Consider the following 1,153,433-nt stretch of genomic DNA (forward strand, 5'->3'; position numbering starts at 1 on the left):
TAAAAACAAAAACGCCTTACTATACATGGTTGTTTTTAAAATAAAAACAAAAACGCCTTACTATTCATGGTCGTTTAAAAAAAAAAACGCCTTACTATACATGGTTGTTTTTTAAAATAAAAACAAAAACGCCTTACTATACATGGTCGTTTAAAAAATAAAATAAAATGCCTTACTATACATCGTCGTTTAAAAAAAACGCCTGACTATACATGGTTGTTTTTAAAATAAAAACAAAAACGCCTTACTATACATGGTCGTTTAAAAAAAAAAAAAAGCCTTACTATACATGGTCGTTAAAAAAAACAAAAAAAAACAAAAACGCCTTACTATACATGGTCGTTTAAAAAAAAAAAAATGCCTTACTATACATGGTTATTTTAAAAAAGAAATGCCTTACTATACATGGTCGTTAAAAAATAAAAAAATAAAAAATGCCTTACTATTCATGGTTGTTTTTAAAATAAAAACAAAAACGCCTTACTATTCATGGTCGTTTAAAAAAAACACCTTACTATACATGGTTGTTTTTAAAATAAAAACAAAAACGCTTTACTATTCATTGTCATTTAAAAAAAACCAAAACGCCTTACTATACATGGTCGTTTAAAAAAAATGCCTTACCATGGTCGTTTAAAAAAAACGCCTTACTATACATGGTCGTTTAAAAAAAATGCCTTACTATACGTGGTTGTTTTTAAAATAAAAACAAAAACGCCTTACTATACATGCTCATTTAAAAAAAAAAAAATGCCTTACTATACATGGTCGTTTAAAAAAAAACGCCTTACTATACATGGTTATTTAAAAAAAAATGCCTTACTATACATGGTCGTTAAAAAAAAACAAAAAAAAAACGCCTTACTATTCATGGTCGTTAAAAAATAAAAAAATAAAAAATGTCTTACTATTCATGGTTGTTTTAAAAAAAATGCCTTACTATACATGGTCATTAAAAAAAAACAAAAAAAAAACGCCTTACTATTCATGGTCGTTAAAAAATAAAAAAATAAAAAATGTCTTACTATTCATGGTCGTTTAAAAAAAATGCCTTACTATACATGGTTGTTTTTAAAATAAAAACAAAAACGCCTTACTATACATGCTCATTTAAAAAAAAAAAAAATGCCTTACTATACATGGTCGTTTAAAAAAAAACGCCTTACTATACATGGTTATTTTAAAAAAAATGCCTTACTATACATTGTCGTTAAAAAAAAACAAAAAAAAAACGCCTTACTATTCATGGTCGTTAAAAAATAAAAAAATAAAAAATGTCTTACTATTCATGGTTGTTTTAAAAAAAATGCCTTACTATACATGGTCGTTAAAAAAAAACAAAAAAAAAACGCCTTACTATTCATGGTCGTTAAAAAATAAAAAAATAAAAAATGTCTTACTATTCATGGTCGTTTTAAAAAAATGCCTTACTATACATGGTTGTTTTTAAAATAAAAACAAAAACGCCTTACTATTCATTGTCGTTTAAAAAAAAAAAAAAAACGCCTTACTATACATGCTCGTTTAAAAAAAAAAATGCCTTACTATACATGGTTATTTAAAAAAAAAATGCCTTACTATACATGGTCGTTAAAAAAAAACAAAAAAAAACGCCTTACTATTCATGGTCGTTAAAAAATAAAAAAATAAAAAATGCCTTACAATACATGGTCGTTTAAAAAAAACGCCTTACATGGTTGTTTTTAAAATAAAAACAAAAACGCCTTACTATTCATTGTCGTTGAAAAAAAAAAAAAAAAAACACATATATATATATATATATATATTTTTTTTTTTATATATATATTTTTTAAGATGCCTTACGATATATATAACATGGTCGTTTAAAAACATGGTCATTTTGAAAAAATAAAATAAAATACAAACTGAAAAATTCAGTGTAAAAGTTTTTATTTTTTTTTACTTTTAATAAATTTAGAATGTACTGTACTTTTAAATAGCCAATATTTAATGAGACAGCTATTTTGTAATTACATTTTGGGATTTGTACAAAAAAAGAAAGAAAAAAAAATTAAAGGAAAAAAATATAGTACAATAACTGATACCTTGAATAAAAATAAATAAATTTTAAAAAATTGAGTACTTTTTGCTTACAAATTACTTATATGCTTACAAATATAATCTTTCTAAAAGTGAAAAATAATAGCACTATTTTGTAATTTTATGGATGAGTTAAAAAAAACAAAACAATGGAGAATTGCACATTTTATTTGAGTTTTTTTTAGATGAAAAAGGTGAAGAATACAACATTTGAACATGTGTTTATGTTAAAAAAAAATATATTAAAAATCCAAAGCTAAAGTCAGCAATGATAATGAATGCTGGCTGTGGTGAATTCTCAAAAGGTTTCTCTTTTTGTCCGAGTGACTTTCTGAGAATGTCAAAACGAGGCGTACGCATCATCATCTTGCATCTTTCTCATGAAGTCACCCACTCGCGTCTTTGGAGAACATAATTAGTTATGATTTAGCTCTGCGAAGAGGAATGTCGATGGTGAGAAAGTCTTCAGCCAGAATGACTTCCACGTTGTCGTCACGGAGAACTTCTTCGGCCTGACGTCGGAGCTCCGAGACGTCGTCGTCGTCCCCGTCTGCGTGCAGTTTTTCAGGTTTGTACCTCTGGCTGAAGTGATACAAGACCAGCCTCCGAGCGCCGCAGGCCCGCGCCAACGCCGCCGCCATCCCGGGCGTGCTGTGCCCGTGCTCCACCGCCTTGTCCCTGTGCGCCTCCTCCAGGGTGGCCTCGTGCACCAGGAGGTCGGCCCCCCTGCAGACGGCCAGACCGCCGCCCGGCATCGAGCTGCAGTCCCCCAGAATGCACACTTTCCTCCCGGGGGCGCTCTCTTCCAGAACCTCGCCGGGCAAAATCACTTGCCCGTTTTCCAGCTGAACCTGGTGACCCGCTTTGAGACGCCCGTACAGAGGGCCGGGTTTCAAGCCTGAGGGGGACAACCAACAAAATGTTTTCAATTTATTGAGCAATATTATCTTCGTAAAGATGACATTATTACTATGAAAAAATATGATGCAATAATAATTGTCAGTGGCAAACCGAGTTGTTTGAGTTGCTCCGTCTTGAGTCTTCCGGGTCGGTCGCGTTCGTGCACGCAGAAGCCGAAAGAGGGAACGCGGTGGAACAACCGGAAGGCTTTCACCACAAACTTGTTGTCTTCAAACAGGAAGTAAGCGTCGGAGGAGACGTCCAATGAGATGCTTCTGCCGGGCCGCTCCTGAGGGAGCCGAGGACCGCGATCTTCTGTCATCTATGCACAAAAGGACACATTTACTGCACAGTTCACTGGACAGTACTAAAAAAACATACACAAAAAAAATAAGATCCCCCAAGTTTTATTATTTTGTTAAATGTGTTTTATAAATAGTAATTCCCCCACCCCCCAAAAGAAAAAGATAATATAAAAACATCGTATTCCGAAAATGAATAAAAACAAAAAATAAAAATGCTGTTCTGTTTGCAATTGGGTTCATTAATTTAAAAATATATACATTAGAAATAAATAAACAAAAAGGACAAAATAATGAATTTGTCTGTTGTATTAAAAACAAAAAAAATTAGAACAAGAAAAAAAAATCAGTTAGTGAAGTTTATCTTTATATTTATGTGCAAAATTTTACGAAAAAAAAAGAGAAAATCATTTTTGTGCCTTTAAATTTTATTTTAATAACATATTGATTAGTTAATTAAAAATGACTTATTTTTAAAAAATTATTTAAAAGCAATTTATTTGTATTTATCGCATTTTAATTGAATGTACATCGAATGTTTATTAAATTATTTTGTTTTTATTTTTTTTAATTTTTTTTTAGCCATATTTGATTTTTTTTTTTTTTTTTTTAAGCCATATAACATGAACTATTACCTCTCAGCTAGAAAAATAAAAGAAGCATCATTACTTAGTACTTACATCAATTTACAATTGTACTAAAATCAAGAGGGAGCACAAACCTCAAGGCTGAGCTGACCCTCCTCTGGACATTGGTCTTGTGTGGGCTCCAGTTCATGAACTGCACATAGGGAGCAATATCCAGCATAAAATTTTTATTAAAAATGTAAAATGAGTGGATTTTACTGCACTGACCTGCGTAAGGGAAGAGTAGCTGCGAGCCCGTCAAACCCAACGTCACGCGCAGGAAATGACGGAGGCCGCGGGGCCCGAACACGTCCACGCATTTGACACTGGGCTGGGGGTCAGAGGTCAAGTTGAGGCTTATGGTGCAGAGGAGGCCCGGGAGACCAAACAGGTGGTCGCCGTGAAGGTGAGAGATGAACACCTTGCTGATACGACCTAAGAAACACATCTTACTTTAGTACCTGTGTATTAGACCACATGTGAGAATAGTGCACAGTAAACCACAGATTTGTTTTTCTTCTGTATTACGTTGACACTATGTTATAGCATCTTTGTATTATTTTTGTTGTTAGGTTTCATTCACTGACTTTTTTTTTTCCCATCAGAATTTTGGAGTTCCTGTTTTATTGGTGGTCCTTGAATACATCTCATGCGAGGTTAGTCCAACTCGAAGTCAAACTTCATTTTTGTTTCTCTATTAAAGTAAATATTCAAATGTGCGGGGTAATTATTTTTGCTTTTAGCTAATCGTAAGTTAAATCATTTTAATTTTACACTTACTACTTAAAGCGACTCTGACTGACCGGCTCGTAGGTGGCTCTTCATCAGCTGAGTCTGCGTCCCTTCCCCACAGTCAAACAACCAACAGTCGCCCTCATTCCGCAGCACCAGAGCCGAAGCGCCCCGGTGCGGGGACGGGTAGGCCGAGCCCGTCCCCAGGAAAGTGACGTCCATGGTCATGACCGCAAAAGATGCAATACGGGTTGTTTTCAAAAGTAGCCTAAAAAGCGGCGTAGCATGAGCAGTGATGTCGACAACATTCGTCGCGTAAAGATGACGACAGATGTGCGACGACATGGTGCGTTCATAACAGTAGGATACCACGTCAAGTACAGCGTATCGATAGAAAATAGACACGTGTGCATTTCAAGTCGTTTTAATCACTTCTAGAAACATATGAGTATTGTTAAGCAGCAGCAACATTGGGTTCTCTGCAAAGAGGGTAAGGCCATTTTACTGTTTAGTTTATACAAATAAATATTTTTATGATACCACAAAAATACGTATCACTCAGTACAGTGACAGACCAACAGTTAATGTAAATGTTCTTGAAATAAATACATTTTAAACAGACCACATGCAGTATTACAACAAAAGCTACATTCTGAGTCCATCATTTAAACACAAGACAAACTTACAACTTAACTTAGAAGACGTCCTGACATTTAACACCGTCCTAAACACCAAGTTATCAAAGTAATATGTTTGTTTCCTTTTAGGTCGTGAGGTTTGTATGCATCCAGTGTGACTAATTTATGCAGCAATATGTAGCAAAAACGAAACATTTTGTGTACAAAATATCTGAACACATACTACAGGAAATTAGAAAAAATAGACCCACTAAACAGGTCATATTTCACTCTTTTTTTTTTTTTTTTCCCACACGTTGATTTAGCAAAAATGACTGGTATGTGCTGTAAAAATCTGCAAAGTACAGAAAATATATTAGGCTATCACATTGGGATTTCAAATACTCAAACAGGTTAGAAACTACATGTACTTCATTCTGCATGACACAATTCGAGAAAGTATTTTCAACATTGTGAGAGGAAACTGCGTACTTAATGCTCCTTGACACACAAGCAACACCAACAAGGACCATATAGAGAAGGCAATACTGATCTAAGATTTGAAGCCATAAGTTTTTCAAGTGTGAGATAACATCATTAATCAGAGTCCCCATGGTCCTTATATCAATAACACCAAGAAGTTCTCTTTGTAGGCCTTGACTTTTAAAAGCAGTGGTTCATTTATACTATGCTGTTTTCGCATCTCAGGGTAGGAGAGTAACGATGGTAAGTCATTAAAAGGAGTGCCCTAAACAATACACAACAGCAAATAGAATTACACAACAAAAACATAGGATGGACAAACAGCTGCATGATACAGCCATGATTTTTTTCTACTTGGAGTGTTTTTTTTTTGGGAAAAAAAACCCTTTAAAGATGTACCTTGGTCAAACATAATAAGTGCAAAACAAGACATTGAATTTTATCTATTGAGCAATGTCATAAATAATGTTTGCTATAAAGTTCACAATAAGTACACATACCCAAATCTGTATACTCGAAAAATGATCAGTGCTGATATTGTAAGTTTTCACCCCTTAAAATTATATTTTTGTGCTGCCCTTTTGTGCCACTAGAGCGTGCAAGTGTTGAATGTATTTGTGAGGCAAGAAAGAACAGCGACAATGTCAAACTAAAATGCTGTCACGTGGCAGCTGCCATGTAACATAATACATGTTCTGCAGAGGGATGTGCACAAGGGTACTAGGAGTGAGTGAGTATACATTTAGTTTCTCGACTCGGGGCTGAAGCTGACCCCGGGCCAGTCGTAGGTGTCGGGCAGGAAGGAGTCATAATTAGTGTTCCACACGGTGGCGTGCACAAAGGCATTCTTGTCCACCGGCTCCGGGTAGCGAAACGCCATGCCTTTGGCGTACACGTACTCCACCACCTGCAAATACACATACGCAGTCAAGAGCGCTTCGTAACAATGATGTCATTGTAGGAACGGGCTGGCTGAAATGTATTTGTCTTGCCTTGACAGCCATCTGGAGAGAAACTTCTCTGATGTTAGACAGAGGTGGATACAGTCGGCCTTCTTCCAGCTCTTTGTCGGTCAGCTGCTCTGCCAGCGTCTGCAACAATAACAGCAAGTGAGGCACTACTAGTGGACCAACATAAGTCACAAATTTACAAGAAAAAAAAGTAGGACTGTTAAGAGGATACATGCATATTATTAAGAGGGAAAAAACAACAACAAAAAACCTTATGTATGGTAATAACGGACCTTGGCGGCCTCCAAGAACACCGTGTCGCTGATGTGGCGCACGCCGCTCAGGATAACGGCCAGAGCCACACCTGTCACACAAAAATAACATGATGCTCAACTGCTCCTCAACAGTAAAGCGCATTTCCTTTGTGTTGCTCACCGGGAAAGATGTAAGCGTTGTTGCCTTGTCCGGGAGTGAAGACTCGTCCGTCACGCAGAGTTACGGGATCAAATGGACTACCGCTGGCAAAAAGACATCTACCCTGTGTGTGAATGTTGTGCTGTTAGAACAACAATAAATCCTGACAGAGTGAACCCCCTTATGAGAGCCCTGCTGCGAATAGCAAAAATTTGTGTGGAATTTATGCCCACACAAAAGGTTTATAATTGCCCGTAAATGCCACGAATAAAACAATTCCAGAATGCGCAACTGTGAATATGCGGGAGTTCACTATACTGTGTATATGATTTGCAAAACCATAAATGGTGTACGTCTGTAAGCGTGTAAGCGTCTTCGGCGGTGCACTCTGCTTTGGCAGTGGGGTTGCTCAGGGCGAAGATGATGGGCCGCTCGTTCATGGCGCCCATGGCCTTGATGACGTCGTGGCTGAACAGTCGACCGGCTCCCGCCACGCCTGCCAGTGGGCCAGATAAATATTTCAAGTTAGACATGAGTGCAGTGTGAGATTAGCAGCTAGCACCTTACCCCGCCCCCCTAATATACATTCAAAATTTTTTATTTTTTTAATATTTACAAAGCCAAACGTATCATACTAAATACAAGACATTTTGAGCCCTCTATTTCATGAGTATAATATTTTTTTTCCCCATTAAAACTCTGACACATGCATTGCATGGATAATCCTTTAGAGGGCAGTATCACCCAGCGACCGTGCAAGATCGCCCCTATTGAGAAAGGAGAGACATCTATACTTATTATTAATAGTGGGGAATTTTCTTTCTGATTTTTGGAAACACTAATATGTTTGATGTCTGTTAATTATTATATTTTTGACAAATGTACACATAGCATTGTGACCCTACAACTCAAGTCATGTGGAAGTTGATTTAAAAAAAATGTTTGTCCAATAAATACATACAAAGATTCTGAATGTTCTCTCATATATTTCATGGTTCAGACTAATGACTGAATAGCTGAACACAAAAGCCTGATAAACACGCACTTACCAATGATAGCTGTAGGTCTGATGGTGTTGACGGCATCCAAAAAGCTGTGAACGTCACCAGGACTGTCATGAACAAATGCTTCCTGGTTGCCGTCCGTTGCCTGCAACCTTCCCTGAAGACACAACCAGAGCAGCCAATCAATAACAACAACAACACATTATTGAAGTTAGCAACTTCACTGAGCCAGACAGGAAGCAACACAGACGACTTCCGTGCGTCCTCAATGCCTCTGCTGACCTTTACGAGTAAGCCGTCTTTGTCGAACATCCAGATCTTTTCCCTGGCGTCCGCCTGCGACATGCCAGACTCCATCATGGCCATGACAATTAGGTTTGCGATGCCGAGAGCAGCCTGCGGACGAGACAGGAAGTGCAACATTTCAATGTAAAAAAAACAAAATAAGATTGACTGGGGAAACCACAAGTTTACCTCTCCGGCTCCGAGGAAAAGCACTTTGTGTTCTGTGATGGGCTTCCCAGTGGCCCTCTGAGCTGCAAGCAGACCAGCAAGGGCCACAGCTGCAGTGCCTTCAATAAGAAACATGCACACAATTATACGTATAAATATGAATGTATTTGTGTTAGTAATTCCTGGATTCAAGGATTTTTAATAACCAAAGTGCGCATCTCGAATTCAAGGTGCATTATGGGTAGCAGCGTGGTGCATTGTGGGTAGGCGAAACTACCAAACGGTCATTGAAAATGAACTGGATCCAATGGAATCGGCTCTGAAAGAAACGTTTCAACCGCTGGAAGTTGCTGTTTTTATTAACATGCATAGCATGTGGTTTACTGACATCGGGGAAGTTGACTTGCAAGCTCTAAAGTGTACAGTTACGCAAAGATTGTCACCACTCTAATCTCCGCCATTCAAATTGATAGGGTAGTCGGTAGCCTCGTTTTTTCACTCGCGCATGCGCAAACTTAATGCGCACTTCGCTTATTCTCAATGCTGTTTTTGTCCAGGACGGACTGAAGAATGCCGCTTTTCTCTCCATATTGTACAGGTGAGGTGTTTAAATATTCAAGTGGACGACACACCAAGCACCCGCTTACGATATTTGAGGAACTACAGTATCCAATTTTGAGCATAATTACTGAACCTTGGATATCGTCGTTGAAGGTGCAGTACTTCTCCCTGTACTTCCTAAGGAATCGAAAAGCGTTGTGGTTCCCAAAATCCTCAAACTGGATCAGCGTGTCCTGCCCATATTTGTCCACCACGGCCTCCATGAACTCGTCAATGAGGTCGTCATAAGCTTGAGAGCGGTCTCTCCTCTGGTACAGGCCCATGTAGAGCGGATCCTTGAGGAGAGTCTGATTGGTGGGCGAGAACAGGCATGAAGAGAATGATTAGATTTTACGGCTTGGGATTTAACAGAGCGCCTAAGTTGTCACCTCGTTGTCTGTGCCGACGTCAATCACGACAGGCAGGCACTTCTCGGGTCTGATGCCGGCGCATGCTGTGTACAGGCAGAGTTTGCCAACAGGGATGCCCATTCCATAAACACCCAGGTCCCCCAGGCCTAAAATACGCTCGCCATCAGTCACCACGACTGCCTACAAGAGAACAAGTGTTAGTTAACAACATGTATTTGTACTACAACTTGCATTCATCTGAGAATTTGGGAGAGGATCCTCACGGCCACATTGGTCTCTGGCCAGTTGTCCAAGATGGAGCGGATGTGTCCTTTATCCAGAATGGAGATGAACAAGCCCCTAGGACAGAAACAAATAGATTTCCTATACCTTTGTTGTTCGTTTTCACATGCAATTTTGTGCTTAAGGGTCACATTTTATTTAAAAAATGGACATATAAACCAGGTTCCTGGATGGGTTTCAAAAAAAAAAAAAAAAGAAAAAGTTAAACAAACAAATAAATAAATAAAATATGTATGTAAATGTGTAAAATAGTTTTTTGATCATTTAAAACAATAATAAACTCATTTTTCAATGTCTATGTAAAATATGTAGTTTACAAATATTTTTAATTCATTATTCAAAGTACTTAACCAATAATTTGGTGAGATTAATAAATAATTTAAACTTTAATACCACATTTATTGCAATACTTTTTTTTTATTTTGTAAATCATTATTTCCATATATTTTATTTATTTTGTTAAATATTTTTGAATCAAATATTGATATAAAAATGAAAAATTAAACAAGCCAGGAGGCATCAATCCGGTCAAAAGGAAATATTTTACTTATATGCAAACCATTTCTTCATACATGACGTGTCACACAATAAACCTTTATTTATTTATTCGACAACAGATCAATTAACCATTTATTTAATTAAATGCCTACATTAAAAAACAAACAAACATACATATTAGTTAAATATTTAGTAGTTAACAGCTAAATTAAAGGGATACTTTACTTATTTAGCCATTTTTGGCAGTCAAACATTAATATTTTGCCAATAATAAATTTGATTTTTTCAATTAGTACCTTTAAAAACACATTTTGCAACTTGCTGTCGACTGAAAATGACATCACAAGGGCTCAGGTAACCAATCACAGCTCAGCTTGTGAATGTCACATGACCAAACCTAGAAAACAGGCAAGTTGCAAAATGTGTTTTTAAAGGTACTATTTGTATGTGAACAATAATGAACGTATCAAATTAATTATAGACAAAATATTAACTTTTTATTGCTATAATGGGCTAAATAAGTGAAGTATCTCTTTAACAATGAGGGGTTTTAAAGAACCGAGTACCAGAGCATTTTGCCCACTGGCCATACGTTGCCTACCCCCGTTAATCAGTGTGAAAATGTCAAGTGAGTCGTTGAAGGATTCCTTACTTGGGTCGCCTAAAGATGTGCCCATACTGTGTGCAGGCCAGGCCAACGGTGGGGGTGTACACGATGGGCATCAGCTCCTCAATGTCTCCCATCAGCACCCTGTAGAAGAGCCTCTCGTTTCTCTCCTGGATGCCCATCAAATAAACGTACCTGCACGGTTAAACAGAAGAAATTACAATGCAAAACAGATATATATATATTTTTTTAACCAATGCTTGCCGCAACATGTCTTTACTTTTCAAGGGGATCTGTCATTTTCTTGAGATTGTTCTGGAAGCGCATGGCCTGGAGGTCTTGAGTTTCTACTTTAGGAGGCAGCAGGCCGTGTAAGCCCAAGATCTGTCGCTCCTGTAAAGAAAAGGCCATTCCCTGGGGAAACGCATAAAGTGACAACAGTGAGAAGCAGCGAACAAACATGTTGCGTGGCGTTCACATTTACAGGAGGCTGTTAAAATGTTTATTGTAAAGATAATTGTATGGTTATCCACTTTATACAGTATATTGTTTTTCCTCCAATATTTGATTCCTCTTGAAATAACAAATAAATGCCTGTCTCAATAAGATGTCTAAGTTCCACTAATTCGACGAATTCACCGTCAAGTGAACGTCTCACTTAAATGTGCCTCCGTTTTCCCCTGAGAATTCCACTTGTAAAAATAAATGCCTCGCCCCAAATTAGACACCTCATTTACCTCAAGGACTCCACTTAAATAAATAAACACCTCGCCACATGTTTTTCCTCAAAAGGATTCATTCATTCATTCATTCATTCATTTTCTTGACCGCTTATTCCTCACAGGGGTCGCGGGGGCTGCTGGCGCCTATCTCAGCTGGCTCTGGGCAGTAGGCGGGGGACACCCTGGACTGGTTGCCAACCAATCGCAGTCAAAGGATTCATTGCAATAAATAAATGCTTTGCCTTAATTAGAAGGCTCCTTTTCCAGAGGATTCCACTTAAATCAATAAATATGCCTCACCTCAATTAGACGTCTATTCCCCGGACTATTTCACTTGAACAAATGGCTCACCTCAAATCGAAGCCTGCATTTTCCCCTGAGGAATCCACTTAAAACACATCTCTCTTTTTCATTGAACAAAATTCTTCACATCAGTTAAACTCCTTTTTAACCTCCTTTTTAAATGCATTAGTAAGAATACATTTCTCCAGTCTAACACCTGCTACTCAACAGTTAATTCACGCACATTTGAGGTACGGTATATTCTGCTAGTCAGGCCACGTATACGTATTTTCCACGAGGTGGCAGAGTGCCATTAGAACATGCTGACTTTTTCACTCCTGACAGGAGAAGCCTGACAGCTGAGAGAAAAGAGCACACGAAAGCATTTTGGAAAGGGAGAAGGGCATTCTCTATACGGGAAGCCAATAAAAGGACAGAAACATGGCGGTGGCATATATTCATATAACACTAATCTCTCGCATCTAAGGCTCCTTATGATGGACAGGGTGAGGGGATCCTCTGCAATATGCAAAGTCATGCTGATGGAACACTTTTCTCTCATTAGTTTAGTCACGATAGTGATTGCAACATGCTGAAAATGTATTCGGGTTGGTGTGAACACTACACTTAAACACGATACAACAACATTGCAGATGATTGCTAAGAGTTGAACACAGTTGGTTAGTGAGGGACCTGTTTACGTGTAAGGCTGGAATGTCTATTTTTAGCACGACAAAACTTTTGGTCAGGTCAAAGTGGGACATAACCAGTACAGCCTCATTCATGATGTTCCAGCTATATCACAAAGCCCATTCACAAAAACACAGCAGTGAGCCATTAAAATTCACAGCATGAATAAACACCAACAAAACTGTGTAAGGTTTGAAATTGTGACCAAAATAAGGCTTAAGAATTGTTGTTCTGCTGCAAGAAATCATTATGGATGTTGTGTGGCTTCGACGAGACTGTCTGACTGATGTCTCAGACTCGCCAGATTTGATTTGCTGCATCTCAAGAACGTCTCCACTTTCACAAATGAGAAAGCTAGTGAGGAGCGACGAGTCAGAGTGGATTTATTCAACACAACACAACACAACACAACACAACACAACGCAACACCACACCACAGAGTTGAAATTGCCTTGAAATTTCCCATATTTTCCGTTGGAGATTGAAAATGAAAAAAAAAAAAAAAAAAACACAATAGAAATATGAAAAAAATATTCAATTTATTACAATACATGATATTTCATACTATTTTACAAACATTTATTTAGAAAGTAACTTCTGTTATAAAGAGACATAATATTATTGAAAATTATCATTCTGATTAATTCATACACAATAATAAATATAATGCCTAGATACTAGTGTTGCTCCGATACTGGCATCGGCAGAGGCGCCGATACTGCATTAAAACAGTGGTAGCGGTAGCGGTGAGTACTCACAAGTAACATGCCGATACCATTAATTCCAACGCTAATATAGGATTTTGGATGCAGCATCTTGTGTCTTGCTCGTGCACGACATTCACCGGTATGTGACATGTTCACTGCATGCCGATCTAAGATATCCTATTGGCCCTTGAACGCTCTGAACCAATAGCAGGACAGCTTTTTCATGTTGAGGGAAAAAAAAAAAACCTAAGTATCGGTATGGTATCGGCCGATACTGCAAAGCTGGGTATTGGTATCGGGGGCCAAAAAACGGTATCGGAACAACACTACTAGAGACGAGTATAAAGTGGTTTGGAGAACGAATGAACAAATGAAAAATGCCTTCTTTAAAAAAAAAAAAAAAAAAAAAAAAAAAAAAAAAAAAAAAAAAAAAAAAAAAAAAAAAAGATTATTAGACCAACCCTTCTCAAATAGTGGCGCATGCCTGGGGTGATACCAGCCATCATCATGTGTGACCCTAGGGAACATGTTTGTTTTGTTTTTTTCCCCCACGACAATTGTCATTGCGCATCCACTACACTAGGTGGCAGGAGCGCTTATCATTGCCAGTGTGTGTGCAAGGAGTATACACAATGTAAATGAAGTTATTCTGCAGATGTATTTTTTTTTTCAATTTTCTTTCAGTACATGTTACATGTAACATATACACTACTCTACTACATGTTCAGTAATTGTTTTTCACTTTGGCGCACAATAATAACTATACACTCATTATGTGATAACTCATTATGATAACATATTGTACGCGTTCATCAAAGCACACTTACTTTGTTGGTGCGGGGGTTGAGCATTAACGGCTTGCCCTTCTCTTTGGTGTGCGCCCATCTGCAGGCAGACACAAAGGCAGGCCTCAAGGAAAAGCTGCGCCTCAGCCGGGACAACATGATGGACCGTCGACAGTCTGGGAGCCGAAAAGCTGAGAGGAAATAGTGAGAGAGGAAGGCTGAAGACAGACGGTGCCTTGAATGATGAAGCAACAGCCAAAAGGGGCTGCAGAATCAATCAGGAAATAAAAATGTCATGTTCTGTAGCCATTTTAATGAAATTGTTTGAAGCAACCAGCTTTGGGCGCATGGACGGAATTCAGGCTCAACTAGTCGACTACCTAAAATGGCCTCAGAAGAAATTAGGAAGTAGTCAGTGCAGTAGAAAATACTTTTTTTTCCCCCTTGGAAATAGTGTACAGAAGATGGCGTAATTGTGAATATGTTTTAAAAATGACAATTAGTGACATATTACTCATTTTGACATTATATATGTACATTATTTGTATAAAGTCAATATGGGGGGGGTTCCATTAAAACACATAAAAAGAGACAATTCACACAGTGAAGGATTAGAAACACTGAAGTCTTTAATCTTCATGTCGACATCAGTGCGTGAAAATAAAGCTTTGAGGGACGGACATAATCCTTATCTCATTGCTGCTCCACACGAAGAAAGAAGGAAATGATTACATATGCAGATACAGGAAGGTGGGGCTGCTTTTGAATATTTTGGTGACCTGGTTTAGCAACGTGAGAGAAAGGGGGCCTGCATTTGAAGTAGAATTGTGATTTTAAGTGTCTCCTGTGCATTTGACTTGAACTTTAGTTGTCAGCCAACCCAAAGAAAATATGTAAGCAATTTTCAAGTCTGGGCCAATGTGACCAATCTCTATTTCACTTCCTCTCAGTTTGAGAACAACTGATCATCCACATTATTCAGCACGACTCCGCCAAAAGCGTTGGAGCGAAAAGCTTGAGGATAAATTCCACAGGTAGAAAAAAGTGAACAGGTAAATTTAAGGCAGCAGTTCATTTAAATTCTATTCTATGGAAAGAAAAAAAAAGTGGTTCTCTAAACTCAAATCACAACATTTCAGGCTCCTCTGTTGGTTAATCCTGAGCTAACATAATAAGCTCGTTTCCTCTTTCGCAGACAATAACCATTATCTCGAGGTGTAGTGTACACTAAAAACACACCTACTGACATGCTTTCATGTATGAAGTTTTATAATGTCGGGGGAGAGATCAGTGTCACCTGATTTAAGGGACCATTCATTCCAATACCGTAATCATAATGCGTCTAAAGGACAGTGGTGGCGACTTTGAGTATGTTGCCTCTATGTTTAATGTGTAACTCGTGAAGCAAGGTAGCGTCTCGTTAAAGTACAGTTCAGTACAGTACAGTAGGACCGCTTGAAGCTCAGTACGACGCCATTCGGAATGAATGGAGCTGCACTAGCAAGCTATGCGGATAGCTTAGCCGCCTGTCACGCGCTGCTAATAACAGCAATAACACATTAGGCCTGACGTTACAGACGGTGGACCTGTTTCGGAAGCTATTTTAAAAATGTATAACACATACCGTTGCGTGTTGAACTGACGCAAGCGCACGTCACAGATATTTATTCGCTCAGTCAGCCACCCTCTCAAAACTCTTGGCAAGTTCCTCAGTGGCGCACGTTTTTAAATGACGACTTACCTTGGTTTTATGTCACCGTGGTTCTTTTAAAGTGAATCTTTCAGGGGCATTATTCCAGTAACTGCCGGCGACTTCGTTGACTGTTCCAGTGGCAGCAGAAGCCACAGACCGAGAGAAGAAGATTGGCACTCGTAGTCAAGAGGAACTTGCGCGCTCAGCCAATCAGAAGACGGGATTCCAGTTTGACGTTTACCGTAAGTAACAACATGCGCGCCATCGCTTAAAAAAACAAAACAAAACAAATGCGCCGTCACTTTACTGTAAAAAAAACAAAGTACAGTAGTGGTGGGCCAACTATTATATGTATGAGCATACATATGGCCAAAATTAGATAAAATAATTGGTTAAATTGCTTGGTCAATAATAAAATACAGTTGTATGCATCTAACACGACATGCATTTTTATTAAATAATTGGTATTATTAATGATAATCTTACTTAAAATATTTCGCAAAATAAAATTAGTATAAATAATAAAATCAAAACAACAGATAGGATTTATTATTAAACTAAACCACTCCTTTGGAAATAAAAAGAAGTGTGGCTCCCTTTTTTTGGGTAAAAAGCCCAAACCCAGCTGCGATAGGCTCCAGCACCCCCGTGACACGTGGGGAACAAGTGGTTAAGAAAATGGATGTATGGAAATGTAACCCCCACTCTCCACAACAAAGCACAAATATTAAACTTTATTCACAGCTAGGACTTTTAAATAATCAAATAAAAATGACGCAGAGCAACCATTTTTGTATTTGTTTAATTATGTTTTCACCACAAAAGGTGCAAAAACAAACAAACAGTCATTTACTTAGCATTCGAATCTTTCGCCTTTACCAAAATGAAAAAGTACAAAGAGCTTGCAGGAAAGACACGTGAATTTGAACATTATTTGCATTACTCTCAAAGCATGCAGATTGCGATTTGGAGGTTGTGTTTACATTCAGCAAGCCGGGAAGCATTGAGGTGTACAGAGGCACGTACGTGTGCTGCGTTTCTTCATTCAATAGAATATGAACTCAGTGTGTTCACTTTGTGTGAGATAATTTATTGCTGGTGGTGTGGAAAGTGTATTGAAAAAAAGAAAAGAAAAGAAAAGAAAAGAAAAGAAATGTGCTCACTAGACCGGAATCATCATTGAAATTAGTTGTTTTGGCAGCACCTTACTGTATATTAAATATCACTGCTACACTAAAGAAAACCAACATTCTTAAATGTGCTTGTGAGTTTATTATATGTGCTGTATGTCTACTGTGAATAGAGCTTGTTCATCTAATTTTACAGTGAATGTATGTTTTGTGGACCAAGGTTTTACTGAACTAAAGAATAATAATTATTGCGTCCTTGTAGAAAGCTGAAGCGACATCAAATTCAACTCATTCTCAGCAATTTTAGAAGTGTATGAGTTGATGACTCGTTATTGCCTGAGAAAAGCTTTGTACAAAGCAACATGATTGTTTAAGAGAAGCTTTAACCAGTTGTAGCCTTGTTATATAGTGAAGTATCACAGAGGATATGTACCAAAACCACCTGCAATAAGTTAAAATCTGCACTATGGAGAGACATATTTAAAAAAAAATCATTTTATACAGTTTCATCCCTACCACGTTTTAAACACTTCATAAAAAGATTGAAACAGACATAACAACTGCAAGCATAAAATCAATAGAAAATAGTGATTGTATTGAAGCGGCCTTGTGGTGTGGACTGCTGTGTATTGTCAGTCAATTTGTATTTCATGGTATAAAAACATGAAAAGAAAGAATATAAGAGAATTTAACGAAATAAACTGGTTTTATAAAGTGTCATTACTATACATACTGTAGGATTCGTGGGTTGGATGTGAGGAGCTCGAGCCAGGTAGTCAAACTCCTTGTGAGTGTTCTAATTTTGTCATTGTATGCTTGTCCCGTCCAATGAATGACTGAAAGTGCATTGGTGAGTGTGGACAGCAACATATCTAAAGCTTGCTTTTGACACAGGGCACAAAAAAACAACAACTTCTCACTAAAAAATCCTGAAAATTGAGGTACTCGTAAGTCAAGGTTCCACTAAAGTTATATTTTACAGTACAGTGGACTCCCGCTATTGGTGGAGGGAGGAATATATATATATATGCATATAAATATGCATATAAATACATATTATTCTTATTTTTTTAACCCCAAAATAAATAATTAACAACAATAATAATAATAATAATAATAATAATGAGCAAATGGGTCTGTACCACCAATAAACGTTTTCTATGAATAAATGGGGGTTGCCCTCTCACAAAATAATTAAATAATAAAAAAAAATTAAAATTAATTTGTTTGTGGGGTCCACTGTATTGCTATTTTTCTTGGGGAAAAAAACAAAAAACTAATGGTGCTTTTTGAGGGCTCAAATGGGAAAACGGCATTTCATTTCATTTCAATGAAGAAAATGTATTTGAAATTCAGTATGATTGACTTGAATGACAAGCTTGATCACGGAACAAAGTCAACTGTTAAGTCAAGGTACCATTTTAAAACCCATGATGAGCTCATAAAAACCCAATTTAGCAGCGACAAACGATGAACCGTGGCATTAGGAAAGAGATTTAAAAGAAGATAAAAAAACCTTTTGCGGTGTAAAATCCTGCAGTGGTCTTAAGTCTGCGGGGGTGGCGGTGTCCTGTGCTCAGGAGGTCTGGGTAACCTGCAGTTGATGCTCACTTGTTTACTCTCCTCCCGCCGCCCTTTCCCGTCACCTTTCTCCTTATTCTGTCGACACAGCTTCAACGCTCGAGAGATGAACGTGTCCAAGTCGAAGAGGCGTTCCTTCTGCTTGACAAGAAGCGACTCGTCGGGTTGGACGTCGGAGGGTTTTGAGGTGGTGGTAGTGGGGAGAGCTGGGGGAGGAAGAAGAGGCGAGGTGGGAGTGGACGGAAGGAGGGAGCAGAGAGATGGAGGGGTGACGGGAGGAAAGGGGCTGAGTCTGTCCTCGTCGGTGAGGTGATGAGGCTCCACGTCATTGTAGCGGAAGACATGAGTCGGGTGGTCCGTAGGGGACAGCGGGAGAGGTGGGGAGGAGGTGTAGCAGTGCCGCTCCAGAGATGGACTCGGACTGGGCGAGTCCAGACGGGACTGTGTGCTCTCCACCCAGCGGGAGATCTCCTGGAATAAATCCCCGGTACCAGTTCCTGTTCCTGCAACCTCATCCACGTTCATCTCCCTTACATCCTCCACGCTTCCACCAAGCGGCTGGATGGGCACCGGAGGGATGCTTGTGTTGCGCTTCCAGTGAGACAGATCCAGAATGAGGCGGGGTTCCGAGTAGTGCTGAGGTTTGCCATCCCGCCACGCGATCCGGTCCAGATAGGACGGCGAGCCCACCTTGTAGTCGCACGAGCGGCCGCAATCCAGCTCGCCCAACCCGAAACCGCTGGCCCGGTCCAGAGATGAGTGGGAGTGCTCCAGGTAGCGTTCGGCGGAGCTGCTGTGGGAGTATTTACGCGGGTCCACCTTGATGGAATGAGATAAGATGGGAACTGAGAGTCCTTTTTTGTTAGACTAGCATTTGTTTGTGTCACTTTGATAACCCGTTTTGGTTACCAAATATGGTACCTTCTCTCAAAAAAAAAAAAAAGGCTGATAGAACCACATAGTTGAGATTTATTCGGGCTCTCCAAATGCTGATAAAAAAAAAAAATCCTTTATGATGACAGACTGCCAGGGTTCGACAGTCCAGTTTTTACATGAACATAATTCATAACAGTAATCAAAATGATTGTTTGCCTTAAAAATCACTTCCTGTTTTGATAATATTGTAGTGGTATCACTGTACCAGCCATTTTCAATGAAGCAACCTCCTTTGTTCCGCTTTTACTGGATTTTGACTGATTTTGCAAGGCCTACAGAATATTGTGTTCTATTGCTATAAAAACATTGAAAACACCAAAAGAAAGATTAGCATCTCTTCTTTCACCAGGAAAAACGTATATTTCCATCTGTTTCCATTTTGCAGCAATTAGCATAAAAATATAGCTAAGTTCATCATTATTCGCAAACCTGAAATGAACGTTTTTGCAACATGGCGCTGGTTAATAGCTTATACTCTGCTGCCACCTGCTGGCCGTTTTTTTTTCTAATAACCACCATTGCTTTAAGTGACCTCTTCAGGTCAGAGGCTGCATCAAGGCCTTCTGTATGCTCTAGCACATACGGCCCGCGGGCCGGATCAGGCCCGCAAATGAGTTTAATCCGGCCCGCGAGTTGATTTTGTAAAGTAAAAAAAATAAAAAATTGTGATGTCGGAATAATTAATCAGCTGGCCACAATCAAAACAAATAAATTTGTCATTTCACAAGCAGTCCTCAAATGAGCAATGCAACTTTGTACGGGGAATCGTCGTCCTGGATGTCATTATTTTACACACAACTTAAACGACGGGTTGTTTAATTATTATTATTATTATTATTATTTTACTCATACCCCGACATAAACGTGTTAAATACGTCACAAATTCAATTACTGGTAACACAAATAGATATAACAAGGATTAACGTTCTTATGACATCATTAACTGCACCACGCAATGCATTCTGGGAACAGTATACTGTATATGCAAAACAGGTCGATTTAACACGTCCGGAAAGTGCCACATACCATTTGCATTCGTGTTATTTTTCGGAACAATATGATTACAGTTGAGCTCCGTAATTTCGGGCTGGTCCACGAAAATCTGCGTATAAATGACGGCAGTCGTTTTTAAGTTATATACCGTTATTTTCCCGATGCGGCCCACTTGATAATATATTTTCCTCCATGCGGCCCCTGAGCTAACATGAGTTCGACACCCCTGCTCTAGCATAAGAAAACCCCCCCATAAAAAACGTATAAATACGTTTTTGGGATCATGGCAATATTTAAAATAGAACGTTTTTATACATTATTGGGAGGAAATTAGTTAAGGATCAACTATATCTGCTCAGCTGCATCTAAAATCTGATATCCATTACACAAAAAAAGTGTATTGAAAAAAACAGTGAATTGTTGAGGCGTATCCTACCTGGGCCTCCTCTAAAAATGAGGCACAGCTGGCTCGGGGGTCCCTCTGCACCTCCTCTTCTTCTGTCGTATCTTCCATATCTGAGGTCATGTTACTAGACGGCATGCATCCACAGCTCCCGCCCAACTGCCGCCAGCACACATCTGTTGACAAACTGTAAAGAATGGGTGAAACAAAGTTTATCTTTGCTGTTGTTGTTGAAGTTGTGGAGTTAATATTGGGTAGGCGGGTTTCACCTGTCCCAGTGGATGCTGGAGGTCCGGCTCAGACTGTTGCTGAGACTGTGACCCGCGACGAGGCTATCCTCCAGTTCGTCCTCAATGCGGAAGGGGTGCGGCGAGGTGGGCTCATCCTCGGGACACGAGTACTGGCGCAGGAACGAGTGCGACAGCGCCGCCTCGGCCGTCAGACGATCCATGGGGTTGAACGTCAGGATTTGCTCCAGGAAGTCTACAGCTGAAATGAAAACAGAGCAGAAGCAGCTTGAGAAAAATATGTGACACCAGCTACGCTAACTTCCGCTATGTTTAACGAAACAGGTCACTCAAATGCGTCTTCTCACCTTCTGCATTCACTTCAGGCAACAGCACAGAAAACGGCTTCTTGACTTTCCAGCCATGATTAATATATGAAGGCATCACCTGGGTGGGCACAAATATTTACGTGATTATTATTATTATTTTATATAATCAAGAATGGGAGCCAACCACCTGTAGCAGGTCCTGTCTGTCCTCATCTCTGATTACCGGCACGGTGTCGAGAATCAGCTGCATCTGCTCCAGCTCGTGAGCTCCTGCAAATGCAGGGGTCAATCACAGCACAATGAAGGACAGACCAGTTAGGACAACTTCTCCGATTGAATAACACATTGAAAGGCAGCCATTTAGTGTCATCAGAAAGACAATTGTATGACAATTACAACATTTATTTGACAAGAAGGACAAATTGTTGTCATAAGCTTTGTAATGTCACATCAGTATTAGCATTACCTCATCGCGAAATGCACCACTTTCTTCTTGTAATATGCAATTTTTTGTCAGTTCACTCATTAGACCACCACGTTTTATTTTTGGGAAAAAAAAAAAAATACAGGTTTGTTGTGATAGTACAGCTGTACTATCACAACAAAACTATTTTTTTTTTAGTAATACAATAATACTAGTAATACAATATCCTGTATTTTTCCTCCCACCTCTACTTGTTAATATTGAAAAACTTTTTTTTTCTTGTTTTGTAACTTTAATTCTTAAAACATGATATGATTCTTACAATATCTTCTCTTTGTTCATATTATTTATGAGACTTTTCTTGTAACAGCAATTTTCTTAGAATATATATATATATATATATATATATATATATATATATATATATATATATACACACACACACAGTAATTGCATTAAATATTCAGAAACTTTTTCCTCTAATCAGATTTTTTTTTTCACCTGCGAGATAAAGTATCTGCTTAATGTATTTTGCAACAAAAAGAAGAAATGGAGTTCCCCAGCAAGACTTTTGTAGTGACGTCAACACACCAGTAGAGTGCACTACACCAAAACATAAGCCACCTGCCGTGATCCTGTTTACGTAATAATAAATGCTACAGTTACTTATGAGCATTTGTGGGTTGAGTGTTTACCTCTTTTGTAGGTAAACACCGTCAGTGTAGGAAGAAAGTGCACTGGCTTCCCTGTGGTAAATATTAATACAGATATAGCAATAAAAAAATGATTGCTCAGCTACTTTGAGTATTGCGGTTTTAGGTGAAAATAAAAGCAGAATGTGTGCCGATGGAAGTTGAGCGCCTCCTGCCTGTATGCGCTCCCCCATGGTGTCTCGCAGGCCAGTGGAGGTCAAATAAGCTGCTGGAGGAGGAACAACATGCAGACTACTCTGAAATCATTGCTATTCTGCTCACACAATATACCGGCGACTGCACAGAGAATATCGAGTCTTTTCAGTTGAGGACAGACAATCACTCAGCAGACGCCACCTTGTGTCACGTCATGTTGAATTATGGAAGTGGGATTCATCATATAAGGGAAACGGCTTTTTAAAATTACACTCACAATCTTCCCAATTGGAAAAGAGCATTACGGGCAGACTGAGAAGAAACAAAAATAGCCTACTTATGTTCAATTAACCACCTAATTGATTCACCTTTTAGTCAAATTCCACGTTTATTCTTGTAACATTACAATTATTTTATGAAGAACGTGACAGAAAATGAATAATATTCAAAATACTTATTAACACTTATTATTTGTTTTATTTTTTATTGTTACCTGCAAAGAGCATACGTCCAGTAAGCATCTCAGCCAGGATGCAGCCTGCGGCCCACATGTCGATGGCCTTTGTGTAGTTGTTAGGGGACAGCAGCAGACGAGGAGAACAATACCACTTGGTGACCAGACCCTCAGACAGATAGCCCTGTGGGAAAACAACGAGTGAGGCCTTACTGTAGCTACTCTTATGAAGCATAGTCTGCTCTTCAACACTTTTTGTGCATTTTAATCCGATGCAGTAGTTATTTATTTATTTATTTTTTAACAACAAAGAAGCCTCAATGGGTGAATCTTCTGACAATTTTATTTTTAACTTTTCAAAAACTACACTGTCCGGCGCTTAGAGATGAACCAAATTCCCAAACAAGCACATCATAGAGTCAGCATAAAAATCAGGATATGCCAGTTTTTATGCTGGAGCATGCTTTTTATGAATTCCCAGTCCTTTCCAACATGATTGAGCCATGCTAACAACTTTAGCAACCTTAGCTAACGTTTGCTTGTACACATTGTTTGTACAGCTGATGTCATGTGCCCATTCATGACGGCAGTGTGGGGCTATATTCAAATCTTGCTAGCAGCTTTAATATTGCAGACTTCATCTTTAACTGTATTTTCCGAAAAACATCACAACGCCAAACATGACAAATAAAAGGACAATAATAGAAAAATGTGGCTTTAAAACCATTATTAATTTTGAACTGAAAGGGCACGTGTGTGGTTTTAAAAGTGCACTCCTCTTCTTGCTATGTCATTATCCTTTTTTTTTTCCTTCTCACTAATTATTATTTTATCTTGTACTTGTCGCGGAGTAATTGCTCAGTTTTGTCGGCCGTGTGAGGCAGCGAGGGATTTAAAACTGAGCTCAGGTGAGATGTCTAAATCCCGGCGTGAGAAATTGCTTTTCACACCGTGTAAACTACTCTACATCAGTCACGTCCATGGCAACGTCTTTCAAAGTGCAACATCGACCATATTGGTGCTTCGCATTCTCTCACCCTCCACTTCAGTTGCTGCCTATTTCTCACCCCTTCCCCCTGATTTGTCCTCTGCACCGATCCCCCCACCTCACCCCCTGCAACCACACTTGTGTGGCACCCAGCTGATCCGCTGCCCCGTGATCTGGACTGAAAGAGATCGCCTTTCATCTCACACGCACGCCGACTAATGTTACAGCATTACTGTTGACACTGAGGCAGATAATACAGATCATAGGGAAGGATTAGTACTAAAGCTGACACTGGACAGGTTGACACAGTTATACACTATCGTGTATGTATTGTATATGAGTCACAGGACATTTCATTAAGCACCCCTATGCTGTTTTTCACCTATTACTGCAGGAACATATCCCTGTGAAAACGGGCATTTATTATCCCTGACGAAAACCCACACATGCCAAATATTATGCAAACTGCACACAGGAAGGCCAGAGTGGAGTTTCAAACCCTAACCTGGAATTTGTGAGGCAAGATATGCTAACCACTAGCCTAGCATGCTGACTGAGAGCAAATCCATTAGTCAGTAAAGGACGTTAAAGCCCACAAATGATCCTTTTGTGCCGGTTGTTTCATTTGAAATACTATCCCTTATCGCGCAGCAATTCCTGCGCCGGAACAATGCTTCTCGTCCCGAGGAGCCCTTATCTCCTTCCTCATAGCGCACCGACAGTACCTCGGCATAAGGGAACAGAATAATATCTTCACAATTGTATTACAATACGCTCATTCACCCATCTTCAGCGTGACCGGCTCACACATCACATGGACAATGAGGAGAGAAACATCCTAGTCATACAAGTGGTAGAAATTCAACATCAATGTGGCTAATAATAAAGATTTATTACAACGTGCTGTAATCGAGTACAGTTTAATGGCCTCCAAAGCGAATAAAAAGTGTTAAATTCACAACAGAAACTCCAATGAAGCTGTAATGTTTAAACGAGTGCAGCTGATGTTGATTCATCTGATTCTATTTGCAAAAGATTAACGAGGAAAAATGTGTCCTTGAAATAACAGCTAAAAAATTATGTAGATAGCACAGTAGCTTGTTTAAAGCAGAAGGCCATTATTACTGCCATGGCAACCTCAAAGGGCTTCAATATTGATGGACTAGCCAGGGACACGTCTCAAGTTGTTAGCACTAGCAGCAGCGCCCACGTTTTTGTTTTTTTTTGCAAGCAGTATCTTACTAATAACAATTAAAAATTTTCCATGACATGTTATAGCACAGATGAGCGCTAGCATCGACCTGTACATTAATTAGCTTCTTAGAATTAAGAGTAGTCATACTTGACAAATCACTGTGGTTTAAAAGTTTAATAAACTACAGGGGGGCTGTAAAACAAAAACAAACAAAAAATGTTCCGGACTGCAACAATAGTCAATACGTGTGATCTTCAAACAGCAGCTTTTGATGCTACACTTGCTACTAGGAGAATTAGAACAGTAACACAATATCACCTACTGAAGAGGTTTACAATATAAGCTGACCAGCCAGGCAACCTCCCGAGTTCTGTTAGCACAAACATCAGTACCAAAGTCAACATTTCGTCATCAAGTAAGAATAACAAAATATGCTTGTCCCCTTCTCTCGCAAACCAACACGAGGGTTCTGAGTGACAAGCAATGCTGGCGGTCGTTCGGGACTCATAGAACTGTAGTAATTTGTAACTTTCGTTCTTTTTCGTCCCTCCCGACCGCCAGGTGGCGGTGCTGTAACCAGCACGGAACGCCGAATACCAGCGATGTCACTTTCTTTTTCATGATATAGCTAAGTTTGTTCTTGAGTATTTAGCTTAGCAATTAACACAGCTAGCATGTATTCTTGACCAAAACTTCAAACAGTTTTGATTCGCAACCCTGTTATTGCTATATTTACCACTCTGACAGTTTGAAGCCTACCTTATGAGAATAGTGGGGGTCGACTATCCGGGCTAGGCCGAAGTCTCCAATCTTGAGGAGCAGTTGATCAGTGTTGATCAAGATGTTGGCAGGCTTCAGGTCTCTGTGCAGCACATTGGTTGAGTGGATGAACTTGAGGCCCCGTAGTAGTTGGTAGAACAGCAGTGTGGTGTGACCTGTGGAGATTTCGACTTCAGCTATTTTTACATCAACAGTAGAGTGTTTATTTTGTTTTGTTTGTCAATATTTTGTTGACGTGAATGAAACATCGAATGTCACCTGTCGACAGCGGCCCTTGCTCCAGCAGCTGAGCCAAATCCGTCTCCATGCACTCCTGGATGACGTACAGGGCGCCAAGTTGGGCCGGGTCCTTGGCTGGCGGTCGTCCGTGGGGCGCCAGGATCTCGTGTACCCGGACCACATTCTCGTGATGCAGCCGGCGGGTGATCTTCACCTCCCTTAGCGCGTGCTTCACCGTGACGGCGTCGCGCATGGCCAACTTCTTGATGGCCACGCGACGTCCGGTACGCTGGTCCACGGCCGACAGGACCAGCCCGGTACCGCCGGCGCCGAGGGGCCTGATGTCGACAAAGTGGCCGCTGAGGTCGAAGCCGTGGAGGAGGTGCGGGGTGTCTTGCCTGGCCATGATTGATGACTTGCCCTGATTGGAAAGTTGCTGTGTTTTATGCAATAATATACTTTTTTTTTTTTTTTTTTACACTGAGTGCAAAATGAAAAATGAGCGAATATCTGTTGTCTGACTTGAGTTATGCCTTGCCTAACACAAGATATTACTTCACTTAAAATTTAAGTAGGGATTTGAATTGACTTGCTTGATTTTTGCCACGGTAACTTGGGATTTGATTGAAACTATAGAAGGTTAAGACTTGTTACTTACTTGTGACTTATGCCAACCTCTCTGGGACACTCGTCAACTCTGCTCAGGTATTCATGGAAACAGCTGCATCATAGACAGCTACATGACTTAGATAGTCTTCCTCTTCTTCCATGATGCTGTCAGTGGTTCATTCACTCAAGTAAGATCATCAATGGTGGTCTTCCTGTGTGATTTCAGCCCCCCCACTATGAGCATCAGTTAGCCAGGGCATCTGTTACCGCAACTGCAGGAGGGAAAGGAAGATAAGTGAAAAAAAGTCATACAGCAACTTCAGTCTTCAGTTACAGAAGAGTTGTTGTATAAAAGACAAGAAAAAAAGACAAAAAATGACTGTCATTGAGGTGTTCATTCCACAATGGGCTTATGATTGTGGTTGCATAGTTGTGTATGAAATGATCGTTTAATTAGACTTTTTAAGCTAAGTAACGGAGCCAAAAACCTGTTGTATTGAAATTCATGTTTTTTTAAATACCTTCATAAAAATGGCAAAAAGAAAAAAAAACACAATAAGTTGAGTATTTAAAAAAATACAAGGACAATAATGACAAAAGTGAATAAATAAAAAATAAATCTAAGAAAAAAAAATTGCGGCTTCATAGCAGTCACTGCTCTGACCTTAATTAAGAAAAACTTTAAAAGTAATATTTGGACATTTAAAAAAATATTTTGCATTTTAAAGTCAACCTGAATTGATCAAATTAAAATAGTAAAACTACAACAAAAAAAACCTCAACATTCTACATAAATATTCAAAGTTTTGAACTTTATATATATTTAACATAATAGGTAAAATGACCAATTAAGAACTAAAAATAAATAAGAAAAAGTATAACTATTTTATTACAAATAAACCATTTAAAAATATTTAAAATATATATCAACATTTAAAAATATTAAAATGTTATATTTTACCATTTTAAAAGTAAACAAATTTAAAATCTGTAGAAAAACAACACAAAAGAAATGATGAAATATTAAAATCATGAAAATAAAACTTGTATAATACTTTCAGATAAAACTACAGGTATTTTAAAACAAAGGAAATATAAATAAATAAATAAAAATAAATAAATTAAAGAAAATATAAATAAAATAAATAGTTGTAAAAAATCAAATTAAAATTCAAAACATTTTTCCTAAAGAAAACACAATGGTCTATAGTAGTTTATGCTGTTATGATATGATAAAGTATATCATTCGTGATCATGGAAAAATGGATTTTAAACACACATACATTCTAGCCAGTTTACACTCCCGTATACCTACAATGTCCCCCTATACAAAATTATCCTGGTTCTAGTTTGCAGTGTAGAACTGCACTGCATCATACTGACAGTTTTGTTATTTTGCCCTGTACTAACAAACTAAATAATGTAACAAAATATTAGAAACCATTTTCTCATTACTGCAAACTGTACAACGACCAGCATTAAGACTGGATCGTTTTTACAATCCTTGTATTGGATCACATTCGATTGTGCAGGTCCACGCTGTTATAAAGCACTTACTTTACAACAGACCTTGATCCCTGCAAGGAGCCAAACAATCCATCAACACAAATGACCCACACTATTTTTCCCCCCTCTCCGGTCTTTGTATACAGGGATAACTGGAGAAACAAACAGGGCACCCAGAAATAACGCCTTCATCACACTTCACGTTTGCGTTCACCTCAGTGCAAGACAGACAGAGCGAGAGAGATAGCGAGAGAGAGAGAGCGAGAGACTGCATAATAGTGGTGCTGGGTGGGAGGTGCAGCTTCAGACTAACTTTATAAATAATGCATCACCACTGGAAATGACGCTTTGTGGTGTGTGCGTTTGACTCCTGCAGCTTATGCAACAACGATCTTCTTCATACAAAGAAAATATCAAAACCTGGTGTTGTTCGTTTGTTGGTTAAATTTTCACTGGAACCTTGGAATGCCCCATGGCAAAAATAAATAAATAAATAGATAAATAAATAAATAAATAAATAAATAAATAAAATGTATATATGGACAAGTTCAATGGCAAGATAAATCAAATTAATAAACCTTAATTAGTCTGGCTGATAAATTCAGTTTCTCTTTTTTTTTTTTTTTTTTTTTTTTTCCCATGTAGTGTAAATGGGTCGTCTGGGACACAAGGAGCTAGCTGTAGCACACAGACAAGAGGGTATGCCAGCAGGTCACCTTATAAGCTGCGAGCCCTCTGCCACAAATGGCCATTGTTATAGCATATAGCTACCTTTAAAAAAAATGCACTTAAAAATAATAATAATAATAATAATAATAATTGTTACCTTTTTGGGACATAAGTAACCTGTACTTCAGAAAATATAGTCCTGCCCCATCATTTCAATTGCTTTTTTTTTTTTTTATTATATTTTTTTAAATTCTCACATCAAAAATCTACGCAGCAACAATAGGCTATGCTAGCATGTGACTTTCTCTTACAGGTGGGGATGTGCCATAGTTAGCATTATTTTTTCCATCCATCCATTTTCTACAGGTCACAACCCATCCCATGGTCGCAAGTGGGTTGGAGCCTATCACAGCTGACTTGGGGCAAGAGGCCAGGTACACTCTGTAATGGTCACCAGCCAATCACAGGCCACATTTACACAACCAAGCACACTCACATTCTTATAAGATAATTTCATTTTACCAAGCAGGCAAGTTTTTGAAAGAAAAAAAATAGTGAGGAAACCAAAGGTTACTTGTCAAGGAAGAATCATTTGAAATATTGTATTTCACTTTTCATACGTTGGGGAGTTCAGTCAAGTTGCTCATGTCATGAAATGCTGATCAAGACTTCAAGACTGTGTTGGTCTATTTTAGTTTTATACATTTTCAAAGAGCAAGTAACTTCTTTTAACATATCAATATGAAATATCACTATTTAAACATGACCAAAACAGTTAATAGATGTTTCATGTTGAAAAAAAAAAATGTTATTATGGGAAACGTGTGGTCCATTACACTGTATTTGCAGGTGTCAGCAGTAAAGCTTCACTGCATCTTTTTCTTGTGTGTGCAGCTGGCTTCATGCAGCAGCTGTGTGTGTGTGGGGGGGGGTGCAGCGCCCCTTTGGCATTTCAGCCTCTCAAACACCGCTTGAATAAGAGGTGAAGTGCACCAATACCACTAAAACCAATTACTGAAGCCTTTGCTCAAACTATAAGTCCTCACCTAGCTTGACTGTCTCCACAATATAATCACAAAGGGAAGAGAGGGGGGGGAAAAGAGGAAAAACAACAGCATCACACTCACCAGAGCATCGTGCAGCCCGCCCGCCGTCTGCAGACAAAAGATCCGGAGAACAGGATAAGAAAGACAAATGCGAGACCTCGTTAGGAAAAAAAGTGAATGAAGTAAACGCATCTCTTTATCTCGACGACTCTGTGTTACAAGGGGGTGATACCGTGGGAGAACGGAGGGTAGGCAGCTGGCAGCATGTCAGCGGCACTCGAGTGGGGGTCCGCGGATGTTGAGATAAAGACAGCGGGCTGCTCCGGAGCCGAGAGCCCCGCTGTGTGGCCGCCCAAAGGACCGCGGTGAATGGAGAGAGGAGAATGAGGGAGAGCCAGAGAGAGAGAGAGAGAGCGAGAGGAGGGATCTATATCAAGACACACACAAAAGCACGCGCACCCTACGCACACACACACACAGACTGCAGTTGATGAAGTGCCCGTCTCTCATTTCATCTTTTCCCACAATTCCATCTGCTCAGTCTGGGAGTCCCAGCAGCAGCAACATCATGTAGGCAGGATGACCTCACTTAAACCTCCTTTTTGCCTTCACTGCGCAGCCTGCAAAAACTACTAAGGTTCATCGAGTACACACTCAACACAATTATGTAAATGTATCAAATATAAAAATGTAATTAAAAAAAAAAAAGCGATTTAGTGACTTACCATTCCAGCAGATGGAGCCGTGGTGAAAAAGTGCAGAAATAGCATGCAAATAAACGTGCGTAATACGCGCTGCCTTTTGTTGCAATATCTATTTTATAATTAATACAGTAGTCTATAGTTCAAGTAATTGCAAGTGTTTAAAAATAATAATAATCTGCCTTTGAAGAGTGAACATCTGATTTTGCTGCAGGACGCAGCGTAAGTGTTTGAAAATCAAAGACATTTTTTGAAACAATATGTGAATTCTGCCTGGCAACAAGTTGCATAGTATATGAAAGTTGAGCTCAATATTTGGCTTGCTGCATTCGCAGAAGGTGGGAAGTCAGATTTGGATTTTCCCAGTTCCAACCTCAGCGCAGTCTAGCCTTGGCAAATGTAAACAACAAAAATGGCTGATTCCGATAAATTGTTTGTTGTTCTGGCTAATGCAGTCATTCCAAATTACGTTGGGTTACGTGAACCTACTTCAAGTAACTAAATTAAAGTAACAATACATAAATGTAATGTTTGAAATCTTGTAAATTATATTTTGTCATTCATAGTCTACTCTCTATGGGGCTCGATCGTCATTGTCGAGTGACGTCAGATTGTAGTCATTCACGAAGTCGTGGTCCTTTGTTTCCGACTTCACAACGACTTGTAACATTTTGTGGTGCTTAATTTGTTTGTATTGTATTTGATGTTGATTATGTCGAATAAAAAAAAAAAAAAAAAAAAAAAAAACGAAAAAAAACAACAACGAAAAAAACAACGAAAAAAACAAACAAATCTCAGATGTACGAGTTCAAAGGGGCGTTCCCGTGCTCACTTCCTGGTATGAAGTCGGAAAACCACTTCCTCGAATGCAGTTTTAGGTTTTCAATTAAAGGGACAGAGATTGAACCTTGATTTCCCCGCCCTTCCTTTTTGTTTTTCTTCTTTTTTTGTTGTTTTTGTTGTTGTTGTTTTTTTTTTTGTCAAGCCGCTGAAAGGCGACCCCGCCAGGCTTCCTGTTCTGTCTCCCTGTTGTTTTCATGTTTCTTGGATGGGTTGTGATTTTTTTTAGGGATCAATAAATAATCTGAATCTGAATGTGGTAGCCACCCACAAATATCATACAAATAATTCTCAGGCATGTTGGAAGTCTTAGCATGTTATAAGGAACATCTATGTTGCCAAGATATCAACATTGTCCAGATGGAATGTGATCCAGAGGAAATTGTGAAACATTTTTGTGGATTTCTTGTGATCACAGTGATTTTTGTTCCACCACAAAACATCAAACTACAAAAAGATCAAATAAGTTACTTTGTTTTTTCAACATTTATCCCACACATCAGGCTGAATGATTTGCATGCTTTCCGATGCTCTATATATATACACACACACACACACACACAGATGCCATTTTATTATTGCATGATTATTATATAATGTTCGGATTAAAATAATACGTTAAAATTATATAGAACATATAAGGTGGGTATAATTAGAAAAACTGTTTTGATAGATTATTCAGTCAATTTAATTTATTTCCAATACTCAATTTTACGTGTTAGACACTGATATTTGAGAAGCTCAATTGAGGAGTGCTTCAAAAATGTGGTCATGTTGCGTCATCACTAGCAAGTAAACAAAGTTTCAAATTTTGTAATGTCACGTGATCCACAAGGTCAATTTTACGGTCAAACTATAGGTAAAAAAGCCAAGTTTCTAAAATATACACCTCTTCTAAATGATAGCAGATTTCAAATCCTTGTTGAGTTCCGTTTCCAAAATTGTAAAGATTAGCCACGCCCCTTCTTGCCTAAATGTCCAAATTCAGCAGGCCGTAGCTCCCAAAACCTTGCTCTGATTGAGCTAAAATTTGAAATTTAGTGTTGCGTCATCACTATCAACAAGTACACTAAGCTTCATTCAAATCAAAATCTGCTTGGTGATTTGGCGTGGGTGATTTGGCATGGAATGACCGAACATCCAGCAAAGATGATTGACATGCAGAAGGTAATGGAAACTAATATGGATTGGGATCGGACTAGAATAGCTCCACTGATCTTTCACTCTTTGTTGTGTCTGAGTCGTATTTGTGCCTAATGAACACTAATGGCCTCTGACAAATGGAACATCACAGTATCTATTTACAGACACACACACATGCATGTTGTCATTAGCACCTCGAGGTGGTGCTGCCAAGTGTTTGGAGTTGCTTCCGTCTGACCTCTCTCTTTACCATAAAGGTGGATTTCTTCCAGAGATGGTCCTAAGATGGACTAAGCCGCCGCCTCCCTCCCCAATTTTGTCTTTCTAGTGATATAATTGTGTCGATTTCCTGCAATCTTTGCTTATGATGCAAGTGTGTGTCCTGTTTTGTTTATACTGGCATCAATGCCAGTCCTCAATCGAGCCATGTAACATTTTCAGAGTCTATTTCAGCTACTTTTGGGGTTCAATTAAAGTTCACTCAAATATACTGGAACCTACACTCATCATGACTGTTTATTTTTTAAATCCTATAGTTACCAGCCAAAGCTATAAAGGCAAAACTAATAAAAGAATAATAAAGAAAATAGACACACCATCTCTATCTAGATCTGTGCCTCAAGTTATTCCAGTCAGGGAGGTCTACAGCAAATCCTTTGACATCCTGTTTGGTTGGACATGCACTGACAACTGTGGGAACGGCAAGTGTACCTGATTTACCACAGGTGGACGCTAATAAAGCTGCAGAAACATCAGTGGAAACTGAGTGCACATAATTTCAATTTTAGACTTTCATCATGTGAGTTTTTTTTTTCTTCACAACAATTTAAAAAGAAAAAGAGTCATTATTGAGGGTCTACTGTGTTTATGATTTTGAGGACACCCATTTAGGAATAAGACCGTAAGAAAAATTGTGCAGGGAAATATAGTGAACCACTAAATATTTTCCAGATGCACCGTTTGTTACATACTGGATAGTGATGGAGATGAAAGAAGAGCACACAGAAGAGAGCAGATGGGTAGACTACATGAGCGAGACGCGCATAAAAAACACCTCAGGTGAAAAAAAAAACAGACATAGGTGAATAAAAAAACAAGCTGCCTGACAATGCACAAAAATAGACGAGAGGTGGAGGATGGGGAAGTCAGATGTGAACACAGCCTGGAGGCAATGAAGTCAAGCAGAAATGTAAATGGGATTTAAATCATGACAAACCCAGTGAAAAAAAAAAAGGTACCTAAGACAATGGTGAAATAGTTTGTTATTGATACGGCACATAACCCCGGCTGTAAGTTTGCTCTATATTATTTATTTGGTTGTTACTAACATACTATTAGATTCATTTTTCAAAAATAATTTCCATTTTAATATATTTTGTAGAAACATTATTTGGGCGTATACGCCGCCATTACGTCGCAACGGATTCCGTGCGTAGTGACGTAAAATGGCGGTGGTTCTCTGCCGAGCAAAGTGAAACGTCTATCAAGAAAGCAAGGTAAACTTCGTGGAATTCCAAAAGAAACAACGTGCGAGCTGGACAGTCAGCTCCCCTGCGCGGTGCCTTCGTCATTCAACAGACGCATTCAAGAGTTTGGCTTGTCCCTTTAGGAACGCAACGGAGGCTTACCTTACTTCTTTAGAGACGTTTCACAGGGTATCACCGCCGCCATTACACGTCACTACGCACTGAATGCGTTGCGACGTAAATAACAATGGCGGCATACGTGTAAATAAAGTTTCTACAAAATGTATTAAACTGGAAAGGATTTTTTTTTTAAATGAATCTCATAGCTATGTTAGTAACAACCAAATAAATAATATAGAGCAAACTTGTCATGACAGATGCTCTCCCCGTCCACGACCATTTCAACTAGGGGTGTGAATTGCCTAGTACCTGACGATTCGATTCGTATCACGATTCGATTCGATACCGATTAATCCCGATACGAATTGAGTCGATTGTTGCGATTTTTTTTCATTCAAATTTAGAAAATACTAATCAGTAAGCTTGTAGAGTGTAAGATTTATATGAAAATGTATTATTTATCTGAAATTTCAGTCTTATAGAGGTTGTAATCTGTTTCATGTTTGAACAGCATTAAAATAAAATATTAAGGCTTAATGTTCCGTTCATGTAACATTCTTCCATGCTCAAGGTGTGAATCCTAACCCGAAGTCAGACGTTTTGTTGAATATTTTTCCATTAAAAATGGAAGTTTAAAAATCGATTCACACACACAAAAAAAGGCAATGATAAGACGTTTAATCGGTAAGACTACCGAATGAACAATTCTGAGCTCTTTAAAAAAAAAAAAAAAAAAAAAAAAAAAAAATCGATTTTTTTTTTATTGAATCGATTCGAGAATCGCGCGATGTAGTATCGCGATATATCGCCGAATCGATTTTTTTTTTTTTTTTTAACACCCCTAATTTCAACCATTAAGGTTTGCCTTCCACAGAGACTCAAGAGCCTTACCAGGACTTAACTTAGTCCAGGAGACTGTTAACACAACTAAACTTAAACACCAAAAACACAATTTAGTTCTATGGACATCAGCAGTTTCTCGGCCGTTATCGTGTGGTGGCTGCCGTTTCTTAAAAGCATCATTCATAGTTGATATTTTGAAATATTTTTTTCCCATTTAATCACTGACACAATTGCACCACTTGCAGGCATCTTCTGGTCACTACATTATTTATTTTACAAATTAAGCACTATTACAAATAAGCAGTGACTTAAATTATATCATAACGACGTTAATGTTTGACAAACTCAGTATTTGTGCATTTAATCAACATAATGCAATAAGTGGAAAAACTATTGTACTGTTGCGTTTGATTCAGCGCGCCACACAATTCTCAAAAATAATTCAATACTGTGAACTGTTAGCACCAATATAAGCATGCTCCCACAACACACCACAACATATTAAGCGAGTGATACAATCAAACTTGTGAAATACTCACTTTATTTTAGAAAGACAATATGTAGAGCGGTAACTATATTTAACACAGATAACTCACCTAAAAAAAAAAAAGACATCTCATTAAAACAAAGCTATTGTAGATTAGTTGAATCAAGTCAGCTATACAGTAAACATCCCAACCAGACATAAGGCATTAAATGCAGTGTGGTGCATTCCAGTGAATTTAAGTCAATTACAAATCCTCAGTAACAGGAGGAAAAACAACTTAAATCCATATATAGCTTTAAAAAAAAAAATGAGTGCGTTCAAAAGGTGGTACAAATGAAATAGGTTGAAATACTTGTGGGAATGTTGGGAAGTTCAGCCAAATGCAGTAAAATGACATTCATGCTGGAAACGCTCGCTTTTGATCCATATGACATTAGTTAACGATGGACATGCAAAAAAAAAAAAAAAAAAAAAAAAAAAGTAGTATTGGTGGAAAGTTTTTTTTTGGTCAGGCATAAAGAGGTTGGTAGCCACTCCTCCGGCCGTTGCTTTTACAGGCAATCACGCAAACACTCAGCATCCCGAAGAACTGCAGACATGAACAAAATTCCATTGAAAAAATAATTAAGAGTTCAGGTTAAATGTGATGACCTACATTGACAAGTCTAATATATTTGCACTAAATTGAGAATGACCAAATTCCTATTTTTTTTTTTACGCTGAAGTGTTACAATTGTCGTCTGCGTCATGGCGGCATGATTGTATTGAAAAACCGAATTGGTTATCCGACTAAAATCGGGCATCTTCCAAAGGTGGATAACAGATGTATGAAATTTCTGACAATATGAGTAAACCAGCGGATTGGACATGCGCCATTAATGAGAGTTTGACTTGAGGTCATTGAATAAATTGGTTATAGAAACTTTTTTTTTTTTTTTTAAAACGTTCCTCTCTTTTCTGATAACTTAAAAATTTGGACTGACATGAACATTTATTTATTCAATTTTTATTTAATCAATTAAATAATATTTTATCTAAAAAATAAACACAAAAAATATTAATTTACACTAATTTTATTATTCTTATTTTTTAGATCCACAGGGAGCCAATGGAGAAGGACTAAAGTGTCTGGCTCCAAAGTTGCAGGTTGCGGACCCCTGGTCAATATCAGCGTTGCATTTTTGTTACCTTGATGACGGCGAAGCCCAGAATGACCAGCATGGCGTACTTGAGTAAATCCTGCAGCAGGTGCTCCAGCTTTGCTTCACAACCCTGTTGGCACAAAAGCCCCGTATGGTTTGTCGTGCTGCAGTCAATGATGTCCAGCAATCGTATTTAGCTCACCTCTAAGTTGAGCAGGTCTAACTGGTCCAACCTGCCAGTGCACTGTGTGCTGACATTTTTACAGCAGGACAAGGGCACGGTACTGTTGTGGCTCTGGTACCAGGTCGTGTTGAACCAGCTGGTGTAGTTCCTCACGCCACAGCATTGCAACTACACAAATAATATCAAAAGTGATTTTCCTCACACATTGCAATAAAAAAATAAAATAAATATATATATATATATATATATATATATATATATATATATATATATATATATATATATATATATATATATATATATATATATATATATATATATATATATGTTGATTCATGTATAACAGACTAAAACACATGACTTGTTCGACACAAGTCAAATGAAAGCTGAAAAACTAAAGGAGGTTGTGCAAAAATGGAGGTGCAAGACCGAGCATCCAATACCAACCTCAGTCTGCAGGTAGTCCACAGTATTGGTCTCGGGGTCATTGCCGTCATACTTTGCAAATACGTTGTTCATGGAGTGATCTATATCTCCGTTCATCTGCACACAAGTGTGAAAGATAAGTCAGCATTGAAATGAATAAATGGCAATGTGGGTCAGTAACCAGCAGATGTCGCTGTGGTGTTAGAAGTGAAGAGTTGTAAGTCAATGTTGATAATGCCGAGTTTCATTGATTATGCTTTAACATTGTGGTTTTAGAAAATTTCAAGGGAAGCTTTGTTTTTCCTACCAATCTTATTTTTCCTGGAACTAAGTTACTGTGCTATCACATGATCAGGTTTTTAAGGCTGTTCAGCATATAGCGTCAGGGTGGGGGAAAAAAATCCTACTACTACGACATACTCACAGTTACGCATCCATGGATGGATTCACCTATTTGTGGACTTTTCTCAGTATTTTTTCTTGGGGGGGTTAGGGGTTTTTTCCAGGGGGAAGATGCATGGACATTTACCAGTGTTTTTTGAATATTTTTGTTTTCCCCCCAATTTTACCAATGCATTTAAATGGCCATCAATTATATGCAGATTTTCACTATTCTAGGGCAGGCAAGTATTTTGCCCATATTTAAAATGGCATTTCTTTATCATTATTCTGGTTAGGAAGCATGTGGTCTTATGTGGCACCCCAGTAGCGCTCATGAAAAATGGTAGCCCCCTCCATCATTTAAGTTGCCCGTGCCTGCTTTAGATTGTATTTCACTGATAAACTTAAAGATGATTCATTTATATATTGCAATTGTTGGTATGCAAGATTAAGAATTTAATAAACTGATCATTGCTGATTGATTAATATGATTTTGTCAAAACAATTTCTTCCTCTTCCCTTCACTTTTTCAAGCTTTCGCTAATTAGGTTGCAGTTTGATAAATGTTAGCATAACACCAGTAGGGCACAGGGCATGATATAAAATCCTTACCCATTTGCTTTCACCTTTTTCTCTAACCAATCTGCTTTCTTGCTATAGGTTAGCATACAAACTGTATCTGATCAAATATTGCTACATGTTCACATATTAGCATTGTATGTAAGCACATTTTCTACTCATGCTGCTATGTTGAAGGATGGATAATGCAAGGATACTTCTTGTGAGGCAAATTCAGTACTATCGGCAGGGTAAGTGTACAACGACGACTCACTTTGCCTTGGTAGATGAAGCTCAGCACCAAAACGGCAATCTCGGCTGCAAACATCACCATGATGATCAGAAAGAACTACATGAACAAGACAGATGACAATTAACATCGGAATAGGAGTCTCAAGTGGTGTCGATGCATTTTTGGGGTGGGACACTCACAAAGCTCAGGCCCACTTTGGACTCTCGCATGGTGGCGCAGCATCCCAGCAGGCCGAAGATGAACATGGCCACACTGATGCCGATGATGACCACGGCCGGGATGAGCATGTACATGTTGTGGATGAAGCTCTCAAAGGTGCCATAGCTGCTCAACAGCTGGGCGCCAACGTAGGCCAAGCCTGCACCTGCAGCCTGGAATCAACACAGCAAAACATTTAACTCATTTGCTCGCAAAAACGTATACATGCGTTCTATTTTAAATGTATTAAGTGTCCCAAAGACGTATTTATGCGTCGTTTGTTTTTTTTTTTAAATGCTAGAACATACAGACTTTGATGCAGCCTCTTAACTGCAGAGAAGGGGTGAAAAATTTGTAGTAATTACAAAAAACGTCCAACAGATCAAGTAGGGTCATGTTGAAAACAAGCCGTTTCCCCACAATTCTAAGCAGATTTGTGAATAATGATGAAACTTAGCTATATTCTAATTTTAATTGCTGCAAAACGGAAACAGATATAAATATATATTTTTTCCCTGACGAAAGAAAAGACTAATCTTTCTTTTGGTAGGTTTCATGTTTTTAAAGCAATAGACAGTTGCTCAGGGCTCAGGCAACGATCAATCACAGCTGTTGTCTAAAACTGAGATGTATTTGGTTGTTACACGAGACCTGAGCAACTGTGATGTCATTGTCACTCGACAGCAAGTGGCAAAATGGCCGCCTTCTTATATTCCACTATGGCAATATCATCCAAAATAATGTATTCCTCTTTAAAAAAAAACAAAAACATGTACATTGCAATGGGCAACGGAAGTATCTGGGATCTGTTCTAAAAATAGCTTACGAGTGATGGGACACTGTGAGTTGCTAAAAAGAATTTAAACAGAAAAAATAGATTAATAATCTCTATTTTATTTAAAAATGAAATAGATTGTGTTCAATTGGGAAAAAATGCAGTTTGTATTTACCCAAGTATTTTTTATTTTTTTAAAAAAAGGACATTTAAGAGCTGTTATTTTAATAAATATGAGATAAGCTAAATTCTTCGCTGTTCTTCTATTAGAAGAAGTTGGTACCCATCCTCTGCTAATAGTGAAGGTTCGGTTCACTGACATTTGTAAACAAGCAACTAGGGCTGGGCGATATGGCCAAAAAACAAAATCTCGATTTTTGCAGTCATTCAGGACGATTACGAATTTAATCGATTTTAACCTAATAAAGCCAACAAACATTTATTTAAAGGTTTCATTTATTCAAAAATAATTCCTGTGCAAAATTTTCAGAGACCTGTAACATATACTGATTTTAGAAGCAGTTTTAACATACACTTAACATTCATAGTTTGTGCTTAAATGCCACAATTAAGTAGTTGGTAGTTATTGTAAACATGTCTTGTAAACCTCCCATCCAGCATTCTGCCCCTTTTGCAAAACTACAACACATAAAAGCATTTGGATGTAACACAATATAAGAACAACAGCTTTTAATCATCCAGAAGACAAAACTCGATTTCACGATTGAGCAAATTTTTAACGATTGATTTTTTTTAAAATGACGATGTATCGAATTAATTCGATTTATTGCCCAGCCCTCCAAGCAACTAAAAAGTCCATTTGACCTAACTTTAACTACAAGCATGTCAAGTGTGGCCATCAACTTGTCTCCAACACAATGGCGATAAATCAGCTGGTGCGAGCAGCACAAAGAAGTTTGTTCTTGATATTATCTCCTGTGTCCTCATGTGAGTTCATCCAGAAATGAGTCCTTGAAGCGCATATTATCATCGTGACCGGCTTTCTTGTTTTTTTGCTTTGCAAACATGTGACTGACTTCTCTACATGGCAGCGTCACATTGTGACTATGATCAGACTATCTGTTAATCCATGAGAAAGTCGAACCACTGCGACCTACTAAGTCAATATCAGCACACCTCAATTCGCCTTTCACCTTTGACCAGCCTTTATCAATAAAGAAAAAAAAAAAAAAAGATACTATAAAAGGTCACTTTCCTGTGTTCCAAGCATGTTTTGTGAAAGCAGGCAATCACCTGTCTTCCCAATGGGCCGCATGACTCATGTCTCGTAATCACTCCACAGTCACGGGACGGCCGTGGGCTCTCTCGCTCCCCCCAGGCTCGCCCCGTAATCTCCCCAAGAAAGTCTGATCTCATGCCCATGAAACGAGGCAGCAAAGAGGCTTTTTTTCTTTCTTTCTTTTTCGTTAAAGAAAGAGGCACCCATTCCAGCTCTGTGGAATGTGACCAAATCCACTAGAATCTTATGTGGAAGTGGTGAGCAAGGGATGAGTGCGGTAGGTTGCAACTTACTGTAGATCAGTGAGTCAGCGGCATGTTGTGCAACTTATTTTCTTTCTTTCTTTTTTTTTCTACAAGGCAATCACTTGTTTTATCATGTAACATATTCCGTAACATAAAAAGGTTTCGGCTTTCCTCCCTGGTTTCAATCAACTAAGGTGACCGTGACATTACATTTGTGTTCATTTTAATTTACATTACTATTACTTTGAAAAACAAGCATTTGCCAAATATCCATAGTTGATTAAAGCACCGTTTAAAAGATAAATTAAATAATGAATCCCATTTACTTGTACTTCAGTAATTAATGAAAATATTTTTATAAAATGGGATGAACGTTCTAGACTGTGTTAAATTTTGTATTTAATTGTCAATTACTTATATTTTAAAATATTTTAAAGGAATTGTATAATCTATTGTTCTGGACTCCTGTTTTAAATCTTTATTGCACATTCAATTAATAAATATATAAATATATATATATATATATATATATATAATATTTTAGTGGGATGGGAGAATCTCTGAATGCACTAATTTTCTTATGTATTAATTGACTATTAATTGGATGGATATCTGAATGTTCTGAACTCTTGTTTCGTTATTTTAAATAGGTATATACTGTACATATTACATATTTACACGATAAATACACATGAGGGGTGTGACAAAAAAAAAACAATAACAGTGACAAAATAGGTTTTGATTTAAAAAAAAATGTGAGTGCATTGAATCGAACCAAATCATTTCACTTATCAAGATAAGTATCAAATTGTCTTTTTTTAATTGGAGCTATAGTATATTTGATGGAAAGTTCATTCATCTTGTAAATTTACAATAAGAAAATCATTGCATCATACCCTCTCAAGCTCAGCCATACTATATCAAGCCGAATCGTTATCCCACGGAATCAAATCGAATCAAACCATTCCACTATACCGTCTTTCAACCATATAGCACCTAATTACATCGCAATATTTTTTTGTTGGCCATATACATCCCTAACCTTATTATGAGAACATTTCTCAGAATTCCATGAACTTCTGTTTTAGTTTTTATTTAATTATAGTCGAATAACATTATTTTATGCAGTGTATATTTAGCCATGACGGGCAAGTCACCACTTAGCACTATTTTGCCGTGAATCATGAACTAGCTCATTGCATCACGATAGGATGTCACCTCGAAAGGGCAGGGTCGCAGTTTCGAATCCCGCTCAGTACAATTTATTTTAAATAAACTACAATGTCTTGTCAACAGCCTTTATGCTCTGAGAGTTATGGTTAGGCTGGTAATATTGGTAGCGGCCTTTCTTCGGTGGGTAAAAGTGAAAAGATACAGAAGAGGGTGGAGCAAGGCGGTAACCCTCCGAGTGCATGACTCGGTCCGGCGATTGACCAATCAGAACCGTTCACGGCAAAATAGCGAGTCACGGCAAAACAAACCCTGCTAATTTTAAACCTCCGCTGCGAATTTGAGATGAGGGGGAAAAAAAACAACAACAAAAACAAGGGTGAATAAAACCGCACGATGAAAACAACGATCGTGATTACATTGCCAAGACTGTTTTCCTACGTAACCACACAGACAAGGGTCAATTGAAGTCTGGCTGCACTTATCAGATCAAACAGAAGCCTGTTTTCACTGTGCAAAAACAGCGCACTGCAAGTAGAGGCAAAAGGGGAAGAATGACAGCATGATGTTAAGTAACGTCACCAGATGACCGACAACACTAAACGTAACCATCAAATTTACAAAAGAGAAATGACGTCAAAAATTTAATTTGCGTTGAAATTATGCCAATACATAACGAGGAAATTGTGAGTTATATGTACTTCCGTTAAATCTGACAAGCGATAAGAATCCGTATGCCTAAACAGGCCTGTTAATTTTGGGGAACTACAGTGATTCTAAATAAATACACTCAAGTTAACAAAATACTAGAATAGTTCCTCTTACCCAGAAAACCAGACTGATGAAGATGAGAACCGTCTTGGAAGTAACGATGCCGCAGTCCATGTCGTCTAGGTTGGTGGTCAGTAGACTGAAGTGAAGTCGGCCCGACTGCTGGTCTCGACGTCGGTCTGTTTAGTCTTTGGTCACAAGGGTTCCAAGCGTGACGTCGCTTGTGACGCCCCGCGGTCACATGACCCGGAAGTGGAAGACGCGTGCGCTGCGATGCTTGGACTGAGAACAAAATGTTTACGCAGTTTTTGAATCACACTTTAGTCACTGAAGAACATTTGCCTGACTCTCATGCGTGACACGCTATGTGAATGTGTTTGTCTGCCTTTTGCCTGGTGTAGACTCCAACTCTCTTGCTGCCTTCAGGTGTTATCGTAATTATGGTAAATAAATACCACAAGTCAAGTCGAAAATTGCACGTGAACGCCCCCTCATGTCGTATTTTCTACCAGACAACTGGGAATTTATTTTGATACCCGAGTTGAGAGAACTTTCAAAATGGCGGAGGGAAGCAACGGATTCGTGAACGGTAAGAAACATGAACACTGTATAAAGACGTTGTCGACCGCTGGCAATTTCTTTTAGAATCAACACAATTACGTAGCATACACAAATCAATGTCCTATCCTTACTCATGTGAATGTGTTTGTTTACAGTGTATGCCAGAGACTGCATGGTTTGCTGGGACCGGGAGATGAGTCGCCGGATTGCAATACTGCTGTCCAGATTATCTCTGCAACTCCTGTTCTTGAAACAGGTGAGTGCTCACAAGTATGAAACAACAATGGAATCTACAATATTCCATTATATTTTTTCTATATGAAGTCATTTTCGGCAGAAAAAAATTACTATTTCGTCCAGAATTGCTTTGATAACTTCATTATTTTTCATGTACAATTAATATATTTTAAAACTATTTTTTTCCACTGGCTATTGACTGAAGATGACTTCTCCTGTGTTGAGGAAGTAGTTAACGACCAGTCATTCAGTTTGCTGATCAAACCCAGAAAACAGGTGAGCCCTCAGCCATGATAGATCATTACCTATTTCCTCAGCACAAGTGAGGTAATCTGCAGTTGACAGCAAGTGGAAGAAATTGTTTTTAAATGTATTAATTGTACATGAAAAATAATGTATTTTTTATTTATTTATTTTTTTTACTGCTGAAAATATTTTTTATTGTGCTCAAATTTCCTCATCACTTTTTTTTCTTCTTTGTTTATTAGTTGATTTTTTACTTTTTAAAAATTGAGGACACCAAAATAATTAATGTAAATCACAAAAAGGCTTGAAAATGTGAATTCACCAAGAATGTTTTTTGTCCTTTAATTTAAGATGACAACAGTACACCAGAAGAAGGAGAGAGAGCTGCCCCAGAATCCATCCTTCAACAAAGAGCAGACAGTTTTTGATTGATCTCATGCGCCAATTTTTGTCGAAAGACAACTGTGAGCTCCCTCGTAATCTAGTGGAACTGAACTCCAGAATCTGGATGGGCAGGGGGAAGAAAAAGTTGTTTTGGCAGGAACTTGCTGAAAAGCTGACAAATCAGTTCCACCAGATATTTGATTGTGAGAAAGTCTCCAGAAAATGGACAACCATTGAAGATGCATACAAAAAGGCCACTAAGTTTTTATTTATTTATTTTTTTTAAATAGAGATGGGGGAAATAATTGGAAGGCATCATGACATTGAGTTTCATGTTGTCGGTACTGCAAATGGCATAATCATCCGGCGGCCAAAGATTCTCGAGACAGACACAACTTCTACGACAGCTGCTAGTCTTTCCACTGGAGAAAGTCTGTCTGATCCACCTGCTACACAGTCCTCTGATTCTGATTTGTTGTTATCAATACCTGCTCACACCTCAGGTTTGAAGCGCAAAAGGAAACCACAAGAAAATAAAGATAGATGATGGTTTTCCTCAAAGATTGTGAGGCTTCTAATCTCAAAAGAGGCATGAAGAAATTATGGCACGAATCAGAACAAACCAACGGTTTGTTTGAGAAACTCTTACAGTCACGACAATAGGATTGTAAGTTATTTGTTGCACATCTGTTTGACTTTTTGTTTGCTTGTTTGGCTTCATTTACTATGTAGACCTCAGGAAATGTCTTTCATTCAAAAGTGTAATATATATTTTGAAAGTTTGTTTACAGTACTTTGTTTTCATTGTTGTATATTTGTTGACAAATAGATTTTTGATACCAAAGTATTAAGATTATTCCGTTGTTCACAAGATGGAGTGTTGTTTTTTCCCCAACATATTTTTTGTGGAAATGTAAAACTATTTTTTTTTATTAAAAGGAACAGTTCATCTATGTGGCTTCTTTATTGTACATGCACTGAACATTGTATTTGCTTTCTCTGAAGTGTTAGAAACAATAATTACATACAAGCCAGTAAACCACAGCTAAAGAACATGTTAATTCCCATACCAAGTGAAGGCAGCATCTACCGTGAACAGCATAAGTGGCATTTAAACAAAATAAAGAAAAACGATGAATGGGTTAAAGTTCCTTGGAATCTTAAATCTAGATAACATGTTTTAGTCCAAATATCCCAAAGATAAGTAAGTTTTGGGACGCGGCCAATTACGTCCCAACAGGAACCAGAAACTGTGCAAAATCAGTCCCGCCTCTTACGTGGCATATACCCCACAAGAATACACTCAGCAGTGAGACCTCAGAAACTTCTGAATTCTAATCTTCTAAATCATGGAATTGTATTAATTTATTCTTAACCACATAGGGGGGAAAGCACTCACACCCAGTACTTCAATGGGAAGTTTGCTAAGATGAAAAATGGTCATATTTGTTGAAATTGTGATTTTTTTTTTAAAGAATATTTGATGCCCTTTTATTGGATTTGCAAGATGATTTGGGTTGGAAATGGCCAGATGCACCATTTCAAGATGCTTTCATTGATCAGAAATTCCCTGCAATTTTGAACACAATATGTCAATAAGCTTTGCTCTGATTGGGTCGCTGTTCTCCTTAATTTGATTGGGAAAACAGCGTTCCTCTGATTGGTAGCTGCCGATAAAAGGAGAAGGCCAAGGCAGCTGTCAGTTGCTTTTTTTTTATATATTTAATGTACTGTAATTAGATTTGAGCCTTTATGTGGGGCCTTGTCAATCTAACCTGATCCAGGGCCTTCTGAATCAATATACAGTGTATTGATAGCTCTGTGCAAAGAATCACAATGTGAATCAAAATTCAATTATAATTTCAATCATTACACTCCACAATTACAAAATTGGTATAATCGTAAACAAAAATAAAACAATTTATTAAGACTAATTTTGATTTATTTCAATGTATGTATTTACACATTTTCTTAAATTTAAAAATAACTAATTTAATAAATCTTGTTTGGTCCATAAGAACCTTACATAATTATAGTTTTCAACAAAATTTATTTGTCTTAATATTTTTTTTACATTTAAACATTTTCTTATTTTGCACAAATGAAGGATAAACAAATGATCATCCTAATCATGATTTCAATTATTACCAAATTAATATAGATTAATAATTTCTTGATAATCGAGTAGCCCTACGTCCATGTAAGTATTTATGTATACACTATTATCAATGGCCCTTTTTCTTAAGGGACATTCAGTGATCTCTAGTGCCATCTAGTGGTAAACTAATAATTCATTAATTTAAAAAACAGACTGTTTATGGTCAATAGTCCATCCATCCATCCATCCATCCATCCATCTTCTTGACCGCTTATTCCTCACAAGGGTCGCGGAGGGTGCTGGCGCCTATCTCAGCTGGCTCTGGGCAGTATATGTCAATAGTATGAAACAAAATGTTTTTTTTTTCTTTCTAAATATATAATCATAGGTCTAGTAATCACCATGCTTCGCCGCCAACTTCCTGCTACGGATGTCTAAAAGACAACTTAGCGAATGTAGTTAGCCCGGGTGGTATTGCATCGAGTATCGGACCCAGTGGGTCGACCACAGCCTATAGTATAGCCAGCTGTGGAAGGTATAGGCCAGGGGTGTCCAAACTTTTTCCTCTGAGGGCCACATACAGAAAAATAGAAAGAAAGAAAAATTGATTATTATTTTTTAGTTATTTATTAACACGTTCATTGCCAGACCAGCAAAAAATGCATAATTTGACATCTTTTCCCGTAAATGGCAGTGAATGAGTTAAACGTGGTAAAAATCAATGAAGCAATTATAAATTGTTGATATAATGTACAGTTACTTATTGAAAACTGCTAACAGTCACAAGGCAAATAGTGACCCCTGTGTGCTACTATAATAGATACGCCTCTCCACTGAGCAGCAGCTGAATCCCAGCTTGACATTCTGAACCACAACAAGAACAATTGGTAGTAAGTAGACTGACCACACTTAAGAACCATTAATTTAATGTGATGTTTTCACAAATTGGACCTTGACACTTAGCAACAAGTGGATGAAACTATTTTTATTTCTGAAACTGAATTATTAGCTGCAAATTTGTGTCTTTGCGTAGCTAGAAATGTTTAATCCACCCTCTTTAAAAAAAAAAAAAAAAAAAAAAAACAGCATTGAAAAATTATTTTTAGTGTTTGCCGCGGGCCGCCCAAAAAATGTATGGCGGGCCGCAAATGGCCCCCGGGCCGTAGTTTGGTCACCCCTGGTATAGGCCCTATACCTTCCACAGCTGGTGCCTGCAAGTGGTCATATAACTCCCGTGATTCGGTTTGTCACTTTCTGCTTTGCTCTTGCAAGTTTTACTAGCTTTTTTTGTTTTTTTTTTAAACTTGCTCCTCCCGCTAGCTACTCGTTAGTCACTCCAGTATGGCGCCGACTACCTCCAGCTAGCCCTGTTACCTGCTCCGGCTGCCAAGTCGCCGTCGCTTGCTGAGATGCTCGTTTGCTAATGCAAAATAAGAATTGGCAGTAACCTGTCAAATATGGTCTCTCTGAGTCACCGCAGCGTGCGTGCTACTGTGTGCATCGAATGCCATTTTTTGACCACTAGCTGGTGCTAGGGATTACTGAATGTCTCTTTATTAAAATAGTAAAATTTCAATGTCATCCTCAGAGGGCCAGAGCGTTGACCTTCAAGAACATCACCATTGTTGTCCTGAAATTGTTTGATTAGCCCAAAATCTGTTACAGCCAGCACTTAACCTAGCAAGACACACCAACATAATTTTATAAACCTACATTTATGTATTTGTTTTACTTTTTAATATTTTTAAAGTGTTGTGTTGTCTAAATGTTGTCAATGTACCTTCTTTTTTGGGAAGGTATAGGCTACTTTTATTTTGTTTTGCTTCTGAATGTCGATAGGCGTTAGCGTTAGCATTGTCTTTGCAAGTGTGAAGTACTTGTGTTATACATAAAGCTGACTTGCCTTAATTGTCTTGTCTTGCCAAGTATCCCTCTGGAAGTTGGAATTAAGATGAGATCCGAACATCAGAAGTGTGAGGCAGACGAGCTACCGTGCCTGCAACACAAAAATGGCCACACACAAAAATATTCCTTTGAAACGGCTCTGAACTGAAGAACCTCATGGCGCATGTGCAACATCCATCCACCCGACCCGCTTGTCCTCACAGGGCTCACGGGGGCGGGGTCTGCTGGAGCCTATCCCACCTGTCTTCGGGCGGGGTATACACCCTGAACGGTTTGGCAGCCAATTGCAGGGCACACAGACGGAAAAACCCCCAAAAAACATTGCATGTGCTGCACACCAGTCCAAATTCCTCCATAATAAAGTCCTTTAAAACAATCAATGGTTCGCTTTGCAGAAAAGTCCCTGCACTCTGTAGTCAATAATTTAAAGATAATTCCCGCCTTGCCTCAAATATGGGAGTCCTGTTACCGCGGTCGCCGTTTGTAATAAGGAGCGCAGGAGTCACGATGACGTCACGAGGTTCTCCGCGGCCCAGATTTGCGCATCAGCTCTTTAACTGAAAGTCTCTCATCTCTCTAAAACGCGGAAGTTACTAAGAGCCGAAAACTAATAAATTTCGGGAGAAAGTCCATTTACTGGCATCACCGGCACTCGAGCCACTCCAGCAACCTGCAGGAAGATCCGCTGAAAATTGGTCAACACGGCTAAGGCACGAAAACCATGAGAGTGTCCCAACTCATCCTGAGTACCATCTCGTCTTGTGGCCCGTCAGGCGTCACCTTTTCTGGCCTCAGGAAAGTGTTGAAGGCCAATGGCTACGACGTGGTACGCAACAGAGCCCGGATCCGACTGGCCGTCCGCAGACTGGTGACCCGGAAGCACATCTTGCGCACCACCGGAAGGCGCCTCAAGATCAACCTCAGCGGCCGTCGCAGGCGCAGGGGGGTTCGAATGAGAAGGCGGAGAAGGAGACGCTCCACTGTAAGGCGCAGGAGGAGAAGGAGGAGAAGGAGGGGCACACCCCGCCGCAGGAGGAGGAGGAGGAGGAGGAGGAGGAGGACCTCTAGGAGAAGGAGAAGGAGGAGGAGATCCAGGAGGAGAAGGTCAAGGAGGAGGCGGTCCAGGAGGAGGAGGAGAAGGAGGAGGTCCCGCAGGAGAAGGTACGTGAGGAGGAGGAGAAGGAGAGTGGGAAGGAGGAGGAGGCGGAGAAGGTACCCAAGGAGGAGGAGAAGAAGAAGGAGAGTCCGCAGGCGCAGGCTGAGGACGGTCAGAAGGTACCGACGCAGGAGGAGACCCGTGCGCAGAAGAAGGAGGAGGAGGAGAAGGCTGAGTCAAGTCGGGGTCTAGTGGAAGCAACATGGACTGTACATATTTCCATTTTCTCCAGCTGTTCATCTAGACATTTATTTCTCACATAATGGACCTTTCCACTTTCCATGACACTATGTTCAAATAATCCTGTGTGAAATAAAACATTCATAGACATCTGCTTTGACTTTATTGAAGCTGTCCAACCACAAATTCATTTTTTGCACATTGGAAATAAATCAGTGGATCAATAAATGGCCCAAAAGTTGACAATTTGGAGTTCAATTAGAATGTTCATAAAACAAAACCAATAAATAAAAATAAATTTAAGACTTATGTTCTGTGAGCCCTGTGCCCTACAATATCTCCACATTTTATGTCCACAATTTTGTTACAGCTATTTTAAACAAAAATAAATAAATCGGAAATCATGGAAAATGTTTACCAAATTTTGTTAGTGATATGGTACAGACTTAGTGCCAGAATTTTTTTTTATTTTTTGCAATAAACATGAACACTTTAAATTGACTGGCAACCAGTTCAGGGTGTACCCCGCCTGCTGACCAGAGCCAGCTGGGATAGGCTCCAGCAAACCCCGCGACCCTTGTGAGGAATAAGCGGTCAAGAAAATGGATGGATGTCCTTTCATAATGTCCAGTTTCATGTCCAGTCATAATATTCAAAATCATCTGTTCAATTGTCAACATTAGTCAAGCATATCAAAGATGATCAGTGTAGAGGATGGTAGAGAGTTTTTTTTTCCCTCGATGCATTGCAAGGGAAAATATCCGCTGCGGCGTGGAAGAAAAACATTTGGCCAATCAGAGAGCAGCGTATGGATGGCCAAGAGATTGAGGACGATGGCCAAGAAGTGAAAGGCGACGATATTAACTCATTCACTCCCAGCTGTTTTACTGCATTTTGACTGATTTTGCAAGGCCCACAGAATATTATGTTCTATTTGTTATAAAAACATGGAACCTACCAAAATAAGGTTTAGCATCTCTTCTTTCATTAGGAAAAAAAAAAAGTATAGTTTTATGTTTCCGTTTTGCAGCAATTAGCATTGGAATATAGCTAAGTTTAACCGTTTAAAACAGTGGGGAAAAAGTTTTTTGCAACATGGCCCAGGTTGATCTCTTATACTCTGCTGCCACCTGCTGGCCGTTTTTGTAATAACTACCTTAGATTCAAGCGTTCTCTTCAGTTCAGAGGCTGCATCAAAGCTCTTCTGTATGCTCTAGCATAAAAAAATAAAATAAAATAAAAAGTATAAATACGTCTTTGGGAGCAAATGAGTTAACTGCACAGTAAATTCTGCAGAGTAAATTTGACTCTGTTTACAGTAAATTTGATTCTATTTTGAGTGGGATCAAATAGACTCAGTTTTAGAGTAGGCTAATATTTCCACTTGGAAGACAGTAAAATAAAGAATTGAAATAAATAAATAAAAGTCACACAAGGGTTGAGGAACAAAATCCCAACCTTCAGCAGAATTGAAAGGGACATCACATGACAGTGTCAAAGTGACAGATTAGCAGAGACAAGATTGTACAAAGTCATTTCATGTTCCACTCGTTTCTGTTGAACTAAAATGTCCAAATTTTAGTCCAGTTGTTATTTAGCGAAGTACATTTCCATCTCATCTTGATTAGTCGACAAAAATGCATACTCATTTTGTCTCAGTTACTGTTTATTAATGAGGGTATTAGTCCAGTGAAACATGTGTGTTGATGAAATTAACATGAAAAGTTGGGACACAGCCATAAAGGCTGGGGATCAAACCCACAAACTCTGCATTGGGAAACAAGCACGACTGGTCCACAGGCCCAAGTAGATGAAAAATGTACATGCGCCGTCTCAAATTTTAGGAAAAAAAATGCCACCAGTCAAATTTAGGGGCATTCTGGAGCCCTGTATTGTTTTTTTTCCTGTTTGTTTTTGTAATTTTAATGAGGTATTTGACTTTTTGCCTATAGTCAAAATTTTTACATTCCTTAGCAATGGAGGTGGACATGGCGAGGTCCATTGTTCCAGGCTGCAGAACAGGAAGGAGATGGACAGTGACTTTAAACTGGACCAGCAAATTGCCGCTGTTGTCAAATCCAGCTTTTTTCATTTTAGACAGCTGGCTAAGGTCAAAAATCTTTTATCTCAGCAGCACTTTGAAACGGTAATCCATGCTTTTGTTACATCTCGGCTGGATTATCTGCTGCAAACATGGGTTAGCAATCTGCAGTGGCTAGAGGAGCTGCCCAAATGCTTCAAAAGCATCCTGACAACTTTCCTGACCTACAAAAAAAAAAAACATAAAAAAAAAAGCCTCATGCAAGTCGGACTTGGGTTAGCTATAGCGCACAGGTGAGTCACGGCCGGACAACAAATTGCTCCAGGGAACCTCCAGCCAATTCAACTCAGCTCCCTGACCCAAAGTTTGTGCTCTGTCATCACTGGTTACAATTTCAGGCATTCTCTTTCTCTGACACAAAGTGGCTGCAATTGCTAGACAGCCGTAGATGGCGTTTGCTTGTGTGCATTTTTTGTGTGTGTCCTTTTGTAAAAGAGGTTCCTGTTGAGCCACTAAGGTTTCAATGACTACTTCATTTTAGTGTCTCTAAACTGTATTATATAACCCTTGAATAAAATATGACTTCTGTCTGTGTAGTTCATTTTTGCATGTTATTTTTTTTATTTTTTTTTGCAGTATAAAATCAATGTTTACCGTTTGACACTTGATGGACTATAGTTCAACATACAAGCCAGTCCTTGTGAAAGTAAAGGATGTAACCTCACACTAAAAAAACAAAAACAAAAAAATCAGCATAGAAAAAAAACAAAAAAAAAAACGATAATTGATCAATTTAAGTGCACAGTATCCAAAAGATTTCAATGGCTAGAACTCAAAACAAACAGTAAAACAATACGATGATCTCATCTTCATAAAAGTATTTGGGTAGACATCGTAGCCACTCTTAATGTACAGTCATGTAAAATATCGCGTGCATTCTTTTGTTGCGTGAGCGAGTGGATTGATTGGACCCCAAAGCAGAAGGAAGACGAGCAGGAAAGTAGTAGCAAAAATGTAATAACAAAAGGAGCACGATGAGTTCGTGAGGGAATAATGCAAAACAAAGTACAAATAAAATGGAGCAAAAGGAGTGCCTAAGGCAATAACAACTATCTAACAAAAAGGTACAACAGATTACCAAACTAAGAGAGCGGCTGGGCGGAGTCCCAGCTGAAGGACGTCGTCGGATACAAAAATACTACAATACTAGTGGCTACCGAACAAAAGGCAAAAACGCACATGAAATTGTCTCAGGAGCAGGAAGGCCAGTCAGGACTCGGAACAAGTAGTGACATCAACAAGACGAGAATAATCCGACACCGTCCTTCATCTTCTGCAGCACCAAAATACTAGACTAATTGGTGATGACTCCCAGGTGTGCAGCTGGGGACTCCGCCCACCCAGTAGAATACCAGCAGCTGTGAGGCAAAAAAAAAAAGAAAAAAAAGAAAAGGAAAACACGTGACCCAGCAGCCTGGCATGAAACACAAACATTACATCTTTAGTCATCTTCCTTTGTAATGTTCACTAGTGTGTTTTTTTTTTTTCGTCTTCTCGTGTTCATTCTTCAGTGTGATCTAGGTCACCTTTTTATAACAGGAATGCCTTTGCAAGATTATTTTTTCACTTTTTTTTATTTTTTATTTTTTTACCTATTTATCTCACCTATATTTATCATTTATTTATCCCTGAAGAGAATGAATATGTGTGAATAAAATTTGTTTAACTTGAATTGCAGACTGTTTTCCCCCCTAGTAATTTCAGTTTACATTAAATCCAATAAAGCTGTAAATTAAGTGTTATTCATTACAATAAAGCCCCAAATAAAAGCTATTAATTAAAATTATGTCTAAATTTAAGGATATTAAAAGCGTACAATAAAAGCTACTAAGTTCCGCTGAAAATAACCATGTCAAAAATGTTAAATGTTCGAGAAAAATTTTAAGAAATTAGCAGGCAGATTTGATACAGCATTCTAACAATAGCATGACAAATATGCTTGACATGACTTGTTTTGATTTGTTTGCTTTCATATCATAAAAAAAAAGTAGAAAAGAAAATGTAGAATAAAATCTAATTTCCACTGAAAATATTTACATTTTTTTTTTTTTAACACATATCTTAAAAAAAATTAACAGGCAGATTTGCTCGAACTTCCTAAAATAGAATGACAAATATGCACATAATGACTTGTTTTGATTTGTATTGACTTTCATATGAGACATAAAATAAATGAACAAATAAAACTTCTTTAGTCATTTAATGCTTTTGATTTCTTATTAAACTGGATTTAGATTAAAATCTAATCATTTCCACTGAAAATAACATTTATATTTGCATATCTTAAAATTTTTTTTTTGCTAGAGCTTCCTAAAATAGAATGACAAATATGCCTACAATGATTTGTATTTTATTTTATTTTTTATTATTCTACTTCTGCAGTTTTAAAAATGTTGGGTCCAAAAAATCGGTCGGACCCGCTATATGTGAACCAATGTCACTGTGAACCGATATAAAAAAAAAACTTTTGACTTGTTGCGCGACATATTAACCCATAGCGGGTCGGTCCATTTTCTGAACAAATTTAGATTATTTTTTAACCCAGCAGTTTTAAGGGCGTGTCAAATAATTGACATATATCATAATTAGGTTATATTGTCGATTGTTCTTATATGCATGAGATTTTATTGTCCACTTACGATGCAGTTCATATACCCAATTCAGTAATTAATTATACGGCACAGTATAATACGTCACATATACTTATCAGTGGTCACGCGTTCGAATCCGGGCTCCGGCATTCTCGCGTGGAATTTGCCCCCTGTCGTGCATCGTCGCGGGTATTGGTTCCAATGTATTATTTACACACTGGAAAAAAATAGTTTGTTGTATTTAATGAATGAATAAATAAAAAAGGACATTATTGCACAAAATAAAATATTAATATTGGGGAATCATGATTTTAACAACCCCATGTTGTCCACATTTGACATGTAAATCCATTCATTACATCACAATATGTTTATCAATATTTATCATTCATATTGTCTTAATTGTCAATTTTATTTTTGTCTACCGTTGGTTTCATTTGTATTGTAATATTTCCAGTGTCTGAAGTATTGTTTACCATATTGTATGCATGTTGTAAAATGTGAATTTGTTGTTTATTCTAGCCACACACTCTATTCTATATTGTCTTCTATAAAAAAAAACACACAAAAAAAAAACACGCATGAATACAGGACTGTCTCAGAAAATTAGAATATTGTGGTAAAGTCGATTATTTTCTGTAATGCAATTAAATAAGCAAAAAATGCCATACATTCTGGAATCATTACAAATCAAGTGAAATATTGCAAGCCTTTTATTGTTTTAATATTGCTGATTATGGCTTTTTTTTTTTTGTTACTTAATTGGTCTGAGGAAATATAATATTTTGAGATAAGATATTTGGCTGAAAATGCAGCAATATTAAAACAAAAAAAGGCTTGCAATATTTCAGTTGATTAGTAATGAATCCAGAATGTATGGCATTTTGCTTATTTAATTGCATGGAGTTTACCACAATATACTAATTTTCTGAGACAGTCCTGTACTGTAGTGTATGATTTTTATTATTACATATACAAATACGTGCTAAGAACATTGTACGGGTGCTGCTCATTGGTTAAAAAACAAAACAAAACGTATTTTATGTGTATAATGGCTTTGCTTAGCAGGAGCCATGTTGTATATTTCTTTGGACTACAGCAGCTCGCGTCCGTCGGAAAAAGCGGGGATGAGCCAAACCGATATTGACTGCCGGTGTATATCAGACACATTACAGTACTTGTCGTAACTATACGATGACGTCAGCGCAGACGACTCGTCACCGGCGTGCGTAACTACGCATCACACTTTGACCCCAAAGCTCGAATGTCTCTAAAACCCGAACGCACAGAAGGGTCAACCTCCCCGCCAAAAAACTATGAATCCTCTCTTGTTCAAATCAATGGAACTGTTTATGCGTTCGAATTAAAGAAGGCTCGACCAGTAGAAATTCGAGAGGCGAGGGATGGTCTCGGCTCACCCTCCGAGGTTACCCACGAGGACTTGATGAAGATTCGCAGCTTCGGCACAAGCGCAGAGACATCCAACAGACGCACCGCTTCAACTCCAAACCCGAGTCCGAACAGGGCGCCATGGCTTCGAGGGCGGGCTCAAGGAAGAGGTTGATGGTGACCAGGCTCATCATGAAAGCCATCTCATCCTACGGGGAACCGGAAGGCTTGACCCTGGGCAGCCTCAAGAAGGCCCTGAAAGCCAACGGCTACGATGTGATGCGCAACAGAGGCCGGATCCGCCTCTCGCTGCGCAAGCTTTTGGCGGGAAGGCACATCGTCCGCAGCAGAGGCGCGGGCGGGCGGGTCTACCGGATCAACCGCTACAGGAAACGCGCAAGGAGCACGAGGAGGAGGCGGAGGAGGAGAGTTGGGCGGCGACGGAGGAGACGAAGGCGCAGAGGGAGGAGAAGGAGGGGGAGGAGGAGGAGGGGTCGACGAAGGAGGAGACGCAGGAGGACCAGCTCCAGGAGGAGGCGCAGGAGAAGGTCGTCCGTCAGGAGGAGGAGGAGAAGGAGGACGTCTGTGAGGAGGAGGAGGAGAAGAAGGCTGATGTCTGTTCGGAGGAGAAGGAGACGGAGGACGTCTGTTCGCAGGAGGAGGAGGAGACGGAGGAGGTCTTCCGTCAGGCGGAGACGACGCAGGAGGACCTCTGTCAGGAGGAGGAGGAGGAGGAGAAGGGGCCCGAGGAGAATCAGAAGAAGGAGGAGGTACCGCCGCAGAAGAAGGCCCACCAGAAGGAGAAGAAGGAGAAGAAAAACCAGTGTGCTCTAAAAAGACCTCAGATGGACCTTTAAATATATTTACTCGTTTCCTCGACTTCCTGAAGAGTTTCAAATCTTGATTTGCAGAGTCTGTCAATATATCATATCACCATGTCTTTGTATTCTATCATGTAGCGTGTGAACATTAAAACTACAAAACCCACATTTGCCTTCTTTTCTTTACAAAATGTATAACATTTAAAGGGGAATTTAATCCCACCGAAATTCTCAAGATGTTCTATGCAGCCCCATACTCTAAAAACTGAAAAGTTGACTCAACAAAAAAAAAATTGAGGTAACAATTTGCATCTTTTTAATTATGGTGAACCCTGACAAATATGAATGTCAGATCCATAGTTCTCGAGAGCGGTTTATCAAGTGCAGGAAGTGTGACGACACAATTGCACAGTTTTTGGTAAAATAATGTAACTAAAATAAGATAACCATATGGCTTGTGTGAACATAAAAATAAAAACAACACGGGTGCATCAAACGTGTTTTATTCGAAATGAAACATGCGTTGCTGTGAATAATAAAATACGTTGCCATTCATTGCATTACATTCATTCAAGCGTCCACATTCCGCTGCATCGCCTCCAATGAGTTTAATTCGATGTATAATAATGTCATAATGGTGATGACAGTTGCTGAACATTACGACTCATCAATTCATACGTCATGGCTGCTAGTTACGTAATTACGCATCACTTTGTTCGAAAGGTTGAAATAGCTCTCAAACTCTCACGTACAGAGAGAAAAGAATCCCACCAAACACTATGAAACGCTTTTTAAAAATGCATCCAACAGCTCACGAGGACATTTTAGAGGAGAGTTTCGCTGAAGAGGACAAACAGTTGAAGCTCACGCGACACACGGAGTGGAAAAACAACCAACAACAACAAAAAAGCTGTTTTATTTGAGACAACGCTCTCAAAACTCTTGTTTGTATCCGAACATAGTTGCTTAGAAGGCAGGCGCATCCCACAATGTCGGTGTCACTTGCGCCCACAACATCTCCACCGAGACCGAAGCAGAGGAAAGGCACCACCGTGTCCATCTTCATCGTGAACGCCATCTCCTCCTGCGGAGGGTCGCGAGGAGTGTCCCTGGTGGCACTCAAGAAGCTGCTGAAGTCCAACGGCTACGACGTGAACCGGAACCGAGGCCGCATCCACCTCGCCCTGCGCAGGCTGGTGACCAAAAAAGTGATCGTGCGCACCCGGGGCAAAGGAGCTGCCGGTTCTTTCAAGCTCAACAGCCAACCGCCCGTGGTGGCCAAAAGGAGAGCCGTGAGAAGGGTGAGGAGGAACAAGAGGAAAAAGAGGGGGAGGGGCAAGCGGAGAAAGACCCAGCGGAGGAGGGCCAAGAGGGGGCGCTCCAAGAGAAGACGTAAGAGGGCCCCTGCAAAAAAAAGGTCGACCAGGAGGAAGCGGCGAAGGGCCCCGAAAAGGAAGACCCCGAAACGAATCAAGAAGGCCCAACGTAAGAGGGCCAAGGCCGCCAAAGCCGCCAAGACTCCCAAGAGGAGAAGTAAGATGAGTGCAAGCTAAATGATCCACGGCGTTCCTGCACGCATATCCTAACAATATTTATGAAGCTATCTTTCCTTCTGAAATAGAAATTAATCATCTTGCTGTCTTCAGCACTTCCCTTCCTTACTGTCTATTATGTTATGAACAATAATAAAACTCATTAACTCGGAAACACTAGTTTTGTCCCCCTTTTATTAGGTTATATGAGTGGCATATAGGCTATAAAATGAAAAACCTAAAATTGCACAAAATGAATGGCAATGTTCTATTCTAATTTCTGATCATAAAACAGGATCAAGAGCACCGATACCTTTAAATAAGGCCATACAGATTGATATTGGTCTCATACCATGTGAATTTAGAAAGAATGTTAACTCATTAGCTCCCAAAAACGTATAAATACGTCATATTTTAAATGTTTTAAGTGTACCAAAGACGTATTTATACGTTTTTATTTATTTATTTTTTTTATTTTTTTTTATGCCAGAGCATAGAGAAGGCTTTGATGCAGTCTCTCTACTGCAGAAAATGGTTGGGTGGCAGCAGAGTATAAGAGATCAACCAGGCCATGTTAAAACAAGCTGATTTCCCCACAGTTCTAAGCAGAATTGTGAAAAACGATGAAACTTAGCTATGTTCTATTGCTAATTGCTGCACAGCGGAAACAGATAGGAATATACTTTTTTTTTCGCTGATAAAAGAAGAGACTCTAATCTCTCTTTTGGTATGTTCCAGATTTTTATAGCAATAGAACATAATATTTCACGGGCCTTGAAAAATCAGTCAAAATCCAGGAAAACACTTAAGTGAAAATGATTGGGAGTGAATGAGTTAAGAATTTTGGATATGGAATAAAACTTAATATTGTGACATTTCCTTTGTCACTTTTGATCATTAACAGCCATAAGATTATAGTTTACCTACAAATTCAATTTGACGCTGACTATTTGGCGACAGTTATGATTATGAATAATCTAAGCAGTACATTTTATAGCACCATGCTGGATTCAATCTCGCACAGATAAAAAAGAAAAAAAAAAGAAAATTGCACTCAAATGTAGTGTTACTAGTTTTTTTGTTTTTTTTGGGGGGGAGTGTTGCACTTAAATGCCACAAGATGGCGCCAATGTCGTATATCAGGGCTGGGCTTTCAGCTAACGGATGACATTTTGGGGGGGATAGTTTAACTGATTTGGACTTCGCACGCATTAGTGCACTTTTGCAGCTACACTGTATTTAAAAAAAAAAAAAAGAAATCAAAAACTGTAATAACAGAATTTTACTGGCAAATTACTTGCATAATTTTATTTTACAGTATTTTCCTTTATTTAATAAAACATTACATTTACAAAAATCCACTGATTTTACATGGCAAATATTAAATATGAAATCACGGTAACTGTAAAAACATTTGTTCGAAACACCATTAGAAATACATATATGTTAAAATGGATTCACAAATGTAATTTCACAAATATATAATAATGAAATAAAATGCAAAATTCAACTTTAAAACCCTTAAAAAACGAAAAAAATATATTTACTGAGAAACTAACAGTAACAATTGGTAATTTTACCATAATTTCTTTGTGAATTGACTTTTTTTTTTTTTTTTTTAAAGTGAAAATAACTACAATTTCTGAAATGTCCTAGAATGGCAGCACTCATTGTATTAACATTTATTTTGAAAGGACATGTATCCATCCATCCATTTTCTTGACCGGTTATTCCTCACAAGGGTCGCGGGGTTTGCTGGAGCCTATCTCAGCTGGCTTTGGGCAGTAGGCGGGGCAACACCATGGACAGGTTGCCAGCCAATCGCAGGGCAAAGGACATCTAATGAGATATAGTAAAAGGGGAAAAGCTTGAAGTGAGGATGCTGAGGCATCAGCACTACCAAGTATACATTTCATGAGATATAAATTATAAACACCAGTGACAGCATGGATCAGTGGTATAGTGGTCATCTGGTATCTCTGAGGTTGTGGGTTCAATCCCCATGTTGAAGTATCCTTGAGCAAAACATTGAACACCTAATGCTGTATCATCAGAAGGCTGTTCAAAATGTAAAGCGATTTGAAAGCCACATAAGGTGGAAAAATGCGATATGAATGATTTACCCTAAAACTGTTGCCATTTAAAACCCAATATCTAGTTTTTCAACAGGTATTGGCAACAGTGAACACATACATATGGGGATAGGGAACTGATATCAAGGAGGTCTATTGGCATCGAGAAGAGAGAAGGTCATGATGACATTAAGGTCCGTTTTAGAGTTGGGTTTGTCGGGGGACATCCAGATTGTAACTGCAATGTTCTAGAACCATCAGGATCAGTTTGTGTAAGACAATAATGGCGACTTTCTTTCCCATTCAGGCCTGGACAAGTTTGTGCGGTGACTCATGAGGGGAATCGACATGAGCATAAGCTCATGTGACATTTTGCAAACATGTTATGGTGCTTCCCCCTTTTTCAAGCTTTGCTTTCGCTTCTCATTTTAGTGGTGTTTGATAAGAGGAAGTCTGAATGAGAGCAATAAAAATGTTATCTGATATTAAATATTGTGTGCGGGAATACTGACCTGAAAATTCTTATTAGCACTGATACGGCAGGTATGTCTGCATTTAACTTCCTTGATGCTGAGTCACACCTGTAAAATCACCTGAAAGCTTCACAAAACCTTTCCATCAGATTTATTAAGTAGGCTTATGCCATTGGCTTTATATTCCACAATTCTTAAAGTGAGACTTGTAATTAAATGTTTTATCAGTCACTTACAAGTGTTAATGCTCTGTGGGAACCAAAAGCAAAACTTAAGCACAGACAGTTTCTATCACCAAGTTCCTCATCAAGGTCACATGATAAGAGAGGGAGGAACTCCCGAAGACCTGAACCTTTATCAGTCTTTGCCGACATTTTGGACACATTCAAGATGAGGGCACCTGCGATTCTCCTGGTTCTTTCTCTTCTTCACGTTTGTTTGTCAATTCCTGTCAGCCGTCCGACCAACTGGCTACGGCAATGTCGAGCCTCCTCGAACCTCACCATCACAGCTCTGGAAGTTCTACCTGGCGGAGGCTGGGATAACCTCCGGAACGTGGATATGGGTCGGGTCATGAACCTCAGCTATTTCCATTGCCAGACCAGCGAGGACGGGCTCTACTTCATCCCAGATGAGGTGTTTGTCATACCCCACAAGGAGACGGGAGTGGAGACTAACTCGGAGATCATCAGCTCCTGGCAGGAGCAGCGAAGCTCGACGTCTCGCAGTATAAATGCTGATGTATCATTCTATTCTTTGCTGAATGGTAAATATTCCACAGAGAACCAGAGGATGAAAATCCATCAGATCAAAGACTCTTCAACTACAACCAGAGTGCAGGTAAGGGTTATGGATACATTGAAAATTTTAATTTGTGAGCTAAAACAGCCCAACTGTTAATGAGAGATAAAAAAATAAATAAAAAAAAGCTCAACATGTGAAGGTAAAATCAGTTGACAAGCTCTTTATACTGACGATTTTATAAAGATGCAAAGGAATGTATACTATATAGGTAAACATTTTGGGTTCCAGTAACTTAAGGGGGAAGAGTTTTCCAAGGTTCCTCATAATACGAATGACAAACACTTGTAACTATCATCTATACTGCTATGGTTAAGAGGAATTTTTTTTAGAAAAGTGTTCATATTCTCAGCTAAAATGGATTTGGTTTGGCACCACTGGACATATTTATTTATTTTTATCCATTGTCAAAATACTACACACCAAGTGATGAGGCAAGTTACTGATTAAGGGATGACACATTTGCGTGACATATCAGTTATATCTAAACTATATATAAGTATATATAAGTTTACTTGGTTTACCACGTTTGGTTTATTGGTGCCCCATATGCAGTTATCTCTTTTCCCCTTTCTGTTTCTGTCCCTTTCCCCTCTAATAGATTTATTTGTGTTTTCTCAGACCACCATGCTTTGCGTAGGGTCACCCCTCTGGGGGTGACAGTTTAATTTCCCGTATAAAAAAAAAAAAAAAAAAAAAAAAGAGATTACCGTCAACAAGCTATCAATATAGGTTATTGTAAGTCTTTAAATACATACTAACACCTACCGGTAATAAGTTAGGGCTACATTATTCCAACTATTTAATTATTCAGTGTTTTTCCCCACAACTTGCTGTTCGCTACAGTTCCAGTTTCCTGGATTACAATTGTATACTGTATAAAAATATATAAAAAAAATAAAAATGCATAGAAAAAAAAATAGCTCACATTTTCTTGGGCTGTTTTGGCTGAAGAATACAATTATGTTTTGTCACAGTTGCATATCCCGCCCACAAACACAATCTCGGTCTGTGATTGGTCCGAACCACCAATCGGATTGGTGGGAATCAACGGGAGCGGTAAAAGATGATCATGCCTCGGCTGTCACATGACCGAACTCAAACATGTGACCTGTGATTGGTCGTTACCAGAGTCTTGAGCAACTGTTTTTCAGTCACAGCAAGTGACAAAATGGCCGCCGCCTGAGATGGATAAAAACAGGTGGCTTTTGCTGCTTAATTCAATTCACAAATACAATAATAATCATAATACCACATTTAAACTAGTGGGCCTGAATAAAACATGTTACTGTAAAGATAATTTTTGGGTTTAGTCTAGGATACGTATAACAGATTGTACACTGAACCTTGTTGAGGCTACCACCAGTAGAGGATAACCTTAGCTTTAGCTAGTCCTTGAAAGTTCCTGATAAAAAAACTAAAATAAAAATAGTTGGAGAAAAGTGAGGTGAAATCTCAATACTTGATTCAGAATGTTCTATGAATCTAGACAGTTCAGGTATTGTCCTTGGAACCTAGCTTAAACGTTGGGGCAGTGTGCTACCTCAGCCTACAAATCCAGCCTGATCCAGAAAGTATTTGCCATTCTTGTTTATTTTTTGATGCCTACCAGTTTTATAATTGGTATGTAAACAGTCATCATTCTGTTCATGTTTTGACATGACACCAAGACGACACCTAACAATTGATCAACATTGCCTCCAAATTCAAGGCTTCAACATCTAACATATGTTTCATTTCTTTCTCAGGTTCGTAACCTCCTCTACACAGTTCGAGCTTATCCAGACTTCAGTCTTGATTCACGTTTTGCTCAACAAGCGAAAGAGATAGCCGATGCCATTGAAAACAACCAAACAAGGAATGCCAACTATCTCTCAGAGAAGATGGTGTTGGATTATGGTACCCATGTGATCACCAGTGTCGATGCTGGGGCAATGTTGGTGGAGGAGGACTACTTGCGTTCCTCGTATGTGTCGGACAATGTGTCAGGAGGTTCTTCAGTCAAAGCCTCGGCTGGCCTAAACTTTTTTGACAAACTCAAGTTTGACATAAGCAGCCAAAACACCCAACAGAGCTCATCACTCCAAGCATACCAGTCAAATATTCAGTATTCTCTTATTCAAAGCCACGGCAGTATACCTTTCTACCCGGGTATCAGTCTGCAAAAGTGGCAGGAAAGTACTAGAAACAACCTGGTTGCTGTTGACCGGCTTGGATTAGCCCTGCACTATTTTATAAACGCCAACACCATCCCTGATCTGCCACCACCTACCGTTAACAAAGTCGCCAATTCTGTAAGCAAAGCCATAGAGCGCTATTATAAGGTCAACACTCGACCCGGGTGCGTTGATGTCAACTCAGAGAACTTCAACTTCCAAGCAAATATCGACGACGCTTCATGCGACGGCCCCGCTACAAACCTCAGTTTTGGCGGTGTCTACCAAGAGTGTATTCCCATGTCCAACAATGCAGCACCGCTGTGTGACATCTTAGCCCAGACAAATCCAGATACAGGTGCCTTTTCTTGTCAGGCAGCTTACTTGCCTACGTTACTGAGATCAGAGGTGAGACAGCAACCTTACACCAAGTACGAATGTCATGACGAGCGTTATCGATGCGGGATCTTTCACTGGTCCCACTGCCAACGTAAAGTGTGTCAGGATAACTCCTACGTTCGCTCCGCTCGCATAAATACCTACTGGTGTTCGGTCAGTGGCAATGCTCCAGAAAACTCTGGGTATCTTTTTGGAGGAATGTATAGCCCCTCCCTCCTGAACCCCATCACCAACTCGAAAACCTGCCCAGGAAACTTTTTATCTCTAAAGTTTCTCTCAGACGGCCAAGTGATCTGTTTGAGTCAGGACTATGAAACTGACAGCAGATACGCCGTACCGTTCGCAGGCTTCTTCAGCTGTCAATCAAACAACCCTTTGGCAGGTCAACATCGTCGCTGCCCCCCCAAGTTCAGTCAACATCTTGCTGCAGTCAGCGATGGCTGTGAAATCCTCTACTGTGTCCAGTCGGGATTATTCACAGGCGGGCAGCTGCTTCCAATCCGGCTCCCTCCTTTCACCACGGCACCACTCCTGACCGTAAAAGCCACCAACACGGTAATGGTGATGACAGAGGGTGAGAACAGCTGGGTAAGAGTCGCAAACACCAAGACATGGAAACTGGCAGACCCGAATGATATTCAGAGGATTTTAATAAATTTCAATCAGAATCAGAGTCAAATGTCCAGCGGAGAAAAGGCGGGGGTAGCGTTTGGCGTGATTGGCTTGATGGCGGTGGTCGTGGGAGTCGGGGTCTTAGTTAAAAGAAGACAAAAGCTGCCAGGAGCCCTACGGAGTGGTTACACGGAAATACGACAACAGGACATCGGTGATGAAGGGGAAAGATCGATCCTGCAAGACAATGCTTGAAATATCCAGAAGTGTCAATTGCGGTCTGAGATCTTACTTTTTGTTGCCGAATATTGTAATAGCATTATTAAAATGTTTAATCATAGAGTAACAGTTTAAAATGTTATGCATGGGGACTGCACAGTGAATAAAAATTGCATTTGCATTTTCAGTGATAACTTGTTTAATTTGTTCCATGTGCAAGCTTGTAACTCAAATCCCACATATTGCAAATCAAATTTCTTAATTGAAAAGAAAGGAAATGCCATTAATGTGTTCCAGGCAACCACCCATAATAGAATCAATTTTATATAACATGCTTTTCAAGCAGAAAAATAGCTCTGATCGGTACTGTACCGTATAAAAACGAACTGTAATGCAACTTTTTTCGTCCCACTTCACTTTCATTGAAAGTATTATTATTTTTTTGGCTGATTAGACCAGTGCTTTCTTCACTTTCAGTAGCATAATACATTTTTAAAAATGGGATTTTCATTGCAAGGTAACCACGTGAAATGATGGTGAACTGTATTGTGGAAACAAATGTGAACATTTTTAACCTCTGACAAGCTTAATTTGCAACATAATAAATGATTATATACAAATGTGTGTGTTTTTTTTTTTAACTATTCAACTTTACATTGAAGTGTGTGGCATTTATACAGAATTAATGCAATAAAAAGTAACCTTAACCTGGGGATCGGGTTGCATTTATGAGTCATGACTCATGTGTCTAATTTCGCCAAAGTAAATAATGACGTGCATAAGGAAAAACGAAGACAAAACGAACTAGTACTATAGGATGCATTTGAGTTCTTTTAATTACAACTAATGTTAAGTTCACGTTTGATCAAGTATATTTAACCTCTAAAGAGTAATTCACGGTGTGCAAGTATGCACAAACAAAAATGGCCACTTTATTTTGATGCCTGCATCCTAGAAATAAAAATCTGAACACCACAAGTTCCATTTCTGCAGGAGACGCCTAGAGTTTGGAGAGCCATTTTTATCTTCTGTGGGTTTGTTGACCGAAAAAAAAACCCTAAATTCTACATGCGTAAATAGACATTGGCAGAAGTGACCTCATGGTTATCAGCACACAGACAGGCAGGCTTAAACACTGTATGAACAAAAGCACACATATAAAATCCACAAGGCAATCCCCCTTGCACGCACACATCCGTTTCCAGTAAATGTGTAGTTGTGCATCTTGCTCCAGTGAGTATAAAAGAATCACCCTCCCCCACCCAGCTGCGAGGGAATAGAAGGCGATCTTGAACATGAAAACAAACCGGCTCATGCTGAGGAAATTGGAACAGCCTTAAGCGGTGAGAGAGCGAGAGAGCAAAAACAGACAGACATGAAAAGCCCTGAGCCATGAATTCCCTCCTCGGTGTTTTTCAAGCAGTGAATCAGAGACAAAGGTGAGCCGCCTAAAAGAATCTCTGCCAGTCTGCAGCTTCATGTCCAGCAGGAGCAAGAGTTGACACTGTCCGTTTGGAGGCTGAAGCCATCGAGGCTTAGAAGAAAAAGCAAAAAGGGGAATTTCGGCACCATTTTGAGCATAAGAAGAAATAAGGTTAACGTTAAGACCAACCTGAGGTAAGTGTTGACTTTCCCTATCAAATATTTAGAGCATGTTTCTAAAACATCTGTGGCAGGATTAAAAGATCCGTCTCTTCAATCTGAAAAGAAGCTGAAGTGTATACAGAACCTTCACTGAATACCAATTCACTTAACAACTAGGTAACCATGCCAGGATTCCAAAGTAGCAGCTTTGTCTCATTGGTGTTGGCATTGCCAGTCATCCTGGAGGTCGGCAGAGTCCGTGCGTGTCGACTCGGCTCGCCGTCACAGTGCGAGAAAGCACCCTTCGTGCCCGGCTATAACCTGGCGGGGGAGGGTTTCGATGTGGTCCGGATGCGTCGGACGGGGGCGTATGTCATTAATGTCAAGGGCCATCTGACTGACAACCACACGTGCACACTGTGTCCAAACCGCTTCCACGAAGGACAGGTGACTACTAGTAAATCTATGCTCAGCATGAAACAGTTTGTATCATACTCTCCTTTCCCGCCCCCTATCCTCAGATTCAGAGGCTCCCAGCTGCTGTGCTTGATTGGCGCCCCTTCAGCCGTTGCAGCAAGCAGCTTTCTAGTGCCCTCCACCACTCTGTGGACTCCCTGCTGCGCAGCTCCAACTCGCTGGTGAACAACAATTGGAGTGTGGGTTTGAGCCTCGATAAATACGGCAAGGTCGTGCTGGGAGGGAGCCACTCGGACTTGGCCAAGTTCGCTCGTTCGCAGCACAGTGTGGACAAGGCCACTTTCGCCATACATGAAATCAGTTGCACCTACTACAGGTAAAAGAAGGGACACAGACTACGTATTCCAAATACGAGGTGAAAGTTGAAGTGCAAAGCTTGGGCTAAAACAAGTCAATGCGTCATCAAATAGGAAGTCTGTGCTGATTTCTCTAGACAGGAGTGACAAAAGCCAAGTATAGCACAGTCACCAAAAGTGACAGCACGGTGGTAATGGTCATTATTTCAGTAAATAGTAAACTCTTGTTCATCAGTTTACATTCAGGACCATCTCAGCAATACATAAACTTTGTGAAGTATTTAGGTCGAGGTTAGCATTCAGACAGTACTAACAGAAGATCCATTAGTCCGTTACTGACTGACTCACTCACGTTTTGCCGACGAATGGCAAGAAAACCCCCCCAAAACATGACAGACTAAGCACTGACAGAAGTTGGTTTTTGTCTGTCAGGTTAATTGCCATTAACCGGGTCAAGTACTGACGTAGCTCTCAGACAGTCAGTGACAGATGTCCGTTTCGCCGATGACTGACAGAAACACGCCCCACATGTCTTGTGTGTTCGCTTACAGGTGTGCTTGAGAGAACTGCATTGACTGTTGCGTTCTTCATTTGAAATGCCTATTACCTTTACTGCAGCCTCTTTCAGTTCTTGTTTCAAGGAGTTTCTTCCTTGAGTCTCCTCTTCATGAGGTAAAATGCAAGCGCCATTGGGTTAAGGTCCGGTGATTGACTTGGCCAGTCCAGACTTTCATAACACCTGGGTCATTGTCTTGTTGCATGATGAAGGTTCTCAATTAGTTTGGATGCATTTTTATGTGAATTACCAGACAAAATGGTTTTGCGGACTTCAAACATATCAAGTGCCAAAGTCAGCTGGGATAGGTGTAAACTCACTCATGAACCTAACCAGGAGTATAGGAAACATATGGGTAGACTGTCTTTCCTAACAACTAGATGGAAAAAACAAACAAATCAAAAAACAAAACAAGCTACCAAGGTTTGAAGCATTCACTATGAAGCCAACATAGAGACAATAACAGGCTTCTGCACAGTAATGTCAACGTCCCATTCCTCTTATTGTTTCAGCTACAGACTGGCTGACCACCCCCAGCTGAGCACAGAGTTCACAAAGCATCTGAGCAGACTCCCGCAGACCCTAACGACAAGCCATAGCAGAGCGCTGTACAAACGGCTGATCGACACCTATGGAACACATTATATTCACCAGGTCAGATAAGTTCATACTGTCAGTGTCTTTGCTATCGGACCCATGTATCAGTATCAACTCAATTTTGCTTGATTCTTTTTTCCAAGGTTCAACTTGGTGGAAAAGTGAGGCGAATCACAGCCTTCCGGACCTGCCTGGCCACACTGAAGGGCTTCACAGAGGCGGAGATCAAAAACTGCCTGAATGCCGAACTCCGCATGGCCTTGGGATTCCTCCCTGCCAATGCATCCTACTCCAACAAATGTGACAGCCTCATGAAGGGCAACATGAGCATGGGCTTCTATCAAGGCTTTATGAGTCACAAGATCGAGGTCATCGGCGGGGAGAAATACTTTCCGGACATTCTCTACCAGCAGGACCCGTCCGATGCTTACCACAGCTGGATGAACAGCCTCCAAGACAACCCAGACGTGGTTTCCTATGCCATTTTCCCCCTGCACCATCTGGTGGAGGACACTCAGATCAGCGCTAATCTGAGAGCGATCATCTCAGAGTATATCCAAGAGAACAAGCTTCAGGAAGACCAGCTGGGTTTCAAGAACTGCTCCCCGACTCCCAACCTGGACCAAAACTGCTGTCCTCTGCGGGCTGGCCGTGGATCTCTCAAATTGGAGATCCACAGAGCCGTCGGACTCAAGGCCGACACATTCACCAAAACGGACGCTTACGTGAAGATCTTCTACAACGGCATGTACGAGGAGACGGCAACAGTGATGGACGACAACAACCCAGTATGGAACGCCACCTATTACTTCAGCTCGGTGGAGGTGGGGCAGGAATTGAGGTTTGAAGTCTGGGACAGAGATGTTCTTTACAACGACCAGGCAGGCGTTTGTGTCGTCTTTCCCGAGCGAGGAACTCATTCTCTAAGCTGTCAGCTGCGCAGGGGCATCCTCTACTTTTCGTACAGCATTAAGTGCGACGCTCACTTGTCAGGGTTCAGGTGTGGAAGGTACTCTCCCACTGCGGAGTAGTTCAGCCCTAAATCAATTCTTATTGTGAACTTGATGGTAGTATCTTCCTTAAGAATTAGACTGAGATTTTCCTTGGAAGTCAGCATGAATACCCTTCTAAACTTACCTTAGCAAGATCCTAGTACACAAAAGGGAGATTTTATGTCTGGGTTTGTTTTGAAAAATACATCTATAAAAATGTGTACTTTAGACTTACCTTGACCTTCTAATCCTATAGTGTTTTGATATCATGACCATTATTTGATGAGATCATTTGGGTGTCCAAATAAATGTGTTTTATGTGCAATAATAATTTGTAATGTCAGGTCCTTTCTTGACGTAACATATGGCATAAAATGGCTGCCATGTTTAAATTTTCAACAAAATTCTTAAAAAAAAAGTTACTATAAAAGGTTCTGTCATGGTCATTCTCATAAAATGTTAGCCCCCTTACATCACCCATTTTACAAGCATAACCTCAAAGTATGCTTGTGGTTTGAACGCCAATTGTGGGTTTGCACAGCTCAATACAGTCATGTTATGTACTTGAACATAGTTTTGTTTAATAAAAGGTAATAAATTCAAACTAACAAAAAGAACATACAAATATGAATATGCATAACATAAAAATTTCCAAATGCTGTATTGTATGTACATTTATGACATCAATAGGAAGTCATACAGTAGAAGAATGTAGCAGCTGATTCCAAGACTCTTCAACACCTCCGATTCATTGGCAGATTTTCAGAAATATGTCCAGCAAAGGAATTATGATGCTTAACGCATCATCTAGTGGGGCAAATTTTGGACTTTTCAACAAAGCCATGGCACTGGAAGGAACAAACCTGTTTTTCATTTTGGAAATATTTGAGTGACTTTTATGAAACTACCAACATAGCGTGCTAATATTAACAAGTGAAATGCCATTGTTTTTGTTTACAGCAGCCCAAACCAACTGGTCTCATGAGTTGGCGACAGTGTAGAAAAGATTGGAATCGTTAACATTGATCTTGTGAGCACTGGGGACTGCTTGAATGGTGACAGGATATTTAAACTCCCATGAACATGCAAATCAAACAAAAGTCAAGAAATGTTGTTCTAAAAAGGTTTGGTCAGAAGAATATAGCGATTAATGGTGCTTTCCAACAGAGGTTGTATCAGCATTATCAGTTTGGTGTGACTGCATGAGACCGCTGAGTTAAACGACATTATAAAGGCAAAATACTTGTTTAGCCTTCACTGCTTATATGTAACAATTTTAGGTACAGCTATCAGTCTACAGAGGGAATCATAATCAACTTCCTGTTTTTTTTTCTTTTCAATAGTGGTCAGCAGATAGTTTTCGAATGTAGTCCAGTGTGTGTTTAGTCAAAAATCAAGCCTGCCCAGGATCAGTGAACTAAGTGAAATCCTTTTTTTCACCTCAAGTTTCATGTGACTGAATATCACATTCCCAGAGACACTTTGAGCAAAGACGCTATATCTTCAGGTATGGCCCCCTCATCACCTAAAATAAAAACAACAACATTGTTTTCATACGTCCAATTTGTGTCAGAATGTTAAAATGAAACAAAAACCTGCTATGGAAATTGCAGAGGGCTTGTGAACATAAAATTTCTGCATGTTTCTCAAAAATGCCACTTTCATCGGTGAGGGCAAAACGGAATCCAATTACAATATTTTATTTATAGTTTTCTGTTATGTGTAGGCTGCGATTGGCTGGCAAACAGTCCAGGGTGTACCCCGCCTACTGCCCAAAGCCAGCTGAGATAGGTTCCAGCACCCCTCACGGTCAAGAAAATGGATGGATGGAAGGATGTTATGTGCAGGCCGTTTTCTCACAGGTAAGGCGTTTCTACTAGAGAGATTTTGATTGACAAAAGTGCATAGTTATGATAAATTGTATCTTAGTGGACTTCATGTGAGAGGCACAAAAAGACGTTTTTTTTCCCCCCAATTATAAATTGGCCAGCGCATGTATGAAACTTGCAGTAGGTTCCAGCGTTTATTTACAAGGTCTAATTGAGGCCACTATTTGAGGAAAAAAAGTTTCTTGCAGGGATGCCTTAAAAAAAGCAACCTAAAATGTGCGTGCGTGTGTTCACGTGTTCTTACTCTGCTCAGCAGCTGTCATGTCCTGCTCCAGTTTGAGTTTCTTCTGGCCCAATTGCAATATGCCCTCCTCAATACTATCTTTACTGATCAGCTTTATGACCTGCACAGTCCTAACGAACAAACAAACCAGGAAGAGCATTCAGCGAGAGCTACCATAGTTTGCTCACGTCGCACGACATTGAAACGTGTGCAAACATTTGGAACTCTTGTGTTCTAATGTACCTGGTCTGCCCCAATCGGTGACAGCGGTCCTCGGCCTGCTTGTCATTGTAGGGGTTCCAGTCGATGTCATGCAGGATGACGACGTTAGCCGACGTGAGGTTGATGCCGAGGCCGCCGGCGCGGGTCGACAGCAGGAACACAAACAAATCGGCGTCGTTGTTGAACTGGTCAATCAGCCCAATTCTGTGGGGGACAAGACATCATTAAAACACATTCTTCGTCTATTATTTCAAACTGATCATCTCCAGAAATAGTGTTGAGCTGACCTGTCTGCTATTGGCGTGGAGCCGTCCAGTCTAATGTAACGAAGGTTTAGGTGTTTCATTAGTACCTCCAGGATGTCCAGCATCATGGTGAACTGACTGAACAGAACAACTCTGTCTCCCTGTACAATCAGACAACACACACACACACATAGAAAACATGAGAGAGGTCAGACAGGTATCTTTAAAAGTTCTACTTTACTTTAGCATTAATCACTGGTTAAACTCCCATTCAACTTGTATGAGAGTTAAGAATGTTAAAACATACGTAAAACATCGCCTTAAAATTTACTAAAGATTTTATGACGAACAACGTGAGCCTGGAAATAATTGTTTTGAAATACAAATAGCTTTACGGAACAGACTGTGTTGGACGGAATGTCTCGCTGTATACGTGTTGCCACAATTTTCATTGCACCTTGTCTTTAAGTGACGCCAGCTTCTCTGTGAGCCAACAGAACTTCCCAGAGTCGAGGAGCAGACGGCTGTCCAGCTGATAGGAGCTGATGGACGCGTATTGCTGACACAAACGATGCAGCTCAAAGTCAGTCATCACCTCCATGTCCTCCTGGATCAATTCGGGGTTTGCGTCGTGGTGAGTTGGCTCCTGACAAGGAAGGACAAGCGTCTTAGCGTTTTTGGTTTCCATGAATCAGAACTGTAGCACAGACAGGGTGATACAGCCATTGAGCTCTTAGGGTTTTGTTTTTTTTATATGCTAGGGCATACAGAAGGGCTTTGATGCAGCCTCTCAACTGCAAAGAACGGTTGAAGAAATGGTGGATATTACACAAATGGTCAGCAGGTGGCAGCAGCACAAAAGGAGATCAACCAGGGCCATGTTGAAAAAAAGCTCAATACAATGCTCAATAGATTTGTGAATTCTGATAAAACTTAGCTATATTCTAATACTAATTGCTGCAAAATGGAAACAGATAGAAATATACTTTTTTCCTGATGAAAGAGGACACTTTAATCTTTCTTTTAGTAAGTTCCATGTTTTTATAGCAATAGAACACAATATTCTGTGGGCCTTGCAAAATCCGTCAAAATCCAGCAAAACAGCCGGGAGTGAAGGGGATTTCTTCTGTAAAAATTGCTGGGAGTGAACGAGTTAATCAATTTTTGAAAAAAACAATCACTTTTTTTTTTTTTTCCCTAGCATGAAATTATATCATCATCTATGAAAAAAAATGTATTTCTTTTCTTTACAAATGTGAAAATAAGTGCTTCCTCTTGGAAAATTTAGCTTTTGTCAAAAACATAGATCATTTGAAAAGCCAGTCGATAACATGTTCAACATTTTAATATAATAACTTTTAAAAAAGTCAAATTGCATTGTTTGACTGGTCAGTGTCTTTTATCAAAGAGTAACACCATCCCTCCAGCTATCTCACACTCTTTCCTCACATAGATGTGCATAGGCAGGCCAATGCCATCAGGTATATTGGTTCGGCATCCTAAGCTCCGCCCTCTTCCTCTTTGGACACATACATATTTGCGCTGCAAAAATATTTGCGGCTTTGTGGCACCTAGGTCAAAAGTATCCAACAGGTCGATAAATCACTGATTTTGCAATGTATAAATGGGAAGGAACTCTGTCTTTGGCAATTGACTAGGCTGGCTCTCTTATTGTCATAGGCAAAACAATGCAACTCTGATTATGATCATATCTACTTAGCGCAAATTAAACTTGCTGGCGAGGTTTTTAAAAAATGGTAGCGGGGTTGCAAAACTCATTAAGTTGGCAATGCTGACTGTTGTGTGCATGCTTTGAACAACAGTAGCTGATTAAAGAAAGAAATAAAAAAGCAATCAGCCTGACAAACTCAAATTAACTGATATAATCAATTCAATCGCCCAGCCCCAGTGAGCCCAAATACACTTGTTGAGTTGATATACAGCAAACGTACCATCAGCATGAGCTTGCTCATGGCTTTCAGCTTCTCTGTAGTGTAGTACTGACGATGAAGCAGAGGGTGGTTGGCCATCTTTCTCAAATGCATCATAACATTAGACAATTCACGCTCTGTGAGGGCATAAACAAAAACAAAAAAAAACAAAAAAATGTTCCTCCACACATTTTACATTTCACAGAACTTCTCATTAAAAAAATTAAAATAAATGCATTAAATTTGAGTAAATACACGTGTATCAATTTGATTCTTTGATGAGCCAATTGTCAGAAAATTTACCCGACTTGTGTTTGCTTGTGTAATTTGAATTTTGGAACAATGCAATGCTTTTTTGGACAGGAATAATTTAGATGATTAAAGTTAGCACATTAGTAATGTACGCCGATGTACGTAATTTTCTGAGTATTGGTATAATGGTATAATACTGTGTGCTCTCACACAAACATTGTGGCTGCACTTACAACCACCTTAAGAGAAAAATAATATCGTCAGTTTCTCAATATATTTTTTATTTTTTTTTTTTTAGAACAGCTTTTCTAACAGTCTTGGAAGCGTGAATAATTTTTCATACAACAGATTCCATTTTGCATAATTTTACAAACCTGGAAATTTATTAAATCAAATTCCATACTTGCATAGGAACCATGGTGGTCTCAACATGTGCGTGGGTGTGTGTGCGTGTCACAGCAAACATGGCTTACTTTCGCCGGTGGTGGAAGCTTTGAGTTTTGTCAAGAGGGCCTGGTACAGAACCTGCTGCTTTCCACTCATGGAGCAAAACTCCACCTTCTCTTCCTTATCAGGTAGCTGCTTGAGGACCTGGAAATTAGAGGACCGGTAAAATATGAGTAACAAGTATTTCTCCCATCATAATACTTAATCGTTTAAATGTGCAGAGAATTACCATTAGATACCATAATTTCTCATGTGTAATACATATTTTTCTGAAAATTTCCTTAAAAAAAAAAAATCAAAAAAAAAATCGATGTGTTGTTACACGGAAAATCTAGTTGTAAGGAGGTGATTTTAGGGGTGCGTATGTTCCAGCAGAATTTGGAAAATAAACAGTACAGAAATGATACTAGATAATTATACTGTGATAACCTCAACACAGAACACCACACACAAAGATTCTGCATCCACCACCGGTGCAGAATCGAATCCTCTGAGGCAGAGCTCTTGTGTGACTAATAACAATCACTCCGGGCGTGCGCTGATGGTTGCCGAGTGTTTCCGAAGATGACCGGAGGCGGGAGCATTGAAAGTTGCCCGTGTCAGCAGGAAATGACTTACTTTACTGGCTGCATGGGAAACAAACCTTTTATACACAGTGGGATGTATTTTGTTTTAATTACTACTGCTTCCTTGTTCATGAACTTGTTTAATATTTAGGACTACTGTTACCCCAGTATAAATGGATAATCTTACAGGACAACAATCTTATAAGGAATACTGTAACATAGTTGGGGTTTCCTTGAGCAGGAGGGGCAAAATCGTGACAAAAACAGCCCGGTTGCCTTTATGTGTCAGTATAGCGTGCCCTTTGTTTACAACAAATTTCAGTTTGAAAGGAGGTGAAGTATTATAAATGTAAATGGCCACCGAGAATCCCTGATTTGTTTTTAATGACTGCTGACTAAAGGAAAACATTACCACTTTGACAGATTGTAAATACGGTACTATAATTTGATGTTACACAATATTATACGAATGATGCATTTTCAATTGATGTATCATGCCACGGGAACAGTAAACATCATAAATGCAGGAGTGTCTCACCTCATTCTTAACCCTTCGAAGGATGAAAGGTTTCATAATGCGTTTGGCTTCAGAGATGCGCTCTTTCTCAAATCGGCTCTGATCCTCCTGGGACTTCTACAGAGGAAAAAAAAAAAAAAAAGGATGGAAGCGGTGGAACAGTACCCATTGTCATTTCTAACAAAATGAAAGATTTGCAGAATTCCCCGCTACATTCTTATTTTTTCTCCACAAATATTTTCAGTGGGGTTAGGGTTATACTGTATATACTGTATATATATTTACTAGCTGTTTCAGTCATGTGTACTAACTATGTACAACACATAGATGGGGAAAAAACAAAACATACCATAGAAAACATCTTGGAGAGCTGTGTGGTGGTGCTAGAGAACATGGACGGCATGATGAAGTTGAGGAGTGACATCAGCTCTAAGAGGTTGTTTTGTAGCGGTGTTCCAGTGAGCAGCAAGCGATGCTTCGCCTGAAAGGAGACAAAGAGATTAGTATCAAGAAGTCATGTGCAGGTTTGAAAGGCAAAATAGGCTTTGGAGCTTGAGCTTTTTACTGTAGCTTTTCTGAAACCATGAATGTGATGTCACAATCATATCTGTGCTTTCCAATTGCTGAAATTTAAAAGGTAGGGAGGAGTAATTGGTTTAGTCTGTCTTATTATTTTATTTGTTTTACTGGTATGTTGGTCCCCATAAGTAGGCATGTACTTTTTTTTTTTTTAAATGGTGTGACAATCTAATGCAAGTGATTTTGCGGACCGCATTTTGAGAATGGCTGACATAGAACACGGTGGACTCACATTGATAGCCATGAGGTGGCGGTATCTAATCGTGTTCATGTTCTTCAACATGTGACCCTCGTCGAAGATGGCATACTTAAGTCGGAGCTTGCGAAACAGACTGCGGTCGCTGTTGTTCCCAATGGCTAAGTTGTACCTGGAGACGGGTGAAAAAGAGTTGAGGAGTGACGCGTGTATAAAATGGGGTCTTTACGAGCTGAGACACTCACGTGGTGACAAGAACATTAAATTCAACGTCGCCATTGAGGATGTCGTGCTTGAGGTAGTAGCGGTCCTCCACAGTTCCTGTACACAAAAAAAAAAAAAAAGCACACTTGCAAAAATTCTGAAAATGCTTCACACTGGAGTGTTTTTGCTAAACCCCTAAACGTCCTCTAAGCACAAACACAAATGATTGTACTGCTGCACAAACACAAATGATTGTACTGCTGCACAAACTGTCTATGGAAACGAGAAGGTTCACATGTAAATGTAACACATCCTACCCGCATAAATTAACACTTTCAGACAGGGACACCACGTTTGCAGTTCTCTGACCCAGTTATCTGAAAACAGACATGGAAAAAAAATCTGTATTATAAAGATTGTATTTATACATGAAGCTCCATTCTAAAAGAGAATCTCCAGGCTGAGTTGTAGAGCTCATTTTATGCATGTTAAATGTAATCCTGGTGGTTATTTTGGTTAGGTACAGTACATGACTGAATATTTGACAAACACAGCCTTGATGAAAAACTAATATAATCAGCATTAATATTTTCCCAGTTGTAAGAAGTGTTTGTGTTACCAAGTGTAGAGGCGGGCACAGTGATGAGGTGAGGACCCTCTGTCCCTTTCTGGAATAAATGAGCCAATAGTGCAATAGTCTGGATGGTTTTCCCCAAACCCTGATCAGAGAAAGAGTCAGATTAGAATCTCACCCCCCCAAAAAAAACATACAGCAACTTTGAGGGGACTAAACAATAAATAACCCTCTTTTTTTTTTCAAAAAAAAAAAAAAAAAAAAAGACTGCCTTTTTATACATTTACTTATTTAAAAACAACAAAAGGGATGATTGGGGTGGTCCTTCCTGTTAAAATAAATTGTGTGTGGATATAGCCTATTCATAAATCTGTAAACAAATTTATCAGACCACTTGATTTTTGGGCAAAAATACTGACCAGTTAATATTTAAGTTTGTAGGTGTGACCTTATTTCTGAACCGTTACCTGATAGAAGGATAAGTTTTTGGGGACAATCTTGTAAGACATGAGATAGTTGCACGCTGGATAGTTGAAAGTGGGGCATAGATGAGGTGGTGTTAGGCACCGGGCAGCTATCAATGTGGTCCAGGAAATGCATAGGAACAACAAAGTGACAGATAAACCTATGTCATGTCCAGGAAGTGCACAGAGGGGACGCCTGCTCCAGATTTAAAAAGAAAAGCTGCCACTCACAATGGTAGGTGTGTGACGAAACAACAACATCATCATCATGTCAATGCCATCATAAATCAAGATCCATGTTCAGAGAGACTTCACAAGAAACATAATGACAACCTTTGTTTATATGTTATTGTATGGGGGAAATGCTGTAAGTCGGCCTTGCAACATTTTGCCGTGACGGTAGTGTCAAAACAGTAACAGGCAAGATTCCACATAATGGACTCGTTCTAATCTGTAATAAAGGAGTTGGATCGCCTTTAAAATAATCAGCACTTCTCCCTTTTATTGTTCACATGTCAACACTGCACTAGTCGTGGCTAGGCTACACTATTTTCCTTTTGCATGGCTTATGTCTCACCATCTCATCGGCGAGAATACCGCTCAGGTTTTGTTCGTGCATGAGCAGCAGCCAATTCAGACCGATAACTTGATACGGTTTCAACTGGAGCCTGGAAGACAAATGTGATCCACATGAGAAACAACATACCATGAAGACAACATTTAGTTTATTGACATTTCATGCCACTCACTTGCTATTGAGAAGTCCGAGCTGTAGCTTTGCTGCCGTGCCAGCTGTCATCACCTCTGTGACTTGCTTAACCATCGTGGAGGAAATGGTCTCACATTTGGACATGAGTCCCCGAACAATGGTGCGCTCCTTTAGTACAGTTTTGCAGCCCGACAGCAGGTCCTCTGACAGCCCGTGATTCTTAGTGATTCGGTCGGTCTTGAGAGTGAAAGAAAGAGAGGATTATGGTAAGAAGACATCATATAGACTTGATTTTGATCTGGAACTGGTCTAAACGCCCAAAACTATCCGGTAAAAATTAGCTCCTGAAATGGCTCATGCATTAAATGCCTTTCCCTGGCTCAATTAAACGACAATGAAAATGTGAACTTTTCTATGATAATCAAATTTGTTGAGATGCACCTGTCATCAAAAGGTTACAATGTTTAACATTATATAATTGGGCGACTTAATTTTATACTGTATTTGTGTAAGTTGATCAAACTGACCAATCTTATAAACAACATTCACACGCTACTGTGTAGCAAAATAAGACATTTGCAAACATCTGCTTTTACTCTGGAAAACAATCACTGAAGCAGTAACTGAATAAGTTTCAGAAAAGTTTAGTTGTTTTTAAATTTCTAAACAATACCAATTAAACAACAATAATTGGTTTATAGCAATGCTACTACTTATAAAAACAGAACTATTGAAAATGGTTTTGTAATACACTGCAAGGCAAGATACATTTTTAAGTTACCAATACTAGATTCAAAAATATTTCACAGTGACAGCCCTACTAGAGTGGCAGGGTACACCCGGAACTGATCACGAGCCAGTCGCAGGGCACAAATAGACAAGCAAGTTACAACCATTCAGACTTATGGGCAATTTAATGTCTCTAATCAACCTTCCATGCATGTTTTTGGAATGAGGAAACCAGTACATCCGGAAAAAATAAACACACACAGGCATGGAGAGAACATATAAACTCCAGGCTGGAAGCCAGATTAAAACCCCACAAGCTCTAGTCTGAACAGATGCGGATGTGCTAAGGCTAAGCAGTTGGCCATCAGAACATTAAATCAATCAGTTAATGTTTTTAAAAAATAAAAAATAAAAATATGAGGCACGAGGTGCATCTGTAAATTATTACTGTATACACCAGCCTCATTCACCAAAGTTAAGCAATGAAATAGTCTATACTAGACTAACTAGTGAAATAAATGCATCTGTAATATCAGGCATGCTGTTTATAGCAACACAATTGCAAGATTTCTTACCAGGCTGAACCAATTTGTAAAGGGTCGCAGCTCGATTATCTTTTTGGCTTTCTTCACAGAACACCCAGAAATGAGTGTCAGCTCATCCATGGTGGCCTCCTGAAAGAACTTGACGATCTCTCCCTTCACTCCCCCCGTGTTTGCAAATGCATCATCGTAACTGCCCAAGTCGCTGCTCTCTGCATCCTCGTCATCGTCATCGTCGTCGTCAAAATCATCGGAGCTATGTTGCTCTTTAGCGGCGCGGGCTGCACGCTTTCGCTCTTCTGCTTGCTTCTTTGCCATACTTGTCCCACTGGCGAAACTGGACAACATCTGTGCGGCGGAGGATGAGGACGAGGAGGAGGACGGCATCTGGGAAGTAGTTTTCTTGACAGAGGGGAAGGACTCCTTTGTAATCCACGTGGAGAGGGTGGAGTTGGAATGTTTGACCTCATCTTCAGCTGAATAGTCGTCGCTGTCCACAGTGGAGCTTGAACTGTTACCACCATCACTCCCACGTAACGGATCATAATCCTTTGCATCCAGTTTGTTGTCACAAGATCCAAGCACATATACCTCATTTTGCTCCTCTCTCTCTTTGTTTTTGGCATGGCTGGATTTCTCTGGTGTGAGACAAGCAAAAACACAGCCCGCATCAGGTTAGCAAATCGTGACGTGGGTAAAAACGTGCGTGAGGAGGTGTGTTGGGACCTGGGCTAGAGAACATTTGTAAAGCATGCAGAGCAGCGGCGTCATCCCACTTGTGTTCCTGAAGCACAGACCGCAGCTCCTACAACAAGACAGGTATCAGCGAGGTTTACATCAAAACACAACCAAACATCCAATCTTCTATATGACACCATATTTAATAGTTGCACTGTTTGGAGGATAAACAATAATCAACAGGAATATCATTCTCAAAGCCTATTAAATAACTGTGGTGTAAAAAATATAAGATGTATTTCTCAAAAGTTATTACTTATCACACAAGTTCAAATTTTATTTGCGACCTTGAACGAACCCCGACCAAAAAAAAGAAAAAAAAAAAGAAAAAAAAAAGAAAAAAAAAAAGCATTCGCTACGTGCGCACACTCGTGTGCCATCGCCTTACCCAAGCGCTTCAAAAAAATGTACTGATGGGTTTTACTTATTTCACGGCAACACGTTAGAACTTTTAAGAACTTTCATGGCAGTAAAGTGCTACTTTACCAGAAAAAAAACAGTAACAGTTAATAAAGCTTTTATGATGTCGATAAACTAACCATAGAGCTGATTATTTATATTTCCCTTATTTCCTATAAGGAAAAATTGCTTCAAAATCCAGGTGATCAGAATTCTGGATTGATGGATGTTCAACATTAAAGATTTTACTGTTTAGTTTAAAAAAGCATTTGACAATCTTTGTTGTTTTTTGTACCTCTTTGTCCAGATTTGGAAACTTCTTCTGTAGCCTTTTGACCGTCACCTCAATGTCGTCTTCAGACACCTTAAGTTTGAATACAAGTGAGGCAAAAGAATCGATTGAAAGACAACTGTTGTGGAATTTTCATTAGTTAGGAGAGATCAATACAACAGCCTGGAAAACAAATTGTCTTTTGGGTTTCTTTATATTTAACACTTCAAATATACACAAGTCTTACAGAGCAGTCTACAAGGTAGTTTGTTTGTGGGAGTGCACAGTAAGTTATCATGGGAAGATTCTTATGCAGCCTGTGTAAGGTCTAGGGAAGTCAGACAGGAGGGAGAACAATCTAAAAAAAACAAAAAAACAAACAAAGATGTACTTCTTCCCGTGTTAAGTAGGCTTATCTGCCAAGGTCATACTGTTGTGGCTTCATGTACAAGAAGTAAATGGCTTTTTTTGTTTTGTTAATAGTTACAGGAAAAAAGTTTGAACACACATTCTCATGCAATGCATTTTCTTTATTTTCATGACTATTTAACACTGTAGATTCTCACTGAAGGCATCAAATCTATGAATTAACACGTGGAGTTATGTTCTTAAAAAAAAAAAAAAAAGGTAAAATAATTCCAAACATGTTTTGTAGTCTAGTTTCTCAAAATTGTCACTTTTTGCTCTGATGATTTTTTTTTTTTTTTTGCACACTCTTGGCATTCCCTCGATGAGCCTTAAGAGTAGTCACCTGAAATGGTTTTCCAACAGTATTCAAGGAGTTCCCAGAGGTGAGAATGCCAAGAGTGTGCAAAGCAGTCATGAGGGTGGCTATTTTTTAAGAAACTAAAATAGAAAACATGTTATTTCACTTTTTTTTTTTGGTAAAGTACACAACCCCACGTGTTTTCATTCTTAGTTTTGATGCCTTCAGTGAGAATATACAATGTAAATAGTCATGAGACTAGCAATTAACACATTGATTGAGGTGTGTCTAAACTTTTGGCCTGTACTGTACGTGCTAAATAATTATTTTTTCCATAAAACTACTAGTAGGAATCGCGATGCACCCCCGACAAACTACTCACTGAGACAATTTCATTCAACAAAAGATGTCAGGAATAATAATATATTACCTGTGATTGTTTCCTCCTCTTTTTGGGTTGAGTTACACTGCTTTCCTGTGAGCTGATCAGTTCATTCTGCTTTCTCTTACTAATAAATTCCTCGACTGGAAGAGAAAAAAAATAAAAAAATAAAAAAAAATAAAAAAAATAAAAAAAGAGTCAATGTAGACCATGACTTTGACTGGACTGGTAATATTAAATATTACAGAATAAATATGTTATTGAAAAATAACTTTTGAACTGCTTGTATTACTTATAAAAAAAAAAAAAAAAAAAAAACTATGGCCCTGGATTGCCTGCTAGAATAAGTGAACTTACACAACCAAGTAAAAATTGGTATCCATATTGCAAAAAAATAAATAAAAAATATGCGTCTGTGAGAGACCTTTGAACTTACATTCAAGTATGTTAGTATCATAGTTGGTTATATTTATGGTTCATACAGTCAATTTAAGGGGGCATCAATTATGCACAGAAATGAGCAATTCCCGGTTTGCCTCGGCTGCTATCTGCCGCAAACGGCCATCTAATTAAGGTTGCACTGCTCTGTAATGAAGACGACGGCAGACCGCATGCTTGCCTGTGAACTTGCCTCATGACAAATGACAGCAACACCAAGAAAGACTGAAAACGTGTCTAACGAAGGAGGGGCATTCCCACATTCACTGAAGAAGAGGACTTTGGCGATATATATATATATATATATATATATATATATATATATATATATATATATATATATATATATATATAAAAGATAGCGATCAATCACTTATCAACGAGGCTACTGTGTTACTAGCAGTGTTTGACATGGTATAGAAGAAAAAAAAACTAAACATTGTCCGGTGGTTAAGTGTGACCACTTACAAATATCAAATGTTGTAACGTGCAGAGACGTGGCTAATAAAGCGAAGTGGCCAATAAATGTACATATTTATTTTTATGACTAAATTTAGCTGTTGCGGCTATTAATAAGGTGCACTTTGTAATCTGGTAATTGCGGTACCTGTCTCTAAGGACAATAACTCATTCTAACCCAAAGATGTCTGAATACGTTTTAGTTGTACTTTTTCCTTCACTCCCCAAAACATATTTATGTTGTTTTTTTTATGCAAGAGTATACAGAAGGCTTTGATGCAGCTTCTGACATGAAGAGGTGGCTTAAAGCAATGGTAGTTACAAAAAAACTGAGAGCAGGTGGCTGCTGAGTATATGAGATCAGCGAAGGCCATGTTGCAACAAGCTCGTTTTGACAGTGTTTTCAACAGGAATGTGAATAATGATGAAACTTAGCTGTATTGTAATGCTAATTGCTGCGTCAGTGAAAATGGCTGTAAGCGAATGAGTTAATGGTCCGTGAGCTCCAAAAGGTAATTCAGTGGCTCTGGGGCCTTGCCATTGATATTTTTTTTTTTACCCAGAAATAGTGTAATCAATGAGGTAAGCATGAATGGAAATACTGTTATGTAGCTCCAGTTTAATATTTTCCTGTAAAAATATGATTGATGTGTTGTATAAATTGGGCTGGACTACTTCTTTATTCATACCATCATCATCATCAGAAATCAGCAGATATTCGTCAACAGCTCCATGCTGAGTGCTTGTACTTCCAACAGCCTGTGAACGCAATACAATATTCTATTTAAATGTATAAATTCTGACTTGGCAAAGAAAACAATGCTCCGATTCAAGCAACTTTTTATGAACGTTTACCCACAGCAAACACTTACAGTAAGCCCCTATATCCCACTGAGGGGTGAATGTTTGGAAGAGTTGGCAAAGGTAGCAAATGCGTGCTGCCGTCAGTGTTCGTTCAAGTTTCGTGTTTGCTAAGAACATTTTCAAAACTACCTTGTGACAAGAAAAATCAGTGAGTGAATCCTGACGTGAAATCAACATTCGCGAGCATCACAAATGTTTGCCCCTCAGTGGGATATGGGCTTTAAGACAAAGTAAGGCATACAACATAAAGGAGAAGCTAGTACCAATAGTCACAGTGCGCTGACATGACCCAGACACACTGAAATGCAGATGCATGTCCCACATCTGATACAATTAATGGAGTGGAGCAAGTAATGTAAGCGGCAGACTGGAATGGATAACGTCTCATGTAAACAGGTGACCACTGATCTTCATTTGGAATGATTTCGATCGGAATGACAAAAAAAATCTCAATGTATACTTGGCTTTTGACAATGTTCTTTCAAAAAAAATAAATAAATAAATAAATAAAAAATGCCAGGAATCATAACGGTAAGCTTTGTCATCTCACCCCTGATTGTTCCCTCTTTTGGTTGGGTTGGGTCTCCCCACTCTCCGGCGAGCTTTCTGCATACTGCTTTCCCTTTCTGACATAATCTGTGTCTGGGGGGAAAAAAAGAAAAGAAAAGAAAAAAACAGAAGCACTAGTGTCACTGCTTTGCTGAAGGTGAGAATTCTGAGAGTTCAGGATAACAATAGCCAGTGGCCTGTATATTCTATTCCCATTATTCAAACTGTACAATTCGAATGTAAATACTGAAATTCCATGTATATGATTTGTGTTTCAATTTCAACCAAACTTAAGTTTTCATATGTTTATTCACTTGCAAAATAAATAAATATCATATATATATATATATATATATATATATATATATATATATATATATATATATATATATATATATATATATATATATATATATATATATATAAATATGTTTTATGCTCCGCTTTTCAATATTTTTCCCGCAAATTGATGCTATGGGTACATGGTACTGCACACACAGGAAATGCAAGTAAAATATTGGGTTGCTGTGCAACTCTTCATACCTTCGTCATCAGAAATCATCACACATGTGGCAACTGCACCATCCAGTGTGCTCGTACTGCCAACAACCTGTGAATACAAAACAACAAACGTTAGTGTTAGACGTTCTGTAGGTACAGGAGGTACGTGTGTAAATGTTGCCTTTGTGAAGATAATACTGGTGAGATTCAGACAACTTCAGGCCCAAATTGAAGGTGGTAGGCCTCGAGCCAAAGTGAAGATTAAAGATATAAAACACTCTTATGTCTGATAGAAAGTCTGAGTGGTTTTGAAATGTCAACATTCAGTATATATTAAAACAGCAACTGGCCCATGCTTACTGCCACTATGACACAACTCACCTCCGTGAGTTTTTGACTCGACAAATTAGGGAACATCTTTGAGAGTTGTAAATGTTTTTGACTTTTTTCTTCTTCTTCTCTTTTATCATCGGTGACATTAGATGTTTTGACCACAGGATCCCTGGAGTGGCAAAGACAGTACAGGATAAATAAATAAACACCTGGAACATGTAAATAAATATATGAATAAATGCACTTGATGTGGGTAGCGCGGGTTCGCCTCCCTCCCGGGAGACCATGCTTTGTGTATGAGTGCATGTGTGTGGATTTAAAAAACAAACAAACACACAAAAAAAACATGGATAAAATAAATAAATGAAATACATAATAATAGGAATAAGTCACCGACCTGAAATTCCTTGTTAAGGAGACTTTCCTCAATGGCTCATCATCAGCATCAGCATCATCGTCTTCAAAAACCACTCCTTGGGCATGGGACTTTGACAAATGGGTTTTGGTGGATTTCATTTGAGCTGGTGGGCAACATTAGAAGTGATCTAACAGTAAGTCAAATAACGGCACTTAAATGGATGAAAGTTGTCATGGCCTGATAACACCTCTCCGAATGTGTGACGGTGTTTTATTACAGCTGGATGAGACATTGGCGCAAACATTGACCTATTGTTCTCCAAATTACCTTTAAAGCAGGGTATGCACTCTGCACCTACCAAGAACGGGGAAAAGTTGAGCATTCCTCACAAGCCACCACACAACACAACAACTGCCGCACAGTGTTTACTAAGGATGTAACGATATCCAAACATCATGATACGATATTATCACGATATGAAGGTCACGATACGATAATTGTCACGATATTGTGGGGGCGTTGACGATATGTAAAAAAAATCACAATATTGTAAAAAAAAAAAAAAAAGAAAATAAGAAAAAAGAAAAGAGCTCATACTAAAAAAACAAAAATAAAATTATGCTTTTGTACATTAACAGTAATGCATATAAACCACCTTACAATCTCTAATAACAATATTGAGGCACTTACTTGCTAATACAAGCACACATTGATCGCTCCACAAGCAAATTAGGTTCCCCTTCATCTGACAATTAGCATAGATTTTAAACGTAGAAGGCCAAAACATCCCTAATCAAAATTAAATAGCACTAATAAACTAGCCACTAGAGGGTGCTAGAACTGCACAAATGGAAATCAAACTGACTTTTTTAACAAATGTGTTCCTTTTAAATGTTGTGAACATGACGACGACGATATTGTGGCAGTTTCAATATCGAGATATCACGATATTGCCCTTATCGTGACATCCATAGTGTTGACTGTGCATTGAGAAATCATTGGGTTGGTGAAAAACATCAAACTTCACAAAATTATTTAAAAATGTATTTCTGGGCAACTCCCTATGCCCTTGTGTCATTTTCAATTGAAAAAGTCAGCTCAGCAAGGAGGTTTTGTTGTTTGTGGCATGTGCCTAGGCCTACAAAAAAAAATCGATACTTGTGTACCTCCACCGTTCTGATAGGTCGGTGCATGATTTGTTGACATGGCATTATTACTACAATGGGTTGCGTAATTCGCCAACGTTGCTCAGTTACATCAAACCGGTCCTGACGTGGGTCAGCAAATACGTAGCGCACACATAGCAACCACGTTAAATACAGTGTCGATGCTAATGAAAAGTACCAAACACGCTACCGCTCATAGTAGCATTCCTTACACATCTGGCCAAGAGCTCCAGTAAATGTCGCTAGCCCCGAACATCAGCTTTACTCACCCGGCTTGTTCTCCTTCTCAGACTCGGAACTCACTCTGCACGTTGACGACTTTTGAAAACGGAAACGTTCCAAGTTGAATTGGCTCATATTGACCGAGGCTATCTCATGCCTGACACCGAGGAAGTCTTTTGTTCAGGCTCGTAGCCTTCGTTTCTCTTTCTTTTCTTTGTTTTGTTTTTGCTAGCCGGCAAGCGTGACACTCAACTTTTCGTCTTGACTACCGTACCCGACAGCAAATAACGTTGTCTCAAAATATACTGGAGGATTCGGTAAAGACACCACCGTCAGATAGGTTTTAAACACGGTGGTACATGCTGCTGCTGCTGGCGAGAATACGGTTGCATGTTAGAAGCATGGTGGAAATATGTTGCGAGACGAATTAGCGTGGATAGGCCGAGGACTACCGGTTTCCCGCTGTAGAGCCTGTGACGTAGCACGGTTGAGCTCTTTCATTTGGCCAAAAGACCGGATGTGTGTGACCTTTCTTTTTCTTTTTTTATTATTATTTTTTTTTTGGGGTGCGCGAACTCACGTTTGAGTCCCCCCAAAAATGTAACATGTTTATTAAGGTTTTTTTTTTTTGTACGTGTGTGGGAACGAGTGTCTGTGCTGTCGAATATAAACCAGTTTGATCGTTGCCACTGGCCAAACGCATCGTATCCGAATGAACAGGGGATCACAAAGGAGTCAAAGTTACTTCCATTACGTCCCACTTCCGCCTTTACTCCAATTTTCGCCAAAGATAAAACAGAAAGTCCAGTTTTTAAGTTTTTAATCCGTAAATGTAATATATAACTTTTATGTGCACGTGTACATTATAAATAATATCGATTAAGTTATTGAACATATATAAACACATCACAACATATGACAATAAAAATAGAAAGAAACAAAGGTATCATGATCAATAGATGTCATAGTTCAATGCAAGATTTAGTTAGTTTACTGTACATACAAACACGAAGAAACCGCCTACGACATTTCCAAATAACCCGCCTTTCAAAATATGTGGAACAATCTTGATAGTTTTTTTTAATTACTTTTTATGGTTGCATTATTAATTTAGCCGTGTAGTCGAATTGCATTGTTTGATTGTTGACAGCAATTCACTGGAACGCCTTTAAATCTACTGCGTCACCTATATTGTCCACTAGATGTCGTACTCTGATGACAAAATCCTTGTGAATAAAACAAAACAAAACAAACAGACCCCCCGCCCCCGGTGTCTTACCTTAATTGAACACAAGGGGGAAGGTTGCTATAACCAATTAACTTTTTTTTTTTTTTTTTTTGCTATAACCAATTAACTGTATCATGTCTAATAACGCCAAATCTGTGAGTGTGTGTGTATGCGTGTGTGCGTGTTCTTGGACATAATACATTGTGAGGACCAAAATACGTCTTTATCCAACAGAATTAGGACATTTTTGTAAAGTGAAGACATTTTGGCCGGTCCTCACTTTGCACGACCTCTTTTTGAAGGTCAAAGGAAGGTTTTAGAGTTTAGGTTTGAATTGGCTTATGGTTGGGGTTAGGGAATGATTTAGAGAGATTGTGCAGAGAAATGGTTGAAAATCTCTCTTTCTGTATTCTCCCATCTTGTGAAACATTATAGCAGAAGATTAGTTTCTGTTGTGTTGGCAAATGTGAGTTGAACTAAATGAAGGGTTAAGACATGTTCAGTCCGAGTTACCAACCAGTCAAAGGTGATAAATAATCCTTATTTATGTGTGTCTTGATGGTCAAAGTCAAAGTCACAAGTTTTTCAAAGTCATCTAGTCGTGCGTTTGTACTTCATTAATATTTTGGTGCACATAAACATGCACGTGTCCGTCTCTACCTGCTATACAGTGCATATATTAGGACGATTATGCTGTATGCTCACATCAGTGCAGCGCCACCGTGTCGCCTTACTGTCGCCCCCCCCCATCATTGTCATGGGGACCCTATAAGTTATAACGGTGTGTGTGTGCGTGTACTCGAAGAGGCACAATAGAGCAACTGACAATGAATCTGATGGAGGCTGTGACCTCTCACAGCGGGATGCTCAAACTGTGGCTCCTTGCCTTGCAGGTCAAGGTTTGCTCATGATTCCCAGACCCATCTACAATAGGTCTCCTGAGTTCAATAATAATTATAGTGCAGCATAGTGACATGTTATTTCATAATTTTTGTATCCATACATTATTTCCATGTCTCAGTATGTGCGCGTGTTGTGCGCCCTGGTAAACTTGTCACAAAGTCTGCCACCATCCAGCCGCGGCGGCGCCCAACTTGGCCGAGACCCGACGGCGACAGGGAAGCACCTTGTTACCAAGGCGACCTGTCTGGGATGTAAACTCCACACCCGTACTGAGGAATATATTTCTATACACGCACACACGCACACATCAAAATTACCATGCAAATTTATGGTGCGTTATTGATTTTACAAGATCAGAAAAAAATATGTTTGTACATACTTCTAAGTGCTATTCTAGAATGTCTTACATGATAGGATATGACGATTCATTAAGACTAATTGAATTAGGGAAGTTTTGGACGTGCCAAATACCCACACGTCTGCTTTAAACTCAATTTGTAGACCACGTTGAAATACTTTTCACATTTCAACCTTCGTTAAGTAGTCAAATTTAGTGAATTTTACCCACACATCTATTTTCCTAAGAAGGGTCATGTGAGCTGGAGTTTAAAAATGATTAATGATATAGATATACGAGTGACCCCACTTATCGGCCGAGTTTTTGCTTTGAGATATGTGGTAGTATGAACTCAACTCACTTCACAACATGCAGCATTTCGGCAGTACAAGCACAATTCATTAAAAATAATCCTTAGGAGCCATTTTGTTTGAGTCATGCCTAATGTAACCACCACTGGTTGGAGTGGGCCAAGGGTGGGACGAATCCCGTTTCGCGGGAGGCGAAGCCCCACCAATCACCAACACACAATGACGGATCCCTCCGTGGCAGACTTACAGAACATCCGTCAAACATCGCTTTGTTTGCCGCACATTCTTTGTCGCCTTTGTTTTCCCTCGAGCTGGCCTGCCAGTTCATCATATCATACTCGAACATTAAACTATGAAAACCTGTTTACGTTGGGATTCCATAGCTGGCAAAAATACTTATTGTACATGAAGTACATATACTAATTAAGTAACAAAGACTGATTAAAACTCCTGTACACCTGTTTTAGTAACTTGGCACTATGTTTCCCCCTTTTTTCAACTTGACATCACAATAAATGATATTGTCATTCAAGAATTCATTAACGTTTGCTGGACTTTTATGCTATCAATAAAAATGTTGCCCTAACTTTGCTATAATTATGACCTAAATAACAATAAATGCTAAATTAGCTAATGAATGCAATGCTACTGAAGCTGATGGATTCTGGACTGGAACAAGAGTCAAGACAAACATCAAATACTCTTAAATAATGTAGATGATGGATGGATGGATGGATGGAAATCTTGCCTCTCCGAATCTGTTATGTAACAAACCAATTTTGATCAAGCATGAGTCGAAAGTACAGACAAAAAGAGGCTACTTGTATAAACAAATAAATAAAACGAAATATCTAATAAGTATTTGTTCTTCGTCACTTTTGTATAACGAGCTGCAGCATTTGTATTAGTTAACCGCTGCCTTTTGTTCTCTCGTCTTTGCAGGGGTTGCGGTCTCAACTCTGAATTGGTCTGTCACATCATCCGTGTTTTAATTACTCTGAAGGAGACGTGAAGACAGACAGCAAGGACAATGGCCCAACCCCAGGCCACCAAACGGAACGTTTCATCTATGCCCCTCCTCACCCCCACCAAAAATTGCCGTCCCTTCGTGGGGGTGTTGGGGTGGGGTTGATCGCTACAAGTTTTTCATAAAAGCTGGACAGTACATATAGGTGGTGACACTGTATTCATATATTTTGTCCACAAAAACACCGCATTTGACGTACTAAGTACAGCTGCCATTGTGAAAATGTTATTAACAGTACGTCAGAAACATTTGTACATTATTGCTGTAACTGTCATACAAGTTTGAAGCGGATATTTTGACACTTTAAAGGTGTACTCGGTTATCTTTTGTCGCTGCATCTTCCGGGTGGATTATCTTAACAATTGGTTCTAGATCCCGTCAATCAATCTGCCGTAACAACGTCTTGTGTGTTTCCCCTTTGGAAACACAGACCGTGAATGGTAAAACAAAATTTACTTGCATATAAGACTAGATAGCTTTCTCCATTCATAAATATTCGACATAACTTCACTTAACACAACATATACGTACAGTATGCCGCTATATCCCCGCTTGAAATTATAAGGTGAACTAAACTGTATGGAATGCTTATAAAATAAGATAAAAACAATAAAGGAAGCAAAATTACAAGAAGGTAAAGTTTGATGGAGGTCAAAAATGAGTTTTAAGAACCAAAACAAAAAACAATTTACCACTATCCACCATTTTGTTTTTTTACTTTGCCTCGAACGCTTTCAGGTCGGAACTAGGAAAAAACAACTCGGATATATCCGACTTCCGACCATCCTCGAATGCAGCATTACTGTCGACTGAAACAGGTAACAACCAATCGCGGCTCAGTTTGCTGACCAAACCCAGAAAACTGTTGAAAATGGCTCAATGAGTCAAGTATCCCTTTAATATTACATCACAGTTGGGTCACAGGTAACAACCAATTGCTGCTCACCTGTTTTTTTTTTAAGCTGAATTCGAGAATCGCTGTTGTTCAAAACTGTTCACTGTCCAACTGTTGCTTATATTGACATTTGACATGTAATACAGAGTCATGGTATTGTTAAACAAACATGCATAAGGTGGCTCAATTGTGAATTCCTGGGAAGAATAGAGGTGACAGGAGCACAATGAAAAACTCGTTAAGCTATCCTCTTTTCTGGCATGCTGTGGATTTCGTGTGTGTCCACTCACTGGGGAGCCCGTTAGAATGTCATCAGAGGAGTGGACGCCACCCGGGGAGTCTGTCTCCTGTGTTTATCGTCTACTATCGTCACTTACACCAAATGTGCGAGAGTGTTTTAATGGGGGGGGGGGGGGGGGGGGGGGGGCAGCGTCTGGGCCCTTGTGGAGGTTAGCACGCTGAAAGCCTGGCCTGTGTTAAATGGTGGGAGAAAAAGAGCTGACGCGACGGGAGCTGATGTTTGACACGACCCCGCTCGGTGGGGAGCACCTCGGGAAGCTGCTGCTGCTGCTGCTGACTGTTCGCGCGTGCGTGCGCGTGCGTGCGTGTGTGTAGCAAAGCAATTATGTTACAAAGTGCGACATGTATATAGTCTTCCAGGTTTGAATAGGCGCCTTTACTTTTTCCTTTAACACCTCTTGTTCAGGCTCAAATGGGCATCACAAAAAAAAAACAGAAAAAGCAAATACTCACTGAACTTATGTCTTGCGTGTGATATGCTCATATCAAGATGACGCTACACCAAAATCCACTTTTTGATGATGTTGTTTGGCCCCCAACTTGACATATGTCCTAAAATTATTTTAAAAAGTAAAACATAAATAAAATGATAACAAATAATTACATAATAAATAAATAAATAAATGGCTTACGGATGAGAAAAATAAATAGGCAACAGAAACACGCAAGTACATGCAGATATTCTGTGACGACCACTAACGATCCACGGTAAACTTAACCTAGTTAACCTAGTTTATTTCTCATTTAATATTTAAGTTGCTGCTATTTTTTTTGTTTATTTTTTATTTTATTTAGCATATAATGACATCTTTGTCAGTACAGTGAACCCCTGACTGTTCGAAGTTTGCTATTTGTTATTCCTGTGAAATTACTGAAAAACTCTTGCATCCTTTCTAGTGTGCTCCAAGATGCCACAAAATTACATAAAAACTAATAGGAAAGTAATATTTAGTGTCAATGAATTATGTTGAAGTGATACATTTTGAATGAGAGATGGTCTTTTGTTGGTTTAATGTTGCTAAATTTAGCCTGGGTTGTTAGTGGATGTTACGGAGAGTCTTCACCACATGCGCATGTACAGTAAACTTGCACTTCTGGTGCGCCTTTTTGAAATCAAATCATTGGTGAGCCATTTATTGTCACAATTTGCTCCAGGGCTTGGTCCATACATCCCCCATAAATAGCTCAGGTCAACTTGGCTGCCATATCCACATGAAGTATGTGTGTGTGTTACGGCACCTTGATGGACATGACACTGGACTTCTCCCGGAGTGTAACCAAATCTGAGTCCTGCCTCCGTGCCCCCCTCCCTCCATATCGAATGGCTCTCCTTGACCTTCTCGCTCTTTGTCGTCGTCGCTCTCCCTCTCGCCCCCTCCCTCCTTTCCCCGACTCGCTCCTCAAGGTGCATTCACGGCTCGGTAAAGTGATCTACGAGCCCCCCCCAAACTTATTTGGGCTTCTTCCACCATCTTCTAACCCCTTCACCATGTCCCGCCGCTTGTATGATCCTTCCATTCTTTCATGTCTTCACCTCGGTGCCGTGTCTATTCTCTCCTCTCTGCTGATGCTTTGCCACCAGCCTCTGAGAAATACCCACAAAGGCCCCCACTGTCTGCTGTGACCCCCTCAGCCCTGTCCCAAAGCAGCCAAGCGTGGGGCCCCGGGGGGGTTTGGGGGGTACTGATTATTGAGCGCACACCCCGAAACCCATCTCCATTCTTTTTTTTTTTTTTTTTTACCTTTACCTCCATTTTACTCACTAACTCTCCCCCCTGCCTCATACTGGGATTTTGTTAAATTCCCAGTTGCTGCGTCCCCTCCTGTTGCCATTTGAGTTTAAAGTGGGACGATTTGTCAACGGTCATAAAAGTTAAGCAGCTTGGGTTAACTGGCAAACAAAAGTAAAACAATTTGGAGACGACTGATTGACAAGTAAGTTTGATATTTTGACTAAAAATAAGTACTTCTGAAACAAAGATACATTTTCTCTTCCCCAAGCCTGGCTATGACTACATTTTCATAAGATCTGTAGTGCATAATTTGATATACACAAATATGACAACATAACATGTAATGATTAAGATGACAGCAAATTACAAACACTGGCTTCATGGTTATTGATGATGCTTTTAGTTGAACTCTGAATTGTTTGAGGTATTCAACTTGAGTTAACAATGGTGTCAGTTGCCTTTTTGACGAGGCTCTGTGGTGTTTGATCATATAAAACATAACAGTGCTTGTCCGACCAAACCCCCAAAGGCTGTCAATCAACAAGCCAGTCAGTGTGCAAATGCGAACGGCCTAATGGGTCTTGTTGTCCAGTTAAGTGCCGCCACTGCTCCCCTTCTGTCCGTCCGTCTGTCATGAATAGAATAAGTCTAATAGCGCTTGTTTTCCACTCCACTACTCTCCCTTATCCTCCTCCTGTGTTATCATGGCCGATCAGTGTAGCTGCAGATAAGTGTGCGTGTATGCGTGTGCATGTGGAAGCGCACACTATCCTCTTCCCCTTTTTTTTTTTTCTTTAATCAGTCCTGATCAGCACACTCCACCTGAGGAGGTCATGTTTTCATTCGCCCCAATCGGCCTGCCGCCCGATAAGAAAATTTGTCAGCTCGAAATCAGAGAGGACCCTCTTGGAAGAGAAGGAGGGGTTCCTGGAGAGAACAAGGATAAACATTCTGGAAAATGGAAAAATATTAAGACTAAGATGTTATGGTTTAAATTTTGGCAATTTGAATTTGTCTAAAAGATTTTGGTGGGGTTGTTCTCACACTCCCAATCGTATCGGGCTGATAGCAGGTCTTATTTCACGATATAGGTACTTGTGACCAGTGTCGTCAACACTCTTGGGGCCATTTTACGACCAGGAACTAGGAGTTAAAAATCAGAATAGAAAGCGGTCTTTTAATTTCATGCAATTTAAAGAAAAAACAATGCTATATTTGGGGTTTCCCTTAAAATCCTCTGTCATTGTTTTTTTTTGCGGGGGAAATGTTATGTATCACAAGTACTATTGGTATCAGTACTTTGTATGGGTGTGCCAAAAAATCGATTCATAAAAGAATCGAGATTCTCATTTATTAATCGAATCGATATTAATATCCAAAAATAAATTTTATTTAAATTCGAAATGAAGAAGGGGAAAAGGCAGTTGTAGCCCACATGCTGTTTTTGTTGAAAAGGCTCTTACAATACAAAATGAATAAATGTTTAAAAAAAAAAAAACAAAAAAAAAAAACGACACTTTAATGTCTCTATTTGTCATTTTGTCTTGCAAGGCAGACTGGAGTAGGTCATGACAATGTTGTGCATAGCTGTAAATTGAAGCAGAAATTATTTGTCAATCAAATAATTTTGAATCGAAAATCGTTTGAATCGAGAATTGAAAATCGATTCTGAATCGAATCATAGACCCAAAAATCGTAATCGAATCGAATCGTGAGACAGTCAAAGATTCCCAGCCTTAGTACTTTGTGTCGGTGAATAGCCAAGAGTTGATTACTTGTACCGACGTGCAAAAAAAAAGTGGTCTCAAACATTCCTAATTTGTTCACTTGGGCACTGCCATGCCTCCCCAAACACCAAGTTGGAAACGACAACACGTACACACAAAGCTCCAGTGACCAATATCCATATGAATAAACAATAACACCTCAAATGAAAGTGGTCTTCAGTCCCCCATGGGGGTCCACATAAAGAAAGGTACAATAAGGTGTCTGCCTCCATCGGCGCCAAGCATCCATTGAAATCGAAATTAAGTCAAGAGTGGACCTGCCATGAAAATGAAAACGCCGTCACCCTGTTTTTGAAGATGGGGAAAAAAAGAGAGAGCTATTGTGTTAGCCGCTTGCACAATCGCATCTGCGCCTGTTCGCCTCGGCGCAATAAATGTGCTCAGGGAGCAATAAGGTGTCAATTAGAGGGGCCGCGATGAGATTAGTCGGGTCTGGAGTGGGACGCTTTAGGGGGGGAGGATGAGAAGCAAGCGCCGCAAAGCACATTTTGCCACATGTAATATTTAGTTTAGTTTCATTGTTGATATCAGTGGATGCAGCTTGTACCTCAGCGTTAAAACATCAACACAACCAACACTTGATTATTTTTCTGTTGTTTTTCTTCTCTGCTGATTTACTTTGATATTCCACCATTGAACAGGGCAGTGAGGACGTGCAAAATCCATGTTGCATTGAACGCATCAGTCGGAAAAAGACATGACACAAGTAATCACACCTAAAATGAGACTGTTGGGCCACTAAAGCAAATGGGAAAATGTGGCGTATAATACAGGGTAAGCAAAATGTGGCATTTTTATCTTTATTTTTGTCATTTTCAGACATGTAACCAGAAAAATTGCAATAACTCCAATCTCGACTGGTGAGCGACCACCAGTGGTTTAAGGTCAACATATATGATATCGTCTGTGTGTGTATGAGTGAATAGAAGCTGAACCCAAAGGTTGAACACACGTCCATTAAGAGCAGCCTCATTATTAGTTCTGATTTTGGAGAGAGATTGATGACACCAACTAATTTAAGTGATTCGTCAGGTGGCCAATGGAGAAGGGGTGCATGGGTGTGCGTGTGTGTGTGGTTGTGAGACCCAACCCCAGGCCTCTGGGTCAGAGTTCCTGACACACACTCACACCCAGCAGGGCGACAAAATAATTAACTGCGACTATGATTGACAGACAGTTTTAACACACAAGCATGCAGGGGACATTGCTTTCCCATAATCAGCAGCACTGACAAGACAGATGATCTGCGTGCTTGATTTTCACAAATAACAACATGCTCGATTGAGTGCATGTGGTGTATTGTTTTGGATTCTACGCGCACATGACTACAAACAGTCTCGTATTACACACACTGTATACAGCAAAAGAAAATGACTCACACAACCTTGTTAGCTCTGCTACACAAATACTTTGCACTGTGACTCATGCTGCATTTTGGCTTTAATAATGCATTCACATCACGTGACATAACCACTCAATAATAAATGATCAATATGTGGCATAAGGAGTTGACAAAAAATAACGGGAAGCACCACTTTTGATTGTGAAGTTAGGGTCATTTTTGTGTACAGTGAGTTAGTGGAGAAAACAATGTTGACCGTATCCATGAATTTTCACATTGGCAGTTTTACAGAAAGCCAAAAGAGTAAATCATAGCTCAGTGTTTCAAGATTTTATTTTAAATTATTGTCATTTACTAAGAATCCTCATAAGCATAAGAAGAAAGCATGCTTGATTACTGCCGTACTTACTTTTTTCTTCATTTGTTTTATAGCCTATATGGTCCAGATGCGTCTGTCATTTAAATCCATCCATCCATTATCCAAATATTTGCCGTAATTATGACTTTACTATTGTGTTAGCTTTTGGGGTTGGTGATAGGCTACGGTCCTAATTTGGAAGTGGGATTCCGCTGTAAACCAACAACCACTTATTACTGCATTTTTGAAAAGAAAAATAAGTTTTAGTGTTCGAACTCTATGATCTATTACTTTTTGTCCACATTAATTTAAAGCATTTCATGATGATGGATGATCTATTTATGACAGGTGGCTACTTCCTGATTCATGGAGATTAATACAAAAATGTGAGGATTGGACCAGGAGTGTCCAGATGTTTCCTTCTGAGGGCGGCATAAAAAACAAACAAAAATAAAAAAATAAAAAATAAATAAATAAAAACATATTGAAGAATGCAAGGGCCACATTGAAATTTTTGACTTGGCCAAATATGGCCCCAGAGTTGCCATTCGTAAACCCTTGGATTAGCCGGTTGATTCCATTGTGACCCAAAAGTTGAACCTCTGCTCTCATCAACTGAAAGCCAAAGCCATGTAAAAGCGAGGCTCAGAATTAGTAACACGCCACTTCTTAACCTAAGCACTTATTGACCATGGCTGGGTCTTGAGGTCCTGCTGTGTTAATCTACTTAAACACTCTGGCGGCACGCGGGAGCGCTGGCGGAGGGCAAAACGAGAGATGCAAACAGAGAGGGTTGAAGAGTCCAGAGGGATGAGAGCGGAGGTGGTAGAGGACTCCGAAAGTTGTGCCCCCCTCAACCCCCCACCTGGCACAGCAGCCACCCGCCCCGTGTACTCCCCCGCAGACGATTCCTGGGAGGTGTTGGGTGTCCGCAGTGTCACAACTAAACAAAACCATTTGAAAACAAAGTGGGTGGGTGAATGCGCCGCCGCAATCCGAGCCCGCCGCCTTTGTGGTCACGAAGAAAAACGGCCTCTCAGAATCAAGGGGATGGAGTGGCAAGCACGGGGTGGGGAGACGCTGATCTTTGGAGGGTGGGGAGGAGGAGCGAGGTGGGGGGGCATTTCATTCCACGAGGTACCCCCCTGTGCAGCCGCCTGCTGCTCCACAAACACACACACAGGTACTACGAAGTGCACACTTCAAAGGTCAACAGGCTTCATGAAACAGATTCTTTCACACAGAGATCCTGAAAAATTGTCGCGTCAGAATACTAATTACTAGGGGTGTGAATTGCCTAGTACCTGACGATTCGATTCGTATCCCGATTCACAGGTCACGATTCGATTCGATACCGATTAATCCCGATACGAATTTATAAGTCGATTGTTGCGATTTTTTTTCATTCAAATTTAGAAAATACTAATCAGTAAGCTTGTAGAGTGTAAGATTTATATGAAAATGTATTATTTATTTATCTGAAATTTCAGTCTTATAGAGGTTGTAATCTGTTTCATGTTTGAACAGCATTAAAATAAAATATTAAGGCTTAATGTTCCGTTCATATAACATTCTTCCATGCTCAAGGTGTGAATCCTAACCCGAAGTCAGACGTTTTGTTGAATATTTTTCCATTAAAAATGGAAGTTTAAAAATCGATTCACACACACACACACACACACACAAAAAAAAAGGCAATGATGATAAGACGTTGAATCGGTAAGACTACCGAATGAACAATTCTGAGCTGGGAAAAAAAAATAAAAATCGATTCGAGAATCGCGCGATGTAGTATCGCGATATATCGCCGAATCGATTTTTTTTTAACACCCCTACTAATTACATATTTACATGCCATCAATATTTGGGTTAAACAGGAAGTCAACCTTAAACATTTATAATATGTGATATGTGACCTCACTAGTCTCAACATGACATTCTGATTAATATTACACGTGGAATATGAGTTACGCAGCAAAATACAGCCATTTTTATCCATCTCAGGGGGCGGCCATTTTGCCACTTGCTGTCGACTGAATATGACATCACAGATGCTCAAGGGCTCACTCAACGACCAATCACAACTCACCTGTTTTCTGAAGCTGTGCTGTGATTGGTTGTTAGCTGAGCAACTGTTTAATTTTCACTCGACAGCAAGTGGCAAAATGGCTGCCTTATGAGATTGATGAAAACTGCTGGATTTTGCTTCTTAACTCATATTCCACTAACACAATATGAATACAGTATTTAGACTAGTAGAGCTGCATCGAACATATTATTGTCAGGAATTTTTGCATTTATTGATTTATTTTTTGCGGGGGTTGACTTCCCCTTTGAGGTCAAAATTTTGGTTTCTGAAATATTCTGAATTTACATGCGTGAGTAGACAGACTAACTCTGTACATCAGGGGTGTCAAACATAAGGCCCGGGGGCCGGATCAGGCCCGCAATGGGGTTTAATCCGGCCCGTGAGATGGTTGTATAAAGTGTAATAAATAAATAAATGTAGGCCCAATTAATCAGCCGGCCACAATCAAAGCTTATAAATTCATAATTACACAAGTAAGTCTCAGTTGAGCAATGCAACTTGTACATGGAATTGCTCTGAATGTCGTTATTTTAAGCACAATTTAAAGTTAGTTTGTTTAAAAAATAAAAACATGATTCAAACACAAACGTGCTGAATAAGACACACATTCAACTACACATATGACAAGTATTAGCGTCCGTATAACTTCAGTAACGGCACCCGGCACACAATCAGTGAACAATATAGAGGTTTATGCAAAAAAATTTTGGGACAATGTTTGTACAGATGCGCCCCACAATTTAGGGCTGGCCCACAAATAGCGAAACTCTGCATGTACTTGACGGCAATGTTTTAAAAATTATGTACAATTTTACCGATCCGGCCCACTTGCGAATATATTTTTCTCCATGTGGCCCCTGAGCTAATATGAGTTTGACACCCCTGCTGTACATGGTAATGTGATTGACACCCGTCTAAACCGAGATGAAAGGACAGCGTAATGATGACAAATGCATGTCATATCCGCTTCTTGGTTGTTTTTTTTTTACCGTTGAAAAGACATGATTTTCATGTCACTCACTCAACTAATAAAGAAGTTGGTTTTACTCCTCACTCCAAAAGTGTATTGCTGTGTCGCGCCAAACTTTTCGCCATTTTTGTTTGTCTGTGCACACGAGATGGCCGTGCACGCAAGTAGTTTCTATGAACACAAGTGGCTCCGTGCTTCAGGTATCTTTATATTTTGCCTAAAATGGCTACCACATCCTATGGCGCAACTCAAAGCTGACCTGCATTATGGGAGGTGGTAGTCATTTAGGGCAAGCAGAAACCACAGTGAACATAAACGACTGTATCCAACATGAATAAGATACTGCACAATGATTTGCTTGCCAACCACTTTTATTTGCTTTTTCACCTATCTCTGTACAAAACAGAATTTTATTTCAAACCACACAACGATTAAAAGGTAAATATGATGTTCTGTGGCTGGAACGGATTAATTGCATTTCCATTCATTTTAATGGGAAAGATTACTTTGGTTTTTGAACATTTTGGTTTGAGAATGGGTCGACAGAACAAATTAAAATTAAAAAATTCAATTAAAAAGGTTCCACTAAATCCTTATTGGACAGTGACAATTACTTTCGCAACAGGGCAGGAGAACTAAATGTTTTTCAGAATCAGCAGAATAATCATCTCTATCGGCCAAGTATGTAAGAACACACAAAGATTTTGATCCACAGCCTTTGTCAAAAAAGCTCCTTGACATGCTTGACAAGACCTCCATACCTGAGATCACAGAGGGCACAGAGTCAATTGCTAACATAGAGCATGCAGATTCAGCTTTAGAGTACTCTCATACGCACGCACACACGCACACAAAAACGGCTTCCATGCTAGCATTACAAGCCTGAGAGGGAAAAAGAGCCAAAAAGTTGATGGAAAAGGGGAAGTTCCGAGAGAAAAGAGTGAATCAAGCGCACAAGAAAAAGGAAAGACAATCTGCTGCATTAAAGCTTGGCCTGCACAGTGCCGGCATAGAGTCTTTTCTGCGCTCCTCTTTCAGCGCAGCGCACCCAGGGGACGGTAACGCTAAGCCCACCTCCATTCTTCCCGCACAAACTTTGATTTCCTATTAGGTTCCTCCTGATGGGGTGAGGGAGAAGAGAAGGATGAAGAGCAGGAGAAGAAGGAGAAGGTTGTGGATGTTGAGATGGTGGAATACGGTGAGGGGAGAAAATTTTTTGAAAAGCAAGCAAAAAAGTTTAACCACTGTAGATAATGTCCAGAAATGTCAGTGTTAGGATTTCAAAGTAGGGTTTCAATATACAGTCAGTGTTGGGAGGAAAAAATAAATAAATAAAATAAATAAATAAAATATATATATATATATAATAATAATAATAATAATAATAATAATAATAATATATATATATATATATATATACACACCGTATTTTCCGCATTATAAGGCGCACCTTCAATGAATGACATTTTAAAACTTTTTCCATATATAAGGCGCTACAGTAGAGGCTGGGGTTACGTCATTAGATGGTGCTGCGCTAAAGGGAATGTCAACAAAACAGTCAGATAGGTCAGTCAAACTTTATTAATAGATTACAAATCAGCTTTCTGACAACTCTATTTACTCCCAAAATGAATAAACAGCTGTTTTATTATTTTCTCTGAGGTAAAGTATTAGCTAGGCGGGATCTTCTGCCCATGTGCGTCACCGATCGTGCAGGGTCACCGATAGCGTCTTGACAGCGAGACCTGTTGCGGCTCAATATTGATCCATATATAAAACGCACTGGATTATGGTCAGCTTTAGAAAAAATTAAAGGCTTTTAGGTGCGCCTTATAGTCGTGAAAATACGGTAGGCTTGCAAAGCAGGGTTTCAAAGAAGTGCTAAGGTTTCAAAATAATCATTGAATTTTACATTTCGACAATGGATGGATGTCAACTGTCAGTATGTGTGACCTGAGGTTTGAAAGGAGAGTTAGGGTTTCGAAGTAGATTTACAGATTCAAAGCAGGATTTCAGAGGAGGGTTAGGGTGTGATTGTACAAAAATCCAAACAACTTTTATCTGTGTAGGAGCGAAATGTATGAAAAGTGGAATATTGATCAATCTGGATGAGATATCCGGTCATCCACTTTAGGCGAGTGTCAGTGAAAAGAAGTCTAGAATTGCACACATTGTTGCCACAATTGACTCCTAGTGTACGTGCGTGGCCTGAATTGGGTGTCATCAGGTCCCATGAGGGCAATGCTTGAACAAAACGTCTTGACTATGCAGGGAGTGGACGCTTATTATTATTATTTCTATTATCTATCTATCTCTGTTATTATCTCTATTGTTCCAAATTTTGCTGGAGTTGACCCCATTTGGGGAAGAAAAAAAGCAAAATGCTTTTTGTCAACGTGTGGCACGTGGAGACGCTTTCACTGTTGGGGTTTGAAAAAAATGCAAAACTTCCTGATGAATTTTAGTCAAAGAAAGTACATTGAGTGACAAAGACAACTATTGGCTGTTTCTCATGTGCCGTGTGGGAAAGAGGGTCAAGCTATTAAAGTTGGGGAGGCGAGACGGAGATTTGAAGACAGAAACATACCGAGAGAGACAAAAGAGAGCGGTGCAGAGGTAGTCAGAGGGAGAATGATTGATTGATGTGGTCAGTGAGGCGTCACTGATCTCCACGGGAGACCCCACCCCTCGCCCCCACAACCCCACCCTTGGTGAAGAGCATGCGGATTGGCCTTAAAAGTAAGGAAAGACTCATCTCACCATAAAGATGGTCCAATCAATTACAAACAAGTCAAAGGATTTCCCCCACTTTTTGTATTGGTTGCCATGTAAAATATATATATAAAAAATATGATGCAATTCATTTTTAGTATTATATACTGTATTATGAGCATTTCCCTCCAATTTAATGCAATGAATAAAGTATCCATCCATCCATCCATCCAGTTAGCTAGCTAGCTATAAGGGTTGTGTCTCGCCTTTGCCGTTACTTTGCTGTTGGCCTCTGACGCCGTCCTAGCATGAAGAGAGTTTCCAACCGTGTCCTGTTATTATAGACATGCTCACCCATTTTGTATTGATAAGTGAAATTGCTGTCAGGGGATAATTTTCCAACATTACTACTAATTGACTTTTGAGAGGCCTTGTTACGGACTGTAAATATTGTATATTTTTACAGAGGTATGACAGGGGTCCATTTGTTATCATTTTTGACAGAGTTACTGAAGAAGAAGTCATCCGAAGTCTGTCAATTCTTATGACTGGTTAAGGTGGAAGGGCGTTTGTGTGTGTAGACTGTGTGCGCGTGTGTGAAAGTGATACCCTTGTGTGTTCCCTACTTGCCCCACTCCGAGGCGCTCCACCCAGGCCCGGGCTGAGAGCGAGAGTGGGGCTCCCCTGGGAAGTGGACATGGCGGGAGGAGAGTAGCGCGAATTGAGCCCCTCTGAAAGGGAACCAAATCCTAGCAAAAAGGCTTCAATGTACTGTATCCCTTCACCTGAAAGCAGATACATAAGGGGGGTAACAATACCAGCAGAAAGAGGGAGAGGACAGTCGACATTTTTTTTTTACCAACTAAGACTTTTTACTCCTCTCATCCTCCTGCTAATAGGTTGGGGGGCTCTCTGAGTTGATCTTACACCTGGCTAACTCTTGCCTGCAACCATGCTTAAAATGGTGTCATGATGGCCTTTTGTTTGCTCAAAAACTCTCCTTATGTATTTTCTTAATAAGGAAAATTAACTGAGCTTGCACTTCCAAGTTTATCAATTGGTTTCGAAAAGTACCGTATGTTGATTTTACTGTATAAACACCTCACCCTAAATAATCACTATGCCACAACAAAGGTCTGCCCTGCCACATTTTTCATTTTAATAAATGAACAATGCAACCTCAAAAACGCATCAAAAATCTTGCTCCTTTAATTGTCCTTTTTGCCCTAATTATCATGTTTTGTCAACTACTTGAATAATGAATGCCACACCCCAAACAAACATTTCACCTTAAATAGACACCATGTGTTACAATGGCGGGGGGGGGCGGGGGCGGGGGCAGGACCCAAATGCAGGGGGCAACAAAAACAGGGCAAGGCAGGGATGCAAGTAAAAAAGGGGATTTAATTAACAAAAAGGCAAACGAGGTACTCTGTGAAAATAACAAAATTAACAAGAGCCAAAAAATAGACTAAAGCAACAAAAACAGGAGGGAAACAAGACATGGCATGGCAAACATGGGATAACAGGGACAGCAAAAGTGACTCAACAAGAACTGAAAGAAAGCAACTGTCACTTGCCTTTGGTGCCGGGTGGCGTGGGTTCGATCCTCCGCCTGGGAGAGGCCCATGTATGTGGCCTACAAGAAGTAGGCCACGTGTGTGAGTGGGTATATAATAATAATAATAATAATAATAATAATAATAATAATAATAATAATAATAAAAGAACTGAACGAAAGAAGCAGGGTCACTAAATACACATGGTAACGAGAAAACAACAGACACCTGGGCAAGATACAAGAGGCTTGGGGAGCTGATTGGTCAACACAGTGGGAAGGGAAGACACACTCAGGTGGACGTGGTTAGACATAACGGGGCAAGGGAAGAGACAAGGAATACATGACAAACAACCAAAAACACCAAAAGAAAACAAAATCCCACCCCCACAAAACCAAAACATGACACCATGCCCTAATTAATTGCCAACCCCTTCCTCTACTTGGGTAAACAAACATAGCACCTCAAGTAGATATCTTAGACTCAATTACTCTAGGGGTGTAAAAAAAAATCGATTCGGCGATATATCGCGATACTACATCGTGCGATTCTCGAATCGATTCAATAAAAAAAAAATGTTTTTTTTTTTTTTTTTTTTTTTTTTTTTAAGAGCTCAGAATTGTTCATTCGGTAGTCTTACCGATTCAACGTCTTATCATCATTGCCTTTTTTTTTTTTTTGTGTGTGAATCGATTTTTAAACTTCCATTTTTAATGGAAAAATATTCAACAAAACGTCTGACTTCGGGTTAGGATTCACACCTTGAGCATGGAAGAATGTTATATGAACGGAACATTAAGCCTTAATATTTTATTTTAATGCTGTTCAAACATGAAACAGATTACAACCTCTATAAGACTGAAATTTCAGATAAATAAATAATACATTTTCATATAAATCTTACACTCTACAAGCGTACTGATTAGTATTTTCTAAATTTGAATGAAAAAAAATCGCAGCAATCGACTTATAAATTCGTATCGGGATTAATCGGTATCGAATCGAATCGTGACCTGTGAATTGTGATACGAATCGAATCGTCAGGTACTAGGCAATTCACACCCCTAAATTACTCCCTGTTGACAAAACTAAATACTATCTCCAGAGAACTAAGTACTTTAGTAAATGAATGTTTCATGGTTAATCTGTTCAATAGAGTGGTAAAAATGACCCCCTTCATACGGCTGATGTTTGTGTGTGTTCAGGTATACTAATATTCACCTCCGGTGTGATGGCGGCGCGTGGGCGGATCCGTGTAGTGAGCTGCGAGTACCATACAACCAGAAACAACTTAACTACAAGTCTCGCGATGATGAACGTGACATAGACAGGCGCGATGCATTCAATGACCTAGACTAGGATGGGAAAAACTAAAACAAATGATTAGTACACGTCATAGGCTTATTAACAGTCTAACTGCACTACAGTATGTTAGTTTGGAACAAACGTCAAACTTCCTGCAGTTCTCATGTTCTAAGGTGGAAAAAAAAAAAAAAGATAGAAAAGTGCCTCCAGCCAAATCACTTCCGAATCATCCTGCCTTTTCTTTTCAAGAGGACAGAATGGTGAAGTTCCTCTGGTGGGAGAGGATGGAGGAGGAAGAGGAGTGCCGAACACACGCCCTGGAAATCTGAACCTACCAGAAGACGTACTTGTATCAAAGGAAGTAAATAGCCTTACAATTTAAGTGCTTCCTATTGAAAGGTACAGTACACACGCATACACACCCAGCAATTGCTGCTTGTGGGGGTGTGAAGTAGATGAAGATTTTAGAGATTAAGTTTGCCGTTCAAAACCACAAAGACTATCACAAAAAGACATTGAAAAGACACATTTCCTATTAATTATCACTACCCGTCCCATCATCCATTTGAATAAATGACTGAAGAAATGACTTGGAAAAAAAAATTCCGTCTCTCAATTTCTAGCAACTTCCAAACTTTTTGACCCGAACTGGAAGTGATTGTTCACAGAATATTCGCTAAATAAATTGTTTCATTATAATAAACACAAAAAAAAGAAAAAAAAAAAGTGGTTTTATGCAAATTTACATTAAAATAAGTACATCTACAAAAAAAAATCATCTCAAACAATGATCGCATACTTTGGTTGTCATGGCAACCAATACTAGCAATACTAGCGGCAGCTACATCAATTGACCCCAATTGATCATCTGGGTCTTCCTCCACGTGCATAAATGAATACCGTATCTCAAATGGACACCTGCAATGTTGGCCCCTTGAATAAATAAATGCAACACCTCAAATAAACATTACATTGTTATTTCGGAGCTACAGTATAGGTAGCATTGAAAAGCAACAATATTATTGAGATAATGATTTCTGCAGTACCCAATATACGCCACATCCTCAAACAATCCGACACACACATACACGCAAAGCCATGTAACGTATTCCAGAGGAGCACCTCGCATTGTGGATAATTGCTGGGTCTTTTGTGCTGTGCTTGAATGGGCCGGTTACCCAAGAAGCCTCATGTTCGAGTCCATGTACGTTTGCTTTGAAGGTGGCCCGCACAATGAGCTAAAGCTCCGGAACAAAGAGCTGGGCGACCCTGCTTCGCCCACAGACGTCTTTCAAGGAGGGAACCAACAGATAAAATGATCCTCTTCATGCCTAGTTATAGTCGAAACCACAGGATGTACAATGTCAAAATAGTTTAACACCTACTCTTTAGAAGATGTAAAGCCTTTAGCCTTAGGACACGCTCACTACAATACAAGACTTCCTTTTTTTTTGTTTGACATTACTTTGTCCGTGGAAGATTTTTTTATAAGCAACTTTTTGTTGGGAGTTGCAATGACCATCTATTATGTCAATGGATTTTGTCAGCACAATAGAAAACACTGTCATTACTGGCTGTAGTCATCTTGCGTGAACCAGGAAGTAGCCTGATAACTGAGGGCCCATTTACAGCACACGCCACAGCAGCCTCACACCGCACTACCGGAGCACATCATTAACAATTAATAGCCTGACTGACTTGCCACTTGTTGTGATCCGACAGGTGCTCAATGCCTCACAGCTGCACTCTGTGATCACGTACAGTAATACTGGGTTACTGTTGCTAATGAGAGGTGAGGCCTGCGAGGCTCTTTTGAAGCCGCGGGGGCCACTGGGGGTCTATACAGTTGGCTAAAATGACATGAACTGAAAGCACACTGACAATATAAGAACTACGTATTACATTCAGTTGGAAAAAAATACTCCTGTTTTTCTGAAATGTTTTTGGGGGGTGGGAGTTTTTATTTTTTGTGTATTTTTAATTTTTTTTTTCTGTTTTACCGATTTTTTTTTCTGTCATAAAAAATAGTTAGAAAAACAGGGAAAAAATATTCCGAAAAACAGGAAGAAAAATAACTCAGAAAACCAGAAAAAAATCAGAAAAGCAGGGAACATTTATTTAAAAGAAAAGAAAAAAAGAAAAAAAATATTCCGAAAAATAGAGCACCAGCTTTGGTTTTTCAGAGTTTTTTTTTTTTTTTTTTTTCCTAAGAACTCCAAGTCACTTGTTGCAGACTTGCTAACAGCGGACACTTTCCCACATTCAATACGTTTCAGTAGGAACTCAACTGTTATTTTATTTTATTTTATATTTTTTGAATATTTCTTTCAGTTTTTCTGAGTAATGTTTCATCCTGTTTGTCTGAATAATCCCTCATGTTTTTCGGATTATTTTTTTTTTATGACAGAAAAAAATAGTAAAAGTAGAAAAAAACAGAAAATTAAAAAAAGATTACACAAATATTTTTTTTTTAGATAGAATAAAAATGATTTTCACATGACATGACATGACATTTTTACATTAAAACAAAACAAAAATACGTATATCATCAAAACGATACAGGCATTCTTTACTAGCATGTACAAATGTGTTTACCACTGTGATAACACTAAATAAAATGAAAATTATCTAAAATTCTTGCTGACAATAAGATAATTTCCTGCATTTATAGTTATTACAATTTTCCTTCCACGAAGAGCCAAAGAAAATGCATAGAAACAATAAACAACACTGCGTGTGACTGGGAATGGGGGTGGGGGTCTCTGTACATGTTGAAAACAGCATACTTTGCATCCATAAAGTGACTGGGTTGTAGCCCTACCAAAACAGTGTCACTGTCATGATTCCATCCCCATGTCGGCCTCCCTCTCTCACCCGCTCAGCGGACAGCAGATGGACACTGTGGCCCAGTTCTGCCTTTTGTCTCGGGTCCCCAGAGAGAGACCTGGATGTGGCTTTCTTGGACAAGCACAAGGCTCACTCCCTCCATTCCATGTGAGGCCGCCTCGCTTTCTTTTCTTTTCCCGTTAAAAGGCGAGCGGTGGAATGCAGATATTGTGAATTAAAGTCACATGTTGAACTCAAGCCTCTCTGCTGGAAGCACAGATCGGTCACTTTGTAAAGCCTTTTAATGAAAAGATATTTCTTTGCATGTTTGATCGATGTTTTAAAGCTACAGTACAATGGAGCAGGACTCACAAAAGAGCACATGCGTCAAGCACAAAGACGACTTGATCTCGACACTATAGTCAAAACTGTTACGCAATATTTTCGTCTTTCTCTCCACGCTTAAGTAAATATCACATCCAACTGTCCTGAACTTGTGTCTCTAAAAGCCAAATTAGGATCAACATTAAAGCAGTGAATGAAGAGTTTATGAACAACAGGTGGAACACTGGTCAGGTGGAGGTTACATACACATGCATTATTCACGTTATGAAAACGAACAGCCACATGAAGATGGAAATCTGAGACGTGCTGCTGTTAAAGACAAAATTCATTCTTACAAGCTTATTTGACTGAGTTTGCTGCAAGAGTTTTCACAATCCAGTGACACAATTCAAGTCAAGTCACCTTTAAGTAAAAGGAAAATGTGTCGGTGTAGCTTCACAACCCCAAACACTCACTTTACTAATGGAACTCGCTTTCCATCATATCACTAGTGCAATAGTGGATCTCCATTTTGTGATGTTTTGCCATATTTTCACTCAGGAGACAACTCATGGTTTTGTTTGGTTTTGTGTAAGTAAGTAAGTAAATAAATGAATAAATAAATAAGTCGGAGGTATAGTTTGGCCATGAGGGACGATAGATCATTCGCAGCTTTCTATCATATTTTCTGCTGCAATATCATCTGCATATACAGTAAATCCTGTCCAATGAAATATGTTGTGATTTTTTAAAAATGATTATTTTATTATAAAGTTATTATTATTATTATTATTATTACTATCATCATTAATTATTATTTTTATTATTAAAATTATTATTATTATTATTATATTTTCTTTTTTTTAATCAAAAGAAAAAAGTTGAGGTGCATGTATTTAATCAAATCAAATAAATAAAAAAATAAGAATAATAATTGCCAAATTGTGTCATTAAAAAATAAAACAAAAAATAGGCACTTTATTAGGCACTATTTATTGTATTCAAGAAACAAAATCTCGTGAAAAAAAAAAAATTATTCAGGATGGGTGAATGCCAGTATCGGTATCGGCATCGCCCGATACGGACCTTAATTCAGAGTGTCGGTTCTCAAGACAGCACCAAAATGACTCGATTTTAGAAGAATAGAAAGTTGCCGTTAGTTTTATGCAATTTACAGGAAAGTGATACAATTGATATATTGTTGATATAATTTTTGGTGATAAATACTATTTCACATAGTTTTTCCATTAGTCATTGTAAATGATAAAACATAATAAAAGATGATATAAATAGGCCTACTATATATATTCTTTTCTAACATTGTAACAACATCCGTGGCACTCCTCGCATCATCTCTGCTGTGTTTTGAGAAATGTGATCGGAGTCCGATTCAAGTAGTAGATCATGTCCCTGCATATCATCAGTTAATAATTGAACAAGAGGAGGCCACGAAGGGGGCGCTGCGACATGATTGGCTGGAGTTTAAGGTTGCATGAATAATTTCTCAGGATTTTTGTTGCGCGTGTGGGGGTGCGTGTGTACCGTGTATCACACCCTGCACAAACTTTGTGAGGAAAGTGGGGGGAAAAAGAAAGCGGGATGAAGGAAGGGAGGGAGGGAGGGAGGGGCGGTTGGTGGGACTCGCGTGCGTCCACGTGTTTGTTTGTGCTGAAAAAAAAAAAAGCCAGACAACCGACGTGTGCATGCGTACGTGCGCGTGCGCGTGTCCTCCGGGACGCGAGCGCTCACCAGCCGACAGCGCGCAAACTCCCACTCGGGGGTGCCATCCAACACCTCGACTCACGCTCGGACAAAAGCCGCCCGACGGCAACGCACGCTCCTCTGCGAGACTCGAACACCGCGCTGCAACACTTCTGACAACAAAAGAAGAAAAACAAACAAAAGTTAACTCGGTACAGCGTTAAACGTTGCCTTTTCCGGCGCGGTTGTTGCCGGCAAACGCACCACACATGAGCACAAGACGGCATATGGCGAGCGAGCGCGCGCATTTGTTTACTATGACGTGACTCGAGAGAGGAGATCAGATGTTGAATGTGCCGTTAAAACTAATGGAAATGAGTATGAAGATGCCCTTTGGGACTTTGTATTATCCACTGGGCCTCTTAACATATCAACTATTGTCACTGCAATAAACCTGACTGCACAGTGCAAGTGTGGTGAAAAACAACAACAATAGTAAAAACAAGAGCCTTGTTAAATAGATGGACTATTTTAAAACACATAGAGGATAACATCATACAACAATCTACAAGATGTCAATTTGACATCAGGCCCAAGTTTCTCTTCCTCCCACTCCTTTTCAGGCTAGGTTTAGAAAAATTTGTCTAGAAAAATTGATAGATTGTTAATGTTGATTATTGCCTAAAATAAATGAACAAAATGAAAAACAAAATTGTGCATGCAGACGCAAAAAGAGGCCTTATTTTAGGAATGTATTATTTATTGTTAAGCACCGAAATTATGTCAACTCTGTTAGATGCTAAGCAACATAAATCCCATAAGGCAGCTAAAAAGTCATGACAATAATAATAATAAGCTTTATTTATATAGCTATTATATATAGCAAAGACTACATGTGTCAAACTTATGCTCATTAAACAGAAAATTACAATTGAAAGACAAACTAACTTGAATTTGACGTCAGTTCAATTTGATTTTATGTTTATTTTTAAATACAGCAGCTATATAGGCCTAAATGTTTTCGATATTGATACATCTTTTTTTGTTTGAGTTCTAAGCATGGGGCCTAAACTCGTTATTTGAAACTTATACCCTATAGGTTTGGTTTTTCAAATTAGTTAGGTTAACCAAAAGAAAGACAATGTAATAAATACAGCATGCCAAACTTTGAACAATGTAAAACATTTTCCCATCGCCATTAATTCAATTATACATTTGGAGCTCTTACATTGAAGGACAATAACATGAACAAAGAGAGAACATGTCAAACTTTGTTCACCTCCAATACTCCCATTGCAACTTTACAATAGGTTTGCAGATTTTTGTTGCATGTCTTCTATTTCAAAAAGAAGACAAAATACAACAAGCAGCATTCCAAATATTTATTTGTATTTTACAAATTAAGAAAACAAAATATAACAAAACCTGGATCAAATAACTTCCGTTTCTGAGTTTAGGGCCTATCCTATCCTTTATGCTCATTGAAATTTACTGAATTTACTGAACTGCAGGGGCGGAAAGCAGCACGCAAATATGTACGCAAAATGTAAATGCACCATTTTGTAAAAGCAATTTTTTTTTATTGCGTTTGAAATGCTGTAGATTTCATCTGGTGTCAAAATATACAGATTGTTAACCTTAAATAGTATCAACAGAGGACTGTCTCAGTTGTACTGCCTGCAAAAGTATTAATTAAATCTGCCAATGGCCAACATGTAAGGATAATTAAAAACAAAGAAACATTTTGTTTTCGTTTACGTTTTATTTTCAAAATCAAATGAACAAACAACGAATGGCAAATTTATAACTTTTCCAGAAGTTACCTATGTATTACAAAACTATAACAAATTAAAACAAAAACAAAACAATAAATATACATGTCAATTAATCTCATCCAGTGAAAGCAAAAGACACACATACAAAAAAAACAACAAAAACAAACAAAAACAGGAGCAAAGTACAAAAAAGGAAGGCAGCAATGTTGGCTACATATAGGCTCTATTGGAATAATTGGCAGTGCTATGCTACAAATAAGCGAAATTATTATTATTTTTTTGTGGTGTGTAATAAACATTATTTTGTCAAGCCCCTGGCTCATATACGCTATACACATATTACTATTTTAAAGTGCACATGGTGAACTTTTGAAGTTGCAAACAAAACACAAACAAACAATAAAAATACAATTTCGTGAAAAACTGGACTGCTTATTTTTGGTTGGAGTGAAATGGGGAATAAAATGGCGATGAGACCTGGCAACCTCAAATTGGCATGAACCAAATTAAAATGTCACAAAGAAATAATTGTTAAAAACGTTTGCGAGCAATTTGGTTGACACGGCTGGGCTTACGTGGTGTTGAAATATATATTTTTTGGAGAATATTTTTAGAAAGAGACGGCGTGAAGCTCGTCCTCCTCCGCCGCCATCTCATCCGAGTCACTGAAGTGGGAGCGCGGGGAAAACTCGCCGTCGCTGCGGGGCGAGTCCACGCGGCCACCCGTGCCCGCCGCCGCAGGGGCCGGGGAGCCCCCCACTCCCTCCACCTGCAAGGCGGGGAACGAGACGTCCTCGAAGGCTGCGCGCAGCGACATGGCGTCGATGTGCGCGGCCAGCTGGCCCTCGGACGAGTTGGCTCTCGGCTGTGAGGGCGACAGCGGAGCGGCTCCGACGAATCCCGCGGAAGGCGCCGGCGTCAGCTCGCTCTTTGGCGGATTGGAGGCGTTCGAAGACGGCGCCGGGTCTTGCAGGAGCTCCGCCAGGGCGCTGATGTAAATCTGCGCCATCTGTAGCGTTTCGTACTTGGACAGCTTCTTGTCGTTGTCCAGCGCCGGGATGACGTTCCGGAGCGCGTCGAAGGCGTGGTTCAAGCCGTGCATGCGCCGCCTCTCCCGGGCGTTGGCGGCCACGCGCCTCTGCCGCTGCACGCCGTTGGCGGGCTTGCTGGTCGGGGCCCTCTGCCGGGCGGACGCGTCCTGTTCGGCCCCGGCGACCACCAGCCCCTTCAGGCGGCAAAGGTCTCGGACTTTGAGCGAGCCCTTGGCCGCTTTTCGGTAGCTGGGTGGGCTGGGGTGACAGTCGGAGCCCGGCGAGCCACTCTCTGGAAGAGCAAGAAAGTATTTCTTTGTGACGTCACGTCAACTACCTATGCGGCATTTAGGAACCGCTGGGAAATAGAAGACATGTCACGGACAAAAATAAACAAAAGTGCCTCCCTTCTATTTTCATAGACTTTTGAATTTTCCCTCTTTGGTCATCAACCTTAATTGAACTTTAGCGTGTTCTGCCGTACGAACGTTAACATTTAACTTTCTAACTTCCTATAAGTTATCCTAAACATACCACTTGAAAATCATTCAAACTCCTCGTCTTCTAAATTCCCAGTGTATAGGAGAGCACCATACATACTGTCAGCCTGGCCCAAGCGTTCTAATTTCCCAGTTTTATGGAACGTAGCACTTCATTTACAACAACTTCGCATTCTAAATCCCAAGTTTTATGCAATGCACCAGGCAACTGCACATTGAACGCACCACATAGTAAATTATTTAACGTGCATGTGTTTCCCTGTTCTATGGAATTGAAAATCTCTCTCCAACAGAGTTTTTTTTTGTTTAAGAAGATTTATAAAAGCCACAATTTCATTGAAGTTGTCCAAAGATTTGTACTTTGCAAATTAACTGTAAAACACCATGCACCATAATTTAATTGAACTTGTCTTGACTTTCTACTATGCATGTTTTCTGGAAGGCACTATAAATAATTTTTCCTTCATGACATTCTAATTTTCAGTTACTTTAAAACACTTTTCCAACTTCATTTAACTTGTTCTAGATATTATAATAACCATTTCCTTCACTTTGCAATTTTCAAACTTTCCTGCAAACATTGTCATATAGTTTTCTTCTCCAGTTATAGCAATTTTCAAGTTTTCAGGAACAGACAAAAAATAAAATAAAAAATAAAATAATAATGAGAATAATAATAATAATTTGACCGCTACATTTTATGAAACATAGCCTATATAAATTCAATTGAACTTATAGAATCCAAATTTTCAAGCTTTTTGAAAACACTAGTTACTTCCCTAACTTTCGAATTTTATTGATCACAATCTGAGGATCCTGTCCTCACGCGAAACAAACAAACAAACAAACAAACAACGCTTGCAGTTTGCATGCACGTGTATAAAATCAGCAGAAAGTCTCACCGCGATAAGACCCGGTGCTGGAGCAGGGCGAATGTCCCAGATAGTCCGCCGAAGAGTCGCGTGCGTCGCAGGTGCCGGAGGGCTGCACCGGAGCGAGCCAGTCGCGTGGGTCACTTTCATAGCTCGCCTCCTTGGCGCCATGACACCACTCTGCCACGCTTAGGACGTCCATGTTTCACCCCCACGCCGCGCAAAATAGGAACTGCTACAGGTGGCGGTGGTGGTCTAAACACGATTACCGGGACGCTTTGGCTTCCGCGCTGCGTGAAGGAGGAGCGCGGGTCGCGTGTCTCTGGTGTCTGGAGACGCCGCGTCCGTTTAAAAGGCGGCACGCGTCTCGCTGCCCCCCTCCTCGCTCAGGTCGCGTGTAGTCGACCAATGAGACGAGGCCAAAAAAAGGAAAAGAAGAAGATGGGGGGGGGGAGCCTCAAAGGAGACGCAGGCCTATATGAACCCACCCCCACCCAGAAGTTGTACTAACTGTTTATACAACATTACAAAAGGGATACTTTGAGCAAAGGGGACCCCCCACGGAATACGCACGTGCACGGTTTTAGGTGAGGAGCGAGCACCTATGTGTCACGTGACTGGGTCCACTCGGCGGTTCCGACATATACCTCACTTCCGGACACAGTTTGCATTTGTTTCATATTTTCCGAATGCAAATGTCTACTGTAATTATGACTTACTGCGTTAGCATATATGCCGAGTCCTGACCCCATAATTATTTGACAACGTTCTATGCAGCCCCACTAAGTCTAAATACGGTATTTTGGTAAATATTGCGTTAGGGGAATATGACGTTTCGATACTGCTGTCGAGTGAAAATGACATCACAGTTGTTCAGGTAACAACCAATCACAACTCACCGGCTGAGCTGTGGTTGGTGTTGCCCCAAGTCCTGAACAACTGTGATGTCATCTTTAGTCGACAGCGAGTGACAAAATGGCCGCCCCCTGAGATGGATAAAACCGGCTAGATTGTACTGCATAACACAGACTCCACAAATGTACCCGGTTAATCAGAATGACATCTTTAGACTAGTGAGGTCACAAATATTATTGTTAAAAAATGTTTAACGTTGATTTCCTCTTTAAATTGAGGACCCACTGTGGAACAAACAATTGTGCATGTGCATGAGGTGTCTCGAAACTTTTGCAGTTTTGCATGAAAAAATGCCGGTTTTGCATGAAATCATCAAGAGTGTATTTTGTGAAACTTAATTAGCTTCACAGAGCTTTTAAATGAGTTTGCTTGTTTCATGATACCACTCCTCCGAAGGATGAGGCCAAGGAGGAAAAGTGTGATAACCATAGAAGCAGAAATGAAATGCATTCTCAAATAATTTTTGTGTACATTTTCATATTAATGTACAGCTGTCGCTTTCACTAGGCGCAAAAAAAAAAAAACATGATTGAAGGGGACGAGCATTGATCTTCAGCAACTTCAGCATAGTGATCTGAAATTGTGTACTTTTTGTTTTCAATCGTCTTCTTTAGCCAAAATCACAGCTTTACCTAAATTTTGTGTGCTGCCAGCTAGCGGTCAACAGTGGAATCACACCCAAATAAACAAGAGGCCAAGCAAAATAGACATGAATTATCAGTAACTGTACAAAAATAAATACAAACGGTTGGATTCTCTCTATCTCTCTCTTCCATGATCTCCAGTTTCACTCGGCTTTTGTCGCGCTCCGCAACCCTTTTGATCCGAGCCTCGGAACGCCCTGTCGGGTGTATGAGTCTTCAGAAACATGAGCTGGGTTTCCTTAGTGACAGTGCGTGCGTGTGTAAACCTGCGATCATCCCATTGAAGGAAACAATGTAAAAGAGTGATCAAAGGAGCAAAATTTAAAGTGCATATGTGGCCAATGATGTCGTGCACTAATAGTGGGCTATTTAGCCTAATTAGAGCACGCTCAATTACTCATTCACTGCCAGTCATTATAGAAAATTTTTACATTTCCAATACTCACGTGATATTCCATTCAATAATTATATATAAACCGAATCTATCAAATAACAGAATAGACTCCCTACTTTTTGTCCCGTCCCGTTCTTTTATAATTGACAGCAGAAAAATGTAGGTTTGCCAAAATACAGCCATTTCTCCCATGGACTCTGAAACTGTGTTTATTTCCTATAAAATGGGGCTATGATGTCATCTACCGGTGGTTGGGCATCAGTAAAGTTGTTTCCAAGTTTGATATTTACAGTGGAGCATGCTCAGATTCGCCCCCATTTAGCACCGCTCTAAAAAATACAATTGACAAGTATACTTGTCAAAGGCAGTGAATGAGTTAAGGACGCTGAATACAGTAGTTCATTGATTGTCAACCACTGTTCCACTAAACTATGTATCTATCTATGGTACCAACATATTGTGAAAGCTTCTTTATTTAAAAAAGGATCATGTTGCTCAGCAATTTTCCAGCTAACACAGTGTTCTATTTCTTCACAATAAAGTATGCTTTCACTTATTTCTATATTGAAGTATATTTATCTGTAACTGTACACAAAAACACAAGTTCATATTGGGGCTGGAACTGATAAATTTTGTTTCCATTCTTTTCAATTGGAAACATTGCTTTGGTTCAAGAACTTTCTATTTGTCTCCAAATGACTGAAGTTTCTAAACCGAGATAATTATTTTCTACAAGCAGTCTTCCGTCCATATACGAGGTATTTTTTATTCATGCATCCATCACAAGGGACGTCGGTCTGGCGCCAAGCGTTCGCCCCTCTCTCCACCTACAAGCCCCCGCCTCCATCCAACGGTGCTCCTGAGGCTACCGACAGGTTGGATATTGTAGCCGGCCATTATTAAAGTGTCGCGTCCACAATGGAGACTCTATGTTCCATTGGTCATGCCTGTGGGGGGCAACTCCTCTATAGGAGGGGATGAGAGAAGGGAGCAAGGGTAGGGGTGAGGGGGTGAGGGGCTTCCATCATTCCAGCGCCGGGGAGAGGAGTCTGCGTGCTGCCGCTCCTCATGCTCATCTCCCGGGAGACCGAGACGCGACAGGCACGAGGCTGGAGTGAGGAGGGGCACGAGAGGGACCTCAAGCCTGGGCTGAGGTTCACTGTGGCACTGCCCATGAATGCGACTAAAACATCTACAATGGATATAAAAAGTCTACACACCCCCATTCAAATCCCAGGTTTTTGTGAGGTTAAAACAAAAAAAAACAAAAAAAAACAAGAGTGAGATAAATTTGAAAACTTTCAGAAATAAAAATAAACTGAAATAATGAGGTTGCACAAGTGCGCACACCCTATTATAAACACATTCAAGCTTGTGTTGCTGTTACTTTCTTGCAGAAGCCTAAAGATTTTGTGATAACACTGAATGATACTTGGAACAGTTCATAATTCTTTTCACATGCCCCTGGTTCCAACCAGGGCTGCAATGGCACCAAAAAAACAAAATAAAATAAAATAGACCCTGGAATTTTGACTGCCTAACACATATCTGACACTGATATTGACTGATGTTGGTTCACTTTGCTGTCTACATTCGAAATGCTGTCTATGTTCGAAATGGATTAATGGTCTAGTTTAAATCATGGGCTAGTAGTTTCTTGGGGTTAAATAGAGGGAAATAATAATAAAAAAGCACTGCATCGGCTCCAAAATACGCTGGCTCACCGGGCGACTTCCCTGTATGCCAGATGGCCAGTCCAGCCATGTTTCAAGCTGAAGACAAACAGCCCCAATAAAGCATGATGCCACCAGCACCAAGCATTACTGTTGCTGTATGTTGTGCCAAACACCTTTGGTTTCAAAGTTCAAACTTGGTTTTATTGGACCAAATTATCATTATTATTATTATGATTATTATGATTATTATTATTTATAAAACATTCCAAACACATACAGGAAAATGTCTTGTAGCCGGATGAAACCAAGGGTTAACTTTTAGGCCAACATTCAAAAGCTGTTTGGTGGGGGGTGGGGTGGGGGGGATTTGATGCCAGGAAAAGCCTACTAGAACTTCTTAAATGTATTTGGTGTTACACAGAAGCAATTTAAATGATGGCAGGTGTGTGCTGACATGAGTTTGAATGTGGCTGGTCAATTCTAAAAACACATCCAAGTCAAGTTTTGAGGGTGTGCACACTTCTGCAAACCCATCTTTACAGTTTTTTAATTTTTATTTTATTTTTTTTTACTTCCCCTCTAAAATATATATTTTTTCTTCTCAATTGGCACACGTTATAGATCACGTTAATGGTGGAAAAGGTTTGATTGATTTGTCGTTAGGACAAAAAAACAAAAAAACAACAAAAAAAACACTGTAATTTGAACATGGGTGTATAGAATTCTATATTCACTGTATTAAATTAACACTAATATACAGCAAAACTACCCACCCTTTAAATCTCAGTGACTGACACTCAATGTTGAGGGGACAGCGGGCTTCTCTAGTTATTACCATAACATTGTGTTTTCAGCTACAGTTCATGCTTTCATACTTAATTGATACAGAAACCCACCAGTTTGTTTGACTTTTGAGGGCCATTTTCTACATACATATACCCAGAAAAATGAATCACAGCAGAGTAATTATGTTTTTGAATTGAAAATATTTGAAAGTTCAATAGCTAAGTAACCCTTGTTGCACTTTAAAAAAATTGCACCGCATACTATAACTTAATTTGTAATTAAAAAGGATGACCTTCCCCAGTGTGGTCACTTTGAGGAAAAATTGTACTTGAAACCCAGAAGTCAACTTAATGTTTACTTACCTTTGCGTGATACCCTGGCATTCCACTGAAAAAGAGGACAACATGGATTTTTTTCGAGACACATGTAGCCTAAAACAAAATGATGTTCCACATTTAAAAAACAAGTTAACTACAACGTGTCATGCGAGTACCATTCCTGAAAGAAAAAACTATTGTACAGTACTGTTATCTTAGAATTTTGTATACTTGCCTTTGCTGACATCTAGTGGCTAATCCTCACCTTGCGCCAGTGCTGTACTTGAGCAGGACATGATGTGATACTGTACAGATCCTCATGAGGTTTTTCCTTTGCAAAAACAACATGAAGCATCCCACTGTAGAAAACCTGTTTATTAGACAAATTATACACAGAAAGCTTTGCCACCTGTAACAGAGGCTCCGGTTTGTCCAGTTTTTGAATAATATGCAACACATACAACAAAATATGCCTATCTTAAATACTGTACATCATATGTTCTTTTTTTTGTTGTTGTTGTAATTATTATTTTGGAAAATTATCAAGTAAAATCTGTAGTTCTATATGTGAAATTAAAAACAAAAATGTAAACATAGCGGCAGGAGCAAGTTTGTGCATGCTTCTTTTTAATGAATAACTTGCCAATTTTGTTATTTAGCCAGAAATAAAATCAAATAAACTGGGAATGGTGTGTGTAAAACGGTGTTGATGTATGTGTTTATGTTGAACATGTAAGGCAGGGTTTCCCAAACTTAGTGTTCCGACCCAAAATGGGTCGCGGGTCAATTTTTTTTGTCAATAAACTTCTAACAATTACTTACTCATGTTGAAATAAATGTATTATTTTCCTGCAGAGGAATTCCCTGTGGGCTTCGAGTTGGAAAAAAGTTTGGGAAATGCTGTGGGAAGGGGGAAAAAACAAAACACAAAAACTTATCATGATAGTTTCCTTTTTGTTTAACAAAAATAGCATCAACATGTAAAATATACATTTTTCATTAATAATGTCTTTCATTTATACTAAATAAAACTTTTATAAATGTCTGTGTTCTATTTTACCATTCAGTAGCCATACTGCAGCCTAACAATATAGAAAAGAACACCTAAGAACGAACGCTTGCTTCTAAACACTGTGGCTTGGATTGAGTTCTCTATGCACAACGTTTTTAGTTCTTAAAGATAAACTGAAAAATTGCGCTAAACAATGATAACATTATCAGTTATTAAGTGTCAGTGAAAACCGGTTGGCGTTCAATTGAACCAACCCAACCCCCACAAAATGCTCTTAATGTACTGCACCCCCCTCACCCTTTCACCACCAAAATGCACCTTAATGGTCTTGTTGGAATGAATTGGCACTTTAAAAACAAGTCATAGAAAGAGTACACTTAACAAGATATTCCAAACTCATCTGCTCTTGGGTGTTTTCTGCTATGCTAGGACATCTGGGGCTTGGCTGGCAGTTGCAAAGGGGGTACAGCGACTTAGCTGGCGTGTAAGGCCTGTTCTGAAAATGCTGTTGCAGTGGCTTCTCCTCAACACAAAACCCATTTCACAACTGAGAACTGAGTAAAGAACTCAAAACATGACCCTAGAGGATGAATTGGCATTGAAACTAAAGCAAAAAAATGTAAACATAAGATTTGAATGTTGCATGAAGCAAAAAACAGACTACAGCACTCATTTAAGCAGTTCAAACAATTAGACAGCTCGGAACAATGTTATTTTTTTTTTTTTTGTATTTCCTGACCAAAAACACATTCCACATGTTAAAATATTTTTTTTCTTCTGAAAACAAATCTCATAAAAAGACATATAATAAGCACTGGAATCCTTTCTTTTCTATGTTTTTTTTTTTTGTTTTCGTTCCTCCCTACGACCTTTCTGAAGAGTCTGATTAAAAGGTCTCACCATGACTTGAAACGCAGATAATACAGTACCATGTGAGGGAAAAAAACAAATAAAAAAAGGTCAGCTCCACATACAATCACTTACAGGTCTGTGGGCACTGTTGCAGTGCAGTGGGGTTCACAAAGCGTCTTCAATGTGCATCAAAGAATGGACATGTTCAGGCCGACACACCAAAATGACGGACGTAGTTTTTGTACAGCGTCATTAAGATGTTGGGAGCTTCAAAGTTCACCAGCAAGCTATTTGCATGAGCTCCTTTATCCGGTCTTGGGCCACGTTGATCGAGCGAGATGATCGGGCATTTTAAATGCAAGAGATACTTGAGTGCGGACTCCGATTTTTGGATAAAACCTGCCAAGTACTCTCGCAATACTCCAAGGGATTGAGACAAATCATACAAGGTTGTTGTGTCACGTCTAGACCAGCGCCAAGGTCTAGCTGGTGTGCGGGAGAGCAATACAAGAGTTCTTAAGGGGTGTTTTCAGACAGGCAGTCCTCATGGTAGGAAACATAAAACATCCCCCTCAAAAGAACCCCCCTGAACAATCACAAGAATAACACCAATAAAGCAAAAAATATCATTTCTCTGTGGACCGTGTCCCATTTGCACCTCTAGCGAATGTCCGAGCAGAACCCCACCTCCTCCCGCCCCCTTATACAAATTGGAATCATCCAAGCAGAAACTGAAAACAGAAAAGTTACTATGTACATAGATGTCTACGCCGACTCTTTAACTTAGCGTTGTTTGCTTTGTAACCCCATCGGATCTGACCACACCCCCTTGAACCTTCCTACCAAACCATCCCTAAGCTAGCACTTAGATGGATGTACCCCTGTCTGGGTCGTTGCCATATCCAAAGTTAGGTCCCGGACCTGTGGGCTGGTAGGGGATGGAGGACATTGTTTTGATGGGGCTGCGGAAGAAGCCACCGTTGGGGGCCCTCTGCCTGAAAGGGCCGACCCCACCAGTCCGGTGGTCCTGCAGGACGCCGCCGGCGCCTCCGCTGCCGAAGCCGGCGGAGAACCCAGCGGCGGCTTTGGCGGACAGGCTGCGGCTGAGGGTCTGGATCTGCTCGGGGATGAAGGTGGTGGTGGTGATGTGCGTGTTACGGAAGTCGCTTATCTGCTCGAGGGCTTGGCGGGCGGCGGGCAGCGCGTCCATGTCCAGGGGGGTCAGATCGACGGAAGAGGTGGAGAATTGCTTGTGGGGGCTTTCGTCCTCTGTGCACAAGCTGTTAACCCGGCGGTGTAGGTGCTCCAGGTCGATCTCCTTATCGTCCTGTGGGCGGAGAGGGGGCGAGGGGGAGGAGGAGGATGGAGAACAGAAGGCCGTGACGGTTGATGGGCCAAAAAGAGTCGAGGGACAGGAACAAAGAAAGGTGGCAAGTATGTCAAATGTAAACAATTTGAGAGATTTAAGGAACATTTCCAACAAATAAGAAGCAACGGGATTGGAAAAGGAAGGTTTGATTCGGTGAAGTACAGGGATAGGGTAAAAAAAAAGTTGGTTGTTAAAAAGGAGGAATCAGAAAAGGAGACATGGGTGAGATGAGTTCCGCACGTCATCCATTTGACAAGTAAAAATGGATTAAAATCATAGACGAAATGAGCAAATGGTCAGAGGACGCCATCAACACGAGCACAACGTGATTGGGGAGGATGCGCCATCACATAGGAAATTGAGATTGTTAGGTGTGGGATGAAAGTGATGTGATGAGGGTGTGAAGAAGAAGAGGAAGGAAAAGATGGAGGGAGGGATAGCCGTGGTCAGGATACTGAGAGAGAGGAACATACAAACACTTCTACAAAGTCTCTACGGGAGTGCAGAACCTGGAATACTTAGTGAAAACACACCATTGTGCTGTGTGCTTTGTGATTCCAGCGTGAACACCAACTACATCTTTACATTGATACAATTATTAGACGGAAATAAATTCTTAACATTGCTCTATGTCACAAGGCCACTCTAGCACAGAATTCACATTGAGACCAACATCTCATTTTCATGGGAATTCCTTTCGTTCTTACTAATTGCATCCTTTTCTATGATTTATTGAATGATTGCTTCGTATGATATACAAGTACAGTGGAACCTCTAAGGTCAAACTCTCCAATAGTCATATGATCTTGAAAAAAATATGCCTCATAAATATAATCACGCGTGGTCAACAATTCTCGTGAGACCGGCTTAGCACAATTTAAGGGTTAACTTTCCTGATCGTGTCTGTTACAATAACCTCAGCTCAAAAATGTTAACTGCCACACAGGAAATTATCTGGCTGTTCATGAGGAATATAAAAACATTAAATAGCAATTAAGTCTGATAGTTTTAACAGTCTAATGTAAATACACACAGTCGATGAATCAAATAGCCGATGATTCAACTTTACTAATCTGCATCAACGTTTAAAGCTTCAAGTTGGCTAATCGCTAATCAAGTGATTTTGACATCTTGTCTTGCCATCGGCCAGTCTAGAGAGGACTTTTGACTCGCCTGTCTGCTGCCGTCACAGAACTATAAAGCACTTTGGAGGAACAAATTGTTTGGCCATCAAGGCGAATATACGGATGTAATGCTATAACTGCAGCTTTGGATACGGTCAACCGCAGTATTCTGTTGACTCATTTGTAGAACCATGTGGGCAAGATAGCACTCGAGTTAATTAGATCCTTTTTGTGTTAGCCTTGTTTGTTCTGAGTCCTGAACTGCCCCACTGACATATGGTGTTCCACAAGGTTCAATACTAGAGCCTCTGCTATTTTCATTGTGTCTGTTCCCCTTGGGGTCCATCTGCTCTGTGAATGACAGCTAGATCTGTGTTCCGTTGGGCAAAAAAAGACACTTTCTCCTTGAGGTTACTTTTGTCTTGTCTGGATGAATTCAAGGTCTGGATGTCACTGAATTTCTTGAATTTAATGAGAAGAAAATAAGAGTTATGTTGTTTGGTCCCAGTGGCCTCCTGCTGACTCAGCCAACAGTCTCAAACTTGGGTCTTAAACTAGACAGTGAATTGAAATTTGATCGGCAAATTGGTGCTGTTGTTAAACCCAGCTTTTTTCATCATAGGCAGCTAGCTAAAGTCAAGCTTCTCGAAACATTAATTCATCGACTTTATTACTGTAATGCACATTATTTTGGAGTCAGCCAATCCTCCCTCAAGCGTCTCCAGTTGGTCCAAAATGCTGCTGCTCACCTCCTAACTGGAGCTCATAGGAGGGAGCATAATACCCCAATTCTGGCTTACCTTCTTCTTTTTAAAATACTTTTATTTAATATTTTCTAAATAGTCTTTCTCCACCTTACCTCTCTGAGTTCCTCCACCACTACGCACCCGCTCGAAGCCATAGGTCAGGGGACGAGATGCTTTTGGAGGTTCCGAGCACTTTCCATTGCCACTCCCTCTCTTTGGAATGACCTCCCACTAAATGTTTAGCATGCCCCCTCTCTGTCGATTTTACAAACTCTTCTTAAAACACATTTATTCTTTGGCTTTGAACTCAACATGAGTCTCTGCAGTGTTTTACTGTTTCTCTTTTCAATTCATTGTTTTCAACTGTCTTTGTTGTTATGGTTGATTTTGTTGAGAAGGTTTTATGATACCAACAATTCGCGCCTGGAGCAGATTAAAATATTAAATGTTTTGAAATGAGAACAACTTGGAAGTCAAACCGCGCAAAGGAATTGTGTTCAACTTTGGAGGTTCCACTGTAGCTCATTAGTTTTCTGTTTAAAGTCTGTATGTTACAACAATTATCTAAATGACATGAAATAAAACTTAAAAACGACTATCCATGTTCACATATCTTAATCACAAGTCCTAAGGATGGTGACACTCAAGTGGAGGTGTTTCATGCTGTTGCTGGACAGGCGGGATGGCGCCGTTTGCAATGAATGAGGTGAGGCTGTCGTGAGGACGGGACTCGGAGGGGACAAGGGCTGCGTTGGAATACGTTCATTTTGTGAGTTAAGGCTCACAGAGGTAGGTAGCGGAAAGTGTGGGGTAGTCACATCATATTACCGGGGTTAAGACAAGATTTACTGACCGTATCCTTTGGGTCAAGGGGGCTGTGGAAGGGGCTTGGGCCCTACCATTTGACGTTCATGGACCAAGGGGATCAACTGTGGCACCCCCCGTTGCCATCTAAGAAGGGGTAGTTGGGGGAAGGAGAGGGCGGGGGCACTAATGCTTTTCTTGCCACTATCATACACACACTGAACAATTCAAACAAGGGTATGCCAAAGGGGTGTAAAGAGTCGGTACGATAACAAAATAACGGACGTGAATGAGAAGAATCAATCACAATCTGCCGTCTGTGAGAGGGGATAACATTGAAGGAGGACAGAAAGGGACTGCAGCAAGGTCGAGTGAAAGGGTTTTGTGGAAGGACCTGACGTAATCAGACATAATCAGCAGCTTTAACTCACCTCTGATATCTATTAGAAAGCAAAGGCATAACTTTGGTGACTCAAGTATCATGTGCAAAAAGTGTCGCGTTGAACTTGATGAGTAACGATGCAACACTATTTTTACTCTCAATAGAGAGACAGCCTCCTCTAAAGGCTAAAAGGCCGCATTACACACACAGTGAGGAAAATGCATGTCGGAACATGGACTACTCATGAACCAATTCCGTACTGGCATTTAGTCATTCTCTATCAGTCTTTTAAGCATTTTGCAACCGTGCTCTTACTTATAAGTTCTACTGTATGTATAACCTTGGGGTGGGGGGTGAGGTGGTGAAGGTGGTCATTCGCATTTTGGGGGCGAGCTCGGAGGGGTTGCTGGGTTCGTAGGAGTGCTGCACGATCAGGGCGCAGGGAATGTCGCAGCATGCCGGGGGCTGGTAACGGGTGGAGGCGTGGGCCGTGGCGTTGGAAGTGTTGGAGGTCAGGTTCTGGGTCTGAGCGCTCAGCGCCATGGGGTGCTCGTTGGGGTTGTGAGGGCAGGGATCGGCAGCTTGCCTGGCAGATGGCCCATCTGCCTGCTTTCGGTGTGTAGTGGCATGCGTAGAGTGGGTGTGGAGGGGGGGGGGTGTCGAGTAGAAGGGTTTTTGTATGAATGTGTTTGTTGGCATGCAAGTCGGGCGAGGAGATTAAAGACAAAATCAAAAGTCAGACAACAAGCAGCAGAGCGACGGGCAAAGACAAAGAGGGGATGAGTGACAGATGAGATCAGGCAGATGGCAGGTTGATAAGGTGGCAAAGAGAAGTCAATAGGAGAAAAACAGACAGGTGGGGGGGTGAGCGAGAAGAGAGACACGGCAGTCAGTCAGCGCACGCAGCGAAGCAGCTCGACCTGTGTCGTGTCCTCAGAGAGACATTCACACAGTCGTTATATACCTGGAAAGGGGAGATGTATAAATGGCATTTTGTATTGCTCTCTGTCTCTCTCTCTCCCCTCGCCCGCTACATCCCTCAACACAGAGTACTTATCTACAAAAACAAAACAAAACAAGGCAATATGAGAGCTTTGAGCCACATTGACACAGATCATTCCAAAGAGTTAGGATGAGCAGACAAGCAATGCGCTCAAAATCTATTACTTAAATAGGCCAAATGTACCAAAGAAGCGTATAAACCAAGAATACCCGTTCTGCTCATGCTAAATCTACACGGATCGTATGAAATATCAGACATGGTCATAACCGTTGATGTTAAAATTATGGAGGAGATCTGACAATGACATTTGACAGTTTAGCATTCAAAATAGAGCAATTTATTTACTCCAGTGCCAGAACTCCTTCATAAGAATCTCTCAAACATTTAAAAGGCCAAAAATATAAAACAATTGCTGCCTGGTTATGAATGAAATGGGTCATATATATAAAATCATGCCATTTAAGTTGGGGATAACTCGGTATATCTAAATATAATACTAATTGCACTGTTTATCTTAAAAAAAAAAAAAAAAAAAAAAAAAATCACAATTAATATGTGTTTAGTAAAGTGACCAAACCCCCCCCCCAAAAAAACAGTTCAGCCATAGAAAATTATGTCATTGTGATAGACATAGGCATAATAATTACATTTTTTTTAAGTACAATTAAGTTGTGGAATTGATTGTTGATTAATCTTATCTTGAAGCAACAATACCACTACTACCATATGCAACCAGTAGAGGCACTGTTGATGCCGTCTTAACAAATTTACTATCCGAAGAAGTCCAATATGACGTCAGCGATGGAAAGATTAGCTACAATGCTAATGAGTGACTCTTGTGAGCAGCCAAAACAAACAGGAGTTCAGAATGATCAAATTCCATCAAAATCTTAACAAAATAGATTACTTCATTGCTGAATTTGGCCATCCCTATTTCATAATGATGTTATCAACAACAGATTGAAATCGTAAGTGTAGAATGTTACTACACATTTTGACATGTGCACTGACTAAAACATCAATATGATAAAAAAAAAAAAAGAAGGTAAAATTATTGTCTGTAGAGAAGCAAAATTATTTGGTAGAACCCATAGCAGAGCTGATATTTTGGATAACATTGCTAAAAACCGGCAAGTAAGAGTACAACCAGGACTAATCTGGGGGGTCGTTTTTGTCTGACAATGAAATGAAATCCACAATCTATTTGGAGGTGTATTGCACTGTGTGCTCTATGGCTAAAAAACGTGAACATCAAGATGCCGATTCGTAGATGACAATGTTGGCCATTCCACACAGAACCATATAACACAGACACAGGTAAAAACACAACATTGCAGCAGACAGTATGCATGTCAAGGTACAGTATATGCAGGCATGTTTTAGAGAGAATGCAGAAGAAACAGAGACACAACCACAGATTAGTAGAAGTTTGATAGGTGCAGAGCATGTGCGCGCCATGTATTGGAATGGGTTTTGTTTGGGCGTACAGGGTTTGAGTATCATTATAGGCTAATGTCAGGATGCAAGTACTGTATGTGTTATTGAGTGTACAGCAAACCTAGATGGAACACGTAAGGGTCAGACGTTGCAGGGGATTCATGAATGGTTATGGTAAACTTGGCACAGGTTTGAGCATTCATTTGATCAACACAAGCCGGAATGATTGACGAGGTGAGGCATGGTGTGTGTGCATGTGCGGACTTTTTCAATTCCAGGCAACTGTTATTACTTTTATTGGGAAATGTCTGAAGTGACGAACAAAACCAGAGTACAATCTAAAATAAAAAAATAAAATAAAAAATAAAAAACACACTAATACTTGGGTGTTTATTTTGCCTTTACACACGATATCGCTTTTGATTATCTGATACAGCTGTTTCTCTACTTTTCCTGAAAACAACATGCTAGAGTAGTATAGTGGAACTTTGGACCTTGAATGGTTTGGTAGTTAAACTATATATGTTGAACCACAAAGTTGAAAATAAAATGTAATACAAATGAGCAGGAGTCCAAAAAGATTTGGGTAGCTTCAGTAGCTTAGCTGGCTAATATTGCTAGCGCTATAATTTGGGTAGCTTCAGTAGCTTAACTGGCAAATCTTGCTAGCGCTATAATTTGGGTAGCTTCAGTAGCTTAACTGGCTAATCTTGCTAGCGCTACGAATAGCACTTCATGTTACTAACATAATGTTACGATTTAGGTTAACAAGCTAACATTATTAAAACACTCTTTTACAATTAAAAATACTGAACACAATCGTGAAGTGGCAGATGTCTGTTAGCGCCTGTGGTGTGCTATGATTGGCCAGTTTGGTTTTCCAGCTATTTTTCAGAGCTAAAGGTCAATTATACTACAATGCTACTTCAGTGAACTTGGGATTTCCCGGGACCCACACTCTGACCTCCAAGGGTAATTTAGAATTTTAAGTATATTTAACCAAAATCATTTCAAATGCCTCACATAACATTTAACCTAAGCCGCATTCTGTGTTACGCTGCATAGTAAATTCACCGCAGTGGCACTCTCATGCCAAGAGTGCACTCTCTGCGCCAATATACTTTACTAATCCAGCCTTTCCCAGCCCACGCATAAAGAACGGGGCGACCAGACATTTCTGTTTTATGTGAAGCTGGAGAAAAACACACGCATGGCGGGCTCAAGTGGCACACACGTTTAGCGAGATTGCGGCAGGCCAACGAGTTCTTCACTTAAACTGAGCGTGTCGCAATTTAACTTTAAGAGGATGGGTGACATTAAACAAACGAGAACGACTCCACTGGCCAAATTTTATGCGAGTGTTGCCGAGGAGATAAAACGCAATGGGTGATTTATCTATCAAGCTGCCTTCAAGTTGAATTAGATGTGTTCAAACTACAGTGAGACCAGAAGTAATCACATTTAAAGGCTGGATGGCATGCATGATGATGTCTGAAAGAACTGATCCGTCTCATTTTCAAGTGGTAGTGGCAAGCCATCAAAAGCAGTCGATGGATCAATACACCGGCCGGTTAGAAGATAAATGTCAGGGGTCCACTATCAAAAAAAAAAAAAGCATGGCTGACTAGGTTAGTGGCATCAATGACTTGGCAACAGTTATTAAAATACTTCAATGTCAGCTTTCTCTGCATGGTCCTTTCACATGCACTCAAATCAATTCCTCAAATATATCGATAATAATGATTTTATTTTGTCTGTGACCACAATGAAATCGAAAACCTTGACCAAGATTCCAATCAAAGACTCCGTCATTACCACAAATGTCCGATGTCCATCCTGTTCATGTTGTGACTCTTTCTTGTGCTCAGTCGGGGACTGATCCTTCATTCAAACTGACGGGCAGGGGGTGTGTGTGAGTTTTGTGCATTATGGCGGCAAACACCACGGTGCCTAACATTATTTGAGTTCAGATGAAGGTTGGGTGTCTTTGTGGATGCTCAGTGGCTGACATGACTACTGGTCTGAATGACAGATTAAAGCTGGTAACTGAGCAGGGAACTTCAAGGGGGTGGTCTGGGTGTGTTTACTGGGGCGTGCTATAGGCAAAATTGATCAGAGACAGGCATACACTGGTCGATTGATGCATTATTTATAATCTTGGAAGCACATTTTCGCTTAACTTATGTTGGAATTGTTTGTTAGTGAGCAAAACCATACAAAAAGTATTCAACGTATCTCCACTAAACTTCTGAGGAAGGGCCAAGGAAAAAAAGAAAATCAAATATTGTAAGAAACCCCCCAAAAGAGAAAAATACTCTCTCATGATTTTAGTTTTGTTGATTTGGTTTTAGTTAGTTTAGTTGTGTCAGTCCGTCAGTGCTGACAGAATGCCCACCATATTTTAAAAACGCTGGAACAATACAAAAATTACATATTTGCATAAGGTCACACCTTGACTGGACAGTGCAACGAAATTTTCAAATACGTTCAAAGATCAGGTGACGTTCACACGAACAAAATGAACCAGACGTGAACAGTGTGAACATTGCCTCTGATGATAACACACAATTAGAAAGTTGTACTCTCATACCGTTGTATTACAATTTATGATATATTTTATAGGGAGTCACGCTGTGCTAACAATCTGTCTTGATTTTTGTATTTAGTGCCTAGTCCCTTCTTCCAAATGGAACATAATGTACGTGTCTCACTCACACTAGATGTCTAAGTAATGAGCAGGGGGCATGTGGGGTAATTATTTAATTTGTTTAACTTGATTTACCGAAGCAATAAGACAGTGTATAATAAAATTATGGCAGTCATAATATAAGGGGAACTAAATTGCCGTCAGCCGGCTGTCAAACATGTCGCCTTGTTCTCACTGAAGCTTTTTTGTAAGTGCTTCTCGCCAAAGGAGCTGACATTGAGGCAGGGCGGACTCTGCATACGTCCTTCAGCTCCTACTTGTGTATGCAGAGGTGTTCAGAGTTTTCTATAGAGGAATCAACATAGAGAGCAAGTAGAACTTGACAATCAAATAGGCCGAAGGACGTGTAAAAGCTAATAGTCAATAAAACGTCCAGGTGCACCGTTCTCGGAAAATGTCCATCCCTAGTCGATTAGAAGATTGTATCAGCAAGCATTAATTACTGCTAAAGGTGCTAAAGTAGGTGATCTGTGTCCCCAAAGCAATTATAGAAATGCTAATGAGCAACTCTATATATACAGGCTAGTACCTTTAACCTCAATTTATCCTCACATAGCTATTTTCTTAACCTGTTGGCGACACGTTATCTGCTTGTGCCACTTCAAGCGAGTTTTGGATATGTTAGTAACACATTCTTAATTGCCTCCCAGATAACTGTAAAAATTATTTCACCTATAATTGCATTTGCTTTAGTTCATCTGTGGCATGTTCTGGATTATCGCATTTGCAGTTGTGATTAAAGTCATCTACTTAAACATTAGCCCCCCTTGTACTTGCAGCGCAGAGAGATGGGATTCGCTAGATAAGGTTAAGAGATTGGATGTGACAAATGCTAATGGTTGGTAAAAGTGACCCACGGTTGTGTGATTTTAATCTATTAATGGAAAAGCGAGGAAATCTGTTGCCATTAGGCTTTTTTTTTGTTTACGCGCTCTCGTCTCTGGTGCAGCAAAGAAAGCATCCGCATTACAAGGACTGCAGGGTTTCTATCATGAAAATGCTCCCAGAAAACACTTTGATTGCCTCAATTGATATGCCTGCTGGGGTGATCAAGCACAAAGGGGCTGATTGGAAATTTCACAGTGCGCTGCCGCTAATTTACAAGGTGCCACTGTTTTTGAGGAGAGCGGTGCCAGCGGTGTAAATATCCATGTTTAATGTTGTGAGTCACCGTTTTGGACTCTTCTGTGGTCAGGGAAAATTGCAGCTTTCCTGAAAAAAAAAAGAGCCTGGGGCTGTTTGTTGTAGCTTTTAACAATATCAGCATCCTCTGTTCTCCGCGGAATAAAAATAAGTGGTCGATTACTATCGCTGACAATAGTGACTGCTCTCGCCACATTTTGAGGCAGGAAACAGTACTCAATTAAGGATGAATAAAGCTTTTATAAAACAACTGAGGTTAATATGGTGGCACACTAAAAAGACACCACCTGGATTGAACTAAAGAGCTTTCTATTGGGAAATTGCTGTTGTAAAATTTTTCATAAAAACCCAAACTGAAACAGTATTGTTCCTAGTAAGCCTTTCATTTTCTAAAAAACACCCATATTTATGGACATACTCCCGTGTGCATGCAAAAGATGATCAAACAACTTTGATCAAGTTGAGCTGAGTAGGTCCAGGCATGATTAAATCGTAAAGTATGGAATATATGAAGAAGAATAGTGGTTCAGAAAGTTTTATGGATCCGCATTGGTGGTTATTCACATTGGGTGTTTATTTTGGGCAATATTTTGAATTAGAATATGTAAATGTTAAATGGAGTGCACTTACACAGTGTTTTTAGTGACGCCAATAAGGTGCTCAAAATGCTATACAAAGGTTCAATTTCACCCATTCACGCACCGATTGGAGGCTGCTGCCATGTCCACTGGGAGCAAATTGAAGGACACTTCAACATGGTAGGTGTTGAGGATCGAACCCACAACCTTTGGGATGGGACATGACCACGCTGCCACTGAGCCATGATATAAAGTGGATAGTGTAATTTCCAAAGACAAATGGCCTTGAAGGGACAGTGTGTATTATTTAGCACCATCTAGTGGTGAACCAATATTCATTCATTTAAAAACAAAAAACAAAACAGTACTAAGTTCAATAATATGCTCAAAAATATATTCTACCACATCAATGTACATAAAAAAAAATAAAAAAAAAATAAAAAATTATATATATATATATATATATATATATATATATATATATATATATATATATATATATATATATATATATACGTATATAATCGTAGGTCTAGTAATCGCTAATTATATTACATAAGTTAACGTAGCGTTCAAATAAACATTTCTGGTAAGGCAAAACTTTAGGTTCCATCATCATGAATGATGAATGATGATACACATACAACTCATTTCCAACAATATCCATAAAACATCAGAATCAGAGTAGGGATAGCTGAACTTGATTGGTTTTACAGTGGCAGCAATTTGCGCCTGGAAACAATTCCATGCAAAAATCATTTCACAATCAATTATTTATAAAGTGAAAATTGTTTTGGAAATTAGACATGAAAGGCAACATAGGATGTCACTGAATGGACTTTGGAAGTTCCACTGTATGCGTGTGTGATGCCAAAAATAAACAGTAGAGTTCTCTTCACAAGCACATTCAGATTGCATGAGATAGAAGAACGTCTTACTCATCATTTACTGGCTGAGACCACATTGTTGATGACTTGTAGGACTAATGACATGTCAGAATATATAACCTAATTAAACTACTTGAATATACCCTAATGGGTGAAAGCAGAAAAAGGAATATGATATTGTGGCTTGTGAATGCAGGAGTATGCACAAAGATCCATTCCACTTACAGGAGATTGATGCAGTACCTTCCAGATTATTTTTGACACAAGTGCCTTGTAACAAATGTAATCCTCTTATGAAGAACAATGCAGGTTGAGTGTTTCATGAGAGTAAGAAGATGAATGTGTCCATTTTGTGTAATGTTCTAGATGGTTCCAGGGCTTTATCCCCAATAACTATTTATTCTACTATCTTTAGGTTCGACATATCATTCATTCATACCATTGCTTTCTATTCTTACTCCTAGTCCTTATTCTTCAATCGATTTTCTACTGTCGACCATACCGCCCATCCCGTCGCCCAGCCACTTGCTTACCTCCTTGGAGGGGACCCTGGATCCCTTCCGCCGTGACCACCAGCTTTCCACCATTGCTATGAGACAGGAGAGCACCACGCCGGCCGCCAGGACGCAGAAGACGCCGGCGAAGCTATGGATGTCCAGAGCGTTGCTTTGCCGTGATTGCAGCGAGCTGTAGAGTTCGCAGGGGCTGTCCTTTGGCCACCACTTGAGTTTGAGTATATCCATGTCGCCGTTCTGCTGAAGCTCCAAGATTCTAGGGGTGTCGGTAAGGCACACAGAAAAGTAAATACTGTGATACTTTGATGATCTAACACCTTGAAGACTAACATTTAGCATGTCCTGTTTTGGATCTGATTGCCGTTGGCTTGATAAGACTTTCAGTTGGAGATGGTATTGGCCAAATGTGAAAAAAGAGCTTTAAATTCTGTGTCAGGTGTCTGAATTTGGGTTTCATCTATTTCCTCTATGAAATGTTGATTGCTACTAGCTGGCTTTAATTTGGTATCAAAAAGGCAGATAGATTTATATTGTTGCGTTTTAATGTTTCCCATTACTTTAATGGTTTTGTACTTTTGAGTTAATGTTAAAAATGAGATGCATGAGGTGCATCAGCGTCTGGATGTTTATTATCCGCCGTCGTTAAAACGGAATGTTTACGATGGAGTGTTTACAGACTTAGGGCCTGATTTACGAAGATCCCAGCTGAACATGACCTTAGTGTTGAGCAGTGTGCGGGGCTGCCAACTAATTTTCATGAGTGGCTAATTCAAATTAAGGTTTCATCATGTGATCTTTCACAAGAAAAGAGAAGTTTCCAGGCATGAAGCCTGCTGCTGGCCAATACAGTATACAGAATATATATCGTGTTTTACAGTAACACTTAACTACATTTACAATTTTGTATGAACCTGTGCAATTATGTGCCCATAAATAACAGTTGAAAAGAGTATTTTCATAGGTGATATGGCATGACTCCTTCTTGTGATTGGCCCCAAGGCAGCCCTTATCATTCAGAAGCTCCAAAATTACACTGTTGAATAGACAATGCCTTACGCTAATTTTTGTTGGGGGAATTTCAGAAATGTTTATACAGGCGGAAAAGTTATCCCAGCTGTCACTAATTTTGACTGTGCTATGCTATGCTAGCTTTGCACAATTGTTTGCGCCTGCTCTTCAGACACACTATTTAAAGACAGAAAATCCGCCGGCAGAATTCATCTCAGGTTTGGTAAACCACATTGTGCATACAAAATTAATCTGTTTGCATAAACTCCTCACACAATGCGCAAGATGAGCAGCACTGAAATGTATCACTGTTTACGACCTGGTTATTTGATCAGATTCATTGTCTATTTGCGTGAGCAGTCAAATTTCGGCACTTTTTTTGGTCCCCTTAATGAGCTAAAGGCAAAAACAGTTAAAGGTTGGACTTTGATAAATATCATTACTTCAAATATTATCATTCCAAATCTAACAGATCTGAATTGGAAATTCAGCTTTTAAATACAACCGAATCAAATGTTGATAAGCATAACATAATAGAATAAAACCTTCTTATCAAATGATAAGAAATTAACTAAAAAGAATCCTAAAGAAAGAAGAATGCAACAAAGTGAGCATTATATCCTTAACGCTGGTAACTGGTATAACTGCTTGTGCAATTTTCATTATTACAAAATCCAAAGCAAAAACGAAGGGTAAAAAAAACCCCCATTACTGACAACACCACAGATGTTTTCTCTAACTGCTTTAGAGCCTCTGTTCCATCTGAGGGCAGTGTTGTTCCGTTCAATTCCTTCCCTGAGCCCGCAACACCATATTGGGCTGTCAAACTCATTGTGGCTAACATTAATATGTCTTGCAGCACAGCAAGAGTACACCGCCACAATGTCATTATGCAGCCTAGCCTTAGTCCGGCGATTGATGGCTTCAGAGAGAATACAGCTCAGAGGTTGATGGGGTCCCTCTGTTAGCCTTCAGCTTATGATTTTAGTGGGTCGTTCTTGCTGGAGTGCAAGGGGATGCGCACGCACACTCACAACACACACACATATATATGCATTCTAAATCTGTTTGTTCTCGGCTGGGTGTTTAAAAGAAGGTGAAGTAGAGTGGAGGCAAGGAGAGACAAAAAAAGGAGAAAGGCAAATGGGGAATGCAAAAGGCAGCGCTCAGGCTCATCATACTAGCACAAAACATACGTTACAGGCAAAAATAATCCACTTTGATAGCCCCAAATCAAGCCATATGAAGGCTAGAAGGACAGTCACAAAGTTAACAACCCACATGTATATGTACAATGCGACAGATGTTGCAAATTATGCAAGGAATTTCCTCGAGGAGTAAGAACCCTTGTGCAGTTCCAGTGACAGCCTGCTGACAACAATCACAGTGCACGTCCCTCATCTTTATAAGGAACACACAAGATGGCCATGCATCAAACGATGCAAATGAGGCCCACAGATGGTTTACATCATTAATTTCCCACCACAATAGCTGGAGAAACAAGGCCCATTTCAATGCGAATCTGCTAAAAAGTCTTTGCATTTACAACCATGTCACTGTACTTCCTGCATACAAGACGTTATTTAAAATGCATGCGGCGACTGGAAATGATGAGGATAACTCTTTTGACCCAACCACCTTAAGCATATTGGACAATGTCCCAATGTGGTTTGACCTCAACCATACCTTGTGTTAGATCTCAGTTAAACGAAAAGAGGTCTTCCACTTTGTTATGGGGCAATCCTTGGAAGTTTGACCAAGGTCAGCTAAAAATTATAAAGAACCTCATTTCAACTTGTTTGGACAAGTCAACGGTGATGTCACCTGGGCATTTTAAGGCGGCAATAAAGAAAGGCCCTCTTTTCCCCATCTCTATAAACGTCAAAACAGTCTCTAAAGGAAAAGACAGATGTCTTTTCATAGCAAATATATCCAGACCATTCCCCAAACTTCTTCACTAGGAAATCGTTTCTCCTTCGGGACCCAAAGTTAGACATTGGTGTCAGAAAAGTTGCAGGACTGGTGTCACATCAGATATTAATTACATTACTTTGAAGGAATTACATTGAGAACACATGTTCTCAGCCTCCTATGCCACACTATCATACATTCCTGGGAGGATTCCTGCCAGGTTGGGGGAGTCAGCACAGCGATTTTCTCCTCAGCCAGGAACAGTCAGATGCTTTGGGCGTTGTGAAGCAGCCACAAGTTGCCACAACGCTTGCCTCTTTGCACACCCTGAATTAAGTAAATATTGCTATACTGGCTGAACGTCTAATAAAGAGGAAACCTAATAGTTTGGTTTCGAGATCTTTTGTGACAGTAAAAACAGTAGAAGCAACAAATGTAAATAGTCTCACATACAAATGTAGATTAAAAGACTGTTTACGATGGAATTCCATCCTGACGGCAGTGACATAATGCAAATGTGTACACAAGTCAGAACAGGCCACAGTCTCATGCTAAAACTGTAGTAAATGCACAATTCCCGTACCTATTTGTACAAATAGCACTACTAGGCCATAAATATAAAACAATTAAATAAAATACGTTCGGTAGCCTTACCGCAGCAACACACGTAACAACGTGAAAATATTTTCGTTGTGAAAACTAATTATTTTTTCGTAACTGAGGAACCCTTGTAATTTCATACCATAAACCTGTTAACTCTTTGACTGCCAAACATTATCCAAAAAACCCCAATGGTGCCAGCTGATTTGGAGCATTTTCACTCATCTTCCAAAGCAAATAGAATATTGTGCGGTATGAGGACATAAATATGGTGGATATCACATGAAAGATTGGATTCCATTCTTTCATGAGGAAAAAAAAAGTATGTTTCGACCTTACTCCGTTCTTTAGTAATCACCATTTGAAATTAGGTCATTTGAGTGGCATAAGCGAAAATACAAAAATATTAAAAGAAAAACAAGCTTTTTGTGAAAAGATACATTGTTTTGCACAACAGTAACTTTGCCCAAGACGTTGCGCTGCCCATTGAGAGAAAAAACAAAACAAAACGCAATAAACGTAAATTAACGTTTTTGGCGGCATTCATTAGGATTTTAGAATACGTCATTAAACGTTTTTGGCGGTCAAAGAGTTAAAAGAAATTCATTGGCTAATTGATGATCAATAAAAAATTGACAAATTTACCAGCAGTCAAGTTAAGTCAACCCTGAAAAAAGCAAACTGAGAATTAAAAAAAAAAAAGATCAAATGTCTTCATACAAAGAACTAGGACTGGATTTAACATCAATATGCAAAGCATAACGGTACTATATTGCTACAAGCTAGTGATTTGTGATCCATTTGCAGATAAAAGCATATAGTTAATAAATGCCAAGACGTTGGTATTTCAAGCAATCATACAAAAAGGTAGAACAAAAACAACAAAGAATAACTAAAAAGGCTTCCTGACGATCAAACTCAGGGGGAAAAAAAAAGCCCCATACGTTCATTAAAGCAGATAGTAGACGAAAGACGCCATTTGACTAAGCTGCCGTAACTCAGAGGTGCTAAGAGTGCATTTGCAATTCAGGGTGGAGTGCCGTATCTCTTTCTTTTATTAGGATGTCGTCTGCCCATGGAGCTCATCATCTATCATTTGACACTAATTGCCATATAAGCATTATGCCAAAAACAAAATCCCCAAATGTGCATGTGATTCAAAATGACGATGTGCTACTTTTAGGTGTGTTTAACAGATTAGGTCAATAGTTTAAAAAAAAAAAAAATCATAAAAAAAAATCAATGATGATTAACTTTTGCCCAAAGGGATGGGGGAATGAATCGTTTTTCCCTCGAGTGATGTACAAAGATTTAGGACCATTATGACTTCCCTGTCCAAAATATGTTAGTTACATACCTACAACAGTAATCCAAATTTGTATTGCGCAACATTCCTAACCACAAAACATCATAGGACAGGAATTTCGGATACTGTCGACCGTGTGCCTCTCCTGCGTTGAATTTAAAGGGAATGAAAAGAAGCCGCTTCCATTCCGGAAAGCAAGTTGGCTGTGTTCACTCCCACAACGGCGCAAAAGGAAGTTTCTAACTGCAAGCGTCTATGAAAATACCAAAAGTGATTTACATTTCTGGTGCTAAAGCAGAGCACACATCATATTAGCTTTGGAACGTCTTTGTCGCTAAAATAAATACATTAATAAATAAATAAATAAAAAATAAAGGACATGACAATCATTTTGAAACTCACAATAGCGGTCACCGTTGTTCTTCATTTATCTTGAGCCAGTGGCTGACAGGCGGGATAAAAGGCCACTGTGCAGCAGTCTGACAAAAACATGGCTCGAGTCAAAGGTTTCCCGTGGTACACCATCTGTCTCCATCACTAATTTGGCTGCTGTTGTCCCACTGAAATACGCCTTAGCCCCAAAACACGCAATCGCACATACTTTTTGTGGTGTCACAGATGACAACAGAAATGTGCATTTCCATTAGGAGTGCGAGGATGCAAAATGTAAATTATTCAGAAACGATGCGAAAGTGAGAAAGTATTCGAATTGTGTGTCCTTGTGAAAAATCTCTTTAGTGTAATTGCCCCAAGTATGGTGGAAGCGGAACATTTGTGTCTGACTGTACCCTGACAGGTTTCACGGCAACAAAAGTTTCTCTTATATTTGGTTTAGTCCAATGCTTCTGAAATAGTGGGGCGACCAAATGACAAATGATACTCGTCGGGTGGGGGTTGGGGGATGGTTGGGGGGCGCGATGTTTTCTTCTTACTGGGGGGGCGTGGGCGCATGACAGAAAATAATTGAGAAGCACTGGTTTAGCCCCGAGTCGAGTGGTTAGCACGTCCGCTTCCCAGTTCTGAGGTCTCCGGTTCAAGTCCAGGCTCCGGCCTTCCTGGGTGGAGTTTGCATGTTCTCCCCGTGCCCGCGTGGGTCTTCTCCGGGTACTCCGGTCTCCTCCCACATTCCAAAGACATGCATGGCAGGTTAATTGGGCGCTCCGAATTGTCCCTAGGTGTGCGTGTGAGTGTGGATGGTTGTTGGTCTCTGTGTGCCCTGCGATTGGTTGGCAACCAGTCCAGGGTGTCCCCTGCCTACTGCCCAGAGCCAGCTGAGATAGGCGCCAGCACCCCCCGCGACCCTTGTGAGGAATAAGCGGTCAAGAAAATGGATGGATGGTTTAGCCCCTTCTGCTGTGGATTTTTGTACCCTCTGCAGCTACACTCAGCCTTTACTCAGAAATAATGACTTAAATTACTTGGAATTGTGACTATTGTGTGTCTTCTTTTTCTTCAGGGGCCCTCCAGAGTGACATCCTTTTCCATCATCCCCATCTCATCTCGTACACTAACTGCCCTCATGTCTTCCTTCACCACATCTATCAACCTTTACTCAGGACTTCCTTGAGCTCTTATTGCCTGCACTGTAAACCCAAACGTTCAAAATAATCAAATAGATTAAGTACAGTGTTGCCTCGCTATAACGCGGTTCACTTTTTGCAGCTTCACTGTTTTGCAGATTTTTTTGTACAATTTTGCATTTTTTCTTTACAGTAATATGCCTATTTTATAACATTTATGAAGGCTTGAACATTGAGAATGTTTAAACAAGAGAGAAATGTGAGAAAATGTAAATGACCTGATGAGAAAAAAGTGTAGAAAACATTTTGGTGAGGGGTTTTAGAACCTTAAAATGCATAATCAATGTAAAACATAAAGCCAACTACTTCGTGTACTACACTGTACACAATACTTAAAGTTGAATAAAAACTACTACTAACTTAACTTTTTTAAGTTGGTGTAATTTTGCATGCTTTTATGAGTAATTGTAAAAATTATTTTGATTATAGTGAACTATATTAGTTTTTGGGTATGGATAACTTAAAAACAAATTAGCTGTAACAATCATATGTAGTTATTTCGTGATTAAAACCTTGTTGTTATTGTTGCAAAAATTTTATATTTACAAATAAAATTTATATAGTACATATTTAAAATAATACTTAATTTATATAATGTAATATTTTGTTTTATTTTATGTTTTGTGTATGTTTCAGCCTGTGACCTTTGCGAGGAAAAGCGGCTAAGAAAATGGATGGATGGATGGATGTATATGTTTCATAATTTATTTTACTTATTAATTTGTAATTGGCTGGCAACCAGTTCAGTGTCTACCCCGCCTTACTTCCTGAAGAGGCTCCAGCATTCCTGTGACCCTTGTGAGGACACAGTGTACTTATGGTTTGAACTTCTGTTAACTTAATCCAGTAATGTTAAAAGTAAAATTTCTAAATTAGTAACTGAAAATAATTGAGTTGCTGTAACAGGAAGCTTCTAAGTAATTATGTATCAAAAATTAAACCATTTAACTCATTCACTCCCAGCCATTTTCACAGAAGCAATCCCGTTCGCTCCCGGCAGTTTTACTGGATTTTGACTGATTTTGCAAGGCCCACAGAACATTGTGTTCGATTGCTATAAAGGCATAGAACCTATCAAAAGAAAGATTAAAGTCTCTTCTTTCATCAGGAAAAAAAAAAAGTATGTTTCTATCTGTTTCCGTTTTGCAGCAATTCGCGTTAGAAGAGACCTAAGCCTTATGTATGCTCTAGCCTAAAAAAATAACAACAAAAAAACGTATAAATACGTCTTTGGGACACTTAGAACATAAAAAAAACGTATTTATACGTTATTGGGAGCAAATGAGTTAAATTCAGGAAAACTAACTTTTGAGTTGATCAACTCAAAAAAAAAATGAGGCAACTGATTACCTCACTTTTATTTTATTTTATTTTATTTTTTTAGTTCTGCTAATTTATTCGGGTTAACAGTGTGGCAGTTGAAATAGCAAATTTACGATGTAAATATGTACATAAAAATGTGTCACATTTTATTTGTCACCTCTGAGTGTCATGTCTTTTGAAATTCCACAACAACAGACTAAGTCCAGTACACATTCCAATGTTAGCCTGATGCATTAGGGGATTATCATTTTTGTACAATAGATTAAATGTGATTTAGAGTTATGCGTGTGCATTTTCATGTTTGTAATGGTCAGTAGCTACGTAAACAATATGTGAGTGCACGCGTGTGTGGGAATGTGCTGATGAAACAGCTGTTGTGCGTGTACGTGCGCGTGAGCGTAATATGTCACCTTGCTTTAAGAAGGTTGACTTTGACAGGGGGAGATCTATAATGACTTTAACACTCCCACTAGATGTTAAAAGCAAATGAGGAGAAGGTTGCCCGCGTGGCGATGGGGGGGCAAATGTCGGCCTGATGTTTGTGTGAGTGAGTTTGTGCGCGTGTGCGTCAGGTCCCCAACACACCACTCTCACTCCTCTGCAGTGGCGGTCTGGATGTTACCATGGCAACTCGAGGGCAGCGGCCTTGATGGTGGGGTGATCGCGCATTATTAATTGATTTGAGCGGGTGGGCGGGCGATTTGGTTTGAGAAGGGAGGTGGTAGGCTTTTGAGATGCAGCAAGGAAATGATGATAAATTGTGAGTGATAGGGTGTCAATGCTTTTAGAGTGTGACAAGTCCTATCATCATCACGGTTTAGGATTGAGGCTATATTTAGGTTGATATGTCAGACAAATTGGCAAAGCAAATTTGACTTGGTGTCAGTCAGTGTATACAAAGATGTCCCAATTAAATATTGTTCGAATCGAACACAAAACAAAAGAGGCTTAACTAAAAGCCCTCAAGGTCGTGCGTGTTTTCAAAAAGCAACGTTTCATGTTTGAATATCATCACTATCCATTTCTAACAGCTGCTAATGTTCCAAAATCGAACTCATATCCCGACTGGAGAGAAATGGATGCTAAAAGACATCAAGCTGTGCTGCTGCGCCGCCGCCCGCGTAGAAAGGAGGAGGGTCTTCACAGTTTAACTGAATGGTGGGAACTCACTCTGCACCCTGACATCACAAAAAACGATCGTGAAGTCGTCGGTATTGATCAACTCGGCCAGACTGCCCTTCAAGACATGTAATGGCCGTTTCCTGCTATCAGACTCCCAGAACAAAGGTTACGCTTCCACTTTGACTGTTAATTTCGCAGGAAATCTTGACACGCACATCAGAATACCCAACAAACCGTATATACCTTATTCGAAATAGCTATAAAATAACATTTACACAAGACATTTACCATATATTAACCCCAACAGAACCAAAAAATGACACAGGATTACATTTGTATCACTGGTGTCGGGACGAAATCTCATAGGTCAATTTTGGTAAATGTAACATTTTTTGGGGTATTATTATTATTATTATTATTATTATTATTATTCATTTATTAATTTTTTTTTAAAACAAATGACCAATATAAAATGCACAATTTTGGTAAATTTCACATTTTAGGGGTATTCTTCTTCTTCTTATTATTATTATTCATTTATTTATTTATTTTTTTTTTACAAATAATTGACCAATCTGAAATGCACAATTTTGGTAAATTTCACATTTTAGGGGTATTCTTCTTCTTCTTCTTCTTCTTCTTCTTATTAATATTATTATTATTATTATTCATTTATTTTTTTACAAATAATTGACCAATCTAAAATGCACAAATTTGGTAAATTTCACATTTTAGGGGTCTTCTTCTTCTTCTTATTTATTTATTAATTTATATATATGTATTAATTAATTAATTTATTAAATATTTATTTATTTATTTATTTATTTATTGTTTTTACAAATAACTGACCAATCGAAAATGCACAATTTTGGTAAATTTAACATGTATTTATTTCTTTATTTCTTTATTTATGTATTTATTTATTTATTTTTTTTAAACAAATAATTGACCAATCTAAAGTGCACAATTTTGGTAAAATTCACATTTTTAGGGGGATTATTTTAACAAATAATTGACCAATCTTTCATTTCTTTTTTCTTTTAAAGAATTAAATACAAAATTTGAACTAAATCTAAAGTGTTAAAAATGGCTGACTCTCTTTGATGATGCAATATTTATGGTTGAACAAACGTGCCGTTTTTTGGGGGCAAGTGACTATTTTGGAGCTACAAAGTTTTTGATACCAGTGACGTACATGTCACCAGAGAATAAAGAAGCATATGCCTTGGTAGCCTAACTCAACCAGCAGCAGCTGCAGTCATTTAACATGCAGATGAGTTTGACGATCATGCATCAGGTGGTACAGTTGAGAACCTTTCAGAAGTGGTTAGACATACTTGTAACTACTTTCTGTGAAAGGCGATGAGCCTCAAAGCGTCGCCGTGCTGCAGCGCTATGACGACTATTGCAAAAATATTCCTGCGGCAGTAAAATTCTCTTCTCTCGATGAATTTTCTCTTGCTCGGCTACTCGGCGGCAAACACAATTCTCGGTCCGAGACAGTGGAAGTGGGAAGTCGCCGTGAGGTGAGAGGTGGAGGGGGAGTAATTGGAGTGACTCATAGAACATGATGGAAAATAGAGTGAGAAATCGAGAATAGGTTCTGTCGAGATGGAGGTCTGACAACAAAATCAGGCAGTGAGGGCGGCAAGAAGACAAAAGGATGAAATAGACAAACAGAAGAGGCGTGTAGACTAAAATGAGCTGAGAAGGAGAAGATGAGCACAGTAGATGGACATGTAGCGCTAAAATGAGTTTGTTTCCTCTGAAATGAACGTGTGACTGTCAGCTCCTTAAATGAGAACAACACTGGGCTGACAGCTCACTTACTGGCTTCGTAACGCTGACATCATCGGCTGTCCGCCGCTTCGGATTCACCCTGGATCATATTTTCCCTGTACTTCTTAAAATTTTACATCTTCAGGAAAGAGTGTCAGATTGGTTTGGCGGATGCATCTGGAGGCAGATGGGCTTGAAAGTTGCCTTTTAAGGGGAAACTGCATTTCCGGTTCAATTCTCCAGATGGGTTAACGATTTGGCTCAAACCATACACCAAAGTTAAGATTGGATTTGTACCTCGATACCCATCACATGGTTTGATACACAAATTTTTTTATTTTTTTTTTATATAACCACATAATATAATACAGTATTCCATTTGATCAATTTTATATACAGTACGAAACAAATACAATACAATACAATGCAATATAAATATACAATATACAGTATATTATTTTTTTATTATTTTAAGTTTAATACACATTGATTTTACTGATGCAGCTTTCCTGCAAATGAGCCAGAAATAACACTGATATCTTACGCTAGCTAGTTTATTAACTTATTAATATACATTTGCCAGAACAGACTGCGCTGTGTTTTCTTCTGTGGCGTCTTTGACAATGCACTTATTTTATTTATGTATTTATTTATTTATTTATTTATTTATTTTTTAAAGTACTTGGGACAAACCGTCTGGGGCGTTTCTTATACCACTGTTCTGAACGAGCTTGGAAGGTCGGAACTTTCACGGTCATACTTAGCTATGTTTCTTCACCTACTCCAGTTTGAGAACAACAAGAATGACATCACAAAGGTCCAGACATCACCTAAAGGATTAAAGATTGACATCACATAGCCTAAAAGTGGTTGAAGCTAGATGATGGTTATATGATTGTTACATCAGTTAAAAACGGACACTTGTTATATCAGTACAAAACAGATACTTGACCTCACGGTTGTGAACCCAACTTAACCGGTCATGACTCAAACTTAACCCTGGCGTGACCCCAGACCCCATGACACCACGGAGCTGGTTACATTACAGTGTGTGCCTATCAACCTGCGTCAGTCCTGAATAGTTCCGCTTTAATTTTATACCTACACAGTGGTATAAAATAATAATTAAATAATATTTAATATTAAAATTAATAATAAAAATACCCTAAAAATTTTCAGATCGCGCCGTTCTGGGCGCTCGCATATGTGACACTTCAGCATGGCCACTCGAAAAAGTCACCGCTCGCCACTGAGTTTAAATGCAGTATTAACTAATTAGCATAGAATTAGCAGTGGCCACAGTTTTGCTCACTCGGGTTAGACGACCGTCTGAAGAATGAATACTTGCATGATAGGCTGTTGGAGGAGGCTTGCTGAAGACATTTATTTTTCAATGGTACAATCAGGCATGTGTTCTTAGTATTTTTTTAATCAACTTAAAATACTACTACTACGATTTATATTAATTTCGGTAGCACTGTGAGCTCCAGTGGCTCTAAGTGGACGTGTGGTTCTTGCATTACAAAGACGACACAGGTTCATGTCTCAGAATAATGCGTTTTTTTGGTTTTGTATTGTTTCAGGCTTAGTGAGCGGAGTTTCATAATAGCCAAGACAGTAGCTCAAGAAGGATTCTCCTTTGAAAGAGATTAACCATGAAATTATGATTATGGTCTTTACTGTTATGTGACCCACATTAATATGAGAATAAGTCAATATCACACATCCTCAATGGGGTTGTTTAATGGACTGTGGCTAGTGGACTCTCTCCATCACGCAACCGTGCTGCTTTTCAATACATGAGCCTTTGGAAATGGCCGGCTAACTGTCGCTTTTACGCACTGAAATCAGGAGCATTGTTCTCAAAAGCGAGCAAGAGCGAGAAAGAGACTTTCTACCCTCAGGCTAACAAACCAGCCCATGCCAAACTGTAGTCACTCACTGGTACCATGTTCGCAAATGAATTCCAATACAGGCTGAACGGCGACGTAAACAACATCTCCCATTGCTGCCTGATTACAACAGTGTTTGTCACATTTACTTCCTTTCCCCAAGAGCAATTATAAACTGTTTTATGACAAAGTACTGCAGGGAAAAAAAAGCAAAGGCACAAAGTAACACCTGGAACATTGAGGCAGATTTGTCGGAAATATTCTAACAAGGATGTGTGAAAATAATAAACATACAATTATGAGCTGGAAAAAAAGATGGGTGGTAAAATAAAACAATGTTGTCAAAGCATAATTGACATTTTACACCGAAATCAGCATCATCTAAAGGCTACATTAACCATTTTGACTCAACCTTTGTTGTCTATCATCGATTTGTTATGTTCTTTACTTCGGTGGTTCGGTGGTACTGTTATTTAATACAAAATAATAGTGATCAGCATACCCTGTCATTTTCTACAGCACATTACAAAAATAAACCTTTTCAATTATCAACAATATGTTCATAACAAAGTTTGGGCCCCCGTTGATTTAACGTATAATTTCAGGCTATTCCATTAGAATCTCAAACTTTACAGCCCACTGAGATGACCTATTGTTACAATTCACTACTTGCTTGGGAAAAAAACAAGTTGTTCAATTTATGAATGATACCATTTTATTATCAACTTCAGAATGACAAACACATACTAAATAGATTTGTTTATACCAATAAATTGTTTCCACACAGAGACAAAAAGCTGTGATAAACAGAACTGACACACGACTGAGTCATTTTGTTGATTTGTCAAGCACGGTAGCGGGTCACTGTGTAGTCATCAAGAGCGGCAAGATTAATCAGCGGCATGCACCCAATTATTGAAAAGGGGCTCATCTTATTAAAGAATTGTTGTGGTTTTTTTTTGGATAAAAGCTAGAAGAACAAGGCTGGAGCCCAGCTCCACATCAATCGACGTCAAGACGTTCAGCACTGCTGGCGCATACTTGATTCAGCTTTTGATCAAGGTTTATTCCTGGTGCAAAATTCTACACTCCCTGGTGACCATCCTTGTTGTATGAAGACACACTTTTATAGCGTGGAAAACATGCTGACCTCTGTGTTACACCGTCACAATGTGTGCCGAGTGCTTAAAATGATTATGAAGAGGGACGATTCTCGCTGACCCAGACACATTAGACAGAGCTGAGAACAATGATGATTAAATATTAATCAGCAATACTGCAGCTGGTGACGCTGATTGTTGAGTGCAAGAAACTACTACTAACACACATTGAAAGCAGAAATACAGACATTCAGTTCACTAACTTAATTGGTTTCCAATCGGGAACGTTCAGGTTCCAAATTGAAATGAATAGAAATACTGTAATTAGTTCCATCCCAAGAATAAAGCTACGGCTACCTTGTTTTTACCTACGTGTAGTTAAAAAGTAATTCAGTGCAATGGAGAAATAAGTGAAAACTCTTTTCATGAGCAAAAAACTGTGAAAAATCTTAGCCTTTTCAAATGTAGCATTGCTAACAATAACACCAACAAGTTCATCATCATGGGAAACCAAACTGATGGTGAACCATCCTTTTTGTGAACTGAGGTTCCACTCGATGTCGGTCAGTTTCAGTGATTGCATTGTGCTATAAGAGATAATTAAGAGTGCCAATGGGAAATTATCTATTTTCACTTGATTGGTCAAAATATAAATAGTCCAAATATTTTTTTCAGCTTTCTATACCAGCTATAATATTTTGCATAATTATTGGCAGAACAATTAAATGGTCTTCCACTAGCTCCATCCATCCATCCATCCATCCATTTTCTTGACCGCTTATTCCTCACCAGGGTTGTGAGGGGTGCTGGAGCCTATCTCAGCTTTCTTTGGGCAGTAGGCGGGGTAAACCCTGGACTGGCTGCCAGCCAATCGCAGGGCTCATTATTTATTATTTGTGAAATTTTATTTGCGAGTGACATTTTGTTCATGTAAAATATTGTATTTGTCTTGACACAATCAAATTTGGGAAACACTGGCTCTACTTCCATGTATATTTGACATACCTAAAATGGCTGTGCGGACACTGACATACAGTAACATAATGCAACCCGCAGTAGTTGTCCAAATTGAACAGAAAGAGCTCATCATTGTGCAGTGACAACACGGAACTACATAAATGTATAAATAATAAAAAATATCAATGAAAAGTTATGTACGCTTTAGTTGGCCTGGGCTGACTGTTTACGGATTTAATTGAAAGTAACTTACACAGCATTGCACTAGTAGTACCACTAGCTAATTCTTTCAAATATATCTTCTATCTGATTTTAATCCAGATTTGTAAGAGGCCATTTCAGATCGGAACATATTCAATACAATTCAACACCTCCCCCAACCATATATCCCAATTATGCTATTTTAGAGCAAAAGAAAAAACATATTGTAACTATTCCCCTTCCAGTGTAAGCCTTTTACTCTTTCTAGTGTGTAAAATAGAATGGTTACTTAAAACATGGCCAATACCACTGTTGAATTCAAAGCACAGGACAACATGCATGGAAGAACTGATTGCATTCAACTTTAACGGTTCCGCTGCATAAGAAGGCATAAAAACCAGAGAGCAATACAGGATTAAGAACACAAAGGAAACCAGGACACAGAAAACAAGGCTGTGATCCCGTAGTGCTAGTCATGGAGTCGCCACGCTCTCGTTTCTACACGGAAGTCGGGATGAAACGTCTTCGGTCTCATAAGCAAACTTAGCAAAGCTCAGTAATACCGATAAGTGTTGGGAGGATTCCGTGTGTTAGCTAAGTTTTCAATTAGGCCTCATTAAGGCAGAGTGGGTGGGTGAAAGCGGAGCAGATCATCAAAGCCGGAACAGGATAAACAACACGTTCAAGTCAAATGTTCATTAACCGTCATTAACACAGTGAGAGGGAGACCTTGCCATCATTAATTGGGAATAATAAAGATTTAATGAAAGCAATAAGTGTGTGGGCTGCATTTGAGTGATAGATTGCCAGTGACAGATACATAAACATTACCTTATGGATGTTATACATACAAGGTCTGCACGGCCTGTTTACAAGCACTCTGCACTCTGGGACTCAAAACGCGAGATTTACTCGGACAAAAGCAGTTTTATGTGCACCTCAACGATGCATTTTATTTTATCTATATTGTAGCTATTTTACAGAATAAACTCAGATGCTTATTGGGTTTTTCTTCAAGGTCGGCAATAACAAAACTTTCACAAGTCAGTTCATCGATAGATTTTTAAACTGTAATGTATTTCTGACAAATTTATTGCCCTGGGCGCTGCTTGCCAGAATACTAAAAGCATTGAAAAAACAGTTTGTAAGAGCCATACACGGCTAACTTTGTTTCCAGTGGTCCCTGCAGCACTTTAATACAATCTGAGGAGAACTTTGAGTGGGAGAAATTGTTTCAACACAAGCGGCAATAGTTTAACCTCAATTTATTGTTTGGCTAAGATATGAAAAGAAAATAAGTAAGCTGTCAAGTGAACAATGACAAAAGCAAGCTTGGGTGGCTTAAAATGTAAATTCAGTGAAACCTCCCTGAGGTCATTAAATTCAGAAAGCCATTTAAATTTTCAGCAGTCACGAGGATGAATGAGCATAACAAAGATGCTATTGGCAGGTTTTTGTTAGAATTTTTTTGCAGGAATCAATGCAGGAAGAACATGCAGGTCGGATCCTGGATCCAAAGTAAAACAAGAATAACGAAAAATATCAATGTCAATAATGTGTGGCGGAAGCATTGATCATACTGTATGTGATTCAAAGACTAACTACATGTTAAATATTGACAGCAAAAAGCAGCAACACACTTTTTTTTTTTTTTTTTTTTTTTTTAAGTCCCAGTGTGTCATAAGTTAAATATTAGCCTATTATAAAACTGAGTATTTGGTCCCACTCGAAATACAGTTAAATTTACCCTAAATAGTGTCACATTTACTCTACAGAATTTAATGTGTGGTTTTACATTAATTCCAATATTTTACTCGAGTAAATATCTGTTACAAGATTCATAGCAAATAGTAGATAAATATAAGAGAAAAGATTTTAAATACAGGATTTAAACAAACAAACTACTTCTCAATTTACAGCTATGGGGTTCTCTTAATGTGTGGTGGTGATTTTTTTCCTAAACCCCCACGCCCCCAGCCTATATTTTGCCATTTTGTGTTTGTTTTGTAAACAGCGGGACGTTTCTGTGGAAAGACAGTGTTTATACCCCTCCAGCCAATCGCAGAGCGGGGGGTGGAGTGTCGCAAACGGGGCCAGGCGAATTTGTCAAGTGTGTGATGTCACTCCCGCGGCAATTTGACAGCACGCACAGATAATTTTTCTTTTTTTTCCCACTCACTCACTCACTCACTCACTCACTCACTCACAGAAGCTTACATGTGTGAATGCGTGAGTGAAAAAACAAATCAGTGCATGCTGTCAAATTGCCGCGGGAGTGACGTCACAGGCTAGGGGGGTGGGGGTTTTGGAAAAAATCACCACCAGACATTAAAGAAGCCCATAGCTGTAAATTGAGAAGTAGTTTGTTTGTTTAAATCCTGTATTTAAAAAGCGCCTTTTCCTGAGTGAAAACGGCAGATCGGACCTTTAACAGCAATTAGATATAAACATAAAAATACATATATAAAGGGGGTTTCCATCCAACTATATGTTTTTGAATTTTCAAGAATTGCGTAAATATCTTGATTGGAAACGTGAGGAATTAGGGGGGGAAAAGGCCTCTAATTTGCAAAAAAAAATTCCGGCTTTGGGCGATTTTACAGTGTATCGATAAAAGGAAAATGCTAATTTTGACTATGGACACTGTCATATTGCATTATATCATAGTGCAGTCTTCTCTCCTCTCAATATTCTTAAAATAATAACAAATGGAAACAGGCGAAATTTGCATCTTCCACATTTTCACTAAATTCACTTAAAATTTTTTCAACATTTAGATGGAAACCACAAGGGAGAGAGAGAGAGAGAGAGAGAGAGAGAGAGAGAGAGAGAGAGAGAGAGAGAGAGAGAGAGAGAGAGAGAGAGAGAGAGAGAGAGAGAGAGAGAGAGAGAGATATCATTTCCTCTCAGGACTTCAAAACAACTTGTGTGTAGCTGTCAGTTGAAATTAGCAGACTATCCCTTTACATTTTTCTGACTCTGGCAAATCTGCAGGCTGTCTCCATCCACCAGAAAAAAGACCCCACACAAACACGAAAGCACACCGTCAGCCGCTGCAATTGTTCTCCTGCTGCAGCAAACACACTCAAGATGGAGGCGCTTCACCTGACCTCTAGCAATGGCTTCTTCTTCACAACAAAGTGGTTGAAAATGAGGATGTTAGAGGAGGCTGTCTATTTCTAAAGACAATGGCCTCCCCCCCACTACCTCCAAAGTGTCAGAGACAATCAGTCCTTCCTCATCTCGAAAAATACGTCCGGGGAGCTGCAGGTAGTCGCTGAGAGAAAGGAAGTTAAATAGTGTGGTAAACATACAGAAGGAAAAAAAACAAAACACGGTATACTCTTCCTTTGTAGTTATGGCAGAAGATTACTTTGTAGCCAATTGATATTTTCTCATGACGTTAGGAATAATTTTGATTCATGAGAGCATCTGTTTGACATTAAGATCTCTGACAAAACAAATATTGAGGGAGAATAGGATTACCGTATTTTCTGCACTATAAGGCGCACCTAAAAGCCTTAAATTTTTTCAAAAGCTGACCATGCGCCTTATATATGGATCAATATTGAGCCGCAACAGGTCTCGCTGTCAAGACGCTATCGGTGACCCTGCACGATTGATGACGCGCATATGCAGAAGATCCCGCCATCTTGGATCGCTAGCTAATACTAATACTTTACCTCAGAGAAAATAATAAAACAGCTGTTTATTAATTTTGGGAGTGAATTGAGTTGTCAGAAAGCTGGTTTGTAATCTATTAATAAAGTTTGACTGACCTAGCTGACTGTTTTGTTGACATTCCCTTTAGCGCAGCACCATCTAATGAATGCATAATGTAACCCCAGCCTCTACTATAGCGCCTTATATATGAAAAAAGTTTTAAAATATGTCATACATTGAAGGTGCTCCTTATAATGAGGTGCGTCTTATAGTGCGGAAAATACGGTACACTATCCAATAAATTCATCTCTGTCTTTAAATACTTGACTAAATGTGAGTAATTGACAACACGATTATATTTATTTTTACTTTTTTTCTGAGCGCAAATCCTGTGTAGCTTAACTGTTAAATATAAATATTGGCAGATAAATTAACTTCAAAGGAAAATGAAATTCACGCAATGACAGAGACCCAAAATGAATAAGCAAGAAGGTTGCCAAAGTAAAGAATGATTTAAGGACTGTAAAGAAACACGTTGGACACAAATGTGTTTCTTTTCCCCTGTTGTTGTTGCCCTTACTTTGCACTGTCATTGTACATGAATTAAATATAAATAAAGAGACGAGACAAGAGATGACTGACACAAACCCGAGAAGTGCAGCTTTGTCTCTACAATGAATGTGTGTTGTAAAACCATGAATGCTACAGGCAGATGTTGGCCTTTTATAAAATATGTCCCATTTCATCTGTGTGTGTGTGTGTGTGTGTGTTTAAAATCCCATATGCACATTTGCACTCTGCATCACCCCTTCCAATATTCCCTCTAAGTTTTGTACTAAAGCCAGTATCAAAGTACATTAAATAACATCAATATTTGTTTACTCGATGGCAACATCTCAGCCTGTGATAGATATGTGAAGGCCAATCAGTTGTGTAAACAAACTGTAGTGTGATTGCTTTGTGGTTTCTTTGGTGGGGGAAAAAAAAACAAAAAAAAACAATTAGCCATATGGCCTCCTAATTAGCATCTTGTTGATATCGATAATGAGCAACATATTAATTCTGCTTGGAAACATTCGTAAAAGAAAAAGTCTCTCTCAAAACATGCCAAATGTTTGCTCTGCTAATCACACTGAAAATCTAACACCATTTAACTTGTATAGAATTTGAATAGAACGGTGACAGCCCAATGACGGTAACGGGATTCTATATTTTATCTGTTCTTGTAATGATCCCTGTGCACAATCATTAAAAGCGAAAGCTGTGCTATAAAGACACAAGCACTCCATGCGCAGGCCACCAAGAAACCCTTTGGATTTATACGACTGCAGCTGCAATGCGGGACTGTGCTTGTGAGGCATCTGAGGACCGACGAGGAAACAGCCGCGGCAAGGCTCATGAATGGATCAGTAAAATAAATAATGTAGTTTGTGAGGCCATTGTTGACGCAAGTTATTTGTAATTCTCTGTATGCATCATCAGATTTGGGTGTGTAAATGTGTAAAATAATCACTGATAGGTGAATCTTTCGCAGTTTGTGCTCCTTTGATTGATGATAATTCACTTCCAGGAGTTCGTCAATCATGTATAATTTGAGTGAGCTGATGTTCCGTTTGACAAGGTGATCTTGTTTTGTGGGTAACACGGTGAAGCAGTAGCTTTTATTTATTTATTTATTTATTTATTTATATATTTGTATAGAACCCAGCAAAGCAGGATCAGACCCTTGGCACCCCCCAAGCATGTGATGCAAGTATACTGCTGATGAAGGAGTGCCTGAATGTCTTCAGGACGGGACCTTCTTCACACATGTGAAGTTTGATCCAGCTGTGACATTACGGAGTTCAGTTATTAAAGTTTCACTTTTTAAGGAGACAATATTTTGTGCTATTACCGGTCACAGCGCATTCTTAGTGAATATACCCCTTAGACTAGTGGGGCTGCATAGAACGTACTGTCAAGAAATTTTTGGGGGGTTAATTTAAAGTGAATCACTTCAAAGATTTTCAAAATTAACAAGTAGGACTCTACAGTTTTGCTGAAAATCAAATCTACAGTACTCTATATTCTCTCCAGGAACTATAATGCTAAATCCTATCTTGGTTGACAGTTCAGCAGCGCTAAACAAGACAATGCACTCACCATTGTCCAAGCTTTTTTTTTTTTTTTTTGCTTTGTCCCGACCACAAATGGAAGCTGGCTTTGCCGTTTATGTTACGTCGGTTCCACATTGTAACATTGGACGACATATGCCATCAATAACATTGAGTTAGCAATTGCAGCATGTAGGTAGTAGGACTACATTTCCCATGATACTTAGACACGGAAGCTGGAAGTAGTTCTAGTTCTGGTATGACGAAAACACACCTGCTAGCAATTAGATGCCGATGAGAATGCAAATGTGAATGTTTAAGTAAATAAGAAGGTATTTAACTGTTAAATTCGTGTTTATTAATGTGTATGAATCATGATGCAACTGTGTGATTGACAAGCCAAACGATTGGCTTCCTGACTGGACTTGGGGACAAAAACAAGACGCCAGGATAAGTCCTGCGAAAAAGGGTGAAAAAAAACCCAATGTGGCCGGTGAAATCCTCCGGGACTCCGTGTCAATATTTCTTAAGACCGTCAGATGATTTGTGAATCTCAGTGAAGAAAGGGCTGATGCTAATGCTAAGCAACGTAGCTTCACACAGGCTGAGTGAGTGCAAACTGCCTCCTGGAAGATATACAGAACTCACAATTTAATCTGCTATTAGATGCCGGCTGCCCTAAAAAGACAATTTTCAAGCATCCCTGAAGGCAGAATTTTATCAAAGTGGACATATTCTATTTTGTCAAACTGAATTTAAAGTGCTGATTGAAAACCTGTATGACCTTTAGACAAGGAGAGAATAAATAAGAGAATTCCTCTCAGGAAAGTTATTCATTTTTTACACGCGCTAGCCTCAGACGCAGGGCGGCCAAATTTGTGAAGTCGAATTACACCGATTTGCATGTCAATTGTGTCTTGAAAGAACCAAACAACGATGCCACCGAGTGTTGACTTGAGGGAGTGGCTCCTACCTCTGTGAGAAAATGTCTCTGTAGGGGCTGCCGTGCTGCATGGCGATGCCGTAGCCGCGGTCCGGCGCATTGCTGCCCACCGTGTAGAAGGAGCAATCCTCGTCATTGTTGGCCACGTACTCCAGCACCGCCGCATCCCACACGAAGCCGAAGCGGCCGTACTTCACCTGAAACAAAACGTTAATGGCTTTTTAGTCAAGCCTGGCGCTTATGTCAAGAGATGGGACATCTTTTGTGAGCGAATGATTGAAACATTTCCGTCGATCAGATGGATCGGGGGCTGCGCGCACATTCCAGACGGCCGCCAAGGACTAATTCATCACAGACAATATTTCATAAGCGCGCCGCAGCAAGGTTATTCTTCTCTTCTGAGATAGCAAATTTAAATGGAAAAACAACTTCACTGCTTATCGCTCCCTCTCGACTCGAAATGTAGGAGTGTTATTGGCTTACTGGCTCGTTTTATCCCCCCTTTGCGGGCTATGTGTGAAGTGGTACCTCCATGTCTGGATCTTTCGACCAACAAAATATGCCTCAAATGTTGTACAAATTATGCGTGACATCCAGTTGCACTTTATACGGCATCTTTTGTTCCGATTGTTCTTGGATGCTGAGGGCAAGCCTGTTCTTGTGTCATAATTCATGATCAGCATCTGCTCCATAATAGCCGAGGTAGTTGCGCGCACAGCCTCGTGGTAACATTAAACACACCTAATGTTTATGCAGAGAAATAAAAAGTAAAGAAACAAACAACTCAGCGGTGACACTTGGATACCGTTCCTCCAAACACCTTTATTTTCACTCGGTGTGTCATAAAGTTTAATGCTACTTTATGAAATTTTCAAAGCCTCTCTGTCTTTGCTGAGTGCATGTGTTTCACCTCAGTTGGCCTACGCGTGCTGACTGATATCTGCGAAGCGACAAGCACCTCTGATTGGATAATTTCACAGTCTGTAGTCCTGTGAAGTAGGCATGTGTGTGTTTAGCGGTTTGAGTGTGTGCGCTCCATCATTCACTGCAGGGCTTCAGAATGTACTTCATTCAACTCTTCATAACCTTTAAGACAAACTCAAAAGTGCTTTTTACTTTTAAGAATAATTTCATGGCTTTTCAGTATTGTTTTACAATTAGAAGAAAAAAAAAAAGGGGTGCTTTATACTTCAGACTCCCACAGAGAAACTTTGAAAAGCTTTGTATGCCCTGACTGTAGGTACAGAAATGAATGCAAATGCATCACAAAGCTTTTGTCGAAGTTCTTGTACCATAGAACAGTGGTGGCACTGGACATTATAAATTATAATAATGGAAAATTGACATTAATTTCATTCAATTTTCAATAAAAATGTTGGTATACAGTATGTAGGTCTTTCTTAGGTCACATCTTTTATTGGGGAAATTTTATTTATCAAAAGCAGTAGTGGTATCATAATTGGCATCATGACTACTCAAGACTTGAGGACTCATATTGGTATCAGTCCGAAAAAAAATAGTGGTAGGCTATTAACTCATGCTCTGGCATTAAAAAAAACAACAACAAAAACGTATAAATACGTCTTTGGGACACGTAAAACATTTAAAATATGACGTATTTATAGGTTTTTGGGAGCTAATGAGTTCACAATTCCCACTGTAATTATTCATTCATGGTATTTATTGTGTTAATTGTCTTCATGTAATGCCGCTCTTCGTTGGCACATCATCTTTCGTAAACATCATGAGCACCTCCTACAGAACTGCGAGATCTCGCGAGACGGGACCTTACAAGAATTGCGCCTCAGAAGCCAAACACTCTTCAATGGAAACAAATACGAGTCGAAATTGTACTTTATCGAAATAGCACAGTATCGGTTTTATTTTTGTGAAAAACTGTCATGGAAACGCACTTAATGACTCCTCCAAGTTTTGCTGCAGACTGAGGTTCTGTTCCAAGAATCCTTTGGTATGTATGCAGACTCTAATCTTTCCACCTTGGCTGGGTTCCGTGCTCAACTGAGTGACTTTCTAGCTGTTTTTTTTTTTTTTTTTTTTTTTTTCATAGATCACAGTTTTCACAAACAGACTTGAAAATAAAAGAGTCTTTTCCACTGGATCCATTAAATAGCAAGGTTGCAACGTTCATTGTGATGCTTCTGAGATCAACTCATTATTTTACATTGATAAACTCGGGAGTTATACAAATTTCATTTCCATCTATATTTCTCTTGCCAATGTGTCTGAAGGTACTTCTTTTATGACCTGAACAACAACAGATGGGAGAGGCTCATGCCCTTGAATCTTAAATACATAGCGGCAGCGGCGTTGACGACAGCAGAACAGAAGAACACGTCTGTTTCTGTAGAATTTCTGCTGAAGATGATAAAGACAACAACATTTGGAAATGCGCGACATCTGCCGAAGCCTTCCGCAGCTCAGACAAAATACTGAAAGTGACCAGACGGCAGGCCATTTCCCAATAAAGTTATTATGCAGGTTAAACTGTTGACACGCATGTTCGATAGCCTGCTGCTCAGTTTACATCACGCCACAAAGCGTTTCAAATAAAATTTGCTAAACACCTGTGGTCTCTGGCAGACTGAATGAACGACGTACCTATAATTATGCCACCACCTGCTACATGCCGCAGCTTTGACTGAGGCCACTTAAGAAGGATTAACTATCACTTTAGCATGATGGCACGTTAGTGTTGATGACTGAACTACTTAAGTTATAATCAGGACCTGTTTTGAGTGCCTAAATAGGAACTCTAGCATGAAACTAAAGCATGGTACACATGTACTGACAATTGGACAAAATATAAGCATTGTTCCTTCATTGCGATCAAAATAAGTAAGGACCTGATTGTCAGATGTCTCTAAAAGATTATCCTGAGAGATTATCCCGTGGTGTGTTAAGAGTGATCTTTCCTTCCTGATCTGCTCTGAAAACAGTTGAGGCCGACAATCGTAAATATCAAACTTGTTCAGTATTTATGATTGACAGTGGTTATTTTGTTGTGACCGGCAACTCTCTTGCTAGTGTTATTTGGCCATGAATGGCTCTGATTGGTCATTTGCTTGTACAAGGAATTCTTGGCCTGCCACAAATGGGCTATTTTACCGTGATTAGTTTTCAATTTCACTGAAAAAAAAAAAGGCTGTTATCGGCATCAACAGCCTACTATACAACGCTAATTTACTAGGTAATTGATTCATAACATTGAGATCAAAATTATGGTTTTGAGGAAGTTCTTAAACACACAGGTCTCCATGACGACTTTACAACATCCAGAGGCTCTGAAATGCCATTGTTAGGCGTCATGCCAAGTGGAAGCTTGTCTTCCATGACTTTGCGATGCTAACCGCTAAGCTAAATGCGCATGTTGCGACCAAGGAGCGACCTAAACGTGCACATTTGCGTTATTCATATATGCTTGTAAATGTTTATAAGCAGTAACAGTAAAATAGCCACTGATTTATGGCAACAATTAATGGTCTATACAGGATAATATTTCTCCAAAATTAGTCACCACAGCAAAAATGACAGTGAGAAGGGTTTACAACTTCAATGTCGTTAGCAGATAAGCTAACAGTTAGCCTAGCGGCTTACATATCTTCTTCTAATAGCAGTCTGGAAGCCCTGGCGCAACATACTGCCTCTCACAGGTCAGCCTTGGAACTATGATAGACATTTGGTTTGCGGCAGGAGATGGTGATGATTAAAAATTGGTGTGTATGTGTGTGCCTAGCTTAAGCTAAAACCAGGAAGTTACTATGAGAAGTCCAATGACCTTGAACATGTAGCTGTTTAAAACATGTTGAAATGTAATAAGAGACAGAAGTGGACTCAGAGGTTGTGGTAATCCCACCTCAATCAAACAAAAACACCTTAAAAATAACTTTTATGAAGACTAACGTGCAATGTGCTCTCATTAAGTGTTTTGGGTGCAAACATTTTACATTTTTAAGCCATGCCTGGAGTATACAGCAACGTTTTTAATCAAATGGATGCCCAAATTTGTATTTGTGTAAGGCCATACTGTTTGCACTTAGTAGCATCTTGGGAGCTTTTAGCACTTTTATTGTGTGGGCATAAGAACTGCGTTGACTTTTGCCTCAAGTGAACTCTGTGCTGAAAGTGTTGACTCTGAGGTCTTCACTGTAGCATGTCTAGAGTTGCGTCGGGGTAAACTTTCTCAAAACTCCCTCAAAGCGCAACAACATGGCTCCCAGCAGCCCGACAACACATCGACACATGAATCCTAATCGTTGCATCAGACCTTGTTTTAGCCCCCCACAAATGACAACCTGCTTACATCCATAATCACAAAATTGAAGGCACCTCGGTGTCTCGCTTAGATTTCCATCACTCGCGTCACTCTTTTAATTTTGATCCTCTCCACCTGGGGAGCAGAGTAAATTAACACAATTCTGTCTCTCTCTCGTTGTTTACATACTAGGTGTCTTGTTTGTCGCTTGAAAATGTTTTTCTTTTTTTTTTTAAGTTGCAGTGGCGTAGCTCATTTAATGAAGCAATAACAGCCCAGGACCATGAGCCTGTGATATTATTGCTGCAACTCTTGATTGTTGTTGCATTGTATTATGGCAGTGAAATACTGAGAGTCCTCAGTTTACAACGGTACTGGCATATTTATATGGTTTTCAAAATGAAATAGTTTGCACAGCAGTGTGAGAGCAGGTGGTACCGCAGCACAAAATGACATACCGTACTCACGTCATATTGTTTTTCATTTAATTGTTTTATATTTACAGCATAGAAGCGTTTTTCAAACAAATATTTGACTTTACATACTTAGCATTTAGCATAGTTAGTGACTGGTGAATTTAAACTTCTGTCGTAAATCAGATCTTCGACGTAAACTGGAGACCTTGAGTACTTGTTTCTATGCATACCAACTGATCGAAAACAGCATTCTGATTAATATTGCATTTGCGGAATAAGAATTAAGCAGCAAAATCCACCCACGTTTATCCATCTCAGGGGGCGGCCATTTTGATGACATCACTGTGCCCAAGGGCTCAGGTTCCGACCATTCACGGCTCACCTGCTTTCTGGATTGGGTCATGTGACGTTAACAAGCTGAGCCTACAGGCATGTGATGTCATTTCTGTTGACAGCAAGTGGCAAAATGGCAGCCTCCTTAGAGTGATAAAAACGGATGGATTTTGCTGCTGAATTCATCTTCCCCAAACACAATATTAGAAAATTGTACCGTGCTTAGACTAGAGAGAAATATTTTGACTTGACTCTATAAAATAAAGTCCTACCCTAAGCGAATGTCTGGTACACAACACCGTTGAATAAATAAACATATCATACTGAATAGAAAGTTTTAGTTGTCACCGTATAGTGAAAGTTTACGAAACTGGAGTGCGACCCCAAATTCAAACACGAAATCAAGACAAGACTAAAATATGTAACGAATAAATAACAGTAAGGCAGCATCTTCATTCTACATAAATGTGAAGTTGTATGCAGGGCTACAGTAGATATCTTGTATATTATTTTTGTTGTGGACTTCATAATGTAACGGCTTCAAAAAGGAGATTGTATGCTGCAGTGGAATATTCAATCTACTGGCTTTTTCCAGTTCCTCTCCAGGATTGCCTCTATAAATATGATATGACAATAACTATACCTATGAGCAAAAATCATCATATTTGCTCATATTAGGCAAATCACACACTTTCTCCCAGCTAAGTAGTGACTAAAAATAATGATCAACCAGCCATGAATGTACAATATAATGCGTATATATGTACCCTGCTATTGAAAATGTATTAAAAATAGAGACTTTTCAAGTATTTTAGCCCATTATAGCAATAAAAAGTCAATATTTTGTCTATAATTAATTTGATACTTTCATTATTTTTCACATACAATTAGTACCTTTAAAAACACATTTTGCAAGTTGCTGTCGACTGAAAATGACATCACAAGGGCTCAGGTAACCAATCACAGCTCAGCTTGCGAATGTCACATGACTAAACCTAGAAAACAGGTGAGCTGTGTTGGTTACCTGAGCCCTTGTGATGTCATTGTCAGTCGATAGCAAGTTGCAAAATGTGTTTTTAAAGGTACTAATTGTACATGAAAAATAATGAAATTATCAAATTTTTTATAGGCAAAATATTAATGTTTGACTGCCAAAAATGGCTAAATAAGTAAAGTGTCCCTTTAACTTGTATCTCGAAAGTCTACTCGAGCTTCGTGCCTGGTTGGCTGTCATCTTGCATCACTCCTCTATGACTTTGATTCATATGATTCAGAGAAATAAGAGCAAAGTAGGCATGAGACTAGTCGAGTAAAAGAAAAGAGCAACTGCCCGGAGACACACTCGCATCTTGATATCTTCACATCTTAGGCCACACAAGCATAAAAAAAAAAAAAAAAAAAGCCGACTGCCGCCTCGCACCCAAATAATTGCAACTTGTGCTGATTTCTTTTCAAACAACACGCTATCTACCAACTCTCGCAGCGACTGTTTCTGATCCAAAAGCACACAGTGCAAGATCAAACATCTTTTTTCTACCTCCGAGCGACTTCCTAACCTCGTCTATGCACTGGATCGCTCTCTATTGCATCCTGCTGACTCTGCTGCTGCTTTTGTTTAATTCTCATTTAACAAATCAAGGGAGTACAGATTCCTCCCCGGTTGAATATTCCACCAGGCTTCCAGAAACATGTGCAGACATTTGAATAAAAATTAGATTAGGGGCAAGCAAAATCAATCAAGGCGCAGCAGAGAGACAGTATGTCCCTTCGTGAGTCTCAGACCTAGCATGCCTGGAGATCAATTTTGTGCTGTGCCTCTGCTGTCAATCATCCCCCCCACCACTGGCTTTGTTTCGGTGTCTTGTTTATCTGCGGCATTTCCTATGAAGACCCCTATACTGTATACGTGATAATAAGATCGTCTGACACTCAGCTGTGTATTGTCATTTATTCATATTGTGCACTTGAGCTCCACGTGTACTGGAAAGCAGGTGGCACTCAATTTCAAATATTGGAATACATAAATAGTCTGAAATTCTCACATCTCCATTCTAGTTGTTTTTATCAGTTGCAATAATATTCCACTTCAGTCCTGAAGGTGGCGGTAGTGTGTGTTACAGAGCGGTTTACAACACATAAAAACAGAAAGAGAAGACTACACTCCATTTTTTTTTTTTTTTTTTTTTTTTTTCCACGATAAGTTGCTATTTCTTTACAGGATATGATTCGCAAATATGCCTCACAGTTCCCAAGTTCAGGGTTCCAACCGGGGGTCTGGACTTCTTGTGTGCACTTTTCATGGGCTCTTGTGCTTTTTTTTTTCAGAATACTGCGGCTTCCTCTCACATTTCAAAAACATGCATGTTAGGTTTATTGAAGACTCTAAATTGTTCAAAGGTGAATGTGAGGGTAAAAACTGACTGGCAACCAGTCAAAGGGATAACCCGCCTTTCGGACAAAAAAAAGCCTGCTGGAGTAGTAGGCAACCTGGTTTTTAGCTAATCATAGGGCACATATTATATAGCAATATTATAGAAACTATGACCCAGGGGCCATTTGTGGCCTGCTGTCCATTTATCTGCGTCTCACGGAAAATACTAATATTACTACAAATACTATTATATTAATTTCATATTTTATGGAAATTTTGTAGCTAAAAAAAAGATAAAAATTAACTATTTACAGGTAAAAAGTAACATTACTCATAACGTTTTGGTGACTAACGAATAATTCCTTTGCAGAAGCAAAAATTGTTTCTCCCAACTTCTGCTCTTTGTTAATATCTGAATTGTGAAACTATCACATTAATGCTCTCCAAGTCACTGGTTTAAAAAAAGGCACATTACTACAGATGGCTCTTATTTTGGTTCTGAATATCAAGATGGGGTTTGGCTGCTCTTTAGTGCAGGGGTGGATCTATTCTAATAAGATACAGGGCCAGGGCACACCAATATTTTGAACAACAATTATAAAATACTTGCCTATACAAAACTTGTCCCCCCCCAAGTATCTATATATAAAGAATATACAATTGCTCGATTTACTGATTTAGATCTGTTTAATAAATTTAAGCCTCCAAATTTCAAAGTGGCATCTCCCATTTTTTTTTTCTGTATTGGAGGAAAAGTTTGGACATCCCTGCTCGAAAGTCAAACAATACTTCAATTAGAAAAAAACAAAACACTTTTAAACCCAATTTCGAACCTCTCCACTGTGAAGCAGCTACACTTACCACTAACACACCTGATTCATGATCGGGATCGTTGTCAGGCTTCTGCAAAGCTTGCTGATTAGCTGTGATTAGATTCAGCTGTGCTGAAGGACGGAGACATGGAAAACAGGCTGGATAGGAGCTCTCGAGGACTGAACTTGGGAGACCCCTGCACTAGATCAACGTACTGCCACTTGCCAAGTTTGCATTTAATGTCTTAAATGAAAATCTTAAAACACCAATATTTTTATTTTTATCTTATTCTCATTTCTGGTTCTATGGTCACGTTTTTCCTCTGCCACCAAAAATCAAAAGAAATATCTAAACACAGTTGCTTGTTGATAGTTGAAGTCTCATGAGATTCCCTGACATCTCATGTAATATCCTGCCAACCGCCTTCTTTTGGCAGAGGAGGTTGTTATGAAAGCTGAAAAATTGTTTTCGATCAAAAAAACAACAACAACAACCCCACAACAACAATCCAATCCAAGCAATAAGCAAACAGATACTCGTAGCGCAATGAAGGCTAATGGCAGCCCCGCACGCAGGTGGCATCAATTCTCTCGAGAAGTTCTGTCGGACTGCTCGCTCGAGTTGGCTCCATCCCACCCTTGAGATTGCAATCTGACAACTTCCTCATTGCCTTTCAGTCTTTTTTTGTTGCCATTGTTGTTTAATTACCTTCGGCTGTCATTAGTCTCCTTTGTTTCCTCGTGAAGCGCGGGAAAGTAAGAAAATATAAATAAAGAGGAAAATAGATTGCCTATTGTCACACCATATGCAAATGTTTGTTCAGAACCCCGTTACGCTGATGAGGGATATGATAGTGGAAGTGAGGAGTAATTGGAGACAGATGTGGGAGACAGATCATCCGCCATGGATCAGCGAGCCAAAACCAAGATGCCACCCTTAATAGGATGCGGCAAGAAAATTATTCATTTTCTATTTTCTTTTCATCTTCCTTTTGTTGGATTGTACTTCTTTATTTGTGTTTGCTTGCCTCAGCTAAGCACACATTGCTGCATTTTATTTTGCATTGGAAATCTTAATTGATTCTTCCGCACATGTACAAGAGTGCGTGTTTAAGGGTCAGGTTTCTTCAACGCCTGCCTTGTTTGTATCCTGTTGCCTGGCAACAAGAGACCTCAAAGTTCATCAAGAAACCAATCAGCCAGCTAACTAACCAATCGGGATATTGCCGTTTGCAAAATGTTGTCGTTACACACACCTAATTCACCACTAGTGGAGCACATTAAAAGTAAAAATGTAAGGGGAAATATAGTGGTATGGAAAATGTAATTTTTAATTGCTTGTGTACAAATTGGCCTGTCCACCAATCAAGTGTGAAAACAACCAATTAAATCTGCTGTTTGTCTTTTTCTGTGTATGCGTTGGTGAACCCAGAACCTCTTAACTAGGAGGCAGATGTGGTACTGTACCGTACTGCCTACGCATTTTGAACATCAATAACAAAAATTGCTGAAGAGCAAATGTTTGATATGCGGTACCTCGATTGTGGTGACCTGTAGTGGCCACAGAGTTTACATTTCTAGAAAGCAATTGTAGAGTAATTTTTATTTGAAAAAGTAGGGATGTTCGATACCACTTTTTTTTCCGACGCTCAGTACTCACCGATACCGATACCAACTGCCGATACCAGTAGTACATTTTGACAAATAAAAAAAAAAAATCACTAAAAGATATTTTTAAATAAATATATTTCCTTTAATTTTGACAAAAAACCCAGCACAGTCACTCTTCAATAGTCTTAATGCTCAAAATAAAACACAAAAATGCTCTTTTAGTTTAAGATTCACAATTTTGAAGTATTTCCAAACCGGTGAAGTTTTGGTGAAAAACTGATGCAAGCTAGCGCCAGTTACAGGCAAGGAGGACTCACTTAACTCTTTGACCGCCAAAAACGTTTAATGACGTCTTCTAAAATCCAAATGAATGCTGCCAAAAACGTTAATTTACGTTTATTACGTTTTTACTTAACGTCTTCCCCCTCTGCCATCGGTCGCTTGTACTCGTCTGCGTCACGAGTACTCGAGTACTTGAAAAAAGGCTCTCCCGAGTGTAAAGTTTACTCTGTTTAGACTGGGACCCAATATAGTCTTTTTCAGAATAAAAGTTACGGTGTATTGAAACAATTACAATACGTGTAAAGTTTCCACACAGGGATTGGAGTGAACAGTGAAGACATTCAATATTCTTTTTTCGTGTGATTTAATGTAACTGGAGAGCGAGCCAAGGTGATGAGACGGTTCTGTCCATCCATTCAACCATCAATCCCACTCTCAAACGCGCAAACCCATTTTTCCCCCCCATTGGCGCTACTCGCTAGTCCCGCCCATTCAGTCAGTCAGTCATTCACGCCGGATACACTCAAAGTGACAAAAGTGCGCCGTGTCTGTCACCTCGCCGCTCCCTACAGGCGGGGCGACTTCAAGGTCGTTGCAGATTACAGAGCCGCTCGACCTCTCCGAGCAAATGACAGCGGGCTGAAAGGAACTGGGTTGGAAAAAAGTGACTTGAAGTTTTTGCTGAGTGTCAGAAAGATGAGCAGTGAATTAAAATGTCGACTTTGTGTCTCTCTCTCCAGTGTCAGTCAAGCAAATCTCTGCAGCCACCACATTTATGATCATTTCTTTCCTAATGGAATAAGTCAGTCCGTAATGGTTGACAAACTCTGGCACATCACATTTCGTATTACAGTGAATCTTGGGCACCCATGTCCTAACATTAGCCGTAAGCTAGCTAGATAAAGATAATGCGGGGAACCCACGTAATTTTCAGTAAATGTATTAACCCAGTTTGCAAAGAATTTCATACCATGTTATGTTTTATGAAACTGGAATAAATGCCCAGAGATGATCTCAGTGTCTATGAAGCTCATTTGTTACTTAGTCCTAACTAACCCGTGCACATGATCTAAATTTAATTACAGCTAGGCTGATAGTTGATTTAAGATAAAACTCAAGAATGAGGACAAATAGTTTAAGATTTGGCCTAAAACAATATTGAGGTCTAACCAACTGTTTTTTTTCACAATTTTTGTTCATTGTTCACTAAGGCTGGACTGGCCATCTGGCCAACATCTTTTGGGGCCAATACGGTGCTATTTAACTCATTCACTCCCAGCCGTTTTCACTGACGCAAGCCCCTTCGCTCCTGGCTGTTTTATTGGATTTTGACGGATTTTAGAAGGCCCTCAAAATATTGTGTTCTATTGCTATAAAAACATGGAATCCACCAAAAGAAAGATTAGATTTTCTTCTTTCATCAGGGGAAAAAAAAAAAGGATATTTCTATCTGTTTCCGTTTTGCCTCAATTAGCATTAGAAGAGAGCTAAGTTTCATCATTATTCACAAATCTGTTTAAAACAGTGGGGAAAAGAGTCTTTTCAACATGGCCCTGGTTGATCTCTTATACTCTGCTGCCACCTGCTGGCCGTTTTTGTAATAACTACCAATGTTTCAAGGATTTTCTTCAGTTCAGAGGCTGCATCAAAGCCTTCTGTATGCTGTAGCATAAAAAAAGTATACATATGTCTTTGTGAGCATGGTCATATTTAAAATAGAATGTATGTATACGTTTTTGGGAGTTCTTTAGTATTTTACCCCAAGAGAGGGAGAAGACCAAGTCAAAATGCCAGGGCCGTTTTTTTTTTTTTTTTGGTGCCAGTCCAGCCCTGTGTTCACTACAATTGTACTTTGACCACTGATGGATGGTCGACACTTAAGGAGATTACCCCTGATTTGCTGATGTGATACCAATTCACCTCGCACATGCCCTTTGGCAAGGTACCGAACCCTCAACTCCTGTGGAGGGGTCGCTTATTTTAGCGCAGCACCCTCAATCTCTCCTTTGGAATACATTCTGTAATGTTTGTTTTTGTTGGCCCTTGTGTAGTCAATAAGAGAGTGGAAAACAATTCATTCCGCCTTCAGGGACTCATAAAGTTTTTTTCTTCTTCTGCTTCCCCGACTTTGAATCCATAATATCCACCCATGCGGGCTTTTTAAAGCCCTCCAGAAATAAAAGAGAGGGCTGTTAGCTGTAGCTTAAGGCTTCGTGGGTGGAATAAAACATTGATGTGGGTGCAATGTTCCGCACACATCGTTTCTAGAACACGCCAATGAGTCATGACCTCTGTGTGACCTCACACAATGGGCCCACACACGCGCGCGCGCACTGTATTTGGGCCTGCCAAGTGGCGAGGGAGCGTTTCATTTGCAAAGTCCACTCGTCCTCGTCACACGGTCGGCGACGAGCCTCAAAGGCACACCTGTCACACAACAGCGCGTGCACTCTGCGGTGTGTTAACATTCAGAGCTGGTCTGAGCTGGACTCCGAAGGCCTGTTCATGGATTCTCGTAACAAGATTAATTCTGGGTTACGATTGTTTTTATCGTTCTACTCCATCTGACATGCTGCAGTGAAACCCCATTCATTGGGAGGGAGAAGTTCCAGAGCCAACAGAATAGAAATTATATACAGTATCACACTTTCGAAACATTAAGTGTATTTGAACACAGGTGACAAATATTGCAAACAAAATGCCCAATGATATTTTGCCTTGCTCCCAATAACGTGTACATACGTTTTTTTTTAAATGTTCTAAGTGTCCCAAAGACGTGTGTATATATATATATATATATATATATATATATATATATATATATATATATATATATATATATATATTAGGGGTGTTAAAAAAAATCGATTCGGCGATATATCGCGATACTAAATCGCGCGATTCTCGAATCGATTCAATAATCGGCAAAATCGATATTTTTTTTTTATTTTTATTTTTATTTTTTTTTAGGATTCACACCTTAAGCATGGAAGAATGTTATATGAACGGAACATTAAGCCTTAATATTTTATTTCAATGCTGTTCAAACATGAAACAAATTACAACCTCTATAAGACTGAAATTTCAGATAAATAAATAATACATTTTCATATAAATCTTACACTCTACAAGCTTACTGATTAGTATTTTCAAAATTTTAATGAAAAAAAATCGCAACAATCGACTTATAAATTCGTATCGGGATTAATCGGTATCGAATCGAATCGTGACCTGTGAATCGTGATACGAATCGAATCGTCAGGTACTAGGCAATTCACACCCCTAAAATATATATATATATATATATATTTTTTTTTTATGCTAGAGCATACAGAAGGCTTTGATGCAGACTCAATTGCAAAGAACGGTTGCAGAAAAGGTAGTTATTACACAAACGGCCAGAAGGTGTCAGCAGAGCAAAGGAGATCAACCAGGGCCATTGAGAAAAAAAAGCTAAATTACTTACAATTTTAAATAGATTTGTGAAAACTGATGAAACTTAGCTCTCTTGTAATGCTAATTCCTGCAAAACGGAAACAGATAGAAACATACTTTTTTTTTCCTGATGAAAGAAGAGACTTTAATCGTTCTTTTGATAGGTTCCATGCTTTTATAGCAATAGAACACAATATTCTGTGGGCCTTGCAAAATCAGTCAAAATCCAGTAAAACAGCCGGGAGCGAACGGGATTGCTTCTGTGAAAATGGCTGGGAGTGAATGAGTTAAGAGGCAGAACATGGTGAGTTACTCAGTTCTTTTTTTTATTTAAATTTGGGGACAACACAAAGGGACAATTAGTTTGATAAACTCACTTTTCTTTGTTGTAAATGTGGGAAAGCCAATTTTAACAACTTAAAATTGGATTGACGTTTGTTGCCTTTAAATTTTCAATTCACCTATTTTTTTTTAAATATAAAAATAAATATTAGAATTGAAGGAAAAATCTCAGTCTGGTGGAATACACTGCGGTCATCTATGGCCATGCTTTGCTTGTTATTATTTCATTTATTTCAGTATTTCTGTGGTAATACATCACATTCTTTCTGAACCCCATTCTGGTCTTAAAGACGTCTCGATTCCTTTTGTGTGCTTATAAAAAGACACTATGCTTTCAAAATATCCATTTTTTTTCTCCCAATATAATCTCATATCGGTTTCTTGACTTGGGATTTGAAAGTGTGTCTTTGATGGATTGCTCGTCTCCTGTTGCTGGTGATAACATCAGACTCCTATACAGAAGAAAGCAAAAAACATTAAATCACAAAATAGAAAGCCCATATCGGAAATTCACACTCAGTCGGGGTTACTAAAGTGCATTTGAGAGCTGAAGACGGAGTTCTTTCTCTTCACCTGTGTCACGTTTTCTCTTCTACTTTTATTAAAGGTTGTAAGCGGAACGTCCGAGGTGGATCACGCAAGGTTTTGGCCGTTGGCGTGCCTGCGTGCGTCGAGGGGTAATGAAAATGCAAATCAACTTGGACCGCACTGACTTGTTGTGGCCAAATGGGCCAATAAGAAGCTCGGCGTGGTGATTTGGAAGCGCTTTGATGGTGTTTGCGATCCAGCTGGGACGTGTGCCTGTGTATAAAAGGTCACGACTCCTCTCTGTGAAATGTGTCTTCCAATTTAAGAGTGAACTTTAAGGATTCGTGTTTCTCAGGGGGATGTCGGAATGGCACCCGGTACAGCGCAGACACGACAATGCTGCCAAACAGTCATTTATAAATAGCAATTCATTGTACACCCTCATATATCCCCCTGCAAAGGACAGACTTGTGCCATTAATATTATTCTACAGCAATCCTCTGCATAGTCACAATTCACTCGTAACACGTTCACCTATTCATGTTTTCTTCTTCTGTGCAATCTATTCCTAGAAAAGAAGTGTACTATGTCTCCTTTAAGACTGTAAAAACGTTACTTTAAACATTGTCCGCTCGTGGTCTGCTTTTAAGGCTTCTTGAATTTATGAGTGATGTGTCACCACCTAGCAAATAAAGTGTCAACTTTACAACTTTACTTTTTGCAAAGAGATGTGACACTCATATTTTCCCATTGCCACATTAAAAAAAAATAAAAAAAATGTCTGGCTGTCTGATGACATCATCTTAAGCTATTTACAGACGGAGGAACTGAAAGGAGTTTGATCGAGTGGCTTTCCAGCTCAACTCACTTTGACGGCTTGTCTAATATTTCTCAATTGGTGGGAAATTAAGCTTAAAGGTTTATTTTGATGTATTTGCTGAAAAGGTTATGAGGAATCCAGCTGCCATAACAAACTTTGGCTGGTTTTGCTGTCATTGCATTTGCCATTTTTAGTTTAAGTCATTCACCATTTGGATCCTTTGATTGACTATGTATTAGCTAAGTTATTTACTTGAAGGGAGAAGAAAACTCTCCACAATGCCTCATGATACCTTCATAACTACACAATAAGCATGTGGTGATGTCAACTAATTATAATTTTATGAGATCAGAGAGACTAAATAGAGAGGAAATATTACACAATAAAGTACAGTTACAAGAAAACAGTAATTTAAAAAATGTTTATTTTAATTCATGAGAAAAAACATTATACGGCGGCACGATGGATGACTGGTTAGCACGTCCGCCTCCCAGTTCTGAGGACTCCGGTTCGAGTCCAGGCTTCGGTCTTCCTGGGTGGAGTTTGCATGTTCTCCCCGTGCCTGTGTGGGTTTTCTCCGGGTACTCCGGTCTCCTCCCACATTCCAAAGACATGCATGGCAGGTTAATTGGTCGCTCCGAATTGTTCCTAGGTGTGCTTGTGTGTGTGGATGGTTGTTCGTCTCTGCGTGCCCTGCGATTGGCTGGCAACCAGTTCAGGGGGGTGTACTCCCGCCTACTGCCCGAAGCCAGCTGGGATAGGCTCCAGCACCCCCCGCAACCCTTGTGAGGTGCGAGCGGTTAAGAAAATGGATGGATGGGAAATATTATACTGTTATTATTGAAGTTGCAATTTTTGGTCATAATAGTTTCCAATAGGTTTGAACCTTGCAATATTCTAGGAATAAAAGTCAATTTTACAATATTTTCTTCTTGTAATATTAGAATAATTTTACGAATACAATTCATAATGAAATTATACTACAACTAGATTTTTTGGGGAATATTAGGATATTATTATTAGGATAATATTAGGAGAATAATGTTGGAAGATTAAGTACCCCCCACCCCAGCAATTATTAAATCACTATCCTATTCCAATGAATTTGCTATGAAAATATCGAAATTGATAATATTGTTAGCCAAACGTCATCATTTTTTGAGAATAAAAAAAATAATTTTTTGCAGGAATTCACTGCATGGCTGCACTTTGTCCTTGCCCCAAACAAACTGCAGGGGTTTACTGTACCACACACTACAATCCCATAATACATAAATTAAATGATTTATGGATTATTTGATCTGGAGAAAAGGTATGTGGAAGTGCATACAAATGTATACGACAACTTTCCGTAACGAATAACACTAACAACCCAGGCTAAACTTAGCTATACATCCTTGCAATGCTCAGGAAGAAAAATGGCGGTGCCAATGAGATCTTTGCCTCGTGGTTTCCAGACAGATGTGGATGGAGTCACATTATTGATCACATTAGCATTCGTTTTTTTTTCTCACAGTGTTCCTTCACTATGAGTTTCCCTTTTATGTCTTTGTCAAACTTTTTTTTTTTTTTTTTTTTGTGTGCGTGTCAGACTACACGCTCCCTTCGGCCCGGCTTCCCGACGCCTTCCTCCGCTCGGTGTGATGTATGGCTATGTGTGTTTTTTCCAAAAAGTCCATTAGTAGCTGGCAGCGGGCCGTTACCTCCTCCGCGGACACAGATAAAGACGCCTGGCGTGGCTGCCCTGTGAGCCACGAGGAAATGAGAGGACAGAGAGCGAGAGAGGCGAAGAGAAAGATGGATGCGCTGCAGGAACACCTTGACCGCCGCGCCGAGCCCGGCAGTGAGAGAAGAGAGGAGTGGTAAATGGGAAGATGATGAAAACAAAAGAGAGATGACAGCACAAAGGAGGAGAGAAGGCTTCGAGAAAGTGAAGACAAACGAGGGCACAAGACAGACTTTGTGTAGGATATTGTCCCAATAGAAATTCCCTCCTCCATTCTTCTTTTTCATACTTTTTTATCTCGGGAATTAAGATAGCTATCTAATGCTTTGCTTTCGGTCAGGCTTGCGGATTTCTTATCTTACAGTGGAGGCCATCGGGTCTCAAATTAATCCTGTTGTCAAACATTGCCAATGCGGCTCATTGTGTAGTCTATTGGGCTAATTGCATTGCTGCCTACCGCCTCGTTTCCCCCAAGACAAACCCAGTGTGTAATCTCCCACGCTTTGCCAAATAGACGGAAATAATCGTATAATAATGCAACTTACATATTTTTCAACCAATAGCTGTTGTGAAAAAGAGAAAGCCCAAGAAATCAGGTATGATAGTGAGAGGCACTGCCTTGTGACGTACACAAAAAATACAATTGCAATTTCTACAAGTTATTCCGATAGGTGGATCCCTAAATGAAAAAAATCTGGAAAAAGTTGCCATTGTAAATACTGTTTTTTTTTTTTTTTCACGTTTTATTTCTTTTACAAAAAACATAAGATACGAAGTGAATAAAGTAGATCTATTTAAATATTAAATTCAGAAATTTGCAGGGCAAATTTGTGATGTCATTTAAAATTCTGTGGAAATACAGTATGCCAATTACAACAAAAAATAGCATATTACATGAATAGAGTTATAATATTTTAAGTTGAAAGTGTAGTAAAGTCTAAGAAATTAAGGAGTCATTATTCGGAGAATATATAGTAAAAATATTACAACCTTAGATATCATAATATTACGAGAATAATGTAATTAGGCTGTATGTGATTCAAGTTGTAATTTTACCAAAATAATGGTGTAAGATTATGAGAACAGAATCATTATGAGAAGTCGCACACGCTTCAGTGTCGAATAAATGTTAAATTTATAAATTTATAATTAATGAACAAGAAATACAAGAAAAGGCAATAGTAATATCAAGAGCTAAAAGTTGTGATTTTTACAAGAACAAACAGAAAAAAGTTGTAATATTTGGAATAAAGTTATACATTTTAGAGAGAGGAAAAAAGGGACACCACTATTACTAAAATTGCAGTAATAAAGATGAATTCTTACAAGCTTAAATGTCAAAATATTTTAAAAATAATACCAAGAAAAAGTTTTATTGTGATATGCAAAAAGTTCTGATTACATTGCAAATAAAGTTGGAATATTTTTACTATTAAAATAAAAACTAACATTGAACTTAAAAATCTTAAAAATGTGTTAATATTACGAGTCAAGATTTTTTTCATTAGAATAAACATAAGTATAATAAGGAACATGTATTAATATTTTGAAAATGAATTATGAAAAGAAATTCTGATTTGGGGAGAATAATGTCGAAATATTACAAAATAATAAAAAACAATGATGTAAAATTATGAATCAAAAGTCGCTTACTGTAGGGTTGTGATTGAAGTTCTAATATTATGAGGGAAAAAAACAATTTTTTTTGAAAATGAGGTAATTATTAGGAGAATGTTTTGAAATATTACAAAAAGAAAGTCAGGAGGAAGACACATTTGTGGAGAATAAAGTCATAGCATTATGAATATTAAAACAGACTTACAAGAATAAAGTCAAATTGTACGAAAAAAGTAGTTATGATGAGAAAATAGTTAATAGAAATATTACATGCTTAAGTGTCAAGAATGAAATAAACAAGTTTTACTATTATGATCAAAAAGTTAAACTTTACAAGATTAAAGTTGTAATACTACAAAAAAAAAGCTAATTTCCTTAGAACAGAGCCACAGGATTATGAGAAAAAATAACAGTTAATTCTTGGAGATAAAATTATTTGGCCGTACAGTACGTAGGCAATGGAAGGTCTTGCTGTTAAATGAATCGTGCTTATGGAGGGCAACGGATGGTTAGGAGTTTTGGCTGAGGGCCACTTTTACAAGCACTGAACATTAAGCGGGGCCATCGCAGGTTTATAGGCTCCATCAAATATTCTGGGATTTCATCTCTTAAAATGTTGGGGGGGGGGGGGGGGGGGAATAACACTGATAGATGTGCTGTGTGTATTTCTAGGCAGTACTGTACTGTCAAAAATACTCAAAGTGACTTGAGTCAAATACTCAAAGTCGATCCGCACAGTTTTCGAGAATGCAAGTGGAAATAACTGTTTTGTAGAAATACTTTCAAAATATGCACATAATACATGCACTCACTTTATACCGCGTTCTCTCTTTTTGATTGTTTCCCGCTCTTTTCCCATTCCTCTAATAAATCATCGCAACATGCATGTCAGATACTTTTCCACCATTTCTGCATGATCTCAGCCAGGCTCTCATGATAAGTCAACCTTTTACGGAAAATACAATAACACCAAAGTTGGAGTCATTGAAAATATGCTCACAAACGTCTACACAATCCCAAGTACAGTTACGGTACTTAATTACACAGACTCTAAGAGATGTGCTTGTCAGATGCTGTAATTATTACAAATGTAAAACGTATACTGTAGTACGAGAGAGTAAACGGGAGCAAGCAATGAAAACAGATGACAAATAAGCTTAAAATAAAAAGAAGTAGATATGAATAGCTGGAAAAAAACAGCAAATTGGGCTCATAAAAAGCAAAGTTTGACCAAATGCAATTAATGTCAAATGTGCTACACCGAGTAGACCCTGGAGAGAGTATTTCTGCTAATAGAGTTCTGTGGGTGCTGTCTGAACAAGTACAAGTAGACATCAGCTATGTGCACGACAGCCACATCATGGCACAATTCCTCTATACGCTTGAAACAACGCTGGACTGAAAAAGGAGTTCAGAACATTCAGAGAGAACGAGAGAGGGAGATTATCAGAATACGACGAACCGTTCGGGACATAAATCAGCTGATTTTAGCCCTAAAATTAGCTCTCAGTTTTACCACTGAATGCCTCTCAAAAACAATACTTTTTTTTTTTCCATACACAAAACTGAAACACTCTCATACAAAACTGGAACTCTCATATTCCCACACTACTGAAATTGACCTCATACACATTAATGAAACACTCAAGCACAGTCTTAACAGTATTCGTGTTAACACTATTCACTCTCGTAAAACTGAAACACTCTCATACAAAACTGGAACTCTCATTTTCCACACTACTGAAATTGTTCTCATACACATTAGTGAAACACTCAAGCACACTCCTAAAAGTATTCCTGTTAACACTATTCACTCTCATAAAACTGAAACACTCTCATATACACGCAGTGGAAAATTGTTATACAAACTAGTGAAACACTCATACATACAACTGAAAATTTATGAGTTAAATCACTCTCATACACTCTACTGAAAATATTCACATATTTATGAAAGAAAACGCTATCACACAAGTGAAACACTCACATACACACTTCTGAAAATGTTTTCATACACACTACTGAAATTGCTCTCATACACACAACTGAAACACTCACACACTACTGAAGATGCTCTCATGTTTACTCATGAACATGCTGTCACACACTACTACCAGGTCATGTGTATAACTTTTTATTAGTGCATGTGTGAGAGAACATAGGCATTTCACAAGCGTGTGAGAGCGTTTACTTGTGTGCATGAGAGCCTTGCAGTATTTTTATGAGCACGTTTCAGTAGGGTGTAAGAGCAAAAAACAAAACAAAACCCAGAAGCTAATCATCATGTCCCGAATGGCCCCTCATATCAGTCCGTGATGACATACTGATATGACCAAATAACTTTGGTTGTCTTGAGTCAGAGATGAGTGAAAATTTTTAGAGTAATCCAAATCAAAAGTGTTCATAATCTGACTTCCCTTATCCAATGCTTTTGTTTATTTTAAATGGCGAAGACTGTCTCTCACTAGCGCAATGATCCCGTCCCATCTCCAGCAGTAAAGTGGCCGTTTCTCGACCCCCTTTTCCCCCAGTCTCCATTTTGTCACAAATCCCCGTCTTATTCCAAAATGCCTCATCAATATTTACAACCTCCCACTTTTTCAATAGAGGGACTCGCCTCTTGCTTTCTGCTGCTTTTCGTTTGCCTTTTGCCCAAATCTGAGTCTCAACACAGGAACGCAGTCGCCGCACGCACGTAAGCGCAGGATTGTAACAGCGGGGAAATATGTTTGCTGTTTGGGCTCGTTGTGTGGAATTCTAATGAGCTATCACACTCTGCAGGAAAAGGAGCATTCTCTCTGATTTCTCGTTTTCTTCTTCGTTTTCTTGCATCCGCCGTCAGGGTGATTTGCACTTGTAGAAACTAGAAATGCCAAAAAGGCATTTGGTCTTAGCCAAGGGTGAATTATTGCAGAGGATATTGTGCGCGGTCGTAATCAGGAGCAGTGGCAGATGTATATCAAGGCGGCTTTCTGTGGAAATTTCACTGCCGTCTAATAAAACACACTACAAACAATCTAAATAAGATGCAATTTTTCATAAATCTAATCAGAGGAGTCTCGTCAGATACAAGTTGAGGAGCATCAGACATCCTTCAAAAATAAACCTTTGCTCTTGACAAAGCTTGAGGGGCATCGGGGACGGGTCTCCGGTACGGTCGCAGCAACACAGATGGTCACCGCGCAGCGTAACCTTGGCAACTCGGTCCGATGGCTCGTTGGCAGGAGGCCGCTTTTAAAAGGACGCTGACAGTGACACTAGCGAGACAAGCGCGATCATGCCAGGCACTGACATACAAACGCTGCTTGACGGCTGTGATGGTGATGTCGTCCATGAGGTGGATGATGAAGGCTTTTATTTGTCCGTCTCTCTAATATATATATATATATATATATATATATATATATATATATATATATATATATATATATATATATATATATATTAGGGCTGTCAAAGTTAAAGCGTTAACTAATTAATTAATCATAAAAAATTATCGCATTAATCATGTATTAATGCAGATTAATCACACTTTTAATTTTGACCGCAGATGATCCTTTAGCTTGACACATGATGGCTACGTTAAAGGTAGCACAGGTTGTGTTTGAAGAATAAACGTAACATGTTTTAAAGTGAAGCATTTCATAAATGTATGCGTGTGACATTCAGAATATTTGCTGATGTCAAACTGTTGGGGTCATATTTTTTCCACTTTAAATTATGCAAGTAATTAACTGATTAGAAAAAAGAGGAGGATGAGATGTCCTCTTAACATTAAATGCTGACACAAATAACACATAAGAGGTGCATTTTAAATTTGGCGGTCAAAAAATGTTGATAAAAAGCCCTTTTAATGAAGCGATTAATTGTGATTAATCAAAATTTTAAGATGTGATTAATCTGATTAAAAAATGTAATCGTTTGACAGCTCTAATATATATATATATATATATATATATATATATATATATATATATATATATATATATATATATATATATATATAGGGTCAGTCAAAATTATCTGACACATTTGTAGGTTTAATAAGACAAAAAGTAAAGAAACAAAAAGTGTTTGTATTTGTACGATAATTTGACCCTCTGTACGATGTACGATCAATAATCCTAAAAAATTGGCAAATGTACGATAATTTGACCATTTCGTATGATTACCGGCAAAATTGAAAGTGCCAGAGTTTTTTTGCGGTATTTGTTCTCATGTTACATAATACCAGCCAATCGTGCTTTGCTGAGCATGAGAAACGAGTGACGTCCATGCATTGATTTGCTGAATGGTAAGTGCCCGCCCCCAGGAGACGCTCCCAAACAGGAAATCACGCAAGACTCAAACCACTCCAGTAATATATACAGATCAGTGATGTTAACCCGCAACGAAGCGCTGAGCCCTAAACACAAGCACGACTATATTAGAGTGTCGCAAATCAGTGTATTTTGGTTATGATGGATGTACGATAATTTCCATCAAAATACGATAATTTTGAGTCTACGGTACGATAATCCTATCTTTCCCACCGGGCAGCCATCTCTATCTTACCTGCAACCCTAATAAGGACCAGCGCTACAGAAAAATGATGAATGACTTTATCAGGTATACTTAATGAAGTGTCCAGCGAGTGTTTATCACTTATGGGCATGTTAATTCACATTTTTTTACACAGCACATTTGCATATAACATTAGTGACTCACTTGTCCTGTGTTAAACTTCATTTCGTGACAAGTCCATTCGCCTTTCCCATAATGTTCTCCTTATCAATGTCTGCCCATTTAGCATAATGACTCAAGGAATTATGATAAAAAATTGCCATCATTTCTTCACCTCTGCTACATAAATTTGGAGACCGCAAGTAAGGAGCTGTATAATGCGTCACTATAAGCGTTCGCCAATTTGCCATAATGGCTTCAGCCATGATGATAAAAGATTATGCAGATTTCGCGGTAAAGCCAAATCAGCTGAGACTTGTTTGGGAACCACCGGTTGGGGTTGGGGGTGTGGGGGGTGTTTGGGTGCCTTATTAGCAGTTTTTGGGTTCAGACTGAAGCCAAGCTCTATGTAAAAATATTCATATAAATATTCCGTTGATGCCATTAAATGACATCTTGGTGGCAAGCACTAAAATTGAATTGAGGGAGGGAGGGGCTTCATTTAGTCAAGCTATAGCATTGTATAACAGAAAAAAAGTGATTTGCTGCCATCTTGTAGCATCTATAGGTACTGTATTTTCCGCACTTTAAGGCGCACCACATTATAAGGCGCACCTTCAATGAATGACATATTTTAAAACTTTTTCCATATATAAGGCGCTACAGTCAAGGCTGGGGTTAAGTTATGCATCCATTAGATGGTGCTGCGCTAAAGGGGATGTCAACAAAACAGTCAGATAGGTCAGTCAAACTTTATTAATAGATTACAAACCAGCTTTCTGGCACCTCAATTCACTCCCACACTCCCAAAATGTATAAACAGCTGTTTTATTATTTTCTCTGAGCTAAACTATTAGTATTAGCTAGCGATCCAAGATGGCGAGATCTTCTGCGCATGCGCATCACCGATCGTGCAGGGTCACCGATAGCGTGTTGACAGCGAGACCTGTTGCGGCTCAGTATTGATCCATATAAAAGGCGCACCGGATTATAAGGCGCATGGTCAGCTTTTGAAAAAATTGAAGGATTTTAGGTGCGCCTTATAGTGCGGAAAATACGGTAATCACAAAACTTCTTCAACGGGCAGCGCTTCCTGTTCGTGAAGGAATAGGTCACTATACAATACTATCCCCATTGCAAAAAATCTAAAAAAATATATACTTAAGTACAGTCATGAAGCACTGCATTTGTAATGTTACTTCCCACCATTGGGGAGCAGGTTGGTGATGGGACGAGGAAGGAAAGACGGAAGTCCAAGTGGAGGAGAAGACGGAACGAGAAGGCGAGAACAGATTTAGGAGGACGGAGACTGCAAAGAGACAGAACATATTGATTGGGGTTTCATTTTCATGTTTTTACTAATACATAAATTCATTTTCCCATTACCTTAATGGACTACTTGGGAGCATTAGTGTGGTGGCGACCATCAAACACAAAAACGCACCCTGTCTAACTTTAGGGAAGGACATAGCACAGATGCTAACGTTGTCCTGCTGTGGGCATGCTGTCCTTCAGGCTTCATTTTTATACTGTATAATGTCAAACAGGGCTCCTGTATTCCCATTTTGTGTATTAATAATAATAATAATAATAATAATAATAATACCGTTGTGTATATTATTTATAAAATAAAATGTTAAAGAGCAATAAATATTAGACTTTTTTTTTTTTTTCCCCGCCAGATCCCGCCATCTTGGATCGTTAGCTAATACTAATACTTTACCTCAGAGAAAATAATAAAACAGCTCTTTATTCATTTTGGGAGTGAATGGAGTTGTCAGAAATCTGGTTTGTAATCTATTAATAAAGTCTGACCTATCTGACTGTTTTGTTGACATTCCCTTTAGCGCAGCACCATCTAATGGATGCATAACGTAACCCCAGCCTCTACTGTAGCGCCTTATATATGGAAAAAGTTTTAAAATATGTCATTCATTGAAGGTGCGCCTTATAATGCGGTGCGTCTTAGAGTGCAGAAAATAGGGTAATCCATCTGAAAATTCCTCTTCAAAAAAATGAGGGGTTAGTTTTAGAAATGAAAGCAGAAGGGCAAAAAAAGGGGATTTTTTGACTGAATATGCACATATACATTTATGTATGAGGCCTTTTACTCAGTTTTCCAATCCGGCACACCAATTTGAGTCCGTTCATTGGCCGTCATTTACTTCATGCGCTCGAGTGGAAATTGGGAGTATGTTGGCCCGTCAAAAAAAGAATAAAAAAAATCTTCCATTATCTCACGTCTGTGCTCAATTTGCCAAAACGGCCACAGTCAGCACTTTTAGACCTCACACTTAAGCCTTCACATGACCTTGCAAAACATGTTCCAAATATGTGGGAGTAAGAATAACACACATACACACACAAACACACTCCGGTAAGTGGCACATTCACCTATTGCAGAAGAAGGTCACCCTGACAGAAAATCACTTGGACTGACAATCCACTCAACTCCAAAAATCACTTTGCAGTCATCAGAGACTCTCAAAGTGCCTGTCAGATATTCCCACTTACATCATATAAGCCAATGGGGCTGTGTTATCGATATCACAGGTGTGTGTGCAGCATCTTGAGAGTGTGAGTGCACCTGCATCATGAGCGTAAAAAAAACAAAACACATATCGGACAATGAGCATGTAAATGTGCATGCATGGGTCCTTGAATGTTTAAGTGTCACGCTTAAATATGTACAGTGTCCAGGAATAAACTTATCATAAAAAGAAAAAAAAACCTTCAGGAGTTAATACGCGCAATGTGTCACTTATATTTTTTACGGTATCGCTAAGTCAGGTACATTCTTTCATATCATACATGCCACCCTGTGGATGAGATGTGAAGTCAGAGGTGAAACACGATTCAGTTTATTGAACACGCTGATGACACAGAAAGGACACGTGACATGATGCATCCATGGTGTGCCTTTCAGTGTCTTGTATGAGGGGACGTCACATAATTCAGGATGACCTCTCTCACAACACAACTGAAATGCTCCTGTACACAATACAGATTTTTTTTTACTTTTTTTTTTAACCCCTTGTTTTTACTCACATGCAAGTGAATCTCGTTTTGAATCTGATCGAATGGCCATGACATGTGGGGTTCCCCAAGGGTCAGTCATTGGACCCCTTTTGTTCAACCTGTATGTTAGGACTGTGAATCTTTGACTGTCTCACGATTCTGTTCGATTACAATTCGATTCAGAATTGATTTTCGATTCTTGAGTCAAACGATTTTCGATTCAAAATTATTTGATTGACAAATGATTTCTGCTTCAATTTACAGATATGCACAACATTGTCATGATCTACTCCAGTCTGCTTTGCAAGACAAAATGACAAATAGAGACATCAAAGTATCTTTTTTTGTTTAAACATTTATTAATTTTGTATTATAAGTGCATTTTTCCACAAAAACAGCATGTGGGCTACAACTGCCTTTTCCCCTTCTTCTTCATTTCTAATTGAGATAAAATGGATTTTTGGATATTAATATCGATTCAATTCGATTAATAAATGAGAATCTCTATTATTTTATGAATCGATTTTTTGGCACACCCCTACTGTATATGATACCCTCAGGTCAAATGGCTAAGATTACACACAGCTGTATCTATCAATGTCACTAAATGACAACAATTAAGGTGTTGCGTCACTGTCGAAAACAAATGTCGAAAACTGGATGAACCCAAATTTCTTTCCAAAACAAAAGTGAGGTAACTGTTTCTTGGCAATAAAAATAAGAAGATTGCTGTTAATAAACATACAAAGCTTTAGCTCATTAGGAGCACTGCAGTTTGGGTTCTGACCAGAACAAAGAGATCAGAAAATATAATCCCACTCCTACTAGCTATCTACATCTATCTACAATCTACAAATCACAGAATGGTTTAGGTCCCGAAGAAATGAAAAAAAAAAAAAAATGCTGATCGAATACAAATAAAGTAAGTATCTGAGGTCTGTGGACTCGAGTCAATTAGTGGAGCCAAGATTTCAAAGTAAACATGGTGTAACAGCATTTCGCTGTTATGCTGCACATGTGTGCAGAAAACTGCCAACAAAAGTGAAGTCAGCCACAAGTGTAAATGCTTTTAAATCCAGATTAAAAACTGCTTTTTTCCCCCACACTTATGATTAAAATATTTCAAATAATTTATCAAATCAACACATATCATACTGAAGTGTGTTTATAGGATATAAAGCAATGTTTTCACACTTTATGCTCTCATTTACTGAAATAAACATTCTCACAAACACACGACTGCAACGTGTATTTCAGTAGTGTGTTTGTATGTATGAGATGTAGTTTTGAATTATGCCCCCGACAGCCACTCATAGTCTCAGTTATGTATGAAAATCATACAAAGCCTACAGATGTCGGCTTGCACATTCAATTACGTATTTGTGTATGAATGGGGATGCTGGGGTGTGTATGTGTGTGTATGTACGAGACACCTAGAGACAGCTGAGATGCTGACCCGTTCTGACATTTAATAATATTTTGCTGCGGGGGACGGAAAGTGAAAGGGGAGAAAATCCATCGAGCTCGGGAGACAACGGTGATGGAGGGAGGTTTATTGTCGAAGAGAAAGGGACATAAAAGGCCTGAAAGGAAAAGAGAGGGAAGGAAATGAAGGTCTCAAAGGACTCAGATATAACAAACAGGCGGGGACTCGTCACACGTCTAAATATATCACTCGGATAGATGTCCATGAGGAAGTGTTAATGACATCACGGCCAAATAGCCTCAAGCCGGTGATGTGCTATTCAAGGTAACGGTCAGTGATGTGAAAAAAAGGCTTCACATTTTCAAGTTTACATGAGGTGTTTTAATTAGCTTATGTAACTCTTTGGGGGACATCTTGAAAGCTGCTCGGATGAAGACATTTCTTCACCCCTGATAAACTCCAAGGTAAAAATATTGTGACTTTTTAAAAGTGGTTAATTAAAGTGAACTCCATTCCGAAGGACATACACGGTTGCTAATATTTATACTGTGACAGTTTGTGATGGCGGCCCTTTGGGAGAAATACGGCATGGCATGACCTCCATTAACTCATTTACTCCCAATAACGTGTAAATAAGTTTTTTTTTTTTTATGTTTTAAGTGTCCCAAAGACGTATTCATACGTTTTTGTTTTTTTATGCTAGAGCATACAGAAAGAACAAAGAACTGTTGCAGAAATGGTAGTTATTACACAAACGGCCAGAAGGTGGCAGCAGAGCAAAGGAGATCAACCAGGGCCATGTAGAAAAAAAGCTCAATTACTTACAATTTTAAGTAGATTTGTGAAAACTGCTGAAACTTAGCTCTCTTCTAATGCTAATTGCTGCAAAACGAAATCAGATAGAAGCATACTTTTTTTCCTGATGAAAGAAGAGACTTTAATCTTTAATTTGATATGTTCCATGCTTTTATAGCAATTGAACACAATATTCTGTGGGCCTTGCAAAATTCAGTAAAACAGCCGGGAGTGAACGGGACTGCTTCTGTGAAAATGGCTGGGAGTGAATGAGTTAATTAAACTATGTATAAAATTGTATGTAAATGGTTAAGTCACAACACAACAAAAATTGGTCAAATCTGCATCCACATTATCTATTGACATGCTCAGGCTGGCAATAGCATGACAATGCAACTGGTGGCACTATAGACTAAGACAGGATTCACCAATTCCAGTCCTCGAGGTCCAGATGTTTCCGCCCACTAGCACACCTGTTTCATACAATCACCTCATCAGCATGCCTGATAACGATCCTGATATTTAACATCAGGTGTGTTGGTAGGTGGAAACATCTCAAACCTGCAGGACTCCGGACCTCGAGGACCGGAATTGATGAACTCTGGACTAAGCCAATCAGAAAGCAGAAGAAAGACATTTTTGGCAAAAGCACAACACAATAATGAATGACATGGAGCAGTGGTTCTCAAACTTGGGTCTGAGGACACCTGGGGGTCAACAAAAGTAATTTAAGAAATTATGTCATATCATTTAAAACAGGACAATTACTACTACTACTACTACTACTACTACTACTACTACTACTACTACTACTACAAGGATTCACATTCACATTCCACCAAGGAACACTGAAAATCAGATTTATAAAAATGGCCATTTAAGTCAATTAGAAAGCAGAAGAAAATAATTTCAGGAAAAGTCACAACAAAAAGAGAGCCTTTGGGAGTCCCCACACTGAAGCAATACTGTTGCTACTGTTAAAACCAGTATGGGAACTGCTACTACTGTCTCAAAAAAGTACCCAAAAAATGCAAATAAAAAATAGTGAAAAGCAATAGTAAAAATGCTGACCACTAGCTCACATACTGTAGGTTGTCAATTGCATACCCAAGCAACAGGTGGTGCTAACAAAATAACTCAGTCCTTATTCAGCCTGTTTTAGATGTGTTCCTTCTCTAGCTGATCATTTGAACCAGGTACTAAATGTTCGGCCATTTTAACCAGTCAGACAGCAGAACAAAAGTTATATCAGGTAAAGGCACAAAAAAAACCCAACAACAACAAACAAAACAAAAAACAGATTGGTATTTAATAATAGAGCAAAAAAAAAAAAAAAAAAAGAAGACTCCCCTTCACTTCTGCTCCTACTACTACCATGACTATTACTATTATGATTGCAACTAAAAATGATAATAAATGTCAACAATAATGATGGAAAACACTGAAAAGCAACTTCTGGAAAAATCATTCTAACTGTAGGCCATTAAAAATACAGCACGGAAAATAAACAAACTAAAGAAAAGGCTACGATTAACACTAAAAATCAAGTAATGGAAAAACAATTCAATTTATAACTTTTTCAATTCCAGTGACCTAAGGTCATCAAGCTCATCACCAAAAGCAATTTCTTTTCTAATAGGAAGAAAAGCCATTTATGGAAAAGACTCAATGATAACAATTTGAACAAAGGAAACTTTACAAACTTTCTGTAAACTGCACTATTTTTTCATTTCCATTAACCAAAAAATAGACAATTACACTTTACACTGCATGAGAAACGTGCAGAAAGAAATTATGAGGAAAGACAGCAGTAACGTACTGTTGACCTACTGTTTTTCAGTTTTTATTGAAAACAACAGCTCACAAAACCAAAAATAATTCGCACCCCCACACACTTCCTTCCTCTTTACACAAAGTTAAAGTGGCGAGGGAGAAAACCAAAGACGTCTTGAGAGTGAGCAATAAATGAAAGGTGAATGAATTAAGCACACAAAGCAGTGTGGACGCTGCACATGCAGGCGCCATCTTGCTGCCAAATCTGAGGTTTGTCACTACAGCTGTCGTTAGAAATTTCATCAACGACGAAAACAAAGCAGACCCTCACTCCATCCTGATTAGGACCACTACTTCTAATTACGACTCTTCTTTCTGCTCTGCTGTTATTTAGAATAATGATTTAAAAAAAAAAAAAAAAAAAAAAAAAAAAAAAAAAAAAGGTCATTTGACTAAGCTGCATTCTCAATAAGCATCCACCTGTCAATGAATCATCACTATGTGTGTAACCCAGAGAATGACCAATGGCCACCTATGTGAATGCGTTTAATAATGGCCCAGGAAACAAAAACATTGACAAGGTCAACGCTTCAATGAGTTGCGCAACATCTCGCATGAGTCACCGCAGCTCAAAACTTGAAAAGTCTGCTGCGCTCACCTTTCGGATGCCCTCCTTGGACTCCTCCACGTTGTTGTCGGCTCCTCCTGTGCGGTTGATCATCCGCCACATCTGCGAGTACATGGGGTCTCTCTCGAAGGGGTTCATAGCCTTGGAGCGCACCTGGTCGTACACCGCCGAGTCCAGCACCGTGCCGTAGGGAAGCTCCGTCTGCTTGGACAAGTCCTGGAGGGACCTGGGAGGAGAAGAGGTCACGCATGAGTCAGTTGACGATTAAAAACTATTAACTTTTAAATGCATTTTTTTATTCTGCATGATATATCGAGACTTTTTTTTTTCATTGTGCAATTAATTAAGATGCACTTCACGCTCCGAGTATATTTAGCAGTGGACAAGATTGATGGCGGCCGTGTCTGTGCAATTACAATGATGCTCATTTACAAAGACGCTGCTGTGTTTACGGAAGGTCTTGACTTTCGCGGTTTCTCCCGTGACCCTCTTCAACCGTTTCCCTGACCTACCTTAACAAATGGCTTTCAACATTTTAATACACGTTGTTGTTAACATGGCTCTTTTCTCACGTGGGGTTAATCGCTGGCATTAATAATTGGTCCTCACATAAGTCCTTTGGGACTTATTATGCCTGAGATTCTCTCCTCTGCTGTTTCGTTGTGTATGCTTGCTATATACTGTAATGAATAAGAATATTCTACTGCACAGTTGACACAATGTTTTGTGACGTTTGTTGACTGCCAATTTATTGTAATTTCAAACGGATTTAAAATTTCCATTTTTTTTTAATCCGGATGCAAGGCATTTTTAAACTAGAGTTGTCAAATGATTAACATTTTAAATTTCATGTTAAAGATTACATAGCTCTAATATGAAAATAAAAATGCACTGAGCTGTCATCAATATCTTAGAAATGAAATTATGCCCTCTAGTGGCAGAAAATGACAACACAAATCAATATTACACTAATTTTTAATAGTACAGTACATTTTTAATTTTATGACTGATCATGAAATTACTGTAAAACATGCAGCCATATTTCTATTATTTTAACATTTTTTTCCACTTTTACGTAGGAGTATGAAAACCTAAATAATAAAAATAAAAATAAAAATATTTTTATTATACATTTTATTGCACATTTAGAACATATATAAAATGTGTGATTAATCGTGACTTAACTACTGAAGTCATGCGATTAAATACAATTAAAAGTTTTAATTCCGTGGACAAATTTCAGTATGTCAAGGCTAAAATTAACTGAATTTTACCAAGGTAAACATGAACAATTCTCCAAAAGTTCTTTTTTCTGTATGTTTTTCCGCACTTAGTAGTATTTTCATTCTAAACACCACAAACAAATCTCAAAACATTGTACAGCGCTAACACACGGCATTTAGCATACACTATGTCCACGTTCTGATGAACGCTGTGAATGTGAACGAACCACTTGCTGCTTCACCAAGTTTAAGGACAGACATTATTATCTGAGCCTGGCTCTCATAAATCTATGTACTTTGTGACCTTCTCCCTCAATTACAACTCCTTAATGGTCATCCCTCTTGTTCTCTTTGGCCCAACATTGAGCTCTCCGTCTCTGTGTCTCTCTCTCACTCTTACTCTCTCTCGGCCGCCGCCCCTTTCCGTTTTCCTAAAGGATCCGCGGCGAAATTGAGGGAAAACATCCAAGCGTGAAATTGACCAGAAAGACTCCTGAATGTTCACTTCTTATTTCATTTCCACGATGAAACAAAAGGCATTAATAGTTAAAAGACATCTTCTTGGTCCGGCTAAATATTTCTGAAGACATGGAGAAGAACACGACCTCTTCGTCCACTGCTGTCTTTTCCTTCAAATAGTCATCTTTGATGGATATTTGAGATATTTGTACAAATTAGACATGCTGCCTTACTGCTTACCCTACCTAGTTAAATGCTAGTTTCCTACCTACCCTACCGACCTACTTACGTCGCCGGTTCATCGCCAAAGGTTATTTTTGTAACCAAGTTTACTTCTTCGGACCACTTTGATGCTTGACTTAATTCTTCTTCATTCCTGCACCCATCTTTGCAGGCTGTGGGGGCCATGTGAGATAGTAATTACGCCTCTAATGACCCCGGAAGAGTAAACACATTATAGATAATACATGAAAATTCATGGAAATCCTTAATTCGCCCGGCAGAAGCCAGCTGAGAGGCACTTGTTAATGGCGGTACGTTTTCAGGCAGACGAGAACAAAATGGAGCAAAAAGGTGAATTTTGGGAACATGAAAAGAAAATACAGGAAAAAGGCAAACGTACGGACAGACTGACGGACACAAATCAAGAGCGAAATAATGAATGTTGTTTATTCCGACGACGTGCCAAGGTAGAGCGGCACTGGCGGGCAGAGCGGATGTTTCGGAATGCTGATTAGTCCAATGAGAGATGAATGCTTCCGAGTGCCACCAGGAAACAAGTGCACACTATCATCAGGATAGATAAACATAAGTCACAGATCGAGGGAGAGGGAGAGTGTGTGTGTCTTAATATCATTGTGTGTCACAATCATCACATTTGTCACGTGGAATGTGACTTTGTGTGGATATTTTGACTCCGAGTATGTGTGTGTGTGTAACATGACAGACAGTAACATGCTTCTCACTCCTCTCATTGGGCTGATGGCATCTCCTCATTTGTTTATCTAACACATTTTCCAACAAACACACACACAATGACAGAGCCAAACTTGAACCAAACAGGAAATTACAATCCTCTTTAAAGGGGTGGGCCCGAGAGTGGCAAAGTGATCAGGGGACGGATAACGTGCATCGCCTCATATGCATTAAAAGTAAATACCACACTATGCGAAACACTCACTGTATGGAGTTCTCGATGCGCGTGATGGTGAGGAACGCCGCTAAATTGGCCGTGTATGAAGAGATGACAATGAGTGCGAACATCCACCAAACGCCCATCATCATCCTTGTGGCCAGGGTGCTGTAGGGGACCTCTCCACCTAGAAATACAAAAAAACACGATGAGTTGAATTGGTAAACAGACTGAATTCAACCACCCGTTCCTCCCAAAAAATCAGCTTCTCAATAGTACCGTATTTTTCGGATTATACGTCGCTCCGGATTATAAATCGCACCAGCCAAAAAATGCATAATTAAGAAGGAAAAAACATATATAAGTCACACTGGAGTATAAGTCGCATTTTTGGGGGAAATTTATTTGCTAAAATCCAACACCAAAAACATACATGTCATCTTGAAAGGCAATTTAAAATAAAAATAACAGAGAACAACAGGCTGAATAAGTGGACGGTATAATAACGTTACATGACTGACATGCCTGGTAATGTCAGTAACGACGTAACATATTAACAGTTTGTAGCGAGCAGTGACGGGAGTCGGAGGCGGAGTGTTGAAGCACGGAGCCAAAGGCTGCCGTTTTATTGACATCAGCTTGTGAGGTCTTAACAGCAACTCCCCACTCAGCTAGAAGCTAACAGGCTAACTCCCATTTTCCACATAACAAAACCTTCCCACCCGGAACTCCCCCTTCGTCCCAACATTCCGTTATGTTCCTATCACTACAAGTTATTCATATAACTCTAGCATAAAGAACATGCTAACAAGTTTACCAAACTCTCAGTTTCACTCCAAATCACTAAATCCAATGAAATCTTCATCCTCGGTGTCACTTTTAAACAACTCCCCCAACTCGGGAGGTAGACGATGCGCCGCTTGCTCTTCTACCGGCAATGTTGAAATTATCAACACATGCCTAGAGCGCCCTCTTGCGGTTTAGTGTGAAAATAATGTGAAATGATATAATAATGTGTTAATCATTTCACACATAAGTCGCACCAGAGTATAAATCGCACCCCAGCCAAACTATGAAAAAAACTGTGATTTATAATCCGAAAAATACGGTACATGTGACATACCCACCCACATAATCTCATGTTCCCTTTATCTTTTTCTCCTCTGCCGCATTGTTGCTTTATTCCCCTTCTTTGTATCCCCCCTTTAATGCCGTAGCGTCACTGCTTCTCTACCACTGATTCAATTCAAATTTGTTATCGTCCTTCTTCACGGTATCTCCCTCCCCGCCAATGCATTTGTTGCTGACATTGCGGTTTTTGTACGAGCTTGAGGGCGCCGCGATGTGCGCAGCTTTACAGCCACTTGACACACTCCGTCTGCATGCTTTTATGTTCCCGCAGCATGACAATAGATATTACAAACGACGTACATATCGGAAGATGCATCTAACCCTCTTTCCACATCGAGAATTTGTGTATATCACGCCCACAATAATAAATCAATAAACAGCAGCGGTTGCTGTTCGCTAATAGTTTTGATGTATCGATAGAACGCAAGCCGTCAAGATTAATGCATGATTTTTTTTTTTTTTTATAAACACAATGTTCATTTTTCAGATGGAGAAGCTGATCTACTCTCCAATTACTCAGTATGTTCCTGTTGGCCATGCTAAAACGTAACGGGCATATTATTCTTCATATTTAACTCTTGCCATGTTTTTCACTTTCACAGTATCGTACTGCGCACTGCGTTTTGGTCTGGAGTTTGCCACGGATGCAAGTATGTTTCCTTCGCAGCCAGTCACTGATGGAGTCCCTCAAGTTTAGCACATTCTGGCAAGGCTCTCTATAGTCTACCGTGCGTTTTAAGTTTTCAATTAGAATATATTGTGGGTGGGTGTTTTAAATCAATCCTGCTATAGTGGTAAGAGTCTTGAATGACCATGACGTATGATTTAGAACAGTGGTGGGCAAACTCTGTCCTCGAGGGCCAGAGTCCTGCAGGTTTTGGATGTTTCCCTTCTCCAACACAGCTGATATATGATCAGTTCATCAGCAAGCTCTGCATAAGCCTGATAACAATCCTGTTGATTGGAATCACCTTGTGTTGGAAGAGGGAAACCTCCAAAACCTGCAGGACTCCGGCCCTCGAGGACCGAGTTTGCCTATCCCTGATTTAGAGTCTAACAAAGTACATTTAAAAAGCATTAAATGATCCTAAGCTATATTTTCAGTCTTGAATGAACTTAATGAATATTTTAAGACTCTTCCAAGCAGATGTTTAAGAGTTATTCATGAACTTCTTGTATGATTTCAGTCTTCACTGAACTTAATGTAGGTGGTTCGGTTTCAGAAAGTAACTTAGTCTTCATTTAACGCACTGTAGTAACTTTCAGAGTCACTGACTCGAAACCCGCGAGTACTGTACTCAATGGACATAATGTATGTTTTTAGTCTTCAATGAACCTTGGACAGAACCAAACCCATTTTTCTGTCTCGAATGAACCTAACATAAATTTTAGAATCTTCAATGCACCTAATGTACAATTCAGCCTTCAATAAGCCTAAAGTATGTCTTGAACACATTTGATGTCTTTCGAGTCTACAATGATCTTCACCTTAATTGAACAGAAAATACATTTAAGTCTTTTTATAAACCCATCGCACATTTATAGTCTTCAATTGACCTAATCTATATTCTGAGAGTCTACAATGAACCTGATGTGAGCCTTGTCTCCCCCCCTCCCCTTCCTCGTGTCTTCCTTTCTCATCTAAATTCTCGGGGCACGGAAAAGTGAGTGCCGACAGGTGTTTCCGTCCTGTCTCCCTCTGTTGATCATTTGTGCACATGCAATTACAACATAAAAATCCATTCATTCAATTAATGGTTTTTTTTTGTTTTTGTTTTTTAGTCTACAATTAATTCAGTACTTTTTTTTAATAGTTTGTATTGTCTTCTATGAACTTAAAGTGCATGGAGTTTTCAATGAACATAAAATACACTTTTTTTTTCTTTTTTTTTTTTTAAGTTTTCAATGAACCTAACCTAGATTTTTAGTCTGTTATAACTGAACGTATTGTGCGTTGCCCTTACTCCACAGAGTGTAAACAGAATTTACCCTCGAGGATTTGCAGCATGCACTAAATAAATAAACAAATACACATCATCCACAATTGTTACCTGTGGTCTTATAGATTAAAATGAAATGAGCAAATGATGCTTTTTGATGATGCTCCGGCATGTAGTATTCATGAGAAATGATATGAAAGGCCAGTGGGAATACAAATCTTTCCCCATGGAAGTATGCAAAACCAGGAGCCAAATTATTTTTTTCCCCTTCTCCATTACATTGAAATGTATGCAAAGCCGTGACTTTTGCTTCACAGACCTGAATGGCTTCTATAAAATGACCTTTGTGACCAGTTCCAGCAGCAGAGGGTACTTTAGGATTGTGATGTTTCATACTGGAAATACTCACCCACAATCCGTGGAATTAAAGCAGAGAAGAGCCATTGTGTTTCATTAAAGAACAATTTTCATGTTGATTTTCAGGCGACATGAGCGAATTCTATGAAATATGTAATACAGCCGGGAATGTCTTCATCTGCATGTCGAAAAATTGTGGAGGTGCGCTAAGCTACTCTTCGAGCACCATGCAATATTAAAAAGCATGCACTCGCTACATTGTCCCCGATTCAAAGAGCAACAACCACATACTTTGGTTCAAGCCATTTTGTATTGTGCAAGGTTTGTCTCTATCTGAATGAGAGTGGCAGCAGTAAAACTATGAGTTCAGTTTTGCATTCTAGCGCAGTTTTATTTGGTCAATGGATATCTTTTCGCAGGAAATTACATAGCAGCATGGCAAAAAAACTGCAAAATGTTGTTTAAAGTGGGTTGCGTATAGTGGCCTCGCTATATCGCGGATTGATCTCTGTTGAAATATGTTCACTATGTGTTTAAAAAGAGATTTTTAATCATTTCCAGTGTTTGCATCATTTGGGATGAATCATTTAAAACGCAAACTAGCTTAAATGTGGCAGAATATCTGAGTTCATGTATTGTGGCAAATAAGATAGAAGACAGTATGATCCACAAAAAATAAAAAAACACACTATGGGGCATATTCACTAAAGGTTTGCGTCGCCTTTGCACGGCGCTAACCGGTAAAAATGTAGCAATCCGGGAGCCGGCCCCGTTTGCGACACGCCTAATTCACTAAACACGCGCAGATGGGGAAATCCGTCACTAAGTGCGCTGCCAACCAGATTGCCCCACGGTGCGCCGGTGTTACTTGCGCGTATGTAAATGAGGTAATTTGCATACATTTGACGCAAAATATGCCCACCCCAATGCAAGTGAGATTCATTGATATACAGCGTCTAATTCACTAACGCCAGCCAAATAGCCACATGTAGTTTGTGTGCCGCAAATAACGTTTTTGGAAAGCATGTATTAACCTGCTGCAACCTCGATCCCGGGATCATGACAGCAGTGCATGCCATTTGCGGCACAGCATGCACTGCAGAGAGGAGGGAGAGAGAGTGAGAGAGAGAGAGAGAGAGAGAGAGAGAGAGAGAGAGAGAGAGAGAGAGAGAGAGAGAGAGAGAGAGAGAGAGAGAGATTTTTCTATGTTGGTTTAGGACACATAAAAATATATTTTTAAAATACGAACGCACCAATAATTTGTACTTTATGAATGAATGACGTCGTCGTCGTCCTCTCTGCTCTGTCCAGCTTAATGGCGCTCTAAACGCTTACTCTCGGTCCAACCTTTCTAATTATGTCATCGCAACTGTTACTATAACAACCATGTTCTTGGCGCAAATCCATTGCCATGTGTGGTAAATCAGGCGAAAATTTGCTCCCAGCTGTCAGAATTTGTGAGCGTGTTTGCGCCGGTATATGATTAGCGCAATATCCTTAGTGAATAGGTGGTAACTTGGCGCAGACTGCGGGTGAAGTTGTGGTGCAATATTACGCACTATTACCGGACGCAGCGCATTCTTAGTGAATATACCCCTATGTTGTTTGTGATCCTAAGGAGCTCAAAACACCACATTAGAACATGACAGACTGCTGTGATAATGAATGATTCAATTGTATCGCTGTGTAATGCAACAGTACCATCAGTTAACATTAAAGTCAGCTGCTTTTAAATGGAACGCATTTGTCATATTTATTTATCTTCCTTTTGTAGAGTCAGTGACAACAAATGCATCACAAACAACCGCTCAGTCAACACCACCGTTGTATAAAACGCACGTTGTGTCATTTTGTCGGCCGGCTATCATAATGGCTTGTACGGTTTGGGGAGCCTGGCAACGTTAGAAATGGGAAGAACAACAACACACAAATAAGGTAGATGACACATAGGAGGCTCTTATTATGCAAATTTCCCTTTTTAGACAGTTTTGGACACATCAAGTGTGAAATTAAACAACTACATAAATCTTTTTTTTATTTGCCTATTTCTAAAAACGTGTCTGTGAGCAAATTGTTCTGCCCTCCCGACCCACTGTTAGATAACAATGTGGCTAATTCATATTTGATATGAATATTTTTTTTGCCCATGTCATGATCATCTTGGCTGGTTGGGAGCTACTTTCAACACAGTTTGAAACCCTGTTGTGCAGAAACAGTTATGAAGCTCCTGCTTCTCAAATCTAAAAGGTAAGCAGAGCTGCAGTGATTATTAAATATGTACCATGGCCTTAAAAAAAAGTTGGGAAATATTAATTAATGTATTTGAACTTAAAACAGCAGCACCTTTCTGTCAGGGAAGTTAGCAAGGACAAAATCCAAGGAAGGTGACACGAGCGTCTCCCTGCAGGAGGCCTCTATGCATGAATCCATTGAAAGTCTTCTTAGTGTCAACTCCCGACTGCGCTAATCATCTTGCGCCTGCACTCCAATTCCATAGTGAGTATGTTTATGGATTCCAAAAGAAGCATAGTTAGTATGGAGAAGATTTTCTTTTCTATCTTGTGGACGCTGGTCTGACAGCTTCAAAGCCACCCTGGAGTGTCCCTGACTAAGACCCTCCATTCTTACCACCGGGGGTCTTTTGCTTTAAGCCTCATTCTGCAGTATGTCTCTATTCTATCCACTGTTAGAAAAAATAATAATCAATTTGCCAGTCACGAAGGTAACAAACAGACTGGGAATTTATTAACTTTATTAAGTTGATTTTATCCAAAAGACTCAGGACACATTTCAATCTGAATCACTCACTGCTATGTGCAGGAAAGCGATCTGAATGATTTAGATATCACTGTCTCCATGCGGCAAATGGAGAAGAAGAAAGACCTTCATCTGCTGAACACTAATGGACTGCTATTGAAGCACAGTCACCCTAACAGTAAGAAGGTTGCTGTCTTCAATGTTTATCTTTTTTTAATATATATATTTACAAAAACATGTACCGTATGTTCGGTTCATTGAAGACTAAACTGTCTTACGTTTATTAAAACGACTCAAAATTACCTCCAAACAACCACAAATTACATATGCACTTTATGTATTTGAGGAACTTTTTTTTAGTGTGTTGTAATATCACAAATGAAGACATTGACATGACTGAGAGACAATCCGGAAGAACAATGTGCCATATTTGATTACAAACGAAATATAAACAAGAAAAAGCAACAATAAAGTAAGAGTTGTTTATGAGTCCTTTGTTTATTCTTCCAGAGTTGGAAGTGGTAAATCCAGTAGGTACCCAGAGTTGATCACTCACCAGAAGCATAGTCACCCCCTCCTTTTGCCCGCACTAATGCACACGACACCCATTAAGATGTGATTTTGCAATCAAAACACTTTATTTATCCCCAAAGGTAAAATGGCACTTCCTTAAAAATAAATAAATAAAACAAACATGTACACAAAGTGCAAAATATCTATCTATCTATCTATCTATCTATCTATCTATCTATCTATCTATCATTAGCATTAAGCTAGCAGGGCTTCTATCTATCTATCTATCTATCTATCTATAATAATAATACAGTATTTGAAATTGAAAATCTTCATTGCAGCCATCTCCAGCTCTACTTCCATGGCCAGCCTCGTCCTTGTTTTATACACTATCACAAAATACAGCTGACACTTTCCTGCACCAGCTTGGATCCGTTTCTTCACCTACTTACCCCACTCACCATTGCGCTGGACTGTTGACCCGAAGTATGAAAGTCCTCCAACCTCGCTATCTCTTCTCCCAGTTGCCTTATTCTTTCTCCTCCAACCCTATTATTCATGCACATATATTCTGTCTCACTTGGGCCAATTTTCATTCCTCTGCTTTCCAGCAGATGCCTCAAACTTTTCCCTTCCTTTCTTTCTTCACATGCTCCCTGCTTTCACTTCAAAATGCCATCTGTGAACACCATGGGGATTCTAGTATCTCCTCATCTGGACCACTATTGCAAAGAGGAAGGGGCTCAGGGCTGATCCCTGATGCAGTCCCACTTCCAATTTAAACTCTTCTGTCACACCTGCAGCACACCTCACCACTGTTCTGATACCCCCAAACATGTCGTGTCGTATTCTAACATACTTTTCAGACATGCTCATGCAATGCCACAATTCCTCTCAATCTACAAAGACCCTTCCTTCTGCAGACCTTCTCTGTACTTATCCATCAACACTCTCGAGGCAAATAATGCCTCTGTGGTCACTAGAATAAAGAGTAAATAGTCATATCTGTCCTGATTCTCGCTCTCCACTACTCTAAAATGGGCACCAGCTGCATTTCCTGCATTCCTCTGGTATATTTTCACCCTCTATAGTTCTGAAAAACCTTCTGAAAATCTTGCTCCATAACTTCTAACAGCTTCCATACCTCCATGGGTATGCAGAACCAAATGCCTTTTCATTTTTCATATTCTTTTGTGTCTCTCTAACTTCACCTATACTAATCATTGCTACTTCCAGGTTCACCAAAATTCCTTTTCTTCTCACACATTTCCGACTTATTCAACTCCTCAAATTCCAATTCTTTCCAACTATCATCTCTATCTTTAATGACTCGCCATACGCCATGTAGCTTGTGTTCTTCTCCCATCTCCTCAGTTCTCTCAGTGTTCCACTTCTAAAACATACTTCATAAACACAGCCCGTTTAACTCACAGATAATCGAAGCGGCTCATCTAATTTCCTTTAAAATCGGCGTGCGAAAGGCGCACACTTTTGGACATGGTGAATTCAGGAGGTTTGATGCACACAGTTGTGGATAAAATGACATACACCTGTTGTGCAGCTCAGGGTTTGTCTCAAATACACCAACATTTTGTTACGCCAATGACATGCTTGTGGTAGGCCTAAAGTGGAGTCAACTTTCAGCCACCAAATTGTACGCTAAATTCTTGTATTGGCACCAACACCAAAATACACTCGTTTCTTCATTACTACGAATACAGCCCTTCATTGTCTTTGATGTTTATTTGTTTTTAACTAATAACTAAAATATATCTTCAACAGTGTCCCCAACATGTCTTTCAAGGTATTTATTGTGAAATGTTTGCAGCAATCTTGGCAGGAAAATGTCAGTCGTCTATCGCCAAGTACTTGTGATTTGTCCTCAAGTTTTTTGTGCGCTTAAAGCATTTGCATATAGATTCTATAATTGAAACACAGAAAAGCATAGGCAATACGTTATCAGGCTCCCTGCTTTCTCTTTCCAATATCGCCCACACTTGAGGACACATCAAAACGCCCGCCAATCCGCCACGATCAAAAGCGCCGTAATCTTTTCTATGTTTTAATCTACCCTCACGCCGCCAAAAAAGTTACGGCGTCTATGCACGTATTCTTGGCTGAGAGATGACGAGAGCGCTTCATTAGGCCTTCTTGGAAGTGTTGGAAAATGTTCAGCTGATACTAGCTCCCTGTTGGGAGTCACAGCAATCCCGCTACTCAATGACGCAACCTTTACTTTACTCAATTTTACAACAGTTTGGTTCATTTTGAAAACTATACGACTCCAAGTTGCATAAAAATGTCAGCGTTTTGACCACTTGCATGACATTGACAAACATCAAAGGATATTTTAATTTGTCTTTGGCTTTTTGTGCGCCACTTATTTAAAAAGGAGCAGCCAAAAATCAATATTAGATCTTCAGTGTCACTATATACTAATGTTTTTTTATGTTCTTATGTTTAAAAGGGCTGTCTGCCGGATTCACTCAGGAAAATGCACTTTTTTAATACAGGATGTACACACTTTAAGTTTCTCTCAGTCTATACATCTGTGTTTATGTAAATCTTTGGTGGTGATTTTAACCTAAACCCCCCCCCCCCCCCCCCCCCCCCCCCCCCAGCCTGTATTTTGCCATTTTGTGTTTGTTTTGTAAACAGCGGGCCGTTTCTGTGGAAAGACAGTGTTTACACCCCTCCAGCCAATCGCAGAGCGGGGGGGTGGCGTGTCGCAAACGGGGCCGGGCGAACGTGTTGGCTGCGTGACGTCACTCCCGCAGCAATTTGAAAGCACACACGGATTATTTTTATTTTTTCTTCACTCACTCACTCACTCACTCACTCACTCACACACTCACTCACTCACTCACTCACTCACTCACTCACTCACTCACTCACTCACTCACTCACTCACTCACTCACTCACTCACAGAAGCTTACGTGTGTGAATTTAGGACGAAATTTAGGACGAAATCACCACCAAAGATTAACATAAACACAGATGTGTAGTCTGAGAGAACGTTAAAGTGTGTACATCCTGTATTTAAAAAGTGCATTTTCCTGAGTGAATCCGGCAGACTGCGCCGGTGTACACAGTTGACATGTGAGAACGTTAAAAGTGAGATGCAATGTCACTTTTGTTATTAATATAAAGAGTGCTTCCTTTTGTTTGATTGGTTTGACCATTAATGCCTAAAAAAATAGATAAATATTATCAGAATGTACCTTTACATTTAATAAAGGATTTATATTAGCAACAGTTGTAAAACTGTTTACTAATGTTAATATATACCTGTTGGAATGAGGCTATTTATAATTATAATAAATAGTACTAACACCAACGACAATAATAACGACAGTGATGGTTTCAGAGTAAAGTTACTTGATAGTTACTTCACGAAAAATCTGTCTGCCAACTAAGGTGTCGTGAGCATTGAACACTTTGCAGCAAATACCAACTTACACAGCACACAACAGACTTTATTATGACCCAGCTGGTGAGAAATAGGTTTTCCAGAATAATTGGAGCTCAAGTTGTTATCAAAGCACCAATATCAAAGTCACTCGACTGTAATGTTTAGAAAAAGTGACAAAAATGACTACTATTGATTTTTTTTACACAAAATCAGTGGCCTCCAGCTCACAAGAAGCCAAGAAAGCAGCAAACAAACACGACTGCGCTCTGCTAATCATTTGTTTGGAGTGAAAGGAACACAAGAGACAGGGATGACAAATTAGTCGAGAGGTGTTGTGTTTCCCTTCTGCAAACATTATTCCACAAAAGCCAATTCATCTGCCTCAAACCCAACCACCCGGCGCTCCTCCTTGTTGACATGGCGCCTGTAAAAGGGAGCTCCAGATGAGGGCTGCTTTGAAGCACTGTCGGGTACATCCAGGAGTTTTTCTTTTCTTTCTTTTTTTTTTTTTTTTTGGCGCAACTCTCCACCACTTTCAGATTAGTCCTCACTTGTCCCGTTTGATGACTTGCAGGAATCTTTGACTATTTATTTTTTTCCCCAACCCCTCACTTGACTGAACTTGTGGATGACACAAGGCTGGGATAAGCTGGGGGAAAAAAGTGTGGAAATGGGAGAAAATGTGGGAAGCAATCTTTTCATTGTGCTTCAGAACCTTTTTAATACCTCCACCGATAAGCCCTGGAAGGATTCTTTGGGTTGCAGAGAAACCTAATGGTATCTCTCAACCCAGCATGTGCTCTAATTTAGTGCGGCAGTTAAAAAGTTAGCATACGTGACTTTAAAATGCTAACCCGACATTTACTCAAGTCTGTGTTGTGATCATAGAAATGGGAGGTGTAGTACCAATTGGAGGTGGGGGTGCTGGAACATCCACATCTTTCCCAATGAAGGGTTGCAGCACCCACACTTTTCCCGCTGGCCACCTTTATTCCAATTTTAAGACTTTCTGTTCAATTAAAATAAAGATATTCATGTGTGCCACAGCACAAATGAAACTCAGTCACTTACGGTATAGAGAATAAATAGGAATATAAAGTTATCCATCCATCCATTTTCTTGACTGCTTGCTCTTCACAAGGGTCGCGGGGGTGCTGGAGCCTATCCCAGCTGGCTTCGGGCAGTAGGCGGGGTACACCCTGAACTGGTTGCCAGCCAATCGCAGGGCACACAGAGACAAACAACCATCCACACTCACAAGCACACCTAGGGACAATTCGGAGCGCCCAATTAACCTGCCATGCATGTCTTTGGAATGTGGGACGAGACCGGAGTACCCGGAGAAGACCCACGCGGGCACGGGGAGAACATGCAAACTCCACCCAGGAAGGCTGGAGCCTGGACTCGATCTTGCGTCCTCAGTACTGGGAGGCGGACGTGCCACCGTGCCGCCCTGCAGTAGTAGTAATAATAATAATAATAATAATAATAATGATAATAATAATAATAATAATAATGATAATAATAATAATAATAATAATAATAATGCATTCAGTCTTTACCATTTATAAGTAAATAGAAAGTTAAAGCAATTTTTAAAAATGTTTGAAATGTAATTTTTGAACACGATTTAAAAAAAATTAATAGCTGTCAGTAAACACACAATTTGCATGTTTTTAATTAAACGTTCAAGTACAGTACAGTTGCATTTAATCTAGTCCCCATTTTCTCAAACATTTATTTAGCTTAGAATATTTTTTATAGGAAGTCCATTTTAATTGAATCATTAAGTACATTTCTTCCAATATTTCATGCTTCAATATTTATTTATTTATTCATTTCCCAATATAATATATGGGGATTGATTTATTCCGTGTTGACGTTCACACTGCATAATGTTACAGCAGATTATAATAATACCTTTTTTAAGGAATAAAGCCTTTTGATGCACAATTAGGCCACAATGCAATTTTATTTGAATGATCGTCATCATGGTGTCATGTAAAATATTTTTTGAGGTGGTAAAATATGTGTGATTAGAAGACCTTATAGAAAGCACTCCATGCACTTGTTCTGTAAAATATCCCCACTCTTGCAAGATTAAAACCTTTGGTATTTATTACAGAAATATAGTGCACTATTGCCACCAAATGGACTACTAAATTTCACAGTAACGCTCACACACACAATTTATGTAGTCCCGCAGAGTTGGGCCCAGCAGGGGAGCTGTTCAATCATTTTAGATAATGGGAGAAACATTTAAGGACGTCTGCATGAAAGTGAGCAGAGAACAGAGAATCCATTTTAGTGTGAGGGAATAAAAAAAGGAACACATTTGATCATGTGGTGAGGAAAACCAAATCACTGAATATTACATTGATAGAAACCAAATCATATTAGTGAAGGGCACAGATGTTATCCTTAAAAAAAGAATGGCCAACATGTCAGATGGACACCTGCTCCCTCAGCCCACATTTTTGGAGAGTTAATGTACTGGAAAAGGCCCAAACTTTAATACAGCAAGAACACAGTCAATGTCTTTGCTCGGTCATGCACAAACATGAACAAGCCAGGCCAGAAAAAAAAAAAAGAAAAAAAAAAAAGAGTTGCAACAGGGGCATGAGTATAAAGAATGTCATTGTGGTTTCTAGTGAGGATGGAGGCTTTCATTTTTACAAAACTACATTTCGTAACACGCCTGGTTCCACCCTGTGTGGTCACTTTTTTATTTCACTTTTTCCAGACTGTGCAGTTAGAATGGTATCACTCCTCAGAGCCTCTTCCAACCTGGTTCTATGTAATCTGACTGACGGAGATGATGTAGGGGGAAGTCAACCCCCCCCCCCCCAATTTCTTTTTTTTTGACAATATGTTCTATGCAGCCCCACTAGTCTAAATATAGTATTTTGGTTAATATTACGTTAGTGGAATATGAGTTAAATCGAAACGTTTTTATCATTTCGGGGGGGAGGGGCGGCCATTTTGCCACTTGCTGTCGACTGAAAATTATGTCAGACCTGTTGCTCAGGTCCCAGGTAACAACCAATCACAGCGCAGCTTAGAAAACTGGTGAGCTCTGATTGGTTGTTGCTTGAGCCCTAAGCAACATTGATGTCATCTTCAGTCGACAGCCCCCTGAGATGGATAAACACGGCCGGATTTTGCTGCATAACTCATATTCCCAAAATATAATATTAATCAGAATGCCATGTTTAGACAAGTAAGGTCACATATAACATAATATTGTCAAGAAATGTTTAACTCTGTTACTGCCACACGTTATCAAAGAAAAACTTTGATATGACAGAGGCTTTGATGATTGATGAAAAGAGATACAATGCTTCCATCTGCTGGCCATAGTTTAGAGGGTTTTAGATTCCACAACCCATTGACCAGGCTGCACTGCACTAGACGTTGCACTGAGAATAAAAAAAAAAAAAAAACGTTGACGTTATTTAACGTTTATGGCAATATACGTTGTGATTTTACTGATCGTTATTAAACGTTTTTGGCGGTCAAAGAGTTAAGGTTGACTTCCACTTTAAACAGTGCAGCAAGGAACTCCACTGCATACACCCATTTCCTGGTTTAAAGAGAGCGAGAAACATCCGGCCACCAGCTACCCCAAATCATATACATATGTTTTATAACAATACTTTTATAACAATCATGACACACCCAGAAACTAATTTGGTATTCGAGTAAAAGTATTTCGCAAAAGCAAAACTGTTTTAATACTAATATGCTATTTTGAGGTGCAGTTTAATTCCCTCAACTCAATTCATGAGCTGAGTGTAACGTGTCTAATCTCCCAACTTCATCTTTGCCGAGTCAACATGATCAGAAGCGCAGTGTGTGTAATAGGAATATGAGTTTCAAATGGTGCTGGGGGGGGGGGTAGGAATTAAAATTGCCCACAGTGACCCCTGGGTGTTGAAACGGGGGCTCTGTAGTCTCTAATCGGAGTTGGCTCGGTTTCACGAGAAAGCAGGATGAAATGAAAAGATTGAAAATACAGTATTCCCTGAGATACACTCCACAAAGTGCTCGCGATCAGCAGCCAAGTGTGTGCGTGTCCATGTGTGTGTGTGTGTGTGGTATACAAGTGCGTACATTAAATTCTACCTTCATATACTCACGTGCTGTTTGGTTGGTGAGCTGAGACATAAATGAAGCAGTGAGGATCCAGTCAGTAATGTAGAACAATACAGTACTGGTTATATAAAAATACAAGATTTCATACCAGGAAAAATAAAGCACTCTCTCTCTTATTTTGAAACATTTCACTTCATAACATGAATCACAATAATTTTTGAAAAGCAAATACATTCATAAATTATTTAGTTTTTTTTTTAAATATACATAATAGAAACATTATGAATAAAACATAACCTACAAAAAAACTGTTTCACTATCAGTTGCTTCAGAGACCTGAACCAAGGGTTTTATTAACCAAGAAAATGAAGCTAATAGTGTAAATGTGTGGGAGGGGTATTTTAGGGCTTAATTAAATTATGAGGGGGAGGGGGCAGTGGGTGCTGGGACAAAGTTCCGATATGGTCTCGCTTGAATTTGCATCTATGTTGAGTCGGGAATCTAACTTCCGAAATAAAAGAAGGTCACTATTTATACAGTATGTCATCATTCTGGTTATAGAATTGGATTGCATCAAATAAAATCCTCAATTTAAAAACAAACAAAACAAAAACACATACATGATACAAATATTCATTAAAAAAATAAATAAATAAAATCTAATATTTCAAAATATAAATAATTATGCATACTTATACATATAAGTAAAAAAAAAATGTTAACATTTAAAAGCGAACTACGTATGTGTTAGTGATATATATAGTCATATTTTCAAGCATTTTTAAGATTTACAGTATCTACTACTAAACATGCATAGTTTTTTTTTTTTTAAATAAATTCTCACATTGGATCTTTTAGGTTTATATTCAATTCAGCTCATTGGACAAAAGCACCCGGTGGTGACATTGGAAACATTATATTTTCTTCCCGCCAGCTTGATCAGCACTTCAGGCTGACTCTTCACACTTGAACGCAACACAAATGTGACAAAGTCAGCAGAAATTCCTGCCTTTATTTACAGGCTCTCTACAGCATGTGGATCAATACAATCTGTGTATAATATAAGAGGAACAAGTGCCAACACACACACTCAAGGTTATGCGTGTGTGTGCGAGTAGCTTCATAGTGAATGGGGCATTTTTTTGTGTGTAGCCAAGCATTTTGCTTCCTAGAGGGCAAAAGTTTGGCCTCACAGACCAAGAAGAAAATAGTCTATTAGACTCCATGGCCGAGTTCAAACACCACGACGCTTGTTTTCAATTATACGCTTTCTCCCGGCCATGCTGTTGGATCCCAAAGAGCCCATCTTGAGAAGAATTGATTTCCAGCAAAAACATGGCAAACTTTTCCAACTGGGAAGCAGTCTGAGAGCCAACAGTAGACAATGAAAACTGCCTCGTGGAAGAGAAGTCAACAAAATGGCGTTCTGAAGGGAAGTAGCCGAGGTATGCAAATACAAAAGCAGACATAATTACTAGGGATGTTCGATGCCACTTTTTTTCAGACCGATACCGAGACTCAGACCCTCAGTACTCACCGATACCGATACCAACTGCTGATATCAGTAGTAAATTTTGACAAATAAAAAAAATCACTAAAAGATATTTTTAAACAAATATATTTCCTTTAATTTTGACAAAAAAAAACAGCACAGCCACTCTTCAATAGTCTTAACGCTCAAAATAAAACACAAAAATGCTCTTTTAGTTTAAGATTCACAATTTTGAAGTATTTCCAAACCGGTGAAGTTTTGGTGAAAAACTGCTGCAAGCTAGCGCCAGTTACAGGCAAGGAGGACTCACTTAACTCTTTGACCGCCAAAAACGTTTAATGACGTATTCTAAAATCCAAATGAATGCTGCCAAAAACGTTAATTTACGTTTATTACGTTTTTTTTTCTCTCTCAATGTCCAGCGCAACGTCTTGTGCTGCGCTGCCTTGTCACTAAACAAAAAATATTAGTGTCAAAGTCACTGTTGTGCAAAAAAATTTATCTTTTCACAAAAAGCTTATTCTTCTCTTAATATTTTTGTATTTTCGCCTATGTCACTCAAAAGACCTAATTTCAAATGGTGATGTCTAAAGAACGGAATAAAGTAGAAACATACTTTTTTTTTCTCATGAAAGAATGGAATCCAACCTTTCATATGGTATTCACCATATTGATGTCGTCATACGGCACAATATTCTGTTTGCTTTGAAAGATGAGTGAAAATGCTCCAAATCGGCTTGGCACTGTTGGGGTTTTCTGGATAACGTTAGGCAGTCAAAGAGTTAACGTATCCCCTCTCTGCCATCGGTCACTTGTACTCGTCTGTGTCACGAGTACTCGAGTATATGAAAAAAGGCTGGTATCGGCCCGATACCGATACCTGGTATCGGTACTCGCTCATCCCTAATAATTAATTTTTTTTTAACACAATTAAAACAATTTCCATGTGCTTTAAAGAGGTCTAACGTGCTTTATTCTTATTAGTAGTACTACATGACATCAGCTATGTGGAGGTCCAATCACAGTGTAACACTGACATGGAATCAGGAGATGGTTCCATCTAATTATAACTATTTTCCATTAAATTAACAAAAATATTGTCACACGCCGTTCCTTAGCCACGATTCAGCCTATTTGCCTATTTGGGTGGGTAGTGTTGATATGTTGTGATATATTTACCTAGCAATATACTTTCTATTCAGACCTTACCGTTTGTCAGCGTTTTCCCACACCTTCAATTTCTACGGTAATAGCAGCCTCTCGTCCACAATGTTAATTTGTCTAACCCATGAAAACGAACGGTTGTCACAACAGCTCCGAAGCTGCGCTTAATTGGCGGATCTCGTTGAACCAGCGTCTGTCACCTGGGAGTCGCTGAAGCCGCAGCAATCACTGCATATATTTTAGTCTCCTCGCCTCCAATAAGCAGACTTTTTCTCGCCGTGCGTGTCGCCAAGGTCAGCCTTCTGAGCCGAGTGCAGCCTGAACAAACAACACTCTTAATTGCTTCCTGATTGACTTTGTGTAAGCGCAAACTTTTTCCACAGTATAATCGGCAATGGTCTTTGTTGTTTGGGTAAACGTAGTAGTTTCATTTAGAAGAACAATATATTTCAGAATTGAAATGGAAATGGTGGCGGTGGTATTAAATGGATATTTTCACTTTGAGGATCCACTAAATTACTTTGATTTCATTTAAAGGGAATATATTAAGGAAAAAAATGTGGCTTTTTAATGACTTGTATCTGAAAGTGTGGGTCAGGTTGGGTTGGAAAATTAAATAGTCAAGTACAACTTTTTGTATTGAAATATTGCCCATGAGTCTGTGAGTGGGTGATTCTGCAATTCATGGATTATGACATAGTAGAAGATATAATTTACATAATAATCGACTGCCACCGATTTTCTCCAGTCCATGAGGTGATTAGTTAGGCTGGGTGAAGATCCAGAGTCACTTTCAACTGAGCTGCACTTTAAAACAGTGAGTGTGAGTGGCTGGCAACCAGTTTAGGGTGTGCCCCGCCTACTGCCCGAAGCCGGCTGGGATAGGCTCCAGCACCCCCACAACCCTTGTGAGGAATGAGCGGTTAAGAAAATGGATGGATGGATGGATGGATGGATGGATGGATGGATGGATGGATGGATGGATAGAGCAGGCTAACATACAGCCGATGTGGCAGTCATGTTGACAGGAGCGACATTCCCATTAAAGGCAATGCATGGGCATATGTGGCGGCCATGTTGGCAGGGAGAAAAGCATGGACAGTAGCTTAGCATTGAAATTGTGTCATATTGACCTATTCATATCGATGGCTTTTGTTTAATGGAGCAAACTCGTCTTGTGTAAACACTTCTCAAACATGCTATTTTTGTTTTTTAAAGTTGTTTTTGAGTCAAAACATTATTATTATTGTGTTTTTTCCTTTTTGGATTTTATATTTTTTAACTGATTTTTTTTTTTTTTAACTGTAATTTGTTTTAACCCTCAACTGTAGGACTTTGAGATTAATTTGAAATGTAAAGTGCATTACAAATTAAATGATTTATTATTATTATTACTATTATTATTATTATTATTATTATTATTATTATTATTAATTATTAATCAATTCTTTTCAAATTTGTTCATATGCAATAATTTTGTACTGTTCTGGACATTTTTAGGCCACAAAAAAAAAAAAGGCTAATTACAGCAAGACATGAAATAGTGCGAGATAATAATTGATCATTGAGGTATTGTTATGAATATAACAGACATGTTATTAAAACAATTGGGAAGAGTTTTGAACTGTGGGGGGGGAAAAAAAACCCATTTTGTGTCTCCTTTAAAAACACGACATTGATATTTCCAGCTCTTTCCAACACTAGTTCAGGAACGTGAGAGTTGTATTACTGTGGATTTTACTTTGACTGCGTACAATATGAGTTTTCATTGAGTATATGCCAAGAAGTTAGGGTGAAAATATTGATCCACATTCCACAATCAAAAGAAAAAATGAAAAAACTTTTTTTTTTTATATTTCACATTTATTTATAATAGTAAGTTCTTGTTTAAAATCCACATTCCCCCTTTTTTTTTTTTTTTTACTCTCTGGAGACTATAAGAACGTGGTTTTTCGGTGCCTAATTAAATGTGACACAATGCAATTACAGACTCAGACTTACGAAAAGAAAAACCTGGCTCGCTTTCCAGCTAACAGGCACCGTAATTGCTTTCTATACCTTTTCAAACGACTTTCCATAATCGATGCCGTCGTGAGCTTGTACTCATAACTCACATATGCTTCCGCTTCTGGCTGAAACAAAGCGGTGAAGTGAAGTGGAGGATAAAGATGAGCAGCAATCAAAGCTCGAGGTCAAGGTGAAAAGAAGCCAGAATTATACCTCATCTCGCAGGAGAAATCACAAATCAGGTACAATTGCCATGAAAAAATATCTGATGTAGAGAATACTAGTTCTGTCTATATCAATTATTATGACCAGAAACCTTAATTAAACGTCATAACCAGATACAGTATTAGATACTAAATACTATTACACGATACCAGATTCTATTACAAGTTAACAAATTACATTACTAAATGCCAAATACCTTTACAGTGTCAAGATTCACCTTTTTTTTTTTTTTTTTTTTTGGTCAGTTATTTTCCGCTATACAGTACACGGAGGAATTAAGCAGGTAGGGACACACCTGGGAGTAATTACTAATCATCTCCCAGTCATTAGGCCTGCGGCCGCACAAGGCAAGCCACCAAAATCATTCCTTTGCACTCGCTGTTTGCTGGGCTGCATTTGGTTTTGCTCCCTTTATGGATTCTGCTCTTAATTGGATGTTTTTGAGCTTTTGTTTTTTTTCTCCTTTATGTTCTGGTGTTTTCCTGGTCATGCCCCTTTGCTTTGCTCCTTCCTCTTTTGGTTGCTGTTATTTTGGACTCTGTTGCTGTTCTCCCTACTTATTTATTAGTAGTACTTTTCATGTTTGTACCTTCGTTTCAGGATCACTTTTTCTCTTTTTTTAAACTTTAGTTGCAACTTCTTCTACGATGTCTGCTTTGAGGTCAAACAAGTAAGAAAAACCATTGCAAACAGATAACAGTATTTATGACCAGATGCCAAAAAAATACCATTACCAAATCAGAATCAGAGTTATCTTTACTGGCTTAATATTTTTAAGTAAACACTTGGAATTTGTCTCATTTAGGACATAAATATATAGGTACAGAGAGTCATTGAAAAGTAAACAACATGGACAATAACTTTTGAAAAACTTGATAACTCCTCTTAATCTCATATTTTCTGTTTTTTTCCCCCCTCTCTTTTGAACCAACGTGTGGTGATATCGTCAAATTTACCAGCAGGCCCTTGCAACTAAAACAGCATGAGTGAGCATTTAAGATGGAGACAGGAAGCATATTAACAGCAAGTGATAATCAACACATCCATTAGGCCCTGACGCATGCAATGCAAGCATGCTGGGTAATGGCCAATGTGCAGAAATTAATATCGCACAAACTCAACAGAATTGCCCATTGTAGCGCGTTCTATCCATTGTTTGGTAACTGTTTGTGATTATGTTCATTATTGTTATGGCGTCATTTTTTTGGGGCTGCAACAGGCTGCTGTCTGCACCCTCCCTGATACACAGCAGCAATTGCCTAATAGGCTTACCAGATACTGAGCACCATTATAAGATAAATATCATTACCAGAACCATATTATCATTTCCATATAGCAAACAGATGCCATTATCAGATACCAAACACTATTACCAGACACCAAATAACTTAGCCAAATACCATTACCAGAAATCATATATTAGAAGATACCATTACCAAATACCTATTACCAATACAAGATACCAAATACCATTACCATACAGTGAATAATAACTATATATATATATATATATATGTTCATGATCTGAAAAAACAAGAGATGAAATTATGATCCCAAATTAAAACCTGTGATAGAACAGTCACATGTTTTGCAGAGGATAAAGAATAAATGCCCATGAGTACTGCCATATTGCCGGCCAGCCTATATGTTCAAATACCCATTGCTAAAAGGGTTATTATAACGCGGCAACATCTATGCTAATTGTAAGCCAGTGTATGGCTTACTGTATTTTGGTGTTAGCATTAAGCTAGTGGACACGGAGGCAAAGTTTTGTGGTCATTTTAAATACACATCTAATTCTCTTTGTTTTATGTATTTGAATGTTTTGGAAAAATTGTTCACTATTGCTGCCAACATCTAGCACTTGTGTATTACATATTTTTCCCCATAAGTCAAAACAAAAATACTAATAAATAAATAATAATTAAAAAATAGGCGAAGTGACAGCTCAGATCTTGAAAAACTCGTTCATCAGTTCACTTGTACTGTAAGTCAAGTTCCCACTGGACTATTACAAGATACTAGGGGTGTGAATTGCCTAGTACCTGACGATTCGATTCATATCACGATTCATAGGTCACGATTCGATTCAATACCGATTAATCTGGATACGAATTTACAAGTTGATTGTTGTGATTTTTTTTTTTTTACTCAAATATAGAAATTACTAATCAGTAAACTTGCACACTGTAAGATTTGTATGAAAATGTATTATTTATCTGAAACTTCAGCCTTAAAACTGTGAGCCACTGTATTTAACAGACAATTTCATGTATGAACACCATTGAAATAAAATATTAAGGCTTAATGTTCCATTAACTCTTTCATTCCCAACCATTTTCACAGAAGCAACCCCTTTTGCTCCTGTCTGTTTCAATTTTTCATCATTATTCACAAACCTGTTGAAAACACTGGCAAAAAGAGCTTGTTGCAAATGTCCCTGGCGGATCTCTTATATTCTTCTGCCACCTGCTGGCCATTTGTTGCAATAACTACCATTGCTTTAAACAACCTCTTCATGTCAGAAGCTCCATCTTTATGCTTTAGCATTAAAAAACAAACAAAAAAAAAAACAGAAAAAAAACAGAAAAAAAACGTATAAATTGGGAGTGAAGAACAAAGTATTGAAAAACGTATTTATACGTCGTTGGGTTTGAATGAGTTAATATAACATTTTTTCATGGTTAAGGTGTGAACTCTAACCATAAGTAAGACATTTTGTTGAATATTTTTCCATCAAAAATGGATATTTAAAAATCGATTCGGCCACCTATTGAATCGATTCGAGAATTGGGTGCTGTAATATCGCGATATATTGCCGAATCTATTTTTTTTTAACACCCCTACAAGATACCAATGGCCATTACTAGTTACCAAAAACCATATCCAGGTAGGCTACTAATAACCATTAGCAAATTCCAGGAGAACCAAGTCGAAGCGTTGCTAAATTTAGACATTCCTATATCTTGGATGTCCATACTGAGCCCACATTCACACACACACTTGATGAAGACATGCAAATGTAATTCTACTTTTGAGAGGAGCGAACGGAGAGGGAGTGATGAACCATGAGAACGTAGAGAAAGGAAAATGAGAACGCCAAGAGTGGAGAAAAGAACAGAAGAGAGTTGAATGTAATAGAGCTGCTGTGAGACTTCCTCCTCTCGGATGGATGGATGGAGATATAAAAAAAAAAAAAAAGGGAGGGGGGCACAGAGGGAGCGGGTGAGGACAGTGGCACTGCCTCCACTTCAGCAAAACACCACTACTCTGTTGGGATAATGGATTTGAGAAAGTTGGGGACAGAAGAAGAAGAAAAAGAAATGAAGAAAGCAAGAGGCAGTGATGATAATGCTGGCTTCTCAGCAGTGCAGCACAGCGGAGGCAGAGGTAATGATGGAGGGGATGCGAATGCGTTTCACACACTGAGACGCCGAGATGGAGAACCGTTACGCTACAACAAGTGAGAGGAAACAGAATCAGCACAACTCTTCATTCTGAAACACAAATACCAGAGCCATATACTTTTGGGGAATTTACGAAAGTCCCTTTCCACTGAAAGCCACCTAAAGGACTGGAGTGGAACAGCAATCAAATTAGACATGTAACTTGTACATGTGATGTTTTCTTACGTAAAGCCAAGTCAAACATCAATGTTTATGGTTTTGCCTCCCACAGGTCAGGATGCAAACTTGAGGGTGCGCTGCGGCTGAGTGAGACAAAGAGAATGCCTGGGAAATATTTATGCCAGACGCTTATTCGACGCGACGCACGAGTTTTGTTTGTGACTCTTCCACTTTAGCTCAAGATGAACAGTTCGGGTCGGGACAACGGCAAGGAGGAAGTGAGCGATCGCACACAAAGGGAGACAGCGAGGTATCCGAACACGAGGCAAGATTAAAAGAACATGCTACCGTGTCCGCTTCCGCATTCCTTCGCAACTTGTTTCTTTTTATTCTTTCTGTCTGGGGCTAATCCAGTTTATGTAACGGAGTCTCCCATCTGTATAATAACTCCTTCTGACAAATGAGTCCAGATTTTGGATTAACACAAGAACAAAAACAGAAAATTTGTAACATGAAGACCATAGACTTTCTGTTAACTCTTTTACTGCCACACGTTAGGAAAAAAACAAACAAACAAAAAAAGATTGCGTCACATATCATTGTAATTCCATACACCAACAGCCCATTGAAAAAAGACACAATGTTGCCATCTGCTGGCCATAGTTAGGTGGTGTTTTTGATTCCACAACCCATTGACCAGGCAGTGCTGCACTTAGACGTTGCTCCGTCCATTTAAGAAAAGAAAAGAAAAAAAAACATAGATGACGTCATTTCACGTTTATGGCAGCATACATCGTGATTTTACTAATCTTTATTAAACGTTTTTGGCAGTCAAAGAGTTAAGACTTTACTTTTTTTTTTAATCTTTATTAATTGTATATCTTAAGATGCATAACAAAAACTCGGCTTAGTAAGATACTGTTCAATTGTTCATTCTTTGTAATGTCAAGTTTTTGATGATTGTATTACTTTTAACGCATGTACTATGTAACACATCTACCATCCAGGTCAGCCTCTGGCTGGTCAATGATAACACAATTTGGCTACATATTTTTTTTTTTATAATACAGTAATAATACAGTATGGCATATTCATTAACTAATTTGTCATCACATGAACATTAATATCAACAGCTAAATTCTTGTCCAAAAAAGTGCTTATCCAATTATTCAAACTTGAATCTGAGACGTTGCATTGAAAATCTAAACTAAAGAATTTTTGACTAGATCAGAAACTTCACTATGAGTCAGACAAAATGACTTTTAAGTGATGTTTGTCTCTCTGCAGTGGAACCTTTAAAGTTCTCATTCTCAAGACCAGACAAATCGGAATGCAAGAGAAATTATCGGAGATTATAGACGACAATAGACAATGACAATAGAAATATAATGTTCACATACGACCTTACCTAGATCCCGTAAAGGATTGTGTTCAAACTTCAAGTCGCCACTGTGGTTAAATGAATACAGCACGGAAGTAATCACTTCCGTTTCCTGTCACATCTGCATGAGGTGCCGCAGCCTTCTTCCCTCAAACGCCTTTTGGGCGATCTTGTTTTTTTTTTTTTTTTGCATTCTGGAGTCCTTGCGTGCCACCCCCTCCCTCTCATCACTCCCCTCCTCCCAAGCTCTCGCTCTAGTCACTGCCTCTGGTGGCTCATTTCAAAATCCAAACGCTGGTGTGCAAGACTGCAAATGAGCACATTTCCCCTTCCCTGCAGGGTCTTGCTCTGTCCAGCCTGTGCACAGTGGCCAGTCGATACTCTGCTAATGTTATCTGTTTGCCTCCTATCGTGGGACCCGGTGGTCCTGGCCTTGACTCTCATTCCTCTCATTCTCATGCCTTCATGCCCCTGCAGGCTCGGCGAAATACTGCAATGATCTTTGCCACTCTGGGCATAGACAAGTGTGACCCAGATGAACATCTGAATTCATTTCTTCAGCAAATACTGTTTTTCATAACATCCATGAATCCTTTGTGTAAGGAAGCCAAAGTGCCCAAAGAAAACTGACAACGAGCATAGGGAGTAGGTCTGCACAATATATCGAAAAAATATCGATATCGCGATATTGGCCCTTGCAATATGCATATCGCAAAGGCATGCAGTAAGTTTTATATGGAATTTTATGCTTTTTATATGAATTTAACCAGTGTGATGCTAACTAAAATGTGCATCGCCATTCAATAGTTGAAAATTATCAAGACATAATTACAATTAATTAACTAAGATTACATTAAGGTAGCTTATTTTGCCACATAAAAAATGTTTTTCTTTCATTAGGTAATAAAAATGTAATTTCTTTAGATACATGTTAAATATCGCAATAAAATCGATACTGCTATGTTCAGCAAGTATATCGCACATCGCATGTTTTTCCAATATCGTGCAGCCCTAATAGGGAGACATTTTTCTCTCAGGAGGGCTGGAGACAAGAGTCGAGCCGAGGAACCCTGAGCTTTGAGGTAGATGTGCCACCCATGAGTCACCATGCTGCCATCATCCTCCATCAAACATTCAACCGTCAAACGTTTGTTACCTGATAGTAACCCCAATGAAAAAGCATCACAATAAGTCACGGTAAGCTGAGAAAAGTCACGCACCCTCCAACATGCGAGTTAGTTCAAGAGAGAGGACTACGGAATCCAAATAAAAAAAAAAAGGGACACATGCGGATGATAAAGTGTGTGGATGAAAGAACAAGATGGGAAACACAAGAGTGGGAAACTTCAATGGAAAATATGAAAAGAAAAAGTGTGTCATCTCTTAGCATGCACCTTGTTCTCACGCTCAGTCAGCGCAAAAAAAGCCCAAAGCAAAACATGGGGGTGTTTGACTTCACTCTAATCATCCGCACAGCCACCCCACTTCCCTTTCCCCAACATGTTCCCAAAGGGTTACATTCCAGTTTGATGCACACATGTTATTAGAAAGGTGTTATTTGGTACCTGCCGTGTAAATCACGGACAGTTGGGCGGAGTGGTTGAGAATGTGGTCCATGTACAAAGGACCCCGGGTTCTATTCTGCAGTCTAGCATAGTAGCACCCACTTTTTAACTCATTCACTGCCATTGTTTAAACATGGTAAAAATCAATGAAACAATTATAAATTGTTGATATAATGTACAGCAGGGGTTTCCAAACTTTTTCCTCTGAGGGCCACATACAGAAAAATAGAAAGCTGCAAGGGCCAATTTGATTTCTTTTTTTTTAGTTATTTATTAACACATTAATTTGCCAAACCAGCAAAAAATGCATCATTTGACGTCTTTTTCCGTCAATGGCAGTGAATGAGTTAAAGGGCCTTAGAGTCCCGCACAAGATGTTTACTAGTAGGTTAAATATAGTGCTTTTCCTCGTGACGGTTGTGGGAAAACCTTTCCCAGTTGACTTTGAGCCAGTGGAGAGGCACATCATTGATTGTTCACCAACCAGTGGATTAAATGCAATGATAAAATTGAATGATGCTGAATGTAAAAGTACCCTTCAATACAAAGATGGGAACGCATTAAACAGACGATGAACCACAATTTACGCTCCAAAAGCAGATCAATAATATAGGACTGTTTTGGCACGAACACAACATCTCACATCACCAGAAGAACACCATGTGTGGTTGGGAGCACCATGAACAAGATTTGCTTTTCTTCAGCTGGAACTTATGAACAGTTCCACTGAACATCTGGGGGTGATGTGAAGAGGGCTGTGCAATCGGAGAGATTTGGAGTGTTTTTGCAATGTAGAGTGGGCAAATATTGACACATCAGATTTTGCCACACATATAGACTCCTACCCAAAAAAAAATGACAGCTGTAATAAAAGCCAGAGTAATTAGTTTGAATGTTTGCATAGGTCATTGTACATACTTGAAAATAAAAATAGAAATAAAAAATATATAAAAATAATAATAATAATAATAATAATGATAATTGAGCTTTACAGGTTATAGGTCACATTTATGGAAATCATTCGTTTTTGTCTATTTTATTTTATTTTTTTAAATAGAAAAACCTGGCATTTGAACAGGGGTGTGTAGACTTTTTATATCCACTGTAGATCAATAGATAAATAGCCAATATTACGATTTGTACTAAATAATTATTTTAATTAGAATGTCAACAATAGAAAATGTAATTTTTTTCTAGGGCCTTTTGTATATGTATTATTTTTTATTTTTTTTAAGAGTGGGTTATGCTATCACTGAGCGATTTTGATGACCAGAACGTTAGCTTACTGAGCTACCACACGGTGTAACTGCGTAGTAATATATGAACTGTACAATTAATTTAGAAAAAAATAGAATAGATTAATTTAACAATACAGCATATTGCATTTGCCAACCATATACATGAACAGTATATTACTTAAGGTTAAAGGTTGTTGTCAATTTAACGAACTTCATCAATACATTGAATGATCTTTTCAAACCCTTGGATGAATTAAAAAATAAAATAAAATACGAGCAACAAATCTTTAGAGACTTCAGACACCCTCAGATTCTATTATATTCTGAATATAGACAATATAAATTTTGAACTACCTACAGGAAAGGCTTGTGCTTTACTTCCAAAGTAAACGGCATTTTGTTGTCTCTGCTTTCCAGCCAGGTGACTATTTACAGCGGGCTCAACTTCGCCCTGCAGCGGGATGAGTGTTCATGCTTGGCTAAATTCTAAGTGAGATATTTCTGGCCCACCAAATCAGTGACGAATCACCTGTGACCAAAGTGCCGCTCCTCTCTCTCAACGCACGCACACGTGAAAAACACACAACTGCATTTCCGTGCGCAGCAGCTCAACGACAAGCTGCTCAAAATGAGAACCTTCCTCACTTGTTTTCCTCGCTAATGACGCCATGACTAAAATGTTAATTAACCCTAAAAAGAGAAATGATTGCCAAAAATCAAACAGCAATTAGCGTGGATCATCATTAGCGCCATTAGCTGCTACAGTAAGATGGAGGATTATTGAGCGAAGGGCGGCATGCATCAGTGTCTCATTCAGCAGGTTTTTTTTGTAGGGAGAAACAAAACTTGGAAAGAAAATATGGCAAAAGTACATATTAAATAGTAGAAAGACATTAAATGCGTCAGTCGCTACGAGACATGCGACAGAATAGCGGATGTTTCTGGGTGGAGGTTTCCTTGCAGCGGACGAAAGCTACCATCAGTGGCATATGCAAATTTCGCTGTGCGAACCTCTGATCCTGATTGGTGGACTGTTTCCGCGGACGTGTTAAGAGTTTGAGTCATGTGTCTCATCTACATATGCAAATTCGGTTGTGCGAACTCCCGCTCCTGATTGGTGGATTGGCTTCACGCACGTTCCTGGTTGGTCTGGAGCATCACTTTTGAGTGTTTACAAACGGAAATGAAAAACATTCGGACTGTATTGGTACATTATCAGTACACAAATAGATGATTTCTAATTCTTTATTGTTATAAAACTTCTTGACTTTGCACATAGCCTCTTCTGGGTTAGCATGAGATAGTAAACGCGAGAATCGAACCCAATCATGCCAAATCTTATTTCCACCTCCCTCTTCCATTCTCAAGGTCACGACACGCCATTCCAAATCCTTCTCCTTGATATCTGCACCTGAGCACCTAACCGGTGGATTGCGGGGAATCTTAGGAGAGATAACTCGGAGGTCATTACCTTGCAAGCCAATCCTGGTGGGACAAATATTTCTTTCCTTGTGTTTTGCTATTATTGAGTGCAGAAGGTCAGTTGCAAATCCCCTTTTGCATTGGGAAAGTTTGGATACTCCCAATGATGACAACAAACGAACTCAGAGTATGAGTATCGTGAGTTTGATCACCTGCTTGCATTGTATGTACACTAGATGACTACCGTATTTTCCGCACTTTAAGGCGCACCTAAAAGCCTTCAATTTTTTCAAAAGCTGCCCATGTGCCTTATAATCCAGTGCGCCTTATATACGGATCAATATCGAGCCGGAACAGGTCTCGCTGTCAAGACGCTCTCGGTGACCCTGCACGATCGGTGACGCGCATGCGCAGAAGATCCCGCCATCTTGGATCGCTAGCTAATACTAAAACAGCTGTTTATTCATTTTGGGAGTGAATGGAGGTGTCAGAAAGTTGGTTTGTAATCTATTAAGAAAGTTTGACTGACCTATCTGACTGTTTTGTTGACATTCCCTTTAGCGCAGCACCATCTAATGGATGCATAACGTAACCCCAGTCTCTACTGTAGCGCCTTATATATGAAAAAAAGTTTTAAAATATGTCATTCATTGAAGGTGTGACTTATAATGTGGTGCGCCTTATAGTGCGGTGCGCCTTATATATGGAAAAAGTTTGAAAATATATCTTCCGTTGAAGGTGCACCATATAATGAGGTGCGCCTTATAGTGCGGAAAATACGGTACTTCTATTTAGTTCACAATACAAACTACAGTGTATATAGTGAGGATGCAAACGTTTTCTGTTGTAAAATAGAAGAAGACTCAAACAAGCTAAAACGGTCAGTATACCGTGTGCTAAGCGGTTAAAGTAAAATAGTTGAGAGTCTGCAGTGACTTTAATCAAATATCTTCATATCCCCAGTTACTGCCATTTTTTGGACACTGAAATGTGGAATAACAAGAGATGCATCTTGTACGTACCTTGCTGCACGAAGGATCCGTACACGAGCCACATGGAGTTGTAGAGCGTTGTGGAAGACACGGGGCCCATTGGCAGTCGAGGTGGGTTGAGCCAGTTGAGCAAGTAAACCAGGATGCCAACCAGCAGCACGGTGCCCGCGATGCACGCCCACAGCGACAGGTCGAATGGCGCCAGGCAGGCGAACATGTCCACCGTGCGCTCGGCCTTGCGCAGCAGCACGCCCACCGAGTAGTCCATGTAGCGCGTGGTGAAGTCCACGACGCTCTCGCGCTCCGGCGTAATCGTCAGGGCGGAGAGTCCCACGTCGGCTCGCTGGGGGATGGAGGAGAAGGTCAGGAGGAATCGTTCTTTGAATTTTTGGGTTGTTTGGGTGCAGTGTGACGCCGTGCTGTCTCTCATAGGTAAGTCTTGTGCTATGACAGATATCTGTCTGGGTGGATCTATAAATATGAATGAATTATATTGTCCTCGTTTTGTGAGGGGTCTTTCACATTTTTTTCGGTTTCAAATTAGAAAAACAAGAGGACAGAATGACTGTAATACACTTCAATTAAGACGTATGGTTCGGTACATTTACGTTTGCGGGACTTTTTTTTTTTGGTGCAAGGGCCTAAACCAGGGGTGTCCAAATTTTTTCATTTGAGGGCCACGTACAGAAAATCAGAAGGACGCAAGGGCCACATGTTATGAAGAGAAATTGTGTTTAGTCCTAAAAATTGTACAAATAATTTATTTGTGCTTTTGCATATTTAGAAAAATCCTAAAGTACATAAACCAATTTATTTGTAATATGGCAGTAGGTTTATTATATGTAGTTTTGGAATTTTTCATTTTAGTTTTTATTTTGTTTTGAGTTTTTTTTTTTAAATTTAGTTAGTTTTAATTATTTTTCAGGGTGATTCTGTTCGTTTTTTATTAGTTTTAGTTCTTAAATAAATGCTTAGTTTTAGTTTAGTTAGTTTCAGTATTAGTTTTTTTTTGTTTTTTGTTTTTGTTTTTTTAATGTATATTACTCGTGCGCATCATTTAAAAAACACCATGGGCGCGACGTCATTATTCCGGTTTATATCAAAATAAATCTACTAAAAGTCACATTTAAAATCATCCCCAAAGGCTCATGCATTCAATTAAATTGCTTAAGACTAAAACGAAGGACATGTTTGCCATAATTATAGTTAGTTTTAGTTAGTTTTGTAAACATAAAATGTAGTTTCAGTTACTTTTTGTTTTTTAAAAAAATATATCATTTTTATTTTATTTTGGTAACAATATTTTTTTTTGAATTTTAGTTTTAGTTTTTTCATTAGTTTTAGTGAACTAAAATAACCTTTAATGGCACCTGGTTTTCGATACCCTCCCTTCTTACTTAGACCATCTCCAAACATTTTTGTTTTTATTTTATTTGAACTAAGTCAAATGCAATTTTTACCATATGTTGCGGGCCACTGAAAAATAGACAGTGGGCCGCAAATGGCCCCCGGGCCGTAGTTTGGACACCCCTGGCCTAAACTGTCAATTTCGCACCATCACATTTTCAGTACTGTATAAATCAACAAACTCAAGGCGCCGGGGCCAGATCCAGCCATCCGCATCACTTTTTGAAGACTGATACAAAATAGTTCTGCACGGCATAGTAAGACGATGCATGTATTCTCCTTTGTTTAGAGAGCAAGACAACAAGTGACTTCTTCATTTTTGCCTGTAAGCGGGACAATTTGCACTTGAAAATCCTATGAGTCAGTGAGTGCAATTAAAATGAGCTTTAACCAAAAAATGAAAAAGCTAATTAAAATGTTTCCAGTCCCTCGAGTTTTGCTAGCAGCTGTAGACATCTGCTAGGGCCCCGTAGGATTTAGAGTGTATTTACTGCGATATTTCAATATAATGTTCTGCCTCCCCAATGTGAACCTAACGGTAGATGAAACTGACCACCCTCTAGTGGCTGATTGCAGAAAAAATATATAATTAATGCACACATACATTTCCTCCATGTCCATGATCTATCATCAATCTAACATCAATACCAATGCTAACGGAGTGGAGGCTTGGCTCAGTGGTAGAGTTGTTGTGTCCCAATCCAGAGGTTGTAGGTTCGATCCCAGGCTCTCAACTGTCTAAGAGTTCTTTAGCTAGATACTGAACGTCCACTTGTCCTTGATGCTGCGCCATCAGTAGGTAAATGTGAAGTCAATGTTATTGCTTTGAGGGCCTGAACAGGTGGAAAAGTACAAAATGTAATTAAAAAGACCATTTACCATAATCTTTTGATAATTTCATTGTTGTTATAAACTCTAGATTCACTTGACATGTATTCATGTTGGATTAGTTGGAAAACAGTTGAAATTGCTTGCATGATGTATTGTAATAGTGGTTGTGTTTATAGCACGTTTTAAGTGAGAAAAATCTCATTTTAAATGAGAAAAATCTCATTTTACATGAGAATAATCTCGTTTTACATGAGAAAAATCTCATGACACATAAGCAAGTGGGCGAGGAAACTATTTCTTTATTTATTTATTTATTTATTTATTTATGCATTTAATTAATTAATTAATTAATTAATTAATTAATTAATTAATTAATTAATATCTGATCACTGCGATTGGCTGGCAACCAGTCCAGGATGTCTCCCGCCTACTGCCCAGAGCCAGCTGAGATAGGCGCCAGCACCCCCCGCGACCCTTGTTAGGAATAAGCGGTCAAGAAGATGGATGGATGGAATATCTGATCATGATGATCCACTCTGAATTTACCGGTACTTCATATTAAATTTGAGCATGTTCAACACAAAGCTATTACTTTATTGTATAAATAGCTGATATAAAGTACAGGTTTCATTGTACTTTTTTTTCCCATCCACTGTTAGAATATTTAATTGTACTACCTGCCACAAAGCTGCTGGCATAGTAGACATATAAAGATGCAATAGAGATGAATTAGTCTGTATAATCATTGGCAGGCATAATTGTGTGTGGAAAAACATATTTGCATGTTCAGTGGATCTAAAGCCAGAGGACAACAATATGTATTGTGCTCAAAGCATGATTTGGGGAACTGCTGAACTGTACACAGAAAAAAAAAATGCTATCAAGTAAGAAGAAAAAAAAGAGTAGGTGTTTAGAGTAGAGGCGAAAATATGTTGTGACAGGTTCTCTAACTTCTGTGACTATAAGGTGATAGAACACCAATTCCATCTAAACATTTTGCGTGCAAGCATGATTACAATTCCACCAATCACCATTAAAGGATATATTTAATGCATTTTCTGGCAACTAATAACATATTTGGGGGTGGATGAGATCCGCCCGGAGTTCCTCAAGACTCTGGATGTTGTGGGGCTGTCGTGGTTGACACGCCTCTACAACATCGCGTGGACATCGGGGACAGTGCCTCTGGATTGGCAGACCGGGGTGGTGGTCCCCCTTTTTAAGAAGGGGGACCGGAGGGTGTGTTCCAACTACAGAGGGATCACACTCCTCAGCCTCCCTGGTAAGGTCTATTCAGGGGTGCTGGAGAGGAGGGTCCGTCAGGAAGTCGAATCTCGGATTCAGGAGGAGCAGTGTGGTTTTCGTCCTGGCCGTGGAACAGTGGACCAGCTCTACACCCTCGGCAGGGTCCTCGAGGGTGCGTGGGAGTTCGCTCAACCAGTCCACATGTGTTTTGTGGATTTGGAGAAGGCGTTCGACCGTGTCCCTCGGGGAGTCCTGTGGGGGTGCTTCGGGAGTACGGGGTACCGGGCCCCCTGATACGGGCTGTTCGGTCCCTGTACGACCGTTGCCAGAGTCTGGTCCGCATTGCCGGCAGTAAGTCGGGTTCTTTTCCAGTGAGGGTTGGACTCCGCCAAGGTTGCCCTTTGTCACCGATTCTGTTCATAATTTTTATGGACAGAATTTCTAGGCGCAGCCGAGGCGTTGAGGGGTTCCGGTTTGGTGGCCTAAGTATTGCATCTCTGCTTTTTGCAGATGATGTGGTGCTGCTGGCTTCATCAGGCCGGGATCTCCAACTCTCACTGGAGCGGTTCGCAGCCGAGTGTGAAGCGGTTGGGATGAAGATCAGCACCTCCAAATCCGAGACCATGGTCCTCAGTCGGAAAAGGGTGGCGTGTCATCTCCGGGTCGGGGATGAGATCCTGCCCCAAGTGGAGGAGTTCAAGTATCTTGGGGTCTTGTTCACGAGTGAGGGTAGGATGGAGCGGGAGATCGACAGGCGGATCGGTGCAGAGTCTGCAGTGATGCGGACTCTGTATCGGTCCATCGTGGTGAAGAAAGAGCTGAGCCAAAAGGCGAAGCTCTCGATTTACCGGTCGATCTACGTTCCAACCCTCATCTATGGTCACGAGCTGTGGGTCGTGACCGAAAGAACGAGATCCCGGATACAAGCGGCCGAAATGGGTTTCCTCCGCAGTGTCCGGGCTCTCCCTTAGAGATAGGGTGAGAAGCTCGGTCATCCGGGAGGGACTCAGAGTCGAGCCGCTGCTCCTCCGCGTTGAGAGGAGCCAGCTGAGGTGGCTCGGGCATCTGGTTCGGATGCCTCCTGGACGCCTCCCTGGGGAGGTGTTCCGGGCATGTCCCACCAGCGGGAGGCCCCGGGGTCGACCCAGGACACGCTGGAGAGACTATGTCTCTCGGCTGGCCTGGGAACGCCTTGGGATCCCGCCGGCGGAGCTGGTTGAAGTGGCTGGGGAGAGGGAGGTCTGGGTTTCCCTCCTAAAGCTGCTGCCCCCGCGACCCGACCTCGGATAAGCGGTAGTAAATGGATGGATGGATGGATAATAACATATTTTTCAATTGATGGGTGCAGGCAGACACTCCAGACTACAAGCAATTAAAATTATTTTCACAATAAAATATGTCCCCTTCAAGTAAACAACAATGCAAGCTGTGCTGAACATATTTGAGGTGTAGTGTAAGAGTTTAATTTATAGATATGCACAGCATGGCAGAGTTGTTGCATCCGACACCACTGTCGATTTGCCCTGTTAATGAACGTGTCAAAGATCAAGTAGATAATAAGCGAGCGTTAATGCCTAATGAGAGTGTTTAACATGGCTGACTCAGCAGCATTTTGCAGCAGCCAAGCGCGCATGCTAATAATTCTCATAGTAACGTGAGGATTGGTTTGAAAAAATGAACTCAGTATATTAATGTTGTTGAACTCACGTCTCATGGGAATGTTACTCTTTGAAGGATTTATACGACTTTAGAATCAAATTTTTGGTTGCAATGAGTCTAGGTTTGTAAGACTTTCCAGGTGCCAATCACTGTTAATATAATAATGTTGTGTATTTAAAATATACTTACAAGCTTAGAACACTTCGTAAAACAAACAATTGCAAGGTCTAAAAGTGGCTACTGTTCTTCTGTTGTTGGTTCCAGCAGTCAGAGAAGCTATAAAGTACTATTGTAATCCTTGTTTTCTTCCTACATTACGTAACAATCCCTTTGTGTTATTCATCCTGTTATATAGTGCACTCCACCAAGTGTGCTGGAGGAGTTCAATCTGAGTCGTCAATATAAGAGAGTTAAAGTGAGACGGCAAGGTAGCTTTGTTTAAATATTTAGTTTGGACGCGGTATGATTTCCTTGCTGGGACGCTAGAAGGCGACCAAAAGATTGTGTGCAAAACCCCCCTTTCCTCCCTCCCTCTCCCCAAGGGAGGCCGAAGCCATACTTAGCATAAGTGACGGCAATGGCACGTGACGTTTTGCATGCTTACCCTTGTGAATTGCTTGGAAGTGTTTTGCCTAAATAGGAAATGCATCTTTTTGTGTTGCTTGTCTACAATTTCCTTTTCATTCACCCGGTCACGTCGCTTTGAATTGGCACTTTAAAAATAGTTTCTTATCTGCGTGCATGCAGAAAATATCTGTGTCACCTTAAAAACGAGTTCGCCCATGAGTCCGTTCCATTGGCCGTCGGACTGCAAGCTGCCGTACTTGTGGTCCGGTGCGATGTAGATCTCGTACTTGAAACCCAAATAGTTGGAGAGAGCATCCAGGACATCGATGGAGAAGCCCTGATACTTCTTCGGTTTGCCGAGAACGTTCTCGGACACCATCACAAACGGCTCCTCCTAGAAAGACAACAAACAATCACAGGGTGAGTTGATCAAACATCGAATCAATAGTGCAGCCATTTGAAGGCTTATACCCCACAATTACTCAGGGGCCCATTTGAAAAAATAGAGGTTTGTGATAAACACACATCGAGAGCTGTAGTCAAGGCCACCAAAATCAAGATCAAAACAATGAAGAGTCATATCAAGTCAAGTTCAAAACACTGAATACTTAAGACAAAATCAAGACCAAGCTTATGACTCAGACTCAGTCAGCGCAAATGAAGACCAAAACCTTGACGTGTTAGAAACAAGTCAAGACCAAAATAATGGACTCCAGAAACTTTCAATTCCAAACCAAATCTTGGGGCCACAGTAACCGGTTAAATCATTTATTTTACTAATTAAATTAAAATGTGTTAAAATCACTTAATACATAAACATTGACATCATTAAAACTCCCAGCCATTTTCACAGAAGCAATCCCGTTCGCTCCCGGCTGTTTTACTAAATTTTGACTGATTTCACAAGGCCCACAGAATATTGTGTTCAATTGCTATAAAAGCATGGAACCTATCAAAAGAAAGATTAAAGTCTCTCCTTTCATCAGGAAAAAAATGTATGCTTCTATCTGTTACAGTCTTGCAGCAATTAGCATTAGAAGAGAGCTAAGTTTCATCAGTTTTCACAAATCTACTTAAAATTGTAAGTAAGCTTTTTTTCTAGATGGCCCTGGTTGATCTCCTTTGCTCTGCTGCTACCTGCTGGCCGTTTGTGTAATAACTACCATTTCTGCAACCGTTCTTTGCAGTTGAGAGGCTGCATCAAAGCCTTCTGTATGCTTGAGCATAAACCCCCCCCCCCCAAAAAAAAAAAAAAAACCCGTATAAATACGTCTTTGGGACACTTAAAAAAAACAAAAACGTATTTACACGTTATTGGGAGCAAATGAGTTAAGGATGAGATGGAAAATATTTTCACAATTCTAATTTAATCATTGCAAATATAAATTAAACATATTTTGAATTGTCTTAAAGGGTAACAAAACAGATCTTTCATACGTGCAAGTAAATAATTTTAAATTCATGTGAACAGTAAATTTCAAGAAAACAGGAAGATACAAAAAATGGCTATATTAAATTAAATTAGATATTAAACTAATTGATTCATAGTTTTTTTAAATCAATATCAGGTTCGAAAAGGAAAATCAATTTGACATTGATTATTCGATTTTGAAACCCAGCCCTACCAAATACAGAACAGTCATGAAAAGGCAAGCCAAAGAATGAGAACATTTTTGTCATTTTGTCCACTATGCTGCTTTATATTTAGAATTAAACCCTTCGCAATTGTGAGGAAAGGTTTTTATAGCCACCTCCATTTCATTCAATAGTCCCTCCTTATCTTGACGTTTGAAAGAGGAAACGTCAATGCATGAATACAGCAGATTTGTAAATGTTCCAAACGTCTAATCACTCAACAAGGGCTGCTTTTTTTTTTTTTTCCCCCTCAGTGTACTGTATTTTCAAATGTGCTTGGGACAGGCGCAGCCCCCCCATTGCTCATCAATATGTGTGCGACATCTAAAGGGCAGCTGCCTGTTGACATTAAAGACATCCAGCAAACATTTGACATTTTAGGCAATTAAAAAAAAGCCACAGTCTGGGGGTGAAAACACAACCTCTTTTAAAGCATCAGAGTAATACTAAAAAAAAAAAAAAAAATACAGTACAAGCAAGACACTTTATTCTGCACTTGCATTTTATGGGAGGAATTTTCACTTAAACTCTTAAGCCCGCTCACGCAAACCTTCCTATTGATGAGTGAAATGTTTTAGGCCAATACGTCTGCTAGATTTATGGAAGGCCTGTGTACTATTGAGTCGATTCTAGCTGCTCGTTGTTCATGCGCGCGCACACACCAACTCTCTCACACACACACAAAAACCCATACGATGCGATTAACTTGGTGGTTTCTAATCCTTGCAGCCGTTCAATAAGCTATTAGGCAGTGAGTGGACACACATGCCAAGACCCTTTTGCGCTGAACACATCCATCAGTCCAGGCAGAAACACCCACTAAAACACACACGGACACAAAACGGTGATAATGTTGGCTTTCCTGATTTCATCCATATGCATGTTCTTGAAAGCATTAAAATCAAACAAAAGTATTCCAGTGGTTAAGTTTCGAGTTCTACCCCACCGAAAAGAGCAACAATGAAAATAATCACAAGTAAAATCCCACCAAAAGTTGTAAGGTTATGAAAATAATGACAAAGTGACCAGAATGAAACAAAACTGCAACACAAAAATTGTGACAGAGGAAAAAAAGAAAGTTACTAGAAAAATCTGTGATGTTAAATGAATAAAAACTTGATAGAAAAAAAGTGTAATGATACTGTCGAGACTGTTATGTTCCGAGGTTGGATCCCAAAACCGCAGACACACAAATAAGATTTTAACTCTTTATTCGCATAACATCGAGAGGCGTAGAACAAACTTGACTAGACGAGAAACAATGAGAATGCATCGAGAATCACGAGACGCCACGCCCCCTTGGGCTGTGGAGATGCACGGAGGAACAGAGGTAATAATCCAACAAACACACACTTCTCAGGCTTATATAGACAGCAAATCGATCAGATTGGTTGTGGCTAGATATGCGGGTAACAGGACTGACATGGAATTATCTGATTGGCTGTTGACCAAGTAAAGAGATTAAAGATTCTTGACATCACATAGCTCCTGACATCACATAGCGTTTTTCCAATTGAAACCAGATGATGGTTACATCAGTTCAAAACAGACACTTGACCTCACCGTCATGACCCAAACATAACCCTGGAATGACCCAGTCATGACACTTAGTATGATGACAATGTAGTAATGCTAGAATTACAAGGGGAAAGTCATAATTTTACATGACTATCATCATAAAGCTATGCAGGTACAGTTTTATTACGACAAGAAAAAAAACAATACGTAAGTTGCAAAGTACGAGAAAAAAGTTGTAATGTTTTGAATACATTAATATACTTTAAAGTAACAGACTAAAAATAATAAATTTAGAAAATGAAGTTGAAGAGTTACGAGAAAAAAGTGATAAAGTTAAAAAGAAAATAAATAGGAATTAAGTTATAACATAAGATTTAAATGGAAATATTACGTGAGTATCCTCCAGTTGTTATGAGAATAGTCATGACATGGAGAATGAAGTCATAAAATGAAAAATAACAAGTTGGTCCGGAAAATTTATTTTTTAGTGTGTTTTTTTTTATTTAAAGTTTTGTTTATTATCTACTCGGGGGTTACGTTCCAGAAGTCATAGTATTTATTTATGGCACTTAAACATTAGAACAATAAGGTGTTTAAATACACTTTTAAAATGATACAAACATGTTTAAATTTGCATAATTTAAGATACTTCAAGATAAACACTTGACATACACTTGCTAGAATATAATAGCAAAAAATAAATAAAAATAAAAAAATCCTCAGAATTGTTATTCTTTTAGCATCTATTCAACCATCAATTTTTTTTCACATTACGTCTTCATTTTTGGATGCATACATGGGGAGAGCATGCGATCATCACACAGTGTGGCTGGAGCTCATATTCAAACTGAGAGCCTTATAACTGAGACATGCTTGCTAACCACAAGACCTCTGTGCTCTTAATGCCTTTGGTTTTATAAATACCCAAGGACATGTACAGCTTGACGTACGACTTGCGCAACTTGTAACAAGCCAAACAAAACACATGAGAGCACTTGATGACTCCCCCCAAAGTGTAAATGTCAGAGCTGACTTTTTAGTTCAGCTCATTATCCTGTGAAAAGTATGTTTGAGGTGAGAAGTTTGCGGCTGAATACAGTTTGTTGCAACAAGAACAGAAAAAAAACCAAACAGGCACCTCGATCTCTTCAAACAAAATGTCAAGTTAAAAAAAAAAAAGCTTAATCAATAATGTCAGATTTTAAGTTGTGAAAAGTTTTCAGGGGCGAAGGCTCATTTAATCATCCTAAAAAAGTTGGGCTGGATGGCCTCACTTTGTGCTGCCGGCCTCAATCAATACCAAGTCGATGCTTTCCACGCTAAACATCTCCAAGCCTCGAAATTGCACTGCGAGTCGGTTCCTTTTTTTTTGAGGCTTCAATGCCCCGTCTTCTCTCGTCTGTTATTCGGCGCTCTCATCCTTCCCCCCCCCTGCCACTCACCAGCTGCAAGATACCAGCAGTTGGTGCTTTTCCACGCCGCCACATCGCCGTCTTTCCCTAAACATATGCCAGAGATACCGCGTTTCCTCTCCGCCCGTCTAGCCAAGCATCACATCCATCAAGGCGACAATTCTCCTTATTTGTCGAGCGTGAAAAATGTTATCGCATCCGTCTGCATGCGGCAAGCGGGCAAGGAAGCGACCCCCCCCCTCCTTCCACACCAAACCTTCCATTCCACCTCCTGTCGTCTTCTAGCTCATAGCAGCCACATGCCGTCCGATTGCTGTTTTGAACATGAGAAAACGCAAATGTCCATGACATGTGCCAAAGTCCGTTTAAAAATGGCAAGTGGCTGTGTGCAGGCCAGGAAATTGTTCGTTAGGAAATGAATAGGGGGTTCAGGCGATTAAAATTTTTAATCGTCATCCATCCATCCATCCATCCATCCATCCAGAGGGGGTGCTGGAGCCTATCCCAGCTGTCCTCGGGCAGTAGGCGGGGTACACCCTGAATTGATTGACAGCCAATTGCAGTGCATTGGCCACGGGGAGAACATGCAAACTCCACCCAGGAAGGTCGAAGCTTGGACTCGATCTTGCGTCCTCAGTACTGGGAGGCGGACGTGCTAACCAGTCAGCCACCGTGCTATCCCTCGTAATTAATCACGACTTAAATAGTTAACTCATGATTAATCACAAATTTTATATTTGTTCTAAATGTACAATAAATTGTATTTTTATAATTTAGTTTTCAACTCTTGTTAACATTAAAGTGGGGAAAAAATGTTAAACTAATAGAAGTATGCATCTTTTTAGTCATTGATACAGTAATTTCATAATAATTCATGACATTGAATTAAAATTAAAAAGATGTACTGTAAAAAAACGAGCGTGATATTGATTTGTGTTGGTAATTTTTCTGCCACTAGATGGCATCATTGCATTTGTAAGACGATGGCGACAGCTCAGTGCATTTTTATTTTCATATTAAGAGCTATCTAATCTTTAACGAAGTAACGCGAAATTCTTTTTTTTTTTTTTTTAATTTGTAAAACAACTCATTCTCCAAAAATATATGCATTATTATTAAATGTATGACTGCTTGCAATATGTATTTGATATGTGAATTCAAGTGTGAATGTTTGTTTGTCAATGTGTCCTGCAATTGGTGGCTGGCAAACGGTCCTGCGTGACTCAACTGGGATCGGTTCCTCAGCTCACCCGTGACCCAAATGAGGACACATTTTAACAAGTAGACCTTCTCCAGCACATCAAACAAAAATGTAGACTATATAGATGGACCTCAATGGTATGAAACACATTTTGGGTCAAGTTTCCTCAGAATGGCAAGGTGTCATTATCTGACACCGGAATGTTCTCTCCGAGTGGCTTTGAAAAGTATAAAAGATATCACATTTTCAAGGAAGGGCAGACAACACGGAAATATAATCCCTTTGGCCAAGGCTGTCACTTCAACGCAGCCGTAAACGACAAAAAATAGCGAGCGAGGTGAGTCACCGAGGGAATTTATGGGCTGTCTGTACCATTCAGGCTCCTGTCAAGATGAAACGTTTTAATGTGGACCGATGAGCTTAAAAGCCTCTGATTCTATTGTGGCGAATTATCAATTTTAGAACCATTTGTGAGGGGGCCGCTTCCGTTAATGAGCGCCAACACATGATTGCGGCTGTAACATCGTCCGCCAGGTATCCACCATTTAATAATCAATATGGTCCTCTCAATAATCAATGGAACTGCTTTTTTTTTTTTTGCTCTAATAGTGGTACGATTTCAGCCCGCAATTAAATGGTCGATAACTAATTCAACGTGCACGGAATGAGTACATGCGTCTATGGCGTACCCTTGAGAGCGACGTGCAAAATAAGGAAATGGGAGCACCTAATGGCTCAAGGCAGCATGAAACAGTCTGTTCCATAGGTCCCTTTAGAGACATTTTCATCCTACATAAAATTTTGTGCGGTGAAGTAAAAAAAACAAAAAACAAAAAAAAAAAACATGAATGTTCTGGACTTCAGTTTCGACGTTTTCTGACCAAGACTCCAGCTGCTGTCACACTTATTCTAAACATTCAGCAACCTTGTGATAAAAACTTACATTTCCTTGGATCGCGTAAAAAACTAACCACATGCTGCTTCACCATGTCTCAAGCCAAAGACACAATTATTTGATCAAACGTAAGCAGCCTGTTCTGGTAAAATTCCATTACATTTAATGACTGGTTAATTGACTTTTCTGCCCATCCTTAGTCCAGCACATAAAGAGCGTGACAACATTAATGAGAGACTTGTGGGTCTTTTCTGGATCATGAGAGTCTAACTGGGGGAAAGAACAGGAAAAAAAAAAAAAGCGGAAAGCAGAAGAAAGGGATTGGCACAAAGATGTTGAGCATCAACGCTTTCTTCTCGCTCGGCATCTCTCACTTCAAAGATGGGCTATGAAGAATTTACAACGGTGAATCTTTAAAAGCGAACGCGGGGATGTTCTCAAATGGCGACGGTGGCTGCTCCAGGGGACACAGGCTAAGAATTGGAGTTACTACCGCAAGCTTGACTGACTTATTTGTGTTTTCCCGTCACACAACTCTGCAGCACTTCCTACAGGGAGACATACAGTATTATTCTAGTTTCCATAATTTAAAGCAGTTCCTAGGTGTCTAAATGAAATGCCTCGCGCTTATTTCAAAACATCAAAATAGTCCAAACGCTGTTCAGAGCAGCCGGTTTGGGGTGGGGGTAGGCACCCCCCCCTCTACTGCAACACAAGTTTGGTTTTGCATCACTATGACATCTACTGAGCAGATTGTTACTGAGTGCTTAATTATGTACTTTGTGCTTCTTCTTTTTTATATGCTGGCAGCCAAAATTAAAGTAAAGTTCTTATGGGTTTTTCTGGCTGCTACTATATGAAGTGTATACAAGCAGGTTTACGATGACGAGTTCCATTGCTATGATGGCTAGCATAGTAAAACCATAATTAAAGAAAATATGTGTATAAAAAACACTTCCAGGCACTTTGTTGCTAACAAATATAGGGTATAAAGCAGGGGTGTCCAAACTATGGCCCGGGGGCCATTTGCGGCCCGCCGTCCATTTTTTTGTGGCCCGCGACATATGCTAAAAATGGCATTTGACTCAGTTCAAACTAAATAAAAACAAAAATGTTTGGAGATAGTCAAAGTAAGAAGGGAAGGTGTTGAAAAACACAGGTGCTATTGAAGTTTATTTTAGTTAACTAAAACTAACGAAAAAAAAACTAAAATTCAAAACAACAATTTCGTTCACAAAATAAAATAAAAATGAAGATGCTTAAAAAAAAAAAGAAAACTAACTGAAACTACATTTTACGTTTACAAAACTAACTAAATTAAAACTAACTATAATTATAGCAAAAATGTCCTTCGTTTTAGTCTTTGGTCATAAATTTAATGCATGAGCCTTTGGGGGTGATTTTAAATGTGATTTTTAGTAGATTTATTTTTATATAAACCGCCCATGGTGTTTTTTTAAATATTGCGCTCAAGTAATACACATTACAAAAAACTAAAACTAATACTGAAACTAACTAAACTAAAGCTAAGCATTTATTAAAGAACTAAAACTAATAAAAAAAAAAAACCTAACAGACCCACCTTGAAAACTAATTCAAACTAACTAAATTTATAAAAAACAATACTCAAAACAAAATAAAAACTAAAATGAAAATTTCCAAAACTATAATAACCCTACTGCCATATTACAAATAAATTGGAATAAATTGGTTTATATACTGTAGCATTTTTCTAAATATGCAGAAGCACAAGTAAATTTTTTGTACAATTTATAGAACTAAACACAATTTCTCTTCGTAACATTATGTGGCCCTTGCGTCCTTCTGATTTTCTGTATGTGGCCCTCAAATGAAAAAGTTTGGACACTCCGGGTATAAAGTGTTCTGTAAGTCTTGATTTTTAGCGTATTTTAAAGAAAAAGTGCCACAACCATTTTATCAAGATACTTTACTAATACATTGTACAAAAACAAAACAAAACATAATGGCTTGTTTCAAAGTTAAACAAAGAAGCAAGAGAAAAACATTGAAGTGGTTCATGCAGTACTTACCAAGACAGTGACAACTCTCAGAACCACTCCTCTCATGTTGTTCTCCAACTTCCTGTCAGTCAGAGTGCCATTCAGGCCATGAACAGGGTCCCACGTGGCCAGCTGCAGTGAGCACAAACAAAACAATATGACTTTAGCATCTACTTGAGTTGCATGCACTGTATTATGATGAAAAAGTACTATCATCGTGCAGGAGAGGGAAGCAAAACTCAAAACAATAAAACACATATCCACCTCTTTAATATTTGATTTTCTTTTGTCCTACTTTCTATTATGCTCTACTTTTTTGCACGTACAATCATGTCAAATTGTTTTCCTTTTAAACACAAAACTACCAGGTTTATCCCGAGTTCAGTATGTACCTGTGATTTTTATTTATTTACTTAAAACGGTCCCCAACCACATTTTCTTTATCTGCGCACCGCCTACGCTTTCAATAAAATAGAGCTTTTCGCATCAAAGCTCAAACTAGCCAAGCTTCCCTGTAGAGAGGAAATTCAGTAGCAAATGATTTGAAGCTGCAAACCCTTCACATAAACTATACGAAAATAAAATCAAGAAATAGACATGCAAAGTACCGGGCCGAGAAGGCGGCCATCTGATGCACAAGTAAGTCTTGGGTGATGGGAATAGAAATGCATTGATTGTGTGTGTATTAAGCAGATGACTCATTGTGTCTAGACTGTGTTACCCTATGGACTGACACTGCTAATATCGGCCCACGTTCACTTTTCATGCTTTTCATCTCAAGCTATAGTTCTAATGTAGAAGCAGGCAATGTTAACTATGTTATTATTAGCTCTTTGGAAGACTGCATCATAGTATTGCCAACAGATTCGAATACAAATGATACATCTATTTAACTCATTCACTCCCAACCCCCTTCGCTCCCGGCTGTTTTGCTAAATTTTGACAGATTTTGCAAGGCCCACAGATTATTGTGTTCTATTTCTTTATTAAAAAAAAAAAAAAAAAAAAAAAAAAAAAAGATCTCTTATGCTCTGCTGCCACCTGCTGGCCGGTTTTGTAATAACTACCATTGCTTCAAGCATTGTTTTCAGTTCCGAGGCGGCATCAAAGCCTTCTGTATGCTCTAGCAAAATAACCCCCCCCCCAAAAAAAAAAAAAACGTATAAATACGTCTTTGGGAGCAAATGAGTTAATTTAGTGATTTTGAGTTTTTGTTTGTCAGGTTTCTTTATTTTTATTTATTTATTTATTTATTTTTACCAAATACGATGCTTTGTTGGAAAAAAAAAAGGACTAGTTAGAAGATTTCTCGGACACAGTGATGTCATGTTTTCTGCTCTAATTGCACATTTAGGATCAAATCCAACTCATAGAATCTAAATGAAGCACATTAACAGATATACATTTTTAATTGTACTCTACAAGTCCTCACTGGGGGGGAGGAGGGTGTAGAGTGCACTTCACTTCACAAATATGGCACTTTACTGTACTTTAATTTATTTAATTCAATCTTTGGTGTAATAACCTTATTTCATGATTGATTGAATTTTTATTTTTTATTTTATTTTTCTTCTTCTTCTTATTATTATTTCAATCTCTGGTGTAATAACCTTATTTATTGATTGATTTTTTATTTTTCATTTTATTTATTATTATTATTATTACTATTATTATTATTATTATTATTAATTCAATCTCTGGTGTAATAACCTTATTTATTTATTTATTTATTTTATTATCTGTTCTCATTGCTGCTGGACATGTAAATTTCCCAGAGGGAGCCATCCCAAAGGGATCAATAAAGTCAAGTCTAAGTCTAAGTCTAACTAAAAAGAAATGTAATGCCAGTTTGTAAAGTCATCAGATATGTTTGCTATTAAAAATGGCATGACTATTAGCATTTGTGTTTTTTCACCCCCTTTTGTCATTAGAAGCACGGCGTCCAAATGTGATGGCAATAAACCGCGAGACAATTCGAATTATGGCGCTTTAATGTTCCGTGTGCTTCTCGGGGGAAATCACCACAGCGTCCCTGCAATATCGAGAAAACTATTTTGATAGGGAGGAGCGTTGATTTATGTGCATCACTCATGGCGGTACTGGCACCAAATGACAAGTGAGATGTTACGTGTTTCACGTTATTAGCTCTGCATGATGATTTCATACAAGTTTTCATTATTTGTTTACTTTATTGTGTTACCGATGTGTACCAATATGTGAACGTTGGGACATGTACAAGAATGGCTTTATTGTACTTGTTTCATTGTTGCATTTTCCATTTTAGTGTCAGTCAGGTTACTCCTGTCTTATATATATATATATATATATATATATATATATATAGATATATATATATATATATATATTAGGGATGTTCGATACCGCCTTTTTCAGACCGATACGATACCGATACTCAGGCCCTCAGTACTTACCGATACCGATACCAAGTGCCGATACCAGTAGTACATTTGATAAATAAAAAAATCAAAAAAAATCACTAAAAATATTTTTAACAAAAATACTTCCTTTAATTTGGACAAAAAAAAAAAAACAGCACGGTCAGTCTCCAATAGTTAACGCTCAAAATAAAACACAAAAATGCTCTTTTAGTTCAGGATTCACATTATATATATATATATATATATATATATATATATATATATATATATATATATATATATATATATATATATGTATGTATAGTCACATTCCAATTAATTTCAATAGGGAAATGTGATTTCATACTAGTCTAATTTTAGTTACAAGTTTGGTCACCAAATTCAACTCCTAGGGTACCTCAATATTTGCTGTAAATGCAACACTGAGCTTTTCCCTGTGTGCTGTGTTCATTCATTCATATTCTAGCTGCTCTTGACTTTTATGTGCCAAATCTCACTGCCGCTGCTGTGTTGTCCAGCCTGCGCGTCTTTGCTTTCCTTCTGTCTTGGCTGCTCACCATTGCACAATGCGACAGTAGCAACAGACAAGCTGCTGAGCCATTTCACTGCTCCAGCATCCCCCCCCACCACACTACCCCTCCACAACTCCTTCATTTTGGTCTCCCCCGCTGATGAGCAACATGTGTCAGCGCAGTCTCCAAACAGCTTGCCTTCCTTCTGTCTTCTTGCTCTTATCTTACAACTCTTTTTTTTTTTTAATCCCCCTATAGATGTCCCTTGTAGGCCATCCTCCATCTTGTCCTCCACAAAGCAAGTACAGCTTGCATCAACAATAGGCCAGGCTGCAACCATCACGAATCCTCTGTGCAATCAGCATCTCATCTTAGTGTGTTAAAGTGGTTCCCGACTAAATGGTTCACTTTAATACCTATGATACCATGATCGCCATTATTTCAGTATTCTTACATTTTTTTCCTTTTTTTTTGGTTTCCTAATGTCAAGTGAGCATGCTAGAGTGGTCGGAAAAGTCTAAAGTAATATAGCAACCAAGTTAGGAAGTTGGGAACACAGAGTATTCAGAATGTGAACCAGCGTGTGACAAGTTGATCATAAGGGTGCTGAAATTGGTTATCTGATTTTTTATTTTGACAAAAAAAGACAAAAAAAAAAAGAACAAAACAATGTCAGAATATAGTCAGAATATATCTGCTGTAAAGCACACAATGGTGTCACCGTGACAACTTCCCACGATTGAACTGAATAAAGTTGTTATTTTTATTCTCAGAGGAGCTCATTTAAGAGTCTTGCTGTGTTACTACTTGACATCTGGTGACATTTAATCATGCACAGTGGAACCTTCAAAGTCGAATGCCTCAAAAGTCAAACAATTCGCCAGTTGATCATTTGTTGTGCTTTAATTTTCATTAGCTTTTTAGTGTTGTTGTTTTTTTGTTTGTTTTTTGGTGGTGGTGGTGGGGGGGGGGGGGGGGGGGGGTATTATATGGTGGTACACTCAATCCAGGCTGTTCAGTAAAATAAAGCATAAAAAAAAACAAAAAACAAAAAACAGTTAACTTGTTTTTACAGTTGTACATGGTAGAATTAAAAAATATATATGACAAAAATTCGATCCTGTAACAGATTATTTATATTTCCATTAACTCTGGCAGTAGGTGGACTTGCTGTCCCCCACACCTTTGTTGTCAAGTCTATGCCAAATCAACAGGTGGCCACTATAACCCTTCTTGCCATTTGAGCCAATTACAAGCGTGAAGAAAGTTATTTCTGGAAAAGAGTCCAGCGTAATGAGGAGTGCTATAGAATTTGGATGGTTAGCACCTCATGTACACAAATATATTCCCTACATTTTTACACTACCCATTTGTATGTGTATGCTTAAACATAATTAAATGAAAGCTTCCACGCACAAAAACAGAACACTGCTTTTTGACATGTTGCACCTCTGATGGCCCATTATATTAAATGTGCTTATTTTGTGCTTACTCTCTGCCTGAAAAAAAACAAAAAACAAATACAAGCAGCAATTTACACTGAAGGTTCAGATGACTTGCTTTGACGCTGAAATACGTGAGGAATACGGTAAATTGAACTGTAAATTGTTATGCTTCTCGAGATGTGCTGTCCATTGAGAAACACAAACAAAGAGGATCAAGACAAACATGGGGCAACAATTAGAGGCACCGTGTACTGATGGTAGGCGTTCTGAGTAGGACCCCAAGTATCAGACTGTACAATTTGTTCTGCCTGATCATTCGTACACTTTCATTCACTCCCTTTCTCACCAAGCACACACACACACACACACCCACACACACACGCACGGCTGTGGTGAAAGCGTCAACAGCAACATCAACAAGCTCTGTTCTGATTTCCCAGATGAGCTGCAAGCTGTTTTAGTGCTTGCTTGAGTGTTTGGATGGCATACGCATGTTTGCGTGGAGTGCGTGCGTGCGTGTGTGTATGTCAAGGGAAAGCTCCACCTACTCTTTCTACAACACATTTCAAACATTCAAACTTTCCACTTCAAACTTTCCATTCAACGATATTAAAAGCAGAGTTTATGCACTTTGATACATTATTCAACTACTTTCAAAACACTTTCAGGCTTTTGAAACACTTTAAATTGTTAAATTAGTGGTACATTGTGTTTAAAACAATTAGTACATACTGTATACCTAAAATCACTATTTCACTTTGTCTCATGTAAAAGTGATATCATGATATAGGGGGGAAAAAAAACATTTTGGTTGCGCAAATGCAAATGCCAGTAAAGTGAATTTGTTATGTTATATAAAGGCCAAAGCCAAAAATGTACATCCAACCTTTTACTCATACATCACAGTGTTGATGTCAATAAATATACCTATATGACTCAATATTTAACAAAATAAAATAAAATGAAATAATAATAAATAAACAATATTTGTCGTTCAAACAATTATTATTTGTGCGGTTATTTTATAAATTATTTAGTACCGTATTTTCCGCATTATAAGGCGCACCTAAAAGCCTTCAATTTTTTCAAAAGCTGACCATGCGCCTTATAATCCAGTGCGCCATATATGGATCAATATTGAGACGCAACAGGTCTCGCTGTTAAGACGCTATCGGTGACCCTGCACGATCGGTGACGCGCATGCGCAGAAGATTGCGCCATCTTGGATCGCTAGCTAATACTAATACTTTACCTGAGAGAAAATAATAAGACAGCTGTTTATTCATTTTGGGAGTGAATGGAGTTGTCAGAAAGCTGGTTTGTAATCTATTAATAAAGTTTGACTGACCTATCTTTTGTTGACATTCCCTTTAGCGCAGCACCATCTAATGGATGCATAACGTAACCCCAGCCTCTACTGTAGTGCCTTATATATGAAAAAAGTTTTAAAATATGTCATTCATTGAAGGTGCGCCTTATAATGAGGTGTGCCTTATAGTGCGGAAAATACGGTAAATATTTAACCCTTTGTCTTTCTGTGCAGTCCTTTAACATGTTTACAGACACTTTACAATCACGTCTACACAGTCTACCATCCACAAGTGTCAGGAGATGAAGTCGCAAAATCGACCGGGACTCTTAAGATGTTCCATGTAAACCAGGCTAATGCCAGACACATCCGAAAACCGGGCTTTCGATAATATGGATCTCAAAGGAAGGGAAAAAGGCATACATAAAAAATAAATGCATTTATAAAAGAATGATGGGATTAGAAAAGTTTGAAGATTGTAATAACAGCAATTTGTGATCCAATGCATTCTACTGTATATCATACGACAATTGAAGAGATTTTTTTTTTATTTCAAGAAAATATCTACAATTTGATTTCCTGTGCATGTAATCTTAGACTGTTGGCTCGTCAGTGATTAAACATGGCCAACCACCACACATTTGATTTATCAGCTGAATCCAGTTGTGCCGTGAAGGAAGTGGAACAAGACACATGGCAGGTGGATTACATTGACAGTAGCATTGAGCCCGTTAATCCGTGTGTCTGTCAAAGTGTCAAGACAGTCAGTCAAGTCCATGAGCTGTTCCCTCACTTAGTGTACCTAAGTTGGTAAAAGCTTGGAAGGACTGATAGACATAAGGGCACTATAGGAGGGATATTATATTTGATGCAACTCTCAGGGTGGTATTGTACATTTATAGAAATGATGTGGGTGTTAATGGGAGTGGGTTAGAGCAACTTTATTATGAAATATTCCAATCCAAAAAGGTACATCTAAACAAGACCAATGCATTACATTTCGAGCACATGTTGCTCTCGTCTTTGTTCCCTCCACCTTCCATTCTGACAGCACTCATGCAAAGAAGAAGAAGAAAAAAAAAAGTAATATACAAAAGAAAATGTATTTCTTGGTGCGCCACTCTGGGAGGCACTTGGCTGCACCGGTCGATTAGAAATGAAGTTTAGCCAAGATGATCTGAGTCCCTAACGCAATTAAAAAAAAAAGTACTCCGTCTTCAAACTCGTATGAAACTGATGCAACTCTTGCTTTGTCGAAGGTTCAGGGAGAATATTTTGCACTTCTTGTACATTCACATTAACACAACAGACTCGTATTCTATCCAAGATGAGGGTAGCCTTCCTCCGAATTCTCTGACAAATGGTATCAAACATGGGACGATTAGCTGTCAGGCATCTCCTGTTAGGACGACCCTTGGGACAGACCCTGGAGATAGGTGAAGCACTACGATCAATGGTATGTGGCATATGGGATGGAAATGCCTACAAAAAGAGAAGACAGTGTGACAGATTCTGCCATTATTATGGTTGATCTGGCTACTACCCAAAGAAGCTGGATCATTGCCATATCCATCATATCCATTATGCTATCCATATCCTATCCAGCAGAATACACTTGGTTTCAATTCAAGTTGAGTTTGCTCCTCCAAGGAACATGTAGTCAGAAGTGGTTATTACTGCGTATGAGGCCATCAGTGACATGCCCAGTCACAAGGACCCTCAGGATGGACACTTGTGGATAGTAGTGCCAAGATTTTCCTATCCAACCGACCTGGGAGGGCGCTACTATTCAGAGTTATGTGGAAATTGGTGTCGGAACTTGACTGCTCTCATTTTCTCTCCTTACTCCAAATGTATGTGTGTGTTTTGTAACGTCAACCATACTAAAACCTCAGCCTCTTCCTAACCCCAACCACTAGTGTCCCATGTAAAGACGTAACAAACAACCTCACTAAAAGCCTAATACAAACCCTAACCATTAATATCCCATCCCAGAAGTGACGATGAATTCTCAAAAGTGACGGTGATTTGAAGTCAAGAAGGAACATGCGCAAAACGTACCGTCTTGTTCCTCTTTTGAGGTGGGGGACTTTTTGTGGAATACGCTTTATTTGGTTGTATTCTTGTGCATGGTAAAACGACCAATATGGTCATATTAACTCATTCACTCACAACCATTTTCACTGAAGCAAAGCCCTTTGACCCGGCTGTTTTATTGGATTATGCAAGATTGACATAATATACTGTTCTATTGCTATAAAAGCATGGAACCTACCAAAAGAACATTAGAGTCTATATTTGTGTGTTTCCGTTTTGAAGCAGTTAGCATTAGAATATAGCCAAGTTTCATCGTTATTCACAAACCTGTTGAAAGCACTAGGAAAAAGGGCTTGTTGAAACATGACCCCGGCTGATCTCTTATACTCTGCTGCCACCTGCTGTTTTTTTTTGTAAAAACTACCATTGCTTTAAGCAACCTCTTCATGTCAGAAGCTGTATCAAAGCCTTACGTATGCTCTTAAAAACAAAAAAAAAAACAAAAAACAAAAAACAAAAAAAAACGTATAAATACGTTTTTGGGGAGTGCAGGTCAAAATATAAAAAAAAAAATACGTATTTATATGTTTTTGGGTTTGAATGAGTTGATTGGACGTCTTGTTCCTCTAGGGGGAGCAGTCGTGGAAGACACTCTATTTGGTTATATGCATGTGCATGGTAAAACGACCAATATGGTCATATTTGTTGGAGGACTTGTTAGGGTCAAAGACATGAGACTTGGACTTGGCCTTAAGAGACTTGTGGCCATCTCTGGCTCTCGCTAAACAGGAAGTGTAGGTAAAAGTTTGCTTTGAATCCAATGTCTACATCGCATATGTTGCTAATCGTCACCTCCATAGTAGAGAAAAACTAACAATTCTGTAAGTAGCTGAAGCCAAATTACAAACGTGAATAAGCCATCGGAATTGCTAAGCTATCGAAATGCAGTCTATACCAAAATAACCAAAATAATAACACCAAAATAAGTGCTTGTGTTGTACATCAAATGCCATCCACGCACTTGACATGTCATGGAAAATTTGTCATCACCCACCACTGTCGATAAAAAAAAAAAAAAAGATAATCCAAAGGGGTAGCGGAAGGTTCTGATCACCAGGTTTAGCAGGTTTTCTGGGGGTAACCCTGGACCGTTGTTTCAAAGGATGATGTATTTGGGGCAGCTCTGTAGTAATCAGTCACAAATGACGTCAGTAGTAGTCTTACTTACAAACAGTTGCTTGTAAACATACTGAGTATGTACATTGGCATGGATTCAGTCGAGAACCAACAACTCCAGGCCTTCCAATTATTCTAAAGAGTGTTACAATCTTCCAGCTGTAGTCATTTAATAATCCCCTTTAACAGTGTCATCAAAATGTCATTTCTACGTCGGCACAGATGGGATGATACCTTGTTTGAGAGTCGTGAGGGCCTGAAAAAGGCGTTCCCTAATGGGTGTCCTTCAAATGAGGGGTAGAGCGTAAAAAGTAGAGTGGATTTGGAGTTTAAGGACAGCCGCAGAAGTGCAGTCAAGAACACACCCAGGGAGAAGAGATGATAGTTAATCCTCTGCAGAGTTTGCCGCGGTGCATGTCCACATCAGCCTGCTTGTGCGTGTACTGTGTGTGCGTACGCGAGTGTGTTGCGGCTATGCAAATGGATGTGTAGGCGGCGTCGGGGGGGTTGTTCGGTTAGGTGGGCGGGTAGACAGTACTCTTGTGTATTTTGCGATCCACAGAGGCATGCAATCCCGGGCAGACTCTGGCTGCTGTAATCCGAGGTTTACACGCTGTAATGCTGCTGAAAAGCCTCCAGGCCTTGCTGGCAGGGAGGAAGGTTGAGGAAGAGGAGGAGGAGGAACATTATAGAGGAGACATGACAGAGAAGCTATGGGTCGACAATCATAAGAAAATTAGACTGAAACATGAACATAATCCAATAGAAGATAATGAAAAAAAAAATCTGCTGCACAGAGGTAATAATGCACAGTTTTGATTGACACCAAGAGAGGTATTCATTTCGCAATGTTTATTATTACGGGTGCGTTGATGTACTCTATCATACTGAGCAGTGTTCACAACTGGCAACAAAAATACTGTTAGTGTTGTACAACTTGGAGTGTAAATGTTATGGCCTCTAAAATTGCACAAATATAAAAACACTGTTTTGTGGTTGGCTCTTCACAAATTCACCTATTGACCCCCATCCCAAAATATTCTCAGCTATTTGTTAAAGAAAAACATTTTTTTTCAGTCAGTGTTGAGTGTACCCCCCTATTCTAAATCGATTTCACACCGTTCAACCATGGTCCACACTTCTCTGCCTCTAATTGGCTGGTACCCCCTGCATACACTGATTAGATTGGCTAACTTTTGGCATGAGGGCTGATGAGCCAATCGGAGGCACAGTAGGGCGAGTTATGTCAAGGAAAACAATCCTTCAAATGCTGGCGTTTTATTGACATCAGCTTCTGAGGTCTTAACAGCAACTCCCCACTCAGCTAGAAGCTAACAGGCTAACTCCCCTTGCACATAACAAAACCTTCCCACCCGGAACTTTACCTTCGTCCCAATGTTCCGTGGGTGAATTAAGTTCCCATCTCTACAAGTTATTCATATAACTCTAGCATAAAGAACATGCTAACAAGTTTACCAAACTACCAGTTTCACTCCAAATCACTAAATCCAATGAAATCTTCATCCTCGGTGTCACTTTTAAACAACTCCCCCAACTCGGGAGGTAGACGACGCGCCGCTTCCTCTTCTACCGGCAATGTTGAAATTATCAACACAGTCCTAGAGCGCCCTCTTGTGGTTTAGTGTGAAAACAACATGTGAAATGAAATAATAATGTGTTAATAATTTCACACATAAGTCGCACCAGAGTATAAGTCAAACCCCCGGCCAAACTATGAAAAAAAACCTGCAATTTATAATCCGAAAAATACGGGAACAGTAAATTAAAACACAAGAATGGGGACAAATAGCACAAAACAAAAATGAGGTCTAAACTGCTTTTCACTATATTTGTTCATTGTTCACTAAATATTGGAATTTGTTTTGTAACATATACTTTGTTTGCCTCGTGATAAATATATTTTTAATTATTTCAGGCTGCTTGTGTTAACAAGTCATGATAATTTTACTATTGTGAAGAATTGTATTCTTAATTGTTACATGTCACCGTTTCTAAAAGAGGACATTTTTTCTGGACTACTTAAAAATAAAAAGGCTAAAACACTACAACACTGCTACACAGAATACCATAAGATGAATTCAAAGCTCTTCCTAATAGCAAAGTAGTAATTGGTGTCACACAAGTATGATAACGTAATAGATCTTGACTGTTAAAGATCGCTGTCATGGACGAGCTATGTTTAGCCTCGGTTGTTAGTGGAGGTTATGCAGTCTTCGCAAGTGAACCTTCCCCCCCACCCCCTTCCCCCCGTCTATTAAATAGCTCAAGCTAACAAATGTCGGAGACCTCGTTATCGCTTGACGGGTTGCGATGTGGCAATATACACACTTGCTGGCTTTTTTTTCCCCCCAAATGAAATCCTCTGCTCCCTGTTAATTGTCAGGGTACTTTTGTAAAATGGGTTTGGATCACCGATTGTGGTATTTTTTTATTTTATTTTTTTTACAATTTGAGATATTAATTTTGGCACTTAAAATAGTTTTGGATGCCAATTATGTATGTTTTTTTTTTTCTTCTCTCGAGACTTCAGTCACAAATGTGTGCTGCTTTTTATTTGGATTGTTTGTTCTGTCCTGTGATTGGCTGGCAACTAGTGTTGTTCCGATACCGTTTTTTGGCTACCGATACCGATAGCCAGCTTTGCAGTATCGGCCGATATCGATACCATACCGATACTTAAAACTCATTCACTGCCAGTCATTATAGAAAATTTTTACATTTCCAATACTCACGTGATATTACATTCAATAATTATATATAAACCGAATCTACCAAATAACAGAATAGACTCCCTACTTTTTGTCCCGTCCCGTTCTTTTATAATTGACAGCAGAAAAATGTAGGTTTGCCAAAATACAGCCATTTCTCCCATGGACTCTGAAACTGTGTTTATTTCCTATAAAATGGGGCAATGATGTCATCTACCGGTGGTTGGGCATCAGTAAAGTTGTTTCCAAGTTTGATATTTACAGTGGAGCATGCTCAGATTCGCCCCCATTTAGCACCGCTCTAAAAAATACAATTGACAAGTATACTTGTCAAAGGCAGTGAATGAGTTAAGTTTTTTTTTTCCTCAACATGAAAAAGCTGTCCTGCTATTGGTTCAGAGCATTCAAGGGCCAATTGGATATCTTAGATCGGCATGCAGTGAACATGTCACATACCAGTGAATGTTGTGCATGAGCAAGACACAAGATGCTGCATCCAAAATCCTATATTAGCGGAATTAATAGTATCGGCATGTTACTTGTGAGTAGTCACCGATACCGATACCACTGTTTTAATGCAGTATCGGCACCTCTGCCGATACCAGTATCGGTATCGGAACAACACTACTGGCAACCAGTCCAGGGTGTCCCCCGCCTACTGCGCAGAGCCAGCTGAGATAGGTGCCAGCACCCCCCGCGACCCTTATGAGGAATAAGCGGAAATGGATGGATGGATGTCTGTTCTGTATTTATCTTGCCACCAAAGAAGTGGAGGCAAAAATGAAAAGTGTGTGTCAATACAAGTGGACAATAAACAAATAAAATGTGTACTTTGGGAAATTTGCAGTGGTTTGCCTTCATATGAAGAAACTCACCTCCCACATAAAAGCAGTAATCTCCCTGACACACACACATCAAATAGTTAGCTTGCTGCTTTTACACCAAACAACGTTACCTAAAACATTTCTGTACAGATATTAGTTTTAGGATGCTGACATTTTGACCCTGACATTTTGATCCGGTCTCAAAGAAAACTTCTGAAGAAAATGAGGCGGTATTACAGCTATACATTTTTGGTCGTAGGGAACACCTACGGCTTTTTTAAGGGCCGGGTGGGCCGAATAAGTTTGGTCTGGCTCTGACCTTGTGGAGTTGAGCTTTTAAAATGTTGTGTTTTATGGTGAGGCATCAAATTCCACTGCCATGCTCTACCTACAGGCAAGAGGGGGCTATTGAGTAATTTTTGGAATAATAATAGTACATTAAATTTGTATAACCCATACAAAACAATAGTAACAGTGGGTTTGTGAAGTTAAAATTGTATATACACATTTGGAATTACACAGTGGCAAAGATTGGTGACTTTTTAGGTATGCTGAGGCCCCTAAAAAGCTGAATCGTTTTTCGGAAGAATCATAATAAATACAGCAATTCATAAAGGGACCTTCACAGTGCCTGGAGCTCGGGCCCTGATAAGATAACTCATGAGGTAATGAAGGTCAAATAAGCGCAGACATGTTATGAGATGACAGCGAATGGGAAAATGAGGAGAAAGAGGGAAGGGCTCGATGGGCTGCATATCAAACCAATGCAAATCTGTTCCCTCCACTGTAATCACTTTAATATGTGTAGCCGCACACATGCAGGGTGCAAATCCTTATTGCGTATGTGTATCCGGCCAATGAGAAATTATACTGTGGGCATCACAGAGTCCTGATGTGATATTACGGAACCCTGTGAGCCTCAAAAGGGGTCACATTGGGTCGAATGAGTGCCAAAAATGGAGACTAGCTAACACGATTCGGTTTCACAAAATAAAATAAAAACTAAATGCTTAAATGAAAATTAACTGAAACAAAATCTTATATTTACTGTATATTGAATAAAACTAGAATTATAGTGAAAAGGTCCTTCATTTTCATCTTTTCAATTAATGTCATACATGACCTTTCGGGGTTCATTTTAAAGTACCGTATTTTCTGCACACTAAGGCGCACCTAAAAGCCTTCAATTTTTTCAAAAGCTGACCATGCGCCTTATAATCCAGTGTGCCTTATATATGGATCAATATTGAGCCGCAACAGGTCTCGCTGTCAAGACGCTATCGGTGACCCTGCACGATCGGTGACGCGCATGAGCAGAAGATCCCGCCATCTTGGATTGCTAGCTAATACTACTTTACCTCAGAGAAAATAATAAAACAGCTGTTTATTCATTTTGGGAGTGAATGGAGTTGGCGGAAAGCTGGTTTGTAATCTATTAATAAAGTTTAACTAACCTATCTGACTGTTTTATTGACATTCCATTTAGCGCAGCACCATCTAATGGATGCATAACGTAACTCCAGCCTCAACTGTAGCGCCTTACATATGGAAACAGTTTTAAAATATGTCATTCATTGAAGGTGCGGCCTTATAATGTGGTGCGCCTTATAGTGCGGAAAATACGGTATTTACGGAGAAGTAGCAGTTGTTTGAGCAGTAGCAGTTCTTCTTTATTGCACCATAGTTAGACCTTTTTTTTAAACCTTGCTCTCTACAAATGCTCCATATATTAAACAAAACTAAAGCTAATACTAATACTAATACTAAAAATTAAAATTGAACAGTTTTTTTTTTAAATGCAATCTACGTAATAAAAATTAACTATTGTGCCATTAAAAACAAAACATAACAATGAAAACTACCTAAATTTTAAAACCAAAAGTCAAAGTGAACTAAAAAACTGACTATAACAAAAAAATGCAAAACTATTATAAGCCTGCCCTGGACTGGTCACCACTTAATGGCAGGACATATAGAGCCAAACAATCAATCATTAAACAATTTGCAGTGAATTTAGAATGAAACAGAAATGCATGTGGAGAACACATACATTCCACAAAGGAAAGGCCTGAGCTGAAATACAAACTTAGATGAAGGCCTGAGCTGAAATACAAACTTAGATGATTCAAACTTTGAGGCAGACCTGCAAACCTCTCGTCTACGTGCTGCCTTGTGCACACTCCACTCCACCTATTTTCTAGTTTTCTTATCTGGTTCAGGGTTGTGGGTAAGTGGAGCCTATCACATCTCGTTTCAAAGGCAACATTTCCTATTTGGAAAGAGGACAAATCTTAGGAAAGAGGCTACTGCTGTTTTTCATGGACGAGAAGTCGTCGTAACCTAAGTCGAAACCTCCCGTCATCAAGGTTGCTGAGATTGGAGAATGTTCCATCACGCATTGGGTCACGCAAGGAGATCCTCTATCCAATATCCAGGCGGCCTTGCGTGTGAATGGGACGCCACTGATGACGAATCATTTCAATCCCCTGTCCTATGCATGGCAAAATTGTTTCCTTGATGAAATCTGTTCAGTTAAGTGGCACTTTGGGGGTTAACGGGTGCTTGGGGAACTGCTATTATGGTAAGTGTATGTGTGATGAAAAATCCTTAAAGTGAAAATGAGGTCTTGGTAATTATGAGGGGAATAATTGGCTGCCATTTTTAAATAGCTCTGGCCCAATATTTACTGATGATTGGTGGTGAAGTGTCCGTGATTGGCCTCTAGAGGACAAATCCTGCCCAAGACAAGACAAGCGATGCTAATATTTATTGAGTTGATATATTATTGTGCTCTTTATTTGCATCAGGTAACGTTGTTTCTCTCTCTCTCTCTCAACTGTAGAAGGGAGACAAGTCTTAATGTTACAAGAATGAAGCCGTATAGTTTAGAAACAAGTTGTCAAGAGAATAAACAATACATTTCCATGAATAAAGCTGTTATTGAACACAAAGACATAATTCTACAAAAACGTGTTGTTAAAATAAAAGTGTAATGTCCATAGTCATGTTGTGATGACGAAACAGTTGTCCCGCAATTTTAAGAGAAGAGTTGCAATATGTTACACAAATCAAGTTACACGTTGCAATGATATGAAAGTAATGAATGTGTTATCAATGTTTTTCTGAGTGTTTTGACAATAAAAATAAAGTCATCAAAACAATGTGGTCACGAGATTAAAAGTAAAAAAAAACTAGGCGTGTTACAAGAATACATTTTTCACACAAATAGTTGGAATGCGACAGAAAGAGAAAATAAATTAGTACCATAACACAAATAAAAAAAAACTGTTAGATAGATGAAGTTGTAATGTCACAAGAAAAATGTGTAATGCTTTAATAAAGTTTTAATGTGACACAAATAGTCACAGAACGCTATGAACATAATTTGTGCCTTATTGACAAAATATACCCAGCCTAATGTGACAACAATAATGTCATGTAATTTTACAAGGAATAAGCCATAACATCACATTATATTATTGTATATATTTGAATGAATGCAATCATAATGTTAAGAAAAGTCAACATGTTATCAGAGAAAAGTGAAGATTGTTGTTGTGAGAGAAAAAAGCCCCCAAAACATTCTCTTGCTCCCAGTGTTTACAAGACTTAAGTCATAATTTAAGTCAAAATGCTGAAAGACGAAATTGAAGTGTGAAAAGGAATTTAATTCGAATAAAGTAGTACTTTTTCAGAAAAAGTCATTTCGAATGTCAAACGTTAACTGTCTGAGAGCAGCAGCTGTTGTCTCATTCTGGAGACATGCCATATATTCATCAAAATGTATCATTAAATATTGTTAAATGATCAACTGAGCGCCACCTGTTACTTTGCCATAAGATCATCACTCAATGACATGATTGTCTTTGTCGCCATGACCGCTATCTGGGCCCGATTTACTCAGGGTTCGAGGGCGCAACCTTGATTGCTCACATAAGTAGGGCAGAATCTTCGCAGCTCGAAAACCAGCAGTGTTCAGCCATTAACATTGCATCGTCAAAGACAACAAGCCATTTTCAACACTTCAGAATGGTCGATATGTTGTCAAATATAGCAGATTCACATAGGGACTGACCAATAGGATTGATTGGTGAAAATAAATAAAATAAATAAAAAACGAAAAACAAAATTTGAACGCAAAATCATGCAAAACTGATCTTTCTACTTGTGTAAACAGTTTTAAAATGCCAGGAACAAAAATTATTGTGACATTTGGTCTATTCAGCAATGCGATTTTGGAACTTCTGAATGGTCTAAGCCAGTGGTGTCCAAACTACAGCCCGGGGGCAATTTGCGGCCCGCCGACATATCCTAAAAATGCCATTTGACTCAGTTCAAATAAAATAAACAAAACAAAAATATTTGGAGATGGTCAACGTAAGAAGGGAGGGTATCGAAAAACTGGTGCCATTAAAGGTTATTTTAGTTAACTAAAACTAATGAAAAAACTAAAACTAAAATTCAAAAACAATATTGTTACCAAAATAAAATAAAAACGATTTTTTTTTTTTTTTTTTTTTTTTTTTTTTTTTAAACGAAAACTAACTGAAACTACATTTTATGTTTACAAAACTAACTAAAACTAACTGTATCGCAAACATGTCCTTCGTTTTAGTCTTTGGTAATTAATTTAATGCTTATGATTATTATTATTTTTTTAGTTTTTTAATTTGATATAAATAATGACGTTTGAAAGTATGTCACACAGAAGTGATGTCATCTAGCAGCAGCCAATAGAAAAGCACCTTCAGATGACGTTGCGGCCATGGTGTTTTTTAAATATTGCGCACAAGTAATACACATTTAAAACAAAAAAACTAATACTAATACTGAAACTAACAAACTAAACTAAAACTAAGCATTTTTTTGAAGAACTAAACTAATATAAACTAACAAAACCACCCTGAAAACTAATAAAAACTAACTAAAATGAAAAATTCCAAAACTTTCATAACCCTACTGCTATATTACAAATAAATTGGTTTATATACTGTAGCATTTTTCTAAATATGCAAAAGCACAAATAAGTCATTTGTACAATTTTTAGGACTAAACACAATTTCTCTTCATAATATTATGTGGCCCTTGCGTCCTTCTGATTTTCAAATGAAAAAGTTTGGACACCCCTGGTCGAAGCAGCGCTAACTTGAAGACAGTCACAAGAAGGAGTCATGCAACTCAGCGCTTTCTTGCATCTGAGTCATTTCAGTGCACTGTGACAATCGGTCCTGGCCTCTCCTAGAGCAGTTTTTTGGATGCGTTGTCCAATTAAATGTAGGATGGCCCCATACATCCAATGCCCTCCGTTAAATCAAACAAAACATGGCTTTTATGTAGTTGATAGCTTCCCCAAAATTACTGAAGTGATTGATTTCTCTTCCATAACCCAGTCGTGTGTTTGCTTGCTTGCCTCACCCACTAAGACTTCCAATTCCAACTACACACCCAATCTGTTAGCGTGAACACGCAAATTAATAGCCGCTATTTGGAAGTAAATCAGGCCGTTGGTGTGCACTGCAATTCTTCTTCCTCAAAGTCCTCTCCATCAGCGGATCATACGGGGGCCCTCTGTTCACAAAGCCATGGCGTGTCTAACATAAGGACATGACCTTGGTGTCAAACACTGACTGCTGGCCGGCTCTGGTTTTATTTCCCCGCTGATCACTCCCTCGTTCCTCGCCGCTAGCTCCTGTGTTTATTGCCAGGCTACAGCCAATTAGGCCTTCATCGGCCCCCATCCGTCAATCCACCTTTTTCTCCGCCTCACTGTCATCCAGCATCAAATGCAGTGGTATGAGGAGACATGTATTGTTGTGGACGATTGCGTCGTAGCCTAACGGGCATCCTCTAATTTGTGGACAGACTCGTATTTGTTTAATATTAGTGTTGTTCCGATACCGATACTGGTATCGACCGAGGTGCCGATACTGCATTAAAACAGTGGTATCGGTATCGGTGACTACTCACAAGTAACATGCCGATATCATTAATTCCAACGCTAATATAGGATTTTGGATACATTATCTTGTGTCTTGCTGGTGCACGACATTCACTGGTGTGTGACATGTTCACTGCATGCCTAAGATATCCTATTGAATGCTCTGAACCAATGGCAGGGCAGCTTTTTCATGTTGAGGAAAAAAAAAATCTTAAGTATCGGTATGGTATCGGCCAATACTGCAAAGCTGGGTATCGGTATCGGGAGCCAAAAAACGGTATCGGAACAACACTATTTAATATGTTTGCAATTGTGGCTGTAGTTTGCAGTGTTGGGGGACGAGTGGTTAAATGGCTCGACTCGGACTTAAGTCACCAATTTAGGGACTTTGAAATCGCTTGTGTTTTAACCTTTATTTTTTTGATGTATTGATCTGATGGGTCAACAATATTTCAATTACTGTATGACATATTCAATGGCTTCTTGGCATAAAGCCAACCCCATAAATTTACAAAATATATAACAAACTAATGAAATATAAGGATACATTCTACGGAAGCTGACGGGTGTATGAGTAAAACAAAGTCATGCTGAGTTTAAAAAGAGAATATTCAGCTCAATGTTGGTGTACGTATCAGAGATTTACACGCACACACACGCCTGGAGCTTAGACTTGCGATGGGATTCCGAGCATCTTGGGAATAGAACTTCTCTGAGCTTGTCATAACACCTACAGAAGTGCATGTGACTGCCAGGCAAGTTGTTTGGTGTTACTCTACACTGTTTGCATGACTGCTGTGTTTCTTAGAGCCCAACTATGAAAGTCCCACTGGGGGTATTGCGTGTCAACGGGAAAAGGTTCATAAACAAACCAACAAAAAAACATGTCACCCACTCCTCTCCTTTTCCAAAACGTATTTCAATGCAGCACATAATTGCTTGCCACCTCATATCCTTTCATCTGATAAGTAAATCTATATCAGAAAGTCATTTGAGACCTTCCAGCCAGTCTCCCCAGAAGCTGGCTGATGCCCTGACACAGGTAAGGGAGAAGTTACCCCAAAGACACTTTCCGTTTTTCAGCAGCATATATTAAGTCAAGTTTATTTAAATAGCCCTTAATGACAAAAAAAGTCTCAAAGGGCTTCACATGCCCACAGTTAACAAATATTAACAACATCCCTTGATGGAACCACAAGACGACAAGGAAAAACTTTAAGGGAAAAATAAGAAACCCTGAGAAGGGACCACAAATGTGGTAATACCTCTTACAGGGTGACCAGGATGCAATGGATGCCGATTAGTTCCCCTTTTCTTCCTTGTCGATTGATCCATCCATCCATCCATCCATCCATCCATCCATCCATTTCCAAAGGTCCAGCTTGCTCATTCCTTGAAAAACTCGTAAATTGGGGCGATCGTAAATCAATGTCCCACTGGAGTAGAAAGTTCCCCGCAGTAAATCCCAATGATGACCAAACATCAAGTTGCAACTGGAGGTTCAAGATCTCCCCTTAACCAGCCTGAGAGGGAACCAGATGTCAATCCAAGAATTTTATGAAAGTCCAAAACCAACTGTGTCTTAAAAAAAGAAAACCCTCTTGGCAAATATATATATTTAAAAAAAAAACTGCAAATACTGTCACATTTAAAAGGATCCAAAGACACCAAGAGGCAATTTGTCAGTTTCAATCAGCGTCTAACATCTTCTGTCCTGTGGTCAACCAGAGTCAAGACTTGCTGGTCAGTGTGAGTGTTAGTGACTGATGCGACCTTCCAGCTACGACAAATTGCTAACATGAATCGGTTGGCGGAAGAAGTCGGTGGACGCTCAAACACACAAGTTCAACGAGGGAAGCAGAAGTCATCCAAAAATGTTTTACACAGGAAGGGACGCTCAGAGAGAGTTGAAACACTATCACCATTAGCTGGAAGAAGAGAAAGCCCATCTCGCACCTGTTAAACAATGTCAACGTTTGTCCAATAGGAACATCTGCTATGAGACACACAACACCATCAATGACAAAATGTAAAGACATTTTTGGGCTTTTGACAATTAGAAAATCAGCCTTGTGGAATATTTCATGGCCAATGGATACATTTACAGTTTGTAACATATAGGCTTTGACTGTTTTGAAAAAGCAACTGTGTGAACCACTATATTAAACTGCCAGTGGCCACATGTCTATGTAAACATTTACCGTATTTTCACGACTATAAGGCGCACCAAAAAGCCTTCAAGTTTTTGAAAAGCTGACCATGCGCCTTATAATCAGGTGCGCCTTATATATGGATCAATATTGAGCCGCAACAGGTCTCGCTGTCAAGACGCTATTGGTGACTCTGCACGATCGGTGACGCGCATGCGCAGAAGGTCCCGCCATATTGGATCGCTAGCTAATACTAATACTTTACCTCAGAGAAAATAATAAAACAGCTGTTTATTCATTTTGGGAGTGAATGGAGTTGTCAGAAAGCTGGTTTGTAATCTATTAATAAAGTTTGACTGACCTATCTGACTGTTTTGTTGACATTCCCTTTAGCGCAGCACCATCTAATGGATGCATAACGTAACCCCAGCCGCTACTGTCGCGCCTTATATATGGAAAAAGTTTTAAAACATGTCATTCTTTGAAGGTGCGCCTTATAGGGTGGAAAATACGGTACTTCTGTTTGTTATGACAGTTTTATTGTACCACTGGCTAAATTTAGTTCAAGCTTTTGTGTATGATGACGTCATCAATATCAAACACTACACTGCCAGTGTCTACCAGGTTTTGCTTTTTGATTAACAGAGTACGATAAATAAATTGTGAAGGGAAAGAAGGACTTAGTAGGGCATCATACAAAACAACCTTGTCTGTGGATCTCACTTTGCTTTATTCATCCTTCCCTCCTTCCTCTCTTTAGTTTTTCCTCTGGTCACTTGAGATCTCCTTAATTTGTTGGAATTTAGAGGTTTCTGGGGTTGGCGTAAGACTCTGGTTTTGTAACCACGCAGGAGGTGTTTGGTTGGTGCTGGATTTCACTTTGATGGACTGGATGTACTGGTTTCTGTGGCTCACACTCTGCCTCATCGATCCTTCCCTCCTTCCTCTCTTAAGTTTTTCCTCTGGTCTCTTGAGATCTCTTTAATTTGTTGGAATTTAGAGGATTCTGGGGTTGGCGTCAGACTTTGATTTTGTAACCATGGGGAAGGCAGGAAGTGTTTGGTTGGTGCTGGATTTCACTTTGATTTATCTTTCTTTTCTTTTCTGACCTTTTCTCTGGTCTCCTGACCGTTTGAACCTCACGACTCTGGCGAGACTCTGAAGTATCTGGTTAAGGTGAAGGGTAATGGGATTTTTATTAGGTTTGAGGTGAATTAATAAGTATAAATGTAAACGTATTTGCACGCACGCGCACGCACACCCCCACGCGCACACCCCCTATACACGAACGCACACACACGCACACCAAATGAACCAAATGAACAATTATGAGCTCTCTCAGCAAAAAAAAAAAAAAAAAAAAAAACCTTTATCCATTAGGCAGTAAAACGTACACTTCTGTCCACTAGCAAAGGCATCTATGTAAACCACAAGATGACCAATGGTTTAATTTAAAGTCATGGATCTGCACATCTGGAGAATTTCATAAGCCCTTTTGGTCCATGACCATCTATAAAATTCACACAATTCAACAACTGTAGGAGCATGGCCACATGTTGTAGGGAGCGCATACGGGCACAACTGAGCTACTTTATCAGTAGTCTTTAGGATGTGATGTCATTTTTTTTTTTTATCTTGAAGCCAGTCCTCATTAGGTTTTCATTGATTTTGGAAATGTAATCAATAAAGTTGTCCAATGGGAAATTTCATTCATTGAGGAAACTTTTCATTGCCTCGTTAGTGCACTCGTGTTGTCCCTAACCTTGCTTTACTTTAATGCATGCGTCGTTCACACCATTCGCTGCCTTCTTCTTCGCCTTCCTAACTCATCCATCCTTCCTCTCTCCAATCTTGCACCGAACCTAACAGTTAGTGGGCAGACCTCCTGAATAAAGATACATGCAAATCTAGCTAATACCTAACAGGCTGAAACACACCAACAGAATGGGGATATTTTTCTGTCGCCATCATTTATTTTATTTTTTTGCATATGTTCACCCCACTGGCGTTGCCCCTCCTGCTGTACTTAATGTCATCTCTGACTGTGTCTCTGTCTTTAGTAAAGCCCTGTATCACTTGCTCTCTCTCTCTCTCATGTTTTGTTTGTTTTGTGCGTGACTCTCACTTTCCACTTTCCTGCAGGACTTTTTTTTTTTTTTTTTTTTTTTTTTTAAACATAATTGGAATAATCAGTTCCACTTGCATTTGTCCCTCATGTGATCTCCATAAAAACCACTAAGAGCACAAATTTGCCCTTTAGAGTTACCAGCCACAACCCCAAACACCCTCACTTTGTTGTTCAATGCCGAAGGCTGCTGTACTTAAAAAGTCTGCATTAATTTAACACTGTATAATAATTATTTTTCCTGTAAGCAATTGTGGTGTATTTCACGTTAATAATAAAACATGATTTGCCCTTTAAGTTTCTTGTTGTCGGAAAAAAACAAAAACAAAACAAAACTATTGTAGTTTTAACTCCCTCAGCACAAAATTGATGAAGAGGCAGATATTGATTTGTTTCCCCTCATAAACAAGCAACACTCCACTTGTATACCTCTTAAAATGACTAAATCTAAATCACAGGAAAGTCAACGATGTGAAACACGGCATTACTGGCTGCGAAATGTGAGAAAACATTTTTCAGTTATATGAAACAATACACTACTATTTGTTCAATGTAAGTATAATGTATTCATTTGTTTGCAGGGGAAATTGAGCTCTATGAAACACAACACAGCCAATGGTTATATTAACTGGTAAGTCAAATTTTAAATGTGTACCCATAAGGAAATTTGGGTATGTGAAATTATAATTATAATTATTTGTCATTCTTCAAGTCCTTTGTTTTTGTTTTGTGTACACTGAAGACATTTGGGTTTTAAACCAAAAGATAACTGAGATGAAAGTTCAGAATTCCAGTTTTTATTTTTTGGTATTTACATTTAGATGTACTCAGAACAGATAACGTTTTGTTTGAAACGACTCACTTTTCCAGTTAGTAAAAGTATTGGAATGGTCATAATTAGATTAACTTAAAGTGAACATTTAATATCTGGTGGCCTCACCCTTACTTGCAATAACTGCATCAAACATGCAAGACATTGACTTCACCAAATGGTCGCATTTATTCCAGGCTTTTACTACAGCCTTTTTCAGTTCCTGTTTCTTTCTGCGTGTTTCGCCAAAAATGTACCATATTTTCACGACTATAAGGCGCACCAAAAAGCCTTCAATTTTTTCAAAAGCTGACCATGCGCCTTATAATCCAGTGCGCCTTATATATGGATCACTATTGAGCCGCAACAGGTCTCACTGTCAAGACGCTATCGGTGACCCTGCACGATCGGTGACGCGCATGTGGAGAAGATCCCGCCATCTTGGATCGCTAGCTAATACTAATTACTTTACCCCATAGAAAATAATAAAACAGCTGTTTATTCATTTTGGGAGTGAATGGAATTGTCAGAAAGCTGGTTTGTAATCTATTAATAAAGTTTGACTGACCTAGCTGACTGTTTTGTTGACGTTGCCTTTAGCGCAGCACCATCTAATGGATGCATCATGTAACCACAGCCTCTACTGTAACGCCTTATATATGGTAACAATTTTAAAATATGTCATTTATTGAAGGTGCGCCTTATAGTGCAGTGGAAAATATGGTATGTAACACATTTAGATGTAAATATCATGAACTAAAACCTGGAATTCTGAATTTTTTCTCATATTCATCTTTTTATAAAACACATTCTTGGACACACCTCTACTTCATGTAGAAAATGAAACATTTGCTGTACATTTATGTTTGCTTCAATAGAGCCACAATAATATCAAATGAAGATTTATCTCCTCACATGAGCTGGAATAATTAGAATTAAATCTGAATATTCCTGATGCTAAAACCCATTGTGGCAAGGATCCATGGGTTCCAATTTCCCTGTCTCAGATGTATAGGCTCACTTTTATACATCTCTGGAGGAAATGCGCTTTCGCTCTTATTTTATGAAAATGAATGGAGCCGTTTTGTGTGTCACAGCATCTTCACCGCGGAGGGGAAAAAACAAATCTGTCAACAGCAATTTGGCCGAAGCTCCTCCGTGTATGCATGTGTGTAGAGTGGTAGTAGCCCTCTGTGTTGCCTACTGACAGTCATGCGGTAAGACGCTAATTGCCACGCACAGCCAAAGGGTTAGCTTAGCATTTCCGAACAAGCCAGGAGATTTGTACATCCGTCGGGTTGTGTGTGTTTCTTTGCATTCGTTTCACGCGAAGCCGACACATTAAAACAACATCCTTCAATCCTTCAGCACTCCTAATGCCTCTCACGGTATGACTCAACATATCCGGGGTCTCGAGGGTGCCACATGCTCTCATGCCTCTACATTACAGTACAGTAGTTTCTTGGGAGCAGAGTACAGATGATAATTGAAGGTGACCCCAATTAAAAACAGTGCAATTTTGCGGGTCACTGATTCTTTTTTTTTTTTTCCCCCAAATGATGGCGAATGTTTGTTAGAAGGAATGTTATGGCTCTATTACCACCTGAGGTCTTTCTTCGAATGGCTTGTTAAAAAAAAAAAAAAAAAAAAAAAAAAAAAAAACTATATTAACTCATTTTATCCCAATAACATATAAATACGTTTTTTATGTTCTAAGTGTCCCAAAGACGTATTTATACTTTTTTATTTATTTTTTTTTAATTTTTTTTATGCTAGAGCATACAGAAGGCTTTGATGCAGCCTCTCAACTGCAAAGAACGGTTGCAGAAATGGTAGTTATTAGACAAACGACCAGCAGGTGGCAGCAGAGCAAAGGAGATGAACCAGGGCCATGTAGAAAAAAAGCTCAATTACTTTACAATTTTAAATAGATTTGTGAAAACTGATGAAACTTAGCTCTCTTCTAAATGCTAATTGCTGCAAAACGGAAACAGATAGAAACATACTTTTTTTTCCTGATGAAAGAAGAGATTTTGTTCTTTCTTTTGATAGGTTTCATGCTTTTATAGCAATAGAACACAATATTCTGTGGGCTTTGCAAAATCAGTCAAAATCCAGTAAAACAGCCGGGAGCGAACGGGACTATTTCTGTGAAAATGGCTGGTAGTGAATGAGTTAAGCACTAAAAAGACACTTTTTTGGGTATTTGTCTAAATGAACTACAAAACTACTAATTGCAAGTGAAAAATTAATTATTGTCTATTAGGAAAATCAGCGATGTGAACCACTACACCTAAAGTTGTTAAATGGAAGTTACATTGACTAATTTGTCCACTTGTAAGTACAATTCAGGCTTGTGTCCAATGGGAAAGTCAATTACATGAATACTATGCAACACTACGTGTTTAATGTAAACAAAATGTACTTCGGTAATTTCTCAAACAGAAAAGTCTGATTTATGTGAACTACCAATGACAAGCTATAAGTGCTATTCGAGATTTAAGTCAAACACACACTTTTGTCCACTAGGAAAGTCAGCTTCAGAAACATCTACATCAGGGATGGGCAACTGGGAAATTAGAAACATATTTTCTCTACTACATTCCACTCTCAAATACTCGTGGTTCAGCACCTAAATATTCACTTATTTGTGGATTTTTCAGGATTTTTTTCAAACATATATATTTTCATACATATATTTTTTACATTTATTTCAGTTTTATTTTATTTTTTAGGTGGGGGTCAAACCCCCATTTTCCATGGAATATGAATACTGAGGGTTTATTAGTATCATAGTATCGTGTCAAACATTTCCATCTGAGTGAATCATCCATCGTTGTTATACAGTATGCACGTATACAGATCTTCCTCCACTCCTTAATTTGAATATTTTTTTTCCCTCTCATCTCCTCTGTCTCCACCTTTTTCTTACCTTCTCGGCGACAACTTATATACATCAAATGTATAAACGCGACGCCATTTTTGCCCCTTCTCGGAAGTCATTTAAGATGTCACGGATATCTAACGAAGCAATTACACATGGAGGGACTTGTCCCCTGCCTCGGCCGTAGCTGTGCGCAGACGAATGCACAGGCCGCCACGTATAGCCGCTGAAGCTAATGGAGCGGAAAGCCAATTCTAGCTCAGCGTGCTGGTGATAATTATGACCGATCTCAGACGTCGCCTGCCATTATTGCCGCCACTTGACAAGTATATGCACGAGAGTGAAGTATGACGGGAATGAATGTCAGAAGACATGTTAGGGCGCTGAATGATTGACAGGATGGAAAGAGGATAGATGACAATGAGAGAAGAGGACAAGAGAGGTCCTCGAGAGAACCTGGAATATGTCAGACAACCACAATGGGTCTCACAAAACTTGACTTTTAGACTTAAGTGGATTTTATTATATTTTCTATTTGGAGCATGACCAGCAGTTTCTCAATTTCTGGAGTACAATCCGTCAATAGACCTCAGCGTACTTCACTGGATTTCACTTTAAGTCAACAAATTTAACTGGACCACTACGCAACCACTAGTTAATTTGAAATAGATTTTTATTGTCCTATAGTAAAGTCGGATTGGCAAAATAATACATCAGGGGTGCCCAAGTCCGGTCCTTGAGAGCCCCTATCCAGTGTTTTAGATGTTTCGCTCCTTCAACACACCTTATTCATGAACAGGATCATTATCAGGGTTCTGCAAATCTCACTGACAAGCGGATCATTTGATTCATGGAAAACAGGCTGGACTTGGGCACCTTCGGACTACATTGACAATTACATGTGTTGCTGCTATGTGAAAAACATGTCAGTTTTTTGTTGTTGTTTTTTTTTTAAATATTTAGTTTCATCCTAAAAACATATAGATGTTAAAAAAAATACATTAAAAAAAAGGTGTTTTTCCATGTAACAGCAAATTGACACTTTTGACCACTTGGAAAGTCAGCTATGGAAAACATAAGTAAATGGCTATGACATTAAAATATAACATACACAACAGGAAACAGGAAAGTTAGCTTAACTGAAGCTAAATACAGGCATTGGGAAAGTCATCTATGTGAACCGTGAAACTACAAAATACCAGTGGCGAAATTTGAATCAAATTTACACTTTTGTCCACGTGGAAATTCACCTTTGGGAACCACGACACAACTCGCTAAATGTAAGTAAAATGTTCGCCTTTTTCCATTTTGAACTACAAAACGACAAATTGTTAAATTGAAATCAAATCAACACTTTTGTACTTTTTACAGTGAAGATATGGTTAACTGCTATATGCTAGTGATCAAATGATAGTATATGTGAGTTATGTGTTCATGTTACTTCAAATTACCGCTGTAAACGATAATTCAGAATTAGTCAATGCATTATAAATATAGCCTAACTCGAAACGACGAGATGTGAATTAAAGCTCAGGTTAAGCAGTATCCTGAGAATTAATAGCCATAATTAAAGTGTATGCGTGTCTGTACAGCAATGTGCACAAATGCATTAGCATATCATAAATGCAAGCTGCCCACGCAGACCCTTTATATATCAACATCTCGGTGCTTGCAGCCTGCTGTCCATAATTCAAAAAGCGCTAATGCTGCGAGCCCAGTGTGCAAAAATGCTTGAGGATGCAGCCATTGTTAATATTTTTACAAGACAACCATCATTACTCAGCATGCGGCCGTGAGTAGAATGGGAATAAATTTGGCCACATGCGGCGGCGGAGAAGAGCGATGAAATTGATCACCGAGTCAGAAAAGTAAAGCACTCTAAAAGCTGCTGGAGTTAAAAAAAATAAAAAAATAAGAATAATAAAAAAAAATGCTTTAAGAGCACAGTTGGGTGATGATACAATCATTTTTGGCCTTGTTCTGCATTCATAAACAAACAAAAGCACAATTAGCCAACAAACAGACAACTTAAGTCATATTTTTGCTGCTGGGTGACCCAAATTGGTCAATGGAGCAAAACAAAAACCTATACACAATTACCGTATTTTCCGCACTATAGGGCGCACCGCATTATAAGCCGCACCTCCAACGAGTGACATATTTTAAAACTTTTCCCATATATAAGGCGCTACAGTAGAGGCTGGGGTTACGTTATGCATCCATTAGATGGTGCTGCGCTAAAGGGAATGTCAACAAAACAGTTAGATAGGTCAGTCAAACTTTATTAATTGATTATAAACCAGCTTTCTGACAACTCCATTCACTCCCAAAATGAATAAAGAGCTGTTTTATTATTTTCTCTGAGGTAAAGTATTAGTATTAGCTAGCGATCCAAGATGGCGGGATCTTCTGCGCGCGTGCGTCATCAATCGTGCAGGGTCACCGATAGCATCTTGACAGCGAGACCTGTTGCGGCTCATATTGACCCATATATAAGGCGCAGGGTCAGCTTTTGAAAAAATTGAAGGCTTTTAGGTGTGCCTTATAGTGCGGAAAATACGGTAATTGTTTTTAAATTGTATCATACAGCAGTTAAAAGGGGACATTATGGAAACTTGACTTTTCAGTTCCTGCCCACCTCCTCAAGTATATCAAGCAACCAAGTAAACCGTTTATCTACCTTTTTTTTTCTTCTCAAATTATGGCTATGAGGCATTCCATTCTAATACTGATGAATTATGTTGTCACAATTTGGCTAATTTACATAATTACCATTTTCATGCCAGGTTTTCCTCCATAGATACTGCCAAGCTCTGAAAGGTGGGTGCACTGCACTGTCTGAGATACGATTGTGTCATTTGGCACTGATCTAAGGAGAGCTATACTGTATTGCGTTTTGTTGGATGCGCAACATATCTCGTTGACTACTAGCCCAGTTAAAATTGATCTTTGACGTCTATGGCCATCATTGGCAGTGAATGACTTAAGCTTCTTCTGATAAGCATATAATTGATTACTTGTGGAAGTTGATGGGTTAGGGGTGGGGTTGAAAAGTGAAAACACAATTGATGTCATTGACTCCGACCGTATGTGTCACCATTCGCAAACTTTTTTTTTTTTTTTCGATTGGGGTCACAAGGTGAAGCCATATAGCTCTGCCACTAGTCATCAATTCATATTCGACAATTCAGCAAGACAAAAATAGGGTATGTAAAGTGTCCCACAAATATTGACAATTTAGTGACAAAAACACACTAGACCTTAGAACAGTTAAAAGCAGGTCTAAGTTGTGGTGCAGGTGGTGTAATGCGAGTTTGGTGCATTAGACTTTACACAATCTATCCATCCATTTTCCGAACCACTTATTAAAAATTTACAGTGACTAATGAACCGGACACATGTTTTTCTCAATGGAGAGGAAGTAGCCGGAGTATCCAGAGAAAACGAGCAAATCTTGACCCAGATTAAAATCATGAACCTCAAAATTATGAAGCAGATGCGCCAACCACTCGCCCACCATGCTCGTAACAGATTTTTTTTGGCCCCTGAGATTCCATGGTACTTCACTCAGTTTAGCCTTTTATGCATGAAGAGAAACTCTTAATTAGAGCTACGTATAATAAAATGTTACACACTGTGTATGAACTGCTTTTCTGAGGATGCGGCATCATTAGGCAACACTCTCGTTCGCACTAAGAGGCTGTTAACGTAGAAACGTTCTTAAAGAAATATTTACTTGACTTGCTTCCATGCATACGTTTCATGTTATTAAAGAATAGTATTAACAAAAGGGAATGATTACCACAGTGGTAATTAAGAAATTTCATTAGGCGAGTTGGGCTTAATGTAATAATGCTGTGATGTAAAGATTAATTTTCGCCTCTGAAGATATGCTGCACGCACACCAACTTCCCTTATCTCCACACAGCTAAGCTGGAACGGAGGATGGAACTACAGTATGTGTGTGTGCACTGTACGAATCGGTCCACCCGCCCTCTCCCTCCATCTCAGTCTCAGAGTCAGCAAAGGCTTGTTTCTCAGATGTTTTCAAAAGATTATCAAGAGCGATTATTCTGTGATTTGGGGTGTTTTAAGAGTGATTTTTCCAGGAAGAGACTGCCATTTGATGGTGTGTGTATATATATATATATGTATTAGGGCTGGGAATTTGACTGTCTCACGATTCGATTCGATTACGATTTTTGGGTCTACGATTCAATTCAGAATCGATTCAAAATTATTTGATTGACAAATGATTTCTGCTTCAATTTACAGATATGCACAACATTGTCATGATCTACTCCAGTCTGCTTTGCAAGACAAAATGACAAATATAGACATTAAAGTGTCTTTTTTTTTTTTTTTTTTTTTAACATTTATTAATTTTGTATTGTGTCTTTTTTCCACAAAAACAGCATGTGGGCTACAACTGCCTTTCCCCCTTCTTCTTCATTTCTAATTTAAATAAAATTGATTTTTTAATATTAATATCGATTCGATTCAATTAATAAATGAGAATCTCGATTCTTTTTTGAATCGATTTTTTTTTGGCACACTCCAAATATATATATATATATATATATATATATATATATATATATATATATATATATATATATATATATATATATATATATATATATATATATATACGCACCAACTGTCAATCTCTTGACATTGGGCATTGACAGGTAACCAAACATAATTAACATTCAACAAAAAACAACTACATAATAATAATACTCTAATGCGCTCCGTATGCCCCATAAAAAGCAGCACAATCTTAAAGTGGGCCACATAAAAGGAGGCAGCGCTGCACTGGCTGAATACAAAATAAGACTAAAAGCAGGCAGGTAAATGAGGACTTATGTAAATCCACTCATGCTGTTTGTACAGACATGATTCGTGGTTTGTTGGCTTACCCTGCTGACTCCTCGCCCACGGTCCTCGCCGTAGTTTGTGCCCAGGATTTCGAAGAAGATGTTGGGGTTGGTGCCGTTGTCGGTGAACTCCAGGAAGCTGGTGAGGCCACTCACGCCAAACTGCAACCGCAAAACACATGATTTATTTATTTATTTACTTACAGTTGACCAACAAGACCTCACGTCATCGAGACTTAACTTTGCATGCAAACCAAGGGATGTTACCAAATGAATAATTCATACAGGAAGGTACATAATGTAAGGCCATTGTTCTGCAATTGTACTGCATCATAATGTATTATTCAGCTATTCATTTTCCTATTCATTCATTTTCATACTACCTATCTTCATTGTGAAGTGGCTTTGTTTGTACCATACTATATTGTATCATTCCATAATATTGTGCATCTGATGTTTATATAAAATATACTGTTATTGATAATACTCTACATATTATATTGTATAATACATGTTTTTGCTTATGTTTAGTCTTTCAAAATGTATTGTATCACATTGTTTTTGTTTTTTAATATATCATGTTGCTCTACGTTATATCGTACCGTTTTGTGTTGTACCATACTGGATTGTATCAGTATCATATTGTACTATATTGACATTGTATCATATTACAGATCAATAAAAATATAAAAGCAATACTTTTGTTTTTGCTCCCATTTTATGAGATGAACTCAAAGATAAAAAATTTCTTCCACATACGCAATACAGTATCAACATTTCTTACAAGTATTGTTCACAAACCAGTCTAAATCTGTGATAGTGAGCACTTCTCCTTTGCCGAGATAATCCATCCCACCTCACGTGTGACTATCACAGATTTAGACTGGTTCGTGAATAATATTTGAGAGAAATTGTGATAGTATTTAGGTGGATACAAAAAAAAGTGTTGTGTTTATATTTTTGTTGAGTATTTAGGATATCATACGTTTTGGTAAATGTACTGTATTATTGTTGTATATTGTGATCACATTTTGCCAGGTAGTATGCAAGTTTAGAACGGTAGCTCGCCATCACGAGCAATAAACGGTGCAAAGGTGAACAGTCCGTTTATATCTAGGAGAGCTCAAAAACATACAACAGTGCAGTTTAATAACTTTGTGGTGATGCAATCTAAGAGCTTTCTACAGCTCCTCCACCCTCTTGTACCATTACACTCTCCATATTTCACTGCACCAAGTCATAAATTGCATCATAATGGCCAGAAAGGAGCTTGTAACGAGCGGAGACAGATCAGACCATTACAACCATTCAAAGTGCCGGCCTCTCCTTTAAGACGGATCGCAGCAAAGTGGAAATGTTGGTGAAGACAACCTTACTCTCCTATTAAAAAGTCAACATGTCATCTTCCATCAGCCAACAGCATCAACTTCAGCAGGTTTCAATTCAAAAGGTATGATGCAAGACACAGTGTGGATTACTTGTGGAATCAATTGAAAGGCAACAAACAAAAGGATAGTTTTGCTCCTGTAGTGGCGATTTTGACCAAGTTGTACTCAAGTTGGAATGAGTTGTAGTTTGTCACTAATCTTCACTAAGGTGTTAGAGTCCTAATTGTAGTGAAAATTTGTATGTAAACACTTCGAGACATGACACAAAAAATAACAGTAAGTATGTTGGTAAATGAGTTACCGTATTTTCCGCACTATAAGGCGCACCGCATTATAATGCGCACCTTCAATGAATGACATATTTTAAAACCTTTTCCATATATAAGACGCTACAGTCTGGGGTTACGTTATGCATCTATTAGATGGTGCTGCGCTAAAGGGAATGTCAACAAAAACAGTCAGATAGGTCAGTCAAACTTACAAAATTACAAACCAGCTTTCTGACAACTGCAAAATGAATAAACAGCTGTTTTATTATTTTCTCTGAGGTAAAGTGTTAGTATTAGCTAGCGATCTAAGATGGCGGGATCTTCTGCGCATGTGTGTCACCGATCGTGCAGGGTCACCGATAGCGTGTTGACAGCGAGACCTGTTGCGGCTAAAGATTGATCCATATATAAGGCGCACTGGATTATAAGACGCATGGTCAGCTTTTGAAAAAATTTAAGGCTTTTCGGTGCGCCTTATAGTGCGGAAAATACGGTAATTTTTGTTATGGTTAACTATTTTAGCTAATTGCTGTAAATGAGACTTTAACACCCAAAAAAGGTGTGCAGTGTATTTAATAGACATGTAACAACAACAACAACAACAACAAAACATTATAGCTGGCAAATTTCTCGTAAACAACACATGTTCACATCCAAGTTCCTATTTTGACTTATCTCTTGTGTATTATTAATATTTTTAACGCTTGATAAATCCCTTTGCGATACATATTTCAGAGTTATATTGCTCATTAAAATTACAAACTTTTGGAAGGATTTTTTTTTCTTTCTTTCTTGGCTCAGGCGCTGTAGTTGAAACCGCAAGATTCAGTCTTTGAGAACATTGCTCCAACGCAGTAGAATTCCCTCCCGGGATGAATTCTGACACGAGCAGATTCCGAATAGTTTGGCAAGTTACCCTCTTCACAACCTGTACAGATCCCATTGTTGTTTAATTCCCAAAGTACATCATCTCCCAATGAAAGTTTCACTCGACTTTACATCGTGGAAGATACAATTCAATTACCAGGGTTTTCAGCACTTCCTGAACAGTTCACTTTTGCTTGACAGGAGGCCTTTACTTATCCTGCACCCTTTTAGTTATTTGTCTCAACTTTTTTTTTTTTTCCATTTCACCTTGACTTGCAGTCTTTCATCATGTTTAAATCCAGTTGAATCTGCACCTCCTTGTTCCGATAACGATTAAAAAGAAAAAAAAAAAACATTCCAGGAACTGTGGTTCCGCCGAACGACGACACCAAGTGAAATGCTAATTTAGGATTAGCGTGAGGCACTAATAAATGCGACAAGGAGGCTTTCGTATCTATCTCAGCGTTTCACCTTGAGATCGGGCCATGCTTTGGCGCAACACTTTCATCAGCCAGCTCGACTCTTCAAGAAGGCGTCCCTGATGGCGATCTCTTCAGAGCTAATTTAAATGCCCCCCTAGATGTGACAGAGTTGACTTTTATTACATTTATCAGTGTTTAGGCAGTTCACGTGCTCGTGCCTGTAATTACCTTGCTGTTATACTAATGATCCCTAGAACATCTGCAGAGAAGACAGATTGTTTTTTTGTTTTACAAATATACTGAAGCATCTTCAGTGTGTTGTAACAGAACTTTCAAAATGTGAGGTGAGCCCTCAAGGACAGAGGTTGTCAAATTTTTTAGTCCAGGAAGAACCCCACCCCAAAGAGTCCTAACATCAACAGTCACATCCACCTCTAAATAACATAGAAATTTAAAAGTTGCCTATTTTCAAGGACAATGTCATAATTGTCATAATATATTATATGATCTGTAATGGGAGTAACGAAGAAAGACATGTTTTGTTTTGTTTTGTTATATTTGGTATAGTGTGGTAATATTATGACAATAAAGTTCTCAAATATAAAGTCTTACCGGGATATAAAAGTCAATGAGTATAGAAAGAAAAACAATTTTTTAACAAGTGAAAAAAAAAGTTTATTGTTGTAATATCACTGTGGCAAATGATCCACCTTCACTTAATTGGTCCCCAAATTATTTAACTTCCTTCAAAAAATGCATCCTCGTTCGTTATGTAAGCAAATAGAGTGACAGGCAAAACAATTGAATGCCCATCCACGAAGAGAGAGAGAGAGAGAGAGAGAGAGAGAGAGAGAGAGAGAGTGAAACGAGGCGCCAATGTTCATCTCGTACCTTTTTGACAGTGTCCAGCATACTTTTGCCCCCTTGCCAGGGTTTAGAGTTCTTCCGGATGCAGCTCAGACTGGCCATACTGTGCCACTTCCTGTCCTCCAGCTTTCTGTGGAAGGTGTTAGCCAGCAGCAGCACCGTGTCATAGATGTAGCGGTTAGTGATCTACAGACACAGAAAAGGAAGAACACATTTCAAATTGTATTAAGAATAAATAGCTACAGATGATTTTGGTGTAAATCTGATAATCTGATCTGATTAATAATTTCTGTTTACTAGGATTACAAAGGGCATTGTGCTGCTGTTTTGTTTTTTTTTTTCAAACTTTTTCATATGCTTTTTTTTTTTTACCTCACCCAAATTTTTTCGTTTTTGACACGTTTTCATAATAATCATCCCTTAGTAGACTAAAATAAAACACAAATAATACGTCCTAAATAGGGATTGTGGTATTTTTATTTTTATTTTTATTTTTTTTATTTTTTTTGGGGGGGGGGGGGCATTCTTGCCATCTTATTTTGGGTCAACGTTAGTTGATTTTGGGGCACTCCTAGGTCACTTTTTGCTCAATTTAGAACATTTTCGGTTGATTTGGGAGCACTTCCTGTTGACTATGGGGCACTTCCGGGTCACTCCCTGTTATTTAGGAGCACTTCCTGTTGAGTTCGGGGCACTTCCGGGTCACTGTCTGTTTATTTTGGGGTACTTTCGAGTCACTTGACATCAACAGACAAAAAAAAAAAAAAAAAAAAAAAAAAAAAAAAAAAAAAAAATCTATATATATATATATATATATATATATATATATATATATATATATATATATATACACACACACACACATACATACACTAAAAGCACAAGTAATGATCTTCCCTAACATAAAATGGATAGATAACACAAAATGAAAAAAAAAGACTTTGTTACTACTACTACTACTAATAATAATAATAATAACAATAATAATAACAATAACAATAATAATAATAATAATAATATTCTTTTAGTCTTATCATTTCTATGTATTTTTTTTAAATACATTTACATTGAACATTTATATAACCTGTGTTTACTGTATGTAAAAGTGGGTGTTTTGCATGAAGTTAGCTTCTCTTTTAATGCAAATCCAGTGTGACTCCCTGCCAGATGCGCACAAGGCATCCGAACTAACCACTGTTGTGCTAAACTGACATTTACCAACCACAGTATTGTTCTAAATCCAAACACATCTAAGCCTGCAGTGTGAGTGTACCTCCATGCAGCAAGGCGGGGGCGATTCAGCCCCGTGATGGATGACACTGTGATTTACTGAGACTCTCCTCTTCCCCAAAAAGATAACGAGGAGATAATGAAAAGACTGACGGCGGCAGCAGCCGCCATTGCACGCACGCGGTTGACGCCCGCCATCTCCCATTAATTAAGCACAGTTACTTCACAGAAGCACGCCGGCAACACCGCCGCTCATACATCAAAACAGGACTCTGTGCGTGTCTATTTTTAGACGTTGGCAAGTACAAATAATCAAAGCAATAGTGCACACAAAAGCACACGACGACGATGGCCGCTGCTCGATATTTACACTTGCAAGCGCGCACTGTTTGTTTCTCTCACTGTAACATGTGGCTGGAGCATTACTTTGGTGTATGACAGAAAACTTGTTGATATTCACGTGTTAAATAAAATGCTAGACTATTTCTGGTGGCATCAATTTGTGTTTATCCAGCACCATAGACTCAAAACTGTCTTCTTCAAAAATGCAGCTGTAGCTGCTATCTAAAGTCGTATATTTCTTGAAAACAACCACCCACATAGTCACAATTCATTATTTCTTTTCCATTTTTTTTTCCTGTGGAACCTATCCCCAACTATTAGCTGACAAATAGGAATTGGTGTCAAGGAACGATGTTAAAGTGATACATCTCGACAGGAAAAAAAAGCCTCCTCTGGGAGAATCTAAGTTTAGCTTGGGTTGATACTGGAAAATTCTGCTTTCTTTAAAGTGGAAGTCAATCTTAAACATTTCTTGACAATAATATGAAAAATGTGACCTCACTAGTTTGTGACCTCACATTTGTGGAATAAGAGTTATGAAGCAAAATCCAGCTATTTTTATCCATCTCACGGGGCGGCCATTTTGCCACTTATGTTGACTGAAGATGACATCAATGTTGCTGAGGCAAGAACCAATCACAGCTCACATGTTTTGCGAAGCTTAGCTGTGATTGGCTGTTAGGCTACCTGAGACCTGAGCAATACGGATGTCATCTTCAGTCGACAGCAAGTGGCAAAATGGCCGTCCCCTAAGATGGATAAAAACGACTGGATTTTCCTGCTTAAGTCATATTCCACTGACACAATATTAACCAGAATTCCATATTTACCGTACTGACCCATTGGGAGCTGCACACACTTCTCACTCTGCTGTCTCAACTGTAACTGCACAAACATACTGTAGCTGTTGACGATTTCAATTGTAATCAGCTCTTCTTACTACAGTCTTGCTACCGTTCTCAGGATACAGCTGCTGGTAAGTAATCAAGGTTTATTCAAAAAAAGCTCTTTATTTGCACGAAGACAAAAGCAAGAGCAAGTCAAGCCAAGTTGGTACTGTTATTATGCAGGTGACCCTCGTCATTTTCAATTGTTGTCTGTTAGCTTATGCTGTTTGGACTAATGTGGTCAATGTGGTGTGGTTTTTATTTGACGTGGAAAAAACAAAACAAACAAATGGCCACATATTAGTTGGGCCAGGCCATACCTTGTAGAACTTTGGAGTACCTGCTTTTGCTTTTGGAAAAAATAATCAATAATGAGGAGAACTGTTTCATGGTATCATGCAGTGGAAAAAAAAAATGTTTTTAAGGACACTATTTTGTGATGTGAATGTCATCCTGTGCTGTCCCAAACTGGAGAGGTCATGATAGCAAAATGCAGATTAAGTTTGAAATAAAAAGGCGCTCAATGATGTCAATGACATCAAGGTTTCTCTCTTGTATAATCTTTTTTTTTTTTTTTTTTTGGAACAGACAGGCAGATAAGATAAAAAGGGGAAAAACATCAAGCTTTCTCTCTCTTTCTCTCTCCCTTTGGAGGACTCTCACACTTGTCACATCTCTTGCTCTTTCTGCCTTTTCTGTGGAAATTAAAGTAAAAAAAAAAAAAAAAAAATCTAACGCTCGCTGTGGGGACCCTTCGTCGATCAGTGGGCTCTGCATTCCATGTGTGTATCATTGGTGTGCGTGTGTGTGGATGCGTGGTCAGCCTGCATTGCCTTGCTTCAAGTGCAGTGTGAAATTGGGCTTCTGAGGCCACTGTGTGACTCCTCTCTATTTTCCACCCATACAAGGTATTGACCAGGTGTACATAAAAACACATTGTCCTCTAGTGGCTTGAAGAAGAAGAAGGAAAAAAAAATCTTGCTATGGATTTAATACGTACAATGGGGCAGCGGCTGGGGTCTTATTAGAAATAACGGATTCTCCCTTGCACTGCACCGGAGCCTCCTGGTGTTGTTGACGGCTAATTTGCATACACTATAAAACAAGCGAATGCCTCATGCGGGAGGGGTGCCAAGCGGTGTTTTAGATTAAGAATTTATAGAGTGGAACCTCCCCAATGCTGAGCTGGTTGCATGTCCTCAGGCGAGTGCAGCAGCAACGAGGCTAAAACTGATGAGTGCAGGTCATTGGCTGGTCTTTTTTTTTTTTTTTTTTTTTTTTTTTTTTTTTTTAAAAAGGGTAACTCAATTCTTAAGAAATGACTAATTGTGTACTGATTGAAGGACTTGTGGTGGACCTAGTGGTTGGGATGTCTGTCGCACAATTTGGAGGTTTGACGTTCAAATCTCAGCTCTGGTTTTCCTATAAAGTTTGTAAAGACCCTACCAGCTGACGTCACTGCTTAGCTCCCGCGGCGCCTCCCGGGGTGCAAACAACTTATAAGAAATGAATGTAGAGAGCTTGATTTTCGGCGAGCGTTTTCGTTAAAAGGTGGCAAATATGTCAAGTGTCGGAGTAGGACACGACATTACCGCGACTCATTGGAACCAGTCGTTTGGAGCTGCTAACTACAAAAAAATTGAGTTTGTTGGAGGCAAAGTGGAAGCGGAAGCTTAAGGTACATTGTTTTTGCTTGAAAGAGTATGTCGATCACTACTTTCATGGTGTAAATTGTCATTCATTAAATCGTTTGTGTCGTCTTGCTTTATATCGACGTCTTCAAGCTATCTTAGCTTGCTAGCTGCTAACGAACAGACCACACGTTGACTACACATTCCTCAGCAGAGATCAAGCCCGAGTTAAAGTGTTAATTGTGATAATCATGTTAAATCGGTAACTTTTTGTTCAAAATTACTTGAATACTTATGCAAAAAAGTATGAATGATCGTTTCGCTAACGCAAAGGCACATTCATCACATCTGCCTCAAATTTACAATCGGAGGTTAATGTTATGACCCACTGTATATGAAAAGGAGAAAAAATACCTGATATAAAATGATCTGAGCATATCCTCATACTTTTTGTGGGTGCAAAGCAGTTGCGTCGTAGTTTCACGCTAGCCACCGTGATCGTCTTTCACTCCTCACTGTCTTCCGCCTGGTTTAGAATCACTGCCGGCAGCCGAAAGATCGATATAATCTCTCTTTGAGCCATTAGCGCATCCGATAGCCGTGCAGAAGTTCATCATAGCATTGGTTGCTGATTTATCAACTGTTTGACCTATTTTCTCGCTCACACCTATTGATTTTTTTGTAATTCACTCGCATTGACGCGCTGACCCCCACCGCTAGGGGCGCACTTCAACGCACTTAACTATGAGATTCATTTTTCAAAAATCATTTCCAGTTTAATACATTTTGTAGAAACTTTATTTGTACGTACATTGTTATTTATGGCGCAACACATTAAGTGCGTATTGACGTAGAATGGCGGCTGGCTCTCTGCCGAGCAATTGTGAAACGCGCATAAAGAATGCAAGGTAAGCCTCATTCCTAAAGTGACGATCAAAACTGTTGAATGCGTCTGGTGAAAGACGAGAGCGGGGAGGGTGACTCTCCTGATCGCATTTCTTTAGGAATGCTTTCTTTATACGCATTTGGGTTCCTTTTAATGATTTGTCACAATACTGAGGAAGCAAATTAATATCGATATGCAAAAGTTTATTTCGATAAATATCAGCCGGTGTTCACATTTTCATTTACAACATTCCTGGGAAATCACAATTGTGCTATCATTAGTGAGCTATATTTAGAACTGGCCTGCTGGCGACATGGCCCTTGGGGACTACCTAAAAGTAGTGGCGATGGGCACCACGTTGGTAACCCCTGGTCTAAAAGATAGCCATCTGAAATCTAGTCATGATCTATGTCATGATCTAGTCATGAAATCCATTGTACGCACACAAAAAAAACATTGCAAAAAAAACCTGATAGACAAAAATGGTTCTCCCACTTTTGTTTGATTTTCAGCCTCTGTTTAGTTTAGTTTAGTTTAGTTTAGTTTATTCATTTTTTCCTTTTGGACTCATGACAGCTTACATCAATCACATCACATCATTTGCAACATTGACATCCGAAAGAAGGGCTGATGGGTAGAAGCCGAAGCTTATTCGAGACCCGTCCCCATCGACCCATTACTATAACGCATCAATCATATCCATTATTTAGATATAATAGTCATTAATTTTTATCGTTATCCATCCCATACTATCCCAGACACTGCTCGCTCAGTCCATCTTGAATGTCTGTGTGTAGATTGTGGCTAGTCCCAGACATTTGGAACTGGTGAGTCGGTCCCCAGACGCCACCAACAGGCCCACCCCGCCAGGCGAGCAGCCAAGGCAAGTGCAATTCTTCTCTTTCACCAGTAGGGTCTTCGCTGACCTCGGATCAGCTTTCACACATGATGTGCTTTCCAGAAGAGTAGATCGGCTTGCATTCTGCCCATTGCGATTCAAGCAATTTCAGCCTCGATTATGGTCAGGTAGCAACACTGGTTGTTTGTTGTTAGTTCTTGGTATAGGTCTAAGATTCATCATTTCAACCTTGAAAGTCGATTAGCTCTCCGTTCCTCTATTCAGTTCTTATGGCATCTTCCATGAAGCAGTAAGTTGCCTACTAATTTAAAGGAAAAAGTCATATGTACAACCAACAAAAATTGGTGCATTCAAACTTTTGTTGCTTGGCCAGGCAGGCGTCGAAGCCAAAAAGTCTACAAGAGCTGTAAGCTGACCTTGTTGCATTCCATCTAACCTTGTCGACTTGTTTTACCGCTGCTGCGCCGAGACATCTTCATAAGCACGGCGGCAACGATTCTCCTTTTAACAAATTTCCATGTCCCATCAAATGTGATCCTCGGGGCTCTTGTGCAGCCACATAAATCAACAGCACATAGATTCAATTTAATACATTTTGTCTTGGCACGTAAATAAGCGTACGCTCCCCCTTTGTGTCGCCCGCCTGATGGCAGCTTGATGACTCGCACGCATACACACACACACACACACACACACACACAAAAACACCATCATAACTGCATACGTATTCTTGCCTTAGGGAACATATTAAGGGGCAGAAAAGCACAACAAAGAAGGAAGAAAAACATGAGCGAAAGATGGAAAAGAATGTCACTTTGCTGAATTGAGTATGTGTAGCATAAATGCACAGAAGGAAGTGGGCCAACTACAGTATATGCCAAATTAAGAGCAAGGCACAAAGAGAGGATGCCATCAGATCAGCCAACCTGATGTCATCAAAAATATTCAGCACTGTAAACAGGTTTTGGAGTCCAATACAGGAAACAACACGAAAAGTAAACGCAGTCAGCAGAGCTGCCAACTGATAAGACGAAGCTAATCTTCTAATGTCTCTTCTTGTTTTTTATTCTTTTTTTTTTTTGTCTTTTGGAATTCCTCAAGTGCATTAAAGGGGAGATGAGATTGCCATTTGTCTACATGACTTGAATATTCAGCTTGTTTATAGTTATAGTTTGTAGGAAATCTGCATTTTGATGCTGTTGGCCTTTTTGGGATGGAAAGAACGAAAAAGGGTTTTTCATTCACGGCAACCTGACAACCAATTCATCGTCAATTGTTGGTGCGGAGTGGCAACCTAAACACAAAACGAGATGGGAGCAGCTCCAAAGATAACATCTACTGTACTGCTACGCAATGTAAATAGGAGTTATATGGTTTATGAAATGGTATGCTTCATTGTATGTGGAAAAAAGCTTTTAAAAAAGTGATTTTTTTTAAGCATATAAATTTGTACATTTCTGGCCGTGAGTTTGTCTTCCATATTTGATGTGGCAGGGGCCCCCGTAAACTAATGCACGTCAACTTCACTCAACTTCACAAAGTGACAACCCTACAAAGTGCAAGTTAATGACTCTTATTCACCCATTTATGAACACTCATAGATTTGGGAAATAGATTGGCACCAGAAATAATATACCGTAGTTTCCGCACTATAAGGCGCACCTAAGAGCCTTCAATTTTTTCAAAAGCTGACCATGCGCCTTATAATCCAGTGCACCTTATAATGCGGTGTGCCTTATATATGGAAAAGGTTTTATAATATGTCATTCATTGAAGGCGCGCCTTATAATGCGGTGCGCCTTATCGTGCGGAAAATAGGGTAAATGCGGTTTTTAAATCTGATGATTATACATGATTCTTACATTCACCCTTACATTCAGCATATTTCCATATTTATCATCACATAAACAGTGTGACACTCATATCAACGTAAAAAATAACATCCATTCTTCGAAAAAATGTAAGCATTTATATATATATATATATATATATATATATATATATATATATATATATATATATATATATATATATATATATATATATATATAGAGAGAGAGAGAGAGAGAGAGAGAGAGAGAGAGAGAGAGAGATAATGTACTTGATTACAGTATGATCAGTGAACAAATATTTAAATCTTTCTCACTCCAAATATGTTGTGACAAAGCAAGATTTTATGACTTCAAATTCGGTGGCAACTTGAATTGACTCGTTTGATTTTTTTTTCCACCGTGACTTGGGACTTTGCTTGGGACTTCAAGGTTATTTGACTTGAGACCTACTTGTGACTTGCGCATATGTGACTTAGGCTAATGAGTTCTTGGTGTCCATTTTGCAAGCTCTAAACAAGCGTTAGATGATTTAAGATTGCATTTGTTTTGCGAAAATACATACTAAAAGGAATACAGTCGTGCAGAGGGTTAGGGTTAGCAAAGGTGACCATGGTTTTACTTTACTCTGTCACCTAATCCAGCAGTTTGAAATTAAAAACAAGGTACATTGGTTTGGTTTTTGACTATATGAAACATGCTGCATGTTCTTTTCTTCTCGTGTTATGTATGTTTGTTCCACATGAGCATGCAATTTTTAATGTTCCTGATGACGCACTTCTTATTTTATACTCAATCAATTCCAGTCATTTTGTCACATAATTAGTGTGTAAAATTAGACCCAGGAAGCAAAACAGTAATTAATTCATCAATTAAACTAATTGCAAGATCAATAAAAGTGTCTGGTTTTCTTTCATTTTAAAAGGCAGTCAGTGATTTGCTTTGACATGAGCTCACCTCCAGCTGCTGAGCCTTGGCACTCTTGGGGTCACACAGCGACGTGCTGATCCGGTGGTTGTGCTTGACGCAACGCTGGGTTGTGTTTTGCGGCATGGGGAAGGTCTGGCGCACCAACGTCAGCCGACCCACCGACTTCATTACCAACTCTTGCAGGTCATAGTCGGAGATCTCCTGGGAGGCCGCGAAACAGAAGGGATCGATATAAACAAGTGGGTGTGAGGTACATGCAAACCATTTGAAGTACAGTTTTGTGTATGTACATTATTTTTTCTTCATAACTCCTGAAATCATCCAGGCTCCAGCCCTTCGACAAAAATAGTCATTGCATAATAACTAGAATTAATAGTTGCCTGATTTTCATCTACCATCCATCGAGCAAATAGATTTCTACCCTAAGTTGGTTCTTAATAGTGAATGACCTTTATTGTGTCCATTGGAGGTAGGACTTCAGTCATTTTATAAGTAACAATGTTGACCCACATCCTGTACGCACTTTTCATCTGGCGTCATATAGAAGGAAACGACCTACCTCATAACTTGCTTTACGTGTGCACACTCTGCTCCGAGAGCACGTGTGATTTAATGTGTACCCCCGTGAGTGTGCTTGTGTGTGTCACATTTGTTTAGCTTCAGTCACCAAATGGCTTTTGGAACACGCCACCACTGAAAGTCACACTGGGTGAATGTGCTGTCCACTTTTTGTACTGAGAGAGGCCAGCAGATGCACGGACACAGCTTGGCATGAAAATAGGTCCTGCGTGTGTGTTGGGAGTTCTTAGCGTTAATGCATTCGTGTGTGCAACTTTGAGTCTTTTGAGATTGTGGGTGGAAGGGTGACACTGGATTCCTGCCTGCCCTTGACTGGCTGGTGTGAATCTTAATTCTCCTTTGGCCAACAGATCTGCCTTTTCTAAGCAATTTTCAGCATTTTCTCTCTTGACTGTATTCTCATTTTTGCACTCCAGAGCCATTAGCCGAGTATTTGGGATTTGTGCCACGTTTCAACCCCAGAAGCCTGCAAATAGATTCCTCACTTGTATTGTTTTGAAACTTGAGAGGACAAGGCATACACACAAGGTTAACCGTGCTCAAGATTCTATTATTTCACTCCTTGGATGAGGTAAGAATATTAATTCTTTAGTTTACACCCATGCCGACTTGCTTTCTCTGTTGTGTGTTTACATGGACGATGCTCTTATCCAGAAGTGAGCAAGTCCATCAATCGTCACTTTGCATCAATGATGAGGCTCACCTTTGCGCGTCATAAAAAAAATGTCAAAAACGTGGAAGCATTGTGAAAGGTGTGACAGGAATTGACAACTGACAGAAGTGCCAACCTCCACTCTTAACTCTTTGACTACCAAAAACGGTTAATAACGATTAGAAAAATCACGATGTATGCCGCCATAAACGTTAAATGACGTCAACTACGTTTTTTGTTTTGTTTTTTTAATTCAATGAGAAGTGCAACGTCTAATTGCAGCATTGCTTGGTCAATGGGTTGTGGAATCAAAAACAGCCACTAACTATGGCCAGCAGATGGCAGCATTGTATCTCTTTTCAATGGGCTCAAGGTATATGGAATTCCAATGAAACATGACGAATCTGATGAAATAGAAAGTTTTCAAGGATGACGTGAATGATGGAAGCCTTTGTCACATAAAATCTAATTCACAGTGCGTCACTAAACTAAAAATATTAGTGTCAAAGTCACTGTTGTGGAGAAAATGTATCGTCACAAAAAGCTTGTTTTCTCATTTTTTTTGTATTTTCGCTTATGTCACTCAAATGACCTATTTTCAAATGGTGGTTACTAAAGAACGGAATAATGTAGAAACATACTTTTTTTTTCTAATGAAAGAATGGAATCCAATCTTTCACGTGTACCCATGTTGTATATGTAGTAAAAGCACACAATATTCTGTTTGTCTTGAAAAATGACTTAAAATGCTCGAAATCGCCCCTGGCACTGTGGGGCGTTGTATTTTTTATGTGTGGCAGTAAAAGAGTTAACTAAAGATTTTACTGCATAATGGTATACATTTTCCACAGTACACCTGGCTATACAAGAACATATCACAAGGGCAGCAAAGGTTGCTGCTTTTATTAAGCTTCAAAACCAGCCTATTTGTGTCAGAATAAACAATAGATCAGATTCACATGAAACATACGGAAATTGGGAGAGGAAGGCGAAATCCTACTGTCTAAAAATAATTGTTGTCAAATGTGCAACACCAGTCACAGACCATAAACATTAAAGTCCTTTTTTTTCCACAAAAAGTTGCTGAAAGTTACTCCTATCCTTTTTATGTCCTTTATATCCTTCCTATTTATGTACAGCACTTTGTTTACAGCAACGCCTGTTCTTAAAGCGCTTTATAAATAAAGTTGAGTATCCTATCCATGTTTAATATAAAGAGAGCAAACAAATCCCAGTATGAACAAACAATTGTCGACAACAAAATCAGGTGATTTTCACCGTCCATCACTTGCCTCAGGCCGCTTCGTGCCAAACTACCAGTCAATCAGACAGTTGAAGAAACAACAAACTATGATGTGCAATCCCACCCTCAGAAGAGAACACTAAATCACAAAAAGTACCTGAAAATCTTGGTGTAACCTCAGAAGCCTGGCAGATCATTGGTTGCTTACTCCATAAACCTTCAAATCCTGGTCTCTCCCATCGACCCAAGAGCACAGAGCCCTCTTTTTCTTCTGGCTTTTTATTTGAAAACATCTCTCATCCCTTATTATGCTTTGTCCTCTGGCCCCTCTCCTCACAGCCTCTTCACCTCTCCCCCAGAGACATTAAATCCTTCCTTCTTGAGCGAAAAAAACTATTCATTTCTTCTCTAACCTTTTGTACGACCTCCCATTTCCACTGCTCACCCTCCCAAGTTCTCCCCGTTCTGTCTGGGAAAAAAAACAAAAAAAACAACATACAGTCTTTATTGCGTGCAATTTTTGCATCACAGTCCTCCTTCACCATCATCACACTGAAAACCTATAGCTGCCCTTCTCAGGTACTAATCGGTGATGGGGCAGAAAAAATGACTAATCAGTTTGATTACTGTGCCAAAACAAAACAAAAATTTTTTAGGAAGATGAACTTTTAATCCTATTAACTCATTCACTCCCAGCTATTTTCACAGAAGCAATCCCGTTCGCTCCCGGCTGTTTTACTGGATTTTGACTGATTTTACAAGGCCCACAGAATATTGTGTTCTATTGCTATAAAAGCAAGAAAGATTAAAGTCTCTTCTTTCATCAGGAAAAAAAAGTAAGTTTCTATCTGTTTCCGTTTTGCAGCAATTAGCATTAGAAGAGAGCTAAGTTTCATCAGTTTTCACAAATCTATTCAAAATTGTAAGTAATTGTACTTTTTTTTTACATGGCCCTGGTTGATCTCCTTTGCTCTGCTGCCACTTGCTGGCCGTTTGTGTAATAACTACCATTTCTGCAACCGTTCTTTGCAGTTGAGAGGCTGCATCAAAGCCTTCTGAGTCTAGCATAAAAAAAACAAAAAACAAAAAAAACGTATAAATACGTCTTTGGGACACTTAGAACATTAAAAAAAACATTTACACGTTATTGGGAGCAAATGAGTTAAAGCACATATTGATAAATGTTCACATTTTCAATCAAGGGACTCAAATAAAATGCCTTCCTATAATATAATACACTTTGACCCTTTAGTTACAGCACTACTGTGCTGAAACCAATTACTAGGGTGTCTAGGGAGTCTATCCCAGCTGACTTTGGGCAGCGTACGCCCTGGACTGGTCACCAACCAATTGCAGGTCACGTATATAAAATTAACCACTCACTCATAAGGTTAAAGAGTCTTCAGTGTGCAAGTTTGTGTGATGTGGGAGAAAGCCAACGTACCCAGAGAAAACCCACACAAGCGCAGGGAAAACAAGTCACAAAAGGCAAAGCAAGACCCAAGATTTTGACCTCAAATTTGAGAACTGTGAGGAAGGAATTACGCAAATACCAAGAATCGAACTCTAGTTCTTCATGGACACAAGTACGAGACTAGTTTTCAGTGTTCTATTCTAAACTTAAGAGAAGGAAGTGTGTGTCCTTTATCATTCTTCTTCCTCACCCCCTGAGCAGAACGAAGGCGATGAGGAAGGGCAGGGTGATCAATTAGAAAGTGTGAACTGTGCCTCAGTGGGACGTCTAACTGCTGGCTGTAGATAAAGCAAAGTTATGACAACCATACACTATCCCCTCATCCATAATAAAGCACAGGGAGGCAGCACGCGCTCCCTCCGATAGTCAATTTCCAAAGTACAAGAGAATATTGAAGCCTTCATCCACTTAAAGAGTCTGTTTGAATAAAAAAAAGCTTCACACATCCCGTTATGGAGTTGGTGCATATGGATCGGATTAGAACATTCTAAATTCTTGACGGCATTGTGATCGGCAGAAGTAGGACATTGTATCGGACAAAGTCTAGTGCAGTAGAGCGAAAAGGATTAAGTGATTTTGCCACTTAAAGTAGCAATAATTGTACCAAAGTAATAGCTTTAAATACATGCAGATGGTCAAGCGGAATGCAATGAGACCGACTAACGTTTGTCATAGCTTGCTTTGTCGCTGCTTCACATACTAAACCACAAACAACCTGTTGTTTTACCAACACTGTTGGCATTTAGTATGTACATTCATGAAATAGCTAGCTAATGCAGATATCAAAAGAAAACATTGCACAGTTTCCCCTACAGACCCAAGACACAGCAATAGGGTAATATATTGTTAGCGTTTTACAATGACAAATATGCTTGACCAGTTAATGACCAGGGGTGGTTTATGTCACCTGTTTGGTATTCACTTGGGATCCCTGAAGCCCCAACTGACCTGGTTTTGCCACTGGAAAAGCAAGTTGAGCTACGAGTCAAATAGTAAGAATGGGACAAGACGTTTTCTTCATTCTGGCACCACTATCTCTTTTTACTTCACTTTTGTGGCATCCGTTCCTCTCATGCTTTTAATCCTGTTATTAGCACTGTCAACATTTATAAGCAACTCTGCTTTGTGATGATGCATCATTGCTTTACTAATGGTGAGCCAGACATTCTAATACAGGGCTTAAGGGGATCTTAAAGGCTGGAAATGTTGGTTTTGTTGATACATTCTCTCAAGAGGAAGGGTTGCTTTAACCTTTAGTCTGCCATACTGGTGTTGACGAGTGATTTATGCGAGTATCAAAGTGTAATGCCAGCGTACAAAGGGTGGGTTCCACAAACACAACCCCCCCGCCCCTGTTAGATTAGATTTGGCGCCTTTCTATCTGTCTGCATTCTGACATACGTATCCAGTAAAAACCAGTTAAGGCCATCAGGCCACACATTCTCACATGGCGAGGCTGAGCCGTTTCGCCCATGTGGGCGGGCGGCCTAGACAGTATAAGTGCAGGGACGATTCTCAATAGATCAGTTCCTCTTCCGCATACTAATAGAAAAGGGCTCCGCAGCTGTGTACTCGATCTTTCTGGCATCCAGTAAACAGTTCAAGTGAGAAAATGCAGCCGTCTGGTCATTACTGTTAGTATAATATCGTGAGCATTAAGATACAAGAACCAGTGGAAGTTCTCACCCAGAACTTTACACCCCCCCAAAAAATAATAAAAAAAATCTTCATTTTTTTAATAAGCGCATACAAGTGCCATGATAAGTCACGTTTTGCAGAGATTGAAAGAGAGAGTTACATGGGCACAACATTGCAGTTGCACAATGTTGTGACATCGCAAATTATAACCAATCAAAACACATTAGGTGAAAAAAAGTCAATTTCTGGGTTATAGGTGAGCAAGACACAGCTTCCCTCCAAGCGATAGAGATACAGTAATACATATTTGCCCGTTTTATAACAATACTTAACCATATTTATAATTTAATAGGTACCTGTGGATGAAATAGCGAAGCTTGTGGTAAAAATATACGTGAGCAGTATACGGACCAGGCCAAATGCATTCAAATGAATGGAAATGAGCCCGACCGTTCAATGTACTCTAACCCCATTATCTCTGTCCTCGCCCATGTCCTCTTTGTGTAGCAGCCTGCGTCTTCTTGACTGACACGCCATCTTTTCATGGATTAAAAAAAAAAGTGCTACGGTACAACATATTGCATAAGGAGCCTCGCACAGTTCACATCGTAATGAGTCCTGCTAAATCGCCCAATATGAGGGAGCGAGTGGTCAAATGCCATTTTTTTGTCAAGGTCGGGTCCTTGCCGGATTTGAAAGTGCCACCCTCTTTTCTCATTTAGAGTTCTACAAGTGAGGAAAGGCAGACTAATATATTTGTGGCTTGTAAGTGCATACATCAGGTTTAAAAATTCCAACATCACCGCTTTTAAAACAAAGAAGCCATTGACTATTATTATTGCCTTCCATTGAGCTCTGTTCTTTTAATATGAAAACGATCTGAAAATGATCCCAATCACGTTGTTTGTGTCTTAGTAGGAATTAAAGTCTCTCTGCATTTTTTTGAAAAATAGACACGGTCACAGGTGTCAGAAAAAGTCTGTAAATCAGCAACACAGACTGAGCTTTTGCAAAGTTTTAATGAAAGCAGTGTATGTCAACTAGTGTAGATGGACACATTTTAAATTTAGTTCAATTAAATTTACTTAGGTGCCCTGCGATTGGCTGGCAACCCGTTCGGGGTGTACCCCGCCTACTAACCACAGCCAGCTGGGATAGGCTCCAAAACCGCCCCCGACCCTTGTGAGGAGCAAGCGGTTCAGAAAATGGATGGATGGATAAATTTAATTACCGTATTTTCCGCATTATAAGGCGCACCTTCAATGAATGACATATTTTAAAACTTTTTCCATATAAAGTCGCTAAAGTAGAGGCTGTGGTTATGCTATGCATCCATTAGATGGTGCTGCGCTAAAGGGAATGTCAACAAAACAGTCAGATAGGTCAGCCAAATTTTATAAATAGATTACAAACCACCTGTCATCTCCATTCACTCCCAAAATGAATAAACAGCTGTTTTATTATATTCTAATTAGTAAAGTATTAGTATTAGCTAGCAATCCAAGATGGCGGGATCTTCTGCGCATGCGCGTCACCGATCGTGCAGGGGCACCGATAGCGTCTTGACAGCGAGACCTGTTGCGGCTCAGGATTGATCCATATATAAGGCGCACTGGATTATAAGGCGCATGGTCAGCTTTTGAAAAAATTGAAGGCTTTTAGGTGCGTATTTTAGTGCGGAAAATACGGTAGGTTCCTTTTATGAAACAGGTCATCAACATGTCGGTTGAAATAATAACTAAAAACTCCTTGTGTCATTTCGAGGTGAGCATGGCAGTTGTGCAAAAATCTCCCTCACAAGGGCTCCCGGTACCCAAAGAGTTTGAGAACCCAAATTTACGACATGCGTTCCGGGAGTACACAGGAATGCTGCAAAGGTTGCAGTTGGACTTGCATGTGGATCATTCTCATAAAGCTGGAAAAAGAGCAAAGCACTGCCAGCCAGGCAGCCTGAAGAGTGTTAGACAATAGCAGATGTCTGACAGCTCAATGTGAATGTGGCCTAGCAGGCAATCAACAAGACATGAGAGCACGCTCAGCGGGCTGCTCCACATTGTTAGCTGCCATAAGCGAGCACACGGGGAACCGAGTCGGGTGGTGTCTTTACTGAAGCCACAGGTTTTAACACTTCTGTTGTCGCTATTGTCGTCTTCTTCTGTATTTTAAACCAAATACTGTGCATTCACAAAGAGTGGTGGGGGAGTATTTATTTACTCAATTGCAAATGGTGGAGCTGCAAATTAAACAATGTTATCAGTATACGAGAAGAACTTGTAAAGAGATCATGTTCTATCCATGAGACTTTTTACATGCCTCAGTATGTGCTGTTGTTTTGGTTAGCAATTGTGTTAAAATGTTGAAAACTCTTATTCCAAATTGAGTCTTCTACCAGCCCCCAAAAATGACCTTATATATGTCAATATAGAGGGCCTGTTTCCAAACCTTTATCAATGTGGGTGATTGTTCTATATGCCTCTGTGGGTGCTGCTGTTTTGGTTAGCAGCAGAGTTTAACTAGGCACAACGGTTAATTCTTGTCAATGCGTCTCCCGTGTGAACCAAAGCATCTTTGGACAGAAGTAATTACAGTTATTGCCTGTTTTATTCCTCATTGAAATTTGAGGGAAGTGTTTATTTGTCTCGGGTGGATTTGAGTGAACTAATTGGTGCACGGCATCGATTTGAGGGACGGTCACTATTTGGGGAAATAGTCGTCCTTAAATAGAAGACACGCATGCACTTATTTTGCTCCTTTTTAATCAAAGGCACGTCTCATAAATTATAAACAAAGCTCTCCAGGAAAAGCATTAACATCAAATTATAGCCAATGTTAAAGTTTAATTATGTTATCTTATGACCAACGGTCCCATTAAAATGTGAACAGGGAGGAATAACTAGCTGAATTCAAACTGTGAAATCACAGTCAGATCCCCTCCAAAAAAAAAAAAAGAAAAAAAAAAAAGGTTTACTAGTATGATTAAGATCGTGACTTAGTGGACTTCTTGTGCTCTAATTTTCCCTCCCCGTGTTATTAATATTTAAGTTACAGCCCTAATTTTTGATTAGAAAACTTATTTTCATCTTCCACAGAGGTCACAAGCAAGTATCAACTGATTAACAACCTGAAACAAAAAAAAAAGAGAATTTAAATTGTGATAGGCCCTTTACAACCAAGTGCAGAGAAAGTTCTTGACTCTAATAAATACCAAGCGTGGTGCAAACAATAGCTTATCATAAATGAGAACTTTGAGAGATAATTATTTTTGGCTATTGGGAACAGGACAAACAACAACAACAAAACTTTGGGGAATGAGTCACATGCTGCTTCACCACATCTAATTACGTTATCTGAGCACATGTAAAAAAACAAAACAAAACAAAACAAAACAAAAAAACACATTCTGGTGTATTCCTATTACACTTCCAAGATGGACACTAACAAGAATTATCGTGAGTATATGGTAATTAACTCATTCACTGCCATTGACGGAAAAAGACGTCAAATGATGCATTTTTTATCTGGTCTGGCAATGAATGTTTTAATAAATAACTAAAAAAAAATCAAAGTGGCCCTTGCAGCTTTCTATTTTTCTGTATGTGGCCCTCAGAGGAAAAAAAAAATGGACACCCCTGCTGTACTTTATATCAACAATTTATAATTGCTTAATTGATTTTTACCATGTTTAACTCATTCACTGCCATTGACGGAAAAAGACGTCAAATGATGCATTTTTTTTGCTGGTCTGGCAATGAATGTGTTAAAGGGAATTTAACTCACTAGATAAAAACATATATGACATCCTGTTTTAATTTATTTAAAGAAAAAAGTAAATTCAAATGTACTATGTGTGGCCTAAAATAGAGTCTGCTTGCTTAAGCAAAAAATAAATAAATAAAGTTTTTAATCAGCAACACTACATGTATATTTCTATCGTTGTTCTAATTAAAGTCATATACTGTACTGTTGGTCCAAACACTGATAATATGTTTAATACAAATTCTTACAAACTCATAAAATTTTCATATGCTTTGGACAGCGGCCATATGATAAATTAATGTTAATTCATGGAAATTCCCAAATGTGACTGTTAATTCCCAAGCAAAGTATCTCAGAGCTTTTACTCAAGACCCTGCTAGAAAATGGAGTGTCGGAAAATTCAAATGATAGCACAGAATTGCAGAAAAAGACGGTACTGAGAAGCCATAATGGATCAATTTGTTTTCTCTTCAACAACTCACCTCGTTAATGAGGATCCAGTGACAATCAAAGGCCACCAAGTTAGTCTCGACCACCTGCAACATAGCAAAAAAACAGTGTTTAGCATTAAAAAGTTGTCTCTGAAGATGCACAAATCTTAAGATTCGCATAGTGTGAAAATTAACAGAGTAAAGATGCAGTAAAATTCCACTTTTTTCAGGATTTGTAATTGCCTATAGATGACTCAAGATGGCTGCAAATAATTGTTTCTTCTGTTAGACAAAGTTAAAGCCTGACTAATCGAAGCTCCTCCCCTGAGCTCAGCACGGCGCCAGAACACTATTTGTATTTTATGGCTGTGACATGAGTACCAAAACTGGAGCAAATAATGGAAGATATATTCCTCCAGAAATATGTAAATGGTTAAATAAAATCATGAATGCTGAATTGTAAATATGTAGCAAGGGTTCACCATATCTGTAGTTTACTTGATTTATTTATTTTATAGTTGTCAAACAATTTTTTTAATCAGATTAATCGCATTTTCGAATATGAAGAGCACCTCTTTTTTTCTACAATTACTGTTATGAGGATGTCTTTGACTTTTTTTTGATCCACTGCACTCATATCCTCTTGATTTTCTAATCAGTTAATTGCACAAGTTAAAATGGAAAAAAAAAATGACCCCAATATTTTGACATAAATATTCTGAATGTCATATACAAACATTTATTAAATGCTTTACTTTGAATGCACATAGTTATGTTTTTTTTTGCTCAAAACAAACCTGTGCTACCTTTAACATTTAATCATTCGCCATCAAGCGGAAGGATCATCTGCGGTCAAAATTAATAGTGTGATTAATCTGCGTTAATACATGATTAATGCAATATTTTTTTGTGATTATTCAATGCGTTAATACTTTAACTGTGACAGAAATAATTTATTTATTTATTTATGTATTTATTTCTTCCCCAACCTTTGAAAAAAAAGGTATCAGTTACTAGGGCTGGGAATCTTTAACTGTCTCACAATTCGATTCGATTACGATTTTTGGGTCTACGATTCGATTCAGAATCGATTTTCGATTCTCGATTCAAACTATTTTCGATTCAAAATTATTTGATTGACAAATGATTTCTGCTTCAATTTACAGACATGCACAACATTGTCATGATGTACTCCAGTCTGCTTTGCAAGACAAAATGACAAATGGAGACATTAAAGTGTCTTTTTTTTGTTTAAACATTTATTAATTTTGTATTTTAAGTGCCTTTTTCCAGAAAAACAGCATGTGGGCTACAACAGCCTTTTCCCCTTCTTCTTCATTTCTAATTTAAATAAAAGCGATTTTTTGGCACACCCCTATCCGTTACGTTCTACTCATTACTTGTTTTTGAAGAGGTTTGTTTAATATTGTCAACTACAAGATTTCTGGCAATATTGGCACATTTTGTGTCTTGTGCCAGCCTAAAAAAAAAACAAAAACAAAAAAACACATTTCTGGCATTCAAAAACTCTATTTAATCCGCCAAAACATACGCAGTTATTTAAGGTTACGTTTTTCCACGTTTTCATCATTACCTAATTACCTCATTAGCTCCCAAAGACATATAAATATGTTCTATTTTAACCATTTTTTTTGGTGGTGATTTGACAATGTTAGCAAACTTACTTTTTTTGCACAAGTATCTGCACTTAAGTACAGAGTGTGAATCATGAATGTTAGACCTCAGTTCAGTGAGCATCAAAGGTGCTTGGTGACACATTAAAAGAAGGTGCGATTTCTCCTTGTCAGTAAAACGTTTCAACAGTGTGCCCTGTGTGCCATCGCCTTGCCACACTCCACATATCCTCTCGTATATCATTATCTATAATTGCCTTGTTGCCTATATATCATAAAACACTTTTTTTTTAGGCCGTAAACAAAAGGCAACAGCTGGAGAGGCCGACGGCGTGTGGCTAATAGCGCTTTAATCTCCCACAGTGTCTCCATAAAACTTCATCATCGTAACAGTGACGGCCGCCATAAAGCATTCTGTCCGCGGATAGAAAGAACAAGACTGAACGGAGAGTGATGACTCACAATTAAACGCAAGATCTTTACCTTAATTTTTCTTTATGGGCCGTGCAGTATGTTTCCACTCACTCACCAGTAGACCATAAAATGTGCTTTTGAAGACTATTTCACCCATATTTGCTGCTTTTTTTTTCTCCACAATGGCACACTGAACAGCCTTTATGTTGATTTCTGTGCTTGTGAAAATGGTTATTATGCTAAAGGAAGTACGTAGGATGTAGTCAAACACGGGTAGTGTATGCGCTGTTGTGTTTGCTGGCGTGTGGGTGTACGCCAGTGCAAGTGTTTCCGGTTTATTCCATTACAATATCCCAGTGGCAGCCGCCTGGACAGATGTTGGCAGCTAATGAGAGAAAGGACACACTCTTATAACGCCATCCATGACTCCTCAGGGGTTGAATCTCTTCAGTGATAGATACAAACGTGCCGTTGCTAAACAAGCAAAGATGTTATATTATGGCTGAGCCCACAGTACACAATCTGTTCTATAAAAGGATAAAAGCAGTGTATGATTTTCTATTTTGTGGGTTTCTTCTTAAAGCTGCTGAACACAGAATTTTCCATTTTGAATCGTTACTGCGCACGTTGGCTGACTGGTTAGCATGTTTGCTAGTGTTGTTCCGATACTGTTTTTTGGGCCCCGATACCGATTCCGATACCCAGCTTTGCAGTATCGGCCGATACCAATACCATACCGATACCTAAGGATTTTTTTCCTCAACATGAAAAAGCTGTCCTGCCATTGGTTCAGAGCATTCAAGGGCCAATAGGATATCTTAGATCGGCATGCAATGAACATGTCACATATCGGTGAATGTCGTGCACGAGCAAGACACAAGATGCTGCATCCAAACTCCTATATTAGTGTTGGAATTAATGGTATCGGCATGTTACTTGTGAGTAGTCACCGATACCGATACCACTGTTTTAATGCAGTATCGGCACCTCTGCCGATACCAGTATCGGTATCGGAACAACACTAATGTTTGCCTCCCAGTACTGAGGACCCAAGATCGAGTCCAGGCTTCGACCTTCCTGGGTGGAGTTTGCATGTTCTCCCCGTGCCTGCGTGGGTCTTCTCCGGGTACTACAGACTCCTCCCACATTCCAAAGACATGCATGTCAGGTTAATTGAGCACTCTGAATTGTCCTTTGGTGTGCTTGTGCGTGCGGATGGTTGTTGGTCTCTGTGTGCCCTGTGATTGGCTGGCAACCAGTTCGGGGTGTACCCCGCCTACTGCCTGAAGCCAGCTGGGATAGGCTCCAGCACCCCTGCGACCCTTATTAGCAAGCGGTTAAGATGGATGGATGGATTAACGGATGAATCGTTACTGCCACCTTTGGCCAAAAAATGAAATTCCACACAACCTTCTTCACGTACACAATCCTTTCGGGACATTTATGCCAACTTGAGGCATCTTTGAGTGCCTGAGAAAGAGCACAAACACTGCAAATACGTGAGTTCTTCAGAGAATAGATGAGAATAGGTTCTACACAAAATAATGCAAATGACTGAATTTGCAAAAATGTTCTCTCTGTGTTATACGGCCAAAATTCTTCCATCTTTAAAGTCTGGTATGTAGACCATAAAGCAGACGTCATCAGCACCATCTTGGAAATACGATGACACTTTTTCAATCTCGCTCTTGCCCAACAGAAAAAAACAAACAAAAAAACAGCATCGTACTTCTTTCCAAACCAGCCCATCTCGCCGCCGTCCATGCATAATATGCGCTGCTGCAGCACAGCTTATTTGCATTTGGATGGAATAGGTCGCCATGGGAGAATTACTTTCTGTAAATTCTCTGGTGCATTTAACATCCCACATCCTCTGCTGGAGGAGGATAACAACAAGAAGGGATGGAAAAGCTGACGATGGACTTGAGAGCGAAGCTCGCCGCAACAGGGTTTGGGCCGCGGAGGACACGCAACGAGCGGCGCATCCTTGGCGACGGCAACTGCGAGGCCCGAAGGCCTCGGGGCCAAACAGGCATCATGAAAGAGGAAGAAGCTGAGATTCTTCAGTGGGAGCACCAGTAGTGTGTTGTTCCCAGTACATGCCGCTCTGCTGGCGCGAGTTGCATCCACGCTGTAACACACCAGACATCTTTGATTCGGCAGTGGAGAGGAGGATGAACAAGCTGTTTTCCATGACTGATAATCCCAACGACTCCCACTCACGGGCAACTGGACCGACTGCAGAGGACTTCGGCAGACAGCCTGGATCAGCCTTGCAGTCACGGGAACCAAAACATCTTGGTTCAGGGATGCACTACTCTGGGCCTAGGGGGCGCTATAGCCCCATGAGAAATCTGTGTAGCCCCAGTTAAGACCTCCAGCATTATATTTGACATTGTAGAATATTTTCTCAGACCCCCTTCCTATGTATCGGTCAAGCCCCCCCATGGGTTTCGGTTATTGTTCTGCATAGATAGCACTGACACAGACTGGATACCAAGTCAGACCAAGACAGAAATGGAAGGGCATCAGAAACTCTTCACATCACTTGTAAAAGCTGACATGCCCCACTTTTTTTTTTTTTTTTTTCATGACTGCCTGTGTGGAATGAAGTGACGAGGAATGCAGAGGAACTTAAAATGTGAGGTGGTCTCACAGCAGAAGGTGATTATGGAAAAAATAATAATCACGATTATTTTGATTGAGATTGAAATCACAATTATTAGAACAATTAGTCATTTATTTAACAAAAATAGTATTTATTATTCTTCAGTACAAAAACTCAACTACTCAAAACAGTCATGATAGCTTCCTGCCCATTCATTCCCATGCCCACATTTTATTCTTCAAGACTCTATTGTTTTAGTCAAGTAGAAAATGACCTTGTAAATATGTGAAATTCAAGCCGCTTACATTTTCATTCTGCTACATCCACACCTTTGATGCCTTGCATCTTTGCAACATTGAAGCCTTAAATAAACATCACCTCCTTATCATATTTATTTTTATCTTATTTTCACAAGTCTCGAGATTTACTGGGCTAACCTGCGATGTCGGGGATTATATTTCATGCCATGTTATGTGGAAATGTGTGTTGGTACGACAATAAATAAATAAATAAAAAGCCGTTGAATCTTTCTTTGTATCTGAATTTTGAAGAAGGAAAATTCTTTGAATCTTTGAAACCCCAACTTTAAATATAACTTGAAAGAACAACGAGAAAATAAATTACGGTAGTAAGAAGAAAAAAAAAAAAAAAGAAAAGAGTAGGCTATCCTAAAATAATCACAATTGGGGGGGGACAAAAAAAACATACCAGCTGTTCCTGCATGTTTCAACCTCTTAGTGGCAGTGGGGTGCCATGCATACATTGAGTACACACTTAGAATGAGAAGAAGTTGAACTGCGCTCTATTAACTCTTTGACTGCCAAAAACGTATAATCCCGATTAATAAAATCACAATGTATGCCGCCAAAAACGTTAAATGACGTCAACTACATTTTTTTTTTTTTTTTTTTTTTAAATCAATGGGCAGTGCAACGTCTAAGTGCAGCGCTGCCTGGTCAATGGGTTGTGGAATCAAAAACACTCACTAACTATGGCCACAAGATGGTAGCATTGTATCTCTTCAATGTGCAGCCCGTGTATCAAATTGCAATGAAAGATGACGAAATCTGATGAAATAGAACGTTTTCAAGGATGACGTGAATGATAACGTTTTGTTAACGTGTGGCAGTAAAAGAGTTAATATAACACATTTTTCACAAATTTGGAAGAATGTGTACCACTGAGTAGTGTTATACCTGTGTGTGAATATTCCTTATTTGAAGGACTATCATTCCCGAAGTCGTTGCTAATTTACTATTAGCATTTAAATGGGATCATCCATTGACATAGCATTCGTGCTAGCGGTGTTTTAAAAACTAAGCATGTTTTTTATTTAAATATACAATGTATGCAATCATTTTTATTTTATTTTTTTAATCACATATGGTATGCTACGCAAACATGTTGAATTCAGGGTATTTTCACAACATCGGGGACTTAACGCATTGCACCTTCCTACACATTAATCGTGTTTCTTCGATTATCATGGTTTAAAGATCAAGAGAATCCAAAAATCACAATTTAAAATTCAGTTAATCGTCCAGCAGAGCCAAGAGGTGCCAGCAAATTTCTGCTTTTGAAAGTACTGTAGTATCAGAAGCTTCTTTTATGCTGCTTCTTTTTTGTGCCGCTGTGTGTACAAGTATAAAATGAAATATTGGGGATGACTAAATCAAACCAAACACCTTCAGCACTGTGCAAAGTTGAACTGGCAACTTTCAACCTTCAGCGGCAGTATCGGAAAGTTTTTTCGTCATTTCCTGTAAAAATAAAATTTTTTCCTCAAAGTCTTCATGACGCTGTTCTGTATGAACAACTCGGACACCGGCAGAATGGAGGTGTCAAGTCGACTCGGCCATTTTCCATCTTTAGGCGTTGCATCAGCACCCCCTTTTCACCCTGCCTAAAGCCAACATTTTCCTCCCATTTCTTTTGCCCCAGGTTGCTATTCTGTATAAAAGCATTGACACTGCACTGACACTGAATGATTGTACAAACTTCAGCTTGACAATTTTACACCTTCAAAACGTAAGACGGACACAACATTGTAGCATCCCTTCTAAAAGCTATAACCATCCAGATCGCTTGTCTTCGAATCTCCGAGTGATGGGTTGTACATCACTGTCACCCTGTAATAACACCTCCTACTTCATCCTTCAGAAATGAGAGAGAATCACACACATGGCTGCTGCTGGATGACATATTGTACTGTATATACTGCAGGCAATACTGCAACATATGATGACTTCCTCTAAATCAATGACAGTGAACCAAAAACATTAATAACCATCGTCTGAAGCTCTTAGATATGCTATAATAGTTAAACAAGCAGAGGCCGTGTATATGGCGGGTGCTTTCAAAGGAAGACTGGGCATGGCTATTGAATAATGTTCTCCAAATTGAAAATGAGATTAAGTGTAATTTAATGCTACGCTCTATTTGGGATCAAATATAGCAAATAGCCTGCAGGCCAAGCCCTCCAACATTTGCATATCAATGATTCCCACTTACACACACAAACACAAGTAGAGAAGAACATGAAAGATACAGGATATATTATACATACGTACAAACTCATCAAGCGTCCAAGCCTGGAAAAAAAATAAAATAAAAGTGCCTCTCACGACACTAAATACATTTTAACTTGTAATAATGGCTCATTCCAGACATAGTTCCAGCAAAAAAAAAAAAAAAACGCTAACAAACTTATGTGGCTTTGTATATTTACACAATCCTGTTTTCCATAATATGTCTCCTTTAAATGATGCAACCATGTCATCAAAACAGGAAGAGACCCTTTAGTCTCAGGGGAAAACAAAAAATAAAAAATAATGCCCCAAAAAGAACCAAACCGAACATAAACCAAAAAGGAGCCTTTCAGGTGTAAAATATAGAGGAGAGTAATGGCTTACATTATTATCAAAGTGCTCTGAAGTGAGTTGAACAAATGGAGCGTGATTACCAGGTCCATTAAAAAATTCACAAAATGTGCACACAAAAGCTCTAGCCCCCATAAAAAAAATATCTAATAATAATAAGGTGACCAAAAAGGCATCCTATAGCACTCTGGACCACTTGCATACCAATTACGGTTTGTACAACACAATATTTTGTCTCGCATTTGAGCATTTTTTTTTTATTTTTTTTTTTAGTAAATATTCCTGCAGTTGTCACACTGATAAATAGAAGCAATAAAGATGGCTTCTCTCTTTTTTTTCCCCAGCTGGTATGTGTAGTGGAAACAGAGGAAGAAACATTTGTATTGTGTGCTCACTATTTGTGTTAAGACAACAAAATAATCTAACTGGACGCTTTAAAGTCTTCAATGAACCTAAAAACAAAATCCAAACAGGAAGGCTGGAGTAGAGATTCAAACCCAGAACCACTCGATGCTAAGGCACTACTATTAGTCCATCGGACCACAATGGCACTTCCAATCAATGTATAAATAATGTTACCCTACCAATGGTTATAATATTGCTCAGTGAAGCTATTCAAGTATGGAAATTGCACATGGCATTTATGTAAAACTACACCGCAACGACATACAGTGTTTCTATGCACACAACATCCCAGAGTGATTTCGCTGTGTTTCGATTAAACACATTGCGTGCACATAATGTAAGATCGTTTTTCATAGCACACAGAGAAACGTTGACAGTATCCAATAAGTCGCCATACTTAAAGCTGTTGACCAGAAAGTTTTCAGTTGGGTGACCAGGGTGCACACCCAGGAACAAGTCTAAAAACGATGCTTTGCTTAACTTAATTTGCTAAATAATGCCATTTTCTTTGCTGGTACTTTGTTTTTGTGTACCATGTCACAATGTACATCTGTCCAATGCACTGAGTGTGTGTACAAGGTTGGTATTTGTTTGCATATTTTTTCATGAAACCATGGTTGTGGGTGGTATGGTAAACAATGACCCCTCGGCCATGTTATTTGTTTGATATGATGTGAAAATAATCCTTTTGATTGATGTATGAATCTTCTTTTGGACAGATTAGTTTCAGAGTTTGAAATTAGATCAATGATTTATTTATTCTTGAATATATATATATATATATATATATATATATATATATATATATATATATATATATATATATATATATATATATATATATATATATATATATATATATATATATATATATATGTGTGTGTGTGTGTTTATTCTTGTGGCATGCGTTCAGAATAATGCATCCATGTAATGCATCAATGTAGCTCCGCCCCTTATGTTGGTACTGCTTTTTTGGTTAACAACATAGTTCAAATGTTATTGATAAGCAGTTAATGTCCATTTATGACTTATTTCCATAGCAACATACTGCTATGAGTGAATGATGAATATTCAGGTTTTGACTTGACAAATTGTAATATCGCAGGAACATTGTTTACTATTACTTGGGCCTCCTAACCACCCCCACTGTCACTATTTTGCGGAAATAGGGTAGTTTTCATCAAGGCGTATTTAAGCCCCGGCGAGAGCAAAGTAAATGACTTGTAAGGCCTAGATTTCCAGTACAGAGTATTTTATTGAGGAAACAGTGAGATTTTGTGTAATTAAGTCTTTTGCTTCAAAGCAACGGAGCGTTCCACGACAGCAGTCGCGAGGGGTGTCAAAGGCCCGTGCGCTTCTTTCCTCGCAGCTAATGACTTGAAATCACTGCCATTATGGTCGCTTTAATTAATCTGATCCAGCGGTGGTCACACGCCAATAATCGACTGGTGTGTGTGTGTGGGTGTGTGTGTGTGCGCACGCGTGTCACAAGCGACAAAAGCCAGCAAATGTCCCGTTGACGGGACTATCAATATTATTGATCAGAAATAAGACAACAGGTGAGAGAGAAAAAAGAAGTCATTCTCTTCTGTTTTATTCTATTATTTTTTTTTGTACACTTTTAGCAGCTATGATTATGTGTTCCTACAGGCTGCCATATGTTCAGATGAACTCTTTTACTGCCACACGTTATCAAAAAAGTAATAATATGACAAAGGCTTTGATCATTTCCGTCATCCTTGAAAATGTTCTATTTCATCAATTTTCATCAGATTTCGTCATGTTTCGTTGTAATTTCATACACCTGCAGCCCATTGAAAAGAGATATAATGCTGCCATCTGCTGGCCATAGTTAGTGAGTGGTTTTGATTCCACAAACCATTGACCAGACAGCAGTGCACTTAGACGTTGCACTGCCCATTGATTATTTAAAAAAAAAAAAAAAAACGTAGTTGACGTCATTTAACGTTTATGGCGGCATACATCATGATTTTATTAATCGTTATAAAACGTCTTTGGCGCTCAAAGAGCTAGAAAGATGTCTGTGTCTACTGTTATGTGCTGCTGCAGAAAAGGTAAAAAGGTCAACATTCATGGAGCAACTACATGTTTGTTTGTGTGTGCATGCACATATGCTGTTTGGCCTTTTTGTTATCGATTGGGCCGCAGATTCAAGCGACTGGCAAATCCACTGAGATAGGTTTGAAAACAAACAGGCACAGACACACGCACACACACAACGGTAAATATGACAAGATGCAAGCTGACATTTAGATATGAACAATCAATGGCTGGACAAATACATGGAAGTGTCTTGATAGGTCTAAGGTAAACATAACGATGACAGACTAAACGGTCTGAAACGCTGTCATGTCAAAACCAAAAGTGCAAGCAGCCAGTCATCGAGTTGTGCTGGACGCACAGATTAGCGCTAACTAACTTCTGTGAAGCGGCACATACTTTATTGCTCTATGAAGTTGTAATAGGGGGATATTTGGGTTTGACCTCGTGTCAGCTGAATGCGTCACACGCACAGTTGCCATGGTAACGAGAGCGATTGGCTGAGAGAGATCTGATTTGAGAACTTCTCAAAGCTGGTTAATTTCAGCTAGGCAAGAAACAGGGTGGAAATTAGCACAAATTATCACATTATTAAAACCCCTGAGACATGCTTTCAATTCAATGCAACAATTAATAATAATAATAATAATAATAATAATAATAACAACAAACCCTGTATAATGTTTCTCCTTGAAGGCCCATTTTCACATTCAAAGAAGTTGGCTTCACTTAACATTACAATATAAAAACTAGGGATGGGCGAGTACCGATACCAGGTATCGGTATCGGGCCGATACTAGCCTTTTTTCAAGTACTCGAGTACTCGTGACGCAGACGAGTACAAGCGACCGATGGCAGAGGGGGAAGACGTTAAGTGAGTCCACCTTGCCTGTAACTGGCGCTAGCTTGCAGCTGTTTTTCACCAAAACTTCACCGGTTTGGAAATACTTCAAAATTGTGAATCTTAAACTAAAAGAGCATTTTTGTGTTTTATTTTGAACGTTAAGACTATTGAAGAGTGACTGTGCTGTTTTTTTTTGTCAAAATTAAAGGAAATATATTTGTTTAAAAATATCTTTTTTTTATTTGTCAAAATGTACTACTGGTATCGGCAGTTGGTATCGGTATCGGTGAGTACTGAGAGTCTGAGTATCGGTATCGGTCTGAAAAAAAAGTGGTATCGAACATCCCTAATAAAAACAAATTTTAAAATATAACAGCAAAGTCTTAATTTTATGGTAAATTGTGTCACAGGTCACACTACGAATCTGTTGCAAAAAAATTTTAAAAAAAAGCACAAGCAAAAGCAAACATGCTTGAATTAATTATTCGGTGCTGTGATCCCCTTAGTAAGTAGTTTTTGGGTGACTTTAGAGGCTCCACTGTATGACAGTTAGACGTTGCCATGGAAACAACATCAACTTGTAATTTGAATCCAAATGAAGTGACAGTCATAATAATTTAGTGGGAAATTATTTTTAAACATGTCTGACTCTGAACCAGATCATTTGGCAGCAAACTTCCTCAATGCTAATAACATCACGCTTGACACACTGACACAAACTATACTGTGGTTTCACGTTTTCTCAAAGCATTTAGTGGCCATTTATTTATGTATTAAATTCCAAAAAAACTAAAGAGAGAGAACTTTTTCTAACCTTAAAATATGTCTCCATCCTGCCAAGTACAGCCTGCATTTTAATGTAAAATTCTCCAACTCAGGGAACCAAAATTAAATTACGACAAAAACAAAAGTGCTCTGATCTCAGGCTGACAAATTGAAGAATAACATGCGGGCCTGCCTACACCCAGTCAACACTATGCAACCACTTTTTTTTTTTTTTTTTCCTGAGAGCACGGCTGTCAGATTGCTCGACAATGCGTGCTGTCACTTCCCCAAATGCTTTGAAAACTTTTTTTTTTGAGTGTGTGTGCTTGACTTGTTTACAAAAGAAAAGCTTCTGTTAAAAAGGGATAACGGCGACGTTACAGAAATGTTTTGCAGTGAAACTGCAGAGAAACGTCACATGACTTGAGAGTGGCCCCTTCACACTGGACTGTGACTCAAATATCCTCGATGCTGCCTTGTTTGACGCTCGAGCAAGAGTAGTCAGCAGTTCCTTACTGAGACAAACTTGTGAAAATGTAAACACAGTTGTGTTCAGACTAATTTTGTTACAAAAGAGAGTACAGTACTGAAGAATGTCGTCACTTGTCTTGGGCTTGTATATCTCAGTTAGCACAGATTCATCTTCACACAAAATGATATCAATAAGTGGCTACATCACTACATGCTACAAGTTAATAAGTTTGCCACCATTAGTTTGTGATTGATTTAGTTACTGTTGGACCACTGCAGATGTTAAATTTACATTATAACTTTTTGCCCACTTTCCTGCCCTTTGAATACTATCACGCACAAGTCCCCATCCCCACACGCACTTCAATTTAGCAAAAACGTGACCATATATATTACATCTTCTCTTTCTCCTGGGCCACAAGCAAAGCATGGCCATGTAATGCTTTACTTTTAGCTTTTCACCGTAAATTCACGAATGCATACAGAGTCACAGTTATCGTTGGGGGTGTTTAGTCTCATCTAGTCTAGTTTTCGGCTAGTAAAAAAATGTGCACTGACGAAAACATTTAGCTTTTGTTCACGGAAATTAACAAACATTGGTTCAGTCACTGTGCTTTGGTGCTGCCCTTTGGGTTAGCAATTGAGTTTAAACGGGACAATCCATTATTTGTTGTAATCTCTGAGTGTAAAGGACAAACCCAGGGTCTAATTTGGGTGTGGCGTCTATTAGAGCGACAATCATAATTTGAGGAAATAGGGTAGACTTGATGACGAGGGGTGGGAAAAAAAAAATCAATATCACAATATATTGTTTATCGATACACTGACAGTATCGATGTAATGTGTCCAGTTGTACAGTGTTATCTTATAAATGTTTATGCACTTTAATTTGTCTCACTTTACAATATTTACAGTTATAAGATAGTTATAAGAGGTAGTGAGGCACTATGCAGAACAGATGTACATGTTTCTTTGTACATTGTACAAAGTTTTGGCATTGAATAAATGCATAATTAGACATTTTCCTTTTTATGGGCATTTGTTGGCCTTTTCAGTCACATAACGTGATATATTACTAATGTTTTTTGACAATATATCAAAAATCGTAGATATCGTGTATCGTGATATTATCGATATCGTGAGCCAAATATCGTCACAGTATCGAAACTTGGTTTACCCGTATCGTCCCACCCCTATTCATGACACTAATACTGGGGTAGCGTAGATTAGTGATAGGCTACTTTGAGTTAGGACTTACGTAAAAATGTAGATTTGTTTAACATTACATCTACAACTGTTTATGTAATTTTGTATTTTGAAGCAATTGAGTAACTGAGTTCACAGCAGCAGTTAACCATTTTAATGCCTTAATGTAAACAGCAGGATGCATGAACTGAGGTAATTTAATTTATTTGGAAAGCAATGTTGAATGCTATTTGCTGAAAAAAAAACTCACCTAGTTACAGTTTTTGAAACCCCTTTAGATGTCATGTAATAATATAGATGACATGAATTCATCACATGAAAAAGAAAACGGTTTGGCCAAGCGATGATCAATACACGGGACCAACTTTGGGCTTAGGACCTCCCGCATTGTCATCAATCCGGAATTGCATTAGTAAAATTTCACAGTCACAGTCACTACGCTCTTTTTATACATCCGAGCATGGTCCAGTAATTCCAAGCAAAGTAGTTTACTCATCTTGATGCGATATCCGATTGACTTCATACGAGCCCAAGCAACACACAATCATTTTTCCATTACGGCCTTTTATTGCCCGGCCGTAAAACGTCTTTACAACGAGCGCGGCGAGCGGAAAACGGAAAGCCTCGACACCGGCACGAGGCAGCGAGAGAACACAGATGAATTAACGGGATTTAACCTGCGGCCAAGGGATGATAGCGGATGATGAGGAGAGACACTGCTTTTGGCAATGTCATGAAGAAAATGACCCCAAAGGTTAGCTATATGTGAGTGGGAGTCTGTTTGGCTCGACGCATGAAGATAGATGGAACATAAGGAAAAACAATCATGGCGGAACAGACAAGGTCAGCTATTGTGCACATGCTTGCACATGTGTGTACGCTACATGCACGTGAAAGCGGTTTCGAGAGCATCACCTTCTCTTGCGAGCTTTCGCTAAGCTTCGGCAGAGTGTAAAAATGACTCCAGCCGCCGTGCAGTCTATCCGTCCTGTCACTGTCGTGACAAGCGCTATATGAAGCCTTCAGCCATAGGTCAACTGTTGGTGACATTGCACACAGCTTCATCTTCACCGGTGTCAATCAAACGCCTAAGAGGGTCGGCACCCACACAGTACTCAGGATACTTTCAACGTCTGAAACATCCTGGCTATGCCGTGAATTCGGCTTACTGAACGCTTGAAACAAGAATCCTTTCAATGCAGAATACAGACCTCAGCTACTGAAGTTTAGATGAAGACCACACACTATTTCCTCCAATACTGCTGTTTATTGACTCAACGTCATATGGGGTAGGCGTTATTCAACTTACTGATATATCATAATTCATTTAATACGACAAAAAAAGCTGATGAGAACAGAGGCAAACCGGCTGGAACAAATACAGTAAGATGTATTGCATAATTCACTGGATGCATTACAACATTTTGGGGTCAGAACCAACTTGAAGGCTAATTGTCTTTAAAATCATACAGGGAAATTGTTTAAAACAAGATGTCAAACTCGAGGCCTGGGGTCAGATTCGGCCCGTCACATCATTTTATTTGGCCCGCCAAAGCAAAACTAGGCACTTTGACTGTTTTTCTTGCTAAAATAACTAAATTGGAAAATTGTCATCACTTTTAAAATGATAAGATATGCAAAAAATTTGGTAACCCAAATAACAAATGTAATAAATTTGATTTGAATGCTTTTTATCGGCCTCTGACGTTAAAACTAGTTATCCATCCATCCATCCATCCATCCATCCATTTTCTTAACTGCTTACTCCTCACGATGGTCGCAGGGTGCTGGAGCCTATCCCGGCCAGCTTCAGGCAGTAGGCGGGGTACACCCTGAACTGGTTGCCAGCCAATCACAGGGCACACAGAGACAAACAACCATCCACACTCACAAGCACACCTAGGGACAATTGGGAGCGCCCAATTAACCTGCCATGCATGTCTTTGGAATGTGGGAGGAGACTGGGAGTACCCGGAGAAGAGCCACGCAGGCACGGGGAGAACATGCAAACTCCACCCAGGACGGCCGAAGCCTGGACTTGATCTTGCGTCCTCAGTACTGGGAGGCAAACATGCTAACCAGTCATCCAAAGTGCCGCAGTATTGGAAAAAAAACAAACAAAAAAAACAAAACAATTTATGGGTCTCCAGAAAAGCAACAATTTTGGAGGTTCAAGGTTTAGGTCTGACGCCACGCATTATACATTTTTGTCACATTATTAAACTAACTTAGTGACAAATAAAGTTGAGTGAAACTGGATTTTACAATGAAAAGAACACCTTGTACTAGACTGCACTGACATCTGAGATTCTTTGGTGTTGCTGTTTCGGTCAGCGATGGAGTTGGCGACTGAGTTCAAATCGGGTAACTGAAGTTCCAACCTGAGGTGTTGATTTGAGGGAAGCGTTTGTCTTTGGATGACGCCCTCTGCAAATAATTGGGGAACGGGATGAAGGCATATTTTGAAGATGCATGATTATGAAAACCAATACAGGTTGCTAACCTGGCAAGAGCCAGATGGATATGCGCTTCAATCAAGTGGGAGTTCTACGCAATATCCATCTGGTAACTCTCCACAGTAATTTGGTTGGGGAAAGGCGGGGCATTCTGTACAATAATTCGAGCTGATTGGACGATGCTTCATTCGACATGCGTCTATTCTTTGTTTTAACCAAACACGGCCATGGGCGAAAATTTTGTCTTCGTTCTTGCCAAAGGGCGGAAAAGCACAAAAATCTTACCAGCTAGAAATGCACGAAGCGCCCGGTGAGTTATTCTGCAAGAACAGAATTAATTGCAGCATCCTTTCGTCAATGTTAGGTTTGTTTGTTAGCTTCCTGGATTCGTCACAGTTGCATATCCCACCCCCAAACACAATGTCGCTCTGTGATTGGTCCGAAACGTCAGCGGGGGCGGTACAAGATATATTCTCCGGAGTTTGTGAACTCACAAATACCGCGAGAATTCATCTTGCGAGAGCAAGGTTAACAGGTTGCATTTGCATATCGAAACCGCACCACTTAAATACTAGAAATGCACTGCCAGAGATGACCATACTATACCCCATCGGGATTCTGCCTTGTAAATGATTTAATCAGTGTCAGTAGAAGATTGAGTAAGTAAAAACAGAGATAGAAGGGGTCAAACGAGTGTCACAGTAGGGAAGGGTTGACGTCGGAGTAAATTAGCAGCGAGCAGACTAAGCAGCTGCAATACGTGCAGAGGAGCATCTGTTTGGCTCGTCAATTACAAATGTGATCAGTCCTCCTGGGGTCGGCGCATATGCCGCACGCTGCCGCCTTACAGGTACTTCTAGAGCATGATGCATGGACCGTGGAACATTTTCCAGCAAGGGGCGGCTAACTCGATCAGCATCAAGAGCCAAACAAGCCATGCACAACATGTTGACAAACATAGCTCTACTCAAAAATAGCGAGTTGCACCTTATAGCTGGTTGCTATGGGTGTAACAGGATGCAAAATTCACTTTTCTGTAATTACCGTATTTTCCGGACTATAAGTCGCACTTTTTTTTCATAGTTTGACCAGGGGGGCGACTTATACTCCAGATAGACTTATGTGATTTTTTTTACACATAATTGTATTTGTTGTAATAATAACGAACATAATTTCACGTTTGTTATTTTCACACTGACAACCACAAGAGGGCACTGTAGGCGTAATAATTGAGTCTGACGACAGCCACGCAGAAGAGGAAGTGGCGCTTCGTCTACCTCCGGGGTTAGCAGAGTTGTTCAAAAGTGACACTGAGGATGACGAGTTCAATGGATTTAGTGATATGGAGTGAGATGGAGAGTCTGGTAAACCTGTTTGCATGTTCTTTATGCTATAGTTATCTAAATGACTGTTCATATGTTACGTTAACATACCAGACACGTATTCAGTTTACATCAAGGTGTTACGTTAGCATACCGTACGCCCGTAATGTTTGTTCTTGGTCCCGATTTTTATTAAATAAATGCGACTTATAGTCCAGTGCGACTTATGTATGTTTTTTATTCTTTATTATGCATTTTTTGGCTAATTCGACTTATACTCCGGGTCGACTTATAGTCCGGAAAATACGGTATCCTGTTTTTAAGGTTCGGTTCACATTGGATATGGTAAGGCAGACCAAACAGAATTTGGGTTAATGGGAACAGTTTTCGCGGTTTGCGGATCTAACTTACAGTATAAGGGTGTGCGGTTCAGCTCTTTTTTTTCGCGTGCTTGCAAGTGTTTTCTTGACCACTTCGGCTTGCCCAAGCCCCCTAAAAAAAAAAAAAATCTTCTTCATAGGTCCACCCCTGTACTGACATAGCTCTGCCATCCCAGTCCACAATTCACCTAAATAAAATCCAACTCCTACACCAAGTAACTGTTGTCATATACTGGTGTTATACTGTTATGGAGTTGGTTCTGCTCCATTCGCTTCTCTCTCTGTCTCCTCTCAAGGCTCTTTCTGTCTGACTGCATTTCCAATAAATATAGCAATATGAATAACAATAGGAGGAGTATATCAAACGCCACTGTTGCACAGCAAAACTGTTGCAGCATAAAAAGGCATAGAAATTCTCCTTATAGCGCCGCAAAGTATTTGAAGAGGACAGAATATGAAATTGTCAATAGTTGTGAATGTCAGTGTGAATTGATGTTTGCCTACACATGCCCTGAAATTGGCTGTTGACATGTCCAGGCTAGACTCCAGATCACTCGTGACCCTAATAAAGACACGGTATAGGAACAGGACAAGAGAATATTCACAGGTGCAACATCAGAAAAATGAAGGTTAGAATATATCATATGACATTAAAAATGAAACTGCAACTATGAGCAAGTACTCCAACAAGGGAAAGATTATTGAATAAACAAAATATTGTATCCAATGTAATAAATGTTTAATATACGGAAAAGTGTAAATATTTTATTTTTTAGGAAAGCGCAACATCGATAGTTTGTCTTATTTTTGAGGGCAAATAAGGGATGCAGACAGTTGCAACAATTTGAACAGTGTGAATTATTATACTATAAAAACACCAATTGCATTTGTTATTGCTTTGGATCCAACTGAACATCCCGAGAGAGTGTTTAAATGTCGCTGGATTGGGCAGCGCGCTACTTTTTTTTGGCCGTTGTACTGATATTCAGGTTGGCATGACTCCGTTTCAAACAAGCTCAAAAGTTTGACGCATTGCCCGAAGAATGTCACGAGCCAATATATCTGCGAGCCAGAGGATGAGATGCACTGTGTTTGTTTACAAAATAGATGTGCGGCTAGGGGTGCAACGATTAACCGGTTTTACGATTGACCATGGTTTTTAAACGTCGGGATTATCTAACCACAGCCGTTCAACAACACTGATTATTTCCACTCACAACAGCTCTTCTGTTTCCACACGGTCAATTTAGTGCGCTAAATTGACGGAAACATCTTGTACCAAGCCCGTTGATTTCCACCGATGGTTCGGACCAATCGCAGAGCGACATTGTGCTTGGGGGCGGGATATGTAGCTGTGACGAAACCAGGAAGCCAGCGCCGATGCTGGGGGCAAAGAAACAAACCTAACATGGACGATTGGACGCTGCAATTAATAATAAGTATTTACTTGTAAAAAAATAATAAATAAATAAAAAAACAAAACAAAAAAAAAAACCTGTATTCACACTTCAAAATGTTTGCTTTGTTCTTGTTTACTGCAAAACTGATGTTTATGTACAGCACTTTGTATACAGCAACGCCTGTTCTTAAAGCGCTTTATAAATTAAGTTGAGTTGAGAATTACTCATTGTTTCCTTGTTGAATGTTGAAGAGTGGCGCTTTGTGAATTTTTATCCGGCAAAGATGTTTGTGACCCCCACTTCAACGAGAATGAAGATGACATTTTCATCCATTGCCGTTATTGGTCAAAACAAACGTGTCCAATCATCTAGAAATATCATACAGAATGTCCCAACTTTTCTCGAGCCAATCACCATGGCGCAGTCCCAGATTGATATTGTGGAGAACTCCTAGAGTGAATCACAATATCAATCTGTCAGATTATAATCGTACACCAAAATTTGAAACCGTTGCACCCCTACGCGCGGCTCGAGTGCAAGCAAGTTCCAAACTCACGTCGCTTACCTAATATGATATCTGTGTAAACACTGACTAACAGTCCAACAAGCTCATGACAAAAAAAAACGTGAATAATTGAGACCCCTCCAAATTCTTTTCGAGTTGCCTATATTAAACAATTCAAGCTTAAATATACCAAAAAATAAGACTTCCTAATAATCTAATATCATTTCAAAATTATGCTACAATACCCCTGAAAATAAACGTCTTACAGATTATTTCCATTACTAAGTCCTAAAACAATTTGCTAGTGTCTATTTATGCCAGTGATGTATAGTGACAGGCAAAGAAATTATGTTTTTTTTTTTTTCCAGTAGATGGCAGTGTATAAACTGTACTTTCTGTGACATTTTTTTTTCATGCAAAGTATGTGCCTTGGCTCAATAAAACTTGGGAAACAAACACATCTACCAAACAAGTATGTCTGTGCTTAGGTGTTTTTTTTAAAGTCTAACAGTCACCACACGCGGCTCATGAGCTACATGTTGCACTCCTGTTTTAGACCATCTCAATCACAGGCATAAACACGCACAGTATAAAGTTCTAAATTAATTACAAACAATCAATTAATCCACTCACTCCCGATAACATGCTCTCCATTCAACATGAAAAGCAATTTTCAGCCATGAGGAGAGAAACACGCGCTTCGTTTACACAGGAGGACTTGAGCACATGCAGATGAATCAAAAACAAGTTATTAAACACAACATGCATCGCTACAAAATCATCAGTGAAGCAAAAGATGAGATTCCATCCCGTCTGACCTTAAACAGATTATTATCCCGTGTCTTCTCAATTATCCCATCGTGTCTTCCATCTATTTATCGCCGGGCCTCATGGGAGGAAGCCCATTTGACGCAGAGCGTTGACCCTATTACACCATCGACAGTCACCAGGAGATAACATGACAGTCTGCAAGTAGACTGACATTTGGATGCAAACGCCTCCCTGAGGGGGGCAGCTGCTTAACTGCTTAATGTTTTGGAGAATATACACGATGTACTTTTAGAAAGGAAGAAAGGCTTAAAAGGCACACAATATAAATACAGTGAGATCCCATATAATAAAAATACATTTCAACTTGATGTGATGGACTTTGATGATTTACCATTCAACCATCCATTTTCCTTTTTGTTTCTTTTTTTCTTTTAATTGATACTTTTTTTTTTACACCTGGTTGAGGTTGCTGCTTATTTTGGAGTTTAAAAAAAGTCCCAGCAGAAAATATGTTTGTTCTGATGGGCTATTTCATAGAGTACAGATGTTTTGTGTTGTTGTTTTTTGTCAAGTTATCATAATGGGTCAGGATGATGCAACTTTTTTTCCACACCGAGTCCTCAACTCGAGTAGTCACTGTTACGATATGAAGTACCAACCACTAGTACTTCTGATACATAAAATTTCCCAGAAATAACAATGACAACATTTTAAAGAAAGACCTATATATCCCAGTATAGCATTTTCCTTAAAATTGTATGATATTAATGACAACTCTCTATTCTTCTAATTGGTCATTTCAAGTTCCTGATCGTAAAACAGCCACAAGAGGGTGGCTGATAGGATTTTCGCCTGCTGTTGCGAGTACCGATACCTTGAAATCAAGCCAGGTATTGGCCCAATACCTATCCCTAAAATTGGGTATTGTTTTATTGGCAATATAAATTAATTTCTACTTTTGTACATTTTACTTGAATGAATTGAATCATCTTTCTACACACAATAAGTTGAAATCAGAAGTATTGGCAATTGGTTGATTTTGCATACATGGGCCCCTGCCAATCAGTGGGAGCCAAATTTCTGACAGCGAATCAAATGTCACGACATGAAATACTCATTTTATAGCTGCTACATTGTATGCATTTAATAGATTTTTGACTGATATTCTGTCCGTTACCATAAGTAACTCGTTTGCTCCCAATAACGTATAAATATGTTTTTTATGTTTTAAGTGTCTCAAAGACGTATTTATACGTTTTTTTTGTTTTTGTTTTTTTTGTTTTTTTCATGATAGAGCATACAGAAGGCTTTGATGCAGCCTCTCAACTGCAAAGAATGGTTGCAGAAATGGTAGTTATTACACAAATCGCCGGCAGGTGGCAGCAGAGCAAAGGAGATCAACCAGGGCCATGTAGAAAAAAAGCTCAATTACTTACAATTTTAAAAAGGTTTGTGAAAACTGATGAAACTTAGCTCTCTTCTAATGCTAATTGGTGCAAAACGGAAACAGATAGAAACTTACTTTTTTTTCCTAATGAAAGAAGAGACTTTAATCTTTCTTTTGATAGGTTCCATGCCTTTATAGCAATAGAACGCGATATTCTGTGGGCCTCGCAAAATCAGTCAAAATCCAGTAAAACAGCCGGGAGCGAACAGGATTGCTTCTGTGAAAATGGCTGGGAGTGAATGAGTTAATAAACAAGGATGTTAATTTCTTTGTAAGTGAGCAAAATTCAGTCGAGTTGTATATAATTACACTTGGAGTTTTTGGCCCACATTGTCATGATGGAGGCAGAGTAAACTAAAACTAGTGCAATGTATCCATGCGATGTATTATTCAACGTGCCTCACGCAGAGTATTTTTCCTCATGTTTAATTTGTGATGTGTGTCATCTGCAGAGTGGGCTCGTGCTTGATGGCTCTTCAAGTAAAAAAAAAAAAAAAAAAAAAAAAACAAGTAAAAAAATAAATAAAATAAAATTAAAATGTCACTTGAAGAGGAAGTTGTCCTGGAATGGCATTGTTGTTTGTAAATATTTTAACACCTTGATATCAAATGGCAACATTTATGTTGTTCCCACTTCTTTGCATATTGAATGTGACATGCGAGTTTGCGTGTGAAAAGCGATAGAGAGAAATATCAAGGCCTTGTCAAAATGGTTTCTTCTTGTTTTCTACCTTATTGGAAAACATTAGGTTTGGTGTTTCGGTCGACGTAATTTATTGATAAGGCCTGCTGTGATCAAACAGCAGCTTCTATGAAGGTTATCACAGAAAAGTAAGTTATATTATTAAGTATTTTTATGGAAACAGACGAGTAACTAGCATGTGTATTCGTACTTACAACATTCAATTCTATTAATGGTAATCACTAGGGATGGAACAATATCCAAACATCACGATACGATATTATCACGATATGAAGGGCACGATACAATAATTATCACGATATTGTGGGGGCGTTGGCGATATTTAAAAAAGATGACAATATTGTAAAAAAAGAGAGCACATACTTAAAAAAAAAAAGCAGAATATTGTGCAATGCATATAAACCACCTTTAATCTCTAATAACAATATTGAGGCAGTTACTTGGTAATGCAAGCACACATTGATCGCTTCAAAAGCAAATTAGGTTGCCCTTCATCTGACAATTAGCATAGATTTTAAACATAGAAGGCCAAAACATCCCTAATGAAAATTAAATTGCACTAATAAACTAGCCACTCGAGGGTGCTAGAACTGCACAAATGGAAATCAACCTGACTTTTTTTTTTCCACAAATGTGTTCCTTTTAAATATTGTGAACATGACGACGACGATATTGTGGCAGTTTTAATATCGCGATATCACGATATTGCCCTTATCGTGACATCCCTAGTAATCACCTCAATTCATAGGCTCTACTGGTGACACATGGACATTCAACAAGAGTTGACTGCTGAGCTGCTGAAATGCTAACCAAAACGGCAACATCAAGACAGTAAAGAGTCTCTCATAAATTATCAAATGCTGTAATCAAGACCCAAAAACGCACTTCATTAGGCAAGGCAAGGCAAGGCAAGGCAAGTTTATTTGTATAGCACATTTCATACACAAGGCAACTCAATGTGCTTTACACGAGGAAAGACAACACATAAGCATCAAAAAACAATAGTTAACATTCAGAGGAAAAAAATAAATAAATAAAAATAGGTTACAAAATTTACTAAAAAAAATAAATAAATAAATAAAAAAAAATAAAAAAAAATAAAAAATAAAAAATAGGTTGACTAAGACTTATAAATTTCCTTTGGTGTGAGTATGAATGGTTGTTTATATGTGGCCTGCAATTGGATGATGACTAGTCCAGGGTATACCCGAATTCTTCCTTCACATCAGCTAGGACAAATTTTGGCTCACCCTTGACCCTAATAAGGTTAAGTGCTATACAAAATGGATGGCTTGATTACCATATCATTTTAAAGTGAGATAACCATTGGTGTTTGTTCTTTTAACACTTTTTTCTTAGCATTTATATTTGATGGATTCTGTTTTCTAAAGTCTTTATTGGATCTTTCCAATCACACGGATAAAATGACAGCAAACATTTGTTATTGCCCTCCAAATTATTTGTGTAATCTAATCTAACATGCCAGTCTCTTGGCGCGGGGTAATTTTGCAAAGGGCCGCATCCAAATTGTGCAAATAATGAATCATGTGGCTAATGTTGACCTGTCACTGTTTAGTTGTCTTTCTCGCTCTGCCTCCTCGTCTATTGTAGTCATTTGTTGGGACAGCTTTCGGTTGACATCTAATGTATTTGCATGGGAGAGTGAAGGCATATCTCCGCGACAAATGAGCTCACAAAACACAAGCGCGTCGTTTGTCTGTGTGTGTGTTCTTGTCTTTGAAGACATGTTTCATCTTTGCTGGCTGGGAGAGAAAAATCAATCAAATCAAACTGAATAATGATCAATCGTATCATTACAATCTCCTGACACTTCATCTACAGAAAATTCCTCCACTAGTATGTCATGAAAGTAAACGCTTGAGGTGTCAACCTTTGCGAAGAGCCACTCAAATATGGAGACTCGCATGTTCATATTAATTAAAAATTAATAAAACGGGTGCCGATCGAGATAAACTATCATGCACCAATCAAACTTTATGTTAGAAATTCCTTTGCTAACATGGAGCCTTTGTAAAGAGCTAAAGCAGTAAGTCCGTTTTTTTTTCAGCAAACAGTTAGCTTGTTAACTTAGATGAGTTGGCTAATGGTTACAAATAAATAAATAAATAAATGTATATGCAAATAGACAACGTTACTTTCACGGGCGACATCAACATTGCAGCCACGGCGTCCCACAGGGTACATACATTGGCATTCAAGCAATCACACAGCAGGTAATTGATGTGTCACAACATTGCTTTGAGAGATGAGCTTTGTAAAGAAATCTGCTAAAACTTTTGACCTTGTGTGCTTTTAGTCTTTGTGCAAGAACAGGCACAGGGCTTGGTATTCTTTTGTGGTTTAAAAAAAAAAAAAAAAAAAAAAAAAAAAAAAAAAAAAAAAAAAAAAAAATCGTTCATTAAAACAGCTTTAAAGATTTTCTGTGGCGGGTGCAAATAACCTTGAGCCACACGGTAATTCGTTCATCCGGAGTTTTGACTAATTTGTTATCAAATTAAAGTATGGCAAAGGAAATATAGCAGAATTTAATGCATGTGAACAATCAGGCATTTATCTTGAGCTATGAATGAATGAATGCTTTATTTTTCGGTTCCAAACATAGCACGGAAAAGAAAACGCAAACATCCTTTTGAACAAATCAATTAATAACCGGAAAAAAAAAAAAAAGAAAGAAAAGAAAAGAAAAGACCAGGGGTCAGCAACCTTTCCTATTAAAAGAGCCATGTTAGGCCAAATAAATAAAATCTGTCTGGAGCCGCAAAACATTTGAACATTGTGGTGAACAGTGTGTCATTGTAAGTCTTTTTTTTTTTTTTTTTATGTACTTTTAGACTTGTCCACCTTTCTGTTAAATTTCTGACATTTTTGGCAATATTACAGGCATATTATGGTAATTTTCTGCCTCTCCTTCCTATTTTAGATGTCTTTTTTCATTGACATTTTATGTTAATTTTCGACGTTTCCTCTTATTTTTTGGACATTTCAGTCAGTTTAGGATTATATTTAGGTAATTAAAAAAAAACTTTTATCAACCTTTTCTCTCTGATTTTCTGACAACTTAAAAATTTTAATTCTTTATTTAATCATTCATTCATTTAAATAATAGTATTTTTAAAATATTTAAATATGTATTTTTTCATTTAACCATCAATTTATTTGAATAATATTTTATCCAAAAAATAAAAATAAATATGTAAAAAAATATATAATTTTCTTCTTCTTTTATTTTTTTTATTTTTTTTATTTTTATTTTTTTAATAGAGATCCACTGGGAGCCACAGGAGAGGTACTAAAGAGCCACATGTGGATCCAGAGCCACAGGTTGCAAACCCCTGCCTATCCTATACAGTCCCGTGAAAAGAACTGCAACAGAACAAAATAATTAAATACGACACCCACATCATAATTCCTAAATGATTTAAATTTGATCAATGGCATTATAAGCATGAATTGTTTTAATTTTCTTAAATCCCAATGGAGAAGTACACAGCTTCAATGCATCATCATGTCCATTTCACAATTTTACACCCAAAAGTGAATGTTGGTTCACACTTTCCATGATTTAATCATAAATAAACCCCTTAAATGACAAAGTTTCCTTCTTTTAATTTAAAGACATTTTGAATGCAAATAGGTAAGCTATTGTTCACTACACAAATATGACAAGAAAGGCAACAAGAGAGAAGAGTACAATATTTAAAGACCTTTCTTATTTCGAAAATTGGTGAAGCAGCATGTAGTTCGCGACCAAAAAAAAAAAGTTTGTTCTCTTCAATGTAACAGTAAACTGTTTTTGTCTTGTTTGCCATGTACAGACTCTTCTCTCCATTTCAAGGAATGAACTAAGAGCAACTCTTGGTGTCGCCCAATGTTCATTACCGTCATATCGAACATATTTGCCACTGTCGACATACGTTTCACGCCCCTCCACATCACACCTCCATCCAAATTAGACTGCGACTGGTCTTACAGAGGTCATTTTTAATTAAACTGAGATGAAGTTGCGTCGCGTGGGATTAACGCTTCAAATTATGAATTCATAACTAACACGCAAGCCCTCTGCTTTCAAGCGTGACTTCCATTATCATTTATGAACTGGATCAAATGGACATCCATGATTTTCTTTTGTGTGTGTTACGCGTGCGTGTGCACGAGCGCCAAGCAGCAATGAGGGTTTAATGAAATTAATTAACTAATTATGTAACGCAATTAACGGATATGAATAAGGACAATGGCAAAAAAAAAATACAGAGAATTATATTAACTAGGGGTGTGAATTGCCTAGTACCTGCCGATTCGATTCGTATCACGATTCATAGGTCACGATTCGATTCGATACCGATTAATCCCGGTATAAATCTATAAATCGATTATTGCAAATTTTTTTTTCTACCTGAATTTGGAAAATACTAATTAGTAAGCTTGTAAATGTACACCCGTAGATGAGTATGAAAATGTATTTCTTTGAAACTTGAGTCTTATAACTGTGAGCCACTGGATTTAACAAACAATCTGTTGCAATCCTTTTCATGTTTGAACAACATTGAAATAAAATATTAAGGTTTAATGTTCCTTTAAAGTACATTCTTCCATGCTTAACGTGTGAACCCTAACCTTAAGTAAGATGTTTTTTTTTTTATATTTCCATAAAAAAATATTTAAATATCGATTCGGCCACATATCGAATCGATTCGAGAATTGCGTGCTGTAATACCACGGTATATTGCCGAATCGATTTTTTTTAACACCCCTAATATTAACACATAATTGGTATCAATTATAGGCATTGTTTTAAGAATGGATGTTGGATACCACTTTTTTTTTCACACCGATATCAGTCGAGAAGTCAACCAATACAGATACCAAGTACCAATACCACAAACAAAACAAAACAAAACAAAAATATAATTTGAAAGAAAGATCTACATGTCCCAATAAAGAAATTTCCTTTAAATTGCATGGAATTAATGACATATTACTATTCTTCAAATTTCTAATTTATGGTTCTTGATCATATAACGGCCACTAGGGCTACAGAGACTGATATCGGCCTGCAGTCCCGAGTATAAATACCTTGAAACAAGGCTGGGTGAGATTTTATTTGGTTGTCAATCTCCAGAATAATAATAAAAAATAAATAAATAAATCTGTCAGTACTGATTATGAGTCATGCTTGCCGGAATAAATTGAAGATGTCCAGAAGAACAGAATGTTCTTTATAGTGCAAAAAAAATGCTGATATAATAAGCCATGAATATGCACATTATTCTCTCAGCCAGCTAACTCAATGCGTGTTTGCAAAGTGTGCACATATTAAGACACATTCAATATTGAATACAAGAGGTAAACTTATGACTCATCAATTTCTCAAAAACAAAACAAACAAAAAAAAACACCCCAACATCTACTGTGTAAAGATGAAGCCAATGTCGGTGAGATTTTGATTGATTGATTGATCGATCGATCGAACGGAGAAAAAGAAAACAGAAAGCGGGTAAAAGTAATAATTTACCTCAGAGATGAATGCCTTGGCAGTAGCTGGACTCATGAAGAGCACGGCTCTGCGTAGCGTGTCCCGGTAGCGGTGCAGCTCCTCCACCCGCATGGTCCTGAACAGGCCAGTGATCATCATGTTGACGTTGGACTCCACCTTCTGGAGGGACACGTCCATGCCCTGGTGGGAGGCGCGGTCCAGGAATTCTTCGACACCGCGGATATCTGGCGAAAGGAGAAAAGATGGTCACAGGTGATGTCAGTTCAGGTGTGAAAAAACAAAAAAAGATTCTAACGTCAAGATTCAAACCCAACACCAGCATCTACTGAAATTCAAACAGAATTCGCCTCTCCCTCCCACCGCTCGTTGAATCAGGGGTGCTGGTGTCTGTGGATCTCACTCTGCTTTATCTATCCTCCCCTCATTCCTCTCTTTAGTTTTTCCTCTGGTCTCTTGAGATCTCTTTAATTTGTTAGGTGCTGGATTTCACTTTGATGGACTGGATGTACTGGATTCTGTGAATCTCACTCTGCCTCATCTATCCTTCCCTCCTTCCTCTCTTTAGTTTTTCCTCTGGTCTCTTGAGATCTCTTTAATTTGTTAGAATTTAGACGCTTCTGGGGTTGGCGTAAGATTTTGATTTTGTAACCATGTGGAAGGCAGGAAGTGTTTGGTTGGTGCTGGATTTTACTTTGATTTATCTTTCTTTTCTTTTTATCCTTTCTGACCTTTTCTCTGGTCTCCTGACCGTTTGAACCTCACGACTCTGGCGAGACTCTGAAGTATCTGGTTAAGGTGAAGTGTAATGGGATTTTTATTAGGTTTATTAGGTGAATTAATGAGTATAAATTTACACGTATTTGCACGCACACATACACATAAAAAAAAAAAAAAAGAGAGAGAGCAATGATGATAAGACATTGAATCGGTAAGACTACCGAATGAACAATTCTGAGCTCTCTCTAGGAAAAAAAAAAAAAAAAAAAAAAAAAAAAAAAAGATTCGAACCCAAATCCTCTTGATAGAGGCTGTGAGGCAGACGCACCGATATACAAGGAAACCGGATGTTTTAACCTCACCAAGAATTGAAAATGTCTTCCATTACGATTCCGATCGCCTCACAATATGCAATATTTCTCGTGCATGCCCTGAAATTGTCCTATTCATGCAAAGACAACATCGTCCCACCCTTTCCTTCAAGTTGTGAGACCAATCAATCTAGCTAATTGCATAGCCATGACACCGACAATGGTGGCAATGTCATTTGTTTTCATATCGAATACATCATTAGGTTTCTGCTTCACGTATGACACACAAAGCGACATATAGGCACGCACGCACACATCCACATACATCATTAGCGGGGGATATCAACCAAAGTGTCTTAATTAGGATTACCTTGACCTGCACGTACCTCATTAAGTGTCGAGGCGTTCAAGCAGTGAACAAACTGACACCTGTATCCTTATTTTGTAACTGCACAAATTACTCTTGGTATAGATAATTGCTTTTTTTTTCTTCCTTTAATAACTCAACAACACTGAACTATGTCATGACCTACTTATGTATACTTTGATCGGAATAGAGTGAACCCCGGTATAGATTATTCTCACGCTGCAGCTCACACTTGGACACTCACACACATTAGCTGTTATGATTGCACTGATGACAATAAATAATAAGGCAAACCATTTACTTGTTTGAAGAAATTTTGCCAAATTTGACCAACATTTCCTGTTCTATGGGTAGATAATGTATATTAAATGAATAAATATGTCATGATTTGGGTTTGTGGTGATTTTTTATTTTTTTTTGCTAATTTGATTAGATTTAGCTTAGTCATGCACTCATTGTGTCTTTTTCATGCCTGTCTCGTTAGGTTTTTGTGTTTTCTTGTGCTCATCAACCCGGTCCCTTTTGTTGACCAATCAGCTTCCTCAGCCACTTGTGTTTTGTCCAGGTGTTCCCTCATTGTCTCGCCAGTTGCTTTGTGGGTTTTTCCGCGTCTTCATTGTTTGTGTTTGATGTCTTTGTCCAATCTTACTGTTTGTTTTGGTACTTTGAACCTTGCTATTTTTGGACTTCTGTTGATTTTTGTCTTTTTGATTACCATATTTTCCGCACTATAAGGCGCACCAAAAAGCCTTCAATTTTTTCAAAAGCTGACCATGCGTCTTATAATCCAGTGCGCCTTATATATGGATCAATATTGAGATCTCGTTGGCAAGACGCTATCGGTGACCCTGCACGATCGGTGACGCGCATGCGCAGAAGATCCCGCCATCTTGGATCGCGAGCTAATGCTAATACTTTACCTCAGAGAAAATAATAAAACAGCTGTTTATTCATTTTAGGAGTGAATGGAGCTGTCAGAAAGCGGGTTTGTAATCTATTAATAAAGTTTGACTGACCTATCTGACTGTTTTGTTGACATTCCCTTTAGCGCAGCACCATCTAATGGATGCATAACGTAACCCCAGCCTCTACTGTAGCACCTTATATATAAAAAAAGTTTTAAAATATGTCATTCATTGAAGGTGCGCCTTATAATGCGATGCGCCTTATAGTGCGGAAAATACGGTAATCCAAATACCTTGTTGGCCTTTTTGAAATTATTTCTGTATTTATTATTATTATTATTATTATTATTTTGTTTTGCTTTTTTAGTGCACATTTAGACCAGATTTTGTAGTGCAATCTTGTACGCTTAAATTCAATGACCGTTTGACAGACGTGGTGACAAATGCTCAGACTTGCGTGTACTTTGAAGGTGAGTTTGCTCATGGGAAGGCTAAACCTGTTTTGCAGTTTACAATCCATTCTTTTATTATTACTGAGATGTCAAACTGTTATACTAAGACGCCACGGTGGCCACTTAAGATGCAATAATTAAGTTCTATTTCCAATTCAGGTTCTAGCCTGCCCCTGAAAACAAAATCAGATGGGACTGGCTCCAGCTCGTCCGCAACCAATGAGGATAAAGAAAACAGATGGGTGGGTGGTCCCCATTACATCGTATGTCTTTGTGACATTGATGTAAACTCTGCGGTGGCATCAAAGAAAAAGAAATACAAAGAATGTTGAAAGAAACACACTTAATGACTGGGGGTCCTAAAATAGGTATGTATAGAATAAATTGAAGGCGATTTAGTTGCCATGATAAAACTAAGTGATTTCAACAGGGTCTTCGGACATCCTTGCTATGGCCTGAAAAACACTTTCGGTCTTTTTAGTGTGTTGTATGCGTGCAGCAGCCTTTTATATAATCGCCACCCGGTCGTGTTCTGCTGTTGGACATCTTTGTCTTTCCCTGAGCTTACACCTCTGGCTGTCCTTCCACCTGCACATCAACGCTCCACATAGAGAGCTTATTAAATTATGCAATAAGACTCAAAAAGTTGGGATGTTTCCTTAAGAAAAAAAAATAAATTCTGTATTATGAAGTCCAAGAAAAGTCTGGAACAGAAATGTATCAGAGCAGGCTGCTACATGTGGTCAGATAATGACATCTTGGTGAATCAGCATGTGACTCATTAGCCAAGGTGGTTGTAGCAGTCTTTTCCAAAAAATATGTCAGCAATAAACTGCATTCGTCCATAATAGACGACCCTCAAAAGGTTCACAATTGGCTATTGATGCCACAAGGTGGTGGCAAAGCTCCTAATCTTACTTCAACATAGTTCATTGGAACCAAGATATCACTCCTCAACTCAGGCATCAAAATGCCTGCAAAGCATATATATATATATATATATATATATATATATATATATATATATATATATATATATATATATATATATATATGATTGTAGTATTGTATTTTATAACACATCTCAATAAAGTTTTGACTACATATTTCGTGACAGCTTAGCTATATTGTGATTACATCACAAATTTGACTGACTTGTATGTAAGAAATATTGGAGATCGGGTTATTACTTCGAAACTTGGAAAGTCACAAAAAAAAGAAGCTCAAGTTTTACTTCCATGGGTGTGCTGTGTAAAGGTTGTCCTGCCCTGTCCTGTCTTATTCTGCTCTGTTCTGCCCTACCCTGTCCTATTCTGGTTGGGTAGGTAGAGAGCATTTTTACTAATTTCTATGCAAAAACAATAAATACATTCATCCATTTTCTTGACCGCTTATTCCTCACAAGTGTCGTGGGGGGTGCTGGCGCCTATCTCAGCTGGCTCTGGGCAGTAGGCGGGGTACACCCGAGACTGGTTGCCAGCCAATTGCAGGGCACACAGAGACAAACAACCATCCACAACCATCCATCAGGTACAACTCCGAGCGGCCAATTAACCTGCCATGCATGTCTTTGGAATGTGGGAGGAGACCGGAGTACCCGGAGAAGACCCACGCAGGCACGGGGAGAACATGCAAACTCCACCCAGGAAGGCCGGAGCCTGGACTCGAACCAGAGTCCTCAGAACTGGGAGGCGGACGTGCTAACCAGTCAACCACCATGCCGCCAATAAATACATCATATTTAAAAATATATAAATAAAATTAAGTGAGACTAACTAGTACCATACAGAACCAAGAGTATTGAGTGCCATCAAACTCTACACTTAATCAAAATGTAACAAAGTAAAATAAAATAAAATAAAAAAATAAGTAATACTAACAAGTGAAATATGACTAGACAAAGTAAAAGACTTTTGTGTGTATTACGACGGACAAGTAATTCATATAAGACATAACTGGAATTACAATAAGTCTAAAATTTTCTCATTATGTGAGATGACTTTAAAGTTGGAGCAAAGGTTGAGTTGAAATAATATAATAAAAAAAAACACAGACACAATGGTTTTGTATACAATTTAACAACCATGTTCCTTTTTTGCTTTAAGAGCTTTATCTCCTTTTGTTACGTGCTGTACTTCACTTCTGTTGGTGTTTGCCTCGACTCCAACCTTTCATTGGTATAGACATTTCAAATCCTCTAAGGATGTTAGCTACCAGCACCTTTTAACACAGCACGTTGAGTTGTTTCTGTGTTTATTTGTTCGCCTTGTTTCCCCCCACTCCGCTCCAACCAATGTGCAATATGCCGCCGGCTCTGTCTCTTCCTCCTCACTGCTTTAAAGACTCCTCATCACAGTATCTTTTATCTGTTTCTTTTTGTTTTTTGATTTTTGTCCTCTAAGCAATTATATGCTGGGAGCCAAATACGGACCACAGGGGAAACTTATTTACTCTCTCTATGTATGCCAATCATATTTACTTCCTTTCTTACAAACAGGGAACTTTCCAAATCTTTTGGGCTCCAAAGTAGTTTTCACCTACATTCATAAGCGTTGTTTTCATGCTTGCTTTTCCCTTCCATTCTTGTCCTCCTTTACAGTGTTGTGTGTATGACTGCCAGGCATTTTCAAAGAAAATTCATTACGTAGATGGCACAAGACCCCTATAAATATTGGGTAACAACAAGAGTGTTGACTGCCAAAGCATTAGGTGTGTTGTCTGTAAACTAGTGTGGTCAAAGTTAAAGCGTTAAATGTTTAACTCATGAGTTAAACCTTTAAATCCAGAGCTAACTGCAGCTTCAAACCTTTAACTTTGACAGTACTATTGCAAACATAAAAATACAACTACCGCATTTTCTGCACTATAAGGCGCACCACATTATAAGGCGCACCTTCACTGAATGACATGTTTTAAAACTTTTTCCATATATAAGGAGCTACACTAGAGGCTGGGGTTACGTTATGCATCCATTAGATGGTGCTGCGCTAAAGGCAATGTCAACAAAACAGTCAGATAGGTCAGTCAGACTTTATTAATAGATTACTAACCAGCTTTCTGACAACTCCATTCACTCCCGAAATGAATAAACAGCTGTTTTCTTATTTTCTCTGAGGTAAAATATTAGTAATAGCTAGCATTCCAAGATGGCGGGATCTTCTGCGCATGCGTGTCACCGATCGTGCAGGGTCACCGACAGCGAGACCTGTTGCGGCTCAATATTGATCCATATATAAGGCGCACTGGATTATAAGGCGCATGGTCACCTTTTGAAAAATTTGCAGGCTTTGAGGTGCGCCTTATAGTCGCGAAAATACGGTAATAGCTAATTCTGAAAATCATGATCAAAATTCCAATTACCTTATGAAGATCACATCCCAAAAGTTGTACAATTTGGACTTCAGCCATGATTTTCAGGATATATTGTCAGTCAGGGGTCAATTTGACCCACCGAAAGGTCGCCAAAAATAGAGACTTTTGATACCACTATTATTTTACAGACCGATACCAGTACTCAACTCTTGATTAGCCACTGATACTGATACTAAGTAATGATACCATTAGTACTTAAAAAAAAATAAAACATACTGGATAATTTTAAAGAAAGACCTATGCATCCAATGTAGCATTTTTCCTTAAAATTGCATGAAATTGCTCATTTTCTATTCTTCTCATTTTTATTTTTTATTTCAAATTTCCAATTTATAGTTAGTTGAAATAAGGTTTGTATGGGCCTGGAATTGGTACTTGTCCATCCCTAGTCAAAAATGAAACGTGATATGATAACTACAGAATAGAAAATGAACATAAATTACTGTGTCATGAGAAAGTGCCAGCCTACTCAATTTAAACAAAACATCTGATTAAATGTTAATTAATTGCAAAAGTTAATGTTAGCAAGCTAACATAAGTAGAATCAAACCCAGTAGCCTGTTACCTACCACTAATCTATGGGTCCAATGACACAATGCAGCTGTTGTGGTTTCTGCATGATAGCGTATCAGACAGTGTAGTCTGGTCGCCTCTTGATAGTGGCTCTGGATCTTCAGCAAAACTAGCTTATTATATCATGCTCGGATGAAGTCAGTCTGTGGGCAGATATTACTGTATGTAAATTAGCCTCATAACCACAAAGCTCAATGCCTGCTGAAATGCTGCCTGCATACACCACTTTTATTTATTGTAAAATGATGAACATTTTTACTCTATCTATCTATCTATCTATCTATCTATCTATCATTAGCATTAAGCTAGCAGGGCTTCTATCTATCTATCCATCTATCTATCATTAGCATTAAGCTAGCAGGGCTTCTATCTATCTACCCATCTATCTATCATTAGCATTAAGCTAGCAGGGCTTCTATCTATCTATCCTATCTATCATTAGCATTAAGCTAGCAGGGCTTCTATCTATCTATCCATCTATCTATCTATCATTAGCATTAAGCTAGCAGGGCTTCTATCTATCTATCTATCTATCTATCTATCTATCATTAGCATTAAGCTAGCAGGGCTTCTATCTATCTATCTATCTATCTATCTATCATTAGCATTAAGCTAGCAGGGCTTCTATCTATCTGTCTGTCTGTCTGTCTGTCTGTCTGTCTGTTCTTTATTTTAGTTTAATTATTCAGAGGTTAATTTCTCCTTAAACTTGGGAATGTTTGAATGATCTTCAGCTGTACCATGACAAGGGTTACAGGGTACATTTCCTCACTTTGTGAAGTCATTAAATATGCAAAACATGATTTTCAAGTAGTGCAGTCAAACTTGGCTGTAAAACCTCTCGGGAGAGGGAGAAAAAAAAAATCCCCAAAGTCTCTCCTCCACATCCTCCAGTTTGCAGGCTGTTAGATTCTATATGAAGCCCGCAGAGATTAAGTGCACTCTCCGGTTTAGTCAGTCGCTTCTTAAATTGAAATCTTTCTAGTATTTGAAATGCCAGACACATTTTCATCATACATACATACACTTGCCAAGGCTTACAATACGGCTTTTGAACATTCAAGGTCTAAGAGCAATGACTGATAAAATAAAGCTATTTTTGTCATTTTTTTAAATATTTTTTAATGCTCTCAACGCCTACCAAGTACAAGAAAGTTTATATCATAGGAGTTTTCCAGATTTTTCTTCTGCTGAAAACATTAGATTCACAATCCAAGGTTGTCCAATCACAGTTTATTAAAACAAAGTGACAGCGATCGGATTTTCTTTTCACTTTTTTTTTTTTTTTTTTTTTTTTTACTTTTGTTGTTGTTGTTGTTTTTTTGTTTTTGTTTTGTTGTTTTGAGCTTCTGGTTGTTCCTACCCAACTAAAGCCTCTCCCCCATCCAACTTGTCACCAATTTCTCTTCGTCCACAGACAAACGACACTCTTCTGTGCACTATCAGCAGACGTGATGCGATACGCCTTTGCCTCTTTTTTTTTGTGCAAACCAGCGAGATTAGCGCTTGACGTTTTCACAGTTTTCAGAGTTATGGACACAAACCGGGGAGAAACAAATCTCCCTTTGTTGTCGAGCAGCTTGTGACTTTACGATGAGAGAATTGCTCGTGGGAAGATTTAGGATGGGATGGGTCCCAATATAATTCATTAGATGGCGCACAATGTTGAGTGCACAAGGTAGCCTTATTTTAATAGTTATGAACTTTAATTCACCAGATACTTGCCACATAGTAGAAATGTAGGCCGATGAAGTATCTGTAGACCACACTATGGCAGACTTATATAATTCATATTGTGTACTCTCTGAGTCTAACGAATGCATCTAATATGACACTTTTTTTTATTTTTATTTTTTTTAAATTCAAAGCTCATATCATCATAGTTCTAATCAATTGCATTTTTGGAAGACCGTTCTCAACTAATCATGTTTTGACATAATATAAAACCTGCCATGTATGCTGTACCTTAACTTGTACCTCTTTTATTGCCACACGTTATGAAAAAAAACAACAACAACAAAACTCCACAGTGCCATTTCGCCAATTACGAGCATTCATCAGATTCCATCAGATTCCGTCACATTTCATTGTAATTCCATGCACCAGCAGCCCATTGAAAAGAGACACAATGCTGCCATCTGCTGGCCACAGTTAGGCAGTGTTTTTGATTCCACATCCCATTGACCAGGCAGCGCTGCACTTAGACGTTGCTCCGTCCATTTAAGAAAAAAAAAAAAAAAAAAAAACGTAGATGGCGTCATTTCACGTTTATGGCAGCATACATCTTGATTTTACTAATCGTTATTAAACGTTTTTGGCAGTCAAAGAGTTGAAAAAAAAATACATTATATTGTGTTTATATGCTTATGTGTTGTGTGTTTATGTGTCCATTAAACACAAGGTAAGAATCATCCACTGGTCTCTTTTTTTTTTTTTTTCTAGGGGCGCCTAGCAAAAAATAATTGCGAAGCACTGCTTTAGTCCAATGATAACCTTTTACCATGTTGCCTCGGGCCCTACATGTCACTGGGATGAAAACAAAAACAAAAGAAATCCTCTTAATGTCAGCAGCATTTTTTTTTTGCCACTAAGTGGTCATTCCCACGTTTGCCAAACAAGGTTTTGTTTAAGTTTGAGTACAAAGTGACACAAGCCAGCGTTGGCCGAGAAAGAATGGCATAAGCGAGAGAGACATGGTTGGCAGAAGCGGTAGAGGAGACCTAATGCATGTGTTCTCATCGCCTGGGTCGCACCACTAGAGCTGAAAATAAGCACAGTTGCGCCACAGCACCATTTGAGAGGACACATTTTCGACTGTCTGATCTCTAAAGGACTCTTCTTTTAAAAAGGAGAGGTCTTTGGGGAGCCCTAGTATCATCTTTAAAAGGATGATACCAGTGCTGTGATGATACAACTTTTCTCTGTCCCTCGTATGCTTTCCTTTCTCCGTGGACATGGGGAAGCCCATTAGGGAACAAGAGTGATGCTTTAAAAGAATCTTCAGTGGCTGGCTGAGTGAACAGCATGGCCAAACCCCAGAGGACCCGTGTGGTAAACCAGCGACCACAAGCCACAGAGGGCATCTCGGGCATGTGTAAATGTACATCCATTTTTGTGCAAACTGCGGCTCATGTTTGAAACGGCCCATTCGGGGTCACCTTTTGGGTTAAACGCTTGAAAAGTTTTCTCAGAGGTGTTCTGTGTTTGTTCCAGTCCTAACTGAGGCTTGCTTCGGGGCATTTTGCAGGAGCTTGACAATACTTGGAGGTCAAAAGGTAAAAAATGTTGAGATGTGTGATATTTCACTGTAGTAGGGGAATCACATGGAGTTTAGCAGTTCTGTTTTTGATTTTCTTGACAATATTGTGTGTAATTTTCAGTTAAAAACCGACAAAATTGTTAGCCTGGGTATAGTAATGGTGTTTGCTGTCTGTACACCAATCATCACATGGGATTATATTTTGGGTTTAACACTTAGTTAAATAAATAAATGAATAAATAAAGTGTTCTTTGTCAGTTCCTGTACCAAATGGAGTAGAAAATGTGTAATGGAGGTCATCAGTGTTTTTTTTTGTTTTTGTTTTTTTTTTGTTTTTTTTCTTTAAAATTGTTTTGGGTTTACAAAAATAATACTTTTTTCCCCCTCAATGCATTTTCAATGGGGTCAATTCTATGCAGATTTTCGCTGTTTGTGGAGAGTATCCTCCCAGAATAGCGGGGTACCGCTGTATAGTTTCAAGTTGTAATATCACCATTCACCACTAGATGGCAGAAATTGACTACAACCCGAGTCTGAATCTATTATTATTATCACTATTATTTTTTGGAATGACATGCAGGACAAACATAGTACCTAAATAATATTACAATTTTTCTGTGAGTTAATGTTGGTTTTCTGTTTAGTTATGTGCCGTCCTTGAATGGTAAACTTTAGACTTGGACTTGACTTTATTGATCCCTTTGGGATGGCTCCCTCAGGGAAATTTACATGTCCATCAGCAATGAGAACAGATAATAAAATAAAAAATAATTCAATCAATCAATAAATAAGGTTATTGCACCAGAGATTGAATTAATAATAATAATAATAATAATAATAATAATAATTATTATTATTATTATTATTATTACTACAATAATAATAATAATAATAATAATAATAATAATAATAATAATAATAATAATAATAATAATAATAAATCAATCAATCAATAAATAAGGTTATTACACCGAAGATTGAGTTAACACTTCATCTGACTGGGTAAGGACCTAATCGTTTTCACCCTAAATGGTGCATGATCTTGAGGTTGCAGCAAAATTATGGAAATAATTTGTCTGAGCCCAATGGATTTTCACGTTGAAAATTTACTTAGTTTACCTTCTGGTTTTAGCAAAATCTTGAAAAATATTCTAGGAGTCACTGTTCAGGGGTTTCTGCTTTTAGCCTGTTGTGATGCAGCTGTATTACAGAAGATGTGAAGACGGCTTCCCACACTCGCCAACCCCGAACCAGAAGGTTCATGACTAATACCAGACTCTACTTTGCGTGGGTGATTTAACGATGGGGAGGGTTGTTACGCTGATCTGTGGGACGAGCATTGCATGCTACTCCCCGCCCCCCCACAAGGGCTGCATTAGTCACTATTCAATATTAATCCAATAAATAAACTGTGTGCAGTAGCTCACTCATTAGAAGATGCTTCCCTCTGAAATATTTAGCACACCGATAAACTGCTTTAATGCAGCCGGAGATTGAGTTGGAGACGCCGGAATGCTTTTCAAAACAATCCCACCGCAGAGTTCCCATTGGAGATCAATGATGACCACGCATTACTTCTTTTTTTCTGTCGAGTACAGTGAGCAAAATGGAGGCTCATTAAGGCCATGAGAAGTAATTCAACCCTGAATCACCGAAGGCAGAAAACTATCACGCGTCTCTTTATGGGGCTTGGGCTTGTCGGACTGCGGCGTCCACCGACTGATGAATGGCGTCACAGCTGGTGTTTACCCACCGGCGAGAGAAAGCAAACTACTTGCTTTGACACCACTCATTAAGGGTGCGTTTGAAAAAGAAACATATTTTTGAGGTTTGGCCCATTAGGAGCAATGCATCAGCCGTCTCCCCTGTATGACTCACAGTTAAATTACCTCCATTTTCGAAGTGCAAGAATGCAGATGGAAGGAAAATGAAGGGAGGATAGTTTGGAATAGAAAACAGTCAGTCTGCCTTGACAGAGGTAACCGTGTGGACAAACAGTACATATTCCGCCCACTGTCGCTAATAATGATGCTCCAAACATGTCAAATAGTCAAATGGCTTCATCATGGCAGCAACACTATATATTTAAATACACGCAAAAACCCTTTTGACTTTTAAAATAAAGGTAACATTTCATAAATAGCTTTCTTTTACTTGAATTCTATACTATTTATTGAGTATCCAAATTTTATAAGCAAACTGTGGCATTTCAAATAACCAATATACCATATTTTCCGCACTATAAGACGCACTTAAAAGCCTTCAATTTTTTCAAAAGCTGACCATGCGCCTTATAATCCAGTGCGCCATATATGGATCAATATTGAGCCGCAACAGGTTTCGCTGTCAAGACGCTATCGGTGCCCCTGCACGATCGGTGCGCAGAAGATCCCGCCATCTTGGATCGCTAGCTAATACTAATACTTTACCTCAGAGAATGAATAAAACAGCTGTTTATTCATTTTGGGAGTGAATGGAGGTGTCAGAAAGCTGGTTTGTAATCTATTAATAAAGTTTGATTGACCTATCTGACTGTTTTGTTGACATTCCCTTTAGCGCAGCACCATCTAATGGATGCATAACGTAACCCCAGCCTCTACTGTAGCACATTATATATATGGAAAAAGTTTTAAAATATGTCATTCATTGAAAGTGCGCCTTATAGTGCGGAAAATACGGTAACTAATCCAGTGAAGTAATAACAGAAAAAGATGACAACTCGTCAGCCGTCCCTTTTTCTGCTAAAATCTAAGAACATGATATACATCCATACAGTAATCACCTTTTCATTGATGCCTTTTCAGCAACCTGAGCTTTGCCTTGATACTTTTATTTACTGACAATGTTGTTGGAGTATCATATGCTGAACTTGATAAATAAATAAATAAATAAATAAATAAATAAATAAATAAATAAATAAATAAATAAAGCTATCACTGTGAAGCCGTAAACAATAAAAGCAACAATATAGCCACATTTCCGTATACATAAAGGACTCCAGAACATTTACCGGATGGAGAGAAGACGTGAGGGGGAAGAGATAGACAACAAAAGGCGGAATGAGACGGCAAGCGCGGACTGACATGTCAAATGAGCTTCCTGGCAGATGCGATGAGGGAAGACAGTGCTCTTGATTTAGCCGTATATCCATTAGCTCACTAATGTCCTTCCATGTTGAGGCACCACTAGTGCCCTTGTGTAAGTTTAATACAAAATTCACCCCAGAGATGAGTTCCATCCATTTTAGCTCCAGATATCAGCTTCTGTCTCATTTCGCTCATATCAGTGATTGAAAATGGCTCTTCAAGTCCAGGAATTCTAGCTCCAGAATAGGCCTTATCATTAATGAGGACGTTTGTTACCGCCGCAAAGCAGTTTTGACTTTCATTGCCTGGGTTTGTTTGTTTGTAAGATGAAACATAAAGAAACTACTTAACTCGGGGGAATTTGTGATACAGTTCTGGCTGTAAAATCTATTTTTAAATCTAGACGGATTTTTTTAATTATTAAGTTTCTTATTTATTTATTTTTGCTGGTATTTTTCTGCAGATAACGTGTGGTAGAAACTCAATCATGAACAGTGGGGAAAATTACATGTCAAAGAATTAAGAACACACTTGAATTTAAAAAAAATATATATTTTTTTAATATTTATAAATTATTCAAGAAGTCTGGGGAACATTAAGTCAACATTAATCAAGGAATTCATAAGAAAAAACACGTTTTGATATTTATATTGCTTCTTAATGTTACTTTTCTTTTTCAAAACACTTTTGTAGGGGTGTGAATTGCCTAGTACCTGACGATTCGATTCGTATCACGATTCACAGGTCACGATTCGATTCGATACCGATTAATCCCGATACGAATTTATAAGTCGATTGTTGCGATTTTTTTCATTCAAATTTAGAAAATACTAATCAGTAAGCTTGTAGAGTGTAAGATTTATATGAAAATGTATTATTTATTTATCTGAAATTTCAGTCTTATAGAGGTTGTAATCTGTTTCATGTTTGAACAGCATTAAAATAAAATATTAAGGCTTAATGTTCCGTTCATATAACATCCTTCCATGCTCAAGGTGTGAATCCTAAAAAAAATATAAAAAAAACTAAAAAAAAACGATTCTGCCGATATTGAATCGATTCGAGAATCGCGCGATGTAGTATCGCGATATATCGCCGAATCGATTTTTTTTTTTAACACCCCTACACTTTTGTATAACAATATTACAAGAAAAACAAAAACAGTCGGACATGGGCATCTTTTTTTTGCATAATTGTAACCTAGATTTCTGCAGATAACATTGAAAATTGTGCTAAAATGTTAAAATATGCAGCAGGTTGATATTTAGAGCAGGGATGGGCATTTAACAAAATGATTTGATCAACTATGGGCAAAATTAAAAGTCACGAATTAATAATATATGTGATTAAAAAATAAAATATTTTTAAAATATTTAAAAATCATTTGAATAAGACTCGACAACTTTTTTTGGTGGGGGGCATATAACAACATTCTTTGATAAACTATGAGTAACCTCAACAGCTATTGCTTCATTAGAAAAACAAAATGGATACAATATTGATGCTGATAAACACATTTTTATATTACTTAATGTTAATTTTGAAATTTTCAAATTATTTTTTGTCTTTAAACAGTTAGTTGCACAATCAGAAGAATAATCTACGATATTAACTCATTTACTGCCATTGACGGAAAAAAGACGTCAAATGATGCTTTTTTTTTTCAATTATATCCATCCATTTATGAAAGCCTACAAAGAGAGGTCAGAAATGGAAACCCTCTTACCAAAGTCAGAGTCGTAGAAGAGGACAAACTTCTGCCAACTGTACTCCGACACCACTTGCATGATGACCTCGTTGAGGTAGACGGGCGGACGCACCATCAGGGTGTAGTCGTCGGCTCCGGGGCTGCGGCTAGTGGACGGGCAGGCGGAGCGGGGCGTGCCCGCTGTGGAGCGCTGAATGAAGAGGTGCGGGATGTGCATGGCGTCGGCCAGCGTCTGCAGGCTGCCCGCCGACATGCAGCCGATGGAGCTGACCAGGGCCAGGATGCCGCGGTTCATCAGCTCGCATGCTGCATGGAGGGAAGAGAAGACAATGTTCAATTCTATTCACAAATTCTCGCTTTTTTTTCAATTGAAGATATTCAACACTAAGTATAGCTTTCAAGTATGTCATGTAAAACCTTGAAACAGGCTTGAATTCTTCATTTCACACAGGTGTCAAACTTAAGGCCCAGGAGCCTGACCTGGCCCACCGCATAATTTTATGTGGTCCACAAAAAAATATTATGTGCATCAAATTCATGTTTCTTGCTTAATAAGACAATTACAAATTGCCTTAATTTTTTAAAGCTGAGATATTGCAACCATTTTTGTTACCCATCACCCTTTCAAAATAAACACAATATTTTACCAATTTCATAAGTATATTCATAATGGCCCTACAACGTGGCCCACGACAAAAATTAATTTGACATCCCTGCTCCACCACCATCTTGAAACCATTTGAAACTAGTGTTGTTCCGATACCAATGGTATCGGCAGAGGTGCCGATACTGCATTAAAACAGTGGTATCGGTATCGGTGACTACTCACAAGTAACATGCCGATACCATTAATTCCAACGCTAATATAGGATTTTGGATGCAGCATCTTGTGTCTTGCTGGTGCGCGACATTCACTGGTATGTTACATGTTCACTGCATGCCGATCTAAGATATCCTATTGGCCCTTGAATGCTCTGAACCAATAGCAGGACAGCTTTTTCATGTTGAGGAAAAAAAAAAACATCAGTATCGGTATGGTATCGGTATCGGCCGATACTGCAGAGCTGGGTATCGTACCGGTATCGGGAGCCATAAAACGGTATCGGAACAACACTACTTAAAACCCTCACACTGGCTTGAAACCCTAACAGGCTTCTAAATCTCATTTACTTTGAAACCCTGCTCCCAGATATGGGACCATTTTTGAAACCTTCACCCAGGATGAAACTTGACTTCAACCTTGACTTAAATATCTCACCCCGTCTTGAAAACCTAATATAAAACCCTAACCCTGGCTTGAAACACTAACTTGAAACCCTAACTGCATTTAAATCTTAATTTGAAACTATAATCCTGTCTCGAAACTATACACTCTTAAAACTGCTGGGTCAAAAACAACTCGAATTGGATCAAAATATTGGACTGACCTACTAACTTGAGTCAATTTTACAGTATATTTTTTATATATACAAAACAACCTTTAGATATATTATTTATTTATTTTTTGTACTAAACAACCCCAACACTGTCTTTAAACCTTAATTCAAAACCCAACCTTTGCTTTAAACCCCAATTCCAAGCCTCATTTGAAACCTCAAACCTGGTTTGAAACCTTAATTGATACATAAAGCCTTAATTCCAAATGTTAAATGGAATCCTAACACTTGTTTGAAACTAATTATAAACCTTATCTTTGTAAAGCTACTTGTGGACGTTTGTCATTGACTGTTTGGCAAAGATCATTTCAACTGTTCATGCAATAAGATCCCATATGTTAAAAACTGCAACTTATCATAGGGTGCCGACAGAACAAAGGCAATACGGCCACAATAGACGCACCGCATATGTTATCCAATGCTACATTAAATAACACACACCACGAAACACAAAGACAGAGTCAACAAGCCACTCTTAACCCCCCCCCATGACTATCACTAAAATAGAGCCTTGGTGCAATGATTGATGCCTTTGCCTTAAAAGCAAAGCTTTCTTTGCTCAAAATGACCACAATTGAAGCCAGTGAATGAGATTGAAGTCAGGACATGAGCCTGGAGTGTTGCGTCAACGTCGCCGCTATTGATCCACCGCCGAGCTACTTTCAAGCACAATCACACAGCCTCAACACTTTGATAAAACTACATTTGAAGTTTGATATGAGGAAAAGTCTGTCGCCAAAAGGATGGGATCTTTGCCAGCTTTTTCTTCCCCCCCCCCCTCTGAGTCTCCAGCGTGTTTGTGCTTTCCTCGACTTGAGAGCATTATCTGCGCTTATTTCGGAACCGTTCCACTTGTCGACACTCCTCCGCTTCTCACCGTGTCGGAAAAAAAATACCTACTGCATTCCACCCGCTCAACCCACTCTCGTGTTATCTCCAGCCTTGTCCGAAACAGACACTCGGAAAGCTTCCCCTCAAAGCCCCCGCTCGGCTTTTTCATTTATTTATTTATTTATTTCGAGTCGCACCCATGAATTGCCTATCAGCACCTGCGAATATTGTACACACTTGCCTTATTTGGAATGAAATGTCTCCTGCAACATTTCCCATTCCATCAGTTCATCGTGTTTATCATCATTCCTCACCAGACATCTTGTGTTTACCCTCATGGCAACACAAACAATCCTCTTCTGTAATGGAAATTTACCAGAAGGGGCTGCTTCATGCGATCAGATAACCATGTGTTCTCTCTCGAGACATGGTGAAGCAGCATGTGGCTCATTGCCAAAATATTATTTTGTACACCTTATTTCGCAATTGCATGGTTGTGATAACAAGGCAGCTCCTGTTTTGAATCAGCGAGACAGCCGTGTGGACTTGGTGAAGCAGCATGTGGCTCATGACTAGTGTTTTTCCGATACCGATACTGGTATCGGCAGAGGTGCCGATACTGCATTAAAACAGTGGTATCGGTATCGGTGACTACTCACAAGTAACATGCCGATACCATTAATTCCAACGCTAATATAGGATTTTGGATGCAGCATCTTGGGTCTTGCTGGTGCACGACATTCACCGGTATGTGACATGTTCACTGCATGCCGATCTAAGATATCCTATTTGCCCTTGAATGCTCTGAACCAATGGCAGGACAGTTTTTTCATGTTGAGGAAAAAAAAAAAATCTTAAGTATCAGTATGGTATCGGTATCGGCCGATACTGCAAAGCTGTGTATCGGTATCGGGAGCCAAAAAACGGTATCGGAACAACACTACTCATGACCCAATGATATGTGATGCACCTTGCTCTAAATCAGCGTAATCCCAAACATGGATAATGAGCCACAGACTGCTTCACAAAGATTTACGCAAAACACATTATGTTTCTGTTTTTCTGTCTTCCTGTTCGGATAACTTTAAACCACTCATGATGAATCTTGATTGGCGGACTTTCCACCTGCTGCTGGTTTGAACTAACGTGGTATTGAAGCACTATTGTTTCAGAAGGAATGCACAGAATTATTACACATTGTATATTGCTCGGCTCCGTTGTCTTCCTAGTTCTTAGCGTTTGCGCAAATAATAAATAATATGGAAAATAATATGTTCTGCTCCTTTTGTCTTCAAATCTCATTTAGATTATATCATGTTTGTTATTTTTGCTTTAGGCACTGTCCATTTACTGTGGCTCGTCCACCACTTGTATTTTTTTTTGGGTATGAAATAATTTTGCTCTTTGTCCGCCAGAACTTTTTGTTGCATTAATCACTATTTGTATTTCATGTGTTAAATTATCTTTTGACTCAATTCATTTTTTTTTTTTATTGTTAATCGTCTTTAGTTAGTGGTGCACCATCTTAACAAAATCGAAGCTGACTCATGATCACAAACCAATTGGTTATTACAAGCATCCAAAAATATATCGCCGTGTGATCAGCTGTATTGAATCAAGAGACAACTTTTCTATATATCACAGTTCCATATTCACCTGTCACCTCAGCCCCAATCTTCACTATATATATATAAAAGTTAATTCAATAATGACATAAACAAATCTGTTGAATGAAATACACCCATTGAAAAATGCTAAATAATAATAGAAAAAGCCAAATAATTAAACCAAAATGTTTGATAATAAATGTCATCAAATATTCCTTGAAAATTAATCTGTAAAACTGATGATTCATAATAACTGTATCCTACTATAATAAACTTATATTATGTATTTGTTACTTACAAACACTGACTTACATTTTTTTTTGCATATTGGCTAAGGGAAATCATTTGGAAGGGTTTTAATGGAACTCATTGAAACGCTAACTAAAATTAATAAAAGACAAATATGTTTATGAGGAAAACCCTCCCAAATAGTAAGAGGCATCCGGCATCCATTTTGACTACTTAAAGCAGTTCCTATTATAGCTTGCGACTCTCTAATCATGCCGACTCCCTCTCGATTGTTTAATTACGTTATCCAAGTGTTGTCCTCATCTAACTTATATCTGTTACAGCAGTTTCGGTGACAAAACTCATTTGGAGGCAGCCGCTAAGAATATATGCACACAAAAGCAATTCTGTATTTAATTGGCAATACGTTGTGGGGAGCGATTGTCTTTCTTAGCAGTAGCTAACGGGGGTTATTTCAGGCGAGCAGATTAAAACTGATTAATGAGTAGACTGAAAAGCGGTTTCAATTTCACTGGCCATTGTGCAAGTCTTTGTTAATCAAAGCAGGTTAAACTTGTATATTTAATTTGGGGGGAAAAACGTGAAATTATTTGAGCTCAATGAGGCGACCATGCGTCTCTGACTGGATTAACCACGCAGCCCGACACCGTGGCCGGGACACTTTTGCCACAATGCATTAGCTTAGCACGATTAAGGTTTCCACGCTAATCCGCAACTCATTTGGCCGTTTAGTGTACCCGTGCCTCTTTATTTCACATGCTCGTAAGACGCCGTGAAGTTTCCTTTTGGAGTTAAAAGAAAATTATTGCAAATTCTGTGACATGCATTTGTCACAATACCTCAGGGATCACGAAGTACTAATTGAAACCCAGCCTATTCACGGTTTGCTGTTTGCGAACAAAACTTCACTAATTACATTTTTCTTTTGTAGTTTTACTAAAATGCCACAAGAGGGTGCCAAAGCCCTTGTCAATGGGTAAAAGGAAAATAGTGAAGAGCAGTAATTGGTGTCAATTGGTGTCTTTGGCATGATAGTACGGGTGTCATCACTTGAAAGTGGCTCTGGATCTAGGCACAGCCTAACTGATCCTTTTATGGATGAAGAAGCTTGGTGTATCGGGACATTTATTACCGTATTTTCCGCACTATAAGGCGCACCTAAAAGCCTTCATTTTTTTCAAAAGCTGACCATGCGCCTTATAATCCAGCGCGCCTTATATATGGATCAATATTGAGGTCTCGTTGTCAAGACGCTATCGGTGACCCTGCACGATCGGTGACGCGCATGCGCAAAAGATCCCGCCATCTTGGATCGCTAGCTAATACTAATACTTTACCTCAGAGAAAATAATAAAACAGCTGTTTATTCATTTTGCGAGTGAATGGAGTTGTCAGAAAGCTGGTTTGAAATCTATTAATAAAATTTGACTGACCTATCTGACTGTTTTGTTGACATTCCCTTTAGCGCAGCACCATCTAATGGATGCATAACGTAACCCCAGCCTCTACTGTCGCGCCTTATATATGGAAAATGTTTTAAAATATGTCATTCATTGAAGGTGCGCCTTATAGTGCGGAAAATACGGTATATACTGTAAACTTGGTCACTCACTGACACATTTTCAGATACGGCAGGAAACAAAAGATTTAGTTTGTCGTTTAATTTCACACTTGGCAATCCAGAGACTTAACTATTAGTATACAAATAATTGAAGTCCATTTTCCACAACGTGTCCCCTTTAATAGGCCTGTTGCACCACTCGACATTGTTACGCAAATTGCCAATCGTTTGTTTTGTGACTGTAAAAGCAACATCAGCAAAATCAGCGTGTGCAGATTTTTGCTTATAAATTACTCAAAGCTGTTTGAATGCTGCACAGATGGATGCACTTTACTTTATTGTTTTCTTGAGCATATTGACTGAACCGGGAGCACTAAACCGATTCGGAGTGTGTGGGAGTGCACAAATTTGTGTCACTTCAGTCTTTTGGAATGTTTCACCTATCACTCTTGAAACATGGCCGCCAACATCGCTGCCAGCCCACACACACATCTAAGGCAGATCAGTGCAGAGGAATGATGAAAAAAAAAAATCATGATGAAAACAGAGCATACAATACATCATTGATATATCCAATTTTACAAGATGTGCTTGGCTGTGACCGGTCACCCTGTCAGTGGTTTTCCTTATGTTTCAATTTAAGGCCGTTGTATAATGCATGCCTCCAACTGTGACATTTTGGATTGAATCCTGAGACGAAAATGTCAACAGCATATCTGCACCTTGTAATTATTTTGACTGTTAGACATGATGAGGGTCTCTATTTTCAGAATATTTTCTCCTCAAAAGTATGTAGCCATAAAATATGTAATTTGACACAGCTTACAATCAGGAGTGTGTACTAAAAAGAACAAGTAGATAAATATAAGAATAAATGAATAGAATAAAAATGCATAGTAAGAAACTGTTATATACCGTAAAATCTCACGGGTAACACGCACCTATGTATTTAAAAAAACAAAAAAAAACACACCTTTAAAAAGCTTTTTTACTTTGTATTAGGGCTGTCAAAGTTAAAGCGTTAACAGATTAATTAACCACAGAAAAATGTCGCATTAATCACGTATTAATCGCATATTAATCGCACTATTTTTTTGACGGCACTTGAGCCTTGAACGTAACCGCGGATGGTTACATCGAAGGCTGCGCAGGTCAATGATTAAGTCAATGCACGGCATTTCCTACGCCTGTTGTTCCAAAATGAGCGGGGTGACTCCAGTTGGTGTGCTTGGTGGTAATATTCGCTTTAAAAAAACACCCCAACGGGACTTTAGATAAAACAAAAGTAATTTGCGTTTAATTAAAAATTGTTGAATTTTTTATATGAAGCTGTTTTGAGCAATACATGCATGACAAATGACATTCAGATAATAAAATGCGTTAATGTCAAAATATTATGGTATTTTGCATGTATTTTATATTACGCGAATACGCAGGTAATTTAGCTGATTAATCGTGATTAATCAAAATTAAAAAAGTGTGATTAATCAAATTAAAAATTGTAATCGTTTGACAGCACTACTTTGTATACGTGTATAATACAGTCCCACAATTTGTTAGTATCCATGATCAGAGTGAATAATATGCATGAATAAAGATTCCAAAATTACCAATAAATTGTAAATGCTTTTAAATCTAGGTTACTTTCATGCATGCTCTCAACGAGTCCTGTGTTTTTGTGTGTGTTTTTTTTGCAACAACGCATGAGGACATCCTCTCAAGCGCACCACTGTGTCAGAATAAATGAACGGCACACATTTCAACCTGCTCGTAGGTGCGAAAGATGGTTTGTTGCGCCACGCAACTCTAGTGCAACAACACACGCGGGCAGCATGGCATGTATGTTATCTCACTGCCGCATCAGCCCCTCAGCTTCTGTGGCCCAGTGGATCAGTGTTGGGACCTGAAGGAGGAATCAATAACTGAAGAAAAACATGACCACCATGTTAGTGCACTAGCACAGCCAGAAATTATGGTAAATAACAGTAATACTAAAACAGGTAGCAGATTCCTCATATTGTCACCTATGCAGTAAATAAAAAAAAAATGTCAAACCTGCAAACAAAACTAATAGTTTATGAATTAAGATCTGTACATTGCCACAATTTATCCCACCAATTTATCCTCCAATTGTTTATATTACAGTACAGTATACCTACACAGCTCTTTTCCAAAACATATATTCATTTTGCTTATTCAGAGAAAGAAAGAACTTTACCCAAACGTGCTAATTTTTAACAAACATTATTATTAATAGGAATGGGCAAGTACCAATACCAGCCATATTTTAAAGTATCGCCACTTGTTGAGGCTGCCAATACGGGTCACCAAAACAAAATCTTAAATTAAATAAATCCTACTGTACAAGTAGTTGGCACTTTACTACTGCAGAAAGGCAGGCCTTTTTCATTTTTCTTTTATGACGTATTGCTACTTGGTAAAATCCACCCCTCAAAAAAATCTAAATAAAAAATAAAAAATATATATAAATACCTATTTCTCCCAAAATAGCTTTTTTTTTTTTTTTTGCAATATTTAAAAAAAAAAAAAATTGCATGAATTTTATGGAAATGTTCTATTCCTCTATTTTCTAGTTCCTGTTCTTAAAACGGCCACAAGAGGGCGAACGCTGATACCAGCCCAATTTGAAGGTATTGGCATCCCCTATTATTATTATTATTATTATTATTATTATTATTATATTGTTGTTAGTATTAGTATTATTATGCTCAGTCAGGCTATGGTTAACCGACAATTTGAGTTTTGATTTGAGAAGAGATTATACAGTATGTGAATTAAAACATTAAAAGTGCGCAATAAAACAATCACGTTCCAAATATAAGGGTGAATCAAACTAAGTTCAAATTTCAATTCCTGTACATTGAATCTAGGGGATTGAGGGAGAAGCCAATATTTGGTCCCTGTTCAGTTTGCGTTCTGTTATAAAAAACAAAGTAAGAACAAAAAACTAAATACAAATATGTTAACACATTCACTGCCAGCACAGCAAAAATGCATCATTTGCCGTCTTTTTCCGTCAATGGCAGTGAATGAGTTAATGCTGTGGCTGTAATTCTAAACAGAACCATATTAATATGCATTAGAAGGCTCTCAGTGACATGTTTAAGCAACAGGTGGCACAAGAATTTCTTGCTTTCAGGTCATTTGGTAGGCAGGCAGGTAAGCACTTTTATTGAGCCCTTAAGAAATCCTGACTTCATTCGAGCCACCCAAAAGCTGAAAGGACATTTTGGGAAAAGACACAATAACAGCTAGCACTAGAAAATGTGACACCTGTGGGCAAGGCCAGCCTCACAAAGCACAGACATGCACCCAGGCCATTCGTAACCACCTTCACTCAACAATCCCCGCACTTTGCGTGCATGCGCTTCTATAGGAGACCTACTTGTGTCTGTAGATTCTTTTCAAGCATTGTTCCACATCGACTACAGCTGCGAGGCTGTGAGTGTCGCTGGGGCGCTGACTCACACCGCTGCCAGGTTTGAAAACATGCTGTGCGTGCGCGTATGTGCTGATGCAAATTCCTCAAGGGGATCTTCACTCGAATATGGTCGGACGACTTTGCTTCCATAGACAGGTTGCCACTGTGAGTGTGGATGCAAGGCACTTTCTGTTACTGAACATTTGCAACCAAAGATGAGCATTTGGTTAAAACAATTGATAATTGGGAGGATTTATGCTTTCTGATTTCTGCTCTGCACAGTGCAGAACTTATTCTACCAATAAGTATATAATAAGTGTGGGAGATGCTCTAAATGCAGATTTCATCAGTAAGAATGTGGATATAAATGTTCTCTCATAAGGTACTGAGTGCTACTCATATTGGTCTGCATTATCAGAACCATCAACAATGAAATGAAAGCAAAGCACACAAGAAAAAACAATTCTTGTGAAATGTAAACCGAACTTCTGCAAGTCCCGATTCATGATACTGAGATAATATTCTGAATGGCTGATGCAAATAATTAAGTTCGTTCTTTGCTAGGCTCTCATTATCCCATGCAGGGATTTATTGTAGTAAATTACTACTAGGGGTGTTAAAAAAAATTGATTCGGCGATATATCGCGATACTACATCGCGCAATTCTCGAATCGATTCAATAGGCGGCTGAATCGCTTTTTTTTTAATTTTTTTTATTTTTTTTTTTTATTTTATTATTTTTTTTTTAAAGAGCTCAGAATTGTTCATTCGGTAGTCTTACCGATTCAACGTCTTATCATCATTGCCTTTTTTTTTTTTTTTTGTGTGTGAATCGATTTTTAAACTTCCATTTTTAATGGAAAAATATTCAACAAAACGTCTGACTTCGGGTTAGGATTCACACCTTGAGCATGGAAGAATGTTATATGAACGGAACATTAAGCCTTAATATTTTATTTTAATGCTGTTCAAACATGAAACAGATTACAACCTCTATAAGACTGAAATTTCAGATAAATAAATAATACATTTTCATATAAATCTTACACTCTACAAGCTTACTGATTAGTATTTTCTAAATTTGAATGGAAAAAAATCGCAACAATCGACTTATAAATTCGTATCGGGATTAATCGGTATCGAATCGAATCGTGACCTGTGAATCGTGATACGAATCGAATCGTCAGGTACTAGGCAATTCACACCCCTAATTACCACATTATTAATTTTGAACTGCAACTGCGGTTTTAAAATTCCAGAGACGTCAAGATACCGTGTGCCATGTGTGAGTTTATGGTAAAATATTTTGTAGTTGGTCTAAGAAGTTGCGCGGGGTCGTGTTTAGGGTTGGTCCTAGGGGTGCCAAGTTGCTTAGGAACTCCACTGTCTGCACTCCTGTTTTTACAGTAGAGATGAATTGAGCGGAACAAAATGCTGCCTGGAGAAGTTGTCAGGACTTTGACATTTAAACAGCAAAGAAGTTGGAGCTCAATCAGTCCGATTTTGCCTCAATTTCCTCAGGGCAATCAATTGCACACAATTACTTGCAATGAAAATTTTGTAGAAAAAAAAAAAGTCCCATTAATTGGTAAAAAGGGGTTGCCACTTGCACACGGTTTTGCCAAATTAGTGGCTTATAGACGGGACCTTGTTGTGTTGAAATAAATTGTATTTCATCTGTCACATCAGACATTTTCGGGATCTCTGTGTGAGAGAGGCTGTTTTATAGCGAGAGGTCCTCCATCCATTCCTGCCTCCAAATGCGTTGGTTCATCCAACGAGACGTGACATTATCTCTCGAGTGTCTCGGTCTATCCAGTGGTAAGTCAACTCGATGAACATGTCCTCTAGAAATAAATCGACAGCTCCACCATTTACAGTCCTGAGGCTTTTACTGCTATTACGTTGTCAGCTCAAATCCATTCCCCTTCTTTCTTTTCCCACGTTGTGGTTTTGCTTTCCTCTCAATTTAGTTGGGCGGGCAAGGAGACCGTGTAAACGACGAATGTTTGAAAACGGTGGCAGTCGTTGGCTGAACACAAACAACATGTAATGTATTTCTGTGTCCACCAATATCTCCTTCCATGTCTTCTACTTTGTAAGCACAGGTAATGCCCCATTTGCAGACACTTTAAACATATTTACGAAAAACTATTTGCTCTTGTTCGCCGCTAATTTCTCTAGCATGTCTCTGTTTTCAGTCCAAACAAACAAGGAATGCAAAATATTCCCATTGGTTTCTTGAGCACACCTCAATGTCATTGCCAGAGGGACACATAATTAGTATGACCAGAAAAATATGTGCTTTGGATATAGCTACACAAATGAATATGAGCAATCACTTTGGGAACGCAGAACTTCTTCACTTCACATTAATCAGTTCTCGACAGTGAGTAACCTACAACGGTGATGGAGATTAATTTGCTTGATTGACCCAATAAAGGACAACTGGATATGATTAATGTGGAACATTTGTTATGATCTGGTAGGGCGGAAGACCGGAGGTGGTGTATATGGTGTTACATGACTGTTACATACTTTAAAACCTGGTGTTGGTTCTTTGGTACAAATCGGTTGCTGGTTTTCAAAATCTAAGTAACCAAAATTTATTAACCACTTCTTCTAGTTTGACTCACTTTTCTTGTCCGTGTTTAAACAGGAAGTACTATTGAGCTACAAAAGTTGCATATAATATATAATTTGAAAACTTGTCTAAACATTACTAACTCATTCACTCCCAGCCATCGCTTCCAGCTGTTTTACTGGATTTTGACTGATTTTTCAAGGCCCACAAAATATTGTGTTCTATTGCTATAAAAATATGGAACCTACCAAAGGAAAGATTAGAGTGTCTTCTTTCATCAGGAAAAAAATATATATTTATATCTGTTTCCATTTTGCAACAGTTAGCCTTAGAATATCGCTAAGTTTTGTCAGTATTCACATTCCTGGCAAAAACACAGAGAAAAGAGCTTTGTTGGAAAATGGCCCTGGCTGATCTCTTATACTCTGCTGCCACCTGCTTTTTTTTTTTGTTTAATAATTATCATTTCTTTAAGACATGCAGCTTCATGTCAGAAGCTGCATCCAAGCCTTCTGTATGCTCTTGCAGGGAAAGGAAAAAAAAAGTGTAAACACATTTTTAGGAGGCAAGGACCAAGTATTTAAATACGTTTTTAATTGAAGACCCGTAACTGTCCAACCTTAAAGATAATTTAGAGTCTGTGTTAGAATATGAGTTTGAATATTATTACAGCAGAAAATTGAGCAACTATGACAACAGCCTGCGATTAGCTGACAATCAGGCCAGGCTGTGCTAAATCAAGAGTTAGGTTTAATCCATTTACATGTACCGTTAAATCAGGCTACGTCAAAACTGATTCTTTCATTTGACAATGAGATTTGATTGAGGTTGAAAACTTTCATATGCACCGTGTTTCGATTGCTCCTGTTCATACCTAACAGGAGTGACAGGCCTGTCGTTTTGCATTCATCGTTACGCTCTCATCCTCTGCCTCTCAGTCTTGTAAGAATGTGGGGTCAATCAAAAGACCAAGCTTCCATGGACTGACTTGATAAAACAAATACAATTTATCCACCATAGTTTCTGTCTAAGAATGAAACGGTTTTATTATCTTTAAAATTCATGTATTAAGCCCACTTAACTCATTCACTGCCAATGACAACTATAGACGTCAAAATCCAAGCAAACAGCCAGTGTTAATTTTGGGGAAAAAAAAGAAAATTTAAAATTTTAATATAAAAAAAATAATAATTTAGTTTTAGTTTTGTCTTCTGACTAAATTTAATTAAAGCCTTAGTCATAACTCAGTCACCTGATTGTATTTTAGTTTTAATCCAATTTTAGTCATTAAAAATAAAGAGCAATTTTAGTCGACTAAAATTGACTTTTGGAGGCCTAGACCCAGGATGTGGTCTCAGTAAGACCAAGACCGATCACAAGAACGTCAACGCCCGTGTTGTAGGGTAACAGGAATCCGTTCTATGCACGATGGTAGCACTTAGCAATGAAATTGTTGTCATCATTGTTATTAATAACAACAATGATTAATAACTATGAATGAAAACAATGAATGACTAAAACTAAATTCAAATGTCTTGTCAAAATTTACACTGGCTGTTTTGCTTGGATTTTTGACGTCTATAGTCGTCATTGGCAGTGAATGAGTTAAATTGAGGACTGCAACTAAACACGAAAAAAAAAAATTACAGTTAGTGACTATTGGCTGCCCGCCAAGTGATTCCGCCCCACACACGTACGTGTGCAATAGCAAAACTCCGATCCTGTGTCAGGTTTTGTACCGTACTGTATTGTATTTTATTGAACCATAAAAACGTGGCGCTATTGACAAGGAAGAAGCGGATGGCCACAAATAAGAGGCAATAGGTGTGACTGAGGTGAGAGTTTAGATATTTTTCAGAGGAGGTTATTATTATTTTTCTTTTTAATGAATGCATTTTTGATTGGTTGACACATCTGGGACGTGCAACGCTGTTCACCCATCCAAATTTTCAATCACAGAAAAACCAGAAGCTAATGAAAACTAGCATCAGAACTCCGTGCACCGTGTGACAGTTCAGTCAGTTTCCGTTGCGTCGCTCAGTGTGCGGTGGGCCCAAGAGCCAGTTCAAAGAAAATACAAAAATTGGGTGCAAGGCAAGCAACTTGTCCTGGTCAGATGAGGTGAAAGTATACGCACCTCAGAGTTGGAATAAAAGGGAATATGAAGCCAACGAGCAACAGATTGTTAAATAAAACAGTGGAGAGCACTGGAAAATAAAAGGGGGCATAAAGGCCCGGAGACACAGCTGCATACAAGTGCAAATCAGCTTTCCCGAGACGTGAAGGAAGAGCTGTCTGTAATGAAAGGATGAATAATGGAAAGACTGCGGGGACTCCGAGATGATACACGACTCTATCACTGTTGCTACAGTGGGCTCTTACTTTCTCGGCTGACTCAAATGCAGCTAAGGGTCAAATGATTAACTCAAATAAAATTAAGTGGCTACATTAGGCCCACACACACTGCACTGCAAGGACAGAGATAACGGCTGCATTCTCAGCAGGGCCAATAAACAACATGCTGTAGGTTTCACGGCTGCCTAATGACAACCAACCCACAAAGCAACTTCAGCAACAGTTTATTTCTAACAGCTTAACTCATTTACTCCCAACCACTTTCACTTAAGTGTTTTCCTGGATTTTCACTGATTTTTCAAGGCCCGTGAAATATTATGTTGTATTACTATAAAAATATGGTAGATACCAAAAGAGAGATTCGATTCTCTTCTTTTATCAGGGAAAAAAAGTACATTCCTATCTGTTTCCGCTGTTCAGCAATTAGCAATAGAACATAGCTTAATTTAATCGTTTTTCACAATTCTGCTTAGAACTGTGGGAAAACTGTGGTAGTTTTAATATGGCCTGGTTGATCTCTTATACTCTGCTGCCACTCAACCATTTTCTGCAGTAGAGAGACTGCATCAAAGCCTTCTCTATGCTCTGGCATAAAAAATAAAATAAAAAAAAACCAAAAATGTATAAATACGTCTTTGGGGCACTTAAAACATTTAAAATATGACATATTTATACGTTTTTGGGAGCTAATGAGTTAACAGAATTTACCTACTGAATAAAATAAAATAATACAATTATCAGTTAAATGTTAATATTTGGCGGCACGGTGGATGACCGGTTAGCACGTCCGCCTCCTGGCCTTCCTGGGTGGAGTTTGCATGTTCTCCCCGTGCCTGCGTGGGTCTTCTCCGGGTACTCCGGTGTACTCCCACATTCCAAAGACATGCATGGCAGGTTAATTGGGCGCTCCGAATTGTCCCTAGGTGTGCTTGTGAGTGTGGATGGTTGTTTGTCTCTGTGTGCCCTGCGATAGGCTGACAACTAGTCCAGGGTGTACCCCGCCTACTGCCCCAGCTGAGATAGGCTCCAGCACCCCCCGCGACCCTTGTGAGGAATGAGTGGTCAAGAAAATGGATGGATGGATGTTAGTATTTTTCATTAACCCACAAAATGTAATTCAAAAATGTAAATGCTAGGGAGGGTATACCCAGGTTACATCATACCAGTTACCGTATTTTCCGCACTATAAGGCGCACCTCATTATAAGGCGCACCTTCAATGTATAACATATTTTCAAACTTTTTCCATATATAAGGCGCTACAGTAGAGGCTGGGGTTACGTTATGCATCCATTAGATGGTGCTGCGCTAAAGGGAATGTCAACAAAACAGATAGGTCAGTCAAACTTTATTAATAGATTACAAACCAGCTTTCTGACAACTCCATTCACTCCCAAAATGAATAAACAGCTGTTTTATTATTTTCTCTGAGGTAAAGTATTAGTATTAGCTAGCGATCCAAGATGGCGGGTTCTGCTGCGCATGCGCGTCACCGATCGTGCAGGGTCACCGATAGCGTCTTGACAGCGAGACCTGTTGCGGCTCAATATTGATCCATATATAAAGCGTACTGGATTATAAGGCGCATGGTCAGCTTTTGAAAAAATTGAAGGCTTTTAGGTGCGCCTTATAGTGCGGAAAATACGGTACACAGAGCAAATTGTGCATAATCAATAACCAATTTTCCTTTCTTGATCATAATGCCTTGTTCATAACTGCGCCGTTCCTAACCCTCGTTGATATACACAACTGCTGTTTATTGAAAAACAATGAAATTGTTCTCTAATGGTCATAAGCGATGAGATGAGTCACTTGAATGCGAACACACACATGCAACGTGGATGTTAATGTATGAATCCAGCTGCCCTTGGCTGCCTGTATCAAATTACAAATGCTGGTGTTGGCACACAACACAGTGATGTGTAGCCTCTTTCCTCCAGGCAAGCATCCAGCACCACATGCTGGCCAACCCAAGTCTTGTGTTGGACCACTGCTGCGCTCTTTGCTGTCCTTCCCCCGCACTGACCCGGCCAACACTCCCCCTCCTTATCAATTATTATCACTTTTGGTCTCCTTGTATTAATTATTTCCAAAGAAATCACGCCATCCCCACGATGAATGAACATAAATGACTCCTTTTGAGGTTGATGCCACCTACCGCACGAAAGCATCAGCTCATCAGTGGTAATCTATGGGTAAGGCGGTCTGTTTTGACCACATTCATTTTTATACGTCAAATTCCACTCCTGGCTCTGATTAAACAAAACAGACAGTCATAATAACAATAATATATAAAACTGCAGGTAGAAAGCATCACCAATATGTCTCTGTTTTGAGCAAATGAGGCGTTCACCAGTCTGAACCATGGAACCCACCAAAAATGGCTACTTAAAAACAAAATTCAGTAACGCGCAGTGGCTGATCGGCCATGGACGGCGCAGCGGGACAGCAGAAATGGGAGAGCAACTGGAAGTACTCAGGTTTACTTTTATTACAAAGGAACAAAAAAAAAAAAAAAAAAGAGAAAAAAGAACGCATGAAATTGGATATTTTAAGATAGGGATCGGGCCTCTTCCAAACGGGGATGAAAATCAGATACATATCTGATATCTGACAATGTGAGTGCGGCGTGAAATGCACAGAGCTGATATACCATGCGTATGTGTACTTGACGTCATTAAAATACACTGATCTGAGGCATAGTTACACTCACATCTTCCCAAACAACACAAATACACCTTAAATCATTTACTCCCAAAAACGTATAAATACGTTCTATTTTAAATATGACCATGCTCCCAAAGATGTATTTATACATTTTGCCTTTGATGCAGCCTCTGACCTGAAGAGAATGCTTGAAGTAATGGTAGTTATTACAAATTCGGCCAGCAGATGACAGCAGAGTATAAGAGATCCAAAAGCTCCTTTTCCCACTATTTTAAACAGATTTGTGAATAATGATGAAACTTAGCCATATTCTAATGCTAATTGATGCAAAATCGAAACAGATAGAAATGATTTTTTTTCCTGATGAAAGAAGAGGCTCTAATCTTTCTTTTGTTAGATTCCATGTTTTTATAGCAATAGGACACAATATTCTATGGGCCTTGCAAAATGAGTCAAAATCCAGTAAAACAGCGAAAATGTCCTGGGAGTGAATGAGTTAAAATAACACAATATAAAATTTGCAATACAAATAACAAAAAATTAAATTAGATATAGGGATTACACTGTAATGCAATCGGGCTCTTTGATCTGATGAATAAATACATATTAGCTAAATTTACACTTCCAGTGCTAAATCTCAATTGCAACAGAAGGTCAAAGTGCATTTGCAGCCAACTATCGCGCCCTGCCTTATGTACACTTTTTCCATTTGGCAGCGATATTCCCTCATAGAGGCCATTTGAGGAAACAAGGCTTCCAACGCGAATAGTACTTGCGTGCCTGACAAGGGGTTAAATCTGCATTTATTTTACGAGACGGAGCACAAAGTTAAGAAAGCAGGCTGCCTAACAGTGTATGAGCGAAATTGAAGGGAGGTGGGGGAAGTGAAAAAGAGAATAATGGCGCCTGACACATCAAAAGGTGAGCTCGAAAGATAGATGTACACTAGGATGCTAAGAGACAAAGAAGGGGGGGAGTAAGAAGTGAGACGGTGACGGAGACAGCAAAGATGAGGCGGGTACAAAAAAAAAAAAAAAAAAAAAGAGATTAAAGACTTGTGGCGTCGCAGACAGAGAGATAGAGAGAGGGATGAAGAGAAAGAAACGGAAAGAGCGATAACTAGGCCTTCCCCAATGCATTCAAATGATATTTGGGACACTTTTGCAACACTGTGGGTATGACATTCATGCCAGAAAAGCATATTGCCTTGAACTGAACTGGCCCGACTCTAGACGACACGCTGCACGCAAGTCATTAGCACGGCTCGCCTGCACAGCCACACATCATCATGTGTTGTGTGCACAATTCCGTGCAAGTGGAGGCATTAGGAAGGGACGGGCATGATTAATCACTAATCAATTAGACAGATATATCAAATTTCCTTGCGGCAAGGAAAACCATTAAAGCTGTTGGTGAACAACTGCAACCTTGAACGAACCCTGACAAGAAATCCAAATTTGCTACCTTCACCAACATTTGCCCCTCAGTGACTATGTTTACTAGAGATAGACCGATAAGGTTTTTTCGGGCCCGATACCGATACCAATTATTAGTAGTGAAGGATGCCGATAACCGATATTTGGAGCCGATATTCATTTTCACTAAAAAGGGACATCAAAACTTTGAAAAGATACAAACGCCAGCTCTTATTTTTTTTATTTATTTATTTATTTATTTTTTTTATTTTAAAGCATATGTTTATTGAGCAACTTTTAGGGCTAGTAAAATATTTTTAAGGTTTTTTTTTGTTTGTTTTTTTTTCAAAATCTTAGTCAATAGACAAGTTCTGGGATCTTCCAGGTGCAGTAGCATGTGTTCAAAAGTTAAATAAAAACAAACAATTATTTTCTGCACAAAATAAAAGTCTTCCAAAATTTCAAAATATCCAAATTATTAAATTTTTACTTATCTTAGTTTTAATTTCAATCAAAAACAGACAGTGCAGAGTTCCCTGTGTCGACAAAAATGAAAATAAAAACTTTTTTTTTTAAATTTACATTTAAATTAGTTCCATGAAGTTAACACTTAAAAAAAAATAAAATAAATGGCTCTATTATCGGCCATGGGATTTTTCAAAATGTCCAATGCCGCTATTTCTCAAAATGCTGAATATCGCCGCCGATAATCGGCCCAGCCGATAATCGGTCTATCCCTAATGTTTACATGCAGTCACTATAAATAACTAAATAAATATATAAATATCCAGGATCTTGTCAACCTTCTGTAACCTGGGATACACCCCAAACAACAAAGAGAAAAAATATGTGTCGCCCAGTTTAAGTCCTTTACTCCCATGGGAGTCAAAAGTAGAGCAGAAGACAGCAAGGCACAGTTTCAAAATATACAACAATGTTGACACAGGCTGGTGGACAGTGGATTTAGTAAGTCAGTTTCACATATACAATCGTACTTTGCAATCGATGCCCATTAAATGATCCATCCTAGTCAACCTGGAGTGAATCGGCACAGGTCCCCTGATCCAGAGATACCACATGGGATTGATCCCAGTTTAAATGGAAATTGAAAGTAAACCAGTCGAGAGCAGGCACAGTTCACAAAAAAAACCAGCACAATTCACTGTGAATATTGCAAAATGGTATGTAAGACAAACTGGTGAAAAGTGAATGGACTGAGGTTCCCCAGGCTGGAGAAGTTAGCGCATGAATAATTCTGCAGCCAATAGAGCAATAATACCTTTGAGGCAGGTGTTTTCCACTTTTGGAACAGACTGTCTCTGGAGCACTTATATGTTTATGGGCTCATATATATTTTAATATTTCTCAAACTCTGTTTTACACTTTCCTCGCAACATTTTTACGCTTTGCTCTCACCGTTTTTTAAATATTTTATTGGAGAAGCTTGACTGAGAAACACAAAAATCCCAACACACCTGTCTTCAGTTGGTAGAATGAAAATGGATCTTGTTTGTATTTGATCCATTGTATTCAATTTGTATTCATTCAATTCTGTCTGTTTTCTTCCCATTTCAATCCATTGGAGCACAAAATATTAGTAGCATCTGGCTGAAATGTGACTCAGAAAAAGAAAAGCCTTATGGAAAATAAGTGGATGTAACAAATAGGGCTGGGTATTGCCGCCAACCTCTCGATCCGATACGTATCGCGATACATATGTTCCTAATACATGATCTTCAAGGCGATACCGATATTTTACATTACTTTACTTGCATTTTATAATAACAGTCATATGTATACTTAAAGGATATGTTTATTATGCTGGATGACAAAAATGTTTTTGTTAGCAGCTCTTCTGGTTTACCACCAAGCGGCATGCCTGGTCTAAAATGTGCTTAAATGAAATATTTGGGGAAACAAAAACAGCATTTTTTTTTCATTTAACAATCTATTTTGTTTTTAAGCAAAATAAAGGAAAATTGGTGCATTAAGACACGTGCCATGTTAAGTTTATAAGTAAATAAATGTTGATATTATTCCTCTGCTTTCATTTTTCTGACCACGACATAGTGTCCAATCACTGTTGAGCTATTTTTGCATTAATTGAAGGCAATTAACTTCAAAGATGCTGCTGGTTTTTATTTTTTAGGCACAATGCAAGCTGCAAAGGCAAACCGTTAAATGCCTATTTAAAGTTAACGAGCAATATCGATTCTGACGCCTGCGTATCGATACGTGTATTTTAATGAGGCCCGCAACGATATATTGCCGTATCGATTTTTTGAGCACACCCCTAGTAACAAAATAAGGCCAACAAATTTATGTTGACCAATCAACGGCCCACAATGCTCAGAAATAAGCGTATCATGACGACGTACCAACACAACAAATGAGTACTGGGTTGAACATTTTCAATGTCCTTGCAATTAATAATCAAAATGGCCATTTGGATGTATTATATTGATGGCTTACGGTGAACATGGGGAAGGGGGGCACAAATAAAAAAAAATAAAAACACAAAATCAAAAAGAAAAATGGAAAACTAGGGAACTGTGAACTGCCTAGTATCTGACGATTCGATTCGTATCACGATTCACAGGTCATGATTCGATTCGATACCGATTAATCCCGATACAAATTTATAAGTGGATTGTTGAGATTTTTTAAATTCAAATTTAGAAAATACTAATCGGTAAACTTGTAGAGTGTAAGATTTGTATGAAAATTTATTATTTATTTATCTGAAACTTCAGTCTTATACAGGTTGTAATCTGTGTCATGTTTTAACAGCACTGAAATAATATATTGAGGCTTAATGTTCCATTAATATAACATTCTTCAATGCTTAAGGTGTGGACCTTAACCCGAAGTAAGACGTTTTGTTGAACATTTTTCCATTAAAAATGGAAGTTTAAAAATCGATTCAGCCGCCTATTGAATCGATTCGAGAATTGCGCGATGTAGTATCGCGATATATTGTCGAGTCGATTTTTTTTTAACACCCCTATGGAAAACAATGGTAACACCTATTCCCAATGGAAACTTCCAAAAAAAAAGACTTTCTACGGTTTCCATTGGCAGCTCTCTTCAGTGCACTACTGCAGCAAGCTAAATAACTGCAACACGCAAACAATCAGCATACGGGTAAACACAATACATTCACTGTACACACAAGCGACGCCCCGGAAAAAAAAAAACAAAGTGTGATAAATCTAGCAGGGCACTGCAGCCAGACCCGTACCATCACTTCTCCAGTCGCCTCCACACTCCTCTGGCATCAGCCCACTTGCGGGTTTTTTATGTTCTTCTAACAAGAATGAATGGGCTCTGTGGCAAGAAAAATATCGTGAATCGCCAATGCATGTTTGTGTTCAGTGTGTATGACGAGTCCGCGGTGCGCAGCCATATGACAGATGGCGGACCCCTCGCTAAGAAGAAGAGAAGAGCAAGGGGACTGATGTGTTTCAAGCCCAAATGTGACAGCGAAATCTGTTCAAAGTACTCAGTGAGGCCCCACTGCTGTCACTTGTAACGGAATGAGCAAATGTTTACAGCCAATCACACAGCGTGACAACATTTATACACACATATACACAAGCTTTGTGCCGTTTTGGGTGCCTCTCTGTAGTTTGATAATCACCCATTTTTGTCATCGCATTTGCTGGTTTTGGCTTAAATGATATAAATGTCAAGTTTGTGTCGATAACAGCGATCACCGTTTTTTGTTGAGTCCATGGTTTTTGTTGAGTTGTTGGTTAAAGCTTGATATACAACCTGATCCCATGAATATTTTGCCATTGCTTGTAGAAGCCTACATTTTATACACTTTTTTTCCCCATTTGTCTGTTCTCTGTAAACTGTATCAGCTTAGAAAAGGGGAATAAGTCAACTTCAAAATTTTCCTTATGCCTTTAGAGGTAATACAAGTCATCACACTACCGTATTTTTCGGATTATACGTCGCTCCGGATTATAAATCGAACCAGCCAAAAAATGCATCATTAAGAAGGAAAAAACATATATAAGTCGCACTGGAGTATAAGTCGCATTTTTGGGGGAAATTTATTTGGTAAAATCCAACACCAAAAAACATACATGTCATCTTGAAAGGCAATTTAAAATTAAAATAAAAGAGAGAACAACAGGCTGAATAAGCGTACGGTATAATAATGTTACATGACTGACATGCCTGGTAATTTCAGTAACGACGTAACATATTAAGAGTTTGTAGCAAGCAGTGACGGGAGTCGGAGGCGGAGTGTTGAAGCACGGAGCCAAAGGCTGGCGTTTTATTGACATCAGCTTCTGAGGTCTTAACAGCAACTCCCCACTCAGCTAGAAGCTAACAGGCTAACTCTCCCTTCGTCCCAAAGTTCCGTGAGTGAATTATGTTCCCATCATTACAAGTTATTCATATAACTCTAGCATAAAGAACATGCTAACAAGTTTACCAAACGATCAGTTTCACTCCAAATCACTAAATCCAATGAAATCTTCATCCTCGGTGTCACTTTTAAACAACTCCCCCCAACTCGGGAGGTAGACGATGCGCCGCTTCCTCTTCTACCGGCAATGTTGAAATTATCAACACAGTCCTAGAGCGCCCTCTTGTGGTTTAGTGTGAAAATAACATGTGAAATGATATAATAATGTGTTAATTTCACACATAAGTCGCACCAGAGTATAAGTCGCACCCCCGGCCAAACTATGAAAAAAACTGCGACTTATAATCCGAAGAATACGGTACTTGTAAAACCCATAAATTACTTTTCTTTTCTGTATGAACAGTCCAGGGACAGAATAGGGCAATGGAATCAACCCAACCATTTCCACCCTCTGTTCTGGAAAGTAGACTCCAGAAGGAGCGTTTATTCACTCTCTATAAAAGCAGTGTGGATAGGATTTGTGAATAGCCACAATTGTACAGGAGTTTTCCCACAGAAAATGGATTCATTGTGCTGCCTTTTTGCCATACAACTTCATCATTATAAATTGCAGTGATGTCTAAAAAACGACATCCACCTGCTCAGATATTGGAAGTCCAACAGGCATTTTATACATCACACCAGTTACTGGTGATGACATCATCGCACATTTAATTGTCTAATTGAACAATGCCAAATCGGTGTGAAACCGTACCGTTTTGTAAATATGCCACTTCAGGGAGTTCTGTGGAAAAGCTAAAAGCGGATAAATACCTTTTGTTAATGATGTGGTCTGTTGGGAGGTTTTTCAGAATCTGTGTTAAAAAAAAAGAAGTTTGTCTGGAAACAGCATTAAGAATTGCCCCATGACACACGAGTTGGCGTGCACTCATTTATGTGTATTGAAGATGAAAAAAAAGAAAGAAAAACTGGAATCACTTTGGTGTTTGTATCCAACAGTGTGAAGACAATGACGTCTCAAAATAAATTTGTTCTGCGAGTGTTGTTTTTGTGGCGGCGCAAAAGCCCGAATCCAAGAGACATTTCATGTCTCATTGTTGAAGCGCAGCACGTATAACAAAAAAGATGCGTGGGCAGATGCTAAGCACTGAGCGGAGTGCTTAAAGCGTGCAAAATACATTAGTGGATTTAGCATGAGTGTCGACAAATGTACATTATGTACAGTAAACCGTGTTTGTGTGGTTCCGTCTGGCTTTTGGGATGCGTTGTGTGGAGTTTAAACAAAATGCCACTTGCATAATAATTTGCCGTTGTGTGGGTTTTATCAAAGGCGGCCGCGCAGTGACTTTTGGGGGGCTGATTTGGGCTTGTGTTGACATCTTAAATATAGAAGTTATACATCCATCTCTGTGTTTAACAAGCAAACCACTGGTGAGTCACATCACATCTACCCGCCGCATAGAGCATCATTACATGCTATTTGACACCAACGCTGGCTGTCTGTATTCACTGAGTGCTATGTAAGTGTATAGCGTACAAATTCATCTGCAGGTAAAGTGCAACCTTTAAATGTAAACGGCAAGTCTTCTGCAAAGAGTACATTGTGATACCTTCACTTTTGATGAGGTTTCAAGCTACATAAAAAGAGAGAGTTTTATGGCAAACAAAGCATACAAAGCATGTATGAGCAGGAATCTAAAAATACACTATTTTATCTCAAGAAATGAGTAAGATGAAAAGCTGGAATGACATTTTTCCACATTAGAAGTAATTTTTATTTTTATTTTTTCCCCAAAAATTCCAATTAAAAATCAATTACAGTCCAGTAATTGGCTGATTTCTTCCAAAACTGTATATTTCCCTGAAGAACAAGTATTATACACTTGGAAATATTATACAATATAAGCATTTGTGGCTATTTTTTTTTTTACCGTATTTTCCACACTATAAGGCGCACCTAAGAGCCTTCAATTTTTTCAAGAGCTGACCATGCGCCTTATAATCCAGTGCGCCTTATATGTGGATCAATATTGAGTCGCAACAGGTCTCGCTGTCAAGACGCTATCGGTGACCCTGCACGATCGGTGACGCGCATGCGCAGAAGATCCCGCCATCTTGGATCGCTAGCTAATACTAATACTTTACCTCAGAGAAAATAATAAAACAGCTGTTTATTCATTTTGGGAGTGAATGGAGTTGTCAGAAAGCTGGTTTGTAATCTATTAATAAAGTTTGACTGACCTATCTGACTGTTTTGTTGACATTCCCTTTAGCGCAGCACCATCTAATGGATGTATAACGTAACCCCAGCCTCTACTATACTGCCTAATATGTGGAAAGTTTTAAAATATGTCATTCATTGAAGGTGCGCCTTATAATGCCTTATAGTGCGGAAAATACGGTAATTAAAAAATTCCTGTCGTGTTTTAGTTATTTTTCGAACTGCATGGCAGGCCAGAGTCAGACACTCTCTGTGGCCCACAGGCCAACAAGGAAACCCCCAGAAACTCTTACAACGTATCACTGAGCAAGCTCTTAATGGTATCCTAACAGGCGGTAAGCAAGTCATTGGAAAAAAAAAAAAAAAAAAAAAAACAGGTATTGAATGGCAGTTAGAGCTACTAACTGCTATCGAGCGACTAATGATGCCCCCCGCTCAATGAGGCCGCTGCTTTCACAGGTTTGTGTTTTGATAGATGTGTGTGGACAACAGCAACAAACAGCAATAGGGGGCAATCTGCTTCCACGCATTGATGACATCAACAGCTTCAAGCACCGAGAGGCTGACAAACAAGCAATTGCCTTTTAAAAAAACAAAACAAAAAATAATGAAATTGAAGTTGACATACTAAAAGAGTGACGGCATTAATGAGCGCCTGCGTGCGTGACTTCCAATTGACTCTCAAGAAGAGAATAAATACATTAAAAAGAAAAGTTGATTGGAAATGTTTTGCAGAATTGTCCCCTCTGGCAGAACAAAATTCACAGAGACATTATGATTTTCCCCATAATTTGCATACTATTTAAAACAAAGCAAAAAAGGTTATTAAAAAAAAGAGAAACCATGATAAGGAAATTATTTTATCTGAGATGATGTGTTTAATTATTGGAAAATGTGGAAATAAAGTTTTAAAGTTTCTCCTTCACATAAAAAAATATACTTAATACAAATAATTGTGAACAGTATACTGTATTATAATAGAACATGTATAATAATAACAATAATAATAACAATAATAATAATAATAATAATAATAATAATAATAATAATAATAACAATAACAATAATAATAATAAATAAGAGTTAAAATCCAACAATAATAGGCTGTACTGTAGTTTTAACCACTATTTTTTCGTGGAAGAGTTTAAAATAACATCATATAGGTCATTTAAACTAAAAGTAGTAGTTGCTACACACTGTTGTATACATCCATGTTTATTTTCTGGTGAGTTATTAGTCTTGTTTTATTTGGTTCCAAACACCAGTTTCACTTGACATACAGCAAATTAAAACATACTGTTAATATTGTACAGTTGAGTAAATAAACACTGCAGTCCCAAATTGCAAATTGCAGTAACACATGCACACAAAAAAAAGGCAAAATCCCCTCATTTACTTCAGTGCATTGCATATTTTGGTTTCTTCTTCTAACTTGAATAATGGTGGGCTATTGAAGTGTTGCTTGGCACATTGTCGTGACAGTATTAATGACAATCATCAAGGCTGAAATTATGTCACTCTCGATGTGTCACTTGAAACGCAAACAGGGCCACAGGGTGCATTGCCATTCGCGGTGGTTGTTGTTGTTGTTGTTGTGTAAAACTTCACACTTTCTCAAAGTAGGCGGTGTTATGTGATTAAATGACACAGCCTTATTTACACATCACGGCTTTTGACTAACTGCAGAGGAGATGCGACATGTCAGCGGTAACGAGCTCAAGCTTTAAAGTAAAAGTTTTACTTAACACAAAGATGGGTATTATGGTAATTTTTTTTTCACTCACTCACTCACTCACAGAAGCTTACGTGTGTGAATGAGTGAGTGAAGAAAAAAAAATCCGTGCGTGCTTTCAAATTGCTGCGGGAGTGACGTCACGCAGCCGACACGTTCGCCCGGCCCTGTTTGCGACACGCCCCCCCCCCGCTCTGCGATTGGCTGGAGGGTTGTAAACACTGTCTTGGGGGGTTTAGGACGAAATCACCACCAAAGATTAACATAAATACAGATGTGTATACTGAGAGAAAGTTAAAGTGTGTACATCCTGTATTTAAAAAGTGCATTTTCCTGAGTGAATCCGGCAGACAGACCCTTTAAGTTAACTCATTCACTGCCAACGACGACTATAGACGTCAAAAATCCAAGCAAACAGCCAGTGCAAATTTTGACAAGAAATTTGAATTTAGTTTTAGTTATTCATTGTTTTCATTCATAGTTATTAATCCCCATTGTTATTAATAACAACAATGACAACAATTTCGTGCATAGTGATCGGTCTTGGTCTTACTGAGACCACAAACTGGGTCTCGACCTCCAGAAGTCAATTTAGTCGACTAAAATTGCTCCTTATTTTTGTCGACTAAAGTTGGATTAAAACTCAAATACAATCAGGTGACTAAGTTATGACTAAGGCTTTCATTATATTTAGTCAGAAGACTATAACTAAAACTAAATAGAATTATTTTTTTTAATAAAAATTGCAATTTAATTTTATTTTATTTTTATTTTTTTCAAAATTAACACTGGCTGTTTGCTTAGATTTTTGACATGTATAGTTGTCATTGGCAGTGAATGAGTTAATTGGTGTCTCTAAATTGCCTATAGGTGTAATTGTGAGTGTGACTGCATGGATCTTGTGTTTGGCTGGCAAAAAGCCCAGGAGATACTCCGTCTCTTATCCAAAGTCATCTTGAATTGGATACAACAATATATAATATATGTTTTTTATGTGTTCCGTACTGTATGTGTGTAGCAAAATTGCAATCAATGGAGTAGATTTTAAGAGAATAATAGTCCCTCATTTTTTCCCCTGACAACCAGTTTCAGCTTTCACCCTTCCTGACCTTTATGTTTCCCCTTTTTTCTTGTTTGTCCAACCCCACCCTTCCTCAACCACATTCCACTTATTTTTCCGGATGCTTTTCCATGTCACACTTGCAACAGCAAGTGTTTTGCTCTCCTCCCACACTGTAGCACCTGTCTGCTCCCCTCCCCAAGAACTCCCAGACAGATGCTGAGGTTTAATTCTTTAATTTGGCTGGCTGTCAGCCCCCCTTCAGCCTCTTTGATACTCGTACACCTCATCCCATCCAAAGACACTGTGATCCAATTTGGGGCCTGCTGGCACCCGCTCACACAAACAGGACAGTGCGTGTGCGTGCGAACGCGCATGCGTGCGTGGGGGTGCGTATGTCTGCGTGTGGGCATGTTTGTTCACGATGCGCATTCGTTATCTGCTTCACAGCATGTCTGTGTTGTCGAGAGACAGGGCGGTCAAAGACACCAAGTAAACAAGGAGAGACTTCATTTGTCAGGAACCCCCCCCGCTCTCCTTTGAGTCCCGATGCTCATTTAGCATTGTAGGCAAAATAGGACAGAGTCCCACCAGATCCGGCAGATGGGGCTGTCATTTATTCTAGATTTAAAAGAGACCTCTTATGCATTTTTAGTCACAATTTAAACCTATTCCTCGGTGTCATAATAACTTGACTTTGACTTGACTAAAGTCAAAATGTCACACTTTACACTCCCTATTTCTTCTCTTGTGGAAATCAGCTGCCCCTCTGGGCCACTGACGAGGACACATTTTGTTTCATGACCACAGGGGGCAATATGTGCTATCCAACAGAACTCCTTGCAGCTCTGCTCACTTTCTGGCTTTGATGCAATGTTTGACACCACCACGTCTAGACTGCAAATGAATAACACGTGTAAAACCACCATTAGCTAATTTAACCATATATGGGTGCAGAATGCCTCACTTGCATATTTTCACAAAATATTAAAATTTAGTTTTTAAATTGTACATTTAATGTTTTATTAGGACCTATTTGTATACACAAAATGGTGGTAATTTTCGAGTTATGAACCCAGGCACTTTAACTCATTTGCTCCCAATAACGTATAAATACGTTTTTTTAAATGTTCTAAGTGTCCCAAAGACGTATTTATACGTTTTTTTGTTTTTGTTTTTTATGCTAGAGCATACAGAAGACTTTGATGTAGCCTCTCAACTGCAAAGAACGGTTGCAAAAATGGTAGTTATTACACAAACGGCCAGCAGGTGGCAGCAGAGCAAAGGAGATCAACCAGGGCCATGTAGAAAAAAAGCTAAATTACTTACAATTTTAAATAGATTTGTGAAAACTGATGAAACTTAGCTCTCTTCTAATGCTAATTGCTGCAAAACGGAAACAGATAGAAACATACTTTTTTTTCCTGATGAAAGAAGAGACTTTAATCTTTCTTTTGATAGGTTCCATGCTTTTATAGCAAAAGAACACAATATTCTGTGCGCCTTGCCAAATCAGTCAAAATCCAGTAAAACAGCCGGGAGCGAATGGGACTGCTTCTGTGAAAATGGCTGGGAGTGAATGAGTTAATCAAGATTAACTTGTGAAATAGGTGTGTATGAATAAATGTATCATGGTCATGTTTTTTTTTATTGCTTTTATTCAAAATACAGAGTGCCGCCTTATGTTTATGAGGAAGACGACTGCGTACTGCGTATGATGTGATGGGACTATGATTCAAATCTTCCCCCCAAGATGCTTTTGTCAAGCAAACAAAGTGAGCCGGCATGTCAGCGTAATGCGTTTTACGTGTTTGTTCTTGTTGTTTGTTTCCTTTCTTATTCATAACTTCAATTGTGGATGGATTGCGGTTTTTGCTTTTGAAGATCACATAAAAATGCCGCTTTGCATCACATAGCGTCAACGAAAAAAAAAAAAAAAAAAACACAGTCAGAAAACACATTGTGCATCTCATCGAACCCCCTCCAAAAAACCTCAAATAATGCATTAGATAGAAATCCATATTGAATTAAATCATTTTTGAACACAGGTCAGCCTCAAATTTGCTTCTGATATGGATCTGCTGCACCAATTTATTATCCTGGATTCTGTGTAAAATGCCGAAGCAAATAAATGTTGACTCTGTTAACGACCAGTTTTGCAGAATCTCTGAGTGAAAGGTTGTCCATATGAAAGGCCAGAGACTCCCTGAGCATAACATGACAATTCAAACAACTTGATGAACACGAAAAAAAAAGATTCATCCATTAAAAAGTGCCAGACACAACACTTAAAGCGCCTTTAGGCTACAAAGCAAATGAGTTTGAAGTGAAAACATCTTGCAACTTAGTGCACTCCTTTTCACACATATCTTGAAGTCACAAGTTTGACCCTCTTGAGAGTTAAAACGCGTAAAGAAGCATTTCCGTGTTTTAGCTGAGCACAAGTCAGGAGAGCGATCATTAAAGCGTCCTGTAATTTCTGTTTGCTAAACACATTTTCCGATTTGCTCTAATTGGAGCAGTGCGGAATTAAATTAACTTCCAAGCTAACACGCTTCAGGATGATTCAATTTCGGAGCGATCAATCCGCTAGTGTCAATAGGTGACGATGAGAGATTGAGAAAGCTCATACTCGAAAGATGAGACCAGAGGAGAAAATAATGGGAGCACATTTTAAATGGTAACTGGCACCCGTTTTGAATTGACACATGGTTGGGTTTGATGGACAAAGCAACACAACAAACTCGGTTGTTATGGTTAACTCATTCACTCCCAGCCATTTTCACAGAAGCAATCCCGTTCGCTCCTGGCTGTTTTACTGGATTTTGACTGATTTGGCAAGGCCCACAGAATATTGTGTTCAATTGCTATAAAAGCATGGAACCTATCAAAAGAAAGATTAAAGTCTCTTCTTTCATCAGGAAAAAAAAGTATGTTTCTATATGTTACAGTCTTGCAGCAATTAGCATTAGAAGAGAGCTAAGTTTCATCAGTTTTCACAAATCTATTTAAAATTGTAAGTAATTGAGCTTTTTTTCTGCATGGCCCTGGTTGATCTCCTTTGCTCTGCTGCCACCTGCTGGCCGTTTGTGTCATAACTACCATTTTTGCAACCGTTCTTTGCAGTTGAGAGGCTGCATCAAAGCCTTCTGTATGCTCTAGCATAAAAAACAAAAAAAAAACGTATAAATACGTCTTTGGGACACTTAGAACATTAAAAAAAACGTACTTACACGTTATTGGAAGCAAATGAGTTAATCAAAAGTGAAGGCAAGTTAGCCTTCAAGAAGGAGAATTTACAAGAACAAAAAAAAAACCAAAACGTGTTTTCGTAAGAGTGAAATCAATTCAGAGCCTAAAATGAACACGTTTTTAATAGGCAATTTAGCCTTCCATTAACCAGTCAGTATCAGTGTTTTTACAGGTTGCAAGTTACATGCTACTTGGTTTGATCGTAATCCAACCGCTGCAACACTCTCCAGATGTTGCTCCATCAGCTTCTCTCACCAACTCGAGAAGAATAACATATGCGTTGAATCTTAACAATGTGGAAAATTCTCGCTTGATTGGTTGCCTTATCAGTTAAAACACAAGCGCCTTAATTAGAAAACGAAACCTCACCACACATTAGTGCGCAGAGATGGCTGGCGCAGATTGGATGCCATAGCACAAGTCTGTTTTCCGCAAGTTAAGGTGTCCCCCCAGACGTGAGGGATACAACTGCTGATTATTTGAATATCAAGATTTGGTTGAAAGGCTCGGGGTAGTCAGTCAGGTGTTTGGATAAATAATGTTGATGATCCCAGCATACATGGTAATAATCCATGTATTGATGAAAGTATTTCTAATTATCTATCCTTCCCTCCTTCCTCTCTTTAGTTTTTCCTCTGGTCACTTGAGATCTCAATTTATTGGAATTTTGAGGTTTCTGGGGTTGGCATAAGACTCTGGTTTTGTAACCACGCAGGAGGTGTTTGGTTGGTGCTGGATTTCACTTTGATGGATTGGATGTACTGGCTTCTATGGATCTCACTCTGCCTCATCGATCCTTCCCTCCTTCCTCTCTTCAGTTTTTCCTCTGGTCTCTTGAGATCTCGTTAATTTGTTGGAATTTAGCGGCTTCCGGGGTTGGCGTAAGACTTTGATTTTGTAACCATGGGGAAGGCAGGAAGTGTTTGGTCGGTGCTGGATTTCACTTTGAGCAATGATGATAAGACGTTGAATCGGTAAGACTACCGAATGAACAATTCTGAGCTCTTTATAAAAAAAAAAGAAAAAAAAAAAAAAAGAAAAAGTATTTCTAATTAAGGAGTTTTGTTTATGCATGGGCATTAAAAAGTTAGCTGCGGATCCCTTTTAAACTTTGTTGCTGAACTGAAACAGAAGTCAGTACCGTATTTTCCGCACTATAAGGCGCACCTAAAAGCCTTCAATTTTTTCAAAAGCTGACCCTGCGCCTTATAGAAATAAAATATTAAGCCTTAATGTTCCATTAATATAACATTCTTCCATGCTTAAGGTGTGTAAGTTAAGACGTTTTATTGAATATTTTTCCACCAAAAATGGATGTTAAAAAATCGATTCGGCTGCCTATTGAATCGATTCGAGAATTGGGTGCTGTAGTATCGCGATACATTGCCGAATCGATTTTTTTTAACACCCCTAATCTGAATCCTCACCTCACGTGACAAATCCAACCTTTGAATCGGAGTTAGCATGCACTAACTATTCCTCATATGTCCACAGACGATGTAGCAATCCAATCATCTTGTGAATCTGGGCGGTATTCTCTTGTGAGAAAGCAGTAACTTCTACCGTCATGTTCTTACTGAGCAATTCATGCCGCCTCCCTCGACTAACATTAGCTGGCAGGTCGACATGTATTTGTCTCAGCGCGCCCTCCCGCTCTTCCCCGACATGATCTCAGCTCGCTTCCTCCTCCCATTTTCCATAATCTCCTTCCTGCTCGGAGACTCGCGACGAGCGCAAGTTGTAGTCAAGCCGACCACCTCCGGTTTCAACAATGCGGTCGTTTCCCAAGCTGTTGCTTTGAGACACCCTACCGTGCAATTTCCACCCATCTCCCACTTCCGCCATCCACCCAGTTATCTTTTCTTCCATTCAACTCAAGGAAAACAAATAGCACGATAGGGGCTCAGTAGCTGAAAGTACCAGTGCATCTCTTTGTAATTCACCCTCCCCAGAAAGACTCACATGAGACAGCATTTGCCATGAGCCGCAAAACAAGAGAGGCCATCACATTCTGCTTGTACATCCACCATCACTCTTTTTTTTATTCCCTTCATCTTCCGCTCTCACGTTTCTTATCACAGCTGCACGGCCTCACTCGTCATCCCTTTGCGATCACTCCAACCCTGCCTCGTCTCTCCCGCTTTTTATGTAAGTGTAAATCTTTCTAGAAATATCAGCCAACATGCCCTTGAGCAAAGCCATTTTGAACAATATGCTCTAATTGTACCAGTAATGGTTGTGCTGGGTTGCCTCTAGTAATGTGGCTTCGCGTGGTGGAGCGGGTTTGTCCTTGTATTAAAAAAATAACTCATCTGTGTGCATGTATGTATAGTCTCTAATGTACAAAAAATTCAATTAGCGTACCACCTATTAATCTTGAAAAGTTAACGTCATCATATCATGGCTTGGGTTGCATTTGATTTGGAGTATAGTAAAGTTGAAAATGGGCACCAAGGCAGCAAGTGGTTAGCAAATCTGCCTCACGGTTTGCAGAATCTGCATGTTCTTACTGTACTTGCTTTGGTTTTCATCGCACATCCCAAACCCATGAATGCTAGGTTAATTGAAGACTCCTAAAGTAACCATACAAACGTGTGAATGGTTGCTTGTCTATATGTGCCCTGTGACTTGCTGACAACCAGCCCGAGGTTTACCTTGCTGCCCAAAATCAGCTGGGATATTTCAGTTAAGTACTTCCGGTTGTGGTTTTCTGTTTCTTTTGTTCGATGGTGTCTAACTGTCTACAGCAGGGGTGTCCAAACAACGGCCCAGGGGCGATTTGCGGCCCGCCGTCCATTTTTTAGTGGCCCGCGACATATGCTAAAAATGGCATTTGACTCAGTTCAAATAAAATAAAAACAAAAATGTTTGGAGGTGGTCAAAGTAAGAAGGGAAGGTGTTGAAAAACAGGTGCTATTAAAGGTTACGAAAAAACTAAAATTCAAAAGACAATTTCGTTAACGAAGTAAAATAAAAACGAAGATGCTTTTTAAAAACAGAAAAATAACTGAAACTACATTTTATGTTTTACAAAACCAACTAAAATAAAACTAACTATAATTATAGCAAAAATTTCCATTTTAGTCTTTGGTAATTAATTTAGTGCATGAGCCTTTGGGGATGATTTTAAATGTGATTTTTAGTAGATTTATTATTATTATTATTATTTTGATATAAACCGGAATAATGAAGTCTTTTTAAAAAATTTGCACAAGTAATACACATAAAAAAACAAAAACTAATACTGAAACTAACTAAACTAAAGCTAAGCATTTATTAAAGAACTAAAACTAATTCAAAAACTAACAGAACCACCCTAAAAAAAATTAAAGCTAACTAAATTTAAAAAAACAAAACTCAAAACAAAATAAAAACTAAAATGAAAAATTCCAAAACTATAATAACCCTACTGCCATATTACAAATAAATTGGTTTATATACTGGAGCATTTTTCTAAATATGCAAAAGCACAAATAAATTATTTGTACAATTTTTAGGACTAAACACAATTTCTCTTCGTAACATTATGTGGCCCTTGCGTCCTTCTGATTTTCTGCATGTGGCCCTCAAATGAAAAAGTTTGGACAACTCTGGTCTACAGGTTTCTGATGTACTGAAACGTACTAAACCATACAACAAAAACAAATGTGTCTTCAATTTTGGATTGGTTTTAAGCTATATAAAAAGTCCTTTGAGGTCCCACTTTTATTGGGCAGTGCTGCTTGCTATAGTAATCAGGCCTAAATGTCATGAACTGCCATAGGTCATTTCAGTCCCATGCCAGTGACTAATGTTGGTACAGCAAGCGTCATGACAGCACATTTGTAATGTTAATGAACAGTTTTATGGGACCAGAGTTCCTGAATGATCCTGAAGTGGGACAAAGCCAATAACTAACTGATTGGATGGATCTCTCAATTGTGAACCTAAGAAAAATGTAGTTAGGGAGGTACATAAAGAATATCAATAGGTTAGGTACGGAGTAGGGATGGACAATAAAGACAGTACATAAGTTGGCAGGGAAGTCAAGTACCTAGCCAGTGAGGTAACTTAAGTTAGTTTGTCGGTTAACTTGGTGGGCGGGTAGGTGGTATAACACATCTTTAACAGACACATTCAAATGAATAAATCCTTCAGGGCAAACTCTCCGATGTGACCTCACTGCTTGGTGTTAAAGACGTGAAATAGATTTCTACAGGGTATGAAAAGATGCTCTTAAGAGTACAAGAGGGGAGAGAAAAAATAAAATAAAATCCTACCTGGGGGCCTGTAAGTGATTGTGTGATGTGTGTTTTGTATTTGTGTGTCGATTTGAAAGAGAGCAAATGTGGCAGCTTCCCTCGAAGGGTGGATTCCATACAAATATTTTCCTGTTTTGGCCGGAGGTCATACGGCCAAATGTAGTCAAGCATTTACGTCAAGTCACATGACAGACAAGAACCTCGAAGGTTAATACAACAATGCTGGTTAAAAAAATGCCAACTTCAATTATTTTCAGAGGAACTAAACAGAAATAGAAAATATGTGTGACTATCATAAAGCATTTTGATGGTCGCACCACCCTTCCTCTCACCAACTTCCGCCGGGAATTCGCTCAAGTAATACCAAGACGCAGTGACAATAATTTAACAAAGATAATTAAATAGTGAAAGTAGTGTTACAGTACATTCCATAGCATCGAGTGAGGGTGATTTGTACACACAGCGCATATAAACAATGGGAATGTAAAACACTGACGCACCCTAGTGCCGCATTTAATGAAGAGCAAAATACACAAGGGGCAATCGTCCATTGATGCACACATGAACGCACTAAGGCTATTTAAACAACTCAATTTCATGCTAATGTGACCACTGCTTACCACGCTACACAAATGTATACACAACCATCTGGAGGGTGTGCCATGAGAGCATCCCAAGCGGCTTGTAGGTTTAAATGTGTTTCAATCGAAAAGTCCCAATATATCCGACCAGGCCTCTATTCAGTGTAAGAATCTCATGATATAGTGAAGCCCTTCTTCTTTCCTCCTTTCATCTCGACCTTTTCATCAATTTTGTAGAGAAGTCTAGTTCTCAGTAATGTCACTGTTGTGTCATATTTTCTCTACTTGATGACTGTCTTCTGTGTCCCATGGCATATTTAATGCCTTGTAAATTCTTTTGTACCCTTCTCCTGGCTGATACCTTTGAAAAATGAGATCTCTCTGATGCCGCAGTAGCGCTCGGTACACCGTGGCTTGTGCTGTTATGTGACTATAAAAATGGCAAGAAAAGCCTACCAGAACAGCTGAACTGTGTTTGGGGGTTAATCGGCGGTACTAATAATGGTTGTTGGGCATGTGTTTGATGATGTTTAGCTAAGTTGTACAGGTTATAGATGACAAGAATGGTGGGAAAAGTTTGTATTTATTAATCTTGACATTTGATCAGGGATGTACTTGTTGTATAAACACACACAAGTTCAATTACATGTTCTAATGGCTATTTGTATTTATTTATTTCTTATTTGCTATTACTGGCACCATAATAAGCTTACACACAGGCAATGTTCTAGCTCTGATACTACTTTCGATGGCGAAATATTGGTGCACATCATTAACTCATTCACTCCCAGCCATTTTCAAGTTTTTGCAAGGCCCACAAAATATTGTGTTAATCAGAAGTCTCTTCTTTCATCAGGAATAAAAAAAAAAGTATTTTTCTATCTGTTTCGGTTTTGCAGCAATTAGCATTAGAAGAGAGCAAAGTTTCATCAGTTTTCATAAATCTATTTAAAATTCTAAGTAATTTAGCTTTTTTTCTAGATGGCCCTGGTTGATCTACTTTGCTCTGCTGCCACCTGCTGGTAATAACTACCATTTCTTCAACCGTTCTTTGCAGTTGGGAGGCTGCATCAAAGCCTTCTGTATGCTCTAGCATAAAAAAACAACAAAAAACGTATAAATACGTCTTTGGGACACTTAACTCTTTGACCACCAAAAACGTTTAATAACGATTAGTAAAATCACAATGTATACCGCCATAAACGTTAAATGACGTCATCTACGTTTTTTTTTTTTTTTTTTTTTTTATCAATGTGAAGTGCAACGGCTAAGTGCAGCGCTGCCTGGTCATTGGGGTGTGGAATCAAAAACACTAATTATGGCCAGCGGATGGCAGCATTGTGTCTCTTTTCAATGTGCTGCCGGGGTATGAAATAATCTGATGAATGCTCGTAATCAGCTGGCACTGTTTTTTTTGTGTGGCAGTAAAAGAGTTAAAACATAAAAAAAAAACGTATTTACACGTTATTGGGAGCAAATGAGTTAATATTCCGCCTTCTTGCTTTGAAGGCAGTAGAAATGAGTGTCATGGGTTAAGTGTCACGCCCTGTTCGTGGGCTCCCGGTATTCCCCTTCACGCACCACTGAACTGGATCTGATGCGACCTCTGAAACCAGGACATGTGGAGGTCAACTTCCTCCATTTTGTTAAATAGGCTTAAATAGGATATCACTGTTGTGATGAAAATGCACGTGTGTTACATCATGTTACTGTTCATAGAAACTGGTTCAAAGTGAACAATAGCTAATAAAAGAGCTCCCCTTTTTCAACATTCAGAAACCTTTCTTTTCCTCACCTAAAATACAGAAAAAGCAAAAAACCCACGGTAGTACCCTTTCTCATTTGCAGGAAAAATGAAACAGCAGGGCCCTCAAAGTCCAAAGGAGCTAGCAAAAGAAAATAGCCTGCCAGTGAATCAAAGACAGAGCCATCAGGTGAGAGAGAGCCATAGCTTTTCTTTAAAGCCGTGGATATTACCAGAAAGCACAAAAGCTGGAGGAGAGAAGACAAGGAGCAAATGTGATATTCCCAAATGCATTTGACATCAACTATCAGGGATGGTCTCTGTTCCAGAATAAGTATTAGCCAGACAATATGATGATGTCTATCCAGTTCCATTTGCTGTTAGTGTACCGTCCAGTGCTTGGAGACTTCAAAACCATCATGATCATCACTTCATTCTATCCCAGATGACAGGACAGACATAAACAAACAACCATTCACACGCATAAGAATGGTCAGTTTCTAGGTTTCATTTCACACGAGCTGAAATTTCACAATAAGCGTGGTACTCGCTGGACCGCTTGCCAGACAATCTCAGGGCACATGTACTGTACACAACTTCGAACACTTAACATTCACATCTACGGAATGGACGCGAGAGTGTTCAGTTAACCGAAGATGGCGTTTGGTGAGAGATGTGCCTGTAACCTTACACTGACATTCACATCTTTAGACAATTTAGAGTCTCCAACATCTATGGAAAGAAGCCAGAGTACCCAGAAAAAATATTAATTCATAGAATATATGAACTCCACAAAAGAATGTCAGTGCCAAGATTTGAAAACCAAACCTCAGAAGTGTGAGACGGACATGCCAACGGACATACACTGTGGTGCCTGGTACCTAATGTGATATTTGAAAATGTTGCTCAACAGGCTGGTGGTGGGTGCTGAGAGTGTGGGGGCATTGCAGGTACTCCAACCTCTACACACAGGAATCCTCACTTTGTTTACTCCATTTTACTCTGTCAGTCTCTCTTTTCCTCTCTATAAGTATCCCATTGCTGTCTGTATTTTTCTCCCAGTCTCTCTCCCAGTCTCTCTCTCTCTCTCCCAGTCTCTCTCTCTCCCAGTCTCTCTCTCTCTCTCACTCTCCCAGTCTCTCTCCCAGTCTCTCTCTCTCTCCCAGTCTCTCTCTCTCTCACTCTCCCAGTCTCTCTCTCTCTCACTCTCCCAGTCTCTCTCTCTCTCACTCTCCCAGTCTCTCTCTCCCAGTCTCTCTCTCTCACTCTCCCAGTCTCTCTCTCTCTCTCTCTCTCTCTCTCCCAGTCTCTCTCTCTCTCTCTCCCAGTCTCTCTCTCTCTCTCTCTCTCTCCCAGTCTCTCTCTCTCTCTCTCCCTCTCTCCCAGTCTCTCTCTCTCTCTCTCTCTCTCCCAGTCTCTCTCTCTCTCTCTCTCCCTCTCCCTCTCTCCCCCTCTCCCCCTCTCCCTCTCTCCCCCTCTCCCTCTCCCCCTCTCTCTCCCTCTCCCTCTCCCTCTCCCTCTCCCTCTCCCTCTCCCTCCCCCTCTCCCTCTCTCCCCCTCCCCCTCCCCCTCTCCCTCTCCCTCTCCCTCTCTCCCTCCCCCTCCCCCTCCCCCTCCCCCTCTCTCCCTCTCTCTCTCCCTCTCTCCCTCTCTCTCTCTCTCCCTCTCTCTCTCTCTCTCCCCCCTCTCCCTCTCTCCCCCCTCTCCCTCTCTCCCTCTCTCCCTCCCTCCCTCCCTCTCTCCCTACCTCCCTCCTCACCATGGTAACAGTGCTACAGATTCTCAGAGTGAATGTCCTCTGCCACACACAAAAAAAGAAGAGTGCATACATTTAGTACGTGATCCAGCACAGATTATTGCGTCCAGTAAGAAAGTGGAAAATGCTGTACCATGTTTCCTTTTTTGGCATTTAAATTGTGACTTAAAGGGGAAATAATTGAGCAATGTAAAATATGGCCCGCTGTACTGCAAATAATTTCCCTGGAAGGCTGTTGAAAAGTTCAGTCAAATCAACTAATGTTTGTGCGCTAACATAAACACAACAAAGATAATTTTCCAAATGTTAAATAAAAGCCTCTTTCACAATCCCTCAAAAGCAAACAGTCCATTTTTTTGAGAGGGTAGATGGGAAGAGGAAGTCAACCCTGCAATTAAGGTAATATCAGACAATCTGCTTATGTCCCGCTTTTATTAGCAACATAAGTCAAATGGCCTGTCTGCAAAAACAATAATGTCTGAGAGACAATTAATATTGTTAGTTTTTTTGTTTTGTTTTTCAAAAGTGAGGCACTTATTTCAGATGACAATAAAGCTCCATTAATCCATTCCATTTATCCTGCGCATTCAAACTGGTTTCATCCTGCACACTTTAGAATTAACCAATACCGCAGATGACTGTGACTATAGAACGGTTGCAAAATGTTTAACAAGATGGACATGGCGGGTAGCCCATCACATTAGTAGTCCATTTTCCTCTCTTGGCTATTTTAACAATTTCCCAAATGCACCGAGCCACAGCATGATGGGTAAATATGTGGAAGCGGGGCCAGTCGATTTGTCTCATTGTGCTATCTAAAAACAGTAAGGCTAACGATGATTCAGTTAAATGGGGCAGAATGGTTTGGGTCAAATTTTATGGAGGCAAGAAATTTTATGCATACTCTAGCAGGACAATGGGGAACATCACAGTACATAGTATGCCATATTTATTTACACAGTTGCTGATAAATTAATCACAGATCACAAAAGATCATTTTTAACACTGTGCAGGGAACTTGTTTACAGCAAACCCTGCTAATGTGCTTCAGTAGGTGTTTTTTTTTTTTTTTTTTTTTTTTTTTAATTTAGCAATGGAGTTCAAATGGCCAAGATCATTCGTGAACTGATATATGATGAGATAGGATGGAAATCTGAACAAATCAATCACAAACCAGCTTTCTTCCAATCATTTATTAATTAACGTCTTGCCTTGAAGTTGAAGAACTGAAGGTCAAAACCGCAATCGCACCGCACCCACCCATTCGTCCTTTGTCAGTACCCAACAGTCAGCATCCTCACATCGTCAATTCTTTATGCTCTCCTCCCCGTCGGTTCAAACAAGTGTCATTGTGTGCACGGAAGAAGGAGTAGAGCAGACATCGTTGTCACAGACGGGGGTGACAAGAACGGCAAAGCCTTGACGACAGTCATTTGGAGCAAGGTGTTAATGAAAGCCGACCGAGGTTAGAGACTGCTGGGATTAATATGCGTTAATAAAGGGGTTTCCTCTGTACCCCCAAAAGTCTTGGTAAATGGTACTGTCTAATCTTCAATGACTTTTGTAAGATTTCCCGATTGGGTTACATGATCCCAACCCTTATGTCAGGATAATAAATTTTCCTCACACTGAACATAAGGTGCTCATGTTCAAATAATCCTTGCATTTGTGATGCCATATTTTAAATATTTATCAACATTTGGTAGAGTTCGGGTATGGAATTTTGTGATGGATACTTGCAAAGTTATATATGAGGTGTGGTATAAAAAAAAATAAAATAAAAAAAAAAGTACTGCCATATAATGTGTGCAATTGATTAATTTAATTTGTTTGTATGTTATTGTTTAATTAATTGTACTGTTTATGTTGTACTGAGGAGCCACATCTGTTCTAAGAGTATAAATCCTTGAGCGAGGCATGCTAAAGCACTTTTTTTTTCTTTTTTTTTTGTATGTACTATTTATTTAGCATTGTTTCTTCAGTGGCTGAAGTGAGGGAGAGCAAAGTCAAAAGACAAACAAAGTCTCAAAACTCAGAATGTGTCATAAAACACATATTTTTGCAGCAAGCGCAGTCGTACCGCTGCATTGTTGTTTGGACAGTGTGTTATCTGTCGGAGTAGCAATGGGGTTTTCTTATTTACGTTCCAAGTTTGTGTGTTTACACTGTGAGAGTGAGATGGCAGCACGGTGTTCTCTGTGTGATCGTCTGACTTGTCACGTGCTCAGGAGCTCTCTCGAATGGAAGACCGACTCAGAATCACTGCAGTTTCGCATACAAAACTACAAAAATGTGATTCGTCAACAGGGGGCCACCATTTTCAAACTGCACTATTTTGCATCTACTGTATTTAAAAGAGCTGTTGGACGGTATTAGCATCATTTATTATGACAGTCACCATTTACAGCAAACAATTGTGCTCACCATTGAGATAATTGGGAACGCAAATTGGTATCAAATGCTGGCAGCCAAGTGCAATGTAGGTTTAAAAGGTCATCCTTGACATGACCAATTAGCCCCGGTTTCTCATGGTGCTCCTAGAATGACTCATACTGTAACTGACTATGCTAAAAAAGTTAAATGTGTTTTTATGCAACTTACAAATATACAGCTTTTGATACAACCAATAACCTGGATGTGAAAATTGTTGTAGATTATGTCCGTCCATCCATCCATCCGTCCATCCATCCATCCATCCATCCATCCGTCCATCCATCCATCCATCCATCCACCAAATCCATCCATCCATCCATCCACCCAATCCAATCCATCCATCCAATCCATCCATCCATCCAATCCACCAAATCCATCCAATCCATCCACCAAATCCATCCATCCAATCCATCCATCCATCCAATCCACCAAATCCATCCATCCATCCAATCCATCCATCCAATCCATCCACCAAATCCATCCATCCATCCATCCACCAAATCCATCCATCCATCCACCAAATCCATCCATCCATCCATCCATCCATCCATCCTCAGAGTTTGCCACAGGGTCAGAGCCTTTGCCAGCTAACTTTGGGCAAAAGAGAGATACATCCCTGACTAGCCCCCAGCCAATTTCACAAATTAATCATACATTGAAGCCAATGAGGCAAAACTGGGCACTCTACTTGGAACAGAGAATTGATTGAGAGTCAAGTCTGCAGCCAGCTAGCTGATACTTCCGCCTTCGAAAAGGCAAACAACTTCCAGCGGAAGGATCAGCTGGCAGCAGTGCGTCAATTCGCTGTCTACAGGGAGCCGCGCGGTGATACGAACGAACAGAAAAGTAGTGGCTGGCGGTAATGGCGTCTGACTTTTTTCAGGAAAGGAGTATTGTGATGGAAATGTATCACACTTTTGAAAACAAACAGTTTTTTAGAAGAAAAACGCTTTATTTCCGACACCCCAGCCAGCTTGCTGGACTATTTTCCTCTCGTCCAACGCCGGACCAGAACTGGTGTCACCGAACGCTGTCAGGGGTAAGTCAGTGCTGATCGCACACACGGGAGGTGAGGATCAAATTGAGATTCATGTTAAAAAAGCCGAACGATCCCTTTAACCAATGGTTAAAGCTATAACCGAGTTTTGAACAACCGAGCCCTGGAGGTTAAGCTGCAGAGAGAGAGAGAGAGAGAGAGAGAGAGAGAGAGAGGGGAACTTTGATGTGCTAGAAAAAAAAAAAGAACTGACTGCAATTTTATAATTTTAGTTTTAATCAGCATAAAAATCTAACTCAATATATATACATTTTTTAATTGTTCCCCAGTATAATCAGTAGGACTTGAAATGAACAGCAATGTAGGGCAATGTAGTCTTATGAAGCTGTCCATTTGCAGGTAGTTTTCTTTGGTTCTTCTCTGTCATGTACTCATCACATCAAATTATATTAAATTCATTACTTCACATTAATACACGGAAACAACAATTGCAATTGCTACCTCTGTACTCGCTTTATTGCATTCTCACGCCAACAAACTGTTGCTGCGACTGCGCCTGCCAACTTTGACTTTTCTATTATCTCTGCTGGCAGCCGACGCCGTCTACGCCCAGTCCTGATGCAAATCTGCCCGTGCAATCAACAGCGGCGGCATGAGACCAAATTACCCTGACGGCTCACACTACTTGCGAACCCTAACCGTTGGGGGGGTTACCATGGCACCAACCTATCACAGGGGCCTGGGGATAAAGCACGTAGTTGTACATAATCCTTGCTATGATCCCCGTCTGTTTCCCAGGGCAACCAGCCCCCTCAGATGATTTATGTATCTGCCTTATGCCGGAGTCTGCAGAGTTTTCGCTCAAGGTGGAGTATGATTGAAAAATACATTTTGTTTAATCAGAGACTGTGCATACTTTTTGCCCAAGTTTATTATTCAATGGCGAGAGATAAGTAACGCACACAGCCTAATTAAACCGAGATAAAGCGTATTTCCTGTGCCCTTAAATCACTGTTAAGCAGCCCATTAAGAAGGCATATTTCCACCATGTGGCAATCATGGAACAAGTTGATAATGCTAAATGTGCTCCAACCATGCGGAATACAAAGTTGAAATAAGTTGCTCGTAATAATTAACTGACACATCCATACACAAAAAAACAGAAATTTTTCCACGACTGCTGATGACAGATGCCAAATGAAATGAATTGTTACGAGTTATGCTTTAAGAAAGTATCAGTAAAGTCTGATGATAAACAATGTTGATATAGAGAATTGTCCTAAAGTACAGTAGTAAATGGTGGTGTTGATGTTCTCCATCACAACAGTGGTGCGGACTATTCTCCTAACAATTTAGCACTAAATGAACAAAAAGATAAAACACATTCAAGCGGAAGGGAAATGGCAGCTCTGAGCTTAAGTGAACAAGCCAAATAAAACAATAATGAGCGACTTAATGAAAGTCTAATAGCTGAAGACACTTGGAACTTTTATACCTTAGTAACAAGTAGATGCATGCTTTGGTCTCAGGTGTCTTTTGGGCAAGAGGTGCGGACAATTTAGTCTTCATTTATCCCAACATACAAGTTTTGGGTGTGTCGGTAGAAGATGGTTTACCCAGAGAATACCCATGGAGAAAACTGAGATTCGACCTTTGATTGTGAAGTAAACGTTTGAACCACTATTTCACCATGTCGCTATGGTAACTTGCTAAAAGCATTTAAGAATTGTAATTCTGCATGATCAGCAATGTCCATAACGGTCAAATATAGATGAATTTAGAATTAGTATTTAGCGTTTACGACCCTTTACCTCTCTGGTTGAGACCGTGTTAGTCAAAATGTGGTTCCTGACAAAAACCTCAAGTGGTCTATGTTGTACTGGATGGGTGCAATTACCTAATATATTCAATGTATAAAATTCAGGATGTTCGAAGCCACTTTTTTTTAGACTGATGTCAGTACAAATACTCTTGAGTAGTCACCTATATAAAGTACCGCTAATATTTTCAATCCACAGACTTTCCAACCAAAATTATCACAGATAGTTTTAAATAAAAACCTACCGTATTTTCCGCAGTATAAGGCGCACCGCATTATAAGGTGCACCTTCAATGAATGGCATATTTTAAAACTTTTTCCAAATATATAATGCGCTACAGTAGAGGCTGGGGTTACGTTATGCATCCATTAGATGGTGCTGCGCTAAAGGGAATGTCAACAAAACAGTCAGATAGGTCAGTCAAACTTTATTAATAGATTACAAACCAGCTTTCTGACAACTCCATTCACTCCCAAAATGAATAAACACCTGTTTTATTATTTTCTCTGAGGTAAAGTATTATTAGCTAACGATCCAAGATGGCGGGATCTTCCGCGCATGCGCGTCACCGATCGTGCAGGGTCACCGATAGCGTCTTGACAGCGAGACCTGTTGCGCCTCAATATTGATCCATATATAAGGCGCACTGGATTATAAGGCGCAGGGTCAGCTTTTAAACAAATTGAAGGCTTTTCGGTGCGCCTTATAGTGCGGAAAATACGGTATATCCTCAATATCGCATTTTTCTTAAAATTGCATGAAATTAATGACAATTTTCTTTTCTTCTAATTTGTCATTTATAGTCTTCTGAACCCATTTGAACACAACTGCTCACAAAAAAACAAAAAAAACAGCATCCAGTGGGGAAAATAGAGTGACTGAAATTAAAAGTGTGGTCTCTTTTGCTAATATTGTAAATGATTTTACGCTATGTGGAGATGGTGTCGTTAATAACAACAATTATAGTAAACTACTAGGTAATCACTCAATGTTGTGTTGACATTCCAGGTATCTGTGAGGCTAATTAGTTCCCTCCAGTCCGATTCACTACTCCTCCTTATTCTGTTTTAAACTTGCCTGGCCGTAGGACAAAACGGGTACCAGTCGTGTGAGACCAGTCGCTCTACAGCGCTAACACACTGAGAGATGAATGCTCGTCGTGCTGATGTGAGGTCTGCGTTGGTTGTCTTGCATGTGCTTCGTGCGGGGAGAGGGAGCGAGAGAGAGCCCGCAGACATTGTGGCGAAGTGGAAGGCAAAAACAAGGACAACAAAGCCCACGAGCAACACGTGGCAAAACGCGCTCGCACACATCCCCGCCAAGCCTTGCCCACATATGTGGACGCGTGCCCGTTGAGTTCCGTCGCAATTCCCTTAAGTAACATTGACTTACTTTTCCCAACACCATGCATAATAAACTCCGGCCTATTTAGGCATATCTTGGAGCACATTAGCAGACAAATTAAAATAAATGACTTCCTCCCACCGCTCTCGCAAACTTGACTGATAGCGCAACATATTTTCGAATTAAACGCGGCGAGAGCAAATATACTAAATCTCATCTGATTCCCGAGCTTGTTTGCCAAGACGGCTGTGATGATGAGGCGGCTGCCAGCTTTGCAGAGACACTTGCCAGGTGTTTGGATTAGCATTAGCATTGTTTGCGGAGGAGAAGTACATCACTACAAAATAAGAATATGGCTCATTACATCAATGTCTCGACAACTTGGCCTTTTAACTCCTGTCTTAATCCTCAAAATCAGTGGATTAAAGTGGAATAAAAATGCCTATCCTAGAAGTTGTATTTGATCAAATTAAGGGAGCATTCATTGTTATTGCAATGGATGGACACCAACAGCCCCACAAAGCCAACGCTGTCTTAATTGATTTGGAGAGATTCAGGTTTTTCCAGATGGCCCAGAAGTGTACAGTTTTTGCTCAAAGACATGTCACATTTATTTGCAGTCATGTCATGCCAGTGAAGCAAACTCTAGCTTTATTTTTTTTTTCCACCTCGAGGACTCCCCCTACTGTTGTGGAGTGTCATTTAGCTTCAAGCCATAGACAGTTTTATTGTTCACACCCTGCAGATTTTACACAATCAATTTTTTTGGGCTTTATCGTTGGAAGGTTTAAAGTTACCAAAATATATAAGCTAATTTCAGTTTATTATGGCATTTCTTATAACTGTATATGTTAGCATTAAGCTAGTTGACTTTCTTCATACAAAATATTTTGGTTGGGTGAACATTTTGTGGTTTAAATTTTGTTCTATTTAGCTTGTGTCAGTGACAAACAGCTACAAGTAAGCACACAATGCCTTTTATTTGGAAGAGAGATACATTTTATTTTGAATTAGCGGTGAAGAAAATGGAATGGAATGGATGGATGGATGTTTAAAAGCAATGTCAATGTGAAGTCAATTTGAACTTACGGTAAGTCAATATAAGTAGATTGCTCAACGTTTATTCAATCAAATTTTCATAACATACTCTGGCCTTTTAATTAGATTTAGCACACTGTGGTGCAGATAACATTAAATTAAAAATAACATTTTAATAAAAAGTTATTTATTTTCTTTTAATTAATTTCAACTTAACATTTAATTTAATTTAATTTAATTCAATCAATTATTTGAACCTGGTAACAACAATGGTTATCATAGGTCTTAAATGATAACCACAGTGCAATAAAAGTGTATAATTAAAAATATGAAATGATGAACAGCTCAACATTTCTTGGAACAAATAAATATCTAAAAAATAATGTATTGCTGTTGACATAAATTCTAATGGTAAATAACGGTTTTGCCGACATTCTTTTTTACATACACCAATGAAAACCTTTTCAAAGTTCCCGCTAATCATACAATTTGGACCCTTTTGAAAGTGTGACAGACATTTTTCACTTTTTTTTTTTTTTTTTTTTTTTTTTTAAACTTTGCTGTCTTTGAAGTTGTATTGCGTTTGGAGTGTTGGTTTCACAGAAGCCACACAACACACTGTGGACACATGTAATCGGGACTGGGCAGATAAACACAATGTACAATGGGGAAAAAAAAAAAAAAGTCTAAATAAGGAAGACTATAATGAAGTCGCTCTAAGCCCACTTGATCCTTCCATCACATAAACAGAAAATTTAATCCTGCCAGTGTACACTGGCGTGTGCGCTCATGTGTGATCACGATTTCCTGCTCTTGCTTCTGACACTTTACTGGGCAAACACATATTTGTTTCAGTGGCCCACTATGTTGCTTCACTGACAGTCTACCATCTTCTGCTGGATGAATAATTTTAGAAAAACACTGTTAAAAATCATGGAAACTCGGGTTCAACATGGTCCACAAATGTGCACAAACACAAAATGGGCATCGTTTGTTTAGTTATATACTTGCGTTAAGGGCACAAACATAACACAATGCAGCCTTCAAGCTGCAAGCCATGGAAGCTACTGTGATATCCACGAGGACCTGCATGGTGCAGGTTGGCAGGAACATTTATTTATATTTTTGGGAAAAGTACATTTCTTGCTTGAGGCTGCATATAATCTACACACACAAACACGCACGCCTGCATACACACTCACACACAAACACCAAAGAGTCATTTCCCTTTATTTCCTTCTGACCTTAGCTTCCTCTGCTAATTACTGTCCATATGGCCAAACACAAACAGCTTATACAATGAGGATGCAAACAACTTCATTTCCCCTAATTATGCAAAACAGCTTATTCATGTAACAGCTGTTCTCACAGCTAATAATAAGTCCACTGTTCGTGATCAAAGTGCACATAAACAAATGTGTGTCATTGCAATCATCACAATGTGTCCCCGAGGCTCGCACACTCAAGTCTAGAGCGATGTTTAATGCCTCTCGTGATCAGAAGCAGGCAACCCGATAGCCCGCGGGAATCATTTTGGCCATTCAGACATTTCTGAAAACAACTAAAACATTGGCAAACCGCTTCTGACATCACTTGGGACAGAGGAAATTGCACGCTCAACCTGGATTTGAGCAGAACTCGGTTGAAATTAAAAAAAATAAATAAAAAACAAACTACTATAAACATAGTACAGTGATACCTCAGCTCACGAACATAATTGGTTCCCAGAAAGTGTGTGTAAGGCGAAAAGTTCGTCTTCCGAACATTTATTTCCCATAAGAAACCATTAAAATGAAAATAATCCGTTCCCAGGTCCCTATAAAACATAATTTTCTACTAAATAATCCTTAAAACTACACAAAAATATACCTTACTTTATGTATAATAAATGTGCTATTGTATTGTAATTAAAGAAATAAACTGTACTGTATAATAAAGTCGTTTTATTTACCTTTGTGATGGTAGTTCTTAAGGATGGTAGCAATGGTAGACTTAGCGTACTGGTACTGGGACGCTAAGTCACACAAACGCACACCTCGTTCGTGTTTTTCAATGATCTCCTTCTTCTGCTCGATCGTAATTTTCTTTAATGTCTTCTTAGGCTTAACACTGGCCTGTGGTGGGGTCCTTTTCGGTCCCATAATAGCAAAAGTACACTCAATATGGTCCAAATTGTCTATCAAACACAAACCACGTCCGCACTCAAAGAAAGGGGGTGAAGAACTGGGACGCCATGAGCGTGCGTCAGCTTCTCGTGGCCGTCACCGCGGCGCTGTTTGACCGCGTGGTTTGGTTCGTCCGCCGAAAACTAGTTCGTCAGCAGCGACTATATGCTCGCGAATTTAATGTTCTTGAGGCGGAAAGTTTGTGAGCTTAAGTGTTCGTCAGCGGAGGCTTTACTGTATAGTATGTGGCAGAACAATTGAAAATATAATATAGTAATAATATAGAGAGTTACAATGTATTCAGTAGAGCAGAAAATTTTGGGGGTATTTTTATCATTAATTTCAATATTAAATATTATTTTATACCGCTGTGTAGGTATAAAATTAAAGCGGAAATATTTCGGACTGATGCAGGTTGATACGCACATACTGTGTAACCAGTGCGCATGAAATGACAAAAATCACAATTTGCCAATTCGTTGGAATTTACAGTATTCGGAACTGGCTCGTGCCCATGATGTAAACTCAACCCGGGAGAAGGGAAAAAATGACATCACAGGAAAGCCGCAAGAGCTTTCAACCAACAATAAAGTTTACCGACCTATTTGGACAGCCACTTAGCCACTGATGTTTCTCGAATGTCCTTTCTTGAACGTGAGTTACTAAATTCTTCCCCATTTTCGTGATGATTACTCCAGTAGGACGACTACATTAAATGATATTTTCGCTGGAGCATTCCTGGAGCGCGCCGGAGGACCACGGAGCACAGCCAAGAACGCTGGAGCCTCCTCGGGCATGAAATATGACATTTGCCGGCCCTCTATCTCCGGGATGCAAAGCCACTTACTGCTAGCCAGTGCTAGTTACAATATCACCAGCACAGTACAACAGCTCTCGATGCTAGCAGGAAAAAAGTACAACAACGTTAACTGAACTGCACGCCTCGTACCCTCCATCCCCCGAGACCTGTATTGCATTCACTAACAGTCAGACATATTAGTTCTCAACATAAATGGCAACCCCACTTAGTTCGTTCCACTTCCTTTCCTCAAAAGTTCTCCGGGAAAAGGGCACATTGGGATTCGGTGATGAACTTGAACTGAACAATGGCTGTTGACCATTAGTGACGTCACGATAAGGGCAATATCGTGATATTAAAACTGCCACAATATTGTCGTCGTCATGTTCACAATATTTAAAAGGAACACATCTGTTAAAAAAAGTCAGGTTGATTTTCCTTTGTGCACCCTCTAGTGGCTATTTTATTAGTGCAATTTAATTTTCATTAGGGATGTTTTGGCCTTCTATGTTGAAAATCTATGCTAATTGTCAGATGAAGGGGAACCTAATTTGTTTGTGAAGCGATCAATGTGTGCTTGCATTAGCAAGTAAGTGCCTCAATATTATTATTAGAGATTGTCGGTGGTTTATATGCATTGCTGTACAAAAGCACAATATTGTGCTTTTTTTTTTTTTTTTTAGTATGAGCTCTTTTTTTACAATATTGTGATCTTTTTTAAATATCGCCAACGCCTCCACAATATCGTGATAATTATCGTATCGTGATGTTTGGATATCGTTAGACCATAGACCATAGAACAAGCCAAGTAAGCCAATTTTGTGCATGCACGTTGTCAGATTTTTTGGCGTTCAAAAGCAGCACGTACCGAGACAACGTTCACGGAACTAACACAATTGATTTCTCTTTGTGTATGCGCCAAACAAACTCCCCGCGAGGAAAACAGGACATAATATACAGGAATTTAAGACCAAAGTAGAACTACGGTATTGTATTTTAGAGGACACTGACAAAAATATTTTCAATGATTTTATTTTGAAGAGGTCGGGCAAGCGCCGCTTAATAGCCTACTATGACGGATCGCCACTGTGTTTTACCGTTTCAATCTGTGTGTCTCACATAGGATGAGTTACTGGATCAGTGTAAGAATAAGGAGTCCATGTAAAGGAACTGAACATGGACAGTATACGTTGCGTGCTCAATTAGCGTCGACCCTGTTCCTATATTGCCTCAACAGTCCAATAACCTGATCCATTCTAATCCTCCCTATCTTGAAAAGGCAGCCGTAAAAAATAATTGGAAGCTGTTGTGACATGTGTCACACAAAAGAGCATCTTTACATAGTTTGGCTTGTTATTCAAAGTGATTCAGGAGGTGAGAGCATTTACAAGCCGAGCCAGTGGGGAGCTTTGACAAACACAAATGATGAATGTGGAAGTGTCAACAGGTAAAAAGGCGAGACGGCGGATTTTTGATGGGCTTTAGACATCACTTGTTTTATTTTAAAAAAGAACATTCAATTTACAACCTGTTTTATGCACAGCTGACTCGGTGTTGGTTGTTTATTGCTGCACATTTCTTAATCATGTATGAACCCACAAATAGTTTGTTTTATACTAATTGAAGTACTGTATATGTTTATATATTTCTTACTGCAATCTGTGGGATCATGTTACAGCAATTGGATGTTTTGCTGCTTGCTTTTAGACCCTGTTAGAATTGGAAAAAGAAGCAAAAGCAAACATTCTTGAACAGAACTGAGCATGAGCAACACATTCCCTTGCACTCTCCTGTGCTCTCTTGGCCATTTTTTAATAGCCTGTCAGAAGCTACTGGATGTCACCGCCTATAAAATGACAAGCAACAACTCCAAAGGCAAGAGCAGCTCCTTCTGATGCTGAGAGAGCTGTTTCGCCTTCGCCGCAAACAGTGCAGTGGCTGTGGCCCGGGTCGTCAACGGGGCATGCATCCCCCACAGGGGTGCTAATCATATATCTGCCTTTGAACAGACACACACGGTGACCAAGTTTAACAGCCTATACCAGCCAGGGAAAAATACAAAACATGTTTGTAGTCTCTCAAAATGACACTTCGTGTCTCCATGGTACAGTTGTGTGCATGAAGGTAAAAACAAATCTAGCACTGCAATGCAGGAATATAACCATTGATTCCTCTGCACAGCATAACAGCTATTTTTGTACCCCACATCCAGATACTGTATGCGGAGAGACTGCACCGGACTGAATACCAAGACCTCCATATTTTCTGTCAATTGAGTCATAACAGAACAAAGTCCACATTGGACACCATTGACGACAACTTTGAGTACCGAATTTTCCACACTATAAGGCGCACTGCATCATAAGGCGCACAGTCAACGAATGACATATTTTAAAGTGTTTTCCATATATAAGGCGCACCACATTATAAGGCGCACCGGCAATGAACAACATACCATAAAATTTTTTCCATATATGAGGCGCACCACATTATAAGGCGCACCGTCAATGAATGACATATTTAAAAAAAAAAAATCCATATATGAGGCGCACCACATTATAAGGCACACCTAGATGGTGTTGCGCTAAAGGGAATGTCAACAAAACAGTCAGATAGGTCAGTCAAACTTTATTAATAGATTACAAACCAGCTTTCTGACAACTCCATTCACTCCCAAAATGAATAAACAGCTGTTTTATTATTTTCTCTGAGGTAAAGTATTAGTATTAGCTCGCGATCCAAGATGGCGGGATCTTCTGCGCATGCGCGTCACCGATCGTGCAGGGTCACCGATAGCGTCTTGACAGCGAGACCTGTTGCGCCTCAATATTGATCCATATATAAGGCGCACCTGATTATAAGGCGCATGGTCAGCTTTTGAAAAAATTGAAGGCTTTTAGGTGCGCCTTATAGTGCGGAAAATACGGTACAAGTTGTACCCTCTGTCACAGGAGGTGCAGAGTTAGGACCCAAACACAGACAAGACATGGGGCACTGGAAACAGAGGGCCTTCGTATGTACAAAAGTACAAAGTAACACCAGAGAGCAGGGCTGGATTCAGATGACCTTGAAAAAAAAAAAAAAAACACATCGGAGAAACCTTGACCTTGAGATTGGAGCTGGATGCATGGAAGCAACCACAAACACAGTGAAGAAACATTGCTAAGAGAAACATTGGCTAAGGAACCTTGACATGCTGACAAAAGTGACATAGCAACTGTCAACAACAACATCATCATCATAAGAGCCATATAAAGGATCATAACAATATAATGGCCACATGACCCAACCCAAAACTAAGTTGTAACATCATTGGAATCTCACTACTGACACCAAAAGGTTAAAAAAAAAACACAAAAAAAAACAGGACGAGGACTCAATATGAATTTCAACCCAGGTCTATTGTGTCAAAGTAACTGCTGATGATAAATGAAGACCACTAGCCATCATTGGGAGTTTGACCTCGAGTTTATAAACTTTACTGAATAATATATACACATTGAGGGCTTAATAAGACCCAAGTTCAGAGTCCCTGCTGATCATCCATCCATCCATCCATCAGAGTGAGGGTATAAACTGTGTAAAGTGTGTGCATCGACCAATTCAAGAGTTCTTGTTGTCCCTTCATCCGTCAAACGAAGCAGCGGCAGAGAAAACCGTGTGTCCATCAATTATTCCCATCAGCACATCCATTATTGATGAGCGCAACTTAAAATAAAACACCGAAGGCCTGACGAGGCACTGAGCTTAGCGAAGCCTTGCCAGCGTCTGAGTGGGTGTCTCTTGAAGTTTGTGTGTCTATGTGTGTGCATGTCATTAGTGCTCTTGTACATCAACTCCATTTATGGCCTATTGCATTTGAGTGACACACAGTTCAGGCAGTCTGACAGGTGGGCCGGAGAGGGAGTGGCCACGCTTCCGGAGGTTATTTTCAGTTCAGTTTTAAGGCCAGGATTTTTTTTTTTTTTTTTTTTTGTGCCCTTCCTTCACACAAGGACACTCAGTAAAACTTTGTAATCGCGTAAGAATTTGACACTCAATCCATTGCATTGAGTTTGACTCAAGCAGAACGTGTATGTTAGCCCGTAGCGCACAATACGCCGATTACCGATTACTGAACCTCGATAATGTGGTTGGACATCAATTTACTACAACACATGTATAATAACTTCAAAAGGATTATAACAAATTGTACTGTAATAATCTGTGCATGATTCAAAATACAGTTTTGACTTACAAAATAGAACCAGGTCAAAGTTCACAGCGTAGAAAAGTTGGGTTTGAACTATAACTTCAATGCAAGTTCAATCAATAAATTATATTTCATAATCTAAGTTGTTGTTCATTTAACTTACCTAAGGTTTAAATATGTTTATACTTCAGTATGTTGTGAGCGTTGTGACTACAAAAAAAAAAAATTGTATGATTTGACTTGTCACTTGTTTAACCCAAGTGGTGACTTGACTCAACTTACTTGAAACTTAGTGGGGAGTCACTCACAAAAAAAATAAAATAAAAAAAAACAACGTGCATGCTGTCAAGTTGCCGCGGGAGTGACAAATTCGAGTGACACGCCCCCTGCCAACCCCCGCTCTGCGATTGGCTGGAGGGGTAAACAACTGTCTGTCCACAGAAATGTCCCGCTGTTGACAAAACAAATACAAAATGGCAAAATACAGGCTGGGCGGTGGAGGTTTAGAAAAAAAAAATCACCACCACACATTAACAGAAGCCCAGAGGTGTAGATTAAAACGAAGTTCATGTGTATATATCCTGTATTTATATAATGCATTTTCCAGAGCTAAAACGGAAGACCATGCCTTGAAACAAACAATTATCGACATGCCCACCAATTAAGACCTTATCCAATGCAGTGGTTCCAAGTTGTAATGTCAAAAATACTCATTCAAACTAATGTGTTGGTGGAAATTATTCATATTAGCACAAATTTAAGGATTTAGTAAGATTTGAATTGAAATGCTTATGCACTTTATTAGGTCGCTACGAGTGCACACAAATGGGCAGTACACGTTTTGTTTTTTTCTTTTTTTAAACTCCCTCCCTTCTGTTTCTCCCACGTCTGCTCCTTTCTCGTCTCAAAGCTCGCCAGTGGCCAAGACTCTTCCAAAGTGGCCAGCTGTGTCACAGGTGATTCATCACCACAGGTGGAGGCTTATTATTGGATAAAGCGCCGTGGGCCCACCGATCTGACAAATCAGCTGTAAATGCCAGCCCTCAGTCCAGTGCTCTGATTGGTTTTGACAGGGAACTGTGGGCCTTATGCCAGTTTTGCACCCCTCGGACCCCCCCCCTCCCTCCCCAAAAAAACATCAGGTGTTTGTCTCTCTATTACATTATTCACCAGCTGCAATTTTGGTTTTGAGTCTTTATTTTGTTGCCACTTGTACTCTTTGGTTCGAGTTCACAGTATGTTGGTCAAGCGAGTGTGCGCTCATGTGTGAGGGTGGTGTTTTGTTTTGTTTTTGCCGACATGCACATTCAGCACTTCTCTCCTAAAAACTCACCCAAGCAACTTATGTGACCTGGCTTCTTTCCAGTAAACTTTTCTGCTTACCAAAAGCAGTAGAACATACTTGATGCTTAGCCCCGAGCCGCCGTTTGACAAATTATTGAGGCCATTTCCGTACGCACACAACAACCAACTGCTAGTTGCATTCCACTGGTCATCGATTTTCCACTAATAACCATATACATATTGTGCTTACTCTTGATGAATTGCTCCATACATGTCAGCTTTGTATTCAATCACGAGAGTATTGTATGGTCTTAAGAGACAATATTGTAAACCTATGTACACCTTCAAGGCACTATAATGTCCTATCAAAGCTTTGGCAGAAATGTGCACTACTAAAGCTGTGCATACGACAAGCTGCTTCGTGCCATCTGTGCTGTGTTTGTTCTTGTTTGTGAGCGAAATTCTACTCACAATCCAAGACAAAATGACTAACAAAGAAAATGATAAAGTCATGAGAGTTGAATGATGGAAGGTCTTTACATTAAATGCTTCATTTTGCATTTCAGAGGAGCGCCGCGGATTTGGTTTCCTGCAGCTAAACGTCACCGTTGATTAACTTTTAACTGTTAACCAACTAAAGGTCATGTCTGCACCAGTTTGATAGCACACTCTTAGGGGTATAACAGTCACGCCAAAATGTATTAAAGTAATAAACTGTATGAAGTGGGCACAATTGTTGGGTGAAAATAAATTGTCTTTGATGTTTACAAAATATGTACGGTTAAGTGAAGACTACTAATTGACCTCAGTGTTTACAAAAACATGTTTGGTTAATTGGAGAATAAATGGTCGGCAGTGCTTATAAAAATGTTCGGTTATTTGAAGAATAAATCATCTGATGTTTACAAAAGCACAGATTCAATGATGAACAAGTTGACTCCAGTTTTCACAACACATTAGGCTTTCCCAAAGAAGACAAAAACACTTTAGTTTATGAATAAATTTGTCTTTGATATTTACAAAAACTTGGATGTTAGTCTCTGAAAACTATCAACTGACTTCAATGTTTACAAAATATTTACTGTATCTTAACTCATTCAGTGCCATTGACAGCTATACACGTCAAAGTAGGGCTGTGCAATTAATCGAAATTCAGTTCTAATTTCAATTATTACACTCTACAATTACAAAATTAGCATAATCATAAACTAAAAAAGACTATTGTGTTGTTTAAATTGATACATTTGCACCTTTTTTAAATTTTAAAATAATTTGATCTTTTTTTTTTTTTTTTTTTTTTTTTTTTTTTTTTTATCCAAAAGGAACTTACATAAATACAGTGTTTCAAATAATTTTGTCTTAATATTTTTTGTAATTGTTTTTTATGTTTAAAAATTTTCTTGTTTTGTACCAAAAAAAAATATATATATATATATTGCCTGACTGCACAGTGCATATGCTGCACTCAAGCTTTCATGTTTTTGCCAACATAAATAAATATACATAATTATTATAAATTATGTTTGGTCCAAAACTTAATTATAGTGTTTCTATTTTTTTTTTTTTTTGGTCCTAATATTTTTAAACGCTTAAACATTTTCTTGTTTTGTGCCAAAACATGAATAACCGTTTGAATAATCGTGATTTCAACTTTTGCCAAAAATAATCATGATTATTATTTTTCCCATAAACGAGCAGCCCTACGTCAAAGATCCATTTTTACTGGGCTGGCAGTGAATGAGTTAAAGGGGGAGTTTGCAGTTTTCAAACTGCAAGCAAGATGTGAATGAAACTCACTTCAGTCCTCCATACTAACATGAGCGTGCCTGAGATGCAATTTGCGACTTATTCATGATGGAGTGTTGCAAAATACTAAGGGCTCTATTTTCGTGCCAAGAGGAGATAAAGTGTGAGGCACGGTCCAAAGCTGCGCAGAGGGAGGTTAAACCGAGTATCTGTATTTTTGCAGATGGGCGTGAGGTGATGTAAGGTGGCACATTTAATAAGAGGAATTTTGCACCAGAAATTAGAGAGGCTCCTCTCATTTCCTGTAAATGCAACATGCAAGGGGCGGTACCTTCAAGAAGAACAACCTGATTTGCAGGAGTCCGTGCAGGAGGTTGAAGCACGCCAAGTATGTATATAAGGATCAGATCTGCACTGTGAAGTGGGCACTTGGAGCGTGCCACCCTCGTTCGTGTCCGTGTGTGGTCTTGCCTTCTGTCTCTGCAGTCTCTGATAGGCTATTCTTGTCTAGGCATGCTGTGTTTTAAAATAATAATTCAAATAAAATGAGTGGCATAAAATGTGGCTAGAGAGAAATATAATTTTAATAAAATTTCACTGTCAGTTACAGTTTTAACATGTGACAAAAAATGTTTTTTTTACTCCAAACTTCCAATTTGAGTTATTGCTTATGAAAATATGTTTATTAGGTTTATTAACACGACATGGTCCACAATGTTTACGAGTAAAGACATCCTCTTAATACAAGATGACAGATGATAAGCCAAGGAAATAAACTTCCTTCCACACTAATCAGAGCACCAGCGATAGTACAAGAACATCATTATTAGATGAGGCACAGCATGAGCGTCGCCCACTGTGAGGGAAGATTGGTGTTTGCGAGCGTGGTGTGTGTGATCGGGGCAACAAGTGAGGGATTAAATTTGGCTGGCTACAATGGAAAGTGAAATTACAACAATTATCTGCAATCTGGGACAATAATCACACAAAAGGCCAATGATTTCAGGGTGCTTAGTGGTTGAAAACAACAACGCGGAGGTAGTGGAGTAAAGCACAGCACAAATTTTAAAGTAGTCCCACTCATTGGCTGGTATTGTATATTTTAAACTATGAGTCCACGTAATAGGTTAAATTCGGTTTCAAAATGAGCGCGCTCATTTTAAGTTGATTTAAAGTTCCTTTAACACCACTAATTTTTTAACATACAATTTAAAAAATGTGCAGGATCTCACAAGTTACTTCATGTTAAAGATTAGATAGCCCTTAACATGAAAAGAAAGATGCACTGAGCTGTCACCCTCTTACAAATGCAATTATACCGTCAAGTAGCAGAAAAATGATCTCAACACAAATCAATATCACACTTGTTTTTTTTTTATAGTACAGTAGATCATTTTAATTTGAACTCAATTTTATGAATTATTATGACATTACTGTATCAAACTAAAAGATTCAGCCTCAGTTCTATTTAAATTTGTTTCCACTTTTATACTAAAAAAAAAAAAAAAAAAAAAGTATGAAAGTATGAAATTTTTATCGTATATTTTATTTTACATTTTATTGTCCATTTAGAACAGATATCAAACTTGTGATTAATCACGAGTTAACTATTAATTAATTAATTACAATTACAAATTTTAATTGCCTGACATTCCTAATTTCAGTATTAACTGAGGAAAAGAGGTTCATCAAAATATGAACATTTAAACTAAAAAGAAAAGAAAAACAAACATGAACCATTTGATTCTAAGTCCTGCTCTCTTTAAAATCCAGCTGACACGCGCCTATTTCCATATGTCGCGGTCGATGAGCTAAAAGACAAAATTAACATCAATGGTTCCTCAATTAGAGCTCCTCCGTAGAACCCCCTTGATACTTCACCTTCGCCCCTCAATGCTCATTTAAAGGCAATGAGCTCTTTAATATGGCTGAGTGAGAACAACGTCCGGGTCATGGTTGACGCATCAAGAAGTTACAATTAACTCATTCACTCCCAGCCATTTTCACAGAAGCAATCCCGTTCGCTCCCGGCAGTTTTACTGAATTTTGACTCATTTTGCAAACCCACAGAAAATTGTGTTCTATTGCTATAAAAGCATGGATCCTATCAAAAGAAAGATTAAAGTCTCTTCTTTCATCAGGAAAAAAAAGTAGGTTTCTATCTGTTTCCGTTTTGCAGCAATTAGCATTAGAAGAGAGCTAAGTTTCATCAGTTTTCACAAATCTATTTAAAATTGTAAGTAATTGAGCTGTTTTTCTAGATGGCCCTGGTTGATCTCCTTTGCTCTGCTGCCACCTGCTGGCCGTTTGTGTAATAATTACCATTTCTGCAACCGTTCTTTGCAGTTGAGAGGCTGCATCAAAGCCTTCTGTATGCTTTAGCATAAAAAAACAAAAAAACTTATAAATACTTCTTTGGGACACATAAAACATAAAAAAAAAACATATTTACACATTATTGGGAGCAAATGAGTTTAAAAAAAATGAGATCCACCATAAGATATCATTGATTTTTACAAAATAAATATGTATGCTAAATTTACCCCGCGTACTGCCCGAAGCCAGCTGGGATAGGCTCCAGCACCCCCGCGACCCTTGTGAGGAATATGCGGTTCAGAAAATGGGTGGATGGAAGTTTATCGTAGCCTAAGTTGTCAGTTTTTTAGCCTGTTCTTTATGAGCAAAATGCTCCAACCTTTTCAAATTTGAAGGGAGTCTCCTGTATTTTATTTATTTATTTATAGATTTATTTATTTTTACAATGTGCAGCAGTATCCACATCAGGGATTTTCAGAATACCGGTAGTCTGATGTTTTGTTCTTACCAATTCTTGATCTTATTAGCTGTGTGTTTTTGTATTTATCCTGTTGAAAGACCCATGAACTATAGCTGTGGAAAAACTTTCTAACACTGGTCAGCACATTTCACTCCAAAATGCATCTTCCTCTTTCCCCGGGTTTTCACCGGATGCGGTTGCGGTGCGGTTGCGGTGCGGTCCGGCGACGCAAGCAATTAGATTCCATTCATTCGAATGGTGCAGTTTACACCGCTTGCGTGTACGTTGCGTGTCGACTGCGTCTCAGCTGCGGCGTGCCGCAGGCCTTCCGCAAGGATAGACCTATTTTCTATTTTTGCCGGACGCCGCAGCGGTAGGCCTCCGGCAAATGGCAAGCTAGCACAAAACACATCGAGCGGGACAGGAAGACCGACGCAGTTTCAAAATAAATTTCCGGTTACCTTTCAGAATAAAACACTCGCCAGCTCCTATTTCGCAAGCTTTTCAGCAAAACGTGACGTGGGCGTCGCCGGGCCATGTGCTCATTCACAGTTTAGACGCCAGCGAACATGGACGAGGAGAGGTTTACATTGGAGGTGGAAAACCACAAAATAATATATGACACGGCACATCCTTTTTATAAGGACAACCAAAAAAAGGATGCTGCATGGAATCTCATAGCAGAAGAAGAAGAAAAGGTTAAATCAAAAGAAGTCCACCTCTCTTTCTGCTTCTCTGTTGAGCACAGACTTTCTGTATGTTTGTCATTGTGAAATGCCACATGATCGCGCGCGCGCGGTCCCGCGAGACACGTTGGGAAGTGGGCGGCGACGGAGCTGCCGGACCGCAGCTGTGCGGAGCCGGTGTGGATTGACAAAAAAATTGACCCGTCCGGAGCACGCAGTCAAGACGCACCGCACCGCAACCGCACCGCAACCGCATCCGGTGAAAACCCGGGGTTTAGACTTCTTTGCACCCACTACTAGTTCCAAAATACCCTGTGCCAGATTTAGAAAAGCAGCCCCGGAACATAACTGAGCCTGTTGTTTATTTTGCAGTAGGTACAGTGTTCTTTTCTTTTTGCACAGGCAAAAATTATTGGTTCCCTTTTGTTAAAGAAGAATTACAAAAAAAAAGCGCAAAAAAACATATTCATCACAAGAACATTGTCCCAGGAGCATCAAGGCTCACCAATATGCATTTCAGCAAATTCCAGTCTCATCAGTTTCAAATTATTTCAGTGACGGTTGAGTTTTTTTCTTGCATCAGCAGATATAAGGGGTGGCCACATGGCACGGAAATAAAGATTCGAAGGGGCTCAAATCCCCACAGGAGCAGTAATTGCCTGTTGGTGACTTCAAACAAAGCCTTTAAAATGGCCGTGAAGCTCCACAAAAGAAGAAAAAGCCTTGAAGTGCTCAGACTTCTGTTCTAACTTGCACTTTCACAAACCAATCTCATTGTGATACGATCACAAGGACAGCCACAGAACAGCATGTTCACTTTACATGACAGTATGCTGACAGAATGATACTGGAGCAAATGTGGAAGAGACAGCTCTTACCTTGTATGAGCACAAGCAGTGGGACAGGGCATGGCGTAGAGAGAGAAGAAAAAAAAAGAGAAAAAGATGGATTATTTCATAAAATAATTCGACTTAAAAGCCAACAATCACACTGATGACTTGCTTCACGTCATGAAACATCACTTGGTGAACCTTGTGTTTAAAAAAAAAATAATAATCTCAAGAAACTAAAGCATATATTTCCATTTTAAATGAATCTGCAACAAACATATAGTGCCACAATTTTTTAAATCTCTAGAACGGAAAGCAAAAAAAAAAAAAAAGCCAACACATTTATCTCCTTTTCTAATTTGACAGAGCAATAAAAAGCACAAATCTCATTAAATGGGGAGTGTAATTCCATTTTAATTTACCTGAAATAAATGGACTATGAAAAAAGCATGTTTACGGACAAAACTATGCCTCTCCTTTCTTTAAATTAGAAAAAAAAAATGACATGTAAGCTTTGCCTTAATGTTATATGGAAATTGAGAAACCATTAGTGCCCCTTTTTATCTGGGATAAAAGCAATGAGAAATATGTATGTCATGTTATCTGTGATGACAATGAAAAGTGTGTACCATTATGTAGGTATTTTTAGGTGGCAAATGGGCGAAAAAAGAGAAAAGAAAAAAATGCGGAGAGCAAAATATCTTTTCTTTCATTTTATTTATTTTTTTAATGCACAGTTACCTTGACTTATGCGTGCCTCAACTTGTAATTTTTTGAGAGTTAAGAGCTTTGGCTTGGTCAATTTATTTTGTTTCATATACGCCGTTTCACGTGTGCTGATACATTTATAACCATTTATGATAAACACTCAAACACAATTACTAAATGAAAGCACTCGTAAGGAGAATGGAGAAGTTAACACAAACTAAAGTCCACAAACCCATGAAACAAAACGCCACAGTGTATGTCTGTGATGTTTGCCTTAATTCAAATTAATAAAAACATATTTTGCTATTTCTCTAACAAGAATGTTTAAAAACTGCTCCACACTGCTAACTGGCCAAAGCATTGCCAGCAGGAAGCCACCACATAAGTTGCCACGGGGGGCGCCCAAGGCCGCCCCCGGCCCTGGCCTAAAGCTATGCTCTGTTGGTGTCTCCTCTTTGGTAATCATCTTTCCACAGGTTCGCCTACGGAGAAGATTATGTTACAAATGTACCTTCCATAAATATTCAAGTTTGTTATGACAAATATAAATAGGTATCTGACCGGAATTAAATCATCTCTGTTGATTCCTGAAAGTAATGTCTGTCTTTGGATACTGAAACCCCTCTTTCATCTTGCACACTGCACTGTAAATGCCAAATGACCAGCGGTACCCTAGTAAGCCCCAGACTAATTACTCTTTAGACGGAGATTCCGTGTGTCATATCTCTTTACAGGTATTGGGGAGTGTGGATGACCTCGGTCTCTAAAACTGCCACTTGGATTCGGCTAAACTTGTTTACAGCTATCCTTGGACACAATGAGTTGGTGTTGTGAAGGCCGAGCAATTTAAAGAACTGGGGAAACAATCCGAGCTCTCTTGTAAGCCCAAAATATGAACAATGAAATTTGCACACAGGTTGAGTATTTATGTATGTATTTATTATTATTATTATTATTATTATTATCATCATCCATCCATCCATTTTCTTGACCGCTTATTCCTCACAAGGGTTGCGGGGGGGTGCTGGCGCCTATCTCAGCTGGCTATGGGCAGTAGGTACGGCGGGGTACGCCCTGAAGTGGTTGCCAGCCAATCGTAGGGCACACAGAGACGAGCAACCATCCACGCTCACAAGCACACCTAGGGACAATTCGGGACTCCCAATTAACTTGCCATGCATGTCTTTGGAATGTGGGAGGTGACCGGAGTACCAGGAGAAGACCCACGCGGGCACGGGGAGAACATGCAAACTCCACCCAGGAAGGCCGGAGCCTGGACTCAAACCCGAGTCCTCAGAACTGGAAGGCGGACGTGCTAACCACTAGACCAGCGTGCCACCCTATTATTATTATTATTATTATATTTTTTATGTATTTGTTTATTTATTTATAACTTGTACATATTGCAGTTTATTTATTGTACCATTTTTGAAGTGTACATCATTTATATAACAAAATATATAAAGTAAAACGTTTGCATTGTTAGGCCTACAATTAATAAAAATGTGTCACTGAACACTTAGTGCTCTTAGAGACATCTCAACTCTTGCCCGTTTCATTATACAGGCAGAGACCACTTAACATCACAGAAACAAAAATGAGTGCACAAATAAATAAAGTGCACGGTAACAACAAACGTGCACTTTTCTAACAAAATATTCTTTTCTCCCTACGGTCAAACGCCTTCTAAAATATATCCCATCTTTTTACTGAGTGGATTTCACTAAAAGGAGGGGAGGTGGGAAGTGCACTGGGAATAGAATAGGCTTTCTTTGCACTTCCTTCTTCCGTGTGTCTCTCTTGTGAGTACACCTTGAGGGAAGAAATGATGCAAGGAGTTATTCATCTGCCGTCTTTGTTCCGCCCCAATATCCAAAAAACGGGACTGACGAGGAGAAGGCAGTGTTACAAACGTACAAGGGACTTCATTAATTCAGCTACTCGCTGTGACGTGTAGACTCGCTTGACACGCTTTTGTAAAGAAATGACGCTTTGATGCAAGACGGGCAGGGAGGGGAAAAAAAACAACAAAGAATGACAGCTTTTTTTTTTTTTTTTTTTTAATGTTTTGTCTTATAAAGAAACTCCATGCTTAAACTATTTAGTATTTAATGTAGATATGTCAAACTTATGGCCCATAGGCCAGAACCAGCTCATCAGGGATTTGAAAACTCCACGTGGGGAATGTTTTGCCTGTCAGCCAAGGTCAAGTTACTCTTATTTCGAAACTCATGCTTTTATTTCGACAGAATCAACATAGAACTTTAAGTGTTTGGTACTCATTTCTTAATATATATATATATATATATATATATATATATATATATATATATATATCAGGGATGGGCGAGTACCAATACCAGGTATCGGGCTGATACCAGCCTTTTTTTCCCAAGTACTCGAGTACTCGTGACGCAGACGAGTACAAGCGACCGATGGCAGAGGGGGAAGACGTTAAGTGAGTCCGTCTTGCCTGTAACTGGCGTTAGCTTGCAGCATTTTTTCACCAAAACGTCATCGGTTTGGAAATACTTCAAAATTGTGAATCTTAAACTAAAAGAGCATTTTTTTGTGTTTTATTTTGAGCGTTAAGACTATTGAAGAGTGACTGTGCTGTTTTTTTTTGGTCAAAATTAAAGGATATATATATATATATATATATATATATATATATATATATATATATATATATATATATATATATATATATATATATTTATTCCGTTCTTTGAATCAGAAATGGTCTTTAGTGGTGGATTTCATTTTATTCTTGTGTGACAGTTAATGATAACAACGAGATGTGTTAGCTGCATCAACACCTCATTACCCCTCCTCATTTGCCATTAAAGTTAAAAGTGTGTTTTATGGTTTTTGTATTACTGTTAAATTTTCACAACTGTGAAAATCCTGCCCCCTCGTCAAACAAATCCTTTTGTCTGGCTCACTGGAGTTGCCGGTGCGTGTTATTTTCAGATTCTATGGCAATAAATTGAAAAATATTACACTCCAGCGGCATCTTCATTTGTGAGATTGCACACAATTTCTTCAGCGTAATTGTCAATCTCCCAAGGAAGGGTCCATGAAATTAGGCTGTGGGCGGCATCGGGACGTAGGGCGCCGCGTTAAAGGACAATGATGCAAACGCTGCAAAAATGGTTGTGTTGGAAAGTGCAATAAATATATTTTTTTTAAGGAGGAAACAACACTAATTAACCTCATTTGTAGAAAGGTGACAATGTTCATTCGTCATGAAGAGGAGAGTCAAAGCCAATATATTCTTTGAAAGCCTGCATTTAACATGTACTCTTCTTAAGAAATTATATGTTGTGAAAGCTTGATATTTTACAATTGTGGTTAAAAAAGTCTGACACAAGCTACAATTGAAAACAACAGTAAGGTATTTGACATATGTCATTTTAATCGCTATAATCATTGAACAATTAATATATGGTTATTTTTTTACAAACTTTAATATACACACTATACAGAGAGTGAAGAAAAATCTATAATGGCTAAAATTGTTCTTTTAATGTTATTTTAGCTTATTTTTAGGTCTCTACTGATGAAAAAAAATATATAAAAAAAAAAATAAAAATAAAAATAAATATATATATATATATATATATATATATATATATATATATATATATATATATATATATATATATATATATATATATATATATATATCAGAATGCTGTTAAATAATTTTAAACCAAATACCGGTATATGATTTATTTATTTATTTATTTATTTATTTTATTATTATTCTTTTGTTGGCTATCCTAAAATATATGCATGAAAATACATTTTATATTGAATTTGCACCCCTTAACATGATGCTGGGACAGATCCGCTGCGCATCACAAGAGGCAACAGAAATCAATTTATCTCCCCGGGAAATAAAAACGTAGGAAGGCAATCCAAGCGGAGGGGAAGTCATCAAGGGGAGGGAGCAAAACAGGAAATAAGATGGCACAACTTATTGAAAAGTTAAATCTAGCGTGTTGATCTCATCTCACGTTGAGATATCGCTGAATAAATAGTAATGGAGGCAAGTTGATGTGTTCAAACTCAGGTCGGGTTGAAAAAAAATGCGGCAAAACGAGAACTACTGCTAACTGATTAAAAGCCAATCATAATCATTGATGTTTCAGGGCAGACACAATATTTAAATGGAAAAATTCTTGAAAGGCACGACACATTTGACAAGTGGCAGCACCTATTCCCAAGGCGGGCGACGACAAAGGCTGACAATGGGTGAAAGGAGAGAAGAGGGGAAAATAAAATGGGATATTAGCCCGGAGCAGAGTGATAAGAGCTGGATGTAAGCGGCTTCCTCTTATCTGTGCGGACAGAAACAAACCCAGTCTGTTGCAGCTCAGTGTGGAAAAAGCCATGGTCGACTATATATAGTCTAAGTATGTGTATGTATAAAGATTGACACAATAAAAGTTGAAGAAAGCAGCCAACAAAAACAGTATTATGAATAACAGCCATCTATAATATTGCACATTATTAAACCTACAATAAAGACAAATTGAAAGTAAATAAATAATCAAGTTTAATGTAGTTAGTACATTTCCTAGACACATTTAAGCCCTTTTTTTGAAGAAAGGTTAACAATTTTCCAAACTAATGCTTGTTGTGGAGTTGAGTTTACCGTATTTTCCGCACTATAAGGTGCACCTAAAAGCCTTCAATTCTTTCAAAAGCTGACACTGCGCCTTATATATGGCTCATTTTTGAGCCGCAACAGGTCTCGCTGTCAAGACGCTATCGGTGACCCAGCACGATCGGTGACGCGCATGCGCAGAAGATAATACTAATACTTTACCCCAGAGAAAATAATAAAACAGCTGTTTATTCATTTTGGGAGTGAATGGAGGTGTCACAAAGCTGGTTTGTTAATTATTAATAAAGTACGACTAACCTATCTGACTGTTTTGTTGACATTCCCTTTAGCGCAGCACCATCTAATGGATGCATAACGTAACCCCAGCTTCTACTGTAGCGCCTTATATATGGAAAAAGTTTTAAAATATGTCATTCATTGAAGGTGCGCCTTATAATGAGGTGCGCCTTATAGTGCGGAAATTATAGTATATAGCCTTATATAGCCTTAGAGTACTTCCATCAAAAGGGCTCAATTTAAAAAAAAAAAAATTGCAATTCAAAGGAAAACATTTACAATCAAACGATGGCTCATATCTTCATAAAAAAAAAAAAAAGTAAGTCAAACCATTCGTCTCTCAAAGCATCACTGTATGCCGATACATATTCTGACATGGTGCAATTGGCATGTGACGCTAATTGTGACTGCTAATCCCTTGTATGAATGGAGGTTAGCACAGCAGATGGTTGGACGACGGGCTCTTCCAGCATTCACTTGCTGTTTGGCTTCTGTAGAGCATCTCTGCACCGGAGGCCAAATTCACGCAGTGACAACACGCTTCAACCTGGCCTTAATAATGACCCATGTCCCATCAATCTAGCCATTTTGTTTACCACATATTCTGTGAGCTGGAGCAAATCTCTCTTTGGTCTGGTCATGAACCATTACACCACCACCAGTAACAGGTAACCAGACACATACCCATTGTATTTGCGTGATTTATTTGCGTGTCCTGTGATTGGCTGGCAACGGGTCCATTGTGCACCCATTGCAGCCAGCCTCTCACAGAGAGTCAGCAAGAAATGGTTCCAGCCCACCAGTGACCCCCAATGAGCACAAGTGATATTGAAATTGGATGTGTGAAGGATGTGAAGAGTATATTGCATTATCTATTGCAACATGAACAGTTTCTGTCCTGACTGCTCTATTTCTTTGTACAGATTCAGATTCGGTTTATTATCATTACAACAAGTGCAACGAAACAGTATAGTGCAATCTCATTCAGTGCAAAGACAAAAATACAAGAATTTCATAACTATAATAAAAAAAAGAAAATGAATAATATAAATAGATAAAAAGATGGATGGCAGTTAAATAAGTTGCTCTGCACGTTTAACAGAGACAAAAATGAACAGTTGAACATTTTATCATTGTTATTAGGTGGTCGCTAATGCTAAGCTAATGCAAAACAAGGGCCTGGCCTAGAAAATAGCTTTAGTGAAATTTTGAAGATGTAACTACTCAAGCAACAGATTTAGGATTTATCAGGCATATTCCAAATGGGTAGTAAAGTATTAAAATCCCTGCTAAGAGCTCATCTGCTCGATAAATATGTATCATATCCTCAATTGGAGCACTCCTTGGACATTTCATAGACAAAATTCTTGTGAAAATGTGTGGCTGAAAAGAGCTATTCGAAGTCCTTTCTCCGTCAACCGCCTGCTTTCTGTGTCTTCAGGTGCACACTTCCGGGTGTCTTGTTGCTGACGGACGGCGTCCGTTTATTTTTGGGTGCACTTTATAAAAGGTAATCACCACCAGATTACACCAGTTGGGCTAGAAAGTAGAAGTGTTGAGGGAGGTCAGTTTTCTGTCACAGAGATTAATATGTTTAAAATGCTTTCACATTACTTGAGTATTGTATGTTTAAAATGATCACTTTGATATAATGTACATGAGCATAAGGCTAACAAAAACTTTTTAAATGTGGTTCAAATCACAATGACCTGCTTTAACATTTGGTGCTCCACTTAACTTACAACACCGTTAATTTTGTTTTGGCAAAATAATCAAAACATTGCTAAGAATTGAGCTAATTTGTCTTTTATTTTCTTTTGATTGGCTGGCGACCAGTTTAGGGTGTACCCCGCCTCCCGCCCATTGACAGCTGGGATAGGCTCCAGCATGCCTGCGACCATTGTGATGGATGGATGGATGGATGGATGGATGGATTATGACAAAATTAATGAATGAATTAATGAAGGCTCAATGATGGATGGATGGATGGATGGATTATGACAGAATCAATGAATGAATTAATGAAGGCTCAATGATGAATGGATGGATGGATGGATGGATGGATGGATGGATGATGAAAGAATCAATGAATGAATTAATGAAGGCTCAATGATGGATGAATGGATGGATGGATGATGACAGAATCAATGAATGAATTAATGAAGGCTCAATGATGGATGGATGGATGGATGGATGGATGGATGGATGGATTTTCTTTGAATTAATAAACCATTTTTGTAGATTTGCTATTTATATTAGCCTGTTGTACGATTCTATCAACTTTTAAAAGCTGAAAGAAACAGAAATCCAACATTGTGGTGAATCTGCATTTTCTCACTTGAGAAAACAGATTTACATTAGAATAAAAAAAAATAAAAAAAATGGAAAAGAAAATGTTTCCCAATCAATGCATATTAACATAACCCAAATTTGTACAAGTCAGAACATGCTCTAGTCGCGATGACACATTCTGACAGTTGCCGCAAAATAGTTCATTGCATGTCATTCATAACTTTGAAATGGTGGCAACCAGTGGCATGACAATAAGAAGCTTTTAAAATGGAAAATGGAATGTTGTGTCACATTTTTATTTATTTTTTTATTTTTTTATTGCTATTTGATGGATGCACTGTCATCTATTTCCACTAATCAGATATTTATGAGTTGTTTATGTCCCTCTTGTGGCAAGATAAGACAAGATGTTTATACAAGGTCAAATCCGATGATACAAGGTCAAATACGTTGACAACGGAAAACACAATGGAATATCGTAAAAGAGGTTAACACAAGTTAAAAGATTCAAAAGAAAAAGTCAAACTTGGTAACACATAGCTCGTCACCAAATCAATGTGTTTATTTTAAACTGAAATCAGCGTTATTTATTCCCTCAAAAGCTAATTCAGCCACCTGAGCTTCATGTATCAATCATCACGAGCTATTCTTGTGATTCCCAGACCAAAGAATTCATTTGACACTAATGTTGAAACCTACATGTTCGAATCAGAGTGGTTTTGTTGAGCGGTAATTGGGAACATTTAATTAATACGAGTGTCTAGAAAGGTCAGGAGTAATATTTCTCAATCACTCATCATAAAACGGTGCTACAAGAAGACAGACAAGTGGACGGGAAGAAAGAAAAAAAAAAAAAAAAAGGAAGCGGTCGAGTTTGCCAGTGTCGGCTGCCGTCCAGCTTTACGGGAAACGCAGATCGCTATCTACAACACAAAAGTGAGGCAAATGGGCCCATCAAGTCAATTGGCCCGCTGCCAATTACGCTCAACCCCCACAGTGTGACTGGTGTTAAAGTGATCATTTAGCCCAAAGGAAAAAGCAATAAGTGTTCCCACTCCTATTTACAACCGCGTGAAAGCAGTTTCAGCGTGCAATACTTGATTTTTGATTGCATTCGATGCTCAGCTCCGACATGCACTCGGACAACGTTTACCTTTGAATGGAATACAACGGCGGTCTGTCACATCCACTAATACCTCTCTAAAATGTGAACTGGTGAGGATTTGCGTCGGCAACTCCGAGTCAGAGGCACCAGTTGCCCCAGGAGACACAGAGAGCAGAAAAGTGGCAGACAATAGAAGATCAATAACACATTTGCGTTGCGATTGGGATAAATGTGTGTGTTTGGATCGCTGCTTTCCTGTGATATTGATGTGAAACTATCCTGATACGTCTCTGATCCACAGAAAGGTTTGACAACAAAAGTACAATAGCATCTGAAGACCGAGCCAAATGGCTTCAACATAGAAGAGACATATTTTTCACAACAAATTAAAACTGACTCAACAATCACAGTAAATTTTGATCCACTCAATGCTGTGATTGTACTGATGCTAAGGAATTTGAATTCATTAATTCAATTTTTCAATTTTAGTCTCAGATAAAAAAAAAAAATACTAAATGGAAAAATGGGCCAGAGGACTGAATTTTATTTGAATATTGAATTTGGGGGGTTTTCATGACTTGAAAGATTGGAAACAGATAAGCTACGTTAGCTTGTTAGGTGCAACAATCAGAGATAGCAAATCCAGGTCCAGAAAATAAAAACCCAGCAACAGTTTGGCTTTAGCCCCTATCTAGCTAGCTCACTAGCAGGTATCTGAGCACTGGGGAGCTAGCCAGGGAGCTCGCTAGCTAGTAGCATAGTGACAGGACTACAAAATGTGGAATTTAAGGACTATGCTACAAATTACATTATATACACATCATATTACAGAGGTGGCAAATACAGGTCCAGGTGCTAGCTCGCAAGCTCCTTAGCTAGCTCCCCGGGTGTTCGGCTACCTGCTAGGGAGCTAGCTAGCACAAGGGGCTAAAGCTAAACTGTGGCAGGCTTTTTACTTTATGGACCTGGATTTTCCACCTCTGGCAACAATCAGGCCTGACCTGCTGCTCTGTGCATACAGCAACATAGCAGGCCTGGTAGTTTGACTTTGAGATGATTATGGTTGCATGTATGGGCAGAGAAATTCAGTGCATGGATGGTACTATGTAGTCTGACTGATGTATGTTTACATAGACAACTTGGTTGTGTGATTTGACACTTGATGGTGCCAGGCGCTCAAGATAAACGTGTAGAAGCAATTACAATGGCACTTTCCATATGTCATGTTGAATGTCTATATAAAAGTGTGTCGATTTAAAATATATGTACGTCTGTAACCTTACATATCAATTTTACGAGATAAAGGCTTAGGCCTATCTCAGATGATTTTAGGCAAGAGGTGGCAGTTTCACGTCTTTTTGTTTTTGTAAGTGTGTAAGTTTGGACCCTACTTAAAAGTGAGAACTCTAAACACTGACTTTAGTATGACTTCAGTGTAATGTGTCCATGTTTGAAATGTTTTGTCTTTGAGGGTAACTCAGAAGAAAAGATCCCCAGAGTGCTGTTCAACAAACACTACTTAAAGAAAGGCGAAGAAAATACATTTTCATGTTTGTGTCCATACTCTTTTTATTTTTTATTTTTTATTTGGACTGGTGGGTGGACAGAACTGGGCCATACAATTGTGAAGTTAAAAGACCCCACAAGGCAGAGTATCTATCATCCTGTGCTCAGTGCTGGTGGCTGAAGCAGACCATGCACTAAATGATCATGACAGCGTGCGGCTCACCGGGGGTGCTTTTAGCTGCAACCGCAGACGTGTCTTATGTGAGGGGGAGACAACAACAGTATTGTTGTGTTCTTCTTTTCTGTCGCGCCCCCACGTTTAATGTTTCACTGCATTGTACGCAAATGCGTTTGCTTCCTATCAGACAGCCAAAGCAGCAATTAGCACGACTCCTACATAAGGAGGTGGACGAACAAGTAGAACATAAAGTAGCTTGCATTTTGATAATTAATGAAGATAATAAAGACATATGCAAATACAGAAGTTGTATTTTAAGTTAGTCCTAAAGGCAAAAGTCTCGAGAACATGGTCGTCAGGGCGATTAGCAGCTAACTGCTAGCATCTGTCTCTGTTGCGCTGCTTGACCGCTGCTCCACTCCACATTCCTGTACTGCCTTCTCTGCAGGAAATCGTGTTCACAGCACGCCAACCCAGCAGAACATAGCCATGAGCTTTGAAAAGTAAATGTACACCTCTGCAATAATCTACACCTTCCCAGTGCGACAGAGCACTTCCGTGAGTAGGCGTCACCACAAGGGCCGCAATACACATAGGGGTTTGTACTTTGTAGTTCAGTGGGCCCAATAAATTGCCTTAAGATAGAAAGATTTGCTTTGCTATTGTGGAGGTAGGGCTGTCCAAATATCAGTTCCAAAATATTCTGAAAAGAAATACTGGTTGTCTTTAGCCGATAAAGGAGATAAAGTCTCATAGTGTGCTATTCTCCTTGGTTGTGTTGTACAGTCGGGCTATACTTTCATCCATTATGCATATATTTGTATAGTACTGTTAAATCCCACAATTATTATTATTATTATTATCGTTGTTTTTGCAATAAATGTATTGAATTAATGATTGAATAAATAAATAAACTAATTAATTAATAAATAACAAATCAAAAGTGGTTGGGATATTATACAGAGGAGGTTAAAGAAATGCAAACTTGTAACATTGTTTAAATGCTTACCAGTACTTAGGTAGTACCTAAGGGTTGTATGTGTATATATATATATATATATATATATATATATATATATATATATATATATATAAAGATTTCTAAGGCATTTCATACACAACATACTGGCAATATGCTTACTTATAGCTTACTAAAATTACTGAAAGAGTGTACTGTACAAGACCAATATATTTCAAAGAGAACAGTTTTAAACCTGGATTTGAAAGCATTTACGTATGCATTACGCATTACGTACTTATGTATGTACTGCATTTTTATTCATTCATATTATTCACTCTGATGATGGCCCTATTATACACAAGTACAGATAAAAATAAAATACTTTTTAAGGGTGATTTTGTATTTATATTATACACAGGTGTATGTTATTCACATGACTATACATAATTATTACTTTCAAGTTATTTAATTGACCACACTGGACTTTCATTGGTAAGGGAGTTATTGTGTATACAACATTCGTTCATTCAATTGGATGAAAACAAACATACATGTGTAATTGTCTCATTGTATTTTACACGCAGAAATTAGCTTTTAAAATGACAACAAACAGTGAAGCACTTTGGCCTGTTGTCTCCATTGTTTCACATGTATACATAATCACGTTTTCATTAACATATTCACATTTATTGGTTTTGTGCATGTGTGTGTGTGCGTGTGTGTGTGTGTGCATGGTGCTACTTGAGTCTTCATGTATATTTAGACAAGTTGAAGGGCTTCGGAAGTGGGGGTGGGGGGGTGGGGGCATCGGAGAGGTTGCAGGTGCTCATGCAATGAGAATGAATGAGTTTGTATTCGCATAGTGCATCTGCACTGTTATTATTATGGTGATGAATGCATGTAAATTACTATAGATAGACAAAAACAAACCACAGCTGATGCAGTGGATGAGATGGCCTGTCAAAAAGAAAGTGAGGTTTTTGAATTCCTAGAAGAACTTGTCATGCAAAGCGGAAGGGAGGTATGTCAAAATAGATTCTGCCAATATTTTTTCTTCTTCTTTTTAGTTTTAGTAAATAAATATTCTATCCCTCCATTCTTGGAGGGGAAATCACGAATGACAGATATTTTTTTTGTCATAGATAATATGGAAGATCAATGTGACAGGATTTCCCCCCCCCAAAAAAAGAAATCGGTCAAAATGCAAAGTCTGGTTGGAAAGACCACTTCAAGCTGAGTGCAACGCAGCAAGAATGTTGAAAATCAAACACATTATTACTTTTTTGAGGAATGTTTTTGGTGCTATCACTTTTATAAAATGTGGTCAATAAATACCTGAAAATGAGAGTAAAAAAGGATAACTTCTTTGTTTCTCAACATTGTCCTAATTTTTTTCCCCAAGTCTTCTATTCTGGGATCCCCCTTTTCGAATTGGCAGACAAGATTCAGTTAAAAATATCAAATTTTCCGGGCAGGCCAAAATTCTGAGACATCAATGGGTCAAAATTAGTGTCATGTTTCAAATGCTGACTCTTGCACTAAAAACTTGGTGTAACTAGCTCTATATGAAAGATTATTGGTGAGAAAGGCAGTGTGGGCAGCAGAATAGATCATGTATGTAACTCAATAGTTTTTTTTCGCAAATTTATTTGTTAGTGGTGATTTTAGAAGTAGTCATTCCATTTTTTATTTTCTTTCATTTTGTTTTAGAAAATTCCACAATGATGGTGGCCACTTGTCACGTAGCTATATGGAGGAAAAGTCATATTTACAGATGGGAAACTAACTATAATCAATCAATCAATCAATCAAACTTTATTTATATAGCACCTTTAATACATTCAAATGCAACTCAAAGTGCTGAACAAGTAAAACATCAATAATACAATAAAAAGAAAATGCACCCCTCCCCCCATATCCCCATGATTTTACCCACAGACACACGCAAACCACAACATGGCGGGGCACAGAAGAACCCTGCGAGGAAAGGCACCCAGGAGAAGTTCATCCACACTGAGATGCTGATGCTAATGCTAATACGGTTGATGTTTTGATTGTAAATTAATACATTGTTAAGAATGGGAGCAACTGTGCGGAATTGAATAGAATCTGGATGGATGGATGGATAGATAGATAGATAGATAGATAGATAGATAGACAGACAGACATTTGCTTTTACCAACAGCACATTAAATAAGACAAGTACAAGTTCATCTATTTGTATGCCTCATCTTACCTTGGAGAACATACGCTACATCAACATGTCAACAGGGAGATCATTATGTGAAATAAATGGCCATTTTTGCGAAGATAATTCAACTTATGCCCAAGCTGCTGCCGTTTCCTCCGGGCTCTGACATGTACCGAGTAATTTGATTTCTGCCTCTCTGATCCTCCTGTGATTTCCTCCGTTATCGCTGTATCACACTTTAATCACGGCTTATCCGACAGTGTGTCTCACCATCGTAAAAAAAAAAATAAAATAAAAAATCAGAACTTTGTAAGGACTTCAAGAGAAAGCAAGGCAAAGACCAAAAATCCGCTTGTAGTTTCTCAAAATTATCACAAACAAAGATGTACTTAAAAGAGTCGATGGAGGTGAGCAAAAGAACCTGTGAGGAAAATGGACAAGATAAGAAAAAGAATGAAATGAAAAGGGAGCTTCTTTATCAAGAGTCGGGCGGGGCAAATCAGTTACCCAAGGCTGTTAGCTTCGAAAGAGGTCTGCTACGATTCCCGCTGGTATCTTCCCATCAGCCCGCTGTTCGCCCACAGGTATCTGCACCCCCACTGAGCCGCAGACATGATGTCGAGCAAAGTACATTCTTTATTAAGGAAGGGATAACATGCATCTCCTCCCCGACACGAGTCTCACTGCGTCGTCTGACAATAGAAAGACCATTTCTTGTTCGTGTGCGATTTGTAAATACGAGATTGATTATTTAATCAAATGATTTCAGGTGACATTTTGCCTGCTTTGCCTGATTTTTCAAAATGGCCGATGCCGATATTCGTCAAAATGCTGAATATTAGCGCCGACCATCGATCTTTTCCTACTCAAGACTGCCAGTTGCTCCTTTATTGGCAGATTCTTGATTGTCTCTTGTTCCATTTCAAGTCACAGTCATGAAGTCCATGGCATGGTCAAAAATGGTGTTGACTACATAAGGATTAGTGATCATAGATATTCACTCTTTTACTGCCACACGTTATCAAAGAAAAACTTTGATATGACAGAGGCTTTGGTCATTGACGAAAATAGATACAATGCTTCCATCTGCTGGCCATAGTTTAGAGTGTTTTAGATTCCACAACCCATCGACCAGGCAGCGCTGCACTTAGACGTTGCACTGAGAATAAAAATTTTAAAAAATTGTTGACATTATTTCACGTTTATGGCAATATACGTCGTGATTTTACTGATCGTTATGAAACGTTTTTGGCGGTCAAAGAGTTAAATAGGTTTAAATTTCACGAGTGTCAGTCAGACTGGCTTCTGATCAGGTAGGGAAAAAAACAAAACAAAAAAAACATTCTACACTAAAATTTAGTCGGTCAGGATAATTTTGCATAGACTTTTGATATTCGGGCCTTTGCTGACTAAGATGTTATTATTCGTTTATTTTTCGGTTATGTTAACTTCCTGCTTTAGTCTCCATGTTCGGATAACGTGATCCTGGAATTGTGCCTATGAAGTGCATTCAGCTATTTGCTGTGGTTTTGTTGCCCATAGTGTTATAACACTTGAGACTGATCTTAGTCTGAAGACCGAATTTTTACAGTGTGAATATAAACCACAACAGCCTATCCGAACTATTAGACTGTGCTGTGATATATATATATATATATATATATATATATATATATATATATATATATATATATATATATATATATATATAAACACCAGGTAATTCGGTTTTCTGTATACATATACACAAGCACTCTTTTTTTTTTTTTTTTTTTTTTCTCTCTGTATTCTTCAAGGTTAGCAATACAAGCAAGCTCAAGTACAATGCTGGCAGAGTAATTGCACAATGTTGTCGATGTATTGTAACTTTTAATTAATTGTCAGGACAAAACATCCAATCTGAGCATGAACTGTTTCTCTAGACAAAAGACCAGCATTTGTGAATGTTGTGAAAGATGCGTGAAGGCTGTTTTTCATGCGATCCCAACATGTTTTCACTGTGGAATAGGTTTATGGTATTGAGTATGTGCTGTAAAGAAATAAATACTGCAGTGGATCTTTAGGCAACCAACCATTCCGTTTTGTGTTTGTTTTTTTCCCAGTGGATTTCTTTCCACCCATAGCTTGACATCTAGGCTGAGTGAAAACTGAAAAGACAAGCAATAGTCTCACCATACGTAAGCACTATTACGTCAAAGCCGTATTACGTTGTTCTGTAAGTAGAGAGAAACAGGGTACCTCATTTATAGTACAGTACATGAGCCAGGACCACCCACTCAAAACAGACTGCAGCTAGTTTCAAAATATAGGGTGCACTGTAATTATTGATTCTTAGGGTAGTTTGAAAGAAGAAGAAAAATCACATACTGCACATGATACTTAGAGACTGTTTTGAATGTATTTCTTCTTGAAATATTTTGGAAGTTTGTATAAAATTACTCATTTTATTTTTTGATTTTCATTTTTTTTCTAAAATTGATATGTCGTGCTGTCAATGGAACCCTGTTCCTTACCACATCTGAAAGAGTTACTTTAACAGCAATTCTGATAAGGACCAAATACACTTGGACACAGTGTTATATTTAACTCTTTAAAGTGGAAATCAACCCCCCCAAAAAAGATTTCATGACAATAACAGCCCCACTAGTCTAAATACAGTATTCTATTTATATTGTGTGAGTTGAATACGAGTTAAGCAGCAAAATCCAGCAGTTTCTATTAATATCAGAAGGCGGCTATTTTTCTACTTGCTGTCGAGTGACGATGACATCACAGTTATCACAGGTATCAACCAATCACAGCTCATCTTCAGGAAACAGGTGAGCGGTGATTGGTCATTGCTTGAGCAAGCAACTGTGATGTCATCTTCAGTCGACAGCAAGTGGCAAAATGGCCGCCCCCTAAAATGGATAAAAAACGGCTGAATTTTGCTGCATAACGCTTATTCCACAAATGTAATATTAATCAGAATGTCATGTTCAGACTAGTGACGTCATAAATAACATATTATTGTCAAGAAATGTTTAAGGTTGACTTCCCTTTAAAGGGCCTGTCAGTAGGTTTGACAGTTTCTGTTAGTAAACGAACCGTTTCTGTTTGTAAACAAACAATTCAAAATGGGCGCCTCCCTTGGCTCAACCCACACAAGCTCAACGTTCACACCCCCTGCCTCTGCCCACCGCCCCCCTGCCTCTGATCACTCTAATCACTCTACTCGTAAACAAACAACCCGTCTGCCTACACGCCCCCCGCCGCTCCAGCCACGCCCACTCCCAAACCCGGCTCTGCGATTGGGTGGAGGGGGAAACAACCGTCTGTCCACAGACACCACCCAGAAACGTCCCGTTGTTGACAAAACAAACACAAAATGGTAAAATATAGGCTGGAGGTTGGGGGTAAATTAAAAAAAATCACAACCATACATTAACTTAAGCCTAGAGGAGTAGACTGAGAAGGAGTTAAAGTGTGTGCATCCTGTATTTAAAAAGTGCCTTTTCCAGAGTGAACCTGGCAGACAGCGCCTTTAAGTGTTGAACTACTCAAATACTTTATACTTGTGTAACCGTTAGCATTCAGCATCGAAGGTTTTGGTCAGAAAAGATGATAGGGAGGGCTCACGAGCGGCTTCAACGCAACCGGCAATTATTTAGCGAGAAATCCCATTGTTTTGTTCAAACGAACTGGCTCAGCACAGAAACAAGGCAAGCATGTCTCATGTATATTACATAAGGGGAGCTCACCGTTGAGACTGCCAACGCACTTCACTTTAGATCAAGGGTGCCTCAAAGCAGAGCCCATTCAGTGGCGGGACCTTGCAAATCTTGCCGCGCGTGCAGTTATAGTCAAGGATCTATAAGCGTTGGCACTCGGGTCAACGGGGATGTTGTTGCTAATGAAGAGCCATCTAAAGCTGTATGCCGTGATCATAGAGGCAGGTTTTGAGCCGTGACAGGGGCCAATGAGGGCATCAGTCCGGCTGCGACCTCATGAATATGAATGGCGATCTCTTTGCGGAACGACACTTTTTTTTTTTTTTTTTTTTTTTGACGGGCTAAATGCAAATTCCTGTGACTCGCCTTGTCTCAAACAATATCCTCTACATGCTGAGAGGTGTCAGCACTGAAGGAGATGATTGTGTCTTGGTGGGCACAGAAGGTCATGAGGTTGAGAATGAGTCAACCGATGTGAACACGTTCACTTGGACAAAATTGTCTGGTAAGCCAATTTAGGGCTGCACAATATATCGAAAAAATATCGATATTGCGATATTGCCCCTTGCAATATCGCAAAGGCATGCAATAAGTTTTATATGGAATTTTATGCTTTTTATATGAATTTGACCAGTCAGATGCTAACTAAAATGTGCATCGCCATTCAATAGTTGAAAATTATCAAGACATAATTACAATTAATTAACTAAGATTACATGAAGGTTGCTTATTTTGCCACGTGAAAATTTTTTTTCTTTCATTTGGTAATAAAAATGTAATTTCTTTCGGTACATGTTAAATATCGCAATAATATCGATATCGCTATGTTCAGCAAGTATATCGCATGTTTTTCCAATATTGTGCAGCCCTATAAGCCATTATACACTCGCTTATTAGTATTACTGGGGGTCTTTGGGTTATGCAATCAATCTGAAGAAATAAATTATACGCAGGCCCACTCCCCACTTTGAATGCGTATGGCAGCGATTGTGAGGCACTGCAGGTTGCATATTGATTAATCTTCATCAGTTTTGAATGAACAATTACGACCGTCTTCCGCCGTTACTCGCCACTAGTTCACAACTGTCAATCAGCTGAATTATTTTCACCCATTAACTAGTGTGATAAACACGGCCTTGTTCGTCCATGCTCATTAAGGATTACCCTTCTCGCATGCGGACTAATAAACGACCATGTGCAGAAGAATGCAAAGACACAAACTCGATAGTCACTACACACAAAATTTAAATGCATGGCTAAATCTAAAATCCATTACAGGACTGTCTCAGAAAATTTAAATATTGTGGTAAAGTCCATTATTTTCTGTAATGCAATTAAATAAGCAAAATGCCATACATTCTGGATTCATTACTAATCTTCTGAAATATTGCAAGCCTTTTATTGTTTTAATATTGCTGATTATGGCATTTTCAGCCAAATATTTTGTCTCAAAATATTAGAATATTTCCTCAGACCAAGTAAAAAAAATGCCATAATCAGCAATATTAAAACAATAAAAGGCTTGCAATATTTCAGTTGATTTGTAATGATTCCAGAATGTATGGCATTTTTGCTTATTTAATTGCATTACAGAAAATAATGGACTTTACCACAATATTCTATTTTTCTGAGACAGTCCTGTATACTCTTTAGAGGTGAAATTAATTTGACCTCAAAACTTTTGAATGCTCATCTAACAATTTTTTTTTTTCTTTGCACAGCTTGCAACTTTATTCGCGAATGGACTGATGAAGTTAAATTAGAATTGTTCTTTAACACCGCCCTCACCAATATGCTGTTCACATTTTGACATCATAACCTAACAATTGATCAACAGAATCAAACAGAATGTTCTCAAAGGGACGTGGCTACTGAGCTTTGAGTGTCATGCGGTGTCATCATCAGCATGTTGCAACATATATACAGAGAGACTGGAAGAGTCGCACAAAAGCATAGAAGTGTACGCCCTTGGAAATTTGAATGGATCAAACACCTGTCGTGAATTTTGCCCTTCAGCTCCTTGTTAAGAGCATAGCAAGTTGTCTAACAAGCACAGAAACCTTCGGCAGTTGAACAACTTGGACAAGCCGTCTGTAAAGTCTGTAAAGTGCATTTTAAGTTTATCCTGAAATGTCATCTAAAAGCCCAATATACACAAATGTATTCATGCGGTCCATTTTGAAGGTGATGCAGGCAAAGTCCTTTTATTGACAACCCACATCCATCCAAGGTGGCGTTGATGGACAATAGCAGCAAATCACAAGTCAACATCGTTTGACACCATCGCTTCAAACAAAGGCCGTCATTGTGAAGGATTACTGTGTCCCTGGCATCCATCAGAAGGTGACTCCCCGGCCCAAATACAGGACAACACCACCACTCAGCATTTTCGGACCGGAGGGAGAATTCTTCTGACTTTTAACTGTTTTTAAAAACGGTTGCAATAAGGAGCAACCTGATTTGTTCCACGAAATAAAGATTATATAATATTCCTGCAAGAAGGAATAATAACTACTATATACAGCAAAAGCTGTTTTACTTCTCTCCCAAAAATTTTGAACAAAATGACAGATATGGGGCATCATTGCTGGTCAGAATAATATCACAAGTGATCTGGCAAACTGTAACCCCCCCCCCACACGAGAAAAAAAAAAATGTCTGTAAGTCAACAAATTTACTTAGGATATATAATAACAAATAATAAATAAAATAATAATAAATAAATTTAAAAAATAATAAATAAATAAATAAATAAATAAATAAATAAATAATCCATTTTGGCTCATCATCATTCTGCTCTTTTGAAAACTTAAGGTAGAATTATTTATTAATATTAAAAATTGCTGTGTACCTTATCACGTGTGAGAACTTCCTGCATGTTCTTATCTCGTATGATGGTTACCATGCAGTGAGACTCTTTCGTGCGTTCAGCTTGAAAATTATTCATGGCTTCAAATTGTAGACAATTGATGGGGTAGCAGGAAATTGCGAAAACAAATTTGCATTTTGCAACCCCCTCCAATCAATGTATGTGCAGTCGTGCCAAGGTGAGCAAAACTAGTCTCGTGTAGTTTGTTCATGTTTGTAAGGTACAGTTTCAGTTTGTAAATTCCATCAACAGAGAGTGGAGATGTGTCCAGTGTGTGTAAGATTGTTGCACGCATCAATTTCAATTTTATCCATTTGAACTTTAAATATTGTCTGTTATAGTAGTAGTGAATGCATTTCTAATGTATTCAATTGAATATAGGTGTAAAAGGATTGGCAGATAATTGTATTATGTTTTTTTGACATTTTAACTGATTTAAAAAGGGACTCATTGATAATTATTAGATGGAAAAATAAAATCAATGGAAAGCATACAACTAAAATGGAACATAATTTAATGTAACCATGATTAGTTTTTTTTCCTCTTTTTTTTTTTTTTTTTTTTCTCCCTCTTTACATGCAGACAGAAGCAGAACTAAAATCTTTTTATTTAGGTAAATGGACAGTTAATTGAATAAGTAATTTTAATCCAAATTTTGGTCTGGAAATAATAGCACATTAGATTACTCGTTAGCAAAAACGGTGGTCATAGTAACGTAGATTTGAAAGATTTGAAAATTAAGATTTAATGGCAAATACTGCAACCAAGAGGCTAGCAAGATTTGCATTAGTGGAACAATTACAAAATTGGCTAGAAAGTGACGGTAAGCAAGCACACTACACTACTAGTTCTACTTTTTTTTTTCTTTGGTGGGTAGCCAGAAATGGGGTTGATTGCCAGCACTGTCATGGCCAAAAATCCTTTACACATTTACCCAATATTTAGCCATGGGCCAAGCAGGGAATAATAATTAAAAATAAATAAATAAATAAATAAATAAATAAATAAATAAATAAATAAATAAATAAATAATAGACCCTCCTGAAGAACTGGGATAGTGTCACAGTACTGGCGGTGAACTGTTTACTCTTATCTAAACAATCTACAGAAATGTAATGTATCAACTTTCTTCCTGTTATTTAAATGATCACTCAAGTCAGTCAAGGGGCTGCCAATCAAAATACCTAAGACATTTCCCCATGGATTAAATCCGTATTAAATTTGCTTCACTACTTAATTTGCTCTCACTATCAGACTGTGACCCCCAATAAACTCTGGAACCCACAATTCCCTCTGGTCTAATGTCATGGCTTATTGGGTGCCTAATTTACAGACAGAAAAAAGGGGAAGTGAGCAGAACGACAAATTGCTGAAAAGAGAAAGAGCTTATAGGAGAGAGGGGAAAACGCAGAATAGATAGAAATAAATTCAATTGGATCATCAAACCATGACACTCTCAGGACACCCGGTGAGCATGGAGCCAATCAAAGGCAGGCTAGCCAAAGGGGCCAGCTTATGACGGGCTGGTTTGAAAGTGGGTTATTGTTAGCCAATTAATGCCAGGGAATCATTGCTGAGCCGGGCTTCTCCCTCTATCGCGGTCTTTATGCCGCTCTCACAATGTCCCCTTCTTCTCTCTTGTATTCCCTCTCGTCTGGGAGATGAGGAGAATGATGAAAGGAGCGAGGAAATGGTGCCAATGCTTCTATACGCTAAGATGAAAGGGGAACAGGAAAGTGGATCAATGATGGCCGTGAGAGAGGTGCGGCAGGGGTCAGTTGTAAACCATAATTCCTAAAAGCTGCGAGGGTAGTTCTCTTTGGAGAAGATGCCAAGGGATCTGAATCTCGTTGATTCATCAGGATTCAGTGTACAAAAGCACGCTCTTCAGAAAGGACAGTGCTGAGAGATAGGAAGTAACGATCAAAGAATCTGTATACACACATCTACAACAACAAACCTATGTGGGATCTAGGACACGTTGTATTTGCGCCCTGTGATTGGATCTAGCTTGTTCACAGTTTCAAGCTCCATACAGTATACAAGTGCAGTGGGTGTCAAGCACTGATGTGACCAGACATGACATCTGGTACACAATATAACAACCATACGTGTTACTAAGACCTTAACTGCCAACTTCAGCCAATTTCAGCTCATGACAAACCTCTGAAGAAGACTGGTGGGATACATTAGGGACATACAGACATACATTTTGATTTTTAGTGATGACAGAATTCTTGACTTAGCATTGGACCTATTCTTGATATGGATGAAATTGAGATGGCTTCCTGGAGAGACTTCAATTCTGAGATGCCCGTGAACAAGTTACCAAAACCTCATTTTTAAGAACTTCAATACTTGTTTTTTTTTTAAACTCAGACAGTACAGCCCATTACGGCTAACTCTGGGTCAGAGGGAGGTCTAAAATCCATCCAACTTTTGTTTGTTGAAATTCACAGTAGAAACAAACTGTAGTCACCTAGTTGAACTAGATAACTACACCATGGACCAGTCGCCATGTCAATCACAGGATGTTTTTGAAGAACACAGAGACAAATTTATTCCAAATCAGCTGTACAGAAGTTAGACATAAGAACCATCACACTACCAGTGTAGCAAAGTCACAAAACAAGAATCAGTAACGCACATTTCCCCAAAATAACCACCAGCATTTCCTTTTTATGCCAATATATTTAGGGTAACCGGTGAGCAAAACGGCAATGCTTTTGTATTTAAGGCAGAGGCATTGACCTAACCTGGCAAATGCAAGATTGATATTGTGATTCACTCAAGGGAGTTCTCGCAATATGAATCTGGGACTACTCCGCGATGATTTGCTCGGGAAAGGCAGGGCATTCTGTATAATACTTTGCGCTGATTGGACGATGCGGCATTGAGCACATTTGTTTTGACCAATCATGGCCACGGATGAAAATGACGTTGCCGTTCTTGTCGAAGAAGTAAAAAAGAAAAAAGCACGGCCATCTTATCAACTAGAAATGCACGAAACGCCTCTCGCTGTTCAACATTCAACAAAGAAACTTTGAGTATTGCAGCATCAATTTGTCCAAGTTAGGTTTGTTCGCGCCGGCGTCGGTGCTGGCTTCCTGGTTTCATCACAGCTGCATGTCCCTCCCAAAACACAATGTCGCTCTGTGATGGGTCCAAACCGCCGGCGGTTCAGACCAATCACAGTGGAAATCAACGGGCTCGGTACAAGATGTATTCTCGGGAGTTTGTAAACTCACAAGTACCGCGCGAAATAATCTTGGAGAGCAAGGTTAGCATTGACCACATGCACCACAAAACAACCACAACATTTATGTATGACTTTTTGAGACCTGGTTCCATTCCAAGTCCGTTTTGTCCCAATCCAAGTGAACTGTGACAGCGCCTTCATCTGGATGGGCATCAGAATGTTCCTTGGTCCATGTGTCACCCCCTCTACTTAGTTTCATGTAAATCAACTATAGATATTGTGTGTAATCCTTCTAACTAGGTAGCAATAATTGGAGTGTGTGAAGTTTAGACGGGACTGGTGCTCTCTCTAAGGAAAACAGACTGCAACGTGAGTTAGGATGGTGCCAAGTGTATGCCGCATCTGCTAGCTTGAGACAAGAACTGTAGGCCTTGAATGTGGAGTGTCTGCCAGCTGACAATTGTTTGGACCCCAACTGACAGAGAGCCCACCAACTCCAATCTGCTGCCTTTCACAGAAATTGGGAGCTGAACAGAACGTGGAGGACAGAGGAGGCGGATGCCAATTCGGACCTGCGGGATTCGGCGCCTGTTGCATCACCCTGTGCTTCACTTCAGTGACTTTTTGTGCTTACAGCAGCTGAACGTTGTGTGATGCGAGTACAAAATAGAATCGTCACCCTTGGATGTGTCACACAAATTTATTTTGCTTGAAGATACACGTTGACTTGTCTGTCTTCCGCCTCCGCTTACACCCACACGGTCACTCTTTCGCCTTTTTGTGGACACTATTACAGCATCTTTCAAACACATGCACCATTGCTTCCTTCCTTTCCACTATTTATAATATTGCTTTCACATATCAGATTTAGACCTTACCATACAAATCCACGCTTTACCGTCTGTCATAACAATGCACGGAAGGGTTGCAGATGCAATCACACAGCTATAACCCTGCACTAGCCTAGTAACAGAATTTCTAAAAGAAATAATAAAAACTTCACTTGAACTTCACCCTAGTGTTTTTTTTATCGGTCTGTATGTTATGACAGTGTTTTGTGTTGAGTCACTGGGTCATATGTGACTGTTTTGGGTTGGGTCATGGGGTCATTGTGTTGAAATGATGTCAGTGACATGTGGTTGCGATGTTCCTGTAATTGCCACTCTTGGGCCCTGCCAGTATTCTTTACTTGTGACTCTTAACTCATTTGATCCCAATAACGTGTAAATACGTTTTTTTAATGTTCTAAGTGTCCCAAAGACGTATTTATACGTTTAAAAAAAATTAATTTTATGCTAGAGCATACAGAAGGCTTTGATGCAGCCTCTCAACTGCAAAGAACGGTTGCAGAAATGGTAGTTATTACACAAACGGCCAACAGGTGGCAGCAGAGCAAAGGAGATCAACCAGGGCCATGTAGAAAAAAGCTCAATTACTTACAATTTCAAATAGATTTGTGAAAACTGATGAAACTTCTTTTAATGCTAATTGCTGCAAAACGGAAACAGATAGAAACACTTTTTTTTTCCTGATGAAAGAAGAGACTTTAATCTTTCTTTTGATAGGTTCCATGCTTTTATAGCCATAAAACACAATATTCTGTGGGCCTTGCAAAATCAGTCAAAATCCAGTAAAACAGCCGGGAGCGAACGGGACTGCTTCTGTGAAAATGGCTGGGAGTGAATGAGTTAATATGTCATATACTGTAGGTCTTTATTAGCGAGAGTCACTGAATGACACTTTTGTCAGGCGGTCGAGGTTCCTTAGCTGAGGTTTCTCTCAGCACAACGAGGTTTCCAATCCCTATTCTTCCATCAAGCTTTCTTCCGTACAAACTGTTCTTCCCTGTGTTTGAGGCTTCTTCTGTGAATCCATCCTTGCCCTCGGAATTGAGGTTTCTCAGTCAAGGTTTCTCCATCAAGTGTTGTCTTCGAGGCCTGCTCGCTGTTGTTACTTTGTGTTTTTGAATCTAAAGACTCTCTCTTTCTCAACCTCCGTATCTCGTCTGTATTTTGGGTAACTTGCCACTGTGAGATGCAATCTCCTAAAGAAAGTAATTAAGTGAAAGTGTTCGTTTAATTTGGCAAGCTCACTTTAGAGGTGCATATGCAGTAAATGGCTAGCGCACGTTTAGACAACAAAATGCATAAAGGAGCAGATACATGGATGTTTTTCGCCAATATTGTGGGTGACCATCTAATGACATTTAGAATAGCGCAGTGAAAAGGTCAAGAGGAAGCAATCACGCATACTTCATGCAAATACACACACCAGTAAGCCTTCTTAAATAACAATTATATTAAAAGACAACATTGTCCTCACAAGCGAGCCGCATGAATACAAACCCACACATTTGTATTCACCCACTAGAGTGTACCTCTCTATCAGCTCACCAAATGCCACAGATAAAGGAAAGTGGCGTGTGTGCGTCAGAAAAAAAAAGTGAAAAAAAAAGGGGAGAATGAGCAGACAGTCCATAAAAGTTTAATTTAGATGGAGCCAACTAGCAAACACACACACACACACACTCTCTAGTAGAGACTTTGACTTTCAACAGAAATATTGCACAGGCTGATGATGCAGGTATTGGCACCATTGGTCCATTAAGTACTTAAAACTGTTCTCACAACAGCAATTCATCGATAATGTTGCATATGCTAACTCTTTTGTTTATACACACTATGTTCCAGGTGCATTTGGTGCTAGATGTCATTATGTCCTTTCAGTTGTACACTCAACAAGTCCCCACTGGTTGATGGTGTTGCCACTGTGATGCCAGAAACGCCATACTATTATATTATACAATGGGAAACCAAAGCGTTTAAATCCTCTTCTTGTTACAATATATTTTAACAGATTGTTCTTGTGATTCAGAATGTCAAGTTGGGATCGCCTGCTGCCCAGTGGAGAGACATATCTGTTATAGTGGCACACAGCGGTCACTATTTGCCTTGTGACTGTTAGCATTTTTCAATAAGTAACTGTATATTATATCAACAATTTATAATTGCTTCATTGATTTTTACCATGTTTACCTCATTCACTGCCATTGACGGAAAAATACGTCAAATGATGCATTTTTTTCTGGTCTGGCAATGAATGTGTTAATAACTAAAAAATAATAAAAACTCAAAGTGGCCATTGCAGCTTTCTATTTTTCTGTATGTGGCCCTCAGAGGAAAAAGTTTGGACACCCCTGCTATATAGGTTCCAGGCAGGGGAAATGGGACATATAAAAACGTCGATAAAAGTGCACAAATTAGTTCATATTAGTTGGGAAATGTCAAAACACGCACTGACAATAACGGATGGAACTTTAAGGAACGGTGCTACATCATTCAGCGTTGACTAGAAAATTTTGACCAGCTGAATTGCATTCCATTTCAAAGAATAGACCGCGCACATAATTCTCCACCCCCCTCTTTCATTTGGGCGCAGTCATGTGCTATGAGATTGAAGTGGTGAGTCGTGACAGACAAATGTGATAAATGAGACGGTGAGCCATTGAACGACTATTAAAGGCTTGAGATGAGCTTGATATTTGCAGTGAGAGCCTTAGAAGAGCTGGGGTGTATTTTAGCTCAAAGTATCGCCGCCTTTTTTAATTTAGTTCATATGAAAACCATTATGATGGTGCGCTTTGTATGTGGTAATAAGTCATTGCAAATGGTTTCTTTTAGCTAATTATTGCAGAATTGTAAATCACAGACAGCATTAAAGATATCCTGCAGCTTTGGTGGCTGAGAAAAAAGAAAAAAAACGAATGTATTTTGCTTGGATATTCATGCTCCTGCAAGACACAATTAAATTGATTTAATGTATCCATCGTTTAAAAAAAAACAAACAATAAATATTCTAAGACAATTATACTTAACTCATTCACTCCCACCCATTTTCACTGAAGCAATCCCTTTACTGGCCCACAGAGTATTGTGTTCTATTGCTATAAAACATGGAATCTACCAAAAGAAAAAATATCTCTTCTTTCATCAGGAAAAAAAAAAATATTAATTATATTCCCATCTGTTTCCGTTTTGCAGCAATTAGCATTAGAATATATTTAAGTTTCATTCGAAATCTGTTTAAAACAGTGGGGAAAATAGTTTTTTTGCAACATGGCCCTTTTTGATCTTATACTGCTGCCACCTGCTGGCTGTTTTTGTAATAACTACCATTGCTTCAAGCGTTTTCTTCAGTTCAGAGGCTACATCAAAGCCTTCTGAATGCTCTAGCCTTAAAAACAAACAAACAAAAAAACGTATAAATACGTCTTTGGGGGCAAATGAGTTAATATAGGCTGCAATGGGCTGTTGTAGAACAACGTCAGCTACAATTTGACACATGACAAGAGTCAGGGTTTTGGAATATCGGCCAAGACAAAAAAAAAAAAATGTCCTCATGGCGGTTTCTGGCATCTAAAGAAGTTGCCTCCAGGATAATTCTTATTTGAGCTATGATGGGGAATCTGCTATGGGAAATCGAGCCTGGACCAGACTGCAGAGAGATGCTGGAGGGAATATTATGTATGACCCCAAGGATGGGAAATAACTGTCCATCACCCGCATAGCTCTGCCACCAGTAAGTGTATTCTTAGTTGTTGTAAATTGTATAGAACAGTGATTCCTCACCACAGTGAGAGATGATCAGGTGTGCCACACAAAATGATCAAATTTCACTTCAATAATGAATCCGAATTCATCTATCTATGCCAGTGACGTATAGTGACAGGTGACAGTTCAATGTTTGTGCATTCAAAAACAATTCCACCATCTTACACCTTCTCCATTAGGTGTAGTTGAGAGGCTGAGAGGTTTGCTTGCCAGTCAGACTATTCATACCCATAATTCTACAATCCGTTTCAAGCATTTGTAAAGAATTTGATGTTATGATGGCTCATATAAGTGCGACAACAGCTGCTGTGTCAGTCAGAAGACCTTGTATACTGCATGATTGCGGAAAATGAACAGAACAGGTAGCTCTTGCGGTTTTGCGGTGTTTATTACAGTAATATAGGAAATATTGCCAGAACAGATAACTTGGAAGTCGGCCTCCGTTATCACCGCTGTGTGCATTATTCTCGTGATGAGGTAGCAATGAAAAATGCATGGAAGGCCTTGAGGGTAGAGAGACACTTTATGTATGTAAGCAATTCATCCCTTTTACAAGTGGCCAGTGGGTTTACAGGAGCCCCTGATCTTGTCTCTCAATGACGATAATAATGAACTGATGGGAGAACAAACTGAAGTAAATATCAACACGTCGTTTTCTTTGTCTGGGCAAGGTCCCTCCGATGTTGTGTCACCATGGAAACATTGGCAGCACTCAGACATTGGAATATTAACTGATTGTCCTTGTTTGACTTTCTGCAAATGCCAAGAAAGGAAGTTGTGAAAGGTTAAACGAGACCGGAGTGTCTGGTTATCGTCAATAAAAACACGGTTTGTGTTTTTTTTTTTGTGGTTGTTCACTATCCATTAATGTTCACACTCGCAACACGGCACATCAATGCAGACATTAAATAACCACAAGTGAGTGTGCAAATTGACATCTGCATTAATAGTTGTGTGTGGGATTTAGTGTTCATAGCAAAAACAAATAAATAGAATTTGTGCTGACGGGGTTTTGCGAAATGTCTGGGATTATTACGCACCAACAAAATGTCTGGGTAGTCATCTAAAATGGGCTCAATCTCCAATGCACTTCTCTTTGTTTGGGCCATCACTTGCAATAAAGAGAGGCTGACCCGAGGTCAAAGTTATCAGCGCCAACAATGGCGGCAAAGTGAGAAATAGTAATAAAGTCGTTTATGTGGACAGCTCCGGGAAAACTGACAATGGGACTTTGAATGTGATATGATGAGGATGCCATCAGTGGAGCTTTGATATTATTTCCCATCCGTTTTCTATAGTGCTTGTCCTCATTAGGGTCGTGGGTGAGCTGGAGCTTATCCCAGCTCACTTTTAGGCAAGAGGCGAAATTGCTAAACCATGGACTGTCGCCAGCCACAGCCATGGAGACAAACAACCATCCTCATTCCATTTCAGACCAAGGGACAATTGAAAGTCCTCTATATCATGTACAGCAGGGTTCACCAATTTCGGTCCTCAAGGTCCGGAGTCCTGCTGTAAGGTTATTAATATAGCCCTAATCACAAGGGAGTGATTTTCAGGTTGACTGACCGGGCTGCAAGGCATGCCAAGCCAGTTACTCAGATGGTATGATAAATAAATACGACACAATGTTAGTTTAAAGAGCACGAGAGTCCATTTGATGATATGAAGCTGCTCAAGTAGACAACTAGGGATGTAACGATAAGTGCAATATCGTGATATTAAAACTGCCACAATATCATCGTCGTCATGTTCACGATATTTAAATGCAACACATCTGTTAAAAAAAAAAGTCAGGTTGGTTTCCATTTCTGCAGTTCTAGCACCCTCTGGTGGCTAGTTTTTTTTAAGTGCAATTTAATTTTCATTAGGGATGTTTTAGCCATTCTATGCTGAAAATCTACACTAATTGTCAGATGAAGGGATAAAGTCAGTATATGGAGAAACTCGATGTGTGCGTGCCTTAACAACATAACATAATAATAAAAAAAACATAATAAAAATAATATATCATTGCAGTTATGTACAAAAGCACAATATTGTGCTTTTTCTTTTTTTTTTTTTACAATATTGTGACCTTTTTTAAATATCGCCAACCTCCCCACAATATCGTGATAATTATCGTATCGTGAGCTTCATATCGTGATAATATCGTATTGTGATGTTTGGATATCGTTACATCCCTATAGACAACTCCAGGAAAGTACTCCACCCAATGTCCTCTCTTGTCCTGGTCGATGCAATAGAACCAGTGACATCCAAGCTGATTTACACCTAAAGACAGACGACAGTGGACCGAACGCCAGAACCACTACAGTACACTCCCAGTGCTGTGTACTGTCAACAGTGATGCTAATTTCATGCTAGCTTATCTCTGGTGTTTCTTAATGTAATGTAGCCTATGCTAACATTAAAATAGCTAATGTTTAAATGTTTTTTTGTTTGATGTGTCAGTTTTACAGTAAACTTCAATGGGCTTGACAAACCGGCAGTAAGCACAATTTGCGGGAAATAGAATCAGCTGTGCACAACTTTCTACCATTTATTCTGTTCATGGTCACTTCGTGGAACCTATATTAGCTAACTTTGTCGGGGGGAGAGAGGTGCTTGTTCATGTGCCGTTTTCTTTTTAAATGAATGTTTCAAAAAGATGCTTGCTGATCTAAGGTGTTGTGCATGTTGGTGGTTAGTTATGTTAATTAAGATACACATAAAAACGCCACATAAAATTTGTCATGCAGATAAATAAATAAAGCTACGCTAAGAATAACTGGATGTCAGATTGAGTCATCACTGATTCCAGAGATGGAAGGTGACAGCCATTTTTCCTCTTACCTTTAAACACCTCACAATTACTCACGCTCATTCTGTTCATGAGGCTGTAGTCTATTACACTCAGTCAGCTCACTGACGGTCAGACAGTGCTTGTTTATCTTAGGCTAATTCCGCTCCCTCTGAGGCTCAGCAGAGAGTTGATTAGGATTAAGGCCAATCCGAGCAGATGCCAATCGGCCCATAGTGTGAGGCGAGTGTGGGAACGAGGAAATGAGCTCTCGACACATAATAGGCTGCGCTGTGTATACATTGTCCAAGATGAAAAGGAGTGACGCTGCAAATTTTACATTTCCCAAACGTCTTTATAATAGATACTTATCTGACATTGCTCTGTCAAAATACACAAAGTTTAAAGAATTACAACACATATGATATTCATGAAGTCACTAACCGATAGATACCAGGTATCGGTATCGGGCCGATACCAGCCTTTTTTCAAGTACTCGAGTACTCGTGACACAGACGAGTACAAGCGACCGATGGCAGAGGGGGAAGACGTTAAGTGAGTCCTCCTTGCCTGTAACTGGCGCTAGCTTGCAGCAGTTTTTCACCAAAACTTCACCGGTTTGGAAATACTTCAAAATTGTGAATTTTAAGCTAAAACAGCATTTTTGTGTTTTATTTTGAGCGTTGAGACTATTGAAGAGTGACTGTGTTGTTGTTGTTTTTTTGTCAAAATTAAAGGAAATATATTTGTTTAGAAATATCTTTTAGTGTTTTTTTTTTTTTGTCAAAATGTACTACTGGTATCGGCAGTTGGTATCGGTATCGGTGAGTACTGAGGGTCTGAGTATTGGTATCGGTCTGAAAAAAGTGGCATCGAACATCCCTAGTATATACTCTATCATTTTGGGAGTGCTATGGTTTATTTTGGGGGGCTAAATACTAGTGTTGTTCTGATACCGATACTGGTATCGGCAGAGGTGCCGATACTGCATAAAAACAGTGGTATCGGTATCTGTGACTACACATAAGTAACATGCCGATACCATTAATTCCAACGCTAATATAGGATTTTGGATGCAGCATCTTGTGTCTTGCTCATGCACAACATTCACTGATGTGTGACATGTTCACTGATTGCCCATCTAAGATATCCTATTGGCCCTTGAATGCTCTGAACCAATGGCAGGACAGCTTTTTCATGTTGAGAAAAAAAACCTTAAGTATCGGTATGGTATCGGCCGATACTACAAAGCTGGATATCGGTATCGGTAGCCAAAAAACACTATCGGAACAACACTACTAAATACGCGTCTGTCTGTATGTAAGTATCAATAACACTGTTTCTATATATGTCCCAAAATAAAGATTATTCAATTAGCTAACACAGGAATGTTGGTCCAATGCCCATCTTTTAATACAGGGTCCATGCTGAACACCCACTCACGATACATTGGTGGCTCTTTTCATGGCATAGTGGCTATTTATTTTGGATCATTTACCTTTATTTCTCCAAATATGGCTCCCCAATCAAAGACTAGTTGAGCTCATCAATCGTGTTCAAGTGGCCAACTGATGTCCCAGTCCAGGTTAAGGGTTCAGTGAAGTACCAGCTAGGATGCGGGTGATGTTGCACGGATCTGTGAGACTAATGGCAACGACGGATGCAGCATAATGGAGCTTGCCAAAGGCGCGCCGGAGAGCAGAGTGTAATAATCGGGAGGCATTGCGCACCTTCCAGCTGCATCGTGTCTGCTGACTAATGTGGCGTCCCTCACGATGACGGTGAAAGCCGCTGGCTCGCTGTGGCAATTAAGAGGAAGGTCGTCGGTGACATAAGTGGTTGAGAGATGACAGCACTCGTGGGCGGCTAAGCGATCTTTGGGAGACACAAAAATGCAATATGCATGCATACAACCTACGGCAGACACTGCGATTATAGCTGAGAGATGTAAAGTCATGTACGATTTGCACTAGAATATGCAATGATGTGGCTGAGAAGTTTTGAAGGTTGTCAAAAGCATAGGGTACGCTCGAAACAAAAAATAAAAAATGCACTTTACTTGTCCTAGATTAAGACTATGGGTGGGACAAAAAAAAAATATATATATTTTTTTTATTTTTTTATTTTTTCCCCTGTGGAACTTGTTTTCAGATCTTAAAAAATAAAAATAAAATCCTCACCTATTTGCATTATTTTTGCTTTTAGTACTGTGATTGGCTGGACCATCCAGGCATAGTAGAAGTACAATTAGAAGAAGAAAGGATATAAAAGTAAAAACTAAAAAGTTTCAGTCTAGTTTTTATTATTATTATTATTATTATTATTATTTTTATTATTATTCATTATTCATCATTCCATTTCAGACCAAGGGACAATTGAAAGTCCTCTATATCATGTAAAGCAGGGTTCACCAATTTCGGTCCTCAAGGTCCGGAGTCCTGCTGTAAGTTTATTAATATATTATAAACATTATTAGAAACAAATATAATAGATTTTCAGGTTGACTGACTGGGCTGCAAGGCATGCCAAGCATTACAGTACTCAGATGGTATGATAAATAAATACTACACAATGTTAGTTTAAAGAGCATGAGAGTCCATTTGATGATATGAACCTGCTCAAGTAGACAACTAGGGATGTAACAATAAGTGCAATATCGTGATATCGTGATATTAAAACTGCCACAATATCATCGTCGTCATGTTCACGATATTTAAATGCAACACATCTGTTAAAAAAAAAGTCAGGTTGGTTTCCATTTCTGCAGTTCTAGCACCCTCTGGTGGCTAGTTTTTTTAGTGCAATTTAATTTTCATTAGGGATGTTTTCGCCCTTCTATGCTGAAAATCTACACTAATTATCAGATGAAGGGATAAAGTCAATATGTAGTACTATTATTATTATTATCATCCTTATTATTATTATTATTATTATTATTATTATTATTAGTCCTTTAACAATCCACACTAAAGAAAGGTGCTAAAGAAAATGGATAGATTAAGACGCAAACTTTTGGCACATTGGTGAAGCAGCTTTTGTGAAACCCTTCCAATAAAAAAACTGATAAAAACCTTCCTTGGTTGAGGTAATCAATGTAGGAGTTTCATCTCACCTTCAATCTATATCACCTCTATTTTCATCACTGGCTTGTTTTCTATCTACTGTCAATTCCTTCCTCAGACTGCTCGCGGTGTGCCTCAACACTATTTCAACCTCAGTGACAGACAGAGAGAGTTTGTTGCATCTATTGTTCTTGCCGCGTCGTGGCTGGCGTCTCCATGGCGATAGGAAAAGTACATGTTGCGAATGCAGTCACCTCCATGAAATAAAACCCAATTACCAATGTCATCATCGTAGGATCAGCCTTTACAAAGCAAACTCGAGTAGCAAAATGAGGTTTCCAGCATTAGTGCAAATTCAAGAGTTTGGATGAATATGTTTTTTTTGGTCCATGTTCATCTCTCCACAAATAGTGTCAAGGGGTATTTACTGTAGTTACTCAACTGCGGATGGGGTGAGACATTGAGTAGAATGGAGACATCTATTTTTGGAATAATCCATGGATTTGGAAGTGCTGCTATTTTGATTAGAAACAGGATTGGTACTTACTTTTAAATGTCCTTGTTGCATTGACATTAATTCAAAAGGTGGCATTTATTTGTCTGCACATAACAATAAACTGTATTTTCTTTTCTAGAGAGTAGACATGAGTAAAAGTGAGATTTTGGGGTACGAAACAAAGTGAGATGAGAACCACGGTAGCAATTGAGCCAGCTAAAACAGCACCTGTGAGTAAGCCTGCTTTGTTAAAAAATTGATCAGTAGGATTTGCAACTTGTGTCAGGCTGCTACCAAAATTGTCATTTTCACCTATTAACTCATTTACTCCCAAAAACATATAAATACGTTCTATTTTAAATATTACCATGCTCCCAAAGATGTACATTTTGGCTTTGATGCAGCCTCTGAACTGAAGAGAATGCTTGAAGCAATGGGAGTTATTACAAAAGCGGCCAGCAGATGGCAGCATAAGTATAAGTATAAGAGATCAAAAAGCTCTTTTCCCCGTAGTTTTAAAACAGATTTGTAAATAATGAAACTTAACCATATTTTAATGCTAATTGATGCAAAATGGAAAAAGATAGAAATATACTTTTTTTTCCTGATGAAAGAAGAGGCTCTAATCTTTCTTTAGGTAGATCCCATGTTTTTATAGCAATAAGACACAATATTCTATGGGCCTTGCAAAATCAGTCAAAATCCAGTAAAATAGCGAAAATGTCCTGGGAGTGAAGGAGTTAAACTGGCATTGAAAAGCAGTCTGACGGCTCTTGCCAGCCTATTAAGGGCACTCGCTTAGCGTCCAGCTTCTAACCACGGCTGTAGTGTCCAATAGTTGCATGAGGAACAATCTTAAGATATTGTCTACAAGATGCTTCCATGCGTTTCATATATCCACACATAGTAAGCCATCAACAATGAGGCATAACATCAATGAGCCTGTGATCCAACATGATTTTTACCAATTTGAAACTAAAGCCATAATACTATATTTACCTCCACCAACCACAAAGGTAAGAGATATGGATTTGTCTCATGTTGGTTTGTTGTTTGGGGAGTTAGCATCATCCTTGTCGAGGAGTGTCACAAAAATCCTGCTTCATCAAATGAATTGTTGAAGTTAATATGTTGTCATTTTCCAACTGACAGAGTCTATTTGTCTCGGTGAAAGCAGCACACTTAAGGCTTAAGACTTAAGGCTTTGTATATGAGCAAATTGAATGCTTGATTATTCCAAATAATATGGAAAGGCCCTCCCCCGCAACATTGCCAGAATTCCTTCAACCCACGTTGCTCTCGCAGTTTTCTTTCCATTTCAAAAGTAAATGTTTCATTACTGACTTTGTGATTGGGTTTTATACTTGACTTATTCTATGCAAGTGGGATTCACTCGTTTATGTGATACAATTTATTCCAATTACGATATATGATTCATTCCAATTATAGCGCAAAAGAATACAAATCCCCGTAGGTATGATTCACCCGATTTACGATAATATACAAAATCATTCATTCCGATTATGAAGGGATATGATGTGACAGTCTTGTCCACAGAGCCTTCTTTTTTGATAAAACTGACATGATTTGAGATGTAGCAGAGGATGAAACAGTCAAAAATGAACTTTTATTTTTTTTTTAAATTTATTTATTTTTTTTTATTTTTTTTTTATTTTTTTTTTATTTATTTTTTTTACTCAGCACATGAAACGAAATTGTTTTTAAAATAGCATTTAAGCAATTCTTACAATCCGGCAATCATATTGTATAAAATTATGCTGATGCATCCACTTTTTTTTTTTTTTTTTTTTTAAAACAAACATCCCCCGTGCTCAGAAAAGAACAGAGGTGCTTGCAAATCATCCACATGTGCCCATGTACGACTACCCAAACACCCCTCCAAAAGTTGCTGATGCCTTTAAAACGCGCTGACTTGGGGCAAATTGCGGTGACAGTAGTGTCTCTTGAGAGCAACTTGACATGCTGCTTGTGGGGTATGTGCGCGTGTGGGTGTGTGTGTGTGTGCGTGCGTGATGTCAAACTCCATCAAGTATTAACATCTTTGCGCCCCTTCAGAGGAGCCGAATCCCCACTAAACAGGCATTTGGCCTGTTGAATCACCATAAAGTCTCTCATTAGGTTTATTTTTTTTGTTGTTTTAAATCCTTCTGGCAGGCTACTTAATTTTTTTGGGCCATTTGCAACTGCCACGTTTGTCCTGTAGGAACCCCTCAGAACTATTTTGCAGGAAAAAAAATATACATATATTTTACGAAGGGCTGTCATGAGAACGGCAGCGTACCAAGCATGAGGTGCCAAATAATTCTGAAATAATTCAGTCTGAAAGTGCGTACACATAATTAAAGATACCCTGCGGAGCTTCCACCCCCGGAGTACGAGTACTTTTGTTCATTTTGTGCACTCACACATGATCCCCAAGTACTTTTTGACGATTACAAAGATTTACAAGAGGCTGTAAAACACCAAGAGATATAACAATAACCCCAGCAAAAGCCCTGCACCTAAATGACACCCACATAAATAATTAATGTGGGATATAAAATCATAAATCTGCGTTGCAAATGTTTTAGAGAGGGCGACACGCATTAAGCAGCTCTGTTGGACCTCAAGGTCTTGTACAAAGCATGGCCTGCTTCTTTTCTGCTTTTCATTTTACAGTATTAAAATTGCGTGGTTCAAAAAGTTTAGACTCAGAACTGTGCAGTGTTGATATTGTGATGATGATAATAAAGAACTGTTTTACGTAGATATGACCATTTCCAAAAAATTCATTTCACCAGAGTATGGCAAACATGACTGAAAGGGAGGACATCATAAAAGCAAAGCTTTTTTTATTTTATTTTTTTTTTTTAAATAAAAATAAAAAAATAAAAAAATAAAAGCAAAGCTACCAACTCTTACATAGTGTCCATATTTTGTTATGGAAATTACTGAACGATACTTTGTTACACCCATAACATTGACTGCTATGAATCATGGATCATATTGCTCAAACAGGTTGAAACCAAGCAAAAACACTTGGTAGATACCGCATTTTCACGACTATAAGGCGCACCTAAAAGCCTTCAATTTTTTCAAAAGCTGACCATGCGCCTTATAATCCAGTACGCTTTATATATGGATCAATATTGAGCCGCAACAGGTCTCGCTGTCAAGACGCTATCGGTGACCCTGCACGATCGGTGACGCGCATGCGCAGAAGATCCCGCCATCTTGGATCGCTAGCTAATACTAATACTTTACCTCAGAGGAAATAATAAAACAGCTGTTTATTCATTTTGGGAGTGATTGGAGTTGACAGAAAGCTGGTTTGTATTCTATTAATAAAGTGTGACTGACCTGACTGTTTTGTTGACATTCCCTTTAGCACAGCACCATCTAATGGATGCATAACGTAACCCCAGCCTCTACTGTATATGGAAAAAGTTTTAAAATATGTCATTCATTGGAGGTGCGCCTTATAGTGCGGAAAATACGGTAATTGTAATGTATGTTTGACAAGACAAAAAACAATATTGTCCAGTAATGCACATGCAGACCCCTGTGTGCTAATGGCAACTTTAATCATCATAGAACAGCAACTGTTACACTACACTATGACTTTTTTGTGATACAACTACTCCATCTGACAACCACAGAATTGAAAGTGGAATTTACTGCCACATGATAATGTGCCCGCCTACTGAGTAAAATATGAGCAACACCCTCCTATTACATTTGCTTCCATGCTACAATATGCCAAAAATGTCCACGGGACGATGTGACCCGCTTTGTTTAACAATGGATGGATAACTACTCAGTCAATAATTAGTATTGTGTAAAAGTGTTGCCAGTCACCATTCAATTTGCCATTTTGTAGCAATGTCACATATCTAAAACGCCAATAAGCAGTGCACAGACCTCCACCAAAGCTGAAGTATTAATACAATTAAAAAAACAATTCATAGAGCTTTTTATTCATGTTTGATTGTCCATCTGTTTGTTAGCAGGCTACCTCCTACAGTTGTTCATAGAGGAACACAACAGATGGGACTTGTCATAATTCCTTGGATTGGATGGCTGGTACAATATTGGCGCATTATTAAAATGATAATGCACCCTTATCCAAATCTTCACCAAAATGAATTAAAATATAATTGGTTGTTGAAATGTAATTTCTTGTTACTTTATGCAGCATTTCTCTACAAGTGTTTCCCAACATTTATTGAGACAAGGAAAATTGACTTACACGGTGTGCGTGTGTTGATTGATGATTGTATTATTTTTTTAATGGTTTGTCACATGTTCAGCCGCAGCTGTTGTGAAAGCGCTCTATATGTTGAGTTGAGTTTACTTGAAATCTGAACACAAAGCTGATCTACTTGCAGGAACCCATGACTTATTCTGTTGTATAGAATCACAAATACATACGCAAATTTTTAGGACAAGCTGAGTGAATTTTTCAACTTATCCACACCCTTCTAACAGTTAAGCATGTGAGTATTTTACTCGTACAGTTCCGTGACTAACTGTAGCTTGCTAACTGTACTGCTAATACTGGCAGCATTGGCATGGTTATGAAAAGTGGTTCATGCTGCAAGCGCTGACGTGAGCTGTCCACAATTTCTTAAGTTGCGAAAGGGTCACCGTCCCCGTTCTTATCTGCAACTGCACTGGATAACCTATTTATGACAGCAAAGGAGATAAGCTCACAGCCACTTGCAGACTTTTTCCAGGCTTCTTTACACTCAACATTTTTTTATTGCACTGTAACTGTGCATGTCTGAGTGTTTAACATCCTGTAGAACTATGACACCAAATTAGGATTGTGAGAAAGTTTGACATGTGTGTTTATGCTTTTTGATGCCAAGGCGAACTGCATAAAGGGGATTTAATCTATCATTCATCTTCCGCAGCTGCCAATCGTGGCAATTAGAAGACATGTTTATCTGGGTGAAAGGGATGGATTAGTGAACATTATCACAGCACTTTCAAACCAGCACCATCCGGCACCAAACATACAACAACAGTACCATGTCAACATCCTGTAGCATGTTCATTCATTTCAGTAGACAGTTCTGGTTTTGAATTTGTCTTCCTAAGAAGACGTATCAACAACCAAGCACATACAACACACGTCTGCAGACTTTTTCTGTACGTTAAAGCAACAGCGTGCCACAACTGTAGCCTTTTTTTTTTTTTTTTAACCATGACTAGTATACGAAAAGTGCCCTGCGACTGGCTGGCAACCAGTCCAGGGTGTACCCCGCCTACCGCCCAGAGCCAGCTGAGATAGGCTCCAGCACCCCCCGCGACCCTTGTGAGGAATAAGCAGGCAAGAAAATGGATGGATGGATAGTATACGAAGAGCTTAAACAGATTTTTAAGAGGAAAAACATTGTGGCATATCAAAATCATAGCAAAAATAAATAAATAAATGCATTAAATTTAATTAATAGGTGCAGGCTTACCACAGTGTATCACACCAGAAGTATTTCGTATTATCGCTGACATTTCCAATGTGAAAGTGAATCAAAGGACGGTCAGGGAGTAATTGTCTTTGCTCTACCTTATGGGGTAGTTGGTAAATTACAGTGCTGCAATTCCTTTGGACCAAAAATATACAAAAGTACATCCATCTAGTACCATGAAAACACATCTTTTAAGTAAGACAAATAAAAACATCATACAATCAACATACTGTAGCAAAAGGTTATTTGAATGGGATGTGAAAATTTACCTGCTGACTTATTTGCCTGTTTCTGAAAATGTGTTCGGTGATGTATCCATGTGGCCTTAGTCTCAACTTGACTAAAAAAAAAAAAAAAAATTCTTTACTGTGTCACTTCCTGTTGATTTTGTGGGTACTTCCTGTTGATTTGAGGACACTTTCGGGTCACTTCCTGTTCAATTTGGAGCACTTTCTGTTGATTTTAGATCACTACAAGGTCACTTCCTGTTTAATTTGGGTCACTCCCTGTTCAATTTGGGGCTCTTCCTGTTGATTTTGGGGCACTTTAGGGTCACTTCCTGTTGATTTTGGGGGTACTTCCTGTTGATTTGAGGACACTTTCGGGTCACTTCCTGTTCAATTTGGAGCACTTTCTGTTGATTTTAGATCACTACAAGGTCACTTCCTGTTTAATTTGGGTCACTTCCTGTTGATTTTGGGGGTACTTCCTGTTGATTTGAGGACACTTTTAGGTCACTTCCTGTTCAATTTGGAGTACTTTGTTGATTTTAGATCACTACAAGGTCACTTCCTGTTTAATTTGGGTCACTTCCTGTTGATTTTGGGGGTACTTCCTGTTGATTTGAGGACACTTTCGGGTCACTTCCTGTTCAATTTGGAGCACTTTCTGTTGATTTTAGATCACTACAAGGTCACTTCCTGTTTAATTTGGGTCACTCCCTGTTCAATTTGGGGCTCTTCCTGTTGATTTTGGGGCACTTTAGGGTCACTTCCTGTTGATTTTGGGGGTACTTCCTGTTGATTTGAGGACACTTTCGGGTCACTTCCTGTTCAATTTGGAGCACTTTCTGTTGATTTTAGATCACTACAAGGTCACTTCCTGTTTAATTTGGGTCACTTCCTGTTGATTTTGGGGGTACTTCCTGTTGATTTGAGGACACTTTTAGGTCACTTCCTGTTGATTTTGGGGGTACTTCCTGTTGATTTGAGGACACTTTTAGGTCACTTCCTGTTCAATTTGGAGCACTTTCTGTTGATTTTACATCACTACAAGGTCACTTCCTGTTTAATTTGGGTCACTTCCTGTTGATTTTGGGGGTACTTCCTGTTGATTTGAGGACACTTTCGGGTCACTTCCTGTTCAATTTGGAGCACTTTCTGATGATTTTAGATCACTACTAGGTCACTTCCTGTTCAATTTGGAGGACTTCCTGTTGATTTTGAGGCACTGCAGCACTTTTTTTTTTTGCAGTTTCTCACTGTCCTTTAATTTAATTTGTCCGTTAATGTGGACAAAATGGACCTGGCAGCTAACACAATGACCAGATTTGACTTTCAGCTGATGGCACAGTCTTTGCACCGGCATGCCATGCAGAACAAAGCGGGTTAAGACATTCTGCCCGCACGTGTGAGTGCGGTTGTACTCCCGCTCACTCTCGCTGCAAAAAAAATATGCGTGCATGTGTGAATGTGTGTGTTGCTGTCACAGCAAAAAGCAGCCACACTGTTGGAAGTACCAGATAAGCATTTTAGATGGCTGCTCAATGCTCAACTTTTTTTTTTTTTCTCTGTCACACACGCAACACACATACATATGTTCCAGAGATGATATGATACATGTGATATGAAAGCATGCGTTTCAGCACAATGGTGGTTTTACTGTGCAGAGCCACTCAGATACAGATAAGACCTTATTGGATTTGTGCTGGTGGGGGCTAGTATAAATTGTATGCTGTATATCACTGGCAATTTGTTGTGACTGGAGGCCACAGAGACACATACTTTAGGGGGCGAACGTATGAAAGTCTGCAGCAATTTAAGATATGTGTAACTTACGCACACTTACTGTCATCCCTTTTCAATTCTGGAGTGGCACTGATTGGCAGGAGGACAAAATGAGTCAAATTCAGATTGGAAGGTTGTGACACGAAACTTGACCAGAGAGTCACGTTTTGGCTTTTTATTTTTTTTATTTTATTTTTTTTATTTTATTTTTTTTAGGTGAGCGGTGAACAGGACAGGACTTGACAAAACTGAAGAGGCTTTGTTAGGCTTGAACAGGACAAGGCAAGGAAGGCTAAGGAATACAGAGCATTGGAACGTCTCCAATGCTCTGAATTGATTTTAATATTGTAATAATGTGTGACATACGTACAAATGTTTGTTCGTTTGTCCCCTTGAATAATTAACAAAAAAGTGACGGTGCACCTCACTTAGTGGTCCTTTTCCTTTCGAATGAAAATTGTCTCCTTAGCTAGAGCCATATTCGGAGAAATAAATATGGAAGAAACTTATTTATTCTCATCCTTTGTTGTTGTTTGTTCTTATGCCGCATGATGTGTTCAATGAGCGTGGTTTTGGCAGGATTCTTATTGTATTATATTATTAACGGTGAAAAATATGGGCTTGGCAGTTAACACAGGAGGCAGTCTTAGTAGCTGATCGAAATTTCTGGGGAAAATATGTGGTATAAATGGACTTAGAATTAGTAGTGATGTTTTTTTTTTGCTTCTTTGTTGTTGTTTTTTCCATTGCCCCTTTTGTGGTTTGATCAAGGGATGTCATTGTTATTTGTCAACTGTGGGCATGTGATTAAGGGCTATATAAATAAACTTGACTAGTAATGGAATCCTGTTTCAAAATGCAACATCTTCCTACCTTTTGCCATTGTTCAGTATAAAAGGCACTCACACTGAATAGAGCTGTAAAAGAGTCAAAACGTAAAGAAATAGCGGACATTCAGAATAGGGGAGTTCTCATTTTAACACCCCAGACTCACTTCTCCAACTCTGTTGTGTTGAATTGTCTATAAACTATTTCATACCCACATTTTGTCATTTTTTAATGTGTTGTATACAAATAGTTGGAGTGCCTGCCCACCCAACAAGTGTGAAGCTAGACAACCAAGTAAATCGTTTCTATATCTATTTTTGAAAATGTAGTTCAGCCTCATTTTTGTGGGACACTGGGGCAAATTTGCATAAAAACAATCCCCACATTAAGTTTTAAATTAAGAAACTGTGTGACGCCTCTCTTACTATGTTGGATGCGCAGATTAGCGTTCGCTAACAGTGTTAGCGTTGGTTGGTGGCATGTACTTGTTGCTAGTTGAAATTGTTGGCACAGTTCTTCAAGTAGATACCATTGCTTGCCTACTGAAGCGTAGAGCTGCCAATGTAGAGTAAACATTTTTGGCTGGCAAGTATGTTCAAACATACTTGCAAATATTCACCACATAATCTCAATATCTGATTGGAAGATTATCCCATTTTGTTAGATCCTGTGAAAATGCTAGGCAACTGCCAGGTCTAATTGTGTGGGATCTCCGTGCGAGATGCTTATTAGAAGTTTTAAATGTAGTAATTTCAGCTTCGAGACTCTATTGTTTTGTCATTTACTTACTTACTTACTCACTGCTTTAATTTCACCTCATTTACCGTAAGTATTCGAGCACCCGAAGGGGGAAGTAAAGCGTGAGAGTCCATGTTAATTTCTGCAGAACACGAATAGAGCTGAGGCCAAACTGCAAATGTTACACGAGAGTGAAATATCACTTTAATTAGTGCAAAGTGAAGTACGTGTCCACCCTGAGGGAACGCCGCGTAAAATAAAACTTTGAGGCGAGTTCCATCCGATGAGAGCAAACCCTCAGCCTAGTGCGCCTCCTGTCTAAATCAACGGAAGATGCCAACACGCATGCACCTTGAACATCAATCAACTTTCAATCAACTTTATTTATATAGCAACTCAAAGTGCTGGACATCCACAATACAATAAAAAAATAAAATAAAAAATTAAAAAAAACACCCACACACACACCCACACACACACATCCCCATGATCGTACCCACAGACACACCCAAAACCCAACAAACACATGAAAACCACAACATGGCGGGGCACAGAAGTACCCTGTAAGGAAAGGCACCCAGGAGCAGTTCATCCACAGTGAGATGGATGAAGACCAGCCATCCCTCTCACTGGAGGCTCCCCCATGAGAAAACACTGGAGCTAAAAATTTATGAATAAATAAATTTTTAAATAAATTTATAAATAAATTAAAAACATGCAGGCTTTATGTTGAAACTGCAATCAGATTGGATAGTGATGCACCCGAGTTGGCGAACTATAAAGTGTGAGTCTTTGATACAGTCCACTCCAGGGGAAATACTTTTGCGGCACCAGTTTTGGAACCATTGAAACAGCAGTCTTTATTACAGGCCAATCGAAGCTGCGCCTTTTAAAGTCAGTGCAGGGGAGTCACTGATCCGCATATATGACTGCACAGCCGGCAGGCCAAAACTTTTGAAGTTGCGAGGCCGCCATACTGCTCCTCCCAAGAAACGTTTCTCGGCATATGATCCTATACATTTACAGTGTCGAATTTGGAGAACATTTGAGACAGTCCCGAGTAGAAACAGCATAATTTATGATGTTTTAAATTTGTTAAACATAAACAAGAGGGCTTCAGACATTTTATAACTTGCCTTAAAAACATGTATAAATTATATGGTTAATGATGTTTACAGTAGGAAACTTGCGTATATTTTTTTTAAATTAAATAATTATTACTGTAATTCAACAAAAGATGCCTCTGCCAAATATAATACTGGGGTCTAAGGAACTGAGTGAAAAAAGAAAAGGTGGGTCTTTCAAAGCGTCCACTTGTTAATCTTGTTAATTATTATTATTATTTTTTTACCTGTTAGTAAATAGTGACCACCCCGCCACAAACCCCCCACGTTTTGTAGGTTGACTTTCAAAGCTAAATGGGCATATGCCAATATTGTTAATAGGGCATTTATGATTGATACCTACATTCTAAAAAGTGAATTGTTGAACCAAATTAAAGGCACAGTCTGCCGGATTCCTCAGGAAAATGCACTTTTTAAATACAGGATGTACACACTAACTTTCTCTCAGTCTATACATCTATGTTTATGTTAATCTTTGGTGGTGTTTTCGTCCTAAACACCCACCCACTCCAGCCTGTATTTTGCCATTTTGTGTTTGTTTTGTAAACAGTGGGACGTTTCTGTGGAAAGACAGTGTTTACACCCTTCCAGCCAATCGCAGAGCGGGGAGGGAGGGGGGGGGGGGGGGGGGGGGGGGGGGTTGGGGGGGAGGGGGGTTGTCGCAAACGGGGCCGGGCGAACGTGTCGGATGCGTGACGTCACTCCCGCGAAGTGAAAGCACGCACGGAATTTTTTTTTTTCACTCATTCACACACGTAAGCTTCTGTGAGTGAGTGAGTGAGTGAGTGAGTGAAAAAAATTAAAAATAAGCAGCCGACACGTTCGCCCGGCCCCGTTTGCGACCCCCACCCCGCTCTGCGATTGGCTGGAGGGGTGTAACCACTGTCTTTCTACAGAAAAAAACACCAAAGATTAACATAAACACAGATGTGTAGACTGAGAGAAAGTTAAAGTGTGTACATCCTGTATTTAAAAAGTTCATTTTCCTGAGTGAATTCGGCCCCTTTTAAGATTACAAATGGAATTGGGGACCAACTTAAAAAAAATGTTTCAATTGCTAACTCAATTCATCCAAAGTGAATACGTTGCGTTTAATTATGAGTTCATTAAACTTATTAATATATTCACCTGAATGAAGTCTATCCAAAGTGACTCCAATCCAAAATATTCATTTTAATGAACTCATAATTAAACTTAATATTATATTCACTTTGGACTAACTTCAAGATTGAATTAAGTTGGTTCAACAATTCTCTTTTTAAAGTGTATGAATTCTGCCTGGCAACATGCGACCGTGCAAATTACATGGCTTGAAATGGTTGGTGCCACTCCCTGGAAAGCATGGATTGTATAAATGTCAAATTCGTATTGGAATGGGAAGGAGGAAAGGGTAGAAACACAATTTCCTCTTGGTATAGGAGAAATAATGTGAAGAAACGATAATCCATCTAAAAATGATCCTCCTTGATATTCTTCATATCTTGAGTCTGTGGAACAATATGGCCGCCAACATGAGGTTAAGCCAAACTGCTGATGAGTATCTGCTCCAGAGGTGTGATTGCCGTGACATTCCAAATATGCATGCACGTGTGGGAGTGACACTGGCACAGGCGTGCTCGCACTGTGATGGATGTGCTATAATACACTTTGATGGATTAAGAGATTATTGGGACTGGCACTAGTTTATGCTACTCTGCCACAAGTGTGTGTCTGCACGCTTGCGTTTGTGCGCGTGTTTCTCAATTGGTACTATAATGCTTAGACAATAAACCCGGTGACCTCAAGACATGGTTGCTTCCGTCGCGTCACCTCATTTCCATCATCCTGATCTAATTTGTCACTTATTTTCCTCCCTTTCTCCCCGTCAAACATGTTCATTCGTCTAAAACGTTAGACTAATGCGTTCATTTACGCCTCCCAAGCCGCTCTGGGGTAGCCGGCGTTGTACATGACCAAATCTCTGTAAAAATATTTGATCTTCACAATTTTTTGCTGATCATGTAGGATTTCCAAATTATGACACGGGATTGGCACTGCTACATGAGTCCAAAAAGAGGAAGAAAAAAAAAATGTTGACGAGCTACTCATTAGTATAAACGTATACGCAGTTTAGTTTACCTGGCTACGGCAGGTGGTCCCTCGGGCATACATATTGCAAAAGGCAAAAATAAATCATCTTTGACTCTCACTTGAGAATAACGCTGGCTAACCGCACATTTGTCTTGGGCGGTGATTACAAGGTAATGAGGTCTTACGACGCGCGGGCGTTCATGCGCAAATGGCGTGCTGACTGCCGCGCGTGTGCTGCTGACATCCGAATCGGCGGAGGTGGGGGACGTGAAGGGCGAGGAAGGATGTCAACGTGTAGATTTACGGTTCCCCCGGCTATTTTCTCAAGCATTGCACAGCTATTTATGAGTGTAGCTCGAGGGATAAATAACATACTTTAATTTTGCTCCAGCAAACTCACTGTCTCCACATTGGCTCTTTAAATAATGCAAAAAAAAAAAAAAAAAAAAAAAAAAAAAAAAAAAAAAAGACTTAAAAGTGTTTGTCATGTTGTAACACCTCAAACACAATGCATATCAGGGAACGAAAACAGAGATATTGCTACCGTTTGTTTATTTATTTATTTTGGTCGTGAGACAACACAGCCAACGGTGAATTAACTTATCAAATTCTGCAGGTTGTATTTGCAAACTTTTCTACTGCTAAGTATTTTTTGATTGCTTTTCAAGGTAATTTGGATTGGGGAGGCTTAAAGAATCAAATCTTTCCAAGGCACAACATTTACAAATCCCTTGTTTGAGTCACTGAGGAGTGGATTTAACCTGAAAACGTAACAGTGAAAACAGCCTGAAAACATACTGCTTCAAGTATGATATGTACATTAACGCACCTGGGTTCACATGTGTTTGATTTGAGCCAGTTCATGCGCTCAGGAGTGGGTAGCCCCCCACAATCATCCGATTAGCATATCTGGTCAGTACAGGCTAAAGTTGATTATGCTAGCAAGGACTAAAATATGTTAGGATAGGACAAAAAAAAAAAAAAAAAGATAGTCTAATGTCAGAATAAGATCAGTTAGGTTAAGATTGGACAGCACAAGACAGGCTAAAATCGCAAGCTAGCCTAGCCAAAGCCAAAGTCGAGATATGATAGGAAAGGACAAGACTAGCCAAGCAAGTGGCTAGCCATGCTAAGCTATTATAGAATAGGCCAGGACAGGATCAGATCAGCTACACTAGGGTGGGATTGGAGAGAATTATTTTTTTTTTTAGCTATGCTACATAGGGCAAATATATTGTCAGACAGAGCAGGACAGGCTAGGCTAGAACAGGATCATCTGAACAAGGCTACACTAAAATATGACAGACAGGGAAGTGATAGGCTTGGATAGGACAGGACACAATACAACAGGGGAGGACAGGACAGAATAGGCCAGGACACAAGAAGATATGATAAGCCATGCATTATTAGGTAATGATCATAACCATAATTTAATTGTTAGAATTGGAATTGCTTCATCGTCTTTATTATTTTTCAATTTATCACCCATAACTTTGGGCCTTCTGTGAAATTCGCTCATGGGTCGGATAATGCCACCCTTGTGCCGCACAACGGTGACGTTCAGGCAAGTGACAGTGTATAATGTCTAAATATATATATGGCAAAGTGATTCTGAAGTCTGTTCCATCAAATGTAATTGGATCCCAACGCCAGCAGTGATGGGGTGCAGCATTAGCCGGATGGCAATATTATCATCAAGCTGATGTTTGTGTTATTGTATTTTCATCTACAGGGCATTTGCTGTTCTCCTCAGGAGATCAATGCAGTTCATCTTAACTGCAGCACCAACTGCTTCCATTTAAGAGGGCCAATTGGACGAGTGTGGGATATAACCTTGTGTTCCCAAACTACAGTTTAGCCGTCCTCATGAAGAGGAATGATGCATTTAAACATACGGGTCGCGTCGCGCACCTCCGAAGTGACATTTACAGTGCGGACACTTAATGTAAGGGACAAGGGCATAATATATTCTGCTCGCATTGAACCATGGATTAAAAAAATAGCTGTAATTAAACTGTTTTGGACCTGCCTGCCCTGAGAAACGTGTTTAATGTGTATGCCGACAATTTAAATGAAAATTAGTTAATTGACTTAAATAGAGGTTCATCAGACAAGGTAATGTACTAAGATTATAAACATTTCACATTCACTAAATTCAGTAGAAGTTGCAATAATTGTTACACATGACATAAAATGGAGCTCTATACGTTTACCTGTAAAGGTTATAATGCATTGAAGCTCCATTTTAAATTTTACCTGAAATATTCTCAACTTTTAGCTAGGGATGCACGATAATATCGGTGGCCGATAATTATCGGCAATTATCGACCCATTTGATGTCAAACAGATAAACCAGATAATAGAGAAATCCGCCGATAATTATCGGCAATTATCAACCCATTTGATGTCAAACAGATAAACCAGATAATAGAAAAATCCGCCGATAACTATCGGCAATTATCGACCCATTTGATGTCAAACAGACTAACCAGATAATAGAAAAATCCACCGATAATTATCGGCAATTATCAACCAATTTGACGTCATACAGATAAACCAGATCATAAAGACATTTGCCGATAATTATCGGCAATTATCGACCAATTTGATTTCAATTGTATTCAAGTTAATTTGCAAACAGTTATCGGCTTACTTATCGGTTATCGACATCGGCACTTTCGAAATAATTGCTTTATCGGCATCGGTTGAAAATAGCATTATCGTGCATCCCTACTTTTAGCAGACACACATATTGGAGTATATTTGTTTACAGTTAGGTGGAACAACATGTCACCATGTAATTGGTCTAATAACATGCAGCAGCCTGTCCTGGTGAATTCCATTTTCATCATAACACTTTACAATCGTCCAATGCAAACATTAAGTTTAGCACGCATGGCTTGCTTCATGACATCTCTCCCACAAGGTCACAATCCCGACGAAGAGGCAGTGCCTGAGAGGTGATTGACAGCTGAACCACACTGACTCCGGAAACCATGAAAGCCTAACCAACTGTGATGATGTAACTTGTGGGGAGGGGGACCTACTTGTTGAGAGTAGGGGCAGGACTGGACCAACCTTCCTGTCAGCGATGCCCCTCCTCGCAATGATTGTGACACGGGGGCTTAGGTCAACTCGCCATGTCATGTGAAACATTCACGCCAACTTTTGCGGTCGAGTGGTTGAGAAAAAGACATGCAAGAACAAAACTTGTCTTACCTTTAATGAGAGGAGACATCAACAATGGCAGAAAGCATGTAAGAGAGAAGCAGAAAGACATTATTGCCGTTTACTTTTTACAATTTTTGAAAAATAATAGACGGGGGCTTTTATTCACTCAACAATTTGAAGGCAGCCCTTTTTAGATTAGAAAATGTGTCACGAGTAGTGTTGTTCCGATACCGATACCCAGGTTTGCAGTATCGGCCGATACCGATACCATACCGATGTCGCATATCAGTGAATGTCGTGCACGAGCAAGACACAAGATGCTGCATCCAAAATCCTATATTAGTGTTGGAGTTAATGGTATCGGCATGTTACTTGTGAGTAGTTACCGATACCACTGTTTTAATGCAGTATCGGCCCCTCTGCCGATACCAGTATCGGTATCGGAACAACACTAGTCACGAGTGAATTGAAATTTACGTCTCATGAAAGTGGAGTATGAAATGAAATAAAAAGGACTGTTATGGGGAAATGCAAGAACTGAGTTGGACAGAATGGGGCAAATGAGCCTCGCATCTGGCCAGAAAGCATACCTTGTAACACGACATTACAAAGTGACCCCGTGTCAGACTTTATCGTCTCCACACAACTTTAGATTATCTCGGGAACTGACCACACTTTATTTGAAGAAGCATGTCATGACCTTGGTAGGATCTCCTTTATTTGTCTCATGCGGATAGTCTAAATGTGCCTACCTGTACTTATAACACTGAGCAATCTCATGATCACAAACGTGCACTTAATTGGAACAGGACATTCAAAAACAGATTTAAGAATGAGCCACATGCTTTTTCCCCATGTCTCAGGACAAAGGCACTGTTCTCTGATCATATGTAGCCTCATCTCTTAAATGTTCAATACTAGAGATAATCATGGAACGTAAACATCGTCCAGTTTTCCTTCATCGGTTCATCCATAAAGAAAGACTAGAGAGAGTGAGCGCGTCAACTAATGAACACCAAACACATCAGCCTGTTTCCCCCCCCGCCCGAAGCCTCTAGCGAGTCAGGCGAGCCCACGGAATGGTGGGGATAAATGTTAATTTCCTGCTCTGGATGACGGAGAGGAAATTCAGCGGAGCAGACAGACAAGGTGATATGGACACACTGGCTTAATGCAATTGAGAGGCATAATTGTTCATTTCCTGCTGTGGTCACGGGTCACCTCAGGTTGATAGAATTATAATTTGTCCCTCATCTTAGCTCAAAAGGAAAATGCACATGAGGATGGAATGGAAACATTTGCATTTCAGACACTTTTATACTGCACCGTTTCATCGAAAAGCCTGAGCGCAGCGCCTCCATTTTGTTCCGTCACCCGTCATTGTGTTTTAAATGTCATCATTACAGCTGACGTGAAGCAGTAGGCGAGACAACAGAGCTGTGTTGAGACTCTCAGATTAAGAGAAACCTTTTCAACAATGCACAGCTGTTCTGAGGCCATCATGGCCGTAAGCTCTTTCTTCATCCCACAACCTGGCTGCACATGGAGGCATTTCAATTCTCATCTGTTCCCTCTTGCGCTTTAATCTTTAGTCTTCTTTTACTCTGACTTCCTCAGAAACAACAGAAAGAGGTTCCGGAATAATGATACATGTGATAACTGTTTGAGCTCATTTGAAGAAAGCAAGGGACTTACGATGTTCTGTTAATTAAAAAACAAACAAAAAAACATCTATTTTGTTTATGTATGCAATGCAAAGTGGTGATGCTAACTCAAATTGCAAAGACAATTTAACTCTTAACAACCAATACTTAATTTACAAATGCTTATAAAATTGTGATCATTTATTTCATTATGTTTCGGAAATCCAGTGTGGTCAGACGACCGCATTTGGGTGTGCCTCAGTAGGCAAACTAAGAAGGTTGCTAGCAGTGTTGCCACAGTTACCTTGAAAAAGTAACTTAGTTACTTTACTGATTACTTGGTTTTAAAAGTAACTAAATTGCGTTACTGATTACTTGATTTTAAAAGTAACTAAGTTAGATTAAAAGTTACTTTTTTAGTTACTTTCAGCAGCTGCCGATAACACCATCTCAACATAAAAATAATGCGGTAGAAACGGAGTTCCAAATACTTTATTGAAAGTGCATTTTTAACATGAAAATATATATTTTTTTTAATGAAAAACAAAATAGGCAGTCTCTTTACTTCTTGTAACATAAATACTTTTTATAAAACAAAAAATAAAAATCTATCCAGGTTGAAAATGAAAATCCCCTAAATTCCTCTGTTTGTTCCACTATTCCAGTGTGTACACTTGAGTCAACTCGTGCACGCTGAAAACGTGACTTGTCTGACGTCACTCCCCCTGGCGAGAGGGCGGAGACGACCTCATCCCAGAATGCTTCACGGACCATTTGAGGATGGAAATAAATTATTTTTTGCCACTTTTATGGTCCATAATGTACACTTTTTTTTGTTGCCTATTGGTTAATAAAACTAGTAGTAAAAGTATCATCACTTTTGTTTTGAATGTGCAAACCATTCACGACCAGACCATGGCTGAATTCAGTGTGGTGATCAATGACTTCCGCCTCATCTTCGTAGTTAGCGGCAGTTGTTTGTGACTGTTACAACAGTGAGATATTTTGCCTTCTTCAGTAAAATGTGGAGTAACGCATTGAATCTCTGGACAGTAACTTTAATCAGACTACTTTGTAGAATAAAGTAACGCGTTAGACTACTAGTTACTTTGGAAAGCAAATTTTTTTAGAGTAACTCGTTACTTAGTAACGCGTTACCGCATATTAAGCACATTTTGTTTTGTAGTTGGATTGTGACTTGCTTTGGAAAGTTTCGTTTTCACATTCACATTTGCGTTCTCATTGTCATCCGCATCCAATCGCTAGCATATGCGCTTTCGTCATACCAGAACTAGAACTACTTCCTGTTTCTGTGTCTAAGAATCATGGGAAATATGGTCCGCCTTGCCTAATACAGCGGTCGCTGGTCAGACAACGCAAGCCGAGCTTGTCAGGGGGCATATTTCCAATGTTACGATGTTGAACCGGTGCGAGATAAAAGCGGCGCAGCTAGTTTCCAGCGGCTGCCGGGAATGAGCAGAAAATGGCGGATAATGGTGAGCGTATTAACTTGTTTATCACTGGTGAACTGTCAACGACGATAACGTTTTTAATTTTTGAAAATCTGGTAAAAATCTGTGGCTTATGTCCAGAAACCAAAGGACAGCAACAGAGTGAGCTAACGTTAGCATTTGCATTTATTTTTGTAATTTCTAGCCGTGCTTCCTCAAATTCCCTCCCTCTTTCAAACCATCTGTCTTCTCTGGCTAGGATATGTACATTTTTGTCCTCAAATGGTGTCGCTTCTCTTTGAGATGCTGGTAGACAGCTGAGCCTGAGTCTTAACATGAAGAGCTAGCCCATCTGTTGTGACACGTGTCTGCTCAGTGGCGCCTTGGTTTCCAAGTATATACATCAGCACAAGATTTTCTTTCTTTCTGGTCTTTGGGTTATAGCACACTTTTGTCTCAGGTTGCTAGGTTCATCCCAAAGACCGGTACATACTCGACAGTTCTCGTGCAGTAGAAAAGGGGCTTTGCAGACATCGTGTGGTACTCCAAAAGTTGTCTTACCCTGGTTGTACATCTGGTTACAAAGCCTTCTCGGCTCCTTTGCTAAATGCTAAGAGTAGAGAGGATTACTGAACGCTGGTGTGTGCATGTATCAGTGTGTGCAGAAAGAACTTAAAAAAAAAAAGAGAGAGAGAGAATGCAAAGAGAGATAGTGGCTTTCCTGAAGGAGACGCCGCATAAAGCCTGAGCCAGTGTTGCTGTGTGCTGTTGCAGACACTTAGCATACTGCAATCTGCCATAGAGAATTGATTCCGTTCCAGAGAGAGAGAGGGAGAGAAACTGTGGATACGCGTGTGTGCGTGCGTGTGCGAGAGCAAGTGAGTGTTGACGATAAATCAGTCTGCATAAAGAGAGAGAGAGGTTGAGGAAACCAGAGATATTACACCAAGTTCTAGGACTTATTGATTATTATTATTATTATTATTATCATCATTATCAGCAGCATCCCAAGCACCCCAATCGTCAAACTCACAAAATATAGTCTGGCTTCTTATTGAGTCAAACCAATTAAAACAGGGCTTTTGAAAATGACTTTTTCATGTTTCAAAGTAATGTTTTCTTAGGGAGAACAGATAAGCTTTTAAACAGGATAACTTTCCCGTAAGCCCAACAAAAAGTAAAAGAAAATCCAATTTGTAGTTCACCGTGTTGCGGTGTGCTGGTCATTTGTTTTTGTCATCCCCAGGGGGAAATCTACAGATGGTGATGCATTCTGGGACTTTAACCAAAAAGCATCTCCTGTTTTTTTTGTGTTTTTTTTTAATGAATGCATAAGACCTGTGCTCCTTTTTTTTTTCTTTCTACATAGTACATGTGTGAATGTATTTTTAAGTACAGTAAAATGTCCCGAATAATCTGGCATGTGTTTGGTAAATATTTGTAAAAGGCTCCTTTTACTTTTACTCCTTTTTTGTATTTAGATAAGAGAAGGGTACCAATGGCATCAACAAAACTAGAACAGGAAATTGTACACATGTCTCTGTCATTATTTACAAAGAAAAATATACATCATAAACATTCAGCACTGACAAGCTACAAATTCAATTTCACTACATATACTAAAGCTATTTCATAAACCATGATCAAGGTAACCATCTACATGTAATTACAGAGTTGTGTGCCGATCTAGATTTGCTTTTGCAGACCTTTTTCACATCATAAAGTTGATTTCCAAAGCTTTTACTCTTCACGACATTTCCTCTGATGGGGAAGCTGCTATGTTGCACTTCAACATCATTTCTGGTCTGACACTGATGAAATTTAGCACTGACCTTAACATTGATGAATTATTCTGTGTAATTATTATTCTACGCACGCAATTCAATCTTTATTCAACTTTAATCAACAATGACTGAAATTGTTTTTCTATTATTACAGTTCATGGCCAAAAAATGTGATGTGTGAAGTCAACTGACTTCAAACAATTCTCTCTAGGATGTTCGATACCACTTTTTTTCAGACCGATACCGATACCGATACTCAGTCCCTCAATACCGATACCAACTGCCGATACATGTAGTATTAGGGCTGGGTATTACCGCCAACCTCACGATACGATACGTATCACGATACAGGGGCCACGATACGATACGTATCGCGATACATATATATCGCACATAAGACACATTTTATTTATTTATTCATTTTTTAAACAAAATATAGATAAATTGGTACACAGACACGTGCCATGTTAAACGTATACATAAATCTTGACATTCTTCTTCTGCTTTCATTTTTCTTAGCAAGACACAGTGTCCAATCACCGTTGAGCTATTTTTGCATTAATTGAAGGCAATTAACTTCAAAGACGGTACAATGGAAGCCGCAAAGGCAAACGTGAACTGCCGATTTAAAGTTAATGAGCAATATCGATTCTGACACCTGCGTATCGATACGTGTATTGTGATGAGGCCCACAACGATATATTGCCGTATCGATTTTTTGAGCACACCCCTAGTACATTTTGACAAAAAAAAATCAGTAAAAGATATTTTTAAACAAATATATTTCCTTTAATTATGACAAAAAAAATAAAACAGCACAGTCACTCTTCAATAGTCTTAACGCTCAAAATAAAACACAAAAATGCTCTTTTAGTTTAAGATTCACAATTTTTGAAGTATTTCCAAACCGGTGAAGTTTTGGTGAAAAACTGCTGCAAGCTAGCGCCACTTACAGGCAAGGAGGACTCACTTAACGTCTTCCCCCTCTGCCATCGGTCGCTTGTACTCGTCTGCGTCACGAGTACTCGAGTACTTGAAAAAAGGCTGGTATTGGCCCGATACCGATACCTGGTATCGGTACTCGCCCATCTCTACTCTCTAGCTAACTTTTGTCCGTTTTGTATTATTTTATGTTTTACTACATCATAATTACCTTCTTTTGACACTGATGTAACTGCCAAAATGTTTATTTAAACCTTGCTTGTACCGTTTAATAGAGAGTATACGATAGCAATAGTTGCCCATTTCCATTATTTACTCTTGGGAAAATAGTTTGCTGTTAAACAAGTGGTTTCAGTCGATATCAAGCCAAGGCTAAAATGTGTTTACATGCTTGTTTGTGTGACTGCTATGAAAGTCTGTGCTTGGGATGCCAAAAACTGAAAGAGGGACAACTATTGCAATGATGCAGTGTTTCTTTCTCAGATCTCCGAACTGTTGAGGGTGTACTTAAAAAGTTCTGCATACTGTAACGCATGCACGCACACGCAATCACGCACACGCAGACGGGGATTGCCATGGGATGATGAAACCATTTGAAATCACTCTTTTTGGAACTAATCATTCTAAAGTTCCTCTTCGGCACAGACGGGACCCGATGTGCACTTTAAGGTATGATTTATGGGCCTCAACTTTAGCGAGAGAGCGCTTATCAACTGCTACTGTCGGAATCTCAGTGAATTCTTTACTTTTATCTTTACTTTTTACTTTTTATTTTTTTAAATTGCACATAAAAGACTGCTTGGTTATTTCCCAAAGCGTGAGCACCTCATAAGCATCAACAGCATTAGTATTCCGCAAGCTCGGTATGATTGAGCAAAGCATAGCATGTCGATATTGAAGCTGCAGTGATAAGCATCACAGCTGGATCCACCATTTTCTTTGAATAAATGAGGAACAATAAATGAAACGTGGTGAGGTAATTCCAGATAGTGATAGAATATTGTAGCAGGGGTGCCTCTCATTGATTACTGTGAGATTATTGCAATTCGGCTCTAATATTTGTAAAAAATAAAAAAAATGTGCGTTCACGTTAGCGCATTTATGAAGTGTTTAGTATGGATTCACACTACATGATACAAGTGGCATAACTTCGATTTTTCTTTAGCACAATACAGGTATCGTATTTTCACAACTATAAGGCGCACCTAAAAGCCTTCAATTTTTTCAAAAGCTGACCATGCGCCTTATAATCCAGTGTGCCTTATATATGGATCAATATTGAGCCGCAACAGGTCTCGCTGTCAAGACGCTATCGGTGACCCTGCACGATCGGTGACGCGCATGCGCAGAAGATCCCGCCATCTTGGATCGCTAGCTAATACTATTACTTTACCTCAGAGAAAATAATAAAACAGCTGTTTATTCATTTTGGGAGTGAATGGAGTTGTCAGAAAGCTGGTTTGTAATCTATTAATAAAGTTCGACTGACCTATCTGACTGTTTTGTTGACATTCCCTTTAGCGCAGCACCATCTAATGGATGCATAATGTAACCCCAGCCTCTACTGTAGCACCTTATATATATTATATTGAATGGTCTGAGTGAAGCACGGCATCGGAGTGTATTTTCGAACGCACCCACAATAAGGGAAGAAGGATTTTAGGGGTGATGAGCTCTTTTTGTAAAACAACCACCAACCCTTCCCATTTTTATTATGATGCTGATATGTAATTGTTATATTGTGGGCATGCAGGTTGTGTCTGATGTAGAACAGTGATAGTTATCTGTCTCACTTAAAATTACAAGTTAATAGATGTCAGATATGAATCGGACTTGGGAACTTTCAACCTACAATGTTGGGCACTTTGTAAATCTAAGTGTAAAATCCAGCCTCAGGATGCGATTTATTTTTCATTAGTCTAATCTGGAATGAGAACAAAAGAGTGAAGGCTACTTGCAAGGACATTTCATCCTTTCTGTCTTAGCTGACTGTGCTTGCATAAATGCGCAGGTGTTTATTTATGATGTCAAGATCAATGCTGGCCTCCAATCGATACTCTTCCAGGGAATGTGTACACAAGTTGCCTATATATTGGGCAACATCAATCTCCTCTCATCCCGCCATTCGTGTTTCCAATCCTTCCAAGTTCAATTTCGTTTTGTTTTTTTAAACTCCTTAAGTATCTTTTTGTTGTTTTCAAAATCACTATTCCTTCCCTTTTTTGTTCTGCTTAGTTCCATGAATAGGCTGCCCGCCACCCCTCCCCTCAAAAAAGCTGCTAAACCAATGACGAAAAAAAAAACAACCTCTGCCCTGTTATTTCCACAGCAATTATTTCTTATAGGATACAACACTACTACTGATTGCTAGCAGAGGTTGTCCAAATCGGACATAGGCACATTGCCAGCAAGTATCTGTGTCTGGACTAAGAAGAGAAGTTGTAAAGGCCAAAGAAAAATCCATGAACAGACTTTTTTCCCATTTGTTTGTTGCCTTAAACCACATTGCAGGTGGCATTGATCGGATAAAGATGAAATTAACCTTTGGCATTCACAAAAAAAAAAAAAAAAAAAAAAAAAAAACTCAAATCAAAGTAAAGGTCAATGGCAAGGAAAGATATTCAGGGAATGGAGGTTTGATGCTTTATTTAAAATGACCTCATGTCACATTGGAAAACAGATTCTTTATCAATCAGTGCCAGGGATCAAACAATCCATTCATCCAATTTATATAGCAGTTGTCCCAATTAAGGTGAACAGGAGCCACTCGTGCGTTTGCCTTCCAACTTGTGCGCAATACACCTCACAATAATACATCGGTGTCTGCTGTAGTTTCACTCCAAGTCGGGCTGTTGCTACGGCTGGGACGCCACAGAGTGGAGATTCCTCTGCATTTTATGACGAATTCAGGAAGTTCAATTTAATTCAGAAACACAAAACAAAGCTGGGGGGAGAGTCGGCTCATCACCGAGGCAATTATTTATTGCCAATTTGCACCGGTGTCGGCCGTAAACTCGCCAAAACACCATATTTTAATTGCAAGACCTCGCAGTCCATCCTAAATTTGACTGACGTGGAACTTTCCTTTGGCCGTCTACTCTCAGTGTCCATTTAATTGTGGATTCAGAGTTTCCCCTGTGAGGGTTTTACACTTGACTAAGATTCTGCAAACGAGAAGTGATGCCATAAATCATAATCAAAGCTTCATACAGCTTAAATGAAACTGGAAGTGAGCACATGGACTCTTTAGAAGATGAATGTGAAAACGGTGTTCTGGTGACAACCTATGTGCATTAATCATTCTGCAGGTGCATAAAAAAATATGCAGGTTAACTACAAGACTTAGACTTGCCTTATTCCCATTCACTAAAAACATGGTCAGTACACATACTAAAAGACAGGTCAGTTAGCGAAGCGTAGCTAAAAGTAACAATGAATTACTGTAAATACGTAATTTAATTAAAAGGACTATGTGCATTTCTGTATTTGAGTAGTGACTGATCAGCCATTGAAAGGAACAACATCATTTCTGTTAGCTGCAGGAAGTCTTGAAATTCAGTTTAATTCCTCCAGAGGTGATAGTGAGCCACTGTAGCATGAAGGAGCAACAGCTGCTGCAACCTCTTGAGGACTCTTCAAGTGGCAACGCCCCACTGGGGGAACTTAGTTCTACCGACTTGCGTCGACGCAATTCTTCCAGTCACACTCCAAAAACCAATGATTCTTTAGACCAGGGGGTGTTGGAACATAGACCAGCAGCTAAATTGAGCATTTTACCTCAAGCTGGAGGAAGCCATGGCCAAAAAAAAAAAAAAAAAAAAAGACACAAAAGTCTGCCATTTTAGTGTTAAGTTTTGCTTCAAAGCACTTCAAATGAAAAAAAGTTATAGTAGAGATTTGTGTCCAATACATTTCCAATTAGGTCGGTAACGAAGATTAAATTTGAACTACTTGATTTTCATCTCTGTTCTCAAGCGGGTATCTGAAATTCTCCCATAGTGCTGCTGACCTCAATGAGTGTGGGGGAGTGTCCACAATTTGGTTTATTAGATTTAATTTAGTTAGGTTTATTTGGTTTAAAGTGTTATTAGCCACAACAGCCATTTTTCTTCTTCTCCACTTCACATAGCCAAACTATCATTAGCAGTAGACAGTTTTGTGCATGCCAGTCAGATGAGAGTAAACGGGAATGCAAAAGTATGGAGGAGGTTCTTCAATCTTTCAATCTTGAGCTCAGACATGGTGACATCTAGAGTGGAAGCACAAACTCTGGGAGCTGAAAGTGCCATACCGTGGTTATCAAAGACAACACAGCTTCGTGTCTTCAAGTCATTCACTGCCATTGACGGTTTTATACGTCAAAGATGTATGCCAATTATGAGTGCTGTCAGTTAACTAATTTACGTGCATTGCGATTTTCAGGTTTGATACTGTAACATCACAACCCACATACTAATACATCGATGATGCTAAAACTGTGGAAAATTTTAAGTTAACATCATATCAGCTGAGCATGTCAGTTATGTTTGATGAATACTATAGCTCCAGAAGATCAACACGTGACAAACTATAGACTGAAGACACAAATAGATGCCTCCTACTGTCTAGGAATGGGTCCTGTTCATGTCCTTAGTTTTTTTTCTTTTAACTGTTGTATCACATCTGTTTTTTGCACCATGACCTTCCATTTACAGAAAAGTACAATGTAAATCTGCCAAAGTGACAAAAAAAACCCACAATATATCCGGACCTCTCGGACATTTAAGATAGGGCTCACACCTGTGTGTCAAAACATGCAGCCGGAGATTGCATTACTTGTGTTACAGCATTACAAGTAAAACATGCTTTAAATATAGATTACAATGCAAAGAAGCTTACGCCCACAGTTAATTTGCTGCGTGGTAAAACTGTGGTCTTGTGTTCCTGAGCTAAGCTGTTGAATAATACCATTCATTGTGTTTTTCAATACCTGTGGGATGCCACGACAAACCGACTTTTGATCAATAATAATATATGGTGTTATTAACACAACAGAAAGAAACATGGTTAATGATGTGTTTTGTACAATTGTAGTGACCTGTAAACAACAAATTCTTACCCATGTTTAAGCTTTGCATTTGATTAAGTATTTATTTACCCGTTCGTAGCAATAACTTGCAAGATTTGCTAACAAAATTAACAACATTTAAACATTGTATATTTATATTGTACGTTCTATATGTTGATACTTTTGGGCCTTTTTATTTTAAAAACAACCAAGCAAAATTGACAAAGTAGGAAAGAGGACAAACTATAGAAAATTGTAAACCCAACTTATTTAACATTCTGTTCGAGCAATATTTGCCTTTTATCACTCACAGAGGTAATTGCTGATGCTGATATCCGTGCCTCCAAACGAAGTGTTTGCACTGAATATTCATTAGTGTAGTAGTCTGATAATAATAATTAACAAGTTGACTTTTTTGGGGGGGAGAAAATCTATTATAACACCAGACAAGAGACTTGAAGTCCTTATAAAATGAAAAACTGCATTCGTTCGAGCAGCTCTTGAATTTAATCACAATTTCTGCAGAATTCACATATACAGTTTTAAGACGCTTGATTGTTTATACTTTCACTAGCGAGAGATGTTGAGTTCCACATCATTTCAAACTTTTTCCCAACCTTCCTTTCTTTTATTCTCTCCCAGAGGGGGCAAACCTGACATCCAGTATGCGGTACAAAAATACAAAGGCCGTCAGGCTCCAAAACACTCTTGCACACGCACACGCGCACCCCGACACAAACGAACACGCGCACACAAACACACACAGTGCAAGTAAGTTTGCTGCTGTCAAAGTTGGCATTCCTATTGGTCATAAATAATTTGGTTTTCAATATCCGTAATCCCTGCTGGAACCATTTGACACTAGAACGCGAGTCATCCTCCTGAGCGTAATCTTCTGTGAAGACAGGGACACACACCATCCTGACTTATTGGGTTGAAAATGTTGTAAGGTACACATCACGGGTCACACAGGTGCAATTCAAGATCAAGACTTTGTGACCACATACGGTAGATCCCAATTACGTCAAGTTCAAGACCACATAAGACTTTAAGACTGCATAAACCAAGAGCAATAATTTCAGAACACCGAAACTGAAACCTAGATACAGAAATGCAAGACCAAGTTAAGACCAATAATCTAAGTTCACTTAAAGTGAGACCAAACCAAGACCAAGATTTTGTGTGGAAATGAAGTCAAGAAAAAGATTTGAAGACTACATAAAGACCTTGTGATGGCCTGGAGTTTAAGACCACATAAACAAAAAAAAAACAAGTCAAGACTCAGACCTTGAGACAAAATAAGACCAAGACCAAGATTTTGAGACCATATTAATTGAGAACATGTCTGGACAAAGACTTCAAGACCACATACAACCAAGACCAAGTCAAACCATGACTTTGAGGAGTTGCAACAAAAATCAAGACTAGTATTTTTTTAGTCTGCATAAACCAATTTAAGACCACACGCAACTGAGGCCAGTTCAAGCCACAATTTTGAGGAGTTGAGGCCAAGTCAATACTGAGATTTTAAAACCACATAAACAAAGCCAAGATGAAGATTTTGAGGCAATATAACCGCATATAAAGGGAAGGTCACTATTTTAAGACCACATAAAGCAAAGCCTTGTCATGATTAGAATTTAAGGAACTCAGCCAACACCAAGTCAAGACCAACATGCATCAAGACCAAAATTTGGATTGAATGAATGGAAACCAACATTCTGGTGAATGTTTGTTACCATCTATTCATAAGGTGGGAGAACAAACAATATCAACTAAACTGGATAAATAGTCAATCCATAATCCCTTTATGCAGGCCTTCAGATTTATTTATTTATTTATTTTTTTTTATCCTCAGGTGCTTCAGGGAATTAACTGAAATATTACACGGTCGACTTTAATCGCATTGCTCTGCTCGTGGAGCAAGCACACCAGGCAGGTAAGAAAGGGTTCAGGTCTTTTGAATACAACATATAGTATTTACTGACTGGAAGGCAAATGCTTTCTGACTGACTGTCTGACTAAACGCATGCATATGTGCTGACATGAGAGGCAAAGCCCTTGGCTGCTTGACTCCAAGGTCAAAAGTTCAAGCGGCAGCCTGACCTGACTGATTGATGAGTTGTCGTAATGACTCATTTGGAGTGTTGACTACAATGTTGCAATGTTATCCTGCTTGAATTTAGAGATGTTTGATGAATCAGGCTGATTGTTTGATGAATAAGCAATTTATAAGGCTCACTTGGCTTGACTTACAAGTTCTTCAAATTACAAGCAGTTGCTTGGTCATTTGTTTGCCAACCCAACTCCAACTCCTGCTCCACCTCACTCCCTTAATGTCACACATTAAAGACTAATATTTTGCACTACAGTATGTATAATGGTTAGCGGTAAATTTCTTTAAACAGGTTTATTTCTCAATTGAAAACATTTAACAAATTTGGGGGGGCTGAAATGGGAACATTTGATTGGATATATGAATAAGTTGAGCTGTGTTGATGGAAAGAGACCAAAGCACTCATTGCCATTTCCAAAACTAAATCCAGGCTCTAGATAAAGCTATGCTGTTTCGCTGTTTCATCATATGAATCAGTCAAAAATCAACAGACACAAAAGCAATGTAACGAGGGGTACCTCGGTTTCTAACATAGTTGCATTTCTACAGTGGTGACAAAACACATATTTGCAAGCAAATCGGAAGCAGTTATGCCAAGGGACCAGAAAAGTCATATTTACAGTCTATTAGTCTATTAAAAAACAAACCAATTTTTTTTTTTGAGACTATAGAAAAAAGTAAATATATGCAAATACCTGCAAATACAACATGACGTTTTCTAGCTCAACAACTTTAAATGTCGTATGTTATGGCGAGAGCTGTCAAACGATTAAATTTTTTAATCAGATTAATCACATCTTAGAATTTTGATTAATCATGATTAATCACTGACTTCAAAAAGTTTCCCCCCCCCCCCCAACATATTTTGCCCACTAAATTTGAAGCACACCTGTTATGTGGTAATTTTTTCGACATTTAATGTTATGAGGACATCTTGAAAAATTTATATTCACTGCACACGCTCATCCTGCTCTTTCTAATCAAGTAATTAAGTAAATATCGTAATAAAGTAATGCCCATTTTAAAATGGAAAAAAATGACCTACGGCTTATGTAAACATATATTAAATGCTTTACTTTAATGTATATAGGTATTGCTCAAACTCCAACAGCTACCTATAACGTAACCATCCGCTGTCGGCTAAAAAGGATCATCTGCGGTCAAAATTAATAGTGTGATTAATCTGTGGTAATACAATGATTAATGCGATAATTTTTTCTGATTAATTAATTAGTTAACGCTTTAACTTTGACAGCACTAGTTATGTCCCAAGTAAACAAAACAAATATGAATATATTATATATTATTATATATATAACGACATGCTTAACGGCTTATAAATAAATGAATTTTTGCAAGGAGTTCTAGGCCCATCAATAAACGTACTTAGGAATGAAATTGCGGACACAGAGGTTTTTGTCCAAATCTTTCTGTCATATCAACACTTTAAAACATGTCATTCAGAAACACCACTGACAGCAGCATTTGTGTTTCTAAGGCTTGACAGACAAATCCTCTGCTGGAGAGATCTCTGCAACAGTGAATTAGACTAATCCGTATATATCCTTTAGTGTAAATGATACCGCGTGTAATCCAGAATGCTTCCTTATCAGTACCAATTGAAGTCTTGTATTCACTTTCTACCAATGCATAGTCTGCGTTGAAAGGAAACTCTAATCCAAGGTTTAGCCGTCTACCCTACCATTGTTGTATTTTTAGCCATTTCTTCTTAAAAAGATCCAAGCCTTATCATGGATACGCACATTTTACCGGCGAGCCCTACCTGGTTTAGAGACTTCTTTCAGAGCAAGCATTGATGTGAGACAATGGAAACACAAACACGATGCACAGGAACTGCAGCGAGCGGCAAGATCTTAATGGGTCTGGATTGGAGGTTTAACTCTAGATACATGCAATTCGATGCTGTTAAAAATAAAAAATGTTAAGTGTTAAGAGACTCGGATCGTTATCTTTTCTTTCAAGTCCATTTAACTATTTAAAAGATGGAGTACATACACGTCTTTGCATTTAATCCATTTATTTACCGTATTTTTCGGATTATACGTCGCTCCGGATTATAAATCGCACCAGCCAAAAAATGCATAATTAAGAAGGAAAAAACATATATAAGTCGCACTGGAGTATAAGTCGCATTTTTGGGGGAAATTTATTTGGTAAAATCCAACACCAAAAACATACGTCATCTTAAAAGGCAATTTAAAATAAAAATAAAAGAGAACAACAGGCTGAATAAGTGTACGGTATACTAACGTTACATGACTGACATGCCTGGTAATGTCAGTAACGACGTAACATATTAAGAGTTTGTAGCGAGCAGTGACGGGAGTCGGAGGCGGAGTGTTGAAGCACGGAGCCAAAGGCTGGCGTTTTATTGACATCAGCTTCTGAGGTCTTAACAGCAACTCCCCACTCAGCTAGAAGCTAACGGGCTAACTCCCATTTTCCACATAACAAAACCTTCCCACCCGGAACTCTCCTTTCGTCCCAACGTTCCGTGGGTGAATTATGTTCCCATCACTACAAGTTATTCATATAACGCTAACATAAAGAACATGCTAACAAGTTTACCAAACTATCAGTTTCACTCCAAATCACTAAATCTTCATCCTCGGTGTCACTATTAAACAACTCCCCCAACTCGGGAGGGAGACGATGCTCTTCGTTGAACTTATCAACACAGGCCTAGAGCGCCCTCTTGCGGTTTAGTGTGAAAATAACATGTGAAATGATATCATAATGTGTTAATTTCACACATAAGTCGCACCAGAGTATAAGTCGCACCCCCGGCCAAACTATGAAAAAAACTGCGATTTATAATCCGAAAAATACGGTACTTTCCTATGTGATTGTCCTCATTGGGGTCATGAGTAACAAAGCCAATCCAAACAGACATTGGGCAAGAGGCGGGGCACACGCTGGAGTGGAAAACATTAGGCAAACGTCTGGAAAACTTTTTGAGAATGTTTAGCGAATGTTGTAAAACTGAACAAACCCTGTCAAAGTGTACTCAGTGTGCTCAGTCCAGTTTTAGCCCCGACTCTCGCTCCCAATCAGTATTGAATTGAAAATTCATAGATGAAAGTTGATGCAGTTGTCTGTGGCCGCTTCCTCTTGACTGATGCCACGCAACAAGCATTACAAAATTATTTAAAAAAATGATCACATCAATCTTTATTTTGCCAATGGCAACTAAAGGGTAGACACATTAATCTATATAACCTCTAGTCTTCTGCTTTCAAGATGAGGTAAGAGACTTTGTGATAATTGACACGTACATAATTATGCAGGTAATGGCTAATAATGTGAGATCCTTGACTCGTGTGAGATATTTAATAATGTTGATAAATATCAAGAGGCTTTCTGTGATTATATTCCAAAGGTAGTCTTGTGCTAATGATGTATTTCGACTGACATCCTGTAATATATTAATATCATACAAAACAGTGACATTTAAACAAACACAGTGTTTTCCCCAAAAGTTGTCAGAGGCTTGAAGTGTTTCCCCGGAGTGTTGATAATGAAGGTGTACACAGAAATGCATTCACTCTCACTTTGATTAGTTTACCATCTCAATCTGAGGTTCATTACGGGAGCTAATTATGCATCCTATATGATAAGGTTCATTGATCTTTTGCGACAAATCCCTTATCACAAAACTGCCATCACACATGATTGCCAGTTGCTTTTCTGTTCCAGGTTTATAACACTCCCGTTCCTCTGCGATGCCTCGGGCGGCGGAGCAAATTGTTGAAAAACATTTTCCGAGTTGATTTGTGCCGGTCTCTGGGAATAATCCGGAGAGTCATTTGAATATCTAAATGTCAATAAAGTTTGATTAGATCTGTTGTTATTGTATAAGGCTTGCAGTAAAAAAAAAAAAAAAGTTATTGTTCTAAGAAGAAAATCAATGCTCATCTAATATGTACTTCGTAAAGTGATGTTTAGAAAAAGATGGCCACGTGACAGAAGAATCACATTTATTGTAGATTCCATGTTGCTTATTAGTTCAGCATTGCATGTCAAAGAAACGGCAGTACCTGATACATTTGACATTTTTCACTTTGACATGCTAAGTTGGACCTTGATTTGAAAAGGTTTAAGGCATCCCTAAATTTAGATGAAAATTCTCAACGGAAATGTGCATTAAAAAAAGCAAGAGTGCAGTAGCTGTTATGCGGCAAGTCTACATACATCAGTCACAATGACAATGCCGGCTATTTTATTTCACAAAGTTAAAATTACAGATAAATCGTTAATTACACCAATTTATGGAAAGCTCGGTCCCTGTGACTACAGAATATTAATTGTGCACGTGTTTTGGGAATTTGTTATGATCAGACCCAACAATGGCATGCTTTTTTTTTTTTTTTCAAAGACTTTATGGAATGGATATGTGGGACAATTTAATGAGCTGTGTGGAATCCATTTTGTTTGACATTATTAAATAGGAATATTTTTCATTTGATGGGAGAAAAATGTGTAATAAATAGTGCCATCATTCTCACAAAAGATATAACAGGATCAGACCAGACTCATCACTTGCAGACAAAAGGAAGTCAAACAATGACACGTTTTGCCTCATACGCCAACGATTCCTTTTGTGTGTATGCACAGGTTATAGGCGAGAATTGGCCGCCCCATTGACTTTTACTACTTGTAGAAATTACACGGCTATTTCTTTAATCTAATTTATTAACCATCTTTTATAGGAAAGTAGCGTCATTCTCACTGAGCTGTATTAGGTTGTTATGTCTGTTGGCTTTTTCTTTAGAGCTCGCCGAAGCCACCAGGACAAACAGAACACAATTAACCTCCTGCAAGTTAACTTTAATATAGATTGGATTAGGGATGTTCGATACCACTTTTTTTGCAGACCGATACCGATACTCGGACCCTCAGTACTCACCGATACCAACTGCCGATACCAGTAGTACATTTTGACAAATTAAAAAAAATCACTAAAAGATATTTTTAAACAAATATATTTCCTTTAATTTTGACAAAAAAACAGCACAGTCACTCTTCAACAGTCTTAACACTCAAAATAAAACACAACAATGCTCTTTTAAGATTCACAATATTGAACTATTTCAAAACCGGTGAAGTTTTGGTGAAAAACTGCTGCAAGCTAGATCCAGTTACAGGCAAGGAGGACTCACTTAACGTCTTCCCCCTCTGCCATTGGTCGCTTGTACTCGTCTGTGTCACGAGTACTCGAGTACTTGAAAAAAGGCTGGTATCGGCCCGATACCGATACCTGGTATCGGTACTCGCCCATCCCTAGATTGGATGGGTTTCACGGTCACAGTGTTTCTCCTCAGAAACAAATTTAACCTCTAGCAACTCTCTTTTACTACAAAACAAAAAACAACGATAAACAAACGGAGCCTACCTGTTTAGACATATTGTCACTACCCAAGGTATGAACATAAAATGGTCTTTAGGGATTCCCATAGTTGTGACACCAGTAAACTAAAGATGAAGGCAGTACACTTTTTCAGATTGCATTCCCTGACCTAGATCCCCTTTCGAAAGAAATGTGAAATAAAGTGCTACCTTGGAGTTTGGCATCATTCGTGAAGTAAGCACACCCCACAAGACCTCATTTCAGCCTCTCACCCTAGTGTGGGTAAGTGATAGAGTGGATAATAGCTGGCTATTATTACAGGTTATACTATAAACCTAACATATGGGGGCGCGGGGTAAAAAGATACCCCAACTCAGTGCCAGCCTCAAGCTAGGATATGGAGTGAGGGTTGGTGCAATGAAAGGCAACCGTCCATAAAACCTGTACAAAAACCGATATGGAAAGAGAAAGAAGTAGAATGAATGATTTAGCAAGAACATGTTAAGAATCTAAAATGTTCTATCATCTAAAATGACAACTCCAAATGGGGGGGGGGAAAAAAAAAAAAAAAAAAAAAGCTGGGATGAAGCAGCCACTTGATGGTTCTGGAAAGCACTGTTTAGTGTTGTTATCATTGGCTTTATAGGGATTACAACCAGAGATGGAATTGAACAGCATTTTGGACCTTCTGTGACTGATCCATCTGTTTGACAAGAAGGAGCTCTGAGCGAGGACTGCTAACATTTGCTCTTTGTACTAGTTGCTGAATGGTTAACTGACAGAATGTTTGGAATGGAATGGATGTTTATTGTCATTGCACAACACATACACACGTACTGTACAAAGCAACAGAATTGACTTCCAGCACTGCCTTGCACAAGCTTGACACAGAGGCTGCAGTCACGCTTTAGGCCAGAGGTGGCAGTTGCGAGTAAAAAAGTGACAAGGTCCACAATCCACTTTTAAATGTACGTTTATGTATACAAGGGTCCTCGAACAGTAACTATTGATAGTCTTATATCCCGGGAGATCTACAGTCGGTCTGCAAGCGTGTGCATGTATTGATCCGGCTTCCTGCAGTCAAACCGGGTAATTGCCTTTTAACGGCAAGTCATAAGCGAAGGACACTGCAGGGACCTGTCATAAATGCAGCGAGGGGAGTCGACAATGTGATCAGGGGCGACATTCAACAGGTTAGTTTGTGAAAGGCCGTTTCACTGGCCTCATTCTCTTTCCTCTTGGCTGCTTTTTTTTCTTTTTTTTTTTCCCCCATTCAGGTCAACTTTCCTTGTGAGCTTTATTAAGGTTGCCGCAATGTTTTGATGGCTATCAGAGATAGGAACTTGAGGGGGTGGTGGTATCCTTGAGATTGATATCTAAAGTAGTGTTGTTCAGATACCGATACTGGTATCGGCAGAGGTGCCGATACTGCATAAAAACAGTAGTATCGGTATCGGTGACTACTCACAAGTAACATGCCGATACCATTAATTCACACGCTAATATAGGATTTTGGATGCGGCATCTTGTGTCTTGCTGGTGCACGACATTCACTGGTATGTGACATGTTCACTGCATGCCGATCTAAGATATCCTATTGGCCCTTGAATGCTCTCAACCAATGGCAGGACAGCTTTTTCATGTTGAGGAAAAAAAAATAATCAAGTATCGGTATGGTATCGGTATCTGTATCGGCCGATACTGCAAAGCTGGGTATCGGTATCGGGAGCCAAAAAACGGTATCGGAACAACACTAATCTAAAGTGATCCCTGCAATGACGTGCTATTACAATTAAAAGGGGGCTGGGAATTTCAGCGACTGGTTTGAGCTTGATTTTGACCCTGTTTGTTGTGGCAGATTCCCTTCAGAAGGGATTCAATTACAACTTTAATGAAAAGACATGACGCAATAACCGCATGCTGTGTTCAACGTCATACAACATGTTCAGCACCAAGACCGATGTACTTACAGTAATGCATAGCTCCAAACCGTGAAATCACTTTAGCGCTCTAATGCTACACGGGAGCAAAACACACCCAGCAATATTGTTACTCTGCTGTACATGCATGAATTCATCTGACGATGAGACACGGTCACAAGGGACCATTTGTGCTTTAAAGTAATGCAAATGATGAGTCTGTGCATATAACGGCCTATCCACAGGTGCGTGCTATTCATCAGACTGCTGATACACAGCGCCGTAGGGTTTTGTTCCTGAGGGAAAACAATATTATGCAGATTTAGCTGAATGGCAGCAGCCTCTGCTGACACAAGTACAAATTACAGGATTAAATGGGTCAATTCATTCTACCTCAATAGGAGACCCGTGTTCATCCCTGTAAAAATGTATGCCGAGAAAATTATATGGCTTGCAAGGTGTTGGGTATCGGCCACTGAAGTCAGTTTTAACTGAGCAACATAGGCATGTCTCGACCCACAAAAAGTTAACATGAAGCCATATATGAAGAAACAGGATGTCTGACATTTTGATTTTAAGCAGACATTTCTAGGACATTTCGTTCAAATGCAAACTACAGATTTTCTTGAACTAAAGCTTTAACCACATTTACCTACCTAGATTGATGGACAGTGCTTAACTCATTCACTCCAGCCATTTTCACAGAAGCAGTCCCGTTCGCTCCCGACTGTTTTACTGGATTTTGACTGATTTTGCAAGGCCCACAGAATATTGTGTTTTATGGCTATAAAAGCATGGAACCTATCAAAAGAAAGATTAAAGTCTCTTCTTTCATCAGGAAAAAAAAAGTATGTTTCTATCTGTTTCCGTTTTGCAGCAATTAGCATTAGAAGAGAGCTAAGTTTCATCGGTTTTCACAAATCTATTTAAAATTTTAAGTAATTGAGCTTTTTTTTCTAGATGGCCCTGGTTGATCTCCTTTGCTCTGCTGCCACCTGCTGGCCGTTTGTGTAATAACTACCTTTTCTGCAACCGTTCTTTGCAGTTGAGAGGCTGAATCAAAGCCTTCTGTATGCTCTAGCATTAAAAACAAAACAAAAAAAAACGTATAAATACGTCTTTGGGACACTTAGAACTTAAAAAAACGTATTTACACGTTATTGGGAGTAAATGAGTTAATTCCCTGGGATTTATTTATTTATTTTTGTCACTGTGTACACATGGAGCATGGTGGCAAAGTTTGACACCCAATAAACACAAAACTAACAACTAAGATCCACAAGGTCAGGGTCACAGCAAATGTTTGATTTGCTTCAAACTCAGTACACTCGCATGGAATTTTCTGTCTGACATCACCAACTTTTATATTGGCCAGACAGGTATGTGGAAATGGGGGCTGATCTAAATGCTGTCAATGCACATCAAAATCTCCTTCACTAAATAAAGAGTTTTACCTAAACTAACCAGCAACCACTTATTCTGAACTAAGCACCAGACACCATCCCTGAACAATACTGAGCTAAGATCTTCTGAAGAACCAGTGGCTTGTCCAGGTCAGTAATTGAAAGACAAAGCTGTAACTTTTTCTGCGGCCAGTGGGGTCGATCCTGAGAAGATTATGCTCCCCAAAATGTGCCGGCTTACAACCTTGCAGGACTTCTTAAGTCACTCTAAAGATAAAGAAACTTAATTGACTTTGTGACTTTGGCAAAAAAAAAAAAAAAAAAAAAAAAATCCTTTAAGAATGACTTAGCCGTTAGCAACTGTGTAAGAGATAAATGAGGCTTGTTGGTGTGAAGATGTGACAAGTGAATGTGTTCAAGGTGGAATTCCTAATGTGTTAGCACATTGTGTAAAGGTTTATTTAAGACGAGGAGGAAACAGATAGCAACCTTAAATACTTAAGCTAAAAAGGGGCATCCATACCAACAGAAGTTCATAAACTTACAAAGATGCAACTGTTGATTTATTGGAGATTTGATGTTATTGTTGCTGTTATAACGTTGAGGTTTTACATTTGAGTTTTGGAGTTATTTGTCTAATGAAATCAACATGCATCAATTTAGGTTACCGTATTTTCCGCACAATAAGGCGCACCTAAAAGCCTTCAATTTTTTCAAAAGCTGACCATGCGCCTTATAATCCAGCGCGCCTTATATATGGATCAATATTGAGCCGCAAACAGGTCTCGCTGTCAAGACGCTATCGGTGACCCTGCACGATCGGTAACGCGCATGCGCAGAAGATCCCGCCATCTTGGATCGCTAGCTAATACTAATACTTTACCACAGAGAAAATATTAAAACAGCTGTTTATTCATTTTGGGAGTGAATGGAGTTGTCAGAAAGCTGGTTTGTATATTAATAAAGTTTGACTGACCTATCTGACTGTTGACATTCCCTTTAGCGCAGCACCATCTAATGGGTGCATAACGTAACCCCAGCCTCTACTGTAGCGCCATATATGTAAAAAGTTTTGAAACATGTCATTCATTGAAGGTGCGCCTTATAATGCGGTGCGCCTTATAGTGCGGAAAATACGGTACTTTCAAACAAACCTGCGCCTGTGCCAGTTTCATTAGGTTTCTAACTGTCGGTTGAATTGATATGCAAGATCAAAGTGGGAACTGTTCATTTATTCTCCATTGGTGCTCAGACGAGAATAATTCCAAAAATCCACCCACCCCCTATCTCTTGCCCATTTTTACAATATTTCCAATATAGCAGGCATGGTGTTTACGTTCAGAGCTCAAACTCATTAAAACAATCTAAAAGCCACGGAGGGGTATGGTCCTAAACTAAAACTGAAATGTGTGCCGACTCACACAGAGATGGTGCAATTAAAAGTGTGCAATCATAAGATTAAAAACCAAAAAACATGTTCTCTGTGATATCAGTGCAGCTAAATGTTTACAACTCTCAGTGTGCCCCGTTTGTGATACGGGGAGTTGCAAAGCAGACAAAAGAGTGGCACAATTAGAGAATGGATACTAAAAGACAAGTGGACCAAATGTGGCAGCACTTTGTGCCATCTGCCGGCTTATATACTCCTTTTAACACACACAAAGCACATCAACTATTTGGTGGCCATTAAAATTAGCATGATGCCCTTAATCATCCACATGGTGCGGCACTTTGCATTGGACAATAAAAATGCACTGACTATGAAACGTAAAAACTTGCAGTTTTAAACAGTAAGTGGTTTGGATATAGTTGTGAAATATTCATCACCCCAGAGATGCATCAATTTAACCAGTATAGTGTAAATATATGAATGGGCCCCAGGCCACACTGTACAGGAAACGATGACCATGAGGCCTAAAAGGTTATAAGACATTTGTATAAACTATAGTTGCAATAATGCAAATGTTGGGTCAACATAACTGGACTCATTTGTTGAAGACATTTCACCATTAATCAAAAAAAGCTTCTTTAATGTGCTAGTTTAGGGAGTGTCTGAAACTCTACAGTACATATGCGGGCCTGATGCGGCATTAGGACTTAAATGCAAACAAGACCTGGGAGTCGTTATTTACAAAAATACAAAGTAACAGCAGATAGTAAGGCTGGATTTGGATAGACTTGAAGAAAACACTTGACAGAGAAACCTTGACTGAGAGGGCAAGACTGAGGCATAAAAGTAACCCTGAACAAATGTAATAACAGTTTGCATGGATGAAAGCTTGCATAGAAGAGGAAGGGTAGGAAACCTCGACATGCTGAGAGAAACATTAACGTACTGACAAAAAGAGTCATTCAGTAACTCTAGGGAAATGCACAATTCTATATGACAGGATAAAGGTCTATATGACAAAACAAGAGTCACCAATACAGAACCTAAATACAGGATCTAAGAGTGACAATTGCAGGACATAGCATCTGATAAGGGACAAATAAGGATTATAACACAATGACCCGATGACCCAACCCAAAACACAGTCACACATGACCCAATCAAAACGCAGTAAAAACACCTGAAGTGCTATGCAAGGTAGACAATAATAATGGTGGTAAAAGTGAAGCTCCTCTAGTGCCGCAACAAAACTGAATGGTTATTACATACACTCATTTGCTCCTAATAACGTGTAAATACGTTTTTTTTTAATGTTCTAAGTGTCCCAAAGACGTATTTATACGTTGTTTTTTTTTTTTTTTATGCTAGAGCATACAGAAGGCTTTGATGCAGCCTCTCAACTGCAAAGAACGGTTGCAGAAATGGTATTTATTACACAAAGGGCCAGCAGGTGGCAGCAGAGCAAAGGAGATCAACCAGGGCCATCTAGAAAAACAGCGAAATTACTTAGAATTGTAAATAGATTTGTGAAAACTGATGAAACTTAGCTCTCTTCTAATGTTAATTGCTGCAAAACGGAAACAGATACAAACATACTTTTTTTTTCCTGATGAAAGAAGAGACTTTAATCTTTCTTTTGGTAGGTTCCATGCTTTTATAGCAATTTAACACAATATTCTGTGGGCCTTGCAAAATCTGTCAAAATCCAGTCAAACAGCCGGGAGCCAACGGGACTGCTTCTGTGAAAATGGCTGGGAGTGAATGAGTTAAAAAAAAATTATAATAATCTTACATATGCAATGTGTTCTTCTCTGGTAACTATTTTACTTGTTTTACTACTTGTGAAGAAAAAAAGTCACTAAAGCAACACAACGTGTACTATCTGAGTTTGCTAACCAGGGGAGAGATTGAAATATTGTTATTGTGACATATAGTATCATTGCTCATGGGCCATGGTACAGTAAATCAATATGCCCACTACACTTAGCCTGATGGGTTTCACTTTGTTCTAATGAACCTTCAAAAATTTTATATTTTTGTTTACCAAAACAGGGTACTAACTACATGTGATCACATAAAATCTGTGTTTCGATGTGGTGAAGCAGTATGTGATTCATTCTGATTCTGGATGATTGACTGTTGATGGTTTTTAATGAACCAAAGTTTGACAACCTTTAAAAAATGTTAACCACAGAATGGAAATCTAACACAAAGTTTCAATGTTCAATGCTGATTTCAGCGAGACAGCAGCTGCGGTGTTCAGTTGACCTTGCATTCAGTATTTATTACATCTGTGCTGAGCAATTGCTCCTCTCTTGCAAGAAAAAAAAAAAAAAAAACACAATATAGAGCATATATAGCATTATAATGCTAAAGGTATGTCATGTATTTTATCAAAAGTTTGCTGTTACCTTGCACATGATTCGTTTCATTTCCTCTATGCGTGTGCTGTTTGTCAAATACGCAAGTGAATGCATGAGCCACACGTGCTCGCAAGCAAATGTCGTTGACCAGTGCAGCCGTCAGCGAGACTTTAATTTCCAAAAAAGGCCCTCGCATCAAATGAGATGCAAAACGAGTCAGCCAAGTTGTAGTCCACGGTGTGCACGTGTGCATGTACGCAACAACAAATGAGATTATTTGCATGCATGTGGGTTTGGGTGTTAGCGAGCGAAGCAATGTTACGCCTATTTTCTAATGCACGAGGTCAGACTTCAGTGAGAGCAATCATCAGTTTCCCAATTGCAGCTTTCACACCGTTATCCTTTGTCTCACTTCCGTCACAATACATAGTGTCGTGGAGCTACACATTTTATTTTTCAGTCCATCCTTCACTTCTGTTACACCCAAAGAGCTGTTCATCTAAGAGTGACCATATCCATTCACAGCCTTGAACCCATTTTTTTTTTTTTTTGTATTTCATACTAAAATGAGGTACACAGATTCATTCAGATTCATTATGGAGTCCATGGCCCTCCTGACCTTGTTATTGACTTTTGTACATAAACATGTTCAATCCACGATTGTCGGCCTGACCATCTTTGGAGCAGATTGGAGAGGAAGCTCTCTCTCTCTTAACTCTTTTCCTGCCAGACATTATCAAAAAAAAAAAAAAACTTTGATATGACAGAGGATTTGATCATTGACGAAAAAAGATACAATGCTTCCATCTGCTGGCCATAGTTTAGAGTGTTTTAGATTCCACAACCCATTGACCAGGCAGCGCTGCACTTAGACCTTGCAATGAGAATTTTGTTTTTTTTAATTGTTGTCATTATTTAACGTTTATGGCAATATACATCGTGATTTTACTGATCGTTATTAAACGTTTTTGGCGGTCAAAGAGTTAACTCAACCACAGGATAACGTCCTGCAATCGCACCAGTACCCCGCATTATAGGTCGCTTGCACATGTCGTCACTTCCGCCTCGGATTTCTCGTAGTCGCCATGCTGGGTGGCCTCCATTTACGTAGCGATTCGGTCTAACACGTATCTATCACGTTTGTTTTCTGCGTTTAAAATGGTACATTGTTGCTGCATCGTTGGCTGTTCGAACAAAGCCAAGGGGGAAAATGGTCGGTCTTTTTTCCGAATTCCGAAAATAATTAGGAACCAGGGCCTGGAGACAGAGGAGTGCGGACTCCGGAGAGAAGTCGTTACTTTGGGCTCGTGTGTGCAGCGATCACTTTGTGAGCGGTAAGCTTGTTTACCTTTATTTAATGCATGAGGATTAATAACGTTTCGACCGCCCATATATGGGCAAGTTGCTTATGTTTTGGATTCATGAGCAAGCAAGTTCGGTAGTACAAGCTGGCTAGCGGACGTTAGCCGAAAGCTAACATCGAACATTTTCACCCAAGTAGTGCCCAAGTGTTTACTGCTGAAATTGGATTGATTAGTCTTGGGCTCTTAATGCCGATAACATGTTTTTTGGTGGCAAAATGTAAACTTGGAAAAAAAAGAGACAGAAGGGGCTGATGCAAGAAAACAGACCCCCGGTAGCCTACACATCATGCTAAAGAACTTATTCACGGCCACCCTACTGCGGTAAAATAACCAGTCTTTCCATATTTTATTTGTTTATATATTTGTTTATTTTAACAGGTCGCCCTGCGCCCGTTTTTCTGTCCAATCATCCCGACTGGGCTCCAACATTAAAGTTGGGTCCCAAGTTACAACATCTGTCTCAGCCCAGTCGGTGCCAAGATATGAACGTGCACAGGAGAGACAAGCAAAGAAAAGACGACTCGAAGTGGCAGAGATTGTTGCAGTTATGCAGCCAGATGGCTCCAGTAACCTGTACCCTCAAGTACTGCTGACATCATTGACTCTGGTATGCCACTCAGAATTCATTACATGATATATTGTATGCATGAGTGAATGTATGTGTTTGTTTGTGTGTGTACACGCACCTTATATTTTAGAGACATTTGGAAGTGTTTATAGAAATAAGTATTTGCCTGTAGCAATGTTCATACATTAAAAAATGCAACAAAATGTGTACAATTCCTTTACACTGACAAAAAAACTATACTACTTTACTATATTAAACCTATTACTGGTACCGTATTTTTTTGTGATTTTTTCTTTATTTTTTTCTTTAGGGATCTCATGCCACACCGACTTGATTGCCAATGACATGATGGAAACGAAGGCGAGCATCAAAGCATTGGAGGAGGACAACATGCGACTGTTTGTTTGGCGCTAATAAAGGCAGCGATTATACAAATTCTATTGTTGGGTTTGTTTACAAAGCTATACATAATACAAATGACAGGATTTGACTCAATGTGCAATATGGTCCCTCTTAAAGTAATGGCATAAATCTCTATTATTTCTAAAAGCACAAAAAATGAAGTGAATAATGATTAGATGTAGTAATTTCAGGGTTAAAAATTGAACTGTTAATTAATGTAGTTTATTTTAGCACAGGTGCCTACCATCCTGAGATGACGGTATGATGTAATGTTGATGGGGTACGCAATGACTTTCATTATGCTATGTACAGAGGAAAAAGTTGCTCTCTTTTAAATTTGTTTAATGTAAGACAAGTACCAGTACTGTGTTACAGTTTTCCCAATAATCCTTGTTTCACACTTGTCACAAAACCACTGTCCTTTTGGCAGTCTAGATTGGCACACTTCAAGTGATATCATTTTATTTTACAATCTGCTGCAGCACAAAAAACTACTTTATTCCGCATCTTTGAAGTACATGAGCAAGTGGTAGGTGACAGCGGCTGAGCAGGAACACTGGAAGTCCACTGCTGATCTAGTAAATGCTCTCCCGAGCAGTTCAGGTAAGGAGGGGATTTTGGGGAAAAAAAACTCTGGCTTTTCCAACTGGCCAAAACGAGCGATCTGGGTGGACTCGCTCAATCACACTTTGTCCACACCACAAAGTCGCAGAAGTCCGTCCAGTTAAACTCATCTGTGCCTGAATCTGAAAATATGACAAACATTGTAATGAAAATATGAAACATAAAATTAAATAAGAAACTACAAAAAGTAAAGCCATACATACCTGGTAATACTATTGGTGTTGTCGTGACAAGTGATGGGAATTGTTGCCATCTGGCACCAGACAGAAATTGGGTGTTGTGACAGCCTCCTTAACCGTGAGATCATAAGAAAAGCTGTCAGTATGCTCAGTAGTTACCATGAACACGTTTTATTGTACTGGAAACTGAAACTAAAAATACGTCCTCTGAGAGTGGTTAACCTTAACCATTTAGAATAAGTTGATTAAGTAACATGTAGTGAAAGGGTAGCATTAAATTTAATTAAGCCACGGGGAGGCTGTGCATAGTTACTTTTTATTCTTATACGCTCTGCCATATTTGCCTGTTATAAAATTGTTAGAAAAACCACATCAGGTAAACCTAGCTGTGCATGTAAACACAATGATAACAGGAAGCCTGAGAACAAATCAACATTTTTGTGTGCAGAATTACCAACACCATGTGGTTTACTTACGTGCAACAGCAACCGTTTCTTCTGATGCGATGTTAAAGTTTACACTCTGTATCCACCCGCTTACAAAATAATTGTAAGCCTCCAGGGATTTGTTGGCGTGTTCTGGAGCATGTTGTCAACACGAGGTAGGGAAAGATGTCCAGAGATGTCACATTTGGCCAGCAAGCTTTCTCCGTCAAAAAAAAAATCACCCTTGGTCAGGACGTAATTAGGATCAATCCCGCCACACAGAGACACCTTCTGCCTGTATCGTTGTTTTTGATCTTCCGGTAAATCGTGAAAATACTGCGAAAATTACATCAGGTTGATAAGCTCTACCGTGTAACTCGCGAGTGTACCTTGTGAACCGGTGGACACCCAATATGGCGCCCGATGGAAAAACTCCCATGATGCATTACGATGTGCAAGCGACCTATTGATAAATACTCAATAATATGTATTACATAGGTATCTATGGAGGAGTTCAAGTTTGTGCCAAGAGTCATTTAATTAGGATTGTTTGGCCTTCACCTGAGATTTCCGCTCTATTTTACAGACATGGCTCTTTCATTGTTGAGTTTGATAGCTTGCTTTTGCTCACACTGTGGCCAGTGTCAGACTCCCGAACCTTTGTGTCAGTGATCTGGCTTTTCTATTTTTTTTTTTTTTTTTTTTGGTCAGCGTAACACAAAGGGCTTCTTTATTGGCTTTGATTGCGAGACGCTTCGATCATTCACGTTGCCCTCTGCAAGCCCTACTTTGACAGCTTTCCTGTGTGCCGGCGCTTTAACACAGCTTGGTCTTTCTGTTTGTGTGCCCATCTGGGTCAACGCGTTGCTACCTTGCCGTTTCCATTCTGTTGTTGGTCTGCTGCTTCTTGTTATGTCTCTGTATTCGTGTGCCAATGTTCCTTCCTTTCTCGCTCGATGTCTCTCTGGCGTCCTCATCTTTTTTCGTGCTTCCTGCTCCTATCCCCTGTTGTTCATCTGTTGCCCTGTTTATTCACTCCCACTCTCTTCCCTGCTGCTATGTCTCTCACTGTATTTTTGGCCTTTTGTGCCTTTCGGATGTTCATTCATCTGGACTGTAGGCAAGGTGAGCTGACGTACGCAAGACACTCTGTGGATGTTAAGAGTCATGCACACTCCAATGTACAGATGCAGTGCAACCTCGGTGCACAAACTTTTTTTTTTTTTTTTTTTTCAAAAGCTGTTTGCAAAGTGAGTAGTTTTTTCACATTAAAATGAGTAAATGTATAATTAATGTGCTTCAGGCCCATAACAGTTTTGTTTACCTTGTTGTGGGGTTTGATGTAAAATAACCCCGAGCCCAGACACATTTAAACAGGCCGAGTCGAGACGCCTAGAGGGTGCTTCCTACTGAGCTGTCAGACCCTTGCCGGATTCCCACCATATAACCCGTCTGCACCGCAGCTGCTGCCCCAACATGTGGTAGATTTTGCCAAAGCAGACTACGTAATAAGATCAGAAACACAAAACATTATTTTCATGTTAGGCTATTTCTTTTTTTTTTTTTTTTCCCTTGAACATTTACATATATCGTATTTTCCGCACTATAAGGCGCAACTAAAAGCCTTACATTTTTTCAAAAGCTGACCGTGCGCCTTATAATCTAGTGCGCATTATATATGGATCAATATTGAGCCGCAAAAGGTCTGGCTGTCAAGACGCTATCGGTGACCCTGCACGATCGGTGACGCGCATGCGCAGAAGATCCCGCCATTTTGGATCGCTAGCTAATACTAATACTTTACCTCAGAGAAAATAATAAAACAGCTGTTTATTCATTTTGGGAGTGAATGGAGTTGTCAGAAAGCTGGTTTGTAATCTATTAATAAAGTTTGACTGACCTATCTGACTGTTTAGTTGACATTCCCTTTAGCGCAGCACCATCTAATTTATGCATAACGTAACCCCAGCCTCTACTGTAGCACCTTATATATGGAAAAAGTTTTAAAATGTCATTCATTGAAGGTGCGCCTTATAATGCGGTGCGCCTTATAGTGTGGAAAAACCGGTAATACAATTAGGCTTCCTAATAGCACAATTACTTGCACTTTTCACTTTCTTGGGAGCAATACCGAGGGCTAATTTCGAGCACTTTGTACCCGTTTGTTAAATATGTCACTCATGGCGTGAATGCCGTTCATGCTGTGCGAGAGAAGCAGCAATGAGCGTCCTGCTTTGATGCCAAGACTGAAGCATCATTTGGAAACCGAAGCAATATTTGTTAGAATTTTGTGTTCGTAAGCCAATTTGTCCATAGACAGGGTTGCTCATGAACTGACGTTCAACTTTGTTTTTTTTGTTTTTTTAAAGGAGCGTTTCAAAGCTATACACCCCCACAGGCACATGCTGTCACTGTATGTGGCTTCAGATGGATTCAGGATGAGTCACTCCATGCAATGACAACGATTCCCTTTCCACTCCTTCTTGGAACAACAGACTTTAGTAGCCTAAAAACCTTGACCTCTGCACTTTTTTTCTTTCTTTCCCTGTAGTGAAATGACATCACGTTTAGGAACATTAAATGCTATGTCAGTTGGCCACCAGCAGACGGACTCGCTTTGGTTGCCATGGCAACGCTCTTTGTATTTGACAGTATTGTCCACTTACATTCTCAATGCAGATTGGTGGAGTCAGGGAGAATAGGGTATGTAAAAGGGTATGAGCACAACAGTTTGTTATTTTATTATTTGAGGGGAAGTGGAGAAATTATGCGAGTTTACCAGATCGAAATCTTGCAATCACACAGAGCATCAAATGGACTTTGAAGTGGTTGAACCCTTTAACTCAGGGGTGTCCAAACTTTTTCATTTGAGGGCCACATACAGAAAATCAGAAGGACACAAGGGCCACATAATGCTCTGAAGAGAAATTGTGTTTAGGCCTAAAAATTGTACAAATAGTTTATTTGTGCTTTTGCATATTTAGAAAAATGCTACAGTATATAAACCAATTTATTTATAATATGGCAGTAGGGTTATTATAGTTTTGGATTTTTTAATTTTAGTTTTTATTTTGTTTTGAGTTTATGTTTTTTTAAATTTTGTTACTTTAATTAGTTTTCAGGGTGGTTCTGTTAGTTTTCGTAATATTTTTAGTTCTTTAATAAATGCTTAGTTTCATTTTAGTTAGTTTCAGTATTAGTTTTAGTTTTTTTAAATGTGTTTTATTACTTGTGCACAATATTTAAAAAACACCATGGGCGTGACGTCATTATTCCAGTTTATATCAAAACAAATCTATTGAAAAATCACATTTAAAATCATCCCCAAAGGCTCATGCATTAAATTAATTACCAAAGACTAAAACGAAGGACATATTTGCTATAATTATTGTTAGTTTTATTTTAGTTAGTTTTTTTAAACATAAAATATAGTTTCAGTTTTCTTTTTTTTTTAAAAGCATCTTCGTTTTTAATTTATTTCGTTAACAAAATTGTTTTTTGAATTTTAGTTTTTTCGTTAGTTTAGTTAACTAAAATAACATTTAATAGCACCTGTGTTTTTCGACACCTTCCTTTCTTACTTTGACAATCTCCAAACATTTTTCTTTTTCTTTTATTTGAACTGAGTCGCGGGCCACTGAAAAATGGACGGCGGGCCGCAAACTGCCCCCGGGCCGTAGTTTGGACACCCCTGCTTTAACTAATTAATGTAAATGATTACAAATAACTCAGCTACTGTGTTGATGTAACTAATACATAACACTGCACTATCCGAGCACAACACAAAGCACATGAAATAAGATGAAAATCTGTTTTGGCTGCACCTGGTCCATTGTGAGAACAAGTCAGAACAGTGAGGTATAATAAAAAAAAAAAAAACTGGGCTTGTTTGCTAACAGTGTCTCAACATCTCAGTATCACAGTTGAACATAGAGACCAAAATGGGCACTAACAATGTCAAGGGTGGTCCCAGGAGAACCGGCCTTTTCAGCTGTGAGCAACTACTGAACTTGTGGCTGGGAAGGACATTTTAGCATAACAATAACAATGCAGAGCTTCTCCTTGTGAAGAAAGCATTAAAAAGAAGCTCGGGCCAAAAATGGAGCAAAATTACTTACCTGCTCTGACATCCATAGACCTTGAGGTTGGGGCTAAATTTATCTTTTTAGTATGTATTAAATCACAAAAAGTGCACCTTTAACACAGTGGAAAATAAGAGTGTCAAATGGGAAAATTAGCACATAAAGCCACTGGTGCTTCCATGCGTTATTCACAAGGGGTCCTAACATCATCCAAAGAGTTAAAAAATAAAAAAAAAAATAAAAAGAAAGAAAGAAAGAAAAACAGCAGCCAGGAAGATCTTCCACCAAAAACTGCAAGGAGTGATAACTGTGCTGGGAGGAACAAGCTGACCTGTTAACGACAAACCTGGCATTGATAAAGGGCACCATGGGGTGGAAATATTGGCTGGTGGGTTCAAGACAGAGCAACTGGAACTGAGGGGTAGATCCAAGGCTAGCCTTTTACAAAACAGTCCTGTGAGCACAGTGCAGGTGCTGAGGAAAGGTCAGAGGGAAGCAAAACTGAGGATACTGTGTGTGTTACAGTAGAAAGGCCCTTGAATGAGTTCAATTTTTTAGTGTCCGTTGTGTCTGATCAGCAGCATTCTAAATGCATACGGATTTCAAGAGGGATAATAACAGGGAGGGAGAAGATGGATGACTGACTATTCGAGACTTCAGTGCAGTGGAACATTGACATGATCGTGAGGGCAATTTAGCATATAAATATCGGCCTTAACGGAGTAGGTTCAAAAAGTGCAACGGCATAAAACGGAAGGTTGTTGTGGTCAAGAGAAAATTTAATTAAGCCCTATCCTGGAGCGATCTCAACGACAGCAGAGTGGATTGTATGCACAAGTGATCCACAGAAAGCACAAGCAGCATTTGCTTAAAAGAAAATAGTATAATGAACAGTCACAACATTCAACCATCCATTTTTTATAAACCAAGTTGACCACATAGGAAGGGGTTAACAGAGAGGGTGCACGAGCGATGGGACTTTTGGCTCTTTCAGGGGAGCCGTTCATGTAAAAGAACCGTTCAAAATACTGACTCATGTTTTGTTTTTTTAGCATTTTTTTTTCTCCCATCGTTCACGTTGAAGAGCCGTTCAAAAGACTCGATTCATTCGTGACCGACATCACTAGGGTGCACAAATTAGAGGTCTGCAAGGAGGGGTAAACTGTGATTTTACAACGCAGGGACACGAGTGTAGCGGTCCCACTTTGTAACATTGGAAATATACCACCAAAAAAAAAGCTCAATTTGTGTTGTGTCTGACCAGTGATCGCAATATTCGGATCGTAGGACTACATTTCTCATGACTCATAGACACAAAAGAAACAAGTAGTTCTATTCCATTATGATGAAAATACACCTTCTACTGATTACATGCGGATGAGAATGCAAAGGTGAATATGTAAGTAAATAGGAAGGAATTGAACAGTTAAATTCACTTTTAATGGGTTTATTGTATGAATTACTATGACAATTGTGTGATTGACATACATATGGCAAAAAAAAATAAAAATAAAAAATAGGGAAGGGACCTGTATAACTCGGAACAAAACAATGGGGTTCGCAAAATGGGCCGGGACTCGGAACCCAAGGCTAACAAAAACCCGGACTGTCCCGCTCAACCCGGGATGTCTGGTCACTAGTGTTGTTCCGATACCGTTTTTTGGCTCCCGATAGCGATACCGATACCCAGCTTTGCAGTATCGGCCGATACAGATACCAGACCGATACTTAAGTTTTTTTTTCCTCAACATGAAAAAGCTGTCCTGCCATTGGTTCAGAGCATTCAAGGGCCAATAGGATATCTTAGATCGGCATGCAGTGAACAGGTCATATACTTAACCCTAACCCTACACCAGCAAGACACAATATTGCATCCAAAATCCTATATTAGCATTGGAATTAATGGTATCGGCATGTTACTTGTGAGTAGTCACCGATACCACTGGTTTAATGCAGTATCGGCACCTCTGCCGATACCAGTATCTGTATCGGAACAACACTACTGGTCACCCAGAGTATAGTCCACTTTTTTGCCATAAGTCAAAATGGACAAATGAACAACCAACCGTTTGAACAAGCAAGAAGAGTCCAGTTGTCTCGATTAAACATTTTATCATGACCCGGAAGACTGAAAATGTACACCGACATGGCTTTGAAACCTTTCGAGAGTGTCTTAATTTCACAACCAGGAAGAAGGCAAGGTGGTTCAGGGTGCAAATGTCACTCCCACACCATTAGAAAGCTGATTGTCTGCTCAAGCAATGAAACAAAATCTACTGCCTCAAACAATCCCCCTCAGTACAACACAAAGGGTGTTGACAGAGGGCCTGCAGGCAAACATTCAACATAACAACCGTGTCCACTAATAGACTGAGATGTGCATATTCATTGCATGAGGAGAAAAAAGAAGGTATTAAAAAAAAAAGCATATAGCCCAGAGTCCTGACCTGCCAGTCAAATGATGGCTGCAGCATCTGTGACCACATTTCAAACGTTGTCATAATCCGTCAGACGGCGACGCTCCTCTTGAGTGCCTCAGGCGACCTGAATGGTTCGCGCTGTGAGTCGCGTGTTTAGAGGAACAAGTGCACTATGCTGCGATAGCAAATGACAAAGACCTGTAATGGCGGTAAGACACCATTGATGGGGACATATAGGTATTTCTGAAGTATTTGTTAGTTATGTCTCATTTCAAGGTCTGCAACTTGCAATGGATCCAGTCTGCCTACCTTAGGGGCAACATCTTCAAAGGAACCTCCGAAGTCCCCATCAACCCTTGTTAAATTGGACAGTCCAATCACCGCAAGTTTTCCTTGTTGCGTCACGTTAAGACGCTGACCTGATGCTCGGTTGTAATGCGAGTATGTGTCATGTCAGAAGTTTTAAAGTCAGCGGAAGTTTAACATGTTGAACAGTGGGATGGCCAAATGAATAAAAAGTGATGAGCAGTTAGTCTATAACTCCCAACTTTGTTTTTGCTGTGTATAAGTTCAAATCAATCAATAAAGTGACATGGCTATGCTTATCAAAAACTCATTTTGCTGAGGGAAACCTTTTTCTTTTCTTGCAGGGGGAGTTATTATTTATTTATTTTTTATTTTATTGATAGGTCCCTGTAGATCAGGGGTGTCCAAACTTTTTCCTCTGAGTGCCACATACAGAAAAATAGAAAGCTGCAAGGGACACTTTGATTTTTTTTATTTTTTTTTTAAAGTTATTTATTAACACATTCATTGCCCAACCAGCAAAAAAAAATGCATCATTTGACGTCTTTTTCCGTGTAATGGCAGTGAATGAGTTAATTAAACATAACATAACATTGGTTGGTATTACATTCTGGCCCTATGATATATGTCCTCTAGTGTGGACTTGTATCTAAGCTATCATTCCTGCCTGTTTTACTTATAGAATCACTGATTGATGTGTGATTTGGGAAGTGTGCTTCGTGCCTTCCCTAATACGTTGTTCATTTCTCACTCATCTCATTAGCTAATTTATAAATCAATATCGGCAGAGCTACCTCTCAGGGTTTGTGCCGATGTGTATTGCTGATTATGCATTTTGAGGTGCATTTCTTTCGAAAACAAATCAATATCACTTTGGACCGTCTTACGAGCTTTGACTGTGTCATTGACAACTCTTTGTGGAATTTGGGAACATTAACTCTTTTACTGCCACACGTTATTAAAAAACAACCCCCAATGCCAGCAGATTTTGAGCATTTTAACTCATTTTTCGAAGCAAACATAATATTGTGTTCTTTTGCTACACACACACAACATGGGTACCACATGAAAGATCGCATTCCAGTCTTTCATTAGAAAAAAAAAGTATGTTTCTACCTTATTCCATTCTTTAGTAATCACCATTTGAAAATAGGTCATTTGAGTGACATTGAGCGAAAATTGAAAAGAAAAGCTACATTTTCTCCACAACAGTGACTTTGATACTAATATTTTTTTGTTTAGTGACGCTTCGTCAAATTAGGTTTAATGTTCCAAAGGCTTTGGTCATTCACGTCAGCCTCGAAAACGTTCAGTTTCATCAGATTGCGTCACGTTTCATTGTAATTTGCAGCTCTAGTTAGGGCCTGAGCAGCTATACTGCTGCCATCTGCTGGCTATAGTTAGTGGGTGTTTTTGATTTAACAACTCATTGACCTGGCTGTGCTGCACTTGGATGTTGCACTGACCACTGATATATTAAAAAAGGAAAAAAAAAAAAAAAAGTAGTTGACGTCACTTATTTATGGCGGCATACGTTGTGATTTTACTAAACGTTTTTGGCGGTCAAAGAGTTAAAAGACTTGAAAGCTTTTCTTTACAATATTTTCCTGTAAGAGTTTGCATTGATATTTTATTTTCTTATTAGGTTACCTACATATTTCATGGAAATAAAGGCACACATGGGCATGCAAGAACATTTGCTTTTATATAAGTGTGGGATGCCTTCTGACGCATGTGGACTTGGCAGGACACCACCAACGGAGTTGTCATTGCCAGTTCACAAAGGATATTCATCTCCTGGCGTCACTCAACGAAAATACATTTTATCTTGGGCTTGACAGCCAAGAGCATGGTGTACAGTTCTGTCAGGTAGGGGTGTGACAGTTCTAGCATGTCATGAATCATGATGACTCTTGAATAGAATAATGCCACAGTTTGTCATTGATTGACATATGTAAAGATGGTTGTTTAATGTTGAGGTTTATTATGGTTAAATTGACATTTCTACCTTGGGAGATATGGCCAGCACATGGTCAAGTTACAACTAATGACAAAAAGAGGATGATCAGAGGTTCATATGTGTCTCGTTAGCTGGGCAATAGCACTGTGTGTCATGTGAAAGACTGTACTGTGATATGCACAGCATATTCTCATCGTTGTCAATACAACATTCAGTACGATGGGGTGGCATGGTTCAGTGGTAGAGTGGTCATCTTCCAGCCCAATGGTTGTGGAATCGATCCTTAACCCTTGTGACCATGTTGAAGTGTCCTTGAGCAATATACTGAACCCCCAGTTGCTCCTGGTGCTGCATCAGTAGTTAAATGAGGAAACGTTAAAGTTCACTTCTCTCCTTTTCTGTAGGAAATTTCACCACAATTGGATTTTCTGCTCTTGGTTTTCTTGGACGATGGGCTCTCTCCATCTCGACTTTCTTCTTCAGCTGTTGATTCTCGGCCACGATCTTCCCTATTTACACGTCCGTCTCATCCCAAGTCTCTTCCAGTGATTCTAACACTCCATCAATCACCAGATTGTTGCACGTGGACTGTCCCTCCAGATGCTCCATCTTGTCGGTGACATCCAGCAGAATGTCACAGACCTTCACCATCTGCTTGCACTGAGATGCATTGTTCAGTTTGATTGGTCTTGTCAGCTTTAATACTGTCCACATCCTTTCACGGGCTTTTTCTTGTTGCTCACAGCGCTTTGATAATGCATCCAGTCTGAAGTTTGTTTGTGTCCATAATCACTTTTAAAAAGCTTTTGAAGCTGTTCTTTTGAACATAGCGCCTTCAACGATGTTTTCTGCTGCTACACTAACTCATTACCCTAAGTTAATGTCACATACTCCTGGTTGGGTTTTACCTCAGCTTTTTGTGCATTTTTTGGCATCTTTGGGGATATTTTTCCTTGCACACAGTGTTTTCCTGTGATCTCAGTCAGTGGCAGTTGTTGATAGGCAAGCCATTGCTAGTGTCATTATCTTAAGTCAAAAGCTGCGACTCATCTTGTCTCATTCAAAGCACCTCACTCTTGGTTACGCCGAGTCTCTATGCTTAAACATGCAGTGGTGCTTCAAATTCTAACTTGACTATCCAAAGAGACTGTTTTCCTTTGCCAGTTGCACTTTCCGACTTTTGTGCTTGTTCTCTCTAACTCTCGATCATGACTAGACACACAAAAAGGCTCAAGACCCCATGCTCAATAGTGATGGGCATTACAGTTCTTTTAGGTGAACTGAATCACTAGAATCAGTTCATTTAAAAGAACCGTTCAAAAGATTCGTTCACCCCCGCGGAAGTTGTGGCGTTTCTGTGAGTAGTTCCTTCCTTGGCAAATCATGAATCACTCGTGGCAAGAGTCTCACTCACTCATTGAACTGGTATGGCAGTACGTTCACTCAATGATTCGTATGCGAACGGGAAATGGAGGTAGCACGTTCACTCACTGACGCGTTCCTGAACCGGAAATGGCAACACATTCACCCACTGACTCGTTCACTTACTGATTCGTTCGTGAACCGGAAATGGCAACACACTCATTCACTGAATCGTTCCTGAACCGGAAATGGCAACACGTTCACCTGCTGACTTGTTCACTCACTGATCCGTTCACGTCTTCGCGAACGGGAAGCTTCTTCAGTGACTCGTTGCTGAATACCAATAGTGAGGCTGCATGTGTAGTAAAATCCCGCCCACGTCTGACGCTAGCTTCTGATTGGTCGTTCGAGAAGACTGACGGCATGAGCGTGGCTGCTCTCAAATTAACTGAGAAGAGAACGAATCACTTCAAGAAGTGACCCGTTCACTCACGTTCACTGAAAAGATTCGTTCTAAAGAACGAATCGGTCGTGACCGACACAACACTAATGCTCAATGGGAGATAACAAAAGTCAGCCATGTTGGTGCCAAGCAGCCATTTTAAGGTCATGTTGCTGTTCATTGTTTCCAAATTTCAATTTTGCAAAATTGATGAAATTTGATGACAAAAAGCTGGAATAACCCAACTAAAATTTACATTTTTAAATGTTGCCACCAGAGCCAGGTTCCACCGCTAAATGCATTCATTCGGCAGATCTAAAATGTGTACAAAAACATTTCAGTAGCTATGCCCCAAAATAGACAGGAATGGATTTCAGTGTCATACAGTCTAATAATCACTTAAATGGTATGTTTAGACCAAAACAATCCCTTTGAATTTTGTTTTCAGCTTACTGGTGAAATCACATCTATAAGAAAGACAACAAAACAAGAAGGCTGAGAGTGGGCGGGTGTGGAGAGAAGTGAGGTTAAAACTGAACGATAATTTTGATCGATTTTCTATTTAAAATCAAAACGAAAGACCCCTGGCCCCCAATAAAAAGTCTGCAACATATAGCCGGTATATATTCAGTGTCCAAGACTGGTTATGTGCGGGTCACAACCTAAGGGTTGTTCGGTAAATAAATCAGCTACTCCCACTCCAATACATTTAAGTGGTATCTTGGCAACTGGAAGCACTGCCATAATAAAACAGTGGCTTTAGGCAATGGTTTGCAGAGACTGGTAGTTTTCATTAAGTAACACACCTTCAGAGGGCAGACACTCCCAAATGCATTGCAAACACACTGCCAAAATCTGCGGTGAGGTTTAATTAAAGCCTTCACTTTAAATGGCAAGAGATTATAATCTGTTCCAGAAAAACGCTGTGCTATTCGCAGAGCGAGATGAAAAGTCCGAGCTTATGGCCAAACTTTCCCAACACTATTAAAGTAACATTATATCACCCATGAGTGTTCTCTTAGGCAAGGAAGAAAGGCTGATGATAGATTGTGTTCAGTGGACGGTTTGAATTGAGGTGAAAGCTCCTGAAAGTCATGGCCTAACGCTACATAACAAGTACCATCATCAAAGACACGCAATGTGAGGGAATGTGGAAAATTGGTTTCATTAAAAAAGTAGGTTATTATGTGAAACCTTGATTAGAAATTGGGCAGCCAGTTGGCAATGATGCAATGGAAGGCTTTCCAGTTTATCTTTGTGCTTAGTTTTTAAATCTAGTTGTTGTTAGGTTTCATCAGTAAGTGAACTTCCATTGTGGATTAACAAATTGTCTGTCTGTCTGCAGAACCTGCAAACAAGCAACAAGTCAAATCTTGGACTTCTCAACTCTGTAGAAAACATGCTAAGCATTACTTCACGTGCTGTCTTAAAAAAAATACAGTGAAAAGACGGCAAATACATGCAAGTTTTGAATAAAGCTATTTGGAAAGTATCCAATTAATTAATCAACTAATCAGTGACCGACCACCCGCAGACAGTTTTTTTTTGTTGTTTTTTTTTTTAAATACAATGGGAGACATTTTGGAGGGGAACTTCAAAATCTGTTTCATGTTAATGAGGTGTTCTTGTTTCCATGAAGAAAAGGAGAAACTGATAGCTCGTTGTCCTGTTTCAATTATGTAACTTTTTTTTTTTTTTCCATGACTCATCAACTGTTTTATTTACCCTGATTTTGTGCCTAAACACAACCATGCATTTTACTATAGCACTTGTCCTCATTAGGGTCCTGGGTCTGCTGAAACCTAAACATCATACCATTTCAAACACAATTCCACCAGGCAAAAGTTTCTGGAAAAATATATGCCTGAAAAGTCTAACAAAACTTTTGATTCCAAAACAAACATCCCATGTGATCGATCGCGACATCAGCAAATCTTTTTGAGATGTTAGCTCGGAGAGCACCAGAATAATTGTGTTTTGATTTTTCTTTGATATTTTTCACATCAAGCCATGCATCCATTTTTCACTGCTTGTTCTCATTGGGATTCACGGGTGAGTTGGGGCGTATCCAAGTTGACATTGGACAGGGGTTCAGGGGGATTTAGTCTGAACTAGTTGTCAGTCTGTTGCAGGTTAAGATCACCACAGAGCCAGAAATCATACTTACTGCAACATAGGACTCGGAATGAACTATCCTAGACTTCATTTTGGACTATGTTTGTCAGTTGCCTTCAAAACATTTGTTGCATTCATTATATTCAGATGTATTATACGATGGTTAACATTTTTGCTAAGTCTTGTATAAGAATTCAGGATTGTAAAGTGTTACTCAAACCATTGAGTCTCCATTGGATAAAGGAGATAGTTTGAAAATAGAACAAATGAATTCCCTTGACATTATTTTGGAATTTGTACAATTTGGAAATCAACCGGTGTCGTGAACTGATGACTCTGGAGGTTGCAGGGTACCGTATTTTTCGGATTATACGTCGCTCTGGATTATAAATCGAACCAGCCAAAAAAATGCATAATTAAGAAGGAAAAAACATATATAAGTCGCACTGGAGTATAAGTCGCATTTTTGTGGTAAATTTATTTGGTAAAATCCAACACCAAAAACATACATGTCATCTTGAAAGCCAATTTAGAATAAAAATAAAAGAGGACAACAGGCTGAATAAGTGTACGGTATACTAACGTTACATGACTGACATGCCTGGTAATGTCAGTAACGACGTAACATATTAAGAGTTTGTAGCGAGCAGTGACGGGAGTCGGAGGCGGAGTGTTGAAGCACGGAGCCAAAGGCTGGCGTTTTATTGACATCAGCTTCTGAGGTCTTAACAGCAACTCCCCACTCAGCTAGAAGCTAACGGGCTAACTCCCCTTTTCCACATCACAAAACCTTCCCACCCAGAACTCTCCCTTCGTCCCAACGTTCCGTGGGTGAATTAAGTTCCCATCTCTACAAGTTATTCATATAACTTGAGCATAAAGAATATGCTAACAAGTTTACCAAACTATCAGTTTCACTCCAAATCACTAAATCTTCATCCTCGGTGTCACTATTAAACAACTCCCCCAACTCGGGAGGTAGACGATGCTCTTCTACCGGCAATTATCAACACAGGCCTAGAGCGCCCTCTTGCGGTTTAGTGTGAAATTAACATGTGAAATGATATAATAATGTGTTAATTTCACACATAAGTCGCACCAGAGTATAAGTCGCACCCCCGGCCAAACTATGAAAAAAACTGTGACTTATAATCCGAAAAATACGGTACATAGGAAAAAAAGGATTTAAAAAATTGTCATGAAATGCTGGTGAGACACAAAGGGTCGCACAATGTATGGCTGATTTTTGAAGTGAGAAATCACAAGAGCTTAGAAACTTGGGGTGCGGAGAAGCCACAGGGCTAGATGAAGTATGAATGATGAATCAGGAGTAAGAGAGTATTGGATTTTCGTCGAACACACATGCACACACACATACACCCCAACACAGGCATTATTGTGTTTTAATGTGCTTTAATGGAGTCCATTCTCTAGGCTTGGGGGGTGAGTGTGACCGATTCATTGCTATGCTGCGCACACCGCCGAGCCGAGCTGAGGCAGGGAATTTTGAAGGAGGCAAAACCTGGAGTGAAACAGATGAGGGGATTCAGCCCATCGTCCCCTCTCTTGACTTGTACCAGCAAGAGCCTTTGTCTCTCATTTGGCTTTCATAAGTCAGTCAAGAGCCTTCATGCTTCTGCTACAGAAATGATTACAATTTTGCTGCTCTTATACTCGGACAAGATGTTTGTTTGTTTTTTTCCCTAAGTCTCAAAAGATTTAAACCTACAATTTGGGTACATTTTTCAAGACCTTGTTCTTTTCTTTTACTTTCATATTCAAATATGTTCATTTCCAGAAAAAGAAAATCAATCTGATGTGAAAATATGCCCTAATATTTCTGATTTTATGGTCAATAAGAATTTTCCTCCCCATATAGGTGCTCACTACAAAAGCTTACAGTATGTCTCTTCGTCAGGAAAAAACAAAACAAAAACAACTTTGCCCATAAAATGAAAAATCATGGAGCGAGCATTCTGATATTTTCAGAGGTTGATGTGGGCATATGTAAGTAAAGATGTCCACATACATTTTGGTGGTGACTGGCTGCAATTTGGTGAAATGGAGCGAGGTAAGCTTTTTTTTACATTTCTGTTATGTGTTTTAATGCTCGTGTGCCAGTCTACCACAATGTCTACGACTCTAATTTACAAATCACATATTTTACAGACATTTTATGCCATAAAAAAAAAAAAAAAAAAGACTGATTCACTTTGTAAATATGCACGCCGACACTGAAATATTTGTCACCTATAAGTCTGCACACCTAGCGTTATGTTCAGTACGGTCGTGATACGTTGTTAGCAAAAAGACTAATCATCAAACAAAAACACACAATTTTTTCTTTATATTAATAATTTGTAACATTAATATTTCACAAAACAATGATAGCTATTATGATAAAAAAAAAAAAAAGTATACTCAGAAATGTGTGCCTCAAGTGAGGGGGTACTAGCATCTTGGTGGGCTGGCATGGCCCCCTATGGCAGGACGGGTGTGGACATATGTTATGTTATTTACATAATATATGCATTATAGTAAGTGTATGACCAATCATGCCGGGCTCAGCATCAGAGCACTCGCACAAAAGCCAACCGTCCTGGCCAATCATACTTAAATGTTAAGTATGCTTCATTAGCCTGCAACACAGCTTCACTTCACCATGAACTCTGATGAACTCTACAGATGCACTCTTTGTTGTGATGTTTTGCGATGGACTACTGCAGCAGCGAGGATGGTGATAGTTGGTCTCTGTAGCCTTCTCTCTGTCAAAGATTTTATTGTTCCATGGCAGCATGCGGCGGGCCGCAGGCAAACTTGATCAAAAGACAGATGGTTCGCGCTGCCCCTTCTTTGGAAAAACACAGGAGGGCACAGCAAATGTATACACCCACATCCACTGTTTCATTTTGATTTCAAGTGGCACACACATCTGTCTGAAACAATGCAATGTTCGTTGGTGCGCCTCCACATCAGGTGATTTCACATCTAAAATGAATCCAACAATCAGGCTGGGCATTCACAGCTTGGAATTTGATTGCTTTTCGGAAGTCAAACACATCACAGATTCCCAGATAGGCCGTTTGGAAAACCAGAGTAAACCAGATCAAAGATGATGTCATGGACAAAGGATCCAAAACCCAAACACCCGTTTAATTTAAGCCTAAAATGACATCCTACTTGTCAGATTACTAAGGACAGGTAAAGGAGAATGTCATGTCAATCACATGGATACATGCAAGGGGATTGTTCCCTGAGACTACTCATCATGTGCCCAAGAAAAGAAGCGGAGAAGTACTGAAAGAGAGCCACATGGTTTCTTAAAAATCGCGGATTTTGTACAAATTTCAAGTAGATTTCAGGGAGAATTATAAAAGCAGGTTGAATTCAAACATTTTTCCTACTTTCTGATCAAAGTCAGCAGGCTGATATTTGGATGTTGACTTCTCTTCCTTGATCTGCTCAGAAAATATGGCCATGGTACTACCTCCTACAGGTTCATATTGGTTGTATGGAGGATTTCTGGGTTGGATGAGATTCCTCACAAATGCATGTGGGATTATGTTAAATGTGTACAGTACTGTGTTGGTTTGAGTACACAACATACTATAGCAGCAGCAAGAAGAACACATTTGCAGGTTTTTCCTTGCCATGTGTGGGTTCTTTCTCATTATAAAAATCGGGACGTGTGTACGTCTGATATCAGAATACTGCTGTGCTCAATCGGGATGTAACGATAACCAAACATCACAATATGATATCACAATATGAAGGTCACGATACGATAATTATCATGATATTGTGGGGCGTTGGCAATATTTAAAGATCACAATATTGTACAAAAATAAAAAAAAATAAAAAATAAAAATAAAATAAAAAATAAATAAAAAATAAAAAAAGCACAATATTGTGCTTTTGTGCATAACATCAATGCATATAAACAACATACAATCTCTAATAACAATATAGAGCTACTTACTTGGTAATGCAAGCACACATTGATCGCTTCATAAGCAAATTAGGTTCCCCTTCATCTGACGATTAGCATAGATTTTAAACATAGAAAGGCCAAAACATCCGTAATAAAAATTAAATTGCACTAATAAAATAGCCACTACAGGGTGCTAGAACTGCACAAATGGAAATCAACCTGACTTTTTTTTAACAGATGTGTTCCTTTTAAATATTGTGAGCATGACGACGACGATATTGTGGCAGATTTAACATCACGATATCACGATATTGCCGTTATCGTGACATCCCTAGTGCTCAATGATGGTAAATTCAAATGTGTAACATCTATCATCAGGCAGATAAGAACAGTATTTTTTTTAGGAACTGTATAGCAAACTCCTTGCCATTGTGGGTTCTGGGCGCGCAGAAACACCATTTCGCGATTTCTTTCATTTTTTTAACTTAATTTTGTTCTACCTGTTCTTCATTTTAAGCATACTTACACAGTTAGCCACTCGATGGTGGCACTATTGATTTACACTGTGTACATTTGAAAGTAGAAAAGTGAAAACAAGAAATAGGCTAGATGGTCTTAATTTTTGCTAAAAAATAAAATAAATAAATAAATTAAAACTGGTAAATCTTCTGTAATAATTCCTTTTAGGCATACAGAATGTGATGATGTAGGTCCATTTCATAATGTGCATGTTTGGATGTAATTATTATGTATTGTGAGATGATAAATTCAGTTTGGGAAAAATTGGATTTGGTTACTGTAAACACAGAGGTATCAGCAGAGAAGACTTATCACAAGCAGATGTTGCTAAATTAATAATCACTGAATATCATTCTTCTGAAAGGATTGTTTGTACAACAGGTTAAAAAAAAAAAAAAAAAAAAAAAAAAAAAAAAAGATTTTCTTCCCAAATCCCTTTAGGCTGCCTCATTTCAGACTGAACCTACAAGGCATGTAAAAAAAAAAAAAAAAAAAAAAAAGAAAAAAAATAAAGACTGGTGTCTTCTTCAAATCCAAACTACAAAGTAGAAGTTTTTACTTTCAAAGTAATCCCCCTCAAGTCGAAAACATTTTTTCCAGCCTTCCCTACCACAGCTTCAAGCACCCCTGTAAGATTTCTTCAGGGATCCTCTGCAACTTCATCATCACTGCCGTCTTTTGATGTTGTCCATGTCTTCTAACAAGTCCCCTTGAAGACCCCCTTGAGCTATGGAAAGCGGGTAGTTTGAAAAAACTAAATAAATAAATCACAGGGAGCCAAGTTGGTGGCGTAGCAAGGTTGCTCCAGCACAGCGGTGTTCTTCTCAATCAGGAACTGCCAAGCATCACTTCCACTTGAAGATCTTGTCTCTTGAAGATCCATGACAGTGATGATTTACCCGAGCAAGTCTGGTATTATTGGTCTCATCATCACTCACTGTGCTCATTGCTTAACACCAGACACAGAAGGTGTATAAAGCATGTGGGGGGAAAAAAAATGAAAGAGCTGCAGAGAGCAGACATCACATCACATAATCCAGGGCCATTAAATTAAAAGGGGCAAACTCGTTTTGAAATGAAGTCACGTTAAAAACTTATCAGACACTCTTTTGCTATCAAGGTCTTCGAAAAGAAGCACGTTTAGATTTTTCAGGGCTTAGAGTAACCCACAGGAAAAATTAATTTGTCACCTTACTGAATGATAATTGTCTGCTCGTGTTTGCCTAGAAAGATTGGCTTTGTCAAGAAAAGAAAAGAAAAAAAAACAGGGAAAGGGACTTTGAATAAGTCAAAGATTCATTTAACAGATTTTGCTTTTCTTAATAAGCCAGTATGGCAAGAATATTAAAACTTTTGATTAGTGGAGAGGCCTTAATTTATGAAAATTAGGGATGGGCGAGTACCGATACCAGGTATCGGTATCAGGCCAATACCAGCCTTTTTTCAAGTACTCGAGTACTCGTGACGCAGACGAGTACAAGCGAGCGATGGCAGAGGGGGAAGACGTTAAGTGAGTCCTCCTTGCCTGTAACTGGCGCTAGCTTGCAGCAGTTTTTCACCAAAACTTCACCGGTTTGGAAATACTCAAAATTGTGAATCTTAAACTAAAAGAGCATTTTTGTGTTTTATTTTGAGCGTTAAGACTATTGAAGAGTGACTCTGCTGTTTTGTTTTTGTCAAAATTCAAGGAAATATATTTGTTTAAAAATATATTTTAGTGATTTTTTTTTATTTTTCAAAATGTACTACTGGTATCGGCAGTTGGTATCGGTATCGGTGAGTACTGAGGGTCGGTATCGGTATCGGTCTGAAAAAAAGTGGTATCGAACATCCCTAATGAAAATACATTCATATCATACCACTTTGTTATATAGCACATTTAAAAGATAACAGAAGTTGACACCAAGGTGATGTACAAAAAAAGGTTAATATATTGAACATGATTTTTTTAATAATAAACAATATCGGTGATATATTTTAATTCATTTAAAGTGAAAGTGAAGTTTAAAACAAAAAATTAAGAAAAAAACATCAATAACTGAGGCAGACTGCATAGAACTATTTATCTGTGAAAAAGCTGCAATGACACAATGACATGGCAATTTTCCACTTTGGCCAGGTCTCGACCGAGGCACTCTGTGGAAAGCAGGCAGAGGCTATAGTTTGGCGTTATATTTGTGCCACAATTACAAGTACAAAGGAAATGTTGAGCACAAAAAGTGCACAGTAACCATTCTTGTGTACCTAGAGGTTGGGAATCACTGTTTTAGAGGGATTACAACAGTTTGAGGAAAATCAATATATCAATTTTTGTCCAAAGTGGAAGAAAATGGAAAGTTTACCAGTTCGTCAAACACCAAAGTTTGAAAGTGTCCTAATCAGTCACTTTACACTTTCCCTTGCTTGATTTCCTGGCACAAACGCGGTCATGCCAGGAATAAAATCAGTAGGTGTTAAAATGCAAAAATGGATTAGCACATCTGCTAAAGGTGACTGACATCCTCTGAGATGGGCGCATTGTGTGGACATGGAAAATTGCTCTCCCATTAAGTGGTTGTGCTCTCTGCAGGACAGTGATAAAATATGAATGGATTAGTTGCTTCGCAAGGTAGAAAATAGATGCCATTTTGAGGAGTTTACACCAAGCACGACGGTCCCCATAGGAAATTTGTGATAAAATCCTATCTTGATAGATAGCACACTCAATGGAAACTGGAAAGCCATTAGTGTTCAACCGACAACACATCAGAATGTCATAAGCAGCGTGATCCCAGGATAATACATGTCAAACACTTTATCCTCAAAAGTCTCCAGAGTGTCTCCTTGGCCAATATTTCCCTCCTCATCATCCTCTTCTCACTCTCTCTCCACTTGTCAGCTTTTTATCTTTTTTTTTTTTTTTTTTTTTTTTTTTTCTCTCATTGTCCACCAAGTCATCATCATCAAAACTCCTCCAGTGCTCTCCATGACAACTATGGTAGGTGGTCATTTCTTGCAATTGCCACATCATTTCCACCTACTTGATATTTCCTGACATCTGTGTACTCCTGGGAGTATCTTTTCAAGGACGTTTCAATCTCTTTACTAAAAAAGGCCTTTGGAATGAAAATGTAATCCTTAATTTTTCACCAAGCTGGTTTTTATCGGACTGATTATATGATGAACATTCCAGATACACAAGTGAGCAAATGTAGTAGTAGTTGTTTTGAATTGCAGGCATGGGCCCTTGATAGTGTTGTTCCGATACCGATACTGCATTAAAACAGTGGTATCGGTATCGGTGACTACTCACAAGTAACATGCCGATACCATTAATTCCAACGCTAATATAGGATTTTGGATGCAGCATCTTGTGTCTTGCTCATGCACAACATTCACTGGTATGTGACATGTTCACTGCATGCCGATCTAAGATATCCTATTGGCCCTTGAATGATCTGAACCAATAGCAGGACAGCTTTTCATGTTGAGGGGAAAAAAAAAAAAACGTAAATATCGGTATGGTATCGGTATTGGCCGATACTGCAAAGCTGGGTATCGGCATCGGCAGCTAAAAAACGGTATCGGAACAACACTAGTCCTTGAGACCTTTCCATGTGTCCTGTTACGATAGACCTGCTGTCTGGGGCTGACCAGGGGTCAGTTCTCGTTCAAGACATCAAAAACTGTTAAAATGAGTTTAGAGAAACTTGGAGGCACCCAAAATGGTGACTAATTAGTCGAAAATATAATAAGCCATAACCCCAAGAGCTCCCAATAAAGCCTCTCCACCAGCGAGTACACCATGTGAGGGAAACGCTCCTAGGTTTTTGAGTGTCCTTACCGAAATGTATTGAACCTGTCCAGAAGGTGTTGGTGACCTTACAAAGCCTGTGTGGTGTTTTTCCCCTTCGCCACCCTCCTGCATGTCACTGTCTCTGTCACAGATATGATGAGATTCTATGGCCATCATTCATGAGTCACATGTCCATGAATGCAAAACAGGCAGGTTACCGTATTTTCACGACTATAAGGCGCACTTAAAAGCCTTCAATTTTTTCAAAAGCTGACCATGCATGCGCCTTATAATCCAGTGCGCCTTATATATGGATCAATATTGAGCCGCAACAGGTCTCGCTGACAAGACGCTATCGGTGACCCTGCACGATCGGTGACGCGCGTGTGCGGAAGATCCCGCCATCTTGGATCGATAGCTAATACTAATACTTTACCTCAGAGAAAATAATAAAACATGTTTATTCATTTTGGGAGTGAATGGAGTTGTCAGAAAGCTGGTTTGTAATCTATTTATAAAGTTTGGCTGACCTATCTGACTGTTTTGTTGACATTCCCTTTAGCGCAGCACCATCTAATGAGTGCATAACGTAACCCCAGCCTCTACTGTAGCGCCTTATATATGGAAAAAGTTTTAAAATATGTCATTCATTGAAGGTGCGCCTTATAATGCGGTGCGCCTTATAGTGCGGAAAATATGGTAATTTAAATCTGTGTCATTACTGTGTTTGCTTTTGTCATACCTTTTTTGCAATCAATCTTCTCTCCCAGCCACAACCTCTTCAGTCCGCCTTTGTCTTCACCACCAATCTGTCACTCATAAACCCATGCAGCGCACTCATCACTCATATCTTCACACCATTCCTCCACTCTGGCTAACCTCCTGACCCGCTGTTTTCTCCTTTGTCTTATCTGTCTGTCTGATTCTTTCTGACTCTCTGACAACCTTCTGGCTGAAAGGTGAGAGGGAGGAACTAAGTGCTTCTCCTGTCTATAAACAATGTCCTTTATGCCTGCATGGATCTGGGCCTACCTGCCTGGACAGTGGGAGGGAATGATGAGCGATGTGTGAAGCGATTAATCCACCGTTGAGTCTTTTTGCCTCAAGAACTAGGGATGTAATGATATCCAAACATCACAATATGATATTATCACGATATGAAGGTCACGATACGATAATTATCACGATATTGTGAGGGCGTTGCCGATATTTAAAAAAAGATCACAATATTGTAAAAAAAAGAGAGCTTATAGTGGAAAAAGCACAATATTGTACTTTTGTACATGACGGCAATGCATATAAACCAGCTACAATCGCTAATAATATTGAGACACTTTGATCACACATTGATCATTTAACAAGCAAATTAGGTTCCCCTTCATTGACAATTAACAGATTTTAAACATAGAAGGCCAAAACATCCCTAATTAAAATAAAATTCCACTAATAAACTAGCCACTAGAGGGTGCTAGAACTGCACAAATGGAAATCAACCTGATTTTTTTTAACAGATGTTGTCCTTTTAAATATTGTGAACATGACGACGACGTTATTGTGGCAGTTTTAATATCACGATATCACGATATTGCCCTTATCGTGACATCTCTATCAAGAACGTCATCTTACAACGGAGTACTGCCCTGATGTGAAAGCAATTTGTTAGAGAAACACAAAATAGACAAAGGGAACTAAATACAATTTCCTCATCTACCTTTAGATTGACACCTCCAATAAATATGAAATCTTCTTTGATATGCTGAGTGGACAGTTTATCTCCCTGGGAGTCAGACTGTACACCTGAGAGACATAAATGTTATTTGTGTCAAATGACAAATTAACATCTCCCCCAAATAGATATTCGAAATAAACTCCTCCCTCAAAAATAGACCTCTCCTCGTCACCAAATTACCTTGAATATGTCAGTCTCTGGGGAGACATCTACTAAAGACAAATGTCCCTCAAATGGACCTCTGAGAGACACCAACTTCTTTTAATGACTGTCCCTGAGTGTGTCATTCACGTAGAATAAATAAATGCCCACTTCAACCAGAGCCGGCCCACCATCAAATATGGCATTTGCTCAAATATGGCATCCACTAGGGGTGTTAAAAAAAAATCGATTCGGCGATATATCGCGATACTACATCGCGCGATTCTCGAATCGATTCAATAATAGGCAAAATCGATTTTTTTTTTTTTTTTATTTTTTTTTTTAGGATTCACACCTTAAGCATGGAAGAATGTTATATGAACGGAACATTAAGCCTTAATATTTTATTTTAATGCTGTTTAAACATGAAACAGATTACAACCTCTATAAGACTGAAATTTCAGATAAATAAATAATACATTTTCATATAAATCTTACTCTACAAGCTTACTGATTAGTATTTTCTAAATTTGAATGAAAAAAAATCGCAACAATCGACTTAGAAATTCGTATCGGGATTAATCGGTATCGAATCGAATCGTGACCTGTGAATCGTGATACGAATCGAATCGTCAGGTACGAGGCAATTCACACCCCTAGCATCCACTAATGCCAAATGAACACCTCTTTTAAATGGACACCTCTTAGACACCAAAATCCCTGATATGACTGTCCCAGGGTGCCTCATCCACTTGAATCAAATATACACCTCCTTTAAAATGACCACTGGCAGGGCTGCTAGCAAAAGGGCTAGCACATAGCTAGCGCGACCACCAACACACGGCTCACGTGACCAATATATGCAACAAACTCACGGAAGCCATCGCTCTGCCACAGGTGCAGCAAAATTAAAATAACATATAATATTCAAAATGAATTTGAATATTAAGTCTGAGTCTCCTTCAATTGATGAGTCCATTTATTATTAATTAATATTAGTAATTATTGATGTAATAATTAATTTCACCAATTTCCCTTACACAGTCACAATGCAAATCGTACACTCACTAAAAACAGAAAATAAATACCTCCCTATTATCACCAAGGAAAAAAAGGTAGCAACTGTAAATACCTAGATGACATTAACAGCAGCAGCCAAAAAAAAAAAACAATGTCAACAGCACAGAAGAGTTCATATGATGTATGGACCTGAATGGTGAAAGCATTTTGAAGAAAGCTAAATGTAATACTTTTAAGGCCTTTAAAAGGCCACAATGTTCAGATTTATGACCTCACAATCATAAAATGCAACCCAATGAACATAATATTTACAATATGAGTATTTAAAACAAGCATGACACATTTCAGAGTCGTTGCAGACTATAATCTGTCAAAGAAAATATACAGGAGCAATCTTTGTTTGTGGGATTTTTAAAACCTTTGAAGATTTGCAGATTTCAAAATTAATTAAAACGTTAAATTTTAGAAAAACACAAGTTCCCTTGAGCCATATGAACAATGATTTTACGAGATGGCATATTTAATGACTATTAGCGTACCAGTAGACTCTGACGTGTGTCTGTTTATTTTGCTTCATATCTCTATAAATGTCAGTTGTATTTTCTTACTTTTACTTTCACTTGACATGCATCAGACATAGGATTTGTATGACTTATTTTGAAAAAAATAAATAGATAAAGATAGAAACAAACAAAAAAAAGGTACTTTTTTTTTTTTTTAATGGAAAAATGTGAAGAAAATGTATGCATTCTTATCCTTTTTTGCACCAAAACTTATTGGCCTTGCTATGGCAATACTTTTTTTTTTTTTTTTTTTTTTTTTTTTTAACAATCCTGTTCACTAGCAAACCACAATAATAAATAAATGCACAAAAATCTCTACTTGGAGGTTGGAAACGAGAAATGGGGCTTCATGTGCGACTTGCGGATGTTACGATTTCTTTAGGGTAACAATAAATATACAAAAAACAAATCAAGGTTTTCCAGAGGAAAGGTGTTCCTCCCCTGAGGTCTTCTTGGGAGCTTACTTGGAGTCTTAAAATTAACTGGACTTTGTGAATGATGACAGTCAGTAAATGAAGGAAAAATAGAGGCAGTAAGCATTTTTGCACGGATAATTTTCACGATATTACTTTTCTTTCTTTATTGTAAATATACCCGACAAGCGAAGACAGCTAAATCACTCTAAAGCAGAAAATGGGGTTTTGAACTTTAAAATGTGTGAAGTGAAAGAAATGTAATAAACATGTGCCAAAAAGTAATCATACCCAATTTTATTGGCCATACTTTTCAAACATGAAAAGCAGGTTGCCTTTAAGTTTGAAATGAAGGGCAACCAAAGAAATGGAGTCAACTAAAATGAAATTGCTAACACAACTCCACATTTGGCCACAATTTAAAACAACAATTTTTGTCAAAATGTCTCAAGGTTAAAAAATTCCAGCAATTTTTTTGCATTGCTTAATTTAGCCTGTTTTGAGGGGCCAGCCTTATTCCACGCAACATATTGCTAGGCCAATGGTGAGTGCTGATTTTGTTACCATGACAACTAGGTGTGAAACTAGGGGTGAGCCCCCAGAATTAAAGCATCCTATTTAACCGGATTTGTGTGCTTCATTTGTGTGCCTGCAATGTCATTACATCTTACCCTGATGCTTTGTATAGAGTGCAGACACACGTATGTACAGTTATGTGTAACTGTGGCTCACACCGCCAAACAGGGTGGTACTCCTTTCGCATTCCTCCACTTGTCACCTCTTTCCTCCTTTTAACCACGGTTGCCTCTATGTCAGTCTTACTTGGGTGATTTAGGTACACCACGCATTTGTCAAGGAGAAGGAGAGTACTTGGAAATGTCACTATGGCAACCGAGTGTGCTGACTGACAGCCAGTCAAGCGGGTGCCGAGAATGCACAAAGTGAGGCCAGCAATGACAATGAGCACAAGAAAAGCGGGGGGAGGAGGGGGGAGTAAAAAAATGAAAACAAAGAAAATTTTTCCTTTAAAAAAAAAAAAAAATCAAGCAAAATAAAGCCATGTGCCTAAAAGTAGTGCAAAAGCATTCAATGTTATTGGGAGGTGGGTCCAGGTTTGTGGCGTATCAGGAACATTTATAAAAGGCTTTTTCTAGTGGTCATGATGATTTTTTTTTGTTTACAAGAGAGCAAACGCCTGACAGGATATCCATCCATCCATTTTCTTGACCGCTTATTCCTCACAAGGGTCGCGGGGGGGTGCTGGCGCCTATCTCCGCTGGCTCTGGGCAGTAGGCGGGGGTACACCCTGGATTGGTTGCCAGCCAATCGCAGGGTCCGAAAGGATATAGAATCAAAATATCTTCAGTATACAATGAAAGTGCATACCAAGGTCTGCCGAGTCAGTCATATTACTATCCTGTATAACATTGCTGTTTAATTCAATTATTTTTATTTTATTTTTTTTTGCACACATTAAGTGCTTTTCAAAGCCATAACTATATGAATGATACCTTGAAATAAGGCCCTGTATCAGCCCAATACTAATACCTGGTATCAGTACTCACCCCTAGTAAAATCAGGAGAGTTGAAAATGTACCTCGCCCTCAAATATGACTCTCTCCTGATGCATTATCCACTCAACTGTAAGTAATTTGAAAGTTATTTGAGTTTAATATTATGTTTTAATAGTGAGTCATCAACTTCAGCGCCATGCTCAGCCCACATGCATTCATCAAAAATGAATATTTATGCAAATTAGCGTTGCCCTTATGGCCGTGGTTCAAATTTGGTAGCAATCAGGCAAAATGTATCAAGACAAAATTGTTTATGTATCCTGGACATGACAAAAATGACGCTAAAAATGTCCGCTTCAAATTAAAATGGCAGGCTTCGTGTGTCTGGGTTTTTGAGATTGTTGTTAGTCTACTGATGGTAAACATGCCTATCAAATTCCATGTAACTAATTAAAACTGGCTGATGCTATTATTATTATTACATCCAACACCAGGAAGATGTGTAAAATCTGCTTCTGAAAATGATAAAGCCCTCAAAATATCTTATTTAGGTAAAGAGTGACGAAGACATAGAAATAAAGTAATTTCAAGTGGTCCAAATGAGATGCTTACTTATATAGAAAGTTGGCACTTAAACAGTACCAGAGGGAGTTTGTGTGACACTCAAAGCTCAGTCGGGGCAGGAAGGAAACGTTTCAATAGAGCTGTCCTATGCAAATGAGCGACCCATCAACAGATCACCCCAAATTGAGTGCACGCATGGCCGCACTCTCTCCAAAATGTCCCATTGGTTTGTTCCCAGCTGTCAGCTGCTGGATTCCACCACACAAAAAGAGCACGTTGCTTCTGATTAAAAAAAAAAAAAAAAAAAAGGTAAGCGTTGCGAATGGAAAGCCCCTGCCAAAGTTCTTTCACACTCATCCGAATTAAAGACAAAAGTTAGGAGTCAAAACAACAAGAAACATAAAAGATGGATGGTGACGGGGAAAGTGGGGGGAAAGGGGAGGATGAATCCAGCAAACAACAAAATGTGTAGCATCCGTTTGTCAAGATGAGTGGAGAAGAGTTTATTTCATAACATTTTTTCTTGTAAAATGTGACTAAAAACACATTTTTTATTTTTTTTTTTGCAATATACGAGTTTAATTTTACAGAACATTTTTGTAAAAATTTAAAAGATTTCTATTAAATTTGATAAAATTGAGGAAAAGCGGTTCGGATAATGGATGGATGATTTGACTATGATCTTTTAACTTAATTTCTCTACAATATGGCATTGTAAATAAATTCATACATATATTCATGTAAAAATGTGACTGTTCCAGATTTATTAAACAAACAAAATTCATCTTAACTCATTCACTGCCATTGACGGAAAAAGACGTCAAATGATTACATTTTTTGCTGTCCTGGCAGTGAATGTGTTAAATAAAAACTTGTTTTAGTTCAAAACATTTTTGATTGATACATGATTGAAAAACAGTTTTTGTAAAAAACAAATTCTCCATTGACTGTACCATAAGACTATTTTTTTTCATTTCATAATTTTCATAAATTTTTTTATAAAACTAATACTAATAAAATATTAAACGAAAATAATGTAAAATATTTTTTATATACATATGTGCAAATATATATTCTGTATATTTTTTCCTGGTAAAAATACATTAAAAATAATTTATTTCATTCCAAACCACTTGTATTTTATTTAATTTCAGAAAGTTTTATTTTCCTTAAAAATGATAAGCTTAATGATGATATGTAGTAGCATTGGTACATGGCCATGTTTTAAAATGGACACATGAAGAAGGAAGGACAGCGGCTTTCAGACTGACTGATGTGATGTGTTTCGGAAAGAGGATGCCTTTCATCTCCACGGCTGTTAACGTGACTGCCATTCGGAATTAGAATGAGCCCAACCACTAAATTAGTGAACGGTTTCATGTCAGCTAATGAGGCCTTCGTATTCATCAAACTGCGTGGGGTTGAGGACCTTGATTGTAAATTGTCAATCAATCCGGAGATTGCTGTGTCTGTCAATGTGTCAAAGTGAGCTGGACGTAAAAGTGGGTCGTTGGTGGTATGTTGGCGTGTACTGTGTGACTTTGATTGGCAGGTATAGGATGTAAAAGAGACACATAACTATTTTCTATACACTAACACATTACTATGACTACTTTTGTAGATGCAAGGCTTTAAGAAAAGTACTACACCGCTCCCATTCCTAAAGAGAAACCGAGCACGCAACAGATGAATGAGAACACAGAATGCGACAGTAATCCCGGGGATGCTCCGTGCAGGATTAAGAACGCGGGTCAACATCGACAGCAGCCGACGAGCAAATATTAAAGAGGCACACGGCGAGCTCTGCCAGCAGAGGTACACAAATGTCAGGTGTAAGACGGGTCTTGGACGCGGACCTACAGCCGAATATCCTCACAAGAGGGCCTGAGCATGTGCCAAAACAAAAGGCTCACAGACGCAGCTGCCAGCCGAATGAGACTGACGCAAGAGGAAGCCGGAGGGGGAAAAAAAAGAGAAAAAAAAAAAAAAAAAAAGAGGACAGGAACAGTGTCGGCTCTTGAGCAAATTTTGAGTAGTCCCATGATCAGATAATTGAGTGGGCTGAATGATTGGACTATTTTAGTAACAACTATGATTGACAGCCGGGCAATTGAGTTTGAAATTGTTCAAAACTGAAGCCTTGTATTAATTAAACTATAGAACTGGGAACTCAATAATTAACATCTCAAATAGAAAAATATGGTTGAATATAGTTAAATGCCTGTTGTAACTACTAGAGAGAGGCAAGTAAAAATTGCCATTAATATCAATTAGATTTTGTATAAGTACTAGTGGTCACCGAAACCACTGAAAAATTTACTCTTCGTGCTGGTATCAGTCTGAAAAAAGTGGTATTGAGCTTCTCTACAAAAAAAAAAAAAATGGAAGAAAAAAAATGAATGATTTAAAAACAATTGGAGGTCAGTTGGTGGCAAAGAAAGTTAAATATATAAGATAAAAATATTACATCAGTAGAAGTGACTAAAATTAATATAAAAAAATTAACTAAAAAAGTTTTTAAAAAGTTAATATAATACAAATATTTTATGAAATAAATTACTTGACATCTTTGATTCAGATGCTATAAATAATAATCAGTTGCCAGTAGAGAAGCAACTCGCACCAAAAATCTCGTCATTCAAGTTAACATCACCGATTGTCATTCAAATTTGGCAATAGAAGAAAAATATTATATAGTTTAAGATATAAAAAAAAAAAAAAAAAAAAAGAGAATTTTATAACATGGTATTGCAATCAAAAGCGCAAGTCTAATGAAAATTGAATTCATTTTAACTGTACAACAGATTGGAAATGCTTTGATGGCTGAACCTTTTGAGCTTAAACTGTATACTGTGTGTACTTGTTTTGTATTTTTTTTCTGTAATTCTGTAATTGTGTTCCATGACCACTTTTTGTCTGAGCCAGACCAATCTTGCAAAGAAAATTTTAATTTTCAGTAAGGCTTACCTAGTTGAATAATTAAAAAAAATAAATAAAATGTAACGTCTTCTTCAAGCAACAAACAAATCTTACTAATTTCACATAAAATAATGGTATATTAATATTGTTTGACAACTCACAGATAAGTTTAAAATGAACTACAAATATTTAAATTTACATACAAAAATTAAAACGCATTTAATATCATATAGTTAGGCAACAAACAACCTTCAATGTAAAAGGTTACATTTACACTCCGCTGCCCTTTGAAAAGTTTATTTTCCAGCGCACGCACGCTGACTGTGTACTCATCAAGTCGGGAAGCCTCATTTAGTTATTCACATCACACTCAAAGTGGAGTGTTTCCTACAGCCTGAAGGCAGTCACTTCATGCTGACTTTAGCACAACGCCACATAATTCCTCCCCAGTTCCACTTCCACAACTGATAAACTGAAAAGATGACAAAAAATATTATATTATACGAACTCTAATCCTTTGAAACTTTAATTAAAGACTTGGGAAGATGAAGCCCCCCTTTTTTTTTTTTTTTTTTAATCATTGTTCACATACTCCACTTCGACTTAGCCACCATGATAATTGAGCTTCACAAGTGTTTGAAGCATTTTCCCGTCAACGCCACAATCTTTCACGTCAACAACTGACTATGAACAATTTGCGACGTGAAGATCAAAGACAAAAAATTCTTTGCAAAATTGGAATATTTGAGATGCGTGACTCAATTTACACCAAGTTTTCCTTTTTGCAACCATAAAAGTTTGTGCGGTCCAACCTCCAATTTAGATTTGTTCGGACTCAACAACAAAAAGTGGCAATAATGGAAGTGAATTTGTTTTATTATTTGAACAAATTTACATAATTATGATGTCATGGTACCAGTGGACACCACCAAAAGTTTTTCTTACGTCAAAGGAGTCTGCTGGGTATTCTTCATCTTGTCACAACAAACTCATTTAACCTTTTAATGCTGTCTAAAATGAGGCGTATTATACGGCTCATGTGTTTATGCTGATGTTGATATCCAAAATTCGAACACCAGTACAAAAAGTGGAAATGATATGGAAATTTGAGGATTTGAATGCTTCAACACAAATAATTAGATCTCTGGAGTGGCCGACCACCCATCATTAAGTGTGAAATGAAACAACCAAGTAAATCTTTTTTATCTTCCCATTTCTGAGAAGTGTGTCTGAGTAAGCTATTTTGCACTAATTTACATCATAACCACCCCGCCAAGTTTCTATGCCCATGAGAGTTCAGAAAATCCAGAAGCACTTGTAACAGGGATATCTAAAAAATAATTATAGAGGCAATATCATACAGAACAATGTTTCTCAATTATTTGCTGTTATGCACGCTCCCCAGTAAGAAGAAAACATTCCCCCAACCCACCCAACTCTCCATCATTTAACATTTATCATTTAACTTTATGATCGTTATAAGTACACCTCTGCAAAATATTGACCAGCAATCAGTACTGGTTGCTATAAATAACTGGAGTTATTTCAAGTATTTGTACTTGTGATGGTGACCGATATCAGTACTGGCCGCCCTCTTGTGGCCATTTTACGATCATGAACTAGAAATTAGAATAATCTAAAACTTCCATTAATGTCATTCAATTTTAAGGAAAAAATACATATATACATATACATATATGAATAACATTTTGTGTGGACGCAAGATCGAGTCCAGGCTTCAGCCTTCCTGGGTGGAGTTTGCATGTTCTCCCCGTGCCGGCGTGGGTCTTCTCCGGGTACTCCGGTCTCCTCCCACATTCCAAAGACATGTATGGCAGGTTAATTGGGCGCTCCGAATTGTCCCTAGTTGTGCTTGTGCCCTCCGTGTGCCCTGTGATTGGCTGGCGACCAGTTCAGAGTGTACCCCGCCGCCTGCCCGAAGCCAGCTGGGATAGGCTCCAGCACCCCCCGCGATCCTTGTGTGGAATAAGCGGTTAAGAAAATGGATGGGTGGGTGGACATTTTGTGTAGTCTTGCACAATAGATTTTGCCAGAAAGTCAAATAAATAAATAAATAAATAAATAAATGCTAACACAACTGCCATCTACTGTCTTAGATATGCAATTACAATTTATTATTGTATAGCCAAAAAAAAAAAAAAAAAACATGCACATGCAAAAAAATCTGCATCAAAATGGCAAGCTTGGTGCTTCACCATTTTTTTTTTCTTTTTGTTTTTAACAGTAACATGGGAAATATGGGCACAACAGTTGTTGGCACGTGTGGCAACGTGCAAATGTGTTTCATGTGTGTCAAGCCTAAGCGGATATGAAAAATAAGCCGAGACAACCATCGAGTTGCCTCCCCCCCGCGGGTCTCCCTCCTCGCTCACCACTTCCTCGCCTGCCGCCTTCCCATAGACCGTTATCCAATTAGGCGATCATCACCGCGTTAATCAATGACGACACGGACACCCCGACATGCATGCCACACACACATACGCACACACTTTACCCCACCTGTTTTCTGCAAGCGCTGGGTTACTATGGCAACACGGGATGGATCGTAGGGAGTGAAATGTAAATAAAAGTGACAGGAGCAGATCCAGATTTAAGTGACATGCGAGTGAGGAAAATGGGAGGGTGGGGCCACACGTATATCAACGCTAATAAACATGCACGTGCGAAGAACCCTCAGGGTAGTGAGTGCAGTAAATCATTTGGATAAAGCTTTTAAACAGATAATTCGCTGGGAATTAAAATCCACTTGGGCGGCTCTATTGTCATAGGCACCTGCATTGTGAGAAGGTTATTATGTACTGGCATTTTGTCTTTCCAGCATTTTGTATAATGAAACGCTCTTGGTTGGTATTTTGCGTACAGTGGGAGATGCAATGTTACGGACAATGTCGAATATCATCTGTTGAAACTTTTCCCCTGTAGAAAATATTGTTTAGTACATTTACTAACTGTACAGGCCTGATCGGTTTTCTGACTTATGTTTATCATCTCATTTCCTCTTCGTTAACACTTCTGGAGTGACACCAAAAATAAATAAAAGGGAAAAAGCAAAACACTCCTGTGGAGTAAATCCTTGAGATGTTCACAAAGCTGAATTCTCAGGACATTTACTGACAAATTCATGATCATTTTGTTTGATTTCTGAAAAATATTTTTTTCATAATATTTCGATCCAACTTGTTTGACTTTGAGACTCTATGGTATAATCGAAATATGAATCATTTACGCAGAATTTCCAGATATTAGGCAAATAATTTCATCTTTCGCCTCTGCTCCTCTACGCTTCCATCCTCCCTTGACCAACACGGACAAGTGTTTAGCTGGCCGTGTTGCCAGTGAGCCAAATCCAGAGCGGCAGGCCATCAATGAGACTGGCAGACAAAGTGGCGGTCTGTTCAGCACCAGGCAACAGGAAGGAAGGCCAAGCTGCATTCACTGTGCAACTGTGCAGAAATGTGACTTACATAGCGGCCAGTGGGGACCATCATTAAGAATAAACATTAAAAGAACATTTGGTGTGCCTAAACTCAAATTAAAAGCAGCAGATGAAGGTGTTTGTTTGTTTGTTTGTTGAATCCATCTTGGAAAGAAACTATGGAAAATAGCAGTAACTGTAAAGCTGCACGAATTATACAAAATATACCATATAAATGAGGTCCTATTTTCATAAATTGCTCTTTTTGGATTATCTGTAATAGGGTAATACATATTATAAATTAAATAAATAAATAAATAAATAAATAAATAAATACAGGGGTCAATAACCACAAAAATAAAATTGCATGCAGTCACAATCCTTCATGACCAACTTTTACATTGTATCAGAGAAAGAAAACATTTTAGATTAGATTAGCCTCTATTGTCATTATACAAGTACAATGAAATTAAATTTAAACTCTACCATAAGTACACACATAATGGACAGATAAAAATATATGCAATGGAATAAAATAGGGTAAAAAAATAAAAATAAAAATAAAACCAACTTTTTTCAACTGACTGAGGGACACACTTAAAAAAGATCAAGTCAAAGAATGATGAGAATAAATGATGCAGATTGACCGAAAAAATGAAGTGTAGTAATGTAGTAATGAAATTTAGTAATTTAAAAAAAGAATAATTTTAGCTGGATAAAGTCTGATTATAGTGATATTACAAGGGGGATCACAATCTTACAGCTTCTCTGAAAAAAAGTTTTGATTGAAATGCATACAAAATACAAAGAATAATCATAAAATTAAATAAAATGGGTTTTTTTCCACACAAAAAAAATCTTTATCCTATAAGGAGAAAGTAATCATTTTATGAGAGAAAATTGTCATTGTAATTACAGATGAGTCATAATAATACAGACAGAAGAGAAAATTATGCTAGAAAAAATATCACTTATATTCTCTAGGAAGAAAGTGTTTATTTTTTGTGTGTGTGTGTGTGTGTGTGTTTTTTGTTTTTTAAGACAAGAATAAAGTTGTGATTTCAGGAGAACGTGGTTAAAAAAAAAAAAAAAAAAAAAAAAAAAAAGATGCGTAAATACAGTCCATACTTCTCAATGAAGAAAAGAAAATGTAACATTACTAGGTAAACCAAAACCATCTAGTGATTATTCCATTAGAATAAATCTGCCGCTGCACTGAGCAGATCTCCACATTCAGAACCAAAACAAGACAGCAAACTAACCGTGACTTGAATCAGCAGCGCTACAACAACAACAACAACAACAACAACAAGGATCCTCATACCTTCTTGCACAGCCTGGAAGGGGTTGTTCCCGTCCACGAATTCCACAGAGATGGTTATCTTCTCCGTCTCCAAAATCTCATTGTTCAAGTTGAGGTCAGCCACGGCGAGGCGGAACACCTCGTCGTCCTTCCGCGCCGCCTCGTCAAAGATAGCGCCTATCGACCAAAAAAAGAAGGAAATGATGAATCCTTCAGTAATACCATTTTTTTTTTTTTTTTTTTTTTCATTTTGTGTGCTGCATACAGTAGATCCATCAGAATATACACTTACAAGCAAAAATTTAAGTTTCCCTTGTAGCCTTCCATTACTTACTTACCCAGTACCACGGGACCACTAATTGTGTTAGACGAAGCAGTGAAGTGCAATGACTGGAGAGTGTGTGCGCGCTTGTGAGCAAATGACTGCGGGTTATATTAATAACCAGAAAGGTTACACTCACTGATTAAGTTGGCAAAGCTGTGCCTGTAATTGGTGTTGTATTGCTCAATGAGAAGAGTCTCACGCTAGCACAGCAGAGCAAATTGCCCCGAAATTCCTGAGAGGGTAGGAAGATAATAATTTTGGATATGATAAAAGAAAACGGAACAAAATCTAGATTACGGAGTGTAGCGGGCCACCACATCCGTGATACGGTTCCAACTTGCTTACCCGTCATCTGATTCTTTTTCATGATTTAAAAATGTGAAGAAAAAAAAAACAAGTGTTCAAACTTAAAGGTTCCACCGCATATCGACAACCCGATACCGCGTCCTAATTCACTTTGCACTAAATTTAATTAACCTTCAGAAGGACACCTCAAATTTGAAATGCGACCGCAGATTGAAGGCAGCCGTAAATTTCAAGCCAACTGCTGCTTCATCACAAGTCCTCATGAAATATGCATCCTTCAATAATGGGAAGCATCAGCGTTTGGCAACAGTAAACACCTCCACTCTGATTGACTATTTGTTCTTTTAATAATAACAATGCAATATAGATGAGCCATGACAACATTGCGCTGAAATTGCTCTGACCACGCCGTGTACCAATTTGGCCATTCATTTGTTCTCAATCACACATATGCTAACTATTGGCTGACACAGTTGGGACGCCATATCACTCATATTTTGGTCGATGTAACTCTAACCTCAGTGTCATTTGGCTAGTAAACTATGTCCATAATCAAAACTCTTCCAACGTGCAACTCTAAATCGAGCCTGAATCCAAACCTCAGGGGCGGAGCTACATGGTGTCCGACAATCTACATCTAACTCTCACCCAAGTGGTAAAACCTAATCCATCCATCCATCCATCATCTTGACCGCTTATTCATCACAAGGGTCGCGGGGGGTGCTGGCGCCTATCTCAGCTGGCTCTGGGCAGTAAGTGGGGGACACCCTGGACAGGTTGCCAGCCAATAAAACCTAATCCCTTACATAAACTCTAGCACTGTGAACTGCCAACAGTCAATAATAATAATAATAATAATAATAATTAGTGTTGTTCCGATACCAATACTGGTATCGGCAGAGGCGCCGATACTGCATTAAAACAGTGGTATCGGTATCAGTGAGTACTCACAAGTAACATGCCGAGACCATTAATTCCAACGCTAATATAGGATTTTGGATGCAGCATCTTTTGTCTTGCTGGTGCACGACATTCACTGGTATGTGACATGTTCACTGTATGCCGATTTAAGATATCCTATTGGCCCTTTAATGCTCTGAACCAATGGCAGGACAGCTTTTTCATGTTGAGGGGAAAAAAAAAAAAAAAAAAAAAAAAACATCGGTATCGGCCGATACTGCAATGCTGGGTATCGGTATCGGGGGCCAAAAAACGGTATCGGAACAACACTAATAATAATAATAATAATAATAATAATAAAAGTTCTAATTCCATGTTCTGTTCTACGCACGGGAAAGGTCATACATCCGGTCACTGATCCAGCAGTGAAACAGACTAGATGTCCTCAGAGAATTGAATTTTTCTCGATTTCTTGCAATGAGTCTTTGTTTAAGTACAAAACAAAAGCAAACACACATACATATTGATGGTTTTTAAGCTCATAGCCCGATTAGTCAAATTAATATCCAAGAAACATGTGAATGTATGTAGATCATAATTCTTAGCTAGTGAAGTGCTCTAAAAGAAACCAAAATGCACAAAATCATACATGTACAGGTCCTATTGCCTCAACCATTGCAGTATGTGACAATGACGACCAAGAGAATAAATGACCTCGATAACTTGCACACATTGAACCAATCAGTCCACGTATTTCCAAAACTGTCTATTTCCAATGGATGCAGCATCCAAAATAAAAAACTGCGTCTAAATTGTTTTAGCTAAGAAGTATTGATCAAACGTCCGCTGTTGTTCAACTGTTTTTGGTATTCTTTGCCTTGTTTGTTCTTTGATAAGGAGCAGCAAAATAAACTTGTTTGTCCTTGGGCGGCTTCCAAAGCACTTGGGATGCGGAAAGTTAAATTAAAAGCCACGAGGAGGGGGGGGCGAGGGGGTGGCTGTCAATAGGAAGAATGTGTTTTTGTTCTACATATATTAATTTACTGCCTACTTGAAACGTTTGTGTGCTTGTCAGCTCAATCACCATAACACTCAACAATATCAATTGGGAAAATAATTTATCTATATAGATTAAGATTGTTGAGCAAATAGATGAATGATCACTAGCTGAGCTTTATGTAGCAGTTTGTATATCTGCACTAAGAGCATACTTTGGATTTTGGGTTGGGTTGTTAAGAGCGTTGTGATGTTACATTGTGTGATTGTTGTATCTAGACACAATGAAAGCACAGATGGTTTTCACTGGAGAAACTACATTATGTTTACTTAGCAACATGCAATTTGCTAAGCATGTCTCATGACAGGAAGCCATGATGGAAAATAGACAGCATCTCTGCCATTTTGGTTTTAAGCAACCATCTTGGAGTTCATTTGGCTACTTCCCAGTTGTCTTTCAAAGTGAACGTGTCCCATAAACTCCTGTTTAGCTTGTAATACATTATAGCAGGGTTGGCTAACATTCCCCAAGATGTGCTTGTTCAAATTTACAGTCGATGTTTCTGTTCATCTGCAGTTCAAAATGTGCATTAATGAGTCTGGAACCAGCAATGCTAAAATGTGAGCCCATTATTTATACAATAATTTTCATCAAATGGAACACATACACGTCAAATTGGGAGAGTGAAGAAGACATTTTTGAATGCACAAAAAAAAAAAAAAAAAAAAAAAAAAAAGATTAATTTTAATTGTATTAACAAATCACGATTGAGACTTCTTGAGTTGTATCATTTAAAGAGGCTTACACTAATTAGCCTTAATTACATGTTTTCATCAGTCCTGGCATCACAGGTCGCAGAGTTTCTAAAAAAATAAATAAATAAATAAATAAGAATAATTAAAAAAAAAAAACAGTGAGACGTTAAAACAGCAAACAATAAGATTATTTCCCCATCACTTGCCTTCTAAGAGCTCCAAGGGGAAACCCTCTCCATTGCACCTGATGGCTCTAGAGCACATCAACTGAAATAAATGAGTCTCCATCTACTATTCGACACTGACAACTATCGTCAAAAGCACTGAACAGAAATGAGTAATGGAATAGATGGGACTACTTTGCTTTTCAAAGCGCTTCACATTATTACTGTTTAAGTCATTCACAATCACCCACGTCGTGGTATTTGCGGCGTTGGCGCCAACTGAGGCGCCGGATCTGCCCGTTGGGAGCCATTCAAGCTTTCGCCGTCTTGCCAGAGGCCGCTCAGACAACATGGATGGGAAGATATAGATCACTGGGCCAGCCGTTTTGGCAATGTAGGGCACCACTTGGACGGCAATGTGTCAACAACTCCGACAGACAAGACAAGAATGATGACGGACACATGCATGTGGGTGATGTACAACAGGCTGAGCAGATGATGGGCAGGTCCATTTCATGAAGACATGCAGGCTCCTATATGGGTCCATCATCAACAATGGAGTGAAATAAATAAAGCAGAAAAGCTAGTGGCACTCTCAGGATTCTTCATCGACTACTTGGGGAAAAAAATTTTTTTCACCATCCATTCATTGTGGGTAAAAATTAGGGATGTTCGATACCACTTTTTTTTCATACCGATACCGATACTTAGACCCTCAGTACTCACCGATACCGATACCAGTAGTACATTTGGACAAATAAAAATAAAAATAAAATCAATAAAAGATATTTTTAAACAAATATATTTCCTTTAATTTTGACAAAACAAAAAAACAAAAAACAGCACAGTCACTCTTCAATAGCCTTAATGCTCAAAATAAAACACAAAAATACTCTTTTAGTTTAAGATTCACAATTTTGAAGTATTTCCAAACCGGTGAATTTTGGGTGAAAAACTGCTGCAAGCTAGCGCCAGTTACAGCCAAGGAGGACTCACTTAACGTCTTCCCCCTCTGCCATCGGTCGCTTGTACTCGTCTGCGTCACGAGTACTCGAGTACTTGAAAAAGGCTGGTATGGGCCCGATACCGATACCTGGTATCGGTACTCGCCCATCCCTAGTAAAAATAGTGTAGTACAGTGCTATTTTGCTGGGATTAAACAGTGACAATTCAGATTCTCACCTATAGAGGGTGGGTTTGAAACGTTCCCACAGAAATTCATGGAAATTCATACGTAAATACATTAAAACAAACTGTAAACCCTAACCCACTCGAGTTTCAGGACAGCCAAACTGTGTGTCAGTCGCAAGCCCAGATAAATAAGGAGAGTTAGAGTGAGAAAGGACAGCTTTCTCAAAACGTACAATGAAATGAGCCTTCGAATTGGAGAAGACCCATTTAAAAAGAGTGATTCCAAATTTGGAAAAGAATGCCATGATAACAAGGCATAACATGGGAAAGGTATAGCAGTGTTGATAAATCTTGAGTACCGTATTTTCCGCCCTATAAGGCGCACCGCATTATAAGGCGCACCTTCAATGAATGACATATTTTAAAACTTTGTCGATATATAAGGCGCTACAGTAGAGGCTGGGGTTACGTTAAGCATCCATTAGATGGTGCTGCACTAAAGGGAATGTCAACAAAACAGTCAGATAGGTCAGTCAAACTTTATTAATAGGTTACAAACCAGCTTTCTGACAACTCCATTCACTCCCAAAATGAATAAACAGCTGTTTTATTATTTTCTCTGAGGTAAAGTATTAGTATTAGCTAGCGATCCAAGATGGCGGGATCTTCTGCGCATGCGCGTCACCGATCGTGCAGGGTCACCGATAGCGTCTTGACAGCGAGACCTGTTGCGCCTCAATATTGATCCATATATAAGGCGCACTGGATTATAAGGTGCATGGTCAGCTTTTGAAAAAAATTGAAGGCTTTTAGGTGCGCCTTATAGTGCGGAAAATACGGTACTTTATGAATTGGCATTTCTTTTTACTTCTTCCTGCATATTGTGTAGTTTACTTTGAATGCACACTAACAGCGAAAAACATCCCTTGGTGTCTTAAAAAAAAATAAAATAAAATAAAATCCCAATGTAACCCGACTAGTGCAAGTGAGAAATATCTCCTTTGCCATGTCTCTCATCTTTCATTCCTACATTAATTTGCCCCATCGTTAAGGAGGCGAGTGGCCAGGAGGAATTTCCAGTCATAGTTCACTTCGCACCCTGAGTCCTTTGTCATGCTGTCACCATGGCTCCACCAAGGTCGTTGCTATAGCTCGAATGTCTCTTTTCCCCCGAAGTGGAAGAGCTTTGCCACGTTCGCACATTGCGCAGCACTAATGCTGATAGCCTTGGCTTTGCTTCCGCCCACACAAATGAACTCTCAGTGGGTGGAGGCTCTGCAACGCGCCTCACCTTCCCTGACATTAGGCAAGAGCCCGAGCGCTATTTCAAAGTAACCAAATCACTTAAAGGTCAGTTGCCATTCATTCAGTCACCCAGTGAGAGATCATGTTGGATGGACTGTTGACGACATAGAAATGAGGGAGACAAGAGTTGCAACAGCAAGAGAGATGTTAGCATCTTCCTTCTTTTTCATTTAATTTTCCAGCTGTGGCATATTGCTGCTTCTCGCAGGTTAGTCCACATTCTACTACTTTTTGTTTGGTGGACAAAACTTAAAAAAAAAAAAAAAAAAAAAAAAACTGTTTAAAAGAGTTCAATAGACCGTGTTGCATATCCAGTGTATATGCTGTATATCCTTGGCAGGATGTGACTGCTTCATTCTGCTCTCCCTAAAAGCATATATTTTACATAAGAATTGTTTTGTCGATCTTGGGATTTCCGCTTTCCGCTCTCATTTTTATTCCTTCAATATGTCACCTTGCCTCCGCAAGTTAACCTTTTCTAAGATTTCTTCCTTCTCGCCCATGCAGCCCACTTCCTCTCTCTTCATTCTATTTTTTTTACTTCATATTTTCTCTTACATTTATTCTTTTTTTTTTTTTCCTCAAGCAATCTTGCGCCAGGGCCTCAATTCCCTTCAACAGGTTTTGTTCCCCTCCTCCTGCGACTCCTCCTCCTCTTCTTCCTCATTCTCCTTGCTATTTTTTTTTCTTTACACTGTGCTCCAGCGCATTCTCCTCACTTCCCCATTTCCTTTACACACCGTTATTTACACGAGTGTCATTCTGCTTCTCATTCTCCCTGCTCAAAAGCTCTCATACTCGTTTCTTGCTGGAACGATTTGTGCTTCAGTGCATATTCTATTCAGACAAAACTTCAAAAAAGAACTTCTCCAAGGATTAACACTCGCTGTCAGGAAACATGGAGATGTTTTCGACGAACAAAGAAGCTAAAATGTGTTTTTTAGGATGACATTGGGCTGCCTTCAAGTAAGGTAAATTTTAAAAAATTCCTCAGTCCTCAATGTCCACTAGAAATGATCTCTCATAATCAAGTTGTCATGAATCGCATCGCTTGCCCTCCAGCAATTCTTTACATTCAGTACAGGCATCATCTGATTACGTGTCGTATTAATTCAACTTGATAAGATATCAATCATTGACCAAATCAAAATGTAGTTTGATATATCTGTGTGGGTGTGTTGTGATAGTTTACATTAAATGCATGGCTGATTTAATTTCATGATTGTGTGACAATTATTGTTTAAAAAAAAAAAAGAAAAAAAAGAAAAAGAAAGTCATAGCCCATTTTAAGACTGTGACACAAGTGAAGAAATGATTCCAAATCAATTATAATTTATCTAAATGGAAAGGTTTCTCTGGGATTGGCTGGCGACCAATTAAAAGTCAACAAGAAGAGGTTCCAGCCCATGCCAAACAAAAAAAAAATTGTTTTGAAAGTCAACCAAATCAAAGGTTGACCAGTGTCACGAACTATGTTATGGTTTGCAATACTGCTGCAGTTTATTGGGGTAAAAATAAATAAAAATGGATGGAAAAATAATACGGAGTGGGGAAAAAGTGGGCAGGAAAACATTCTGGTACCTAATTTTGTTAAAACTGGAAACCGCATTGGAATCAAACCTTGAAATATGCAAGCATTGAAACCAGACAGTTTAAGCGCCTCGTGTGCCTTTCAGCTCATTCTCCTGATTATTGTTTGAAATTTCACGTCACATGACATTTGAGGGTGAAATGCAAGTGGAGGATCCCCCCTGCCTTCACCATCCAAACTGGACATGATGCTAGACTTTTCTTTTCCGTAGTTTTCATTCCATCAGTCTATTCATCCATTCTGAACTTTTCGTTTTTATTATTATTCCCAGCTGACTTTGTGCAGAAGGTGAAGTAAACCATAGGTTGGTTGCCAGGACACATATAGACAAACACATTGAAATTCACACCTAAAGGCAATTTAGTCTTCCACCAAACTGCAAGTGCTTGTTACTTGGGAGTAACAAGAGAAGCTTTTGTGTGCTAGCAATTCCGACACAATCTGCCAATACAGTGGAACATGTAGGGTCAAATATCAGATAATGCAAATCATTTCCCCCTTCTGGTTCAACGGCGTATCATCACCGCCTGGTGCAGCATAGAAATAATCTACTACTCTCACTAAACAATTCAAATCCGTCAAGCATCTCAAAACTCAAGGCACTGCACCAACACATTTTAATGTGAGCTGCTTACTTCAGACGTCACCAGTTCAAGCTTTTTAAATTATGTGCGGATCACCCATTATGTCTGATCAGATAATAATGCAATTATCTTTTGACTTGGTGAAGCTGAAAAAGGCTCATAATCTAAAGTTATCGGTTTAGTTTTGGTCTTTCACTTGTGTAGCACTTTTCTACCTGTTAAGGTCTTCAAAGCAATTCACACTGACATTGCATTCACCGGGGGTTCTTATCTTGCTTAAAGATACTTTGACACGGACACAAGTGCGGCGGATCAAACCCACAACCTCTAGGTTGGGAGATGGCCACTCTACCACTGATTCATGCCACTCTATTTGTGCTACTGTTTCATGTTAATTGAGACAGTCATAACATTCCAACTTGAGTACAAATTTGGGTTACGGTACCAACATAGGAAGGAACATACCGTATTTTCCGCACTATAAGGCGCACCTTCAATGTATGACATATTTTCAAACCTTTTCCATATATAAGGCGCTACAGTAGAGGCTGGGGTTACGTTATGCATCCATTAGATGGTGCTGCGCTAAAGGGAATGTCAACAACACAGTCAGATAGGTCAGTCAAACTTTATGAATAGATTACAAACCAGCTTTCTGACAACTCCATTCACTCCCAAAATGAATAAACAGCCGTTTTATTAGTTTCTCTGAGGTAAAGTATTAGTATTAGCTAGCGATCCAAGATGGCGGGATCTTCTGCGCATGCGCGTTACCGATCGTGCAGGGTCACCGATAGCATCTTGACAGCGAGACCTGTTGCGCCTCAATATTGATCCATATATAAGGCGCACCTGATTATAAGGCGCATGGTCAGCTTTTGAAAAAATTGAAGGCTTTTAGGTGCACCTTATAGTGCGGAAAATACGGTAACTTAATCGTCAAACATCAAGACTTAGAAGCAGATGTGCTGACCACTACCCACTGCTCTGCTGTCTTAAGTACAGTCATATAGAAATGCATTGGTACATCAACCGACTTCTTACTTATCCTCTCAACTGACATGATGCAGCCCGCTTTTTCCCCTTTCATCCATGACCTTCTTCTGTTACTCCCATCATCCTCTCTGTCTCCTCGCCCTCTTTTGCCCTGTGCTCTTGTCCTTTACGTCCGCAGTACAATCATCACAAACTCTGGCGGCTTCTCGACAGAAGCAGATCAGTGTCTAAATAGCCATCCTCCCTGACCTTGACGCAGGCAGCTGAAGCTGCGACTTAAGAGGAATTCATTCAGTGCTCGACTTAGCAAGAAATACAGTAATATGGCGAGACTGCGCACAAAGGGGAGCCGATGTAACAAAAGGAACACAAAGAGAAATGCCTTCACCCACACGCATGGAGGTGCGGCTCATAATAAGGCCGCCGTCTGTACAGAATAGAGAGCAGAGATGTGATTGAAATATAGATATGATTAGGGAAACCGATGACTAGGTCAACATGGCATTCACCTTACGCCTCGCTCTCTCAAATTAACTTTGACGTCCCAATTTGCTCTTTTCTCATCTGCCCACACAGCAGCACTGCCGAGTTGTCCTCATTTTTCCTTTCTAATTTACGTCTTGGTTTACTGTCAGTCGACAAAGATTCACACTCAACACAGCCTCTGAAACACTCCCTGTATACAGTGGAACCTCCAAAGTGCTACAGTTTGGAGTTTCCTGCCTCAAAAGTCAAACAAAACCTTCACATCATCATCAGGCAAGATATTGGTAACTCTTCTGAGACATCAGGTCAGAAAGCATTTCAAGCAAATGCAGCAAATGTTGGATTTGTCAACTTTTCTGAAGAATGTTGGTGGCGTTCGGCCCAGCTGCTAGCAAATGACCTCTGATTATTTGTTAAAATTACAATCAACTAGGTTGTGTTCTACTTTGGAGGTGCCACTCAACACCCACATGAATTTATTTCACCTCCCTTGTGCTCTCTTCTCAGTAGTCTCCACCAGCATGGACCACAAGTCCGACTTATTACTAAAATACATGGACAAGCCGCCATCCTGACCATCAGCGAGTCTGTTAAAAAGTCATAAAGAGCATAATAAAACTCCACCATCTGCAAACCGATTAGCGGTGCGAAGTCCTAAGGGGGGCTGCCACATCCACCGTCAAAAACTCCATTGAGGACCACCGCTTCTTTCTGTATTTTAAATATGAGTCAAGCAGTCTTGACGGGCTTGTAATGAATGGCGACGTTTTATTAATTGGCCGCTGGTCATTACAAGGGCACCACAGGCTCCTACGTGAGCACATGATGATGGATTATGATCATGACATCACTCAGTGGCTTTCATCCAGAAAAAAAAAATGTAAATACATTGCAGTGACTCCTCCCTCGGAATCAATATGACAATGGATTCAAGGCAATAAAGGTAAAGAAGAACATACATTCATCCATTTTCTACACGACTTGTCAGATGAGCTGGAGCCGAGTCTAGGTGATTTTGGTTCGAGAGAACCCTAGACTGGTTGCTATAGGAATCCAACTTTCTTAAACTGACAATCCTGCATACTTTGTTATATATTTGGATCACATGAAAAGTATGCCAAAAATATCAAGGACATTATTCTCATGGCACAGCCGTACTTGACAATACGGGACTATCAGTGGTCTTCTCTGAGACTTGTTCATGGCTTTGGGAATATTGATTTAAAGCAGCAGGGGAATAGAATGCACTGTTCACAGCGAGAGGCCGTTCACACACAGGACTACTTGTGAAAATGTGGTTTTTAAGCAGCTTTTCTGTGTCCAACAGTTCAGAGTGTCATGTTAGACGTCTTTGCCACTTAACACGTGTGAGGGTAGCGCAGTGGTGCAGAGGTTGCTACTGTGAATCTACATGGAGTGTGCATGTTCTGCTTGTGTGGGTTAATGCTGCTGCTTCTTTTCATTTCCATTTCCAAAGATCGGCTGAATGTGACTTTCCATCCTGGATTAAAAAGGTTGCCTTTAATTTCCAGACTATTGCATATACCGTATTTTCTGCACTATAAAGCGCACCTAAAAGCCTTCAATTTTTTGAAAAGCTGACCATGCGCCTTATAATCCAGTGCGCCTTATATATGGATCAATATTGAGCCGCAACAGGTCTCGCTGTCAAGACGCTATCGTTGACCCTGCACGATCGGTGACGCGCATGCGCAGAAGATCCCGCCATCTTGGATCGCTAGCTAATATTAATACTTTACCTCAGAGAAAATAATAAAACAGCTGTTTATTCATTTTGACTGACCTGTTTTGTTGACATTCCCTTTAGCGCAGTACCACCTAATGGATGCATAACGTAACCCCAGCCTTATATATGGAAAAAGTTTTAAAATATGTCATTCATTGAAGGTGCGCCTTATAGTGCGGAAAATACTGTACCTCAAATCTAAAGGTCCGTCATGTCTAAAGACATGTGGTTTACCTTCAGGTAGTCTGATAAATCCGGCTTTGTGAGGGCCAGCGTTTTTATCTTACAGGATAGAGTACCCCCAAAAAAAAATGCTACTGTTTTGGTGCAGCATTTAGCATAGCATGCTGTGTGTTTTCTCCACACTTTGACCCTGCTAGCCAACTGTGGCAGCCAGAATCTGGAGTCATCGCTGAACATAACTTTTCTCCACATATTCATGCTCAACTGTAAAGTGCCGATAAAAAGCAGTCATGGCAGACCTCCTGGCTGTCCTATGAGACATGAGATCCTGCCAACCTTGACTGCAGATCTTGCCTACGGTACAAAGGAGCTGACATGGTGAGGAAAAAGGTATTTTTAAGGTGTCGTCGATTTTGCTTCCTGTCTATGGAACTTGGCCTTCAGTTGGCACATGGTACTTGGACTCCCTTAAAACAATGTTGTGACTTGGTTTTCCGATACAACAGTTTAAAGTTGTCCGATTGCACCAGCCCAATTCAGATCACCCAAATGTGGCATACAGGTTCTTGGAGTAGACACCTACTGAACCATTTTTGAAGGGTCCACGCTCATAGGTAGGGGTGCCACAAGCTCCAAATAAGAGTAAATGGCAACAACAGATGAGCTGCTTGGCATTGGCAGAGATGATTTTTTTTTTTTTTTTTTTACAATTGTTTTCATGTAACCCACATTCTCCGCTCTGCTGCTCATACCACCAATACATATTGCATAATCCTTTCAAACGTGGCACAATTTTAAAGGAACAAAACACACTTTCCAACTGTATATGATTTTTGCCAAAATCATTGTTACAACAAAGAAATAATATACAAGCAAACAAATGTTCTTTTTTTGTGTGCTATGTTTATAAATAGAGAACCTTAGCTCATCAGATATCTTGGCTTGATCTAATTTGTGATTCAGGATTTGCCATCGAGCTTCATAAGGAAGGGTAAAATGCTCAAATATTGCCCAATTGTCGGTACAGGTATGTCTTTTTGTGTTTGTTTTATTTCAAATGTTCAACATTGTAATCATTTTTTTTATTCCAAAGCTTCAGTGAGCTTCCTAGTTGGCCATCTTCCCATTTCATGTCACAATCACAAGTAGATTGTCAGAACTCAGTATTGAACACAAAACTATTTGCGATTGTAAAAATTGAACAGATGAAGTTTAACATTTGGGATTGCAATTTATTAACATTTCTGAATGTACAAATGCTGCATGCTGAGAGGGATCATTGCCGCTGTGAGTGTAATTTTCCTGTTGGTTTTTATCTCATATTGTCAGACGAAGGTGATATATGTGCAGTTCCAAGAAGAGTTCCTTAAATCCATCATGACCGAACGCCACCATACAGTGAAGTTCAATATCCAGCAAAGCGAGCTCGTCAACAGCTCTTTACATGCAATGCGAGCACACGCATACACACATGCACAACACGCATGCACACCCCAAGTGGCTCTTGTTTTATTCATCGCCACAGCGAGGTGGGTTGCTCCTCTGCATTCAACGCCCACAGAGGAGCATTCAAGAGCCGTAGGTGGCAGGTTTCTCGTCTTTATGTGCAGGCACAATTCTGACTGGCTCACGGTATGCGGTGTGGAAGAGTGAGTCAGTCACTTCATGTAACGCATGCCAATCTGTACCAAAAGACGCGAGGCAACAATAGGTGAAAAGCCACATAATAGTGACACCTGGTATCAACTTTAGTCGTGATTGTTGGTCACGAACGCATTTTATATGTGATGGAAATCTCAGGCGGATAGAGGTACTGACCAATCTTATTTTTTATTTTATTTTTTTGTGTGTGTGAAAGAAGGACTTTACTGTCAACAGGCTAGCTGCCATACGTTTGTCACTTGGGATCGAAGGGTAAATTGGTAGCCTACATACCTGCATGGTTGTTAGGGGTGTGCTCAAAAAATCGATACGGCAATATATCGTTGTGGGCCTCATTACAATACGCGTATCGATACGCAGGCGTCTGAATCGATATTGCTCGTTAACTTTAAATAGGCAGTTAACAGTTTTCCTTTGCAGCTTGCATTGTACCTAAAAAATAAAAACCAGCAGCGTCTTTGAAGTTAATTGCCTTCAATTAATGCAAAAATAGCTCGCCAGTGATTGGACACTGTGTCTTGCTAAGAAAAATGAAAGCAGAGGAAGAATATCAACATTTATTTACTTATAAACTTAACATGGCACGTGTTTTAATGTACCAATTTTCGTATATTTTGTTTAAAAACGAAATAGAATGTGTTACGTTTGGGAAAAAAATGCTGTTTTTATTTTCCCAAATATTTCAAATAAGCACATTTTAGAGCTGTAATTTTAATACTTTGATATTTTTGCTAATATCAGCTCATGCCTATTAATAAATGTTCCCGGTGTGTCTGTGGAAGCTGCTCCTTGCTCTGTAATGCGTGCACATTTAGACCAGGTATGCCGCTTGGTGGTAAACCAGAAGAGTTAAAATATTTTTGTTAGTCAGCATAAGAAACATATCCTTTAGGTATACATATGACTGTTATTATAAAATGCAAGAAAATTAATGTAATATATCGGGATATGTATCGCCTTGAAGATCAAGTATTGGGACATGTATCGCGATACGTATCGTATCGTGACTCCTGTATCGTGATACGTATCGTATCGTGAGGTAGGCGGCAATACCCAGCCCTAATGGTTGTTATATGTGAATATTTTCCATTGTGTTAGGAGTGCTACTTTGTGCTTCTGAAAAAAAAATAAATAAATGGCATAAAATGTGGTCCCCAGTGTAGGGCAGACCTCCGTTCCTGCGGCCGCGACATGCCCCAAATTTGGACTCAAGTCGGAATGTGCCGTAGCCTTCTGAGAACCCCCTGAACATGTCTTAATATTAGCCAGGTCACTCTAGTTCATAATTATATGATGGATACACCTGTTCCAATTTTCCTCAAAAGATTTGCGAGTGTGCTGGAACCCATCCCTTCAACCAGTCAAACAGCCATTTCTACTCACATTCATTACCATGCAAGTTTTTTGGGATGTGGGAGGAAACTGGAGTACCCATAGAAAACCCAAGTAGGCACAGAAGGCTGGATTTGAATCCACAGCGTCTGAACTGTGAGGCAGATGTGCTATCCAGTCACGGGTGTTGCCAATGTATGATGATTAATGATGATAAAGCATTGATTGTGCAGTTATTAGATTTTATAGCGAGAGTTAGAACTGGATAAAAATCATCCCAAATATAATTGATCTCAATGGGAGGTTCTGACGGGAAATCCAACCAGCTTCAGTTCGACTTTGGACACTCCGCTGCACAATGGAAGCGTTGGGCTTTATGAGATTAGGACCACATGCAAATTAGCTCAGAGGATTTTGCGTTTGGAATTGCAATCTGCTTTAACAATCTGTTTTGAACGTATTCATATCATGAGGGCTTTGATTAAATCCTTGACATATTCCTTAAAAGGAGCAACAGATTTAGTCCAAAATGTTCTCCCTTGAACCCGTCTCATGAAGTGAAGTCGCCGTTATAGGATTCAGTTTAATGGAACTAGATCTTGCATCAGTTCATCTTGATACTTGTGCCGTTTTATATTCTGCATATTAAGAGTATCAAGCTTTACATATCATTGGCTGCCACTGGGCCTGCCTCCAGTAAGAAGGACACAAGAGCTTAAGTATGCCAAATTCCGCCTCAGTCTCTTCATTAAACTACCCTGTCCTGTTCTTCCTGTTTGGGACTACTATTTTACCCCATCATTTTCACCAACCAAACACATCTAAACAACTCTTTTGTACGCAAGTTCCCTTCCATGTCCAGTGATGCAGAGTAAAGCATTCGAGCTGCGTCGCTTGTAACTTTCTTCTTTAGTGACCACGTTACATACAGTGCCTCATACACAGCACAGCAGCTGTTGTCTTCAATTATGGATGGAGGAGATTTTGTATGGATGTTGTCGCGGGTCTGCCAAGCAGAATTTTAGGAGAGTGACGATGAGGAATACCAGGTAATATATTAGAGTTAATGGGCCATGATTCACACACTGTCACACATCGCTTTCTCAGGCAAGTGGTTAGGCAAAATGTTTGAAAATACTAGACACAATTTCTATTCTGGTTAATGTACCCGTAGATGTGAGGTTTTTTTCCTCAGAAAAAGACATCATCAGAAAAGGATGGTGGAAGTTGCTCCATTTGACACCCATTTTTCCTTGGAACTATTCATCTTAGAATAGATTATACAAGGTTCTGTTTTTACTATAATACTTAGCTATGTTTATAATTTTCTATGCACCTGGCTAAAATTACATTAGTGATACAATAGTAACAGTGCTGAAACAACGCATAAAGAAAATGGTGGAAAGGCAAAAGAGGCAATTCATTCCCTGTTGTGTTGTCCCTTTGCCACACCAGTAGCTAACGCTCACATCATCTAATTATTTAGTTGTATAAACAGCACCGCCTTTGAATCGGGGGTAATTAAGTCAACCTGGCATTTAACCCCCTTTGAGGTAATATCAAAGCGGTAAAAAAGGCTGAAACATCGCCGGAAGAAGATGACGGAAAAGCCGCACAAAATGTGTGACGTTTGACACAGCAGATGCTGGTGCTGCTGCCATCTAATCATCTACTGAAGGATGATGCATCACTGTTGTGGCAATATCCCACGACGGCGTTGAGTAAAAGTCACTGGCGGAGTCGGGTTTACTATAACTTTTATTTATGCGTGACTTCTCATGCTAAAATGCTACTTATTTATATACAGTGCTCAGCGTATAAGCTACGAGTACACCCCCTTCGAAAAATGTTAAGATTTTAGTCAATATCTCAATGAACATAATTTCCAAAATTGTTTTCTGTAGAATATGCACTTAACTCAACATGAAAGTATGGTTGATAATACAACGCGATTACAAAACCTTAATCAAATTAACCCTTAGGCATTATTGTGACCCGTTTTGGGCTTTTTGATGGTTCTGACCAAGTCATTTCAAAATAAGATACTGCCCAGTAATGTGAAAAATTAATGTATCCCAGTACAAAAACGACTACATGGCCCATTTTCTATGACCTCCATGACTTTTATGGATAGCAACATGTCTGCTCAGCCTGGAATTACCAAGTCAGTCTTTTTCTCGGGGTCTACTTATTTGTGCAAAATGTTCTTTAACTCATTCACTGCCAATGACAACTATAGACGTCAAAATCCAAGCAAACAGCCAGTGTTAATTTTGGAAAAAAAAAAAAAAAAAAAAAAAAAAAAAAGACAATTTAAAATTAAAATTTTATTTAAAAAAAAATAAGTTTGTTATAGTCTTCTGACTAAATTTAATTAAAGCCTTAGCCATAACTCAGTCACCTGATTGTATTTTAGTTTTAATCCAATTTTAGTCAACAAAAATAAAGAGCAATTTTAGTCGACTAAAATTGACTTTTGGAGGCCTAGACCCAGGATGTGGTCTCAGTAAGACCAAGACCAATCACAAGAACGTCAACGCCCGTGTTGTAGGGTAACAGGAATCCGTTCTACGCACGATGGTAGCACTTAGCAATGAAATTGTTGTCATCGTTGTTATTAATAACAACAATGATTAATAACTATGAATGAAAACAATGAATAACTAAAACTAAATTCAAATTTCTTGTCAAAATTTGCACTGGCTGTTTGCTTGGATTTTTGACGTCTATAGTCGTCATTGGCAGTGAATGAGTTAATAAATTTGTGATGAAAAATACTTATTTGTGTGTACTAATTAGCAAATCTATTTTACAATCAATGGCCCACACTTGGAGTATTTTGTAGCATATCATTCCATGGAAAATCTTGATTCTGAAAGGAAACTAAAGGTGTTCTTACAAACCGGTCATTTATGCTGAGCACTGCACATCCTATGGGAAAATGGGTTTAAAATTAGAATAGCTTGGCGTCATGGAACATGTGTTCATCTCTGAAGCCATTAGATGGTCGAAGTACATTTGCCCTAATAGATATTTTAAAGAGCAACCTAATGAAATGGCCATACAATGTAATTATGTACAGCTTTTCAAAATGTCAATACTCTTAATTGGCACCGTAGTCCAACTGGCTTCCTTCAAACCTATCTGACATGAAGCCCATTCCATGCAATTAAAAAAGGAAGAATGACTACATATTTTATTTTTATATAGCGAACAATATTACTGAGCCGCAGTGCATGACAAATCACGACATATTTGATGCTCGATTTCTCAGTAGTGCGAACGTTAACGGAGTGACATACAGCCCTTTACACATGAAGCGTTACAGACAGCACGTTGTCAATCTGGAAAGTGGTTCTTAACAAAAAATAAAAATAAAATTACAGTCGGTTCCGTATACGCTTGTGTATTGCTCAGCAGGTAGTCACATCTGTGACATGCACATCAGCGACTTGAATCAAGAGCATTCGTCGCGCAGCCGGGGAACATGTGGCATGCTCACGTTGTGATCAAAACTCCTTGCCAGGAACAGGTATGTTTGCATCCTTAAGGCAAGGTCAGAGCAGCCAATTGCTGCTTATCTGACAATAAAATAGCCCTGCCACTGGTACGATAGACTTCATTCGAGGTAGAAGAAGTTCCAAAGTTGAAATCCCAAGTTAAACAATGTGGAAAAATATGCATCTAAAATCAAACAATGGAGTTCAAAACGTACCAATGACTTACTTCACTTTAAATTGGTTTGAAAGGAGAACAACTTCGAAGTCAGTCAGCATTCCAGGAAAATATTTTTCAGTGGTTCAATGCACATAATGTTCCAAATTAAACTATTCACTTTGTTAAGAAACAGTCATGAAGGACCATGGCTGTAAATCCAATCCCGGTTGGATACGACAATCAGTATTATTGACACTAAATATCCGAACATGGAATTTGGCCCAGACATGTCATCTTGTGCCCCTTAATCACGAGTATGCGTGTACATTTGTGTGGTGATCAACTGTGATTCTGCTTTAAATGGTATAAAAGAAGAAGCCTCTTTTGCTTTGTGACTTATCGCAACAGCTGCTAGCATTGAAAGAGCAATCTTGAGAAAGAACCGATATGAATTTGCTGGATGGTTGAACTCATTGTGCGAGGAAATGCAAGTGTAACATGCACTCCACAATCGCGTGAACTCCTCATAACCCTAAGCTCCTCCCTCCTCCTTCCATTTTACCTTTTCCCATCCATCTAAGTAGCTTAATTTCTCTCCTCCACTGCCCTGACTTTACCCGGCAACCCCCAACGCTATAGCTCAGATTCTGATTTTGTGCCAGTTTCGCTCTTCTCCCTCTCCTCACTGCCTTCCTCAGCATGTCCTGCTCTCATTGGCTGAAAAAAAAAAAAACCCTGCTTACTACACAAGGATGTCAACTACAATACACTGTGGTGTAGGTTAAAGGAGACTGTAAAGTATAATGGGAAAAAAATTATGTTATTGCTTGCATCCATGAGTGAGCCACTATGAATTCATAATTAAAAATGAGTAAATAATAATAATGAAAGTATTAATTGAACAAGTTGTATAACAGTGGTTGTTAAAACATTGTTGGAGGTAATAAACCCCACCAGTTTCCGATGCACATTCACTGAAGCCTTCTTTTCTTTGCAAAATAAACCGTGTTTTTTTTTTTTTTGTTTGTTTTGTTTTTTAAATTCAAGACATAGCTATCGGCAGGGTTTACTGGTGATCAAATTGAACAGGGAGCGTAGATTTTTTAATGTAATCCAGCTCTCTTATGTTATTTAATTTACAACGTAATTCTGCTGGCTCCACCATTTTGAAAAGACAGTCGTTCTCTGGCTACTGTACTACAGGCAAGCACTATCAAAGTCAAAGTAAGCCAAAATAGGTAAGCAGAGCTGCAAGGATTAGCATTAGCTTCTGATAACCATCAGTAAAGTTGACAATAGCTGTTTCTGAAAATGCGTCCACTGATCTGCACACTAATTAATCTACTTGTCCTCAAGAAGGTAAAAAATGAGCTGAATCCCGTCCCAGCTGATTTTATTCAGGCAGTGTGGTACACCTTAGACAGGTCGTAGAGCCCATCTAGACAACCATTCGCAGTCACATTTACATCTATAGACATGCACATTTGGGAATGTAGAAGGGAGCCAGGGTACAAGTATGGGGAGGGCATGCCATCTCCGCATAGGAATGCCAGAGCTGAGATTTAACCCCGAAATATTTATAATTGGTCTCATTTAAAAGAAAAGCTCAGAATGGTGGCAGTGAAGCCCGGTGAAGCCTGTCCAAGGAACTCAGAATAAAGTACCATCCACAGGCTCCACAATTCTATTGCATCGATTGAATATCTTCCAAGTATTAAAATGTCAACTGTCCAAATACAATCAAGCACTTTGGAAAATGGAGACATGATGTAGAAAATGGCTCTATTTCCTTCCGATTTCTGGACTGCAGACTGCAAAGCTCAAATGATTACATGGGAAAAAGATGGACTGAACCAAGGGGAGTGGGCAACACAGTTGTAGAGAATAATTAGGAGGCCGATGAGCTCAATGTGTTACGTTCATGGAAGAACGTGTCCAGCCTGGCAGTATGAGTCAGCTTCCAGTTGCACGGCAGATGTTGCTAAGGCCCATGGCGCTATTCTTAGCATCATGCACATTCAAAAAAACGTCTATACACGCAGGCGACGCACACTTGCAAACGGGCTTCCCACATTGTCGATTCAAAACTGAAAAAGGAAGGACAAACGGAACCAGTGATTCCGAAAACGGGATAGCCCAAATTCTGGAGACACCCGCGGGATTTGCCGACAGCCGCAACTTTTACTGTGGTTGTTCCCTATAAAAGAGCGAGCAAGGTGAAGCTGGGTGTAATAATTAGTCAGTGTGTTTAACTGCACTGGAAAGCAAAGAAGGAAGGGAGTCAACGCGAGGGCAAGAGCGGCTCATTCCACGACAGGCTGAGATAAAAGTTCCAATTAGCGCGCGTTGCACAGCGAAGACGGCAAGGTTATTAAAAAAATAAAATAAAAAATCTCTATTGTCAAGATTGTGAATATTTCAAAGTCACTGTGAAAATTTTAAATGTGCAGTGTTTTAGGAATTCTGTGTGAAGGGGGGTCAGTGGATATGCAAACCGTGTGCAACTATGGACACACCAACTAAATGTTTGACCTTTAGCATCTGAAAACACAAAATGCCAGAACAGTCTCGTTGATGTCAATTTAAAGTCCAACACAGTGCATATGGAATACAAATGTGGATCAGATTCTCTATTAACCCTTGAAGGGATTGAGAGAATTTTATATCAAATGATGACTTCTCTTTTTTTGCTTCCTGGTTCTCAATAATAATAATAATAATAATAATAATAATAATAATACGGGAGGCACGGTGGTTAAGTGGTTAGCACATCCGCCTCCCAGTTCTGAGGACTCGGGTTCGAGTCCAGGCTCCGGCCTTCCTGGGTGGAGTTTGCATGTTCTCCCTGTGCCCGCGTGGGTCTTCTCCGGGTCCTCCGGTCTCCTCCCACATTCCAAAGACGTGCACGGCAGGTTAATTGGGCGCTCCGAATTGTCCCTAGATGAGCTTGTGAGTGTGGATGGTTGTTCGTCTCTGTGTGCCCTGCGATTGGCTGGCAACCAGTTCAGGGTGTACCCCGCCTCCTGCCCAGAGCCAGCTGGGATAGGCTCCAGCACCCCCCGCGACCCTTGTGAGGAATAAGCAGTTCCGAAAATGGATGGATGGATAATAATAATAATAATAATAATAAACACTGAAAAACCCCAAGAGTTGCCTTAACAGAACATTTTCAAACTCTCAGGGTGCTCGGGCCGCCGGAAGCCTCACAATGGTGAGGTACAATTGATCAATTTTTAGATGTCGATTTAGTCTCATGGTGTCAAAATATATATTGAAGATGACTGTTAAAAATGAACCGAGAAATTTCTTAGTCAATGAGATGGTGATGAAGTGCTCAGTTTCCATTTACACAAATTTTAAATGAGGTTCGATTGATACATTTGATCGAGCGCCCTTAATCAAATCCGCTCAGTCGAGCATGATAGGTTCAATGCTAACACCTCCGAAGTTCTTGATTTTACAGGTTAACTCTGTAAACCAACAAAAGTTCATTGAAGCTTCCATTCTTCGCCTTGTAACCAGCCGAAACGAAGTGAATGTCAAAGCCTCCTCGCATCAGCATGTGTGCTGAAATGTCTTCGACTGTGCCTGCGCGCTCGCGAAACCTCCGGCACAAAATATCCCAGATGATGCTTCAGACAGCCCAAAACATGTAAAAAGTAGAAGGCAGCTCTTTTTTTTTTTTTTTTTCCTTACTGCACCAGAGAGAGAGAGAGAGAGAGAGAGAGGGTGGAAAGAGAGTGACCCAGTTAGGGAAAATTTAAATAGGGATTCCATTTAGAGGGCCACATTAATTGGAGCAGATGCCTTCTCAATTATTAAGAGGCCTCCAAGGGTGTTAGCACGGGCTAAATTTATCCCGTGCGGCTTTGACTGGGCTTGTCCGATCTCGTACAGCATCTGCAGACAAAAAAAAAAAAAAAAAAAAAAAAAAAAAAAGTGCATGGTGTTTCATACACCAGCATACACACGTCATAGCCACTGAGGCTCAGGCTTAAAAAAAATAAATAAATATATAAAAAAGCTGAGGTCATGCTTTTCGTAAAAAAAAAAAAAAAAAAAAACTAGCCTACAAGTATTCTCGTGAGAAAAATCAGTCCAAATTAAAATCTCCAGAGGAAAGCTGAATCTCGGAAGCTCTGTGTACTGTACTGCCATCCAGTTGAGTCTTAATGGCCTCCCAGTTTCTACAGACATGTACTAAAATGTACCAGCAGCCAGGAAAATAGTCCCGTGGGGTTAGACACTTTCAGTTTTGATAGGGCACTGGACCGAATGGCAGTGGGGAGCGATGGAGCTAGGAAACAGTTAAGAGGTACTTGTGCAATGTTTTATGAATTTATTAATAATCTCCCTCTTCTTCTCCAGTGTCATGACAAAAAGACAGAAAATCTTCAGGGATTCATGATCGAAATGACAGTCGTCTTGACTGGAGGCGCAAAGATGATGAGGTGATTCCAACGGAATAGGAGATGAGGAGTCAGAGGATGTGATTAATTTAGTGTCTCGGCACGACGGGCTGATTCGAAACAGAGATGTCATTTGCAAAAGTATATAAGGAATACTTCTAATTACGTTCAAGTTGGCAAACAAAATGTATAGTGTCATTTTTTCGATGACACTATTAAACATAGCTGACAACATTAAGTTACTTAAAAGAAAGTGCATTAAAAACTAACCTGAGTTTCTAAACCATGTCTAAAGGCAAACAGTATTTCAGCATAGGCGATCCAATGAAAAACATTGGCACTAGGGGTGTTCCAATCAGGGTTTGATGCTACCAATTTCAATATGATCACTCATGAGTGAGACTGGCCAATGCTAGACTTTACACCAATCTGATCGGCTGGATCAGGATCGGACAATATTTAGCAATTTAATGCTGAATTGTTGACGAGCTATAAAAGCTTACCGTATTTTTCAGATTATAAGTCGCAGTTTTTTTTCATAGTTTGGCCGGGGGTGCGACTTATACTCTGGTGCGACTTATGTGTGAAATTATTAACACATTATTATATCATCTCACATGTTATTTTCACACTAAACTGCAAGAGGGCGCTCTAGGCCTGTGTTGATAATTTCAACATTGCTGGTAAAAGAGGAAGCGGCGCATCGTCTACCTCCCGAGTTGGAGGGGGGGTTGTTTAAAAGTGACACCGAGGATGAAGATTTTATTGGATTTAGTGATTTGGAGTGAAACTGATAGTTTGGTAAACTTGTTAGCATGTTCTTTATGCTAGAGTTATATGAATAACTTGTAGTGATGGGAACATAATTCACTCACGGAACGTTGGGACGAAGGGAGAGTTAGCCTGTTAGCTTCTATCTGAGTGGGGAGTTGCTGTTAAGACCTCAAAAGCTGATGTCAATAAAACGCCAGCCTTTGGCTCCGTGCTTCAACACTCCGCCTCCCGTCACGGCTCGCTACAAACTCTTAATATGTTACGTCGTTACTGACATTACCAGGCATGTCAGTCATGTAACGTTAGTATACCGTACACTTATTCAGCCTATTGTTCTCTATTTTATTTTTATTTTAAATTGCCTTTCAAGATGACATGTATGTTTTTGGTGTTGGATTTTATCAAATAAATTTCCCCCAAAAAAGCGACTTATACTCCAGTGCGACTTATATATGTTTTTTCCTTCTTAATTATGCATTTTTTGGCTGGTGCGATTTATAATCCGGAGCGACGTATAATCCGAAAAATACGGTAAATTGCCAAATCAATAAATTATGTCATTTTTCAGCTCCACAAAATAAGAAATCACATATTTAATGTTTATCAGCATTTTTTTTCCCCGAAGCATTTCAATTGACATCATTATCGGTGGGTTTTCGCAATTCGTGGGCCGGGCCAGCCCTTATCCCCCTCAAATGGAGGCAGTATGTATGTTTTGTTTTGTTTTTTTGTTTTTTTTTAAATATATATTAGTCCATCTTCTGATTTAATTTTTTATTTTTTTTTTCAAACTCACTGATGACCCTTATCGATGATCGGCTGAAAGTCTAGCCAATGCCAATTAGCTGCACTTTTAATTAGAGCTGATGACCTATAGAATAATTGATTATTCAGTCAATTAATTTTTTTTCAATTAATTGCTAAATCAGATTTCCTGTGCAGTGCTAAAGAAAAGGGGGTGAGGCTGTTACACGAAAACACATGCTAGCCTCTAATTGGCTGTGAAGTACGAGCCGTGAGTGATCATATTTTGTGATGAATGAAAGGCACTGATCAACATATAATGATCATGTACACTTTCAGATCAGCCAGCTACTCTGACCAGGAAATACGTGCTTTTGTCTTTTCACCTCACCATTCGCTCACTGACTCTTCAACAGATGAGTGACCTGATGACATCTGTGGTATCAGGATACCACATGGGAATTACAACGAGATTTTCGGTGCATTTCCAGGAGATGACATTTCTTATTGCTTGTGTCTGTTCTCATTGAGAAGACGTCGGGGGCATCCAAGCGTATCATGTGCCAATTATGGCGGCACAAGCCCCTCTAGGCCACTCTCACTGAGGTCTAAAATAACTGCCCGGAGGCGTTACCAAGGCGGCCGCTAACAGGAGCCAGGCTTCCATCTAAATTAATTGGAAGTGAAACCAAACGGCACTTTCCATGGTGACATAAAAACCGTACGAGTGGAAAATGACTGTCTGATCGCTTTAAACAATTAGTGATTTTTTATTTTTTTTTTCACGCTAAATTAAGGAACACAGCGAACAATGTCCTTTTTGGCCAGCCATAATTCTGTTACATAAACCACAGTAATAATACATATTGACTCAACAATTTCTATATGACGTTACATTAACGATATCACATTGTCTCTGAAGTTTATTCCTAACAAAAGGAGAGATTGTACATGTCGTAATGTCATACCAGGTGGCACAATGCACGTATTTTTTTTTGTTTTGTTTTGTGGTGATACTAGAGTACAGTGCAATTGCACATCCACTACAGTAGGTGGCAGTGGTACTCATTGTCAGAGTATTACCAGTATTAGCATTAGTATTAGCTCTAAGGTGAAGGGGAGGGCGGAGTTTGCATCGCGCATGCACAAACAGCACAGAGAAGGAGATATGAAGTGCAGTGAACAAACCCATAAGAGACACCATAAAATATTTAACAGGGATGAAACCAAAGGCAGCAAAAGACTAAAAACAATCATCCTTTGTTGCAATTTGATCCATATTTATTTTGTATCATTTAATGTTAATAAGTATACAATATTATGTAGAGGTGTACAACTTTATAGACAAACGATCCTATTTATAGTCACAGTGGAGTGTTGGGGTGCATGAAATGTTTGCTTCTTCCAAGAGGGCATAACTTACTGTAAAATAACTGAGAAGTGCTGGTGCATGTAAGTGTACTGATAATCATACTTGATTGCTTGGTGAAGATGTTAGGTGGTCCAAACACCACATAGGTACAGTGTATTGTCTGAACCGGCACATCTACTAGTAAAACTGCTGACCTCCATGAGACTGGGTCAATCACTCAAAATCAGTGAGACAAAAATAGGGCGTGTAGTTGACAGTTGACTTCTTGATGTATTTTGTTATCTCCTTTAATGATTCATGTGCTTCTAACAGCATATTTCGCCATCTATGCGTTCATTGTAGTTTGGATTCACCACACTTGTTTTTATGTAGTTTTACATTGACAGGATGTGTCTGCTCTGTGTTTACACTGCAGTTCCATTTGGCATATACCCGATTTTCTGCTTTTTTCCACATTTTGCATGTCAGTTGAGACACGCATAGGAAAAAAATTCTGCCTCAGTCTATACTCGTGGGGATTTTTTTTAAATTTTTTTTTAAACCAACCAAGCAGAGAGTTTTTAATGAAAATCCGTCTCAACTGGCATTTCTAATTATGTAAATCAAATCAAAAAATGCCTCCATCAGCAACCCATGCAAATTGGCATTGCGTTATACTTGGGAAGAAATGAATGAAAGTATGTACGGATATAAAACACCACTCAAACTGTCATGTCCTCACGGCAGAGGTTTTTGGTGACTCACTGAATATTTTTGGGGCATACCCGAAATGTTCATGATTATAAAAAAGTGGTGCCGTTGAAATATTGAGCATATACAATAAGGTTTTAATTATTTATTCACATCGAGAGGCGTAGAACAAACTTGACTAGGTGAGAAACAAAGAGAGTTGCACAGGGGGACAGAAAGCAATAATCCGGCAAACAGAAACTTCTCAGAACGCGACTACAGACAGTGAATCGATCTGATTGGTTGTCACTAAGTAAAGGATTAAAGCTTGACATCATACAGGTCCTGACATCACATATCACATAGTGTCTTTCCAGTTGAAACCAGATGATGGTTACATCAGTTCAAAACAGACACTTGTTACATCAGTACAAAACAGACACGACCTCACGGTCACGGACCCAAACTTAACAGGTCATGAACTCAAACTTAACCCTGGCGTGACCACAGACATGACAGCAGAAATATGGCTTATAAAAAGGCCACTTGGCTTCTATCTTCGTTTGTTAGCACATTCAGGCCTACAGGATATTCATCTGCTGGGTATTGTAAGAAAACACGAGTAACACAGTTAAAACTAGCAGACTGAATTTGAGTAGTTCTCATTGTTCTAATACAGGCCAGGAAAAGCCCAATTATTGGACGTCTTTGAAAGATTACCCTGACCAGACATCTTGTGGTGTGGTATATGTTAAGAATGATGCTTACGCCATGACACGAAAACAAAAAGTCTAGGACCAAGATATATGCATACAATTACATAACTATAAGTGTTGTTCCGATACCGATACTGGTATCGGCAGAGGTACCGATACCGATACTGCATTAAAACAGTGGTATCGGTATCGGTGAGTACGCACAAGTAACATGCCGATACCATTAATTCCAACGCTAATATAGGATTTTGGATGCAGTATCTTGTGTCCTACTGGTGCACGACATTCACTGATATGTGACATTTTCACTGCATGCCGATCTAAGATATCCTATTGGCCCTTGAATACTCTTAACCAATAGTAGGACAGCTTTTTCATGTTCAGGAAAAAAAAAAACTTAAGTATCGGTATCGGCCGATACAGCAAAGCTGGGTATCGGTATCGGCCGATACTCTAAAGCTTGGGTATCGGTACCGGTATCAGGGGGCCAAAAAAACGGTATCGGAACCACACTAATTACTATTACATTATAAGTCCCCTTTAAAACCCGTATGTAGTACTGTTACCCGTTTTTTCCTTTTTGATGGTTCCGACCAAGCCATTTCAAAATAAAATACTGCCCACGGGCTAAAAGAGCAAATTGATGGCAAGTATCTTTCGAATTGCCTCAAGCAGAAATGCATGCTTTGAAGGACAGATCCAGCAGCAAATGGAGATGGCTTGATAAAAGTGTGACATTATTACACGTGCTTTTATTGGTTATGTGTCTACATGCTTTGAACCAGGCATGTTATAAAAAATTATAATGTGGGGATATGAGGTTTAAATCAAAGACTAGTGAAATTCCTAACCCCCTGTGCTCAGCTATTTCAAGTATCTCAGACTTATCTTACAAGACACTTTGCCGGCACCAAGCTATTTGCTTTGTTCTTCCCCTACCCAGCAGCTTTTTTTCCTCTGCGGCACATCCCGCAGAGTGAAGAAATGAGGACGGGGTCGTTGAAATATCTCGGCCATTCACTGCCTCTCCTTTAATCCACTGTCCATTTTTTTCCACGAATCTTCCTGTCCTCCCGTAGACCTTGACCTCTTCCCCTGTGTCGCGTTGTGACCCCCCCCCAAATCCCCCATTCCTCCTTTCCCATTTTGAAATGATTGATGACCATGACGCTTTGCTCTCAGACGCTTTATTAAACTTCATGGAGCGGTGCTTGCGTTTCTCCTCCCGCATGTTGCAGTTCCCGCGATTCCTGTTTTACCCTCCATTAAACTCTTGAGCGCTCCGGTTTCATGTGTTTAACTGTCTCCTCTCCTGTATCCCTCTTAAAGATCGGCATACACTAAGGCGGGGTGCACACATGCCGATAATCATATGACATATTATTGTAAAGAAAATCTTTGGGTCGACTTCCCCTTTAGAAAACACAAATTAATTGTTTGTTTTTGCGCGAGTTTAGATATGATTAAAAAGTGTATTTTAATGATTTTAAATGGGTTAAAGAATGACGGAGAGTTAAAAACAAACGTTTTTTTTTAGATGGTCTCTGCGTAGAATAAAAATCCCCTGCAATGTACCCGGGATTCATTTATGCTGAGCTCTAACCCAACAAATTACCACAATGACTGCATTCCTACTCATGCAAGTCGTGCAGCTGTAAATTGTCTTAATTGTCTTCACTGAAAGTGTGAGCAATGTGTAGTGCAACATGCGATTGCAACACACAGTCATGACACAAACACAAACTACTGACCATGTAATAAGGGAAACAGTGGGCGTATTGACAGCCGCTTCCTCGCCAATATAAGTTATTGAACCCTTTACTTTGTCCTTGAAGCATCAGGCAATTAGCCCATTTTATGACGTGTGTACAGAGAAGGGGGGGTTTGATTATATAAGCATGCATGTACTCTGCATATACAGTAGCACTGAGGAAAAAGTGGTTAAGAGGATGGATGGATGGATGGATATGGATTTCATCTTTACAATTGAAAAGCAAGGAACTGCATATAATACAGGAAGATGCATGAAAAGAGTAATTTAACTGGATGGCACGCAGCAGCGTGCAGACCTCTGCCAAGGCTGAACAAATTGTACATCATTATGCTGTAGAAAACTGCTTCTTGCTTTTCCAATGGGTTAACTCATTAGGATTCAGTTATTGTTGTACAGTTAAGAAGCCTTATATCCTTTTTTTTTTTTTTTTTTTTAAACTGCCATACATGTATAAATACGGAAGCATATTGCATTCACTTGGAAAAAAAAAAAAAAAAACTCCTGTTTTTCTGACTATTTTTTGGGGGGGAGCTTTGTTTTTTTTAGTAATATTTTTTCTGTTTTACTGAATATTTTTTTTTTCTCTGATTAAAAAAAAAAAAAAAAAATCCGAAAAAAATAAATACAAAAAATACTCTTAAAAACGGGGGGGGGTGTAATTATTCCAAAAAACAGAAGAAAAAAAATATTCCAAAAAACAGAGCACCAACTTCTGTTTTTCAGAGTAATTTTTTTTGAACCTCTGAACTCCAAATGACTTGGTGCAGACCTGTATATATGACTGGATAGCAGATAGCTCATACACGCCAATGCAAACCGTTGAAGTCACAGGGCGGCCATCTTGTTACTCCCATGTCGCGAGAAGACTACTGTATAAACTACTACTGTATACGGTACATGTACAGGTGAGACATATACAGCTCGTAAGGCAGTTAGTATAAGGCCGGAGGCGGGATGGTCACGAAGATGGCCGCCCTGTGACTTCAAAGGCTTGCACTGGCGTGTATGGGCTTTCGGCTATCCAGTCATAAATACAGGTCAGTGGTCTGAAACAAGTCACTTGGAGTTCAGAGGTAAAAAAAAAAAATACCATACCATACCATACCATACCATAAGTGGCAGTCAATGATAAGCTTTGCTGGTCATTACCGTGCTAGATGAAAAAAGCTACAGAAAAATCAAACTCCTTTATTCCACTGTACTACAAAAAATACAACCTAGGCCCCATACTGTACGTCTGATGACTTGACAAGCCACCATGAGCTATTTGTGCAGTCAATCTGTTGGCTAGTATTTTAGGACTCTCTTAACTGTACAGTTTGCGCGTGACAGAGGATGATACTCTTCTATCAAGAGTAGTGTCATCAAGTACATGAGTAATTGAGCGCATGTTGAGATTTGTTCAAATGCTTACACTGGAGTCCCTAGCATTGCACTATAATAATCTTTGCTTGCTTTAATAGGGTGACCAGATTGTGGTCATCAAAAAAAAGAGCACCTCAAGATGGAGTGCTGCAAGACATTTTAAATCTGGCTCAAAAATGTAAACTTGTAAAAATGGTGCAATCAAATCAAAGTGCTACCAGCAGTTTAACTGCTATTATTGCCCAAGTCATAAACAAAACTGTACAATTATTAATAATAATGTATTTTCCCAAGACATGTACTCCGCCACTTTACAGATGATCTAATCTTTTGTAGCAGTATTTCATTTCCTATCAAGAGTAAATGATACTTTTGCATGTCATGTGCTTGAAATTGTACTAAGTAAACAGAAGTCTGTTCAGTGAGTCCACAGACAACTTACTTATATCCTTTGTCCACTGACTTTGAATCGGTGAAAATATTCTCTCTACATTAGCTTTTTGTGGAGGAATAAGCCAAAAAAGAACTGCAATCTTAAGTATAGTTCAGATTCAGAATGACAGTTAGCGCATTGTTTCACAATGTGAAACACAAAGGCTCTCCCTTCAAGTAACAAACATCCATTTTTTTGACTGTTTGACATTAACATTGACTAACTAGTCCACTATTTTACAAAAAACAGCAGCTTTCTTATTTGCAGGGGGGGGGGGGGGAATCCAGGGCCACCCGAGACCGAAACCCGGCCACCCTATTGGCCCACCCCTTGTGTGTATGTTTCGATCACAGTTTTTCTTGTCCTCATTTGTGTTTCTTTGCAAGGCGGAAGTTTTCTCAAGGCTCGCAAGATGTTTGTACCGGACAGTACGACTACAGAATGGATCAACTACGGTGGTTAGAACATGACAAGAAGGATTTGGAACCAAAAAAAGCCAGTGGTGGATAAACGGATGATAACAAGAAAGCTAAGATTTAAAATGTGAAGGTCGATTTTATACATATTTATCATTTGTCACTGTATGTATGCAATTACGTTTAGTGAAAATAGCACGCACAGAGGAAAAACTAGCAAACACTTTAGCTATGTAAATGGCGGCACTAGCCTATTGGCTCAATACAACATTTCTGGTCTTGCTAAATCAAATTTAAGAACGCTAGTGCATACATAGAAACGTCATTGAACGGGTTTGGCCATGGATGCGTGGGATTGGACAATTGCAAGCAGGACGCATAATTTTTAATTGTGTATTATGCCACTATGCCAGCCAAACAGAATAAAAAAAAAAAAAGACATGTCATTTTTGTAAAAAAAAAGCAAAAAGAAGCTACCAATGTTAGAAGCGTGACATACAGGGAGAGATGGACAGTTTTAATCTGAAGTGTAGTCATGCACTCTATACGACCTTATTCCTACCCAACCTATTTGTGGTACCATTATGCAAAGTGCGCTCGCTTGGACGGCCCGCGCTTTCTTAATTCAATCATCCACCATTCCATATATGGCAATTCAAGGCTTTTGTTTTATGTTTTTCCTCAATTAATGTAACCGTTGTCGGCCACAAGGCTGCCTGCGTACGTCATCTATCTCGGGATGGAGCTGCTTCGTGTGCCTTAGATTTTGTACTTTGGTTAACTCCACTTGCCTTCTCAGCAGAACTTCACCCCAACATCAGTTTTTGAATGATTTTTTTAATGATTTTTTTGGCTTGCTGATTCAACCGTAGGTCAGATACCCAACCCAAAAAATAATGGAGCAGTCGGCATGGCAACACAACTAAAATACGTCGTATCACTGTGAATGGAAAATGTAAGATGACCTCTGAAATGGAAAGTGCTACCAACTAGCACTCTGAATGCATCTCAGAATGTTTTCATCGAGCTAGCTGATCCTTTGCCACTGCCCCTAAAAATGATCATTTTCAGGTGCTTACACTAAATAAGAAACTCAGGATCAACCCGCCCATCATTAACGCGTTGAGTGCCTTACTTACTACGCGAGGACTCCGCTGCAGCAGAGGAGCACATGATTCATTCATTTTACCCGCCGACGCGTTCCCTTGGAGGCTTACAGCTTTGATATGGCAACCTTCAGCAGCTCAGGATCGCTTCACGACAGTTTAAGGCCAAAAGGGTGAACCCTCAAGCCTCTGAAAAATGCGTAAATATTAATCACTTGTAATTTAAGCCACCACTTGTCGACTTTGGAGCACAAAAACAAATGGATACGTTGCAAAATTTTCAATCATATGAAAAACTTAACCACATCTATGATGAACCAATACAATTTGTTGTCTGATTTCACATTGCTGCCATTTTTGTTTGCACTCGTCGTTTAGGGTTATCGTGCCCGCTGTTGCTTTAGCATGCGCTTGACAGCCTGCATAAATTGTGACGTAATCAAGTCTAAAGCCTTTACTAAAGTCAATCTTCTTTGCAATGGTGGTGAGGCTTTGATGTATATTCAAGTTACCCTTCGCCAACTCATTGTGTATGTGAGGGAATTGTAGTTCATTATGCAAAAAGAATGCAGAGTTTCTGTCTCGACACGGCATCCTCTCGGCAGCTGCTGCAAGCTGCTGCCGCTATCCTGCTTTTTTTTCTCTTCTTTTTTTCCCCCCTTCATTTTTAGTGTTATCAGGCCGCTTCAAACTCTTTGAAGTACCCAGTGAGGTTTATGAGCGTTGCCTTGACATGCACCACCGTGTTAAAATATATTTCTCACTTGAAATATCTGTCAACAAAGAGCGCGTTTGGAATGCTAAAAAAGGTGGATTCTGCTTGAGATGTTTTCTTTACATAAGATATTAAGGCGGCATACTGAGAGAATTTAAGTCAATGAGTAAGACTTGTACAGATCATGCAGATTTTTAATGCAAGTTTAGGCAGTGGTTTGGTGTAGTCATTCATCAGTATGTTCAACGACAGTAAGAAACTTCACATGTACAGTGTACAATGTTCTTCAAAGTCCAACAAAAGTCCAGCCCCTGATGCTGGCCTGTCTGCGGCTAGCTAGCTAGCTAGCTAAATCTAGCTTAGCATATTAACTCACTACTACTGCTTGTTCAACAGCACAAACATCAGTTGCAAAATAGCTACATCAAAACCCTGTGTTCACCAAATGTTGCTCAATACTGGTGCCAAGAGTTCAGGCCAGTGGGGATGGGGACAAAAACAGGATGTAGAAAGCAACCAAAATGACACCAAAAATATCTGTTTATGATGTATATGCTTCCCATTGTGGATCGTTTAGGACAATTTTCTTGGTGGAGGCTGTTAAAGTGCGAGCTCTGGAAGTTGCCCAAAACGGTAGCTTTGACTGGTTTCCTGTTCAATTTCATACTCGGGTCCTGTTGATGTCAATTGGTGAAACTATGCAAAATGTTGAGCCCTCCCAAAAGGCACTTCGTTTGTCATAAGAACACCAATAAAGAGTGAAACCAACAGATATCACCTGGTGCTTGGGCAGGATGTAAAATAAATAAATACAATCTACGCTACACAAGCTCTTATCAATCTTTTACAAGACAAAAGGTAATTTGAAGTTCAAACTTATCTGAGAAGTCGATAAACGTACCCCGCTCATGTAGTCACAGAGCAAAACCGCAACATCACAAACCTCTCTCTGTCTGTCTCCGACTAACCGCACAGAGAAAAACAAATGCCGCATACATTAAAAAATAGCCTCCTTTTTCTCGTTATTTATTTTTAACCTCATGCACTTTCACCGTGTCCACGTTCGTCGTTTTCTCTCTTTATTTCTCCCCCGCGGTGTCACCGGGTCAAGCTGATCTTATAAAAGATTCACAGGGCGTTTACATGCACCAAATCGCAGCACATGTATTATGCAGTGCGGCTTGTGGTGGAGCTCACCAATCTCCTCCTTGTTTGCTCTTTGCTCCTTTCTTGTTCTTTTCATCTTTCTGCCTTCACCCGTAAAAAGGGGCCGGGCCACCTCACACCACATTTGGTGTAGAAATCGGTCCGCCCTTGCCACCCTCCCCTTCGTGTTTTCAATTCCAATTTTCATGGTATCCTGCCCCCGACTCTAACCTCGAACCCTGCAGACTTTTAATTTCGTCCTACTCTCCACCCTCGCCGCTGTTGCAGGTGACTTTTGATAGAAGCCGGCCCGGAGGCAGACGGCACTTCTGAACTCGATGTCATTCTGCTTTCTCCGCTTCACTTACTCGGTTCATCTGCACCTCAGATCCTACACCTTCCTTTTTGCTCGCCTCTTTTATGTCCATGCTGGCTCAAACGCAATCACAATTGCTATGCCCATGCATCACAGTGAGATGCCTACAATGGGTCTTTCAAAGCTTAAAAAAACAAAAAACAAAAAACGACCACTTAGACCAGGAGTGGCAAACTGGAGTCCTGCAGGTAGCTAGATTTCCCTTCTCGAAGTGCAGCTGATTCCAATTAACAGGCTCGTTATCAGGCTTCTGCAGAGCTTGCTGATGATATATCCAAATATATCCAAAACCTGCAGGACTGCGGCCATCGAGGACCGGATCTCGCCACCCCTGACTTAGACTGTCGCTGATCCAAACAGTAACACTATTATGTCGCTCTAGTCCAGGGGTGGCCAAGTTTGGCCCTCGAGAGCCCCTATCCAGCCTGTTTTCCATGTTTCTCTCCACTAGCACACCTGATTCATGATCAGGACTGTTATTAGGCTTCTGCAAAGCTTGCTGAGTAGCTGATCATTAGATTCAGCTGCGCTGAAGGAGGGAGACATGGAAAACAGGCTGGATAGTGGCTCTTGAGGACCGAACTTGGCCACCCCTGCTCTAGTCTATAGAAGTCTGCAAACTTCAAAAAGGTCCAGTTTAGGAAAATGGCTTCCAGCAGAGGCCCAAAACATAATATACTGTACAACATCCAATGAATTTTACAGTGCTTGTCCTCGTGAGTGACCTGGAGTCTATCCCATTTGAAATTAGAAAGGAAGCAGGGTACACCCTGAACTTGATGCCAGCAAATCACAGAGCAAAGCATCAATTCTGGAGTACAAAAAAAAAAAAAAAAAAAACACCCACATACAGTGAGAACATGCAAACTCCCGAGCTGAGCTTCAAATTCACTGAAGAAGGTGGACAAATAACTGCACTTGAACAGCACCAATCCGAGTGGCTCAGCATCATAAGCAGGGTGTGGGATGGGCCACGATGGAAACACGATGAAGACAATGAGAATGAGGATTTTCTCATCCGAGGTGGCCGATTGTCAAACCAAACCAAAAAAGTAAGAAAAGCTTTTGTGTCGGAATATACTACCAGCGAGATCAACCATCTAAAAGTAGGCACTGTCAAACCAAAAACTGAGCAACCAAGGAGGTAGAAAATAATATCAAGACATCAGCAGGAACAATTGCAGAGCTATGACATCAAGACGCCATTTTACCGGTTGACGAGTGAAGGTGGCGACGGTTTTATTTTGCTTTCTTTGGGCAAAGTCAAGCATTTGGACAATATGCTACATCGGATTAAAGGTCAATCAAAAATAACTAATGCCTGACTTGTTTCAGCAAGTACGTTTTCCCGGTGGATGTCAAGGTGGTGATCATTATAAGGTTCTGTAATATGTGTATCGTGGGTGACCTTCAACATATGACATTTATGGCCCGAGGAGACTCAAATCCCCATGCAGAATTGTCTCACTCCAAAACAAAAAGGACCATATTATTGTTATTAGACATAATCTTCAGAAATGCAATTATACACACAATAACAAAGCTTGTGCTTTTAAACATATCCGGCACGACATTGTGCAGCCCCTACTAATTGCAATTACGCCAACAAAGCCACGCTGCTAGCCTTTGTTCCCCAACAATAGCTAATGTAGGACTGCGACCTTCTTGAGCTGAGACATGAGTAAGAAGTTGTCAAGATATGCTCCAGTCACATGCATGTGTCCTTGGGCCTAGCGGCCATTACACAAAAGCCATCAAATCCACACACACAGTCCCACATATCAGATTGGGTCATGGGAGCACCAGATAAATGCACACCGCTAATCAGGTCAACCAAAATAGAGCTCATCATCTTTATGTTGAAATGAGGTTGCAGTTATCTTTAGATGTCCATTGAGCAATTATGTTAAAAAAAAAATCCATTTAAACTGAAGAAGCATTGATTGTGTCCATTCTTATTAATATAATTACAGCTCATGCTGACTATATGTGGCATTGAACAACAAAGCCAATCAGCTTATTGTCAATTTGTATTTACAGCAAACAAGAGTAAATGTTTATATGGTTTTCATCATTCTACTAGACAATGGTTGCATTTATTGACTGTCATTGAATAATATTGCACATACTGGGGTTTTCGGAGCTTCCATTTCTCCCTCAATGAAAACTGGACATTTTCATGAATGAAAAGTGAAATGAAATGAAACGTCAGTAGTTTGTGTTTGTTCAGAATATATTTACAAAATAGTCACACTTTCTGAAGCTGAGTCCATAAACTGGCCCTTTGACATTTAAAAAAAAAAAAAAAAAAGTCATAATATCCTATGGCAGACTATTAATATTATTCAAATGGCTGGAAATGTAATCGAATGCATTTCTCAGTATCAACCCTGAATCCAGCTGCAGCCTCTACCTCATTCGCAGCTGCTCGAAGAGAAGATGAGATCGGCGGTGTTTTACCAGGAGGCCGTACATCTTTCTTTATGTGCCCTCTATAAGGAGGAACGTCTGGGAATGATATATGCAAATGAGGAATGAGAGGTTGATGGTGAAGAATGTTGTGAGGTAAAGTGGAGAGGGAGGAACATGAGCTGGAAGGACATGAGGAAGGCAACAAAAAAAAAGAAAGAAAAAAAAGAAAAAAGAAGTATTCTTGATTGGTAGGTGAACTCGCTCGAGAACCTTCCATGTCAAATTGCTTGCTCTTTCTTGCTTTATGCCGCAACAGCAGTCAGACTTTCTCCCCCATTTCCTTCATCCATTAAGATTATTGATTAAAACAATCAGAGTAACGGCGACAACCAAGGAGGAAAGCCTGCTAATCTCCCTGAGAGATGCACGGACAAGTTTCCCCCTTGCTAACTGCCTGTCCGAGTTGAACAGGCTCAGAACTTGTCGAACATGTCCAGTTTGGGAATCTCATATAACAAATATGATACAAAAACGGGAGTTCGAGCGCTCACTGTCAGAGGAACTCATTGACCATCATTTTTAATACCTCGGCCCAGAACCAAGTGGCATCATGTTATTGGTTGGGTTCGTGTCCATGTTTGTTACCAGTAGGGCTTTCACTAACGATTATCGAATCGATTGATCTAATCAAATTCCAACTTTGACGGTCGTAGCTGTAATAAAGGTACAATTTTCCTTGTGTCCTTTTTTTTCCCCCCTCAACTATACAATCTGGCTTTTTCCATGTCTGGGATGAGAAGAAGTCAACAGAAATTTTAAGACTTAGGTGGTTACGGCCAGAGCCAAAATAGAGGTATGACACCACTTGTGTAAAAGGCTCTCTATGCAATGAGTATTAAGTTGAACATGATGCAGATGCAGAGTATGTCTACTGTTTGAATGGGTAATCTACTTGCGGTTTTACCTTCAAGCAGATGGTTAATTAATTGGAAATTATTAATTTTATTCTAGCACACAGAATAGATGGTACATTTGGTATGACAATGTATGGAGTCAACCAACTGCTGGCACCCATGAACAGCGAGTCAAACCTAAGATGTTAAAATTCTCCATTATTTTTTAACTTAATTGATTATAGCCTATTGTTAGAAAATAAGTTGTCAGTCTTCCATGTATGCTACTCTGTTATCTCCTTAAACATTCATCTTAAGTCATATATCGTACTAGAAGTTAAGCTCGCTGGGACGAGTCTACCGCACTTTGTTTTTCCTTGGCAGAGATCTGCAAGCAGGTTTCATAAAATATTAGTAACAGCTCCCAGTGTAAGGCTGTCAATGTCACCCCGCTGTGCATATATTGCTGTGAACCAGTTTATTTTGTGCTGTAAAAGCAAGCAAGTTTAGCAGACATAAAAAGTATTTGACCCCTTCTAAAAGCATTTTTTTCTCTCTCATAGTTTGCCTATGTTGATGTTTAAGATCAAACATGCAAAGATCAACCAAAGATAAAATGAAGTTGACCAAAAAAAATAAATCTTCAATGTCTGCAACAAAATGTCATGATCCAAATCATTTCAATATCAAATGAGAAATAAAGTAACTGACATTCCATTCATCTCTCATCAGTATAGAAAGGGTTACAAAGTCCATTTCTAAAATTTAGAACTCCAGCGAGTCACTGTGAGTGTCATTATCCACAAATTGAGGATGTATGGAACATTGGTGAACCTTCGCAAGAGTGGCTAGCCTACAGAAATGACCCCAAGACCCACAAAGGAACCCAGGTCAATGTCAAAAGAACTGCTGGTCAACCTTGCCTCAGTTGAGGTCAACGTTCATGAGCCAGCAATTAAGAAGAGACTAAGCAAAAATGATATCCATGGTAGAGTTCCAAGGAAAAAACCACTGCTGACTTTAAAAAGAACAATCGATCATCTTACTTTTTCAAAACACATTTGAATGATCCAAGACTTTTGGGAGATTATTATACGCACTGACAAAATGTGGAAGTTGGACGTTTTAGTAGTAGGTCATTATAGGTGTGTGAAGGTCTGGGGCTGCTTTGCAACTTCAGAACCTGGATGACTTGCTGTGATTGACAGAATCAGGAATTCTGCTCTTTACCAGAAAATCCCAAGGGAGAATGTTCGAGCAAAAGTTGAAGCACATTTGGGTTTTGCATCTTGGAAACACATCAGCGAGTCAACTCCCGAATGGCTTTAAAAATAAAATTAAAATAAATTAAGGTTTTGGAGTGGCCTAGTGGAAGTTCACACTTCAAATCGGATTGCCATGCTGTGGCATAACCTTTAAAAGGCCGTTGGTACTTGAAAATTCTCTCACGTTGCTAATTAAAGCAATTCTGCAAGAAAGAGTGGGCCAAAATATCTCCACAGAGATGTGAAAGACTCTTTGCCAGTTATAGAAAATGCTCGATTTCAGTCGTCGCTGCTAAGGGTGGCAATTATGTTTCGGGGGCAGTCACTTATTCCACACAGCGCTATGTCGATTTGGACTCCCCCCCCACCTTAACTCTTTCGCTCCCAGCCATTTTCACAGAAGCAATCCTGTTCGCTGGCTGTTTTACTGGATTTTGACTGATTTTGCAAGGCCCACACAATATTGTGTTCAATTGCTATAAAAGCATGGAACATATTAAATTAAAGATTAAAGTCTCTTCTTTCATCAGGAAAAAAAAGTATGTTTCTATCTGTTTCCGTTTTGCAGCAATTAGCATTAGAAGAGAGCTAAGTTTCATCAGTTTTCACAAATTAATTAAAATTGTAAGTAATTGAACTTTTTTTCTACATGGCCCTGGTTGATCCCCTTTGCTCTGCTGCCACCTTTTGGCCGTTTGTGTAATAACTACCATTTCTGCAACCGTTCTTTGCAATTGAGAGGCTGCATCAAAGCATTCTGTATGCTCTCGCTAGCATTAAAAAAACAAAAAAAACAAAAAACAAACGTATAAATACGTCTTTGGGACACTTAGAACATTTAAAAAAAAACTATTTATACGGTATTGGGAGTAAATGAGTTAATAATAAAAACCATTTAAAAACTGCATTTTGTGTTTACCCGTGTTGTCTTTCAATAATATTTAAATTTGTTTGATGATGGGAAACGCTTAAATGTGACAAACTCATTTTTAACCCAGCAATGGAGCACTTTTTCGACACCACTGTATATAGGGTACAACCGACATTGATGAACCTTCCCCGTCCCGCCTACCCACCTTTAACTATGACCAACGGAGCTTCATTCCTGTCGTGAGAGAGCTTCGTTTGATATAATGCTGCTGCAGCATCAGCATGACCTTGACATCTCATTAGAGCCGTTAAAACTTTATGAGTACCGCCTACGGTGTTTAACTATGTTGCACAGATATAGCGAGTGCACACATATGGGCGCGGAGTGGTGAAGATGGAGGATGGAGTCACAGTGATCCCAGATGGGCTGATACCTGCCCTTTGCAACTGCATGAACTGTGATGTTTGGTGGGTTTATGAAGTACTCTGATGCTGTGGATTAAATGTTTTCTTCACTGAGATGCCTGCTAGTACCGTATTTTCCGCACTATAAGGCGCACCGCATTATAAGGCGCACCTTCAATGAAGGACATATTTTAGAACTTTTTCCATATATAAGGCGCTACAGTAGAGGCTGGGGTTACGTTATGCATCCATTAGATGGTGCTGCGCTAAAGGGAATGGCAACAAAACAGAGAGGTCAAACTTTATTAATATACGAACCAGCTTTCTGACAACTCCATTCACTCCCAAAATGAATAAACAGCTGTTTTATTATTTTCTCTGAGGTAAAGTATTAGTATTAGCTAGCGATCCAAAATGGCAGGATCTTCTGCGCATGCGCGTTATCGATCGTGCAGGGTCACCGATAGCGTCTTGACAGCGAGACCTGATGCGGCTCAATATTGATCCATATATAAAATGCACTGGATTATAAGGCGCATGGTCAGCTTTTGAAAAAAATTGAAGGATTTTAGGTGCGCCTTATAGTGCGGAAAATACGGTAATTCGCTGAGCAGCTATGTGCTGAGCTACATTATGCTAATGAGTGACAATGGTCAAAAGAAGGCTTAAAACTACTGTTGAAAGAATTTGGAAATGATGATTAGTGTACATTGTTTTCTTGGAGTGAATGATTTTTTTTTTTTTTTTGATTGATCAGGATACTGATAGATACGTTTCAAAGGCCTTAAAGCTCAAAAGAATTTGCGTTTGATCAACATGGGGAAAAAAAGTTCTACAAACCACTCAGGAGCTGTGAAATAAACTTTTGTTTCAGAGCTGAGATGACAAGACATGAAAATAATGACATTCTAAAAGGCCTCGTAACTTAAAAAAAAATAATAATCATGTTCAACTATTATTTTGTGGCAAAACGTGCCTTAAATATTATCCAAATTTTGGACATCAACTTGCGACATCACAATGGATTCACATGAGCCAATGGGCTAAGAGATGAAAATCCAGTGCCAGTCTTCAAATGATGATTGAGCAATAGTCATCTTTATGTGAACATGAAACTGATTTGGTTATTAGGGCTAACTGAGTTGTGTCTTGGCTTAGAAAGAATTGCTTTTTTTGAAGAAGCACTAAGTGGGGCTACTGATGCTAGCTGCTGACTGCACATTTTGGATTAAAAAAAAAAAAAAAAAAAAAAAAAGGACTGCTATTATAGTATGTTTAAGTATATAACATTTCCAGTTGGTATAACTTTATACTTAAAACATGAATAACATCATGCTACTTCCTGTGTGGCTATACAATTGCACCTTAATTATCATGGGCGGTTAACTCGGCATGATTGCTCATCATCAGGCTTGGGACACACTTAAAAACAGAGAGCTGTTGTAATTATTATGATTACATTTATTCTCCACATCAGTGCTTTTCAGAACAATTACAATGCAGGCCTGTGTTTATAGACAGGCCTCTCAGCAAATTAAAACGCCTCGGCTCTGGCGGCCAACGACATGCCTTTGCTATCGTTGAGGCTGACAGGCGGTGCTATATCACATTTATATCACAATGGCCATGACTTTATGATTATTAGATTTATGCATTCACAGAGCTGGAGCCTGATTGGACTTTTACAACTTTTGTGGGTACCAAATTGAAAAACTACCTGTGGAGAGGATGACGGGCAAGAGCTGCCGGCATAAGTGTAGTTTGGAATACTAAAACACGAGTGGCGTCATAAATACCATGACGATATAGCATCAAAACTCAGTGTAAGTCGTCAATGAAGTCAACAAAGAAGGTAAAAGACGGTAAACAAAAAGACAACAATGAAGGGCATCCATTTTGTGTTCTTTTGTCTTGGCTTCTAATGATATACTCTCAGTTTATATGCTGTAGTGATTGTTGCTCCATGTCATTGTGGTACCCATTACCTATATTGTTTTGTTTGCATTCTTTAAGGGGGAAGTCAACCTTAAACATTATTTGACAATAATATATGTGACCCCACTAGTCGAAACATTACATTATGATTAATATTGTATTTGTGGAATATGGGTTATGCATCAAAATCCACTTTGCCACTTTCTATCGACTGCAGATGAACAATGGAACAAAAACAGGATAAATCAAATCTGTCCATTGGCATTGTAATTGCATGTGCATATAGTATATCCAATACATTTATCATGTATATCCACATTTGGAAGCGGCTGATCCCACATCTCAAGGGCATCAAGAGTCAATGTCACTTATGAGCAAACAAATAGGAATGGTGATGCTTTGACCACGTAGTGCAAATCCAGTCTAACACCTTACTTTGCCTACAATGGAAAGCTGCAAGCAACGTGCCATTGTTTGTGGGTATTTCTTTCATGCAATGTACAGCACATAGTTGTTTTTCTTGTTGCCACTGTTTTTGTGTGCCTCCCCACAACCCCGTTTTCCTGCCTTTTATAATGTACTATATCTCAGGCTGAGGAAGAGCCCCTTGAGGACACTAAAAACTGCATACATGGCAGCAGTGCCCGGGAAAAAAAAAAAAAAAAAAAAAGCAACAGCATTAGCATCAAAAAAGGAAGAACGGAGGCATTGTGTTCAGTTGAGAGAGCGAGTCAAAGAGGAATATACACCGAGAGTGTCAGTACGTGGGTTTGAGTCCCTTTCAGCATGGTCTCGCACCATTCATCTCACTGTAAATAAATAAATTTAAAAAAAAAAAAAGCTGCTTGCTTGTATGCCTGAACCTGTACGCCGCAGCTCCAAAATAAATCTGCATGTTAACGCTCACCTACACTATGCAGGGGAAACCATTTTACAGTGAAAAGGAAATGAAGTAAAGAAATACTTTTAGCATGTGTACATTTTCAAGTGGAACTTGGCAACAAATCCATCTAAATAACATTTCAAGCCAGCTGTCTCATTAGATTTTTAATTCTATTCACTTATGTTTCCACTCCCTAACTGTGTAATCTGGGACCGGCGCACACAGAGATGAAGATGCTCCACTCCTAATTTATCACAGCTTCTTTGAAGAGAAGATTTGGTGAATTTTCTCTTCAATAACTTGTTTACTTGGGGAAAGTGCTCCACTTAACACCGGGGAGAGGCATTTGTCTTCCAATTCCCGAAAGGTCAAGCTATTGCAATGTGTGGCGTGGTTCATTGGATGCTGAGTTTAGCAATTAAGGTATTTTCCAATGACTTTGCGAGACGTGAGAAGCTAACATGGCAGTCTACATCTTCACTCAGTCCTATTTAGCCAACAGATGGAACTACAATACTAGACAAAAATAGTCCCTTATATATAAAAGAGCTGATCAATAGATAAGACTCCTATCAAGCCAACTGGAATGGGACAAAAACAGGAATTAGGAACCTACCAGAATAAACATCCCTTGGGAAAAGGGGAAAAAAAAAAAAAAACACTTAACACATTAAAGAGGAAGTTAAGTCAAACCCATTATAACAATATGTTCTATTGTATTTGTGGAATATGAATCAAGCAGCGAAATCCTTCTTTAAATCGATCTCAGCGGGCGGCCATTTTGCCACTTGACGTCAACTGAAAACATCATTGTTGTTCGGGGCTGTTTTCTGAGTTTGGTCATGTGATGTTCGCAAGCCGGACTTAAATGGAACCGCAAGACTGTTGCTCAGATTTTAATTGAAATATATTTTAATCTGATAGGAACAATTGGAATTATCAAAGACTTTGCAAAACTCAACTCCCTAAAATAAGTGCATATAATATCAAACACTGCGCACTATTCCCGCTCCTAATAATCAACATGTGTGTCATGGTTCAGTTTCAATGACAAGACAGAAGGGTATTAAAAGCATCACGCCGTTTCCAATGAAGCCGTTAATGAGGTTTTGATGATTGGGCCTTATTAAGGTTCACACTAATGCTTGGCATGCTTTCAAAAGGCAATAAACTGCTGCTTTGTTCCAAGCTCAACTTCACAAGGCGCCATCGAATTCTCATACAAATTCAGATAAGGCATTTTCTTATACGTTTAAATGATGCTCTGGCTTTTTTTTATTGAAGCGTGCGAGGGCCATGCATGCACAAGGTTTTCACCGTGTTCATTGACTTGATGAACTCATTTTATTTATTTATTTATTTTTTCCGCCTTAAGCGTGTTGCAGCAAGTGAGAGTTTATGCTAAAGTGGAAAACAATCAATACACATTTATGTTTTGGGTTTTTTTTTTTTGCTTTATTGAGCTACCAAGATTTGTATGGGTGCGCAACACACTTCAGTGGTACTTCAATAAAGTATTTTCCCCCTACATAACATACCTGAATAACTCAAGGCTGAGAAGTTCTTATTCACCATTTTCTACCTAAAAGTCAAGCTTTTATTGATGTTTATTTTTAATGGAACGTCTTAAAGAAGACTAATGGTGCAATATTTTTTTTCCACTACATTGCTGTATTGGCTTATATTGCTACGATCCAACTACAATCTACTCTATGCTTGGCAAAATGGCGTTCAAGACAAAATAATCTTGTTAAAAGGCATTCAATTCATTTTATCACAAGGAAACGGCCGATTGGATTCACGTACATCACACTTTATATGGATGTGTGTGAGTGACTCGCCTCGATGTGTGTTGAAACATTTTAAGCTAGCTTAGCTGGCTAACAGATATGCTGCGATCAACACATTGCTCGTATAAGTGTAAAATATTGTGATTATTGTGTTAAAATGTATCAAGTGGAATGCTGGGAGCATTATTAGCTGACTGTGCAACAAATGACAGCCGGCGAAGAAAAATGTGTAGCTTCTGAAAGAACGATAGAGTATGCAGAGGAACACTCTTGGAATGTCAACTACCGGACGATGTTTTCAAGTGTCACGTTGGGTTACAATGAGCATGTTCGTTCACTTGTTTACTTGCACTGTATGTATTATTAACACAATTCCTAAAAGCTTTTCCTTGTGGAAACTGCACGGTGCTTTGTTTCCCAAGACGTATGAGAAGCCTTCTCTTAACAGTCAAATACTATTAGTTATTTGAAGGATTTGCAAACTTTTGGGGTCCAGTTGCATTTAACATGAGATTTTTCTCTCCAAGAACCAGAATAAAAACACCAAATTAACCTGTATTTGAGTAAAATAAACACTGGCCTAATCAGGAAAATCATATCTGAAATGATGTGAATAAGTTGCTGTTTTCTCTGTTTCATTGCAAAGAAAAACATGAGAAAAATGTATATATTTAATGACCATAATTAACTATAATTAACTGGCCAATTGATTAGGGGCGGCCAGAATTCTCGTTAGGGGCGGCCATCTTGGCCAATTGATTAGGTACGGCGAGGGTATTAGTGCTTTAGTTAGCTTAGCATGCTAAGTCAATGCTAACCTAATGTTAAGTTCATGCTAAGCTAATGCTAAGTCATCATGCTATGCTAATGCTAAGTTAATGCTAAGCTAATGTCAATGCTAGTTAGCATGCTAAGCTAATAAATTTCAACTGCACTGTGCAGTATGGATCCAGTATGATTTTCCAGTCACACTGGTTAAATCTTTGGCAGAAAAATTACCGAATTGATTTCACAACAGAACCATTTTGAATTGTACTGTTCTAACAAGACCAATATTGTCATTGACTTCAATCAGCACCCACAAAAGACACATTGAATGGTTGATAAGACATTTTCTTCACAATGTAGAACAAGTGTCTTAACATGCCTGTGACATTCTTTTGTCAAGATACCCTAAGGGTAAAAATAGGACATTTTATAAACCCTATTTCATATTTTGCTGAAATTAGCCTGTTATAGCATGTAAAGAACTATAAAGTCCAACTCGCAGTGTTTTCAATCGTGGAGGCAACAGTTTATAGACGAGACTCACCATCTTGTGTTGTTTTACAGTACGCCATAGTGAGTGAAGCTGCAGACAGCCACGTTAGCTTCTCAAGCCAACTATCCTGCGACTGGCGAACTGCCATATGCTTTTCAGCTGAGCAAAAGGTAGTGCTATATGTGTGTTATGTTTTATAGTTTTCCATTACATAAGTGGATGCTTTGATTTTATAGATTGGTAAATGTGTGCTTATATGTGTATGACAATTATTGATGTTAAAGTGTTACTTAAAACGTTACCTGTAAGGTTACTGAAGGTTTGGGATGGTGGCAGGTTGGACTTATTCAACATACAATTGGTGATTATTAGTCATATTTGTTTATTGAGTTCAGGACATTTTGCGTCTCTATAACCCACGACAATGACTATTACCATGTAAAGATGGAAATATTTGGAAGGCTTTAAACTGGATCATTTGAATACAATGACTAGAGGCACCTACTTGATTGATACATTTTCATTAAGATTGTTTCCACCTCATTGCAATGAACGTGAACAAATAATGTGATAATAGGCTTTTCACATTGCTGGTGCTGATATTTTGTTTGCTTTTGCATTCACCTACAAAATAAGTTGCCTCTGTTGGCTGGGGATTATTTTGCTGCAAGTGTTTTGTGTGTGTGTGTGTGTTTTTGTTAGCGAGGGTATTAGGTGGGTCTGAATGGCGCCATCTGGTCAGAAGTTGGGCAGACTATTTTGCTTGTTAGTTAGAATTAGCGCTATTCAATACAAAATGTGACCGCAAAGGGGCCTGGTGTACTGCCAAGTCAAGCTTAACAATGCAAATCATTGGAAGCCATAAAGCCATGACTGTTCCCAATCATTTGTGCAGGAGAATAACATTGCATTTGCTTGTGTGCTTGGAAGTGGAATTATTCACATTTCTAGACTTAAAACCCAAACCATTATTTGCAACCGTAACAAATATAGAAAACCTTACCTTGGTTTACATTGAAAATCTTATTTGAAAGCCAAACCCTAGTTTGAAACCTTAACCTTTGTTTGAAAATCTAATTTGAAAGCCAAACTGTTGCAATAAAAACCTTTGCCAAATTTGAAAAACAAACTTCAAAATCTAATTCAGGTTTGACACCCTAATTTGAACCCATAACCCTTGTTTGAAAGCTTATGAATTCATAACCCATTCAAAGCATTATCCCAGAAGCAAAAAGCAAAGCATTTTGCTATCGCGTGGTTGGACTTGGCGTCGTTAATCTTTCTTGCCTTTCTAATTGATAGTTTATCATCGATGCCTGGAGCCCAAAGTGGTGACAGAAAGAATACATTTGATTATTGACACCTTGCTACACTGGTCATATGCTATTTGATTAAGCTAAGCTATTAAGATACTAATTTTGTTCCAATTTAAAACAATTTCTGGTTGAATCATGATGCATTATTGCAGCCGAATATCTTGATCTCATTGCTAATGGATACATGATAGAGGTTAGAGGCGGACTTGAAGCACTTCATTTTAATTTAGTTGTAATTTGCATTTATATCACTGCGTGGTATTAAATGCAAACCAGTGACACATATGCTTGTAAACATATACAGCGTACTAAAGTAGCAATTAAAAATCAATTGTTTAAAATTTGAATTAATCATACTGGAAATGTTGGCTGACAGATAACGCTGTTCTATTTAAATCCTGTAAGAGTTGTAAACACTCATTAAAGTTGTTGCAGTCTGTTAAACCAAATCAAAAACGTGAATGCAAATGTGAAAAAAGATCATGGCTAATCCAGTCCAGCATTACGAAAAATTTCCGCTTTGCATAAAACAGTCAATTTAGCAAATTTTATAGATGTTTGATGTCACCGTGTGTAGATTGAAAGACATTCCAACAGACGTACAGCCTCTAAATCTGTGCCAATCGAAAGCTTTATCCGCCCTGGAAACGTCACACAGTGATTTCTGGCTGAAGAGCAGAGTGACTGATACAAATGACCCGAAGGTCGCAGCTGTGTGCGCTCCATCAACAGACAGCAATCCTTCCGGCATGCAAAAAAAAAATCCCGTCATTTGATCATAAGGTTGCGAATGGACTTATTAATCACTCAATCTGGAAACACAGAATTAAGTTGGCTTAGAAGGTTAAATGTGTGGTCATTTAGCAGACTGCGTTCGATTACTGGCACGTCCTGTCCTAGTGGGCGTCTGTAGTGGAAATAATCCAAAGTGCTGTAATAAGATGGAGGTGTGGTTGACTGTACTCATCCCTGTGACAAGCACAGAGACAGACAGTCCCAAAGACGTATTTATACGTTTTTTTGTTTTTTTTTTGTTTGTTTTTTTTATGCTAGAGCATACAGAATGCTTTGATGCAGCCTCTCAACTGCAAAGAAATTGCATAAATGGTAGTTATTACACAAACGGCCAGCAGGTGGCAGCAGAGCAAAGGAGATCAACCAGGGCCATCAAGAAAAAAAAAAAGCTAAATTACTTACAATTTTAAGTAGATTTGTGAAAACTGATGAAACTTAGCTCTCTTCTAATGCTAATTGCTGCAAAACAGAAACATACTTTTTTTTTCTGAGGAAAGAAGAGACTTTAATCTTTCTTTTGATAGGTTCCATGTTTTATAGCAATCGAACACAATATTCTGTGGGCCTTGCAAAATCAGTCAAAATCCAGTAAAACGGCCGGGAGTGAGTGAGTGAATTAAAATGCATTTGTGTTAAACTAAATAATTGTCCATGTGATATGTAAAAATATTCCATCGTGATCGGAACATAAAAAAAATCTGAACATCAGTGGGTATGCCGCCATATGTCGCTTTAAGCCAGTGTGGCTCGTGCTGTTGCACTTCTCTTGCTCTGAATGGGTGTCTATGGCACTGTCTATATTTAGTCAACCCCCCCCCAAGCTGTGACGAGGTTTGATTCCTCTGCGCTTCCTTTCTAAATTGACTCCTCCAAAAGAATTATCTGCTGTCACTACAATTCTCTCTGGGCACTGAAGACCATATAAAACCTTCATTCCTCCCAATAGAGGCATAAACACACACACATACACACACACACATACACACACACCCCAGTAGCACAAATAAAAACAAGGTTGATGTGCACACAAGTCAAGGGAACTTAATCTATTCTCAATTTTGAATGTCAACGCCAGTGTGCTAGTGCAACACAAGTATAATGGTACCCAATAGTAATGGGAATGTTATAAAATGAAAATGAAGCAACATGTATCCGTCACGAAGTTATAAACGTGTGGCGGAAAAAGGCCAGTTCTTCATTTGGCCACCAATTTTCTCTGACAGGCTCAAAATCAATGTCGTGTTGGCGTGCTTTATAATGTCCGCTTCGCCTGCACCTCTGACACCTCACAAGAAGAATTTGAATGCCAACGTTGGACAGATAAGAACACGGTGAGAGAGGAGGAAGGCAGTTGTGCAAGCCCCCTTTCACAAAGCCCGTGAAAGCCAGCATTTTTCGGCCTCTTTTTCATGCTGATAACATTTCAACAAAACAGTGACAGAAGAAAAAAAAGAAAAAAAAGGTGGAAAAATGCACCTGAGCAACTGTCACTTGGACATGACATGGAATGGAGGGACAAAGTGGACTCTGCAATATTGAAGGGTAGTCGTATCAGATGATCCTTTTTTCACACTGCCTCTGCCTTGCTCTGTATAAATGGAAACAGCATGGAATAGAAAGACCAAGTGAAACTCGCGCTAATGTCCCCACTAGTTCTGAGGGTAGTATCAGAAGTCCCTTTTATACACTGCTTGCAAAAGACACAATTTTTCCACCTTTTTCCCTACAATCACGGTTCTGTATGAAACTACATCACATGGGGGCGTCGAATACAAAACAGGCGTTCAGGGCATCTTTGAAAGTAGCATCAGAAGCCTCTACTAACACAGAATACAAGTACCATGTCAAGCCGCCAAACTGCCAGCTTCAGATGTAGTCTCAGAAATTCATTTTACATTACCAGTTGAGGAGACTTTCTGTGTTGCTGTTCTCATAAACAGCCACTAAGTGGACAAAGTCAAACCACCAGTGTTCTGGCTTTAGGCGTAGTACCGTATTTTTCGGATTATACGTCGCTCCGGATTATAAATCGAACCAGCCAAAAAAATGCATAATTAAGAAGGAAAAAACATATATAAGTCGCACTGGAGTATAAGTCGCATTTTTGTGGTAAATTTATTTGGTAAAATCCAACACCAAAAACATACATGTCATCTTGAAAGCCAATTTAGAATAAAAATAAAAGAGAGGACAACAGGCTGAATAAGTGTACGGTATACTAACGTTACATGACTGACATGCCTGGTAATGTCAGTAACGACTTAACATATTAAGAGTTTGTAGCAAGCAGTGACGGGAGTCGGAGGCGGAGGGTTGAAGCACGGAGCCAAAGGCTGCCGTTTTATTGACATCAGCTTCTGAGGTCTTAACAGCAACTCCCCACTCAGCTAGAAGCTAACGGGCTAACTCCCCTTTTCCACATCACAAAACCTTCCCACCCAGAACTCTCCCTTCGTCCCAATGTTCCGTGGGTGAATTATGTTCCCATCACTACAAGTTATTCATATAACTCGAGCATAAAGAATATGCTAACAAGTTTACCAAACTATCAGTTTCACTCCAAATCACTAAATCTTCATCCTCGGTGTCACTATTAAACAACTCCCCCAACTCGGGAGGTAGACGATGCTCTTCTACCGGCAATTATCAACACAGGCCTAGATCGCCCTCTTGCAGTTTAGTGTGAAAATAACATGAGAAATGATATAATAATGTGTTAATTTCACACATAAATCGCACCAGAGTATAAGTCGCACCCCCGGCCAAACTAGGAAAAAAAATGCAATTTACAATCCGAAAAATACGGTATATAAGAGTTAGAAACTGCCGATAAAAGTTATCAGTTTTGTCATATTGTAAATATTATAAATTGCATAAAATTCTCTAACAGAATAGGTTGAACCCCCAATGTTTCACTTCACTCGTAGTATCAGAAGCCTGACATGAAGACTTTGGTGAAATAAAAAATAAATAAATAAATAAAATGTAGGACAATATCAGTGAGGTTGCCAACACAGCAAGATTCCAATACCGGCCGGTCCGAAACCAAAAAGGAGAATGCACTGCCTTGTTTACAGAGGCCGAACCGTCATCCACAAGAGCATTTAGTGGCCCAAGTCACACAACTACAGCACACCAGATTGACCAGCCTATTTTTTGCAGTCGGAGGACAACAAATGTACACGAGACGCGGACGAATGCAATTCCATAATTATGTTATTCTACAATGCCTAGACAGGGTTGTTAAGTTTAACACCCAACAGGCTCAGCCATCCTGGTGTGGTGACCAAATTAATACTTTGACTTGCATGGGTTTGTGTAAAAGACAAATAAAGGTTCAGAATTGCTGTGTACAAAAGTCTATAGCAGCAAACAAAGCAAAGAAGAAATGACAAAAAAAATAAAATAAAACACTAATGTGACACCGAAAAGAAAGCAAACAAACCGCATATGTTATGATTACATTTCGTGCTCTGTTTTTACCATCCACCCTTGGCATTATTTCACTGTGATTAAGGGTGTTCTCTAAAGCTCTCTAGTTCTTCCTGTCAAAGCATTTCACATTTAGGGAACAAAAAAAGAAGTGGGGGCGGGTAGGCAGGCAAAAAAAAAAGAAAAAGAAAAAAAAAAAAGGTGATTTTGATGTTTACCATCGCTGTTTGCCCCGAGCTGGCGACCTTGACTTTGAAAAATTACGACGCAGAAAATCTTCGGAAAGTAAACAGCAGAGAGTCACAGAGGAAGCGAAGGGAAAACAGATGCTGGGACATGACAGAGGTGCTGAATTTGGCTCCGGGAAACAAAAACATTGATGTCGAATATGCAAAAAAAAAAAAAAAGAAAAAAAAAAAAGAAAAAAAAAAAGAGCTCAGTTGATATTTCAAAACTGAGGAAAAGTGTTACACACACAAACACAAACTTTATGACAGCATCAACAAAAACTAAAAAACAGGCTTTTTAAAACAGAATTTAAAATAGTCATCTCATCATTTTTCATAGGCGTATCTGCTCTCAACACACACACATGAGCATAATTTGCACAGTGCAGCCAAGGACTCTTCCATTGTACAATGGAACCTCTTCAAGCTCATAAAATGTGTGAATTCAACCATAACTTTTGAAGGGGAATAAACTGTATTCCTTGAATATGTACATTTAAGAGCACCTGGACCTCATTTCAGTCAGCATCGCTTGCTTGTATTACTTTTTTGAACCAAGACAAGACGAATAGCAAACAAATGTTTCATTCACATTAGCATTAGCAAATCTTTTAGTGTCATGATAATTGGAGACGGTCGCCATCAGTCATGTGGATGCCTGAAAAGAGCTGTAGCTTCTCTTAAGCCACAGCTAACGTGGTTACTGATTTTATTCAGCTAATTCTTCCCATTTTTATTTCCTATTGCCATTTTGTCTCAAAAGGACTCACACGATGATGCTACTTTGTATTTTAATTGGATAAACATTCACAATTTTCAGTCCTCAGTAAACCCAAGTCCCACCTGGGACATTTTGTTTGAAAATGAAGCGAATCAAATAGCGCACTCAGCTAGTGGTTTGCCTCACAGTTCTGAGGTTCAGGGTTCAAATCCTGGCATTTGAATGCTTCCGTTTCTTTGTGTCGTTCTTTGCATGTGCCTGGCGATTAGCTGGCGAACGACCCTTTCATCCATATAATGGCAAACAACCCAAAATGATTGACTGGACTGGAAGCAATTTAATCAGAATACGCATTGCAATCCACCTTAGCGAAGATGTAGCACTCCATATGTTCTTCTGTTAGTGCTTTGATCGCAAAAGCAGTGGTACAAGGTTTATCAAGCATCGCAATGACACCATGCTTCTTTGTTATGACTTTGCAAACACAGTAGGGAGGCTGACAATGAGCAGACAAAGCCTGTTAAAGAGGTGGGACAGCGTTCGGCGTGCTTGCTCTCCCCATATTTCTGTATAATAATCCTGACAAAGTTGTGCAGCCAGCATGGCACCAGGCACGCCGTTGACCAATTAAAATGGAGGCGCACACTCTTTACCTCCTGAGTGTCCTTTACAGGCAATTACTCTCCGCTTAATTGGGTTCATCCGCAGGAACCTCTCTCGCACGTTTGGATTGCTGATTATGTGTAAATCCGGTTACGTAAAGCACACAGGCGACGGCTGTGGCCGATTGGGAAAGACTGAAAGTTCATACAGGCGCTTCTTGACACCCAAGTTGGTGTAATTTAAAAATATATGTTCAAGGTGGGAATAATTATTTATTTATTTATTTATTTATTTTTCAGCTCAGAATTGTTCATTCGGTAATTAATTTGTTCTAGACCCAAAATGTTGCTATTATAAAAGAACAGAGAAGATTGTAAAAGTTGTCAGTTGGGTCAATGGCCAGTAGGGATGTAACGATATCCAAACATCGCGATACGATATCACGATATGAAGGTCACGATACGATAATTATCACGATATTGTGGGGGAGTTGGCAATATATAAAGAAAGGTCACAATATTGTAAAAGGAATAAGAGCTCAAACAAAACAAAAAAAAAAAAAAAAAAAAAAAAAAAAAAAAGCCCAATATTGTGCTTTTGTACATAACAGCAATGCATACAAACCACCTACAATCTCTAATAACAATATTGAAGCACTTACTTGCTAATGCAAGCACATATTGATTGCTTCACAGGCAAGTTAGGTTCCCCTTCATCTGACAATTAGCCTAGATTTTAAACATAGAAGGCCAAAACATCCCTAATGAAAATTAAATTGCACTAATAAACTAGCCACTAGAGGATGCTAGAACTGCACAAATGGAAATCGACCTGACTTTTTTAACAGATGTGTTCCTTTTAAATATTGTGGCAATGACGATATTGTGGCATAGCATTCCATTAACAAACTTTAGTATCTTCCGTCAAACGTTGCGAAATTGTGGAAGACAGCGCAAGGCTCTTTGAAGTTCTCAGCTTTGACACTCACAGTATTCCTGTATGCTCCGTACGATGGGAAAATCTGCGAGTCATCTATGCCTCCTGTTCTCATTTTGCCCTGTGGCCCTTTTCACTTGACGAGCCGTTGCCAGCGTAGCACGGTTCAGGACCGCGAGACTACTTTTGTGAAATTATGCATCGTGACGGACTCGCGCGCTACCCAATGTGACAGCTCATCTTATGTGCATGACGAGCTCGGCATCAGCAAAGTCCTAATCTCCCTTGTTGCCATTCTCTTTTTACATCCCCCTTTGCCTTTGTGGTTTCATTTTCTTCCCTTTCGTCTGCCAGCTGAGTTTCATTTTGCTTGATTTATTAATGCAGCCATTAACATCGACTGCGCAAGATGACACGTGGGTGTTGCGGTTAAAAAAAAAAAAAAGAAAAAGTTTTCAATTAATTATTTTTAAGGGAAAAGAAAAGGAGTTCTTAAAGATACACTTTTTGTGTGTATTTTGAGCTAATAAATTCCTTAACTGTAAGAACCAAAGGACGTCTTAATTGGCGTACTAGTGAGAGCCATATGGAAGCCATTGTCATGAATGTCACATTTGTTCCATTGAACCACTGGTAGTCACATTATAATTACATTAGCACTGGCACTATTAGACACATACAGCAAGTACAGTGCCATGTGTTCCATTTTAATTGCCATTCAGTTAGCAAAAGTGGCAAAGCTAAGCTAATGACTAAAACATGGAAACCGGTTATACACAAGCAACATTTCTGCCAGCATCAAAGAATTAACTTGCTTTTTCTTTGGATTTGTTTTATACTATCTCTGAAGCAAAAAATCATCACCACCACACTGTTATTTGATTGTTTAATTCGTGCCACAGAAGTGTTTCTAATACAAATATTTACTATACTTTTGACCAATACTCCTGCATTTACAGTAGTTGATGGAACTTGAGAATCGCTGTACAGCTTTTCACATCACTAATTGTTCATTTTATTATTATATTTTTATTTTTTTTATCCCCTTTTATTTATTTAACTATTTTAATCTATATTGTTTTGTAGCTTTGTTTTTATTTATTTATTTTTTCTATCGTGTTTAACTGTTTTCTTTTAGTGTTTAAATGTTTTCATTTGGTAGTTATAAGATTTTTAGCTCCAATGTTTTCTCATGGGGGAGCCTCCACAGTGAGAGGGATGGTTGGTCTTCATCCATCTCACTGTGGATGAACTCCTCCTGGGTGCCTTTCCTTACAGGGTACTTCTGTGCCCCGCCATGTTGTGGTTTTCATGTGTTTTTTTGTGTTTTGTTGGGTCTGTGGGTATGATCATGGGGATGTGGGGGGGGGGGGGGGGCTGTTGCTTTTTTTTTTTTATTGTATTATGGATGTCCAGCACTTTTAGTTGCATTTTGAATGTATGAAAGGTGCTATATCAATAAAGTTGATTGATTGATTGATTGATTTTGCCAATGCTAATTCATGGAATAAAATACTGAATCAGTGCCACATTTCCTGGCACACTTTAAATGCAAACGTCACTCAAAAGCACATGGTAGGAAACCTGCACAGAGCTCTGCTATTAAACGGCCAAATTATCAGGGTCCAGGTTTTTTTTTTTTTTTTTAAAGTGACATGTCAAGTTGAAAACGTATCGACCCCACTCTGACAACTTGGAAGGAAAAAAGTGGAGGGGTGGGATCAGATAAGCCTGATGGAATAAGCAGACGTTCTTCTACATATTTAATTAAGCCTGTTTTAGTGATTGACAGCTACACTAGAGGAGTGCATTCATTTTTTCCCCCTTGTGCAACCTTCAGATTATCCTGCTCATGTTTCAGCATCTCTTTCTTATCATCCAAGTAGATGTGGAGCCCATTAAGTATTGCTCACTCTGCATACTTGCTTTGCACTTTGCACTCATGACTCACACCTTTACCACTGAATGTGATACACAACAAAAGATCTTCCATGAATAATGCCGCTGCTATTCATCCACACCTACGACAAACTCAAATAGTTTGATGTGAAAATGATGTATTCACACAGAGCTATGGTATGGTGTATTGTAAGTACAGTCACTTGCAGAGCGATGCATCCGGTCAGCCACTAATGCACACAAACGCACTCCAGTCCAACTGCAGGCTGCACAACTCAGCAGAGGAGCGGGATATGAGGAGAGACAGTCTTCTTTTTCCATCTCTGCGCAGTTGCCGAGGGTCATGCGCACTGGACAGCCGTCTAACACGGTGCATTACGGCGCAGTCAAACCAAATTGGGCGTGCACGCAAACGCATGCTGCATGTGTTGGATATAAGGGTCTGTGTAAAGGTCACGTCAGTACATGCTGGCTGTGTACACCATATCGGACTGGGAGCTAACCTGCCATGAAGCTCTGCAATTCAGTGTGTTGCGTAGTGCAACGTAGCCTGTGTTTGCAGTTCGTGCAGTTAATATATTTAAAAATGTAATAAAATTTATTTTATTTTTTTAAATGTTATGCAATGAATAAAGAGTGCAACAAAAATGTTTTTAAATTAAAATGTATTTTAAAAAAACCTAAATATAAACATTACTGTAAATGGTATGACATAATACAATAAGGTAAAATAAATCAGTAAAAATTGCAACAAATGTTTGTTTTTTTATTTAATTTATTTTTTTTTTAATCAGAGATCCAAGTAAACTTTACTTGGTGTTTTCTTTCTTTTTTTTGCACGGATTCCCAGTCTGCTCCCATTTTTTAATAAAGCAAATTTTTTAAGTTTTCCTAATAATGATAATCTTGATCACAAAAACAATTTGTAGGAATATTTAAATTAATTGTTAGGTTCAGCAACACGTGGACTTTGTTCAGAAAAGTCATAGCTATAAAAGATAAAATCCATATTGCGCAAGCTGTTATAGGCCAAACTTAAAAACAAAAGCAAAAATAGCTAATGTGCTAGAAAAAAACATTTATATATGTATACTTTTTTAATCAGTGTGAAAAATGCACTGAGGGATGCATAAAGCCATCTCTGATTAAAATCTGCTTGTGAAAATATGACAATTTTTTAGTTTTGTGTTAACCCTCACCCTGTCTTTGCCATCTATGACCTTTCTGTGGTGGCACTGCAAAAACACAAAAATAAAATTTATCACATTTCAAAACATTAATGACTACCCAGTAACTCATGAAGTGTGTGGAACACATCTTAAAAAAAAAAAATAAATAGCAGCCATATTGTCTTGGCGGCTTCCCACTTCGTTTCCCATTTGTTCGGCGTGACCTCTTCTCGCTTGAACCCATTTCCTCTCTGAATACATATCATCCTTGAACACGGCATCAAAGCCGAACAGCTGCAGGTATCCAGAAATTGCAATTCCCATATGGAAAGGACGCACCAATGCTGAAGGATGTCGTCACTGAGCAAGAAGTGCCAACCAAAGAAATGACTTGAGGACTGTAACGCTGGTTAATACATGACAGCATATCATAGCAATCCCGGATATCTTGCAAGTAAGTGCTAGGACATCATCCTACCTTTGATGTCCTTGGAAGGAAAAAATCCACAATTTCATAACTTAAGTGCATTGCACCGCTACCGTGCATGAGTCAAGCGAATGGAACAAGTATTGCAGTTGACTCTGAAAATGCATGTGAATATGGCACCTATATGCAAACAGACATTAAAATAAGGTACAGAGTTGAATTGGTTCTGTTTCTGATTCCTGATTCAGGTTAGGGTGAATTCCCAAGTATTCCATGGATTTTTCCCAATTGGTCAACTTCCTGTTAAAATTTGGCATGGGTTCATGAGACATTTGTGTGTCCCGTTACAACAGACAAATGTTATGTTTTTCTGTGAAACTCGTGTCAGGGCTCCAAATGACAGTGACAGAATGAAGAGTAGTTAGTGCACACCTACAACTACAGAAATTTATTGTTACGTCAAAATACAGCAATTAATAGCGAAACCCTTAGCAACAAAAGCGAGTTGACCCCTAAGTGAAAATATCCAGTGTCAATATTTTGTGTGGCAACTCTTATTTTTCCTAAATTCTGATTGGGCATGGAAAAACAGCATTATATGGTTGCTACTTAAATACCTACAATCTTCTGAAGTTCCCAAAAAGTACGCACAGTGCAGATTGCAAAAGTTGTCTGGAATTACACACTCTGAAGTGACGGACATCTATTACTAAGCCATTATTGTTATCCTCTTAAAGCGTAATCCAACCAATTGCCTTTATTGGGACAGTGCAGTATTTGTTTAGCTTATATTTCTTTTGACTAATCGTAGTCAATTTAGTAATGGTACATGAATCAAAGTGACCTTTACTTAAGACCTTTTATGCGACTCCGAACACACACGCACCAAAAAAACACACCCACGCATCCTCCCGTTTCTCACACACAATCATGTACAAAAGGTCACCGGAAATGAGCAGAATTCATGGAAGCAAAAAACAACAATATCCCAATGATGAGAATTGGGGCCTGCGGAGGAAAAGAGGATTTGCAGCTTAACTTTTTAAGATTTAGCTACAAGACTTATGCTCAGTATAGCGCAGTGTAATTGAATAAGACATTTGCATACGGATTAGCGTCCTGTTGCTTTTGATTTAATGTGGCAAACAGATACTTTCGGTCAAGTGAATACCGGAGGGGTTCAAAATAAGCAGCGCGGGTGAAAGCATTATATCCGTCAATCACTGGCCTTTCCCGAGCTAAACTCATCCACACATTTCAATGTTGACGTTCCAAGTTGGCGCCAAAGCAACTATTTTTATATTAGACATGGCTTAGGCCGAAGCACAAGCATGGCAAAATAACACATATTTCCATAGCTTTTCTCACAAACAGAAAGACTATCATCAATAGCATCAAAAGTGTTTGTTTTTTTTTTGTTTTTTATATGTAGCGACACGGTAGCCGAGTGGTTAGCACATCCTCTTCCCAGTACTGAGGACTCGGGTTTGAGTCCAGGCTCCGGCCTTCCTGGGTGGAGTTTGCATGTTCTCCCCGTGCCTGCGTGGGTCTTTTCAATCTGTCAAAATGTTTTCAATCTTTAGTTATTTATATTATTGACTCTAATAATAAAAAGTTACCAGCAAATTGTGGGACCGTATTATACAGAAGTACAAAGAAAACATTTGCACGTGCATGGGGTTTTACGTTAATATGTTCCCGGGTCTAACTGCCGCCATCATACAATCTCGTTCTTTAAGATTCACACAAGTGTAAAGATGATGTTGCCCTAAAATGGGAAAACAAAACAAAACACTGACTTTAATAAGTGGCAGCACAAAAGCAGTCTGCATTATCTCACATAACTTCGTGTGTGTTATTTTTGTTGGAAAAAAAAAGTGTCGAAGAAATGATAAAAATGGCAAAGAAAAAAAAAAAAAATAAGCCTGAGTTCTCTGAAGTGAGATTGAAGATCACCGACAGTAATGCACATTTTATAGAGTTTGACAACAGGGTGCCGTTTTCCAATAACACATTTTTATTAAAATCCTTGAGTGGCACAAACATGTAACAGCTTCTTCTTTTTGCTGAGGAGAAAATTATGGTTAAAAAAATATATATTCTTAATAAGCAGCATCTTCTGTTGAACGAAAATGTTTCTCTGCGGTTATATGAGATTTTTGGGCAAGTGCCGGTTCTGAGTGCATAAAAAGGCATGATGATGGATTGTCTTTCAACCTTTTGATTGCTTTAAAGCGCATTCATCCACATCATTTGTCTCTGAAATTGATTTATGCATTAAGTATTAATGCCGCACAGTTTAAAAATGTATTGTCGTTGGGCTCACAGAGTCCAGCCGCTTACTCGCATCCATAACACACCATTAGAACGCAATACACAACCACTCAAAAGGCAGCAGCAACTCACACCTGCGTCGATTGTTTCAGGTGGAGGCAAGTCGCACTTAAAGCCGTTTGAGCCCTGACGTCGTAACTCTTACAGCAAGTGTGTGATCAGCTTAAAAGTGCAGCCATAATCAATATGCTCGCCTCTTCGCCCGCACTCCCCGTGGCATCCACTCTTGTAAATAACAATGAAGTTTTAAATCGACCCGCTCGAGCACACACATTTGTAAGCCATTATGGCGCTCTTCATCATGTCACAAGGGAGAGGGTACCCTCAAAGACATTGCATGGAGATTTATTTGAGAATTCCACACAAGCCACAGACGTAAATGTGCTGCACGTGAGCAAATGGTGGATGTCTGCTAATCATAGCGCATTTAATGCATGTCATGTCTGTGGGTACGGTATGGAGATGGGGGCGGGGAAGACGCCTCCTCTATGAGCAGGGAGGCAGACTGGATCACGGAACATAAACATGAGGCGCACAATGTAATTAGCTGGCATGCTAATTGTCGCCAACGATGTCATAGGATCAGGTCAGGATCCACACTTTAAACCAAGAGCTCCTGTTTTGGTTTGCAACTACAGTCCAATGGACTCAGTTAAATTCTTAATGGATGTGTGAATAATGCCACTTGTGAACTCAGATAATTATTATTTTTTATTTTTTTTTTAATGAAGTGAAAAGAGAAGTATGTGTGTGTGCATGCATGGCTACTAGGTAAAAAAAATATATATATATATGATTCCCCCCCCCCCCCCATGTTTTTAGGATGATACTGAATGTAGACGTAAAAAAAAAACCTTAAAAAAATTAATAAATAAAAAAAAATAAAAAATAAAAAAGGGGGGAGAGAGAGAGAGAGAGAGAGAGAGAGAGAGAGAGAGAGAGAGAGAGAGAGAACAAAATGGACTTAAAACTTAAAACAGTTGGGTCAAAATAATCAATAATAATTTGGGTCAAAAAGGGACTGATCTGCTACTTGGGTCAACCTGAAAAATATGTTGTGTATGTTGTGTATGTATGTATATATATATATATATATATATATATATATATATATATGGCTTTTTGGGACACTCACAGCAAGAGTAGCAGCCTCAATATTGTCACCCGCTGAAAATAATTGCCTAAGTCTTTTATTTTTTTTTTTTGCAAAATTATTATTTTTGCCTAAATCATCTCACTATGCAAATGGTTCAAATTTCATGTTTCCTGAAAAATCTGAAGGCGTTTAAAAGTTAACCAACCTCGAATACGCTCTGCATGAGCGTATTCGAGGTTGGTTAACTTTTTATGTTTGCATGATACAACAATTGAATTCTACATTACATGCAAACTTTGAAGATTTTCTTTCGAAAACTACGGCTATGTTCTTAAAATAGGTATGAAACATGCAGCTTTCCATATTGGGCGTACTGGGAAAAATTTCCCCAAAGCACTTCGCGGCAACAAAAAATTCATTTCAAAGCATAATAGAGAATCTTGTTTCATGTTTGCTGCCGCAGTTTAATTCCATCATGTTCATGTTTGGGACCCTTAAGGAACACACATTTGCCTGGCTGTGACGCCGCAATCCAGATGGGCGCATGCGAGCAGCTTTGAGACATGTTGCCAAGTGTGTCAGACAAACAAACACACTGACATCCCACGACGGTGATTAGCCGAGGGTTTAACACCTCTCAGTTCCGATACGTGTTTCCAGAAACGCTGACAACATGCAGATCATGTAGAAGGAGGGGAAAGCAAAGTGGAGAATATACTGTACGCTAGTCGCATTTTAACCTATGCAATTTTTTTTTCTTTTTTTTTTTTTTTAAATCTGAGTAGCTCTTTTTATGGTACTCTCATTTTAACCTGAACAACTTTTTTGTGATTGTTTATAGTATACTATTTGAACCTGCGCTGCAATTATAAAGAAACCGTGCTCACATTAGCCTTTGAACAAAAAGAAATGCATCAGAATAGAAATGCTGCAGTAGTATGTGTGCATCGAAGCATCACGCCGAACGCAACCTCGTACTAACCGACACACAAAAATGGCTGCAGCGTTGTGACTACACACAAGCTGCTGCGGCGTCTCGGTCCCCGCTGCACGCAAGCGTTTGAAAAGAGCAAAGTCACCGCGTGCGCATCAGTCATGCGATAATTGTGTTGTATAATATGGAAATGAAGGCTTCAGCTATAATCTATCGCCTCCCCCCCAGCCGAGTGCAACATTGAGCAACAGCACCACCAAGTCGTTTTTGCGCTCTCGCACTGAGGGGGTTGACTGTGCGGTCATAATGAAGTCACTGGTGTGCTCGATGTGATATCACGCCGCATAACCACTCGGCTTTCTCAAGATGTCTTGCATGCACAAAACAAGCTTATGCATCAATACAATACAATACATTCTTTTGGGCATGTTAACACGTCCATTTTCTCCCGGGCGTGTCCTCGTTTGGGTCCCGGATGAGCTGGAGCCTCTCGGAAGATTTGGGTGAGTGGTGGGGATTCAAACCCAGAACCACAGGCTTGTGAGGCAGCTATGCTAACCACTGTACAATGTGCTGATGTTGTTGGAATGTATATTTATTTTATTTATGCTTGATAAAAATATCTCACAAATAATTAAACCAATTTTTCTCTCTTTTTTTTTGTAGTGCAGTTTTGAGAATCAACGACCTCATTGGAGGAGCAAATTTCTAATTTTGTATTTTTTCCAGTTCTATTCCAGGGACCTGAATAAGGGTTTTATTAAACAATTAAAATGACACTTTTTTTTTTCATAGAATCAACTTTTTTTTTCTTTTTTTTTTTTTTTTTTTTTACAAAGTATTTTTGTGGACTGTATTTCCTTGTGTAGTAGCAAACCTCAAAGATCTACTTGAGAGCATTTGTGGTTTAGACCTAAAAAAAATTTTAAATAAAATAAACAGAACAAAACTCAGGACAGTAAATTTTGTAGAAAAAGACTACATACTTTACTCTGTTTAGAGTAGGACCGAATATAGTCTTTTTAGATTTTAAACAATTTAACACTTTGTAAATAAGTCAAATGATTTTTTTTTTTTTTAATTCAGCAACATACAACAACAAAAAACAAAAAACTAGCAGTTAGGTGTTGTCAGCGTGCTTTTACAGTGCACATTTGCTTCTGACATGATTCTATTCCCTAATTGTCATTTATCTTTGGTAATTGCTCAGTAGTAAATGTCCACATTAGGCGTTTATATTACATCAGTAAACATAGTGGAGGGATTAACATGAGACCTGATGGTGGAGGATGTAATTCATCGCTGTGTGTTTTAAAACAAAAGCTGGCATTGGTATCGTATAAAATATATGCTTGTGTTTGTGACACTCCAACAAAATCCTCTGGCAACATCTCCGTGTTTTACTGTCCAATGAATCACTTAAGTAGATATTAATAAGGCAATATTCCTCGCGCAATGTGTCATTTCTAGCACTGTGCTACAAAAAGCCGCATGGGCACCATTGGCTGTCGTGGAAATAATTCAGCGCATTGAGTGGGCTGCCAGCAAATTACACAATTACCCTCACACACACACACCCACACACGTGCATGAGGACCCACATGCATGTTTCCCGCTTGGAGGTAGTGCTCGTCTACAAGCATTTTTAAAGAAGTGCCTTGCTTAATGCATGAACAGGCTCTCATTGGCGCAAATGCATCACCGACACAATTATTCTACATACTGTATACAGGACCACACGTGAAAGCCACTTAATGCACATTCAGGGCACCCTTTGTTTGTTAGCTAGAAGCTGTAAATATTCATTCATTCTGTTGCACAAATGTAACGCATAAAGAATAGATGAGCATCACAGTATAGGACAGGCTCAAAGACTAAAGAGTACATGCAGGGACGTATAGCGACAATTAGGGATGTTCGATACCACTTTTTTTCAGACCGATGCCGATACTCAGACCCTCAGTACTCACCGATACCAGTAGTACATTTTGACAAATAAAAAAAAAAAAATCACTAAAAGATATTTTTAAACAAATATATTTCCTTTAATTTTGACAAAAAAAAAAACAGCACAGCCACTCTTCAATAGTCTTAACGCTCAAAATAAAACACAAAAATGCTCTTTTAGTTTAAGATTCACAATTTTGAAGTATTTCCAAACCGGTGAAGTTTTGGTGAAAAACTGCTGCAAGCTAGCGCCAGTTACAGGCAAGGAGGACTCACTTAACGTCTTCCCCCTCTGCCATCGGTCGCTTGTACTCGTCTGCGTCACGAGTACTCGGGTACTTGAAGGCTGGTATCGGCCCGATACCGATACCTGGTATCGGTACTCGCCCATCCCTAGCGACAATCCTCACGATTATAGACTAGATGTGTACAGAGTCTCACATTTGTATTTTAATTGCCAAAGTGTGATTAATAAGGAGGCAATAATTAGCGTGTGCTGGGACAACGTCTCCATTCCGCTCTTGAAAACTTGGCATGCGTGCAATCGTGGCGGCATATTATGAGCAGCTAGTCATATTTGTTTGCTAACCTCATGCAAAAGGTCAAGTGTTGCCTAAGAAGGAATGCAAATGACACTTAGCACTTATGTAACGGTAATCCAAGGAAGTGCCCGTTGCTAATGCAAGACTTTATTAGGCATTGGCTCCCTTAAAGTCTGTCTGGGTTCCTTTTCATGTCCAAGCCTATAGTGGCCTTTTGGACAGTCATTGCTGGCCGAGTTAGTTGCCCTTAAGTTCTATGAAATCTCTCGCAACAAGAGACTACACAGAACCAGGAAGAATTACAGTGTCCTCCGTGTAAGATGATCGCAATCTACAGTATTTATGAGTGTCAAGCAATGAATTTATTTGCATCTGTTCCGTACAAGCCAACCACAAGTTAAGATATTTTTCTTTTCTTTTTTATTATTACTACTTTATTACGATATTAATGTTGGACAATGGAATGGATCACATTAGAAAGACTTTGTGCGAACTCTCACCGGTGTGCATCTCTTGGGAGAAGTGAATTCTAAAAAAAAAAAACTCAACAATATGTTCTATGCAGCCCCACTAGTCTAAATATGGTATTTTGGTTAATATTGCAAATTTGATTTAAGCAGAAAAATCTAGCAGTTTTAAGCAATATCAGGAACATTTTGCCACTTGCTGTCAAGTAAAAATGACATCACAGTTGCTCAGGTAACAACCAATCACAGCTCAGCGTCAGAACACAGGTGAGCTGTGATTGGTCGTTGCCTCAGTCCTGACCATCTGTGACGTCATCTTCAATCGACAGCAAGCGGCAAATTGACCGCCCACTGAGATGGATAAAAATGGCTGGATTTTGCTGCAATACTCATATTCCAAAAATGTAATATTAATCAAATTGTCATGTTTAGACTAGTGAGGTCACATAACATTGTCAAGAATTGTTTAAGGTTGACTTCCCCTTTAAATAAAGCACAATTTGATACATATATCCATTCATGGATGGATTATTTTTATTCTTATTACATGCTCCATTCAGATATTTACTATACAGATTAGCCTCATTCAGGTTGAGGGTACACCTTGAAGTGATCACTACACAAACCTTAAGGCACAAACCTCAACCAAACCGACTGAATCAGCAGGGCCTCTTCTTGTTGCAGCCAAGTAATGCACTCCATTAAGTCTCAATTGCTTCAAGATATGATTAATTATTCATTTCACACACTCACAAATCGAGACAAGACTGTATTGTCGTTGAAAAACAACAAAAAAAGTTCTGTTTAACCCATCCCTAACGCCGATTGAGTCATTAATTTTACATGCCACATACTGTAAAATGTTGTTGACACCCAATCTTGTTGAGAAATATAATCTTGTCGACATCAATCCATCCAATATCTTTTCTCTGCCGCTTCTCCTGTTCAGGGTCGCGCATAACTGAGACTGCCTCCATTCTTGCGCAAGTGCTGACAGTCTAGCGCCAGTACACAACACAAACACCAGGTAACAAGAACCTCGTCCGTCCGGGCTCATCCGTCCGCATCAGCGACCGTCGCTCGGCGATGGTGCACCTTCATCGGCGAGCGAGGATGACTACAAGCCGCTGCCGCAGCCTTTCCGGCAAATCGCACTTCTGGCGGCGCCGCCACGTCAGTCTGCCTCGTCCTCAAACGCCGTGTCTCTTTCCCCCTCTGTGGCCCGCTGAAGAGATGCGCCTCAACGAGTACAGACACACACAGACGTCTGTCGCTTGGCTTCACCAGACTCACAAGAAACCGCAGGATGTTACGTGAACCGGATGCTTTTTTTTTTTTTTCCCCACCTCTGTGAATCGTGCACACATGGGGAAGGAAACATTTGCATGCAATGATCCCGAGATACGAGGTGCTAAATCTTCCCGGTCAAAGATAGCGTGGACCGGCGCGTCTGTTTAGCTCTCACAGACGCATCACTCAAAAGATGGGACATTAATACACGGCGCCTGCTCATGTGTTACATTACAACACGAGCTGGTTGTGGAAGCATTGGCACGACTCGAGTCTCTATGCACGACTAAGCCACACTGTGGAGCACTAGGCCATGCGTTTGCATGGAAATGAAAGCTTAATGTGCTCACTACAAGCAATGATTTATTCCCTTTACACCTTCACGAATGCATAAATCCACACCCTGCACATTGCTTGGCATACTGTATGGCAAATGAGGCCTAGTTGTGACCAACTTGTGTCCATTCTTCCACCGTGGAGCACAACCCTGATCAGTTTGGGGTCCAAACTGCATTAACTCTTTGACCGCCAAAAACGGTTAATAACGATAAGTAAAATCACGATGTATATTGCCATAAACGTTAAATAACGTCAATTTTTTTTTTTTAAATTCCCAGTGCAACGTCTAAGTGCAGCGCTGCCTGGTCAATGGGTTGTGGAATCTAAAACACTAAACTATGGCCAGCAGACGGAAGCATTGTATCTTTTTTCGTCAATGTTCAAAGCCTCTGTCATATCAAAGTTTTTCTTTGATAATGTCTGGCAGTAAAAGAGTTGATTCAGAATGAGACAATGGCAAAGAGCAAACTTTTGCTGTACTTGCTTCCCATCATATCAGACTAAGGGTTACCACTGTCATGAGACAAGATGAGGGAGTTGGGAAAGGGAGAGTTTTTATATACAAAAATACAACGTAACAACAAAGACCAGGACTACATTCAGATGGCCCTGAAGTAAGCCTTTGATGGAGAATCCTTAACTGAGAAACCTTGATTGAGAGCGAGAGCAGGGCTGGACGCATGCAAGCAAACCCGAACACATAGAATCAACTTGCATGGAATCGAAGCAATAGGAAACCTCAACCTTCTGAGAGAAAACCTCAGCTATGGAACCTTGACGTACTGGCAAAAGTCATTCAGTATCTCTCGCTAGGGAAATGCACAATTCTATATGACAGAATAAAGGCCTATATTACAAAATAAGAGTGACTAATATAGGCAACATAGCAACTGCATGGCAAGTGACCACATTAGCACCTTAACTGCAACCTTACAAGACTGCCTAAAACTAGAAAAACTAAAAATGGCTAATACACCATCATCATCCATTATCACGATAAGGGACATAACGACAAAAACAACAGAAAACAACATCATAACACAGTGGTGTCCAAACTACGGGCCAGGGGCCATTTGCGGCCCGCCGTCCATTTTTCAGTGGCCCGCGCCATGCTAAAAATGTCATTTGACTCAGTTCAAATAAAATAAAAACAAAAATGTTTGGAGAAGGGAGGGTGTCGAAATACACAAGTGCTCTTAAAGTTTATTTTAGTTAACTAAAACTAACGAAAAAACTAAAATTAAAAAAAATTCGTTAAAATAAAATAAAAACGAAAATACTTTTTAAAAAAGAAAACTAACTGAAAGTACATTTTGTTTACAAAACTAACTAAAATCAAACTAATTATAGCAAAAATGTCCTTTGTTTTAGTCTTTTGTAATTAATTTAATGCATGAGCATTTGGGGATAATTTTAAATGTGATTTTTAGCAGATTTATTTTGATAGAAACCGGAATCATGACGTTGCGCCCATGTTTTTTTTTTTTTTTTTTTTTTAAATGTTGCGCACAAGTAATACACGTTTATTAAAAAAAAAAAAAAAAAAAAAAAAAAAAAAAAAAAATACTGAAACTAACTAAACTACACAACTGCACAGTGGTTTTCGCAAGGTGGTTCGATGTTTATTCGAAGTAGGACAGCGAGCCTTGTATACTGCATTCTGTGTGTTTACACTGTACAATTTCCTCTCTTTCAAACGGGCGATTGACGGGTGGTCAGGCTCGGCTGCACCTGACCTCTCACTGGGATCCAAACACAATTCTGTAAAGAACATGGATAGGAGATACACGCTGCAGCAGGCCATAAAACAAAAGCAGCTGTAATAAATGGCTCTCCACTGCTGCCATTTCTGGCTCATTTAAATATTCTGTGCACTTGGCATTTGCAACATGTGAGTAACTATGATGGGTAGTTGTGAGCAACGGAAATATCAACCGGGATAAATGAATGATGCAACGCTCTACATTTAACTCATTCACTGCCATTGACGGAAAAAGACGTCAAATGATGCATTTTTGGGCTGGCAGTGAATGTGTTAAAATGGCTTCTTCCAATATATGTGGTAAAAGGCAAAAAAAATAAAACAAAATATAGACTATTTGGTGAGGATTTAACGTGACTGCATAAATCAAGCAGTGTAACTAATCAAGAGGCAACACATCGCCACTCACTCACTCGCCTGATCTGTCTGCGTGTCAATACAAGCGGCCCTCATAAAGCAAAAGTAGGGGGGGGGGGGCATTGCCATGCAGCACACGACGCGCACAAGCACACGAGGCGAGTCCATTGCCTTTCCCAGCCGCGCACTCCTTTCCCTGCATGCTGATCATCACGGAGGGGGATGCCAGCCCGACAGCTCCAAGCACATCGGAGGGGGGGTGCAACACAACTTCATATAGCCATCAGGCTATTAAGGAACTCAAGAAAACTCAGTCGTCATATTTTTTGGAATTAAGACCTCTCAGACCGTGTCAACAAATTTAAGTCACTTAAAGATTAGTTTTTCAAGTATATTCAAGTATCATTTTAAACTGAAACCAGCCAACACTAGTTGTAGAGTCTAAAAATAGATTCTGTATGAACAATCTGTGACCTCTGAGATGATATTGGTAAGGCTAATTGCATCGCTAGTTTGCTATTTTAGTATTGATCAGACAACCACTAATTGCAGGATCGAAAAATAAGTTAAAATAGACTATTATAATTGATGTGTTTTAGGCATGAGCCGCTCATCGATATTGTTGATAACTCCTTACAAATTCAACTTTACAGTGGAACACTTGGCCAATTGTTGTTTGACCAATCGATACTCAGCCCATATGGATCACTAGCCATATGGTCGTCTATGTCTGCAGTATTAGGTCATTGAAAATTTTAAAAAGTTCAATATTGCTATTTCACCCTGGTAATCGATTCCAGTATCGGAACGATTTACACTATGTGCCATGTGTACAATGTATTCCGAATAAATAATCAGAGACGATTAAATCAACCTGTTTTAGGCTTGAGGCTTTAGTCAATATTATTGATAACTCATTACAAGTTCCGTATTTCTAATGGGAGGCTTTACCAAAGGAGTTTTTGACCCAAAGCGGTTTCTGTACTCACAATATTCAGCCCTCAGTCAACCCTCTCAAAATCTGCATTCTGAGCAGCTGATTTGCATCATAAAAAGCAGTTCATTCAAATGAGTAGCATGAATGCTAACAAGTTAGCTCTTGCCGTGCTTGTTCCGGGTAGTTGAGTGTGGCTGGCTTGTTGACAGTAGACAGGAAGCGTCAGAGTTAGAAATACTGTGAGAAAATAATGACATGCATTATTACTAAGTATACACACTAGTGTTATAGCTACAGTCGGGATTAAATTTAGGGGTGAAAAAGTGTCTAAATACAGCCAAGGGGTCCACAGATCCCCCCCATCGCTTTTGATATACATCTCTCCGGCCTCGCCTTCCCTCAATCCATCTTTAGCAGCAACAAAGAGATTAAAGAGGGATTACTTTTGACATGTCAATGTGATGCGCCTGCGGGCTATGCTACTTGCTTTTTTTTTTTTTCCCCCCTTTTTTTTTTTACCTTTGTCATGCAGTTCTAAGTCAACACGCGCGCACACGCAGGTCAGAGTGGAGTAAAGAGGTTTGTGCCATGCTAAAATCCCGACATGCTCCTCAGTGTCGCGTCCGTTTCCTTGAAACACTTGTGAGGAAAAGCAATCCTCTCGTGCACTGTGGCGTACGGCCGCCGTGCTGAGCAGGCATGATTAGATGGATTGGCCAAGGTAGGAGAGAGACGGTATTGTTTTGGGAGTTTCTTTTTTTTGTCGTTGAGGACGTTTGTCGAGCAATGAAATGACTGAACTATTGATCATGAGGCAAAGTGGCCGGGGGGGAAGAAAAAAACAAAAAAAAAACAAAAAAAAAAAAAAAAAAAGAGAGAAAGCAAGAAGTGAAATCAAATAAGTCAAACCAGGTTGCTCTCGCATTTGTTTATGCAAGAGGCCCGTAATGCACTGCTTCAATGAGTCGTAACTAGAGAGGGAATAAATGTGACTCGTATTCAATAAACCAGCACACAAGGCTTTCATTGTCTTCTAGCAAAAAAAAAAAAAAATGTTTGCCTGTTTGGTTTGCACAAATACAACAGATAAGGAATAACTTGTTCAATAGGATTTCATAGAAAAAGAAAAGCCTGTTTTTTTGTCGAGAAAATGACATTTTATGGATAATTTAAAACATCTTTGACTTTGCCTTGAATGTGACTCAGACTAAACTTTGATCTCGAAATTCACAAATCAGGACTTGATCATTGTACATTCAGAATCAAAAAACATGTTTGTAAAGCACAAGGATGCAAAAGTTGTGAGCAACGTTTGATGAAAATCAATCACATTTTGGAGCATGACTTTGGATGACTCAAAATCTTGATCTAAGATTCAGAATCTGGATCCAATCGTTTTTGAAATGCAGAAACAAATAGTTGCAAATGGCTTTTATATATATATATATATATACACACACACACACACACACACACACACACACACACGTGTGTAGTCCAGCTTTTTAAGACTCAGTGATGTGCCGTTGTTTGTAATGACAGTTTACCATTTTAATTGTCTCACCGCAAAAGTTAGCGCAATAATGCTAATGTTATACACTTTAAAAAAATAAATAAATAAAAAAAGACCAGTGGCAACCAATGGCACACACCTGACAAAGTCCACTACATTAACAAGTTGTGAAACTTTACAATTCATCGTCTGACCTATTTGTTGTTTGTCCAATTTATTTAACAAAGAGATTGTCTGCGTCTTTCTTAGCTAAGAGGTCGGCGCACCATTTTCCTCATCTAAGACCGCCACTGATAAATACAACAAATACACACTCAGTCAACCTTGACCTGCTTTCAGTTCTGCCTTATTATTGGTAAGCCTATAGACAAAAGGTTGCATGCTGTCTCTATAGCCAAGCGCTTGAACATGTTAGTGTGTCAAAAGGATGAGGTTTCCATGTCACGCGGCGAAACACATCGCTGATGCTGGGATCAGACCAGCGAGTCACATGGTGATCCGCTGAACTGCTGGATTACAGATGTCTGCCTCAACTCGCTGTAGCTGCATTGTGGGAGAAGATCCTGCTGTCCCCATGTGCTAACTATCCAATACTGGTCCAAATGAAGCCTCTCAAAGCATTAAATCAGTTCAATCAATTCAAATCAATGACTCTTTAGAACGTCAATTTAAGACAACGTCACCATTCAGCTGAGCACTTTTATTTCTGGTGCATCAATGTAAAATACTGCAGTGATATAATTGTTGAAAATACACCAAGATGTTGCCAAAGATCACTAGTCAGTCAATTTGTGTATTTTTTTCCCCAATAATTCAATTATCCCGATCATGATATTGGTTGCATAACCACCGCATACAGTAATCCCTCATTTATGATGGAGTTACATTCCAGACCAAGCCCGCTACAGATGCAATCTGCAAAGTGCCGGCCAAATATTTATTTTATGATTCATAAACCTCCATGCTTATAATAGCAAAATATATGCATGAGAGGAGCATTTATTATTTTTTGTCCACTTGGTGTTGCCTTCATCAAGTTCTACAGTATGTACCTATCTATCTGTGACTGAATGCGTGTGACTATAAAAAGATGACTTGGCCTGTTGAGGGAAGTCAACGAATGAGAGGGTAGACTTATGTAAACATATGTTTCTTTTTGACTGTAGTTTTTGCTAGATTCTTGTAACATGCTAAAGCGCAAAAAAAAAAAAAAAAAAAAAAAAAAAACTGTATATGTGTATAATTATTATTGTTATTATTAGACTGCAAACTGGCTGAATCATTAGCCATTAGTGATATGGTATCGCAGCTATATTAAAGTCATTCATCTATCTCATCTTTCAGCCAACATCTTTTTTTTTTTTAAATAAGAAATTGACTATGTAATTGCTGTACTGACCTGTTTGTATAATATTGCATAATGTGTCGTGTGTTAAGACAGCTTACTTGATACTTAAAAAATGTTTCTAGATATTGCAAAAGTGTGAACAAGTCACAAGTCTACTTGATTCTTTCAGACGACACTGATTATCGCGCAAGTGCTGTACAGTATTGAGATATCACTGACCACGTCTCAATATTATATCACTGTATCATGATACGTATCATGATATCATGATTCACCCAGCAGTGGTACCACTGCTGGGTAAATAATATCTTAGAGTGTGCAAACAAATATGTCCATAAGATTCCTCAAACTTGTTTTGATCGAATTTACGTAATGGTTGGATCATGATATCATCCTTCGACAAATATCTTGCAGTGTGCCAACAAATCACTAAGCTGCTTGATTGTATGAGCCAATTTTGTGCTAATATATCAATCATCGGTGCTATATGAAAAACGTGTTTTGTTTTGGGTTTTTTTTACATTTTTTGGGATGTCCGCATTCAGGTTCATCCCCAAAACAAAGAAATGTATATACATTTTAAAAAATAAATAAATAAATAAATGGACATAAGTGATTTTCACATAGCAGCGACGATATGGATTTTATTATATAATGAAGAAAATACCATGATATTATATTGCATGTCTGGCTGATGCCAAGAATGTAATTGTTTCAATATATTACTTGTATAATTATCAATCAATTATATTGCAAGTCACACAGCAATTTCGACCCCTGTGGCCCCTCCATGTGGGACCTCACAGTGATCCCACTCCGGACAAACTGCACCTCGTGTTTTTCCCCTCTGTCATCTTATTCCAGAAAAAGGCAGTAAAATAGAGATGCCATCTTCACCTCTCAAAAGGATGCAGTCCAAATACACTTCCAAATGGACAGGAGCTTATCATCATGATGGTGTCTCACCCACACAATCACTCGCTCGCTGTCTCTCTCTCCCTCAGTCTCCAAGGCCATTCAAGTTGTGCAGTCGTGATGCGCACCCACCACCATCTACCACTTCACTATACCACCTAAAACTGCACTCATCACACTCAAAATGCGGAGGCTTCCTTCTTTATACGTTTTTTTTTTTTTTTTTTTTTAGAATTACATCGCCGGCCAGATCAAATGCTCTGGCAGGCCGCATGTGACCCACGGGCTTTGGGTTCCATACCCCCTGCTCTAACGCAACAGTGCCACACTTTGGAGGCAGCAAAGACGGCGGGACGTGATTTATTCCTCTCTCCCATTCTCCAGCTCTGTATGTGCTGCCACTGCGGATGCCTGCGATGGGTACCTTCATTGCAATTTTTTCAAGACGTGTACCCCTTTCACACCCCTTGAGAATAATAATGGGGGGAGGAAAAAAAGCACCTGTTCTCACCATCATGCAATCACGATGACATTCCGGATGTGTCGCACCCTGCGGGTCTTTCATATTGATCAACCCGCGGAGAGAGACAACACCTCCCTCTGTGAGGCGATGCGTGCTATTGAAGTTCAGGTGCAAGTTAAAATGGAAAGTTGACGCATAGGAGACACCTATTTTTTTTTTTTAGTGGAAGAATGCAACCGTGTATAATTTGGGTTGCTAAACCAAGACAAAATGGTCCTAAAAAAAAACAAAAAAACAAAAAAAAAAAAAAAACAGCAGTATGTAAAAATGGGTACTGACCGATGTGGATGATGGAGTCCGAGAGCGCGCACTTCCACTCGTGGCTCCAAATGAAAGCCATGAGCAACACAGCCCAAAGAACTCTCATGGTGTCCAAATAGGTCGATGGATAGACAAGATGATTGATAGATAGTCTCCTCCCTATTTAAAAGCAGAGCAAATCCAAGAAAATGATTTTTTTTTTAGTCCATCTGTAAGAGCAGCTGACTCTTCACAAGGATGCAAGAACAAGAGGAGAAGGAAGAGGAGGAAAAGGGGGGGTGGGGATAAGTGCTGGTCCTCCCCGGTGTTAAATCATAGCATGGCCAAGAGGAGAGGCGCGAAAGCCGCAGACGGCGAGCTGCAGCGGAGGGAGGAGGAAACAAATCTGCAAGCCTTCGATGCCTCCGCTTCAGCTTTTCCTGTTGCCCCCCTCTTCAAAATCCAAACTCAATGGAGCAATCCAAGCAGCAAAACTTCCAGCATTTGTATTTCCCCCATTGGCTCCCGAGTCACTTCCACAGCACACACTTTTAGTCCGAGGATGGAACACACGACATATTCCCAACTGAGGAGGGAAAAAAAAAATGCTCCCAGAAAAAGAAAATGAAGCTGTACAGTGTACACTTTTCTTTTCCACAGCAGGATGGAGGGATCCAGAAAGAGAAGCAGCGATGATGCGCACAGTCTCGCTCCGCACTCTGTATGCGGGGACTCGCGTTAAGCCTCAACGTGCGCACGCAGAGGATGGATGGGGAAGGGGAGGTACGTTGTGTCCGTGTGTGTGTGTGTGTATGTAGGGGGGGATCGAGAGAGCAAGAGATAGAGTGCGAGAGAGAGAGAGAGAGAGAGAGAGAGAGCGAGGAAGAGAGAGCTGACATATTGATGAGGACGACCATGGATGCTCACTCATCCCTTTATATCCTTCCCTCTATCGCTTTCTTATTTTTCTCTCTCTCTCTCATTTTCTCTTTTCTATCATCTCTCTCTCATTTTCTCTTTTCTATCATTTCTCTCTCCCTCTTTCATTTTCTCTCTTTTCTATCCTCTCTTCTTCCTTTCTTCTCCCCCTTTTATTTTCTCTCATTCTGTCTCTGTCATTGCATCTCTCATGTTCTGTCTTCCCTCTCTTTCTCTTTATTCTCTACAATTTTTCTCTTTCTCTCATATCTTTGTTTCACTCTAATTTTATCTAATTTCCTCTCAAATTCTCTCCCTCTTCTCCCCGCTCCCGCTTTTTTTCTCTTTTCTATCATCTCTCTCTTCGTCCCTCTCTTTCCCCCCTCATTTTTCTCTTCTCCCCATCTCATTCTCTTTCCAATGAAAGAGAAAGAGAGAAAATGAAAGGTGGATGATGATAGAAGGATGGGGGAGTTCTCCATCATAGTCATGGCTCATATGCTTTTTGAATAATGAAAGACCACGAAGCTGTTTGAATGACAAACCAGACACAGATGGCAACTTTGCAGTTGGATAGAGTCAGCAGGAACAGGGACATACCTCCATTCATCCATTTTTAATGCCACGTAGCCCCTTCTGATTTTGGCTCTTTCCCCACTTAACATGGATATTTATGTATGTATTTATTTATTAAATAATGTATTAAATAATTTATTTATGTATTTATTTATTTATTTTTTGGGGGGGTTATTTCATGTTTTTAGTTGTTATAGTGGATGCCAGGATAATAGGGCTGGAAGGTGTTGTAAACTTACAAAGCTTATATGCAACATTAACATGAACATCATGCAAATTAACTTGCGATTGTGATTGGTTAACCAAGATCCACTTCATGAACTAGAAGTATTGACCTCATCCAAATTATGTTTTATATTGGTTTAGACACGCAAATGTCATATCCACGGCAACCATCCATGGGTCTGAAGGGGTTAATAGGGTCGCGTGGATGAGCTGGAGCCTATCTCTACCTGAAAGTGGTCACCAGCAAATCACTGGGGAACAAAAAACAAGTGACAGGTCGAAGCAGATGTCGGGATTTGGTGCTGTTGTGTTGGACCGACAGGTAGAGGCATTTGTTGTCCCACATCAAGTTTTGATGATGTTCTGTTCAAGAAGCCAGCATTGACCCTGATCATCCTTGTAATTGAATTCAGGAATATAAAAAAAAGAAAGAAAAAAAAAAAGAAAGAAAGAAAAAAAAAAAAGAAATGTTACTCTGTATTAAATATAAACTGCACAAAATGCACAAAAGGGGAACAGCGTCATCTGGTGTCGAACTGTGACCTCTGCCTTATGAGCTGCCTAATGCAGAGCTGCAATCTAACAAGCTGTTTGTTTTTTTTCTTGGTAGTTTTATTTTGCAATTGTGCTCTGCATTAAATATAAACAACAATTAAAGAACGACAACGATGCCATCTTGTATGATGCTACCACAGAATTAACTGAATGTAGTATCACTGCAAAGTCCACTTTTAAACATTCGTATAGTTTCAAAATGGATTTGATGTTACTAATGCTAATGTTCTAAGCCGCCATATTGTGTTTTGAATGGTTTGAAAAGTGCTTCCATTTAAAAAAAAAAAAAAAAAAAAAAGCGGCTATTTTGTCTCGGGTCAACTCTGCCAGGCAACCAAAGTTTTATGTAAAAAGAACAAAAGAACATTCATTTCTTCTGTTCAGAAGCGTATTGCTGCTACTGACCCCCCCCCCACCCGTTCATTCCAAGTATTGTCGAAGGCACCTTGGAGGGCCTGCAGTAGACAAAACAATAACAATACATCGTCTGACTAAAATACATTTATGCATCAGCCCATTGAGGCAAAGAAGCATATTACATCACAAAACTGTATAACCTTTTAATTCTCAGACTTTCTCCAAGGATTTAGCCATCAGTCATTGCTGACATCCAGTCGCCCCTTCCCTCTATTGCAATCAAATGTTTGTCCACCGCTGTCCTCCCTGAAGGGCTCCTCTTAAATCGGCCTCAGACGCTGGATTAGGGATTAGGAGGATTGGGAGCTGCTGGCTAGCCTTGCACAGACGCATTCAAGGAACGGGACAAGGAGAAGGAGAAGAAGAAAAAGTGATAGGCCCACTAATGCCGTCAAAGCTGGCCTGGCTTCTGCTCTTGTGGCGTTATTATTACGCCTTATTTGGAGGGTGAAGATGTCTCAGGAAAGAATACATAAAAAAAATAAAAAATAAATAGGTGCTATATTTAAGGTTGTGTTTTCATTTAAAAACCCAAGGGTTAAATCATTTAAAATATCCTGCATGATTGTTTATCTTAAAAAGGAAGTCAACGTTTTTTTTTTGCCAAAAATATGTTCTATGCAGCCCCACTCGTCTAAATAGTTACGTATTCTGATTAATATTCTATTAGTGGAATATGAGTTAAGCAGCAAAATCCCACCGTTTATCTCAGGAGGTGGCCATTTTGCCACTTGCTGTCGACTGAAGATGACATCACAGTTGCTCAGGTAACAACCAATCACAGCCCAGCTTCAGAAAACAGGTGAGCTGCGATTGGTCGTTGCAACATTGCATTACATTATTGTCACGAAATGCTTAAGGTTGACTTCCACTTTAAATGACTTCGGTAGACTCCAAAGTCACAAAACAAAATATTACTTACGTTTTTAAACGTCAAAGTACAAGCTATAAAAATAAAATAAAAAAATACAAAATTTAAAAAAAAAGAAAAAACAAAACAAATGTACTGCAGTTGGCTGGTGACTACTTCACGGTGTAACCAATCTCTCCCCTAAAGTCAGCATGCTAAACCCCATATTTGTTATCAGCCAATCACAAAGCACATGCAGACAAAAACATTCACAACTACGGACATTTTCCAGTCTTCAGTGAACTAAACGTCTTTTTTTTAATGTGGGAGGAAGCCGGTGCTCACGGGCACTGACATTCAAACCCCAAACCTCAGAACTGAGGCATGCGAAACCTGATCCATATGCAGCCCACATGAGGATTTGGTCAGGTCTTCTATGGAGTTTTAAAAACAAAGGGGGAAAAAAAATAATAATAATCAGAACTGAGCCGTGACAAGGCATCCATCGTTACATTATGCTTTTTTCCTGCCTTAGATGAAAATCCTGACAAAAATGAGCAACATTATTGTAGATTATCCCTAATGGAACCACAAGCTACATCAGAGAGCAACGCTTTTGATTTTCACTTTTATAAAAAAAAAAAAAAAAAAAAAAAAAAAAAAAAAAAAAAAAAAAAAAAGTTTCTCTTTTTTTTCCCCCCCCAACAAACGCACAAAGCAGCCGACCTCAGACCTCGGCCATGTGGCAAAACGTTTCGCTTGCCTCTGAGCAAAGAGACGGACATAACCTTGAGGTGGCGCTCAGTCAACTGCACAACGGAGTTCAAGTCTTGTGTGGAAACGTTTGGCTGGAAAGAGAGCGAGCATGAAAAAATATTCCGTGCGCCATCTGTGTTGACTCAAACCGTCAACCGTGTAGGTGCCTTCATCAAAAAAAAAAGGATGATCCCGCCTTGACATTACATGTCCATCATTTTCAGTATTCTGCACGTGTTCTCAGATTTTTACCAGAAGCAACAACCACCGAGTTTCCAGACTTTCATGGCAATTACTCTTCCCAGGTCACTATTAGAGGATGACATGCCCTTTTCTTGCTCCGTTAACGTTCTCATTCATTTAAAACTGATATTTTTTATCTTATCTTAGTGTTCTTGCATCATGCTAAACCCTTTTGAACCGTTTTCAGCATTTTGACATTTTTGGTGACGAGTATCGTGTTGAATGGGAATCGGCAGCCTGTTTACAACAGCTATGTCACTTTCTTATTTTTTCCTCATCTAAAACCGTTGGAACTATTGCAGTGCTTTTTGCTGTGATATATATTGTTTTATTGGTAAATACCATTTGTTACAATACTACAACCACAAGGCTCTACATGGAAACTGGCCAGCGTCCACTGGGCGAGAATTGCATCCAGGAAAAGATATAAAGCCAACAGCAGTGTTTACTTAAAAAAAAAAAAAAAAAAAAAAAAAAAAAAAAAAAAAGCGGGACAGGTGATTTTAACTGTTCCTTTTGTGCGTTTATTACTCGACTCTAACAGCAGCAGTAATTTTTCGATATTCAAAGTTACGTTCCATCGTACACATGATCGTGGGATGACAATTTCAGGACTCTTACTGGTCGTGGGACACGTCCATGTTCCTATCTCGAATCTACTAACATGGATGGGAAACAAATGTTGGAGGTGGCTACAATTTTACATCAGGTCTCTTTCGGGGTCACATAGGACAAAAAAATATCCACAAAAATAAACTTGTGCAAAATTTTAATTTTATTGAGAGATACTCTGCCAGGAATATCATTCCAAATATGTTAAAAATTTTAATCTAGTAGTGAATAGTGATATTACAATTTAAAACTACAGTTGCTCTTTTGCTTATTCTAAATTTTTATTTTGCTTTTATCCCTTTTTTCCCCGGGTATAATTCTCTTCAGTCTGCTAATTTGTACAAATGAAGGCCTCGACCCAAGTAGATGCCTCCCACTCAGTCTACAACTGATTAAGTAAATGAGCCGGGCCAGTATCTGCAGAGGCCGCGCCTCGTTTCGCCACCAGGTGCTTTCGTGCAATCGGGGGTTGCGGGTGAGCTGAAGCCGATCCCTTGCTGGCTCAGTGCAAGAGGCGGGTTCGCCAGCCAATCACAGGGCACACATACGCCCGACAGACAATTTCGAGTTGTCATTACTTTTTATTGGGTTAGTAAGTTTTATGTTTGATTGACAGAATTGACATTATTTTCATGCATACATTTCTTGCAGTGGTGCAAGTTATACTTTTCTATCTGTAACATGCCCCCCCCAAAAAAAAATAAAAAATAAAATTGTTGGCTGAGATAAATTATAAATTGAGTTTATATACTGCCCTAAACCCATGTCATATAACAAGTATCAACTTGTTGCCTACTATGAACTACAAAAACACATTATGAACACAAAACACAAGCAACGAATACGAACCAAAACCTACTTTTACTCCCGCTGACCTTTCAGTGAAGAAAGAGTGGACATGTCACTTCAGCTCACTTGTGGAATTCACAAAAGCAGTTTTTGCTGAGGCGCAGATGAACATTGCACCTGGCACATTTGTACACAGTCTGGCCCTCACAATTGGACAAAGACGAAAAGAGATCATTTTAGAAAAGAGCAGACATTTTTATCTCTTCAATGTGTGTGCACAGTTACGTCCATAAATGCCTCAAAGGAGCTGAAACTTCACAAACTTATTTTCAGCCTGTTTAGGAGCGTATTCCTCATCGCCATCTCCACGATCACAGACACCTCCCATCACTGTCCCCTGGTTCGAGGTTTTTTTGTATAGATGGAGTCTGTGTTTATTTGTAGTTCTACAGAAGAATAATGAACAGAAATTACGCTTATAACTCAACATGTTATTTCTGTAATGCTTCCAATTACTAACTGGAGTGGCAGTTTTGAAATAAAACGTGTAAATGTTGAAGATACAGCAACATTTGCGACCGGAAGAAAAAGAAAAAAAGAAAAGAAAAAAAAAAAAACACATCGCCGTCGGTAGCTAATTAGCATCACACCGAATTTGTCAAAAATACTTGTAATAGTCACTTGACCTCATGTTAGTGATATAGGCTACATATTTTGCATATTTTTATTTTAGCACAACTTACCTCAAATCAGGCAACATATCCAAGTTTGTAGTCCAAAAGTGGGAGCGTCACAAGTCTTGCTTGTCCAAAAAAAGGATGTAGTGTCCGACCGGAAACTATGCTTGTAAAAGATGTTTCTTCTTTTGTTTATAGCAGGGGTGTCAAACTCATGTTAGCTCAGGGGCCGCATGGAGGAAAATATATTACCAAGTGAGCCGCATCGGTAAAATAACGGTATATAACTTAAAAACGATTGCCGTCAATTATACGCAGATTTTCGCTATGTGTGTGCCAGCCCTAAATTACAGAGCTCAACGGTAAGATTGTAATATTGTTCCCAAAAATACTACAAATGCAAATAGAACGGAGTCCTGGAAGTGTTAAGTTTTTCATATATATTGTTCCCAGAATGCATTGTGTGGTGCAGTTAATGACGTTATAAGGACGCTAAAATACTTGTCATATCTATTTGTGTTACCAGTAATTGAATTTGTGTTGTATTTAACATGTTTGTCAGTCTATTGTCAATAATAATAATTACAATAATAATAAATCAAACCATAATCTTAAGTTGTGTGTAAAATAATGACATGCAGGACGATTCCCCCGTACAAGGACTGCTTGTGAAGTTACAAATGTTTATATATTTTGATTGTGGCCGACTGATTAATTAGTCCGACATTACAATTTTTTTTCTTACTTTACAAAATCATCTCGCGGGCCGGATTAAACCCCTTTGCAGGCCTGATCCGTCCCGTGGGCCTTATCTTTGATACCCCTGGTTTATAGGCAGATGCCATCTGATGAACAATGTGCATTCCCACCATATGCAGTGCTGGAATCTGGGCCACAGTATTCATGTACAATTGCAAAAGGTTCCTAGGTATGTGTTGGTCATGAATCAATTGGGGGTGGAGGAAAATCAGATTTGACATTTGGAGTGGAAGGGCTTTGACAATTGCCGTCAAGTGGATTTTACTAAAATATCCAATTCACTGATATGGCTTCAAGAAATTTCTGTCTGTGCCTTTATTCCATTCGAGTTTAATTTATTCATTTTGCTTGTTAATTTTTTTTTTTTTTTTTAATATAATATTGTAACTAATAGACATTCTATTTGGACTACCCAGCAAAAGTAGACAAAAATAAATGAACTAAACTTTGATTCAATCACACACTGGTATGTCCTTAATCAGAATAGTCACATAAAGATGCACCTTACAACTAGTGTTGTTCCGATACTGATACTGGTATCGGCAGAGGTGCCGATACTGCATTAAAACAGTGGTATCGGTATCGGTGACTACTCACAAGTAACATGCCAATACCATTAATTCCAATGCTAATATAGGATTTTGGATGCAGCATCTTGTGTCATGTTCACTGCATGCCGATCTAAGATATCCTATTGGCCCTTGAATGCTCTGAACCAATAGCAGGACAGCTTTTTCATGTTGAGGAAAAAAAATAAATAAATCTTAAGTATCGGTATGGTATCGGCCGATACGGCAAAGCTGGGTATCGGTATCGGGGGCCAAAAAACGGTATCGGAACAACACTACTTACAACCTGGCTGAAATTATTTCCTTACAGCCGATTGGTTGCGAGAAGTCCAAGTAATAAATGTATGCGGCTTAATTAATAATGTGGCATAAATCTGATTAATCTAAACATGATCAACACAGAAGAGTTTGTGCCTTACTTTATTTTGCCATGACGATTTCGACGTCCATTTCGCCCCATTACGGTCTGAACTGCAGAACGTCACTGTGTCGGGAGAAAAAGAAGACAAATATACAAAATTACAAAACAAAAGCGCTAAGTGGAAATCAAAGTGTCAATGAAAAGTGGCTCCATTTGTAAAAAGTGACATTCCTCTAAAGTGGCAATGCCAAATGCTGCCCATTGTCTGGCGTGAACAAGCCACCCTGAAATTGACGGTGAAAGCAGACATTATAACGTCACAACCGGTTATTACCGTTGTGCGCGCGTGTGCCATTTGATTGGCTTTGTGCGAGGCATCCACAAAAGTAGACAAAAAGAAAGATTACAAAAAGGGGTGCACACCATCCGGACGACTTCACGGCCACCACTTCATCACACAATGTCACAAAAATGTTTTTTTTTCTCGCAAAAACGTGGACTATTTTTTTGACCTCGTTAAAGCTTAAATGAGCAAGTCAAAAAGTGTGAAACAGCTTATAATGGGCATATGTTGTCAAATTAGTACTTCCCTCACGGCATGGAAGAAAGAAGATTTTCTCCTCGTGTTGAACTAAGGCTGATTTTAGTGTGACCGTGTGTGTGTGTGTGTGTGTCTGTGCGCTGAGTCATTGATGGCCTTTGCAAATCTATTACAGAGTACTTTTCCTTGCTAGGCTAATTGCTATCCAATATAAAATAAAATAAAGAAATAAAATAAAAGGGTCATTACATAATCATGAGCAGGGTGGTTACAAAACAACCAAACCACAACACAGATATCCATCATCATCTCCTGTTAATTGGATGTGGCTCCTCATCGTTGTGAAGGTTTTGGAATTTTTTACAGCTAGTTCTGGCTTTTAGTTTAAAACACCTCAATGACAAATCAAGTTTGAATACTTGATTGGTTTGCTTAGAATGATTATAGAATGATTATTGAAAGGCTGTTGTTGGGGTGAGGAGATGATAAAGTGATGAAAAGTTGAAGAAAAGGCTGGGTACAAAAAATGGAAAAAAAAATATTGAATTAATTTTACTTTTCATAGCCCAATATTGATTTGTGGTTTAATGAATCAATATAATTTTAATAAGACCCCCCCCCCCCCCCACCATAAATTCATGTGCCTTCTCAACTTATGCGGGTAAATTTAACAAACAAAAAGAAAAAAAGAAAAAAAAAGAAAAACTATGGAAATATGCCCAAGCACATACTCGATAAAAAACAAAACAAAACTTAATAGCGTTATTGAAATGTGCACTTCTGCTAATATTTTTAATATGACCCCCCCCCCCCATAAATTCATGTGCCTTCTCAACTTATGCGGGTAAATTTAACAAAAAAATAAATAAAAAAAAAAAAATAAAAAAACTATGGAAATATGCCCAAGCACATACTCGATAAAAAAAAAAAAAAAAAAAAAAAACAAGACCCAATAGCGTTATTGAAATGTGCCCTTCTGCTACTCAAAGTACCCCAAAAAGGATCCCACTAGTGCTTAAAAGATAAGAAACGACTCCAGCAAGAGCTACTTCATATATCCAGGATGAACATGTCTGGGAAATTTGATGAGAAATTTAGAACGCCTCCAAAATTTGATCTGGCCTAAGTACGAATAATCCCTCCAATGCAATTTCAAGCGATGGTCTCAATGATAGGCTCAAATGCTTAACGTGTTTTTACTGGAGGCCAAATGCATGCAGTGTTAAGATAAGAGAGAAAACAGCTTTGGACATGCATCATGCCATTAACATACATTGTGTTGTGTTTTTTTGCTATACATCACTATGACAACACCCCACCACCACCAATTCCATTTCACCTGCCCTTAAACAGTTATAGATTCTTCTCTCAATCACGCGTCTGGCCCTCAAATGAAGTCCTCTGAAGTCAGCCATAAAATTAAATCCCTTTATGCTCCCCCAACCCACCCGTGCTGTTAACCCAGGAGATAAAGATGGCGGTGGTGGTGAGATTGCAAGAAAAGACCAAGAGTAAGGAGGCAGAAGATCCTCGCCCGCAGCCACGCTATTGAAGTGGTGCCGGGTGTTGAGAGGACGTTCTCAAGGGTAATTATAGCACTGCTTTTTTTCTTTCAACGTCTTAATGGCAGCAATAGGGGGGGGGGAACAAAACACTTGTCGTGGACACGTTGAAAGAAGGGACGGTAATCTCTTATTAGGATTTATTTACAAGCTCGGGAGTGTCAACGTGATGTCCACAAACAATGCAAATTACACTAACTGCATAATGAGTAAACCAAACAGCAACAGAGGTAAGAGTAGAGCTATATTTTAAGAGTTAGAAAGTAACACGCAACAAAAAACTCCCCGAAATGATCAGTTTTCAAATCTGTGTCCACAGAGCGACTCACTTGCGAAGTCATGAATAGGAGCTGTCTCCGAGTGCTGGTGCTGAAAGTCTCACACGGACATGTACAGCCAACTCCGGCTGGAGCTGTCCAAGCACATGGTGCTGAAATTAAAAACTCGTTTGTCTGGCGATTGAGAATATAACATACCACTTTGAATCAGTGTAAACTTTAATGGATTGTACAATATAAAATCAGTTTAATAGAAATGGAAGAATCATGAAAATCAATTTAAACTTAAAAGTACAATTGCTCTTAAAAATTTAGATTTTGTTAACTCATTCACTCCCAGCCATTTTCATGTTCTATTGCTATTTATAGCAACATGGAACCTACCAATGGAAAAATGTCTCTTCGTTCATCAGGAAAAAAAAAAAAAAGTACGGTATATTTTTTTTTTTTTATCTGTTAGAATTAGCGTTAGAATTAGCTAAGTTTCATCATTATTCACAAACCTGTTGAAAATACTTGGAAAAAGAGCTTGTTGCAACATGGACCTGGTTGATCTCTTATACTTTGCTGCCACCTGCTGGTCGTTTTTTTTTTTTTTGGTAATAACTACCATCGCTTTAAGCGACCACTGCAGGTCAGAAACTGCATCAAAGCCTTCATACAAAAACTCTAGCAAACAAAAACCTAAAAAACGTATAAATACGTTTTTGGGAGTGAATGCGTTGTGTATTTATTAGGGGTGTGCCAAAAAAAATCGATTCATAAAAGAATCGAAATGCTCATGTATTAATCGAAAGATATTAATATCAAAAAATAAATTTTTCTTAAATTAGAAATGAAGAAGGGGAAAAGGCAGTTGTAGCCCACATGCTGTTTGTGGAAAAATGCACTTACAGCACAAAAATGTTTAATTTAAAAAAAGAAAGGAAAAAAAGAATTTAATGTCTATTTGTAATTTTGTCTTGCAAAGCAGAATGGAGTACATCATGACAATTCTGTGCATATCTGTAAATTGAAGCAGAAATCCTTTGTCAATCAAATAATTTTGAATCGAAAATCAATTCTGAATCGAATCGTAGACCCAAAAATCGTAATCGAATCGAATCGTGAGACAGTCAAAGATTCCCATCCCTAGTATTTATATTCCAAGTCGTGATCTAAAAATGTTAAATCAAGGCAACTGGACTTGTTTCATTTTTTTTTCCTGAATCATTTTCCCAAAACACATTTTGGCAATAAGAAAGTTTAAGAAAACAGTATTTATTCATTTCTATTACATTACAAACATGTTTTAATCATCATTATTTTCCCCACACAATTAAAGCAGTTCATCAATGTAGGAGGAGAAACTTTTTCAATGCAATTTTTGTACAAAAATGCAAAATGCAACTAAAATTCTCACCACAACAGGCGCTTACTTTTAATGACCCAAGTCCCAGCAAGAATCTAAACAGCCATTTAACCTGATGGAATAAACTGAAATGACTTTAACCTTACTGTGAAAGTGCAAAAAAAAAAAAAAAAAAAAAAAAAAAAAAAAAAAAAAAAAAAACCTCTAAAAATGGATGCAATGCTCATAATAAACCGATTAGGATTCTTCAAGCGTCATTTGCCCTCCAAAAGCAATGAAGCCACGTGAGAGTAAGTATATGAAAATAAAAGCACAGGAGTCTTTTCATACAAAGATGTCAGAGTAGAAAGTCCAGTGAAGTGAGGCAGCACACTAATTACATATCGATTGTTGCCTTCACCTTTCTCAAAATGTCATTGCTTTCTTTTTCAAATGTAATCACAGCTGGTGCATATTCTTTTCTGCCACGTTTTTTTTTTCTACTGTAAAATGTATTCATTCCTATGTGTGAAGCAATTACATGTATTTTAAAAAAATCTGGTCTAAATTTAACCCTCTTTAAATGAAATGCCATTCCCACCCCCTTTAAAATTCTTGTATATAAAAAATAAAATTGATTAAATGCCTGCAGTATGCATTCATTTGGTGGTGGGGTGGGTTGGGGGAGATCCGAGTGAGATAATTAGGGCCCTGAAGCCAACATGAAAATGTAGTTTGAAGAAGAATGCCCTTTTCGATGGTCCAGTTACTACTGACTGAAAAAAAAAGAAATGCTAATTAAAGAAGACATCTGGAAAAGATGACAAGTTTGCTGTTATTCTTTATCCTTGCTCTATTTTGATTGGAGACTGTCAGAGACCAATAATTAGGACAACCTGGGCCCTATTTTCATGCCCAGCACAAGTCTTGTGTAAAACACAGTCTAATTATGCACATGGGCGGATTTGTTATGGTATTTGTGTAGATGGGCACAAAATTGCATCTGCGCCGTTGTGGGAGTGAGCACTGCTGGGAGACAAATGGTTGAAAAAGATGACTTTAGAAATTGGTGAATAAAATAAACATCTTTGAATAATATAGAACATATCTGACTAAATTTACATTAAATCAGTGCTTCTCAATTATTTTCTGTCATGCCCCCCCATTAAGAAGAAAACAACTCGCGCCCCCCCTGCGCGACTATAAATAGTATCATTTGTCTATAAAATTGTTAAGCACACCTCTGCATAACACTGTATCCTTATCAACGTATAAGAGAATAAAAGAAATATGGACCAACTTACAAGAAAGAATATCTTTATTAACTGTAACAGAAAAGATTTAAAGTGCATCTGAAATTCAAAAATAAAATTAAATCCTTAATTAACCCCATATTACCCAAACTAAGCAAAATGTTACATTGGCTTGGGACTTCATGTTTTTTTCCCATTTTCATTACAGTCTAATCTTCAAACTAAAAGGGGATAGTTCAGCGGTTGTCGAAGTTCTTACACAAACGTACCACAACATTAAAATACAACAGCGCACGCACACATGCACACACAGCGCCGCGTGCTGTTAAAAGCAGGCTGGCCGATCTTTAGCGCAGCTGCGGCCCATTTTGCCTCGGGTGTTCTCTCCCTCGCAACCCTCCATGTTTGTGGCTCATACTTCTGAATTCTCTCCTTCCATTCTTCCTACCAAACCTCATTATCAACTCACCAAAACGGTTTAAAGCAACACAAAAGTAGAGGGGGGAAAAAAAACAAAAAAAACAAACTCAATTTATGATTATGCTGTTGTAAACGCACATTCGCGTGGCCACTTGTTGCTCGGCAGAGTACAAATGGGTTCAGTCATTGCTGCACCGAACCGTTACCAATTGCGCCGATACTTTGTTCATCTTTCCTTCCTTTGGATCTTCCTCTGGTCTCCTGACAACTTGACAATTCTGGCGGGACTCTGAAGTATATGGTTAAGGGTCTTGGATTTATAGCAGTTATTTTTTTTTTTTAAATAAAGAGCACAAAGTATGATGACATGTTGACTCGGGAAGGCTGCCGAATGAATACTGAGCTCTCAAAAAAAAAAAAAAAAAAAATATGCCAGCCACAGGAACAGGAAAAGGAAAAGAAAGTCGGGAAGACAGACTTATTTTCCTCGTTCACGTCACATACTTTAATTGATTACTATTCATCTTCCATTACTTAAGATCTGCTCCAACTTAATCCTTTCATGAAGTTCAAGAATTCCCTTCATCTGTATGTACTCAGAAAGACGTTTGAAGCGACGCCAACATGCTAACCATTAAATACTTTGTTCCTTTCTCATGTACAAGTGTGACTAAATCAACAGCTTTAACAAGCATCATCCTCTGATCCATATTGCCATCAAACAAACATTGCAATACCAACAATACACCACACACATCACGCTGACTGAAAAAACAGTGAACTGTGCCAAAAGGTACTGAAAGTGCAAGCTAAAGAGAGTTGGCAGGAACAGTAAAAGCAAGGTAGGTAAAGGAAGTCAGATGTATTTTTGTTGGTCACAGCACATTTGTTTCACCACTAGTTGCTAAGTAAAATACAAAAACAGAATCAGCATGAACAGTGACAGGATGCCAGAAACAGGGAATCTGACTTCATTTTCTTGGTCAGTAACTTTTTTTTTTTACTAGATTGAGTACTGTGTCTCAATCCTCGGTGAGCTGTAGGCCAATATAGCAAATTACAAAGACAACAAACTCGGGAACAGTAAGGGCGTGTCAGAAACAGGAAGCAAAACTCATTTCGCCCAGTCCCACTAGCAAATTGTTTTACCAATTGTTGCTATGAAAATTAACTCATTCGCTCCCAGCCATTTTCACAGAAGCAATCCCGGTCGCTCCCGGCTGTTTTACTGGATTTTGACTGATTTTGCAAGTACCACAGAATATTGTGTTCGATTGCTATAAAGGTATGGGACCTATCAAAAGAAAGATTAGTCTCTTCTTTCATCAGGGGAGAGGAAAAAAAAAAAAAAAAAAAAAAAAAAAAAAAAAAGTATGTTTATCTGTTTCCGTTTTGCAGTAATTAGCATTAGAAGAGACCTAAGTTTCATCAGTTTTCACAAATCTATTTAAAATTGTAAGTAATTGAGCTAATATAGCAAAGTTTCATCCCAAATCTGTTTAAAACAGAGGGGTTAAGAGTTATTTTTTTCTACATGGCCCTGGTTGATCTCCTTTGCTCTGCTGCCACCTGCTGGCCGTTTGTGTAATAACCGCCATTTCTGCAACCGTTCTTTGCAGTTGAGAGGCTGCATCAAAGCCTTATGTATGCTCTAGCATAAAAAAAAACAAAAAAACAAAAAAAAACAAAAAAAACGTATAAATACGTCTTTGGGACACTTAGAACATTAAAAAAAACTATTTATACGTTATTGGGAGCAAATGAGTTACTTAGGACTCAATCATAAGTTGCACACAGGCAAATCTACCAAGTCACAGAGAGTGAGTCACAGGTGAAGTAAGAGAAATTCATCAGCGCACATTGCTTGGCCACATGGTTGCGAGGCAGCAGGCTTGATTATAGGTGCCACTCAGGATAATTTGCCAAGTAGCCGGAAACAGCTAAATCAGGAACAATAATAGCTGCAAGCAGGGAGCAAGGAGTTGGATTTATTTTTAATGTTGAATAAGTACACTGTAAAGGACTCAACCATAAGTTGGCCACATGACAACGTACCAAGTTACAAAGTCAGGAACAGGAAGTCAGACTTCATTCTTTGGTCATGTTTGAGTACTTGGCACTCAAATCATAAGTGCCTCATAAGCCAAAACAAAAAAATAAAAAAATAAAAAAATAAATAAAAAAAATAAAGTGGCAACCCTGTCGTGTTCAGGCTTCTTTTTTCCTGACCACAACAGTGTTGCCACATTTACTTTGGAGGAGTAAAGTTGAGGACGTAATTTTACTGATGACTTGCTTTTAATACGTGACTTAGTTACCTTTTACTCATTACTTGATTTTAAAAGTAACTGCCTTTGATATTGAAGTGTGCTACTCTTTGAAATATTGTCACTGTCAAGCTGAAGTAAATGCATTCTATTCAGTAACGTTTGGTGATGTTTTAAATATAATCCGATTGTTTGACTGGAAATTTTTGAAGCCCAAATTACTGGACCACACTTGTTGCTTGGAGCTCACTCAGAGATTCACCGTAAGGTAATATGCCAAGCCAGTGAGACGGAGAGCAGGAACAGGAACGGCAAGTCAGCAACTCATATTATTAAGAGAGATATTTAAATGTTTCATGATGGCCAAGTCAAAGTGGTTATGCGCCACAACTACCCCCTTCAGCACAAAGGTGCAATAAAGTAGCCTATTAAATATTTATGTGTATGGAAAACAGCGACACTATTTGCATACTTCACAGATGCAACTTTTGTTGCGTTTGCTCATGCAGACGTGCAAATCCAACACGGCACAAACCAACAATCGCGCATGCACACTTCACGGAAACGGATGGAGGCGATCCATTAATGAGATTTACTTGTCTTGTCACTGACCGGTGCTTGGTTGTTATTTCCCCTGACTCGTGTGCCGACGATGAGCTCTGCACAGGACCGATACGAAATGCACACAACATAAGGCCGACTTGTATCCTCCAGGTGCACGGCATTTTACCGTATTGTTATTGCTGATATTACACATATTCAATTCTGCAAAAAAATCAAATCAAAAAGGTGCACTTTGACTTTGGAGACTCTGAAGATGAAAATATAGCCTATCGACAAAAATACTGGGACACACTTTAGTCAACTAATTAATCATTTACTGCTCCTTGAATCTAAATGTTATGATTGCAACTTTGTGGACACAATGTGCGCAAGTCCATTTTCTGATACCAGCGCACAAAGCGAGGTCCATCCGGGTATATTTGGATGAGTTACGTGTGGAAGAACAAGCACATTGAATTCCTTTAAATTCCTTACACAGTTACAGAATGCATACAGCACACACTTGTTTTTTTTTTCCCCTGGCAAGCAACGAGGCAGACCGAGCTGGGAAGCAATACAGCATATCTCCACATGACATAAGATAGTCTTCAATATGGTGCGGGAACTCATTTAAATCATCAGACCTCAGTTTCCGAGGTCTCCAAGATAGTTAGCATGCATCATTAGCCCGCAAGTGTAGCCTATATAGAAAGTATCGATGTACAGTAAATAAAGACTGTGGGAGGCAGGAGGTTGCATCGAGGAAAAAAATAAATAAGGCAACAATATAGCACCGTGCCAAAAAACAGTGTAAATATTATACTGAAAGACATTTTTAATAAGGGCTGAAAATTGAGTGTTGGTGGAGAGGTGAATCTCAGGCCACAGAAAGAAAAGCATTTTAAACACAAGCACAGTTGATTAACTTGAATTCATATGGTCTTGGCAGTTGGAACATGATTGAAATAAATAAATAAATAAATAAATAAAAGCAATACATCACAAATTAGCAAATGCTAAGTTGCTAACACAAAATAAAAGTGCTAGTCTTGCATGGAACAGCTAACTTCAATGCCATTAAGGGAAAATAAATCTGGACTGTACAAACCTGTAAAGCCTTTGGATGATCACATTTCCAAGCAATCACCGGTGTAAATGAGGGGGAGATTCCATGTACCAGCCATTGCAGTTTAATTTAAAAATAAAATAAAATAAAAATTAAAAAAAAGAAAAATAAATAAATAAATAAAAACTTCATAGGCAATGGTAATATCCTCCAACCCAATCCATTTTTCATCAAAATGGCTGTCAATTCTCTTGGATAGAAAGTTGACGGATAAACGCTAGTTTTATCATTGGACCCCATCACAAGTAATAAACTCCTATCCTGCCAAGAGGCTGAGGTAGTGGCTGATTTGAATCACCTGTGCGTCCAGGTGGGAAGAGTGGCTAATGAGGTGGGTGTGGCTCACTGGCAAAGTGGAGCAGTGGAGGGCGGAATACTTGAAGTGATGGGCATATAAAGCTTTTTGAACACTCGGAGCTTTCCATCAATTGGGCTCTTTGCACAAATCCACTACCTCCTGAACTCAACACCAGTCCTTCATTTCCTGTCTTTCGTGAGTGGACAAGCTGATTAATCCAGGTGTGCCTGATCTTAGTAACAACAATAACATTGGCCAGACACACCTGGATTAATCAGTTTGTCCACTCATGAAAGACAGGAAACAAAAACGTGGTATTCAGTTCAGGAAGTAGTCGAGCTGTGCAAAGAGCCCATTGGTTCGCAAAAAGGTTTTGCTCGTGTGGCTTCATGTGCACACAAACCCCCCTGGTGGCCGAAATTAAAACTGAAATTTCAATGACTGTGTTTTTGCTCTCTTGCAGCATTGTTGGTTTAGGAACAATTACACATGCTTTAGTTGCTCATTTATATTTTTATTTATTTATCTGTAATTGAGCAATATTTGTTTTGTGTGTTATTACTTTCGGGTATTGTTTTTATTAGTTTTTTAACATGCTGAAGTTGCTGAACTTTACATTTGTTGAGAGTAACACATTTGACTTTGTGTGTTACACTCTTGCAGTTAATCAGTTCGTTAATACTGTGTTATGAAAATTAGTAATCCTGTAGGAAATATAATAGCAAATATTGAGGCATCGATTGCATGAAAACTGAGCTAATGGGGCCTGTGCTTACAAATACTGATGTACATCCCATTAATACTAAAGAGAAAAAAAAACACTGCAGCTAAAACAATGTATACAATTACAATACTACTTTCCAATTCATAAAGTCCCTTCAGGACAATTTTTTTGGCATTTTAGAGTATTTCAGAAAGATGGATGGATTTGATGAGCCTTAAATTTAGCTAAAATTGTTTATTACCCTTTGCTTTATAATTATCCGTGTTCGATGCAGACCGTCAACATACCCGTTTAGCGTGATCAGCTTTTGTAGTTACCCGATAGAAGAGCAAAATAAAGCCTACACAAGTCAGTTTTATCCACTTTGTGCTGATATTCTCCGTTTCAGTATACAGATGAGGAAATCATCATCAGGGGAGCCAAAAATAATAAAAGTCGTATTTCATGGCAGAACTTAATATCCTTTGGAGGAGGTCACCGTCACGCTTGGGCCTTATTCAAATGTTGTCTTTTATCTGATAAAAACAGCTACGATGTGATAAATGTAATAAATCCGGTGTTTATTATACAAAAAGTCGCACGACATATTGCATATTATGGGATGCAAATAGCTGTGTACCACCAGTAATGTTAGCTTTGCAGGCTAGTCGTCAACAAATTGTCTACGAGGTCGTCAGTTCAAACCAGGAACGGTGCGAAACATGTTAGAAGTTCACAAGTAGCCATTCTGTAATTGTCTTATGACGACATCTAATGCACATACTGACGTTGAACTAGCAGGAGCCATATGGCAGGTTAGTGGGCTGCATGCTTGGCTTAAGTATGAAACACTGCTGTGTGTGCGCACGTTTGTGTTGCCTCCCCTCCCTCAGACACAACAGGCCAGTCAATAATCATGCAGCAAATGAGGCTGCTGTCACTGCTGTACTTCCTCCACAGAGCTGCTGCAAAATCCTTTCCCACGAGACTCAGCCGTTGTGTCACATTTTGTGGCCGCGCGTATCTGCGCGTCTTAAGTCGAGCCACCTCCCGAGTGAAAGTTAAAGCAAAGTCTGTATCCGTAGTCCCAGCACAGCCTATTAAATGTGTGATGTTTTCATGACATCATCCTGCCAATATTTGTAAATAGCAGAGATGGGAGTTGGTCACCTACGGCTGTATGTGCAAGTCGCAGATTTCAAGTCTTAACCTTTAAGTTACAAGTCCCAAGTTACTGCAAAAAAAGAAAAAATAGTCAAGGGTTCAGCAAGTAATAAGCCAACTCATAAAATCATGCTGTCTCATAAAAAGTCTACACACCCCTGTCCAAATGCCAGGTGTTTTAAGACAGAAAAAAAACAAAGCTGAATCATATCAAAACCTTTTTCACCATTAACGTTACCTGTAACAAGGGAAACTTGACTGAATATTTTATCAAAAAAAAAAATAATAATTAAAGGGAGAAGTGGCAGAATAAGAAAGGAAGAAAGAAAATTACTTCAAAAACAGTACTAAACAGAAGATGGAAATTTTAAACATAATCCCAAGATTACTCTGTATCAAATATAATACAGATAACGAGACGACGGCGGATTAGTGGTGAGCACGTCCGCCTCCCAGTACTGAGGATGCAAGATTGAGCCCGGCTCCAGCCTTCCTGGATGGAGTTTGCATGTTCTCCCCGTGCCTGCGTGGGTCTTCTCCGGGTACTCCGTTTTCCTCGCACATTCCACAGACATGCATGGCAGGTTAACTCATTCACTCCCGGCCATTTTCACTGAAACAACCCCTTTACTGGATTTTGACTGCTTTTGCAAGGCCCACAGAGTATTGTATTTTATTGCTATAAAACATGGAATCTACCAAAAGAAAAATTAGCATCTCTTCTTTCATCAGGAAAAAAAGATATATTTCTGTTTCTGTTTTGCAGCAATTAGAATTAGAATATAGCTAAGTTTCATCCCAAATCTGTTTAAAAGGAGAAAATAGTTTTTTTTCTACATGGGTCTGTTTGATCTCTTATACTCTGCTGCTACCTGCTGGCTGTTTTTGTAATAACTACCATTGCTTCAAGTGTTTTCTTCAGTGCCGAGGCTGCATCAAAGCCTTCTGTATGCTCTAGCATAAAAAACATTTAAAAAACGTATAAATACGTCTTTGGGAGCAAATTAGTTAATTGAACACTGAATTGTTCCTAGGTGTGCTTGTGAGCGTGGATGGCTGTTCATCTCTGTGTGCCCTGTGATTGGCTGGCAACCACTTCAAGGTGTACCCCGCACTGCCGAAGCCAGCTGTGATAGGCTCCAGCACCCCCGTGACCCTAGTGAGCAAAAGCGGTTAAGAAAATGGATGGATGGATAATGAGATGACTTATTTTGATGACAGTTATTAGCACCACCTGCTGGAGCAAAAGGCCTGTAACGCAAAATCACCAGTGGGCAAAGAAGTCTTGTTTGTAAATGAAGGCCAAGAATTGGTATCAAATTCCACACTGTTTATCGATGTTTTGTAGCATCATAGCACGCGTGTCACACTTGTGAATCCCACTGTATGTCAGTGTGACAACATCTGTCTTGTTTACAGATTAGAAGTGGTGGCAAAGTAAGTCAAATCTCAGCTGGACTGCGCATTGGCGTTTCCGGACGTGCCAAGCGAGGGATTAGAGCGGAGAGAGCAGAGGGGATGAGCGGAATGAATAAATAGGCAGAAGAGAGAGAGAAAGAATGGTGGCTAAATTAAAGTGCGCCACTTTCCTCTGGGCAGCCCCCAAAAGGCCCATTATTATGTTTTGGTGTGTTTTGGAGGACAAGAGTGGAGATGGTGAGTGGGCCGAACGGTGCAGTTCATTGTCAATGTCGTTCGGAACCATCTGCTTCTTGCACAGGAATAAATTTGTCTTGTGTTTTTTTCTTCGTCAAGTACAGAGACACACCGAGTGGGCAACGCGAGCGCCGCGTGTTCGTGTGTGTGTGTGTGTACGACGACGTCACGCGCGCCCGCCTCAAACGCGCAGAAATGCCTGGGCTAAAAATGTCAGCAAAAATGTGTTATGTGTTCATGTGAAGTGAGGGATGACAGCAGGGAGAGGGCACCAACATGGCAACCCACACATCATTTTATACACTGAACAAGGAAAGGGGCTGAACCTTATCGCACAAAGCCAAAAATCACTAAAAAAAAAAAAAAAAAAGGTTTATTATTGCCTATGGATGGTACAAGAATGCTACTTTTGTCTAAATGAATCTCCACAATTCACTTCAACATAAAGGGATTTTCCCATTGTATGTTAGAATTCAGGTAGCATAAGCTATATGTAATCACTTTAGTTTTGTGTTTAGGTTGACAGTAACGTCCATCTGAGTGGCAATAAGCAGCTTGAAGCCTCATTTGGAAGAATATTTACTGAACTCATTTACTCCCAATAACGTATAAATACGTTTTTTTTAATGTTCTAAGTGTCCCAAAGACGTATTTATACGTTTTTGTTTTTTTTTGTTTTTGTTTTTTTATGCTAGAGCACACAGAAGGATTTGATGCAGCCTCTCAACTGCAAAGAACGGTTGCAAAAATGGTAGTTATTACACAAACGGCCATCAGGTGGCAACAGAGCAAAGGAGATCAACCAGGGCCATGTAGAAAAAAAGCTCAATTACTTACAATTTTGAATAGATTTGTGAAAACTGATTAAACTTAGCTCTCTTCTAATGCTAATTGCTGCAAAACGGAAACAGATAGAAACATACTTTTTTTTCCTGATGAAAGAAGAGACTTTAATCTTTCTTTTGATAGGTTCCATGCTTTGGAACACAATATTCTGTGGGCCTTGCAAAATCAGTCAAAATCCAGTAAAACAGCCTGGAGCGAACGGGACTGCTTCTGTGAAAATGGCTGGGAGTGAATGAGTTAACATGTCATCTACGAAACTGCCACTCGCTTTGTTGTCGAGTTAAGTGACCTGCCACCACACAGTACAGCGCTCAGACCGCAAGTAAAAGCAAAACATTGGCCAATCCGTAGCTCATATCTCAAAACCCGTAAGACAGTAAGCTCACTCGGATCTCAAGGCGACACTGTATATGGAAACAAGACAATTTTACATTGTATGTGGTAGGACAGATGAAGGCATAAAGCTTGACAAAAATGCAGTTGATATGGAAAAGAAAAAAGGGACAAATGAAGGAATAACAACACAATATGGATGGCAGGGGACTAAAGTTAATGGAGCAAAAACATCCACAGTGATTTACACAAATGCCTCAGTGACACACGCATACACTGCTCAGGTGTCACAGTGACACAACTGGTTAGGCTTGCAGCCAGCCTGCGTAGTCAAGTGGAATGGAGAGGCAAATAAATGAAAGTCGCACACACAGACATAGACTACCTTTCACGCCCTGGGGGACGCGCGCTTGTCATCGCACACGAGACGAAAGCCGAGGCACTTTTCGGACCGAGAAGTCTGGCGGCTTCACACAAACGTGTTGGCCCTTCAAAAACAAGTCAAGGAAATTGATGCGACGGCGTTGAACCCTTCAAAAATCAATACTTGTAGAACATCTGTATTAATCGGAAGCGCGCCTATCCTGCATGTTTTGATGAGTTGTGAATGTCAGGTGTACCCAACGAAGTGTCCATCCGCTGCGCGACATCACAAGCAGACAGGACGGACGCAGTAAAACGAGTCCCGCCGTCCATCTCGACTGGACTGACGCTTCAAGGTTATTCTGCAGGTTAATCACATTTTATTGATGTGCCGTCATAACAGCGAACATGATGTAAAAATAACCACGATCATTTTTTTTTTTCAAAAAACAGCACGCAAGTATGAAAGTCAAATCAGTTCAAGTGTTTTCATTGATTTAATGGCTTTAAATATTCATAAGAACAGAGACAGTGGAGCAAAAATCCTGTGATAAAATATTGATGGTGCCAAAAACGAGCCCCAAAATACAACATAACTAATTAATCCTGATTATTCTGTAGCAAGTCAAAATGATATTAAACAGCCATGTGTGCATCACATATGTTTGGTCATAGATACAGTATAGAAATCAAAGACTCATAATTCAACCTCAACTGGAATTAAGCAGCTTCAATGAACATACAACAAAAGTTTGGGAAATCTGTGTTTTAAGCATCCTTCTTGCCTATAAACGTGAAATGTTGAGAATGCCATGCTGGTCACACACTTCTGTGGAATGGCATTTATTAAGAAAAAAAAAGAAAAGAAAAAAAATGTATACTTCACTTTGAAAAGATGAAGTGTGTGACCAGCAGGACAAACTCCATCGCTTCTGTTGTGAAATAATGCTTCATTTGTAAAGAACAAACAGTACAACTACTGTCCCACAGCAGTGTGTGACCAACATCACATACTCACGTCTTGCCGCACCATTGACAAGCCCATTTTTTGTTTCCTTTGGAAACTGTGGCCCATTTGTACAAACAATGCATTTATAGGATGAATGAAATGCAAATGCCATCCCACAACACTGTGTGACCACATAGCAAATTGTGCCGCTCAACCCACAAATATGTTCAATACGCACGGGGCAAAAGATGAAAAGCCTGTATGTATGACATGCCAACTGAGTATGTCTTGCTTGTCACACACTGCTGTGGGATGACACATCCCACAAACATCCATCATTTACAATGGAAATCTGCAGATTTCCAACAATGTAACATGAGAATTACAGTATGTGACAGTGGTCACACACTGCTGTGGAACGGCAGTTGTATTCATTCATTGGTGTGGGACGTTATTTGTGCAGTGCGTGCTGGCCACAGTGCTGTGATAGAAACAGCACAAATGCCATCCCACAGCAGTGTGTGACAAGCACGCCATTGAATTGAATAGTGCGTTCAAATGGAAATAAACAAATGGTACGACATGGGAATAAAGTATATCACACACTGCTGTGGGGTGGCTTTTTGGTACAGAGCCTAAGAACATGTTTTCCTTCCAAATGGGGCATCATTTGAAACCTGTTTGACTCTACTGAATTGAATGGCGCTTATGGGGTGTTGTTAAAGAGGGCGTTAAAAAGTAGACTTCCCAAAGGTATAACATTTACAGGTAAGAAGAATTGATTGACAATCTTCAAAACACAAATTTCCAAACTTTTGAATTGCATGTTTTAATGATTTGAGTGTTTTGAGGTCGCACCAAGCTAAAGTGCAAAGGCCTTCACAAGTGCGAGTACATACAAGCTATTACTATTTTCTTTGCAATGATTGTTGCTTTGTTTTTTGTTTTTGTTTTTTTCTTTAATGATGTGGTCTACTCTAACCGGTCTGTGGACGGATGTTTGTTCACACCTTCTCATAAGAATCATATTTACATTTAAAATTCAAAACAGTGATTCAAGAGCAAAAAAAAAAAATGAACAGGGAAAAACATTCAATCAGCAACATTTGAAAAGCTAAAATAATATATTAGTTTTGATTCATTCATAATATCAACATTAGAGTTATTACTGTCCTTTCCACCACATGATTATTCATCGTGTTTTCTATGGCGGTAAACACAAATAAGGCAATAATTTAAAAAAATAAATAAAAATGAATATTCCCACCATTAGAAATGTAGCTTCTTGAGTCTTCAATGAGATGGAATGTCAACATCGTAGGTTTAAATAAAGTTGAGTGTGATTAGCAGGGTTGAGGTGAATGAGGTCAGAGGAAAGGTTTGGGGGAGAAGGCAGGAAGGGGGAGTTTAGCGGGGGGGGGTCTCTGGCACCCAGCAGCAACAAATACACGGTCGAGCCAAAATGGCTGGCAACAACAACAGCGCCTTGTGCAACCTTTTACTTCAACTGATGTAAAAATGGATCCATACTAACGAGGTTTGAAACTGGAGACAAAACAATTGGATGTGACCTCTTTCAAAAACCTGATTAGCTTTTGCCATATTGGAAAAGCACAAAACTTGCATTAATACGCTATATCACTAATAAAGTGGAACCTCTGTGACCAATCTCAACCTCATTTGTTCCTTTTAAGAAGCACTTTATTTCCCATAGGAAATAATGTAAATACAAATCAAAAGTTCCTCGGTCAAACTGTTGCCATCATAAAACGTGCATTAACTCTCTACGCATTTTTTAAGCAACTGTTTAATACTCTTACCAGTAAGAAACTGCAAGTAAAACAGCTCTGCTTTCATTCTAATGACAAAGCCAGTTAATCCTTTTAAGATGATCTGAGCTCAAGTGTGATGGCTAAACCCCGATTTTTTTTTTTTTTTTTCTGCGAGCATTCCTACCAATTTGTTGGTCCCATTTTAACTGATAAAGTACAACATTTACGATTTTTAACATTCTTGAAGCCTGTGCTTAGATTAAGATAGATTGTACGTGGATCACACCAATGAGGGGACGCATGGAAAGTGTTTAGTCAGTTTTAGGTAACCTCTTTTTGAGAACTTTGTTTTGCTTACTGTAAATGTTTTGATATTTTGGAAGAAACTTGCAACAGAATACTTGGAATTTTAGATCTTTTTTTGCTGGGTCGAGATTGCCCCAAAACTATATAAATGACCTCTTTCTGTACACATTTATTTAAATATTTTGGACTAAATGGAAAAAAAATGATGCTTTTAGGATTTTTGAATTTTGTGTATGATTTGTGACATTTATTTTACAAGAGTAGTGCTAGAATAAATTATAAAACGAGGTGGTGAACCTTTTTCCCATCAGGGATTATTTTGGTTCAGTCCTCTGGGGGGGCAATAATTAATCAAACGTGATTATGTAACCCCAATTTGTAAGCAAATCAGAATGCTAACCTATCACTACCCCGTTCTAATGCAATACTAAATTCATAATTATAATAAATTGTATTGGATGGATAGAAAAACACATTTTTAAAACCAGACTTATCTTTTTGCCAGATATTTATAAATATTTTTGTCACATTTTGCCTTATTTTCACACTCAGACTGGTTTGTCTTAACCAAGCCTTGTTGCATGAACTGATGATGCGAAAACCTCTTCAAAAAAAAAAAAAAAAAAAAGTTCCCTTCTTGAAAAACTTAGCAGCAGGCTTAGTTAACCGCCTCGTGACGCTCACCTGGTAAGTGTCCCTTTAAGTGTCACCACCCTGCACACGCTGGATGGAAGGAAAAAAGGACTGAAGGGAGGATGGATGGATGGATGAATGGAGGGAGGGTGTTCAGGAAGTGATGCATACATTTTGGCAACGTGAGACAACGGCATCGGCGAGTATCCCTGCAAAGCACATGTGACAGACAGTCCTCACCGCATCTAGCAGCAAAACGGTTCAAATTAAAAAAATAAAATAAAAAAAAATAAAAAATAACAAACACCATTTCAGGTTGAGGTTCATCCTGTTTCCTGTTCTCTCTATGAGGATGACTGGATGTGTGCGCCTGGTAGTGTGCGGCCGTGGGCGTAAGCACATCTAAACTGTCGGCATGACACCACGTGGGAGCTCTGACACATGGTGTGTGTGTGTGTGTGCGTGTGCATGTGTGTGTGAGAGAATGGATGAACAAAATGTCAGAAGTTTCATCCAGGTCTGTTGCGTGGTTGTCTTCCGGTGATTTTCAACAGTGTTTGTTTTCTTTTGCCTTTTTCAAAAGACCACCTGTGAGTGGATGAACAAAATGTCAGCGAAGGTTGATCCGTGACATACGTGATTGTGTTGGGAAAATTTCTACTCAGTTTCTTGTTTTTTTTGTTTTGTTTTTTTTATACTTGAAGATCACCTGCAAGTGCCTTTTATATGTCAAGTGAATTTTTTTTTTGTCTTGATTTCTTTCTTTTTGACTTTGTGAGATGAGTATTGAACAAATTGTCAGTGAAAACATTCACAAGTGTTGTGCGGAGCATTCCATTAAATCTGTGCACCGTTTCTCTTTTCCTTATTTGCGACTTTGTGAAACGAGCAAACAAAACGTCCGCTCGCGATCAAGTGTCTGTCTGCGTGAGCGCGTGGAGCTCGGCGCTGTGCAGGGAGTGCTGGAGGAAGACATTTTTACGAAAGTAGCTGTGCAGGGACAGCGGGCCCCGGGGCGGTTGCCCCAGGCGTCCCGTGAAGGGCGAGGAAGAGGAGGAGGACGAGGAGGAGGCGGAGGTCGAGGCCGGAGGGGACGGGAGGCCCGTCGAAGAGACGCTCCCCCTGCTGGCCAGGCTGTGGAGGCTGGAGGAGGAGGCGCCCGCCGCCCGCGGGATGAGACTGGGGTGGTGATGCTCCCCTTTGCGGGACGTCGAGCTTCCTCCTAAGGACTCGGAGGAGGACGACGCTCTCTCCGGCATCGCGTGGGGAAGGTGAGGCTGGGCGATGAAAGAACGATGGGCTGTATTTGGGGCACCGGCAGGGGAGTGGCAGTGATTCTCCTCCCTGGTGGAACAAGGAGCTGGCAGGTGATGTGGGACATTAGCGAGGTCCCCTGTGAGCGGCGGAGGGGACGGCGCAACCCCGGCCCGCAATGCTCTTCGCTCCTTTAGTGGTAGGTTGCTGCTGCTGCTGCCTGGTCCTGACCACCGCCCTGGATGGTTGTTGGCCTAAGAGAAACAACAACAAAAGAAAAGTGACTTGACAAATGGATGCAAGATTTCCTGACAAAGCTAGCTGCTGACATACAATTGTTTGCAATTGCAATTACATGGAAAGGACTTACAAAATAAACTCAGAGTAACGAGCCACATGCTGCTTCACCATGTCACAAATAGATGACAAAAATGAAACACGTGAACTAAATCACAAGGTGGATGCATTGAGTTCCTTAATGCATTTGCTCCCAAGAACGTATTTATACGTTTTTTAATTTAAAATTTATTGTGTCCCAAAGATGTATTTATATATTTTTTTTATGCTAGAGCATACAGAAGACTTTGATGCAGCCTTTTAACTGCAGAGAACGGATGAAAAAAATGGTAGTAATTACAAAAACGGCCAGAAGATGGCAGCAGAGTATAATAAATCAACCAGGGCCATGATAAACAAGCTGTTTCCCCACAATTCTAAGCAGATTTGTGAATAATGATGAAACGTAGCTATATTCTAATGCTAATTGCTGCAAAACGGAAACAGCTTCAAAAAAAAAAAATACTTTTTTGTCCTGATGAAAGAAGAGACTTTTGTTTTGGTAGGTTCCATGTTTTTATAGCAATAGAACACAATATTCAGTGTAACAGCCGGGAGCGAAGGGGTTTGCTTCAGTGAAAATGGCTGGGAGCAACTCGTCTTGAAGAAGTGATTGCTAATTTGGCTAATTGAAGCCCACTCAGAGTCACAAGCTTAACACTCAAGATCAGACAAGCTTGTCTTTTTTTTTTTTCCCACCCCCTCTCTTGCGTCCCTTCCTATCTAAGATGACGGGTAGCTGAAAAGTATCAACAGGCATTTCTGTCCAGTCTCCCTCTGCTGGTTATTGGTTTTCATGTTTCTTGGACAGGTTGTGCCTGTTAAATACATTTTGTTGCTCCGTACTATAGATCGAACGATATGTTTTGTTTTTTGTTTTTTTGTTTGATTTTTTTTTACACCGATACAGATTATAGATAATAGAAAAGGAGGCCGATAACTGATATTTGGAGACAATATTAATTTCCACTGATCAAGGGGTCAAAATAAAAAAAATAAAAAAATAAAAAAAAAAATAAATAAATAAAAAAAAATAAAAAATAAAAAAAAACTTTGTTGATGTTTTAAGCATATATCTATTGAACAACTAAGATTTGCAAAATATTGGAGTTCAAGAAAAATCTTTGTCAATAAACATCTTTATTTTAAAATTTTAACAAAAGTTTCAGGGACCTCCTTTGGTCATTGGCATATCTTAAAAAAAATAAATAAAAACTTAAACAAGTAAAGAGCTACCTACCTATTATTTTCCACAGTAAATAAAGTTTTCCCAAATTTAAACACATACGAAATGATACATTTTTCCTTGGTTTTAGTTTTAATTTCAAACAAAAACAGAAGGTGCAGAGAGTTCCGAGGGTCAACAGCATCTTTCATGAAGTTAAATGAAAATTTTAATAATTAGTTCCCCAAAGTCAACAAGGTTTTAAATGGTCTATTACAAGCTATATGATTCTTAAAAAAGGCCAATGCTGATATTCTGCAAAATGTTGACAACCGGTGCCAATAAATCAGGCTATCCCAACTCTGTACTTGTGCAATGACAATAAAGATCAATTCATTCATTCATTCATGGTCTTGACCAAAAACAGCATCAAAGTACAATTTTTTTAACGTGTCTTCATCTTGAGCGCGTGATGAGTTAAGGTGTTGAGCCAGCGACTCCCGAAGTGAGGTGCAACAATTAGAGCGAGAGGGAGCGCGCTGCTCGCGTGTTCGCCGTCGACTGTTAATTGGGTGACATTTGGAGAACCGGGGATCTCTGGGCTCCTGCAGCTTGTTCTAATTGTTTCTAAACCAAGCGGAACCCCGCTCGTGAAAGAACACACACTCACGCTGGCACGCGCACGTGAACGCGGCAACGCGAGCGGGCCGCAAGATTTGCGCGAAGCGCCGCCATCAAACCGGCTCCCCGGACGCGGCGGGGAGGACGACGGCAAATAAAGCTGGATGGCAGAAACAGAAGCCACCTGTTCTCCTTTCACACTCCACTGCGCGCCTCCCCCTTATGAAATGCAGCTCTTCACGGCCGCCCTCCCTCTCGCCTCCCTCGCTCACTACGCTGCGACAATTCTAATCTAAACGGGATTAGATACAGTGGTAACTAGCAAGTTCAATTTGTTCTGTGGACAAACTCAAGAAGCTCATCAAATCAATTTTGGACATTGAAATGAATTTAAATACCACTCATCTGTTTACGTGCCATGAAAAAGTCATTTTTTTACATAATATCGTCTCCTTTAATTGTTCCCCTGCATCATTCTGAGAAACAATCTCAGAACAAAGTCAAGTGTCAAACGAAACAGGAGAGGGAGAAGTATTGTACTTAATCTTATTCAATATCCGTAGATGTATACAAATGTAACTTTAATTTCATGTCTGCACTGTATATGCCAGAACAGATGGCAATGCGGGCATGCACAGTTGTGCACTCTTAATTTGCATTCACACAGTTCAATTATAAACTCTTGACAGAGCTTTAGGTGCAATGTAGAGTGTGTACTGATGTCTAGTTAAGAAGTAATCCTGCAACAGCTTGTGACCAGGTGCTAAGTGGTAATTCCGCTAACATTTGCAGGAAAAAGTACGCAAAGTATGTAAGGTGACAAAGCTCACCTAAGTTTTTTTTTTGTTTGTTTTTTCCATTCTTCTCAAATTCAAGTCTTAGCAGCAACTTACGGAACCGTGTTGTATTCACTTGAAAAAAAAAAAAAAAAAAAACTTTTTGAAAAAAACAATTTTTTTTGAGGGAGTGTTGTTATTTTGTGTAATTTTTATGAATATTTGTTCTGTTTTACTGAATATTTTTACTGACATAAAAAATTTCAGAAAAATGGGGGGAGGTGGGGAATATTCAGAAAAACTGGAGGAAATATACTCAGAAAAACAGGGGGGTAATTATTTATAAAAAATAAAATAAAATAAAAAAAAATACTCCCCCCCACCCAAAAAAAAAAACAGAAGCTGGTGCTCTGTTTTTATGAAAAAAAAATATGAGTTTTTTTATTTCAAGTGAATGCAATATCTACTTCCATAGCAACTAACATTTTTCCTTCTTCCAGGGTTTAAGTCCTAGCATCAAACAGCAAATTATGCACTGTCCTAACTAAAATACACAACAACAGTGTCAGTATGCATCATGCTGTTTGTACTTATTCGACCAAAGAGAGCACAAAAATCACGCCAAAAATGGTTTTATAGTATAGTATCCAATGGTTATTAACACACAACTTGCCAGTTGTTTAACATATGGCTTAGCAGCTCACTATAGAGTTAATGGAAGTAATGGAGTTCTCCAGCTGGAATCCGTTTCCTTCAAGTGACCCCGGACTCCTTCCTTACTTGAACAGCTCTCTCTATTTCTTTTCATGTCCATTACCCGATAGATGGTGGAGGAACAAAGGCACTTTGGACTGGCTATTGAACGTCTGGTGCTTGCTAATGCGCCCTGATGAGTGGTCGCGCGCAGCAAGACTTCCCTCGGAGTTATTTGTCTCGTTAAGACGAGTGCAGCACAATCCTTCACGGGGGGGGGGGGGGGGGGGGGCACTGGAACCTCACGAGGGAAACGTGACATCGTGCTCAAAATTGAAACAAAAACTATGTTAGAGTAAAGTTACAAGAGGAGTTTCCAGTTTTGGCTAAAACCACAAAAAAAGTTGTTTTTCCAGCTTTATACAAAGTTACGGGACAAATTAGACAGGGACAGATGTTGCGTACATAAGCTACATTCCTGATCTGCAAAGTGAAACCTGTGGTACAGCTATGTGTGTGTGCGTGCGTGTTTGTGCATAATAGACTGCGACAGATGGAGACAAAGCAAAAGGTCAAGCGCAATGAAAAGAGAGGCGTAAACAAATGGAGTCAAAGGATGGAAGGGACAGGAGGGGGATGACAGATTGGCAAGAAGGTGATCAAAGACGTAGATAAAACGCGACGAGAGCAACAGACGGTCGGGGGGGGGGGGGGGGGGGGGGGAGAACTGATTTACAAACTCAGGTGTCCTCTCCCAAGTACACGCCTATCTAATATTGACGGCGTGTGCGTGTCCACAAGTAGACCTGGATAAATCACAATGATGCTTACTAAGGGTGCAAATGGACAAGGGCTCCTCAAGACTCTCAAAGCCTTCCGTCGCGCAACATTTTTAATGACTTTCAAACAGCACACGCACACACGCTGTATGTGGTATGCGACACACCGGGGGGACATCGTGGCAGCAAAACACCAGCGTCATCAATCACACACCAGGACTCAATACCCTACAGAGGCGCAGAATCGTAATGAAGGCCAAAAAACACATTGGACACCAAAAAGTTCTTACGGAGATAAAAAGGGAAAAGTTACTTCTATTTTTTGTATTCTATTTTTCTATTTAATTGTTGCCTTCATGAGAAAAAGTTTAGAATTTAACAACTTTTGATATACTGTAGTAGAAATGGTACAAACCTTGATGTTACATTTCGTGATGTTTCATTGATCACAAATGAATTGTTCATTTTCAACTGCTGCTTCTCTGCCATAATGCGAAGAATAATGCCAAATATAATCCTGCAATTGGCTAACATTTAGTCTTCCTCTTGTCAACTTAACTCTTTCACTGCCAAAAACGTTGAATAACAATTGGTAAAATCACAATGTATGCCGCCATAAACGACTTTTTTTTTTTTTTTTTTAAATAAATCAATGGCCAGTGCAACGTCTAAGTGCAGCGCTGCCTGGTCAATGGGTTGTGGACTTTTTACTAAATTTGGCATTCTTGATTTTTCAACATGGGCGGCACGGTGGCTGACTGGCGAGCACGTCTGCCTCCCAGTACTGAGGACGCGAGATCAAGTCCAGGCTCCGGCCTTCCTGGGTGGAGTTTGCATGTTCTCCCCGTGCCTGCGTGGGTCTTCTCCGGGTACTCTGGTCTCCTCCCACATTCCACAGACATGCATGGCAGGTTAATTAGGTGCTCCGAATTGTCCCTAGGTGTGCTTGTGAGTGGGAGTGGTTGTTCGTCTCTGTGTGCCCTGCGATTGGCTGGCAACCAGTCCAGGGTGTATCCCGCCTACTGCCCGAAGCCAGCTGGGATAGGCTCCAGCAACCCCCACGGCCCTTGCGAGGAGCAAACGGTTAAGAAAATGGATGGATGGATGGATTTTTCAACACAGTTCTTAGAAAATAAAGTATTCTTTGAGAATCCTTCCGTCCTGCTTCCCTGCATTTGTTCCCCACCACTGCAAACCCAGACGAGTTCTAACAATGTGATACATTTTGTTACCCCAAAGGAAGAAAATAGTCAACCGTTTTAACGGTGAAAAATGACTTTCTTTTACTTGCACAGCTAAATGACAATGTAGCAACACAGATATAAAGACACGAGGAAAACAAAGACAATGGCTTAGAATAGTCTGTGAACGCCCGCAGACATCCAGGACATCGCCCTCATCCATTTGCCACCAAACAATCAAATAAAGGCTGAGAGTGCGAGCGCGCCGGTTGTCTCAAGGCCATAACACACACACATGCGCTTTCAACTTGTTGGTTTACCTCAGTAAACAACCCCCTTAGGAGGACAACAGCCTGTGGCAACATCCTCCCCATAAAGCTCTTTGGACAGTCATGTTTCAGATTTTGGTTCCGTTTGAAATCCCACTGCCGTGAAATTTGCTCTGTCTCATTACCTCATCTGCCTGATACTTAAAAAAAAAAAAAAATATATATATATATATATATATATATATATATATATATATATATATATATATATATATATATATATATATATATATATATATTTTAAGTGAGACGTCACTTTAATTCTATAAAAGAGGAAAGACGTACAAATGGAAATTCTAGATTAGGTCAGAGTTACGTTTCTACAGTGGTTTCTCTTTGCCCATTTTTGTTTCAACTTTTGTTTTCCACGTTAATTCATGCCTCATTTTTTTTTTTTTTTGTCCACTCTGTCTCATATTTTCGTCAATTGTTTGCCCATTTTTTGTCAAATTTGTTGAAATTTTGTCTTACTAGACTGTGCAGGCAAGTTGGGGAAGGCAGTCTTTTTTTAATTATTATTATTATTACAGTAAATTATTGTATTAAAAATACTTGTAGGCCATAAATGACCACATCTAAATGACTTATACTGTAGTACTTCGAGTGGACAAGACCAAGACACCAGTCTTGCTCTGTCTTGTTTTTTTTTCCTTTCCCCTCCCTTGACCTCTGTTCTCCACTCATCTCACACCTTCTCCACCACCGCCCTTCATTTTGTCCCGCTGATTTTTTTTTTCTTTTTCATGGTTATGTAACGCAGTGCATACGAATGCCGGCGGCTGCCAGGGCCGAGCAGACCCTGACAGCTGGAGGATTGATGGAAGATTGCTGCAGTCTGGAGACCACACACAAGGAAAGGCCGCCATGAAGTTTCAAAAAATAAGATGAAATATTTGGAGGACAGAACGGTGCACTAGTGTTTACCATGTTTGCCTCACAGTCAACAGGCTTTGGGCTGTAATTGTGCTAGCGTGGGTTTCTTCCAGTGATAATTTCGTGGACAAAAACATTTCATAAGACCAGGAAAACACCAGGGAACTGTTTTCAAATGTGGGGGAAAACAAAAAAACAAAAACATAAAATGTCTTCTTTAACTCATTCACTCCCAGCCATTTTCACAGAAGCAGTCCTGGAACCTATCAAAAGAAAGATTAAAGTCTCTTCTTTCATCAGGAAAAAAAAGTATGTTTCCGTTTTGCAGCAATTAGCATTAGAAGAGAGCTAAGTTTCATCAGTTTTCACAAATCTATTTAAAATTGTAAGTCATTGAGCTTTTTTTTCTACATGCCCCTGGTTGATCTCCTTTGCTCTGCTGCCACCTGCTGGCCGTTTGTGTAATAACTACCATTTCTGCAACCGTTCTTTGCAGCTGAGAGGCTGCATCAAAGCCTTCTGTATGCTCTAGCATAAAAAAATAAAATAAAATAAACGTATAAATACGTCTTTGGGACACTTAGAACATAAAAAAACGTATTTATACGTTATTGGGAGTAAATGAGTTAAGCTGCTACTGCTGTTGAGGCTTCAGTCTGATTAAAGCGTCCGAGTAGTTGCATGCAAAATATTGGAAGTGGGCTGTGCCAGTCTCCCTGAGAGCAGGAAATCTTAAAGAGGCTTCTCAGGAAGGCGATATGGTGGGGGGTCTTGGACGCAAACACCCCAACAGGTGCACGAGTGCAATGATGGCGAAAGAAAATTGTTGACCACCAGCTTGGGCAAATGTTTCCTGGACATTGCCCAGAGAGAGTGGGATGATGGCGAGAAGAAAAATGAACAAGTGGATGGTCAAGTATTAGTAGGAGGTGAGGAACGACAACAGAATATTATCACCCGCTAAAATAATGGCCTAAGTCTTTGTTTTGTTTTTTCAACAAACATAACAAAACTAAACCAAGTACTGAGTAGATTTCAGGGGTATAATTGAATGATCTGTTCAACTAAGGACAATTTTAGTCAAGGTGGCCAGCAGCCTTAAGGCCATCATATTAAGAGGGTGACGACATGAAGGACAAAAAGTCAATGCAACAAAAGACAGATACTCTAAATCAGGGGTGTCAAACTCATATTATCTCATGAAGGAAAATATATTACTAAGTGGGCCGAATCGGTAAAATAATGGTTCTAACTTAAAAACAATTGTCGTCAATTATACACAGATTTTTTTGCGATTTTGGGGCCAGCCCTAAATGACGCAGCTTAACTGTAATGTATTGTTTAAAAAAATAACATGAATGCAAATGAAATGCGCCAACACGTTGCCTGTATGAGTTCCGCACGTGTTAAATCTACCTGTTTTGCATATCTATAGTTCCCAGAATGCATTGTGTGGCACAGTTAATTAAGTTATTAGGATGTTAGTCCTCGTCATACGGTGTTCCCAGTAATTGAATTTGTGTCGTACTACACATTTTTGTTGGTCTATGATTAAAAAAATATATATATATATATTTTTTTAAACAAACCATAACTAAGTTGTGTGTAAAATAATGACTCACAGGGCGATTCCATGTACAAGTTACATTATTCATCTGAGGGCTGCTTTTGAAATTACAAATTTAAATATTTGATTGTGGCTGTCTGATTAATTGGTCCGACATTCCAATTTTTTTTTGTTTGTTTTTTTAACTTTGCAAAGTCGTCTCGTGGGCCCGGATTAAACCCCTTTGCGGGCCTGATCCTGCCCGCTGACCTTATGTTTGACACCCCTGCTCTAAATGCTTAGATAATCCAAAAAAGGGCAGAAGAGCATGTAGGGTACATGATCATATGGAGGAGGACAAAGTAAGAAAGCTCAGTTACTGAAGATGAAAAATAAAAATAATCAGTGAACTAGAGGATGAGGATAAAAGCAGGCATCCAATAAATAGCCAGAAACCAAAGGAGCATTTTTTTTTTTTTTTTTTACTCAGAAGAGAGCAAGAGCAATTAAATTACCGCTTGGCCTGAAACACAAAGAACAACAATGAGACAAGACCCCACGGACAATTCCATGACTGGATGGCCCAGCTCTTGATGGTTACCTCCACCAAGGAGTACAAACAAAAGGCCTAAGACCCAATAAACGCTATCCACAGATAACATACCCACCCCACTCATATCATTGCAACATCAGGAACCATGCAACCCGTTGTGCTGCACTATATCACTAATTAGGTCATTAGATTACTCCCCGCCATCAATTTTTTTTTTTTTTTTTTACACAGAGCTCACTATAGAAATTTGTCTATCAATAATTGCATATAATTTGCAAACATTCTTTCCAGCACTCAAATAGCCTCAAAGGATGAACTGGGTATCATAAGCACTTTTGAGGAGAAATTGCAAAGAGCAGATACGCACAGAATACATTGAGATCACATATGGCAGCTTGTTCCAATACATTTCCATCATAGTGCAACATATTCCAATATTCATGAAAAATCTTAGCTAAATCTTAGCAAGCACCCGATAATTAGATTGGAGATATTATGCGTGTGGTGTGCTCTGTTGAACATCGGAGACCACACACGATACAAGCAGTAAGCAAACTATTTTTCCCCGTCCTTCACATTTTAAAAATCTGTTCCGAATAGTTAATAATTGGGATGTGTGTACCCGGGTTTTTTCAAATGACTAGCCACATCCTGGACCATCACTTGGCAAAATGGGGAAAAAAAAGAAGAAGTGATTCACTAAAGAAGGCAAAGAAGTCGCCCACACATCACAGAATTATTTATTAACGCCGAGCAACTTTTTGAACAAAAACTCCTCGAGAATTTTCAAGAGCGTAAACACACATTGAGACACTCGGCTGGCGTAAGACAAGCCGCCATTGTGCTGTTGCTGCTGCTCCTGGAAAGAATCCAGCAAATGAGACCGTTTTTTTTTTTTTTTTTAACAAATGAGGCTGGGCGAGGCAAATGAGTTTGCAAAAGTTATTTTGTTCTAATTACGTTTTAATGAACTATTTTTGTTCTGAATAATTGAATCCTTTCTCGTGGAGGAGCCACGGAGATCATTAGCCTACATTCTACATGGGTATTGTCATTGTTTCTGCACCGCGGCCCATTTGTAGCCTCGTTTTTGGCAGATACAGTACGTCGGACAACCCCGCAAGTTTGGCAGTATTTAAATCACACACCAGCTAACAGCTTCTTTTCTGGGCGGATTAGTTTAGCCAGACTGCATCAGAAATTAAAACACTAACATAACATTTGTAAAATACAACACTCAATTTTATCACTTCTAAATGGTCTGGAACATGAAAGCTTGCAACTGAACTGAGGTCAACTAAGGTTTACGTATAATAATAATAATAATAACAGTCATCATCATCAAAACCTGAAATATTGTATGGTTAGTTTAAGTGACGCTGTGTTAGGAGTATAAAGATATTGTACAAAAACACTCATTGAATTTTCTGCTACATTACAGGCTAATTTGTTACAGTTAACAAAATGTCACCAAGAAGCATTGATGTTGTTATGGCCGTTTATAAATTATTCTATAGTGATCTCAAATGTGGAGCGTTTGTGGCATACATAATACTTGACGCGCATTAACATGAGCAAGCTTAACAAACATTACGCTGCTTTTTTTGGTTTGCTGTGAGTGTTGTCAGTCAATTGCTAAATTACACATCAATTATTGAATAAAAGACATCTTTGTTCATCCATTGGATGCATTTTATTTCCTTTTTTTTTTTTTTTTTTTTTTAGAGGGGTCTCCATAGTCTATTCACCTGGTATCTCTCAACGGTCCTAAGACAAATAAACGTCTCTCTAAAATGGATGCCTACTGATCAGAGGGACAAAAAAGGCAATGAGTAATTAATTCAGTTCCTACCACATTTGAAACTAAAGTTTACAAGTTTAAAAAAAAAAAGGCTATCTTAAAAAAGAAAAAAGAAATAAAATAAATAAATAAATAAATAAATATTTTTATTTTTTTTTTTAAAGGCAACAAATACAAAAAAAATGACAACCTGAAAAAAATGACCCCAAAAAATTGGTAAAACAATGAGGAAAAATTGGACACAAATCAGGAAAAAAATGCAGAGAAAACAGGAAGAAAAAAAAAAGCTGACAAAGATACAGCAAAATGATGAATCTGACAAAATGTGTACTAAAAAGTAAGAGAAAAAAAAAGACAAAAATATGACAAAAAAAAACTGCTTTAGTAATGATAAATTGGGCCAAAAAAAGCAGCCAAAGAAAGAAAAATTGACAAAAATTTGAAAAAAAAAAAAAAAAAAAAGCACAAACAGGCCAAAAATTGCAAACAAATAATACTACAAATTCAGGTAATGTCGCCACCTTAGGAAGAGAGTGCTGTCATAAACTGAAGACCATTACCTAGTATCTGCTTGTGTGCTAAAAAAAAACAAAAAACTTCACATTATACATTGTGTCTCAGATGAAGCTTCCATGTTGGCAAGTCTTCTGCATCAAGTGTAGTTTTACAAGTTCACAGCCACAGTGTGTGGCATTCATTAATATGCATGCCACTTCATTCTTCCCTTTCTATTGTAATGTCGCTGCAAATATTCTCACGTCAACGATACTTGTCGTGTTTTTTTGTTTTTTTGTTTTTTTTACCATTACAGATGTTGATCCCATACACATGAAAAGGTACCTTTAGAAAAAAGTTCAAAAGAAAATTTGAGAGAACCTGTCACCCTTTGCTATGATGACTAACACACGTCGAGTCAGCAGAGGAATCAGCAGTGTGAGTATGTGCGTGCGTGTGTGCATGAGTGTCATCCGTCTTGATTTGTAGCCCATGCGTACTATAATATGCTCTTTAGGGTGTAATGAAGATGAGGGAATGTGGTTTTGACGCCTCACGAGTGTTAAGTGAATCACTGTCCCCCTCGTCACACGCGCTAACAGCAATGACACTCGCATGCGCGACATCACGGGGCCATGTATCATCTGACATAATGTATACTGTAATACCATATGACCTACAAGCAAAACAAATACATGCGATATGATATACCATGTGTGGAGGGATGGGGAGAAAGAGCAGAAAAAAAGTATTGCATTTATTATTTTCCTAGGAAAATCACATTGAAAGGTCCATGATTAATAATTGTGAGCCAGATTTTTTTTTTCTCCATGATGTTCAACTTTTTTTTCAGACAAATACCAGTACGAGTAAACGCGAGTTGTCAGCGATACCAAGTACTACTGATACCACTCGTACTTTTGATACATAATATTTACACAAAAAAACCCAGATAATTTAAAAAAAGCCCCATACAATATATCCCAATAGCATTTCCCCTTAAAATTGCACAAAATTAAAGGCAATATTCTTATATTTTGTTAGTTTTAGTCTTTAATAAATGCTTAGTTTTAGTTTAGTTAGTTTCAGTATTAGTTTTAGTTTTTAGTTGTTGTTTTTTGTTGTTGTTGTTTTTTAATGTGTATTACTTGTGCACAATATTAAAAAAAAAACACCATGGTTGCAACGTCATTATTCCGGTTTATATCAAAATAAATGACTAAAAATCACATTTAAAATCATCCCAAAAGGCTCATGCATTAAATTAATTACCAAAGACTAAAACGAAGGACATTTTTGCTATAATTATAGTTTTATTTTTAGTTAGTTTTGTAAACATGAAATGTAGTTTCAATTACTTTTCTTTTTTAAAAAAGCATCTTCGTTTTTATTTTATTTCGTTAACGAAATTGTAGCTTTGAATTTTAGTTTTTTCGTTAGTTTTAGTTAACTAAAATAAACTAATAGCAGCTGTGTTTTTTTTTAACTAGGCCAAACGCCATTTTTAGCATATGTTGCGGGCCACTAAAAAATGGATGGCGGGCCGCAAATGGCCCCTGGGTCGTATTTTGGACACCCCTGCTTTAGAGTCTTCATTAAACCAAACATGCATGTTTCTGCATGGGAGGAAGCCAGAGTACACGAAGAAAAACCACGCAAGCAAGGAGAAAACATACCAACTCCCGATTCAAACACTGAAACTAATAACGGTGAGGCAGGTGTTGTAAAGCGCTCATCTACTGTGCTCATTTGCAAATGGAAACATACCAAGGATATGATTTCCTTCCGCATCCAACATACAAGTCCCATGGTCTCCTCTCTGAAAGAGCTCAAACTAATTGCCTTTTTAATAGCTCGCCACATGCTTTATTGTGTTTGAGTGTGTGTCCCCGTGTGTATTTTGTGTTGTTTGTGTGGAGCAACGAGGAGGTGATTACTTGCTGAAATGAGCGAGCCTCGTTAGTATTTTGAGCCAACAAGTTTTGCTCTAAAAGCCTCATTGTGACAGTGGTCAGATTTATTTAGAAGCTTGACACGAGGCTAAATGGAAAATATTTTTGTATTTCCAATTTTTGCTGGCGAAATGTGACTCTCGGGACGATGTACGTCTGTGTGCGCGCGTGTTGAGATGAGGAATGGACCATCGTTTGCTACTTGTTATGACACATCGGGGCAAAACTGAAGGTTCTTTTTACGGGCTTGTTGATGTGTTTGTGAAGATCTGCTTCCATCCCAATCACAGTTGTCCAAGAGGCTTGAACTGGACTTTGTTTAATGGTTATCTTGGATTTGCCGCAGGATATTTTTCACCGTTGCTTACGAGAAATGTCATGCACAATACAAGGGATGAATCCCTAAACCGGTCACAAAATATATATTTCAAATCAAACTACAACTACCACACTTCATAGGCCTTCCCTGCCAAACCTTCATGCACTTCTGGAAGGTTTGTTCCAGGATCCTTTCAGCCTCTTCTACTCTACTAGGCTCTATGGTTCGGTCTCCGACCGTACTCAAAGATCCATTACTCATCATGGTGATGACTCTCCCTAGCTAGCAAGTCTGATCTCATCATGACTCACATTGCTCATTGCTTGACGATCTGACACAGATGATAGGTATATAAAAGTGGAAAAAGTTCAGAGAACTGAGGTCATAGCTATATACAAAAGGGCAATTACTCGGAAGGGGAAAGAATCTTAATTTGGATCTGAAATGTACAGTATGTACTTGTAAGGTTGTATACAAATACTAGAGTATCTGGAGTGCCTGTCAACCTATGAGGTGCAAAATTAAACAGCCAAGTAAATCTTTGGTAAGCTGCCTATTTCTGAAAATGCGTGCGTGAGAGAGCTGATTTGAATTTCCAATTTTACAAAATGTAACCTAACAACCGAGCTGATTTGCATAATACAGTACTTGCGCCACACTGAGTTTCTCTAATTTGCACCCATTTGCATGTTTGCATTGACATTATAAATAATCAATCCGTGTCTGGCGTGAACATGAAATCAGTTCAGGCGAAGATCCGCCATTTTAAGTGGAAGGGTGGGCTCTATGAAAACACGATCACATGCAAGCCAAAAGCTAAGCAGAGATGCCCGCAATCATAATTTCGGTCTAATGAATCTGAAAAGCCAGCCGATAATGGTACTGTACAGTTGGGGTGTGCAGGAAGGCACAGTGAGAGGAGTAAATGAGTGAATAAAATTGTGGATGATTTTGAAATGTTTTATAGGTTGCCAGAAGTGGACATGTCAAGCGAAAAGATGTCAGATGTGGGGGGTTTTTGTTCTGTAGAACACAAAAATAAAATGTTTTAGACGGATAAATGAATGAATGAATGAATGAATTAATGAATGAATGAATGAATGAATGAATGAAGTCCCCAAAAATTGGATAATTTTAGCACGTTAAGAAATACTCTAAGGTGAACTATAATTCTTGATGTTTGAGGTATTTTGATTAATTAACTCTTTTACTGCCACATGTTATCAAAACGTTATCATTCACCTCATCCTTGAAAACGTTTTATTTCATCAGATTTCGTCATCTTTCATTGTAATTTGATACACGGGCAGCCCATTGAAGAGATACAATGCTGCCATCTGGTGGCCATAGTTAGTGAGTGTTTTTATTCCACAACTCATTGACCAGGCAGCGCTGCACTTAGATGTTGCACTGCCCATTGAGTTAAAAAAAAAATAAATAAAAAAAAAGTAGTTGACGTCATTTAACGTTTATGGCAGCATACTTTGTGATTTTATTAATCGTGATGAAACGTTTTTGGCAGTCAAAGAGTTAAAACATGTCACAGCCATGCCATGAAAACCCCTGGGAGCTTTTTAAATTCATAGTCCCTTAAACGCATAATTTAATGGCTAATTTAGCCATGTTGTGAGTTTTTGCTCATCTATAACGCAAAGCGAATGAAGGACTCTTTAAAGGACAATTCCGACAGGCAAAAGTAGTTAGTACTTAACATGAACAGCAGTTAGAAATGCTTAAGAGAATATAAAAACATTAAATATTCAAGAAGTGTAGAACAATGTGCTGCTCACACACACACACGAACACGCAGTGACTATAAAAAGCTCTCATCCCCATTGGACTTTTCTGTGTGCTATTGTTTACCACAGTGAAGCACAGCAGATGTAATTAAGCATGTCTTGATAGCAGGAAACAAAAGACGACTTGTTGAGAAACAAATTGTTCTAAAGTGTGAGCAAATGTAAAGACAACAACGTTCATCTGCTTATGCCTTCATCCATCAATCGGTCACATGACCATTTCACTGAGGGTCTCCGGAGTGAGAGAAGTGCACAACAACACCGTCAATGGCTTCCTTAAAGTTGGTGCCCATGGCAACTCGGAAATGCTCCGTCTCAAAGTCCCAATTCTCCAGACTTAGTAAGCATGCATCCAAATCACTTGCCTGTCTTCACAACCTTTTTTTGTCGTAGTTGTGTGTCTTTTCCAAATCGTACTTTTGCAATGCGTTTAACAGCGAGCGAATTAAGAATGCAACATTGCTTCAATCACCGACATAATCTGTCTCATCTTGCCGATTGAAGACAATCTGGATTGAGCCCGGACTTTACGCTAAACGACTTTTGTGTTGCTTTCAGGCCTTGAGCACATCAAAGGTTGGGAAAACAAAGCGCGAGGGAAAAGACTTGCGGATTTCAAAAGGTCAGTTAGGGTAATTCCGTCTCTTGCTGAATTCCCAGACTCTTCTTGTGAATATTATCTAGTGACATTGTTGCACAAATATTACTCCCATCGATCCATTTTCTACAGCGCTTTTGCTCATTTGGATTGGGGGTAGTTTGGAAAGAGGCAGGGTACAGTACACCCACCAATCAAGCAGAAGAAATCTGTACAGAATTGATAAAAGACCACTTTGTTAAAACTCGACTCCCATCCAGCTATCCGTGTTCGATTGCAGAAGTGATCAAGTCAACGACTGGTACATATTAAACTGCAAATTCTTGTTTTATAGGAATCTGAATGAATGAATTATAATCAGATCACACAAGTGTTAAGTGTCAACTGGCAGATCAAACATGCCCCCCCCCCCCCCTCCCCTTCCCTTCTGTCTCCATCCATGGTAGCCATCCATCATCGCTACGTCCCTCCTGCTCTCTAATTAATTTGCCTACCTGCTTTGCCTCTCACTCCATCCATCACCCCAGCTGGCCTGGTCAGGTCATTACCCACGGTGCTGATGGTTTTGTTTCTCTAATTAGCCCAATTATGGCTGTCAGTTATAGCCTGCTCCCCCCCCTCCTGCAGGGACCTCGCCATCCTTAACATGGCTCTGTGTGACCTTGGCCCATGGCTGCTCCCCAACTATGTGATACTTGACGCTTACCCTTGCACTGCATTTGTCTTTATTTTCAACCATTTTGTCACTTTGTGCCGGGCTGTGAAGCATTTCACGGGTGGCAAAAGTTGGTGCAAAATTAATGTGAACGAGGTTATCCCGACATGCGCAATTTTGAGATTTTGAATGGTGGAGAAAAAAAAAAAAAAAAAAAACACGTTTGCACAGCGGCACTTAGTTAAAAACATTTATCGAGTACTCTATATTGTAAGTATTTTTCCTACAAATATTTACTGTGATTTTGATATTGCTAATACGTTAGCATAGGTTATTGATCGACTGAAACCGGATGTACAAATTTGGGGTATGTCAACAAAGTACCAGCATAAAATTACCAAATTAGTAAAATTAACAAATAATAATACTAATAATAATAATAATAATAATAATCATAATCATAAATAAATAAATAAAAATATAAAATAAAAGAACCACTCCCCAAAAATATATATTAAAAAATTGCCACATTTTGATAGCTTCTTTTATTGTTAATGAAACAAATCTGGCAGAACAGATATAAAGATGACAATAATTAGGGAAAATAATTGACACAATGTAGGGATGGGTGAGTACCGATACCGATAATGATACCAGCCTTATTTTAAGGTAATGGTAATTTCAAAGGTTGCCGATACCCGTATCAGCCGCCCCATTTGGGGGCCGTTTTACAATCAGGAACTAGGAATTAGAAGAATAGAAAAGTGCCTTCAATTTCATGCAATTTTAAAGAAAAAAATGTTACAGTGCTAGGGATACAGTATATAGGTGTTTCTTTAAAAGTATCTTGTTTTGGGGGAAATTACTACTTTGGTATTGGTATCATAACTGCTAAAGTTCATTGGTTTATTTTTATTCTTTCATTTTATTATTATTTATTTAATTATTTATTTTATTGTTTATTGGTATCAGTCTAAAAAAAAGTGATAGAAAACATCCATACAAATTGTAACTAATGACCCCAAAAAAAATCAGGGGAAAAAGAATTTCAAATATGTTATGAAAAAAAAAAGAAAACACTGGCAAAAATACAAAAATCTGACAAAAATATGGCCAAAAAAAAAACTAATAAAAGTGTGGCAAAAACATTCTGATATACAATATGTACAGATTTGACATCGACATCAGAGTAACTAACAAGTTCGTGTGCTTGCTTGTGTGCTTGAAAACAAAAGAAAGGTGCGGGGGGGATACTCTTCTGTATTGAGTGCTGCTTTTTTTGTTTTACTCTCTGTAGAGGAAGAAGACAATTATCCATGTTTCTTCATGTTTTGATTCAGAACAAAATGTGTAGTGTTCGCAATGCATTAGCATGAATGGAAATAATATCTGTTTTAATAAGGATTCTGAACTTCACTCACTTTTTAAAAACACTATTATACTGAACTCAACTGCATACGTTGAAGACCTTTTAAATTAAAGCTAAAAGTCCATATATACATCAGACATCTTGATTGTTTTATTGTGGTGTTTAATTATCATTGACTCACTGAAGCTCCAGTCACCTTGCTTAAATTATGCAAAATCAACAAGTTAAAGTCAAAACTGCTTTAGGCAGTGTTGCAGCAGCCCCAAAAATCCCTAAGCAAGATCCATGTGCAGCATGTCTCTTCTGACCAGTGTTATTTCCATACAAACGGGTTTCCATGGTAACTTTTTTTCTCTCTACTCTCAAAATAGCTCCAGCTAAAAATGATGAACCACTTGCACATTGGGGAATGATCGACTCTAAAACTTTTGAACCAGTATAATGCTGTTCAGACTATCAGTTGCTGCACTGTCTAAATGTCCTCAAATAGTGGGCCTTACAATAAAAGATGCAATGTCACAATTCATGTTGTTTATTAACTACTCTTTTATTTCCCGAGCATTGCAACATACCAGTGAAATTGTTTATTACTATTCCAAAAAAACCTTTGGAACAATAGATGCCTCCTCCAATCAATCACAAAATGTCAATCAAGCATTTCTGACCCGATTGGTCAAATGTTGGAAATGTCAATAAGCCGCAGCACTGATTGGTTGTCACAATGTAGAAGAAGCGAGTGTGATTAGTCCTCGTATCCAACCATTCCTCCTCCAATGTTTCTCAATAAACTGACTAAACAGTCCCACTATTTTATGCATCACATCTTCACGTTTTTTTTCCCCGATTCTGCTTGTATTTTCCCCTCCATTCTCAACCCCAGCGCCTCCCCTCCTTCCATCTCCCTCGCAGGCATCTTCCTGCTTTAATGAAACAGATGTCCCTTCATTAATAAAGACCAGGTCTAGCACAGTAATGAAGAAATAAGCAGGCAGGCGCACACAAATGAGCGGGGCAGAGCTGAGAGAGATTGCTTCCGACAAACAGGGATTGTTTGTGACGAGAACGACCACAACACTCACCAACAACCCCCGGCCGGCCTAGTCGACCGCATTAGGGGACAAAATAGGATATATGGAGTGGGTGACAGCTGACGAGAAACAGCTGAAATACCAAAGAATATTGATGTCCATGTTAAATATGATATGGCTCACTTTGTGAGAGAGATGACTGCCTAAATGTGGTAAGAATAAACAAAGCGCAAGGAAGGGTTTGTTTGGTTTGAAGGAGAGTTTAAGTAGCATCCTGTGGTGTGCTTAAGGTGATCACAGGCCCCATCCCCCCTATGGAGATCTGTACATGGTGAAACACACCAGCTGTTCTCTTGCAAATATGCAGACATTCTAAGCAAATGAGGTGCTTGACTGTTGAACATTGTGTCCAAGGCAGTAGTTCTTAACATTTGTGGAGGTACTGAACACCACGAGTTTACTATGCATATTCAACTGAACCCATCTTTCTTGAAAAATGAAATGTTTTTGTTCGCTTCAAATTCAAGTCATATAGATGGGTTTACTGGTGAACAAAAGGAAACAGGGAGAGTATCCTTTTCATCGAATCGGATGTGCTCTTGTACTCTCAATCTCCATGCAGCTTAAGGAAGTGTTCCTTTAGTTATGCCAGATTGCTCGCTAGACAAGAATTCTTCAACTTGGCATTGCAAATCATGCAGGTAGGACGCTGATTCCCGCACTCAACTCAACTCTATATTTATAGAACACTTGAAAACAACCACCGCTGTTTTAAGATGGAACCCAGTGGTAGCAGATAGCCTACAATGAAAACAGCAGAGGCCGCAGAATTGAACCCTGTGGAACACCATACATTCCGTTATACATGTGACCTCCTTAAGGATTTACACTGGCTCCCAGTCAGCTGTAGAATAGATTTTAAAGTTCTGCTACTATAAATCACTAAATGGTTTGGGTCCTGAATATATCCAAGAAATGCTGATTGAGTACAAACCCAGCAGGGCTCTGAGATCGACAGACTTGGGCCAACTAGTGGAACCCAGAGTTCGAAGCAAACATGGTGAAGCTGCATTTAGCTATTATGCTGCACACAGATGGAATAGGCTGCCAACAGAAGTGAAGTCAGCCCCGTGTAAATGCTTTTAAATCCAGGTTAAAAACTTTGCTTTTTTTTTCTCATACCTTTGATTAGGGACTTTTAAACAGCTTTAATTAAGTTTTTCTTTGTTTCCTTTTTAATTATTATTTTCATTATTTTAAACTTCCTTATGCTAAATGTTTTAAAGCTTTAAAGATTGTTACTGTATGTTCTTTTTAGTAAATTTTATAACCTATTTTCATTTATTTTTCTTCCTCTGAATGTTAACTACTGTTTGTTGATGCTTGTGTTGTCTTTCCTTGTGTAAAGCACATTGAGTTGCCTTGTGTATGAAATGTGCTATACAAATAAACTTGCCTTGCCTCATATTGCACATACTGTAATTGTCCAACCACTTTCTTTTTTAGTTAGTATGAATGTATTACAATAATAAATCATACGACGTACCATCCACAACGGTCACAAGTCAACTACTGAGTGCACCAAATTCCCTGCAGCACAGAAAGGCCAAGCAATGTAGCGTGATCACCCGCAGCCAATGATGGTCAAGTATCATCATAGGACACGAGTTTGTGTCTTGAGATCTTCCGAACACCTGAGACTGACTCACCGAATCCCTGGTTAACTCATTCAAACCCAAAGACGTATAAATACGTTTTTCAATACTTTGTTCTTCACTCCCAAGAACCTATTTATACGTTTTTGTTTTTGTTTTGTTTTTTTTTGGGGGGGGGGGGGGGGGGGGTTGTTTTTTGTTGTTTTTTGTTGTTTTGTTTTTTTGTTGTTGTTTTGTTGATAGCGCTTCTGACATGAAGAGGTCGTTTAAAGCAATGGTAGTTAAAGCAAAAGCCAGCAGGTGGCAGAAGAGTATAAGAGATCAGCCAGGGCCATTTGCAACAAGCTCTTTTTGCCAGTGTTTTCAACAGGTTTGTGAATAATGATGAAAAATGGAAACGGATATGTTTTAATAGCAATCGAACAGAACATTCTGTGGACCTCACAAAGTCAATCAAAATCCAGTAAAACAGACAGGAGCAAAAGGGGTTGCTTCTGTGAAAATGGGTGGGAATGAAAGAGTTAAGAAACACTGCTCTAAAGACAAAGGAATGTGTATACAGCATGTGGCATTTACATATTGGGATTAGTACAAATGATTTCATTGTCTACCTTGACTTAAAAGTGCATCAACTTAAGTTAAACAAGTTATGAGCCGTCACTCTTTCTGTTGCGGGACAAAATTTGATGTGGGAGAGAGTTTCCGATAGCCACAGCTTGTGGCAGCGATCGACAACATCACCCAGGTTCTTTCAACTGGGAAAATTAATTTGATATACAAGTCAAGTGAGTTAAAACCTCAATCCCAGAACAAATTGAACTCTTAAGTCAAGGTACCACTGTATTTGATTGACGGAGGTTGTCTACGTTGTCTGGGTTCTGCGTGAACGGCACAGGTAGCTTTTTGCAATATCGCTATATAAACAAGACGAGGGTTAAACTGTTCCAAGCCAAACTGAGGTGAGATAAAACTCATCTAAAATGGGACTCTGTAGTGTTGCTTGTTGTGGATGCATCATTAAAGGCATAAAATCCACAAACATATGAACATATGTGCCCTTCACAAGGCACTCATGCAACTTATTGCTCGGGTTCCAAAGTGCTGTGTATGCCTCTAATAGAGAGGAATCAATCATTGCACCAATTTTAATTTCTAGAACTGATTAAACTGATGTATCTTCACATGACCACAGCTAATCCATCAGCCAGTGAACCGGGAAACGGCGGCGGGTGGAGTTGGCGAGAGGAATCTTCGAGGAGTAGAAAACTCTCAAGTTAATTTATGTGGCTTTTATGTCCCCCCTGATTCACTTATTTTGAAGGAGAGAACCGAATGCCTCCACTGCCGATTCATAAATTTATCTACCTGGCTCCGAGTTGCTTTGCGCTTTGCAATTCTTCCAAATAAAGACTTTTTATTGGATTTCACAGTGAATGCAAAGCAATTACACTAACAATCCTCTGCGTTCCTCATTACATCAGCCGACCAGCATTGTTCTGCATCGTGAATGGTCAATTAAAAGCAAAATCAGACAATTCCCAATGTATAGAAACGACATGATTATCTACTGTTGATCACATGACTTCACAGTTAAATACCAGGCTTAAACATGAGTGGGGCGGACGTGAACAAATGGTCGCTTTACACAACAGATGCACGTTCACCTTTACATTGGGGCTCTGCAAACAGCATGAAATTCATTACGACATTATAAAATTTCACCAATACATCTACAAATGTCCATGATATATAAGTATTAGAATGTGTTTGATCATTGCGTCAGGAGGATAAAAGAAGAGGGGGTGAATCGGAAAACGGTTCCTGATTGGATATAAATGTTGATTAGCTGAGGTAATTTCACACATTTAAAAAGTGTTGTCACGCACGATAACATTGAGAGATGTCTAAAGCTGTGTAAACGCAAACCAATAATGGGGCTCATTGGCTGAAATTAAATTAAAAGGTTAAACTGGTTAAACTAAATTTACACTTTTGTCTTCTAGGAGTGTCAGCTATGCAAGCATTACTTGACCAAAAGAAAAATGTTCGTGAAAAGTAGGCTTTTATCCATTATAAAAGTTATAAACTCTATAAGAAGCTTGACACTATAAATGGCTAAATACAACAAGAAATCTACATCTATATCAATTAGAAAGGTCATGTGTCAACCATGAAACTGCCAAAGTTTAAATTGAAGTCACATTTACAAGTTCAGATGTGCATATCATGCTTTAACAGAGCAAGAAAAAGTTGAATCATAGACTTGGGCTATTATCCAAAATGTACTTGATTCAAATCCTTTGCTCAAGTGAATTTACAGATGACAAAAATTAAGCCACTGCAGCGTTATCATCAATCAATGTCACCTTTCCGTTGGTGCCTCCCGTTCCGGAATGTGGGACAGCGACTTGATTGCCACATTTAGGAGGCGAGGAAAGAAAGAAAGAAGAAGAAGATGGTGCTGGAATACACCCGCTGAGGTCACTTTTACGGCAATTCCGTCTTGATTGGCGTTAGTAATGAGATGAACGACGGGAGAGATGGAGGACGACACATACAAACCTGTGCTGCCTCTGACATCATCACTGCCGATGGAGGGCAAGCAGGCCATTACAGAGTCTATGGCCAACCTCACTATGTCAATACATCAATTATGCTTACCATTACTGGAACACAAAATGAGAATATGAGGGGAACCTTTAGAGTTGAACGCAATACACCGCGGTAAATAAAGAAAGCAAACTATTTATATTAAAGTGAGGATAAGCAGTTAAGAAAATAGATTGATAACTTTGAAGTTGATAATGAGAACTGATTATCTTAGTGTTGAATCAAAATAAAACCTTTGCATTTACTTTTTATTTAATTATCAACATGTTTTGCCTATTGTCTGACATGTTACGGACCAAACCAGTAACAGAATCATAATTAATTTGTCAATTTGAAGTAATGTCCTATTTCATTCTATTTTATTTTTTAATATGACTTTTTTTTTTTTACATACGATGTATTGGTTAATCAACAAAATGGGGCGGCATGGCTCAGTGGCATGTCTGTGTGCAAAACAACAACATCTATGAACTGACAGAAGGACCAGTTCTTGCAATTACTCAAAAATTATCATTATAATGAAATTATTAGTAGAGTTGAGAACACATCTGGCAATCTATTTCTCGTTTGTGGCGATTGCATTTTTGACATCATCGGTATACTTAAAAAAATAAAAAATAAAAAAAACGTTCAACATTAGAGGTTCCACTTATAACATTAAAATCGTAAACAAGTTTGACAGCTCCAGGTTTGTTGTGTGGCCCAACTGAGACAAGCCTACCTTTTATTTTAAACTCCGTCCGTCATACCATGCTGCTTACTGGCTCCAGACAAAAGGGATGGAAGACGTGTGGATGGAAAGAAACATAAGAAGACACAATGGTGAGATGGCACAGTGACATGAACGCAACAATGAAGTCACAAATACAAGCACATGGGAGGGATGGATAACACAAGAAGACAAAAACTAATGCAGGGTACATATATAACAATAATCTAGACAGATTTTTGCAATTTTCCTGCCTTTCCGATCATTCTGTGTGTGGTAAGAGTAGTTTTTAAAAAAAAATAAAAAATAAAAAATAAATAAACACACACATATGAACGATAGATAGGATGAGGAATGAGAATATGTTTCATTGACATGTGGCAGATAAATTCAGTGCAAATTGTTTTGTGTTGTGCAAGTTCCAGCTTACATACTTTGTTGGCAACACAATGATTTATCGGATGATTATGATTCCAGCACACAGACGGGCGATCCATAAAGTCGCAAACAAACAAGCGATATTCATCAATAACGCGCTACTAATGATCGGTGTGTGATTTAAGAGGTGACGCCAGTTTCTGTCAAGTGACAGGAAAAAACTTTACAACCGCGTTATTAGCTTCACCTAACGAGAGCCAATACAAGAGCTGTCAGTCAGTGGTTCTGAATCGAATCATGGCATGGGTTTTCTCTCCCACCCACATTCCAGAAATATACATATTTGGTTAATTGGTGTGTCTTAACTGTCAATAGGTGTGAATGTAAGGGTGAATGGTTGTTTGTCTATGTGCTCTGTGATTGGCTGGCAACCAACCCAGAATATTCCAAGCGTCTTGCTCAAAGTCAGCTCTGATATCACCCAGCTCACCCATCATCCTAATGAGAAAAGGGGCTATAGAAAATGGATCAACATACCAATGTACCGAATGGAAATACAGAGAAAAAGCACAATTCTAAGTGAGCACAGTAGCACTGGAGATCAGTAATGTTTTGTAATACTATGAATGAGCAAAGAAAAAAGGGGGGAAACTAAATTAAAAACAAATGATGTTCTATAAAAGGCAGAAAGCAGCCCTCTGTGGAAGCGCCAAGAGTGGGACTAGACAGTGGGAATTCTGGAAAAGCGAAGCATGTGAACGTCAGATCAAAGCCTGCAATGACCAGATGGGGGGACATGTCGTTAAAATGAGGACTTCCCACAAACGCTCACGGTCCTGAGCTAACATGTTCGGTGTTGTTCACATGAAAGGAAAACGATATGCACAACATTGCTAGGTGATCACTGGCCAAACGACCAATCTCAATCTCAGGAGTACCGTATTTTCCGCATTATAAGGCGCACCTTCAATGAATGACATATTTTAAAACTTTTTCTACTGAGGCTGGGGTTACGTTATGCATCCATTAGATGGTGCTGCGCTAAAGGGAATGTCAACAAAACAGTCAGATAGGTCAGTCAGACTTTATTAATAGATGACAAACCAGCTTTCTGACAACTCCATTCACTCCCAAAATGAATAAACAGCTGTTTTATTATTTCCTCTGAGGTAAAGTATTAGTATTAGCTAGCGATCCAAGATGGCGGGATCTTCTGCTCATGCGCGTCACCGATCGTGCAGAGTCACCAATAGCGTCTTGACAATGAGACCTCAATATTGATCTATATATAAGGCGCACTGGATTAGAAGGCGCATGGGCAGCTTTTGAAAAAATTAAAGACTTTTAGGTGCGCCTTATTAGTCGTGAAAATACGGTAATTCGTATCACATTTTGCCAACCATAATACCACGACACATTACTCGTGATGTCAAAAATACATCAACTTGTAATTATTGGTCACTTTGATTTGTTGAATAGAGGTAGGGAGAGTGACAGAGCACAGAGAGTAAACTAATCCTCTGCTTATTTGTGATTCACTAGTCACAAATTCAAAAATTGTTTGTGGAAAATTCCACTAGTTAATATTAAGCTTTGTCTCAAGTGTTCAAGTAAGAATACATGTAACATAACAGTTGGGACTTTGAATCTTGTCTTTTGTTATGCTATACAACAAATGGCCGGTTTGTTTGTCGATTTGCACTACAGCGTCTCAGGGATAAATCCCCTTATCAAATGCAGTGCCACTTCCTTACTTACTGTCACAGTTTCCTGCGGTAATGGCGTACGTACAAAGGAGTCACATCCGGAGTGGATCCCCAGAATCGGCAGGAAGGAACATACACACAAACAGATTGCGCATCGCAATTTTCAGCACACTTAATGTTCTTCTGGATAGCGATCTCCGTTCAGACAATCCCATTACCGGTTCCAACGAAAAGCATGAACGCATTCATCTGAAGCAGATTACAGGAGGTTACAGTAATGCTCCATTTGCAGGCGTCAGCTAAAAAGGGGTGGTTAGTTTATGATGATGTGACATGGTCATGGCATTGTTTTTAAGGATGCCAACATTTTTAGTCTGGCAACACTTTACGGTATTTCCCATAAGAGCTTTGGTTTTGGAGTGATAAAATCTTGAAAGTCGGTGGAACAAATTATGCTCAAATTTGACTGTTTTGCTGTACTTCAAAACAATAGAGGACAAAATCATGACTTGACTGGGAGGAAAGGGCAAAAAATTGAGAAAGTCAGGGAGTCAGCGGGGATGCTTCTTGACACTCAACTTAATGTTACTCTCATTTCAACCTTCCAGAAAAAAACATCTGAGAGGGTGAGGAGCCAGCAGGCGCAGGAAAACACTCTGGTGTAAGAGCCGACGATTGGGTCAAATGTGCCACCCGGGTTATGTTAACCCGTAACTGAAATAAATTAGGATGTGGCTGCAGCTAGAGCGTTTTGCTGCAGAAGGCTGGGATGGAAAACAAATGGAGAGGGAGAGCTAACGAGGACATGAGGAGGCACAAAGTAACATATCTTTTTTTTCTCAACATTTGCACAGAAAAAAAAAAAAAACATGGACAATAGGACAATACCATGAATGTGTAATTTTAGTGTTTTTTCAGACTCCACTATAATCCCTAATTATTAAAAACCACCAATTAGAAGCCTGAAGAAAGGCATTTCTGGAAAAGGCACCCAGAAGAACTGATGAGTATCAATCACACTTTTAATACAAAACGTCACATGCCGTGGTTTCACTTCTAGCCGATGACGGTAATGCCAATGTCATTCCATAATGCAGATTCCAAAACGGGTGCCAACTGCCACATTGTTAAAGTTGACCAGGAAATTTGTAATCCTCTGTAGTATTATGAGATCAGTAATTAAGGAGGAACTAACGAGGAATCAAATTTCTGTCCCTACCTGACGCAAAAGACATTTTTACTGATAGCTCAATTTGTTGGATCTGGTCACTGCCCAACTTGGCCCCAAATGCAAGTTGACTTCAACAAAAAAAAATCCTCAATCTGTACTTTCAAGTGGAGCTTTCGTGTTTTACTCTAGACACTGAACTGAGGTCTATGCAGCAATTTCCCACTCTTGAAGGGAAGCATCACAAGCTCATTTTTCCACTGCCTGTAAAACTTGTACTTCCCCCATTCTTTTTCACCCCCATTGTCAACATCAAACAGGCAATTTGCCACCTTTGAAGGTATTAAGAGATACCGAACACAGGCAGGAAGAGGACTCATTTGGGATCAGAGTTCTGCCAAAGCTGAACGACTACCAGACGAGACAAACTTCCATGTAGATCAATTTGTTGAATGTGGTCATTGTCAAATTGTCCATTCATGGATCAAACACCTGTTGTGGATTTTGCCATTCCGCAAGTTTTGCACAAAGTACTTTAGAGAATGTTAATTTAGGGTTCATCTGTCAAGGTTATAGTGCTTTTTGGGGTCTTCCCCAGAAGTTTATTATCCCCTAACTGTTTGTGAGTAGTGTATGTAGCAATTGGTTATGCAAAAAGTTCAGAAAACTATATCAGGATACGAGTTTATGTGGATTGTAAATGCTAGAAAATGTGTTGAAATGGTTTACTTGACTACACCTAAAACAGTTTGCGTGTTGACAAGAGGCCAAAATGCGCCTGAAAAAAAATCTACACTTTCAAAAATAGCTGTGTGCGTGTGGCCACAGTCTTCGGCGTACTTCCTCTTAACAGTTCTGCCTTCTCACGTCCTGTCCTTGTACCCGCACATCCCTAGAGTCCCCACCGCCCCCTCCTTATTCGACTCCAGTGTACCCTGTGTCATTGTAAAGATAATTATATATTAACACGTTCTTGTCGCCGTCGTCACCGTCTGTCTTTTGGTGCCATCTGTGCCCAGTCAGGTGCCCGCTGCGCAACTCTGGCCCGACCCGCCTGAGGGAGGCATGGGAGAGGATGGGGGCACAGATCACAGGCTCCCACACAAGTGCAGACTTCCTCTCTGGTTTGCACGCACACACACCTTCTGCTGACAGCCTCAGTGCTTACTGCTCTGTTCGGTGCTGTCCCTGGGGCTAGGTGGGGTTGGTCGGCAAAAAGAGGCACGCAGCAGTAGTCACCACAGTCCCTTCTGCCCTGTTCTGTCCCGTCCTATTCTCATTGTTCTAAAGATGCCGCTTACCTTGATAAAGTTACTTAGAAGACGTTAGAAGGTTGAAGGCACAAGGCCCTTAGGCGCTGTCAGTAAAAGCAAGCTTTGGTGTCGTTCTTCTCTATAAACGGCACAAAATTTGGGGTGGGGGTGTTGGGGTAAAGTCACTCAGCCATTATCCATCTGCAAGCGTGGGACCATCTACAACGCCCGTTAAATACAATCTGTTGTTGTCTACAAATTTCACCAACGTGGATATATGGCCCAGCAATTCTTTGCATTCACTGGTAGTATCATAAGTCAACCTAAAAGTTACCCCACATTTGTCTTTTTTACATGTCTGTATAAACGTCCAAAACACAGAGTGGGGGGATGAGGTATGGCAATTTTAATTCTATAAAGGGAGTAAGTACTCGTAGTTGCTTGTAGACGGTCCAAAAAGGAGTCATTTTCCAAGCCAAGTCAACCCAGAAATTATCTGCTATCAGCAGTATTATCAGAAGCACGTTTTAATTAATATAAAGCTCCACGCACAGTATATAATCTCTGAAAGCCAACAATCTGCCTTATCCCCCCCTGTGTCACTAGTAGGGTTTCCATCAACCTATTTTTATTCAAATTTTCAAGAATTGCGAAAAAGAAAATGAATGGAATTCGCAAAAAAAGGTTTTACGCTTGGAGGGGGTGGATTTTGAAGTGTATCAAAAATAGGAAAATGTACATTTTGGCTATGGAAACAGCTTTTGCGAATAAGCAACTACAGGACCGGATATTACGTCACACGTACGTTTGTAGTCATAAAAATATGGCAGATTGATAATGCAAGAAGAAACACTTTTTTTTTTTTTTTTTTTTTTTTTTTTTTTTTAAATGAAGAAAAAAAAACACTAATGCAATTTTAGATCCGTAATCGGTCCATTTTGTGTCTTGTGAGACGCACTTATATGCCATCATCACGCGGTGCAGTCTCCTCTCACTATATTCGCAAAAGAAGAACGGATGGAAACGGGCATAAGTCGCGTGTCCGTTTTGCGCATTTTCACAAAATTTGCTTAAACATTTGTATGGAAACCTGACTACTGTTCTCTATAAAAAGGCACACAGACGGATCAGAAATACAAAGTTAACGTGTAACTGTTCCGCTTTGAGGCGCCTATAAGAGATCTTGTTCCCTGTCACTGTTCTGTATAAACAGAAAATCGGGACAAATTTGTCCAAGCAATGTTCTGCCTTCTGACATCGTATCAAAAGATGGTGACTGTATTGTGGGGTATTTGGGGTTATAAAGTTTAAAAACCTGAAACACCTGTTGTGTTGAAAGCAAGTGTCCAACAAATATTGGTCAGTGACGTTATGTTGCTGTGTGAAAAGTTGGCACAGTTAAGGAACATGTAGGTCTGCATTGTAAGAGCTTTACCTCTGCCCTGCCAAACTGATAACCAAACTGCTTGCATCAACATCGGGTCCTTCAACTTTGCAGAAAGGCACCATTTTTTATTGGAGACATCTTGAAAGAGTTAAGTCTTTCACCGAGTGCCATTCTGTTGTGATAGTGCAGATGGAGGGGGCGGGAGGAGGACAAAGATGGATGAAAAAGGAAGAGCCGGAGATAAAGAACGAAACAACAGGAGGGGAGGGAAAGAAAAAAAAAAAAAAAAAAAAAGCCGGTGGGACTGTGGGAGGATTGTCCTCGTCAATGCTGAATTTCAATAAGTAAACAACAAATATTCTCCATTTCTTCTCCTCTGCTCTTCCCAGCGCCATGCGCTCGCTCAGTCGCCCCGATTGCTATCTTTTGGCTTCTTAACTTTTTTGACAGCTCATCTCTCTCATCTCATTCCACTTCCCTACAGCAGCTTGCTTTCATCCTCTCTCTTTTTTTTTTTCTTGCCCCATGTGTCACCACAGTTCCTCAACTCTCAGCGTGCATTCTCTCTTTAAAGCCAGGGTTCTTTCGAAAGCCCTCTATATGCTAAAGCGAGGTACACACGCTGATTTCTACATCTAAAACAAATTTGAAAACATTTTGAGAGAATAGTTAAATCAGCTTTGTAAAAAATAGGTTCGCTATAGAACTCTTTTATACAGTTTGTATTCTCTGTATCCAAAATACAGTTGTCATGTACCGTATTTTCACGACTATAAGGTGCACATAAAAGCCTTCAATTTTTTCAAAAGCTGGTGACCCTGCATGATCGGTGACGCGCATGCGCAGAAGATCCCGCCATCTTGGATCCCTAGCTAATACTAATACTTTACCTCAGAGAAAATAATAAAACAGCTGTTTTTTTTCATTTTGGGAGTGAATGGGCTTGTCAGAAAGCTGGTTTGTAATCTGTTAATGAAGTTTGACTGACCTATCTGACTGTTTTGTTGATATTCCCTTTAGCGCAGCACCATCTAATGGATAAATAAGGTAACCCCAGCCTCTACTGTAGCGCCTTATATATGGAAAAAGTTTTAAAATATGTCATTCATTGAAGGTGCGCCTTATAATGAGGTGCGCCTTATAGTGCGGAAAATACGGTACTTGAAGGGCCACAACAGCAATGTTTTTATTACTTATTTCTAAACAGTCTCGCTCTTGTTGCTTTCATAAGGAGAACAATAAAAAGATCCCTTCGTCAAAAAAAAAAAAAAAGTTGCCAAGATGAAAACAAACATATGATTGACATCCTCCATTGTCGTCCTTTGCATATTGCGGCGCATCCCTGGTTTTGGTCCCGCCAACACACCCGGAGGTGGAAAAGCAAGCCAGGGATGCCGGATTTAAAAAAAATAAATAAATAAATAAATCTTGCTTGCTTGAGTGCAACATTACGCGATCAGAGGAGCAGATGGGCGGCTGGCAGAGGTAGGTAGTCCTGGTGGCCTCCGTCAAGGAGCCGTGAGGGTAGAGGAGTGTGGCGGCTCCCCTTGGGGGGCCAAGGAGGGGGTGGGGGGGGGGGGGGGGGGGAGTGGAGTGGCTCATTAGTGCGAAGAGTGCACAGGAGAACATGGAAACGCTGTGTGTACGCTTGTCTGTTTGAGTGCCTCCGTCTATAATTAGGAGTCGCCGCGAGTCGCGCTGTGGATCACAGTCGGATAAGTTGTCTGGCGGTGAGCCAGGGTGGAGATAACCTCACATCAACACACACTACACAGAGGCGCGTGTGTGTGACATTGCAGTGTGCCGTGCTTGTTTGGAGATGACTTGGTTTGTCCTGATAAGAACCACCTGCAGATGACGGGGCACAAATCTCCAGTTTCATGCCTACGTACCTTGAATTTCCAAAGTTGGACACTCAAGTGTTTCAGTCATGATACTTGGGAGATGATCCTGAGTCGTCATGGGGATGACTGAACACGTTCCTTGCTGTCAAGAGGTTCCAGGTTGGAATCTCAGCTCAGTTATTGCAGTGTAGAGTTTGCATTTTGTCCCTTTCACACTGCCTTCCTCCCATAGTCTACAAACATGCATATTAGTTTCTCAAAATTGCCAATAGGTGTGAACGTGAGTGTCAATAAATATTTGTTATGCATAAGCAGCAGTAGGCCGCCTGTTGCCCAAAGGCATCTGGGATATCCTCCAGATGAGCCGTGACCCTCATGAGGACGAGCAGCAAAAAATGACTGCCAAAGTTGGCTTTTCACCATGTCACTAGAGGAGACCCACAAGTTTTCCTGGTTTCCGAGGCAGATTGGCAGAATACTCAAAAACCAGTGCAAATTTGGGCCAAGGACTGAAAAGCGCTATTAACTGAAATTCAATGTCTCCATTTGAAGAAGAGTGTTGTTAACAGCCCTGCAAAGTTTAAATGATATAAAATTATTAGAGCTGTCAAACAATTAAATTTTTTAATCAGATTAATCACATTTTAGAATTTTGATTAATCATGATTAATCACTGACTTAAAAAGGCTTTTTTTCCCCAACATATTTTGCCCACTAAATTTGAAGCGCACCTGTTATGTGTTAATTTTTTTGACATTTAATGTTATGACGACGTCTTCAAAAATTTATATCCACTGCACATGCTCATCCTGCTTTTTCTAATCAATTAGTTATTTGCATAATTTAAAAATGGGAAAAAAAATACCTACGGCATATGTAAACATTTATTAAATGCTTTACTTTAAAGCATGTAGTCATGTTTATTGCTCAAACTACAACAGCTACCTTTAACGTAACCATCTGCTGTCGGCTAAAAAGGATCATCTGCGGTCAAAATTAATGATTAATTTCTGGTAATACAATGATTAATGCGATAATTTTTTGGTGATTAATTAATTAGTTAACGCTTTAACTTTGACAGCGCTAAAAACTTCTAATCAGATATTTTCACAATTTTCAAGTATAAAGACGGCATGACGATAAGGCTGGAATAAATCCCACCGTCACCGCACGGAGTTTCCACACCATGACAACGAGGCACTCTGAAGGAGCCCCACCTGCGCAAGCTGGCCGCCATGTCCGACTATTTTTTTTTCCTCCTTGCTCTTCTATCTTTCTCTCTGTGATGTAGGTGTAGTCATAGCTAGCTAGCTAAACGCTAGCTAGTTAATTACTCTGAAAAGCCACTGAAGCAAAAGAGATCCCGTATAGTTGGCGAGGCGTGACGAATGTTAGGCACAAGTCAGATAGGATAGGCTCCAGCTCATCCGCGACTCGAACAAGGACGGCTTGTATAGAAAATGGATGATGGAATGTCAACAGGCGTTCCGGAATGGACTGCAGTCGACCTTGGACCACAGCCACAAAAGCAACTGTACTTCATAATCTGGGATGCCAGGGACTCACGACAAGGCAACAATGTGAGCTCCCCAAAGTGGAGCATCAAAGACACGAGGCAGCAACACGCACGCATACGTGCACACACAAACTGAAAATAGCCAATGGTTCTTGCCCTCATTCAACCCCTACAGGGCACATATGAAATTATGCAAAACACACATGCACTCTTCCTCTGGCAGGCGACCACCACCTGGGTATAAAAATCTTTCATCTCTGCAACCACCGCCACTGGGCATACTTCATTGTAAACCCACGCTCTTTCTTCTCCACCTGCTACCCATTCTTACACAAACACACACTCGCATTAAGTCAATATAAATGTGCCGCACACCGACTACCTACTAAGTGCAGCGCTTGGCAAATGTAGTTGTAATATTTACAAGACGCGTAAAGAGCAAATGCATTTACGTCATTAAAGTTCACAAACACTGAGGTACCGCTGGCCGCCGCTGTCAAGCCATTACAGGGCCTCGCAAAAGCATTATGTACTAATGCACCCGTTAACGACGCTGGTCAAGTGTTTTTACGACTGTTGAGTAACGCGGATAAAACATTCAGGTTGTCTGGAGCACGAGGGAGTGACTTTTTGAACTCCCATTTTATCCACTTCTGGAGCATTCCACTGTATGACAAGCACATAAATCCCATACTATATAAGAATTGGCTAAGCATAGGGACTGATTGATAAACTACAAATACTATCCTTGCCATATGAAGACAAGTCTGGTCGTTTTGATTTTTCTTCTTTCTATCTTTGAAGTTTGCCACAAATAATCATTACAATAACATTTTATTTTTGTTTGTCTATAGAGCCCTGATCTAAGGGCTTACTTCGGCCAGTCACTTATGAGTAGGGATGTAACAATAATGGCAATATCGTGAGATTGTGATATTAAAACTGCGACAATATCGTCCTCGTCATGTTCACAATATTTAAAAGGAACACATCTGTTAAAAAAGTCAGGTTGATTTCCATTTGTGCAATTCTAGCACCCTCTAGTGGCTAGTTTATTAGTGCAATTTAATTTTTATTAGGGATGTTTTGGCCTTCTATGTTTAAAATATATGCTAATTGTCAGATGAAGGGGAACATAATTTGATTTGTGAAGCGTCCATGTGTGCATAAGTGCCTCAATATTGTTATTAGAGATTGTAGGTGGTTTCTATGCACTGCTGTTATGTACAAAAGCACAATATTGTGCTTTTTTTTAGTATGAGATCTTTTTTTTTTTTTTTTTTTTTTTTTACAATATTGTGACCTTTTGTAAATATCGTGATAATTATCTTATCGTGACCTTCATATCGTAATAATATCGTATCGTGATGCTTGGATATCGTTACATCCCTACTTATGAGTACAGAGCAATTTTCCATATCACGCAATCTTATGTGATAGTTTTATTTTCTGTAACTCAGTAATAGTTTGTTTGCCTCTTCCACGACCACTTCCAATTACATCACTTCAAAACTTTCATTTTGTGCTTACAGTGATCTCCCAAATGTCCCATGGTGAAAAAATAGCATTACAGAAAGTGCAAAACTATAGAGGTCTTCATTACTTTTACACCTGAGTAAATGAACAAGCAATTTTGAGACTAATATTTGGGATCTTCAGTATAAGTTCACTATTTTAGCCCACCAACAGTGCACACAGTCTGAAACTGCAATTTAGAGCCCAGTGCCTGGTAGTTAGGATCTTATTAAAATAGACCCTCCAAGAGCAGTAAGCACACACTTGCCCTTTTTTTTCTTGTCATGTGTGGACCATTATACACAATAATCAGTTAAGATGTCAAAAATTGTCACATTCCCGCTCAGGTTCGCATTATCGAAAGAAACAAGAGGCTTAAAGTCATTAATGCAGTTTGCCCTGAAACAGGTCCACAATAGATTCTAATTCCACAGCGGCGCATTAGCATCGCTCTTCCAAGAGTTTAATGAGCGAGAAGAATCACAGACGCACATGCACACAAAGATGAAGATGAGTGATTTCCTGCTAAAAAAAAAAAAAAAAAACCTGCGTATAATAACTCACACAGTCACACACATACAAACAGAAAGTGCTGAGGTGCCCTTGCACATAGAGCAAACTAATGACACTCTAATGGCACTTATTGTTTTTCAGGCTTTAACCTTCATCCACACATATGCATGCACGCACACACATGCACGCACATGTATTGTACACACCTACACACCACAAGCAGGCAATCAGAAACAGATTGATTGGACTTTATGGTCAACATTTGATGTGTCCATGTGACGTGTGGGTGCACGTGCATGTGTGTGTGTTGTGTAATCAGTGTGAAGGGGTGTGGGGGTGGGGATTCGTAACTGAGAAGTTGACGGGTCACAGCGGTCAAGCAAAGGTTGTTCGCGAGGTAATTGTTAAGAGGGTGATGACAGATGGGGTTGTAAAAAATACAGGAATGCATGCTTGACTTAAGATAGCTTATTTTTAGATCATTGTCAACATATATTTTGCATCTTTTCTCCAGCATTACAGATTTCAGTAGTTGTAATTTGCATTCTGCAAATTATTTTCCTACAGTATGTTTTGAATGAATGTGCAATATACGAATTGAATTAGTGAAATAAATGAACTTAACTTATTGAGACATATCCGAGTTGCTAAAATGAAGTTGGTAACTTACAAGTACACTATAGTTAGTACCTACTGCTTTAAATGAATATCATGTCACTTGGTATTCCCCAAATCTACCGCAGACGACAAAATATACATTCTGGTGGTTTAAAAGTGCGGGAAAAAAAAAGAGATATGCTTGCTTGATTAGACACGCCGAGCACTCGAACCCCCTTTTCTGCTGAGGAAGTGTACTTTCCCGTTGTTCAATTCCTGCGACCATTAGATTTAGTCAAAAGCCACTGACTCATAACAAATGGAGAAAAATGGTCGGTACCCCTTGAGCAAAAGACTTTCTTCCCCTAACTTTCTTTAAGGCAAAGAAATGCTGGCTATCACGTCAACTTCTAGGCTCTACTACCAGAAGAGAGAAGATCACTTCACGGGTCAATATCTCACAGGGATAAGGTATTGGAAGTACAGCGGGCAATGGGCAGCATTCCCTTCTACGCAACAAGACAGGTAGCATTCCTCACTTAAAGGGTCTTCATACCGGGTCGTAATTCATAAATGGAAATATCCAAATATGTTTGCGGTTGTTTTGAGCAGACAAGAGTTCCTTGGCCTCTAGAACTGTTTTTCCAGTATATTATGTTGAGATAGATGACAAAGTTTTTCCCAATAAACTAGCCAAGGTCAGTGATTCCCAACAACTGCTTAATGGTACGTTTGGTTGGTAATCCATGACAGATCATGACGTACAGTATGCTGCATGAAATTATCCAAATTCACTTAACAGTTCAAAAAAATGGCTTATTTTCTACAAGTAGTGTATCTTGGCCAGCAGTGAATAGTGACAGGCTGAACAAAGTAAAATTTGTGAGTAATCTGAGATGAGATCATAATTTTTTCTGTGTACTTTTTGTGACAGTTTTGCTTGCTGTCTGCAGTGGCACTTTTCTAATGTAAACAATAAACCCTGGCTCAATAAAGGTCAAGGTCTTAAAAATTGAGGAGGGCAGAATAACTGCTAAATGGACTGAGCATATTTATGATGTAAAATAAAGCATTGCATACTCTGCAAGACCCAGTACAAAGACCCCTAGTGTCTTGGTTTTGTTTTGGTACATCTAGTTGAGTACACAGGGCCACTACAAGACAGTCACGTCCAATCGGGTGATATCAGAATAGACACTCACTCAGTTGTCTCCTTGAGGACAACGTGGCGCTCCCATGCGCCTTGATGCCCTAGAAACAGAAGACATGTTGACACAAAAAGCAACCAATGTTGTAAAGGGAGAAAAAAAAAAAAAATCAAATAAGAAAAAAAGAAGGGGGTGGGCACAGAGACAAGGAGGGATTGTTGTTAGTAGGCAACACTTAAGAGTATTACACAGCAAGCACAAATCAACCTCGGTGTACATTCATCAGTGGAAGGCTGATTAAGGTCTTTACTCATTACGTGAGCCACAAAAGTGTCTTTTCGATCTACACGAATATACAGCCGCCGATGCAAAGTAATATATAGCCAACAATGCAGAGTGGTACACAGTGTCTGCTAGGAGACAATAAAAAGAGCTGAATTTAAAAGATTCTGCAGGTTAATGCTTTTTGTAGTGTGTTAGCGTTGTAGTGGGTGTGCTGGAACATATTCATAAAAAATATAATAAAACATATAATAGTGTGAACTCTTTCACAACATAACATAAGTCCCCATACTTTAACTGATCTGAGAGACTGTTTACATGTCTTGCTTGGTGCTGCTGTTTTGATTAGCGTGCAAATTTGTAGTGTACAAAACTACAAGCATCACATCATTGACCACATCAGTCAGAGCGATACATGTGTTGGCTTTCTATATTTATTTATTTTTCTTTTACCCAAGAGAAAAGTAAGGGACTTTGTATGAAAAAGGAGACTGCACTAAAAGTATGAATTAAGGTTAGCATGTGTTTATTTCTTATTTCTAGCCAATGACAGTTGGTTGAATTGGTGTCTTAAGTGAGGAATATGTTATTCTATACCTGTTTTATGTATAAAGTGCCCAAAGACAACTTATGTTGAGATCTGGTGCTACATCACTCACGTGGTACCAACTTGGCGCTGGCTTGGCTAATGGAAAAGTGGCGATAACTCGCATATCTTATTAGATACTGTGAAATTGGCATAGCTAACCCACCCCAGCGCACTTTTTAGACCCACAAGTTGGGTTAAAAACTCCAGTTGAGTAAATGACACCAACCACGAAAAATATTTCCAATTGTCGATATTATCAGTATCATTTAAAACCCATCTTACAATACTACCCTTTAAAAAAAAATGTCTTGTACATGTCGGAAAGATGCTCCAAAACCTTTACTAACAACCCCATCTTAACTTTGCTCCACCACAACAACTGGACTGTCAGTCAGGATGGATCACTTCAGTATACTTCTTTGAAACCAAATTGCTGCTTTGGCGCCATCGTGTGGCATTATTGAGTGTTTTTAAAAAAAAAAAAAAAGAGCATGTGAATAGTTGAGTTTCTCAACCAAAAGCTGGGAATGAATTCCACATTCAGGGTGAAAAAAAGATGAATAGATAAATTCTTGTGGGGGGTTGCTTCACAAGACAGTACCCACTTTTGCCAATGGTAAAGCATCAAAGTCAAACGAAACCGAGCTGAATCTCCAATTCATTCAGCAGTAGTCAGTTTTAAACAGAGTCTGGCCTCAAGATGTCAACCTCGAAAACTAACTAAAGGAAATAAGAGACGTGAGGTGGAAGCTGAGGGCAGCATGACTCATCCTTGCGAGAGTCTTTGCTGCCTCTGCCTCGAATCCGGCGTGACCGACGCTCGGCATCGAGGGAATTAATGAGGAGTATTGATGACACCTGATGGTGTACTACATGCCGGTAGCCATGCGGATTTAACAAGCTGACCAAAAATCGCTTTCGGTGCTACGCGAGACAAGTTGTGGTGTAAAATGTGTTGGGTAGAAATAAGAATGAGGGGAAAAAAATGGGGGACTTACAAAGCTCACCACCTGCACTCATCACGACGGTTCTCGAGTGCTCGCACACAGAGGGGTAATTCTACAGCAGACAGATGGAAAGTGGCCTCCAATAGTAAAACTTGATGATGGCATAAAAGCACAATTAAAAACCCTACTCCCAAACATCAAGATATTACGTGGGTCTGGACGGAGTTCTCATTAAGGACTTTCATGGGAAGATGTAATCAGCCATGTTCTTTTTATGTCATCATATAAATGCGATTTGCGGCACGGGGCAAATTCTATGTTGTGGAATGTTATTAGTGTCATCTAATTGAGCCGATGTTAATTGCTTGCTGGTAATGATCAGGGGGCTTTATAGTAACCTTATTTTAACATGCACAACTTTTGGAGATTTACGGTAGACTCATTGGAACTTCTGCAACTTTTGGGAGATGTAGAGTTATTTTAACGTACAATTTTGGGGGGATTTATTGTGGTCTCATTTTTAGAAGTGGAATTTGTAGGAGATTTGCATTACTCTTGTTTTAGCCTGCATAATTTTTTTTTTGGGGGGGGGGTTTAAGGTGGTCTAATTTTAACATGTGCAATCTTTGGGAGAATTGCAGGAGTAACTTTTTAACTTTTTACATTAGTCACTTTTTAACTTGTGCAGTTTTGGAATGAGTTACAGTGGTCTCAATTTGACGTGCACAACTTTACGGTGTTTATGACGATTTAAATCATGTTCAACTATTCGGGGTTTCTGGTTTAACCTTGAAAACTTTTGGGGTATTTGCAGTCTCAGTTTATCCTGTGCAAACTTTGAATGGTTAACTGTGTAACTTTTGTGGATTTTGTCTATTTTGATTCTAAAACGCACAATTTTTTATTGAGAGTCCTCGAGTCACAGCTTTGTTCCGTTCCTACGCTAGCAATGTAACCCAAATGTCGACTTAAGCCGGATTTCACCGTTAAAGTCATTATTTACATCAAAATCCTTTGAAAAGTAATTTTAAAAAACAAAACAAAAAAAAACAACACATATTTGCAGCCAGAACCAATATTTTGTGTTTTCACACGGACATTTATTGCTGACAGACGGCAGAGTGGAGCTAATTCACATTTAAACACGGAAATGCAACGCGTCGACCTGCTCGATGGACGTCAGTTGCTGGAGGTAACAACAACGCAACTTTACATAACTTTAAAATGGCGTGATTATTGTGGGAAATTAGTGAAAAAGAAGGTGCTACAGAGAAGGCACGGGCACTGTAAAGTCAAAACGATGTAACTCAAGGACTGTATGTTAATATATCATGAATGAGATCTATAGACGTAAAATAGTTGCCTAGATGTCACATGAGTGTCTAAGTGTAGATCAACACATTGATGCATACAAAAAGTAGAAGTGGTGAGAGGAAGTGATAAGAAGTGACGGATGTGATGAGAATGAAGAGGTGTACAGGTGAAACAGCGGGCATAAAGACAGGAAAGTAGTCAGGCCGATGATGAAATGAGTTCAAGGAAGTGATGTGAAACATTCTGGGGAAGACGGAAAATCAAAAGCGGAAAGTAAGATGGAAGAAAGCTGAGGGCTTGAGAAAATTGACCAAAATGTGGAAAAGGCGACAAATTAAAAGTGAGATATTAGCAAGATTAGAAAACTTTGAGGTGGATGGAGGGACACGACATAAAAAAAAAAAAACGTACAAAACCTCTAAATGGGGCATCGCACATTTCTGGGTCCGTCTTATTGCTGCGCCATTACTTAGTGAGGACCACGATTGTACAAAATGATCTAGTTTACAGGAATAGGAGACCTACATAGTTCCAATCAGCGTTTGGACCGGCCCTCCTTCTGCCGCTTAGAGTGGCTGATGACGCACGTTGGCAAGATGTGCCATCACGCGTGTTCATGGAGGGTTCCCTTCCCCAGAAAAAAAAGAATACATTGTGTCATTGCTGCTTTAGCACAAAATGGGGATGAACTGAAGTCTTCTTTTCCCCCTGGCTGTAATGGTCAACAACAAAACAGGGGCAAAGGAAAGGAATCAATGAGTGTTCTGGCTTAGTCGGTAGAAATGTGCGAGTAATTTATTTCTAAGACATTTCTCTCAAAGATTGCAAGAAAAATGATGATTGCAGGTTGTAGAAATGTAGTTGGGCACAGTGGGGAGACTTAAGTCATTTATTCACAAGTTAGAGAGCAGAGTAGGGCCTTAAAAGTAGTAGAGTAGAGCCGGTAAGGTTCTGCCTGTGACTTTTATACAAACACTAAACGACCAAACGTTACCATTTGACGCAACAGTGCGCTTTCCGAATTGAATTGGTTGGCTTTTACAGGCAGTGTAAGAGGAACTACAGTTAATATCTCTAAAGGGAGAAAATTTTGGGGTCAACTTTGTCCTCCCTTTCTCGGTTAATGGTATTTAAACACCATAAGGCAGCTTCAAAAAATGACGCAAATTCCTAGTTCATGGAGGATGAGAAGCAGATGGGTGGTGCCATTATGATTCACAGACAATGCAAAATAATTTGTTTTAAATACCATGAAAATTCATCCCTCATTACATTATGCATAGTTAAATGCTATCAGGTCTTGAGCATAACATGTAAACTTAATAATCATGCTGAATGATTACACGGGGTATTTTGGTGGATATGAAACTAGGCGAGGCAACAGAAGTAAAGCTGCAGCCATTTAGAGAAAATAGTGTGAGGCAATGAGAAAGGCAACAAGAGAGAAGTAACCATCAAGAGCCTTTGATTCCCCCCATAAAAGCTTCCTGATAGGAATGCCCATGAAATTAGCTTGCTGAAATAAAGCAATTCCAATCTATTCAATCCCCTCTAAAAACTTTCAAACAGCTACCATACCTCCAAGCTCATAAGATTCTCTGCAGGGCGTAAAATAGCTTTTCTTCTTCTCAGGACACACTTCCTCTCTTCTCTTGCTCACTCACTCGCTCACTCAGTCTTACCCTTTTTAAAAGTGCACAATTGAAAAATGAGAGTAGGGGTGGGTCACACTTTTCAATTTGTGTTTGCTTCTCTTGCAATATTACAGCTTGTCATTTAGTTGGGTTAATGACTATTGACCAATAGGTTGTACCGTGCCTCTCAACCAGTCAGCTGAGCTCGACTCCAGCTCCATTGGCTAGCAAGTCGTAGTGGGATGCTTGACCTCTGCAAGGAGGCCGAAGAAGTAGAAATAGCTGCCCCACTTGTAGGCACACTTTCTGTTGCTAGCCAACAGCGCACCGTGGTACCTAACCTACATAGCAGCATTATCTTCCTACACACTCTCACGAGCACGGACACAAGAAGAGGAGGGTGGCATGGAGGTGGGGAGGGGAGGCTCAAATCAGGCCGCACATGCTGCAAGCCACTGCTGAGTAGAGTCACCTGCGCTTACTAGCCTACCTTGCTAGCGGGCAGCCAGCTGCTCCTCTAATTAAGAGCCCATCCATTCAAGAAGGGAGGGGCTGAGCATATGGAGGCCTCCGTAGCCACTCTATGTAATGGCTTTAGAAGAAATCACAGAGATGTACGCTTGAGCGCGGGCCAGACTTACACAATTTGGACACCGTGTTAAAGGAAACTAAGGTCACTGGGGAAAGAGTCTGGGATCTACGGACGTGAAGGACACTTAGAAATGGCCACTTCAAAACAAAATGGTCGACTTCCTGTGTGTTTTCAAGGCATGGGTTCTTGAATTGTTTTATGGGTTTACTCAAGACACACCTAACACATTTCATGTTGCAAATGGAAACTGACTTTGGGAGTTGAATTTAAAAAGAAAAAAGAAGAGAAAGAAGAAATTGCGGTTGATACATTATTGGGAGTCACGCCTACCACTGCTTTAAATTATTGCTCGGACACTTATGTGAGAATGAATTACAATGGTCCCAACTTGTGACAGTGCTAATGATTATTCCATACCTGCTGAAAATACTAAATTGCCACTTAGAAACGCATATAAAAATCGACTGAATCTAGTCATGACGGGAAGTCGTTCTCAAGGCACTCCTGGCGTAGATTAATTAAATAAATTAAAAATTGATCATAAGATTGGAAAAGCTGGATTATTAAAAAGAGCACGTTTTAATTCATGATCATTTACATATGTTAAATAAAGAATGTCAGAGCTATTAATAAAGTACCAGGGAACTTATAGAGTAAATTGCAAAAAATACAATAATGTCAACATGCCACAACATTGATGTATACTACACAACAGGCCTGAATCAAACCCCCTGACAACATCTCCACAAAACAAAGTGAACAAAACATTAAGAAATGAAGCTTTAACAAATAAGTAGCTCATCTAAATGGATTCTGTGTTAATGGCATTGCCGTGCTTATAATTGAATTCCGCCATGAGGCATGACAACACACATAACACAATAATGAGCGAATGCTCGTCTGTGGCATAAATGCAACTTATTTCACTCACGTTACTTTGACGTTTTTCAAGACATTATTGACTTTGCCATCCGCCCACTAATTGCTGCGGCACAAAGCGCGCACACACACATCCAATTGTGGGGACGCACAGACGCACTCACGGGCGATGACAAATAGATACAAGGTACTCGCCATGTGACACGCACAGTCTCACTTTGTTGCTTGCTTAAGCCGACGGAAGCAATGAGCATTCAATAGGGTGAGGCCATCGCTGACTGTATTATTGGAAAAGCATTAGTGGGAGTGGGTGTGCAGTGCCAGAAGGGTGTAATAAAAGCCTGAAATGCGGAGAAAGAAAATAACAGATTAATATGTATAAATGACATCAGGCGAAAATGATGGAAATTCAGCGCTGGAAATAAATATCAACACAAGTGTGTTTGTGTGTGTTGACCGTATTTTGTGTCATCGACAACCAAGACTGACATCTCTAAATTGGACAGTGGATGAAATGATTATTTGATCCCTGCTGAATTCCTTGGCTGAAAATTACAGCTCCCTCTATGGGTTTTCTATTGGGTTGAGGTCTGGAGACTGACTTGGCAACTCCATGACCTTAACATGCTCCTTCTTGTTTTCAGCCAAGATTTTAATGGCTATGTTCGCTGGCCCAACAATGTGGCGAAATCGTCCCATTTCCCACTGCAGTAAAACAGTCCCCCAAGCCCTTATTCACTAATAAATATATAGAAACGTTCTTACTCTGCACAAAATTTGGATTCGTGACACGAGTACAATCCTGTTTTCTTCGCACAACTGTGCAAACTTTCGTAACTTTTATCTCATTTTCAAAGGTTTGGGATCATCGGAAAGCTTGCTAAACAGCATACATTGACAACATATAATAATTATTTCAATCATTTCTAGCTAATTACAAAGTTGAATTAAAGAATGCTGCACACAAAACATGCATAGAAAAACAAAGTGCAGAGAATGGAGAAACACTGCACAAGTTGTTAAAACTGTAAATGGAAATGTAGCAATTATGGAAAAAAAATAATAATAATCACACTTACATGAAATAAAAAAAAAAGAGTAGAAGAAAGTCGCAACTGAACTTGACTGTGAAGCCAAAATTGAAATCACAATTGCAGCCCTAATTTGTAGTCAATAAATGTTTTGACAATAGCATCGGAAGTGACAGAAAATACAATAAGCCATGCTGGTCAGAATCTGGCGAATAGCAGACAAAAATAAATAAATAAATAAATAAATAAATAAATAAATAAATAAATAAATGGTCGAGGAGATTCGTTGAGATATAATTAAGGTAATGCATTTTTTTTAATTCCCAAAACAAAAATCTGATTATCTGTATGTACACTGTACATGCATAACATAAACGGAAGTGTTGCGGTAAGTAGTAGAGAGTAGGTGTCAGTTTAAGTTACCACCATGGGAAATGATGCCCAGATCATGGAATGAATGGTGAACGCCACTGAAAAACAAAAAAAAGCCACTGACGTTCAGTCAGCATTGCTCAAGGCACGTTTCTTAGTCGTATATCTGAAAATAAATTATTTTTCCATCAAAGGTCCTTTGTTTATCTTGCTTTATTGTTCGAGGAGTCAAAAAAAATTGCCATCAAAGAACCTGTTCTGTGTGACGTTCTCACAAAAAACTCGTTTTATCTTTTTGTTCAAATATCGGCATGTTTGCTGAAATCAACCTACTGCTGATTACCAATGAACGGATAAAGGTGCAAACAGTGCTTAAAGAACAGAATCTACTCTCTCTTTTGGTAGGTTGGTTTTTACAATCTCATAGAACAAAATATTCTGTGGGTCTTGAAAGTTCAGTCAAAACAGTATACTGTAAAATTGCTGGTAACTCTGTTTTGAAAATGGCTGACGGGGAATGAGTTAACAGCATCAGCCACCGAGCTACAGACTTGACATGTTGTTCAAAAGGTAACTGCATGCACATAAATCCACCTCAACTTTCTCTTTAAAACAGAAAAAAAGCTAATCAATCAGTTCAGGTTCCCCATTCAACATGACACAGTCAATATGAGCCAGTTAAGAAATGTTTTCATAGTTCTGTGTGAGGAATATGAAGACAATGCCGGCCTACTCTAAATTCTGTAAGTCCGAAAACACACACGGGGCCATCTGTCATCTCCATCTGTAGCACCTGAAGCTCAACACTGTGGCGCTGTGCTTGCATTGGACAACATTAACTGGTAGAGCAGAGTCAACACAGGCCGTTTGATTGCGGCACCTCATGTCTCACTTTGCAGCATGTAAACATGGAGCGGAAGAACAGTCAAATGCACTAATGCAGATGATGTAGCCTGGCCTCAGGGTTTTTTTTTTAATGAATTCCAATCCACACACCATGATGTTACTGTCATGTGCTCGGCACTTGTACTAATAATGGCCAAAAGTCACTTAGAACAAAACAGTTCATAGTCGTAAAGGTTTTATTATGTCGACAGTTTGCGCTGCAAAACAAATGCATCAAAATATAATTGATCTCAATGGGAAACTTTGGTGCATATAGCGCGGAATCAGCAACATGTCCTATTTTCAAAGCAAACTGCTGCAGTCGTTATGCATTTCCCCGCATCTGTTGCCAGTGTAACAGTATCAGAAAGAGAAAGTGACCCTAACGCACCGGCCCTGTTTCCAGCACAGGGAGACATTCATTACGTCGACTGCGCTCCCATAATGTCAGCTGGTGGTGAAGCCAAGGAGGCCATGTCAACACAGGCAGGTAAAACGCATTGCACAGTAGCCTCCCAGCTGAGCATGGTTGGTAATTGAAGAGGAGGAAATAGGTAGCGGACAATATGAATGTCACAGCATTTTCAGGGACCAAGTATATGATGAATTTGAGCCTAAAAAGATGCTCTAAAGGAGATTAGGAGGAAAATAAAGCAAGGGAAGCGACCGAAGCTAATATAGGTTCTGGAGGAGATTTTTAGTGGAGTGCTTGCTTACCTCTGGACCCATGTGCTCCGTCTGTGTGGCGCGGTCGCTCGTGTGGCCGTCTTTCATCTTCTGGGCTGCTTTGGCACTCTCCTGTATAAAAAGCGCACACATACATAATCAGACCAAAAAAAAATGAACATCAAGTGGAGGGAATTAGAACAAGTGCACGCTCACAGCACCCTTCAACATGCGTTCATCCTTTCCTGTATAATAAAGGTGAAGCTCACTTCAATGTCCTTCTTGGGAATAATACGGTTGACAGATTGTTCACCATTTCCGTTTTCATCCTGACCACACAAACTGGTTGCAGGCGGCCATTTTATGTGCTTGGCGATGTTTTTTGAAGGCTGCGAGGTTGCACATTCATTGGAGTGGGAGCTTAATCAAACAGGAAATTGTCCTCATCCAATCGGCACCAAATTTACCGACAAAGTTCATGTTTTAAAAATGTCTCACTCCCCGTATGAAAAGCAAGCTTGTATTTTCACAGAGCTACGTCCTTTCAGCAAAATGCATCAGCGAGGAAGAGCAGAAAAGCTGTTAAAAGTGACAGCCAGTGATGGCCAGCCTGTGAGCAGGTCCTTGTAGGAGATAATTAATAGGTTTCCACTGGCAGATTTACAGATGCAGGCGGGTGGAGCTTTGGCTACGATTTGCCCTTTCCTTCAAAGTGCCGCACTTAAAGTTGGCAACGGCAGACAAGGTTTCCTGTCTCTCTCTCTCTCCTTCTCTAACATACACATTACACAACTCATTTGAAATGCTCATATTTGTCAATTTGGCTCAATGAAATGAAGCGCTGCTATGGGATTTGATGTATGCCGGATATATTTTATATAGCTTCAAGGAAAACCGAAAATAGACGGTTAAAAGAGATGTGAGTTAGAAATGTAACAAAGCACATGTACACGTACAGTATAAGTTGCAGTCAGATGCATATATGTAAAAAGTCACAGACCCAAACTAACATGGGGAGGGGCCAGAATATTAAAGGATATTAAAGGTGTATATGTCAAGTGAAAGCATAGTTTAAAACAAAATAAGGAATATTTTAGCAGACTAACAGAGACCGGTGATGTGCTTCTTTGTGCTGCTGTTTTGGTTAGCAACTGTTTTCAAATTGGTTCAGAAGTCAACTATTTAAATGAGAAATTATGAAAAATGTACTTCGTAAGTGAATCGGGGAAGGTACTGTGAGCAAATGGAGCTCTTTTTATGGAAATTGTAGAGCAGAAACGAAGGCCAGGGGAAGACAATGGCCTGGACATGGATACAGTAACAAGATTGCATTTTCTTTTTGACTGGTAGTAAGCTACAAAGACATTCTGAAAATCCTGGCATTGCAGCCTATTGATGAGAACAGACTAGTAAAAGACAATGAGGTCTCCAGCAAAGATATGTGTCATTTGCTTACACAGATATCAAAGTTGTTTATGTAAATTTAATCCATAAATTAGTATTTTTTTGTGCACCCATCTATTGCATGTCCACAAGTTAGTTTGATATCAAATTGTGATTACAAATTGAAAAAAAAAAAAAAGTCTCAAGTAATGTCTGAAGCTCCATAGATGTTAGTGGAGCTATGCTATGGAGGTTTCTTTTCAATGAAACACACAATTGACATAAACCTGAAGGTGGTCTACTTCATTTTCTCCATCCACAGCATAACAGAGCTTCTCTTTCCTCAATTACTTTGTGATCATATTTTTTTTTAATACAGAGTGAAGTGAGACACTTAACATTTAAGCACCTTCAGTAGTAGAATAATGGAAAGAAAACTCAACGATGTATTCATAACAGTCCTGATGTCGACTGATTTTACTTAACCATTCGCATAAAATGGGAACATGCCTTAAAAGTGCCACTAAGTTAAAACACAATTACGGTTGAAGCACAAATTTCAAGATAATTTAATGCCCAATGTTTAAAAAGAAAAAAGAAATCAGTAAAATGTTATTATTATTATTATTAAGCTTATTACGCACAAAATGAAAAGCTTTTGAACTGCTCATAAAAAATAATTTTAAAGAGCCCAAATCCTCTGACTTTCCGTGATTGACTTTCTTGATGATTTCCTTAGTCCTCCATTAAAGAAAACAATTTATCTTTGTGTTTAAAGTAGAAAAAGACATTAATGGAAACAGATCAAAATGTATGCCCATTTTCTGACATGTTGCGAGTCAAACCGCAAGCATGTAGTCATTTCTTAAACTTAAGAGTGCTGGTGCCAATTCGAAATGAGACCAAATGTTTTAATTTTTCTCGATAACGAAACCACGGAGACTGTCCCAAAAAGATTTGTTGGGCTGGACGCATGCATGAACATTCGCTTGCTGCTTACGTCACCTATGGGAGCTACGGGGCGCTACTTGCGCCAGACCAGCTAGCTAGGAACAAGCTTCAGATGGCTGCTAGTGCAGGAAAACACGCTACGGAGTCACTCACACGTCAGTAACCGTCGTCTCCATGGAATAACCTACACTTATTAAAAGTATCGTTCACACGACGGGATGACAAGTAGTAAGTAGGAGAAGATGGAGAAGCCATGCTAATAGCTAAGCTAACCTAAGGTTCTTTGCTATTATATCTGCTATTACCGTATTTGCGCACTATAAGGCGCACCTAAAAGCCTTCAATTTTTTCAAAAGCTGACCATGCGCCTTATAATCCAGTGCGCCTTATATATGGATCAATATTGAGCCGCAACAGGTCTCGCTGTCAAGACGCTATCGGTGCCCCTGCACGATCGGTGACGCGCATGCGCAGAAGATCCCGCCATCTTGGATCGCTAGCTAATACTAATACTTTACCTCAGAGAAAAGAATAAAACAGCTGTTTATTCATTTCGGGAGTGAATGGAGTTGTCAGAAAGCTGGTTTGTAATCTATTAATGTTTGACTGACCTATCTGACTGTTTTGTTGGCATTCCCTTTAGCGCAGCACCATCTAATGGATGCATAACGTAACCCCAGCCTCTACTTTAGCGACTTTATATGGAAAAAGTTTTAAAATATGTCATTCATTGAAGGTGCGCCTTATAATGCGGAAAATACGGTAGTTATTCAAGTATTAACATGCTCACTGTACGACATGTAACCGAAGTAAAAGCTCCTTGTCAGAACAAGTAAGAGGTGCGTAAATGTCGAGTAAAGCTCGATGAGGAAAGAGTAGCCGAGAAGGTGTTAGATTCAAAAGACTGAAAGACGAGAAGGCTGACAAGATTGAGATGCGAGTGCCAGACAGCAAATCAGTGACAGATGCCAAATGAGACTCAAGTCAGTGGATGGTGACTGGCATCTCTCATTATGCTCCGACGTAGGACGCTGGCACATTATCCTGCTGAGGCCTGGCATCATGTCCGCATTGTAGCGCTTCGATAGAGCAGGTGACAAATGACTGACAAACAATGACAACACTATCGTGGCAAACAACGCTTAAAGGGGACATTTTGTGGAAATGTTACTTTTTATTGCTTGCACAAACTGAGTTGGGTCTCTGGAGTGCCTGCCCAACTATCATGTGAAATAAAAAATAAATAAAATCAACCACATTTTTCATGTGCCAGTTTCTGAAAATGTGCCTGAGCAAGTCTGCACTTCCGTCCCAGTGTTACGTAACAGTTGGTGCTAATTTACAGAACTGCCCATGCCTTTGATATGATGAGCTAGGCTGGGTGAAGATTCAGAGCCATTTTCAAGCACTACAATGACATGTGCGTCATGAGTTGTTGTTTTTTTTAATAATTTTGTTGAGCCACAACTCAAAATTAATGTCTGATTTTCACTAGTTAATATTCATCAAGTTATTATTGTAAGATTAAAGTTATTTTATTTTCACTAGAAAATATAGATGACCCCACCCTTAGTCCACTTAAATCTCAATTGTACGACATTCAGGGGTGGGGGGGGGGCTAACTTAAAAAGTTGAACTTCATAACTGAATAAATGAAACAAAAATGTCTCCATACTCGCCATCAGATCTATTATCAAGGTCTTAATGATCATATAATAAGACTGGCTTCTTGATAACACGCTATGTATAATAGATGGCAAGCCTTCAAACCATTGCCGTGTTCATCAATTATTTCACGCGCTACTTTGAGTGGTCTTTAGTAGAAAACATTTTTAGTCATTAACAGAAAACACAACTTTGACATTTTTCTTTTTTTAGTATTTCTTTTAAAGGGGTTAAAAAAAATCCCAAGATCCATGCTTCAAAGCCAATTATTCCCTGATTCCTAGGCATTGAAAAAGATTCAAAAACATTCCCGTTGCTTTAATAATTTAGTTGAAAAGTCGAGGAAAGTGTGCCCATGGTAGATTTATAAGAGCATATTTGAAATGTTCCAAATGTCTGTTGCCATTCATCCATGAAAATTCTTAATCGCTGAAGCCACACATGACATTGTATTTAATCAACTGCTTGTATTATGTGCTATAAAGTCGAAACAAAGTGAAACGGCATGGCGCAAAAAAAAAGCAGTCATGTGGCTCTGCCAGATCATAAACATTGACACACGACAATGTGGTGCGACCACATGGCAGGCTATTGGAATGCCAATTGTTGTTAGACTTCATGTAACGTTAGGCCATACATGTTTACAACATATGGTAAGTCACCATACCGTAATTCCTCTGACAGATTGTTTCCATGCTGCTGTTTGATTTAGCAACAGTATTCAGATAGTGTCAGCAGTAAAAGGGAGGCATCTATTTGAGGGAGGTATTTATTTATCATAAGTGAATAATGTATAATGCAACTAATTGTTAATGGGATCCATTAGAAAGATGGCCACTACTGGCCAAGTAAGAGTTCGGTCATTTGGACCTGTTTGCTTGACAGTGTTCGCCCCGATAATCGTCTCAAACAAAAGTGGGAGAACTCGGTTCCATCTCCATTCAAAATTGTAAATTCATACTCGTCACATCGGTGGCGTGTGACTGCGTGCACATTCGGATTCATACCAGTTCACTCTGCAGTCGCAGAATCAGCTCGTCTTTCTCTTTCAGTTGCTGCAGCAACGTCTCCTCTCTGCTCCAGTCCTGAACACAAAAAGCAACATTACTTGTACATTACTTTATAACACTGAACACTGCAGCCATCCGTCTTGTGAAGCCGAACATTTTGGTCCATTTTTTTTTTCTTTCCTTCATTCTTGAAAAGCTGAGAAGAATTCCACTAGGTTTAGTCTTCTTCTAATAGGGTACGCTACACGGATCAGATACTGACACAAGATTTCATTTTGATATAGTACATGTTTAGCACAGTAATGTTCAGATGTTTCGTCATCAAACTGGATTCGAATGCCTTGCGTCTAAATGCAAGCACAGTATGTGGCAGAATGTCATTCAACATTTTTTTAATATTGAGCGTGTATCTCAATTTAAGGGCTGCTCATTTAGCCTCTAAATCTAAATCTAAAGCTTGCTCTTATCTCAAATTTTAGCTTGAAACACAAAGCAAAAGAAAACTGACCAAATGATGATTCGCAATTTGGAAAACTTAAAAATTGCTTAAACAAATGCTGCACAGTGAGATCACGACAAAGGAAGGGATTAAAAAAAAAAAGGTCAAAATCAAAAAACAAAAAGTTAGAAAGACAAGTTTGAGAAAAGTAGGCAGGTGGTCAGGTAGCCATTAATTCTTCAAAAGAGAAAAATGGACAGGAAAATGTACAAAAAAACAGACGGGAAAGGGGACAAGAAGAGATAAAGGATAGATGGAGGGCAGGAGAAGACGTAGACGGCCTGAGGCTGACCATGATGGTATCTAAGGGATCCATGGGGAGTCATCAATCTGAATGGACAGCCAGGAAAGTCAAAGATATAACTTTAACATTGACCCTCTAATCAGGTCTCTTTTTTTTTTTTTTTTTTTTTTTTTTTTTTTAACCATACACCATTTTGTTGTCAGGCAATTCGGCGATGTAAGCTTTCCTTTGGAACTAAATTAATAATTCATTTACTAATTAAGACGTTTTGTCCGGCTTTGATCTTGTGGCGCGATTGGTTTTACGGTATGTCAAACTTTAATCCACAAGCAATAAAAAATAAAAAAAACTAACAAAGTTAAGCTAATGTTACTCCTCTGCCTAGTGTGTTTACATTTGGTAGCGGTTGGACAGAATCTGGAGGGCTAGTTTGGCTTTGAATGACCCATAAAATGTGCAAACTCAACCAAAAATTGTCTGCTTCAAATCAAAATGGCTGAATTTCTCTCTCTTTTTTTTTTTTTTTCCTGTGGTCTTCGCAGCTCTACCAAATTGCATTTTACTCTGTGAAAATGGCTACAGAGGCTGAATTTGGGTGTTATCGGTGAGACTGAGAATCGCAAATTCTGCTTTTAAGTACTTTTCTGGAAAAAAAGAAAAAAAAAAAAAGATTGATTTTTACCTCTGCGATTGGCTGGCAACCAGTTCAGGGTGTACTGCACGCCTACTGCCTATAGCCAGCTGGGATAGGCTCCAGCAACCCCCACAACCCTTGTGAGGCGCAAGCGGTTCAGAAAATGGATGGACGGATGGACGGATGGATGGATGGATGGATGGGTGGATGGATGGATGATTTTTACCTTTGAGAACGTATCCAAAAACATTTTTGATCTCCTAATCAAACTGTATACCATGAAACAATAAGTTTGTCCAAAGAGGCATCAACATGCTTTTTAACTCGCCCGTCAGGTGGCATTCAGGACAATTTTTCAGTGCTCCAATGAATGGTAAAAGTGGAGCATGAGAATATATTTCTAAAATAATGTGATTGGAACTGCCTCAGCGGGGGGGGGGGGGGGGGCTGATGGGGGGGTTGAAATCTGATCAGAATCAACGCAGTGCAGCCACTTAATGTGATTTTGTGCCGCGGTTGAAGGCACTCCATGTTCGCAATCAGCAGCCTGCTGAAGAGGCCGTGGAGATGAATTACATTCCCCAGGTTAGCAGAAATGATTCCATTTGTTCACATTCTTTGGGAGGTACACGCTGGCAGTTAGAAATCATGCCCGTAATGCATTCGAGAAGTGGTTTCCTTCGACATGTTAAGCCACTTAACTATTTCTTGAAACTTTGCGGATGAATATATTACAACTTAATCCTTCTTAAATAACTTACCTGCTATTTGGGGATGATGACCAGTTCCATATAATGGACTTAACGCAGAGTTACCAATATGTTCTATGTGCCCCCACTCGTCTAAACATGGTATTAGGATTAATAATGGCAATTGTTAATATGAATTAAGCAGAAAGAAATGACTTCTTTTTTTTTACACCTGCTGATGCAACATTGCCAACAAAACAAAATTAATGTGCACAATGTCAGAAATAGAGTTAAATTTTATTACAGAGCAAAAATGTGTCTAATAACGCAGACCTACTGAATTGTATTTGTGCTTTTTATTAAAAGGGAAAAAAAACTCTCAGGGTGTCTCACTTTCCAATCTTCATCTTTTGAGTGTAAAATTGAAGTTGTTATAATGAATCATTAAGATGCAAAAGGCTTTTTCACATTTTATTATTATGGCTTTTTCATTCCAGCCCGGCAGCTCATATCATGCATGTTAAAAAATGGGGGGGAACTTAAAACTATTGTATCACACAGACGTCATTATGGCTGGACCTAAGACATGTTAATATCATATATGTTAGTATGTATTGTATAATGTTGCACAGTTGCTGTCCTTGCATTATTGAAAATAATATTTTGGCGACAAAGAAGGAGCTGCATGTTGCAGTGTTGCCCTTGTTCGTCAATGCCAGTCCCGTTTTTTAAAGGGATACTTGACTAACTGAGGCATTTTTAGCAGTAAAATGTTCATATTTTGTCTATAATGAATGTGGTAACTTCATTATTTCCATGTACAATTAGTACCTTTAAAAACTATTTTTTTCCATTTGCTGTCAGCTGATGATGAAATCACCTTTGCTGAGAAAGTAGGTAACGACCAATCATGGCTCAGTTTGCTGACCAAACCCAGAAAACAGGTGAACCGTGATTGGTCGTTACCTACTTCCTCGCAACAGCAATGCATATAAACCACCTACAATCTCTAATAACAACAGTGAGGCTCTTACTTGCTACATTGATCGCTTCACAAGCAAATTAGGTTCCCCTTCATTTGACAATTAGCATAGATTTTAAACATAGAAGGGCAAAACATCCCTAATGAAAATTAAATTGCACTAATAAAATAGCCACTAGAGTGTGCTAGAACTGCACAAATGGAAATCAACCCGACTTTTTTAACAGATGTGTTCCTTTCAAATATTGTGAACATGACGACGACGATATTGTGGCAGTTTTAATATCACGATATCACGATATTGCCCTTATCGTGACATCCCTACTAATAATTGTTCAATGAGTCCAGTATCCCTTTAGGACTAGCACTGATCGGAAAAACTGGTGAGCATAACTGCACAAGCAGATTATTTCTATACCCTCGGACCTACGCAGATGCGTCAAAAGACATTTATCATTATGAAGTTGAAAATCCTGATTGGAAGACAAGAATAAAAAAATATTTAATTAGCGATCCGTTGACTTAAACATTTCCGAAACAAAGAGTAATGGCAATTCCATTCATTCATTTCCATTCACTGTCAATTGTAAACGTTGATTCGAGTAGAGAGGGTGTTAACAGAGTGAATTAAACTTTGAGTAAACTTTTAAGTTATGCATGTCATTATGACACAGGTGTACTTTTCAAATGGGACTGCATCCTAGGTGAGGGCTGCATTCTATTACACATTAGTAATTTGGAATTCTGACACGGTGATGAATGCCTCTCTATAAAAAGATGTTCCCTGCGTGCCTTGAAACGAGAGGTGAATGTACACAAATGTCATTTAAATTGCCTGCGCTGTCCTCGAACGCTCCTCTGAATACACATAATGAGAGGCCGCTCTTTAACGCACTAAAATGCTGGAAGTGGGGCAAGAAAAAAACGAAACTGGGGCGCTGTGTGACACTGCAGCCTCTCAGGTGGCTCGCTGAGATTATTTTTACTCCGACAGAGTCACTTACTCAAGTGCCATACAAATTCTCCTCTTCTCACTCCTTCGCTGATCCATGCTTCTCCGTCCTGATCCACCTTAAATTCCACCTTAACAAAACACTCAACTTTCTACCGTGCCCGCCATCTCTTCGGTTTGTTGGGCTCGGTTAAAACAATGTCCTGCTCTCTGCATTTCAGGCCATTTCATCACGTCTGGCCAGGCGCAATCCATCAGACTGACGACTGGCGAGCGACAACGCTTCACACACTTTGTGACACTCCGTCACTCATTCCCTGGATGCATGCAGCATATTTTGGGTGTTCCATACTAGTCGCAAATATCTGTCCAACCAGGTTTATGATGTCGTTAGTCACGCGATAACTCACAATAATGGCAGTGCTAGAGCCCACCATTGTGCATATAGAAAAATAATACCCAATGGTATTAGTCAAAACAAGTGTTTTGTGTTGTTTTGTTGTTGCATTTTTTCCCCTGATACCAAAACCATTTTTTCCTTGCATTAACTTGCATCAGATTCTACAGAAATGTACAAATTATGACATTATTTACTCAAGTAGAGATGAACAGGTTAGGCAAAATACTGTATGTGGTGCTTGGAAGCACACACCGCGGGTCAAAAAACAAGGTTATTTTAGTTTAAACTAATGAAAAAACTAAAACTAAAATGAAAAAAAAAAAAAGTAAAAATAAAATAAAAATGCTACAAAAACTAATGAAAAAACTAAAATTCAAAAAAATTTAGTTAAAAAAAAAAATCTTTTTAAAAACTGTAAACTAACAAACTACATTTTGTGTTTACAAAACTAACTAAAACTAACTATAATTATAGCAAAAATGTCCTCCATAATTAATTTAATACATGAACCTTTGGGGATGATTTTAAATGTTATTTTGATATTAACTGGAATAAAGATATTTGAAAGTGTATTACACAGAAGTGACGTCATCTAGCAGCCAATAGAAAAGCACCTTCAGATGATGTCGCTTAGACGACAAATTTGCCTGGATGGATGGACTTCTGGCTCCTATGGCGCGGCTCGCCGGCTTTTTCATTTAACTCAGATAAAAAAAAATATTCTTTTTTTTTGTCATTTTGCTATGGTGTTTATTAAATATTGCACACAAATAATACACATTAAGTAAAACTAATAAAAACTAACAGAACCACCCTGAAAACTAATTACAAACTAACTAAATTAAAAAAATAAAAAATAAAAAAAAATAATCAGAACGATATAATAAATAAAATGAAAAATCCAAAACTATAATAACCCTGGTCAAAAGTTTCCAATGAATTCATTAATTTGATTAAATTTGTAGCAGAAAAATGCATGCCAGATGTCCTTTTACCATGACACCTTCCCTTGTTTTAAGACATATGAAAAGTGCCGGGTATTTAAAATCATCAAGCCTTCACGTCACAGTTTTTGACCTGATTTCACAACAGATGATGATATGGTTTTGTGTCTTTTGTGTTCATTTTGCACTATTAGGTGTTTAGTTTTGCCTTTTTATGTTGTATTTTGCCCTGATCAGTGGGAAATTTAAATTTCGTATTACATGTTATAATTTGTTCCACCCTACTATAATTTGTGATCAATAATCAATAATAGTAAATAATTTTTTCTCAGACCTCATATTGATCAGCTTCTTAGGTGATCGAGGGTCTGCTTGTTGATCATTACAGCAGCACCAATGATTGGTACATTGTTACTGAAGACACAGATTTGTTGGCTATTTCTACAACAAAATAAGTAATCTTGTGGAAAAAAAAATAAAAAAATAAACAAGAAAAATGTGTAAAAAAAAGTAAACCTATTAAAAGTTATGTTTAAGGCCAGTAAGAGTATGCCAAAGGGAAACTTGTGAAACTTGTCTCCAGCAAAATACACCATGGGGACTAATTCTATTAAAACATAAGACGATACTATAATATGTTGTCTTGTTTATGGCCCTTATTAAAGTTCAATGTCATACTTCAGTGCCAATATACTGTAGATAATTAGCCCTCGCTGTGCATCTCCAACAGTCACTTTTTTTCTTTTCTTTTTTTAAATCAGCCTCCTGCCTTCCATACTTTGCCTCCATGTGAGCCGTTTGCACGTGAGCTTCTGTCTTCAAGCTGTGTCACAGCCTAAATTCTGCCACTGATCATCCATGTGGGTCAATAAAGAGGGCACACACGTGCAATTGTTCTGTGAGACTCTGAAACTAAGTGGTAATTGCTGGGGTGATTTGTTGTCCAGCTGATCCACGGTCAGCCCATTTGACACAGTTGACATTCGGGAACAAATCGGCTATATCAAAAATATTTGTTTTTGATTTTTATGGCAAGCCAGATGTAAAGCATTCTCGGTTTATGGCTCAAGGGTATTAGGTCATGATCCTTATAAGATGTCTTTCCCTACCTCAATCCAACTTTGATGTATTTTCATTTCATCCGGAGCTAGCGTGGCTTGCCTTGGTGAAAAAAAAGACGCGGTGCCAATCATTGCTATTTTAATTTTGATCACACATTTTTCCCATCTGTGGAAGTAGGATATCATCCAAGTTCTATTTCAATAAGCCAACAATAAAGGTATGTACACCAGCATGGATATGTGCAATACTGATATCTATGCATAGCACTGTGTTTACCTTAAATGGAAGGGACTTTTCACTGCAGGGGCTAATGGGTAGAGACTGAAGACTGCTGGCAGGACTGGTCTCAGTACTCTGTAAAAGAAGATAAACACGGTTTTGTTTGGTTCAGTTTAGTACAACATGCACATCACTTCATTTTACTCAATTGAGACCTTGGAGTAATCAATGGAGACCTTTTTGGTTTTAGATAACCAAGAAAAGGCTAAAAGTGTAATATTTGAGGCATATTTTGTAACTATTTTTTTCAAGTTTTACACTTTAAGGTACCTGTGAGACACGTCAGCTCTCGGAACAATGTAAACTGCGGTTTATTAGATATGCTGACCTTTTAAAAAGCAATAACTCGGAGGAATTATAGGTGTGACTCAGCCCTAAATGTGCCATTGGTGATCAATGCCCGACCTCATGGAGGGAGACGGGCACTCGCTCCGTCTTATCTTTTCGGCCTTTCAAAAAATAAACACATTCTGTTTAAGGTCACTCGTGTCCCATGGGCTACATAGCGCGGCTGTCCCGACAATTAGATGTGGTTCAAGTAAAAAGCCTTTCAGTTTTAGCAATTGGGGGAGAAGTGCAGGGAGCAGAGAAGGTGGGATGTACTGCCCGGGAACTCAAAATTTAATGACATGCACTGGCCCGAGGCAACATGTCAAGAGATGATAAATGCTCTTCAAAAGTTAAGTGAGTTTGGTTGTCAGACACACACCTTTAATCACTTTCGTATGTAAGCTAAGGATGAAATGCCCAGTAAAGTCCAATACCGAATTTGCTGTATCAAACAATAATAATAATCATCATCATCATAATAATGATAATATCTCACCAATGTTGTGTGGGAACAGAATTTACACTGCCTGCACGGAAATCAGGCAAATAAGCAATTTTAATTACTTCTTACTTTTACGGCTGTGTAACCGAGCAACCAGGCACTGCCGTATTTCATTTCCTGTTTTTCCCACTTTGCTGTCACCGGTACCTTACTTTGGTTTGACTTTAGAGGCATTTAAGAGTCCCTGATCTTTTAAAACACTGCAACAAAACAGGCCCGTTATGCTCAAATCGACTGACAGTGACAAATGCGGATCCTTTGTATCAGGCAACAATATAGAACACATGGATAATGTCATTTTCAATATGATTTTTTGGTCGCCTAACTTAATCAACTGTTGGTAGAGAATATATATAGTGTCCATCGGTGACTTTGTGCATGTTTGAGAAAATACACAGGTCGATTAGATGGAATAGAAAGTATGTACTGTATATTAGCTGGTATTAAAGTCAGTCTGCTCTGACAGGGTTTCCCAGACTAAGTAACCTATAGAGACCACACCCTGCTGTAAATAGCTGGAAAACGCAAGTAATTCCCGGCCCCATAAATATGTTCACAATTTCTTATTAATAGTTTAAAGCCATGATCCCCAAACGACGTCAAATATTTGTAATCTCATTTTACAAGATAGAGTAACCCAGGAATATAAAAGGCCAGCGATCTTAGAATATTTACTTTTGAGAGGCTGAAGATTGGATCGGATAATTGCATTATTAAGAGGAAATAAATAAACGCTGTGTTTACTTAAAGAACAATGGGCTCTTCACTCTTCACAAATCCAGCACTTCCTGAACTCAATACCACTCCTTCATTTCCTGTCTTTCATGAGTGGACAAGCAGATTAATCCAGGTGTGCCTGACCTAAGTAATCAGGACGAGATTGGACAGACACACCTGGATTAATCAGTTTGTCCACTCATGAAAGACAGGAAACAAAGGATTGGCATTCAGTTCAGGAAGTAGTCTAGCTGTGCAAAGAACCCATTAAGAATACACAAGAGAAAATAACACATTTCAGTGCACGGCTATGGGACGAAATGACGCCAGAACCACGATACCAAATTTGCCGGCTACAACAGTACTTTGAATGAGCCTAGTTTGTTAAAAACTTGTCTGGAGGAACTACAACCGTGTCAGACTGTCAGCATCAAAGTGTGCAGAGTCATTTTTCCCTATTAAACTGACTTTGAAAAGCAGTCAGCCCAACCTTAGGCCTATATGGGGCTAGCTGCTAGCTGCTACTAGATGCTAACGCTAGCAATAGGCACCATAATGCCAACGTAGCCTCCTTAATTAGTGAGCATGATTTCAGGATATGTTGCGTTGATGTTAGTGCCAACAACAATGGCAATATAAGCGTAAACGGCACTTCAACTACGACTTCAAGTCAGCTGCCACGCCATCACGCACCGCGAGGACCAACTTCTAAACAAAAACATTCCAAGGCACTGACTGTATTACTATATTTGGAAACATTTTATTTTGAAGTTGGCATTCTTCACCAAATTGACGCCATATTATTATCCAGTTTCCAAACCACTTATTCCTCTTTACGATCGCGGGGGTGCTGGAGCCTATCCCAACTGTCTTCGGGCATATGAACGTTTAAAAAAATAATTAAAAAATCCTAAACTAAATATGGTATTAACTACTTGCGCCTTCTTGTACAGTGTGGCAATGTATTCTTACGCCGCTGTGCACCACTACAGTCCTCAAAACCGACTTTATTGGCACAGTCATAAACCAAGGACTCTCATTACTGCTCACCATCGTCATATTTGGCAGGAAGTACAAGACTGTGCTTCTTGAATCAAACTAAATATGAGGCAAAAGTAAGCTTGAATCATCGCGTTCGCAATGACGCTGAAACCGCAACTGTTTTTATAGTATGCTACCGCCCGCTGTTTTTGTTTTGAGACTGATGCAACCTGTTTTTTGGTTTGAAAAGAACAAATGGCCCCGCTTACACTAAACACGGGAGAAAAAACTGCTGGGTGCTCAGCGCGAAAAGGTCAAGCAGATAAAATTGAGTTGACACAGACATGCCGAGTCACATGCACACACAAAGGCAGCTCAAGTGTGTACACGCATACTCGCAATTGTGTTGTATTTGAGCATTTTCACTCCCTTTCGATCAGAGTGCGCAAATGTCCCACTGCGTCTCCATCTCTAAAATGATATTCTGCACCACAAGCTTGTTGTGTGGGGTATGTTAAGTGTGTTTTTTCCCCCCACTCATATCCGCACAGAAAATAGTTGTTGCAGACAATTGGAAATGTTAAACCCGTTCAATAATTAATGATCGTGAATACTTATGTGTGTGATCAACAGTGACTCACGTTGGTGGAAATATCATGTAGGTGGTGCACTGTACTGATCACATTGAGTATAGGCTACCAAACAACTATGCATTAAGGACATTATTTTTTTCCTCTCCAAGTGTGGGGTCTATCACGTCAAACATTTATTTGTTTTATGCAAGTTTCAAGCCATCTATACTTTCTTCATTGGTCTTCATTAGGATCACGGGGGAGTTGAATCCGAATCCATCTGACAAACCCAAAACCTCTCAACTGTGAGTCAGCACTTTGAACATTTATACCACCGGGTGCTGCCCGCTATGCCAATTTTCAAGGTAACATATACATATTCATAATTCCTCTCTTTTGCTCTCCCTTTAGTCTCTCCTCATTACTACTTCTTATATCATGTCTCTTTCATGGAAGTCCAGGAAGTAAATATTGGTTGGACGCAAATTTTCAGATAGGTCCTTTGATCTTACTTTAAAGACGCTAAAAGTTCTGACGTGCGATGACGCCACTGGTCAGCCTTTCATACGGATTTTTCTGTGCATTTGCGAGCCTGTTTATTAAAGCTAAATTGAGTAAAAGGTCGCTCACCCGTTCGGATGACACAGTGCTAATGGATGTACTCAGTGCTCTTGGAGGAAACCTGCACCATTTCCCAGCACTTTGCGATGTAGATGTCTTTCATGGACAAAATACAGCGGAACTTCCAAAGTCGGCAAGATGGAGCTAAAGCATTTTCTGGAAAAATATGATTCAAACCCATCATCATATCTCTGTTAAGCCTCCATAGCATTTTGCTTCTTCTCTGGCTTAATTTTGCATAATAACCATAAAACAAACAGAACAGCACAACATAGGAAATGGTCTTCAACTCTTCATTTTATAACGGGTGAGTCATTGTACTATGATTATACAGTAAAGACATATTCATATCGTAGTCAATTTATGGAGCAGGGATCCAAACAATAATAATAATAATAATAATAATAATAATAATAATAATGCATTTTTTATTTAATTTATGCACTATATAGAAAGTATATACAGTATATAATTTGTTTTTTATTATTTTTAATATTTTTATTATTTTATTTAAAAAAAAATAGTTTCATAAAATTTAACTTTAATGGGATTCTTCATACACCAAATATTAAACATGGAATAATAATAATGAAATTATTTTATTAAAAATATAATAATAATAATAATAATAATAATAATAATAATAATAATGTATTTTTAATTTATGTACTATATAGACAGTATATACTGTATATAATTTCATTTTTCATTTAATATTTTTATTATTTTATTAAAATAAATAATTTCATAAAATTTACCTTTAAATTTAATGGGATTCAACTTACAAACAACCTCTCGGAACCCATTGTGTTTGTAAGTTGAGGACCACCTGTATCAATGGGGTATATGCCACAAAAGAGGCGGGACTTCCGACTTCCATGATTTTGGTTCCGGTCCGGGTTGCGAACGCGCAACCGAGGGGCACAAAGTCGGAAGCACAAGTATTTTGATGCAGCCCACACGTCGCAAACCGAAACGGAACCAAAGCTGATGTGCAAAAACAGTGGCTTCTTCCGCGGCATATACCCCCATAATAGTAACAACTATTGCAGCTATGAATCACAGAGATTTACATGTTTTAAGAATGCCTGTAATGCGAGAGAATCAAAATGTTTACCTCTATGGCAGCAAATGCAATTTAAAAGCAAAAGGAAACAGACACGGTTTAATGTGTGTTGCGTGAGTAAACATCTTTCCCTATTCTCAATGCTGATTAAATTACAAAAGGTGATAAAACGAGAGGCTGAGTGTATATGTAGGGTCCACTTCGGTGGTGATTTAATGGAGCTGAAATCAAGTTAATTAAAAAAAAAAAAAAAAACACGATGAATGTGTCCAGACGTAATCACTACATATATATCCTTAGCCTAAAGCCTTGCTGCTTTAAAACACTTCCTGCATTTTACAACCTTGAAAAGGCCCCTGTCAGTGTACCGTAGTAAAGGGAAACTAACCACACTTTTTAGCATCCGGCTATAGGAAATTCATCTTCATTTAACTCCCGGTTAAAGCCTGTATATGCATTTGAATATCAGTGAGGGAGTAAGCATGTCCCACCTCCTGTAGGGTGCGCCTCAGCCTCAAAAGTAGGGTCTTGACGGCGGTGCAGTCCTGCTGCATTAGCCGCAGGGGGAGGGTCTCCATTCCAGGGGGCAAGGGCTCGTCTTCTTTACCAAGAGGCAGAGCCGAGCTGCAGTCGGTCGGCAACAAGGTCGTCGGACGTCGAGGTTCCCTGGAATGAGGAAAACAAACAAACAAACGGAAATGTTAATAAAGTGTATTTGAATGTGTCTGTTTATATTCATCCACTCTCTATTTATGTTATCTTAAACGGAGTTTTGGCACGTGATACCAGCAATGCAATGTAAGAATATCTCAGTAAGACACAACAAAATAGAAAAAGACAAAAATGCCAACCAAGTCAATATTGAGCTCTACATCCGCCATATAAATTAAACTATCAAATGTTCCTGTCCAAGGACAAACATGGACTGTAGGTCATTGGTGCAAAGGAAATGCTTCAAATGGCTGGCCGGCATAAAAGCTTGACGAGTCCACATGCTCAAGGTCTGTCTATGTGTATTGATGACCACAATGACAAGATGCCGTTGCTTTCGAGCAAACGTGACGGTTAAAAAAATAAAAATAAAAATAATGAATCCATTTGCAGCGTGATTTGATAGATTTTTTTTTTCAAGCTTAAGTTCTGGTTGTTTATTCCAAACATATCCATGTATTATGTCTCAAAAAATTAACTGATGAACACTTTAGGGGTTGTGTAACATTGTCTAAGTTACCTAAATGATTCCAACTGAAGTATTTAACATTCATTGCATTCTTACAGGTTAACCACTCGGTAACTAAAATCAAGTAAAAGAAGTGTGACCAAATGTTGATGGAACAGAAATGTGTTTGTAGAGCAATGCTGTTTCCTGTTTGAATTCTGAGGCGTATTATTCCATCATATCTAGGTTGAACTGTAGTTTTGGGGGGTTGTCAGTCATGTGCGATGGCTCAACTCCTTCGGAAAGCAGCAACTTGGATGAAAATGAGAGTTGAGAACATTTGGAGGGATTCTTCACTGAAATAAAATACTATTTCAGAAAAAAAAAGTTAGCATTAAGTCATTTGCTCCCAAAACGTATAAAAACATTCTATTTGAATATTGCCATGGTCCCAAAAACATATTTATAAGTTTTTTGTTTTATGCTAGAGCATACAGAAGGCTTTGATGCAGCCTCTGATCTGAAGAGGTCGCTTAAAGCAATGGAGTTATTATAGAAAATGGCCAGCAGGTGGCAGCAGAGTATAAGCGATCAACCAGGGCCATGTTAAGTTCTATTCCCCAGTAATTTCAACAGGTTTGTGAATAAAGATGAAACTTAGTTATATTCTAATGCTAATTGCGGCAAAACGGAAAATGTATTTAGCTAGGTTTCATGTTTTTATAGCAATAGAACACAATATTCTATGGGCCTTACAAAATCAGTCAAAATCCAGTAAAACAGCCGGGAGCTTCAGTGAAAATGGTTGGGAGTGAACGAGTTAATTGATTGTTGACAGTTATGTCGATTGCGTGGAACCGTTGATTCACCATTTCTTGAAACAGCTGAAGTAATGTGGTGTGCACTACTTAGAATTGTTGATTCGGTGGTTGAACCGTTTGCTGTCAAAAGAAACACAACAGGACATCTGTTTTGACTCAACTCCTCCAGGAAGCAACAAACAGCATGGAAATTGGAGCTCACAACATTCTACGTCAGTAATCCTCCGCATGTTTCAGGTTCAATGTGCACAAATACACCAACTTGTGTTTTGTTTTGTTTTGTTGTTTGCTATTCGTTGAAACGCTCAGCCATTTCCGGTTTTTGAGCTCTTTCTGAAACTCCCTAAGACACCACAAGACACCGCAAACCCTGTTTTAAAAGGGAATTGGTGTCAAGTGTTTTTCAGTTTTTCAGTTTAGGGCTTCTGTACAAGATAATGCGCAGTTCCGTTTTATAACTAAAATCATTTGGAAGCCATTTCTTTTGAAAGGAAGATCTTAGCTGACTTTTACTTCCTCAACGTATTTTCTTCAAGTCCCGCTGCCAGTCAATTACGGCTGCTTTTCGGAGAGCACAAGAGAGCATCAATCCCTGTCACCTCTGCAGTCATCCTATTGCCCCTCTCTCGCTCCCGTGCGCTGTTCCCAACCATCTTTTCACACCGGTGTCTTGTTCTCCTTTGGCCCTTGCGTCTCATCAGCGGTTCCGCCGCGCCACTCTGACAGTCACGACACTCCACGGGCATTATCAGAGCCTACTAATGTAGTGAGGTGAGCACCTGAGGCCCCTTCTGCCTTGTGATGACAGGTGACACTGTCCCTCCACCCCCTTATTTTTTCCTTTTACACCTTGCTGAAAGCCGTATAACTTAGTGAACTCTATCTACTTTTTTTGTCCTTCCGCTCCGCTCTGCTAGGTGGGAAAGTGTAAATGTGTGACATATGATCAATCGTTCACCGTTCTCGTGTCAAGTGGAGCATTTCTGCTCAATAGGATCAGAGGCGGTGGAGAATAGTCCAATGTTTTATTCCAGCCAGGCTTTTGTTTTCCAGCCAGTATGTTTTGTGCTTTTATGCTGTTGGATGACCCATGATCTGTGGTTGAGACAAAGCTTTCTGACACAGGGTAGCACATTTTGCTCTTGAATGCTCTGGCAAGTCTGAGTTTTCATTTTAGTCTAAATTGGTTCACTCCTGTGCTGGATATAGCAAAGCAGCCCCAGAACAAAACAGACAACAATCTGACACCAGAGAGCACATTTCGATCCAGATGCCATGGTAGGCTGAGGATGTTACAAGACATCCAAGTGCTATATGCAGCAAGAAAGCAACCCCAGAACTTCTTTTGCTTTTAGCACACTACTTTCTGGGCCACCGAGGATGTTGAACAGATGGAAGGTGGCATGATTCTGGGGGGAAAGAGTACCATTAATGCCACAGCGAATCAAATGATGAAAATGACTTACTCTATCTGCACCTTTTTCTAGATCCTCATCATGTAATAGGGTCTTCATTCCTTACTTCCTTCCACTGCCCCACCATGAAATGGCGTTCCACAGGGTTCTATTACACGACCCCTGCTGTTTTCATTGTACTTGCTTCCCCTGGGTTCCATCTTAAGAAAACATGTGATTTCCTATCACCGCTATGCAGTCAGATCCCTTGTCCCAAACTTTCTCAATGAGGCCACTTTTATTATACTATCTGTCCTACTATTCATTCTTTTAGTACGTCAAAATGCTTGATGCGAAAAAGGTCATAAACTCATTTGCTCACAAAAACGTATAAATACGTTTTTTTTAATGATTTAAGTGTCCCAAAGACATTTTTTTTATTTTTTAATGCTAGAACATACAGAAGGCTTGATGCAGCCTTTCAACTGCAAAGCACGGTTGCAGAAATGGTATTACACAAACGGCCAGCAGGTGGCAGCAGAGCAAAGGAGATCAACCAGGGCCATGTTGAAAAAAAAGCTCAATTACTCACAATTCTAAATAGATTTGTGAATTTTGATTAAATTTAGTTATATTCTAATGCTAATTGCTGAAAAACGGAAACATATAGAAATTCACTTTTTTTCCTGATGAAAGAAGAGACTTTAATCTTTCTTTTGATAGGTTCCATGTTTCTATAGCAATAGGACAAAATATTCTGTGGGCCTTGCAAAATCTGTCAAAATCCAGTAAAAGAGCCGGGAGCGAACGGGATTGCTTCTGTGAAAATGGCTGTGAGCGAATGAGTTTCAGCAAACCCAACACCTATCTAAGACCTTTCCACAGTAATACAAAATGAGCCCTGCCGTGAACAGTAAAAAAGAAAAGTAAAAAAAAAAACTAAAACTAAACCTTAATAATACAACACAAAGTATGATATCAAAACTGTGCAGTAGAAAACCATTTAGAACAACATGACACCTAAAAATAAACTGCTTAAAGACCTTTTTTTTTTTAAATAAAAAAAGTGTGCATACATACTTCCTTAATATCAATTACTACTTTCCTGTTACCCCGGACTTTGTCAACATTTGTAGCATTTATTTAATTTCAGAAAAAGCAGAAAAATAGACGAAAAGGTGAGTTTTTCAGCAAACAGCTACGGAACCGCGAATAGGTGGGCATTTACCGTACTGTGTATAAATTTAAATTTATATAAAAATAAATCAAAAAATAAAATATTAAAATATATATATATATAATAAAAAAAATAATTAATTAATTTAAAACGCTTCAGTGTGGAAAAATGTACTTAAATATTGCCGGGGGGGATACAGTAGAATAGTGTGACGCCAAAATATTTTTGGACCGACTTAAAAAATACGAGCTAGAATGATGATGCTCAGGAAACTTATCATTGTTATTACACATGGAAGACCCCAAAGAGGGTGTGTGCATGTGCGTGTGCGTGTGCATGTGTGAGTGAGATCGATGTCGCTCCAGCTTTGCTTGGTCATCCTTTTTTTCTTTTGTCACCACAATAAATGTCCTCCCTCGTCTACCTTCTCCCATTTTCCACGCTCTTCTAAACAGTGGTCACCTTTTGTCTTTTCCGCACCTTTGCCCTGTCCCTCGCTCGTACATCCAGTCCCCCCCCCCTCCCTCGGTTCATTTCTCAACAGAAGTGATCCGTTTTCATCAAGGGTGAAAAAAGGCAATTACCTGTCTTTTATTACTTTTCATTATTTCACCGCTGGCAGTGGTTTATTACCTAGCCGTCGGCGGCGCATGCTAACGCACCTGTGCAGGCGATAAACAACAGTGCAAAAAGAGAAACCACTGTACACAGACGCTGACAAAAACGTTGAGTTAGTGCGCCACAGGGGGAGAAATGGCGACATGCAGCTTCAAATAAATTAAACGATACTAAGGTAATTCATCAACAGCATTAGTCAGTTCACAATAGAAAGACAGCCTTGTTTAAATAACAGTAGAAGACATTTTAACACTGAGACACGGACAGAAAGGAAATCACGCGGCACCATTAAATTTTCATAGAGAACCAGGGAAAACAATTATCGGACATGTGTATGTGTATATCATAGGTTTCCTCAAACAATTACCCGGGCCTTGATCGGGCTCGTTTGTCATCTCTCGCTTGTACCTGTCAAAACGCAGTCTGTTCATCTGCATGCGGCACCTGAGGCGACGGGCATTTTTACGCCGCCGTTAACTCATCAGGAGCATCTGTGACAATGACTGAGCGTCAGGCAAAGCTCCAGGCTGCAAGTCTAATGGCAAATTCCAGACTTCAAGACACAAAAAATGGAGAGGGCATAAAATGAATGTCATATTGTCGGGTGAGCTTCTTAATTAACCTTGCCTCTTCTGCTTGCCTCTTACAAAACTAAAATTGTTCTTTGACAAAGTACCGGGTCATGTATTTACTTTTGTTTTTCTGAATTTCTAACCCCTAAATATTGAAAGCTTAATTTTTAACGTCTTGCACACAAATAATTAGATCTGTAGAGTTGCTGCCCACCAACCAAAAGTTGAAACAAAACAAACAAGTATAATTTTTGTTAGCTGACTCTTTGTTAATTATTATTTTTTTTTTTAAACAATTAATCTCTGAGAGCATTTTTGTTCGGATTTTTTTGCCACACATTACAGTGTGACTAATTTACGTAATAGCAGCCATACACCAAGTCTCATTTATATTCTGTTACGTTTGGGATCCACCCACATTCCAAAAGCATGGATGTTAGATTTGTTGTTGAAGAAATTTTCCATAGGTGTGAATGCGTGAAGATAGGCCTTGTGATTGACTGGCGACCAGACCATAGTGTACACCACCTTTAGTAGGGCTGGGATTTTCTAACATTGAATAATTGATATTGAATCAATTTTCCTTTCCAATCCTGATATCGATTGATAAAATCATAAATAGATTACCGGTATTTTAATACATATACATATACATATACATATATATATATATATATATATATATATATATATATATATATATATATATATATACACATAGATATATATACATACATATATATATATATATATACATATATATACATACATACATATATATATACATATATATACATACATACATATATATATACATATATATACATACATATATATACATACATACATACATATATATACATACATACATACATATATATACATACATACATATATATATACATATATATACATACATACATATATATATACATATATATACATACATACATATATATATACATATATATACATACATACATATATATATACATATATATACATACATACATATATATATACATATATATACATACATACATATATATATACATATATATACATACATACATATATATATACATATATATACATACATACATATATATATACATATATATACATATATATATATATATATATATATATATATATATATTTTTTTTTTTACCATAAATTTGTTAAAAAAAATTATTTTAAAGTCTGATTTTTTTTTGTAACTTTTGTTTTGTTTTGTTTTATTTACTGTTCACATGAATTTAAAAGGAAATACCTGACTTATTGCATTTTAAGGCAATTCAGAATCTTTTTTTTAAATTTATATTTACAATAATTTAATTAGAATTATGGAAATATTTTCATCTCATCCTTGCTGATGTCGATATTTGTATAACACGTAAGTGATTATAATGTGTTACTTTCATTAATAAACAAAATCTTTTAACCAGTTACTTCCTCCACAAAAATTGGAATTTGTAATTTATGGTTGGAGCTTTTAACTCATTTACTCCCAATAACGTATAAATACGTTTTTTTTTATGCTCTAAGTGTCCCAAAGGCGTATTTATACATTTTTTTGTTTTTTTTATGCTAGAGCAAACAGAAGGCTTTGATGCAGCCTCTCAACTGCAAAGAACGGTTGCAGAAATGGTAGTCATTACATAAATGCCCAGCAGGTGGCAGCAGAGCAAAGGAGATCAACCAGGGCCATGTAGAAAAAAAGCTCATACACTTACAATTTTAAATAGATTTGTGAAAACTGATGAAACTTCGCTCTCTTCTAATGCTAATTGCTGCAAAACGGAAACAGATAGAAACTTACTTTTTTTTCCTGATGAAAGAAGAGATTTTATTCTTTCTTTTGATAGGTTTCATGCTTTTATAGCAATAGAACACAATATTCTGTGGGCCTTGCAAAATCAGTCAAAATCCAGTAAACGATGCAAACTGCAGCACGGGGTCTACTTGAGGTGAGGAAGCGAGGCGAGACGGTGCGCGGCGCTCTCAATTTAGCAGTCCATTTATGTCCCAGCCTTCACCTGTGGTCATGGGCTTTGAGTAGCGCCCAGACCAATGAGATCACGGATGCAAGAAAGTGGGCTTCACCTCAAAGGGTGACTGAGCTTAGCCTCAGGAGCTCACAAATCACACAGGAGCTTGCTGGGAAAAAAAAGGAAGCCAGCTCACCGCCTGAACGAAGACAGTAAAACAAAATGAGACTGAATTGGGAAACGTTTTAAGAAGTGTTGCGCCTATACATGAAATCCTCACTTAGTTAGATCCAAATACAAGAGTAGTAATGCAATGACAAGCAGCTAACGGAAATTGGAAATCGGAAATTCAAAATACAGTGACGCGAAAAAATATTCTCAAATTCTTAGGTTCTTTTTTCAAAAAACAATTTTGAACTTCTTAACCACATATGTCAACAGTAGTAAAACTGTGTAATAAATATATAATGTTCTGTGTGGTTCTGATGTGCAAATTGGGCAAGATCGCTGGTTCTTGATCTCTCGTTTTGATGATACAAAACCAAAGTCCCCAGTTGTATTTTTTCTGGACAAATATCAACATAATTATCTACCCTGCAGCAAAAAGACTGCAGGCTTCGCGCTGACACTTACTTGGCTCTCGAGTTAGATCCACGTCATTTGAATATTCACACCACACATTATTCCTGACAGCTATTAGAGATAAATAGTCCTTCTGATCCTCAGATTTTGTTTCTTTTTTGAGTGGCCGCATAATTTCCTGTTCACAAGCGGTGAACATGAGCACCTGTCAAGAATAAAAGGCACGGCATGTAATTTATGCCACTGGGGATTTTTATCCAAACAACAGGCAGGCGCGTGATAGTGATAAAAAGTGCCACGAGATCATGGAAATTGGCCTAATCATAAAACAACCACAAGTGATTAATCCTGCATGGTGTAAAGCTTTAGTTAAATCGGATCATTACCTCTAACAAGATATTTGTATCCAGTGGCTTATCTTTGTCTGCAACTTCCTGGTTGTATTTTTTTTTATGTGACATTGCTGCCAAATCATATGAAATTTTAACAAAAATTGCTTCACAGTCAGAAGAAGTCATTCTAACTAAGTTTCATTCGGATTCGGTCCTTAAACCAGTTTTTGTTAGGCCCTTGACCTGGCTGCAATTTAACATGAAATAGCAGATTCAATTTTTGTCAAATTGAATTGGATTATAGTTGTAGTTCTTCAGAATACAATAAATTTAGTCCAACCATGTCAAACTTTGCTGCCATATGGGTAGCTATAGTATAAAATTTCTCAGGCAAGACGATTTTGGAAGATAAAATGACCCTAAAATGTCTGCTTCAAAACGGTAAACTATCTTCTCAGGCATTGGTGAATTCGTGAGACGTTTTTGGTTCTACTCATTGTAGCCATGACAATCAAATTTCATGTTTCTAAGTGAAATTGGCTTTTGGGGGCTGATGTTTACCTTTCCTATTCTAGTGGCAGATAATTTAGCTTAAATTAAGTAATATATTCGTCGTCTACCGTAATTACGTTTTATTTTGTTTAATTTCATCCAGGTTAACAGTGTTTCTAAAGGTGTGATTGTTCTTGCACAGACAGCTTCAGTTGGTCATTCGAAATTCTGACTGCATTAAGGAGGTCTGTCGACTGACGCACGTCTTCAAGAGACAATGTAGTTAATTGTTCATCGCACTCGATACAAGACAACGTCTTACAGGCTGAAGTTAAGTTCACTCTCATTATCTGGCGAATTGATTTTCCCTGTGCCACCCGGCGCTGCCGAGTGGATTGTCATTCTGTCCTCCACACACACTCCCCACTTTCTGTCAGAAAAGAAAATTGCAAAAATTACGAACTACTCCGGGAGAAACTAATGTCAAAATGTCTCATTTGCTGGTGAGATTAAGCGCTGGCTGTGCAGACTTCAGTTTCCAGGTTTACTCTTGTCTTCTTTAAGGCAGCGCTTCTGACAAATTTATCACGACTGAGCACTAAGCTAACAAAGGAAATGTCTTCCTTTGAATGTGAATGGATGGAGTTGAAATTAATTCAGTTAAACTTACAGAAAAACTCAAGGGCACCGTTTTATCGCTACAACATAAAACGGGAAAAAGATAAAGAACATTCTTAACTAGTGATAACTTGGGACTTTAAAATGTATGTTTTATATAGTAATTTAAACAAAGGGAATGATGTTTACAGCAGACTAGGGTTGAATGATTAAAAAAAAATTCTAATTTTTCGGACACATTTTGATTTCTTTCAACAATTGTCCTAAAATCAAGCTTCAGTGCAGCAATAAACAAACATGACATAAAATTAAATAACACTGAAACCTTACTGAGAGCAGTGGATCCTCACTGTGCAGTTCAGCCAATTTGCACTAAGCTAACTTGCTCTGAACAATAAGCAAGTTAGTTTCGAGCCGAGCATTGGAAAGCAGGAAGGATGGGTGACTGACTGTGTGATGCGGACAACGCGCGCATTTTAACCAACTCGCAGCTGATTGGTTAGCATGACATGTCCACGAGTAGCATGCCACGCTTCTCAATGGTGACCTTAGGTGGATAAGAGGGCTTCGAAGAAACACTTTGAAGATAAAAAAATAGCTTTGTTTGAGATCACAACTTCAATCTCTAAATAATAAATAATTCAGCCCCATAACAGACCACTTATAAAGCAACACAAAGAAAAGGACACATACTGGATATAAATAGTCTACACAACCTTGTTCAAATGCTACGATTTTGTGATTGAAAAACGCAAGACCAGGGCGACTCATTCAAAAATATAATAATAATCCACCATGAATGTGGCCTACAATTTGTACAATTCCATTGAAAAATTACATCTTTTCAAGAGGGGAAGAAACATAAAGCCTGCACTTGCACAAGTTTGTACACCCTCTTATAATGGGGGATGTTATGGCTCATGATTAACCAATCACATTCCAACTCGTGTCAAATGCGCGTCAACACACACCTGCTTCAGCTATTCTAGTAGGCTTTTCCTGACATGTTTACCAACATTGACAGGAATGCATTTAGAACTGCTCATAATTCCCTCCACGTTGACCAAGGTCCCAGTTTCATCTGAAGAAAAACAGCCTCAAAGCATAAAGCTGCAACTTCCATGCTTGACTGTCGGTCTCGTGTTCTTTTGGGGATGAGCAGTGTTGTGCTTGCGCCAAACTTTGGCCAAATGTTCACCCTTGGCTTCATCACAACATAACACATTTTCCCATGTGCATTTGGGGGGATTTTTAAGGGAAGTGTGTTTTTGCCAAATGTGGCTGGGCTGAGTTGATTTTTTGTGTGAAATGCCATCCTCACCATAGGCCAGATACACAGCTATGAAGATGATAGGAGATTGGTGTCCCATGTACAACAGCCAGTACTTGCCAAAAACACCTGTAGGTCCTTCAATATTACTGTTGGTTTCTTAGCAGCCTTCCTGACCATTTTCTCTAATTTTTTGATCAATTTTTCTTCAGTTCTTGGTAATGTCATCCCTACTAAAAGTGAATGCGTGCTAATTTGCAACCACATTATCTAAACCCCTCTTTAAAAAAAAAATAAAAAATAAAAAAATAAAAATAAAAAAAAAATAAAAAAAATTAAAAAAAAAAAAAAAAAGATTGTGTTTTTCAATTGATTTGTACAGGTTATAGTTGAAAATGTTTGAAAATGATTTATCTTGGTCTCTTTTTTTTTTTTATACAAAAAACTGTCATTTGATCATAAGTGTGTAGACTTCTAGTTCTTTATACAGTATCCATTGCACTTACTTACATTAAATCAGGACCCCAAATAACCACTCAAAAAAATGAAGGCTACACTATTTAATCTCCTTGTACTGAGCATTTATATCAAATCGGCATGTAAATTAGAAGCTCATCACCATCAATACGCCAAGGATCTTCTTAAACGCCATTAGGCCGGCCCTGATTGTAAAATTCGCATTTAGATGAAGATTTTCCACGGAGTATTTGGTAGCGTTGCTCGCCAGCAAATGAAGCACAGGCATTGAAACGGCCACCTAACATATAGATTTATGGTCTACCAAAGCCGACTGCTCCATGTGATCCGATGTCTTTCGACCTGGTGAAGCAGCATGTGGCTGGTACGCTGGTACGGGTAGTCTGGTACGCTCTCCTCCAAGCAATAGTAAATAATTGTGCTCGAAGGAGTGCTTAAGCACCTCATCACACCAGTGTGCATGTGTTATGATGTCGACTGAAATTAGACAGTTTGGCAGCTACACAGAATGAATCACATCAAATTGGAATGTATGCTGCTCTATTTCTGACTGTGTGGGCTAATGCTATAAGAACACGTTCTCGGCAGGGGACGATTTAACCTACTGATCTTACCAAATGTGGTCTCTACGTGACTGGCTCAAGTATGTATAGTACGTAAATTTATATTATTCCATCTATGCCAAGAGATTAACAAATTGTTGCGGAAGTAATTTATATGCTACTGTAACAACCAACCACCAAATGAAGTTAATCTCTCAAAAGGTTATAGTGCATTCGAAGTCCAAACAGCGCCTTCATTCAAGTTGCACCATCATTTAAAAAATGTGAGTAACGCGGTGCAAGCTGCAGTTTTTTTTTTTATTTTTTTTTTTATAGTTAAATGTACACGTAGCATTCTCTTAATAATTGTCTTTTGTTTTTAATTTGCACATCTTGAAAATAATTCAAGCTTTACGATAGTGGTTATATACGAGCACCTGTTTCACTACCAAATATTTGTATCAACTTTTTTCTGCAAAAACAAACAAAACAAAAAAAATCACCTCTGATTTAAAGAATTAGAATAAAAATCAGAATTAAAAAATGAATAAATCTGGTGGTCATTTAAAAACCGCTGTGGTAAATTTCCATTACACAAACCTGCTTCTTTTGGAATCAAGAGGCAAAGTGAAGCATTAAAATAAAACGTTACCTCCTTCCTTATTCAGGTCCTAAATAACTCTCACCCGTTTACTCAGTGATTTCAAAGAGATAAACAGTTAAAGACTTTGGAGATGCACACTGAGTACTCACATTTATTGTCCTATTCGAAGCCAGCGATAAGACTGACTTTTTACGATTTAGCAAAACACTAAAAAGAAGGACGCTCTAAAGTCTCATTGTCAACAATAGAGAACGGCTGACAAGGTACAGTAGAGTATGTATCAGCACTGTTTCAGTTTGCAGTTGCAAAAAACTTCAGTGTTACACTGCTTTGCAGTAGTATGTGTGGGTATGCGTGTGCCCATGTGCTACAGATGTTCTAGACGGCCTATCAGAAAGCCAGCAGCATGTTGCAGCTGATACCCTGGACAATCAAAGTGACTGACAGGTGCGTGTGTGGCTGTCTTGAGCGTGTGTTGTGTGTAGTCGAGGCGCTTGCTTTGCCTGCAGCAAATCAATGTCCCCCTCAAGGGAGCGAGGAACCTGAGAGATCACGAAGAAAGACAGTGAGGCAAACTTAACCCCAGGCCAACTTTGTGTGTGTGTGTGTGTGTGTGTGTGTGTGTGTGTGTGCCCTCTTTCCTCTCTCTGTCTGTCTCCGTCTCTGTCAAAGTTTCACTAATGGAAACAAAATAGACAAAGTACTAGTAATATACAGTAGTACCTTAGTACTTCAGCACAAATCCTCCTTTGTCATGACTCCAGTCATGCAGGAGTAGTGTTTGGGTCTTGTCTCTTGTCTGGGGTCACGCCTGGGTTAGGTTTGAGTTCATGAGTTCATGACCGAGGTCAAGTGTATATTTTGTACTGATGTAACCATCATCTAGTTTCAACTAGTTTAGGACTATATAATGGCAAGGATCTTTTGTGCTATGTGATGTCAGGAACTAGCTGTAATGACTGGGTTAACAGCCAATTAGATAAGGCCATGTCGGTACTGGTACATGTCTACTCACAACCAATAGGATCGATTGGCTGTCTATAAAAGCTGTCTGCGAAGTGTGTGTGTTCGCCGGATTATTACTCACTGTTCTCTGTGCATCTCCACAGCCCAAGTGGGCTTGGCGTATTGTGATTCTCGATGCATTCTCGTTGTTTTTCGTTTAGTCAAGTCATGTGAATAAATAGTTAAAACCTTATTTGTGTCTGCGCTTTGGGATCCAATCCTCTCAGCACATAACATTCTTGGTCTTGTCATTGGAGACAAAGCAAATGAAGTACTAGAGATGTTACCTGATAGGACAGGTTGTTGATCTTGTGAGGATGGAAATAATATAAAGAAGGTACTAGAAATACAACCTCTGCACCTCACTGTTTCTGTTTACCAATGAAAAAGGGTATGGAAAATTGTACGATGGTAACATGGAACTCTTTCCATTGAGATTCAGAAGGCACCAACACTGGGCAGTTTCAAATTCGCACTGAAACATTTGTTTACCCAGACTTTTGACACCTAGTTTGGTTCTGTTGTTGCCGGTTTATTCATTTTGTCTTTGTGGTCTTACCTTTTGTTTATGTTAAGTGACCTTGGGTTTCATGAAAGACGATCATCATAAGATGATCATCATTAATATAAATTAGAATTAGTGTCTCATAGTATCTGGTTTTAAAGCTGGCATTTTTGTTTTACTAGAGTTTTCCTCTTGAGAAAACTATGATGACCTTATAAAAAAAAAAAAAGAGGAAGGCCATTTTAATACAAATTCATATGGTGAGAGTGATTGCATGGATTTAATAAAGAAAAGATAGTGAAGCGGGACTCGAGAAAAAATGCATGTCTCTTGTCAAGACGCACAAAACACTTCACTATTCGTGGGAACATTTAGTCAGAATTGGAAGCTGCTCCTCAGTGCAAATAAATAAATAAATAAGCAGCCAAGGATAAGGGTTACGCCTCAATGGTGTCATCATATAGATGTGTCAGAGTGCTATCGGCACAAGTGTCGCGAAACAAAAGGAGGCTCAGAGGGCATTTTTCGAGGGGAAGACCTTTTAATCTTTGGGTGCAACTCAATGGAGAAGCACTTAAAGTCATAATGGTCTGCTGTCTTGTCAGACACGACTAGCCACTATACAACCGCTGACATAACCCATTTATCAGCGGCCCAAAAAGGATCATGCGTAGGGCAGCACTGGAGAAAAACCAAACGCACAAATTTGGATGTGCATGGAAAAAAAATAAATAAAAATAAAAATGTGAAGTGAGCATTCTGTTTCAGCCGTCGGCCAATGGAAGACTTGACGGGTAGATCATACGCGCAAATATGGCTTGCATATGTTGTCAAAGAGAATGTATTAATGTATTTATTTAATGCCAGACTCTGCTAAAGTCTTGTTTCATCACCACTGTGGGTCGTTGGGAGACATAAAGCATGTCAGTCAATTCACAAGGAAGACTCGAGATCAGCAATTTTCTACGAGAGACGGTAGCCCCTTCGGCAGCTCGGTTGTGGTCTAGATAGTCTACCCTACTGGGATCCAGTGCAAGGGCTGAATCGACGTTTTACATAGATAATACTAAATACACTGTCAGCATGGAATTCATTTAATAGCCTAAGGTAATGAAAATTGACAAGTGACTGGAAACTTTAGTACCTTCTGGTCATTCCTGGTTTTAACAAATGAAATCAGTTCATGGAAAAGTGTCCCTGATGGGACAAACCAAAGATAGCAACAACAACAACAACAACAACAAGAAACTTTAGTACCACAATGTCCTGACATATGAGCTGAATTTGTTCCGTGACCAAGCTCATCACTCAAAGCACTCAGAAATTGACTTTCCCTGGCAAAATTATTGGAAATGCCACTCATTTGTTCCAGCCCCGCCGCCCCACGATCCAATCCAATTCATGGTGACGCTCCTTTTGTTGTGCCCGCCTTGGCCTCCAGGAGGCAGTGTAATACAGGCAGATACAAATGGAGAGAATAGTACTTCTTATTCTGTTGCTATATTATTCAGTTTTCATAGATAAAGAAAATACATCTGTGAATATTGTTATACACAAGAAAATAATTGTTTTATGTTTAGTTTGACAGTAAACGTCAATTGTTCATTGTTCACTATTTGCCAAAGCGCTGCATACAGTGCTCGTATTTCAAGTTTGCACTCACAAGTCAAAGAAAAAAAACAAAACAAAACAAAAAAAAACTTACCTAGTCATACCTGGTTTTACCAATGGACATGAAATGTACTTCAGCATTTCGTCATACCTGGTTTAGCAATAAATGTTTTATGGTGGTTCAAGGTCACTATTTAGTAGGGATGTAACTAGAACGGCAATATCGTGATATCGCAATATCAAAACTGCCACAATAAATCGTCGTCGCCATGTCACGATATTAAAAGCACCATCTCTGTTAAAAAAGTCGGGTTGATTTCCATTTGTGCAGTTCTACCACCCTCTGGTGGCTAGTTTTAAGTGCAGTTTAATTTTCACAAGGCATGTTTTGACCCTTCTATATTTAAAATCCACACTAATCATCAGATGAAGGGGAATGCATTAGGCTTGTGATATGTGGAGGAACTCAATGTGTGCGTCTATTAGCAAGGAAGTGCCTAAATATTAATAATAATAATATACTTTATTAAGTGTTATTAGCGACTGTAGGTTGTTTATAAACATTGCTGTTATGTTCAAAAGCAAAATATTGTTTTTTTTTGTTTTTTACAGTATCGTGACATTTTTTGCATTGCCAATCTCACCACAATATCATGATAATTATCGTATAGTGACCTTCATATCGTATCGTGATGTTTGGATATCGTTACATCCCTACTATTTAGCGAACAGGTAACCAAAGTAAAGGCACACTGCTCAGTAGAGTAGACTGTAATGCATTGCTGCTGTACAACCAAAATGATGAACATATTGTCCATATTATCCAACGCTTCTCTGATGGTGTTTTTTTTTGTTTTTTGTTTTTTCGAGTTTTACCTGTGGTAGTTGTCTTTTACCGGGATGCGATCTCCTGATGGGTCAATCGGGGAGTGGAGCAGGTTGAGACAAGATGCCAAGGACTGGCTGGAGTCTTGTCTGGAAACTGTGCAAGCAAACACAAAATGTGAAGGTAACTGACTAAAATATATTCTAGTCAATGAAAAAAAAAAAAAAAAAAAAAAAAAAAAAAACTTTGGTACAGATTTCAAAGCCGTTTTGGTGCCATAGGAAGTGAATGAAATGAATTTATCTGTTCCAGGATCAAATAGTCACCATCAAAAAATCTCTACAGGTAATGTTTTAATTAACATGCTAGCATTACTTCATTTAAAATCCGTTTCAAGTATCTGCAGACATCCTCAAGTCAATGACTGGTTAAAAACCTATCTAACCCGAAGGGTGCAGTTTATACAAATGGGACAGCATACCTCAGAAACGCTTGTGGTGTCCACTAGGGGTCTCTGTTGGGACCTCAACTATGCCGTTTGCATATAAATTATATGATATAAACGTAATAACAAAGCAATAATGTTGTAGCTGCTCTTATTATTTTAACTACCCTCATGAGTTATGGAGTCCCTTGGTCCCTTCAGAGGATAATAATCAAGGCTAATAATTTCATTATTATTATAATTTGCTAGAAAAGCCACAACAGCTTGTCAGTCGGTAGCTAGCTTGCTTGAGGCTAATGCTAAAGCAGTTGACCACACAGCCTTGACATCCAGCTCTGTGCATTACCGCCACCCACGCTACTACTGCTTTGAAGCCTCTCGTGGGAAATGTTACACGATATGCTAATTACATTCGTATCTGCTTGTCTGTGTGTGCATAATTGTTATTTCATTCATTGTACATATTGTTTTCAAGGCATTGAAATGACTAGTCGATGCCTCGCCTTTTCTACGCCGCAATGATGTTTAACGCTTGAGGTTGAGTAATCATTAGTCCCGCATTTTGGCAACAACACCCAACTGAAAGGGTGACCATTACTGCTTACTGACACGGAATTCACTGAACACCCAAATGTAACAACACAGAAGAGAGATAATACTCTGCAGTGGGCAATACTTTCATTGTAAAAATTAACAATTAATGACGCCAAAGAAATCATCCAACTAGGATATCGCTTGAACCGTCAGCCATCATCCCGCAGACATGCACCGCTAGCCTCTTCTTCCTTCCATTAGCCCCACCCCCAACTCACTCATCCAATCACAAATCCTAGACACTGCAGCGTCAAAGTCGATTAAAATATCATCACCTTAGCTTCAATTACAAAAAAATCTAAAGTTGTTTAATGCCTGTAGCTCTCCTTTGTCGCATTAAGTTCCATTTCCTGTTCTATGGTTATTGTCACACACATCAGACACTGTTGAGGCCGGGGCACACAGATTCCAGCAGCCCAACACTATTGGTTATAAATTGCTATGAAATGCCTTGCTCTTTAATAAAAGACTGCAACAAGCCTCCTGAGAGAGGTTAAAACAAATTGTGGCTATATGGTGACTCGGGGCACCATGTGAGGACAGGTACGTGTGTTTGTGTGCATCTGTAAAAAGTTCCAACTTTATCGCAATAATTCAAACGCTTAATTTCGTACTAGTCTGCACACCATTAGGGTCAATGACTAAGCATGCGCATGTGTGTGTGAGTGAGCGTGCGCGAGCGCGTATGTGTTTGTTATTAATGATGGTGGCTTCTTTGGCGATGCATCAGCCAGTGAGTCCGCTGAGATCTTGTGTTTGTGCAAGCGGTGTTGAAAAACTCACACTCTGCTCCCTTGCTCGCCCTCTACAAAATGCTGCCCAATAAAGCAAAGTTTAACACTTCTTTCTTTAACGGTCTTCAAAATGGAGACTGCGTGCCTGCTTTTTCCTCTGCTTTCTGCAGCCAGGTTAGCATTGCAAATGACAATCTGCTCTCAATTGCATTATCTGGATAAATAAAGGTTAAATAAATAAATACATAAATAAATAAGTGGTGTCAGGCGATTAAAATTTTTAATCGTAATTAATCGCATGACTTCAATAGTTAACTCACAATTAATCGTAACATTTTATGTCTGTTCTAAATGTACAATAAAAAAAAATTCCCCAAGTTTTCACACTCTTGATAAGAAAAAAAAATAAATTGGGAAAAAATGTTTAACTAATAGCATATTTATATATTGCATATTTTAGTCAGTGATAAAGTAATTTCATAATAATTAAAACAATTGAGCTGAAATTAAAAAGATGTAATGTACTGTCAAAAAAAAAAAAACTAGTGTGATGTGATGTGTTGAGGCAATTTTTCTGCCACTAGATGGCATTATTTGTAAGACATTGGTGACAGCTCAGTGCATTTTTCTTTTCATTTTAAGAGCTATCTAACCTTTAATATGAAGTAACTTGTGAAATTTTCCACATTTTTAAAATTGTAAAATACAACTTGACCCCAGTCTCCACAAATATATGCATTATTAATACATTTATTACTGCTAAATGTTTACATGGATGTGCCTGCTGCATTGTGACTGGAATTCCCCCAAGTAAGGGGTGGTCAGTAATCGCGCGTTAAAACAATTAGTGGCAGTAAAGGAACTTTGAAATAACTCAAAATTAATGCACTAATTTTGACACCCCTAAAATAAATAAAGCAAAGCCTTTGGGACACTTAGAACATTTAAAAAAAAAAAAAAAAAAACGTATTTATACGTTATTGGGAGCAAATGAGTTAATCTGCTCCAGCCCCCATAAAAAAAAGGTGTTTTTAGTCAAGACAATTAGCACAGAATTGTATAAAAACTCAAAGCATTAAAAGAGAATGTATAGATTTTTTTTTCTTGTTATGCTACAGCCCATATGCAGTATCTTATTTTGAAATTACTTGGTCAGAACCATCAAAAAGCCTAAAACGGGTCACAATACTGCCTACGGGTAACGTGGGACTCTGGGGAGTGTTCTCATTTTGTATTTTTTATTGACTCTCTGTCCTGTTCACTAAATGACTGAAAGTGAATCTGCGATCGTGGCTCTACTCCATTAAATTTTCACTTCACTCGAGCAGTAGTGTATCTGAAGCTTGCTCGAACCCCAGATTTTAGCATGGAACACAAGGCAAAAAAAATATACAATAATAATAATAATAATAATAATATTTGAAAACTTCAACAAGCGACAGCCCGAAGACACTACCGTGTTATCATCAGTGATGCGAAGCGTAGATTCTCACCATCTGTGCAAGTGCTTATGAATGGAATGAATAAATCCAGCGTACCCTCAGTAAATCTCAACAATTAACCCGCTCGACTAACCAGGACTATTTGCCACCACGGCGACACGTACACAGCAGCACAACATAAGCGTTTCAGACAATTAGCAGCATTTTAAATTAATCGAGCTCCGGTTAACACATTCAGGTGAGGTGCGTTCACGAGCGCAACTCATTTACAAACGTATTCTCACACATTCCATCAAAAAAATAATAAATCGCTTGGCATGCTTTGCAGCGTCGCGCCAGGCAACACGTGTTCCTTGGTAATCATTTCTCAAGCATGAGAAAGGCTGTAAATGAGGCAACTATATCAAAGTTGTGCGCCATATGTTGAAAGATTGGGAGAGACGGTTCAACTGGAGGCAACAAAATGGATGCGAGGAGGATCAAAGAAAACTGCCATAGGAGGACTGAGAAGGTCTGTGTGATGCATGTGATCAAAATGTAAGACTCTCCAGGCCCTTCAAGGAATATACATGCAATAGAAAAGTACAGTGAGCATCTCAAAAGCCTGAAAAAAAAAAAAAAAACATGGGGTAACCATTATCATGTGTGATGTCAGAAAATCTTGTGAAACTTAGTAAGAATGAAAATGACTGACTGACTTCACGAAATGCAATGAACAATGAGATTAATTTTTCAGTTTCAACCCGCACAAACAACATGAAAAGACAGTGACATCTATATGGTGAGGACAACAGGTGAACTGACAGGTCACCCAGCAGCACCGCCAATTCCTTTGATGAGAAATGGGGAGAACAAGAAGGGGGAAAAAAAAAAAAAAAAAAAAAACTCCCAAACTATGATCCAAGTGTTAGTTGCAGTATGAATGATCAATAATCAAGATTACTGGTAGAAATAGAGGACTTCACAATCAAACAAATTCAAGATGTAGGTCAGCTCTGCTTATAATACAGTTTGAAATTATAAATTGTTACTTACAATTTAAAGGATTTATGAGGGTGACATTTTGAGCCTGGAACTCACTTCACATCATTTTCTATTCTATGGCAATTTTATAAAAAACACTTACCGTGACGATAGCGCTGATCGTCAGATAGGTCCAGGTCCAACATGAGGTCATCTTCATCCAGCTCAGAGGAGCCCAAATTATTCAGGACATCCTAAAGACAGACAAGCATAAAATAAAGATGACTAATATGATGGGTTTTTTTCATTCATTTTGTAATTAGGGCGAAATAACATCAGTACAATATAGAGCAGACACATTAATCCAACAATTCTGGAACGCCACAGGACACAAATCACGCAAATTAAAATAGGTTAGACAGCACAAGCTACAAAAAGATGACATGATTTGAATCATTTTGAGGAAAAGAGCTAATGTTATCCCCATGTTGGAAGAGTGCTAGAACTTTCTTGCCTTAGAGACATAGAAAAAGATTTAGTGGCTCATCATTATGACACAACAGATGGGAAAAAAATACTGAGTGAGCTATAAGAGAAATTGATCATCCATCCATCTATTTTCTGTAGTGCTTGTCCTTATTAGGGTTGCAGATCCCCAGAAGATTTTCGGGCAAGAGGTTACACAGTGGACTGTTTGCCAGCCAATCACAGGGGAAATATAGACTAAACGTTCACACTCACATTTGCACAGATGGACAACAAAAGACTCTTCAACGAAGCTAACGTGCATGTTGTGGAGATGTGGGAGGAGGCTGGAGTACCTGGACAGCATGCAAATGAGATTCAAACCCAAAACCTCTCGACTGTGAGGCTTTCAGATGTGTTGCAGAAAGTGATCAGTTATATACAAAAGGCAAGAAGTGATTCATCTAACATGGATTTTTTTTTTAAGCTTTGTATTCCAGCATAATCAACTTTGAATTTACTGGTGAAAAAGAAGTAAATCTAACATGTTAAAATATCACTTGCACTGCCCTTTCATAAAGCATTATGGATTATTATTGTATTAGGACATCCCTCCCATGGTACAGACAGTGAAGAGCTATGTTAATGTATAAAATGTCTGCATTAGTTGGCTGAAAGGAAGCAAGCAGTTCTCTCAATATCAGAATAAAATCCAATACTGCCATCTATCGGGCAAGAAAGGGATGACTACTGCAGAAAAAGTCAAAATGTTACTACTCTCTGAATGATCTCCTACTTTATTATCATGTACCTTTACTGTACAAAGGTGAAAGTGATATTTGGAAGACAAGCTTTTCAAAACAACTTTAATACGTAACACTTTATACAGCGTGAGTGTAAATGGTTTCTTGTCTACAAAACCCTGCAATTGATGGCAATTAGTTCAGGGTATAGAATATGGACAAATGGATTTCCATCATCCCTGATCTGCCCTCTGATTGGCTGGTAACCAGTCCAACGTGAACTCAACCTATTGTCAGCTGCGTTAGGTTCCGGTGAGGACAAGCGCTATAGAAAATGGATGGTTGCTTCCTTGGCCAATAAATGCTTAACACTGGTTGAAAGACCTTAGTTAAACTCTTGCTCTGGAGAAAAACTAAATCCATGCGACTCGGGAGGGACTCGGAAAATCCAATAAGCGACTTTGTTGGGCTCTCATCACTGCTGTTTGGACTAAAACAATGCAACAGCCTCATTCCGTATTGATCCGCTACACCGACACATGAGAGGCGAGGGGGGGAAAAAAGGCACATGAAGGAATAACTAAAAAGGTTGTGTGCCTTCTTAGAAGCAGCTGCTGTCCGCAAATGACAAACTGAATCTTTCAGTTCTTCCTCGGTGAACCCAGCAATAAAAAAAAAAAAAAAAATGCTGCATTGAAGCTAACACACACCCACTACATTGTAAAAGAAATTACAGTCTTCACAGTGTAATACTGCAACACACACACACTTCATTTGAGGCTAAATGAACCATTTTGACGAGTAAGTATGGCTTTCCCGATGCTAAGATGTCACCTTTAAACCCCCGTTATGCCATTTGAGAGCGTATAATCGTGCTGCTAATGGACATATCAGACCGGGGGTCTCATGATTAGAGGCTGGATCTTCGCTGTAGTTCTACAACACAGTGATGACAGTCGTCTCCTTTTGAGAAGCCAGACTTGACATTTACCGTATATTCAAATCAACACTTTGGGTAGTAATTGTGTTTGGGTGAAGGACAAAAGATTTGCGGCCGGGTAGGACAACCTGGAATACACCGAATAAGAAACTAGCTTCCTTCTTACGGACACCTCACAGCCAATTGGGTTTACGATAATCATGTATCCGGGGTGGGGAGAACCGAAATGTAAAATCCATCTTTTGAACGACGATACATAAAAAGGAACGTTATGCACTTGGTCTAAGGGTCCTTTCTCACCTATTGATCACCTTTACAACCTTTATCTGGTTCTAATCAATTGGTGCGCTTGTAAACCTTATCCCTCTGTTTTAACTGAGTGGGTTTGGTATTCCAGCATGCTACATTCATTTAGACAGCTAATGAGTAGTTAATTCAGGTGAAACGGCATGAAAATAAAATCAATATCGTTGAAGGTCACGGTCTGTTCTATTTGGGGGGGTATTTGATACTAAAATCACTTGACCACACTGCTTCATTTTTACAATGTCTAACCCACTACCTCTTGCTTCTAAGCTTGCAGTAATTAGGCTGTTATATTCTCAAATGCACTTGGCCACATAAAGAAAATAATTTACTGCAAACGTTAGAAACAGTTGCTTGTTTACGCATAGTAATTAAGAAGGCAGCGTAATCAAGTCATTTTGGTATCAAATACAACCCCAAATAGAACAGACACTCAGCAAAATATGCATATTTTAAACTAAAATAATCAAGAAATGAAAGAACCAGTCTACCCCTAAGTATCAATAATTCCTAGAGCATGGAATGTCAATGTGGGCATGACGTTAAAAGGTTAGGACATCAAAGACGTCTTGACCACGGGGCTTAGTTGTGATATGTTGCGAACAACAATACACTCTCCAACGTTAAAAAGGTGTTAGAAATAGGTTGCCTGTTTTCTGTTAAGAAATGATTGCAAACTTGACTACAAATGTACTTAGCTATCTTCTACTTACATGCACAACACATAGACAAACAACTGTGTTCCAACTACAGTATGTCTTGCATTTGCATTTTTACGGTTGGAACGCCCATGTTACTAGGGGCGTGGAAAGGGCGTGGAAAACTAAATAAATGGAGAGGGTGAGGGGAGGAATCTTCAGAGAGTGCAGAAGTAAATGGTGTCAGTTAGTTCCTCTCCTTTCTCTTCGCGAGTGTCTTCTCTCCTTTTTGGGTCGTATTTAATAGATGTCAAACAGGTAAACCTGACACATTCCCTTTAAAAAAAAGAAAAACGTTCATTACCAGTGACAGACAGTTTTAGCGATAATTGATAGCTTGAATTTTTAAAACCGGGTAAACCATCAAACCGGGAATCGGCCCATGCCTACCCACACATGTATACTGTTTGCAATGTGGCATTTGTCATGGCTCTGCAATTCTTGAGCACTGACAGTCACGCATGGCTAGTTTGTTGTCCAGAAATCAGGAAGAAAAGTACAACCACACTGCGGCACAACAACGTGGAAGCAGAGTTTAAAAAAATAAAATAAAAAATTCAGACAGAAATACATAGTCAAGTCCATAGTTGCATATCAACTAGTCAGATGGTGTGCTGATTGGAAGTGATGACTGCAAGTGTATAATTAGCTTTGATTGAGTTTTAATGAATTTGAAACTTTTACTTCCATGATGGAGATTGATAACTCACTGATTATACAGAGGACAGAACAACTGATTGGAGCCAAAGCTTTCTGCCGTTAACTGTAAATAAATGCAAAAAAAAAAATGCGTTCAAAGTCATCGGGGCTCATCTCGACAATAAATGCAGACAACCTCCGGAGAAATGTTTTGCGTGATTATCTTGTCAAGAGGAAGTGGGCGCAATCGCTGTCGGCCCGCTACGTTATTATCTGGCTGTCAAAGGCGACGAAAAGGTGGGCGAAAACGGCAAAGGCGATAAGTGCGACAAATATCTCAAAGCTGCCCCCCCAGCACCCGAAAGGAACGTCGAGATAACAACAGGAACGAGCAGAAGTAAGTAAACAGATACCTTACAGTTTTATCTCAGTGAGCTTCACAAATATGCCTCATTCGTCAATCCAAATCTAAATTTTATGTACGGCAATCACAATGTGCTATAATGGAACAACAACACAGCAGTTTCAAGAAAGAAGTTATGTTGTATTTACTGAAATGGTAATAGTAAATGAAAATGATCATGGTGCTACTCTAACTCTATCAGTGAATGTTTTATCCATGACCCTCCAAAGTCTATTGCCTTAAAGCTTGTAAAAATGTACAAAAATTGATGCCTTTAAGTGGACATTTTATCAAAAATGTACCTTTATTGTTCCTTGTATGCAAATATTTGGATCTGCTTACTCACCCATCAAGTGTGACACTGAACACCCACATGGACTTTCTCCACCCATATGGGTAAAGACCCAGTCACTTTTAGTGACATACCTACAGACTGCAAGTTTTGCTATTTCATTCAGAAGTACTTGGGAAATGTTGAATATCGTTAAGTATTGTTGTAAAACACAATATATGTTTACTGCACGTTGAGATACAAATTTTAAATCATCAAAATACAGTGGCCAAACCTCGAATACGTACATGAAAATCTGTTGCTGACGATATGAAAACTAGTTGCCGAATTGTGCACACAGTCCAGAAAGTTTGGCCACTTTGCTCAATGTCTAGCATCCGCAACGGATGCAATTTCATTGCTATGGTGTCAAAATTCAAAAAGTACGTGCTAAGTAGAGTAGGTGTGTTCTTATTTATTTATTTATTTATTTTTCGCAATACTCTGCTCTGGCAAGTAAATAGTACTTGCTTTGTCTGTTCAATGACATAGTTCTGCCTCGTGTTGTCATGGTAACAAAACCTGCACTTTCGTTTGTTCCGTTTAGTGCGAGTTTTATTTTGATGAAGTTCCTACTTCCTGTTTTTATCCCCATTTCAACTTTTTAGCCATTGACTGACATTTTGTGAATATAGGACTGTGATTTCAATTTTCTGTGACTGCTGGGTTTGACCTGTTTGAAGAAGCATTGAGTAAAGATGTCGACAGCTACATTAACCTTTTCACACTGGTTAGCCACCAGTTGTAAGGAAAAGGTGATATTTTCTATTTTGTTTGAAATTATGCTCGTGTTGGTTTCATATACTTGAGTGACAGTTAATGTTAATGGGAGCTGCGTCATTTAATCGTTCATTCAATACTCATTAAAGTTAAGAGTGTGTTTTAAGAGGTTTTTTTTATTGTTTTCAAACTTCTGAATGAACTTTTGCCACGATTAAAAAGCGTTTAAAACAGTTAATGAAGGTTTTACGATGGTTCCAGTTTGGCCTCTGGAACAAATGATTCCAAATGTAAATGATCTCAATGGGAAATGATATTATTATTACCTTCAAGGTACCACTGTGTCTTACAAGCAAAGTCACACGAACTTACCAGACTTCCCAGTTTGGATGATGAGGAGTTGTTCCTGTGTTTAAGCAGACCGCAGCCCTCCACACTGGGAGTGTCCCGATGGTTGCCGTGGATACGAGGACCTCCAGCACCTTCGGAGGAGGAACGCAAACGCCGCTCCAAGCGCATCACCTCATGGTAGGGGCTGACACTGCTGCACAGCGAGGCTGCAGGAAGAAACATGACATTAAACAGTCACATTAAATACAGTTGGGGGTTTTTTTGTATTTCTTAATTGTATTGAAACTAAATCAAGGAAGAGCGTCACAATAACGTGGCAGAGGTTTGTATATGGTTATAGTGAAAAAAAGAGCCACGACTACAAACAGGAATGTGAAAGAAATGCTTTTGAGGGGGTAAACAGAGGCCTCCCTCACCACAAATTTGCATACTGAACAGTGTTTACAATGTGTGTGTGTGCGGGGACTCCTTTTATTTTCACGCATTAAAAAGCGAGTGGGCTGCTCGGTGGCGGTTGCGTCTTGGCCGCTCCCTGGGCCCCCTGTGGGGTGCGGTGTTGGGGTGCTTCCCCTGGTGCCCGGGGCGGTGCCATCCCGGCGCAGTCCGCTGCTCCGTGCCCGGCGGCGCGGTTCGGGGTGGGTGGGCCTCCGGTGTGCCCCGTGGTTCCCTCTCCCCTCCCCCTTCCTCCCCCCCGTCGCCTCTCCCTCCTCGCCTCCTCCCGCCCATCCTCCTCTGCCTCCCGGTCCCTTTTCCCTTGTCACCCTCCCTCCTCCTCTCCCCCCCCGCCTCCTGCCCTGCAGCCGCCCTTTCGCCTTCTTGTCGTCTTCTCCCCGCTTCCCCCGCCCCCCCCCCCCTTCCCTGTCTGCCCTGCGGCCCCTCCCCCTCCCTCTCCCTGGGCCTGGGGCTCCCTCCCCGGCCCGGGCGTCGGGCTCCGGGGGCCGGGCGAGGGTTTGGGGCCTGCCCCACTCCGGTATAACTCCTGGCGCCCCGGGCGGGCTCCGGTGGCCGGTGGGCTGTCCGGTAGCCCTGCTGCGCTGGCTGTCCGCCCATTGTGGTGCCGGGTGGATGAGGTGGGGGGCGGCGGGGGGTGGGGGTGCTGGGGGGCGGGCGTGCCACCTACACCCGCCGGGTTGGGTGAGGCCCCGCTGGTCGCTCCTCTTACTCACTTCACTAGCTTGCACTATACACTTTGTAAATATACACATAGGGCACACAACACATTTCTTGGTGGGGTGGGGAAGGGTGGAAACACCGTCTTCACCCTTCAACTCCCCTCCAATTTTAATGCACCTCACGTCCAAGGGGAGGGGTGAGTTGGGGCGGGGAGCCATCAGAGGGGATGGACTGCAGTGCCTGGCAGCGCTGTGGTCCCCCCCATTTGTGTCCCTGCCCCACCACTTTGTCCCTCCATTCCCTTTTTTAATGCACCACACATATACATATTCATTTTTTTGGGGGGGATACGGGTGTGTCGGAGTAGGGGAATTTTTTTCCCTCTGCTCCGACTCACCTGCTCCCAATTTTAATGCACCACACGCACACACTTGTATATACACTGGGTGGGGCCACATTCACGGTGTAAGGGTAGAGCTCGCCAGCCGGCGAGCTGGCGGACTCAGTAACAGGGTTAGGTGTCACTAATACTCTGGCGTGACGACCGGGGCCTCTCCCCACCGGGCTCGGTGTTCTGGTGTTCCGCCTTCTCCCCTGGTGCTTCCTCCTCTGCTTCCCCCCTCCCGCCGCTGTGCAAATCTCGCGCGGCTGGAGGTGGGGTGGGCACATCTTCCCTCTCTGCGCTGCTGCCCGGTGCCGGTTTCCGGGGGGGGGGGGGGGGGGGGGGGGGGGTTCTCGCGGGGGGCCGGGTTCGCGGGGGGGGGGGGGGGGGGGGGGCGGCCGTCGGGGGGGGGCGGCTTGTTTGGGGGGGGGGTGGAGGTATGGGTGGGTGGGGGGTTGGGTGCTGGGGGTCGGGGTGTGTTCGGGGGTTTGGGGGTCGGGGGTGGTGGGGCCTGGGTCGTGGTGGATGGCGGGTTTGGGTGGGGTGCGGGGGGGTCGTGGGGGGATGGGGGCTGGGGACCGGTGGGGCGCTGTGGGGGCCCGCTGGGCCTCGTTCTGCGGCCTTGGGCTCGGGGGTGTGGGCCGGGGCTGGGGCGGGGGTGTTCCGGGTGTCTGGGTCGGCTCGCCGACCGGTGTCCGCTCGGGTGGCTTGGGGGGTGGCCTTGGTGCTGCCGCGGCCTGGGGATTCCGGGGGGGGGGGGGGGGGTGCTCGCTTTGCTGGACCGCGGTTGACGGCTTCTTTCTTTGGTGGTGGTCCTTATGCATGCCAGATCCGTCGCACCAGCATCTACTGAAACTCAACAGAAGTACCCTCTCCCTCCCACAGCCCCTTGAATCAGTTGGTGCTGGTGTCTGTGGTTCTCACTTTGCTTTATCTATCCTTCCCTCCTTCCTCTCTTTAGTTTTTCCTCTGGTCACTTGAGATCTTAATTTATTAGAAGTATGAGGTTTCTGGGGTTGGCATAAGACTCCGGTTTTGTAACCACGCAGGAGGGGTCTTGTTGGTGCTGGACTTCACTTTGATGGATTGGATGTACTGGCTTCTATTGATCTCACTCTGCCTTATCGATCCTTCCCTCCTTCCTCTCTTTAGTTTTTCCTCTGGGCTCTTGAGATCTCGCTAAATTTGCTGGAATTTAGAGGCTTCCGGGGTTGGCGTAAGACTTTGATTTTGTAATCATGGGGAAGGCAGGAAGTGTTTGGTCGGTGCTGGATGTCACTTTGATTTACCTTTCTTTTCTCTTTATTTCTTTTTTTTTTTCTGACCTTTTCTCTGGTCTCCTGACCATTTAAATCTCACGACTCTGGCAAGATTCTGAAGTACCTGGTTAAGGCGAAGGGTAATGGGATATTTATAAGGTTTTAGGTGAATGAATGAGTATAAATTTATACGTATTTGCACGCACGCACACGCACGCACGCAAACGCACGCAAACGCACACACGCAAACGCACGCACGCACGCAAACGCACGCACACGCAAAAAAAAAAAAAAAAAAAAAAAAAAAAAAAAAAAAAAAAGCGAGTGGGCGTAATTGCATGTTTGTCCTCACACTGAAGAAGTCTTTGGAATTTGAAAAGCATTCAGAAAATGCAAAGGGCCTGAGACTCACACTAGAGCACAGGAATAATATACACATAATTATTAGGATTATTATTTTATTTTTTTTTGCCATGTGGATTTGTTTAGGGCAGAACTGTGTTCTGGATCGCATACCCCAAAGTTCAAAGGTTCTGGGTTCGAATGTGCGGTGTTTGTAAGTCGTCCCCATGCATGCCTGGGTTTTTTGGTGGACCAGTCTAGATCGTGAAGAATACCATTACACACAGGTAGATCTTTTTACAGGCAGGCTTCTGATGTTTTGTTTTTTTTTTTTTTAGTTTCACAGGCAATGTGTGAGGTACCTCTGATACTACCTGAAAATGTGGAACATTACAGTCTTTTACTCTGATCCGACCACCTCAGAAGGCTAAAACTTGCTGTGTCGACTTTGTCCCTCTATTCCATGTCAGTGCGTTTTATATGTAACACTAATACATTTTAGATGGGAAATGACATCTTTTACAGAGAGTGTAAGCGGGCTTTTGATGTTTCCACAGAAAGTGGAAAATTGCTCTCTTTTACAGGCAGTGTAAAAGTGGTTTCTAATACTACCTCAGAAGGCTGAAACTTGCTACATCAACTTTGTCCCCTCAATCTGTGTCTGACTTCTTCCGGAACATTGCTTCATTTTAAAAAAAAAGATGACAAACCTTGTGTTTTACAGGCAGCGGAAAAGGGGCTTCTAATACTACCTTGAAGGCCGTAACTTGCCATATGGACGTTGTTGTCTCCCATTCCATGTCATTGCCGTTTATACAGAAAAAGACAGGAAAATATCTGTATTTCCGGCAGTGTGTAGGAAGTTTCCAATACACTAAACAAAAAATATGTTAGTGTCAAAGTCACTGTTGTGGAGAAAATGTATCTTTTCACAAAAAGCTTGTTTTCTCCTTTTTTTTTCTATTTTCACTTGATTGTCACTCAAATTACCGTAGCTATTTTCAAATGGCGATTACTAAAGAACGGAATAAGGGAGAAACATTTGATTATTTCTAATGAAAGAATGGAAAGCAATCTTTCATTTTTTTTGTAAATTAGTAAAAACACACAATATTCTGTTTGCCTTGAAAGACAAGTTCAAATGCTCGAAATCGACTAGCACTGTGGGGGCTGTTTTTTGTTTTTTTGCTTTTTTTGTAATGTGTGGCAGTGAAAGAGTTAAGCAAAAAAAAAAATAAAAATTAAAAATAAAACAACAAAAAACGGATAACTAGTACGTTTTTGGGACCATGGCAGTATTTAAAATAGAACATTTTTACACATTTTGGGGGGCAAAGGAGTTATTAAAATAATTCATAAAGTTATGTGACGTTAAAAGACATGCTATTAGAGAGAAAGGAATGTGAAAAAATTGAAAAGGTTTGTGTTGAGGTAATTTTCTGCCACTAGGTGGCACTAGTGTGCCATGTTGGATGTTGGTGACTTTTTTTTTTTTTTTCTCAAAATTTGAGCAATTGGTATATTGAACATGAGCAACTCATGGATTCAACTCAAGGCCATTTTATTCATTTTTAATGTCTCTGGATGCTTTTTAATGCCATTGAAAGCCTTAATTTGAACAAAATGCATTTGATGACTTGTATTGCTTTTGAATGACTCACAGAAACCTTGTTACTAACTCAGAAGGCCGAAACTTTGTTTCCCCCGTCCTGTACTGATGCAGTTGATACAGAAGGTGGGAAAATGTCCTCTTTAGTTTCCTACCTGTATGTGGCTTCCGTAAGTGACAGGACCTGGGTTCACGGCAGCCACAAAAGCTCCCTCTCTCGTGAACCGACAGCGTGTGTCTCGCCCTCCTCTCCGTCTGTTCCGGGTACGAGTGGCAGCCGTCACTTGTCGGCGCTCCCGCCTCGCTCTCGCTGGTGGTCTCGGCGTTGACCGGCTCCCGTCCCGGCGGCCCTCTCCCGGCTCCCTCTCTATCTTCCTCGCGCGCCTCCCTCTTGTCCGGCAACTGTTCCTGCGGGGACGGGCGGGGTACGGCGGTCTCCGGTTCCGAAAGAGAGACGGCCGTCTCATAGTCGGTGTTGGCCGTGCTGGTGTCGGGGAGTGAGGGTTTCTCAGCGCCAGATGCAGCCGGAGAGAAAAAAACCTGAAATGACGACATTGGACTTTATCTTGCATGGTCCTGTTTAATATTGGGACTAACTAATACTATATATTTATAGCAAGAATGTCCTTCGTTTTATTTATTAATTTAATACATGAGTATTTTGGGATGATTTTAAGTCATTTATTTTGATATTAACCGCAATACGGACGTTTGAAAGTACGTCACACAGAAGTGACATCATCTAGCAGCAGCCCGCTAGGTAAGAAATGTGTTACTTTTTTTCATTTTACCATGTTTATTTAATAAATATTGCGCACAAGTAATATACTAAAAAAAAACAAAAAAAAACTAATACTCAAACTAAGTAAAACTAAGCATCTTTTAAATAACTAAAACTAACAAAAACTAACAAAACCACCCAGAAAACTAAATCAAACTAACTAAATTGAAAAAACAAAACTTAAAACAAAATAAAAACTAATTAAAATGAAAATTCCAAAACTGTAATAACCCTGGCCACTTGTGATCAAAGATAAAATATGTGAGTATGTTTACATGACATTAGAGGTTGATTTCATGGATTACCTTAATTGTTTCTATGCAAATACAAAACTCATGCCTACCTACTCATCAAGTGTAAACCTAATATTCTTTAACACAGGGCTTTGAAATCTCGGTCCTCGAGGGTCCGAGTCCTGCAGGTTTTGGATGATTCCCTTCTCCAACACAGCTGATATATGATCAGCTCATCAGCAAGCTCTGCATCAGCCTAATAATGATCCTGTTGATTGGAATCAGCTTGTGTTGGAAGAGGGAAACCTCCAAAACCTGCAGGACTTCGGCCCTTGACGCCCGCCCCTGCTTTAACTTGAAAGGATTTTGAGAAAATCGCATCACGGACATTTGGACACAATTTGGAAACTTTCAGTTTTGGAAAGAAACGCATAATGTGTCTCGTGTAAAATGAATTCGGATACAACACCACTTTTTTTACACCGTCCGAAATCGTTGTTGAACTTAATAGAATGTTTGAAAGCAGTTGACGTCACGGAACGGATTATTGACTTTACGATCAAGACAATTTAGCAGAAGCTGTCAAATTGATCTAAGAGCGGTACCTGTGAGGAGGAGAATGTCTCTGGGACAGACGGACCCTCAACTGGGGCACTGTCGGCGGTCAGCGGAGACACGAGGGCGGGTACAGGACTGGCAGCTGGCAGAGCATCGACCTCCGAGACGGAGTCCTCGGTGATGGCGATGAACTCAGAAGGGGTGATGGCCGTGGTACGGTCCTCTGATACCATCGGAGATTGAAGGGAGCTCTCCAGGCCGCCGTCACTCGGACAAGACCCCGGAGTGAGCCCTCCGGGCCCTGGTGTGAGGGTGGTGGTGGTGGTGGTGACGACACACTCCGGATTATCTTCTGGGGGTCTGCGGTGAGAGAAGCGGTGGTGGGCCGAGAGCGATTTGGGCAGCAGGTGCTTCTTGTGTCGCGACGAGCGCCTGCTGCCGTTGCTGTAATCTTCGATAAAGCCCGAGTCGTCGCCCTCGTTGACCGGCGAGCCGCTGAGGCAGTTGATGAAGACGTTCCGATTGGTTGCCGAAGACGACGACGACGACGCCTTGTCGAAATCCTCCGTCTGCGAGCGTGTGATTTTCTTCTGCCGGTGGCTCCCGAAGCCGAACGAGTGCCGCGACTTAGCATCGCTAAAACCTGCCGACTGTGACGTGGCAATCGGCGGCTGGCTGTTCCCGTTGGCGTCGGTGGTCTGCGCCGGTGGAGGGGGCGGCGGCGCGAGGTTCAAGTTGACGGGCTGCCCGCGAGGCTGGCCGCTCCGCTTGGCCGAGAAGCCGAGCGAGGGCGCGCGGAAGAGGCTCCGCCTTTTGCCGGTGCTCCCCGAGCTGGAGTTGGTGCTGGAGGGGGACGAGGTGTGCACGCAGTTGCCTCCCGATGACGGGGACGACGGCAGCGAGTCCTGCCGCTTGCTGTTGCTCCGGCGGAAGATGGGCAGGCGGGAGACCAGCGTGGAGCGCCGTGAGCCGGATTCACCCATCGATAGGCTGAGGCGGTGGTGGGGTAGTCTGCAGACCGCACAAACAACAAAAAGCTTGAAGGATTCCGACAACAGCTTAGACTAGTTCTGAAACTGGGATGTGAGCACAATAGGGCTGGGCGGTATTCTAGATGATTTTCATTGAAGTAATAAACCCAACAAACATTTATTTGAACGTTTATTTACCGACAACAACCCAAAGCTACAAAACTTAAGGTTTAGATATGAGGACATTTAAATCTAGATGTACACTGCGCTCTTCAATTGAAACAACGCAGATGTTTCATTGTCAAGTTGCACATTTCAGATACGAGTCAAGGCAGCACAGAACAAAAGGTAAAAAAAAAAAAAAAATTGCCAGGAATCAGGAATACGTTACGGTTAGTAAATAGGCTTTAAATTTAAATTTACTTCTAATCGGGCCTCTCTCAAATATGGATACAAATCTGATATCTGCGTTGCAAATCCGGCTAACATGCTGCTAATCAATCAGAAACGTTTATTTTTCCCGCTGACAACATCTTCTCCAAAACTTGATTCGGCCCAGATCTGCCTCACGCTCACGGAGGGAGACATGCCCATGTGGTTTTTGCAGTAATCCCATTAACAGACAGACAAACACATTGCAGAGAACATTAACTTGCAGCTTACTTGCAAGCCACGTTAACATTTAGCTATCAAATGCAAAAAAAAACAAAAAAAATCTTCACACAATGAACAATTCAAATACTCACATTTTCATTATTTGCTGCACTTCGTCAGCGCAGCACTCCCAACGCAGCAAGGGAACAACTCGAGTGTTTTGGTTTTGATCTGGCTGTAATAAGCTTACTTTAACTCCCTGCGCTGAGGTGCCTCGGTGAGTGCGTCACCTCCTCCAAAAGCAAATTTGATCAAGCTGCCAACGAGTCATTTATTACGGTCGCATCCACCCGTTTCAGGGCCCACATACCCAACATTGAAGGTCACTCAAATGTCAAGTCGTCTCGACTTCCAAAAGGATTGGATGGATTTGAGCGGTTAGCATCCATCCATCCATTTTCTTCACTCTGGAGGCGGATGAGCTGGAGTCTATCCCAGCTGACTTTGGACAACAGACAGATTCCACTGGTCTCCATTCAAGAACTGAGCAGTTAGCGTAATGGTCCAAAAATTGAGTTTATTATTGTGATTGTGCTGTTGACCTAGACAAAGCACTCTGACCGAGTACCTTGAGACAAGAAACATCCTCGATCTGATTAAACACAGATTACAGACAGATTGAGAACGCAGGTTAGGGCTGATGAACGGCTACTACTTGAAAGGCTCTTGAAAATATGTGACAGATTAAATGTGTTGATATTACAGCAGCATAACATGTATTTGTTCACAGTTTCACTCACGTTTGCAAATTTCTGGTCCAGTATTTTTTAGTTCAGTCATTGTCGAATATTTTTTAGAAACAAATAATCTATTGATTATTCAGTTGATGAATTAACTTATCAGATTCCTTTTGCGTTAAAGTGTATTACAAAAGCATTTTTCCCAGATTACTATATATTAACCAGTGATTGGTGGTTATTTTGTAATTCGTATTCGTATAGTGATTTAAAAAAAAAAGAGGTATTGATGTTGTACAATGTTACCGGTTCGGTTATTGTTTTCCAAAGTAAAAACAGATGTTTGAAAAAGTCTTCAAGTTAAGTCATCTTGATTTATATAGCGCTTCAGGTGAAGAAGACTCATTTATATTATTTATATTTATTTATATAGTTTTGTTATAATATTATGAATTATTCTTTTTCTTTTATTTTTATTATTTCATTTTGGATTTTTATTTATTGATATTTATGTTTTATTTTTATGTATTTATGTTATGATGAGTTTTATCATAGATTATCGTGGATTTATTACCTGAGCAATATATCGCTAATCGTGGTATCGTCATATCGTGAGATAATCGTTATCGTGAGCCTTGTATCGCATATCGTATCGTATTGTGAGGTACCCACGGGTTCCTACCCCTAGGGCACACCCTGGACTGGTTGCCAGTCGAACAAAGGTCCAGACAGACAAACATTCACACTAACAGGCACACCTATGAACCTAACATACATGTTTTCGGAATGTGCGAGGAGTGCCTGGTGAAAAACCTCCAAAGAGATTCCAACCCGGATCTCCTGACTGCGAGGCAGACGTGCAGCTCACCACAATTCTACCACACTGCCTAATGCAATGCTGTTAAATAAATTAAAAAAAAATAAAAGCACAAGCATCTTGTTTGTGGTTGGTATGTTGGTTTAAGTGCTGTTTTGAATCAACAGCTGGAGGACTTATGGGAGCACCCTGCCATGTTCCTAATGACACCATATGCTAACAGATTAGCTTAGAATCTTCTCCAGTTGCACTCACGCGCACACAAAAACACACGCGCACAAAAAACACAGTCAATAAATCACACAGCGACTTCCACTTTGCTGCATATTTAACATAAATAAATGTTGTTTATATCAGTGTGTGCGAGTATATGGGGTGTGACTATGATCTTCCATAACAGGTTTGTGATGGTATCGCTCTGAAGTCAAGCATACTCATGCTTTTATTGGACATAAATGACTAGAAAATTTCATGTACAGCACACTGCTTATCCTTTGAAGCCACTTGGCAGACGTGTAATGGAGAGGGGGAAAGAAGGTGAATGCAAAGCAATACTGTCACCTTGTGGTCTTTAAGGTGATTTACTGGAATTAATTATAGTGTCTAGTGTGCAGTGTGAGACGTCACACAATGGTTTCAAAGCAACCAAAATATCAGAAAAGTGTTCAGTATGTGAAGTACCACAAACATATTGTTAAATGACTACCCTGGTATAATTTCAATGGCAGCTTTAAAAAAAACTAAACAAAAAACATAATTCATGCATTGCAGCCTACACCCTGTCGGCTGGCACAGGCCCTGTGTTGTTTGTGGTATCTGAATTCCAAACAGTGACTGAGCGCTTCAGAAAAGAAGATTGGGAAAAACATGCTTTGAAAGCAACAGTAATGGTGAAGGGCAATGTAACATCAGATAACAAAATTCTGCTTCTACTAGTAAGAAGTAACTATACAAAGAAATTGAAAGACGAACAATGGTGACCTGTGAATCAGCACCAAGACTTCCTATCCAAACAGGAAACAACTCTACGCGAGGTTGCTTGCCACCCTGACTGAGCATATGCTTGAAAGCTCGTAAATTTTACAGCTTGACCAATTAAAAAAAAAAAAAAAAAAGTGGGTGAACAAACTGACTGCTATTCTTTTTTGTAGCTGCCAATACTTTGTCCCGAGTGCCACTGGTAATTTGAGTACAATTATCAGTTGCTAGTTAAATATTCATATTTGTTTGGTTAAGCAATGAATGGTTAGCATTGTTATGGCTTTATTTAAGGTCTGCTTCTACTTCCTGTTTTTTGTTCCCATTGACTTTGGCTTGATAGAAGTCCGAACCTGAACTTCGGTTGAATGAAGGATTTTGATTTGTATCTTCGATGACGGCGTCGCAAGTTTGTAAACACTGAGTGACGATGTAGCCTGATTAGCTTATCACGCTAGCTGCTTGTTACTACTGTTGCAGCAGTTAATGTAAAAACACGTTTAGATTTATATAAGTCCTTTTCAATAAACAATAAAGAGTCTTTGTTTAAAAGGCACTGTCGCTACGTTTGGTTTACATCTACCGCGACTTCTCACAGTTTTAATAAATGTTACAGTTAAAGATGCTTTTGGAGGCTCCACTGTACACATAAGTACAATTGCATCATTTAATGAAGCCCAATACGAGAGCGTTTTCAAAACGTCTGTCTTTAAAACCTAATAACGTTCAGACTCATTAGAGGCCAGTCTGTAGGAACGTTTGCCTTTCATCCATTAAAAGAAGACTTGTCTTGCTTTTCTTTTCACAATTTAAAATGGTTCTCACTCTCAGGCGTCCTAGTAAAAGTTCTCCAACATTCCTTGGTCAAAAGGGACATATTATGGGAAATTGACTTTTTAATTGCTTGATACAAATTGCTTGGCAATCAAGTGTGAAATTAAACAACAAAAGACAATCTTTTGGAATCAGCCCATTCCTGAAAATGTGTCCGTGAGCGAGCCATGCTGAATTTTGCTGAATTTTAAAGTCATAATAACCCACGCCGCCTTGCAGCATGATCACATCTACACGTAATTACAAAAATCATTACTAGCAGCTTTTCGACTGACACATGACAAAGTCAACTGCAGTGACAGCAAAGAAGGCTAAAGCATCAAAACTATTTGTTTTCTCAATTGAGTCAATTAGTCAAATAACATGCACTGAACGGGTTCACTTTTTTTTTGCCACCATGTATGACATCATGGTGCAAAGGTCCACCGCAAACTACAGCCCAGGGGCCATTTGCGGGCGCTATCCATTTTTTGGAGCCCTTGACGTCTCCTAAAAATAACACTTGACATGACCTGTAAAGCCATTTAATGAAATGGGGGTGTGGGTGTGGAACAGTGTGCAAAGCATTGGTGTGACTGTCAAAAAGTGAGGAGGTTGTGACACCCATGACAACTACTACTACAACTTTTGATAATAAACGGCAATTTTTCAAAAATAAATCTAATATATAAACAATTTAAAAAAAATTGCTTGATGGATTGGTTTTAACGTGTTGATTGAAGTCAAAGAATTTCAAAGTGGCTCTTGCATCTTTTTATTTAACCAGCCTCGGAAGAAGAAGTTTGGACACCGCTTCTCAGTCTTGTATAATCTTTGTATTATATTTAACAAAATTAACCCTGGTTAAACTTAAAAATCACTTGAACATTTACTTGTGAGGATAAGCAGCTGAGAATAATGATTGATGGATACAACACCTGACATTTTCTGTATTTAAGTATCAAAAGTAATTTTCTGGTATTAGCTGTACCTGAATATTGAAAGTAAATGAAAAGTGAGTGTTTAGAATTTTGATTATTATACTTATTTTTATTTTAATGTTATTTATGTAAATTTGCAAAATTAAAGATCAGCGTGTTGGCCAGTAAGCAAGTTAGCCTGGACACCATGTGACACCGATGTCTTCCGACCTTAAGCAAATATGTATAATCGCAAAAACCATGTAATATTTCATATGACATTGTATGCTTTTATTTGAAGACTGCCCCTGGTCTACAAGAAAATTCCAAATATTTGTAGGGAGGCGTGTACATTTTGCGTATTTTGCGTATTCACGGTGGAGGTTTTGCCCGCGAATAAGGAGGGTTGACTGAATGTATGTGATCGAGGTGACCAGGCCCCATGAGCGGCCACCCTCAGCCCGCCTACATGCCTGCCTTCGCACCTGCCCGCCTCAAAAAAACACCTGCACGCCGCCTTGGCACCGCGACACCGGCTGCTACTTAATTCAAGCAACAGCAAATCACGTTCTGCTTGAATGACAGACAGAAAACATGCACGGGAGCGACCTTGTCAAGTGCGGCTGGGCGTCGAGCAAGACACACGTCAGTGACGTCACGGACACGAGACGATAACAAGACATTATCGCCGAAATCGAATGTCACAGGTGTTCAGGGGAAATGACACACACCGGGAACGCTGCCATTGTAGCTAGCTGTCCGCTAGCTGGACGTACCTTTCAACGGATTCCCAGCGCCTCTCCGGCTCGGCTCATAGGGGCTGCGTGGAGCCTCGAAGCGGCTACTTGGACCGGGGGGTGTCGGTGGCGTGGCGGAATCAGCTCAAGATAACGTCGTTGTTCCACCACACTGACGTGGAGCGGATCATTTCCCTTCCTCCTGCGTCTTGATCGTCTTCCGTGTTGAGGTGACAGTGGCGTGACGTCACTACACGGCCCCGCCCCTACACTTGCCATTAACCATTATCGTGCAGGTAGATTGTGATTGACAGTTGAGGCCGCCGCAACGAAGCATAATTAAAAACTATCATAAATCAAAACATTATCATAAAATGTATAATTTATAGGAATAGCAATAATTATGTCATATCATTCATGTATCATCAAATGTATCCTTTCATAATACAATATAAGAAATACACTATAGGCTACTCGTGCAATATATATAATGAACAATATACAGTATAATCATTTAATATAGTAAATAATATACATTTCTGCACTAGTTCTTGTGCGTACTACCAAATCTGCCAACGGACTTACATTTTAGTCTGTCGCTCATATTTGTTACTTTTACTTTGCATCAAACCAAGCAGCGCTCCAAATTGTTGTATACCTGTTGTACAATAACAAAGGTATTGTACTCTATTCTATTGTACTCATATACAATCTGATATATAAATGTGATTAGATTCAAAATAAATGCAAGTAAATACCGGTAGCTTTATTTTAGCTTTACAATGCAGTGGTTAACTTTTTTTTTTTTTTTTACCGTAAGAACAACAGAGACCATGTTTCAAAAACAAGTTTATTTGATGACCTCACACAAAGTCCAGCGAAGGATAATTCTACTCACAATTACGTCACGCATACATGTACCCACCACCTCCAGCAACTTTCGAGGAAAACATGTAGAAAAGTAATCCTTTTAATTCTTGACATATTTAAATCCCAACGTTAACTACTAACAGTGCAAATTAGTGTCAGTCTATGCAAAGCTAGCCATATTTCCATTTAAATATTATTGCACTCGATTAATGGTAAGTGTCACTGACATGCAGCATGCTAGCTTTGCTTTGTATTAGCTTGCCTGCAATTTTGGTTATGAATTTCTGCTAGATTTTATCTTACACCCAAAAACAAAATAGGGAAAACAAGGACATTCAGCTGTTGGTTACATTCCACCAGTGAAAGCTTCCCTGTAGTCTTCAAATGCATAGAGGGTTTTGTTTTTTTGGTTAAGTTTTAAACCTTCGTGTAATTTAACCAAAAATGAAAATAAATGTTTTGTTCAAATGTAAGAAGCTCGATTCCATTTATTTGTACAGCAAGAAAAAAGAAGGGCAAAGTTGCCAATATCATAAAAATGAAGGGGGTGAATTTCAGAACAGTCAAAACAGTTTACAACACACAAAGAAAACAACCCTGCTCTAGAGTGATATGTAAGTGGACGTTTCCAGTGTACCGCTTATACAACATATAACCTGACGTCAAAAGAGAAGGCATGTTGAAGGTGAACACATTAAAAGTGACTTAAAACAAAATTGTGGATCTGTAGATGTGAATTCAATTCCAGGCTTGACAGCAAGGAGGTAGGTCATATTATTAGGCAAAGCACCAGTGGTACCGTTACACCCTCCTGAAATAAAAAAAACTAACCAAGAACGTGTCCGTGTTGCTACTTAACCACCTAATTTCACCAAATGTAAACTTCTGATCGTGTCAAGTGTGGTCGTGACATTGAAGGAAGTCAACGGTGTGTTTTCAAAGGCAACTTGGTTGCACCAGATTTTCATTTACACGTGAAGGCGGAAACAGGCTGGATGTGCGGAGTGAGTGATGTTCAGATGCTGAGTGAAAGACAAACATGCTAGGTGGTGATCAAACTGTGATGATGGTACAGAAAGTGCAAAAAAAAAAAAAGTGTTTTCGCTGATAAACAAGTCAACCGTTATCAAATGAACCCCGGTGATAGTGTTCCAAAACAAATTGTGCAACTACGTCGGGGATTGTGGAGCAAACTGAAATGAACCGAAAGGCACCAAGGCGCTAGCGCTAGAAGATTGACTACGAAGGCTTTGTCCCATCAGGTCCACTAAGAAAAACGATTCAACTGCTACACAACACAGGCAATCACGTGATCAAAAATGTACACGTCGAGAGCAGGGTTTCCCCTCCCAATAAACATACTGAATATAAATTAATTACAACGAACACAACAGACAACTTGCGACCCTGTTAAAAGTTCACTCGCAGGCCCAAATTTGGGAAACCCTGCTCTGGAGCCAAAAATTTAATCGTACAATGTTTGTTAAAAACAAAAACAAAAAAGGTAAAATGGCTGCCAACTAAGTTAGCAGCTAAATTCAACATTAAAAACCAGACTTTGGTACAATATTTTACATCTCATTGCACCGTATGCAGACCCTTAACTAGTATTGATCAGACCAAGACCCTGATCAAAACTACCTCAACGGGCCTGGAGAACTCGAGTCAAAATAAACGTGCAGGCCATACATCGTGTTTGTGTTGTCGTAACATACCAAGTCAGGTTTCACAGTTTGATGTTTCACAGTTAATCTAAAGAACAACAACAACAACAAAAAAACTGCTGACCACGTCCTACCAAAGCGTCATATTTGTGTTAATAATAAAATACTACCTCAGTTTTCAATTTGGACCAGACCCTGTTCAAATCTGCCTCAATGGGCCAAGAGAACATCCTAGTTAATAATGCCCACTCTCTAATTAATTCTAAACTGTCATCTTTGTGTTGTAACATTTCAGGTTTCACAACTGGGATAGTCAAACCGACCAGATCTAATCTGCCTCAACGGGCCTGGATGACTCTGCCTGAAGAGAGGGAAAAAAAACTGTTCAAAATATACAATGCAAAGAGTATTATTTGTATTGTTATTATGCTCACTCAGGTTTCAAAATTTCTACCAAAGAACCCAACCTAACCTGCCTAAACAGGTTTGGAGTACTCTCGTAAATGAAGCTAGCTCGCCATAATTCATTCTAAAGTGTCATATTTGTGTTGACCTAATTCCAAGAAGTGTTTCATTGTTTGGACTAAAGACATGACAGAAGCTATCCCGTCATTACATAGTGTCGCGTCGATGTTCAAAATACCGTACTACCAGCACAGATTTTACAATTTGGACGAAAGCGAGAGATTGAAACCGCCTCAACGGGCCGAGAGGCCTGAGAATTTAACCCTTTCCTGCAAAACTGTTAGATTTGTCCTAACTAGCACAGGTATCACAATTTGAACCAGAGACCTTGATCTAATCCACCTCAACGGGCCTGGAGGCCTCCAGTTAATGAAGCCGGATTGTATTATTAATTCTCTGAAATGTCATATCGATGTTGAGCATAACATGCCAGCTCAAGTTTCACAATTTAAACCAAATCCGCCTCAACGGGCCTGAAGGACTTCAAAGAAACCTCCCTTCCACTTGTCACGCCAAGAAAACTCTCCAAAAAGGTGCAAATCGAGCGCTGAGCGGGGCGGGGCGCCAGTCACCCTCAGTAGACGAGCCTCTTGGCGGTGACAAACTCCTCCAGCTGGACCTTGCCGCCGCCCATCAGGCCAAACGCCGGGTACATGATCCCCGAGCAGTCCACTTGCCTCTCGTACAGGCAGCGCATGTTGTCGGCGTCGTAGAAGTAGACGCGGCCGGCGTCGTGGTCCAGGCACACGCCCAGGCGCGGCGGCATGGGCAGCGCGCGGTTGCCCGGGTCGCCCGAGGCGGCGGCTGAAGACGACGAGGGCGACGCTTTGGGGATGAAGAGCTTGCCCATGCCCACGGTGAGGAGGGTGAAGGGCTGCGAGAGCTCGTAGCACGCGTCCTCGCTGCCGCTGTCGTGGCCGCTGTCGTGATCGTACCTGGCCGAGGAAAAGTCATTTGACACTTTTTGAAGGTGATGCTGATTTGGTTAGTTTGAAATTAGGGCTGGGCAAATAAATTTGATAGGCATTTTAAAATTGTAATCGTTGGAAGTTATCTAGTGAATCGAGATGCATGTATATATAAATTTATTGTACATTACATATAAATTACAATTTTGTCACTGCAATATGAAAAACACGTCCTTTGCTCATTTTTAGGTTTTTGGGATCAAACTGAATGAAGAGATCCCAAAAATCTAAAAAAATAAAATAAAATAAAATAAAAATGTTCTTCACAGAACAGCAAGGATAAATTTAAAAATTACTACTACTTCTAATGCTAATAGTAATAAAAATAATAATGATAATAGTAATAGTAAAAAAATAATAACAACAATAAAAAATTATATAATATATATATAAATTAATATAAAAAAATGTTGCACAAGTTATCAATGTTTCAATAGCGTCAAAACTTATTTAAAATCGGTATACATTATTGTTGTCCGAACATTTTGCACAGGATTTATTTTTGAATTAATGAACCTTTAAATAAATTTCACTGGGTTTATTACTACAATTAAAATCGTAATCCTGAATGACTGGGAAGGAAAGGGGGGATCACGATTGTATATTTTGGCCATATCACCCAGCCCTATATAAAATTGTTAAATTCCAATTCATAGATAACATCAATTTTGTTTTATTTTTTAAAATTGTCCTGTTTAAATAATGGAAATATGACTCTAGAATATTGTTTTTGTAGTAGTAAATTATTATTACAGTCCGGAAAAAAAAAAAAAAAAAAAAAGTGTTACATTGGCGGATTAATTATAGAATAGAAATTCAGCCAGGCTATTAAACAAGCAGCGAGAAAGGGCGTCTGTCTGAGAATATAAGCTCTTTACAACTTAATACTGCTTCTTACATCACAAGCTTAGCAAGCAGCTTCACCTGTAAGATTGTGTTGTGTTTGCAGGCAGGTTGCAAAAGTTCTATCGCGTTAGCATGACTGGTACGTACCTCGGGCTGCTCGTGTCTCTCGGGTTGTGAATCCACTCCAGCAGCTTTGTGTCAGAGGCCACGCCCACCTTGACCATGTAGGAGTGCGGCTCGACATTGAAGGCCCAGTAGTGTCTGCAAAACATGAAACATTTGGAGGATTAAGATCACGAGAGTACACGTTTAATGGCTTGATAAAACTTTTAAAAATCACACTTCCATGCAGTATATTTCATTACATAGAGGACTCCGCCCCAATAAACCACCAGATCTCAAAATGTTACCTTTTCTGCAAAATAATTTAATTTCCCTCAACAGATGACTAAATTAAGTGTATAGTCTGTCACTTATGGGACTACTGCAGTAGAGTTTATAGAGAATAGAAGCAAACCCTAGTAACACTTTAAGTTCGAAGTCATGACCAAAATTAATTCCAGTTTTCTTTAGAAGAAAAAAAAAAAAAAAAAAAGTGTTTAAAAGTGGATACTTGCATGCAAATACATGACACATTGTGCAATATTAGGTATTTTATGCAATACTAGATATTAGGGATGGGCGTGTACCGACACTAGATATCGGGCAGATAGCTACACTGCATTATTTGTAGGTATTGGTAGTTGCGTTGGCAGGTGATGCCCTCTTGGGACTGTTTTATAATCAGGAACTAGAAATTACAGAGAAAATTGACATTAATTTCACATTGGAATGAATACAGCAGGTCTTTTTTTAACATTCCTCATCGTTTTTTGTATTTATTTTTGATTAGTTATCTTTTTTTAAAGGCAATTCATCAAATCATATTTCATATTAGAGGTGGGAATCTTGGGGCACCTCACGATTCGATTGCGATTACGATTCAGAGGCGACGATTCGATTATAAAACGATTATTGATTTCCCCCCAGGCAGCAGAAAAAAAACAATGTATTTTGGCGCTTTTAATGTTTCGTACATTAGTTACAAAAATAGTACAAAAGTCCTCTCAGGCCTAAATAAACTACTATTTCAGTATCAAGTTAACAGTTCAAAACAGTAAATAAAATACTCAAGTCCTCATTCTGTAACAACAGCTTTTAAGTATATTCAGTCTTCAACAGAATAAAACATAGCATTGAGCAAAAATATATTATTTTTATCCACTCAAAAGTGCACTGAGGTATAAATGAAAGACAATGTGAACTACTACTTCAATACAAATGCCTTAAAAAAAAAAAAAGTGCTTTCCTGCTTTTTCAGTTGTGTAAAGATGAACATGTAAACATTAAAGTTTCTCAGAGGTACAAAAAAAAAAAAAAAACTCAAGTGCTTTTCTGCTTTTTAACTTGTGTAAACATGAACGTGTAAACATTAATGGGATCGTTCGGCTTTTTTAACATGAATCTCAATTTGATCCTCACCTCCCGTGTGTGCGATCAGCGCTGACTTCGGCGTTGGACGAGAGGAAAATAGTCCAGCAAGCTGGCTGGGGTCTCGGAAATAAAGCGTTTTTCTTCTAAAAACTATTTGTTTTCAAAAGCGTGATACATTTCCACCACAATACTCTTTTCTGAATAAAGTCAGACGCCATTACCGCCAGCCACTACTTTTCTGTTCGTTCGTTCGTATCACTGCGCGGCGCCCTGTAGAACGCTAACCGACGCACTGCAGCCAGCTAGCTGATACTTCCGCCTCAAGTTGTTTGCCTTTTCGGAGCAGGTCTGATCTCACGAAGAGGTGGGTTGGTCAGCTCAGCCATGCTTGTTGTTGTTTTGAATCTCGAGGCGTGAGTTGTGGATGTGTACTCTCGGTCCGTCCCAAAAAGCGTCCCGAAGACCGCGCGCGCTACTGCGTTTCAGTTCCGCGTACTTTTCGCTCGTTTCGCTTCCCTTGGCATATTTATATAATCGGAATTTGGACATTTGTGAATCGTTCTCGATTGTTGCACGGCCGAATCGTGAATAATCTAAGAATCGGAAATTTTGCACACCTCTATTTCATATATTAAAATATATGATTTTATTAATAAAGTACAAGGTTGGCTTTTCTGATTTTAATTCAGTCACCACAAATGTAGTCATTGAAGTCATCACACACAATGAAATGTCAGTCCGCTACAACCCCAACCCCCAAATAAAAACAAAACAAAAAATGCTGTAATGGCCATTTTAGTAAGGAAAAATAGCAATCAACAAGATTACACTTTAAAAAAAAAAAAAAAAAAACAAAAAAAAAAAAACAACTAACGATATATTTAGTTTTTGTCACGTTGCATCAATTGGCCGCTGCTATTTCGGGTACGCCCTCCTTGGCCACCTGGGGGCAGTATAAGACAGACAGATGGCTACAGTGTAGCATTGAGGCAATATTATGATTAGTTCTCGGCAGGACAAACCCAGCTACAATATGATTGGCTTAACCAATGATATTGGAGCACAAGTGGGATTCATAATGCTTCAATTTCTTTCAGTATGGCACTATTATTTTGTGTAAAGAACAAAGGGGTGTATATGAATGTGAGTTGAATAGTGTACATGTTGCTGCATCATTTCTTTTCAATCGGTTGCATAACAGGTTAAAGCACAAAAATGTAGACACACGTTAGCATTAAAATAGTGGACTGAACGGCTGAGCTATGGTTGTGTTCGATATACAAGGTGTCATTCTCTTTTCTTTCTGTTTAGTTTGACTGTAACCTTCAGCTCGGAGCAGCAATAAACAGCTTGAAAGCTTTTTTTTTATTTATTTATTTTTATTTTTTTAAATGGTTATTCACCATTTGTGTAAGTGCTAGAAGTTGAGTTGTGTGCCAACATAGTACAGTGTTCATATCTCAAGTTTGATCTTGCAAGTCAAGCAAAAAAACAAAACACAAATGACTCGTATCTTAAAAAAAAAAAAAAAAAAAACTCTGCTCATGGCAACACTGCATTCATATTTGGGAAAAAATGTCAACAGTAAAATATTTTAATCTATAAAATGCATGGTTAGTTTCTTAGATAATAAACACGTCACATTCAAGTCCAATAACTAATATTATTATGTGAGGAAATCTAGCAAATGTCCTCACATCCACCATCATAAATGACGGTTATGGCCTACCTTCCCTGAGAGATGCCCGTGTCGCCTATGATGTAGTCCAGGCTGACGTAGCTGCCCGTCTGCACGCGATCCGCGGCGAGCAGGAAGGCCACGCCGGCCACGCTCTCCACGGCGTCCCGCCGCTTGTTGAGCACGAGGCGCTCCGTGTTGAAGCCGCACTTGTCACTGAACAGGAAGTCCAATGCTGCGCGTGGAGAAAACAAGACAGTGGTAAGAAAATTGGGTTGGATGAGCAGTACTTAACTCCCCATTCAGCTGTTTGTTGGTCAATTAAATATCTAAATATGAATACAAGTCTACTTTCTAATACATTTTTTGACTGTCATGCATTTTTATTGTATTTTTTGTATGGCTGTTTTATGATGAAACAAAATGTTTATACTTGCACTTATTTCCAAAATTCCCATCTGCACCCCTTTAAAACTAATAACGGATTTTGTCATTATAGCTAATGGTGGAAAGTCACTGTGTAATTGTTAAACGTGGCCACATGGGGGTGCTGTAACACAAAAGACCACTCAACTGGTTTACTATTCCGTCAAGAAATGTAATCACCATGTGCAGCTCTGCTCCTCATTTGGCTGGAATTAATTACCTTCTATAAATAGTTAGTAGGGCAAAATCATGACATCATGCCATACATGCACCCTGTTCACTCAACCATTGCATTGAAGGGCAATTTGGGGACTACTCCAGGGAGGACATGCTTATTTGTGAGTCTGGGAAGTCCTTATCACAACTGGGGCATAATAATCCCAACGTCTGCATACACACCACAGCAGAGCTACATTTATAATTACATGTATTCAAGTTGACATCTACCTGACAACAGTATGGAAGAGTGAATATTAAAAGAAATATCGAAAGAAAAGTGAGTATTTGACACCCCCTCCCTACCAATATAAAACAATCAGTCTCAGTCAAGATTAATCACTTCAACATATGTCCTTGACACAATTTACTTCTACGTTTTGGCGCCATCTCGATATATAAACACAAAAAAAAATTGGCATTGACAATTCCGAGCTGTCAAAATGGCAGTCAACTCGGTGAAAGGAAGGAGGATTTTTTTATTTAAATATATGATGAAATGTTGTTTGACTAACTACCTTTAGAGGTAGGACCAAAAGCCCCGTCTACTTTTCTCCACCTTCCTCAGATAAAAGGCCCAGGTGGATAAATCCTGTATCGCCTTTGTGTGAAAGACGCTAAAGATAGCCACGTGGGTTTGCGTGTTCTCTGGGCTTCACCCTGGCTTGAAATTCGTCCTCATTAACTGATGCTCAGTGAGTCCTTCCATGATCCACTGGGCCCAGGAATGCAGATGCGACAATCACAACACGTGTCCGAATCAAAGTTCAGGCAGCCTGACTGCCCCCATCTGACTTAAAAGGACTCTCATCCAGAGTAGGCAAAAAAAAAAAAAAAAAAAAAACATTTATGGACTAGTCATGTGCTAGCACTGTTTAACAAGACGAAGCAGACTGCTACATTAGCATCTCACGCTAACTGCCGACTGTGTGTCTCTTTAAATAGCCCCTCCTGAACAATTCACCCACACGCACTCTAGTTTGAGTCATATGAAAGACTTTAAAAAAAATAAATAAATCACCATGGTGATCTGCCAAAACATCATTGTGCTCCGTTGCCTCTATTGTGTGCCTCAGAATTGAAAACCTAAATAGGAAAGCATCTGTCATCTTTTAATCTGTCTCTGAACACAAAAAAAGGGATTAACTGTTATTTGAGTCATCGGATTGGCCAAAATGAGCAAGCAAGTCATAATAGTCACTTCAATCCTGTGCATAATTCATATCAGGGGACATTAATGAATAACCCTGTGGATGTTCGTGTCCAAGCAGCCCTCTAAAATGCCCTCAAAATTCTAAAGTACAGGTAGTGTGACTACTTTTGCCGCTTATGATGTTTCTTACCGGGTGCAGGGGGTGTATGGAATGTGACCTCAGGGCTGTAAGGGCTGAACACGGAGTTCCTGCAGGTGCGCACCCTGAATGCATACAAGCTGTCGGCATCCAGGCCGGACACGGTGGTGCTAGCGCCATGCATGCGCACCATCGCTTGCCACACGTCATTCTCGACATCCTCTTCTGACGGGGACTGGCTTGGCCTGCCCAATCTGAACCAAGGGAATCGTTAGCGACTGGATGTTCTAGGGGAAGTCAACCCATTTTTTTTAAACAATATGTTCTATGCAGCCCCACTAATCCAAATATGGTATTCTGGTTAATATTACGTTAGTGGAATATGAGTTAATTAGCAAAATCCAGCAGTTTTTATCCATTTCAGGGAGCGGTCATTTTTTCACTTGCTGTCGACTGAAGATGTCAATGTAACAGCCAATCACAGCGCAGCTTCAGAAAACAGGTGAGCTCTGATTGGTTGTTGCCTGAGCAACACTAATGTCATCTTCAGTTGACAGCAAGTGGCAAAATGGCCGCCCCCGAGATGGATAAAAATGGCTGGTCTTTGCTTTATAACTCACACTGCACAATGTAATATTAATCAGAATGTCATGTTTAGACTAGCGAGGTCACATATAACATAACGTTTAAGGTTGACTTCCGCTTTAAGGCCGATGACGATGCATTTGTTAAGTATATGCGGGGCCCACCTGCGGTACTCTAGCAAGTGCTGGTCTGTGGGTTGGTGGTCATCGGACAGCTTCCAGAAGATGGTGGCCTCATTATAGACGCGACTCTTGGACAGGTCAATCATAGGGGGGTCTGGAACTGGATGGGTGGGTGGAAGCAAAGAGGAATTAAATTTACACTGTAATTGCAAGTGTGCAGTTTCTAATTAATATCTAAGAACTGTCAGCATACCTCACCAGAGTTTCAACACAGTTATGTTTTTGGAATTCCCAACATGTATTCAGATCATACGTGGATGGAAAACTCTTAGATTGACAAATGTCATGAGCAGTGGATCTCATTGATTTACTAAGACGGCTCCATTAAAGCCTCTAATCCTGCTCAGCGGTGTACTTTGCTCTATTGCGTGAACTGAAGCAAATGTATGTGCATACAAGTGGACCATCTTGCACAGCACAGCCAACAAAACAACCCACTACTACTATATTTATGGCAGAAATCCAAGCACAAACAATGACTTCAAATTATTCCCCATGTTCGTCGCCAGTTTGCTACAAAATGGGGGCAGTGGGCCGTCAGACGTTTGAAGACTACAGTGACAAACAGAGGCTGCTCGCAGACGGCACACAACACTGCCAAGTTTTACTGCAGGGGGTTCAGATTTCTCTCCTTTCCATTCTCCTTTGTTCCTGCTACACACAGGAAAAGCGACTCATTTTTCACTATTGAGCCAGTGTTTCCGTAAATTGGTGTCCATAGAGTAAGACACTTCAGTAAAACAAAGTGATCCTGCAAACCCAATTGTGTGAGAGAAAAGGTTACAGTCATTCAGTTAGTAACCTGGCAAACTATTAAGCAGAAAGATGAAAAAAAGGTTGATCAGGGCAGAATTGCCGTTTTAATTGAGGCTCCCTGTTTACATTTGGCTGACGAGAGCAAGACTCATGAAAGAGTGACACAAGTTGATTACAACGTGTTTAGTAGCAATACAAAGTGAACACTTGAGTGTCAGCCGTGCTCGCGGACGTCGGCGATGAAGGTGAAGGAATAATGCAGACTGAACATTGCTGACATAGCAAACACAGCTGAGGCCTCTTTGGCACGCCGCCAATCTCCTTTTGAGTGGATGGATGCAAGTCAACAGCTGGCAGCTGCCACTGACCATCAGCAGACCCCAAAATAGACATTTTTAGTTTATTTCAAACTCTGAGATAAATCAGAAATGGCAAAATCTCATCGGTCTCGCGCGCGTCTCACCCTCAAGGAATCAAGTGTTAGGTTCAAAGAAAGAATGAGTAAAAACCCATGGACCACATTTGAATTAAAACAGACAAAGAAAAAAAAGTTAATAGTTAAATGTGAATATAAAATACTGTACATAAAACTTAATTTTAGAGGGCAGGAAATTCAACCCCAAATCCAGTCTGAAAACTATTGGTCAGAGGCTTGCACGAGTACCCATTGTGAACAGCTAAAGTGTTAATCTACTAATTAGAAGATGTTTCACTCATAAATGGTCAAATAAAAGGCTACTGCAAAGATATTTTGGGGCAAATTGCTACAAAGAGCATCTTTAAATCTATTAACCAACCATTTTATGAAAATTGGATAAGAAATGCATAATTTTTTTACTTGTTGTAGGACAAAAAGACCTAAATGAATGCAACAAATATGACAGGACTGTTACTGTAAACAGCTGAATGGTCCGGAATGAAGAATGGAGCGGCCATACTTTTTCCAACACTGGTTTCACGTATCTTTTGTTTGAGCATCCTGTGAGGACTAATAGTGCTCTTAGCACAGGAAAGGAAATGGTATTAATACACTGCACTCATTTGATTCAAGTGTTGGCAGTTGATAAGCCATTTAGGTATCTCCTGGCCAAGCCTTTAAACCCTTACAAAAAAAAAAAAAAAAAAAAAAAAAAAAGTGTCCGTGTGCGCTTTTGTCCCACAAAATGCAAGTGTCATTTTGTGGTTTTGGAAAAAAACATTCTTCACAAAGGGAATTTTATTTTGGTAACTTAAAGGGCAGGTCTCGTGCCGTAATGGAAGCTAGATCATTGTCACAATGAGGACTCTTGATGATTTCAAGCCATCTTTTTGTACTCCAGTCATTTTGCTTTTCCGTAAACCATTCATTAAGGTCACAATCCTCCCTTTTCAGATCAGGAAACTTGTGGTAATTGTAATTATCATCTCAGTTCATGGGTGCTTTTGTTCAAAGTTAGCCAACTGAGCCCTCTGAACTCTGTTGCTAACCAAAACAGCAGCACGTGACGAGGCACGTAAAGGCTTGTCAGATGAGATTTACCACACAAGGTGCAGGAAAAAATAAAGAGAAAAATGAGAAAAGATAAAGGAAGCAAGGTTCACTGAAGGACGTTAGTTTGTTAGCCAATCACTTCAATCAACTAGTTTGTAAACAGAAGAATGTTTATAAGTTAGCAGTCGGTTGGTTGGATTATGCAAAAATTACTACACCGTTTTTCCAGTGGCGAGTTGAAGCCTGCGTCGCAGATCGATCTATAGCTAACGTGCTAGATGTTTGCCCATACCGGCAACGATTGTTCCTCTTGTTAACATAAGGGCATTGATTGTAATTACATCAAACGCGCAATAACAACACTGCAAAGCAGCACATGTATTGACTTTCCATACATCATCGTTAGACAATGACATCAGATAGGTATGAAAAGAACATGGCGAAAAAGACACCGTGTCCTTCATTTGTCAGCTCATTAAGCAATGAGGTGGCCTCGAGATTGATCCAGCATTGACCCGGTGTCTTATTTCAACTTTTGATATCTGCACATGTCTGCACTTGGCTCCCCTGATCAGTGTTGTGTGCGTGTCAAGTGATGTTACCTCCACCGAAGCACAACTCTTTGAGGAGGGTCTCCTCTCTGGATGTGTCCAAGACAAACTCATCAAAGCAGGGGTCAGCTGATGGATGGAAGGTCCTTAGAGACTCGGTGGCCTTCTGGATTCTGCACACAACACACAATCTTGTACTCCGTAGGCATTTGAGGCATTTTCATTTTTCTCTTTCATAGAGGATTAAGAATCGCGCTTGAGTGGACAGTATCATGATCCCGCAAGTGCAAAGGTTCTGTTCTTATCCAAAGCCGCTAATGGAGATCAATTAGCCCGGCTTAAGGTTTCTTACTGCGTATGGTAACCTGCCTGCACGTGGCTCAGCATGTTTGTGTTCTTCACACACACAAACAAAGCATAAGCAACTTAAAGTGTGCTAAAAATATACCTGACGTGCAGCTGCTTGGCAGTCTGTACAAAGCAAGACTGGTCGGTCTCTTTGAGGACCTCCTGAGCGTAGCCCACCAGGCCACTGTTCTCCAGCATGCCCTGGTACTCCTCCATCTGGGAATACATTTATGCTAATTAAAGCTCATTAAAACTGAAAAATTAAACAAAATTAACAAATGAAATAACTGAAAAATTTAATAAGATGTAAATATATAAATATATATATATATATATATATATATATATATATATATATATATATATATATATATATATATATATATATATATATATATATATATATATATATTCACATTCACAAGACAATCAAAATAAAATTAGAAATACACTTTTCCAAAATAATCCAAATAAATTCCAAAAATTAAAATTGAAAGACTAGCAAAGGGGGGGGGGGGGTATCAATTCTAAAATTTCACTAAGGAATAAAAAAATCCATTCACAAAAAATTGTACAAGACAAAATGTGAAAAAAAATAAAGATTGAGCAGATCTCCCAAAGCCCACCTGGGATTTGAGCTGTCCCATGCGTCTGTTTCGAGACTGCTCAATGGATTTGAGCATCTCCGACTTTCTCTCCTGCAGGGTCTCGAACAGGCGGTCAAAGTGCTCGTTGGCCTGACGCTCTGCCAGCTGACCATTTTCCTTTGAGACAAGTGAAATATTACAAACACGCTACTGGGAATTTTTGACACCATATGTGCCAGTTTGCATTTTATTCCAAGTCCATACAAAAGCCAGCAATTAATAATTGTCTCAACTGGCATTAAATGTAAGAGGAAAAAAAATCATCGTCACAGCTACCATTCTATTTAGATTGGAACCAATAATAGATGCATTTTATGACACTGAGCCTTTGTTTGAAGAGAGCCTGTTGTCGTCGTCTTTGAACAACAGCTGATCCTCAAAACTCCACCCAGTTTGTCAGGATAAAAAACACACACAGACTGACGCAGGCTCAAACCGTGACGTGGCTTAGAGGAACCAAATCTGCAGTTTCCTTGTTTGTGTGGTTTACCGAAAGAACCTGAATACACTTAACACATAAACTAGCCAAATAGAGATTGCTATTTAACTCAACGGACAGGTTTTCAAGCAAACCACACGTATTTTATTCTCTCAAACATTGCTCTCCATTCTGAGTCAGGCCATTTATACAGAACAGAATACAATGGCATATTTTGAGGCAGTGTAAAATGGGCTTTTGATGCTACTTTGCCAAAGTGTAAAATTGTTAGGTCGACTTTGTCCCCTCACGCCAATTTCGTGACAGTGCAAATTACTGCATTTAAAAGAATTACATTGAAAAAAGGTGGTAAAATGCCAGCTTTAAAAAAAAAAAACAAATCAGCGATTTTCATTTTCCTTTTTTAGCCCAATATCGATTCATATTTATAATTTAATAATTCGATTTTTATTTTTTTTACAATTTTTATTTAAATTATTACCGGTAACATAATTTAAATATCAATTTTTTTCCCCATAAATTCTTAAAATAGAATTTACAAGGCCGATTTTGTTTTCTTGAAAATTTGAAGACCTGACTTATTGCACTTTAATACAATTCAGAATCTTTTAAGGTTTTACAACTACTTACATTAGAATTATGAAAATATGTTATGTTGACTGATTTCAATATTTGTGTAACACTTATTAACACCTGTTTACTTTCATTAACAAACTAAATCATTTGACCACTTACTGCCTCCGCAAAATTAACTTTGGAATTTAGTATTTGTGGAGTTCTCATTGATGTTCCATAATTAATCAATATCGGATTGAAGTGAAGCGGGTAAAAAGGTTGCAAATTTTCACACCCCCACAAAAAAATTGACTTAGTCCTTCCTCCCCATAATGTGTCTCCGACATTCACACCACTGCCACATTTTAATTTGTCGGCTTTCACATGCAATGTAATGGGCCTGTAATTCCTACTGGGTTGAGAAAAAAAATGTAAATAACAATTACAGCATTGTTTATTGTCTTCTCATCTTCCCAGGCTTTTGTTTGGGTGTAGCAGTTATGTACCTCTGTCTGGCTGATAAGCTGCTCCAGTCCAGTAATTTGAGCCCTGACTTGGTCCTCTTTGCTGATGAGGTAATGGATACTCTTGGCCAGCTTCTCCTGTGAGAGGACACATGAAGACACAGCAGATTTTCAGGTGGCCTACATTCACTCACAATCTGAACAGACACTTGAATAGGTATACCCGCACACTGACATCCGCATACCGATATGTTTGTATGGAAACACATTGAAATTATTCTCGATTTTGTCTCCCAGTGACCGGAACTTGAAGCAGGAATAAATGATACATCTTATCCACAGTTTGAAAACACAATGAACACAGTCATGGGGGACAAATGCTTATGTTCCCCACCCCCCGGTGTTAAACCATTAAAACTGTTTGTACAGGTTCTCTTGTCAAAATCTTTGAAGTGCTGCTAAGCACTCAGAAAAGGAAAACCATTCATGTGACTCGAAGCCTTGCGCACATTCCGTACCTTGAGGATCTTGTAGGCGTTGCTCATGGACGTGACCTTGTGGTTGGCGTGCGTGCCTCCAAGCTTGCACAGGTGGCACACGGGCCGCCGGCACACCTCACAGTACATGTTCACCTTCTCCATCTCGTGCTCAGGACACATCAGAACCTATGATATTAGAAAGAAAAGAAAGAAAAAAAAAAGTTCAAAAACACAAAACCATTAAAAAGAAGTTGAAGTGAAACAGGAATTAGCCCGAGACTTCCAGATAGCATCGAGACAGGCTTCCTGATCCGCATCTTAAAATAGAAACTGAATTTACCATTCAACAAACACCAAAAAGAGAAGTGACTGATTTGTTGCATCTATGTTGTCATAGTAGCATGATAAAGTGGCATTTAAATGCCAAAGGACAACATTTTTCTGCTTATGCATCAACTCCCTGTACTGCTTATAAGAAATTTCAACGACATAAAGAAGTGAGTTTCGGTTGTTGTCCGGACTATGGCCGTCACAAACTAATCTTTCTAGAATCGATTTCATCAATTACCTCGGTAATCATATTACTATTACTTCAACTTATTTTTTGTCAACAAATACTAACTTCATGTTTAAAGGGGAAGTCAACCTTGAACATTTCTTGACAATAATATGTGACCTCACTAGTCTTAAACATGACATTCTGATTAATATTATATTTATGAGTTAAAAATCCAGCCATTTTTATCCATCTCAGGGTGCTGGCCATTTTGCCACTTGCTGTCAATTTAAGATGACATCACAGTTGCTCAGGCAACAATCAATCACAGCTCACCTGTTTTTCTGACGCTGAACTGTGATTGGTTGTTACCAGAAACCTGTGCAACTGTGATGTCATCTTAAAATCGACAGCAAGTATCCCTTTAAAGTATATTTAGCAGTACTCACCTTGGGCCTAAAGTTGGTGGTGGGCCCCACATACTCGTGCTGGGCCTTGGGTGTGCCCCAGGGGTGGTGCATCTTGAAGCATTCGTTGCAATAGCTGGCCTTGCAGTCCATGCAGCTCTTGGTGGCCTCTTGCTGCTGCAGCGGCTTGCAGATGTTACACATGATGGCGACGGCGGCGCGGGCCGCCTGCCGGTAGCGCTCCACGATGCTCTCCAGAGTGAAGTTGCGGAAGAGCATGCTGATGCCGCGCTCGCCCAGGTCGATGTCGTGCTGGCAGCCCGGGCACGGGATGGCGGTGACCCGCGGTGTCACCGAGCCTCGGCGCCAGCCCGGAGATGAGACGGAGCCTATGTGGGGGAGGATGTGGAGTTAGAAAATGTCATGCGGAGGTTTGTATTAACAGACTTTAGTGTTTTGGTTGGGATTTTGTCTGAGGCCCTACTTGTGAATACCGTAATTCCTCAAATAGTGATCACCTGTCTCCAATAAAAGACCATTTAAGCACAGTTTCTAACAAAACACCACATTTCTCAAGAAATTTCAAAATTTCTCACGTAATAATTAGGTCCCCAAAATGATCGCTCTGTTGTTTTCGATGTCACTCATGGCAGCATTAGGTCAAAACGACTCATAATAAATAGTATAATCACAAATAGGGCCTCAGCATGGGCTTCTCACGTCGTGCTTTCATATCCACAATGACTATTTGACTACTGCTCCTCACATACGTGGATGCATGTAACAGAAGCACAACAGAATGCATCATATCAATCAAGCAGCCGTCACTCATGGGTCCGGGAGGAGGCATTATCTTCGGACCACTGCGGCTCACTAAGATGACAAGCAGTCATATGTGGGATAAGAAAATGGGATTTTCCTTTTCTTTTTTTTAACATTGCAAATCATTCAACAATCACAACAGTGGCAGACAGTAAGTGCTGTTAGTGAGCTGGACCAGGGGATATTTAGTGTTTGAATGACATAAGACAGCAGAAATGCCAGAAGTGGCCAAATTCGGAGTTCACTAAAATCTCATGAGATTTTGGGTCTGTTTGCATTTCAAAAACTAGGTCCATGTTTGTTTTTTTCTTGGCTTTTTGTACTTTTTATGTGTGTGTGATGCTCCCAAAAATTGATGATGCTTGGTAAATTATGAGCAACAGTTAAATATTAAATTATATACATAGCTTCCTGTCAATTTACAGTGGTTAGTCTTCACTCATACAATTTTTAAGATAACGAAAACAGTTCAAGCTTTCATGGTGGCGTCAAATTTCCACTTCAATTGCTATTTTTCCTGTACTTCTTTTTAGGGATGTACCGATAACTGCAATATCGTGACATCAATATATTAAAACTGACACAATATCGCCATTATCATGACACGATATTAAAGGCAGCACATATGTTAAAAATGTCAAGTTGATTTCCATTTGTGCATTTTTAGCGCCCTCTGGTGGTTAGTTTTTTACAGTACAGTTTAATTTTCATATGACATGTTTTGGCCCTTTTATGTTTAAAATCCACACTAACGGTCAGATGAAGGGCAACGTAATATGCTTGTGAACCGAGTTAATATGTGGAGAAACTCAATATGTAAGTGCCTCAATATTAAGTGTTATTAGAGATTGTATGCTGTATATGTACATTGCTGTAATGTACAAGAGCACAATATTTTGCTTTTTTTTAATATGAGCTTTCTTTCTTTTCTTTTTTTTACAATATCATGACCTTTTTAATATCGCCATCCTCCACACAATATCGTGATAATTATCGTATCGCGAGGTTCATATTGTGATAATATCGCATTGTGATGTTTACCGTTACATCCCTACTTCTTTTGAGGAAAAGCAATTTAAGAACTTGGAAGTTAACCAGTGTAACAAAAGGATTGTCTTCCACTATATAAAATTATTTATCATTTTGTCCAGTTGACACATAAACACTTACTGTACTTCCACATTTACAACAACAAAACAAAAAAAAACAAAAAAGTCCTCCGAAAGCTACAGTGCTTTCAAGAGTTGTCTTTTTCTTCCACTCCACAATACTGTGCTTGTTACTGATGCAGCAGCATCCTAACAAGTGAGGTGCGGACACATTACGGTCACAAAAGCAGTGAGGACTGAAAGACACACACACACAAAACACACACTCAAAGCCAACAAACTCAAGTACCAACTCAGCAAACAAACAAAAAGAAAAAAACACATTGACAAGAATATTGCTTCACGTTTTTGGGGCACAGGAGAAGTGAGGAGTGCTGGATTTATCTCAGTATTTCCGCTTCGTTTCCGAGGACCTGAAAATTCAATCAAACACTCCTCAGGTGAGGAAAAAAAACACTGTGGAAGGGGGGGAAGGGGGTGAGGCAGTGGGAAGAGCGACAAACGTGTGAACTATGTCGGGACTGCTTATATGCCGTGCACGTGAGCAAGGTGACAAAGCGTGACAGTTTTGAGACCTCCGGGCTGAAAACGTGGTTGCGAGAGTGCAACCGCTGATCATGACAAACTCGATATGATGATGAGCATGAGGTGGCATCCGTATAACAAGTGACCTGGCCCTGCAGCGACAGTGCTTCTGCTTGTACAATCCGAGCGATGATTCTGATGTTTTCTAACAATGTGTCAGCCAGGAAAAACCAGGGCGGATAAAATTTCGTCAGTGTCAAAATTTACTAAAAATTGGGTTGGATTTTTTTTTTTTGGAGCTTCTATTTTTTTTTCTGATCAAAGTAAAACAAAATAAAAGCCATCTCATGAAGAATGCTCACTAGCATCCAAAGTGCAATTAAATGTTGGCGACCCCATGTTTTGTTTTGCTTGTGACAATTCTTCCTCAGCAAGCGCTAAATGATTACCAGCTGTTTTGTGTATTAACGCTAAGAGGTGACGAGAAGTAGAGTGAGCAGAGGGCCCTGAAGGCATCACTATCAATAAAGAGCAAGAATCTGGGCGAGTCCAAACGGTGCTGGTGCGTTTGGTGATTTCAAGGCTTCTGTTTCAACATAAACTCACTATTGTTGTTTAAGTGGGAATTTTCATGTTTGACACAGTAGCCTAAAAAGTAGGATACATAAAGTTGTTAGCATTTAACCGTTAACAGATTTTACTACAATTTTAACCTGATCTCCAACAGTTTAATCTAATCATCCTAGCCACAAAGAAGAATAAAAATGTCTTCTTTTCCTCCACTTGCTTGGCAGTTGTCAACCACGTTGTAACATAATACTGCCACCTACATAACTGGAGCGACATGTTAGCAACCGTGACTAACGACTTTAGTTTACGAGCTTGGCATTTTTCCTCACCGTCATTAAACAGCCGTATTTCATGTCCTTCTCTTTTGCTGTCCAATAAAACAATTACATGGAGTCCTTGGTTTAGTTCAGTTTCTACCATGGTGACATTAACTTTTTCACAACACAGTGTAGTACATCACTAACGTGGTAGTAAAGTACAGACCGTTTTGAATCTTGAAACGTTTAAAACCCAAAACCTAAGGTCGCTAACACTTCCTGTCCACTTCCAAAAACTATAGCGGGAAACTGCAAAAAGTAAAAAAAAATAAAATAAATAAATAAAAAAAATAAAAATACATAAATAAATAAATAAATAAAAAGCTAGCAAATAACCACTTCCCAGTAATGAGACAAATTTGCTCCACAGACTACTGGTGTCATTTAATTGTTAATTTAAGGTTCCCTTTTGAGTGCAACAAATTACCTGCAATTATCCACACAAAAAAAATTAAATCTATCTTGTGTGAGTTTGCTGTTGTGTTTGGTAGCGACAACAAGGCTAAAATAAAAAAAGGTGGGGACTAGCGGAGAAGTAGCACTCAAGCTAGGGTTTCACATAGACGGTCCACTGGCGACACTGTACTCACTACTATAGTTACTCAACAGCCGGAGGCCGCGTCTACCTCGACTTCCGAGCGACCTTCGCACTGTGGCTGCAAGCAATCAACAAAAACAGGTGACAATAAAATATGAAACAAAAGCATGAGTGGAATTGTGTGTGCGCGTGTGATCACATCATGAAAACAGTCGGTCACGAGCAAGTAGTGAATAAACTTAAGAGTGTCATGTCGCTGAGATTTGAATACAATAACAGATGAGTGAACACAGTGAGTAGGCATAGACTACTTTAACATGGAAAGTGCATCCAGAAAGTATTCAAAGCACCATTTTATCCACGTTTCGTTAATGTGACCAACTTATTTGAAAAACAACTAATCATTTTTGAAAGGGGCATTGCGCCAATGTTCCCAATCCAACCTGATTGAGCTTGAGTAGTATTGCCAAAAAAAAAAAAAGTCCTAAGATAGGTGTGCCAGGCTTGTGGCATCTTATTCAAAAACGACTTCAGGCAGTCATTGCTGCCAAATGTGCACCCAAGAAAGAATTACGCAAATACTAATTACGTTTTCCATGTTGCCATTAAGGGGTGTTTGTGTGTGAGGAACTTTAGCTGTAATATTAAAAAAAATAATAATAATAATAATAATAATTTAAAAAAATAAATAAATAAAAAAAATTTAAAAACTGAAGCCCTGTGAATACTTTGCGGATGCAAGGTGTATTATATACTCACAGGACATTTTAATAGGTACACGAAGAATCTAAAGTTATATTAAAATGTCAGACTGGGATCACACGTGTACCTAATGAAGTGTCCACTGAGTGCATCTTGACACAAGTTCATGCAAAACAAGAATCACTTCAGTACAAAAACTAAAAATAAAAACTGCATCACATCAGTCGTGTTAATATGATTTCAGATAATTTCTCTAGCTTCAGCAGGACAGACATACACATGTGCAGTGGACCTGCGGATTCACCTATTCATGCATCTTTCTTTTTTACAAATTTAACATTTTTTTGGTTTGTTTTTTGGGAGGGCAACTTCGTTTGCGTGGGGGAAAACTCTTTCTAGTGGTAATATCATTACTTATTCAAGAATTTTTGTTTTATGTTTTTTCCCCCCAATATACCGGGTAAAAAATTATTCGCAGATTTTCACTGTTCCCGGGCCAACGTGAGTAATCATCCTGTGGGTGGGGTGTGTTGAGTATTTTTATTTTTTGCCTCCCTGACCTTTTAAAAAAAAAACTGACATTTGCAAACTTTAAACTTGTTGAACATTTATGATGGAAGGTTGTGACGTGAAACTGAAAAATTGTTCTACTACTACTACTACTATTTATTTTCCACCAGTCTGGATGCATATCAGTCTTGGTCATATGACAAGACATCTGATTTGTGGGTGGGAGGGTCTTGGATGTCATAATATGCGCAATAGACTCAACTTGAACAATATATTTGATGAATCACCAAGCCCTAGTATGCCGTGTTGGTCATCTTTAGACATGAGTTTGTGGTGGACCACGAACAACGCGTAGAATTTCTTTATCCACTCACGGCACAGTGAGGCCTCACACTGATAATAAATAAACAGCCAGCAGGTCCCCTTCCATTCTTCGCCTTCCACTAATCCCTCATTCATTCCTTACTGGGCTGCCAGTGTTGCCATAGCAACCGACCATCCAAGTGGTGGTGGCAGACTTGTTCTTTCGGAGAGGTAACGAACTCGTAAGTCGCCGCCCTTAAGATGCACTGTGTGCGTGTTTTTGTAATCATCTTATTAATAACGTACAGAACGCGCATTTGTAATCCTTGCTAGAATGTTTGCAGTCTTCTAATGCTGTAGCTAAGCGTGCTTGTTCATAGTTTACATACAGGGGAGCTGTCCGACCTAGCACATAGAGGGGCTTTCAGCCTGACGAGAGATTTGCTTATTCAAAAGTGGAGGTTTTGGTTTCCTATATCAACCAACTCAACACATGCGGGATATAATAAACTCATTCAGCTTGCGTTGGAGTGTCAGGGTGAAGAATGTTCCCAAAGAGACAGGTTTGTATTTTTTTTCCCCCCCAAACTCTTTTCTTCCCAGGACCTCTCATTGCCATAGCAACCACTTGTAGCTTGGTCCAGCAGTGTTGTATTAGTGTGCCGCTGCAGCAAAGTGGGGACTGTAGTGGGGAAGGAAACCTACAGCAGGGATGGTCAACTGTACCTACAATTTCAGTGGTTGCTCAATTCATGTTTTTAAATTTTATTTGGGGGTAAATTATGTTTCCTCTACTACAGTGGACCCCCGCATATTCGCTGTTCAGCGTCCACAGATTCAAATATTTTTTTTTCTTTTTATTTGTTGTATTTTTTGTTTGTTTGTTTAGCCTACCCCCCTTTTTTCATGGAAAAGGCATATTGGAGGTGGATTTGTGTTTTGTTTTTAAATTTTTTGGGGTGGTTTACAGGAGGAAAAAAAAATTCCTCACAATTTTCTCAATGCATTTGAATGAGCCTCAATTATACGTAGATTTACACTAGTTGTTGGCCGGCAGATATTTTGTCTATATTTAAAATGGCATTTTTGTTATTAGGAAATGTGTGGCCTTATGTGGCTCCTCCCCTGTAATGCTGATGAAGTATTGTGGCCCCCTCCATCATTTAAGTTGCTTACCCCTGCTCTAGAGCTAAGCTAATGTTAGCATGTCTTTGTTTTTCTTATCTAGGCTTGTCCAGCTCTGGCAAAAACATCTTTTTTAATGTTGATATTTATTGTTCTAATTTAAAGTAAAAATATTCACTTGCTTAATTCTATAGACTACTGAAAACATAAATCCCAATTGCCCCAATGAAAAAAATGCTGTTATTTAGAACATTTACTTGCAGAAGAAAATGAAAAATGGTCCAGTGTTTAAATCTGCTAATTTTTTTCCAGAGTTGGATATCCTCACATGTTATACTGACCAATCTACTGGGCCAATGAGAGACTGCAACAAAAGGAAGACTATATGGACTGCCATGTTTGCACCACTAATTTTAGTATGTGTTAAACTTGCTCATTTTGAGTGGCACATGCTCAACCATATGGTACTAGAAAGTAGAACTACAAAATAGTAGTACTAGTAACCAACTTTGGCCAACGAATGAACCAATTTTATTTGAGTGGAGACTAGGTTACTGCAGAAAACTGGAGACTCTGCCGCTAAGCTAATGTTAGCATGTGTGTTTATTCTGGTCAATTCTAGCTTAAAAAAGAAAAATATCAGCGTTTCAAATGGAGTGACTTTGGGCTTAAAGGGGGATAAAAGGCAATGTTGTACATTGGTCTGCTCAAGCCAACTTAAGCAGGGAACCTAAAACTGTTGTGTGACAAGTTCATCATGCTTAAACCTTTGTTCACTCGTCATTGTTTGTTGATTGCACGGGGTTATTTGACACCCCCCCGCTTCCTTAGAAACAGCTAAGTGACGATTCAGGCTTGAGCTTGTCAAAACTCAGCAGACGTAACTCATAAAAGTGACTCCTTTTTAAGAAACTAGACAGGATTAGCGCGAGAAAGGCATGAGTGCCACATTGTGATTAAATCATTTGTGTTCATTAATGTAGGACAAAAAGGAGGAGGGCTGCACAACAACGCACGGCCCACTTTGAGCTCGGCCCTTTGTCTTGATCCTTGTACACTGGAGCCGCGCAAGTCCAACACTTTGAAATTTGACCCACATTTTGGAGAAAAAAAATGCCCCTAAAGTCACACAGAACTCAATGACCATACGTTTAGTAACCAGCAGCCTAAGAAATCCTGTTTTTCATTTATCGCTTGGCAACACCCATTGGGTAACATGGAGCTAAATAACTTTACATTACATAGCGCTAATTTAAGTTACATTTCATAACCTTCAGATTAAATTATTTAAAATTACATCACATTAAGCAACTTCACATCACTGTGTTAATTTTTACACTTGCATGACATTGCCTGTAGTATTAGTAAAGGTCAATCATTGATCCTGGAGCTGATTGATTTACATTATTTTCAATGGGAAAATTGAAACTTTCTCTGTATGTGACTTCAGAGGTTCCACTCTAATTGAGCTCAACACATCATCACTCCTCTCTCCCCAAGTCTCATCACACACTGACCTGATCGCACCAGCTTGTCCAGCCTCTCCATGGAGGGCGAGGGCACACGGGACCTTGGACTGCCCGGCAACGAGCACTCGGAGCCGCCGTCCAATGAATCGTCATAGTTGAGCATGAGCAGCTCCCGGACGCATTTGTGGCACACACTGTGCTGGCAAGGTAGGATGAGCGGGTGCGTGAAGAGCTCCTTGCAGATGGGGCAGATCAGCTCCCGCTCGATGTTCTTGATGGGAACCTGCAGGCAGCAAATACTTTTTAGCTAATTTGATGCATATTTCCCCCTCATACAATTTTCATCCATATTCTGTACTGTATAGTATAGTAAATATTTGCCCAATTTTTCGGCATACAACAGACATTTTACCCCAATGTCCCTCACATGGTCTTTAATCAGCTTCATCCACAAAGCACTTTTTACCCAATTATCCCCCACATAGTTATACATTTTTACCCAGTAGCTATAATCACAGCCTTACTATTCATCTTTAAACTAGTTTTGCTTTTTATACATTACTTTTTTCACCAGTGTAGAACTGATTTTTTTTAAACCTAATTTTACTACTGCAGTACTTTTTCACCCCCGTTTTCCTCCCTACAGCAGACTTTCTACTCCATTTTACACCATTCAGTGCTTCTTTTTTTTTTTTTTGCCCAATTTCCTTCTTCACATTTGGTACAGGCTTTTTACCAAGTTTAAAATAGTTTGTTTGCCTATCTTTCCACCACATGGCATGCATACTCATTTCAAGTACAATGATGTTAATTGGATGGACAGGTGCAATACAAGTTTGTTGATTTCTTTTTTTTTTTTTTATCAGATATTAAAGAAGAGATATTTTGTGTGCTTTCTATCACATAGGTGTGACCATATTGGCAAGCACGAAGTACTGTACACTTGTCGTGCCAGTGTGACAATTAAGTTTCTAGTCTAGTGTGTCTTTAGCGTGGTTCAACTTCTCGCACATTACATAAGGAAGGATTAAGGCGACCGGCTAAATATAGACAAAAACGCGTGTCGCTCACGTTTACCACGTAAACAGCTATTTTTACGACATAAATGTAACTTTAAAAGTTAGGCAAAGGCTCTAAAACAATATTTTTTACACTCGCCAAAACGTTAGAGAAAATAAAAATTGCAACGACAAACAGTTCGAATACGAATTTGAAAACTCGTGGCGTAAAACCGTAACGTAACGTCTCCCCAAACGTATTCAACTTTTCCAAGTTACTTACCGCGTGTGTGCTACTTTGCCGCATCTCCGCAGTCATGACGAAGGGGATTTCACTTCCCACGTTTATTTAGATCATAAAACAACGATTTTTGAGTGCCCTAACACAAAAAGCGTGTATCTGGACGGCAGCTGATGCAGAGGACAAAAAACAGCCGTGTGAACTTTTCGTGACGCGGCTGTGAAAGCAGAACCGGTGAATGAGCAGTAGAAGTACCCGACGCTTACTTCGGCAGTGAAGGCAGCACGAGAGAGGGAGGGGGAGGGGGAGGCGTGAGAGGAAGGGTGGGGGGAATCTCCATGGGAACCACTGTTGCTTTCAAGAACCTCTCGTAAACTTAATCACCTTGCTCATCAATCTAACAGTCGCATTTTTCTTTATGTCAAACTGAAACGAACACGGTTTTTGTGCAGCAAATATACTATACTTTGAATAAGTAAGATGGCAATTTTATTGACACCACGATCCACGATTTAGCTTGTTTTAATGGACTGCTCGCGACAAAGGGGAGAGCTAATGGCTAATGCTAACACAATGATGTTTACTGTCTTGGTCATATACATACACACACACATATACATACATATATATATATATATATATATATATATATATATATATATATATATATATATATATATATATATATATATATATATATATATATATATATATATATATATATATATATACATAAATTGGTTGGAGTTTTCATGCCTATCGTAGCATTACATTTTAAAGTGGTGAATTCCTTTTTTTTTCACTTTTATTTTTTAATTTAAAGACAACTCGTGATGTAAAACACTGTTTTGATAACAATGAAGGGTTGGGGGGGGGTTCACACTTTGACCCTTGTACAGTATTTCAACAAAAAATGTCCAGTTGCATATATGAAAAGCTGATAACGTGACACCCCCACCCTTCTCATTATCCAGGCTCATAAACACCTCATAACTGGGTGCCCTGACTCACTACACAGCTGCTGCCAAGTGTGCCACATACACCACTACATACACAAGAGGAGTGTGCACCCTGCCTGCAGCGCTGTGTAACTGCTGTACACACGCATGCACCTCATTACAACAGTTTTACTTCAAAACACGAACACGAGAAATGGCTCAAACAATAGATCTTTAAATAGATCAATATCAGTGCAGGAATGGTGTCAGAACTCAGATCTAACAAGAATACTTGCACTGGTCTATTTTTAGGCTACTCGGTGTATATAATACAGTACATCTAATAAAATATGTGCACTTGCCATGATGATTAACTCATTCACTGCCATTGACGGAAAAAAGACGTCAAATGATGCATTTTTGCTGGGCTGGCAGTGAATGTGTTAACAGAAATGTAATATTGTAATGACAACATATGCGATCAATCGACACAATTCAATTCAGTCACTTTTATTTCCATGAGTGGTACACACAATGCACATTCAATCAAGAGATGCTATCGGCTACAACTCAAGCCCACATGAGAGACACAGATGCCCTGACTTGACCCAACATTCAAGCTTTAATGTCCCTTTGCACTTTCATCATTGATAACATCGCAACTGACAATCAACAGGGCCTAATGGCCTCAGTCTGAGCCAGACAAATTACAATATACAAATTGCCTAATATATCTAATGGTTAATATAACAACGTATTTGATTGTGCTTGTACTTTAGCTACGTGAGATGCCACATGAGAAAAAAAGAAACGGGCATTATCCCTTTATTGAATCTCACTCAGCTCCTGCACAGAGCAGCAGCTGAATCCATTCTCGACAAGGATATGCTCTGATTGGATCTTTGACAAATAGCAGAAGATGGAGGAAACCATTATCTTTATTCACCACAATTGTATGAAGAAAAATATTAGTCTAGTTCTAAATAGTTCATTTATATATTTGCATTATATTTAGAAAGGCATATAAAACCAATTTATTAGTAGCAGATATCAATTTTTTAGTATATGCCTCAGGCCACTTAAAAATGGATGGTGGGCCACAAATGGCCCCCGGGCCATCGTTTTAACACCTCTGTTGTAACGTGCAAAAAACACATGGCAATACTGGATAGACAGAGGCCTTCCATTGTGTTTTCATGATAATATTTCTTTACTTTTATTCATGATGAAAAAAAGCAGTACACTATAACTTTTGTAATTGACTATCAAACTCATTTTGTATTGACGTCATGCACACTATGATCAGGAGATCTTTATGAGCCCAGGAACATCATACTGGCAAAAAAAAATCTCTCATCCCTCCATTGTATAGGCCTATAATAACAGTTAAGCGTACCTGCCATACCTGGGTAAATACAGGTTAAATAAACTTTTAAGAAAATAAAATATTGCTTTAATTTTTTATTTCTACATTTTCTTTTTATTATTATTATTATTATTATTAATTAGAGAATTTGAGTCCTTTATTCAGCGACACAAAGTAGTGAGTCATGATTTTAAAGCAGTTTTTACTTTGTAATATGAAATAACATACTTTTTTTTAACATTTATTAAAATGGTTACATTTAATGCTTTTCGGTCGCTTTACATCGGGTCATGTTTTCTTCTACTTTCACAACTATCATTTTTATACATAAAAATACTCTTAAATACTTGAATTTTAAAAGTGTTTTTACCTTTATTTTTTTGGATGGGTTTGATGTGTACAATGGGCTTTTGGTTCCTTTTATATAGTAGGTCAGAAAATTAGGAACAGTATTCAGTATGATGCAGTACAATACCCACAATCAGAATAAACCTTGTTGGCAAATGAGAAATCCTTGCAACGATAAAATATTTGGATGCATCCCTTGTATTGGTGCTCATTATGTGCCTAAAAAAAAAAAAGTGACCGGTAATCATTTTATGCATGCACATGACTAATCATTCTGCTCAATATTGTGCAGTGAGAATGACAAGCCTGCCAGCCTTCACGAGTAATAGAAAAAAAAAGGCAATAAATCATATAAATGTGACGTAAACAGTCGAAGGGGAAGACCCATTGTACTTATTGTATCATATTTAAACGCCCATAAATCATGTCTACGTGACATAAACCTAAGCCGGTCATGCTTCCATACGGCCGTGAGCCAGACGACGACACGCCGCCGCCTGCGCACCTCTCGCCGGCTTGTGAGACTCACCTCGCCCCGCTCGATGCGCTCCACGATGCTGGCGAACTCCGTCATGTCCTCAGAGTCCGACATGGCTGCAGAATGACTAGGATGAGGATGAGGAGGATGAAGAGGATGATGCAAGCGCGGGAGCTGTATTAAATATTACACACACACACACACGCACACGCACACGCACGCCCAACAGCTGTGGTTTAGATCAACATGAGAGCTCTTCCATCCACTCCCTTCCCGTATGTGCGTGCGTACTGTTCATGCGCAGACCACAGGAAAACAATATTCATCTTTCATGTACATTTGTACGTATATTGTAAACATCTCTCGGTGGAGATGTCTCCTGTCTCACAGAGCTCCTTTGACGGAGAATGAATGAATGGCTCCATTCTTTGACACACTTATCTAAATTATACATTTTTTTTTTAACCTGATCGACAACGTGAAAGAACAAAGAGATTTTCTTATGTTTGGTGATTGACATGATCTTGTACATACCGATGCTTATGGGATTTAATTGTATATTATTAAAATGTACTCATCTATGTAATGAATCGATCCACATACTGTGTCCATATTGATCACTGTATAAATCCATCCATTCATTTTAAATTATTATTTTTTCTACATATTCAAAATATTTTATTGTGTATATATATAATGACTGTTTGCACCTTGTCGGATGACTCTAGGAACCATTTACAGTCATTTGCTCTAATGCATTACACAGGCCCATCAAACTCCCCTCCTTCCCCTTTAACAGCACCAACACGCGTCACAATATGAGATAGGATTAGGTTTGTTATCTCGTTGTTTTTGGTATTTTGGAAATGCCACTTGTCCAATGTCCCCAGATGGCCTCTTTGGCTCCACGTCGCAGACACATTCCACATGCAGCAATCTGTGACAACAATCAGAAATCACCTACTTACTGTCATTGCTTTCCACACATAGAATTGTACCGATAAACTATTTAATATCACTTTCACATTAGAAACAGTTTTGATTGTTGGCATGAGCAACAAGCTTCAAATAGCAAGAGCTCTAGAAAGGAGCCCTGGGGAACACCATTGTTCAAAAAGTAACAGTTTTCACACAGCCTGTAAAAATGGCACTAAAATAGAAATGATGGTAGTTCATTACATTCATAATAGTGACAGGACGTGTTTGTTATTACAAGAAAACATATTGGGCTTATCCTTAGCTCTTTGACGATATTAAGCCCGTCACAATTGGCGATTAAACTGCTCTCAAGCTGCAGAGGAGCTAAGAGTCCTGTAGACATGACACTCGACAAACTCGCAGTGGCCTCCCAATGCACTAAATATGGCATTATGTTTCATTGATTAGGGTGGATACTGGTTACAATACTGCAAAGGAATCTTGCTTGCAAAAGCCAACACTATGTTCTGACAGGAATTTTGTACAGCCAATAAAAATGTGGTATTTTGCACAAATGGTTTAAGCATAGGTGTAGTTCCTGAAATATCGGCCATCCCTCAAAAAAAAAAAAAAAAAAAAAAAAAAAAATCAGGAGGAAGCCCCTTTGTCTAAAATCGGGACCAAAGTCAACAATGATGAAGACTATACAACGTATACAACACCCAAGTGTCCCTTCATCTCACAAAGTAGTTGGAGAGGCCGTATTGGGTTGCAAGTGTCACAAAAGGACCGTGGCACCACACCCGAATACAGCTGTGGCCGGCGGTGAAAGGCTCGTCTCTCGATAATTTCAACCTGGGTCGCGCTCAATTCCCTTTGGAAGGAGGCCGCAGATTTTCGCGTCATACTTCAGTATCGGTCCGCACGTGTGCGCCGCTGTGCTCCAGCTGTCGGATCTTACAACAAGGTTCGTTGAAATCTCTACGGCAGTTTTTAATTTGCTCTGCTTACGAGGAACAAAATGGTTGTATTTGAGGGAGGATTTTATTTTTCTCATCTGGATATGGAGTCCATTAAAATTGAGGAATTACGTCACAACATTTGGTTATCTCGAGATTCAACGCAAATTGGTTGACCACATATAATATTTATAACTAGAATATAATATTCAAAACACTCGTAGACACAAAAGAGACAGGCACCTTTATGGATTTTATTTCCCGTAGATACGAGTATTTGCCGCTGAGGTTGGAACCGCACAGTATTCTTGGCTGGACATACAGCCAAACATTTGCATATCCCATCCTAACTCTTTGCTTGCACATATTTACAGTGTTTATTGACATTTCTTTACAAGGCATAGAAAAAATAAATGACATTTCATGTTACATTATGTATATCAGCGGCTGTATGGCAAAGAGTCGCTTAATGTCAGCAGAGGCTCCATCTGCAGTTAAATAGCAAAAGCCAAGTAAGCATTGAAGGGATCTGAGTCAGTGGATTTTTTTTCCCCGTTCTTCGAGAAATGCATTAGCTACAAGATTACTGGAACAAACGGTGCATTGTGGGGAAAATGCATTCAAGTTGTTAGACCGAAGCAAAGGGAAGCCGTCTATGGTTATCAGAACGAATCACGTTACCGAGATCCAGTCGAACACAGACTAATTAGCACAACGTGACAAACATGAGGCACATTTCAAAGTGGTCTTCATCTCGGCGGACACAAACTCAATGAATGTACGACGCTTGGAACAAGACATCATTCCATTAGAATTGATCTCCTCCCCCCTCTGGCAAAGTAGCAGCGCTGACTTTTAAAAGCATAACTGTGCAGATTTTGGGCAAAAAAGAACAAAAAAAATGTATATATATATATATATATATATATATATATATATATATATATATATATATATATATATATATATACATATATATATATGTGCTCAGATCTGTTGCATTTGAGACAGGAATCAGTCATGAGATCAAAGTTAATTTCTTTTCAGAATAGCAAGACAGGCTTGAGGTCTAAGGCAAAAACTAACTATCCATCGATCCATTTTCTGAACCGCGAAGAGTGCAATAATGGATCATTTAGCCTGTTTGACAAAGCCTGCAAAGAACGGCAATTTTCCGCCTTCTTTCGGGGTTGCCGTTCTGTTTACGTCACCAACACAGAATCGCAAGATCAAGTCAAACCGCACATTTTCTGCCTTCAGAGGTAGCGTGTGTTCATGTGATTCCGCTAGGTTGCTATGTTGTCCGACAAGTGACATTTACTTTCAACACGACGGAACGAGTGTACAAGCATTTTACTCACCCTGACTGCAGTAAAGTCCCATTTAAGTAGGGTTCGGTTTAATAAGCAGCAGAGGTGGCTAAATGGTGGATTTACTGTTACATCTCTGATACAGCATGTTTTTTTTTTTTTACCTCTGTAAGAGAAAAAAGCAGCTCAAGCTCCTTTGAAGCTGCAATAAAAATGATCCCCACTTTTCCCTCCCTTCTGTCGCTATTTTCTAACAAATAGGGCCCATGTGGTTCCTTGAACGTTTGACCTTGAAAGGAAGTATGAGAGTCGTAACCGCCTGTGTGTCAAGGATTCCACAATGCCAGCGAAATTCACTTGGCCTGTTGAGTTGAAAGTGTCACTATCCTACAAGTGTTTTGCACATCACACCAGACTCTGGCCCTGGTCATCGAATTATCTAATTGCAGCCATTTTGTGAGGTCAATCAAGCTGTATTAAGTGGCACAGACACAGAATTTGGTGGCGTTTCTACAATGTTCCGTCTACAGAAGGAAGTATCGGAGAAGCGTGTCACAGCTTAATGCCAGGACAGATGTGTGAAGTTATCACCTGAATGATTATCCAACTATGCAGAGTTGTGTACAAAAAGCAGAGGTGGCTAATGTAATGAGTCATAATAAGTTACAGCCATAATACTGAAATTACGTGCAGTCTTAATGTTTAAAGGAAGCAAATTACAACTCAAGCTCCTTTTATACTGCCTGCAAAAGCTGTCATTTTGCACATTTTTAGATTGTTGCTGCATAAACCAGTGCAGCGTGAGAGATCATCCGGTGTGCTGTGGGAAATTGTCACAGAATAGCTTTGTCACCTGTATTTTACTCCAGGTACCTCAATAAAGGTTAGCTATCTGATCGTGTTGCTGTATGAAACCCCGCACAATTGCTGTAATATCCCGCCTTCTAGGTTTTTAAGTGGATAAATGCTACGAATTCTTTCACGGCCTTGACACTGCAATTTTATGGAAACACCATGTAAAAAAAATAAATAAAAAGAGCTATTGTTAGCATTCCCCCCAGTCATAAGGCTATAAAATGAGGCTGGTTGAGCAGTAAGGAGCTTGCCCGCCAGTATGCGTGAATAATGGATGCGTCCAATTACTTATTCATCCCGCTCCACTCTCAGCGCTGCCTCCTCCACGTAGCTTGGTCTAAAAGAAGCTGCTAGCTTCAGTCCCTTGTTGGTGAGGATTTAGCAAGTTGAAGTTCAGTTGACCACAATTTGGCAAAACAGGCCAGCATGGTTTCATCCGCAACATGTGAGTATGCTCTTGCCAACATATTGGGGTGGAAAGCTGGTGGCGGATGGACAAAGGGCAGTTTAGTGGTTTAAAAAAAAAAAAAAAAAAAAAATAGGTAGCGCATAATTTCACTAAAAACATAAAAACAGCAAGGGCCCTAGAAATGAGCCCTGAGGAACACCGGTGTTGAGAGTTCTAACTTTCAGGGATTTAGAAAAGATTATACAAATTTCCCAGCAATGATCAGAGCAGCAGCAGGTTGAGCTGGATTTTGAGCAAGCGTACTTCTTCCCTCTGGGGCCTGAGGTCAAAGATGGCTATCAAGCAAGTTGTTGTACTGACGAGTAACTGCCTACAAGGCCAGGTCAGCACATAGTTCATAAATCCTGGGCGGGTTCAAACAGAAAAATCAAACATCATCTACACTAGGTTCCATTTTATTGATACTTGCCCTAGTTCTTTTGTCTCCTACTTGTTTTCGAAAGTCAAACAAAGACTGGCCCCCCTCCAGGTGGTTCTTGGCCTCAACTCCGTCGGGTATACTGCTACTACTGCGCTGCGCCTGATCAAACCTCCACATTAGTAAACTCAGCCAAAGGGAGGATGGGAAGGAGGAACCTTTGGGAGTTGAACGGGTGAGACACGGAAGATCAAACCTGGCGGGCTTGAAGCAAACTAGAGAGCTTTGAAGAGGCCCCAAAGGTAACGTAAGGGTGTTACTGGATGAGGATAGTTGTTTCCTTCTAAAGGCCTAGATACATCAATCCGATGTCGGCGCGTCGCGTCGAAAAATTACATAAATAAACACCGCACCGACCTCGACTACCTTCAGCGCATGCGCGAGAAGTAACTCGCCTCCAAACCATTTGCAGTGGTAGTCATTATTCCTAAAGGCAACCGGAAACCTCTTTACGGGGGCGGGATATAAAAACGTAAACAATGCATACCGGTTACTTTTTCTCTCACGATGTACTCCCACGTGAATGAAACCCTCCGCCTTTTTGCACAGTATCATGTATAAAAGTAAATCCTACCTGCTATATCCAGTCGCGTCCCCATGTCATGCCATAGTTTCGCTTTCATAATACCTTTGTCGGCATACCCTTTAACGGTAACCAGAGAGACAAAGTCATCTTCACGATTTTCTGTTCAGACATTGTACGTTCAAATGCGGAGGGTACAGCAAGGTGACTATGTGCAAAATGAGCAGGGAAAAAAAAATGGTCCAGGAATGACCAGAACCAGACTGGATTGTAAAGTGGAAAAATTTGTCTGCTAAGTGTTCTTTTGCTTATCTTTGAATGCTCTGCCGATAAATAGCATAGTTGAACACGTTGATCATGAAGATGTTCTTAAAGGATTTACGGTCCATTCTACATGATAATGATCCTGTGTGGTCCATAACGGATATACTGTTACTGCTTCGTCAAGAAACCAAAGTTAGCCTTGCTTAAGGAGAAAATTTGGCACCTGAAATGTCTTCAGGTTTCTGGTGATTTCTGGCACATATTTTTCATCACACTTACACCGACTGCACTCTGTTGACCAAAAGGCAGCTTCAAAGAAGAGTCACTCAACAGCAAGGCCACGTTGCAAAGTTGCTGAGGAGCTGCACACTCCTCAAATAAAAGGAGGCCTGGCGTCAGAAGGACTCCAGTTGCCCCGGATTTGACCTGCCGGATGCTCCTGTCAGCCACAGTTGCCGCTATTGTCCCCTCCATGTCTGCTGCAGATGGCGGAGGCGCTCGAAGGCCCTCTGGGTGATGTTGAGAGCCGGGTGGACTTTCCTCAGGCTGGGCTCTCCGATCAGAGACAGGCCGCATAGGCCCAAGTAAGCGTGCAGAGGGTCTAGTGGCGGAAGAAGGGATAAAAGCGGTTAGCGTCAAAGAGAATTAATAAGAGGAAATGGGTTGGAACTAGGTCAGGGATGGTGAACATGTACTGTATTTGATCAGAAACATCTGCTTGTGTCATGTCAATGCACCAAATTGGTTCACGCAGCTAAACCAATGTGCTAGATCCAGTTCCCGAATGATTCCAATAAGAACAACTTAAGGGATTCTGTATCTGCATCAATAGTGACTCCAGAAAGGGTTCTTCACTAGTGCCTTGCACAATTAATTTTTGTGATCATATATTGACAGTCACAATTAAATTAACCTGACTGTCAGTTGAATTAAAAACTGTAAGCAACCACCAGGGGGGCGAAGCAAGATTACAATATTAATGAAAATAATCGTGAGTCCGAATTGGCAACAAATCTTTGCACACCGTTTGACAAGTAGGCGTCACGCTAATCCACGTTTACTCAATTAAACAACCATCCTACCTCCCATTAACCACCCAAAAAGGAGGAGCCTTCTTTTGTTGTTCCCCTGCTCCTTTGAGCCGCAATGAATAATTCAAAAGAGGTAGCCGCGTGACCCCGGTCCTCTGGGATCGGCGTACAAGCTTGCACAGGGCCGTAAATGGACTGGTAATTGAATTATAATGAAATGACAGATGATTGGAAGGCTGCGTCAGGATCAACCAGTGCATCAGTCAGGATTTATAGCGTCTATACCACAAGATGAGTGCACTGGACCTGCAATTGTCACTGGAGCAATAAAAGCAACCAAGGTTACTAAACCATCAAACAACGCATAAATAAAAATGGTAACTCTGTCATGTGATGTAAAGTGGTTAATTCATTCTCATTCATTCTTATTGGCTTTATCATTACCAGTGCAGACAATATTTACATTGTTTACTGTTGACATTTTAACATTCTTTTGCCTGCCTCCAGTTTGAACCCATTTCCATCAGGAATTTTATATTATGTTTGACCAAGTAGAGAATGTTCATACCATTTAAAATCTATTGTCAATTTATCTCCATCTAGAACATGTTATTCTTACTATATGATACAATAATATTAAGTAGGGATGTTCAATACCACTTTTTCTAAGACCGACGGTACAAGTACTAAACTCTTGAGTAGTCACAATACCAATAGTACATACAATTAAAAATAAATAAATAGTAGTACATTAAAAAAAAATAAAATCAAATGAAATTCCTAAATTAATGATGGATCATTGACAAAGCACTAGTTATTGTATAGAGCATTACAAAAAAAGTGATAACCAAATTGTCCGTCAAAATAAAAGGCTTAAGAGTAATCAGTGCAGAAATAATAATAATAATAATAATAATAATAATAACAATAACAATAACAATAACAATAACAATACTAATAATAATAATAATAATAATAATAATAATAATAAATCACATCCAATTGTGTCCAACATTCTTGTTTTTATTCCTGTGCGATTTGCTTTGGTTCATTTTTGTGTGGAGAAGACATACCGATCAGTCCCTTAAATCTCCTTTCATCTTTTTCAACACTCATCTTTATACAGTACTTATGCGGTTAGTGAATAGAGCAGCCGCTTCACCCTACTGGCCTTTGTAACGTGAACACTTCCATCTCTAGTATCATCAATTACACATTTGAAGGATGCGCACACGCACACACAGAAACACAAGCCTGTGCCGCTCAAAGTGTAGGATTACAGTAGGTGAGTTTAAAAGGAAACTTGGGAGAAATGCTAGGAGGTTTTCCATAGCTGATACTGTTACTGCACAATCACGTACCTGGATGGCTGTCCGGCCACTTAGCGAAGCCACCAACTAATCGATCCTGCGTTGACAGAATGAAGGTCCTGTTCTTGTCAAAGTTGGTGTACTGGAATACATTTAATAGCTGGAACGGCAAGACGTGGAATAATGAGTATTAAGTACATTTTCAGAGCACAAAAGAAGCCGAAGTACAAGTAGATTTATTCTATACAAATAAAGCTGTTGCACCTCTGGCACAGTTGTGACCTAATTATTCACACATTAGCTACATTGGCTTGATGCGTCCGAGGCTTACTCATTGCTGTTTTAAAGTCGAGGAGAGCTTTATTTTTGGATCATGTGTAAACCTCTGGCATAGTTATGACCCAAATGTAGCAAATCAGACTCTCAAAAGTGAGGATTTTTAATGATTGTATTCATTCCATTTTTTTTGTTAATTCCAACTCTCAAAAAGAGGTCTTAGATGCACTATAAACCCTTTTCTCGGATGCATGAGGGTGTGGTATTCATTTTATGTTTTACTGATTATGTATGTTGCATTTTGTCTTTAACTAACCACATTTATTTCCCATTTTAAAGTGTGGGAAAATATGCTATATTGACACACATTTGAATGCTTTCGACAAAGAAATACGCTCACATGAAACATGCGTGCGTACCTCTAACGTTGCGCCCACCCAAAAGGAGTAGCAGGTGTCAACGGGTTTGTTTGGGCGACCGTGGAAGCCGCTCTGCTGCCTCATGATGCACCAGCGGCGGATCCTGTCCAACTCCCGCCGACTCAGCGCCTCCTCCAATCGACCCATCAGACACAAGGAGGCGATGGCGCAGTACGTCCAGCCGCCTGCGTGCAGAAATGAGGAAAACGCAATACAGAAATGGATCATAAAGTGGTCACCTTTTTACTGCATTCTCAGCAGTGCATATTTGTATGGTGTACTAATGAGCTTTCATTTGAGCATGGATTAATATGGACAACAGTGATGGGAATTAATTGATAATCCCATAAACCAGTTACTAATAGCGTGAGTCACATTGACACATCCTATATCTCCAACACAATTCCATTTTAAATGGAAAAAAAACTGTCCTTTGCCACTAGGGGTGGGTGATATGGCCTAAAAATAATATCACGATATTTTCAAGAAATTTGCAGTAACGATATTGGTAATAATTATTGAACAATAGATTTGTGATTGGTGCTTAGCACTTTTATTACAGCACAATATACTATATAAACTAACTTTGTTTTTCAAAATTGAAATGTAAACAAAGTGCAAATATAGCAACCGTAATGGAATGAAATGGAAATTTAAAAAGCTATGTTGAATTATTAAAGAATTAAAGCAAAAAAAAAAAATAATGTAAATTTTGGTCACTTCGATACCACAACAAAAGGTGGTTTGAACCCCCCTGACACGGTCAAACCAAAACCAAATGACATGTGAAGAATTTACTCACCGTGTGACTCTCGCCCAGCTCCCTGGCCAAAACCGCTATCGTACGACTATCAGTGGGAAACAGAAAAGCCAATATTCAATGACAAGAAACATTTCCTACGACAGCATTGTGTTGCTTTGTCTTGCCATTTGTAAAGCTTTTTGTTAGTAAAATTATATATTATTTTCTAACAAAATCATTGTTTTATTTTATTTATAAATATTACTAAATTATATTCTCTATGTAAATGGCGGGGTTTTTTTTTTAAACACATTATATTACAAAAAAAACATACTGTATTTAAATAAGTTGGGATTTCATTACTTTCCTCAAGTTTTTATATTACTTATTAATATTATGACTGTACATTTATGTATATTATATTAATATAGCAACGTATTTATTCCGAAGTTTTTTCCATAGACAAAGTCTATATTACACCCTACAATTACTGTTGGTTAACGTAGATTTTTCATACGCTGAACATATGGGATGTGTTATAATGCATAGTATAATGTAATGATATACTACTGTCAATAATAGTATACATACTATGCTACAGTATGTATAGCATTAGACTAATACTCAACATGCAACATCATAAACTAATTTTTCTTGTTAAGAATAATCTACATTATTTTCTTCTTCCTTAATATTAGTCTTCTGTTATTGTTTGCACTACACTCTATCTTGCTACCTACTCTATGTATCACACAGTGACATTTTTTTATTATAATTTGTACTGGTTTAATTATAAATATTTAGTGGTTAAAAACAATTGAAATATCTCTTTAAAAAATGAATGAATGAATGAATGAATGAATGAATGAATGAATGAATAAATAAATAAATAAATAAATAAATAAATAAATAAATAAACTTTTACACAGGTTAGGACCTAACCTCAATAAAGTTTTATCCCTAATAGACGTCATCTAGCTCTCCCTGCAGTTGACTAAACACCCCAGCATGACTAATGACAAAATACAGCAATATAATAAAGGGGTTTTACATTTCAAATTCCTAATTGAAGAAAAAAAATACATGAATGATGCAAAGTGTTGTTAGAAAAACAGAGCTTGCTGAATAGTAAGTACTCTTCTACTGGGGAACTAGAGAAACCTCTGCAGCAGTTTAAGAACCGTGACCTCCTCCATTCATTATAAATGGAGGTGTTTCTTGGCAGAGTGCCACCATTTTGAAGGTGGGTGGCCTCATTCAAGTCCAGCTCTGCTGAGTGGAAACAATCAAGAGCCTAAATGGCGTTTAGCCTTTCACTGATCGCACTGTGGACGTGACTGCTCATCTACTCACCAGGCTTCCTCGAATGTACTCGATGGCCTTTTGGATATCCATGCCCGACCAGTCGTCCAGCATGTAACAGATACTGGCAGCGCAGTAAATAAAACGGATGTCGTTTTCACTGCCTTCTGGCACGGCGTAGAAACTGCAGAGAGCAAGACATATGAAGTGGGGGGGTGGGGAGAATGATGTGGGTGAAATTGCATTCGTTGCCATGTCCAACATACACGAATAAACACCTCACTCAAATCAAGCTGTTGGCATACGGGTACTTGCTGTGTGCGCATACCAACCTGCCGTCATCTAGCTGCAGGGCTCTGAGGCCGGCCAGGCATGCCTGCTTGTTGACCCGACTAAGGTCATCTCCCAGAATGAGTAGTGAGCACAGTCCTGTGTAGGTCATGGCGACATGCCCGCTGTCATAAGGATGCAACACTCCCGGCCCCTGAATAATACAAATAATGATTGAGGTGACAGTCATAAAAGTGCAGCACAGTTAGTAGGAAAAAAATGTCATCTCTGTTCTGTATAAACGTCCAGCAACATGGAATGGTGGGGGTTGAAAACTAATTCATCCTAGAATTTTCTGCCTTTTTTTAATAGAATATGGGGCAGGGGTCGATACTACTTATACTTACTTAGTAGCGACCTCTCACAAGTTGCAAAATAATTCATCAGTTTCACCGATTGATACATATTTGGGTGGTGGAAAGACATATCTCTCATAGAAGGACACACCCCCAAAAAAAGTCTTAAGGACCTATACGCAAATGTGAACAGGATGTCAGCCATTTTACAGTCATTTTGAGCATATTCCTTCTTAAAAATGTGCCTGAATGAGACCTGGAAGAACTCGACTTCTCGCCTGTACACTTAAAAGCGAGGCGACAATAAACTGACTTGAGGTGAAATAGATTTTTTTTTTTTTTTGCCTAAGCCATGTCAAAAATGTGCCATGGAATAAGGATGTGCAGTAGCCTATTCATCTCTGCACAATTGCAAAAGAAGCTACCTTCGTGCTGTAAGGAATTCCGATGTGCGATGATCCTCGAAAACCACAACGGCTGAGGTTGGATTCTGGGAAAAGATAAGCAGTGAAAGACATTAACATTTTTTGGTAAAATACTTTAAAACAGGAATAAATCATCATCACAAACTGCCAAGTCTTAAAAAAAAAACATTATACAGAAGCAAGCGTGAGGAACAACAGAGCGCTGCTGCCATCTACTGAACATAACTAGAAAGTTAAAAAAAAAAAAAAAAAAAAGAAGGGTTCATAGCCTACTCTCAAATTATAAATAGAAAATGCATGTATCGTGAACATGTTGAAGATGTTGTGTAAATGTTTCACTGTAAAATGGCAGTGAGCTTGACTCACGGTCTTCCGTAGGTAGAACCTGCAATGAGTAGATCCACTCGATCATGTTGTTACTGTCGATAACATCCAGAGCATCGAGTACATCCAGACCAGAAAGGGCGAAAAATATTATGGTCAACCTGGAAAGACATTGAATATTATTGATACGTTAAAGCCCCTGAATGGAGAGCAAAATGTTAATGTTGATGAACAGTTACCAGATGGTCATGTTCATCTAAAAGGGAAACCGTTTACAATTCACAAAAAAAATGTCAGATACTAATGATAAAAGCAACTTTTGAGTCACGCAGTAATCAAGCACAAATTACTTGAATTTAAAACAATTGTATTGTTGATGTAACAAGTTCCTGTTGCTGTCATAACTTCACTAGCTGGTGTTCGCACGCATGCTAACTAGCGCAGGAGGTTCCCCTTTAAAAAAAAAAAAAAAAAAATCTGAAATGGCTGTCAAGTGAAAAGTCTAAGCTTCGCTCGGAGCTCACCTGGTCGTCTCCAGAGAGGCGTATCTCTCCGGTAAAACCTGCAGAGTCCTTTGGAAGAAGCGTACGTGTCGGTCTCGGAGAAAGTCGAGCTGCTCGAGCTCCTCCGAGAGGTTCTCCTCTTCCGCCATCTTTGCTTCCCAGATTCGTATCCGTGTTCACGGTGACTGGTTCCGGTGTTTTTTGGTGTCAAAATAAAAGCATAACTCTGCAAACGGCGGCGTATTATTAAGTTTCAAAATTAGAGTGTCATCGTGTCAAGCTCAGTTTCTTTCACCAAAGTTTTTTTTGGGCCAGGTTATTGTCTGATTTTAACCATTTGTCAGTTCTTTGCTGTTTTTTTTGTCAAGTGACTTTGGTCACCAGCCAATCACGAAACACATCTAAACAACTATCCACCAATTTCCTATACCGGCGTAAACCACACAGGAAGACTGCACCTGAGGTTCAAACTCAGAACCTTGCAACTGTAAGATGACGACCTATTTTTGAAGTATTCAATAAACATTGCAAATTGACAATGAGTAAATTGATACAGTTGTGGCACATAAATCAATTCACTTTAATCAAGTCAATCAAGCAACATTTGGAAAAATTACAAGATACGTTTTAGGAAGAATTGCTGTGAACGCTGTATGATTAATTCTTCACAGTCCCAGTCTCCAGCTGGGAACAGATCTGGAAAAAAATAAAAATATATCAAATGTAGGTGTGAAAGATTTTTTTTTACATAATCAGTGGCTACTTAATTTAAAAAAATATAAAAATACTGAAGTGTCTATAAAAGTCAGCATAATACATGTCAATGCAGACCTGCGAGGCATGTGAAACGCACGTCCTCCTTCTGAAGTTCCTGCACTCTTCAGGCGCTCCTGCCATCCCTTGGTGGGCTGCGTCAGCCTAGATGGGTCTCTGACTATGTGACCATCCACCTGCACCAGAAATAAGACACTTTTTTCATGCAATACAGTATATTGAAATCTTATTTTGTATCTACAGTGCTCACTTTCTCCTTTAGCTTAGCCATGATCCTCTCCTGACGCTCTTTGTCCTCTTTTTGCCGAAGCAGCTTCTCCTGACGCTTGGCCTGCACACGCTCAAGATCCTGCGGTTAATAAATTGCAATTCACTCCTTAGTAAGCATATTAATTGGGATATACTGAATGACATCATTTAATCAATATCAGAGACACTGGGCCCACCCTGGACTGGTTGTCAGCCAAAACATGTACTGTAAAGTAGTGTTAATTTTGTCAACGAAAAATAAACCAAAATAATTTTGTTTATTCAATTAACACTACTAAGACAAACCAACCACTCCTCAACACAAGGACAACATGCAGACTTCACACAGCACAGTCGGAGTCCAGGTTGAAAGCCCCAATCTCAGAACTGTGACGCAGACATGCTAACAACTCATGCTAACAAATCATGATCACAATTTAACAACATTTATTAATAATATTGTCCCTAAATTTAGTATGGCCCGCCCTTAACTCATTCACTCCCAGCCATTTTCACAGAAGCAATCCCGTTCGCTCCCGGCTGTTTTACTGGATTTTGACTGATTTTGCAAGGCCCACAGAATATTGTGTTCTATTGCTATAAAAGCATGGAATCTATCAAAAGAAATATTAAAGTCTCTTCTTTCATCAGGAAAAAAAAAGTATGTTTCTATCTGTTTCCGTTTTGCAGCAATTAGCATTAGAAGAGAGCTAAGTTTCATCAGTTTTCACAAATCTAAATAAAATGTTAAGTAATTGAGCTTTTTTTCTAGATGGCCCTGCTTGATCTCCTTTGCTCTGCTGCCACCTGCTGGCCGTTTGTATAATAACTACCATTTCTGCAACCGTTCTTTGTTGAGAGGCTGCATCAAAGAATTATGTATGCCCTAGCATTAAAAAAACAACAACAACAAAAACGTATAAATACGTCTTTGGGACACTTAAAACATAAAAAAAAAGTATTGACACGTTATTGGGAGCAAATGAGTTAAAAAAAAGACAGAAAATGCCCCTGATAGCAAAAAGGTTCCCCCGCTCGAAATAATAAGTAAATATGTTGTTAGGAAAGACTGCGTTAAGTACCCTTTTAATCAAGTTTCTGATGCCTTTTGTTGTCTGTTTTTTCCTCCTTGTCCGTTTCTCATCCGCCTCCTCTCCTTTCCCCCCTTGCAGTTCCTTCCCGAGGCTCAGCTTGGTCTCCCGCAGATAAAAACGTTTCTGCTGTTCAAGTTTAGTGTTACACATTGTGAAGCTTCAACAAGGAATTGGTGTTGTGTTCATTCCATACCTTGACTATTTTTTTCTTGTGGCTCTCCCCTGCTCGCTTGTGCTCCGCCGCCGCCTGCTCCTCTTTGTGTCTCTTGCTCTCCCTCCACACCTCCAGTTGCTGAGCCAAAAGCTTCCTCTCCTCCTCACTTATGAAACGCTAATCTATGATAAACATTTTGCACGTCTGTTTGTACTTTGACTCACGTACTTGTTCTGCTGAGCCTTTGTGTCTTTCTTCTTCCTCTCAGCTTCCAACAATTCCGCCTGCTTCTGTAAGTGTAGTTGTCGTTCCAGTTGCTTCCTGCTCTTCCACCTTTGGATCGCCTGCACATGATAAGCACTATGTGGCATGTTTTACTCTTTTCGACTTGTGTAAGAGACCAACGTGTCCACAAAAACAAAGATACACGTATGTATGTGCAAGTACCAAGAAGTGCCAGGTTGTAGGTGACCTCAATGTATCTTAAAAGTATCTCAACTTGTTTATGATACTGTATTTGCCAATGTACCGCTTTCACTTTTCGTGAGCTGTATACTCTATCCTTGAAATAATTTCAATATTGTTCCATCATATGCACATTACTATATTAGTTGTATTATTAACACGGCGTAATTGATACACAACTTGCATTTCATGTGTGTTTAAGTAACCCTATGTTTGTTTTTAAAATAGTAAAGAAATGTAATACATTTAAAAATAAAGTATATATTGGAATATTCATGCTACTTTAATCAAAAATTGATTAAAAATAAATAAATAAATAAATAAATAAATAAATAATTGTCTTTATAGAAACTCTAAGACTAGTATTTATTTTTTGCATTTAAGTAACAAATTTTAAAATAAAGTTTTTAAAATCATAGACATATGCATTACATACATTCATATACATTTCTTTAAATATATATATATATATATATATATATATATATATATATATATATATATATATATATATATATATATACGTGTATTTATTATTAAATGATGTATAATGAATACAATAATTAAAAACATAACATTTTAGTGTTGTATTTTTGTGTGTTTAAATAAAAATGGTGCTTTTTAAAATAATGTGATGAACACAAATGTAAAGAATATTAAATAATTATACATGCATTTATGCAATAAATAATGTTAACATTTTTAATTTAAAAACGTATTAAATATATCTATACGTTATCTATCTATCCGTCAATCCATCCATCCATCCATATGATATATTCATACAAAAATATACCTCTAAATAATAAATCTAAAATGCATTAAGAAATTACAGTAAGTTTTTGTATGGTTGACTTGGTATGTTAGATATATTTTTCAACTTGTACATACTGCTTTAAAACATTGAATATCATTAATGTTATGATATTAATATCTATCTAAGCTTTATTCGAAGATTTATTCCGGGAAGGCAATTGCAAGATTGTCAATTGCCGTTCTGACCTGGAATTGATATCTATAATGATATTATTACATTAACTAAGATTTGTTCAAATAGATGTAACAAACAAAAGATGAAATGCAAAAAAGAATCAGAATGTTAAAAAAAATTTGGAGTGTAAAAGACCTATTTAAATTTTTATGACTTATTTAAGTTACAGTATGTATGCATGCTAAGATGATGTACTCAGTTCTGTGACCAACAGCAGACATCTGCTTGGAGTCATATTCACTCCTTACCTGTCTCCTTTTGTCCTGCAGGTGGATCAGCTCCTGGTACCAGCGCTCGTGTTCCTCCAACTCCTCCTGACTTTTATTGGGTAGATACCGTTTGACTTCTTTCCTGAAGTCTGGCCGCCCGCCGCGATTCCTCCACACCTGTCAATCAAGCAGATGACTCACCTGCGATACAATTAAGCGAGCCAAAAGGTCGTCTCGCGGCCGCACTGCACCTTGAGGAAGGCCTGGTGATCAAACTCTTCCCAACCGCCGCAGACGCCTCCCGTCCTTTGGATGAAAGATTGCAGATCTCGGACCTCGCAGGGGAGGTCGTGGTCCAAATCTTTGCTCGGCTGTCAAGACAACAACAGAGGTGAAATCAATTAGACGGAGACGAAGGAGAAGAGGAAGAGGAGGAGACGTCAACCTTAACAGCTGAACTGGTAGAGATTTTCGGGTCTGGCTTGCTGGGCTGACTCCAATTTTCAACCTTCCTCTCATAGGCCGCCATCTCCTGCGCGTACGTCCTCTCCTCCTTCAACAACTCCCCCAAACTACAAGAGGCGAGAGAACAATACTATGTCATTTAGTACTTGTGTTTATTTTCAGTGTTTCCTCCAAAGTGGCTTTTTAAAGCTTCATGTTATGTCCATTCTGTTTTAAGGAAGTTTTAACATGCAAGTGTGCAAAAAGGACAAAGAAAAAAAACACATGAAGTTATTCCTTTTTGATAACATTTGCTAAGATTTGCTGACAGCTCGCAGGATGATTTTTTGACTTTCAAAATGTCCCACTTTTGGGGCTTTTCACTTTGGAGGTTCGATGGTATTATTTGATCAATTAGGGGTAAAAATGAAATGTGCGTAAAAATACTGAAGTGTTGTTTGTTTTGTTTTGTTTTTTTGTTTTTTTTTACCAGGAGTGCTGCTTTTCTTTCAAATGATTCATTGAAAATTCCACCTCAGTCATGATCTCCTCCAGCTTCTCAATCACTGTAAAAATAAACATCAGTTACTCTTGTGATCTAAGTTTTCATTAAAAGCAGACAATTAAAGAAAATATATAACCCAACCTACAGGACTGTCTCAGAAAATTAGAAGATTGTGATAAAGTCCATTATTTTCTGTAATGCAATTAAATAAGCAAAAATGCCACACATTCTGGATTTATTACAAATCAACTGAAATATTGCAAGCCTTTTATTGTTTTAATATTGCTGATTATGGCATTTTTTTTAACTAGATCTGAGGATATATTATAATATTTTGAGTTTTCTTAAGCTGTAAGCCATAATCAGCAATATTAAAACTTAACTATAGCGCTGCTATTCTATGCCGCAAATTAACTGTATGACAAACAGTGATGATATTCTTAGAACAGGAAATGGAACTTATTGTTGTCACATTAATGGCTTCTTGCTGCTCAGGAAAATGTGATTTAGGTACAATTTTTTTAACTAGATTTTATGGGCAATTTCAATGGAATCATTATTTAGGTACATTTTGTTTTGTTTTCCTACCTGTAAACAATGTTATTGTTCGTACTGTGCAGTTTAGGCCTACTACGCATATTTTAATGTTGGTGATAATGGTGGTACTTGCAGAAGTAACTATTGTACCACATAATGGATTGTGTTCAAAATGGTGTGACTTACATTCCGTACTTGGTTTGATGTCTATTAGCTGTTGCTGAAATTGTCTGACGCCATTTTTAATCTTGGCCAACTGCGTCTGCAAGTGCATCTCTGAAGAGGGAAGTAACAAAAATGAATGAATAGAAACGCGATAATGTCTAATAAAACTAGATGAATAGAATCCAAATCAAGTCTCTGAGGGCATGTTTAATTAAGTGGAGATTTGTACAAACTGTGACCCACTTTCTTCACTTCTCTTTTCAACCAGTGCTTTCTCATACTCGTCCAGCTCTCTTGCAACATCCACCCATCCATTTTTCTTGCACTGAACACTCAGTGGCCAGTCTTTTTCCAACTTGTCAACCCTGAGGAAAAGGCATGAAAAAAAGTTAATTCTTCTTTGCTTTTTCGTTGGCTTTTTATCTGGAGGGGGGGGGGGGGGGGGGGGGGGGTGAGGACAATGACAATAACCATAGACCCCAAAATGGTATTTGACATAGGACGCCACCACATTTCCAATAGGGAAAAATGATTCTATGACCAAATTGTCTAGAGAAGTGTCCTCAAACAAATAATATACATTAGAGTTGCACTAAGATCCGAAAGCGCAAGAGCACAAGGTTTACCACACCAGTCGTGGAAAAATAATGTTTATGGATTTATTATTGCATTCAACTTACAGCCTCCTGGTGCTTTCGGCTTCCTTGAGAAACTGCGTCGCTTTGAGTCTGCAGGAGTCTCTCCGTTCCACGCTGGACCGGCCATCAGGGGAGGATGGAGGGTCTGAATCCCCCTGTTTCATTTAATAATGTACAGGTGCATCTCAGTAAATTACAATATTGTGGACAACTTTATTTCAGTAGTTAAAGGGGAAAATGTGAAATTCTTTTACTATCATATGACAGCTAACAAAAAAAATACCTGAACTACCTGAACAAATAATTATTTTTATAAATTACATAGGAATCTGACAAAACATTACCCTGTATGTTTAATGAATCTGTAGAACTACAGCACGGACTAGATGAAAATTTCTAGAATATAAAACATATTACAATGAACCTGTATATTTATTCTATTCAGAATACAAAAGTTCCAAATATCAAAAAGAATACATTTTGATGTCTAATCAATTACGTCACACAAGCAACGTCAAATGAAAGCAGCCAACGAAACAGTACAATATTTAAAACATATCCATAAAATTGATATGAAATTTCAAAAAAAAAAAAAAAAGAAGAAGAAAAAACACAAAACATTAAGCACTAGTGTTTTTGATAAATCCAAGTCGGTAAGTGGAAGTCTAGTTTAACTTCGAGCGTTAACGTTAACCACGAGCTCCCTGGCTTGGACATATTCCTAGCTATACAGGCACGGTGTGTAAATTACAAACGTAAAAAAAAAAACGAAACTAGCATCCTCTCCTGCTTTATACGCACACTTTAACTACCACAAATAACAGAAACGATTTATTTTAAATAATTTGTTCATCGTGATAGTTACCAAAGATTGTTGACGGGCGGTTGCTATGGCGGCCATGTTGGATTGGGCATTCCAATAAAGCAAACGGAAGTGCTCTTTGGAGAAAAAGGAGACTGATTATTTTTGCGCCGAAAATCCAGCAGAGGACGCTGACCGCACAGTAGTCGACTAGTCGTGTTAAGTAACCTTACAGTTTAGTGTGGAGAGTAAAATTGGTTATTTTTGGAACGTTACCTCAATTAATTTGAGCTGTTACAAGTATGAAATAATTAGTAAATTTGACATAATATTGTAGTTTGATTTTATGGGCATCATTTCATCTTAATGCTTCCTGTGACTATTAGTGTCAAATGTGAAAAAAGAAGGCATGAATGACGATAATAATAATAATAATAATTTTAATAATAATAATATCAAATTACCCTCGACGATACACCAACCTTCTTTTTGCAGCAACCTTTTGACGTATCAGGACTCAGGAGCTATAATACACGTCAGGCGACAGGCACTAAAGTATAAATAGACACCAGAGTCCATTATTGAGTGCACATATCGAGGATGTGGTGTCTCCCATGGGAGCTGTCACGTCGCTGCAAATAGCAGCCGCTCCTCCTCGACGACGCTTCCACTTCCTGTCCGTGTCCTTGGCTAAACCAAATTGATATGTGCCACCTTTGTAGAGTACGAAAAGTGATCATGTATGCTGGCAGACACACACACTAGCAAAGTTACCTGACGCTTGGTGCATCAAATGGAGCTCGAGCCCAGCAAAATGCCCAATAAAATATATTCATGCAGTGTTCACACACACAAACTGGCAAAGTGGCCTGACTGACACTTGAGCGTGGCTGAAACTGAATAGGGTGCTAAAACGTGGTAGTGCACAATATATTGGCCGTGCAGGCAGGCAGCGAACCATACTCTGTGTCTGTTATTTAGTGGCTGATCTGCCAGGATATACTTATACAAGTTCTGACGAGGTTAAAAAAAAACATCTAGAAAATTCCTGCAGAAATTTTGAATGGAAACGCTGACTCTTGCAAGTCCGAAAGCCGCATTTACGATGGTTTGGAGGTGAGGTGGGCTTGACCTGTAGAACTATTTGAACCTTTATTGTCAATCAAAAGTAAAGTCTTTTAATGGTTGAGTTAGAAATGAGTACTGAAATGTGAATTTATTTAGATGGTTTAAAATGTTTTTAGGAGTAAGAATAAGATGAACAGATTAAAAGGCGAATGGTTGGTCAAAAAAAGTGGAAATTAGAGGTAAATCACCTAAAATGTTACTATTATTATTATTATTATTATTAATGAATTTATTTAGCTCAATAGTTGGCATAGAAGTAGTTGGAATGGTTTGAACTGGTTATTAATGTTTTGTTCCGTTTTTTATCTTAATTTGGGGCATTGGAGAAAGAAAAAGAAATAAATACATACCAAATACTTTCAAATTGGAATATTTGAATGAGTCAAAAATGTAAGTAAATGAAAGTAGAACTAAATCACCAAAATGTTAATTTTGGGCATTTTAGTTTAATGTTTGAATGGCTTGAATCAGTCAAAAAGTGTGAAGTGTTATTCCCCTTAAAATGTTAATTTGTGGCTTTTATTTTGAAATTTATAAAAGGAATAGGAATGAGCTGAACACAGTAAAATGTTCAAAAAGTGTGCTAACTAGAGGTAACTCTCTAAAATATTAATTTTGGACTTCCATTTCAAAAGAAATAGGAATGAGTGAACAGTTTAATGTTGGGCTTTTTTTATTTTGAAATTTGCAACAAACAGGAATGCAGCAAACCACATCATGTCATACAGTATATGAAAAAAAAAATGCCCTCATAAGATGATGTACTGGTATACTGCAGTAAGCACAAAAAAAAAGCTCACAAATGGATTAAGTAAATCTATTCTGGAGTTCAGTGAACCGTCATGTCACATCATTCTAATAACTCGTCCCAAATGTGATTCCAGTCTGAACTCAGTGGCACCACTGCAATACTTTAGAAGCCCCAGTTAACCTCCCATTTGTTCTGCAGTACAGTAAGTGCTTTATTTCAGGCCTCTGTTGACTAGCCTCCAAAACTTCAAAACAGATTAATTTTGTCTGCATGTCGTGACTTTCATGTTTGAAGTGTAATCAAAGTACAAAGTCATCATTTGTTCAGTCACAATCACGTGACTCATTATGTGAATCTTGACTTGTGTTTGAGTGTAGCCGTCTGTGTCATCTTTATGAGGTCAGACAGAAAAGACAACAAATGAAGGCTCAGGTTACATTGGTGACAGGAAGGCGTGAAAAAGCAGAGCTGGGAGCAGACGAGCCAGCCGGGCCGTGCAGGCGCTCCGAAGTTCACAGGTGGTGTCACTCTATCCCTGCTGTCCTATGAAAGGAAGCGACACCGGCGTCACAGACGTGGTGACAAGTGCTCTTTCCCTGACACATTTTCAGCTGCTTTAAAAAGACCACTGGATTGTCTTTACCTTTATACGCTCTCCCAACACACATTTCTTTGGACCTTGCCATCGAAATGTTCTTTTGTCATAGGCTGAAAATAATTTTATTCTTCTATAAATCTTTACGAGGTTTTGCTTGGAAACATGTCCATCCATCCATTTTCTGAACCGCTTGCTCCTCACAAGGGTTGCGAGGGGTGCTGAAGCCTATTCCAGCTGGCTCTGGGCAGCAGGCGAGGGACGTCCTGAACTGGTTGCCAGCCAATCGCAGGGCAGGAAACATTTCCTTCGTCTCTGCGTGCCCTGCGATTGGCTGGCAACCAGTCCAGGGTGTCACCCGCCTACTGCCCAAAGCCAGCTGAGATAGGCTCCAGCACCCCCCGCGACCCTTGTGAGGAATAAGCGGTCAAGAAAATGGATGGATGGATGGATGGAAAAACTTCAATAAAACTGCCTTTTTCCTTATCAAATATCACTTTTCAAATTTTTGAGGGGGAGGTGTCAAATGTTTTTTTTGTTGTTGTTAAAAAAGTAAAACTGAATTTTTAAGATTTTTTTTTTTACTTTTTGTCAAAAAAAAGACCTCGCCTTCAAAAACATGTTTACCCTCAAAACTTGCCTTTTAATTAAAAATAATTACATTTTTATTGAAAATGATTTGTTTCTATAAAAACAGTATTCTGTCCATAACAATATTCCTACTGTGTATATTATTAGTATGAAGACCGTAGTATATTAAAAGTGATGTTGGGAGATTACAGATGCGGTTTTAATGCCATCATTTGCACAGTTCACATAAAAGGAGAGTGAAGGGAGAGCCATGTTTATTGTGAGCTGTCATTTGCAGCAGTGTCATGATCGCTCGTGATAGACACCAGCAGCGGGCTGGAACATCCAACAGCCTCTCTGGACACCGGATATGTGCATGTGCGTTATGACTATGACAAGCTGTTTTTAACACTTAGCAACGGCACTTTCCATCTACGAGGCTTCAAACAGTGGCAATTGAATGGACATTTGTTTTCATATTTAATAAAGATTAGGAAGTCAACGTTCATCCATTTTCCATAGTGTTTTTCATCATTGAAGTCGTGGGAGAGCTGGAGCAGAGGACTGACAGGGTAAAGGGCCTTTTCACACTGCACTTAGCACAGGAGAATCTTCTGGACACAACCGGACCTTTGTTGACTTTTATCGCAAGGGAGGGAAAATGCACAAATTTGGCCCGATTGCTGTTATGTGTGTAGTTCGATTTAGCTACAGAAACAAATGAAAATGACGATTTTGATTGAAGCTGAAATGCTTTCAAAATCAAAGTCGGAACAGCCTTTGAATTTAACATCCATAGATAATCATATTATTGCAAGAGATTCCGGAATCAATAAAGAGGAAATGTGTGCGGGCGTAGAGGAAGTACGCCATTAAATTTTGCCACCACTTCAATCAGAAAAAAATCTTGGCACATTAGCCTGTATTCAATGTGCACAATTATCACCAGTTAACAGAATCGTCTCATAATGGACAACGTGGCTGTGATATTGAAAATACAACCTGGCATCATTGCCTTGTTTCATTCATACTTTCAAAGGCGGCAGCTGGATTGAATGTCATCACTTCAATGTCCAATGAGTTACACTGGCCGGTGCACAAACATAGCAGAAGCTGCGTTAAATCAACGCAGCTGGCGTGGGAAGCGACACCATCGGATTAAATTGTGGATTTGTTCCCTCGCGGTAGCTCGGCAGATCATCTACAACGTACTAAGGTTCCAGCTTGAATATGAAGGAGTGAATCCATGAGCTTCAGGTGCTCACGTCGATCAGATATGATCAAAGTGATCTCCAGCAAAATGGTTGAAAGTGCTCCGTTTTGGATTGCTCGGTTTCACCCAAAGAAGTTGTAAAGGGGAACACAACCAAAAATGTTCTTTACAATATGTTGTATGTGCCCCCACTAGTTTAAACACGGCATTCTGATTAAAATTACGTTTGTGGAATATGAATTAAGCAGCAAAATCCGTCTGTTTTTAGCCATCTCAGGGGGCGGCCATTTTGTTACTAACTGTTGACTAAAAATGACATCATCACAGTTCATGAGGACTTTGGAAACGACCAATCATGGCTCACCTTTTTTCTGGATTTGGTCTTGTGACATTGACAAGCTGAGCCGTGATTGGTTGTTGAGCTATGAGCAACTGTGATGTCGTTTTTAGTCGACAGCAAGTGGCAAAATGGCCGCCCCCTGAGATGGGTAAAAATAGGTGGATTTTGCTACTTAACTCCTATTCCACAAATATATTAATCAGAATGTCGTGTTCCGACTACATAGAACTTATAGTAAAGAACATTTTTGGGTTGACTGAGTACAGTACATTTTCCAAGTCCACTTTTAGCACCTCTTTGGCCAAATTAGATGATACAGGTGTACCTCATGTTATATCCAGCGAGTGTCACTCCTTTGGTTGGAGCCCACGTTTCTCGCCGACGCCAAACCATCTGCCACAAAGCTAAACGGGTGACTCATCGGGACTGCCTACGTTCCTCTGAGAATTCCATCCCCTCCAATGGGGTCTTCCTCTGTTTTCCTGTCCGTTTAATCGCCACGTACTGTGACTCACAGCTGAGGATGTGGGCGCAAATTCAAGGTGTAATAAAAGAGCACCCATCAGTAGCTTTCTGTTATTCAAATCCTTCATTGTGGGAATGCTTCAGCATTCCCAACTATGTTATTGTGATTTTTATTCTCCACACTTTTTTTTGCCGCGTAACAACTCCCACATAATACTTCCAATTTACACCGTTCAAATTTCAACTTGCTTCAAAAATTCATGCCACCTTGGGTATTTATTGCCTGATTCCACATTACTTACAGCTTTTCACCATTCATTTTCAATGGGACAGACATTGAACTTTTTCCAAGTATCACTTTCCACGCCCACTTCCATATGTAACTTATCAGTACCAGGTGTCTGATATTGCTTGGTGGCACCAGGAGGTTATAATTTCATAATTTATCTCTCAATTTACTTCATAAGCATCCTACATGCATTCAAATCTTAGCATTCAGCATTCCCACGCAATTTATCCAGAAATTGCACTTAGTCTAGTTATAAAAGTACATGTCCCATTTGAACTCAGTTGCTAACCAAAACAGCAGCGTGACTTTCAGCGGGGTCGTGTTCTGGACCAGGACACGTCCCCGTGACGAACTTCAGATTTTTCGCGCCAGCTAATTCTCTATTTATAAACGTCTTGTTTTGACAGCTGACTCAAAAGGCAGAAGGTCTTGATGAAAGCATGCAATCACTCACTATCTCTCTAAATATATAGAGTTGTCCGGCTGCGGGTATCTGATTCACAGCCCATTGATCGGCATGTTAATACTCTGTCCATCTATGTGAGCTCTTATGTAATGGGTCACGTTTTCCCTCTGCACTTGTGTTCTCCATCCTGAGTCCACCCTGCCGCCTTCTTTTTTTATACTCAGCCGTTGCTCCCACCTGATTGAATAAATGATCTTATTTGGGGGAAAATGAAGACACATTTAGGCATCCTCAATGATGCGTCCGCGCATTCGGAATCTCCAACACGTGAGCAAAGTCAACAAAAGCATGCTTTGCACTCGCTTTAAATATCCCCCGGCGGGTTCTTTTGCTAGCCGATACGTTTCTTCGAGTTTCATAAGGGAAATGAAACGTGCGGGACCCATTTCAGAGTCTGTGCGTATAACCCAGGCTATTAATACTTATTTGCTGCAAAGAGTGAAAGGGGACACCGAGCACGCTACGTCCAGAAATCTCTACGGCGCACACTTGCTGCTTGGTTCAGGATTATCCAAACTGTAAGTTAAAGTAAGTCCACTTTACTTACATAAATTAAAAACGTCAAAAGAAGTAACTGTGTACTACTACTCACCCGCAACTTTGATGATGAGGCAGCTATACAGAAGGAAGGTCACGGCTTGTGCTTGGGAGGCGAGTCTCTTCACATGAAGACTCAACAGCTGATTTTGTGGTTGTCAAGTTATTTTACTCAAGTGCAGTTCACTTCACAGTGGTATTGTAGGAATAATTGTAAATAATAAGTTATCATACATTTGCTGCAATGAAGAACTGCTTCTGCCTGCAATGAAGAATGCTTTGCTCTGTTCCCACTCACATTCACATAGCCCGGCGATTTGAAGATGTCTCAAAAAGCTGAAGAACCACAACATCTAACGCAGCAGAATGGTTCGAGCCAGTCTGCTGAGGTCGCCTGTTTTCTGTTAAGAAATGATTGCAAACTTGACCACAAATGTACTCAGCAATCTTCCACTCACATGCACAACACATAGACAAACAAGTACACCGTGTTCCAACTATGCTTTGCGTTTGCATTTTTGGGGTTGAACACCCATGTAATTAGGGGCGTGGAAAACCAAATAAATAGAGAGGGTGAGAAGAGGAATCTTCAGAGAGTGCAGGAGTGAATTGTATCAGTCAGTTCCTCTCCTCTCTCCTCGCGAGCCCTGAACTGAGTGTTTTCTCTCGTTTTTGTGTCGTGTTTAATAGATGTCAAACAGGTAACCCTGACATGTACCATCACAAAAACAAAAAAACAAAAAAAACAAAAAACAAAGAAAAATCACAGCACACCTGTGGAGTTCATCCTTGATATACTCATGAGGCTTTAGGATGTTCCACGATCATATTGCTGTTGTGGTTGTGTTGTAGCTATTCTCCTGGTGTGCTATATATATTTATACACACACACAATGGATGTCACTTGGAGACAGTGGATAGACAGGACAAGAGTCTGGTGACTGAGTCCCAACAGGTACCAGCACGTGCCGGCCCAGGATTAATGTAGGGCACCTTCCCAAATGGGCATTATTCTGGACTAAATATAGACAAAGTCACACAACGTAGACTGAGCTCAGATCAGCGGCAAAAAGCCGCAAAAGGAAGCTAGCATAACACTTTATGCTTGACACTTGACAGAAGACTGAGGGCCTCATTTAGTGAGATTGCGTGTTCACTCACTCTAAACATATACGCATGTTGTTGGCAACAGATGTTTAAGTCACCCTTAAACATTTCTTGACAATAATATGTAGTTCTATGTAACCTCACTAGTGTAAACATGACATTTTGATTCATATTACACTTGTGGAATATGAGCTATGAAGCAAAAATCCAGCCGTTTTTATCCATCTCAGGAGCGGCCATTTTGGCACTTGCTGTCTACTGAAGATGACATCACAGCTGCTCAGGGCTCAGGCAACGACCAATCACAGCTCACCTGTTTTTCTGAAGTCAAGCTGTGATTGGTTGTTACCAATCAAAATGCAAAATGCCTGCCTTTTGATATTGGTAAAAACTGGTGGATTTTGCTGCTTAATTCATATTCTACTAACACAATATTAACTAGAATACAGTATTTAGATTAGTGGTGCTGCAAAGCACATATTGTCAGGAAATGTTTTTGGGTCGACTTTGTCTTTAAAAGAGAAAACACTTTAAAGAGATACTTGACTCACTGAGCCATTTTCAACATTAAAAAGTTAATATTTGTCTTTAATTAATGTGGTAACCATTATTTTTTTCATGTACAATTAATACCTTTAAAAAGTAATGTTTCTACTTGCTGTCAACTGATGATGACATCACCTGTGCTGAGGAAGTAGGTAATGACCAATCATGGCTCAGTTTACTGACCAAACCCCAGAAAACAGGTGAGCCCTGATTGGTCGTTACCTACTTCCTCAGCACAGGTGATGTCATCAGTCGACAGCAAGAGGAATTTTTATTTATTTTTTTCCTTTATTAAACCAAAGAACAAGTACAAATCAGAATAATGATTTGAACAAAATGGAACATATATCAATATACTTAAGTACAACACAAAACAAAGACAACACTACTAAACAAAAGGAAAAAATTGTTTTTAAAAGGTATTAATTGTACATGTAACATAATGAAGTTATCACATTAATTCTGGAGAAAATATGAACTTTTCACCACTGAAAATGGTTCAATGAGTCAAGTATCCCTTTAAAGAAAGTTGCATGTGCAAAACAAAGTTCGAAGTAAGGGAATTGGAAGTGTCAATGGAAGACAAACATTTTACTGAGTTTAAAATAAATAAATAAATAAATAAATAAATAAATAAATAAATGGATAATTTCAACTATTTTGGGGTGCAGCCCGCACCAATTGCCACAGTGCAATGAATTACACAAAAATGAGGTGCAACAGCTGGCATGGCATGACTAAAAGAAATATATGAAACAGTAAATTACTGTCTTTTACAGTCAATGTAAAACGTGTTTCTGTGACCACTTCAAAATTGTCAGTTTGACCTAGATCTCTCCATTCTGTCAGTACCATTTATACATCAACAGCAACAGTAAAAAAAAAGTGGTCAAATGATGGCTTCAATTTCAAATTATCTTCTAGTATTACCCCTGACGTTGGAAAAATGCTAGCTTGATGTAGATTCCCCCGGAGTCACGTTTAAACAGAAAAGAGCAGTATAAAAGGATTTTCTGCTACAACCACACAAGACAGAAAACTGCCCTTTCAACTTTGCTCTCTCGTCACCGCACACCAAAACTGTTTTGATTTGACAACGCCACCTAAGAAAAGCCAATGCGAGTTATCTCGCGATGACGTGCATTTGTGTTTTGATGAGTCACTCTGTTCATGGCCAACTGGCTGTAAATAAGACACGTGACGTTTTCCAAGCTTTATTTATATCACGCGTGTGGTTACAAACAGCCACGTGACATAAAAATACACCAAAGGGTTATTTTCAAATCAGATATAGTGACTTTTAACGCAGGAACTCAGCAGCCATTAGCCACTGTGACTTTATAGCTCACGGGGGCAACAAACAAGCTGTAAATAACCAGCGTGTTTTGATCTTGGCTGCTTCTAAGAACCAAGTGGCCGCACAAGATGAGGAAGCCGCGTGATGCTTGATGTTGAAAGTGATGTGTGAGGTGGCGTTCTCTGCTTAAAATGCCTCGTCAGCAACGGCGGAAATGCCACAGCAGATGATTACTTATTAATCATCCTCATGCCCTCGCCAATTAATTGCAATGGGTGTGTGTACGGCGTCAATACCGAAGATGTATACGTCAACGCAGTGAAATTAAACTATTATAGAACCTCTGCCAAGGCTTAGCATTTGTCCATACATGCTTATATATATATATATATATATTTTTTTTTTTTTTTAGAAAATTTCAAACACTTTCAAGCTTGATCCCCTTGATATACAATTATTTAAAAAAATAAAAAATCATTTCTTTTTTTTTTTTTACACTTTAATTATTTCACATTTGACCAATTTTGTTAAAGCCTGTTCAATTTTAGTATCTAATTGTAAAAATATAAATCTTTATTTTCATAATTAATGTGGACATTTTCTGTAATGTAAAAATTCTATATATTGAACACTTGCAGTACAAAAACAATTTTTCATATTTTTAAGATTTTTCGATTTTTTATTTTTTTTAAGATTTGATAAAATTCCAACATTAAATTGTCAGTTTGAAATTTTGATATGGATGTCAGAACATTTTGAAAAATTATTAAAATCATGTTATTCCATGTTTCATATTTTTTTTCTGCAATATTTTGATGCATCTGAACAAATAAAAAAAAAATTGAGCACTGTTAGTAACAGGTTTTTAAGTTTTCATTTTAAGATTTCTCTTATTTGAGAAAATGTCACTATTTTGAAGCAATTTCAAAATACATATTTAAAAATTATGAATTTATGTTTCACATAATTCCTGATGCACTAAACACATTCAAAACATATATATTTTTAAGCACTTTCAGAATCAAATGTGTTAGGGTTATGGCAATTTTACATTCAGTGTTGAACAATTATGCAACAACAAAAAACGTATTGCGTGGCTAATTGGAAACGTCTTAAAGTTAAAGGACGTTGCACACAAAGTAGCAGAGGCGTGATCAAGTGCAACAAAGGTTTATTCATTTCAAACGGATTCATTAAGATGCAAACAGAATTAATGCTGTGTCCAATCTTAATCTCTGCTGTAAGTAAAGTGCTGATTCAGACCAAGTTGCCCCTGGGAGTCCTCATACATTTTTTTTCCCCATTTCAAACTGTCCGGTGGGAGAAAAATGGGGGGGAAAAAAAATTTAATCCACCGTGACATGAATTCCTATGCGTGATGAAAAAGCCCTTTTTTTCTTCTCCATGCCATCCACAAGCCACACGTCTAAAAAAGTAAGAATGTGCAAACATGACCATTCGCAAAGCTTCACTTTTGGGAATTAAAAAACAAAACAAAAAAAACACAAAAAAAAACATTGGGGCGGCGGCCATCTTGGCACGCTGTCGTCAAAAGATGGCTGTTTGGGGCTCAGCAAAAAAATGGAAGTCCAGACGGTAGCGATGAGGTAAACACAAATGAAAGATATTGCACAGACGAGTGAATGAAAAACAGTCTCTTTTCCAACAGCCTAGCCTGTGCATAGAAGGAATAGAATAAAGCACTTTTGGTGTTAGCGGACCCCCCAGTAAGCCTTGCCTTCTAAATGTAAAGCTTTTTTTTTTTTTTTTTTTTTTTTAAATGACTTTTGTAGAATCCACACCCACTTTGTAAAAAACGCTTCAGAACATTGTTGGCAACTATGATGGGACGAGGAAGAAAAATTAAAGACCTGAAAAGTCCCAGCAAATGTACAAAAAACAAACAGCAATCTTTTGTTTTTGTTGCATGGAGAAAAATCTCTCAAGTGTTGTTCTGTAATAATAAATAGCATTTGTGTGAATATGCCAAACAGGTTTGTTTTCCTGGAGCCAAAAAAAAAAAATATATATAAATCCAAGTCGTTAATCCAATCCTGTTTGTTCCATTGACGAGAAGTTCAATCCACCATTTTTGTTTTTGACGCATCAATTTCCAGTCATTATCTGTGGAGCAGCACAAAGGCCTCCAGTTTTTCCGGGATGTTCCCCTGGTAGCGGAGGCCGTGCTTGATGATGATGCGAGCGGCCAGGCACTGCAGCGTGGTGTGGTTGATGGGCTGGACGATGTTGCGCGCCAGCTCCTTTTCGTCCAGGAGCTGGCAAGCCGTCTGCTGGAAGGCGTTGGTGCTGTCGAAGTGAGCGCCGCCCAACACCAGAACGTTCATGATGTCGGCGTGGCCGTTGGACGCAGCTATGTGGAGCGGGCTGGTGGGCCGGAGTGGCGGATTAAAAAAATAAAAAAATAAAAAAATAAATAAATAATAGCGGCATCACTCACTGGGCTCCAAAACCATTTTCCTCCCCACCATTGAGCATGTTCAAGCACATTTTAAGTACAAAATATGACCATTATTTATAGCCAGTGAAAGATACCCAAGCAGGCTCCCTCTAGTGGTGTGCAAAAGAATTACGAAATGAATTAATTTTGTTAAGTTATATTTCACTTTTAAATATAATACATTTGCATTGAATCTTTTCGAAAAACTTCTTTTCAAACATTTAAGAACATCTTTTTAATGCGCTCGAGCAACATGATATTGCAAAGAAACGCGGATGGTTGCAACCGACCTGTTGTCGTCGTCGTCCCGACTGTTGACGTCGGCGCCGCACTCGAGCAGGATGGCGGTGACGATGAGCGAGGGGAATTTGCAGACCGGGTAGCGCCCCACGCAGGTGGTGTTGCGGTCGGCGGCCAGGTGGAGCGGGCTGAAGCCGTTCTTGCCGCGCGGCTGCAGCTTCAGAAACCTGCCACGTGAAAAGGAAGAGACAAGACAAATATTAAAAAATATATAATTTTTATTTTTTTTTATAAATAAGTTTTCATTGTGGTATATCATAAAGTATCACTGGACTGATGTTTTATGATAAATCAAGACAAATCAGTATTTTTTTAATGCTAATTTGACTACAATTAAATATCTGAAACTACTTAATTTTAATTTTTCTAGTCAAATAACTAAGATTTGTAAAATATTTTAAAACATCCCAAGATTTAAAAAAATATGACAATTTAATTGTAAAATTACTTAAAAATATGAAAATATTTTTTAAAGTCTATAAACTGTAAAATTTTTCAAATGGTACCATTTGAAATTCATTTTTATTTTGAACAATATTTAAAGCACTTTCTGTACATCAAATCATTGTTTAAACAATTAAACATTTTTATAATTTCATAATTCATACATTCTCACATTTATTTTTCAAACAATTTACTATTTATGTAAGAATTGCAACATTTTAAAATAGAATTTTAACAAATTAATCTTTTTTCCCCCTGACAATTTAGCATTGCTTTATAAATTGTGAACTACTTTTAAAAAACTGTTTAAAATGTTTTTTTAAGCTAGTATTTGTATGAGATTTGTAGCATTTCATGTATTAATTGTAAAAAAATATTTAACAGCACCTTTTTAAATAGTTGGCAATTGTTTTAGTTTTATTTATTTTTTCCCCCCGAAGCAAATTGCACTTTATGCTGACTTGAAAAATATTTAAAACATGCAATCAATTGTATTTTATTTCACTTTCAATTACTACATTTTTAATAAATTGTCATTTCTTAAGCAATTGACACACTTTTATACATTGTAAAAATATTGTAATAAATTTAACATCCAGTACATTTTTATTTTCATTTAGTTAAATTTTCAAACACCTATAAACTGTAAAATAGAAAACATTATTTATTGTTTAACTGCGGAAAAATAAAAACCGATTTAAATTGATCAATTTTCATGTCATAAAATTAAAGCAGTTCACATAACGGATGGCTGGATGTGCTATTTATCATGCAGTATACATAAATCCTCGACTGTACCTATAGATGGTCTCCTTCTTGAAGTGGTCCTGCTCCGTAGTGCACGGCACTTTCTCCAACAAACAGACGAGGTGCAGGATGATGGAGAGCGCCTTGCTGAGCTGGGCGGGGTCCGGCGGCAGCGAGCGCCTCTGGCGGAGGGCGCGGTCGATCTCCAGCACGCTTTTGGACAGGATGCCCATCAGGTCCTCGAAGGACACGGACGTGCCCAGCAGGCCCTTGGCGCGGTCCTGCAGCATGAAGGAGAAGAGCTCGGCGAACGACAGCAGGCTGGACGCCGTCATGGGGCTCAGGGGGTCCAGGTTGCTCTGCTGCATGTCCAGGGCGTACTTCCACAGGTTGATGCAGCGCTCGAAGTTGCCCGAGTCGGCGTAGACGGCGCCGCGGTACCGGATGTAGTAGGAGGTGTCCGGGTGCTGCGGGCCCAGGATTCGCTCGCGGATGAGCAGCGCCTGCATCCGCATCTCGTCAGGGTCCGATATGAGCCCGTCCAGTTCCTCTGCGTTTGTCACCTGGGAAACGGACGGCGGGCTTACTCCACATTTCAAAGCCATTCAGTGACCTCCCTGCTCGCTAAGTTCAAGCCCTAAAATATGTAATATATATTTTTAAATCTATATCCATCTAGATCTCGTGCATCTATCTAGGTATTGTTTTTCAACTTACTATTTTATTAAGTGATCATTTTTGAATAAAGAAGTATTTTCAATAGGGATGTAACGATATTCAAACATCACGATACGATATTATCACGGTATGAAGCTCACGATACGATAATTATCACGATATTTAAAAAAGGTCACAATATTATAAGAAAAATGAGCTCATATTTAAAAAAAAAAAATAGCACAATCTTGTACTTTTGTACATAACAGCAATGTTATATTATTATTTATTATTATTATAATTATTATTATTATGCTATGTTATGTTGTTAATGCACGCACACATATTGACTTGGTTCACAAGCATATTACGTTCCCCTTCATCTGACATTTAGTGTAGATTTTAAACAAAGGGCCAAAACATTCCTAATGAAAATTCAATTGCACTAAAAATAAAAAAATAAAAAAAATAAAAAATAGCTATGTGAGGGTGCTAGAAATCCACAAATGGAAATCAACCTGACTTTTTGAACTGATGTGTTGCATTTAAACACCATGAACATGACGCCGACGATATTGTGGCAGTTGCCTCGCTTTGCGAAAGTTAATTTGTTAAAATGTACATTTACACATCCATACATTTTGGTTTTTTTTTTGTACATGTATATAAGTTGATGTGTCGAATCTACTGCTCTCAGTCATTCACTTGCATTTCCCTAAAGTATGCTAGCTTCTGATTGGTTAGTGCTAATCAGCTGATAGGGGATCAGGAAGTGTTGGCACTCCAGCTGCCATGTATGACGAGTTCAGTTTAAATTAAGAATGAATCCATCTCCAGCCTGTGCTGGCCAGCTCTCTCTTGAAAATGAGGTTTTTAATCGCAACGGGACCAACCTGGTGAAATAAAGGTTAAATGAAAATGCCGCAATTAATCACCAGCGTGTTTAATTGACACAATCTGCATGTTCACCATGACATGAGAAATGAAAATGAAAGTACAGGTAGGCGGTCATTTCAGTTTGAGGTTTTTCTAGGAACTCTGAATTTGTAACTTTTCCAAGTCAAGTCACTCACCAAATTAAAAGCAGGTGTACCAGACAAATGAGTGACACTTAATTACAAGACATGTCTGTCATCATAGGGTGTGGACAGAGCTTGAGGTGGAACTTTGATGATCCACCATGAGGCAAGTAATTCAGGTTTCCCTGGACATCATGAAATTTGGTAGGCTTAACTATTATGAGTAGGGGTGTCAGGTGATTAAAAATTGTAATCATAATTAATCGCATGACTTCAATAGTTAACTCACGATTGATCGCAAATATATTCTAAATGTACAATAAAGTAAGTTTTCATACACAACATAAAAGTGGGAAAAAAAAATGTTAATCTAATAGAAATATGGCCGCATCTTGTCATACAGTAATTTCATAATAATTTATCAAATTGAGTTAAAATTACAAGGATGGAAAAAACAAATGTGAAATTGATTTGTGTTGGTCATTTTTCTGCCACGAGACGATATAACTGCATTTGTAAGTCGGTCACAGCTCAGTAATAATAATATTTAACATGAAGTAACTTGTGAAATTCTGCACATTTTTAACATTGTAAAATACAACTTGACCCCAGTCTCTACAAATACATGCATTATTATTATTATTATTATTTTATTTTTTTACTGCTAAATTTTAACACAGATGCGTTAAAAGGTGTTCCAAGTAAGGGGCGGTTAATCACGCGACGCGTTAAAAAATTAGTGGCGTTAAAGGAACTTTAACTCAAAATTAACACACTAATTTTGACAACTCTAATTATGAGTAAACAAAAGAAAATACAAGAACTCAAGACGAAATCTGCCATTTTGTGGTCAGTCTTTCCATTTCAGTGTCCTTCAAAAAGGGACAAAAGGGGCGTGTCGTACAGCTGTGCTACAAAATGTAAACCTCAAATAAAAGACTGATGGTACGACAAGTAAGAAGGATCTCAAGCAGTTTGATGACTCATCAAAAAACACAAAACTAACTCCACCCGATCAGGTTCCCCACTGTTGCGAAAGACTCACTCACCTCCCGGGCATAGTCGTACGCCATGATCAGCTGCTTGGGTTCGGGTTTATGGATTATGCTGTTGCTGTCCATGTATCTGAAGTCCATGGCTTTTTTCCAGTATTTCAAGGCTCCCAGCAGGTCTCTCTTTTTATCCACAAACGTGGCCCCCAGAAGCTCGAGGGCGTCGATGCGCTCCTTGTTGCTCGTCTAAGCGAGACACAAGAGTCAAATGTTTTGTTTTCGGAAGAAGTATCAAAAAGGGGACACGACAGAGTCCAGGTTGGAAAGCCTCACCTGTTGGTGCGCGGTCAGGTAGTCGACAATGTTGGTGTGGCCGGTGACGCTGGCGGACAGCAGCGGCGTCATGCCGTAGCCGTCCTGCTCCATGGACGCTCTGTACTGCAGCAACATCCGCATGATCTCCAGACTGCCGGACTCGGCGCAGTCGTGAAGCGCCGTGTTGCCTGAGGGAAGACATATGATGATTAATTGAAAACTAAAAGATGACTTATAGTGAGTGCCCTTTTTTTGTGTATACATTAAGGATGGTCTTGCTCACTACTGTTGTCTGTATTTCTTCATTGAATATGGTCATACTTTGTTCACAAGCAAGATGCTTCTCGTTCACAAGACGTCACCGTGAATTTTTTTTACTCCAACAGGAAATGGCAGAATGACGAGCTTTAAGCTTACACGGCGAGTAAGGTTTAACTTTTGTATGGCGGCCAGGTCGCATCAACAGGTAAAACCTGGCGAGCCAGAGATGTAAGACTGTGTGCTGCTATTCTGAGCAAGTAACAACAATCACTACTGTGTGTGGCTGTACAGCTAAAATGTATCAAATTATACCACATGGCATAAGTACTATTATAATACAGCACTAATTGTATAAAAGACTTCCATTGTGTTTCATTAATAAATATGAACCACAGAATTTTTATTTTTTTTAATTTAAAAGTCATTTCATATGGACAGCAGTGGTACAACATGCTTCATGTATACCTGAAGAGCAAGATATTAGGAACAGCTAGTTCCTGTATAATAGTATATAATACTATACAATAGTATACCACTGCAAAACACATCTGCAAAATCAGTGCATTTCAATTTTTTATTCATTTTATTTTGTTTACAGTGTTCCCTCGTTTTCCGCTGGGGTTAGGTTCCAAAAAATACCCGCAATAAATTAAATCCGCAAAGTAGCTAGCTTTATGTTTTACATTTATAATAAATGTTTTAAGGCTCTAAAAACCCCTCACCACAAAGTTCATACACTTTTCTCATATTTCTCTCTCATTTAAACATTCTCAATAGTCAAACCTTCATTAAATTTCTAAAATAGGTACATTACTATTAAAAATACCTGCAAAAATTGCACTAAAAAAAAAAATAAAAAAAATCTGCGATACCGCGTAAAGTAAACTGCATTATAGAGAGGGAACACTGTACCTACAATTTATTGTGCCTTTTTATACATTTTATTCTAATTTGTAAGCCCCCCCCACCCCCATTTTTTAAAATTCTTTTGCATGTGATATTTATATAAATTACTGTACACACATTTTTTTTTTGCTCCCCTATTTAGCGACACTTAGTTAACACACACCACTCAGAAGTCCAACTGCAATATGTAACAAATTACAACTGTTTTGTTTTTACCTTTTTAATTGTATTATGTTTTAAGTTATGCTTGTATAGTTTGTTCTGTATATCAGTACTGTGTGTTGTATTTGTACTTTGTACTTATTTTGCCTTCTTTTTCCTCCGCTTTCTGAAATCAGGTTGCAAATCCGGAACAGTCCTCAACTGCCTTACATGGTCAAATAATTTTACCAATAAATACAAGTACCGTACTTCCCCCCCCCCCCTTACAATTTTTAATTTGCTCAATTTTTTAACTTTGATTTTTGTATTTTTTTTATTTTTTTTTTAAAGTAATTTATTTGGGGGGTGGCACGATGATTGAGTGGTTAGCACGTCCGTCTCACAGTACTGAGGACGCAAGATCGAGTCCAGGCTCCGGCCTTCCTGGGTGGAGTTTGCATGTTCTCCCCGTGCCTGCGTGGGTCTTCTCCGGGTACTCCGATCTCTTCCCACATTCCAAAGACATGCATGGCAGGGTAATTGGGCACTCTGAATTGTCCCAAGTGTGATTGTGAGTGTGGATGGTTGTTCATCTCTGTGTGACCTACGATTGGCTGGCAACCAGTTCAGGGTGTATCTCGCCTACTGCCTGAAGCTAGCTGGGATAAGCTCCAGCATCCCTGTGACCCTTGTGAGGAGCTAGCAGTTAAGAAAAACTTATTTGAGACTTTAGTTCCCATTTGAAGGTATTAGAGTAGGCGTGGGCCTTTCAATTTCCAAAGGCTCCACGTGAGAAACTGGAACAATTGCTTCCAGCAGAAATACTATTAAATTTCCTGCTTGGATTTGACCCACATACCAAGGACCATTTGAGGTATTTTTGGATGTCTCAGCATAAAAAAAAGGCGGAGTGAGGAGGGAGGGGGAGAACGTTATGTGATGTAACTTGTTTCCAGTGGGCTGACTGCAACAATAATGTTATTCATGAGATGGCCGACATTGAGCAAGTGCATTTGAGGATTAATGTCAACAAGCTTGTACCTGATTTAGGAGCTAGGGATGTTCTTGATTAAAGCGATGTCTGTTTGGTGACCCCACCTCTTGAGGCCAACCCAATCTGGGAATAGATTGAGACAGCCAGAATTCCGTCTTCAGAAGGCAGCACGTTGATATTTTTAAGTGTGCGCAACATCATACATTACAGTACTGTAGTTCAACTTCTGCGTTTATTAAATTAAATTAAGTAAAGTAAATTAAAGCAGTAAGTTTATACTTTCATCACATTTTGACTCAACTCTAGTGTGGTGATGTATAAAAAGTCAAAAATCAGAATGGTCGCTGTCCAAATAAGTGACTCATTCCATAATGAACAGTGAACAAACTTGTCAGCCAGTTTATTTTGTGCATTTAGTCCTAATCACTAACATGCTTATTTATGCATGATCTCTATCACGGGTTTGCTTCCATCTTATCTTTAAGCTCGTTCATAAAAAGTACAAGTGTGTTCAGGACTTGCACCCTTGAATGCAAAAGAACCAAAATAGAAGGTCGAACCACGGGAATGATCAAAAAAGTCCACTTCAAAATTATAGGTGGGAAACCATTGATCAAACATGTAACCCGTTTAGCATGCTAGCATGTGAAGTCGGATATCCCGAAACCGATAATTACGCCTTATTTGGCATTCCCTCAAAATTTCTGATTACAGCCCGATTAATCAAATGTCTGTGAAAATCTGCATACAAGTGACACCCATTGAAAAAGAAATGGGGGAGTAATGGTAATATTTTTTTTAAATAATTGACAGATTAATCTGTATTTTTATTAGAAATGCAGGATAATATCGGTGGCCGATAATTATTGGCAATTATCAAACAATTTAACGTCAAACAGATAATAGAGAAATCTGCCGATAATTAGTGGCAATTTGATTTCATACAGATAAACCAGATAATAAAGAAATCCAGCAATAATTATAAACATGCCACGTTGGTCCATCTGTTGTGGCTGTGGCTCATATCAATAAAAATCAGCTTCATGGTGCTTTACATACATTGAAACATTGTGCAAAGTTTATACGTTTAAATGTATTTGTTCGACTTTTAGTAGGACTCGAAAGCATATTTGTATTCAAGATAATTTTGCAAACAATTATCGGCTTACTTATCGGTTATTGACATCGGCACTTCTAAATTACTCGTTTATCGGTATCGGTTGAAAATAGCATTATCGTGCATCCCTCATTTTTATTATTATTATTTTTTAACCAAAAATCGGTATCGGCCTCAAAATGTGCACATCGGTTAGGCCCTACTCATAATCACACACACAGAAACATATTTGATTGCGGTGCCCAAACATTCCAACTATCCAAAATAATATATATATATATATTTTTTTGGAAAAACATCACTAGTTTCCACCGGTCCACCGCTTGCATTGCTATTGGAAAGGGATGGAAAATTCACTTAAATTTACTGTAAGGTTTCTTATTTATTATTGTTTTAGTGCAATCATATATGGTTGCTAATGTAAATACTAGATACCATACATGCATATCTGTATAAAAACAAAACCCATTCATTTCCAGTTTTGCAAACACTTGAGTAGACTTAAAGTACTTTGAGACACGCCCTCACTTCAAGATGACGTAGTATCTACCATGATGACTGTTCACTTTATTTGAGTGATTCATGCATGCTTGGCCTGCTGCTGTCGTTTCAGACTACTGTATTTGCACAATAACAGAAAGGTGCAAACGTGAATGATTGTTTGTCGACACGTGCCCTGCAATTGGCTGGCGACCAGTCCGGGGTGCTCCCCACCTTTCACCCAAAGTCAGCTGGGATGAGCTCCAGTTCTTAATGAGGACGAGTGCTATAGATAATGGACAGATTTATTTGGGGTTTTCATTTAATGTGCAATCATTTTGCAGTTTGGAGTATTGAGGGGGGGGTGGGGGGTGGGGGGGGGGTTGCGCTGCTAAATAAGGGAACTCACAACACTGCCAACATTCACCCTGTGCGTGCAGCCAGGTTGTCTCATTATCCGTCCATTCATCATCATACGAGCTGAGGGAGGTATTTTTTTTTGTATGTCGTTTTAGCTTCATGAGAGGGCTAAATATTAGAAACCGTTCTTGGTATGGTCACAATAATTTGAAATGAGCATGTCAATGGAAAACTTCAAAGTTTGACCATGTAACTAACAGTACATTTTCTGCCTGAGCAAGATTCTCTGACTTTACTTACGACTTGCTTGAACCAAGTCATGACTTGACTCGCTTGAAATTTGGTGGTGACTCAAATTGACTTGCTTGATTATTTTCTTTCCACAATAACTTGGACTTGCTTGAAACCTGAAGGTTACAATTTGACTTACTGGTGACTTGCACATGTGACTTACTCCCACCTCTGTGTTCTGGAGTTTTTTGGGGGTTTTTTTTGTAATGGAAAGATTTGGGGTGATATTGCCAATAGAAATTCCAATCCAAAAATGCCTTTAAGAGTAAAACAGTATAACATCCCATGATTATTTCTGAAAATATTTCTTGGAACATTCTGTCTGCTACTTGGGGGAACCCCTTCCCAGATTAGTTGGCAAGTTTCAGATAAATGTATCCATCAAAAATCTCATAAGGCCAAAAATCTGACTGAAAATTACTGTGATTGCATGCATTACACTAAAGAGGATTATAGAAGGAGCCAATAAAAGCCTGTGAATATTCTCATTCATCCACGTTATTACATTCTCATCTCAGGGCATTAAACTGGTCACAACTGGACAGAAATACTTATATTAAGAAAGGAGGTTTGAAAGAGGAATGAATGAGGCCATCTACATTTAAGATGAAAAATCAGCTCTAAACAGAGGAGGCTTATTATGACACCTCCCATTTCCCAAATACAATGCTGTCCTTTCATATCTCCCACAAGAGACACAATAAATTAGTCACTATCAAGTAACATTGCTTCATTTGGCCTTCGGGTGGTTCCACAACCACTTTTGCAACTGAATAGGATATTAACGAGGGAGATTCTGCCCAACGACTGCTTTTTTGGCAGGCAGATGCCTCTCCGCAATGCATTTAATGGCTGTCGTTTTGGACGCCAAAAGACGGATACCAGTCGTGGAGTGGGGCGTGCCTCTAATTTAGGGAATATAAAGAGATTTATTTCCACACCAACGCTCAGGCTACTGCTGTCCAATATCACAAAACATCATCTAAAAGAACCAAAACAGGTTGCCAACATCCAGTTGTGAGACAAACACTAAAACAATGTTTAAGTTGCAGACTTCTGTCCTGTAAAGACAGTAGTGCTGTTGAAAGTGTGTTTAAAAAAAATAATAAAATAAATAAATAAATAAAAATACCCCCCCAAAAAAGGGGGGAGGGGGTGGGGGTGAATTTGGTGAAAATTATCTGAAAAATAGTGATAAAAGTTTTTCTTCACGTTCTACTTCATTTTGCTGTGTTATTGCTGTTTTTATATACACAGTTCAAGTGCAGAGTACCATTTTTCTTATTAAAAACGCATAACTCAACTATTGGTGTTCTGGGGGTGGTAAATTAGCGGTGTCAAAATTAATTAACAAGTAATTGATAATCAAATTAATCGAGAACTATTTTAATGATAGAGTAATCGTTTCAAGACATTTTCTTTCTTTCAAATTGTCCAAATGCTCTGATTCCAGCACCTCAACAGTAATTATTCACTAATTTATGTAGTCGTTCATGAAAGAAGACTGTGCTTAATCAAAATAAGACATTTGCAAACATCTGTTTCTACTTTAGAAAATACTGACCGAGCTAGCAACATAGTACAACACCTTTTTTTTTTTTTTTTTTTTTTTTTTTTTTTTTAAATCATTACGAACAAAAGATTTAATAAACAGGACTACCAGTTAATAAACCGTAATCATGGTACAAATCCTTTTGAAATAATTTTAATGCAAAATAATAAAAGGTACCCGATTATTCGATTAATCAATAGAATAATCGATTTAAAAATATTAGATAGTGACAGCACAAGTTGAAATGGATTCAAGGCATTGCCACTCATTTCAATGGGGTGTTGAGATACAAGCGATTTGAGTTACAAGCATGGTCAGGGAAGGAAGTTAAACTTGTAAATTATGGCACCGTGTGTCCAAATTACACTACAGTGAAGCCAAAGGTGGAACTTCGCTTCAACTCACGTTTTTTAAATGCCATTTTTATCATACAAGTATTTATTGTTACAGTACAGCTTCAATACTGTGTTATAGTACATTGACATAGACCATGTTGTAATTTTATGAATTTGTCATAATCAACAGAGAACCCCTGTCGAATGTAAAGGGGGTCCTCATCAGCACAGAAAGGCACGAAAAGCTTACCTTTGACACTCTTCCTATTGACGTCGGCGCCTCTCTCCAGCAGGTACTGTGCAATCTCCTTGTGTCCCTTGTAGCAGGATATCATGAGACAAGTGTGCCCATGTCTGTTGGCCACCTCCAGGTCGGCCTTGTGCTCCACCAGATACTTGACGATGTCCAGGTGGCCGTCGAAGCAAGCCGCCCGCAGCGGGGTGGAGTTGGTCAGCGTCGTGCTGTTCACGGAGGCTCCGTGGCCGAGCAGCGACTGCACCACCTTCAAGTGGCCGGCGGCCGACGCGGCCCACAGCGGCGGGGCGCCCTCGATGGTCTCGCCGTCGAAGTTGACCGAGCCGCCGACCTCGACCGGCGCCCGGCAGCACTCGAGCAGGTACTCCACCAGGTCCAGGTGGCCGTAGCGGGAGGCCATGAGGAGCGGCGTGGCGCCGTTCGTCTTCTCGCCCATCAGCTTGGTCACCTCGCGTACATCTTTGTTCTCCAGGAGCTTTTCGAGCAAGCGGAGCTTCCCGTCTCTGGCTGCGTTGAACACCGCCGTCTTTAAATCCATGTTGGGCTTACGAACCACAACGAAGGGGAGGGGGGATACCCGGGGATACCCGACAAAGTTGCGTGGAGAGGCAGGTGGAAAGGAAGCCTTTTGTTTACAGATCGACTCGGCGAAACCGCTTCTTAATCTTCCTTCTCCGCTTCAGAATCCGAACGTCGGGGAATCACCCGCCTCGAACCTAAAAGCCGACAGCTCTATTTTTAACTCTTTGTCCAGGCTCGCCCAACTTCCTCGAACTAGCCAGCTAGCCCAATTAGCTTGGCCTAGCCTAGCCGCTCTCCGGTTCCCTTGCGTGGTCTGTCGCTCGGACGCTCACCCCGAGAAATGTCTCCGCCACCTGGAAGTACAACCTCCGTTCGAGCTACTTCCCACGCGTGTCATAGTCCCGATACATTAGACATGCGACGTCGAGTACGGTATTTCCCCGAGGGCCGGGAACAGAGGAAAGGGAAAATCCACCCCCACCGCCAACAACAAACGCCTCGTTTAACCTTCTCCCGGATGGGTTGTCGACGTCGTTCGCCACCCTTTTACTCGAAGAAACGAAATGGAAATGACCGCTAAGTAAAGAAGGACTAAAATGGTCGTGAGTGACCTGTGGGGAGCTGGACAATGATCTCAGCGCCGAGAAGGAGGGGGTTGATGACGGTGAGGTAAACAGGGGAAGGCGGCTGTCCGCCCACGGCTCCACCAGATGATCACGACTCAGGTTGTGTCGAATAGCAGAGCAGAGAATAGCGCTCGCCCTTTTCTCCCCTTCGTCGAGTGATAGACGTGCTGCGCGTCCAATCACAGCGCGGCAAGCATCAGACCTAAGCCAATAGCGAAACAAACAAAAAAAATACTGTGTACGGAAATAATTCAATAAAGTGCTCTAACAACAACATAAAAAAATAAAATAAATAAATAAATAAAACAACATGTCAGTTTAATCCGTTTATACCTGTTTTGTACACACCGGATCAGATTTTAAAATCACTGGCTTTTGTGGAGTGGTGTGACTGGTTGGTGAATGTGATTATTTCGCCCTCTTCAGGACAAATGAAACATAGCAAGAGAAATACTGTACAGCGCATACGTTGAGGTTGCGAAAGACGCTTCACTTGCATACACTTTTACATGTATTCGTTTATTATTAGTTTTTAACTTATATACAAGTGTATTGAATAATGTAGCAAAAAAAACCCAAAAACTTAAGAGCAAAGAAAGTAGATTCTAAAGTACTGAAGTTGACAAAGGAAGCCAGAAAAGTCGTTATAAGAGAAGTATCCAAAATAGTGAGTGTGAAGCAGGGACGGAAGGAAGGCAGTAGCAAGAAGGATAAAGGAATGTAGGCACAAAGACAAAGTACAGAGAATGTAATAAGGAAAAAAAGCAGTTCAGAGGTGGGCCGTGAAAGGAAGGAGGATGGAAAGGCAAGAAAAAAAAGCAGGCCTAGAATTGCTAAATTAGCCCAAAGAAGCATGTTACCAACCGACTTACTAGTTTTCATTTAATTGAGAGTATTTTTCATAAAGATATTCACTGGGATTATGACTGCACTCCTTCATTAGCAATAGACTACAACACGTTCCGGGCATCCAGACATTACGGTAAACACTTTTTTTTTTTTTTTTGGTCACAAATGTGTTAACCCATAAGAAAAGTATATAAACCACATCAACAGTAAACACACTTGAAAGGAAGAGTTTATTGTCATTCCAATAACTTAACACATCCCCAGAGTGCCCATGGGACTTTTTTTTTTTTTTTTTTAAGGGGGAGAGAAAGTCACCCATCAGTGCACACATGCAGTCTTGTAAAACTATTTAACAGGAAGGTTATGAATATTGAAAGGTTCAATTGAGAGGACTGCGCCACCATAATACAGGGGATGAACTGTTTTATTATAGGTTTCAAACAGAATTTGGCAAGATCGCAAATCATACTGGATTAAAAAAAATGAATAGAACAGACTTTTATGCTTAAAAACTCCTTTGCACAGGCACAAATGTTGGCAAACTGTCTTGAAATTAACAGACTTGGGATTTTTTTTTAAAAGAAAATATGACAATTGTGACTACACAGTTCCGCTGAAGCATCATTATAAGCAGTTTATAATTGTGACAAGCAAAGAAAAGAGCATGTAACAGAAACGTTGGCATTCCAACAATTTGCTGTAGAGCAAAGTGAAGCTGTGATTGCCTTTTGTTGCATTAAGATTTACAGATCATTTTCATAGGCTTTGAGAAAGAGAAAATAATATTTTGGGGTCAAAAGCGAGTGTGTTCGTGCTACTGGCATGACCTGAACCCTCCCTTTTTCCTTTCCAGGCAGATTGACTGAAAATCAGAAAAAAAAAAAAAAAAAAAACAAGGACAGACAACATTAAAAGAGGAACACAAAAAGAAACGAATGATTTCAAATACTGAAGGGGCATGCTTTCGCCACCTATGCTCAGTAGTAGATTTTTAAAAGCACAAACATTCTTTTTTGTTTGTCCCCCAATCAAATCACTATGTATAAGACTTATTTGCATACAGTATCTTTAAACAACAGCTTAAAGTGTGATCCAAATCTCTCTGCTGTTATAATCCACTCTATGAAAACAAGCAAACAAAAAAAACAAACAAACCAAACAACCAAAAGGAGAGCAGGCAGGGTTATGATCCCACACGGGTTGTGGTGGTCTTCTTGTCGGAGAAAAAGCTCCGGAGCAGGACCACCTGGCTGATGCTGACCACCAGCAGGACCATGGCCTCACCAATGGACCAAAAAGCCACGCGCGTGTTCAGATCCTCGGCGCGGCTGCGTCCCTGGGCCTCGCGCAGGCGGAAGTGCGTCTGGTAGTCGATGACTGACTTGAGGGCCTCGTGGATGGACACGCAGGCCGACTCCAACTGGAAGATCCAGATGGGATATTTCAGGTGGCAATTAAAACTTGACAAAATCGTAAATATCACTGTGTTAATTGTGATCCGATTTAATCTGGTCCAAGCTGACTTTTTTTGAACATGTTCAAAATTTCTTTCACAAAATTCTGACTGGAACTGTGTTAAAGTGGAGCATATGCAATTTTGAACAAGAAAAAATAGCAGGCAATTTAATAAGTGCCTGGACTGTTGAGAGAAAAATAATATTCAATTGTGCTAGATAAAAATGGAAATTAATTACGTTTCATTATGGCTTGTGTCAGCAGAAAGCTTCAATGTACAACAATATAAATTATTTACTCATTCACTCTCAGCCATTTTCACTGAAGCAACCCCCTTCACTCCCGGCTGTTTTACTGGGTTTTGACTGATTTCGCAAGGCCCACAGAACATTGTGTTCTATTGCTATAAAAACATGAAATTACCAAAAGAAAGATTCAAGTCTATTCTTTCATCAGGAAAAAAAAAAAAAAAGAATATTTCTATACGTTTCCGTTTTGCAGCAATTAATATTACAATAATATAGCCAACTTTCATCATTTACAAATCTGTTTAAAACTGTGGGTAAAACACCTTGTTGCAACATGGCCCTGGTTGATCTCATACTCTGCTGCCACCTGTTGGCCATTTGTGTAATAACTACCATTTCTTCAACCGCTCTTTGCAGTTGAGGCTGCATCAAAGCCTTCTGTATGCTCTAGCATTATTTAAAAAAAATAAATAAAATTTTTTATAAATACTGGTAAACTGGGACACTGGTAATATTTAAAATAGAACGTATTTATACGTTTTTGGGAGCAAATTAGTTTTAAGAATATCAGTAATGTTGAAAATGGATGCTCAAAATGACCCCACTGAAAATGTTTCTCGACAAGAAAAGACAGTTTACTCTACCCACAATGTAAATTTAAGAAATAAAATTTGATTGTTATATTGAATATTAAAAAAATACTTCCGATCCCTTGGATTAATCTGTAGAAAAAAAATGCTCCTCAAAATTGGAAAGTTTCTCGACATTGTTTAGCAGACAAATGTTAGTTTGAGCCTTGACATAAAAAGGAGAGGAACATGTACCAACAATTTGAGGAAGTACAGAACTGAAGTTATTTGAATGCTAATGAACAAAACATCTGATTAAACAGAGACTATACAAACAGGAATAACTTGTATTAGTGCAACGCACAAAAAGTAAATGAAATGAAAGTAGAAAGTAAAATATGAAAAAAAATAAAGTATAATTTTAAAATGAGCACATCTGCCTCACAGTTTGTGCTCCTCCGCCCACAGTCAGCTGGAAAAGGCTCTTGCTCACCCAGCACTTATACGAGCACGAGTGCGGTAGAAATAGGATGGATGTTATCATGAACTCACGTGGGTGAGAGCGGTGGCCCTGTTCTCGTTAGGGAAGAGCGGCGGGTCGTCGCCGACCTGGAAGTCGAAGTAGACCGTCTTGTGTGTGAAGGTGGAGAACTCGTTGCTGAAGCAGAACTTGTATGTGCCGTCCTTAGCGGCGGTGAAGGTGAAACTGTCGTACTGCTTCTTCATCTCCTTGTAAAGAGTCGTGCCGTCCGGATCCTCCAGGCGGCAGTCCACGTCGTAATGGCCGCCGGTGACCACCTGGGAGAATGTACAATGGGGCGCAGGGGGGGCCATGAAGCACAATTACAGGCATGGTGTGGTGATGTGTATGGATTGTCAGAAAAGCACCAAAGAATGCATTTTTGCATCACTTATTCCAAAAGAAGGAACAGCAAAGCATGAAAAAAAAAAAAAAAAGAAAGTCACTTGTTTTCAGTACTTTGGGTATCAGTTCTAAAACCGGAGACTGGCTGCTTTCTGTTTCCTTCCGAGCAGGCTGCATGCTTTCACAGTTTAGAGGCAGTCCTCATTAGCAAACCTCAATGACGTCATCATTTATGCACTTGAGCATCATTTATGCACTTGAAAATAGCAGCATCCTAAAGAGAGCTCGTCGTATGCGATGGTAGAACATTTTAAACTACTGCACTTGTAACTTGTTTTAATAAAAACAAATCGGTACTAATACATCAACGAATGAACTCCATGTTGAAAATTTGGACATTTATATCAAACTGTGCATGCCAAACATCCAGCCATCCATTTTCTTGACCGCTTATTCCTCACAAGAGTCGCGGGGGGTGCTGAAGCCTATCTCAGCTGTCTTTGGGCAGTCGGCGGGGTACGCCCCAGACTGGTTGCGCATGCCAAACAGCTAGTTCTTATTAATGTAATAGCACATGTAAATGGCAGACCAGAATAAACCATGTCATACTTATTACATCTGGAACGATTTCAATTGGAATGACAAAAAAAAAAAGTCCCCATGTATACCCAGCTACTTTTAACGTATATTCATAAGACTTACTGCAGGTTGAGACTTGCCTATTAATCAATTACATCGACGGCATAGGGACAGAACTCTGACATAATCCTAGGACCGCTGTATTAATTTCTTCGCAATTCGTAAAAATGCAAATTAACTGCTTTCCTATTATCCATTTATTTTTATGTTGTATGTTTTTTGGGGCCCAATGGGCCATGAATGAAGTTGCCTAAAACACCTTGGCTGGGGTATATAGCTTGGCTATAACACTTCAACCGTTGACTGGCGCATAATTTGTACTTTCAGTTTTTGCGAGATCACGGCAAAATAGCACTAAGTGGCAAGCTCGCTTCGCTTTATCTACACCATATGGTGGCCAAGACGCTTCGCAAAACCTAGCATTCACGTCAAGGCAACAGAATTACAAACGAACCTACTACACACCTGGAATTCTAGCGTACACTTGGTTCCGGTGGTGATGTCCTCGTAGAAGCACTGTTTGGCGTTGTCGGGCAGCTCGAAGGTGAGTTCGGAGCCCAGCGCCCAGGCGCCCAGGAGGAGCTGGGCCCACAACGCCTGCAACATCACTCGCAACGAGCCGTACATTCTATTTCAAAGGCCTAGAACCCAAGTCGAGTGGAGGCGAGGGACCTGTGAGGAAGACAGTAGACGAGTCGTAAATGAAGGAAATAAGGCATATTAAAAAAAAAAAAAAGCCAACCTGGAGCTAATCATTTGCCGCGAGTTAGCTCGATGCTAACGGACAAGCTGTCTGGCTTCGGTGTCATAGAAACGGAAGAGCGCATAGGCCGAAGCACAGCGTGTATACGACAGCACTGTTTGCACGCACGTATAACTGGAGACAAGCTAAACTAAAACATTTTCGTTGTTTATCAACTTTTCTTTCTATCGGCGTTATTCACTCACCTCAGTACGTCTCACCCGGATACGACTAATTCTAGGCAACGTTATTACAAGCCGGGCGTGCCCATTGGCTGTCATTTAGTATAAACCCGCCCCTTTCTCTCCTTCATTGGTCGGAAAAAAATGAGGGAGGTGCGTGAGTGACGTGACGTCATTTGACGCCTACGCTCCAACGTGGCTGGTATGATCATAGTGATAAACCACCGTTCAACAACGTATCATACATTTCTTATATGACCGTAAAATGTGTGTGCTTTGTATTATCTATAGAGCATCAGGAATGTCATAACTTACACACATTTTAATTTGTGGCCTCCATAAATAAGAGTTTTTTTTCTTTGTTTTTTTATTAATTTGAACCCTTTAAAAATAGCACAATTACTGTACATCATATCCTAACCAATACATTGCTCTTCTCATCTTGTCTTGTTGTTGAACGTGAATGTGAAGTGTTTTTTTTTATGTAAATGAATAAAACTGGAAACTATTTATTGTGCAGAGTTTTCTCTCCCTCTCTCTCTTGAGTCATCAAAACAGGTATTTTTTACTTAGATACTTCAGTACATTTTAGTCTGTACTTTTTTATATATTTACCTAAGTACAGGAATAGAATCGTTACTTCTAAATTTTTGAGTCTTTAATCACAAGCAACTGCAATTGTACTTATGTACAGAGTGCGAGCACTTGTGGCACCTGTGTGAAACCAAAATAGCCCATCGTTACATCTTTAATCCATACAAGACGCTGTGACCTGATGAAGTGTCTGCGCCGGTGACAGACAGCAGAATACACCGTTTTCAGTTTGACCCAGAATCCAACTCTCGCGAGATCAAAGATCGAGCGAGATTAACGTGCTCGGGGGGAAGCTGGCGACTCGAGACAAAACAAAAGCCACACAGTACACACATTTCAACCACCTGGCGCTGGTCGCTTGTTATTTGAATTTTTGTTTGTTTGTTTGTCACCCCTTCCCCCGATTCAGTATCTTAAATATATCGCTCAACTATGCCGAGCAGCACGTCTTTACTGGAGGCCGACGAGGGAGAATCCGAGGTCCCGCCGCCGCCACTAGTGCACGCTTTCGCCGGTATGGGCCTCGACGAGCACCTCGGCACCCAAAGCCAAACGGCAGCCGAGCAATCGGATGACAGTCCAGCCTTGTACCATCACCACCAGCTCATCCCGGCGTCCCACTTTAACCTCCTCGGTACTGTCCTCGACTTGAAGCCGCTGTCGCATCGACCACCTTCGGGAGACGACGGGAACGTCACGCCCGAGGACGAGGAGCCACAAATCCCAACCACCTCGGGTAGCCCGTTGCTATCGCAGGCCCACCAATACATCCATTCATCAGGGCCGGGGGGCTCCGCGATGCCGTCCGCGTTGGACCAAGTGGAGACTGTGTTGCTTTACAACGGGGACGAGCGGGTGGACGACGCCGGCGGGTACTGCGGAGAGCCCGGCGGCGGCTGCTTCGAGGCCGAGGCGTCGCTGCTGGCTCGCCGGAAAAGTGTCAACACGACCGAATGCGTGGCCGTGCCGAGTTCCGAGCACGTTGCGGAGATCGTGGGGCGACAGGGTGAGTCTTTCTCGAAAATATTAGGAGGAGGTTAAACGTGCTTAAGCAGAACTGTGAATTACACAAAACTAACTGTGCCATATTGGGAATTGGGCCGTGTTTGTGCTACCAAGCGAGCTAACTTTAAGCTCCCAACTTATTGTTGCAACTAGCACGTTACAACACCGATTTTGAATGCCTTTATTTAAATTAAAGTTGTTTTCGCGATCACAGATAAGTTCCAAACATTAGAACTCATCTACAGCGTACTCATCGAAGTTGACACTTTTTTTTTTCCTGACGTTTTTATTATGTTAATGTTCTCTGGAGTGCTGCTAACCTAGTTAGCTTGGGTCCAAAGTGGGTCAACCCAGCACCGCCCGACTGGAATTAACCTCGACAAAAAAAAAAAAACGTTCAACGAAAGTTTTTAATGAACCATCACTAATTCGCACTCGAATCGTCAATTTCTTCCACAGCTCGTGTGCTTTTTTCTCCATGTCTAATCTATACATCATGTGCTTTCTTTTGTCTTCGAAGACCGCAAGTTGCTTTGCCACATCAGCCCCATTTGTAGTTTTTTCATTGTGGTTCCTCGTGGGTAGAACTATGATTTCTCACGTTCGATTCAACATAAAACACACGTATTTTTGAACATACACCCTCGTTGTACGTCTTTTGATTCGCATTGTGATGGGTTTTGCACATGATTAAAGAACAGTTGGAGCTCCTGCTGATGGGGGATGGTGCCCGGCACGCTGTTAACACAACAACAGGAAATGGCTGGACTCAACCACAGCTTGAAAGGAATATTTAATCAACTTGAAATGGCATTAGAGGTTGAGAGCTTTAACTTGCATTATGATTTATTAACATTATGGAAATAATAAGGAACAAACTTGTAGTCTAGTGGTTCTCAAACGTTACCAACCAAGCACCACAATGTAGTCTGCCAACATCAGCACTGCAATTACCGGTAAATACAGAGAAAATATATACTGATGGTTACATTATAATAGGGATGCTCAGTACCATTTATTTCCAGGCGGTACCAGTATGGTTATTCTCTCTTGAGTACTTACTGATAACGGACAGAGTACTGATACCGCTATTACTTGTGATACATACAATTTCAATTAACACAATCACATAATTCTGAACAATACTCACGGTGGACTGGATTCTTGGCTGGTGGTGGAAGCGAGTCTTTTCTTTATAATTTTTTTTTAAAATAAAAATAAGGTAAACACTGTGCTTCAAGAAATGTTCTAATGCATATATTCCTGGCATCGGGCCGAAACCTCATAAGTCACAATTTGGCAGACTTCATATTTATTTATTTTTTTAAATCTATACTTTTGGTCAGTCCACCTGTGTGGGTGTCATTTTTACGAATTATTGACCAATCTAAAGTGTTGGAAATGTCTTGTTCTCTTTAATGAAGCAATGTTAATAGTTGAAAAAGAAACCAACATTTTTGTACTCTTGAACATTTAATTGATTTTGATCCCCACCCCCCACAAGGTTGTAAGATTAAAGCGCTCCGAGCCAAGACGAACACGTACATCAAGACGCCAGTGAGGGGCGAGCAGCCGGTTTTCGTTGTGACGGGACGCAAGGAGGACGTGTGCATGGCCAAGCGGGAGATCCTGTCGGCCGCCGAACACTTCTCCCTCATCCGGGCCTCCCGCAACAAAGCGGGCTCTCTGTCGGTCGCGTCCGGGCCGGGGATCCCCGTTCTGCCCGGACAGACCACCATTCAGGTAATGGGGATTGATCTCATTACAACAGTGTTTTCTAACATTTATTGAGCCAGAGAATATATTTTACATTGAAAATAACATACACTAACCTCACTCACTCCCAAAATCAGTTTTTTTGTAATGTTTCGTTAAACAAGAAAAATAGTGTAAAACATGCTTTAATAATGACAAAAATAGAATGTAAAATAAATTGAACTCCCTTTGCTGGCGTTATAGCCTTTATCAACTCATTATATATTCATGCTGTGTATTAACGTTTATTTTCCTGCAGGTGCGGGTGCCATACCGTGTCGTAGGACTGGTTGTGGGTCCAAAAGGTGCATCATTTGGCTACTTTTTATAATATATATATATTTAATATATAGTGGATGTAATTCTTATCGTCGTGTGTTTAGTTTTACAGTTAACTCCAGCTGCGTTGTCATTAAACAGCTTAACTCATTCACTCCGAGCAGCCATTTTGACTGAAGCAACCTCCTTCGCTCCCAGCTGTTTAACTGGATTTTGACTCATTTTGCAAGGACCACTGAATATTGTGTTTTATTACGATAATAACATGGAGCCTACCAAAATCTTTCACTAAGAAAGTGAAAGTGAAGAAAATATAGCAATTGGCATTAGAAAATATCTATATTTCATCGATATTCACATTCCTGGTGAATTAAAGAGCTTGGCGCAACATGGCCCTGGCTGATCTCTTATACTCTGCTGCCACCTGCTGGCCGTTTTTGTAATAACTGCCATTATAAGCCACCTCTTCGTGTCAGAAGCTGCATCAAAGCCTTCTGTATGCTCTTGCAAAAGACAAAAAAAAACGTGAAAACATGTTTTTGGGAGGGAAGGACAAAGTATTAAAACGTATTTATACGTTTTTGGGTTTGAATGAGTTAAAGGACGCTTAGTGACAACAGTGACATACGCTACATACTTGCTAGTTGCTATTGCTACGCAAGCAAAATGGTGCATTCAGTGTGCTTTCACAACGTCGGAAACTTCAGTTTTCTTCGATAACGTTTTAAAGGGGAAAATAATCGGCCAATTGGCCGATGTTTGAAGGCCAATAATCGGCCGATTACAATCGGTAATGACAGTTACTATAAAGCAATTCATAATTTGTGTTCCAGGGGCGACCATCAAGCGCATCCAGCAGCAGACGCACACCTACATCGTGACGCCGAGTCGCGACAAGGAGCCGGTATTCGAGGTGACGGGCATGCCGGAGAACGTGGACCGCGCCCGCGAGGAGATCGAGGCGCACATCGCCCTGCGCACGGGCACCTGCGGCGGCGGTCTGGAGGCCCCCGGCGCCGACAACAACGACTTCCAGTTCAACGGCACGGACGTGAGCTTCGACAACGGCGAAGCCGGCTGGTTCCGCGCCGGCGGCCTCCTCCCGGCGAACCCGAGCGGCGGCGGCCAGCGGGCCAACAACGCGGGCGGCAGCGGCATCCGCATGTCTTCCACCTACCGCAACGACAGCTCCAGTTCCCTGGGCAGCGGCTCCAGCTCCACCGACTCCTACGGAGGAGGCGGCGCCAACCGCATGGCCGACTTCAGCCCCACTTGCTCATTCAACTCCAATTCCAACAACAACAATAACAGCGGCAACGACAACCCGGGGGCCACCAGCTTCTGGTTTGGGGACGGCCTGACCCCGGTGGGACCCGAGGACCCCGCCGCAGCGGCGGGCGCCGGGAACTCCTCGTCGGGATTCGAACCCCTGAGCATCTCCACGGGCGCCGCACCGCCGCACATCTGGAGCCCCTTCGTGGACCACCAAAGTCTTCAGGGCTTCGACGCACGGCCTGCTCAGGTAGGTGGCATTTGAAATAACGCGGGAGAACCAGAGCCCCGACCTAAACCCTGAGTCTGGTTACACCCTAACTAGGGCTCGACCGATGCTGACTTTTGACAGAAAAAAAATACAGATTAATCTGCCGATTATTTAAAAATAAGTATCAAGCATAAAATTACGCCCCCTTCCCCAATTCCTTTTCGGTGGTGTCACTTACGCCCAAACTTTGCCTATTAAGATTCTCTGCTTTGAATGACAAGTCCATAGTATCAAAAAATTTCACAAAGTATACAAGGTTATTGTATAGATTTATGTGTCAATAATAAACCCATTCTTACTTGTTTTCAACTGCTGTAAAGCATTGACCTTTTTTTTTTATCTTGTGTTATTTTCACAAGTGAGAAAAGAAAGAAAGAAAGAAAGAAAAATTGGGAAGAATTTGTGCCTCTGCGTAGTGATATCTTACCTGTGGGTATGTGTTCCCACAGCAAACACAAACACACAATTAAGTCGATGCTAACTTTCTGTTAGCATTTGAATGGGATACTCCCTTCACTTTTAACATTAGCGCTAGGCTAGCAATGTTTTAAAAATGAAGCCTGTTTGGTGTTTAAATATTCAGTGGATGTAATTCTTAACATTGTGTGTTTTACAGTTAACTCCAACTGAGGTGTCATTAAACAGCTTGAAGGACGCCTTGGGACAACAGAATAACTAGAATAACACTACACTACACACTTGCTAGTTGCTAATGCTACGCAAGCAAAATGGTGCATTGAGGGTACATTCTTAGCGTCGGAATCTTCAGTTTTCTTTTCTAACGTTTGAAGGGGAAAATAATAGCCCTATTGGTCGGGCCCTAACTGAAGCTTGAAAAGAGGAACTGAAGAAGGATGTTTTGTTTGACCCTGCACTTTTCTTGTTGCCATTTCCAGACAAGTCAGCCCGGGACTCCCCGCCTCTCGCCTACTTTCCCTGGCGTGGACGCCCTGGAGCACCCCCAGGCGCTGCACGTGCTCCGCGCCCCCTTCGGCGGCACCCACCGCCCGCCCTCCTACTGCTCGGCCTTCTCCTCCTCCTCCTCCGGCGACAGCTCATCCTCGTCGCCGCCCGAGCCCTCCCTCGCCTACGGGGCGGGGCGCCGCCCGGGCACCGACACGTGCGTCCGCTGCCTGGATGGCCGGGCGGTGGCCGCCCTGGTCCCCTGCGGCCACAACCTCTTCTGCGCCAAGTGCGCCGCCCAAATCTGCCAGTGTCCCGACGCCGCCTGCCCCGTGTGCCTGTCGCCCGTCACCCAGGCCCTGCGGCTGCGCAACGTGTGACTGGCGGATGGCCAAATCCTCAAATGTAGCAAGCGGAAAACGTTTTAAACGTTTTTGTTAGGCAACTTTGATTTCTTTTATTTTTTATTTTTGTTGGAATTTGCAGACGTCTCTCGTGACTGCCACCCTCCGGAGGGGGCGCAAGTGAGCATGTTTACAAACGGCAGGATCCCCGGCCCGTATTGTATTAACCGGTCGTATTATACATTCACGCATTACATACCAAAAGCGGCATGAGAATCCACTTTTTTTTCCACTCTTACTTTATCAACACTCCACAGGGCGTCAACTCGTTACCTTAGCGGTGCTACTTTTTTTTTTTCCCCCCCTCCTTTTCCCGCCAGCTCGCAGGAGTCACTATGCCAGGATCAAAATCGTTTACGGTTAAAACTCGTGCCTGAAATTAAGTTCCGTGAAAAACATTCAGTTTGCTTCAAAAACGACTTAAAAAAAAAGTGTGGCCTTTTTTTGTTTTTTTTGTTTTACACTGATGTAATGTATACATCGAGGTTCAAGGTCTTAACATGTATTAATTTTTTTGCTTCCTCGTCGTTTTTTTTTTTAGCACATTTAGTACTAACATTCCTTTTACGAAAACTGCTGTAAATCTAGGAACAATTCCTTGAATGTTCTCCAGTGTTCACTTTTTTTTTTTTTTGTTAAACGTACGACGTTCATTTCCTCACCCTGCCACCGGGCCTATGCAAGAGTCCGCCTGGGTTTGGGGAAAAACAGGGTGAGGAAATAAAATGAGGGATTTGACGGTACTTTTTCGGTGGGACTTTGTTAATCCATTCCTCACGCCCCAAATATAAAATCATCTCCGTTTTTTTTTTTTTTTTTGACATACGGGATTGTTGTCAGGACGTTTTTGAGGGGGAAAGCGCCTGGAATGTAGACACTACACAACTAGTTTTTCGGTTCTTCTATTTTCTTTTTTAAAAATTGTTTGATATACGTTTTTGAGTTATGTTTACTTAGAAACTAACCCACACACCCAAAAACCCTCCAGGTTCTTTCCCCTCCAATCTTTATCCGTCCTTTTTGTTCGAGGGTGAATGCAATATACATGGTCAACCCTCAACCTATTGTATTATATTATTACTGTTAAGGACTGAGATATACAGAAGTTATTTTTATTTTGTTACATTTCATATTCTATATATATATCTAGACAAAGTATCTATATTCCGATGTTTACAATAAGATTTTAATTTTTCTATTTTTTCTTTGCGCGGGCGATAAACACGAATGAATTTGCAACGCTTTACCTGCTTCGTAGTTGTTAGATTTTTCGGAACACCACCACTGGAAATACGGAATGTGCGTGCACAAGCATGTTAAAAAAATTGTAAAAGTAAATTTAAACCGCTGAAGATATGAGCTGCCTGCTAATGCGTGTTTAAGAAAGTGTTCCTTTTTTTTAGTAGCCGTTTTTTGTGCTAATTTTACTACTTTCTGTATATGTAGGGGGCAAGTCTTATGGCATATATAACAAAAATCTCAATTCAAAATGGGGCGGACTTAGGAGTTTAAAAAAAAATGCAAGACTATATTTTATAAACAGGCCTTTTAAGTTATTGCGGCCAAAGCACTGATGTTATTATTATATATATTTGCTGTAAAGAGAATTTTAAGAGTTTTATTTTTCTGATATTAAAGTTACTTAATAAAGACGGTTTCATTTAAAGCCACATTGAGTCTTCGTTTGTGTCACTGACTTGATTTATTCATGGAAAAGTGAGTTTAAATGTGGGATCATTAACATCAACATGCACTACAAAGATTATATATTTATATTTACATACACCTGATTTAAAAAAAAAAAAAAAAAAAAAAGACTAACCACAACGGGAACATTGTATGTTATGTTGGTGAAAAGATGGGAAGACAAAATGGCGTCCTTAGTGTTCCAAAACAAATGCACAGTTAAGTCAAAAGTAAAGTGCTAAACATAAAAAAAAAAAAAAATGTATCAAAACGTCTGGGAAATGTAGATTTACAGCTAGTATTTTGTGAACTGATACTAGACCGAGAATCAGTCACTGGCCACAACATTAGGTACACAATCTAATGAGATGTTAAACTCTGCCTTTACAAATTAAACAGTCAGCTTCAGAGACTCACACCCACCTTTATTCTCAACGTAGCCATTTCTTGCTTGTAAAATTCTTGCTGTAGTATTACTATTGACCCCTTTTCCAGATAAAATGACTTTTTTTTTTTTTCCCCCTAATTTGAAACCTCTCTCTAATAAAATGTTCACGTTACTTGTCATATCACATTTATTTTGTAATATTTCCCATTTTGTCACATAAAATAAACACTCATACTACCATTTCCCCCCCACATTTTCTCATAAAAGTACAATTTAATTCACATTGCATTCACCTTTTTTTTCTCATGAAATGACTTCATTGTCATAAAATTCTGATGCTATAGTAGTCTGCCCTTCATTGTTGTAAAATTATTTTTAGTCAGATCCAACATTGATATAATTTTACAACTTTTTCTTCTCATAATAGATGAATATGACCTCTTCTTGGGGAAAAATACAACTATTAAAAAAATTGGACTTCTCAATTGGAATTCTCAACGTTTCTCATTTTAGCACATTAAGGCCGGGAGCGCATGATCGCGCTTCTCCCTTTAAGGCCGGGAGAGTGGATATGTCATTTTGTTTTGACCAATTGTTGGTCACTTTGCCGATTAAATGCATCAGAATATGCACGAGTGGGTGACTTTCGCAGGAGTTATAAAATAACTGCTGCAATTGACGACGGCGCGGGAGGATTTCGAATAAGTGTAACGAGTCGACAATGGCATACTGTTCAGAAATATGTTTGTAGACAATGACGAAATGTTGACGGCTTTGTCACAGAATGGACGAGGAATAATTATCACTCGAACCCTTGAGGTTATAACATCTGTGCTCCAGTGTTCAAAGTAAACATATATGGAGTTATATACCAGCAGATGCGAAATTTTCGCTTAATTTCTAGGTCGAAAAAATTTAACTTATTTCTCATCGAACATGTTTAGTTTTTCCTTTTCTGCGTGAATTTTTCTCTACTGTTTACGCCTATCCCTGTGATAAAATAATTATCTAAAGTTGTGTCTTTGTTCTCTTTAAAATTCAAACTTTCTTCTTGTTATAGTCTCAGCCTTTGTCCTCAAAATTATAACTTCATAAAAAGTATGACTTCATTCATATAATTTCATCCCCAATTTTTCTTGGGGAAGACAAAAAACAAAAAAAACAAAAAAAAAACATTACTCTTAAAAACACCTTTATTCTAAAATAATTCAGATTATTACTCTTTTTTTTCCTTTACAATGTAGTCCTAATACTTCATACTTCTCAAAGTATCACTAACTGACCATTTTTGTTTTTGTGTACCTAATGAAGTGGCTGTTAAAACCGCAATTGTAAAATCAACTACAATCTCATATAATAAGTGTACTAAAAAATAAGCCACCAATGTTCATTATGTGGAAAAACACAGCACTCTGGTCTAGTCCAGCAGTCTGACCGATCCACAGTTTGTCCTTTCGGATGAAATGTGTCATTTTGGGTGAACACTACAGCACCGTCAAAACCCACCTGACGACGACAACACCAACAAGCAAAGGAAGACTCCATCTGTCGTGACCGGTTCAGTCGAGCGGCTGTGGGTCGGCGATGGGCATGGTGTGCAGCACCTCGTCCAGCAGCTGCAGGGCGCGGTGCAGGTGGATCTCAATCCAGCACGGCGTCTCCTTGATGCTCTGCCGAGGGTAGTCGGGCCCCCAGCCCTTCACGAAGCTCATGCGCAGGATGCACAGGCGGCGGAGGTCATCCACGCCGATGCCGGCCGCCGCCGACAAACCTGCAGAAAAATACGCGCCGTGATTGTTACTTTTGGCTAATTTAAGGAACACAATCTCTGAAAAGGGTTCAAACTCACTGATAGCGGGTGCGATGCCTCCCACCGAGCCGGGTCCGGGGATGTTTCCCGCCACGGCGGCCGCCTGCGCCGCAGCTGCCGCCTGAGCGGTCGCCGCCTGCTGCTGCATTTGCCTGTGACACTGACGCAGGTCGAACACCTGACACACAACATAGGCACAATGTTAGCCAAAAGGAGGGGCATGCTAATGCTTGTCCAGAATAGTCCACATTTCGACTTTAATTCTTCACAATGATGTTGACTAGTTGCTAATAGTGTTCTCTCGTTTATCGCGGATTCATCTTTTCTCGTTTCTCGTGGATTTTTTTACAGCATGCTTTTTGGTTTGTTTATTTTTTATTTTTTGGTTTTGCATGGCCGTATCTCTCGAACTCTACGCTCGACCAGGGACATCCAGGCACCTGCGGATTCGTCTCAACAAGACCTTTCCAACGGTGTGTGTCCTGTCGCTCCACAACATTGCATTCCGGAGATAGAAAATATATACTGTACTATATAACAAGTAAATCAAAACAAAACAAAAATTTTAATGGAAAACATGACTGTAAATGGAAAACAAAAAAAAACAAAATGATGAATGAAAACGCATTCATAATAAACTGAAAATCATACCAAAACTAACGGAAAAAAAAAAAACATTAAATGGAAAAATATATAAAGCATCGCTGTTGTACTGTACACTGTAATAAGTAAATGCATTAAAAAAAACAACAACAACAACATACTTTTAATGGATATATATATTAACGCAATAAACGAGGGAACACTGTACACTTGTTTGTAGGGCTGGGCAACAAATGAAATTAATTTGATTAATCATCATTTTAAAAGTCGAATCTTTGAAAATTTGTTAATTCGTGAAATTGAGTTTACAAGGCATGTTTACAATAGCTACCAATTACTTCATTGTAGCAATTACGCACAAACAATTAATGTTAAGTTTATGTTAAAACTGATTTAGAGTCAGTATACATTATTGTTTTTTGTTTTGTTTATTGAGAGATTTTATTTTTTGGCCATGTCGCCGAGCCCTACTTGTTTCACACCCATGTCAAAAGAAATCCTAAACCTTCCCTCACTTTGAAACTTTATTTCAAAAGCCGAACCTTGGCTTGAGTGTACTACAACTTAAGAATTTGTCTTTTATTGAGAAGGGTGCAGATGTGAATTATCATGTCGCAATGTTGTGTTTTTTCTTGAGGAAAGTTACAATATTTACGAGTTCAAACCGGATTTCATCAATCTCGTTTCTCAAGTATACAACTAAACTTTCACCCCATCCTGCTTATGATAAAAGTGTTTGTGTGTTATTAATCTGGAAGTGTTTACCTTTATGTAAGCGCTGGGGTAGATCTTGTGGACGGCGTCTCCGGGCGCTCGTCCGGCCTCGCGGTCCAGGTAGTAGCTCTGCACGAAGACGGCGTGGTCACTGAGGCAGCGCACCCACACGTCGCCCTCGCCTTTGCATTCCAACTGCACGCCTTTGCCAATGTGAAGCCTGACGGACGGTTCAAAGTTTACTTGATTGTCTTTTGTCTTCCATTTACACTTGTGCATTGGTACCCTGGCTTCTGAGTTTCAGTCATTCAGTGTCCAAACTCTTAACTCAATTTACCAAATCTGTGTGTTGATGTGCAACTTTAATGGGACGTGTGGCTAGTAAGTGACATCCGGAGCTCTGACTCCAGCTCTGTTTGAACATTTTGGGGTGGCATAGCACAGTGGTAGAGTGGTAGTGGGCGTGGGCGGTACCTGGCTCTCTCGATGGCCTCCGTGCGATGGACGTTGCTGAGCTGGCCTAGACAGAAGCGGTCCCCACCAGACGGGTCCACGTAGCCGTCAACGGTCACGACGGGGCATGACGACGGCACTTTGAAGGTCTCGCCCACCTGTAGGTCCATCTCGAAGTAGGCGATGGAGCACCAGTAGTCTGGAGCTGCAATACAGTTAAACCCATTAACCGAGTGACAAGCTACAGGGTGCTACATCAAGGAAGAGGTAAAATAATCCTTATACTTTATTACATTCTAAATATATGTGGTAATCAAAATATGCAAGTAAAAAAGTTACAATCGTACATTTTTATTTTTAACATAACCACAAATATTCTATCCATCCATCATATTTCCTCAAATAGTGGTCAAACCACTCAGCAGGTCCCTTATCAAAGTCAGAAAAAAAAAAAAAAAAACATACACGAAACCTGTAGTTACTGTCATCACATCAGACTCACAGTCTACATTCATTGTGTGTTCTCACCAGGATGGTTTGATATGGGTGGCTGAAAGGCAAACTCATCATGGACTGACCCTGGGGACGAGAGCAAAGTGTTGAAGGACCACCATCATCTTGAGCAAAACGTACGGTGCGTGCACGGTTTCCTTTTGTTGTCGGACTCACAGTAGTGTGCCGGCTGAGGCATGGGAGGGTGGTGCTGCAGGTGACCATTGCTGTGGTGTGGCGTGTTGGGCGTGAAGCTGCTGTTCCTTGACCAGACGGTGTTGCCACCTGAAGGGACGGTGGAAAAAAAAAAAAAAAAGAGCCCCGCAGACATTTTGTTATTATCACAACTGAGTATTTATTCTGTTTTATGAAAGCTCTCTTATTCAACATGTGATTTTCTTGAACTTGTAAAAGAGTGTGATTGGATTTCATCATTTTTAAAGTTGCATTTCAAAAATGTGATGGAAATCTTTTATTTTGTGTGTTTTTTTGTCAATATAAACATTTATTAAAACATATTCTGGTAATGATTCAAGGTAACTACATTTAAATGATATGATAGGCAAAAAAAAAAAAAAAAAGTTATCCTTAAAAATTTAACCAATTTAAAATGGCGAAATTTATTTTAATTTATATTGACTTTATGTGTTAATTTTAATAAATAATACTTACATTTTTATATTAAAACAAAACACTTCTACTTTGTAAAACTATTTAATTTTATTAATTAAAAAATTATGTGAGTGGCAAATAAAAACAGATTGTAAAAATTGCATTTAATATGTAAAATATTATTTGATTGACGATGTGACTAAAATATTTAAAAACAAATCTGAATGGGTGAAATAAATTATTAAAATTAAAAGCACAAATGCTATAAATTACAAAATATATGTATAAAAAAAACGAATTAATTTTCAAATGAAATTTGATTAAAAACAAAATTTAAAAAATAAAAATTATCAAAAATTTGTTTTTTTTTAATACAAATAACATTGATAATAATAATAATAATAATAATAATAATAATAATAATAATAATAACGATAAATAGTTAAAAAAAAACAACAACACTTTGAATGGTGAAAAAAACTAATTTAAAAAATGATAAGCATGACCAGGGAGAATTTAAGGGAGGGTGCAACAGCTTAAAACAAACAAACAAATAAATACTAAAATAATATGCGCAAAATTGACGAATTATCAGTTGCTACAGTTAACACAGATATTAAAGCATTTAGATATGATGTTGAGGCGCTAAAACAAAATGTCTACACAAGTGCCAAGTTGTAAAAATTAAACGGGTAGATGAGATGGATCTAAAAAGAGGAGCTGTTTCTAGTGGGATAAAGAGAGTCTTACTAGCTGATCCTGTGGCAACAGTGGGGAATGACGACGTGGCGGCAGAAGTGGACGCCTCGGCCGGCGGAAGCATGTTTGTGGGGGCGAATAAGTCCGAGGGTCCCGGGCGCCCCCCTGACGGAGGGTGTTGGATGGTCTGCATGGAGCGGCCCTCGTCCATGGTGGGCAGGCTCTGGGGACCGTCGAAATCGTGCTCATCTTTGACCATCAGCGCTGAACCGGGCCTGGAGCCTGTTAGATTCAGTCCCGATATGTCTGGTGGGGAGTTAAAGCAAGAAATTATGAGAACCTAAGAGCATTGAATATGTGGTAATTTTGGAAAATATGAACAATGAGTCTCACCTATTCCAGGAGAGACCACTCGCTCGTAATGATAGGGATTGACGCACACGCTGTCAGCCTTGAGGTCAAAGGCATACTGGCAGTATTTGACATGCTTCAGTTCATTCTTGTGCAGGTCGGGCCAGCGCCACAGCTTGGCATAGACCACATGTGGGAAACCCTTGCGTCCAGCCACCTGAAAGGGGAAACAAAATACACACGGGCTGGTCAGGCAATATTTGAACTGACATGTTCCAAATCGAGTAAATACTCATTTAAAATCACTTTCTTCATCTTCAAAATGTCTTATTTACATTTTCTAGACTTGAACATTTGCTAATAACCGGCTTGACGATTTACCGTGGTTTTACGGGCAAAGGAAAGGTTGGGATTGATGAAGGCAACTTATTTCCACCAGCCAACATTGACAACATACTTTTATGAGCATGTGCAAAGTGATGTCGTAAAAAGTAAAAAAACAAAACAAAAAAAAACAAACACTGAACCCACCTGCAGCCGTCCATCCAGCGTCCTAGGGATGGTGACGCACTTGCTGGGATGGGCGCCATTGGTGGTGATGGCGGTGATGAGGGAGTCTAACTCATCCTTCTTCTCCTTGAGCTTTTTCACGAGGCTCTCGATGGCCCGCTTGGCAAAGCTCTCGCTCTCGCCGCCCTGCCGGTGGCACATAAGGCTGTGCACGATGCTCAGGCAGGCGTCGTTGCTGGTGGGTGTGTTGGCGATGGACATGTCGTCTTTTGAGGATGAGACACACTGCGACAGGTGGGTTTCAACTCGAGAAACACACCATCAGGACGCTGGTTGGGAGATAGGATACACCAGATTCAATGAGTCATCTCAAATGGTCTCCAGCCAATTGCAGGGAACAGAAAAAGACCATTCACAGTTAAATTCACACCAATGTAATAGTTGAAACATTCAATGAACTTAAAATGGATGTTTGTTTGTTTTTGTTAATGTGGGATGAAGCCGGAGATAACCTACAAAAGCAGGGACAGATGATGCCCACACACAGGAAGGCCAGAGTCGAGATTAGAACGCAGAACCTCTGAACTGTGAGGCAGAGTTGCTATCTGCTATGCTACAATATGGGTATTTATGTGTAAATATATTACCAACAGATGTGTAAATACCAGTTAAATATAACACCAGACAACAGGCATAAGTCGAACATCCGGGAACATTATGACGTTGCCGATGCTAATAAATCGTCCCCATAATGATTAGGGAGGGAAAATATAAACACTTTACAGCAGTCTTAGTAGTTATAACACCTATTTGTCATATCATATCATATCATATTACGCTAAGTTATAAAAAACACAACATTAATGAATATAACGTTGGAAAGAACAAAAAACACCTGTTTTGGCCAAATTTACAAAAGAAATTCATCCGCTGAAAGCCGCAACGCTAGAGGGAAGTGACCGCTCCTACACTTCAAAATAAAAGTCTCTCACTAGCACAACACAGAATCCGTTATTATTAGAGGGCGTCACCTGACACTTTACGTTTAAACAACTATGTATACACACATTCGAAACATTTTAAACACAAGTATATATCTGTCTAAATTTATTTCCGTGTTTTTCAATTTCACTGCGGTAAGCACTGACTGGAAGCAGAAATGCTAATTAGTGCTTATTGACGAGCTACTGCATTTAAAAACAAAACAAAAAAAACAAACAAAAAAAACCCACTAGCTTAGCTATTCCCTTTTTAGTCGCGCCATATCGCCACTTTTTAAAATAACGCAAAGCATCATTGTTTCGTTAGAATAATCCCCAGTCGGAATCATGTTTATCGTACCATTGAATATTTATTTGTACGTGAAGCCAACACTTACTTTCCGCAACCTTGCGCTAGCTGCTACCGTCGTGTTGGTTGCTTTCTTCTTCGGTTGAGTTGGTGTTGAAGATTCACGCGGCCAACCAAGTGTTCTCAAAAAAAAAAAAAAAAAAAAAAAGCAGTATCGACTCCTTAAAGACGGGAAGGTATGAAGGGGAGAGAGAGAAAAAAAATCACTGCTCGCTTCTGGTAAGTTCCCATCCAGTGTATTCGTTTCTTCTTCGTCTTTGTTTTGTGATAGGCATGAGCAGCTACTGCTCCGTTGAAATAGCGCCACGTCATGTAAAGGGGTCGAACTACATCTTAAATTATAAATTTAAAAAAACTATAATTTAATGAATTATTTACACTCACTCATACACACACAATTAGTAAAATCGATATAAAAGCTGTATTGAAATCGTAATAAAAATTATGATACACGTTTTTAAAAGTATATGAAAATAAAATAGTATGCATTACATCGTAATTCTATTGATATTTGGATCTTTTACATTGTATTCCTTATTTTTATATTTGTGTTACAATTGTTTCAACTGAACAGCATCATGCTGACAAGTCTAGTAGTCTAATGAAATATAGAAACTATTTAATACAGTAAAAAACAACACTACGCATTGTATATTTTAGAAATTTTATTGATATTCAGGTAATTAACATAACATTTATCATTGTGGTTTGTGTTAATTTTTTAAAACTGCACTTGCATCGTACGTGCTGAGGGCTGTAGTCGTGAAATGCAACAGCTGTGTTACAATAGTACAAAAAAAATGCATTTTTTAATGAAATAATTAGATGTACATGTAATTTTACATTGTGGCTTGTGTTTACAATTATTAAGAACTACACAGCATGAAAGTAAGGCGTTTTTAATATTTGGTGACATCAGTGATATGAGTATAAATATGTTGAATATTAGAAACACCACCATTAATAAACTAATATGCTTAATTGAAAGCCTAAAAACATGCCAATAACACCGAATACTTTTTGGAGGACGAAAAAACGTTTCAAAAAGAGAAATACACTCCTTTGTCTGTGCATTGTAGTGACGGTACAGTTTCCTGTATTGACCAACAGGGTGCAGTAAGTACCTACAGTTTGTGTCTATAATAATATATATTTTTTTTTAAGTTAAAAAAAATATCAGTATAACAGTCAAAGGAATGAATTAAAAACTACTTTATTAAAACAAATCTGTTTTATTTTGCAGCAAAAGAACAAGTCGATTCCTAACTTTTGCCAAGCTGTTTAAAATCATATCATCAGCCGTGAGGTTTTATCATGTGGGGCGTCTGGCGGTGTGCCTGCAAGTAAAACTACATCCAGTGTTATAGGAACACACAAGAAAGCACAAGCAGGATGTTTTCACCACATCTATGCTGCTCATGTAGAGGTGATACAGGCCGCTTTCTGTGTGCGTGTTAATGATGTCTTTTTGCGGAGCGTGAGTCAAGGCAGAGTCGCAAAGGCAAATGCAAATGGACAAGCTGGAGAGGAGTGTAAGTGATGTGATGTGACTGTCTCGCTCCGTCAGGCCTGGAAATACTGCAGAGTGACAGCGCATACAGGTCACTTGCTTCTAATCTCCTCCACTCTGCACAGCCTCCTCCTCATACTTGCGTTTGACTTTTTATTTATAAACCTCAACCTCCATCTGGTGTAGATTCATTGAGGACTAAATTGTCATGTTGATGAAAAAAAGTATATTCGATCAATTTGAGACTAAATTTTTACAAAGCAGTATGTCACGTTCAACTAAATTGTCATTAAAAACACTGTTAGGTTCTTTATAGACAACATTTTCCTACTGAAGCATAGACCTGCCAATGTGGAGTAAAAACATTTTTGGCTGGCGAGTATGTTCGAACATACTCGCAAATATGTTCGAACATACTCGCAAATATGTTTGAACATACTCGCAAATTCGTTCGAACATACTCGCAAATAAGTTACGAATGAACACTGTTATTTGTCTACTTAATTTTCTAATGAATTGGTAATGTGGCCCAAATGCCAAAAAAATGGGGTTTTGTTTTCACTCGCGCATGCGCAAATAATACCCCGTGGCATTATGGGAAGGTATGCTAACTTTGTAGCATGTAGCCTACAAGTACATTCGAACACATTTACGAGTATGTTCGAACGTATTTGCGAGCATGTTCGAACATATTTGCGAGTATGCTCGAACATATTTCAATACGTTCGAACATATTTGCAAGTATGTTTAAAGGTTCTTAAAGGGGAGGCCAACCTTAAACATTTCTTGATATGTGTCCTCTCTAGTCTAGCCATGACATTCTGATTCATATCACATTTGTGGAATACGAGTTATGCCGTTTTTATCCATCTCAGTGGGCGGCCATTTTGCCACTTGCTGTCGAATGAAGATGACATAACAGTTGCTCAGGGCTCAGGCAGTGACCAATCACAGCTCACCTGTTTTCTAAAGTTGAGCTGTGATTGGTTGTTACCTGAGACCTGAGCAACTGTGATGTCATGTCTCTGTTAATGTCATCCCATCATACTGACTATGCCATGCAATAAAATAAAGTGTTACAGTTTCCTATGGCCTTCAACGTGTTATGTAAATTGTTTAATCCCACTCTAGAGACCCAACAGTTTGTATACAAGCCATTAGAAATCCAATTTGCCATAAACTATCCCCTTTAACACGTTTAAAACCTGTACAGTGTCCAACTTAAGCTGCTTCCAATTGACCCCGAAGAGGGTAAGCCATATGAAAAATGGATGTATGCATGTTAGCGCTGTGCACCAGTACGGGCTTTCCTCTTGTCAAACAGCAGTCTTTGCCTTGTTTGCCCCTCACGAGTCACATACACTCAACCCGAGTCCCCGCCAAACTTTGCTTAACCAAACGTGCGAGCATCGTCATCCATGCGTGTCGCCCGCCTAAATTTTTCATCGCACCGTCTGAACCCCTCAGCTCTTTCCGCTAAAACCAGAGTTCATCACATGATCTTGAAATCTTTCCACTCGAGCGCGACTCGGGGAAACTGTCAAAGCCAGCGGGAAGCCAACGCAGATGGAGGAGAAATAGGCAGATTGACGGGGTGGTGAGCGTTCAGGGATGGATGCAAAAGGGAGGAGACGGGAGATGGTGGAGGTGAGCTGTCTGTTTGAAGATAAATCGGGGTGGCAGTGTCGTGTCGTGAGGAGGGGAGCTATCTGTAAACACACAAACAGATGTGTGTATGCGAGTGCGTGCAAACACACATGTACGCGGAGCGCCCGCGGCGAGGTGGTAAAAGGCCACGGCTGATTGGAAGCTGTAGGCTGATTTAGCCCCGGAGTAGCCGAGCGGTGCATGTTGGGGATGTTTGGATTCGAATGCGTTCATCCGTGCACACATGAGCGACTGTGGGTCATTCCCTCTGCTCTTCCTCCTTTTAAACTCACTTTGCACTTCATCAATCCAACTAAACCTCACTGCACGTTGTCGACGTACCTCCACTTTGTCATCATTTTTGACGTAAACATTTACCAGCCTAATGTAGCCGAACAACCAATCATCTCCATTGGCTGCGAGAACTGTCTTCAATTCCCATATCGCTAAAACTCCACAAACGTACATGACTGCACTTTGCGCTAGACTTGCGCTAGGCACGAATATCTTCTCCTGGTTGCTAAACAACAAACGTAATGTACGTATGTGTAGGGCTGGATGATTAATCGTAATTTTATCGTGATTTCGGTTTTGGCTTCTCTCGATCTTTAAAACTTAATAATTGAAGAAAAACGATTAATGTGCTGAAAAACGCTGTGCGCTTACAAGTTACAATAGGGGTGGGAACCTCTGGCTACCTCACGATACGATACAATATGCGATACAAGGCTCACGATAATGATTATCTCACGATATGACGATACCACGATTATCAATATATTGCTCAGGTAATAAATTCACGAAAATCTACGATAATACTGATAATAAATTAATATGAATAATTAATAATAATAATAATAATAATAATAATAGCCTATAAATAAATAATGAATTAAAATAAAATAAATAAATACTCTATAAATAAATAATAAAAAATAAAAAATAATTAAATAATATAAATAAAAAAATAATAAAAATAATATCTATATAAGCTTATGAGTCTTCTTTGCCTGAAGACTTCCGTTCATTTTCCCGCCACTCTTATGAGGCGCTCCCCCTAGTGGCCCGCCAATAATTGCTCAATAAGTAATGAACAATGGAGCCCGTATAGTGGCTGTTTATTAACTACAAATATTGCGATAATTGCGTAGATGTATTGATAATCTATCGGGAGACAAAAGTATCACGATTTATCGCGATATCATCACACTCCTAATGTACAATGTGATTTTGCCATTCCGAAACGTCCTTTAAGCTGTTTAATGACACCCAAGCTGGAGTTACTTGTAAAACTAAACACGACAAGAAGATTTACATCCACTGTATATTTAAATACAAAACATGCTTCATTTTTAAAACATCGTTAGCTTAGCACTAATGCTAAAGAATGCTAACAGGAAGTTAGCATAGACTTGGGGAGTGTTAGTCCTTCAAGTAACGAATATTCACACACAAATGCTGTGGAAATAATTATGCTGTGGATAAAATAAATATAACAAATAGGGTAATGTAATGCTTAAGTTTGAAAATGAAAAATGAAAATGCAAGAGGCTTTAATTTCATATAGGCTATTTACAAAGCTATGTCAGACTTGACAAAAAGAATAATGTTCAAGAATAAATGAAGAATGTGAAGGGATGATTGGTCATAAGGCTAAGATCATAGTTTTGACGAGTTGAGTTTTAGTAGTTGACAAAATATTAAGTTTTAAAATCAATGAATTCAATTTCAATCAAAATAATTGTGATTATTATTTTTCCCCATAATCATCCCTACGTATGTGTGTGTGAGACATTGACAGTCATCATTCGACAGCAATGATTTTTGCCTTTATTTGTCCTCCTGTTTTCCCTCAGTTCTCTCATCTATCTTGTTCTCTCCCATATTTTTAACATGCACACTGACATTCACACACACATTCCCCCTGCAGTATAGTGTGCTAACAGAATAATTAGTTGTGCTTGATGTCTCTGACAGTTCTAATCCTTCTAAATGGCCACCACATGCCTCTCCGTGTCAGCCCAGGGCAAACCACATGCACACGCATGCACACGCATGCACACACATGCCTGCATAATGGCCGATGCTACACTTCCATCTGTGTTTAAAGTCTGTTGCAGGATGGTAATATTTCATGTGAGGCAAACATAAAGTGGTTTAACATCAACAGGAACAACATACATCACCAGACACAACTCCAAATACGCTACCAATAGCGGTACCAACCAACTTTAATAATCAACAGATCAATTTGTAATATTTTTGAGGTAAATGACAACTCAACCGCTGTGCCATTGTGTAATGATCCAATTTCACTTAATTTTTTTATCCTCCAAATAATGTATTTTTGTCGATCTGTGGCAGTGACATATAGCGACAGTTACCTTTTGTATCCACCTGTTATGTTACCATTCTTACAAACATATTTTTTAAAATGTTATATTCTCTGTAGTTGCATGGTTTATAGTCTTTTATCACTTTCTTGTGCATTTCCAACTAAATGGTCCCCATCCTACAAATAGAAATTCAATTTAGATAAGGGTACGACTAATTTTGTACAAATAATTTTGGACAGAGCAAAATAAATAAATAAAACAAATCTTGTAACACTGTGACATTCTACGGAAGCGTATTGCATTCACTTGAAAAAAAATAAAATAAATAAAACTCCTGTTTTTCTGACTAATTTTTTGGGGGGGAGCTTAGTTTTTTGTTTTGAGTAATTTTTCTTTCTGTTTTTCTGAATTTTTTTTCTGTTTTACTGATTTTTTTTCTGTCTGTTATAAAAAAAACAAAACAAAACAGAAAAACAGAAAAAAAAACTTACTCCGAAAAACAAGGGGAACAAAAATATTCCAAAAAAACAGAAAAAAATATTCCAAAAAACAGAGCACCAACTACTGTTTTTCAGAGTAATTTTTTGGACCTCTGAACTCCAAATGACTTGTTGCAGACCACTGACCTGTATATATGACTGTCATGTCATATATGTCATATATACAGGTCAGTGATCTGCAACAGGTCACTTGGAGCTCAGAGGTCCAAAAAAAATTACTCTGAAAAACAGAAGTTGGTGCTCTGTTTTTTTTTTAATATATTTTTTTTCTGTGAAAAGTGAATGCAATACTCTTATGTATTATTCTCTTAAAATTATGAATTAAAAAAAAATCTAGCCTCCGGAAAAAGTTTCGTTAGCAATGTGAAATTTCGTTTGCATTTCCATCATGAATAAAACCACAAAAATTGCCTCAAGAACCCATGCCCCAAATTACTGCAATTTTGGTTCAAAGCTGCTATTTTTCTTTTGCCATTTCCAGGCACCATTCAAAGAAAAATGTGGGTTAGACATTCTACAATTGCAAGAAAATTGGCAATTTAAACCATATCGAGTAGACTATAGACTTTTTCAACATAGGCTTATATGCCTTCACATTCACCGTTCAAAATGTGTTTTCATTCTACAGTAAAACTAAAATAAATTGGCCTCGCTGTAAAATCCTTTGGATGGGCTTATAATGTGGGCTTAAAACTTATAATGTGATGTTGGACTCAAAAATTGAAGTTCTGTCACACATTGAAGCATTCAACAAACCCTCTTGAGAAAGTGTAACATTCCCAGTCCACATAAAAGATCATGTTCGAGATTCAAATAAATACCTCTTGACCTCGCACTCAATCGGACACACTGAAATACTTGGCAAGATTTTGATTCTCGCCGGAATAATTATTTTCTAGATGAGCCGTATCAAAAACTCTTAAAGTTGCAAGACGGCAGATAATTCTTGAAACTATTTTCATATAGGTGGAAAAAGTGTGCATGTGACCATTAACTTATCACATGTGCTAAGTAATTGTATGACCACACGCACATGCGGAGATCAAACAGCGGTCTCGTCATATGCTTTGAATTAGGGTCAAGTTTCAACAGAGCCACACACACACACACATCAGGTTGTTTGTTTTACGTGAGAAATGTTTGTTATGATGTGTGTCACATGATCAGGGTGCTTTCTGAGCGCGCGTGTATAAATATATGTCTGTATGGTTTGGCACAACGTTGCGGTCGTTGCGGTAAGGCTTTGTATGCAAGTGTAGGCAGGCAGTTGCGGTTCGGAACATTTTTCTTTTCTGTTATTCCCCCCTCAACCGCTGACCCATAATCTATGAGAGGTTGTGGGCTAATGGGCCCACCCACAATCAGGAAATACACACGCACACATGCCTGCAGCATGGCCGACGTTGTGCTTCCACATGCACGTATTATGGTTATAATAGTTTGGATGTTTTTTTATTTTTTTTATTATTTATTTATTTTTTTATTATTATTGTTAGTTTTTATTTTATTTAGACTTTTGTTTTTAGTGTTTGTTCAGTTTTAGTTTCTTTTTCTTTTTTTTAAAGTGTTTTGTTTTAGTTTGTATTAGTTTTAGTCCAAGTTTTAGTAATTTTGTATGTGGCATTTTGTGAGATTTAAAAAAAAGATATATATATATATATATATATATATATATATATATAATAAAAATAAAAATATATTAATTGGATTATGTATTGCCTGTGTTCTACCTGTTTCCGTCTTGCATCAATTAGCATTAGAAGAGAGCTAAGTTTCGGCAGTTTTCACAAATCTATTTAAAATTGTGAGTAATTGAGCTGTTTTTCAACATGCTCGTGGTTGATCTCCTTTGCTCTGTTGCCACCTGCTGGCCGTTTGTATAATAACTACAATTTCTGCAACTGTTCTTTGCAGTTGAGAGGCTGCATCAAAGTCTTCTGTATGCTCTAGCATAAAAAACAAAAAACAAAAAAAAAAAAACACGTATAAATACGTCTTTGGGACACAACATTTAAAAAAAAAGTTTTTACACGTTACTGGGAGCAAATGAGTCAATATAAAATAGCTTACTTTTAAAACTGCCAGGATCCTCCAACACTAGAATTGTTTTGCTTTTTGGTCCCCCACCTGCGTTGTGTCCTCTTAGCTAGCTAGCGCTAAAGCTACCTGGGGAGTTTGTCTCTGCAGGGGTCCAACATCCAAGTTTCCCAACTTTCTTTGTTTATTGACGTCGTGAGGGGCCAACAGCGAAATAACAACAGATGCTTTGATACACTGACCGACCGAGGCTTCATCTTATATAATAATATATATATAAAAAAAATGCAATCAGATAGATATCTCCATTTTACTGTACTTTCTTGAGTCCAGGTCACAATGTTGAAATAGACTGCATTGCATGCAATATAAAGCATGAATGAAAACTCTAAATTAGTATCTTTATTTATGTATTCAATCTTTGGGGTAGGGGGATTTCTGTCTGGTCGTCTGAGAAACAGCTTTTTTCCTTAGAGCAACTTTTTTTTTTTTCTTTGGCTTGTGGAAAAGCAATTTCACTGATGTGGGCTTCAAAAATCTGCACCACTGGTGTCACATGCATCATTGCTAACTACTCGAGCATCCAGTTCCCTGCTAAAGTGCTCACAGCTATCACACAATTGTGACTTTTTTTTTTTTTTTTTACTCTAAACACGCACACACAAAAAGACTCTCACTTACTCACACGCACGCACACACACACACACACACACACACACCATTTCATAGACAGTTTCGTGTCCTGCATCCTGGCCGCTTCAAACCGACTTTGAAACATTGAAGGGCAACAAAAGTCAGTGGCACATCGTCACGCGACCCCAGTCTGGCCAGGACTTAAGTCTGTCTGCCTTTTCATTAGGCACTAATTCCCCAGGGAGTGTTACACACATGCATGCACACGCACGCACACTTTGCGTCAGCAGTGTTTGCTGACTTTTTGCGGCCACTTGTTGCACTTTGTTCCCATTTTAGAAAAGAAAATCTGTCCAACATTTTTTTTTTTTTTTTTAGAAGTAATAATTTTCAAGACAAAAAAAGTCATGTTTAATTAAAAATGAAAATATATTGCTTTAAGGGAAGTAAAACAAAAATTTTCAAGAAAAATAATAATATTTGGAGAAAAAGCTGCAATTTTTAAGGGAAAATGTGTATTTGTTGAAAATGTTAAATTTGTTTAAAAAACATGCAGTGATTTATTTATGTATTTATTTATTATTCTCATTTACTCCCAAAAACGTATAAATATGATTTTTAAAATGTTTTATGTGTCCCAAAGATGTATTTATACTTTTTTTTTTCTTTTTTTCTTTTTTATGCTAGAGCATACATAAGGCTTTGGTGCGGCCTCTCAACTGCAAAGAACGGTTGCAGAAATGGTAGTTATTACACAAATGGCCAGCAGGTGGCAGCAGAGCAAAGGAGATCAACCAGGGCCATGTTGGAAAAAAAAGCTCAACTATTCACAATTCTAAAAAGATTTGTGAAAATTGATTAAACTTAGCTATATTCTAATCCTAATTGCTGCAAAATGGAAACAGATAGAAATATACTTTTCCCTGATGGAAGAAGAAACTTTAATCTTTCTTTTGATAGGTTTCATGTTTTTATAGCAATAGAACACAATATTCTGTGGCCCTTGCAAAATCCAGTAAAACAGCCGGGAGTGAACGGGATTGCTTCTGTAAAGATGGCTGGGAGCGAATAAGTTAAATCAATATTTTTGAAAAAACTTAGTCTCTTTTTTTAATTTAAAATTTCCAAGAAAACTGAGCTAATATATACATTTAAAGAAGCAAGATGATAGTTTATTTCAAGAAAAGTAAAAACATTAAAAAAATCAAAAAAAAATCTAAACTCCAATTGATCTAGTACCTGATCGCACCAAGTCCACACTCCTTCTTGTCTCATACTGCAATGCTTGCTCACATTTCCTCCACGCCTGCCCTCACTTCCTGTTGACCCATGGTTCAACAGGAAGTGGAAGGACGCTGCACCTGACGCATGGCCCTTACCATTCATCTGTCTGACTCCATAGCAAGAAGGGTTGATGGAATGCAACGCATTCCTCCCCTTCCTAAAGTCACCTGACCCAAGGGTCTTTTGTGCCAGGTCCCAGAGGCGCATCTTTGCCTGCTCTACCCCACTTCATTCATGTCCTCACCTCAATTCCAGTTCCCGACACCTTGGAATCTGTGGACTCTCTGTACTGCAGCACCTCTCTTGCACTGGTGAGCATGAACTCCTCCACGCTACTGAATGGGAGCATAAGTTTGTACTTCCGTCCGTACAATTGATCTTCCTTTCTTAGCCCTTGGCTATGGACACAGAAAATATCGTACATGAATGGGGCCAACAGAATACGCGTGAGGATGGCACTTTTGCTTACCTATCCAGTTCTTGTACTGCCATTTTGATGCATTTGGTGTCTTTCAGGGAGCATTTAAACACTTCGCCCAGCTCTTCGTGGCTTGTCTGAAATAGATGGTACTTTTGCACCTTTGAGGAAAAAGCGGACAGTCTGGCCCTTTTCCCTTCCCACATGATTGAGGACCTTGATTTTTGTTTTGAAGCTCATTTGGAACCATCAGATGGGCTTCTCCAGACTTTCAGCAGCCAACCTGGTAATATTTGGACACAGTGAAGTCATCCATCAATGCCAATATTGATGGTTGGTGAACTACTGGTTTGGATAAGGGACCTCCACATTCACATTTTTTCATGGAAAAAAATCATTTTTTTGAGGAAAAAATAGTTGATTCTTCAAGAGACTTTTGAACAAAATTATATATTTAGAAAAAGCACTAATTTGTTTGGAAAACAGTACATTTTTGGAGAAGGAAGTTTCATTTTTGGGAACATTTTGGAGCAATATGTAATTATTAAAAAAAAATAGAACTGCAAAAAGAAGCATTTTAAAGAACAAACGTTACATTTTTCAACTGTTTAGGAAAATATCTTATTTTTCAAGGAAAAATAGTCAAATTTTTGCATTATTTTGACTTCTTTTTTTTTTGGTTTTTGTTTTGTTTTGTTTTGTTTTCTACTCGGCTGAGTGGTTAGCATGGCCGCCTCCCATTTCTGAGGACTCGGGTTTGAGTCCAGGCTCGGGCCTTCCTGGGTGGAGTTTGCATGTTCTCCCCGTGCCTGCGTGGGTCTTCTCCGGGTACTCCGGTCTCCTCCCACATTCCAAAGACATGGATGGCAGGTTAATTGGGCGCTCCGAATTGTCCCTAGGCGTGCTTGTGAGTGTGGATGGTTTTTCGTCTCTGTGTGCCCTGTGATTGGCTGGCGACCAGTTCAGGGTGTACCCCGCCTACTGCCGAGAGCCAGCTGAGATAGGCTCCAGCACCCCCCGTGAACCTTGTGAGGAATAAGCGGTCAAGAAAATGGATGGATGGATGTTTTCCACTCACTCACACAAACACTCACACAAACAAACGTGGTCTCCCAGGCGGGGAAGCAAACGCATGCCAACCAGCACCGAAGGCAAGTGACGGTTTGTTATTTTGACATTTTGAAGGGGTCCCTCAAAACAAATTAATCATTGTGTCTATTTGCGACCAAATTTTAACTGCTTGTATTAGACAGACGAGTGCTTCTTCATCATGAAACATACTGGAAACATGTTTTCCATTTGGCACCACGAACATACATCAGCAGTGTTTGCTGACTTTTTGCAGCCTCTGTTGCTCACAGCAAATCTGCCCATCAAATGTAATAGTCACACACAGACGGATTTCAGGTATATTCAACATGTATTGGATTGTGATGCCTGTGGGCAATGTGGTGATCTAGCGGCTCTCACCTTGTGGGTATCGTTAAAATTTTAACAATATTGCTCATCGATCCAGTACTTCGGGAATATTCTTATCTGTATTTGTTTTTTTTGTTTATAAAACCATAGAAACAACAATTTACAGAAAAATAAATGGTTTGACCAAATAACTCTCATCCTGTTATATAAACAGTTAATGGCTATCGTAGTTGACATCAGTCAGATTTACTGGCTGGCGCGGGTCGAATTGAAATCTTCACCAGGATGCACACGACAACAAAATTTGGCAAATTTCTGAGGATGTTAGTCCCCAAAAACTTGATCGTGTTGCCAGCCTATTAATAATAAGAAGCAAATCAATTCTAAGATGGCAGTAATACTTTCTTTCACAGTAAAACTCATAAGACATGCTGTCATGTGTTTCACTGCTGATTTGCAGCTTATTTACGATCATCATTGGGATTCTCACAGTTTTAAGAAGCAGAGCAAAAAGATTATTGTGGCAAAAAAAAAATAGTGAATCAATTCTTTAAGCCACGGACCCGGCGCTTATCGTCATTCGCCTCAAAGCCGAACACAAGGGCTCTTTGTTCAGCCGTGCACAGATCGGTTGATTGCGTCACGTAAGTCTTCGTGAACTTTGTCGGCCATGTTGCTATTTTTTATTTTTTTTTTACCTGTGCCGCTCACTCTCCGCAGCATTTCAGAGAGCAAGCTAAAGGCACTAAACCTGAGACAGTTTAGTCTAAGGTCGCACTTAGAACAAGCTGTAGAAAATCACTTTGGAGCAGTTATAATCCTTCCTCTCCACTTCCTGTTTTGATTTTTTTTCATGGCTGCGTTTCCATGTATCGTTTACATGACATCTCTTGCGTGACGACCTTCGGCGGGGGAATTTTTTCTTATTACTTCCACAGGGCATTCATTTGAAATATTAAGCAAGGCAAGTGTTCAGGTTTTGAGTTGTTAATTGCTTAGTTTGCTTATGCAAAAATTGCGTAACAGAACTCAAATCAATTTTGTAGAGTACTGATCCAAATATAAGAACCATTCAAGTTTTGAGCATAAGAATCCTCTCCAAAATTAAATTTTGTAAGAGGTTTTCTCTTCTTGAATTGAAACGACACAATTTTATAGTTTCGAATAATAATATTGTTAATTTAAAGAGGGTTTTTTTTATGATTCCCCCAAATATTTGGTTTCATGTTTTAAAAATAATTAAAAAAAAAGTTGTCTCGTTTTTTTTTAAATATAAAAAGTTACGATTTTTCCTTTAAAAAGTTTTTTATGTTTATTTTTTTTTCTGAGATCACTAAAATATATTGAATATACTCAAAATCATTTAAATATTTTTTTAATTTTATTAAATTTAATTTTTTAATTTTAATTTTAATTTTTTAATTCCCCCCCAAATTGTCTAAAAATGTTATTCAATGTTTTTAAAGAATTTTCGCCATATTTGGTTTGAATTTTAAAAAACAATTTTATTTTTTTTTTATAGATTTTTAAGTACAAATGTCAATTCCAATAAAGTTGGGGTGTTGGTGTGCATAAATAAAAGCAAAATACAATGATATGAAAATCCATTTTAAACCATATTCAGTGAATACGCTAGAAAAAAAACAAGATATTTAATGTTCAAGGTGATGAACTTTATTTATTTTTTTAAATATATATTTAAAAAAAATATTCATTCATTTTGAATTTGGCACTTAAGCAGAACTTAGTAATGTGCTCTGCGACTGAGTGGTGACCATTTCAGGGTGTAGTCTGCCTTTTGCCCGATGATGGATGGATGGATGGATGGATGGATGGATGGATGGATGGATGGATGGATGGATGGATGGATGGATGGATGGATACATTTTGCACATTACCTGCTAACCCCAGGTATTTACTTGTTAAGAATAGAAACAAAATGAAAGTAACACAATTTTCTTCTGTTCGAGCACTATAAAATACAGCATGTGAAGTAAACAATTCGTTATTTCATTTTATATGATAACATTTTCATTGTGAAAGGGTTGGTGCAATAAATCCATAAATAACACATATTGAAGCCATAATTTATCCACGATTAAGAATAATGCTTGTGAAATTGAAGTATGCAGAATTCTTTTTATCCTTTTATGTCAGATACTGCAATTCCAACATCGAGACAAATTATTCTGGAAATTTCTGTGTGATGGCAGATTTGCTTTTCTATTTTCCAAGAGGTATCAATAAGCAGAATTGTAAAGCAAGCAAACAAACAATTCATAGGAATCTAATTACTGGGAATCTAAACAACAACAAAAAACAGCTTTTGATTCCCATCCCCTATTGACCGCAAATCCTTCTTGCATGGAGGCAACAACATCAAACAATTCTCCTAAAATAAGGGCATGGATAGACAATATGTTGCTTATTTACAGTTAATCTGTTGCTGTTGCCATTCATGCGTCATGTTTCACATTCTGCCTCATGAAATCTCAATCCATCAATCAAGATCTCACACATATTTGCTTTCAAACTTAACGAGTAAAAGTAAAAAGGAGAAAAATAAACAAATGTGTTCTCCTCTCTTCCCTATCCATGTGTCTGCTTTCAATTCCCGTCAATATCCTGTTGGAACCAGAAAGACGACCGGTCTGCTTCGTGGCTAATCGCTGCCGTCAGGCCACATCTCCCGGAACATCCTGATTGGTCAGCGTTATCCGACCTTGTTAAATCTATCAGGGTTTCAAGCGCGGGCGAGCTCCCACGCTGGGCGCCACATGAGCCCCGAGTCCGTATTTAAACGCCCTGAGATCCCCCGAGCAGATAGGAGGCTAGTTGTTACACGCTAAGCTCCTCTAATAGATTTAGCATCGATCTGTAAAGTGGCTCAAAGGGTCACCAAAAAAAACCCACACAAGAAATGAAGATTACCCACTGAGCCCTGCATATTGCTAACCAAAACAGCAACAAATTAAACAGCCTCTCAGATTAATCAAACTGTGTGGCATTACTGTATGTTGTCATGCAGTATTAAAAAGAATGCTATTGTTCATAAACTCTGATCTTATTTTAGCCACTGAGAACTAATGGGATTTTTTTTTTTTTTTTTTTTTTGTAGCGGAGATATGATTTTTTTTTTTTTTTTTTTTTTTTAATTACTGCAATAAAATGCATATTTTGGCAAGGGAACTTTTTTTTTTTTTTTTTTTGCCTTACTAGAATAACGTGTAATTGCCTATCCACTACAGTAGGTGGCAGTGCTGCTTAGTTCTGATTAGCTCTGCAATATTTTCATCTCCCTGGGTGGGGTGCAACAACCCTTGAGAAGCACTGCTATATATTTAAACACGCTTAATCATTTCCCAACGGTCACAAAAGCAGAATTAGACATTTTTCTTACAACCGAACCACCACCACTAAAAGGTATGCTCACATATTACAGGAGGGTCAACCCATTACATACACTCCTTAATTATGTTTAGACGTCTGAGTGTGTGTGTGTGTCTATCTTTATCTTGAGTACGTGTGGGATCTCAGTTGTGAATTAACGGCATTAGCGATTACTTCAAGGGGGTCACAAGAGTCTCACTGTCTAAGCCCTTCTCTTGGATTAACACTACAATCAAGGAGAATGTACACACGCACACACATTAGTGAGGGGTTGCTACTGAACCTAACAACTACTGCTATTACTGCTGCTTATCTTACATCCACCCCCAAAATCCAGAAAGAAACTCCTAAACTGTAAATCGCCTTTACAGAATATCGAATATAAATGACTAATGAACACTAACCTTGACTCAAGATTCTTGAGGCAAGATGGAGGAACCGTTTTCACTCTTTGTTATGACTTTCTTGAATTCTGTTGATTCTCGCCTCCTTTATCAAATGGTGAGTGCTGGAACTTTCTGTTATGTTGTGTAAAAAAAGTGCTCAACAGATTGTGAGGTGTACTCCACAATACAAGCTTTCATTAAAAACTCAAGATGATGGAGCTCGGCTACACATGGGCAAGATCAACATAACATCCTGTCAAAGGGTTTCAAAATAAAAGCACACACAACAACACATTTTCACTAACACTTTCTTTGGCCCCATGGTAGCTTAACATTCACACAAAATATCTGTCTTAGCCTATATAATCTATAACATATATGTTACTGCTAAATAAGTGACCAAAAATTGTGGTGAAACTGTGTTATTATACTGTGTTGTTACATGGGTGTTTCTGAACATACCAGGAGGCTTCCCTTAAATACTTGATAAAAGCTTTTTACACAACTTAAGAAATGCAGAGAAATTGCGGAATGTGCGATTCCAGCAAATAAATAGTTGTAAAAAAAAAAAAAACATTTTGGAAAAAAAGGGTGTATATATGCAAACTGTGGCAAAATAGTGACAACCGCCCCCCCCCCCCCCCCCGCCCCAGACCCCCCAAAAAGCCAATAACCAAATTGTGTAAATACTAGAGCATACAAAAACTATGATTCCACTGCATTTTATTTTATTATTCACCAACAAATCTGTTTTTGAGCTTTTGATATAGACCCTTCCAGCTTACGTCACCGCTTAGCTTCCGCTGCGCCTCCCGGAGGGCAAACATCCCATAACAAATGAATGTAGAGAGCTTGATTTTCGGCGAGCATTTTCGTTAAAAAATGGGAAATATGTCAAGTGTCACAAAAAAACGTCCCGAGTAGGACACTACATGACTGCGACTCATTGAAACCAGCTGTTTGGAGCCGCTAGCTACAAAAAAGGAGTTTGTTGGTAGGCAAAGTGGAAGCGGAAGCTTAAGGTATGTTGTTTTTACTTGAAACAGTACGTCGATCACTACTTTCATGGTGTAAATTGTCATTCATTACATCGACTGTGTCCGGATATACTCGTCTTGCTATATCGAAGTTTTCAAGCTATCTTAGCTTGCTAGCTGCTAACAAACAAATTGACGCCCTGCCCTCCACCGCAAGGGGCGCACTTAAACATGACATCACACTGGAAGGGTCTATATGACATAAATGAATATATGTGAGATAGATGACTAAAACACAATAAAACATTGTCGTAAATATATTTTCACGAATCAATTGTAAGGAAAACAAATAAATGAACGCAACAAATATTATGGGATTCATGAAAATGAGGCTCGATTCGTCTGAAGAGACTCTACTTTGTCCAACAAAGCCCTAAGAAGATATCTTTGTTCCCCTTTTTTAACACACACACACACCTGATGACTGTGAAAAGCATGCAGTTGTAGATCACTGGGCAACAAGCGAGATACTAAAAAGCAGCAAGAACAAAGAGAATGCATTTCAAGAGGCGTCGTCATACTGTAAAATGCAGAAGCTACAAATCAGTGGTGACTTTTCTCCCGACTTTCAAACATAAAAGACGCGTCGAGTGCGCTTGAGAGCCGCCGCCATTTTACTTTCTGTTTCATCCTTGCTTAAAGCGAGGACAAGAGAGGCTGCTTCAAAGGGAATGGAGTGATGGAGGGAATGAAAATAGAGAGAAACAAGGCAGATTTGATATCAACTTTGACTCGCCCACGTTTGTTTGTTTTTGTTTTGTTTTGGATTCTGCTTTCCATACATTTTAGACCAGTGATCCCGAACCAGTGTGTTGTAACACACTTCACTATCACATTGACGCTTTTCTTTAGCTTGTCCATAGTGTTTCCCATTCCATACTAGCATGAAGCTAGCAAATTTAAAGGGAAATGTTATGTGATTTCTTTAAATACACGTTATTATTATTATGTCCGTTTAGTGTGGCACTAAGATAAACATCTTTAAGCATCTTTTGTTTCATTTTGTCTTTGGCTTTTTGCACAATTTCACCATAAAACTGGTAATGGAACTAAATGATTAGCACATTAAAAATTTTTGGCCAGACACGCATGACTATAAAACCCAAAACAAACTAAATGCTTGTCTCTGCAAGTGTGTTTTGCTTTGCTTTGACTTTTTTGATCACCGCAGAACAGAGCAAATGATCAAACAAAGTGTGCAGAAAACTATAAAACATGCGCCAGAGTTTTTATCTCCATTTGTATTTACTTTTTTCCCCGCTAATTTGTGCGGTGTGCCACATTGAGAGCTGCTTAGACTATTTTGGTGACGTATTTCGCTCCACTTGCTTTGTTTGTAAAGAGAGAATTCCTGTTGTGGCCCATTTGGGTTGTAAAATGATGAGCATTGCGGTCCAGTACGAAACAATGTTATTTGCGTCTGAGCTCCATCTGTTGACATGATGTCTTCATCACGACGGCTTTGAGTGCAATTAAAATGATTTATTAGGTTTGGTGTCTTTGTGATATGACACAGGCCTTGTTCTTCACACGCACACAACTCTGTCAATGGCATCGCACAGTGCTGCTGTTGTTGTTTTTTTGCTCAGCGCACATCTGCTGTCAATAAATGTCTCCAATGGTAACTGCATGTGTGAGAACGTAGTAACCCGCTGTTCTCCACAGGCCATTATTACGGACGGGGCAGACATTATGTATGATGTGGTGGTATCTCGGCTTACAAGTGACTCAACTTACGAGTTTTTTTTGTTTTGTTTTTTTTAGATATGTGTGGACGATTTGTATGTCTGATGCTGTTCTATTTATGGTAAAGTAGCAGTTGTTTAAAGGTTTATAAATACTGTAATGTCTATGCTAATTTCTGTTAGATTGCCTCTGGTGCTTTACATTAGAATTAAGCTAGCAGGCTTTCGTTCGATGAAATTATACGGTTTGACAGAGCATTATGTTGTCTAAAGGTTAACAGTCATTTGTTTTTAATGTTTTCACTTTAAGAAAAAACTTCAGCTGGTACATATACAGGAAATAGCGTGAAGCAAGCCTTGCCTCTTATTTGGAAAACTGTAAATATGAACAAACATGCTGATATATTATTATTATTATTATTATTATTATTATTATTATTATTATTATTATTATTATTATTATTATTATTATTATTGTTGTTGTTGTTGTTGTTGTTGTTGTTGTTATTTTTATTATTATTATTATTATTATTATTATTATTATGTTCACACTGCAGGCAAATGTGACCCAAATCTGATTTTTTTTTTTTTCAAAAATGTGACCAGTATCTGACTATTTTATGTCTGTCTCAACAGCTCAATTCCGTTTATTTATTTATTTATTTTCATTTCAGACACTTTCAGATGTGGTCCTAGATCGGATACGTATGACAATTTTTGCAATGTGACCTCGGTCAAAAAGGCCAGGTCGCCTATATCTGACCTCTACATCATCAAATGTCCAATATGCGGAGCCGTGCGGGCGGGGGAAGTACTCGGAAGGCGTATGTGACTCTGCAAAGCTGTTTTAAGTAACAGATGTGACTTTATATTTGACTTTAATTTAACCCCACTTGAAGCATGAAGCATAAAGTTGACAATTGTTGTGAATTGTGATATTGGTAATTTAGCCACACATACTATTACGTGCGGTAATGACGTGACGTCATCTTTAATAGACATCTAAAGGCAGGAGCTCGAAAAGGGTCATTTTCCCGTATATTATTTCTACCTCGTCCCGCATTGCTCCTCTGTAGATATGTGATGAAAAAAAGATGAGCCCCGGTGACGGACTTATAAAAGTCCATGTCGCTGGAACATACGTATTTACTTTCGCAAACACAACATTGTGAGTGACGTCTCTTCTTCTGCGCACGCGGGTCACTTTGCAGACGCCCTGCAGACGGGCTGAGGTCGCAATTATGTACACACAGAAAAAATTGGATTTGACCAAAAAAATCCAAACTGAGCATTAAGGCCTGCAGTGCTCTCCATACCTTAGCCAAAAGGCTGAGAAGTAAATACAGTACAGGAGTTCCCCATTATCTTCTAGTGTTGTTTGTTTGCATTCTGAGTGAGATGGTCAATCAAATGCAGCGTGGTTTTCACAGTAATTGGGCCAACATGCTCATTGGGCTTATTCCAAGTAAAACAGATAATATGCGGCGGTGCGGGGGGGCGGGGGGGGATATGTCATATCAGGAGGAATATATCAAGTAAGAAAAGCGGCCATCGGGCTCCATCTGGACTCGATGGTGTGTGCAGCGGTTCTGCTCCACATGTTGCCTTTGATATGCTCACAGCTGGATCCGTTCAAAGTCAGGTTTTGTGGTCTGTGTGTGCGTACGCGTGTGTGTGAGCGTCTGAGTGATTAGATGTGTTAGGCCCCTTTTTACGTGTGTGTACTTGAGTTCCACACTGTGTCACTTCCTAGTTGACTTCTTGCAACACCAGCACATGCACGCACACGCACACACTCACACACGTGTTTCCCATTTAGCTTTTTTTTAATTTCCCTCCTTCTCCCCTTTTCCTCTTGGCTGTTTAAACAGCCGGCGAGCTGCCTGTAAAAGCCCTGATCTGTTTACATGATAGGCTGCCCGGTGCGAAGCTGTTTAATGCTCTCTCATAAATTATACAAGAACTCTCAGCACGCTGGGTTTGAATGAGCACCACGCCGGGCCACCGACCCACACCAGAAAACTGGTTTCGCATAGCTACGAGATCTGATACAGGCCTGGGACTGTTATTTCCTGTGGTAGAACTATTAAGTACTGTATTTTCAAGTAATAATAAAAAAAAATCAATGTTTTGAAAGCATTTCCCCTGTTTCCCCTAACAAATCCCCTTATTAAAGTATCTTCAAAGTAAAAAAATAAATAAATCTATTTTTAAAAATCTTAAAAATAATAATAATAAAAAAATTTGGTTTAAAAACAAAAAACAAAAAATAATTTGGGTCTAAAATGGACCACTACCCTTTTTTTTATTTGTACAAAATGAGCCAATTTTTGGGGGTTATTTTATAAAAAAAATTTTTTTTTTTTTTTTTTTTTTGTGTGTTTTGTGCAAAACAAGCCGTAAATTTGTTTCACATTGACCCAATTGTTTTTTTTTTGTTGTTTTTTTTTTGGCTGGTTGTTTTGCACAAAACAAGCCAGAAATTTGTTTCACATTGACCCAATTTTTTTTTTTTTTTTTTTTTGGTTGGTTGTTTTGTGCAAAACAAGCCGGAAATTTGTTTCAAATTGACCCAATATAGTGGCTCAGTTCATTTTGGCCCAAATAGTTATTTTTTATGTTATTTATTTATTTATGTATTTATTTATGTATTTATTTATTTTTTTTTGGGGGGGGGGGGGTTGTACAAAACAAGACGGAAATTTGTTTCACATTGACCCAATTTTTTTGTATTTTTTTTTGGTTGGTTGTTTTGTGCAAAACAAGCCGGAAATTTGTTTCAAATTGACCCAATATAGTGGCTCAGTTCATTTTTGACCCAAATTGTTTTTTTTTTTTTTTTTTTTTTTTTAACCATGGACCAAGCTACTATTATACATCCATCCATTTTCTTGGCCGCTTATTCCTCACAAGGGTCGCGGGGGGTGCTGGCGCCCATCTCAGCTGGCTCTGGGCAGTAGGCGGGGGACACCCTGGACCGGTTGCCAGCCAATCGCAGGGCACACAGAGACGAATAACCATCCACACTACTATTATACATATTATTATTTTTTTTTGGGCGGGGGTATTTTTACAAAATGAACCTTTTTTGGGGGTTGTTTTGTGAAAAACAACTTGTAAAGGTATTTCAAATTGACCCAATATAGTGGCTCGGTGCATTTTTTACCCAAATTAGGAATTCATGTATGTATGTATTTTTTAAGTGTTCACAATTATGTATTGAAAAAATTCCCACTAGCTAATTTTTTTTCAAGTATTTCTGGAAAGCATTCAGAAAAAAACATCTAAAATAATTTTGAGAGTTTCAAAAAAGAAACTTGTTTTTAATTACATGAAGCATATTATAAGTACAGTATCAAAAACTTATTAAAAAAAAAAAACATCTCCATATGTAAAATATTTGATTTTCCAAACCGCATTTTGAATTTTATCCCAAACCGTAAAGACACATTAAAATAGTTTTTCAGTTAATTAATTTAATTTAATTTTAGCTGGGAAATCATCCAATATAGTATGCGATGGACTGATTTCATGTGATATAAACTACATGTTGTGATTTTTGTCCCTGTAGGGCTCACAAGACTTATTGTGCTTGAAGTAATTGCTGTTGTGCAGTAGTTGTTGGAATCCCTTTTTCAACCCAAAAACTGCCAAACTGTTTGGTTTTGCTTCGCTCACATGGAAATAAAGTGTAATAAAAACATAACTCACTATCACACTCCTTGAAATTCTTGTAGCGCAGTTTCTCTATGGCGATAAAATCATAATTACATTAGTCACAGTCTTAGATAAGGAACATAATCTAAAGTTTTGAACTTGTTATTTAAGGTTACGCATTCCAAATTGTTCGGTGAGATAAGATCTGGCGAAATTTGCTAATGGCGTAGGAGTGAAAGTAATCCATACGCATTGTTGTATTGTCATAATCGTCCAAGAGGACATCACCAGAAAACTCAAGCCAGCAAATTTTTTACCTTTGAAAATAGTATCACAAGCCTATGTTACCACTTTTTCTCCCATGTTGCAACTGCACCAATGTAGATTGGCGGGATGAGGTCGATCTGGAAATTTTGTGCCTTTGAATGTAGTACCACATGCTTTATTTACACCACTTTTGAAACATTTTCCACCTGTTTTCCCTGTCACTATTCTATATAAACAGCGCCCACACAGAATGGGGGATGAAGTTGACCCGGGATAGAACTTTGACAAGCTTGACCACCACAAAAATCGTGTGAATGCATTCACTGTCTCCCAGCATTCATATTATTATGCTTATGGCGTTTGATTATAGTATTAGTGAAAAACATGTGATGTGACAGGCGCGTGCAATGCAAAGCATAATTCATGCGTGTCAGTGACATTATGTGTGAGCCTGAAGCTGATGTTCTGTGTAGATCAACACTGCACAGGAATCAGACACGTCCATGTGACATGGCCGTTTACTGATAGGATTTTGTGTAGCGTGTGATGTAGTGGCTCACATGATAGTGGCTTCAAAGATATAGTGTGTGAAATAACCCTCATCTGGCTCTGATGAGGATCGCTAAATAGTGTGACATTGCAGCAGGACAAAACATAGTAGACAAACACAACAATAACAATAAACAACATTCCTATCGCGGCGACTATTCTGTCAACCATTCACATGGTCGCATGCAATAAAACTTTGACATCGGAAATTTGATACCTCACATAATATATAACAAAGTGAGCGTTTGCTGTTAGTCATAATAATAATCTAAATAATTTGGGGGGGTTCTGTCGACCAATCAGTGGGTCAGACCGTAAGACCATGATTAATTAGCTCAACCCTGGACTAGCGTACCATACTTTTAAAATAAATAAATAAATAAAAATAAATAAATAAATAAATTAATAAATTGGTCGAGTGGTTAGCACGTCCGCCTCCCAGTTCTGAGGACTTGGGTTCGAGTCCAGGCTCCGGCCTTCCTGGGTGGAGTTTGCATGTTCTCCCCGTGCCCGTGTGGGTCTTCTCCGGGTACTCCGGTCTCCTCCCACATTCCAAAGACATGCATGGCAGGTTATTTGGGTGCTCCGAATTGTCCCTAGGTGTGCTTGTGAGTACGGATGGTTGTTCGTCTCTGTGTGCCCTGCGATTGGCTGGCAACCAGTCCAGGGTGTCCCCCGCCTTCTGCCCAGAGCCAGCTGAGATAGGCGCCAGCACCCCCCGCGACCCTTGTGAGGAATAAGCGGTACAGAAAATGGATGGATGGATGGATGGAAATAAATAAATTTAAAAAATTTAAAAAAAAGCCTACCATACTGGACTTTTGGTGCTCGGAACGTTTGACAGAAGTATTGCATAGCACATCCCCAACTAAGCTGAATTTTACAGCTAAGTGGCTTCAAATACTCTCAAACTGTTCAAATTGTTAACCCAGCATTTTTTTGCCTTTGGGTTTCATTAGAATGTCGCTTTTCAGGCAGTGTATGAGTTAACAATTTTCACCTTTTTTCCCCCGTATCAGGCACTGGAATTAAAGTAAAGTAAAGTAAAGTCCATTTCTACATTAAAAAAAAAATAAAAAATACTGACCACTAGAACCAAGGGACAAAATCAGCCTGCCAATTTTCAACCTTCAGATGTAATATCTGGAGCCCCTTTTACGCCACCCTTTAGTGGTATTCGCTTTTTGGGGGGGGGAAATGATACTAACACAGAATTAGGCTGTAAAATCTAACAATTTTCCTCTTTGTGTGTTAGTATCACAAGCTCAGTTTAGATTGCCCGTAAAAGCTGTCTTTAGTCCAGAAATGTTCCGCCTTTGGTGATAATATCAGAAACCCTTTTCTACTGCTTGTGAAAGCTGCTTTATTTTCATGGTTGCTGTTATGTATAAACAACACTGATATTGAATGTGGGGACAACGCTCATCAAGCAATTTTACACCTTCAGAGGTTGTATAACAAACAAAACAAAACAAAAACAAAAAACGAAACATGCGTAACATGAAAAACAGATTTTAGAAACTGTCTGTTTGGATCAACTCTCTGTACCAAATACATTAACAACTAGTAATAAAATACCCCTCAAAAGCAATGGCAGATAATTTTAAAGAAAGATCCCTATATAAAATTTGGCCCTCTTACACTTCCTGTATGGTACAGTGATTAGGTTTCACATCATGTGAACAGAAAAAAGCCCAATCGGCACACATGCATGCAGTAAGCCAGGGGTGTCCAAACTACGGCCCGGGGGCCATTTGCGGCCCACCGTCCATTTTTCAGTGCCCCTTGACATACTCAACTCAATTCAAGTTTATTTATATGCTAAAAATGGCATTTGACTCAGTTCAAATAAAATAAACAAAACCAAAGTGTTTGGAGATGGTCAAAGTCAGAAGGGAGGGTATCGAAAAACAGGTGCCATTAAAGGTTATTTTAGTTAACTAAAACTAATGAAAAAAACTAAAACTAAAATTTAAAAAACAATATTGTTACAGAAATAAAAATAAAAACGAAAACTAACTGAAACTTTTATGTTTACAAAACTAACTAAAACTAACTATAATTCTAGGAAACATGTCCTTCATTTTAGTCTTTGGTAATTAATTTAATGTATGAGCCTTTGGGGATGATTTTAAATGTGATTTTTAGTAGATTTATTTTGATATAAACCGTATGTAATAAGGACGATTGACAATGTGTCACACAGAAGTGACGTCATCTAGCAGCAGCCAATAGAAAAAGCACCTTCAGATGACGTTGCGCCCATGGTGTTTTTTAAATATTGCGCACAAGTAATACCCATTTAAAAAACAAAAAAAAACAAAAAACCTAATACTAATACTGAAACTAACAAACAAACCTAAAACTAAGCATTTTTTTAAAGAACTAAACTAATAAAAACGAACATAACCACCCTGAAAACTAATAAAAACTAACTAAAATGAAAAACTCCAAAACTCTAATAACCCTACTGCCATATTACAAATAAATTGGTTTATATAATGTTGCATTTTTTTTTTAAATATGCAAAAGCTCAAATAAATTATTTGTACAATTTTTAGCACTAAACACAATTTCTCTCCATAACATTATGTGGCCCTTGCGTCCTTCTGATTTTCTGTATGTGGCCCTCAAATGAAAAAGTTTGGACACCCCTGCTAAGTGTTACAGGTGTGGGCGGAGCTTAAGTTATTCAAATGATGTCCATTTAAAAAAAACAAAAAAAAAAACCTGAAGAGTCACAACAAAACAAAAGCACGGCTCAGCTTCAACCTCCATGCAAATCATCATCTGTCGACACACAACACGCACACACACGTTTGTATAGAAGTTCACACACAAACACGGGGATCACGCCGCAAAGCAGCTCGTTCAAGTCATTATCTGTTAGAGCCTCTTATGTCCACTCCAGGCCCGATGAGCGGGTCAGCGCTAAAACAGACACTTCTCCCCCTCTGTAAAAACAAAGCCTCCCGCCGTTTGTTTTTTCAGCCCGCTAAATCACAACGAAATGGGGGGGCATGATTTGCAAACCAAATGAGGCTCGTATGGCTTCTTGTCCCTTATCCAAAGCAGGGGCTAATTGTGTGCTTCTCCCACTCCAAAACAAATGACTCCAAAGCCGAGAGCGAGACACTCCTGGAATGAATAAAGGGGATGAGCTATTTGTTAAGGAAATTGCGTGAGCTTGTTCACAATTCACTACAGTGTGGCTGGAACACTCTTTCTGCGCCAGTGGTTCTTTTACAAGTACAGCGAACCCACGCCTATTAGCTCTTTTTTTTCTGCGGAACCCATTTTCGGCTATTCATTGAAAAACTCCGCAATTTGCGGGGTTTATTTGTGCCCTGTTAGAACATCTTCAGATGCCACAAGATGAGAGGAAACTAGTAAATTGATGTCTAGGAAGTTTGTTTGTTAGCTTAGCTAAAGTTAGCTTAGCTTAGTTTAGTGTACTTTCTCAACTTTACTGTATTTCTGTGAATACTTTGACCTATGTGTCTTCACCTCCAACCCAAATGAGGACAAGCCCTATGGAAAACAGATGGATATCTCCATGACCTCCACCTAAAACATCGGTTGAACTTCCAGCTGTTAAACTGTGCATATATTTTCGAGGGGTGACATACTGTATATTTGACTTAAACTGGAGGCAGATGTTGCGATTTATCCGTATCGAGCGATATCTTAAAGCAAACGTTCACTCGCGAGCGCAGAAACTCCAATTGAACTTTGCACGTGGCGGTGCCATGTAACCAGATCTTGTGAATTAATAATAATAATAATAAAAATGAGGCACGAGTCAAATATGAATCACATGTCTCTGTGTTAGTGGACGTTATGTAGCGAACAGCATTTCTCCGGTGTCTCTTTCAGGTCAGGTCAGCAACACATTTAGTTTAATTGTTAATGGTCTGAGAGTAATTGCAATACGATTAAGATTATGGGATTAAGACTTCAAGTTAACCGTGAATGGCATACATCATTGGTGGCCAATCCGCGGCCCGTGGGCCATTTGTGGCCAAGTGCATCACCCGTAAAGGCCTAACTGAGCTCATTTGAACTCTGTCGCTAACCAAAAACAGCAACAACTATCTAAGCGTGTCTCAGTAAAATATATGTGTACAAATAAAAATAACATCTTTTCCTGCCAAGAAAAAAAAGTAGTAAGTATAATTGCTTTGGTCATGCTAATTACATGTGAGCCCATTTGAACTTTGCCGCTAACCAAAACAGCAGCACCTACCAAATTATGTAAACTGTTTCTGAATTAAAGTGTGATTACTTGTTGCCTTTATGGCAAAAGTGTCTAAGAACTGACTTTCGTTTAATTGATGAAAGCCTGCTAGCTTATTGCTAACACATAATGCAAAACGCCGAAGATGGGCTAACGAAACTAGCGTCAATGTTGTGGTGATCAAAACCCTTTAACCAATCTGAACGCAAATGATGCAACAATACATGTACAGTAGATAGAATATGACAACCCTCGCAGGCATATATTCTTTATCCTCCAGCTTACTTAGACATGTTTTTACTCTGTACATAATTTGTGTGCACATGTACAGTTTTCTTTGCACCACCGTACATATGTTAATTCATCAGAATTCTCGTTCTCAAGTGGAAATGTGCATAAGCCACGCCCCTATTTCCCTATAAAGGCCATTCGTTTGACGAGAGGTTTAACACAGAACAAGCATAAAAAAAAATGAATTAAGAGCAGCACAAAAAAAAAGTGTGTCTTTAGCCTTCAAATGCCGCAAATAGGTACAAGTGCATATATAACATTGGAAGAAAATCATGCAGCTAGTACTGCTTAGGGATTCGGGAACACCCAGAGAGACAAAATGGGATCAAGGATGCGCAAGCACGCATGCTAACATTAGCTTCGCATGCAGGTCATTGCTCTGCCCGCCGCTACCACCTACTGCACAGCACCTGTGTGTGCGCGTGCGTGTGCGGTGAGAGCTGTGAGGAAAAGGTCACGTCTGGTCGCAGTCAGGAGTCTCTCATATGCACTGGATCAGCCACGGCAGAGGTCAGGGGTCGAGGGGTCGAGCCGCTCTGAGCCAATCACAAGTCAGCATCAGCCTGAGGGGCTTTTTTTTTTTTTTTTTTTTTTTCTTCTCACACGCCAAACTCTTAGACGGGATAAGCAGAACACTTTTTTTATGACACGCATATGCGCCAATGGTGACCCGTTCACTCTGATGTTTGTCACTTAGCAGCCAGTGTGAAGACACACTTGAAAGAATTAGAAGCAAAAAAGAATAAAGTCAAAGAAAAAGAATAGTTTTGTAAATTTCTAAGAAATATAAAGTAATATCATTTTAGGACTTCATCGATCATCATTTTTAGGGGTGTTAAAAACATCAATTTTTGATGGAAATATTCGACAAAACGTCTTACTTAGGGTTAGGGTTCAAACCTTAAACATGGAAGAATGTTATATTAATGGAACATTAAGCTTTAATATTTAATTTCAAAGTTGTTCACACATGAAACAGATTACAACCTGTTTAATACAGTGGGCTCACAGTTATGAGTTATTTTCAGATAAATAAAAAATATCTTTTCATACAAACCTTACAGTGTACATGTACAAGTTACTGACTAGTATTGTCTAAATTTGTGTCAAAAAAATCACAACAATTGACTTATAAATTGGTATCGGGATAAATCGGTATCGAATCGTGACGCGAATCGAATCGTCAGGTACTAGGCAATTCACACCGCTAATAATTTTCAAGAAAAAAGTTATATTATAGAACCTATATATACTATATGACTTTTACTAGAAAAGTGAAAAAAAAATCATTTTAAAAGAATAAAATAACATTTCCAAAGTTGTATTTTTGTTTTTAGAATATACTATAGCAAAAAAAGTCATTTTTACAAGAATGAAATAATTATTTAAGAAATGTATAAATATTATATATTTTTTATTTTAAATTTTTCTGGGCAAAGTATTTTGCAAAGATTTTTTTTTCCAAAAATGTTTGTTTTATGGTAAAAATAGCAATATTATAGGATAAAGTTGTTTCTTTTTTATAAGACAGTGGAAATAGGGGGAAAAATTGGCTTTTTGTTAAAAAAAAAAAAAGCAATATGAGAATAAAGCTGCATTTGTTTTTAATATTGTTGCATTGCTGTGCAATAACAAGTAAATTTGGATTCTGAGGGTAATTTGGAGGGGGGGCAAACAACCCTTTTTAGGATAATAAACTAGTTTTTAATTCGAAAAAATCAGCCAATTATTTTCTTTAAAAAAATCATAATAGAACAAATTTGTTATTTTGTGGAGAAAAAAAAAGTAATACTCTTACAAGAATGAAGTTGTATTTTTCCCTAAGATGAACACTCTTGCACTCGCACTTGCCTGCACAGCCGCACAAGCTTTTCGGATGGTGACAGTTTGACCCTGGAACAGATTAATGCTCCATTTTTTTTCCCTATCGACGGAGAAGGAAATGGCTTCCCTTTGACCTCATAGGTGGGGATGGTGGTCTTCTCCCAAGGGACCCTGACGTTTTATTTAGGATGGGGTGGGGTTGTAACAATTCAGATTAGGCGCTTGAACAAGGAGAAATGCATAATCAAGTGCAATACAATACATTACACATTACATAGATAGATATGGATAGGGGGGAGTTGATTTGTCTTGACACTTGTTAGTGAGGTTTCAAGAAAGTCAGTACTTGTTTGTGTGCGCGCGTGTGCGCGAATGTGTGTGTGTTTGGCCCGATTACTTGCTCGAGCCACGTTACTTTGATTGACAGCCGCAACGACCAGCCTCCCTCCCCGCCCGCCTCTCGCGCCTCACCGAGCGGCTGCTCTCCGATTGGCCACCGCCGGCGATCTCAAGGAGGTCAACGGCCACAAGGAGGGGGGGCGGCGTGCGGCGCGGCGATTGGTCCGAGGCGCGGTCCACCCTCGCGAGCCCCACGTGGAGCGGCGCCTTCGATTGGCTGGCGCGGCCGCTCAGTGGGCAGTCCTCCAGTTTCGGTTAGCACGGAGCGTGAAACCGCGTGAGAAAGTTGCATTGAAGAGGAAACTACAGCCGGACGGCGGACTACTGCTCCGGCCGCCGCCACCGCCGCGTCTTTGGAAGTAGTTGTTATCTAAACTAACATAATATTTCCTGTTTTTTTTGTGTGTGCCTTCACTCGACTGCTATGTATCCGCCATAAGACAGCGGGGAGGTAAATATATCAAAATTAATTCACCGGACGACTCTTCAGTGCAATTCTGGCGAGGATTTTGTTACTGACGGATACTTTTTTTCCCCCCCATTTTGACTCGGAATACAACGGACCAAACCTTACAAAAACAACAACAAAAAAAGCGTGGTGACTACCCAGCCCTTTCCGTTGCTCACCTGATTCTTTTCCGCCTCGAGCTTAATGAGCCGCTCCCCGGTGCTTTTCTGCATGATTTACGTCCAGCACGGCTTGCTTGGCTCCCAAGTGTCGGTCGTCGCGTGGACAGGACGACGGATGGCTTGGTGAACCGGAGCGCCACATCGGCAGCACCGATCTCACCCTCCACCCCCTCCTCCGAGTTTGGTGCATCTCAAGGGGAGCATCGTGACGGAAGCGGGAGGATTTCCCCCCCCAACTTCTCCTCGTCCGGCTGTAACAATGTTCCCCCAGGGGCGACACCCGGTAAGACCCCTATAACCACCCCACGCCCCCCTTTGTTGTTGATCACCTGCCTGTAACATCCTGGCATAGATTGCAACCATATTTCATTGACTAATAATGCTAAATTGCTCATAGAAATGGCAGAAACCTTATTTAATTTGACTATATTTCATTACACCCTGATGCTAAATTGCTAGACTGATAAATGAAGAGCAACAATCATATTTCATTGACTTTTAATGCAAATTGATTCAACTCAACTCAACTGCAGCCACATTCAATTGATTTTTAATACCGATTTGCCCAGACAAAAAGGCCAACATCAACCATATCCATTGATAAGTAATACAAAATTACAAATACAGTCTGGATCGCAACTGCCATATTTCATTGGCTGATATTGTTAAATTTCTAATACAAACAGAAACAACTACATTTCATTGATGGCTAAAGCTAAATGCTAATACAATTAAGGCAGTGGATATTTTGCCGTGACCGGCAACTCTTCTGATAGCACTATTTTGCTGTGTACAGTTCTGATAGGGTCAGTTGCCAGACCGAATCATGCACTGGGCATGGTTCCTGCCTGCTTCACCCACTTGTCTTTTCACAAAGTTTTTCTTTTTCTTTTTTTACCACCTAAGAGGCTGCTACCGGCATTACCAGCCTAACCGTAACCCTCGGAGAATATAGCCAAGAAATTTGTAGTGACCAAAAAAAAAAAAAAAAAAAATGTACAGAGCGGGATTCCAACCTGTGACCCCACATTATCAGGTGACCGCTTCTGCACCACATTCACTGGCGCAAAATTTGTACTTGTTATTCTCGCGCAATTCACGGCAAAACAGCATTAGGTGGCAAGTTGCCAGTCAGGCAAAATATCCACTTAGTCCAATAAATGGCAACAACAACCATATTCCATTGACTGTTAATGCTAAATTGCCAATGCACAGATGAAATACCACATCCAATTGTCGGCTAATGCTAAATTGCTAACAATGTTTAATTAGGTGCGAATGTTAATTGCTAATACAAATGGCAACAAACACATTTCATTGACTTCCTATCACAAATTGCTAAAACAAATACATGTAATGCAAATGGTGAGTCCCATTTCCCTTTGACTACTAATGCTAAATTGCTAATTAAAAACAAAACAAAACACATTTTATTGAACACAAATGTTAATACAGATGCCAACAACACACAGCAGTCATAGCCCTGCCGGACATAAAAAAATTATTGCAAAAACACATTTATTTAATATTGTGGTTACATATTTTGAGGCTGTTCCTCTGAGGTTTTATTTGTCTTTAGAATTTCACGGCGGACCGCATCAATTGCTCTCGCAGGCCGTTTATGGCCCATGTGACTCAGGTTTGTTACCCTTGCCTTAGCGTTCAAAACAAAATGGTTATTAGTGCGAGTCTGGACTGGATCCCGTGCACGCTGAGGTCCGCAGCATGGAGTTAATAATAATATTTGTGTGTTTCTATTAGACGCCTCACCAGGCTCCGGGTCAGCCCTTCAAGTTCACCATCCCAGAATCCCTGGACCGCATCAAGGAGGAATTCCAGTTCCTCCAGGCCCAGTATCACAGGTAGACACTCGTGGCTCAACGAAAACTCTTAAAGGTGTATTTTAAATACATATGGTTTATTTTAACAATAAAATATCAATTTGTATACTAATCATAATTACAATAAATTAACCATGTTTTAATTAAAAAAATAAATATATTCAGTATGAAAATATTTTTTTATTTTTTATTTGCAATCATTTATTGTTATTTAATAAGATAAATTCCATAGAAAACTATCAATGAAATGTAATATATAATATTTTAATGATCAAATTTTAGCGAAAAACCAGCTCCTGATCATGTAACTGCTCAGTAGGCGCCAGGTGGAACAAAAGGAAACAGGCTGCATATGGCCCGCGGGTCATACTTTGCTCACATTTGGTCACAAAGCTATTCCCAGTCACGCCTGTTAGCATAACAAACTGGCCTCAGACTCATCCATAAACACGGATCGGGTTCACAAGAGCGTTTCCGTTTTTTTTTTTTTTTTTTTTCTTTCCTGACGCTGCGGTAGGTCCAAGCCGCGGTGATGGCTGGCGTGTGGGCTTTTGTAAATCACCCCTTATTTTCACCCGCGACACGTGTGTGTCTTTTGCGTTAATGTATTTGTGTTGCGGTGGTTTCGATAGGTGAGACGCGCTGATGTGCAAACGCATACAAACAGCCTACAGGCGAACACGCCGCGGTTGTCACGGCTCAACAGGAAGAGTCATGTTTGCCATTTCAACGCAAGATGCAAAGCTTCTCCCAGCAACTTGCGGGTTCTTTAATCAGGGAGTAAAAAAAAAAAAGAAGGTGAGATTAGACATTTGCATTCTTTGCTCATCTTATTATGTATTGTCGGGGAAAACCTTTAGAGGAGCCGCAAATTGCTTGTTTATTTTGCGAGGACTTCTTTTTAATCCAACAGATGGATTTTGAGGCTGCAGACACAACCGCACATCTGTAAATGATCAAAATAAGACAATTATACAATGCAATCTCCAAGGCTATTCCATAATAGTTGTTGTTGTTCACATAGGAAATAATATATAGTAAATTGAATTTAACTCGTCCCAGGCTCAAATGATCTTTATTACCTGTACAGGAGTCCCTCGGTGTACCAACAGGACATCTCAGTGTTACAAATGGCATGCAATTAACTAGTTTGCACATTGACACGAGAATTTGCCATTAAGGCATGTTTGGTTACTGCCGTAATTAATGTTTTTCATTTGAATGTTTTATATTCTTGGCCTCATTTTTTTTTTCAGACTAATATTGACTGCAATTATGATTTATCATAAATTAATAATATATTACAGCATAATTTGACTAGCACTACAAATTTTGGTTATGTCAACAAAAAGTAACGACAAAAAATTGGTCTCATGGTAACAAAAGAAAACATGCAAAAATGTCAAAAACCTTACAAACGTGACAAAAATCTCACAAAACTGACCACAAATTGAGAAAAATATGGATAAAAATGTACAAAAATCTGTGGCTTGAGGCAAAACTAAAACTAACTGATAGAATGTAACAGGTTCGGAGGGTTAGGAGGCACACATGCTTAAAATGTCCCACATTACGCCACTGCAAAAGCCTACTGAGTCATTTCATTAGGTGCCCAATAAAGTAGAAGACTTGAGACCTACTTCAAACTAAAATAAAGCAAGTTAAACTCCTCACTCTTTGAAGATGCCAGACAGATGGATAATAGACAATAACAATGTGTCATTTGTTGGCAAACATCTCTGGCCATTAGCCACTGTGCTTTCAGCTACATGCTGCCAGCCAGACCCTTGACTGGTTGACAGTAAAGCTCCATTTCAAGTTCTGTGGTTATTGTCACACTTGTTTGCCGTACCTGGTACTGTTCTGTGGTGGTATGACAAAAATCCAAAGAAGAACCACAACACATTTGCAGACAATCCTTTAATTGCTGACCGAGCTAAAGTCTCACTTGTCACATAATAGGGCTGAATGCTTAGGTTTGTTGAAATACTTCCTGAAAACTTTGGTGGGACAACAAACCAAATGATACGACTTGCGAGGTTCACACTATTATAAAAGCAGTGTTACATTTGCACATTAATCCTGTCGTAAAATCTCAAGGCGCCTTTCTCTGTGACAACCTGTGACTTTTGTGTGTTTCAGTCTCAAACTGGAGTGTGAGAAGCTGGCTGGTGAAAAGACGGAGATGCAGAGACACTATGTCATGGTGAGATCCATTTGCACTCTTGTTTTTTTTTTTGTTCTCCAGCATAAGGGCTCTTGAGAAAGGTGGCTTGTCCTCATCAGCCCTCTGTGTTCTGATATGACCGATTGTCATCTCGCCTCAAGCGACAATTCCATTTATGCGTGTTGACACAAAATAAGAGGAAGCTGTCATTTTAAAGTCTTTCTCAGATCACTACTAGTTATTAAAGGAGACCTATCATGCAGTTTTTCTGCACAATCGGAAACAGTTCCCAGGTGTCCTAATAACAGCCAAAGAATCAGGAATTATAGAGAACTTTACACATTATAATTAGTGTTGTTCCGATACTGGTATCGGCAGAGGCGCCGATACTGCATTAAAACAGTGGTATCGGTATCGGTGACTACTCACAAGTAACATGCCGATACCATTAATTCCAACGCTAGTACAGGATTTTGGATGCAGCATCTTGTGTCTTGCTCGTGCATGACATTTACTGATATGTGACATGATCACTGCATGCCGATCTAAGATATCCTATTGGCCCTTGAATGCTCTCAACCAATGGCAGGATAGCTTTTCCATGTTGAGGAAAAAAAAACTTAGGTATCGGTATGGTATCAGTATCGGCCGATACTGCAAAGCTGGGTATTGGGGGCCAAAAAAACCGTATCGGAACAACACTAATTATAATGACTGGGAGTAGAGCTAGGGCGTGGTGAGTTAGTTGGCTACTGTTTTAATGAGTCACTCTAAATACACCAGTGCGAGCTGCGAAGCACACGTGGGTGTCTACAAGGTAGCATGGAATGTATTTTCTTTAACACATTCACTGCCAGGCCAGCAAAAATGCATTTCATCATTTGACGTCTTTTTCCGTCAAAGGCAGTGAATGAGTTAATGGAAGCATCACTTCATCACCAAACACCCTAATAACGCTTGTCAATTATTGTGAGGACCCGTGTATGTGCAGACACGGCCCAGGCTTACTACGTCAACAACTTGACGAGCAATCCAGAGGAGCTCTGGAGTGGCAGAGAAGTATGTTAGAATAATACAGGATATGTATGATGGGAAGCAGAACAGTGGTGAGGTGTGCTGTAGGTGTGACAGAGGAGTGTAAGTTGTTGGTAGGAACGTATCAGGGATCAGTTCTAAGCCCTTCCTCTTTGCAGTTGATGACAGGTGAGCGTAGACTGCAATCCTCATGGACCATCATGTTTGCAGATGACATTAAAGTGATCTGCAGTGAAAGCGGGGATCAGGTGGAGGAACAGTTACAAAGGTTGGAGTCATGTGCTGAAAAGCAGAAGAATGAAAAGTAGTGAGTGAGACAAAATATATGTGGGTGAGTGAGAGTGGCGGCAGAGGACGATGAAGGGGAATGTTTATGACAGAGTTGAGGTGATGTAATGGCCGCTCAACCTGCATGTTTATGTTTTCCGTTTTCACAGACCGCCGTTTTCAGCTTTTGCATTGAAAGAGTGACTCTGTTGTTATCAACAACTTTGAGAGCTTTTGTCTGGCTCCAAATACAGCACAGATTTGATCCATTTCCAGTTCAGAGGTCATATGTAATGATCCCCTGTTTGCATGCATCTTTTCACTGAAGTCTTTGTCTGGCAGTTGCAGTCAGTTCTGAGTCCTTTTCTGGATAGACAGTAAAAATTGGATCGACTGCATAAAGACAGTGTTTGTACTCTGGGCTCCACTTTAGTTCACATTTAGAATGGCAAACACTGATCTGAGTTGTGCTTTCACATGGGTTGTGTTTCTGGGAAGCACCTTATCACTGTGACACAGTAAACAAACAATGGAGGGCATCCGGCATTTTGTCAAAAGCAACAGCTTTGTTCAGAAAAGGAAAGTTTTGTGTTATTTTTATATATTTACGAGAAACTTTTACTACTTTAATTTGCATTATAGGTAAGGAGAGTCAAATTTGTAATGCAACCATTGTGTTTTCTGTCCTTTGCAGTACTACGAGATGTCGTATGGCCTCAACATCGAAATGCACAAACAGGTATAGTTGTGTATATTGTATTTTGTGTGTGTGCGCACCCCTTACTCTTACATTATATGTGTGTGTCTGTGTGTGTGCGTGTGCACGTGTGTTTATCCGTGATCGATGGAGCTCTGTCTCCAATTCCCCGGTTAGGGTCGGCCGGCTGAGCCCGGAGGCAGGATGAATGGCTCTGTAGATTGATTGGTGCTGTCTAGGGGAGCGGCCTGCTTTATTACATTAGAGGGGAGGGGCTGTGGGAAGGGGGGGAGCTGAAGAATCGATCATCAGCCGAGTTAGAGAAAGGCAGCACCAATTTTTTCCAAGGCAAAGAAGTGTGCTTTGACGCAAACCTTGAGAAGGCAGACATGCCAAATGGGACCCTTGCGGATATTTGTGTGCCGCCAAAAAAAGCGACGAGGCAAATGAACGCACAAACAAAAGGCTTAATGGTTCAGTACGCTGACACAATCACAAGGAGGGGAACATTTTTGCGTACACGCGGTTCCCCCAGCGGAGTATTGCGAAGCTGGCGGCGTTTAGCAGTAATTACCCTGGCTATCGATCAGTCACACCTGAGGAAATTGGAGGCGGATTGGCCGGGGCTGCTTCACTGAAGAGTCTCACCTCTCCTCCTCCCTCTTCCGTATCTTTCTTGAGGGCTTTTCTCCTGTTTTTTAACCCCAACTTCTTCCCGGGTCCGCATTTTGTGCCTGTGAAGCTCCTGTTCCTTCTTTGTGAGGAGATTCATTTCCTCCTATTACACACGTACACACACACACACAGCTCCAGGGGAGGTCATTAGTTTGGGGCTTTAGTTGTCGGAGCAACAGGCTTCTGTAGGCGGGCGGCGTGGGGGATACAGACTAACAAACTGCCCCCTGCTGTGTATCAACGTGTGTGTGTTGTTTGGTGCTGTATCACTCCGATTATTTATGTGTGCGTGCGTGTGTAACAGGATGTCTGTTCATAGTTAGTGTATTATGATGCCTCACTGGTCAAACTTCTTTCAGATCGGTTGGAGATTAAAGTATTTTGTTCCAATCAGATCAGCACGGAGGCCTCGTTGTTGGCGTCACAGTCGAGATGATGCGCGTCTGAATCTCGTTTTGTACTCTCTTGTGGAGTTTGGCATGTTCTCCCCATGCTTGCGTGGGCTTCTCTGGATACTCCGACTTTCTTCCTCATCCCAAAAAATATGTTACAGTCACAGAAGATACCAACTAGTCTAGTGAATAACAGAACCAGCCAGACTTCCTGTGACTTTACAGTCACGCTGCACATGTTTCCTCCTGCGCAAATATCCGTTTACATGAGGGAATGCAGGTAACCCGGTTTGTTTGATCCTCATTAAGTTAAGATGCCCTGATAGTCTTTGGTGAGACTATTCTCAGACGGCCTAATCAGGGGAGCTGTGATACGAGGCTAATTATAGGCGCGCAGCACGGGTTTCTGAGAATGGCCGTGCAGGTATAGTCAGCCTAAAATTAGCTCCTTCTGAGCTTTCAAGACGCGCTGCCAATTAGCCGTAAGACTGATTTACAGCATGCCGAGGTCAGCAGCTTGCAAGCTGTTGTTGGGTGGGGGGGCTGGGTTGTGGGTCTATGTTGTTTATGGCCTCTTTCACACAGAGTCTTCAAAACTGCGGCATTAGAACCCAAACAGTGACACAACCCAGCGAAGGCGGGATATTGACGTTAACTGTGCGTTTTCGCACAGTTAGCGTGGCATCCCGCAATCAGATAACAATCAGGTGTGACAAAGTACTTGTTGGATAGCATCAACACCTCCGATTTTGGCGTGACTGAATCCCCTGACACACAGAAAAACAACGCTTTTGTATGCTTTGTAAAAGGGGGCTCTGATACTACCGTGAAGTTGGAACTTTTCAAGTCGACGTTGCCTTTCCCATTTTGTGGCGGTGTCAATCAAACAGAACAGCTCTCGCTTAAAATTGTAGAAAAGGCTCGGCTAAACTGGCGTGTGTTCACTTTGTCTGGCCATTGTAAATGCAAAACCTGCAAGTATATGAACCACCCAGACGACTTCATGTTCTGTTCATTGATGTTTTCCCAGCTGCTAACCACATGAAGAAAGCAGTTGCATGCAAGCCTGTAATTGTCTTTCATCTTGCATTTCATTAATTGTCAATTATTTACCATCATCAAGTGCATGATGTAGTTCATAGTTAATTGACTCACCTGTGTTCATTACCTCTGCCTCCCTTCTCATTTAATTACCCTGTCTATTGGCTCATATGTTTGACCCACCCCCTCGTCTCCACCTCTTAAAAAAAAACAACAACTCCAGTTCAGTTACACATACTAGTTCAGAGGTTGTCCCAACAAGGCTTGCACTTTATTTAGCTCGCCCAAATGCATAATTGGCTGAACGGCGTCGGGTTTAGGGCTTTGGCGAGCCGATATGCGTGTCCTTGTGAGCTCAGCGGTGTTATCACACCCAAATAAGCTCCAACAACACACAAAATGGACTTGAGGTTTTACATTGGTGGCTTTACGGTTTTTGTTGCTGTAAGCACGTCTGCCTAAGTAAAAAATGTCTGTGTTAGGCTCATCCAAGACTAGTTGTTCATCGGTGTAAATGTGAGCGTGAATGGTTATTTGTCCAAATATGCCAGCTGTGATTGACTTGCCTCTCTTGGCCAAAGTTAGCTGGGAAAGTCACCAGCTCAGCTGTGACACTGACTAGCTAACTGATGGTTTATTGCATGCAGGAAAACATATCAACATAGTTTTGTGTCCTAGAGTAACTATTGGCAAAAAAAAACAAACACTGCAAATCCAAGGGCCTCCTCGCTTCTTTTCTGCCGTCACGATAAGAACGACCAACGTAAACTAGTTGTGTTATGCTTTGTTTGTACTATTGGAGTTGACTTAAACATGCAAATGATGGTTGATGTGCTTTAGCTCTGGACGCAACATTTATTGTGCTCCAAAGGTTCACAGTCTTCTCCATGTTGAATTGGCTCTCAGTTTCCTCTCAAACAGGCACACATGGAGAAGAGAATCCAGGAAATTCTTGTTCTCGTCCATTGATTGGCCTGTGTTGTTTTGAATAAAATTACCCGCGACTATAGTTGTGCGATTTTGGTACTGTACAGCGGAAACGTTGCATGAGCTTACAGCTTTTGTGTGTGCGTCTACTTGCGTGTAGCGATGATCCATCGCGGTGTGTCACGGCCCAACAATTCCCTCTTCACCCCGACCTCCTTCATATCGCTTTGATTGGATGACGTGTAATACGAGCCCACTTATCTGATTCGACGCTGCTAAGGGGATATCTGCTTTCAGACGATTGTAGCCACCTCCGGGTGAAGGAGCGGGGGGAGAGGATCAGGGCGGATGTGTTGGCATGGATACTCGGGGCCCAGCAAATAAAGTTAGGAGCTGATGAGATTATGTTTAAGTGCTGTTAGCGAACTGGGGGGGACAAGAGCAGAATGGATGGAGGGAAGCAAGAGAAAGCGAGCGAGAAACCCGAGCCGCCTCCTGACGATTGGACAGAAAAGCACTTGGGTTTGTGTGCTTTCGCCACCTTGAAGTTGCTACTGTACGTGGATGTTGTTTCAAAGAAATCTCACAAAGCAATTTTTCAGTTTCAAGAAATCCACAGGTGCTTTTGTATGACTTTAAATTAGTAGTTCAGTTCAGAATATAATGCTATTCTAATTTCTTGAAATTATGAATTTGAATAGATCAAGTAAAGCTTGACGTGTCTCGAGTTAGCTAAACGCTACCAGTGTTTGATGTGAAAGAATCCCTCATGTTATGCTGCTTCATTTGTTGTTAGCTACAAATCCTGATTATGTTATTAAATTCTTGTTGCGCCTCTTCCTTTCCCGCAGACCGAGATCGCCAAGAGACTCAACACCATCTGCGCACAAGTCATCCCCTTCCTGTCGCAGGAGGTAAGCACGCCTCCCCTGCCTCTTTATCTTTGTCTACACGTCTCTTGGAGGTAAACATTGTTTGCGTGCGTACATCTGTTTTGCAGCATCAGCAGCAGGTGGTTCAAGCGGTGGAGCGGGCCAAGCAGGTGACCATGGCCGAGCTCAATGCTGTCATCGGGGTGCGGGGACTGCCCGGCCTTCCACCTACGGTGCGTTGACGTTTTATTGCTAACTTGTATACATCTGGATGCATCTCTTTGTACACCCATTCAATTGAAACTATTTATTAGTGTCATCAGGGGAAAAATCAAAATATGTTAATCTTTAGTTAACCCCACAATGGAGAATTTTACAATGGGCGAATTAATACATTATAAAAAAAAGAAAAATCTCTTAATGTTTTGATTTCCTGTTCCCATCCAGTATTGTATTGATGAGATCAGTGCTGCCTGGAGATAGTTGCTGTAGTCAACTTCCAATAGCTGTTATTGTTTAGACAGCACTCATTTTTTTGGGATGGCATTATTAATCAAAAATCACCAAGACATTTAATTGACCATCTTCAAAATGTTGTTACTCAACAATCATTAACAGTCTTCGAGACACTGTTAACTGCCAGTCCTTAAAGATATGAATCAGACGTAAATCCACAATCTGACATATTGTGATTCTACAACAGGGATCACCAACTCTCAAGTCCTCGGGGTGTCCGTATCCTTCATGTTTTAGATGTTTCCTTCACATCTAATTCAAATGTTCAGCTCATCAGCAAGCTCTGCACAAGACTAATGATCCTGATCATTTGAATCAGGTGTATTGAAGGATAAAAAACATGCAGGATACTAGCCCTAGTTAACCGGAGTTGGTGAGCCCTGTCTACAATCTTGAGACATAATTGACAATTTCAATACATTATTGATTGTCAATCTTAAAGACATTATTAACTCATTCGCTCCCAGCCATTTGATGAAATCCCGTTCGCTCCCGGCTGTTTTACTGGATTTGGACGGATTTTGCAAGACCCACAGAATATTGTGTTCTATTGCTATAAAAACATGGAACCTATCAAAAGAAAGATTAAAGTCTCTTCTTTCAATAGGAAAAAACAATTATAAATTATAAAAATTATATTTCTATGTTTCCGTTTTGCAGCAATTAGCATTAGAATATAGCAAAGTATAATCCATTTTCACAAATCTATTTAGAATTGTGAGTAATTGAGCTTTTATTTTTTTCAACATGGCCCTGGTTGAGCTCCTTTGCTCTGCTGCCACCTGCTGGCCGTTTGTGCAATAACTGCCATTTCTGCAACTGTTCTTTGCAGTTAAGAGGCTGCATTAAAGCCTTCTGTATGCTCTAGCATAAAAAAACCACAAAAAAAACCCATATAATTATGTCTTTGGGACAGTTAGAACATAAAAAACATATTTATATGTTTTTGGGAGCAAATGAGTTAATCAATATTCATAGACAATCAACAATATTTGAGATGACGTTAATTGACATTTGTCGAAACATTGCTGATATTATGAATCAACCATCTTAAAATACATCAACAATCTTCAAGACATTAACCAACAATTCCACATTCATGGCTACTAACTTATGCCCATCATTAGGTTTATTTTTTATTTTATTTTTTTTGAAGGGGGTAGTGGAAATTGCACGGATTCTGCAAAAATGCTGCTTCAGTCGTAACACAAGACCCACAGTTTTACAGCTTCCCGCAGTGAGATAATTAGATGCACAGTGCAAGCATCGTCATGACGTATCAAATGCTCGGGGGCGATTGCTTTCAACACAACAGAGTGTTGGGCGTTAAACTTCACACCCCCTATCCCATCATTTCAGGGTATCTTTACTGTCAGCGAATTGTGGTAAAGTGACAGGTCCTCCAAGCTTTAGCTCAACAAAGCTTGTCTTCTGACACTTGGGTACATGTGTTGGCTTGTTGGACTGTTCAATGTATGAGTAGCGAATGACTGGAGGTGAAATGAGAGGTGTAGAGTTCGGTTGGGCAGTTGCTCCTTGAGTCTTAATTGCAGTATTTTGGTGTTTGTAAAAAGGGGGGGGGGGTCACGGTTTTGCCCCCCTGCTCTCCCTTCTTCCCCTTCTCTCGTCTCCCACGCCAGCCTGTCATTCACCCCGTTTGTGAGTTAAATGTGTGTAATGAAGCGTGTTGGCCCTGCCTCCCCCTTAACCCCTCCCCCTCACGTACACACGCACATCAAGAGAGACACACATACGTGCATATGCTCACGCTAACATCCCATGACAAACCGCAATCCGCCAATACTTCCCCACCATTTGCCCCATCAGGGGTCCGATTTGTTTGCCTGCGTCACTGTGTTTTTGCATCTGCGTATGTGCGTGTGTTTGTGAAAACAACAGGGTGGTGGTGGGGGGGGGGGGGGGGGGGGGGCGTTAGATGTGTGCATGCCTTGTTTATCAAGACTCGCTGTGTGTGTGGACGTTTGGCTGATCAAGTGTGACGTGCGTGTGTGCGCGCGCTAGTGTCGGGTTGTTTGGCAGTCTCTGCATACTTGTGTGTGTGTGTGTGTGTGTGTGTGTGGGTGGGGGAGGGATGGGGATGCTAAAAGACCATTTAGTTGTGGACAGGAGAGGGACAGCGGTGGTAGTGGCGATGCTGGGTGGGAGGGTAGTTTAGTCAATTAGGTGAGATAAAAGTCGGTTTGACCTTCAGCTCTCCTTCCACCCCCACCGAGCCACCTCCTGTGTCGTCCCTGAATTCCCCCAGCCCCAAAGCCTTTATACCCTTCCTCCTCCTCCTCCCCGCGGCGAATCAGTGAGCTTGGATTCTCGCGGCTACTGTCTGAGGAGGCAATAATGATGTTTTGGAACACAAAGGAATTTCACGCTCAGACGAGCGCCTGATTTGGTGTGAAAGAGAGAGCGGCGCTGCCAGCCAAACTCTTCTCCTTCACTCCCCCCCCCCTTCCACCATCACTCCCTCACAAGACCTGACAGTGTAAGCAGCAGCTGCGACCCCCCCCACCACCCCTCCGCCCCCGCCGCCCCGCTTCACCACCACCTCCATCATTCCTTCCTTGCCCCCACCGCATCCTCCAGCTCGGAGACTCTGATCCCAGCTGTCAGTATTGTTTAGTGTTTGACCCCAGAGAGAGGAGGAGGAGGAGGAGGATGGGGGTTGATGGAGAAGGAAGGGGGGGGGGGGGGGGGTGTTGTAGAGGATGTGTTCACCTCCTTGTCGACTGCAGCAGCTTGTTGAGATGCTGTGAGTCCAGACGCACAAGAAACTGTACCATCTGTTCGGGGCTCTAAAGGGTTGTTGATTAGGTTACACAGTCCCATTGATTTTTTTACCTACTGGTCATCCAGTGATACCTGAGATTTTATTGTCAGGTTGGGCAATGAAAACCATGCAGGTCGTTCTTCTCCTTTTTATTACGACATGTATTTAACGAATACGGGCGGCTGCACTGTGTTATAGCGGTTAACACGCCTTGCCTCACAGTTCTAGGTTTGTGCCACGACACTTGGCTCCGTCCTTCCTGTGTGGAGTTTGCACATTTATCGTTTTCTGTGTAAAAGATATTAGCGTGGAGGGGGGGGTGTATCTCAACTTGGCAATTTCCCACTCTTGGAGATCATATCAGAGCCTGTGTGAAGTATAACACCCTAACACTTGTATCTCTTGTTCTTTTGAGTGAAAAGTGACAAGTATTTAATATATCACACCAGACCATTATCTGCTTGTCGGATGCTGTGTCGCTGGGTGAAAGTTCCCACACTTGCAGCAATAACAACTTTAATGTGTTCTGTGTATAATTGGGTCAGTTTTTTTTTTTTTTTTTTCATTTTAGGGCAACGTGTGTAAAAGAGGCTTTTTTTTCAGTTGAACAAAAGTAAATCACAATTACAAGAACTTCATTGTTTGAAGCCAAATTTCTATGACGTAATGTTTTGAGCTGATAACTGCCAATGAAGTTTTTATTTCCCTCAAACAAAGCTGATTGATGTCATGCAGATCAATATCATCTGGCAGTATTTGCTATTGGCCTAATGAATTACACAGATTACTGATACAATATAAATGTAGTGCTTTAACTTGCAAACTTGTTTTGCCATCACCAGCTGCTGGCTTGGCATAGTGCTGAATGATTCTGAAAAATAATCTCCTCTCGCATCACTATGTTCTCTGTCCGTCTCTGCCAACAGCAGCATCTATCTCACAACCACAGCGGTGCCCCTGTGCCCCTTACACCTCACCCCGCTGGCCTGCACCCCTCTCAGCTAGGCGGTTCGGCCAGCCTGCTGGCGCTCTCGGGAGCACTCGGCGCCGTGCCTCCACATCTTGCGGGGAAAGACGGTGCGGATAAAAAGCCACACCTTTCCGGACCTGACTCACACCCCGGAGGACCCGAGCACTTGAGAGGTCTTACTTGAGTTTTCCTTAACTTGACTCATTCACTGCCTTTGACAAGTATACTTGTCAATTGTATTTTTTAGAGCGGTGCTAAATGGGGGCGAATCTGATTATGCTCCACTGTAAATATCAAACTTGGAAACAACTTTACTGATGCCCAACCACCGGTAGATGACATCATTGCCCCATTTTATACGAAATAAACACAGTTTCAGAGTCCATGGGAGAAATGGCTGTATTTTGGCAAACCTACATTTTTCTGCTGTCAATTATAAAAGAATGGGACTGGGGAAAAAAGTAGGGAGTCTGTTCTGTCATTTGGTAGATTCGGTTTATATATAATTATTGAATGTAATATCACGTGAGTATTAAAAATTTAAAAATTTTCTAAAATGGCTGGCAGTGAATGAGTTTTAATATGCGTAGATTATTTGGAAATATTACATTTTTTTTTTTTTTTTCCACTGTTGTTGATCATTATCGTGTTTTCTCTCTCATTTTATTCCATGACATCACATTTACGGCCACAACAGATCGGGAACCTGGCACAGTAAGTAGATTTGCTCACAGTTATTAAAAAACAAAAACAAAAAATCAGCAACCAGTGTAATTCGAAAATCAGTTCCCTTGTCGCTTAATTAGTTTTATATTTTTTTTTTCTGTCAAAATATACAAAGGATAAACAACAACCATGCATGTGGTGTCTCCCTTTCACAACTGCAGCTTTGCTTACCTTGTGCTTCTGTGAAGTCTTGGTGCTACATGTAAATGGTAACAAACAGTTTCAGAAATAAGCAGCTCATAAAAATATTTCAACAAAAATACCTCGGTTGTTTACTGTCACATTTGATGGGTGGACATGGACTCGAGAGATCCAACCGATTACAAACACAATTCCAGATGTCCCCTTTACGAGTGGAAACGGGAACTTTATTGCATTCTAGCTTGAAGTGCACCTGTTGCTCTGTAAGGTTTTAACTTCCTCCTCCCCATTTTTTTCTGCTCATGGGATCAGTGAAGCTCGCCTCACCGTGACATTAAGCATGCCGATGCCTCGTAATTGTTTTAACCGTGCGTTCACACCTAACCGGCATCTGTGGCTTTGCTTGACTGCCAAACTGTTTGTGTGTATGCGTGTACGTGTGCGTACACGTGTGGGCGTTTATGTGTTCTCTTGGGGAATGGGGGGAGCTTTGCTTGCTTGCTTGCTTGCTTGCTTAGTTCTGCCCTGGAGCCACTCTGAACTCCTTTTTCTGCCAAATGAGCCTTTTAGCATGCTCTCTTTCTCTTTCACTCTTTCTCTCTCGTTCTCTCTCGCTCTCTCTCATTCGCTCGAACACACACTCACACACACTCCTCCAGCCCAGCCTAGCCTGCATTGTTGTGCCTATTTAACACCTCAGTGAGCAGATTACCCCCCGCCTCATAACCTCCCCCCCCCCCTCCCCTCCCACTGCCCCTGATCCCGTGCTTAAAGACTCTCATTGTGTTTAATATCGCCACCCCGAGAGGGGAGGGCTCGGGGAAGGGGACGGGTGAAGGTGCAGCAGTCATATGACACTTGAGCGTGCATGTGTGCGTGCGTGCATGTGTCATGCTAAAGGAAAATAGGGGAAAGGGAGGGGGGGTTGCTTATGTTTTGTGGGTCAGCGCTCAGCCCACTAAAACTCTGTTATAAAGGTGTAGGCGGGGCATGAGCGGGATTGGGGGTGGAGGCACTATTGGGGGGCTTTGGTAGAATGCAGATTTTCTGCCCGTCACCCCCCTCCCCTAGTCTCTCGTCACTCTTTTTTTTCTTTTTTTTTTTTTCTTTTCTCATCCACACACTCACACACACCCTTCCTCCATCTTCCCTGTCCTCTGATCTCCTCATCCACTCCCCCCATTTTTTTTTCTCACCCCCTCCCTTTCCTCTTCCTCTTTCATTTATCCCCCACCCCCGCACCTCGGCCCTCTCTGTCAGCGCTCCCACCCCGCTGCTTGATGTGTGCACGCGCATGTGTGTTTGTGTATGCTGGATGCACATTTCATTGACAAGCTGAGACCATAATGGACTCGACATGAAGCTTTAATCCATTAACAATAGGAGCCGTTGGTCAGGAGGCAGTGCGGGGGGGAGGTGGGGGGGTTGCCTTTGTGTGTGTATGTGTGCTTTGGGGGACACACAAGCGTTATGCAAGCAGTACACACATAGGCTTTCACAGTCAATTACACATTGCGCACACACATCTCTACACACACACACAGCTCGGAGAGGCAGCGTGGTTAGATTTTAAGAGCCACTTAATATAATCATCAACTTCAGAGGTGTGTGTCTGTGTGTGTGGCCGCTTAATTCGCGCTCCTGTGAGCTCTTAACCTATTTGCTAATAAGTCCGCTCTGTTTTTCTAACCTGCTCCACACACGAGCAGAGTGGCTGTCATTAGTCGGAAAGTGCGGTCTAGTGCGACGTGTTCCCACCAGATTATAGTTGGAAATCATACAAAAAAGTGGCACACAACTGGACAGGTTTATAGCATCCCGCTGTGACCATTAAATGGCAAGTCCTGCTGAAAAACATAACACATATAGGGGAGTAATTTACCGTTAAAACAGAAGTTTTTTGTCATTAGTTTTGCGGTTTTTGGGGTGACTCGCAAAAGTTATTTTCTCTGCACGGTTGTAATTTAGCTCAATACAGCTGCTCTTTGTTGACACTTCCATTGGTGAAAACAGGTCCAATTTAGTGAAATAAGGCACACCTGCTATATAGGCATGGATTTATAAGCATCATAGTAACCTCCTAACTACCAGCAATTCAAATTTGTCCTCTGTAGTGGACATTTTTAAACCTGAATATCTACCAACCAGTGCATATGATTAAATTAACTCCTTTTGTGCTCCACAGAGGACATTCAGAGCTTTCCAATATTGATACCAAATGTGTAGGGGTGGGGCTTTGCTACCTTTGATTGCATCATAAAAGAAAATGGCTTGCACTTTTTTAGGGAAGAGGAAAAGTAGGTGTATAACACTTTTTATTGAACAAATTTAGGCTTTAAATTTTGTTAGCATGTTTTCTATAAGACTCGTAAGAACACATTAAAGTATTTAACTGAATTTGAGCCTTGCATTTAAGTTTTAAAAAATGTCCTCTGCAGTGGACACATCATAGCTTAAAACCCGATCAGAATGCTTTTGATTTAACACCTCAAAATGGATCTCAGAAAATTTAATAAATACTGAACATGACGTTGATGATTTAAACAGGATCAGAACAGATGAAAACAGTTCGCTCCTGGGATTGGCAAAAACTGCAAATAAGATGCGTCATTGTCCACACGGAACTTCTAGTATTAAATTTACAGTCGTATTCTTGTACAGGGCGTCCTCGGTTTATGATGGAACTCTCATTTGTACGTACAGCAAGTCGGAATGCGACGTATGTAGTCTTATCAATAACCAATACTGAATCTGTTGTAAATTTAAAGTCTTACTAAATATTTGTATGAAGAACATTTGTAGGTTGTAAATATTATCCAAAACAGTACATAAAAAGTATGGTGGTGCGTCATCCTCAACAGTACCTGTTCAATGTATGAATACTATGTCTCATTGTTGGTGGGATATTTAGGGTTATACAGTCCGGTGATGACAGCAAATGGGCGAGTCAAAAGCCCTCGATAAAATGTCTGTAAATGCCAAAACGACGTGATTCGAGATTAGTCGACTTCAACCGTTTAACACTGATGCAGCAGAGTACTAAAGTTGACTCTTCAACGAATCCTTTCAACTGTACTGTGTTCGCCTCCGTTCTGTCTCCATCACGCAGAGTAACTCGCTGCTGCCCGAAAGCCTCCGCAACTCAGACAAGCGACGGAGCGGACCCGACTTTTCAAACGACAACAAGAAGCGCAAAGTGGAGGACAAGGACTCGAGCCACTACGTAAGACACACTTGTCGTTCAGTGGAACCCAGTGACGCTTGTGTTTTGTTACATTACTTCCACACCGTCATGAAAAACAAATGCTTTATTCGCACTTGAATATTCATGAGATTCCCTTTGGGTGGTTTGATGAAGCGCTAATGGATTGTTTGTCCTTGCAGGATAGTGACGGAGAGAAAAGTGATGACAATTTAGTGGTGGATGTCTCAAATGAGGTCAGTTCATTTGTACCACTCCTTTTAATCATTTTTTTTTTTTTTAAGTAGATTTATGCAAAACTTTATTACAAGTCTGTGGAGACATGGCCCTCGCTTGATTGACATTCATTACAGCTCACGTGGGAATCTTCCTTGAATGCTAACAGGTTTATTACAGGAATTCTGCTCGCCGGTAATTAATTATACGGATGGTTATCTCTCGGGCAGGAGCAACCCTCGCCTCGCGGCACGCCACTCCCCTCCCCGAGAGAGAACGGCTTGGATAAAGCACGCCTCCTCAAGAAGGACCCCTGCAGTCCCGCTTCGACCGCATCGTCGGCGAGCTCCTCCTCCCTCAAATCCAAAGAGATGGCAATGGTTCGGATCTTGTTGTGATTTCTTTTTGTCACAACCCGTGAAGGTTAACATAACATTTGTGTTTTGTCTGTGTGGCAGCGAGACAAAGCAGGCACACCCGGGCTCAAGTCAAGCACACCCACGCCAAGAGGAGATTCCACCCCAGGGCCGAGTTCCACACCTGGTATCCGACCCAGCCTGTCAAAACCCCCCTCCATGGAAATCCCGCACCCACCTAGTACGTCTCTCCTTTGAACAAAGCTATGACTCAAAGTGTCTGTGAATATTCAAAGGGATACTTGACTCATTGAGACATTCTTAACAGTAAGAAGATATTTTGTCTATAATTAAAGGGATACTTTACTTATTTAGCCATTTTTGGCAGTCAAACATTTAATATTTTGCCTATAATTCATTTGATACTTTCATTATTTTTCACATACAATTAGTACCTTTAAAAACACATTTTGCAACTTGCTGTCGACTGAAAATGACATCACAAGACTTCAGGTAGCCAATCGCAGCTCAGCTAGTGAATGTCACATGACCAAACCTAGACAACAGGTGAGCTGTGATTGGTTATCTGAGCAATTCTGATGTCAAGTTGTTGCGCAACTACAGATGGTATTACCAAAGTCATCTGTCTCAAACTCAACTAAATCCCTAATGTGCTATAGAAAATGGATTGATGGAATTAGTCTCACCTACTAAATCCCTAAAAGATGCATGTTGATTAAATAAATACACAAAATAAAAACGACCTCCATGTAGAATTAATTTACTGATTCCTCATCGTTTTGCACGTTTTCATGTCATTAGCAGGATGTTCTGCCTCATTAGGCACAAACACTAGTAGATCATGTGATCATAATGGACCCAATACAGTAGGCGCTCATTAATATTAGTTAGTTGAAATCGCTCACTAATTGCTTCAGGTTGAAGGTTAAGGTATTCAATCAGCATGTATGTGATGAATAATTATTGAGCTTGTTCCTCCCTGCTGATATAATATCAAGGGAACCTGACAGCAGCCTACCCTACAATTCTCTCACATTACTGTACAAGGGCATTTGACCTGAAATAGGCCGCGGCTCGAATTTCACGGCTCTTATATCAGACTATCAGCGCTCTTTGTCTCCTCTCAGCTGCAGGTCTCAGAACTCCTCTGGCGGTGCCCGGCCCGTACCCGGGGGCGTTCAGCATGTTGCCCCACGCCGCAGGGATGAACGGCGAGCTGGCTGGGGCGGCCACCGCTGCTGCCTACGCTGCCGGCCTGCACAACATTTCGCCTCAGATGAGCGCCGCCGCCGCCGCCGCTGCGGTGGCGGCATATGGCCGCTCGCCAATGGTGAGAAGGACCGTTGTGGTTAGCTGAGGTTTACTGGGAGTCCCGGATTTACTAACCTGGCAATAGCCAGATGGATATGCTACGCAACATCCATCTGGTACCTCTCCACAGTAATTTATTTGTGAAAAGGCGGGACATTCTGTACAATAATTCGAGCTGATTGGACGATGCAATGATTACAGTACAGAAAAAAAGTTTGGACACACCATTCAGTACATTGCTTTATTTTCATGACACGTGGAGTAGTTGTGTATTTAACAAAAAAAGGGGGAAAATGATAAAATAAACGCATAAATAAATAGCCACCGTTTTCTCTCATTAGTTTTTTTGTTTTTGCACATTCTTGGCAGTCTCTCAATGAGCTTCAAAAGGTAGTCACCTGAAAGGGTTTTCCAACAGTCTTTAAGGAGTTCCCAGAGGGATAAATGCTAAGAGCATGCAAAAAAAGTAACCAGAGCAAAGGATAGATATTTTGAAGAATCTTTAATATAAAACACGTTTTCAGTTATTTCACCTTTTTGTTGTTGTTGTTGTTGTTGTTGTTAAGTACATAACTCCACATCATTTCTTACATAGTTTTGATGCCTTCAGTGAAAATCTATTGCATTGAAAGCGTGTCCAAACTTTTGGCCTCTACTGTACATGTTCCTTCACCAGCGTCAAACTCAAATATGGACACAACATAATGTGCTGTAGTTAGTCCCTAACCTACTTTCATTAACTTTTAACATGGTGAAGTGATTGTAGAATTACCAAAAAAAAAAAAAAAAAGTTATCTTTTGCTAACCGGCAACGTATTTTGACTCGCATACGAATTTGCGACTCCGTGTATTTGTTCAGTCAGTATGTGGGAGGGTTATTTTCCAACGAGCTCATCACTCATTGCCGTATTTGCATAGCGTTCATTACACTGTTTAAATTGGTTCAGTCAAGTGGCGCCTGCGTTTGAGCAACAGTTTGCCCTAACTCTGCTTGTGTGTACTCAGCAGCTGTTTGTGTGTCAAGTCGGGTGATGCGTGTGTGTATTGGGAAGGTAGTGACAGCTTTTAGTCTGTGTTTACAGACTCTTAAACTTGTCATTCATTTTCAGATTGTGTGCGGTTGTTTGCTTTGTGCTCGATAGACTTAATGCACTGTTATGTACCCAAATGTTGTCCGTGCCTGTGTATGTGTATGTTTGCATTGTGCTCACAAAGTGTCTGCGGTGTCTCTCATCAAGGTCGGCTTTGATCCGCACCCTCACATGCGGGTTCCTGGAATGCCTCCCAGTCTGACAGGAATCCCCGGTGGCAAGCCGTAAGTGACTTTGCAGAAACTTGTTTGTTTAATTAGTTCACAACATAAAAGGTTATTGAACACATCCCTGCTCTTAAGCAATAATCAACGTTGCGCCTCTTTTTGCTGTGTTTTGTTCCCTAGCGCCTATTCCTTCCATGTTGCGGCCGATGGTCAGATGCAGCCAGTCCCCTTCCCCCCCGATGCCCTGGTGGGCCCCGGCATCCCTCGCCACGCCCGCCAGATCAACACGCTCAACCACGGCGAGGTGGTCTGCGCCGTCACCATCAGTAACCCCACGCGGCACGTCTACACGGGCGGGAAGGGCTGCGTCAAGGTGTGGGACATCAGTCACCCCGGCAACAAGAGCCCCGTGTCACAGCTCGACTGTTTGGTGAGGAAGGAATACTTTATTGGTTAACTGAAGCCAGGCTGACTGTTAGCTTATCTGGGCATGACAATGTGTTTGCAAGCTGTTCTGCTTGTCATTTTTATCGTGGTGAATGACTCGGGAGGCACCTTATACAAACACACATCACAACCAGTTGCTCCTCTATTTGTTTCTGGCAAACAGCTGACGGAAAAATGGAAAATTTGGCTCAATTGTCCGTATCCTTAAGCGGACGAGCTGCTGGGACACGGAAGTTGTTTACTTTTTAAAGAATGACATGATGTCAGTTACGCTAATTTGAGCTCCATCCACACTATCGCAATTTTGCAAATCCCTCCAGGCTGTTTCTCGATATAATCCTGGCATGGAAGCAAGTATTCAGATCATTAAGAAAGTGGAAACTATTAGTCGGTTAAAATGAAGTCAATTATATTTTTATATTTGATTTTGATGGTATGATAAAATATTGCAGTATCACGATATTAAAATTACAGCCTCCATAAAGACGTTTTTTGTTTTTGTTTTTTGTTTTTTTTTCCTTAATATTTGGGTAAATAAAAAGTTTTTTTTCCCCAATTAATACAATTGCTTTTATTTTTAAGCAAAAATATGTGTACCATTTTGGGTTGAATTGAGAATAAATGAATAAATAAATACATGCTAACATTCTTTTTCTGTTTTACTTTTTAGTAAGTGACATTGTCCCATTACTGTTAAGCTATTTTTAGAACATACCGATGGGCTACTCGTGTTGTCCTTGGGGCTAACTAGTACCCGCTGGCACCTAAGCACATTAAAAAAAACAAAGCATTGGCAATGGGATTCGTGTTTGCACTGTGGCTCCTCCTTGCATAACTGCTCACCCCTGATCGTCAGGAGGAAGAAAAAAGATTGAAGGCAGCTGTTTACTCAACTCTGCAAGGAGCCAATCATATCTTGTTTAGGATTCCCCTTTAAAAAAAAAAAAAAAAAACAAGTAAAAGAAGAGCTCATAACTGTGACAGCCAGAATTATTGGTTAATAAAATATTGACTTTTTAAAATGGCTGCATAAATGCATAAACTATCACGTCAAATTTGTAATCAGCACCATGCCTACACTGCTTATTCATCCGCCCCACAGAACCGGGACAACTACATCCGCTCCTGCCGCCTCCTACCCGACGGCCGCACGCTGATCGTGGGCGGCGAGGCCAGCACGCTGTCCATCTGGGACCTGGCCACGCCCACTCCCAGGATCAAGGCCGAGCTCACGTCGTCTGCGCCGGCGTGCTACGCTCTGGCCATCAGCCCGGATTCCAAAGTGTGCTTCTCGTGCTGCAGCGACGGCAATATCGCCGTGTGGGACTTGCACAATCAGACGCTGGTTCGGTAAGACCACACACGCGTACGCATTGCATCATTGGTTTATGGCATACACTGTGGTGTGTGTGTGTATAGTGTGATCCAATAGCTAGAACGGGGTGCCAAATTCATATTAGCTCAAGGGGCCGCGTGGAGAAAAATATATTGCCAAATTGGCCGGATCGGTAAAATAATGATAAATACGCACCCCACAGGCAGTTCCAGGGCCACACAGACGGAGCCAGCTGTATTGACATTTCCAACGATGGCACCAAGCTGTGGACCGGAGGCCTGGACAACACCGTCCGGTCGTGGGATCTGCGAGAGGGACGTCAACTGCAACAGCACGACTTCACGTCGCAGGTGCGCGCTCGGCCCGGAGCCGCCAGCGCGAACCCGAAAACCTTCATACATTAGTCTCCCTTATCCATCCAGATCTTCTCTCTTGGCTACTGTCCGACTGGAGAGTGGCTGGCCGTGGGGATGGAGAGCAGCAACGTGGAGGTCCTCCACGTGACCAAGCCGGACAAATACCAGCTGCATCTCCATGAGAGCTGCGTGCTCTCCTTGCAGTTCGCCTATTGCGGTAAGACTCAAGCACAGTTTGATGGTAAAAGGACATATTTTTATTTTTTTGTTTGGTCTCTGTGCGGTCTGGTACCGAACCACAGCCTGGTGCTTTATAGTTCAGCTTTTCGTGGCCTTTATTGAGCCAAGGCACATACTGTATTATCTGTTTGAACCATTCACGTAATGTACCAAAAACTACTGTAAATATTGTGAGATATTATTATCTTATTGCAGTTTACTTGCAAATGTACTGAAACTTTTACTCGGTGTGAAATCTCAACTTACAGTTACCCAGCATAATTGGTTTCCAAATGGTATCAGGCGGCGATACAGGTTAATTATACCTTCCGCTATAAGCACTATATAAGCAAGCACTATACATTGCTGGTAAAGACAGATGAAAAAAGATGCATTAGTCAAAAGAAAGCAATATTTTCTGAATATTATACTGATGAACCTTACTGTTTGAAAGCGCTATATAAATAACTTGACTTGACTTGACATGACTTTTTGGTGGGCCTAAAAAAAAAACACAAGTATGTTTATCCTGGGGGAAAAGTTTGTAGTAGCATAAAAGAAGAAGAAGAAAAAAGATTTGCATCCACCACCAGTTCAGTGCTCAGCTTCGAAATTTGTAAGCATGATTGCCCAAGTCATTTTTGAACGTTTTTGGGAAAACAAGAAAAATCACAAGAATTCAACAACAACAAAAAAAGAGTCTGGTTGTCTCGATTCAACCTTGAGTGGGTTGCCATGACCTGGATGACTGAGAATCTACAGTAGACATTAAAAAATTAATAAATAAATAAATAAATACATTTCTAGCAAGCCCAGTGCTATAATTTTTTATTCATAACGTGACAGTAAGTTAAAAATAACTAAGCCAATTCCTATGCTATTAAGCTAACAAAACACTTTTTAAGTAAACATTGTAGCTATTATAGTAAATCTGACTTCTCTGTTAAATAACATGTATTTATGAACATAAAATATCAAACACTTAGCATTGATTGGCTGTCCATTATTGTCGTGCAGGTAAATGGTTCGTCAGCACCGGGAAGGACAACTTGCTCAACGCATGGAGGACTCCGTATGGCGCCAGCATATTCCAGGTATGCACTTTGTACTTAATGTACCTGAGCTAAAAAAAAAAAAAAAAGCGCGAAATGTGACCACAGATTTCATATCGCTCATTACATGTGACATGCAGCTACATGGCGCCACTAAATCGACAGCTTTTCATCTCACTTTCTTGAATTCCTCAAACTCTGTTTGTATTTTTCCGTCCCCCTGCAGTCGAAAGAATCGTCCTCGGTGCTCAGCTGTGACATATCTGTGGACGACAAGTACATCGTCACCGGTTCGGGGGACAAGAAGGCCACTGTCTATGAGGTCATCTACTAACACGCCGATGAAAGGCTCGTCTGTACCGTCCATTTTTAGAGCTTGAAATCGCGTACTCCCCCCTTCTTTGTCACGACTTGGAAAAAGAGACAGACAGACGCGTTTCGCGCGCGGTTTAGAAGGAAGCCGGACCAAGGCAGATGTTACTGGAAGGCCGGAACGCCGCCCTTTATTCTCTTAACGGGCGATGGGACCATGCATTTTTTAAATAAAACGGAGTCAACACTGAAGCTGACGAGCTCCGCTGGAAAACGCCGAGCGATGACAGAGTAGACGAAAAGGAGGACATGAGCCGTGAAGAATCTCGGAGGCGGAGAATGCTGTGCTCAGAGCCTGTTGCCTCTTTGCCCTCCGACCCTCCGCTCGCCGCTCGGAGACGCCCACGCCATCTCACCGTGGCCTCTGCTGTCCTTACAGCGAGTCCACCTACACACGCAAGCGAATCCATTCCTGCCATCAGTTGTCCTGAGGCACACGCAACATATTACCATCTAATAGCAGGGTGGTGGGAGACCTTATTCCAATTTCTATAAAGGGCCACACTAAATTCATGAAAAAGTTTAATGGAACAAAAAATACTGATGAGCATTTGTGAGGGAAAATATTTAAGTTGGGCAACAAAATGGAGTAGTTAACGTTTGTCTCACAGTCGAGAGGTTTCTCGGTTCGAATCTCCGGGTGCTCCTAAATTATGAAAGTTAGTTAATTGAAGACTAAATTGTCCATAGGTGTGAACGTTTGTTGTGTGTACCCCACCCATGGATGGATGAATAGGTTTGGAGGCTTTTTCAAAAGATTCCCTACCACTGATCTTATACTCAATTAAAGAATTAAAAGATAGAAAACCAAATAAGAGTCATGAACAGACACTTTATTTATACAGGACCTTAGCTAAACCTCTTTACAAAAAAACAAGGTCCCCCCCCCCCGTCGGGTTATAGGCGTCTAAATCCGATTCATTCACAGTCTCTGAATATTGTGAACTTTTGTTTCCAAGCCGCCTGCCATAGTGACAACTCATTTGCTTCAAGATGCCATTAATCAGTAAGTCTTAATGATCAATAGATGATCAATTATGCCCATCCCGAATCTGGATGGACGCGGATCAAACTGCATCCCGACACAAACAATAGCAAGCATCGGTGTTGCTTATATTTGTGCGTCATTTAAAGTCACAATAATTCCTTACCGTGTGCTTATGTTGTTATTTTTAAATCTATTTTTGTCCGTTGAATGTTTGTAAAAATGTATATATGTCTTTTTGTTTTCTTATGGGACATTGTTTAGATATAACAAAGTGTTTTTTGTACATCTTTTACATGGAAAAAAAATGCTGAAGAAAAAGTAAATGGTCTTAACTGCTAATCTGAAAAGTTTAGATAATAAATGGTGTTTTTGTAATTGACGTAGTCTTTGTGGACTTTTGTTGGCAACGGCAAAATCTTTTTTTCTGCTCTCGAATAGAATACAGGACAGTTTTGGTTTAGCAAACATAATTGTATAGTAAAGGGAATAGCATCCGTTGTTGCTGTTCTCATACTTAAAGGCCCAGTCTGACGGTTTCACTCAGGAAAATGCACTTTTTAAATACAGGATTTAAACAAACAAACAAACAAACAAACTACTTCTCAATTTACAGATCGACAAAATCACCACCAGACATGAAGAGAAGCCCAGATCTGTAAATTGAGAAGTAGATTGTTTGTTTAAATCCTGTATTTAAAAAGTGCATTTTCCTGAGTGAAACCGGCAGACTGGGTCTTTAAGCAAATTATTATAGCTAGCTAGCTTAGGTCGATTAGCATTAGCGCAGAAGGGCAGGTCACTTGACTTGTATGAACTTCGTCAATGCTTATTCGGAGATGTACTGGCTAAAAGGTAACGTTGTTTAAAATTATTTTTATTGTCTATTTCATATTGAGGTTGCTGTACATTTTATGTTTTAATTTGTAATTTTTTAATTAATTTTAGCACGTACATAAATTAACAAAATATTTTGTATTTCTTCAACATAACTAGGTAAAAAAAAGTTAGTTGTAATGAAAATTTTGGGCTTTCTTAGAGGCTTTGTTTGCTATTTGAAAAGCTGCATGAATACTTGCCCTTGTTTCATTGATGTGCCAGCGCAATCTGAGTCATGCTGAGTGTTTCATGCAGCCTCATGTAAGTTATTAAAGTCACACTTTTGAATTAACCCTCATTCGCTTCGGTTAACTGTGCAGCTGTAACCACTGTGCCCTTCCTTGTCCTCCAGTGCCACCAATAGATCCTTCACCTCGACTTGAACTTTTTCACCATTCATTAACGTCAACAAAGGTGAGTCAACAACTATACTCGAACCACCATCTGTTCTTTTGTCGTTCTATTTTTGTCATAGAATATTATGCCATCATAAAAATTTTCTGACCTGTTTAGGCATGTTTGAAAGGACATGCAATTTATTTTTTATTTTTTTGCCCCACAATGTTAAAGATGTCACAGGTGTCTTAAAAAAAAAGTTAGCTGACAAAGTCAAAATTTTGAGAGGAAATAGAATTGCTGTATACTTAACATCCACATTACACTCCAGTTCAAGTCATTCAGTTTAGCCAAATTAATGACTTTGTTGCTATATTAGTGACATTTGTGGTTCCCCTAACAACTTTTTTTTCCTTAAAAAAAGTGACTTTAAAAAAAAAAAAAAAATTTATGACGTGATTGTTGAAAGCGCCCCGCCACCTCCGATACTACCTACTTGTGGATTTTTCACACTGCACTTAGCACAGCCAACTGACGCTGTGAACCATCCAATTGTAGGCTAGCTTCTGTTAGGTAACTTAGCATCCAGTGCCAAATATGATCTTCTACTTCTACTCTTTTTCTTGTGTGGTACGTAGTTTCTTTAACTAATCAAATATCTGTCCCTTTATTATGTTACATATTTTGTCATCCTCTAATTTGCTGGTCGGAGCAAATCGTTTACAGCCAAGCTAGGCTAGCAAAACATCTCTGGTGAGTATAATATATTGTATTCAAAGGTTTTATGATTTTGTTGTGTTATCAGATAAATATTGGTTTGCGAGTTGTGTATTTTGTGAGTGTTTTGTCACTCAGAATCCTCACGAGAGAAGAAACCATAAGAGGTGGATTAGAACAGATACCGAATGTCTACTTCTGTGCTAGCATCTCATTGCTAGCCACAAGAAAAATAAAAACAAAAAAATCCAAACGCACTTGGAGAGTAAAGTCTGGCAAAATTTGCTGAGGTTCTGTTTGGTTTTGGAAAAGCTGCACCACTTTTCATTTGCCCAATATGATAACACCCCATGGAAAAAAAATGCTTATGTGTTACGCTGTGATTTATATGCTGTTTTTTTTTTTTTTTTTTCTATTGGCGCATCCTGTTCACGTGGCGCGGATTCGAAGCGTGTCGATAATACCGCAACGCAGCAGCTGTTCAAACCAACCGCGTGTTAAATAACACGCCAGCCCAATCCGCCGCTGTTTAATACCCACAACAAACAGACTCTCAGATCCCGCTCTCTCTCATGTAAACTGTAAATCTGATCAATTACTGTGAATGTTTAATTCTCCATCCCCAGTCGCACACACCCACAGGCAGCATGAGGCGATTAGGAGGCAATTACAGCAGCGGTGGTGACAAAATGAAAGCTGATCCTGGGAGGAAAAAGGGAGACAATTGTCACTGCACGCTCAAAATGGGGCGCAATGAATGACGGCGTTCTCTTTTCTTCATCATCTTCTCTCTCTCTTTCTCCTCTTCTCTCCCTGATACGATGCCGGATTATTTCCGCCAAATCTCTCAAATCCCTAATCCTATTTATCTCAGCACCACACGTAAAATAAATAAATAAATACATTAAAAAAAAGAAAAAGAAAAAAAAAAAAAAAAAAAAAAAAGCTTTCCTCCCACTGCTGTGTACAATGTGGACGTGGGTGCACTTCTCACCATTGCGCCATTGTAAAGATTGAAGGCATGGAAACATAATACTTAAAGTGGTATTAAACGATTATAGGGTATGGAACATAATGAATAATAAAATAAACATCCTCAAAGGCCTTATTTTAGCAGTTTAATAAAAATGGTATATTTCTCGGTCCAAGTGTGACCATCATAAAACCTTAATCATATGTTTTAAAGCAATTTTGTAGCATCCTTAACTATATTGCAAGTAACAATAGGTTAACAGGTGTATAATAAAACTACATTAAAACTGAAATACAGTAAAACTATATTCACCTTTTAAAGACGTGTGCGTTCATAGATATTGTTTATCATTTACCCATTTGCATTTGAAACCAAAAATTCATTGTATTTCTCTTAACCAGTTTTTTGTGCCTAAAAGTTTCTTTTTAAACACATAAGTTTCATTCACACAAAACCAGCAAAATTCACAAACAAATAAAAAGAAAAGAAAACGAGCTTTCATTACCGGTACATAACACAAAACAAAATGCTTAAAAATAAGTAAATAAATAAATAAATAAATAAATAAATTAATTAATTAATTAATTAATTAATTAATTAATTAATTAATTAATTAATTATTAATAATAATGATGATGATGATAATAATAATAAATACATAAATAAATACATAAAATAAATAATAAATAAAATAAATATTAAAATAAATGTCACCCATTATTTGTGGGGGATATGCACCCGGGGAAACTAAAAATAAAAATAAAAAAAATTGAAAGAGCCCCCCAAAAAAGTAGAATAAATGAATATATACTGGCAATAGCACCAAAAAAAAATGGGGGTTGGTTCCTAGAAAAAAAAAAAAAGTAAAAAAAAAAAAAAAGTAAAAATAAAATAAATGAGTGTATAGCTATGTGCCGAACTACGAATATGATTGGGTTTGTTAAATCGTTAGTTTTATGAAAAATATTTAATTTACAACACATTAATTAACCAATTATTCATGACCAACAAGTTATTGTGCATGTGACTTTCTGCTCCTGTATCTTTTTCACCCATTTTTCCTCCCACCAATTACTAAATCTCACCCCAGCCTTCTCCACTATGCATTTACTGTCATTCATACGTGTGTGCGTGCTAACTAATGAGCTTTGTGTGCTGTGTCTCCCCCTCCTCAAGGTGAGCCACCATGAGGTGATCAAGCCCCGCTGGAGCTGCAGGTATCAACTGCAAACACCTGCCCGCATGCTGCATTAACATACAACACGCGCACGCGCGCACGCACGGGCTGCTGCACAACGCCGATAGCGCAGCTCTGTCCTGTCAACACGGAGGATAATCAGCTGCTGGGGATTGTGGGTAAGCTGTAATAATCCTTCACATGGAATATGGAAAGCATCACAGAGTTATTCAATAGGATGGAGATAAATGTGTGCGTGTTCGCGTGCGCGCGCGGGTGTGTGTCACTGAGGATTTTCCATCTTTAACATCTTCACCTGCGGCTGACTGTCACTTAGTGAAGACGTGCCGCCGCTCACCTTGCGCTTCGTTAACACTTGATGCCTCGTTAAGTGGGAGCAGCGATAAGGAAGTCACCTGTTTAATTGCGTTTAATAATAACACGTCGCTGATCAGATGGTGCATGCCGTCGGCCCAACGACGCCGGATTGGTTTTCATATAGGCCTTAACGAACACATTTCAATCTTGTTGCTAACCAAAACAGCAGCACATATTGAAGCACACTCATATAAATAAACGCCTGCCATTTTCCATCAGACAAATGCATAAAAACAGATATCGCCTTTGTTCACACATGGACAAGAGTTCACTGCTGAGGCCATTTGAGCTCTTTTGCTAATCAAAACAGCAGTCCCTCGGACTGCCGTTATGCCTAGTTTGAAGCTTCCTTTCTCATAAATTCATTATGCCAAATAGACTTGATACTTGGTAGTCCCCGCAGTTGAGTAAAATTTATGTTTGTAGCCAATGGAGCAGATAGGCTTGTTCCTTGTGAACTCTGCCTAGCAACAAGTGACTGTGGATAAGGAAAGAAAATGCTATGTCTGTGTTTATATATAAAAAATTTTTTTTTTTAAAAAGATTACATCATGTTGTCTAGATTTGTTCTTTGTGCTATTTTTAAAATGTTGTCATATTAATTAATTACTTAATTAAGTAATTGCACCCTCAACCCTTGTGAGGAGTAAGCGGTTAAGAAAATGGATGGATGGATGGATGGATAGATAATCAATTGCATATTTGGATTTCTCTTACTTTATAAATGGTCTGAAAAAAAGGCAGAACAAGGATTAAAAATAAAAAATAAAAATCTTTTTGAACCCTCTGGGTCGTCGTGCTAATTTCCTCTTCCACATACACTCACTCAAATGTTTTCTCCCCGAGTGTTTATTTTATTTTTCCCAATTTTTTTTTTTTTTTTTTTTTTTTTTAATCTGAGTGTGGCTACGTGGCTAATCTGCTGGTTAATCTGACTAACACTTTATTTATTTATTTATTTATTTTGTATGGGTTTTGTTCACTGCGGCGAGGATTAGCGCTTCACAGATCACAACCTGATTTCCATAATCCATAATCCTCTGTTTGTCCGCCATATTTGATTCCATTGCTTGTGTTACAGTTGCAACTTTGTTTCACGCCAGCGTTTTTAAAAAATTACAATACGTAGTTACGTGTAATCTTTAAAAAAATATATCTAATTGGATTGGGTGCGTGTAGCTAATATTTTGAGTGCCTATTTCTTTATTTGTCTGCCCCCCACCCCCAATACTCACTGACCTTCTTCACCAGCCTCCATTTTCTGCTCCGAGGGTCCGGAGAGTCCCCTCATGGGGAGGAAGCTATGATAAAGTGTAGCATGGACACGAGCAGAGGGAGAATTACCATCTTTTGGAAGGGTGCAGGAGGGATGGAAAATGGGTCTGACTCTCAGCTTGATGTTTTCGGTGACAAGCAAAATGTTATTAGTACATTATTAGTCTGATTTCTAAATTTTTTAAATGACATAGCTGGGTGGCACGGTGGATGAGTAAGTTGCTAACACAAGCCTGGGAAACCATGTGACTTACATGAAGTAAACGTGAGTGAGTGAGCGAGTGAAAAAAGAAAAGAAAAATCCGTGCCTGCTGTCAAGTTGCGGCGGGACTGACGTCATGGAGCCGACAAATTCGCCCGGCCCCGTCTGCCTACAGTGAGTGACACGCCCCCTGCTCTGCGATTGGCTGGAGGGGTAAACAACTGTCTGTCCACAGAAACGTCCTGCTGTTGACAAAACAAACATAAAATGGCAAAATACAGGCTTAGAGGAAAAAAATCACCACCACACATTAACAGAAGTCAGAGGTGTAAATTGAGAAGCAGTTCATAGGAATACATCCTGTATTTATATAGCGCATTTTCCTGAGTGAAATCGGAAGACCGTGCCTTTAATTTATTCATACTTTGCAGACTGTTACTACAATGGCTACCAAAAAAATTAAATATGCTCTTTTTTGGGGGGGGTTAAGAATAAACCTCATTTTGGATGAACACTTGGGCCTACTACGCAACTGTATTAGTATTTATTTATTTATTTATTTTTTTAGGTAGAGCTTGGTGTAAAAAAAATAAAATAAAAAAAATTAGCGATTGTTCTAATCAATTTTTTTTTTCCAATTTTATGTAAAAAAAAAATTGAGTTCTATTTTTTAAAAGAAAAAAAAAGTTGTTTTATTTATTTATTTATTTTATATATATTTTTTACAAATAAAATGTCTTGTAGAATTGAAGCTTTTTTACCCTCTATTTTGCATTTACAAAAAAATAGTGCGCTATCTTCAAATGTTTTATTTCTTTGTCACCTTTTGATGCAGACTGTTTTTCATATTATTATTAGAATACGTAGCGGGCCAATAAAAATAAATGCAGGTTCTGTAAATGGCCCCCGTGCCAGATGTTGGTTTCAGGTTTTGATGAACACTGTACCACTTTTGGGACATTTCACCTCTGTGTAGCTTCCATGTGGCATGCGCTGCTCAATCATGGGGGTGTGGTGGGTGTGTCAGTTGTATCAGCTCCTCCCCGGGGCCTTGACTGTGTCAGCGGTGGCCTTAATCAGTCTCCATCTCTCTACTGATGCGTTTTCACTGCTATCTCTCCCCTGACACCATCACTAACCTCCTCCATCGTTTTTCACTCCTCGCACACGCACGCACACACCCCTGTACAAGCATTCTCCAAGCTCCATTGGTTTTATTCTTCCCACACTGACTTTCTCTCGTGGCTGTTGTCTTGTTATTGATCGCTTCTCAGTTTGACCCGATGGACAAAAAAACAAAAAAAGATCTGGACCGTATTGATTGTCGGCTGTGGTGAGCACAGTAGGTCACAGACTGGCTAAGCTACTCGGCACATGAGGATGAAGAGGAAGAGACACACAAACATATTTCAACAATTTTGATATCATCTCAGGTTTATAGTAGGGATGTAACGATAACGGCATTATCGCGATATAAAAAAAAAAAGTCGGGCTGATTTCCATTTTATTTCAGTTCTAGCACCCTCTGGTGGCTAGTTTTTTTGTGCAGTTGAATTTTCACAAGGCATCTTTTGGTCCTCCTATGTTTAAAATCCCCGCAAGTGTTATTAGAGATTGGATGTTGTATATATGCATTGCTATAATGTACAAAAGCATAATATTGTCTTTTTTTTTACAATATTGTGACCTTTTTGTATCGCTAACCTCCCCACAATATCGTGATATTATCGCATCGTGATGTTTGGATATCGTTACATCCCTATTTCATAATGGGGATGGCTGTTTTGATTGTACAACAAATAATTCAAGAAAAATGGGTAACGGATAGTTGATTGACGAAACTATTGTAAACAACAAAATAATTATTAGCTAATAACCCTTTTGGAATTTTGCACACAATTTTTTTTGTTTTATTTTAGTCAGCCATTGGTTAATTAATGAAGTTATTTATTTATTTATTTAAATAACATTTTATCAGGAAACTCTTCTATGCACTTTTAATTAATTAATTTATTTATTATTATCTTTTTTTTTTTTTTTTTTTACAAACTAGATCAATTAAATTTAAAATGTATTGCTTAGTTTTAAATATCATTTCTGGAATCAACTGGTTGTTTTTTGTGTGAAATAATAAATGAAATAAATATTGAGAATATTTTTACATATGCATCCATTTATTCATTTTATTCAATAATGATTAACAATAACTCACAGAATTACACTTTTTTTTAAATAACACCCTAAGATGCCAAAAGATGACGTGATATTCTCATATCCGCCATATTGAGATGTTTTTATTGGTTTATTGATTAAAAAAATAAATCATAATTCGGGAGTGGCTTGCTCAAATCTACCTAACCTGACTATTTTCACTCGCTATTGTCTAAAACCATCTAAACGTTCAATCTTGAGGTGACATAATGCTTCACAGCTCCCGCGGTTCGGGATGTAAATTGACGCTTGCTCAAATATTTCAAGTGTCCAATGAGGTTACAGTAGGCGACATCATTTATTTTCACACACGAATAAAAGCACTTTGTGTGACTCACAGCTCCGAGAGGAGATAATTACTGTTTCCTCACCCTCCTCCACCTCACCGCCATCCCGTTGCACCCCCCCACCCACCGCTTCCCCCTATCCAGCTGAGTGATTACCCCTCATTAAAAATCCCAATCAAACATTGTTAGCGCCGATCGTTAGGGCGCGCTCTCCCTCCGCCTCACCCCGAGCCGCTTCTTCTCTCCCCCTCAGTCGTTAGCGCTAAACCCATCGAGGCCTTTGAGGAATGTTATTCTAATTCCAATTAGCTCTTCGGGCTTGGAGGGGAGCCAAGTTGTGCTAAGCTAACCGACGTGCACACACTCGTACGCGTGCATTAGCATTTATAAGACACGCACACACTGAGAATAGCAGCAGCTAATGGCTTTGGCAACATTCTCACAGGGACCTGAAGAGCAATTAGGCTCCAAACTACACATTGTAAATCCCCTGATAACTCTGTGTGTGCGTGTGCGTGTTTGTGTGTGCGTTAAAGGCTGTTTACCTATGCCACAAGAGAGGCACACTGGATATATGCAATCGAAAAAACCACTCATACCTATGAGTGGCTGTTATGGACATAATTCAGGATTACCTCTCACACACTACTAAAACGCTCTCATTCCCACTATTGTAACACTCACGCACTACTGAAATGCTCTCATACACACTCCTGAAACACTCAGATTTTTCGCTCATGTACACACAACTGCAATACTCTCATACACACTACTAAAATGCTCTCGCACACACTACTGAAGCTTTCTCATATAGACCACTGAAATTCTGTCCCCCACACACGACTACTAAAACTCACACTCACTACTGTAATACTCTCAACACACTACTACATCCATCCATTTTTTTTTAGCCGCTTATCCTCACAAGGGTCGCTGGAGCCTATCCCAGCTGGCTTCGGGCAGTAGGCGGGGTACTCCCTGAACTGGTCGCCAGCCAATCGCAGGGCACACAGAGACGAACACTACTAAAACACTCTCACCAAAACTCACTCCTGAAATGCTTTTTTCACAAACTTTTGAAATCCTCTCAAACACACTACAGTACGCAAATTCTCATGCACACAACTGAACTATTCTCACACACAACTGAAATATTCTCACGCACTACTGAAACGCTCCCTTGCATTTATTTAATATTTATTTACCTGTCTATATTATGGCTGTATGCTTATAAAATTGCATTTTTCTTGTAATATTCAGACTTCATTCTCACAAATATTCTTTTTTTTTTTTTTAATGCATTTTACTTTAATACAAATTAACGTTAAAATATTTCAAATTTCTTAATCAAATGTAATAGACATCTATCCCTTTTCTGTGTAATACAGTAATAGTTTTCTTTGAATTACACTAATTAATTAATTTATTTATTTATTTATCTATTTTACAGGAACCAACCCCACTTTTTGTGGAAAATGCTATTGCCAGTATATAGCCATTTATATCCATTTACTCAATTTTTATTTATTTATTTATTTATTTATTATTTATTTATTTATTTATTTATTTATTTTATTTTTTATTTTTGCCGGGTCTCTATCCCCCAAAAATAATGGGGACCTGAAACACTTATTTATTTATTTTTATTTATTTTATTTATTTATTGCTTTGTTTGGAAAAAAAAAACTTGCATTTCTATTATTATCATTATATTTTTTCAATATTTTTTAAGCATTTTGTTTTGTGTTGTGTACCTTTTCTTCCTTTTCTTTTTATTTGTTTGTGGATTTTGCTGGTTTTGGGTGAATTAAACTTGTGTGCTTCCTTTTGCATTTTCTCTCACACGCAAACTGAAATATTCTCACACGCACTACTGAAAAACGCTGCCTTGCATTTATTTACCTCTCTATATTTTGGCTGTATGCTTATAAAATTGCATTTTTCTTGTAATATTCAGACTTCATTCTCACAAATATTCTTTTTTATTTTTAAATATTTCATTTTACTTTACTACAAATTAACGTTAAAATATTTCAAATGTCTTAATCATATGTAATATCCACTCATCCTTTTTCTGTGTCATACAGTACTGTAATAGTTTTCTTTGAATTACACACACGTTACTATGTTAGTCATACAGTTAGGGATACACGCACACGCGCACGCATGGAGTAGCTGTCTTATCATGTTATGTTGGAGGATTTAGTCACATGACCCGCAAGACAGGAGCAGCCAGGCGCCAAAACTCATTTCCACCTTCAAAGAGTCCCTTATCGCCTTCCGACTCCTCATGTATGCGTGTGTGCGCGTGCGCACGTTGACACGAGTGTGTGATGTGATGTTGTCTGATGTTGTCAGCGAATCGCATATCACCGTCTCCTCTGAACGCGCAACAACACACACAGGAAAAAGGGCAAGATAGCAACTTGCAGTACATAGACGGACAGATCAACATTACTCACAACTGGGGCAGTTGTCGGTACCCCTGCCTGAAATACCCCAACCCTGAACAAGCGTTGGCGACATTATACATGGTAGACTATCATGAGCCTCAAGTGTCGAGAACCCATAAGCGAAAAGACACAGGAAGTCAACCATTTTTGTTGCTCGCTCTCATTTCCGGGTTGTTTTGTAAGAGGCCACTAGATGGCCCTGTGACGCAATTGTGGCCAGTCGAAGCGCAACGCCCGTGCAGGCCGTTGAAGTCACAGGGCGGCCATCTTGCTCCTCCCATGCAGTATGCGTACAGATTAGACATATATCACTCATAGGCAGTCAGTATGGGGACGGGGGTGGGGGGGTTTGTGGCAGTTTGGTTACTATTTTTAACAAGTAAAAAAAAAAAAAAAAGTATGTATGTCGGCATGTGCTGCTTTGAAGACCCCCTTTTTCTTTTATCGCTCAGTTCCTTAGACCCCAATATTACAATGTAGATTTGGGAGAGACATCTATTGTTGAATTGCAGTTATAATTCTTCACAATATATAATATATTTTTTAATATATTCTTTAATTCTCTATCTCTATCTCTATCTCTATCTCTATCTCTGTCTCTGTCTCTGTCTCTCTATCTCCATCTCCATCTCCATCTCCATCTCCATCTCCATCTCCATCTCCATCTCCATCTCCATCTCCATCTCCATCTCCCTATCTCCCTATCTCCCTATCTCCCTATCTCCCTATCTCTCTATCTCTCTATCTCTCTATCTCCCTATCTCCCTATCTCCCTATCTCCCTATCTCCCTATCTCCCTATCTCCCTATCTCCCTATCTCCCTATCTCCCTATCTCCCTATCTCCCTATCTCCCTATCTCCCTATCTCCCTATCTCCCTATCTCCCTATCTCCCTATCTCCCTATCTCTCTATCTCTCTATCTCTCTATCTCTCTATCTCTCTATCTCTCTGTCTCTCTCTGTCTCTCTCTGTCTCTCTCTGTCTCTCTCTGTCTCTCTCTGTCTCTCTCTGTCTCTCTCTGTCTCTCTCTCTGTCTCTCTCTGTCTCTCTCTGTCTCTCTCTGTCTCTCTCTGTCTCTCTCTGTCTCTCTCTGTCTCTCTCTGTCTCTCTCTGTCTCTCTCTGTCTCTCTCTGTCTCTCTCTCGTCTCTCTCTGTCTCTCTCTCTCTCTCTCTCTCTCTCTCTCTCTCTCTCTCTCTCACTCTCTCTCTCACTCTCTCTCTCACTCTCTCTCTCACTCTCTCACTCACTCTCACTCACTCACTCACTCTCACTCACTCACTCACTCACTCACTCACTCACTCACTCACTCACTCACTCACTCTCTCTCTCTCTCTCTCTCTCTCTCTCTCTCTCTCTCTCTCTCTCTCTCTCTCTCTCTCTCTCTCTCTCTCTCTCTCTCTCTCTCTCTCTCTCTCTGTGTCTCCCTGTCTATGTCTATCGCTGCGAAAGCATCCTGTACTAAATAAAGTCAAGCTGATGATGCGTTCGTGTGTGTGTAGGGGTTCGTGCGTGTGTGGTGTGTGTGTGTGTGATGGAGAGAGATAAATGCCGCTGTCACGCTGTGCGGCGCGCTCTGTCACTTTGATAAATCTGGCCCGCCATTTGACGACACCTGCTGACAAGCACGCCTCCGCCTGATTGGATGACAAGGCTCCCGCTCAGGGAGGATGCTAATGGTTATGATGGACAACAAATGACACACACACAGATGGGGGTAGGGGAACTTGAACAAGTAGGTCACACATCCCTGTATACACGCGCGCATACACACACGTTTGTGTAAGTTATTAGCAGGGCAATTAGCACTAATCACCGCCACTGCGACTCACCTGATTGGCCTAATTAAGTTGCTCATTAGCATACATGTCCATGTCAGGGATTCTCAGGAAACAATTAGATGCAAAGGAATGATTTATGAACATCAAAACATGTTGAATAAACATGGTTTCATTAAGACTTTTTGCATATTTTTTTGTAGTGCACATTTCTCTATTCTTTATTTTTATTTTGTAATTTTTAATTTGCGCTTGCTCTTGTGTATGTTTTTTTTCCACCTCTTGTGACAATATTACTAGAGTTTACAGTAATTATTAAATATTTGTTTTTGTTCGCAGAGGATAAAGAATACATGCCATGTCTCTCTACATGTGTTGCTCCACTATTTCTGTTTGAACATATGCAGCTTCAAATTTTTATTTATATTTTAGGACTAGAATATTAATGTTTCTTATCTTAAAAGTTAAAAAAAGTAAGTAAAATTTCTGATTATAAAATGATTTCAAATGTAACATTTCTGATGTGGAATATGTTTTTGGTCATTTGATTTGATTCCTTTGCTCGTATTGTACGGAGCAAAACAAATGCCATATTATGGTAATGGTATGAATACGAGGTATTGCTAAGATATGCAGCCATCTTGTTTCTAGTCTATCGCATCAAATTGTTTCATCCAACTTTTATGACAATACACACACGTGCACGCACCCCGACTTGTGAACTTTCACTGGGCCACGGCCTCATCATGCAGACAGACTCATCGTCACCATGGTAACACCAAGTGCTGACACGCACACGCGCACGCACACACGTAATAGGACTCTCCATCTGTCTATGTAAATCAATAGTGACCTTTGCTGACCTCTTGGGCTGTGCAGTTTGACAGTTACTCACTTGATAAGTGGGTTTGTGTTTATGCATCCATTGGTGGTCATTTAGGATAATTGAATACTGTATAGCAAAACAACAGGCTACCAAACAATGAGAGAAGCAATGGTACTGCGTGCGTGCACATTATTATGGTCTTGTTATTAGTTGTTTTTTTTTTAAATAGAGTAAATTATTTTTGTTTCTGTTCAAATGATGATCTGCTTTCGTGTAATATTACAAATGTATTCTGGTAAAACAAACAAAAAAACAAAAAAAAAGTTTTAAGGTCATATTAGACCTTTATTTTGGGTAAAATTATGATCGTTTTGGTGTAATATTTATACATAGCCTTTTTTTATTTATTTGTTATTTTAGTAGTAATTAAAATTTTATTCAATAAATAAATAAATAAATAAATAGGTTTGGCTAATGTAATATTATGCCTTTGTCTTGCTAGAATATGATTTTTTTTGTTTATATTATGTTTTATTTGGTCATATTAATTGATTGATTTATTTATTTTAAATATTTTTCTCCTATACGTTACAACTCTATTGTGGTAAATATTCTTGTAATTTTCAGTTATATTATTCAGTGACAGTGACAGTAACAGTGATATGTTTCTCGTAATATTGTTTTTTTTTTATATACATTGTGTTTTTGGTGGCATTTTAAGAACTTAATTAAGGTAAAGTCTAGAGTTGTTCTTTTAAATCAAAGCGTAATTTCATAGTTTAGACAATAGAATCTCTAATGTAGTATTCAAACTTTATTTTTGATCCCAACAGCAACAATGGATTTGTATTTTCTTTTTTTTTTTTTCTAAACAGGATACTTTACTATATACTAGAGATGTCAATCCCCTCTGGGCCACCGTAAAATTGACGTTTCCTTGTTCAGGTTGTCCTCCTGTGTGAGTGAGATGTGAACAGTCAATTCAAATAGTCAATCTTTTTGTCAATAACCTTATTGACAAGACCTATTCTGTGTGGCGTAAGGGGGGTTCAAAGGGTCACATCATTGTAGTTATTTACTGTATGCCTCCAGCAAAGTACAGGGAAGATGGTACTGCATTGGCTTTTCTTTAAAGGCAACGATAAATCCAGTATTGGGAATTATTTTGTAAGTTGTGGCTATAAAGGGAATTCAGCAAAAGGCTTGTTTATTGACATTCTGAAAACTGGGCCATCTGTTATTGTAATAAAACTCAAAATGAACTAAAATTAGTTGTTTGGTGAAGAGAAGCTTTCAAACTAAATATTGGGTATGTTTATTTGTAAATAAATAAATAAATAAATAAATAATGGGTTTAAATACAAACTGAATAGAGAGAACCTCACGTGTTTAAGGTCAAATAGAAATTAAGACGGTTTAATGCAGAGAAAGTGGTGGATGCTGCTCTCTTGCGTTCTGAATCGGTATTGCACGCAATGATACAAGTCAAAATGAAAGATTACTTTTACGTCATCATTTCTCTGGCAACACGTTCCATCCAGTTGGATTTTGGATTAAGTTAATCAAACATTATGTAACGCATAACTATGCTTGATTTTAACAACTAAATACAATTTTGTAGACCAGGGGTGGCGAGATCCGGTCCTCGAGGGCCGCAGTCCTGCTGGTTTTGGATATTTCCCTTCTTCAACACAGCTGATTCATGATCAGCTCATCAGCAAGCTCTGCAGAAACCTGATAACGAGCCTGTTAATTGGAATCAGCTGCACTTCGAGTAGGGAAATCTGCAAAACCTGCAGGACACCGGCCCTCGAGGACCGCAGTTTGCCACCCCTGAACAATCACAGAATTATGATTTTTGAGTTATTTTACATAACTTTTTTTTTTTATTATTATTTTACTACATTATTTTGTGTATTTTGCAATTGAAATCATGTAGTAGATTTAAGTTATTTTGCAAAAATATTTACTTGATATTCTTTGTTTTTATTTTATGCGAACTCAAAATGTAAGAGTAACATGTTACCTTTGGCGCTATTTTACTCAATAAGGTTTTTTTTGTTTTGTTTTTTTTAAAGCTATTTATGTTATTTGAAACTGAATTTTATACTTTTTTTTTTTGTCAATTTGGTTGTTGTAATTTTACAAAATTATTTAATGGGTACTAAAAAAAAACAAAAACAAAAAAAAGAAAATTTACTTATATATATATATATATATATATATATATATATATATATATATATATATAGTTATTTATATATATATATATATATATATATATATATATATATATATATATATATATATATATAGTTATATTGTTGGTTTGGTTTGGTTTATTTGTTCATTTTATCATACAATTACAGCATATGATAACCAAAAAGAAAAAGGGCTGGCGGGAAGAAGCATGAAGCTTAAAAAAAAAAATATATATATATATATATATAGCAAATATCTTAAACATATATAGTAGATTTCAACATGTAATTCGAATATAACTGTCACATTTTTTGTGGCTATTTTTGTTTGAAAATGTTTCAATTCAGAGGGACGTCTTGGTGGTCTTCAGGCATCCTGCTCCCCTCTCCACCATTAATATATTCATTACTGTCATTAACCTTCGTGCTGCACCGTCCCCCATTTATTTCTCTAACAGCGAGTGGGGGGAGGAGTTAGAGTCTAACTCCTCCCCCCACTCGCCACCATTCTGCTCCCCCACCTGTTGTCTGACAAACGAACGGTCGCGCCTCATCGCTCGTGTGACAATGTCAACAGATGGGGGACAGACAACCACCCACACATGCACGCGCGCCCATCATCATCATCATCTTCACTGGTGTAAAATGAAGAACATATGTTATTGAAAAGAGCCTTGATGATGCTAACAGGAAAGCAGTCAAGTTGAAAAAAACATCATGTGTTCATTTGTCTTTTCAATGCACTGAAGACAATTAATTAAAAATCACACGCAGCTTTCACCATCCAATACTGTTTTATTGTTACAACATTTTACATGCATTATGTGTTCATTAGCGGGACGCTCGAGCAAAGTGGATCAATTGGTGGTGGGTGGGTGGGTTTGAGTGACCCCTCAGTTAAGGCTGCGTTCTACCCACTTGGCCAGCTCTATTCAATAGTTTCCGCTTGGCTGGTTTGAAGATGGCGGATGACAACACATGCTCACAACACAACCATCTGGTCTGCTGCTCCTGTCCGCATGCTGAACCTAGAATATAGAGTTAGATTTTTTTTATTCGCTTTTTTTTATTTTTTACAAACAAAACACTGAAAAATAGAGTATGTAAAATTATTCACCTGTTTTCTCTAAGTGCAGCCAGAAGTTCCCTGACGATTTCCGAATGATTCGCTAGTTATTACAAATACAGTCCACCTGTGTGTTATCTCGTCTCACTATCAATTTGCACCTGTTCTGTGATGGTCTCGGGTTTGTTAAAAGAATATTGGTCAACAAACAGCATCACGAAGAACACACCAGGCAAGTCCGGGACAAAGTTGTGAATCAAACTGATATGGAGAGATGATGTTGTTTGTGATTACATAAACAAACACAATGCAGGCGATCGTCAAACTGTTGTTTCCATGTAAGGACACCAGGGGTCGTAGTTTTTCCATTGCAGCGAGTTATTAATCGCCTGGAACTGTATTCAAAGTACTGACATTAGTCGTACCACACACAGAGAATCAATGGTGTAGTTTGAACAAACTATAGAGGATACGGTGTCACAAAGTAAAAGGCGAAAATGAAGATATTTTCTTTCGTTAAAAAAAACAAACTCAATTTAGTACAGCAGCAATAGATAAGTTGTCAGCAAAAAAAGCAAATCTTTTCATTTGATAAAATCATCACAAGTATTAGTGTAACACTGTAGGGCAACAATCATATTAACAGTAGGTTGAATAAGACATTTTCTTTAAAGGGTAAAAATGCAGACAATTAGCTCTTGTGCAATGAAACAGGCATCAGACATCAGTTCAATGGAAGGTTGAGCCCTTTGCAAGAAAAATAAACAAAAAAACAATCAAATAAAGTTTCATCCTTACATGATAAACGTGTCACATACTAAAACATAGACTTTCACATCCTTCTTAAAGCATTCACATCTCATCTGTAGGATCTACAAAGTGCGGAAAGTGATGGCAAATAAGCAAATAGCAACATGAGGTGAACACAAGAGTTCCAAATGGTGCAAAAAAACAAAAAACAACAACTCTAAAAAGTTCAGTACATAGTGTAATTTTCAATGAAATGACAAAAGTTGCAGTTGTGTGCTCTGGTATACTTCAACTTTCACTTCAAATGTCTTTACAACCGCAAAGTCTTTGTTCCTTTTGCTGCAGTTTGTTTTCTTTGATTAAAAAAATAAAATTAAATTAAAAAAATCCAGACATAGCACAACGAGTGGCTCAGTTGCAGCAGGAGAAGTTGGGCTTTTTCCTGGGAGCGTCCAAATTGGGCAGCGACTGGTAATGACGTGTCTGGTCCAACTTGCCGTGTTTGGTCACCTTCCTGCGTTACAAGACACAAAACTTTATTTTTGGTGGCCAACAAAGAAAGTAAGACAGTAATTCAATTTCTCAAACATGATCTGCCATCAGAATAAAGTGGGGTGGAAAAAAAGAGAAATTTGGGGCATTAGTCAAGTCAAAAACTGATTGTGGTTGAACATTTGAGCAGTGGGAGACAACAAAATGCTTTCCTGGCCAGATGCAGCACAGCTTCCAGGATGTTGGAGCCGTCTTTGGCGCTGGTTTCACAGAACAGCGTGTTGTAAGTCTGTTTCAATAAACACAAGACAATATTGGCATTTTCAGTCGACAGTATGCAACAAAATGGCCGCCCCCTGAGGTATAGATAAAAACTCTTGGGTCGTATCCCCAATGATGAGTGAGGGTTCGCTGTATAATATATTTGTATCTTAATCATAATGTTGCCCTCACCATCGCCAGCTTCTCGCCATAGCTGGTGGGCACACAGTTGGTTGCCCCTTGCCTGAGGTCACACTTATTACCAACCAGCATGATGGGGATGTCCTCCTGAGACATGTCCTGTACACAAACGCGCACAACATCACCACAAATCAAGGCAGAGCTTCGTCACACAACACAACAAAAGATAACACTTACGATATCTGCTGCTTGTGTAAAAAGAGAGAAACAAAACTACCATAAAAATCCAAACATGAGAATGCGAAGTGAGAAAGTCCGACGTTTACCTCAATCACGTCCACCCACTCCCTCACGTTTAAGAAGCTCCTCTCGCACGTCACATCGTACAGCAGCAGCACGCCGTCGGCTCGCCGGAAGTAAGACTTGGCGATGCTGCGGAATCTGGACACACACAACGATGCACTGGTGATAGCATCACACGCGCACACGCATGCACATACTAGAGCGTGCACACCTCTCCTGTCCAGCGGTGTCCCAAATTTGTAACAGAGTCGGCTCTCCGTCGACCATGAACGTCTTCATTTGGAAATCCACGCCTGAAAAAAACAAAACAAAAAACAAAATATATTTATTTATTATATTTATTTATGTCGTAATTCTTCACATGATATCAAATAATACTACTACTACTACTACTAATAATAATAATAATAGTAATGTACTTCTTCATATGATGTAAAAATAATAATGATAATAATAATAATAATAATAATAATAATAATGTTCAAATTTTTCACATGGTATAAAAATAATAATAATAGTTATAATTCTTCACATGATGTAAAAAAATAACAATGATGATAATAATAACCATAACAATAATAATAATAATAATAATGTAATTCTTTACATGATGTAAAAAAATATTATTAATAATAATAATAATAATAATTATTATTATTATTATAAATAATAATGATAATAATAGTAATAATAATAATAATAATAATAATAATAATAATAATAATAATAATAATGTTCAAATTTTTCACATGGTATAAAAATAATAATAATAGTTATAATTCTTCACATGATGTAAAAAAATAACAATGATGATAATAATAATCATAACAATAATAATAATAATAATGTAAATCTTCACATGATGTAAAAAAATATTATTAATAATAATAATAATAATAATAATAATTATTATGTTCTAATTCTTCACATTATGCAATAATAATAATAATAATAATAATAATGTAATTCCTCAAATTATGTAATAATAATAATAATAATAATAATAATAATAATAATAATAACAATAATAATGTAATTCTTCACATGATGTAAAAAAATTAATAATAATAATGTAATTCTTCACATGATGTAAAAAATAAATAATAATGATATGATGAGGATGATAATAATAATAATGTTCTAATCCTTCACATGATGTAAAAAATGAATTAAAAATGAGGATAATAATAATGATAATAATAATAATAATAATAATAATGCAGAATAATCAAAAATAACAAACACAAAACTTGATAACTGACATATGACTTAGCTTCAGTGCTGCTCTCACCAAGAGTTGCATTGGAGTTGACTTTGAACTCGTTCTTGCAGAGGCGCAGCAGGAAACTGGACTTGCCCACCGCGGCGTCTCCGGCCATCACGATCCTGTAAGCCTTCTCGGACGTCATGTAGCCCAGGTCGCCGCTGTCCTTTGTTTCCGTCTGACGTCAACAACGTGCAAACGGCAAACTCTCCTTTATCAATGCTTGAACGCTTCCATACTGTTTGGGTCCATTTTGACGCTTGTCTCACCCGAACACTGATGGCGCTGACGGCTTTTCGGGTGTGCGTGGTGGCGGGGGTGGTCGGGACGGTGGAGGCGGGTTCGGCGGGCTTCCAGTCCAGAACGGAGCTGCTGTCAGAGCCAAACGCTGACTCGCCATCCTGAGTCTCTGCCGACTGTCGTGCCAAATCACACAACACAAGCAAATATCAGCGATGTCTGGGGAGAAGCGTTGTGGTCCTTTAGCTTTGTAAAGCTACATTTTTCTTTTTTGTTTTAACTATAGATTGTAAACAAGAAAACATATCAGTCAAATCAATGGAAATAGTTGATGACCTGTATTTGCATACAAAAATTGGAGATTCTACATTTGAACACTAGAGGGCAGCAAAATAATTTTTGTGGCTTGTGATCAACTTGTCTGACGTCAACAGTCGACTCGGGACGACAGCACAGGTGCTGCTTATAATGAGATGATGTAATCATTGTCAAAATGCGGAACTTTTATTTCAGCGTGTATTTCTGCTGCACTAAATATTGTGACAACCTATAAGTTAGGTGTCCAACTTTACTTTTTGTATTGATAGACTGTATGATATTTATTGTTCTTCCTGTGGAAAGTTAGCATTTTTATGACTGGAAATACTTCTATTGTTTGTTTGTTTTCATTTACAAGTTGAAGTATGTTAAGTTATTCCGGTGTCTTTTCTTCTTCTTCTTCTTCTTCTTTTTTTTTTTTATGGTGGGGCAACATGGCTGCGTATTGGACCAACATAGAATATGCAGACTTTACATTTATATAAATGTTATGTTCAGTTTAGTGCTAGCACGTTTATTTTTGTATTACCACTGTAATGTAGTGGTTTAGTAACACCTAAAAAAAAAAATCACTAAACTTTAGGCAGAAGGTTTATTATTAAAAAGTACCTTTAATATTATTCTAATTCACTGTAACATTATGCAGTTTTTACATTAACACTACACTGAAATATGGACTTATAATAATAAAAGTAATAATGATTCAAGATAATTCCGTTTAGATGCAATGTACAAGTCTTAAACATTAAGGGTTTAAAGCGTAATGAAGGTTGGACCTACATACATATTTTAAAACAAATTATTGTGAAAGATTAAATGCAAACGTAACATTTTTTAAAAGCTAGATTGAAGTGGTAAAAATGTTAAACAAATAAAAATATGACTGCATATTTTAGTAATTGATACATGAGTTTCATAATAATTCATAAAATTCAGTTAAAATTAAAAAGACATATTTAATATTGATTTGTGTCGAGGTAATTTTTCTGCCACTAGATGGCATAATTGCATTTGTAAGATGATGGGTTCAGCTCAGTGCATTTTTTTTTCATATTTAGTTATCTAACATGAACTAACTTGTGGAATTCTGCACATTTTTCAAATAAAATAAAATACAACTTGACAACAGTGTCCACAAATATATGCATCATTATTAAATTTGTTACTGCTAAATTTTGACATGGACGTGTCTGCTGCGTTGCGACTAGAATTCCCCCAGTACAGGATTTCCAAGTAAGGGGTGGTCATTAATCGCGCATTAAAAAAATAAATAAAAATAAAATTGTGTAATTAAAGGAACTTTAAAGGAACTCAAAATTAACACACTAATTTTGACTCCCCTCGTTCCTACACAACACAAACGATAGCAAATAGATGAATGGAATTCGAGCACATAGGCAACAACCGAACATTTCAAGAATTAATTCCTCACCTCAGCGTAGGACGTCTCCTCAATGAAGCTTGTGGTGACAAACTCCTCCCCTTTCTTGGCCACCCTCTCCTCCTCCTCCTCCTCCTCCTCCTCCTCCTCTTCCAGGCCTTTGACCTCCTGCTCCGAGTCGTATCCGCCGTGCGAGCCTCGCAGCGTGGACAGGCCGCTGTCCATGTAGATCTCGGGCAGGCTGTCCTCCTCGCACTCGCTGCTGTCGCGCCGTTTCAGGCCCGGGTCGCACAGCGCCAGGGCCAGCGAGTCGCTGCTGGGTCGCCGGCCGTAAACGGGGAAGTCGTCAGGGCGCTGGCAGAACCTGAAAAGAGGAACCCGAAAAAAAACATAAAATAATAGAAGGGTGATTTTATGTTGAGTGGCCGGAGGGCTCTTTTGAAAGCTGGTTCAGCAGGTTTGAACGCTTAAGTACACAAAAACCTTTACTAAGAAACTGCTTCAAGAATACACATAATTAATTAAAGGTGTAACAGGACCTCGCTTCTTTTGCATAATATTCAAAGTGGAAAAGCGGGATTAGGATGACATTCATTGAAAGAAATTGAATTTCACCTGTCCAGAGCGTACGGCGACGGGTAGGCGATGCTTTTACTTCTGAGTCTGTCCTTTGTGGTGCTTGATGACCCGCTGTTACTTGACTGTAACACATACACAGCACAATTAAATAAAATCAACTAAAATAATATGTCAAGGGCCACATTTCACCCCACCCAAAAAAATTAAACAAATTACAAAAAACGAATCGATTTTTGTTTTTACAAATCACCGAAAATGTGCCAAACCAAAAGAATAGAGAGGTGAGTGTCAACTATGTTATCACATACACTAAATTAATTAACAATTTGTTTAATAGGACATCTGGAAAAAATTATAAAAATGAATAAAGACTATTTCCCCAGCCGTCTTCCCTACCTTGTTGGTCCTCTCCAAAGCAGCTCTCAGGCCGTCGTTGCTGTCGTGGAGCTTCCTGTTGGCTTCCCTTTTCACACACAGAAAAATTATGATTATTTTATGATATTTTGACAATATTACATCTCGAATATTGAAATCAAAGTAAAATGTGGCTCGTTATGTTTGTGCATGACGTACTGTAGGATCTCAATCTGGCTCTCCAGGATGTCTCGCTCCTCTGAAAACTGTTTCATTAGCTCCTCGTCTCTGTAAATGACATCAGTTAAATAATACATAAATAAATACAGGTAGTAATAATTGTTACTATTATGACTATAATCTATATTTAACCCTTTTTAAAAGTATTTTAAAAAATGTTTCATTTGATTACAATTGTTCCTAAGTGATTTAACTGTTCTACTGTTTCTGAACAAAAACTTTTAAAGTTTTAAATATGGATATGTATTAGATGTGATGATCGTGATTGTGTGTACCTAATGAGCACGAGTCACATGATGTGACATTGAGGTCATCCGCTACTCTGCTAAGCAGCTGTGTGTATCATTTATGATCAGAAAAACAAGACCAAGAAGAAGCGCTATTCCGCCTGTGCTGTTTGTGTTGCTAGGCAACCACACACTGCGTGTCTGTCCTCGCTCCAGGATATCCTGTTTCAGCCGGTGACAAAAAGAAAACTCCCCCCCCATTCCCTGGGAGGCAAGACTCACGGGGGGCTTTTTTTTTTTGTCCGTCTCGGACTCAATTGACTGAATGACTGGACAGATTCAGGAGGTTGAGGTAACCTCCACCAAAGTCAAAACATGTCTGCCTGACTGGTTTGATTAAAAAAAATCATGACATGCCACATAGTTGGGTTTTCATTTCAGTCCTTTATAGGCGGCAAAATGCCACACACAAAGAGCTTTTTTCCCCCCACCACAGCTCCATCTGCTGAATATGGTGAGTAACATGATGATCAAGAATAGCAACCTATAGTAATAGCTTGGCCCCAATGCGAGTGGACTGTAACAGTCAAAAGAGAAAAGAAATACATCCTATATCTGCATCATTACATACCATTTTTAGCATTACTGTGTTTTAAAGTGTGTCTTTATTACCTTCTGTTTTGCAGTTTATAATATTGGTGGACGAGCTCGGATATGTTATGTTAGTGTAACTTATCTTATCTTATCTTTAGAAAATGAGAAAGCAGGATGGAGACGGATTTCTTCTGTAACAACGCTGTTTACTAGTCACACATGTAGCGACCGTCACCACACTTCCTGAACACTCGTCAGCTGACCAACCCTAACCAATCAGGAGCCAGCTAACTTAAGTAAATCCAAGTAAATGAAAATAGCAGATTCACCACATCAATTTAGCTATTGGTATCTAAAAAAAATACCAAAATATATAAATGTGTAAATAATAGTTCTAGAAACATAAATGTATAAGTAAATATATATTTTAACAAATTAACTTAAATCTTACTCCTGTCTGAATCTTACATTAGCGCTAGTACATGAGCTACAGTTATTTTTGATGACATCTTACTTGGTACTTTATTGACCAGCCAGGTCACAAGTTACAGTTGTGCTAGCATCTTTGCTAGAGTTACTGCACAGAGAGTCGACTTCCAAAGCTTATGACTTCGTATTTGTCTACAATGTATGTGGATCAACCAGGATACATGCGATAGCGCTAGCATCTGTGCTAATGTTAATTCAAATGTGGCATCTCTAACTTCTGTCTCGAACTTTGTTATTTTCTGTAGTGCTTGTTGTAAAGCACATTGAGTTGCCTTGTGTATGAAATGTGCTATACAAATAAACTTGCCTTGCCTAATATTGTTGGCTCAACCAGGTCACGTGTTGTGTTAGCGTTAGCTTCTTTGCTAACAGATGTGACTTATATAGCTTTGAGACTGTGTCACATTGTGAACCGGGCGAAAATTGTGGTGGAACAGTCAGGACATGTTATGTCACTTTCTTATATTCTTATATTATAACATTGCTGTCCATATCAAATGTTTCTTACTATTTTCAATACAGGCAACAAAGTCAGGATAATAAAGTAAAGACCTTTCAGAGTTGATGCTGTGGTCGGTGAGCTCGGTCTTGAGTGAGTCCATGTCGCTCTGCAGGCACGCCACTTTAGTCTGGGACTTGAGCAGCTCCTGTTTAAACCGCTGATTTTCCTACAAAGAGTGACATGAATGTAATTGCACTGAACGCAACAGCAATTACGTCAAGAACAGGCCAGAAAAAAAACCAAAACAAGTTTGCTTGCAGTAGTCTTACCAGTGTGAGCTCATTGATCTTCTTCTTCAGGGCCGGACTCTCATCGTTGACTGTGATGTTCTTGTACTTCTCCTCGATCTGTGTGCCACAATTAAAACTCAAATCATCACTAAACTAACATGCTAAGAGAAACACTTGATTTATGTCTATGTATAATTTCAAAGATTTTCCTGCAAAATTACAACTTTTTTTCTTGTAATTCTATGACATTGTGCTTTAGCTGCTCTGATAGAAGCTAGTGTTTACTTTTTTCCCCCTTCAATATAGCTGACACATGAAAACACCCATTTGTCCCATTTCTATGTGCTTATCTTGACTGTAATAACATAATGTTTAAAAAAAATATCAGCTATGCTTTATACAGACATTAAGTCAAAGAAAAGTATTTTGAGGAGCTATTCTAATTTCAAAAAGGTGTTGATATTGTGGTTATTTTAAGGAAAATAGAATGAATGTGGTCACCATTTGCATCCTCTGGATCTTACACTGGAGCTCACACACTTCTGTCTCACAAGTTCTTCGCAACTCATCAAGTTCCGCCTCCCCTCGCTTCTTCTCCTATACACGCAAAAACAACAAGAACACAAACATCGATCATTCACACTTTTTTCAAACGATTATAATTAAGCAGCATCCAGTGTAGTTGTGTGGACGTTCTTGTGACACGTTCACCTGCTACTGCATTAGAAGGACTGATAAGCCACGTCCAAAATAAGGGGCCTCCAATTTGGCGTGTCACAAAGCAAACAGCAGATACTGAGTCAGCTGAGTCCGTGTGGTACGCTTACATAAGTCTGTATGTACACACACTGATAACGATCACACTTTATGGCACTGCTTTTCAGTAAACACACGTTATGTGCGCTACTTCTGTGAAGCAGCCAAATGCCATTAGAGTGGAGCCATCACGAAAAAAAAATTACAGTTGGTGACTAAGTTAGAGTTAGTGAATGAATCACTTCTAACTTCTGGTTAATATTGTGTTAGCTATTTTTATCCACATCAGGGGGCGGCCATTTTGCCACTTGCTGTCGACTGAAGATGACATCAATGTTGCTCAGGTCTCAGGTAACGACCAATCACAGCTCAGCTTCAGAAACAGGTGAGCCGTGATTGGTTGTTGTTGCCTGATCCCTGAGCAACTGTGATGTCATCTTCAGTCAACAGCAATTGGCAAAATGGCCGCCCCCTGAGATGGACAAAACCGTCTGGATTTTGCTTCATAACTCACATTCCACAAATGTAATATTCATCAGAATGTCATGTGTAGTTTATAGTGAGGTCACATATAACATATTATTGTCAAGAAATGTTTAAGGTTGACTTCCACTTTAAAGTGACATTTTAATATTATAGACTGGCATATAGTGTAAAATCTTGGGCGATCTTTTCTGATTACACTATATTGTTAAATTATTGTTAAATGAATAGTTCCCTGACAGTGTCAATCAAAAGTTGTGATGTCATCATATGATGGTGCTTGTGTCCCACCTGCTCACGCGCTTTTCTCTCAGTGGTGTGAATGCGTTGGTCCATCTCCTCCTCCATCTCACTCAGCTGCATGGACGCTTGATCCTGCGCTCTTTTACACAACATTGTGTTACTTCAAACATACCACAAGTGTGCGTGCGCGCGCGTGTTTGTGCATCATTTACCGCCTGATGGCCAGCGCCAGGTTCTCCATCTCGGCATTCTGCTGTTTGATCTCTTTGGTGAAGCCAAGCAGAACTTTCTCCAGCTGAGGGAGGAGCCTGGGCTCGTTTACGCTGACGTTGTGGTACAATGTTGCCACTAACTCTTGTCTGCAACAAGGAAAATTTACACTTTGTTACCATTGATGGGTCATTGCCTCACTTGGCCCCAAGGAAATGCGGATGAATTCAAAATCTAGTTCTCATTTGGCACATCTGGATCATTTAATGCAGGGGCTTCCAAACTTTTTCCTCCAGGGGCCGCCTACAGAATATTGAAGGATTCAAGGGCCACAATGACATTATTTGACTTTATTAAAGACACTAAAAACAATACATCAACCAATTCAGTAGTACAGGTATTTTGAGAAAAGCGTCACACTTTTTTTTTTTTTTAGGTGATAAAGTGTTATGTTCTGGGATTTGGATCCCAAAAACATAGACACAAATAAGACTTTAACTATTTATTCACATTGAGAGGTGTGGAACAAACTTGACTAGACAAGAAACAACGAGAGTTGCACAGAGGAACAGAGGTAATAATCTGACAAAAACACACACTTCTCAAACAGGCTTATATAGACAGCGAATCGATCTGATTGGTTTGTGGCTAGACATGTGGGTAACAGGACTGACATGGAATTATCTTATTGGCTGTCGACCATATCAAGTGATTAAAGATTCTTGACATCACATAGCTCCTGACATCACATAGTGTCTTACCAGTTGAAACTAGATGCTGGTTACATCCGTTCAAAACAGACACTTGACTACACGGTCATGACCCAAACATAACCCTGTCATGCCCTTGCATGACCCAAATTTAATATTATTAGTATTTTTTAAATTATCAACAGGGGGCAGTGGTAGTTGTCAGGTTGTGTCACAACTATGGGGTATATGGGTGTCGCAACCCCCCAGTATTTTAAAAACCACACCCAATAGCATTGGGGGCGAGTGAAATGTTATTTTTTTTGTATGTTGTGGGCCGCTAAAAAAACAGATCAGCAGACCACAAATGGCCCCTGGACCTTACATTGGACACCCTAGTTTCATGTGTTCTTCTGATTACATGAATATATTACTATACAGTGGACCCCCACTATTCTACGTTGGACAGGGACCAGGTTGACCAAATGAATCCGCATATAATTAACATCCATTACAAAGTTGAAAGAAATAGTGTAACACGTCACGGAGTGTGATGAAAGTGTAGCGTAGTGTTATGTAACGCTTGTGTGTTGACTGACTGGGCGGGCTGAGTACACAGACATGGCCGCCGTCTGTCAACAGCTTGCGGCACTCGCTCGTTTAGCATGACCAAAAACACACACAAACATATATAAGCCAAAGTCGATGCGATTAGTGTCATTCTGGAGGAAGCCCCGAGGAAACGTTCAGGCTCATTTCAAGTCTCCCTATGTCGCGACATTTATTTATCTTTTTTTTTTTACCTCATAGACACACAAACTTGCCTTTGATGCACTCAAAACACACTTTGTCGCAATGTCCTCCATCAGCTGACCAGGAATAAAGAGAGAGTCTTTAGTGCTTGTGCATCACACACACCACCGCTGTGACAATCAATGTCCTCCAAAAGCGCGGCGCCTCCTGGGGCTCGCGCGCGGACGCACACGCCTGAAGCGGGACTTATTATCAGCCCTGCCGACGGCCTCCTTTACTTGAGTTCACTAAAACAACAATCTTTGCTCAAAATTGTCACAAGTGTCCGTTACACCAGCTGCACCACAACTTGGACCTGGTTTCACCTGGTCTAAACTGTAGTATGCAGTGGTGTGTAACAAAAAATGCTCTCGGTCCTTCAGAATGCTCAGCAAGGTGCAATCTGCCAAATTCCCAAACACAGTATACTAGACCTGCCCCTTGCCATGAAAATGAAGACAGTGAGTTAAGAACGCCTGGAACATATCTAATCAGATTGTTGTCATTGGACAGTTTAGCATTTTTGTTCTGTTCAAAGTGATGGCAAAACTGTATGAACATTTTGATTGTATAAAAGTTTAGCTAAAGCTAGCTAGCACTAATTAATAAAATGCAATATTTATATTTCTAAATATGACCAATTTAATAAAAGAGGGAAATTATTTTGTGTACTTCCCCTTGCGTAATCCCCCAAAACTTGTTTCGATAGTTTGACAGAACAAGAAAAAAATAACATTCCAGTGTTGGCTCAAACTAAAAAAAAAAAAAGAAAGAAAGAAAAAAAGAATGGAAAAAAAATCCCATAGCATTGTGTTGTAAATGGACAAGCGAGAAATGCTAATTTGGCTAGCAATAATAATTAAAGGGATACTTCACTTATTTAGCCCATTATAGTAATAAAAAGTTAATATTTGGTCTATAATTAATTTGATACTTTTATTATTTTTCACGTGCAATTAGTACCTTTAAAAACACATTTTGCAACTTGCTGTCGACTGAAAATGACATCACAAGGGCTCAAGTGACCAATCACAGCTCACTTGTTTTCAGGTTTAGTCATGTGACATTCACAAGCTGAGCTGTGATTGGTTACCTGAGCCCTTGTGATGTCATTTTCAGTCGACAGCAAGTTGCAAAATGTGTTTTTAAAGGTACTAATTGAACATGAAAAATAATGAAAAGATCAAATTTATTATAGGCAAAATATTAATGTTTGACTGCCAAAAATGGCTAAATAAGGGGAAAAATGTGTTTTCAGCCACAAATCATTCTCACAACTGACATCATTTAATGCTCTTAAATAAGGCCGTGGATGGAGAATATCTTGCTTCTCCAAAACTGTTGACACGGATGTCTTGTAGGCCTACATGGATTTTAAAACGTTGTCATTCCAGGAAGAAACTATTGCCTGTTTTGACGAGGGGTGTGAATTGCCTAGTACCTGACGATTCGATTCGTATCACGATTCACAGGTCACGATTCCATTCGATACCGATTAATCCCGATGCAAATTTGTAAGTCGATTGTTGCGATTGTAAGATTTGTATGAAAATGTATTATTTATTTATCTGAAATTTCAGTCTTATAGAGGTTGTAATCTGTTTCATGTTTGAACAGCATTAAAATAAAAATATTAAGGCTTAATGTTCCGTTCATATAACATTCTTCCATGCTTAAGGTGTGAATCCTAACCCGAAGTCAGACGTTTTGTTGAATATTTTTCCATTAAAAATGGAAGTTTAAAAATCGATTCAGCCGCCTATTGAATCGATTCGAGAATTGCGCGATGTAGTATCACGATATATTGCCGAATTGATTTTTTTTTTAAACACTCCTAATTTTGACTAATTATCCATCCATCCATCCATCCATTTTCTTGACCGCTTATTCCTCACAAGGGTCGCGGGGGCTGCTGGCGCCTATCTCAGCTGGCTCTGGGCAGTAGGCGGGGGACACCCTGGACTGGTTGCCAGCCAATCGTAGGGCACACAGAGAGGAACAACCATCCGTACTCACAAGCACACCTCGGGACAATTCGGAGCACCCAATTAACCTGCCATGCATGTCTTTGGAATGTGGGAGGAGACCGGAGTACCCGGACAAGACCCACGCGGGCACGGGGAGAACATGCAAACTCCACCCAGGAAGGCCGGAGCCTGGACTTGAACCCGAGTCATCAGTACTGTGAGGCGGTCGTGCTAACCACTCCAACACCGTGCTGCCTTTGACTAATTAAAGATTCATATTTTTTTGTTACAATTATGAAGTAGGCTAAACGTTAAAAGTCACAAGATTAACAACAAATCACAAATTATTTGTACTTAATTACTTCCCAGTTCCCACCATTGAATTAACAGTCAAATATTATTATTTTGTCGTGATGAATTGAAGTCATTCAGGGTCTTGACATTTTTTTTTTTTTTTTTTTTAAACTTCGACTCAAGTTGAATGCAGTATACAGGCTTAAATGTGTGAGTAAGATGCCGATGTCTGTTATACTGACTTGGGTATGAACTTGGTCTGCTCGCCCAGCCGGGCGGCGAAGTCCTCCCAGGCGACGGCGCTCGGCTCCTCGTGGTCGTCCTCCTCTCGGGGCTCCTGCTCCACGTCCATGCGGTGTCGCTCGTGGAAGCCGCTGATGAACTCCGGCAGCGTGATGGTGCCGTCCTTGTCCACGTCCAAGCGGTTGAAGAGGCGCTCGGCCTCGCTGGGGCTGACTTTCAGCTCGGTGCAGATGGTGAAGAACTCGTCGCGCTCGATGCAGCCCGACTGGTCCGTGTCGTAGGCGTGGAAGAGCGCGCGCAGTCGCTCCCGTTCCTCGGCGCTCATCACCTTGGGACGCGGCACGCTGGGGCGCAAGAAAAAGCGGAGGGAAGAGAAAAACAAAACAAAAAAAAACAAAAACGTTAATCCCAACTCGGGTTTCGTCAAAAACACCCCAGAGCAGTGTGCGCTTTCACGCTCAGGTAAGCCGCCGGCAACTATCACAAGGCACCTGTGTGTGTGCGCGAGGCGTGTTCACACGCCTCCGGGTTTATCCCTCCCTCCTGAGGATTAAAATAAGTCAATAAATTAAGTCAAGTTTCTTCTTTTTTTATGGGGGGGATGCAAAATAAATGAAAAACTATAGGGGAAAAAACAGCAACAAAGTTTAAAGGAGTATTTTATTAACTCATTCTCTCCCAGGACATTTTTGCTGTTTTACTGGATTTTGACTGATTTTGCAAGGCCCACAGAATATTGTGTCCTATTGTTATAAAAACATGGAATCTACCAAAAGAAAGATTAGAGCCTCTTCTTTCATCAAGAAAAAAAAAAAAGTATATTTCTATCTGTTTCCATTTTGCATCAATTATATGGCTAAGTTTCATCATTACAAAAATGTGTTTAAAATAGTGGGGGAAAGATCATTTTTAATCTTATACTCTGATGCCATCTGCTGGCCGTTTTTGTAACAACTACCATTGCTTTAAACATTCTCTTCAGTTCAGAGGCTGCATCAAAGCCAAAACGTATAAATATGTCTTTGGGAGCATGGTTTGGTAATATTTAAAAAAGAAAAGAAAAAAATAACGTATTTATACGTTTTTGGGAGTAAATGAGTTAGAGTAGAAGTCCAGTAAAAAAAAAAAAAAAAAGGTCTTTTCACTATACGCTAGGGGTGTGAATTGCCTAGTACCTGACGATTCGATTCGTATCACGATTCACAGGTCACGATTCGATTCGATACCGATTAATCCCGATACGAATTTATAAGTCGATTGTTGCGATTTTTTTTCATTCAAATTTAGAAAATACTAATCAGTAAGCTTGTAGAGTGTAAGATTTATATGAAAATGTATTATTTATTTATCTGAAATTTCAGTCTTATAGAGGTTGTAATCTGTTTCATGTCTCAACAGCATTAAAATAAAATATTAAGGCTTAATGTTCCGTTCATATAACATTCTTCCATGCTCAAGGTGTGAATCGTAAAAAAAAAAAAAAAAAAAAAAAATCGATTCTGCCGATTATTGAATCGATTCGAGAATCGCGCGATGTAGTATCGCGATATATCGCCGAATCGATTTTTTTTAACACCCCTACTATACGCTATTCTGATCAATACTGCGTTTGTAGAATGAGAATGAATCAGATGAATCAGATGAATCCACCTGTTTTCATGCACCAAAGGGCGTAGCCATTTGGACATTTGACTGCCACCTGCTGTCGACAGAATGTGACGTCAGGAGCAGGAGCCCTCAACTCATTTTGGCGAACGTCACGTGACCAAACCCAGAAAACAAGGTGGGTTCTGCTGGGGCATGTCAGATGTTCCATGGTATCTGCTGGAGCCAGCCACTCCTTTTGGGGTTACTGCTGTTATGTATCCATCCATTTTCTTGACCGCTTATTCCTCACAAGGGTCGCGGGGGGTGCTGGCGCCTATCTCAGCTGGCTTTGGGCAGTAAGCGGGGTACAGCCTGGACTGGTTGCCAGCCAATCGCAGTGCTGTTAGGTATTTTCAATAAAAATGTTGTACATTTTCAAGGAAAAGTAGCATTGTTTTGACAAAAAAGTTGAATGTTTAAAAGAAGAATTTTTGATATTTAAAATGATCAGTTTCTTTATTGAGTAACACATGCAAAATGTTTGACAATTACCAGGGATTCCATCTCATCATAGTTCTAAGCTGTTACTATACTATTGATTGGCGGTGCCATATATTCATTCATTCACATTCATTCATTCATTCATTCATTCATTCATTCATTCATTCGGGATCCTGGTCAAAGTAAGCCATTTTAAACTAAAAAGTAAAACTTTTTGATGGTTTACAAGTGTCACGCTGTCTGCCGCTATACTTTCCAGTTCAATAGATTAATTTTGGATTTTTCATCTTTTCGACTAGGATGTTTTTGAAACGAGGTGGCGTTGGAGATGTGAGGATTCTAACTTGAAAGTAATGCGCCATATATTGCCTGCAAAACGTTTAAAGAAGAAATTCAGCTACTTCAGCATCAGACTGGCACGCAAACAAATCAATAACAAAAGAACGGAATTATATTTATAACAAGGAATGGGAGAAGAGTGTTATTCATACACTGTATTGCAAGGAAGAAAATCATCTCTGCTTTGTGAAAAAGTCTTAAGTCATTTTTTCCCCCCATTTTTTTATTTTTATGTTTTTGGGATGAAACTGAATGCAGACATCCCCAAAACCTAAATAAATAAATAAATAAATACATAAAATGAGGGAAAAAAATTGACATTTGTGTTTTTATTTTTATTTTTATTTTTGGGATGAAACTGAATGCAGACATCCCAAAAACCTAAAAATAAATAAATAAATAAATAAATAAATAAATAAATAAATAAATAGAATAAAATAAGAAATGTATTTATTTATTTACTTGTTTGCTTTTGGGATGAAACTGAATGCAGACATCCCAAAAACCTAGTCAAATAAAATAAAATAAAATAAAATAAAATAAAATAAGAAAAAATGGACGTAAGTGTTTTGTGAAAAACACTTAAGTAATTTTTTTCCCAATTTATATATACATATATATATATATATGCATTGGGATGAAACTGAATACAGACATCCCAAAAACCTAAAAATAAAATAAAATAAAATAAGAATAAAAAAAGGACATAATTGCCTCAAAAGCACATTTCCCACTTTGCACATTATACCTTGCATAATGCTTGTAGGCGGCCATTTCGTTGCAAAGCAAAATTCATGAGGCACAATCATTTTTTGTCGTCAAACCACAGTTACAGTATATTATATTTCAAATATTGTGTTCTCTGACCTGGCTTTGACGGTTTCCTTGAGACAAACGTTCCCCGCGCCATCTTCCTGATCTCCGTATGTTCTGCTGCCACCGCCGACATCCGTTAAAGTGGAAGAGTCGTCGTCTTCCCTCGTCAGTTTTTCACAATCCTCTTCACTTTGGCTTTGGAAAAGCGAGCTCCGTCGACGTTCCGATAACGCTCTTGCTGACGCCGTTGCCATCTTTATGCCTTTTTTTTTTTTTTAAACTTAAAACAATCCTGCAAGTCTTGGAGTCTCCATGCGTCTCCTTTGAAATATCCCAAACAAGGCAAATAAAGATGATGCAGTGACTTTTTATATGAGCCCTCCCACTCGTCCGCTTTTCCTTAACTCATCACATGTGGACACCCCTGATGGGAAGACTTTCGCTAATTTCCATGAAGAAGAAAGTTGAAGAAAGCTCACAGGCAAACCAGTGTGAAAGTCACGGCTCATCATGGCTTCTTCTCATAGCCTACGCATTTCTTCCCTTCTTCCATTGCTAGCTTCCACGGACATCTTGTTTAGTACACGCAGTAACCACTAATGCACTTCATTTTAAATGAGAAATTGCTTATATTTAACTTATGATGTCATCACAGAAGGCTAGATGCAATTCATGGGGCACAATTCACGTTTGCTTCAAAATTGCTAAACTGTTCATGACTACATTCTTTTCCACATCTGATTTTTGCTGCTGATTATGATAACGCCAGAAAAGTTTCCCTGCAGGAGGTCACACGGAGGGGTGTGCTGCCGGTTATGTGTGGTCTCAAGGGTTATCTGACGACATGTTGTTTGTCCAGGGAGGTGCGCTTGTTCGCCACTACGCTGGATGTGCTTACGCCATGAGAACATGACATGTGGCTGTGTGATATAACCTCCAATGCTCACCCATATAAATGTTTCAAAGATTGATGGCGGAAGGCAGTCTTAATCCGTGTGGTGGTCTGAGTTGATATTCATGGAGCACAATGCAATCACAGCTGTTAAATGCCTGATTTAAAAGAAAAATCTTTCTATGTTCTCTTAAAACTTGAAAAATTCATCAGGTTCCAACAAAAAACTGAAAAAAAAAGAAAAAAAAAAAGAATTTTGTTGCTAGGCAGAATCCAAGGAGCATATGCTCATCTACTACTGCATACTTATGTGTTTTGTTCTGGAGTTGGATCCCAAAAACGCAGACACAAATACTATTTTAACTCTTTATTCGCATAACATCGAGAGTAGAACAAATTTACTGGACGAGAAACAACGAGAATGTATCGAGCATCACGAGACGCGAAGCTAACTCGGGCTGTGGAGGTGCACAGAGGAACAGAGGTAATAATCCGACAAAAACACACCCTTCTCAGAAAGGCTTATATAGACTGCGAATCGATCAGATTGGCTGTGGCTAGACATGTGGGTAACAGGACTGATATGGAATTATCTGATTGACCAGATAAAAAGATTAAAGATTCCTGACATCACATATAGTCTTACCAGTTGAAACTAGATGCTGGTTACATCAGTTCAAAACAGACATTGGACCTCACGGGCATGACCCAAACATAGCCCTTGTATGACCCTAGTCATGACAGTAAACAACCCTTACATTACCCTAGTCATAACAGTAAGAATAACCCTTACATGACCCTAGTCATGACAATAAGCATAACCCTTGCAAGACCGTAGTCATGACAGTAAACATAACCCTTGCATGACCCTAGTCATGACAATAAGAATAACCCTTTCTATGACCCTAGTCATGACAATAAGCATAACCCTTGCATGACCCTAGTCATGACAGTAAGAATAACCCTTGCATAACCCTAGTCATGACAGTAAGAATAACCCTTGCAAGATCCTAGTCATGATAGTAAGAATAACCCTTGCATGACCCTAGTCATGACAATAAGCATAACCCTTGCATGACCCTAGTCATGACAGTAAGAATAACCCTTGCATAACCCTAGTCATGACAGTAAGAATAACCCTTGCAAGACCCTAGTCATGACAGTATGGACCTCCAGTATAATGGCTTTTCAAACATGCCATGTTGTTGTTGTACCTACCTACAAGCCGATTCGAGCCACCTTCCTCCTCTCAAGTGCAACAGACTCATGACTCGCACTGCCATGCATCCGTGACTCAGGGTGCAAAATTAATTAGCAGGGCAAACACAAGGCGCTGTGTACTGGATGTCGACCGCGAATAGCGGTAAGACGTTTCTGGCTTCCACGCCCATGTGATGTGATGATGACTTTACAGAAGTTATTTCTGATACATTGGGACTTTTTTTTGCATGTGTTGGCCTTTCCCTGTTGCTTATTATATACTAAGTTAAAAAAAAATCATTCATGATTGAAATCTTTAAGGGACCATTTTGTATGCAAGAGTTACATTGGCCAACCATATCCGATGGATAGCACGGTAGTAAAGAAAACTTTTATTTAACACAGTAGTGATTGAATTGGAAAATGAGTCTTTCTAAGTAATTGTCTGTAGTGGTATCTTGTATTGAGAAGAAGCAGATGACTTCCAATGAAATAAAGTTTAAAATCGTAGAAAAACACGAGCAAACAGTTCAAGTCGTACTTCTATGATGTGTCTTCTGCTGAAGCAAAAGAAGCTGATAAAAGCGATTACAATTTTTTTTTTCTGAATCAGGCGTTTGCAGTCAAAAGCTTCCAGAGGACCCATTTTGTATGGTGAAGCAGTACTTTGCTTGCCTCCCACTGCAAAATTTTCACTTTTGAAGATTTGGACACAAAAGTGACTCTTTCGCAGAATTTGTGTGGCAAAAGCTTTTCTGCCCTAAAGCCAAATTAATTAATCACAAATCGTCCAATTATGCTACACTCACGTTGATGTTTGCTTGGAAACCACAGGCATTGAGTTCTGATGCTCTTCATGGCATCTAGCATGGAATACAGTTTTTTTTTTTGCCACCAGGATTGCATCTGCTGTTGCTAAAATGTCCACTTTGAAAGACGTTAGAAGTTAAAGCTTTCATCTTGCTTCACGTGTCAAATATTCCAGATAATAGAAAACTTAAAATTTGAATTAGAGTAGAGTAGATGGAAATAATAATAGCATTTGGGCGAAAAATTGCAAATTGCAATGGTAGGAATGGTCAAAGTTCTTGTTACAAAGTAACTTGCAATTGCAGTGGATAGCCACTGATGGAATGATGGCGCTTATTATATATGCTGAAATATGGGGATTGATATTTACTTGGAAAAAAAATCAAATCAGAAACTCCTTGTAAAATCCAGTTAGAATTTCTGAGTGCATCAACTGTTACTAGGCTTTTTCAAGCTGTCACTCCCCATTTTTAGTGGGGGAGGGACGACGTGAGGAGGGCACGTTTTGAGCACTTATCTTCAAACATATTTAATGTGTTTAGAATAAAAACAGAATTTGCAGGTCTTAAAAAAAAATAAAAAAAAATCAAATTTTCTTCTTTTCATTAGCCTACATGGTCGCAATTGATTCACAAAATGGCTGTTTGAGTTTTTAAATGAATTAATTTGGCTTTGGAGCAAAAAAAAAAAAAAAAAAAAGATGTGCCCCACAAATTCTGCCAAAAGTCACTGACGAGTCAAAATCTTCAAAAAAGTGATCAGCTCACCAGATCAAGCAGACAAACGCTCTGGTGAAAAATGACTTCCTGTACGTAATTTTCTGTTTACGCAACAATGACGATTCCCCTAAAAAAAATAAAATAAAATAAAAAATTTAAAAAACAGTAAAGAAAAAAGCAAAATGTGCTGAGTTCATTTGAGCCTCGCCGAACTAAGATCTCATAAGACTGTCTGAAAAACGCTTGGTGCGACATCATAGGTCTTTTCTACTGAAAATAACTTCTGCCGCCTTATATATGTTACATTAGGGAGCTTTATTGTGGCAGTATCAACATATAGAAATCAACACATAGTTTCTTCTCAGTGACATACAAACATTCAAATGTTTCACTTCACAGAGTTCGTAAGGCTTGGTTGTCCCAGAGGAGGGGGCGGGTTGACTTCGGTGGATGTTACCTTTCAAAATAAAATCTCCAAATGTCGCTTCAAAGAAATAAAACCAATATGATGAAGGAAAAAAAAATCATCAGTCTGCTACTGTACATGCTCACACAATTCCTAAATACCTCCCTCCAACATAATACCCATGCCCAATCATTGCCAAAGACCTGAGTTCAAATAGAATACATTTCATTCTTTATTATGTATAATTGTACACAATTTAATGTAATGCTGTAAATTTTTGCTTATAATAACCTAAAATATTTGTCCTTTGATATGACATCAACAAGTGTCTAATTGCCAGATTTTTTTATGCAACAAAAAAGGAAACTTCCTGTCAGCGTAGGCTAATGCGCTAAAGTGACACAGCTCAAAATATGAACTAAAGGTGGCATTGCCCTTTGTTGTTAGCGTACATGCTAAGCTACAAGCTAAGCTAGTGCTACATCATGAGACTTGAAACTAAACGGTTCATGTCAGAACCAGTCAGAACATTTTTAGCTTTGCGTTTAGCTAACGCCATCACATTTATTTGCATGTTATTCTTGAAGAAGTTGAAGCTAATCTCAATCGGCTAATAATTCAAACGAGCGTGAACGCCATGTTAGGTAACATGCTAGCATGCTCTGTTAGCCTCAAGTTTGGCTTTAGATGCAGGAAAAGCACAACAATCTTTCATAATTTTGCATAATTTAAGTTGAACTTTGAAATATAATCATTGCGTTAGCAAATTTCCAAGTCTCAGCTAATGCTAACTGTTATCTTGCCCTTCTCGGTCAAAACCAAGTCACATACATTCTAATGATGGTCAAGACAGCCAAGCCTACAAGACAAAGGGGAGCAACAAACATATTTCATTTTTTTTCTCTCCACATTGATTACCATCATATTTACACAAGGAGCACATGCAGATTTTCAGGCTCTTAAAAAGTGACACAAGTGAGCGATTTAGCACAGAAATGAGGAGCTGTACATCTTTGAAAGCGTCAGAGAATTACCTCGGAATTCCAAAATGTTGACTTGAATTAATATTATGTCAATGATGACGTTGTCATAGTGATTTGGCCCTTCTGTTGGTTTTCAGTAGGAAAAATAAATGCTTTGTCGCTGCATATTTTCTACATATGCATAAAGCATTGCTGGGTCGTACCCATGCGCGTCATTATGCATATTTGTATGAGGCAGGAAACATTTTTACTGACTGTGAATGGAGATGACAGTTCGAGTGCATCACCATTAGCTACAGTCTTGCTCGAAATTAATACACATCATGTTATATACAGTACTGTGCAAAAGTATTAGCATTGGATTTCGGGTTAAAAGGTACACATATATTAACAAGTCCAGCAAGTAGTTTACAACCAGACAAGACACAAATGCGTCTACTGACAGTTGTTTGTTTTTGTTGTTGTCTTTTTTTTTTTGGATCAACTTCCACTTGACATTCTAGTCATGTCATGTTAATTATAGACATTTTTTGCACAGTGCTGTATTACTGTCTGTATGTAGAAAATGCACATACTATAGAGCACACTTACGCTAGGCAATCTGTACCTTACATCGAGTACAGATTCCTTGACTAGTTTGAACATCCAGTATTGCACTCAAGCAGGGTAGACACACTTTCCCGACATGATTTGGAAAAGCTGGACTTGGGCATGATATGAAATGGAGGCAAAAATGTCAAAGAATTACAAGAACAAAATTGAAAAATATTACATAATATTTTTGCTTAATTTTCATGTTTAAAAAACGTTTTTTTTTCTTTACATACATTCATTCTTTACATTTTTATTCCCTTAATTTTGTCTCATGATGTTAATACTCCTTCCATAAAATAAATCACATAAAACACATTTTTTTTCGGTTTTGATGATTTTTCATGCACCCTAACATCAGTATTTCTCTTATATTTATTTTTTTTGTAATGTAATTGAAAAAAATGAATTTATTTTCTTAACAATATTTGTCTTACATACCCCCTCAAAAGGTTTGTTCTAATAATGTTACAACTTTTTATTTTATTTTTCCATTTTGTAGAGAATGTTATTACTTAATAGGGGCGCATGGGTGTAGTTTTCTTTCTTTTAGCATTTTTGTAGATGAACACAGAAATTGTTATTTGCGCCGTTGTGGGATTGAACACACTTAATCGAAGCATCTCCTATTAGTCCCTTTAAATTCAGTGCAGGAGAGGCGCCTGGTTTACATGGCGGAAGCATAACGAACTCGCTGGAGTGGGTTCGGTGCACGCTTGATGTCATGTTTATGAATGAACTATGATGACATCCACCACACATATCATTGGAGCGCAGAATCCATCTGCCCGTGTCCGGATCAAATCCATCACAATCACGTTACACTATCTGCATCACAACTTAGACCTGGTTTCACCGAGTCTAAAGTCTAGTCTACTTTCTGTCACCAGAACACCAAAAACATATTTTCCTTATTTTCTCGTAGCCTTACTTTTATTGTTCTCGTAATTAAAAAAAAAAAATTACGTTTTTTTTTCTTGTGTGTCCAAATCGAATCACCATAAATAAGACACAAAGTAAAAAAAATATAATAAAAAAAAAAAGAAATAAAAAGATTGCAGTACCAAGAAGTGAGAGGTGAATGGAGGTCAGAGAGGGAGATAACCATGCTTGAGCTTGGTCATAAAGGACAATTGTCCCAGTGTAAGTGTTCCCAGTAGATGCCATCTTTTTTCATGGAGACATGTTAGTGATGAAAACAGGAGCTGCTTCTGCCATTTCCTGAGAAGTTGATCACAATAACTGACTGGACAGTCCGAATGGAAGCTACCAAGTGCGCCACCTGTTTTTGGTTCGAATTTTGGTTGGATGGAGAGAATTTGAAAATGACCACTTAGGGTGACGGGATGCGAAGTCGGTTTTGACACAGTGTTGTGGAAAAGAGCTACGTCCTCTACGACACGCATCACGGGAAACGTACACGACACTGACATGACACACATCTTAACAAACCCACGTCCGTCTCTTCCCTCGCCAGTCCAAATGACCTGTCAGGAAAAACCCAACATCCCGCTCGTACGGACGTTTCTCCTGCATCGCAACACTCCAAACATGTAACATGAAGACATGACCTTTTGTATCAGCACAAACAAAACACACCCCCTCCAAAATGACATCACGTGGTCTGACAGAGAGACTCGACGTCGATTTTTTGTGCTGTAGGAGTTGGAAAAAAATACGCCCCTTGCCCCCAATAAACATGGGTACATTTGTTAGTTTTTTCTTTTCTTCTTTTGTAAACTTTTACAATTTTTCCCAAAATAAGATCAAAGTAGATCCTCTGACTGAAAAATTCCTGAAAGATCCGTTTCACGTAAAAATGTACAAAAGCTTAAAAACAACTTATGTACCAATGTGTCTTGTTTGTTTACTATATCAACTTCGGAGAGCGTGCTACGTTTTAAGCGCGTCTCCCGCCCACTCTCTAATGATTGGCATGCTAGGGGACCAATTGGGGTACTCAGCAAACAAAATTTATAAAACAACAACAAAAGTCCTTGCATCAGCTTGTCAGCATCTCGATTTTTTTTTGTGTGCATCTCCTCTGCTTTTTTTTACCAGCAGTTTGTTGTCCTCTTTCCTTGGCCACAAATGTCGATCTTAACAAGTGATCGCATCTTGTGATGTTCTGCTGGTCAAGACTCAAATGATGCAACTGTAGTTAAGACTCAATATAAGATAGAATGACATGTTAAGACTACGGAGACCCAGACATGACATGGGTAGGGGCGAATTAACATAAAACGTGCAGTGTGCACACAAAATACCAATATGGGGCTATAAATTCAAAGTATAACATGCAAAATACTTATTTGTCCCCCATGTAGTACAAAATGCTCATTTGTGGTCACAAATGTAAATTTGTCATTGGACAGTTAGGCAAGTAAATGAAGCACTCATTTTATAGAAACTGTACGGTAGGAGCAATGTTGAAGTTACTTGGAAAATGTAGTCGGATACAATTACTAGTTACCTGTTAAAATAGGTATTGTGGATGTGTTAGTAATGTCATCCAATATATTAAAGTCATGTAACTTGATGACCTTTAATTATTTTTGGGTTACTCCACTATGTGAAAAAAGACAACAAATATCGTATCAAATTTGTCTGGTGCAGTCTATTTATCTGATGACTGCTTAATATGTATGTTTTTGGAATTCAGGCGGAAGCAAGAGCGCTAGCTAGCTTAGCTTAACTAGCTAGCTCGGTAGATAGATAGACAGACAGACAATTTTGGTGACTGGTGACAATTTTAGCGGTATATTAGTAATATGCCATTCAAATAGTAAAGCTGTGGGTGATTCGTGATGATATTTACTAACAAGTTGCTAACCCGCTAGCTCCATATGCTAACCAGCAGTCTTGGTGATTACTCCCCAAGCTTGGTTAGAAGTAGAAGACCGTTTCTAACGAAGTTGTGTTCCATTTGCCAAGTTGTTCATGGGAATGATATTACACTCGCTTCAGTACTTCGTGCTGCTGTTTTGCCTCATTCATGGCCACATATAAGCATTTTGTGTGCACCTTATACCAATTTTTGAACATTAGTTTGTGCGCATTTTGCTCATTTGTGGCCATAAATCAGTATTTCGTGTGCATGTTATACTTATAAAATGTGGCCACAAATTAGTATTGTATATGTAAGTTACATTGTGGCCACACTAACTTTTTTCCCAAATGTTACATCTTACCCAGGTAAACAAGTTATTCATGGAAAATATAGAGAAGTCCCAATTTAGTACTTTGTGCATATGATTGACCTAATTTGTGTCCATAAATTAGTATTTTGTGCACACCTTATATCTAATTTGTAACTACAAATGAGTATTGTTTTTCCTCCCATGTCATGCCTGAGGATCCGAACAAAAGACAGACAGACAGACTTTTGGGCATCTGTTTTTTCCCTGAAATGATGCCTTCCTTCTTTTCGCCACATGGTCCTAGAGCCGACTCATCCGACATTCAGTCTGACCACAGGTTCTCCATGGCCATGCTGACCTTGCACACGATCCAGCGACGGAGGGGGCAGTAGTACTCGTAGTGGAACTGCTCGAACTCCGGCGTCTGGCGGATCTCGTGCAGGAAGGACACGTCCAGGTCGGACTCCAGCAAGAGCAGCAGCGTGGGCACGGTGACCAGCAGGACGCCGGTGAGAGCGGCGACCAGTCGGGCCACGCTCAGCACGCACGCGTTGAGCCGGGAGTTGGACGACAGCAGGCTCAGGACTCCGCCGCCGCCCCTTCTCGCTGCCAGCCGGGTGCGCTCGAAGGCCCGGTCGCGCTCCCTCTCGGCCTCCAGCTGGGCCTGGATGTCGGGGTCGGCGTGGAGCTCCCGCAGAAGCCTGGCGGGACTCTGGACGGGTGACGAGAACAGCAGGTCCACGCCTCCTTGGCTGTCGTCCACCGGGGTGGGAAGCATGCTGGCGCAAGGGCTAAAGAGGGACACATGGAAACACATTTAGTAAATGAACTCAACTGTGATGGGCTCCACATGCAGGACCGAATGAAGTGACCAGTGAGTGCGTGTATGCTCCAGCAAACCTGTAGACAAGCTCAGAGATGGTCCGCTCTCCATCAGCCTCGTCGTCCTCATCCATTTCGCGTCCCGCTTTGGGCGTCTGAGGTCGGAGACTTGAGGCCTCCATGGCGAGGCGGGGAAGCGGCAGGTCTGACGCACAGTTCGCTCCATCCGTGCTTTGTCGGTGGTCTGCGGCAGCGGCTGAAGGTGTGACGGGAGACAATGCGGTCGAGTCTTTCAGAGCAATAAAACCTGGTGGGTGAGATGAAAACATTGTGGATTTAACTTTTACTTCTTGAGAATACACTCATTTCATTATGATTTTTTTAATTTTATTTTTTTTATCTTTGTTTTTTATGTATCTACATTTGCAGCCCCCTGCACATTTCTTTTATTGGCCCTGAGCATATTTTAATAATGAAGTAAAAGGTTACAATGAATTAAAATGTTGAAAAGTTTTAGAAATAAAAACATAAAACAGGGTATATTTTATTTTTAAGTTTAATGATCATTTCTTACACCTATAGCTACTTTACAGGTATCGCTCAGGTCTATACTGTTTCCCCCTTTTATTACATTTAAGTACCTTAACTCAACTCAACTCAACTCAACTTTATTTATAAAGCGCTTTAAGAACAGGCGTTGCTGTATACAAAGTGCTGTAGATAAACATCAGTTTTGCAGTAAACAAGAACAAAGCAAACATTTTGAAGTGTGAATACAGGTTTTTTTTTTTTTTTTTTTTTTTTTTTTTACAAGTAAATACATTATACATCAGTGAACAGCCAATTGCAAGTCACAAACAGCCACTAAAACCCAATCATCGACAATTTTGACTCTAAATTTCTGCCACTTATTTATTTATTTTATATTTTTTTAACACTGAAAAAGCTGCATATTAACCACAAGATGGCGCTCACATGCTTGTAAAACAGGAACGCTACAAGCCTGACAGCAACGCAACATACTGTAAATAAATGTTACAGTCTTCTTCTTCTTTTCCTTTCGGTATTTTGCAAATAACACTTTCTGTCCACTATACATACAAAAAAATTATCTATGTCAGACCAGTATATGAAAAATGTACATGTGAGTATGTGTAAGTGATCTGGATAGGTATTATGGTATATGTTTAGTAAATTTATGTATATATGTTTTTGGTAAATGTGAATATGTTAAGTGCACTTGTGTATATATATATATATATATATATATATATATATATATATATATATATATATATATATATATATATATATAACTTGGGTTATATATATCATTTATTATTTTATTATTATTTTTTAATAATTAGTAAATTAAAATTGTATAAATAATGAAATAAGTTTAAATATATTTAGTAAAAGGGGTAGGACTAGATAAGTTTTTAACTTCTTCCTACTCCCTTTTGAACATGTAAGTTATGATTAATTGAATGATTATGTTATTGGGATTTTCTTCTATTTTGATTGTTGTTGTTTTTTGTTTTATCTCTGCTGTTCATCTGTTTATATGTTCAAAAAATAATAAAAGGAAAGGAAAAAATAGCACATGTACTTCACATTCGACCACTCGACAAAATGCCTGGCGGTTCCTCTTTTGTGCATGTGTGAAGTTGAGCATGCGTGTGCGCGCTGAACCAGAGATAAACACTGGATTAGCCAAAGTGTTGACAAGCTGAGTCAAACAACACAGGACATTAGTCAACTGACAACACCGAACACTGACCCCACCCACCTCAACTTGATGCATACAAGACAGCTGGGTATATTTTTACACTTTTTACACGCGCACACACTTTATTTTCACCTCCATTATAGTTGCCAGGGGTTTGTTTACTCATATGTACAGATAATGTTGGCATCTAAGAGGGGAGGTCTTTATTTATACATTACAAAATATAAAAAGGAAATAATAATGCATTGAAAGGGCAAGAACCGTGGCAGACTGAGCCAAATAATTCATGTGAAGTGATCACATAACATAGTCAAGTGGAATGTTAATCACCATCCACATAACATAAGAGCATTTGGTTTTTTTTAATACCAAAAAGGAATGCAGTATACATTTCAACGAAATAATGTTTATGTGCCTCGATGGGGGCTGCGGTTTTGGGATCCAACAAAGTTCAAATGGGCTTCATATTTCATTATGTCTATTTGTGTCTCTATTTACAGATATTTACTAGTCATTGTTGTATAGTAATGAAAAAACGAAAGGCACCGAAATGAAGGACATATTTGAATCCGTTCGTTTGGTTTTTTTTTTTTCTCAAATGACTCTAAAGGTGAAATATGATATTTCAGCTTAAAAAAGATGCAAGACCTTAGTACAGCTTCTGGATGAAAAATTCAACTTTTGTTGATACAGGTCTTGTTCAAGTATCTCTAGGTCTTGTTTACCAGTGAGGTAACCACAGACTTGTGATAATGTGGTCACTTTACCGATTCACTATGGTAAAAGAGCCGAAAAGAAAAGTACTTGATTTCTAGGTTGATCAATGTTTCTACTGTCACCCATGTTCACAATGTCAAGCTTGTGATAAAAAAAGACAAGAACTTAGTTCTGTTCTGAATTTAAGAATCTGGGATCACCCTTGGAGGTGAGGAGCTCACTCAGCCATCGAGAAGGGACTCAGATTCAAGATCCAGGAGTTATCTGAGTTGACCTAGGACACACTTGGGGTCCTGATATTTACATGTTGGTTCATCTCCACGGGGTGAACACATTTCTCAGTTTTGTTAAGCCTAACTTTAGCTCTAATACTGGGATCAAATAATCAGTATTTGACAATCACTTCAATTTGTCTTCCATTCTCAAGAAAGTAATAATGAGCTGTGCGTTGCATCACCTAAAAGTGATCTGGGGGATGTTTAAGGCTTGGAACAAGGACCACTTGAGTGTACTGGAAACCTGCCAGGAAGTGAAGCATCACATGCACACTCTAAATGTCTCCTTGAGGAGATTTAGAGCTTCATTGTTGGGAATACAACTGACACCACTGAGTGATTTCAATGCAATTGTGAGGACAATCCTGCCTAAAAAAAAGAAGAAAAAAAAAAATCTATTAACTTGATGTTTTTCCACTTTTAGCTTTCCGGTTAAAATCTTAGGAATCAAAATCTCTTACACAGGATAAATTGAACCTTAGCTATGTTAACAAGCTCTGCCTCTTAATTAAAGTCAGCTTTGTCCATTTTCCTCTCCACTGATGATTGACAGAGACAGGCAGTTCGCAGTAGCAGCACACGTTTTGGTGAACACCCTCCTTCACCCATGACAATGACTCATTGACATCATTGTGTTATGACTCCAGAGACGAGCTAATAACGTCTCCTTCAAACTTTCTGTATTGTTCCAAGTAAACAATAAAGCAATGTGAACTTTAACCTTCCTGTTGTCCTCAAAAACACATTTGACCCTCAGGGTGAATGGGGTCAAATTGACTCCAAGGATATTAGGAGGGTTAACAAAGCGCTCTTAATCCAAAGAATGTCAACCAGCATGCTAGGATTGTGTACAACCATTATAGGGTCCACTCCATAGCTCTCCTTATCTTACTTGGCTCCAGCGTGTCCCTCTGCATTCCGGCGCTGATCCCGGCGACCTGCCCCCCGTGTCCCACCAGCCGCACATACACATCCCGCGCGGTGTGGTTGGCGATGCGAAGATGGAGGCTGCGCTGGGTGGTGATCTTCACTTGGCACCTCAAGGCCTGCGCCACGACCACCGATGATGATGATGACGATGATGACGGCAGGTCCTCCGAGGCCTCCGTCGGGTAGAAAACTTCCAAGGGCCCGGCCTCTCCCTCCTGCATCTCTTTGGCCTTTAGCTCCTGTGGCGGCAAGCGGTCGGGTCGCTCCTCGGTCCCTTCCAACTCCAAATTGAGTTGACCGGCATCTGTGCCGTTCCGGTGCTCAAGAAGCTCCATTAGTGAGTCTGATGACAAAGCTCAGACCCAACTGCCCACTGCGACGCCGCAACATTGACTGACTGAACAGTGTTTGGCATCTGAACACACTCACATGCCTCTATGTACACACTTGAGAGTGGGCAACACTAACCAGATACATTCTCTCTCTCTCTCTCTCTCTCTTTCTGTGTGATCCACAGACATGGCCGCCCGTCGGATGAATGTCAACCATCTTAACAAAGACTGCAGCGGCATTAAAGGCAGATCAAGCAAAGCTTCATGCTCTAAATATAACCAAGGGGGTCCTGATGTGAGAGGGGCAACTAATCTAAGTGTGATTACAGAGAGGCAGGCCTAACCCCGGATGGGATGGGGATCATTTTCCTTTTCCTCTCTTCAAGTCATGAAGGTCTTTCCCAACATTTGCTGTCACATTTTGTCACATTGTGCTTATCCCCCCCCCCCCAAAAAAAATGTGTACCAGCAGTTGCCCAGTGTCAAAACTAGCGCCAGGCTTTAGGATGGTGGACTGCAGACTCAAGTCTCACAATGAATAAAAATTGGGGCTGGTTGTTGCAGAAGACTTTATTGACAAAGTGCCCTTGAGCAAGGCACTAAAACAGCTAGTGAACGTATCTCTTTTGGACCAGAAAAGTACAACTTGCAGTCATCCCTAAAATAACAGTAGCATATACTGTAAATTGATTCATGACATGTTCATCGTCCCTTCATGGTACGGCTGCTTGTCTATTGGATGGTACTCTCGCACTTGGGCGTTGGACTGGTGGACTGAAGGTTGACTGCGAATAACATATGGTGCTCGTTGCTTTTTACTTAGCACTACTGCATATATATTTTATGACTTTTTGGACAGTTACAAGCACTACATTAATGAAGATTTTACCAAAAGAGACAGAAAATTACTACTACTGTGCTCCTACCTAAGGTTATTTTAATAAACGAAAGCTAACAAAATAATTAAAACTAAGATTCAAAACACGTTAACAAAATAAAATCAAAACTAAATATAATTAACAGGGAAAATGTCCTTTGTTTTCATCTTTGGTAATTGATTCAATACATGAGCTTTCAGGGTTGATTTTAAATGTATTTATTTCGATATTAAAGAAGCATTATGGACTTGGCCACTTATTCATTGATGACTGCCACCTCTGGCCTAAAGCGTAACTGCATCCTCTACTTGGTTCAATTTGACCCAACTTTGAGTCAAGAAATGGGTTTTTTAGTGTAAACAAACTCATAAATATTGGTCAGATCCTTTACTTGGGTGAAAAAATTGGGTCTTTTTTTTTTTTTTTTAAATATATAAAAAAAAAAAAAAAAAAAAAAAAAAAAAAAACAGAAAGTTTGGTTAAATTGACCCATAAAGTGGATCAGTCCATTTTCATTTTAATTTTTTTAATCCACAATTGCATTTTTTTTTTAATCCATAATGGGGTTACTTTTGACCCAGCTGTTTTTAGAGTGCATGCACTAAAATGTGTAGACACCAGTTTATACAGTTTGTCAGTAAAAAAAAAAAAAAAACAAAAAACAAAAGTTGATTTAGTTTAAACACTTCTTGACAATAATTGTGGGAATGCTGAAAGCATGACTTCTTTTTTTTTTTTTTTTAAAGGAAAACTAATAGTAAAACTAAAACTAAGCATTTTTGAAATATCTAAAACTAATAAAATGAACAAAACCATCCAGAAAATGAATTAAAACTAGCTACATTTACATTAAAAAAAAAACTCAAAATAAAAACTAACTATAATGAAAATTCCCAAACTATAATAACCCTGTTCCTACCTATGACAGTGTTTCATAAAGTCCAGTCGTTTCCTTGACAAAAAAACGGACATGGCAGGAACGTATAGTCCAATCCCCATAAGAAGATCGATAAGCGATAGCCTAGTGTGGGGACAAGCTGCACAAACACAACAAGGTCGACACCGATGCCGGGTCAGCTTCCTGTTTCTCTTCTAATGTCGGAGATTAGAGCTCTGAATATAGCCGGAGATTCTAGACGTGGAGGACACTTTATCCCAATGCCCTTGCAGTCGGTTGTTGACGCTTCCAAGGTGAAGTTGTGATGGAAACCGACGAGATTGAAGATCCATCACATCCACGCGGTGTCAACTGTCATCTTACCCTCTGCTCTTCATACCTGAGATTTATGTCTTCATATGCTAATTGATGGCAATATATGAGTAAATGGTTTTACTTCAACTTGTGAGTCAAGGTACGACTGAACCATCATGTCAAGCTTTAAATCCTCACGTTAGAATGGACTGAAGCAATAAGAGACAAGCGTGAATGTTCTCTCCGTCAATACATATATAGTACATAATTAGCCCATCTAATTGAATTTCATGCTTGGTCTGAGGGATCTGCACTTTCAAAATGGTGACACGCCCACACAGAGACAAGCACGCATACACAGACATGGCGGCACCCTCGGGGAGGATCATGGGAAGGGTATTTTTAGCAGACAGCGATTGCCGTCTCCAGGGAGACGGGACTGATGGAGGGACGGAAGCATCAGCTGCTCAATTAGCGCTCTGTGTGAGGGGTGCGTACGTGCACACATACTGTGTGACCTCGCTGCTGGATGTATGTTCGCGTGTAACGATAAATACAGGACCCGCCTACCGTTTTCTGCGGCCGTCTCGTCGTACTCGTTGGTTGAGGGCAGGGCTGGCACCAGAGGTTCCATGTTCATGATGAGGTTCTTATGACTCAATGAACTAAAGCTTCGACTCTGACCAAATTGTGCCCTAAAAAAGACACGGAAATGGAGATGCACCAGTTTTTACACCGCTCTGGTATGTCGTACAAAATTACACGGTGATGATTGGACCTTACCTGCGCACCTCAGGTGGATCTCTCTGGATTTTAGAGCTGGCTTCTATCACCTCCTTGGCTACTCTTCCACTGCAACCCCACACATTTCACATACATCAGACATTAGTTAGACATGAAGAGAATGACTTGTGTCTTTCTAAGCTCAATTTAAAATACGATGGCATATTAGTGACACGTAGTATATATATCGTTTTTTTTTTTTTTTTTTTTTTTTTTTTAAGAGGGGGGGAAGCATTCCAAGAAAATACTCAAAAATTCACAAGAATGAATTTGTATATTTGCGACTTTACAAAGTGGCAATTTGCGAGAACCCCCTCTCCAAATTTACGAGAAAAAAAAAAATCGCAGTTTGTGACTTTATAAAAAAATGGAAGGAATGTACTCGCAAATTTGCCACTTAAAATAAAAAACATCACAAATTTATGAGAGTAAACTTGCAGTTTTGTGAAATTATAACGTGACAAATTTGCGAGAGAAAAAACTCACAAATTTACAAGAAATGTACTCGCAAATTTGCCACTTTATAACGTCACAAATTTGCGAGAAAAAAACTCGTAAATTTACAAGAAAGAACTCGTCTGTTTGTGACATTACAAAGTGGCGAATTTGCAAGGAAAAAACATCACAAATTTATGAGAGTAAACTTGCAGTTTTGTGAAATTATAACGTGACAAATTTGCGAGAAAAAACTCACAAATTTACAAGAAATGTACTCGCAAATTTGCCACTTTATAACGGCACAAATTTGCGAGAAAAAAACTCGTAAATTTACAAGAAATAACTCGTCTGTTTGTGACATTACAAAGTGGCAAATTTCCAAGGAAAAACATCACAAATTTACGAGAGTAAACTTGCAGTTTTGTGAAATTATAACGTGACAAATTTGCGAGAAAAAACTCACAAATTTACAAGAAATGTACTCGCAAATTTGCCACTTTATAATGTCACAAATTTGCGAGAAAAAAACTCGTAAATTTACAAGAAATAATTCGTCTGTTTGTGACATTACAAAGTGGCAAATTTGCAAGGAAAAAACATCACAAATTTATGAGAGTATACTTGCAGTTTTGTGAAATTATAACGTGACAAATTTGCGAGAAAAAACTCACAAATTTACAAGAAATGTACTCGCAAATTTGCCACTTTATAACGTCACAAATTTGCGAGAAGAAAACTCGTAAATTTACAAGAAATAACTCGTCTGTTTGTGACATTACAAAGTGGCAAATTTGCAAGAAAAAAACATCACAAATTTATGAGAAAAAAATCGCAGGTTTGTGAAATTATAAAGTGACAAATTTGTGAGAAAAAACTCACAAATTTACGAGAAATGTACTCGGAAATTTGCCACTTTGTAATGTCACAAATTTGCAAGAAAAAAACTCGGAAAGTTACGAGAAAGAGCTCGTATGTTTCCGACATTATAAAGTGGCAAATATGCAAGAAAAAAATATCAAAAATTTATGAGAAAAAAATCGCAGGTTTGTGACATTATAGTGACAAATTCACGAGAAAAAAAACTCCAAAATCCAGAACAGTAAACATACATTACAAAAATGAACAGGCATGTCACCTGTATCTGAACCTGCTGCCCTTGAAGAAGATGTTGCTACTCGACATGGTCTTTATCTGACTTGACTTTGCACACCTAATAGAAAGAGGGAGACAAGGCACATACAAATAGCTTCATTATCGCAAAGCATCTGTTGCACAAGCACTCAATAAAAACATTAGCGACGTGTGTATAATTTGTGTGACTGATAAGTGTCGGCTATTAGTCGTCAGCTCAGTATGAATCAAAGTAATACTGTTCAGGGCATTCGTTTACAAAGTCAATTGAATCAGATGTGATGCTTGTCTGGCATATGAGATGACATTAGCCTGCCTCGTTCCCTTCAAGAAACTTGAGCTGCTCTCATTAATAAGTCGATAGGATGCATGAGAGTTGTTCCAGGAAACATGCCGAACTCGAGAACCGTTTCCCAATTGTACTTTTCTAAAAAGAGCTATGACTTTTGCCGGAAATGTTTAACTTAGCTACATTTTCCTTATATTGAATGCCTTTGTCGATCCCTGAAGCAACTATTTTTCCCAAGAAAGAGACCAGCAAAAACAGTGGTGGTCCAAATAATATTGTATGCAAATCTACAGTTTCATATACTGTACGCGTTTGGTGTATTCATCACTGTATCATTATGCAACACTGTTAATAATATTTATGTACTTCCAACTTCTCTATTAAATCCTGACGAGGAGTGGCTGATATGAGTTGGCTAATTGTGCACTTTCGTGTTATTTTATTTTAAAGTATAGATATGGAATTTTAATAACCATGTGTAATTTTGTTTTCTTAATTTTGACAATACATTCCATATCTACACACATAGACAAGACAATATGATTTTTTTTTTCCTAAATTAAAAATATTACAGGCAACGTTGAGGGTAGCATGTTGGCTTGGATTGCAGTTTTCCATGTAGCGCCTTTACAGAATTAAATGTCCACCCTTGCGCTTTATTTTCCATTCCTAACACTTCACTTTGGCCTCCAAGCAATCAGCTGCTCCCCACTCAAGGCTGCTGCTGCTACTGCTAGTGTGGACCACAGAGGCATGGAAATAGACTGTAGCACAGCCACAACTATTGGGGACATTTTAATCGAATGTAAAAGACTTTAAATTGTTATCTTTTTTAATCCAATTAGATTTCAGCTTCTTGTGTGCTGTAGTACAACTATTATGCATCGTTTCCCTAAACCATCAGCTTTAAAATTCCTCCTCACAAGGCCAGCAAGTTGGCACTCGATGACATCAGCATAGTTCTGTCCTCTGATTGGTTGGTCTGAGCAAAGCTTCTTACAGCCAACTTTGATTAACAAAATGTAACTCTAAATAAACTTTTTTTTTCGTCAATATTTTTGCCATTTTGTTAGATAAATACTGATACTGATCAGCTCCGGATGATGTAAATAATGACAGTTTCTATAAATGCAACATGACAGTGGTGGTATCAAGAGGTGGTTTAAGTAAGGCACAACTTAAATTGTAATAACAAAAAATAAATAAAATTCAGAATTCCTAATTTAAAAAAAAAAAAAAACAATCTGAATGAATTGCGTTCAACATTGAAGGCTCCACTGTACAGATAAAGTATGTGTGTTTGAGACCCACTTGTAAAAGGCCTGATTTTCCACCCCGCACTTCCACAAGTGCTTACATGCTGCGGGGGTCGAGGTGTGAAACGTCAACACCAGTTTCTTCTGCACACAAAAAGCACAAAAGCAGAGAAAGAGAAGTGATGAGTTACGACAGAAAATCACTGCGAGATGTCAATACAGTGGACCCCTCTATTTGCGGGGGGGGGTGGGGGGGGGGGGGGGGGGCAGGGACCGGGCCCAACTGCAAATTATTATTATTATTATTATTTACCTCCTGACAAACTTCTTGCATAAATGAGGATATATAACCAAAACGTGTTTTACACAAAAATGGGGGCTGAAAAAAAGAAAATTTATATTTTGAAAAAAAATTGTAAACAGGTGAGTCATTAGTTGTTGAACTGCAAATACACGAAGGTCCACTGCACAGGTACAACGAGAGAGGAGCTGTGCAAAATAAAAAGAACGGCTGACAGCCACAATTGGAAACGTTGTCGTTTAAGCGGTAGTGAGGTCCTAATGGGCCTGAAAGATGGACATGCTGCTCTAAGTGCACCTTTACAGTTGCTGGTAATATGAGAAAATCAATCGATTTTGCTCAGTGCAGCATGTGGAGATCGATGACGTGAGAGTGAAACATTGACAGGCATGACGTCACCAGCCACTGCGTACATTTAAACATTCTCGTTGCGCTGCTGACAACGAGGGAAAAGCTAACTCCATATTTGTCATTTTCTAGGCATCTCTTACAGATTAATACGTGTGGGTATTTGCTTAAAATAAAATTTCCAAAATGTTTTTCTTGCACTGTACACTCATTTAGTAATTTTAGTAAGCTACCTTTTATTTTCCATACTTTGTTTTGAATTGTCTTCAGTTATTTTGTTTGTAAATGCTTTTATATGTACCTTTAATTATATTCGACGCACCTTAAGTATGAAATGTGCTATATACAGTAAATAATGCCATCTTGCTTTGCCTTAATTAATTTTTTGGAAAAATTGTATTTGTCATAGTAGATTCAACGCAACATTTTTTTACTTGCGTCTTTTAGTTATGAATGTTTATACAATGAGCTACATTTCGCTCGCTACTTTTTTTTTTTATTGCGCTATTATTGCTTGGACGCTGTCAACGTGACTGTTTCGGCAATACAACGCAACTACTAGTATTGTTATTCATTTGACCAATCAAAGGAAGCCAGGCAGTCACATGACCACACACAAAATCTCTTGTCCTCACGTAGAACATTTTTTTCAAAATGGCTAATTATTGTGAAACCTGGTAAAAACAAGTGAGAAGAAAGTTGAATAAAGGCAATTTATTTAGGATTTATTTAATTTGTTTTAAGATTAAATGAATTATAGTTTCAATGAAAGTGATATTGCTTACTACTCTACCCACTTTTAGTTCAGTTCAAGATTTAGTTCCTTGTGATTTTTACATGTAGGAGTATTTCACTGTTGCACTCAGCACTACTTTTTAGCTTGGGTGCAAGTGCATCTGCATGTTAGTATAAGTGGATGTTATTTATCATCGTTCATGAAATATTGATATATTTGATGGATGTTTGGGCTTTGACCACGACTGCACTAAGCTTGTAATGGCAACCATAAAACCTTAAATAACACTCCTGCAAAATGATGAAAATGGAGATAGGCCACTCACATACTGTATGCATTACACTCACTTTTCATTTTGATCATTTGGATTCCTATGACAGAAATAGTTTCTTTTATTCTATTCAACTACAATTTATTATCATGTCATTTACTGTACTGACTTTTTTTCTTCTTGCACTTCTGTTTATATTATTGTTGTGACTTCCGGTTTGTCCCATTATGTGTCGCCACAGTGATTTTGTTGACATAGTTATAACATTTCCTGACACAACCTCTATTTCATGATTTGGGCAGTGGCTCAGGATTGGGGGCGGGGCAATGGGAAGAATGTACCACTACATTATATATGCATTTTAACATGTTGGTGTCAATTGATTGGGTCAATGATTGAAAATAAATAAATAAATACATACATAAATAAAAAAAATAAATTGTGACTTGGCCAGGAAAAGGCGACGTAAACATTGACCTTTCCGACAGTGGCTCAGTCAGCCTGCTTGGTTGCAACCACTCCACTCTCATCTCCCCACTGCCCCGTGTCACACATCACTTTACATTAAGTCGTTTGGATTTACACACATGTGCTGCATTGACCATGTGTGTGCGTGTTCATGTGTGCAAGTGAGTTTGTGTGTGTTAAGGTAACCGTGCTGTCCTTGGTCCCACTTTGGATTATAAAAAAAATAATAAAAAAAAAATAATAAAAAAAAAATACATGGAGGTAATATTTCACTTCTAATATGCACTATGGTGATAGGATAAAACCATAAAAACTGCGACTGGATTGGACTGGATTGATGAAAGTATTTAAAAAAAAAAAAAGAGACTCAAAGTGGGACAATTTAAACGGGGTTACAACTTACAAGTGAGGGCAAACATTGATGAGGTCATGCGGTGAGGGATGATAAACAACATACACACACACGCTCAAACTTAAACCGCAAATAGTGGTCAGAGTGCCTTTTTTTTTTTCCAATTGCGGCCAAAGGAGGAGTCTATTATTATGATTATTATTGTTACATTTTGACTAATATTGCTATACGGTGAACAGTGCGCACATAACAGAAGATGAACCTCAATACTGTTGTGAATCTCCACTTTAACTCATCTGTGATGCGTTTTATGCAATCCTGTAGGTGCTGCTTTTTTGGTTAGCAATGCCAGGTCTCACAATTGAGATATATTGCTAAAAAAAACCCATTTGAGCACAATAGAAAAGGGCAGGCATTAATTTGAGGCACGGTATGTTTTAAAGGCACCGCCATTACTTGAAAAGAATATGGTGTATAAACAATATGTGAATACTCACTGGTCACTTTGTGTACAACATATAATGCTCACCTTTCGCACCTCCAATTGCAACTTGTATTGTTAGGAATTAGCATCAGGTGCTGTGTGCGTATTGTATTTTCTGAACATACCAACAAACATGACAGTGATATTGAGCTACAAACACTTAACAGCAAACAATATATGACATGAGAGAACAAACTAACCCCGGGTTTACACTGGTTGCGTGTGCGGTGCGTCTTGACTGCGTGCTCCGGACGCGTCAATTTTTTGGCCAATCCACACAGCTGCGGTCCGACAGCTCCGTCGCCGACCACTTCCCGCCGTGTCTCGCGTGACCGCGCGCGATCATGTGGCATTAAAAACAACGACAAACACACAGAAAGTCTGTGCTCAACAGAGAAGCAGCAAGAGAGGTGGACTTTTATTATTTTGTGGCTTTCCACCTCCAATATAAACCTCTCCTCGTCCATGTTCGCTGGTGTCTAAACCGTGAATGAGCACCTCGCACGTTAACTCCAGGCCCGTCTACGCCCACATCACGTTTTGCTAGCATGCTTGCGAAATAGGAGCTGGCGAGTGTTTTATCTTGAAAGGTAACCGGAAATTTACTTTGAAACTGCATCGGTCTTCCTGTCCCGCTAGATGTGTTTTGTGCTAGCTTGCCATTTGCCGGAGGCCTACCGCTGCGGTGTCCGGCAAAAATAGAAAAATAGAAAATAGGTCTATCCTTGCGGAAGGGCTGCGGCACGCCGCAGCTGAGACGCAGTCGACACGCAACGTACACGCAAGCGGTGTAAACTGCACCATTCGAATGAATGGAATCTAATTGCTTGCGTCGCCGGAACGCAGCGCAACCGCACCGCAACCGCATCCGGTGTAAATCCCGGGTAAGACACTGCTGTACGTCTATTCCCTGCAACGACCGAGCATTGCTGCAAGTATTTGTCTTGCAAATATTTAGCTTATAGTTTGTTTTTTGTTGGGGGGTTTTCCCCAGGAAATATGCATGCAAGGACTCTTGGTAGCTTCCACCAAGGCTAGATGTAGCTCCTCCCCGACATACAAAGCTTGTCTCTCAGTCAAGATGGATAACTACAACATGCTAAATTGACACTAATGACTGTACTTTCCCATTTAATCAGAGATTTAGTTACATCTTGTGGCGACTTAGGACGATTGAAGAATTGCGAGTAGGTGAGTTTTCAGCGAAAGGCAGTAACAGAATGAGAACATGCGGGAGTTCACCCAACAAGCAGACATTAAACAAACAAAATTCCTCTTAATGTAACAGGAAGGGCCTGTGTGACGGTGGATGTTTGTGATGTGATGTGATGGCGGTGCATTGAGGGAGATCATATCGTGAAGAGTAGAGTACAACAGTGATTTGTGGTGCCACCCGCCCGCCTCCTCGTGTACTCACCAGCGACGACTATGTTTACAAACAGAGAAAAGAGACAGAAACACAAAGATAAAACTAAGCAGCCGTCATCACATTGGATTAGCACAAATCTAGCGGTTGGCTGGCCGGCCAGCACATTGGAGACCAAACCCGGCCTTTGACTTAATTGCCGTAACGGAGCCTTTGCGCCCAATCAGCGATGCGAGTCAGTCTCCAATGTCAAACACAATCAGCTGCTAAATGAAGAGGCCACTATGCACGAATGTGAGCGAGGCATCAAAGCTGCAACACCCAGATGTTGGAAATGGAAAGTGGACCCAAACACAAGACTGCTGTTTAAAATTACACGAGTGAATGAGGGAATTCAGAGGGAATTTAGTAAAGCAACTCCACTGGAAGAGATTAAATGGTATAAAAAATTGATGACTGTTAATATTATTATGATAATGTTCAATGAAATATCTCCGGGATTCGCAAATGGGAGTGGCACAATTTAAAACATTTGGTAACGTGTGCAAGAGTCCTACAAAAATTCTACAATTATCACAAAACATAAAAAAATATAACGAATAAAAAAAAAAAATGCAAATGGGGTAAATACAAATAATTCTGTGTAAGTATTGTGTCAAAAACACAAAGAATTTAGAGGAATCATATTTTAGGAGCAATACCAGAAAAAAATAAACCAAATAAATAAACAAACAAACAAACAAAGCATGACACATGACAGAAAATGAAAAAAAAAAGTGATAACAAAAGCACAATAAAGTTTTTAAGAAAAAATACAAAAAATAGGAATACAATATAAAATATCAGATGAAAAATAAATATGTTAAATCAAAAGACAGTGAATAAATAATAGTGGCAACTATTATTAAAAAATAAATAATAAAACCTTCCCAAATATTGCAATCATTCTTTTGCAGCACCATAACATCTGCATCCAATTGGAGTAACTGTCTGAAATGTTATCACAGCTTAGTAAACTGCAACCTATTTAATCCCTATTAATTAGACAGACCTAATACTCTCACATTATCAGCCAATCCCAATTTAAATTTGTACTAGAACTGGCAACAAATGTGTTTTAGTGACTGTGAATGTTTCAATGAGTATTTTATTCTGGTCTCGAAGGCACCTTGTGTTTGGGTAACATTGGGCCACATGATGGGAGTGAGGAGGGTAATACACCCACCATCCTGTTACAGTGTATCCTGCCTGTTAAGGAGATCTGAAACAGTAACACACAAATAAAAAGTTTGTGTGTGATGGGGCATAAACAGTAGTTGTGTTTAAGTTTATTTATGGAGAAAAGCAGGAAGGAAGGACAACGGAAAGGTCACACGATACACAGTGACCGTGTCAACATGAGAGGCGTTAATACGGCTATGAAGTTTCCAACTTCATCTGGACACGTGAAAGGAGAAGGTGGAGGTCGACGTACTCACCTCCTTTTGAATACCGATGACGTAAAAAGTTTTCCCTTCAAACTTGAGCTTACTGACGTCGGCCCTGGACAAAGAACACGGGAGAGTCGTGAGAGATAAAATCTCAGAGCAAAGACTGTCTATGAAGGCAGCCTTTTAATAAAATTATCCATCCATTTTTAGAGCATTTATAATCCTCAGTAAACTCACATTCACACCAATGGACAATTTAGCTTACAAGTTTTGCGAATAAGACACAATGGATGCATACTTTTCATTACCATTTGAGAAGATGGATCCTCTTGTTTCCCTGGAAGACCACAAAACCGGTCGCCGTGAACCCAAGGAATGCTGTGGAACCAGTGAAGTCCTGGACACAAATGCCCCCATGATTATCAAGCGACGAAACTGGGACACGGCCTCATTGAGACCAGGTGGGCTTAATAAAAAGTAGGACAAACAACCTTGCATGGGTGAGGGTCAACTCCGTACGTTTCAAGGTTGTGAGCCCTTTGGAGCATGTTGAGTTCCGCTAAGGCAGCACATTGACCCCTGTGTGAGAGAGAAAGGAGACATTATTAAATGCACAAATTACGGTAACACAGAGGACCTTCAGAAGAACATAGTCGTGGTCATATATTTTGGAATTTGACCTAAAAAGTGCAGAAGTGACAGAAAAAGGCATCATCGAAGCTCTACATTCCCCTGGGGGGGGGCGAACGTTTGCGAAGCTAGCGAATGTTGATTTCTCGTCACTGTCAGGGTTCATTCAAGTTCGCAACGTTCACTAAATTCACCAGACGTTCGCTTAGAGTTTCAATAGTTTTTCTTGTGGCAAAGAAATAGAGAACATTGATTCCACGTCAGGGGTCAGTCAAGGTCACAACTTTCACTAAACCTTCGCCAAAAGTTTAAATGTTTTGTCTTGATTGTTCAAAATGTCCTTGCAACTTGCTGGTTGGTGTGACTTTTTTTTTCCTCTAGAAAACATGCATGTTAATGTTAGGTTCAGTCAAATTTTCTCTACATTTCTTAACTCATTCACTCGCAGCCATTTTCACAGAAGCAATCCACTTCACTCCCGGCTGGTTTACTAGATTTTGATCAATTTTGCAAGGCCCACAAAATATTGTGTAGTATTGTTATATAAACATGTAACCTACCAAAAGAAAGATTAAAGTCTCTTCTTTCATCAGGAAAAAAAGAATGTTTTTATCTGTTTCCATTTTGCAGCAATTAGCATTAGAATATAGCTAAGTTTAATCATTTTTCACAAATCTATTTAGAATTGTGAGTAATTGAGCTTTTTTTTTCAATGTGGCCCTGGTTGATCTCCTTTGCTCTACCGCCACCTGCTGGCCGTTTGTGTAATAATTACCATTTCTTCAACCGTTCTTTGAATTTGATAGGCTGCATCAAAGCCTTCTGTATGCTCTAGCATTAAAACAAACAAACAAACAAACAAACAAACAAACAAACATAAAAAAACGTATAAATACGTCTTTGGGACACAAAACATTTCAAATAGAACATATTTATACGTTTTTGGGAGTAAATAAGCTACATTAATTGGCGACTGGCAGAGGTTGAACTAAATGCAGCTGAGCTAGGCTGCAGCTCACCCATGACCTAAATGAGGGCACACGCTATAAAAAATGGATGAATAATAAACATAAGAACACTAAAAATAAACTGTGCCTGAAGCATGTCAACTATAAATCATACGACTTGTTTTGGCGTCACATCAAAGTAATCATCTTGCAATGGTCGACCTGCTTGTCAGTCTCAAAGTCAACCCCCAGTTTGACTTTTTGTTGTTTATATGCAAAGAGCAGAAAATGCTAATTTGGAAGAACGCGCGGCACCTCAAACGCGTCGTTCTGAGCCACGTGCCGTGATTACTGTCATTTGGACCCGTTGGGGCAGACCGAGGGCATTGTTGTCATCGTGTGCCCCTGCGCTGTTGACAAACGAGGGATTTGTCTTTGATGCTTAAAAGCTAAGAGTGTGACAAACCTTGCGGGCTGAAGCTCAGATATAAACAAACATACAAACACATCCTGCAGCAGTGGGATAAGAGCATCTGGTGAACTCACCGTGTCTGCGCAGGGGAGACAAGGAGAGTGTAACGTTTTACTTCCAGTCCAGGATACGTCGCAAGCACTACAGTCAAATCAAATGCGAAATGGATCCAGAAAAAATCCAAGTTCAGTATTATTATTATTATTTTTTGGTCAGATTTTGCCATGAAGGTCAAAACTGCACCCATGCTAGTAGGTGCATTCTGTTTCCACTGCTCATCACTGCGATGTTTCTAAACTTTCATTGGAGTCCACTTGGAGTAACGTCCGTTGACTGGACATGATTTGAAAAGCGACGACAATGATTTGAATCTGGTTGAATATCTTCGGAGCGATTGTGAAATGGCTGTGCACAAATGCTCCCCATTCAATCAGATGCTGAGCTTGAGGGGCGTCACAAAGAGGAAGGGGTTTCTAAGGACTGATGTTCCAAGCTCTTGGAATCAAAAAGACTTGAGACTACAGTTTGCTAGCAAAGGTACATCAACTTACAGAGCAAGGACTGTGAATATGACGACTTAAGAAGTTTGTAGGGTCCGATAAACAAATTATTACAGAAGTTCAGAACTGGACAACTTCTGAGGCTTTCAAATTTAGAAGTCTTGTTGTCAACTTGTGGACTACGTCTAAAAACAACACCCACAATCCAGGATTCACCCTGGAGACCTTCTTGCTGTGAGGAAACAGTGACATTTATTTCCAACACAGTTTCAGAAAGCAAATTCCTCATTCCAGCACCATTTATTCACGTCTTTAATCAAATTTCACACCAGCTATAAATAGTGTCTTCCCTCCAGTCGCATCCAGCCACATCACATAAGCTGTTTTTTTTTTTTTTTTTTACATCTTCAAATGTATTCTCCCATTTTTGTTTAGTACGTGTACGGATCAAACAGCAAGTAAGTAACATGCAACACAGACATAAGGATCCTCATTTTTCTCACCTGAGCTCAGTCTTGTGTATGTCCATGATCTTCCGCTCCAGTTTAAGCGACTGTTTGGGGAACAGCCTGAAGTCTCTGATGTAGTCGGACGGATGCTCCTCTGGGTCGTAGTCCCCCAGCTCGGCTGAATGGAGGCAAAATGCTTGAGGTGAATACGCTACGGCACAGGTGTCAACTGTCAAACTCAGGGCTCGTGGACAACTTGACACCATTTTTTCTTGTCTTTTGTTCAAAAGGAGCCATAAAATGATAAAAAATTAAACGAAGGAGCAAATATGTAATATGATTATTAAAGTGGAAGTCAGCTCCTCAAAGATTTCTTGACAATATGTTCTATGAAACTCCACTAGTCTCACGGTATTTTGGTTAATATTGTTTTAGTGGATTATGAGTTAAGCAGCAAAATCCAACAGTTTTTATGAATACAGAAAGCGGCCATTTTGTCACTTGCTGTCGAGTGAAAATGACATCACAGTTGCTCAGGTCTCAAGTAACAACCAATCACAGCTCAGCTTCAGAAAGCAGGTGAGCTATGATTGGTCGTTGCCTGAGCAACTGTGATGTCATCAGTCGACAGCAAGTGGCAAAATGGCTTCCCACTGAGATGGATAAAAACGGCTGGAATTTGCTGCTAAAGTCATATTCCACTAACGCAATATTAACCAGAATGTCAAACAATTTGTACAGATTGGTACAAATGAAACTTCCAGTGGAATTTAAAGAGCCTCTCCGGAGTACTTTAACTGGAGCCAAATCAATAACAAATTGGTGGTTTCTCGCACAATAATTCAGACTATTCAACTGCACCCAATGTGAACTGAAGAGTGAACTTTTAAAAAGCAAGGTAGGCACTGAACCGTCAACACCACATATTCAATTCAACTGAGTCTTTAATTCTTCATTTTGGCAAGACATTTTGGACAATTGTTTTGCTTCCCATGTTTCGTGAACAATTTTTGTGCCTCAATGCACAAAAGGAAAATCCATAAAGGATGTTTTCGGTACGTAACAAGCCCATCAGAGAGAATGTGAATGTTCTGGATGAATGAACACAAATTCCCCACAGACACACTTGGATATTTTCCCGGAAGAGTGGAAGCTCCGTATTTTCTTCCACTTCCACTTCCTGTAGACATAATGAACATGTGTCTCAATCCTTCTGTCTAATTTGTGAACTTACAATCATTAGGAAGTCAAAGTCACTATCATTTTCCCATTGTGTTGCTATTCTATATCAACTGCACTGACAAAATGGAGTGATGACCACACAATTTTACACTGAATATAACCAATTCCATGATTTTCCCCTCGCTGCCATGACGCATACTGAAATTGTGCCACTCAGAGGAAATCATTGAAATTGTGTCAAATGAACCATGCAGTGTCAATCCAACCTACTGCATCATACCACATTTTAAAAGATTTTACATAGGCTTGTGTAGAGTTAACAATTACATTTTTTTTGGAGTCCAATCAGTCAAAGGGGTCGAGCCACGAGTTTGTCAAGTGAACCACATATATGCGACGGATTACTGCTACAGTACAACCCCTATCTGTAAACACATGAAATGTCCCACATGTCTCCGAAATCCGGTGTTAATTACAAATCAGTGTTATGATGAAATCAAAGCGTTGGCTAATTAAAACTAATCCGCAGCTGTGAAGTCATCACCCTGAAGGGGCCTGTCCTCATTACATTGTGACAGTTGGAAGCGAGAGGACTCTGCTGTGGCTTCAATCGCAGAGCACTCGGCCAGACGAGTTCACTTTGAACAGAACAAATCTCGCTAATCCCGCTCCTGATCCGCGCACACATTCCTCTCAACCATGAGGTTGTGCTTAAGTGTTGCTAAGCGGCGCGGCGCGGGGGGGGCGCGTTCTGTGTCCGCTTCGTGTACTCTGACTTAAATTAAGAATTTAGTAGGATTTTTTTTTTGTACATTGAAACTGAATGTACTGTCCTGATTAGAACCTCCCAACACCTCGCGGCACTGCAAAAGAAGGAGCAGCCTCCATAAGGGCTGCTCAGACAAGGTGATAAAAGAAAAATATAGACATGAAATACATCAATTAGTGGACTTCAAAACAGTCCGACTCCAACGTCGCCACTTCTACTTTAACATTTGTCTTACAATCTGTCGTATGGTGTTCCACAGGGTACAATTTTGAGGCATCTGATGTTTTAATTGTATTTGCTGCCACTGGGTTCCATCTTATTATCATTAAGGCAACTTTCCGCATCAGTACCGATAAACAATGCGCAGCACATGGCAAGCGCCAAGCCCATTTTGATCTCTAGTGACACCTGTACACACTGAATTATTGATCCAAAAATGGGCCTCACCTTGCACAATGCACGCGCCGAGGTAGGCGGCCTCCGCAAAGGGACAGAGGAGGCGGCCATGGTAGACGTCTCTCTTCAGCTGGAGGTACAGCAGGTACCTGCAAATGTCAAGAAGAAAAGAGAAGCAAAGTACAAAGGCAGATTGAGGTTGGGTCACAAGGTTCATATTGTCTTTCTTCAAAGGGGAAGCCAACCTTAAACATTTCTTGACAATAATGTGTTGTATGTGACCTCATTAGTCAAAACATGCCATTCTGATTAATATTAAATATGTGGAATATGAGTTTATAAAGCAAAACCCAGCCATTATTATCCATTTCAGGGGGCGGCCATTTTGTCACTTGCTGTCGACTGAAGATGACATCACAGTTGCTCAGTACTCACGTAACGACCAATCACGTCTCACCTGTTTTCTGAAGCTGAGCCGTGATTGGTTGTTATGAGACCTGAGCAACTGTGATGTCATTTTCACTCGACACTTCTGATATTGATTAAAAATTGCTGGATTTTGCTGCTTAAGTTATATTCCACTAACGCATTATTAACCAGAATACAGACTAGTGGGGTTGCATAGAACATATTGTCAAGAATTTTTTGGGGTGGTGACTTCCCCTTTAAAAGTTTACTATTATAGACTACATAGTTATGATATTTGACAACAAAACTGACGTCAGTTAAATTAATCATTCTCTGCTGTTCTGGACAAAGAAACATAAATAGTGTAGCATTTGCATTTGTTTTTATGCTTTTCTGTATTAATTAGCTGAAATCCAGAGCAGAATACAAAAAACAGTGAATGATGAAATACGGATTAATTATCCCGCAATACATGCGATGACCTCAAACATTCTCATCACATTTTTCAACATTCACGATGCAGCATATCATGACTGAAAAGAATGTGATGCTGCGATATGAAAACATAGACACTTGAGGGGGGTAACCCTGAGAATGGCTTGAAATTTTAACAGCAAGGAGCGTGTTGTGTTACCAAGGAAATTAGAAATGACAGCGGCGCCGCAACCAGGGGATGCATTTGTTGCCACGGGGCTAATTGGTCCATGTGAATTAGATGAAGCATGGAGGAAGGAAGCACAAGTATGAATATGTTCTGACTCCAGCACCAGCACCATCTTTCTTAATATAAAAGGATATTGCGGTTTATAACCAGATCAGCCCAGTTTATACATTATACACAAAAACATCATTTTGATCAGGGTTAGGGTTGCCTAATAACTTATACTGTTCTGTATGTGGCCCTAGGAGAAAAAAGGTTGGACACCGCTGGTAATAATATTTCAGTTTCGTGTCTTGTGATTTATTTTTGGTTTGTTTTCCTCTCTTCCCTTATTAAGTGTTTGTCTCCACCTGTTCTCAGCTCTTCTCCCCTTGTGTCAACCAATCAGCTCCAACTGTGTCTTATCCAGGTGTGCCTTGTTGTCTCGTCAATATGTCTGTATTAAAGTGTTCTGTCTTCTACGGAGCCCCTCAGGTGACATGGTAGAAAAAAAAACAAAAAAAAAAAAAACTTTGCGTTCTCTCGCAAAGTTTTTTTTGCGAGGGAACGCAAAGTTGTTTTTCTCGTCTACCATGTCAGCTTAGGTGCTCCGTAAACACTTCCGGGTCATCTTCCATGTGACCAAAAGCGACGAGGATGGAACGTTTGTAAACATGAAACAAAGCAGTGGGAAAGAAAGCTTTCCCAAAGCGACTAGGATGGAGCATGTATTTTCCCACTACTTTGTTTACACGTCACTTTTGGTCACATGGAAGAACCTTCTTCCAAGCAGGTTCACTCTTAATCTAGACCTAATTTCAGTTGATTTTTACCCCAAACTAAAACTGATTCTCCTCTGAACATCAAACCATTAAGATGAGTTCATATGGCTAACAGATTTGATTTCCCAAATGCATCAAAAGTGAACATGACATGTAAAGACTCTCCAGAACTTCTACAAAAAGCACAGGCTAAACTTGACTTCAACATACAAAGACAATGTATTACTTTCCTACTAGTCAGGGGCCCTGACTAATACCAAAGCCCTGTCCCAGACCTTTGACCCCATCCTGTGGCATCTCAAAGTACAACTACACAAGCTAGCTTTTTTTTTTTTTTTTTTTTTTTAAACCATATAGGCGGAGACAGTTTAATATTCTCGGGGGATAACTGCAGTTGTTGATCACACAAGGTGCCGTTAACAGTAGAACCAGAGCTGTATTTTGAAGCTTAAACTTTGTTACTGTATTTACATAGATTAGGGTAATCAAACATCATCTTTTTAAATGGAGGACTTTAATTCCAATTTATTCCAGTTCATTTGCAGGCAGTGTTCCCATGTTTCCCCAGTTACCATGGAACCAAACACCAAGCAGAGCAGTCTGTGTAAATGGTTCTTCTACCTTGTGAGCTCCTCTTTGATCTTCATTGGCTCGTGAGGGTAAAATTTAACTCTGAAGCACATGGTGAAGGGCTGCAGAGCTGTGGAGGCACAGAAGACACACACATGCAGTACAATTTCTTGATTGTCTTAAAGGTCATTCTTTCAGATTTCTGTCTTTGTAATTATTGAGACGCCGACAGTTTTCTGTTTTGTTGTGATGGCCCATTTGTTAAGCTGCTGTACATCAATATACAGTATGTCACCTTCCAGGCCACAGAACCTTTCCACTTTTATCACTAATAATAGGGCCTATGCTTCCAGAAGCGCAGTCAACAATGGCAACGTTTTCACATCTACTACAATCAATACAATTAAAACTAACAGCACTAACAGGGCGTTTTTATTGCCATCACAGTTGACATTGCTTCCGAACATACCACAAGCTAAGATTCCAAAACACCTTTCAAACTCATCATACCTTAAATTTAAAAATAAATTGCTTGCAGATTACTTGATTTATATATATAAAAAAAAGTAATAAAAAAAACAAATGTGTGTACATGTACAATTATGCATCGATGACTCTCCATAACTTAAAACTCCATAACTTAAAATTAGCTTCTTTTGTCATACAAAATTTGCCTTTCACTCAAGGTGTATTATGTCAACTTACTTCCTTGACACTAATTAATGTACTCCTTTCTTTTAACAGGGCTTTGTTTTGTTGTTTTCGAAAGTCCACAAAAACTGAACAAAGATTAAAACGGAATTGAATTGAAATGCATCGTTCCATAAAAAGAGAGTAAACAATAGCAAAGAAATGTGAGCAGTTCTTTTAAATGGGACCACCATGACTTTTGGCAGATTTGCCTTTAAAGGGGTGATTCTCAGCGGCATTATGTCACTGGGAAAGAAAAAAAACACACACACATAATCCATAATACATGTTAAAGAATATGAAAGCCGAAGTGCTCCACAACTCACAAGAACATGAGCTGCTTACTGGCTAAGATGTTTTCTGTTTTTGTTTTTGTTTTGTTTTTTAACAGAGTTGGCACATGTATGCAAATGTGACGTCAATGTCCAAAATAAAAATACGTCACGTCCTAATTTAGGAGACAATTCCGCCACAGGGAGAAGAAGACACGTCAGGACGACTCAGCGCCTGGGTTTCTTTTCTTCTTTTTCCTCTCTCCCCTTCCCTGTCAACACAGTTCCTCGTCTCAGTTTTCCGGACGTTCCTTCTTTCTTTAGCCACATTATCTATCAACGTCTTACATTTCCTCCGCCGATATCTCCATCTCTCTCGCTAATTCCCTGGCGCATGTTCCACCGCTAATAGCCCCGTTCCGTTATCGGTTTATAGCAGAACAGGAAGAACAGCACGGCCATTAAAAGACGCCAAGAAGATGGGGCGGAAGAGAGAGGACAGTCAGGAAAGAGGTTTCTTCCTCACACAGAGGCCGGAGGCGTTTATTTACTCAACTGCAGATGGAGGAGGCATCTGTGTGAAGGCAAGCGTCTATTGTGGGGAGACATTTATTTTGCTTTTTGAACCATTTTAAAACTACTGTAATATTAAACAATATTTTTTTAAAGGGCAGAGGCCTTCATTTATTTTTATTTTTATAGTGATATAAATAGGGGATTTATAGTCTTATAAAAGTCTATCTAGTTATTTATAGTCATATAAATACACTAGATAGACTTTTATAATAATCAGCAATAAATGTTGTCTGATGAACGGTATAATTGCATATAATTGCTGGCATTCATTTTTGCATCAATACAAACGCTATGATTAACATAATGACTTGTTATGATGTACTGGTATGTCAATTGAAGGGTATGCATTTATTACAGGAGATGCATTTTGATATTATCATTCCATTGGGTTTTTACGATATTCTAATTCAATTTCAAATAAAATCTATAGAACAATATAAAAAGAAATGTAAATAAAACTAAATATTAAAATATGCTCTAATTATTACAAATATTGTACTTTTTAAGGTATTTTTTTTGTAGTTGTAATATTGTTTTTGTTGCTGTTGTCTGCTTGGATGTGGCAAAAGGATGTGAACATCTTTTTGACATGACTATACTGTATTTTATATCCTTATGTAGGCCTACTATATCTGCTTAATCACATTCGTTCATACATTACATAAATCCATGCAAATGACACAAGACGGTGCACTTACATTTCATCTGTCGAACCACAGCTTTATTCGGCTCCAGCCAATGCTAAAAAAAAAAAATAATAATAATAATAATAATAATAGCTAAGTTCAACAATAATGTTATATTATTATGCACTGTTGAATATGACACTCACAAACTCAGCTCAACAAATAACCATTAACATCAAAAAAACATTCCAAAGCTCTCATAGTTGAGATGAAATATCACCTCAGCAGCTGTTTATCCTCACAAGTGCATAATTTTAAGAAATGATGTATAAGCACTTGGCAATGCTGAGACTTCTGGATATATTCAAGGGGAACACTTGATCATGATGGCAGCCTCTTCATTTAATATTTCCAGTTTTATATATATATATATATATATATATATATATATATATATATATATATATATATATATATATATATATATATATATATATATATATATATATATATATAGCATTATTTTAAGTGAGCGAGTGTGCAGTTTACCCTCTGTTTCTCTGGATCCACATAGCGAATGCCAAAGTAATCCTTCTCGAGGAGGTTGTAGTGATTACACACATGGTCGAACAGGAATTGGCCTTTGGTGTCTCTCTAGAAAGAATATACAGGACAAACAAACATTTGGATTTGTTTTGGGTTTTTTTTTTTTTTTTTTTTTTTTTTTTTTTTTTTTTTTTTACTCTTTTAAACACTTCCCAGGTGTCTTTATACCATGTGAATGACATGCCAAGCAACCCAAACACACACAAGGTCTATATGTTTTAGATTAAAAGTTGAACTATTGTTTGTGAAGCAAAAGCACAAATATTGCAAAAAATAAAATTAACTCTTTGACCGCCAAAAACGTTTAATAACGATCAGTAAAATCACGACGTATATTGCCACAAACGTTAAATAACGTCAACAATTATTTTTATTTTTTTTTCTCAGTGCAACGTCTAAGTGCAGCTGCCTGGTCAATAGGTTGTGGAATCTAAAACACTCTAAACTATGGCCAGCAGAGGGAAGCATTGTATCTTTTTTCGTCAATGATCAAAGCCTCTGTCATATCAAAGTTTTTCTTTGATAACGTCTGGCAGTAAAAGAGTTCAAATAAATAAAATTGACCCAACTGTATGCAGCATGAACTAAAATAGTGTATAAACTGGTAATTGGATTAAAAAGCTTTTACTGTACATGACAGACATCCACACAAGAATATGTCAGGTGTGAGAGTAACATCACGTCTGGCCGTGTGTTCAAGACTGGCGCTGACTTCTTTCATCACAGAAGTTCTTTTTGGCTCTACATTCAAACATTTGCTATCAAAGCTGACAAATCCCCCAAAATCCACCTCGCTTGTTTTGCTCGGCTGCTTTGTAATCCCAGCCAACAATTCCCTGCTGGCTTCAGCTCTGCTGTACAGTTTTATGATTGTAAATATCATAATAACAATAAGACAACATCAGCATCTCTGTGGTGGTGATGCATATGCTGAGGTAAAGTAATGCCAGTAAATACAGGCCGGATGTTCAGTCCATAAAAGCGATGCAGACACACAGAGAGCGATCAATAAACACTCTGCTACTCAGTCAGTATCTACTCATCAAGTACTGTGAAAGCACGCACGCACACACACAAAGACACAGTTAGGGAAAAAAGTAGCACGTAGCACAAAACAGCGCAGATAAATGTGTTTAGAAGCTGCAAAATGCACGCGAGCTTGAAGGCTGAAGCATTAAGAAAAGTGGAGGAAAAATCGTGATAACAAGACCAGTGATGATGAATGACCCGCATTAAATGGTGGAGGGTGGCGGAATCTTGAATTTGTTTGTAAAAGTACCCTCTATGTCATGTAGCGCTTATAGGCCTGTGGAAGAGATGAAGACTACTATCGTTGTTGGTTGTGGGCGAGAAGGGATGGCTGATTTCCTGTTCAATTTCGCAATGAGACTTTTTTCGTGCGTCCTGTTATGATCCGCCCACCCAATTTTCATTTTCAAACGTAGAAGTTGGTGTCGGATCAAAATTATTGGTTCCCTTCCCTTAAATTGCTGTGGAATTGTTGACAGTTTGTTTATTTATTTATTTATTTATTTATTTATTTATTTATTTATTTATTTATTTATTTATTCATTCACATACCTACTTCTTGTTATTAATTTATTGTTATTCATTTGTATACCGACTTAAATACTGACCGATATCTGCTCCATGTACAGCACTTTGTATGCAGCAATGCTTGTTTTAAAGTGCTTTATAAATTGTCATGACTCGAGTCATGCAGGAGTAATGTTTGGGTCTTGCCTCATGTCTGGGGTCACGCCTGGGTTAGGTTTGAGTAGAGTTCTTGACCGTGCGCCTGAGTTCACGTGTTTGTGTTGGTATTGATGTAACAGCATCCAGTTTCAACTAGTTTTAGGCTGTGTGATGTTATACGATGTTTGGAACTCTCTGTAAGAACTATGTTACGTCAGGAAGCTTTAATCGAGTTCTGAAGAATCTTTTATGCGATATGATGTTTTTCTGATGTCAGGAACTATCTGTAATTACGGAGTCAACAGCCAATCAGAGAATTCCATGTCAGTACTAGTACTCACATGTCTAGCCACAACCAATGAGATTGACTGACTGTCTATTTAAGGGTCTGAGAATTGTGTGTGTGTTTGCCGGATTATTGTCCAGCTGTTCCTGTGTACAGCGTCTGTGAGTTTCGGTGCTTCTCGATGTTAATAAATAGATAAAATCTTATTTGTGTCTGCAACTTTGGGATTCAAACCTCTCAGCACACAACATAAATAAAGTTGAGCTGAGTTGAGTTGAGTTGAGTTGAGTTGAGTTGAGAGAACACTGCCGGGTGTAGCAAAGCAGCCCCAGAACATAACTGAGCCTCGTAATTGTGTCTGAACTAGTTAACTAACAATTTAAATAACTATAACTCAAAGATGTAACTTCACAAAAGCAACAATGAATTAAAAAATACAGTAAGTAATGAAATTCTGGCACTGCTTTTGAATTGAGGTCCGAGAGAATGATGTCCCCCTTGTCCCAGATTCTAACTGAGCCTCGTCAACCTGCTCACTCACTGACCTGAAACTGACAAAAGCAATGATAAATTTGTGCGGTCGGACATAATTGTGCCAGATGCAAATAACGATGACCAAAATATGACCTCAGGCGACTGGCGCAATGGTGAAAAGAAGAAATGTTTCTGTCATCAATAAAGACAAAAATAATAATAATTAAAAATATATACATACATACATACATAAAATCATGAATGTAAATTTTAAACTACTAAAAAAAAAACATAAAAATAAAATAAAACATTTAGGAGGTTGCTAAAATCCAAACTAGTTAGTGGTTCACCTTTTTCCTATGACACTGTAGCATGATGCATATTTTGTCTGTCAAATCTCTCAATAATAACCCTGACACTGCCATTTTTGTCACCACATGTGTCCCGCTCTTGCTCTAGCAAATCAGTGTCGGCAGCGTGTCCTCTAACTGCTCAATAACCTGCTGATGGAGGTTGAATTTGTGCTCAGTTAAGCAGGACTGATTGATTTGAGTCCTCCGGGCATTTGCTGAGATTTACTCGCTCCCCGGGACACGCACTCACGCAAACACACGTCAAAAGAAAACAAAAACACGCGCACAGCTCGGGCGCTCGTTTTGCATTCACAAAGCAGGAGATATTGGAAACGATAAAGGTGATTTTAAATGCAAATTTACCCGCTAGACAGCTCAATTAGGCAAATGAACACATTTTTACTTTGATTTATTTCACACCATGTTGTCCCTGCAGTAATTTCTTTCCATGGTTGGTAATGGGCATCAACAATGAAGAAATTGCAACCATATTGAATACTTTATGCTCTTTTATTTTCAAAACCTTTACTAGATGAGATTGTGCAGGTTTACCTAATGGTCAAAATCATCTTCGTGAAGGCTTTGGCATTGTGTCGCTCATTAAATTGTGACAGACAGATACTGTCGGCACAGATTTTGAACTTAATATTGTGATCAGTCCCTGCATATACAGGGCTGTCTTAGAAAATTAGAATATTGTGATAAAGTTATTTATTTTCTGTAATGCAATTTAAAAAAAACAAAAATGTCATACATTCTGGATTCATTACAAATCAACTGAAATATTGCAAGCCTTTTATTATTTTAATATTGCTTATTATGGCTTACAGTTTAAGAAAACTCAAGTATCCTATCTCAAAATATTAGAATATTTCCTCAGACCAAGTAAAAAAAAAGCCATAATCAGCAATATTAAAACAATAAAAGGCTTGCAATATTTCAGTTGATTTGTAATGAATCCAGAATGTATGGCATTTTTGCTTCTTTAATTGCATTACAGAAAATAATGGACTTTATCACAACATTCAAATTTTCTGAGACAGTCCTGTACTATGAAGCAAATTAACTTTTAAAAATGAATTAAGTCAATATAAACTGTTGCTGACATTTCTGTTGGAAGCTTACGATTTTATTGAACATTGAAGGTACCAAACATTTTTAGCTTTTAAAAGCTGTTTTTAAAATTATATATGTATCTAATAATATTTTATATGACATTCTTCTTCTTCTTCTTCTTCTTCTTCTTATTATTATTATTATTATTATTATTACATAATTCACATAATGAACATATTTGTCACATTTTTATAAATTAAATACATTATTAAATAATTTATATAAATAAATATTTCATTTTTAAAAAATATATACAAATATTAAAATTCATAAAATTAAACATTATTATTATTATTATTATTATTATTATTATTATTACTATTATTATTATTATTATTATTATTATTATTATTAATAGTAGTAGTAGTAGTTGTTGTAAAAGTCAAATGTTTCATCATTTTCTATTATGTAACTTATTAAAAAATAATGTACAATAAAATACTGTTTAATTATTATTATTATTATTACATTTCTACAATGGGAAGGTGTACCTAACCAACTGTCAATGTCCACATTAGTGTATTTTTGCTCGCATGTGTCCATCCTCTTTCCCGTCTGGACTTCTCCCCCCCCCGTGACAAAAGTGTGAGGGAGCCATGCAATCGGAAAAGAGAGGAAATGCATCCACACGAATGCTGCCAGGAAGGCTGCAGACGGATCATGGAATCACACTCGTCCTCGTCCCCGGGGCAGACACTTGAGGACAGACAACAGAGGCAGCGTGAGAAGCCAAACAAGCCGAGAAGATTGAGACGGAGCTAAATAAAGAGGACGCTTGACTCACAGAGGAAGACGGCGTTTAAGAGTCTATGTCATGTCCAACAAAAGCGAAATCCGTTTTTTATATTGTCAAAGGCCTGGATATTAAAAATTAACCCGGTCAGTCTGTACATGAGCCTCACTTAATGATGGCAAAGTGCCCTTCTTTCTGATTCACATACACACACTTAAATAGAGCCCTCAGCATGTGTGTGCATTTGTGTGTGCCCAACAAGCTTTGTGCAGCCAGCCACGTCCAGACGTCAAGCGGTATGAAATAAAAGCACTTATGCCATCAAATATTCATTTGGGTTGTCCGTCCTAAAGCCGCAAAAACTCACAAAACATCAAGTGTTCATGCTGCAACATGACCTCCCACCACACTGCATTTGAAATACAAAGTCAATGAATGCAGCTTTTGGCCAAGAAGTGAATATTTTCATCAGAAATACTGTAGATTAACTGCAAATCTATGTGAACAATTAAAAAAAAAGTATAAAGCAAAACAATTTGAGTGAAAAAATGGACCGACCAACTCCTGGGGTTAATGTGTCCCAACTTTGTGTTGTTTTGTATCCAAATTACGGCAGCGTGTTAGGGCCACGTATATATTTATAAAATTAAGAAATAAATATAAATAAACACAAATTTGGGAACTTATAAAGTGGAAAATTTGTGAGAAAAAAACTCAGAAATTTACTAGAAATAAAATTGAAAATTTGCGATTTAATAGAGTTGCAAATTTGCAAGAAACAATATGTAAATTTGCAACTTTATAAAGTGGCAGATTTGCTTCAAAACTTCAAACACAGAAAGAAAGAAAGAAAGAAAGAAAGAAAGAAAGAAAGAAAAACAAAACAGCAGAAGTCCCACCAGAAATGCTGCAGTTGTGTAAATTATTACATACATGATTAACATTTTTGTTCAGGCACTAGGACCCTGGGTCATCTGTCCCACTTAAAGTGCCAGTGTTGTTTAATTAATATGCATGTCAGCTCAATTATGACTGGTCCTTATCCACTTTAGTTGCTTCTTCTCATGGCACGGCCCAGCTAATTGGCTCAATGTACATCTGAAAGCTCATAAATTATAAAGACAGAGCGAGGGGTTGAGAAGGGCAGACTTGACGGGACTTTAACCTCGATGATATTCAGTGTGGGTGAAGAGAGATTTAGAAAACATGCGGAACGATTCATTTTCATTCAAGTGTATGAGCCGGCTTTGTTTACTTTTCTCGTCTTATTAACGTGGACAATCACTCTCAAGCTGTTTGTATTCAGCAGCGGGTCGATCGCTGCGACTTGAGCAGAATGCGTCAAGAAGGCAAATCAATACGTCGGACGTGAGCACTTCAAAAGTCAGCAATAACCGTTTTCCGGTTGTCTCCGCATCTTCACCTATTTCACAGTAGATCATTTAAATTTTAACATTTTGTTCAAGGGTTGATGAAACTTGATGCTTTTGACGGATGGCGTCTTCACAACAACGTTGGAAGATAATTTAGCTAATAGCAAATGGATACGGTGCAAAGTGACACTCGGCAAAGCTCATTTGAGCCACTCGCCGCTTTATGGAACTTAAAAGCACCCTTCACATTATATTTACTCATTTTTATGGCAGTTAAAGCTCCCATTTTTTTTCTATGAAGAAAATTTGACTGCACTGACAAGAGTTTGTCAAGTCTAAGTGGGTCACTCGCTGTTGTTTGGACCGTTTGAAAAGATTAGAGTCCAGCCGAGGATGCAGGATGCAAATCATCCTCTGAGGCGACGCTCTGAAGGCTTCAGGAGCCAAGCTGAGGATCAAACTGCAAGGCGCCAAGGCTGATATTATGGGATGTTTCCTATCCACGTGATGGATACTCGCCATGGAAATAAATGACCTATAATTATCCTCCAAAGGTAAGAAAATATGAAGATGATCCCTTTATTAATGCTAACGGCTTCCATTCTGCTGGCAAAATTTTGTTGGAGCGTCTGTGGGGAATTTGGGCCCAACTAATCCGAGTTTATGGCGTCAAAAGGGTAAGTGATTATTAGAAAATCCTCGTACAATGAGGTCAATACAGCTTACCGTTGTGCCAATTACAAAAGATATCAAATCGGCCTTCTGAGGGGTGCTGGAAAACAGCCAAAAAAACATGCCTTATTAAATGCATCACTGGGAACGAGAGGCACCAACAAAAAAAATGGAGAACAAGCATCTCTCAAATTAGCATTTTTAGATGTAACATACAGAAACCTGCGATTGGCTGGCAACCAGTCCAGGGTGTACCCCGCCTACTGCCCAACGCCAGCTGAGATGGGCTCCAGCACCCCCCGCGACCCTTGTGAGGCATAAGCGGTCAAGAAAATGGATGGATGGATGCATGGATGGATGGATGGATGGATGGATGGATGGATGGATGGATGGATGGATGGATGGATGGATGGATGGATGCATAGAATCATGGATGGATGCATGGATGGATGGATGGATGCATGGATGGATGGATGGATGGATGGATGGATGGATGGATGGATGGATGGATGGATGCATGGAAGCATGGATGGATGCATGGATGGATGGATGGATGGATGGATGGATGGATGGATGCATGGATGGATGGATGGATGGATGGATGGATGGATGGATGGATGGATGCATGGAAGCATGGATGGATGCATGGATGGATGGATGGATGCATGGATGGATGGATGGATGGATGGATGGATGCATGGAAGCATGGATGGATGCATGGATGGATGGATGCATGGATGCATGGAAGCATGGATGGATGCATGGATGGATGGATGCATGGATGGATGCATGGATGGATGGATGGATGGATGGATGGATGGATGGATGGATGGATGGATGCATGGAAGCATGGATGGATGGATGATGGATGCATGGATGGATGGATGGTTGGATGGATGGATGGATGGATGGATGGATGGATGGATGGATGGATGCATGGATGGATGGATGGATGGATGCATGGAAGCATGGATGGATGCATGGATGGATGGATGGATGCATGGATGGATGGATGGATGGATGGATGCATGGAAGCATGGATGGATGCATGGATGGATGGATGGATGGATGGATGGATGGATGGATGGATGCATGGATGGATGGATGGATGGATGGATGGATGCATGGAAGCATGGATGGATGCATGGATGGATGGATGGATGCATGGATGGATGGATGGATGCATGGAAGCATGGATGGATGCATGGATGGATGGATGGATGCATGGATGGATGGATGGATGGATGGATGGATGGATGGATGGATGGATGGATGGATGCATGGAAGCATGGATGGATGCATGGATGGATGCATGGATGCATGGATGCATGGATGGATGGATGGATGGATGGATGGATGCATGGAAGCATGGATGTATGCATGGATGGATGGATGTATGCATGGATGCATGGAAGAATGGATGGATGCATGGATGGATGGATGGATGCATGGATGGATGCATGGATGGATGGATGTATGCATGGATGCATGGAAGAATGGATGGATGCATGGATGGATGCATGGATGCATGGATGGATGGATGGATGGATGGATGGATGGATGGATGGATGGATGCATGGAAGCATGGATGGATGGATGGATGGATGCATGGATGGATGGATGGATGGATGCATGGATGGACATACAGAAACTTTTGATGGATATGTTGCTTTATGTAGTCCACCATTGACTATATGGTCACTCTTGGCTGTCTTCTGGGGGTGTCTTTGTCACATGACATTGTGACTGTGCTGAAACCTTGTCCCTGTGTGGGAGGGGTAAATGACCTAATCATCACTTGGAATAAAAGAGACACACACACATATTCAGAGTTGGGGAGGGGGTGATGGGGGGTTTCAAATGCATGCACACTGAGAGTGAGTTCATGGCTGGGCACACCGGCTAATAAGCTTAGAGTTATAACCATAAATTATCCGTTTATGGGGCAGGGCTAGTTTCCATTCTAATGGCGATCCATCCATCCCTCTTGCACTGCTGGCCATCACACGCACACACACGCGCACGCACACGCACCCTTGCGCACGCACACACTCAGAGCAGTGCGATTGAGATTGTAGTGGCAATGTGACTATTGTGAGTGGCTGCACGGCTCTCTTATCTTCACACCACAGCATGCTTGTGGAACACCAAAAAATTTCAAGGAAAAATCCATGAATAAAAGTCGAAGGGTATTTGTATAAGCAAAAATGGACACAATATTTGTTAACAGCCTTTGTGTGATACATTGATGGCATTTTCCACCTTTTGAACATGTGTCCGGCACTTAAATGGAAAGAGCGAGAATGGCACTTTTTTTTTATTACACCGCATTCAAGTCATTTTTTTTCTTGTGTCATTGCCATTTAAACTCAACATTAACATGGGGAGGATAACGACAACCTCAAACGTTTTTGCTTTCCTAGCCTGTCAGAGGCCTTTTTCAGCTGGATACTCTGTGTAATGGTCACCATTTTCCCGCCGTTTCTCAATAGCTGCTTTTCCACCAACAAGTCCAGGATCTTTGAGTTCTGAGTAAAGGGAGTTCTTCGTTGTAAAACTTCAGCAGTTAATTTACAATTGTGTTTCCACAGCATCTTTGAGTTCTCGGTAATTAATTCATCATCATCATCATCATCATCATCATCATTTTCATTTATTTCAGGCAATATTGTACAGTTGAACACAGCAGCAGAAAGTCATACTGTAGTTTCATAATATAATAATAATAATAATAATAATAATAATAATAATAATAATAATAATAATTAATAAGAGAAAAGAGAGGAAAATTTGATTCTGCCTGAAAGGGAGTGGGAAGAAGAAAACTTATTTAATCCCATCCCCATCTCTAATCTATAAAAATACAAATATACAGTACTTCCTGCAAGTTACAGTATTTCTATCTTAAAAATGTTTTATCAATATATAGACAATATAATGGCATACCATTAACTGAATTATTAAGTGCTAATAATGGTGATGTTTTCATAGGTAACATATCACATTCTTATGGTTCATACCAACAATGGTAATACATTATATATTCCAAGAATAAAACATAAACATACATATCAACTTTAGTAATAGACAATAACAGCAGTAGTAGCAGCAAGGACACATTTACACCAAGTATTTATAAATTTAAGGTCCTCTGACATATTGTGACCAAACCATGTTTTTATATAACATTTTAAATCTGAAAATATTTTGGGATTGCTTTTGTTGAGTACCCAGACTATTCCAATATTTCACACCACATCCTGACACACAAAAATGTTTGCAATTTATTCTAAATTTCTAAATTCAAATGAGTTTGATGACCTATGAGTTTAATGAGCCCAACACCCCCCCAAACAGGGCTGGACTGGCACAAAAAATAAAAAATAAAAAAATCGGCCCTGGCATTTTGACTTTGGCCCACCGGCCCAGCCCAGCCAGTCTGATGTTTATTGATGATGTTTCTGTTTGCTATCTATATTCAAAATGGATTAATGGACTGGCCCTTCTAAGTTGTGGGCCAGTCTCTTGTGGTAAAATGTTGGAAAATAATCAAGAAAAAGAAGCACTGCATCAGCCCCCAAAGAGGCCGGCCCGCTGGGCATCTGCCCTCTATGCCAGATGGCCAGTCCAGCCCTGCCACCAAATTTGTCCAACCAACCAGCCTTGGTCATTGCAGCCCACCCCCAAGTTCCTGCTTGGCTCAGAAAGACCCTGCTGAGATAGTACTTGGATGGCTCCCGGGGTATTTAATTACCCCAGAAATTGTTGTTAGTGGAAAAACAGGCAAACTGAAAGTTACAAAGGTAAACTAGAAAGTTCTCCAAAAGTTCCTGTGGTGGAAAAGCGCCTAATGTTATTTTTTAGTGCAATTAGTGGACAAATTCAACTTGTCAATTTTCCACCTTCTAAGGTAAAATCACGAGTTCCTTTGACACTGCTTGAGAAAACTTTCATTTCCTGTCATGCTGTGGCCAGTGAGGATAATTGCAATGACCACGGTGATTACCTTCAACATCTGAGGTGTCCTTGAGGAAGACCCTGAATATCAACAAGGTGCATGACAAATTTTTGGTGCTAATCTCATGCTTCTTTCTTGGATCAATAATCAATTTTCCACACCTGAAAGGCCTGAAAGAAAAATTTTGTTCTATTCTATAAACTCCTGAAAACATAACTCTGAAAATCCTAATTCAAATATTGTCATTTAGAGCACCTAACTTGCAGAAAAGGAAAAAATGGTCAAAATACCAAAAAAGTTTTTTTTTTTTTTTTTTTAGGTCTCTGAATGTATTCATAACTGTATATGACATCTACAGTAAATTGCCTTCCCAACCTCCTACTGTGTAGCCCATTTCCCCTGCCTTGATATTGCAAACGCCCTGCAAAAAGACAAAGTCGGAAAATAGATTATGACTCTTGATTTGATGAGCATCAAAGAGACGGCGGGCGAGTAGGACGGGAATAGAAACAGTCCAGCTATTTTTAACTTTCTCCAAACAATTCCGAGAAGTGCGTCTCTCTATGCTATCTTTGGAACACACACAGGTCTCATCAAGGCAAATGATGCGGGAAAGTGTACACATTGTAAGCTATTTTTCGGTATTGCAACTTTTCATTCATCTTTTTTTTTTTTTATTATTATTATCCTTGAAATACATAATAAAGTTATCATTTCACACAGAAAAGTTGGTTGTATTCACATTTGTATAAAGACTCAATCTTTGCTCTTAAAAATACGTTATTTCCAAAATGTACTGGTAAATATCCATCCATCCATTTTCTGAACCGCTTGTTCCTCACAAGGGTCGCGGAGGGGTGCTGGAGCCCATCTCAGCTGGCTTTGGGCAGTAGGCGGGGTACACCCTGGACTGGTTGCCAGTTATCATAATATTACAACTTTTCCAACCTAAGATTTTCACTTCACTGCGACCCTAAACCCACAGAATGGCATATTATGCATACACTAATATTTGAGCATAAATATGTGTGAAATAATTTTCCATATTTACACTTAAGAATCCACCTTTTATGTAATCTAATTTATTCACTACAATGACATGACTGTATTCTCAAAATACAAAACTTTTTGCATATTTTTTTTTCTTTTCAGTGTGGTCAAATACTTTTTTTTTTTTTTTTTTTTTTTTTAATTGTATCAACAACGCACCAGACCAACTCGGAATCAACCTGTAAGTTGCACAATTGCAAGTGTCATGATCACATTTCTCCAAAAATGCTCGGGCATAAATTTACCCTGCTAGGGTACATTGTGGTCATCAATAACCATGCATTTCTTATCTACCCCTCACTCAGACACACTCGCCACACAAAAGCATCGCCGACAGCTGACGGGTGTCAGCCGCATGAGGAACACTGATCTCGTTTAATTATACATGATGTGTCACAGACACACCAGGGGAGTGAGGCTGAGAGAAGGAAAAAAAGATAGGTAGCGAGAGAGAGCGAGAGAGAGACAATGTGAGAAAATGTGATATGGGAGGTTAAACAGGATGAAAAGGATGGAATAAAGACAGGTTGAAAAAGGGGAGCATGCATCATCCACAAGGAGGAGGTGATGCCAACCGCGTATTGAGTCAATTTTGAACTCTGTTGCTAACCAAAACAGCAGCACCTATTACAGTCTATTTGTGGACACTGAGGCATGGTGTCAATGAGATGAGTATGAAATGATCTTACGTCACAAGGACGACTGCGTCTTTGTCGACGATTCCAGTCGATTCTGACATGCTGGGGCCAATCCGCAATGTTGTGTTGCATCACTAATAGGAACAGTTCCTGGCGTGATAAAGTGCAATTCGACACCACTAAATCCCACTGCACACGCACAGATAGTGTTTTATGCAATAAAGGAGTCAAACACCAACATTAAATTCCACTTTTATACCACACAACATTTCAGCATGGCATTTGCAACGTGTGCACCGACTGACCCACATTACAGAAAGAAAGGAGAAATTAAACAAGCGACAAGAAAGAGAAGCGCTGCTGCTGTTGTGAGTGACTTAGGAGGTCATGAAATATGCACGGCGGTGCACAGAACAAGCACACAGCATAAAGCCATTATGAAAACTCTTCTGAAAAGAAAAGAAAAGAAAAGAAAAGAAAAGAAAAGAAAAGAAAAGAAAAGAAAAGAAAAGAAAAGAAAAGAAAAGAAAAGAAAAGAAAAGAAAAGAAAAGAAAAGAAAAGAAAAGAAAAGAAAAGAAAAGAAAAGCAGTTAGCTAAGTCTGTTTCCTTTGTGTCAGATGGATGCATGGATTTTAAACATAGAAGGGCCAAAACATGCCTTGTCAAAATTAAACTGCACTAAAAAAAAAAAAACTAGCCACCAGAGGATGCTAGAAATGCACAAATGGAAATCAATTTGACTTTTTTTTAACAGCTGTGCCGCTTTTAATATTGTGACATTACGATGACAATATTTTGTGACAGTTTTAATATTGCAATATCACGATATTACCGTTATTACATCCCTACTTGTTAAACACTGGTTCAAGTTGGTTCAGTTTTGAGGGGAGACTTTCTCTTAGACACCTTACCATGAGGACCAGGGGCCGAGCTAGGACGCTGGGACAAAAACGAGTAGATTCTACTCATTTTCTTGCCAACTTTCCGGTGCCTGGCAAGTGGTAACTATTTTTCAAAAAAGCAACTAGCATCAAATGTAGAGAATTTGGTGGTTTTACTACAGAATTTTGGAGAGTCTTCCAGATAATGAGTAGTTAACATGAAAAAGCCATCTATGGATAATTAGACCATAGTCAGATAACCAAGAATTTATTTGCTGACTTGATGGGTGGGCAGACACTCCAGCCAGGGGTGGCGAGATTCGGTCCTCAAGGACCGCACTCCTGCAGGTTTTGGATATTTCTCTTCTTCAACACAGCTGATTCATGATCAGCTCATCAGCAAGATCTGCAGAAGCCTGATAACGAGCCTGTTAATTGGAATCAGCTGCACTTCAAGTAGGGAAATCTATAAAACCTGACGGATTCCGGCCCTCGAGGACCGCAGTTTGCCACCCCTGCTCCAGACACTCAACTATTCCGATCCAAGCCAATCTCGTGCCTTGGTGGTTTTCAAGGCGTTAAAGTGCTTGTTTTTACAAGTGTGACGGATCTGTGATATGAGTACATCACCTCATACATTACACAATCAGAAACTCATTGTGTGTTGTTTTTACATCTTAATATTCATAGTTGTATAAATGACGACAATGTAAAAATGCATAACTACTAAGTGTTATGTTAACAATTGTCTGTACACTTAATTGATCTTTTTATGATGGCCACATTTTGACCCAGGAAATATGTAATATATGTGATGTGGTGTTAGGTTATTGGTCATTGCATTTGAATGCACGTGTGCTATAATTAAATGTGGCAGTTTTTCAACTTCTCTGCTTCTGGTAGCAGCTGTATCTCAGAGCTCAACAGAATTCACAGCAGGGGGCTGACAGGATTTTATTTGTTTGTAGATGAAGCGACAAACTTTAGTTTTTAGTTTACCGTAAAATCCTGTGAAGGCTTTGCACCCACCTTGTAAAATACGTCCTCCCAAAAATCACCCTTTAAAAAAGCTTATTTTTCTCTCTCTCTGTATACGGTCCCTGATTTGCTGGCATCCTTTATTATACTCGTCTTTATTTATTTATTTATTTGTCCGAGTGTCAAGGATATTGTAATTCAACAATAAAGCATCATCTGCACATGCCGACTTTTGCACTTTGACTGATGACATAATTATAACACACAAAAGTATTAAAAAGCCTGATCACGATCAACACCGCCTCCACCACACCCATGGAGCTCCATCATCTTTGCTGCGCTTTAGGCAAACTTCCTACCCAACTTCTCTCTCCACACATGCATTCAAGCACATATACATAAATTATAGTTCTGCCATTTGGTGCTAATTTGATGTAATTATGCATTTTTGAGGCTGTGCATGTCGCTGCACCAGAGACAAACAACACGTTATGTAAAACTACACCGGCACGCATTGAGCATGTGTGCAAAAGCTTTTTCTACTGTAGCTCTCAATCTGCTATTGCAACGATGCCTCCCCTACCTGGATGCTGCAGGAGATCTCAGAGTCGTCCAGCAGGCGGATGGTGCACAGGATCTCCTGGTGGTTCTCCAGGGAGCGGATGCTGGGGCTGCGGAAGCGGAGCATTTTCATCCTCGTGTGAGGCTCTGACGCGAAGCTCCACGCGGCATGTCAGCGCATCTGAGGCTGGGATGCGCGAATGGACGGATGCAGGAGGAGGATGGACGGATGGAGCATGTCTGCAGCCCTCAGCTGCGGCACAGACAGCATGGAGTCAGTCTCTCTCTCTCTCTCTCTCTCTCTCTCTCTCTCTCTCTCTCTCTCTCTCTCTCTCTCTCTCTCTCTCTCTCTCTCTCTCTCTCTCTCTCTCCCTCTCTCTGCCTCTCTCACTCACCACTTTCTCTCCGTTGATCCAATTTAAAGGGCCCCTGCACACAACATGATGTCATCAGGAGTTTGTGATGTCACATTAACGTAGTCAGGAAAAAATGGCCAAACTGGCCACAAATGGACTTTAGCGTTTTGTTGTTGTTGTTGTTGTTGTTGTTGTTTTAAGAAGGGGGGAATGTTAAAAGAATACATCTTATTTATGTATGTATTTATTTATGTATTTATTTATGTATTTAATTTAAATTATTCTTGGAGAAAAAAGTTACGAGAGGTATGCCGTATTTTTAGGAGAATAGATGTTATTTAATTACAGCATTATCTTTTATTTATATTTGTACCATTAGAATTACTGTTACTAATTAATAACTAAACCAGAACAATGTTATATTTTTATGAGACAATTATTTATGAGAATAAAATCATGTTTTACAAGAAAAAAAATAATACATTATTCTGTGTGGAGCACAATTATTTTCACCAGAATAATATAATATATGAGGAGACAATTCAGATTATTCCAATAATACAGTATTATTTTATTCCAATTATACAGTATTATTTTACTATTTCAGTAATTTTTAAAAATTATCACATTTGTCTTGGCTATTCACAACAAAAGATTATAACATCACGACAAGGTATTTATTATTATTATTATTATAAATTATTATTATTTTTAATTAGAACAAATATTTAATTATAATTCTTGGATTGGAAACTCGTAGTTTTATTGAAATGTAGGCTATGTTGATGAGACAATGCAATGATATTGTCCTGTTTACTTGAGGCGGGTGTTGACAGAATTATAGAATTATATTTATTTAGTTATTAGCCCCCGTTATGTGAAAACTACAGTGTTTATATGTTTACATTTAATTTGTGAGGAAAAAGTCAACAATTACGGATACATAATAGATTAAAGACATACACATGAATAAAAACAATGTTGCGCGTCTGTTTTTAAATGTGTACACTGTCCCTTTAATTTTAAAACGTGATGACGTAGTACGCACCTGCGGACGTTCCATTGACGACGCAATCATCGCAAATGGTGCAGCAGGTCTGTGCACTTGCCGATACGAGTTGACCTGTCTGTCCACTCTTTGATTATATTTGAGTGATAACACTTTGAAATGTGCTTACAAATGGTGCTTTTGTGTTGTAAAATGTAGCGAAAATGTCAGGCGTGAGGTGTTACATTTCGCTAACACACTCACCGGACACAACATTAGGTACACCTGTCCTGCACCATTGAGAAGGGTACTCACAAATTTCGCCTAAATATTATGTTGATGTAAACGATATGTAAATATCGTCTCTGTATGTTAAAAGGTGTGCACGTGTTTTCACTTTTGCTCCAGCAGGATGATCTACATCATCATGGGAGTGTCAGGCTGTGGCAAGTATGTTTTTGTCATAGGTGGCAATAGTAACGACCCACGATTGAGTTGAACACGAGTAGAAGTACTGTACATATAGTGGTGTAAAAGTAGTAGTATTGATTCAGTTCATTTATCTAAATAATGATTTATAACGTTAAAATCCATAAAATTAACAGTGACAAATAATAGCTTTGTGTAACAAATGTACAAAACATACAAAATATTTCACTTAATTTGATCTTTATCATCAAACATTTTTTTTTCTGGTCTAAAAGCCAAAAGGGCTCAACCAGTTAGTCCTTCAATGCTTGTAGAATTGAGGTCTTCCAGTGGAAGAATTCCACCATGTGCTCACAGCAGTTTGAACCACCAAAACTTTGTACGCCTTTTGCGGTGCATACGATACCGTAGATAGAACATGATGTGTTGTGTTTCTCATGCAGAAGTTCTTTGGGGGCCTTCCTATCAGAAAAGGTGATTAAATCCATCACTCCAGCGCTAAATGACAGGTGATGTTTGACCACGTCATCTCCTGAACTTTGTGTGCGTGTGTGCGTGTTTACATATGTATCAGCTGAGGTGGCCTCTGCACGAAGGCGACAGTTTCCACCCTGAGGAGAATGTGGCCAAGATGGCTCGTGGAGAAGCACTCACCGACCAGGTCAGTTGGAAATTGAACTGAGTCATTGTCTTGTTTTTTTTAATTTTTTTTATTCATATTCGATAGGGTTGGGACAATATCACGTTTGTGCTGCATTTCGTTGTTACTAATGCATGAACAATTAATAGAAACAACAAATTCTGAGGCCATCAATTATAGTACTTTTTCCACCAGTCCCCAATTTGGCAACATTGACAATGTAATTAGCAATGTGCCATGGCTGCCCCTGGTAAACTTCAATCACACCTCTGCTGCTCTGGCTCTATTTTTCAAACAACCGAACAAATGATCAGCCAGTTTATGGCAACATGTTGGATGAGTGTCAGGCTTTCATGTGTCACTATCACACTTGGCCGCGGACCACAAGGTGAGCGTTCTTTGAGGTGAACATGGAACAAAATGTGTTTCCTCTTATCTGTTTTCAGTTTTCTATTGACCGCATGACAAACATGTGACTCCAATTTAGAATGACTAAATAGACTGCAACCTGAGATCGTACCATTCAGAATGTGAGACCTCACTTCAGCGGGTATTCTAAGCGTAATCACGCTGTGTTCTGTCCATTTTGCTTTTTCTATGGCTTTTTGTGACGTTTTCTCAATAAGGTGGTTGGTTGATGGTTGTAATATGATTAAATTATTATATTACTGTGGAAATAAATGAACAGTTGTTAAAATTTAATATAAATAGATCATTTTAAAAATTAAAACACTAACTCACTATATTAGTATTATCATCATTTTATATTATATTATGCAAGCATATTTTATTTCCGTAATTTCGGGATGAATGTTGTAATTATTATTTTTACTATCATATCTATTTATAGCACATTTCATAGTCCCCAAAAATTCCTTTATTATTTTTGTTTGTCTTTTAATAAGAAATAACAATAATTATCATTGGATATGTTTTATTTATGTGACTATGTAATTAACCTGGAATGCTTAAATGAGCAACTTGTGGACTATTTAAATGTCTTTCATGCAAACATCCAAGCGGTACAGTTGGATGGATGGATGGATGGATCCAACATAATAAGTCATGATGTTCTCACTTATCTCTTCAGGATAGATTTCCTTGGCTTCTGAGACTACATGACGTCATTGAAAGGTGTGACTAAACTGGCGCACACGCACGCACGCATGCACGATGATGAAGGGGTTTTAGTAATCAAAAGCATGAAATTGTCATCGAAAGATCAAAACCATTTTTCAATTTTTTTGGGGGATGGATTGGGAAGAACCAGAGGGAACGAGGCCGAGGAAAAGGAAATTAGCTGAAAGTGTGCCACCATATCGCCTCTAACATCAAAGACTTTTAGTCCAATCGTCTTCCCTCCTCCTCCCATTCTGTTGTTCATCTCTCACTTTTATGCACCTTTCCTCTCCTGGGTCTGAATTACTGAAGGTTTGCGCATGGCGACCTGGTAAAATTGCCAGAAAGTTCATTTTGCATGTTCTGTAAGGGGTACACAAATATTCAAATACCTTTTTTTTTTTTTTTTTTTTTTTTTTTTTTTTTTAAATCTTCTGAATCATCTAATGGATGACTTGAAGGCAGTCACAAGAAGGAGTCATGCCATATGACACAACTCCTTTCAACTGGAATTGGTCTGTGTCATTTCAACAGTAATTTGAAGTGTCCCAAATTTTAAATGCAATGTTATGCAGAAGTGGCATATGCATCCAATTGCCACACATTTAGCATGAGTAAAATCAAACAAAAGATGCCTTTTAAGCAATTGTTGGCTGGATATTTTTTTTTTTTATGTTTCTCAGTAATGTTTGTTTGCCTCTTCCCCAAACACTTCAATTTCCGACACCTGAAACTTCATTTCGCGCTTGCGTGCTCTCCCAAGTTTTCCATGGTGAAATCCATCAGTGCTATCGAAAGCGCAAAAGCCTCTTTTAAATACGGCAGTCTGCACCACTTTAACACCTCCTGCAAACAGTGTGCAGCCTTTGTGAATAAATGTGCAATTTTGGCTCTTTATTAGGCTGGTTGTCAGGTTAGAAAATGGTTGCATTTTAGAGAGTATTGTAAATCTGCTATTACAAATTAGAATTGTTGCTTGTTTTATCATATAATGCCATCAGTTACACTATAAACAGAAAGTGCAAACGTTATGTAGGACACCACCAGATTTGCATATTAAGACAGAACAGTGGGACGCTGACGTCCAATGAAGTTGTACACTGCGCAACATTAGAGAAAGTTAAAGTGGCAACATTTGATTTGAGGACCTCAGTTCAGCAAGCTTCAAAGTACTCTGCTTTGACTTTTTGTAACGCTTATTTGACAGGATTCATTCAATTAACTCAAAGATTTTGATCCAAAATGTATTTCCTCCATCACAGAGCAAGAGGTTCCAACTCCGATGCACTGGTGGCCTGCTCTGCCCTCAAACGCCTCTACAGACTCATCCTCCTCCACGGCTCCAAAGCCCTCCCCACCTCCACCTCCTCCTCTCCACTTCCTCACTCCCTTCCCGGTGTCTTCTTTGTCTTCCTGCACGGAGACTATCAGGTCATCCGCCAGAGGATGGTGGCCCGCAGGGGACATTTCATGAAGGCAGACCTTCTGGATTCCCAGTTTGATGTCCTGGAGATCCCCGCGGAAGAGCAGGAGGAGAACGTTTTACGTCTGGATGTAAAGAAGAGCATCCCTGACATGGCTGTGGAGGTGGAGAAGCACCTCGGCAGCTTCAAGTCTCCAAAGTGAAGGTTGAAGAGCCATCAAAATGGATCTCACTACTGTTGATGTGACTTGTACCTAATATTGTGATCAACTTATTTCTATTCAGACACACACTGACTCCACTGACTCTTGAGAAACCTCCTATCGGCAATCAAACTGTATTCCACATAACTTTTATCCTAAGGCCACACTCATATCTCCATACCACCAGACACTGGAAACACAACGCGCACTCCTGCACAATACTGAAAATCACAGAGCATACATGCTGCTTGTCAAGTGGATCACACGCACACATTGTGTCTGAAATTAAATTTTTGGCCATTAAGTGTAAATTAGAAAAAAAGAAAGTGAAATGACGTTTATAAATTTTGATGCTTATTTGTATTGAAAATGCAACTGATCAACTGGAGCATGTATGCTCTCTAGTGTTTGCTGGAGAGCATTACAAGGTGGAATAAGGTTGTTCCAGTAAGACACCTGTTCATTTCTTACCATAGCTGTTAATTAAATTAAATTACGTACCTAACATGCAATAAGATGCAACTTGTATGGGGAAATTGGCATTATTGAGTTACAATAATATAAAATATTATTACACCAAAATGCATTCATTGTACATGCGGAAATGTTGCCGTTGTTCTCAATGAGTACTAACATAAAAAAATAAAATAAAAAAAACCGCACACAAAATACTGTATACTGTAAGCACCATACAGTCACATAGTAGGCCTAAGTGTTCATAAAAAAAAAAAAAAAAATTGAATTAGGTTTTATTCCCTAAAATAGCATAAAACTATATGCACATGACACTGCACTTAGGGGGGAAGGGGGAGGGAGTAAGGGATGTACTTAAATAATTATTCAATTAAAATGTACTGCATGTAAATATTTAAAATTCAACATTTTTCAAACGTATTAGACTTAAGTAATAAATCTTCAACAAAAAATAATTAATACATCATGTAAAATAAATAAAATTAGGGTGCAAATACATATTTTGCAAATAGATCATAATATAAAGGCTATTAGCTTATCAAGTTAAAAAAAACCCGCAAATAACTCCCAACTCAACATATTATAATCATTATTATCGCGATTTTCTCTGGAATTTAAAGATTTATATGCACGCCAATTGTGAGAATGCTCACGTCACAAAGAAAAAAAAACAAAAAACGACTGTATCCTTTTCGGCACTGTTGAGTTTCCGTACCGAAACCAACTAGCAGCTAGCAAGGAAGAGCTAACCCTTTCTCTTGTAACAGATGAAAGTAAGAATTGGATAACTTTTGGATAACAAACGTTGCCACTCTTCGACATAAGTCTCCGAGCATTTTGAAGAAACAGCGTAAGTGGCTTTTTGATTGTCGTGTGTCGTCATTTGTGTACTTGTAGGAGCAGTGAGAAGAAAAAGAAGCCGGCTTTAGCTTTTGTGGAATCGAAGATGCTATGCGTAGCTAGCCGCCAGTCAAATAGCTTTTTGCGCTCGAAACGACCAATATTTAGTCTTAATGTTACATTAAAATAGTAGTAACTTGAATATTATCCTCACCGAACTGTTCCTTCTTCCCCTCATCAGTATTCGACTTCCTCAATGGCATCGACAACAACCATCATGGTCCCCACCACCGCGTCGCGCTTCGCCCTGCTTCAGATCGACTCGGACTCCGACACGGATACTTCTGAGGTCGGGAAGACGGCCAACAAAGCCCGTTCGGGGAAGCAGCGTCCGGAAAAGTCCACAGCGGGGAAAGCACCTCAGGGAAACGACAAGAAGAAGGACAAGAAGAAGAAAAAGAAGGAACAGCAGCAAAATGAAGCCAACGAGGTAAGAATGTGGGGGATGGGAGAGAGAGAGGGTCTCAGGTGTTTGATAATGTTAAATTGTGAATACCCTTGTAAAGCTATATGTGAGACTTGTTAGATTGCAACACGCAATGATCAAGGCCGTCAAATGAGACAGCTGGTTTGCAAACTTGCAGGCAAATCTTTGAAGTACAGCAATATTTGGTAAATTCAGCAAATCTCCCTACTGGCCACACAGAAACCCAAAGAGAAGCCTGTCATGTTTAAATCTAATGTTAGCAAATTCAGCAACACGATCAGCCTGGGACTGATTTACACAAGATACTAAGTGGGAAACTGAATGTCATCTAGGCCGACCACAATACCAACATAAAATAAACCAATCATTTGTTTATTTATTATTATTAATGTATAAATACATATCAAACAGAGAACAGAAACAGAAATACCTTAAACAAGAAAATGGCCTAATAGTGGCTCTGCATTTTCAACTGGTCTAGCTACCAAGTTCTGGGTAGAGAAAATGTGAAATTACACCCATTCATTTCTTATAGCGCTTGTCCTCATTAGGTTCGCAGGTGATGTGGCACATAGAAAAACAAAATTCACACAGTTCCATATGAAAAAAGTGCATTGAGATGACTTGTGAATAGGCAATAAACATGGCACCTTCACGTCCTTGAACCCAAGTAACGCCAATAACGGAGTTGTCTCCTTTTCAGCTTCGCAATCTGGCCTTCAAGAAGATCCCGCAGAAGTCCCAGGGCCCGCCGCCCTGCATGACGCTTTCGGGAATAGCCAGCGAGCTCCTCACTGCCCCTACGCCGTCGTCACAGCAGGGCTGGCAGCAGTGGAAGCAGAGGGACGAGCAGGTAAAAGAAAATCAGGCCTAGCGCGTGTAGCATGATGAAAACGTGTCCTCTTTCTCACCGCAGATGACATCTGAGATGTACGAGGCGGATTTGGAGAAAGCCTTGATTATGAGCAAACTGGAGTACGAACAAAAGAAACAGGTACTTCCAACAAACAGTCACTACCTTTATATATTACTTAGTCACTTGGGAAATAATAGAAATTAACTCAAACAAAATAAGCTAACCACTGTATATTACTTATCTAGATGTTTGCAAGAGCATTTTGCTATTAGTATTCACTAGGGGTGTTAAAAAAAATCGATTCGGCGATATATCGCGATACTACATCGCGCGATTCTCGAATCGATTCAATAAAAAAAAAAAATCGTTTTTTTTTTTTTTTTTTTAAGAGCTCAGAATTGTTCATTCGGTAGTCTTACCGATTCAACGTCTTATCATCATTGCCTTTTTTTTTTTTTTTTTTTTTTTTTTTTTGTGTGTGAATCGATTTTTAAACTTCCATTTTTAATGGAAAAATATTTAACAAAACGTCTGACTTCGGGTTAGGATTCACACCTTGAGCATGGAAGAATGTTATATGAACGGAACATTAAGCCTTAATATTTTATTTTAATGCTGTTCAAACATGAAACAGATTACAACCTCTATAAGACTGAAATTTCAGATAAATAAATAATACATTTTCATATAAATCTTACACTCTACAAGCTTACTGATTAGTATTTTCTAAATTTGAATGAAAAAAAATCGCAACAATCGACTTATAAATTCGTAGCGGGATTAATCGGTATCGAATCGAATCGTGACCTGTGAATCGTGATACGAATCGAATCGTCAGGTACGAGGCAATTCACACCCCTAGTATTCACCATCTGACCTGTTCCAGCAGGGAGGCAGCAACAACAACGCGTCCTCGCCAAAGTCTCGCAAAGATGGCGGCGGCAAGGAGAAGAAGAAGAAGAACCCGCAGGCCAAAGACAAAAAGACGGTCTCACTGCAGGACTTCCAGGCTGAAGGCAGAGCAGGTCAGACAAGCTCCAACATCAGACCAACGAGAATGCTTGAAATGTGCGTCATTGACTTCCTGTTGCTCTTTGTAGAACATGCGCACCGGAGACAGGAGAAAGAGGTGAGTGTCTCACGCAATACTTGGCACGCGGGGCATGTAGGGCCCCTTTCGTTACTTATTCTGACCTACTTGGCATGTATATGATCAAGCATCTGCTATTATTTGCTGCATTCATTTAACTCATTCACTCCCAGCCATTTTCACTGAAGCGTCCCACTTCGCTCCCGACTGTTTTACTGGATTTTGACTGGTTTTGCAAGCCCCATGCAAGTAACCTGTCTGATCTCTTGTACTTTGCTTCCACCTTCTGGCTGTTTTTTAAAATAATACTATTGCTTTAAGCCACTTCTTCATGTCAGAAGCTGTATCTTCTGTATGCTCTTGCATTAAAACATAAAAAATAAAAAAATATATATATTTTTTTTTAAAACGGTTAAACACGTTATTGGGAGTGAAGGACAAAGTATTTAAAAACCGTTTTTACACGTTTTTGGGTTTGAATGAGGTAACTGTTTTTGCCCATAAAATATGGTCAATTAAAATGTATTTAAATACATTTAGCTCATTAAATAATTGGTTAATTTGTTGTAAGAGAAGAAAACTTTTTAGCTAATCAGTTTTAAATGTTTAATTTTATTTTAAATGTTACTAAATTATTGGTTAATTAATTTATCATAAATAATTTAAAAAAGTCATACACAGTGCATATTAATTTTATTAAGTAATTGTATGTAAATAAAGTCATACTGCACTGTACAGCACTTTTAAGATGTGTAATTTTTATATATAGTAAAATAAACCATTTTACATACACAGCACATTTAAAAGTTTTATTAAATTGGTTATTGTAGATAGGGAAATAAAACATTGTGCAGTACATTTGACATTTTGTATTACATAATTGGATAATTTATTATGAATAAAATATGTAAGTTTACATTTAACCTTTATATTTATTTATTTTTATATATTTAAATATTATATTATTAATATAATAATTATAATTTTTATAATAATTGGTTAACAAATACGGAATATAACTAAAAATGACATGTTTGATTTATTTACCCTAATCTCCGCAAAACCTGGCCCATCTGTCCAGTTGAAAACGGAAATGTGGCTCCTGAGCAGCATACTTGGCCCACCAACATTATCACGCATCATCAGATATAATATTAACGTTTCACAGGAGCTCTATGTAGCACGTTCACGATGTTCCTCTCCCGCAGCAGGAAGCGGCCAACTCGGCTCTGCGACTGGGCCAGGACGAGCGTTTCTTTAACAAGCTGGAGGACGACGTCAACCAAATAGTCCAGCGGGAGAAGAGACGCAAGCAGTACAACGGCAGAGCCGACGGCGACGCCTCGGCGGAACACGAGCCAGTCAGTGTGCACACTGCAAAAGCTTGTCAAGAAAGAAATACTCAAGTACTACAACCCCTCTCTTCTGCTGCAGGACCCTCGTGCCGAGCAGCTGAAGTACGATCTGGAGAAGAAGGACCTGGAGATCCGTGAGCTGAAGAAGACCATCGCACAGTGGGAGGTGGGCCCGCCCCCCCAAGCCCCCCGAATGCCTCGGACGGTGTGGCTGACAATGGAGACGCGCTGACAACTGGCATCGTGTGTTGCAGGTCAAATACAAAGAGGTGAAAGCAAGAAACGGGCAGCTTCTCAAGATGCTTCAGCAAGGAGAGAGTGAGTCTGACCATTACCTTGTCTATGGGGCTGAGCTACTTATTGGGGTCGAAGGTCAGGTTGCCTGCCAATCGTGGTTGCTTGATCTGTCTACATGTGTTGGTCTCATCAAAGTGCAAATATTCATGCTAACTGTTAGCACATGAATTGGATTTTCTATTATATGTTAGCATTAACTCATTAGCTCCCAAAAACGTATAAATATGTCATATTTTAAATGTTTTAAGTGTCCCAAAGACGTATTTATACGTTTTTTGTCGGGGGGGGTTTATGCCAGACCATAGAGAAGGCTTTTATGCAGTCTCTCTACTGCAGAAAATGGTTGAGTGGCAGCAGAGTATAAGAGATCAACCAGGCCATGTTAAAACTCCCACAGTTTTCCCACAGTTCTAAGCAGAATTGTGAAAAACGATGAAACTTAGCCATTTTCTTTTGCTAATTGCTGCACAGTGGAAACGGATAGGAATATACTTTTTTTTTCCCCCTGATAATATAAGAGACTCTAATCTCTCTTTTGGTATGTTCCATATTTTTATAGCTATAGAACATAATATTTCACAGGCCTTGAAAAATCAGTCAAAATCCAGGAAAACACTTAAGGGAAAATGGTTGGGAGTGAATGAGTTAAGCTAGCGGGGGAGGGGCATAGTAGTTTGGTTGTTTTGAATACGCTTTTGATGAGTATTTTGTTTTGTTTTTGTGTAGTGAAAGACAAAGCAGAAATCTTGCAGCAAGTGCAGGAGCTGCTGCATATCAAAGAGGAGCTCTCATCACAGGTTGGGTTGCACTTCTTTTTCAATTTCAATGACATTATTAGGCCCAAAACTCGTGTCTGGTAGAACAGAAATCAAAGTCTCAAATGTGTGAAATTGAAAGACGGCCATTTTGGGTTGAAGCTGCCACATCCTACTAGTGAATTTTCCCAAATGAGCCACAATCAAGATGGCCGAGACTTAAATTGAGAATTTTTGTCGTTCGTGTGTATTATACACCTTAACTTTCTGTGACTTTTTTGCTGTTGTACTATGAGATTTTTATTTGAATGTGAACAATTCACCATTATTTCCTTTATTTTTTTTTGTAGGTGACCTTACTACACACTGCTCTGGAACAAGAACGATCTAAAGTCAAATGTCTGCAGTCTGAGCAGCCCAAACATCAGGTAACTTTATTTTTCCGCTCTATTTTCTCTAAACAGCTGTATATTCAAGATGACAAACAGGTGAGTCTCCGTTGTCATTATCGTTAATACAGTGGAATTTCCCCCAATGGTATACAGCGGAACCCTCCAAAAGCAGATGCTAACTTTGCATCGAATGTTGCGAGTATTTATGGTTGAGGATTAGCATGGATCTCTATTATGTATCAGGCAGTTTCAAAGGATGAGCAGTTTGACTTTATTTCAGTCTTGTATTATTTTTCAACTTGTCATAGTTTAAATGTGACTTATCCTTTGTGCTTTTGTGGTTTCCAGGGTAACAAAAGAGGGAAGAAAAGTTCAGAGGATCTCTGATGGCATCATTTGAAGTCCCAACGACAACATGCTAGCGAATAAACATGTTATTTTGTTGTTTTTTTATGTTGGACTGACAGCATGTTGTAATGCATGCCTCTCTTACACACACACAAATGGTTCAGTGCTGCCCCCTACAGGCACATGTTCATAGCAACAGGAGTGCCTGTTTCTTCAAAATGCCAAAATGTCTGACAGACTTGTTGAGAAATGTTTCTAGTTTGTCCACTGTTCAGTCAATAAAATACTTTTTCAGTGAAAAAAAAGTGGTTGCTTTGAGTTTGAATATTTAAATTATGTGTTTTCTTAACAATTAACACATACACAAGCACAGATTCTGACATAAAAAAAAATAGTATTTGTTTTCTCAAGTGCAGAGAGGACAAGATGTCTATTAGGGCTTTTCCCCAGAGTGTAGCAAATAAAAAAAAAAAAAGGCTTAATTTGAGGTGCAGCATTTATTTAAGATTGAGGCAAAGCATCTACTTATATTATCAAAGCAGAGGCCACTTTGACACGATTGTGTAAGGTCCTGCTTTAAAATGTTTTCAGATTGAACAACAATGTCATTTGGACCAAATGAATAGGTTCTACACTATTCTGTGAAACAAAATAAGTATAAATAAACCAATCGAGATCAATGGTACATTCCTTTCCATGTAAATGTTGAAATACAAAAGAATTATACAGCAATCAAACTAATAGTACAGTCTATAATCCTAAGAGTAAACATCACAATTGCAAACACGCATAAAACTAAACAATACAAAGAAAGTTTCCTGTGTCATAATGGAAAAGTAAAGTTACAAATTGTTTTTATTTTATTTTTTTAAATGTATTAGAAATTATATTTTTTTTAAATTGTGATTTTTCAAGCTAAAATTACATACACGATTTTTTGGGTGTAATACAATTCTAATTATGTTTTTTCCTTAGAAATATTACAACTAAAATTGTGTAAAACTAACATTTTTCTCATATTACAATTTACATACAAACAGTACTTGTTAAAATTTCATGATCAAAAGTAGTATTATTGTTATATAATAGAATTTTCTCAGGTTACTAAAAATTCCCAAAATGTTAAATTAAACATTACGTTAAAAAGTATGTTTTTCCCTTGCAATATTACAACAAAAACTGTTAAATTGTGATTTTCTTCTCATCATAATCCAACAAAAATGAAGTCAAATTTTTATATTACAACTTGAGATTTTTTTTCTTCTCTTAATATTCCAACAAAAATAACGTAAAATTTCAATTGCTGCCCCATATTGCATTTAAAATTCAATTTCTTGCAATATCACAACAATGACATACATTTAAGATTTTTCCTCACAAGTAAAAAGCACACAAAATTATGATTTTTTTCCCCCCTTTGAAATATATCAAAACCTGATTTTCCCCTTTATTACAACTGAAATTATGTTAAAACTTTTTCTAATATTAAAACTTAAGATTATTATTTTTTGTCTCATAGTGTTACAAATAAAATATGAAATTAAGTCTTGTTTTCTTGTACTGTTTGTGAGCATAATATTGATTCAAATAATACAAAATCCAAATTTAAAAAGGTTATTCAAGGCCCACTGCCCTCACATTGCGTTTCGCTGCCGGTGCTCGCGTCCAGCGAGTCGTCCGACAGCATCTCGATGCCGGTGTCCACCACCGAGTCCCGCGCCGGCCCCGCCGGCCCCCTCAGCTTCCTGCGACGCAGGCCGACGGCGGCCCGCGTCCCGTGGTGGGGGGGCGGCCGGCGCTCACTGTAACCGTGGAAACGGGCTATCGCGCCCATCTGGTGGTGCTCGGCGGGCATCTCGGGGTTCTCGGCCGACGATGAGGACGAGGAGGGGCTCTGCTGGCGCGAGAATTTTTTGACGTCTTTGGACCCGGTAAGTTGCGTGGCGGTCTCCTCGGCGCCGAGGCTCTGGTCGGCGCACTGGGACTCGATGAGCTGCTTCCTCAGCTTGCGGCTGCAGTGCTTGTAGAAGAACAACTCCTTCTCCAGGTTCTGCAGATGCTCCTTCATCGCATCCTGGGCTTCTCCTGATGAGTTGCCCTCTTCAAGAGGGAGGAAATACAAACAAAAATTAACTCATTTGCTCCCAATAACGTGTAAATATGTTTTTTCAAATGTTCTAAGTGTCCCAAAGACGTATTTACACGTTTTTTTTGTTTTTTTTTTTATGCTAGCTAGAGCATCCAGAAGGATTTGATGCAGCCTCTCAACTGCAAAGAATGGTTGCAGAAATGGTAGTTATTACACAACCGGCCAGCAGGTGGCAGCAGAGCAAAGGAGCTCAACCAGGGCCATGTAGAAAAAAAGCTCAATTACTTACAATTTGGAATAGATTTGTGAAAACTGATTACACTTAGCTCTCTTCTAAATGTTAATTGCTGCAAAACGGAAACAGAAACATATTTTTTTTCCTGATAAAAGAAAAGAATTTAACTCATTCACTCCCAGCCATTTTCACAGAAGCAGTCCCGTTCGCTCCCGGCTGTTTTACTGGATTTTGACTGATTTTGCAAGGCCCACAGAATATTGTGTTTTATTGCTATAAAAGCATGGAGTCTATCAAAAGAACGATTAAAGTCTCTTCTTTCATCAGGAAAAAAAGTATGTTTCTATCTGTTACAGTCTTGCAGCAATTAGCATTAGAAGAGAGCTAAGTTTCATCAGTTTTCACAAATCTATTTAAAATTCAAAGTAATTGAGCTTTTTTTCTACATGGCCCTGGTTGATCTCCTTTGCTCTGCTGACACCTGCTGGCCGTTTGTGTAATAACTACCATTTCTGCAACCGTTCTTTGCAGTTGGAAGGCTGCATCAAAGCCTTATGTATGCTCTAGCATAAAAAAACAAAAAACAAAAAAAACAACATAAATACGTCTTTGGGACACTTAGAACATTTAAAAAACAACAACGTATTTATACGTTATTGGGAGTAAATGAGTTAATCTTTCTTTTGATAGGTCCCATGCTTTTATAGCAATAGAACACAATATTCTGTGGGCCTTGCAAAATCAGTCAAAATCCAGTGAAACAGCCGCGAGCGAACGGGATTGCTTCTGTGAAAATGGCTGGGAGTGAATGAGTTAAGTTACAGCTTAGATGGACCTGATGTTTATTTCTCAGAAGCTCTCGTTCGCTCTTGGGAGCGTTTGTTTATGTACGTGTTGTGTGTCAACCTTTGCGTTTGCTTATGAGGAAGCAGATGTTCCTGTGGTGTTCCTGCTGCTGCTGGGTGAGCCGGCGGTCGGCGTCCAAGGCCAAGTTGTCACAGGCCAACTCCAGCTCGGCGCGCGCTTGCTCCTGCTCGGCGCAGTAAATCTCCAGCTCCTCGCAGTACAAACGCAAACAAGCTAGCGCTTGGCGCAGGTCCACCACCTGGTGACGAGAAAGAAAAAAAAAACAACAGAAAAATGATCAGGCTTGCTTTTGATTGATACAGTTGACAGAAAGGTGTCCATTTAATTAGCGATGTTTATTATTGCAGGTCTACAACTGCAACATATATAAATACTGAAATATTATCCTTCCTAGTATTTTATCCTTCTAATGTGGCAAAAAAAAAGAAAGAAAAAAAAATGGGGGTGAATACCAAAAAACAAGGTGACCAAATGCATTTAAAAAATTGCATTAATATACTGAACATGGAAGAGGAAACATGAAATAAATAAATTAATTAAAAAACTCAACCTACTCATCCGTTAACATGATGTAGAAAGAGTTTAAATGTAAAAAAAATAATAAAATAAAATAATTAACGACGTAATAAACACGATAAGTGTAAATGTGTACAATTTAAATAAAAAGCAGTAAAGCACGTGCAAGAAACAATGAGAGAAAATGCAAAAGCAAAAAGATTAAATGTATCTCATTTCAAAGGATAAAATATATATATATATATATATATATATATTTATATTTTAAAAATACACAATTTAATTGGTGGTATTTGTAATGCGTAAAAAAGTTCATACTTTTTGGGTATTAAACATTTTAAAAATTGCTTCGCAAAAAACAATGAACATTTCAAACAATTTAAAAAAATAGAAAGGATAAAATATCAAGCATGTTTATATTAATATTTTAATATACTTTATTTACAAAATAAAAATTCTATGTTCAGATTAAATGAAATTTAATTAAATAATAATTAAAAAACAAAAATTAAGAATCTACAGATAACTTAATCTATAGAGAAAAAATATCAATATTACAATAATCAATAATACAGTATACACATTAATTTTTTTATATAATTTTTTTTTCAAAATGTTAAATATTATTAATCTTTATTATTTATCAGGTATTTTCAATACCACTTTTTTTCAGACCGATACCCATAAGAGTACTCAACTCTTGAGTAGTCACCGATACTAAATACTGATACCACTAGTACTTTTTGATGAATAACCCAAAAAATAATGACCGATAATTTTTAAAACAGGTCCTATATATCCCAAATTAATCTTTTACCTTAAAGTTGCATGGAATTAATGGCAATTGTCCAGGTACTGTATGCATGTACATATAGAATTGTGCACTTACTTTGCTGAAGTATTTGACGAGCAGCTCGGAAGCTTGGGATTGCGACAGAGCCCTCAGCTTCCCGGTGACGCCGGAGACGCGCGCGATGTTGCCTGGCGCCGAGCTTCTTACTTTCTCCTGCTTGTCCTGGATGGACTGCTGCTTGAAGTCCAATTCCGCTTCCAGGACTTGCACGGCTTCTTCCAACTGCTCCTCCTTGGCAACAATAAAAGCCATCGACACGTGTCTTTTGCTTTTTCTTTGGCTCTTTTTTTTTTGGCACTTACTGTGACATCGGATCAAGTCTGGCTGGTTAGTTGAATTTTGATTTTAGCAAGCAGATGCTAAATGTGAATGCTAGCATGGATATAGCCCTCAAAGGAATGAAAACGTTTGCACACCCCCGCCATGACCTCCACACTGACCTCCACAGTGAGCAGCGTGCTGTCCTTGAGCTGTGAATCCAAGCAGTCTCGCTTCTTTCTCAACATCTCTTTCTCCTTCTCGTGCTCCGTCACAGACGCCTGCTTCGAGCTACTCGCCGTCTTCTCCTCCAACGTTTCCAAGCGCATTGACACTCGCAGCAGGTCCTGACTCAAAACCTGCCCAATAACATAACACAGAAACTAAGATTATCTTTAATATGACTTAATTAACTCGTTTTAAATTCATCTGAGAGACTGTGCAAGTCTTGGTTTTGCTGTTTTGGTATTTTTAGCATGGGGGGGGGGGGGGGGGGATGAGGTATTTTTTGTTGTTTAACTCATTAGCTCCCAAAAACGTATAAATACGTCATATTTTAAATGTTTTAAGTGTCCCAATGACGAACTTATATGTTTTTTTTTTTTTTAATGCCAGAGCATAGAGAAGGCTTTGATGCAGTCTCTCTACTGCAGAAAATGGTTGAGTGGCAGCAGAGCATAAGAGATCAACCAGGCCATGTTAAAAAAAAAACTGATTTCACCACAGTTCTAAGCAGAATTGTGAAAAACGGTGAAACTTAGTTGTGTTCTATTGCTAATTGCTGCACAGCGGAAACAGATAGGAATATACTTTTTTCCCTGATAAAAGAAGAAGGAGTGTTTTTAAAGGTACTAATTGTACATGACAAATAATGAAAATATCAAATTTATTATAGGCAAAATATTAATGTTTGACTGGCAAAAAATGGCTAAATTAGTAAAGTAGCCCTTTAAATGTCCTCTATTATTTTGTCTTTAAATGTATTTCACTATCTGAAGCACCTTGTGTCTGAAATGTGCTACATAAGTAAATTATATTTTGGATACAAACAAAAATAAAACAACATTATGAGGTACAACTTTTTTTTTTTTTTTTTAATTTGACAGCAATGTCACGTCACCCCCCACATCAATTTAGCGCAAATGAACTTGGGCTCAGCCATCCTACCTGACTGGAGCGCAGCCTCTGCGTCTCCAGCGCGTTCTTGCGCTGGAGGCACGCGTCCCTGCGCCTGCGCACCTCCTCGCTCTTGCTCAACTCCTCGTCCAGCTCCTGCTGCGTGGCTCTCCTGTGCAGCTCCAGCTCCTCGGCCTCGTCCAGCCAACGAGGCTCACATGCCTGCAAGCCACCACAGGTGCGTGTTAAAACAAAAGCAAAGGTGGAAAATGGCCGCAATGTCGTCATGTTACCATTTCCTTTGGCCACAGTTTGTTTCTGCTTTCGAGAACACTGTCCACCTGAAAAAAAATACAAATATATAATATATATATATAATATGTTGGTGGTGTTTGTGCTCCAGGCGCTCACCCTGTCAGGCTGGCACTCTCCAGAGTTGTCGCTGCTCTCCGGGTCGGCCCGCCTGACGCTCGTCTGCAGCTGAGCCCTCTGCAGGTCCATGTGCTGCAGGCTGTGACACAGCGCCAAGCGGGCCTGTCGGCTCTGCTCCAACATCCACGCCAGCGCGTCGTCTTCTCGGTGGTCGCCCGCGTGGCGCCGGACTGTCGCCAGCATTTCTTTCTCTGTGGGTTAGAATATGTGAGTGATTGCTGACAATGAGAGATCAAGTAAGAAATTATCCAGATCATGCCAAAACATTGAAATATAATTTCAAACTATTCTTCAAAAATAAATCACTTACATGTGATTTGATGTCCTAAAAATATGTTATGTACACACCATTTTTTTCCATCTCTTTGACAAGCTCGTCTTTTAGGCACATGTTTGCTGACAACATCTGGATCTTCCTCTGAATTAGACTGGCTCTCTGCCTCGGGTTCTTCATGCGACAGTACTCAGCGGCTTCTCGCTTGGTCCCTGAGAGAAAAAGTACGTGCAAAAAGAATTGCATCAGCATAATGCAGGGGTCAGCAGCCAATTCTATAATATTTATTTATTGTTACATTTTTGGCAATACATTTTGTGTACATTTTATGGTTATTTTCAGGATTTCTTCTTTTGTTTTTGGGAAATTTTATAGTTATTTTTCAACATTTTCCTGATAGCTTTTTCTTAAATCAGTTGTCTGACTTTTTGACAAATGGAAATTTTAAGGTAAATTTCAGGATTTCTTCTTTTGTTTTTGGACATTTGAGTTACTTTTTAACCATTTTCTTTTCTGCTTTTTTTTTTTTTTTTTTCAAATAAATGAACTTACTTTTTTGGCAATTGTGTGTACATTTTATGGTATTTTTCAGGATTTCTTGTTTATGGATATTGTAGAATTACTTTTTAAGCATTTCATTTTCTACCTTTCTTTAAAAAAATACATTTTCTGACTTTTTTGGCAATATGAAAAGTATTTTATGGTAACTGTCTGCCTTTTTTTTTGTTTTAGGACATTTTATGGTAATTTTTTGCTTCTCCTCTTCCTTTTTGGATATTTATGGTCAATTTTTTTGACAGTTTTAAGTAACTTTGAAAACATTTTAATCTACTTTTCGTCTCGTTTCGTTTTTCTGACAGCTTAAAATTTTGGACTCTGACAATTTTTGAGTATTTAATTATTCATTTTCAATCATTAATTCATTTAAAGAATATTTTATGTAAAAAAATAAGATAAAAATGTGAAAAAAATATATTGATTTCTACTTTTATTTTTTATTTATTTATTTATTTATTTATTTTTAATAAGCGAAGACCGTTGATTCTAAAAAGTGATGTCGTACATGTGGCCTGCTGAGTTGTTTGCTTTGATGGGTGATTCAGTCCGAAACTCTTTTCTTTCAGGGCCGATTTCTTCTGCCTGCTGGTCCAGCTGAACGAGGGATTCAACATCACAATATTAGTACATGGGAAAAAAAACAAAAAACAGCTTTACCTGCAAAACAGAATTTGAGGGAAATGGGAGCATCTGAAGTCGAGTTTTATTTTGTTGCATCAAACCAAAATAGCCACCAGTGGTATTAAGTATTTTCTTACCCAAGTCCACTAACTAAATTGTCCTTCTCTTGACCTTGTCGCTCTGCCGTTTGCTTCAGCAGAGGGCAGAAATCCTTCACCTCCTCCTCGCTCTGCAGGCGTTGGTTGCTCATCTTAAAAGTTGCCATCAGCCTCTCCAGCGACGCAGCGGTTGGACCGGGACGAAGCTACACATAAACATGCAATCATCGGTACATTGCTCGTCTTTTTATGACATTATTTCAAGTTCTACGCGCTAATTGCTATTGCTAATGCTGAAGTCATGCTACCCACCTTGCTGATCAGCATGTGTCCGCAGCTGGGTCGTATCAAGTTGGCACTGTGTGGTCTGTGGTGAGCCTTGCAGGAGGTACCTGGTGTTCGACCCCGCATGGCCATCAGGTCGCAGCGAAGGCGATCGATGAGAATCTGCTGGTCCACCAGTCGCTCCGTCTTGACAATAATCCGGATCAGGATATTCCTTGTCAAGTGTTAGCCATGGGCGACGATGATACAGAGATGGCGAGCGGCCTCACCTGTGTCTTCTCCTCACAAAAGGTCTGCTGGAGGACATTTTGCTTCTGTAACAGTTCCTGCATTTCTTTTTGCACTTGTTTCAGTTTGGCATCTTTTTGTGCCAGGAGTTGAGCCTCCGTCTCCAGAGACTCCTGAAAGGAGAGGTTGGTTGGTTGATTGCATGGTTTAATATTACGGTGGGCATGCTATTGTGGTTGGTTATGATGGTTGATGCTCCACTTCGTCGGATGTTGTTAGGTGGGTGTTACTTTGGGGCAGGGCCACCAATTATATGAAAATGATAGCTACTTATTAGGTACTGATTAACGTCAAGAGCTACCAGTTTGATACGATTTTCTTAAGTAGCAAACTTGCTAAAATTTTAGGGGGGTAAATCATTCCATCATCATTTCTCCCACTAGCTTTCCTCCATGAAGTCTACACTTTGGTCATGCACTACTATGCTGACCTTTGACCCATGTTTTTTTCTGTTTTCTCGTTTAAATGTCATTACAAAATTTACACCAATGCAAGTGTATATTATAGAATAGCAACAACAACCTATGTGATACGTCTTACTGGTAAGAAAGATATTTATTAATTTTTTTATAGAATTACAGCACAAAGTCCCACACATCCAAGAATTATTTATTTAGTAATTTATTTATTCAAGCGGGCTACTCAAGTGATCCTTGGGAACCACTACCTACTTTATTGCACTTTACGGGTGTTTGGTTATTAGATGTTACGATTGGGTTGTTTGCTTAGTTTGCGTGTTGTAGATGTTGTGGTTGCATGTTATAATTGGTTGGTCAGATTATTTAAAATTTGGGGTATTGTAGATTTTTGGTTGGATATGTTGGGCAAGTTGGTTGCTCTAGTTAAGATTTTTTTGCTGGCTGGTTGGTTGGTTGGTTAATTTATATGGTGTTAGTTAGTTAGTTAGTTAGTTAGTTAGTTAGTTAGTTAGTTAGTTAGTTAGTTAGTTAGTTAGTTAGTTAGTTAGTTAGTTAGTTGGTGGGTTTTCTGGGTGGAGGAGTGGAACCGTCACTTGCCTTCGGTGCCGGTTGGTGTGGTTTCGCCTCCCCGCCTGGGAGACCATGTTTGTTTGTTTGTGTGAGTGAGTGTAAAAATACAAGATACATATATTTTATTTTATTTTTCCCTCTCATGTCACTTTAAGGGCTCCTTAAAAAAAAAAAAAGTTAGAATGAAATTATTAGCTAGTTGGATGGTACAGTTATTTGGTTGGATGTTTGCCATCGTTGGATGACTTCTATGATTGGGTGCTGTGGCCATTTAATTGAATGCTATTGTTATTTATGGTTAGTTAGTTGGCTGAATGTTTTGATTGGTTGATATGGTAATTTACAGAGGTGGGCACTTCCATCTCTCCGTCGGCTCGTCGTTGATGGAGGCCCATTTTTTTTTTTTTTTTTGCAAAGTGCCTACTTTTTCTTGGCCAACGGAGAGACGGAAGTGTCCACCTCTCATTATTTGGTTGTAACGTTGCCATGGTTGGATGTTAAGGTTGGTTGGTTGTATAGATGCTATGATTTGCTGCTTGCTTTCTGCATTGGTGGACACTGACTCACCATATGGAGCAATGGTGAAGAACCTTCAGTGTTACAGTTAGCACCAACTTTATTATGAGCATTACTGCCACCTACAGCAATGGAGTGCAAATAACATCCACAGTCGCATCTTCCTCACCTGACACTTCTTGAGGTCCTTCCTGAGCTGACCGATGGTGACCAGATGGGGCGAGTCGCTCTCATTTGACCAGCCGACATCATTGCTCCGACATGATTGGCTGACGGCTTCCGCCCTCTTCTGCCACTCGTGCACTCTGCGTGTTAAATTGTCATTTTGAAAATCCAGTCCGCAGACCTCTGCTAGGAGATCTGCAGCCTGCTCCACCAGTGATGAGTGGGGAGACGCTTCCCTGCGGCTCACTTCCTGTTCTGGCGTGGGATCAATTCCAAGCTGCCCGAGAGGCTGAATGTCATTACCGGGTGGGTCATCAGAAGACAGCATGGTGGTAATCGTCTCCTCAGAGTTTTGTTCAGGCGTTGCCACCTCGGCATGCTGGCGAATGCGGCGAGACTTGGAGGCAAACTTCAGCACGCTCAAGCTCTCGGCAAAGCTGTGGTGCGACGGGCTGACGCACGCCACCATGAGGGTGCAGGCGTTACCGCCCAGTGAGTCCCGTAGCAGCCGGGTGATCTTGGCGTGGCGGTACGGAACGTAGGCGCTGCGTTGCCGCCCGGGATGGGCCAAGGCACGGATGACTTTGCCAAGTGCCAGCAGGCCCGTGTTGATGTGCACCGATTCCTCGAAGCGGACGCCCGTGTTGCCCGTCTTGCCAACGCGCTCCGAGCCGGCCAAGTCCACCACGCAGAACTTGGAGACGCGCTCGGGCCGGTCGGGCCCGGCAGGGGCTCGCTGGCGGAGCCACAGCGTGAGGACGGTATGCGAGCGGCTCGAGTGTTCGTTCATACGGGTGGCACCCGTTTGGCGCAGCGCGTTGCCCACCTCCAAGACGTTGAGGAGCTCCTCGCAGGAGGAGACCGCCACTTCCTTGGCGCCCACAACCACTGTACACACGCAGATAAACACAAAACTTACATTAATTCATTTGTGACTGTTTGGGCATTGCTGTTTTGGTTAGCAACAGGCTCAGCTGGTAAATCTTCAGACTTCAGACTTCAAAAACAAAACAAAAAAATCCTAAAAATGTAATCAGAAAATCATCAAATTAAGACATAGTTTTTCGAGATATGTAATATTTCAATAAATGTGTTGTAATCCTTCAAGTAAGAAAAACAAGTTTCTGGAAAAGCCAAAAGAAAAAAACTGTTTTCGAAAAGTCTTGCAAGTCAAATTGGAATAAAATTGTGATCATTAACAGCAGACTTATTATATTTAAGATAAAATTTAAAAAAAAAAAAAAAAACTTGTATATTTTGTAGGAGAAAAACATTTTATATTTTCAGGAAAAATATTTTTTGTTTTTAAAAAAATATATTAAAAAAAATAGGTTTTAGTTTTATATCTTAAATATTTTCGAGTTATATGTTATATATTTTTTTCCTTAATTTTTTAATATTTGCAACAAAATAAACCAATCTTTGAGATAAGTTTAAAATTTACACGAAAAAAGTGTTTTCAAGCGAAGCAGACTAATTTTGATATAAATCGTATACAATATTTCAGAGAAAATAAGTTGTATATTTAAAATACAATGTCATACATTTTCAAGAAAAAGGACAATATTCTTTCCTCAATAAAATGTCACATATAAGAAAAATACATACATATTTGAGAGAAGTCAATAAGTCATTTGAAAAAACTGCTTATCACGAGGAAAAACAAGCCAGTATATGCATTTGCAATCATTATCATTAAAAAGTTGTTTTTTTTCTTATGAGGAAAAAAAAAAAAAAAAAGTCAGTTTTTTTTCCACCTGTGTTTCCCCTAAAGTCATCTCTGATCAGGAGATCTTTGTGGGATGTGTCGAGCTCCAGCAGGTCACGAAGCTCCTCCTTGTACAGCTCCAAATATGACACCCGCACAGTAACCTCCACGCCATCACTGTGCTGCCTCTTCTCAAGCAGCAAGAACACGTCTTTGGCCAAGCACGAGATGATTCCTCCTTCTGCATCTGTAAGATGGTTGCCATAGTTTGTACTAGGGATGTAACGATATCCAAACATCACGATACGATAATTATCACGATATTGTGGGGACGTTGGCGATATTTAAAAAAAGATCACAATATTGTAAAAAAAGAGAGCTCATACTAAAAACAACAACAATATTGTGCTTTTGTACATAACAGCAATGCATATAAACCACCTACAATCTCGCATGACAATATTGAGGCACTTGCTTGGTAATGCAAGCACACATTGATCGCTTCACAAGCAAATTCGGTTCCCCTTACATCTGACAATTGGCATAGATTTTAAACATAAAAGGCCAAAACATCCCTAATGAAAATTAAATTGCACTAATAAACTAGACACTAGAGGGTGCTAGAACTGCACAAATGGAAATCAACCTTACTTTTTTAACAGATGTGTTCATTTTAAATATTGTGAACATGGCGACGACAATATTGTGGCAGTTTTGATATCACGATATCACGATATTGCCCTTATCGTGACATCCCTAGTTTGTACTAAGTCTTTCTCTAAAAATTTTTAAATGCAAGTCTGCACATATATTTTTGTTATTTTTTTAAGCTGTCTAAGAAATATATCATTTTTCTCTTTTTTTATTTTAAATTTTTCTACTGTTTTTTTTAAGACTTTTTTTTTTTTTTTTTTTTGTCTTTATGCCACCTACAGGCCTCTGGTGGAATTCATAGTTTTAGTGTGCTCTATAAAAGAAGTTGCATTGAGTAATGTTACGATTAGACTTAACTTCCGACTCCATAATCAACACGGCACATAAAGTGAGGTCGTTTTTTTCTTTCTCACCCATCTTGTTACCACCGAGCGTGTAGGTCTTCCCGGAGCCGGTCTGCCCGTAGCAAAAGACGGTGGCGTTGATTCCGTCCAGGAGACATCTGGTCAGCGGCCGCACGCAGGACTCGTACACTTCACCCTGGCTGGCGCTCGGCCCGAAGGCGTGGTCGAAGGAGAAGAGCTGATCGGAACCGAGGATCACCTGCGGGGCGCCGGGGACCACACGCAGACATTCCCGGTGGGCGTGCAGGAGCTCCCTGGGTAGGAGGGGACGCAACCGAACCGCCACGCGGATGCGAACCTCTGTCATGACGCCAACTCCAAAACCAACCGCGGACTAATCTATATTTTTAAATTATTACATATTATTTGTTCGGAAACAAACCACTAGATAAAGTCGCTTTCTAGTGCGTCCTTTTTAAAAGATTAAAGTGAGCCTGAAAGGACCACAAAGGCAAACTGCGACTGTCAAAAGCAACAGTCGTCATGGACACGTTCTTAACTGAACCCGATTCTCAAATTGCTTCTCTTTCATCATCTATTACATATATAGAGGCTACAGCACATCAAATGTATTCATTTTACCCGATTCTAATCTCTTGAGAATTGTTCGCTAAATCGTTATTGTTGACATTTGAGCGTCCTTTGAGGCTGCTCGGTCGGCATGGAAACCGCCGCTGGAGTCGAAGAAGGCGCTTCAAGAGTCCCCTCGACGGAGCGACTTGAAGACATTAGAAATTACACAGCGCCCTCATGTGGAACTTCCAAAACTACAGCCATCCTTGAAATCTTTTTATCTCAATATTTGAGCTGGTTGGCTCTTTTCCCAAGCTAAATACGTATTTCACTTGAGCTGTTACCATTTTTGTATCTTACAAAGTTCTCCATTGTGGGATTAATAAAATTCATCTTGTTTTATAACGATTTCTTTAAACGATAAATTAAAGCCAGGGAGTTAAAAAAAAAATTTTTTTTTAAAAAGTTCAATAAAAAAATAAAAATGTTCCGATTGTTGTTCTGAATGTTCATGATTTGCAAGTATCAAGATGGTGTCACAAAACATATTTCATATTTCACTTTCTGCGACTCTTCCAGTCTCTGTTGAAGATGTTCTGGGACTTAGCTGAGTGGCCTCCAAGTCTGAGAACATTTGGTTAGAAACCTCACAAGTGCAAGGTACGGTTGATTAAATGTTAGCTGTCGTGAAATCTGTTGGTCCATTCAATTGTCATGATGTACACAGGAAAGAGTTTACATTTGTGTGTAAATATTAAGAGTGCTGTGCTAAAAATAAAAAAAATAAAAAAAATCACCTGGAAATCCAATATCCCTCACTTTTTGTTTACTTACAATTGTGTGAAGATTGGTTCATTTTGCATCCTGCCAGATGCCCAGCTGAAGAAAAAGCATGCTTTCATCACCAAAGGTCAGGTATGTTTTTGTATTATTTTTTTTTGGGTGATGTGTTTGTGCTAAATATACTTCTTGTATATGGCTAGAAAGTACAAATGTTTTACAATTTTTCAATTGAGAATAGGTTATATTAACTGTGGAAAACATTTTGAAATAATTTATCTTGATGTCATCCTTTTATATCAGAAAAAACTGGCATTTGAACAGGGGTGTGTAGATTTTTTTTTTTTTGTATCCACTGTATGACTAACAAGAAAAAAAAAAAAAAAAAAAAAAAAGACTTCAAAAATAATGTACATACAGGCAGTTGGCTTGGTTCCGGACACTAGCGCCGTCTGTCTTGTCAATAGTAAACACATCGCGTGTGGTGTATGGGAATGTGGGCCATCTCTCGGTGGTGCTGCTTGGCGTACGGCCACAGGTAGAAGTCAATGAGCACCGAGTTGACACCACTGCTGTCGCCGCCCCGTTCCCGCGCCAGCTCGTCCAAGCAGGCCTTGATGCGCTCCACTGCCCAAACGGAACACGCCCGGATCTCCACCTCCCTGCGGTCTCCTGAATGCAACAGCTGGCCTGAAAGCAGAAATTTGGATGTCAGCGGACAGTGCAGGTCAACCTAACGTTGCGGCACGTACCACTCTTGAGCGTGCGCATCAGAGCGTCCGAATATCGTAGCGCGCCCAGGTAGACGAGGGCCTGTGGGACCCGGTAGTCGGCGAACATGGTGAGCCAGTCTATGTTGACGACGTCCGCGTCGCCTCTGGCCGCCGCGACGGCCCAGAAATCTGCCACCAGGATCTGAGCCCTCTTGTACAACGAGATTCTCTTCCCCTTAAATGAAGCAGAAATGACACTCTCATGATGGCATACTCTTTTTTGGGGGGTTTTAGTGTGTGTGTGTTTTTTTAATGGCAGGGATGGGCAGCTTAAACGCCGGCATGGGCCACAATTTTTCATCTGTGCTACATGGACGGACCACATAGGATCACACACTTCCTAACCATATGTATGACAAAAATGCTGTTTTTGATATGTACAAGATAAGTGCAATTAATATATTTTTTTCATAATACGATTCTGAAGCATACATTATAAATATTCACTAGGATTTCATTTTAAAGACAAAGACAGAAAAAACTTGACGCACGTGCAACTAAGCCATGTCTGCCATCTAGTGGTGAAGGGTGATATTAAAAGTTAAAACTATGCAGCCAATGCATATTTGCAGTTCGGCACCCATAAACTCATATTTGCAGATTTTATTTTATTTTTTTCCAGTTTAATCAAGGATGTATTTCCCTATTTAACTTCAATAACCCCACCCCCCCTTTTTTTTTTTTTTTTTTTTTTTTTTTTTTAATGTAAAAACCATATATTGCTTGTCTATCAGCGTTTTCTAAATATTTTTTGGTGGATTATATTTTTTTAAAAATGTATTCACCCCAAACCACTTTCTTATCATGTGTAGAATGTTAAGGGAACAATGAATTTAATCCATTTTAGAATACCACTGTCAATCCTATAGCTATGCTTACATAATACATGATCATCATGATGATGATAAAGTAAAAATAAATAAATAAATAAATAAAAAATACTAGTCCAGATACTTTGGCAGAAAGAAAGAAAGAAAGAAAGAAAGAAAGAAAGAAAGAAAGAAAGAAAGAAAGAAAGAAAGAAAGAAAGCTCTAACAAAGCAAAATGTGGCCAGCAGATGGCGTGCTCAAATCACAGTTTCTTCACTTGAGCATGCTGACTGATCAGCTCATCACAGCCATCCATCCATGTATTTTCTACAGCACTGCCCTCACATGAATTGGAGCTTATTCTAGATGACTTTGGCCAAGGCCAAGGTACACCCTGGACTGGTCGCCAGTCACACGAGGCACATACAAACCAAAGATTCTCAAACTTTGGTAGAGTTCAACATTCAAGTTATTGTAAATTTAATCTTTAAAAAAAAAACGTTTTGAATGTATTCGGAGAAAGATGGCGTAAACAGAGGACATCCATGTGAGCATTGGAGAAAACCTCAGAAATCTGATACAGACGTGCTAATCAGTAGTCAATGCGGGTCTACCACTGTAAAACATTCACACCTGGTAAACAGCTTCATCTCGGTAGGAGGGAATCTTCTGCACGATGAGCTCCACCATCTTGCGGGCGTCATTCTCGGCCTGGCTGATGAAACTCTGGAAGCTTCCGCCATGTTGCAACAGCACACGGCCGCCTTCAGTCAGCACCTTGCAAGACAGACCCGGCATGTAAATGAGCTCGGGTGCGCTTGTTATGCCAACCTGTTCATCCGATTGCAACATTAGCCTCATTTAAATGTAGCTTACGTCTGTAAAAGTGGCAGAGATAACTTTGCCAAACCAAACCGAGACTATGGGGCTGGTAATACGTCAAAGTGTATTGGTGATGCCGTGCCATCGTTGTAACTGAGTTCAAAATAGGAAACGCTAATGCACATCCCTACAATGAGCATTTAAGTAAGAGAGCAGCATTAGAACTAGGGAAAACATGACCTTCTTAAAAAGGACATCGAAAGGCGACATCAACGACTAATAAACAATTGTGTCGCAAGATGATCAAAGCACTTACCAATCAGATTGCGCTGATCTCATCACTCACGCTACTGTAATGCTATGATACGCTATGATGTAGCAACATGTACACGAGTCATTTCCTACGATGTCGTTACGGCTCGGCGACATCATCAGAGTCAGTGTATGTCGTCACTTATTGTGAAACTTAAAAGTAGACGGATTTTTTGCTAGCTTGTTTTTTTTTTATTTTATTTTTTTTTATTGCTGACTTATTTTTACACTTGCGGCTCAACTTTTTGCTACAGCCTAGCCACAATTCAAGAAAAATATGATTTATTGTTTATGTCTCAATGTTATTTTATTTTTACATTTAAGAATGATAAAGGTGTACTTGCCTGTATTATTGATGACTTCAACATGGAACTGACTATACCATTACTTCCAATTAGACTTTTTTTTTTTTTTTTTTATCTTACCAGTCACAGGTCCAAACAATTAGCTAGCATCTTGATAAAAGATTGTGTTCAACTTTAAGAGTTCCACTGCATCGTGTTTTTGCTTCAAGTTCTCAGCCAATGCTGACGTTAACATTTAGAGTGACAGTCAAGAACATTTTAAATACAGTTAACATGATGAAGATGATCATTCTAGAACCTGATGGCGCTCCTGAAGCATGGGCATGGGCGTTTTGTTGTCAGACCGAAGGATATGCGCCAGCTCCTCCACGGACATCTGGGAGAAGAATTTGGGGTCGGTAATGGGAACCCCTGAGAAGGAAAGAGAAGCAAAGGGTAGAGTTAAAAATAAAAATAATAATAATAATAATAATGATAATAATAATAATAATAATAATAATAATAATAATAATAATAATACCCATCAAGTAGGAATTGTTTTGTTTGTTCATGTTCATGATGTGTATACATCATGAAAGGAGGTAATGATGTGGTTTGATTTTGGACAAATATGCAATTTTAAAAGGTATCCAAGTGACACTATACATTATATACTAATTATATTGTGTTTATCTACTAACTTCTATATAAAACACGCAACTATATTTAATGCTCTAAAAATGTCGTATAGTAAGATAACAGACCACTGCTTACATTAGTTTCATGAGGAACGAATACTACAGTACACAGCTGATAGCCATAAAAATAGTTTCTTGACAACCGTAACCTATTAAAATGATTTAACAGTCATTAACAGCCTGACTACTACTGTAAAATAATGAGCTGGCCCGCCCCATTGTTCCTAAGGTAGTCCAAAGTTGAATTCACGGTCAAGAAAATGCTAGTAACATGGAGTTGTCTGTAAGCAAATGGCGCACTCTAGCGCCCAAAGTGTTTAATTATGTTATTAACTCATTCACTGTCATTGACGGAAAAAGACGTCAAAAGATGCAATTTTTTTGCTGGTCTGGCAATGAATGTGTTAATAAGAAGGTGTGCACGATATTTGAAAAGCCAATAACGACAAAATGCTTTGCCCCTATGCCATTCAAACCAAGGGGGATGTTTCTGTATGTTTTCTATATAAGCAAATGCATTTCATTGCATTGGAGCTCTACTCTGTGTCAAAACGGAGGATCTCACGTCTGTGTCTTTGTCAATAAAACAAACCATTGTGTACAGCCTGAATCTTGGTCAGGACTTTTCATTTTAATTTGATTCTGAGTAGCCTACTAAGTTTTTTGTAACCTGAATGCCCCGGGAATGGACCAGTGGAAATTCACTTTGCAGAAATCTTGCCCCGGGCATGGACGACTGGAACAGACCACCACTTTTTTTTATACGATCACGGCTGGAGAGGACAAAGGGTCCTCTATTCTTTTACACAGCGTCAGCCTTCGGAAACACCAGCTGGCGATCATGTCCCCATATTCGGGACATGTCTACCTGCACTGAGTGCTGATGCTACAACAGTAGCTCAAATAACATCATTTCATGTGAGTAACGTTCCATATGAGATGTCATTTATAAATATCCGAAGCCTAATTGCAAATAATGCACACGACATTACGAGCAATTCCCCAAGCGGTCCAAGTTCAAATAAAGGTCACGTTCACAATAATTGGAAGTGGCAGATGCACAGCATTTGGACTAAAACAAGTGTTTTTACATTTATATCGTGAGGTCAGGTTTGTTGATGAACTCATTACATTGGTTGATTAAAATTTGTCACATTTTTCTTTTAGTAGCTTCTGTAACTGGTTCAAATGCAAATACACCATCTCACCTTCCTCCATGGCTCTAGTGATGGCGGCACACAAGGTCATGTAGCCCGTGTGCGTGGTCCCTCGGAAGGTCACCTCACACTGCTGCGTCTCCTCATCGGGCCAGAAAGAGAAGTTCATGGTGTCGACCACGAATAACCAGTTATAGGCCTGCAGAGTTGGAAGGATAAGTCAAATTACAAGGGCTGAAGAGGCAAGTTTCTTTCAGCAACGTGCGCTCTGACGAGTGAGGCAGCAACAGGGAGATGAACAGTGTACATTTTTATTGTAGGTGTAGGGGAACAAAGACAGTTTCATAACAAACAAAAAAAAAGATCGGGCATTGGGCACGTTTTGTTTGTCGGTGTGGCAAGTGTTTTTTCTTTTTTTAAGGCATTTGTTGGGCTGCCACACAAATTCACAAAATCTCCTGATGCAACATCATATATTGCCCTTAAGGCACAATAGGAACCAATATATAACTCAATACAAAGGAAAATCTACAATAATGGGAGTGCACCATTTTTAATTGACTTCTTTCTGACACAAATAGTAAAAAAACAAAAAACAAACAACAAACATGGAGTGCCCTATTTCCCCGATGGCCATTAATGTTTGCATTCTGGGGGCAGGGGCAGTACTTTCAAGTGCCACTCAATCGGGAAAGAAGTGCAATTCTCCACCAAAAATTGGAAAACTGCAGTGCCCAATTATAATAATTATTATTTTTTTCGCTTGTTAGCTAGCATTCTACTTCCAGGTTAATGGAGACTGGCGTAACGTGCTTTGAAATTTCATTCTGAGAAACGTTTCCATTGTGACTTGAAATGCAAAAAGAGAAAATTATTTTCCCCGGAAAAGAAATGAAAAAAAAAAAAAAAAAAAAAAAGTAACATGCCCTATTTTGTTTGTTCTGTCTGTTGGCCTAGCACACTTGTAACTATTTCATGGCGAATGACATTAGAAATTGACAAGACTCCATTTGCCATCTGGGTCAGTGTGACTCAATTGGTAAAAAGAAAAATACATTTCCAAAATGAAAAAAAATGTGGCATCATGCCCTTTTTTGTTTGTGTGCTTTGTAGCTAGCAGGCTACATCCAGGTTGATGGAGAATGACACACGATGCTTGGAAAAGACTACTATTTGCATTCTGACGTTTACCTTTGTAATTGTGACTCAAAACGTTTGCAGTCCACAACTGTGCATTTTGAATTTGAGTTTCAAGGCCCAATGTTTGTGACACCATTTGTATTGCATGTAATCTATCTATGATGTTGACTCCCCTGGTCAGAAGTGGGTGCAGGGGCCAGGGGGTTGGCCTTCTTCCAGCCACTGGCGCTCAGCTCATCACTGCCCCGCAGAGCGTAGAGCATCTGTGCCACTTTCCGCACGCCTTCTTCCTCCACAGACACATCCTGACTCTGCTCTGCTACAAACTGGCCGGACTCTCTGGGTAACAGGGGAGGCTCCATGGAGCCTGAGGAACAGGTTATGCAAACAATGTTTGACTTTATCGTGTCAGAAAGAGTAAAAACTGACCTACAGGTGTCATTCGCGTTAAAAGCAGCCCGAAGGTGTTTGCTAACATGTTAATTTCATTGTCTACATCTTTCTCAGGATTTTTCACATAAATAAAATTTAGGACTATAAATAAAGATGACTTGACTACGTATAACTATCATTTATTGGAAAGCAGGGTTAAATCACGTGACAGCGTTTCCAAATGGAAATGTTGTACTTTGAGATTTAATCACAACAATGCAAACATACTTATTCACGTTGTGTTACGGTAGCATAGCTGATTTATTTGTCATCTAATACAACTTACCAACCAAATAAGGACTGTTGACTGTCGCCGATTCGTTCCACTTTCGTTTCCTGTATCAAAAGATTTCGGCCAATCAAGCCTCCGTTATCCACTCTCGGCCAATCACGGAGCAGTCAGCAGACGCAAACGGAAATAGCGCCGTTCCTGTTTTTTTGTTATGTTTTTTTTTGCCGTTTTTGTTACTGATTGACAACTGGGTACAAATAAACGTTATGTACCATTGGACACATAAAAAAAAAGAAAAGAAAAAAAACTGATATATATAGCGACATGAGCACTGACAATATACGTACAGTAGGCTACTATATTAAACATATGCGGAATGAGCTACTTGCTGTCAGAACGCACCATTCAAACCTGTGGCACCGAGAGCAGTTTGCTCACTACAAAAAAAAATACAAAAAATAGTGGACCTCTGCAGATGTCTCAAACAAAACCATTAGACTGAGTGACTCTCTTAAAAGGTTGTGCAACTAATTATTAAATATTAAGTTTGAAAGTGATTTTGATTAATTTTGAGTAAATGTTTTCTTTTCAGTTTCAAGTGATCATTGTGGTTTTGTTTTATAAACAGAGAGCCAGCAATTTCGTCCACACATTATGCATTATGTACATAAGAGTTCAAGGAAAAAAATGCTACCATCAGAGCATTTATGAATGTATGCATGCATCTTTAAAAGCCCATAATTTCATATTTTTATTTTATTTTTTTTTTAACCCAAAGGAGCCTGAAAATAGGCCTTAAAATTAAGGCAACCGAGGATGAAAGGCACCTCGTAATCCCCCCAGCCCAATGCTTTCGTGTCTAAATAATAAAGACGGAAAAAACAAGACAGGCTGAGTAAAAAGTGGCAACTTTATTCATTGTACAATTTGACAAACGTTTCACAGCATAAACATTAGTCGAGAGCACAAACACAGGGGTCTATTTTTCAGTTAAATTTCCAAACAAAAAAATATTGTGGCTATGCAACTGGATGGAAACTACTGAATTTAAATCGCACGACAACACTGATGATTATGCTGATAGATTAGCCAGTGTGTCCTGTTGCGCATCCTAATACATCCCAAAACTGTTAAAAAGTATTTTATAGTGGATGATTTTGAGCAGTAATGGGATGTTTGAGTTTGCGCTTCACACATAAGACAAAAGCATCACAAAAATGGTTATTTTCATCTGCCAGGAGAATTAATAGTTTTATTTTTTGCTAAGTGTATTTCCAACAGTAAGCAGGTAAACTAAAAACAAAAATTTTTCTTTTAAATGCAGAACATCTTTGATGACCAGGAATGTTGAACATCGCATTAATATATAAAAATAAAATTAACCAAAAAAGGACCCACAATCCAGATTAATAGCCTGAGGGGGCTGTGTATGGGGAGGGTAATGGGGTTGGGGGGTAAGGGTGAGGGGCAATCTGCTCGAGTCAATCCTGGGGGGTGTCTACAGCAATTGACCAGAGAACTGCTTCACACTGAAATAAAGAGTAAAATGCACAAGAATATCAATTAACAAGTAAAAAAAATAAATTAAAAAAAAATAAATACATAAACAATGCATAGACTACGGCAGGGGTTGGACGGGCGGGGACAGGGGACGGGGGTTGAGTGAGAAAACAATTATGTGGGCAAAAAAAAAAAAATAAACATGGGGGGTGGTTAGTCCTTGAGTCCAAGCAGGTGCAGCACACTGAAGGGGGTGGAGAGGGAGGAAAAAGGGAGGCAGGGTTAGTTACCATGGCAACACCACCGCTAATTAAACAGCAGCAGCAAGCAGTAGGTTGTACAGCTGTATTAGCGTCGACAGACAAAAAAAAAAAAAAAAAAAAAAAAAAAAAAGAGGAAGTGGTGTGTTGTATACGTGCCTACTGGTTGCCAAGGGAGACAGAAGAGGAGGAGCCCCCTGCTATTTGGCAGACTGTGATTTGTTGTCACTTGATCTAACTAAAAACAACAAAATCACTAGTCTTCCATACAGCAGCGGCCAGGGGAAGAATCACTCCACTCCCTGCTTCACACTGAAACGGCTACGGAGGGTGTGGGGGGTCATTTTTATGTTTCTTTTTTTATTTTTCCAATGAAAGGAATCTTGAGGAGTCAAACAATTTTTTTTCCCTCTCCGTAGCCGTTTAGTATAAGAGGAAGGTTTGAACTACTTGCAGATTGCATGGGGAAGAAAGGAAGGGTGTTAGTGGAAAGACAGCAGGCAAGAGAAACTAGAAATACAGCATGAAAAAAAACATTTCTAAATGCAGCATTTCAGAAATAGCTTGAATTACGTAGTGTGTCTGCTAAAAAGGTACATGCTAACACCATGGTGTTTTGGATAAACTGAACAGGACTAGAGCAGGAGCAGGGAACCTTATTCTTCTGCCTGTTAATCGATAGCCATAAAGTGAAAAAAATGTGATGCAGCCAAACATATATTTCAAATGATTTACATTTTTGTGGTTTAAAAGTTTGGGGCCTTTTTTCATAACCATTCCTTACAAATTTATGTATTTTTTTTTCTTATTTAGGTTCTTCATAATACTCAAATACTGTAACGCTTATATCCTGACAATATTAATGTTTTGTTTTTTCTTTGTCCAGATTTGGTAGCCCCGTTCAACATGTAGGCAAACGCCTGAATAAGAACAAGGTATCATCTATTTTCGTTTCAAAGCTGCCATTTTTAGAGAATTTCCACTATTTGCATGAGTCATTCATACAAACGCATCCAAATGAGTTTTAACAATTGTCTCCAGGTTCCCTTACCCCTGCACTATAGAGTGAGACAAAAATCAAAGTAGTTTAGATGGAGCGAGTCGGAGTAGAACTTGCCTGTTCTGTAGAAGGTACTGAGCGTTCTGGATCTGATCCTGGGTGCCCACAATAGTAATGATTCGGTCCTCTGAGCCCTCCAGAGGCTCGTCGATCTTGATGGACGCGCCGGAATCGTGCCGGATCTGCTTGATCCGCTGGCCACCCTTGCCGATGATGGAGCCCGCCAGCTGGCATGAGCCATTGGTGGTGGGGAGGGGGAGGAGGCGCAAAGGTAAACAAGCAGGTGCACAAACATATTAGTCAGGGACCCCAAATCCAATTAGATACAAACCAGGCACATGCAGCAATAATGTGACAAATGAGAATCATTAAAAATAAGTGTTTTGGGGATATAGTACCTATTCACAATATTACGCATTCCATGACATGCTGTACTCAATTAGCAAACTCCCGTTTAGTTCTAAGTGTGAATTGGTGTATAACCCTACATCGTACACATCAGGCAGTTTACTCACATCTTTAGGGATGGTCACTTGTGTGGTAATGACCGGATCATTGTAGGCGCCCCGTCCACCTGAGGGCAACAGATTCAACAATTATAGAACGATTCACGGGGGTAATTATGACCTTATTGAACATCAAAAAATTAGAGCCCTAACAGAAAGCCACAGCATGTAATGTATCTGCTTGTCTTTCGCACATTTCCCAGTGAAAGTGGGATGTTGCCCTAACAGTAGGCGCTTTCACACCGGGACAGTGCATCCAACAAACAGATAATTAGAGGACGGCGGCACGTGTGACGTATAACAAGGTGGGGGATGAGAGTGTTAAACTTCACACCGCAATCGCGGTAACACTGTTATGACTCCGATAGTACCTCCAATGTCTAATTATTGGCAGATCAACATGATTCTTCCCCCCACACAATCCTAATTATGTTCTTTGGTGCCATTCGGATAGAACAGAGACAATTAAAAACAAAAAATACACAAGAATGCCAGCTCGGGACTCACCTGACTGATAGCTATCCCAGGAGGAGCTGTTGTCTGCACAAGACAGAAATCAGCAATGCTCAATGACATTTTTGGATAATTAAAAAAAAATAAAATCACACATGCAACTACATAACATAAAAAAACATTTCTTTATATTGTACAGAAATTCTGAATTTGTTGCATTTTCAAAGTAATTTCTCAAGGCTATGAATGACAACTGAGACACAAATTCAACTAGTTTAATAATCACTTCATTTTATACAAGTCATAAAAATGTGTACAACTCACCATATCCTCCGCTGCTCTGTGAAAAACAAAGAGAGAAGGACAGAGGTTACCAACAGGCCACATCTCTGGACGCATCCCGCACGAGGAGTGCAAACTAAGACCGGCATGTACATGTACATGACCATGTATCATCAATGGACGAGACTCAACTAAAAGCCACCCAGTTTTCATCCATATGCCAGGCTCCTCCTCCCCCCCCCCTCTCCTTCCTGCCATCAGCCCCCATTTTCACCTGCTATTCAGCGGCCGCTGTCGTCAGGGCAACAGGCAATTCAAAATGCTGTTACTGGGCAACGGCAGGCAGTATCCTGCCAGCTCTCAGAGAGGGCGGGAGGATGAGATCGAGTCTGTCAACAAAGCGTTGTCGCCTAGCAACCAACTGTGGCCACCGCCACTCTCTTTTTGTACAGAAAAACAAGCTGGCCATGAAAAAGTACACAGTAAGAGGGCAATTATAAAGGATTATTCTGGGATGCCTCCAGCCGCGGCGATTACGGTCATTTCGGAGTGATGGCTGGTATGTACGAGCAAACTGTTGGGTTTTAATAAAGCTCTGGTCGGAGTGGAACACAATGCACAATCACAGCTTGTCACAAACTGGTGGCGAGCAGCATGCACTAGCCTCAGGATGCCGGCACCCCGCGAGCTGCAAGTATTTAGCAAGGGTCACTAACCATGTTATCGCTGTAGCGATCCGGTCTACCTCTTCTGTCACTGATGAAAGAGAGAGAGAGAGAGAGAGAGAGAGAAAAAAAAAAGGGGGGGGGGGTGTTGAGGGTGGGGGAGAAAAGAAACAAAAAAAAAAAAAAAGAGAAAATGTTTAGGAAAAAAAAATGCTTGAAAACGTTCCAAGGGGAGGAAAGGAAAAGAGATTGCGGTCCAGGTCAACCTGCACACACACGCTGAGCAAGATTACAGTATAAACACATTTCCTCCCAGCCATCTTCCCACACAGTCACAGGAACAGCTCTGACAGTGTTATGGTGAGAGGAGTGACAGGTGGTGGTGATGAAGATCAGAGCCAAGGGCTGCTGCTGCTGCCGCTCCCGCCCCTCATAATGTGCATTTATTTGCTAGCCTTGTCACTACCGACGAGGACATTTGTTTGGAATCTGATTTTGCTTCCCCTGATTTCCATATGTTCCGTCGTTATGTTTAGAATCATTTGTTGTCTCGACAAGGTGGCTTGGTATGACATAAATGGAGTCATTTAAAAAAGAAAACACTGCAGTTGTGTACAAGCATATTTGTCCAGCGAAAGTGTTTGCTCTCAGTCGTGTTTGGTGTGATCACTAGATTCTACTCCCAGAATTGAGCAGCCTTTTATGAACCAGGACCAGCGTCCTCTACTTGATTCTACCCATTTGACCATTTTGAAAAGGAGTGCAGAGTGATGGTGCAGACTGCTATGTTAGCTTCTTGCACTAGACAGCTAGCTTGATATCGGATACCACTTGTAGTCTCAAGACGCTGTTTTATGTGCGTGTTGTTTAAACGCTTTAAATTATATTAGGTATGCTTATGTCAGGAGTATTTTTGTTTCAAGCATATTTATATTTCAGTGGTTAACGTCTGCTTGTACTTGTCTACATTACACTTGTCTACAGTACTAATGACAAAATGTAAAGGTCAAATATCTGTTCCTACAAACTAACAAATTTGTACGCAAGTTGGAGCACAAACGCAGTAATGTAAATTCAAATTTGCAGGAAATTTCTAACCATAAATATTAATTAGATAAATCAAATGAAAAAAAAATAAGTACGACAGGAGCTGAGCTTTGCCAACTTGTACCGCAGGACCACATATTCTTACGCCGCTGCGCAAACTAGTCTGCTCAGCGTGCATCTTGTAATCGCAAAACCTCTTGTGTCAAGACCGTTATAAACCAAGGACCCGGTGTAAGCAGTTTTGTACTAGCCTCTGACAATCATCCACACCACACATACAAAAAGGGGTCATTATCAAAGCGGAGATCACAATACACATTCAGCACTCAAAACACCACTATTAGAAAGGGGGAACTGGGACAAGGTATTCAATATTGAGATTGACAAATAGAGGAATATTGCAAACAGTAAGGGGAGCAGCACTTTGGGTGAGGGGAGACGGGGGGAAAAAACAACTTACTTTGACCTTTCATCTGAGCCACGGTATGAGTCATAGTAACGATCATCTCTGTGGAAAAGATGGAGATGAAAAAAAGAAAGAAAAAAAGACAAAAACACTGAGACACCCAGGCATGAAAACATACACTTCGTGAAATGGAATACTAATAAATATATCCCTGTGCGCATTGCACAGCACTGAATTTCAATCAAAAACTGGACACCATTTATCCAATGAAAGTGACGATGTAAAGCAAGTGTGTACACTATAGAAACAAAAGCAAGCAACCAAACATCTCATACAAGCACACGTTTACATTGCATTTAAATTTACAGCGCGACAAGAAAGATGAAACGAACGTCTTACCCGCCGCCTCTGTGTGAGCGACCCATGGACATAGTGTGGCCACGGTTCCTGCTCTGGTGATGTGGGGGAGGACCCCGCCGGGGGCTGATGTCGTCATAATCCCTGCGAGAGTGGGGCGGCGGCCCCCGCGACGACCTGCTGGAAGACATTCGATCGTAGCCGCGGTCGCCGGTGCTCGTTTGCCTGCTCCCTCGCATGGAGAAGCTGCTCATTAGCCGGCGGCTGCTGCTGCCGCCCCTGTCCTCGAACGCCATCGTGAAGCCTCCATATTCGTAGGTTTCGTCGTAGAAATTGGGATCGTACGGCTGTGAGCGGCCCTTGATGGGAGCCTGCAAAAAGAAAGGAAACTATGGGATCATGAGCTCAAAATCATTTAAAGTTGGATTCAAATACACTGCCGGTCCAACTGCCCAAATATTATTCAGTTGTGTAGTTTAGTTAATTTATTTCACGAATGACATCTCACTAGTGTAGCATATTTATGAGTCTCTGCTTTCGCTGGTGTTTAGAGGTACGCCATTTCTTTAAGTGCTTTTTGTTGGTGTTTGATTAGACAAAGGAGTATACATATCAGTGTGTTTTTACATGAAGCTTGTATTTCCCGGCTTTTACTGTACAATCGTATTGACACATATTCAATATGCATCAAATTTGCAGCCACACACACACAGCTATGAGCCTATGAGGACTAATAAAGGGAGACTACATGATTCTCAAAATCATCAAATATAGCTTCAAAACCCATGTTAGAAACTAAGACTTGTATCTCGTGCAGAAAAAGTCTGCCAAACACATTTGTCTTTCTCTCTCTCACTTACGACAGCGATGACCTCCAGCATGGTCTTGATGCACTCAACCACACGCTCCATTTTACCGCCGACCAGCACAACGCGGTCTGTTGACTGAGGACAACAATCCTGATACAGCTTGATACTGGTCTTTGTATTCTGGGGTAAAATGCACACAAGAGAACATGTTTACAATACAGGACCTGATTATCAGCGGAAAAGGCTTACATCGTGTTTCCTGATTCAGAAAACGGAACAGCGTGTTCCTAAAATTACAGCATACTATTGCCAGGGTTGCTCATTTGCTCATCAACTGCAGAGAGTACCCAACATCTATTAAGGGCCATGTGTTCAATGGGGAGGTATTTATCTGGAGAAATATTGCAATTAATGACAGTTGCCCGGCATGCTTATTCAACTGCTGAGACTAGTAATCTATTAGGGGTATAGTGTTCATCGGGTAAGGTGTTTTTGTGCAAAAGTATTTTTACAATTATAAATACGTTTTTTCTTGTTTTGTTTTAAATAAGACCACAAGGAGTTGGCTATAATTTTTGGATAGAATAGTGTGTCCAGTTTGTATATTTTTATCCCATTGGAAAAAATGAGTTTACGCAGTGTAATGGACATTTGTTTAAGTGGATGTGTTCAATAGGTGATTAATCGAGCATGGTGTCTATTCGAGTGGAGGCCACTATTTGAAGAAATGTATTTAGCAGACCCCTGCATATCCCTGGATTGATCTATGTGTAGATGGTTTTTTTCAACATCGTTTAATGTTTGTTTTGTTGTTGTTTTTTTGGGGCGGTGAATGGGGGGCGTTTTTCAGGGAAAATACTTATTGGCAGTATATCCCAACTTATTCAATTATTTTTTTTACTGGGGGTTAAAATTAAAATCATTTTTTTGAAATTATAATTGACATATATTATAGGATTTTTGCTATTCCCGAGCTAGCAGGGTCCCTATCACCCCACTGAATATAAAATGAAAGCAAATCATTCCTCAATCATTCCTCTTTGTCTTCAAATACACAATTCAAAGTCAATCATAATACATCACCTTCAAATACAGGTCATTCTAACAAATTAAAAAGCAGTGGGGGTGTTTGACAAAGAATGTCGCAGCATGTACATTTGGTAGTACTAAATGTAGACTTATTGAAATACATTTACTGAAATACAAAAATATTAAGCGTAGCCAATGTTTCAAGTAAAGCAGTTTCATTCTACAAAAAAGAAATACCTCTCTGAGCTCCTTAATCTTGGCTCCCTTCACTCCAATGATTGAACCAGCCAGGCTCTGGTGGATCAGTAGACGCAGATCACACTCAAAATCCATGCCATTGTACTGTTGGTACTGCGGACCACGTGTTAAAATGTTAATATAGCTCATTCGCTTGGTTCAATGTGAACGACTGCAAACATGTCGGGTCCTTACCTCCTCCAGTGTAGGGATGATCTTAAGCAAGATCTCACCGATGGTCTCTATGTCAGCGCAGATGCACAGGATGCTTTATGTTCCACATGCCAATGACAAGGCAGTGGCAAAAAAAAAAAAGGGTGGGGGTGCAGGGAGCCCCATGAGGCATCCCGGAAGGAATAGGAAAGCATATTAGTTCAAAGAATCAACCAGAAAAACAGTCAAAGTCAATTTACTCAACCTAATCAAAATTATTCAAATGTTAGGTCCGCTATTTTATTAACTTGAGATGGTAGAGCAGTGATAATGCCACATTGTAGCTGTCAAAAAGCTTAAAAAACAAACAAACTACAAGGTGATTACAAAGTGACTTTTCTTAGGTCTTTTGTCCAGATCAGATAAAAAGTAAGAAAAGAGACGAAAAAGGGAAACCAAAAGAAAGTGACAGCAATCAGTGACCACTGGAGGGGCAAGACGGGAGAGTGAAATCTGGGGACGATCTGGCTGGTGGGGACAAAATAAATAAATAGCACCAATGCACACTAAAGACAACTGACAAGCATAAATCTGGGGTGGGTGGCCACAACAGTTCTATCTATGATTTAGACTACATACATCAAACAAGCTATTAAAGACCAGGATAAACATTTGAACAAAATGTCTTCAACAGCAAGTTTGACTATTGATGTCTGCACCCATTAAGCGAAAAAAAAAAAAAAAAAAAGTCAACTGACAAATGCAAGTACTAGAGGTATCATTAAGATGTCCACTATCTCAAGTGCCAATAAGGTGATAATGGGAGAAGCCATAATATATAACCAAATGATGCATATATGAGCAGGATTGGAGGACAGTGGGATTCTGTCCATTCAAACCATTGCAGCAATTAATGGCTACACCAACATGAAGCAAAAGGCAGGTGAGCAAGGACACAAACAGTACTTGAACGGTACCAGGGAACAGGTGGTTGGGCTAAGGCTTGTTATATAATGAAACAAGGAAAGACTGGGCCGGCGCAAGACACAGCTGAAGATTTATGGGACTAACACACAAATAAAGAACCCATAACATTCACCTTAAGAGAGGGCGGAAGATAGGAAAAAAAAAAAATCATGAATGAAAAACAACAAATGCATTTTGGCTGGCACAACAAAAATCAGATTCTAACAAGATTGAGGAAAAAGACCAGTGGCAGACTGAAAAACCTTGAAAAAAACTGATGTGACTTTACAACAAACAAAAAAAGTTACGTAAAAAGACAGTATAGGATTTATTTATTTTTTTTTACTGTGGCTACAATACAGTGAACACAAGTAGGCTATCAAATACAGTGAGCTGAGAAAGAGGCAGGATGACTATGACTGATCTTCTCGTCTGTTTGACCTGTAGTCAGGCAGTGAGAGGGAGGAGCTTAGGGACATACCGCTCGGGCCCACTGCTGTCTGGGACTGACACACTGGCATTGTACTGGGCGTGGTGGCATGGGCAGGGGGGCCGGGGCCATTCGAGCGCGGATGTCATTCGAGTAAGGCGCCCGTTTAGGGAACGGGGCGCGATTATGGGCAGGGCCAACCGGGGTGTCAGGTGGGCGCAGGAGGGGCCGTCCAGAACATGGGCAACAGAGGAGGAAGTGGGCAAAAAAGTCAACAGCAAAATAATAAACAAGGGAGAGGGGAGAGGGGAAACAGTTTTAATATACAGGCTCTAAACTGATCATGTGTGTGTTGAATTCTCTCAGAGATTGCTTTGGCAAAGAGAGGAGGAGAGAAGGTGACATTGGAAAAGAGAGGTCATGGCATATTAAGAACATGAAGAGTTCAACGTTGGGGAACAGACCAGAAGACAGTGGGAGAGGGGAGGGGGAGGGCAAACTGGAGGCAATGACTGAATGAAATAAGAAGACTTGGCCAGGTTACCTGAACGCCACACTGTGCTCTTCTTTCAACTTTATCAGTCAGAGGTAGAAAACACTTAACAGTAGGACTGACTGGTCTATCTTAAACTAGGTTAACATGGTCAACTTAAGTCAAAAGAGTTACTCTGGGACATAGCTATCAAAGAAAAAAAACGGCTGCCCATTAGAGGAGGTTTTAAGAGGCTGTGGAAAGGGGGAATATAAAGGAACAAGAGGAACAAAACTTCCACATATACTCACGTCTGAACGCAGTGCTTTGATGTTTTTGCCACCTTTCCCGATTACAGCTCCTGCATTCTGTCAGTTAAAAAAAAAAAGAAAGTTGAGAGAAATTCACAAAAATTACACATACAGTGGAACAGAAAGGGAGACAGGTAAAAATATATGAACATAAAAAAAAAATAATAATAAAAAGGATGTTTCGTTTACTTTGCTCTGCAGGAGGATGCGGAGCTCAATCATCTCGTCTGAGCTCCTGGAGCGCTTAAACGATTTCTGCTGATCTGCATCCTCGGCGGGACGCTTACCTGCCGCAAAGAAGATAAACAGACAGCATGAAGCCGGCTAACATTCCTTCCACTTAAAAGTAAAAACAGTGGAACCGCAAAAAACAAACTCACTTGCCAATTTGGGAGGTTGGCCAAAACAATCCTCAAATAGCAAACAAACTAAACACTAGACTGTACAACTCCCTTAAACCTCAGTTCAGAGTGTTAAGTATGTGGACGCACAGAAAGGTCAGGATGGCTTCTGGCAGTGGTGGAAGTAAAATTGATCACTGATCAGATGCTAACTATTAGCTAGTAAACACAAGGTACAATAGGTTACCCACTAAGAGTTGTGTGCATTATATATGCATAAAAAAAATTGGAGTATATATGTATGAATGAATCAGGGTTTTTACAGCCTACAAAAACTGCATGCATGCCAGCATCAAAGACACTTACGGTGCTTTTTTTTTTTCTTAAATCAAATCACTCATTAACCATTATCCTTAGGGGTGGCGGAAAATAGCAGTTATTAGTTATTATTACCATTTGTCTCAGTGCTGAATGAAGAATCGTCTTGTTGCTCGTCTTTTAAGTCCATGATCCTCTCTGGGCGTGGAAAAACAAGGTGCGGGCACACCGGTCCGGACAACAGGTGACAGCAAGGATAGACAAGAAAACAGGATCCACTTCCACTTGGCTGTGGTAATCTGTCAACATAGCGTGGTAGAGTTGTGGTGGTGGGGGTTGAATAACCATTTAATTTAATGTGTTTGCTTAGAAATCCTAGTTTGGTCAATGAGCAAAGATACAAAAGAGGAACTGGCACTACTGTAACCTGTTCAACAAAAGAGAAGCGATTTATAGATGCCCCACCATCGTCAGTCGATTTACAAGCAGCCGCTTGTTTGACTTTCTGCTTTGACAATATTAGAGTGAGCTTCAAATACGCCATCACTGGGGGGAAATTAATGTAAGATTACAAATAATTTAGCAATTCGGATCGTGTGATGTCCTTGTGTACGAGCAAGGTAGCCACAGTGACTTATGCTCTATTGGCAATAATTCTTGATTATTAATTGGGGCTCGTTAGAAGGCTTTTTTATTAAAGAAAAAAAAAATGCATGCGACAAAAAACTATTTTGCTTATCGATTAGTCACAATTAGTCGATTAATCTGATCGTATTGTGTTGGTTTTTATTTTATGTAGCCTTTATTTATCCTAAACTTTGATTCACTTACAATTAAAAGTATCAAATTGGTCTACAATATCAAAATGAGGAATGGACCTGGAGGGGGTGTGTGTGGGGAGAATCATTTTTTGCAGTCTAAAAACAGTACTGTATAGGCTTACTGTAATGAAATGGGTTACACACAACCCTGCCAGACACAGTTTGATTAAAAAAAAAAAAAAAAAAAAGTGCCACAAATGTGAAGTACTGGTAACACAAGCAGTCAAACACACGTATGACAAGGATTTATATATTAAATATACTGTGCCACGCAATGCACTCGAGTGGCTAGATATGACAAAAATTGCACAGCCCTATTATTAACGTATTTTGTTGTGACCTGCCACTCGCAAACTAGCGTTATTCTGCTGTGAATCAGGCAAGAACTACAAGTACAAATTTTATGCCGCTGAATGTCTACCAGCTCGAAGTGTAGCGGCTAGAGTACTCACCTTGAAGGTGCAAGGTCACAGGTTCAAATACGACTGCGTATTTTGTTTTTTTTGTTTTTGTCTACAATTTCTCACAGCCAGTTGGGAGCTATAAAGGAGCCATGTTGTTTCCGTATTTATTGAAGAACTTAACAGTTATTCTGTGGGTTATGGTTAGGCTGGTAATGTTGATAGCAGCCTATTTTCAGTGGCAAAATGAAAACTTAGTGAAAACAGACCGAAGGGCATGAGCAAGGCAGGAACTACGACAGTGAAAAAAAATAAATAAATAAATATATATATATATATATATATATATATATATATATATATATATATATATATATATATACATATACACACACATACATACATACATACATACATGTTTGACGGCTGGAACGGATGAGTAGATTAGCAAATTTATTTAGGTATTATATTTATTTAGTTGGTTTGGACCAATAATGCTCGTCCAATTAATCACTTCTAATCAGCATGATATGCGATGATAATAGCGAATGCGTCAATAACTGGTTTAAAGATTCAAATGTTAACGAAATAGCGTGACCAACGTAGTGACAGCTGAAGTTCAACTGACTAGGATTCGTGACAGAAAATAACAGGATACGCTAGCAAGGTGGCTAGCTTAGATAAGCGTACGTTAGCTTTAGCTACGCGCTTTGTCAAATTAAATTACAATTAAATGCCAGTCGCGCCGGTTTCCGCTGTACATTATTTTCTCCGTGGACAAGAAGCCACAAATCTTCCGGATCGGGGCTCATAGCAACTAATAGCGGGTAATATGGGGTAAACATCAAACGATATCAGGCAAGCAGTTAGCTCCCGAAAGCTAATTTCGCCATCTTGCTATAAAATCAGTTGCACAGGAGTGGCGCGAGCCATTGTACCCAACTTATTCAACGTGATGCCGGTGACTCACTCTATTCACAGCGGCCGCGGCACGGTTTATAACGACGTACGAACGGTCCCGTGATATTTTGAGCTCGAAATGTGTCAGTAAAACCAACAAATGAGAAGTGTACAAACCCAAACGTGCGGTAAGACACCACGCAGGACGCAGGCTGCCACTTCCCCTTCTTCTTGCGAAAAGAAACTGCGCAGCGAAACGCGCGAGGCGATTGGTGGAACGCGGGACGAAAAGCGCCTTCAAGGAAACCTCTGATTGGCTCTTACTGCGATCAATCACGATTATGGGCGTTTCGATAGGTCGTCACCCGGAAGTTCTTTGATTGCAAAATTAGTGGCGCTTTTAAGCCGTTTTTATACTCGAGGAGGTATGTATGTTTACTTTTCAGTTGGCCAACGTGTTAAAGCGTCGAATACATTTGTTTTAAGCTCGTTTTCAAGGTGACGTTATTTAGAGTGATTTACAGTGTATACGTTTGTTGTGTGACGTGTCTTTTGACCACTTTTGGCGCCTTATGAAAGCTTGTGTGTTTATGACACATCCATCCGTGTCGTCTGCTTGTACTCAGGGTCGCGGGTCAGCTGAAGCATGTTGACATTTGGGGAAGAGGCGTCGTACACTTTTAACTGTCAGTCAATCGCAGAACGACATTCGCACCAATGGACAATTTAATTTTCAATTAGTCTAACTGTTGCATGCATGATTTTGGAATGCCTTAGTATCCGCAAGCACGTAAAAACATTCGAACTTGAAGAGATTCAAACCCCGAACTGTGAGGCGTGTAATGTAATCACTTGGAGTGTTTATGTCACATGAACGTTACTTCTGGCCTGTCACTCGATGTCATCAAAGTGGCAAGATGATGATAGTAATGTCTTCAACAGTGTGGCAGGTCGGTGAATGTACAAGACAAGAATATGGCTCCTCAGGCTATGGTCCAGGTGACCCAAGCCTGGCTGCAATCCTCCTGGCATGTCCGGGTGCCTTTTGCCTGGTTGGAAGCTTGTGTGGAGTGGCTACAGGAAGAGGCAGGGGGTGTGGGCAGACTGTCGCAGCAGCAAATTAACCAACAGGTGTGTAGGAATGTGCTGCACTGACAACACGTAAGCAATACTGCAGACGTTCAATATCCATTGCTTTTAATAATCGATTAACTTGTTGATTAATCAATGAATTGGATAAATAAAAACATGTTTTAATTTCCATCCCTTTATTCAATAACAGGACATTATTTCAAATTGACAGTGCATAAAATGCACCAACATGAATTTGTTATGATTCAAGTTACTGGTTTGTTTCATAATATGTCTTAACATGTGCAAAAATGTTGATGATTGTTTTCCCAAGTAAAAAACAGATGTTTGCAAATGTTTTATGGTGATTCAACTGATTTGATGTAGGACTAATGAAATCTGAGAATATGTACTGTTGAGAGGCTGAATTCCAAGCATTTGGACAATTCAGGTTTCTACAACAGGTTCTAAAAATGGGTGAATTTTAATGCTTAACTCATTCTACAAATGCAATATTAATCAGAATACCGTGTTTAGACTGGTGGTGCTGATAGAACATATTGTAATGATTTTTTTTTTGGGTTGACTTTAAATATTCAGTCAGATTCACATGCTACAGTTGAGGTTTCAAAACAGAAGTTACAGAACTATTACAGTACTATGAATTATGTCTTGACCACCAGCCTATAACTACAAAAAAAACACGATTCCTTATTACATTAGGTATTTGACCAGTGGCTCTTGACTGACCTGAAGGACTTGGACTACCCAGTTCTCCCTGAGGGACTTGCTCAAGTCCACAACACTCAGCTAAGCGGCACTTTCTGTGTACAGGTATGAACTATTCTGGTCACTTATTTATGAAAGTACACGTCACTTCATCAGACCAAGCATAGGAAACATTAGTTAAGATTTTTGAGAATTAAATGTGGAAAAAAAACAGCACATAAGAAAACGAATTAATGCACAACTTCAATTTTCATTACAGTGGAACACACCTAAGCTGGTACAATTTGGAATTTGACCATATATTGCTATTTTTAGGGACTCACCTTTTCTTTAGCCTCTGTCAATTTTTTTGTGTGTGTTTTTTGGCCTGGAACTAGTTTTTTATTTTACATGTCTATGACCATTACGTATGTCAACGTGTTACCTACATTTTTTTCTGTTTAGTTATTAATAAAGGGTAATTTCTATTTCCATTATTTCCGATGTGAAATATGAGTTCTAAAGGCAGATGAAAAAACAACTTTGTATTGTATTGTATTGTATTTGTGTGTAGCATCTGTTTGGTCACAGGTGGCGGGCGGTCTTAGATGTTACAATTTTTGAGGACAATACTGTGTCACTCAGCAGGCAAAAATAAAAGCAGCACGGAAAAAGATAGTTTGCCAAGCTGGAGCTTTCCTCTCTGTTGTAGGTTGACTCATTACTGGACATCAGTCAGCCTGCGTATGGTCAGCTGCAGCAATGGAGGGGCACGGATTGCGCCAATGACGACGTTTCAGTTGTCACACAGTACACTCAGAGGCCGTGGGAGGCAAGACCCACACGTATGCTCCTGCTGCAGGTTTGTGGGCCATTTATGATGTGGAAGGCCCTTTAAATCGATCGGTTTTGATGATTGTTATCATTGTCGCAGGTGACAGATGGTGTCCAGAGCCTGGAGGCCATGGAGTATCAGACGATACCTATGCTGAGCACAGCTCTTAGGTGAAGGACCGCACACATCAGACAGGACAGAAACACCAATGATGGTTCCTATTTTCAACCTCCAGGCCTGGTGTGAAGCTGCAGCTGCAAGGGCAGATGATCTGCAGACTCGGAATGCTTTTGTTGGGGCCGGACAATGTGAGGGTCCTGGGCGGGGAAGTGGAAGACTTGGCCGAACGCAACAACCAGGTTGGTTTTCTCAAATGTGAAAAACTTAAAGGTAGCTTTTCTCTTAACAAATGCATGCACTGTTTTGACAGGGAAGGGTTCTTTGCCGGGCGTTAGGACTACCCGAAGAACAGCAGCAGGAAGAGGAAGGCATGGGAGAAGCTCCTCCATTACACCGAGGTAGAGAACCTCTATGGCAGGGGTCTACAACCTACGGCTCTGGAGCCACTTGTGACTCTTTAGTCCCTCTCCAGTGGCTCCCTGTGGATCTCTTTAAAAAAACAAAACAAAACAAAAAAAACAATTATTTTAATTTTAGATAAAATATTATTTAAATTAATTGATGATTAAATAAAGACATTAATGATTATATATTTTTTTTAAAAATATCGGAGTCCACATTTTTAAGTTGTCAGGAAGAAAAAAAAGACGAATCGCCTAAAAATGTTCAAGAAATGATGATAAAATGTTCAAAAAGGAAGTAGAAAAGCGGAAAAATACCATAAAATGTCCCTGAAATTGCCAAAATTGTCAGTGAATTGAATCAAAAAGGCAGAAAAGAAAATGTTTAAAAAGTAACCATGAAATCTCCAAAAACAAAAGAAGAAAGGCTGAAAATTACTATGAAATGTCTTTGGTATTGCAAAAAAAAAAAAAAAAAAAAAGTCAGAAAAGTGATTAAAAACAAAAATCAGAAAGGAAAACGTTCAAAAAGTAACTACAAAATGTCCAAAAACAAAAGGAGAAATCCCAAACATTACCATAAATGTTGACAAAATTGCCAAAAATGTCAGAAAGCTATAATTAGCTCTTGGGCCCTCAGTCATTGAACTAATGCTAACATACTATTTAGGTCATCACAATGTTCAAATGTTTTGCTCCTCTAGACAGATTTTTTTGTTGTTATTTATTTGGCCCTAAAATGGCTCTTTTGACAGGAACGGTTACAGACCCCTGCTCTATGGTATTTTGGTTTAACTTGATTGTATACTACCAATATATCACTCATGCTACCAAAACTACTTTAGTTGATGCCGCAAACCAGGAAGGGCAGGACCTAGAGCTAGATGACCTAGAGCTACTGGAAGGTCTGGAGCAGGCCCAAGAGGAGGAGCAGCAGCAGGAGGTGGTGGCGAGGCTTCCGGTCACTCCGGCTCAAGACAGCGGCTACAGGACGCTCAGCCAGTTTTCGACTCTGTCCTCTAGAAGCACCACCGTCAGCAACCTGAGTGCCTCATCCAGCAGGTGGGTGGTTGTCATTGTGATGTCTTGACATTTTGTCACAAAAACTCCTCAGCTCGGTCGTAATCGCCATGACATTTTAGATTTAAGCCTGCTTGTCATCATTTATTGCGCTGAACAAAGATGTCGCACGTCATGTAAAAAATGGGCTGCTTCTGTAAGGATATGTGTTTTTTTTTTATTTCTGCATTGTAGACTGCTGGGAAATTGGAATTGTTCTACTTGGAATAAAATATGCCAAGTGAACACATTAATTCTTCTGTTTGTCTGCCTTAGTAGGTCATTTTGTTTCGCCCCACATTTGTGTGTTTTTTTTGTTTTTTTTTTTAGCTCCCAAAACCAATTTCGCCTAGCAACATAAAATTTTGTTGGCATGTCTGTCATGGGTAGACCCACAAAAAAATTAATAAGAACTCACACCTGAAAAGATGAAAGAAAACATCCATTTTGGATTGAATTCCAGACCTTGTACTTTGACAAATCAACAGGGAATTCATCCAAAAGAAATGGCAGCAACCAACCTAGTTGAGCAGAATGTCAAATGCTAATTTTGAAGATTTGCAATGAAATTTGGCCCAGTTCATTACTGCTGGCAGTTTTTGTGATTTACTTTTGTGTTGTGGACACATGCCCAACGTTGATACTTATGGGTTGCGTCATATGTCAACACAGTGAGTGATATAAGCGCTTGAAGATGCATTTTGAGTAACTCAGTGATGCACAGCCATTTTCACTGAAGCAACTCGCTTTGCTCCTGGCTGTTTTACAGGATTTTGACCGATTTTGCAAGGCCCACAGAATATTATATATTTTTTTGCTATAAAAAAACACGGAACCTACAAAAGAGTCTCTTTTCTTTCATCAGGAAATAAAATAAAAAATTCTATCTATTTCCGTTTTGCAGCAAAAAGCATTAGAATAGAGCTGAGTTTCATCATATTCACAAATCTTTAGAATTGTGGGGAAAGAGCTTGTTTTCAATATGTTCCCGGTTGACTCTTCTGCCAACTGCTGGCCGTTTTTGTAATTACTACCATTATTTTCAACCGTTCACTGCAGATGAGAGGCTGCATCAAAGCCTTCTGTATGCTTCAGCATTTAAAAAAACAAACAAACATTAAATAGACTTATAATTAGGTCTTTGGGACATTTAAAACATTTAAAATAGAAGGTATTTATATGTTTTTGTGAGCAAATGAGTTAATTAAATAGTAAGTGTTTACTTAGTCATGCAGTGTAAATCCATCTTTTTAGTTCATTATGACCTTGTCTCCTAGAAGTGAAGACACAATGCGCTCCAGTGTAAGCAGAGTCAATTCATTCCCAAATGGTCGCCGTGGTAACGCGCAAAAGGAGCCCGACCTCGTTGAAGCCTCGCCTTCGCGGCAAGGCCCTGCGGAGCACGACGTCGGCGATGACGGCTTTCCCGACGGGGATTTTGATGACCTCGCGCTGGACGATTTGGACGCCGCGGTCTTTGAGGGAGGCGCTCAGAACGCCTTTCCCGCAGCTCCTCCGCGTGAACCTTCCGTGGAACCCGTCGGGGGTGACGTCATGGAGGATATGGAGTATTTAGCTGAGGGCATGGAATTCAATGGGGAGAGAGTACAAGCGGCAGAGTCCAGCCAGTTACCTGGAAATGAAATAGTTGGGAAAGATGGGAGTCCCACCTCAGAACCATTGGGTGACGTCACCCTCACCTCTCCCCCATTTACGTACCTGTGTCTGCTCGACGAAACCCCCGCACCCACCTGCATAACAATCAAAGCCTTCATTGTCACCCTCCTGGGCAAACTAAGCGCCAGTGACGGCCTGTGGCGAATCGGCGCCACGCTGTCGGACGGGAGCGGCTACCTGGATGCCGAGCTGTCCGACGGGGTCCTGACGGGCCTGCTGGGCTTCACGGTGGCCGAGAAGGGGGCAGTGAGGCGCGACCCAGCCCGAAGGTCCCAGCTAGATGCCGGCATGAGGCGTTGCCAGGAGATGCTGGTGGACATGTGCTGCCTCATGACGGTAGAGGTGGGCAGCGGGGGGAGGGGAGCGGTGGTGACCCAGGCCGAGCCTGTCACCGAGGGGGTCTGCCGCGAGCTGGAGCGGAGGGTGCGAGACAGATAATTAGAACGAGAGCAGGGCAGTAATGAGAACAAGGACATTTAACATGAGCAAAGGTCTTTTTAATGAGACTTAGGTGTTTTTTGTTCCCCTTTTTTCGCGAAGTGACTGCGATCAAGCCACCCTTCCGCTTCCGATCTGGAGGAGACGTGTGAATCCGTGTCGCAATGCATCCCATCTGCTGCACGCGGATATCACATGTTGTCATTAGAGGATGATTTCATTCATTTATTCACGGCACAATTTCCCCCATGCAATCTCCTTCATTACGCCATGTGCATTCAAACGTCAAATTTCGACTAAATGCTGAATTGTCAGGCGTATTTTTGAACCGTAACGAGAAGAGTGCGGCAGAGGACCCGAGTTTATATTCAAAATTGCTGTAATGAATTGCCGGCTTTGCATTCATTCATTACATTCATTACGTCTGGCTGGGGAAATGATTGAATATGCAAGGGCAGCGCAGGTCTTCAATAAAGTCGCCGCAGGGGAGCAAATAAGAGGAAAGGAAAATGAGGAACAGCTCATGGTTTTTGATTATTTCTCGTCATTACAGAGCTCCTCTGTGTTTTTATCCTAATGAGTTTGAATGCGCGACAAACTGTTGATGCTTTGTTAATATTAACTGTATACAATCGAAAAATGTTTGGGGTTGTGTACATTTGACTGTTTTATCTAATAAACCTCCAATGAGTCTTCAAGATAAGAGAAACATTTCAAGGTTTGATTAAATGCTGCCTTTTGGGGACATGCACCACAGAAAGCAAATGCTATAAATGACAGCAGGCGGTAGAAGTCATAATAATCTTTTTTGTTTTTTTTAATCAGCCATCACATGATGACTTGTTGCTGTTTGTCCACAAACTAATCCAAAGTTTAGTTTGGTATGCTGCAATGGTCCTCTGCGTTTTTATGGGATTGGACGGTGGATGAAATGTATTTGCTGCAACATTAAACATGCGTACAGGTACAGTACACGCATTTGATATGCATGTGCAATACGGTGACAGCTATGAAATACATAATATCAAAACTCTTGTAATTGTGATTCATGAATATAACCTAGCTGCTTGACCATTTAAAGCGAATTATGACTTTTTAAAGACCATATCTGATTTAACGTTTATAACATGTTATTGTAGAACTCTCAGAAGATGAAAGAGTAAAGTAATTGTGCTAAAAGTCCATAATTATATTCTGCAATACTGCCATGATGGAAAAACAGCAATGATTTATGCAACATAAAGTGAATCCAATGTCCCCAACAGTTTGAGATGTGCATTTCTGTTTCATGTACAGCACTTTGTATACATCAATGCTTGTTTTAAAGTGCTTTATAAATAAATTTGAGTTGAGTAATGTCATAGTTTTGCAAAAATTATTCTGAGAAAATCTGCAAATATGAGCTGGAGGGCTATTTTTATGCATAATTTAACGTGGGGGGGAAAAAAACAAAAAACAAATGTCAAATTTCAAATTAAACTGCTGTGGTAATAAATAGAATAAAATAAAAGTATTACGACAAAAATCAAATTCTGTTAAACGTTCAGTTTGATTGACAATCTATAATCTTAAGTGCTATTTTAGGTTACACATAAAACTGCATGCATACCCAATGGAGTGTATTGAATGTATGTACAGTCCTGTACATGGAGTGTGCTGCGCTATACTGCTGTGGGGACTTCCATTCGTCTCGTTAGTCTTGCTTCATTAAGAGCTAATCAGGTTGGGTGTCTAAATGCAGACCCGACCATGCATGCTGATAGCCTGTTTTGTGCTAATGAGTATGGGCGGGGCCTAATGGGAGACGCATGCAGAGGGGAGGAGGGTTGCCTGTGATATGTATGCTATGCATGATGTATGATTGTGTTTTGTCTTTGCGCTGGCGGCACCGTCCAGTATGGCTAAGACCATTACAAAAAATGTGGAGTTTTTATTTATTTTGTGGCTATTTTAACCTTTTCCTGATCCTTTCACGCTGGGCAACTCCAAAGTGGAAGAGTCCAACCCCTCTCAAGATAAGAGGTCTGGTACCAGAGCCCAAACTGTGTGTTGAGGCGAGTCCAACAAAATCTGTAGTCGGAACTTCTCTCCCTTGCACACCAGCTTGGTCTACTTCCCTGCCAGAGAGCTGACATTCTACGTCCCTTAGAGCAGGGGTGGCCAAGTTGGGTCCTCGAGAGCCCCTATCCAGCCTGTTTTCCATGTCTCCGTCATTCAGCGCAGCTGAATCTAATGATCAGCTAATCGGCAAGCTTTGCACAAGCCTGATAACGATCCTGATCATGAATTAGGTGTGTTAGTGGGGAGAAACGTGGAAACTAGGCTGGATAGGGGCTCTCGAGGACTGAACTTGGCCACGCCTGCCTTAGAGCTTCGCTAACACTGTAAATTTGTTGAAATCAGTAGTTCATTGAAAGTAATAATGTCCATTCTAAACAGGATAAAGGTATTGATTTGATTGTGAAAACTATTTATTTTGCATTGAGAGACATCAATTTTGATTTCGACACAACTAAAAATATCTCCAAAAAAAAACAAGATAAAATTTTGGATTTACTTCCAATTAAATGTTTTTGTCTTCATGTCCCCCAGATATTATATTTAGTTTGAGTCAAATGGATTTGTGCATGCGCAGTGAAAATGACAGCACATCAGTGCCACCATTATTCTACATAAGCTCTGGGTGGCGGAGTGGTTACTGCCACTTACCTTTGATGCAGGTGTTGTGGGTTCACTTCCCCACCCGGGAGACCATGGTTGTATGTGTGAGTGAGTGTACTTAAAAAGAATTGGGGGGGAAAAATGGCATTCTACTGTGTCTGTAGCCATTTATTGTTGGGCTTTGAGTAAGTGTTTTGAATTTGGTAGTTTGGGGGTCAACTTCTTTCAGAAAGTAGTCATTCATTTGATATTGTTTAATTACAGCTCAGATTGTGTAGGCCTGTTACCACGTGTGTTTGTCTGGGCATGTTAGACAATCTGTTTTTTGTTGTTTGTTTTTCTGCCTTCTCCATCATCTCTAGTTCATATGTTGCATATGGCTCATGTTTTAAGATTAATAAATATATTTGGAGTATACTGTTGGCCAAGTGTGTTTTTGCAATTTATAAGATTGGCAATCCAATTTTTTGCGTGTGTTTGTCAAATGAACTATACCAAGTCAGTGGACTATAGGGGTAGCGCATCTACCCTGTGACTGGGAGATCGTGGGTTCAATCCCCGCCTGAGTCATAATAAAAGACTATAAAAATGGAACCCATTTGCCTCTCTGCTTGACACTCATCATTGGAATTGGGTGGTTAGATGACCAAATGGTCCCTGAGCAGCCTGACAATCAGTGGTACTTTATAAATTGTGAGAAATCTTATTTGGTTATACATAAATGAATTACAGGTGTCAAAAGTGAATATGTTAATTCAGTTAAAAGTAAATACATTGGTTCAGTAACTAAAATGTTAAGAAAACATTTTAGATCAAGGCAAAAAAATAAGGTTGGTTCAAGTGAAGAATTATTGTTTACATCAACATGAAATAATCAAGTCATATGAAGGCACTCAATTTCGTTTCTGTCAAGTCAAATATTTTAGATGTGATATCTGGACATCATGTTTTAAAAAGAGTCATACCCAACTGCCCCGTCATCCCCGAATGCTATAAAATGACGAGACCTTATTGAACAATGTAACTAATGGTCAGTTTCCTTCAAAAAAAAAAAAAACACACTGCATGCGCCACATATTTGAAGAGAGGCATCGACAGAAGCGCTCGTCCGTCCCTAATAGCTTTCCATTTGCGATATTATTTACGTGATTACGTCAGCTGCCCACTCGTGTCAGGCCGGAGATAAAATACACGCTCGTTCCCCTTTTTAGTTCGAATGAATCTTTCCCAATTGCAAATAACATAGAGCAGAGATGCTTCAAGGGGGAGGGCAGGGGAGGGGATGGAGCACATATGGGAAGAGAGCACTGTGCTAATTTCTCCTAATGGCCCCAATGTAGCTGCACTGTACTGCTTCCATCATCAAGGTAAAAAGCACAGGAACAATCCTGGGGGGGAAGAAGAAGAAGAAAAAAAAAAAACTCTATGCTGGAGCAGCTGTAATTTTCTTTGCCCTATTACATTTAGTAATGAAAAATCCTTTCTGATGGCTCAAGCTCTCTTTTAGGGGCCCGCATCCAAATGTGGCAGAGGCTTGAGGACGTGAGTCATTAAAAGGAAAAGGGAAAAATATGAGGAAATTGAACTTAAACTATATGAAAGTTTGCCTTTTTGTTTGTCTCATCTGGATGGAGGAGATTTTTTTTTGTGTGTGCTTTGAAAAAGGAAATGGACTAAGGGCGATGTTTGGCTCTTAATGGAGTTTGCTTTTAAGTTTGCACTAGTAGCGCTTTTAGAGTCCATTAAAAATAAAGTAAAAGTAATCGTCTTATATATTAATTGTGACACAGCACTTGCAGAAATATAGAGGACAAAGTTATTGCAGTTATTAAACTTGTTTTTTCTATTTGATGGAACCTCCAGAAATGGTGATAAATGTACTGCAGCAAATGAACTCAAAATATGATGCAAAGCCATTAAAAGTGATACAAAAATGTAAGTCATTTCTTGGAGAGAACAAGTCGTTTTGTTCTCAAAATCAAGTTGCAATAGTCCAAAAGCTTCAAAGTGTGAATTTTCCAACAAAGTTTTAATTGTATGTGAGAAAAGGCAAAATTTTACTAGAATATAGAGCCGTAAGACTTTGCAAAAACAAAGTCTCAAAATGTTACAATAAATATTTAGAATTTTACGTAGAAAAACAACCCAAATTCCGAGAAGAAATTATAAATATTAAGAAAAATATGTTGCTGTTTTAATTTTATGGTGGAAATAGTGATGTTAAGGACAGGAAATGCCTAATATTACCATAAAAATATTATTTTACCAGAAAACGTTTTGATTTCATTATAATGAAGCCATAATTTTACAGGCAAAAAGTATTTTTTTCAAAACACTTTCGAATTTTTTTTAATACTAATGTACTGAACAGAATTAATCTTTACTTTTTTGGGGGGGTATCTAACTTTACAAGAATTAAGTTGAAATATACTTATTGATTCTTTTATTAGAGTGTAATAGGCTATCAGAAGTCATTATATGGTGAGAAAAAAAAAACCAAAACACATCTTAATCAGAATTACCAGGAAAACAAACTTGCAAGAGAAAAATCTTTTGGGAGAAAATATATTTTAAATTCATAAAGTTGTAATATTATGAGAAAACAGTTACATTTAAATCAGAATATTATTACTATGTGTGAGAAAACAATTTCATGATAATAAAGTAATGATGTTTCATCATTTAAAACAAACAAACAACCTTTGTTGTATTTAAAAAAACACTTAGATGCTGAATCTTATTTCATGAGAATACAGTCGCATATAGAAGAAATAAGTTCTTCAAAAGTAAATAGAATTTTGACTTTACTATAAAGAAACACCACCTTTTCCCCTTTGCCTTTAATAAATATATTTTTCCCATTGTGAGTGTGGTTCTTGTATAAAAGCCGTAAGGTTTTGCAAAAATAGAATTTATTTTTTTGGGGCAATTAAGGCAAGACAATTAATCCCGTCTGTGACCTTTCAGAAAAAGCTCAGGTGAATAATCATTAACAAGGCTTTAATGGAAGAGCCCATTATGGCTCCACAGGGCAACTTTGAAAGAATGCCGACAAGCGATTGACAAGCCCACAATGCAACGGGCCGCTCCCGTTTTGGCGTGCTCATATACTACCAAGTCATTACTACCATTTGAATACAAGCGCGCCGGAGCAGCCAAACAGTCGTTGAAAGAGACGAGCGCGAGGGAGAGCATGTAAAGAGACCAATGAGTGATTTTTATGACAAGGAAGAGAATGGCTCGCTCCCCCACTTGTCCTTTTTTTTTTTCTCTCTCTTCCTCCGAGACGGCGCTGCCTGACAAGCTGGTCATTAGGAAGGTAATTTGACAAGCTGTGCAGAGTGCTTTTCTTTCTTACACCTCTCCAACATTACCACCTCTTGTTTCCTGCCCTTACTTATTATTAAGCACCAGAAAGGAAATTGGAAGGTGGACAAAAAGTACGTTTCAGAGGCGTGTGGACATATTCTCACCCTGCATGAGCCTAGCTCTACTTATTCCGCAAACTTGTGGCATGGACTTTGCTGAAATTTGTACAAAAACAATTGCTGCTCCTGTTACACCACAAAAAATAAAATAAAATAAAATATAATAATAATAATAATAATAATAATAATAATAATAATTTGCAAACAATGTAAACTATTGCCAGTGTGACAACAACACATTCCACAAAGATGGCCGACATGCAACATGGCCGACATATTGTGCTAAAAACTAGGAAATGGGAATCTTTGACTGCCTCACGATTCGGTTCCGATTTTTGGGTCTGTGATTTGAATCAGAATCGATTTTCGATTAAAAATTACTTGATTGACAATGATTTCTGCTTCATTTCATATATGAGCAAATAATTGTTATGATCTCCTCCAGTCTAACTCGCTAATGCTAATTAGCGCGCTACTTACGGCACTTTTATCCCTCAAAAGAACGGCTAGTCATACAAAACGCTTCAGGAAAGTAAACAGAGAAGCATTTTAACATTACTCACCGGCATATGACAAAACAAAAAACAATCAAAGAAAAAAAAATCAGCTTTCATTGTCATACCTTGAACGTGACATTTTTCTTACACTTAACTGTGTATCAGAACGCATGGAACCACACTGCCCCTAACTGGCCAAATCGGGTACAACATGAACAGCGTTCCCAGTACACAAACAAGGGCAATACAGTATAAAATAATTCAAATAAAATTGATTTTAGGACATTTAAAATCGATTCTCAATTGTACTAAATGAGAATCGCGATTCTTATGAGAAAAACCCCCCACACCCAAATGTCACCAAAATTCATTTGCACATCTCTCCCTTTGCCCACATCAATTTCTGGAAATATCACATTCATCTCACTCTTTTCTTAATTTTTATTTTAAGGGCGCTAAGTGTTTTCCTTTCCACAGAAGAAGCTCTCTGCCAAGATATGCCCACATCAGTCTCTGAAAATATTAAAACCATTGCACCAATATTTTGGATTTGACGTTGCTCTTCCTCTCCATATGCGCTCACTACATTTTAATGTCCATAAAATGCAGAATATTGAGGTGATCATTTTGACATTTTGGGAGCTTGATGTTTGCATATGAGAATTTTGGTGACTCTTGACTGCAGTTTTCTGACGTCGAGCAACATCTCTATAGAGATTGAGAGGAATAGATGTCCATTAAATACAAAATATCGGGGCAATCGTCTGATATTTTTAGAGGTTGAAGTGGGCATAAGTAGAAATGTCAACATAGATTTTGGTGATGACTGACAGTTTTTCTTTTACACATGGATTAAGCATTTCAGACTGCCCCCAAATATGGTCTCCATGCAAAAACTGCATTCTGACCAAATCAATTCTCCATCAATGAGCAATTTGTAGAACAATATGGGAAATATATATTCGCTTAATAATGTATTGGTACTGCCAAACACAAAATACCACACTGCAAACACATGAAAGAAGAATTAAATGACATTGGACATTACTATAATTTCAAGGTGGTGTTGGATTGTAAACACATGACCGAAACATGATTTACTGTCAATATCTGCCATGTTTTATTCATTTGGGAGATTACTGCAGCTAATCTTTTGTCCGGTCACCTTTGAGAGCAACCCTGTCATCTTTTTTGTGGCGTCATTTGCGGGGCTCACCTGTTTGTCTCTGCTCGAGTGCGTGTGTATGTACGTGTTAATGTCTCCTTCTTGATGAGCCCAGATACGAAATTGAAAGGTCACGCATGCAAACAGGAAACCATTGGGACAAGGATGCATTACAACGCAAAAAAGGGAATGAAGTCTTCCTGCCACATAGTTAAGATGTATGCGGATTAAAAGACACAGTGAGATAATCATTGACCTGAATTGAAGCACTGTTTGTTGACTGACACATCTGCTCAGGGAAGTTGTTTTATTATTAGCAAAAAAAAAAAAAAAAGGTAGTATGACAGCATTGTTTACTCAACCAACATCATTTGCACTTCATTCTCAAGTGTCCCTTTTCCTCACTTGTCCTCATTTTCTTCTTATGGGGCCTCAATTTTTGTAAACATCTCAAGAGGCCTTTTACAACAAAGCTTTGCGAGATTATTTGCTGTGATTCTTATCATAATTAGTACTGGAATAGTGAGGCCGACTCCTTTATTTTGCTGTAGACTGCAAACAATTGGACCTGACATCAAAAGAAGAACATGACAAGAGACCAACATTTCAGCTTTTATTTCCATCTATCAAATACAGAACTTAGAATACATTATTTGTAAGAAAACACCACAATCTACTTTTTGCAAGGCAAAATCTGTATTTTGATTCTCATCAAAGCGGATTGAATAGAAAAACATTAACAATAGAGACCTTCCATCCATCCATTTTCTTGACCGCTTATTCCTCACAAGGGTCGCGGGGGGTGCTGGCGCCTATCTCAGCTGGCTCTGGGCAGTAGGCAGGGGACACCCTGGACTGGTTGCCAGCCAATCGCAGGGCACGCAGAGACGAACAACCATCCACACTCACAAGCACACCTAGGGACAATTCGGAGCACCCAATTAACCTGCCATGCATGTCTTTGGAATGTGGGAGGAGACCGGAGTACCCGGAGAAGACCCACGCAGGCTCGGGGAGAACATGCAAACTCCACCCAGGAAGGTCCGAGCCTGGACTCGAACCGGAGACCTCAGAACTGGGAGACAGACGTGCTAACCACTCGTCCACCGGTGCCGCCCCAATTGAGACCTGAGTTTTGATTTTGATGTCCACACAATAAATGTTCTAAAAGTTACACTGTATAGCAGATCTTATTGTTTTGTTTGAATCATTTTACCTTTGCCTCTAAACAAGAAAAGAATTTGCTCTATACACAATGTGAATTCAAGAAATAAAGAAACTTTAAAAAAGTAAAAACTAAAAAACTAAAACAAATAACTTTAAAAAAAAACAACTTTAAGAACTTTCAAAAAAAAAAAAGAGTTCATTTGTTATATTGCCACAATTTTATTTTTTAAAAGAAAAACCTTCAGCTCCCTGGGATTAATCTTGAAAAAAAAAAAAAAAAAAAAAAAAAACACTCCACAAAACTCAAAAGGTGTTCCTTAAATGAATTTATTGATTTGCAAAACTACTCCTCAAAGAAAATAAAGTACAGTATTTTAAGCCTTACAGAGAGGAGTCTCAAAAATTATTGAACAAAGAAAAAGAAAGACCTTTACCAGTTTAAAGGCTAGTGTTTGGAAAATGAAAGGATCCACTCATGATTCCAAAACATACAAAGGCTCATATTAAACTTAATAACGTAGGCTGTGTGTGGGCATTTTATCCAGACACGGGTACGTGGCCTTGTGGGTATTGAGGCTGCAACACAGACCTTTTGGTTGCCAAACCTTGTGAAACTCAATGTTGGAAAAAAATAATCTTAGAATATCATCAAAGAAAAATAAATGCTATCAATAGATTATAGAATATGATTATAGAGTGAACCCCCACCTATGTGCGGTTTGCTATTTGCAATTTCACTCACAGCATTTACATTTTTTTTCCCGTGAAACCTATCCTGAGCTGCTGAAATACTCACCTTATTTTCATTTTTTTAGGAATTATGTCGAAAAAGACTCCAAGATGTCACAAGACGTTTCAAGTAGTTTATTTTCAAGTCAGCTCGACCTTGACTAACATTTTTGTAAGTCGAAGTGGGCCAAGTTTATCTTGGGCTAATGTTTGACGTTACAGAAAGATGTAAGATGTGACTCCAAAAATGTCGGGAAACATTGTCTGACTTATAGATAAATGGTGAAAAGATCACAGAAACTTGCCATTAATTCCATGTACCGGTAATTTAAAAGAAAAACATTATATCAAGGTAGATATTGTTGTAGTGATATAAAATGGCCTATATAAAATCTGATCCATATCAGATCCATGCCTCTATTTGTATCATAGTGAGTAATTTTACCTGTCCAAATGTGATGCTCCACTGTTTGTGTTCATATATCCGTTCCATTTAAAACCAAGTCAAGTCAAGTCAATTTTATTTATAGAGCGCTTTCAAACAGCCTGAACTGTCACAAAGTGCTTTACAAAAAGACAACAACACTAACATAACAAAAAGATTGACAGCAATACAATACATTACAAGCTAGCATAGCTAAAATTGAGTGTGATGAGCTAGTTAGCAAGCTAGCTTAGGACTGTCAATGCTAAACGTTAGCATGTCAATGCCTTGTTTGTTAGCATTAAGTTACACTTGTTCAGAAGGCAAAGCTATGTTCTTTTAAATGCAGTGTGAGATTCACTACTGGTTCTGTTTGTGAGATGAAGTTGATTTGATTTCACTGCCGCCATACTGTGCTCGTATCTGAAAATCTTAAAATGAATTTCAATATGTGCAACAACAGGAACATCAAGCTGTTTGGAGATGGCTTTCTCACTCACGTCAGTCATGTGGTCCATGTTTAGTGTGTTACACACCATTTCACCACAGTGACTACTTGTCAGTTGTCACCTTTTAAATTGTCACGTCCTTATGGTCACATTATTTTTGTAGGGGTAATATATCACATTTGTCAAGGCCAATCTCCGATTTAAATAATATTAATAATAATAATAATAATAATAATAATAATAATAATAATAATAATAATAATAATAATAATAATAATAATAATAATGCTGTTGAACTACAAACTGAAATCAATGTCTGATTTTAACTGGTTACTTTTCATGGAACGTTTTGTCATATTCAAATTATTTCTGTGACCACTGCGGTTACCAACAATTTTGTCCACGTGTTGTATGTGTCATTGTTTATCGTCGCTGAACAAAGACAAATAATTGCGCATTGGTATTTCATGAATGCACAGTCACACTGACAAAAGCCACGGCGCATGTCAGTCACCATTGTGGAGTCTTCATAATGGAGCTCTATTAGAATGCAATATCACACTCTGTCTGCTTGTTGGGATGCAACGCCAAAGCTTCATATTCTCATCTTTCGAATGCTTGAACATGGGTAATAATATATGAAAACACAAAGCAATTTTACATTTCAATCTTACATTTTCATTATGCTATTCAAGGGAGGCACAAAAGCGAAATTTGACACTAATAGATAACCCATCAGCAGGTATCTGTTATCCATCATGGTTGACTTCGCAACAAGGAAACTATACATCAGGATGTCATCCGCTACCTAATTTGAGACAATTTCAAGGCAGGAAGCAGGCTGGTGGGGGGGGAAAAACCCCTAATCAAAGCATCACACTATCCATCCATCTTCTTGACCGCTTATTCCTCACAAGGGTCGCGGGGGCTGCTGGCGCCTATCTCAGCTGGCTCTGGGCAGTAGGCGGGGGACACCCTGGACTGGTTGCCAACCAATCGCAGGGCACACAGAGACGAACAACCATCCACACTCACACGCACACCTAGGGACAATTCGGAGCGCCCAATTAACCTGCCATGCATGTCTTTGGAATGTGGGAGGAGACCGGAGTACCCGGAGAAGACCCACGCGGGCACGGGGAGAACATGCAAAATCCACCCAGGAAGGGCCGAGCCTGGACTCAAACTGGAGACCTCAGAACTGGGAAGCGGACGTGCTAACCACTCGACTACCGTGCCGCCCAGCATCACACTATAATTTTTTTTTTTTTTTTTAAGAAAAGAATGTAAGGTGGAACAGTAAAACTAACCTAGGACACAAAATGGAAAGTTATATTAATAACAACGTCACGAAAATCAAATTCTAAATTGCAAGAAAAAATGGACGATATAATAAGTCATATAATGAATAATAACATCCACCTATCCATCTTCTTTCGCTCATCTGGGTTCGGGTTGAGAGAGAGTTAATCAGGGAAGACCAGACTTCCCTCTCCCCAGCCACTTGATCACTCTTCAGGGGGATCCCAGGCCAAACGGAAGACCCTTCCAATGTCTCCCGAGTTGTCCCTGAGGCCTCCTTCGTAGTGTGATAGGCTTGGAATAACCTCGACAGGGAGGCATCCAAACCAGATGCCCGGATGGCACACTGAAATCTCATATACTGCAATTGCGTGCATCTCCAGTCTCACGTGCAATATTACTTTAATTTACTAATGATTATGGTTGTAGAGTGTTCGATATGTTGTGCAATCGAACAGTATGCATCATTATGTTGGTCATATTATTTAGTATGCTGCAATAACTATACAATAGTAATGTTCTTGAGAATTTTTTTTTTAAATTGAAACTCTATCAATTTACTAGAAATAGTCTGTTTATTTGTCCGAAATTTCTCTTGTGATGCTGTATTTACATTCCCTCTCTATTCTCATAGCATTCTGTTTTCGGTGTGGCCCTAATGCTTCTCATTACTTGGGCCCAGTGAATGTATGTCAATTACAATGGATAGTGGAATGATATGATATCATGTCCATGTACTTCCTTTGTGAGTGCGCGTCTCCCTCTCACAATATCGACTACTTGAGGATGATTCTCGAGCGAGGCTCTTAGTGGTCAGTGGCTGAAACAAAGCTAGCTAATGCAAGTTGTGTACGGAGAAGGTCCTAATGCACTTTCAAGGGCCCTCCACCTGCGTGCTGCGGCGTAGGTCGCCATGGAGATTTGCCTGTTTTAACAACAGGAGACGCTTCGGCAAGAAAACTGTCACAGCCATCAGCGATCTATTGACAAACTACCAAGGGATCATGTCGTGTTTTCCATTGAGGGTGCTGTGCGACAATTGTATTCTTGTAAAATTCTGCTTATTTGTCCTCATAATATGACTTTTTTTATCCTAACATTCCTCATAATGTTAACTATAATGACAAAATTACAATTTCATTCTTCTGATATTGACTTGATTCTCCTAAAGTGCTTATTTTTTCTCATGACACAACTTAGCTCTTGTAAAATGTACATTTTCCTCATATTATTCCAAAGGTAATCTTCTAAATTGTAAATGGCCTTGATTTCAATTTTGCAAGTAGTGCTTTTTTTCCTCCCAAAGTGTTATCATATTATGGCAACTTCATTTTTATAAAATTTTTATTTTTCTTATAATAAAGGTCTTTGCTCCTCTATAATTTGTATTTTTCCTTGCTATTTTACAGTTTTACTGTTCTAATGTTTCTATCCTTCAAATTCCATTTATCATAATATTACTTCGTTTTCCTAAAATGTATACTTTTGAGTTATCGAAACTTTATTGTTAATTATGAGTTTATTCCAATAAAAGTCTGGTTTTATTCTCATGCTAATTGCAAAACACGAAATGCAATTTTATAATGCATATATGATTTACTTCCCCATAACACTAATACAACTGTCAGACGTTGCCCCCACTCCCAATAACACACAAGCACATAATTTCTGCAAAATCACAAGTTGCTTTCCTTCAAAATGTCATTTCCAAAGGAGGCTGAAACCTTGTGAGTGCAGCTGCGGTCTAAAAACCTCAGTAAGCTCTACAATCAGTACATGCTGAGTGGAAAACGAAGCGCTTTAAATCATGTCAATACTTAGCAAAAACATATAAAAACTAAAAACATACTTTTTTTGGGGGGGGGGACTAGTCCTTCTCAAAAGTGGAGAAGGGATGTTTACCAGGGTGTTCTCAGGATGCATTTGGGTGCTTTTAAAAGGCCCTTTTTTTATGGGGGTTAAGTGGGTGGTTTCAGGATAAATGGGAATCATGCTCTGCTGCTCTGATCCCAGCGTGGATACATGTGTGTCCTGGATGGACCACCTGCCTTGCCTCCACAGAATGTAAACAGAGTGCATGTGTGTGTGCGCGCTCACAGCAGGGGAGAAGACACACAGGAAGGAGGTCACACGGCGCTAAACGCACGCGTGTTCCGAGAAAGGGAAATGTGAATGCGTGAGCGGAAGAGAGGCCGCATTGTTTCTGGGAATTACAAACGAGGCGCACCGGTGTTGCATTCGCTGGCGTTTATGTGTTTAACGTCTCAGACACCACCAAACCGTTCGCTTTCCCATAATCAAACAGAGTGGTGAGCGGTCAGGGCCAGCAAGGCCTTCCCTGCTGGGATACACACTGACAAAAGCACTGACCTACATTTACAACCTAAATATCGATATTTGTTCAATCAATGTAATTGCATTGATTTATTCCAAACTGTTTATTATCTTCCTGTTACGTTCTGAGGTTGGATCCCAAAAGCGCAGACACAAATAAGAGTTTAACTCTTTATTCGCATAACATCGAGAGGCGCAGAACAAACTTGACTAGACGACAAACAATGAGAATGCATCGTGAATCACGAGACGCCAAGCCCCTTTGGGCTGTGGCGATGCACCGAGGAACAGAGGTAATAATCCGACAAACACACACTTCTCGGTTTTGCTTAAATAGACAGTGAATTGATCGGATTGGCTGTGGCTAGACAAAGACGTATTTAGACGTTTTGTTGTTGTTGTTGTTGTTGTTGTTGTTTATTTAATGCTAAAGCATACTGTATGCTGCAACTGTCTGATGCTCTTTCAAACGAGCATCAGACAGTTGCAGCTCATTCAGAATAATGCAGCTTGCGTTCTGACACAAAAAAGACATCAGAATATATCACTCCAGTCCTCAACCAACCAGCTGTAGAATAGATATCAAAATTCTGCTACTGGTCTATAACTCATTGAATGGTTTGGGTCCTGAATATATTCAATAATTGCTGATTCAATAGAAACCCACCAGGGCAATGAGATCTGCAGACTTGGGTTAATTGTTGGAGCCCAAAGTTCAAAATAAACATGGTGAATCTGCATTTAGCTGTTGTGCTGTATACAAATGGAACAAGCTGCCAACAGAAATAAGATCAGCCCTGGGTGTAAATGCTTGAGGTTAAAAACTTTGCTTTTTCCCCCCTATACAATTGATATTATTATTATTTTAGAAAACTGCTCATATTTACTTTACTGTGAAACGTCTTTAAGGTTGTCAATGTATGTTCTTTTAATAAGTTTTGGAAGCTACGTATGTTTTCTCAGCTGTGCTTCTGAAATGTCATTGACTGCTGTGTTTGTTGTCACTTGTAGATTTTGTGTATTTGCTTGTGTAAAACACATTTGCATTGTGAATGAAATGTGCTATAGAAATAAAGCTGCCCTTCCTTGCCTATCCAAACTTTTCTATCTATTCAGTAGCCTCCATCCAACTCCCATCACCTAATATACTGAAGCTGTGTGTTGCCTTCAGGGACAGTTAAAAAAAAAAAAATCCCACTTTTTCTCTATTTGTCTACTTATTCATCCATATTTCTTTTTGTCCACCTATCTATCTATCCTTTTCTTCCCTTTTATAATTGTATGGCTGTCTGTGCTACCTGTGCATGGCCCTGAGACGGTGTGTACGTGTGTGCGCGTGTTTATGAGCTGCAGCACCTCATAGGATGGAGACACAGTACTGTCGTTTTCTTGTCCGGCTCTTCAGTCAATGAACATGCCCTAAGTGGCGTTAAATGCGGTTTGCCCTTGTGTCATCGGGGTACTCTTATAAACGACACCAGCGACACCCAATGGTCGTGTACCACATTACAGATTCAGGTTCCTCCTCAAAACTCCTACGCCAGTGCTTGTCAATAATGTGTGAATGCAGATGGATTCTTTAATAAAATGCATTTTTAATCTAATTATTGTAAACATAAAAACATAATACATTGAAGTCACACACAGCAATATACTCAGAATCTTATGTTTGCAATTTTATCTTATCTTGTAGCAAGAAGATATTTTTGCATCCCTGCCAGTCGAAAATGTATCTTCTCAGTTTACTTCCAGCAAGATGGATCATTGTCTTATAATATTCTCATTTTGTAGTATTCAAACGTGTCAATTATTAGCTGTTTCATATAGGAATATATATTTGAAATGTACAGTACAGATATCATTATAAATACACATTATATATCTCGCTTGGCTGATGGAGAGGAGATGTGTACAAATATTTGGAAATAAATATATTTGGAAATAAATTTATATTTTTTTATATCTAAATTTATAATTTATAATTTAAATAAATTTATTTTGTGTTGATCTCATATATTGTGTCTGGACTGTGTCTATAACTAATGGTGCATCTTTCGTGTGGAAAACTAAGCTTACCTTCATACCTTAAGATGTTTGTATTAGTTTTTATTTGATGTATTTTTTCCAATGTATTAATTGCATCCTTCTGGAAACTGCAGCTCAATAAACAGGCAGGCAAGATTTATTTATTTTTGATGAGTACTTCACTTTATTGGTTGGCAGTGTCGTAATGTGGGCTGTAAGACAAGTCACCTGCGGGGCTGGACTGGCCACCTGCCATAACGGTGCAATTGCCTGGTGCACCGATGTCTTTTGAGGCCGATGCACTGCTTTGGAATGACTTTCCTCCATTTGTCCTCGAGAGAGCGGCCCACTGATCCATTTACAATATAGAACCAATCAATATGAGTGGCAGAGTGAGCGGTGCTTCAAAGCAGCCAACTACAGTTGAAGTGTGACGAAGAGGGCGTGAGCGCACAGCACGCTTGCAAACTGCTCTCACTGAACTCCTTCAGGGTGAAGTTCCACGGCTCATGCACCGTCACACTGGCAAGCAGACAAACACATCAACTTATGATGGATGAACATATAGAATTTGTATCTATATACAGTCAATCCACAATGTAAGCAAGACTATATAAATAAAACAAAACAAAACAAAACATTTTACCTCTACATGCTTTAAACACATTTAAAATTGTGAAAATGCACTGTTGCGCATTTTGTGTCCGCATATTTCATACCTGTTGTAAAGCTGTGTGCAGCAGGTGAGCATTTCCGTGGCTACCGTCACATTGGTGCTGTTGAACGCACTGCTGAGGTACTGGGGGCATTCCAGTACGGGGATGTACAGTATGCCTGCAAGTACACTCGCACACAGCTGAGATTTGGTTTCTTAAAGTAAAAAAATGTCACCAGTAAGCAGTGCTGGGCACGTTACCCTAAAAAAGGTCATTAGTTATAGTTATAAATTATTCATAAAAAGTAATTCCGTTAACAACGGAGTTACTGCTTTGTATAAGTAATTATTCAACAAAATAACTGATATTCTTCTGTTGTCTGTCTCTGACATTTTAATTTTTTCGATTAAATTAATGCTGTTATGCTGTTATACTTTAATGTCGTTATTCCCAACACTGTCAGTAACCATGTGATCTCGCCAAGCCAATCAGTGAAGAAAATACTAACGATGACAGGGTTATAATGTAGTGCATTAGTTTATTATATTGCTATGGAGAGTATTATATACATGTAACAATCATTTTGATAAAAAAAAACTGGAGTTAAAATACTGAATTTCTTCTTATTATTTTAGTATTCAAACACATAGAAATTGTTTTTAAATTAAAGTTACAAAACTTGAAAACTAACCTTGTAATAAACTAGTAGTTAAATTATGGAGTTAAACTTGTTTTTCAACATAATAATAAAACATTTTGAAATAATGTATATAATAATTTAATAATAATTATTTAATAATTATAATAATAATAATTATTTTAATAATTATAATAATAATATAATAATTTATAATTTAATTTAATTTATTTTATTTATTTATTATTTAATTTATAATTTAATAATTAATAATTTTGAAAATTGTATATATACAGTAATTTGACTATTGTAAGTCATTCAACACATGCAAATGTAAAAAAAAAAATCAAGCGACAAAACGTATTAACTGGCATTAGAATATTGCATTTTAAAGTTAAACTCATGAAAATGTCAAAATTATTTAAGAAATTTGTTAGTTATGCTTATGATTAAAAAGAACATTTCCAAATTTACAAACCTATATCAAATATAATATATTATGTGTATTTTGTTCTTTATATACTTTAAACTTGAATGTGCAAACCAGCAAATAGAATTACTGTGTTTGTGGATTGATTTATTTTTAATTTGAAGAAATGGTTTCTTCTTCTTTATCGTTTTCATTACTGTTTTATTTGGTCAAAATGCTGTTCACCCACTGCAATTATGGACTGTTATGTTCCAAAAAGCTGACACAATAACTCATCATAAGTAATAATTAACTAATTAATTCAAAGAGCAGACACTAAGTGAAGGGACAAATGGAGCCCAGATTTATTCATATCTTCCATCTAGTCATATTAATATGACATATGTGTGTGAATATTCATGCAAATGTGTTCCCAATAGGATGATTCAAATCCGACTGTAGGAAGTGATGGCGCATACCCAACAGTACATCTTTTGTTTCCCACTTACCAAGAAGCCACCGTTGCCGTGTGTGGAATCATAAGTGATATTAATTGTTGAAAAAAAAAAGGGCGACCTTTGAACGAGGCGTAAGAAGTCACCTGCAACACAGGCTGTCATGAAACAGGAAACGCTGCCTGCGATCAGGGATCGGATGCCACAAGAGGAGATCTCGCTTAGTCTCTCCGGAGCCATTGAAGCTGGAATAATAGTAATTTAATAATAATATGTTTTTATTATGTGAAGCGATTAAACGTTTTTAATCGCAATTAATCACATGACTTCAATCGTGAATGCATGGTTAAGTGCAAATTTCTGGCAAATCTGTTCTAAATGCACAATAAAATGTATGATATAATATTTTTTCTAAGTTTTCATACTCTTAACATAAAAGTGGAATAATGTTAAAATAAAAATATGGCTGCATCTTTTAATCATTGATACAGTAATTTCATAAATTATAAAATTGAGTTAAAATTAAATAGATGTACCGCATTGTTAAAAAAAAAGTGTGATATTGATTTGTGTTGAGGTAATTTTTCTGCCACTAGATGGCATAACTACATTTGTCAGATGTTGGTGACAGCTCAGTGCATTTTTCTTTTTATATTAAGAGCTATCGAATTTAACATGAAGTAACTACATTTTTAAAATTAGAAAATACAACTTGACCCCAGTCTCCACAAATACGTGCATTATTGTTACATTTATTCCTGCTAAATTTTGGCGTGTACGTGTCTGCTGCATTGCGACTGGATTTTCCCCAGTACATAATTTCCAAGTAAGGGGCGGTCATTAATCGCAAGTGAAAAAAAAATAAATAAAAATGTGTGGCGTTAAAGGAACTTTAAATTAACTCAAAATTAACACACTAATTCTGACACCCCTAATTTTTATGTGATGAATGATTTGTGGTAGTGGCACTCACCCATCGCTGCTAGCGACATGCCTAGTGAGGCAAAGTTGGAAAAGCCGCACAGGGCGTACGTGGCGATGGTTTCAGAGTGGACCTGTGAAAGGAAAATCCATCAAGTCTTGCGGATCATTCAGTACATTAGGGTTTTGGTATATACAGAGCAAAAACAAAGCCAACCTTACAGAAATGTATTGTTTGACGGCGTTGATGTACTCCGGCCCGCCAGCCTTGCGCCTCTTGATCAACATCGACAACTTCTGATAGGCCACAAACTCGTTGAGGAATGTCTTAGTGCCCACCAGCTCGGCCACCACGAAGCTGTCCTCCCACGAAACTCCCATAATGAACGCCAGGGGCATAAAGACGTACGAGCACATCAACTGGAAGATAACCAGTAGTTTGGCTTGATTTTACATGTGACTACACATACGGTTGATTGCTGAACTCATTTTGTGTGCGTCCTTTACCGAGAAGCTGAGCTGCGGGTAGTCAAACATGGCCCCAAGCCAGGAGAGGGCCGCGTCAAAGAAGGCCAACAACGCTATGAAGGACAAGAGGTTGGACACCGCGCTGGCCACCAGGCTGACTGCGAAGATGGCCCCTTTCGACGCTGCCTCGAGCAGGTTGCTGCTTTCCCTGAAGCAAACAGTGAACATTTAAAAAGACTAAAAGCCCCCCACCCCATCAAGCCATTGATACTTTTCTCAGTCGTTCTGAATTAGTCACATGACATAATGTAAACGAGTTTCGTATACAGTAAGTCTTTTTTTTTTTTTTTTTTTTCCCCTTATAGAAGCTTACCTTAGCTGTTCGGTGAAAAGGGAACCTGTTTCTATCTTGTTTTGTTTGTTTTGTTTACTGTATAATGTTTCTGCAAAGCCCTAAAATGACACAAGATGGCGCCCAAGGTTCGGCTAATCTTTTTTTCAAAGATGGCGCCGTGAGTTGGCAGCCCCCTTCAGAAAAATATAGATGACTTGACTAATAGGAAAGTAATAATTGGTGTCGTGGAGGTAGAACGTTGAGATAGAAGAAGCACCTTTCGATTTTGACATCGAGAACTGATTTTGTGCTCGGCGTCTCTGTTTCTGGCCAGAACATTTTAGCGACAGCCAGCGAAGCGGGAGCGGACAACAACGACGCAGTCATCAAGTGCGTAGCTTCCACCTTGCAGAAACAGGAAAATAATCAATAAATACACCTCCACCACAGACCAACCTCATTTTGATACAGCACCAATGTACAATTCTGATCCGGACATTTCTGATATTTCTGCCATGCAACGCAATGCAAACACTTCTTTTACACGGTATTGAATTACTTTTGCCTATGACTAGGATACAAACCAGATTGTTATAGTAGTCAAATGGCATTTCCTCACATTTTGAAATCCAAATAATACTCACAAATCAAATTAAAAGGCTCCAAAGTCCAATACTTTTCAATGTGTGGAGCGCGTCCTTTAACTGACTTGTGACGTTAAGCTCAGAATTGTCCATAAATGTAATAATGCTAGAACAGTTAACATACTAATAATATTATTACCGCCATTTTTGTTTTGATACAAAATATGAGCATAGCAGCAATGTTAAGCTTTTCTTTCTGTCGAAACAGTAAGCAAGTTTTCTTTTTTTTAAATTAAAGTCCCTATTATTATAAATAATGAAAACAAGTAAAAAAAAAAAAATAAAAAAAAGATGCAAATAGCTGAAGAGCTAATTTTTGAATAATATTTAGGAAACACTTTTACAGTTAAAATTTGTAATGTCTCACTTACACAACAAGTTTATGTTTCTTTATTTTGTGCCTGATTGTTAAAATTTCATTGGGAGGAAAGAAAACCTCCAATTCTGGACTGACCCATATAGTGAGTGTCCTGCTGAAGATTTGAAGTCCACCAATAACACCAATGGGGTAGATGACCATATTGTCACTTTTAGCTGTTATCTTCCTCACCCCGAAGGAGATGAAGACTACCAAGAGGGTGCCGGAGATGCTGGCGAAGCCTCCCGTCAGCACGGCATGGATCTCGGACAGGGTGAGCTCACGGATGTAGGGACGGACCAACAGTGGGCTTTCTGTCTGAAACACGAGCATTTGACGTGAAGAGGAGGAAGACGGGGATTTGGTGGTGGCGTGTTGTTGTTGCCATGGAGACACACCTGCCCTAAGAAGATATTTGCAGCTGCGGCCATCGATTCGACCGGAGATGTTCCCATGGTAACCTGCATTATGAAGCCGATCTGTCGACAGGAAACAGAATCTACTGTGCTTTTCTACTCAAAGTCATTGGCCAGCGTCGCTGCGTTCTCACCTTGCTGACCAGCCACTGCATGAAACCGACGTGGTAGAGCATTGAGATGAAGGCGCTCAGAAAAATCAAGATGGGCATCACCTGTGAAGACAAAACAATTTTGTCACATTTTTTATGACTAAATGATTGATGCACTTACCTTGAAGATGAAGAAATGCTCCTCATAGCTGTCCCCAAAGATGAAACGGGAGCCAACATCTGTGAAGGATATGAAGATCTGCAGAAAGGACATTTGGTCATGTTCATGGCCACAAAAATAATAAATACTACAATATTTTTAATGGCTACTAATTGATTTCAAAGGTGACAAATGTTTAAGCCTTGGGGGGTGTCTGCACTCTTGTTTTGCCTTCGACCAGCTGTAGACTAGTCTGTGCTGGCATGATTTCACAACGCTGAAAGTCTTTTGGCAACATGTAAAGGACGTCAAGATGGATTAAGTGACACAAAGAACTGCAAAGAACTGTGTTTGTACCTCGACACGTTGGCCAAGCCAGTCTAGTGCTTTTAAACCAAAGGAGGTCCTGAGAACGAGGAGCCCAAAGACAAACTGCAGCCCGAATCCACCGAACAACGCTTGCTGGGACCACTGAAATTGCATTTTGTAGATGCGATTTCAAGTTTTATAGTCACAATCAAATCTTGGGGATTTAGGAGATGTCCTTCAGGTAGCAATATAATCAGTATGTGTGTGTGTTTGTGTATGTGACCTACACTGAAAGGATGCTTGGAGAAGAGCATCATGAGAAAGATGAGGAGCAGCAAACCGAAGAAAGACACCAGTTGTCTTTTCCCTCGTTTGGCTGTATCCAATGCCAGCCAGCACACAAGGCCCACCAGCACACACGTGTAAATCAGCCTACATAGAGGAGAATTGCAAAATCAAACATTTGGACCAGAAGTGCTGGAGAACATACAGTATTTGTTGTGCTAGCTGCTATGCTGAATTCGATCGGAAACCATGTGTAGTCATGAAGTATTCATGCCTCTGTCTTGAGGCTTTTACAACAGTCAAGGTCCGTCACTTTAAAAACAGAGTAATGGCACAATTAAATTATAAATACAATGTGAAGAATTTTATTTTAACACTTTATAGTTCATTCAATTGCTATTATGCAGGCTTTGGCCACCTGGGTGCAGTTTTCAAAAGACATTTGGATAAACGGTTAGAACACTACCACATAGATGCTATTCGTTAGCACAGTTTATGCATTGCATTTCCCATTACATCTTAGCATTAGCATTAAGCTAATGAACTTGTAAGTTCAACTAATTAGTTGTTTTAAATATATAATAGTGTAATTCCCTTTGCTATTATGTTTGATTTGACAGTAAACTTATACATGGAGTGAAATGTAAAAGAATTGTTCACCAATTTTACCCGACAAACCGCTTATTCAGCGTTGAGGTCACTGCCACCATTACAACAGTTGTATCTCAAGTTTGAGCATGTTGAAACAAAAAAATTAAACAATATCTAAAAAACACAGGCATTTATTTATTTATTTTTTTGTGGGGAAAGTTGTCTATTTAGAAAAAAAAAAAGGTTCATATTAAAAAAGTAACATCCATTTTGGATGCATTTACCGATCAAGTTTGATTTGTCTCTTCATAGCACCATCTGCTGGATGAAGTGGGTTATTACAACACTGACCATGAACGTGAAATGAAATTTGTTTATTCTGATCATTTACATTTTACATACTTGGCAATGCTTTTATACTGTAAATAAACGTGTCTCTGATGTAATTTCTCACCATCTGAGCCAAAACCAGTTTCTGCTGACCACCTCCCTGACAGGAAGCAGCCGCTCCCATATCCGTTCACCGTAACGCCCCATCATCCAATCCCAGACGAGGAAGAAGAGCACCAGTGAGGAGATGACAAGCAGCCCGATGGCCCGACGGAAATTCAGCACGCAGGCCGCGATCACCATGGCAACCCAGCCTGTCATACAAGGCCAGTTAATAACTTGCTTTCTCGTCCCCGGAAGGGGCGGACCTTGAGGGATCCAGGGTCCTCGAGCCAATGCAACATATTGAACTACAAGTAGCCACTTTTAAAGCAAAGAAATCTTTTTAGGGTCTTAAGTTTAAGTATTTCAAGAATGAGCATTCACCTGCCGCAAAAAGCAGTTTTAGAAGTAGCCCCAATGAGTCTCGATCTCGGGCGCAAAAGCCTTTCAGTGACGCTACTCTCCTCATCAGCATGCTGTATGCACAAAGAGAATATAGAAAATAAGGTGGAAAGGGAATTCAAAGTCATAATATTAAGCACACCTCCATATCTAATGAGTTTTTCCTTGGTCTTCTTATTCTTAGGGGTTCATTGGCAGTTGGTAAAGCGACTTTTAGGGTTCTTTAGCGCTAATAACTGATATTGTCCTCCACTACAAGGAAACCAATGTGAATTGATGGTGGCCAAATGTCATTAAAGTTGCATTGTGGAGTTTAAAATGTTAATGTTCAAGAATTTTCAACACCATGCATGCTTCACCAATGCCGTATTTACCTCCAAATTCGCTTTGGTCTCGTCTCTTCATAAAGTTTGCATTTTTGATGTAACTTATGTATTGATTGCATCTCATTAGATGATGATGGCGTGCCTAATAAAGTGGACGTTGAGTAAATTGTTTCAAGGAAGACCCACAAACTGTAGTTGTGTCTGTTAGACTTTTTCTCAGCCTCTTCATCAATGCCAGAATCCATGTCGATGTACATGTGCTCCTGTCGTACACAGACACAGAAATAGATACACAGACAGACAGACAGACAGACGCGCGCACAGCCTGAGGACAATACGTTTAAAACCTGTAACAATCTCATGTTTACACAAGGTTCCGGCTGGGATGTTGACACAAAATGCAAAATAAGTGGCAACAAGGCTAACCTTTCATTTACATCAGCAAGCAGACGGCACAAAAAGTCGTGTAGAAAAGTTGTAAATTGGAGGGGAAAGTCACATTTTGTGACCTTTTGTGTTATTTGACAAAAAAAGGATGGAGACATTGAAGAAAAACGTTTTTGTTTTTGTTTTTTTTAAGGACAGGAAAAGGTGCATGTATAAATCAACAAAAAATATGTACCTGTATAATTTCAAGAAAAAAGAACTAAAAAATTTGAAAACTTGAGGGAAAAAAGCTGTATGTTTTTTCAGAAAAAGGACATATTTTCAAGGAAAAAATCTTATTAAAAAATACATGTATGCTAAAAATTACATTCATGACAACTAGAGAAAAAAGTTGCTATAAGGTCTTACAGATTGAATTAAAAAATATATATTATAAGGGGAATATATATATATATATATATATTTCAACTCAAATTTTAAGTTAGAAGTTAAAAAGTTACATTTAAAAATTAAGTTGGGGGAAAAGTTGCATTTTTTGAATTGCATTTTTTTTTTTTTTTTTTAGAAAAATATGCCGATGATGGGGGGAGGGGAAGTAGCAAATAGTTAAAGCTGCAACGTTTAAGAAAAACAAGATATATTTTCAAGGGGTGGAAAAAAAGTTATCTGCATGCCTCCCAGACCAAAAAAAAAAAAAAAAAGTGTATATTTGTGAGAACAAATTCCTACCTGGGCCTCAAAGGATCTGTTATGTATTCCCCATTTTTTCCTGTCAATCATCTCCATCATATTTGTGCTCCACTTTCAACACACTGACAGCGCAGGAGGAATAACTCGCACCTTTTTTTCCGTTCACCTGCTCCGCCCTCATCAACAAGGGTCGCTTTAGGTCATTTTCATGCGATGTCGTCAGCAACCACAAGAGGGCACCGTCGCATAATTTCTCAGCACTTGTCAACGTGGGCAAACGAGTTCACATTCACTGATTGAAGCCTTCAATCAGTGAATGTGAACTCGTTTGCCTTTCAATTTGAAGGCCATGCCTTCACTACCACAGCACAGCACAATATAATAGAGTATACAGTAACATTAATACAATATTCTAATATAAATATAGTAATAGTAATAATAATAATAATAATAATAATAATAATAACAACAACATTTTATAATATGAATACAATATTACAATATTATATATTATATTCTGAAAATTTTATGTTTACAGTCATTTAAAAAAATAAAATGTTTTCTTAAGTGAATTAACAAATTTTAGCTGAAGTCCAGATATCACCACATAATATGCCAAAGCACAAATTTCTTTAATTGCAACAAATGCACTAAAATATATTACACAATTTTATAATTGAAAAATGCTTTTACAATTATAATTGAGTGAAAATTAAAATTAATTCATTTAATTAAAATGATGTAATTTCTTGAATTACCAATTTGCATTGAAATAATCATTCATCTTTATCATTAATTATTAATCAAAATTTCAAAAGATTTTAAAATACTACTTAAAATAAAATATGGAGAAAATTACTATACAAAATTAAAAATACAAATTATGAAATGAAAAAATAAATACATTTTAAATCTCTATTGTCATAGTCTATGACTATTTTCATCATATTAAAATGTCCAAATAATTTACAAAGAACTGAAAAATAGCAACAATAAAATAAAAATAATATAAATCTAAATTATTATATACTTCCATGCGTTCAAAAAACATAATATCACTGGTGTCGGAGACCAATCATTTCTTCAAATGAATGCATGAACCAGAAAATAAAAAAAAATAAAAAAAAAATCTCTTACTGGTGTACCTGATGATTTGGGCAGGCGTAAACTGTCCTGATATGTTATGCGGCCTCTTCAAGTGTAAAGGAAATTACTGTACTGCACCAATCCAAATGCAATTAGTGCTAAATGGAGCACACAGATGTGATGGATGACTTGTTTGCAGGAATTATGACACATTACTGTACAGACACGTGTGTGCTAGGCCGCTGCCAGTGCTGCTACACTTCCGCTGGCGCAATAATTGCCAAGTGTTATCACCGAGGCCCTACAAGTGGCATTAGTGATGGACGGCCATACTTCATTATGCTCGGAGCAGCCGTCACTTCTCAACGGGAAGGACACGATTCGTTGCAATATTGTCTTGTTGTGTCAACCTTTTAATTAGAGCCACGGACACACATATTGGACTGTATGTGTATGTGAGGCCTTTGAGGCAAGCATCCACCACATTTGTTCACACAAACACATGCACACGCACACATACAGGCTCCATAATTACACTGCTCTATTCAGAAGCAGTGTCCGTGCGTCACCACAAACGTCACGTTAAAGTCACAGCAGCAGGAAAAGGAGGAAGAGGAGGACGACGTGTGATGTCATTGGCTGTCACATGCAAGGTGAAACATGGCTGATGTAAAAAAAATAATAAAATAAATAAATAAATAAATAAAATACAATAAAATAAAAAAATAAAAAATAAACATGGCTGATGTGAGGAAGGAAAGACAGCATCTTATTCTGGTTGCAAGGCAAGAAAATTACAAGTTCAGTGGGGAAAATAAAAGTTGTATACATTCAAGGAAAAACGCTTTACATTTCAGGAAAGCGGTCATACACAGGTGCGTTGTGGAGTTTGTCACTTTATTACTCACGACTGCCACCTCTGGCACAAAGCGTAACTGCATCTCTACGTCAATCTCGTGCATGGTGCACCTAATAAAATCTTCATTACTTTTTCAATTTTCTTGGTGTCTAAGCTGCGATCGAAGCCAGCTTCTTGTTTTTTTTTGTTTTTTTTTTGTCAGTTTCTATTTCAATTGTGTCGTCCACTAACATTAAATGTCTGCGGGGATGAGTAGGACGTCACCCTCCGCACTCTGACAGGAAGGTACAAGCTGATTGGCGCAGTCACAGTTAAAAAGTTAAAAAATTTGTACTCGTCTGGGCATTGGTGGAGCATGGATGATGGTGGAGAAAAAGCATTTAAAAACATTTTAAACTCCACAATGCACCTTTAAGGATATCTACGGTCAATCTTAAAAAAAAAAAATTATAAATAAAAAAAATGAAAACAGCAACAACAAAAACAACAAATAAATAAATATCTAAATAAATAAATAAATAAATGAATACATAAATTTATTAAAAAATATATTGCATAATAATAACAAATGAATAGGATTTAAAAAAAATTATGTTTGTACAATGCATTAATGCACATCAATTTATTTAGATTAACAAACAGAATATATTCAAGTGAAAAAAAATCATAAATTAATTTATATATATATATATATATATATATATATATATATATATATATGTTTCATTGTAGGAGATAAAGATGTATATTTTTTAGAAATAAAGGCTTTACCGTATACAGTATTAAGTAAGGTAGGAAAAAGTAAAAAAAATAAAATAAAATAATAATAATAATAAGATTAAAAAATATACACTATGCATTATTATTTACTACATTAAAATAATATACATTATGTTTTATTGCTATTTTCTTATTGTTGTTAAAATGTTGTTTTTAAAATTTCTTAAAGTATTACTGAAAAAAATATCATGCAGTGAACACTTGCATACTTGTGGTTCAATATTTGAACCTGTCCTCCATTATTAAATTTTGGCTATTTTTGTGCTATGGTTGAAGCAATTAATGTATCGCTTTGGCACCATCTGGTGGTATCTTGATGTCACTGTTAGGTTTAATCGATTTTGATACTTTCATCTTCGTTTGAGATAAAATAAAAATGAAAAAATAAAATAAAAAGCCTAAAAGGAATGCAATAAGTGAGATGTTTTTAATGTTTTGATAAAAATAAAAAATATTTTTTAACAGGACATTTTCTAGACAAACTGCCATACTTTCAAAAATATGCATTGTATCTTTGAGGGAAAAACAAGTTGTTTAAAATGCAAAAATTTGCAATAGACATCCCAAAAATATATTTTTGCGGAAAACAGCAGAAAAAAAATATGCATTTTTAAAAAAAAATCTATATTTTCCAAAAAGTCTGTATACTTAACTGCAAAATTTAACATTATGTTAACATTATTGTTTGAAAGCGCGAGGACTTGACTTATGTGTCGAATCACCATTTTTGTGACAAACTTTTAATTCGTTATTTGGCATGAATTCATATTCATTTACATAAATAGATTTCTTTTTTGTCAAATTTGACAAAATGTCATTAAAAAAAGAAAATGAATGTTTTAATGGAAAAATATAGCCTCGTGTGGACCTTATTTAGTTTGGGACAAGACTGCATCTTTGTGGCTGCTCACAGCCAAATGTGACCTCGCAGTCTTCCTCCTCCTCCGTCTCTCGCTTTCCGACAAGGACATTCATTCTTCAACACTCAAGGCAAGTCCAGTGCAGACAAATGTTAACCCTTTATGTGCCACTTTGGATTGCAGACTGGACCAATGCAAGTTGCTTACTTTATTCTGTGGGTTGCATCCTTGCTCGGTCCATGACCTTTAATGCAGTCATGTGTATTATTCATAAAGAGTAACAAAAGGGTGTTTTTGTGTCAAAATATAGTATTCATATGGTACATATTGGTGGCTTGATAGAGTATTTTTATGATATTCTGTCTTGAAATTCTGCATTTTGTGTCAATACACATAGCAGTTGAGGGCAAAATAGCTATTTTTTTTTTTTTTGCGAGAAAATATGGCGCTTATGGCAAACACGAAATACATTTTGTGACAAAATTTTGACTGACAATTTTAATGACAAAATACAATATTTTGTGGCAACAATTTGTATATTTGGTACACACATTTTGAGGGCAAAACAGATTTAATTTTAAAAACAAAGCAGCATTTATGAAAATTAATAGCTTTTAAAATTGATAGCCTTTAAAAAAATAAATAAATAAATAATAATCCATCCATTTTCTTCACTGCTTATTCCTCACAAGGGTCGCGGGGGGTGCTGGCGCCCATCTCAGCTGGCTCTGGGCAGTAGGTGGGGGACAACCTGGACTGTTGCAACAACAACAACAACAACAACAACAATAATAATAATAATAATAATAATAATAATAATAATAATAATAATAATAATAATAATAATAATAATAATCTATCATGCTTGTTGTGGCCAACTATCGTATTTATTTGTAATTTGTGACAGGCAAGCTAGTAAGCTATCATGCTATTTGTGACCAAATAATGTACTTTTTTAATATTAATTTAAGGGCTTACAGAAAATGCATGCACATTTGCTATACTTTGAATTTGGAAATGCTCCTATTTGCTGATTATTTATTTATTTATTTATTTAATTATTACTACTCACTGAAAACAAATCAGAATTTTCTGTTGTTTAGACCAAAGTTGTATAGAATGGTGAGCATGTATATATATATATACACACATTCGGATTTTTTTTATTTTGAGTTACAAGCAAAAAGTAGAAATACGAGCACTGTATTCTTCAAACAAGAGCCTTCAAACTACTTTAAACATACTATCAAACTAGATCAGAAAGAAAATTGGTTGTGAATTAAAAACAACAACGCAAACGTGACGTGACAAGCAGAATTTGGACTCATCAGTGGCAAAATATGTTTTTGTCTGCATGTGTAAAACAATGTTTATATCCAGTTTGAGGCCCTTCACCTGCAGACTGGACAAGCATTACGAAGTGCAAGTTGACTCTGACGTGAGCTGCCTTCTGGATCCATCCATCCATCCAATTGGGGGAGGAAGGGAGAGAGAGCTCGAGCAAGAGTAGAGAGGAGCGAGAGAGTCTTCTTGGCACAATGCACTGAGTGTGACAGTGTGGTTTCAGCTGCACTGAAGGAGGATTTCACAGACTGTGTGTGGGGGATAAAAGGAGCAAACTGGGCATTGTCTTGTTTTTTCACACCTTGTCTAGCCTTGCATGTAACCCCCCCCCCCCACTCAAGGATATTTTTTGTGCCTTTGAGTCCCCCTGCGACCCCTTTCCCTTGATTGGCTGCACTCATCCCCACAGCCGACCTGGGCTCGGGCCGTGGGGGCTGCTCGGGCGCGCCTTGGCTGAGATTTGCAACCCGACATGAGCGCACAGAGAGCCGGCGCGAGTGAGACTCGGTGGAGCCATAAGGGCTGGATGTTGTGCATATGGCTGGCTCTCTTCGGACTGGCGGTGGGCTCCGGAGACCCGTGGCTGGCCGCCGAGGCATGTCCGTCCTCCTGCGTCTGCAGCAACACCAGGATCTCTTGCGTGGACCCGGAGCGGGGCATCGCCGCCTTTCCCCTCCTGCAGAGCGAGGCGGAGATGGAGAACATCACGGACATGTGAGGGCTTTTTTTTTTTTTTTTTTTTTTTTTGGGTGAATCCTCCGCGTCTCTTCTGCTTGGCAGTTGACGTCTGCAACCAGAGTAACCATTCAGCAACATCTGAAATACTATTAAATAATGATGCATTTCTATATTTTTAGGAAAGGTATCCACCAAGGTAGCGACATTGCATAACAGTCTCGCTCGTCATCGTCATTTAAACCATTCGAGTGACTCACGGTTTGGAGATATCATCTCAGGTCCTGTTCCAGATTTCTCCCACATTTTTAATAAACATGTAGGCCCATGTTGGATCCAGTTAAGACCCTAAATTGTCCATTGTTGTTTGTCTATGTGCCCTGTGATTGGCTGGTGACCAGTCCAGGGTGTCACCCTCTCGCCCAAAGTCAGGTAGTATGATCCAGTTCACCCGTGACCCTATAATGAGGACACACTCCGGGTGATTTTATTGTAGACATACTTTATTCATATAAATTGACAGGAGACAGCCAGTGTGTGCTGTCCAAATATTAGCACAGACACTGGATGACAGTGATTGTCTATTTATGAAGTCCACCAGCAGAGACGAGGACAAAAATCAATTTGACGGTGCAAGAAAGAAATGAGGGAAAAAAAAAAAAAAAAAAGAAGATTCTGCTGATCGGGATCAAGCAAGAATTTATCAAAAAAGATGAATCAATTGGACAAGCGTCATAAGGGGTTATGTAAACTGGTGTAAGCATCTCAAGCAGAGATTGGGTGCCGTTATCTGACTTGGCACAAGATAAACGGCCTTTCTGGTGATCACTTTCTGTCAGAGATAAACGCTAGATCTTTATTATCCTAAGACCTTGGAGGGGTCCTTGGGAGTTTGTTTTTATCGTTATTGGTCATCTTATTTACATTATTTGCATTTATTGTGTTCGGGTTTTCCAAAATATAAATGTGATTTTATATAGCCTATATATGTTTTTATATTAATTTATTTGTATTTTTTTTAAAGATTTTATCTCACATCAATCAATAATAATGGAAAAATATTGAATAAAAAAATAAATATAAAAATTAAATATTTAATTTAAATATTTATATTTTAAAATAGCCTCCCATCACACAACTAGCCATGTGTGATCTGATTCCAAGCCCCCACATCCTCAAAAGGTTGTTTTTACACATGCTGTTATCATTGTATCGATGTAGATCATATCAGCTGGCTGTTAAAGCATTCTATGGTCTGTCAGTCATATAGCTATCATGCTGTCCTTAACTGTCCCCGTCTCTTTCTGATCATAACCACAACATACACCAATGTCATTCAATGACAGAATAACTGCTTTCTGCATGGTTGTAGAACACCATGTGTCCCAATGAACATTTGAATAACCCCCCCACCCAAACATGCATTGCCAGAGTAGATGAGTGCAGTTGCTGTACCTTTAGTGGTGAAAGTGGTCAAATTTGATGGTGATTGTCCGCCACAGGATTAACAACATTGGTTAATCGTGCTTCAATTTACCTATCGGAAGGCATGACCAAATCCAGGTGTCCTCTGGGGTTCACTGTTGTCATTTACAAGAGCTTGTTACCAAACTTTTAAGCCATTCAATATGCCGGCAAAGTTGTGCTTTTGTGTATTGCGTATTATTGATAATTGAGGTATCAACTGGACCATGCACCCACTTCATTCTGCACTTATTGAATTCCTTATCCGTACATACTCTTAAAAAAAAAGTCATCCCATGGTTTGCAACCTTATAGTGTTTACACATGCACAATTAGTGACATTAACTGTTGTATTGGATTTTTTTTTCATTGTAAAGTTGTACCTAATGCTGTGACCAATGAGCAAGTCTTGATAATTAGTACACATGCCCTTAAGACATTTTGTCATATCCAATAATCATGGTCAGTAAGCTTTTCAAATCCTGTTAGAATGAGCTTTTTTTCTCTCAACGTAGTCGCATGCTATTTGGATGCCCTTGTGAGTACATAAAAGGGACAAGAACATTTATTTTCTTTATGTTCTGACATTGATCCTTACAGAGTGTTCTCAAGTGTCAACAGTAAGAGCTTGTTTATGGGTCTGACCTCACCCGAAATGCTCTCAATTGTGCTGAAAAAGTGGCCTCCACAAAAAGTGCTTGCGGAGGGACATGCTTTTCTTGTATGCACGCATGCGTCTGTCCTCCCCACGTTCATTTTTACACTTTGACTGGTAATTATACCCTTTTATCAGCGGCGCTTTGTCTCGCCCGGGAATGTTTGCTTGCCCGAACAAATGAGGCGGCCGCCTGACATGCTGTTTGTATCTCTCGACAGCTACATCGCCAACCAGAGCAGCTTCTCATCCATCAACGACAAGGACCTGCACTACTACAAGAACCTCAGGAACTTGTGAGTCCATCGGAACGGCTTCGTGGAGGTCACTAATATGTTGAAAATATCATTATAACGCAGAGGGTGGACGATTGGTTTTTGGAACTCGCCTTTTCCCCAAAGTCACCTGTGAAAGGTTCCATCTCATCTGTGACACAAGTGGGATAAGCAGTACGCAATGGAGCAATGCAAGGATTCACCTGTAGAGAGTGTAGTTTTGTCCAGGAATACACTTTTTTTTATTATTAAAATGGTTTCTGCTCCTGCACGCAATCACATACAAATATATGACAACTTAAAAGTGAAGGCTGTCATCAGCACAATAAAAGCATCTGATATGACTCACATTTCAAACCAGATCGGATTCCTAACATCCATCCATGTGATTTTAAAATCCAAGCAAGCAGCCAGAGGTTAATCCAGGAACAACTAAAACCAGTCACATGTTCAGTTAAAAATGAAAATGCAAATGGATTGTCTTAGAACACAGTGAAAGGGGAAGTCAACCCCCCAAAAAATTCTTGACAATATGTTCTATGCAGCCACACAAGTCTAAATATGGTATTAAGTTAAGCAGTAAAATCCAGCAGTTCTTATCAATATGAGAAGGCGGCCATTTTGCCACTTGCTATCGAGTGAAAATGATATCACAACCAATCACAGCTTCAGGAAAACAGGTGAGCTGTGATTGGTCGTTGCCTGAGCCCTGAGCAACTGTGATGTCATCTTCAGACTTCAGTCAACAGCAAGTGATAAAATGGCCGCCCACTGAGATGGATAAAATGGCTGGATTTTGCTGCATAACTCATATTCCATAAATGTAACATTAATTAAGATGTCATGTTTGGACTTGTGATGTCACATATAAGGCTGACTTCCTCTTTAAGTGTGTGAGAGAGTGATTGGCTGCTCACCAGATCGGCAGGGGAAAAAGGACAAACAGACACTGATTGGACAGAGCCCAAGTGGGCGTGTCCTAGCAAGGAAAACAACCTTTAGTTTGTGTCACAATACATCATAGTATGGAAATGCTGATAAAGTGATAAATCAAGAGTTTTTTTTGTTTTTAATTTGATTTGTTACTTTTATACTGATATGGTAAATGTGTTTGTTGTGTGTGTCAGAACGGTGACCAACAGCAGGTTGACGTACATCTCCAAGCTGGCCTTTCAGAACAATGTCAAGATACAATACCTGTAAGTACAAGCAATCACAGTTTGTAATCATTTCAATGATTTTCTTTCTATTTGGATTATATGTCAGAATTAAATGTGAGTAGCCTGCAAAAATAAAAAAAAAATCAGTATGTAAACATGACAGTTTGATGGAGCCACAGGCACAGGGCTTAAACATTGTTGCCGTAAACATCTACTTAATAAAATATATTATAACAGTGATGTCCGGCAGTGTCCAGCCAAACCTGGGATCAAACCCATGCCACCATGGTTCTCACCATACTGCTAACATTCTCACAAGTGAGACTTGAGTGTGCGAATCGCTAAGCTAAAAGCGCCGCTCGCTAACAGGCTGTAAGAGCTTAGCAACCTACTGTTGCTCGCTCGCTGTTGTTCGTAATATCTGTTTCACACTAAATATTCACACAGAAAAAGCAACAAAGTAAAGACCTATTGAGCAGCCGCTACTTGTTGTCATTGTAGCTCATGACACAACACAACTGAGCCCATTTGAAGTATTCTGCTAACCAAAACAACAGCACATACAGAGGTACTGTAAACAGTCTCAAATCCAAATCTTCCATTTACCATCAGGACATTTAAAAACATTTCTTTTTTTTTTTTTTACTAACTTTAATTATCTCAGTAGAACAGTTAACTGCTGGGCCCATCTGTTGCTAACCAAACAGCATCGCCTACTGAGGCATGTAAACAGTCTCTCAGGTGTATTTTAGTATGGAGTCCTGCAGCATACTGTGAATTAATTTCCTCTTACCTTCAGTGGAGATCGCCTCTTAAATGTCAATTTAAAGCAGGGGTAACCAAACTACGGCCTGGGGTTCATTTGCGGCCCGCCATCCGTTTTTCAGTGGCCCGCGGCACATACTAAAATTTATATTTTACATGGCCCAAGAGGCTCATTCAAAAAATAAAAACATTGTGGTGGTTAGTTAGAAAGAAGGGTGCCAGAAAAATAGGTGCCACTACTAATAATAATATTGGTTTATGTACTGTAGAGCATTTATAGATATGCAAAGCCACAAATAAAGTATTTACGACTGAAATAACACAATTTCTCTTTGAATCACTGGTGGATAAAGCTAATTCAATTTTGGAAGCAAAAATGTGTTTCTTGTATTTTCTGCAATCATATGGATGATCTCCAAATAATTGTCAACTTTTTACAGTTTGATTTTGTTGTGGTTCTGAATGTGGAGATGGGATTATGATATTTTTTTAGTGCAGGGATGGAACTAATCTAGTAGCATGCAGGACTCTTGACCACCCCAAAAAAGTCTTTGCCTCATGCCCTTGAATAGAAAGCTGTTCTGTGGAAGTTTTTCAAAAGATACCTATTCCCATCAACAGCTGAGTAACTGAGTTTTGCAGAAATACTGTTTTACCACAACAGGCTCTCACTACATTAATCAATAATCACAATTACTGCATTCAGTAATACTGATTATGAATTTCTTTTTCACCATTTGATTGGCAGGAATCTGAAAGATAACAACTTGTCATCGTTGTCCTGGACCATATTCCGACACCTCAACATTTCTTACATGTGAGTAGATTCATGGCTAGACAGGGTGGACATTACAGGTAATATGATACAGTACACTGCCATTTGCTGTGTTATGCAATATAATTATGCTCTTAAATGAGAACGTTAATGCTAGTTGGCCTCAGTATGTCCTTGTTTAACCTGCACAGAAAAACAACTACTTTCTAGTCGCTTTGCTTCTCGCTGTCCTTGCCTGTCTGCATTAAGCATGCAGCGTGCGTGTGCGCGCGTGTGTGTAGGATCCTGACAGGAAACCCACTGCACTGTTCCTGTGAGAACATGTGGATCAAGCTGTGGCTGGGAGAGGAGGCGGACACCCAGGAACTGCGCTGCATCGAGGACGGTGGAGGACGCATCCTGCTGTCCAGGCTCAGACTCGCTAACTGTGGTGAGGACACGCCACACGCGTTGTTAAGACAGTTACACTCCGGTCCTGTAGGTGGCAGTAAGTGCTCTGCTTAGCAAGCTTCTTTCAACACAAGTGATGCTAACTAACTACGAGGTATATTATAATTCATTTAAAGTGAAAGTGGAGTTTCAAACTAAATAAAAAGGACAACTAAGACGTGACGCAGAATAGGCAAATGTTGCATTTAACATTTTCTACAAGGCTGTTTGTTGGTTAGCAACAGTGTTAAAAAAACAAACAACAACAACAACAAAAAATCAGATTTTTATTTCCTGATGGGAATGTGGAACATCTTTTTGAGGTGGTGTTTATTGTCTTAATTGGATGACACATGGTATCTATTTGAGTGAGCGACACTATTTGAGGATATGTGTCCACTTTTATCTATAATTGATCAATTATAATGGAGTGCAACAACATTTTGGATTTAGATTAATGCCCTGCAGAGAGGCAATGTCTAGTATTCCCTGAAGGAATGTGTTATCAATGTAATGGAAAATTGTTAAACCCTAAAAATAACATGTCCACAATATTTGGATGAACGCTGATAAAACACCAAAAAGGGGCCTGCAGCGAAACACGCTATTTACAAAACGAGACCACAAGCCCTCCTTGTATGCCTATCACGCTGGAGTATATAAACGTCTGCATTTAATTGACACAATGTTTCTTTGCCTCCTTTATACCAACACTATGAATTTTTCATGAATTGCTCGATTATAGACACTGTTCATAAACAGGGTCCCATTACAATTTGGACCCGCCAGCGGATTTCTACTTCTGATTGGTTTGCATTTCAGACAATTGGGAAGATAATGGAAACAAAAATTGTTGACAATAATAATACAAACTGTTAACGAACAATAGTGGAATATGAAGGCATCCAATTATTATTATTTTGTTTGTTTTCAAATGTCGGGCAAATGTAAAAATAAGTTAATTACTCCGACTAAAAAAAACAGAACAACAAAAATCATTTTACAGTAATTTTGATAAGTTGTAGTTCTCTGAGATTCTTTGAGCGTCTTTTTCAAAAAGATTTCGATGTATTACTAAATTCTACAATATATAATTTTATTACTTTATTAATAAAGCACTGTGTACATTTAAATAAAGAAACATAAACATGAGCATATTAAATATGATAAATTTACCCCCCCCCCCCCAAAAAAAAGAAAATACAATTGTGCGTGAATGCTGAGAGATGTGATTAATTAATGAAAGTAACATTTCATACCATGCAATTACGCTGCCTCAGCCTGCCACAAAAAAAAAAAAAAAAAAAAAAAAAAAAAAATATATATATATATATATATATATATATATATATATATATATATATATATATATATACACACACAATACGGAAAGAAAATTGATTCATGTAATGCATGTGGTGTCCAATCTACGGCCTAGGGGCCATTTGTGGCCCACCATCCATTTTTCAGCAGTCCGTGGCATATAACAAAAATGCCATTTGACAGCCTGCAAGACTAATTAAAAGATACAGATGAAGTATTTACGACTTAAATAATAAGACAATTTCTCTTCGAAACACTGAATAAAGGACACACCTGATGCAATGCATAAAAGTAATATAGTTACAGACTGACTGAGTAACTCCTGGTAAATAAACAGATTTACATAATAAAGTGTAACACATAAACATCCCTGTGTGCCTTGAAAGACGCTATATAAGTGTGAAGATTTTCTTCTTCTAATAATAATAATAATAATAATAATAATAATAATAATAATAATAATAATAATAATTATTATTATTATTATTATTATTATTATCTGCGATTGGCTGGCAACCAGTTCAGGGTGTACCCCGCCTACTGCCCATAGCCAGCTGAGATAGGCTCCAGCACCCCCCGTGGCCCTTGTGAGGAGCAAGCGATTCAGAAAATGGATGGATATTGTTATTATTATTATTATTATGGTGTTTGCCAGTCAATCACAGGGCACGTATAGCAAGAAACCATTCTCTCATTAACCTTGCAAGGAAATCAGACGCCTCCAGCATCATCATCTAACATTTACCACCCAGTTTTAAAAATGATGATGATTTTGTCCCTGTAAGAGACTTTTAATGGCGGAACGAGCGTCATGGTCTGTGACTGTTTGGAGCAGTCGGGACCCAGAGAACACAAACGATGCCTGCAGGAAGCTAACGGTGTCGTTGATAATTCCTATTGATCGGCTCCCCCCTCCCTCTGTCCATTAGCGGAGTTTATTTTTGGCATTAAGGGGAAGCCCGCCTCTCCTCCCTTTGGCGGACTGACACATGAGGAGGCGGGCACGGTCTGGTCGGGTCGGAGCCCCAAGGCTGTCAGGGTTAGACAGAGCACTTGAAAAGGTCCAGATGGACGGTTAGCCTTTGCTTCGTCAGGGTGTTGTTCTGTCGGTTCGCGTGCCCGTCTGTCCACTCGTCAGCGTCAGAGCGACGGCGACCGTGCCCCCAGGCCAGCACTGATCTCACACATATGTCTCACTCTGTCTGGTGCTGCAGAGCAGACAAGCCAAGACCAGCCGTTCAATTTCTATAGTGTCAGTCCTTATTATGTACACTGATCGTTAAAATTACTTAATTGATATTTATAAAAAAATAAATGAACAATGAAATAATATTTATCAATTTCTATAAAGTGACAGCAATCTCCACAGATTAAGGCAGAAGTCGAGATTAGAACCCGAATCTCAAAACAATGAGGCAAATATGCTAACCACAATCCACCCTGCTATACTATGTGCCTTGTTTGTTTGACTTTGCTACATTTCTTTGTAATGATCTTTGTTTCAAACTTGTTTCACTTAACATTTATCGCAATGCATTATAATGTGTACAAAATTTGTGCACCTTTATTTTTAGTTTTTTTTGTAGTTATAATTCTTTTAGTCTGTAGAATTTTGTTTTTAAATTCCATTTTTAACTGTTGTACAGCGTCCTTGAGGGTTTTGAAAGGCGCTTACAAATGTAATGAATAATAATAATGATAATGCTAATAATAATAATAATAATAATAATAATAATAATAATAATAATAATAATAATAATAATAATAGTCACAATAATAATAATAATAATAATAATAATAATAATAATAATAATAATAATAATAATAATAATAGTCACAATAATAATAATAATAATAATAATATTAGTATTAAAAAAAGGAGCACTATCTTTACTCTTGGCATGGGAGGCTATATATATATATATATATATATATATATATATATATATATATATATATATATATATATATATATATATATATATATATATACATATGAAAAAGGTGCCAGTGGGTACTAGTTACCCAAAGGACAACATGTGAACATGCGTATCCCACGGGTCTGTTCTACTTATAAAAATGGAGCAATGATGGGACACTGTGACTTACTAAGAAGAATTAAAACAGAAGAATGTATTTATTTTTTTAAATTATTTGTAATTATTTTTAATAATTAAATAAATGTAATAGTTATTATTTATTATTTATTTATAATAATTATTTAATAATTATTTTTATTTTCTTTTTATTATTTTTCTTTATTTCTTCTGTGTTAAATATTTTATATTTTGTTAAAAAAAAATACACTAGATTGTGTTGAATGGGGTGTGTGTGTGGGGGGGTTGGGGGGGGACACGCTGTTTTTATTAACCCAAATATTTAAAAAAAAACAATTTTTAGAGCTGCAATTATTGTAATGCCATGATACTGCGGTCCATGCCTAGCCTCCTCCTATCTGCATTTGAGTACACAAACGCCACAAAACTGGTTCCTTTTCCAACTTGTAGTTAGTCGTCGCTAAGGTTTAGACAGACACCATTTTGCCTGTGCGCCTGCCTATATGCTGTGTACAAAGACAAATCACACATGTTGGCAGTAAACAGCAGAACAAAGCCAGTAAGGAGGCCAGATGGCTTCAGTGTCCACAGAGCCCATTCATACTTTTGGTGAATTTCCTGCCGTCTGAATTCTAAGAGCGCTTCGGTTGAATACGAGTAAATTAAACCAGCGGGATGCGGGGATGCGAATGCCGTAACAACCCTCTTTTTATGGCAACGTGGGAATTTAATAAAAAGGGGGGAGGAAAATGAAAGAACAAGGTACAATGATAAATGGGGATGTTATTAAAGCGGATGTTTAATTTGATTGTTAAGTCTTTTAAGAGTAATGACATTAAGTCAAAGCATATGGATGCGCTCAAACGGAAGGTCTCCTGACCTTTAAACATGTAAACTTATTTATAACGACTAATTGGGTTCAATGAGGCAAGTTTACAATGAAATGAATGTGCAGCAAAGAGTCCAATTGCAGCCGTTAGATATTAGCTACTGTAATATGAAATTTCTCAAATAAAAATCACAGACTCACAAATATATCAAATTAGAGGTTCCAGTGTCTATTACCTGTTTAAGTAATATAAACCCCTCCCTTTTTCCATCAGGTATAGTATCTGTAATCATTTCAGTATTTGCGCACCAAAACAGCAGCACCCAAAGCACAGAAATGGTGGCTAGGATGAATTAAACAGTGTAAACAAGTTACTTCGTAATGGCAAAGCGGTGTCTTTAACAGCAATTAGGACACTTTCCATCTTGTGTTTCTTAGACTCATTTGTCCTTAAAAAAACAAAAAACAAAACACCACCTTCACTTGTCATCAATTGTAAATTCACTTGTAACATTATTCACAAAATAGTAGTACTTTCAAATAAGGGTGTGACAAAAAATCGATTCATAAAAGAATCGAGATTCTCATTTATTAATCGAATCGAATCGATATTGATATCCAAAAATCGATTTTATTTAAATTAGAAATGAAGAAGAAGGGGAAAAGGCAGTTGTAGCCCACATGCTGTTTTTGTGGAAGAAGGCACTTGCAATGCAAAATTAATAAATGTTTCAACAAAAAAAAGACACTTTAATGTCTCTATTTGTCATGACAATGTTGTGCATATCTGTAAATTGAAGCAGAAATCATTTGTCAATCAAATCATTTAGAATTGAAAATTGTTTGAATCGAGAATCGAAAATCAATTCTGAATCGAATCGTAGACCCAAAAATCGTAATCGAATCGAATCGCGAGACAAAGATTCCTACTGTCAAAGTTAAAGCGTTAAATAATTAATTAATCACTAAAAATTATTGCATGAATCATGTATTAACGCAGATTCATCGCACTATTAATTTTGACCGCAGATGATCCTTTAGCTTGACACATGATGGCTACGTTAAAGGTAGCACAGGTTTTGTTTGAACAATAAACGTAACATGCATTAAAGTGAAGCATTTCATAAATGTTTGCGTGCGACATTCAGAATATTTGCTCATGTCAAACTATTGGGGTCATATTTTTTCCACTTTAAATTATGCAAGTAATTAACTGACTAGAAAAAAAAGAGGAGGATGAGACGTCCTCTTAACATTAAATGCTGAAAAAATTCACACATAAGAGGTGCATTTTAAATTTGGCGGGCAAAAAATGTTGATAAAAAGCCCTTTTGATTAAGCGATTAATCAAAATTTTAAGATGTGATTAATCTGATTAAAAAATGTAATCATTTAACAACAAAATAGACACCATCTTCAACCGTGAGTAAAAAAACAGACACTATTTTCTGAACTCTTAAAATTATTTTAAATAATTTTAAAGAAAGACCTATATACCTAAAACTGGATGAAATGGCAATTTTCTATCCTTTAAGTATCTTCTCTCTGTATATATAAATGGACTGCTTTTCATATAGCGCTTTTATCCACCCCATTTTCATGCGACTTTCCAGATGTTTCCATGCATGCTGCAGGTGTGCTGTAACACCGAGCCAAAACGGAGACGCAACTAAACATTTGCTAGCTGAGCCGCCATGCTAATTAACCCTCCTTCCTTCTGATGGCCTCTCAAAGCAGGGATTACAATCACCAAATGTCACGTCTGGTTTCACCCCGAAAAAAGCCGAGCGTGGAAATAATTTCCCAACAGAATCCTCCCATGTTCTTCAAGCTACAATCGGCCTCATGTTTAGGCGTGTGGACCCTTTAATTAGACAAAGCGTGTTTTTTTGTTTTTTGCTTTTTTAGGATGGCTGTTAAGTTATGTGCTTCTAACATGGCAGCTGGCACCGCTGAAGCGATTGTCTTTTAGTGTCTCTGGCGGTGATTGAACGGGTTGCCGTGGTGATAAGTGGGTTGCCGTGGTGACAGGCCGACGGACAAAAGGACTTGATAAGAAATCTGTCCGGTTTAATGTGCACTTGCTGTCAACGCCTTGCCGTCTCTCCAGGCTGACCGGCTTAGGGCCTGTGAGGACTGTATCTTCATTTTTATGTGCTCCTAAATAACTAATGCACAAGGCGGACATAACTTTCATTACCTGATTAGGATCTAGACATTGACAAGCAGCTTGGTTGTAGCACTTTTACAATGGAATGCTTTATATGGCACTGATCAAAACGCTTCAACAATTAGTGAATAATTATGACTGCAGTAGAATTATAGCGCTGTAAATGCACGACTCGTTATCAAATAGTTTGATGACATTTTCAAACCATGAAGTTTTGCAGTTGTTGCATCATCATTTGAGTGCTTATTGACACAATGATGACAGATCTGGAGTGTCCACATCAGGGACTTTAATTTGATGTGTGACTTGAAGTTCAATATTTATTTTTCGTCTTTGACGTTTATCCTTGTCAGGACCTTAAACTGTAAACAAAGACAATCTCATAAATGACAACGGTAACATATTGTGCCTTGTTTGGACTTTGGCGAGCTTACGGAAAAGTAATAAGCTTGTAACACAGGGGTGTCCAAACTACGGCCCGGGGGCCATTTGCGGCCCGCCGTCCATTTTTTAGTGGCCCGCGACATATGCTAAAAATGGCATTGGACTCAATTCAAATCAAATAAAAACAAAGATGTTTGCAGACGGTCAAAGTAAGAAGGGAGGGTGTCGAAAAACACAGGTGCTATTAAAGGTTATTTTAGTTAACTAAAACTAACGAAAAAACTAAAATTCAAAAAACAATTTCATTAACGAAATAAAGTAAAAACGAAGATGCTTTTTAAAAAAAAGAAAACTGTAACTACATTTTATGTTTACAAAACCAACTACAATAAAACTAACTATAATTATAGCAAACATCATTTTAGTCTTTGGTAATTAATTTAATGCACGAGACTTTGGGGAAGATTTTAAATGTGATTTTTAGTAGATTTATTTTGATATAAACCTGAATAATGACGTCACGCCCATGGTGTTTTTTAAATATTGCACACAATACTACACTTTAATATAAACAAAAACACAAAAAACTAAAACTAATACTGAAAACTACCAAACTTAAAATAAGCCTTTATTAAAGAACTAAAACTAATTTTAAAAAAAAGTAACAGAATCACCCTGAAAATTAATTAAAACTAACTAAATAAAAAAATTAAATAAAATAAAACAAAATAAAAACTAAAATGAAAAATTCCAAAACTATAATAACCCTGCTGCCATATTGCAAATAAATTGGTTTATATACTGTAGCATTTTTCTAAATATGCAAAAGCACAAATAAATTATTTTTACAATTTTTAGGACCAAGCACAATTTGTCTTCATAACATTATGTGGCCCTTGCGTCCTTCTGATTTTCTGTATGTGGCCCTCAAATGAAAAAGTTTGGACACCCCTGTTGTAACAGGTCAAAAGTCACCTGTCTTCTGCTGTCCTGTCTTTTCAAATGAGTTGAATTGGTCATGCACACATCACCTTCTGGTTAGCCTTGTTTACACACGCACTCACACATTCACATCGAGGGAACTGTGGCCAATCGGTTTATTAGCAGCCTGCTTGCTGGAGACACACAGTGCTAATGAGTGTGTAACTGCTTCTCTGTGTTACTTTGTGTGTGTGGATTCGGGGCGAGCGCTCACGTATGAAAGGCGAGGGTGCAGAGTTTGAATATGTCTTTTGACTCCCTGCATGGGTGTGTGTGCGTGTTCGTGTGAAGTGTATCAATGAGAGGGGGAAAAAAAAGTTGCCGTTTCATTCCATCACTAATTCCCTTCTCCTCTATCTCATCTTCCTCAGAGCTTCCCATGGCAACGCTGACGCCGTCCAAAGTGACCGTCATGGAGGGTGAGAATATGCAGCTGTCCTGCGCCACCTCCGGAGTGCCCTCGCCCGACCTCATCTGGAACATGGCGCTGGTCACCAACTATGAGGTCCGTACACGCGCGTAGACATACACGTACTGTACATAGATCACAAGTCATGAAAATGAGCTGGAGTCATCGTCAGTAAGTCAAACTAATGGTTTCAGGGATAGGAAATGAATGGTGCTATTGTGAGAATAATTGCTAATGTCTTTTCAGAGGATTAAATATGCACTTTGTAGCACTTTAGCTTGTCTGATAGACTGATAATATTTGCATTTGGGGTGTTGTCTGAGCATAATTGAAGACGACTTAATATCGAAGAGGCATTTGAAGGAATTAAGCAAGGGAAAATCCTGATGTTATGAAATATGTTATACATTGGAATTATGTTTGAAATAAGCAGTTTCAGTCAAATCGTGCGATAATTATAATATTTACTGTATCATTCTTCTATCTATCTATCTATCTATCTATCTATCTATCTATCTATCTATCTATCTATCTATCTATCTATCTATCTATCTATCTATCTGTCTGTCTGTCTGTCTGCCTGTCTGCCTGTCTGCCTGTCTGTCTGTCTGTCTGTCTGTCTGTCTGCCTATCCATCCATCTAGCTAGCTAGCTAGCTAGCTAGCTATTATATATCCATCAGTCTGTCTTTCCGTCCGTCCACCCATCCATCCGTCCGTCCGTCCATCCATCCACCCACCCACCCATCCATCCATCCATCTATCTATCTATCTATCTATCTATCTATCTATCTATCTATCTATCTATCTATCTATCTATCTATCTATCTATCTATCTATCTATCTATCTATCTATCTATCTATCTATCTATCTATCTATCTATCTATCTATCTATCTATCTATCTATCTATCTATCTATCTATCTATCTATCTATCTATCTATCTATCTATCTATCTGTCTATTCGTCTGTCCATCCATCCATCCATCCATCCATCCATCCATCCATCCATCCATCCATCCATCTATCTATCTATCTATCTATCTATCTATCTATCTATCTATCTATCTATCTATCTATCTATCTATTCGTCTGTCCATCCATCCATCCATCCATCCATCCATCCACATATCCATCCAATAGTTCTTTAAAATTATCTGTCATTGTTTATTGTTTATGCTTATGTATCAAAAGTACTAGTCGTATCAGTAATTGGTATCGGTGCTCAAGAGTTGATTACTCGTACTGGTATCGGACTGGAAAAAAAAAAAAAAAACAATGAAAAAGGATTGAAAAAGTGAAAATGGAAAAAATAAAAGAAAAAGTCCATTGAGAGCACCCATTTCTGCTGAAATCCGTTCATGCTTCATCCTGTGCGCAGATCTTGACATCAGGTCAGAGCTCTGTGCTGCGTTTGTCCAACTTGTCATCGTTGGACCATAACAGTAAGATCAGCTGCACCGCAGAGAACATCGTCGGCGAGAAAGAGTCCTCGCTGCTATTGGACATACTATGTACGTTTGCCCCCTTTTTTTGTGTGTGCAAAAAATCCAATTCGATGAAAGTCTTTCATGCAGAGCCGGACAAGACAGACCTTCTTTGCTTTTCATGCTTCACTAATGTTAACTTTCTTTTTGTGTCCGCTACTGCTAATCTCCTCAGTTCCTCCGAATATCACCAAGCTGAGTGACGCCATCTCAGACCACCACTGGTGCATCCCCTTTAGTGTCGCAGGTAAGATGTCATTTACACTCACTAGTCAGGGACCTAGCAGGAGAATGGACATTTTTTTTCAGGCAAAATTCTAACTATTATTTTTTTTTTGTAAAATTGCATGCTTTTTTTGTTTTGTTTTTATAATATTATGATTCCAAATTATTTTTTTAGACAATAAAACTGCAATTTTATGAGACACAAAACAAAGAGAAGTTAAAATTCGACAAGAATGCAGTTTTATAAGGAATAAAGATGTACCCTTGTAAAAAAAAAAAAAATAAGAGAAAGGGAAATAAGTAATCATTTTAAAGAAAAGTTTTGTATGTTGGTGTTTTTGATATAAACAAGTTCTACTTGCAAATATAAATGTATAAAGGCAAGAATAGGCAGATTTATTTATATAGCACATTTCATACATTAGTCAACTCATATCAAAACCTACAACAACAATCACAATAATCCACGACATTCAGTAGTAAAACCGAGAAAACGAGTAGTTTACAAAAATTAAAAGAAAATAAATAGGAGTAGGCTTCTAAAATAACTAAAAAAAAAAATGTTTAGAAGACCGAAATCAAAGCAAACTTTCCCCCCCAAAAAATTTCAAAGTTTGTAACCTGGATTTAAAAACATTTACAGTGGGGGGCTGACTTCACTTCTGTTGGCAGCTAATTCCATTCGTGTGCAGCATAACAGCAAAATGCTGCTGCACCCTGTTTACTTGGAACTCTGGGCTCCACTAATTAAACCCAGTCTACAAATCTCAGAGTCCTAATAGGTTTATATTTTAGGTCTTTTCGTCCAGACAAAAGTCACAATAACACAACAGAAAACACACAAGTCCTAAGTTTATAAAAATAGAGTAAATAGAAATAGTTGTGATATTACAAGTGGCTTATTAGTAGCTTTATTGTAGACTCAGGCCCAAAAGCAGCACTCGCTATTCTCGTACAGGTTAATCCCAAATCAACTCGTATTGGTTACTTAACGTGCTTTTCCCATTGTACTAGCTTGCAGCCTCATCCAAGCTAGCTAGCTAGCACTAGAGGCCAGGAGAAATGTCTGTGATTAGGATAACTTTTATAGGCTGACAAATGAAGTACATTACTGACTCAAGATTGATTTTCAGAATGAAAACCTGAACGTATCGATCTATTTGCCAGGCAACCCGGAACCTACCATGCAGTGGTTTCTGAACGACAAAGCAGTGACGGAGGACAAATTCATCAAGACCAAGATCTATGATGTGACCGAGCGCGAGTATCACGGCTGTCTGCAGCTGGACAGCCCCACGCACCTCAACAACGGCCTCTACACGCTGGTGGCCAAGAACAAGTACGGAATAGATCAGAAGCGGGTCGAGGCCCACTTCATGCACAAACCCTGGGACGGTGAGGACCCACACTTGACAGGTCATTATGGCGCACACCACATTTGAATTCTGCAATATCAAAAACTTTCCTGTGAGGTCTTGTCTTTGATAACCTGCTACTGGAACTTCCAAGTCATTATTTTTGAATCTTTTTATTGTACTTGTGCAGGAACTGACAAAGATTCATACTACTACGGTGAGTGTACAAATGTTTCCTTTAATAAAATCGATGTAAGGGCCATACTGAATAGAAGAACAAAAAGTCAAACTGCAATACTAAATTTGTTTAAAATAAGCATTAATAAGCATTAATAATCATTAGTTAAAAGCGCTATATAAAAAAAAAAAATTAAAAATAGTCCTTTTACCATTATTATGAACATAAATGTACACCTACTCCTCAGACTGTTGAGTCAACAAATTTGAAATTCACTCTTTAAAATTACAACTTTATTCTCGTAATATAGTACAACATTATTTGGGAAAAAAATATTAGTAAAATATTTTTAAAAATTTCTTTTCATGTATAACTTCTTTTTTTTAAATTATTTTCTGTGTGGTTCCTTTTTATCATTTTTTTTTTTTATTTTGGTCCTCAACTTTAAGGCAGATCAAAACTTATCGACCCTTGTTCCTGAAATTGTTTATAGTATGTGTTGCATATTTTCACTTTCTTGCAGCAAAGATGACAATTGACACAAGTGTGTCGTTACTCCTTATCGTGTTCCATGTTTATTTTATTTTTTTTTTATACGTTTTTATGTCTTTGCATGTTTCCTGTGTACCATTGTTGTGTTTCTGCGGTCAGTAAACTGAGTTCTGGCACTGTAAGCTGCATGTTAAGGAAAATACTGTTGACGTTTTTCTGTCTAATTTGTTTTTCCTTTCTCTCTCTTGCTGCTTCTTAACACCACCTTCTCTTGGCTGCAGACTTCCCCATAGGTACTGCTATAAATGTTTTTTTGTTTTTTTTTTGTGCTGTACGTGGTCTAAAACAAGAACCAAATCATATAGTCATCCACTTGTTTACAACATCTTACCAGTAATTATTTGTGTATCAACAGATGGGCCCACTGCGGACCCACCAGAGGACAGAGTCGCCGTAAGTCCTCAATCAATAATATCTGGCAAGTCCGCTCGACATATCTGCTAAGTTCTGCCCAATCCGCAGGTGTATGTGGTGGTGGGCATCGCCGCCGTAGCCTTCTTCGGTTTCCTGATTATGTTGGCCATCCTCAAATTTGGTGGCAACTCCAAGTTTGGAATCAAAGGTAAGACTACGCTAGTTATAATTGTTCGGCAAAGCCACAAGGACAATGTTTTGAGTGTGTATAATGGATGGTTTTGTGAAGACGCAATATACCAGCTGGCCTGCGCGGGGGCACCAAAGAGGTTGTATTTATTGTGAAGTGGGACACCTACAGAAATTGTACAATTGGGATCTTTTCTTCTTGTGTGTTGTTGGTCTCATTGGCATAACACTGTGTTAATATCAATCATAAAAAAAACAGGCTGTGCGTCCATGAATCCATCCAGTCCTGGTGGCCACTGGGAAGCCCTTTTCTTATCATTTTCCTCTCAGCTTTACTGATGTTTTACCACTGGCTCTCAGTGACCGTTTGCTTCTTCTAAAGCAGGGGTGTCTAAACTACGGCCCGGGGGCCATTTGCGGCCGCCATACATTTTTTTTTGCCGGCACGCGGCAAATACTAAAAATAACTTTCAATGCTGTTTAAAAAAACAAAGAGGGTGGATTAAACATTTCTAGCTACGCAAAGACACAAATTTGCAGCTAATTATTCAGTTTCAGAAATAAAAATAGTTTCATCCACTTGTTGCTTAGTGTCAAGGTCCAATTTGTGAAAACATCACATTAAATTAATAGTTCTCAAGTGTGGTCAGTTTACTACCGATTGTTCTTGTTGTGGTTCAGAATGTCAAGTTGGGATTCAGCTGTTGGTCAGTGGAGAGGCGTATCTATTATAGTGGCACACAGGGGTCACTATTTGCTTGTGACTGTTAGAAGTTTTCAATAAGTAACTGAACATTATAGCAACCATTTAGAATTGCTTCATTGATTTTTACCATGTTTAACTCATTCACTGCCATTGACGGAAAAAGACGTCAAATGATGCATTTTTTTTGCTGGTCTGGCAATGAATGTGTTAATAAATAACTTTAAAAAAAAATAAAAGTGGCAGCTTTCTATTTTTCTGTATGTGGCCCTCAGAGGAAAACGTTTGGACACCCCTGTTCTAAAGTGATCTAGATTTGACTAATTTCAGCTTGGCTTTCTCATTCTTTGTGATCTAACCATAACTGCTGCACATAACATGCACGTGTTTTGTGTTATCACGATAGGCTTTACACACAATGCAACCCCTCAGCACGTTTTCAAATAAATAGAAGGTTCTGGAGTCTCAGTTATAACAGTTGAAGCGCATTATTTTGGCAGAGATTGATTCATCGCTCTCCGGGGAGAGGTGGCCATCATAACAGATGGGCCATGAGCTCTGCATGTGTTTGTGTTTTTAGCGGTCTTCTTCTTTCACCAGCGGCTTACAAATATGGTCATTTGGAATGAAAAGGCCTCTTAAAGGGATACTGGACTCATTGAGCCATTTTCAGCAGTAAAAAAAGTTAATATTTTGTCTATAATTAATGTATTAATTTCATTATTTTTCGTGTACAATTAATACCTTTAAAAAGTCATTTTTCTACTTGCTGTTGACTGTTGATGACATCACCTGTGCTGAGGAAGAAGGTAACGACCAATCATGGGTCACCTGTTTTCTGGGTTAGGTCAGTAAACAGAGACATGATTGGTCGTTCGCTACCCACTTCCTCAGCACAGGACGACCAATCATGGCTCAATTTACTGACCAAACCCAGAAAACAGGAGGCCATGATTGGTCGCTACCTTCTTCCTCAGCACTGGTGATGTCATCATCAGTCGACAGCGAGTAGAAAAATTACTTTTTAAAGGTATTAAGTGTACATGAAAAATAATGAAGTTACCACATTAATTACAGACAAAATAATTAATTATTAAATATTTATTTATTTATTTTTAATAATTGTGACACAGTATAGCACACTGCCACAGGAATAGTAAACAATGTTAAATGAGTAGCTCTGCAGCAGTAATAATCAAAACTGAACATTATTATATAACCTACGGAACCACTGCCTCCCCTTCAACACCCCCCTCCACCCCCCCACACATCAGCTCACTCGGCTGAATGTGTGATGTGAGCGTGTCGGGCCGTGTGTTCTGAACAGATGTGTATGAGAAACGCACACTCGTGTGTGCGTGAGCGTGAACCATCTCACTGCAATCGCTGATGTTTACATTATTCATAACCGCGACGTTATTGTGCTCCTCGTTCATCAATAACAAATGGGCAACATTTGGTAGGAGTTTGCTTCTCACAATATGCCCGATTCTTGACACACCTGGATGGCGCTTTTATGCCCGTCAGTAATGTTGCGTGCGCTTGCGAGTTGTTGTGCGAGCGTGGCTGAGCGTTATGGCAGATGGTTGCAAAAGTGACATCCACCAAGGTGCAGCGCAGCGCCGGTATACAGTGGAACTTCTCAGGATGAGCAGTCTGTTCTGGTGCATAAGAAAAAATAATCAGTTTGAAGTAGGAAGGGGTATGACAATTCATGATTTTATCATGAAGCAATTTTATAATGGAAGAAACATGACTTGATTGGAAGTTGAGCCACATCCACTCCCAAATTATTATTATTGTTATTTTTATTTAATTAAATTTAATTTAAATGTATTATTATTATTATTATTATTATTATTATTATTATTATTATTATTATTATTATTATTATTATTATTATTATTATTATTATTATTGTTGTTGTTGTTGTTGTTGTTATTATTATTATATGAACTGTACAAAAATATGTAATAGTGGTTGGGGGGGTGTACATCAGAACTCAAATGAAAACCATTAGTATTAATTATATTAATTGGCTATATTAGAGTAAACAGCAGCTAATAAAGAAGATTTATCTTGGGTTCAATTCTCAATGCCATTAAAATAATGCATACATGATCAACGTTTCTAATAAGCCATCGGCTTCTACCTGTCAACCCTTATTTCGGATGTCAATGTTGCAAATGATGTTAATGTGATCGATGTACCCTGTAATGCAGGGGTGTCAAACTCATATTAGCTCAGGGGCCGCATGGAAGAAAATATATTACTAAGTGGGCCGGATCGGTAAAATAATGGTATATAACTGAAAAACAATTGCCGTCAATTATATGCAGATTTTTGTGATTTTTGGGCCAGCCTTAATCTATTATTTCGAAAAATAACAGGAATGTAAATGAAACGTGGCAACACTTTGCCTGTATGTATTCCGGACGTGTTAAATCTACCCGTTTTGCATATATTTAGATTCCAGAATGCATTGTGTGGCGCAGTTAATGAAGTTATAAAGACGTTAATCCTTGTCATATGTATTTGTGTTACCAGTAATTGAATTTGTGTCATATTTAACACGTTTATTTTGGTCTATGATTTAAAAAAAAACACTTTTTTTTTTTTTTTAACAAACCATAACTTTAAGTTGTATGTAAAATAATGACTTCCAGGGCGATTCCGTGTATAAGTTACATTAATCATCTGAGGACTGCTTTTGAAATTACAAATTTATATATTTAATTGTGGCTGGCTGATTAATTGGTCCTACAATCCTTTTTTTTTCTTTTTCACTTTAAAAAATTGTCTCAAGGGCCGGATTGAACCCCTTTGCGGGCCTGATCCGGCCCGTGTGCCCTATGTTTGACACCACTGCTGTAATGTGTCCGAAAGGAAAAAAATTAAACAAACAAACAAACAAACAAACGTTCAAATGCCCATGCTTGGGATCAAATATTGTGAGTTACGATAGAGGAGCAAGACGGACAGGTGATAGAAAGTAAAGTTACAGGGCCAACGAGACATATAGAGGAAGTGAGAGCGAATGCTGAAGTTGGCGTGAAGCGAAGACTTGGCTGTCCACGCGCCATCAATGATTCATCATTAGCGGAGGTTTTGGCTTTCTCCTTGTTTGGAGAAGTTACACGCCTCCTCCCCTCTATCTCCCCGACGCACACGCACAACCTCAGTCTTGATCGATCGATACGACACCCTCAAGGTCAGCCCGACTCCACCGTAAGCCAGAGGTGCTACTGAGCATGCTCGGCATACTCGCCTCCTCCCTCTATTGCTTTCCCAGTAGACAAGTCAGCTATGGTTTGTCGATCACAATGGCCTTGCCGCATAAGTGGATAAAGTTATGCTATCCAGACATCCATTTTCTAGAGCGCTTGTCCTCGTGCCGGTTGCGGGTGAGCTGGAGTATTTCAGTTGACGGGTTGCGGGACAAAATTTGGATTTAAGCCTCATTAAAACACGTTGAATAGCTTACGTCAACGACGCACACTAGCTCGGTGCAACTAAGGCCACAAACAGCTAGATAGCAACAGCATCCACTGGCTACTACTGCGGCTAAAAAAAAACGTTGCAGACACACCTGAAACAGCAATTGTTACCTCAACGGCTTCACGGCAAATGAAAACACATCTGACAAGTATCGTTCTCACGAAGGGATAACAAGGAAAGATGGAGAAACCATGCTAATACATGCTTCCCCTTGGTTATGTCATCAGTAAACACAGACTCTCTTGCCATTGTTATGCCGACGACATACAGCTTTACATCAAAAATCCTTCCACAGCCCTGTCATCCCTCACGTCCTGCCTTGAGGAAAACAAGGCCTGGATGAACAGCAACTCCCTTCAATTAAATAGTAATAAAACAGAAGCACTCCTTATTGGTACATAGGGATGTAACAATAAGGGCAATATCGTGATATTAAAACTTCCACAATATCGTCGACGTCGTGTTCACAATATTTAAAAGGAACATATCTGTTAAAAAAGTCAGGTTGATTTCCATTTGTGCAGTTCTAACACCCTCTAGTGGCTAGTTTAATAGTGAAATTTAATTTTCATTAGGGATGTTTTGGCCTTCTAGGTTTAAAATCTATGCTAATTGTCAAATGGGGGAACCTAATTTGCTTGTGAAGCGATCAACGTGTGCTTGCTAAGTGCCTCAATATTGTTATTAGAGATTGTAGGTGGTTTATATGCATTGCTGTTATGTACAAAAGCACAATATTGTGCTTTTTTTTTTTTTTTTTTAACAATATTGTGATCTTATTTAAATAGTGACACCCCCCTCCCTCCAATATTGTGATAATTATTGTATCGTGGCCTTCATATCGTGATAATATCGTACCGTGGTGTTTGGATATCGTTACATCCCTATTGGTACACCTCATCAGATACTTTCTTTACCTATAGTTCAACTTACCTTCGATGGACAGGTCATTCCTCTTTCCCCTACAGCAATAAACCTAGGAGTCCGGCTCGACCCTCACCTAACCTTCAAAGATCACATAAAACGTCTATTCAAAACATCGGTTTACCACCTTGGCAATATCTCTATCCCTCCCAACAGCAGAACAACTGGTCCATGCCTTCATTTCCTCTCGACTTGATTACTGCAACGGGCTCTTCACCGGACTACCCTTGCTATTCCATTCAGAAGCTGCAATATATCCAAAATACCGCTGCCAGGGTGCTGATGAAAGCCAATAAATACCAACACATCACTCCCATTCTCAAATCACTTCACTGGCTCCCTGTTTCATCCCGGATCAATTTCAAAATTCTATTACTGACTCATAAATGTATCCATGGATCTGCACCAACCTACCTCAAAGAACTGATCAAGCTACAATCCTCCACCCGCGCGCACCCTCAGATCCTCAAACACGCTGCTCCTCAAAGTCCCTAAAACCAGGCTCTCCACCATGGGAGACAGAGCTTTCTGCGCTGCCGCACCACGACTCTGGAACATGGCTCCCAACTCACTTGAGGGCCACCCAGAGCCTGGACTCTTTTAAATCAGGCCTGAAAACCTTTTTATTTAGAAAGGCCGATATGTTATTTAATTGAGAATCAGATTTTATTCTATTTAACATTTTCTTTTTATGTTTTTTTTTCCGTAGCACTTTGAGATCATGCTGATGAAAAGTGCATGACAAATTGAAATTATTATTATTATTATTATTATTATTATTATTATTATATTTTTTTTTTTTTTTTTTTTTTTTATTATTATTAATGGGCTCTTTGCACAAATCCACTACTTCCTGAATTCAACACCAGTCTTTCAATGAGTGGACAAGCTGATTAATCCAGCTGTGCCTGATCTCAGTAACTACAACAACATTGGCCAGACACACCTGGATTAATCAGTTTGTCCACTCATGAAAGACAGGAAACAAAAACGTGGTATTCAGTTCAGGAAGTAGTCGAGCTATGCAAAGAGCCCATTGCTAAGCTAACCTAAGACTGATGCGGCTCGCGCGTTAAGTGCCGGTCGTGATGGAGTCCATTTTTCACAAACTGCATTAACGCAGAGAACATCCAACTTTGAACAGCAAAATAGACAATATTAAAAAATTTGGACTCCAAGAGAAAATTACTTAAGCCCTAGATACACTTAAAATGTCCGCTACGAACCAAAATAGTAGACTTCCTGTGTCTTTTTGCTTGTTGAGACTTCTTTGTGTTTCTGTTCAAGAAAGATTACTCCTCCCTGCCTAATTTTGCGTTCCTAAGGGAAACTGGCCACACGGCAGGAATATTTGGTGACTATTTACCGTAAGTATGGCAAAGTCGTTAAAATAGCAATCAAATTCACCACCCTTCATTTACATTCATGATGTGAGTCTATCTACTGCGGTTATTTGTGCTAAGAGGCGCCCATCATGTTTATACAGCATGGCACCCCCACACGTAAAGAGTAATGCGGAGGCGTTCAAAGTGCTGCCAGCGTAAATGTCGACTCTGCCAGACGACATCCGCTTCCGTCAACGAGACCCCCCCCCCCGGCGGTCCGGTGAACGTGTCCTCGATAAGGTGCGATGATAATGAGGCTTTAGCTATTGATCACGATCTTGTTGCGCAATATGCGAGGTAGCCAAGACACACGCACGCAAAACGGCACCATGCCGCTTCTCTGAATGTGGATAATCACTGGCAGAGATGAGTGCCAATATCATTTAGTGTGGCTGTTTGTTTTTGTGCAGCAGATTTGTAGGCCAATGGCGAGGAGTGTGTGCGTGAGCGCGCGTGCCCTGGTATGGCGGCGGCAGCAGTACTGAGTGATTGTAGACAGCACTCTACCAGATAGAGGTTTATCGATCGATCGATTGATTGCACGCCCGTCAGGATGTGTCTCTCATCTTGGCCACGCCTCCTCGTCATTGGCGAATGCTAAGTAAGCATCTCTTCTCGTGTGTGTGCGTGTTAGTTTTAAGGCACATGAATGACTGACAGGCAGAAGATAAGTGTTGAAAGATGGTGACTTAATGAAGTAAAATAGAAGTGATAGAGGGCAAACAATGCATTATTTACTTTTTTTTTTCTCCCTCCCGCACGTACATGAGGGACACGACCTGAAAGACTTCCGAGAACTGTCACTTGGATTTACGTCTTGTCGCTTTGTTCGTGGTTTGATGCCAAGCGGATGATGCAGCCCGGTATTTGTTTTGCCTTCCACTGACATCATCAGCGAACTGAAAGGATGCTGGCGGGATAAGAAAATGCAACTTATTAGCCAATGCAGGTGGTATATCATAGTCAGAATGACAGCAAAAGCATATTGTGTGTATATGATCATCTCTCATTTCTTCGACTTCTAATACAACAACATTTCTCATAAAAAAAAAAAAAACGACAAATACCAATCAATCATAATAATTAGTTCCAGGCTCAAATGATCACGATCTGGGCTTAAATCCTCGTATCTTGTTATGTTGGTGCACAACGCACCTCGTAAATTGAAACTAAATTTCAAAAAAATAATGATGACCTTACGCCAGGGGTCTCCAAACTTTTTCATTTTAGGGCCACATACAGAAAAACAGAAGGACGCAAGGGCCACATAATGTTATGAAGAGATATTGTGTTTAGTCCTAAAAATTGTACAAATAATTTATTTGTGCTTTTGCACATTTAGAAAAATGCTACAGTATATAAACCAATTTATTTGTAATATGGCAGCAGGGTTATTATAGTTTTGGAATTTTTCATTTTAGTTTTTATTTTGTTTTGAGGTTGTTGTTTTTTTTATTTAGTTAGTTTTAATTAGTTTTCAGGGTGATTCTGTTTTTATTAGTTTTAGTTCTTGAATAAATGCGTAGTTTTAGTTTTTTTTTTTAATGTGTTTTACTCGTTTAAAAAACACCATGGATGTGACGTCATTATTCCAGTTTAAATCACAATAAATCTACTAAAAATCACATTTAAAATCATCCCCAAAGGCTCATGCATTAAATTAATTACCAAAGACTAAAACGAAGGACATGTTTGCTATAATTATAGTTTTATTTTAGTTAGTTTTGTAAACATAAAATGTAGTTTCAGTTGGTTTTCTTTTTTTAAAAAGCATCTTCGTTTTTGTTTTAGTTTGTTAACGAAATTGTTTTTTAAATTTTAGTTTTTTCGTTAGTTTTAGTTAACTAAAATAAACTTAATAGCACCTGTGTTTTTCGACACCCTCCCTTCTTACTTTGACCATCTCCAAACATTTTTGTTTTTATTTTCTTTGAACGGAGTCCAATGCCATTTTTAGCATATGTTGCGGGCCACTAAAAAAATGGACGGCGGGCTGCAAATGGCCCCCGGGCCGTAGTTTGGACACCCCTGCCTTACGCTATATTTTTCAATGAATTTTGACATCCATTATCCGAGGAGCTGAGCCTTTCCCATGTGAAATTAAGGCAAGCCTCCAAAAAGAAGCCTGCAGACTTTGTGCCACGCTGACTTGGTCACCTTCTGTTGCCTCATTGCATGCAGTTGCCACGGTAACCCCGCAACATCGTCGAAAAGGAAATCATTATCGCAAGCCGAGTGAATCACTGCCTTCAGACGCACAGACATGAAGCGTCACCTGGGGAGGACCCGGGTGCCAACGAAGGACGTCAAAAGCCCCTGCGTTCATTACTGAGGATCCCTCGGCCGTGTTTGCACTTCTCGGTTATCCAGTGAGTCATTGCAGGGAACAAATATCATTCACTCCTTCCATTTATGACTGGCAACCAAGCATCAGTGTAGACAAAACAATTTGTATTTTCCTACTGTGAATGCGAAGGGCAGCACATTCGAAGCCAAATCTGTTTTATATTACTTGGGAATATTTACAAGCTTTGCTCACTCCAAGGCAAACAACAAGCAGATGCTCACCTGCTCTCAACCCCAATGGATCATCTGTTATGTCCCACTATGAAGAAATAACTTCTCTGGAACATAAAAAGACATTTTTACAGCGGAGTAATCATAATCAGACCAGAACTCTGCTCATACATGTCCCGTGAGATGCAAGGCATGCATCATCAACATCGCCATGCACCTCAAATTGTTACTTTACAGTCTGGCACGTTATCCTTAAAGGGAAAGTCAACTCAAAAATGTTCTTTACAATAATATGTTCTATGCGGCCCGCATATTTACTAACAGTAGCGTTATATACCAGCTGAGAGGGTGGACAATGACAGGGTGGACATTTGGCTAATGTTAGCATTTTATTAGCATCTGGTGGACCTTTATTTATACCATGATTCAGTTAGAAAGCTGTTTAATGAATAGATATCAATATCTAAAAGCTTTATTTATCTTAGCTCCCCCCCACCATGTCAGATTCCCGTTCATGTGTCCACCTAACTGTAAAATACATTTTGTTGCTCTGTATTCACAATGACACTAAATGTGTAATGACACTGAATTTGATTTCAATTCAGCATAAATTTATATTTCACTGTGACAGAGTGGACATGTACGCTTGATAGCACTCGACAACCCACATTTGATAAAAAAAATAAAATAAAATAATAATATATATATATATATATATAATTACAAAATTATGTATCCCTCCACTATTCACTTTTTCAACTTCCATTGAAGAACAGTAAAATGTTGAATGTAATGTCACATTTTTTTATTTTTTTATTTTTTATTTTTCTTAATCTCACAATGAGAGGATGGACAACAATTTCAGGGACAAATGCAAAATCTTCAGTGTGAAAATAGAGTATGCATGATAACAAAAAATGATGTTTTAAATTATATTATTATTTAACCACATATTATGCACACTGTGGCTAGCAGAGCAGTGTGTTGCCAAAGTCACACGTATCCAATGAAAAACAAAATGAAGGAATCACATTTCAAGAGACTTACAGTGTCATTGTACGAGTACCGCAAATGTTAAATTAATAGGACCTCAGAGTTTTAATGATCTGATACATTATCATGATGATTGAGTTGTTCTGATTGGGACAGCAGAGGCACTTTATAGTATTGACCCATTTCACAGACATTATTAAGACACCTGGCTGTGGGCATTGTTTGAAATTGTGGAAAAGGGATTTGGGGGGGGTCTACTTAGTTTTACAGTCTTTGTTTATTATATGCTGCTGTGTGACTTCAAATGACAACATCTCAAATCAGTGTCCTTCGAGGAGGAACTTGCAGTGAAGTTTTCCTAGTCGAGGTCTAAAATTTCAGAATTCCCAGTTAGTGTTAGCGACAGCATGTTTTTTTGTTTTTTTTGTATGCCTTGTTAACTTGTAAACATTTTTTTCCTTCCTTATGTTTTCGCCGAACAGTATTGACAAAGGTGGCGTCAGTTAGTTGTGGGGAGCAAGTTGTTGTTTTTTTGGCTCGTCGCACCGTGTCCTTTATCACCAAGTGTCAGCTGCCTGGAGTTGTTTTCTTCCTTGCGTTCTCCTCCTGACAGACGTGTCAGCCATTACTTTACCTCGCCTCCACTTCATTTCCACAGCACATGCGCCTTAATTGCACATTGAGCAGACACTGCAGTGGAATTGTTTTTCGCGTAAAACCGTCAACCACATTTCTTGCAGCTGCATACTGGAAATGTCATTGGTACGTTCCCATTATCAAAATATGTCACAGCAATGAATGCAATCATTGATATCTCTTTTATGTTGCATGCTCATATTTCTTATAAATGTTTGTCTGGAAACGAAGGAAAATACAGCACCATCAAGTGTGAATCTGATTATCTTTTTGGTCATAGTTTGAATTCACCTGCTCATAAATTATTTAGCAGTAATGAAGATTTAATGGTTTGCTTGGTGCTTCACAACAAAACATCATATTTGCACTGGAGGAGGCACTTTGTCCTTGCAGAATCTTTGTAAAACAATTACAGAAGAGTGTGCGTGGGTGGCGTCACTTTGCTCCGGCAACTCTTTACTTTAGTGCTTGACAAAACTGTTTGTGTGTGGAGGACGGTGGCAAAATAGGAGTCGCTTTTATTGGCACGTCGTCGCCTGGAAATTAAACTGAAGAGCTTGACGGGATGATAACGCCAACCAGGGGCAGCTTTTGTTCTCTCTTGTGATACCGTCACCTTCAAAAAACATTTCCGATTAAAATCCATTATATTCGGTGGTTTCACTGTAAAAACTTTAATAACTGTACATGCAATGGTGTGTTCTAAAAGTGTAAAATGACATCAACCTCTAGTTTCTAGTTAGTTTCATATACAGCATTTTGTATACAGAAATGCCTGTTTTTAAAGCGCTTTATAAATAAAGTTGAGTTGAGTAGTCTAATGGAAAACGTTCAAATGTACTACATGTGTATTTTATAACACGCTACCTTTTTCTCACACAAACACACAGCAGTAGCTAGCATGAGACGCTAACATAGCAGTCTACAGCATTACGCAGTGAGCTAACTGATGGACTCAAAGATCACAAGATCAAGATCAATGTTGTTTATTCACAAAATGTTTTTCAGGCAGATGGGGAAATTCAGCACTAACTGTGGTATTTGCACGTAAATTTTGCGATCATTTTCACGTGACAGATGCATATTGTATGCCCACAACAACCTCTGAAAATATATTTTAAAAAAAAATGATCGCACCAATAATTTGTATTTTAAGGACATTAAATGAATGAAAGAATGAATGACCTCGTCGTTGTCCTTGCCACATCTTAATGACACTAAATGAGGAAAAAACTTTGCACCTCCTGTAGCTCGCTTTGTGATAATTTCGACTCAGCGCATTCGTAGATTTGGCTAGAGTTTGTTCCTCGCAAACCTGCAACCGTATTTCTCATAAATGTGTTGTTTTTTTCTTAAAAATGTTCCACTTTGTAATGTTGCAAATGTGGGAGTTTATTTCTCATATATATATATATTTTTCTCTGAATATTACCCCCCCCCCCCCAACCTGGTAAAAAAATATATATATGTGTAATTTACAAATGAAATGAGGTTGAAATTTTGGCGGTTTCTACTGTCACGACTAGGGTCATGCAGGGGTAATGTTTGGGTCATGACTGGGTCCCGCCAGGGTTATATTTGGTTCATGACCGTGAGGTCAAGTGTATGTTATATACTGATGTAATAAGTGTCTGTTTTGAACTGATGTAACCAGCATCTAGTTTCAACTGGTTTTAGGCTATGTGATGGTATGTGATGTCAACAGCTATGTGATGTTAAGAATCTTGAATCTCTTTACCTGGTCAACAGCCAATCATATAATTCCGTGTCAGTCCTATTATCCACATGTCTAGCCACAACCAATCAGATCGATTCGTGGTCTATATAAGCCTTTTTGAGAAGTGTGTGTTTTTGTCGGATTATTAACTCTGACCTCGGCGCATCTCCAGAGCCCAAGGGGGCTTGGCGTCTCGTGATTCTCAATGCATTCTCATTATTTCTCGTCTAGTCAAGTTTGTTCTACGCCTTTCGATGTTATGCGAATAAAGAGTGTCTGCATTTTGGGATCCAACCTCAGAACCTAACAGTTTCTTTGTAGCTAATGTTTTCCTTTAGTCAGAGGTTCATTTTTTTTTGGTTTGAATTTCTCGTTTGAACATCAATTGTAACTTGAGAGGTGTCGCTTCTCCCGCCTGGTGCCGCCTCTGTCGGAAACTGTCGAGCTGGTGTTAATCCTCCAAGCCGGGTGCCTGGTATCGGACTGCAAATTGGCAGGAAAGTCTACAAAAAAAAAGAAAAGTAGCACAGTTGGAAGTGGGAAGACTGTAAAGTGGAGATCTGCTGTGTGTCTGCGTGTGTATCAGAGTGACGTTGATGGGCTTTGTCGTGGCAACCGAGTTAAAAGGTCACCTCACCCCGGCTGTGAGTAAATTGTTGTTGTTTTTTGTATTAAACAAACACGCTCTTGACTGCGACACCGCTCCGCTGTGAATTTGTCAAACACGCTCAGAGCGACGTTGACCTTTGCTGAATAATTGACGCATAAATATACTTGACATTATCACTCACTTGCAGTGACACTGGCTGTTTGTTCTTCCTTATCTCTGTACAGTACCTCCGCTGCAACAGTCGTGGAGAAGAGGTAATTTAGGTTGTGTAGTTGTAAGAGTTTGAGATGATGTATTTATCATTAGATTTCCCGTAGTAGTGGCATAGACAGGGTGTGGCAAATTTGCATTTATTGTTCATTCACAACATAATCCTAACAACTAATCTCTAACACTAACGCCAAATCTTAACCTAACCCTGACAAGATAACCACAGGTGGTCTTCGGTTTACGGTGTTCACGACATGCAACATTTTTACGTGACAAACAGCGTGTAATGAACTAGCTTACACAGTTGTGTTGTTTTGTGTTTCATATGATTTGTATGTATTCATTCATTTCCTAGAATCGTTTTTTTTCTACAACTATTTATGTAGGAGGACACCATTGTTAACTGACTCAATACATCCCCTTTAGGACCCCTTAGCTGTCCAACAACATGCCTGATGTAAATGAGCACACTAAAGAACCTCTTAGCTGTCCAACAAGATGCCTGATGTAAAATAAACAGTACTAAACTAATACCTGCATAAAACACATCAATAGTGAGGAATTTACAACAATTCAATTTTCAACAATTTCTTAATTGTGACATTACGAGGTTACAGACGGCATGCCACAAACTATTTTGCATACGGTTTTAGAATTCGTGCTCTAATGGCTGAGATGGTGCGCCGAGTTACCGACGTACTTTTTTTATTGAATTGTTTTCTATTTCTGATATGTATTTGCCATATTTTTTTGGACAATAAGGCACACTTAAAATCATTTTATTGTCTCACAAATTGACATTCTGCGTTATATTCAGGTGTGCCTTATGAATGGATGTCAACTTTTTAGTTCGACAGCTTTAATTAAAATCCCTTCCTATTTATTGTCCGAAAAATGCAGTATTTAAATCCATCTTCAAATGCTTACACACTAGTAAAAATACATCTCAATAGGGCATAGCAATATTTTACCGTAATTATGTTAGGTTAGTGATAGACTATGACGGTTTTAGTTTGAGACCAAAATCAGGTTACGTTCCCACCGTGGGAACGTAACTTTATCGTAAACCTAGGACCCCTGTATTAAAGGAAATACGGTATTAACTGAACTCCTTTTCCACTCTTGGGAACGTTTTGCAAATAACAAATACTAATACATATAGAATAGACTCAGCAGCACTGACCTCACAACTAATTATTATTATTATCGTCATTAAATGCATTTTTGTTCCTGTTCATATTTCTGTTCTGTTCATTTTGTTGTTGTTTCCATTCAGGATGTGTGAACATCCCAGTGGAGGTGATCTCACACTAAAGGACGCGGACACACACGAAGCTAAAAGAAAGACTGAAAGAATTCTTGTTTGAGCATAGGAGAACTGGGGACAGTACAAATATACAAATATTGACTCAACAATAACACACTCAAACCTTTGCGAGGTTGTCCAGTTCTAGGCCAGAGAACCTCATTAACCAGTCGTAGAGAAGCTTGAAACCTAGAGGCGTCCCCCGTTGAATGCATTATTCACATTGGGTCGGTAGAGACGGCCATTAACCTACATCTGCACACACTCACTACATTCCACCAGTCCACTGCCATTTGCCCAACTGGTGCCAGCCACGCCACTGTCCACTATTGATCGAATACAGATTTTAGTCACATGTGGTTACTTACTGTCACATTTTGGATCGACTTTCTACGTGTCTGTTACAGCTCTGATCATTTCACTACCAGTTGCTACCAATCCAGCCATATCTGAAATGTTTTTAAAGTAGATGGTAAGCGTAAATCTGGATGACGGTATGCTCTCAAACAGCTGGATGGCCATCAAATGAGTTCTGCAGGTACTCAGCATACACTGTGCCAGTCAAAACATCCTGAACATCCGCTTCAGATCAGTCTGTCCTCCCCTGCCCACTTGCCAGCAAGTCTGCTGGAGTCAACATTTGTTCGCCCTGTAAATCAACAAAAATGGGTGTTTTTTTTTACAGTACACAATTCTCACACGAATGTGACATTTATACTTTTTCTGTAAGTGCTTAGCTGTAGGATGACAACTGTGTATGTCACATTTCTTGAGGGGGTGCAATAAAAAACTGTTTTGCGGCAGCATTTTTTTTTTTTTTAACTCATTCACTGCCATTGACGGCAAAAGACGTCAAATAATGCATTTTTGCTGGGCTGGCAGTGAATGTGTTAATAAGACAGACTCATAACTTCCATGGCCTTAGCAAAAACATAAATTATTATTTCAGTCATTACAATGTTCTGCTTGCTAAAACAATATGTTGACACTGTAAGCTTACATTGTCAACAAATCATTGTATTAACATTATACATTGTTATCAGCATAGACTTGGATGAGTGAAAAGAAAACCGTTTATTGATGTTTCTGTACTTTCCACTGCAGAGTTTCGACTTGTTGTTGACTGACTGAAACTCAAATGGAGGCAGATGCGAGGGGAATATTTGATTCCTAGGGTTGCGGTGTTAAGATCTTGTTTATCCTCAAGGCCTAGGAAGCCAAGCGGCAAATAATCCATCTGCTAAAGTGCTAATTAGGCCCAAAAAACTAATCACATCTCAAACTCATGATACCTAATATTTGAGCAATAAAGGTGATTTAAATAGATTCAATTATACTCTAAATGACAAATGATGTCATTATGTTAGTGGTATGAGAAGACATCAGTCTTGTTTTTTTTTCTTTTTTTTACATGCAGAAATATGATCACCCTGCAGTCACCAGCAACTTGAATGTATTTTTTTTTTTGGTCAATGTCAGACTTGTTCTTACAAGAACCCGGTCGAATGTCTGTCAAAAAGTGCTGCCCTGTAATTAGTAGCAAGGCAACTGACTGTAATCTCAAACTCTTTTTGTTGGATATACTCAGAATAATTCTTTGTGAGAGTGGCTGGGATGTTCAACAGAATTTGTCAGATTCCACAGTTTTAGTCGACGAAACAACCCACCAGACCCACACAAGCGGAGGTGGCAAATCGAGGTCCAGAAAGTAAAATCCCTGCAACAGTTTGGCTTTAGCAACTTGTCTTAGCTAGCTAGCTCCCTAGCAGATAACCGAGCGCCCGGGGAGCTAGCTAGGGAGCTCGCTAGCTAGCACCTGCGGCTAAAGCCATGGCATCGTTTTTACTTTCTGGACCTGGATTTGCCACCTTTGCAGTTTAGCCACATTTACAAAAATCAGCGCATCTCAGTTTTATAATGCCAAAATTAAAATACTGTAAAAAGGACCTCTGTCACATAAAAACAGAAAAATATAGGGTATGCTATGTTATCCACCTATCACAGATCTATCCATCAGTGGAAATGAGGAATGATTGAAATTTTCTTAATTCATTAAGTAACTGTTATTTGGAAATATTTTTCATTTCTGAATGTTCCGAACTATCAATCAATTCCACAAAATTCCGCAGAATTATTAACAAACAGTTAGCTCATTGATTTTCCATTATTGAGTATTATTAGAGTATTGAATTTTACTAGAAAACAGCTTTTTTTTTCACCAGCTATAAGATCATTATTTTATTTTATATACTTTAACTCTTGTTTGTATTTTCTTATTTGCACATAATTGTACATATTATTTTTTGATTGTTGTGACGCGTACATTGTTAGGTTTTCTCTAAAAAAAAAAAAAAGCTAACAATTGCAAATATGAGATTCTGCAATGTTTGTGTGTGTTTTAAATGTTTTATTTTTGCTTGTCCTTTTTGTTTTACTTGTTTATGACCATATCTCATTTGATATCAGCAGTAGTATGGAAGTAGCGTCATTCTCCTGGAAAAGCAAGCAACATTTGAGAGTTTCAAGGACTTTCGTGGCCCTGGAGCGCTTTCAATAAACTGCAGATTGTGCCTTTTAAAGCTGCCTTCAAGGGGCTTTTAGCTGCTTATTTGAATCATATTCCTTCCTTTTCGGGCATTTCTTTCAATAAAGGCAATTGTTTATTAGTGTAGTGTGTGCATGTGTGTACGCGTGTACATTTATATTCATTGTTGCAGTCTGAACACTTTGTACCCACGGCGCCTTTCTTCACTTGCACAAAATTCACAAGAAAACGCTGCGGCAACAATGTGTAGTGATCGACTACCCGACCTCACCTGCCTGCTTACAAATGCCGTCGCCATCGGCGACGAGTGCACAATATGCCTAAGGCTTACACAGAGTCTGTTGATATGCTGTCGAGGGGGCGTGTTAGGTTACGTTCTGCCCTGGAAACGTGCGAGTACGGATTTAAGGCATGCACCCCATAGTTGCGAGGACTTGAATCGCTGAAGGAACCGTTGCTTGTCTTGGGAATTGAATTTTAAAACAAAAGGTGTTAAGTGTCATATCAGAGGTCAGTGCTGACCGGTGCATTAGTACACTGTGCAGTGTTATTGCAGTTGCTTGCGGCAAAGGAAATGTGTCTTTTGGGTGTTGTAATGGTTGTGTGGGTTTCCTCCTGTTGCCCCTCAGCAATAGCGTAAGTGGTCTCTATATAACTGTCTACTACCTGGTTTTCAGGATGTTCAGGATGGGATGCATTTTCACTGCTAGAGTATGACCTTGGATCATCTCTACTCCACTTTATTCTGTTTTCCACCTCAAAATAGTACAGCTGTGTTGTTTCGAGCCACCCATCGACCATTATTGTGTCAGCTAAGCACATTTGGAACCCCAGCTGACCAGGTAACATGCCGATACCAATTATTCCAACGCTAATATAGGATTTTGGATGCAGCATCTTGTGTTTTGCTCATGCATGACATTCACTTGTATGTGACATGCTCACTGCATGCCGATCTAAGATATCCTATTGGTCCTTGAATGCTCTGAACCAATGGCAGGACAGCTTTTTCATGTTGAGGGAAAAAAACCTTAAGTATCGGTATTGTATCGGTATCGGCCGATACTGCAAAGCTGGGTATCGGTATCGGTATCGGGAGCCAAAAAAACGGTATCGGAACAACCCTAATATATATATATATATATATAAATCGCAAGGCTCAAACAGAGGGAAGAAATAGAGCGCGGAGAATGTGGGAGAAGAAAAAACAAACAAGAGGGTGACTCAAGAAAGTGGGGTGGTAGAGATGCGAGAGATGATAGAGTAAAAAAACGGAAGCAGGAATGGAGAGGAGGAAATGACTATTTTTCAACAGCGGGGGTGTGAAGCGGAGAAAATGTGATAGGCCTCTACATCAGGGCCAAAGTGGAGGAGGCCGATTCATGTGGTCATTAGCTAACTGCAATGCCATGGAGCCGCCATCCTTCCACTCAAGCTTACCATTGAGTACGGGATATCTGTCAAACATGGATCCGAAAGAAAGGATTCAAAATCATTTATGTGGGAAGGCCAAGATCCTAAACATTTAACCATCCTTTTTATGTGGAACATCACATGAACAGAACAGGTTAGCGAAACGTTGCTGATATGAACAAAATTAGAGCAAAATGCCAAAGAATCTACATACACAGCAGTACAGTTGATGATTCTAATTTGTCATGACAGTAATTAACTACTGTAGAAGGTCTGTTTGGTACGCTGCGCACCTCCACCAAGGCAGACTTTTCCTCCCTCTGGTCTCCCCCACATCCTTCCACCCTGGTCCGGATCAATACTTTACTTCCTGTCTTCAGTCCACTTGGGTGACAGCAGTTTAGCTACCGCTGGGGTTCAGGTTACCGCGTGTGGTTGCGTGCGTGTGTGCACGTTGAGTTTAAGGGGCCACAAAGGCCTTTTTAGTGGTAGAAGTGTCTACTCCTCATCCTCCGGGTGGGTTTAGGCGAAGGTATTATCTTTCACATTGCATGTTTGTTTTTCATCAACTCGTTATGGTAGGTTTGATAAATTAGCTAAGATGAGACAATGCAGAAACAAACCAGTGTCTGAATTGTTGACTGGTTTGGCGAGTGATAAGTCGGAACATTGTCAACAATTTGAGTTTGTTCAGGAAAACTTAACTTTGAACATTAAATATGGAACACAGCTACACCTGTATAAGTACTTCTGACTGTGAGTGTTTCAGTTACATGATAGTTGGAAATGAATCACAGTAGCTGAACTTGTTTCCTTTGTTTCTTGAAAATGGCATTCATTTGATAGGACATTGGCATTTGTGTCCACCGGTTTGTCCTGTTTGACAAGCACTGCAGAAAGCATGACTGGGCTAAATTAATATTTACACAATATATTCTAGTAAACTGTACATAATAAAATGACACTATTTAGTTTGGTATAATATTATGTTGGTGTAATCAAATTTGAATAATCAGTCAGGTATATGAACTCATTTGGTCTGAATAAAATAAAGTAAATATCAACAAGTAGAATTTAATTATATTTTATCAGTAATGTCAGCAATGTCGAAAAATTAGTTAATACTACTCAATGGCATTTCTTTTATTTTTAATTGCCAAACACTTCCGTTTCTGGCCAAAGCCCGCCATGGCCAAATTTTGTTTAAAAATACTTAGTTAAATTGTTTTTATTTAAAGATGAAGTAGTTAAAATCTACTCAATTATATTAATTGTCACTTTGTTGCCACAATTTATTTAAGTAGGTAATGGTCACACTTTATACAGTGAGGAGTGACACTGATTGAAAATGTACATGACTCCGTTAGCCTTTCTCGCTCGCGAACAATCAGATCCAATGTCACAGAACGGGAAGCCTGGCGGTTCGCTATTTAGCACCTCTAGTTTCCTATATATAAAAAATGAAAAACATCAGAAGAAGGTTGACAAGGCCCAATCCGTGCTCTTTAAAGGGGAACAGTATAGACCTGGAAAATAAATCACACATAGCAAAACAATAATTACATAAATAAAACAAATTTCAAAGAGTGGGGGTACTGGCAGGGGCTTGACAGAGCAGATTGTGATTGGCCGAATGTAGTCACCAACCCTCACCCAAAAAGCACTTTGAAGTTATCTTCAATCTTAAAAATACACCATTATTCGCTAATAACTGTCCTTGTTTCTCCCCAGGCGTGAGGCATGCGCGGGTCCTTTGAGAGTTTAACTGACAGGCCCTGATGTTCTTAAATCCCACTATAGCCTCTCGACATCTATCGCCCCGGGCAACAGACACCAGAAAATGGCTACACTTTGTCTGTGGTGCACCCGGCGAGCCTGAGGCAGATCAATGTAGTCGCTCACAGTCGTCATTTCAATCGGGCCCCAGCACGGGCCATCAAACTTCTTACCCAAAGCCCCCCGAGGCCCTCACTGCAATACCGACAGCTCCAAAATGAAAGACCTAAAAAATGAAGTTGCACTACATAACCTAATGAGCTGACTCACAGTCACACTGCACAATCTAATCAGAACCAATAGAAAAGCTGTTGCAAAATGTGGCCTTTACAACAAGCTCACTTTTAATTGATGCGGTGCATTTTCCAGCACCGAAATAATTCCGCCTACGATTTCCTTCTGGCAATACTCAAATGAATATCAATTGCACTCCCCCTCAAGAAATTGTAACCACAAAATGTGGGTGTTCAAAATTCCAATAAATAGCTATATATTTTTTAAACCCACTGTTTATCACTTCAAAATGTCTTTTTCGCCGCTATTATTCCGAGCCTCCCAACACGGCGTCTACTATGTATGAAAAGCCATCTGTTCTTTTTTTTTTACTAAGCAGCTAATTGCATTGTTGAGCACAAACCTCTGATGAAGCAGGCAGCGAGGATGGCATCGTGTTAATTTGACAGTGCGACTGCGAACAAGATGTACTGTGATTAAAGCGCCGCCATCGTCCGACCTCGTCTGACACAACACAGCTGCTCTGTCAGACGATTGTTGTCGTTGTCTACTTTCTTCGCCAGTGTTAATTTTGACAAGAAATTTTCATTTGGTTTTAGTTAGTCTAAAATTGATTAAAGTTTTACTCATAATTTAGTCATCTGATTTTATTTTAGTTATAATCCAATTTTAATCGACGAAAAATTAGAGAGCAATTTTAGTCAATTTTTTCCTTCAGCATACATTTAAACTTTTATACAAAAAATTATAACACCTATTTGTAAGGCAAGGCAAGGCAAGGCAAGGCAAGTTTATTTGTATAGCACATTTCATACACAAGGCAACTCAATGTGCTTTACATGAGGAAAGACAACACATAAGCATCAAGAAACAATAGTTAACATTCAGAGGAAGAAAAATAAATGAAAATAGGTTACAAACTAACAATCTTAAAACATCTAACCCTAACCCTAACCCTAACCCTCAACAAACTTTAAAAAATTTAACATAAAAAAATTTAAAATGATAATGATAAAACTATAGTTTAACACACAAGGCACATTTAATACAACGGTGTCTTTATTGTTTCAATGAAACATGTTAAACTGACAGTAATATAACTTAGTTTTCACCAAAAAAAAAAAAAAAAAAGTGCATAATTGCCTGAGATTAATCTTACAGCTGCACAATGAATGTAAAAATCTTTGAAGATTAAATAAAGTGCAGGGAACACTGAACAGTTTCTGAGTGGTTCTTTTCTCCCACCCTCGTTTCATTCCTTCTGATTGGATGGTGTGAATTTTCGCCATTTTCATTTTAGTCATTGACGAAATTGTCAGTCAATTTGAGTTATTGTTATCGTCTCAATGAATAGCTTGTATTTTAATTTTCGTTTAATTTTCATCACTGTTCTTCACTCCAGGAAATTGAATCCCTAAAACCGACATGGATGGGTGGAAAAACACGAACCGAACTGACAAAAAATGGTTTTGACCAAAAAGCCTTAAAAGCATGAAGGTGAATGACAAGAAGTCCTTCCCATGCATATAAATTTAAATGGAAATTCAGTCAACTGACTTTATACGGTAGATGCTATCGTTCACATAGACATTAAAAAATTACCAACTAAGTTCATGAGAACGAACACCATTGCTAACCAAAACAGTAGCACCTTGCAAAACACATAAGCCACCTTTAATAAGTTTTGATCATGGATTCTTTATGTTGTAATGTGCCATTTTTGTAAGGATATTGCTCATAATGATATAGGCTTACATGCAAAGTGATTTGAAATGATTGCTAACAAATGGCAAAGCTTTCTTTTTTGTTGATTGATTGCTCTGAGATCTGCTAGTAATGCCTTGGGAGGTAGTCAGTGAGAAGACTCACACCTCACATTTCACTCAATCTAGACAGGTGTCTACATTGAAGTCAACACCCCCACCCAAAAAAAAACATTTTCAATATGTGCTATACAGCCCCGCTGGTCTAAACACAATATTTTGATCGATATTAGGTTTTTGGCGTATGAGTCAAGCAGCAAAATCCACTCGTCATCTCAGGGAACGGCCATTTTACCACTTGCTAGCGACTGAAAATGACATCACAGATGTTCAGGGCTTAGGTAACGACCAATCACGGCTCACCTGTTTTCTGAAGCTGAGCCGCGATTGGTTATTAGGAAACGGATAATCAGGCTCACCTGTTTTCTGAAGCTGAGCCCTGATTGGTCGTTATCTGAGCACTGAGCAGCTGTAATGTCACTTTCAGTCAACAGCAAATGTCAAAATGGCCACCATCTGAAATGGAGATTACATTATTGCCTCAGAATGAGAGATGAAAAGCACTGGTTTACCTGAAAATGATTTGCGAACATTGAAATGTTGCTGTATTATTTGTTTCTCATACAAATAAAGAAACGTTTTTTTTTTGTTTTTTTTTAAATATATTGAACCAAACCATGACCACAAAACTTAGATATGAACCGAGCCAATTAATTTTGTGAATTGTCCACTTTTAGTATATACAAGTGCATTTTATCTAATCAATGTTCATTTAACTTTTATACGTTTCACCATTACCCAAATAGTATGTCGTGACTGAGCAAGACTGAAAGACTTGACTCGACTTTCTTGCAACTTTGTGGGGACGCAACTTGACTTGCTTGAGTTTTGGCACAGTAACTTGGAACTTGCGTGCTCTCATTATGCTGATTAATACTCTAGTAAACTCTGACTTGCTCCATGTTTTGTGTTCCGCCCACCCTAGAAAATAATAAGTTATTTTATTTATTTCAACAAAGCAACTCACTGACATTTGACGGCCATTTTGGATCAACTGGCTTCATGCCTTGTTTTGGGACCAAACATCTTTTTTGCATGATAGCCACCAAAAAATGAGTTCTTGCATTGGACCACGCGTTTGAAGGTAAGAATAATTCATTTCGGGAACATGTTTATTGGCTTCCACGTCTTTTGAACCTATAGGGGGACATTAAAAGAAAGATGAATGTGTCTGACGATAATCGCCACCCGGCCTTCAGTCATGACCGCTGCTGATTTATTGACAGTTAAGTGGGGGATTCATCCCCCGGCAGGCTAGTTTAAACATGGCTTCCATGTCCATTAACCTGACCCCACTTATACTTTCACCTCACCCTCTCATCTTCTCCTTCATTTTTTTTTTTTTTACCAAGTCGTTCCCAGTGGCCGCCTCACTCTGTCTTCAGACGTGCACATGCAGACTCACACTCACATAGCCTCCTTTTGCCCCTCGGCTTAACCGTATTTATAACGATCTGACCCCAAGACCCCTCTGTATGTTAATGATCTTCAGCTCCTCCCACACACACGCACACGCAAAGAATAACCCGCACGTTATATGTGTGCCCTTCCTTTTGTTACACAGAGTCAACCACAGAATGCTAAACAAATGAGCAATTAGCTGGCAGACATAAACAAGCAGCTCACTTTCTTGAAGGAATTAGGAACCATGTGCTTGTTGTTTGTCCTTGAGAAAAATTGGATTGTCCAAAATGAAGGCCTTCATTATCTTTAAAAAAAGGCACTTGGAAGGTATCTGAGGATCCTTAATCTTTTAAACCCACTGTCGAAAGGCTTTACAGATGCCAGAATAAAACAACATCGTTACATTTGCATATAATAGCGTATTTGCATTTTAGAATGACACAGTTTGGAATTAATGGAACCATCAGGAATCAAGAGTACTTCAATTTTTTAATTTTTTTATTTGCGGGGGCAAATGTGGGGAGGGGAGTTGAATTTTAAAATATATTAAAGATAATAATAATAATAATAATAATAATAATAATAATAATAATAATAATGACTGCCCTGCACCTCGAAAAAATCCAGCAAAATTACATTTGACCACCTGCACCACAATTTAGACCTGATCTAAAGATTTGTCTAATTCTCAAATTTGTCAGGTGTGCCAGGGCTATGTAAAAGAAGATGCCATCGGTCGGCCTAACGCTCAGCATGGCACAAGACGGTCTGCCAAATTGCCAAACATGCCAAAGGAGGCTTGCATCTGCACGGACCGCAAGATGTGCCAGTTTTTACCCCCGAGCACTCATACGCTGTCTTCAAAAATAGAGTCCGTAATTTATTTATTTTTTTTTTTTTTAACGTGTTTGTGTGCGCGCGTATGTGCGTGTATGCGCGTGCGTGCTGGTGCGTGCGTGCAAATACGTGTAAATTTATACTCATTAATTCACCTAAAACCTAATAAAAATCCAATTACCCTTCACCCTAACCGGATACTTCAGAGTCTCGCCAGAGTCGTGAGGTTCAGACGGTCAGGAAACCAGAGAAAAAGTCAGAAAAGATAAAAAGAAAAGAAAGATAAATCAAAGTAAAATCCAGCACCGACCAAACACTTCCTGCCATCCGCATGGTTACAAAATCAGAGTCTTACGCCAACCCCAGAAACCTCTAAATTCCAACAAATTAAAGAGATCTCAAGAGAACAGAGGAAAAACTAAAGAGAGGAAGGAGGGAAGCATAGATAAAGCAGAGTGAGATCCACATACACCAGGCTTGCACGAAATTCAAGATGTGCCAGTTTTTACACCCGAGCGCTCGTACTCTGTCTTCAAAAATAGTCAGTCATTTTTAAAGCCACCGTTCAAAGGTCTTAAAAATGTTCATTCTTATTTTATAGATATATCATAATTGTTATTGCACAAAACTGTAACAAAAGATTAAAGTCCATGTCACTCATTCCCAGTGGTCGTATTCATTAAATGAGAGGTCTTAAATTTGATCAAAGTGGCCGCCTAAAAGGCATTTTGCAGACTGACAGTTTTCACCTTTTTTCCCGTGATGTAAAATATGGGGGATGAAATCCATCTTGCACTTTTATTCAAGTTTAACACCAGACACTTCCTTCGCCTGTCCTGTTGTCATAAATACGATTGTTGTGTTTGTCAAAGGCAAATGTAGATACTCTAAATCTTACAATTTAGTTGTGCGTCAGTGTCAGCTGTTAGTTTCCAGCACAACAACTACAACAACACACAGCTTTTCTATCAAACATCGACCACTGTGCTATTTATTTTCATTCTGCTTCCCCATCGAGCCTCCTTCAATCCCCACAGGTCACCGACGTGCGTACGTCCAAGCCAGCTGGTCAAGCTTGTCCCTCACAACACGCGCACACAAATACACACTTCTTTGTCAGTCACGTCCCCTCGGCTGCAGCTGGATGTTAAAATTCATTGGAAGCGGCCGCATGAGAGGAAAGACATCCATTGTCGTTTTATGCTCATGGGAAATCAATCCCAGCTCATAATGCACTGGCCTTGAGCCAACGCTGATGTTTTTTAATATGGATGTGCGTTTGTGTGTTTGAATAATTTTTCACTGTCTGTGATGTGACCCAAACCGAAATTAGTTTTCCCACCACTGCCAATTTTATGATGTTGTTTGTTGCTCACGCTACGAGCACGCAAACGCATCGAGAAGGTGTATGAAAACAACTGCGGTTCTTTTTTCACAGTTTCACTGTCTTAATTACATGCCAATGACACCTGCGCGTTGCTATCAAAACTGTTGGCTGTTGCAGTTTCACATTGTGTTGCTTGTGCTGTCTTTCTTCACAACACTTTGTGTTAGCGTTGAACGCCTACTGTATGTTTTGATTGTGCAGCATGGTTATAATAGTTCTGGATTTTTTATTTTTTTTCATTAGGGTCTATAGTTAGTTTTTATTCTATTATCACTATTATTATCCCGTCACGTGTGTAACATTCTCACAATGATTCTGTTGTTGTTCCGGGCTTCAAGCTTAGGCAATAATTGAGAACTTATAAATTATAGAATATCTATTGTGTCTCCTCTTAGGTTAACTCTGTCAACGTATATAATTAATGCAGATTTTTCACTTTCCATGTCAGAGATACTGAGGCAAATGTGTTGCGCCACGTGAGTGGGAATGTCACACACATGAATGAGAGTGGCCCTATTGTTTTTGTTTTTTTAAGTTAAATTTTATTATTTGTATTTTTAAAGCTTTGTTTTAGTTTCGGTTTTATTAGTTTTAGTATTAGATTTAGTGGGTTTTTTTTTTTTTAAACCCTTTCACCCCCAGCCATTTTCACTGAGGCAACCCCCTTCGCTCCCGTCTCGTTTCCTGGATTTTGACTGATCTTGCAAGTTCTATTGCTATAAAAACATGGAACCTACCAAAAGAAAGATTAGAATCTCTTCTTTCAATAGGAAGTATATTTCTGTCTGTTTCCGTTTTGAAGTAATTAGCATTACAATACAGCTAAGTGTCATCATTATTCACAAATCTGTTTAAAACACTGGGGAAAAAACTTTTTGCAACATGGCCCTGGTTAATCTCTTATACTCAGCTGCCACCTGCTGGCTGTTTTCGTAATAACAACCATTGCTTCAAGCATTCTCTTCAGTTCAGTGGCTGCATCAAAGCCTTCTGTATGCTCTAGCATAGAAAACATAAAAAACACGAATCAATTCCTTTTTTGGGAGCATGTTAATATTTAAAATAAAACTTATTTATGTGTTTTTGGGACCAAATGTGTTAAATATATGAACGTTTTGTAGAGTGCAAGCTGGGGATCAAAGGTCATTAAGTATTGTGTAATACAGTAAATACAATTCACAGATGACTTTTCAACCTTCCTGCTTCTGTACAAAATGTAGTTTCAGTTAGTTTTTATTTTTATTTTATTTTATTAATAAAAAAATTTTTTTCAATTTTAGTTGCGCTTTTTCGTTACTGGGTAATTTTCGTTAACTTTAATAAGCTTGGTGTGTAGCACTTTCAAGCAGCCCAGCTCAAAACTTTGGAAATAAGTGTTTTGAAGGTTTTGGGGGATTTTCTTGGTCAGATGTAGAGCAATAATCATATATTTAATGTGATACTTAGACACGGTCGACAACTAAACTTCATATAAAGTCATTCCAATTTCATGCCTCTTTTTCTGAAACCGCCATCTCTTTGATGTCCAGTGTATATTTACGATTAGTTGACAACTATTGGAGGAAATACAAAATTAGTTTTTGTCCAGTCATCCACTGCAACACCGTATGAATGTTCCCGACACGTGACTGACATCTCTCTTCTCCTACAGGAGCCTGTTCAGATCAATAGCACAACTTAAGCGCCTCTCCTTAAGTCTTCATCTCCTCCATCTTGGCTAATAACAGCTTAACAACCTAATGAAGTCTCCCATGCCCCTCATACAATTAGAGTGGCTGTGGCGGGCATGTGCAGTCCGTGTAATAGCTCGGCACTCCGTTCTCGTAAAGGTACGACCCACCCGCCTCTGTCCTCTTCCAGGTCCGTCTTCGGTCATCAGCAACGACGACGACTCTGCCTCGCCCCTTCACCACGTCTCCAACGGCAGCAACACGCCGTCCTCCTCCGAGATGGGCCCCGACGCCGTCATCATCGGCATGACCAAGATCCCCGTCATCGAGAACCCGCAGTACTTCAGGAGCTCCAACAGCTTGCTCAAGACCGACACCTGTAAGTAGAACAACTCTTAAAACAAGGGTGTCTAAAGTTTGCTAAAAATAATATTTAAACTGCTATACATATATCAGCTGCAACAGAAAGCTGTCATGTGGCAGTCGCATGATTCAATGTTCCAGTACTTTTTACACAACTTGCTGATCTCTTAAAAAGTGGCGAGTTTGATGAATTGACCAATTCATTGTCTGGTTCGGATATAATTAATATTTAAAGAGTAGGTCAACCTTAAACATTTCTTGACAATAGTATGTTATATGTGACCTCACTAGTCTAACTATGACATTTTGATTAATATTACATTTGTGGAATATGAGTTATGAAGCAAAATCCTGTTGTTTTTTTTTGTTTGTTTTTAGGGTTTTGTTTTTTTTATCCATTTCAGGTGGCGGCCATTTTGCCACTTGTTGTCGACTGAAGATGACATCACAGTTGCTCAGTCACAGCTCACCTGTTTTCTGAGCAAATGTGATGTCATGTCATGTCACACACACACAAAAACAATGACAGATCATTTTAAAGAAAGAAACATATATCCTAATATAGCATTTTGACTTTAAATTTAATGAAATTCATTACAATTTTCTTGTATTCTAATTTCTATTTATTTGCACCGATAACTTGAAATAGAGCTGGGTATCAGTCCAATACCTACTCATGCCTGGTATCGATATTGCCATATTGAAACAGTCCTATTCACCATACTGTTCCAATTTTGACCCTATGAGATCAAGATAACACCCATAACTATTGATCGGCAGAAACAAACAGGATGTTCTCAGCGGGAAGTGGCCACTGAGCTTAGTGTCATCAACAGGCTGCAACAGAGAGACTGGAAGTGCCACAGAAATGCTTCCAAGTGGATTGACTTTTAAAGATCCTTGTTAGATGACAGAAAGGTATGAAAAAAAGTACTGAAACAAGTTGGGGCATGTACATTCAAACTTTAGAGTAGAGCCAATTAAATTCACCTGTGAAGGTTATACTGCATAGATTCAAGCTTCTTACGAGTCGAAAAAAAAACAGTGTAAAAATGTATTCTATCTAACTCCATACAATATAATCAAATTAAATAATTACCGTATTTTCCGCACTATAAGGCGCACCTAAAAGCCTTCAATTTTTTGAAAAGCTGACCATGCGCCTTATAATCTAGTGCGCCTTATATATGGATCAATTTTGAGCCGCAACAGGTCTCGCTGTCAAGACGCTATCGGTGCCCCTGCACGATCGGTGACGCGCATGCGCAGAAGATCCCGCCATCTTGGATCACTAGCTAATACTACTACTTTACCTCAAAGAAAATAATAAAACAGCTGTTTATTCATTTTGGAAGTGAATGGAGTTGTCAGAAAGCTGGTTTGTAATCTATTAATAAAGTTTGACTGACCTTTCTGACTGTTTTGTTGACATTCCCCCTTTAGCGCAGCACCATCTAATGGATGCATAACGTAACCCCAGCCTCAAATTTAGCGACTGTATATGGAAAAAGTTTTAAAATATGTCATTCATTGAAGGTGCGCCTTATAATGCTAGTACTAGTAACTAGTACTACTACAACTACTATTACTACTACTACTACTACTAATAATAATAATCATAATAATAATAAAAACTCCTTGCTGCAAGAAGAAAAGGCTTCACATTTTTACATGAGCGGCAATGCTTAAATTATCTGTGAAAGTAAAGTCGAGGTTGCCATGGGGAAATCGCTCCTGCTGTCATGGCGATGACCTTGTCGAATATCAGCCGTTGCCTATTATGAGGGATGAATAGAAATCAGAAGCGCACGTGTGAGCGGCAGCATTACCGTTCATAAAAAGGTAACGTCAGATTGCTTTACAATGCAACACATACGTGGTTGATTTCAAACTCACTGGTTGCTCGAGTCAGAAAGGCAGACAAGACAAAGACGATAAACACACACACGCACACGCGCGCGCACACTCGCAGATATTGACCTGCTCCATCAATGTGACATTATGATTATTGGCAAGTCATAAAAGCTTTTTTTTTTTCAGGCTGCGACCTTGTGTAGCAAATTAGCCAAGAGAGGTGGAGAGGGGTGGGGGTTGCGGGGGAGGTGGTATAATAATGGCAAATGGGGATTGACCTCTTAAGGCCCGCAACACAAGCGAGCAGTACAGCAGGATTTACAACATAAGAGAAGAATAAAAGCAGGCAGATCAATGCTAGTCAATATTGCGTATGTGTTTCGTGTATATTACAGCCATTAAAAGTAATACACAGGGTGCTTACTGACGGTTTGATTGTGCTGCATATGGACTTATTTATTTGTCAGTGTCCTTGATGAGGCTGAGCACTTAAACGTGACACGCAAGAAACATATTTGATCATTCACTGTGCCTATATAAATGCCCCATTAACTAGTTATGTAACGATATCATACAATATTATCACGATATGAAGGTCATGATACGATAATTAAACAAAAAAGGTCACAATATTGTAAAAACCAAACAAACCATGAGATCATTTAAAAAAGCACACACAATATTGTGCTTTTGTACATTACAGCAATGCATATAAGCAACCTAAAATATCTCATAACACTTAATATTGAGGCACTTACTTGCTAATGCAAGCGCACATTGCGTACTTCCACATATTGACTCGGTTCACAAGCACATTAAGTTCGCCTTCATCTGATCATTAGTGTGGATTTTAAACATGGAAGGGCCAAAACATGCCTTGTGTAAATTAAACTGCACTTAAAAAAAAAAAAAAAAACTAGCCACCAGAGGGTACTAGAACTGCACAAATGGAAATCAAACTACTTTTTTTAACACAAATGTGCTGCTTTTAATATTGTGGCATGACAACGACGATACATTGTGGCAGTTTTAATATTGCGATATCACGATATTGCCGTTATCGTTACATCCCTATAACACCTCAATAAACAAGGGAAATGTGGCATAAGCCAATCTATAGAAACACACAAGGTTTGAAGTTACAGTCCTACGGCTGCAAATTTGTCCACAAGTGTCCTATTCTATTTCTAACCTCCGCTAACGCAGTAGTAAAGTCCCAATGATTGTAGATATTTGTATGGAAAAACTCTTTGGGCACTGCAGATTTAAAAACCCAATGAAAAATACTAAGTATGACAATAGCACTTCTTCTTCTTACTATAATGTGTCCCCTTTGTCTTCCAATACATCACCTCCAAACAACTTCAAACCTCTACAGTACAATATAGTAGCACTTCACAATAGATATTTATCTAATAACATGACAAAAGCATTTCAATAAAATTTATCTGATTATTTATAGACAAAACCATCTTCTTTTTCTCTTCATAATCAGGGTTAGCTGTTGTACTTAATTGTCGCTGCTCTTAAAGTGCCAAATGAATTTTTTTCCAAGTTGAAAAAAGCCGGTTAGCAACGATGTTGGCCGGCCTATCCTCACAAAGTCCAGTTTTGTTTTTTGTTTTTGTTTTTTCGAAAAGTCTGCTTTGAAAATGAATTTTGAATCATGCCCAAAGTCATCTTTACCTGATAGATAGATAGATAGATAGATAGATAGATAGATAGATAGATAGATAGATAGATAGATAGATAGATAGATAGATAGATAGATAGATAGATAGATAGATAGATAGATAGATAGATAGATAGACAGACAGATAGATAGATAGATAGATAGATAGATAGATAGATAGATAGATAGAAGCCCTGCTAGCTTAATGCTAATGATAGATAGACAGACAGATAGATAGATAGATAGAAGCCCTGCTAGCTTAATGCTAATGATAGATAGATAGATAGATAGATTATTTCTATACAACAGAACCACCAAAGTCAAACTCAGTCCACTCCATAATAAATGTATTTGTATGCTTTTGTCACCAAATTGTCAAATTTAATGTTCCACTTCTGAGACACACAGTAGTTCTCCAGGTAATATTGGTTGAAGTCCAAACTGTAGCAACTGTATTTTATTTTGTAGCACAGGCAAAGAGCAGCCACGCAATTTTGTTGATATAGCTTTTATGTGCGGTTTTTATTTCAGGTCAGGTCGTGGAAAGATTTGGGAGAGAAATTGCGGAAGGGGATTCAGGAAATAAGATGTTGATGAAGGCGGGTGAAAGGCTTGCGTGTGCGCGTGAGAGAGGGGACATGGCCACATATTGTCGAGGGAGCAGGCAAAATAATTGAAAAAGTGGAGGGTGCTTGATGGGAAATGTCAAAGCAGGCGCTCTTAAACGTTGCCACAAACACAAAACACCTGACGCAAATAGACTGCTGCAGTTGAAGAATGGGAGAGATAATGTGGCAGGGTGCAAATGATGGGGGAGCATGTTAATTAAAAAGCAAGAGGGAGTAAACAACGGGGCCACAAAGATGCTCAATAAAGACAGAGTGAGATGCATAAGCACCTTTTACACTAGCTGTAAAAGCCACCATTTTTCTGCTGCTTTTTGCTGGTCTATGTGTGAAAGTCTGTTGCAGTTCTGATGTGGCCATTTTGCAGGATCTCCGTTTCAAAGAGACTTAAGCTTACATGTTTGGATACAATATTGTCAGTACTACTGAAACAGGTTCAATACCACTTTTTTTTTCAGACCGATACTAGGGCGAGTACTTAACTCTTTACCCTGCAACATTCACCAGCAATTAAAATTTTGAATTGCAGTAAAATCATGGTCTGACGCTGAGCCCCTCTTGAGAACCAGATCCCCGCTAACCACGCTATAGTCGGTTTTGGAGTCTCTCAGTCTGCCAGACACTCAACACATCCAGTTGCTCTTCTACTTGTATCTGGCGACAACACAAGTTTTATGTCACTTCCTGATTTGCTATCGTTACGTTTCATGTCATAATCAGCAAAATCCACCTGTTTTTATCCACCTCATTTTGTCATTTGCTGTCGAATGAATATGGCGTCATAGTTGCACAGGACTGACCAATCACAGCTCGACTGGTTTCTCAGTTTGGTCATGTGACCTTCACTGAAAAAATGGGGATTGATATTGACTTGAAAAAATGTAGTAAATTACTTGAAAAAAACTAATAAAGTTTTTTTTACATCAGAAATTCTAATTAAACTTCTTATCAAATTTACTTAGAATTTCTGAGTGCAACAACCTTTCTAAACTTTTTCAAGTAAATATAACTCCCCATTTTTTCAGTGTTGCGCAACTGTTGTGTCTTTTTCAGTTGACAACAAGTGGCAAAATGACCGCCCCCTGAGATAGATAAAAACAGGTGGATTTTGCTGCTTAATTTATATTCCAAACACATAATATTAATCAGAATGTCGTGTTTAGACAAGTGGAGGCTCATACAAGGTATTGTAAAGAAAATGTTGGGGTTGACTTCCCATTGTGTGAATGGGCACCATTGTAGCCATTTCACCTGGGGGAATAATTAGTTCTGTAAACTCGTATTTCTTTGTTATGAAATGCAGGACAGACAATTTTCACCACAACAGCGAAACTTCATTTGCTGTTGTTGTTGAATTGCCCGAATTAAAATCTTTTTTCTTTTTCTTTTTTTTACTGCTCCCTTACTCACGCTCATTGTATTTTTCTGTCTCAGAAAAAACATTCAGCCGTGTTGCTAGTTTTGAAGAAAGCACATCAGCACCACGTCCACTTACCCACCAAGCCACTACGCCGCCCTCGCTTCCCCACTTAACCAGCTGATCGCCTCTCCGCACTATTAAGCAATAAGCACTAAGCCATGAAGACTCCCTGCTTAGCACTTCTCTTGAATCAACATCTCGTATTGTGAACTCAATGATGAGTAGACACTGCTTGAGGTTGTTTGCACATCAAGAAATTTGTGTTACTATCGCACCACTGCCTGCTACCAAACGGTGTATACTCAGAATGACAATCCAGAACGTCCAATAACGTTCTCGTTATCTTATATTGTATTTGTACCTTTTAAAATGTATGTTAACTCCATATTAACCTGGCTGCCTTTCCCAATTCTTTCGTCTTCCTAATTCACCAATCCTCAGCCCTGCTTCTAAAATCTCTTCAATGTCTTAAATTAACTTCAAGAGAAAAAAAATGTTGGTTAAGATGGTAGAAATCACTATGTGGTTACCCTGCTTTAGATAATTAAATAACATCAATGGCGTAAATAAAACGGTGCTAAAATTGTGGCTTCTGCATGTAGCGTAAAGGGTCTCTCTCTCTCTCTCTTTCTCATTCTCGCTCGCCCTCAGTGTAAATCGATGCAGCCCATAAGAGACCGGCTGGACCTTAATGTGATATTCTGAGTGGACAGCTTTTCTTCAAATGTGCCTCCTAATCACGTCACGGATAAATCTCAGCTCGTGTGTGCACGTGTGGTTGGTCACATGGGGTGTTACAATGCAGGCGGGCAGTTACACATCTGTGCGAGGTTACAGCAACATCTTCAGCGAAATAAAAGGAAACACACAATCACCATGGTGAGATGCGAAATCTCAAAATTTTCCTGACGCGGAGTCGCAGGTTGCCTAGCGACAGAAAGCGGGTTTGTGGAGTGATTCAGCTGTGGGCGAGTAGAAGGCAGTGAGAGAACACATGCACAAAACGTTAAAAAAAAATACTCTCGAATGAGATTAAACCAAATGTTCTAAAGTAAGAAGGAATGGGGATGGCCACAATAAAAATGTATGAATTTTTGGTGTTTTGAAACTCAGGTCAATTAGTGGACCCCAGGTTTCAAAACAAACATGGTGAGGCGGCATTTAGCTGTTATGCTGCATACAAATGGGATAAGTTGCCAACAGAAGTGAACGCTTCTCTTCACTAATAAGACTTACTTTGTCCTCCTCCTCTAGTTGTGCAGCACATCAAGAGACACAACATCGTGCTAAAGAGGGAGCTGGGAGAGGGAGCCTTCGGAAAAGTCTTCCTCGCCGAATGTTACAACCTGTCACCTGACCAGGAGAAGATCCTGGTGGCTGTCAAGGTAACGGCAATGACATCGATTGAATTTAGAGGTGGATTACTTGCCTCATGTTTAATATTCAAACCTGCCAACCATCCATTCTGTTTATTGTCTTGGCTGCGCGGGAATTGAAGAGATCTGCATGTCAAATTAAGCTGGCGATTGAAGCCGACTGTTGGTAAACAAATAAAGCCAGGAATGTTGTTATCGATGGGGGAAGTTATTGATGATAGTTTTTTTGCAGCAGAAGTCAATGCCTGCAGCATGTTTGGCATATTAAACAGTTTTACTGCATAAAATCCAACATACACTCTAGTGAGAAATCTTTACATTCAATATATATGCAAAAGTGTTTCAAAATCCTTTAATATGCCACAAGATGGTGGAAATCTACCCACCTAAACTTTCTTCCTTAGCAGTTTTCCAAAATAAATAGTGAATAGTTTTTTGTTTTTTTTCAGTGAGTAATAGAGGATAGGTTGCAAACAAATATGCACATTTGTGAATGCCAAATCCCACTTCTAGTATTCGAAAACATTAATCCTTCATTTTCCAACTGGGCTTTGTCTGGTCTCCCAGTTCACTTGCTGGCAATTTGTCGCCAGCAAGCCGTCAAATTAGAACCTAAGCCGCAGACTTCCGAGTCGAATTGAGACAGTTTGCCTCCCTGGAAATCCTGATTTATCCGTTCGTTCATCCATCTCTCCATCACGGAAGTGAAACTCAATCTGATTGAGAGAAAGACTTCTCATTAACAATACATGACCTGTAAGAGACCCCGCCGCCACGTACAGTTCACAGCCTCCACTTCCTCTTCACCTGCATTACTTTTTACTTCACCAACAGTGTTATAATCATTTTGGATTTTTCCATTACATTTAGTTTTTATTCTATTTTGACTTTTATTTTTTAAATTCAGTATAGACATGCAAAAATAAAAACAGTTGAACAATAGATTAGTAACATTAAAATAAATAAATAAGTAAATTTGCATTTTGTGTAATATCATTCCAAAGAGAGAGAACAGCAACGATCCCTTCTGAGCCTCCGCTTAGGTAAGGTGGGGTGAAACTATTTGAAGATTTGAAATCAAATAAAAGAATCGTGTATTATAAAATGCAGAGGGAGCCAGTGAAGGGAGGCCAAAATTGGAGTTGTGCTCCCTCCTATGAGCTCCAGTTTGGAGCCAAGCAGCAACCATTTGGACCAACTGGAGACACTTGAGAGAGGGCTGGCTGACTCCAAAATAAAGTGCATTACGGTCATTTGGCCATGACATAACAAAGGAATAGATTCATAAATTAAATAAATAAATAAATAAATAAATAAATCAGAGGATGCTCTAAATATTATGTGATTGTGCAAACAAATCATTTTCAATTTGATAATTGATTATTTGTTGATTTATCAATTCATTTTGACACCCAATATTTTCCAATATAATGCTGTTCTTATTTATTAAAAAAAAAAAAAAAAGAAAGTATTTTGGGGTCTGCTGGAACAGATTAATGGCATATCAATTCAATTAAATGTTGACAATTTATTTGATGTACAGTACTAGGATTTTACAGGTAATACTGAGCTCTTAAAACTGCTGCCTCACTCATGTGCATTCATCATGAAATAATTAGTGTCAGTCCATTGATTAGACTCCAGTGAGATTTTTGTTTTTCCAATTAGTTAATGTAATATGTTCTCGCTTACTCTCCTTCCTCCTCCCTCTGTTGGAATGCTGTGAGTCACCATTTCTCACCAGCGTTCCTCCTCCTCCTCTTCATCCTCCTCCTCCTCCTCCTCCTCCCTTTTTGCTGCATCAACTATTGGAACATTAAACGAGGCTGTCGGAAATAGATGAAATGGCTTTAACCAACAAGCGTAATTGTCAATCAAATAAGCCGAGGTTTTTTTTTCATTGTAACAATGAAGTCGGGTGCTAGTAGTTTTTCTACTGTCTTATAGCGCACCATATGCAAATTTACATAAACCATAGTTAATGGTTGGAGGGCATTTATTTACTCAACTGAGGGTACTAAGTGTCTATTAGGAGCAAGCCGCTACTCGACAATTAATGACATTCTGGAAGGTCGCTTGAAGCAACACCACCAGAAAACTTTGTTCTTCCCCCCCACTCATGGATGACTCACCCAATGATTAATCGCGGCACAGCGTGTATTAGAATGAAGGCTTCTATTTGAGGAAATGTGGTACTTGAAAACATTTGTTCTGGTTGTATGTTAATTAGCCAGCCTGGAAGTCACCTTCCAGCAACACTTATTCCTTCATGATGCACCTGGTGCAATTGGGGCACAGCGTTTATCTATTTGAAGAAATCCAGGATTGTATTTCATTTGTTCTGGCTTTATGCTAATCAGCAATTCAGTTACATCCAAAAGGTTTTTACAGCTATTTTTTTTTTCTTTGACTATGATAAATGCAGTGAGTAATTGGGGCATGGCCTCTATTAGAGGGGAGGTCACTATTTGGGAACATGTTTTTAGATTTTGTATCATTTGTTCTGGCCCTGTGTTAATTAGATCTTAAATCACAAAGCGGAAGGGCTGTAAAGCAACACTATGAATCTTCTTTGTGGATAACACACCCAGTGATTAATTGAGGCATGGTGTTAAAGTAGATGCCATACCTGTTGAGTATTTGGACCTGGCTTTTATCAGAGAGGAGGCCACTATTTGAGGGATTTTTTTTAAAATAATTTGATCTGATTTCATGCTAATTATCCACCTAGTCCCATTTCCTGAAGCTTGTTTAAGCAAGACTTTTTTTCTTTTTTTTTTCTTTTTTTTTTTAAATACCATTTAATTGGGGGCACGGCCTTCCCACGTTTTGGAGGAAATGCATTATTTGTTCTGCTTGCATGTTAATTAGCCATTTAATTACATTCTGGATAACAACTGAGAGCAACAATAAGGAACTTCATTTTTCTTTGCTCTTCGCTTGTTGTATAGGTGCTGAAAACAAGTCGATGCCGTAAATGTTTCTTGTTTTTTGTTTTTGTTTTTGTTTTTAAATAAAATGGCTGATGCTATCAAATATTCCCGCTAAAATTCAGACTAACTTCCTCACTGATACCCGATGAGATGCATCCCTGCTGGTCTGCCAGTGATAACATACTCCCTCGGACCAATTACTAGTAGTATCAGTACCTTGTATTGGTATCGGTGACTACTCAAGAGCTAAGAGTCTGACTGAAAAAAAAAGTGGCATTGAATATCCCTATTGTGTTACTTAATCTGGATTTAAAATCTTTGCTGTGACAGGAAATTCATCACATTCTTCACATTAACTCATTTGCTCCCAAAGACGTAATTATACGTTTTTTTGTTTTTTGTTTTTTTAAATGTTTTTTGATGCAGCCTCTGAACTGAAGAAAACGCTTGAAGCAATGGTAGTTATTACAAAAACAGCCAGCAGGTGGCAGCAGAGTATAAGAGCTCAAACAAAGCCATGTTGGAAAAATCTCTTTTCCCCACTATTTTAAACAGATTTGTGATGAAACTTAGCTATATTCTAATGCCAATTGCTGCAAAACGGAAACAGATAGAAATATTCTTTTTTTCCCTGATTAAAAAAAAAGAGATGCAAATTTTTCTTTTGGTAGATTCCATATTTTATAGCAATAGAACACAATACTCTGTGGGCCTTGAAAAAGCAGTCAAAATCCAGTAAAGGGTTTGCTTTAGTGAAAATGTGTGGGAGTGAATGAGTTAACATTAAATATATGAACACGTCCCATCTCTCATGTGCACAAAGCGTACATGCTGTAATTAGCCCAACACTCATGTCATGTATGCTACGCTACAGAACGTTTTTGAGCCCGTCACAATAACATACACACTCCAGCGGAGCTTAATGATTAAGGCTTGGCTATCAATCAGTCACCGGCGCATAAGGCGGAGGCAAGTTTGACTTACGTACTGTATTATAATGTATACGGTGAGGTGCCATTGATCACAGGCTCTCTTTAACAACATGCAGACACACACACACACACACACGCGCACGCTTCCCCATCTGCGGCTCATCAATCATGAACACTTTCAATAATGCTTCCTTCAACACATGTAAATGTGAGTCACTGCATTCCTCCCATCCCGAGGATGCTGATTGCTTTTATTTGTCGCGGGACTCAAATGCAGCACGCGCGGGTGACTTGTAACGTATTCACTGTATCCAGTACGCGGCGACTAGGACGATGCGTTCAGGGACTCATCACATTTGATTGCACCCTGCGTAGTCTCCACTGTAACTTTGCACCATATATTATTAGGGATGTCACGATAAGGGCAATGTCGTGATATCGTGATATTAAAACTGCCACAATATCGTCGTCGTCATGTTCACAATATTTAAAAGGAACACATCTGTTAAGAAAGTCAGGTTGATTTCCATTTGTGCATTCTAGCACCCTCTAGTGGCTAGTTTATTAATGCTATTTAATTTTCATTAGGGATGTTTTAGCCTTCTATGTTTAAAATCTATGCTAATTGTCAGATAAAGGGAAACCTAATTAGCTTGTTGCACAAAAGCACAATATGCTTTTTTTTGGGTTTTTTGAGTATGAGCTCTTTTTTTTTTTTTTTTACAATATTGTGATCTTTTTTAAATATCACCAACGACCCCACAATATCGTGATAATTATTGTATCGTATCGTGACCTTCATATCGTGATAATATCGTATCGTGATGTTTGGATATCGTTACATCCCTATATATTATTATTGTCTACATGCAGGAATGGCTTGTTTGACTTTTCATTTCACACAGTTATCACATCAGCGGCCGACCCCAAAAAGAAGCAATAAATGCTTACTCCAGCAGAAATTGATCAAATCGGATTTTTGTATCCCACGTTTCTCTTTTCACCGCATCATCGCTGTGGCGTAGAAATACCACACAAACGCCACACTATTAAATAAATCATGCTTTAACACTTTCATGAATGTTTTATGCTTTCAACGCAAAGCACATTAGCGGTTTCCGAGTTGCCGTTCAAGATTTCTCATCATGTAACGTGAGCTTGATTTGGTTATTAATTAAGAGACTGGCGGGGTCCAATTGGAAAAACAAAGATGTTATTACATGAATGCATTGAGTGTTGTGTTTATTTCGCTGTGGAATTTTGAAGTTTGAAATTTTTATTCCCATTTTGACCCATACAGAAAGGAATCAAAATGACAATTAAATGTTCATTATCGAACATTTAATGAAAGAGACAAATTATGTTTAAGGATTTGTTGCCCAACGAACACTGCTGCAGCCAACAAAACTGGGCACAGCTTTGCTTATCTTTTGGCTTCTATGTAGCATTTTAACGAGGGATGGACGAGTAGCGATACCAGATATCAGTATCGGGCTGTTACCTACCCTTATTTCAAAGTATTGGTACCTGCAAAGATGGCCGATACCTACAATAAGGAACTAGAAGTTATATATTAGAAGAATAGAACTTTGCCATTTTATCTGAACTCTTTGCCCGCCAAAAATGTTTACTAACGATGAGTTAAATCACAATGTATGCCGCCATAAATGACATCAACTACATTTTTTTTTCCCCTCTCATCACTGGCCAGTGCAATGTCTAAGTGCAACACTGCCTGGTCAATAGGTTGTGGAATCAAAAACACCCACTAACTATGGCGAACAGATTACTAAAGAACGTAATAAATCAGAAGCATACTTTTGTTTTTCTAATGAAAGAATGGAATGTGATCTTTCATGTGGCACCTACGTTGTATATGTAGTAAAAGAACTCAATATTCTGTTTGCCTTGAAAGATGAGTTAAAAATGCTCAAAATTGGCTGGCACTGTGTTGTTTTTGTTTGTTTTTTTTTTTGATAATGTGGCAGTAAAAGTAAAAAAAAAAAAAACATGTTATGTATAAAAAGTACTAGCAGTATTGGTCCCCGATATCACTATCTGAGACTACTCAATAGTTGAGTACCCATGTTAATATCCTTCTGAGGATAAAAATGGTACAGAACAGCCCTAGTTTTAAATACAGGTATTAAAAAATAAAGCATACGGGTGCATCTCAATGAACAAAAATATATTTGAAACATTCATTTATTTCGCTAATTCAATTGAAACATTTGGACATTAAACAAAATTAGACCATAGGTGAGTACTGATGCCAGGTATCGGTGTTGAGCTGATACCCGGCCTTATTTCAAGGTATCGGGATTTGTGATGATGGTCGATACCTGTATCAGCTGGGGTGTTTTTATGGCTGTTTTACAATCAGGAATGAGAAATTAGTAGAACAGAAAATTGCCATAAATTTCATGCAATAATAATATTGGGATATATAGGTCTTTGTTTAAAATGATCTGTCATTGTTTTTTGTATCAAAATTACTAATGGTATCAGTACTTGGTATCGGTATCTGTGACTACTCAAGAGCTTAGTACACGTTCTGGTCTGAAAAAAAAGTGCTATGAACATCCCCATTATTAAATATCAATAATCATTATACTGGCTATTTCCTAACTAATTTCTGTGTTAAAAATCGTTTGATACTTGATACTTTTGAGATTGAATTTGGGGCACCCGCGGAGAATAAATTATTTTTTTGTTTTTTTACATTTTTTTTTATATATATTTATTTATTTGACACTGATTATACTGATATAAGCCCTAATGCAGTATTAGTAATAGCTTATAAATAAAAACAAGCTGCGGTTGGAATGATATTCAAGCCCACTCTGAGATTTCCCATATAAGCTCAATATTGTATTTCCATCTTTTGTTCTGTAATAATCTCCATTGTCACGCCGGCTCGCGTTACAGCCCATAATGTTCTCAATTGGTTGATAACAGCGAGGGGCGGGATTATGGTCCATCTCATTTTCTGGCATCTCAGCATTCCAGCTGCCACGGGGTCATCATGTCATTTTTTTCCCCCCACCACCTGGAGCTTTTTTAGCAACTTATCCTTTGTAACAAGAGCTTGTGTTTGTTTCTTTATAAAAAGGTGGGGACGTATATGCAAGGCATTTACAGTAGGAAGATTATCTATTATTCATGTAGGGCAAAAGCGATTGCATATATTTTTCCTGCTCGGATCCGAGATGCATACATAACCCGTATCGTTTTCATTTCCTGTGCCTCGCGTTTTTGACTCGACGTTTTCGCTCTGTCACGAACGAACGCGTGTGTTATGTAACCCTGGCTGATGACAGATTGGCTTCAAGGCAAGATGGGAACATAATCAGCAAATATGCTATTAAAAAAAAATGAAAATGCTTTCTTTCTTCACTGTTATTATTCTTAGGCTAAATAATGATCATTTTGAGTTGGAGGGTTTTCCCCTACATGAAAACTAACCCTGTTGGTGAGTGACCGCTGATGTATTTTTTATTTTATTTTTTTTAATTCAACCCCCAAAGCCAGTTTTGCTTAGCAACATAAAGAATAAGCTTGAGAATTAATTTCTACAGAAATCCACCAAACAATACACAAGTCAGTTTCAAGAACCTGTTACCAAGAAAGAGAAAGGCGGCCATTTTGGTTTGAAGCAGTCATTTTGTCCAATTCCTAACACATTTGAACATAGTAAACAGATGGGAGTTTTATTTATTTGTTGTTGTTTTTTTTTTATCTTGGCATTGTGCCAAAGTTTGATGAGTCCATGTCAAACCCCAAACTCTCTTCTGATGTCAGTCCTGCTTGGATGAAGACTGAAACAAGGTGTGTCCTGCCTAGAACTCCAGTGGGATCCATAATAACACTTCATGGCCGTTTTTGGGTCCTTTTGACCATTTTTAGAGACAGACATGCCCGAGAGATTTTGTCAAATTGCTGCCAAAATGGAATCTTTAGTACTAGACACGAGACAGATGGACATCGCTTAATTGGGAAAGTTCTGTATTTTTGTCCCTGCATGTGGGCAGAGTTTGAGGTCAAAACTTGATGAGTCACAATAAAACAAATCTCCCGCTCAAAAAAGTCATTCTTTTCAAGCTAGTTTGACTTATCTTAGCGTGAATTCTGGTCCGCGTCTCTATCATGAGTACAACAACAACAAAAAGTCTCAAAAAAACAGCAAGTCAGCCATTTTTGATGAAGCGCCCATTGTAGATTTTTTGTTGTAACATTTCCAGTCATGCTCCAATGCAAATTTGTTCTTGTGATTTTTGTCAGATCGCTACCAAATTTAAAATACATGCAGAGGATGACTTGCTCATGAAACAAGAACCGCTAATAACTCAACAACACAAAGTCACAGCTGGATGTCCTCCTCTGATTAAAATCTAAGGCACTTATACTGCTGGAAATATATAGATGCATAACTCCGTTCCTGATGCTCCAATTTTCTTCCGTATACTGACATTAAGCACAACTCTCAACTATTCATCGCCGCTCGCAGCTGTAATTTCTCCTTGTAATCAATCCTTGCTAGGTCTAATTTACCGTAACTCACTTTTACAAGGCAGGGCAATTTTTCCCCCCTTTCAGCAGACATGACTAATTGATCGTTGTAGTGTGGCATAATGTTTTTCCATTTGTCAGTTTAATAAAATGTCACTGCGTGTGCGTGCGTGCGTGCGTGCGTGCGTGTTTGCTGTTTGTGTCAGACCCTTAAAGAGGCCAGCGAAAACGCCCGTAAGGACTTCCATCGCGAGGCCGAGCTGCTGACCAACCTTCAGCACGAGCACATTGTCACCTTCTACGGCGTGTGCGTGGAGAGCGACCCTCTCATCATGGTGTTTGAGTACATGAAACACGGAGACCTCAACAAGTTCCTCAGGCATGGATCTTCAGTTTTGTTTTTTCCAGCGTTACTTTATAGACAGGCTAAAGCGAACAGGCCTCTCCACATGATCCCCTTTTAGGGCTCACGGTCCGGATGCAGTTCTGATGGCAGAAGGCCAGACCACCAGACCAGTGGAGCTGACTCAGTCACAGATGCTGCACATCGCACAGCAGATAGCGTCCGGGATGGTCTATTTGGCGTCGCAGCACTTTGTGCACCGCGACCTGGCCACCAGGTTTGTTGCTTAACTCGTGATTATATAACATGATTTGCATCATACTATGAAAGAGCCCATAAATGTACCGTCCACCCTCACCTTGGTTGTTTGATTTAAATCAAACCAAATGAGAGTGAATTCAGTTAAAAACTCAATATTTAGCAAAATCTTATTAAAACGTGCCTTCAAGGCAATAATTTTAATAAATCCAATAAATCCAATAATCCCATTGCTGCATTAACCAGCATTCTTTTTTGTGGAACTATTGTATTGCAAAGTATTCTGGGATGTTACCTTCGTCATGTGATGTAGAACTCCATCCTAAAAATATTGTGTGTTCATATTTACTGCAAATGGTAAATACTTAACATTACATATGATAATATAGCTAGAATATTCCTCATAACAGCTAGCAAAAAAGTTCCTATTTAAAATAATAGTACTCGTCATAAATACTAACGCTTTTCCTGTAAGAATAACCCTCAAAATCATTTGTTGTATATTAGTGATAACAATTATTTCCCAATCTCCTACACAGCAATTAGAGTGGGACCAAATGTACTCAGTTTTAGAGTAATATTTACTCTTGGAAGAGAGTAAAATAAAGAATTGGAATAAATAAATAATAAAAGTGACTCAAGGGTGGAGGAACAAATTCACAACCTTGCTTTACCGACAGCCGAACTACCTGATCTGCGCAGCTCCTCCTCTGCGTTAGTATATCGCTTTTGTCAGATGCAACGGATTCTATGATTCTATGGAATCTTCCGAAGACCAAAAACAATGTCTTTGGTCTCTTGGAGATAAGCAACCAGCAGGAGGGGCATAGCTCAGGTGGTAGTGTGACAGTCTCCCAAGCTGAAGGTTGTGAGTTTGTTCCTCAACCCTTGAGTCACTTTTATTTGTTATTTTCCATTTTTTATTTTCCTCTCTTCCTAGTGTAAGTCTTAGCCTATTTGGTCCCATTCTAAATAGAGTCAAATTTACTCTAAACAGAGTCAAAGTTACTCTGTAGAATTTACTGTGTAGAAGTTGTCAAATTGTTAAAGTTGTTAAATAAGATTACACGTACCATCAAGTCCTGTTGTAAATAATTACTATAATCTCGTCCAATAGTCTGACAGTGCCTGAAAGGAGCATGTGATTTTCATGAGTGTAATTTAGTAGGATCATGGAAAACAGCCCCTTTTAGAATAATGTTTGATGAGACTTAAATTGATTAAAATCAGCTGATTAATTTGAATTTAAAAAAAAAATCTGATTTAAACAGACATAATCAAAATGACGATAAGCGGTATAGAAAATGGATGCATGGAAATAAGTGATGTGACTTTCTCTGGTCCTCTGAAATTTTCAGTGGAGCTTTTTCCACAATTCAAAGTGGATGTTATAGCTGATCAATAAAATGCAACTCAATCTGCAGTTGAACCAAATGTAAAAGTTACACAGCGACTTCCAAGCTTCAAATCAATACCTGACTATCGGCTGACGTGTTTTGTGTGCCGGCCAACAGGAACTGCCTGGTGGGCGAGAACCTGCTGGTGAAGATTGGAGACTTTGGCATGTCCAGAGATGTGTACAGCACTGACTACTACAGGGTAGGTGTATGTGTCCAACTTTATTGCTTCTACACTTTTCACACCACATGCCCTCCGACGATTTTATTTATTTATTTATTTATTTATTTATTATTATTATTATTATTATTATTATTATTATTATTATTATTATTATTATTATTATTATTACTAGGGATGCGGGGGAAAAATAGCTAGGTCGAGCACAAAAATTGGTCAATACAATAATGTTTGCCTCAAGACAGGGGCAGGGCAATTACACAAGTAATCATGTGAGAAATCAATAAGGTAATCAATTCTAAAAAAAAAAAAAAAAATGCATTAGTGACTGTCCTAATTATTGGTAACAATTAATTGTTCATGTGATCATGTTAATAATTTCTCACAATTTCAATACAGATCAATACTAAAATGCAACCCTTTTTTTTTTTTTTCAAAATTTAGTAGAAAATCACAATTCCCCATCAATGGTGAGCTATTTTTGGAACAAGCCCGCGGGCTACTCATGTGGTCTTTGTGTGCTGACAGTATTTTCCCACAAACAGAAAAAAATATATATATATTTTTGCCTCTGTATAGAAAAATGCCAATGGGATGATTGTCCATGAATAAAGGAGAATAATTTGAATTTAAAACTAAAATAATAATAATAAACCTGCTTGTAGTTTTCATTGGTGAAAAATTGCACTGCATCACAGTGAGAGCTGTTTTCAATGTGCTCCAATATTGGCCTTGGCTTGAATAAAAGGACATGCCCCAGTTAGCTGCAATTGTAAGGGAAGAATTGACAGAAATGCAGGCCAAATGTATTGTGTTCTTCATATTTGTTCACAGTTTGTATGAGGAGAAATAATAATGACAAGTTTTACTCAATAACAATCATTTCTATTTAACTTGATAATTCAGACAGACATTTTAATGTGCAAAATAAATTCGCCACTCACAACAGTAGATCTGAATGTGCAGTTTACACAGTCAGTCTGTGTGGAAAAATCTCCTTTAGATAGTCTAAATGTTGTCCCAGGTGATGTGCAAATCTGAAGATTCCCCTTTGGCTTTCTTTTTGCACACTGTGACGGCAAACCGCCGATCCCCACAAATCTCCCCCACCCCCTTGTTCCACTACTCCCCTCACATCCCCTCTTCTCTTCAATAGAGCTAAGTGTGCTGAGGCTGTCGCCATGGCAACGCACAAAGGCAGCGCCGGTGAGCCGCTGAGTTGTATCCAACGTTTTCTCGGGAAGAAAAGTAATCAGGGAACTTGTGTTTAGTATGCTTGAAGCGGCGCTGGAGATGGCGGAGGAGGGTGGTATGTGTGTGTGTGTGTGTGTGTGTTGGGGGGGGGGGGGGGGGGGGTTGTTAGTGGCAAGTGAGAGCGAAAGAGGGCAAAGTGTTGGACGCCGGAGGGGATGAAAACAAGAAACAAATAAATATACAGCAGCTGAGAAAGCAGTCAGTGATGGAAGGATAAAGAATCAGACGGGGGCAATGTACAACACAGCCGCAGAGAAAGAAAACACAACAAATGAAGACATCTGTCACAAATGACACAAAGGATGAAAGAATTTTTGTCGTGGTTTGGCATCCAGGAGAGTCAGGGAGACATGTAATGCGCGTGTGTGTGTGTGTGTGGGTTGGTGGGTGGGTACGCGTGTTCAGTCATGCTCTTACGTCAGAAGCCAAGATGACTCATAAAGGAATCAGTTTGTATGAGTATGTGGGTATTTGGGAGGAAATAGAAGCAAAGGCGTAGGACTGACGAGGTTGTTTTAACGTCACAGCATCCGCTCACACAAAGAAGCTGCCAGACGCTTTGGATGCCTCGAGTCACTGTTTTATTCTTGAGCTTCCCTTGCAAAAAAAAACCAGCCAGGTGCTCCTATTGCAGAATAAGTCAGGACCTAGATGCCTTGCTTCGGTACAGGCTTTATTTATTTATTTATTTATTTATTTATTTATTTATTTATTTATTTATTTATTTATTTATTTATTTATTTGGTGTATTTTTTATTTATTTAGTCATTCATTCTTTTATTTATTTATTTATTCATTTATTTATTTATTTGTGTATTTTTTTATTTATTTTTTATTTTTATTTATTTTGTCATTCGTTCTTTTATTTATTTATTTGTGTATTTATATATGTATTTATTTATTTATTTATTTATTTATTTATTCATTTATTTGCATATTTTGTATTTATCATTTATTTTTATATTTTTATTTATTTTGTCATTCACTTTTATTTATTTATTTATTTATGTATATTTTAATGGCTTATCAGTAGTTTCATTTTGGGCGGCACAGTGATGACTGGTTAGCACGTCCGCCTCCCAGTTCTGAGGACTCGGGTTCGAGTCCAGGCTCCGGCCTTCCTGAGTGGAGTTTGCATGTTCTCCCCGTGCCTGCGTGGGTCTTCTCCGGGTACTCCGGTCTCCTCCCACATTCCAAAGACATGCATGGCAGGTTAATTGGGTGCTCCGAATTGTTCCTCGGTGTGCTTATGAGTATGGATGGTTGTTCGTCTCTGTGTGCCCTGCGATTGGCTGGCAACCAGTCCAGGGTGTCACCCGCCTGCTGCCCCAGAGCCAACTGAGATAGGCTCCAGCGCCCCTTGTGAGGAATAAGCGGTCAAGAAAATGGATGGATGGATGTATAGTTTCATTTTAACTTTCACAATTCTGGGGGAACCAGCACAACCTTTTGGGGATATTCGGTAGTCGAATTTTAACCATCACCACCTTTGAGCAGTTTATGCACACACACAAAAAAAAAAAAATGCACAGACACATCACACGCATGGTGACTGCTCCCACATAGCATGACTCAGCCAATCAAATGATTTATTCTGAGCATGCTTTTGCGAGTCGAGCAAGTGGGTGTGGGATGAGACAGGCAAGTGTTGAGGAGAAAAGTCCAAGGAAGAAAAGTTTGGGTTAAAGGTGCTTTGTTGTTAATATTACTTTGGATTGTTAATGTGTGAGTTATTTTTGCAATAAAGTTTGATGTATCGTAGAATATTATAAAAACAGAATCCCCAGAAACTGCATTCATTCTCAACAATGACAACAAAACAAATTCAAAACGAAAACAAAGGCTTTTAAAAACAGTACTTTGCTCCCTTAACGGCATCCTGCATAAAAATGAGCAATGAAATTAACTGTCTGTTTTGCTTGTCTTTCCTCTACCTTGTAACAAAGCAACGACGGACCCCTTTTCTTATTTATTTATGTTTTCGCAAGGCAAACAAATCGCATCGAAATGAAGAAGCTGACTGGAACGAGGAAAGCACAGAAGACGAGCGTACAACAGACGCATGACACATTAACACCTGGGCGAGACTTCAACACGTGTTAAGCAAACGTTTTACAAAGCTTACAGAGATTAAACTAATTATGTTTGCCGTTTTAGCTATGGTATGATAATTGTGTGTGGGTGGTTTTTAATTGGGAGATTTACTCTCATTATAATTGTGCATTTAATCTTCCACTGTAGTTACATAAGATTCTTTTTTTTTTTTTCCCACGACTACTCCAAGAAAGAGTAATCGCCATATATTAATTGAGTGCATCAGGAGAGCAACTTATTTCCTTCTCATGAGGAAAAAGAAACCCACATTTGCACACAAGCGTTTAAAAAGGAAAAAAAATCACTAGTTTTTTTATTCCGTGGCAACACAGGGACCAATTAAGGTTCTTGTGTATCAAGGAGTGGGTGGAGTTTATCACATAAGCTCCACCTACACTGCATTTTTCCACTAGCTTTTTTTTTTTTTTTTAACGTGCTTAGTTGCCATAGATACGCCAGCCTCTGGATGGTCACCGCTGAGTGACGAGAATCTCCTCCCCTGCTGTTTTTGACCCCTCCCTTTTTGCTTTAGTCATGCCTGGAACATTTAGACAGCCGTCAAGGCTGTACAGATGCATATTCATGAGGCCGGGGGACAGACAGACGGGAAGGAAGGAGAGAAGAGGGAGGGAGAGGACAAGGGAGAGACAGGAACATTAGAAATGGACGTCTATGATGATTGCATAGATTGATGGGTAAGAAGTAACAGTAAAGATGGATCAATGATGGATTGGATGGATTGAGAGAGAGAGAGAGAGAGAGAGAGAGAGAGAGAGAGAGAGAGAGAGAGAGAGAGAGAGAGAGAGAGAGAGAGAGAGAGAGAGAGAGAGAGAGAATGTGATCTGAAGCTACATCTCCTCTGCACTGGTTTGTTTTTTGTGCTCAACTGATCTTCACTTTCATACATGAATGAGTTTCAGAAGCACATTGCTAGCCATGATATCCGCTAACTAGGGATTGAGATGCACTCGCTTTGTTTACAGAGTCGCATGTGGCTAGAGTAGGAGGCAGTTTCACTTCCTATAACTAATAAGTGCCATCTAGGAACTCGCTACACCTCTGTACCAAACCGAATGTTCTTTAGCAAAAAAAAACTCCTAAAATTTAAGTAGCGTTACACTCCTACTGCATGCAGAATAGACTTTGACACCCTAAGAGTTTCCCATTTATAACACTTGAAGATAAACCTAAATGCCATACACATTCGGAAACAATGTGTCTGTGGATCCTGATTAGATTTTCCATAATTAAGGCTTAATTAAGTCTTTATTATCCTTCAAAATGACACTTAATCCCTCAATCCGCTCTTCTAATGTCTGAAAAATTCTACAGACACAGTAAACAACATTGCTATAGTTGACAAATTTGTAATTAGTGTTGGAAAGGAACTGCCAACAACAACTTGGAACAGAGTCGGTTCACTAAGAGAAGTGGGGGGGATTTTAAGCTGTTTTCTTTGTTTAATGTTTACCATTCTATATTTAATTAAAATGTTTTTGTTTTGAATAATTATTTTATTTCAAATGCTGGACTCATATATAACCTTTCACATTTGCAGTAAATGTGTAATATTACTTATACTTACAGGGGACGTCAACCCAATAATTTTCTTGACAAGAATATGTTCTATGCAGCCCCGCTAGTCTAAACACAATATTATGGTTAATATTGTGTGTGTAGACTATGAGTTAAGCAGCACAATCCACCTGTTTTTAAATCCATTTTAAGGGGCAGCCATTTTATCACTTGCTGTCCAATGAAGATGACATCAGAGTTGCTCAAGGCTCAGGTAACGACCAATCAGGGCTCATCCGTTTTCTGAGTTTGGTCATGTGACGTTAACAAGCTGAGCTGTGAGCAACTGTGATGTCATTTTAACTTGCCAGTAAATGACAAAATGGCCACCCCCTGAAATGGAATTTGCTCATATTCCAAAAACACAAATTAACCACAATGCCATGTTTAGACTAGTGATAGAACATATTTGTTATATTCTGAGGTTGGATCCCAAAAGCGCAGACACAAATAAGACTTAACTCTTTATTCGCATAACATTGAGAGGCGTAGAACAAACTTAACTAGACGAGAAACAATGAGAATGCATCGAGAATCACGAAACGCCAAGCCCCCTTGGGCTGTGGAGATGCACAGAGAAACAGAGGCAATAATCCGACAAACACACACTTCTCGGTTTGTCTTAAATAGACATGTGGGTAACAGGATTGACATGGAATCATCTGATTGGCTGTTGATCAAGATATTAAAGATTCTTGACATCACATAGCTCCTGACATCACATAGCGTTTTTCCAGTTGAAACCAGATGATTACATCAGTTCAAAACGGTCATGGCCCAAACATATCTCTTGCATGACCCAAACTTGAACCTGGCATGACCCAGTCATGACAATATTATTGTAAAGAATATTACCATAAATAAAATAATAATAATAATAATAATAATAATATTAATAATAATAATATTAATAATAATAATAATAATAAGAAGAAGAAGAAGAAAAGCAAATTTTGCAATTTTACAATACTTACACCTCAGACCAAGACTGAAAGATGTGACCTTTATGTGACGCCGCAATTGTCTTCCATTATGTTGGAGTTTTGCTGGTAATGCTTGATGCATTAAAAAGACAAAAAAGAACTGGATGGGTACCAAAGTCTAATGGTTTCTTCCTCCGTGCCACACCCCATCTCCAAGTTGACCGGAAATCAGCTCAGTCCATTTTTGTGATGCTGGTAACATACAAACAAACATCGAAACCAAACGCAAGCGTAACAAACATTCAAACAAGGTGGCCGAGCACTTGAGCTATTAATATTTCAGACCTTCAGGGAAAATGATCAGCCATGATGAATAAAACAAAACATCTAATGGGTATGACCAGGCTGAAACACGTAAGTGAATAAATGATGTTTGAGAGCAAGAGTAAGAGAATAAATGCAGCATGTTTGCGCTCCACCATGAAACATACAATAGAACAATATGTTCAAGATGGTGGACTGACTGTAGAAGTAAACCAACAAAGCAAAGAAAAAAAGTTCCACATTAAGATGAGGAAAAAACAAGCAAAAGCGTACTTGACAAGAGAAGAAGAAAGGTTTGCTTGTGAAGACTTAGCGCTCCAGAGATGGAGGCAGAACCTGATGGCTATCTATGTGACCGTCCACATTTTACGACGCCATTAAATAAGCCGCTGACTAGCACAGAAACGGGCCAAGTGCGGCACGCAGGCCATTAATAACGGACATAAAGCTGGGAAAATGGACTGTCCTATCGGCGGGGAGCGACGGAGCGAGGATCGCCGGCGAGATTCATGTTCGCCGAGAGCAATGGAGGAGACGCCTGATACGAGACCAGGTTTAATTCACTTTTTTTTTGCCGCTTGAAGAAGAAGCTCGAGCTGCGTCTTCATATAGTGCACGCTAAAATAAATAAACTGTTTAATACTGTCTGTGTGGATAGGCTAAATAATGCACTGAGATGTGGGACGCAGATGTTGTAAAATATTACTCAATTCCTAATAAGAGGAAAGGTGATTTCATTTATTGTCAGGTTTATACACCATCTATGACATTTTAAAAATACACATATATATGGATGATGAGACAGACACAAAAATGAGAAAACAAGACCTTTTTGACTGGTATCGTGTTCAGATCACATGCTCCTGACCCCTTCTGACACATACTCACATTTCTCCTCTTTTAATGGGATTCAGCTAAACAAATGGTTGACAATTAATTTACACCAGTGCAGATGTCATTTATTACGCAAGGTGTCTCAACCAGAAAACTTCCCCAGTCAGAAGTCTTTGAAGTTTGTTTACGCCAGGGGTGTCCAAACTTTTTCATCTGAGGGCCACATACAGAAAAATAGAAAGCTGCAAGGGCCACTTAGATCATTTTTTTTTTAGTTACTTATTAACACATTCATTGCCAAACCAGCACAAAAAATGCATCATTTGACGTCTTTTTCCGTCAACGGCAGTGAATGAGTTCAACATGGTAAAAATCAATGAAGCAATTATAAATAGTTGATATAATGTACAGTTACTTATTGAAAACTGCTAACAGTCACAAGGCAAATAGTGACCCCTGTGTGCCACTATAATAGTTACGCCTCTCCACTGAGCAGCAACTGAATCCCAACTTGACATTCTGAACCACAAGAACAATCGTTCATCAACTGACCACACTAATTAACTAATTAACCATTAATTAATGTGATGTTTTCACAAATTGGACGTTGACGCTAAGAAACAAGTGGATGAAACTATTTTTATTTCTTGAACTGAATTATTAGGCACAAATTTGTGTCTTTGCGTAGCTAGAAATGTTTAATCCACCCTCTTTTTTTTTTCTTTTTTTAAATAGCATTGAAAAATTATTTTTAGTATTTGCTGCGGGCCACCAAAAAATGTATGGCGGGCCGCAAATGGCCCCAGGGCCGTAGTTTGGACACCCCTGGTTTACGCCCTTGGAATGAAGTTCCTCTCGTCTCGCAGCTCCTCGAACGGATGTCACAATGTTGAATAAATGCTTTACAATTAATTCTTTGTAAATAATAATAGAGTAAATGTGGGATAATTTATGCATAATAAATCTGTCATTTATGTAGCACGTTTCATGCACAAGCCCAATGTGCACAATGTGCATTTAAAACGCATTTACAAACAGCAGATTAACAGACATTTAAAAGCAAAGGAAGAAATAAATTGACAAACCGTGTAGTGAAGTCATTTTAAAAATGTTAAGGGAAAAAAAACAAAAATAAAAAAAAACATAGGCTTTAAAAGCATTTATACTTGGGGCTGACTTCACTTTTGTTCTTATTCCATTTGCCTGCAGCACAACAGCTAAATTCCGCATCACCATGTTTTCTTTGAAACCTGATCTCAACTAAACTTTCATTTAGCATTTCTACCTTTTAATACCACCACCATCACATCACAATTTCACGAAATAATATACAAAAATGCGGTCATAACTATGCATTGTAAAACAGAGAGAGACAGAGAGAGATTATATCAATTTTTGTGACACATTATGGTGAAAATATGCCAAAAATGTAAAAGAGCTTTTGTATCATTTCCTTCTACATTATTCTTATGAATTTGTTGATTATCTTGCATTTATTCTGGACAATTGTTGTTTTCAAGTGTTGTTATACATGCTAATTATGGGATAATAGGTCAACATGGCGAACAGGCAGCATGTTTTCATTCATTTTTGTACTAAATATTTGATGCACAGGGTCACTTATGCGTATGCTAATGCTGCTGAAAAATGTTCCGGTTTCACCATGATAATAGAGGCCAACTTAAGGAAACAAATGGAACTATTTTTAAACATAATTTTTGACATTTTGAATAATTACACTCAATTTCCTCATTTTGTGATTAATCGTGGATTATTTAACAATCAATGCCACATAATGAACAAACTTGAAGGTGATTATTAAGGCCATCATCCCTAATTGCTTCTGTGTGACAGTCATCCTGACAGAGCAAAGATGTTCTCCAAAGGCTCGTTTGAGATTAGAGTTTAATGAAAAGAGCAAAAGTCCCTCCGAGTTTGCGATTAGCAGCTGATTGCTGCTCTCGGCTTGCTGACGCCGCCGTTGGATGTCACCAGTGACGATAAATCATAATTGCATTATTTACTCCGCTAACCTGGGACAACCCAATTAAACTGCTATTGACGCAAATACTGTGCTTAGACGCACACACGCACATACTGCCGTCTATCATTTTGAATATTTAATGGCGAACTTAACTGGCTGTTTTTTACCTGCATGCGTCAGTCACTCGGTTCATTGAAATATACTTTTATTGTCAATCATCTCCTCAAAACATTTGCTCCGTAGTAAATGTTGTTGACACTCGCGTCATTAAAACTTAGTGACTGCTTTATTTTTAGTGTGGTGTGCGTCTTTGAGAAAATATGCGTTTTAAAGGACATTTCTGGCAACTAATAAAGAAACCCGACTAGGTAGTTTAGTCCTTTAAAAATGCTTAGTTTTAGTTTAGTTTGTTAGTTTCATTATTAGTATTCGTTTTTTTTTATGTGTATTACTTGTGCGCAATATTTAAAAAACACCATGGGAGGAAAGTCATCTGAAGGTGCTTTTCTATTGGCTGCTGCTAGATGACGTCACTTCTATGTGACATCCTTTCGAACGTCATTATTCCGGTTTATATCAAAATAAATCTATTAAAAATTACATTTAAAATCATCCCCAAAACCTCATGCATTAAATTAATTACCAAAGACTAATTTTAAATTTTTTATTTTATTTCGGTAACAATATTGTTTTTTGAATTTTAGTTTTAGTTAACTAAAATAACATTTAATGGCACCTGTTTTTCGATACCCTCCCTTCTTACTTTGACCATCTCCAAACATTTTTTGTTTAGTTTATTTTATCTGTACTGAGTCAAATGACATTTTTAGCATATGTCAAGGGGCACTGAAAATGGCCGGCCGGCCGCAAATGGCCCCCGGGCCGTAGGTTGGACACCACTGATGTAGATAGTCTTTCTATATCGTTACTTCTCGCCTATTGTGGGTGGGTCTGGAACATTCCGTACCTCCCACAATAAATGATGGTTCACTGTTGTTATTAGTATTAGGCAACATACAAGAAACTGAAATGTACGCGAGTTTGATTTAGATCCGGTGCCAGGTTTGCAATAATCGCAAACACCATCAAATTCCACTTATACTTATAATTGTCAATAAGCACTTTTGGAGGAGTGAAGCGTTTGCAGCCTTGTTGAAAATGCACTCATCCAGTTGATATATTCACATTTCAATTTTATTTGCAAACTCTCTCAATCCGCATGTTTTTCCCTCCGCATCTCATCATACTCGTCCTCCCTCTTTCTCTTGTGTGTGTGCGTGCGCCCTTATAGGTGGGAGGTCACACCATGTTGCCCATCCGCTGGATGCCCCCCGAGAGCATCATGTACAGGAAGTTCACCACGGAGAGCGATGTGTGGAGTCTGGGTGTGGTCCTGTGGGAGATCTTCACCTATGGCAAGCAACCCTGGTATCAGCTCTCCAATAATGAGGTACGCCGCACTTTTCTCACTGCTTCTCATCAGATTGTGGACAGAATTAAGTCCAAAAGTAATGAACTGGAAATTAGTCCACAGTGGACGTATTTTGATGGTTGATTGGTTATTATGAAAATAATATGCCCAAACTAAACCCCGAGAGCTTTCACGATGTGAATAAATGTATAAATGTTCTTTGATTGTCTTGGCAACGCTAACTGGGACACTTATGGTAATGTTTCTGCAAAATAATTATATTCTAAACACATGAAAGATTTAATTTCTATAAATTATTGTGATTGAGTTACATGAGGGAAGAGCATTTTTGTAAAAACATTAGATAAAAAAAAAAAATCATGAAAACTTGCTAATTTTTCTCTAAAATAGTCCAATTTAAACACAACAAATACAATTAGTTGATTAGCCCACTTGGCAATTCACAGTTTTTATTTATTTATTTTTTAAATTAGCTCATACAGGCACACGTATGCTACATAGTCCAATTTGAATTTAATAATAATGCATTCGTAGAATTCCCTACTAAATGTTCACAATTACTGCTGTAGTCTGCTTTGCTCACACAGACTTCTGCTCTCTCGTTTTATCACTCTTGCTCGCTCTCAAAAAAAAAAAAATCCAATGTAAATGTAATAACAGTGCTTTTGTAGAATTGCCTGTTTCCATTCTGGATTAATTTGCTTTCCTTGTGGTCGCCATTTGACTTGGAAAGGCCATTTGAAGATGACATCTGAAAAGCTTACATGCTCAGTTTATGACCACATATTGAGAGTCTTTTGAATTTTTAATAGGATGTGCAAATCTCCCTTTTCGTGGGCCTCGACCCAGTTTCGGGGAAAGGCTGCCATCTCGAGCCCTTCAGCCTGGCCTTCTACATTTCTGACCTCTCAAGTCATTTTCCTCCCCTTCGAAGTCACTCGGGTTACATTCACATTTAACCTTTCGGCCTCCACCTTCCCTTTTATATCCATCCTCTCGACCCCTGACCTGAAAGGGATCTGCACAGGAAGTGATGAGATTGTGTGGGGGTATCGAACGATTGTTTGCAACAATGGTCAATTGACAGAACGTCAGGCACTTCGTCATATATATACACATACTGTATAGACTAAGGTTTGATGTCACACTTTTTACTCTATTTCTTGGAATCAATCCATGATATGTAAACTAAATGTGTACCAGATTAAAGATCAAAGTCTCAGGTATATATTTTGTATTCATGTCATTTTCATATTTAGGATCAGTGCAGAGTTATAAGCAATCAAATAGAGAGTGTGACATCTTGCACCATAAATTGTCTGACTATAATTGGTGTAAGTTGTCACATTTGGATTTTGCAGGTAATTAAACAAGGACAACATTTTTTGCTTTTATGCTTTTTTTTTATTATTATTTATTGAAAATGAACATTTGAAGTCAGCGTAAGCAAACATTTAACAGTGAGCTTGGAAAATTGTGACGTGAATGTAACAAAACAAAAAAAAAGAAAGCATTGGTTAGTCATAAAACTAAAACACAGTCCTGAAATGTTGAATGTTGAATAAAAACTGGAAGATTTATAAGCACTCAAGCAAAACTGACAAACGAGTTTCTTAGTCAAAATCAACATCAAAATGGCATTTTGGCGTATACGCAAACCGGTTCGCTAGTGGTGCATTTTTAATCTGCTTTTTTTTTTTTTTCATTTCCATGTTTAATACTTAAAATTTAATTGCATTTTATATTATTTGATGCCTTTTTTATTATATTTTTCATTTTATTAAGTATATATTTTTTTCAATTTGTAGGGGTTTATTTTTGATTGATTGTAATTATAGAATAGTATAAATATTTATGATTTATTTTTATTTTATGTTTTTATTTTATCATTTTATTTCACATAATATATTTTTTTATTTTAAATGTGTTAAATTAAACCTTGTATTCCCTTAATTAAGGTGGTTAATCAAAATATTAATTATTAGCACTGCATTTTGGCTATCCATTATTATTATCATGAATCTTTTCCTATTTCCTGGTATTCCATTTTGAATGCATGCCATAAAAATGGGGCGGCACGGTGGAGACTGGTTAGCACGTCCGCCTCCCAGTTCTGAGGTCTCCGGTTCGAGTCCAGGCTTCGGACCTTCCTGGGTGGAGTTTGCATGTTCTCCCGTGCCTGCGTGGGTCTTCTCCGGGTACTCTGGTCTCCTCCCACATTCCAAAGACGTGCATGGCAGGTTAATTGGGTGCTCCGAATTGTCCTTGGTGTGCTTGTGAGTGTGGATGGTTGTTCGTCTCTGTGTGCCCTGCGATTGGCTGGCAACCACTCCAGGGTGTCCCCCGCCTACTGCCCAAAGCCAGCTGAGATAGGCTCCAGCACTCCCCGTGACCCTTGTGAGGAATAAGCGGTCAAGGAAATGGATGCCATATAAATGGTTAACCAGAAGTGCACTTGAAGGCCAAACTAATAGGTCCACTCAAATGTTGACTTTGCAAGAACAGTGACTCTAATTTTTGATTGACACGGTCAGAGAGTTGCAATATTCAACCGAACAAGCCGTGTCAAGTATGGGAATTGTTTGACACATCTCTTGAATTACACGGCGTAGCTGTAGCGAATGAAGTTTCTGATTTCAAAGCACCTTTGAAGATTTTTCATCTGGTACTGGCGCCGAGAAGCGACGTCGGATCCGTGTGCTTGTCAGTTCCGATTGCGTCCGACTTCATCACGCGGGTTAATAATTCATGGTGCTGTCTTTTTTTTTTTTTTTTTTTTTACGCCGTTCCTTGTGCCGCGAGGTGAACCCTTCATCGAGCATTCACCTCGTGTTTGCTCTCCCCAGGTGATCGAGTGCATCACCCAGGGCAGGGTGCTGCAGCGCCCCAGGACCTGCCCCAAAGAGGTCTACGACCTTATGCTGGGCTGCTGGCAGAGGGAGCCCCACATGAGACTCAACATCAAGGAGATCCACGGCCTGCTCCTCAACCTGGCCAAAGCCTCGCCCGTCTACCTGGACATACTGGGATGAAGATCCGTGGGATGAGGAGAGCGCACGGTGTCGCTGTACAGGATGTGAAAACAACTTTGAAAGGCAATCCAAAAAAAAAAAAAAAAAAAAAAAGAAGAAGAAGAATCCCCCAAACGCCTCCATGTCCCTATTTCCCTTCTCATCTTTCTGAAAAAGAGGGAAAAGCTCCTTTTGGAACGCTTTGCAGGACTTCACAGAATGACTCATTTCAACAGGGAAAGCTTGTTGGAGCTTTTCCATGTAAATATGAGACTGTTGCTTTTTATGGCGAGGAGTCGGCTCCATGCGATATTGAGCCCAAATGACACTGTTACCGCCTCCCCTCCCTTAATTAGCCCCCCGACACACACACACACGCTCACACGCACACACACACACACACCAACATCATTTCATCATTCAATGTCAGCCCTCAATGGACAAAATTTCCTTCATCAAATAATAATTTCAAACATTTTGGCAAAGTAACTATTATTTATTTATTGAATATTAATATTAAAAAAACAGTGTTAATATTTTAAATTGTAAATAGCTTTTATATATTTAATTTCTATTTAATTGCTCCATAAATTAGCCCCATACATGCGCACTCAAAATATTCTAATACTCACCTAACAAAGTATGCTGAAAGAATTCATTAGATGAATACACAAATTGGCAAGTATGATGTCCGATACCACTTTTTTTTTTTTTTTTTCAAAACGATATTCGTATGAGTACTCATCTCTTGAGAAAATGCCAAAAAAAAATGCCAAAAAAATGTCAGAAAATTGATAGCAAAAAAACACAGAAAAAAATGTCCGAAAATAGCCATAAATGTTAAAAAAAAATGAAGAATTGGCAGAAAATGACCATGTTTATAAAATTGACAAAAATGTGTCACCGATACTGAGTCCAAGTACCACAACTACAACTTTTGATACATAAAATTTCTCTCAAAAAAACAAACCAATGACAGATCATTTTAATGTAATACAGAACATATATATCCCAATTTAGCATTTTCCTTTAAATTGCGTAAAATTGATTTATGATCATAAAATGGCCACAAGCGGGCAGTCGCCATCACGAATACCAATACCTGGTTATATCCCCAGTATTAACATTTAATAATATTAAAATACTTTTAATTGTCTACATTTGTTTAACATTTGATTTGTATTTACTATATTTATTTTATTTATTTTTTCATTTGAATGAAATCAGAATTTCTTGAAGAAATGGCACTGAAATATCGATTCAAGATGAAGTTATATGCAAAAACGGATTTTGAAGGCAGAACAGAAAAACTAGGAACGTGAAGCTCAGAGCTAAATTACTCACGTTGGTCTCTTCTTGATGAAGTAAGCGCTTGTTGAGGTGTGAAAGCAGTCTAAGCGCTAAAAACACTGAAGCAGTGCAGACGTAGCAATGCGCTATATTCGCTGGCCCAGGGAACCTCACTCCATTCATTTCCTGCCAGCCTACAATCTTGTCTCATAATATTTATCTTGATTATTATTATTTTTAACTAACAATGCATCCCTCTTCACTCCTGTTCCCGTTTCTAATATAGGGCAAGCTTGAATAGAATAGAAGAATTTATGATGGAAGTAAATTTTTGATGGAAGGCGATTACTGTCGTTACACGTTTTTAATATTGGTAACATGATGACCACCCAAAGCCACACTTTCAAAAGTAACAGATGCTCCACTTCTGCTGGAGTCGCATGTCGATTGATTGACGTGGCCACGTTCATTACCATCAGGGCCAAATGGGTCATTGTGGATGATGGGGGGGGGGGAAGCTTGAAACTGGGCAAGGTGTTGGGAACCAATTCTAAATACAAAGCCTCAGTGGAGCTGTTCCTAATGTATAATAATATACATTATTATAGGGAATATGACATATTTCCACTGACCTTATCATTAATTTAGCCTCTTGACAAATAAACACTTTGTACAGTCAAATTTCGGGGGGGGGAAAGAGGAAACAAAGTGTCAACTGAGGCTCAGTGCTAAAATCTTAATGCGTATATTCTCCCTTGTAAATTTGTGCATGTTATCATGTGAAAACGGTCCGGTAATAAGTCGAGTTAAGTAGCTAAAATGTGGCAAGTTTAAGAGGACCTGCTAAGTTTGCCAGTCTGGGGAACCTCATTCCATCCATCTGTATTTTAGTTTATTTTTTGCAAACATGAAAATGTACTCTAGTTCCCTCTCAATTGATGTGGATTTGCCTTCTCTATGGCAGCCCATATAGCAGCAAAAGTTTGCTAACTGCTAGCATGATTATAGATTAACCCTTACATACATTTTTAATAGGGATATTCAATACCACTTTTTTTCAGGTCGATAACGATACCGATACTCAGACCCTCAGTACTCACCGATACCGATACCAACTGCCGATACCAGTAGTACATTTTGACAAATAAAATAAAAAATCACTAAAAGATATTTTTAAACAAATATATTTCCTTTAATTTTGACAAAAAAACTGCACAGTCATTCTTCAATAGTCTTAACGTTCAAAATAAAACATAAAAATGCTCTATTAGTTTAAGATTCACAATTTTTAAGTTTTGGTGAAAAACTGCTGCAAGCTAGCGCCAGTTACAGGCAAGGAGGACTCACTTAATGTCGAGTACTCGAGTACTTGAAAAAAGGCTGGTATCGGCCCGATACTGATACCTGGTATCGGTACTCGCCCATCCCTAATTTTTAATATTGTTTTTATTTTATTTAAAGAGGAAGTCAACCCAAGTTTTTTTTTTCTTCTTGAGAATAATGTTTTATGCAGCCACACTCATCTAAATATGGTATTTTGGTTAATATTGCGAATACGAGTTAAGCCGCCAAATCTTGCAGTTTTTATCAACAACATGAGGCGGCCATTTTGCCACATGCTGTCGACTGAAGATGACATCACAGTTGCTCAGGTAACAACCAATCACAGCTCAGCTTCAGAAAACAGGTGAGCTGTGATTGGCCGTTGACTGAGCCCTGAGCAACTGTGATGTCATCTTTGGTCGACAGCAAGTGGCAAAATGGCCGCCCCCACTGAGATGGATAACAACGGCTGGATTTTGCTTCATGTGTCATATTCCACAAATGTAATTCTAATCAGGATGTCATGTTTCGACTAGCGAGGTCAAATATAACAGATTATTGTCAAGAAATATTGAAGGTAGACTTCCCCTTAAATACATGTTGTCTTATTCTTTCCCTGTGCAATCTGTCAGATATGAGGTCAGAGATGTGGCAGGTGCGGTTCTTCTGGTCAACTCCTATTAAATGCTCAAGCCTCCGAGCACTCAGACATGCTTCAAAAGTGTGAGTGCGTGCGTGTGTGTGTGTGTGTTACACAAACTGTTTACCTTCTCCTGCTGTCCCTCCATCCTTACACGCACACGCACACACTCGCTGAAAGACACTCACGACGGTCCGAGGAGGAAATTGAATTGTGCATGTTTTATTATTTGAGCGCTGCAGTCCTCTGTAATGGTGTAATGTATATTTCATTACGGGGGCCTAATGGGCTCCATTAGCGCGGGCCTCCTCGCAGACATTCAAGACTTATTGTTTTATGGCGCAGGGGGAAAAGGGGGGAAAGGACGACGGAGAGGGATGAGGAGATGAGGTGGGTGGATGGGGGGGGGGACTAAGGGTGGGGTGTCACAGAGGGATAGCGGCGTCCTCGGGGAGTCGGGGAGAGTGAGCATCAATCATGTCGCAACGCGCTCACTACAACACCCAGCAGTGTTCTTTTCGTTTTCGGGATGCTACGGAGGAGTAAACCGAGCATTTTACCAACCGATCATGTAAATGTTTGAGCAAACAGATGAGGATTGGTTCCGCTGGGGAAAAAAAAAAAACATGACTCGGTAAATTTGTGATGAAGACACAAATAGGTGGCTGCTCACAACACTCCCTCTGTTGTTATGCGTGTTGATTGGAATTTATTAGAAATGCAACATCAGCAAAATTTTGAGAGGGGACCAAATGAGAAAAGACAGAACAGCACAAAATCAGTATCATAATAGTGCTATAAAAAATGTTGAATGGATGTGTTAGGATAGGACTTCTAAGCCAGGCAGTGATTAGTGGGGGGGAAAAAAATGTGCTGTGGTATTATTTTTAATTCATTTACCTTAATAAATAATTGCTTAATTTATGTGTACCACTGAAACTGCTGATTTAACACTTTATCTGCTCTTTAAAATAATTTTCAATTGATGATTACATTGATCGGAAATAAAAATAAAAATGAAATTATTTTACAATTTTACATCCACATTTTAAAACCGTATGTGTGCCCAGTCCTGCTATACACAAACATACACAACACGCACATATACGATCACCTGCATGCTACAACAAGAGTCACACTGTAAATACAACATGCATGAAGGGATTTTTTTTTAATTATTATGTTACATAAATTGCAAAAAAAAAAAAAAAAAAAAAAAACATCAAATCATAGCCTCCGCCATTTTGTGTCCAGAAACCTTCATGTAATAATAATTAATAACAATGATTATAATAATGATTATATGAGGAATTAGAGGTCTTACTTTATTTCATGACAACAGCACTTGATGGTATTGATGTTCGTGTGGACTTGACTTGATGAATTGTCGTTTCACTGGGTTGATTTCTAGTCATTTAGTCATTTTATATATAAACATATATATGGTTGCCCTTTGCAGCCATAAAAACTGATTAATAATTGTTTTCAAGGTGTTCAAATTTTAAAGATAAGCCCCAGCCTATCACTGCATGAGCACACAACCTCTCTGGGCAATAATGCAGAGGCAGAGTGCATGCTGGGTAAAAACAAACAAACAAACAAACAAAAATCTCCCTCTGCTTCTCACAAAAACAAAAGTCAGATAGACGCCATTTTTTGTATTACTTAAGACATGTGAAGTCCAGAGGTAGTGTTTTGATTATTTGTTTCTTAGTCAGCAAACTTTTACAACTAATTCCTGTGAAAATATGGATGGAGGAATTTTTTTTTCAAATTTTTTTGTCATTATTTTGAGTCACGATGTACTGTTTCCCCTGCCCCACAAAGTAAATAGTAGAGGCCAATCTGTTGTTTTCTATAAACAGGAAGTATCGTTGGTCACTAACAAAATCGATGACTTAAATTTACTTTAAAAAAAAAAAAAAGAATTATTATTCAACTGTTAATCCTTCCCTAGCGAGTCAATTTGTAGAATCCCATTTGTCTCTTCCTAACTTCCTTGGTCATGCGCCATTTACTAGCAGGTAACCTGATACGTTGCTAACAAACTGATTAACACGAAAGTTTTTCACTTTTGTTTGTATGGTCCTAAAATTCTCATCAATGTCAACATTGTTTGCTATGAACCAGGATGCTAAAAACACATAATTATTTTTACCATTTTAGTCAAAAATAAAATTCACCACCTCAGCGTCAAAAATGGTACAGTCCCATCATCTCCCATCCATGAAGTCGCCTGACAAACAACAAACACAAATACAGAACACTGCGACGTTTTCACTTTTTGAATGAGTGTTCATTCATTTTTTTAAATAATACAAAACAATTTTTTGGGTCAATATTATCAGAGGACTTTTGTTATTGTTTGTGGAGTCATGTTGGTGGAGTCCATTTCCCTGTCGCCTTGGAATAAAAAAAAACGTGGTCTGGTCCGGTCCTGAAGCAGGAAGTAGCCTGCTCACCTACTAATGAATACGTCACAAACGTGACGGTCCAGGATTGTTTTTTTTTCTCTCTCTCTCTCTTTCACTTTTGTGAACTGCGCAGCCTTGATGGCGGTCTGCGCTCTACTGAGTAACATTATGGTTTGATTTGTTTTTTAACAATCAAATTGTTACCACCCTATGGACAAGAGGGGACAGTGGCGTCATTTTTGAGTCAAGACAAATGGAAATTACTGCTGAGTTAGCTAACAGAGGGAGTGACAATCAAAGACTTTTGACTTTCTCTCTTCTTCAAGTGACCTACTGTACCATAGACTCCTTTCCTCTTCTATGCTGCCTATACTGTACGTGTACGTCTCTAGAAGTGCTTCTTTTTCTTCTTGTTTTTTTTTTGTTTTTTTTCTAAATGGGAAAATCAAAGTGACAAGGAATGAACATCAAAAAATGTGTATAAATGTGAATAAGCTGCTGAAAGAAAACAAAGAGTTGCTCACTGTGTCCGAATTTGTGTTGCCATGTCCTTTTTCAATCTCTCCACAACATGCAAAGACACAAAACGGCGGGACGGCAGCCACCATGAGCTCATGCGAATTTAGTAAGAAAGGGTACGAATACTGGAGCTTTTCTCTTGAAAACATTAGAATTGATTTGTTGTCACTGATCACCACTTTATGACAAACGACTTCCAGGAGGAATGTTGATATGGTGGCTACACTGCTTTATCAACGCCTTTTTTGGACATTTATCTGTAATTTGATATACTAATAGTATGTTATAAAGCTACTCAACATGAAGCTCAGTAATATTGTGAGCGTGCTAAATATGCATGGCATACGTTCAACAGCATTGTACTCCACAGTCTCCACTTTGCTGCAATGGGACCGATAGTCTCCTCTTGCAGCCCTTAGTCTCCTCTCAGACAAAGTGTGTGTTTTTATTGAGACCAACATAAGGGTTTCAAAATAAAGTTTCAAGACAGGATTAGTGTTTTAAATGAGGGTTTCCACAGTCTCCACTTTGTTGTAGCAGCCCTTAGTCTCCTCTCAAACAAAACGAGTCTCTTTACTGAGACCAAAATAAGGTTTCAAAGTAAAGTTTAGGGCTTCAAACTAAAGATTCAAGACAGGATTTGTGTTTTAAATTAGGGTTTCCACAGTCTCCACTTTGCTGTAGCAGCCATTAGTCTCCTCTCAGACAAAATTGGTATCTTTATTGAGACCAACATAAGGGTTTCAAAGTAAAGTTTCAAGACAGGATTTGTGTTTTATAATTAGGGTTTCCACAGTCTCCACTTTGCTGTAGCAGCCCTTAGTCTCCCCTCAAACAAAATTAGTCTCTTTATTTAGACCAAAATAAGGTTTTCAAAGTAAAGTTTAGGGGTTCAAAGTAAAGTTTCAAGACAGGATTTGTGTTTTAAATTAGAGTTTCCACAGTCTCCACTTTGCTGTAGCAGCCCTTAGTCTCCCCTCAAACAAAATGAGTCTCTTTATTGGGACCAACATAATGTTTCAAAGTAAAGTTTCAAGACAGGATTTGTGTTTTAAATTAGGGTTTCCACAGTCTCCACTTTGCTGTAGTAGACCTTAGTCTCCTCTCAGACAAAATGAGTCTCTTTATTGAGACCAACATAAGGTTTTGAAAGTAAAGTTTAGGGTTTCAAAGTAAAGTTTCAAGACAGGATTTGTGTTTTAAATTAGGGTTTTCACAGTCTCCACTTTGCTGTAGCAGCCCTTAGTCTCCTCCCAAACAAATCATCATCATGAACAGATTGAAGTTTCCTCCAGAGCCGCCCGACGATGTTTCCATGTGTCCTGATCCATATCCCTTAATCACCTCGTCTTTCACAACCTTTACATGACAGCGTTAGTTAACGGAGCGTAAATACCACAAAGGTCGTGCTTAAGATTACCTTTGAGCTTCAATGCTTCGTGCACAGCAGATGGATGACGCTTTGCTTTCATCGACTGTGACCACGAAACCTTTTTGCGATCAGGGGCCGTTCCACTTTCTATGAAGTAGATTTATGGAAAAATATAACAAGCAAATATTTTGAATTACGGGTTTATGTTTTAAATTGTTTGGTCTTGATATACAGTTACGTCCAAAAGTATTGGAACAGTACGGTCAATTTCTTTGCTTTTGTTTGTATATGGTGAGTTATGATGTTGCGATGTTGAAAGTTAAATGTTTCGAGTTTCAAGCAAAGGTTAGGGTTTCAAACAAGGATTTCAAGATGTGGTTAGGTTCAAATTTCAAGGTAAGAGTAGGGTTTCAAGTCAGCGTTAGGGTTTTGAAGCAGGGTTTGGTTGCAAATCAGAGTTTCAAGACAAGTTTAGGGTTTGAAGTTCGTATAGTTTTACGATAGGATTAGGGTTTCAAGCTATTGTTAAGATTTCCTTTGACTGTATGGATTGATTTTTAATTTAGGATTTAAAGGTAAGCGTTCCAGTTTTGGGCTTTAAACTCGGATTTAGAAGCGAAGTTTTAAACAAAGGTACCTATAGTTCCAAACCAGGATTACAATTTTGAAATTAGAGTTTTAAGCCTGTCTTGTGTATAAAAAAAAAAAAAAAAAAAAAAATGAATATAGCAGCAATAAGTGCACGTTGTTGACATGATGTGAACAGTGTCGAAATTTGTCCAAACTCGTTTTGTTGTCTTTCTGCGGGGCTTGGCGTTCACTGATAGCTTGCCGCTGCTTTAATTCCACACCGCTCATCTCATCCTGGAAGATTCCACAGCTGTGTGTGGGGGGGAGTGGTGATGGCAGGAAGAACAAACACACGCGCACGCAAGCACATACAAACACACACATGAAAGTGAGGCAAGCGTGTGGGTTGGATGGTTTGTAATGACGCCAGCGCCAATTATCCAGTCATGGTGGTCAAAGGAAACACACGTGCTTATTAAGGCTTCAACAGGCCCCGCTGCACCTGTGGGTCACATCAGCCGCACCATGGGGAGGATGTGTGTGCACATGCATGTGCGCAAGTGTATGTGGTTTGTATTCCCTCTGAATATCATTGTAACAACACACACAATACCATATATTTGACTCTACTCACTCAAAATGTCTTCTCTTGTTAAATTGCAACTTTAATATCTCACAAAGTTGTTGCCCATTCCTATATATATATATATATATATATATATATATATATATATATATATATATATATGTATATTTTTTTTAATTATTGATAATGAACATTTATTTTGAAAATAAAAAAATTGAAGGAAGTTTTAAAAATAGTCTACATGCATGCAAACATATTTAATACAATATATTGTAAGTAGGCTTTTTAGGATATTTATTTATTTCTGCAAAATGATGTTTTTCTCATAACGTTAAAATATGGCCTTTTTTTTCTCACAATCACAATCACAGTCTCACTTTTTTTTTTATTACAACCTTTTTTTTTTTTTTTTGTAATAAAATCCAGCTGATTTTCCCCTGAATACCAAACCTTTCTTCCTAAAATTGTGCCACTTTTTCTTTAAATTATATACTATATTTTAACCTTTTTTTTATCCCCATTTATGATATAATTGTTTTCTTTTAAAATTATGTCTTAAAAAATGTCCAAGAAAAAGCCAAACACCTTTGTGGAGGTCATTGCTCAAATCAAGGATGTCAAACTCATTTTGGTCAATACCTCAACATAGTTAAAAGTGAAGACAAATTGCAATTTTGCTATATATTTTATCAAGAAACACGAAATAGGCTACATGATTTGTTTTGGCAGGCCAGATAAAATAAGGTGGCGGGCCTGCTCTGATACCGAGGCCCTGAATTGAACACTTGTGACTTTGACTCTCACAGCTGAAGCCCCATCTTGTCACAGTGCAATTACAATGGCTTTTCAATATTAGTTCATTGATAATAAAATATTAAAATGTTAAACTGTTGTTATTACAATGTTAATACAATGCTATTACAAAATGTAGTGTAATTACAAAGTCATATATCAATTTATAATTATAATCAAATGTAGTTCTGTTGTTTTTACAATATTCTTACAGTAATGTTATCACATTGTAATTACAACGCTTTTACAGTATTATGCAATAAGTTATCAAAATGTTAATTTGTCATTATTGCAAAGGTGTGACTACAATGCTATTTAGTTTTATAATATTTTATAATTCTAATATTAAAAGGTAGGTTTTGTTATTACATTATTCTTACAGTAATGTTATGACAGTGTAATTACATTGTATTTACAGTTTTATGCACGTTATTAAAATTTTAATGCATTGCTATTGCAAAGATTTTACTATTGCAATTATAATGTTATTCCAGTATTTTTACAGCATTATTGAAATGTTATTACACTCGTATTTAATGGTATTCCATTATTACAATGTTGATTTTTGTTGTTACAGTGGTATTACAATACAATTACATGTTTATGTTAGAGCTTGACTAAAAACAAGCTCCTTTAGCATCCAGGAAATTGAAGGTCAAATATGAAGGATGGCTGAAGGGATGTGGACATGGCTACAAACAATATTGGGGTCCGTAACTGTGAGAGCGCTCTCGCCACACAAGAGTGCACGTTCCCGGAGGACACGGTCCGAATGGAAAAGGCCGACAAAAAAAGGACAAGCTGGTGAACGAGAGTCATTCCTCATCCCGCATGGTCTCCTCCCGCTCTCCTGCTCGAGTTTCCTGCTCCAGCCAAACGGAACAGCCAGCAGCGTGATCAAGATTTATGAGCTTGGAAATATAAGACACTTGTTGTCGGGCGGGGGGGGGGGGGAAGACGGCGAGGGCGAAGATGACACCGCAAGGAGACAGAGGGAATAAAAACAAGCGGGACAAAGAGCCGGGGACGTATGCACTCCCCCCCAGATGCCATCATGATCATTATCGTTGATGCCAATCTGACATGCCATTTGGATGCTGTTATGCCGGCAAAAAGCAAACTAGTATGGCAGAGATAAAGGGCTGAATGGGACACATCCAGCATGGGGGGGGGGGGAGTCGCATCTCCGAGTCCATTAGCTAACCTCGCCGGAATAACGTACTTGATTTTGTGTTGTTTTTTTCCCCTCTTGAAGACACATTAAAGCAGCAAGAGGAAGTGAATGGGCTCTTTACTCTGAAAATTTAATTTAAATTTAAAATAAAAAAAATCGGGTACTCAAGCACAAAGTTATGGTTTGTCTGCTAGTATTGGGCGACAATTAATCTCTTGAGGACATTAACATTTCCTGTTTTAGGGGTAGTCGACAAACTTTGACACCTGGCTCCGCCCACATCCTCTTACAATAGCAATCAGACAAAAAAAAATCGCAAGCAAGTTTGTTTGCTAGACCCCTCTACATGGCCAAAATGACGTTAAAATATTTTTTTTTTTTTTATGGCGAAATATTCAGTTTTTCCACCATGCTCCAAGGATAAATCATTTAAACAAAGTTAATTTTGGTTTGGGTGTTTTGTTTCGTTCGGCATTGTTTTACTTTTAGTGTAAGGAAAAAACAAACCGTTCAACTTATTTTGCCCATTATTGATTATGTTGATATTGTTTATCAGAAGGCGTCAAAAACCGTTTTACAGCCCCATAGTGTGCTTTATAGTAAATTATGTAGGTTTATTTTAGGTTGTTCTTTTTTTTACTCATCATTGTTTAGTGTATGATCATTTTTGTGTGGTTTGCTTTGCATCATAGACGGCAATTTAATTGGTTTCACTTTCTTCTTAAACGTATTCATTTTATTTTATTTATTTTTTAATAGTTTGATCCACAGTCAACCAACTATACATTACGAAGTTCGAACCAGTTTTGTTTTTTTTAATAGTCCCCCCTGTCACTAAAGAAATAGACAAGGAAGCCACTTGCCCCATCTAATTGGAATAGTCTGCCTGTTAATATTCATTTTTGTTTTCGCTTCATATTTTTTTTTAAATATCTTGTTTAATTATTTAAAAACAGATTGTCATTTTTTTTCAATAATGTATTGTCACCCTGTATTTTTTTTGACTTTATTACAAAATTATTAGAATTTCGTTGTGTTGAGATGAAGGTTGTCTCTGTTAAATGTTATTGTATTTTATATGTTGTTTGTTTTTGTTTTTTTTCTTCTTATTTTCCCCTGTCTTTTATGTCTGGTGTGTCGTCATGAGTGCCTTATTGTATTTTTTTGTGTGGGACCACCTCATAAACATCTCAAGGGGCTTATTCCATGTTAATAAAATTTTCAACAACAACAAATCCTCAAATTCCTCTCAAATGTGTCGTTCCAATTTGGTAGTGATTGGTCAAAATATTTGTCTCAAACCAAAATGGCTGACTTTTTTTTTATGATGGGTGGGGCTACTCACGATAAACAGACCTACCAACGTCCATGTTGTAATTTCGATTTCCTTTACAGTGTAGACACGATATAACTTAAGATGTTAATATTCAACACGATACCTTAGTGTCATTTCTGATGTAATGGAACGTGTGATGTTCTGACTATTGCTGTTTTCCATTTGCTAATTACGCTGCGTCCCGTCCTTGTCCCGTCATCTGGGATGTCCGCATCCTTTCAAAGTGTCTCGAAGGAAAATGAGGAGCGGGAGGAAGCACCAAAAGAACAACACAAAGTAGCAACGTTAGGAGAAAAGTTATCTACTAGTAAAAATATCTATTTACAATATGTACACTGGGAAAAAAATATAAAATATTTTCTTTATTATTATTATTATTATTTATTTATTTATTTTTCCCAAAACACCACTGTACCCCCCCCCCAATCCCCCCACCCCCCAAAAAAATGCTTTATAAGCCTGGTGGGCTTATTATATTATATTATATTATATTATATTATATTATATTATATTATATTATATTATATTATATTATATTATATTATATTGTATTATATTATATTTAAAAATTGTGATCATGTTAACAAGTTGGACTTGAGGGCCCTTTATAGCTGCTTGCAGCTCTAGTTATTCTCTATGTTATGTTATGTTGTGTTTCTGTAAAGCGCTTTGTGACAGCTAAGGCTGTATGAAAATACTATAGAAATAAAGATGACTTGACTTGACTCAATAACTATTTTAGAAAAAAAAATTCCATGTATGAAACTGAAACTTTGACTCAGAAACATTTTTTTTTTTACTTACAATGAGGAACAGGTCCTTTAGAAATCTGACCAATGGGTGTCGTACCTTTCAGGCTCCAATATATTTACGACCAGAGAAGGCGTGGGAGTGTGTAAGGGAAAACCAATCAATGGAACAAAAGGGCAAATCATACGTAATAATAAAGAGCCTTTTTTTAAAAGGAATCAAGTCGGGGTGCAGACAAGCGCCGCGGATGCGCTTGATGGAGTCTCCAGCGGAGCAGTCATGACGGCCCAGCGCCAGCCGGCGTAATGAGTTGACGGACGGATCAATCGCTCCTGCTTAGGCAGCGCGATCGATGGCTTTGTTTTGACATCCTACATTAACACAAAACTAATTGACGCCATCGCTTAAACGCTCTTAAGAAACAAACAGACAACACATCGCAACAATGACAACTTTGGTTAGCGCTTTGGTTAGCATTCACATGTTGGCTACATAAGTGGATTCACAGAGGGTTTTTTTCTAGGAATAGACCGATAATTGGCCGGGGCCGATTATCGGCGCCGATATTTGGCATTTTGACAAATATCGGCATCGGCCATTTTTTGAATCTGAAGGCCGATAAAGCTCACTGAGCAGGGGATACTTGCGAACGTAGCGAATTTGGGGTTTTCATCAGGATTTGTAAGATGTTCGCAGTCAGTTTTTATTTGTCGTAAACACATTTGGAACATATTCACACAATTTTTCACCGCGAAAATCTTTTTGAAACGTTTTTACGAACCCTAACAAAAACCCCAAATGAGCTACATTCACATGAATTTGTTACTCAGTGAGAAATTATATATAGTTTGAAAGAATTCCCCCCCCCTCCCCATTTTACTGCAAATGAATATCGGCTTGAAATATTGGTTATCGGCCGACTTGACTACAAATAATCTGTATCGGTATCGGCCTTGAAAAAAACATATCGGTCTATCACTACTTTTTTCTGAATGTACTTTATTAATGTAAGGACAGTTTGGCAATAGCTACAGTACGCAACATTTCTAAGTATGTGTGTATTGGGACTTGTGGTTGCGGTAGAGCATAGAGAGATTCAAAGGCCACAGCGGAGCGTTTAACTCAGGGGCTAAAACCACCTTGGCTGTTTCAAATGCCTTAATGAAGCTTTGCTAAATGTATATGATTTATTAATAACCTTTCAGCCATGCCACATGGTTGAAATGCTTTTGGTGTATATTTATACCAACTCAAAGAAGGCAGTTTTTATAACCGTCTTTAAAACTCTTTTAACACATTTCTATTCAGTTCTACTTTACACTTTGTTGTAGCTGACATTTCTTTTCTAGTCCTTCCTTACGCAACAATCTTACTGTACCGTAAATGGAAGTCTTTCCAGTTATGGCGTAGCAGTTGTTGTGTTCACTCCATGTCAAACAGTTGAAAGTCGACGTTTCAATGTTGTGATCTTCTATCCCCTTGATTCCATAATGCCGCTTGCTATCAAACCAACTGAATTATTCAAGACATACTGTAATAATGATAATCAATCGATAACACTCTTTCTTAGTGGGTTTGATCGTTTAATAATTGACTAATCCTAAGGGGACCCCACCGGTGTACGTGTGTGATGTGTGTGTGTGTGTATGCGCGAGTACCTCAGATGAGGGTCAGCACGGCTAATTGAGGCCTTCACTTTTACGACGGCTAATGGGGCGCAAGAAACGAGCATCATTAACGATGTGTGTAATTAGCAGTAAAAAATAAATAAAGAAATAAAAATAAAACAAAAACAACAGCATACAAGCCAAACTACATATTTTAATAAGTTTTTATAAAAATCAAAGATAACACACAATATAATTAGTATAGTCCAGGGGTCTGCAACCTGCAGCTCTGGAGCCATATGTGGCTTTAGAGTCCCTCTCCTGTGACTTCCTGTGGATCTCAAAAAAAAAATTTAAAAAAAAATAGCAGCATTTTTCACATATTTATTTTTATTTTTTTTAGATCAAATATTCATTAAATGAATTAAGTATTTAGATTTTTAGAAATTAATAAATAAAAGTTTGTCAAAAAAAAGAGAGACAAAAGGTAGATGAGAAAGTTTTTTTTTTTTTTTTTATAGTTAAAAATGACCAAAAGGGAAAATGAAAATTACCATAAAATGACCATTAAATTGACAAAAATGTTAGAGAATTGACTAGAATAGGGAGAAAAGAAAACGTTTAAAAAGTAACCACACAATGTCCAAAAACAGAAGAAAGGCAGAGAGTTACAATAAAATGTCTTTGGGATTGCAAATAGTCCGGAAATTATTATTAACAAGACAGAAAACGTCCAAAAACAAAAGAAGAAATCACAAAAATTACCATAAAATGTCCACAAAATTGCTAAAAATGCCAGAAAATTGACAGCAAAAAAGGCAGAAATAAAAATTGTCATAAAATGTAAAAAATAAAAATAAAAATAAAATAAATGGAAGAGCGGCAGAAAATGACTGTAATTCGTCCATAATATTGCTAAAAATGTCGGAAAATTGACAACAATAAAGGCAGATTTTTTTTTTTTAAAGTCATAAAATGTAAAAAAAAAAAAAAAGCAAGAAGAGCCGCAGAAAATGACCGTAATATGTTCATAATAGTGCCAAAAATGTCAGAAATTTGACAAAAATGTGGAAAAGTCTCAAATGTATGAAAAACTAAGTCTGAAAAATTACAACAAAACAAATCTAAAAAAATAAAAAATAAAAAAAAAACAAAGAAAAAAACTGAAGAGGAAAGATAGAAGAAAATGAATGTCCACGTATTGGACGCTGCTCTTCTATTTTTGTGTTGTGGTGCAGCCCGAATGAGCTTTTGGGCCCTCAACACGTAAGACTAACACTAACACACGATCTCCTTCATCAATCTTCAAATCATTTGTGGTTCCAGACAGATATTCTGTTATTTACAATATTTGGCCTAAAATTGCTCTTTTGACAATAAAGGTTGTTGACACCTGGCATAATGTTTCATCCATTCACTTTTATTTATTTGGCTTATATTTAACTGTTGCCGTGGCAATGTCATTGGTTCCTCACAGCTTCCCAATTGGAGGTCATTTGAGGTCATGGATCTTGGCTTATTAAAAAACTGCATCCTGCATCCCATCCATTTGATTCCTAGTCAGGGAAACTAAAGAATAAACAAATCCAGATGAGAAACAGCACATTGACCAGCTGGTTACTGTTAGCAGATCTGCCTCACACTGCAGAGGTCGTGGGTTCAAATCCAGCCTCCGGCCTACCCGTGGGGATTTGTGTGTTCTTGCTTCACACAGGTATGCTGGTTTCCATATATTATAATAAAAACAAAATCTCTTATTAACACCTCTGTTTGTGTGTGCTAGTAGTTCCAAAGATGTCCTGTCACATCTGAAGGTCATGACAGGCGTCCACTCATTGACTGGCGTCGCCCCTGAGTCAGCAGCGTGAGACCTGACCGGACGCTGACGCGGGACTATTTGAGCGCGTCTTTGACAGACAGCTGACACGAGGCCTATCACTTCCTGCATGCGATGAGATGAATTGTGAGACTGCGCTTGTGTTTGATTTTGGGTGTCCAGTACAGTAATACTTCCTGCTTCCCTGTTTTGCTGGCCAATGAGAATTTGATACACCCTAGAGACCGATACTAACAGGGTGGAAAGTGACGAGGAAGTCCAGCTGAAATCTTCCACGGTATACTTTTACACAACACAGATCCAATAAAAACAGGAATCTTTTTTTCTTGGGATATAAAATATATATATATTTTTTAATAATAATAATTCAAAGGCTATCATTTGGAAGACAGGGGAGCAGTTGGTGATCTAGCCAAGAAACACAACTTCTCAGGCCTGGGGGGATTGGGGGGGGGGGGGGGGGGGGGGGCGGGCCGGGGGTCCTAAAATATTAATAATCAGGTCAGATTGTGGCCATCACAAATCTTTTGTTGAGGCAATGTCACGTTTTGTTAGCCTAATAGCACAATTTCCTATGTCACTTTTAACTTACTGCCACAATATTGATACAAATATTAACTCATTCACTCCCAGCCATTTTCACTGAAAATGCTCCCTGCTGTTTTGCTGGATTTTGACTGATTTTGATTTGATTCATCAGGTTCTCCTAAACTCTGTTGCCACCTGCTGGCCGTTTTTGTAATAACTACCATTGCTTTAACCATTATATTTAGTTTAGAGGCTACATCAAAGACTTCTGTATGCTCTAGCTTAAAAAAAACAAAAACGTATAAATATGTCTTTGGGACACTGGTGATATTTAAAATAGAACGTATTTCTACGTCATTGGGAGCAAATGAGTTAATTTGTTTGCTAAACAAGTGATTTTTTTTTAATTTAAGTCTGTGTAGCTTGTCAGTCATGGAGGTCGCAGGTAAGATGGTCATGCTGACGATTCATGAAATGAGGAAATCGGGCTATTGTATATGTTTGTTGAATGGCTAAAAATAAGCTAATCGTTGTTTATTCAATGTTAAAAATGGTGTCGCCTAACATTAAAATTCAATCTGTTATGTAACGGATCGTTCCACGTCCCAAATTGTCACAGCAATGTGAGCTATTTGCCGGTTGGTTTTAATTGGTGTGGATGACCACCTCATTTGCATATGCCTGCCAGCAGGGTGTCTCGTTGGAGGAGCGCTTTGAAAAGAGCCAATGAATGAACAAAAAAGCAGTGGATAACAGACAGGATGTGAGTAAGTGGTCCCTGGGGGGAAAAAAATAAATAAATAAAAAAAATCGGTCTCCTCGGTTGCCACGGCAACGTGAGGTGCACGTTGGCTTGGCTCCCGACGTAGCCAATTATGTCGTTGTGTGTCCGTGTGCGCGTGCGCATGTCTACTATCTGGCTGCCATTGATATGCAAAATAGGAAGTAGGCCCATGTGACACGCAGTCGCAGCCATCTTGATGCAAACATGCCACACACACGCGCGCACGCACACATGTGCATGCCATGTTTGATGAAAGGCTCCGCCTCCTCCACACACATAGCTTGATGATGACAATGTAATGAGGCAATGCTGCCCCTGGTGGCACTTGATGTGCACCACGCCCTTACTTTGAAGTTGGGTGTGTTGATTTGATTGCTTTATATAAAAGAATAATTAATAAATGAAATAAGATTAATAAAACGGTCAAAAACAAAACCCTTCGGCACTGTTTACATTGAAGAAAGGAGTAGAAAGTGTGTGTGTGTGGGGGGGGGTAGACTATTAATTCAATAGTTTTTAACTTAGAATCATATTAATACAATATGTTATTCATATACAATATAATATGTTAAAAACATGCCCTGTGATAGGCTGGCAACCAGTTCAGGGTGTACCCCGCCTACTGCTCGGAGCCAGCTGGGATAGGCTCCAGCACCCCCCGAGTGACCCTTGTGAGGACCAAGTGGTTAAGAAAATGGAACAGATGGATGGATGTTAAATACATTTTCCATTTATTTTCAATGTTTCTATGAGAGATATCAAGATGCATGAAGGTAGCCTTGAAGCAAATGGATGTAAATTCGCAGCTTAAGTGGATGTTGTTGCCATGGGGACAGTGACTGCTTCACAACATTTTTTGCCCAGATTTTAGTTCACATCCAAGATATTTTTTACGTGGAAAAAAATTAAAAATCCATGTCACTCCTCATAAAAACATTTTGTTCCCTTTGGTCTTGAACGGTCTGTCCTCGCTCCGAGACTTCGTCTGGCAAAATGTAACTGCAAAAAAAAAAAAAAAAAAAAAAAAGACGCTCAATCACAATGAATGAAAGTAAAGAACAAACTGTATGCGATGTCGCCTATTGAGGATGTTCCATAACTTCAATACCTTCAAACAGATCATCATGATTTGAATGTGCACAAAATTGCAGGTGCCTCAATTACACTCACTTAATATTAGCATAAAAACCCACCATGCATTTTTTGTAGAATCCGACTGACTGAAGTGTTCACATTAGCTATAATAAGAAAATATTTTTAAAACATTACTAAAAGTTGAATTAACAATATTGAAAATAATTTAAAATTGGATGGTATTTTTTTTTATTATTATTTTTTTCAGGAAAAGTTGCATCATAAGAACATGATTGAGGCAAAAAAATGTTTTTGCAAAAAAATTACTTCGGCAATTATTTTAAGAGAGTGGTAATAATATATTATGTACAGAACTGTCTCAGAAAATTTGAATATTGTGATAAAATCCATGATTTTCTGTAATGCAATTAAATAAGCAAAAATGCCACACATTCTGGATTCATTACAAATCAATAATGCAAGCCTCTTATTATTTTAATATTGCTGATTATGGCTTATAGCTTAAGAAAACTCAAATATCCTATCTCAAAATATTAGAATATTTCCTCAGACCAAGTTAAAAAAAAAAGCCATAATCAGAAATATTAAAACAATAAACGGCTTGCAATATTTCAGTTGATTTGTAATGAATCCAGAATGTGTGACATTTTTTCTTATTTAATTGCATTACAGAAAATAATGGACTTTATCACAATATTCTAATTTTCTCAGACAGTCCTGTATTATCTACCCACACATCTGTTTTCTTATTAAATAAATTAAAATAGAGTATAGCCTAAATGAAAAAAAAAATCTAAATACTCAATAGTACAGAAATACATTTAAATACTTTATATAAAAATAAATTGGTGTAGTAATTTTTAAAAAAAATCTTCTTTTTTTTTTCACATCGGAATAATGAGGCACTCTACAGCAGCTGCTCCAGACATTTCTCACTGTGACCTGCGCACACTCGAAAGCAGCCTATCTGAAAAGAAGATGCATTTTTTTGGCTGTATATGCAAAGCTCGTGAGACGTCACAAATGAAGCTATTAGTTATTAAACTATGCCAGATATCAGCTGACTCATATTAGCTATGCCCAATGGGAAAACTGATGGAGAGTTTAACGCTATATCGCTACAAGTAACCTACTATTTATTTCTTTATTTATTTTTATTCCAATGAGATCAAGCAACACACATACACACACACACGCAAACTGCAGGCCTCTTCTTCCTCGCAGTCTTGTAGTTTCTCACAGGAGCCATTGTGTCCCCTCAGTAGGACCACCAGAGCGATTGACCAGCAGCCAAGCCGGACCACTGCGCTAATTGGCCCGCTGCGAGCTCCCACACTGCATCACAACTCACACACGCACACACATAAAGGGAGATTGATCGGAAAGCAAAAAGGGCCTTCAAAGTCTTCCTGGCAACAAGCGTGCACTTTACCATACTTACGTCAAAAAGCCTGCGTGGATGATGTTGGGCAAGAGGATTTGGGGACGGAATTGGGGGGGGTCATGTTTGTCAAGTGCACTCAACTGTTGTGATTGACAGAAAGGACCGGAAGCTTTTCTATCCTTTTTTTCTTTATACCCCAATGAAGACATTTTGGAGCCATTTTGTCTTGTTCGTTTTGGCATTCAGCAGTTTTTTTCCACACAGAAACACAGAGAACTGTTCCTAATATTTTGTTTATACAGTATTCTGTTTGTGTATATGCACTCATATTTATCATTGTCCTCCACACGTCCCAAAGACAAGTGGCGAGACCGCTGTAATGAGTTGACAAAGCTGTTTAAGAAGAACAAGAAACGCAGGCTGTATAATTTTAAAGGGGTCCAAATAAAGGAGAAGCACCCGAGGCAAAATACGAAGTAGCTGAATGATCTTTTTTATCCTCTCTTGTACTATACGACACACATTAAAGTGTGTGGCCTGTTACAAAAGCAAAGACACAAAGTTTATTTGTGTGAATATAAAGTAGAGTCGAAGCTCCAAAGTTCAATGAGCTCATAAAAGTTGAATACTACCAACATTTTCAGGGGAAATACATGTGTAATCCTAATTTGATAACTTTAACGGCGTAGCCCGAAGCCTCACCCAAAACCTAGTTGCAGAAAAACTAATATTTATGATTTGTGATTGTAAAAGTGTGTATGATATTGTAGTCTGTATCCTGCTAATTGAGATGATTACTGTTGACTGTAAATGCGCAAAACAAACAAACGAGTTGGCTGCTCAACCCAACTTTTAAACGACCACGGAAGATGGCAAACATTTTTCACACGCTCTCACTTCACTCTCACCTCCGACTCACAAATCTAAAAGTTGAAAGAAGATGGCTTGCATAACACCGCCCATGTCAGCCATTTTGGCTCACAGTAATTTCGCCAAACTAGGACTAAACACTCCATCAAAACCAGAGCAGAGCCACCTGTAAAAGCTCAATTTAACATCGCTAAACCTTTTCGTGTTTTCACTGCATGGATCCAGCGCTTTTATGTTAGCAAACACCAAAGTGATTGCTAACTGCTACGACGACGCTAGCAAACAACACACGGACTAACGCTGCATTCGAGAATGGTCGGAAGTTGGAAATATCCGAGTTGAAACTTCCCAGTTCCGACCTCAAAGTGTTCGAGGTGAAAGTAAACAACCAAAATGGCGGATAGTGATAAATTGTTTTTTATTTTGGTCCCCAAAACTCAATTTTACCTCCAGAAAACATACCTTTTTGAAATTTTGCTTCATTTATTGTTTTAATCTTACTTCACAAGCATTCCATACAGTTCAGTAGTTGACTGTATAATTTCATGCAGATATAGCGGCAATACTGTCACGTACGTTGCGTTACATGAAGTTATGGTGAATATTTATGAATGAAGAAAGCTATCTAGCTTTATACTCGAGTAAATTGTGTTTTGCCATTCAGAGTGACGTCACATTGTAGTCCGCCGGTGAAGTCGGGGTCCCTTGGCTTTTTTTCCCCGACTTCGCGAGTGGAACTTCCAAGTTCAAGGGGGCGTTCCCGGACGCACTTCCTGGTTTGAACTCGGATATTTCCGACTTCCGACCATCCTCGAATGCAGCATTAAACCATAAAAGTGCTGAGTCACAAATGATCACGTTAACATTTTATTTCTGGCCTCTTCTTGACTCTTTGCTTCTGCGCACAGAAAAAAAAAAGAAATCCATTTGTTTCACTATTAGAAACACACATACAGTGCATACAAGGACACGCACTGTGTTAAGATGCTCGCGAGTGAAACAAAATGCAGTTTAAAAAAAAAGGATGGAGAGGTTTTTGATGGAGGGAGAAAATGGCGAGAGTGAGGGGGGCGTAATCAAATTGAGAGAGGGAACACAGTAGCAAAGCATTAGTGCGGCTGAATAATGGAATAACTTAAAAAATGTACACACACACACACACACACACACACACTTAGGCACTCCCATGCTCAGATGCCTCATATACATATACACAGGTTGCATCTCCGATAATACTCCATTAATATCTTGGTAAAAAGCAACAAGTGGAAAAGCAAATGCATGTTGACAAGCAAGTGAAGCAAGACTGCTCGGCTATAGTTGGACTGTCAATACACAAAAAGCACCATCTTGCACACATACAGTACATACAAGCGGGTAAATAGAAAGGTACAAACATCACAAGTGTTTTCTGGTCCATTTAAGCAGGTTATTTACTAATGCGTGTCGTGTGTACACTGCACTGTCTTTGTGAACATTCAACATTTGTGTCATCAACACATTTTTTTTTTTATTTTTTTTTGGTTGGTAAACGGCACAAGGGCAAACAGTGGAACCTTGAAGTGGGAACCTCATATTCGTTATTGTTTAAATGCAGCTTTTTGACAAAATGTATCCGTGCCAGGGTCAAACTGTGGCCATCATTGACCAATTATGGACAGCGTATTGCATCATGCATTGTCGTGTAAAAGCCACAAAGACTCGCTAAACTTCAACAACAAATGACGAGGGCCTAAAAAAAAAAAAAAAAAAAAGTTTTCTTCGCAATCCTACGAATGAAGTACAGTCAACTTCTGATATTAGCAAGTAAGAAAAATAAATGGCTCAAATTGTGATTTTAAGGATTAAGTAAAAAAATGTAGAAAAAATGGCTTGAAATGTTAGGACAAAAATATGATTTATAAAATTATTATTAAAATGATCTGAACAAATATGACTTAAATTGAGGACGGAATCAATTGCGATGTGAAAAATGTGAATAAAATGATTGTAAAAATATTTGAAAATAATATGTAAACAATTATATTCTTCTAAATTAGTACATACGAAATTATGACTAGAAAAAATATAATGGGCAAACAAATAAAAAAAAAAAAAAAAGATCTACACCATTATTTTAAATAACAAGAAATTATAATTTGATCAATTCAGACCAATTCTGAAAATATCAGTATGGCATTATGACGAACAATTGTGTTGTGAATATTTTTTGTGCATATTTTTAAGGGTTGAAATTTATGTTTATTAAAACTGATTTGCAAATTTGTGGGGAAATATTTTATTATTATTATTATTATTTTTATAATAGAGCATGACCTCTTTATATTTTGATGTCAATATTTTACATCAGTCACATAAGTATGGTTGTCTGTTTTTATGTGTGCCCTGATTGGTGACCAGCCACGGGTTTGCATGGTCACAGCTGGGATAGGCTCCAGCTCCCCTAAACAGGATAAGCACTAGATGAAATAGATTACCGACAGCAATAATTGTTACAACTAAAATCTATTTTTCTTTTGAAATGTTGAACCCCTAAAAATGTGCTGAGATATCACATGAGGTGATGCAAGATAACAAGGAAACTGATCAAAAACATTTCTGGTGGAATACAGAATTTTACGAGTTTGCTTTCAAGGTTCCGCTGTATGTGCATTGCACTTAAAGGGGGCAAAGGGTGCTTGCGAGGTCAAGTGTAGTCAAACGTCCTTCGACACGGGGTGACACTCGAATTCAGTAGCGAGGATTTCCAGCAGAGCTCGCGTTAAGACAGGAAGTGGGGAGTAAACAAGTTAAAGTGCAGGGTGAGCGTGAGAAGGCAGGTGTCTTGGTTTTGAGAGAGGGCAGGGGAGGGTCGCTTTCGTGTCAACATGAAGGCTCGTGTGAGCCTCCGATGCCCCCCCAGGGTCATTATGAAAGGACGTTCATGAGGAATTCTTAGAAATGATCTGTGGTGTGCACGACTGCTCCTATTCTGCAGGGGGATTGTCTTAAGGGTTGCACCAAACAGCAGCGGGTCAAACAGACCCACCATCCCAAAACTCCACGGTTGCGGAGGTTTATGTGTAAAGGCTGGATTTACACTACATGGGGCAAGCGAATGCAATGTGTGGGTTAAAGTGAAAAAATAAAATAAAATAAATGAATTAATAAAAAAAAGTTGTATTCTTAATTTTGCACTCATTTAATTTGTATTTATTAATTTTACTGTTTTATAAAAATAAATCCAAAATGTCAAAAATGTTTGCAAAGTCTTTTTTGGTAAATGAATCTGGGGGGGGAAAAAAAAAAAAAGAATTTTGAAATGTAAAAGATTTAAGTCATTCCTTTTTTGGAATTTTTAATTTGACCTTATTTTATGTTTATGCATTAATGTATACAGCATTGCACAAGCGCCTATGTTATGTATTTAAAAAAAAATAAAAAAAGTGTTTCCAGTGGCTTTTTCGGCAAATTAATCTAAAAATAAATAATCTAAAAAAAAAAAATGTACATGGAATTTCATTTTGTGTTATTTTAATTTTGTGGAGCTATGATTTACTGTCTTTTGTTTTTATTTATCTTTTTCAAACATACATATATAACTATACATATTAGTAAATGTGACATTTGTATATGTATGTAAATAAAGACAATCTTATGCTAAGGACAAGGATTTTAAGAACAAATGAAGTATCAATATTATGAGAAAAAAAATCGATAATTTTGTGAGACCAATGTCATAAATTTAGGACAAATCAAATTGGACTATTGCAAGAAAAAATTTGAATTTTTCATAAATAAATATATACTTTTACAAGAAAAAGTGATAATTTCACATGACTAAAATTAGAATTTTTTGATGAATAAAGTCATAAGAAAATTCAATCAGAATTTGAGGACAAAAAAAAAGCATAAATAATTTATTTTAACATCACTATTTTTATTTATTTATTTTTTTACAAATAAAGATTCAGAAGACATTTTTATGCGTTAAAAAAAAGAGAAAAAAATACGACAGAAAAATGAAGAATATAAAAGAATGTACTGTTTATATAAAAAGTCTACACACCCCTGTTCAAATGCCAGGTTTTTGTGAATTAAAAAAAAAAATGAAACCAAGAAAAATCATTTAATTGGAAATGTGGGGTGAGACCAATTTTGGTAAGGTTACCTATATTTAGTTAGTCCAAGCCAACTAAAGTCTATGTAACGTTTAACATTTCTATTATTTATTTATTAATGTTGTCGCTACCCTATGTTGACACTTATGTGCATTTTTGTATTCAGTACAGGTAAACGCTGGAAAATAGTCTCAGGGAAATGCATGGAAATAGGGAATTGGGCACTTGCAGTGCAAATCCAGCCTTTAAGACAGATGGCAACGGGTGGTCTAGATTGGAAGATGTGTGGTTACTTTCATTGTTTTTGGAATTGAAACTCTGTTTAAAAAAACAAAACAAAAAAAAACTATAAAAAAAATAAATAAATTAGAAAAAAAAAATCAGTCATTGGCTGCTGGTGACAGGCTCAGATTTCCAAGCGTCGTGATTGTTCTCTGAGTCCGACAGCTGCTCCAGGACTTCGGCATCGCCGACGTCGCCGGCGTCCGTGGCGGAGGCGGCGGCGGCCTCCAGGTCCACCTCGGTGTCCTCGTCGTTGCTCTCAGCGCTGTAATCCACCGCCTCCAAGAAGGACGGCTCATCCTCGTCCATCACGTAGGTGGTGGGGCAGCTGCTGGCCACACAAACACACATGCCGCATCATCAACACTACTAGTTGACTCAAGCAGTGTTTCCCAACCGTTCTTGAGCTAAGGCACATATTTAAAATCTGAGAATTTTCACGGCACACCACCAAACAAAATGTCATATGGCTTACGTGACCAATCTCGCAACTCAGTATACTGTATATAAAATCAATTTCCCGCATTGATATAGGGACAAAAGGCACATTAGTTACTTTTTTTGTCGAGAAACTATTCTGTTAAATACAACATCCTTATGTAACAATTAAGTATTTTCCTGACTATAAACCACTTTTTTTTCATAGTTTGGCTGATCCTGAGACTTATACTCAGGTGTGACTTTTATATATTACAATTGCTCAGATTCACACTCAAAATCCCTGTTCTCAGCTAATCATGTTGACGTCAGCCAACGAGTTGTAGTTAGCAAAAGTTTTATTTTTAGTGTAAAATGGCTTACCTCAACATTTTTTTAATTTTCTTTTTTCCTTTTTTTAAAATGTATTTATTTCTTGAATTTTATATATATATATATATATATATATATATATATATATATATATATATATATATATATATATATATATATATTTCTTTTTTTATTATAAAAAAAGTATTACCTCAACTATTTTCTTCTTTTGTATTTATTTATATATATATATATATATATATATATATATATATATATATTTTATTATTATTAAAAAAAGGCTTACCTCAACTATAATCCCGCATTACATTGTGGACAAAGGTAGAATATGCTGGTCGATTATTACGGCTTTTGGCGCTGTAAATTGTAAATCTTTGCTGCAAACTAACAACACACATTAGTTGCCGTGACTACTACTACTACTACTTTTGTTCTTCCATTTTTTTTTCCCTTCAACTTTCCTTTGGCAGTTGGCAAATACTTTTGGTGCATTACCGCCACCTTCTGAAATGGAGAGTGGCCGACAATATTCAATGATTTATGATGAATTTAAAATAAATAAATAAATAAATAAATAAATACAAAAATTCTGATCCGTCACCACCCGGGATGACACAGCATTCCAGTTAAGGGAAGCCTTTTTTTTTTTTTTCCGAAAGTTAGTAGTGGAAGTTTCAAATCCAACCAGAACTTGGTGGTTGCCGAATGGGGATTTTGAGTGAGAGTCCGAGGTGTACTTTTCTTGGTCTTATAATGCAGTACAACTTGTATGTTTTTCCTTCTTCATGATATTTTTGTTTTGACTGGTGCGACCTAGAATGACTTATAATCCAAAAAATATGCTAATGTAACATGCAAAAATGTTCCTGCGATTTTGTCTTCATATAGAAAGCTAAAAAGCCACTGCATATTATTAAAAGGCCTCTCAAGCTTTTAAATGCATAAGATTTGAATATGTTTATCCATTATTACAAAAAAAAAGTCTCCCTTTCTTCCGTTGCCCGTGGGTCCCAATGCTTAAACGCCTGCAGCATCTTTTGAGGTTTTAGTGGCTTTAGTGGCTTTTTAATGGTGTTAATGGTCTGAAATGTGATCCGTCTCTCCAGTGTCGTGCCCGTACAAGTGGGAGACAGACACACAAATGGTGCCCTGTAAATGTGTGCGTGTAATGGTGATGAGAGTTGCGAGTGAACAGGAAATGTCCTTTTCTTTGGGTTCCAATATCTCTTTCCTCCATTCTACACTACACATGTGCATCATCATTTACATCCACGCACACACTGACCGTATCTTGCCTTTTACAAACTGGCAGACGCTCCCAATGGCCACAATATCATTGCAATGACGACCTATTAAATGCTAAGTGCTAGCATGGGCGGGCGAGCGGGTCTGCCAGCCTGAGAGCATCCAATCTCCGAGGAGAGAACATTGCGAGTCCCTTAATGATCAAAGGCATCAATGATGAATGAACACGTATCAATATGAGGGCAGAGGAGAAGGAGAAGGCCAGAGGAAGATGCTCATGGGAGGGGTGGTGGAGGAGGGTGAGCGTTAAGTGGTTTGGGGAATAAAGCCATCAACTGTCTTAACAGAGACGGCAAACATCCATATGATTACGTAAACAAATGGCTTGTTGTTACGATTTGTTGTCTGTTGTTGTTTGGAAGAGAATGTTGAATGTTAGCTACAGCAGAGGTGACAAGTTGTCTTTTTGTACACATTAAATCTTATAAAAAGCCACACTGTCACCTCATCTATGAGGTGGTCACGCTCACAACCAGAAATGTACTCAAAGTGGATCTATCTATGCATGTTTATGCTTATTTATTTATCTCTTTCACTCTCAGCCCCCCTCGGCCCCGGCTGTTTTATTGGATTTTGTCTGATTTTACAAGGCCCACATAATATTGTGTTCTAGTGCTATAAAAACATGGAACCTACCAAAAGAAAGATTAGAGTCTCTTCTTTCATCAGGAAAAAAAAGTATTTATATCTGTTTACGTTTTGCAGCAATTAGCATTAGAATATAGCTACGTTTCATTGTTATTTACAAATCGGTTTAGAACTCTGGGGAAATCAGCCTGTTTGCAACATGGCCCTGCTTGATCTCTCATACTCTGCTGCCACCTGCTGGCCGTTTTTGTAATTACTACCATTTCTTCAACCATTCTCTACAGTTCAGAGGCTGCATTAAAGCGTTCTGTATGCTCTAGCATTAAAAAAAAAAAAAAAATGTCTTTGGACACTTAAAACATTTAAAATAGTTAAATAATAATTAAAGTTTTTGGGAGTAAATGTAGGTATACTTTCATTTTGCTGCCTTCCTCGCCTACCTGTGATTGCCAGGTGAAAGTAAAATGTCATAGATGTTGCCTCTCGTATTTTCAATTTTCAAACCTTGCATGTTGCTATTGCCTTTTTCACGGTTTCATCAAAACGATAACCCTTGAATCCGAATGCATTCATCTTTGTTGACAATTGCTCAACCAGTAAACTATATCAACCTTTCAATTTTTGTCTGTGGCCAGATCGTGGCCAGAATGGCCTTTTCCAGAATGGTGGCATGCATGACACACACAAAAAAAGAACTTTTCTTTCTAAAACAAAAGACATATTATATTTAATAAATAAATAAATAAATAAACTTGTCAGGCCATGGATTTGAAGTCAAGGTCAAGCAAGTCGCAGGTCATATCATCTGATTTGAGACTTCAATTGACTCGAGTCCAAGTCATGTGACTCAACACGGCCGCCACAGGCTTCTCTCCAATGCTATTTAGCAACACTGACCACTTTAAGTCTCATTTTGTTATCTTTCTAAGCAATCAACTGCAGTGTCATTTCTAACCTGACTACTTTAGGCTGAGTCCCAATGAGCTCGCTTTTGAGGTCGCTCTCCAAGTCCAGCAGGTGCTGATGGCTGTGAAGCCCCGTCATTCTCTTGAGCCTTAGAAGGGCCACACAGAACTGCGCTCCCATTTCTTCCAGCTCTCGGGTGCCAACATGAAAACCCTGCACGGATATAGATTCATCATAAGATCAATTGCATGTCAAGGTTTTTCTGTCAATACATGTTCATATGCTGCAATTCCATTACAGGAAATACAGATTCATGTGTATTGTTGTACGAGTCCTTGAAGTCTCTATGAAGAAGTGGTCACACACATACAGTACACACACAGTCAACCACACATTCACAGAGCGCTTTTTGTTCATTCTATGCAGGAAGGCCAAAGTTGGGCCAGATTCGTGTGCTCCTTCACATCTCACGATTCCACATTACAAAAATGTGTGTGTGTGTTTAAAGACCAAATAACTTTTATCACCAAAACAACCTGGAATTGTTGGAAGTAAATGATTAGGAAAAACAAACCAAATTAAAAGTTAACATTATACATTTAAATAGTTGGAATATGAAAATGGAATATTATTATAACATCATGACTCTGACAGGGCCACCACCACCCAAAAAGGCTTAATGTCGGACCCTGCATCTGGACAAAGCCTTTCATGCACAAAACAACGGGGGTACTTTTCAATGCCCAAAGTCTTCCATCACAACAGTGCCTCTGTAGTCATGGCAGGCTGTTGAATAAGGCAGTAGGCTAAAAAAAAAAAAAGGGCTGCAGCACCACCTGGTGGAAGCTTCCCTCTTAGCAGTTGTGCAACAAAAAAAGGATGCAAACCATTTATTATTAACAGATGACCAACAAAATGTGACTTGGCGTGGTCACAAGACGTTACCTTATATTTGCCCTGGTCGCATCCGCATACAGTGCTTTCCATGGTGTAGCTGCGCTGCACGCCGATCTCCCGCCACACGACCACGCGCGCCGTCGACTCCTTGGAGCGCTCCACCACGAAACTGCAGCTGGCCATGCTGAAGGCCGGCGCGATCTGGGACAGGATCTTTGGAAGGGCCTGAAAACATCGGGACTAGTGAGAACCGGGAGCGGACCAATGTGCGTGGTCGCTGTGTGCGTGCGCTAACCCTGTATGCGAGGTCCTCATCTATGTCACTGGACGCCGCGCTGATGTTGGACTGCCATATTGTTTCCTTCAAACTGCAGCCGTACATGAAGACGTTCTTCTTTCTGGAATGGCCGTGGTAGTCGCAGAACACCTGAGCACACGCACATACGTGTAACATCACAAATCACTTCACTAAATATAAAGACTGCTCTAAATAATATCGCCACATTGATCCAATAAGAGGTGGTACCAGCGGTGCTCTTTGCGTGTGCGCGAGGTATTGCAGCAGGCTCTTGGTGTGGTAGATAGTTGGGTGCAGTTCAGGATCGGGGTTCTGCCACTGCCGATTCAAATCTTCCCCGCTCAGAGAACAACGATGACTAAAACAAAACAAAAGCACAATGTTTAAAAGCCGCCGGTCTAGTCTGTCTCCATTTTGCACACCGGCAGTACTCACTTTCCATTGACAACGCCATCAGGGTTGAGCATGGGCACGATCTTGAAGATGTAGGACTCTCTCAAAGCGGCTGCCAGCAGGCTCGTACCCATCAGGAACTCCAGCGTCCCTTTCATCACCCAGCTGGCATTGGTTTCCCCAGGGTGCACTCTGGCTGACAGGAAGATCAATGGACGATTTCCTGCAGAGAGGGAAGATCTTTTTTTACTTTTCTTCTTTTTTGTTTTACTTTTAAACTGCAATTTTAATTTCACGAGAGTAAAATTTATAAAATGTTGGTCATACTGTTAAGAAAACGTAACTGCAGGACAAATATTGTCATAATATTAAGAAAAAAAGGTTGTAATTCTGTGTGAAAAAGGTCAGAATTTTATGACAAACCATTACAAGAAAAAAAAAGTATTACATTTTACTCAAAGTCATAAGTTATTATGGCATTCGTATATAAAAATACATAAAATTTGACCAAAAGGTGTCATCTTAGGACAAACAAAGAATTCAGAATTTCACAAACAAACAGAATTTTAGTATGAACAAATGTGGCCTATATTTAAATGCGAATGATTTTAAGAGAACAATATTACATAGGAGATTTTTTTTTTTTTAATAGGACAAATACAGTTAATTTAATGTGAAATAAAGTTGTAATACTACAAGAGCAAAGATCACAATTTAAGTGAATAAAGAGCTAATTATAGACCAAGCTGAAATATTAGGAGAAGGGTTGGAATTTTTGTAACTAACATTGTAATTTTAGGACAAATATAAAAAGTTATAAATTTATTGGAATAAAGTTGTAATTTTAGGAGAAATACAGTCGTAACATTATGACAAAAATTTCTAATCGTATGTGACCAAAAACAGACGAAAACAGACAACTTGTTGTGTTGTTATTGCTCAAGAGTCAAAACAAGGTTTGCTAGGTTGACTCACTAAACTGGCAGATGTGATCACTGGAATTGGACACTGGCATGGCGGTGACGGTGAGGAGCGGGCAGCTGTTTCCCCCCAGCGTCTCGCACAGGACGTCCTGTCGCAGGTAAATATCGGGCGCTTTCCTAGCCTCTAGCTTTGACAAGTGCATCTGCCAATATACAACGTAACTCATTTGCATTTCACTTCCTAAATATCACGCCAACACTAGGCTATCTGTAATCATATATACCTTAAGAGAGGAATATGTGTACGGATAGTGATAGGAAAAGTAGCAGACATCATCCTTGTGGTTGAAGATGGTGCTGAAGGTCATCGTGTAGTAGGACTTTCCTTTCTGACCGCCTGTTGCGATGGAACTCCTGGCAAAATGGTTCCTGAGGAAAAAGAAAAAAGTCCTTAAAATTGGAGCAATACATACAATTAGTCTTCTTTTTCTCAGATGAAAGGTAGTAGAGTGAAAAAGTTGCAATTTTACTTAAAATAAAATCAAAATATTGTAATTTGTCATTTAATCTGAATGGAGTTCCATACCAGAAGAGAAAAAAAAATCTGAATATCCACAGAAAAAAAATTACAATTTTGAAAGTTTGTGTAATGTTACGTGATCAAAGTGCAGTTGTAATATCACAAAAACATATTGTAATTTAAAAAAAATAATAATTTCAAGGAAAATGCAGTCATAATAGTAAGGGGAAAAAAAACATTTAAAATAATTTAAAACAAACTTTACTAAAGTTTTAAAGTAACTTTACAACAAATAAAGTTGGAATAATGTTAAATAAAACATCAATTATGTGAATTAAGTCAGGATTTAGGTGAACTACAGTAACAATGTCATTAGAAAAAAGAATTTCCCTAAAATTTAAGTTGTAATTAAAAAAATAAATAGACAGAATTTTAAAAGAAAAAAAAGTAATTAATGTTATTTAAAAAAAATGAACAAAAGAAAAAAAAATCACAATTTTGTGACAATATAGTTGTGAAAAAAAAAATAAATAATTCTACAATATTTGACTCGCAGTAATCAGGCCCTTCAAAGCAGAAACAATCTGATAAAGTTGGAATTTTGGGTCACACGAAGTTGTAATATTTCTTCATAAAAATATTTTACGTGAATAAAATTGGAATCGCAGGGCAAATAAAGACCATTATGAAAGAAAAGGCAGCTCTTCAAACATACTAATTGATATCACTGTATTTTTCTTTTCTATATGAATCCGACCTACTTATAGTAACTGATGTCTGTTCCTGTTCTGACCCAGCGAGGCCCACCACTGATGGCCTCCTGAACAGAGTACATCAGCACCTGCATGCCTAAACAAACACACACAGACATTAACAGACACACACTGTATACACAGTGGTACTTTGAGATACGAGCAATGTAACTTTGTAGTCTTTCAAGATATGAGCTTTTGTTTGGCCGATGATTAAACTTGCAAGCAAAAATTGGCCCTGTATGATGGCAGTGAACCCAACTCAACCCAGTTCATTATTGCATGTTTTTTATAAAGTGCAATATTATAGGTGCCATTTTTCCTTTTAAAAAAACACATTACAAAATGTTATTTCATAATGAGCAAGGTGTAGCAGCAATCTCACCATAGTTGAATTGACTGTTGGACTTCTCACAGTTGATTATGTTGAAGCGGTAATTGACTCCCACGCGCATGCCGCTCACCTCAAAGTAAAACCACTGGTGGTGGTGGTTGCTGTTGATGTCCGAGTTCAGAATCAGGTCATATTCGTACCTGCGCACAATAATCATATCATGTACCGACTAAAAAAAGAAGAACACTTTGTCGTCACAAAGCGAACAGATTTGCACGCGTACTTCCTTATCTGAATGGCCTTCCGAAGGTTGCCAGACTCAAACTGAGAGTTGAACCTCAGCGACTCAGCATTGCCTACAACCACGGGACAACTGCAAGAAAAGTCAAAGTAACTCATGTAACCAAAAAAAAAAAAAAAAAGCATGAGAAGAAAAAATTAAAACATACCGGGGAATGTCAAGATCGTAAACGACTTTATCCATGATGTCGTTTGGGTGAATCAACCTCTCGATATCCTGGAAAATCTTGGACCTGCATGGTTACGTGAGCAAATTTAGAAGCTTTATTGCATTTTCAGGATGAGATTAATAGACATGCAACTATTGACTAGCTCCGTCCCGTCTCCATACAGTGCTCCTCCCTTACAAGAGCATAGTCTGGAGAGGGTTTTTTTCCCTCTCCACCCTCATGTTTTTCTTTTTGGTCTGAGAAATCAGGGCACTGCTTGGCTACCCGTCAGGCTACTTGTTGTCTCCCTCTCTTGGTCATTTTCCTGTCTGTCATTTTTTTTTTTTTTATGCCTCTTGGACGGTCGTAACAGTTAAGTCAATTTCGACATGCTAGAAGAATACATTTGATTTCATCATCGTGCTACTCTAAACTGCATCATTGTATTAAAACTATCAAATGATTTTCACCAACTGCGTTTTCTCACCTCTGGACCCCGTACGTCCTCTCCAGAAGGGGCTCTCTATATGTGGGAGCCACGTGTCCAAAGTAGTCCGGATAGGCCACCTCGGTGTAGCGCGGCACAGATTTTGTCCCCTTCACCATCTCCACGTAAAGGTCCAGGTCATGCAGCGGGAGAAGCTGAGCCGTGTCGGGCACCTCCAGGACGGCCCCTTCGCCGCTTTCATCCTCCGCGCCCTCCGAGCCGCAGTCTGATCCTCCTCCTCCTGCTGCTGCTGCTGCTGCTGTTAAACAGCGAATGGTGATGCCCTCCAAATGCAGAGATGACGGCGTGTGCTTTGGTGCACTGACGGGAGATTTTTTTTGTTTAATTCCCAACTCGTCCGCATTTAAGGTGACGCATTCAGACGCTTGTGACAGTTCCGGCTCCACGGGTGGATTACGCGCTTCCAACTTTTTCTTGAAGTCCTTGGCAAAATCGCTGGTGTCCAGCTGTAAAGGATGAAGAGCGGGAGTGGGAGCGTCGCCGACATGATGAGCCATCTGTGGTGTGACGTGATTCGGGGACAACTCCTGAGCTGTGGGCACAACGATGGGCTGAGCGGATTGAGCCGATGGAGATGTGGTGGAGGATTCAAAGTTAAAACCCTAGAGTGGAGAAACATGGACAATATGTGAACACTCCGCCACAATGTTGTTCTCCATCCTCTGTGTTCATGTTCTAGGAAGCTACAGTACGCTACTTATTGCTTCTTTATAGTCTGCCTCAACAAATAAAATAATATTCATCTAATTGTAAAATATGAATAAATGTTAAAAAAAAAATATTTAATGAGAATAAAATAAATATGAAAATTCATTGGGAAACTCCTATTTCACATGCCATATATTGTAATTAGGGGTGTCAGCCGAATTTTGCATCGTAATTAATTGCATAACCTCAATAGTTAACTCACAATTAATCACACATTTTATATCTGCTCTAAATGTACAAAAACTATTTTTTTTGTTCTTGTTATTAGGAAAAAATGTTAAACTAATAAAAATATATATGGCTGCATCTTTTAGTAATTGATACAGTAATATAATAATTCATGAAATTGAGTTACATTTGAAAAAGATGTAATGTACTATAAATTGGGGACAATTGAGTGTGATATTGATTTGTGTTGAGGTCATTTTTCTGCCACTAGATGGCATAATTACATTTGTAAGACAGTGACAACTCACTTTTCTTTTCATATAAAGAGACAGCTAATATTTAACGAAGTATTTTTTTATTTTTTTTGTTCTGCACATTTTTAAAATTGTAAAATACAACTTTACCCCAGTCACCACTAATATATGCATTATTATTAAATTCACTGCTAAATTTTGTCTGCTGCGTTGCAAATGGAATTCCCCCAGTACAGGTTTTCCAAGTAAGGGACGGCCATTAATTTGTGTGTAAAAAAATAAAAAATAAAAATAAAAATAAAAATAAAATAAAATAAAAATTGTGGTGTTAAAGGAACTTTCAATTAACTCAAAATTAATGCACTAATTTTGACACCCTTTTTATAATATTATCCTTATGCAAAACCATGTCCAATATTGTTTCAAATCATTATGTACATTATTTTACACAATCGTTCTGCCCTACCTGGAAGTCTTGAGACAGCTCCACAAAAAACTTCTCATACACTCGCAACTCTTCATAAGGTCGGCTGGGGAGCATCTGGGGGTGTAGCTTGTTTATATCCTTTTCTATATCATCATTCTGTTTAAAAGGACATACAGTTCATAATATCGGCAAAAACACTAATTTACTTACGTACAGTGTGAGAGTTACCAGTGAGCGACAATCCTTCTCATCTTCCTCATTCTCCGTATCGTTCTCCGTGTCTGCCTCTGTGTCGTTATCGTCACTGTCATCCACCACGTCGTCCACTGGTGGAGGAAACATGCACATAGCACATCAATTACTACCTTTAAAACTGGCACATCTTACATCATTCTCTAGATGAATATACTATTCCTGTAAGGGATAATCATATCAGGAAGTCTCTCAACACAAAGAGCATGCAGCCATGATGAAATGATAACATTTTCTGAAGAAAGAGGACAATTTCTTCAAGTACATAACAATGGAGATGACTAAAATGACAAGTGTAATAGGAGAAAAATGGTAACGTCACTGTCCTCTTGACACAATTAATACCAACAGCAATTTGGTTTCCGCCAGCCAATTTTAGTAGCCGTGGGCTAGATTGCCTGAATTTATTGAATCAGTGGTGTCCTTGACCAGGTCATCCAACTCCCTTGTTCTCTGCAGCCGCTATAAAGCTGCCAGCTGCTCCAGTGCAAAACGCATACAAATGCAGCTTAGAGCCTTGGGCTGAGTGTAAAATGGTGATATTGAAATTCTTCAAAATAAAGAATGTTTATATTACTGATAAATGCGGATTAATATAAAACCTGACAGAGAGGAACATGTATAGTCCTCTAAATGCCCTTTATTTGAACATTGGGAGCATATAAAATGGGTGTTAATTGAAGAATGTATGCATTCAAAGCAATAGACTCCAGTGGTGTCCCAATAATTTTGGCTGCTAATATGTATTATGCCTGTTATTCCAGGTCTACAGAGTATCAATGTTTTATGTGGTTCACTTTTTTACACTAGCATGACAGGAAAAGTGAGGACATAAATGCAACATGATCACCTTAGTATTTTTATTTTATTTAAGATTATATTATTAACATGGGTCGAGGAAGTGACAGTTAAATGTAAATCAAGAACCATGTTATACCTCAGGTCAAATTGACCCATTTAAAGTTCTAAAACAATAGAAAATATTTTCTTAAAATTAGAATTGGGTGTGACAAAAAACTAAAGAGAAGGGTTGGTCAATAAACGTTTCATGTTGGGGAAAGTTTGTGGATGAAACAGATTCAGTCGACATCTATTATTTCTAAAAGTGTTCAACTATTCTTTGGAGTCCACTGTTTATGGTTTTAGATTAATGTATCTCTGCAGCCAAAAAATGGCGTGAAAGGCGTCTTGGAGAGAAAACAGTAGAACTTTTCACTATCAATATTATAGCACAATGTTTTATCCTGTATTTACACTACACATGAGGAAATTATCTTAGACAGCATGGAACAAATATTATATGATGCATGTATAATGCTAGTTTAGTGATGACTCATGCAAGCATGACGAATGGCAAATATTATTCTCTGCTTGTCTTGAATAGTCTTACCCTTCTTTAAGGGCTTGCTGGAGAGCTGAGCATGTGTTCTTCCTGTAAGTGTAGCAGTGTACGAGAAATATTACTCGAGTGTATGTGTGCGCGCGCATGTCCTTGCATTGAAGTGTTGGAATCGATGTGGAGCCCCCCTTGATGTTTTTAGCACACGTTTTCTCACCTTCAGGGAGTTGGCTGTAGAGCTGTGCGACCGGCCCTGAAGGCAACACGTGCTCCAGCTGGTAATGGAAAGCAGACTTGATGGTAGGTAGAGGCAGGCGATTTTTTGGGAAGCACTTCCTCATGATGAGACTTGAAACGTTGACAAGTGGATCCAAGGTGCGCACTGTGAGACACTCCTGGAAAAATTCCACAGTGGAAATAACACTACTCAAAAAAAAAAAAAGATTACATTTTAGTACTGGGCTAAAATGCACGATAACCTTTGGCCTCGGAACTTTTGACTGCACATGACAATCAAGCAATACATTCATTCAACATCTCTCACTCACACAGGAAGAGTTGTACAGAATGCGCATGCCGTCGGCTTTCGTGAACGCCCGCCTGCCCAGCTTGATGTTGGTGACGTTGCGCAGACAACCCAGCAGCCCCTTGCGGATCGCTTTATGACGATGCCACGTGTCTTTGCGGTGCCAGTCCAGGTAGAGGGTGAGCAGGGTGGGAACGTAGCCGCCCTCCACTGCCCGCCGAGCATTTGTCTCTGCATGGAGGATGAGAGGATACAATTAAGTACAGTGCCATGAAAAAGGATTTGCATCAGTGAATTGTTATATTGCATTTGTTAAATGAGTAACTGTGGTTAACCGTAGTTTTTGGATTGCAAAAATGGCCCCCATGCAAAATCGTCATGCAGAAAGTGTATTTTGAATTTACTTTGGTGTGAAGTGGGATGAAAATTCAAAAAATTAAAATACAAATAAAAGTACAATTCAAGGCACTTTTCTAAGTTCACAGCAGTTTTAGTATGACATTTCATGGCTGGCGGCACGGTCGATGACTGGTTAGCATGTCCGCCTCCCAGTTCTGAGGACTCGGTTTCGGGCTGCGGCCTTCCTGGGTGGAGTTTGCATGTTCTCCCCGTGCCTGCGTGGGTCATCCCCGGGCACTCCGGTCTCCTCCCACATTCCAAAGACATGCATGGCAGGTTCATTGGGCGCTCCAAATTGTCCCGAGGTGTGCTTGTGAGTGTGAGTGGTTGTTTGTCTCAAAGTTTCGGAATTTCATGCATTTATAAATAGAAAATGGAAACCAGTAAATTTATTGCACATGCATTTTGCGTCTTCATCCCTGCTTACAACATTGAATAAATTTGTACCTGCATTTTAACCTCAGATCCACTCCTATCTGTCTCCTTACTGATTATTTTAAATGGCCATTTTATGCTTTTATTTCTGTTTTAATTGTTTAATTGCTGTTGCTTCTATGTTTTTGTATGCACATCATTGCATAGGCTTGGATTTTTGCATCCTATATCAATTTTGAAGTGGTTTTGATCATTTATCCTAATTATCAATCAAGGAAATTGTTTTTAAAGCTCACCCCCAGACCAAAACAGCACGACCTCAGACAGTCACACATCAAACTAGTGCACAGTATAATTAATACTCACTTGATTTGAGCAGAGCAACCAGTGCATCGACAGAGAGCCTATAGAGTCAAACAGAGAAGATAATTACAAATGCAGCTAGGTTGTTGTTTATTAGACATTGTGATTTTTTTTTCTTCACGATTTAGGCTGTTCTGTCTCACGAAAATAAGGAGTACAGTTTTTGTTACTATGGCTAATATAATAATGGCTAATGTATAATTTCAGCTAACACTGGTCTGAGAAGAGCTTCAGAGAAACTCAGCGTGGGGATGGTATGTAAATTAGAGAGGTTCATTTACAGTCACTTTTGGAAATAGGCAACAAAACATTTGGCCGTGTCATGTGGTTGCTTTGCATATACGCACTTGATCAGGCTCGTGTTCTTCTTGCTGTACGGTGCCACAATCTTGAACATCAGCTCTACAGCTCCGCTTTTGCCCAGGGATACAGCGTTCAAAACTTCACAGAGTACAGGCAAAATCAAATATCAAACTTTTTTATTTTATTTTATTTTTTTGGCGGAGAATGAATGACAATTGAGTAAAGTTGTAATTGACTTACTGTTGGCTGAGTACACCCTAACAACCTGCAAGCATGGCAGTAGCAGCCTGATATTTTGGAGGTTCTTCTTGATCAGGTTTATTGTGATGTTCAGAGCGCCAGTCAGACGTGCCTTCACGCCCAACTTCCTGTCTGCACACAAACGCACCGAGACATGCACACACACACACAAAGGCTTAAAGGTCATCAATGCAATGCCTAGTACTACTTCTCGTGCAATGCACCGGTCCGCCGCAATATCATGGTTCACCGAGCTCGGCACCGCTACATTGCAATCTACTTGTCTGTCGCAGAAATCTGCAGTTTAGAGCAATCATTTTTTATGGGATTTGACAGTACAATATGCTTTCCTACTGTGATGCTGCAATCGCAAATGCACTTTTCAGCTGGTTATTGAATGCTACAAAAACAGTAAAGTATACTGTTATGTTATTATTTAAATGTGTTTCAAATCTCTGGGAGGGTACAACTATATATTAAAAAAAAAAAAAAGTATATGGTCTCTCTATCTCAGTGATTTTCTCCTATTGCAGGTGGTCTGGTACATATTATCCCCCATATGGTATTTTCAAAAGGTCCTACCTTTTGGGCCCACCTTGGCCAGTAGGGAGTGAACCTGCAACATGAGCTCCTCGTTGGGTTGAAACTCTTTGTTGGCGCTGATGAGAATGCGGAGTAACACTGCTGTTCCTCCTTTTGAGACGAAGACCCCCACCCTGCGTCCTTTGCCTAAACCAGTAAAAAGACAAATCCAATTAAAACAATTTCAATGTGATCATAATAATAACTAGTAATGGTAAAAAGCAGTCCTTAAAAAAGTGCCAAGGGAGATGGGGAAACCTAGTGTAAAATGCTGCTACTTTAGAAAACATTAACTCATTCAAACCCAAAACCGTGTAAATACGTTTTTGGGTTTGAATGATACTTATATAATACTTCACTCCCAAAAGCGTAGTTATACGTTTTGTTTTGTTTTTTGTTTTATTTGATTTTTTGTTTTTTATGCAAGCACATGCAGAAGTGTTTGATGCAGCTTCTGACCTGAAGAGGTCGCTTAAAGCAATGGTAGTTATTAGAAAAAATGGCCAGCAGTTGGTAGCAGAGTATAAGAGATCAGCCAGGGCCATGTTGCAACACGCTCTTTTTGCCAGTGTTTCTAACAGGAATGTGAATAATGATGAAACTTAGCAATATTCTAATGCTAATTGCTGCAAAACAGAAACAAACACAAATATATATTTTTTTTCCTGATGAAAGAATAGAGTCTAATTTTTCTTTTGGCAGGTTTCATGTTTTTACAGCAACAGAACACAATATTCTGTGGGATTGCAAAATCAGTCAAAATCCAGTAAAACAGCCGAGCGGAGGGGTTTGCTTCAGTGAAAATGGCTGGGAGTGAATGAGTTAAGTATAAGAAATGGATCACAATTGATCCCAACCAAGCATCATGCAATAGTTTATCATATGCAATGTATATTAAAACCTGATTTGTTTTCTTCAAGCAGAGTTCATTTCCGATTACAAATACAGTAATCCCCCACATATACGCAGTTCACGATTGACACAATGTTTTTGTTTTTTGTTTTTTCCTGTGCAACTGATCCCTAGTTAGTCACTGAAAAACTCACTGTTGCATTTGTTCCCTTTTCAAACTGTCTGGATATAAGTCAAGGTCAACATCTCTACTCACCCAAGGTCAACAGTTCGCTGAGTATGGACAGGATGTTCATAGTGGTCTGGGTGTCCCGGGTGCTCTGTCAAGAGTCAGATTACCATAAATTAGTGGTCTTGATTAAGTCAATTGTAGTCTTGAACAGTTTGCATTTTAAAAGAACATCACATTCATTTACAATTATAGCAAGTGTTTGCCTTTGCTGAGGGGTCTTCATGCTTATTAGATATTCTACAGCAACCAGACAATTTGTTTGGCAATTTAGGGAGGCAAACAGACCGGCAGGCAGATTCATGCATCAAGTGGTGCCAACTGACCTCGAGTGAAGACAGGATGACATCCATGCCGCTGGCGCCGTTGGACATCACCTCCTTCGATGTCTTCTCTGCAAGACAAGCAGCAGACAGCAGTCTGTTTGTTTGTTTGTTTGTTTGTTTAGTTGTTTCTACAATGTTGCATCCAGAAACAAGACAAAAATATTGCTGAGCAGCCATTTCCATTGTGAAAAATGGTCTCCCTCTGAAGCTTATTAACAGGGATCCAGCACACCACCACCTAACACATTGATATGTACTGACACAATTAGGTTCATTTCCATATTGTCATTTATCCAAAACTTGCAATGCAAAGTAAGCAGATCACAGTTTATAAGGAAGAGAGTATAGACTTGAAAATCAGAATTTTTTTTCAAAGTGCTCATTCCCTATTTGTGGACGTTTATACTAAAATTAGTACATTTTAATTTCTTATATAACCCTTTCAAAAGTATGTGAAAGCCTCATTAACAACCTGGAGCACATCTATGTGTGGAAACACTTGCAGGCTCCAGGAATTGACCTTTTGAAGCAGTTCTGTCATGGCAGAATCAACACAAAAAGTTGTCAAAAACAGGTTTGTGCTCACACACACGTACAAGAAATTAACAAGTTTGTTGTTATGGTTTAGTCTGCAGTGGTGTAGCATTGCATCATATGCAATCTATTCTACTTCGATATTACCACTGCAATCAATATGATGTAGTGTAGTTCAACACCCCTTACAATCACATTAAGAAACATCGGATTGTCACGAACAATTTTTTTATTTTATTTTTTACATGGGTTTTGATTGTGAGGTTGTACCCCCCAAAAAATCCAGTAATCAAGTTTGTATTATTTTCAACTTTAATTGCATTGTACTTCTTTTCAATTGTCATCTGTCCTTCTCTTTACCTACACACAAACAACACATAGGTACAATAAACGTGTGACTGTCACGCATTGTGTGGCAAATGTCAATCTGATCATAAATCTAGCTGTACCTGGAGAGTCAGGACGGTCGACGCAGTACTTCCTTGTGTAGCGGTGCTCCATATATAGGTTCTCATACACTTTTTTGTTGTTGCTAATTGTATTCCCAAAGCAGCGCGTCCTGACACTGTGCACAGAACACTATGACCCATGTAATCTCACGCCCGCACAAAATTAACCACACGTTGCTATCGGAAAATGAAAACATAACCTCACACATTTTTCCAATCAATTTTGAGGAGCAGGAGGCGGGCAATAAAATAAGAAACGACTTGAGTGATATGCCTCTTAAGACACATGAGACATTCCATATTTAAAAAAAAAAATAAAAAAATAAAAAACTACTGGCAATGCCCAGGGCCACCCTTGTTCTTGCCCCCTGAGCCTCTCACACTTTAAACATGAAACCTGACGACACCAAATTCCTGCCCAGGGTTTACAGTTACCGCCAGACGGATCAGTACCCGCGTCACATACCCTGCAGGGGGGCTGTTGCTGTGTGTGCGTGTATGTGCGTCAACGTGCATATGTGTGTGTGGTACAGATGAGAGGAGCAGCTGACAAATAGGGGTGTTGCATGAATGGGGGTGACAGACATAAGACATTCCATTGCACCCATTCGTCATTGGAGGGAGGTATGACGAAGCTCAAGAAAAGTGAGAGGTGCGATGATGGCCTGCAGGCTTCAAAAGGCGACGGTTGAACACATCCAAGAACTGAGCAGCAGCTTTTCATTTTCTTTTTGTTTTTAACTTTCTAAATTCAGCTAATGGCACATAAACAAGACTAATAATGTAATAATTTATCAAAAATAAAATTAAGAATAATAAATACATTTATGTACGAAATTAAATACATGAATTTACAATTAAAATATATGATAATTCCTTGGCCCTTGCTATATACTTTGATACCACTTTTTCCACCTTTACCAGTATGAGTACTCAACTCTTGAGTAGTCACCAATACTAATATCCCCCCCACCCCCCAAAAAAAAACATTGACAGGTAATTGTAAAGGAAAAAGTATATATGCCAATATAGCCTATTTTGCTACATTTGCATGAAATTAATGGCAATTCTTCTATTTCTAATTTCTAGTTCCTGATCACAAAACGGCCACAAGAGGTCCAATATCTATACCAGTATCGGCCAGCGTAACAAGTACTAACTTGAAATAAGGCCAGGTATCAGCCTGACACCAATACCTGGCATTGATACTCACAAATCCCTACTACTATATATAGATTTTAATAATTTGCACTATTATTAAAGAAAAATAAGTTCTATTATTTAAACATCAACTCCTATGGATGTACAAATTTTCAAGAAAAGTCCCGAATACACAAACATTTTCAAACTCGTCATTTTGAGTAACATTTTTCAGCTAAGTTAGTTACTGCAGGAATTTTACCAAGTGTATTTTACTATTTATTTACTGGTTTCTTTTGATGATGCCACCATGGAGATTTCCGTTGCATTACTGTGATGTATTTTTATTTGCATTTTTTATTTCACCCATCCACTTTCTATCGCACGTACCCTCATTCGGGTTGCGAGTGAGCTGACTCTGGGCAAAAGGCAGTGATGATGTACACCCTGAAAAGGTTACCAGCCAATTGCAGGGCACGGGAAAATTTTGAGTCTTCAAGTTTTTGGAATGTGTGAGGAAGCCGGAGTACCAAGAAGAGAAACTCCATGCAAACACAGAGCCAAATCAAAGTCTGTGAGGCAGATGTGCTTAAACATCAGTGTGCCTCTGTTGTTTTAAATTCTTTATAACATGTTGGGTATTTTTGTTGAGTTATTTATTTGTATTTTAATTTGTAAAAACTGTATGAACGTGTCAGCTTTTCCCAAACTTTGGGTAGAAATCCAAAATAGATAACAGGAAATCTTGCTGTATTCGTGCAATGTAATGTACTGCATAGTATATGCCACTAGAGGTCAGTAGTTAGCAGTGGTAGTACAGTAGGTGGTATCTCTCTATTTTAAGCTTGAGTACACAATTAGTGGACTATTCCAGTATGTATCCACCACTTAAAACAACATACACTATGTAAGGCTGTGTACACGGTATGTGTAGTTTTAAGGCTGTGTCAACAATTAGGGTGGTGTCCGCCTATTCTTTAGCCTCAAGAAGGTGGCTACAGCATAGAAGCACATCCACATAAATATAAATTTGTGCATGTCATTATTTTTGTTGTATGTTTAGTTTTAATGCCAACTCCAACTAAGGATGTCATTAAACAGCTTTAAGCACGCTCAGGGAGGGCAGAATCACATAAATGTCACACGCTTGCTGCACAAGCAACATGGTCCATTCAAAATACCAATACCCCTAAACACAAGACGTTTTTGTCATTGGCTTCACTTGAAGTCAGAGAGTTTTTTTTCTACCACATAGAAGTCCGCTGGCGCCTTGTGTTTACAGAAATCATGATCATGTTTATAGACGTATCATCCGGAGCGCTCACCCTGCGTCTGGACGAGATGCAGGAGCTTGGAGGTGAGCTGCCGTGCCAATTCGGGATCCCTCACCATGGAGTCTCCGGTCATCTTCTCCAGCTGGGCGAGCAGGATCTGCACCCTGGAGGCGCTGGGAACACTGGGAGAGAGACGAGCGCAACAACCGTCAACAAAATTGAAAACAACAAAATGTTTGCGACAAGTAAAAACTGCCGGCGAACATGTTTGCAACCTTTTACCTTGACCTAAACCCAATATCCGCTACATTGTCAAGCATTCGCTGCTCAATGAGATTGCAGCTTTAGCGTGTCCCCTCCCAACTGATGTATTCAATGTGGTGTGGTTTTTTTTTTTTTTCGAGTGCCCCTTTGTACTATTTTGAGTTTTGTGTAAAAACAACTGACCTAAATTTGCACTGTGGAGGAGAAAAGAGACACAACAATGCAAATGCTTTCAACCACTCATTTGTGTATTGGAATGTTTGGGGAAAAACAACCCGAAGATGTCCGTTGGGATACATCAGGGTCATCTAAGGCGAGCCATTTAGACTTCTATGAGTTTTAAGTTCTAGTTCTAATTCAAAGACAGCGCAGTCTCCAAAATGACACTTTAAAGAGGAAATAAATCAACGCAGAGATTCAACAAAATCCTGAATTACGAGCCTCATGAGGGGATGATTCATATCAAGGCTGTATCTAAAGCGGCCATGTTTTGAAAATATCAAATATGCGAGTGGTATTTATAGAACTGACAAAACACCAGAGTCAGCATTGTGGACTTTGGCTGACACGATTTCAGTGAGTTTAGTGTGAACCCTTTTGGTCAGCTGGACGAGCGGGGGGTGAAAGGTTGCTGGTTGGTACATCAACAGCAAACATGGGAGAAGAGCATCAAAGTTGTACCCAGCGGAGCTGAATGCACTCCATGTCCTTATAAAGACACAGCAGAGATGAGTGCACACTGGGGACAGCGCAAGAAGAAATAGCAAGCGAACGCATCGCGGGTTCAATACATGCCCAAATAAACACATTGCATCAGTTATACGTGAAGGGGCACGAGGACCACTAAAAAAAAAGAAATTTTAAATCAGTTCCTCATAATATTACCCTTTATTCTCATTCAAAAATTCTGGAAATAGTTATTATCATAATGTGAAGACTTTTCATCGCTTTATTTTCAGAATATTGCACATTTTGCCCCTATGTATTATTAACATATTTTCCTTTTAAAAAAAACAACTGAATTCAATTGCTTTGCAATTTTACAAATATCTATTTGAAGAAAAAGGGGGTTTATTTTTTTCTCGTAAGTGAACAGTTGTTACAGTGAGATTCTTGTAAATTTATTTTTTGTGATATTAAAAATGTAATGTTTGTTTTTTTTTGCAAAATTCTAATAGAATTATTGTTTTTCATGTAATATTGTGAATTTATTTTTGCAAAAATGTTTACAAAAAATGATGAGTCAGAGCATTAAAATGTAAAATTACAACTTTATCCTCGTAAATTTACAATTGTTTCTTGAAATATTTCATTTTAGCGGGTTTTTATTTACTCAAACTTACTATGTATTTTCTTTCTGTATTCAGTACAATTATTTCTAACAATACAGTATGAAATATTAAGACTTTATTTATATAATTTATTTACTGTCAGAAAATGTTTCCCTCATACTACAATTTTATTCTCTTAATGTAAATTTAATCCTCATGAATATAATGGGCTGGCTTTTTTCAAGTAATATTGCATTTCATGACTTTTTTTTTTCTCATAATATTCAGACTTTCTCATATGAGTTTTTGTATTTTTATTTTGGTGGGCCTAGTTCCTGTGCCAAGTTACTTGTTGTTGGTTGCTTTTTTTGTTCCAGGCTGAGCAGGGCACTTTTAAGGAGAGTCCTCACTATCACAGCCGCAAATGATCGGTAATTAACTTGCTTTAAGACCCGACCTGATATTAGTACGGACCACACAAATGAGTCCCACTTCCACTACTACTGCTACTACTTTGGCCAACAACGATCTGTAGCTCTTTTGAGTCCCACATTTCCCCAGCAGAGCCAAAGGAGCCAAAAAACAAATAACAGGACCCAAACAAGCACTGATGCTACACTGGAAGTTCAAAAGGTATGAGAACAAACTTGAGGGAGCGAATCGGTAAGAGAGACCAGATGCTTGTGACACAGGACAAATGACATCATTATGTTTGGATTAAGTTGTACTTTGAATGTAAAAATAAAACAATCGCTCACCCCTTCTCTGATGCCATCTTGGGTTTGTTCATTTTCGTCACATCAACATGGCATGTCGTCTGTGAAAGAAATAAACGGTGAATGCATGCAGTTTCAAAACCAAGTGACTTGAGTGAACAGAGCCAGTCAATACAGGAGCACTTGAGCGGCAAGATAAGGCCAGTCATAAACCCTTTTAGAAGTGCATCGGTCGTAACTATATTACACTTTTATTGAGTGTATAATGTGTCTATGCAGGACAACATCAGTGTTGGTGAGGAATGGGGACCAAAATGGGTCACAAATCAAATTTTATTGACAAGTGTCAGTCAGAGGCAACTGTTTTAATATAATTGATTCATTCGTTCAGGCACATCATTTCTTGGTGAAGGTCCTCTTGATTCAGGATCCATTGTTGTTCAAACAAATTCAAGTGTTCTGTTGTTTATGGTTAAATGTGCTACACACGCACTTATTAATAGCCTGCACTGGGGTGCTGTCATCCATGCCCATGGCGAACCCAAAATACAAGCGCAGTGTGAAAAGACCTTAATACAGTCATGCAGACAAATAAAGAAGAATTTCACTGATCTACAATAAGATTCCCAGTAATCCGCAATATTTTATTTTATTTTATTTTTTGGCATAGGATAAAACATACATGCCTGTATATTGTCTGTCTACATGTGTTGCTATACAGTTTGTGAACCTGACTTGAAAGCAAAACTGTTTGTTTTAATACAAAATGTGCTTGTCTGATTGTTTTTGTTGAAACTTCAGGACTGGCATCAAAAAGCATGCATTATAATGCATTTTACAGACTTTATTATAAATGGCAAATGGCAAATGGCACTTCATTTATATAGCGCTTTTCCACCTTTAAGGCACTCAAAGCGCTTTACATTTTGACTACCCATTCACCTACTGATGACACAGCATCAGGAGCAATTGGGGGTTCAGTATCTTGCTCAAGGATACTTGGACGTGATCACAATGGCCTGGAATCGAACCCACAACCTCTGGTTTGGGAGACAACCACCATACCACTGAGCCACGCCGCCCCAATATATAATGATATATTTTAGCAAATTGGAATCTTCATTCGGGTAACAAAATCTATTATAAGGTTTTGGGTTGACAAAGTGTGACAATAAAGCAAATGCTGGCCAGTATTACTGCAAAAGCCAAATAAGACAGCAACTGAGAACTTCCTTATTTACTGATATAACAAATGAGCACTTGTGTGTTGGGGCCTTTTGGACTGATATACAGTTGCAGAAGTGTTTTATGAAGCGACGTTTTATAACGTCGTTGTACTGTCACTTGACAGCCATTATAATTTGACATGTAGTTCATAACCATCCGACGACTCCCTATAAAATCCAGCATGGGAGCAAAGTGAAATGACAACGCAGATGAAACGTGAAGTCGTCGCTGGTAGCCAAGTCGCCTGGAAAGGCGTAAGAAAAAGCCGAAGAGGCTAAAAGGGTTAGCGGGCCGGGGCCGCTGCACCTGCCGCTTGGGTCGAGTAAGCTAACGCATGACTGCGCTCACAAATAAAAAAAAAATAATAATTCAAAACGCCCCCGTCGCCGAGAGACAAAGCGGTCAGCCCGGGAGGCGCCGTAAGAGGATGAGCATGACCTACCGTACCTGCGTAGCAAGGAACAGCTGTCCTCTTGAGATAACAGGGTGTGTATTTATCCGGTAGGAGTGTGCCGACTGGCTGACTGGCTTGGCTGAAACGCCCTAGTGATGTTGTGATGAGGGGCAGCCCCCCGACTGTCAGAGAGAGAGGGGCTGTCAAGTGAGCGAGCCACGCGAGAGTACGACTCACTGCGGTTTTACGTGCACCAATGCCTTTGATACAGCCAGTGCGCCATGGTCGTCACCCGATACAACACTAATGGGATAATATTTTACATTGGGGAGAGAATTACAAGCCGGAGGGCTGTGGTTTGAACGGGATGTAGGGGGAAACTACAAATCCCGGAAGTTTGTGCTGACTGATGACGTCATTTTATTGCGCCCAGGCTGCAGTTACCCGTGAAATATTTCCCCTTCAGCTAGAGCTACATGGCGAGAACAAAACAATAAGGTATGTCTCAGTTTTGAGTCGAAACATCACATTTTCACTGTGGTAATCCATTCGTGACACGTTGGAGTGTTTAAACTAAATATAAATAAGTTAGCTTGAGTCAGTATGCGCTATTTATCATCATTACTGACTCTGGCTAACAGCATTAGTTTAAATAAACATTTTAGCCTGTGCGCGTCTCTTTCTTTCATACTGTTGCAGAAGATATCATGCTGGAACTGGTCATTTTAATTGTATTTTTTGTATTATTTAGTTGGAACGTAAAATACACTCGCACGAATGTTGTACATTAGATTGGGTCTAAATTAGCAACATCCTCTGGTAAAATTGTCTTCTGAATCTTAGCAGTATAAGTGGCTGTAGGTGTTATCCAAATCAAGTTTTAAATTATCTTA

At 39.0% G+C, this 1,153,433-nt stretch overlaps 31 protein-coding genes and 3 long non-coding RNA genes across 77 annotated transcripts in view; 11 read left to right on the forward strand and 23 right to left on the reverse strand.

The window, feature by feature from the left end:
* Window positions 1-2,213: 2,213 nt before the first annotated feature.
* elac1 (elaC ribonuclease Z 1) lies at window positions 2,214-5,001 on the reverse strand. The gene is made up of 5 exons (XM_077523027.1): window positions 4,693-5,001; window positions 4,118-4,324; window positions 3,985-4,043; window positions 3,073-3,283; window positions 2,214-2,959 (listed from the first exon to the last, which is right to left on the reverse strand). Exons 1-5 carry the CDS (start codon window positions 4,964-4,966, stop codon window positions 2,481-2,483), a joined length of 1,230 nt encoding a protein of 409 aa, XP_077379153.1. The 5' UTR covers window positions 4,967-5,001; the 3' UTR covers window positions 2,214-2,480.
* Window positions 5,002-5,952: 951 nt separating this feature from the next.
* Window positions 5,953-15,992, reverse strand: me2 (malic enzyme 2, NAD(+)-dependent, mitochondrial). Its single transcript, XM_077523026.1, has 15 exons — window positions 15,828-15,992; window positions 14,129-14,277; window positions 11,181-11,314; window positions 10,946-11,095; window positions 9,777-9,852; window positions 9,532-9,693; window positions 9,237-9,450; window positions 8,564-8,661; window positions 8,372-8,485; window positions 8,135-8,246; window positions 7,439-7,581; window positions 7,107-7,209; window positions 6,965-7,035; window positions 6,714-6,812; window positions 5,953-6,628 (listed from the first exon to the last, which is right to left on the reverse strand). Exons 2-15 carry the CDS (start codon window positions 14,243-14,245, stop codon window positions 6,464-6,466), a joined length of 1,758 nt encoding a protein of 585 aa, XP_077379152.1. The 5' UTR covers window positions 14,246-14,277; window positions 15,828-15,992; the 3' UTR covers window positions 5,953-6,463.
* A 570-nt stretch (window positions 15,993-16,562) lies between these two features.
* On the reverse strand, window positions 16,563-34,456 carry mapk4 (mitogen-activated protein kinase 4). Of its 3 annotated transcripts, none has more exons than XM_077523025.1 (11): window positions 34,429-34,456; window positions 30,198-30,224; window positions 26,945-27,167; window positions 26,326-26,707; window positions 26,047-26,222; window positions 23,144-23,288; window positions 21,566-21,648; window positions 21,418-21,496; window positions 21,092-21,311; window positions 20,856-21,009; window positions 16,563-19,309 (listed from the first exon to the last, which is right to left on the reverse strand). In XM_077523025.1, exons 4-11 carry the CDS (start codon window positions 26,690-26,692, stop codon window positions 18,455-18,457), a joined length of 2,079 nt encoding a protein of 692 aa, XP_077379151.1. In that variant the 5' UTR covers window positions 26,693-26,707; window positions 26,945-27,167; window positions 30,198-30,224; window positions 34,429-34,456; the 3' UTR covers window positions 16,563-18,454. The 3 variants fall into 3 exon arrangements, with proteins under 3 accessions (XP_077379151.1, XP_077379150.1, XP_077379149.1); XM_077523024.1 differs by lacking the exon at window positions 34,429-34,456 and adding an exon at window positions 30,349-34,411; XM_077523023.1 differs by lacking the exon at window positions 34,429-34,456 and having other exon boundaries at window positions 30,198-34,411.
* Window positions 34,457-35,753: 1,297 nt separating this feature from the next.
* Window positions 35,754-48,626, reverse strand: tspan36 (tetraspanin 36). The gene is made up of 8 exons (XM_077523028.1): window positions 48,489-48,626; window positions 43,114-43,341; window positions 38,840-39,031; window positions 38,682-38,756; window positions 37,490-37,585; window positions 37,061-37,210; window positions 36,905-36,988; window positions 35,754-36,305 (listed from the first exon to the last, which is right to left on the reverse strand). The coding sequence occupies exons 2-8, from the start codon at window positions 43,171-43,173 to the stop codon at window positions 36,225-36,227; spliced, it is 738 nt and encodes a 245-aa protein (XP_077379154.1). The 5' UTR covers window positions 43,174-43,341; window positions 48,489-48,626; the 3' UTR covers window positions 35,754-36,224.
* Window positions 43,179-45,438, forward strand: LOC144019767 (uncharacterized). Of its 2 annotated transcripts, XR_013283768.1 has the most exons (4): window positions 43,179-43,502; window positions 43,572-43,648; window positions 43,776-43,876; window positions 44,455-45,438. It is a non-coding gene; the product is annotated as an uncharacterized LOC144019767 (long non-coding RNA). The 2 variants fall into 2 exon arrangements; XR_013283767.1 differs by having other exon boundaries at window positions 43,203-43,648.
* Window positions 48,627-55,806: 7,180 nt separating the features above from the next.
* On the forward strand, window positions 55,807-56,764 carry LOC144019169 (uncharacterized). The gene is made up of 2 exons (XM_077522043.1): window positions 55,807-56,555; window positions 56,597-56,764. The coding sequence occupies exons 1-2, from the start codon at window positions 56,049-56,051 to the stop codon at window positions 56,762-56,764; spliced, it is 675 nt and encodes a 224-aa protein (XP_077378169.1). The 5' UTR covers window positions 55,807-56,048.
* Window positions 56,765-61,184: 4,420 nt separating this feature from the next.
* Window positions 61,185-65,612, forward strand: mpeg1.1 (macrophage expressed 1, tandem duplicate 1). Its single transcript, XM_077521478.1, has 2 exons — window positions 61,185-61,645; window positions 63,355-65,612. The coding sequence occupies exons 1-2, from the start codon at window positions 61,196-61,198 to the stop codon at window positions 65,026-65,028; spliced, it is 2,124 nt and encodes a 707-aa protein (XP_077377604.1). The 5' UTR covers window positions 61,185-61,195; the 3' UTR covers window positions 65,029-65,612.
* Window positions 65,613-66,201: 589 nt separating this feature from the next.
* Window positions 66,202-69,993, forward strand: LOC144018868 (perforin-1-like). 2 transcript variants are annotated; one of them, XM_077521480.1, is made up of 6 exons: window positions 66,202-66,335; window positions 66,416-66,609; window positions 66,754-67,023; window positions 67,098-67,369; window positions 68,418-68,559; window positions 68,646-69,993. In XM_077521480.1, the coding sequence occupies exons 3-6, from the start codon at window positions 66,760-66,762 to the stop codon at window positions 69,531-69,533; spliced, it is 1,566 nt and encodes a 521-aa protein (XP_077377606.1). In that variant the 5' UTR covers window positions 66,202-66,335; window positions 66,416-66,609; window positions 66,754-66,759; the 3' UTR covers window positions 69,534-69,993. The 2 variants fall into 2 exon arrangements, with proteins under 2 accessions (XP_077377606.1, XP_077377605.1); XM_077521479.1 differs by having other exon boundaries at window positions 66,214-66,609.
* smarcad1a (SNF2 related chromatin remodeling ATPase with DExD box 1a) lies at window positions 69,615-87,649 on the reverse strand. The gene is made up of 25 exons (XM_077521476.1): window positions 87,217-87,649; window positions 85,821-85,944; window positions 85,472-85,592; window positions 85,133-85,199; window positions 84,591-84,682; window positions 83,866-83,935; window positions 82,328-82,422; window positions 81,216-81,284; window positions 80,510-80,588; window positions 79,817-80,421; window positions 78,553-78,749; window positions 78,381-78,471; window positions 77,385-77,484; window positions 77,083-77,142; window positions 76,807-76,882; window positions 76,598-76,733; window positions 76,136-76,267; window positions 75,808-75,903; window positions 74,730-74,847; window positions 74,026-74,141; window positions 72,531-72,719; window positions 72,116-72,234; window positions 71,850-72,032; window positions 71,628-71,737; window positions 69,615-71,019 (listed from the first exon to the last, which is right to left on the reverse strand). The coding sequence occupies exons 1-25, from the start codon at window positions 87,302-87,304 to the stop codon at window positions 70,958-70,960; spliced, it is 3,195 nt and encodes a 1,064-aa protein (XP_077377602.1). The 5' UTR covers window positions 87,305-87,649; the 3' UTR covers window positions 69,615-70,957.
* Window positions 87,650-112,770: 25,121 nt separating this feature from the next.
* On the reverse strand, window positions 112,771-115,348 carry atoh1a (atonal bHLH transcription factor 1a). The gene is made up of 2 exons (XM_077522750.1): window positions 115,085-115,348; window positions 112,771-113,974 (listed from the first exon to the last, which is right to left on the reverse strand). The coding sequence occupies exons 1-2, from the start codon at window positions 115,254-115,256 to the stop codon at window positions 113,262-113,264; spliced, it is 885 nt and encodes a 294-aa protein (XP_077378876.1). The 5' UTR covers window positions 115,257-115,348; the 3' UTR covers window positions 112,771-113,261.
* Window positions 115,349-120,143: 4,795 nt separating this feature from the next.
* On the reverse strand, window positions 120,144-595,602 carry grid2 (glutamate receptor, ionotropic, delta 2). Of its 8 annotated transcripts, none has more exons than XM_077522426.1 (17): window positions 595,336-595,602; window positions 586,092-586,156; window positions 503,829-503,984; window positions 329,108-329,395; window positions 314,358-314,563; window positions 286,605-286,658; window positions 276,808-276,981; window positions 268,211-268,372; window positions 264,416-264,535; window positions 233,185-233,286; window positions 224,669-224,866; window positions 218,794-219,106; window positions 189,554-189,692; window positions 186,722-186,917; window positions 155,854-156,020; window positions 134,364-134,601; window positions 120,144-122,977 (listed from the first exon to the last, which is right to left on the reverse strand). In XM_077522426.1, the coding sequence occupies exons 4-17, from the start codon at window positions 329,382-329,384 to the stop codon at window positions 122,516-122,518; spliced, it is 2,808 nt and encodes a 935-aa protein (XP_077378552.1). In that variant the 5' UTR covers window positions 329,385-329,395; window positions 503,829-503,984; window positions 586,092-586,156; window positions 595,336-595,602; the 3' UTR covers window positions 120,144-122,515. The 8 variants fall into 8 exon arrangements, 5 of the variants coding, with proteins under 5 accessions (XP_077378552.1, XP_077378548.1, XP_077378550.1 ...); XM_077522424.1 differs by lacking the exons at window positions 586,092-586,156; window positions 595,336-595,602 and adding exons at window positions 126,416-126,681; window positions 577,766-577,943 and having other exon boundaries at window positions 122,730-122,977; XM_077522423.1 differs by lacking the exons at window positions 586,092-586,156; window positions 595,336-595,602 and adding exons at window positions 126,416-126,684; window positions 577,766-577,943 and having other exon boundaries at window positions 122,730-122,977.
* On the reverse strand, window positions 467,946-469,929 carry LOC144019350 (uncharacterized). The gene is made up of 3 exons (XR_013283635.1): window positions 469,345-469,929; window positions 468,893-468,979; window positions 467,946-468,811 (listed from the first exon to the last, which is right to left on the reverse strand). It is a non-coding gene; the product is annotated as an uncharacterized LOC144019350 (long non-coding RNA).
* A 5,592-nt stretch (window positions 595,603-601,194) lies between the features above and the next one.
* Window positions 601,195-707,625, reverse strand: ccser1 (coiled-coil serine-rich protein 1). Of its 7 annotated transcripts, none has more exons than XM_077521083.1 (13): window positions 702,536-702,990; window positions 700,866-701,829; window positions 699,402-699,786; window positions 694,563-694,747; window positions 689,109-689,199; window positions 684,818-684,923; window positions 668,663-668,837; window positions 663,380-663,457; window positions 656,695-656,772; window positions 651,740-651,820; window positions 642,552-642,600; window positions 629,485-629,523; window positions 605,767-605,884 (listed from the first exon to the last, which is right to left on the reverse strand). In XM_077521083.1, the coding sequence occupies exons 1-12, from the start codon at window positions 702,541-702,543 to the stop codon at window positions 629,507-629,509; spliced, it is 2,217 nt and encodes a 738-aa protein (XP_077377209.1). In that variant the 5' UTR covers window positions 702,544-702,990; the 3' UTR covers window positions 605,767-605,884; window positions 629,485-629,506. The 7 variants fall into 7 exon arrangements, 6 of the variants coding, with proteins under 6 accessions (XP_077377206.1, XP_077377205.1, XP_077377207.1 ...); XM_077521082.1 differs by having other exon boundaries at window positions 629,485-629,527; XR_013283489.1 differs by lacking the exons at window positions 629,485-629,523; window positions 642,552-642,600 and adding an exon at window positions 601,195-604,585 and having other exon boundaries at window positions 604,684-605,884.
* A 1,026-nt stretch (window positions 707,626-708,651) lies between these two features.
* On the reverse strand, window positions 708,652-737,326 carry trim36 (tripartite motif containing 36). 6 transcript variants are annotated; one of them, XM_077521071.1, is made up of 15 exons: window positions 737,074-737,326; window positions 732,702-732,936; window positions 728,597-728,662; window positions 726,939-727,007; window positions 724,706-725,052; window positions 723,800-723,946; window positions 723,324-723,419; window positions 721,803-721,940; window positions 721,277-721,392; window positions 720,880-721,001; window positions 718,033-718,150; window positions 717,335-717,537; window positions 715,401-715,584; window positions 712,346-712,459; window positions 708,652-711,319 (listed from the first exon to the last, which is right to left on the reverse strand). In XM_077521071.1, the coding sequence occupies exons 1-15, from the start codon at window positions 737,134-737,136 to the stop codon at window positions 710,959-710,961; spliced, it is 2,379 nt and encodes a 792-aa protein (XP_077377197.1). In that variant the 5' UTR covers window positions 737,137-737,326; the 3' UTR covers window positions 708,652-710,958. The 6 variants fall into 6 exon arrangements, with proteins under 6 accessions (XP_077377197.1, XP_077377198.1, XP_077377199.1 ...); XM_077521072.1 differs by lacking the exon at window positions 737,074-737,326 and adding an exon at window positions 733,935-734,158; XM_077521073.1 differs by lacking the exon at window positions 728,597-728,662 and having other exon boundaries at window positions 737,074-737,325.
* A 1,813-nt stretch (window positions 737,327-739,139) lies between these two features.
* Window positions 739,140-749,901, reverse strand: pggt1b (protein geranylgeranyltransferase type I, beta subunit). The gene is made up of 9 exons (XM_077521078.1): window positions 749,718-749,901; window positions 749,236-749,354; window positions 748,870-748,934; window positions 748,151-748,302; window positions 747,870-748,002; window positions 746,577-746,622; window positions 745,775-745,959; window positions 745,131-745,239; window positions 739,140-743,339 (listed from the first exon to the last, which is right to left on the reverse strand). Exons 1-9 carry the CDS (start codon window positions 749,843-749,845, stop codon window positions 743,197-743,199), a joined length of 1,080 nt encoding a protein of 359 aa, XP_077377204.1. The 5' UTR covers window positions 749,846-749,901; the 3' UTR covers window positions 739,140-743,196.
* A 351-nt stretch (window positions 749,902-750,252) lies between these two features.
* ccdc112 (coiled-coil domain containing 112) lies at window positions 750,253-756,875 on the reverse strand. 4 transcript variants are annotated; one of them, XM_077522068.1, is made up of 14 exons: window positions 756,787-756,875; window positions 755,964-756,076; window positions 755,527-755,648; window positions 755,314-755,394; window positions 754,567-754,642; window positions 754,078-754,204; window positions 753,884-754,003; window positions 753,672-753,809; window positions 752,196-752,311; window positions 752,007-752,133; window positions 751,802-751,939; window positions 750,721-750,819; window positions 750,528-750,646; window positions 750,253-750,392 (listed from the first exon to the last, which is right to left on the reverse strand). In XM_077522068.1, the coding sequence occupies exons 1-14, from the start codon at window positions 756,820-756,822 to the stop codon at window positions 750,362-750,364; spliced, it is 1,443 nt and encodes a 480-aa protein (XP_077378194.1). In that variant the 5' UTR covers window positions 756,823-756,875; the 3' UTR covers window positions 750,253-750,361. The 4 variants fall into 4 exon arrangements, with proteins under 4 accessions (XP_077378194.1, XP_077378193.1, XP_077378192.1 ...); XM_077522067.1 differs by having other exon boundaries at window positions 751,802-751,936; window positions 755,305-755,394; window positions 756,787-756,874; XM_077522066.1 differs by having other exon boundaries at window positions 755,305-755,394; window positions 756,787-756,860.
* A 10,306-nt stretch (window positions 756,876-767,181) lies between these two features.
* Window positions 767,182-780,902, reverse strand: fem1c (fem-1 homolog c). The gene is made up of 6 exons (XM_077522451.1): window positions 779,647-780,902; window positions 772,978-773,147; window positions 772,702-772,890; window positions 770,028-770,539; window positions 768,776-768,952; window positions 767,182-768,412 (listed from the first exon to the last, which is right to left on the reverse strand). The coding sequence occupies exons 1-6, from the start codon at window positions 780,188-780,190 to the stop codon at window positions 768,148-768,150; spliced, it is 1,857 nt and encodes a 618-aa protein (XP_077378577.1). The 5' UTR covers window positions 780,191-780,902; the 3' UTR covers window positions 767,182-768,147.
* A 1,153-nt stretch (window positions 780,903-782,055) lies between these two features.
* Window positions 782,056-786,537, reverse strand: tmed7 (transmembrane p24 trafficking protein 7). 2 transcript variants are annotated; one of them, XM_077520529.1, is made up of 4 exons: window positions 786,374-786,537; window positions 785,891-786,097; window positions 784,474-784,719; window positions 782,056-783,069 (listed from the first exon to the last, which is right to left on the reverse strand). In XM_077520529.1, exons 2-4 carry the CDS (start codon window positions 786,050-786,052, stop codon window positions 782,833-782,835), a joined length of 645 nt encoding a protein of 214 aa, XP_077376655.1. In that variant the 5' UTR covers window positions 786,053-786,097; window positions 786,374-786,537; the 3' UTR covers window positions 782,056-782,832. The 2 variants fall into 2 exon arrangements, with proteins under 2 accessions (XP_077376655.1, XP_077376656.1); XM_077520530.1 differs by lacking the exon at window positions 786,374-786,537 and adding an exon at window positions 786,168-786,367.
* Window positions 786,538-787,195: 658 nt separating this feature from the next.
* Window positions 787,196-794,502, forward strand: LOC144018424 (RNA-binding protein MEX3B-like). Its single transcript, XM_077520527.1, has 5 exons — window positions 787,196-787,949; window positions 789,453-789,691; window positions 789,963-790,008; window positions 790,816-791,504; window positions 792,422-794,502. The coding sequence occupies exons 1-5, from the start codon at window positions 787,376-787,378 to the stop codon at window positions 792,806-792,808; spliced, it is 1,935 nt and encodes a 644-aa protein (XP_077376653.1). The 5' UTR covers window positions 787,196-787,375; the 3' UTR covers window positions 792,809-794,502.
* Window positions 794,503-794,515: 13 nt separating this feature from the next.
* On the reverse strand, window positions 794,516-802,739 carry LOC144018425 (mothers against decapentaplegic homolog 4-like). Its single transcript, XM_077520528.1, has 10 exons — window positions 802,529-802,739; window positions 801,172-801,479; window positions 800,683-800,857; window positions 800,341-800,595; window positions 799,156-799,263; window positions 799,015-799,065; window positions 798,508-798,691; window positions 798,085-798,253; window positions 796,756-796,894; window positions 794,516-796,677 (listed from the first exon to the last, which is right to left on the reverse strand). Exons 2-10 carry the CDS (start codon window positions 801,409-801,411, stop codon window positions 796,466-796,468), a joined length of 1,533 nt encoding a protein of 510 aa, XP_077376654.1. The 5' UTR covers window positions 801,412-801,479; window positions 802,529-802,739; the 3' UTR covers window positions 794,516-796,465.
* Window positions 802,740-812,724: 9,985 nt separating this feature from the next.
* On the reverse strand, window positions 812,725-832,892 carry LOC144019226 (uncharacterized). Its single transcript, XR_013283608.1, has 3 exons — window positions 832,634-832,892; window positions 812,917-813,148; window positions 812,725-812,845 (listed from the first exon to the last, which is right to left on the reverse strand). It is a non-coding gene; the product is annotated as an uncharacterized LOC144019226 (long non-coding RNA).
* LOC144019225 (transducin-like enhancer protein 1) lies at window positions 832,258-859,198 on the forward strand. 2 transcript variants are annotated; one of them, XM_077522150.1, is made up of 21 exons: window positions 832,258-832,919; window positions 834,216-834,275; window positions 834,398-834,498; window positions 836,620-836,683; window positions 838,641-838,685; window positions 842,530-842,592; window positions 842,679-842,783; window positions 846,775-846,991; window positions 847,516-847,532; window positions 850,795-850,908; window positions 851,070-851,123; window positions 851,334-851,483; window positions 851,562-851,700; window positions 852,608-852,810; window positions 854,030-854,106; window positions 854,230-854,479; window positions 855,599-855,846; window positions 856,035-856,182; window positions 856,255-856,405; window positions 857,425-857,501; window positions 857,686-859,198. In XM_077522150.1, exons 1-21 carry the CDS (start codon window positions 832,896-832,898, stop codon window positions 857,791-857,793), a joined length of 2,415 nt encoding a protein of 804 aa, XP_077378276.1. In that variant the 5' UTR covers window positions 832,258-832,895; the 3' UTR covers window positions 857,794-859,198. The 2 variants fall into 2 exon arrangements, with proteins under 2 accessions (XP_077378276.1, XP_077378277.1); XM_077522151.1 differs by lacking the exon at window positions 834,216-834,275.
* Window positions 859,199-875,934: 16,736 nt separating this feature from the next.
* On the reverse strand, window positions 875,935-893,113 carry rasef (RAS and EF-hand domain containing). The gene is made up of 17 exons (XM_077522152.1): window positions 892,911-893,113; window positions 889,616-889,960; window positions 885,634-885,780; window positions 885,470-885,560; window positions 884,441-884,536; window positions 883,979-884,056; window positions 883,760-883,875; window positions 881,877-881,945; window positions 881,700-881,766; window positions 881,340-881,425; window positions 880,776-881,088; window positions 879,055-879,201; window positions 878,813-878,963; window positions 877,733-877,814; window positions 877,545-877,659; window positions 877,270-877,377; window positions 875,935-877,105 (listed from the first exon to the last, which is right to left on the reverse strand). The coding sequence occupies exons 1-17, from the start codon at window positions 893,111-893,113 to the stop codon at window positions 876,974-876,976; spliced, it is 2,346 nt and encodes a 781-aa protein (XP_077378278.1). The 3' UTR covers window positions 875,935-876,973.
* Window positions 893,114-896,780: 3,667 nt separating this feature from the next.
* On the reverse strand, window positions 896,781-950,365 carry frmd3 (FERM domain containing 3). 2 transcript variants are annotated; one of them, XM_077520935.1, is made up of 17 exons: window positions 950,099-950,365; window positions 943,435-943,665; window positions 928,587-928,691; window positions 928,110-928,152; window positions 925,925-926,003; window positions 923,525-923,622; window positions 921,181-921,304; window positions 918,620-918,707; window positions 918,437-918,525; window positions 918,177-918,240; window positions 917,924-917,959; window positions 912,428-912,516; window positions 910,832-910,906; window positions 909,259-909,327; window positions 909,046-909,170; window positions 902,501-902,729; window positions 896,781-902,391 (listed from the first exon to the last, which is right to left on the reverse strand). In XM_077520935.1, exons 2-17 carry the CDS (start codon window positions 943,543-943,545, stop codon window positions 901,923-901,925), a joined length of 1,893 nt encoding a protein of 630 aa, XP_077377061.1. In that variant the 5' UTR covers window positions 943,546-943,665; window positions 950,099-950,365; the 3' UTR covers window positions 896,781-901,922. The 2 variants fall into 2 exon arrangements, with proteins under 2 accessions (XP_077377061.1, XP_077377062.1); XM_077520936.1 differs by lacking the exons at window positions 917,924-917,959; window positions 950,099-950,365 and having other exon boundaries at window positions 943,435-943,684.
* LOC144019153 (putative gluconokinase) lies at window positions 944,803-949,207 on the forward strand. Of its 3 annotated transcripts, none has more exons than XM_077522011.1 (7): window positions 944,803-944,863; window positions 944,976-945,063; window positions 945,165-945,206; window positions 945,629-945,659; window positions 945,760-945,846; window positions 946,916-946,959; window positions 948,207-949,207. In XM_077522011.1, exons 3-7 carry the CDS (start codon window positions 945,169-945,171, stop codon window positions 948,568-948,570), a joined length of 564 nt encoding a protein of 187 aa, XP_077378137.1. In that variant the 5' UTR covers window positions 944,803-944,863; window positions 944,976-945,063; window positions 945,165-945,168; the 3' UTR covers window positions 948,571-949,207. The 3 variants fall into 3 exon arrangements, with proteins under 3 accessions (XP_077378137.1, XP_077378139.1, XP_077378138.1); XM_077522013.1 differs by having other exon boundaries at window positions 944,808-944,863; window positions 945,168-945,206; XM_077522012.1 differs by having other exon boundaries at window positions 944,817-945,063; window positions 945,168-945,206.
* On the forward strand, window positions 949,726-955,763 carry gkap1 (G kinase anchoring protein 1). 3 transcript variants are annotated; one of them, XM_077520937.1, is made up of 12 exons: window positions 949,726-949,894; window positions 950,126-950,374; window positions 951,075-951,224; window positions 951,288-951,365; window positions 952,114-952,252; window positions 952,328-952,356; window positions 953,526-953,678; window positions 953,752-953,838; window positions 953,927-953,990; window positions 954,696-954,766; window positions 955,075-955,152; window positions 955,465-955,763. In XM_077520937.1, the coding sequence occupies exons 2-12, from the start codon at window positions 950,141-950,143 to the stop codon at window positions 955,501-955,503; spliced, it is 1,122 nt and encodes a 373-aa protein (XP_077377063.1). In that variant the 5' UTR covers window positions 949,726-949,894; window positions 950,126-950,140; the 3' UTR covers window positions 955,504-955,763. The 3 variants fall into 3 exon arrangements, with proteins under 3 accessions (XP_077377063.1, XP_077377065.1, XP_077377064.1); XM_077520939.1 differs by having other exon boundaries at window positions 953,529-953,678; XM_077520938.1 differs by having other exon boundaries at window positions 952,117-952,252.
* A 195-nt stretch (window positions 955,764-955,958) lies between these two features.
* Window positions 955,959-969,078, reverse strand: LOC144018600 (kinesin-like protein KIF27). The gene is made up of 15 exons (XM_077520934.1): window positions 968,400-969,078; window positions 967,382-967,579; window positions 965,629-966,512; window positions 963,936-964,067; window positions 963,694-963,852; window positions 963,421-963,587; window positions 963,168-963,256; window positions 962,179-962,316; window positions 961,810-962,021; window positions 961,692-961,739; window positions 961,450-961,620; window positions 960,465-960,641; window positions 960,061-960,255; window positions 958,695-958,893; window positions 955,959-957,564 (listed from the first exon to the last, which is right to left on the reverse strand). The coding sequence occupies exons 1-15, from the start codon at window positions 968,695-968,697 to the stop codon at window positions 957,083-957,085; spliced, it is 3,549 nt and encodes a 1,182-aa protein (XP_077377060.1). The 5' UTR covers window positions 968,698-969,078; the 3' UTR covers window positions 955,959-957,082.
* Window positions 969,079-969,814: 736 nt separating this feature from the next.
* qng1 (Q-nucleotide N-glycosylase 1) lies at window positions 969,815-976,487 on the reverse strand. The gene is made up of 7 exons (XM_077522165.1): window positions 976,398-976,487; window positions 975,852-976,046; window positions 974,591-974,737; window positions 973,004-973,116; window positions 971,900-972,043; window positions 970,436-970,631; window positions 969,815-970,373 (listed from the first exon to the last, which is right to left on the reverse strand). The coding sequence occupies exons 2-7, from the start codon at window positions 976,039-976,041 to the stop codon at window positions 970,144-970,146; spliced, it is 1,020 nt and encodes a 339-aa protein (XP_077378291.1). The 5' UTR covers window positions 976,042-976,046; window positions 976,398-976,487; the 3' UTR covers window positions 969,815-970,143.
* A 748-nt stretch (window positions 976,488-977,235) lies between these two features.
* On the reverse strand, window positions 977,236-990,404 carry hnrnpk (heterogeneous nuclear ribonucleoprotein K). 2 transcript variants are annotated; one of them, XM_077520749.1, is made up of 16 exons: window positions 990,245-990,404; window positions 988,081-988,244; window positions 987,476-987,573; window positions 987,287-987,343; window positions 986,555-986,598; window positions 985,150-985,222; window positions 984,955-985,068; window positions 983,740-983,868; window positions 982,922-983,250; window positions 982,577-982,624; window positions 981,121-981,160; window positions 980,447-980,462; window positions 980,177-980,209; window positions 979,679-979,737; window positions 979,221-979,390; window positions 977,236-977,872 (listed from the first exon to the last, which is right to left on the reverse strand). In XM_077520749.1, the coding sequence occupies exons 2-16, from the start codon at window positions 988,133-988,135 to the stop codon at window positions 977,842-977,844; spliced, it is 1,296 nt and encodes a 431-aa protein (XP_077376875.1). In that variant the 5' UTR covers window positions 988,136-988,244; window positions 990,245-990,404; the 3' UTR covers window positions 977,236-977,841. The 2 variants fall into 2 exon arrangements, with proteins under 2 accessions (XP_077376875.1, XP_077376876.1); XM_077520750.1 differs by having other exon boundaries at window positions 977,236-978,087.
* On the forward strand, window positions 990,343-999,454 carry rmi1 (RMI1, RecQ mediated genome instability 1, homolog (S. cerevisiae)). Of its 5 annotated transcripts, none has more exons than XM_077520745.1 (9): window positions 990,343-990,492; window positions 991,010-991,198; window positions 991,862-991,972; window positions 992,559-992,708; window positions 992,781-992,851; window positions 992,917-993,040; window positions 993,112-993,199; window positions 994,048-994,264; window positions 995,539-999,454. In XM_077520745.1, exons 2-9 carry the CDS (start codon window positions 991,043-991,045, stop codon window positions 996,374-996,376), a joined length of 1,755 nt encoding a protein of 584 aa, XP_077376871.1. In that variant the 5' UTR covers window positions 990,343-990,492; window positions 991,010-991,042; the 3' UTR covers window positions 996,377-999,454. The 5 variants fall into 5 exon arrangements, with proteins under 5 accessions (XP_077376871.1, XP_077376870.1, XP_077376873.1 ...); XM_077520744.1 differs by lacking the exon at window positions 990,343-990,492 and adding an exon at window positions 990,507-990,565; XM_077520747.1 differs by lacking the exon at window positions 990,343-990,492 and adding an exon at window positions 990,669-990,753.
* Window positions 999,455-1,012,755: 13,301 nt separating this feature from the next.
* LOC144019123 (solute carrier family 28 member 3-like) lies at window positions 1,012,756-1,021,642 on the reverse strand. The gene is made up of 17 exons (XM_077521958.1): window positions 1,021,569-1,021,642; window positions 1,020,639-1,020,715; window positions 1,020,109-1,020,200; window positions 1,019,747-1,019,936; window positions 1,018,704-1,018,848; window positions 1,018,465-1,018,578; window positions 1,018,129-1,018,206; window positions 1,017,990-1,018,070; window positions 1,017,838-1,017,918; window positions 1,017,632-1,017,757; window positions 1,016,715-1,016,842; window positions 1,016,143-1,016,311; window positions 1,015,858-1,016,055; window positions 1,015,688-1,015,769; window positions 1,014,861-1,014,959; window positions 1,013,277-1,013,391; window positions 1,012,756-1,013,079 (listed from the first exon to the last, which is right to left on the reverse strand). Exons 1-17 carry the CDS (start codon window positions 1,021,626-1,021,628, stop codon window positions 1,012,962-1,012,964), a joined length of 1,953 nt encoding a protein of 650 aa, XP_077378084.1. The 5' UTR covers window positions 1,021,629-1,021,642; the 3' UTR covers window positions 1,012,756-1,012,961.
* Window positions 1,021,643-1,026,637: 4,995 nt separating this feature from the next.
* ntrk2a (neurotrophic tyrosine kinase, receptor, type 2a) lies at window positions 1,026,638-1,110,232 on the forward strand. 3 transcript variants are annotated; one of them, XM_077521472.1, is made up of 19 exons: window positions 1,026,638-1,027,172; window positions 1,029,474-1,029,548; window positions 1,030,655-1,030,726; window positions 1,032,201-1,032,269; window positions 1,032,509-1,032,657; window positions 1,040,772-1,040,905; window positions 1,042,190-1,042,322; window positions 1,042,471-1,042,542; window positions 1,043,688-1,043,915; window positions 1,044,066-1,044,092; window positions 1,044,961-1,044,998; window positions 1,045,068-1,045,167; window positions 1,072,927-1,073,115; window positions 1,079,926-1,080,056; window positions 1,088,628-1,088,800; window positions 1,088,886-1,089,041; window positions 1,090,537-1,090,627; window positions 1,100,880-1,101,038; window positions 1,103,867-1,110,232. In XM_077521472.1, the coding sequence occupies exons 1-19, from the start codon at window positions 1,026,931-1,026,933 to the stop codon at window positions 1,104,050-1,104,052; spliced, it is 2,424 nt and encodes an 807-aa protein (XP_077377598.1). In that variant the 5' UTR covers window positions 1,026,638-1,026,930; the 3' UTR covers window positions 1,104,053-1,110,232. The 3 variants fall into 3 exon arrangements, with proteins under 3 accessions (XP_077377598.1, XP_077377596.1, XP_077377597.1); XM_077521470.1 differs by having other exon boundaries at window positions 1,026,639-1,027,172; window positions 1,043,688-1,043,936; XM_077521471.1 differs by having other exon boundaries at window positions 1,026,639-1,027,172; window positions 1,043,688-1,043,936; window positions 1,090,537-1,090,621.
* Window positions 1,110,233-1,125,756: 15,524 nt separating this feature from the next.
* agtpbp1 (ATP/GTP binding carboxypeptidase 1) overlaps window positions 1,125,757-1,153,433 on the reverse strand; it is a 31,240-nt gene continuing 3,563 nt past the window's right edge. The window contains exons 1-27 of one of the 5 annotated variants that reach the window (XM_077521223.1): window positions 1,152,594-1,153,433; window positions 1,150,962-1,151,020; window positions 1,148,720-1,148,850; window positions 1,145,272-1,145,339; window positions 1,144,973-1,145,036; window positions 1,143,865-1,144,011; window positions 1,143,283-1,143,414; window positions 1,143,087-1,143,180; window positions 1,142,743-1,142,780; window positions 1,141,625-1,141,833; window positions 1,141,294-1,141,471; window positions 1,141,128-1,141,169; window positions 1,139,714-1,139,811; window positions 1,139,525-1,139,641; window positions 1,137,908-1,138,530; window positions 1,137,421-1,137,504; window positions 1,137,255-1,137,344; window positions 1,137,023-1,137,171; window positions 1,136,647-1,136,734; window positions 1,135,650-1,135,794; window positions 1,135,418-1,135,568; window positions 1,134,485-1,134,665; window positions 1,134,278-1,134,407; window positions 1,134,047-1,134,178; window positions 1,133,800-1,133,976; window positions 1,132,904-1,133,067; window positions 1,125,757-1,129,615 (exon numbers count right to left, since the gene is read on the reverse strand). The exon at window positions 1,152,594-1,153,433 is cut by the window's right edge and continues 3,563 nt beyond it. In XM_077521223.1, the coding sequence (XP_077377349.1) occupies window positions 1,129,387-1,129,615; window positions 1,132,904-1,133,067; window positions 1,133,800-1,133,976; window positions 1,134,047-1,134,178; window positions 1,134,278-1,134,407; window positions 1,134,485-1,134,665; window positions 1,135,418-1,135,568; window positions 1,135,650-1,135,794; window positions 1,136,647-1,136,734; window positions 1,137,023-1,137,171; window positions 1,137,255-1,137,344; window positions 1,137,421-1,137,504; window positions 1,137,908-1,138,530; window positions 1,139,525-1,139,641; window positions 1,139,714-1,139,811; window positions 1,141,128-1,141,169; window positions 1,141,294-1,141,471; window positions 1,141,625-1,141,833; window positions 1,142,743-1,142,780; window positions 1,143,087-1,143,180; window positions 1,143,283-1,143,414; window positions 1,143,865-1,144,011; window positions 1,144,973-1,145,036; window positions 1,145,272-1,145,339; window positions 1,148,720-1,148,850; window positions 1,150,962-1,150,993 (3,693 nt within the window). In that variant the 5' untranslated portion in view covers window positions 1,150,994-1,151,020; window positions 1,152,594-1,153,433 and the 3' untranslated portion in view covers window positions 1,125,757-1,129,386. Of the gene's footprint in view, window positions 1,129,616-1,132,903; window positions 1,133,068-1,133,799; window positions 1,133,977-1,134,046; window positions 1,134,179-1,134,277; window positions 1,134,408-1,134,484; window positions 1,134,666-1,135,417; window positions 1,135,569-1,135,649; window positions 1,135,795-1,136,646; window positions 1,136,735-1,137,022; window positions 1,137,172-1,137,254; window positions 1,137,345-1,137,420; window positions 1,137,505-1,137,907; window positions 1,138,531-1,139,524; window positions 1,139,642-1,139,713; window positions 1,139,812-1,141,127; window positions 1,141,170-1,141,293; window positions 1,141,472-1,141,624; window positions 1,141,834-1,142,742; window positions 1,142,781-1,143,086; window positions 1,143,181-1,143,282; window positions 1,143,415-1,143,864; window positions 1,144,012-1,144,972; window positions 1,145,037-1,145,271; window positions 1,145,340-1,148,719; window positions 1,148,851-1,150,961; window positions 1,151,021-1,152,588 lie in introns of all 5 variants that reach the window. The other 4 variants (XM_077521226.1, XM_077521225.1, XM_077521228.1 and 1 more) reach the window with 4 other exon arrangements.
* Window positions 1,152,732-1,153,433, forward strand: part of naa35 (N-alpha-acetyltransferase 35, NatC auxiliary subunit) — a 6,922-nt gene continuing 6,220 nt past the window's right edge. The window contains exon 1 of the mRNA XM_077521229.1: window positions 1,152,732-1,153,038. The gene's annotated coding sequence lies outside the window, so the exon portion shown is untranslated. The remainder of the gene's footprint in view (window positions 1,153,039-1,153,433) is intronic.

Source organism: Festucalex cinctus, chromosome 5, assembly GCF_051991245.1.
Source record: "Festucalex cinctus isolate MCC-2025b chromosome 5, RoL_Fcin_1.0, whole genome shotgun sequence".
NCBI classification, from domain to species: Eukaryota; Metazoa; Chordata; class Actinopteri; order Syngnathiformes; family Syngnathidae; genus Festucalex; species Festucalex cinctus.

What these genes read in the sequence shown, in the direction of transcription:
- elac1 (XM_077523027.1), bottom strand. Translation starts at nt 4,966, where the DNA reads ATGTCGTCGCACATCTGTCGTCATCTTTACGCGACGAATGTTGTCGAC. An exon ending in GAAGAGCCACCTACGAGCCG is followed by an intron (nt 4,325 to 4,692) that starts GTCAGTCAGAGT and finishes TGTGTTTCTTAG; the next exon opens with GTCGTATCAGCAAGGTGTTC. An exon ending in GCTACTCTTCCCTTACGCAG is followed by an intron (nt 4,044 to 4,117) that starts GTCAGTGCAGTA and finishes CCCTATGTGCAG; the next exon opens with TTCATGAACTGGAGCCCACA.
- me2 (XM_077523026.1), bottom strand. Translation starts at nt 14,245, where the DNA reads ATGTTGTCCCGGCTGAGGCGCAGCTTTTCCTTGAGGCCTGCCTTTGTG. An exon ending in CACATCTTTAGGCGACCCAA is followed by an intron (nt 9,853 to 10,945) that starts GTAAGGAATCCT and finishes TTTCTGTCCTAG; the next exon opens with GGGCTTGTTCATCTCCATTC. An exon ending in GGCCAGAGACCAATGTGGCC is followed by an intron (nt 9,694 to 9,776) that starts GTGAGGATCCTC and finishes GTTCTCTTGTAG; the next exon opens with GCAGTCGTGGTGACTGATGG.
- mapk4 (XM_077523025.1), bottom strand. Translation starts at nt 26,692, where the DNA reads ATGGCCAGGCAAGACACCCCGCACCTCCTCCACGGCTTCGACCTCAGC. An exon ending in GCAAGGGCCGCTGTCGACAG is followed by an intron (nt 26,223 to 26,325) that starts GTGACATTCGAT and finishes AAATCTCCACAG; the next exon opens with GTCACACCACACTGCTGTTC. An exon ending in TGGACGTATGCTCTTTGCAG is followed by an intron (nt 21,649 to 23,143) that starts GTAACAATAAAA and finishes CTGCATTTGCAG; the next exon opens with GAGCTCACGAGCTGGAGCAG.
- tspan36 (XM_077523028.1), bottom strand. Translation starts at nt 43,173, where the DNA reads ATGGACTGCGGCATCGTTACTTCCAAGACGGTTCTCATCTTCATCAGT. An exon ending in CCAAAGTGGGCCTGAGCTTT is followed by an intron (nt 38,757 to 38,839) that starts GTGAGTGTCCCA and finishes TTGTTCATGTAG; the next exon opens with TTCTTTCTGATCATCATGGT. An exon ending in TGGGCTTCGCCGTCATCAAG is followed by an intron (nt 36,306 to 36,904) that starts GTAACAAAAATG and finishes TCATGTCTGCAG; the next exon opens with TTCTTCGGGATGCTGAGTGT.
- LOC144019169 (XM_077522043.1), top strand. Translation starts at nt 56,049, where the DNA reads ATGGCTTCGAGGGCGGGCTCAAGGAAGAGGTTGATGGTGACCAGGCTC. An exon ending in GAAGGAGACGGAGGACGTCT is followed by an intron (nt 56,556 to 56,596) that starts GTTCGCAGGAGG and finishes GTCTTCCGTCAG; the next exon opens with GCGGAGACGACGCAGGAGGA.
- mpeg1.1 (XM_077521478.1), top strand. Translation starts at nt 61,196, where the DNA reads ATGAGGGCACCTGCGATTCTCCTGGTTCTTTCTCTTCTTCACGTTTGT. An exon ending in CAACTACAACCAGAGTGCAG is followed by an intron (nt 61,646 to 63,354) that starts GTAAGGGTTATG and finishes TTTCTTTCTCAG; the next exon opens with GTTCGTAACCTCCTCTACAC.
- LOC144018868 (XM_077521480.1), top strand. Translation starts at nt 66,760, where the DNA reads ATGCCAGGATTCCAAAGTAGCAGCTTTGTCTCATTGGTGTTGGCATTG. An exon ending in ACCGCTTCCACGAAGGACAG is followed by an intron (nt 67,024 to 67,097) that starts GTGACTACTAGT and finishes CCCTATCCTCAG; the next exon opens with ATTCAGAGGCTCCCAGCTGC. An exon ending in ATCAGTTGCACCTACTACAG is followed by an intron (nt 67,370 to 68,417) that starts GTAAAAGAAGGG and finishes TTATTGTTTCAG; the next exon opens with CTACAGACTGGCTGACCACC.
- smarcad1a (XM_077521476.1), bottom strand. Translation starts at nt 87,304, where the DNA reads ATGAGCCAATTCAACTTGGAACGTTTCCGTTTTCAAAAGTCGTCAACG. An exon ending in TTACAAATTGGTTCAGCCTG is followed by an intron (nt 78,750 to 79,816) that starts GTAAGAAATCTT and finishes TTCACTCTCAAG; the next exon opens with ACCGACCGAATCACTAAGAA. An exon ending in GCCACCTCATGGCTATCAAT is followed by an intron (nt 76,268 to 76,597) that starts GTGAGTCCACCG and finishes GTCTCCTTTCAG; the next exon opens with GCGAAGCATCGCTTGCTGCT.
- atoh1a (XM_077522750.1), bottom strand. Translation starts at nt 115,256, where the DNA reads ATGGACGTCCTAAGCGTGGCAGAGTGGTGTCATGGCGCCAAGGAGGCG. An exon ending in CAGCACCGGGTCTTATCGCG is followed by an intron (nt 113,975 to 115,084) that starts GTGAGACTTTCT and finishes TTGCTCTTCCAG; the next exon opens with AGAGTGGCTCGCCGGGCTCC.
- grid2 (XM_077522422.1), bottom strand. Translation starts at nt 577,853, where the DNA reads ATGAGAGTTCTTTGGGCTGTGTTGCTCATGGCTTTCATTTGGAGCCAC. An exon ending in CCAAGGCATTCATCTCTGAG is followed by an intron (nt 286,659 to 314,357) that starts GTAAATTATTAC and finishes GCTATGTTGCAG; the next exon opens with GTGGTCGAGACTAACTTGGT. An exon ending in CGGATCCTTCGTGCAGCAAG is followed by an intron (nt 189,693 to 218,793) that starts GTACGTACAAGA and finishes TTGTATTTCTAG; the next exon opens with GTGGAGAGGTCCCCTACAGC.
- ccser1 (XM_077521079.1), bottom strand. An exon ending in GTAAAAGACAACTACCACAG is followed by an intron (nt 668,838 to 684,817) that starts GTAAAACTCGAA and finishes TCCTCATTCCAG; the next exon opens with GGAACCTCGACGTCCGACGA. An exon ending in CGGAGCACATGGGTCCAGAG is followed by an intron (nt 605,885 to 651,739) that starts GTAAGCAAGCAC and finishes TGTTTCTCTTAG; the next exon opens with GCCAACAACCATCCAGGGCG.
- trim36 (XM_077521071.1), bottom strand. Translation starts at nt 737,136, where the DNA reads ATGTCGGACTCTGAGGACATGACGGAGTTCGCCAGCATCGTGGAGCGC. An exon ending in TTCTCCTGTGCCCCAAAAAC is followed by an intron (nt 725,053 to 726,938) that starts GTGAAGCAATAT and finishes TCCCCCACATAG; the next exon opens with GCTCCGTCTCATCTCCGGGC. An exon ending in ACGCCTACAAGATCCTCAAG is followed by an intron (nt 723,420 to 723,799) that starts GTACGGAATGTG and finishes GTCCTCTCACAG; the next exon opens with GAGAAGCTGGCCAAGAGTAT.
- pggt1b (XM_077521078.1), bottom strand. Translation starts at nt 749,845, where the DNA reads ATGGCGGAAGAGGAGAACCTCTCGGAGGAGCTCGAGCAGCTCGACTTT. An exon ending in AGTACATTCGAGGAAGCCTG is followed by an intron (nt 746,623 to 747,869) that starts GTGAGTAGATGA and finishes TCCCACTGATAG; the next exon opens with TCGTACGATAGCGGTTTTGG. An exon ending in GTGGCCGGACAGCCATCCAG is followed by an intron (nt 743,340 to 745,130) that starts GTACGTGATTGT and finishes TTCCGCCACTAG; the next exon opens with ACCCTCTGCACGCTTACTTG.
- ccdc112 (XM_077522066.1), bottom strand. Translation starts at nt 756,822, where the DNA reads ATGGCCGCCATAGCAACCGCCCGTCAACAATCTTTG. An exon ending in TGAAAAGAGAAGTGAAGAAA is followed by an intron (nt 755,395 to 755,526) that starts GTGGGTCACAGT and finishes TTCCCTCTTCAG; the next exon opens with AGATGCACTTGCAGACGCAG. An exon ending in TGGCTAAGCTAAAGGAGAAA is followed by an intron (nt 750,647 to 750,720) that starts GTGAGCACTGTA and finishes TTTCTGGTGCAG; the next exon opens with GTGGATGGTCACATAGTCAG.
- fem1c (XM_077522451.1), bottom strand. Translation starts at nt 780,190, where the DNA reads ATGGATTTAAAGACGGCGGTGTTCAACGCAGCCAGAGACGGGAAGCTC. An exon ending in CAATAGGAAGAGTGTCAAAG is followed by an intron (nt 773,148 to 779,646) that starts GTAAGCTTTTCG and finishes GTCTTCCCTCAG; the next exon opens with GCAACACGGCGCTTCACGAC. An exon ending in CGTACGACTATGCCCGGGAG is followed by an intron (nt 770,540 to 772,701) that starts GTGAGTGAGTCT and finishes TCCGTTTCCCAG; the next exon opens with GTGACAAACGCAGAGGAACT.
- tmed7 (XM_077520529.1), bottom strand. Translation starts at nt 786,052, where the DNA reads ATGTACGGCTCGTTGCGAGTGATGTTGCAGGCGTTGTGGGCCCAGCTC. An exon ending in AGTGTACGCTAGAATTCCAG is followed by an intron (nt 784,720 to 785,890) that starts GTGTGTAGTAGG and finishes ACATTCTCCCAG; the next exon opens with GTGGTCACCGGCGGCCATTA. An exon ending in GGGCCACCGCTCTCACCCAC is followed by an intron (nt 783,070 to 784,473) that starts GTGAGTTCATGA and finishes TGGATCTTCCAG; the next exon opens with TTGGAGTCGGCCTGCGTGTC.
- LOC144018424 (XM_077520527.1), top strand. Translation starts at nt 787,376, where the DNA reads ATGCCGAGCAGCACGTCTTTACTGGAGGCCGACGAGGGAGAATCCGAG. An exon ending in CCGGACAGACCACCATTCAG is followed by an intron (nt 789,692 to 789,962) that starts GTAATGGGGATT and finishes ATTTTCCTGCAG; the next exon opens with GTGCGGGTGCCATACCGTGT. An exon ending in ACTGGTTGTGGGTCCAAAAG is followed by an intron (nt 790,009 to 790,815) that starts GTGCATCATTTG and finishes TTTGTGTTCCAG; the next exon opens with GGGCGACCATCAAGCGCATC.
- LOC144018425 (XM_077520528.1), bottom strand. Translation starts at nt 801,411, where the DNA reads ATGTCCATCGCCAACACACCCACCAGCAACGACGCCTGCCTGAGCATC. An exon ending in AGTGGTCTCTCCTGGAATAG is followed by an intron (nt 800,596 to 800,682) that starts GTGAGACTCATT and finishes ACTCCCCACCAG; the next exon opens with ACATATCGGGACTGAATCTA. An exon ending in TGTTGCCACAGGATCAGCTA is followed by an intron (nt 799,264 to 800,340) that starts GTAAGACTCTCT and finishes CCGTCCCTTCAG; the next exon opens with GTGGCAACACCGTCTGGTCA.
- LOC144019225 (XM_077522150.1), top strand. Translation starts at nt 832,896, where the DNA reads ATGTTCCCCCAGGGGCGACACCCG. An exon ending in CATATGGCCGCTCGCCAATG is followed by an intron (nt 852,811 to 854,029) that starts GTGAGAAGGACC and finishes TCTCTCATCAAG; the next exon opens with GTCGGCTTTGATCCGCACCC. An exon ending in CTTGCAGTTCGCCTATTGCG is followed by an intron (nt 856,406 to 857,424) that starts GTAAGACTCAAG and finishes ATTGTCGTGCAG; the next exon opens with GTAAATGGTTCGTCAGCACC.
- rasef (XM_077522152.1), bottom strand. Translation starts at nt 893,113, where the DNA reads ATGGCAACGGCGTCAGCAAGAGCGTTATCGGAACGTCGACGGAGCTCG. An exon ending in CAGACCAAGTTCATACCCAA is followed by an intron (nt 885,781 to 889,615) that starts GTCAGTATAACA and finishes TCCTTGTTGCAG; the next exon opens with ACAAGAGTTAGTGGCAACAT. An exon ending in TCAGCGCCATCAGTGTTCGG is followed by an intron (nt 878,964 to 879,054) that starts GTGAGACAAGCG and finishes TGTTGACGTCAG; the next exon opens with ACGGAAACAAAGGACAGCGG.
- frmd3 (XM_077520935.1), bottom strand. Translation starts at nt 943,545, where the DNA reads ATGAAAATGCTCCGCTTCCGCAGCCCCAGCATCCGCTCCCTGGAGAAC. An exon ending in AGATCTCCTGCAGCATCCAG is followed by an intron (nt 928,692 to 943,434) that starts GTAGGGGAGGCA and finishes TATTCTTTCTAG; the next exon opens with AGAGACACCAAAGGCCAATT. An exon ending in CGGCGCGTGCATTGTGCAAG is followed by an intron (nt 921,305 to 923,524) that starts GTGAGGCCCATT and finishes GCCTCCATTCAG; the next exon opens with CCGAGCTGGGGGACTACGAC.
- LOC144019153 (XM_077522011.1), top strand. Translation starts at nt 945,169, where the DNA reads ATGATCTACATCATCATGGGAGTGTCAGGCTGTGGCAA. An exon ending in GGAGTGTCAGGCTGTGGCAA is followed by an intron (nt 945,207 to 945,628) that starts GTATGTTTTTGT and finishes TTTCTCATGCAG; the next exon opens with AAGTTCTTTGGGGGCCTTCC. An exon ending in GAGAAGCACTCACCGACCAG is followed by an intron (nt 945,847 to 946,915) that starts GTCAGTTGGAAA and finishes TTATCTCTTCAG; the next exon opens with GATAGATTTCCTTGGCTTCT.
- gkap1 (XM_077520937.1), top strand. Translation starts at nt 950,141, where the DNA reads ATGGCATCGACAACAACCATCATGGTCCCCACCACCGCGTCGCGCTTC. An exon ending in AGTACGAACAAAAGAAACAG is followed by an intron (nt 951,366 to 952,113) that starts GTACTTCCAACA and finishes GACCTGTTCCAG; the next exon opens with CAGGGAGGCAGCAACAACAA. An exon ending in AGACCATCGCACAGTGGGAG is followed by an intron (nt 953,839 to 953,926) that starts GTGGGCCCGCCC and finishes CGTGTGTTGCAG; the next exon opens with GTCAAATACAAAGAGGTGAA.
- LOC144018600 (XM_077520934.1), bottom strand. Translation starts at nt 968,697, where the DNA reads ATGACAGAGGTTCGCATCCGCGTGGCGGTTCGGTTGCGTCCCCTCCTA. An exon ending in GCTCGGTGGTAACAAGATGG is followed by an intron (nt 967,580 to 968,399) that starts GTGAGAAAGAAA and finishes ACCATCTTACAG; the next exon opens with ATGCAGAAGGAGGAATCATC. An exon ending in GCACGCTGCTCACTGTGGAG is followed by an intron (nt 960,256 to 960,464) that starts GTCAGTGTGGAG and finishes ATTGTTGCCAAG; the next exon opens with GAGGAGCAGTTGGAAGAAGC.
- qng1 (XM_077522165.1), bottom strand. Translation starts at nt 976,041, where the DNA reads ATGGAGCCTCCCCTGTTACCCAGAGAGTCCGGCCAGTTTGTAGCAGAG. An exon ending in CACTAGAGCCATGGAGGAAG is followed by an intron (nt 973,117 to 974,590) that starts GTGAGATGGTGT and finishes TTTCCTTCTCAG; the next exon opens with GGGTTCCCATTACCGACCCC. An exon ending in GATGCGCACGCTCAAGAGTG is followed by an intron (nt 970,374 to 970,435) that starts GTACGTGCCGCA and finishes TTCTGCTTTCAG; the next exon opens with GCCAGCTGTTGCATTCAGGA.
- hnrnpk (XM_077520749.1), bottom strand. Translation starts at nt 988,135, where the DNA reads ATGGACTTAAAAGACGAGCAACAAGACGATTCTTCATTCAGCACTGAG. An exon ending in GGCTCAGATGAAAGGTCAAA is followed by an intron (nt 981,161 to 982,576) that starts GTAAGTTGTTTT and finishes CTCTTTCATCAG; the next exon opens with TGACAGAAGAGGTAGACCGG. An exon ending in AAGTGACCATCCCTAAAGAT is followed by an intron (nt 979,391 to 979,678) that starts GTGAGTAAACTG and finishes GGCTCATGCCAG; the next exon opens with CTGGCGGGCTCCATCATCGG.
- rmi1 (XM_077520745.1), top strand. Translation starts at nt 991,043, where the DNA reads ATGGCTCCTCAGGCTATGGTCCAGGTGACCCAAGCCTGGCTGCAATCC. An exon ending in TGGCCGAACGCAACAACCAG is followed by an intron (nt 993,041 to 993,111) that starts GTTGGTTTTCTC and finishes CTGTTTTGACAG; the next exon opens with GGAAGGGTTCTTTGCCGGGC. An exon ending in CTGAGTGCCTCATCCAGCAG is followed by an intron (nt 994,265 to 995,538) that starts GTGGGTGGTTGT and finishes CTTGTCTCCTAG; the next exon opens with AAGTGAAGACACAATGCGCT.
- LOC144019123 (XM_077521958.1), bottom strand. Translation starts at nt 1,021,628, where the DNA reads ATGATGGAGATGATTGACAGGAAAAAATGGGGAATACATAACAGATCC. An exon ending in AACAGACACAACTACAGTTT is followed by an intron (nt 1,020,201 to 1,020,638) that starts GTGGGTCTTCCT and finishes TTGTGCATACAG; the next exon opens with CATGCTGATGAGGAGAGTAG. An exon ending in CTCGATGTCAAAATCGAAAG is followed by an intron (nt 1,016,312 to 1,016,714) that starts GTGCTTCTTCTA and finishes TGTTTGCTTCAG; the next exon opens with GGAAAGCAGCAACCTGCTCG.
- ntrk2a (XM_077521470.1), top strand. Translation starts at nt 1,026,931, where the DNA reads ATGAGCGCACAGAGAGCCGGCGCGAGTGAGACTCGGTGGAGCCATAAG. An exon ending in CGCTGGTCACCAACTATGAG is followed by an intron (nt 1,040,906 to 1,042,189) that starts GTCCGTACACGC and finishes TCCTGTGCGCAG; the next exon opens with ATCTTGACATCAGGTCAGAG. An exon ending in ATCAGCTCTCCAATAATGAG is followed by an intron (nt 1,101,039 to 1,103,866) that starts GTACGCCGCACT and finishes TGCTCTCCCCAG; the next exon opens with GTGATCGAGTGCATCACCCA.